This window comes from Schistocerca gregaria, chromosome 2, assembly GCF_023897955.1.
Source record: "Schistocerca gregaria isolate iqSchGreg1 chromosome 2, iqSchGreg1.2, whole genome shotgun sequence".
In the NCBI taxonomy this organism is placed as follows: Eukaryota; Metazoa; Arthropoda; class Insecta; order Orthoptera; family Acrididae; genus Schistocerca; species Schistocerca gregaria.
This window is the reverse complement of record NC_064921.1, coordinates 965,562,388-966,715,820: the sequence shown is the minus strand read 5'-3', so window position 1 is coordinate 966,715,820 and position 1,153,433 is coordinate 965,562,388. Positions and strand designations below refer to the sequence as shown.

At 42.6% G+C, this 1,153,433-nt stretch overlaps 1 protein-coding gene and 2 non-coding genes across 4 annotated transcripts; all 3 read right to left on the bottom strand.

Annotated features, from left to right (window-relative positions):
* Window positions 1-17,732: 17,732 nt before the first annotated feature.
* Trnaa-cgc (transfer RNA alanine (anticodon CGC)) lies at window positions 17,733-17,808 on the bottom strand. Its single transcript has one exon. It is a non-coding gene; the product is annotated as a tRNA-Ala (tRNA).
* Window positions 17,809-231,694: 213,886 nt separating this feature from the next.
* Window positions 231,695-853,412, bottom strand: LOC126335453 (chaoptin-like). 2 transcript variants are annotated; one of them, XM_049998743.1, is made up of 14 exons: window positions 853,319-853,412; window positions 807,631-807,680; window positions 553,087-553,145; window positions 430,177-430,304; window positions 395,053-395,320; window positions 346,590-346,737; window positions 335,850-335,960; window positions 320,430-320,876; window positions 311,705-311,984; window positions 299,221-299,742; window positions 286,014-286,433; window positions 270,533-271,408; window positions 250,225-250,762; window positions 231,695-237,052 (listed from the first exon to the last, which is right to left on the bottom strand). In XM_049998743.1, exons 4-14 carry the CDS (start codon window positions 430,195-430,197, stop codon window positions 236,724-236,726), a joined length of 3,960 nt encoding a protein of 1,319 aa, XP_049854700.1. In that variant the 5' UTR covers window positions 430,198-430,304; window positions 553,087-553,145; window positions 807,631-807,680; window positions 853,319-853,412; the 3' UTR covers window positions 231,695-236,723. The 2 variants fall into 2 exon arrangements, with proteins under 2 accessions (XP_049854700.1, XP_049854701.1); XM_049998744.1 differs by lacking the exon at window positions 807,631-807,680 and adding an exon at window positions 745,996-746,045 and having other exon boundaries at window positions 853,319-853,396.
* A 100,598-nt stretch (window positions 853,413-954,010) lies between these two features.
* Trnaa-agc (transfer RNA alanine (anticodon AGC)) lies at window positions 954,011-954,084 on the bottom strand. The gene has a single exon. It is a non-coding gene; the product is annotated as a tRNA-Ala (tRNA).
* Window positions 954,085-1,153,433: the final 199,349 nt, after the last annotated feature.

Here is a 1,153,433-nt window from a genome sequence, read left to right as displayed (position 1 = left end):
CTGCTAAACACCCAAAAGGTATTTACAGAACTTTCTTTTCCCAATGTGAGAAAAAGGTCTGTGTTATTATGAGGCTCTAGAGGCGGTCAGTGTGTAGGAACTTTACTCAGCATCGTTTCTGAGAACAAGTAATTTGTTAATCTGATGATAATGTTTAAAATACTTTCTTATTCCTTTCTTAAGTGGTGGCATACACTTTTTATATGAAGCACTCTTTTTCAAAATTTCTCTGGGAAATTAAGGTTTTTTCCAAATGTGAAAAAACGTTCCGAGGCCAACTTGCCTAACTGATTAGGAGCATGGCAGCTCAGAATGTCTGATCAGTACCGTACGTAATCGACTGTTTGTTGCATTATTACTGTACTATGCGCCAGTAACCAGTAAGCTAAAACAAATGAATCAAAAATATTATCCGAAACCAGTTACAAGTTAATTAGGATATGAAATACAAGCTATTGTAAAATAGCATAAATTTCCGTTTTTGAAACAGTTACATTATTAACACATCAAAGAAACTCAGTTCACATTCAAGTATAATATACTCCATGGTAGGCCTAAATCTCCTGAGTCAAGGTAGAAGATGCTGCATGACCAAAGAAGTATGGCTTAATTGTGCATATGTTATATGTCTAGTTCGAAAATTCTGTGTCTGAAAGCTTAACAATACGTACCAACTTTACTTAACAGGTTCTACAACACTAAATTAGGCAGAGCGCAAAATACTTACAAATACAGCACAAAACACAGCCTCGAGTAAAAAAAAAAAAAAAAAGGAGGCAGGAAATGGCAGAAACTGTTTATCTCTTTATGACAATCTCAAGCGCTTGTTCCTTCATATGATTCTAAAATGAGTCACTAACTGATGTACCAACCAAAGCATATAACGTGTTTCTATGTAGTCTATCCTCTGGTTACAACACTCTCCCCTAAATGCCACCTAATAAACGAGATATTTATTGATGACTGAGACTGAAGTCGTGTTGAAACTCTCTTGAAGTGGCGTGGTAATAACTTCAGTGAATAGCCGCTTATATACGCTATCTCAACTATCATTTTCTCTTCCACATTTTTCTTATTACAAAAATGTTTGAAATTGCCTCTCTACTACATTTAGAAAGGTGCACGGTGCTCACAGTCTTAAGGACTCCCAGTGTCACGACATGCGTCGCTCCCTAACGTATCTGCATATTTCAAAACTCAAGCACTAATGAAGTGAATTCATGCTGTTTTCTTTGTCCATTGAACCACTTCGCAGTAGATCAGGTTATTCACATTGTAATATCACTAAATATTTCCAAATTGCTTTCATTAGCTGTTTTTAATGTCGAGGAAATTGTTTATTGATTCATATATTATCCGATATTTATCAAGCGAAATACTGCAACGTTCTTTGTGAGTTGAACTTCATAGCCGTATGGCAGCTTATTTACGTTGTAATACCTGTAAAAGTTTGCATACTGATTTCATTAATGCATATAAAATCAAGTCTATGTTTTGTCCATTGATTTCATATAAATTCCGTTTTAATTAAGTGTAGTAATGCCACATTCTCAATTAACAAACCAAGTGGCCGCCGCTCTGCTTATTATGTTGTAATATGAACACTTGGTTCCGAACTGTTTACGTTAACTGTTTATAATATCGTGGAAGTGTTTAGCTTATAGACCTCATATAAATTCGGATCTAATTAAGTGAATTGGTTCCGCTTCCTTTGCGCAACGAACCATGAAGTGGTTGGTAAGATTATTCACGTTGTAGTACCAGTGAATTATTTATAGTATCCTAGAAAGTTTTTTTATGAATCTCATAGAAATTACTATTTAATGGGATTTTTGCCACCTTCTTTCTATATTGACAAGTAGGGGCGTAGTTCGGTTTGGGACTTGGTAGAATGTGAGTAAAGGATTTGTAACTCCTGTGGATGCAATGCATAGTGCTTCGCAAGCTTCTATACTATTTAGTATTAACAAACTATTACTGAAAGAATGCAATCTCCTGGTATAAAACAGCATCAATCGTCTCACTGAACTCTTAAATACCTGACGCTAAGGATATGAGGGACGGAAGCTTTAGGAAAGGTTTTGAAACTATCTTTATTGTTTGTTAGATGTCCCTACGTTCTCCCGTTATCCATTACTGTGTGACATTAGTTGGTGTAATTTGCGCGTAGTGAGCCACACTCCTACAAGATATACAGGGTGTTCATTTTATCTGATAAAATTGATATTTTTTTTCACTGAATAGATTGAAATATCTAGTACGGTACTCGTCAGATGAAAAAATAAGTTATAACTCCGGTTCGTCTCGGAGGGGGCATCCAACTATACCACACTCGATCCCCCATCTCAACTCGTGCGTAGGTGGCGGGGCACAACTTTGAAATCTGCAATGAGAACCCCAGTTTTTGTTGCACAGTACGAAAAAATCTAGATACGTTTTGTCTGAAGCATTTTCTTCGTTTCGCCACTTACGGTCCTATAATCGGAGGAATAGAAATGGGTACACAATCATAATTTAAGACACGCTGCTCAGTGGCCCTTGAATACCCAATGGTACCTGGGACTCCGCCTCCATGCTGTGAGGATAGGACAGGCCAGTATTACACAACTTCTAATTGGAAACCCAATTCGCAACGTTATATTCCTACGACATATCGAACAGGGGAGTACTCGACGCGCCATCTTGGCCGTGTAGCGAACTAGGACGTATCATAACGGGCAGTACATTACGACCGGAGGTTACGTATCGTGCAGACGTGGAACACATAGCGGCTCTAAACATTACAATACTTGCACACTCACCTATAATTTGGGGAACAGGCGTACAAATGGATTACGAATGCTGAAGCCACAAAAGAAAAAAACTGGAATTGTCCTCATTTAATGAGAATTTAGAAGAAATGTTGAGGTCGCTGTTGTATGCCGAGCGTTTTACAGACAAAACTCGTTATCGTTCGTTCTTTTACAAGGCTGTGAACGTCTTTATGTTTCATGGTTTGGTACTAGGCGGCAAAAGGAAACGAATCTAACGTGTTACAGGAGTGGATAATGAAATAAATATCATGCATACCATGTGTAACTGCACCAAGAACGTCAAGGCGCCAATTTCCGAAATCGGTAGCGTTTTGTAAAGGAGTACGTCAACAAATGCAAAAGACCCCCTGTTCTTTGCCGAGGTATTACTTTCTTATTAGCCTGCATTCACAAACCATGGTAGTGTGAACAGGCATAATATTCATTACTAGAGTGTAGACAATTCCCACTGGTTACGGCGTATTCTATGGACGACACGTTGAGTGGACGCAAGTGACAGACTTTTTGGGAATAGGAATTACAGGTGCTACTGCTGGATGTTTTCCTGGACTTTCGACAATGTATGCGGTTTCAGCATGACGGTTGCGGAGCGCTTTAAGCAAATGAAGCAAGGGAGTTATAGACCGTGTTGGCGCTGATGGGTGGATAGGCAGAAGTGGCCCTGTTAACTGGGCCGCTAGGTCGCCTTATTTGACGCCACTGGATTTCCATCTGTGGGGATATTTAAAAGATAAGGTGCAACAACAAGTGCCAACAGGCCGTAAAGATAAAGTCGACTGCAACACAAACGAGTGTTCTGACATTATGGCAGATAATTTTCTTTCCTGTGTATGGTTATTTGAAAAGAGGATCTTGGCACTAAAACGTTTGATCACTCACTCTATTGGAAAAACAGAGTACCGTTCGCCTCGAGCCACGGCCACAGTGGCTCTGCAGCAGTCCCCTATGTGTCGGAGGAATGCAACGCCGCGAATGGGGTTCGCAATTAGAAGTTCTCAAAGACAGACCCATCCTATCTTCGAAGCATGGAGGGGTGGTCACACATGCCACTGGATATTCAAGGACAATTCGATAGCATGTCGTAAATTACGATTGCTTAACCGGTTGTATTATAGGCCAACTGTGGCCAAACGAAGAAAATACCTCAGAAGGAACGTATGTAGATGCCGCCGTAGAATCGTAATCTGCAATAGAAAACGGGATTCCCATTGAAGCTCTCCAAGTAATCCCACGCCGCACACGCATAGGGCAGGGTGGCGATTCTAGTCTGATATCATTCGATGTTCCCCTCCGACACAAATAAATTGGAATTTTTTTAATTCGATGTGTAGCTTTCAAGGTATTTCAATGTCTTCAGTTAAAATGAACACCCCATATAATGACGGCTACGTGACTTTAGTCCTGATGCATCTGATCTTGTGGAGTCCCAAATGGCCTCCAAGGAAGGAATCATGAAAGTACCAAAAAAAAAAAATGGAGTGAACAAACTTCACATGCAAACCGTTGCTAACTTCGGCAGATCTTCCATCCTGCTACAAACTATCTCCTTCTAATCAGCAGACGTCTCAAACTGGTTCTGAAAGGAGGACCTGTCTGTGTTTAAGGTCGGGTATATCGGCCAGGACACCACAAACAGGATTCAGAGACGATGAGTGGCAACCTTCCCACCCGTAGCTCGTCGGCGGCATCGTGGAACACACGACTAAGTCCTTCGGCCACCTCTTAATGTGCTTAACTCTAAAGCGGAATATGCCCGTCTGGCCATCCTACTGGTCTTTCTAAGTCGTACTAACATCCAAGTTAATACTTGGCTGTCCTCAAGATAGAATTTGAATTTCTCAAGGGTCAAGACAACGCCGAAGGTCTTACATTTGTAATCGGAATACTTTAATTAACCAGCAATTAAACTCTTCGAGACGTAGCAATGGGACGCCTTTCTCACGTACATTCCTGTAAAAAGAGCAGAAACGTGACGCCAGCATTAGACGCGTCAGTCTGGACAATGAAGCCTTTCTTGAAGGCCACTATGGTCAAGGCTGGGGAATTACTTAGGGTATTTTAATAGCCTCAAAAGCAGCCTGCCAGCACTACTCTCAAACAAAGGTCTCTTACTTTTTCTTCATAAACTATCATGAGGGGTGTCGGGCTGAGCAAAATTAGGAACACATTTCCTAAAATAATTTGCCATGCCGATCAGTCCAGCTACCCCCTTTCTACTCCTTAGGGGAGGAAAACGTCGTATAGCCAAAGTAAGATCCTGATCAATTGTAATCCCATCGCCGGCCGGAGTGGCCGAGCGGTTCTTGGCGCTTCAGTCTGGAACCGCGCGGCAGCTACTGTCGCAGGTCCGAATCCTGCCTCGGTCATGGATATCTGTATCGTCCTTAGGTTAGTTAGGTTTAAGTAATTCTAAGTTCTAGGGGATTGATGACCTTAGAAGTTAAGTCCCATAGTGCTCAGGGCCATTTGAACCATTTGAACGTACTACTTAATCTAACATAAACAAACGGTAAGGACGGCAAACCCACCCATGCCCGAGGGAGGATTCACAGCTCCAATGGGGGAAGACGCGCGGAGCGTTACAAGACGCCTGAGACTGCTCGGCTACCCTCCGCGCCCCCCGCAAACAGCTTCTGGATTGAATTGAGTACATATGTACGCAATGGAAGAATTGTTAAGATCGAGAACGCGATAACAGCAACTAGAAGGCTTAGGAAAAAGAACTCTGCTCGCCACACTGGTGTCACCAGTTAGCTCTTGGACCTCGTTCGGCGGGGCACTCGCACATGAGATGATCCCCTCTTTCACATCAGAAACAGCCTCGGTGTCCCGAAGAACTTGGGCATGGATTCTAGCTCTTCGCGTCGGTCACGCTGCTCGTCAGCGAACCTGACAGCCTCCATGGAGGAAATCTGTTGGCTCAACTCAGGAAAGGTGGTAATCCGCGAACGATGCTCCGATCTCATTCCCTGCATAATATTTGAAACACTATCATGTTCCGTGACTTCAGTCTGTAAGGCGGTGACATCTGTGCGAACGCTCGCAGTATTCTCCGCCGAGGTTTCGTAAGATGCTTGTACCTGCCAATAATGTTCACAGTGCAGTTCATTACGAATGCAGGGCTATACGTTCAGTTGCATTATACGATCCCTCAAGTCTCTCAAGATGCCTGAAGTACTTCGCAAAGCACTCCACACAACAACCCTCGAATCAATGGATATAATAAACTAAGTGTAACAGAATGTGAAAATTGTAAGCCGTCGGCACGGTTAACACCACATCTTCTCAACCTGGGCCATCTGGTCGATGGATAGTTCCGAAATATTCTGAAACAAATGCATGATCGGATATGGTAACTTAGGAAACAATTAGTGGACTGACCTATTCCAAACTTAAACTTTCATGTCCTCGATAGCCTAATCCAATCAAGTCGCTGTCGGACTACTGTTCTCTATGGCGCTCGCCTCCCCATCCAAACCCCGTGTGCTTGCGCAAGCTTGCAACTCCTCCACCGTACCGAGCAAATTATTAACCGCATTTCCATGTCCACTATTAAGCTGAAGATGCTTGGAATGGCGAGACGTTTGTCCCTATGTACTAGTTGTGCCTCAATCCTACATCTCTGTTTACGGGTAGGTGGACTAGCCTCGAGACAGTGGATAGTGCGATACAATTTGCCCAAAGTTTAAGAGAAAGTAGAAACACCAGCCTTTACCACGCCAATGATGTCAGGAGAAATATGATCAGGACTGCTGAACGATGCAAGTAACCTTACTGCCAGTTGCAGAAAGCCGCCCTCAGTCGACTGTTGCTGTAATTTGAACTCATACTGAAATCGCTCCCGTTTCAAACAGGCCAGGCCAAGGCAATCTCTGTGCTCCATTTCTCTGTCTTCCTTTTATTTAAACAATCCGTTTAAGTTTAGGAACAATGATTAACAGAATTCAGATTTAAAATAATGAATGATGTCGACGAGGGAAGAAAGCTCTCTCTCTTTCTCTCTCTCTCTCTCTCTCTCTCTCTCTCTCTCTCTCTCCTCGGCCCCCACCCCCAATCCACGAACCTCCACACCCCCTTAACAAGTAAATAACTAACCTGGCTCTGCTTTATCAGTCGAACTCTTACGAAATTCGTGGAAGAGCTAGACCACATGTTATGACGTGCTAAGTGATTCACATTTATTAAACAATTTTTAAAAAAATAATAGTAGTAAAACACAATGATGGCAAAATTACACCAGAATAAACCAATGGTGGTGAACTACAGAACCAAGATTTAACCAGGATAGCCAAATGATACCAGGCCAATAATAGTTTTGAATTACACACGCAATGTTTAAAATAGTTTTAAGAGACCTCACAGATTTAAAGCAAATATTTATGAAGGCCAAATGTAACAATACTAACACAAATTAAGTACATGTAAAATGTTTAAACCACTTTACACGTTCCATGATAACAGAATGCTTTTAATGAGAGATCAATATTTTTACAGAGCAATTTTAGTAACTGGTAATGTGTTTAAGTAATTTAAGTATCCCAAATTAACAGAATGTTTTTAAACCATAGATGAAAATTTTTGAAAATCAAATATAATAACGACTAGCACAAATTTAGTAAGAAGTAAAACGTTTAAACGAATTTAAATGTCTAAGCTGACAGAATGGTTTTCAGTTATAGGCCAAAAGTTTACATGATACCCTAACAGAGCTGATTAATTTAATACAAGATCCTTAAAAGGTCAAATGTAACAAAGCCGATCACCAGTTTAGTAACGCGTAAAATGTTTAAACAATTTTAAATACCCAAGTTAACAGAATGGTCTCCTTTTTCCACTTTACCTTTTGTAAAGTATTATAGTAAAACTGGAAAACCATAGATGTTATAACACTGTACATATGATAATATATATATAACGTGCTCTACTATAGCATATGACGTATTTGTTAATACATCGGTATTGTTTTGTTTTATGGACTGATGTGCACAACTCATTTAATAACCTGACGTAATATTTTATAGCCTGAGCTGTGTACGATAATTTCTGGTATTACATGTAGTATGACATGTTATATGGGTTTCGACCCACTGATCTTAATAAGACAACGCGTATGAGAACAATGAACATAATATGCGAAGTGAATATGGCGGCAGTAGTTTACCTAATTTTACGACCGTCCACAGATGGCTTTTTAAACATCTTTGGTTATATCACAACAGCTCTAACTGTACTATGAGAGGATATCTTTTTGTTAGTGTCAGCTAGTAGACGTAACGATGTACAGTAGAGTATTGTTTTTGTGCCACCTATGCTCAGAAGTTAGATGTATTCTTGCCCACATGTACCAGTGACATACTGTAATGTAACATGAAGATGTATGTTTCAGATACACAAGTAACGTGGGTTATATAGTATATTTGTATGTGTGAGGTTGTAGACAATTGATTTATAAACCAATGTCACCATTTTTGAACGTATTATTTGTGCTTGAGAATGACCAAAGGCGAATACTGTCCAATCATATAATAAAAAGGAAACCGCCTACGTGCACCATGTTTCCATTCTCAAAACATGAGGTTTTAGTTGCTGAACCGTCTGGGTTTTGTACTGCAAGTGTAAAATAGTGCGGAAACTTTCCGTACTGTTCACCTTTGGATGAACAATTTTCGTGGCACTACATAAGTACTAGCAAGACCCGGGGTGCGTGCGTAATGGTCAGTTACAGAAACAGCAACCTCATCAACAGCTTCCACCGTTATAGGACGCCTTCGTCTGCGAGATGCCGCACCTAGCTCAGCCGTGGTTTAGAATTTCATTATTATCTTCTTTGCACCATTTAACGATATTGGGCTTCTCCTAAGGTCTTTCAGTAGGCGATACTCTCTCAGCGCAGCACTGAAACTGCTACTGTTGCCATAAACCCGTTTCACTAACAGCGCATGGTCTCTCTTATCTGTAGCCATACTGTTCACTCACGTTACGCCTTGGCAGATGGCAGTGCGTGTGTTACACCGTTACACAATCAGTGTACAAAAATAAAATGGTTCAAATGGCTCTGAGCACTATGGGACTTAACATCTGAGGTCATCAGTCCCCTAGAACTTAGAACTACTTAAACCTAACTAACCTACGGACATCACACACATCCATGCCCGAGGCAGGATTCGAACCTGCGACCGTAGCAGTTGCACGGCTCCAGAGTGAAGCGCCTAGAACAGCTCGGCCACTCTGGCCGCCAATCAGTGTACATAATACAGATTTGCACTGGTGGACACATCCAGCGTATGTAGGTTCCGCATTAACGTAACACCATATATACCAAGTTCCGCTAATATATTATAATTAGAGGTCACACTGGATCTCAGTAAGTTCCTAAACTATTATTAGAATCACGGGGTACAATTGTACTCAAGTTATATTTCAAAAATATAAGTAATAATTATCAGTGGGTATCATCAGCTGAAATACACATGTGACCACACCCAACCACCAGATGACTCGACCAGTAATTGAAATATACTCCTGGAAATTGAAATAAGAACACCGTGAATTCATTGTCCCAGGAAGGGGAAACTTTATTGACACATTCCTGGTGTCAGTTACATCACATGATCACACTGACACAACCACAGGCACATAGACACAGGCAACAGAGCATGCACAATGTCGGCACTAGTACAGTGTATATACACCTTTCGCAGCAATGCAGGCTCCTATTCTCCCATGGAGACGATCGTAGAGATGCTGGATGTAGTCCTGTGGAACGGCTTGCCATGCCATTTCCACCTGGCGCCTCAGTGGGACCAGCGTTCGTGCTGGACGTGCAGATCGCGTGAGACGACGCTTCATCCAGTCCCAAACATGCTCAATGGGGGACAGATCCGGAGATCTTGCTGGCCAGGGTAGTTGACTTACACCTTCTACAGCACGTTGGGTGGCACGGGATACATGCGGACGTGCATTGTCCTGTTGGAACAGCAATTTCCCTTGCCGGTCTAGGAATGGTAGAACGATCGGTTCGATGACGGTTTGGATGTACCGTGCACTATTCAGTGTCCCCTCGACGATCACCAGAGGTGTACGGCCAGTGTAGGAGATCGCTCCCCACACCATGATGCCGGGTGCTGGCCCTGTGTGCCTCGGTCGTATGCAGTCCTGATTGTGGCGCTCACCTGCACGGCGCCAAACACGCATGCGACCATCATTGGCACCAAGGCAGAAGCGACTCTCATCGCTGAAGACGACACGTCTCCATTCGTGCCTCCATTCACGCCTGTCGCGACACCACTGGAGGCGGGCTGCACGATGTTGGGGCGTGAGCGGAAGACGGCCTAACGGTGTTCGGGACCGTAGCCCAGATGGTTGCTAATGGTCCTCGCCGATACCCCAGGAGCAACAGTGTCCCTAATTTGCTGGGAAGTGGCGGTGCGGTCCCCTACGGCACTGCGTAGGATCCTACGGTCTTGGCGTGCATCCGTGCGTCGCTGCGGTCCGGTCCCAGGTCGACGGGCACGTGCACCTTCCGCCGACCACTGGCGACAACATCGATGTACTGTGGAGACCTCACGCCCCACGCGTTGAGCAATTCGGCGGTACGTCCACCCAGCCTGCGCTTGCCCACTATACGCCCTCGCTCAAAGTCCGTCAACTGCACATACGGTTCACGTCCACGCTGTCGCGGCATGCTACTAGTGTTAAAGACTGCGATGGAACTCTGTATGCCACGGCAAACTGGCTGACACTGACGGCGGCGATGCACAAATGCTGCGCAGCTAGCGCCATTCGACGGCCAACACCGCGGTTCCTGGTATGTCCGCTGTGCCGTGCGTGTGATCATTGCTTGTACAGCCCTCTCGCAGTGTCCGGAGCAAGTATGGTGGGTCTGACACACCGGTGTCAATGTGTTCATTTTTCCATTTCCAGGAGTGTATTTGTCATAACTGCTGGCCGCCTTGAGGTTGACATAAAGTCAACTGTCACACACAATTTTGATGTCTGATTTCATGTGGATATGTCCGCCGCCCGACTAAGTTCGTCCAGACCATGGGTGCGACCTTTTTGAACTTCGTCCAGGAAACTCATATATCTTGAGCGCGGGCATAATTTGACTCCACACTTACAGTGAGGTATCGAATTAACGAGACATCCGGTCTTTTCATCATTGTGAAATGCAAAGCCTTACTGTCTGTTAGGCACCACAAACGGAAAGGACTACCAACGTACTGTTAACCGCTACGTGTCACTGTTGTTCATTACAGCATACACAAAGAGCGATACTAATTGGATTGAATTAAATATCAACGAAATCACATCGTAAAACAATGAACAAAAATAATCATTTACGAGCGTCACAACCTGTAATAAATATTTTTCGGTTGTTCCACTTTTTTGTATAAAATGTGGGGAGCTCGCAAACGGATTTGGTGAGTGATTTGCAAGTCTGATTTCTGTCACAACGCTTAGGCGCTTCACAAATGATACATGCTTTCTTATATAACTGCATTATAGTTTCAGTTGTAAGACGTGTATACTTCTATTGTCTATTGTCTATTAATGAGAGATGTTTATATTTTATTAATAGGATCAGGTAGGATTAATTAATACTTGTCACGTTGAAAATAATTGTGGTAGCATGGCATGTGTGCACCAAAATATTGTTGGCAGGAGATTCTGCACATTGATCTAATTTTAAAAACGGCGGGAGAGAACGCGTATGGATTCATGTTAAGAAAGGAGCGGGAAAGACCGCGCATTGATACATTTTGTAATGGTAGCAGGTGTTGTCTGCACCAGAAAGCATTGTTGGCCGGAGAGACCGCATCTTAGCGTTCGTAAGATGTCAGTAGTAAGCGAGATGTGAAGCGAGTCGGTAGCACGTCTGAGGCGAGAGGAGCGGTGTGCCTGCCAGCCACCAGCTATGATTTACAAGAGATTATAAACGGATGTAAAGAGACATTGGCTGACTATTATCATAAGAGGAACTAATATTATTGAGAAACTCAAGACTACTGAAGGTATGTTTGCGCAATGCTAGTTGTAAGATTATTGTAAAAAGAAAGTCCCATTTGAACGTTTGTAAAATTATTTCATTCTGAATATAATAAATTTTTGCCAGCAATATTGCATTACTGATTATAATCCACCCCAAAAACGATCAGCGTAACGCTTTGCAAAATTTTACTGTTGTCAAGAAAAAGTTTAACTATGAAGTACGTAACTTCAGTGAAATCAATCACAGAATGACGTCAGTTGTGCTATTACAGAATAACGTCAGCTTTGGTAATAAATACAGCCACTTATTATGACAGCCCACCAGCAGCTAAAAATACAGCCACTTATTATGACAGCCCACCAGCAGCTAATAGAGTATAGTAAGGCAGAGTATCTATATTCATGTCGCAGTTCGATGTAGGAGTTCGATGGCGATCCAGTAACAGTAAAAAAAGCTAAGAAACAGTTTTGGGTTACTGCAGGTAACGACTGAGGGCCACGACGACGACACATTCTATGTTTCGCGAAATATCCAGAAAATCACTTTTAATAAGCAGCATTTAAATTTTTGTGCGAAGATTGAGAGAGAGAATTAATTTCAAAGGCAGGATTTCGTTTGTTATTATTAAGCAAGAGATAGACATTATAACGAAAGGTTTCATAGATTATTGTAGAAGGGAAGGTTGCGTAACAAAAGAGATATAGAGGAGACGGGAAGGCTACAAAGTGAACGGAGACACTAATAAGAATGGAGATGCCACGGTTGCGGTATTTTAGTCTGACATTTCTGATGGACGTTCCACAATCACTAAGGAGATGAAAATCAGATCTTCACCCAATGAGACAAAACCTAGAAATGTATGTTTTTATCGGTATTAACTTAATTTTATGTGTGCATGCGAACCATTTCGTTTCTTAGTGTGGCCTTCACAGCTGCAATATGATCCAGCTGAATTATCCTGCTCTTACTGTCAAACGTTTAAATAAACCGAAACCTGCTAGTCATTTGGAACATGTCGAAAAGCGCTTATTCGTTGAAGGGACGGTCAAATGGTATTCTACTGTGCACCCTCTGAAACGAATCGCTAGAGCTGAAAGAGCTCTTCGATTTTCAGACAGTTACTACTAAATGGCTCAGTCAGGCCGTCAGGTGCTAGGGAGGTGACAATTGTGTGTTGTGTTCAGTCGCTGGTGGTTATTTCAAAAATGAAGATGGTCCCCTGACGGTCGCCTCCATTAGTTTAAGCACTTAGCTATTAACTGAAATACACATGGAAAAAATCGCAACACCAAAAAGAAGTTGTGCGACATAAACGAAAGTTCGTAGGCGTGTTTCTACATCTGAAACATGATGTCTATTCAAATTTCACACCATTCGCAAAAGACTGATGCTGTTGGCGGCACTATGTGAATACAAATCACGTTTGTTTCAGGTGTGCGCTGTAACAGTTATGAGCGTTAGTCACCACTGCGATTGGGCGTTGAGAGTTGATGTTAGTCAAGAGTACCCTTAAGGCGGAAAAGACATCATTGTGAATAACTTACTGACTTCGAACGCTGTCGTGTAATAGGCCTACGAGAAACTGGATGTTCCTTCTGCGATATTACAGAAAGACACAGGAGGAATGTAGCAACTTAACATGATTGCCTTCGGGGTTGGTCATGAGAATGTACTGCCGCAAGAAGCCACGTGACAAGACCGTCGTGTTTCGCAAATGGCGCTGGCGCATCGTACTGCAACTGTAGCAGCAGTAAGAGCAGCAGTTCGAGATGTCATCATGACACTTTGTTCAATTACAGGCCACATGTCCTGTAGGTACACATTACACGCCTTTAATGCAGTGGTTTAGATTGCCTTCTGCATCCTCAAGCCGTTGATCATTGCTGGTTCTTCCACCTTTGGGGCAGTTTCTCATCCCTAGGACAGGAGTGTGCCCTGATCCTTTATCTGTTCATCTGCCCTCTTTGACAAGGTCGTTGGCGGAATGAGGGTGACTTCTTATGCCAAAGTCTTCGGCCGCCAATGCTGATTATTGATCAAATTTTAAGCAGCTGAGGGATTCGAACATGGGAACGAACACGTTTTACTTGTTTATCACAGACGCTACCTGTACACCACGGATTACTGGGCTGTAAATCATTTCTGCATGTTGCTTTCAGTGACGCAGCTCAGATGCTCGACCATTTTCGCCTTCCAACGGAGCTGATGAACACGTATTCATTAAACTGATCGACTACTGCCAATGAGCATTTCGATTACAATGGAGAGTGTCAAGTATTTCAGAAGTGACTGACTTCGTTGCACCACGGGGCAGTCCAGTTAGAATATATACGAGGGTGAGTCGAATAAAAACCTTAAATTTGTAACACAAAAATCGAAATTTCATCTCGTTATCCAGTAAGTTGGTAAGTGTGCAACAAGCAGCGTGCACAATGGCCTGTAGGTGGCAGCATAGTGCAGATGCACACATACGTCGCAGTATCAGTATAAAAATGGCCGCCCCACTTGCGACTTGCGTCAGGGAAGAACAGCGTTCAGTTATTCGGCTTTTGCGTAGTGAAAGTGTGAAACCTACTGAAATTCATAAACGAATGAAGGTTCAGTATGGTGATGCATGTTTTTCACAGCAGTAAGTCTATGATTGGAGTAGGAAGTTCGCAAATGGTGTGAATTCAGTGGAAGAAGCCTCTCGTTCAGATCAGGCACAATGAATTGTGCCTCCACAGATAATTGCAGCATTTGAAGCCATAGTGAAGGAAAACCAGCGAGTGACACTGAATGACATTGCAGCATGTCATGTGTCAGCAGACCACATTGTGGCCGGTCGCAGTGGCCGAGCGGTTCTAAGAGCTGCAGCCTGGAACCGCGCGACCGCTACGGTCGCAGGTTCGAACCCTGCCTCGGGCATGGATGTGTGTGATGTCCTTAGGTTAGTTAGGTTTAAGTAGTTCTAAGTTCTAGGGAACGGATGACCCAAAAGCTAAGTCTCATAGTGCTCAGAACCATTTGAACCACACTGTGTCTGCGAGATGGGTGCCATGACAGCTGACTCCTGAAATGAGAGAATTACGTGTCGATGCTTTGTTGGCGCTTTGAACGAGAAAGTGATGGCTTCCTTGCAAGAATCGTTACTGTGCACGAAACCTATGCTCACTTCCAACAACCGGGAACGAAAAGAGCGAGCAAGGAAACCAAAGAAGATTCGAACCGAACCACCAGCAGGGAAGATTATGCTGACTCTCTTCTGGGACGAAAAAGGGGTCCTTTTTGGAGCATTACATGCCTAGAGGGACCACTGTCACCAGTGCATCATACACAGATCGCCTAAAAAATCATCTGTAGCCTGAAGTCAAATCAAGGCAACGTGGATTGCTGTCAGCAGGTGTCCTTTAGCAACATGACAATGACAGGACCCACTCTGCCCGTACAACAGTTGCAACAATTACAGACCTGCAGTTTGAGTGTCTTCCTCATCCACCATATTCACCAGACCTTGCCCCAAGTGATTTCCATATGTTTGGACCACTCCAAGACGAAATGGGAGGAAAGAAGTACCATTCTAATAGAGAGGTACGGTGGTTGCGGACTACCATTAAAAAAAAAATGTGAAGGAATTTATGCACTTTGTAAGCGCTGGAGGACTTGCATTGAGCGTAGGGGAAACTGTGTAAAAGTGATACAGCTCTGTACCACTTCTGCACAGTTAACAATATCTAAAAAAATATTTAAGGTTCTTGTTTGACTCAACCTCTTAGCATTTGTGATGTGTGTTGCGCAAGGCATGGCCACACTCTGTTAACGTAGTTGACAGGTAGCAGGTAGCACAGCGGAAATAAGCACAGCGGAAATAAGCACAGCGGAAACAATACAGAACGGTAATCCGAGGGACGTGGAGTCGACTATCTACATGGAGTTCTTTTTTCTTTTTTCAGTGTTTACATTACTTACACTACAAATGAACATAAATAACGCTCAAAATACTGTTTTATTAATATTTGCATAAAAAAGCATGAAAATGAATGACAAAGAAAGTTTTTGGATTGCAAAAAAATATCCAGGAATGAGCTGTAAGGCGATCAAGAGAACATCATATATAAAAGTAGATTATTTATTTTAGAGTTGGTGATTTACACGTACTGTAGTGAAATTCATCGTATTAACAGTGCATGCATTAATTGTACCGGCATCTTGCACACTTTATAAACGCCGAAATTTTTACTTGTTTGTCTGTTGTAAAGTTTCTGCAGAGAAACACCCTTAGCTTAAGTCACAAAAACGTTCTCTTTCATAGCACAGTTTAGCAGCAAATCACGCGTAACGCATCATTCCGCCAAGTATTCGTGAGGATCGCTGGTGCTGTTCTATTGAAGTGTTTGGGTGCTCTCTTCCCGAGATGTGATTTCTTTATCTCTCTCGAAGAGCCGATTTTACCTGCACTTGGGATCCTATTGTTCGAGTGCAATTGCCGAGGCTGCACGAAGGTCAAAATTAACTAACTGAATAAGAAGTATGTATGGTTTAATTAAAATCCCTTCTTAAGAAGCCACTTGCAGTGTCCTCGTAGACGTTGTAAGTAAACCCCTTTTTTGAAAATTGATTTGCCGACCTAACGATTTCTTTTCTTTTCTTCTTCACAATACATTGAGAATTATTTCGGTTTATTTACAGTATAAATGAGGTAAAAAATGAAAAAAACTTTTTTATCAGGGCTAACACCCCACGACCCTCGCATTACCGTTACGTTTGGAGTACGCATTAGGAGTGATTTAAAATGGAATGATCATATAAAGTTAATCGTCGGTAAAGCAGATGCCAGACTGAGATTCATTGGAAGAATCCTAAGGAAATGCAATCCGACAACAAAGGAAGTAGGTTACAGTACGCTTGTTCGCCCAATGCTTGAATACTGCTCAGCAGTGTGGGATCCGCACCAGGTAGGGTTGATAGAAGAGATAGAGAAGATCCAACGGAGAGCAGCGCGCTTCGTTACAGGATCATTTAGTAATTGCGAAAGCGTTACGGAGATGATAGATAAACTCCAGAGGAAGACTCTGCAGGAGAGACGCTCAGTAGCCCGGTACGGGCTTTTGTTAAAGTTTCGAGAACATACCTTCACCGAAGAGTCAAGCAGTATATTGCTCCCTCCTACGTATATCTCGCGAAGAGAACATGAGGATAAAATCAGAGAGATTAGAGCCCTCACAGAAGCATACCGACAATCCTTCTTTCCACGTACAATACGAGACTGGAATAGAAGGGAGAACCGATAGAGGTACTCAGGGTACCCTCCGCCACACACCGTCAGGTGGCTTGCGGAGTATGGATGTAGATGTAGATGTAGATGTAGATGTACTGTCTCAGTTGCGCTAGCCGCTGCCTGGTAACTATGCTAACACCAATTAGTCGTCCATCGACAGACCAGCTTATAAAAATACTGATTTTTTTGTAAACTCTGGGTCATATGGAGGTCATACGGTCACTTTCATTTCTGGCTAAGGGGTCTTCATGAACGAAATCGGTGGTAGTACTAGGCGCGGTCCCCTTGTCGGTTCCGACCATCGAGAAAGCGGTTCTGTGTTATCCGCCTCCACGTGGAAGAGGAAGTAATTGCAAAACTGGAAGAGTATTTTAACCGTTGGTGCCAATTTGGGAAAGTAACTGTGCAGTCCTTAGGCATAGGCTGCTCTCAGACCAGCGCAGTGCCACGTAACAGCATCAAGAAGGCACTGAGCCGTGCGCCAAGGTAAAGTGGTGGTGGTGGGGGTGGTTAGTGTTTAACGTCCCGTCGACAACGAGATCATTAGAGACGGAGCGCAAGCTCGGGTTAGGGTAGGATTGGGAAGGAAACCGGCCGTGCCCTTTCAAAGGAACCATCCCGGAATTTGCCTGAAGCGATTTAGAGAAATCACGGAAAACCTAAATCAGGGTGGCCGGAGACGGGATTGAACCGTCGTCCTCCCGAATGCGAGTCCAGTGTGCTAACCACTGCGCCACCTCGCAGCCCAACACCTCCAGAAGGCTAGAGTTCAGCGCGTCCTGTCAACACTGACTTAAGTAGCTACCAGTTGTTTGTGGAACCCAGTTCTGTCGCAGACTTCGAGAGCATCAGTACTGAGTAACTGGAAGACGATAGTTGGCCTTCATTCTGCGAGTAGTAATAGTGGATAAAGTAATTGCCACGTAGGAGGCACAGGAAACACATCAAGCCACTTCATAACGAGGAATTGTCTTTCTTACCTTCTAGAAATTTAGAGAGCTCTATTAAACTGCATGTTTATGTACAGATAATTTTTTATTCCGGCCACCGGTCATCGCAACTTCTCTCCTCCTTTATTTTTATCAGTGCTGATTCCTGACTCCCACTGCAGCTGACACAATATTAACAACTTTTCCCACAGTGAATGAGCCAAAAGCCTCACCGCAGTAGTAACACCTATTCATTGGAGTTAAGCACCATCGGGCTTGACTAGCACTTGGATGGGTGACTGTACGGGTCTGCCGGGCGCTGTTGGCAAGCAGGCTGCGAGTTGAGCTAGCCTCTATGAAAAATATTTGCTCCGGTCAAGTAAACTTACAATGCCCAGAAGAGTGGTGTGCTGATCTGATCGCGCCTATAGGCGGAGGATGGCACGGCGGTCAGTCCGTACCGTTGGTGCTCCCGAGGCCTCTTCGGACGGAGAGTTTTCACAATGACAGCAGTTAAAATCAGCTTCCAGGTAACAATTTCTTAGTACTTTAGGAAATGTTATAATAATGTCCTTTTTCTCATGGAAATTTGTTACCAGACTAAGCCGCGTTTGCAAATTAAAGAAACTCGAAATAAAAAAATGATATCAAAGAAAGGAAGACACAAGTGGGTTCTCCATTACGAGTCCTGAATCTGCAACCGGATGTCTGTTTTCTCACTGAAGTTTTTTTTATCAGACCAACCAGGAATTACAAGTTAAAGGAACTCGAAATAAAAATTGTACAAGGATGTGAGAACCCCATTGGGTTGTTCATTACGAGTCCTGCATGTGCAGTCGGGTGCCTCTTTTGTCAGGAAGTTTTTGTATCAGACTAACCCGCAATTGCAAATTAAAGGAACTCGAAATTAAAATGATATCAGTGAAGACACCAATGAGTTTGCTCGTTACGAGTCCTGAATCTGCATTCGGATGTGTCTTTCGCAAGGAAGTTTTCTTACAAGACTAACACGCAATTGCACATTAAAGGAAATCGTAATAAAAATGATATCAAAGAAATGAGGACGCCAATGTGTAGTTCATTACACGTCCTGAATCTGCAATAAGATGGCAGGTTTTTGTGGCATTGCTGTCTGCTACGAACGGTATCTTTGTATCCGCGGTCAAAATAAACCGGGAGTACGGTGTGAGGTATAGCGGTCGTTGGCAGAGATCGATCAGTTCCCTTAGGTCGAGCTGATCACCCGCTGTGGAACTTAGCAATTAACTGCCACCCGCCAGCAGCCAGTACTGAGGAGAAGTTGAGCCGCAAAGTCTTGGGCAGCCTGTGTCTCAAGTTCCGCGTCCCCTTCCTCAGACCTCGCTACGATGCTGCCGACAGTCTATAGCTGGTGAAACTCCTTGCTCTCCACTCATCGAGAACAAACAACTTTCTCAACCCTTCACTCCCAGGAGAACACACTCTCAACTATACACAGTTATGGTTTTCTCACGTAGATAAAATTGTTGTTGGAGTCTGTATTCGAAGCAACGGTTTGTTCTGTCAGCTGCGCAGTTTTTAGCTACTAAAAATGAAGTTTAATACTAGTACTCTCTGTGTAAGAAAGGAAATAAAAAACTACTTTTACGCATGGGTATAAGGTATTATACAGCATATTCGCAAATACGTGCGCTGCATTTCTTTCGGTTTGGATATACACTACTGGCCATTAAAATTGCTACACCACGAAGATGACGTACTACAAACGCGAAATTTAACCGACAGGAAGAACATGTTGTGACATGCAAATGATTAGCTTTTCAGAGCATTCAGACAAGGTTGACACCTGTGGCGACACCTACAACGTGTTGACATGAGGAAAGTTTCGAACAGATTTCTCATACACAAACAGCAGTTGACCGGCGTTGCCTGGAGAAACGTTGTTGTGATGACTCGTGTAAGGAGGAGAAATGCATGTCATCACGCTTCCGACTTTGATAAAGGTCGGATTATAGCCTATCGCGATTGCGGTTTATCGTATCGCGACATTGCTGCTCACGTTGGACGAGATACAATGATTGTTAGCAGAATATGGAATCGGTGGGTTCAGCAGGGTAATACGTTCCGGCGTATCACCCGGCGTGATGGTGTGAGGCACCATTGGTAACACGTCGCGGTTTCAGCAGGATAATGGACGACCGCATGTTGCAGGTCCTGTACGGGCCTTTCTGGATGCAGAAAATGTTCGACGGCTGCACTGGGCAGCACAATCTCCAGATCTAAAACCAATTGAAAACGTCTGGTCTATGGTGGCCGAGCAGTTGGCTCGTCACAAAACGCCAGCCACCTCTTTGATGAACTGTGGTATCGTTTTGAAGCTGCGTGGGCAGCAGTGCCCGTACAATCTCTGTTTGACTCAATGCCCAGGTGTATCAAGGCCGTTATTAAGGCCAGAGGAGGTGGTTCTGTGTACTGATTTCTCAGCATATAAGCACCCAAATTGCGTGAAAATGTAATCACATGTCAGTTCTAGTACAATATATTTGTCCAATGAATTCCCGATTATCTTCTTCATTTCTTCTTGGTGTAGCAATTTTTATGTGCAGTAGTGTAGAAGCACATATCTGTGATAGCACGATGTATAGCGATGTACGATAGGACATGTATACTTCCCTCCTTGGTATGTGGATCACGAAATTTATACAACTGGAAGCATAAAATCTACGTTTTTCATTATGTTCCTTAAACCGTCAATTAACTTGTTTCTTTGAAATAAAAATGTCTCCCTCGCTGCAAAATTACGTTCTTCAACAGAACTATATAATTAATATTTTTCATCATTATGCCGAGTTTTCCCGATGGTTCTGTCTCGACTGCTGTATGACTTGTAATGTTTTGCTTTATGCGTTCTTTAAATAGGACGACGGAAAGTGAAAATTTTTCTGCTTGGAAGCGAATGTCTTTGTTGAAATTAATTCATTATTGTCACTGGTGGATTTGGCTGTAGTACGTTTACACATAAATTTCCTGAACATCGAAATGCCTCTACCGAACCACATAATACGCAAGCTACAGTGAGTATATCAGTTTTGGAAATCACGTCTGATTGTCAACAAGAGTACCAACAAAGGACAAACAGTTTGGACTCCTCTGAAATCCGACAGTGTTTGTTAAATTGCGAATAGTCTATATTGAATTTAATTTTTTGCGTATTTCTGTGTAAAACCATAACATGCCCCAGGTAATTTCTTATACAGTGCCACGTATCGCAAGTATATCTTTTCTTTTTGCCTGATCGGTTTTGGTCTACGGTTTGCTTTCATACGAGTGAACTCTCCATACATCTGTGACGCTGAAGCGTGAGTAATGCCTCATCACTTTTCAGGGGAATCTGGAGAAGAACGACATTATCAGTCCCGCGTATGAGATACAACTGTAAACTGCAACCGAAAGGAATAGGTCGAACTGGTTCCTCCGAAAATTCAGTGTACACCTTTCATTTACTCATTTAAATAGTTTTGAAAAAATTGAATTACCTAGTGGTTAGTCATATTCGAAGCATCTTCGCACGAAGAGAGCTTCTCCTGTTTGCTCTTATTTCTCAAACCACATGACAGAGACATACCGAGATTTATCTGGTACAGATAAGAAATCTTGGTCTTATGTCAAAGCGGTAGGTGGATGAAAACAAAATGTCCAGACACTCTGTGACCAAAACGGTACTGAAACAGAGGATGGCAGACTAAAGGCCGAAATACTAATGTCTTTTCCCGAAGCTGTTTCACAGAGGAAGACTGCACTGTAGTTCCTTCTCTAGATTATCGCATAGATTACAAAATAGTAGATATCGAAATAGATGACAGAGGCATAGAAAATCAATTAAAATCGCTCAAAAGAGGGACGGCCGCTGGACCTGATGGGATACGAGTTCGATTTTACACAGAATACGCGAAGGAACTTGCCCCCCTTCTTGCAGCGGTGTACCGTTAGTCTCTAGAAGAGCGTAGCGTTCCAAATGTTTGGAAAAGGGCACAGATCATCCCCGGTTTCAAGAAGGGACGTCGAACAGATGTGCAGAACTATATCTCTAACGTCAATCAGTTGTAGAATCTACATCTACATCTACATCCATACTCCGCAAGCCACCCGACGGTGTGTGGCGGAGGGTACCCTGAGTACCTCTATCGGTTCTCCCTTCTATTCCAGTCTCGTATTGTACGTGGAAAGAAGGATTGTCGGTATACTTCTGTGTGGGCTCTAATCTCTCTGATTTTATCCTCATGGTCTCTTCGCGAGATATACGTAGGAGGGAGCAATATCTAAATCTACATCACTACTCTGCAATTCACATTTAAGTGCTTGGCAGAGGCTTCATCGAACCACAATCATACTATATCTCTACCATTCCACTCCCTAAGAGTGTGCGGCAAAAAAGAACACCTAAACCGTTCTGTTCGAGCTCTGATTTCTCGTATTTTATTTTGATGATCATTCCTACCCATGTAGGTTGGGCTCACCAAAATATTTTCGCATTCGGAAAAGAAAGTTGGTGACTGAAATTTCGTAAAAAGATCTTGCCACGACAAAAAATGTCTTTGCTGTAATGACTTCCATCCCAATTCGCGTATCATATCTGCCACACTCTCTCCCCTATTACGTGATAATACAAAACAAGCTGCCATTTTTACACCCTTTTGATGTCCTCCGCCAATCCCACCTGGTAAGGAACCCACACCACGCAGCAATATACTAACAGAGGACGAACGAGTGTAGTGAAGCTACTGAGCGTCTCTCCTGCAGAGTCTTCCAATGGAGTTTATCTATCATATCCGTAACGCTTTCGCAATTACTAAATGATCCTGTAACGAAGCGCGCTGCTCTCCGTTGGATCTTCTCTATCTCTTCTGTCAATCCTACCTGGTGCGGATCCCACACTGCTGAGCAGTATTCAAGCATTGGGCGAATAAGCGTACTGCCACCTACTTCCTTTGTTGTCGGATGGCATTTCCTTAGGACTCTTCCAATTAATCTCAGTCTGGCATCTGCTTTACCGACGATCAACTTTATATGATCATTCCATTTTAAATCACTCCTAATGAGTACTCCCAGATAATTTATGGAATTAACTGCTTCCAGTTGCTGACCTGCTATTTTGTAGCTAAATGATAAGGGACCTACCTTTCTATGTATTCGCATCACATTACACTTGTCTACATTGAGATTCAATTGCCATTCCGTGCACCATGCGTCAATTCGCTGCAGATCCTCCTGCATTTCAGTACAATTTTCCATTGTTGCAACCTCTCGATACACCACAGCATCATCTGCAAAAGCCTCAGTGAACTTCCGATGTCATCCACCAGGTCATTTATGTATATTGTGAATAGCAACGGTCCTATGACACTCCCCTGTGGCACACCTGAAATCACTCTTACTTCGGAAGACTTCTCTCCATTGAGAATGACATTGGTCGGAATACAGAAACCAAAACGACTGGGGGCTCAGAAGAACTGATTTCAGTCGAATTCAGTTGCGGTATCTCTAGACATTTACACCTGACTGATACAGCCGATACAGTTACGATGACAGATCACTCCTCAGGAGGCAGTGCTGATGAATTATATTACGCAATCGAGTCTAATCAAGTGCGGTGTTTTATGGAGCCCTTTGCATTATTTCTTGAGTGGGGCTAACTGAATTATATATTACTTTTACCTCTACTTATGAACATGTGATTCATGGATTGTGAAAAAGATGATTCTGTAGGGGAGAGTCCTACAATACCGGCCACCACACGCTTTGCACACGTGAAAGGTGAAATATATAAAATTTTGGGAATTTACAACAGTAATCCGGTACTTAAACTTATGCCATATGGATGTACATGTATGGTTTTCCTGAAATTTAACAAAAGTGACAGGTCACGCAGAAGTAAAAACAGGTGTAAAACAATTAACTGGTAGCCAAGATCGCAGGAATTCTTTTTTTTTCTATGATTACCGGTTTCGCCAAAACTAAAGCCGCCATCATAAGATCTAGGCAACTATTAAAATCACCATTGTTTTCCTTGGTGTTGTAACCTGTAGGTGTCCTAAGGTATGTAGCTAAATTTATATGCATACATGCTAAATAAGTGGAATCCAAGCCCACTTTTATGGTGTTTTCTGTCCTCCCTAGATCCGATGATGGCGGCTTTTTGAAACCGGTAATCTGGAATAAAAAGAATTATTGCGATCTTGGCTACCAGTTTATTGTTTTAGAAGCATCTAGATCGCTCCAACATGGACACAACCTGCTCCCTGTAGAAACAGGTGGTTTTTCAGTAAGTATACAAATTGTCTTCTGGGTCCGACAAGTGCCAGTATAGGACGATTTTCAGGCTTTGTTGGTACATAACATTACACAAGTAAATAAGACCATTAAACACACTAATATATGAACCAAATTCACTAATTTAGAAACCCTTGTTCACTCACAGCAATCATCACATATAAAATATACTTTCTTGATGTACAGAAACAACATGCGCCCACTCTTTACATTTAGTGCATTGTGCCCACTTTGCTTCAAATGATGAATAGCATATTACGAGTACATATGTTGTACTCCCTTCAGATGGGAGAGTGTCCCCCACCAAGTTGTATCTTCTCTTGACTATTCCCATTTACTGCATCACAATGGGAACTGTTTACTTTTTTGCTTCTATTAAATGCGTCTGACGTTTTTGCATTGAGCACTTTACCGATTTCACGTCTCCTTCTGATTTCCTTTTCTGTGCATTTTACCTTTTATTCGATCGCCTAAATTGCTCCTCGGGACACGAGAAGACTGAGCTGCCTGTCTTTCATTTTCCCCGATATTACTTCATCTATTGCCATCCTAATATCCTCTTCAGCCTATTTCATTTTCATTTTGCCCTTATTCCCAGCCATTTCACTACAAAAAGTGAAAAGAAAGGGTTATTATTTTTCCCCTAACGTTCTGACTAGTCAGTACTCACCGGTATTTTACGACTATCACTCTATAAAAACAATAGCGAGTGCGTATTGTTTAATACTCGATATCTTGAAAGTCTTACGACTGCCGTATACTTAAACATTTCCGTTAAAGTAGATGTGAAAGAAAATTCGATTACTCACCTCGGTTTCTAGCCGCTACAGTTTGGAACCGGGCGAACACTACGGTCGCCGGTTCGAATCCTACCTTTGGCATGAATGTGTGTGATGTCCTTAGGTTTGTTAGGCTTAAGTAGTTCTAAGTCAAGGGGCTGATGACGTCAGATGTTAAGTCCCATACTGCTCAGAGCCATTTGAACCATTTTTACTCACCTCGAAAGCGTGTTTCACAGGCTTTAAACTAACGTCTTGCGTATACCTCACACAGAAACAACATTAAATGCTCACAACTCACAAACCAGTGAATGCAGACCAAAATGTCCGACTTGTCATGAGCGGTACTATGGTGCCTTTCAGTTCAGCCGTTGTATATCCTGCCGCGTAGTACTAGAAACGAGAACTAGCGATGGCCGGTACTTAAGACGGTCGTTACTGTAGGACTGCCCCTTGATCTATACTTACAATTTATTCCACAAATGGCATATTAAATCTTGACGGGATTAAATATTCGTTGCTAAGAGTTCCAAATCAAGTAGGACATAGATGCTCGCAATAAAGACTGCAAATAGTTTTCGGTAAGTTACTGAAATGGACGGGGTGGCAGTCTGGTTTTTACGATTCGCTAATTTTCACAAAACTGCTGAGTTATATGAAGGTAGGGAGAGATTGCAATTCCTGAGGATGACAGTAAATGACGAGAAGCATCTTGCTGGGTAAGAGGTACCGACAGAGGCTTCGTCGCCTCCATACAAATTGACAAGTTATTCTGTCTATCTGTCTCTATGAGGCTGGTTTGTAATATATTCTTACCGTTAGCATAGAAGGTGTGTATTGTGTGTTAGTGCCGTAACACGGCGGGTCTCAGCCGCTGTTCTGGACCGTACGTCTCCCAATCTCTGGGACTGAAAATATGATCCCGAGTGTATCATGTTCCCGACTTCACCACCGAACGTATGGAATTGTCCAAACCGACTGCTCATATCCAAACGACAGCAACTGCCCAGTTCGACACTAAATCCTCGAATATTCACGAATTCTAAAATGTACGGTTTTTAGCGTCCCTACAATGTCTAGCCAGTCACTCAATTTGCTGCCACCGCTGGCCAATGCCACTATAATTCTGTAGTCTTTCATCCTTCCTTCAGTGGCTCCGTATAACCTTTTCTTCCAGTCAAGCTCCTTACCGCCCTTCTAAGTCTAGAAAGTAGAACTCGCTACGTACGTCATAGGCCGTTGTTCAGTGACAGTTTGACGGTCTAACTCCGTCACGTACATGGCGACCGCAAGACCTCATCAGTTGGACTACCAAGTTCTCTAACTTCTCATAAGAAACAAAACACAGAAAATAGCGCTCTCACCTCCTGATTCAATACGCTATCCATACGTTAGAATGGTACAGACTCCACTCGTCCTCTTAGGAATGGGTTTGGAGTGCGTTATTGTCGTGGCATAATAGGGGATGGTATCACATTTATCAAGTTATTTTAAGAGCTACTGTTCTAATTTAATCGCTTCACTGCAATAAAAAAAGCGCTACCGCAGATCTCATATTGATGATGGAGATATTAACGCAATATTAGTTCCTTCGGACAAGTTCCGGAAGCTGAAGGTACCAAGTATACTAGAAAATGTCTGTCACTCAGATATTACAATACATTCTCACGATTAGTCTGGACTCATCGGTGCTGCTATCGTTACTGATGATCCTGATAACGCTTCTGCGCAGTGTTAATACGATACACGATACGAAACTCGCTGCTTCTTCGATTCAATTTATAATAACAGCGCAAATGCTGCCTGCACGGATCGGATGCGAACGCCGTGAGTGCCACTATTCCACATTCCGTGTTTGATGGCTGTTTGCGTGCACTAGATAGTGTTGTAAAACACTTTGCTTTCGTCTATAATCTAACACGGCACTCGAAAATACCGCAGCACATTTCGGAAACTGTTATTATAATACACAGTCGTCAGTGAGAGTGACTTCTAGTTCAGCAGTGCCTCATCCAACCATATTATGACTGGAACTGAGGAAGTGAATATAATGTAAGGTTTTCCGTAGTAAATTCGTTATGAGTAAAAACTGGAGTTTGTTGTGTAATTCATGCTTAAAATGATTCCTTCGAAAGCAGTTTTAGTTGAAATGTCCTGTGGCTAGGGCCTCCCGTCGATTTTGTACTTCGTTCCAATAGCTTTTCACAACGCATTCTCGTCGGAAGCGACAGTAAGAGATACAAAAACTGTCAAGGGTTCATTAAACTACTGTTAATAGCCCGTTTTACGCAGGATCATTTTCCGGCAGCTCGCATTTCTAATCAAGATGTAATTTTTAATTAATAGAAAACTCGTAAGACGTACAATTTTGTTTCCGAGGCCATTTCCTTTCACTGAGTACATTAACTCATAATTATTACGGCGGAAGGATACCGATCGCTACAGATGATAAAATATGCATCTAGTTTTCCGCAAAAGGAGAGCTCATTTACAAATGAAAAAATAGTACTAATTAAGTAATCACGTAGTGCTGGTTGCATGTTAAGGTGTATTAAGGGACTAGTCATTACGCCATTACCTGAAAACTAATGACGTCACCAGTGATATGTTTATGTTCGGCCAGCATGACTCGTTTCGGCTGCTATAACTCTAAACGATGCTACTCCCAACAAAAATATTTTCGTAAAGTTAATTGTCAATTTTTTTAAAACCGACGATGTTAGTTACTGAAAGGAAAATCACTGTCAGAATACTCCAGTTTATTCCACACATAATGAATGCACGCCAGCATTGTTGCAAGGAGAAGTCGCCAGCCATGTTCTGGCCTATGAACATATTACCAGCGGGGCGCGGAAGGCCTCTGATCAATGACACAACAAAACTAAACAAAAACAAAAAAATAATAACATAACAACAATAAAAATAAAAATAAAATTCGGAAAAAAAAGACATGGCAAGGAAACATAAATATTGTCAGGTAGATCCATTTCAGTTAAGCTGTTTACTTCCACCTTCTACATCTACATACATACTCCGCAATCCACCAGACGGTGCGTGGCGGAGGGTACCTCGTACCACTACTAGCATCTTCTCTTCTTGTTCCACTCCCAAACATAACGAGGGAAAAATGACTGCCTATATGCCTCTGTACGAGCCCCAATCTCTCTTATCTTATCTTTGCGGTCTTTCCGCAAAATGTTAAGTTGGCGGCAGTAAAACTGTACTGCAGTCAGCCTCAAATGCTGATTCTCTAAATCTCGTCAGTAGCGATTCACGAAAAGAACGCCTCCTTTCCTCCATCAGAGTTCCTGAAGCATTTCCGTAACGCTCACGTGATGATCAAACCTACCAGTAACAAATCTAGCAGCCCGTCTCTGAATTGCTTCTATGACCTCCTTCAATCCGACCTGATAGGGATCCCAAACGCTCGAGCAGTACTCAAGAATAGGTCGTATTAGTGTTTTATAAGCGGTCTCCTTTACAGATGAACCGCATCTTCCCAAAATTCTACCAATGAATCGAAGACGACTATCCGCCTTCCCCACAACTGCCATTAAATGCGTGTCCCACTTCATATCACTTTGCAATGTTAGGCCCAAATATTTAATCGACGTGACTGTGTCTAGCGCTACACCACTAATTGAGTATTCAAACATTACATGATTCTTTTTCCTATTTATCTGCATTAATTTACATTTATCTATATTCACAGTTAGCTGCCATTGTTTACACCAGTCACAAATCCTGTCCTAGTTATCGTGTATCCTCCTACAGTCACTCAACGACGACACCTTTCCGTACACCAAAGCATCATCAGTAAACTGCCTCATCGCTATCCACCCTATCCAAAAGATCAATTATGTACACAGAAGACAATAGCGGACCTACCACACTTCCCTGGGGCATTCCAGATGATACCCTCACGTCCGGTGAACACTCACCATCGAGGACAACGTACTGCCACTCACATACTTTGGAACCAATCCCATATGCTCGTACCTTAGTTAGGAGACTGCAGTGGGGCACCGAGTCAAACGCTTTCCGGAAGTCAAGGAATATGACATCCGTCCGATACCCTTCATCCATGGTTCGCAAGATATCATGTTAAAAAAGGGCGAGATGCGTTTCGCAGGAGCGATGCTTTCTAAAGCCGTGCTCATGCATGGACAGCAACTTCTCTGTCTCAAGGAAATTCATTATATTCCAACTGAGAATCCTGCAACAAACCGATCTTAAGGATATTGGCCTGTAGTTTTGAGGATCCGTCCTTCTACTCGTCTTATATACAGGCGTCACCTGCGCTTTTTTCCAGTCGCTCGGGACTTTACGTTAGGCAAGAGATTCGCGATAAATGCTAGCTAAGTAAGGAGCCAATGCAGTAGAGTACTCTCTGTAAAATCGAATTGTAATCACACCAGGACCTGGCGATTTATTTATTTTCAACCCATTCACCTGCTTCACGACCCCCGTATGTCCTCCATACGGGAATCTGTACGAGACTCAAACAGCGGTGTGTTCGTACGATCCTCCTGCGTGAAAGATTTCTCAAATGCTAAATTGAAAAGTTCAGCTTTCGTTATGGTGTCTTCCGTTGCCAGACCAGAATGATCAGTGAGTGACTGACGGGAAACCTTCGACCCGCTTACCGATTTTACGTAAGACCAGAATTTCCTTGGGTTTCCAGCAAGATCTTTTTCTAAAGTATGACGGTCGTAGTGGTTCAATGCTTCGCTCATCACTCTCTTTACAGCAGCACGAATCTCCACTAACTTTCCTGTCCTCATTCTTCCGATCTTTCTTGCACCGCAAGTGCAACTGCCCTTGCTTCCTCAGCACTCTCCGAACTGTGCTGTTAAACCACGGTGGGTCTTTTCCGTCCGTAACCCACTTTTTCGGCACGTACTTGTCCAATGCGTGATGTACAATGTGTTTAAAATTTGCGCTTAATTCTTCCACGTCCATCGTACCGGAAGTAAATAAAGTCGATTCATATACTAAGTGAGATGCTAACAACTGCTTATCTGCTCTTTCTAGTAACAATACTCTCCTAGTCTTCTTGACCGACATTTAACTTTCGTAATGACAACATCATGATCACTAATCCATATCGACCTCAGTAGACACAATATGTTTGTCAATTGCAATGAAGACACCACCTCCTACGGTGTCTAATCTGTCTTTCCGATACACTTTACAACCCTCACTAAATAATTCAGAACTTCCTATCTCAGGGTTCAGCCAGGTATCAGTACCGAGAGTAATTAGCGCCCCACACGCTTCATGGAGGGCAGTAAATTCAGGAACTTTATTCCGAACACTCTGAAAATTTACTGCTAATATCTTGATAGCTGACGTGTCTTTACACAATCACATCAGTATCAGTATCAGCATCACCGACAACAGAGGGAATATCATTATGTATCTTGAAACGCGGTTCAAAACCATTAACATCAGCAGCGACATGAAAGAGATCCATCTCCGCTTTCACATCACAACCAATAACACTTCAGTATCGAATGGAAAATCAGTAAGTGCTTCAGCACAAGCAATATTAGCACGCAAGTAGAGCAGTACCATTACCAGTTACTTGACTTTCACTGTTCTACTGCACACTAACATCAACAGAGAAATCTCTGCAATTAAACTAGTTTTGCAGCATCAGAACAAAAGATATGAAACACATTAGAATTCCCACCATTAATTCCACCACTGTAGTCAATTTATTATTTATTGTTTTCGATTCCCTGTCCCTCCTCAGATACTTCCTCAGTTGAGGGAGTCTAGAACAGAGTTTACTCAGCCTCGTGAGATCAAATGAGGAGCTTCCTGTTTAAACAAGCAGTGATCTTACCATAATTCGTCTACCGGCAATAACGACTGGAGGGATTGCAGATCTACAGTCACATGTCAGACGATCACAGAGGTCGCTCCTCATACTGCCTTGTAGACAGTAGGAGGTCCATTTAAACAGGCCTATGACCTAATCCGTTTGCGAGGCTAACGTTTAAAAAGTAAATCAATTACATTATCACTTACAACATTTTCTTTGAAATTCCCCTCTCCTCTCCTTATTCCTCTTCTGCCTTGCAGAAAAAAATTTCCTCCACAATTTACCTCACCAAATATTCTCTCCACGTCAAAGAAATTTAATTGCTTGCCTAGTGGATTCTCATCCAGCCTCTCCATATTTTGAGCCTTTTAGAAGCAATGTCTGTCTCTGTCCCAGCTTGGACGCACGATGATACATATTGTGGTGTCACCGCCAGACACCACGCTTGCTAGGTGGTAGACTTTAAATCGGCCGCGGTCCGGTAGTATACGTCGGACCCGCGTGTCGCCACTATCAGTGATTGCAGACCGAGCGCCGCTACACGGCAGGTGTAGAGAGACTTCCTAGCACTCGCCCCAGTTGTACAGCTGACTTTGCTAGAGATGGTTCACTGACTTCTACGCTCTCATTTGCCGAGACGATAGTTAGCATAGCCTTCAGCTACGTTATTTGCTACGACCTAGCAAGGGGCCAGTATCCGTACTATTGATATTGTGAATCATGTACCACAAAGAGAGGCGTTCTCCATTAATATTTAGAAACTGTAACTCGTTCAATCTGAGTATGCCTGGTTAGGTGTAAGAGAGGGCCTGAAGGCCCTAATCTTGCCAGGTAAAGTAAATGCATAAATAAATAAATAAAGTTACGTATTCCACCACCTACGTCCGTTTTTCTCAATTCTAATTCCCTTGTCATGTTCCAGACCTCATGCCAGCCTGCGTGAGCTAAAGCGCGTGCATATCGGCCTCCTTCAGTAACCCTGTGTTGGCTCTCCTGCCAGCCACAACATATCTACACATTTTCCCCCTTGTGAAGTATTTCTACCACCCCTCCCTCTCACTGCCTCCACAAGCTGGAATTTGAACGTTATTATACTGTGGCCTGCTGTATTTAATTCTATCATGTCGTCCATAATTTCTGCTATCATCAGTTTTCAGATCTCTGTGGAAGATTCTGATGTATTTCCTGTAATTCCTCTAGTCCATTCCAATCATAATTTCCACCACTGTAGTAATTTTTTCCGTTATTAATAGGTAAAGCACTATCCATACTATGTACATGATTGATTTTCCCCTGGAGAAATATGATATCCTGTTCTATATTTTCAGGCAATCTCATCTTTAATCTAGAAATGGTAATTAATGGCGCATGTAACATCCAGCAGATAAATTTTAGCTACAGTTCGACGAGAGGAAATTATGCCTGCAACAGTTATAAACATTATCTATTCGACATATGAAAAAAATTGTAAAAACGATGATAAATAATAATTATTTATATAATATTCTATGATGTAATTGGACATACCGTTGTGTATCATACAAAGACAACAATAATTGCAAATTCCTTTCATGATCTGCGTTTGTCTTCCTTTGTTTTTACCTTTTGTTGGGTGGCTTTTGTAGGTTTCGGACGCATATCAAACTGAGGTCTGTTAAGAAATAGTAATTATTCGTTAATTATTGCTTGAGAATAGAGTTCATTATTATTATAAATATGAGTAAATAATTATTTGTAACTTTAATTAATCTCTCAGAAAGCATTATATGTGTTAATTATTTCTTTCCGCTGCAACGAGCGCAGCCTTTAATGATAGCGATTTGTATCGCGTTTTTGTCTGTGTTTACCTTAGAAAAAATTCAAACGTTTGCTTGATGGAGTCTAAATAGTGCACAGTACGAAAGAAAAGTTTAATAAGCATTTCAAATACATATCTATTTGTTCTAACAATAGAAAGTGTCTATCAATTGTCTGTCGCCATCTTAACAATTATCTCAGCGGCAAATTCAAATTACGCAACTCTGCAGACATAAATGCCGAAGGTAATAAAAATGTGTAAAAATAAATGCGCGCCGGTGGTTCCGAACTCATTTTAATGAAAATGGTTCGAATCAGATTGTGCTCATAGCACTATCGTTATAACAAACTTTTCTAGCTGATGTATGGAACCGAAATTAATTACGCACGAGTTGCGAAAAATATTGTTTCAGGTAACACACGTCAGTGTTGTGCGCGGCTGATATTCGGTGGTTTTAATGATCATTTTGCTCAAGATAACTATTTCCATCATAATCAATAGTTGTATAGAATCTGTTGTATGAAATGTGATTTAGTGACACTTACACAACTTACAGACAACACTTTAACACAACGTAAACTTGGAGTTCTTTAGCAACTTGACCAAATCTTTAGGCGGGAGAAAAATTATTTGGTATTTACTCAGTGTAATAAAATAAGTAATGATTTTCATTTACAAGTTAGTTGAATACCAAACCACTGAATAACACAGCAAACGCCGCACTGGCGCCCAACGTGGGGCCACCAAAGCACATTTATTCATTTTAATAATTCAATTTGTGATCTATTACAGGTACGGGGTACAAACACATACTATTAATCATTGTATATTTACTTGTTTCATGAGCATTTACATCTTTCTACCAAATTGCTGTATGAATCGGTATCTGCGCTGGTGCGAGACACAGCAGTAACTTCATATAAGCAGTACAATCCACTGCCTTCACATGCATAGGGACAGATGTTCATGTTCAACAATTATACAGCAGCACACGATCAACAATTTTACATAAAATCAGTACCTCCATCCATAAGTAGTAATAATGCAATATTCCTGCTGCGAGAATAGTATTTTTTAAGCGTTAATTGTATATATGTGTTAGCTATAAGATCACTTTGTGTCAATTGCTGCTTGTCATGGATTTATATATTTGTTGTGCAATATTGGTGATAGAATGGTTAAACAAATGAAACCGATTAAAGCGAATGAGCATACTGATGCAGAGATGACGTCAGAGTCTCCGAACGATCTACCCATATTTCTGTCAAATTATTAGAAAATTTAATTATGAATGATAATTTAGTGACTGATGTTTCGAGTGATAGTAAAACCGAGGAGTTGCCAAAACAAACTGACACTCCTGCATTCAACCAGTTAGGAATTAATGACAGTATTTCTTCTGCACAATGGGCAGAAGTTAGCAATGCTCAAGCTATGTCCATACAGGATATGCTAACAGCATTATTTGAAAAGTTTGCTATTGAAGAACAGGAGTGTGAAAAACAACGCGAGCTTAAAGAGCAGGAGTGTGACTGACAACGTCAGCAGGAAAAGGAAAAACGTAGACAGAAAAAGCTTATAGGAAAACAGCAACAGGAGTTCAGGGGACCAAGAAAAGGAAATGACATTTATGGAAAATATAAACAATATTTTTCTGGAAAGAGGTAGAGAGATTGTTCGTAGAATAAATCGAGTGTTGGTCGATCGTGATAATGATATTACCATCCATTTTAAGCAGGAGATCGATGCAGTAAAAACCACTATTGAACCGTTAACAAACATTCGAGTTCAGGTCAATAGCCTTCAAACTGAAGTAGATAGACTAGAGAACCAATTCAAAGCCTTGGCTACAGTTGTGGAAACAATGCAGGAGGACCTTTCCTCTGAAATCCCAAAGCAAGTGCGAACAGAAGTAGCCAGTGCGCTGAGCTCTGAAAATCAAAACCTTGAAAATCTGACAATATGCAGTAATGATAACACTGGTACTGACAGGCAAAAGATCGCAGACAATCTGACTCCGACCTTAAATGCACCACAAGGAATACCAAATTTTTTCATCAACCGAAATTACCAGAGCAATATGTGACACCAAGGAACAATAACAGTGGAATAGAATGTACTTGTAATAAATTAACAACACCACCTGCGAATGATTGCAATTCCATGCACTTAACTACTTTGATGCATGAAGAAAGCCTGATTAAGCATAGACAGTTTCAAATATTTAACGAAGAAAGCAAGAAAAACATACATCCAGTAGTTTTCATTCGAAACTTCAAAAGTACTCTTCCAAAATCATGGTCGGAAGAACAGAAAATATAGTTTGTGGTTTCACATATTTCTGGTGATACGTCCCTCTGGGCATTAAATGCAGCAGAAACTTGCAAGACTTTCCAAGACTTTGAGAAGGCGTTCCTTGATCACTTCTGGTCAGCGTCTACTCAAGAGCGACTCCCTGAAGTTGTTTACAATGCACAAATGTACAATCCGAATTCAGGTTCCTTAAGAAAGTACTTTGAAAAATATATTAACATGACCCGCTACTGGGATGAGCCAGTAACCACCAGAGACTTACTGCGTGTGTTAAAAGCTGGATTACCCATACGTATTAGAGAAAAATTATTTAATGTTACAGACACTGATCTGAAAGTATTTCTGTCTGTAACTGACTCTCTGCATCTAGTGCAAGAAGACGCCATAAAAAATTCTGACGTGATCAGCAATAATAATAGTCCTAACAGAAAAGATTAATGGAAGGGAAATAATGGAAGTAAGGGCGAAGGTAGTCCAAAGAAAAATAAAAGTAAAGCTTATATCAACGGAAATTACAATAATAATAGCAGTAATAGGAATCAATGTAACCAAAATTTGGTTTATCCTAATAATAATAATAATAACAATAATTATCAAAAATCCGAAGAACACGAACAACCGAATAGTAATCAGAGGCAGTACCACAATGAAAACCCAAGCAATAACAACAGCAACCGAAAGAGACGAAACGACAATAGGTCAGACAGTCCATACAAAGACAAGCCTAAAAATATGCGGGGTGACCGAGAATATTGGCGACAGCCAGCGCCAAGTCTTTCGCAGCCGCAGCAAAATTCTATCAAACCAGGTAAGCCAATAAATTATGTACACGCTATACCTATACCAAGCAATCAATATCCACCGTGGTGGGATCCAAGCAGCCCTCCTCCGACTGAAGATTCACAAAATTTTAGAATAGTGGAGGTGCCTCCGGAAGCAAAACAAAACACTCAGAAGCCAACAAACTAATTTCGGTCACTTTAGGCTTTCGTCAGGCGACTGAGGACAACAATGAAGGCAATAGGTCTACGGAACAAAAAATAAACACGATATAGTATCAGGGTGGCAACAGGATCGAAGATGAGCTATATCAGGAACCTGCTGTCTCTGATAAGCCACGAAGGGTAAATATCGAAGAAAGTGTTACCGGAGCTGTAAATCGTGTAACAACTACTATTCTGCTTGACACAGGTACGAATGTATCAGTTATGAACACGCAGTTTTCCAAGAAGTTATCAGAGATAAGAAGATTGCCGATTTTACCGGTTGCAAATTGTAAGGTTATAGGGGCATTGGGAAAAAGGGCACAGAGTAAAAATTACCAGACACAGGTGGAAGTTTCCTTGGGAAATGATCGCTTATTATGCACGTTCCTACTAATGGATAACTTGTCCGTACCGCTGCTTCTGGGTCTTGACTTCCTTCGGGAAAGAGAAGCTGTATTTGATCACACCCGTGGGACATGTGCATTTAAGTACCAACAGCGACCCATAACATTAATGCTGAATCGGGAGTTCGGTGCGAACCTACCGCTGATGAGAAAAATGAATCTTTCTGTCAGCAAAAAAAAAGTTGTCAATGTTGGATCATAAGCGCCCACAGATGTGTCACAAAAATCGAAATAACGATGCACCCAGCAACGTGAGTGACATCGTACCAACAATAGAAGACAAAGTACAGGAGGCAACTTGCATTAATGCTTCAGAAGCTAGACAATTAACAGAATTATTATCCGTATTCCTAAACGTATTCACTGAACGCCCTGGAATCATAAAAGATTACCAACACAATACGAAAGTATATCCGCACAAGACCTATTGCAGAGCATCTAACTCGGTCCCCTGGACTAGGAAAAACGAAGTGATTCAAAGGGTCAATCAGAAGTGGAAGTCCACTATCCCATAACTCTAAATATAATGTTCATCGTAAAATTATTAGCAGTAATTATGTGATTATATTATGTATGTATTAGTTTATAAGCTTTTATGTCAAGCATTACACTATAATGTTTGTTGAATTATTTGAACAACGAGTGGACAATCCGCATAATGAATGTATTTTTACTCAAAGGGAGATAAATAGCTTGATACACACTTGAGTGTTATTGCATTAAATGTGATAAATTTTACATTTCTATACGTAGCATAGAAATGATTAAAATGCTTAAATAATATATTTGTTCGTGTGTACGAATGGATATAACAAAAATATTTTCATAAGATTAAGTCATGTAGTCCCACACACGTAGCGAGTGTTGGTGGTGTGTGAGCTCTGTGACTGGAAAAAAAAATAGTTTAGCGAAATCTGAATGTGAACTGATTTACATACATGGTTTCATTACGAAGTCATTTAAAATACTCATATGAGCACCATTCCGCTTAGATAAACCGAACATGGACATCTGTCCCAAAAACATGGTAAATAACAATTTTAAAAAAATAAAAAATAGAAATATATAAATATATGTGTCAGTAATAAAAATGGAAATGTAGCGTTATATGGACAGTTCAGTAATGACCTCATGGTCAAGATAATGTAGCAGATTCTGTAAGTTTTATATTGCCTCATGTTTAGGTGACAGTGTAAAATTTTAAATTTTGTTATTCAGACATGGTAATATGTGCAAGTGTACCAGACCTCATTACTTGAACAGTATCATTTGCATATAGATTGTCTGTTAAGTACTGTGGAAAACTACTGACAGCAATCAGAACAGTGAAACGTGCTTCGCAGGAGCTACTGGACGCATAAAGAACTGTGATTTATGTTGTGAATAATGATGAACAGCAATAAAAACTGTGATCACGTAACCATATGAACGCTCTTGGAGAGTCAAAATTAGTAGCAACGCTATGAACGTTGAGTACTGTTGACTGTATTAATAATGAATTTGAACTTATGACCTTTAGTAGTTTGATACGAAGCGTGAAATTTAATGTGACAGACTGTACAGCCAGCTCGCGGTAAAACAATAATGCAACGTTGGCTACGCAGCGTTCTCGAAAATATTTACATTCCGCTTAAGTAAACGAAGCACACTACGGACACTTGTATGATTAACGGTGCAGTGTTCAAAATGTGCATATTGTGATAAACTTACATGTGAATCACTGCATTGTGTTGAACAGTGTCAAAACACAGAACATACTCCAATAACAGTCTAATTCCATCCACGTGAAGGCGAGTCAAATGGGCAGTAATAATCTTTCCCACAGGATGCGAATAGCAATTATCTTGTTACTGATGCTTATATTATCATATTTCATGTACCCGCCTTACACTGAGAGACGTGAGAAACGAGAAGGAAGACCTGCTGCAGCGCCCACTTCTAGCCTGCAGCAGATCCAAACCACGATGCAGCCGACGACGGCCGACGCCCCACCGACTCGGCCGGGGGCGGTCCAGCAGCAGCCACTACCTGTCTGCGCTCCAACGGCTTTACACGGGGGCGGTCTTACGACGTCAGTGGCAAATTCTTATGCAATTAGATAAATGAGTGACTTTGGAAGTTGTTATCATATACCACCATGAAAAAAACATTCATTATGCCAGATGCTCACAACACAGTCATAAATTGGCATTTTCTAGCGTAATTTATTACATTCCTGTCAAGCCTGACTCTTAAAAGTAGGTGTCTGTATATTTTGAAGCTCCTTGGACGGTTTATTCTCGGTTTTCCAAGTCCAGTGAGGCCAAATGAGGGAGGGGGGGGGGGGATAAGTTAATCCGGGAGGTATCCGCAGCAACTTCCGAGATAATACAGTCACTTAAGTCATTTAAAGTACTCGATTCAACTATAATTTTATCATGTGTGAAACAACATTGAAACTGAACATTTGCAACTTGAGAGTAGCAAATCTACGTGGATTACATGGGCTGATAAAAAAATATACAACAGAGAAAATATTTTTTTTCTCAGCCCAAGGGGCATTATAACATCCACGAGATAAATTTTAGCTACAGTGCGACGAGAGGAGATTATGCCTGTAACAGTTATAAACATTATCTATTCGACATATGAAAAAAATAGTGAAAACGATGATAAATATTAATTATTTATATAATATTCTATGATGTAATTGGACATATCGTTGTGTATCATACAAAGACAATGATAATTGTAAATTTCTTTTATGATCTGCGTTTGTCTAACTTGGTTTTTACCTTTTTTTGGGTGGCTTTTGTCGGTTTCGGACGCATATCAAACTGAGGTCTCTTAAGAAATAGTAATTATTTGTTAATTATTACTTGAGAATAGAGTTCATTATTATTATAAATATGAGTAAATAATTATTTGTAACTTTAATTAGTCTCTCAGAAAGCATTATGTTTGTTAATTATTTCTTTCCGCTGCTAGGGGCGCAGCCATTGATGATAGCGATTTGTATCGCGTTTTTGTCTGTGTTTCCCTTAGAAAAAATTCAAACGTTTGCTTGATGGAGTCTAAATAGTGCACAGTACGAAAGAAATGTTTAATAAGCATTTGAAATACGTAGCGTATTTCTTCTAACAATAGAAAGTCTCTATCAATTGTCTGTCGCCATCTTAACAATTATCTCAGCGGCAAATTCTAATTACGCAACTCTGCATACATAAATGCCGAAGGTAATACAAATGTGTAAAAATAAATGTACACCGGTGGTTCCGAACTCATTTTAATGAAAATAGTTCGAATCTGATTGTGCTCATAGCACTATCGTTATAACAAACTTTTCTAGCTGATGTATGGAACCGAAATTAATTACGCACGAGTTGCGGAGAATATGGTTTCAGGTAACATACGTCAGTGTTGTGCGCAGCTGATATTCGGTGGTTTTAATGATCATTTTGCTGAAGATAACTATTTCCATCAGAATCAATATTCGTATAGAATCTGTTGTATGAACTGTGATTTACACAACTTACAGACAACACTTTAACAAGCTAACTTATAGTTCTTTAGCAACTTGACCAAATCTTTAGGCGGGAGAAAAATTATTTGGTAATTATTCAATGTAAAAAAATAAGATTATCTTTTTCATTTACAAATTAGTTGAATACCAAACCACTGAATAACACAGCGGACGCCACACGCACCAGCTTTTTAAATTTCTGTCACAGAAAATTCCTTGATATCTCCCTTTCCTGACATTTCTATATTCCTGTGTAAAATCATTGAAATTTTACCTCTCCGCAACATTTATTTAGAAATCATTTCTCAAAAGTCTTTATAGCTACAAAAAATTTTCTCAATTTGATTTTCTCACTACAAGGCTTCCATTTCCCACACGTCTTTCACATAGTTTATCTTTTCCTCATCAGCCCGGCCATCCACAAATCTGTCTCTACAACAATAGAATCAACGGTGTGACACTTTCCATCATTATTGATGAGCTTCAAATCCTGAAAATTTTTATGGGCTTCATAATTGCGATGTTGTCCACACTTCACTGTTCTATCATTACAGCTCTTCAATCTATGTATTAATTTTTTTTAATATCATAGGAGTGATATCAGTTTTAATTTACTCACTTTATATTTCTGCTCTACCAATAATCTCCATTATGCACACAAAGGCATTAATAGGCACTTTATTAAATCGGCCCTCGACAACTAACTAGATATTGATAGTTATGAATAATAATCAGTAGAAGCTCTATGCGTGCTAGCTGGATTTCAAGAACTGAATAGGAGATACTGCGTATGTTATGTTACTGTTTGCTGATATCAGACTTGCGGTTCCACTGCTTCACTGATCAGTAACTATTATGACGGTATGTTTGACATGAAGTTATACATGTATTAAATTATCTCTCAGCCAGTTAACTATTTTTGCGTTCTGAAATTATACATTCACAACCGAAGGACTGCCACACAGCACAGTTGGACGCTATAAGCAGAAAGCTAAGTGACAAATTCCAAGTAAACTATTGCTTTCAGTAAATAATCTGTTCGTGCAACGCTTACGATATTCCGATACGAAGGCCCAATCTTTCCTTTGCGCATATTTGCCACGGCCTTTAAGAGTAATCTATCCATCTCAAACACACAGCCAGCGTACACTGTGCCTTGTTAAGCAACTTCTGACAAGGGGGCTGAAATGCTGCCTTCATTCTACCTCCGGACCCCTTATTTTCATTTATTGCGTTAGCCTCACTTTCCTTAGAACAAATCATCGGGATAAAGTTCTGTCCGAGCTCCTCGAGTATTATACTGGCTTTCGTACTTTTAAAGCCTATTGGTAGCTGTCTTCTTTCATTAAACTGCAAGATGCCTCTGCTTTTTTCACTTCACTCTCTTGTGCGGTATATTCCTTCACGATCCTTGTGTAGCATTCATACGCCGTACAAACCCACCACTTTCAATACAAGTTTCAGATGGGTGAATTCTGGCGTCTCACAGTACCACCCATATTTTTCGTGAAGCATTATATCATCATCATCATTTAAGACTGATTATGTCTTTCAGCGTTCAGTCTGGAGCATAGCCCCCTTATAAAATTCCTCCTCGATCCCCTATTCAGTGCTAACATTGGTGCCTCTTCTGATGTTTAGCCCATTACTTCAAAATCATTCTTAACCGAATCCTGGTACCTTCTCCTTGGTCTGTCCCGACTCCTCCTACCCTCTACTGCTGAACCCATGAGTCACTTGGGTAACCTTGCTTCTACCATGCGTGTAACATGACTCCACCATCTAAGCCTGTTCGCCCTGACTGCTACATCTATAGAGTTCATTCTTACTTTTGCTTTGATTTCCTCATTGTGGACACCCTCCTGCCATTGTTCCCATCTACTAGTACCTGCAATCATCCTAGCTACTTTCATATCCGTAACCTCAACCTTGTTGATAAGGTAACCTGAGTCCCCCCAGCTTCCGCTCCCATACAACAAAGTTGGTCGAAAGATTGAACGGTGCACAGATAACTTAGTCTTGGTACTGACTTCCTACTTGCAATGAGAGTAGATCGTAGCTGAGCGCTCACTGCATTAGCTTTGCTACACCTCGCTTCCAGTTCTTTCACTATGTTGCCATCCTATCAGAATATGCATCCTAAGTACTTGAAACTGTCCACCTGTTCTAACTTTGTTCCTCCTATTTGGCACTCAATCCGTTTATATTTCTTTCCCACTGACAGTACTTTCGTTTCGGAGATGCTATTCTTCGTACCATAGTCCTTACATTTCTGATCTAGCTCTGAAATATTACTTTGCAAACTTTCAATCGAATCTGCCATCACAACTAAGCCATCTGCATATGATAGACTGCTTATTTTGTGTTCACGTATCTTAATCTCACCCAGCCAGTCTATTGTTTTCAACATATGATCCACAAATAATATGAACAACAGTGGAGATAGGTTGCATCCATGTCTTACCGCTGAAACTACTCTGAACCATGAACTCAATTTATTGTCAACTCTAACTGCTGCCTGACTATCCATGTAAAGACCTTTAATTGCTTGCAAAAGTTTGCCTCCTATTCCATAATCTCGTAGAACAGACAATAACTTCCACCTAGGAACCCGGTCATATGCCTTTTGTAGATGTATAAAGCATAGATACAATTCTCTGTTCCACTCATAACACTTCTCCATCATTTGCCGTAGGCTAAAGATCTGGTCCTGACAACCTCTAAGAGGCCTAAACCCACACTGATTTTAATCCAATTGGTCCTCAACTAATACTCGCACTTTCCTTTCAACAATACAATACAACGCATACAACAATACAATGCATTCTATACAAAAAAATATTCGTGGCACCCTCTTGTACCTGCTGACTGATATATCGTATGTATTAGTTCCATTCTGTACCGTTTTCACCAAGGACCTAGTGTTTCCTTGGATTTCTACAACTTTTTCATTCTACCTCCTACAAGTTTAATATCTCCATACATATTTACATTCATACCTAAAATCCTTTTTTGACAAAATTTTCTTTTCCTTACGTTACAGTCTGTCTCAAATTTTTCAAATCACTTTTCAGTCCAAATGTCACTTTTGCGATAGTTCATTCTAATTTTACCTGGGCTCTTTTCACTTCCACTTTTAGCTTGCTTTGATTTTCTTTCACTTCAACTTTTATATCTGTTTTCACTTCTTCCATCATACTGAGTGACTGTCTAAAACATAATATTAGTGTTTATTTCTCCCACAGAATGTGCTTCTAGTGTAGTATTTGTATCATCCACATGTTGTTGTTGTTGTGGTCTTCAGTCCTGAGACTGATTTGATGCAGCTCTCCATGTTACTCTGTCCTGTGCAAGTTTCTTCATCTCCCAGTACCTACTGCAACCCACATCCTTCTCATTCTGCTTAGTGTATTCATCTCTTGGTCTCCATCTACGATTGTTACCCTCCTCGCTGCCCTCCAATGCTAAATTTGTGATCCCTTGATTCCTCATACATGTCCTACCAACCGTTCCCTTCTTCTAGTCAAGTTGTGCAACAAATTTCTCTCCTCCCCAGTCCTATTCAACACCTCCTCATTAGGTACGTGATCTATCCACCTTATCTTCAGCATTCTTCAGTAGCACCACATTTCGAAAGCTTCTATTCTCTTCTTGTCCAAACAAGTTATCGTCCATGTTTCACTTCCATACATGGCTACACTCCATACAAATACTTTCAGAAACGACTTCCTGATACATAAATCTATACTCGATGTTAACAAATTTCTCTTCTTCAGAAACGCTTTCCTTGCCATTGCCAGTCTACATTTTATATCCTCTCTACTTCTACCATCATCTGTTATTTTACTTCCTAGATAGCAAAACTCCTTTACTACTTTAAGTGTCACATTTCCTAATCAAATTCCCTCAGCATCACTCGACTTATTTGCACCACATTGCATTATCCTCGTTTTGCTTTTGTTGATGTTCGTCTTATATCCACCCTTCAAGACACTGACCATTCCGTTCAACTGCTCTTCCAAGCCCTTTGCTGCCTCTGACAGAATTACAGTGTTATCGGCGAACCTTAAATATTTTATTTCTTCTCCATGGGCTTTAATACATACTACGAACTTTTCTTTTGTTTCCTTTACTGCTTGCTCAAATTACACATTGAATAACATCCGGGAGAGGCTTCAACCCTGTCTCATTCCCTTCCCAACCACTGCTTCCCTTTCATGCCCCTCGACTCTTATGACTGGCATCTGGTTTCTGTACAAATTGTAAATAACCTTTGGCCCCTGTATTTCACCCCTGCCACCTTCAGAACTAGAAAGAGAGTATTTCAGTCAACATTGTCAAACGCTTTCTCCAAGTCTACAAATGCTACAAACGTAGGTTTGCCTTTTCTTAATCTTTCTTCTAAGATAAGTCGTAAGGTCAGTATTGCCTCACGTGTTCCAACATTTTTACGGAATCCAAACTCATCCTCCCCGAGGCCCTCATCTACCAGTTATTCCATTCGTCTGTAAAGAATTCACGTTAGGATTTTGCAGCTGTGACTTATTAAACTGATAGTTGGGTAATTTTCACATCTGTCAGCACCTGATTTCTTTGGGATTGGAATTATTATATTCTTCTTGAAGTCTGAGGATATTTCGCCTGTCTCATATATCTTGCTCACCAGCTGGTAGAGTTTTGTCATGACTGGCTCTCCCCAAGGCTGTCAGTAGTTCTAATGGAATGTTGTCTACTCCCGGGGCCTTGTTTCGACTCAGGTCTTTCAGTGCTCTGTCAAACTTTTCACGCAGTACCTTATCTCTCATTTCATCTTCATCTACATCCTCTTCCATTTCCATAATATTGTCTTCAAGTATATCGCTTTTGTATAGACCCTCTATATACTCTTTCCACCTTTCTGCTTTGCTTTCTTTGCTTAGAACTGGGTTTCCATCAAAGCTCTATATATTCATGCAAGTGGTTCACCTTTCTTAAAAGGTCTCTTTAATTTTCCTGTAGGCAGTAACTATCTTACCCCGCGTGAGAAAAGCCTCTATTTGGCCATTTTGCACTTCCTGTCGATCTCATTTTTGAGACGTTTGTATTCCTTTTTGCCTCCGTCATTTACTGTATTTTCATATTTTCTCCTTTCATTAATTAAATTCAATATTTCTTCTGTTACCCAAGGATTTCTAGCAGCCCTCGTCTTTTTACCTAATTGATCCTCTGCTGCCTTCACTACATCATCCCTCAGAGCTACCCATTCTTCCTCTACTGTGTTTCTTTCCCCCATTCTTGTCAATTGTTCCCTTATGCTTTCCTTGGAACTCTGTACAACCTCTGGTTCTTTCAGCTTATCAGACCCCATGTCCTTAAATTCTACCTTTTTTGCAGTTTCCTCAGTTTTAATCTACAGGTCATAACCAATAGTTTGAGGTCAGAGTCCACATCTGCCTCTGGAAATGTCCTACAGTTTAAAACCTGATTCCTAAATCTCTGTCTTACCATTAAATAATCTATCTGATACCTTTTAGTATCTCCAGGATTCTTCCACGTATACAACTTTCTTTTATGATTCTTGAACCAAGTGTTAGCTATGATTAAGTTATGCTCTGTGCAAAATTCTACCAGACGGCTTTCTCTTTCATTTCTTAGCCCCAATCCATATTCACCCACTATGTTTCTTCTCTCCCTTTACCTACTGGAAAATTCCAGTCACCCATGACTATTAAATTTTCGTCTCCCTTCACTACCTGAATAATTTATTTTATCTCATCATACATTTCATCAATTTCTTCATCATCTGCTGAGCTAGTTGTCATATAAACTTGTACTACTGTAGTAGGCATGTGCTTTGTATCTATCTCTGCCACAATAATGGGTTCACTATGCTGGTTGTGGTAGCTTACCTGCACTCCTATTTTTTAATTCATTATTAAACCTACTCCTGCATTACCCCTATTTCATTTTGTATTTATAACCCTGTATTCACCTGACCAGAAGTCTTGTTCCTTCTGCCACCGAACGTCACTAATTCCCACTATATCTAACTTTAACCTATCCATTTCCCTTTTTAAATTTTTCAACCTACCTGCCCGATTAAGGGATCTGACATTCCACGCTCCGATCCGTAGAACGCCAGTGTTCTTTCTCCTGACAACGACGTCCTCCTGAGTAGTCCCTGCCCGGAGATCCGAATGGGGGACTATTTTACCTCTGGAATATTTCACCCAGGACGACGCCATCATCATTTAATCATACAGTAAAGCTGCATGTCCTCGGGAAAAATTACGGCTGTAGTTTCCCCTTGCTTTCAGCCGTTCGCAGTACCAGTACAGCAAGGCCGTTTTGGTTAATGTTACAAGGCCAGATCAGTCAATCATCCAGACTTTTGCCCCTGCAACCCCTACTGAAAAGGCTGCTGCCCCTCTTCAGGAACCATATGTTTGTCTGGCCTCTCAACAGATACCCCTCCGTTGTGGTTGCACCTAAGGTACGGCCATCTGTATCGCTGAGGCACGCAAGCCTCCGCACCAACGGCAAGGTCCATAGTTCATGGACATAAGTTTCTAATTCAATCGTTTCACCTGGCAACTTTGTTTTTGAACAGCGTTGTCTCTCACCATGTGTTCGATTGTTGCTTCCATTGACGCCATATTAACTGCACTTAATTTAGCCTGTGACCTTCCGTCTAGTCCCAACTACGTATCCAAAGAATGCTGAACTGGTTTAAACATTAACTGTGTTTGTTATTCTAATGAAAACATCGTGTCACGGCTGTCAGACAATATTTAAAACTTCTTAGTGTTTTATCAGATAAATATAAAGATAAAGTCTGTGTTCATTTTCAGTAATAATCTACTATTTTACAGAATTTGGACAGCTGGTCGTAGGTCGTGTTCCAAAAATTAACAGCACAGAGACAGAAATGTTGACACTTCCTGCAGCAACTGACCATCATTTGGCCGGACAATGCTCAAGCACGTACAGTACAAGCTGTTATTGATTTGTTTGAATGATGGAGCTGCTAAGTGCTGTACCGCCTACTGCACTCCCCTGACTTAAGCCCTCGTAAGTTCAACTCGATTTCCAAACTGATGGAAACACTTCACGGCAAGTGCTACAAATTCGTCGGGCAATAGACCGCGCCGCTCGAACTGTCAACACAACTGGCGCTGCTAGGAGTATCCTACGGCTTCCACATCGCCGGCAACGGGTAATACACAATGCCAACGACGAAGGTCAGTAAAACTTTGAAACACTTGTCTATTTTGAACATGCTGTAAGTAAGTAGTTACCATTATTAAATTTGCAACACTCATACTTTACATTATATTACCAACGGGTTATACACAATGCCAATGACTACATTGAAGGTCAGTAAAACTTTGAAACACTTGTCTATTTTGAACGTGCTGTAAGTAAGTAGTTACCATTATTAAATTTCCAACACTCATACTTTACATTATATTACCAAGTTACCGATCTACAAATTTAGCTAGCCACAATAATCTGATGAGTAGGTTGTGACTGAACGATTATATACTGAGTAATATAAATCCACCTGCGAGCTAAGCTGTTTATTATCCATACTGCAGTATGAAAACGTGGTAATCACTGTTAAAGTTTTCTATGAGTAATATAAATCCACCTGCGAGCTAAACTGTTTATTATCCATACTGCAGCATGAAAACGTGGTAATCACTGTTAAAGTTTTCTATAGTAGTTCACAACCTCATTAAATCCTTTTCTTTATTCAGATATTTCTACTGGTTCAAAATGCATTAATAATTTATTTCAGGTACTATATCGATGTCAACACCATAGAGGTTCGTAGTTAATCTCAGTTAGGTCCTATTGTTTTGCTGCTGCCGTCAAAGATGTATAAGCGAGATTCACCTACCTCTGGCTGGAGACATTGCCGGTACCAAGACTCTTATGCAAGATGTACAAAGACGAGTTTTATATATAATCATCTTGGGTTGAAACTCTCCTGTCCATGTTTGCTTTAGAAATAGATTTGGTTTTGTAAGAGATTCGCCTTGAGCCAAAGTATTCCCCAGACGTATTTCCATGAGTTTCAGCATCATCAGTGGAGTTTTATATTGTTTTTGGTATCATACGCTGTGGTCTTCTTTGCATTGTCCTTTTGTCATTTACCCTGGTTTCCCAAATTTCTTCAGTGTGAAGTCATTATAACATCCCAGCTCCTCCACCAAATTATAACATCCCAGCTCCTCCACCAAATTATAACATCCCAGCTCTTCAACACCAAATTAAAACGTTGCATTAGGAGCTGTCTGCTTTGTGCAAAAGGTCTTGAGTTCATATTGACGACAACAAGTAATTCTTCATTACAGACGTTTATTTACAAAACAGAACTGACAGACTTCACAGACTCAACAACTGACTCTCCGAGCTAACCGCACTGCATATCCGCACTGGCAACTGACAACTCCTAGGTGTATTAATATCTTTCCAAACAATGAGAGTCTTTAACAATGTTTTGTTTACAATACGATAACAATTCACGACCCAAAACTAAATTAGACATTACAGAATTTTAGTACAGATTAAAGTAAGTAAAAGGATCAGTACATATAAATTCTTACAAGCATAATTTCCAAATAGATTTTATAACATTTTTCTACCAGCTTCTGGATAACCTTCACCAGATTTGTACCGATGTTTCCAGAAATATCTTCACATTTGATTCTGGATATTTCTTGAGTTATTTTGAACAACTATTTATATGTAAAATGATTTAAATCGTGTTTCAAAACGCAAATAAATCTTTTTAGCAATACTTCTTGATACAAATCGTCTTTCGAAATTAGGTTATGAAACAATTTTCACAAGTTTTCGTATTTTTGCGATCATAATATAGAATTTCTCCATAGAAAGTACCAGAAGTGTGCATTAAACGCTCATCCACAGACCCTCCCCCTAGCTGGTGAGTTCCCAAAAGTATCTTGTCCATATTATACGAAACAATCCAGCTCAAAACTGACAATTTATACAATTAATCAGAGCTACAGCAAACAGTAAGTCTTTCTTTTACAAAATGAAATATAATTACAAAATTGAATGAAAATAGGTTACTAACACTAATATATATTTACATTAATTCTATTTTTGTTCTTTCTGTGCAAAATGTCCTAATATTGACACAGTACAATATTTAAACATCACCAAAGTTTCCCTTTACATTTTGCATATCTGTATCGACATCCCCTAAAGGTCTACAGTATCGAATACTTCAATATGTCCCAATATGTCCTGTAATGTTACAACATGTATTATGTAATTTTCACTGTCACTGTTTACAGAAAAACGTGTGTAACAGTTTCATGTTTGACAACGCAAGTTTGTCGTTTCATTTGTAGTTTCCTGTGCACCCAATCGTGTATTTACTTAAAGAACATGATAACAGTGAAATCACAAATAGGCGATTAGATGTTGGACGTCCACCCTTCGCCACAGAACGTAAAGGCCGGAGGATTATCTGGTCCGTAATACACGAAATACGGTAATCAGTGGTAGATTAGACGACAGCATACAATGCTGTGTCAAGTGCTAGTGTTTCGGAGCATGCCGTTCCGCGAACATTGTTGAACATATGGCTCCACAGCAAACGACGCCAAAGTCATCTCACGCCTACACAGCTACACCCTTAATTATGACTGCAGTGGTCAGAGGATCATTAAGATTCGAGGGTGAATGAATGAGTACGTGCTATGCTTGTTACACCATATCGATGATCTTGCCAAAATTCACCGTCATCGGGGCTAATGTTAGCTGGAAACGTGCACAGTACCACGTAACCATGCCAGTGGGGACAAAATTATGCTACAGGGAAAGTTTTCCTAGATTTCCTCGTAATTGCTGTGGCAGTTGAAGGAGAGCTGTAGGGTATGTAAAGAGGTATGTTGACCACATACATCCTTTCAGGCGACCCTATGTTACTGGACAACTATCGGTGTCAGGACCGCAACAGTAGTACAGTGTTTTGAGGAACGTGATTGCTACCTCTCGTTGATGTCTTGCCCACTAAATTCGCCTGACGTTAACTCCATGGGACATATATGGAACACAGTAAAGTGCCCAATAATATATGTGAATTACTTGATCTCCAGAAAGCTACCAACGGCTTATCAAACCCATACCAAACAGAATGTCTGGTGTACGTCGTTCCAAAGATGGACTACCATGCTATTAAAATTTCATAATATTTAGGCTCATCAGTAAATTCAATTTAATCTGCTTAGTCAATGAACTTAATCATAGTTAACACTTACTTTAAGAATCATGAAAGATGGTTGTATACATGGAAGAACTTTGGAGATACTAAAAGGTATCAGATAGATTATATAATGGTAAGACAGAGATTTAGGAACCAGGTTTTAAATTGTAAAACATTTCCAGGGGGGCAGATGTAGACTCTGACCACAATCTATTGGTTATGAGCTGTAGATTAAAACTGAAGAAACTGCAAAAAGGTGGGAATTTAAGGAGAGGGAACCTGGATAAACTGAGTAAACCAGAGATTGTACGGAGTCTCCGGGAGAGCATAAGATTCGCTCGCATAGATTGTAAGGCATGCAAATTCTGTTACTTTTATGTTGTTATTAAACTGCAACAACTTCTAAGCATTCACGCTGATTAAGGGCCTATAAGCATGGACTTTTCTTTAAGCACATTTGACCAAAAAGCGATTCAGGTTGCTGGATTACAAAACTTTGGTTAATCATGCCTTTTACGTTCTTGTGGAGACATATCCGCAGCAACTTTCTTCTTCTAACAAATATTTATGTCTAGTCAAGACGTGAAATACCAGCTTCCATAAATATAACGTTTACATTTTTTCTTAAAGTAACGATATATTTCCTTAAACATTTTCCTCCCTTATTGCACTCCCTTACAGGTCGAATTTCGAGAAATACTGAAACACGTATCTTGTTATTTCTAACTGAGAAGTCACATACGAACTGTCATAATTGTCGTCTCAAATATTATTTAAAAGTTCTTTCGCAATTATTTATTTTCAAAGAAGCTTTCACTCACTATTTTACCGACTTAGTGGCTTAATTTTCAAGAAAGCTGAAAGATGTATTTGTTATTTTCCGGCTGATAGACTCAATACCAGTTTCCACATTTCTAGCTCAAGAACTCCTTTAACAGCAACATAATTTCAAAAAGCCTTTCACTCCTTCTTTCACACTCAAGGAGCGGAATTTCATACAATACCTTCTTAAACGATACCTACAGTATAAGGGTTGCATCCTCTACAAAATTCAAGTTTCTGACGTTAGCTGTATAGGCTGGGCGATTATGAGTCACTGAATCAGTTTGACCTATTTCACTTCCTTAACGGTTAGATTTCCAGGAACAGTGTAATATGTATTTTTGCATCTCTAACCAAGTAGTTAAACACCAATTAAGATATAACTTCGAAAATCCTTTCGCAATGAAATACTTTCATACTGTTGTTGTTGTGGTCTTCAGTCCTGAGACTGGTTTGATGCAGCTCTCCATGCTACTCTATCCTGTGCAAGCTTCTTTATCTCCCAATACGTACTGCACCCTATATCCTTCTGAATCTGTTTACGTCCTACCAACCGATCCCTTCTTCTAGTCAAGTGAGGCCAAAAACTCCTCTTCTCCCCAGTCCTAATCAATACCTCCTCATCAGTTGTGTGATCTACCCATTTAATCTTCAGTATTCTTCTGTAGCACCCCACTTCAAAAGCTTTTATTCTCTTCTTGTCGAAACAATTAATCGTCCATGTTTCACTTCCATACATGACTACACTCCATACAAATACGTTCAGAAACAACTTCCTGACGCTTAAATCTATACTCCATGTTAACAAATTTCTCTTCTTCAGAAATGCTTTCTTTGCCATTTCCTGTCTGCATTTTATATACATTCTACTTCGACCATCATCAGTTATTTTGCTCCCCAAATAGCAAAACACCTTTACTACTTCAAGTGTCTCATTTCCTAATTTAATTCCCTCAGCATCACCCGACTTATTAGCACCACATTCCATTATCGCCGTTTTGCTTTTGTTGATGTTCGTCTTATATCCTCCCTTCAAGACACTGTCCATTCCGTTCAACTGCTCTTCCAAGTCCTTTGCTGTCTCTGACAGAATTACAATGTCATCGGCGAACCTCAAGGTTTTTATTTCATCTCCATGGATTTTAATACCTACTCCGAACATTTCTTTTGTTTCATTTACTGCTTGCTCAATATACAGATTGAATAACATCCGGGAGAGGCTTCAACCCTGTCTCCTTTCCCAACCATTGCTTCCCTTTCATGTCCCTCGACTCTAATAACTGTCATCCGGTTTCTGTACAAATTGTAAATAGCCATTTGGTCTCTATATTTTATCCCTGCCACCTTCAGAATTAGAAAGAGAGTATTCCAGTCAACAATGTCAAAGCTTTCTCCAAGTCTATAAATGCTAGAAACGTAGGTTTGCCTTTTCCTAATCTAGCTTTTAAGATCAAATTCTTCATGCAGTATCATATCTCCCATTTCATCTTCATCTACATCCTCTTCCATTTCCATAATATTGTCTTCAAGTATATCGCTTTTGTATAGACCCTCTATATACTCTTTCCACCTTTCTGCTTTGCTTTCTTTGCTTAGAACTGGGTTTCCATCAAAGCTCTATATATTCATGCAAGTGGTTCACCTTTCTTAAAAGGTCTCTTTAATTTTCCTGTAGGCAGTAACTATCTTACCCCGCGTGAGAAAAGCCTCTATTTGGCCATTTTGCACTTCCTGTCGATCTCATTTTTTAGACGTTTGCAGTCCCTTTTGCCTGCTTCATTTACTGCACTTTTGTATTTTCTCCTTTCTTCAGTTAAATTCAGTATTTCTTATGTTACCCAAGGATTTCTACTAGCCCTCGTCTTTTTACTTATTTGATCCTCTGCTGCCTTCACTACTTCATCCCTCAAAGCTATCCATTCTACTTCTACTGTATTTCTTTCCCCCATTCTTATCAATTGTTCCCTTATGCTCTTCCTGAAGCTCTGTACAACCTCTGGTTTAGTCAGTTTATCTAGGTTCCATCTCATTAAATTGCCACCTTTTTGCAGTTTCTTCAGTTTTAATCTACAGATCATAACCAATAGATTGTGGTCAGAGTCCACATCTGCCCCCCCCCCCCCCCCCACCTGGAAATGTCTTACAATTTAAAACCTGGTTCCTATACCTCTGCCTTACCATTATATAATCTATCTGAAAAATGTCAGTATCTCCAGGATGCTTCCGTGTATACAATATCCTTTTATGATTCTTGAATCAAGTGTTAGCTATGATTAAGTAGTGCTCTGTGCAAAATTCTACCAGACGGCTTCCTCTTTCATTTCTTCCCCCCAATCCATATTCACCTACTACATTTCCTTCTCTTCCTTTTCCTACTATTGAATTCCAGTCACCTATGACTATTAAATTTTAGTTTCCTTTCACTATCAGATTTTTTTTCTTTCATCATACATTTCATCAATTTCTTCATCATCTGCAGAGCTAGTTGGCATACAGACTTGTACTACTGTCGTAGGCGTGGGCTTCGTATCTATCTGGGCTAAAATAACGCGTTCACTATGTTGTTTGTGGTAGATTACCCGCACTCCTATTTTTTTATTCACTATTACAGCTACTCCTGCATTACCCCTATTTGATTTTGTATTTATAACCCTGTATTCACATGACCAAAACTCTTGTTCCTCCTGTCAACGAACGTCACTAATTCCTACTATATCTAACATTAACCTATCCATTTCCCTTTTGAAATTTTCTAACCTATCTACCCGATTAAGGGATCTGACATTCCACGCTCCGATCCGTAGAACGCCAGTGTTCTTTCTCCTGATAACAACATCCTCATGAGTAGTCCCCGCCCGGAGATCCAAACGGGGGACTATTTTACCTCTGGAATATTTTACTTAAGAGGACGCCATCATCATTTATCTATACAGTAAAGCTGCATTTCCTCGGGAAAAATTACGGCTGTAGTTTCTACTTGCTTTCAGCCTCTCGTAGTACCAGCACAGCAAGGCCGTTTTGGTTAGTGTTTCAATTCCAGATCAGTCAATCATCCAGACTGTTGCCCCTGCAACTACTGAAAAGGCTGCTGCCCCTCTTCAGGAAACATACGTTTGTCTGGCCTCTCAACAGATACCCCTCCGTTGTGGTAGCACCTACGGTACCGTTATCTGTATCGCTGAGACACGCAATCCTCCCCAGCAACGGCAAGGTGTGTGCTTCATGGGGGGAATACTTTCATAAAAAGTTTTATTCCCTGTCTCACCCCATTACTGTCGTAATTTCCAAAAACACTGATATGTTTGTGTTTTATTTCTCTCAGAGTAGCCTAATACAAGTTTTCATTGATTCAGCGTAAAAAATGCTTGCATAATGAAATATTCCCACAAAAACTTTCATTCCACGTTTCCTACATAGGGGATGAATTTCCAAAAACAGTGAATGACGTATTATTTTATTTCTACCTGAGAAGCCAAATTAAAAATTTCATAGATTTAGCCTGAAAGATTCTTTCATAACAAAATATTTTCTAAAAATTCTCATGTCCCTTTTCACCCCCTTAGGTGTTCAATTGCCAAAAACACTGAAACACTTTTTTTTTTATTTTTAACCGAGAGATCAAATACGAATGTTCAGAGATGCAGCTTTAAAAATACCTTAGTATTTCTTTAAAAATCACATTTTTCAAAACAAACTCTAAGCCAAAATTTCACCCCCATAGGGTTAACAAAAATGTCGAAAGATGTAATTCGTTTATTCTGATGGAGAAACTAAATACCAATTTTCACAGGTCTAGGTAAAAAATTGTTATAATAGCAACATTTTTCAAAAAATGTTTCACCCAATTAGGATTGGAATTTTGAAAAATCCGTTCTGACATGACGCCTACAGTATAAGATCCACGCCTTCGCCATATTTCAAGCTTGCATCCTTAGCGTTTTGGGCAGGGCGATGATGGGTTGGTCAGCCACTCAAGACATTGCCTTTTACACATACAGATAATCCGTATTGAAAAAAGGATTAACCTTAATATTCTTCCCCAAACCATCTTACTTTGACAGTATCATTCCAGTAGATTCCTTCCACTCACAGGCTCGTAAAGTAGCCTTTTTCCTTTGCATAATAAATCGCGCTTTGAGGAGGCCCCTTTCCCCCGATAGTTTACAGAAAGAACTTAATCGGATTAAATCTACTGAAAGCAATAATGGCTACTAGCAGGGTGACGAAGAAACTGCATTTAGCTTAAAGGGATGGTAACATCTTGAACGATCGGGTACATCTGGTAAGTATGAACTTCCGTGACGGTTTTATAGCGCTGCTTATATCCTCGTAAAGTATGTTTACTGGTCTCCGCTAGTTACGGGGAGCTTGCCGTTTTCCTCAAAACATTTTCTCTGTACAGTAATAAATACCGTTTTTTAATTTGTATGACTATTCTTACATGTACATAGCGTTATTTTCAACATTTTGTTGTAGTGTTTTGAGCTCAATATGAATTTTAGAATTTCTTATGTGTTGTGCTTTGTCTGCTGTTCGGCAACTTCTCTAATACGAAGCCGAAGTTTCTTAATTTTAGCAATTACACTGCTGGCCATTAACATTGCTTCGCTAAGAAGAAATGCAGATGATAATCGGGTATTCATTAGACAAATATACTATACTATAACTGAAATGTCATTACATTTTCACGCAATTTGGGTGCATAGATCCTGAGAAATCAGTACCCAGAACAGCCACCTCTGGCCGTAATAACGGCGTTCATATGCCTGGGCATTGAGTCAAACAGAGCTTGGATGAAGTGTACAGATACTGCTGCCCATGCAGCTTCAACACGATACCCCAGTTCATCAAGAGTAGTGACTGGCGTATTGTGAAGAGCCAGTTGGTCGGCCACCATTGACCAGACGTTTTCAGTTCTACATCTACATCCATACTCTGCAAGCCACCTGACGGTGTGTGGCGGAGGGTGAGAGATCTGTCGTATGTGCTGGCCAGGGCAGCAGTCGAACAATTTCTGTATCCAGAAAGGCCTATACAGGACCTGCAACATGCGGTAGTGCATTATCCTACTGAAATGTAGGGATTCGCAGGGATCGACTGAAGGGTAGAGCCACGGGACGTAACTGATCTGAAATGTAACGACCACTGTTTAAAATGCCGTCAATGCGACCAAGAGGTGATAGAGACGTGTAACCAATGGCACCCCATACCATCACGCCAGGTGATACGCCAGTATGGCTATGATCAATACACTCTTCCAATGTGCGTTCACCGCGATGTCGCCAGACACGGATGCGAACATAACGATGGTGTACACAGAACCTGGATTCTTCCGAAAAATTCGTGCACCCAGGTTCGTCGTTGAGTATACCATCGCTGGCGCTTCTGTCTGTGATGCAGCGTCAAAGATAACCGCATCCATGGTCTCCGAGCTGATAGTCCATGCTGCTGCAAACGTCGTCTACCTGCTCGTGCAGGAGGTTGTTGTCTTGCAAACGTCCCCATGTGTTGACTCAGGGATCGAGACGTGGGTGCACGATCCGTTACAGCCGTGCGGATAAGATGCCTGTCATCTCGACTGCTAAAAGTTAATGGATCTTGACCAACGCGAGCAGTAATGTCTCGATACGATAAACTGCAATCGCGATACTCTACAATCCGACCTTCATCAAAGTCGGAAACGTGATGGTACGCATTTCTCCTCCTTACAATGAGAAAGCGGTTGGAAACTTTCCTTATGCCAGCACGTTGTAGGTGTCGCCACCGGCGCTAACCTTGTGTGAATGCTCTGACAAACTATTAATTTGCATATCACAGCGTCTTCCTCTTGTCGGTTAAATTCTGCGTCTGTAGCACGTCATCTTCGTGGTGTAGCAATTTTAATGGCCAGTAGTGCAGTTTTGAAGAGTTTTAAGTTCAGTGTGTTCCTTTGTCCCGTCCCCTTCCTTGCAGTATATATTACTTTTAATACCAGGATTTACTACATGCAATTAAGTACATGCATGACGGAATGTCGTTGCCATGGTACTGTGTTATAAGCTACTGTTTGTAAGCTTCTTTCAAGCTATGTGAAAGTTTCTTCTTTTCAGCAATTGGGTTTCAATAAAAATTAATTCTTATCCGGCCCCCCTTCATCATAGTAGTTACTACTTTTGATAACGCTTTTTACTAAATGCACGAGGAGACGATGTTGCAGTCTTACTCCATTATAAGAATGTCAGCCGTGCTGCGGCTGTTGTTGGCGCTGCTTGTCGGTTTCGGTCCTCTGTTGGAGGCCAGACGGTTTTGTTTAGTTGAATGGTGGCTGTTGTTTGTCTTCTTCTCTTGTTGACTGGCGCCTGTCGGTTTGACAAGCGTTGCCTGTCCGCTAGTGGCAGCAGCGGCTGTTATCGATAAGCAGTAACTGTTGCTCTATCTTTGAGGCGACTTCGTTGTTTTTCCGGATAGTGTGAGTGGGCCAGTTCGGTTGGGGACTCAAGGAAAGCGAGGCCCGCGCTGTGCCAACATGCCGGGACCGCTGGCGGTACACGTGGAATAGAGGATGGAATTGCTGTGGTCACGAGAGTGCACGACCTCGTCGTAAACCGGAGCCAGCAAGCTTTAGATCAGTGCATTTCAATCCAAGTAGAGAAACCATCACCGCTGTGATATCTCGCGATTCTCCAGTGACTTGGGTTCGTGTTGCTGCTCCTAGTGCCGCCGAGTCGAAGAGCAGCGAGTGGCGTGCTTGGGGAAGGCGGATCTAATTAGCTTTCCTCGACTTCTTATTACTATATTCCGCGTTCAACTGGTTGCAGTTTGTTAAATTCAACCAGCAGTAATTTTTCTAGCCTGGTGGCCGCCACATCCCAGTTACGTGCCCTGGGGGTTAGTGTATGTAACGGCAGTGTACGTTTCCTTGCCTTGCAGCTGATTCCGGTAAGGCGTGTAGTTTTGACAGTGTTCTTGATTTTAGGCCGGTTGGTGATTCTTCTACTCTAGTGGTAGTGATTCCTTTCTCGTTCGAGGCGCTCCTACACAGTATTCTTGGGACGTAGTGCAGACCGCCGGTTTTGGTTTTGGCGTATTGTTCCAACGTTAAATTTGGTTTATCGGACGTCAGGTAGCTTCAGCAAGATTATCATTAGTCATTCCTTAGACCACTACTAGTCTGGGTTACCATCCTGTGAAGTGAATACAGCTCTTGGCTGCCTATCCCATCACTCGCGGAAGTTTTTGTTGCCGACCTCCTCAGAGGTCGATTCCTGGAGTACCATATGTGGCCCCTTGGTTCTTGTAAGACATGTATTTTCTAAAAAGGAGGTCGGATGTAGTTCAGTGTAACGCTCCTTCAGGCCACGCATTCTGCGGGTATAATCTGCTTCAGTACCCCTTAAGGGACTTATGTACTGATCCTTTTATTATTGTATTATTTATTATAGTACCTTGTAATGCCTACATTAAATGTTATATATGTCTAGTTAATAGTTCTGGTCACCTTTTGGAATAAATCTACCAGTCTAGTGTTCAGTGGATGTTAAGGGTTGCGTTACAAACTTTACCATCATCTTATTTCAGCCGTTTGGTGAACAGTTACTTGTTTTTCTATTAATTAACCTTTGCTACTGTATTTGCTGTTTTACAGCATGTTTCTAATTTTTTTTATATTTTTGCCGTTCCTGGCACGTACGGTCTTCAGCCTTGACTGTGGTCATTTTTCTTAAAATTCTAAATTGGTATTTGTATTGTTAGCAGTAAGCCTTAAAACCTTATTTACTGACATTCTTGGCGTCAGATGCCTTCTGCAGTGTTTATGGCGACTTACCTATAATATATCAATACCTGTAAGTTGTAAATATCAGCGAGTTCTTAAAAAATTCTTAATTTATTACCATTCTTGGTGTGTAAGGCCTTTAGCAGTAACTGCGGATACTTGCCTTAAAATTCTAATTTGGTATTTGTATTTACGCATGACCGTTGAAAACCCTATTTACTTCCGTTCCTGGCGTCTGTTGCCTTCTGCTGTGTTTGTCGCGACTCGACTTTAATATTTCAGTACTTGTAATTTATAAGTTGCAGAGATTTTTAACAGTTCTTAATTTATTGCCTTTCCTCGCGTGTAAGGCCATGTGCCCAGATCACAGTGGCTTACTTTTAAAACATTATCTGCTGTATCTGTATTTAATGTTGATTGGCTAAATTGTAAGTCACTGAAAACATTATTATTTACACAGTTGTTTATTCATTCATTAATAACGTGTGTCCGCCCGTGATAGCTGAGTGGTCAGCACGACGGAATGTCATACCTAACGTCCGGGGTTCGATTCCCGGCTGGGTAGGAGATTTTCTCCTCTCAGGGGCTGGGTGTTGTGTTGTCCTTATCATCATTTCATCCCCATCGACACGAATGTCGCCTGATTGTTTGGCACTGTGCGATATGTCTAGGAATTAAAGACACTATAACCTCGCAGAAAGATATGAAGAATACTATCATCTCTGATTTATATACAATTTTGGTTGTTTCTGGAATGTTAAGTATTCAGACCACTGTTCTCCGGACTATTGTTCTCGTTAAGATTATTTTGAAACTACTACAGCTCTATAGATATAGTATATTACATCGTATCGGAAGAAATAAAAGAGCTCATCTCAAGTGATTAATAGGTGAGATTCTAAATTAATCATTCTTCTGCAATTACACTCTCACGAATATCTAGAGAATTCCAGATATCAATGTTGAGGTTCATTTGGAGAGACGCTGGAGACGTGGCGAACGAACATGTAATCATATAGCGATTCTTTGCAGACTCAAGAACTCGCAATTAAACAGCATTAACACCGCTTTACGAATATCTCCTCACTCAATATATTACGCTGTCAACGTATTTAGTTAACATTGTATCACTTGAAAGCAAACAGTACAAACCAAATAATACTCGATACACAACATAAAACAAAATAAAACACCACAACAAATAAAATAATATAAAGTAATTGTCGCCCACAGTACGAAAACGACTTGAACCTGCAGAGAAACACGAACATTACAACGTTTTTTTTTACAAATATTGTACCTACAGCTGTTATAAGGAACTAACGTTACATTTCTTTTTCATGTATGATAGCTCGAGTACTACTTACGGAGAAGTGTACATAACAGAAAGCTGGAGACCACTGAATTGTAACGGCAGTCCACTACGCAGAAGTCCACGAAAAGTAGGTGTACATTTTTATCGCTGTCTCTGTTGACTTTTATACAGGTGTGGTAGGGAAGAATTAGTGGCAGATAGGCATTTTCCTTTTTGTAGGCAAGACGTAGTTAGTACCAAACTTTATTTGTGTCAACTACCTGTGCTACGTTATCGCTACGTAAGCTATACTACATTGTTTCTGGCGTACTGTTGCGTAACAGGCAAACACGTTTTTGCTGCATAGTATTGCTGAGGATCAATTGCAATTGATTTGAGCAATATAAACTGTGTCACACGATCTGCGTACAATGTTAGTAATTTTATGGTCAGTACAAGACAGAAAGCTAAAATTGCCGAACAGAACGAACAAAACGTTCCGCTGGCGAATGTGCAAGCGGTTACTGATCTGGTTGCGTACTGAACAAATGTCAACAGAATTGAAAACGGGAATTAAGAACTGAATTGCAGAACAGTCATACAAGGTTAAAAATAGAATTTAAAACACAATTTCAAACCTTTAATTCGGAATTAAAAACCGACTTACAGCCAACTAAAACTGACTTGTAGAATCAAGTAGAAGAGTCAAAAACTGTACTCAACAGTGCAGTTGAACATATTTCTAATGCACAAACGGGTTAGCCACTGAATATGATCAGTTTCGAGATCAACATACGCATTTGCAAGACGCATTTCGTACTTTAAATTCGTGATTTGAAAGTGTCAAATTAGGCCAAGGTAAGCTGTCGAATACTTGTGTTGAGCTGTCATAAGCAGTAGATATTGTGATTCGGGGTTAGTGTGAAATATAATAAACACAATAAATACAATATATAATATAATATAATAAAGTGCTATTCACACAACAAACACAGACTTTTTCTAGCAGTGGTTAGGTGAGCAAGGCACACAGCAGACTAAAAAGGTTCAGTCTGTGGTAAAGGATATCATGTCAATCAGAGATTTAACCAATCAGTATTTGCTACAAGTTTGCCAGAAGTTTGCAAAGACTCTGTGAGCGAAAGATCTAGTGCACACATAACGCAGCTAGCTTTTAGAAATAATGAGCAGGTCCGTACACAAACTTTACCACATGTAAATGTAATGACAAAGCCTGCTGGTGATTACACTGCGTTACGTATGGAGAAGAAATTAATTAAATAGTGACAGCTTCCATCTTAAAATCCAAAAAAGAAGACTGTACATTCAGTTTTTTTATTAGATCATCCAAAGGAGTTTCACCAAGAATATGGACGGAAAACCAGGAGATTAGTTCTGTTAGTGGACATATTTTAGCAGATCGAAACAAGAGGCAGTTGAAGCAACAGAAATATGCAAAACGTATGCCAAGTTCGGACATTCATTTATTGAGAAGTACCGTTCTTCTGCGACACAAGAGGGCATTCGTAAGCCGAGGTACAAACCTGAGCCTTGAAATTCACTTTTAGGCACACTATGCAAATACTTTGAAAAGTACCATGATACGACTAAGTATTTGACAGAACCGGTATCTTCCAAAGACATCATTAGAATACTGAAAGCAAAATTGCCACTGGATGTAAAAACTTAATTATTCCATTTCAATGAAACCAATTTTGATGATTTTTTGACTGCAGTAGATGCTGTATATATGTTAATGGAAGACACCAGTGCCAGAAGAAACAATGGCATGTACATAAAGGGTCAAATAGAAAGAAATGTGGAAACGGACATCGAACAACAATCAGCGGTATGAGAATGTTGATGCAATCCAACAAACAGGTTCGCTCAACACAGGAACCAACAATGCCAGTATTCAAAGAAACGGAAATGACAATAGCCATTGATACAAATACAAGAACAAGAAACATGATAGTCCATTTAATACCGGTTATGAACAGAATCCAGGAACGTCACGCTGCAATCAGAATGATAATATTCCACGAATCCAAAATGAAACCAGTAATGATTGGCTGAATCAATCACCAACTTTTCTGACATTACAGGTGAACAAACATCACTCAACCATAGACGGCAGATAAGCGCCACGTATCCAACTTTAGTCCTGAAAGCCTGGCAGTAGATAGTGAAGGGGTCTGTGACAGTAATATCAAGGTGATAAGGAACTGCTGACATTAGGAACGAATTATTGCTCGGTGACAAACCCTTTAAACCGAAGAGAATGTCACAAGCAGCTATTGATGTGAACTTTGTAGGATTCAGTGTTACAGCAGTCTTAGACACTGGCCGTTCTACATCGCGGATCGCGGCAGCAGAGGGCGCTAGTGCTAAGGACGCACTGGGGGCGCATACCATTCGGTCCGCCAGGTCCTGCGTGACGCCAGCAGCCTCAGACGCAAACTTGCAATTCCGTTGCCAACTTAAAAAAGCTCGTGGGATGCTATCGATAAGCGATATCACAAAGTCCATCATTTCGAAATGGAATAACAAAATGCACTAAGCTTCTATTACAGGGTGAGTAGAGGCGAACGTGTGAAAAGTGTTCGGAGATACAATACTCCATCCTACTGTGCATATTGTTGTCAAGTGAATAACAATAAACATATCAAAGAATATACGAAAACTGAGCTATGTATCTACAAAAGACTAAAATGCATTATGTCGAAATTGAATCTAGCATATGAACTGTGATAACTCTTTATTTACCTTATTCGTCAGTGTTGTTAACATTCTCATTCATTTCAGACTATAGTATAAGATGACAACTGAAACAAAGAATCCTCATTGTACCTTCTTGTAAACATGATGAGACAGTATTTGCAGATACATAACACGGTGTTTTGATACTGACGATTAAATAAATGTTACATATTTCACGTAGGAAAAGAAGAATCGAAGTTGCACAACAATTTACTCCGTTTCTTTAGTAGGTGAGGTCTTGATAGCATTCAGTTTTAGGAAAATAGAAAAATTGTGGGCAAAACAAACACATCGAACAATATGTTGATTTTTAACGATTGCTTGAGGAAAAGAAGGCGATTCTTTGATCGTGTTTTTAGCGTAACTATAAACGCATGATGTAAGTCTCCAAAACCTCTAAATATCTCCACCGAATTTCGCTGATGACTAGATGGTTTATAGAGATCTTCGAATTTATACCCGTAAGGAAAATGAAATTAATATTTGGTGAACCAATACAGCTATAGGAACAAATACGAATACTGTTTTTCCCAAGTAGTGAAGGATCGTGTATCAACAACATATTCGCTAATTATGAGGGTCACTCCAAAAGAAATGCAGACTACTTCTTTTTAAACCCATCTTTTATTCTTCGTGTTTGAAAGTTTTACAGTGTGTTGGTACATCCTTTAGGAAGAATATTTTCATTTCTCCACATAATTTTCATCCCTCTCAATTGCCTTACGCCATCTGGAGACCAGCGCCTGTTTACCCGACCAACCTGTTGGAGCCATTGTTTGGCAGCGTGCACAAGGGAGTCATCATCTTCAAACCTTGTTCCACGAAGAGAGTATTTCAGTTTCTCACAGAGATGATAGTCACATGGAGCCATGTCAAGACTGTAAGTCGGGTGTTTCAGTGTTGTCCATTCGAGTTTTGTGATCGCTTCCATGCTTTTTGACTGACATGTGGCCGTGCATTGTCGTGTAACAGCAAAACATCCTGCTTTTTCCGATGTGGTTGAACACGACTCAGCCGAGCTTGAAGTTTCTTCAGTGTCGTCACACATGCATCAGAATTTATGGTGGTTCCACTAGGCATGATGTCCACAAGCAAGAGTCCTTCGGAATCGAAAAACACCGTAGCCACAATTTTTCAAGCAGGTGTGGTTTTGAATTTTTTTTTTCTTTGGTGAATTTGCATGATGCCACTCCACTGATTGCCTCTTCATCTCTGGTGACAAATAATGGACCCATGTTTCCTCACCTGTCACATTTCTTCCCAGAAATTAATCTCTACCACTCTCTTATTGTTCGAAAAGTTCGCTGCAAACCGTTGTCCTTGTTCCTTTTGAGTCACTGTCAACATCCTGGGATCCCACCTGGTACAAATCTTTTTTTTTTAACGCCAACACTTTCAGTATTCTGACAACACTTCCTTCCCCTATCCGAACGTAGCGTGACAATTTGTGCACTGTGATGCGTCTGTCAGCAGTCACCAATTCGTTAACTCTCTGCAGATTTCTGGAGTATGTGCAGTACGAGGCCTGCCTCTGCGAAAACAATCCTCAATATTTCCGTGCCCGCTTTCATCACGTAACCTGCTTGCCCGCCGACTAACTTTACTGCGATCGACAGCAGCATCTCCATACACCTTTTTCAACCTCTTGTGGATGTTTCCCACAGCAATTCTATGACAGCACATTGCTTCTGACGAACGTCAAGTGTAGCAGCCATCTTGAAGACATGCTGTGACGACGCGACTCACGGGAACAGGTTGAACTGAGCTTGAAAACAAGCGGGAAGGCTGTATCTACACACTGTAAAACTTTCACACATGTAGAGTGAAAACTGTTTTTTTACAAAAATAGCGTGCATTTCTTTTGGAGTGACCCTCGTACATTGTAATCTTCGGTTACAGGATAACATATTAGTGCACAATCTTCCGTTAAGGCGAAATGGACTAGCAGGTGGCATAATTTAATAAATGCATTTAACATAAAGTCGGTTACCACCGTCCCATCTGAGGCTAAACAAGCGCTGTATCGTTGAGAGAGGTACATCTACATCTACATCTACATCTACATGACTACTCTGCAATTCACATTTAAGTGCTTGGCAGAGGGTTCATCGAACCACAATCATACTATCTCTCTACTATTCCACTCCCGAACAGCGAGCGGGAAAAACGAACACCTAAACCTTTCTGTTCGAGCTCTGATTTCTCTTATTTTATTTTGATGATCATTCCTACCTATGTAGGTTGGGCTCAAAAAAATATTTTCGCATTCGGAAGAGAAAGTTGGTGACTGAAATTTCGTAAAAAGCTCTCGCCGCGACGAAAAACGTCTATGCTGTAATGACTTCCATCCCAACTCGTGTATCATATCTGCCACACTCTCTCCCCTATAACGCGATAGTACAAAACGAGCTGCCCTTCTTTGCACCCTCTCGATGTCCTCCGTCAATCCCACCTGGTAAGGATCCCACACCGTGCAGCTATATTCTAACAGAGGACGAACGAGTCTAGTGTAAGCTGTCTCTTTAGTGGACTTGTTGCATCTTCTAAGTGTCCTGCCAATGAAACGCAACCTTTGGCTCGCCTTCCCGACAATATTATCTATGTGGTCCTTCCAACTGAAGTTGTTCGTAATTTTAACACCCAGGTACTTAGTTGAATTGACAGCCTTGAGAATTGTACTATTTATCGAGTAATCGAATTCCAACGGATTTCTTTTCGAACTCATGTGGATCATCTCACACTTTTCGTTATTTAGCGTCAACTGCCACCTGACACACCATACAGCAATCTTTTCTAAATCGCTTTGCAGCTGATACTGGTCTTCGGATGACCTTACTAGACGGTAAATTACAGCATCATCTGCGAACAACCTAAGAGAACTGCTCAGATTGTCACCCAGGTCATTTATATAGATCAGGAACAGTAGAGGTCCCAGGACGCTTCCCTGGGGAACACCTGATATCACTTCAGTTTTACTCGATGATTTGCCGTCTATTACTACGAACTGCGACCTTCCTGACAGGAAATCACGAATCCAGTCGCACAACTGAGACGATACCCCATAGCTCCGCAGCTTGATTAGAAGTCGCTTGTGAGGAACGGTGTCAAAAGCTTTCCGGAAATCTAGAAATACGGAATCAACTTGAGATCCCCTGTCGATAGCGGCCATTACTTCGTGCGAATAAAGAGCTAGCTGCGTTGCACAAGAGCGATGTTTTCTGAAGCCATGCTGATTACGTGTCAATAGATCGTTCCCTTCGAGGTGATTCATAATGTTTGAATACAGTATATGCTCCAAAACCCTACTGCAAACCGACGTCAATGATATAGGTCTGTAGTTAAATGGATTACTCCTACTACCCTTCTTGAACACTGGTGCGACCTGCGCAATTTTCCAATCTGTAGGTACAGATCTATCGGTGAGAGAGCGGTTGTATATGAGTGCTAAGTAGGGAGCTATAGTATCAGCGTAATCTGAAAGGAACCTAATCGGTATACAATCTGGACCTGAAGACTTGCCCGTATCAAGCGATTTGAGTTGCTTCGCAACCGCTAAAGTATCTACTTCTAAGAAACTCATGCTAGCAGATGTTCGTGTTTCAAATTCTGGAATAATCCATTCGTCTTCCCTGGTGAAGGAATTTCGGAAAACTGCGTTCAATAACTCCGCTTTAGCGGCACAGTCGTCGATAACAGTACTATCGGCACTGCGCAGCGAAGGTATTGACTGCGTCTTGCCGCTTGTGTACTTTACATACGACCAGAATTTCTTCGGATTTTCTACCAAATTTCGAGACAATGTTTCGTTGTGGAACCTATTAAAGGCATCTCGCATCGAAGTACGTGCCAAATTTCGCGCGTCTGTAAATTTTAGCCCATCTTCAGGATTTCGCGTTCTTCTGAACATCGCATGCTTTTTCCGTTGCCTCTGCAACAGCGTTCGGACCTTTTTTGTGTACCACGGGGGATCCGTTCCATCTCTTACCAATTTATGAGGTATGAATATCTCAATTGCTGTTGCTACTATATCTTTGAATTTGAGCTACATCTCGTCTACATTCGCATAGTCAGTTCGGAAGGAATGGAAATGGTCTTTTAGGAAGGCTTCTAGTGGCACTTTATCCGCTTTTTTAAATAAAATTATTTTGCGTTTGTTTCTGATGGATTTGGAAGAAATGGTATTGAGCCTAGCTACAATGACCTTGTGATCACTAATCCCTGTATCAGTCATGATGCTCTCTATCAGCTCTGGATTGTTTGTGGCCAAGAGGTCAAGTGTGTTTTCGCAACCATCCACAATTCGCGTGGGTTCGTGGACTAACTGCTCTAAATAATTTTCGGAGAATGCATTTAGGACAATCTCGGAAGACGTTTTCTGCCTACCACCGGTTTTGAACAAGTATTTTTGCCAACATACCGAGGGTAGGTTGAAGTCCCCACCAACTATAACTGTATGAGTGGGGTATTTATTTGTTACGAGACTCAAACTTTCTCTGAACTGTTCCGCAACTGTATCATCGGAGTCTGGGGGTCGGTAGAAGGAGCCAATTATTAACTTAATTCGGCTGTTAAGTATAACCTCCACCCACACCAATTCGCACGGAGTATCTACTTCGACTTCACTACAAGATAAACCACTACTGACAGACACCAACACTCCACCACCAATTCTGCCTAATCTATCTTTCCTGAACACCGTCTGAGACTTCGTAAAAATTTCTGCAGAACTTATTTCAGGCTTTAGCCAGCTTTCTGTACCTATAACGATATCAGCTTCTGTGCTTTCTATTAGCGCTTGAAGCTCAGGGACTTTTCCAGCGCAACTACAACAGTTTACAACTATAATTCCGACTGTTCTTGATCCAAGCACGTCCTGTAATTGCCAAGCACCCTTTGACATTGCAGCCCATCCCGCACTTTCCCGAGGCCTTCTAACCTAAAAAACCGCCCAGTCCATGCCACACAGCCTCCGCTACCCGTGTAGCCGCCAGCTGAGTGTAGTGAACTCCTGACCTATTCAGCGGAACCCGAAACCCCACCACCCTATGGCGCAAGTCAAGGAATCTGCAGCCAATACGGTCGCAAAACCGTCTGAGCCTCTGATTCAGACCCTCCACCCGGCTCTGCACCAAAGGTCCGCAGTCGGTCCTGTCAACGATGCTGCAGATGGTGAGCTCTGCCTTCATCTCGTAAGCAAGACCGGCAGCCTTCACCAAATCAGATAGCCGCTGGAATCCAGAGAGAATTTCCTCAGATCCAAAGCGACACACGTCATTAGTGCCGACATGTGCCACCACCTGCAGCTGGCTGCACCCTGTGCTCTTCATGGCATCCGGAAGGACCCTTTCCACATCAGGAATGACTCCTCCCGGAATGCACACGGAGTGCAAACTGGATTTCTTCCCCTCCTTAGCCGCCATATCCCTAAGGGGCCCCATTACGCGCCTAACATTGGAGCTCCCAACTACCAATAAGCCCACCCTCGGCGATTGCCCGGACCTTGAAGGCTGAGAATGATCCTCTGAAACAGGGCAGGCAGCTGCATCTGGCTCAGCCAGAGACAGTGCCTGAAACCTGTTTGTCAGACGCACCGGGGAGGCTTTCTGATCAGCCTCCGGGGACGCCTTTCGCTGCCTGCCAGTGTGAGTGTACTGGGGCTTAACCAAGTTCACTGCTAAAAGTACCGAGTCATCATAACACGCCTGTGGTTCACATACGAAGAACTGCACCATAATCTAAGCATGAAGTTAAAAATTATGGTACCTATTCCTAATTTTGTTAGTGTATGTTTCAGTATATTAACTTCGTTATGTCTCAAACTCATCAAATATATATGTTAGGCAAAATATACGATTATAAGGAACATTAAGAGGCGGTGAATAATAAAAATATAAAGCTAAAAACTGTTCAGAAAATGAAAATGAATGTCAAAGTCAAATGTGATGAGTTTCAACGTGATCAGAGCAATACTTTGGCGTAGTTAAGAAAAAGTGAAGGCTCTAATTGTTAGACAGGGAATATGAAAATTTATCTGTAGCCTCAGTTTCAAATAAAAACATAAACTATGTGACGCCAGTTGCCTACCTCTATTAGTTTTCCAGTTATTTTCTGAAAATCAAAATTTGGAAGGAATATGTACTTACTCTTAGTAGATTGTTATTTGTATTTGTAATAGAAAGTTCTAATTACAGCACTCAATTAAATTCCTGCTGTAACACAACTGTACCATAACTCAAGACTTGTATTGTGAATAAAAATAACTACAACGAATCTTAAAGAGTCATTTTAGAGGTCGTGTTCTATTCTCGGCTCCATTTTAGAAATTCTACCCGGCAAACTTTAATTGCAGCCCCGTTAATACTTTTTAGTAACTAAAGCAAACTTAACTCTGTTAACAAAAAAATTAAGACTATTGTAAATGGTTAAACGACAGAGTTATTAATTAATATGTGTTGGATAGATGGACCTTTTAGATGCTGCTGCTTGTGCCCATGGTGGATGAAGCAGATGTTCCGTTTGGCTGCCCGCTGCACCCATATGCAAACACAGCCAGAGAGGAGAGAGACTTTGCGTTAGACAGTCGCCAGCGTGTGGTGTGCCACAGACGATGTTAATGCTGGGCGGATTTCAATGCGTTTCCCGCAAAACTAGGAAGTGAATTCGCAAGGATTGTACACCGCCCTGGATTGCTTAGATTTCACGGAATTAACTGTTTGTGTGCCAGCTGCAGTGTTGACAAAACAACGTGACAAGTGGCGAGATTAATTTTTCACTTTTAAAACGAGCAATTAACCTTAGGTGATTGGCTGTCAGAGGAGATTAGTGTTTAACGTCCCGTCGACAACGAGGTCATTAGAGACGGAGCGCAAGCTCGGGTGAGAGAAGGATAGGGAAGGAAATCGGTCGTGCCCTTTCAAAGGAACCATCCCGGTGTTTGCCTGAAGCGATTTAGCGAAATCACGGAAAACCTAAATCAGGATGGCCGGAGACGGGATTGAACCGTCGTCCTCCCGAATGCGAGTCCAGCGTGCTAACCACTGCGCCACCTCGCTCAGTGATTAGCTGTCAGGGAGAAAGACCATTTTACTTGGAATTTCCTGCAGATGTCGCCTCTGAACTGTTAATAGTGTTGTTTCCAAGAGGGATATTCGTATTATTAGTAGGGATATTATTAGATTTTGTCCGTATATGAATTTACAGAATATATCAACCAGAAAAAATTCAAAACTTTTATTTATAGTCATAGTTCCCGAATCTGATGAGTAAATGGCGGGTAGGAAAATTTCTTCCACTGAGTACGAAGAGTAACGTAGTACTGCAGACTGGAAATTATTATCACTGGCCGGTGTGGCCGAGCGGTTATAGGCGCTTCAGTCTGGAACCGCGCGACCGCTACGGTCGCAGGTTCGAATCCTGCCTCGGGCGTGGATGTGTGTGATGTCCTTAGGTTAGTTACGTCTAAGTAGTTCTAATTTCTAGTGGACTGATAACCTCAGATGTTAAGTCCCATAATGCTCAGAGCCATTTGAACCAAATTACGATCGGTGTTTACTCCATTGCTTTCTAGCTGACTGCACAACTAGATTTCATACTCTTGTAAATGGCGAAGGTAGGTGTAAAGCATGCACAGACGATTGAAGTGTCTTTTCATTACACCATAACGAAATAAAGACCGTTTTCACTATATACCTGCCGTCCCACACCACAACATACCTCTCTAGTACCATGAAAAACTGATGATAGGATTCATAATGATCTCACTTAGGCAATGAAGAGAGTTCAAACGTTTATTCACTTATGTCATACGAAGCCGCTCTTAGCTTGAGGCAATATGGATCGTTACATTTCAAACAATGAGTTTCAGCCTGAGAGTGGGGTCGCCCTCATGTTACGAAAAACTTCAAAATGTTGGCTCGAACACACATGGTCCAATTACATTAATCTGACTACCGCCTACGCTCGATGTCAACAAACAATAACCAACCACAGACGGCAGCACTAGCAGAGGAGGGTACATAAAACATGTTTGGATTTGCGAACACAGTGATGTCGTTGTCGTAAAGCGGAAACGAAGCGATCTCTCTGACGTCCAAAAGGGCATGATCATTGGCATTCAGGTCAAGGCTCGGAGCATTTCCGAAACGGTGACATTTGTAAACTGTTGGGTTGCTGTCGTGGTTGAAGAATGCCACGCACGGTAAAATGGCGCTCTCCAAAAGCGGCACCGAGGCAAGTGTTTTACACCACGGACCACAGATGACAGAGGTGAACAATGGTTGCAGAGATATGTACGGACAAATAGACGTGGAACTGTTGAACATTCTACTGCCCAGATGAACCAAGGGGCTATCAACACTGTCTGATCAACGACCGCTTGGCAAACTGTTGTGTACATAGTTCTGCGTAGTCAGCGCATACACAACTTTTACACTAGAGCGCGCCCCTCTTAAGCACAACAGCGCAGGCGCAGCGCTCGTCCAACTCCGCACTACGAGATGGGGCTGCCTTAGAGACGGAGCAAACTGTGCTTCCGCCGATCCGCATATTGATATGTAATGCAGCCAATGAGATTGCTGCTAACGTAGAACCTTTTCTCCTCATGGATCACACTCGCGCAGTGATACCTGAACACGTGAGGTATCATAACGAGCGTACAGATCTCCGATTAGTCAGTCTGCATATGTCTGCACTAGTCTGCACCAGTCTGCATTAGTCTGTACCAGTCTATACTCAAGTTTCAGCCTGCACCTAAGAAGCTTATCATATTCCTGTACACAGCCACGAAGAGATAAGTAAGACACTTTGTCAGGTATCAGAGGTTTGTGAGAAAAAGATTAACGTACCAAGATCAAATGAATTTCAGATTGTCAATTGTAAATAGCATCCTGAATCAAGTTACATAATGTCTATGTTAGTTAATATTTTAATAAATGTGTGTGAAAATTAATCAAGCTCTGTTTATAGTTGGTCACTGCCAATCTGTTACCCTAAGCGCGCAAGTGGCATTTCTATCGTCTGACCTAACGGCAGAAGATAAACACGCCGCGATAACACCCCGAGACATTTTGCTGACACTCGCCTACTTCTTTAGAGCGACCAGTCAAATAATCTGATGGTGTGTGTACTGAAGGTCTTACGTACACATGGGCCTCCGCAGGAAGGACTTACATCACGCACCCAAGCTGACTGCTGCTCATCGGCGACGAAAGTGGCAATTTGCATGCCAATACCGCACCTAGACATCCACCGAGCCGTGAGAGGTGGTCTTTCGAGATGAATCACTTCTTATGCGCCATCAGATACGTGGCCTTAGGCGACTATGGCCTGCAACAATAGTCGGAATTGTCCAGCATGATTTTTCCAGCGTGATCTCGCCATTCTGGACGGCAACAAATGTGCATCTGTCCATGGGGACAATGTTCAGCACCAGTAGGTCAATGTAAGATGTCACTCAGCTCGCAGTGTACTTGGGTGATCCGAAGAGCGCCATAATGAGTTGATCGTTCTCCGCTGGTCGCCAAAGTCCGGCCGGCCGTGGTGGCCGAGCGGTTCTAGGCGCTTCACTCCGGAACCGCGCGACTACTACGGTCGCAGGTTCAAGTCCTGCCTCGGGCATGGAAGTGTGTGGTCTCCTTAGGTTAGTTAGGTTTAAGTAGTTCTAAGTTCTAAGGGACTGATGACCTGAGATGTTAAGTCCCATGGTACTCAGAGCCATTTGAGCCACCAAAGTCCACGTGCTAAAAAACCATGACACGTATTGTCATCAGGGAAACCCAGCTCAGCTGGTCACTACACTAGAGTCCACATAGCTCCAAATCCCTGTCGGTACCTTCTACAGCTCTAGTTGTAGAAGGTGGATGCTCAATCTTTTGACAGGTGGTCACGTGACTGGACCGTGCATGTTCTCTGACAGGAACAATTCCCATCGAGTTTCCCTCTTGATAAAGATCATTTAATTACCACTGTTCTTAAGTCGCGTTACATGACTGAAAGTTGCACACCATTCCACGTAGACTGTTGTGGTTGGCAGGAGAGCCAACCAGGGTTACTACAGGAGGCCGATATGCACGCGTCTTAGCTCACGCAGGCTGGCGTGAGGTCTGGAACATGACAAGGGAATTAGAAGTGAGAAAAACGGACGTAGCTGGTGGAATACTTAACTTCAATCCAGTAGTGGAGTACGTCGCTCTTTATGGTACGTGATTCTCAATATCGATAGTACAGATACTGGCGCCTTGCTAGGTCGTAGCAAATAACGTAGCTGAAGGCTATGCTCACTATCGTCTCGGAAAATGAGGGCGTAATTTGTCAGTGAACCATCGCTAGCAAAGTCGGCTGTACAACTGGGGGCGAGTGCTAGGAAGTCTCTCTAGACCTGCCATGTGGCGGCGCTAGGTCTGCAATCATTGATAGTGGCGACACGCGGGTCCGACGTATGCTACCGGACCGCGGCCGATTTAAAGGCTACCACCTAGCAAGTGTGGTGTCTGGCGGTGACACCACATTCCTCCCCCGCAAATCGGCGTACGGTTGTGGTATAAGGCTTCCGCCCGCCGTGGGGAGGACCGCATGTTGACGTATGCGACGAGGTGGGGAGCCTAACAACAGGCACCCTGCCATTCGGACCGCGGGGAGCTAGGAAACGCCTGAAAACCTGCTTCAGGGTGCTCGCCAACATGCGGTGTATGCGCCCGTAGAGAGACAGGAGAGTCCGAAGGGTCGACCTCCATCGGTCCGGGGCACCCAACGGGCGAAGACGACATGTGGTCCGGAGCAGGCAAGAGTTCCATGTCGGAGGACAACTGCTCACGGGAAGCGATCGGCGGCGCGTGACCCAGGGAGGCGCCCGGCGGTTGCAGTGATGGGGCCACTGCGGGTGTAGCCGGCGGGAGAACAGGCGGCGGCGGCGGCGGCGGCGGAGGCGGCGGCGCGTCGCCATGGGGCAAAATGGAAGGCAGCGTCGGTAACACCTGGGGCTGAGGCGCGCCAGTAGATGGGTCCCCGGGGCGCTGACCGGACGGCACCGTCGCTGAAAGCAGACGGCGAGCGGCAGATCCCGTGCGACGACAGAGGCGCAGCTGATTGAGATGCCGACACACCTCACCAGAGGCCCCCAAAACCAGAGACATAGCACGTCCGAGGCAGCGAAGAATTCGGCCTTCGAGCCAACGCCGTGAACTCGGTAGTGGCGATAGTAGACAACGTCGCCTGGAGCAAAAGCAGGTGTCTGCCGCGGCACAGGAACCTTATGCGGCGGATGTAGCAAAGACATCAAGGTTCGATGAGGGCGACCGTGGAGCAACTCAGCCGGCGAGCGACCATCTCGGGGCTGAGAGTGATACGAGGACAAAAAGAGCAATAAAGAGTCCTCCCGAGAATGCGACTCCTTCAACTTCAACATCTGTGACTTGAAAGTTCTAACCAATCGTTCAGCGGCACCGTTTGACTGTCGCGAAAACGGCGCGGATGTCATATGTTGAATACCATTTGCCTTGCAGAATGACTGAAATTCTGCGGACATGAATTGTGGGCCATTGTCGGAAACAATAGTCTGTGGAGGACCTTCAATGCAAAAGATAGCAGATAACGCTTGGATGGTAGCAGGTGACGTCGTGGAAGACAACCGGACAACAAAAGGAAAATTACTGAATGAATGTACCACAACCAACCACCGAGCATTCCAGAACGGACCAGCAAAATCAATGTGTAAGCGTTGCTAAGGGGAAGTGGCTTTTGGCCATGCAAAGAATTTCCGCGGTGGTGCTGATTGTTGTTCGGCACACACCATGCAAGAAGAGCATTTATTCGTAATCGCGGCATCGATTCCGAACCAAGTACAGTGCAGACGAGCAAGTTGTTTCGTTCTCACTATACCCCAATGTCCTTGGTGGAGAAGCTGTAAGACAGAGGACTGTAACGAACGTGGTACCACGACCCTGGACTGATCATTATCAGAACGCCACAGCAAAACACCACGTCGTACAAAAGTCTCTCCTTGTGAGCAAAAAATCGGCGAACCAACGGGTCCCCGATTCGTGATTTTGATAAGGGCCATAGATTAGCAACAAAACGCTGAACGGGAGGAAGGACAGGGTCGGCAGTTGTGGCTGTAGCTACACGACAAAAATCAATCGGAAACGAATCGACCACGTCATCGGTTTCCGCATCAATGAATCTGCAAGCAAGTTCGGAGGAATCGAATGCCCTTTCCTCAGCAACAGGTAACCGGGACAACGAATCGGCGTTTCCGTGCTTAGCAGTGGACCGATACAAGATATCGTAGCGGTACTGCGAGAGGAAAATAGACCAGCGAATGAATTCCTGCGCTGTAGGTGGAGGTACACGCTTGGTCGGATGAAAAAGCGATGTCAGAGGTTTGTGGTCTGTGATTATGGTAAAGTGACGACCATACAAGAAATCATGAAACTTAGTAACACCAAATACGAGAGCCAATGCTTATTTCTCGATCTGTGAATAATTTCCTTCCGCATACGAGAGCAATTTGGACGCAAAGGCAATAGGGCGATCGTGCGATCCATCTTTGTGCGCAAGCACAGCACCGATACCGAAATCCGATGCACCCACCATCAACAAAAGGGGCTTCTGGGGATCGAATGGCGTAAGGCAAGTATTGGAAAGCAACGCCGATTTACACTGGCGAAGGGCGCGTTAGCATTCCGTCATCCAGACGAACGGAACATCCTTACGGCGTAAGCGATGAAGCGGAGCTGAAATAGAAGAGGCGTGTGGAACATATTTATGATAATATTTGAATGTTACCAGCACACTCCGTAACTGCTTCAAATTCTGCGGCGACGGCAAGTCTTGTATGGCACGAAGGTGCGTGGAACTGGGATGTAGGCCTTGGGCATTGATTACATGTCCCAGGTATGGCAAGTTCCGAGCAAAAAACACACATTTGTCCTTCCGCAAGCGAAGACCATTTTGTCGCAAGACCTGAAATAATGTTCTCAGATTGGCCAAATGTTCTTCTTCCGTATTTCCGGAGATCACAATATCGTCCAGATAATTTGCTGCGGTAGGGACCGACGCACAAACAGTTTGCAGATATTGCTGAAACAATGCGCACCCGAATGGCAATCGTTTGAATTGATACAACCCAAGATGCGTGTTAACCACCAAAACGCGCTTGGATTCTTGGTCCACCGGTATTTGCAAGTACGCATCTGCGAGGTCCAACTTCGAAAAATATTTACCCGGGCACAGTTTATCAAAAAGATCTTCCGGTCGGGGTAAAGGAAAAGTTACAATCACTAGTTGTGGATTCACTGTTGCCTTGAAGTCCACACAAAGTCTCAGCTTTCCGGAAGGTTTTGGCAAAATTACTAAGGGTGATGCCCAGAGAGAAGCCTGCACACGTTCAATTACACCTTGTGATTCTAAATCGTGTAATGTTTTTGCGGCCTCATCACGCAATGCGTGGGGAACATTGCGCGCTCTGAAAACTTTCGGTTGCGCGTTTACTTTCAGTTCCAAATGTGTTTTACAGTTCTTAGCGCAACCGAGGCCCGGTGCAAAAATGTCTGCAAATTCTTCACATAGACGAGAAACACTGTCTGAAGGCACAGTCTGGTTCACTGGTAAGACCTGATTTACTATACACAAGTTAAACAACTGAAATAAATCGAAACCAAACAAGTTCACTGCTGAAGAAGAACGAAGGACGTAAAATGACACAAGTTTTGTTAGTCCTTTGTATATTGCAAGAAGGCTGCACTGCCCTAATACAGGGATAGCTTGACCGCAATAACTACTTAAATTAACCTTTACGGCACGCAACGGAGGTGTGCCCAGCAGTTTGGAAGTGTCTTGATTGATCAGTGAAACTGCAGCTCCGGTATCGAGCTGGAATGGTATCGCTTTGCCGTTAATGTCCAAGTCCACAAAAAGTTTATTGTCCTGCTGACGACAAGAGCGACTGTCTCGTGCAACGTGAACTGACACTGGTACATAATCACTTGCTACTCGACGGGAGTTCCGGCGATGTCGACGCACACAATTTTTGGGACGAACACAGTCACTGTTAGAGAGAGTGGCACTGGGTGAAGTGGAACGAACTATATGAATTTCCATGGGCGAAGTTTCGCGAGCCTGAGTATCCTTGGTTCGATTCCGATTCCGGCGCGAAGCCAAGGGCCTGGAACGGTTTTGAGCTTCCGATCTGAGCTTTTTCTGGCAAACACTCTGAACATGTCCTTTTTTATTACAATAAAAGCAAATAGCTTGGCGTGACGGGCAATTCTCACGCGATTGTTCAGTAGCACACCGCGGGCATGATTTGATCAGTGCGTTTGCTTGCCTGCGCGGCACACGTGGCTGAGAGCCAGGCGGCAGCGGCGCGGCCGGGAGCGAGGACTGTTTACTGTTCCGTGCAGCTCGCCCGGCGGGCAGGTGAACCTGCACACTGCTGGCGAAGTTTCAAATGATTCCTGAGCAAAGTCAAGTGTTTCCTGCCGATCCAATATGTCCATCACATGTTGAAGGGAGGGATTTACTAGTTTCAAAATCTGTTCCCTTATACGAACATCAGAAACGTGCAATTGCAACACGTACCATAGTATCTGAATAAGGGAGTCCACATTGACACTCAAAAGCGCAATCCCTAGTAAGGCCTTGCAAGGTTGCAACCCACTCGCGATTAGTCTGACCTGCCGTACGTTTGGTACGAAAGAAGGTGTACCGTTTGGCAACTACATTGACTGATTCTTTGAAATATGCATATAATGCAAACAAAATTTCTTCGTAGGACAGAGTTGCTACGTCGCGTCGGGGAAATAATTTGACTATCACACGGTACGTGGTCACCCCGACAGATGAAAGCAGAAAAGGCTGCCGCTCGTTACCTTAAATTCTGTAGGCGGCGAGATGGAATCCAAATTGGCGGGACCACTCCGTCCAGCTTTCCAGTGCCGCATCAAAAGGTCGAAAAGTGGGTGCAACAGCGTGTTGTGGCTGCGTTAGCGGTGAAGCGGCTGCTGCCGCATCGTTTTGCATCGCACGTTAACCCTGGACGAGCTGTCCAAGGGCATCCAGTAAGTCCTGCGTCTGCTGATTCTGTAAGCGATAAAATTCGAACAGTATGTCTGGAGATTGTGGCGAAGCAATTACACAAGTAAATAAGGGCAATTTAGAAAAGAACGCGGTATTGCCTCGTCGCCAATGTTGTAGTTGGCAGGAGAGCCAACCAGGGTTACTACGGGAGGCCGATATGCACGCGTTTTAGCTCACGCAGGCTGGCGTGAGGTCTGGAACATGACAAGGGAATTAGAAGTGAGAAAAACAGACGTAGCTGGTGGAATACTTAACTTTAATCCATTAATGGAGTACGTCGCTCTTTATGGTACATGATTCACAATATCAATAGTACGGATACTGGCGCCTTAGTAGGTCGTAGCAAGTGACGTAGCTGAGGGCTATGCTAACTATCGTCTCGGCAAATGAGAGCGTAGAAGTCAGTGAACCATCGCTAGCAAAGTCGGCGGTACAACTGGGGGCGAGTGCTAGGAAGTCTCTCTAGATCCGCCGTGTGGCGGCGCTAGGTCTGCAATCATTGATAGTGGCGACACGCGGGTCAGACGTATACTACCGGACCGCGGCCTGTTTAAAAGGCTACCACCTAGCAAGTGTGGTGTCTGGCGGTGACACCACATAGACACATTGGACAACCGGTTTTAATGCACCAACAAAGTTCACACTTTCAGTCACGAAGCGTTTAAGTCATGACGTGACACGATTGCTCGTGTATGCCACTCAGTTATGTCTCTCAACGACGATGCATCTGACAGCGCTGATTACATACACTATCTAATCAGAAAGAACCGAGCATCTATTATTGGACATTACCATGGAAGGAGTCCCACCCACGCTTTTATGACGGCTTGAACGGTGCTGGGCACACATTATGTAAGGTACTTGTATGTCTGTGAAGGAATGTCAGCCCATTCTTCCTCAAGAGCCTACGCTGGAGAAGTTACTGATATTGGACGTTGGTGTCTGGAACAAAGTCGAGATTCTAACTCATGCCACATGAGTGCCACTAAGTTGAAGGTGGAGCTCTCCACAGGAAAGTCCATTTTAGGTTTGTTACTGTCCACAAACCATTGTAACTTTGTGTCAGGGAGCACTGCCATGCTGACAATAACTACCATCGTCTCCCAACTGTTCCTCTAAAGTACGCAGTTCTCAATGCTACAAAATGTATATCTTTATATCCCTTCACGATTGGTCGTTTTTTAAGAGCAATAAGGGGAACACACACTACACTCCAAAATAGCCCTACACCCCAACACCGTGACCTCTGTACTTCACTAATTTTACTAAATATGAAGCTAGATTATGCCCTCCAGGACTGCCACAGGGTATAGTGTGATTCAACGCTCTGAATCGTTCGTTATCAGCCAAGATCTGTCCAGTGGTGCTACTCAATACACCACCTCACCCTCTTAGCACTGACCGCATACATGTGAGGCTTATTATTTTTCACTGCCTACGAGCAGTCATTTTGCTAGCTGGATTGCTGGTAGCACTTTGGAATTCACTGGTGATTCCTTCCGTTAACGTCATGGTTTTTTTTTTTTTGCCATCTCCCTCCGCAATTTTCGACGGTCCCTATCCGTCAGGACATGAGGTCTGCTTGGTCTTGCTGTAGATGTGGTTGGTTCTTCACATTTCCACTTCACAATTATATCACCAACAGTCTGGCGGTTTTAGAAGAGTTATTCATGTAACATATAACGACTACTCCACTTCCGGAGTCACCGTGCTTTCCTGACAACCTCGTCTCTTGTTACTGCTTCTCTACGGACCACAGATAACATAATACTTGGCGTGTCCTTTTATACTGGCAGGTCCACCGCTCATGATATCTACCAGGTGCACCGGTATGAAATGAGAGTTAAGATACAAATGTGTCGATAGGGAACATTTGTTGTGAACGAGCCTTAATTTTTTTTTTTGTTTGGTTGGTATGATATCTGTCAAAGATATTTAGTATACATCAAGTCATTGAACAAACAACATCATTTGTATTCATCGTGTTAACAATGCCGAATTTTGTACCAGAAAGTGATGATTTACTGAGAGCATTAATTTTTTGTTTTCATTTGAAAAAACGTGCTGCAGAGTCGCATCGACTGCTTCTCTAGGCATATGGTGATCATGTTCTATCAGAAGCAACATGCAAAAGATAATTTCAATGGTTCAGAAATAACGATTTTCATGTAAGAATTGAAAAATGGATTTACTTTAAAAATCCTAAACGGGAAAAATCATGGGTTAATCCGGGACAACCATCAACATCGACTGCAAAACCAGATCGATTCGGCATGAAGACAATGCTTTGTGTTGGGTGGGTTCACAAAGGTGTGGTGTATCATTAGCTTCTAGAACCCGGTGAAACTGTGAATACTGATCGCTACAGGCAACAAATAATCAATTTGAACTAAGCATTGATCGAAACAGGATCAGAATGGGCCGGAAGACATGGCAAAGTAATTTTTATTACACGACAATGCACGTGCACACAAAGAAAAACTGGTTCATGATACAATCAAAACACTTGGCTGGGAGCTGCTACCCCACCCGCCCTATTCACCAGACGTGGCCTCTTCGACTACCATTTGTTTGCACCAATGGGACCTGCATTGGCTGAGGAACACTTAGATTCCTACGAAGAAGTCGAAAATTTGGTGTCTGATTGTTTTTCTTTCTACAGACGAGCGTTTCTGTTGGCGTGATGTCCACAAATTGCCAGAAAGTTGGTCAAAATGTATAGAAAGAAATGGTTAGTACATTGAATAAAATGTTTCTATTTTTCATTTCAAAGTTAGTGTTTCATTTTCACAAAAAAATGCGTATTTCATACCGGTACACCTGGTAGTGATCAGTTATACATGACATCGGGTGTCTCGATACTTCTTATCAGATAGTGAACAATCATCTCGCACATCCGCTGTAATGACCTATGGCTGAGGGGTCGCATGGCCACAGCGATCCAAAGTGACAATTGTGCTCTTTTAAGTATTTCATCTGGAGAACTAACTCAGCTTTCTTTTTGATACGCTGCCGTCTGTTCCAATAACGAAATTAGTGTCTGAGGATCTGAATAGAATTCAGTATTCATTTCAGGCCGAAACACGCAGTAAGCGACCCGGCGCTGCGGTTACCACACTGTACATATGTTCCTGAGTAAATAGGCTGAATTCACCGTTCGGTTGATCAGATTTAGGTTTTCCGTGGTTACCATAAACATTATAAGGTAAATGACAGGATGGTTCTTTCAGAATGATGCTGTCAATTTTCCTCCCTTTTTAAGCCCAGTCCGAATCCATTGTGCTTTGTCTGCAAGGAATTCGTCGTCAGCAGTGTGTTTAACACTAATCTTCCTTCATTTCTTGCAACGTGGACGTCTGGCTGTCAAGAATGAAAAGTTGATTGACGACAACCTCTCTGAATAGTCGATATGTAGTCATCTTAGAACAATCGAGAGAGGCTCCTATGACTCACGTGACATCTGTGTGGTGTTACGGTATTGACTAATATATCTATCTATATTCTGCACACTATACTATATACAGATACCAACGTATAAAGCAAGGGAGTAGTAACTAAAGCCCTGAATAATTCCCCGTATAAAGGAGGTTATGTGTGGATTGCCCATGACTGATAGTAGTTAAAGGTCACGTGGTGCAAGGCAGCCACTTTCAACCCAAGTTTTACATGAACCTTTATGGGGGCATTACTCTAGTTAGCGATTATATTAGTATATAGGTGCGTGTGACACAGACTCGTGTCCGTCAAAGAAGGAGATATAAGTGCATTTTAAGTACTTTTCAGTCAGAAAAATATTTATTTATTTATTTCGCATAGTGTAACAGCTTATCTCACTAGGGGTAAGATAGATACTGCGTACAGGAAAATTAAAGAGACCTTTGGAGAAAAGAGAACCATGTGTATGAATATCAAGAACTCAACATTCCATTAGAACTACTGACGGTCTTGGGAGAGCCAGTCATGACAAAACTCTACCAGCTGGTGAGCAAGATGTATGAGACAGGTGAAATACCCTCAGACTTCAAGAAGAATATAATAATTCCAATCCCAAAGAGAGCAGGTGCTGACAGATGTGAAAATTACCGAACTATCAGTTTAATAAGTCACAGCTGCAAAATACTAACGCAAATTCTTTAGAGACGAATGGGAAAACTGGTAGATGCGGACCTCGGGGAGGATCAGTTTGGATTCCGCAGGAATGTTGGAACATGTGAGGCAATAATGACCTTACGACTTATCTTAGAAGGAAGATTAAGAAAAGGCAAACCTACGTTTCTAGCATTTGTAGACTTAGAGAAAGCTTTTGACAATGTTGACTAGAATGCTCTCTTTCAAAATCTGAAGGTGGCAGGGGTAAAATACAGGGAGCGAAAGGCTATTTACAATTTTTACAGAAACCAGATGGCAGTTATAAGAGTCGAGGGACACGAAAGGGAAGCAGTGGTTGGGAAGGAAGTGAGACAGGGTTTTAGCCTCTCTCCGATGTTATTCAATCTGTATATTGAGCAATCAGTAAAGGAAACAAAAGAAAAATTTGGAGTAGGTATTAAAATTCATGGAGAAGAAATAAAAACTTCGAGGTTCGCCGATGACATTGTAATTCTGTCAGAGACGGCAAAGAACTTGGAAGAGCAGTTGAACGGAATGGACAGTGTCTTGAAAAGAGGATATAAGATGAACATCAACAAAAGCAAAACGATGATAATGGAATGTAGTCAAATTAAATCGAGTGATGCTGAGGGAATTAGATTCGGAAATGAGACACTTAAAGTAGTAAAGGAGTTTTGCTATTTAGGAAGTAAAATAACTGATGATGGTCGAAGCAGAGAGGATATAAAATGTAGACTGGCAATGGCAAGGAAAGCGTTTCTGAAGAAGAGAAATTTGTTAACATCGAATATAGATTCATGTATCAGGAAGTCGTTTATGAAAGTATTTGTTTGGAGTGTAGCCATGTATGGAAGTGAAACATGGACGATAACTAGTTTGGACAAGAAGAGAATAGAAGCTTTCGAAATGTGGTGCTACAGAAGAATGCTGAAGATTAGATGGGTAGATCACGTAACTAATGAGGAGGTATTGAATAGGATTGGGGAGAAGAGAAGTTTGTGGCACAACTTGACTAGAAAAAGGGATCGGTTGGTAGGACATGTTCTGAGGCATCAAGGGATCACAAATTTAGCATTGGAGGGCAGCGTGGAGGGTAAAAATTGTAGAGGGAGACCAAGAGATGAATACACTAAGCAGGTTCAGAAGGATGTAGGTTGCACTAGGTACTGGGAGATGAAGCAGCTTGCACAGGATAGAGTAGCATGGAGAGCTGCATCAAACCAGTCTCAGGACTGAAGGCAACAACAACAACAGTGTAACAGACTCATATAGATACACTACTGGAAATGGAAAAAAGAACACATTGACACCGGTGTGTCAGACCCACCATACTTGCTCCGGACACTGCGAGAAGGCTGTACAAGCAATGATCACACGCACGGCACAGCGGACACACCAGGAACCGCGGTGTTGGCCGTCGAATGGCGCTAGCTGCGCAGCATTTGTGCACCGCCGCCGTCAGTGTCAGCCAGTTTGCCGTGGCATACGGAGCTCCATCGCAGTCTTTAACACTGGTAGCTTGCCGCGACAGCGTGGACGTGAACCGTATGTGCAGTTGACGGACTTTGAGCGAGGGCGTATAGTGGGCATGCGGGAGGCCGGGTGGACGTACCGCCGAATTGCTCAACACGTGGGGCGTGAGGTCTTCACAGTACATCGGTGTTGTCGCCAGTGGTCGGCGGAAGGTGCACGTGCCCGTCGACCTGGGACCGGACCGCAGCGACGCACGGATGCACGCCAAGACCGTAGGATCCTACGCAGTGCCCTAGGGGACCGCACCGCCACTTCCCAGCAAATTAGGGACACTGTTGCTCCTGGGGTATCGGCGAGGACCATTCACAACCGTCTCCATGAAGCTGGGCTACGGTCCCGCACACCGTTAGGCCGTCTTCCGCTCACGCCCCAACATCGTGCAGCCCGCGTCCAGTGGTGTCACGACAGGCGTGAATGGAGGGACGAATGGAGACGTGTGTCGTCTTCAGCGATGAGAGTCGCTTCTGCCTTGGTGCCAATGATGGTCGTATGCGTGTTTGGCGCCTTGCAGGTGAGCGCCACAATAAGGACTGGATACGACCGAGGCACACAGGGCCAACACCCGGCATCATGGTTTGGGGAGCGATCTCCTGCACTGGCCTTACACCTCTGGTGATCGTCGAGGGGACACTGAATAGTGCACGGTACATCCAAACCGTCATCGAACCCATCGTTCTACCAGTCCTAGACCGGCAAGGGAACTTGCTGTTCCAACAGGACAATGCACGTCCGCATGTATCCCGTGCCACCCAACGTGCTCTAGAAGGTGTAAGTCAACTACCCTGGCCAGCAAGATCTCCGGAGCTGTCCCCCATTGAGCATGTTTGGGACTGGATGAAGCGTCGTCTCACGCTGTCTGCACGTCCAAAAAGAACGCTGGTCCAACTGAGGCGCCAGGTGGAAATGTCATGGCAAGCCGTTCCACAGGACTACATCCAGCATATCTATGATCGTCTCCATGGGAGAATAGCAGCCTGCATTGCTGCGAAAGATGGATATACAATGTATTGGTGCCGACATTGTGCATGCTCTGTTGCCTGTGCCTATGTGCCTGTGGTTCTGTCAGTGTGGTCATGTGATGTATCTGACCCGAGGAATGTGTCAATAAAGTTTCCCCTTCCTGGGGCAATGAATTCACGGTGTTCTTATTTCAATTTCCAGGAGTGTATGTACCTCTCCTTCGATTCAGCCACATTTTACAGCTCTCCGCAATCCTTTCGCATTGGGGAATTCGAAACAAACTTCCTAGCACACTCTATATATATTTTATTTGACTGATGCTTTTTGCAGAAGATTTCTGATGTTTTACCATAACCTGATGATGGCCTACCCAGACGAAACGAATCATTTCTGAGATAATAAAGAACAGTGTGAAACCTATGTTTTCAAATAGCAGCAATAGATGTTTGCTGTACCACCACATCAAGATGGAACACAATAGTATTTAAAACGTGTCAACTTTGCTGTGGTGAAGATGCCTCACTGTTGTGCAGTAAACGTCCATTTGATTACAGAGTGTGCTAGCAGGTTTGCAGCGATTTCCCAGTGCGAAAGGATGGCGGAAAGATGTCAAATATGGCTGAATCGAATGGGAAGGAGAGGTACATATCTATATGAGTCTGTTACACTATGTGAAATAAATAAATAAATATTTCTCTGATTGAAGAGTACTTAAAATGCACTTATATATCTGATTCCATAGAATGAATACTATTTTAGCGTAATAGGCAGGTGCTACATCCCACTACAAGTCATCGCATGATTCTTTTTTCTTCCTGTTCTCTCTGATTAAAACTTCTGTCTTCTAAGTTTTATTCGTACTACAGTTACGTCTGTGCTTTACATTACAGATGTATTGCATTATAACATCTATTTTCTTTTACTAGCTTCATTTCACATATGATTAATTTGAGATTAATCACAAGAATGGTTTAAGAAACTATGTTTGACGCCTAAAGAATACGAATTTTTTTTAAAAAATTTCCGCTTACATTATGCTCCCCAACCAAGTGGCTGAAGACATTATTTTGCAACTTTGAATTCCGTTCACTGAAACTCTTGTAAAGCTGTAAGATTATGAGAAAGAAAAAATTGAAGATTACTTAGAACCTACGAGAAAATTAACGAGACCAGGCCATTTTGATAAAATCTAAGTTGGTCTTGCTCCCACCTTTAAACTACAGTTTTTCAGCAGCAGTTAAGCAGGCAGTGGGATCACAGGTACTTCAGGGTTCTAATGTTTCAACTGCATGTTGCACAAGACTTCATTTTCCTCTGTTTCAAATTAATGACGTGGAAATATTGATGTTTGTGAAGCCGTTAAGGGCAAACACGATTATACTCTACAGTTACCACAAGTGTTACTACGCTGTTTAAGAATTTAAAAATTGGGAAAAGAGGTACCTGGAAAACAGTAAGAGTCCTAGGAACAACTATATGAATTAAAAATTGGAATTAACTTATGAACGGAAAAGGTTTCCACCGTTTATTATTGAGCAGGCTTTCTCAAGCTACCCTGGAAAAACCATTCAGTATGGCTAGGGCATATAATCCAGCTGTAGATTCCTTCATTTATAAGACAGTTCTGCTGCTTATTGCTGTGTCACGTAATTGTTCACAGTATTGTCACTCCAGTCACCATCACAATTACCACAGAGAAAATGTATCGAGCTTCATCGACAATACTGCACACAAGCATACCTGTGATGAGTCAGAAATCAACAACAACGTAGCCACGCCTGTAAGTGCAAATTCTGACAAAAGCAACGTAGATTAGGCTTCACACAAGGAAGAACAGTCTCTGAATTACTGTAGATAAGAGGACGGCGAAAACAATAAGCATAAATACTTGTTTCGTGATGTTCACCACGTACCACGTTCGCCAAGTAAGCAGTCTCAATAAGAAACGACAGTTTGGTGTGTGTATCGAAAGCAGCGATAAACGTTGTTCAACAGGCGAGACGAAGTTTTCCGTGTCAATGACAAAGAAATTTTGAAATGGCAGTTACATCATATACTGCAGGGATGTGCATCTAAAGAAGGCCAGAAACTTCTTCATAGCAGGCCCATTCCGTCTTGTCACACTGTCACAGGGAGTTTTGACAGAAGAGATATTCTTAGAACGAAACCGCTAAGCAGAGAGAGAAGCCACTGCAAAACGTGGCACTGAAAGTAGCCTGGTGGCTTGAAAAATGCGGTATGGTTATTTTGAGAGACAGTCTCCTGGCAGATAATTTATTTCCTATATTTGTTGCTAATTATGTTGTCTAAACTTAAAAAGGGTTAAAATCAGGAAAAATAACAAACATTGAATATGTCAACAAGTAAACAGAAGTATGCATTTGTGTTTCAGTATTGTCTCGAATTCAAAACACCTTCCTGAAACACACATAATAGGCATCATGTATAATGTTATTACCTCTAGAGCATATACTGTATTACTTATCACAAAAGTAAGCGCGAGGAGATTATACTCGTATTATGAGGAAAATAAAATGCGATGATTTCAGTGACGGATGTGAGTCCTTATTTTTTTCTCTTAATATATCCAATAGAAACCAGGAAACAGTTATAATGAAAGCAATGTTTTACAACCTAACAATGATCTCATATCATGCGCCTAGAGATGAGAAAGGCAAAAATGAGTAAGTCAGTTTCTATAATGACGCACCATCCTACGATGTGAAAAAGTCCCCAATGCCAAAATGGGAAAAGAGGCCTTTCTGAGACCCTTCATTGGCTCTCATAATATTCACGAAACCTCCAACAACAACACAATGCAATTAGTCAATCTGGCGCCTAAGGATTATGCTTACTATCCTCGCAAAAACATTTCTAAGATAACGTGGAAATCAGCCAACGACAGCCTACAGAACTAACGTACATACTAGCGGAAGCTAGACACAGAAGTATTACTGAAAATGTAAAATCTCAAATTAGGGAAATATGAGTAGACCACTATCTAGTGCTGGTAACTAATTGTGAAGGGATACAATGTAGGAATTCCACGTGAAGAGACGCAGACTTCTTCATCTCAAAGTAGTATTTCAACCAGTGTCCTCAATTATTTGCTGCATATATTCAAATCTCTGTCTTCCTCTGCAGTTTTTGCCCTCTACAGCTCACTCTAGTACCATGTTAAGTCATTCCCCGATGTCTTAACAGATGTCCTATCCTCCTGTCCCTTCTTCTTCTCAGTGTTTTCCACATATTTCTTTCGTCTCTGATTCTGAACAGAAATTCCTCATTTCTTACCTCATCAGTCCAACAAATTTTCAACATTCGTCTGTCGCACCACATCTCAAAAGCTTCTATTGTCTTCTGTTCCGGTTTTCCCACAGTCCGTATTTCACTATCATACAATGATGTGCTTCAAACGTGCATTCTCTGAAATTCCTTCCTCAAATTAATGCCTACGTTTGATACTACGTAGTAACATATCTCTTGACTACGAAGACCCTTTTTGCCAGAGCTCGTCTGCTTTTGACGTCCTCCTTGCTACGTGCGTCATTGGTTATTTTCCTGTCTAAGTAGCAGAAATCCTTAACTTCATCTACTTCGTGATCGTCAATCATTATTTTGTTTCCCGATTTTCTCATTTTTGCTACTTCTCATTATTCTCGTCTTTCTTAGATTTATCCTCAATCCTTATTCTTTACTCATCTAACTGCTAATTCCATTCAGGAGATAAAGACATTCCTCTTCACTTCCACTCTGCATAGCAATGCTAATCTTTTCACCTTGAATTTTATTTCCACTGCTGAACCTTCCTTTCATTTCCATATTGGTTCTTCGACTTGCAGATTGAACGGTAGGGACGAAAGACAGCATCCCTGTCTCATAGCCTTTCTACTCCGAGGACTTCATTCTTGTTCGTCCACTCTTATTATTCCTTCTTGGTTTTTGTACCCATTGTATATGACCCGTCTATCCTTATAGCTTACCCCTATTTTTCTCAAAATTTCGTTCGTCTTGCACCACTTTACATTGTCGAATTCTTCTTCCAGGTTGACAGCTCATATGAACTTGCCTTGAGTTTCCTTTAGTCTTGCTTCCATTATCAACCGCAGCGTCAGAATTGCCTCTCTGGTGCCTTTGCCTTTCCTGAAGCCAAAGTGATCGCCGACATCTAATACATTTTCGGTTTCCTTTTCTACTGTACTGTGTATTATTATGGATGCATGAGCTGTTAAGTTGATAGTGCGATAATTATCGCACTTGTAAGGTCTTACCATGTTCGGAATCGTGTGGGTGATATTTTTCCGAAGTCAGATGGTATGTCGCCAGACTCATACATTCTACACATCAACGCGAACAGACGTTTCGTTGCCATTTCCCTCAACGATTTTAGAATTTCTGACAGAATGTTATCTATCCCTTCTGTCTTATCTGATCTTAAATCCTTCAAAGCCATCTTAAATTGTGATTCTAATACTAGATCCCCTGCATCTTCTAAATCGAAGCCCGTTTCTTCTTCTACCATATCAGAAAAGTCTTCCCCTTCATTGAGGCCAACAGTGTACTCTATAAGCTATCCGCTCTCTCCTCTGCATTTAACAGTGGAATTCTCGTTGCACTCTTAATTTTAACACACTTGCTTTTAATTTCCCCAAAGATTATTTTGAATATCCTATATGGCAAGACCTACTTTCAGACAATCATTTCTTTTTGTATTTCATCACACTTTTCATGTAGCCATTTCGTCTTAGCTTCCCTGCACACCCTATTTGTTTCATTCCTCAGCGACTTGTATTTCTGTATTCCTGCATTTCACCAAACATTTTTGTATTTTCTTCTTTCATCGATCAACTGAAGTATTTCTTGTGTTACCCATATTTTTTGCGCAGTTACCTTCTTTGTACTTATGGTTTTCTTTGAAACTACTATGTCTGCCCTTTTTAGAGATGTTCATTCCTTTTCAACTGTTCTACCTACTGAGCTATTTTTTATTGCTGTAACTATAGCTTTAGAGAAAGTCAACAGTATCTGATGATTCCTTAGCACTTCGTATCTCACTTCTTTGCGTATTGTTTCTTCCTGACTAACCTCTTAAACTTCAGCCTACTCTTCGACACTACTACTTTGTGATCTGAGTCTATATCTTCTTCTGGGCACGCCTTACAACACTGTGTCTGATTTCGGAATCACTGTCTGACGATGATCTGCCGGCATGGTAGCTCAGCGTGTTCGGTCAGAGAACTGACTGGTCTCTGTAATAAAAAAAAACTGATCTAAGGATCAACAACGAACTGCAACTGTTGACATGTGTCGTCCGCTGACATCAAATATAACGATGGACAATAAAATACAAGTGACTAGCGTTGGTGCCCTGGATCACGGGGTCTTGGGTTCGATTCCCGTCTGGGTTGGGGACTTTCTCCGCTCGGGGAATGGGTGTTTGTGTTGTCGTCATCATTTCATCATCATCCATGAAAGTGGCGAGATTAGAGTGAGCGAGGACTGGAAATTTATACGGGCGCTGATAAGAGCTCTGTTGAGTGCTCCACAATCATCATCACCATCAATTATTCTTCCCTCTCATTACTTGTTCCAAACCCATATTGTCCTTTAACCTTTACTTCTACTCCTTCTCTTATAACTGAGTCAAGTCCTCTGTGACTATTAGAGTTTTATCTCCTTTCAAATGCGGTGTTATCGTTTCAGTTCAAAAATGGTTCAAATGGCTCTGAGCAATATGGTACTCAACTGCTGTGGTCATTAGTCCCCTAGAACTTAGAACTACTTAAACCTAACTAACCTAAGGACATCAGACACATCCATGCCCGAGGCAGGATTCGAACCTGCGACCGTAGCAGACGCACGGTTCCGGACTGCGCGCCTAGAACCGCGAGACCAGCGCGGCCGGCTATCTTTTCAGTATCCTCATTTGCTTGCTCTCTGTTCATCTTCAGCTTGCAGCATGTATACCTGAAATATCATAGTCGGTGTTTGTCTGCTGTCGATTCTGACAAGAAAAACCCTGTTATTGAACTGTTCACAGTAACACACTCTCTGCCCTACTTTCCTGTCCAGCGGGCTGGATGACCGAGTGGTTCTAGGCTCTACAGCCTGGAGCCATTTCGAACAGCCTTCCTTTCCATAACGAATCCTACACCCGATATTCCATTTTCTGGTGCTGTTGATATTACCCTATACTCATTTCACCAGGAATCTTTGTCTTTTTTCCGTTTCTCTACACTGACCGCTACTATATATACATTGAGCCTTTGCATTTCCCTTCTCTGATTTTTTTGCTTCTCTATCCCGTTATCGCGTTCAAGCTTCTGACATTCCACGCCGCAACTCGTAGAAAGTTATCCTTTCGCTGATTATTCAATCTTTTTCTCGTTGTCACCTCCCCTTCGACAGTCCCGGAGATCCGAATGGGGTACTATTCCGAAATGTTTTGCCAGTGGAGAGATCATCATGACTCTTTTTTTATCAATTACAGGCCACATGTCTTGCGGATACACGTTGAATGTCCTTAATGCAGTGGTTTTCCTTGCCTTCTGCATCCTCATGCCGATGATCAATGCTGATTCTTCCGCCTTTAAGGGTAGGTTCCTATCCCAATGACAAGAGAGAACCCAGAACCTCTGACTGCTCCCCCCCCCCCTCCCCCTCCCCCCCCCCCCCCGCCCTCTCTGACAAGGCCATTGGCAGAATGAGGGTGACATCTTATGACGGAAGCATTTGGCCGCCATTGCTGATTATTAATCAAATTTTAGGTTGTGGCGGGTTCCGAACACGGAGCCAAGGACGTTTTAGATTACTATCTAACGTCGGTAGCCGTGTACCACGGGGGGAAATACGGCCACAGACGCATCGGAAATTGGAACAAGTCGCCTGCCTCGGAGGAAGAGAGAGGAGATGATACGTTGCTGTCCAAGCTAATGATCGATTCAGGCATGCTGCTGATGAAGTGCTGAAACCATTGGAAAGAAGGACGAGGAGCAGATGAAGGTTTAAGGATAAGTATAGAGTGCAGTAAACAAGAGAGAAGAGCTTAAAGTATTGTTGCTGTTAATCGAACAAGATGAAAAATTAATTTAGGGATATCTGGAGGCAACTAAAGAAGCAATAAAATTCTTACGAACAGAAAGCGAGAGTATGTGAACAGCAAGATAATGCTGACAAGAAGAGATCGAAGAGTAGGCAATACAAGAGACTTTTGCAGGACAGTCGTGTTCGTCAAGAAACGCTATAACGCAAGGATTGACGTGATCAGAGGCCAGTCAACACAGTTGATAACAGTTTAAACGAAAGGAATGGGAAAATTACTTTGAAAATCTCCTTAATAATGACGACACAATCCACAGCGTTGCGGCAGTTGCGTCAGAAGAAGAAAAATTGCATGGAGAAGATAGAGTTACTATACCAACAGCTGAGAGTGAAATGCCGAGCTTATAAGACGTTGGAGAAGCCATAAAAACGCTGAAGAGAGGAAATTCATTATGAATAGATTGCATACCAACAGAGATGCTGACAGAGGGAAGAGATATTTCACAAGGAAAGGTATACCATCTAATCAGTTTAATTTGGAGCAGAAAAACGATCCGAGCAGAATGGAAGCCAGTACAAAAGAACAGAGACCCAGAGAGATGCAGCAACTACGTTGGTATTACCTTACTGTGCACAAACTTATAAGATACTGAGCATGTTGTTGCTGAAGTGGCTAACACCATACGTTCAGGAGGCGGACATATGTAAGAGAAATTAGAGGTCAAGACTGAAATACTAGAGAGAGATTGCCTCCCCCCCCCCCTCCGGAAAAAAAATCTTTAATACAGGTACCAAGCCTGACCTTGGCTTATTCTGATGTTGTAGTATTAATAGCACAGAAAGAGTAAGGTCAGATCAAGTGGAAAGAGTGTTAATGGAAGAGGTAATGAGAGTGGGCCTGAAGATGAATGCAAATAGGACCTAATACGTTTTTGTGAGCAGAGAGGACGATGACAGACCTTTATACATAGACGATGAAATCTTTGAAAGAGTAAAAGAATCTGAGGGCAGTTCTCTGTGAAAGGAATAACATACACTAGAAAATAATAGCAAGAATACAGGCAGGAAACTGGTGACAGTTTTCACGCGGAAAGCAGCTGAAGTCCAGGCGTCTACCGAGATCCACAAAGTTTAAGATTTGCCGGACATTAATACAACTGGTCGTCCTATGAGCGGAGACCTGCACTATGATACAAAAGACAGAAAGAAAACTTCTGACACTTTTGAATGCTGTTCTGACCCATCTCTTTGGGTCCATGAAGGATGGAAATGCCGGCCGCGGTGGTCTCGCGGTTCTAGGCGCTCAGTCCGGAACCGCGTGACTGCTACGGTCGCAGGTTCGAATCCTGCCTCGGGCATGGATGTGTGTCATGTCCTTGGGTTAGTTAGGTTTAATTAGTTCTAAGTTCTAGGCGACTGATGACCACAGAAGTTAAGTCGCATAGTGCTCAGAGCCATTTTGAAGGATGGAAATGACTGGAAAAAATAAAAGCCGTGAACTGCAGGATTTGTACAAGTTAATGGATGCAGTGGTTGTGATTAGAGAAGACTGAGGTGGTACGGGCACGTAATGAGGTGAGAAAGCCAGATCACCGGCTGGTGATGGTAGAAGACAGCAAAGGCAACATGCCGAGGGGAAGCCCGCGGCTAATATGGTTTGACAGGTTGGAAAGGATATATTTATGATGAGACTAGCTGGAAGACTACATGGAGCGAGGAAGATGAAGGAGACAGACTGGTGAGGCCGAAAACCGACTACAGTGTATGGCCAACCTAATACGTAAGGAATAGGTAAATAAATTGTTTACTTTACGCACTAGCATATTATATGCATATATAATTCCACTCACTTCCGCCTAAATAAGAATTTAACAGTTCTATCCACGGCGCTGTTTTAGCCGCTTGGGTCCAAAATAATGGCTGCTGTCGAGTTGGCGGTACTTTCCTTATTCAGGGCTTTAGTAGTAACAGCACGCCAGTCCCGTCATTGTTTATGTAGAATACTTACTTAGCTAAGTGGAGCTATCGACGAATTTAAATTTCACGTGGTGGCTAACACACGATGGCGACTTATGTTCCAGAAATCGAAGGCCACATTAACTGTGATCAGAACAAGAACAGGAGCCAGTCTGCCGTTTGTCTATGTAGTAAGTGAACTTCTTTATTAGGTGAATTGTTAAATTTTAAGCAAAATATAATTTAAACATGCGTAAAGAATGTTTATCGTTCAATTGTACAGTAGCTAACATAGAAATGGGCAACAAATATGAAACAGGACCAACTATTTCGAACTACCATGAGCTACAATTGCACAAATCACATCTAAGACAGGTATATGAATGACATAAATAATCAGAGGCGTCTTATGTCCAAGATAGTCCTAACCGTCTGCAATTTTCCACAACATTTAAAAAAAGAAAACAAATAGAAGAAAAATGGAAAAAATACGAGAAGATGAAATCTCACAACCATGGCCCAAAAAGTGAACTTTCAGCAGTTTGGTTAATAATATTCTGAATGAGCCATCATTAGCATAGAGTAAGTTTGTAATTTAATAATTTTAATGCTTTTATATATTTTTACAGCCAAAAATGTTCCTAGTATCTAACCACAAAGCATTTTGACGTTTACTGCACAATCTTCTGCTATTAGATGCTTATATTTCATTGATTTCCGTTCAGTTTGCGACCAAAAACCAGTTATCGTGGGTTGGCGAAAATGTTTTGAGTCATTTTACAGTTTTATCTACATCGAAAGATTTATCCACATTTTTCGACTGAAACTTTCTTTGTTGCTGCCGGTGTTCAAAGTTATCACCGATGTTTAGAGTTTTCTTTTTGAATAAAACTCGTGAGAGCTGTCTGAAGCTAGTCAAAATCAGATTCAATGGGGGTGACACGGTAGACGACACTTTAGATTACGTATACAATGGCAGACGCATAGTCAATTTTCTTCGAAGATGATGGACGAATAGCCACTTAATGAAATTTAAAATCGTTGGACGCTTCCGTGCACTATGCCGTGGGAAATAAATTAATTTATCGGCTTCCAGAAATGACTTTTATATGTGTTCAAAACTTATTTATTTCATGTTTATGAGAGAAAGATATAAATATGTTTGTACAAACATTGTTTTAGGACTGAGACACCGAAAGTTGTTTAAAGAATTTTTGGTTTGTGCAAGTGGACAAGGAAACCGTCGTTTTCACTGTTATATTAGCGAACGTTTGTATCACGAACAACAGTGAAAGGACATAGAGATTCTATGGCGTGTGAGCGGTCTAATGGAGAAGGAACTAAAAGAAATTGCCTGTGGAACGGATGTGCCAGTTACCATGTAGGTTCAACAAATGACTACGTGAGAATATGAAGCTACTGTCATAATCCAAAAGAAATAGGAAAAATCTGTAAAAGAAGAATAAGAGCATACATAGCCGCCTATATATGTGCACTTTATGGAATAACTGACAAAAAATCACTTGGACATGCAGTAATATGACCTGTACAGTAATTCGTCAAAAGATGAATCGCCTATTGTGCACTGGGCGGCTAAAGAACTGTTTTCTCTTACGAGGTGTGTGATATCCCTCTCTCTCTCTGGCTCTCCTTCCTACTCTAGTATTCGCCAAAAGCAAAAGTATCAAATAGTAGTTTGGTGCATAATTTCGTAGCGTTTTCCATAAGTTTAATAAACAAAACAGTAAACCTTACACAGACTTAAGTCATAAATAATATATTCTCCTTCACTATATACAACACTCTGTCAACATTGGGGTGACTTTTCCATTCAATGGCCGTAGAAATAATGTGTTTTTGACGCGAAGAACTCATCGAGCTTTATTCGGAGCACATTTTCATCAGGGAAGGAGAATTCTAGAAGGCTCTTCGATAGTGGAAAGGTGAAAATCTATAGACGCCAGACCAGGTGAATAAGGAGCTTTCGAAATGATTCGTGTACAAGGTTTTCGTCAGTCTAGCAGAATATGAGTGGGGATTATCGTAGAGTAACATCACTTCACGCATTCCGCTTGGTCATTGCTCCTTGATTTAGTCTACTAGACGTGTGAACTGCTGACAGTAAATGTCGGCACTGACTGTTAAACCTTGGGAAAGCAGGTCCTAGAACACCATACTAATGCTGTTCCACCAGATATATAACGTTATCTCTTGAACGCGTGCAGTTCTTTGTACGGGGTGCTACAGCTTGGTGAGCTCAAACATACCTTTTTTTTCCTTACGTTAGTAGAAAGACACCACTTCCCGTCACCAGCATCGATACAGCAGAGCAATGGTCAGTGTTGTTCGCGGGCCAACTGTTGAAGAGCAGAGTTGCACATATGGCCACCCACTAATATTCATGATTTATCTTAGAGCATACGGTAGACATACAGCCGATTTTTGAACCTATCCCGCTGGATACAAATGTCGCACCATGGTGGCATCATCACATTTCATCACATTTACCAGTTCTCGAGTACTCTGACGTGGATCGTGATGGATTAACACCTTTGAAAGAACGTCATCAAACTCCGAACGTCTTTCTGAATTTTGGTCACTAATGTCAGAACTATCCTTTTTGAAACGAGAAAACCATTTTCTGGCCGAGCTTTTTGCACTGACATTCTCTCCATGCACAGTGCAAATGTTTATGGCTGCCTCTGCTGCTGTCACCCCTCTATTGAACTGAAATAGAAGAATATGCAGGCAACGTTACGATTTCTCTACTTTGCACCCCATTTTCTAGCATTCACAGCTCCACTAAGTCAAATGCCAACAATGCTCTACCAATAAAAAATTACAGTAAATAAATAAAATCACACCATCCGGAATACCAACATGAAAAGCATGCACCAGCCTAATACTTGGCCCAAGGATCACACCATGTATCATACTGGAATTATTTTCATCCTGCCTGTATGTATTAAACGGCAAATTTAGACTTAGTTAAAAGAACGAAAGCTGTACTGAGATAACGAAAGAGAGAAAATAAGGAGAGTCAAAGTGATTTGTGGCAATTACAGTTACTGTGACTCTCTTTTCCGATTACGTTGTGGAGAGGGTGAGAGTAAATGATAATGCAAAACGTGTCAGTGCTTAAAGGACATCAAGTTCAGGCATACTAATTTTGATTAACAGATACACTACAAACACTCAATTTACAGTTGTCTTTTTAAGCTAAATGAATGTGAAGAGCCAATTTAATATGCTTGAGTGTAGTGTTTCCTAAAGTTAGGGTCATATTTATGTCACAAGTTAACAAACTGATGAATGCAGATGATTAAGTGTAGATTATAAGGTATGTTACAAGGTTTAGTGACTTCACTACACATTTACTAATCATCAGAGGTGTGAATGACATATGATACAAGCCAGTACAATATAGAAGTAATTATACACTTGCTCATCATATTCCGACACTTAGAGTTATTGTACCAAGAGGGGCGTTCTGTATTTGTTTTATCCAATGTTCGCAACTCATATAAAATTTCTGTTTTAACCCTAATTAGTTACTGGGCACCTTAGTAATGTTACTAGACCCCACAATTTAAACATCCACTAATTAGGCTACATATGGTTCCTTACTACCACAGATCAAAAGTCCCAAAAGCAGTCATATTTAGGCGGTGACTTAGTAACAATTATTTGCTCATTTATTTATCTTTAAGTACTTCCACTGTTTGACAGTTTAGGAAAGTGGTAGGGGCTGGGGTGCCTTACAACACTTAATGCTCTACGGCTCGAACGAAAGTAACAAAATTTTTTATGACTAGAACCTCAGAATCGTCGGCGTAGGATGTATTTGAAATTTATTATGTCAAATCGGTATCCGGCCACATTTCCGTCTTAACTGGCACACAAGAAAATATAAGTCGGAATGGTAAGATATGCTTTGTTACATATCTAACAAGGAAACCTCCCCAACGCACCCCTCCTCAGATTTAGTTATAAGTTGGCACAGTGGATAAGCCTTGAAAAACTGAACACAGATCAATAGAGAAAACAGGAAGAAGTTGTGTCGAACTATGAAAAAAATATGTAAAATATACAAACTGAGTAGTCCACGCTAACATAGGCAACATAGAGGACAGTGGAGCGCAGTGGTCCCGTGGTTAGCGAAAGCACCTGCGGAACGAGAGGTCCTAGGTTCAAGTCTTCCCTCGATTGAAAAGATTAATTTTTTCAGTTTATGTTGCAAACTCTTATGTTTTCATAACTTTTTGGGAGCGATTATCACATCCACAAAAAAACCTAAATCGGGCAAGGTAGAAGAATCTTTTTACCCATTCGCTAAGCGTACAAGTTAGGTGGGTCGACAACATATTCCGGTCATGTGACGCACATGCCGTCACTAGTGTCGTAGAGAATATATCAGACGTGGCTTCCTGTGGAGGAATCGGCTGACCTACGGTTCCGATTGGAGAGGCACTTCCTTTCGTTTACTAATCGCACGGTTTTGCGGTGCGGTCGCAAAACACAGACACTAAACTTATTACAGTGAACAGAGACATCAATGAACGAACGGACGGATCACAACTTTGCGAAAATGAAGAATGTAAACTTTTCAGTCGAGAGAAGACTTACTCACGCTAACCACGGGACCACAACGCTCCCAAGCTCACATTCTCCATCATGTTGCATATCTGATGGGGGGAGGAGGGGTGGGTGAGATGGGGAGGTTGCCTTGTAAGTAACTTTGTCAACAGTTTTGTACAGAGTCTAACACATGGACTACTCAGTTTGTATGTTTTGCTTATTTCTTTCGTAGTCCCACACAACTTCTTCCTGTTTTTTCGATTGATCTGTGTTCAGTTTTTCAAGGCCTATCCACTGTGCCAACTTATAACTAAATCTGATGGGAGGAGGAGGGGTGGGTGAGATGGGGAGGTTGCCTTGTAAGTAACTTTGTCAACAGTTTTGTACAGAGTCTAACAGAAAATAAGGTACGTCACACATTTGGCTAGGTAGATAGTGCGCAACTGAAGCAGCCATGTAACATCTGGTATTTACGATTCTTTGTGCAATACTGGTACAATACTTTAACATGAATACGAACGCAGCACTACGATTACAAAATCTTCATAGAAACGGGAATGAGTTATGCCTTTGCTCCTCCCTTATGTGGGCATGACTCACGAGTGTCTCTGTATAAATTCGTAATCATATTGGTATGGCCATATTTACGCTGAAATATTGCAACTGTCATCAAAAATTACGTTGCTGAGTGGGTAAATATAGGCCGATAGACGTCTGTACAGTGGTAATGTGCTGCTGTTTCGGGCAGCTGGGTTGTTATTTTTTCAGTTTATCTCATGCTCAAGTTCTCATCTAAAATAACAAATAACCATTATGTCTGTAAACCCTCTGGAGAGACAGTGGGTGGAACTTCCGTGTCTTTGATAAGTACCCTAGAAAGTCTGGTATCACATATATAAATAAGTGAAACCATGAAAGCAGCTTGTACCTCTAGAGCAAGATTTTTATTCTCTTTGTGTCTCGCCTTAAACTGTTACCTCTGTTCTTTCGGAAGTTGAATTTAAATGAATTAATGCAAATATCTTCGTAAAGCCTTTCTGAAATTGGTACGGTACCGTGTCTTTCACTGTGACTCAGTTCTTTCATTATTCATGGTTCAGAATTAATAGGAAGTGCTTCCAGACTTTTAGCTTACATTAAGACAAATCAGGTATTCTCTGTGCAGCCAGTTGATGGAACAGCCTTAAGGTGTAATTTTTTGGCTCGCAATAAATTTTAATATTCATGGAGAGACTTTATTTTAGAAACAGATACACAAATTAATTTCGAACATTTATGAAGCTGCATCAAATGTTTCTTTACAGAGAGCGACAAACATTACAAACCTAGGAACCACAAATAATGATGGAAGAAAGAAGACTTCTCTCTGAAACCGTTAAGCTTTCGTCTGTGTTATTTCTTCTTTAGAAGCTTCATTTATTTGCAACGATTTATATTATAGACTGCTCGGATCTCATAGTTAAACCTGCAGAATTTGTTAAGCTCTTTAAGACGAGGGACAGATAACTGTGTTCGTTCCCCAGTCATTTATTTCTACTCGGGAATGATCTTTGTCCTTACAAAACCGTAACCAGGTGCCAAGAAACGACTGTTCATCATTAGTGCAAGTTTAACTGTAGTTAAATGTAGAATTTTATTAGAAAAATAATCACATATGTGAAATATGTGTTTTCTTTCAAAAAGAAATGCTTGAAGCTTGCTTCTTGCTACTGACTTTATGTCATGTTCATCTTCATATTTTTCAGCACTCGCAGTGTCTAACGTATATGATTATTGTAGTCTATTTTTTTCCTCCAGGTAACTGTACACATTTCGTGAAGCTATTATGACGATAACACGTTTATCAAACAGTGTAACCTTTCAAGGTCGGTATTTGCCGCAGTTGGTGACTGTCGTTTCGGGTATTAGGGAGTGGTCGAAAGCATATTTCTCAGTTTAACGTACCGTTTTCAGATGCTGGAGACATTATGCAGAGGGTATATATAAATAGGCACATAACAGGTTCGAACGTAAACAGTTGAGCTTTTTACATTTAAATATAATCTGTGTTCACTGTGAACAGCCCTGTAGGAAACCGCAGCACGTCTCTCTAAACATCGGCAATTTCGTTGTTTCAGTAGTTTACAATGACACGGTCCAATTCGTAAAATTACCTTATTTAAAATTCCATCGGCCGTGGAAGCCTAGTAACTTATTTGCTATCTAATCTTTCATAACTTTTGACGATGTCTCTATCACTGGAAGCTGAAACATTAGACAGAAAAATATGATTAGAACCATATCCTAACGCCCATGAAACGAAAATCACCGAATATTTAAGATGTATTGTACAATCCAGAATTTCTGGTTGGATAGTAATTGTCTGTGCTTCATGCAGACTGCCACGATTGATCAATGAAAGGCCACAAATCCAAAGAAACTGGAAACATCTCCGTCACCAGCCATTCTACATGTAGTGATGGATAAAGACCTCCTCTAGATTTTTCTAAGCATCTTAGTTCCTGCTCTATGTATCCATATCACTACCGCATGTTTCCTAATGTTATCTACCCAGTTATCGTTTCGTTACGGACTTTTACTTCTCTTGCGATTGCGAGCTAACATCCCAAAGATGTTCCAGTCTCACATGCGGTTCCTTTTCGTCGAAATAACTTGGCTCAAACTCGTCTAGGGGTTGAACCGCACGTGTCGCATTACAATCCCTAAATTAGACACTTGTGACCATTTCGTTAAATTGTCTGGCTGATGGCATGTCTTCGAAAAACAAAGTTAACGTAAAACATAGTAACAGAGTACTAATATCGGGAACTAAATTAACGATCCAAAAATGATGTAGGCCACGCAGTTGCGATTTGGCTACAATAATGTTTATTCAGCAAGCAAACTAATGGCGAAAGTGGAGGATGGCAGATTAAATTTACTGTGGCTTGATTCCCTGCATTACCACAGAATTAAATAGTTTTCATAAATGTTTCCATTTATGGTCGATCTTACGTCCACCACATTTAACACTGCTACGTCTTCTCGGCCACAAAGTCCTTGTACTGGGTTTCCGTACGAGTGGTTTCTCGTCTGTCCCACTCGCACACTACAGCGTTTAGGTATTAATAGACAATAGAGGCCTGTGAGTTTCCCTGTCTCGTGGTGAATCTGGTCCTTTGTGGAATGTGGCCCTGGACTACTGGGTTCTTTTCCCAATTCCTGTTGGCTGACTCTTTCAGTCATATGTTTAAATGAGAGCGAAATGCTCGTTAACTCACACAATCCACATAAGAAATAATTCGGTCCACCTGTCTCCTTCTTTTAATATTTATTATAGTTAACATAAAGAGTTCTGCTCAACTGCGTTTCCTGATCTAATTATTTCATTTCCTCCTCCTCCCGAAAATCCGCAACCCATGATGTGTCAAAGTAATTATTTCAGTCACAATATTTGTTAGCTATGATGATATAGTAATTGGCGTTATTGTCAGTTAATGTTCTAAGAAATTATTACTACAACACATTATGAGTTAGAATATTTATTACATAAAACATGTGGTGTAAAGTAAGATTGTTCTCCATGACTTATTTCAGGGTTCTTACCTAGATGGGTTTCATACTGTTCTTGAAACATTTGATGAAATTCCACTTGCACACGTCTCGGGAGATTATATGTGAGATCTCGTGTCCAACAGCAAATGAAAGTCACTGCGTTGTCTGGTGCAGCCCAATGGGCCAAATCCAATACCATTGAATCCTGTTTGTCGTTTAATCAATCTGACCTTTACAAACTGTGGGAGTGCGAACTTGTCCTTAGCGTCAATTGGGCTAACAACAATCATAGTAGGCTGTTCGATGACTAATGGCGTCACTCTCTCCTTCCTTGGCGACAGTACACTTAATTGTTCCTCCCTGGGCTGATGTTCTCAATAGACGTCTGCTTACAGTCATGATTTCGCTGATCTTCTGGTCAACTTACTGGTCGTCATTGTATTTACAAACCCCGATAGTTGCTGTAACCACTGACCGTCATCTGTTGCACAGATTGTTTTGTTCTTTCTTACATCCACAATCCTGACAAATTTTAGTATTGCGATCTCAGACCTTCAGCTTATTGTACACATGGAGTACTCGTGGACCAACGTGATTGGCTGGACGACAGGGTCTTCTTAAAAGGAATCATATGCATCGACGCACTTCATAGGGAGCTGTCAAGTAAGAATCGCATCACACGACTAAATCGAGATCGTGTTCATCGTGACTAAATACATTTTAATAATAGTCCAGGTGAAATTACTTTTTTTTTAATTTGTGTGTAATATTCCTGCTTCTGTGAAAGCAGACCTAACACATTATGATGGAGAAGGCAATCCCTAATGGTGTTATGAGAGTTGTACTCGAAACTGTGATGGACCAGTGTTAGTATCTTCACGCGTTTCTAAATAAGAAAAGAAAGCAATTAACAATACACAACACAAAGCAAAGCAGAGTGCAAAAAATATTTTATCAAAAACAACAGCAATGGCACAATTGCTTGCTGAGATTGGCAGTATCATAAATAAAGTATTTTAGTCTCAACTTCTACCAATACCTTACACAACCATAGTTTGAAACATCGCACCTAAAACTGTCACGTTAAAATGTCCGCATACTGACAACCTTTGGCTAACAGACAGGCACACTGATTTCTTTGTTCTAAGGTGCTAAGTCCCACGGCGGAGTCCTGCATCGCCATAGGTTGAGTGTACCATAGAGAGACCATTCAACCATCCACAGCTCACGTGGCATCAGAGCACAAATTACATGTGTACTGATGTGTCATTGCATTCATGCATAGGAGTGTTCTTTGTTTTCCAAACAGGCTCTTACACACATTGTCTTTCGAAGCTGGGCAACGTCATAATTGCAAGCAATAGCAGTATCTGAAAATTGGCTACTTTTTAGGTATCTGTAATATAATATAAGGCTAATTCAAAACGTCTACGATAAAATAGTTCATCTGAGTACAATTTGTATGAGGCATAATTTGCATCTATATGTGTATTTGTCCATTAACCGTGGACCTTCCCGCTGGTGGGGAGGCTTGTGTGCCTCAGCGAAACAGATAGTCATACCGTAAGTCCAACCACAAGGGAGGGTTATCTGTTGAGAGGCCAGACAAACGTGTGGTTCCTGCAGAGGGGCAGCAGCATTTCAGTTGTTGCAGGGGCAGCAGTCTGGATGATAGACTGATCCGGCCTCCTAACATTAACCAAAACGGCCTTTCTATTCTGGTACTGCGAACGGCTGAAAACAAGGGGAAACTACAGTCGTAATTTTTCCTGATGGCATGCAGCTTTACCGTATGGCTAAATGAAGATGGCGTCGTCTTGGGTAAAATATTTTTGAGGTAAAATAGTCCCGCACTTGGAGCTCCAGGCGGGGACTACTCAGGAGGAAGTCATTATCAGAAGAAAGAAAACTGACGTTCTACGGACGAGAGAGTGGAATGTTAGATGCATTCATCGGGCAGGTAGATTAGAAAAATTAAAAAGGGAAATGAATAGGTCAAAGCTAGGTATAGTGGGAATTAGTGAAGTTCGGTGGCAGGAAGAACATGACTTCTGGTCAAGTGAATGCAGGGTTATAAACACAAAACCAAATAGGGTTAAGGCAGGAGTAGCTTTAATAATGAATAAAAAATAGGAGCGCGGATAAGCTACTACAAACAGTATAGTGAACGCATTATTGAAGCAAAAGAGGCACGAAGCCCGCGCCCACTACAGTACTACAAGTTTGTATACCAACTAGCTCGGCAGATGACGAATTGATGAAATGTATGTCATGAGATAAAAGAAATTATTTAGGTTGTGAAGGGAGACGTCAATTTAATATTCATAGGTGACTGGAAGTCGATAGTACGAAAAGGAAAGGAAGGAAAAGTAGTAGTTGAATATGGAATTGAGGTAAGGAATGAAAGAGGAAGCTTAACTTAATCAGAGTTAACACTTGGTTCAAGAATCAGGAAAGAAGATTGTACACATGGGTGAGGCCTGGAGACACTGGAAGATTTCAGTTAGATTATATAATGGCAAGACAGTGATCTGAGAACCAGGTTTTAAATTGTAAGGCATTTACAGGTGCATATGTTGCCCTTGACCACAATTTATTGGTTATGAACTGTAGATTAAAACTGAAGAAACTGTAAAAAAGAGGTTATTTAAGGAGATGTGACGTGGATAAACTGATAGAACCACAGGCCATAGATAGTTTCAGAGAGAGCGTTAGGGAACTACTGTCAAGAACGGGGGAACCAAATACAGCAGAAACAGAATGGGTAGTTTTGAGAGGTGACATAGTGAAGGCAGCAGAGGATCAAGTAGGTAAAAAGACGAGGGCTAGCAGAAATCCTTGGTTAACAGAAAAAACACTGAATTTCACTGGCGAAAGGAGAAAATATTGAACTGAAGTAAATGATGCAGGCAAAAAGGAATACTAACGTCTCAAAAATGTGATCCACTGGAAGTGCAAAAGGGCTAATCAGGGATGGCTAGAGGACAAATGTAAGGATGTAGTGGGTTATCTTACTAGGGGTAAGATAGATACTGCGCACTGGAAAATTAAAGAGACCTTTGGCGAAAAGTGAACCACTTGCATGAATATCAAGAGTTCAGCTGGAAACCCATTTCTAAGCAAACAAGGGAAAGCAGAAAAGTGGAAGGGGTATGTAGAGGGTCTATAAAAGGGCGATGTACTTGAGAACAATATTATGGAATTGGAAGAGAATGTAGATGAAGATGAAATGGGAGATATGATACTGCGTAAAGAGTTTGACAGCGTACTGAAAGAACTAAGTCGAAACAAGGCCACGGAAGTAGACAAAATTCTATTAGAACTATTGATATCTTTAGGAGAGCCAGCCTTGACAAAAATCTACCATCTGGTGAGCAAGATGTATGAGACAGGCGAAATACACTCAGACTTCAAGAAGAGTATAATAACTCCAATCCCAAAGAAAGATGATGTTGACAGATGTGAAAATTACTGAACTATTAGTCCAATGAGGCCCGGCTGCAAAACACTACCACAAATTCTTTACAGACAAATGGAAAAACTGGTAGAAGCCGACCTCGGGGAAGATCAGTTTGGATTCCGTAGAAATGTTGGAAGTCATGAGGCAGTACTTACCCTACGACTTACCTTAGAAGATAAATTAAGGAAAGGCACACCTACGATTCTAGCACTTGTAGACTTAGAGAAAGCTTTTAACAATGCTGACTTTAATACTCTCTTTCAAATTCTGAAGGTGGCAGGTGTCAAATACAGGGAGTGTAAGGCTATTTACAATTTGTACAGAAAAGAGATGGCAGTTATAAGAGTCGAGGGGTATGAAAGAGAAGCAGTGGTTGGGAAGGGAGTGAGACTGAGTTGTAACATGTCCCCAATGTTATTCAATCTGTACATTGACCAAACAGTAAGGGGAAGAAATGAAAAATTCAAACTAGGAATTAAAATCCCTGGAGAAGAAACAAAAACTTTGAGGTTTGTCGATGTATTGTAAGTCAGAGACAGCAAAGGACCTGGAAGAGCAGTTGAACGGTGTGGACATTGTCTTGAAAGGGGTCTATAAGATGAACATCAGCAAAATTGGCTGATGCTGAGGGAATTAGATCAGGAAATGAGACACTTAAGGCATTAGATGAGTTTTGCTGTTTGGGGAGCAAAATAACTGATGATGGTCAAAGTAGAAAGGATATAAAATGTAAACTAGCAATTGCAAGGAAAGCGTTCTATAAAGAAGAGGTATAGATTTAAGTGTCAGGAAGTCGTTTCTGAAACAATTTGTATGGCGTGTAGTTATGTATGGAGGTGAAAGACGGACAATAAATAGTTTAGATAAAAAGACAACTGAAGCATTCGAAATGTGGTGCTACTGAAGAATGCTGAAGATTAGATGGGTAGATTACATAACTTATGAGGAGGTATTGAATAGAATTAGGGAGAAGAGAAATTTGTGGCACATCTTGACTAGAAGAAGAAATCGGTCGGTAGGGCATGTTTTGAGGCAGCAAGGGATCACAAATTTAGTATTGGAGGGCAGCGTGGAGGGTGAAAACCTTATAGGGAGACCAAGAGATGAATACACTAAGCAGATTCAGAAGCATGTATATTGCAGTAGGTACTGGGAGATGAAGAAACTTGCACAGGATAGAGTATCATGGAGAGCTTCATCAAACCAGTCTCTGGACTGAAGACCACATCAATAACATATCTATTTACGTAGTAAAAAGCTTAGAGTAAATCTCTGTGGCAATGGAAAGTGCCGGTACATGAAATTAACATCAAAAAACTTAGTAGCAGATGAAATAAAATGTACATGTGTTCTATGCTCACGAGAAGCTGCGAAGTGGGTATTAGCATACTCAACAATAAAATAAATGAATTAGCTTCATTTATTCCATGGAATCCCCCGATAATAGAAGGAGGGAACCACGCGGGAATCCTTCAGTTTCGATGTAAACGTGCTAGGGATACTACATTTTTTTTAAATCTTGTGGTACCTCATGGTAAATGAATTACTTTTGAATACATTGTGGGAGTGAACAGTGATCAGTGTGTTACAAATATTAACTATCACGAACAGTTTTGATCACAATTTATTTATTACACTGACCTGTTTCGACCACTACTATGTTCAACTTCAGACTAGTGAGTAAGAACCTCCATCAGGTGGTAAATCACTACTCATAGTGTAATGATTTACTACCAGAAGGAGGTTCTTACTCATTGTTCTGAGGATGACCACAGTAGTGGTCGAAACCGGTCACCGTAATATATTAAGTGTGATCGAGACTGTTTTTGACAGTAAATCATAGAAAATGAATTCAATAAACTACTGCACGCCTCTCTGCACTAGAATCAAGAAGGTGCGATCCAAATTCAGAATTCATTTCTAATATTAACGGAGTGATAGAGGCTAATTCTTGAGAACAAACTTATATTGACAACAACAAACTCTTTCTCAATACGATCTGTAATCGTACTGATGAACGGAAGTAAAACTGTCCCTTTAGGAGGCCGTCGTTCATCGTCGAACCCAATTCTCTGCCCTTAGTGCGAAGTACTCGATCTATCTCCTTGTTTGAATAAGAATTCTTCTGGTATGCCGAGCGTACAGCTACATACTCATGTTTTACATAAGCCGGTTCCCAAGTTTTCTGTGCCCTATCTACCAAGCTTTTAATCACACCTCCTTTACGTCTGAGGTGGTGGTTGCACCATTGACGCAGGTAAAGTTCAGTAGGCATGGTTTTTCTTTACCCAATGGCCCTAAGACCTGTCCCCTCGCTTCTTAACAGACACATCCAAGAAATTAAATTGACCATTATTCTCCGTGTGCATAGTAAATTTTATTGTCTGATTGATGCTGTTGAGGTGTATTAGGAAGGCCTTCAATTCCTCTCTAACATATCTTCATAGCACGAAACTATCATCGACATAGCGATACCACCTGACTGGTCTTCTACTTGCAGTTTGCTACGTCTTTTTATGAAACTTCTCCGTAAACAAATTGGCCACAGGCCCTGTATTGCAAACAGTCCGTCGTGATTCAGCGTCTGAGTAAATCCACAAATATCTGCTCGAAAAATAGCGGCTATACATGAGATAGCTTCGTTCACTAGAGTCAAGATAAATAACGACACATTAAAAAAAATTGTCCACTTCAATTTCTTTTAATCTGCCGCTGAAATGATATTAATTTTTAAAATGACTGTCAGTTCCACCAACATAAGTTTACAGCAATGTGGGAAGGTATCCAGCTACTTCGAGGGTGGGAGATCGTATAGCACTTACAAAAGGCCTGAAAGGACAGTATGGTTTGTGCACCTTGTGTAATCCATAAAGCATATCCGGTTACGCTTCCGTTTTTCAGAGCACCTTCTTATCGTCAGAGTTGAGTGAACACACTTTCACCAATACATTGGTGATTTTTAACACCTTCGTAGTCGGATCCTACTGAAGTTTTTCTACAATTTTTGTGATCTAAAGTGTTACTGACATATTCATGATAGTACTCACTCCACATCAGGGCCGTGGCATTACCCTTGTCTGCGGTAGGAACGATTATGTCTTTATCTGTATTGATACCCCTAAGTGCCTTTCTATGTGCCTGCTGGGTATTATTGTTAGGTGGCTTATATGTCAGGTTTCCGTCAGTTTCCACAGCAGTCAGATGATGTAATTATGATGGAATTTTATTTAGATGTAAGTGACCCTGAAATAAAATTCATTGCGACGAATATCATTTCGAAAACATCTTATTATCAATCGCTTGTGTGCAAAGACACTATTGAGATTTGTAAACACCGTAATAATTTTAACGGAAAAGAGGAACGGGTTGAATTAGATAATATTAGGATGCCAATACTGCAACATAAGAATGAAGATCAATTACATTAAATCGGGAATGTTGGCATTACCAGAGATAACGTCGTAGCCGACGTCACATGATGGACTGTGGCGCCGTCTACACTGCCAACATATTCTGCGGTCCCTTGATTTCAGATTGCAGTTATCAACTTAATCTCTGAAGATGGTTCCCGGAGTAGGAGAGGAAACGTTAGGGGAAAGTTCTACACATCGACCGCGGCCTGTTACATTGGAAGTCTTTAATGATGTACGGACTTAAATTTAAATTCTCCTTATAAAACAATTGAGGATATTATGATATTATCCTTCCACTCCTAGACCCTAACTACAAGGATGGAAACAAAACCGCGACACCAAAAAATGATGAGTATACAGAATTGAAAGTTCGGAATACATTTGTCTAAGTACCATATTTAAGGGATTAACATTGAAAGATCACAGGTTAATGCAAGCAAGAGATAAGATATCGCAAATGTGAAATGCTGGTATACTAAGAACCTATGCAACAGTCACATTGTTGAAACCAAGAAAGCAAACTTGTGTGAATGATGTGGTACAGGTGACGGATACAAGTTCGTGGCATGTATGTTCATGCCTGTGGCACTTGTTCGGTCAATAAAGGGGCGGTTAATGCTGATTGTGGGTGACGCTAAAGCTGTCGACCGATGAAATCTCATATGTGCAGGACTGCTCACTGATTTACTGATAAAGCAGGCCAAGGCAGCATGTTGACAGTATGTGCAACATGTTACGTTAGAACAGCGGTAGTGGGTGAGTGTTATGGAGGCTATAATGCTGTTCATGAACAGCAGCACATCAGTATTCGTGGGATAGCCAAAATAATGTTTTTGCTTTCATAGGAAATCATACTCCACACCAAAAACCGAGGTGTAGGTCAGTGTGTCTTGCTGTAAGCAACGTACAGCCATCACTGGCATAGAGGCAGACCAGCGTTTCATCACAGAACACAACAGATCTGCACCCTGCACTCCAATGAGCTCTGCTTCTCACCACTGAAGTCGCAACTAGCGGTGGTATCAGAACAGTCGAATGCACGCTACAGGGCGTCTGGTTCGCAGCTCTCCTTCAAATAAGCAATTTGTTACAGTTCACTGTATACAGTGATGCCAACTGCTGCTCAGATTGCTGCTTCATGTAGAATACGTTGCGCCAGAGCCATACGACAAACACAATGGTCTTCCATCTCTGCAGTGCCACGTGGCCATTGTTAGCCTGATCTTTTCGCGATTGTCGACTCTCGTGAGCACCGCTGCCAACAATCATGCAGAGCGTCTACCCTTATCCCTAGTTTTTCTCCAACATCGCAGGTCAAACATTCAGCTTCTAGCTGCCCTGTTACATGACCTCCTTCCAAATCAGCGTAGTGTTGAAAATAGAGTCTTTGTCTCATTAAAGGCATTCTTGACTAACACCAGCTCATCGTTTCTATCTCAAAGGTAACTGACACTCACGACCGATAGGGCGTGTGTTTGAAGCAAACTTGATTTGCATCCTTATAGTGGCGCTACTAGCGCACTCTTATATGAATGCCGTGAAATATGACTAGACGTAGTCTTGCAGATGAAGAAACAAGTCTGCGAACTTTCTTTTACGACGCACAACTCTTTCTTGGTGATGGGAAGTTTTCTCCGGCAGTGTATTTTATCTTTCGATGCACTTGACCTTCTACTTAGTCGACTGTGTATGATGTGGTATTTTGCCATATGTCCATTTCTGACCGGTATCCCTGCCTAAATTACCCTGACTTGTTTCACAGACTCTCTGTAGTCAGAGGTTGCTGTGCAATATCGCTTCCAGTGGCATCTGACAAATCCTGTTCAATTTTCTCATTTTCCAGAAGAGTGTTTGTCGTATGGCTCTGGCGCAACGTACTCTACATGAAGCAGCAATCTGAGCAGCAGTTGGCATCACTGTATACAGTGAACTGTAACAAATCGCTTATTTGAAGGAGAGCTGCAAACCAGACGCCCTGTAGCGTGCATTCGACTGTTCTGATACCACTGCTGGTTGGGACTTCAGTGGTGTGCAGCAGAGCTCATTGGAGGGCAGGGTGCACAATTGTTGTATTCTGTGATGAAAAGCTGGTCTCTCTCTGTGCCAGTGATGGCTGGACGTTGGTTACAGCAAGATCAATTATTCAACAAGCAGTCATTCGTGAAACAGCTCAGAAAATCACTCGGTCGGAGGATGGAATCACAAAAGTCATTCTCCTGGCTGAAGGGCTTAGTGAAATTTGGTCATAATAACAACTCGGACACCACACAGACACCAGGCCCCTTGGGATCTAGTTCTCTGTTCTCTGTATTTTTGTGTATTCTAATGGCATTAAAATATGAATACTGAACTCTGAGACCACCATGTGCTCATTTTACTTGCCTCAGAAACGTATCTCAAACCCGGGGACAATTTTCGTCTATGCAACATGATTTGCGATCGCACATACCTGTTCCATCGCTGAGGTGGGGACATGGGGTGCTATTCCATAAGACATTCATCCGAAATCACTAGGCTCTGCAGCCACTGGAACATATAGAGACCACAGAGGTAACTGTCTTTACTCATCTTGAAGCTGTCACGTTTGCTATGGTCCGTTTCAGTTCTAACTTCCCATTCCTTGAAGGAGACCTCCGTGCAGTGACATCATTTGGCAGGCTCACCACTGGGCAGTATTCAATGCGAAACATTTTTCTTCGAATTCTAGCATTGCTAATCCCAAGGGCAGACTCCTCCTTGAATGGGAGAATAGCTTGGCACAGTTTGTCTGTAGCCCCCCACACTCCCACTGTTGTAACCGTCAGTTCCGACTGCCAAGCTGGACATCGTAGGTGTGTCTATTTTCAAGAATATTGTGGCACAGTTTTCGTTGGAAACACGCTATGAACTGGTATCTGGCCATAATCCGTTGCTGCTGCTCCTTACTGATGCCACTCTGCCTTTAGATGTCTGTTCCAACTTGACCACCATTGACTGGTATAAGTTTGCCAGGGTCCTCAACAACAACACCTGGCAAACCCTCGACCTGACATAGCCTGCCAATATGGTTATTGCTGTTGATTATTTAACTGTGAAAATCCAGCAGACAACGAAGGCTTCTACTTACACTATACATAAGGTTTTAACTGCAGTGGATGCCTTGCCTCCCCTACTACACGAACTGAAAACCCAGAAGAACCCTAGCGTCCATAGAAGTAGCTCCGTGATCTTCGGGATAAGCATCGTATCCAACATGAATTCTGCCTCCACCTGTGCCGACTGGAACACTGAGAGGAAAAGATGTCCGCCTTTCTGCTTTAACAGAAGTCAGAATGCTGAGCTCTGTGTTGTTCTGCAATGTGGACCAACTTTCCGATCCACACAGTGGATGGATTAACTTATGATGCCCTCCAAGAGATGGAAATCCTGGGCAACCATTTGAAGCCCTGCATGAACTACTCGTCCAGGACCTTACCCCTGATAATCTCTAGAATAAACACGATATTCTGGGGGCCGTTACCGCTTTCAGATAACGACTACCGCTTACTGTCCTTCACATTCTGTCACTGGCACATATCCAAACGATCCTCAAGTGGAAGCGTGGGCGGTCAGCTCCAGGTTTCGAAGGCATGTTAAACGAACACCTCCATCGGCTCCCATACAAGCCACTGTTTGTATTCACTAACAAACTGAACTGTTGTCTCACAACTGGTCTCACCACCCCCCCCCCCCATCCCCTCCCACAATGGAAGCAGGTAAAACACATTGCCATTCCACAGCCCTCAGATGTACCTTCAATTCCAACTAAGAAGAGGCCCATTAGGCTTCTAAATGCCGTGGCGCAGTTCCTAGAATTTGACCCTGGACCTAATTTCCCAGCCTCTGGACTTAACTGGAACAGAACACTTCGGTTTCGCTCCAAACCTGTTAGCCGAACTACAAGTTCTTAGGGTAACAGAACACGTTATAAAGGGCTTTAACTCCATCATGTCAACGTCAGCGGTTTTCCTGGGTCTTAAAAACGCTTACAGGATTTGGCAGGACAATGTTGTCCACAAAATGCAGACTCAGACGATCCTCCCAGATATCTACATCAAGATTTTGGATGATTTCCTCCGATGGACCCATCTTATTTGCTCGGCGAGGAAACTCTTTAGCCTGCGTCACTTGTCGATGGGTACTCCTCAAGGCTCTGTGTTGTCTCCCATACTTCTTAGCATTTATGTTAATGATACGCCAGTACTATATGGTGCTGTATACGAACAGCCACAGCACTAACCAGCTCATAGGGATGTGATAGTCAGTTGATGTCGTTCAAACAAGATTGCTCTCACTGCCGCCAAAAGAACGAAGGTATACTGGACTAAATTGCACCCTGTCCTCCACCACAACATCACTATTGCAAGTATCTCGGTCCCATGGTTCCAAGATATCAAATATCTTGCTGTTAGGATGAATAAAAAGCTGCTCTTTTATCGACATGCAGAATACATCACCCAAAAGGGGCAGAGGCTGATATAATCATTGCATCCATTCTTCAACAGCAAGAAACTGACCTTAGACACAAAGCGCCAACAGCACTAGTAGGCGGCTGTCCACCCATCCCTCACCTAAGGCTCCCCTAATTGTGCCACAATTAGTGCCTCCCCAATGCAGGCCCTCCAGCGCCTGCAGAATGAGGTGCCTTGGTGGAGCCTGCACGCCCCTCCATTCACAAGTATCGTTACCCTAAACGAGGAGACCAACATAATCTCTACAAACAGAGAAATGCCAAGGCACCTCTGTGACAAAGTACACCCCCTGCATGACACCGTCAATCGATTGCAACACATTGGCACTACGACCTCCTGGCACTAACACTGCTACCATGTTCCTCCAATCATTCTCGTGATCTCGGATTGGGACAATGGCTAATGATGGCCGTGATATGACCACTAATGAAGTGTGCATCGCTTGTGCTACCACCATTGTAGCTACATCTGTGGTTGTGTTACATCTTACTGACACCCCTGAATTTACACCTTTGGATGGTGGTATGCAGCTTCAAGTCACATTGCCACACCATCAACATGCAGTACAATGATGTCATTGTGATGCCGTCATGGTAAGATAGAAAAACATTGTTCTGTCACCAAGATCCTTAGGAAGTTCTACACCGATGATAATGTACTGCAACCAGCCACAAAAAAAAATCGGAATCTAGGGGTGGACACATGAAGATGTCTGAACATTTGGCAGCCGAAATTCTGTGGCCAAAAGTCAACATGATCCGGATGCAATACCGAAACCTCGCTTAAGTCTTAGCTCCAAAAATGTGAAAAATTTACACGGTCTGTTTCGAGCTACACCACAGACGAAACACTCAAAGCGCTGGAAACATATCTGGCATCATAGAAGTTCATATTTAGCCCGAGTATTCTGATTTGTGTCCTGTATTGTATCTCGAAATAACTTCAGTATGGGAGAGGAAAGATGGTTAGTTCGACATCCATCAAAATTAAAGTAATAGCAGACGGAGAATGGAGCAAAAAGCGGTTAGCACACAGATGGGGCAGGAAACTTCCTATCGTTATCTTTTTGTTATTACTCTCGGCTATCTGTTACAGTCTTCAGTCGTCTGACTGGTTTGATGCAGCCCACCACGAATTCCCTTCCTGTGCCAACCTCTTCATCTCAGCGAAACAACTGCAACCTTCATCATCTACACCTCCCTTTAGTTCCATGGAAGTTATTCCTTAATATCTTAACAGATGTGCTACCATCCTGTCACTTCTTTTTGTCAATATTTTCCAAATATTCCTTTCCTCGCCGATTTGTTGAAGAACCTCGTCATTCCTTACCATATCAGTCCACTTTATTTTCAACATTCTCCTATGGCACCCCATCTCAAATCATTCGATTACCTTCTGGCTCATTACCATACAGTGCTGCGCTCCAAACGCATGTTGCCAGATATTTCTTCCTCAATTAAAGATCTATGTTTGATACTAGCAGACTTTTCATGGCCAAGAATTAAAAAAAAATTTTTAAATGTTTGTGAATACTTAATGTCATACACACACACTACTTAATCTAACTTCCGCTGAGGACAACACACACATCCATGCCCAAGGGCGGACTCGAACCTCCAGCGGGAGGGGCCGCGCGATTCGTGACATGGCACCAAGAATGCCCTTTTCGCCAGTGCTAGTCTGCTTTTTGTATGCTCCTGCCTCCTTTTGTCATGGGTTAGTTTGCTGCCTAGGTAGCAGAATTTCTGAACTTCACCTACTTCATGATCGCCAATTCTGATAAGTTCCTCGCTGTTTCCATTTCTGCTACTTCTCATTACTTTCGTCTTTCTTTGATTCACTCTCAATCCATATTTTGTAATCTTTTCATTCCGTTAAACAGATCCCGTGATTCGGCTTTACTTTCACTCGGGATATGTATGACATCTGTGAATATTGTCACTAATAACGTTTCACGTTGAATTGTAATCCCACTCTTGAACCCTTGTTTTACTTCAGTCATTGCTTCTTCTATGTACAGACTGAGCAGTAGTGGTGAAGGGCTGCATCTTTCTAATCCGAACACTTCATTCTCAATCTTCCAGTGTTTAGTGTTCCCTCTCGTTTCTTGTAAGTATCGTATATTACCCGCATTTCTCTGTAGCAAACCCTACTTTTCTCAGAATTTGGAACATCTTGCACCATTTTACATTATCGAACGTTCATTCGGGGTAGACAAATCCTACCAACGTATCTTAATTTTTCCTCATTCAACCGCAATGCGAGAACTGCCTCTCCGGTGCCTTTACCTTTTGTAAAAGCAAACAAACATTATTTATCAGATTTTCAATATCTTACCATTCTTCTGTATGATATTCGTATCTTGTCGGCTACCTAGTAAGTTATCAATAACGTATCTAGCTATAATATCTTTAATTCGGAGAGACGAGCTTCATTATACGTTTAATCTACATCTACGTGATTGTTCTGCTATTCACAATAAAGTGCCTGAGTGAAGGTTCTATGAAACACCTTCAAGCTGTTCCAATCTCGAACGGCGCACGGGAAAAACGAGTACTTAAATTTATCTTTGGGAGCCTTGATGTATGTTATTTTATCTTGATGATCATTTCTCCGAATGCACGTGGATGCCAACAAATGTTTTCGCCATCGGACGAGGAAAATGGTGTTCGAAATTTCATGAGAAGATCCCGTCGCAACGAAAAATGCCTTTGTTTTAGTGATTGCCACTCCAATTTACGTATCACGTCTGTGGCATTGTCTCTACTATTTCCCGATAATACGAAACGAACTGCCCTTCTTTGAACTTTTTCGATGTCATCCTTCACTCACACCTGACCCGGATTCCATACAGCACAGTACTACATCATATAGGGCGGACAAGCACGGTGTGAGAAGTCTCTTTAGTAGACCTGTGGCACCTTCTAAGTGTTCTGCCAATGAATCACAGTCATTGGTTTGCTCTACCTACAACATTATACATGTGACCACTCCAATTTAGGTTATTTGTAATTGTATTTCCTAAGTATTTAGTTGAATTTAGAGCCTTCAGATTTGTGTTACTCATCGCCAAATCTCAATTTAGCGGATTTTCTTTAGTACTTACATCAACAATTTCACACTTCTCTGTATTCAGTGTCAATTACCACTTTTCGCACCATCAGATATCTTATCTAAATTGTTTGAAATTTGTTTTGGTCATCTGATAACTTTACAAGTCGGTAAAAGGCAGCATTATCTGCAAACTATCTCCTATGTCCTTAATAGAAACGAGGAACATTACATGGCCTATAACACTTCCTTGGGGAACGCCAGATACTGCTTCTGTTTTACTCGACGACTTTCCCTTTATAACTACGAACTGTGAACTGTCTGACAGGAAACCACGAATCCAGTTGCACATCTGAGGCAATATTCTATAGGCACACAGTTTGTTTAGAAGACGCTTGTGAATAACGGTCTCGAAGGCCTTCTGGAAATCTAAATATATGGAATCAATTTAACATCCCCTGTCGACAGTACTGAGTATATAGAGTTGATATTATTTGAATCCCTGCTGACTATGTGTCAATAAATCGTTTTCTTAGAGATAATTCATAATGTTCGAACACAGTATAAGTTCCAAAACCCTACTGCAAACCAACATTAGTAATAAATGTAATTCTGGCATCGAACCCACAGACAGTGGAAATACTAAACTAAAATCCGCTATCAGGCTGTGTAGACTACACATTGTAGGCTGGCCGACGTGTCATCCTCTGCCATTTGGTGTCATGTGGATTTTGCATGGGGGCGGCGAATGTGGTCAGTACATCGCTCTCCTGAACTTTGTCTCCTATCTAGACCTTGGAGCCGCAACTTCTCACTCACTTAGATCCTCAGTTGGCATCACGAGGTTGAGTACACCCCGCTCCAGTCCTCTAACCAAAGAGAAATTTCTAACCGTACCAGGAATTTAACCCGACACCGATGCATGAAAGTTCGATGTGCTGTCACCAAGACAATGGAGGACATAAATGACAAACGTAGTATTTTCATTTCAAATAAGAAGTTTCTTTTATGTATGATAATCATTCCATCTTTCTCCCAGTAGTTTAGTTTTCCTTGGGCATTTCTTCGCTACACCGATTTCTTCGTGCTGTGCTGTTGATGCTGATTATGCTGTAATTTTTCAGGTGAGATTCACTTCGTATTTTGTTCGTTCTTTCGTTTATCGTCTCATGTTTCCGCAGCATAAATTCTAAGTATTTTCCTTGTAATTCAGATTTTTAACGCGCCAGTGAACAGTTAAGAAATGGTGCAAATGGCTCTGAGCTCTATGAGACTAACCCTCTGAGGTCATCAGTCCCCTAGAACGTAGAACTACTTAAACCTAACTAACCTAAGGACAGCACACACATCCATGCCCGAGGCAGGATTCGAACCTGCGACCGTAGCGGTCACGCGGTTCCAGACTGTAGCGCCTAGAACAAGTGAACAATGTTTGTTTTTTCGTGTTGCTACGTGATATCGGTGTTTAAATGTTTCTGGGCAGTCCACAGTTTGGTTTTCGTAGTGGTTTTTGAGTTACAGTTTCGATTTAATTTCCAGCACAATTAACATCAGCTAATTTTGTCTTTTAGTAAATGTGTGCACTGAGAAAAGCAATTGGCAGTACTAAATGCAATTTCACCTTTTTATAACAGAAGGCAGTACATTCAAATGGTTAAAATGGCTCTGAGCACTATGCGACTTAACTTCTAAGGTCATCAGTCGCCTAGAACGTAGAACTAATTAAACCTAACTAACCTAAGAACATCATACACATCCATGCCCGAGGCAGGATTCGAACCTGCGACCGTAGTGGTCGCTCGGCTCCAGACTGTAGCGTCCAGAACAGCACGGCCACTCCGGCCGGCTACAGTACATTCACATTTGACCAAAAAACAGGCAAACACTTTATTGCACAACACCGAGTGAACTATCGAGACAGTGTAAGTAAATTTCCACCACAGTCACCAGATCTCAATACTGTTGAGTCTCTGCGATATCTACTTTTAAGAGGAGGATGTGTGATCGCTACCCATTTCCATCGTAGTGACGTCTTCAACAACCCCCGATACTTCGGCAGGCGCACACCCTGTAATTTTCAAGGCACAGACGCAGCTACAGAGTGACGTGAATACAGATGGACTGTTGATGAGGAGTCCGTTGTCACCCAATATTGCCAATTTGCTTAGAGAGAAATTTGAAGAATGTGCTGTGGAGTTAGCTGCATCGAAACGCACATTTTTTTCTCTGTTATGTAGATCATTATTTTGTTGCTTGACTCAAGGAAGTAATAATTTAAACAGCCTATTATCACTAATGAATTTAATCCGCCCGTATATTAGCTTCACATTTTCTCTTGGCCTGGAGGAAGGTTGACGGCATGTTGGGACATAACATTTATAGGAAGACAACTCACACTGATTTGTATCTACCGAATCACAGTTGTTTCCATCAAATTAAATGTCAAGGGATACTTCGTACTTTGTTCATAAGGCCGATGTCATCTTGGTGCCCGAATATTTGTCAGTTAGGTTCACCCACGTTGAAGTCACTTTTCATCAGAATTCTTATAGTAAAAGACAGATCAGACACGCGTAGCGCTATCAACTGTCTATGAATCGGATGAGTGATGACACTAAAGAGGTGGCACGAAACTGTACGGCTTCCTAGCTTTACTCAGGAAACATTCCCGAAACGACCGGTCGCATTCTCCGTAGATATGTTGTGAAATAAATTTTTTGACCACGATTTAAAATTAGGGCCATTTCAGGGCTCGCAAACGATGATACTGGTTTGCCTAACGTACTCGTTGTAGTTGTGGCATAACATATCATGATGGGACGGGGCTGTTGACCAGAGGCGTCACATATTTAACAATAGCCAAGAAAATCTGCTGTCGCAGAACATTTCTTGGATCCGGTCTTCTTGTGGAGTACAACAACACGAAAATCATGGCCTATACCCCCAGCTTTTGGGATACCTGATATTAAGGAAGCAGTTGAGACTGAATTTGCAATTTGCCTTATAAACAGAGATGATCACTGTCTAAATTCTGTACTGAATCCTGTTGTCGCCTTCGTCAAATAACACACGGACAGACTTAATCATACCTCACCCGGTGGTTATTAATATCAACTATCGATAACTGCTGACGTTGGTCATATTTGGTTGAGTATTATCGGTAGTACTCTGCTACATATCGCTGCGCAAGTAACTGTTATGGGACAGGCATATTGCAGGGAGATTCTTCTTGATCGTGTCTGTATGTTTAGGGGTGCGATCGGTTTCGACTTTATGTTTATGAGTGACGGTGCCTGCCCAGACAGGATGGCTGAGGTGTCGGACACACTAGAAATGCCTGTACATTCTCCGGACCTAAGCCTTATAGAGCATGCTTGGGATGCTCTTGGCAAACATCCCTCCCCTAGCCATGAAAAAGCTGAAAACCTCCTTCAGAGAGGAGTGGAGCAATATCCGCAAGGACTCCTCGACAGTACGATAGCCTACGTCAACAACCGGTGCTAAATGTGATTTAGTGGCCGAGAAGAACATAGACCTTACTGAGAGTACGATACTGACTTTTATGTTGGAAGTCTGACCTGCGTCAAACGTGACTGTTATTTATATCTGTTATCCTGCTTTCCCATGTAGCGAAATCTGTACTATTTTTCGTTATAAATATGTCACAACATCTGTTTCGCATATGTACTCTGGTTCATGTTGTCAATCATTGCCTTTGTTTAATCCTGTCCGACAATGTCTCTGTTCTTCAGCAATTGTCAAGCACACACACCAAAAACGCACACACACATATATGTATATATGTTTTCGTTGCTCGGCGCTCTGTACCTGCATTAGTGGCTTGAAAATAAAGGGTGCAGAGTATGCACATGTCTAAATACCAGCGTTTCTATAGCATATCACCTGGCTGCATACCTGTAAGTTATTTGTACACTGAGTAAGGTTACATGCCTTTCATGGTAAGTGTTGGCTCTTCCCAAATCAATCTGTAAAGAACAGAGGGAAAACATATGTTTTTCGTCATACAATGTAGCCTTTCACCACCGGTGTTGTCTTCATTTGAAACTTCCGGGCTGAGAGGCCGTGGTCGATGTATAAAATTTATTACATCCGCCACGGCCTCTCAGCCCGGAAGTTTCAAATGAAGTATTGTCTTGCGAATGCAGCAACACAGGAGCAACTGAAGTTCTGTTTCTTAGATGGTAATTCGAGGTTGGACGTTTAGAGATAGGAACCAATTTGGGCCAAAACAGAACAATCGTTTATTTCGAGGTATGATGATCCTTAAATCACATCTCAGTCGATTTAAGTATATCCCGTTTTAGTAAATTTAGGACTATCACCAGCCACATTGATGGTACAGGACTGATTTACGTAAAAATCCTCTTTAGTTTCTGCTTTACAGCTGTTATGAAACATTTATGCATAGGAATAGAAAAAGCTAAAATGCTTATAGCGCCGCAACTAGTTCAGACCAAATTTCGTCATCTGGAAGAGAAGAAAAATTTTAAAAACAAAACTTGGTATAGACTATTTTAAAATTTTGATGTCTGCCGGATGACGAGATTTAGTGGAAACTGTTTCCAGCACAGTAAACATTCAGTTACTTGTGCGATACACATAAAAATAGACTTACATAAAAATGCCTAATTTAAGGAGACCTAGAATGTGTGAGGTGTATTGGCGAAGATCGAAGTTACGCCCTTAATGCGACAACTGAATGAGCCTAACGACAAGGACCCAGATCAATGAACTTGAGCACAGAGCGGAATGGTTCACGACTTGAAAGTGAAAATTCCAGAACAGTTGACGACTTGCAGTCCGGTGTAATCTTCAGCTCAGGTAGAAAAACTGATGGACTGTTGGGATTTCGGTTGTCGCTATATTTCGATTGTCTGTGTCCTCGAAGGAGGCGAAATGGGTTAGTTCATAGAAAAATTTGTCTCTTGATGGTTATCACTACCATTGTATTTTTTTAATATGGAAGGAATAAAAAAACACTGAGCGCTTCGTTAATTCATTCGCTATAGTCTGCACTCAGACTTCGACGTTCCACTAACACGAAGATCATCGATTGCCCCTGAAATCACGTAGGATAGTATAATAGATGGTTAAATTTACAGTGTACGTTTGAAAAGCTAAAGTGACTCCAATACAAAGTTATCGAGTAATGTCCTGTACAAAATTTATAACATTAGTATGAGTGAAGGTAACAGTATAAACCCCACAAGAGGCGCAGGATCCGACGTCAGCGTCGATGTGGCCACCAAAATTAACTGATGTGACATATGACATAATGTAAGCAGCTCCCCAGCAGTCTTCTATTAAAATAACTTAAGTGTACTGCGTTGGTATTTACTCCAAAACAGTAGAAAAACTGAATGCTTATAAAGATTCATACAGATTATCCTAAGGTTATTTGAAGTTCAGTTAAGACTGTGAAACGTACATACAGATAAGAAGGCAAATTGTAGTGAACCGGTTACCGTTGTTCACCAAAGCATGGCAGGGCACCGATGACCGTCCAACAATTTTGAATAAGTACGTAATGTTGATTTAAGGTTAAAGTGCGGTATGGAAACTAAGAGCAAATTATTTCTGTACTGATAAAAATCGAGTTTCCTTTCTTCATTCCTTAGTCCACCGGTTTAATTTTAACGTTTAATTCTTCTAGGTGATGGGTATTCCAGCAACAGAAATGGGAAACCATTCTTTTTTCTTTTGAGATACGTTATGAGGAAAAATGAATATATTCGTCAGGAATAGCTCCAGCCAATCAATTCATTAACAAATTTAGGTAGTTTCTTCAACAGTGACAGGTGGACAGCTGTGTTACTTCATTGATTCAAGCAACGTACAGCCACTTGGTGTATGCTGTGGAAAACATGCAATGTGACATTTGAACGACAAAGCGAAAATATATGGGAGCTATACGTGAAATGCAAGCACAGAAAAAAAACAAGATTATGTCATGTAAAATGAATGATGCAAGAGCAAATCCTACACAAAAAAATCCGGCCACGTCGGATAATTTGGAAACCAGCGCGTTAATAATTAAACCCAACCAAAGCGATTACAGTGTACATTTCGTAGCGTAATGTACGGTTTAAACTGCTGCTGGGAGAAAATGAGAATTAGCGAGGAAAAATAATCGCTGCAAATTTCACAGCCACCGTAATTCACACGTACGCTAAAAAAAAAAAAAATTAGAAATATGCGCTGTATCGGGTGTCAGAAGGCTACTGGTGCCGGTAGTAATTTTTTCTGCTTCCAGGACTGCATTATACATTTTCACTTAATTAGAATTCACCCCAAATTTCTTGCACATCTCTCTGAATTGCGAAGTATGCAAGAGAACACTTTGCAAAGAGAGTCCTGTCTCCTTGAACTTAAAATCCCTCATATCATGCTGCGCTATCACCCTTAATAAATCATATGAGTAATTACGATTTTTCTGGAAAATAATAAGTTCTATGTATGATCATTAGAACAAATTTCTACTGCTTACCGAATCCAAAATTATAAATCCATTTAAGTAGGAGTCACTAACTACTTCTCACTTTGTTCCGATTAAAATGCAATTATATTTAAGCAATTCTTTGTATTAAACGCTTTCGTCTTGGTTAAACTAGGTGGTCGCCACTGGCTGACGGCTGCAGAGACCGATAGGATGTGAATGTAACACAGAGACACAACATTCGCTTAACCCTAGCAGCCACCGAGGGTGGGAGGGTGGCAAAAACTGCCCACAGTTTTATTTGTGTAATACATTTATTTGTTGAAGTGAAGAAGCAGGAATTTAGGTAGTTGTCGAAAAATGTCTAGAGTATGTACTGTCATGGGTTTATAATTTTTGTGAATTATTGAAATCTACCAATTATATTTAATTGCAGGCAGTTTTTGCCCCTACCTTAGACATCGGTGAGATAACTTTTCTCATTAAAATATTTCTCAATATTGCAGAAAGAATTGCAGTTCCTGTCTGTTGGTACCGTGGTATGGTGTTGCCACTGTTGTTTTGAAATAAATCTCCGTTGTTGTTCGAGCAGTTGTACATTACGCGCAGTTCTAATAAAATGTCTCGCTAGTGTCAGAGGTTTCTCACAGATGAAGAGGTGTAAGTAAATGAAGCAAGTGAAGGTGATGAAAGTCATCCAGAAGAAGATGATACAGTTGTAACATGCGATAGTGACACAGCAATTGAAAACGAGTCAATTTCGCGGAGTTCATCCCTTGATGAACAGTATGCAGCTGCTTCCAGCATCATTGTTACAGAAAAGAGCGACAGGGAATATATTACTGTGCCTCCCAGGCGAGCCCGTAGGTCAGTACAAACTGTAGTGAGTTTTCATGAAGGTTTGGCTCATGAAGCCTTGACCTCTAGTGTATCAGAACCTTTAAAAAATTTTATAACTCCCTATATAATGAAGATTATCGTTGGCTATACAAACCAAGAAACTCGTAATAAGGACTTAAGACTTGCTACCATAGAAGAAATGTAAATGATACTAGGCTGCCTCTTGAGGTCTTATGGGGGAAAGTACTGAGAAAGAATATCTACATTGCTACAATGAGTCGCATTCGATGTGGGGAACTACTGTTCCTGATTAGGTTTGATGATAAAGAAACGAGAACCGAATTGACGAAAGCAGGATAAGTTTCGATCCCTTCGTGAAGTTTTCGACAAACCTGACGAAATGTTTGTGAAATATTACATAGCAACTGCAGATCTAACGATCGATGAAATGCTCTCCCTATTTCGAGGAAGATGTCCCTATAACGTCTTTATGAAACACAAACCTAGGATGTATGGCATATTGAATAGGATGTTATCAGATGAATACAGCCGGTAAGCTCTAAAAATGGATGTCTGTGCAGGAAAGGATGAACGACCTGCCGAGGAACGGAGTGAAAAGGCAGCTGTTAGACACCTACTGAATCCCATGGCAGGAAGTGGAAGAAATATAACTACAGATCGTTATTATTCATTACTAGACCTAACCGAGGAGCTTTACAATGATAACAAGCTAACTTTGGTGGGAACATTGAAGAGTAACAGAACAAACATACGAGAACAGCTAAAGAAGGCGCAGGATCGAGAACTATTTTCCTCTAACGTCTTATTCTCAGACCTGAAAACAGGCAACGCAACAGTTACCTTGGTGTCATACATCTCCAAACTGGAGCTTACTAAGAATGTCCTACTTCTGTCCATACAACACAATGGTAACAAGGTGGATGATTTGACAGAGAAAAAAAAAGACAAAGATCATTCTCTAGTACAGTGAAACCAAGGGGGGTTTATACAGCATTGATAAAATGACGCGACATCGTTCAGAGAAGAGAAGGTGGCTATTATCTCTGTTTTTCATCTTGATGCATATTGCCTGTCTCAATGCTGGAACCATTTTCATGATAAACAACCCAAACTGGAATAAGAAGATGCATAATGTAAGAAGGCTGCATCTGCTACAATTAGGTCAACAGCTCGTTAGGCCAGCTGTGAAAGAGAAAGCAAAGAATATCATGTGTTTACAAAAGCCTATCACCTCTGCAATGTAAAATGTGTTCAAGGGGAAACGCTGCCCAGCATTACTACAACTGTTCAATCTGTCGAATTATATTAAATAGGAAGATGTCACATCTGTCTGAAGAGTAAGAACTCTAAAAAGGAAAAGCACAAGATGACAAAAGTACCTGTAGTTTGTTGCAGGTGGTCCAAGTATGTGTGTTCCTCTCATTCTGCAAAAACAATCACATGCAAAGGTTGTGAAATTGAAAGTGAAACCGAGTAGGAAGGAAAAACTCAATTCTAATGCCTGACTTCGATTTTCTGTTTTCTTATTTGTGGTTTGCTGTTGTATGTACTTTTATGATTTCTTAATATAAGTGTGATGGATACGAAAGTGTTACTATCATGATAAAAATATAATAATATTACCCATACTCAGTACTTTGTTTATTGTATTTGTATATGTTATAATGTTCCTGATAACTATGGAAACTGTATTGCATCCTAGTAAAGAAATTCCTGGGTCATTAACTAATCAAAACAAACAAACAAACAAAGAAATTGTTAAAAAGAGAAAAGAATGTGAGGGCAAATTTTGCCCCCCTCCCCCCTTAAACATCCATACGACAGATCCGAGCTTAATGGTGCATTAAGAGAGAGGCTCAAATGGTTTTGCGACCGTTTAGGTTCCAGATTCCTCAACGTGCTCCTTAGGGTAGTGATTTTTCTTGTTCTGTTAAATGAGTGAGTGGTCCACTACACACAGAAAGTGGCTACATGGGTGGTGGGAGCAGTGCAGGCTGTGGGGACGGATGTAGCTGTGTGGAGGGGACTGGGAGGGTTTTAGGTTAGACGTTCTTCGGAAAGTGCCCAAAGGTCTTCATCTGGAAAGGGTGCAGGGCGAACACATAATGAGGGTAGACAGAGCAACAGTCAATATTATAGTTCTAAACTGTGTAACAGTGTTGGGAGCGAACCACATCTCCTAGCGCTATTAAAAGAGCATGGAATATCGAATGGTTATAGGTACAAGAAGCTGGACATTACTTCAGCGGAAATTTTTACAAAGGACTCAGCCATTTGCGGAAAACATAGATTAAATACAGTTGAATGTGGAGTATTTCTTGCTGTCAGAAGTAGTTCAGCTTGTAGTAAAATTGAAGTAAGCAGACCCCTGAGTTAGGTTGGTAGAAGTTATACTTTGAAAACCAAATAAATTAACAATTGGTTTCTTTTATCGACCCCCTATCCTCCCCCGATTCAGATGAAATAGCTGCTGAACAGTTGAAAGAAAACTTGAGTCCCATTTTAAATATAATGTTATGTTTGGTGGTGGGTGATTATGATGGCGAAAATACGTGTTTAAAGTCGGTGGAAGGTGTGAAACGCCGTCCGAAATAGTACTGAATGTCTTCTTCGAAAATTGTTTTCAGTGATTAGTTCAGGAGCCCTTTCCAAGTATAAATTATTGCGAAAACATATTGACTTCTTAGTTCAGATAATCCTGAGCAAACAGGGAGCATTGTGACAGATTCCAGGATTAGTAAGCAAAATGATGTTGTAACTAGATTCGACACTGTATCATCCAAGCCCACTAAAAGTAAACGCAAAATACATCTGGTAAAACAAGCAGAAGAAAAGTCATTTGACACCTTCCTAAGAGACAGTCTCCACTCCTTCCAATCTGACTGTAAAACCGTATATTATATGTGGTTTAAATTCAAACAAATCGTATAGATGGCAGTTAAGAGATATATACTAAATACGTTAATAAGAGTATTCTGAAGAAAACCAGCCCACGTTTACTAGTAACAAAAACTCCACAATAAATGCACCAAGGAAATGTAACAGTCTTTTTGCAGTGGTCGGCCTGAGGATGGCGGTAATGTGCCACTGAAACTAGTCGTGTGAGACAATGAAGACATTCTCAAGATTCAGTTGTGGTGATAATTTTCGTCATACCCTCATCTATCCCCTTATTGCACAAAACTAGTCACAAAAGATTTGCAGAAGCAACGAAAAAAGCGTGATTAATTTAAAACATCGCAAAACTCCAACGATTCACGAAGTTTTAGCGAGGCTCGAAATTTAGCATGCCCTTCAACGAGAAATGCATTTAATAGTTTCAACAGCCAAACACTGTCTCGAAATCTGGCATAAAACCCAAAGACGTTATTATCCTGTTTTAAGTACACCAGTAGCAAGCCGCAATAAATGCTTTCGCTGTGCAGCAACAACGGCTATATTATTGATGGCAGTAGCACTAATCCAGAGTTTAATAAAATCATTTCCTGAAATCCCTTCACAAAAGGAAACAAACTAAATTTCCCAGAATTAGAATCAGGAATAAATGCTAACATAAGGAAGTTAGACGGAGAGACCCTCGGTGTGGAAAAGTAGCTTAAAACACTTAACAATGGCAATGCTTCCGATCTAACTTATATACTAGTCTGGCTCCTTTCAGATTATGCTGCTGTAGTAACTACACACTCAGCAATCAGATACAACCTCTCGCTCGTAGAATGATCCGTACCAAAGACTGGAAAGTTGCACGACAGGAAAGAGGAGTAATCCTATGAATTACATACCCATATCATTAACGTCGATTTGCAATAGGATTATGGTATATATACTGTGTTCCGAAATTATGAATTACCTCGGAGAATACGATTTATTGACACCATGGATTCACGACACATCGTTCTTGTGAAACACAGCTGGCTCTTTATTCTCACGCAGTAACGGCTGCTGTCGATACAGATCCTCACAATCATTCCATATTTTTAGATTTCTCACAAGCGACATCGAATCAAATTACTATCTATGGAAAATCGTCTCAGTTGTGGGACTGGATTTGTGATTTTTTGTCAGAAAGATCACAGTTCTTAATAACTGACGAAAAGTCATCAAGCAAAGCAGAGGTAACATCTGGGATTCCCCAAGATAGTTGTTGTTGTTGTTGTTTTTTGGAGGAGACCAGACAGCGAGGTCATCGGTTTCATCGGATTAGGGAAGGACGAGGAAGGAAGTCGGCCGTGCCCTTTGAAAGGAACCATCCCGGCATTTGCCTGATGCGATTTAGGGAAATCACGGAAAACCAAAATCAGGATGACGGGACGCGGGATTGAACCGTCGTCCTTCCGAATGCGAGTCCAGTGTGCTCACAACTGCGCCACCTCGCTCGGTCCCAAGAAAGTATTATAGGCTACTGCTGTTGGTGATCTACATAAACAATACAGAAGATAATTTGAGCAGCCCTGTTCCACATACACGTCTACACACACATCTACATCTACATAGATACTACGCAAGCCACCGTGCGGTGTGTGGCGGAGGGTACCCTGTACTACTACTTGTCATTCCCGCTCCTGTTCCACTCGCAAAGAGAGTGAGGGAAAATTGACCGACTGTACGCCTCCGTACGAACCATAATTTCTCGTATCTTATCTTCGTGGTTCGTATCCGCGTTGTATGTTGGCGCCAGTAGAATCCGTCGGAAGTCACTGCCGGTCCTCTAAATTTTATCAGTAGTGTTTCTCGAAAGAATGTCGCCCTCCCCACAGGGATTCCTATTTGAGTTCTCGAAGCATATCCGTAACCCGTACGTGTTGTTTGAATATGTGGCTAACAAAACTATTAACCCGCATCTGAATTGCTTTCATGTCTTCCTTCAATCTGACGTGGTGCGGATCCCAAACATTCGAGCAGCAGTGAGGAATAGGTGTCACCAGCGAACTATTCGCGGTCTCCTTTACTGGTAAACCACTCTTTCATAAAATTCTCCCGATAAACCGAAGTCAACCATTTGCCTTCCCTACCTCAGTTTTCACGTGTACGTTCCACATCATATCGCTTTGCAACGTTACGCCCACATATTCAAATAACTTGACTGTGTCGAGTAGGACATTAGTAACACTGTAACCGAACAATACAGGTTTGTTCTTCCTACTCATCCGCATTAACTTACATTTTAGCAAATTTAGAACTAGCTGCCATTCTTTATATCAAATGGAAATTTTGTGTAAGTCATCTTTTATCTTCCTACAGACACTCAACTTCACACTTTACCGCAAACCACGTCATCATCGGCAAACAACCGCAGATTGCTGCTCACCCTGTCCGCCAAATCACTCATGTATGTAGAGAACAACAGTGGTCACTTCACACTTCCCTGCGGCACTCCTGACGATACCTTTGTCTCTGGTGTACACTCACCGTCGAGGACAACATACATCATTAACAGAATTTAGTGGGGCACCGTGTCAAATGTTTTCCGGGAATCCAGGTATAAGGAATCTGCCTGTTGCCCTTCATCCATAGTTCTCAGTATATCAAATGAGAAAAGGGCAAGCTGAGCTTGGCACGAGCGATACTTTCTAAAGCCATACTGAATTGTGGACGTAACTTTCCTCATATGAAGAAAGTTTATTCGAACTGAGACTAATTTCAAGGATTCTGCAGCTAACTGAAGTCAGAGATATTGGTCTCCAATTTTGCGAGTCCGTTCCTTTACCTTTCTTTTATATTGCAGTCACCTGCGTTTTTTCCCAGTAGATTGTAACTTTATGCTGGGCGAGAGACTCACGACAAATTCAAAACAGGTGAAGGATCAATACCGTAGAGTGCTCTTTGTAAAATCAAATTAGGGTTTCATCCGGACCTCGTGATTTATTTGTTTTCAGATCTTTCAGTTGTTCCTCTACGCCAGATACGCTGCTTTCTATGTCGTCCATAGGGGAGTCTGTCCGATGTACAAATAACGGTATGTTTGTACGGTTCTCCTGTGTGAGTCACTTCTAGAACTTCGACTTTTCCGGCCTGAGTGGACGAGCGGTTCTAGGGGCTACAGTCTGGAACCGCGCGACCGCACGGTCGCAGGTTCGAATCTTTTCCTGGGGCATGGGTGTGTGTGATGTTACTTAGGTTTAAGTAGTTCTAAGTTCTAGGGGACTGATGACCTCAGATGTTAAGTCCCATAGTGCTCAGAGCAATTTGAACCATTTTGAACTTCGGCTTTCGTTTCGCTGTCTTGAACTGCAAGACTAAACTGCTTAACAAGTGACTGAATGGAAGCCTTAGACACACCCATCGGTTTTATTTACGACCAGAATTTTCTCGAGTCCTCGGTTAGATCTTTTGCTAAGGTGTGACGGTGGTAATTGTAAGCTTCGTGAATAGATCTTTTCACAGACTCACAAATGTCTACTGACCTTCCCTTGTCGTCATTTGTGTGTCCTGTTTTGAACTTAGAGTGCAACAGCCTCTGCTTCCTCAGCAACTGCCGAATTTCGTTGTTAAACCATGGTGGGTCTTTTCTATATTTTATCCACTAATTAGGCACGTAACTCTTCAGACCACAGATTTACAATCTGCTTGTACTTTGCCCATAATTCCTCTACATCTACAGCACTGGAATTAAATGATGCCCGTTCACTGTCTGAGTAATTAATAACTGATTATCTGCTCTATCTGGGAGAAACTCTCTCCTAGCCTTGTTGACCGATTTATTAACTTTCACTATTGTAACGATATCATAATCGTTGATCCCCGTTTCTATTTGGATCTTGTCGATGATGTCCGGCCTACTTTTAGCTACAGGGTCTAAGATAGTTCCATTGCGTGTGGGCTGACAAGCTAGCTGCTCAAGACAGTTTTCCGGAAACGTGTACAACTCTGGAGGCTAAAGTCACCTCCAACTACTCGTATTATTGCATCATCTGGGTATTTAGTGCGCTACTGACTCGAGACTTCCTTCAAATGGTTGTAGAACTGTCACAGTGGAATCAGATGGCCGGTAAAAACACCTAGCCATTAACTTGGCTTCACCTACACCTGTTTTAAGCGACCAGATAACTTCACTGGCACTCAACTTCGACATCAATAGAGACAATATTTTTGTCAACTCAACTGCATTGAACACTCTCCATCGTATGGCCTCTAATCTGTCTTAGATTGTTTGCGGATGGTGCTGTCTTTTACCTTCTCAGTAAGTCATCAGGTAATCTAAAGGAATTGCAAAATGATTTAGACTAAATATCTGTATGGCGTCAAATGTGGCAGTTTAAATAACGAAGAGTGCCGAGTCATTCACACGAGTACTAAAAGCATTGCGCTAAATTTCGGTCATGTGATAAATCATACAAATATAAGGGCTGTTAACTCAGTTATGTCCTTGGGGATTACAGTTATTAATAACTCATACTGGAAAGATCACATAGATAATATTGTGGGAAATGCAAATCAGAGCCTGTGACTTATTGCAACTGTGACTCATTGCACTAACATTTAGGAAACGCAGCAGGTCTACTAAACATACTGCTTATGCTACACTTGTGTGACATATTTTGGAGTATTGCAGTTCGGTGTGGGACCCGCATCAGGTAGGACTGATGGAGGACAAAGAGGTCAAAGAAGGGTATCTCGTTTTGTATAATTACGTAATAAGGAAGAAAGTGCCACAGATGTGACTCACGAATCGGGGTGGCAGTCTTTGAAACAAAAGCGTTTTTCGCTGTGGTAGGACTTTATAATGAAACTTCAGTCACCCAGTTTCTTGTGAGAGTGTGAAAAAATTTGTTGGCGTCCTTCTGCATGGAAGGAAATAGTGATCATAGTAAAATAAGAGCAATCAGAGATCGCACGGAGAGAGGTAAGTTTTCGATTCTCCCGCGCGCCTTTCGAGAATGGAACGGTAGAGAAGTAGCTTGAAAGTGGTTCGATGAACCCTCTGCCAGACACTTCATTGCGAATTGCAGAGTAATCATGTAGATTAGGTTATGGAACTACCCCAAAATTTCGGTATCTGAGGTCTTTCTCTCTCACAGATGCTCTGGTCTAGCTAATGGCAGATCGAATATGAGCTGTCTTGCTACGCTTATACAGCATTCCCAGCTTTTGGAATATGCTATCTCTTCTAAAGCTTATCATTTCAATTGATTGTGTCTTCCATTGCATTAATTCGTGGCCTCGACAGCGTATTACGTGAGTCATTGCCGACAGAGTAACACAGTACAGGTATGTTCTTTTAGCTCTGGAAACCTCATGGTCAGAACTTAATAAGATTTTGATGATATTTCTCTCTACCCTTAGCAGCTATCACCTTACGGCAGATATAGAAAAAATAAGCTTTGGCGTGACAGATGCTAAACTTATGGCACATGTGATATCTAGGGATGGGTTGACTCCAGGATCAGAGAAATTAAAGACTGTACGTGAATCCTCAATTCAAAGAATGAAGAAGCAGTTACGTGGATTTTTGGGCTCGTGCACTTGCATAAGCGATTCTTTAGCATGGAATGTGTCATTGCCACGACTATGTAAATTTTCATGAAATAAGTCATTGAGGATATGACACGACTCCACAGAGTACGAATTTCAGGCCTTAAAGAGAGAGATAGTGGACGCACAGATCATTGTATATCCCGATCTACTAAAGCAGTTCTGTATGATCACCATCAATACGAAGACAGGATTAGGCACAGCTTTGTTCCAAGAGTTCGAGGAGGAAGGACAGCTTGTGAGGCATCAGTCACAATCGGTAGTAGGGTCTTGTCACTGTGCTAGGTGTATTACTTGATTACAGAGCTTGAGGCACTTGTTATCGGGTGGGGCTTCAAACGTTACGCTATTTTGTGTATGGAAGGAGAATCCAGTCTTTAAGAATCCCACATTTTTCCTCCTTGCTGCTCCACAACTGAGTTTATATTGTATTGCGTCAGAAACGTCATAAGGATATTGGATTAAACTGTCAACAATATAAGTTACATGATATAGCTGGCAGCGACTTGTGTTCACTGGTATATTAACATCAAGCTAAAGTAAACCTAGTACTGCATACAGTAATAGTCGATGGGACACCGTTTCATATCGAGAGAACTGCTTTCAATGCTACTTTGCCATAAGGTTCCTCTCTAGGGAAAAGGAACAGAATGAATCTGTGTGCAAGGCCACTACAGATAAATTCGTGTGATAAAGTTCTAGATGGTATCGCGATACCGCTATGGGCTTGCATAGGAAATGACCTGAAATTAAAGGTGTTGTAGGTGGTTGAGTCACTGAAAGAAACGCAAAGTGTCTTGTAGGCTACTGTGTTGAACATTTCCAGGAGTCAGATGCTGAGCAGGTAGTGCCCATCGCAACAGACAACTTTGGGACCAAACACATGGACTTGTGTAAGGGATTGCTGATAGCGAATTTGAACATTAGGCAGAAAACAATCTGGATAGAACAAATTCAGACCCGAAGCATATGTAATTATGAATAAGCCACTAATCCACTAATATAACTACATCACGGGAAAAAGTGAAGCACTTGGAAAGAACGAAAAAAATTAGCAATAATGAAGTTGTTATTAGAGTTCGATAACTTGTTTCAAACTAGCGGGTCTTTACGAGAGTCTCAATGACGCGACACAGAATTCTAACTGGGAATCAGTCACCTCTACACTATAAACTATAGTGTGCACCTCATCACGTGCTGTTGGTGATGAAGAACTTCACTCTAACAGTTATGGAAAGGTATCACTGAGAAAAATACCAATACGCGGGTAACATGTGTGATGATTTTAGCAAAGAAGAATATCGATAGAACCGAAGTGCGCCAGTTCGCCTATGACCATAGATATTGGAATATTTGAACAATTACGGAATCACACCTCAACCTAAATTTAATGCAAATTTCTAACCGCTATGAGCAGTACGGACCTACACAGTGGACTTAACAGTAAGCCTCTGTATTGGCTCGAACTTCTCGAGTTTTCTCGTCATAATCCACGCACAAGAAGTACGTCGTCCTCCTCATCCTAGAAATTGCTTCCTCGAAATTTCTGTAGTAAATCTCTCCGTGACGCACAACGCCTCTCTTTAAATTGTAGGTTTTTCCAAATCATGAGATAGAGTTCATATAGTCTTGTGAAGCACCTAATCAAGTGTTTGGTTGTGTAGGCGTAGCAACAGAACATCGACCAAAAATCGCATTTAAGCTATAATCATCTGTCATATGGGCTTAAGAATGCACCAGCCACTTTTCACGGTTTGTTAAACAGATTTTTGTGTGAGTTAAGGCCGTAGCAGTCTACGGTGTAGGTTTATGATGTAATTGTCTTTGCAAAGGATATAGTGGAGCATGTGCTACGATTAACGGTATATCGGTATTACAGATGCAGCACGACTGACTATGGATAGAGGCAAGTTTCAGTTTACATTAGGAAAATATGCTAAATATGGAATGTATTAATTATGATGGAATTACAACATATCTCAGATGGTGAACGCTGTTTAGAATTTTTCATCGCCGCATATGGCAGAGGAGTTCATCATTCTTAGTTCTAGCAAATTATTACAGAAATTTTATCCCAAAATCTACAAAAATAGCAGGACCTCCTACTCACTTACTGCAAAATTGTAACACTCCATTTGACACCTGTGTGAAGTTGCAGTTCCTAAACTAAAAGAGTTGTTGGTAACTGGAACAGTGTTTACAACTACGTCTACATCATACTCCACATGCTACCTTATGGTGTGTGGTGGAGGGTACCTTTAGTACCACTAACTGCTCACCTCCCCCCTCCCGTCCCCCCCCCCCCCCCCGCCCCGCCGGCCACCCATTTCTAATGGCGAATGTTGCGTGGAAAGGCTAATTGCCGTTAAGCGTCTGTATTGGATACGAGGATACGAGATGTATGTGAGAAGAAGTAATATTTTGTCCAGCTCTTCCCGGAAAGTCCTCTCTCGAAATTTCATTAGTTAACGTCTCCATGAAGCACAACGCCTTTCTTAAATTTGCAGGTTTTTCCAAATTATGGGAAAGAGGTCATATTGTATTGTGAAGCACATAATCATGTATTTGGCTTTGTGGCACGTCAAGACGTATATGATTGGCTATGTATTGTGTCAGTTAAATAAAGTGGACACGATTTATACAGTACTGCTGCAGCAGAGGAAATGCGAAGCCTCATATATGGTGTATAATACTTCTGTTGTTATGTACATGGTAGAGAGTTTTAGTAATAATGGTTCACAGAGTTTAAATTGGTGACTGGCACTTAAAAATCCATCAAGTACATTAATTCATTGGGCACTGAAGCCTAGTGAATAAGAGTTTCGGATAATCTTACGACCTGACAAGAATCATGGAGAGGCCCTCAGTAGGAAGATCTGTGTGTTAACAAAGAGTGAGTCATCCCATTGTGGAGCGGCAGGAAGTGCAAGTAGCTGGCGATGTCTGTAAGCTATTTGTAACACAGTCATAGCACAAACGCTAGCATGAAATCGCTATGTGGTAAACAATAAATCATTTTTTCCACTATGTGGGACTGGCAGCAATCCCAAATCAGTTCGCCGACTCACAGGCTCAGGCCATGGTTGCTAATTGGTTCTTGAAGTTTGGTGGACTGCAGATATTAATTATTGATGAATGCAGCTATATTGTGTTAGACTTAATGAAACAACTGTTTCATTTGTGGCCTATTTGTTAATAAAAGTGAAGGGTGCGGCGTTTTTTTGGTCATAAGTCTTCTGATTGATTTAATGCGGCCCGCCACGTATTCCTCTCCTGCGCTAACCTCTTCATCTCAGAATTAGCACTTGCAACCTACGTCCTCAATTATTTGCTTGACGTATTCCAATCTCTGTCTACCTCTACTGTTTTTGCCCTCTACAACACCCTCTAATAACATGGAAGTCATTGCGTCATGTCTTAACAATGTCCTATCATCCTGTGCCTTCACCTTAACAATGTTTTCCACATATTCCTTTACCCTCCGATTCTGCGTAAAATTTCCTCTTTCCTTACCTTATCAGTTCACCAAATTTTCAGCATTCGTCTGGAGCACCACATCGCAAAAGCCTCGATTCCCTTCTGTTCCGGTTTTCCCGCAGTCCGTGCTTCACTACCATACAATTCTGTACTCCAGACGTACATTCTCAGAAATTTTTTCTTCAAATTAAAGCCGATATTTTATATTAGTAGACTTCTGTTGGCCAGGAATGCCTTTTTGCCATATCTAGCCTGCTATTGATGTCCCCATTGCTCCGTCCGTCATTGGTTATTTTACTCCGTAGGTAGCAGAATTCCTTAACTTCATCTACTCCGTGACCGTCAGTCTTGATGTTAAGTTTCTCGCTGTTCTCATTTCTACTACTTCAAATTACCTTCGTCTTCCTTCGATTTACTCTCAGTCCATACTCTGTGCTGATGAGACTGTTCATTCCGTTCGGCAGATCATGTAATTCCTCTTCACTTCCACTCAGAATAGCAATGTCATCAGTGAATCGTATCATTGATATTCTTTCACCTTGCATTTTAATTCCACTCCTGAATTTTTCTTTTATTTGCATCACTGCTTTCTCGATGTACAGATTGAACAGTAGAGGAGGAAGGCTACATCCTTGTCTTACACCCTTTTTAATACTAGCACTTCGTTCTTGGTCGTCCACTCTTATTATTCCCTCTTGGGTGTTGTACATATTATTTATGACTCACCTCTCCCTATAGCTTACCCCAACTTTTTTTCAGAATTTCGAACATCTTGCACCATTTTACACCGTTGAACGCATTTTCCAGGTCGACAAATCCTATGAAAGTGTCTTGATTTTTCTTTAGTCTAGCTCCCATTATTAACCCGAACGTCAGATTTGCCCCTCTCGTGCAATTACTTTTCCTAAAGGCAAACTGCCTCATGTAGCGCATCGTTAATTATGTTTTCCATTCTTCTGTATATTATTCTTGTAAGCAATTTGAATGCATGAGCAGTTAAGCTGATTGTGCGATAATTCACGCACTTGTCAGCTCTTGGCGTCTTCGGAATTGGGTTGATGATATTTTTCCGGAAGTCAGATGGTGCGTCCGCCAGACGCATTCATTCTACACACCAACGTGAATAGTCGTTTTGTTCCGACCTGCCCTAATGATTTTAGAAATTCTGATGGAGTGTTATCTATCTCTACTGCTTTATTTGAACTTAAATCGTCCAAAGCTCTTTTAAATTCTCATTTTAATATGGGATGTCCTATCTCTTCTATATCGACTCCTGTTTCTTCTTCTATCACATCAGACAAATCTTCTCCCTTATAGAGTATTTCAGTGTATTATTTCTACCTATCTGCTCTCTCTCCTCTTTATTTGGCAGTGGAATTTCCGCTTCACTCTTAATGTTACCAAATTTGCTTTTAATGTCACCGAAGGTTGTTTCGACTGTCTTGTAAGCTGAGTCTGTCGTTCCGACAATCATTTCTTTTTCGATGTCTTCACATCTTTTCTGCAGCCATTTCGTCTCAGCTTCCATGCACTTCCTATTTATATCAGTCCTCCGCGATTTGCATTCCTGTATTCCTAAGTTTCCCTGAACATTTTTGTACTTCCTCCTTTCGTCAATCAGCTGAAATATTTCTTCTATTACCCATGGTTTCTTTGCAGTGACTTTCTTTGTACCTATGTTTTCCTCCCAACTCCTGTGATGGCCCTTTTAAGAGACGTCCATTCCTCTTCAACAGTACTGCCTACTAAGCTATTCCTTATTTCTTTTTCTGTAGCCTTAGAGAACTGCAACTGTATCTCGTCGTTTTTTAGTACTTCTGTATTCCACTTCTTTGCGTAGTGTTTGTTCCTGACTAATCTCTTTCAGATAGAGCTTGTTCTAGGAGAAACTGGTATGGAAGTATGCCCTTGGGATATCCTCCCAACCCAAACTTTCTTTCAGAAAGCAAGACCTCAATGGGAGTACTCTGTACATGACACAGTTGTAATTCCACTTCTATGAGAAAGAATGAACGAAGGTAACAGAAAGGTCAGAGGTGATGGACAACTAAATACCATTAATTGGTATCAAGTATAACACCTCAGAGCCTATTTTTCGGCTTCCAGCAACCATAAAACCTCCTGCTGCTCTGAATCTAACATATCCAATACTGAATCTACACTATTGATCTCTTGAACTACTGAAGGCTGGAAAACTACCCTACATAAATTACACCTAGAATAGCACCATACCGAATTCTCTGAATGAGCTTATACCGATACAGAACTGATGAATTTGCACAGAACACATGTTACAGCATATTTAGCAGTATCGCAGTAGATACCAGTATAGTCACAGTGATGGAATATCAACTTGAGGTAACATCTTTATCACGGTCTCCACCTCTGCAACAGATGTACATCTACAGCAGAAAATCGTTCACCCTTGCAATCTCCCTGCCAGTCATTTACGGCTGAGTGGGACACCCCTGTGATTTAAGTAGTCATTGAGTGTACCAGTCACTACACAATATGAATTATATTGGACTGATAGAATGACGGTGTGTAAATTGTAAATAAGAATATAATAAATAGAAAGTAGTATTATGTTATTTATTAGTGATTCAGAGATTTACCAGCAGTCTGGCATTTCTTGGAACTCAACTTTCAAATTGTTGAACAGATTTTCACGAACACCCTTCCATAGCGACTTCAGGGTTGTAATATGGTTGCCACAGCGCGGTGAAATTTCCAGTCCACCACAGTGGGGATCTGAATTACCTCACGCCATGGTTCTGGGCTGTGTCACTACGGTAGTCTAGGTGACCAAAACTAAGAAACTGTCGTAACAAACCAGGGCCAAGTAATCAGAGGCACCCGTCGCTCCAGCCTAGCAGTGTCTTGTCTTCGACTGCTGCAAATACCGAAACATACTCTACGCCACTCGACAGTCCCATGTGGGACAGTCAGCTTCATTTACTCCTAGCTGCTTCACCCAATGGCTGCTCGTCTACGAGTCGCTTCTAGATCTGATGTTACTGGGGCCCGAGTTGGAGCCATTGTGAATGACATTCTGTCTCTGGTCATCTGCAAAGAGTCTTGGGTGTCAGGTCTAGCACCTATGCACTGCATACCTCACCATCCGCTGGAGCCTCTAGCTGTTCTGCACCCACGATTACAAAAATGGTTCAAATGGCTCTGAGCACTATGGTACTCAACTTCTGAGGTCATTAGTCCCCTAGAACTTAGAACTAGTTAAACCTAACTAACCTAAGGATATCACTCACATCCACGCCCGAGACCAAGATTACAGCCTGTTAGGCATCAGACGTCAGTCCTGTATGAGCATGGCTATTGGTGCTAATATATCGTTGAGGCAGGACACTGTGGCGAGCTGAACACACTGCCCCGTGTTTTCTGAGTCTGCCGCAGATGCCAGAGGGTCAATGAACGTCGTGATTCACATCCAAAACCTATTGTACAGGTCAGTCATTGAATTAACGATATAATGACTAACTGAACATTTCTGATTTCACGGCTGCTAAGGAGCTGATAGTACCCACCACACACACTACCCAACATTCTGCGACGATAGTCCCGGCAAAAATACACTATTGGCCATGAAAATAGCTACACCGAGAAGAAATGCAGATGATAAATGGGTATTCATTGGACAAATATATTATACTAGAACTGACAAGTGATTACTTTTCACGCAACTATGGGTGCATAGATCCTGAGGAATCAGTACCCAGAACAACCACCTCTGGCCCTAATAACGGAATTGATACGCCTGGATATTGAGTCAAACAGAGTTTGGATCACATGTACAGGTACAGCTGCCCATGCAGCTTCAATTCGATACCACAGACATGTGGACTAGTGACTGACGTATTGTGAGGAGCCAGTACCTCGGCAACCATAGACCAGACGTTTTCAATGGGTGGGAGATCTGGAAAATGTGCTAGCCATGGCAGCAATAGAACATTTTTTGTATCCAGAAAGGCCAGTACAGGACCTGCAACATGGGGTAGTGTATTATCCTGCTGGAATGTAGGGTTTCGCGGGGATAGAATGAAGGGCAGAGCCACGGATCGTAACACATCTGAATTGTAACATCCGCTGTTCAAAATGCCGTCAGTGGGAACAAGAGGTGACCGAGACGTGTAACCAATGGCACGCCATACTGTCATGCCGGGTGATGCGCCAGTATGGCAATGACGAACACAAGCTTCTAATGTGCGTTCACAGAGATGTCGCCAAACACGGATGCGTCCATCTTGAGGCTGTAAACAGAACCTGGATTCATCTGAAAAAATGACGTTTTTTCCATTGGTGCACCCAGGTTCGTCGTTGAGTTCACCATCGCCGGCGTTCCTGCCTGTGATGCAGCGCCAAGGGCAACCGCAGCCACGGTCTCCGAGCTGATAGTCTGTGCTGCTGCAAACGTCATCGAACTGTTCATGAAGATAGCTGTTGTCTTGCAATCGTCCCCATGGGTAGACTCAGGGATCGAGACGTGACTGCACGATCCGTTACAGTTATACGGATAAGAAGCCTGTCATTTCGACTGCTAGTGATACGAGGCCGTTGGGATCCAGCACGGCGTTCCGTATTACACTCCTGAGCCCACGGATTTAATATTCTGCTAACAGTCATTGGATATCGGCCAACGCGAGCAGCAATGCCGCTGTACTATTAACCGCAATCACGGAGGCTACAATCCGACCTTTATCAAAGTCGGGAACGTGATGGTAAGCATTTCTCCTCCTTACACGAGGCATCACAACGACGTTTCACCAGGAAACACCGGTCAACTGCTGTTTGTGTATGAGAAATCGGTTGGAAACTTTCCTCATGTCAGCAGGTTGTAGATGTCGCCACCGGCGCCAACCTCGTGTGAATGCTATGAAAAGCTAATCACTTTCATATCACAGCATCTTCTTCCTATCGGTTAAATTTCGCGTCTGTAGCACGGCAAGTTCGTGGCAATTTTAATGGCCAGTAGTGTAGTGTCAACACACAAGACGCTATTACAATCTACGTACAGAATGTCCCAGAAAAGTCGCGACAAACTTCGAGAGATTACAGAGCGTGTCTTGACGAACATATGAAAGATAGAAGCCTCTGCTCTAAAACGTCATCCAACGACGCCACAGAGCGTCGAACGTTTACGCATTGGCGCCTGCCTTTAGCCCATGCCTTCGGCAGCAGATGTGACTGTATGCTTAAGGACTGTAGACGGAACATCTCGCAATGTTATTTGTCACTGAGTGATCCCGACTGATTAACACAATCGGCATTGGAATGACAGGGCGAGCTGCTTCATAGACAGACAAAGTCTACCAAGCCTCCTATGAATATTTATAACTTCGGCAGATAACGGTTTTGGACACGCAGTTCATTTTTCTCCTGCAACTTGCCACGATGTTTCTTGGTAAAATATACTGTAGATGGGAATCTTGTCTGAAACTGTTATACCTGCTGAGTATGCATCAATAGGGGATGAGGCCTCTCTACGCAGCAGCTAGTTCCGTCTCCTCCACTGGTGATTTTGGCCAACAGGCGCGATTACCGAATAACAAGCATCGTTGCGATATATTCCACCTACGGTCGGCCTGTGCACAGCCAGGTATACTGCCAAAGGGGTGGTCTGGCAGCAGGAATAGGTACTTATAGCTTCGACGCTCTGTAACTTTTTTTAATAGCGTTACGGGACATGGGTTCCTATCCTGGATGACCTACTCAAAACGCCCTCTACAGCCCATAAACGTTTATCACAAGTTTTTCGGGACACCGTGTATATCGAGTTGTGGTTCACGCCAACTTATAAGGGATGAAGTGTCAGATTTTCTGCATCAGTAAAATAAACGATAATAAATATTTAACGAAGGTGACAAGTAAGAACATTCAAATAATAAAAAAAAAATTCAAGTTTGACCATCAGGTGCTTTTTAGTTAAAACCCGAATATCGACCACTTTCAACCATAGGCAATGACATGAGGGTTAAAACGGTTTAAGCCACAGTAATGTAATAAAATAAAATATGAGCCGTGACTTATATAAAAAAGAAACACACATTAACGCAATGGTTGAGCATAAAAGAGAAATAACTAATGTAGGAATACTATTAACATTGTAATATGTTGTTTAATTTAGCCCGACGCGTATAAGCACTCAGTAAACTAGCACAGTTCCTAGGGTAGTAACATAATCGTCGATAATTAGTTGTCCTTTTCTCTTTTATCCAACACTAGGCTAGTGAAAAGTTGTGTGCTTATTGCACCAGAGAATATTTGCCAAGTCTGTTCGGTGTACACTACTGTAGTAGGTAACTTCATATCGTGGCTTCGTCTCGAGCCCCCAATGTAAGATAACAAGAGTAGCATCTACAACTGAAATCCTATAATATAACTGGAATCCTGTGATCAGACCTTTTCTGCCTGGGATGTTATCTCGTGATATAAGGAAAATAAGTAAGTAAAATTGTTAAATTATTTGTAGCTGCCTCCGGTCTCATGGGATCTGAAATAAAGTTAATTGTCCTAATCGATGGCACGTCTCGTAGATGAGCTAAATGAAAAATTTTAAAGATTTTTCAAAGATGGCGCCTACCAATGAAAATGTAGTGTTTTTCTCCTTAAATTGTTAACTGATAAACAAACTGCACATTGACACATTCTTGTGCGTTTGCTAGTATTTTTTTCTTGTCTTACATAGCACACGCTAATGCTTCTACAACTGATATTTTTTTCATATATACTGTCTATTGAAACATTATTTATCCTGTTAAGATTGATACTACATTTTCAGTTTGATAAGTGATGACATTAACATTTTGTCCACATTAGGAGTCGATGTTATTTATAAGATTTTGTCATCAACTGTTCTCAACCTTTCGTGCCGAAAGTAGACCTTGGTCCATCTGGACTATCGATCCTCAGGAAATTACATGTGGGTTATGAACCATGCATCACAGATCCACACCCTTAACTGTTGTCAATTTTAATTGAGGAACCATTTGCCCTAAGACCAGGTCCCTACTTCATGGATAAAATTCATGTTTTCGCACGTTTAATTTCCTCATAGACCTCAACCTTAAAATTTGTGTCATGAAATTACTTTCTCTACATGAGATGCTCTCTTAAGTTCTCAATAGTGCCCTTCGGACGCATGCAGTTATATGGCTGACGGCCACTACTTGAAGAAACAAACTATCATGTGATCTCAATAGTGTTCTTAAGTAATCATAATATCCTTCCTTATATTCACACACCGAGAAGTCAATTAACAGTCACTATTTTACATTATTGTTTCCCATGTACTCTGGTAAGTTCTTGATTAGGTATTATTAAATCACATTTTGTTTACTAAAATTGAGTACTCACAAAAAATGCACAAGAAATTCGTAAATTAATATATACACACAAAACTGACAACTGTCTTTTGATTCTACCATCAATGCAACTCATTCGTTGCTACTTCTTTTTGTTTCGAAATCAAGTTCATCCTTCAGACTGAAGGTCTTATTACCACCATATCTTATTTTAAAACTACAAAAATATCAATGATATTGACACATGAACATAAATTTTCTTACTTACTAAAGTATTTTCCTTCCACACAGCTTTACGTTTACTCCACGCCACGGAATAAGAAGCATGTCAAAATGTATGATGCGGATATACCTGCATATCATGTACGTAGCCTTGAATTATTCCAGGTTTTTCTGAAAATGTGCCAGCGTAATCACTCATTAAGTTAGAGAGCTCATGCTGCTGCTCATCGGTTAAATATCCTGACTCCTTAGCCATGGATTGAATCTCCTGTCGCATCTGAACGTCTTCTTCGTCATATTGCTCATTTGTTTCAGGATACGCCTTTAGTGGTACATTATCCTGAATACTGAGTATAAAGGGTTCTACTTCTATCTTTTAGAACAATACCGACAATACCTATTGTGCCTTGCCATTGTTTTTATCAATGGTAATTGAAAAACCTTGGTAGGCGTTCACAGGAAGCAAAAGCCCTGAGAGATGTCGATTATAGCAGTCCATACAAGTTGCTGGAAAATTTTTCACAACGAGAAACGTGCATAATGTCGCATCATTTCCTATTTCTATTCATGCCTGCACCTGGGCCTTGACACATTCTGCCTTTGCCTTTATTGCCCCCGTAATTTTACAATTTTGAACCGGCAACGTAGGCAGTCTTTTACTGTGGTTAATAACGTTAAAGAAATCCTCAGACATGACTGACAGAGCCGCTCCTGTGTCGATCAAAACCTTAGCAAGTACACCGTTTACTTTCACGTGTACTGCCGCCTGTGCAATCTCTGTTTGCTGGTCAGAACATTTACGCGGTTCGGTGATTAATTCCTCCGCAAATCTTGGCCGTCATTATAGCGCAGCATAGCAAATCGATTATTGTAATTTTAGGCTTTACTTTCGCTTCTATTCCTGGTGGTCGAGTGCCGAAGGCTTACATCGATTCCCTGCACTTTGTTGGCTGGTTCTCCTCGGTAACTTCTACTATTTGCACATTGTGCTGCCTATTCACACTGTTTTCTGAGGTACTTGGTTTATTAATCCATGTTGGAGTCGCAGTATTCCCCCGCATGGGAACAGCCTCGACACTATTAATCGCTACTCCCTGCTCCGGTATATTTGACTGTGCCGACCAGTTATCAGTCACATTCTGACGCCACTGGCCACCTAGCTTCATATTTTTAGGTTGAAATTACTTCCGTAATTCTCATCGTTTCTCCTTTTTCGATTCATCATATCATTTCTATCCTTCATGGGCGAGCAGTTACCGCTCGACATACCACTTCCTCTGTTCCCATTACCTCTTTCTTGCCCATTCGCTCTCTCATAACTATTGCCGCCACATTCATGTCCGCAATTATTATTTCGGATTTGATTTGCATAACCGTTATTTCTAGGTATATGGTTATTATTTATCCCCTCACCGTTATTGCTTTGTTGTGGTGCATCATCTTGTATCAAATCTGAAGAATCCACTACCGACATGAATGTCTCTAAATTGTTATCAGGTACGTGTACCAATTCTCTCCTTATTGAGATCGGCAACTTAGATTTCAATATCATAAGCACGTCGTGTGTACAATCGGCTCGGACCATTACCTTGTTTTGTTAATATACTTTTCAAAGTATTTTCTAAGTGTTCCTTGCTTGAAATTGTACATCTCTGGGTTGTATACCTGTTACCGCAATCTCTCCTGTATACTAACCGACCAAATGTGGGCCAAAAATTTTTGCTCGATCTCACAAAAAGAATGACAGTTCTCTGCAACTTCAGATCCCCATAATGCGGCATCTCCGGTAATATATGAGATAACAAACTGTATCTTTTTCCCCTCCTGCCACGATGCAGGTAACACATTCTTAAAACTTTTTATAAATATTACTAGATGACAGGGTTTCTTTCTCTTCGGAAAATACCAGAAATTGTCTATGTTTCAGTAATGACTCTTCGTGTTTCCGTGTGGTCAGAGTGTGTGTGTCATTGTGAACAATTATCAGGTTAATTTTACCTGTATTCGCTGCATATGGACTGACAGTTACACTGTCTGCTAGTGGGTTTCCGCACGCGCCCCGATTTTAAGCATAATTTTCACCGTGCTGTGCGTTATATGAACGACTGCAACAGAGACTAGATGCGGCACAGTTCATGACTCTATTACCAGAGTCACTCACTTGCTTTTCTGTAATCTCCGGTCTTACGGGTTCGTGGTTCATGGAGGTACCTTGCTGGCTCTTGTGTTCAACATGGTCAAGCATTATTAGCTTCACGTCAGCTTCTACTTCTTAAATAGATTTCCTCGATGCCCTTGGTTAATAGCTTAACTTTGGCATCGAGGGATTCCTGCACCTCTGATACCTCTCCAGCCAAAGTATTTACTTTATCGGGTAATTCCTATAAATTTTTCTTCACTTCCGATACCTCAGATTCAACCTTTTCCATCTCGCTGTTAACAAGTTCTAATATGAGTTGATCCCTGTCGTCAAGAGCACAATTCAGATTTGGTATCAACGCTTGTTCGCGTTTGACTAACCGCTCGTCCACTGTGGCGATTAAGCAAGTCTCAACTTTTCCGAAAAACTCATTCTGCCGTTGGAGATCCTCCTCGCGCTCTCTTTTCCCCTACTGTTCCATTAATTCCTGTTCTTTCCTTCTCTGCTGTTCCATTAATTCTAATTTCCGGAATAGTTATGCAAGCATACCGCTTGCATTTGCGAAGTCGACCAGCGCGCGAACACTTCCGTCTGCTTTCTCGGCGTTGATTTCTCTCGCGGTCTCGACATTCTCTTGTTCGCCCAGCGATTGTACACTCGGTTGAGAAATGTCAATCTGCGATACTACACTGTCATGTGGGATCGTAGCTTGTTCATTTTCATTAGCTAACGACCCTCCTGCCAATGATCCAGGAATATTCTATAATTGCTCATCACTTACATCATTCTCAACCTCCACACGGTTCCGCCTAGTATTTAGCCTAACCATGTCGCTAGCTGATACTAATCAGTTCACACACAAAATTCAGACTATAACTGCTCAGTACTGCCTACACTAATAGTGACAATTGAAAATCTAGAAGAAAGCTACGTCTACAGATTGCTTTAATTGCATGCGCCCAGGTGCTACTGACTAGTTTTAATTAGAAATCTGGTCGCGTGCATTCGGTTCCTTACCTTACAGTCTATGTCAGATGTAAGAAACAGCGTTGGTCTGCAATCACCCATTCAGATTTCTATCAGCTTGCCGTAGTTTCCATGCATATGGTACATGAAACGGAAACGTTTTATGCATTAATTACAACTCACTATTTCTGGTATACATACAGGTAATCAATTACAACAATGGAAACAGGTCGCAGGATTACAGTTCCGATTTCGGCCCCTCTAGTAAGTGTTCAGTGAAATCAGTTGTTGGTGGATATGCACCGATCTTTTTAAACACAAAAAAACTGATAAGCATTCTTTAAATATTCAATTATAGATGCTGCAGAACACTTATTACCGGTGTCAAGTGCAATCCAATAAAATATAATATGAGCCGTGACTTATATAAAAGAGAAACACACGTTAATGCAATGGTTCAGCACAAAAGAGAAATAACTGATGTAGGAATATTATAAACAGTGTAAAATGTTGTTTAATTTAGCCCGGTGTGTATAAGCACTGACTAAACTAGCTCAGTTCTCAGGGTAGTTACATAATCGTCGATAATTAATTGTCCTTTTTTCATTATCTAGCATTAGGCTCGTGAGAAGTCGTGTGCTTATTGCAACAGAGAATATTTCCCAAGTCTGTTCAGTGTACACTACTTAAGTACGTAACTTCATATCATGGTTTCGTCTCGATTGCCCAATATAAGATAACAAGAGTAGCACCTACAACTGAAATCCTATAATAACACTGGAATCCTGTGATCAGACCTTTTCTACCTGGGATGTTATCTCGTGATATAAGGAAAATCAGTAATTAAATTCTTAAATTATTAGTAGTTGCCTCCGGTCTCGTGGGATCTGAAATAAATTTAATTGTCCTGACCGACGGCACGTCTCGTAGATGAGCTAAAAGAAAAATGTTAAAGATTTTTCTAAGATGGCGCCTACCAATGAAAATTCTTTGTTAAGGCCCATATCTACTTAAGACAATAAAGGTATCAGATATACGATAGATTGACCACATACACAAATTCTTTTGACAAAATAACCAGTATGTTTTTCGCGTTTTAAATAAAACTTACACTATCAGCTGGTACAGAAAGATGAGCGTAACACAAGAAGGTCCCTTTAGGCCCGAATCCAAGCAGATAAGAGAAGCGAATGACGAAGGAAAGGTAGCTCATGCATAGAAGCGCAAGAGTCCATGGAATAATATGTCCATTGTAGTTCTATCTCTTTTTCTTCGGCGCACTTGTCGATTATTTATAAAATCTATCGTAATTTTAAGTTTACTTTTTTTTTAAACCCAAAGTCCACCCAGGAGAAACAGTGCACCACAACAACTCCACTGCTATTACTTATGAGACGTTTTCATTATTTAAATGAAGACAGTTGTGATGTTGTGGCTTATCCGTGTCAACACTAATACTTGAATGTGGTCTGTAACTGAAACAGGTCGATATTTGGGTTTTAAATTAAAAAAAAAAAGCAGCTGATGGTCAAATAAGCATGTTATACATTAATGTTAATAGTTGACAAATCACGATACTGGCATGATTTTAATTGAACTATATACTTTCTTCTGTGACATCACCACTTCTGAAAGATCTTAAACGACGTAATAGGCGCCAAACTTTAAAGTTCCTGTCAAATTAAAACTCCGGAAACAATCCCGCAGGCTGTGGCGAAGCCATGTCTCCGCAATATTCTTGCCTCGAGGAGTGCTAATCATGCAAATTTCGCAGGGAAACTTCCGTGAAGTTTTGCAGGTGGGAGATGAGATATCCGTGGAAGTAAAGCTGCCGGGATAGCTTGTGAGTCGTGCTTGCGTACCTCAGCAAGTAGAGCGCTTGTCAGCGAACGGCAAAGGCCCCTGTTTCGAGTTAAGGTCTAGCACACAGTTTCAATCTGCCAGAAAGTTTCGTACAAGCGTACACTTCGCTGCAGAGTGAAAAATTATTTCTGTGCCTTTACTTGACCCTATAGTAATAAGAAAAGTGCACTGCCAGCCATTGTCTAGCCGTCAGCGAAAATAGTTCGAGAGACTTCGCCCTCAATCTACAAAACGTAAGGAAACACGTAACTCAGTCACTGTTCGTGTGTTGACGAAAGCATTTAAAATCCGTCAGTCAGAGACTTACTCTTGTAGGGGTGCGGCGTATCTATGCAATACTTTGTTTCCGGAAAATCATAATTTACCAACCAGGGCCAAACAGTCTTTGGGATATGCAATTTCGGTCAGCTGAAAATCCATACAGTCTCAGTGAAATGAGTAAACAACAAAGTTCGTCCGTGAATTTGTGGTATCCAATTTTTTTGCTATCAAAAATCTTACCTTTAGTCTCTGTTTCTCTGGTGGGATTCTAAGTACCAAAACATTTTCTTTCCGTGTCATAGTAGTTTCACTTTCAAGATTTCAGGCACCCACGCCTTCTGTTTATAAGGGATACACTAACAACGCATAATTACGCATAGTTCCTTTCATTTTGACTTGAGCTGTTGTCCATGGAGTGTCTCAGTATAGCTCTCCATGGGCATAGTCACAAACGTATAAGGATTGGTCACAGATGGTGACATTTAAATAACTCAAAGTCATCCCGTTTGTGACTCTGTACGGTGAACCATTACAACACGACAATGTACTACAACTTTCGAACACTTTTATTTCTCCTTTCTCGAAGCAACTCTATCGCTAGATGCTGTGTTCTGACAGAAGATAATCACCTTTCCCTTATGGTTACAGCTTTTCAAACGGTTCAAATGGCTCTAAGCACTATGGGACTTAACATCTGAGGTCATCAGTCCCCTAGACTTAGAACTACTTAAACCTAAGTAACCTAAGCACATCACACACATCCACGCCCGAGGCAGGATTAGAACCTGCGACCGTAGCAGCAGCGCGATTCCGGATTGAAGCGCCTACAACCGCTAGGCCACAACGGCTGGCTACAGCTTTTCGTTTTCATCGTTTCACACAGTTGTTGAAGCTCGTTGATGTAGCTGCCTCAGTTATGGGAGTTTTCAAAAGTGTCATCTAGCCGTAGTCAGAGACGGACCACAACGCTGCAAGATGATCTGTACGTAGCCTTAGTAGTGGACAAAAACACACATACGTAGATTGCTGCAAATCTTGCGACCGCTACTGGTACACGAGTCTCTCCCAGACCCATCTCACGCCGATTACATCAGGGAGATTTGTGAGCTCGATATCTGTTAAACGCATTCCACTTCAGCCAAGACCATCGTCGAGAAAGTGTTCGTTGGTGTAGGGAGCGTATCGTTTGGGATGAGTGACAGTGGTTCAATGTGATGATCTCCGACGAATCCCGATTCATTGTAGCAAGTGATTCTGGCCAATAGTTAGTTTAGAGTGAGAGAGGAGAACACGTTACACACCACAGAAAGTTCACGAACGTCATCGGTATGGCCTATGCATTATGTCGTGGACATGCATTACGTACAATGGCCGAACATCGCTTCATATCTTGGAGTGACGTACCGTTCTAGAACTACGGTATTGAATGTAGATTATTCTGGATCATATCCGTCTATTTGTGGATGTGTTAGATCCCGACGTGCAGTTTATGGACGCCAATACCCGCCCAGAAAGGACTACTCACGTGTCGGACAAACTGGAATGTGAAGATACTGAATGTATCTATGATCTGTGAACTTCACACACCTACACCCAATAGAACAAACCTGGGATACCGTTGTTTCCAAGAATTTACTCAAAGAACATCCCCTCTGCAAACATGCAAGAACGTTGTGAGCTGAGTGGGACAGCATTCCCGAAGGATTTCTCTGTAGGTTGGTAGCCACTTTGATAACAGGTGTATAATATTTATTAGTGTCTGAATAGGACATATTCATTACTGAGAGTTGAACATCGATCTTAATGTTGGGATTTTGTATGTCTATACTCTTGACCGGAGTTCTTGCGGACCACGGCCGTTTACTATTGTAATAAAGTTAAATGCCTACAGCCGTCCTTATGGTCTTACATACAGTGTATCTACCAGTTTCGGTGCTTCAATGCGCCGTCTTCAGGCCTTAGTTGATCTTGAAGGGGTTATCATGATCCGTATATACGTGCATCAGTGACCAACATAACTGGTTTACGCAGACTGTAACTCAGTTGACTGTTGATGGTTGGTGTGCTGACATCACAGTTACAGATATTCTACGTAAACCAGTTATGTTGGCCACTGATGCAATGTATATGGGGATCATGATAACCCCTTGTAATATCATTGATACTGTGCCCTAGCCACAAGATGTTAAAATGAACAAACTTCAACAAATATTATCTATACTACGTACAAGAAAGACCGCATTGTGTAAAAATGATAATAATTATTTCTGTAATGATTTAATTTTTGTGTGAATTGAAACTATTATCAGAGAACTACACTCATGGACAACTACAAATATAATTTCCTTTTTGTTGTCTGTGATAATTGTGGTTCATTTGTTCTTCCTGTGTTAACCGATGAACTATTCGGACGTGGTACGTGTGAGGTCTGTAAAGAGAAAACCTGTAGCTATATATTGTTAATTATTATTTGAAAAATAGAGTCGCTATTGTCTAGAAGTGGATTTGTATTTATTTCAATTGGAATTCGATCTAATTAATGTTTTAAGTGTTAATTTTCAGCTCTGCAATTAGGAGTGCTGCCATTAGCGCTAGTAACCCACAGCGGAGTTTACTAATAGCTGGTACATAAAATATGACGCTATTTATCATTGAAAATGATTTTAAATGCGAAAGAATACAGATAAAAGGCTTAAAGAATTTTATCTAAATATATAACCTTCATAAAAAGGAATGGAAAATAACAATAGACAAGTTGACTATCGTCTGTCTGCCGCCATATTAGCAAAAATATCTCCACGGCAGTTTTGAATCGAGAATTTTAACAAACATAAATGTTGGTAGATATAAATGAATGGAAATAAATGTGGACCGGTGCTCCCGAACCTACTTTAAAAGGCAGAACTCAATTCAGATTGAATCTTTAATAATAGTTCTCACAGCACGTTACGTAATATCAATTTCTTATTTGCTAATGAATGAAGTCTAATTATTTCAGACGATTTACATTAAATATTTTAATAGGAGACATACGTCTGTATTGTGCGCGGGTAGCATTTTGTAACGAAATGTTCCCTTTGCTAGAGAAAAGTGCTTCCATCTGAAGTAACAGTTGTGTAAAATATGATAAATGATATGCAATTTAGTGCCAATCACACAACTTTACAGACAACATTCCTACACAACGTGAAGTGGAGATTTATTTAGCAGAGTGACAAATATTGGCCGGGATAATCATTTTTTGAGAGCAAACGAAATGTTACGCTGACAATAGGTAACTGGTTTTATATTTTTTTATCTACATGAAATATTATTTATAAATAATTAAAGTCATGAAATACTATAAACCGGTTCCGCCACACCCTTCAGCATTAACTACCGCCCGAAGATGGCGCACTGAATCGCCGAAACTGGTAGCTACACAGTAAATAATATTATAAGGACGGCTGTAGGCATTTCATCTTCTTCTTAATGTTGGGACTCTTATCTGTGTCAGGCTGAAAGTTATTTATTACGTATTTACTGTGTTTCATATCGTCCATCAATGCCTTTTGTTATTTCTGGCCAACAATGTCCCTATTCGTTAGCTCCCGGTTGTTGTTGTTGTGGTCTTCAGTCCTGGGACTGGTTTGATGCAACTCTCCATGCTACGCTATCCTGTGCAAGGTTCTTCGTCTCCCAGTACCTACTGCAACCTACATCCTACTGAATCTGCTTTGTGTTTTCATCTCTTGATTTCCCTCTGCGATTTTTACCCTCCACGCTGCCCTCCAATACTAAATTGGTGTTCCCTGATGCCTGAGAATATGCCCTACCTACCCATCCCTTCTAGTAGTCAAGTTGTGCCACAAATTTCTCTTCTCTCCAATTCTATACAGTACCTCCTCATTAGTTATGTGATCTACCCATCTAATCTTCAGCATACTTCTGTAGCACCACATTTCGAAAGCTTCTCTTCTCTTCTTGTCTAAACTATTGAAACGTCCCCTTAGAAAAATTAAAGAATGACTGTGATACTAAACCTTTTAAATTATTTGCTTTTCAATCAGCTGAGTAAACCTGAACGTACTCAGACACTACTCTCTTTACTTATTCTGATCAACACTAAACTGAAACACAATATTTTTAGCGCAACGCAATCTGACTTTTAATAATCCCTACAAAAGAATGGCCCTGACTAACAATAACCTATACCTTTCATGAATCACTTACCCCACAAAAATCTTCATTACTCGAACTGCTGCAATACAGCGAGTGCCAATACTGCCAGCTAAATAAAACAGCCTAACTTCTGAAGTCACTAATAACTGATAGGCATAGTTAGCAAATGAAAGATTCTAATAAAGAACAAACAATGTATTTACCTTGATAGTGTTCAATATATATATATATATATATATATATATATATATATATATATATATATATATATATATATATATATATATATATATATATATATATATATCAGTTCATGACATCCAGACTTACAAATTTACACACGTCCAGATCATTCGGTGTCAAAACTCCGTCATTTCTCTCCCCACATCAAGCACTGCTGGAGGCTCACCTCCAACTGCGCAACACTACGCGCTGTTAAATGCCAACTGCCCAACACTACAATAACAACTTTCAACAATGCGAACCACCCACAGATTGCACACAGCACAGTCAGTGATATTCATACAGAGCGCTCCGTGGCGTTACCAATGTAAAAACCTAAACAGCTTACTTACACTATTTATCGTCAACGTTTCACTTCCATACATGGCTACACTCCATACAAATACTTCAGAAACGACTTCCTGACACGTAAATCTATAATCAATGTTAACAAATTGGTCTTCGTCGCAAACGCTTTCCTTGCCATTGCCAGTCTACATTTTATATCCTGTCGACTACGACCGTCATTAGTTATTTTGCTCTCTAAATAGCAAAACTGGTTTACTACTTTAAGCGTCTCGTTTCCTAATCTAATTCCCTCAGCATTCCCCCATTTAATTCTACGACATTCCAGCAGCCAGCAGTGTGTTTTTCACTTGTTGCTAGGTAGTCAATAACAAGAATTTATTTCTTATGTAAGAGATCCTGGATGCTAAATTCTGACACGAATTGTTGTTAGTAGAATGGGAAAACGTGTGTGCAGATCTAGAAAACCGCCGAAGGACTTGTCTCCGGAAAGCATCTATTGAGAAACTTTCCTTTGATGCCGAATATTACGACTTTAATATTTCGTAAATTACGTTGCGTTTCATTTTTTCGAAATACGTATTGGGAAACGACGACTGAAGCTATTGTGAAGGAGCCATTCTTCCTCAAGTGAGCGCCATATCGAGTTCGCAAGCACTGCCCCGTTGCGAGCTGTACTGGAGGTATCGGGCGGCTGGCGAGGCTTGGCCTGTCCCAGTGGGGACCGGGCAGGGATTTCTGGGCACGTGCTGCCCTTTCTCCCCCACCATATCCCCTAAAAAATGGCAGCGTAACTGATTTTGTTTTTGCTCGCCGGCGGGCATCGGCTGGGGCGGGCGCGTAGCGTCGCGACGCTCCACGCCGCATGGCGTCGCCTTCGTCTTGGCGTCGCTCCAGCAGCAGAGAGGAGAGTGTGGAGTGCTGGGCGGCTGCCAGCCGGGGCACGCGTTGCTTCTGCGTCGCTGTCTGTCCGGCCCTTCCCTGCCCTGCCTTCTCTCCTCCAGCCTTATCGCTGTGGGTGCATTTCCCGCATAAAGACCAGGGTCGACCAAGGCCGGCTATTCAGTGCCGGATGTATCTACTTAACCTCCTCATTTATTGTGTAGCTTATATAATACATCAAAGTACTTAACAGATCAAAACGAAAATTCATGTTCCAACACTGACAATGTTGAGGGTTTATGGAAAAATTCAAGGTACTGTGTCCAGACTATACGCCTGCAAGTCTCGCTTCCCGCGAAGCAGACCGGTACAGCGGGCCCCGGACCGAGTAGGGGTCAGCCTGGCTGGTCGTCCCGGAAACCCACACGCTTCCCAGAGACCACCAGGAGGCGACAACGGCGCCGCAAGAGGTCGCTACAACCGCGGACCTCTTTCCTTCCGCTCGACACGTGACTGCAAATCGAGCCAGTAATATCCAAGCGCCAAGCAGTATTTAGGCTGGCGCAGAAGCCCCGTGAGGGCTCCCCTATCGCATCCGTCTCCCCTCCCCCACGCGGATCCCGTACGATCTCATTCCTTTCCCCACCTCCTCCTCCTTTTCCTTGAAAGGATAGGGATCCTGTACACCTCCCGCAAACTCGACCCTCCTTGCCCGCTTGTCTCGCCCATCCTCTCCCAAACCCGCCCGCTGCTGCGCCTGTATTCCCACGTCCCCCCCCGGTCTCCATCTCTCCACCCTCCTTACACCCTCACAAGGTAGCTTCCGGCAGCTCCCCCTCCCTGATGATGTCCTCCTCCCCTCCATCTACCCCTCCTATCAACTTTGATCCTCCCTCTCTCTTCTTCTGTCTGTTTCTTTGGGCACCTCCCACCCTCCTCCCTTTCTCCCACCCCTCTCCCGGGCTTCCCCTCCCCTGTCCCTCTTCCGCTCCTCCCATGTCCTCACCCATTGGCATCTTTGTTCTCCCCTCCCCACCCTCTCCCCCCCTCACCTTTCTTCCCCTCTTGGCAGGTCCCCGGACTCGCACACGCTACGTGGACTTTCGCGCGCCGGAGATCATCGCCATCTGTGTCTCGTGTGTGTGTGACGTCATTTTGTGTTTTTAGTGTCCGCCGTCGCGCTTCTACGTTCACTTGTGCCATCGGATTCGTCAGTGTTCTGTGTGCCGTGTCAACGTGTTTTCGGTGTCGTTATCGTCGAGTGTGAACGGCTCCGTGTTTTTTTTTGTGTATCTGTGACCACTATTTTTAGATCGTCACTATGTTCATTCTGTTTCTCCAAACTGTGTTCTGTCATTGTCAACACTATGGGTGAAGAGCGGCGTAGCATGCAGCTGACAGCCTACTTGTTTGTATAGGTATTAAAATAAAGGAAACCCCGTGAGGCAGTTCACGCCGAGCGAGTCCACTGGTGTCATCGTAGCCGCCACGTCATCGTCGCAGGGCCTGTACTTGTCCTCGGACTCAGGTGACGGCGACGTGAACTCCGCCCTGCTCTTCACGAGACGCCCGGGGCTTAGTCTGGTAAAGTTGTATGGTTACTACAGACAGCTTATGTTTGGAAGAAACTCTGATCTAGTCATTAGTAGGCTTGGAGGATGAGTCCTACCTCACGAATATTGTTTTGTAAATTTTGAAGAAAGACTTTAGTTTAAATAAAGACGCTATAACTCACAAACTGACATTTTCCTTTCCGCGGACGGTGGATATACACTCCTGGAAATTGAAATAAGAACACCGTGAATTCATTGTCCCAGGGAGGGGAAACTTTATTGACACATTCCTGGGGTCAGATACATCACATGATCACACTGACAGAACCACAGGCACATAGACACAGGCAACAGATCATGCACAATGTCGGTACTAGTACAGTGTATATCCAACTTTCGCAGCAATGCAGGCTGCTATTCTCCCATGCTGGCGATCGTAGAGATGCTGGATGTAGTCCTGTGGAACGGCTTGCCATGCCATTTCCACCTGGCGCCTCAGTTGGACCAGCGTTCGTGCTGGACGTGCAGACCGCGTGAGACGACGCTTCATCCAGTCCCAAACATGCTCAATGGGGAACAGATCCGGAGATCTTGCTGGCCAGGGTAGTTGACTTACACCTTCTAGAGCACGTTGGGTGTCACGGGATACATGCGGACGTGCATTGTCCTGTTGGAACAGCAAGTTCCCTTGCCGGTCTAGGAATGGTAGAACGATGGGTTCGATGATGGTTTGGATGTACCGTACACTATTCAGTGTCCCCTCGACGATCACCAGAGGTGTACGGCCAGTGTAGGAGATCGCTCCCCACACCATGATGCCAGGTGTTGGCCCTGTGTGCCTCGGTCGTATGCAGTCCTGATTGTGGCGCTCACCTGCACGGCGCCAAACACGCATACGACCATCATTGGCACCAAGGCAGAAGCGACTCTCATCGCTGAAGACGACACGTCTCCATTCGTCCCTCCATTCACGCCTGTCGCGACACCACTGGAGGCGGGCTGCACGATGGTGGGGCGTGAGCGGAAGACTGCCTAACGGTGTGCGGGACCGTAGCCCAGCTTCATGGAGACGGTTGCGAATGGTCCTCGCCGATACCCCAGGAGCAACAGTGTCCCTAATTTGCTTTGAAGTGGTGGTGCGGTCCCCTACGGCACTGCGTAGGATCCTACGGTCTTGGCGTGCATCCGTGCGTCGCTGCGGTACGGTCCCAGGTCGACGGGAACGTGCACCTTCCGCCGACCACTGGCGACAACATCGATGTACTGTGGAGACCTCACGCCCCACGTGTTGAGCAATTCGGCGGTACGTCCACCCGGCCTCCCGCATGCCCACTATACGCCCTCGCTCAAAGTCCGTCAACTGCACATACGGTTCACGTCCACGCTGTCGCGGCATGCTACCAGTGTTAAAGACTGCGATGGAGCTCCGTATGCCACGGCAAACTGGCTGACACTGACGGCGGCGGTGCACAAATGCTGCGCAGCTAGCGCCATTCGACGGCCAACACCGCGGTTCCTGGTGTGTCCGCTGTGCCGTGCGTGTGATCATTGCTTGTACAGCCCTCTCGCAGTGTCCGGAGCAAGTATGGTGGGTCTGACACACCGGTGTCAATGTGTTCTTTTTTCCATTTCCAGGAGTGTATTACAAGGCAATCGTAAAATGCGTTTTAGACAGATACGTGCCGAGTAAAATTGTGAGGGGCGGGAAAAACCCACCGTGGTTCAACAACAAAGTTAGGAAACTGCTGCAAAAGCAAAGAGAACTTCACTGCAAGTTTACACGGAGCCAAAACCTCTCAGACAAAACAGAAGCTAAACGATGTCAAAGTCAGCGTAAGGAGGGCTATGCGTGAAGCGTTCAGTGAATTCGGAAGTATAATTCTATGTAACGACTTGGCAGAAAATCCTGGGAAGTTCTGGTCTTACGTTAAATCAGTAAGTGGATCGAAACAGCATATCCAGACACTCCATGATGGTAGTGGCATTGAAACAGAGGATGACATGCGTAGAGCTGAAATACTAAACAACTTTTTCCAAAGCACTTTCACAGAGGAAGACCGCACAGCAGTTCCTTCTCTAACGAACGAAAAAATGGCTGACAACGTAATAAGTGTCCAAAGAATAGGAAAGCAACTCAAATCATTCAACAGAGGCAAGTCCACTGGACCTGAGGGGATACCAATTCGATTCTACACAGAGTACGCAAAAGAACTTGCCCCCTTCTAACAGCCGTGTACCGCAAGGGACGGAAGGTTCCAAATGATTGGAAAAGATCTCAGGTAGTTCCAGTTTTCTAGAAGGGTCGTCAAGCAGATGCGCAAAACATTAGACCTACATATCTGACATCGATCTGTTGTAGAATTTTAGAACATGATTTTTTGCTCGCGTATCATCACAGAATCTAATCTGCAGGAATCTTGTAGTGAAGTCGAAGTAGATACTCCGTGCGAATTGGTGTGGGTGGAGGTTATACTTAACAGCCGAATTAAGTTAATAAATGGCTCCTTCTACCGACCCCCAGACGATGATACAGTTGCGGAACAGTTCAGAGAAAGTTTGAGTCTCGTAACAAATAAATACCCCACTCATACGGTTATAGTTGGTGGGGACTTCAACCTACCCTCGGTATGTTGGCAAAAATACTTGTTCAAAACCGGTGGTAGGCAGAAAACGTCTTCCGAGATTGTCCTAAATGCATTCTCCGAAAATTATTTAGAGCAGTTAGTCCACGAACCCACGCGAATTGTAAATGGTTGCGAAAACACACTTGACCTCCTGGCCACAAACAATCCAGAGCTGATAGAGAGCATCATGACTGATACAGGGATTAGTGATCACAAGGTCATTGTAGCTAGGCTCAATACCATTTCTTCCAAACCCATCAGAAACAAACGCAAAATAATTTTATTTAAAAAAGCGGATAAAGTGCCACTAGAAGCCTTCCTAAAAGACAATTTCCATTCCTTCCGAACTGACTATGCGAATGTAGACGAGATGTGGCTCAAATTCAAAGATATAGTAGCAACAGCAATTGAGAGATTCATACCTCATAAATTGGTAAGAGATGGAACGGATCCCCCGTGGTACACAAAAAAGGTCCGAACGCTGTTGCAGAGGCAACGGAAAAAGCATGCGAAGTTCAGAAGAACGCGAAATCCCGAAGATGGGCTAAAATTTACAGACGCGCGAAATTTGGCACGTACTTCGATGCGAGATGCCTTTAATAGGTTCCACAACGAAACATTGTCTCGAAATTTGGTAGAAAATCCGAAGAAATTCTGGTCGTATGTAAAATACCCAAGCGGCAAGACGCAGTCAATACCTTCGCTGCGCAGTGCCGATGGTACTGTTATCGACGACTGTGCCGCTAAAGCGGAGTTATTGAACGCAGTTTTCCGAAATTCCTTCACCAGGGAAGACGAATGGAATATTCCAGAATTTGAAACACGAACATCTGCTAGCATGAGTTTCTTAGAAGTAGATACCTTAGGGGTTGCGAAGCAACTCAAATCGCTTAATACGGGCAAGTCTTCAGGTCCAGATTGTATACCGATTAGGTTCCTTTCAGATTACGCTGATACTATAGCTCCCTACTTAGCACTCATATACAACCGCTCGCTCACCGATAGATCTGTACCTACAGATTGGAAAATTGCACAGGTCGCACCAGTGTTTAAGAAGGGTAGTAGGAGTAATCCATTTAACTACAGACCTATATCATTGACGTCGGTTTGCAGTAGGGTTTTGGAGCATATACTGTATTCAAACATTATGAACCACCTCGAAGGGAACGATCTATTGACACGTAATCAGCATGGCTTCAGAAAACATCGCTCTTGTGCAACGCAGATAGCTCTTTATTCTCACGAAGTAATGGCCGCTATCGACAGGGGATCTCAAGTTGATTCCGTATTTCTAGATTTCCGGAAAGCTTTTGACACCGTTCCTCACAAGCGACTTCTAATCAAGCTGCGGAGCTATGGGGTATCGTCTCAGTTGTGCGACTGGATTCGTGATTTCCTGTCAGGAAGGTCGCAGTTCGTAGTAATAGACGGCAAATCATCGAGTAAAACTGAAGTGATATCAGGTGTTCCCCAGGGAAGTGTCCTGGGACCTCTACTGTTCCTGATCTATATAAATGACCTGGGTGACAATCTGAGCAGTTCTCTTAGATTGTTCGCAGATGATGCTGTAATTTACCGTCTAGTAAGGTCATCCGGACACCAGTATCAGCTGCAAAGCGATTTAGAAAAGATTGCTGTATGGTGTGTCAGGTGGCAGTTGACGCTAAATAACGAAAAGTGTGAGATGATCCACATGAGTTCCAAAAGAAATCCGTTGGAATTCGATTACTCGATAAATAGTACAATTCTCAAGGCTGTCAATTTAACTAAGTACCTGGGTGTTAAAATTACGAACAACTTCAGTTGGAAGGACCACATAGATAATATTGTCGGGAAGGCGAGCCAAAGGTTGCGTTTCATTGGCAGGACACTTAGCAGATGCAACAAGTCCACTAAAGAGACAGGTTACACTACACTCGTTCGTCCTCTGTTAGAATATTGCTGCGCGGTGTGGGATCCTTACCAGTTGGGATTGACGGAGGACATCGAAAGGGTGCAAAAAAGGGCAGCTCGTTTTGTATTATCGCGTTATAGGGGAGAGAGTGTGGCAGATATGGTAAGCGAGTTGGGATGGAAGTCATTACAGCATAGACGTTTTTCGTCGCGGCGAGACCTTCTTACGAAATTTCTATCACCAACTTTCTCTTCCGAATGCGAAAATATTTTGTTGAGCCCAACCTACATAGGTAGGAATGATCATCAAAATAAATAAGAGAAATCAGAGCTCGAACAGAAAGGTTTAGGTGTTCGTTTTTCACGCTCGCTGTTCGGGAGTGGAATAGTAGAGAGATAGTATGATTGTGGTTCGATGAACCCTCTGCCAAGCACTTAAATGTGAATTGCAGAGTAGTCATGTAGATGTATATGTAGATGAATCGACATGGATTCCGCAAACAGCGATCGTGCGAGACCCATCCCACTTTATTTGTTCATGAGACCTAGAAAATATTAGATACAGGCTCCCAGGTAGATGCCATTTTCCTTGACTTCCGGAAGGCGTTCGATACAGTTCCGCATTGTCGCCTGATAAACAAAGTAGGAGACTACGGAATATCAGACCAGCTGTGTGGCTGGATTGAAAAGATTTTAGCAAACAGAACACAGCATGTAGTTCTCAATGGAGAGACGATTACAGACGTTAAAGTAACCTGTGGCGCCGGCCGCGGTGGTTTCGCGGTTCTAGGCGCGCAGTCCGGAACCGTGCGACTACTACGGTCGCAAGTTCGAGTCCTGCCTCGGGCATGGATGTGTGTGATGTCCTTAGGTTAGTTATATTTAAGTAGTTCTAAGTTCTAGGGGACTGATGACCATAGCTGTTAAGTCCCATAGTGCTCAGACCCATTTGAACCATTTTTTTAACCTCTGGCGTCCCACAGGGGAGTGTTATGGGACCACTGCTTTTCACATTATATGTAAATGATCTAGTAGATAGAGTCGGAAGCTCCATGCGGCTTTTCGTGGATGATCCTGTAGTATACAGAGTAGTTGCAGCCTTATAAAATTGCATAGAAATGCAGGAAGATCTGCAGCGGATAAGCACTTGGTGCAGGGAGTGGCAAATAACCCTTAAAATAGACAAATGTAATGTATTGCGGCTACATAAAAAGAAGGATGCTTTCTTGTTAGATTATATGATAGCGGAACAAACACCGGTAGCAGTTACTTCTGCAAAATATCTGGGATTATGCCTAACGTAGGATTTGAAGTGGAATGATCATCTAAAATTAATTGTTGGTATGGGTGCTCCCAGTTTGAGATTTATTAGGAGAGTCCTTAGAAAATGTAGTCAATCAAGAAAGGAGGTGGCTTACAAAACGCTTGTTCGAGCTCTACTTGCGTATTGCTCGTCAGTGTGGGATCCGTATCAGGTCGGGTTGACCGAGGAGATATCCACAGAAGAGCGGCGCGTTTCCTCACAGGGTTATTTGGTTAGAGTGATAGCGTAAATGAGATTTTTAGCAAACTCAAGTGGCAGACTCTGCAAGAGAGGCGCTCTGCATCGTGGTGTAGCTTGCTGTCCAGGTTTCGAGAAGGTGCGTTTCTGGATGAGGTATCGAATATATTGCTTCCGCCTACTTATACCTCCCGAGGAGGTCACGAATGTAAAATTAGAGAGATTTGAGTGCGCACAGAGACTTTCCGGCAGTCGTTCTTCCCGCGAACCATACGTGACTAGAACAGGAAAGGGAAGGAATGACAGTGGCACGTAAATTGCCCTCCGCCAGACACCGTTGGGTGGTCTGCGGAGTATAAATGTAGATGTAGAAACAATGCAAAATTCAAGATGGAATAAGACGATATTATGAGAAGGATAGACTGCTACTCATCGTATAGTGCTGGTGCTGAGTCGCAGACAGGCACAACGAAATGACTGCTAAACAAATAAGTTTTCTGCACACTTCCTGGTCTATATGAATGATGCAGATGATAATCTTAGCAGCCCTCTTAGACCGTTTGCAGCGGACACTGCCATTTACCGTCTTTGCAAAGTCATCATGCCGTAAACTTGCTCGTTTAGTAGTCATTTTACTGTCTCCGTCTGCAGCTCCACATCTCCACTACACAGGATGCGCCGAAACGTTGTACACACTCTCTGAAACCGAATACCGTTTTGATTAAAGGAGATAGAAATACAATATTTGTCGGGTAATAATTCAGGAGGCAGTGAAAAACATAACAGTGCTTTCTTTTCTTTCAGGATTGTAAACAAACAGAATGCAGTCGTTTGATCTACGGGAACTGGTGCTAAAGTGGTATTGGAAAACAGAGAACGTGAGTGAGGTACGACGACGTTCCAGGGTTGCCACCAACAAGTGTAACAATTACAGGAATCTGGGTTAAGTTCGACGTCGAAGGGAAGGTGCAAGATATGAAGAAGGGACGTTGCGGAAGCAAGAGACGTTCAACAGATAATGAAAGTGTTGATGCAGTGATACAGGAGTACACACAATCCCAGAAGAAATCTGTGAGCTAATGTTCTCGTGAGAATGCGATCTCCAAAAACAGAGTTCATAGAAATTAGCAGGAGCAGAAATTTAAGCCTTACCTTCTAATATCTTTCCGTGCTCTTAACGAGGATGAACGCGATAGAGGAAGTGAATTTTGTGAATGGTTTATTAACGTATGTGGAGAAGAGCAGCGTTTCAAGATGTAATTCTTTGATCGGATGACCTTACCGTACACCACAGCATCAACAGCAAACAACCGTAGATAGCTGCCCAACCTATCCGCCAAATCATTTGTGTATATAGAGAACAACAGCGGCCCCATCACACTTCCCTGCGGCAATCCTGAGGATATCCTTGGCTCAGATGTACACTCGCCGTCGAGGACAATATACTTCACTAATAGACTTCAGCGGGGCAACGTGTCAAATGTTTTCCTGGAATCATGAAATATGGAATGTTGCTGTTGTCCTTCATCGATTGGTCTCAGTGTAACACATGAGAAAACGGCAAGCTGAGTTTCGCACTTCTAAAACCATTTAATTCGTGGACAGGAATTTCCTAGTCTCAAGAAACTTTAATATATTCGAACTGAGAATGTTCTCAAGGTTTCTGCAGTTTGGTCTGTGGTTTGAGAATCCGTTCTTTTACTTTTCTTATATACTGGAGTCATGTGTGCCCTTTTCCCGTCACTTGGGACTTTACGCTCGACGATAGATTCACGACAAATGCAAGCTAGGTAAGGGGCCAGTTCCGTAGAGTACTATTTGTAAAACCGAACTTGGATTTCATCTTCGTACGTAGCCGTTTTGCGATATCTACAAAAGTCTGTTCTCGGTGCACATTTTTGCGTCGATTTTGTGGGCGAGGAAAAATGTCGCTTGCTTCAGCACATCGTTATTTTGTTAGAATTTTTTTTTTTTTTTTTTTTTTTTTTTTTTTTTTTTTTGCTATCGCATACAGGGTGAGTCACCGCTCGATATACACTCCTGGAAATGGAAAAAAGAACAAATTGACACCGGTGTGTCAGACCCACCATACTTGCTCTGGACACTGCGAGAGGGCTGTACAAGCAATGATCACAAGCACGGCACAGCTGACACACCAGGAACCGCGGTGTTGGCCGTCGAATGGCGCTAGCTGCGCAGCATTTGTGCACCGCCGCCGTCAGTGTCAGCCAGTTTGCCGTGGCATACGGAGCTTCATCGCAATCTTTAACACTGGTAGCATGCCGCGACAACGTGGACGTGAACCGTATGTGCAGTTGACGGACTTTGGGCGAGGGCGTATAGTGGGCATGCGGGAGGCCGGGTGGACGTACCGCCGAATTGCTCAACACGTGGGGCGTGAGGTCTCCACAGTACATCGATGTCGTCGCCAGTGGTCGGCGGAAGGTGCACGTGCCCGTCGACCTGGGACCGGACCGCAGCGACGTACGGATGCACAACAAGACCGTAGGATCCTACGCAGTGCCGTAGGGGACCGCACCGCCACTTCCCAGCAAATTAGGGACACTGTTGCTCCTGGGGTATCGGCGAGGACCATTCGCAACCGTCTCCATGAAGCTGGGCTACGGTCCCGCACACCGTTAGGCCGTCTTCCGCTCACGCCCCAACATCGTGCAGCCCGCCTCCAGTGGTGTCGCGACAGGCGTGAATGGAGGGAAGAATGGAGACGTGTCGTCTTCAGCGATGAGAGCCGCTTCTGCCTTGGTGCCAATGATGGTCGTATGCGTGTTTGGCGCCATTCAGGTGAGCGCCACAATCAGGACTGCATACGACCGAGGCACACAGGGCCAACACCTGGCATCATGGTGTGGGGAGCGATCTCCTACACTGGCCGTACACCTATGGTGATCGTCGAGGGGACACTGAATAGTGCACGGTACATCCAAACCGTCATCGAACCCATCGTTCTACCATTCCTAGACCGGCAAGGGAACTTGCTGCTCCAACAGGACAATGTCCGTCCGCATGTATCCCGTGCCACCCAACGTGCTCTAGAAGGTGTAAGTCAACTACCCTGGCCAGCAAGATCTCCGAATCTGTCCCCCATTGAGCATGTTTGGGACTGGATGAAGCGTCGTCTCACGCGGTCTGCACGTCCAGCACGAACACTGGTTCAACTGAGGCGCCAGGTGGAAATGGCATGGCAAGCCGTTCCACAGCACTGCATCCAGCATCTCTACGATCGTCTGCATGGGAGAATAGCAGCCTGCTTTGCTGCGAAAGGTGGATATACGCTGTACTAGTGCCGACATTGTGCATGCTCTGTTGCTTGTGTCTATGTGCCTGTGGTTCTGTCACTGTGATCATGTGATGTATCTGACCCCAGGAATGTGTCAATAAAGTTTCCCCTTCCTGGGACAATGAATTCACGGTGTTCTTATTTCAATTTCCAGGAGTGTATTTCGTAAAACACATACAAATACTGACGAACCGATTCCACAGACCGTACGTGAGGAGAGGGGCTAGTGTAATTGTTTAATACAAACCATAAAAATGCACGGAAATATGTTTTTTAACACAAACCTACATTTTTTAAATGGAACCCCGTTAATTTTGTTAGCACATCTGAACATATAAACAAATACGTAATCAGTGCCGTTTGTTGCATTGTAAAATGTTAATTACATCCGGAGCTTTTGTAGCCTAAAATTTACGCTAGAAACCTCCGACGTTCAGTTGCGTCTTATAACAAACACGGGCAACGGTCGGCGAGCAGCAACTGCAAGGGTCATGTTTACGATGACGACCGTGTTTACGAGTGTGGCTGTAGTGCACTTTTGTCGTTTGGTCTAGCTGTCGCAGTGTCAGCATGTAGCGCTTGCTGCTATTGTTATTCTGCATTTGTCTCCTCACGCAGACCAACTGTAGTACACCGTGTTACCAGACGTCTGTGATAGTATAGTGTTGTAGGAACTGTGACCAAGGTGTAGTCGAACTCTGAAAAGGTGGAGATGATACTCATCTATAGCGAGTGCCGACGAAATGCAGCTGAAGCCTGCAGGGTGTATGCAGAACGGTACCCGGACAGAGCATCCAACGTGGCGCACATTACAAAACATCTACCGCCAACTGTATGCAGCAGGTATGGTCGTAGCAAGCAAACGGGTCCATAACAGGCCTGTCACAGGAGAAGCGGGTGCAGTTGGTGTGTTAGCTGCTGTTGGCATGAACCCACACATGAGTAAACGGGACGACATTGCGAGAGCCGGTGGACTGAGTGAAAGTAGTGTCATGCGCATACTGCATCGTCACCGCTTTCACCCGTTTCATGTGTCACTACATCAGAAATTACATGGTGATGACTTTAATCAAAGAGCGCAATTTTGTCAATGGGCATTAACAGAGAATGCGTTGCAGTTCTACCTGTTTACCGATGAAGCGGGTTTCACAAACCACGGGACAGTGAATCTACGGAACATGCATTACTGGTCCGTGGACAATCCTCGCTAGCTCAGACAGGTAGAGCGACAGCGACCGTGGACTGTAAATGCATGGTGCGGAATCATTGGCGACCACCTCATTGGTCCTCACTTCATTGCAGGGGCCCAGACAGCTGCAACATACATCGCGTTTCAACAGAATGATCTGCCAACGTTGCTCCAAACTGTCCCACTGGAAACGCATCGACATATGTGGTATCAGCATGTTGGTGCACCTGCACATTCCGCAATTAACACTAGGCTGATCCTTGACAGGATGTTCGACGGGCGTTTCATAGGACGTGGAGGACCCATAAATTGGCCAGCCCGTTCTCCTGATCTTACACCTCTGCACTTCTTTCTGTGGGGTACGTTAAAGGAAGATGTGTAGTGGGGTACGTTAAAGGAAGATGTGTACCGTGATGTGCATACAACCCCAGAGGATATGAAACAACGTATTGTGGCAGCCTGCGGCGACATTACACCAGATGTACTGCGGCGTGTACGACATTCATTACGCCACAGATTTCAGTTGTGTGCAGCAAATGATGGCCACCACATTAAACATTCGCCTGACATGTCGGGACACACTCTATTCCACTCAGTAATTGAAAACGGAAACCACGTGTGTACGTGTACCTCACCCCTCATGGTAATGTGCGTGTGGGTCAGTGAAATAGACCAATAAAAAGGTGTTAGCATGTGAACTTAATGTGCTGTTCCAGTCTCTTCTGTACATAAGGTCCATCGCCGTTCCCTTTGGATCCCTACGTAATTCGGTGCTCTCCGATACACACGATCGAAGAGCGGAGGAGTGGTACTCAAGCGTCGACTTTAGGTTACAATATCTCCGGATGTAATTAATATTTTACAATGTAACAAACGGCACTGATTACGTATTTGTTTATATGTTCAGATGTGCTAACGAAACTAACGGGGTTTTATTTAAAAAAACGTAGGTTTGTGTTAAAAAACATACTTCCGTGCATTTTTTTAATGGTTTGTATTAATCAATTACACTAGCCCCTCTCCTCACGTTCGGTCTGTAGAATCGATTCGTCAGTATTTGACGTGGTTTACGAAATATATCCAGCGGTAATGTTAGGTGATTAACCCTGTATATGCTGACAGAAAATATGTTAAAAGACTTTCGTTAAGGGTCTGACAGGAGGACGTCGGGTATTCCCATTGATGAGAAATGTGCAAGGTGTTCTTCCACCAGGTACCGTGGATACGTGGAGGGTTATCCACCTGGTGCATCGGTTACATGGAGCGTCCAATATGGACACAAAAATTATTTCTTGAAGACAAAAGTGTAATAAATAATATTATAACACGTGACTCAGCCTTACGTAACTTTTAGTTGAAAAAAAGTTACTTAAGTCACCTGTTATTCGTGCGTTGTGTGATTTAACGATCATCTCGCTCTCATTTATACAAACATCAAAAAAATATTCTATCACTTCGGTTCCGAGAGTTTCGGAACCTGTATAAAAAAAATGCTAATATAGACCTACATAAACATCGTTTCCGCTCTTTTTATTGCTCATGCAAACCACACGTAGCATATTGTGCCACCACACAGCGAGGCTTTCAGAGATGGTGGTCTTGTTAGCTATACACACAGGCGCCTCTAATACACAGTAGCACGTCCTCTTCCATTGATTCATGCTTTAAAGGAAATAATTCACAAGATGTGCATGATGGGAGCACGAATCGTGGTCCATGAAGACGAATGCCTTGCCAATATGCTGCCGATATGGTTGCACTAGCGGTCGGAGGATGGTATTCAGGCATCGTACAGCCGTTACGGCGCCTTCGATGACCACCAGCGGCTTACGTCGGCCCCACATAATGCCAACACATAACAGCACGGAACCTTCACCTTTCTGCACTCGCTGGATAGTGCCTTACCGGGTTGCCACCAAACACGTTTCCGACGATTGTCTGCTTGAAGGAATATGCGACACTCATCGGTGACGAGGACGTGATGCCAGTCCTGAGCGTACATTCGGCATGTTGTTGGGCCCCTCTGTACCGCACTGCATGGTGTCATGCTTGCAAAGATGGGCCTCGCTGTGGACGTGGGGAGTGAAGATGCGCATCTTGCAGCTTCTTGCACACAGTTTGAGTCGTAACACGACGTCCTGTGGCTGCACGAAGAGCATTAGTGAACATGGTGGCGTTGCTGTTAGGGTACCTCCGAGCCCTAATTCATAGGTAGCGGTCATCCACTGCAGTAGTAGCCCTTGGGCGGCCTGAGCGAGGCGTGTCATCGACAGTTCCTGTCTCTCTGTTTCTCCTCCATGTCCGAACAACATCGCTTTGGTTCACTCCGAGACGCCTGGTCACTACCCTTGTTGAGAGCCCTTCCTGGCGCAAAGTAACAATGCGCACGCGATCGAACTGGGGTATTGGCCGTCTAGGCACGGTTGAACTACAGACAACACGAGCCGTGTACCTCCTTCCTGGTGGAGTGACTCGAACTGATCAGCTGTCGGACCACTCCGTCTAATAGGCGCTGCTCATGCATGTTTGTTTACATCTTTGGGCGGGTTTAGTGACATCTCTGAACAGTCAAAGGGACTTTGTCTGTGATACAATATCCATAGTCAGCGTCTGTCTTCAGGAGTTCTGGGAACCAGGAAGATGCAAAACATTTTTTTGGTGTCTGTAGGTTTTTGGCGTATTGAGGAGAAAAAAGATTGTTTCATGGAGCACGCGCTAAGGAAAAGTTAAATTGGCAGAAGCAGGCAAATTCGTGAGGAAATACTCCACAAACAAATTATTGAGAATACTGTACGGAAAACTTAAGCAAATTTGTAAACCGCGACCTAGTAAGAGTGTCAGAATTATATTAAACTTATTACAAAATTGCTGACTTTTGAAACAAGTTTTGTGTTCGAACCATTTACCGTGACGTGGTAAAAGCAGCGATTTGTGGTGAACAGGGGAAACTCAAGGAGGGCTGATCACGAGAAATCCATGTGACATAACAGAGCCAACCTTCCATCTACCAGCCATGATTATGGGAATCTTGCTAGATCTACCTTTGGAGCTATTGTCAGCATGGAATATAACATTTCTGAATAAAACTCTAAAACCTGACGTAATCCATTCCCTGGGTCGGTTTATTGCAGTGCAGAAAGGACAAATATGAACCTAGCAGTTAATGCAGCGTGTATATCAGGTCTGTGAACGAGAAGGATGTGTGATTGTGAGTGTGTTAATATCAAATGCTACACTTATTCCCCACCTGTTGCGAATAGCTTTTACTTTTTGAGGCGGAAAGCCGATCGTCGGCGTAAACCACCAGTAGTGCACATTCCAGTTGACAGTATCCATATAGCATAAGAGACATAGGGAGGATGTAACCGTGTAGTGTGAATGCAGAAAACGTGTAATTTTAGGGTTAAGAGGAATGGAAGCAATAACGTAAGGTGTGATGGTTAAACTGCCAGAGACTCATACGTAAAGTAGCAATAAGCAGCATTTAAGTAAGATTGGATGCAGTTTCCACCTTGTATGGGCATCTAACATTTGCTTTGATTATAAAGTTAGTTTGTATTTTGTGCTAACGTGTAGTTACGAGTGTTTCGAGGCAGGATAGCCTGATGAAACAGAGAAGTCTGTGGTTCTGCGATGACAAGTGTAGCACACTAAGCAGGTTTCTTGATATTTTTCTAATGAAATTGAAAAATTATGATACCTTTGGACAGTTACATTTAGAATGACCAGTTTCAGTAAGCCATCTTAAGCCCTCTATCCAATGTGTTGGAGAGATCCAACCTTATGTGCAGTAGAAGTTGCTTCTAATTTTACATACACTACTGGCCATTTAAATTGCTTCACCACGAAGATGAAGTGCTACAGACGCGAAATATAAGCGACAAGAAGACGATGCTGTGATATGGTAATGATTTGCTTTTAAGAAGATTCACACAACGTTGCCGCCGGTGGCGACACCTACAACTTGCTGACATGAGGAAAGTTTCCAACCGATTTCTCATACACAAACAGCAGTTGACCGGCGTTGCCTGGTGAAACGTTGTTGTGATGCCTCGTGTAAGGAGGAGAAATGCGTACCATCACGTTTCCAATTTTGATAAAGGTAGCATTGTAGCCTATCGCGATTGTGGTTTATCGTATCGCAACAATGCTACTCGCGTTGGTGTAGATCCAGCGACTGTTTCCAGAATATCGAATCGGTGGGTTCAGGAGGGTAATATGGAACACCGTGTTGAATCCCAATGGCCTCGTATCACTAGTAGTCTAGGTGACAGGCATCTTATCCACGTGGCACTAACGGATCGTGCAGCCATGTCTCGATCCCTGAGTCAACAAATGGGGACGTTTGCAAGACAACAACCGTCTCCACGAACAGTTCCACGACGTTTGCAGCAGCAAGGACTATCAGCTCGGAGACCATGGCTGCGGTTACCCTTGACGCTGCATCACAGACAAGAACGCCTGCGATGGTGTACTCGACGACGAACCTGTGTGCACGAATGGCAAAACGTCACTTTTTCGGATGAATCCTGGTTCTGTTTAGAGCATCATGGTCACATACGTCTTTGGCAACATCGTGGTGAACGCACATTGGAAGCGTGTATTCATCATCGCCATACTGGCGTATCACCCAGCGTGATGGTATAGGATGCCATTGGTTACACGTCTCGGTCACCTCTTGTTCGCATTGACGTCACTTTGAACGGTGGACGTTACATTTCAGATGTATTTCGACCCATGGCTCTACCCTTCATTCGACCCCTCCGAAACGCTAGATTTCAGCAGGATAATGCACTACGAAATGTTGCAGGGCCTGCACAGGCCTTTCTGGATACAGAAAATGTTCAACTGCTGCCCTGTCCAGCACATTCTCCAGATCTCTTACCAACTGAAAACGTCTGCTCAATGGTGGCCGAGCAACTGGCTCGTCGCAATACGCCAGTCACTACTCTTGTTCAACTGTGATATCGTGTTGTAGCTGCATGGGCAGCTGTACCTGTACACGCCATCCAAGCTCTGTTTGACTCAATGACCCGGCGTATCAAGGCCGTCATTACGGCAAGAGGTGGTTGTTCTGGGTACTGATTTCTCAGAATATATGCACCCAAATTGCGCGAAAATGTAATCACATGTCAGTTCTAGTACAGTATATTCCTCCAATGAATACCAGTTTATCATCTGCATTTCCTCTTGGTGTAGCAATTTTAATGACCAGTAGTGTATATTGTTCAGCTGAATTTCCTCAACAGTCTTGTGAAAAATGGACTTACGTAAAATTTTGTAATGGAATTGTACATGGTCTCACACCCTTACAAGGACGATGGTGCTATTCTAGACAAGAAAGTCACATGGCACTGCCAGCAGAAGTCACCACTTCGTGGCCACAGACATGTCAATAGATCTATGCACTAACTCCATCCCCAGACTTGGTGCCTCGGTGCAGCTGCCCATCCCAGTTCATCTCCTGCAGTATGATCGACTCCTGCTCACAAGGCAGCAGGGTGCACACCTTGCCTACCAGCCATCTACCACCATGGCAGGATGGGCGTCTCATAATGGTGTGCGTCCACTGTCGTCACTATGCCACGTGTCACCCAGAGCTATAGTAAATATGCCATCATCCAGTACATGGCTGTTGCATGGAGATCGCGTGACTGGTTTATGTAACAAGGCTGCCAGCACCGGCTAGAGTAACTGTGTTGGCATCACGGCGGATGCAGGTTCCCAGCCCAGAAGAATTCAAGCAGCCCAGATGAACAATTTAAATTTGCTGCTGCCTTTCTCTTAAGCTTCCTGGTTTTATCTCGCATCCTACACCTGCTCGTGCCATCCTGCTTCTGAGATGCGCCATACTGCACTGGGGGCCCTACAATTACTAAAGGCACTTTCTCTGCTGAAGGAACACTTGAATGCATTGTTTGTGATGTTTCGTATCCACTCTCTGTACTTTTCAGCTACATACATAAGGTGATCTTCAGGACATATGTTCTAGACCTTTAGACATTGCCTTGAAATGATTCATTTTCAGTTGGTTAGGTTTTTATACAATACAGTATGCATCTGTACTAGACGTATAATTTCTACGAGGAGCTATACACCAACACTAATATGTTTTACTAGATCAGTTAAATATTTTGGTTGCAATTTATCTTGATTTTTATTATTCTTTTACGCTACGAGAGAAAGGGACCATAATCGCTTATTCCCTTGTAACACTCAGATCAGGTTATTGTCAATTTATGGGTAAAATTCCATACAAAGGTAAATGTTTTCTGGAGATTAGAGACAGCGGTCGGTCATAACATGCTATATACTCACAGTTTAAGGTCTCGATGTAGTGGCCGCTTTCATTGTGTATGGTACTACACTTCTTTATTGAATAATACATAATGTTGCATGACATGAAATAGTTCCCTGTTGTATGCGGTGATGAACGTCTGAAACTTCCTTTTTTGATTATTTTTCCACCTTCTGATAACGGAGGAAAAGGCAGTGGACAGGTTGCCACTCTTCAGTATTTGGTCTGTAAAAATGAAGGAAATATTAAAATAATGTTGGACACTATCAAACCGTAGCGAATGTGTGGCATTGGTTCTCTAGATGAGTCTACTCGTATTATGTAAGAACTAGTAACCTTCGCAGTGATCGAATCTTTAATGAAAAAAACTCACTTCTCAGAGACCCTAGTATTTCATGCATCTCAATTTTTGTAACGTCATATCTCTTGAACTACGTATCGTACATAAACATAAATTTGCAAGTACATTCAGTGACACGTATGGATACTGCCTACAAAACAACTTGTGAATAGAATTAGTGGTAAAGAACTAATATATTAGAACCTCGTGGGTAAGTCTGATAGTTTACTGCAACAATAGTGAAAGTGTAGCAAGAGATGTAGTGTCATTATTTGGTCCGAAGTTTCAGCTAGAAAATGTTTCGAAAAGTGTTGAAACTGTAAGAAGTTTGTTGTAAGTCGGTAAGTGCTCTCATTAGCAACTATTGGATGAACATAGTCTGGGTAATTTAGGCACTTCGATTTACGTTATCTCAAGATACTTTTACAGTTTCTAAGTTTAATACTTGGACTTTTGTGTTAAACCTTTAACTTAAGATTATACCTCTTAATGAGTAGATTATGGAAGCACTTTAATATTTAAATTCGGACAATAATTATATGTCATAATCAAAATACAACGTTAGACAGGCAAGCTGTGACTGGATGTCAGTACCCGCTTTGTAATGTAGATGGACCAGATATGATGTACATGGGTGAAGATGCTCGTTATAGTAATAAAGAAACAAGTAGGATTTTAGTATGTCAGGAAGGCAGTGGTTTGGGGGCTTGTTTTACGACGGAACAATTATTCTGATTCCAGAATGAGATTTTCACTCTGCTGCGGAGTGTGCGCTGATATGAAACCGAAGTACGACTCACGCCCGGTAGCTCAGATGGTAGAGCACTTGCCCACGAAAGGCAAAGGTCCCGAGTTCGAGTCTCGGTCGGGCACACAGTTTTAATCTGCCAGGAAGTTTCAATTATTCTGATGTGTAGATGTCCGGAATTCTTCTAATAGTCTGGAAGAGAAATACTGTTACATTGTTTTTCCAAAGCATATGTGGCCTTTGCAGATGAGAGAGAAGTGGAATTTGGCGATGTAGGTCTGTCAGATGGCCAGGGTCCACATGGATAGGATATTTAGCAGGTTGCTGCTACTGAAGCTTACTGAAGATGTTGAGTCATCGGTCTACTATCTGGCTTGGAACGGTCTGTCAAGATATTCCTCTCCTGCAACAACTTTCTTACCCCAGTGTAGCACATACACCCAACTTTCATAATGATTTGTTGAATGTATTCTAGTCTCTATTAATATAACATTTAAACACAGCATTTCCTCCCAATCTAGGGAGAAATTTTTTAAGGGGGATCGTAGCTTCTTCGAGTGTCCGAATAAACCCTGGTTCACTACTGACTGCAGCAAAATTCCGTTTGCACTTACTCCTGCACAGTGCCGTGACGTCATATGCTTTGAATACCCGAGGGCAATTTGCAGTTGTCGATTGACATCGACCGCTTTTGCTGCCATCTCTTTGTGGGAGACTGGTACGAAGTTTCAGCGAGAAAATGTTTCGAAAAGGTTTGGAACTGTAAGAAGTTCGTTGGAAGTCGTTAAGTTCATTAACGGGGTCTAAATTTCATTCAATGTCACGCCCTCCTCCCTCCTATTAAAATTCCTGGTGTGTTTTAGAATCTCTTTGCCCTCTCTGTATAGCCCGGAACGTTTTATTAATTGTGACATTTCCGGGTGTGAGATTATAGGTTTTATAATTCCTATCTCTGCTTACTATTACCATTTTGCCTTCTACGGTTCTGTCTAGTACTATGGTTTTTATTTCCCGACGTTCTGTGTTTTCCGTACATTTCTTTCTTCACTTATTCAGTGAGTTTTAAGGATAGACAGAGTTATTGTAGGTGTCTGAGGAGCACTGAAGAGTTAAGAGTTGGTGCAACGTAATGGAGGGAGATTTGAATGACAGAGCACTGTAAGACTGATCGCATGTCTTTTAAAGATGTTATTTGAGTGGTAAAATTTGGAAAGAGTGTATACCCAAGCCACATTTGCATAAGAAACAGTGGAGAGGTGTCACTGCCAAGTGAAATATAAACTGAGACTGGTGAAAATATGAAACTTCCTGGCAGATTAAAACTGTGTGCCGGACCAAGACTCGAAATCGGGACCTTTATAGCTCTACCAACTGAGCTACCCAAGCACGACTCACGCCCCTTCTTCACAGCTTTACTTCCGCCAGTACCTCGTCTCCTAGCTTCCAAACTTTACAGAAGCTCTCCTGCAGGAGACGAGGTACTGTCGGAAGTAAAGCTGTGAGGAAGGGGCGTAAGTCGTGCTCAATTGGTAGAGCACTTGCCCGCGAAAGGCAAAGGTCCCGAGTTCGAGTCTCGGTGTGGCACACAGTTATAAACTGCCAGGACATTTCGTGTCAGCGCACACTCCATTGCAGAGTGAAAATCTCGTTCTGTAGGTGGAAATATGTTAACCATGCAGCAGTTTATACAAAGGAACAGCTGCAGGAAATTAACAGAGGAACGCTAAGAAAGAGAGGGAAATTATTTAAAAAAATACCTACTCCTTTGTTGAAGTACATCACGCAGTAGTGACCGCTGTGCTGCGTGTGTTGAAGGTTTAGAGTGATAAGCCCTTTGTGACGTTCCGTGACGACCACCCTCGACGCGCTAGCAAAGGCTGGCGTGGCTGTTGGTGGTGGCTCGCAGGTGGGGCCGCGCCTGCCTGTCTGCGTGTAGCTCGCGTTTTGCGTGCTTTATGAGCCCCGCACGGCCAGCATCGGACAAAAGGAAAATGGGAAAACGAATGTCGACCAGCCACTGCTTCACATGTGTTAAAATGAAACAGAACAAAAACAAAAACAAAAAAAAGAGCAGGAAGTACTCTGGCTGCGTAGAAGAAATGATCGCCCTCTGTGGCCTGTTATCTGGGGGACCACCGCACATCACACAGCTGGCTGGCAATCGTGCGCACTCGTGGAACTGTCACGAAAAGCGGAGCTGCTATTTGCGTGACGTCGAGCGGCCGCCTGCGATCGTACGCAGATAGCACCGCTGCCGGCAAACACGGCGCCCGCCGCCAGGGGGCGCGGCGTTGTCTCCGCGCGGTGGCTCCTGCCGTGAACGAGGTTACGTTGCGTTGTCGCAGCGGAAACCAAACTCCTAGCTGCGCCTGGCTGCATCGACAGATTCTCGTTTGACTACCTCCATTTTTAGGCCACCACTTTTAGCACCAAGCTTTTACCTTTTAGGAACAACGGCATTTAACTCTGTAAGCTCTCGTTTGCAGGTATTCATTGATATGCGTCCCGTTTCGGTTGGTTGGTTGGTTTGTTAGTGGGATTGAAGGGACCAGACTACAAGGGCTATCGCTCCCTTTTTGCACGAACGTTAAACAAACAAATAACGAAGATGACAAGGGAGGACATAGGACCAGAAAGACCCAGACAGAGACCAGAAAAGAGGAATTAAAATCACACAGAGTGTGACAACGGTTGGCCGACCGTGAAAACAAAAAGGAAAGGCCAACCACCGGGTGACACACTAAAAACCACTATCTAAAACCGTAGGACAAAGGCAAGACACCAAAGAGAAAAAGGGCAAACACTTAGATCAAGCGATAAAAAACCCCTGCACGAATAAAACTCAAAACTAAATCTGCCATTGTAACGTCATCAGGAAGAGTATCTGGCAGCGCAAACGTCTTCCTGAGCGGAGCTAAAAGCGGACAGTCCAACAAGATGTGGACCACTGTCAAAGCTGACCCGCAGCAACATAAAGGTGGGTCGTCGCGGTGCGATAATTAACTGTGCGTCATCCAGGTGTGGCCAATGCGCAGCCGGCAGAGCGTAACAGCGTCCTTGAGAGAGACCCACTAGGAGGAGCGCCACGCACCGGTAGTCTCCTTGATGGCCCGAAGTTTGTTGGGTGAAGGCAGGGTGCGCCATTCATCACCCCAGGTACCAAGTACCTTCTGCCGCAAAACCTACCTGAGATCACTCTCCGAGAGGCCAATCTCCTAGGCCGGTGCACCGACAGCCTGTTTGGCCAGCGTGTCAACACGTTCGTTACCCAGGATGCCGACATGACCTGGGGTCCACAGAAAAACGACGTAGCGGACGCAACGTGCACGAGTATGGATGGGCTCCTGGATAGACATCACCAGACGACAGCGAGGAAAACACTGGCCTATAGCTCGTATACAGCTCAGGGAGTAACTAGAGATAACGGAGGACTCACCTGAGCAGAAGCGAATATACTCCAGGGTGCGAGAGATGGCTACCAGCTCAGCAGTGAAAACAGAGGAGCCAGCCGGCAATGTGTGTGACAAAATGGCGGCGGAGGGCCTCAGGAAGGACTGAGTCCACCGAGCCATGTGCCAAATCCAGCCGAAGCTATGGGCGAGGCAGGCACCAGGGAGATAGACGTCTATGGGCCCAGAAAACAGATGGGAGAGGGAAAAACTCAAGCCCAGAGAGAAGAGCCCGGACACGAACCGCGATCGTACACCCTGACCGGGGCCGCCATTCCGGAAGATGGACGACGGAGTCAGCCGTTTCGGTGTGTTAACAGCAAGACTGAAATTGGGAAACGACGGTGTCAAAAGAGGAACCTAACGTCAAAAAACTGTTGAAAACTATGTGGGGAATAAATCTGATTGTATGATATAGAGCACTTAATGATCTTCTCGTAAATTATAATTAAAGTAACATCAGCACGTTTACTCACTACACAGTTTCCAGACAACGTTTTGACATCCTGGTCCCCTGATATCTTTGTATTACAATGTGACTCTTGCTGTAACCCGAAACAATGCTGCAGAAATGGTCGCATGTACTTTTAAAAGCAATTCACCATATAACATAATGTCATCTCTAAACTTTCTGGATGTTAGGGAATGCAATCACTACAACACATTTTCAAGGATACTGAGACTACGGAACGTAAAATCGACGTATCTCCGATATACAGTATTAATTCTAAATTACGGATTGGCTCATTTTAAAGAGAATGTGGAAAGTATTAATCCAAAGACATTATGAAAAGGAAATTATCTCATGTTATTCAGTTGCAGAGACAGTAATAGAGCGGAATTTAAATCATAACGCCAGGAACGCAGTGTGACAATTCACAAGAAGAGTGTATTGTTTTTGGAATACACCGGTTCATCGCTTTGCAGGTTAATTAAAATTAATTCGGGAGTGGGACAAACTGCTGAATCCTGTTCCGGATTTTACGGTAACGTGATAATATAGAGAGAAACATTTTCATCCAGACACATTTATAGCCTGGCTCTTTCGAAATAAATATTCCGTCCTGATAATGCGATGGAATTCAGATCTGTCTTACGAAAGAATTCCTTTTTGGGATTACTTCCATAATCTGTATTCCAGGCTTCAAGTTCACCCCTGTAATTTCCGTAAGACGTTCTACCATTATCACTTCGAGTACATCACATTGAAGCCTTTTAATGAGACCAATTACACTGCTGGTGATTGAAACTGTTACGCCGTGAAGGTGACATGCTCCATTCTCAATTAGCTCTCCTGCAATTTGATCTTCGCCGAAATCCGTGTTATTTTTCAGGTGTTTGATTATCTACATCTACATCTACATCCATACTCCGCAAGCCACCTGACAGTGTGTGGCGGAGGGTACCCTGAGTACCCCTATCGGTTCTCCCTTCTATTCCAGTCTCGTATTGTTCGTGGAAATATTCATTTGAATCTCTATCTTGCTGTCTAAAGTGTCTGGTATCTCAAACGGAAAAGACTTTGTGGAGGCATCACAGTTTAGGTATTCTGCTGAGTATCCACCCATCGCCATTCTGCGTCATGGGCATTAGTGAAGATTTTCTTCCGTGTGTCTGTAGCAAATGTTTCTTTTGTCATATATTTGTGTGTTACTTTACTTACTTTTGGTATATTTGTCTTGTCCTGTGATCGATAAGTCCTCTTTAGCTTGTTCTATTAGTTCCTTGCAATATTTCCGTTTCTCCTTCCTAATATATTAGCAATTTCCTGCCTCATTCGGATAAACTTGTCTTTCAAATCCTGAGCCCTAACATTTTATAAGCACTACTTGCTGGCCAATCTTCTCTCTTCAGTTTCTTCTGCTAAACTTCACTGAACCGCACCTTACCTGATCTCTTCCATTTCCATAGGATTTCGAATGCTAACCTGTTTACTGTTTCCTTAATTTGAGACCAGTCTTGATAGGAATCAAGTGTTCTAGCTTTTCCTCAAATTTACTACTTAGATTTCTACTAGTACTGAACCGCATTTTCCTTTACTCTCTATCTCTTATAATCTGTTTATATCATAATAATTACCCCTCTCAGGTATTCCATACACCACTAATTTAGTGTTCTTCTTATTTATCTCCAGGAAGTGATCAATGTCATATCTGCTCCTCTGTATCTTTGATACTGTTTGCATATCGCTTCTGGATACGTACGTAGTGTATCTGATGTATTGCTTGCCGGCCTGGTGCCATTCACGTCCCTTTATGTAACTTTTGATGCTGAGACTATGTACTCACAAGGCAAACATTACAGTAAATTGCGAAGTTGATCAAATGCGTGCACTGTCATTGCTCTCTTGATGCAAGCTTCCACTAACCACCACCTGTCTGTAAATGTCTTCGTGACCAAATATGGCATTGATATCACCCAACATAACTTTAACACTACAGTTTCGCAACGAATTATACAATAGTCCAGTTCAGTGAAAAATTCCTCCTTTATGAATTCCTCCTTATCCTTGTAGGATGCAAATGGATTAATGAAGTATAAATCACTATTCTGAAAAGCGATTGTAATGTACAAGTTTCAGTTGTTGATGGACTTAAACTCTTTCAGTTCTTGTAATACATATAAACCAGTAAATAATTAATAGTGGTCGCCACAGTCTCCGTATAGTATATTTACATTGGATACCTCGATTAATCCTGTACCCTTCCATCTACGACAGCTAAAACTTTCAGCATGTAGTTTTCTAAATCCTTTTCATATTCTGCACACCTTCGTAGCCTCGCAGGCTCCTTACATTCCTGGATCCCTTCACAATGTGCAATTTCAGTTGAGAAAGTCCTGAATGTGATACGTTAGTAGAGAGTGCAGACAATGTATTTTTTGTGTGATATTGGGAAGGTAGCCCTCTGCACAACATAGTGGACCAGTGGATTTTTGGATGCCCATCCTAGAGACGTTGACTTGTCAACAGCTATCGGCCTCTCCTGGCCATGTTACTTTTGGTCCATCGGTAAATATAATCTCTCTGATTCATACATCACATTAAATGTCCTCTCTGTGTGTAATATTTAATTTACTAAGGCTGCAATCGTGTAATATCTAACAGAGTGACGATGAAATAAAGCTTTTGACAGTAGGGGACTTCTTCTGTCTGATTTATACTCCACAGCAAATTTCCAGGCAGCAGTATTATAATAATTTACAGGGGGAATGAAAGAAGAGCTTTTCGCAGTACCTGACACCAAATCTCTGACTAACATGCCGCAATTCATTCTGACGCTAAAATATTATTATATATTACGGAGTTACTGAAAGGAATACAGTTTGCTTCCAAGTTTTCACTATATAATGGCAGAATATAAAAACATTTTTAGATACAAGATCAATTTAATACCCTACGATGGCTGAGTTTCATAGCAGACGAGTTTTGACATTGGAATAAAATAGTTTAGTTTGATGATTCTCATCGATAAGTCCACTTTATGCTGTAAACAATATGAGTGGTAGTACTCATGTTGAGCATTTCAACGCTGTACCAAAAATTAATATATATCTTGATAACTTTATAGTGCGGTGCTAAGAACGAACTACGATCGTCGACTAACTTATAATTATTTCACTAGTGCCTATAACTGATTGGCATGTGTTTCAATAAATTGTAGAGACAATTTAGTTACGGAAATATCTAATTTTGAGGTGCATGGTCCCTGCAAAATGTTACAAATCAATCCAATTTCGATTGTTTGGAACTACTGCTTAATTTTAAATTTCTATCAATATTATCAATATGCAAAATGTGTATTTTTTAATATCTATATTAGTATTTAATTATGATTGTAGTGTCACACATGTTTTGTGCTCGAAACCTTGCATATTTTGAGAAAAAACGTAACATAATTTTGCTACAAAGATAAATTTTCAATTGCTATTAGAGACCTGCTACAATAATTATGTTTTAATGACAAGGAGCCGGCATAATTTTTGTGCTTGACAACTGATAAATAATTTGTTTGTGGCAAATATTTTACTTTAGAGATATCGAGTTTCCAAATCTGTCATGTATCTTGTTGCATCATCGCTGTTGGCATTACATCTCTATCTTCCTCTGCCACCATCTTCGGTTCTATTCTGATTTGTGAAAACACAGCACAGTTTCTCCTTGTCTATTAGAAAAATATGCAATTTAAATGACACACCCCAATAAAAACTTGTCAAAATACCTTTTTCCATCCTTCATGTAAACATGTTTTGGGAGGTATATATATATATATATATATATATATATATATATATATATATATATATATATATATATATATTGTGTGTATGTGCGTGTTTTCGTGGTTTTAAATCAAGTACATTGATTATTTTTGTGTTATACACTAGCTTATTATAGGAAATAGTCTATAGTGGTTTTAGAGAGCCTTAGCACCATAATTTCAATTGGGAAATTTAGGTGCTTCACCTGTTATTTCTGTTACACATAGCTCAGACTCGGACATGCATTTGTCGTAAATGACTGTTACAGCTAGTTAACACAGTCGATTATCTTCTCCTTCTAAACTGGTGATCGATAGGGTGAAAATTACATGAAAGTTAATGAAAACATAAGCAGTAATACTTAGTGCTGTGCACCAGCAATACCATTCCTGAGACTGAAATGGCAACACCGTATATGGAAGTTTGACTTGGAATACCCTTTGTAGTATTTGATAAACATCATAGAACAAATTAGCTATGAAATATTTAATATGAAGAGCTGTTGTGGCCGAAAATTAACTGCTCAGTAAGTTATTCCTTATCGACATATGCTTTACATTTATTTCAGCACCATGTAGATAGTAACGATACATCATTTGAGTGTTCACAATCATATTATAGGCGCTTATTTGGTGGATATATATTTGTGTGTGTGTGTGTGTGTGTGTGTGTGTGTCTGCGTTGATGTATTTTGGATGTGTAAATACTGCAAGGTCCAACCTTACCATAATTTTTTGATAACAAATTTTGAACATTGTGCAATAATTCAGATCAACAGATCAGTCGCAGCCTTTTGAGCAAGGTCGGTATGGCTGCTCTGGGGTTATATTGTGACTAGCTGTTTCATTTTACTGGCCATTAAAGCATAACACTGTGATTGGTTGTTTTGTTTTAATGGTTGCCATTATTCCAAGAAATTAGTGAGTTCTACCGGAATGTCAGCATAATAAGAAGGGTAGGGTTGTTAAGTGAGAGAGTTATCTTCAGTATGGGTGGCAGAGCTTATAGTGATGCGTTGGGGACTGGTCTGGGTACGTGACGATCCACAGGTGAGCAAAATAGTTTTGAGGCGTTGTATCAATACAGTGGTTTGGAATTGTCTTAAATATACTACTTTTCCACCATATGTCCGTCACGTCTCTCTAGAGTGATCAAGGTGACACAAATCTGAAACCATAGCAGTGGTCTTAGTCTACTTCCTAAACTATAAATCATGTAATTCTGTGTGATGTATACACCATTTCAGTCTGTTCTGTCAGAAATGTCTAAGTAATATATCCGAACTACAATATACGTAGATATATGGCTGTGTCTTTCGCAGAAATTAACGTAACAGGAGTGTAGAAAAGGATCGATCATTCGTGACAGTCTCAGCATATTTTGGAGAAAACGTAATTCCTAAGCAGTTCAAAAACCCGATAAAGAGGTCCGCATAGTGCAATTCACTAAAACGATTATCATGAAGATAGTTATTAGTACTTGCTGTGATGCTCGAAAATCAATATTTTCCATTGATACGTTATGGCAAAAGAAAAGTTATCTTTCTGTTTAACTGTTTATGAGAAAAATTCTATTTTTATTAATTTTCAGTGTAAGTCTCGTTGTATCTCACTTTCTTTGTTCTGCCAGGTACTCTGTGAAAACATGCGAGTTGCTTAAGGTGGTAGCACTGTATCTCATCACCTGCTGTGCTATGGAACAGACATGACTCTTTGCTATTATGGATTGGAGGAGAAGGTGAGACTGTCGTGAATTCTGAAAGTTTTGCAGCAACTGGTTTTGGTTAGAAGACAAAATTTAGTTTGGAGATGCCATAAAGTGTTGTTGATCAGGTACATGGAGTGCGAAACTCTAAGCAAATGTAAGTAGCCACTCGTCAGTATACAATCATCTGTTACATATATCACGGCAGATGACGTTTCACTGTGTCTGCATAACGCTGTTGATTACATGCCTAGATTGATTATTACTAGTCTTCATAGCCTAGGTCACTAACGCGCGCTCGACCCAGTGGTAAGCCGGTTCGAATTCTGGTGGTGGATGAAATTTTCACTAAAATTATTCGGATGGCAAGCGGTGTAAAGACGGTGTAAAGTTCCTCGTCGTCAGTCTTTGTGTCAAAGTGCTGAATTAAATTCCAAACCTTTAGCAGTGTCCCACAAAGTGAGGGCACGTGAGACTGTTGACGGTGATACGTTCACCGGATGTGAACAGTAAATTCGGTGTCGCCCTTTATGCTTTCCGAGAGGAGCAGCGTACGTCTTAGCACCGAGTTTCATCCTCTCCACTCTCTCATCACTGACATACAATACAGAAGTAACATTACACTATACACGCATCCACTATTGTTATTTACGCTCTACAAAGACATACAACAGAACTGCCAAATACCTGCAAGGAAAAAGACCAGTGTCCGCAAGCGAAAGACGCCGTTTCCTACTTTTGACTGATCCCACCCCTTGAGTTTTCACAGCCAACAATGCTATACATATTCCTCTACCGGTAGTAGATTATTGGGCGGAAGCTCTTGTCGGTAGTTTCATGTATTCTGAGGCCTTGGACAGTGTCGGTACGGTACTAGTGAGACGTACACATGATGGTTTGATAGACTGCTGAAATGAAAATCCTGATATCTGTAGTGGGATATAATGATGCAGATGAATAGTTTGATTGGAATGTAACAAAATCGGATGCGATTATTGTATATGATCAATGAATATCGTCTGTTGGTCATCGCTCTCCAGTTCTGAACTGGAAAATGCCCTTAGCAGGTGGCTGCTTATTGACTATAAATTCTTCTTCTCGTCGTACCGCGTTCTGTGTATATTAGATCTCTTAATTCAGTGGACGTAGTGTGATTGTATAAGTTTAATTAAGAACCTTTCTCGTATCAGACTCCATGAAAGGGTACAGTACCGCCCAACATTGAAAATAGATACAACATTCTTTGTTGTCAGAACAACATATTTATTTTGTAATAATAACTCAGTTTCACTTAATACCCTGAAGCCGGATACCAGTGTAGGAAAGAAGGACAATTTATTTATTTAATTGATCACATGTGCACTCCTACCAAAATAAATCCCTACATCCAATTTGGTGAGATCTGTGAAAAGAATGAATGTATGGTCGTCTGCTAACCGCAAATAGTGAATGTGCAATATATGACCATCTTTGAGATGAAATTTACCTGAGCTCTGAGAGTCGGAAATATGGCTGACAAATACGGTAGGATGGTGCTCCGCCACCTTTGCGGAGGTGTGAGACGACCCGAAGAACGGCCATGTTTCAGCACTCTGATGCTGTATCTTGTGTTGGTAAGACCTGTCTTAGGTGTGCTCCGTAAAGACAAAAGAGCGGAGAGAATAGTATGCATGTGGAATACTTAAGAGTAATTTGGAATAATTATTTCTCTATTTCAGGAACTTCTGGGGGGAGAATTAAATGACAGGCAGGTAATATTACGGGGATCGTAGTAATCTTTGGAAGTGACCAATGGTCACAATGAAACCACGTGTAGCAATAAGTTTAAATACTTGCGGGTGCTAGAACTAAGTTGAAATGCTTGCGAGTGCTATAGTTAAGCTGAATTATTGGCGTGTGTTCTATAAGTTGGAACTATTTAAGAAATGTCGTGTGCAGGACTTGAAATTGGAGACGAGCACTTCCACGTGGGAGTACTCTGTGAGTCTCAATCTGTGTATGAGACAAAGGATAAAGAGTACTCATCCAAGGTATGAGTTGAGGAATCGCGTGTGTGAGGAATATGATCTTTATATTAGTTTGCGTTTTATGTTTCCGTGTGACGCTAGATTCAAACTCTAATACTCTGAGAGAGAAGTGAGGTGAGTCAGCCGTCTATCCAGCAACGCCACTTGGCTTGCATTGCACAGGAAGACCTGCATATGTCCTCCAGAGTTCGTAGTAGGAAAGAAAAAGTACGAAATGTGGTAGTGTCGCGTGAAACTGGGATGAATACTAATTGAAGTGGGAAAGCTGAAAGTGAAGGAATTCTAACGTTCTGACTATTCTCTGTGATATATTCTATGTTGCCACTGTGATGTATTTCATGTAGTTTAAGTTGTGTGGTTTGCATGGGAGAGTAGCAAGATAGGTTCAGAGGCAGTGGGTTGTGCATGTTCCTTTTTGTACCGCTCGGTCTGTAGTAAATTTCCGTGATGATGGGTGTGAGAGTCGAAGTGTGAGATATAGCAAAAGATCCACTATCCTATCTGTAAAGTGCACTGTAGCGTTACGAGACCATAAGAAAGAGAATTACCAATATAAAGCCACTCCCACTGGGCAGAGATTCTAAATTCATATTCAGTGCGATGGCCACGTGTTGATCAAAGCCGTTGGGTAAGATAGAAAATGTGGTATTGCCAGAGCGTAGTGAACAATCAGAGTTGTGTAAATTCCTAATAGTCAGATGTGCATTATCCCTTTCCGTTGCGTAATATTCAAACAGAAGAATAATGTTTAGCTTAATTGTGGGTACTAGAGTTCATAATCAGTCATTGATGTTTCTCGAGAAATAAGAATAAATTCATTCGCTTGGCAGACCACTCGTCTTGCGGGCCTGACCTGCTTGATGTCACAGTATGAGCAAGGCATGTAGGTGCCTCTCAACCAAACACCAGCGCACGCACAAAAAAAATACGACAGTAAAGTCATCTGAAAGCAGCTATAAACAGATAACATAAAAATAACATACTTAGTAGCTTCCAGAAATATCGGGGAGCTTTGCGACAGCGTTACTAAGCGGCAATTGCTGTAGTGGAGATCAGTTACATTACAGCCAGGAATCAATTCTGTTCCTCCCTTAGCTCTTCGCGTTTCAAGCGAGAACGGCCCCTTCAAACTTTACTCCATCTGCAAAGGCGCATCGTCGGTGAAAAGCGGCACTTGGAAATCCTCGCATCAGTGCAGTTTCAGATTTCTCATTTCAAGTGCGGCAGACTTCTTCCCCATCCCAATTTTTGCCTGCTGTGGCTCTCAATCAATGCTCGTAGACTACCCGCATTCACGAGTTTCTACCCTTCATTAACCTCCTGCGACAATGTCTCTCTTTTCTGTTTTGTTTTTGTCATTTTCGATTATCAAAGACGTGGTTCCTGTCCACATGGTGCGTTTAGCTTAAAAACTAAAACATAAAATGAAAAAAAATAAATACTCAATATATAAGAACGTAAGCTTCCGCGGCCGGTGTCATAGTGATTGAAATTCTTCTCTGTATAATGCCGCGTCACTACTAAAAACTAACAACAATAATAAACTAAAACCGACGTTTCGACCGAATTGCAACGGCCTTCCTCAGGGCACGATTCAATATGACTGCACAAGACTACGCAAACATTAGTAGCAAAACTTAGAAATGTAATATTTTAGTTATCACATATCACAAAACTTTGATGGTTAGCTATTCTGGTTCATTGGGTGACTAATACTGAACGATGATCCAAACGAATATTTCAGGGGCTTGAAAATAGAAAAAATTGTTACTGCAAAGGCGTTCAATAAGTTTTGCAACACTTCATTTCTGAGAGAATTTGAGTTTCATTCAGGTTCCCAATAGGCCATATTATTCCCCACTCTACGGATTACACAACCCTATTTTTCAATATAATCTCCATTCAATGTGAAGACCTTGCGCCCCCATAATTGAACGGCCTGTATGGCCGCCCGGTACCACTCTACCGGTCGAGATCGGAGCCATCAGCTTACTGCAGCAATAACCTCCACATCATTCAAGTAATGCTCTCCGCGTAGTACATTACAGTACCATCCTTACGTGTGGCATTTGTAGCGAGAAGGAAGCGACTCTGCCTTCCTTCTCTGGTTTCCTTTTTACTAACCTGGTGCCTTACTGCTTGGGTTGTCCCTCGTCGCACTAGTAGCGCTCAGGTGCCAGGTTCAATGTAGGTTTGTGCTCCTGCTGAAATGAGGTGTGTCGGGATGCCAGTTGTTAAAGGTTAACAAAGTTTTGTAACATAGTCGTTTTAATGAAGAAGACCTTAAAACACACGTCAAAGACTTTCCAATATGTCAGCTCTTGGCTGCGTCGTTACACTCAACACTTCACAACACCGTTATCACTCTCAGTACTCTTTACCGATACTGCCCACGACGTGTGGCGTTCACTGTTCATTAATACCGTTCACTTTAATTTTATATCTTGTTTATCACCTCTATATTTTTGATCAGCGGTGCATTCTGCTACTACCACTGTCTACACGCGACCACCCTTTTGAAGCCGCCTCCGGATACTCGCCCGTGCGTTTTGAGTGGCGCCTTGCTACTAACTTCGCACCGTCTTCCCGACACACAATAGAGACCCTAACCTCTCCCTCAGCCAATAGGGATACTCCACTCGTCTCGTGTACATATAGATATCAAAACTCTCAGCCAATGGACGTTCAGATCGCTGTTGCCAGGCGGATGCGACGTCACGTTTGGGACAGTGTGATGGATGTTTGTCACGGAACACTTTCTCAGATTGTAATATCCTACTTCCGAACAGTCGGATCTTGTCCCTAGTGAGGTTGCACAACATTGCCTCTCATGACGTAATATTAATGCTCCTCGCTGACGCATAATTGTCAGATGGACATGTATCCAGGGTGCTACAGAGCATTCCCCAGCGTTTAGATCTCGCAAAGGTTCTTAAGTGTGCGTAATAATTAGCATAAACACGTAAAGGGAATGTACGTATGCATTACACATACCCCCTTCTTTTATTTCCAAAATTCAATATCCCCGAGAACCTTGTTTAATTTTGAAATATTCTCGGTTGCGTGTCTCTTATCCTCGGTTTACATCTTTGTTCATTTGTATTACTTAATCTGGCACATACTCTAGTGTCATTGCTTATCGATTACTGTTCTCATTATTACATTATCCTTAACATGATATAACTATACATATATACAGGGTGATCCATTAACAGTGACAGGGCCAAATATCTCACGAAATAAGCGTCAAACGAAAAAACTACAAAGAACTAAACTTGTCTAGCTTGAAGGGGGAAACCAGACGGCGCTATGGTTGGCCCGCTAAATTGCGCTGCCATAGGTCAAACGGATATCAACTGCGTTTTCTTAAATGGGAACCCTCATTTTCTATTACATATTCGTGTAGTACGTAAAGAAATATGAATGTTTTGGTTGGACCACTTTCTTCGCTTTGTGATAGATGGCGCTGTAATAAGTCACAAACGTATAATTAAGTGCGGACGCTATATGCTTCATAATACATTACCCGTGTGAAAATGGACCGTTTACCAATTGCGGAAAAGGTCTATATCGTGTTGATGTATGGCAATTGTGATCAAAATGCCCGACGGGCGTGTGCTATGTATGCTGCTCGGTATCCTGAACGACATCAACCAAGTGTCCGGACCCTTCGCCAGATGGTTACGTTATTTAAGGAAACAAGAAGTGTTAAGCCACATGTGAAACGTCAACCACGACCTGCAACAAATGATGATGCCGATGTAGGGGTTTTAGCTTCTGTCGCGGTTAATCCGCACATCACTAGCAGACAAATTGCGCAAGAATCGGCGATCGTAAAAACGTCGGTGTTGAGAATGCTACATCAAAATCGATTGCACCCGTAACATATTTCTATGCACCAGGAATTACTTGGCGACGACTCTGAAAGTCGTGTACAGTTACGCCACTGGGCACAAGAGAAATTACGGGACGGTGACAGATTTCCTGCACGCGTTGCATTTAGCAACGAAGCGTCATTTACAGCGGTAACGTAAACTGGCATAATATGTAGTATTAGACAACGGAAAATCCACGATGGCTGTGACAAGTGGAACATCAGCGACGTTGGCGGGTTAATGTAAGGTGCGGCATTATGGGAAGAAGGATAATTGGCCCCCATTTTATCGATGGCGATCTGAATGGTGCAATGTATGCTGATTTCCTACGTAATTTTCTACCGATGTTACTACAACATGTTTCACTGCATGACAGAATGGCGATGTACTTCCAAGATGGTGGGTGTCCAGCACATAGCTCGGGTGCGGTTTAAGCGGTATTGAATAGCATATCTGACGACAGGTGAATTGGTCGTCGAAGCGCCATACCATGGCGCGCACGTTCACCGGATCTGACGTCCCGGCATTTCTTGCTGTGGGGAAAGTTGAAGGATATTTGCTATCGTGATCCACCGACAACGCCTGACAACATGCGTCAGTGCATTCTCAATGCATGTGCGAACATTACGGAAGGCAACGCTACTCGAGAGGAATGTCGTTACTTGTATTCCCAAATGCATTGAGGTTGCCGGACATCATTTTCAGCATTTATTGCATTAATGTGGTATTTACAGGTAATCACGCTGTAACAGCATTTGTTCTCAGAAATGATAAGTTCACAAAGGTACATGTTCACATATGAACAACCGAAATAAAATATTCAAACGTACCTACGTCCTGTATTTTAATTTAAAAATCTTAACTGTTACCGACTGTTCGTCTAAAATTGTTAGCTATATGTTTGACTATTACAGCCCGATCTACCTCAAAGCGAGAAAGTGGTCCAACTAAAACATTCATATTTGTTTACGTACTACACGAATATGTAATAAGAAATGGAGGTTCCTATATATATAAAAATAAGAGCACTTGATATTCGTTTGACCTATGACAGCGCCATCTAGCGGGCCAACTATAGGGCGATCTGGTTTCCCCCTTCAACCTAGACAAGTTTAGTTCTTTGTAGTATTTTCGTTTGACGCTTATTTCGTGAGATATTTGGCCCGGTCATGATCAATTGACCACCCCGTATGTGTGTCCTATTAAATTGAGGACATATTTTATCTTCAAACATATTTTTTATCCCTATCTGATGCCTTCAGAGTGGCACCTTTCTACCTTTGACTCTATTCTGAATATACCATGAACACTATATAACATGTATTTTACGTTATTTAAAATTGACTGTTTAGGCAGATGTACTTTTGTCTTATCTGAAATGGAAAATCTACTCATATCCATCGTCTATGTAATTGCCCTGCTATTAGTCACTAGTTCACTACTCGTTTGTCAGCTAATGCCGTCCTTCTCACTCTTATAACTTTAAAGCATTGGCCATGTTATTGCCGATCTATAGGTAATAAATCACTTGAAGTTTACTATACTAGACATATTTTATGAAACATACAATCTGTGATGTGGTGAGCTGGGAGATGAGAAGAATGTGTGGTGCTGACGTCCATTACAGTGTGGCAGGAGCGAGGGATGTGGTGAGCAGCCGTTGCCCAGGCTTTGCGGACCGGCTGTCTCGCTCATTTGTGCTCTGCGTATCTCCAAGCCCAATCCATGGATTACGTGTAACAATTTACACATATATTTAGTCAACAGTTAATACCATTTTAACATAGATTCCAAATAACATTCTATATACAAATCACCCTTCATTGGGCCAAACAGGTGGGAGTCCAGGCTGTAGGGAAGATCTAGAAGAAGAGTGCAGTTAAGTTTTGTGAGCTCGTCTCGGGTGAGCAAACTCATGTGAGGCTTTGCGTTGTCGTGGAGAAGGGGAAGGTCGTTTGAATTTCTGTGACGACGAACACTCTGAAGTAGTTTCTTCAGTTTCCTGAGGGTAGCACAATTCATTTCCGAGTCGATTGCTGCAACATGAGGGAAGACAAAATAAACCTCTCATATCAGGATGTTCACCCGAGATTTATTTCGTCAGAAAATACGCCTGGAGAAATTGAAGAATCAAATGAGGGGAGACATGAGACAGACGAAGGTCTCCAGAGTCCGAGAAGAGCGTCACCAAGGCTCTTCTTTTGGGTGATTACAGGCATGGTTCCTGTCCACAGGGCTCGTTTAGTTTAAAAACTGAAAAATAAAGAGAAAGAAAGTGTCAATGACTCATTACAAGTTTTCTAGTAGAGATGCGGTTGATGAGAAAAATACTCAGAATGGTCGTAATATGCAAAGATCATTATGGCTATGCTCAGCATGGTCTTCAAAAGTCGTGAGAAACGCAACACACCTTTCGGTATCCCAACTAGTGGATGGTGTGTCAGCACTACCAACCGAAACGTCAAACTGTGTGACGAGGTGTTTGATTGTGATCAGTCTGTCACCTCGAATGAGAGCATCCACACGTTTCAATGTTGCAGGCGTCACAGCTGTGCGCGTCCGGCAGGTTTGTGGACAGGTTTGCGTGACGTTGTTGCGATGATGACAGACGTCTTGCCCAATGACTCACCGTGAATTGTTCACTGCCAGATATACGGAGCATGCGCCAGTGATTATCTGAGATGCTCTGGTTTTCCGTCAAAAGAAACTGAATGACTGCTCTCTCCTTCGTAAGCATTTCTCGTTCATACGCCATTTTGAAGGCCGCCATCTATTGGAATTTCTGGAAACTATTGAGACTGAAGCTTTAATATTCCACGATGTCCCAAAAAAAAAAATCCGCATTGTTTGAACCAGAACTAGTGTAGAGAAAAAAGGGGTTGCGTTACGTAATTATTGAACGTCCCTCGTACATAACTGAAAGATTTCTCCCTGTCCCGTGCTAGTATATTACCAAATATCATACTTAGTCTTAACAATAGATTAGATACGCCAGCAGGAGATATCTCCAATATTTCTAACGAGAATACATCACCAGATTAAACTCGCATTTTAAGGGAAAAAAAACACACACACACTTGCAGTGTATCAGTCACAGCAATGGATTCGCAAAAGTCTGGGCTATAATGGTGACAGGGCGAAGTTATGAGGTTTTGAAAGTACAGTTATTAAACTTTTGTGCGCACCACTTGTCTGTGACGCACTATGCCCCCTAAAGCAGCATTATGGCGAGATCAAAGTACTGTACAGTCAAGTGAGTTTTGTGAAATACTGGTTTGACTTTTGTAACATGCATTGTTCATTGTGCCCGAAGTACTCAGTTTCTAACTGTAAGATGGATACTCTGCAAAACACATTTAAGTGCCTGGCAGAGGGTTCATTGAACCACATTCAGAAAAGAAATGTTTAAATGTGTGTGAAATCTTATGGGACTTAACTGCTAAGGTCATCAGTCCCTGAGCTAACCCACTACTTAACCTAAATTATCCTAAGGGCAAACACACACATCCATGCCCGAGGGAGGACTCGAACCTCCGTCGCGACCAGTCCATGACTGCAGCGCTTAAGACCGCTCGGCTAATCCCGCGAGGCCGACATTCACAATTCTCTATTTTTCCCGTCTCGTATAGTACGCGGAAAGTACGAACACATATATCTTTCCGTACGAGCTCTGGTTTTCCTTATTTTTTACAGGTCGCTGTCAGAAAAATATTTTCCCATTCTGAGGAAGACGTTGTCGATTAGAATTTCGTGAAAAGATAACGGGGCAATGATGAATGCCTTGGTTTTAATGATTTCCACCCCAAATCATGTGTAATTTCACTGACAATCTCCCTCATATTTCGCGACATCCTGCCCTTTAACTTTTTCAATGTACTCCGTCAATACTATATGGTAAGGATCCCACACCGGGAAGCAGTATTCAAAAAGAGGACAGACAAGCGTAGTTTAGGCAGTCTCCATAGAAGATCTGTTGCATTTTCTATGTGTCCTGCCAATAAAACACAGTCTTTGGCTAGCCTCCCCCACAACATTTTCTATGTGTTCCTTCCAACTTAATCTGTTCGTAATTGTAATTCCTAGGTATTTTGTTGATTTTACGGCCTTCAGACTTGACTGATTCATAGTGTCACATAAGTGTCACGAATTTCTTTTAACACTCATGTGGATGACCTCACACTTTCCGTTATTGAGGGTCAACAGCCAATTTTCCCAACACACGGATATCTTTTCATAGTAGTTATGCAATTTGTTTTGATCTTCTGATGACTTTAGCAGTAGATAAAGAGAGCTTCATCTGCAAACAACCTAAGGCGGCTGCTCAGGTTGTCTCCTAAAGGAAGAGTATAGGACCTATAACATCACCTTGGGGAACGCCAGAAATCACTTCTGTTGTAATCGATGTCTTTCCGTCAAATGCTACGAACTGTGACCTCTCTGACAGGAAATCACGAATCTAATCACGTAACTGAGATGATATTCCATAAGTACGCAATTTCACAACGAGCCGCTTCTGTGGTACAGTGCCAAAAGCCTTCCGGAAATCCAATACTACGGAATCAATCTGAAATCTCTAGTCAATAGCACTCAACAGTTCTTGCGAGTAAAGAGCTAGGTGTGTTTCACAAGAACGATGTTTTATAAATCTATGGGTGACTGCGTGTCACTAGATCGTTTTCTTCAAGGTAATTCACAATTTTTGAACACAACATATGTTTCAAAATCCTGCTGCATAACGACCTTAATGATATAGGCTTGTAATTTAGTGGATTACTTCCACTACATCTCTTGGATATTGGTGTGACCTGTTTAGCATATCAGTCTTTGAGTACGAATTTTTCGTCGAATGTACGTTTGCATATAATTGTTAAGTATGGAGCTATTGTATCAGAATTCTCTGAAAGGAACGTAATTGGTATACAGTCTGGACCAGAAGACTTACTTTTATTAAGTGATTTAAGTTGCTTCACTACTTCCAGGATATTCGCTTCTACGTGTCTCATGTTGGCAGCTGTTATTGAATTCTGCAATATTTACTTCGTCTTCTCATGTGAAGGCATTTCGGAAGGCTGTGTTTAGTAACTTTGCTTTTACAGCATTGTCTTCGATACTATCTCCATTGTTATCGCGCAAGAAGGCATTGATTGAGTCTTGCCGCTAACATACTTCACATACGGCCAGAATCGCTTTGGATTTGCTGCCAGGTTTCATGACAAAGTTTCGTTGTGGAAACTATTATAAGCAATGTTTTTATGTTCAATGTGTAGCTGAATGAATCGAATTAGTGTGGTATCAAAGAAATAGCGCTGTTTACTGATTAACGTCACTGTTGTGCGTCATTATACTTGGATTTCAAAAGCTGGGACAACTAATGTCAAGTGTATTTGTAAGAGATGCACTGTTTTCCGACGTGATTGGCATAATTAAATATTATATCGAGAATCATTAACTTCATTTCACAATGATTCTTATGTAGCTTCGGTTTATTTATTTTAATTTTTTGGCGTGTGTATAGCTACCGAATATCAGTTTGAGAATCTTGTCAGAATAAAATTGAACTTACATATGTTTTTGATTCGATACACTACATACTCATATTACTTACTATCTTTCATGTACAATAACATGTATTCTCAAGGACGACTTCAAAACTCGTTTGGGGAAGGCAAACCGTTCCCCCTTCCCATCCTTCGCCTCCACCATCCCGCGAATAGGAAGGCTTTGTTTAATTCCGTTGTACTTTACTTTGCCCTCGGGCATTAGGCGGCAGCGAGGCGAGTGACAAACAACGAATGCGTGCTGAAGTTTAAATGTTGTACTCTTAGAACATCATAAGTGCGTTCTGACAGGCATTTGGCCCAAATCTTCATGCGGGGCTCTGGAGAATTCTTATAAATATGCTCTTTTCTCCTTAAAATAGGAAGTTAAGTTGGTAATGTTTCCTTGTAAGAGGCATCAGACGCAACAACATTTAAATATATACTGAAAGAGGTAAAAAAAAGGTAACAGCATACATTATTTGGGTTTGCAGGTCTTGTATTTTTCGTGTTTTCAGTTAAAATTATTGGATTTAAGGTCCACCAGTTAAGCAAAACACTGTTTCTCCAAGTTTCTGAACATAATTTCAGCACTTCTGTGCCGTCGCCAGTGGGTTTCTGTTTTATTTAATCTTTAATTTGAAAATTTTACTAAATGATCACAAAATTACGGAAATATTTAGTTCAAACAACTATTTGTTTCTGTTAGTTAATGCGTTTACATTTTGTTTGCATGGTTTTGTAGGACCGGTTGCGTGTTATTTCGTACTCGTAGCGTGCCATCTGCAAACAAACGATGTTGATCAGAACATTTGTTGGGAGTATACCTATCACTTTATGCTTCAAACGTGAAAAGTCTACACGGAGAGATAGAGAGAGAGAGAGAGAGAGACAAAGACAGAGAGAGAGAGAGAGAGATAAAATGTAAACAAAATTAAAATTTGGCGCCAAGGTCACTCGTGAACAAATGAACACTGACGAGCCTGGGACACATAACCATAATTACTCTGTGTTTTGGTGAAATGTAAAGTGTGAAGTGTAAAGTGCTGTTTTACGACCAATTATCTGAAAATAATTGTTATATATATATATATATATATATATATATATATATATATATATATATATATATATGTGTGTGTGTGTGTGTGTGTGTGCTTCACAGCACCTCATCAGGATACTGAGAAAAAAAGGCTTTCCAAACAAAAGCGTTGGTAAAAACCAATACATGCGCGACATATCGAGAAGAACTAAAATATGTTTAAAGCATAAAGTAATAGGTTTACTTCCAACAAAATTTTTCATCAACATAGTTTTCATCAACATAGTTTGGTTGCAGATGAGAAGCAACCAGTACGAAATAATACATAATGCTCCTGCAAAACCATGCAAACCGAATGTAAAGGTATTAACTAACAGAAGCAAATATTTGTTTGAACTACATATTTCCGTAATTTTGTATCATTTAGTGAAATATTCACATTACAGAGTAAGTAAAACAGAAACCCACTGATGATGGCAGAGAGGTGCTGAAACATGTCGGAGAACTTTGTAACATCGGAGTTTTGCATAACTGGCAGACCTTACATCCAACAATTTTAAGAACATTCATGTTCTTCACAAGCAATTTAAGAAGTCTGAACTAACGTGAACAGGTCAGTTTTAGGCCATCTCGCCCCGTATTGCGCTGTGTCTTATCTGAGCTTATTTATCATCTAGTCTCGCCGTTTATAAAGCTGGCTGCATTGTAGCTTGTACACTCGACCGTACAATTTCTGTATCGATGGTACGCATGTAGTCTCCAAGTACCAGTGCATAGCTTAGATCTGAAGTTACTCCGGCTCCGATGTGAACGAAGTAATAAGGAGTGAACGAATGGGAGACCTCGAAGCGCAGGTTCAATCGAATAATTGGAAAGCTTTTCCCATCTTTTGTGCACAATGGCACCTTTCATTCGCAAAATGTGAGTCATGTGTTAAGTGTGTCTGATAGGTGTACCTATCTGTAATAACTGTGTATGTGCTGTGGTGCCATACTAGGGCTATTCGGAAAGTAAGTTCCTATTGACCGCGAAATGGAAACCACAGTGAAATTCAGAAATATTTTATCTGTAACAGTCAGCTACAGCTTCAAGCAACTGCTCTACATGGTCACCACTCCACCTTAGACTTTTGCAGTAGCGTTGTGCCAATATTCCAATACCCTCATCACAGAAGGCAGCCTCCTGTACTTCCCTCCAAATCTCTACATTCATCTGTAGCTCGTTGTCTGAGTGGTAATGTTGTCTTCATAGCTAGTAGTTATGTGAGCAGAGATGAAACACAGAGGGAGCCAATTACGGGCTGTAGTGGGGGTGATCAAACACTTCCCATCGAAACCGCTACAGGAGCGTTTTCGTTGCCCCTGCAGACTGTGACCGAGAATAATGTCACGAAGTAGTAACCGTAGGACAGTTCTGTAATGTGGGCTGCATAACATCTGGCGAAATCTCTCACCAGGACCGCATACTTGGCGGAAGACACTGTTTTCTAAGCATCTTTATGTGCTCACCATTCGCTTAGAACTGAAAAGAGCGAAGTAATGCAACCGACGGGCATACTAGAGACACTGTGGAACACATATGTGCAAAGCTTTATTAGATTTTCACAGTGGTTTCCATTTCTGGACCGATCGTAACTTACTTTCCGAATACCACTCATTTTTGCTTTGTATCACGATAGGGGAAAGCACAGGATGAATCCCAGTGCGGGCACATAGCTTACTCCTCTCGAATATCACCAAAGGGGGCCTCTGCGCTTAACGTCCTCATCTGACTGATCGCAGTCAACAGGGTCACAAGCCCTCAGTCCATTAGCCACTACTGGGAAGCCAGGAATTTAATCCTAATGGTCATGAAAAACATGCCACTATGCTTCTACTCCTTTGCTGGAAAGACAAATGGAAAGAAGTGATGTACCTGGGCGGTTACCCATCCAAGTTCCGGCCACTCCCGTCGCTGCTTAACTTGATCTGACCTTAAACAGTGCATTCAATGAGGCAAGGCCATAGGTAAATCTAAGAAGAGAAAGACTTACAGCAGCTGTCAGTTTCCAGAATATTATTATCTTCATAGTGCCCAAGGCTCCTACAAAGATGAGAAGTATCGCCCGGTATTAAACATCTCAATTTTCCAAGTTGACGATAGGAGTTAGAGAGAAAATCGTCTGGGTACTGGATGTTGTTTGACATGGCTTTATGAGAAGTAATTATGGCTGGACTACAGTTCACTCTTTACCAATGAAGATATGAGAAGGAAAAGATATAATAAACGGCAGTCTGTTATGACATTGGTTGTAAACCGAAATAAAATCTTGGCAAATATCAATAAGAAACTAAGAGAAGACAAGTAAATTGTACTACTTATAAAATATTTGTGCGGAAAGGAAAAGAGAAACATCACGAGTCGAAGCGTCACACGCTGACTAAGGCATGTACTACGGAAAAATGGCACCAAAATTAAACTGGAAGGAGGTCCGACAATTTCAAACAAATATATAGGCGTCACCAGAATAGCTGTCTGATTGAAGAAGTTTTTTCTTTGAACACTATTGGTTAATTTCGAGCTTCTCACGTGATCTAGCGCACATGTAACACAACAGCGTCTACTGAAATGAAGTGTGATTGTTTTTATATGTTTTTTGTGAGGACGCGTCCCCATCGTACTCAAGTCGGTCTGCAGGATTTATTATCTTTTTCACCTATGTTCTTTTCAAGTCGTTGTTACTATACGTGCCCTTGACAGGGACCTAAATCAGACGTTAGCAGCAGTTTTGAATAAACTACTATCTTTCTTTGATTCTATAGGTTGTGGTGTTGTGGGGCGGCGTATGGAAATATTTGTATATTAAATGTGGAAATGTCTTTCCTGGCACATGCACCATATGTGGGGCGGCGGATGGAAATTTATATGATTGAATAATATATGTGGAATATCTTCCCCAACGATGCACCATATGTGGGGCGGCGGGTGGAATTTTGTTGTTATTAAAATATTTCTATGATTTATTTAATGCTGTTGTTTGCTGTTCTCAACACTGGCTCTCTAACTACAATACTGGCAACCAGAAAGTGATTAGCAAAACGTGAAGCCTGTAATTAGAATTCCTAGTGCTCACTTCAACTGAGAAATACACTTATAGCTACAGCTTATAGCCCTGAGGAATTAGGAGATTTTCTGGGATTCATAATCAAAAACGATTCACTCTAAAAGAATCCACACAATTCAACTACCAGAGCATTTCAGAGTCTGATGCGCTGATGCAACAATAACTGTTCAAATTAAATTTTTAAGTGAATGCTCGCTATAATTTGATGATAATGTTCATCAAACGCCACGCTAAATAATGGTAGAATGTCTGTCCCGCGGCAGTACGTGAAAATACGACATACGCGAACTGGAGATAGATCATTAAAGTCATCCCAGAATTAGCACCTCACTCGAAAACGATTTCATGGTTACGCGTATCCCGAGTAACTTATTACGGCATACGAGGCTGTTTATAGCAATGATACCGACGGGACGCAACTCCCGGCACAGGTGGTGCGCTGATCAGCGTCTGGAGAAAACTCGGGCCTTTTTTCCTCGCGCAACGTTCTTATATATAAAGCCGCGTTGCGGACGGCTAAGGGAACGCCTGATTAAATCCGCTGTCCCGACTAGCTGCTGGGCTAGTAATGCACCATTTCAAGTTATCAAATAAATCATTGCTTCCTTTGCTGATGGCCAATGAAGCTCTCAATTTAAATGCGCAATCAGCACGCAGGTAAGTCATCATAATAAAAGTCTGACATTGTTAAGTCAAATATTTTGGGTGAGAGAATTATTTTAATTACACTACACACAGTAGACGAGCTCTGAACTTGCCCTTTGGAGATACGCTATCGCTATAGTTTTATAATTATTCAGTTGAAACTGCTCACATCTTTATGATTATAGCGGATCTCCCTTCGTCTTAAATATAAACATCGTAGCTTTATTTATTCACCTACATAATCTACCTTGCTTCCTTAATTTTTAAGACAAAAACCAGAAAATCATGAATTTCAACTGAAATTGTAATTTATGAGATCCAGAATACTGTTTCTACTAAATTATTATGCAAAAGGAATCTAAATATGAATTTTTAACTTTCTAGCTCTTCTCTGTTGCGCCAATGATTTTTACAGAAAAATGTCCAAATTTAGAAAATGGTTAAAGTTATTGAACTGATATTCAACACATATTGATTTAGTATTACTCTTGACATGCTATAAAAGTTTCAGGTTATTTACTTGATTTTTAAAGTATTGAGCAACATTTATGACGTCAGAGCTAGTTACAGTGGACTGGCTGGCACACAATGGAAAGACTGATGTGAATTTTATACGGCGTGAGTAGGCTGCTTCCCTACAGTGTCCGACAAGAAGAAATCAATCTACGAGGGCGCGCTGAAAAATAATGGCTCCGAATCTTGTCTGTGAAATCCTTAAAGATTGAAAATAATGTTATTAAGTTAGAATGTACATATTTATTTCTCAACACTGCAGCCTGGCGACGAACACATTCCTCACAACGAGAGACCAGTTAGTTGATACCGTCACTAAAGAATGTCTCACTTTGTTGAAGGAGCCACAGCCTCAGCTCCCCTTGCGCCGCTTCATCACTATTACAGTGAAATCCTCTAAGGGGTTCTTTAAGTTATCTAAAGAAATGTAAATCGGATGGGGCCAAATAGGGCCTGTATGGAGGTTGATGAATGACAAGCGAACCCAAGGCTTCAGACTGTTGCAGATGTCTTAGCACTCATGTGTGGTCCGGAATTGTCATGCTGAAGTACTGGGTCCTCCTTGTACCGACTCACTCCTCGAATTCCAAACTCGATTACAGCACGCCGTGTTCAAGCCCGACATAGTTACTTTACAGACCGCCATGTTACATGCTACGGTTCGGAGCCCTGTAGTGGCAGACGGCTGCATATACACTCCTGGAAATGGAAAAAAGAACACATTGACACCGGTGTGTCAGACCCACCATACTTGCTCCGGACACTGCGAGAGGGCTGTACAAGCAATGATCACACGTACGGCACAGCGGACACACCAGGAACCGCGGTGTTGGCCGTCGAATGGCGCTAGCTGCGCAGCATTTGTGCACCGCCGCCATCAGTGTCAGCCAGTTTGCCGTGGCATACGGAGCTCCTTCGCAGTCTTTAACACTGGTAGCATGCCGCGACAGCGTGGACGTGAACCGTATGTGCAGTTGACGGACTTTGAGCGAGGGCGTATAGTGGGCATGCGGGAGGCCGGGAGGACGTACCGCCGAATTGCTCAACACGTGGGGCGTGAGGTCTCTACAGTACATCGATGTTGTCGCCAGTGGTCGGCGGAAGGTGCACGTGCCCGTCGACGTGGGACCGGACCGCAGCGACGCACGGATGAACGCCAAGACCGTAGGATCCTACGCAGTGCCGTAGGGGACCAAACCACCACTTCCCAGCAAATTACTGACACTGTTGCTCCTGGGGTATCGGCGAGGACCATTCGCAACCGTCTCCATGAAGCTGGGCTACGGTCCCGCACACCGTTAGGCCGTCTTCTGCTCACGCCCCAACATCGTGCAGCCCGCCTCCAGTGGTGTCGCGACAGGCGTGAATGGAGGGACGAATGGAGACGTGTCGTCTACAGCGATGACAGTCGCTTCTGCCTTGGTGCAAATGATGGTCGTATGCGTGTTTGGCGCCGTGCAGGTGAGCGCCACAATCAGGACTGCATACGACCGAGGCACACAGGGCCAACACCCGGCATCATGGTGTGGGGAGCGATATCCTACACTGGCGTACAGCTCTGGTGATCGTCGAGGGGACACTGAATAGTGCACGGTACATCCAAACCGTCATCGAACCCATCGTTCTACCATTCTTAGACCGGCAAGGGAACTTGCTGTTTCAACAGGACAATGCACGTCCGCATGTATCCCGTGCCACCCAACGTGCTCTAGAAGGTGTAAGTCAACTACCCTGGCCAGCAAGATCTCCGGATCTGTCCTCCATTGAGCATGTTTGGGACTGGATGAAGCGTCGTCTCACGTGGTCTGCACGTCCAGCACGAACGCTGGTCCAACTGAGGCGCCAGGTGGAAATGGCATGGCAAGCCGTTCCACAGGACTACATCCAGCATCTCTACGATCGTCTCCATGGGAGAACAGCAGCCTGCATTGCTGCGAAAGGTGGATATACACTGTACTAGTGCCGACATTGTGCATGCTCTGTAGCCTGTGTCTATGTGCCTGTGGTTCTGTCAGTGTGATCATGTGATGTATCTGACCCCAGGATTGTGTCAATAAAGTTTCCCCTTCCTGGGACAATGAATTCACGGTGTTCTTATTTCAATTTCCAGGAGTGTATGTAGAAATTAAGATTAATGATGCAGAATGTATATTACGTTAGTTTTAGTTAAATAAAACCTTAAGATAGTTCACGTAAAAATTTCGTACGCGCTACTTTCAAGCATGCTCTCGTAACAGTTGACCAGTATGTTACGAATTATCCGGCGGTGTGGATGTAATGGAGTTTATAAAAACGATTAAATTGATGGAACTGATTTTTTAGGAATTACGTCAATGGAGGAATGGAAGAAGAAGTGGTTTAAATGTCTCTGTGCACTATTCGACTTAACTTCTGAGGTCATCAATAGCCTAGAACTTAAAACTAATTAAACCTAACTAACCTAAGGATATCACACACATCCAAGCCCGAGGCAGGATTCGAACCTACGATCGTAGAGGTCGCTCGGTTCCAGACTGTAGTGCCTAGAACCGCATGGCCACTCCGGCCGGCATGGTAGAAGGGATCTGAAGTTATTTCTTATTATTCTGTACCTGAATGTCTCATCGATTTAGCTTGTTTTGCTGGCTTGGCCGTCATTATTGCTGTTGGTGGTCTTGTTTCTGTGGTTTTCAAGCAAGTTTGAAAGCTCAGCACGCTTTCTTGTTCTGCACAAGTTTCTCTGCACAATTACTAAAATCTAAACCCACTTGAATCTATTTACTAGTCTGATTCGTCCTCCAAAATTCTCCCCCGCCGTTTCACATTCCTCCTTTCATAGCTGAGAATGTGTAGAAATAAATTAGTCAAAATGTCCAATTAAATTTTTCTTTCCGGTTCGATACTACACATTCGCAATAGCCATCAACTATATTCTGTCACAACACATTTCGAAAATTTCTATTTTCTATTTGTCTGTGTTGTTTATCATCCACATTTCACTTCTGTATAAGCCTGCACTCCCGGTATATACTTTTAGAAAATGCGCCCTAATTGTAACACCACAACTCTGTGGATGATCGTACATTTTCTACGTGCTTTCCTTGATTAGTTGTGCTGAATATTATTCTGGTAAATATGTTGTCAAGTTACAAATGCTGTTTGTTAATTAAGAAAGAGAATACGCGTGGAATGTTAACGTTTTGTAAGTAGACACGCTGGCCTAGTCAAGGAAAAGATATTGTTAAACAGTGTAATAAATTCTAAAAGCATTATCGCTAGGCGTGCGAGTGAGCCAAAAAAAGTAGAAGTTGGGTGTCGCGAGACGACTGGTGTCGTTGTGAGTATTCGCCGGTATCGGTATGCAAAAGTGTTGAGACAAAAAGTCGGTTTCCGAAGTGCGGAGCAGTGAAAAGTGGAACGGCGGTTTTGACGGATGTTTAATATGGGAAATCCATGACATTTATTGGGCGCAGTACAAATGCAGCAAGAGTAATTCACATAACATCAAGAGTACTCTGTGCCCTTGATATTGGCTATGGTACAGCAAGAAGATCAGCCTCGGCCCAAAATACCGGCAAATGAAGCCACTCGACAAATCAACGGCATCATAAAGAGAAGTAAGATCTACACTTTTTTATAACTAGAAGTGTAATGAACTGACCGGCACAGATGGAATTTTATCGCTTGGATAACATTGTTTTTGTGTATATTGTCACGTAAATATTTTTCATAATTCATTAACCAAGTAGTATCCATCCTATCACTTGTATGAACCGAGATAATCAGAAAATGAACTGAAAATGAAGTAAACATTAGTAGATTATCAAAACATAATTTTTCCAGCTTTTGGACAATTACGTAATAATGAAATTTTTTGTTGTAGTTTGAATAATGTCAGTATTAGAATGGTGCAAAAGCCAATACTAATGCAAAAGCCAGTACTAATTCATTTGCTAAAAACAGAGTAACGTCCATAATTAAAAAATTGGCAGTAATACTTTACGTAACTTGTGCATTTAATTTCATTGTCAAAGTACAATTCTAACTTATAGCTTCTCGCATAATTTGCAAGTTTTATTACAAAGAAATAACAAAGTAATAGCGAGTTAAATGACAGTCCTTAACAGTGAGTAAATTCAAACAACCTTTCTGCTTGCTACAATTACGACAGCCAGTAATATGGTCGGTAGCAACAAAACGTTTATGTCCGCAACCATTAGACAATCTTACTTTTATTGATCTTTGGAAATCAATATATGTTGTATGTGCTTGGTATAGGATTATTATCTGACTGCTGTGACACGTGTGGTGTAAAGTATTAAAACGTGTGCCTTAGGTACTGTTCCTACATCATGACGTCAATAACTAATAGTTCAGTTCCAATTTAATTATTCTTGTGCCGGTGAGGAACTGGCGACCGTTGGTTATTTCATTAATGGCATACTTTAAAAACCTTTCTTCCAAACTTTCCACTAACTACTGCTAATTAAAAAACTAGTTTACGTAATTAAAAGTGTGTAAAGTTAACCAAACCTTGTTGGTAAGCGCCTTCGCTAAAATACTGATCAGTGGCGATTCGGTCATAGCTTCATCTACTTCTCTCGGTTTTGCATTAATCTTCAGAGGAGATGCCTTTTCCCCCACAGATTAGGGACTTTAGGTACACGGTCATATAGAAAAGGCTAACTATCCGGAGAGGTAGGAGGGTTATATGATGCCTAAATTTATATTTCGTGAACACATCTCTGTTTATCAGGATGTCTTTTATTACTATCGTCGTCAGTGTTGGTCTCAGTCCGCTGGACGCTGTTGTAAGATGCTAACCTGTCAAGCTAACGAGGACGGCCACACATCTGGAATGAAGGACAATATGTATGAGGTCTGAAGCTGTCTAACTACAAGCATAAAGTTTCTGTATGTTTCCGCGTTCTTCTAAAGATTGCCTGTTGGTTGTCTTTGGCCATGTGGTGGCCAAAATGAAGGTTGAGTTCTGGAGACAGTAGGCGGGTTTCCACTGTAAAAGTGCTGGTGCGACGCAAAAGGAAATATTCACATCACTGCAGAAATTCACCTGGCTCGGAAGTTACTTATCACACAACATGTTGTAGCCCACTAGCCAGATGTCGCAAATCTGGCGGCTAGTGGTTGCAATAATATTTCCTTGACGTATGCGAATAGCTAGTTTTCCGATTAATTAAATGGAGTCATTATATGGACACAAGTTCATCATTGTAGATTAATGATTCAATTCACACTAAATGAAATATCAGACAGAGAATTAATTTTTATTCACGAGAACTTCACTAATTAGATCAGGCCAAATATCTTGTTTCAGCGATGACGTTTCATTGAACCATAAAGTAACTGTAATATTGAAATATGTGCTGCAGTATCTCTAAGCTCAAAGTAAATATGTTACTGTACATAATACTTTAACTTTTCATTCACGTCTCTTAATGGTGTCATGGTGTACACTGGAAGGTGAGAAGTTGTTAGATGTGACCATGGCTATTGGACTGATTTTTTATTTTTTTTTTTTTACTACATTAATGGTACTGTGCTTTCCGCATCCATGACCTCTCATTCATGGAAGCACTTGAAATACCATTGTCCAGTCTTCTGTTTCGCAATTTTCGTAGTTCACAACATTCTGAAGTTGAATTTAATGTTTCTTTGTTGCTACAGTGAGGGATCCACAAAATAAATGTTAAATTAGGTAATTAGTGCTTAAATTTGTAAAAAGAATCATTCACTACGGTTTCAGTTTCTGTACTCTTGGGAAAATTCAGTCTACCGATTATGTACATGGGGTCATAAAACAGTACCTCCGTTCGATATTTAAATAAATGGAAAGTGAAGGCGAACAGTATATACAAATTTTTGTTTCCGTTAATAAAACCATGTACATCAGAGATGTATGGTAAATTTCCAGTTGTTAGACAATGAAGACTACGCGACATAGCCACAAGCGGTAGTAACTTTGTCTAACACACGAAGGCTCATGATACTCCTCACGTAAAGTATTCTTTTTTTTGTCTTCATGCGAGAAGGACTCTGCTATACACACATACTCTTTCCCGAGAAACTGAAACAGGTGTCGAAGAAAATTATCAAATTTGTTTTTTCTCTTGTTAACTATTTTAGAATATTCAATTAAATGGTATTGACTAGCAAAAATAATGTGTGTAAGTCCAGAAATTTATAACTCAAATGCAAATGAGACATTAACACATTCACCTTTCAAAATAAATGGCATACCTTCATATAGGACAGCACTATCAACTCCCAGTATTTTGCACTCTTCTCCCTCGACACCACGTATAACCTTACTTTGATAGGTGGCGATGCAAAGGGACTATGTACATCGTTCACAATTTATTTATGACGTATCAGGCATGTGACTGTCTTATTTGCTTATCACTTTATTGGTTCCACACAGACTGAATCTATATCCTCTTCCATCAAGAAAGCTGCAAATATGACATGAGTGTACGCTATTAGCGATGATCCATCATCATCAATGTGTTTTGAGGTACTAATCTCGTACATCCATCGTGCATTTGATTTATGGTGTCTTAACGTGCCCTCGCAAGATAGTTTTACGCAAACGATCTGTGTTTACTAGGTGACTGAATTAAATGTCCATCTTCCAATTAATAATTTTGTAACTGGAGGTCATTGATTTGCTAAATGATTAATTACCGTCTTTCAGAGATATCAAAATTTCTTTAGGTCGTAAAAATAGTGCGTTTTTACTGAAGTATTAACTGTGCTTAGATCAACTATTAAAAATTTACTGTCGAGTTATTTCTAATTCTAAAGTATGAATCTTAAAACCTTTTCATGATAAGGAGGCATTCAGAGGTTGCTATTTTGCAATGAAGAATTATTTCAACTTATCTGTAAAAGTAGGCGGTACAAAAATGTTCAGGAAGAGGAAGGAATACAGCAGCAAAAGCAAATTAGGAATGAAATAAATAATTGGTGCAGCGAAGTTAAGACGAATTGGTTGCCGGAGAAATGCGAAGACATCGAAAACAAACGGTTATCTCAACAAGTGATTCAGCACACAGGAGAGTCAAATCAACCTTCAGTGAAATAATAGAGAGCGTCTACCCCAAAAGTGCAAAAGAGTTAAATGCAGTGTAGAGAGCACATAGGTGGAAATAGATTTTTGAAGCCATGTACATGGGAGAGGAATTAAATGATAACGTAATATAAGATACTGCAGTCGACACAGAAGACTAATGGGATGTAATTTTGTAGTGAAGAGGGCTTTTGAACACTCTGGATCAAATGAGGCAGAAGCCGTAAATAACACTTTATCGAAATTTCTGAAATGATTCTGGAAAGTGGCAACCAAAAGATGTTCATGCTTGTTTGTACAACCTACCAGTCTTTAAGACCTAATATTAGACTATCGGACAAATATCACCTAAACTACGAGAGATCACAAGGGCAGATAAGTGCGAGAACTATCCCACACTCAAGTTAACAGCTCAAGCCTCCAAGTTCCTGTACTTTTATTCATCTTTTCCTTTTGCCTTTATCCCGTATCCACAAAGGATCTGCGTGGTGGTTATTGGATGTCCTTCCTGTCGCACGAACGAAGAGCTTTAATTAAAAAAGGTGTACAACAGGAAAGCAGGCTCTCTCTCTACCGTTCAATCTCTGCATTGAAGAAACAATGACTGTTTTAAAAGATTTAGGATGAGTATCAAAATTCAGGATGGAAGGTCACCAATGTTAAAATTTTTAAGGATATTGCTGTCCTCAACGAAAGCTAAGAAAAATTACACAACATACGGAATGGAAGAAACAACATGCTTAGTACAAAATATAGGCTGAGAGTAAACTAAAGACTGAGGAAAGTAATGAGCAGTAGCAGAAATGAGATTAGTGACAAAAGTTGAGAACTATGAAATAGATGAAGGAAAGGAATTTTATTATGTCTGTAGAAAGGTTACACATGACGGACGATGGAAGGTGGACCTAAGAAACATTCTAGAATAGGCAAAGATGGCATTCCTGGCCGAAGAAGCATACTAGCCTCAAACATCGGTGTTAACTTGAGGAATAAATTTCTGAGACAGTATGTCGAAAGCATGTCTTACTATGGAAGTGAATCATGTACTACAGTAAAACCAGAAACGAAGGCCATCTAGTTGTTTGACTTGTGGTGGATTTTAACAATGTTGAGAAATAGAATTCCTAATACGATAACGAAAGACTAGGTTTTCCACAGGGTGGGGAAGGAGAGAAACATGTGGAAATCATTCTCTTGTAGACGGAAAATTGCACGTGTGTTAAGACTTAATGGAGTATCTTCTGTGGTAATAGTGGAATCTGTAAAGATTAAAGTGTAGAGGAAGACAAAACTAAAACATATCGAACAAGCAATTGAGGTCGTTGGGTATAAGTGATACTCTGAGAGTATTAAGAGGTTAGCACAGAATAGACATTCTTAGCGAGCCACATGAAAACATTCAGACCATTGAAAATAAAATAAAAAAATATCCCACTGCAAACTCGAAAGACAAGGGCTGTATGTTCATACTCAAAGCATCCCAAGCAAATGTGTGTCAGAAATTCATATACCATTTTAATTGTAGTTTGTCAACTGCAAGATTGTAAACATAAAACATCATTATATCATCTGTAAAAACTATGTCCAGCGATGTAGTGTCGAATGTACAATAGATATATGAGAAACATCTGTATGAGATATGACGCTGCATTTGACTTCGCGTTGTAAAATGTGTTGATAGTAGTTGTGAAAAGAGCTAGTTTTAAGGTTGATACTAGATAGATAATTAGTTATAAAATTGACATTATAAAATCAGGATTTTGATTGTTGTTGTGTCTAATACACTCCTGGAAATTGAAATAAGAACACCGTGAATTCATTGTCCCAGGAAGGGGAAACTTTATTGACACATTCCTGGGGTCAGATACATCACATGATCACACTGGCAGTACCACAGGCACATAGACACAGACAACAGAGCATGCACAATGTCGGCACTAGTACAGTGTATATCCACCTTTCGCAGCAATGCAGGCTGCTATTCTCCCATGGAGACGATCGTAGAGATGCTGGATGTAGTCCTGTGGAACGGCTTGCCATGCCATTTCCACCTGGCGCCTCAGTTGGACCAGCGTTCGTGCTGGACGTGTAGACCATGTGAGACGACGCTTCATCCAGTCCCAAACATGCTAAATGGGGTACAGATCCGGAGATCTTGCCTGCCAGGGTAGTTGACTTACACTTTCTAGAGAATGTTTGGTGCCACGGGATACATGCGGACGCGCATTGTCCTGTTGGAACAGCAAGTTCCCTTGCCGGTCTAGGAATGGTAGAACTATGGGTTCGATCACGGTTTGGATGTACCGTGCACTATTCAGTGTCCCCTCGACGATCACCAGAGGTGTTCGGCCAGTGTAGGAGATCGCTCCCCACATCATGATGCCGGGTGTTGACCCTGTGTGCCTCGGTCGTATGCAGTCCTGATTGTGGCGATCACCTGCACGGTGCCAAACACGCATACGACCATCATTGGCACCAAGGCAGAAGCGACTGTCATCTCTGAAGACGACACGTCTCCATTCGTTCCTCCATTCACGCCTGTCGCGACACCACTGGAGGCGGGCTGCACGATGTTGGGGCGTGAGCGGAAGACGGCCTAACGGTGTGCGGCACCGTAGCCCAGCTTCATGGAGACGGTTGCGAATGGTCCTCGCCGATGCCCCAGGAGCAACAGTGCTGGGAAGTGGCGGTGCGGTCCCCTACGGCACTGCGTAGGATCCTACGGTCTTGGCGTGCATCCGTGCGTCGCTGCGGTCCGGTCCCAGGTCGACGGGCACGTGCACCTTCCGCCGACCACTGGTGACAACATCGATGTACTGTGGAGACCTCACGCCCCACGTGTTGAGCAATTCGGCGGTACGTCCACCCGGCCTCCCGCATGCCCACTATACGCCCTCGCTCAAAGTCCATCAACTGCACATACGGTTCACGTCCACGTGTTAAAGACTGCGATGGAGCTCCGTATGCCACGGCAAACTGGCTGACACTGACGGCGGCGGTGCACAAATGCTATGCAGCTAGCGCCATTCGACGGCCAACACCGCGGTTCCTGGTGTGTCCGCTGTGCCGTGCGTGTGATCATTGCTTGTGCAGCCCTCTCGCAGTGTCCGGAGCAAGTATGGTGGGTCTGACACACCGGTGTCAATGTGTTCTTTTTTCCATTTCCATGAGTGTAAGTGGAAACGACATAAAATCATTTCATTTTACATGAGAAGTGTTGAATAAGAAGCACGCTAAAGAGGATTGCAATATGTGGAAAAAGTGAGTATTGTTGTAATGACATCGATTCTAAAACTGATGTGCCTTTCATTGGCGAAATAATATTAAAGCTCGCAGCAGTCATTTAGAGAGCTGCTGTGCTCTGGTTCTGGAACTTAATCTTTGTCTTATATTTCTACTTTAATTCCTACAACTAATCGAAAATTTTCTGATACAATTATTTTGGAAATTTCAGAAACATATTACTTACAGAACATGTCCACGAAGAAAGTAAATATTTTGTTTAAGTAACAAGGAGACGGAAATACCAGACCTAACTCCGCCATTTTAGCATGTGAGGAAGAGAAGTTTCACCAGAAGGAGTACCATCTCTCTCTATGCACCGCAATAGGTAGTAGAAAAATATCTTTGCTAGTAACCATGGAGAAAAAATGATTATGGAGCCAGCATGGGGTACGGATCAAGTCTTTATCATAAAATCGGGATTGCTAACTGATTTTTTGTAGAACGCAGATTATCTTAATTTTTCTGAGACTTTAATATAATTGTTTATGCCCCGGGAACGGGTACAAATCGAAATACGTCAAAGGAGAACAATATACTTTTATCAGATTAGTACCACAAAAGTTTATGTGCGCAGCTCGTGGTTTAGACGCCGGCACCGGCACGGTAACTCAGCGTGTGATGGGACATCCGCCACGGACAAATGCAACAAACAATACCGAACAAAATGAGATCACAAAAAAGAGGGTAGCATCGCTACCTCTGGATGACGGGGTGGAGGGTTCGATTCCCGGCCAAGTTCAGGATTTTTTTCTACCCTGGAACTGGCTTATTATTCCACCATCATTTCGTTAAAGTGCACAAGAGGACTAAATACTGATTGGGAATTTGTACGAGCACTGATGATCACGCAGATGAGTGCCCCACAAACCAAACAGCATCAAACAAAGGTATATTGTTATCTTGTTAGTTAGAGATCTTTTATATTTTGAAAAATATCGATACATAGTCAGTACTGCAGGCTATTTCGTGTTACTATGTGGCCGTATACGTATGAGACAATTGCAATGTTAATGCGTTAGAGTTGAGTGTACTGCCAGTCAGTTCGTTGAATGTACGCGTATTTCGAGCAATTTTCAACGGCAGACAAGATTCACACACACATCAAAAAAGCTTAACATCACCTCAGTTCTGAGAGTTCCAGACCCTGTGCATAAAATTGGAATAGATATCAACATAAACATCATTTTCGCCCTTTTTGTAGCTCATGAAAACCACACATTGCATGCTGTACCGCCATACAGGCGTTCTCTTGCATTGATGCATGCCTGTATTTGTCATGGAATACTCCACAAGTTCACCTACGCACTCACTGTTGGTCCAGATTGTCCCACTCCTCAACGACGATTCGGCGTAGACCTCTCAATGTGGTTGGTGGATGACGTCGATAAACAACCCTTTTCTGTCCATTGCAGACACGTTCGATAGCGTTGATATCTGGAGAACATGCTGGCCACTCTAGTCGATCGATGACTACGTCTTCATTTATACTCCGCAAGCCACCCAACGGTGTGTGGCGGAGAGCGCTTTACGTGCCACTGTCATTACCTCCCTTTTCTCTTCCTTTTGCGTATGGTTTGCGGGAAGTACGACTGTCTGAAAGCCTCCTTGCGCCCTCGAATCTCTCTAATTTTACATTCGTGATCTCCTCGGGAGGTATAAGTAGGGAGATGCAATATATTCGATACCTCATCCAGAAACGCACCCTCTCAAAACCTGGCGAGCAAGCTACACCGCGATGCAGAGCGCTTCTCTTGCAGAGTCTGCCACTTGAGTTTGCTAAACAAATCCGTAACGCCATCACGGTTACCAAATAACCCTGTGACGAAACGCGCCGCTCTTCTTTGGATCTTCTCTATCTCCTCCTTCAATCCAATCTGGTACCGATCCCACACTGATGAGCAATACTCAAGTATAGGTCGAACGAGTGTTTTGTAAGCCACCTCCTTTGTTGATGGACTACATTTTCTAAGGACTCTCCCAATGAAACTCAACCTGGTACCCGCCTTACCAACAATTAATTTTATATGATCAATTCCACTTCAAATCGTTCAGCACGCATAATCCCAGATATTTTACAGAAGTAACGTCTGCCAGTGTTTGTTCCTCTATCATATAATCATACAATAAAGGATCCTTCTTTCTAAGTATTCTCTATACATTACTTTTGTGTATGTTAAGAGTCAGTTTCCACTCCCTGCACCAAGTGACTATCCGCTGCAGATCTTCCTGTATTTCGCTACAGTTTTCTAATGCTGCAACTTCTCTGTATACTACAGCATCGTCGCGACAAGCCGCATGAAACTTCCCACACTATCTACTAGGTCATTTATATATATTGTGAAAAGCAATGGTCCCATAACACTCCCCTGTGGCACACCAGTCGTTACTTAGAATTTTACTTTCGAATTCGCTGAACGCTTCACGCATAGCCCTCCTTACGCCAACTTTGACATCGTTTAGCTTCTGTTTGTCTGAGAGGTTTTGGCTGCGTTTACACTTGGAGTGAAGCTCTCTTTGCTTTCGCAGTAGTTTTCTAACTTTGTGGTTGAACCACGGTGGGTTTTTCCCGTCCCTCACAGTTTTACTCGGCACGTACATGTCTAAAACGCATTTTACGATTGCCTTGAATTTTTTCCTTAAACACTCAACACCGTAGGTATCGGTCATCCACTGCAGTAATAGCCCTTGAACGACCTGAGCGAGGCATGTCAGCGACAGTTTGTGTCTCTCCATATCTCTTCACTCCGAAACGCCTGGACAGTTCCGTTGTTGACAGCCCTTGTAGGTAGCCATTACAAGATGTGCACGATGGAGGCGCGAATTGTCGTCCACGAAGACGAATGCCTCGCCAATATGCTGCCAATATGTTGCCGATATGGTTGCCATATCGATCGGAGGAGGGAATTCACGTATCGTGCAGCCGTTACTGTTCCTTGTATGACTACCAGCGGCGTACGTCGGCTCCACATAATGCCATCCCAAAACAGCAGGATCTCAGCCTTGCTGCACTCGCTGTACAGTGTGTCTAAGGCGTTAAGTCTGACCGGGTTGCCTCTAAACACGTTTCCGACCATTGTCTCATTGAAGGCATACGCTACACTCGTCGGTGAAGAGTACGTCACGCCAATTCTGAGCGTCCATTCGGCATGTTGTTTGGCCCACCTGTACCGCGCTGCACGGTTTCGTGGTTGCAAAGGTGGACCTCGCCATGGACGACGGTAGTGACGTTGCGCAACATGAAGCCTATTACGCACAGTCTGAGTTGTAACACAATGTTCTTTAGCTGCACGAAAAGCATTATTCAATATGGTGGCATTGCTGTCAGGGTCCCTCAGAGCCATAATCTGCATTTAGCGGTCATCCACTGCAGTAGCAGCACTTGGGCAGCTTGAGCGAGGCATGTCACCGATAGTTCCTGTCTCTCCATATCTCTTCCATGTCCGAACATCGTGGCTTTGGTTCACTCAGACACGCCTTGACACTTCCCTTGTTGAGAGCTCTCAGTGGCACAACGTAACAATGCGGACGCGATCGAACCGCGGTATTGACCGTCTAGGCAGGTTGTACTACAGACAACAAGAGCCGTGTACCTCCTTCCTGGTGAAATGAATAGAACTGATCGGCTGTCGGCCCCTTCCTTCGAATAGGCGCTGCTCATGCATGGTTGTTTACAGCTTTGGGAGAGTTTAGTGACTTCTCTGAACTGTCTCTGTGATACAGTACCCACAGCCAACGACTCTCTTCAGGAGTTTTGGGAACCGATACAAAACTTTTTTGATGTGTGTATAAAACTCTACAAAACATTGTGCTTATTTTAAAGTAGTCTCAATAGGAAACTAGTATAGTACTTATGACGCAGAAATTGGGTAGTTGTGCCTGATATTCAGTTTTCTTCTGGGTGAACTGAGATGAAACCTGTGTCACTATAAGTGAAAATATAATAGTTTAGTCTCTAAAAGTATTTCACAGTATGATAAATCGCTAATCTGCTTCACGGCTTGGCTACAGATTCGAATACTTTTGTGGACCCTTTCTTATCGGCGTACTAGGAATCCATTTTACAATGCCGCTCTTGCATAATTTTTAACGACGAAGAGTAGATATTTTGAGTTACATGCCTCTGGGTATCCTTGCTTCAAGTGCATATCGATTACAACAGTACCTGTTCTGATACTCTTTTTTTTTCTTTTTTATTCTTTCTTTTAATTTTTTTTGACTCATCAGTCTTCTGACTGGTTTGATGGGACCCGCCACAAATTTATCTCTTGTGGTAACCTCTTCATCTCAGAGTAGCACTTGCAACATGTGTCCTCAGTTACTTGCTGGATGTGTTCAAATTTCTCCCTACCTCTACGGTTTTTGCCCTCTGCAGCAACTACTAGTGCCACTGAGGTCTTTCCCTGACATCTTAAAAGATATCCTATCATCATACCCCTTCTCCTTGTCAGCGTTTTCTACATATTCCTTTCCTCTCCGATTCTACTCAGAAACTCTTCATTCCTTACTTTATCAATAAACCTAATTTTCAACATTCGTCTGTAGCACCACGTCTCAAATCCTTCGATTCTCTTCTGATACGATTTTCCCGCAGTCCACGAGTCACTACCATATAATTCTGTGCTCCAAACGTACATTCTCATAAGTCTGTTCCTCAAACTAAGACCTATGTTTGATACTAGTAGATTTCTGTTGGCTAGCATCGCCCATTTTGCTAGTGATAGTCTGATACTGATGTACTCCCTGCTCCTTGCGTAACTGATTATTTTGCGGCCTGGGTAGCAGAATTCCGTAACTTCATCCGTTGTACGAAAATCAATCCTGATGTTAAATTTCTCGCGGTCTTCTTTTCAACTACTTCTCAATACTTCCGTCTTTCGTCGATTTACTCGCAATCCTTATTCTGCACTCATTAAATTTTTCATTTCATTGAGCACATCATGTAATTCATCTTCACTTTCACTCAGAATAGCAATGTCATCTACGGATCGCATCATTCATATACTTTCAGTTTGAATTTTAATCCACTCTAGAACCTTTCTTTCATTTCCATCATTGCTTCTTCGATGTAACGGCATATAGATTGATCACTAGGGGCGAAATACTACATCCCTGTCTTACGCCCATTTTAATCCGTACACTTCGTTCTTGGTCATCAACTCTTGTTATTTCATGTTGGCTCTTGTACATATTCTTACCCGTCTCTCCATATATCTTAGCCCTATCCTTCCCATAATTTCGAACATGTTGCACCGTTTTACATTGTCTAACGCTTTCTCCAGGTGAACAAATCCTATGAAAGTATCTTGATTTTTTCATTTTTTCTTTAGTCTTGCTACTGTCATCTAACAGATCATCAGTTTTCTTTTCCACTTGTTAGTATGTCATTCTTCTCAGCAACTTTTGTGCTCGAGGTGTTAAGCTAATAATTCTCGCACTATTCAGCTTTTGATGTTTTGTGAATTGTGTGTATGATATTTCTCCGAAATTCAGATGGTATGTCGACGGACTCATAGATTTTACGTACCAACGGGAATAGTCGTTCTCCTGACCCTTCACCAAATAATTATACACTCCTGGAAATTGAAATAAGAACACCGTGAATTCATTGTCCCAGGAAGGGGAAACTTTATTGACACATTCCTGGGGTCAGATACATCACATGATCACACTGACAGAACCACAGGCACATAGACACAGGCAAAAGAGCATGCACAACGTCGGCAATAGTACAGTGTATATCCACCTTTCGCAGCAATGCAGGCTGCTATTCTCCCATGGAGACGATCGTAGAAATGCTGGATGTAGTCCTGTGGAACGGCTTGCCATGACATTTCCACCTGGGGCCTCAGTTGGACCAGCGTTCGTGCTGGACGTTCAGATCGCGTGAGACGACGCTTCATCCAGTCCCAAACATGCTCAATGGGGGACAGATCCGGAGATCTTGCTGGCCAGGGTAGTTGACTAACACCTTCTAGAGCACGTTGTGCGGCACGGGATACATGCGGACGTGCATTGTCCTGTTGAAACAGCAAGTTCCCTTGCCGGTCTAGGAATGGTAGAACGATGGGTTCGATCACGGTTTGGATGTACCGTGCACTATTCAGTGTCCCCTCGACGATCACCAGAGGTGTATGGCCAGTGTAGGAGATCGCTCCCCACACCATGATGCCGGGTGTTGGCCCTGTGTGCCTCGGTCGTATGCATTCCTGATTGTGGCGCTCACCTGCACGGCGCCAAACACGCATACGACCAGCATTGGCACCAAAGCAGAAGCGACTCTCATCGCTGAAGACGACACGTCTCCATTCGTCCCTCCATTCACGCCTGTCGCGACACCACTGGAGGCGGGCTGCACGATGTTGGGGCGTGAGCGGAAGACGGCCTAACGGTGTGCGGGACCGTAGCCCAGCTTCATGGAGTCGGTTGCGAATGGTCCTCGCCGATACCCCAGGAGCAACAGTGTTCCTAATTTGCTGGGAAGTGGCGGTGCGGTCCCCTACGGCACTGCGTAGGATCCTATGCTCTTGGCGTGCATCCGTGCGTCGCTGCGGTCCGGTCCCAGGTCGACGGACACGTGCACCTTCCGCCGACCACTGGCGACAACATCGATGTGCTGTGGAGACCTCACGCCCCACGTGTTGAGCAATTCGGCGGTACGTCCACCCGGCCTCCCGCATGCCCACTATACGCCCTCGCTCAAAGTCCGTCAACTGCACATACGGTTCACGTCCACGCTGTCGCGGCATGCTACCAGTGTTAAGGACTGAGATGGAGCTCCGTATGCCACGGCAAACTGGCTGACACTGACTGCGGCGGTGCACAAATGCTGCGCAGCTAGCGCCATTCGACGGCCAACACCGCGGTTCCTGGTGTGTCCGCTGTGCCGTGCGTGTGATCATTGCTTGTACAGCCCTCTCGCAGTGTCCGGAGCAAGTATGGTGGGTCTGACACACCGGTGTCAATGTGTTCTTTTTTCCATTTCCAGGAGTGTAGAAATTCTTTTGAATTGTTATGTATCTCTTCTGCCTTACTTGGTCTTAAGTAATCCAAAGCTCTCTTAAATTCTGATCTAATACCGGATCCTCTATGGAAATCGACTCCTGCCTCTTCTTCCCCCTCAAAGAGCTGTTGGATGTACGATTTACTCCTAACGGTTCACTCATCTTTATTTAACAGTGGAATTCTCGTTGCACTCTTAATGTTACCGCTCTTGCTTTTAGTTTCACCGAACGTTACCTTGACTTTCCTGTATGCTGAGTCAGTGATTCCGTCAACCATTCCTTTTTCGATTTCTTCACATTTTTCCTCCAGACATTTCGTCTTAGCTTTCATCCACTTTTTTTCTAATTTCTTTCCTCATCGGGCCACGCGGGAATAGCCGAGCGGTCTTAGGCGCTGCAATCATGGACTGTGAGGCTGATCCCAGCGGAGGCTCAAGTACTCCCTCGGGCATGGGTGTGTGTGTTTGTCCTTAGGATAATTTAGGTTGAGTAGTGTGTAAGCTTAGGGACTGATGATCTTAGCAGTTAAGTCTCATAAGATTTCACACACATCTGAACATTTTTTTTTCCTCAGCGACCTGTATTCCTGTAGTCCTCAATTTCTCTGAACATTTTTGTTCTTCCTTATGTCGTCGACCAAATGAAGTATTTCTTCTGTTACACATGATTTTTTAGCAGCTATCTTCTTTGTGCCTAAGTTTTCCTTTCCAACCACAGTGACTGCCCTTCTTAGAGATGTCCATTCCTCTTCAACTTTACTGACTACCGAGCAATTCCTTATTGCTATATATGTAACCCTAGAGCACTACGAGCATGTCTCGTAATTACTTACTTCTTTGCGTGCTGAATCTTTATGAACAATTCCTTAAACTTCAGCCCACTCTTCATCACTTCTACATTGTGATATGAGTCTGTTTCCACCCCTAGGTACGCCTAACAATCCAGAACCTGATTTCGGGATCTCTGTCTGACAATGATGTAATCTACTTGAAACCTTCCCGTATCACATGGCGTTTTTCAAGTATACCTCCTCCTCTAACAACTTTTGAACCTAATATTCACTATTACTAGCTGCAACTTATTACAGATATCAATTAGTCTTTCTCCTCTCACATTCCCAGTACCAAGCCTAAATTTTCCTGTAACCCTTTCTCTTTCTCCTTCCCCTACAACCGCATTCCGGTCCCCCATGACTATTAGATTTTCATTTCGCTTTACGTACTGAATTACCCGTTCAATACCACCATATCCTTTCTGTATCTCTTGATCAGCAGCTTGTGATGGAGACATGTATACCTGAATTATCGTTGCCGGTGTTCGTTCGTTGTCGATTCTGATTAGAACAATACTGTCACTGAAATGTTCACAGTAGCACTCTCTCTGCGCTACACTCCCATTCATAACAAATCCTACTTTCGGTATACCATTTTCAGCTGCTTTTGATATTACCGTATATTCATCTGACCAGAAATGCCTGTCTTCTTTCAATTTTACTTCAATGTCCCTTACTGTATTTGGACTGAACCTCTGCATTTCAATTTTCAAATTTTGTAGTCTCCCTACCACATTCAAGCTTCTGGTATTCCATGATGCGACTCGCATGACGTTATTATTTCTTTGGTTAATTAGTCTTTTCCTCATGGTCACCTCCCGGAAATCCGAATGGGGGACTATTCCAGAACCTTTTGCTAAAGGAGAGATCATCATGACACTTTTTCAATTCTAGGCCACATGTCCTGTGGATATTTGTCTTTAATGAAGTGGTTGCCATTGCTATCAGTGTCGTCATGGTGCTGATCACTCCTGTTTTTCGACCTTTAGATCTACATCTACATCTACATCCATACTCCGCAAGCCACCTGACGGTGTGTGGCGGAGGGTACCCTGAGTACCTTTATCAGTTCTCCCTTCTATTCCAGTCTCGTATTGTACGTGGAAAGAAGGATTGTCGGTATGCTTCTGTGTGGGCTCTAATCTCTCTGATTTTATCCTCATGGTCTCTTCTCGAGTTATACGTAGGAGGGAGCAATATACTGCTTGACTCTTCGGTGAAGGTATGTTCTCGAAACTTTAATAAAAGCCCGTACCGAGCTACTGAGCGTCTCTCCTGCAGAGTCTTCCACTGGAGTTTATCTATCATCTCCGTAACGCTTTCGTGATTACTAAATGATCCTGTAACGAAGCGTGCTGCTCTCCGTTGGATCTTCTCTATCTCTTCCATCAACCCCATGTGGTGCGGATCCCACACCGCTGAGCAGTATTCAAGCAGTGGGCGAACAAGCGTACTGTAACCTACTTCCTTTGTTGTTGGAATGCATTTCCTTAGGATTCTTCCAATGAATCTCAGTCTGGCATCTGCTTTACCGACGATCAACTTTTTATGATCATTCCATTTTAAATCACTCCTAATGCGATCTCCCAGATAATTTATGGAATTAACTGCTTCCAGTTGCTGACCTGTTATTTTGTAGCTAAATGATAAGGGACCTATCTTCCTATGTATTCGCATCACATTACACTTGTCTACATTGAGATTCAATTGCCATTCCGTGCACCATGCATCAAAGGGCTGCAGATCCTCCTGCATTTCGGTACAATTTTCCATTGTTACAACCTCTCGATACAGCACAGCATCATCTGCAAAAAGCCTCAGTGAACTTCCGATGTCATCCACCATGTCATTTATGTATATTGTGAATGGCAACGGTCCTATGACACTCCCCTGCGTCACACCTGAAATCACTCTAACTTCGGAGGACTTCTCTCCATTGAGAATGACATGCTGCGTCCTGTTATCTAGGAACTCCTCAATCCAATCACACAATTGATCTGATAGTCCGTATGCTCTTACTTTGTTCATTAAACGACTGTGGGGAACTGTGTCAAACGCCTTGCGGAAGTCAAGAAACACGGCATCTACCTGTGAACGCGTGTCTAAGGCTCTCTGAGTCTCGTGGACGAATAGCGCGAGCTGGGTTTCACACGACCGTCTTTTTCGAAACCCATGCTGATTCCTACAGAGTAGATTACTAGTCTCCAGAAAAGACATTATACTCGAACATAATACGTGTTCCAAAATTCTGCAACTGATCGACGTTAGAGATATAGGTCTATAGTTCTGCACATCTGTTCGACGTCCCTTCTTGAAAACGGGGATGACCTGTGCCTTTTTCCAATCCTTTGGAACGCTTCGCTCTTCTAGAGGCCTACGGTACACCGCTGCAAGAAGGGGGGCAAGTTCCTTCGCGTACTCTGTGTAAAATCGAACTGGTATCCCATCAGGACTAGCGGCCTTTCCTCTTTTGAGCGATTTTAATCGTTTCTCTATCGCTCTGTCGTCTATTTCGATATCTACCATTTTGTCAACTGTGCAACAATCTAGAGAAGGAAGCACAGTGCAGACTTCCTCTGTGAAACAGCTTTAGAAGAAGACATTTAGTATTTCGGCCTTTAGTCTGTCATCCTCTGTTTCAGTACCATTTTGGTCACAGAGAGTCTGGACATTTTGTTTTGATCCACCTACCGCTTTGACATAGGACCAAAATTTCTGAGGATTTTCTGCCAAGTCAGTACATAGAACTTTACTTTCGAATTCATTGAAAGCCTCTCGCGTAGCCCTCCTCACACTACATTTCGCTTTTTCGTAATTTTTGTTTGTCTGCAAGGCTTTGGCTATGTTTATGTTCGCTGTGTAGTTCCCTTGGCTGCCGCAGCAGTTTTATAACTAGGTTGTTGTACCACGTTGGCTCTTTTCCATCTCTTACGATCTTGCTTGGCACGTACTCATCTAACGCATATTGTACGATGGTTTTGACCTTTGTCCACTGATCCTCAACACTATCTGTACTTGAGACAAAACTTTTGTGTTGAGCCGTCAGGTACTCTGTAATCTGCTTTTTGTCACTTTTGCTAAACAGACAAATCTTCCTACCTTTTTTAATATTTCAATTTACGGCTGAAATCATCGATGCAGTAACCGCTTTATGATCGCTGATTTCCTGTTCTGCATTTACTGATTCAAATAGTTCGGGTCTGTTTGTCACCAGAAGGTCTAATGTTATCGCCACGAGTCGGTTCTCTGTTTAACTGCTCAAGGTAGTTTTCAGATAAAGCACTAAAAATATTTCACTGGATTCTTTGTCCCTGCCACCCGTTATGAACGTTTGAGTTTCCCAGTCTATATCCGGCAAATTAAAATCTCCATCCAGAACTATAACGTGGTGGGAAATCTACTCGAAATATTTTCCAAATTATTTTTCAGGTGCTGAGCCACAACAGCTGCTGAGCCCGGGGGCCTATAGAGACATCCAATTACCATGTCTGAGCCTGCTTTAACCGTGACCTTCACCCAAATTATTTCACAATTCAAATCTCCGTCAATTTCCTTCGATACTGTTGCACTTCTTATCGCTATAAACACGCCTCCCCCTTCACTGTCCAGCCTGTCTCTGCGGTATACATTCCAATCTGAGTTTAGGATTTCATTACTGTCTACATGTGGTTTCAGCCAACTTTCTGTCCCTAGTACTATATGGGCGTTGTGACCGTTTATTAATGAGAGCAGTTCTGGGACATTTCTCTAGACGCTCCTGCAGTTTACTATTAGCACATTAATATTGTTATTCCCTGTTGCATTTTGTCTACTCCTGCCTTGCCGCGTCTCAGGAGGCGTCTTGTCGGGCCTAGGGAGGGAATTCTCTAACCTAAAAAAAAAAAAACCATGTGCACTCCACACGTACTCCGCTACCCTCGTAGCCGCTTCCGCCGTGTAGTGCACGCCTGACATATTCAGGGGGACCCTACATTTCTCCACCCGATAGCGGAGGTCGAGAAATTTGCACCCCAGCTCTCCGCAGAATCGTCTGAGCCTCTGGTTTAAGCCTTCCACTCGGCTCCAAACCAGAGGACCGCGATCGGTTCTGGGAACGATACTACAAATAGTTAGCTCTGATTCCACCCCGCGAGCGAGGCTTTCCGCCTTCATCAACTCCGCCAACCGCCTGTACGAACTTAGGATGACCTCTGAAACCAGACGGCAGGAGTCATTGGTGCCGACATGAGAAACAATTTGCAGTCGGGTGCACCCAGTGCTCTCTATCGCCGCCGGTAGGGCCTCCTCCACATCTCGGATGAGACCCCCCGGCAAGCAGACAGAGTGAACACTGGCCTTCTTCCCCGACCTTTCCGCTATTTCCCTAAGGGGCTCCATCACCCGCCTAACGTTGGAGCTCCCAATAACTAATAAACCCCTCCCCCCGTGTGCCTGCTCGGACCTTGCTGTAGGAGCGGCCACATGTCCACTCATAGGCAGAGCGGGAGATGCCACACGGCCAGCCTCCACATAGACCCTCCGCCTCGTGCGCCGCGAACGCCGCTGAACCCGCCACTCCCTAGGGGAGAGGGTGGCCCAATCGCGCCCGGTACCTGCGAAGATGTCTCGACAGCAGGGACAGTGGGTGAAGCCTGTAACACCTGGGGTGTACCTTGCGAAGCACCAGACTCCCCACTGCCGCTACACTCCGAGGCATCAGCATGAAGACGGCTGACCGTGGCCATCAACACGCTCAGCTGTTCGCGAAGAGTGGCCAGCTCCTCCTGCGTCCGTACACAGCAGTCACACATCCTATCCGTTCTAAGGAATCAATTTACTGAAGAGACTTAATCTACTTTTAACTAGACTGCTAATTCACTAAAGGTGGCTGATTATTAACTAAACTGTGATTGCTAACCACTTCTTGTAGAAAACAATGAAAATAGCACTACCTGTCTCTGGACTGTATTCAAAACAAACACTAGCACTACTAACACTATGGCTGACTAAAGGGACTCTCTCTGACTGTATTCAAAACAAACACGAAATCTATGGAACACTATTACTAGCACTCGACAATTAAAGCTTCCTAAAAGGAAAAACACACCGAAGAACAAGTTACAAGTAAGAAAAATACAGTTTTTTTTTTTAGATGCAGTTTCCCATCCCAAGAACAAGAGAATGCCCTGAACGTATGTCCGCTCCACCGCCCTCTTTGACAAGGCCGTTTGCAGAATTAGGGTGACTTTCTATGCCGGAAATCTTCGGCCGCAAGAGCTGATTATGGAACGGTTTTAACCGATCGTTAATTTCGAACACTCCACCGAGGACTTTTCGATCACTAATCAAATACCATACTCCTACACTATGGGTAGCGCTCTTAAAACAGCCCATGAGTACGGAACGTTTCTCTATTTGATTGGCCATTATGCGAGTATGGCTACGAAGGTTTTTAATAGTGAATGTGTGGGCAGCTATCCTCTTTTACCCCGGGCTGATTACGTCCTATCCGTTACAATTCCAACTTGTACTAAGTATTTACGTTATAGCAAACACTCTATTTCACACTGTTGAATTTTTGGCATGAACCAATGTTGCAAATTCGGTGAATCAGCTTTTCGGAAGTTCTCTATTACAAGCACAAGGTAGCGCAATCTCCTCCAATTTTTAGTTCAGATAGCCCCGCTATTGGAATGCTCGGAATCTGGCTGGAAAGATCCAAGTCTGGATTAATCAATATAGAGTCAAATGCCTGTTTTATAATATATCTGCAAGCTAAATGATACAGATGATAGCTGCATAACTAAAAATATTTTTCGCAGGACAGTAATGCAATCACCATTAGCTCGAGATGCGTTTCATCGCCCACAAACAACTGCCTCACTGATGCAATTGTATGACACCATGCATTGTCATGCTGATACAAACTGTCATGTTCTCAAAACAGTTCCTCTTCTGTACGCAGTACACAGTATTGCACAATACGTCATACCCTTTCGCCTTAAGGGTTTCTTAAGCGCAGTAAGTGGATCACATCCTAACCACAAGAAAATACCGTCATACCACAATACTATCACTCTTTGTTCTTCAGTGTTTTCACTACACATATGGCAGGTTATATCCTACAGGCATTCGCCTTAAAACTCCTCCGTCGAATTGCCACAGCGTGTTTCATCACTCCAAAACGCTCGTTTCCAGTGATTTACTGTCCAGTGGCGACGCTTTCCACGCCACATCAAGCGTCGCTGACCACTGACTAAAGAAATGTGTGGCTTGCGGGGAGCTCCTCGATCAGTTTACGCCACTCTTTTTAACTCCCTGCGAACAGTCGCTGGTTGCTCTTTTTGCTCTTTGTAACTCACAAATGATTTCTTCTGTTGATTTCATTCCATTTCATATAACGTCCCTCCATATTTCCCTACGATCCATGTCCGTCATGATATACGGCAGCCTGGTCTCGGTTTAGCTATGGTTGTTCCTCATCGTTTTCACAGTCACTGTCACGTCATCAACAGTTGAAAGTGCCAGTTTCAGAAAAGCTGAAATGTCCCTGATGGGCCTGTTACGTCCATGTCTCGTCCGTGTGATCCCACACTGATGCACACAATCACGATATGTAATTACTAAAAATACCCTACATTGAGAAAATGCCGTTGTCCTTAAAGAAATGGCCTAACACGGAAGTTACAAATAAACAGCGACACGGAAGTTGCCTTTAGTTAGTTGTTTGATATTAGTTGCTTAATATGAACTTTTTTGAATGTTTAGGAGAGAGAAAGAGTGACTGGCAAATAGTCAGTCCTCAGGAAATTAGTCTGTTTCATTACATTATCGTTTGGAATTAATTGTAATATACATACCCACACACATTTCACAACAATAGAGGTAAAATATTTACAATGCAAATATCATATATATAATGTGTGTGTGTGTGTGTGTGTGTGTGTGTGAATGAGAGAGAGAGAGAGAGTGTGTGTGTGTGTGTGTTTAGCACTCTACCACTCACAGCTGTATAAACCTGTCATGAACAACGCGGCTTATGTCAGTATTACTTTGCTGTTAATTGAAACCCACATCACCGTATACTACTCAAAAATCGGTCGAAGGAGAGTTTTTCTGCTGGGTGAGAGAGTTCCATTAGATTCTTCTGATAAATCTCTACTTGCCTATGTTCATTCCATATTAAACCGTTCCTGATAATTCTTGAAGTTCATTAGTATCAGGTCCATATTACTTACATTTTATGGAATCATTAGGATTCACTTTCAGTTGTCCTTTAATTCCTTAAATAATTGAATATATCGAGCACTACGTCTCATAACTGCTTATCACAAAGATTTACTTGCTGCATTGTCTCGAAAGTTGACTGTTGATATTTCTGTGGCCAGAGGTTCCAATTCTGGTGCAATGAAGGTTGGTGTAGTGTTCTAGCTTAGGGAATTGAATTTAACTGAGACTGGCAACGTGCGAATTTTAGGGATGCCACAATAACGTTAAGCTTCCCTTTTATTTGATGTCTGCTCTTTACTTTAACTTGTGTATGTATTAGTTCAGGTGCATGTCTGAATACCTAATATACTTGTACTATGTGTAAAGGAATTACTTGTGCCATATCGTTTAAAGTCGACCCAGTTGCGATCTGTGTGATCTGTAGAAGTAACACCTCTTGTATTTAGCGTTTCCTTGAGTGTCAGTCATGTTGGTAGTTGCAACCTTCGCCTATCTTCTATTATGAATTAAAAAGGGGCATCAGCCATGTTTATATATGAAGGACATGTTTCTTTGAGGATTGTGTTGTGCTAACTTTCATCCTGATTCCTGATGACAGATAGCCCTTTAAATAACCTTCGACTGCAAAGATTAGTTCGCTCAGTTAGTAGGTAAGTTTCTTGTAGCTTACGGTGCCAGGGTGCCTCTGTTCGCCATTAACAGAAATGTGTCCTTTAGCTAACAATGATAGGTGAGAGACACGGTTCACTCAGATATATACGAAAGGCGTCTGACAGATTCTTCAGCGCGTTTATGTGAGCCCGTCTTTATCGTAGCTTTTCGGCCCCTGACAACAACAGTCCACTTATTTTTCAAAAGAAAACAAAAACAAAAAATACGTGTTTCAGGCAGAGCAAACCATTTATTTATTACCTTAGTGCAAGGCTGAATAGTGAATGCAAATGTTGAGACACAATTCATTTGACATGATACCCTGTATTGCGTTATTTTGTTTGGTGTCCTAATGAAATGATTATAAAAATAAAAAAAAAGTTTTAGCAACAAGTGGACTGTTCCTACTAGCGGCCGAAAATCGTTAACAAAGGCGTACTTAGTATTCATACAATGGTCGCAGGTCACCTGTGTGACTTTATGTCGCAGGTTAAACGAAGTTATAACAGTAGCGTGACGTCAATGATTGTCACCAAACGCGTTACAATGGGCGGTATTTTCTATTATCCGGTGAAACGAATACTACCAAAATCCAACCCTAATAACAGTGTCTTTTTGCTAGTGTGATGTAATCGGTTCACTGAACTGTAGCTTTGTGAATGGACGGATGAATACTGATAAGTAGTGCTGGTCACAAAGCGGATTTTCTTAGGTTGATTTACCGCACCATACCACCTGCAACATCTGCGTCGCTAATGTTGAATAGGGGGCGAGGAAATTTCACACATCTGGACTCCGTGATTTCGACGTAGTGCCGTTTCCTTGAATCCCACATTTAGGATGGCTGTTTCTGGTGTGGATGTTGACTGATGACGGTGGAGGACCCGATGATGCAGCGTAGTCGTGTTATAACAACTACATGAACACCTATGTTATAAATAAGATTTTTTTTTAAATTCTTATAATCCTTACTTATATGCACTCTAAGGGGAAAAAAGGACAGAGCACGAAGGAATTATCAGCATGCGAGGGAATCGCTAGACATGACGTACGTGCACTGACGAGCAAACGATTACAGTTTCAGAAAAATTGGGTAATTTAATCAAGAGAAAACCAATTGAGCAAGTCAATAACGCGTCGGTGTGCATCTGGTCCTTATGGAATAGTTATTCGGCTTGCCATTAAATGATAAATTTGGAAGTCCTCCTGAGGCATATAGTGCCAAATTCTGCCCAATTGGCACATTAGGTCGCCAAAATCCCGAATTGGTTGTAGGGCCCTGCCAGTAATGGACCAGATTCTCTCAGCGGGGGAGAGGTCTGGTGACCTTTCTGGCCAAGGCAGAGTTTGGTAAGCTCGAAGACAAGAAGTAGGAACCCTCGCCGCTTGCGAACGGGTATTACCATGAAGGGTAACAAGACGGGGTTTTGAATATCGTCGATGTACCACTGTGTTGTAAGCGTGCCGCGGCTGAAGACCACAGAAGTCCCGACTATGAAGTGGAATGGTGACCCAGACCATCACCCGTGGTTGTCGGGCCTTGTGGAGGGTTGCAGTCAGGCCAGTACCCCACCGCCTTCTGAAGCGTCTACAGACACTTCTTTACTCGACGTTGGTGCTTCGAGTCTCGTTACCTGGAGTAGAATTGCCTTCAGAGCGTCCTGCTTCGAACTGGGCACTATATCCGTCAGGAAGACAGCCATCAGCTCTACCAGTCAATGGTTGCTTAATGGCTAGAGATAGACCAATGCGTTACTGACTTGCTCAATTTGTGAAACTGAATGAAACATCCATTTTCTTCTGAATCTATAATCATTCATGTATCTGTACATTTAGATTACATCTGCCGACATCCGTCCCATTCGCTTAATTCCGCCTTAGTGTGACTTTTTCTTTGTCTTGGAGTATATTCTTAAGGACTGATATGAATTCTATTTACTTCTGTGTATAATATGGATGGAATTTTATTTTCATGTTTAGATAATCAGAATTATATATCATAGGAAATGGTGGGCGATGACCTCTCAAAGTTTGGGATGTGAAAGAGTCAGTTGCAAAAGTGGCATTGCGCGAGGTTAGCGTCAACCTGTCTGTGACCGGCGTAAGTGGAGGGAAGAACAAGCGTAATAGTAGCCAAAGTATATTAAATGAGTCTTGGATGAAATCTGCATCGGTTCGTTACCACGTGGCGTGTATCGATGTACTCTGATTTATAAGTCCGTCGCCTAGAACAGATTTCTGAGAGCCTATGTGTAATATCTACGACGCATCATGGTTCCATTATTTGTGGTCGGCGCCGTCTCGAGTACCTACAGGAAACGTAATGAAATAGGTCTGTATCATGTATTATAAGCCAGAATCTCGTGGCGTTCAATCAAGGCAGGTGTTTATTGAAACTACGTGCCTCAGTTAGATATCTTTGATTGGCATTACATCACCTATGTTACCATCCTTTTGCTAATGGTAAAAATGAGTGTTGTTATGATAATGTGATCCAAATTTGAACTGTAACTAGTTTTTAATCTACATGATAATACTATTTTCATGTGCATCACGTGTTTAGCAACGTAAATACGTTTATTCAGTACCAACTTACATTAACTTACCTTTGTTTAAAAAGTATTACAGAGTGTATTTTGTTTGCCATTAAAATTTTGGCACGAAAAGTGTTTTGCAAAGGGAGTTACTGCCATATCGACTTAGCAGCCTCCCTCATAATCAGTCAACGTTAGTTACAGAGTGGCGTGTATATTTATTGTACAAGTTGATTCATAGTAAAAGTCTCTTTTGGAGAGTGTGTAGTAGGCTGTGACTTTTTGAAAGTCCCCATGCTTTAGAGTTTAGACAGTGTGTACATTAGTAGCCAGTCAAATTGTATGAAAGAATATCTTCATTAAGCCTTAAGCGTTTTATCATAGTGACGCCTTGATAAGAGGTGCAGTTGAGTATTATAACATATTCAGGAACCCCATGTGTCAGTTATTGTTTGGATCAATAATCCATTAACTTCCCCACAATAACAATTTTGCTAAGCTCTCTGTGTTTGTATACAAGAAAAGTTTGGTCAAAAGTGCAGTGAAACATCATAATAGAGTCTGATTCCCTGTATAGTAGGAAATGTGTTGGTCAGTAGTCTACTGGTGCTCCTTAAAGACCGTAAATGCCATCTAATTTGTCAGCTAGGACACGTTAATAAGACACAGTTGATGCTTATCAACACACAAATGTTTGAAGCTGTTACTGAATTCTCGTATAGATCCAATTTTGTTTGGCATTCTGAGAGCAAAATGGTTTAAAAGCTTAGTTTTTATACTGACAATTGGAAATTATTAATTATTAATTATTGCTCTGAAATTATTTGTTCGTTTGAGCTCCTACCTTTTGCATTTATGTCTCATTAGTATTTTGTTCACCCGTTTCACATCTCATGCATATACATACTCCTCAAGTCACCGTATAACGCGTGGTGGGGCTTACGTTGAGCCACTATTAGTCATTTCCTTCCTTGTTCCTCTCGCAAATTGAGCGACGGAAAAAGGGCTGCCTCTATGCGTCCGTAGGAATGATAATCTCTCGTATATTATCTTCATGGTCCTCGTGCGAAATGTACGTTGGGGGTTGTACAAATGTTCTGCAGTGAGCCTCAAATGCCGCTCCTACAAATTTTGTCAACAGTGCTTCTCGAAAAGGACTTTACCTTTTCTTTAGCAGTTCTCATTTGAGTTCCCGAAGTGTCACTGTAATACTTGCGTGTTGTTCGAACCTACTGCTAACAAATAAAGCAGCCTGTCTGTTAATTGCTTCGATTTCTCCCTTTAATCCGACCTGATGCGGATTCCAAACACTGGAACAGTATCCAACGATGTGTCACACTCGTGTCCGATATGCGACTACCCTCACAGATGAAACACGCTCCTAAAATTCTCCCAATAAACTGAAGTTGACCATTCCCCTTGCCGACTACAATTCTTACATTCGCATTCTATTTCATACTGGTTTCCAGCGTTACACCTAAACATTTTATCGACGCGACTGTGTCAAGCAGCATTTTACTAACGCTGTACTCCTACATTATGGGTCGTTTTTTCTGCTCATATGCGTTAATTTACATTACTCTACATTTAGAGCTAGCTGGCATTCAGAACACCTTGTCTCTGCCAACAGTAACTCAACTACGACACCTTCCTATGTTCCATAGCATCATTAGCAAACAGCCGCATACTGCTGCTTTCCCAGTCCGCCGTATAATTTATGTGTGTATAAAACAACAGGCTACGTTAGAAAAAGAAATCTATTGTCCGACTGCTCAGTCCATTGAGTGCCCGTTTAACGTTCACGCTCAGCTAAACTCCTAAAAACGGGCTAAGATTAACTGAATTTATGGAAGTACTCTTGCTATAAAAAGACCAGATTAGTTTTACAGTCTGAGCGACCGTTATCAGCACCCAACAGAGACTGCAAGGTGCGTCATTGTGGGTTTCCATTTTGCCAGCTGCTAGAATCGCGCAATACCGAAATTTGAGGCTCATTTGGATGTGCCAGTGGCATGATATTTAGTTGTATGGGAACGTGAGGGCATGTATACTTATAAAGTTTGGGCCAAACATGTTTGACCACCAGCATGGAGGACCTCCGTATCGTGCACCAGTCACATCATAACCCAGTCCCATCTACCTCTGTCATGTCATTTCGGTTCGCCTGATTATTTCTATCACTTATCTTCTTTCTATGCCTCGTCATGACTTGGTGTTGTGTGATGTCCTTAGGTTAGTTAGGTTTAAGTAGTTCTAAGTTCTAGGGGGCTGATGACCATAGATGTTAAGTCCCATAGCGCTCAGAGACATTTGAACCACTTTGAAGTTATCTTCTGTACAATACCGTAGAGTTAGTCTCTCTGTATGGTCCTAGATTCCCTCGTGCTGGGTTATTTACCAGCGACACATCACGTTGCAGTTACTTTCTCTCTTACGTTTTGTCTATACTCGTAAAATATATCCAAACTTTGTGGCATGTAGCAGATATACGCTACTGGCCATTAAAATTGCTAAACCAAGAAGAAATGCAGATAATAAACGGATATTCATTGCACAAATATATTACACTATAACTGACAGGTGGTTACATTTTCACGCAATTTGGATTCGTAGATCCTTAGAAATAAGCACCCAGAACAACCACCTCAGGCCGTAATAACGGTCTTGATACGTCTGGGCATTGAGTCAAGCAGAGCTTGGATGGCGTGTAGAGGAACACCTGCCCATGCAGCTTCAACACGATACCACAGTTCATCAAGAGTAGTGACTGGCGCATTGTGACGAGCCAGTTGCTCGGCCATCATTGACCAGTCGTTTTCACTAGGTGAGAGATCTGGAGAATGTTTGGGCCAGGGCAGCAGCCGAGCATTTTCTGTATCCAGAAAGGCCCGTAAAGGAGCTGCAACAGGCGGTAGTGTATTATCCAGCTTGAATGTAGGGTTTCGCAGGGATCGAATGAAGGGTACAGCCACGGGTCGTAACACATCCAAAATGTAACGTCCACTGTCCAAAAACGAACAAGAGGTGACCGAGACGTGTAACCGATGGCAGCCCATACCATCACGCTGTGTGATATTCCAATATGGCGAGGACTAATACACGCTTTCAATGTGCGTACACCGCGATGTCGCCAAACACATGCGTCCATCATGATGCTGTAAACAGAACCTGGATTTATCCGAATAAATGACGTTTTGCCATTCGTGCACCCAGGTTCGTCGTTGAGTACACCATCGCTGGCGCTCCTGTCTGTGATACAGCGTCAAGGGTAACCGCAGCCATGGTCTCCGAGATGATAGCCCATGCTGCTGCAAACGTCGTCGAACTGTTCGTGCAGATGGTTGTTGTCCCCATCTGTTGACTCAGGGATCGAGACGTGGCTGCACGATCCGTTGCAGCCATGCGGATAAGATGGCTGTCATCTCGACTGCTAATGATACGAGGCCGTTGGGATCCAGCACGGCGTTCCGTATTACCCTCCTGAACCCACCGATTTCATATTCTTCTAACAGTCATTGGATCTCGACCAACGCGAGCAGCAATGTCGCGATTTGATAAGCCGCAATTGCGATAGGCTACAATCCGACCTTTATCAATGTCGGAAACGTGATGGTACGGATTTCTCCTCCTTACACGAGGCATTACAACAACGTTTCGCCAGGCAACACCGGTCAACTGCTGTTTGTGTATGAGAAATCGGTTGGAAACTTTCCTCATGTCAGCACGTTGTAGGTGTCGCCACCGGCGCCAACCTTGTGTTAAGTGATTAATATGACTGTATGATGATTCAGAGTAGTAGGAATTGGTACACAACACAGTCACCCTACTCATAGGGTGAAGTCGACTTCCATCAGTTTTATGTTCCGGAAGTAGCTGAAATACAATGGAACACAGGCAGCAATACCGACAGTAAACGAAGGAAACAAAAGGAAGGATGAAATACATTTATGTTATATCTCCGTGCTTTCGACTCTTTATTTGAATACTGAAGACTACGTGTCTCAATTTTTACATTTAGTGCGGTACGAAGTCTTCAGAAGTGAGCTTTACATGTATATTAAATATACAAAGATAGAGAATAACAATGCAATATACATCTGAAGTGATACATAAGGCACTTTGGTAAAGATCGCAACTGATATTTCGCTCTCGGCTCTGACTGCGGGAAACGGATCGTTAAGTTCATAATCAACTATATTCGTTTGCATAAAATGTGAGATCTCTCGACAGTGGTGAGGACGGAAACTAACATGTTCGTATTCACGGTTGAAAATCGTGTATAGCAGCATCCTTCTTTCATATACGTAACAAATTCTTAAAATTGCGATCTTTATTTTACAGTCGTAAGTACAAGAGAGATGAAAATGCAGTAGAAGTAAACACATAGTGCAACGACAGAAATTATAACACACTCACACTACAACATCTCTGTAAGCTTATTCTCAAATTCACCAACACGACAGTTAGATATGGAAAATGAAATCGGTCCCACTAAACAAAGGTATTGAAAAAATATAAAAAATACTCAAGTTTGGCTCTCTGCGAAAGAGAAAACATACCTCTCATTGGCACATTGTGATACATTTGAGCACGTTTTCCAGTTTTAACAACAGTAACGTTCAGCCACATACTAAATTTGGCTGGGAGACTCATCACTCTATTGATCTCTAGATAGGAACTGCTGCAACAGTGCCCAGTGCTGCGTCGTAAGTGAACGGCTCACATTGACGTTTATGACGGATAATTTCATGTTAGAAACACCCAATACGCAGTAAGTACAAATTATAATTGTTTTCAATTGAGTTCATTTCGAGTTGACCCTGATTCATTGGATTATCACTGCGTCGCTTGCAGATTAGGCAGAATATGCTTCGAAGCTTCGATTAACATTCACTGTTGACTTCAATGGTAGCAATCCTCCTGGTAGCCATCAGCGTCTTTAATTTCACAGGTGTGCACTCTATAGTATTCTACTACGTCACACAACACTAAATACATGTAGTACGAAGGAGGTATACCGTTTCGGATTATCTAATGGAATGGTTATACAGACTGATTTAAAATAAAGAAAAATGAGTTACAAACTATTAAGCAGCTTTAGAAAGAAGAAGGCAGTTCTGTACACTATGCTGTACACAGCTGAGTAACAATCTGTTTCATTTCCACTAAACATAGTCTGACTTCAGAGATAAATATAAGCTTTGCCAAGAATGTGCAGTTGCCGCAGTGTTGGTTCCGAAGAAATTTTATAGTTGTTTTCTGAGTTGAATGCACAGTTTACACGGATCCTCAAACGGTAGAGCTTGTAACACCTAGCCTTTACGTTAGTCACAATTAATCACCATATAAATCGAATGCACACCATTTCCAGTGCTTGGTTGCACAGCCAGCTGCTTCGTAGATGTTAATGTTAATTTTGGATGAAGTTACACACATGTAAAATAATGGCATTAGGAATTGGATCATAACTTTTGCTACCATTCGACATCGAAATAACATCCTCCACACAAATAACTATGGATGATGTCGAAGATCCTCTAATTCTTACTTAACACTTCCAGAATTTTTACGCGCATCACAATAAGTGGTATAATCTGCTACAGGTTTGTCGACATATGTGCCGCTATGGGTAACTCACTGACCGAAACTCACTTCCTTCAATTTTGTGTTCTTGACAATCGGTGTTGAAATCCAACGTCCGATCATCCTGATTTAGGTTTTTCGTGGCTCTCCAAATACACCCAGTCACAGGAGCAAACTAATGGAAAATAAATGGACATACGAATCAGGTCTCCTGACGCGTGAGGGAAAAAATGGCACTCAGCCATTGGTGCCAATATCCTCCAAATTCACAGTGTCACAAAGATTGCTATTAACATCTTCAAACTAGTTTTACTGTTCCGAACTGCAAAGTGCAACTACTATAACTAAATATTCCGATACGTTGTTTTGATGTATCAAATAACACAAACACTACCGATCATAGTTAAGTTTTGTTACTGGATGATTCGCACAGGTAGCAATACATGGACTGGACCCAATAACCTGTAAAAACGTTCCCACTCAAACAACAGTAGCCGTAAAACGCAGTGATTACAGATCTAAAAATAAACATTTGTAGCACCAGTTTCTACCTCCTAACATAATTTACATTAAAAATGGTGTGTTCCAGTATGAGATCAACACACCCAACAACATATTTTGTTGACCTGACTACTGTAACGGAAATACTGTTACAATGAACTGTGACCCTAAAAGGAATGATGGATCGAAAAGCTGATCCGAAAATGACAGCGCTCTGAATCTTGTATTCACAACAAAACATTGCCTTCAAATACACTGTTTCTTATAGCTATGTTAGACAAAAATCGCAGATATGTTCCGTGATGCAAGTCTTTAAGAAGACATCTAATTTTAATGATATGTCGGATGTATGTGCGTCCCCTAAACGTTACTTAACAGCCATATGGTCTTTACATCAAGAAAGAGTGCACAATAAGATCAAAAAACGAATGCACTGCTAAATACTGAATAGAAAAACATAATAATAATTTGGCAGACAATTTACTCCCTGTAACTGTACTGATATTGAAAACAATTGTCATGTGTTCTTCATTCGCAGCTACACATTTTTACTTGCAATATAAGTCTCGACCAGTCTGGATTATCTCGTTTTTAGTGTGCTAGTATATGTTCACCATAAACTGGGGAATTTAATACTACGATGAAAGTGAAAGAAATGTTTGTTTCTGTGACTGTAAAGTATGAAAGTAGGTATTAGGTTTTGTTGTGTTTGTGTAAGAAGTCCCGCGTAACGTGTACATCTCTAATGCTTATAAGCCTTCAAACACATCGAACAAGGTTTGCGACAGGTACCGTCAGGTAAAGGGATTAGTAATTTATTGTATGGGTAGAGCTTCCAATATACTTATCAGCAAGTCACTCTGTGCAACAGACTTAACATGTCCCAAAATGCCTCGTAGGATTAGCCGAGCGGTCTAAGGCGCGGCAGTCATGGACTGTGCGGCTGGTCCCGGCGGATGTTCGAGTTCTCCCTCGGGCGTGGGTGTGTGTGTGTTTGTCCTTAGGATAATTTAGGTTCAGTAGCGTGTAAGCTTAGGGACTGAATACCTTAGCAGTTAAGTCCCATAAGATTTCAAACACATTTGAACATTTTTGTCCAAAAAATTTACCACTAGTTTCATTACAATCCTCGTATCAGAATAATCAACTTATAGAGTCGTCAGGGACTTTCCATTGATTGATCTTTTTAACTGCTTAATATGCCGAATTGTTGAAGCAACGTTAATTTTTCACGGGGAGAGTACACTTTCTTAACACCAGTCAATTAAACAAAACAGCTTACTAAAATGACGCTATTAAATTATCGATCAGAAAGCTTTCGCAACGGGAGGTCCGTAACGTGCAAAATATTGAGGCCGGCAAGAACAGCTGATGCGTAGCAGAGTCCGCCCCATAACACGTACAGGTTAGAAAATCGGTCGGAACTTGCACCGCATACTTCGTCTTCATACTTTAGCCTGCTCCTACCCTTTCATTTCAAGGGACTGCTTTATTTTATTTTATTTTATTCATTTATTTATTTATTTTACAGCTCTCGACTGCTGTTTAATATACACGTAGTAGTACTGCAGGGAAAACGACAGTTGTGTATCGACTGAGGACTAATAGTGGGAGACAACGAATTCAGAAAAGGAAAGTGTCGTGGCTGACACACGCATCCGTCGGTCGATATGTAGACTTAGAGTGATTTTATCAAATCAGTTAAGGCGAATGGTAGTGTGCTGCCTTCGAAATGGCCCATCTCGATTTCCTACCTAATTGCTGTCCAAATGAAATTTGTGTTCCTCGTTCAAGGCCTCAATCGTTATTCCTTTCTATATCTGAGACAGTTTTCCAGCAGGTAAAACAATTAATAGCAGGTAGTATACGGTAGAACACCCGCCATGAGATGGGTTATAGTTCTAGCATCCTATGATTTGAAACATGGGCGCGCTTCGGCAACTGTAAATGCAAGAGCTTCAACGAAATGGAAATAACAGCCAACCAGTTGCAAAATTCAGATTTATTAAAACTTGCCTTCGGTTTTATCAGTTTGAGAACTGTCTTCTTCATAAGGTATTGCACGTAGAATCAAATATTCTCTGTATCCAACGTCTTAGTCACTGACACTGTCTTGTACGGGAATTGTAATTTTACGTGTCTACAGTAGAGATTAAGTGGATGAAACACACATGTATAAGACAGAGACGACGACTCCCATATTTGATGGAGATAAAATATGAGTCTGTGTACGATACCTTTTGAAGAAGACTTTTAAAACTGTCGAAACCATGGTCAAGGTATAATAAACCTCTACTTTGCAACTGGTTGGCTATTATTTCAAGTCCATTGAAGCTGTACTAGGATTCTAACAGAGAAAATGCAGTACTCACTATTTTCCTCAGTTTTCGGTTTTCCTTCTTTCGTAGTTCACAACCCGAAATCACCGTGTGTGTCACACGTGTCTGTTGACAGAACACGACAACACCTAATCTGCTCCCTTTACAAACAGTTGATAACTATACCTTGGTATCGATATATTACAAACAGAATTCAGTATTTGTATCACGGAGTCTTTTAAGCATCAACCATAGCAGGCTGAAGCGGTTTCATGTCTCGGAAACAGAAATCGAGCAACGAAACTATATCGACGAGAAATAGTTGTTACGCGAAGTATTTCATTAAGTAGTTCGAGTACTCACTGACACAATTAGTACTCATAAGTTTCGAATGAGAGGTTATAGCCGTTTAACACTCTACAGTCACACTTTGATTGCAGAATACAGCTATCGACGGATCTCACTGGACTTTACAACTGCTAATGTCGGAGATTCGCAGCTGGTACGCTAACGCGGTCCGCCGTGGTATCTGCAGAATGGTGGCGCACCCGCCTGCCCAGGGCGCTGCGGGTGCAGACTACGCCGCCAGAGCGCCCCTGGCGGTGAGGACGAGTGGCGCCAGGGCGAGCAGCAGCGACGCCCGCGACCGGGGCGCGGCGCCGCCGTGGCTGAGCGCGCTGGGGTGGCACGCCAGGTCGGGCGCGCGCAGCTGCAGCAGCGCCACCTGTCGGCTGGCCGCTGCGTCCCAGCAAGTGGCCTCGCGCGCCGCCGCGCTCAGCTGCTGCGCGCCCTCCACCACCACCGTGTGGATCTGCAGCGTCTCGCGCAGCCAGCGCCGCAGCCAGTGGCCCAGCCACACCAGGCCGCAGTCACACGTCCACGGGTTCCCTGACAGCAACAGGCCACCTGCGACAGAAGGGGTTTGTATTTTTCAGAGATTAGTGAAGGCACCATAAGCTGCTCATAGCAAAGAGATCTACTATAGCCATGGAGTATACCGACGGGAAAAATCTGTACACCAAAAATTAATTAACTCAGAGTAATAAAATTTCGGGAATACAATTGTCTAGGTAGCATATTCAACTGCTTAAGATGGTCGTGTGGTAGTGTTCTCGCTTCCCACGCCCGGGTTCCCGGGTTCGATTCCCGGCAGGGTCGGGGATTTTCTCTGCCTCGTGATGGCTGGGTGTTGTGTGATGTCCTTAGGTTAGTTAGGTTTAAGTAGTTCTAAGTTCTAGGGGACTGATGACCATAGATGTTAAGTCCCATAGTGCTCAGAGCCATTTGAACCATTTTGAACTGCTTAAGATCGTTAGACCATAGCCTGACCTATTGGCAAGGTAAGCCAATGCAAAATGATACACAAAGTACAGTAATAACTGCAAACGCTAGAACAGTAATAACTGTAAACGTGCATGCTTTGTGTTGTACAGGTGCCATATGTCGGTTTATGAGGTGGAGGCAGCTCAGGGTAGCCTCCCTGTCTGAGGCACTTTGCCACGGATCGCGCCATTGTCCCCGTCGGAGATTTGAGTCCTCCCTCGGGCATGGGTGTGTCTGTTGTCTACATCTGCATCTACCTCTACATCTACATCCATACTCCGCAAGCCAACTGACGGTGTGTGGCGGAGGGCACCTTAACTACCTCTTATCAGTTCTCCCTTCTATTCCAGTCTTATATTGTTCGTGGAAAGAAGGATTTTCCGTATGCCTCTGTATGGGCTCTAATCTCTCTGATTTTATTCTCGTGGTCTCTTCGCGAGATATACGTAGGACGAAGCAATATACTGCTTGAGTCCTCGGTGAAGGTATGTTCTCGAAACTTCAGCAAATGCCCTTGCTGAGCTACTGAGTGTCTCTCCTGCAGAGTCTTCCACTGGAGTTTATCAATCATCTCCGTAACGCTTTCGCGATCACTAAATGATCCTGTAACGAAGCACGTTGCTGTCTGTGGGTTCTTCTCTATCTCCTCCATCAACCATATCTGGTACGGATCTAACACTGCTGAGCAGTTTTCAAGCAGTGAGCGAACAAGCGTACTGTAGCCTACTTCCTTTGGTTTCGGAGTGCATTTCCTTAGGATTCTTCCAATGAATCTCAGTCTGACATCTGCTTTACCGACGATCAACTTTATATGATCATTCCATTTTAAATCACTCCTAATGCGTACTCGAAGATAATTTATGGAATAAGCTGCTTCCAGTTGCTGACCTGCTATATTGTAGCTAAATGATATGGGACTTTTCTTTCTATGTATTCGCAGCACGTTACACTTGTCTACATTGCGATTCAATTGCCATTCTCTGCACCATGCGTCAATTCTCTGCAGATCCTCTTGCATTTCAGTACAAGTTTCCATTGTTGCAATCTCTTGATATACCACAGCATCATCTGAAAAAAGCCTCAGTGAACTTCTGATGTCATCCACAAGGTCATTTATGTATAATGTGAATAGCAACAGTCCTACGACACTTCCCTGCGGCACACCTGAAATCACTCTCACTTAGCGTAAGTGGGTTTCAGTTAGATTAATTAGTGTGTAAGCCTAGGGTCCGATGAACTCAGTAGTTTGGTCCCATACTAACTTACCACAAATTTCCAAATTTTTGTGGGGTGGAGTTCCATGCCTTTTGCATGTGTCTGGTCAATACAGGGACGGTTAATTCTGTTCATGAATGACGCTGGTGCTGTCGTCCAATAACAACCCATATATACTCGACTGGAGACAGATCTGGTTATCGAGCAGGCCAAGGAAACATGTTGACACTCTGTAGAGCATGTTGAGTTACGACCACGGTATATTGGTGAGTTGGGAAACACCACACGGTAACATGGAATGCTGTTCATGAATAGCAGCATAGCTGCTCGAATCACCAAATACATGTACCGATTTACAGTCAGATTTTGTGAGATAACCACGGATACTCCTGCAGTCATACGAAACGCACTCACATACCATGGATCCCGGTGTAGGTCCAGTGTGTCTAGCGTGGAGACTGGTGTTTTGTAAGCCCTAAACTGGCCTCCTCCTAACCAACACACGGCCATCACTGGCACTAACGCCTAACGAGGTTTCATTAGCAAACACAACAGACCTTCACTCTGCCCTCCAATGACCTCTCGTTTGACACCACTGGTTTATGGTCAGCGTAATGTGCGCTATCGGTGTCAGTTGCAACCGCAGGTGAAATTGCGGTTGCAGTTGCAGTACGACGCGCCACAACCCTACGTCGAACTCGATGGTCTTCCATCTCGGTATCCCAAATGACCATATGGAGCCTGGGCTTATAACCTAACATTCTCGTGACCACTGCTTCCATCAGTTATGTACAGTGGTTATATACCCGCCAACTCTTTCTGTAGTATCACGAAAGGAACATCCAGCTTCTCGTAGCCCCATTACGCGACCTCATTCAAACCTCATGAGGTATTGATAATGGCGTGTTTTTTGTCTTTCTTTACTAACGTCAGCTCACCATGACCCATCTCAAACGTAACAAACACGCACGACAGTTACAAAGTGCATTTAAAGTAAACGTTATTTGTATCCTCACATAGGCGCTACTAGCGCCAAATCTGAAGAGACTTCATGTTTCAGATATAGAGACACCCCTACCGACTCTCACTTATGTCGCAAAATTCCTTCTTGACGCTGCTATTTTTTTCCGTCATTGTAGCTTGGCCCATATCTTTACAGACTGTGCATAAGGGGAAAAGACAGCGGTAGTTTTGCGTTCCAGTTCATGGACAGTATTGTTCGCAAACCATCGACGTCATTGCTTGTGATGATGTGTGACTAACTTCACAGCCCTACTTATAAGTGTCAACAGTTTGGGTGACAATTATGGTCTCAGCGATCACATAACTGTTAATAGAGTTCATTACTGACTTGGATGTCGGTGCATATTTGCAGTTGGGACGTGCCCAATCATCGATGTATGATTTAGCGTATGGTTTCAGCCGTATCACGAAACATTTTTATTGGGAGCGATACCCAGAACGAATGTGCCACAATAATTGGTGTTTGAAGCAACTGATCTCGCTGTTTAAGGAACATACGACGTTTAAGTATCTCATTTAGACTAGGGAAGACTTGGAAGGACGAAAAAAATGCGACTGGATCAGGTATTTCTTGGTGCAGTTGGCGTTGTCCACAGTGTCAGTGTAAGAAAGGTAACAGAAAAAAAATTATGTTTGCTACTTGATCATCTAAGGAATGTCGCACGATAATCTATTGCATCAAGAACATTTACAGCATGTTTAGGCATTATCAGCGAATGAATCTTTATTTTATTGCAGATGTGCTGTCCTAGGATGAGGCGTCATTTCAGTGTGACCACATTCCGAATTATCCAAGTCAGCAGATATGGCCTAACGTCCATAGTCATGCTGTACTAAAGCACATCATCAACATCAATCTCATGCCACTTTCGGGCAGACAATTTAAGTGACTGTCAAGGTAATGAGATTTACTATGCAGCTTGAATGAACGGATTTACTACGCTTTCTAAGAGTTCTGGATCTGATGTGCCTCATGATATATGCTTTCATTAATACGACAAAACACTTACTTTATCAACCATTAAGCTTCTCCTCCGTTCAAGTTGGCTAGCTTTTAAATAGCAGATATAGCCACAGAGGGATAGGACGACTTAGGAAAAATACCTGCATTCGGTTCTAAACCTGCTAAGCATTTATTTATGGGAGCGTTTTAAAGCCATGATGTATGAAGCCACGCTACAGGGTGCAGAGAATCCTCATTCCCGTTTTACAGGAGGTTGTGAAACCATATACAATACTCAAGCGTAAAAGACCCCTTTCTGCTCAAATGGGATGCCACGTGACGACGCTTTGATGCATGTGTCAGGGCTAACGGAAGGCATTTTGAACAGTTTATATTGAGGAGTTTCATATGGCAGTGCAGAGTTGGGCTGGGTACTTGTCAGGACAGGAATGTACGTATCTGTCCAAACAAGGATGCCCCAGACAAGCTCCTCCAGCTGTCACTATAGCTGAAGAAGCAAAGTTTTACGTGTTTGATGTGCAAGGTCAGCAACAGTGGACTAGGAACGAGTCTCTGGAGCACTAGATAGAAATTTTAATAAACGTTGGATTCGCACATACATGAATTGGTAACACTTTTACTCTGGAATGCTCTCAAACGAAACATTTCTTCGCATGAAACAAGGCAGCTACTCAATCTCAATGTAAGTTGGTAACATCGTAAATAATTTAGAAGGGATACAGATCGAAGCCTGCCAATCAAATGTAAGAACATAAAAGTGGACAATTTTGTAAAATGCCAGAGTGACTGAGAGGTATAGTCCACCTGGTGCACTTCACTGAAAATATAAAGGAGAGCCTCTTTACCTGGAAAGTGGCTAAACATTTTTGTCAGGATAGCAATCTGTCTCCATTATCTAGACCTACTGAATACAAGGATCAGTCCTGCTGGGCCATAGACATGCGTATAAGAACCCTTTCTGGCAGTCACATAAAGGGACCATTAAAGCCGTAAGTTGCTCGAGGCTAAGACAGCGAGTACGTATCACCCGACAATGAAATTAATTAATTTACTTATGTAGGCCATGTTTTATTTGTCTATAGCCGGCCGGTGTGGCAGTGCGGTTCTAAGCGCTTCAGTTTGGAACCGCGTGACCGCTACGGTCCCAGGTTCGAATCCTCCCTGTGTGTGATGTCCTTAGGTTAGTTAGGTTTAAGTAGTTCTAAGTTCTAGGGGACTGATGACCATAGCAGTTGAGTCCCATAGTGCTCAGAGCCATTTGAACCATTTGTCTAGAAATACCAACTTGCATCCAAGATACATTATGTATGATCAAAAGCATCCGGACACCTCTCTGAAAGTGACTTACAAGTTCGTGGCGCCCTCCATCGGTAATGCTGGAACTCAATATGGTATTGACCCACCCTTAGCCTTGATGACAGCCTCCACTCTCGCAAGCATACGTTCAATCAGGTGCTGGAATGTTTGTTGGGGAAAGGCAACCCATTCTTCCCGGAGTGCTGCACTGAGGAGAGATACTGATGTAGGTCTGTGGGACCTGGCGTTCCAAAACATCCCAAATGCGTTCTCTAGGACTCAGGTCAGGACTCTGTGCAGGCCAGTCCATTACAGGAATGCTATTGCCATGTAACCACTCCACCACAGGCCGTGCATTATGAACAGGTGCTCGATCGTGTTGACAGATGCAGTCACCATCCCCGAATTGCCCTTCAGCTGTGGGAAGCAAGAAGATGCTTAAAAAATCAATGTAGGGCTGTGCTATGATAGTGCCACGCCAAACGACAAGGGGTGCAAGCCCCCTCAGTGAAAAACACGAACACACCGTAACAACACCTCCTACGAATTTTACTGTTGGCACTACACACGCTGGCAGGTGACGTTCACCTGGCATTCGCCATACGCACACCCTGCTATCGGATCGCCACATTGTGTCACTTCACACAACGTTTTTCCACTGTTCAATCGTATAATGTTTACGTGCCTTACACCAAGCGACTGTATCCTTTCGTACTGTACGAGTCCCTTCCGGTTTCCACTTCACTATCACATCGGAAACGGTGGACATAAGAATGTTCAGAAGTGTGGAAGTTTCGCGTACCGAGGTATGATACAAATGACACGCAATCACCTGACAACGTCCGAAGTACGTGAGTTCCGCGGAACGCCCCGTTCTGCTCTCTCATGATGTCTAATAACAACAGAGGTCGCTGATGTTGAGTACCTGGCAGTATATGGCAGCACAATGCACCTAATATGATAAACGTATGTTTGTCGGGGTATCTGGATGCTTTTGTTCACATAGTGTAGTACCAATGATTTTATCAACAGTATATGGGCGGTACCATTGCATCATTGTGTGTGATGGAAATATGGAAGCTGGTTTGGTTGTTAGAATTTACAGTAAATTACAGTAGAAATTTTTGATGGATAACTAAAATTAATTAATCCGTGGAAATGGAACTAATTATACTGCACTGTCCTCCAACCACAGCATCCATTGCTATTGTTGATATCGAAATGGCACTGTTCCAAGTATGTTGACTTAAGTAATGTAATTTAGCTTTCAGTGTGTACAATAAACCCTTCGCCATATAAAATGTGTCCCGATGTGGAGACACCATAAATATAAATGCTGCTCTCTGTTTGCCCAGTGCTAGTAAGAGTGTCTGTCCACAGTTCTGTGTGACACTAGGAGGGTCTTAATCGCGGCAGAGAGGGCGTCGCCGCTGTGACCCGCGGCACCAGTCTGTCGGCTCACACACGTCCAGCGGGGTGAGACTTCCCGCGTCTAATGCCGTCGATCTCTTCTCTCTCTCAGTTCGGAAGGAGCCACTTATCTCCTGTTCCGGGTCCAGTATAGGCCCTATAGTAGGTATTTTTCCGTTTTTCCGAATCAAAAAAGATTACAATTTCATGTTCGTGATCATTATAAATACCAACATTTTGAAAGTTTGCTGTCCATTCGGTACTTTCATTTCTAACCATTATGTTTTGCTTTTGCTGTGTCACTAATTAATCTTTGCAATACTTCGCGGTTATCTTCTACGATCAATGTCTATTAATCGATATAAGCACTGTGACAAATCTCTTCTCACGTTTACTGTAGTGATTTCGTACCTTTAAGAGTCAATTAGTGCTCCGACCGTTGGGGAGCTTTCACTGGTTGCAAGGCACAAGACTGGTTCCATTTCCGTGTTCAGGAGTGGAGGAGATGTGTTCGGTTGGAGAGCGGACCGTCATTGTCTGGTGGTGATTTGCGTCGATATGTAATTCATCTTGGAGAAGCTTAGTCAAAGTGGTTAAGTTATACTGATAGTAGTTGGTGACGATTACTCCGCTATTATGAATGGGGCAGTGTGATTGCTTGTTGTTAAATGGAAACTCGTCGGTTGCTCATACTTGTTTGCAGTCATTGACTGTGCGGCTGGTCCCGGCGGAGGTTCGAGTCCTCCCTCGGGCATGGATGTGTGTGTTTGTCCTCAGGATAATTTAGGTTAAGTAGTGTGTAAGCTTAGGGACTGATAACCTTAGCAGTTAAGTCTCATAAGATTTCACACACATTTGAACATTTTTTGGGAAGCTGGTTACAACGCATTATATTACTTTTCCACTTCGTTCTACTGTTAACTCAAAGTTGTCATTCTCTCCTCAATTCTCTTTTCTTTGTTTAAAATCGTGACCTTGGAACGTAATATTCTGACTGCGTGTGGTGAATTTGACTCTTTTACCTGTTTTTACTTAGATCGACTGACAACGTTTTACTTTCCAAATCATTGGACGCATCTCTCATTGCTCTTCTTACGCTCATTTTCGCTTCATTCAGTTTTTATTTGTCAGCTAGGATTTTACTTTTCTTGAATCTGAGATGAAATGTTCTTTGATTACGTAGCGCTTTTCTAACACGGCTATTAAACCATTCCTTAAAACCTTACTCAGAACATACCTGTCTAGAGAATTTTGAATAATGTCATCATCGTATTCATCACCGAATATTTGATACTGACTGCTGAGATATTTTGAAATTTGTATCTTGTCACCCTTGCGGAGCAAATATATCTTCCTACCTTTCTTAACATTCCTTGTAGGACCCGTCGTCATAGATGCTGTCACAGCCTTATGATCAATTATACCTTCCTCTACGTTATCTGATTCGTTAAGTTCAGGTCTGTTTGTAGCCAGAAGGTCTAAGACGTTACCCTCACGAGTTGGTTCTCTAACTATCTGCTCAACGTAATTTTCAGAAAAGACATTCCAGGACAGTGCCACACAATTCCTTGTTTCTGGCACCAGTCTTGATGACATAACACTCCCAATCTATACCTGGCAAGTTGAAGTCACACCCTATTGCAACGGAATGATAACGAAATTTATTTATGATATTCTGCAAGTTCTTTCTGAAGCGCCCTAGAACTACAGATCCTGACCCAGGTGGTCTATATAAGCATCCCATCACCAGTTTTGACCGTTCTTTGAGACTCAGTTTAACCCAGATTAATTCACATTCGGAATCCGTGATAGACTCGCTAGATTTTATCGGAGTTTTTACTGTAATAAACTCGCTGCCACCATTGGTGACAAACCTATCTTTACGGTAGCCATTCCAGTTAGGATTTCGTTGTCATTGACGTCAGGTTTCAACCAGCTTTCTGTTCCCAGTACTATATGTGCATTATAACCTCCAGTAAGCGATGTAATAGATACTAATTCTGGAACATTTCCTTAGATGCTCCTGCAGTTTACTAAAAACATATTAATCTTCTCTATCTCTGATCTGCGATGACCAAGATTCTCTGAGGTCGCTATGGCTGATTTTACAGGAAAATCGTCTTTACCCCCAAGGGAGAGGTTCTATAACCTAAAAAAGAAGCCCCATGTACACGCCACAAGTACTCTGCTACCGTACTTCCCGCGTGTAGTGCACGCCTGACCTATTAAGGGGATCCTTACAATTCTGCACCCGATAGCGGAGGTCGAGAAATTCGCATTCGAACCCGTCGTAGAGCCGTCTGAGCCTCTTGTTTTGACCTTTCACTCTGCTCCAAACCAGACGACCGCGATCAAGCCTGGATACGATTCTACAAATAGCTTAGGCTGCACCCTGCGTGCATTGGATAGTTGCCTTCACCAAAGCAGCCAGCCGCCGAAATGAGCCGAGGATGGCCTCAGAACCCATGCGGTGGGCACCATTCGTGCCGACATGTGCCACAAGATGCAGCCGGTTGCACCAAGCGCGCTCGTTAGCCGCCGGCAGGGCCTCCTCCACATCACGGATGACACCTCCCGGCAAACATACAGAATGCACACTGGAATTCTTTCCCGGGTTGCCTGCTACCCCTCTGAGGGGTCCATCACCCGCGTATCATTGGAGCTCCCAGTGACTAGCCCACCCACCCTCTGTAGTTGTCCGCATTGGGCAGGAAAATCGACTGCTCGCTCAAAAGGAGAGGCATCCCATGCTTACTCGGAGTTATCATCAACACTGGATGGGACCTCGTACCTGTTGTTAAGACGTAGGGAGCCAGCCTTACGGCCTGCTCCCGCTTTGGCCTTCCGCCCACTGACACGCGAATCCACCACTGTCTGCCACCCACTCTGGAATGAGGACGGACCGGTCAGATGCTGCGTATCAGAAGCCGCAGCGACGTGCGGGCTACCAGAGGATTCCAGTAGCACCAAATGCGTCACAGGCCTCGTCACTGGCACCCCGACGTCAACGCAACATCGATCATCATCTACTAGCTGAACGACGGTAGCCAACGCTGATTCCAGCTGTTTACAGACAGCAGCCAACTCTTCTTCTGACCGCTCACTCTAAGCAGAGTCCCTAGCCATATCTTACTGTGTATATAATAGATATAAGGTCTCTAATGGTGCAACTGAGTTTGAAAATATACTAAAGGGCAATAAAGTAACACTAAATTTGGTGTGCAGCTTTCTAATTGTACTCTTGAGACTACAAGCTATTAAATATAAATAAATGTCTATACTGAAGTTGATTTATTTGCAGGCCGAGGTGGCCGAGTGGTTCTAGGCACCTCAGTCCAGAACCACGCGACTGCTACGGTCGCAGGTTCGAATCGTGCCTCCGGAATGGATGTGTGTGATGTCGTTAGGTTAGTTAGGTTTAAGTAGCTCTATGTTCTACGGGACTGATGACTTCAGATGTTAAGACCCATAGTGCTCAGAGCCATTTGAACAACTTTGTTTATTCATTTACAGATACCAGTTATTAGAAATCCCTTTTGCCGAAAAGTTACTGCACGAGGAAAATACTCAAACTAGAATGCATTGTTCTAAACTGTGTGAAGACTACTAGCACAAAATTAAAACTTAGCGGCGTGACGGAGCTCTACACAAGGATACTCACAAGAGTTATGCAACTACAGAAACTACGACTAATTTTCTAACCACTGGTCTACACAGTAAAATACACATGTAAATTTCACTTATTTGCAGAAGCACGTGAACAAAAATCGAGGAATAAATTAATTTACAGTTTATCAGATAAGTGCTGCTGCTGCTGCTCTGTTGAGCGTTCTTTCGGCTCGGCGGCTGCCGCTGTTTGTTAAGACTTGAAGGAAAACCTTGCGTGCTATTAGAGGGAACACTAAAGAATAAAAACTGTAGACAAAACCAGAAATTGGAATACATCCAGCAAGTAATTGAGGACGAAGGTTTTAAGTGCTACTCTATGGTGAAGAGGTTATCACAGAAGAGGAATTCGTGGCGGGCAGCATCAAACCACTCGGAAGTCAGATCACTCAATAGTCATTAGCCTTCTTCGTCGAATGGAACTACCTGAGAACGAAAGTTGCTAGTGCTACTCTGGGATGGTAAGGTTTTCACAGAAGAAGAATTTATGCCTGGTCGCATCAAACCAGTCAGAAGACGTGAGTCAAAGAAACGAAAAATAATAACCAATACTCCACCGACAAACTTCCATGGGTGGTAGTAGGGAGCAAAACAAGAAAGGAATACCTAGTTGTCATGGGCTCTAAAATGCATTCCTTAAGAGATATGAGCACTTGTTCAGTAAAAGATACTTGGTTCACACTTGCGAAGATGGAACCCGTGATTACCAAACACTTTTCTCGTTTGATTCCATACTACCATCTCCGAAAGTTTGTCGATATAGTTGTCGTTGATCCTGCATATCCACATAGTCTCAAAAGTAGGCGTGCGTGCACACACACACACACACACACACACACACACACACACACACACACACACATACACATACAAACACACATCAAAAGTTTTTCTGCACTTTTCCCGATAATCTTTTTCTTAGTCTCTGATTCAGCCATTGCTCATTACTCAAAAATTATATGAGTGGGTGTTGCCTGTTTTTCATATTATCCACAACATTTAGTGCACTTTTATATTTACGTTCGATCTGAAATTTGCTAACTTGGAGAACATGGCCAGAGACTGGAAACAATTGGCACTAGGTGGTGTTACGTGTTGGCTGGGGAGCTCGCATTTGCGATAAACAAGCACAGGTGTCTGGGTGACGCAGTGGTGAACACAACTGCGTAGGAAGTAGGGGGACACATTTTCACTCATCGTCGCTGATTCAGCATAAAGTCCCGATGCAGATGATATCATTAGCTCCTTCTCTTTCCTTTCCTGGCTCTCCCCTCCTCCTTAAATTTTCTTTATAACGCAAAGAGCCTGTCATACACTACTGGCCAATAAAATTGCTACACCATTAAGAAATACAGATGATAAACGGGTATTCATTAGACAAATATATTATACTAGAACTGACATAAGATTACAATTTCACGCAATTTGGGTGCATAGATCCTGAGAAATCAGTATTCAGAACTGTGGTGTCACCGCCAGACACCACGCTCCTAGGTGGTAGCATTTAAATCGGGCGCGGTCCATTTGCCGAGATGATAGTTAGCATAGCCTTCAGCTACGTTATTTGCTACGACCTAGCAAGGCGCAAGTATCTGTACTATTGATATCGTGAGTCATGTACCATAAAGAGCGACGTTCTCCATTAATGGAGAACCAGCTACGTCCGTTTTTCTCAATTCTAATTCCCTTGTCATGTTCCAGACCTCACACCAGCCTGCGTGAGCTAAAACGCGTGCATTTCGGCCTCCTTTAGTAACCCGGTGTTGGCTCTCCTTCCAACCACAACAAGAACAACCACCTCTGTCCGTAATAACGGCCTTCATACGCCTGGGAATTGAGACACACAGAGATTGGATGGAGTGTACAGGTAGAGCTGCCCATGCAGCCTCAACACGATATCACAGTTCGTCAAGAGTACTGACTGGCGTATTGTGACTAGCCAGTTGTTCGGCCACCATTGACCAGAAGTTTTCAGTTGGTGAGAGATATGGACAATGTGCTGGCCAGGGCAGCAGTGGGACATTTTCTGTATCCAGAAAGGGCCGTATAGGACCTGCAACATGCGGTCGTGCATTATCCTGCTGAAATGTAGGGTTTCGCAGGGATCGAATGAAGGGTAGAGCGACAGGTTGTAACACATCTGGAATGTAACGCCCAGTACTGTCAATGCGAACAGGAGGTGACCGAGACGTGAAACCAATGGCATCCTATACCATCACGCTGGGTGATACGCCAGTATGGCGATTACGAATACACGCTTCCAATGTGCTTTCACCGCAATGTCGCCAAACACGGATGCGACCATGCCGATGCTGTAAACAGAACCTGGATTTATCCGAGAAAATGACGTTTTGCCATTCGTGCTCCCACATTCGTCGGTGAGTACACCAGCGCAGGAACTCGAGTCTATGATGGAGCGTCAAGGGTAACTGCAGCCAAGGTCTCCGAGCTGATAGCCCATGCTGCTGTAAACGTCGTCGAACTGTTCGTGCAGATGGTTGTTGCCTCGCAAAAGTCCCCATCTGTTGACTCAGTGATCGAGACGTGGCTGCACGATCCGTCACAGCCATACGGATGTCTGCCATCTCAACCGCTAGTGATACAAGACTGTTGGGATCCAGCACGGCGTTCCGTATTACCCTCCTGAAACAACCGATTCCATATTCTGGTAACAGCCATTGGATCTCGACCGACACGAGCAGCAATGTTGCGATACGATAAACCGCAATCGCGATAGGCTACAATCCGAAATTTGTCAAAGTCGTAAACGTGGTGGTACGCATTTCTTTTCGTTACACGAGGTATCACAACAACGTTTCACCAGGTAACGCCGGTCAGTTGCTGTTTGTGTATGAGAAATCGGTTGGAAACTTTTCTCACGTCATACCGTTGTAGGTGTCACCACCGGCGCCAACCTTGTGCGAATTATCTGAAAAGCTAATCGCGTGCATATCACAGCATCCTCTTCCTGTCGGTTACATTACATGTCTGTAGCACGCCATCTTCGTGGTGTAGCAGTTTTAATGGCCGACAGTGTATTAAACAAGATATGTCGTTGCGTTAGCATTTGACAGTGGCTGATGAGCACTGGGAACACTTACCACAGGTGGAAGAGAGAGAAACAATTATGTTCTGTGTTGTCTGACTATAATGTGTATTGATACACAGGAAAAGATTGTACCTGGAAAGGGCTTGGTCCCGACGCTCTCCCAGAGTGACCCGTTAGGGTAGAGGTCGGAGGGCGAGATGGAGGCGAAGCGGTTGTCGCGCAGGTCGAGCGCGAGGTGGGACACGTGCGCGGCCAGCCCCGCCACGAGCCCGGCCGGCAGCTCGTCCAGCGACGTGTGGCGCAGGTGCAGCTGCAGCTCGTGCGAGCTGTCGGCCAGCCCGTCCAGAGCGTCTGGCGCGACGGCGCGCAGCGCGCAGCCGCTGAGCTCCAGGCGGCGCAGCTTGGCGTGGCTGAAGGCGCCCTGCAGCTGGTCGGCCAGCGCCGCCTCCTGCACGCGCACCGACAGCTCGCGCAGCGGCCACACCGCCGACAGCGCGCCGCCCAGCCGCAGCCGGTACTTGTCGGCGCGCGGCCACGTCTGGATGCGCAGCGTCGCCAGCTGCGGCAGTCCCGCGAAGCAGTCCAGCTCGAAGCGCTCCACGTCCGGCAGGTCCTCCAGGTTGAGGAAGGTGAGGCGCGAAAGGCCCGAGAAACTGTCCCGCGTCAACACCTGCAAGTCAGCGTTCGCATACGTCAGAATAAGATTTATCACATTTGAATTCTACGACATAAATAACCATTTTGGGCACTATACTCAATCTCAGACTCAGCAGCAAAGTGTCGGTTATTTACTATCAAAAACAGTCTTCATCACAATTTACTTATTATGATGACCGGTTTCGACTACTACTGTGGTCATCTTCAGACCAATGAGTAAGGACCTCCTTCCGCTGGAGGATCACTACTGATGAGCACAATTTCCTGTTCGTAATCATTCTAAATACCAACATTCTGAGCACTTGCCCGCGAAAGGCAAAGGTCCCGAGTTCGAAACTCGGTCGGGCACACAGTTTTAATCTGCCAGAAAGTTTCATATCAGCGCACACTCCGCTGCAGAGTGAAAATCTCATTCTGGAAACATCCCCCAGGCTGTGGCTAAGCCATGTCTCCGCAATATCCTTTCTTTCAGGAGTGCTAGTTCTGCAAGTTTCGCAGGAGAGCTTCTGTAAAGTTTGGAAGGTAGGAGACGGATACTGGCAGAAGAGAAGCTGTGAGTACCGGGCGTGAGTCGTGCTTCGGTAGCTCAGACGGTAGAGCACTTGCCCGCGAAAGGCAAAGGTCCCGAGTTCGAGTCTCGGTCGGTCACACAGTTTAAATCTGCCAGGAAGTTTCATATCAGCGCACACTCCGCTGCAGAGTGAAAATCTCATTCTGGAAACATTCTGAAAGTTTGCTGTCCATTCGCCACTTTCATTTCTAACCATTATGTTTTGCTTTGACTGTTCGCAGATTTATCTTTGCAGTACTTCGGGATTATCTTCTACAATCAATGCCTATTAATCGATATAAGCACTGTGGTGTGCGTACTGTAAGACCTTCGGTACACACACCATCAGATTATGTGACTTGTAACTCTAACGAAGTAGGAGAGTGTCAGCAGTATGTCTCGTGGTCCTATCGTGGCGTGTTTATCTTCTGCCGTTAGGTCAGGCGATAGAAACGCCTCTTGCACGCTTAGAGTAGTAGATTGACAGTGCCCAACTTAAACAGAACTTGATTAATGTTCACACACATTTATTAAAATAATAAAAAAAACATAGACATTACGTAACTTGATTATTGATGCTCTTTACAATTGACAATCTGAAGTTCCCTTGTTCTTGGTACGTTAATCTTGTTCTCACATATCTCTGATACTTGACAAGGTGTCTATTCTTTTATCTTCATGGATATGTACAGGAATATGATAATCTTATTAGGCGCAGGCGGAAACTTGACTACAGACTAATGCAGACTAACTAATCAGAGGTCTGTACACTTGTTATAATACTTCGCACGTTGAGATATCACTGCGCGAGTGTGATCCGCGAGGAGAAAAGGTTCTACGTTAGCAGCAATCTCATTGACTGCGTTACACATTAATACACGGATCAGCGGAAGCAGAATTTGGTCCGTCTCTAAGACAGCGCCATCTCGTAGTGCGGAGATGGACGAGCGCTGCGCCTGCTCTGTTCTGCTGAGCGGGGTGTTCTGTAGTGGGAAAGTTGTGTACCCGCTGACTACGCGGAACTATGTACACAACAAGCACTGTGACAAATCTCATCGCACGTTTGCTCTAGTGATTTCGTACCTTTGAGAGTCAACTCGTCCTATGATCATTGGAGAGCTTTCACTGGTTGCAAGTCACGAGACTTGTCACTGGTCTTGCTGCAAAAAGTGTCTGATATTGAGTTCCGTTTCCGTGTTTAGGAGTGGAGGAGGTGATAACCCCGCTAGATCATATCCAATGTTTTACTGTAATAAACACGCCGCCACCATTGGCGACTAAACTATCATTACGATTACGATCTCGGCGCGCTGTCCGGAACCGTGCAACTGCTACGGTCGCAGGTTCAAATCCTGCCTCGGACATGGATGTGTGTGATGTCCTTCGGTTAGTTAGGTTTAAGTAGTTCTAAGTTCTAGGGGACTGATGACCACATCAGTTGAGTCCCACAGTGCTCAGACCCTTTTGAACCATTTTATGATTACGATTCTAGTCTGAACTTAGGATTTCGTTGTCACTGACGTCTGATTCCAATCAGCTTTCTGTTCCCAGTACTATCTGTGCATTATAACCTTCAGTGACACTAATTTTGGGGCCTTTCCTTGGATGCTAATTTTGGGGCCTTTCCTTGGATGCTCCTGCATTTTACTAATATCATACTATTCTTTTCTGATATGCGAGGACCAATAATCTCTGAGGTCGCTGTGGCTGATTTAACAGGCAAATCGTCTTTGCTCCCAAGGGAGAGGTTCGTTAACCTCAAAAAGCCCCATGTGTACGCCACAAGTACTCCGTTGCCGTAGTAATCGTTTCTTGCGTGTAGTGCACGCCAGACTATATTAAGGAAAATCCTACAATTCTGCATCCGATAGCGGAGGTCGAGAAATACGCATCCGATACCGTTGCAGAGCCGTCTGAGCTTCTGATTTAGACCTTCCACTCTGCTCCAAACCAGAGGAGCGCAATCAACCCAGGATACGATGCTAGAAATATAGAGCTTAGCCTGCACCCCGCGTGCCTTGCTAGTGTCCCTTACCAAATCAGCCAGTTTACTTATTATGGTTACCGATTTCGACCACTGCTGTGGTCATCTTCAGACCAATGAGTAAGGACCTCCTTCTGCTGGAGAATTACTACTCATAAGTACTGATTCTCTAGCGGAAGGGGGTCCTTACTTGTTGGTCTGAAGATGACCACAGTAGTGGTCGAAACCAGTCACCGTAATTAGTAAATTCAGATCAAGACTCCTTTTGATAGTAAATACATGTAACACTATGATCGCTGTTCACTCCCATAATGTATACAAAAGTAACGTGTCGGTGGTTTTCGAAACGTCCTAACAAATTCAAACTGTATATGAATGAGGGACGCCGCCGCAGAACCCTACGTAGTCTCGAAGGAAGGAGAGAGGCGCTTCAGTCTGGAACCGCGCGACCGCTACGGTCGCAGGTTCGAATCCTGCCTCGGGCATGGATGTGTGTGTTGTCTTTATGTTAGTTAGGTTGAAGCAGTTCTACGTTCTATGAGACTGATGACCTCAGATGTCAAGCCCCTTGTGCTCAGAGCCATTTGAACCATGCAGTATGGAGGGGCATGTGGTCAGCACAACACTGTCCTCCATTGGAACCACGAGGCTGAGTGTACCTAGAATCAGTCCTCCCGCCAAGAAAAAAATGTCCTTGGTAGTACCGGTAACTGAACTCTGGTCCTAAACCGGGCAGTCATCAGTGCTGACTCATCAGATATGGAATAGGACTGCCTACAGCTACATGATAGTTATATTTAAACTTTCGCAACCTGAGAAGGCCCCCGTGAAAAACGATTGATCTTAGAGCAATGAAACATTATAGAAACGTTTATAAAACATATGGAAGAGAAATAACGTATACACCATTTAAAGGAACGCATTTTAATTTGCAGATGAGATGGTAATATTTTATGACGGCATACCACATTGACGTTCGTGGTTACAAGAGTTCCTGAATGTGATAACCATTTGCAGCCATGACATCCTCGAACTACATTACAGACACCATTTCGCAGTTATTCTCTGCACCTTTCTAACGGTAGGCTGGGGACTGTTCAGTTGACGTGACACTGCTCGTGCACTGCTCGATGATCGCACATTGCATCCCCCACTCTCGGCCATTAATTCTAACTTCCTTATCATGTTTCTCAAATCAGATATGGAAAGATTACTTCTCTGTATTCCTTTAATACGTCGACACTCACGAAGAGCAGTAGGACTATCGCTATCTTTTTGATAAAACACCTGCTGACCTCGATCAGAACTTTGTTCTTGCACACTGATGTTTGTGTCTCAACCCTACGTCGCCAATCCAGCACCGGCATCTGACGGTGAATCATGCCACTAACACTAATAACCACGCAAATCCTGCAGAGCACTATCTGAACATTATTTCTATACTGTCTGATACAGTAAACAATTTTCAGTATGCACTAGTTCGAGTAGCGAAAGCTTAATTACAATCTACATAAATACTCTGCAAGTCACCACACCGTACGTACCACGTACCTTCCTACCCATTTCCTTTGCTAACAAGCGATGGAAGAAAAGCTGTCAGTCTTGTACGAACTCTTATTTCTCTCTTCTAAGCTTCGTTATCCTTACGGGAAATTTACGTTAGTGGCGGTGGACTCGTTCTGCTGTCAGTCGCAAATGCACTTCTCTAAGTTTCCTCAACAGTAACTGGCAAAAGTATCGTCGTCTTCCCTCCATTCATTCCAGCGTTGTGTTTTGAGGAAAAGTTCTGATACATAATGTTGTTGTTGTTGTCGTCTTCAGTCCTGAGACTGGTTTGATGCAGCTCTCCATGCTACTCTATCCTGTGGAAGCTTCTTCATCTCCCAGTACCTACTGCAACCTACATCCTTCTGAATCTGCCTAGTGTAGTCATCTCTTGGTCTCCCTCTACGATTTTTACCCTCCACGCTGCCCTCCAATACTACATTTGTGATCCCATGATGCCTCAGAACATGTCCTACCAACTGATACCTTCTTCTGGGCAAGTTGTGCCACAAACTTCTCTTCTCCCCAATCCTATTCAATACTTCCTCATTAGTTATGTGATCTACCCATCTAATCTTCAGCATTTTTCTGTAGCACCACATTTCGAAAGCTTCTATTCTCTTCTTGTCCTAACTATTTATCGTCCATGTTTCACTTCCATACATGGCTACATTCCATACAAATACTTTCAGAAATGACTTCCTGACACTTAAATCTACACTAGATGTTAACAAATTTCTCTTCTTCAGAAACCCTTTCCTTGCCATTGCCAGTCTACATTTTATATCCTCTCTACTGCGACCATCATCAGTTATTTTGCTCCCCAAATAGCAAAACTCCTTTACTACTTTAAGTGTCTCATTTCCTAATATAATTCCTTCAGCATCACCCGACTTAATTCGACTACATTCCATTATCCTCGGTTTGCTTTTGTTTATGTTCATCTTATATCCTCCTTTCAAGACACTATCCATTCCGTTCAACTGCTCTTCCAAGTCCTTTGCTGTCTCTGACAGAATTACGATGTCATCGGTGAACCACAACGTATTTATTTCTTCTCCATGGATTTTAATACCTACTCCAAATTTCTCTTTTGTTTCCTTTGCTGCTTGCTCAATATATAGATTGAATAACATCAGGGAGAGACTACAACCCTGTCTCACTCCCTTCCCAACCACTGCTTCCCTTTCATGTCCCTCGACTCTTATAACTGCCATTTGCTTTCTGTACAAATTGTCAATAGCCTTTCGCTCCCTGTATTTTACCCCTGCCACCTTCAGAATTTGAAAGAGAGTATTCCAGTCAACACTATCAAGAGCTTTGTCTAAGTCTACAAATGCTAGAAACGTAGGTTTGCCCTCCCTTAATCTAGCTTCTAAGATAAGTCATAGGGTCGGTATTGCCTCACGTGTTCCAACATTTCTACGGAATCCAAACTGATCTTCCCCCGAGGTCGGCTTCTACCCGTTTTTCCATTCGTCTGTAAAGAATTCGCATTATTATTTTGCAGCTGTGAATTATTACACTGATAGTTCGCTAATTTTCACATTGGAATTATTATATTCTTCTTGAAGTCTGAGGGTATTTCGCCTGTCTCATACATCTTGCTCACCAGATGGTAGAGTTTTGTCAGGAATGGCTCTCCCAAGGCCGTCAGAAGTTCCAATCGAATGTTGTCTACTCCGGGGGCCTTGTTTCGACTCAGGTCTTTCAGTGCTCTGTCAAACTCTTCATGCAGTATCGCATCTCCCATTTCATCTTCATCTACATCCTCTTCCATTTCCATATTATTGTCCTCAAGTACATAGCCCTTATATAGACCCTCTATATACTTCCTCCGCCCTTCTGCTTTCCCTACATTGCCTAGAACTGGGTTTCCATCTGAGCTCTTGATATTTATACACGTGGTTGCCTTATCTCCAAACGTCTCTTTAATTTTCCTGTAGGCAGTATCTATCTTACCCCTAGTGAGATAAGCCTCTACATCCTTACATATGTCCTCTAACCATCCCTGCTTAGCCATTTTGCACTTCCTGTCGATCTCATTTTTGAGACGTCTGTATTCCTTTTTGCCTGCTTCATTTACTGCATTTTTATATTTTCTCCTTTCATCAATTAAATTCGATATTTCTTATGTTACCCAAGGATATCTACTATCCCTCGTCTTTGTACCTACTTGATCCTCTGCTGCCTTCACTGCTTCATCCCTCAAAGCTACCCATTCTTCTTCTACTGTATTTCTTTCCCCCATTCCTGTCAATTCCTCCCTTATGCTCTCCTTGAAACTCCGTACAACCTCTGGTTATTTTAGTTTATCAATGTCCCATCTCCTTAAATTCCCACCTTTTTCCAGTTTCTTCAGTTTTAATCTATAGGTCACAACCAATAGATTGTGATCAGAGCCCTATCTGCCCCTGGAAATGTCTTACTATTGAAAACCTGGCTCCTAAATCTCTGTCTTACATATATATATCATCTATCTGAAACCTGTCAGTATTTCCAGTCTTAGACATAATATAATATCTAAATTTATTGACAAAATTACTGTTTCTAAACTAAGTTTACAGCAAGCACTCTGTTCTGCTTCCTTACAGGTCACAGGTATTTTCCTTACCGAATGATCTATCAGTGCAGACTCAAAAACGACCCAGACACCTTCAATTCAGCCAGTACCTTATCTCTTACTTTCCAGTATCTGTGATTCTCTTCCGCCGACAACGGAATGTTCACTTTTTGAAAAGTTTCTAACAGATTAAGATAACTGCTGAACTGGGTCTCCAACTTGGAAACTTTTTATATTGAGAAGATAGGACAGAGGTACTGGAGGATTGAATCTGTATTGGAAGATCATCAATAAACCTGGATGCCCTCTCGCACCCACATATTTCAGTCATTATACCCTCTTTTATTTTATTAACTAACTACATAAATAACTTGGCTCTCTTATCCCTATTCTAAATTGCATGGTTCAAATCCCAATTTCGACACAGTCTTATACTACTAATTGGGCTTCAGAGTGAAAATACTGTATTACACTGAGGTACTTTAAGAAAACAGAGTTGCTGCTAGATGTTTCTCTTCTTTCTCTTCTTCTCCTTCTTCTCCTTCTTCATTTCAAGGAGTAGGCTACTAACTTGTTTATATCTTAGTCTACTCATATTTGCCCTTGGCTTTCGAGATTGCATACATTTATAGTTTATAGTTCAATATTTGTTTGCTATCTTCCTTGTGGCATCCCAGCGATATATTTCAGCCATTATAATCTCTTTTATTTTTCATTTTATTGATTAATTGAATAAACTTTTAACTTGGCTCTCGTGTCTTCTTTCTGTATCCGATCCGTGAATGGGTGCTTTTCGTATATCTCTTAAATCTCGTTTCAGTGGTCTGTATATACGTTCTTCATATCCTCGACTCTGAGCTGTAAATCATTATTGATTTACTCGTTACTTTATGAAATTTTATTCATTGTTTCTGAACCACACTATCAGGTGTTGCGTTTATCCTAACACAAATCATCAGATACTTAGGAAATTAATTTTATATGTAGTTACAAGGCGGCAGCTTACACAAGAAAGTAAGAATTTAGAATGTGAAACTGAAATCTGGTAATCTCTACTGGGAAAATTTCATTAGAATGTTAAGGCATTAGGAGAGCTTGACGTAGCAAGCATTGCTCAGACTCACGGGTGCACTCGATGTCGGTGGTTATGAAGCGAGCACGTCCTTCAGATTGTGTTATGTTGTCATGGCATGAATCTTGCTCTCAGTGATGAAAATAAGTAGTTGAACGTGCATGAAGGTGTGTTTGTGAGCCTTTACACACATTAATGTCTACGTCATCAGTCAAAAAAGTTTCGAGACAGAGTTAATAAAAAATTAACAGAAGTTAAGTTATTGGTTTTAATGCTCCATATGTTGTAGGCAGACTCTCTCCTCTTGCGTGCAACCCACCAAAAGTTCATACATCAGTGGGAATTTATCACAAAACACTTTCTTTGGGATGTTGTTCAACTCGAACGTAACATTGGCTTGAATTTGCTTACGATGTCACAGAGCGTTGACCCTTCAGATGGATTTTTGCACATTGTCATTCTGCGGTCGGTCTGTCTTGATAAACTCAGTTCTCTTGACCTTTGATGATCTTTTCCAGAAAAGAATTGTCCGTGTTTTGCGTTACTGTCATGTTGCAGGAGAAGACCTAATTCACCGGTTTTGCTCTGAAGTCAACGTGTGAAGAAAAATCTTTGCACACACTTTTCTCTTCTTCAACCATTCTTGGGAATGTCTTGAACAATAAATTTCGAGGTGTTCAGTTCGTTGCTGCTGTACGTTTAGCGACAAATAACATTGACACAATATGGCTGTATGTCCTCTGCTCAACACTGCCTGCTGACAGCCTATTGGTGGAATGTAAATCTGTTGTTTACTCTCGTTAGTCGAAGCTGCCCTCGTAATTAGTGCTCCGATGTGACGTATAAGCCAGTTAAAAACTAATTTCGGAACTTTTTGGATAAATAGTGTATATGATGCTTGTTGGGTATCAGCATTATCCGTACATGTATTTATTCCTGTTATTTCATCTCCTCCCTCCACCTCTCTCTGACCATCTCGTCCTTTCTCTCTCTCTCTCTCTCTCTCTCTCTCTCTTTCTCTCTCTCTCCCTCTCTCTCTCTCTCTCTCTCTCTCTCTCTTCCTACCTGCTTAACGCCACACACTGTCCATCTCCGCCTGTCTCACTCTCTGTCCATACGCTCCTCTCCTCTCTTTCTGTCAGTTTGCTCCTCCTCTCTCTTCATCTCCTCCACCTCTCATATCCCACTCCACCTCACTCCTGTGTCTGTCCATCTCCTCCTCTCCTTTCTCAATCCATCTCCTTTCCCCTGTCTCTGTGAGTCCTCTCCTCTTCCCTTTGTCTGGCATTCTCCTCCTGCCTCCTATCTCTGTAAGTCTTCTCCTTCTCTTTCCCTCTTAGTCAATCTCCTCTCTCCCTCTTCTCACCCACGTTACCACACCCACGCCGATAGGACGTTACTGGCTCTTATCTCCATAGTATTTTTTTCCATAAGTATTGTGTGTAAAATGTTTGATTCAAATCGATCCAGAGTTTCAGGAGGGGCTTCGTTCCTATAGTTATGCCACACATGATTCACTTATATTTAACATACTTCACATATATTTCATCTGTGTCTCTAGGAATTTAGACATGTAGATTGGTTTTCACGCAACTCAGTGCTTATGAATTACCTTCTGGACTAGGTGTTGCACAACGATACAATTTTGCAAATGCATCCAAAGGCACACGTGGATACTGTCTGCATGAATTGTTGCGATTACAGTTAGTAGCAAAGAAGTACTTCGGATTAATGTCATATGTAATGTGGCAGTTTTTCATGCATATCATTGATTAGGACATATTTTCTTAACTATGTCTGTACAGTGATACATTTTTCGAAGAACATTCAGGGGTGTATGTGGACAACGTCTGTAAAATATGTTGCTGACACTAAAGAACTATTAAATTATAAGTTCATGCCCGATGCTACAGTTCTATTGCAAGAACAGCGAAAACGTTGCAAGCATTAAACTCTTTTTCTTTGTCTACTTTGTGGAGGCTTTGAGCAATAAAATGTCTCGTTAAGCCTTCTAATTGTGTGCAAGGTAGGTTGCAAGTCACTAAGTGCTCGCATCCTCAAACACTGGATGAATATATCCTGGTTATATATGCACGTCGTGAGCTACGCTCCTTTTTCACTCCCGCCTCCATCCCTTTCTTACTGTCACTGTGTTTCATTCCAGACCGTAAGAGATATGTATATCTGAACTGGTTGAAGTTGATCTGGTGTGTTAGGAGGCTCCGCGGAAAGTAATGAAGGCTCAATCGTGAAATGGAATCCACAGTGAAAATCAAATGACGTTTTACACCGATGTGTTGAGCAGTGTCTCTGTGACGCCTGTACATAGCGTCACGTCGCCCTTCTGAGTTCACAGTGAACGCGTAAAGGCGCCTAGGAAGTACTGTTTCCCGCCAAATATGGGTGCCTGCCGTGAAGTTTCGCCTGATTTCCTGCAACCTCACACATATAAATGTCATGCATTTTCTTCCTCGTGTCTGTTCTCGGTCACACACTGCACTGGTAACGAGTACACTCCTGCAAATGGTGTCCAAGAAGCTGAACATAAACATGTCCAGTCGATTTACTTTGACCCGAGGACCGAGCCCATTTCTTGGAAACACAGCCCACACCATTATGTAGCCACCACCAGCTCACACTGTGCTTCCTCGACTACTTCTGCTAAAGGCTTCGCAGGGTCTGCGCCACAGTCGAGCGCTACCATCAGATCTTAACAACTCAAGATTTTCTGGCCAGCCCATATTTTTCCGTAGTGTAGGGTACAGCCGATATGGCCACGAGTCCAGAGAGGTGCTTTAGTCTACTTGCTTCAGTGGTATACAGCCATAGCGCATTAACACCAATTTACGCCGCATTATCCTAACGGTTACTGTAGTGAGACGTGAAATTAGAGAGTCACCCATCCACCAGTGTCAGCTGTGGCGATACCTGTAAGACACCGCTAGCCCACGCCTCTCGCGGTAAGCGTTTAACCCCATTTAAATGACGCGCCAAGCGCGCGCCCAGCGGCTGTACGATTAATTAAATAATCGGCGTGCTAATCACAGTTGAAATCTCTGGTCCAGAGGGACGTGAAGAGGCTGTGGTCCAGAGAGACAGTAGAGTTAGTCGAGTCTTGTTCAGTCTTAAGAGTCAGTCGAGTCTTGTTCAGTCTTAAGAGTCAGTCGAGCTAGAAAGTGTCTTGTGAAACGATCATTCTGTGGATAATATTAGTGTGATGATTTCTTTTATATGTGTTGTGTTGTCTTCTTCGATGAGTAAAAAAAAAAAAATAGGTAAAATAAATTTTTGTGATGTCCATCAATAAGTTCATGCCAGTAAAAATAGATCCACTTCCCTTCACCTTTATTTACCCTTTTTTCTTTCTTTCCTTTGCAAAAAACAAAAAAAATTACCACCCCCTTTTTTTTTTAATTCCGGACATCACACAGCCCAGTTTGCAGGTGAATGTAAGTTTAATTTAGTGTTTTGTTTAGGTATTTTGTAATACTTATAATTGTTGTGAATTATCTAAAGTTTTGTATTTATTTTTATGTTTCATGTACGGAGAGGGCGGGACCGAACGGAGACAGCATCTTCGCTGCCGGACCAGAGAGAAAATTGCTGGCCACTATACGTCGCGGGTCGACAGCCAAACAACAACAGAACATCCTGAAACCGAGTTGTTGCGACATGCTTCTAAAAACTGAAAAAATAAGATTTTGTAATGTTTCTACAACAATGACGTCATAGAAAGTTTAATCATGTTGTAAATGTTCAGTCCTATCATGTCAAGGCTCAGGTTCACGTCTATATGTAGTATATAGGAAGATAATAAACTAGTGTATACTACAAAAGTTTAAATACGTGTTCCGAGAATTTATTTATGTTGAAATATTGATTTATTTGACAAGATTATTAATTTTGACAACGTTCATCACGAGCTTGTGTCTTAAAAGTTTATTCAATGTGGTTTTAATATTTATTAAAGCAGATTCTTCCGTTAATATATGACTGAGAAAAAACAAATGACATCTAAATTGAAAAAAGTTTGCGCAAACCAATTGGACTGAGTGACATACTTCTGCGCATACGACTCAAATGATGATGTGTTAATTACAGTTCCGTTCAAGAACCATTCAACGACCACTTATAAAAAGAGTATAAATAATTCTGAAGTGTGTTGTAACTGACGTTGGTGACAAAGTCTGTACATGGTCATATGTCAAGAGAAAATCATTTATACAAAACTTACGTCGTTACACTACATTACGTTCGTCGTGCGTTCCACATTGATTTCTGCTGTTATTTGATGTAGTGTTGCTTGTCTTTTAGAACTGACAACTCTAAGCAAACGCCGCTGCTCTCTGTCGTTAAGTGAAGGCCGTCGGCAACTGCGTTGTCTGTGTTAAGATGTAATGCCTGAAATTTTGTATTCTCGGCACACTCTTAATTCTGTGGATCTCGTAGTATTGAATTCCTTCATTACATCAATAATGGAAATGTCCCATGTGTCTAGCTCCAACTACCATTCTACGTACCCCCCCCCCCCCCCCTGTGGATTCGGGGGTAAGAATAGGCCTGCGGTATCCTGCCTATCGTAAGAGGCGACTAAAAGGCCTTAATGTGATGGTCCCCTAAGGGGTTTGACCACTACCTTTCTAAATTTTCTGTTAGTGCGTAGCATTTGGGGAAGGACGCCTTACTTGGCGTATTATATATCCATCTTGCCCTAAGAGCTGGCACAGAGGGTATTTTCATGGAGTTGGTTTTACACCGAGCTTCCGGCCACATAAGCTGCCTTGTGTTCCGGGCAGCATACATGCCCTCCATTATGACCTTCCATCTTTTCCCTCCTGACACATATGGATATTCGACACACGACATCCAGCACGGTAGCCAGTCCGTTGTGGTGGGGTCGTCATGTACCCTCTTGGTGGTAGCCCCCTGACTACAAAGGGATCGCACTGCTGATGTCTGAGCTGCTACCTCCCCACGTATGCCAAGGAGTAGATGCCTATCCATCTGGGGCATCAGGACTCCTGGCAAAGGCCATCCTGCCAGGTGGTCTTTGCTGCAGCTGGGTGGCGCCCGTGGGAAGAGCCCCTTGTCGGAGTGGGTGGCATCAGGGCGGATGACCTGCAATGAAGCGTGGTACATCATATCTCGCTGGTTCGCTGGTGGGCCTCCACCAGCAGTCTCTAAGCAATCGAGGTCTAACCTCAACGGCAAGAAATACAAACCAAGATCATTTCCCTCCCTGGCCACTCCATGGGAGGAACGTATGGCTAAAGAACGCAGTGGAGAATATTCACCCCAGTACCTCGTGTGTACGCGAGTTGATGGGGAATCGTTTATGTTGACCAAGCCCCAGTTTTTTGTGGAGCATTTAGAGTACAAGTTCAAGGAGGTGGAGGGCTTGTCCAAAATGCGCTCTGGTTCAGTGGTCATCATAAAGGCATCCTCTGCCCAGTCACGAGGGTTGCTCAATTGTGACAAGAGTCTCAGCATGGTGCAGGGTATTATATTCCACCGGGATCTCCTTCTACAGTCCGACGATGAACTACGTGCCCACCTAGAACGACTAGGTGTTCACTTCGTCCGGCGCGTCCATCTGGGTCCGAGGGATAATCAGGTAGCCATCGGTGCTTTCACCTTGGCCTTCGAAGGTGATGTTTTACCCGGAAAGATCAAGGTGATGGTTTACCATTGTGATGTGAAGCCATATATCCCTCCTCCGATGCAGTGTTTTAAATGCTGGAAGTTCGGGCTCATGTCATCCCGCTGTATTTCCAGCATCACATTTCGAGATTGTGGACATCCTTCCCATTCCAATACTCCTTGTGCTCCACCTCCTATCTGTGTTAACTGCAGAGAACACCATTCCCCCTGCTCACCGGACTGTCGAATCATCCAGAAGGAAAGGGAGATAATGGAATATAGGACCCTTGACCTCCTGACCTACACCGAGGCAAGGAGGAAATAGGAGCAGATACATCCTGTGCAACTGACATCCACCTTGCCGCTGCTGCAACACTGGTTCGAACCTCTACCGTTCGATCTCAGCTCTGTCAGAATTCATAGGCCCCCTTGGTTGTGGCGGGCGCTTCACTCCCTGTTGCTCCTGCTCCATCTACTTCAAGAGCAAGACCACCCCAACCATCGGGGACATCTGTTCCCCCTTCCCAGCTGGAGAAGCGTGAGTCTTCTTCGGCTCCTCTCGCCATGAAGGGGTCCCTTGGGGCCCTCCCATCCCAGGCTTTGCCCAGAGGCAAAGCGGAAACCCGCAAGTATCTCAGACAACCGCCAGTCGCTGGTCGTAGGGCGTCACGGTCGTTTTCAGTCCCTGAGACTGACCTAGTGAGGCCCTCCCAGCCAGAACCACAGTAGGCACAGTGCGCAAATCAGTCCAAGAAAAAGGCTCTCAAGCACCGTGACATTGCGGTGGCACCTTTCCCACTGCAACCTTCCAACTCTGCATCCGAAGATGAGGTGGAGATTCTGGCGTCCGCTGAGGACCTGGATCTCGCCAGTCCCTCGGACGCAATGGTTGACTGTTGCACAGGTGGTGACTCAGTTGCAGCAGGGAACCAGGAGTCATAATCTGCCTCCTCAGTCCCTTCACACCTTTTTCCATCCATGGACAATATCATCCTCTAGTGGAACAGCAGCAGTATCTTCCACCATCTAGCTGAGCTCCGACAACTTATCAGCCTTCACCCTTTCTTCTGGATTGCTCTTCAGGAAACTTGGTATCCAGCAACGCGAACCCCCGCTCTCCGTGGCTATCAGGGTTATTATAAGTACTGGGTGGCTTATGAAAGGGTGTGTGGTGGCGTCTACATATATGTCCTTAACTCTCTTCACAGCGAGTCTGTCCCTCGACATACAGCTTTAGAGGCTGTCGCTGTTCGGGTGTGGACGCCACAGGCTATTACCGTCTGCAGTCTTCACCTTCCACCGGATAGTGATGTCGCGCACCATGTCCTGGCTGCACTGATAGCCAATTGGCGCCACCTTTCTTGTTACTGGCGACTTCAACGCCCATAGCCCTCTGTGGGGTGGGTCTGTGGCAACAGGTCGAGGCGCCGCCGTTGAAGCTTTATTGGCGCAGCTCGATCTCTCGATATTAAATGATGGTGCTTTCACACACTTCTGTGTGATGCATGGCACATACTCCGCCACTGACCTTTCGATCTGTAGCCCTAGCCTCTTACTGTCTATCCAATGGAGAGTTCATGACGACCTGTGTGGTAGTGACCTCTTTCCGTCACTGCCACAGAATCAGTCTTCTGGGCGCCCTTGCAGATGGGCTTTGAATAAGGCTGACTGGGACTTGTTCTCCTCCATTGCCGCTATTGAGCCTCTCTCTAACGATGACATTGATGCAGTGGTTCACTCGGTCACCACCGGCATCGTTACTGCCGCCGAATCTGCCATTCCCCGTTCTTCTGGGTCCCCTCTGTGGCGGACTGTGCCTTGGTGGTCGCGTGAGATCGCTGAAGCGATTAAAGATCGCCAGAGGGTGCTCCAGCGTCACAAGCGCCATCCCTCCATAGACCACCTTATCGCCTTCAAACGGCTGCGTGCGCGAGCCCGCCTCCTTATCTGCCAAAACAAGCGGGAGTGCTTGGAGCGGTATGTGCCTCCATGTCACTCCACCTCAGGTCTGGGCAACGATTCGGCGCGTCTACGGCTATCGGACCCCTGTCAGCGTCCCTGCGCTCTCACTGAATGGAGCAGTTTGTACTGACTCCGACGGCATTGCAAACCGCTTGGCAGAGCATTTTGCAATGAGTTCCTCTTCTGCGACTTACCCCATGACCTTTCGCTCCATTAAAGAGCGGACGGAACGTCGGAGCCTTTCGTTTCACACCCACCATCCAGAATCGTACAATGTTCCATTCAGTGAGTGGGACTTTCGTAGCGTCCTAGCCGCTTGCCCTGATACCGCTCCTGGGCCAGATAGCATTCACTGTCAGATGCTGAAACACCCTTCAGTGGACTGTCAACGACGGCTCCTCGACCTATACAACCGTATTTGGATCGAGGGTGAGTTTCCGTCGCAATGGCGGGCAAATATTTTTGTCCCCATTCTGAAAATAGGAAAGAACCCTTTGGAGGTGGACAGCTACCGTCCCATTAGCCCCACCAACGTTCTTTGCAAGTTGATTGAACGGATGGTGAACCGGCGATTGAATTGGGTACTGGAGTCTCGGGGCCTTCTGGCTCCGTCTCAGGGTGGGTTCCGTAAAGGCCGCTCGACCGCCGACAATCTGGTGAGCCTGGAGTCGGCCATCCGTACTGCATTTGCCCGCCGTCAGCATCTGGTTGCTGTCTTTTTCGACATGGCGTCATCACATCTTTTCTACGCTTCATGGATGGGGTCTTCGGGGCCCTCTGCCGATCTTTATCCGATATTTTCTGTCGTATCGTACCTTCCGCGTGCTCGTCGCGGCCTCATATAGTTCCTCCCAAGTCCAGGAGAACGGTGTGCCACAGGGTTCTGTTTTAAATGTCTACCTGCTTTTAATAGCCATTAACGGGCTCGCTGCGGCCGTGGGAAATTCTGTCTACGCTTCCCTGTATGCTGAAGACTTTTGCCTTTAGTACAGCTCTATTGGCATTGCAGCTGCTGAACGTCAGCTACAGTGCGCAATGCGCAAGACACAGTCTTGAGCTGTAGCGCATGGTTTTCAGTTTTCGGCTGCCAAGACCCGCGTTAAGCATTTCTGCCGCCGCCGAACAGTCCATCCTGAGCCGCGGCTTTATCTTGATAACGAACTTCATTTTGTAGTGGAGACCCACAGGTTTTTGGGTGTAGTTTTTGATGCCCGGTTGACTAGGCTGCCTCATATACGGCAACTTAAACAGGCGTGCTGTCGGCATCTAAATGCTATGTGATGCTTGAGCCACACCAGCTGGGGCGCCGACCGATCTACCCTGTTACGGCTCTACCAGGCGTTAATCCAGTCCCGTCTGGACTATTGGAGTCTGACAGCCGCTTATGGCTCAGCATCTCCTTCTACGTTGCGGGTGCTGGACCCACTACTACACAGTGGAATACGACTTGCCAGTGGTGCCTTCTGCACCAGCCCTGTGGACAGCATACTTGCGGAGGCAGGTGTCCTTGTATTGCGGTTAAGGCGCCAACATTTACTGGCTGCCTATGCTGCCGAAGTTTTTAGCTTGCCCGGGCATCCCAACTATCATCTCCTGTTCCGCAATCAGTCGTCCATCTGTCTGCACGTTGGCCTCAGTCAGGTCGTACGATCGCGGTCGGCGTCAAAGAGCTTCTCTCAGGGCTTGGTGCTTTACCTCTTCTACCTCCTTTCCGGGCACCTCTGCGTGCACCCCCGTGGTGTGTCCCTCGCCCTCGCCTTGAGCTTGAACTGGCACAGGGCCCGAAGGACTCAGTCCCTCCTGAGGCCTTCCGCCGCCGCTTTTATTCTATCTTAGCCACATATCAGGGCTCTGGCATTGTCTACCCTGACGGCTCGTTGGTTGCTGGTCGTGTTGTTTACGCGCTAACTCTAGGGGACCATTCCGAACAACGTTCATTGCCGGCTAGTTGCAGTGTTTACACTGCTGAGCTGGTCGCCATCTTACGTACCCTAGTGTATATCCGCTCCTGCTCAGGTGAGTCCTTCGTTATCTGTAGCGATTTCCTGAGCGGTTTACGAGCTCTCGACCAGTGTTTCGCTCGTTCCCGTCTGGTGATGGCTATCCAGGAGTCCCTGCATACTCTTGACCCTTGCGGCCGCTCTGTTGTGTTTGTGTGGACCCCCGGTCATGTCGGTATCCCGGGCAATGAACGTGTTGACCACCTGGCGAAAGAGGCAACCAGTAAACCATCTCTGGATGTTGGCCTCCCAGAGACTGATTTGAGGGTAGTCTTACGTCGCAAAGTTTTTGCGCTATGGGACGATGAATGGCGCGAACTGACCACGCGTAATAGACGCCGTGCTGTGAAGGAGACGACAGCTGTGTGGCGGTCATCCCTGCGAGCCACTCGTAGGGACTCAGTAGTCCTTTGCCGTCTCCGCATTGGCCACTCCCGGCTGACACACAGTTATTTACTGCTCCGGGAGGACCCTCCTGTATGTCGCTGCGGGGCAGCTTTGACAGTGGCCCACATTTTGTTGGCCTGCCCCCTTTTAGCTGTGGTCAGGCAGACGTTTGCGCTGCCTGATACGTTCCTTGCCATTTTATCTGATGACCCTGCTATGGCTGGCTTAGTTTTACGTTTTATTCTGGCAGGGGTTTTTTATTGTTTAATCTGAGTGTTTGTTATGTTCTTTTGTGTTGATTCTGGCCTTTGGTCTATGATTTTAATCTGAGTGTTTTAATGTGTTACTCGGTGGTTGGCTTTTCCTTGTTTGTATCTATGGTCTGCCAACCACCGGTCCACTCTGTGTGATTTCAGTTCGTCTTGTGTGGTCTTTATCTAGGTTTCTCGTGTTCTGTGTCGTCTGTGATCTTTTCTGTTAATCGTTTTATTCTCTGCGGGTGTTTTTAGTATTTGGAAAAAGGGACTGATGCCCATAGCAGTCTGGTCCCTTTAATCCCACAAACCAACCAACCATTCCGCGTACAAAGTCTGTCAATTCTCGTCGGTGGCCATAATCAGGTATGAAACTTTTCACATGGATCACCTGAGTACAAATGAGAGTATTGCACTGACTTTTTTACTTTGCGTACGCTAAACTACCGCCATCTGCACATGTGCATATCGCTATGATATGAGTTTTTTCACCTCAGAGAACAGTACTGATCCTGTGGAAGAGTCATTTGTTCAGTAAGTCTATAACAATCCCTTTTGCGGCTGATGTTTTATGTAAGTAACTATGTCAAGTGAATCACCAGGTGAATATGTTCTTCAGTGATTCGGAAAGAGAAATGTGGAGATAAAGTAAAGAACTTCACTTAGTAAAGATGGCATTTTGAATCGTCTAAGAGACAATTCCATATGGGATGCTGGTATCTTCTGTTGCTCTGTGTCCCCATTATCGTTGACCTATGGGCACTAAATATGGTGATAACCTTTAGTCACACCGCAAATGACTCCACAAAACGTGATGCTAAAGTAAGTGGCTTTCTTTCCCCTTCGATCTGCTAATGGTACGAGGAAATAATGACTGTCCATATGTATCTCTATGTACCATAAATTCTATTGTATTGTTCGCATGTTGCGTATATCATATATGGGGTGCAGGTACCAGCATTGTTGCACTGACTTTCTCGAACACCAAACAGCTTTACTCATCCACCTATTTTATTGAATGACACCATTGTTGTGCGTGTGCTGCTGCGTATTTATTTCACGTCAAAGTGCAGGATGTGTTTAAGCTTTGTGTCGATTTCTGCATGTCTCAACGTGAATTCTGTCAGTGTCAAAACTCCATACAGCACTTCAAAGCGAAAATAATTGGCCTCAGTGGAGATGCAATGATAGTGTTCTCCAATAATGTTTACTCTGGGTCATACATAGGAGATACAAGACATAACATAATATCATACAAATACTTCCATTTACATTTCTTGACCATCCATGTTCAAACTTGATTTTAATGGCTTTCTATGAACGCAAATAGACGTATTTTAATACTTTGTATGTACTCTAGAATGGTTCAGATTTCACTTTCTTTACAGACAGTATAATATCGCAGATGATGCGTAACAATGAAATATGAAGTGTAAATTTTAAACTATGCCCAAAGATATTAACGGTGGATGACAATATCAGGCCCAACCTTAGCAGAGAATGGGAGAACGGGTAGCACAAAGACATCAGTTACTAACAACAGAAGATGAACATTTTTTGTGTGTGTTCCTGCTGTTATGAATTAAATGGTTCAAGTGGCTCTAAGAACTATGGGAATTAACATTTGAGGTCCCTAGACTTAGAACTGAGCAATCCTAACTGCTCTAAGGACATCACACACATTCATCCGGAGGCAGGATTCGAGCCTCCGACCGTAGCAGCCGTGTGTTTCCTGACTGAAGCGCCTAGAACCCCTCAGCCACTCTCACAAGTGACACACAGAAAGTGAAAATATAAAATATACATAATAACAGCACAGTACTGACCTTTATTGGATTCCTTGTAAGGTCTAATTCACGCAGAAGAGGTGTCATGGGCCAAATATGAGCAGGTACGTTTCCTAACCGGTTGCCAGAGAGAGTCAGGTACCGCAACCGAGAGAGGTCTCTCGACGATGTGGAATCTAAATGCGCATTCCCGTCACCATCGCCGATAAGATTGTCACTGAGGTTCAGACGCACTAGATGAGGTAGGGGAAGAGGAGGAAATAGTCTGAGTCCCGTGTTGGCGAGGCTGAGAGTATGCAGTCGTTGCACATAATGAAAGAGTTCCTTGAAGTTCGCACGTAACGGGTTGCCCGAAAGGTCCAAGTCCGACAGGCCATCCACACTGGAGAAAACGTTGTCCGGGAGGATGGTGAGCTTGTTGTGGGCGATGTGCAGTTGAAGCAAGTGTGGCGTCTCAAGGAACATGCTGCTGTCCAGGTGCTCTAGTTGGTTGTGCGACAGTTGCAGGCGGCGCAGGGTGGCGCCGACCTCGGCCAGGGAACTGCCGGGCATCACGACCAGCTGGTTGTGCGACAGATCAAGCCGCTCCAGCTGAGTGTCTCGGAAGGCGTCGCGTGGCACCGACCGGATGTGGTTGTGCGACAGGTCGAGCACGCGCAGGTGCGGCAGCCCGTGGAACTGGCGCAGCTGCAGCGTCTCCACGTGGTTGTGCGACAGGTCCAGCAGCTGCAGCGAGCCGCCGGCCCCAGCGAACGCCTGCGTGCGCAGCGAGACGATGCCGTTGTGCGGCAGCGACAGCTCCTCCAGGTGTGGCAGGGGCCCCAGCGCGCGTGCCTCCAGCCGAGACAGCCGGTTGTAGCCCAGGTGCAGGCGCCGCAGCGAGCCCGACAGCCGGCGCAGGAAGTTCACCGGGATCTGCGGCAGAAGCAATGTAAGGTAAGGATCCGAAGACAAGATCAAGAGGGATACCTGAACAACAAACGGCATATTCCTTCTCCGAAAAAGAAGTAGCCGTTCAGATAAATGCCCCTATAAGGGCCAAGGCTCCTGGCCCAGACGGCATCACTGCAGAGGTGGTGCAATTCCTGGCCCCCCAGCTGGTAGCACCTCTTACAAAGCTATATAACAAGTGCTTGCGGCTCGGGAAATTCCCCCAAATGTAGAAAAGGCCACAGTAGTAATAATGAAGAAGGGCCCAGATAAAGACCCCAAAGAAGCCAAGGCTTACAGGTCCAGCTGTTTACTGGACATACTGGGAAACTTTTTGAGAGGTTGCTGGCAGACAGACTGGCAGCACACCGGGTACTGTGCGGAATGAGCGACAGACAGTTCGGCTTCAGGTCCGGGAGTTCGGCATCTGACGCCATCGCCCTGGCTGTGCCTCAACCCCGCCCAAATACGTGGTCGGCGTCATAGTGGATATCAGTGCCGCCTTTAACAACCTTTGGTGGCCCTCGCTCTTCTCTCGCTTGCGAGAGAAGGAGTGCCCGGGGTCGGTATGTGGTGGTGTCAGGAGCTATTGCGAGAATAGGGAGGTTTGGCTATCGCTTCCTGGCGGGAGAATAAGTAAAAAGATCACCAAGGAGTGTCCACAGGGACCTGTCCTGGGGCCACTCTTCTGGGATATTAACATGGAATCCCTCTTGGACAACCTACAAAACAGCGATGATGTGCTTGAGGGCACAACCTCCTCCTGCTGGCCATTTCCATCCTGAGTACAGGGTGCCACACGGCCAAAATGAAGATGTCACCAACCAAGACTACGTACTTATTCCTTAAAGGACAATTAGTCAGAAATCCTACTGTAAGAACAGATGGCTCGCCACTTCTTCGACGCCATGAGGCGCGATACCTGGGAGTAGTCGTCGATGAGAGGTGGACTTATACATCAGACATTGACACTGTTACACAGAGATCATTAGAAACAATCAACAATCTAATAACAATTGGACACAAACAATTCCACCTGCCACCAGAGCTAATCAAATTATATCATAAGAGCATTCTGACATCAATCGTAGGATATGGGTCAGGAGTCTGGGCCCACAGACTCACTAGGGTCATGCCTGCACTGGCTGTGAGAAGAGTGCAGCGAAACATGCTTCTCAGATCAGTAGGGGCATATAGAACAACCCCAGGGGGAGCGCTAACAGTACTAATGGGGCTCTGTCCGCTCGATATAAAGATCAGAGAAAGAGCGACGTGGTACTGGGTTAAAAAGGGAAACAGGGATAATTGATCTAATGGGGATTCACGTGGGAAAAAAATGGAAGTCAAACGCAGGGAGGAAGAACTTTGGCAGGAACAGTGGGACAACGAAGAAACTGGTCGCAGAACATACGAACTACAGCCCAATATCAGGGAGAGACTGCAACTAAAATACTTCACACCTCCACGAGGACTGCTGCACTTTCTCACAGGTCATGGACCCTACCCGTCATACCAATGCCGGTTCGGGAAACGGCCTACACCAGCGTGTGAGTGTGGGGCCACACCAGGCACCCCAGAATACGTGGTGTTTGAGTGCCACCTATTCGACGACTTAGCGGCGCAATTACGCCACCAGTTACCCAACCACGACACGTACCACCAGCTCATGTATGAGGACCATTTTTCAATCCTAAACAAACTAGCAAACGAGATCTCACTTAATGTCATAAAGGAATTTCTAAGAAACAATGATTAAGACTTCATTCCAACCGATCTGATTCCGTGCACTTGTCCCGTTCCGCCAAGGCGTGCACTTGGCCGGCCGCCTCACAGCTGGAATCCGCCACGTCTGGGATTAGGGGGAGGGTGCGCGTTATTACCGATCCAGACACTCACCGATTTTGACATTCGGTTAAGTTAGGTTGGATGTAGGATAAGCTAGGATAGCAACACTAGCATAGTACTGCAGCGATCAGCAACTCTGGCCAGCCCGGTGCGAGAGGCACGTTCACCGGGATTAGCTCGGCCAACAACACAGGTTTATACAACGTTGATACATTTGTAACGATGCAGGTAGAAATAGATTAGCATAGATAGAAATAGAATAACATAATCAAGACATAACATTAGTGCCCATAGTGTGAGCAAAATAACTAACATAGAGTAAGCTGTAGTATTAACACTTGAATTGTATCAATTACGACCCACTCACTGTTTAAGCTGGTGAGTTGTTATGTATCATTTATACTGAAGGTAAGGTAAGGTGGCCCGTGTACTGGGACCAAAGAAAGAACGACGTCTCGGTTGGATGGAGAAACACTGTGATTGTTTCCTACCAAAATAATTTATTTTCTGATGCAATCACACAAGTTTCCTACGAAGTGGCCGATTTCGGCCGTTACGGGCCGTCCTCAGATCTACAGGATAAATAAGTCTAGAAGTCACAATAAAACACAGTCAAATGCTATTCGTAAAAAAAGGATGCCAGGGTTAGGACCCACCACTGTGAAAACCATACTGTCAATGGATATGCGGAAGGAGCGTCGGTAAGAAGTCTCTCCCTGGTTTTAAATTTCCTTAAGTTTTGTCACTGTTGTTCTTTATCAATGAAAGTTTTTCTTACAGGATCCATGCGAACACCATGAGCGTCCGTAGCATCTTCTTATGGTGAACGACGAGATGTCAGCAAGGTTGATTTTTACAACTGCACACACTGGTAGCGACGCAGTTTCAAGTGTGGCCTTGTTAAGTGTTGATGGCGGGGTGTTCACGGTCCTCATGCCATTTCTGACTCTAAAACCATTATGGATTGTCATACCAAGCGGACGACAATTGGGCCAGTAGTGGATAAACCACGTGCAGGACGACATCTCGTGGCGCGATCTCCAGAAGAAGTAGCAGCAGTGAAGAACATATTCATGATCAGTGCTGGTAAATCAACACGCCAGGCAGCTCTTGAGAGTGGAATCACCAGACTTAAATTGCGTATTGTGTTTACGAAGGACCTCATCTGGAGACCCTCGAAACCCCATTATGTTCACGAGTTATTGTTTTTGGATTGTGACATACGAATTGAATATGGGGAAATTATGCTGTCATAGCATACTGATTGGCCATATTTGTTCAACAACGTGGTTTGGAGCGATGAGCTAGTGTTTCACATAGGGGAAAGCGTCAATCGACACAGCTGTCATTATTGGGCAGAAGCAAATCCATGAACGTCAATTGGTAAACCACAAAGTGGACAATAATTGACAGTCTGGTGTGGAATGACCGCAGAACCTCTCATTGTCCCTTCATATTGCGAGACACCAAGAGTACCGACCGGTACCGCCAAATGCTGAACGAATGCGTGTGACGACTGATACCACAATGGGACAATGTTATGGATACCCTTTTTTAGGAAGACTGAGCACCGTCTCATTTTGTGTGCATCGTTCGTGACTGGCTGGACCAACACTTTCCAGGACGTTTTCTGGGACAGCGAGCACCCAATGAATGGCCTCCAGGAACTCTTGAGTTCACCCCTTGTGACTACTTCTTCTGGGATGAGCGAAACAGGAGGAGTACCAAACATACCCAAGCACTTTCGAAGAATTAGTGGAGAAGATCACAGTTGTCCTCGCAAATGTATGTGTGAATTTCCAGCAGAAATCAGTTGGTGACATTCCTATACGTTTATGCCGTTTCTCCCACAACGTGGAATTTTAGTTTAGATCACATATTCTCATAGTCCTTTGAACTGACTACAGTTTTTCCGTATTTAAATAATCATTAATAAAAAATGTGGACATTTAAAACTAGAGAGTGACTTCTCAGAAACCTTGCATAATAAAACTAATCCCATGCTGGGCTAACGACTGACTATTCATTTGCTATTGACCCTTTTCAATAAAACAATTTTCAATAAAAATTTAAGAGGGCATACATAAATAGTTTTGCCAATAAATTGTTTATGATAAGCAATACGGCACCTTACGCAATGAAAACAGCACTGTTACATGGTACAGTATACAGAAAACCAACATGGAATTGGAATCATTTCCCGAAACGCACATTGCAAGAGATAAATGGAATGAAAATCGTGACTGACAACAAATGTGTGTTATTATATAAGAGTAAACTTACACTCCTGGAAATTGAAATAAGAACACCGTGAATTCATTGTCCCAGGAAGGGGAAACTTTATTGACACATTCCTGGGGTCAGATACATCACATGATCACACTGACAGAACCACAGGCACATAGACACAGGCAACAGAGCATGCACAATGTCGGCACTAGTACAGTGTATATCCACCTTTCGCAGCAATGCAGGCTGCTATTCTCCCGTGGAGACGATCGTAGAGATGCTGGATGTAGTCCTGTGGAACGGCTTGCCATGCCATTTCCACCTGGCGCCTCAGTTGGACCAGCGTTCGTGCTGGACGTGCAGACCGCGTGAAACGACGCTTCATCCAGTCCGAAACATGCTCAATGGGCGACAGATCCGGAGATGTTGCTGGCCAGGGTAGTTGACTTACACCCTCTAGAGCACGTTGGGTGGCACGGGATACATGCGGACGTGCATTGTCCTGTTGGAACAGCATGTTCCCTTGCCGGTCTAGGAATGGTAGAACGATGGGTTCGATGACGGTTTGGATGTACCGTGCACTATTCAGTGTCCCCTCGACGATCACCAGAGGTGTACGGCCAGTCTAGGAGATCGCTCCCCACACCATGATGCCGGGTGTTGGCCCTGTGTGTCTCGGTCGTATGCAGTCCTGATTGTGGCGCTCACCTGCACGTTGGGTGGCACGGGATACATGCGGACGTGCATTGTCCTGTTGGAACAGCAGGTTCCCTTACCGGTCTAGGAATGGTAGAACGATGGGTTCGATGACGGTTTGGATGTACCGTGCACTATTCAGTGTCCCCTCGACGATAACGAGAGGTGTACGGCCAGTGTAGGAGATCGCTCCCCACACCATGATGCCGGGTGTTGGCCCTGTGTGCCGCGGTCGTATGCAGTCCTCATTGTGGTGCTCACCTGCACGGCGCCAAACAAGCATACGACCATCATTGTCACCAAGGCAGATGCGACTCTCATCGCTGAAGACGACACGTCTCCATTCGTCCCTCCATTCACGCCTGTCGCGACACCACTGGAGGCGGGCTGTACGATGTTGGGGCGTGAGCGGAAGACGGCCTAACGGTGTGCGGCACCGTAGCCCAGCTTCATGGAGACGGTTGCGAATGGTCCTCGCCGATACCCCAGGAGCAACAGTGTCCCTAATTTGCTGGGAAGTGGCGGTGCGGTCGCCTACGGCATTGCGTAGGATCCTACAGTCTTGGCGTGCATCCGTGCCTCGCTGCGGTCCGGTCCCAGGTCGACGGGCACGTGCACCTTCCGCCGACCATTGGCGACAATACCGATATACTGTGGAGACCTCACGCCTCACGTGTTGAGCAATTCGGCGGTACGTCCACCCGGCCTCCTGCATGCCCACTATACGCCTTCGCTCAAAGTCCGTCAACTGCACATACGGTTCACGTCCACGCTGTCGCGGCATGCTACCAGTGTTAAAGGCTGCGATGGAGGTCCGTATGCCACGGCAAACTGGCTGACACTGACGGCGGCGGTGCACAAATGCTGCGCAGCCAGCGCCTTCGACGGCCAACACTGCGGTTCCTGGTGTGTCCGCTGTACCGTGCGTGTGATCATTGCTTGTACAGCCCTCTCGCAGTGTCCGGAGCAAGTTGGTGGGTCTGACACCGCGGTGTCAATGTGTTCTTTTTTCCATTTCCAGGAGTGTATTTATGTATGTATATATTTAATCCAGCTTGAGAACTGAGAATCTCAACGACTTTTACTTGTTATCGAAATCGATACTGGAAAGATATTCGTGCCGAGACTTCCAAGAGCGCAACGCACTTGTAAGTCCTTTTCAGTCAGGTGTCTGGATACTTTTGGTCACATAGTGTACAAATACGTTATCCGATCCTTCCTATGCTCTGAAAATGTGACACAAGTTTCCTCTTCTCCCTCTTTTTATGAAGCCATAGATATCTTCTACGCGATCCACTTACCTTCTCCTATCCAGATCCCCCACCACAATATTAAATTCCTGGCCCTACATTTTCATCTCGAAGACCTCCAAGCATCCTATATTACTCGAAAACTTGACACTAACCAGCCACTATTCTCTCCCCGGCTCTCTGATCGCGTTCCTCTGCCATGTCCCTGCCACATCACCCAACTATACAACACCATCCTCTCAGCATCCTGCCTCAACGAAACTTATATTGCCACCATTACACAACTATGAAATCCGCTCTGATATATACCTGCCCTACCAGATATAGGAGAATCCGCTCCTCTCAACAGGGCTCCTTTCCTCACCACTCACCTCCACCAACATCCCTCCCTAAACCCTACTCAAAGCATGAGCCCAAACAAACCCTATCGTAAGCAGTAGCCAAAATGGCACAAGCCCATGATACAACTACATCTTGCAGTCTACATACACGCTTGATTTTAAACATCTGTGTATATAATGTAATCAATCAACAAATTAGCTTTATCCTTTAACTTTGCAACTGCTAACATGTCTTTTTGTGTTAAACATTCATTTGACATTTATCTGTCTATACACATTTCAGTTAATCTATAAACTTGTGTAACTGACCATCTGTCTTTTCATTGTCTAAAAAGTACGTTTTTTTGTAAAAGTTTTACTTTCGTTTGAGTGACGAGCGGTGAATAGTGTCCACAGGCAGGCCACTCCCTTCTTAAATGGGGCGAGGAGCATAAAATTACAATAACATTTAAAAAATGCTCCAATGTATTTAATTTTGGAATGACTTCTGTAATTATTTTTTATTTCCTAGATATTTTGTTAAATTGTGAACTGCTTCAGACTGTCGGAATACTCGCCTTTGTAACTGATTGGTCATAACAGCTGACTGTCATGTGGGTAACCCTATTTCGCTTTACTGTACTGCTGCGGATTTTTCGTTCGTGGGAGGACTTAAAGATGATGCATTCAGCTTCGTGAAGGGAACTGAGCAGATACGTGAACGGCTAGTAGAGGTTCTGAGGTTATGAAATCCTACAAGAACCAAGCGAGCTCTATCCTTACCCCATGCCCCTCCATACCACCTCTGAGACGCTGTTGTCAGAAGATCGCACGGCAGTCTATCGGATCCGATTTGCGCGTCTATGGTCAGAACTCGGAATTTTACAATACCTGTACCTTTTAAACTATCAGGAGACAGATGGGTCTTTTATTCAGTTATATATCCTATTAAAAATCCGTTTGATTAATTACAGACAAATGAAAATATTGTGCTGAATTTTACTTTTAAATGCCTCTCTTTCAATTACTTTGTATAATTACCTACATGTTACGCATGCGCCAGTGATCTCTAGGATAGCATTCCATCCTAAACATAACTGGTTGAAGCATGCATGGAACTTCTGACTTACCTTATTTTTATATGGTTATGACTTCTTGCAGCGCAACAAAATGAGAGGCATACCATGTTCATATTTTAATTTCTGTTGTTTATTTTCAATCTTTTAATGTAGTAGCTAGTAATATACTACCTTTTACCTTCATAGCAGATTATGAAGATGGCTATTGCATAGGCGAAACCGACAATTCTGTTCAAAGGTCACTGTGACGAAATAAATTAAATAAAAAATCACGCAAATTATATAAGAACTCTCCTAATTGTTATGTTATGTCAGATTCCTTAAGACGTTGTCTTTTAGTGCGACTTTTAAAAATTATTGACAGCCTCTATAAAACTAAAATTTTCCTTACCTATGTTTAATTGATACAACTAGCATGAATGTTTGAATGAAAAGTGGTAATTGCCGTGAATGGCGAAAAGTATTCTGTAAAACAGATCTTCATCTCTGGAATTAAAGTTTATTCATTGTCTCAAGTAAATAAGAGGCACCACACTTTGTATTAGTTTCGTGATATAACTCGTATTAAAAGATTTATAACTGCCAGAGTATCACATGAAGCTACCGAAATGGTTGTTTGGTATGACACGTTCCCCAAAAATATCTTCCACAAGACGTGTATTGTTGTTAGCAGTGTACCCTGGAACGCCATCTAGCTGAAACAATGAACAGGTGATCCCATCTTCCTTTAGTTTGCCAATGATATCTTGAATCGTTAAAAAGAAAATTCATTGTTGAAGCTTTATTCAAATCATTAAAGTCTAGAATTGCTAACGACATACCAATACGCTGATCATACAATACAGCTTCAAGCACAGTACGATGATCCCCTTGACGTTAATCGTGTGTTTTAATGTGATCGGAGAGGTAGAACCGGGCCTCATCTGTATAACTGTTGACATCAAGAATAAAGCAGGTATTCCTCTCAATAAAAAATTTACATCATTTTCAGTAAGGAATTCGCTTTTGATTCACCTCCTTCAATTCATGCACCAGTAACCCACGATTGCAAGCCGGATATGTTTTTCTTGTGCCAATTTAGGAAGTGATTTTGCAGGTATTTGCTCCTTAGAGCCAGTAACATCCACCAACTTGTGTTAGTTTATTAGGTTTAGTGTTCCAGTTGGTTTGGTGTCTAAGGCTGGGCGTGTCATTCCAGATTAATCAATAAATCGACGACCCGCATTTAGAAGAGTACAACTGTTTCCGGCGTTATTCAGCTAATATCTCCTGCACTCAAACTATATATTTTCTACCTTATCGAAACACATATTCAAAAAGAAAAAAAAAGAAAAATACTTCCCCCAGTTAAAAATACCATAATTTAAAAATAAATTGAATATCTAAATACTACATACCGCTATCGATAGCTTTAATCAACTGAACCAAAGAGTTAAATGTTGCAGAACGGTAGAATGAATGTTAAGAATCATTTATCCTTGAAATAACAGTTCTCCCATCTTGTGTTTGGCCACTACGAGGGTAAACCCAAAAGTAAGGTCTCCTATTTTTTATAAGTACATAGACCTGTTGATTTCTAAAATGGTTTACATCACTTTACAGCTTGAACATTTAACTATTTTTCGACATAATCACCATTTCTGTAGATGCATGTTTGTAGACGTTGTGGCAGTTTTTATATGCCTATGCTGTTCAGAAAGTCATGAACCTCACCGTCGGAGCTGAATCGGTTTCCGGCCTAATGTCCTTTTAACCTAGGGAACAGGTGATAGTCACTGGGCGCCAAGTGAGGATGGGTGGGTGAATATCTTCCAAGAAGCTGTTGCATGAGAGCAACGATTTGCCGAGCAGTGTGTGGGCGCGCGTTGTCATGGAGAATGTGTACGCCCTTGCCCAACATTCCTCTTCTGCGATTCTGAATTGCCCGTTTGAGTTTTTTCAGGGTCTCCCAGTACCTGTCAGCCTTAATTGTGGGCATAACGTCGACCAACAATACCCGTTTCCAATCCGAAAAATCGGTTGTCATGACTTTACCGGTAGACTGTTTTTGTTTGAATTTCCGCGGCTTTGGGGAAGAATGATGCCGCCACTGATCGTGATCGTGGTTTGGTCTACGGTGTAAAATTTTATGCCCAGGTTTCGTCACCCATGACAGCTGAGTCCAGAAAGTTGACCCGTTAGGCTGCAAGGAGGTGAAGAAATGCGCGGGAAGTATCAACTCGTTTCCGCATGTGGTCTTCAGTCAGCATGCGTGGCACCCATGTTGCGCACACCTTCCATTAACTCAATATTTCCGTTAAAATTCTGTGAGCGGTGCTTCGGGAATCCTCAGTAACCAACGGGCAGATATCATCCAGGGCGATCTGTCGATCTTCACGCATGCTTTGCTCAACCTTCAACACTGTCTCCCGCTCCTTTGTTCGTTGTGAATTTCGTTCGACCAGCTGCAAACTCTCTGCACCACTTACGAACATTTTTAACATCCATGCACGACTCACGATACACTTCCGTCCATTGTTGATGCATTTCAATGGGCGCAATGCTCTTTGCGTACATAATCGAATAACTGCGCGCAGTTCGCACTTGGCGGTAACGTTGAACGAGAGCTGCATTCTCAACAGCTGCTAATCCAAGACTGAGCACCTCAGCGCGGCGTGCGCCTGTTTACACACAGCGCTTGAATCACTCTTCATAACAGTGTCACCAACTGCCACACAACCAGAGTTCTGTACTTATAAAAAGATAGGAAACCTTACTTCTGGAATTACGGTCGTATATTACTTTATAGGAACCAGTTGCAGAAAGAATCGTAAAAGAACAAACAATGGTAACACTTGAGAACAAGAATAGAGCAAGTACCTTAACCTGATTTCCCTGAAACTTTGCTCAGAAGAAAAGCAACCAAGATAAACGACCACGTGTCTCGGCTTATCCGTAAGTACTTGTTAGTTTCTGACAAAACGACTGTCAAAGTTTTCGACGCAAATTAAATACCTTTTAGCGGGCGTTAAATTCAGCCCACCTTGTCACATGAGAGCTCGAACATCTAAATACAATAAGTAGCGTCCTGTATTCGAATACCAATTATTGATTGTATTTCTTTTATTTTATCCATTTATCTGCCCATGTAGGTAGAAGATTACTACATGAATGTTTCCTATCAAGAAATAGGGTATAAGAGCATTATATTAATCGCAAAATTACGATTGCGTTCCAGAATGTCACATGATTGTTATACAACATGTCTGTAAATGGTATCTTTAGGTCCCACAATCTTTTTAAGTTCTCATAGTCTTATATTTCAGTACTACATAAATCAATCATTCTCATGTTTATTTCTTATTTTAGTTCTTGAGGAAGATTTGGTGCATTCCCTTGGATGGTACTGATTGTAGAGACACTCTAGAGATGTTGTTGTTGTCTTCAGTCCTGAGACTGGTTTGATGCAGCTCTCCATGCTACTCTATCCTGTGCTAGCTTCTTCATCTCCCAGTACCTACTGAAATCTACATCCTTTTGAATCTGCTTAGTGTATCCATCTCTTGGTCTCCCTCTACAATTTTTACCCTCCACGCTGCCCTCCAATACTAAATTGGTGATCCCTTGATGCCTCAGAACATGTCCTACCAACCGATCCCTTCTTCTGGTCAAGTTGTGCCACAAACTTCTCTTCTCCCCAGTCCTATTCAATACTTCCTCATTAATTACATGATCTACCCATCTAATCTTCAGCATTCTTCTGTAGCACCACATTTCGAAAGCTTCTATTCTCTTCTTGTCCAAACTATTTATCGTCGATGTTTCACTTCCATACATGGCTACACTCCATACAAATAATTTCAGAAATGACTTCCTGACAATTAAACCTATACTCGATGTTAACAAATTTCTCTTCTTCAGAAACGCTTTCCTTGCCATTGCCAGTCTACATTTTATATCCTCTCTACTTCGACCATCATCAGTTATTTTACTTCCTAAATAGCAAATCTCCTTTACTACTTTAAGTGTCTCATTTCCTAATCTAATTCCCTCAGCATCACCCGACTTAATTCGACTACATTCCATTATTCTCGTTTTGCTTTTGTTGATGTTCATCTTATATCCTCCTTTCAAGACACTGCCCATTCCGTTCAACTGTTCTTCCAAGTCCTTTGCTGTCTCTGAGAGAATTACAATGTCATCGGCGAACCTCAAAGTTTTTGTTTCTTCTCCATGGATTTTAATACCTACTCCGAATTTTTCTTTTGTTTCCTTTACTGCTTGCTCAATATACAGATTGAATAACATCGGGGATAGGCTGCAACCCTGTCTCACTCCCTTCCCAACCACTGCTTCCCTTTCATGTCCCTCGACTCTTATAACTGCCATCTGGTTTCTGTACAAATTGTAAATAGCCTTTCGCTCCCTGTATTTTACCCCTGCCACCTTCAGAATTTGAAAGAGAGTATTCCAGTCAACATTGTCCAAAGCTTTCTCTAAGTCTACAAATGCTAGAAACGTAGGTTTGTCTTTCCTTAATCTTTCTTCTAAGATAAGTCGTAAGGTCAGTATTGCTCACGTGTTCCAGTATTTCTACGGAATCCAAACTGATCTTCCCCGAGGTCGGCTTCCACTACTTTTTCCATTCGTCTGTAAAGAATTCGAGTTAGTATTTTGCAGCTGTGGCTTATTAAACTGATTGTTCGGTAATTTTCACATGTGTCAACACCTGCTTTCTTTGGGATTGGAATTATTATATTCTTCTTGATAAGGTAACCTGAATCCACCCAGATTTCTCTCCCATACAACAAAGTTGGTCGAAAGATTGAACGGTGCACAGTTAACTTAGTCTTGGTACTGACTTCCTTCTTGCAGAAGAGAGTAGATCGTAGCTGAGCGCTCAATGCATTAGCTTTGCCACACCTCGCTTCTAGTTCTTTCACTAGGTTGCCATCCTTGAGAATATGCATCCTAAGTACTTGAAACCGTCCGCCTGTCCTAACTTTATTCCTCCAATTTCGCACTCAATCCGTTTATATCTCTTTCCCACGGACATTACTTTCGTTTTGGAGATGCTAATCTTCATACCGTAGTCCTTACATTTCTGATGTAGCTCTGAAATATTACTTTGCAAACCTTCAATCGGATCTGCCATCACAACTAAGTCATTCGCATATGCGAGACTGCTTATTTTGTGTTCACATATCTTAATCTCACCCAGCCAGATAAGTGAAGAACCAAAATAATTATAATAATCGGGTTCCGAATGTAGTACACAAAAGTATGATACTGAGTCGCTAGCCACCGTGTCATTGCTTCAGCTTGATAAATTGCTCATACACTACCTCTAACATTCTGCGTGGTGTCTGTTTGTTCTAAGTAGTGTCTCCCTACCACTTTCGCGCAACGCCGCTCTGAGCGTGTTTTTTATGGAATTGACTAGTTTGAACGTGGGACCTGTTGCTGGTAAGGAGATGCCAGACCACACATAACATGTAGAGTTCAGAAGAGTTCAGTGAGACTAGCGATGATATAATCAAATACTAAATGATCTCAGCATCAGCTCCACTGCATTCCCTGTAAAAGAATCTTAATACTAACTAAATTTAGTGGAAAGGGTTCAAGGCTTTCCTATTTTTAGTTAGCTGATAAAATAACGTCGAAAAAGCAGTTAAGTTTACCATTGGATATTTTACTCTACTCACAAAACATTCTTTGTAAATTGCACTGTTGATAAAGGGAAATATTTTAATACAGGATGATAAAAACCAACTGCGTTCAACAAAAATGTGAAAGAATATTCCCTGAATGGGTTTCCAAGTTCTACAATGGATCGAAGGATGACCTATGCCATATCAGATCTATAATCTAGGTTTAAATTAAGTTTCACAAAAGAGAAAACTATCAAAATGGTCTAAAGTGACCCTCAATTTTCTTTAATTACTTATCTAACTTGTCATAAATTACAGTGGCTGATGTGGCTTCTCAATAACTATATAAACAGGAAAATCATCGCGTTTCAGATTTTTACTTCACGTAGCAAATGTGAATACCATGATCTTTAATTGACGATGAACACTAGTATTGCGCAAAAAGGGGATGTAACAGATGAGACTTCTGCAGTTCTGAGTAAAGCCTTATGCACTCAAAAAAGCGGCATCACGTGCGTTCATTACCTTGTCGGTGTTTAGGCAGCGTCAGGGAGCAGCGGGAAGCGCAGCTCCACGCCTCGCCGACTCTGAAGCAACTCTCTCCTAACTTCTCCTTGCTACAATTTACCGAACTAGGTTTAAAGAAAAGTATCTGGCTGTGCTTTCAACTGACCAATCAGGGTCTTAATGTTAACCTTAAGCTCCGCCTACAAAAATTATGTCTATCCAATGAGAAACGTTTCCTTTTCGTGGCGGGACAATGTTTTTAACGCTTGCAACGTAACAGAGACGCGAAAAAGTGTCACGCTAAAACTTGCAGCTGGTGTGGCCCTTTTAGTGTTATCGTAAAATCTATACTGTTATTCTGGAGGGCTCAATCTTTTAACATGGGCTGGGGGTGGTTTTGGTCGTCAGCTGGTGATGTGGGTGTCTGTTCCTTATCGTAAAGCCTCCTAGCCCACACGATTCTGCTCTCAGCTTCTGTTCTCCTTTCTCCCCTCGGAACTGCGTCTGTTTCACGGTGGGAAGGTATGACAGACATTTAGCCGTTCTTGTGTTAGTCTGTGGTATTCCATTTGCTCACTCGTTGATCGTATTACTTTGGTTAATTTAATGTCAGGTTTTATATGGAGCTATGCGACATACTGCCTTATTTGTTATCATGTCAGGGTTTACATGGAAAGTGTTGAATTTGCCTGACACCATACATACCTCGAAAACTTTACCCTGTCTTCCCAGAAATGGTCGAATACGTGCGGATAAGCCGAGACACGTGTTCGCTTATTTTGACCCCTCTTCCACTGTGCGAAGTTTCTGGGAAATTCGGTTATGGCACTTGCCGTGTCCTCATCGTCAGTTATAAGTATGCATTTTGTCATTGTCTGTAACCTTTCTTGTCCCTGTAAGACCTTCACCTCTAGGATACACGTGACATAATGGATTTTTCGTACATAAGGCGACGTACATGCCTTTGAAATGGCGGGAGGCCCGCGAATGTGCAGTCCGGAGCAGAGTGCGCCCCCCTGCGGGCAGTGGCTCACCTCAGAGAGCAGGTTATGGGAGAGGTCGAGTACCCGCACGTACATCTCCAGATCGCCGTCGGCGGCGTGCAGCGCGGCCAGCGCGTTGTACGACAGGTTGAGCGCCATGTGCGTGGCGGGCGCGGTGACGTTGTGGAAGGCGGACAGCGACAGCTCCTTGAGCCGGTTGTGCTGCAGGTCTAGCCTGGAGAGCGCCGGCAGGTGGGACAGCGCGGCGGGCGCCAGCGCCGCCAGCCGGTTGTCGGCCAGCATGAGCGTGAGCAGCGCGGGCAGGTCGCGCACCGCGCCGCCCGCCAGCGCGCGCAGCCGGTTGCCGGTCAGCACCGCCGTGCGCAGCTCCGGCAGCCCCCACAGCGTGTCCTCCTCCAGCGCCTCCAGCAGGTTGTACGACAGCCGCACGTCGCGCAGGTGCGGGTGCATCTGCACGTGTCAAGCGACCGCCACACGTCGCACTTCATTATCACAGCATAAAAAAATCTAAAAAAGCTATTCGTGTATTTCGATGTCTTTACCCTCTATGGCTCTCACAGCCTTTCCCAAAATGATCCAAAGCGCTCTTGTCGTCTAACATAGCTGCTTCTTTGTCTGCCACATCTATTTCACCTACTACTGTAACACCCAATTACCTATATCCCTGTCTCAGCAGCAGTATGATCTCTCCTAAATTCGGTTCAAAAAGTGGCATAGTGCTCTTGGGCAGGCCAGGGTTCAATCCCCCATGTGACTATCCAGACTAGAGTTTTCTATACTTTCGATTGATTGCTTTAGGCAAATGTGTATGTCCCCTTGCACCTTTGCAAGGAAGGGGGGATGCAGGTGGAATTCATAGTACTGCATCCATTTCACTTGTCAGTGAATTTGAAGAACTTGAAAGTTTACCCTTTGTTTGTTAGGCTGATTAATTCTCATGTAAGAAGTATCTCCCTTTAATATAAGCGGACGCAGTGATCCATGGTTCCCATTTCTACCACTATGTATCTAATGCTTTCAATTAGGCCACATAAATTGAGATATGGGTAATCAAACACGCTAGAAAAGATAGTATTCTAGTTTAAAAATTAAGTAACGGATAACGCAACATCAGTGAATGGCCATGGAAAAACACGTGCACGTTAGGAACGGTAAGACTTTCTTTTTCTGATACTATGAATTCAGTTAGTCGCATGTAGTGCATAATGCGTACAATGAATATGGCTGGATTGAGACTTCATAGAATATAGTCATTTTCTCAGTGGTATGCATGAAGGATACTAAATAACGCTAAGAGAGAATTTCATTTATCATTCTGATTTATTTCAATAATATTTAAGAAAACTATTATTCTCTGTGACAAAACATTTAAGAAAACTATTACTCTTTGTGAAAAAACATTTAAGAAAACTATTACTCCTTGTGACAAAACATACGAAATCTATTCACTATCTCTTGCATCTTGTCATACGGGAAACATAAGCACTTCGTCGCCAGTTAAATCTACTAATGATTAAAATGGGTGAAAATGAACGTTACTGAATGGTGGCCTCTTAACATCATTTAGTTATTGCCACACCTTTACAACGCGCAGAGTAGGGAAGGATATAACCTTTCACTCTGTCGAACATTACTTGTGTACTATGCATGCAGTACCATGCGGATAAGTTCTTCCTGAAACCGTGTATTATGCAACCGCAATGTAACGTGTGCAAACCAGCCCAGGCTTCATGACTACACATTATTCATACTATGATTAACGAATGGCAAATCCAGTGACTACCGTTATGAATGCTGGCAACACGTGGCCAAGTTTGACAACATAGAAACGAGTAAAATAGGCCGCTGAATCATGAAAAATTTATATCGCTTATATCCAGAACGAAACTATGCAACAAATGAAACATTAATGAACCTATCCGCTATCTACCTCAGAACAGAACCGTTGGTTCATGCCCTCAATCACCTCGTGCCTAAGTCCGCTAGTTGAAACACATTAATCTGAAAATTTTCTTCAAATAAAATATGACTGAACGTTTCCCGGTATTACTTCACACCCAAACATGCTTTATAATCAATGTTACCCCAAAAAAAATCTACATTATAAATAACTTTTCTCGCCATCAATGACGAGCGCCGCACCCCTGCGTCCGTCTCCTTCAATCAGCGGCCCCAGAGTGTCCTAACATGGCGCGTTCCAGGACCAACCGCCAACCGTTCAAAAAATTGGTGGAGGGGTAGGACCTCAATGAGAACCAACCTCACAAACTCTGCCCTGCTCATCCCCACTATCCTTGGAATCACAAACTCCCAGACGAATCTGCTCACGTTGTTATGTTGGTGCTAAATTATCCTACTACTACCATCTTTGACTAACCCAGATTATTATATATTCCATACATGATTACGTTTATCCATCCACAGACATCATGGGATCAAAGGATGAGAGAGGAGGTGTGACACCAACTGAAGAAAAAAAAATACGCCGAATCATTCCTGAATCCAGAGGTTAATTAGCTACATGAAACATTGAAAGGACGCTCTCGGCGTAAAAGGAATTATTAAACATATAGAAATTAATCAGTCTGTTAAATGAAGCGTAAACCTGTGACATTTCAAGCTGCTGAAATTGATTCTAAACCAATATAGCACACTTCGTCTGAGAGGCAGCCAGCTGTGTCTCAGATGTGTATTAGGCAGAAGCAAATGTGTGTGAGTCGTCTACAGTTTAAACTTACAACAAATAATGATTCACTTTCAGCTACATCTACATGATTACTCTGCAATTCAAAATGAAGTGCTTAGCACAGTATTCATCAGACTTCTATTTCTCTAGCTATCCACTCCCGAACAGTGCGCAGGAAAAACGAGCACTTAAATGTTTCTGTGCGAGAACTCATTCCTCTTAATTTGTTGTGATGATCATTTTTCCCTATGTGCGGTATAGGTCTACAAAGTAATTTCACGCTCTGAAGAGAAAGTAAGTGATTGAAAGCTCATGACAAGATCCAGCTGCAGCGAGAAACGCCTCTGTTTTAATGATTGTCAACCGAATAACGTATCATGTCCCGGGCACTCTCTCCCACATTTCACGATAATACAAAAGGAACTGCCCTTCTTCGAAATTTTTCGATTTCCTCCGTCTTTCCCATCGGATGTATATTCCACAGTGAACAGCAATTGCCCACAAACGAGAGGAAAAGAGTGAAGTAACAATTTATAGTAGACCTGTAGCTCATTGCAATTGTTCTGCCAGTAGGTGGCAGTCTTTCGTCCCCTTTCCCCACGGAATTATCTATGTGATCCCTTCTGTTTAAGTTATTCGTGATAGTAATCTATAAGAATTTACTTCAGTTAACTGTCTTTTGGTTTCTGTGACTTAACGCGTAAAAGTAATTTTGTGGATTTCCTTTAATACTCATGTGGATAACTTCACACTTTTAATTATTGTGAGGCAATTGCCACTCTTCACCACAATACAGATATCATCTCCAAATCGCTTTACAATTGGTGTTGATCACATAATGACTTTACATGACGGTAAATGACAGTATCATCTGCAAACAATCTAAGAAGGCTGCACTGATTGTCACCTAAATCGTTTATGAAGATCAGGATTCTTGTGGAACGATAAATATTTATTCTGTTTTACTCGATGAATTTCGTTCAAATACTACGAAATGTGACTTTTCTGATAGCAACTCAAGTCGCACAACTGCGGAAACACTCCATAGGCACGCAACTTGGTTCGAAGTCTCATGTGAGGAACGGGTCAAAACTCTTCTGGAAAGCTAAATATTTCATATTAATTTACGTAGCTATTGTATTAGCATACGCTGAAAGGAATGTGACTTTTATACAATCTGGACCGAAAGCTTTGCTTTAAATAAGTAATTTTAGCTGCTTCGCTATAGCGATGTCATCAATTTACTATAGACATATCAAAGTATAGACATTACTCATGTTGGCAGTTTTATTTAGATTTGAAATCTGGATTATTTACTTTGTCTTCTTTTGTAAAGAATTTACCGAAAACCGTCTTTTGTATCTCAGCTTTAGTTGCAACTTCATACGTAATATCACCACTGTTATCGCACAGTGAAGCTAGTGATCGCGTCCGGCTGCTTATGTACTTTCCATATGACCAGAATCTCTATGGGTTTTCTGCCAGACCTCGAGACAAAATTTCTTCATGGAAACTATTAAAAGCATCTCTTATTGAAGTAAAATGTCAGGGAGCGTTGGGAAGTCCCCACAGAGTTTATTTCTCGATGCCAAATTGCACATACTGAAGAGGCTGTCCCGCAAACAGTGTGGGAAAAGGACGCTACAAATAGTGGACTGTGCTAACTTTGGGAAAAAAAAATATGTCTGTCATCTCGGCTTCGGTGTCATACAAGGAACATTCTAACGACTGGCAGAGAATGTCGACAAGACAAATGCTGCTCAAGGAATTTCAACGAAATTCACAGTCTGAAACCTTCTCCACATCGGCTGTTGCTCCCAGGTCCTTAATCGAGTAGAAACCTTGAACCAGACACTTCATGACAAGATCGGTAGCGATTATCTAGACTTCGACGATAGGCATGAAAATTGTGTGACTCTTCTAGATAAATACCCACGTTGCGTTTGATAATGAAACCAAGATTTAAACAAATCAGACATGGTCATGGGATATGTTGGCCCAGAAAAAGCGTTCGACAATGTAAAATACTGCAAGATGTTCGAAATTTCGAGAAAAAGTTTGATGAGATCAGGGGAATACACAGTATGTACAGGAACCAAGAAGGAACAATAAGACAAGAAGGAACAATAAGACTCGAAGATCAAGAAGAGGAGTGCTCCGATTAAAAATAGTGTAAGACGGAGATGTAATCTACACATCCAAGAAGTAGTGACGAAAATAAAAGAAAGGTTCAAGTGTGTGAGTAAAATTCGGGGTAAAGGTACATCAATAATAAAATTCCCTGATGACATATTTATCCTGAGTGACAGTGAACAAGAATCAAGGATTTGTTGAAGGGAATGAACAATCTAATGAGTACAGAATTTGGATTGCGGTTACCCCGGAAAAAGAAAAAAGCAATGAGAAGTAACAGAAATGATAACGATGAAACTTACAATCAAATTGTTGATCATGAATTAGACAAAGTTAAGGACAAGAAAGTAACACAAGATGGAAGAAGCAAGGAGGACTTTTTTAAGTAGACCAACACAGGCAAAACTGACATTTCAGGCCAGGAGAAGTCTATTAGTATCAATCATAGGCCTTAGTATGTTTCAAATGGCTGCGAGCACTATGAGACTTAACTTCGAAGGTCATCAGTTCCCTAGAACTCCAAACTACTTAAACCTAATTAACCTAAGGACATCACACACATCCATGCCCGCAGCAGGACTCGAACCTACGGCCGTAGCGGTCGCGCGGTTCCAGACTGTAGCGCCTACAGCCGCACGGCTACCCCGACCGGCGCCTTAGTATGATGAACAGATTTCTAAGAATGTACATTTGGAGCACAGTAGTATACATTACAATGCGCAGTAACAGTTCTTTAATGACAGTTGCGCATTCTTCTGGGGTCTAAGCATTATTTCGTTTAGGGTTGGGCAAGTAATATTCTTGAGACTGTGCGCCATACTGCGATCTCTTCACAGGCTATAGCGCGGACACTAACTCTAACATATAGTTATGTCGCTTACACTGAACAATCTTGTTGCCACTTGTATTTTTGGAGAGTTTTTAGTAGTTTGTAGTAGACTGATTTTGACAGTTTTATTGAGTTTTGTGCAGCAAATAATTTATCAGCTGTTGAAGAGTCACTGCAGTTTATATACACCCTGTACTCATACGTGTATAACATGTGACAAGTTGCAAAATTTGATGGTTCATGGAGACACTAAAAGTGTTCAGACACTGACTCTTGAAAAGGAATTATATTTGCATAAGGCACAGTGAATCTGAAAAAAAGCAGTATTTGATCAATGCATTCTTCCTGTGATGACGTATGGCTGCGAGACATGGACACTGAACTCATTTACGAAAGGGGAACTTAGTACAGCACAGACAGCCATGGAGAGATCAATGCAGGGCTATACAAGAAAGGATAGGAAAAGGGCAGATGACATCCGGTCTGTGACGAAGGTTAACGACATCTTAGAGACAGTAGGTTCCTTGAAATGGCAGTGGGATGGCTACGTCGCAAGAAGGAAAGACAAGAGAGGGACGAAGCTAGTACTGGAGTGAAGTTCGAGTGAGCACCGGAGGCCTAGAGGAAGACCACCAGACAGATGGGACAAAGACAACAAGCAGATCGTTGGTTACACCTGGTAGAGAACTGCTCAATACCGTCCCACTTGGGGAAGACTGCTTAAAGCCTACCCGAATCCACGACTCGGAGAGGCCACATAATTTAATGATTGAATTGGCTGATGATGATGATGAAGGCTCAGGCAGCTAGAAAACGAAACACAGCAGTATGTTTTGACCTACAAAAGACACTTCTTCTACATCTATATCTACATGGATACTCTGCAAATCACATTTAAGTGCACGGCAGAGGGTTCATCGAACCCCTATATCCTTCCGGACGAGCTCTGATTTCCCATAGGCCGGCTGCGGCGGCCATGCGGTTCTGGTGTTGCAGTCCGGAACCGCGGGGCTGCTACGGTCGCAGGTTCGAATCCTGCCGCGGGCATGGGTGTGTGTGATGTCCTTAGGTTAGTTAGGTTTAAGTAGTTCTAAGTTCTAGGGGACTTATGACCTAAGATGTTGAGTCCCATAGTGCTCAGAGCCATTTTAACCAACCATTTCCCTTATTGTATCGTGGTGATCGTTCCCCTCTATGTAGGTTGGTGTTAACAAAATATTTTCGCATTCGGAGGAGAAAATTGGTGATTTCAATTTCGTGAGAAGATTCCGTCGCAACGAAAAACGATTTTCTTTTAACGATGTCTAGCCCAAATCCTGTATCATTTCAGTGACACTCCCATATTTCGCGGTAATACAAAACGTGGTGCCTTTCTTTGAACTTTTTCGATGTACTCCGTCAGACGTATCTAGTAAGGATCCCACACCTCGCAGCAGTGTTTTAAAAGAGGACGGGCAAGCGTAGTGTGGGCAGTCTCCTTAGTAGCTCTGTTACATTTTCTAAGTGTCCTGCCAATAAAACACAGTCTTCGGTTAGCCATCCCCACAACATTTTCTATGTGTTCCTTCCAATTTATGTTGTTCGTAATTGTAATACCTAAGAATTATTTGAATTTACGGCTTTTGATTAGACCGATTTACCGTGTAACCGAAGTTTAACGCGTTCCTTTTAACACTCATGTGGATGACCTGCAACTTTTCGTTATTTAGGTTTTACTATCACTTTTCGCAACATTCAGATATCTTTTCTAAATCGTTTTGCAGTTTGGTTTGACCTTCTGATGACTTCATTAGTCGATAAACGACAGAGTCAGATGCAAACAACCGAAGACGGCTGGTCAGATTGTCTCCAAATTCGGTTATATAGATAAGGAACAGCAAAGGGCCTATGATTCTACCTCGAGGAACGCTAGAAATCACTACTGTTTTACTCGATGAGTTCCCGGCAATTTTTTTTACTGGGAACTGTGACCTCTCTGACAGGAAATCAGAAATCCAATCACATAACTGAGATGATATTCCATAAGCATACAATTTCACTACGAGCCCCTTGTGTGGTAACGTGTCAAAACCTTCCGGAAATACAGAAATACGGAATCGATCTGAAATCCCTTGTCAATAGCACTCAACACTTAATGTGAATAATGAGCTAGTTGTGTTTCACAGGAACGGTGTTTTCTAAATCCATGTTGACTGTGTCTCAATAGTCCGTTTCCTTCGAGGTAAATCATAATTTTGGAACACAATATATGTTCGAAAGTCCTGCTGCATATCGACGTTAACGATATGTGCCTGTAATTTTGTGTATAACTCCTACTATATTTCTTGAATATTGGTGTGATCTGTGCAACTTTACAGTTTTTGGGTACCAACTTTCGTCGAGCGAACGATTGTATATGATTGTTAAGTGTGGAGCGAATGTATCAGCATATTCCGAAAGGTACGTAATTGGTATACAGTATAGACCAGAAGACTTGCTTTTATTAAGTGATTGAAGTAGCTTCACTGTTCCGAGGCTACTTTCTTCTACGTTACTCATGTTGGCAGCTGCTCTCGATCCGAATTTTGGAATATTTACTTCAACTTCTTTTGTGAAGGCATTTAGATAGGCTATGTTTAATAACTCTCTTATGGCAGCACTGTCTTCGATAGTACCTCCATTGCTATCGCGCAGAGAAAGCATTAATGGTTTCTTGCCGCTAACATACTTCACATACGACCAGAATCTCTTTGGATTTTCTGCCAGGTTTCGAGACAAAGTTTCGTTGTGGAAACTGCTATAAGCATCTCGCATTGAAGTAAGCGCTAAATTTCGAGCTTCTGTTCAAAAATGTTCAAAAGTGTGTGAAATCGTATGGGACTTAACTGCTATGGTCATCAGTCCCTAAGCTCATTCACCACTTAACCTAAATTATCGTAAGAACAAATACACACGCCCATGCGCAGTCGAGCTTCTGTAAAATATCGCCAATGTTGAGGATTTTCCATCTGTTTAAATTTGAAATGTTTGTTTCGTTGTTTCTGCAACAGTGCCATAATCCGTTTTGTGTACTAAGGAGGATTAGCTCCGTCATTTGTTAATTTATTTGGTATAAATCTGTCAATTGCTACCGATACTATTTCTTTGAATTTAATTCACATCTGGTCTACACTTATTAATTTGGAATGAGTGGAGATTGTCTCTCAGGAAGGCGTCAAGTGAATTTTAATCTGCTATTTTGAATAGGTATATTTATCACTTATTTTTCGAGGATTTGGGGATTACAATATTCAATCTCCTTACGACAACCCTGTGGTCACTAATCCCTGAAACGATTTTGTGCTCGTTATTAACTCAGGATTATTTGTTGCTAAGAGGTGTGCCTTCTGGCAGCAGAGCGTATTATGCCAGACAGTTGTAGACCTATAATGTTTATATACAAGATTTATACTGTGTAGTTGCAGGAATCTGCAATAGGCATGGGAGTCAGATGCTGATCCATTCCAAGAAATTACTTCCTGTTTTTACAATACGTAAGTTAACTGCATTTGTGAGTAAACTACTGCAAAGCATTCAATGACAGAGCTAGGTTCTGCAGTTACAGTACCCAGTATACACAAGTGGACGATGTAGATCACAGGTTCATGATTTATGGTCATTCCTGTAAGATGTGCTACCACGATTTTGGAAATACAACAAAGATTTTAGAATTCAAGGGAATTTGTACCTGTTGAGTGGGTTTGCTCAATTACAAAGCCAACAGGAAATCAAAATAGTCCATATGATTGACAATGCATTCATCACACTCAGTGATCCTTACCTCAAGATCTCAGTGAATGGCTTGAAAGGAATTCAGTGATTTAATTCTCAAAAGAAGACACCATTTTGTTTTACTAAGTATCTCTCAATGAAAACTTGAAAAATCCTCAAAATGTTAATAACGACAAACCACATCGTTATGGCAAAAATATCAGTGTCTTCCCTTTTCTAGAAATAAATAATGAAAAACCTAAGCTAAAATAGCTGACGTACAAAGACCTAGTGACTCTACCTCTTTTTATGCCACCAGTAATTCATGAATTTTACCAGAAACTTCCATACCATGGAGCTGCAAGTACACTGAATCCCCTTAATCAAATCATAAAGAAGTTGGTTGTTATTCAGAAAATAAACATGATTGGATGTTAGAAACAGACTTGCAGTAATCTCATAAACATGTTCAACTCAACTGTTAAGCTATTGCCTGCCATTAAAGTTTTCCTATTTATTTTATTGTGACCCCTAACATTTAATTAGTGATGAACAATTAGCAACTGACAAAATTCAGCACTGACTGTACTGGACGATGAATGCGTTACCGTTTCAAAATTTTTCAAATATTTTTTTTTTCTCAAGTTGTTTATGGATTTTTCTGCAGTGTCTTAACTTTGAACATCATTTACTCAAACTAGTATATTCTTACTCATACGCCTTGGTTTCTAAGAATCTCTTTAAGAGAGGTTATTAACAGACTGTGACACTGATAAAGTCTATTTGCAGTCCCACAGCCCTCGGCTACTCCCACTCCACAGACTATATTGCGACTAGACGATCATAACACGATTAAGATTTTAAATAAGTTTCCAAATTCATTTCATGCAAACAGGGGCACAAACTATTCCCTTCTCAGTATTTCCGTAGGTGAATTAGACCTACCCATCTGACAGCCTCAGTATCAGCCGCATATACCAAAATTTTTGTGTAAAATAGGTGAGGCGACAGCCAGGTTGTTTGTCATTGAGAGGTGTGGAGCACCCATATCCACAGCGAAGTTTAAAAAGTATGGCAGCCATTTGAAAGCAGTGATTCCTATAATAACATAGATGTTTAGATGGCATATCTATCTAAATGTATAGGGGCCTGAAGATGCTGTCAATGAGACACTGAAATTGGTAGTCAATTAAAATGATTTCAGAGCAGACGAGGTACTGGCGGAAGTAAAGCTGTGATGATGGGACGTGAGTCGTGCTTGGATAGCTCGGATGGTAGAGCACTAGCCCGCAAAAGGCAAAGGTGCCGAGCTCGAGTCTCGGTCCGGCACACAGTTGTAATCTGCCAGGAAGTTTAAAATAAAAACTAAATAAAACTAAGGCTGTCAGTAGTTAGTTCCTAAATCATTGACCAGCTGCACTCCCAGTCCATCTACACAAGAGGGGACTACGGAATTTAATTTAAAATGTCTTCTGACTAATAAGTGACATAGTTAATGTATGTTTTTATGTAGAGTCATTTGGGACCACAATTCAGTTTGCATCGAATCCTTTGATGCAACAGACTTGTGTGCGTTATGCTAATCTCCTGTAACTTCTCTTTAAATTTTAAATTAATAGTATGATTTTGGAAAATAACCGTGTAATTACTTAGCTGTGCTTCATTAAATTGATGAGATGCCATCAAAACAAACTAATACCAATTCTGTAGTGAATCGATGATTTTTAAGTCTGGGCAAGGATTTCAAAAATAAAGACACGTCCAGAATGTGATTTTCACTCTGCAGCGGAGTGTGCGCTGATATGAAACTCCCGGGCATGAAACTTCCTGGCAGATTAAAACTGTCTGCCGGACCGAGACTCGGCCTCGCGATCTTTGGAAAGTAGGAGACGAGGTACTGACGGAATTAAAGCTGTGAGGACGGAAAGTGAGTCGTACTTGAGTAGCTCAGTTGGCAGAAAACTTGAGCACTTGCTCGCGAAGGCAAAGGTCCCGACTTCGAGCCTCGGTCTGGCACACATTTTTAATCTGCCAGGAAGTTTCATATCAGCGCACACTCCGCTGTAGAGTGCAAATTTCAGTCTAGAAACTTCCTGGCAGATTAAAATTGTGTGCCTGACCGAGACTCGAACTGGGGACCTTTGCCTTTCGCGGGCAAGTGTTCTACCATCTGAGCTGCCCAAGCACGACTCACACCCCGTCCTCACAGTCTTACTTCTACCGGTACCTCGCCTCCTACTTTCCAGAATTTACAGAAGCTCCCCTGCGAACCTTGCAGAACAGGAGGCGAGGTACTGGCAGAAGTAAAGCTGCGAGGACGGGGGGTGAGTCGTGTTTGGGTAGCTCAAATGGTAGAGCACTTGCCCGCGAAAGGCAAAGGTCCCGACTTTGAGTCTCGGTCCGGCACACAGTTTTAATCAGCCACAAAGTTTTATAAAGATACGTATTTATAACTACAGGGCAGACAGACTTCCTGAACCTATGGCGATTGAAAACTAAAAATTTCATACTTGATGATGCGTAGCTATAAATGTGTTGGGAGTAAACAAGAGCATCTATTGACACGTAATCAGCATGGCTTCAGAAAACATCGCTCTTGTGCAACGCAGCTAGCTCTATATTCGCACGAAGTAATGGCCGCTATCGACAGGGGATCTCAAGTTGATTCCGTATTTCTAGATTTCCGGAAAGCTTTTGACACCGTTCCTCACAAGCGACTTCTAGTCAAACTGCGGAGCTATGGGGTATCGTCTCAGTTGTGCGACTGGATTCGTGATTTCCTGTCAGGAAGGTCGCAGTTCGTAGTAGTAGACGGCAAATCATCGAGTAAAACTGGAGTGATATCAGGTGTTCCCCAGGGAAGCGTCCTGGGACCTCTACTGTTCCTGATCTATATAAATGACCTGGGTGACAATCTGAGCAGTTCTCTTAGACTGTTCGCAGATGATGCTGTAATTTACCGTCTAGTAAGGTCATCCGAAGACCAGTATCAGCTGCAAAGCGATTTAGAAAATATTGCTGTATGGTGTGTCAGGTGGCAGTTGACGCTAAATAACGAAAAGTGTGAGATGATCCACATGAGTTCCAAAAGAAATCCGTTGGAATTCGATTACTCGATAAATAGTACAATTCTCAAGGCTGTCAATTCAACTAAGTACCTGGGTGTTACAATTACGAACAACTTCAGTTGGAAGGACCACATAGATAATATTGTCGGGAAGGCGAGCCAAAGGTTGCGTTTCATTGGCAGGACACTTAGAAGATGCAACAAGTCCACTAAAGAAACAGCTTACACTACACTCGTTCGTCCTCTGTTAGAATATTGCTGCGCGGTGTGGGATCCTTACCAGGTGGGATTGACGGAGGACATCGAGAGGGTGCAAAGAAGGGCAGCTCGTTTTGTATTATCGCGTTATAGGGGAGAGAGTGTGGCAGATATGATACACGAGTTGGGATGGAAGTCATTACAGCATAGACGTTTTTCGTCGCGGCGAGACCTTTTTACGAAATTTCAGTCACCAACTTTCTCTTCCGAATGCGAAAATATTTTGTTGAGCCCAACCTACATAGGTAGGAATGATCATCAAAATAAAATAAGAGAAATCAGAGCTCGAACAGAAAGGTTTAGGTGTTCGTTTTTCCCGCTCGCTGTTCGGGAGTGGAATAGTAGAGAGATATTATGATTGTGGTTCGATGAACCCTCTGCCAAGCACTTAAATGTGAATTGCAGAGTAGTCATGTAGATGTAGATGAGCATCATTATCTGCAGTTTTAAATGGGTCGTCCCGTATACAGATGAAGCGCAAATGGAAATGTGTGTACCTTGTAGTCCGCTAGTAGTAAACAGTGACTGTGCATACCTCAGGGTGGAAGAACCCTGGCGGAAGGCGCGTCAGCTTGTTGGACTCGAGGTTGAGGTACTGCAGCTGGGAGAGTGGGTGCAGGTCGGTCTGCCCCACCGTGCGCAGCTCGTTGTTGTCGAGCGCCAACCAGGCGAGCGCCCTCAGTGGCCTCAAGAACTCGGCGGGGAAGTCCTCGCGGTCCAACCCGAAGCTGACCTCTAGGCTCTCGAGGCTGTCGGCGAGGTTGGCGAGGGCCTCCGGGTGCAGGTGGCCCAGCTTGTTGAAGGAGAGGCTCAGCTCGCGCAGGCGCGGAGCGTGCGCGAATGCGTGCTCTGAGAGCGCGGCGATGCGGTTGTTGCGCAGCAGCAGCGTCTCGAGCGAGGTCGCCCAGTCCTCGAAGTCCTCGGCGCGCACCTCGTCGATGCGGTTGTAGCCGACGTTGAGGTGCAGCAGCCGCGTGCAGTTGCGCAGCGCCACGCTCGGGATGCGTGACAGGCGGTTGCCTTCTAGCGACAGCACCCGTAGCGATGCAGGCAGTGTCTGAAAAAAGTAAGTAAAATTGGTGAACAGTGTCTGCCTTAGCTATAAACCTTACGTCTTTCAGCAAATAATTTACCGAGTTATGCATGCAATGCTGAGGTAAAGAGTTATAAACGCATTCTTAATTGCATGTTGGTTCACTTTTGGAGTACAAAACAGCTGTGTGGCATGGATTCGACAAAACCCTGGTAGATTTTTGAGGGTATGTGTCACCAGATCAGTATGCCCAGTTTACACAGTTACAGTAAATTAAGAACCAGTGGTATATGGGTGTGAGTTGGAACTCGATTGCATCCCGTTCATATCAAGTTAATGTGGCGGCAAAGAAATCTGAGTGAGTTCACTGTCATGCTCTTCAAACAGCCGTAGTGCGATTCTGGCCTTGTGATGGGGACAGTTGTCTTATTCAGACATGCTTTGCTCTTCAGTAAGACATCAAGCCTTAACTGATGTATTTCGTTCACGACACCTTTCTTTTACCCATCCACAGCTGTCAAGGTACCTTCGGTCACTGCCATGGTACCTATGAGTCCACAGGTGCATTCTCGCATGGCATTAAACATCTACTAGCCTGTGCCTGCGTTTTTGGTGTGATGTATACTTTGAGCCGTTTTTCGTCTGGAACGACCTTTGACATGATGTAACCAGAAACACGATTTATTTGACCAGGCGGTCATGTTTCAAGACATTCACGGTTCAGTGTTAATGATCCTGTGCCCCTCAGGTCATAACGGAAGATGTTGTTGAGTAGCCGGCCGCAGTGGTCTCACGCTTAAGGTGGTCAGTACGGAACCGCGCGACTGCTACGGTCGCAGGTTCGAATCCTGCCTCGGGCATGGCTGTGTGTGATGTCCTTAGATTGTTTAGGTTTAAGTAGTTCTAAGTTCTAGGAGACTGTTCACCACAGATGTTAAGTCCCATATTACTCAGAGCCATTTGAACCATTTGATGTTGAGTAAATTGGGATGATGTAGGGGTAGCCTGTTATGAAGCTTGTAATGGTACTACAATTACGTAACCATTACGGCACCTCACCTCAACCTTTCGATACCAGCAATATTCTACTGTGTTTCTGTAAAATAGTTAACATATTTCTGTGACAACATTCAGATTTGATTTCATTAATGTAGAGGTACTTCCATATGTATATATTGCAATGATATTATTCTTATGTATATTCTTTCTTTTGCCACTATGATCTTTGACATACTTGTAACTCAGATTTTTTTTTTTTTTTTTGCGCTTAAGTGGTTATTAGAGAGTCAAGCTTTGGTCATCATGTTAAAAAGACGCAAATTGTTGTCATCTTATGAAATGTGAATTTTAACAGTGAGGAACATATTTTCAAGTATGTTTTATATTGTGATATTGCAACAAAAGTAATAAAAAAGAAGTGTAACGTCAATTCGGAGCGCTGATTGCCCTTTTACATCACCATTGTCCTAACTTGCAAACGTTTAATCTTGAAGTATGGTTTATGAAACACATCTATAAAACTTTTGAATTTCGCAGAATAACACCTAGGCCTCTTTGCATCCGAGCTTGGAATCATCACTTCCTAGATTTTCGACGATTGAGCCGTGAGTTCACAACAAGACCAGCGTGGGAAACACCAAAAGATGAGTGCCTAGTTTATCCATTATTTCAAGAAATGACTTTATTAACTGTGCTCTAATCACATCTGCCACATAGTATACCTTTGTTGTTGCTCGAATAAGCGTGAGCAACACTACAACCATAATTAATTTTTCACCTTTGTTGTGGTAGAGTTATTAGAAGCTCTATGTTCAACAATATGTTCTGAACAGTGAGCTCCTTAACAACTGTACCCGCACCAGCGTTGTACTCTGCCACCATATCTGTCCTAATTTATAGAGTCGGCAAGCCACTGACATGTATCTTCTGTGATAAGAATGCAGTACCAAGTGGTTCAAATGGCTCTGTGCACTATAGGACTTAATTTCTGAGGTCATCAGTCCCCTAGAACTTAGAGGTACTTAAACCTAACTAACCTGAGGACTTCACTCACATCCATGCCGGAGGCAGGCTTCGAACCTGCGACCGTATCGGTCTCGGGGTTCCAGACTGTAGCGCCTAGAACCGCTCGTCCACTCAGGCCGGCAATTCAGTATCCATCATCTTGTTCCCTACTAATGGATTCACCGCCCTTCAATCATTTTTCATAGATACTCACAACAGTATCTCGAGTGCAGCCAGCCAGCTTAATTTTTTCCGAAATAGTTCCCATGTGCTGGGCCATAATAATCTGCACTCTGCCCAGGGTACTTATATTATTAGATATCCGCATTCGACGTCTGTGTCGCCACTAAAATCATTCCTTATTTGTTTCTGTTCCAGAGATATCTTCCTCATCACGTCTTGTGTCCGCTACCCAACAAGTGTTATGTAATCCCTCGATGCACAGTGGTAACAGTGTTAAAGCTCATATGCGTATATAATGATGACTATATACATTACAAAATTCAATAAAAAACTGGAAGGTTGTTTCGAATTCTACTAATTTTAAACATTTGGCTGTTGTGTCCTTCACTGTGATTACGTCATATTTCAAGAATGTATATAGTTTCGTATTTGAAAATGTTACTGAGGAGTATGGCTTGTAATTTGATGAATAACAGCTCCTATCCAAGACCATCTCCTATCCCCAAACTGGCTGATGGAAGTCAGGATAAATTGTTCGAGAATTTCGTGGCTGATTTAAGAGGAAGTTAAAAGGGTCCTGTAGTCCCTTTTCATTATCATTTTATTTTCTTTCCTGTGATACAGGTCTCTCTGGCATGCGTGAGGGAATGAATGTGGGTGTGTTTCATTTTGCTGTCGGGTGGTTTAGTCTGCTGCAGAGAATCGGCGGTAGTCGTAAAGAATGGACAACCCTAGTAGTTTTCAGGTAGGCAAAGAGGTTTACTCCCCTTGTGCCAAAGTTACCGGCGTTAGTTTGGTGGCGGAAGCCTCATCTTGGCCACGGGGTAGCGTGGGAGACGTTGCAGTGTCTGAGACGGTCAGTCTGTTTCCAGCTCGTCGAGGGTCTGCAGCCGAAGTCTCTTCCAAGAAGGATGAGATGTACTTAGTTACCAGGCAACAGCAGTCTATAGATGCATTACACCAATATTTTGAGGAATAAATAATTTTGCCTCCAATCTAATCCAGTGTACTGATGTTACATCTCCGTTACCTAAGCCATTTACCTTGTAGTTTTCCTTGTTAGCCCATCCATAGCGTTTCCATGCTCACAGGTCCCATAATTAGTGTCCCTTTTTTACTTGTACCAAATGCTTTGGAATAGATCTTGTTTTCAGGAATGTTTCTGTAAGCTGCACTTATCCTCAGTGTCCACGCACTCTTTCCTTTATTCAATATCTGATCCACGTGAACAATGTCTGAATCATATTAATAATTACATCACATTTTTTATGAGTGACTTTACAATGAATGTTCTTTTGTGAGTTTTTCTTATGAATAAATTAAGTAATTTTCCAGCTCAGGGCAACCTTTTATTTATCGTGTGGCTACAGATAGTGGCGATCCAGCCATTTACGTTTATTTGTAGTATGGCTACAATTGGTGGCGAACCAGTCTTTTACGTTGCTTTCAATGTCAGATAGCATTTTCTTATCCAAAGTGAGTGTGGCTGTTTTAGCCAACAGGCCACATTCAAAGTGCGCTTCACGATACTTACAAAGTCACCCTACAATCACTTTTCTCTTTGAATGTTACTCCTATTAAGGTATGTCTCAGAGTGAACGCCAGTTAATACCGTGGTACCACACATACATCAACTTATCCATTTAAACTGAAGGCAAGTAAGCTGCAGGCATATTCCCCAAGAGCGTTATTGGATTAATTTTATGGCCACAGAAAACGACATTACTGATCATAATTGTTATGAAACAGTGGAGTTGAAATGGAAGCAGGTACTTGAAAATAGATGAGTTCTGTTTTCTTCATGTTATGTGCGTGTGTATGATGTGCTACATATTGGTCATGACTGTTTGTGCTTGTATGTGATATGCCATGAATTAGGCAGATAAAGTGGATACGAAATTCTGAAATTATTTAATACTTAGTGCCGACAAGAGTAAGATTGGAAACTAAAATGTTGTTCAGTAAAGCGGTCATAATTTGTGAAACACCAATTACAATGACAAATTTCCAGAACAGCAGTATGCCACGGAAAGACCATAACCGTGAATAAGATACTTATTTCACTAGCAGCTATCGTTGATAAACGAAACTATTACATAAATAAAAAGAAAATTATTTACTTTGTTAATAAAAAAGGTACAATGTGAGAAAGCATATAGTTTGAATCTGTAAATTTTTAACATTAATTTATCTATGTACAGTCGAATTTGATGTTTAAGAAGAGAGTGGAAGTAAGGAACGACGTTTAAAAATCAAGTATATGTAATAAAAGGAAGCCAATAACCGGCAATATAATGCAAAAAAGTAATAGCACACTCTGACGACTTATTGTCTTTGTTTCGTGAGATCTTTGTCAAAGCCGCAACTGAAAGTAGAATTTTGGACAAAATTGTCGAACGGTAATGAGACGATATTCTTACATTTGCAGAAGACCAACAAAAAGATGATTTAGGAACGCTTCTCACACGAGTGGTGTATATGTTAGGTGCAAAACATGCAGGTAGAAGGCAAGAAATCATCAGTAAAAATATCTGCTCAATAACCATCTAAAGATATACACTCCTGGAAATTGAAATAAGAACACCGTGAATTCATTGTCCCAGGAGGGGGAAACTTTATTGACACATTCCTGGGGTCAGATACATCACATGATCACACTGACAGAACCACAGGCACATAGACACAGGCAACAGAGCATGCACAATGTCGGCACTAGTACAGTGTATATCCACCTTTCGCAGCAATGCAGGCTGCTATTCTCCCATGGAGACGATCGTAGAGATGCTGGATGTAGTCCTGTGGAACAGCTTGCCATGCCATTTCCACCAGGCGCCTCAGTTGGACCAGCGTTCCTGCTGGACGTGCAGACCGCGTGAGACGACGCTTCATCCAGTCCCAAACATGCTCAATGGGGGACAAATCCGGAGATCTTGCTTGCCAGGGTAGTTGACTTACACCTTCTAGAGCACGTTGGGTGGCACGGGATACATGCGGACGTGCATTGTCCTGTTGGAACAGCAAGTTCCCTTGCCGGTCTAGGAATGGTAGAACGATGGGTTCGATGACGGTTTGGATGTACCGTGCACTATTCAGTGTCCCCTCGACGATCACCAGAAGTGTACGCCCAGTGTAGGAGATCGCTCCCCACACCACGATGCCGGGTGTTGGCCCTGTGTGCCTCGGTCGTATGCAGTCCTGATTGTGGCGCTCACCTGCACGGCGCCAAACACGCATACGACCATCATTGGCACCAAGGCAGAAGCGAATCTCATCGCTGAAGACGACACGTCTCCATTCGTCCCTCCATTCACGCCTGTCGCGACACCACTGGAGGCGGACTGCACGATGTTGGGGCGTTAGCGGAAGACGGCCTAACGGTGTGCGGGACCGTAGCCTAGCTTCACGGAGACGGTTGCGAATGGTCCTCGCCGATACCCCAAGAGCAACAGTGTCCCTAATTTGCTGGGAAGTGGCGGTGCAGTCCCCTACGGCACTGCGTAGGATCCTACGGTCTTGGCGTGCATCCGTGCGTCGCTGCGGTCCGGTCCCAGGTCGACGGGCACGTGCACCTTCCGCCGACCACGGGCGACAACATCGATGTACTGTGGAGACCTCACGCCCCACGTGTTGAGCAATTCGGCGGTACGTCCACCCGGCCTCCCTCATGCCCACTATACGCCCTCGTCAAAGTCCGTCAACTGCACATACGGTTCACGTCCACGCTGTCGCGGCATGCTACCAGTGTTAAAGACTGCGATGGAGCTCCGTATGCCACGGCAAACTGGCTGACACTGAAGGCGGCGGTGCACAAATGCTGCGCAGCTAGCGCCATTCGACGGCCAACACCGCGGTTCCTGGTGTGTCCGCTGTGCCGTGCGTGTGATCATTGCTTGTACAGCCGTCTCGCAGTGTCCGGAGCAAGTATGGTGGGTCTGACACACCGGTGTCAATGTGTTCTTTTTTCCATTTCCAGGAGTGTAAATTAGCTACAGTTAATTGCAAAGTGTGGGAGAATATTACATTCTGGTAACAGAAATACAAACAAGAAGTTTACGCCAAGAAGACTGAAAAACACAGATTAGCAAAGGTAGATAAATGCTTTTTAGAGAATTTTGTCAGACGATGAAATAGTTTCGCCAGAGAAGTTTCCGAAATTTCTGAAGTACAACACTTAATAGACAGTAAAGTAAAATATAGGGATAGTTGGAAAACGACGTGCAGGAATGGAAGATTGAAGACATGTTATATAAACGAAGTGTACAAACATGTTTGCACAAAACAAATAAAAAAGGAAGATATATGCAAGGTTAGATAACCAGCATAGTAGTGAACGAAGTTAAATAGTTAAATAGATATGTGAGTACTGAAACTGTTTTGGGTTGTTTTTTTTCGGTAGCCTCTTAATAACTGATGTCGCCTGCCGTGAATTTCTATCTCGTTTCCATGTCTTCACCACAGTGTAGCACTTACAACCAACGTCCTCAATTATACTTCGATGACGAATAGCTATTCTTGGTGCGTCAGGATGGACCTTTACGTTCCTACGCTTCTCCGAAAAAGTGTGTGCTAGTCTTATTTGGGCAAACTGCAGTAATCGTGGTGGTCTGGTACTGAGGATATCCAACGCCATGTAGATCTGTATCTATCATCGCAGCTTATGACTAATTGCCCTTTACAGTACTTTCATGCTTCCCTGTCCTCAATTTTGGAGGTAAATGGATACTTAGTTATCACACAAGCAAGTGTGAACTATTTATGTTTCTCATGTTTATATTGGGGTTAAGACCATACAGATTTTTGAGGTTATCGTAATCTTTTGTGATGCTGTCATTCCCTGAGACGAATTCGGATAAGTTGCTCTGTCCCTCTGATTTAAATTATCCCCACTCTCATCTGACCTCATAAAATCCCAGTGTTTGGGGTATCGATAGCAATTTTCATTGATCCCAGTAAGTCTATAATTTTGCTGTTGAACCAAGAGGTTGAATGCCCAGCCCATCATGGATTATTGTCAAATGGTTGGTGGCTCTCAGCACATAAGATACAAGATTAGTCCATAGGTGTTACACCTTCTCGCCATGCATGATATTGCTTTTTATAGTAAGTAATTTGTTGCTGGTTTCATTGCAGTCTCTGTTAGCCGTGAGGAGTGTACAGAACGTATTCTGTTTTGACTTTACATTGTCTACAGTGTTGATCTATTGTACACCCTTAGCCAGTGTATACAACACCGTATTCACTGCTGTTCATGACGGTGATGCATGGAATGCACATATCTATTGATTTTAGTCAGCTCCTTTGAGTTGTGTGACCAAATGTACCTCCTGGCTGCACCTACACTTCAGTGTCGAGAAATGTCATTGTGCCGTTGTTCCCTTCTTCCACCATAAACTGTATACTTCGTTATTCTGCACTGAGATACTGGTGAAATTTGTAGAGTACTATTTCCCCATGTGGCCTGATGATATGAGTATCGTCAACATAGGATATAGCGTCAAATTTTATTTCACCAATGTGGAATCAATTGCTGATTCCTAAGACGCTTCCCTAATAATATCCATTGATAATGGTCAGAATAGATACAGTTTGAACTTGTGGAGCTTCGCTACTGGTAGTGTGAAAATCTACTCTCATCTGCTTAACCATTAGTTGCATTTTCGTTATGATCTTGACGGAAGGTACATCCTTTGAGATATATGTTTATATATGTTATCCTTTACCTCATCCTATGTTTTAATGACGTAGCCAAATGTGTATATTACTACACAGGCATTAACTTGTCTGCTTGAAACATATTGATAGCACTGTTATTTCTAGTTTGCCTTTCTCGTTTCAGCAGCTTATCTCGTATCTGCACGCTTACAGTTTCTTACCTCAGTTTCCCAACTCCTTCTGTGGGGCAAATGTCATAGAGAAACTTCCACATATCCCATTAAATCCTATTTCGAAATGAATTAATGTGCCACACAGACATTGAGTCCCTTGGCAAAACGACTATAGTGGCACCACTGAGATGTTCATTGGAAAGACTGACCACTGTTTGCAAGTTCCGCTAAGCACTGCTGCACACACATACTATGCTGTTCTACCCGCACTGGACATTGTGGGCGTAACTCTGCATCGCAAAATTAGGTCTCCCGTGATCCGTCAGAGATGGTCAGCATAATTCAATGTTGAATTATAGACAATACAGAACATGAGCACCCTTCTCCTTAAGTTATAGCATCAAATCATATTACAAGTTTAACCTGCCCTTCTTCTAAGCAACTATTGGGCAAACAATGAAAATACTATACAAAAGTAGTAAGATAATTTGTTCCTTTATTGTTTTACAGTTTGATAAAAGTCATTTGCTATAGAGGTTGAAACTATGGTCCCTATCTGAGTTGTGAGAAAACTGACTCCGCCAGATAAATTACACCAAATAACAAAGGCTATTTAGCACTATAACTCCATTAAACAACAACAAACGAGTCCCATAGCGACACTTTTGGATTGTGTTAACTTTATTTTTATCGAGAAGTAATCTATTACACTCACTATCATGAACGAAAGATCCTGAGAACCTACTAAATTACGAGCGTTCATTAGACGAGTACAGCAAAAAAAGGAGAGGTGAGAATTGCCACGATGGAGATCCAGGTTCAGAAATTGAAATAAAATCGGAAATTTAGTAAAAGAAGAGAGCAAATAATTAAGTATACAAGATACACAAGACCCATAGGCAAAGGAGGCCCAGGCAGCTATTACCTGGTACCGACATTTGCGCTAGGACATCAAGGAGTAAGGAGAGGAAACATGGTGTCAGCTCGGCGACTGGTGGCAGAGAGAGAGAGAGAGAGAGAGAAAGAGAGAGAGAGATAGAGAGAGAGAGAGAGCTGTTCTTAGTTCCATTTCCTATCTGCAACCTGCAGTGTCTCGCGGGATGCCCTCCGGCTATTGGCGTCTTCTGCAGGCAAGTTTAGCAGACTTACTTCGCCAGTAGTTTCTAACTGTGGAAATCACACTTGCCCCGGCAATATCAGGGCGAGATGCGAAGCAGCCATCCATTTGTAGATCACGACAGGGAGCAAAATAAAATTATAACAAATTGTCACATTTGGTACAAAGGGGTGGGTGCTTGTACAGGCACACGTGGAATATTATTCTTTTTCAATTCAAGATTTTTCCTATTAATGCGTAATTCAGGTTCTTATCGGGCGTCTAGCTGGTTTAAATTGTTGATCCCTCAGGAATATTTGGCAAGAAAGCTTACTGCCAACCTTAGGCGACTAACTGCTGATCCAGAGGAGCGTACTTTACAACTTTTACCTCTAGGTGTCCTGCGTAGAAGGGTCAGTCACCGGAAAAGAGCACTGCTATTACAAAACAGTTATTGGGAAGCAACAGTACACCTTGATATAACATTCGAGATGAGTTAAAGACGTGATTTTCTAATTTGTTTAGACCCATATCGCTGACATCGATTTGCAGTAGGATTTTGGAACATGTACTGTTTTCGAACGTAATAAGTTGTCTCGACGAAAACGACTTGTTGACAAATACCAAACACTGATTCAGAAATTATCATTCTTGTAAAACCCAAGTAGTTCTTAGAAAGTAATGAGTGCTATTGATCGGGGTTGTCAAATTAATTCCATGTTTTTAGATTTCCTGAAGACTTTTGAGACTGTACCTCACAATCGACTTCTAAACAAATTGCCTGCATATGGACTATGGTCGCAGTTGTGTGACTAGATTCGTGATGTCCTGTCAAGAAGATTACAGTTCGTAGCAACTGACAGAAAGTCATCGAGTAAAGCAGACGTAATATCTGGCATTTCCCAAGAAGGAATCTGCAAAGATGATGCTGTCATTTATCAAGTCATCAGATGTTCAATGCAAATTTTGCAAAACGGTTTAGATGAGATGTCTGAATTGTGCTAAAAGTGGCAATTAACTTTAAGTTATGAAAATAGTGACGTCATCCATATTAGTACCAAAAGGAATCGGCAATATTACCGTTACACGATAAATCATACGAATCTAAAGGCTATAGATCCGACGAAATACGGATGACAACTGCAAATATCAAGGTGGAACGATCACACAGATAATAATGTGAGTGAAGTAAACCCAACATTACGATTTATTGACAGAACACGGAGAAAATGCAACAGGTTTACTAAAGAGAGAGCTTACACTGCACTTGTATGTCCTCTTCTGGAGTGTGTGGCGTGGGACCCACATGAAATATTGATGGAAGATGTCAAAAAAGGGCCACTCGTTTTGTACTATGGCGAAATATGAGGAGAGAGTGCCACAGATATGGTACATGAACTGCGATGACAATCATTAAAACAAAGACGTTTTTCGCTGCAACAGAACCTTCTCATAATATTTCAGTCATCTGCTTTCTCCTAAAGGTGTGATTAGATTAGATTAGATTAGTTTTTCGTGCCTTAGATCCACACTGAGGAGAACCTCGTGGATGTGGAACATGTCACTTTTTTTAAGCTGAAATAACAATACCAATAGTATGAGTATATAAAATACATCATTTGTTTCTATTAAAAAAATTCGTCAATGAAGTAGAATGAGTTGGTCACTAGTAAGTCTTTCAGTCTTCTTTTAAACTGATCTTTATTTGTAACTACATTTTTTATATTTTCTGGCAAATTATTGAAGATGAGTGTTCCTGAGTAGTGGACCCCTTTTTGAACTAAAGTAATTGCTTTTAAGTCCTTGTGCACATCATTTTTGTTCCTGGCATTGTATGTATGAACTGAGCTGTTTGTTGGAAAAAGAGATATATTATTTAGGACAAATTTCATTAAGGAGTAAATATACTGAGAGGCAGTAGTTAGTATACCCAGTTCTTTGAAGAGGTTTCTACAGGACGTTCGTGAATTTACTCCACAAATACAAGGTATTACACGCTTTTGGACTGTGAAAACTTTTGTTTGACTTGAAGAGTAAGCCCAAAATATTATACCATATGACACTATGGGGTGAAAGTAGGCAAACTATGCAAACATTTTCATTTTTATGTCGCCTATGTCTGTTAACACTCGAATTGCAAATACAGATTTATTAAGGTGTTCCTGCAGTTCTGTGGTGTGCTCTCCCCAACTGAATTAATTATCAGGTTGTAATCCCAGGAATTTAAAACTGTCAACTTCTTCTATCTGCTCTTCTTCATATTTTATGCATATGCAGGGTGGAAACCTCTTACAGGTTCTGAATTGCATATAGTGAGTCTTTTCGCGGTTTAATGTCAGTAAGTTGGCTTTAAACCACTTATTAATATGCATGAAAATATCATTAGCAGATATTTCCAGAAGTACACTTGACATATTATTCATTGCAATACTTGTGTCATCTGCAAACAAAACGAACTCTGCTTCTGGCAATGTAATCGATGAGAGATCATTAATGTACACAAGAAAAGCAATGACCCTAAAATGGATCCTTGTGGGACACCACATGTAATTTCTTCCCATTCTGATGATGACTGATGACTTAATTCACTAGTCCCTTGCACTGACACCCTTTGTTTCCTGTTAGCGAGGTATGACTTGAAAATGTTCCATTGGCGCTCACCTAAATGGGATTACATAGTCATCATAGACATCAGAGATCGGGCAGAAAGATTTAAGTGTTCGGTGTTTCTGCAAGCTGTCCGAGAGTGTTATGGCAGGAAAATAGCTTGAAGGTTGTTCTTTGAACCTTCTGCCAGGCACTTATTGGTCAGTTGCTGATACAGATGCAGATGCAGAAAATCCAAAGAAATTACACATAGGAAACGGCACGAACTCACCCGTGGGTGCACGTCACTGATGTTGTTGGACGGCAGGTAGAGGAACTTGAGCTTCTTGAGGTGCGCTATGGCGCGGGGCACCTCCCGCAGCAGGTTGTGCTCGAGGTCGAGAGCCTCGAGCGAGTGCGCCAGCCCGCTGAAGGCGCGCTGGTCGATGTGTCGGCTGTGCAGCCGGTTCCTCGAGAGGAACAGCCGGCCCGCGCTCGTGCCGCGGAACGCCTGCGCCGGCAGCCCGCGCAGCAGGTTGCGGTCCAGGTTGAGATCGCGCACCTGCAGCGAGCTGCGCAATGTCCAACACAGCCCTCAGCTGCCTTCAGCCACAAAGTGAGCTCTAAGCTCAGCTAAGCACATTCATTGACACACTTGAGATGGGGGTTCCCTCATACCCAAGTGCATGCAGATTTCTAAATTCAGTGCAGTATGAGCAGCAATATCAGTTAATGTGGACAATTTAATCACTGAGAATTATGTACATAATTTTTATCAGCTGCAGAGCGCATTGTTAGTACGTCTCATAGCCTCTTGTTCTGCCAAATTTCCACCATAGGGCTAATCTAGCGAGGTGCTGCAGTATTTTATTACAGAGCAAACATTTGTTTCTTGATGAAGTATGCACTGCCTAGCCAAGAAAGTGAAGTGGGTTAGTCTTGCTCGTAAACGAAGTAGAACTGACGTTTCTGTAAACACTACCACACAGTTCCGTCACTTTTTACACGCTAAAATTATAGCATTAAACTGCTTCGTTTTCCTGCCTTCGCTTTACGAAACTACTGTGCTTGTATTCCATGACATCAGACTGTAAACGTAATTAGCCTTTGCATAACGTTTAATAAAGCATTTTTTCTGTCAATAAACTCAAGGAATGTTTAAATTAATAAGGGTTAATAGAATACACAACTAAGCTATGATGTTATAGTCCAGTCAATAAAATCTTAGAAGGTCAAATTTGGAAAAATTTTCCTGTAGCTGGCAATTTTTTTATAGTTGTAGGAGGCAGAGCCATCAACAACATACTAAAAATCCTGACTGCTGTCAGGTGCGTGAGGAAGAGGGGTGATTTATTGTGAAGTGTGCCTTTGAATTCTACTTTTGTACTTTCTTTTTAATAGCTCAGAAACTGCAACCCCCAATGGAAATGTACCCGAATAAAAAATTAGACTAAATTAAATCTCCTACAAAAAAAGTCCCGTTCATTTTTAGGACTAATAGTTTTGGCAAGGAGAATGACAATGTGCATGTGCTGTAGCTTAGATGGCTATTTTAGGCCAGTTTGAGATAGTTTCCCAACTCCATGGGCTACAAATGCCCGATATAGAGACCACTACCAAACGTTTTAAACAGTTATCGATTATCTCCTCTACATGTAAAACGAAACGGTCCGACTTTACCTCGCACAGCAAAAAAGTTATGACTAACAGTCACACTTTGAGGTATACCTCTTTCGAGGTATGTTTCGTCAAGCTTTTGAAGTTATTGTGAAATATTAGGCATGTTCAAATTACGTAAGTTACATTTGGCACACAGTGTAATACGCTATAGCAAACAAAATTTAAATAGAGCTAATATGGTGAATCTTCTTCTACACTGCTAAATATGGTCAAGCCATACCTCAACGATTCCTTTTGTATCTAGGAAGCATATATTTCTAGGGTGCTAGTCTGGAAAACAATTTTCTTCCAGAAATAGATTTCATATAGCATGTAAAGCTAAACTAAATACTTCCCAAAGTATTTACTAACGTAACTTCGATATTTTACACACGGTGTTAACATTTCTACTCTGTCATCGCTGAGGTCTACCACCTGTGATTGGAATGCAAGATTTAACATTGCTCACTCTTTGTTATTAATGTGAAAGGACACTTGTGTCCAAAATTAAAGCAATAAACGATAATTTGGCACGGTTACGTTTATTTTGCCACAAGACAGTATAAATAGGTGATAGCAGACTAGGTACAACGTAAAAAAACGGAACGTAAACAACTGCAACATGCAGAACTCTAGACGAAAAAGTCCTTCGTTTTCTCCAACTTAACAGAATTGGACACACATTCCTATTACAGGTTAAGGTACTCACCATGAGGTGTGACCACCTCCGGCGGCAATAGAGGCCTAACAACGACGGAACATGGTGTGAATAACATCAGGTTGAGGCAATACCGCCAATTCTCCCTGCTCGGAAGTCTTGAAGAGCAGTTGGTGGATGTCGCCGTGGTGCAGCCTGTCTCCCTGGTGCATCCCAGACATGCTCTATGTGAATCAAATCGAGAAAGCGACCAAGCCACGCCATGTGTGCAGTATCTTCAATTTCCAAGAAGAAATCAACCACGCGTGCTCTATGAGATCGAGCATTATTGTCCATCAGCACTAAGTTTGCGTCCACAGCACCACGTAACAGCCGTACATGTGGTCCCAAGACCTCGTCCCGGTGCCTGACAACAGTTAATCTTTTTCGACTCTCCCATACAGTTTCATGGAGAGGTGTTCGTAAGGTCAACATAATCCCTGCCCACGCCATTAGCAATCCGCCTCTATATTCGTCTGTTTCCACAATGTTCGGGCCTCGAAATCGTGTTCCACGTTCGCTTCAGATGCGAATTCGTCGAGAATCACTCTCAAGAATAAATCGGGATTGATCTGTGAAAATAACATTGGCCCACTGTTCGATTGTTCAGGTTGCATGTTGACGAACTGCACTCTAGACGGTCCCTTATGAGAAGTCGCGTCAGAGGCGCACATACAGCAGTTCCCCGACAGTAACGGCCACTCTGTCGAAGCCTTCTCTTAAGCGTTTGTTTCGATACAGCAATTCCAGTGGATAGATACTGCGAGTTAAATTGCCAGTTGTTGCGCAGAGCTAAAGCGATACCGTGGTGCCCTTACAGCCAAATAAAGGACATACCTTTCTGATGTCACAAGCGGTCGGCCCCACCCTGTTCGTCGTGATACAGATTCGGTCTCTATAACTTGTCACCACATCCGAGAAACAAGAGAAAGATTCACGTTAAGCCATCGGGCCACATGAGTCTGCGACTGTCCTGCTTCCATTCTTCCTGTGCCCGTCCACCGCCGAGAGACTGGTAGGTGTGTTCAAAATGGCTCTGAGCGCTACAGGACTTAACTTCTATGGTCATCAGTCCCTTAGAACTTAGAATTACTTAAACGTAACTAACCCAAGGGCATCACACCACACCCAGTCATCACGAGGCAGAGAAAATCCCTGACCCCGAGAACCGAACCCGGGAACCCAGGCTCGGGTATGCATGTTCCCTGCACCATGGTGTACTGTCTGTGTGCACAGCAACTGTGGGTGTGGGACTAACCGGCAAACACTACTTTGTGGGATACGTGTCCTGAAGTAACCGTTGGCGTGGTTTTCGGCTGGCCTAAATGCCGTCTTCTGTACAGAATACAGTCGTACGGACATCTGTTGACAGTTTGTACAATTATATCATGAACTAAACACAGGACGAGAAAACAAACGTTTGTTGCTTTAATTTTGGACACCAGTGTATATACTAGGATGGAATTTTCTTTTCAGGAGTAGGACAAAAGGGAAAGTGTAGGATTATGGTCAGTGGCATAAAATGGATAGTAAATCATTTACTAACATAACGTCTGCGTAAAATATATTCTTCAATGTTTCATATATGTTGTGGATCAGGATACTTTCAATTAAACTCTCCATTTCGTTTTATGATCAGCTTTACAGAATCTCCAGAAACTAAACATCGGCTGGAAATGGCTGCTGGCTGCCATAATATTATTGTATAGAGTACTTTCTTTAGCCGTTCCCTGAAGTGCTCCACGTTATTATAACCATAAATGGCTGCGTGGGCCGGTGCAGCCGAGCGATTCTAGGTGCTTCAGTCTGGAACCGCGTGACCGCTACGGTCGCAGATTCGAATCCTGCCTCGGGCATGGATGTGTGTGATGTCCTCAGGTTAGTTAGGTTTAAGTAATTCTAAGTTCTAGCGGACTAATGACCTTAGATGTTAAGTCCCATAGTGCTCAGAGTCAGCTGCGTATCTGAAATATTTTGCTATTAACAGGGCCACAGACGGGGAATATACTTGATCCTGCCATTTAACCTATCCACTCGAAGGTGGAAACTGTAATTTTCCAATGTTCAATAGTGTGTGATTTCCTAAGGGACCTAACCGTTGAGGTCATCGGTACCTAGGCGTACACACTACTTAAACTAAGTAACTTGTGGAAAGAACAACACACAGACTCAAGCCCGAGGGAGAACTCGAACCTCCAGTGGGAGGGGTCGCGCAATCCGTGACACTAAAGAACATTGAAATGGACATAGCCTATGGATATTTTTAAATATATATATACCATTTATATGTAACGTAGAAGGGGGAAACGTTGTTTCAAAAAACCCGAAAAGTGCTTGTCCAATTTCCTTCACATTTCTACACTATAGTGAACATACAGAATGATGCAGACCATATCCACTCCTGGAAATGGAAAAAGAACACATTGACATCGGTGTGTCAGACCCACCATACTTGCTCCGGACACTGCGAGAGGACTGTACAAGCAATGATCACACGCACGGCACAGCGGACACACCAGGAACCGCGGTGTTGGCCGTCGAATGGCGCTAGCTGCGCAGCATTTGTGCACCGCCGCCGTCAGTGTCAGCCAGTTTGCCGTGGCATACGGAGCTCCATCGCAGTCTTTAACACTGGTAGCATGCCGCGACAGCGTGGACATGAACCGTATGTGCAGTTGACGGACTTTGAGCGAGGGCGTATAGTGGGCATGCGGGAGGCCGGGTGGACGTACCGCCGAATTGCTCAACACGTGGAGCGTGAGGTCTCCACAGGACATCGATGTTGTCGCCAGTGGTCGGCGGAAGGTACACGTGCCCGTCGACCTGGGATCGGACCGGAGCGACGCACGGATGCACGCCAAGACCGTAGGATCCAACGCAGTGCCGTAGGGGAACGCACCGCCACTTCCCAGCAAATTAGGGACACTGTTGCTCCTGGGGTATCGGCGAGGACCATTCGCAACCGTCTCCATGAAGCTGGGCTACGGTCCCGCACACCGTTAGGCCGTCTTCCGCTCACGCCCCAACATCGTGCAGCCCGCCTCCAGTGGCGCCGCGACAGGCGTGAATGGAGGGACGAATGGAGACGTGTCGTCTTCAGCGATGAGAGTCGGTTCTCCCTTGGTGCCAATGATGGTCGTATGCGTGTTTGGCGCCATGCAGGTAAGCGCCACAATCAGGACTACATACGACTGAGGCACACAGGGCCAACACCCGGCATCATGGTGTGGGGAGCGATGTCCTACACTGGCCGTACACGTTTGGTGATCGTCGAATGGACACTGAATAGCGCACGGTACATCCAAACCGTCATCGAACCCATCGTTCTACCATTCCTAGACCGGCAAGGGAACTTGCTGTTCCAACAGGACAATGCACGTCCGCATGTATCCCGTGCCACCCAACGTGCTCTAGAAGGTGTAAGTCAACTACCCTGGCCAGCAAGATCTCCGGATCTGTCCCCCATTGAGCATGTTTGGGACTGGATGAAGCGTCGTCTCACGCGGTGTGCACGTCCAGCACGATCGCTGGTCCAACTGAGGCGCCAGGTGAAAATGGCATGGCAAGCCGTTCCACAGGACTACATCCAGCATCTCTACGATCGTCTCCATGGGAGAGTAGCAGCCTGCATTGCTGCGAAAGGTGGATATACACTGTACTAGTGCCGACATTGTGCATGCTCTGTTGCCTGTGTCTATGTGCCTGTGGTTCTGTCAGTGTAATTATGTAATGTATCTGACCCCAGGAATGTGTCAATAAAGTTTCCCCTTCCTGGGACAATGAATTCACGGTGTTCTTATTTCAATTTCCGGGAGTGTATTACGGAATCAAAAGTTTCAGTACCCATAAGTGCGGCTCAAGATCACAGAGAGAGGGGAGACGAGTAAATAGGGAAGAGGATACGAAATGGGCATAAAGAGTGGAAGGAGGAGACTGACAGAGAGAGGGGGAGAAGGAGATGGACAGAGAGACAGTGAAGAAGGAGATGGATAGAGGGAAAGTGGAGAAGAAGATGGATAGGGAGAGATGGAGAAGGAGAAGGGAGAGATGGAGCAGGAGTTGGGCAGAGAGAGGAGTGTATGACGAGATGGTCGAGTGGGGTGATGGAGAGATAGATTGGGGAGGAGACAGACTAAGGGATGGGAGAGCAGGGAATGGGCAAAGAGAGGCAGGAGAAGGAAGACATACGTCCAATGCACGTACATGGTTAGCAATTGTGAATTTTGGTTGGTTCACTAGTAGTTTATCTGTGCTCGGAAAACGTGTCAGTTATGAAGGGATTAATTCAATAGTGGTACAAGTCCATTACCTCCATTTTTATGTCTATAATGCTTCTGAAATTAATGAGCAAAACAAACAGAAAGGAAGGTTCATCTCTAGCAAGAAGCCATATGCTTCAATATTTCTGGTATCTCTACTGCATATTTTTCACGGCTCATTTAACTTTACGACTCTATACCTCAATATAAACCGAAATGGACTTTTACCATTATTGAAATAAGCCCTTCATATGTAGTTTTATAGTGGATGGGAACAAGATGGCGCAGAAATCAGAGGTATTACGTTTCACCAATGCAGTGGCTGAAGTGTTTGTGATATTTTGATAGTGACGATATCACATCTAGTGATATCTTCATAATATGGTCACTTCATTATTAATTATAAGATTACACTTAAACATCCATTACACATGAATCTTCAGGGTTTGTTTGAATTTTTTCCTGGGATAGTTGCTTTTCTTTTGTCTAATCATGTAGTTGCTGATATTCTGCTGTCACCCGTGTTCAGCTGAGTGGACTAATGCTTGCAAGTCGTTACGACAGGAGGCTATCATGTTTGGTGATGAGAGCGGCGTGTCCGTTGAATAGCAGAATTGAGAATCTCTGACAGTTCTCTAGGTGTGCACTAACCCACTATTCCAGTTGTTCAGAGGGGCTGATGATGGAACTGTCACCCTAATCCTGATGTTCAGGCCAGTATCAGATTGGTCTTAGGACGGGTACCTACCATATTTTGGTGGTGTGGGTAACTTATGTTTTGAATGACGCTAGTAAGGTATTCTGACAGCTCAACAGGTGTAGACTGTAATGGTACTTGAATTACGTAACCATTACGGCACCTCACCTCAACTTCTCGATACCAGCAATATTCTACTGTGTTTCTGTGAAATTGTTAACATATTTCTGTGACAACATTCATATTTTTCATTCATGTAGAGGTACTTCCATACATCGATATGTATATATTGCAATGATATTATTCTTATGTGTATTCTTTCTTTTGTCACTATGAGCATTGACGTACTTGTAACTCTGAGGTTTGGGCGCGTAAGCTGTTACTAGAGAGTCAAGCTTTGGTCGACAAATTAAAAAGACGCAAATTGTAGTCAGTTTATGAAATGTGAACATTAACAGTGAGGAAGGTATTTTCAAGTATGTTTCATATTGTGAAGTAATGTTTTGGAACGAGTTACGTGAAATTGCAACAAAAGTAACAAAAAAGAAGTGTAACTTAAATTCGGAGCGCTGATTACTTTTTTACATAACCATTGTCCTAACTTGCAAAAGTTTAATCTTCAAGAATGGTTTATGAAACACATCTATAAAACTTTTGAGTACCGCAGAATGACACCTAGGCTTCATTGCATCCGAGCTTGGAATCATCACTTCCTAGATTTTCGACGATTGAGCCATGAGTTCACAACGAGGCAAGCGTGGGAAAGTGGATAAGATGGGAGCCTAGTTTATCCATTATTTCAGAAAATGAGTTTGTTAACTAAGCTCTAATCACATCTGCCACATAATAGGGGGGCTATCCACAAAGTGCATTACGTTTTGGAATTAAAAATAAAGAAAGTATTGGAAATTCTTTTTATTATATACAGATGAAAGCCACACTTAAGTACTACTTTTCTGCATACTTGCCATTTAAATTAAGGCACTTATCGTAGCGATGGACGAGCTTGGAAATTCCTTCGTCGTATAATTCGGCCGCCTGCGCCTTCAACCACGTGGTTACCTCTTCTTGAAGCTGTGCGTCGTCATCAAAACGCTGCATAGCCAACCACTTCTAAAATTGCTGGGAATAAGTGGAAGTCACTCGGTGCCAGGTCGGGACTGTACGGCGGATGAGGAAACAACTCCCACTTAAAAGTTTCGAGAACTTCACGAGTGGCATTTGCCGTGTGGGCCCGGGCGTTGTAGTGAATCAGCAAGATCTGTGAGCCCAACTTTCCCCTGCGCTTGTTTTGTATTGCTCTTCTGAGGTTGTGCCGAGTTTGGCAATGCCTTTGAGAATTTATTGTAGTGCCTCTTTCCTGGAAATCCACAAAAATCACACTTTTTCTGTTCCAAATGAAGAGGTAACCACGTGGTTGGAGGCTCAGGCGGCCGAATTATACGACGAAGGAATTTCCAAGCTCGTCCATCGCTACGATAAGCGCCTTAATTTAAATGGCAACTATGTAGAAAAGTAGTATTTATGTGTGGCTTTCATCTGTATATAATAAAATAATTCCAAATACTTTATTCATTTTTAATTCCAAAATGTAATGTACTTTGTGGATAGCCACCGTATAACTTTGTTGTTGCCCCAAAATGCAACATTTAGCAGCGTAATTAATGTTTGACCTTTGTTGTGGTAGGTTTGTTAGAAGACTCACCCGTTGAACAGGTTACTGGGCAGGCTGGCGATGCGGTTGTCGCCCAGGTCCAGCTGCTCGAGCCGGTGTCTGCGCGGCCGCAGCCCGGACGCCGGCAGCTGGGTGATGTAGTTGTCGCGCAGGTAGAGCCACGAGAGGCCGGGCAGGGCGTCGAGCGCGGCGCCGGGGAAGGCGGTGAGCAGGTTGTGCGAGGCGCTGAGCGTGTGCAGCGACGGCGGCAGCGCGCCGCCCTCCAGCGCGCGCAGCCGGTTCGAGTCCACGTTGAGCCACGTCAGCTTGCTGCAGTCGCGCAGGGAGGAGCGGCGCGGCCCGCCGGGCGGCGAGGTGCCGTCCTGCGACTGCTGCGGCGGCGCCGGCAGCTCCGTCAGCTGGTTCTCGCCCACGAACATGTTGGTCAGCGAGCCGCACGTCTTGCGCCAGTCGCCCTCCAGCGACGCTATCTGGTTGCTGGCGGAACAGCGAGCGCACCGTCATTAAAGCCAAAGTGGCGCTTTGTTTCTCCGTTATACACTAGCACTGAGGGACTGATACGGTGAGGGATGAGCTGGTTCTCCAGACGAACTGCGAGGAAAGGAATAAATGGAAAACGCTGACAAGAAGGAGGAACGTCTGTTAAGTCGTGACGGAATAACTACCTTGGTTCTAAGGCTGGTACACAGGGTATAAACTGCAGGAGAAAACAGGTTAGAGGACGAAGGTTGCGAGTGCTATGAAGAGGTTGTCACGAGAGGAATTTGTTGAGAGCCACTTTAAATCGCCGCGCGGGATTAGCCGAGCGGCCTAGGGTTCTGCAGTCATGGACTGGCTGCTGGCCCCGGCGGAGGTTCGAGTCTTCCCTCGGGCATGCGTGTGTGTGTTTGTTCTTAGAGACTGATGACCTTAGCAGTTAAGTCCCATAAGATTTCACACACAAGTTTAGGGACTGATTACCTTACCAGTTAAGTCCCATAAGATTTCACACACATTTGAAAATTTTGAACACTTTAAATCAGTCAAAATAATTTAAAGACACTGTATTTTTAACTCGCCTTTGCAAATACAAGACAATTCATAGTTTTGTCACCAAATGCGTATCGTTTTACTGAAATAAAACATCATCAGTGGTCCATAACGAAATATACTCTACTGCCCATTAAAACTGCTACACCACGAAGATTACGTGCTACAGACGCGAAATTTAACCGACAGGAAGAAGATGCTGCGATATGCAAATGATTTGCTTTTCAGAGCATTCACACAAGGTTGGCGCCGGTGGCGACACCTGCAACCTGATGACATGAGGAAAGTTTGCAACCGATTTCTCATACACAAACAGCAGTTGACCGGTGTTGCCTGGTGAAACGTTGTTGTAATACCTCGTGTAAGGAGGAGAAAGGTGTACCATCATATTTCCGACTTTGATAAAGGTCGGATTGTAGCCTATGGTGATTGCGGTTTATCGTATCGCGACATTACTGCTCGCGTTGGTCGAGGTCCAATGACTGTTAGCAGAACATGCAATCGGTGCGTTCAGGAGGGTAATACGAAACGCCGTGCTGCATCCCAACGGCCTCGTATCACTAGCAGTCGAGATGACAGGCATCTTATCCGCATGGCTCTAACGGATCGTGCAGCCAATCTCGATCCCTGAGTCAACAGATGGGGACATTTGCAAGACGACAACCATGTGCACGAACAGTTCGACGACATTTGCACCAATAAGACTATCAGCTCCGAGACCGTGGCTGCGGTTGCTCTTGGCGCTGTATCACAGACAGGAGCGCCTGTGATGGTGTACTCAAGGACCAACCTGTGTGCACGAATGGCAAAACGTCATTTTATCGGACGAATCCAGCTTCTGTTTACAGCATCATGATGGTCGCATCCGTGTTTGGCGACATCGCGGTTAACGCACATTGGAAGCGTGTATTCGTCATCGCCATACTGGCGTATCACCCGGCGTGATGGTATGGGGTGCCATTGGTTACACGTCTCGGTCACCTCTTGTTCGCATTGACGGTACTTTGTACAGTGGACGTTACATTTCACACATGTCACGCCCCGCGTCTCTTCCCGATCCCTCCGAAACCCTACATTTCAGCAGGATAATGCACGATCACATGTTACAGGTCCTGTACAGGCCTTTCTGGATACAAAAAATGTTCGACTGCTACCCTGGCCATCACATTCTCCAGATCTCTCACCAATTGAAAACGTCTGGTCAATGGTGGCCGAGCAACTGGCTCGTCACAATATGCCAGTCACTACTCTTGATGAACTCTGGTATCGTGGTGAAGCTGCATGGGCAGGTCTATCTGTACACGCGATACAAGCTCTGTTTGACTCAATGCCTAGGCGTATGAAGGCCGTTATTGCGGCCACGGGTGGTTGTTCTGGGTACCGATGTCTCAGGATCTATGGACCCAAATTGCGTGAAAATGTAATCACATCTCAGTTCTAGTATAATATATTTGTCCAATGAATACCTGTTTATCACCTGCATTTCTTAGTGGTGTACTAATTTTAATGGTCAGTAGTGCCATTCTAAAAGCTAAACTCTCGTCGAAGAAGCCTCAAATGCTCCAACGGTACGACCTAATCCCATTTTATCCTCAGTTGGTAAACGTCACTGGATATGGATGTGAAAATTCATGTGGTCAGCACACCGGCCTCCCGGCCATTGTTAGATTCGTTATAGGAGCTGATACTTTAGTTTCAAGTAACTCCTCAAGTGACCTCAGAATGGCTGAGTGCACTTCGCTTACAAACGATCTTCGGCAGACGCGCAACGTTATTCAACCAAATGCTAGCGAAGCCCGACAGCGCTTAGCTTTGTAACGTGACAGGAAACGTTATTACCACTACTCCAAAGCCGTTGGCTTAAACACACCTTAGTTTGATGCATGATCCTCTCCTCTTGTTATGTACGTGAGAAAGACTTCTACTCCCTCTCACTACGTACAATGGTATGGTGGGGCCAACCACGAGTAATTACTACCGACATCCTGTAAGGAGCTAAAGGGGACAGTAAAAAATGTCAACAAGTTTCGTCGTCACAGCTAGATATTTTTAAACTTTATGACTAGCTGACCACCCATAGTATGTAGGAACATGGACCGTTTCATCGTTTGTCGCTCATCAAAGTGAGAATTCAGACATTTTTCTGAACCATCTGGCTTCTGGCTGGCTTGATTCTAACCGCCACGAAATTCTGTTCTGTGCCGACCTCCTCTTCTCGGAGTAGCACTTTCAACCTACACTATGTGATCAAGACTATATGGACACTTGGCTGAAAATTCCTTACATGTTCGTGGCGTCCTCCATTCGTAATGCTGCAAATCATAATGGTATTGTCCCACGCATAGCTCTGACGACAGCTTCGACTCTCGCAGGCATACGTTCGATCAGTTTTTGGAAGGTTTCTTGGAGAATTGCAGCCCATTCTTCACGGAGTGGTGCACTGAAGAGAGGTATCGATGTCGGTCTGTGAGGCCTGCATGTAGTCGGCGTTCCAAAACATCCACTAGGCGTTCTGTAGGATTCACGTCAGGACTCTGTACAGGCCAGCCCATTACAGGGATGTTATTGTCGTGTAACCACTATGAACATGTGCTCGATCGTGTTGAAAGATGGAATTGCCACCGCCGAATTGCTCTTCAACAGTGGGAAGCAAGAAGGTGCTTAAAACATCAATGTAGGCCTATGCTGTGATAGTGCTACGCAAACCAACAAGGGTTTCAAGCCCCCTCCTTGAAAAACACAACCACACCAGGACACCACAGCCACCGAATTTTACTGCTGGCACTACATACGCTGGCACATGACGTGTACCGGGCATACGCCATACCCACATCCTACCATCTGATCGCTACATTGTATACCGTCATTCGTCACACCACTCAACGTACCTCCAGTCTTCAGTCGTCCAATGGTAAAGCTCCTTAAATCAAGCGAGGCGCCGCAGAAAATTTACCGGTGTGATTTGTGGCTTATGAAATCCAAATTTTCTCACCTCTCGCTTGTCATTGTACTTGCAGTACATCCTCATGCAGTTTGGAATTCCTGTGTGATGGTCTGGATACATGCCTGCCTATCACACATTACGGCCCTCTACTACTTTCAAAGGTGTCTGTCAGTCAACAGACGAGGTCGGCCTGTACGCTTTTGAGCTGCGCGTGTCACATAACGTTCCCGTTTCACTGTCACATCGCAAACAGTGGATCTAGGGATGTTTAGGAGTGTGGAAATCGCGCGTACACACGTATGACACAAGTGACACCCAGTCACCTGACCACGTTCGAAGCCCGTGAGTTCCGCAGAGCGCTCCATTCTGCTCTCTCACGATGTCTGACAACTGAGTTCGCTGATATGAAGTACCTGGCAGTTAGAGGCAGCACAATGCACCTAATATGAAAAAGGTATGTTATTGTGTGTGCCCGGACACTTTGGATCACTTAGTTTATGACCACAGTTTCTGGATGTATACCAGTCTCTGCCTTCCTCTGCCGTCTTTACACTCTGTAGTTCCCTCTAGTACCGCGGTAGTTATTTCCTGATGTCTTGTCACATGCCGTACCATCCTATACCTTGTCCTTGACAGTGTTTTATTTATATTCCTGTCCTCGCCCGTTCGTGGGAGAACTTCCTCATTCCTTACCTTATCAGTACACCTAATTTTCAATATTATTCTGTTGGGCCACATCTGAAAAGTTTCTATGATGTTTTTTTCCAATTTTCCCAGAATCCGTGTTTGACTACCATACGAGGCTGTGCTACAAACGTTCATTTTTAGCAATTTCTTATTCAGAGTAAAGCCCATGTTTGCTAATAGCAGACTTCTCTTGCCCAGGGATGCCCTTTTCTCCCGGTGCTAGTTTGTTTCCTATGTCCTGCTTGCTCCGTCCGTGATGGGCTATTTTGGTGTCTAGGTAGCAGAGTTTCTTAACTTCATCTACTTCTTGATCATCACTCCCGATGTTAAGCTTCTCGCTGTGCTCATCTCTGCTACCTCACATTACCTTGGTCTATCTTCGATTTACACTCAGTCCTTATTTCGTACTAATGATACTGTTCCTTCCTTTCAGCAGATCACACAGTTCTTCTTCAGTTTCACTGAGAATGTCACTTTTAATTCTTTCTTTTATTTCCGACGTTGTTGCTTGCATAGAAAGTTGGGGCGAAAGACTTCATCTCTGCCTCATACCCTTCTTAATCCGTACACTTTGTTCTCGCTCTTCCTGTCTCACTGCTCCCTCTTGGTTCTTCTACATATTGTATATTACCCTTCTTTCGCTACAGCTTACCCCTATTTCTCTCAGAATTTCGAGCATTTTGCACCATTTGACATTATCGAACGCTTTTTCCACGTCGACAAATCCTCTGAACGTGACTTCATTTTTCTTTAGACCCGTTTCCATTACCAGTCTGAACATGAGAACTGCTTCTCTGGTGCCTATACCTTTGCTAAACCAAAACTGATAGTCATGTAACAGGTCTTGAAATTTTCTCTTTCTTTCTTCTGTACATTATTGTCGCCAGCAACTTGGATTCAGAAGAGGTGAAGCTGATTGTGCGATAATTCAAGCACTCGACGGCTCTTGCAATCTTTGGAATTTCGTTGGTGATGTTTTCTAGGAAGTCAGATGGTACACCGCCAGACGTATGGATTCTAAATATAACGTGAAGAGTCATTTTATTGCCATTTTCCCCCATGACTTCTGAGATTCCGGAGGAATGTTATCTATCTCTACTGCCTTATTCGATCTTAATTCTTCAAAAGCTGTTTTAAATTCTGCTTTTAATACTGGATCACCTATCACTTCTATGTCGACTCCTGTTTCTTCTTCTGTCACATCTTCAGACAATTCTTCCGTCTCATAGAGGCATGCGGTGTATTCTTTCCACTTATACGCTCTCTCCTATGCATTTAAGAGTGGAATTCCCATTGCTCTCTTAATGTCACCTCCCGTACTTTAACTTTCGCCGAAGGCTGTTATGACTCTCCTAAATGCAGAGTCAGTCCATCCGACAGTAATCTCTTTATATGAGAACAAATAAGACCTCGTTCACAAATATGAAGTCAAAATTGACCAGGTTTCGACGCTACTATGAGCGTCGTCTTCAGAATTAAACTAACTGTTCTAAAACATATTAGGTATATAATACATCAATAAAATTAAAGTTTGTTCTAACTGGAAAGAGATGCAGTACTTACAAGTCACATTTTCGATTTCTTCATATCTTCGGGTAGCCATTTCGCCTTAGCTTCCTTGCAGTTCCTATGAATTTCATTCCTAAGTGAATGTACGTCTGTATTTCTGAATTTCGCTGCACGTTGTTGTAATTTGTTCTTTCATCGATCAGCTGACCCATGGTTTTTCCCTATTATCTTCTTTGTACCGGTGCTTTGCTTTCCTAATTCTGTGATTGTGAGCTTCTGTTATTGCCTGTAGATCTCCGAGTTTGCGAAAGAAGAACATAAATTTGGCTCGGTCTCTGTTGTTGCACCGACGCACAGCACGGAAGAATGACAGACGGGTGTTGTCCAGCGGGAAGCGGTGTGTTTCTCGGGCCGCTCGGCTGTCAGCTCGCCGCCTGTCGGCGCGTCGTCGCGCTGTGGCAATTACGCGGACGCCGATGGCCGCGGCGGCGGCACGGCTGCAGCGCCGCGCCGAGCCGCCGGCCATTATTCATGCGCCGACTGCTCTTCATTATGCATGGCCCGAGTTGGCCCCACCTGCCCCGCCGAAGCCGCTCAGGGTGCAGTGATACACAGGGTCTCCTGGTCCGGAATTATCGCCGCGCTCGCCACTCTCTGGCACGCCACATAGGACGCGTTCGGATGCGCGCGCGCTCGCGCTCCCACACACATACACACACACACACACACACATACACACACAACATACGCAAACACTTGTGCTCCTCCACCCACTCACCTGCAGAGTACACACGTCCCATCCAACAAAAGAGCTTCGCACACGTGCGCTTCAACGAATGGACCAGTACAAAGGCTGACAGCTGGCTGAAATATTTACGCTTTTATTTCAGTGCCGTCAAATAACATTACCGCACAGCTTTTTGCAACAGGGGCTTTTCCACTGAAGATATCTGGTGAAATATTTTTTTTTTTTTGAAAAGCGAAATCACCCTCTAATTTTTGTTTCTGGTTGAAAATAATTTTCAGACAAAATTGAGAATTGAAACGCCGCTTCAGGAAAATTTCACATGACTGTTTGGAAAGCGTCTGCTAATTTGAAACCAGAAACGGTCGTTATATACGCGACAAATATGGTATTTACAACTGATATGGGCTTGATACGCAATAACATATTAAACTATTTATTGAAATTTATAATACTTAGATACTATGAAAAAAATAAAGTTGATTGAAATCAAAAGTGAACAGCAACGAACTCCTAAGTTCAGATTGCAACATATGTCGCAAGGATGGGTTACTCGATAATGGTGACAGCACATTTGTTGCAATAAATAATTCGATAATCAAGAATTCCGAATGTGAATTAATCTTCGTGAAGTTAAGCATGAAATATCGGTCAAAATTGTAATCGTATCCTTTTATAGTTCGCCTGTATAAGGAGATCTAATGGTTGAGTGCTTCAGAGAGAACTTGCAGAATGTCGTTAGTAATTTGCCTGATCATACTGTTGTAATACAGGGAGACTTAAACTTGCTTGGTGTAGATTCGGAGAGTCGTGGTATCAAAGGTGGTCGCAGAACCGAGATTCTGAATATCTTGTCCGAAAACTATTTCGTTCAGATAATCAGAGAATCAAGGAAAACGCATTCATGGGTTAAAGAAGTTCGCTCTACACAACTTCACTACATTAAACAAGTAGTAGGAAAAGCAGATGCCCGGCTGAGAGTCATAGGAAGAAGCGGGCCCAGGTTCGATTCCCGCCCGAGGCGCAGATTTTCTCCGACCGTGGACTGCGCGTTGTGGTGTTCTCATAGTCGGAATCATCACTGACACGCAAGTGACACAATGTGGCGGCAAGTTAAATAAGATTTGCACCCGGCGGCCGAACATTCCGGGATGGAATCTCTAGGCCATAAATGCCGCACGATCATTACACATTTTTCTTAAGGAAATGCTACTCATCCAAGAAGGAAGTGACTTACTTAGAAGGCTCTTCTTCGGCAGATTTTTTAGTACTGTTCTTCAGTCTGGGATCCTTACCACGCAGGACTGAGAGAAGAGACAGAGAAAATCAAACGAAGAGCCCCGCGTTCCCTCACGAAAACGTTTAGTCAATGCGAGGACGTTAGAAAAAAAGGCTCAAATGGCTCTAAGCACTATAGGACTTAACATCTGAGGCCATCAGTCCCCTAGACTTAGAACTACTTAAAGTTAACTAACATATCACACACAGCCATGCCCGAGGCAGGATTCGAACCTGCGACCGCAGCAGCGGCGCGTTTCCGGACTGACTCGCCTAGAACCGCTAGGTCACAGCGGCCGGCGGAAACGTTACAGATACGCTCAACAAACCCTAGTGGCAGGCGCTACAAGTGAGGCGTTGTGCATCAAGGAGAGGTATAGTACCGCCATCTCCTGAGAGCTTTCTATGGGAAGGGTCGACAACACACACACTGACGGAAACAAAAATTGCAACATCAAGAAGGAATTGTGCGACATAAATAAAAATTGGTGGGCTTGTTTATACATCTGGAAGATGATTTATATTCGAATTTCGCGCCAGCCGCATATTAGTGGCAACATTAAGAGGATGAAAATCTGGTTTGATTTAAATAAAAATTGTAAAGTTGGTGAGCGTTAGTTGCCTTTGAGATTGGACGTGGTGAGTTGATTATAGTTCAGGTTGCCTTTGAGGCAACAAAGACGCCTTTATCATCATCTCACAGACTTTGGACGGTGTCGTGTAACAGGGCTTTGAGAAGCTGAATGTTTCTTCTACGATGTTGCTAAAATACTTGGCAGGAATGTAGCGAAAGTACATGATTGCCAGCAACGCTGGTTACGGGAAAGATTGGTCGTCAAAAGATTGGGTTCCGGATAGCCACGTGACACTATATAGAGAGAGAAGACCATTGTGTTCGGCTTCAGGCTCTTGCGCATCCTACTACATCTTCAGCAGCCATCTGAGCAGCACTTGGCACCACAGTGACACAATGAACTGTTACAAATCGGTTACTTCAAAGACAGCTTCGAGGCAGATGTCCTCTAGCGTGCATTCCACTGACCCCAGACCACAGCAATTGGCGTCTTCGTTGGTGTCAAGCAAGAGCTCATTGGAAAGAAGGGTGGAAGTTTGTTGTGTTTTCTGAAGGAATCTGGTTCTGCCTCGGTGACAGTGACGGTCCTGTGTTGGTTTGGAGAAGGCCAGTCAAGGGCCTACAACCAACCTGTCTGCATGCTAGACGCACTGGACTTACACCTGGAGGAGGGGAGGAGGAGATTAGTGTTTAACGTCCCGTCGACAAAGAGGTCATTAGAAACGGAGCTCGGGTGAGGGAAGGATGGGGAAGGAAATCGGCCGTGCCCGTTCAAAGGAACCATCCCGGCATTTGCCTGAAGCGATTTAGTGAAATCACGAAAAACCGAAATCAGAATGGCCGGAGACGGGATTGAACCGTCGTCCTCCCGAATGCGAGTCCAGTGTGCTAACCACTGCGCCACCTCGCTCGGTACTTACACCTGGATGCGATTCTGTATGACAGCAAGAGCACTCTCAGGGTTATCCCATGCACCCTGACGGTAAAATTATTTGTCGGTCATGTGACTCGACTTGTTGTGCTGTCCTTCATGAACAGCAATCCTGGGGGTGTTTTCCAAGAGGATAACGTTCGCCCACTTACCGCTGTTGTAGCCCCGTATCCTCTACAGACTGTCGACGTGCGGCCTTGGGCTGCTCTGTCATCAGATCCCTCTCCAACTAAGCACATATGGGACACCATCGGACGACAGTTCTGGTGCCAACCTCAAACAGCATTAACTGTCCATGTACTGACCGACCAAGTGTAACAGTCGTGGAAGTTTAACCCACAAACTGACCCCCAGAATCTGTAAAACACACTTGCATTCGACATACTGGCGGTTTTGCCAGGTATTAATGTACCAGCATATTCCACATTTGCAACCGCGTATCTTGCACTTATGTTAACCTGTGATCTTACAGTGTTAATAACTCTAATGTGTTACCTAGATAAAACTGTTCCCGAAATTTTCTACACTACATGAATTTTTTTCGGAGTTTAGATTTTGTTCCCGTCAGTGTATTCAAATGCTTCAAATGGCTCTGAGCACTATGGGACTTAACATCTGTAATCATCAGTCCTCTAGAACTTAGAACTACTTAAACCTAACTAACCTAAGGACATCACACAACACCCAGTCATCACGAGGCAGAGAAAATCCCTGAAGCCACCGGGAATCGAACCCGGGTTACCCGGGCGCGGGAAGTGAGAACGCTACCGTACGACCACGAGCTGTGGACGTCAGTGTATTAAGTCTTCGCACAAAGAACTCACGACATGACAGCGACGAAAAAACTGGACCCACAAACTAAACCAAACAAGAAAACGGGAGACGTTAGAGCAAATACAGAGGCTTACCAGTAGTAAATATCAACACGTGCCATTTGCGAATGCAACAGGTAAGAGAAGATCAGTTAGTGGTATCAGAAGTACCTTCCTCCATATACCGTTAGGTCGCTTGCAAGATATGATGTAGATGAAATACACAAGAAGCGTCACACAGTAACTGAAACCTTGTTTAATACATGGAAACAAGCATTCTGGAAACTGGATCTCCGCTTGTGACAATAATTGGCTGCTGCAACTATTACCAGGCCTTCTGCTGGTCAGCATGGAATTCCAGGAAGATAATCAGACTAAGTTTGTTACGCCATTGACTACACACACGATCGGAATAACAAACTTTAGAACGGACGCTCAGCTGCCCTTGGTTACGCTTTAATGAATTCGTACGCGGCGTCAAGTAACCGGTATTGTGAGATTTGTAGAGAGCGAGGAACTGGCTCGTAGAGTATTCTTAATGTCATGACTGGCATCACTGGGAAGGAATAATGGTTTTGAGGTACACAAGATACGAGGCGTTGGCAAGAAAAGTTGTTGACGAAATGCAAGCCAAAAATTAATAACAGGAAGGAGAAAGAATAGGGAGAGATGTAAAATGACGGGGATTTGCAGTCAGAGATTGAACTCAGCCATTCGTGAAGGTTCTAGCCAAAGCGCAGGTCTTACGTGAGGAATATAAGCAGAAAAGAAGTGGTATCTACATGGGAAATGACACTGAAGGACTAGTCTGCTATAGGTCGTGACCTGAGTGCGTCTTTCATCTGAGGCTGATGAAGACGTCTCAAAGCCTAGAGACGTCTCTAAGCCTAGAGACGTACAATCGGAGATCAGCTGACAACCGACCCCCGACCATATTGCCGACACAGCTGGGGCCAGCGACCAAGTTTCGCAGAGAGCAGATATAAAATTTGCATGCTGAGCCGGTGCTGGACAAGGACCACAATCGGTACCCACAGCATTCCTCACTAATTTCACGCAATGTACAGTCTAAGACAAAAAGAAAACGACACACCACGAAGGAATTAAACGAACGTGGTGGAAATCGGTAAATATGATGTACATTACAGAAAAACTCAGGATTACAATTACAGAAAAACTGGATGATTTATTCAGCAGAAAGAGAGTGCACAAACTGAGCAAGTCAATAAAGCGTTGGTTCATATCTAGCCCTTACACAAACAGTTATTCGACTTAGCATTGTTTGATAAAGTTCTTGGATGTACTTCTCAGGAATATCGTGCCAAATCCTGTCTAACTGGCATGTTTGATCGCCCGATCCCGAGGTGGTTAGAAGGCTATACCCATAGTACTCCTAACGTTCTCAATTAGGGAGAGATGTGGCGACCTAGATGGCCAAAGTAGGGTATGGCAAACACGAAGACAAGAAGTAGAAACTCTCGCCGAATGGGGGTGGCCTTATCAGCATGATCTTGCTGAAATGTAAGCCCAGAATGCAGAACCGATTGCCACGAATGTGACTGTACTGTGAGAGTGCCGCAGGTGACAGACAAATGGATGTGCCTCCCCCCCCCCCCCCCCCCCCCCACGCCCTCCCACTGAGACACCGGCCTAAATCTGCCAGTCACCACTGCTAACGGGCTTGTCAGTGCATACAGGTCAATGGTAGTAGGCCTACGGGGCGCCGTGAGCTCAGCCCCCTTTCTGTGAGCCGCTTATTGATTGTGATTTTGGTCACTGGCGTGTCTGTTGCACAGCAGATCCGTGATAATGATAAATCCTTACGTCTGAATACCTCACTGACGATTGCTCGGTTCTCTTAGGCGACCTCTCTGTTCTAGACGCTGTGTTCCCCCGTGCTTCACCTATTCGTGCCAATATGGTCGAATAGTAGCGATGGTCGGATTCAGATGTTGAACGATTCGCTTATTACTCCAACCGCCTTCTTTAAGCTCAACTACACGTGTTCTCTGACATCTGTATATATTGTTCACGCGCCTGTCTGCGAGGCACAGTTCCTTTTCAATTGAGTACACAGAATGAAACTGGCAAAGACTTTATGCTCTGGTATCGACATATCCCCTGTTTCCCGTCTTCGCCAGCTGCGTGCTGAAACTGCGCTACATCGTCGCTTGTGTGAATATCAATTTGTGATCAATTTGATTAGCTTCTTTGTAATGCATCTTTTCTTTCTTAAAGTATAATACACTCCCCTATTTCCGATGTAGTTCAAACATACCATCTTCAACAACAATAGTCACGTGTACATGCCGACGTCAAAAGCAGAAGATAAAAAATAAGCAGAAAAAAATGTGAGAGGATGTTGAACGGGTAATTCAGTACGAAAAGATAGAGGATAATACAATAATAATTGGAGACTGGAATGCGGTTATAGATGTAGGAAAACAGAGTTACAGAAGGATATGAGTTTCACTGTAGGATTCAGGCAGGTTAAGGACTCATTGAGTTCTTCAATAAATTTTAGCTAGTAAGAGCTAACATTCCATTCAAGAAGCCCTAGAGCTGTTGATACATGTCGAAAAGTACCCGATATAGAGGACGATTCCAGTGAGACATTCCGAAATCAGATATTGGACTATAAAGCGTACTCAGGAGCAAATACAGACTCAGATCACAATTTAGAAACGATGAAAAATCTAAAGAAGTTTAAGAAAATCGTGCGGAACAATGAGCGAGGTAGGAACTGGAATACTGAAGTACTGATGAAGGATTAGGTGCTTTTGACTTTCGCTAAAGGTGGACATTGCGATAAGGGATAAGACATAGGCATTTCAGTTGAAGAGGAGTGGACACCTCCGAAAAGAGTAACCACTGATGATGCAAAAACATCGGTACTAGGAAGATAACTGCAAAGAAACCTTGGTTGACAGAAGAAATCATTCTATCGTTGAAATCAGAAAGTACAAAGGCCGGAATACAACAACATAAATTACTTATCAATAAAACAAATAGGAAATTCAGGGATATCGAGGCTAAATAGCTGCAATAAAAATGTGAAGACACAGAAAAGAAGCTGATCATCGGAAGGACTGACTCAGCACACAGGAAAGTCAAAACATCTTTGGTGAATTTAAAAGTAAGGGAAGCAACGTTAAGAACAGAATGGGAATTCCGATGAGAAAAGAGTCAATAGGTGGAAAGAGTACACTGAAGACCTCTATGGGAGGGGAGAAATTGTCTGATGTGACAGAAGAAAAGATGTAGTCCATATGGAAGAGATAGGGGACCAAGTATTATAGTAAGTATTTAAAAGAGCACTGGATGACTTGAGATTAACTAAGGCAGAAGGCATGGACACCATTCCATGGAAATTCTAAAGTCGTTGGGCGAGAGGCAACCAAACGACTATTTTAGCTTGCGAGTAGAGTCTAGTAGGCTGGGCGACGTACCAGCAGACTTTCGAAAAAAATATCATACGTAAAATTCCGAAGGCAGAAAGTGTAAATAACAGCAAGAACTACGCCACAATCAACGTAACAGCTCATTGCATCCAAGACGCTGATAAGAATAATATACAGAAGAATGGAAAACAAAATTAAGGGTTTGTCTGTTGACGTTACGTTTGACCTTAGGAAAGGTAAAGCCACCAGAGAGGCAGTGATAAAGTAGCACTTGATAATGGAAGCAAGACGGAAGAAAGGACACCTTCATAGAATTGGTTGACCTGATAAAAGCGTATGACATGGTATGATAAAGCAAGATGTTAGAAACTGTATAAAACTGAATAAGCTTTAGGGAAACGCGGGTAAAATACAATAATTACAAGAATCAACAAGGAATAATATGATTTGAAGATCAAGAACGAAATGATAGGATTAAAAAGGATCTACACTCGAAATAAGCAATAACGGAAGTAAGAGAACATTTGAAGAGTGGGATTAAAATTCAGGTTAAAGGACAACTTTCGCAGTCGTATTGCTATTCTCCATTAATTTAAAAATAATTACGAGACCTGTTGTTTGGAATTAAAAGATTATAGAGTACAGAACAAGAAATAAGGGTAAATCAAAGAAATACGAAAGTAATGAGATGTAGGAAAAATGAGATTAGTCGTAGACTCAGTATCAAAATTGGTAACTATAGAGGATGGGAAGTAAAGAATTAGGCTACCTTGGAATCAAAATAACACAATATGAACGAGGCAGGGAGGAAATTAAAATAAGTCTAATATAAGAAATGCGACATTCATGATCCAAACAGGTTCACTAATATCAAATATCAGCCTTAATTTGAGGAAGAAATTTATGAGAATGTACATATAGGACACAGCAATGGTGTTCGTGAGCCACGGACTGTGAGAAAACAGGAAAAGCGTCTGAGATAGGGTATAATACAAGGACGTTAAATCTTAGATGGACTGATAAATAACGAGGTGGTTTGTTCTCTGCAGAACCGGCGAAGAAAGAAACATATGGAAAACACTCGAGATGAAGAGACGGTTTGATATGACATCTGTTAAGACATCAGGGAATAACTACCATCGTAGTAAACCTGTAAAAGGTAATAACTATAGAGAAATATGAGAATGGATCCCTAGATTAATTGAGGGCGTTGGGTGCAAGTTCTCCTCTGAGGTGAAAACGTTGGAACAAGAGCGGAGTGTGTCACGGGCTGCATGATAAAGGGCAGGCCCAAAGTGAGCGTTATTCCCCCTGAGGCAGCCAGGAAGTATAACATTATGTTTTTGTGAACAATTAGTGTCAAAGTGAATTATTCTTTGACTGCTAAGCGACATGTTCATGCTTCAGAAAATTAGGCTTAAGTTTTTCGTTGATTTAGTCAAGAATTTTTCGGTCGTCGAAAAATACCACCAGGAATGATGGGCAGTGACAAAAGAGAAAGTAGACAAAGTTGAAGGGAATTCTTTGTACTAGCACTTACCTGTGTAGATTTAGCCAGTCGAGATTTTCCAGCGACTGCAGAGCCTCGAACGGCACCTCATCAAGCTCGTTGTAGCTCAGGTCCACAGATTTCAGGGCCTCCTCTGACGACCTGCAAGACGTGAGGAAAGATGTATCAGTTTCCATAAGCAACATGAAATCAGAAACATAACGAACTGCTTATACACTCAAGTGCCAAATAAACTGGTATAGGCACGCCTATTCAAATACAGAAATATGAGTATGTAAATAGCCAGAATACAGCGCTGCGGTCGGCAAAATTATATAAGACAAAAAGTGTCTTGTGCATTTGTTATACCGGTTGTTGCTGCTACAATGGCATATTATAACGATTCAAGTGAGTTTGAAAGTGGTATTACAGTCGGCGCACGAGCGATGGAACACAGCACTTCCGAGGTAGCGATGAAGTGGGGATTTTCCCGTACATCCATTTCACATTTTACGGTGAATATAAGAAATCCGGTAAAACATCAAATCTCCGATATCGCTGCGGCCGATAAAAGGTCATGCAAGGACGGGACCAACGACGACTGAAGAGAATCGTTAAACTTGACAGAAGTGCAATCCTACCGCAAATTGCTGCAGTCTTGAATGCTGGGTCATCAACGAGTGTCAGCGTGCCAGAGATGCAAAGAAACATCATCGATATGGGCATTCGGAACAGAAAACCCGCTCGTCTACCCTTGATGACTGCACTAGACAAAGCTTTACGCCTCGACTGGGCCCGTCAGTTCCGACATAAGACTGTTGATGACTGGAAAAATGTTGCCTTATAGGACGAGTATCGTTTCAAATTGCATTGATCGGATGGACGCGTACGGATGTGGAAACAGCTTCACGAATCCATGGACCCTGAGTTTCAGCAAGGGACTGTTGAAGCTGGTGGAGGCTCTGTAACGGTGTAGGGTGTGTGCAGTTGGAGTGAAATGGGACCCCTGATAAGTCTAGATACGACTCTGACAGGTGACACGTACTTAAGCATCCTGTATGGTCACCTGCATCCATTCGTGTCCATTGTGCATTCCGACGGACTTGAGCCATTACAGTAGGACAGTGCGACATCCCATACGTCCACAATTGCTCGTGGTCGCAGGAACACTCTTCTGAGCTTGAACACTGTCGATGCCTACCAAACTCCTAAGCCATGAACATTGTAGAGCATGTCTGAAATGCCTTGCAACTTGCTGTTGAGAAGATATTTCCATCCCCTCGTGCTCTTACGGATTTATGGACTACCCTGCAGGATTTCAGCACTACTTCAGACATTAGTCGAGTCCATGCCACGTCGTGTTGCGGCACATCTGTGTGCTCCCGGGGGCACTACATGATATTAGGCACGAGCGCCATTTCTTTTCGGCTCTTCGGTGTATATTATTACCCAGTACTTCACTACACACAACCTATTACTGGAATACCAAACAGCATTCTGACAATGTCATCTGATTTTTTAAAAGTAACAGATGACCTGAAACTAGTCATGTGCACATAAGAGGCTCAATCGTGTTATTTAGACGTAATCAATTCATTTGATACTGTCGATATGTATATTTTACTTGCCAAATTATTAGCTTAAATTTAGCATCAAGTAAGAGTGAATGTTCTCGCTTTCGCCTGTCCTCTCGTCATCTAATTGTTTGCCTGGAACCATGAATTCGCAATAGAGACAGGAACCCATCCCTGGTTTCAGTATTAGGCACGAGACTCTTCATAATCTACGCCAGTTATATGTCATCTGTTTTACTATTATTACTATTTGAATGTTCATGCAAAACCAATCAACTTGAGCGCAGCTACGAGAATGCCTGTTGTCACCGGTGTGCATTATCAAATTGCTCACTAAATATAGGGTTACTTATCAATCCTCCGAAATTCCTAAGCGGTGCCGGCTGCTAATTGTAGGTTCACTAGACAGAAATTTTGGGAATCCTTATCGTCTCATTACAACTGGGAACCATATCTCGCGGAGTAGTAGTGTATGAAAAACTAAATTGGGCTCAGCACGTAGATACAGTTTACAAGAAGACTTCAGCCTCTTTTCATGTCCTAGAAAAATACAAAAAGCGCTTTTCTTTTAGCCTAGAAAATATTATTGTACGGCGTTGTTACTCTGTAAGGTATTTCTTAAGAACCCTCACGGTTCTTGGAGCTGCTGATGAAAGACTGCTTACGACATATTTGTGAAAATCGATTTTTTGAATATATTTCACAATTGCTCCCAGCCATTCCGCCTAAGAATGCACAAACGTAAATGTTTTCATAGACCATATCTCATTTACCGTCTTATGAGCGTTTACAGTTCGTCTCTCTCCTTGGTCTTAAAGCTCATGTATTAATAACACAACAGGCACACTCTCTCGCATCAGAGTAGAATCATTTCTGTCCCACTACCATTGAGTCGACTCTGCAAAAGCCCTTTGGGTGGTAAGACCCCAAATATCAGAGGGATAAATAAAATTTCCGCTCTCTGATTACAGCTACTGACATAAATACTAAAAAAAAGTGTACCCGTTGTCGTATTAGTGTGAGTAATCTTAACATCGCTAGTATCACTACGATTACTTTTAGTCAACACTACTATTCCAAATGTCGTCCGAAATATGTAAATAATGTTTAAAATATTTTTAATTCTTTCATTATCATTTGCTTATTTGCTTACTATGAAACACATTAACAGTTTGATCATTTCTTAATGGTGTAAAATGTATTGTGTATGTAGAAACTCTGGCCGATGTAAGAGAGGGTCTGATGACCATTATCTGATCACATTAACTTAGTAAAATGAATTAATTTGTTTATATACGTAAATACTCACTTAAAGACCTGATTATGAAATTTAACTTTAAAAACATATGAAACACTTGAGAGATAGCAAAAAAAAAAAATTTCGGTCATGAATTTGTGTTATAAAGACCATTTTCACGGTATTTTGCATATTGCATTCCACTGAGGCAGATGCAGCAACCATAAATAAATCATTCAAGTGGGTGCACAGCCTCTGTTGCAATTATGTCGGGCCCCAACCTCAACTCTTCCAGCGTCTAAAACCATTCAGAATACATGCTAATGGAGAGAAACTCATGCCTGGAGTCAATAAAAAAATTTCATAATTTCAGCAGAGACTCTTCATCTATTTGAATCATTGAAGCAGGTATCTTCTTATATAATGCAAGGGAAAAGACAGTCACAATAACAATTTTTGTTTTGGTGTGAAGTTCCTGCATCTTTAGTGATAGAAGTTTCATATTTACCAGGGGACGGTTTGAGAATCCGCCTTCTTCTTCTGCTTCGTTAAGACCCTTCAGGATCATGTGCGGCTTGTTTTACACGTATCCTTTTTTCCCAATACCTCTTGATTCCCTCGTTTCTTCTGTTTCTTTCTTCTTCTGTTCAGACGACTTTGATTTTGGTGTCCGGCCAGCTGTGACCATCCACCATCACTTTACACTTCTCCCTGTCCTGTACTACCACCTGCAGATTCCTTTATTTTATTCCTACAGCCTTCCTGTCACATCTGACTTCCTTCACCCAGTTGTTTCAAGTACGACATGTTGCATTCAGTATCTCCTTAGTCAACCTCTCCTCGTCCATCCTCATGATATGCCCAACAAATTGTAACCTCCTCTTCCGTATCTTGAGCGATATGTGTTCAATATTTTTATACAGTTACTGTCTTGTTCAGTGTATCCAGATATCCTCATGTTTTTTGGTGACCCATACGTCTCTCAAAATTTTCCGCTCCTCCTCCTCCCTCAGTCTAAGTTTTAATTTGAGGGAACTTTTTTAAGTGTTTGTCGTAATAAAATAATTTCGTGCCATTTTTACTTATTCCTTATTTGCGTATCAGTCTCCTTGTTGTAATCAGTTTCTTACAAAACTTTTGGATTCTCTGTTCCAGTACAGAAGTGTTTCACGAGTGCCAGGACGACAAATCTACTTAATCATAGGTGGGTAATGCGATTTCACAGAATAGCTAGTTTAATGTACCGCTTAGTACCCGTTTTATTTATCATTTCTTTATCTAACTCTTTAACAGGTTATTGAGTGACATAAACTACCTCATCAAAAGTATGTGGACACGACTATGCAATACCAAAATGAACACGTGATGTCACGTGAAGCGAAATAACCGATATATTGTGTTGTAAATATAGAAGTAACGGAAACCGTAACAGCAGAGTTGGTTAGTCAGGAGGGCTCCGTGAGTTTTACGTGGTCTAATCATTGGACGTCACGTGGGTAACATCAGGCAAACCTCACGTAAGGACTTACAGGGACCTTCAGGATTTCCGAGGACCTGTTGTACAAAATCGCTCGCAATCAGCGGACGGAATCACTCCTGATTTCCAAAGTGCCGTCAGCAGTCCAGCTAACATAATGAGAGTGCGTAATGAGTTAAAAATAAAGGAGTACAACGGTCGAGCAGTTCCTGGTCAGCCGCACAGCTCTGTGGTGAGCGCTAGGGGACACTTCAGGCGATCTAAAATATGGGTCGAATGGCTCTGAGCACTATGAGACTTAACATCTGAGGTCATCAGTCTCCTATACTGAGAACTACTTAAACCTAACTAACCTAAGGACATCACTCACATCCATGCCCGAGGCAGGATTCGGACCTGTGACCATAGCGGTCACGCGGTTCCAGACTGTAGGGCCTAGAACCGTTCGGCCACTCCGGCTGGCTCTAATGATTCAGTTATGTACGCAAAATTATTGGTACTGGTTCCCTTACCATTCCATTGGCGTTATGTTTGAAGTGTTCGGTATACCTGATGATTACGTGTTTGTGGTCCTTTGGTATCCCGCAGTACTTTACAAACTGTTCAGTAAGCAGGGCAAAAGTGCGCTATGGGTCAGATCTCTTTTATGCGGAATAAATAAAAGTAGCTTTCTGTGGATTAATTTCTTTTTCTTTCTTCTGCGCTGCGTTTGTATTCGGCATGGATGAAATTATTTAGATATTTGATGTTTACCTTTTGTTACCGCACGCTAGTTCTAAACATAGCTTCGTAAGGTTAACACACTGAAATCGCTGCTCTTCGCAACAATTTAAATTTTTAGCAGTAATAACGACATTACAGGTTCTTCCAACATACATTTGTCCACCATTTGTCGGTAGTGTTCAGAGCCATTTGAACCATTTTGGAATGAAAATCCGCCGGCCTGAGTGGCCGAGAGGTCCTAGGCGCTACAGTCTGAAACCGCGCGACTGCTACGGTCTCAGGTTCGAATCTTGCCTCGGGCATGAATGTGTGTGATGTCCTTAGGTTAGCGAGGTTTAAGTAGTTCTAAGTTCTAGGGGACTGATGACCTCAAAAGTTAAGTCCCATAGTGCTCAGAGCCATTTCAACAATTTGAGCCAATGAAAATCCTGTTACTCCACGTGGCTGATTCCGCCATTCCAATGTATACTACATTTATATTTTAAACTGGGTCGGTGACACACTGCCGTAAGTCCTTTAGATGTTAGGAATGTCTCACTCAACTTACTCCCTACTTTAACTGCTGCATACGATTGGTGATGCCTTCTTTGAATTAAGAATATCTGTTGTGCTTCGCCAGCTATATACTCCGTCGCTTCCCATAGCCCGTTGATGGGTACAGAATCACACAATTTTTCTAAGTCCACAAATATCACGGGTACTTCCTGACCCTTAGAATACTCCCTCTTACTTATTTGCCTAAGGTAAAAAGTACGATCCATGCAATATCGTCCAATTGCAAAACCTGCCTGTTCCACTTGCATCTTTCCATCAGTCTCATTCTCTAACCCGTTGTTTAATACAGCGCAAAAAATTTGCTGACAACACTAATTCCTCTTATTATTATGTGGGTGCTTCGTATTTCCTTTTCGTAGATTAAGTGCTTTCTCTCCCTCCAAAATCTGACTGAACAATTTACTTAGAGTGTAAGTATCACAATTTTCTTCGAAAATTGATGTTTCAGTTTCCTCAGCATCTATGTTACACGTTTGTATCGTCTACAAAATTCTGTAAACTTCTATCAGCGCCTCCCTTACGCCTGCTGTAGCGCCTCTGTGACGAAGCCTGCCAATGCTCGTTCAAGTACAGTAGAACTGTCTGCATGTCTTGCATCCAACTTCCTTAGCAGATGCGCTGGACTATCCGAGAACATTGACGAATGTCCAAAGGAACTTTGTATCGTAAACAGAATAACACAGGTACTGCAATGTAGTATGTATCTGCAGATACCGGGCAAGCGAATTTCAAGTGCAATGTCTGACCTTTTCATTGATATACATAATTGATGTACGAGTGCAGGTCTTAGATTCATGGAAGACGACATATGGAAGTTTGGGTAGGGCCGTGAGTCGCGCATGGATAATGAAATGGAACCAAAAATTCCATATATCGTCAACCAGACGTATATGACCTGTACTCGTACGTCCATTATGTGTATCACCGAACAGGTCACACTTTGTACTTGAAAGTCGCTTGCCCGGTCTCGGAGGATAAATACGATATTGCAGTTCCTGTATAAGTGATTGAATGGGTCAACGATGAACTTGAACAAGCTTCATGGGGCGTCCGCCCCGAGAAAAATGAGATCAACAAAAAAATAATAAAAAATTAAGAAAAATAGTAAGGCGACCGTTCGCGATAAGCGAGAAATCCGGGCTCGAGTCCGGTGCGGCACAAAATTTCACTGCCTGTTCCTTTAGACATGCATGCGTTATAACAAGGGACATAGGGTACAGCACTGTAGTACTTTTAAACGATGTTTTGTGTGCACTAAGCAGTTTTCATTAATAACTACATGACCATTAGTTTTCTTTTATTGTGCTCGAAGGTAGTTGTACCGCCACTCAGATAGAGAAACACCACAGAGTGTGGTATCTTGACAAGAAGCTACATTCCCGAAGGATGCTTCCTCGTCTTGTTCGTTTCTTCAGGGGACGACAAGTTTCAAATCAGGCCAACTTAATCGTCGCAGATCTTGCGCGGGTGAAACCGCTGAAATTGCAGTGAAAACGTGAGCACACAACAGCTTTCAGTAGATACCCTCATTCCAACAGCCAGTGTACATCGCATTCTGTCAGCGATTCACGCCTTAACCTGTACAAATATACGAAGAATGGTTGCCAGAATCGTGTACAGTTGTGTTCGTGAGCACAGCAGAAAAACTTCGCTATCCAGAACTTTTTCTCCGATGTTGTTTTTTCAGATCTTTCTCAAGAAAAGGACAGGTTAATCGAAAGGATATGCGTTATTTACTTCATCAAAAGCCCACGATAGCTGGTATAGGTGGAACATAAGCGTCAATTGAAATTTAATGTCTCGGGTGGGACACATAACAATGAATTTATTTTCTCTCATTTCATAAGTGGTAACATAAGTGGCAGGACATATAACACCTTTCCTCCCACAAATTCTTCCTCTTACTTCTCACTCGCATAATCCTTTAACTGAAAATGGGTGAAATATTTTCACTGTGTACACATCTGTTTACTGCCAACCTCAGCAAGTGGACGAATTACGTTACCCAAGGTATGTGCTTACCACATGTGAGACTAAGTTTTGTGTTGCGTTTGTAATGTCGTCATGTACACGGGATTAGTACACAGCGGTAAGTTTCCCAATAGGTTTTAAGTATAGGGAGTGGATTACTTAATTAAAATACCAATAAACAATTCTGTTCAGAAAAAAATCTCCCTACACTCATGTACAAGGAAAACCATTATGCTGGTTAATGCCCCCAGGTAGCTGAACAGCATTTGCTTGATACAGTTTTTATTTGTCTTCTGCGAAAAATGTTATTTGGTCAACAGAAATGGGACATTCTGTACACGAAAATTGGTTTTATAATTGCAGTGGATCATAACTTAAGGAAGGGAATTTCTTGTGATTAACGATGTTTAGATATAAGGGTGTACATAAAGGGTGGTTTTGATAAATGGAGGCCACTGCGGGAAACAATCCCTGAGAGGCTTATGAAAAAGCGTTCCTAGGGAGGACACAAATTTGAAGATGGAATTAAATGATATTTGACACCGTAGGTTTCAATTATTCAAAGTACACATGATAACACACCAGGCAGTTGGGAATAGTCTGTCGGTACTAATGTTTTAATTCTCCGCTCTAGGCGGCAGTGAGCTTTAGTACCATCATGTAATTAAAAGCCACATTAGCCTTCGTACTTCCCTTCGCACCACCTTCCTACAGAGGATACAGGGTTACAAGAAGGGGCTGTAGACATGCCTAAGCTGTGAGGCGTTGTGGAAGGATGACTGGTCCCATAAGGCGTGTGTCCACAATCCCCACCCACCCACACACTGAACTGAACTAGTGCTGATGTTTCACTGTCTCCTTACCACCGATATTCTCCGTAGCTCACAGACGAGTGTCGCAGGGCTGACGATACCTACCCTGCTAACGGTACCCTCACATGTTAATTGAATGGTTGACAGGAATACCAGCGACATGGTGGCCTGTGCGACGAACCGGTGACAAAACCATCGCTACGGAGGCAAATCTGTAGGTACGAGGAACGTACCGAAAGTGTTTTATCATTGTTTTTGGAAAAGAAGATGGTACACCAGGTGACACAGACAAACGCCATTTAAGTCCAAACACGTTGCTAGTATAACGAGGGATGGCGCGTCAGCGGAGAAGGAAGGCAGTATTCGCAGAAGAAGAGAAAGTAGCAGCACACTGGTGTATCAGAGACTACTCGAGTACGCTGACACGTGCTGAGAACGTGGTTGCCAATGGGAATGAAAACAGTTATTCGATATAAATGGGGACGTCGCACAGACATGTCTATCATCCATGAAAGCCCACAGACTGTGTGTGGTTAAGGTCATTGAGTGGTTGGTCATAGGTGCTGTAGGTTCAGAGCCAGAAGGCATAGCGTGGTTGCCAATGGGAATGAATACAGTTATTCGATATAAATGGGGACGTCGCACAGACATGTCTATCATCCATGAAAGCCCACAGACTGTGTGTGGTTAAGGTCATTGAGTGGTTGGTCATAGGTGCTGTAGGTTCAGAGCCAGAAGGCATAGCGTGTAGTATTAAGGTCAAATCCATCAATAAAAACAATATTGCTAGACTACAGAACAGGTGGACAGGTGGATAAAGGTGTCTGAGGTGGCGTCCACGCTGCGTATCGTATGCTCCACGATGCGCTGAGTTATCGATAAGATTCTGCAAGATGGGTCCCGAGAAACTACAACCCATCAAAAGAGCACAAAAATGGGAATGAACTTCGATTATTTAATGGTGCATGAGCGGCAGGGAAATGAGATCCAATTCAGAGTCATCACAGCTAATAAGACACGGGTGTACCACTTTACCCCAGAATCTAATCAACGACTTCGAAGGTTCCCAATTCACCAGAGGGGAAAAATTCGAAGTGTCATCCTCCGCTGCAAACATTGTGACTACAGGGTTCTGGGATGTGAAAGGTGTTATTCTCCTTGATTTCCCCCAGCTAGCAACCATCGATGCGACCCACTCCTGTGACACCCTCATAGAACCTATATTCACCATTGGGCGAAAAGACCAAGGGTCTTCGTTTGCTCTCGAAGGGCAATGCCAACCAATACACAGCAAGTCTCATCACAGCCCAGAGAACCTATCTTGCCCCGTCGCACTTTCATCTGGTCTCTACATTGAAAACAGCACTCTTGGGCTACCACTTCCAAACTAGTGTTGTGGTGGTGCAAGCTGTGTGACAGTTTCTTGCATCATAGGGCTCTAAGTTTTACCAGAGTGGTTCACTCACTACGACAAATGACTTAATGTCATGTCGGTAGCATAATATGTCGCGAAATGTTTGAATATATGTAGTCCATTGTTCTGTTGGCAGAAGAGCCAACACCGAGTTACCAGTGGAGGCCGAAATGGACGCGTTTTAGCTCACGCAGGCTGGCGTCAGGAGGGAAGGACTATACTGACGTGTGGTCTGGAACATGAGAAGGAATTTGAATTCAGATAGCGGACGTCATTAGTTTGATACTTAACTTTAATCCATTAATGGTGAACGTCGCTCTTGACGGTACATGAGTCACAATATTATCTGTTCAGAAGACATAGTAACAGAATATGGCGCCTTCCTAGTTCGTAGCAAATGACGTAGCTGAAGGCTATGCTAAACTGTCGTCTCTGCAAATGAGAGCGTCTGTAGTCAGTGAACCATCGCTAGAAAAGTCGGCTGTACAACTGGGGCGAGTGCTAGGGAGTCTCCCTAGACCCGCCGTGTGGCGGCACTCGGTCTGCAATCACTGATAGTGAAGACACGTGGGTCCGACGCATAGTAAAGGAACGCGGCAAAATTTGAAGGCTACCACCTAGCAAGTGTGGTGTCTGGCAGTGACACCACATCCATGATGATGTATTGTTTTTGGTATTAAAGTTTCTGTGTGTAGAAAAGGGACGAAAATTACTTTCGGAACGTCCCTCGTGATACGACCTGCACAATTTGGAAATGATAGTCATGGAGGGTGTTGCATACAGTCGTCTACCTTTGTGCATGCTGGTTGTGCACAAGCCTGTTGGTCATACTGTACTCATGTCAAAGATGAGTTATTGCCACCTTCTAGGTCTTGCACCTCCCTAGCATATCAGGCCACATGTGCACATGACATTTCTTGCTCCTTATGCTGTCAGGGTTCTTTCCCTGCAGTTGGCCCCCGTTTAGCAATACCACCCCGTGTAAGGCGAGCAGGCTACTGTGCAGAAGAGGCGCGCTGGGTACTGACGAGAAGGCCCTGGGCGCGACGGCGAGCAGGCTGTTGCTCATGAGGCGCAGCGACTCGACGCGGGCGCCGCCGAGGGCGTCCGCCTCCAGCACGCCCAGCCCGGAGCCCACCACATCCACATGCGAGATGGTGCTGCCCGCGGGCAGCTCTGCAACATAGCCACACACGATCCATCAGGCGCGCAGCAAAGTACAGGCTGTTTACACAAATTTGTCACCGTAAACATACTACTCTCGAAAACTTACATATACCACCAAACCGAGTAACACTAAAGGTCATTAAAATTGCTACACCACGAAGATGACGTGCTACAGAAGCCAAACTTAGCCGACAGGAAGGAGATGCTGTGATATGCAAATGATTAGCTTTTCAGAGCATTCACACAAGGTTGGCGCCGGTAGCGACACCTACAACATGCTGACATGAGGAAAGTTACCAACCGATTTCTCATACACAAACAGCAATTGACCGGCGTTGCCTAGTGAAACGTTGTTGTGATGCCTCGTGTAAGGAAGAGAAATGCGTCGGATTGTAGAATATCGCGATTGCTGTTTATCGTATCGCAACATTACTGCTCGCGTTGGTCGAGATTCAATGATAGTTAGCAGAATATGCAATCGGTGGGTTTAGGAGGGTAATACGGAACGCCGTGCTGGATCTCAAATGCCTCGTATCACTAGCAGTCGACATGACAGGCATCTTATCCGCATGGCTGTAACGGATCGTGCAGCCATATCTCGATCCCTGAGCCAACAGATGGGGACGTTTGCAAGATAACAACCATATGCACGAACAGTTCGACGATGTTTGTAGCAGCGTGGACTATCAGCTCGGAGACCATGGCTGTGGTTACCCTTGACGCTGCATCACAGACAGGAGCGCCTGCCATGGTGTACGCAACGACGAACCTGGGTGCACGAATCTCAAAACGTCATTTTTTCGGATGAATCTAGGTTCCGTTTACAGCATTATGATGGTCGCATTCGTGTTTGGCGACATAGCGGTGAACGCACATTGGAAGCGTGTATTCGTCGACACCACACTGGCGTATCACAAGGCGTGATGGTATGGGGTGCCGTTGGTTACACGTCTCAGTCACCTCTTGTCCGCATTCACGGCACTTTGAACAGTGGACGTTACATTTCAGATGTGTTACGACCAGTGGCTCTACGCCTTCATTCGATCCCTGCGACAGCCTACATTTCAGCAGAATAATGCACTACCGCAAGTTGCAGGTCCTGTACGGGGCTTTCTGAATACATAGACTCTTCGACTGCTGCCCTGGCCAGCACATTCTCCACATCTCTCACCAACTGAAAACGTCTGGTCAATGGTGGCCGAGCAACTAGCTCGTCACTATACAGTAGTCACTACTCTTGATGAACTGTGGTATCGTGTTGAAGCTGCATGGACAGTTGTACCTGTACTCGCCATCCAAGCTCTCTTTGACGCAGTGCCCAGTCGTATCAAGGCCGTTATTACGGCCAGAGTTGCTTATTCTGTGTACTGATTTCTCAGGATCTACGCACCCAAATTTCGTGAAAATGTAATCTCATGTCAGTTTTAGTATAATATATTTCTCCAATGAATAATCGTTTATCATCTGCATATCTTCTTTTAATGGACAGTAGTGTATTTTACAGACTTTATTGTGTTTTCGTTACTTAAATAACTGATAAGAAAGAGTTTTAATATCCCATGAAGGTTCTGTAGGTAAATAACAGCCTCAAGATGTTTATGCCATGTTATGAACAAAAAATATTGCTTGTAAAGCTACCCCGTCCAAAGAGGAAAGGAAAGGAACCAGCAATCTGAAGTCGTGTGACACTTTTTAGATCTTTATGGACTTCTCAGAAGATATTACAAGAATAAATGCAATATACCGAGTAACTCCAGTTTTACGTTTTTATAAAGTAAACTGAAAACAATGATCCTGCTATGCCTTGTACATGACTTCCTTATTTTTCACTTTTATAGAACTTCTATAGCAGTGTGATGCACCCGGAATACTAACTTCACTTCAGTAAAGACTGAATATTAACATACGTGATTGCAAGTATTCTCCAAACTTCAGAAACCCGGTTCATAGTACTCTAAGTTCATCATGTACGACCATAATGTGGTGATAATTGACTTCGGAGAAATCTTCAACATGATGACATAAAAGTGTGTATGTTGTATCACCTGTCATCCTTACGAATTTCTCTCTCATCAAAAGATATCATTTTGTCTATTTTTCCAACACAGTTCTAGATTTTCTTCTTTCCTGCTTACGTTTGCATCTAACAGAATGTGTAATGATTTTGCTTTGGTGTGGAACCACAGTCATCTAAAACGTTTTGAAAGATATACCTGCCATTTGACTGTACAGAACGTTTTATTCCACAATCTAGATTTCGGTCTACGGTCATTATACTTGTAACAATAATGGCCTAAGGCCGGAATCTAGATTGTCGAATAAAACCTGTTGCACGGTCAAATGGCGTATATAGCTTGAGTAATATTGCCCCAACGAAGCGTGAGTCATACACCTTTTGTTGTTTCCTGCTTGCTACTAACATGCTTCCACAGAAAGAAGTTCCCACCTCCTGAGGCCTTGTTGAAATACATTCCACATAAACAAGGATAATAACTACAACGTAACTATGACACAGGCAACGTAAAATACGTGATAAGGGTACTCCAGACCAGTTAACGGCATTTATCATTCAGCAGGATGATGTACAAACAACAAATATGATTTTCCTACCCGTAAAGTTCGCTATGTCTTACCCCAGTAGTCACTTTACTCAGAATTTCCAAGACCGACCGGTTGCAGGTCTCATTAGAAATTAGTGGGAAGTGTGTAAAGTAGCGCAGGTTGTGTAAAGTAGCCCCAGTTGACAATACTTAAGAAATGGGATCACTGAAACTTACGGTTAGATTACAGTGTATGTCAGCATTCACTACAATTATTTTCAAGAACTTTTACATATTTGTATCAACTTTTTAAAGTAAAGCAATGCTAAGGCGCTTAGACATAGTAAGAAGATAAAAATGAGTAGACACAAGACGAAGAAGAACCAAACGAACAGTAATTCACAAAAAAGATAGTTTCTTTTCAGGTTTGAGAGGCGTGCGTATAGTGCTGCATGTCCATGACGTCCATACTTGACAGTAGCAGGTGGTGGTGCATTATGACCGAGTGTTGCTAGTTTATTTTGTTCGTTCCCTTGGATCAGCTTTCTTCACAGGATTTTATGCACTATACCGCTGCGTCTTCTTGAGGACAGAGGCCTCTCCGAGGTGGTTTACGCAGTCTGTGGTTACCTATCTTTTCTTATAATGTAAGTTCATGGGTCGCAACATTTTAAGACTATGGTTAATGGTCGCTTGTCCTTTCAAAACCTGAAGCCTCCAAAGTGTTGGGTGAAGTTCACGCACTCTTAGCGCCGTGTGACCATTATCTCTAAACTGGTGAGCAATCTCTGTCCCCCCGGATGCCCGAAAACCGGCATTGGAGTGGACAATAGCATCCATTACAACGCGAGTGTTGTGGCCGGCGACAAATCACATAAAACTCTCCCACCGTGTGGCGGGCCCCACTTACGTAACACTTATTGTTTCTGACATAGAGAGCTTTCTAGCGGCTGATTGGGTCAATTTAAGCTTTTGGGAAAATTCCGGGAAGTTTCTGATCCTGGCTGGAAGAGGGAGAACAGTTTACACGTGGCATCCGCCTCAGCTACAAGTGCCTACACGTATACAAAACGTACTGTGAGTGGTTCGTGAGCTAACGTGATTGATGCAGTCTTTTCTTCACTGTATGCTGTGTTCTGAGTAACCTGGTAAGTTCGTATGTTCGTCTCAAAAACATCAGCTACAAAATGCAATCTTTGGCAACCTGGTCTGCTTGCTCACTCAGGATTTATGGTCCTTTACAGGAAAATTAAGAGTTAGGTACCTAACAATCTGAAACAAATGCTTTTCAAATTCTACGACACTTAGGTAACTTATTTTTGCGTTCATTGTAACATAGAGAAAGCTTTTAACAATGTTGACTGTAATACTTCTTTCAAATTCTGATAAACCACAGGGAGCGAAAGGCTAATTACAATTTGTACACAAACCAGATGGCAGTTATAAGAGTAGAGGGGCACGAATGGGAAGCAGTGATTGAAAAGGGATTGAGACAGGTTTGTAGCCCATCCCCGATTTTATTAAATCTGTATATTGAGCAAGAAGTAAAGGAGACAAAAGAAAAATTCGGAGTCGGAATTAAAAACTATAGAGAAGAAATAAAACTTTCACGTTTGTTGATGACACTGTAATTCTGTCAGAGACAGAAAAGAACTTGGAAGAACAGTTGAGTGGAATGGACAGTGTCTTGAAAGGAGGTTATAAGATGAACAGCAACAAAAGCAAAACGAGGGTAACGAAATGTGTTCAAATTAAATCAGGTGAAGCTGAGTGATTATACTAGGAAATGAGACATTGACAGTAGTAGATGAGTTTCACTACTTGGGGAGTAACATAACTGATGGTGGTATAAGTAGAGAGGGTATAATATGTAGACTGGCAATGGAAAAGAAAGAGTTTATGAAAAAGAGAAATTTGTTAACATCGAGTACAGATTTAAGTGTCAGGAAGTCTTTTCCGAAAGTATTTGTATGGAGTGTAGCCATGTATGGAAGTGAAACGTGGACGATAAACAGTTTAGGTAAGAAGAGCATAGAAGCGTATGAAATGTGGTACTACAGAATAATGCTGAAGATTAGATGAGTCGATTACGTAACTAACGATAAGATAAGAGAATAAAATTTGGGAGTGGAGAAATTTGTGGCACAACTTGTCTAGAAGAAGGGATCGGTTAGTACGACATATTCTGAGGCAACAAGGAATCACCCATTTAGTACTGGAGGGAAGCGTGAAGGGTAAAAATCGTGGAGTGTGACCAAGAGATGAATCGACTGAGCAGATTCAGAAGGATATAGGTTGGAGTATACGGGGGTGGTTGTTACGATGCCTCAACGTACGTACACGGTCTCGTAAAGTTGGCACTACGAGAGAAGACTAACTACGCCGACCACAACGCTCTCTGGCCGATGCTGTGGAGCTCAGCGAGTGCCGTCTTGATTTCTGCCCATTTCATCAAGAGTAGACGGCCTGGAAACATTGCTTCTACTACCGAATGGGCTAGCTTGCTATTGATACTTTGTATTAGTTACTTTCTGTAATAGTTTGGACAGCAACGAGTATCTGTTAGCTTTGAGATCATACAGAACAGTCATCCTAACTTCGCAGGATTAGACATTGACTACTGCTTCACACCTACATGCTCATCCCAGTCAACGTTAGGGTATGCGTTTGATATATACTTGTGTTTTTGATTCTATTGAAAGTGTTAAAGTTACATGCAATACCGAAGTGCTTCGCCTCTCCTGCTCCTACTCGCTTCCTTCACTCTCATTCTATATTACAGAAGTAGTTCACAGGAGCAGACACACGCCCGCCTATCCAGGAAAAGTGGATGGGATGAATTTTTTTTCTCCTCTTACCTATGACTTTTTGTTTGGTACTGCTTTATGTTTTTTATGCTACGTCCGTGTGACTGAATGAATATGCGCCGCCAGCCTTCTCTCTAAGAAATCAATTTGTGTCAACGATGGCTTCGCGACAGGCACAGGTATCGCTGTTGGATATTGTACGGTTTCAGGCTCAGCAAATGACGCAGCTGCTTGCTGCTGTGAATGGAATTGTCACCCTACAAACTGCAGTTGCCTTGGCGCCTCCGACGCCCCTGCCTGTGCCGCATGTGACGCGTACAGCGCCGTCATTCCGTGCCTTCAATCCGGACTCTTGAAACGTCCCCTCAGAAAAATTATAAATGACTGTGCTTAAACTGACACACAATATTTTTTAGCGCAACGCAATCTGACTTTCAATAATCCCTACAAAAGAATGGCCCTGACTAAAATTAACCTATACCTTTCACAAATCACTTACTTCACAAAAATCTTCGTTACTCGAACTACTGCAAACAGCTAAATAAAAGATTCAAACTACTGAAAGCGTACTAAGCAAATGAAAGATTTTGATAGAGAACAAACAATGTATTTACCTTAATAGTGTTCAAAAGTCATTATATTAGTTCATGACATCCAGTCTTACAAATTTACTGTCTCTGATGGACACACGTCCAGATCATCCGCTCTCAAAACTCCGCCATCTCTCTCCCCACATCCACCAGTGCTGGTGGTTCACTTCTAACTGCGCAACGCTACGCGCTGTTAGTTAACATCCAGCTGCCTAACACTACAATAGCCAACAACAATGCAAACCAGCCACAGACTGCGCACAGGACAGCCAGTTATTTTCATACAGAGCGCTACGTGTCGTTACCAAATAAAAAAAAATTAAAAAAATAAGCAGCCTACTTACACTCTGAACACTGGCCAGAGTATATAGCTCAGCTTGATATCCACCTGTCCGATACAACATTCCAGGTACAGAGCGGCTTGCATTTTTCATTGTCAACGCCGGTGTTGTGTTATACCATGTGCTCATAAAATTGTTTCCCACCACCCGCCCAGAAACTAAAACTTACGCCGAACTGATAGAAGCTTTAAACGCCCACTTCCATAATAGTGTCAATGTGGTAGCTGAATGCTACAAATTTTTCCATCTCCGGCATGGTCCTCCTCAGCCAAATAAATCATGGTTAGCTGACCTTCAGGGACTAACATCTCATTGTGACTTTAATTTCTCCAGTGGACTCTATAATGCAGATTCATGATCAGGGACGCTATAGCGCAGAATGTGGCAGATAACCGCATCCGCGAGCATCTCCTAAGATTAAAAAACCCGTCTTTGCAGGACGTAGTAGACTTGCTAGAGAGACTGGATACATTAGATGTGGCTACTTTCGCGTTCAATGTGACCCCAGGTTGGTGTACTGTTAGGGAGGCATAACACATGCCCTCCTGCCGTGCCCCAGCACAGGTAGCCACGCTTCGCCGCTCGCACGCAAGTAAACAACTTTCCAACCAGGCACCCACTAAGAAACTCAAATCTTGTCCGAACTTCTTTCGTGCCGACCCAGGCTACATTTGTCCATCTTGTCATGCACAGTGTTATTCTTGCAATACGAAAGGACATTGTTTGTGTAGTAAGAGACACTCTAATTCTCAGACTGTTCCACGTTTGCGCGACTTGCGAGGGCGTCACCGCAACGGAAACCGCCGTCATCATAGCTCCCATCGTCAGCCTATGGACAGTAATGCCATGTTTTCAAAGCCTTCTGCTTCACGTGCTTCCACAGCTCTCAGTGTGCATGAACACGTTTTGCCACACGCTTCCTTCCACATTCTGCGCAATCCGAATAAACTTTTTGCGACTATGAACATTTGTGGACGTTACGTTCGCATGTAGCTGGACACTGGTGCGTTTGTCTCTTTACTCAACTGATCAACGTATGACTTGCTTGGTGCCGGCCGGAGTGGCCGTACGGTTCTAGGCGCTACAGTCTGGAGCCGCGTGACCGCTACGGTCGCAGGTTCGAATCCTGCCTCAGGCATGTCCTTAGGTTAGTTAGGTTTAAGTATTTCTAAGTTGTAGGGGAGTGATGACTTGAGATGTTGTCCCATACTGCTCAGAGCCATTTGAATCAACTTGCATGGTTCGCACCCGCTTTGTCGTTCGCATTCCACACCGACTGCGTTTACAGGACAGGAAATCTCAATGCTAGATGTGTGTAGTTTGCAAGAAACTAATAGTACAACGACGAAAACTGTTTCTTTTCATGTGCTCCACTCTAGTAATGCTCCGAACATTTGTGGCATGCATGCATTTGAACTATTTTGCCTTCCCATTCAGAAAAATGTACTTTGCGTCAACACTTGTGACCATGCACACAGCGTGGCTGCACTATGCGATGACTTTGCTGAACTCTTTCCTGATGGCCTTGGTTGTGACTCAGACTTTGCAGCGCATGTTGTAGTTAGAGGCAATACCATGCCTATTTTCCGACGCGCACGCCTGGTACAGAATGCACAGTACGATGCCGTAGCTGCTGAACTTCAGCATTTGCAAGACAGTGGCGTCATTGAACCTGTTTCTCCTTCGCCATGGGCTTCGCCTATAGTGCGTTTGAAGAAAGCAAACAGTAGTCTCTGTATTTGTGGTGACAATCCCCAGGCAATGGTAGCTACATCTCCCTTACCGCGTCCTGAAGACATTTTTGATAAGTTTGTTGCAGGAAAATTCTTTTCCATGATTGACTCGTGGGACGCGTACTTTCAAATTCCACTCGACGAACAGTCGCGGCGATGTTTTGTGATCAACACCCACCTCGGATTGTTCAAGTTTCGCCGCATTTCGTTCGGTAGTGCTTCGGTCCCTGCTATTTTTCAGTCTTGCTTGCAGCAGTTTTGTGCCACTGTACCTGGTTGCTCCAATTATCTGAACGATATTGTGGTGTCAGGTCGCTCCCATGACGAACGTCTCTGAATTAGTGTGCCTTATTTACTGTACTTTTGCAGACAGGACTCAAGTGTAACAGAGACAAGTGCAATTTTTTGCAATCTGCGAATCAGTATTCAAGACATATGATTAACAGACAGGGACTCCACCCCTCACCGTCACATCTCAGAGGGGTTAAGAACTTGCCAGGAACTTGACAGAACTTCAGTCTATGTTAGGCAAAATTACACATTACGTTCGGTTTATACCAAATGCAGCCCACATTGCCGCGCCTTTGCATCGCGTTCGGCGCAAGAAGTGTCCTTTTGTTTGGTCTTCGGAATGAGACGCTGCTTTCCACAAGCTCAAATGTGCTTTGTTGAGTGATCGCTGTTTGATTGCTTTCGATCCCTCCACACCGGTTGTTTTGGCTGTCAATGCGTCTTCTCAGGGCATCGGAGCGGTTCTCTCGCGTCGCATTATTTCTGTCGATCGCCCGAACGCTTTTGCGTCTAAATTGGTCCATACTGCCCAGAAAAACTATTCTCTAATCGAGAAAGAAACTTTAGCAATTGTATATGGAGTGACGAAGTTTCATGATTTTTTGTACGATCGCAAGATCTATTTGGTCACTGACCACAAGCCTTTGACGTCGTTGTTTCACTCGTCAAAGCCAGTTCCAGCCCGTATTTCAGAAAAGTTGCAAAGTTGGTTTTGGTTTTTAATTATGAAATTCTGTTTCGGCGTACAGCCCAGCAATGCCGATGCTTAGTCTCGTATTCCTATCGGTCCAGACGAAGTGTTTGATTCTTCCGAATTTTCATGCATGTTAATTGATTCACAATATTAGGATTTAGCCGATGGTTTTCTGGTGGATTTTCGTCGCATTGCTTCCGCAACAGCCGCCAGTGCTTCTTTGCAGATTGTTTTGCAGTATGTTCGTACTCAATGGCTTCCGTCTGTTACACAGATTAGTGATCCCCTTGTTTGCCGTTACTTTGCGCAACGTCACAAATTGCTTGTACACTATGGTGTTATTTTGTTACGAACTGACACTGATCAGTCTCGTGTGGCTGTACCTCGTTCATTGCAGTCGAAAATCCTCCGGTTTCTGCACGCTGTTCATTGGGGTATAGTGCGGATGAAGCAATTAGCGCGTCGTCACTGCACTTGGGTCGGTATTGATAACCAAATTGAGAATTTGCTTGTTAGTTGTCACTCTTGCACCGAACACCAGTCTGCTCCCCGCCAGCGCTTCTTTGCGTGGCCGAGTCCTACTCTGCCTTGGCAGCACGTTCGTATTGATTTTGTGGGTCCTTTCAGAGACACCCGCTGGTTGATAGACATGTCTTTTCGTTGTACATATGTCTTCTACCACATCTGCCAGTACTATTTGGACCTTGATGTCTATTGTTTGCATTGAGGGCTTTCCTGAAGTCATTGTCTCCGACAATAGCCCCCGATTGGCGTCCTCCGAATTAGAAGCGTTCTGTGCTGCTAATAGCATTCGCCATCTAACCTCAGCCACGTTCCATCCTCCAGTCGAACGGCGAAGCTGAATGCTTTGTGCCAGCCGCTAGTGGCCGAGAGGTTCTAGGCGCTTCAGTCTGGAACCGTGCGACCGCTACGGTCGCAGGTTCGAATCCTGACTCGGGCATGGATGTGTGTGATGTCCTTATCTAAGTTAGGTTTAAGTAGTTCTAAGTTCTAGGGGACTGATGACCTGAGGTGTTAAGTCCCATAGTGCTCAGAGCCATTTGAATGTCAACGCCTTGTGCGTACGTTTAGGTCGCAGATGAACAAGTTACGTGCCACGCACAATCGCGAGCGCGTGCTGTGGTCATTCCTTGCTTGATATCGCTCCAAGCCATGTGGCGCTTATTCCCCAGCGGAACTGCTACACGGCCGCCCACATCGTACGCTATTGCAACTGTTGTACCCGCGGCTGGACGCTCCTGCTTCTTCACCTCGTTCTGGCTTGGCGCCGCACGTTTTGGTTTTGTATCGTGTTTTCTCTGGCAGGCAGCGCTGGGAACAGGGGTGCATTCATCGCTAGCTTGGCCGCGCCTTGTTTGTAGTTTCTGGTCCCTCCGGCACTGTCAAGCGACATCGGAACCAGATCCGTTTGTGTCATCCTCGGTATTTTGCCGCTAGTTCTTTTGCAGCAGAATTGGATGCGTAGCGGCTTCCGCCCCCACAGCCCACGACCACACCGACGGTGCCTCCGCCACCCTCGCCTACGACGCGGGCGCCCCTGGCTGCCCCCCGGTCCGGCGTGCTGAGCCGGGCGGCCGCCTCTCGTCGCCGCCACGGCCCCACCTCCTGCCGACGTCACTAACGTGTTCCTCCGCGATGTCGGAGCCGATGGACGCTGATGCTGACGTCACGCCGCCGCCGCCGTCGCCCATGGAGGTTGTTGTTACGCCTCTTCGTCTAAGCAAACCCAGTGCCGGTGCTCATCCTGTGAAGGTTTTGGAAGGGGCGTTTTCCTCGCCCCCTCGCGAGCAATTCGGGGAATCAGCTGTCTGCCCCCTCAACTGCGCCGGCCCTGGGGCCCTCACCCCACCGTCGGAAGCTCTATTCCACGACGGTGCACCGTTTTAGTGGGAAGGAGTGTGGCGTCCATAGTTACGATACCACAACGTACGTACACGCTCTCGTATGTTGGCACTAGGGGAGATGACTAACTACGTCGACCACGGCGCTCTCTGGCCGATGCTGTGGAGCTCAGCGAGTGCCGTCTTGATTTCTGCCCATTTCATCAAGAGCAGACGTCCTGGAAACATCGCTTCTACTACCGAGTGGGCAAGCTTTCTATTGAGACTATGTATTAGTTACTTTCGGTTAAAGTTGGGACAGCAACGAGTATTTGTTAGCTTTGAGATTATACAGAACTGTCATCCTAACTTCACAGCATTAGACATTGACTACGGCTTCACACCTACGTGCTCATCCAAGCCAGTTATGTATGCGTTTAATATTTACTTGCGTTTTTGACTCTATTAAAAGTGTTAAAGTTACATGCAGTACCAAACTGCTTCACCTCTCCTGCTCCTACTCTCTTCCTTCACTCTCGGCCTATATTACAGAAGCAATTCAAAGGAGCAGATCAACGGGGTACAAAAGAGTAGTTACTCGGAGACAAAGAAACTTGCACAGGATAAAGTAGCATGGAGAGCTGCATCAAACCAATCTCTGGACTGAAGACTGCAAGAATAACACACAAGTGCTACCAAAGGCGCGCGGGAGTAGCCGAGCGGTTTCAGGCGCTGCAGTCATAGACTATGCGGCTGGTCCCGGCGGAGGTTCGAGTCCTCCCTCGGGCATGGGTGTGTGTGTTTGTCCTTAGGATAATTTAGGTTAAGTAGTGTGTAAGCTTAGGGACTGACGACGTTAGCATTTGAGTCCCATAAGATTTCACAAACATTTGAAAATTTCTTTTGCTACGCAAAATGAAAGATATCAGTTCATTTTGGAACACAAATCAGCTGCCTAGTAACCGTTAATGAGCATCTTTAGTGGCAACCGCTAAACAACACAGCTATCCGATGGTAGTAATTTGAAATTAAAATTACTGATCAACAAATATTGACAGTAGTGACAGATAGTGTTGTGTCTGCACGCTTTAATGTAATTCGACGACGTGAAGAATTCAGGCTCAGCACAGGAAAAGGACGTAACACTTTGGCTGATCCTGCAAGTATCAGTAGGCAGCCACAGGAGGCGTCACCAATGGCGCCCGACATGAGTTTCGAAGGCATGAAACAAATCAACAATATACAGTTTATACATCTGACTTTGTGAGTTACTTAGTGACTGTATACGAACGAAATAACGAGTCGTGTTAAGTTGTTCGTGTTACATCTTCACTGTCGTCGAGAAACTACACTTTGAGTTACAGTAAAGTGAAGGCGATAGACGTCGTGCCTGAGCGAGTCAGACTTGCAGGTGTTACAAAAGAAAAAAAACCAAGTACGTATCGAAATTGACACGGCGACGTGCCCGTAATAATCGGTAGTTAAACTTTGAATCGTAGCTCATTCTGCTTTAATTGAATATAATGTGGATGACTACTGCAAGTTTTATCGCGTTGTCGAAATGAGATTGTAGCCTAGACAGTATTTGTGTGTTGCGTATCTGTAGTTGTGTTAGTGCTGATTGGTAATAATTTGCATTAATTGACGATGTCCTATAGGTTGAAAACTAATGTAGAGGATATGAACGTAGATATGACTAAGGAGGAGACAACAGAGATGGATGATAATAGGCTACAAAACGTTTTACCTGAACAGATGAATCGGGCAGGAGAGTGGTTCCACTGTACGACCTAGCAGAATGGGTAAACCTACAAATGAAGTGGGGGTGGATGCTTTGTTTTACTTTCTAATTAAGTTTAAGGAGGGGAGGTACAAAAATGGAAATACAGGGAAAAAGGGACAAAAAGGATCGAGAATTTAAGGAGAAGATATTAAAAGCTAATCGTCGATGGGAGGTACAAGAACGAAAACGCAGGGAAGAAAGTGATCAGAAAGATCAAGAATTTATGGAGGAAATTAAACAGGCGATTAAATCACTAGAGGCTCAAAATAAGGAAAGAGACGATAGGTTGGCTAAGGAACTCGAGACACTGAAACTGGACTTAAAGTCTGCAAGTAGTAAACATGGTATCTTACAGCGATCAGTAAATAGTTTAGAGAAGCATGTGAAGGAGAGATGTAAAGAGCAGGCTACCATGTCAGACAGAATAGATGATCTATCGATCAAAGTAAAAGACTCTCAGCTAATAAGAGAAGAGTCTATTTACAACTGCTTAATGAGTCAGATGAAAAAGACTGAGGAAGAAGTATGTGAGTGGATAGAGACCAAATCAAGAGGAGGTAAGATCTCAAGTACAGCGCGATGTAGAGTTAATTAGTAAATCGATAAGACAGAAATCATCGATACCCGGAAACACTGACATCATAGAACAATTTAAAGCCGAGGTTCAGAATATTAAAGAAAAGGTAATCTAAGAAATTTTCGATTGGCTTAATCAAGTCAACAATTGATTACTGCGTACGGAATACGAGTCAACAGACCTAAAATAGCTGGCTAGACAGTCCGATCAACGCTCACCGATCAATCCAAAAATAAAGAAAACGAGGTGCAACGGCTGCCGGGAAAAATCGCTTTGCAGTAGCGAAGACTCAGATTACGGCAGTCGACATTTTGACCATCGTAGTGGAACAGTATACTTAGAATCAGGCGGTTCCATACGTTTTCAACATAGAAAAATTCTGTTCATCAGTTGGTGCTGATAAAAAAAGTTTTAAAATCTGTTTCCTAAAACCTGGAATGAGCGGACAAAATTCAATTTATAGTATCGAAAACAAGTGGTAAAGTCTAGCTGTGGGCATCTGAGGCAGCTAAGACTTGTATGTCGTGCTGCAAATTTGAAAACTTATGTATCGCGAAATATTGATCGAAGAGTAAACTAATAAGAAACGAGATTGATGCTAAAGAATTGTACAACCAGAAACAGTATTTCCAAAGTACATAAATAACACCCTATATTGGGATGAATCCATCAACCATATGAAGGTTTAAGAGTTCTGACAGGGGGTTTATCAATTCACCTACGAGAAAAACTATTTACTGTACCTGACAATAACTTACATCGGATCCTGTCAGTAGTATACTCGCTAAATGTAATCCAAGAGGAAGCTAGTAGTTCGAAAAGTCAGATATATGATGCTAATGCGTACAATATATACCGCGGTAATTGTTGCAATGATAAACATCGCAAAGTAAACTCGCGATATAATAACGATAATACGAATATTGTAAATTACCACAACAATAATCAGTGTACTGGCTATCATTCGAGGAACAGGAGGTCCAATTCACTTGATAATCAGCCGGGTAAGGCAATAAAAATAACGGTGCTATGCACAATAATAATAATAAGCATTGTGTCCAGGGACCGAATGACAGTAACAGCGGCTCAATCAACTACACACGGAATGGAAAAAGTAACGATCGTAATATGCCACCGGAGAACGGAGGATAATAACGTGAGACACGTCCAATGGGGTATCCCATCGACCGTTCCTGGACATCGTCTGCAAACGTAATAAAGGCGACAAGGCAATACAAGCCACCTCAAATGATAAATAAACTGAAAACAGATCGTGTAATAAGACTTGCGGTTCAGAACTGTGTAGTACGAGAGGCAGTTATAATGGAATGGAATAATGGCTCAAATGGCTCTGAGTACTATGTGACTTAACTTCTAAGGTCATCAGTCCCCTAGAACGTAGAACTACTCAAACCTAACTAACCTAAGGACATCACACACATCCATACCCGAGGCAGGATTCGAACCTGCAACCCTAGCGGTCGCGCGGTTTCAGACTGTAGCGCCTAGAACCGCTCGGAGGGAATAATGAAAGGACAACTGAATCGACAAACTAGAGCCAGCCTCTTTAGTCTTCCGGAATACCCCACTCATACGGTTATAGTTGGTGGGGACTTCAACCTACCCTCGGTATGCTGGCAAAAATACTTGATCAAAACCTGTGGTAGGCAGAAAACGTCTTCCGAGATTGTCCTAAATACTTTCTCCGAAAATTATTTCGAGCAGTTAGTCCACGAACCCACGCGAATTGTAAATGGTTGCGAAAACACACTTGACCTCTTAGCCACAAACAATCCAGAGCTGATAGAGAGCACCATGACTGATACAGGGATTAGTGATCACAAGGTCGTTGTAGCTAGGTTCAATACAGTTTCTTCCAAATCCATCAGAAACAAACGCAAAATAATATTATTTAAAAAAGCGGATAAAGTGTCTCTAGAAGCCTTCCTAAAAGATAATTTCCATTCCTTCCGAACTGACTATGCGAAGGTAAACGAGATGTTGCTCAAATTCAAAGATATAGTAGCAACAGCAATTGAGAGATTCATACCTCATAAATTGGTAAGAGATGGAACGGATCCCCCGTGGTACACAAAAAAGGTCCGAACGCTGTTGCAGAGGCAACGGAAAAAAGCATGAAAATTTCAGAAGAACGCGAAATCCCGAAGATGGTCAAAAATTTACAGAAGCGCGAAATTTGGCACGTACTTCGATGCGAGATGCCTTTAATAGGTTCCACAACGAAACATTGTCTCGGAATTTGGTAGAAAATCCAAAGAAATTCTGGTCGTATGTAAAGTACACAAGCGGCAAGACGCAGTCAATACCATCGCTGCGCAGTGCCGATGGTACTGTTACCGACGACTGTGCCGCTAAAGCGGAGTTATTGAAGGCAGTTTTCCGAAATTCCTTCACCAGGGAAGACGAATGGAATATTCCAGAATTTGAAACACGAACAGCTGCTAGCATGAGTTTCTTAGAAGTAGATACATTAGGGGTTGCGAAGCAACTCAAATCGCTTGATACGGGCAAGTCTTCAGGTCCAGATTGTATACCGATTAGGTTCCTTTCAGATTACGCTGATACTATAGCTCCCTACTTAGCACTCATATACAACCGCTCGCTCACCGATAGATCTGTACCTACAGATTTGAAAATTGCGCAGGTCGCACCAGTGTTCAGGAAGGGTAGTAGGAGTAATCCATTTAACTACAGACCTATATCATTGCACATACGGTTCACGTCCACGCTGTCGTGGCATGCTACCAGTGTTAAAGACTGCGATGGAGCTCCGTATGCCACCGCAAACTGGCTGACACTGACGGCGGCGGTGCACAAATGCTACGCAGCTAGCGCCATTCGACGGCCAACACCGCGGTTGCTGGTGTGTCCGCTGTGCCGTGCGTGTGATCATTGCTTGTACAGCCCTCTCGCAGTGTACGGAGCAAGTATGGTGGGGCTGACACACCGGTGTCAATGTGTTCTTTTTTCCATTCTTCCGAATGCGATAATATTTTGTTGAGCCCAACCTACATAGGTAGGACTGATCATCGAAATAAAATAAGAGAAATCAGAGCTCGAACAGAAAGGTTTAGGTGTTCGTTTTTCCCGCTCGCTGTTCGGGAGTGGAATAGTAGAGATATAGTATGATTGTGGTTCGATGAACCCTCTGCCGAGCACTTAAATGTGAATTGCAGAGTAGTCATGTAGATGTAGATGTAGAAGTGGCTGATCGTAAAGAAGAAAGCGGAAACGTCATTGGAAGTACGAGTGCTCAGATAAAACGATGGGATGGACTTTCGAGAGGAATTACTAGAAAATCCGAGTGGACGTAGAATAAAACCTATTGAAGTGGTACAAGCAATGGTCGAAGTTCTAATAAATAACGAACTTATAAATATTCTGCTCGATAATGGAGTGATTTATAGTGTGTTGAGCGTTTGCCTGTTCAAACAATGGAATAGTAAGCAAAAACTGCCTGTGTTTCCAGTTTCAAATAGTAAGCTGTCAGGTGCCTTGAGTGCTCATTCCGTTTCTGTGAAGGCTCAGGCTACACACTACACTACCTTATCCGTGCATCCGGAGCTGGGGTTGAAAAAATGCACTAATTGATCTTTTAAAACGGACTTGTACTTTAGCCAGTGACGGGCGAATTATTGTTGTGAACCTGTTGGGGAAACTGGAACTCCATGGCAGAGTCTTCCAGAGAATAAATATTAATGGTTTGGGTAATAATACATTGTATGTAAATGACAATTGTGGACTAAGTGGTTTACCAACGGACAACTCATAGGACGTTGAAAACGTTATCTAGAAAAAATAGTCGACTCTCAGTACTTAGTTGAAGTACAGCCGAATTAATTAGCTAGCTTGGAAGTCTTCGATTAGAAAGCTGATATGATCAAGGATTGTGATAGATGTCTACTTAATCAAACTTATTGGAAAGCCTCATTCCTTGGACTTCGGAGGGGTGTATGTTAAAATTAGACGTAATATATGTTAAACATATCAGGATATCATGCAGAATCGTCGACATTTGAACGTATATTTAGAGACTTTAACAGATTCATTCGCATTTATGCTGCAACGCCACAATATATGTGGATAGAGTACGTGTCACTCTTTGAAGAGACTGACGATAACATGTAGCACTCATTCACTAGGCACCAGGCATAACATACAATACGCCCGAAACTAATGGGTGGATTAAAACGTTACCGATCTTGGTTGAGTCACACAAATATACGAAGTCGTTCTTCGACGTCTGTGAATCACTAAAGCATGCTGAGGAAGGCCAAATTCGATTGTAAATTGGGCAGAACTGTGACGTGCACCTTAGGCGATAAGGTCCTATTAACTAGACACTGAAAGTCATGGGCTCTTAAGAGGTTAAACAAAAAAATAATAACATGTTTACGACGGACCTTATCCGATCATTCGCATTGCGCATAATGGAAGATATTTGTTAGCTGGTGTAGATTATGGGGGGGGGGGGGGGTGGTAAACCAAGGGATTGGAAGAAAATTAACGTATGGAACCTTTAGTCACTGTTAATGGAATTCAGAGTGAGAAGATTTGCATACGTAGTTTTGTATAAATTATAAAACATTAAAATTTATTGTTTTAATAATGTTCTGATCTTATTGGATATAAATATATTCTTCGTTTACCAGTACAGTGGTTAATGACATTGTAATTTGTTAACACTTGGTTCCGTAACTTTTGGAGTACTTCACACGTAACTGTTAGGGAACACAAGCTTTAAATTAAGAACAAGTGCGATGGGTTATTGACTTTATTTGCATATCAAATTGTCGCGGTGTTTGTTGAACAGTGAAGTGTCAATTATATCAATAGAGGTGTGCCCGGGACTGAATAGGACAGCATCTCGGCATAACCTGCTGAAATAAAAGGGATTTGAGCATTAAGAATATCTTTTTTTTAATTTGTGGTAGGGACTAAGGGACCAAACTGTGGAGTTCGTTGGTCCTTAGAGCATTAAGAATAACTGTGAAACAATGAAACATCGCATGTGCGAAGACTTAGTGTATAACACCAGTGGGAAATTGCATGCTGCGAACTATCAGAGAGGCTAAAGAGACTGCATAGATTAGTGAACAAGAATATTGATTGCTGGTAATAAAGTTTAATGAGTGACATTAATGGAAATCATGTTCATACGTCGTGATTATATATCATGTCTATATGTGTTCTTTATGTTCTACATTCATCAATCCGGAGCTTGCGTGGAGCCATCTTTCCAGTCGCTGAGGTCGTAGCCCAAACAATCTGAGGGATTGCTGCTGTTAACTAATGGGGTGAGTCATCTTTTGGATGTGCGGCTCTAGAAATTGTAATAGGAGCTACGAAGCACCGGATGACGTCGGCGGAGGGCGACGACGTCGGGAGTTCGTTCGCCTTGCAAATTTACAGGCGACGACAGAACGAGAAAACAAGAAACGTTGGTCTGGAGTTCACCACTCGAAGACGTTATATAAGAATCTAACTGTCCGTTGACGTCAACCGAAAATTTGATCGTCGATTTAGTCAAGAACATCACAAAGGTCTGCAAGCAGCATCGGTATAAATCAGATGAAGGCGTTGAAGAGAAAGGAGTCCCTACCGCAGGAGGTCTGCAGCTGTAGTCAATCCGAAGAACGCATTACGAAGCTTAACATTAGAGACGCGGAATCAGTGAATGGAAACTGAAGAGCACGAAAAATCTAAAATCAAACACCGTATGGAGTAATCATCAAAGAAGCTATGCGATGTGTCGGCCAAGAAGATCCACTGTTACGATGGGCATGTAGCAGACTATAAGAAAAGACAAAATTGATCAAATAACGGAAATGTTGTGCTGCTTAGCCACTGAAGAGGTGGCACAACATACACAGTCATACAGAATGAGATTTTCACTCTGCAGCGGAGTGTGCGTTGATATGAAACTTCCCGGCAGATTAAAACTGTGTGCCGCACCGACAGTCGAACTCTCGACCTTTACCTTTCACGGGCAAGTCCTCTACTCCCTATGTAGGTCGGTGTCAACAAAATATTTTCTCATCCGAAGGAGAAAGTTGGTGATTGGAATTTCGTGAGAAGATTCCGTCGCAATGAAAAACGCCTTTCTTTGAACGATGTCCAGCCCAAATCCTGTATCATTTCTGTGACACTCTCTCTCATATTTCGCGATAATACAAAACGTGCTGCCGTTCTTTGAACGTTTTCGATGTACTCCGTCACTCCCATCCGGTAAGGATACCACACCGATATTCTAAAAGAGGACGGACAAGTGTGGTGTAGGCAGTCTCTCTGGTAGATCTGTTACATTTTGGAAGTGTCCTGCCAATAAAACGCAGTCTTTTGTTAGCCTTCCCCACAACATTTTCTATGTGTTCCTTCCATCTTATGTTGTTAATAATTGTAATTCCTAGATATTTAGTTTAATTTACTTCCTTTAGATTCCAATGATTTATTTTCTAACCCAAGTTTAACGAATTCCTTTCAGCACTCATGTAGATGTCCTCACACTTTTGTTACTTAGGGTCAACTGCCAATTTTCGCACCATTCACATATTCTTTCTAAATCGTTTTTCAATTTGGTTTGATATTTTTATGACGTTATTAGGCGATAAACGATAGCGTCATCTGCAAACAACCTACGACGGCTGCTCATATTGTCTCCCAAATTGTTTATATAGAGAAGGAACAGCAAAAGGCCTATGATACTACCTTCAGGAACGCCAGAAATCACTTCGGTTTTACTCCTTGGCTTTCAGTCATTTACTACGAATTGTGACCGCTTTGACAGGAAATCACAAATCCAGTCACATAAGTGAGACTATATTCCATAAGCACGCAATTTCACTACAGGCCGCTTGTGTGGCACAGAATCCAAAGATTTCCGGAAATCCAGAAATACGGAATCGATCTCAAATGCCTTGTCAATAGCGCTCAACACTTAATGCGAATGAAGAGCTAGTTGTGTTTCAGAAGAACGATGTTTTCTAATCCCATGTTGACTGTTTGTCAATAGACCATTTTCTTAGAGGTAATTCATAATGTTCGAACACAATATATTTTCCAAAATCCTGACGCATATGGACATTAATGATATGGGCCTGTAGTTAAGAGGATTACACCTACTAACGTCCTTGAATATTGGTGTGACCTGTGCAACTTTCCAGTCTTTGGGTAAGGATGTTTCGTCGAGCGAAAGGTTGTATATCAGTGTTAAGTATGGAGTTAATCCATCAGCATACTCTGAAAGAAACATAATTGGTATACAGTCTGTACCAGAAGCCTTGTTTTTATTGAGTGATATAAGTTGCTTCACTATTCCGAGCTTATTTACTTCTACGTTACTCATGTTGCCAGATGTTCTTGATTTGACTTCTGGAATATTTAATTCTTCTTTTATGAAGGCATTTCGGAAGCTTGTTTTTAGTAACTCTGCTTTGGTAGCACTGTCTTCGATAGTATCTCCATTGCTCTGCGCAGAGGAGCCATTAATTGTTTCTTGCTACTAACATACTTCACATACGACCAGAATCTCTTTGGATTTTCTGTCAGATTTCGAGACAAAGTTTCGTTGTGGAAACTGTTATAAGTACCTCGCACTGAAGTCTGCGCTAATTTTCGAGTTTCTGTAAGAGATCGCCACTGTTAGGGATTTGGCGTCTGTTTAAATTTGACATGTTTATTTCGTTGTTTCTGCAACAGTGTCCTCACCCGTTTTGTGTAACAAGGACGATCAGCTTCGTCGTTTGTTAGTTTATTTGGTATAAATGTCTCAACTGTTGACGATACTATTTCTTTGAATTCAACCCACATCTGGTCTACACTTATGTTACTACTTTGGAGGGAGTAGAGATTGTCTCTCAGGAAGGCGTCAAGTGAATTTTTATCTGCTTTTTTGAGTAGGTATGCTCTTCGTTTATTTTTGGAGGATCTGCGGGTAACAATATTCAGTCTTGCTACGACAACCCTGTGTTCACTAAACCCTGCATCCGTTTCAGTGCTCGTTATTAACTCTGGATTATTTGTTGCTAAGATGTCAAGTGTGTTTTCACAACCGTTTACTATTCGCGTGGGCTCATGAACTAACTGCTCTTGACAATTTTCGGAGAATGCGTTTGGTACAATTTCAGACGAAGATTCATGCGTACCTCAGGAATTAAACATGTATTTCCGCCAATATACCGAGGGTAAATTAAACTCACCAACAACTATAACTGTATAAGTCGGGTACATGTTTGAAATCAAAGTTTTCTTTAAACTTTTCAGCAACTGTATCATCATAGTTGGGAAGTCTGTAAAAGGATCCAATTATTATTTTATTCCGGTTGCCAACAATGACCTCTGCCCATACTAACTCAAAGGAACTATCTACTTCAATTTCTCGACAACTAACTCAAACAGCAACAAACACCCCACCGCCCACCGTATTTAGCCTATCCTTTCGGAAGACTGTCAGGGTCTTCGCAAAAATTTCAGCTGAGCTTGCATCTTGCTTTACCCAAAAATCAATGCCTATAACGATTTGGTCATCAGTGCTTTCTATTAGCTCTTGGAGCTCTCGTACTTTCCCAACACAGCTACGTTATTTGACAACTGTTATACCGATGGTTCCTGTATCTACGTTTCTCCTGTGTTGGGACTGCACCCATAGTGACTGAAGCCTTTCTTGTGTTTTCCCGAGCCCCTCTAACCTAAAAACCGCGAAGTCCACGCCACAAAGCTGCCTCCCGCGTATAGTGAATATCTGACCTATTCACCGTAACCTGAAACCCAACCACCCTATGGCGCAAGTCGAGGAATCTGCAGCCTACACGGTCGCAAAACCTTCTGAGCCTCTGATTCAGACCCGCCACTCGGCTCTGTACCAGAGGTCCGCGATCGGTCCTGTCGACAAAGCTGCAAATTGTCAGCTTTGCTTTCATCTTGCAAGCGAGATTAGCAGCCTTTACCACTTCTGTTAGCCGCTCGAAACCAGAGAGAATCTCTTCCGATCCAAAGTGACACACAACATTGGTACCGACGTGAGCCACCACCAGCTATTGGCTGCACACTGTCCTCTTCATGGCATCCAGGAGGACCCGATCCACATCTGGAATGACTCCACTCGGTATACACTCGGAGTGCACATTGGTTTTGTTTCCCTTCTTGGGACATGTCCCTAAGGGGCCTCATAACGCCCCTAACGTTGGACGTCCCAACTATCTATAATTCCACCCTCTCTGATTGTCCGGATTTTGCAGGCTGAGAAGTTTACTATGAAACAGGACAGGCGTCAACACCAATTGTTATGGTTGGCAGGAGAGCCAACACCGTGTTACTAGAGGAGGCCGAAAGGCACGCCTTTTAGCTCACGCAGGCTGGCGTGAGGTATGGAACAGGACAAGGAAATTAGACTTTAGTAAAATGTACGTAGCTGGTGGAATACTTAACTTTAATCCATTAATGATTAACGTCGGTCTTGACGGTACATGATTTACAATATCAATAATAACTGATAGTGGCGCCTTGCTAGGTCGTAGCAAATGACGTAGCTGAAGGCTATGCTAAACTATCTTCTCGGCAAATGAGAACGCAAGTAGGCAGTGAACCATCGCTAGCAAAGTCGGCTGTACAACTGGGGCGAGTGCTAGGAAGTCTCGCTAGACCTGCTGTGTGGCGGCGCTCGGTCTGCAATCACTGATAGTGGCGGCACTCGGGTCCGGCGTATTCTACCGGACCGCGGCCGATATAAAGGCTACGACCTAGCAAGTGTGGTGTCTGGCGGTGACACCACACCAACAGTGGTGCTCATCCACTGCAGTATCCAGCCGTCTAACCGAAGCCATCACAGCCTGAAGCTGAGAGCATAGTGTCACCAACTCGGCTCGCATCCGCACTCAACCATAGCAGTCCCTGTCCGTACTAAAGACCCTGGAAAACTGAACTTTACAGATAAATGGACTATCGACACGTGCTGGCCAACTCTAATGTAGACCCTGACGAAAACGTACGCAATGTGTTTAATAAATTAAGTAAATGCGCAGAAATCCGAAAACCTAACTACCGAAGCACTCAGGTGAAACTAGGTAATTCGCCCCTGATTAGGAACTTGTAATATGTCAAAAAATCGGTTTACTTTCCAACCCAATCGGGAATAGTAAATTAAGATGCAGAAATTCAAGAAACTAAACTATTAAAGCACACAGATGACACAGTAAAATTCATTCCTGGTTAGGAACTGGTAAATGACACAAAAGCGGTTACTTCCCTGTTGCTGCGTCTGTCTCGGTCGGCTACTGCAGCCTGACTGACTGGCTTACTAACGCCGGCAAGCGGTCACTAGCTTTCAAAACGAACAAACAAACAAACGACTATCGACGTGAGCTGAGGAAATCTACTGTATACCCTGACGAAAACACAGAAACTCTGTATAATGAATTAGACTAATACGCAGAGATACATAAATCGAACTTCTGAGGTAAACTAATTTTTTATCCCCAGTTTGGGAACATGTAATATGTGACAGGTTTTACAGGGATATCAGTAGTTCCGATGGAATGTTGTCTATTCCTCGGGCCTTGTTTCGACTAACAGTAGGTCTGCCAAATTCTTCACGTAGTATCATAACTCCCATTTCATCTTCATCTACGTCCTTTTTCATTTCCATAATATTGCTCTCAAGTACATTGCCCTTGTATAGACCGTCTACATATTCCTTCCACCTTTCGGCTTTCTCTTCTTTGCTTAGAACTAGGTTACCATCTGAGATCTTGATATTTCACCATAGGTCTCCCTAATTTTCCTGTAGGCAGTATATACCTTTACCCTAGTGATATATGCGTCTGTATTATTACATTCCTTCTCTAGTCTTCCCTGATAAGCCATTTTCCACTTATTGTCGATGTCATTTTTGAGACGTTTCTGTTCCTTTTTATCTACTTCATTTACTGCATTTTTGTATTTTCTCCTTTCATCAATTAAGTTCAATATATCTTCTGTTACCCAAGGATTTCTACTACCTTCGTCTTTACACCCACTTGATCCTCTGCTGTTTTCTCTATTTCACCTCTCAAAGCTACCCATTCTTCATGTACCGTATTTCTTTCCCTCGTTCTTGTCAATCGTTCCCTAATGCTCTCTCTGAAACTCTCTATAACCTCTGGTTCTTTCACCTTATTCAGACCCCATTTACTTAAATTCCCACCCTTTTGCTGTTTCTTCAGTTTTAATCTACAGTTCATAACCAATAGATTGTGGTCAGTGTCAACATCTGCCCCCGGAAATTTCTTACAATTTAAAACATGGCTCCTACATCTCCGTCTTACCACTTATATAATCTATCTGAAACCTTCCATTGTCTGCAGGACTCTTCCACGTAAACAACCTACCTTCATGATTCTTAAGCCAACTGGTAGCTATGATTAAGTTATGCTCTGTCCAACTTCTACCAAGTAGTTTCATCTTTCATTCCTTCCTCCCAGTCCAAATTCACTCACAACTTTTCCTTCTCTTCCTTTTCCTACTATCGAATTCGAGTCCACCATGACAAATTAAATTTTCGTCTCTCTTAACTACCTGGATAATTTCTTTTATCTCATCATACATTTCTTCAATCTCTTCGTAATCAGCGGAGCTAGTTGACATACACTCCTGGAAATTGAAATACGAACACCGTGAATTCATTGTCCCAGGAAGGGGAAACTTTATTGACACATTCCTGGGGTCAGATACATCACATGATCACACTGACAGAACCACAGGCACATAGACACAGGCAACAGAACATGCACAATGTCGGCACTAGTACAGTGTATATCTACCTTTCGCAGCAATGCAGGCTGCTATTCTCCCATGGAGACGATAATAGAGAAGCTGGATGTAGTCCTGTGTAACGGCTTGCCATGCCATTTCCACCTGGCGCCTCAGTTGGACCAGCGTTCGTGCTGGACGTGCAGACCGCGTGAGACGACGCTTGATCCAGTCCCAAACTTGCTCAAAGGGGGACAGATCCGGAGATCTTGCTGGCCTTCCTGCACCTTCTAGAGCACGTTGGGTGGCACGGGATACATGCGGACGTGCATTGTCCTGTTGGAACAGCAAGTTCCCTTGCCGGTCTAGGAATGGTAGAACGATGGGTTCGATGACGGTTTGGATGTATCGTGCACTATTCAGTGTCCCCTCGACGATCACCAGAGGTGTACGGCTAGTGTAGGAGAACGCTCCCCACACCATGATGCCGGGTGTTGGCCCGGTGTGCCTCGGTCGTATGCAGTCCTGATTGTGGCGCTCACCTGCACGGCGCCAAACACGCATACGACCATCATTGGCACCAAGGCAGAAGCGACTCTCATCGCTGAAGACGACACGTCTCCATTCGTCCCTCCATTCACGCCTTTCGCGACACCACTCGAGGCGGGCTGCACGATGTTGGGGCGTGAGCGGAAGACGGCCTAACGGTGTGCGGGACCGTAGCCCAGCTTCATGGAGACGGTTGCGAATGGTCCTCGCCGATACCCCAGGAGCAACAGTGTCCCTAATTTGCTGGGAAGTGGCGGTGCGGTCCCCTACGGCACTGCGTAGGATCCTACGGTCTTGGCGTGCATCCGTGCGTCGCTGCGGTCCGGTCCCAGGTCGACGGGCACGTGCACCTTCCGCTGACCACTGGCGACAACATCGATGTACTGTGGAGACCTCACGCCCCACGTGTTGAGCAATTCGGCGGTACGTCCACCCGGCCTCCCGCATGCCCACTATACGCCCTCGCTCAAAGTCCGTCAACTGCACATACGGTTCACGTCCACGCTGTCGCGGCATGCTACCAGTGTTAAAGACTGCGATGGAGCTCCGTATGCCACGGCAAACTGGATGACACTGACGGCGGCGGTGCACAAATGATGCGCAGCTAGCCCCATTCGACGGCCAACACCGCGGTTGCTGGTGTGTCCGCTGTGCCGTGCGTGTGATCATTGCTTGTACAGCCCTCTCGCAGTGTCCGGAGCAAGTATGGTGGGTCTGACACACCGGTGACAATGTGTTCTTTTTTCCATTTCCAGGAGTGTATAAACTTGTAGTACTGTTTTAGGCGTGAGCTTCGAGTCTATCTTGGAAACAATAATGTGTTCACTATGTTGTTAGTAGTAGCTTACTCGTGCTCCTACTTTTTATTCATTATTAAACCTACTCCTGCATGACTCCTATTTGATTTTGTATTTATAACCCTGTATTCACCTGACCAGAAATCTTGTTCCTCCTGTCACCGAACTTCACTGATTCCCACTATATCTAACTTACCCTATCCATTTCCCTTTTTAAATTTTCTAACCTACCTACCCGATTAAGGGATATGCCCGGAGATCCGAATGGGGGACTATTTTACTTCCGTAATATTTTATCCAAGAGGACACCATCATCATTTAAACAGACAGTAAAGCTGCATGCCCTCGGGAAAAATTACGGCTGTAGTTTCCTCTTGCTTTCAGCCGTTCTTAGTATCAGCACTCAAGGCATTTTGGTTAATGTTACAAGGCCAGATCAGTCTATCATCCGGACTACTGCCCCTTCAACAACTGAAAAGTCTGCTGACTCTCTTCAGGAGCTACACATTTGTCTGGCCTCTCAACAGATACCCCTCCGTTGTGGTGGCACCTACGGTACGGCTATCTGTGTCACTGAGGCACGCAAGCCTCTTCACCATCGTCAAGGTCCATCATGGTTCATTGGGGGGGGGGGGGGGGATCAGCATGCCTACGGACTTGAAAATCACTGTGGTCCGTTTTACGTATTACACACAAAGTCAAATATAATATAAAATTTTAAATATACTGCTTCAAGGTTGTCTTCGTTACAGAAAGTCTCTGGTATGGCAAATACCGTTTATATTGTACGTACATGAACCTACAGCGTGTATCCAGAAATTGTTTCCCTGAATTTTATTTCATGTCTCTCTTGCATTCGCAATTTATTTCAAAATGAAGTCTTGTATAGACATATGTGCAGTCCAGAACCTTACTGAATATTGAAAATAGTAATTCCGAGAAAGGGAACAATTAAATATCGACTGATTCACGATTGAATATGATACACAATTTATGAACCAATTTATTATACATAAAATAATATTCATGTGCAATCTCGGATTAAAAATGTCATTAGAGGAATCTCATAAATTACTACTGCTGAAGTTTTTGGCAGGCAATTAAATTAGAATTTTTATGTTTTCAAACAAATGCGAATGCATAGTCGTATGCGATTTTGATGATGCCTTGTTTCACTCTTAATACATAGGGGATAGTGCGTCCATAGTGCCCTGTTGTGACATTTCCTTGTAACTGTTATATAGAGAACTGAGTTTCATTAATGTAGAGTCATTCTCTATACTGAAATGCCTGCATACCTACGTCGTCAGTGCAACCGCTCTTGCAAATTTACATTGTTTTTTTTTTTTTATAGGAACCAGAGTATACAATTTTCATTTATGTATTGATAGTCTCCTGATAAGTGGACAGACACGTAGGAATCTGTTTCATTTAATTAACATATTGTAAATGTTCACAGACGGTAATAATATTATGTTCAGGTACGGCCGGAGTCTGGAACAGTCTGGAACCACGCGGCCGCTACGGTCGCAGGTTCGAATCCTGCCTCGGGCAGGGATGTGTGTTTTGTCCTTAGGTTAGTTAGGTTTAAGTAGTTCTAAGTTCTAGGGGACTGATGACCACAGATGTTAAGTCCCATAGTGCTCAGAGCCTCTGAACCATTTTGTTCAGGTATAAACAATCTTTGCGAGTGCAGGAGACACTTTTAACGTATCTCATTATTTCATTTCTTTGCTCTCACGTCTCTTATACATTTACCATTTACACTCTCGAAATTAAATCAAATTGTGTTCTGTACATGTAGCCACAGATTATGAAACATTTTGCGTTAATTAAGCAGATAATAGGAAATCGTTATTTAAAATGTAACATTCACAATTTGGAGCATTTTTATAACGCTTAACCAAATGCAGAATGGTAGTCGAACAGATCGAATATCCGGCTTCAAATTATTTCCATTAGCTCTTTTTTTAACACCTTGTGCCAAAAGAGTTTACTGAATCCGAACATAGGAACGTCTTTCCTAGTTTCCGAAGTAAAATTTTTGTCACAAAGAAAAGTACGTTTTATTAGGTGTTTTTAAACGTATGATATATTTATTCGTACGTTATATTTTTTAAAAGACTCCCTCTTTAGTAACATTATTTGTTTGTTATCGAGCATATCGTTAACTTCATCAATACTGAGCCACAATCGCTTGATAGCGTTACGTAACTTCACTGAGGATAATGAGAACAAAGGCTCATTGCTTTTCTGGAAAGCATACTACATGCATAAGAAATGAAAACAATAGATCTTACACTCACTGAGTGTTCATCGACCAATATAACATACGGTAGTATGAAAACATGAGATCGTGTACCGTCTTCCTGACTGTTAATCTACATTTATATGTGCTGCGATACGATAACTTGATCACCTACATCACATGTAGTAGAGTGGCCTCTGGTATCTACAGCATATGAATCCTTCCCAAGGTAGAAGCATATACTCCTGGAAAGATGTTACTCAATTGTTATTCAGGCTTCAGCAAAATGACCTCCCGTACTTCAAAGCGTTGTTGGAAATAAACAGAGAAAGATATAGAAAAAATACTTTGATTTGCGAAAAACAAATACTTTGCCCTTTTACATTAGTTGGTTTTAAAAATTATGTCTGGTAAATGGCGCCCTTGATTGTTGACACACTGACGAAACATTGCCGGCCGCCGTGGTCTCGCGGTTCTAGGCGCGCAGTCCGGAACCGTGCGACTGCTACCGTCGCAGGTTCGAATCCTGCCTCGGACATGGATGTGTTTAAGTATTTCTACGTTCTAGGGGACTGATGACCACAGCAGTTGAGTCCCATAGTGCTCAGAGCCATTTCAACTATTTGACGAAACATTTCCCGGGAGTTATTCACAGATCGTGTCATTTCCGGTGGACTGGCAGCCTCGTCCTGGGAAATTGTCTCCAGGGCTGTGGGTCATTTTTGTGCGCTTGAGCTTTAAGTGGTCCCAAAGGAAAAAAAATCTCAGGGTGATAAATCGGGTGACCTTATAGGACAAGCAATATCTCTTCGCGAACAGAGAAGTAGCTAAACAACTCTCTCATAATTTCTACAGAACGCTGAGAAGTGTGAATATGGTTCCGTATTGGCAGAACCAGACTTCTCTCTCTTCATGGTCCCTAAACAAAATGATTTAACTTAGCACTCTACTATGTGACAGTAGCAATTTCAATTAAACGTTAAGTTAAGCAATCTTCTTCGAAAAACGTTTATAACCTAGCTCGGATAGGTTTTCCCTCATTACCAGAATCACGCAGCCCAAGTTCTAATAGAAAGAGAAATTCTCGCTGAATAGTAACCACAGAACCGCCATTACGAATATACTCCTCCGCAGCAAACGCTCGATGTTCACCTAATAAAGCCATTGCATCTGCTGGAAAGGCTGCGCACAGCGCTATACATCGAAACTTCCTCCACATTAGTAACCCTACCACTATTCACACACAGGCCTTTTTGCTGGGCCCTGTATATTTATTACATTATTACATATCTAAATGGAAGGAAACTTTCAATATCCTTGAGAGTTGTAGCAAAATGATAAAATGGTCTAAATAGTTTTTCCAGTCACAGCCCACGATGTCATAAGCTATTCAAACTCGGAGTTGTTAAGGACTGGAAATTTGAATATTTTATCATTCTTATCAAACCAAAGTTCGATGTTTCCTACTTCGTGAATAAAAGTGTTACTGTGTCAACGTTGTTAGCGCTCTCGGTCAATAAACCGTCATCCGGCAACACGCAGGGCAGCGGCTACCTGGGATTCCATGTAATACCGTATGTTATCACCACAGGCCGAGCAGAGGTCTAAGGAAACGAATGTCCCTGTTGCCTTGTTATCACCACAGGCCGAGCAGAGGTCTAAGGAAACGAATGTCACTGTTGCCTTTTGTTTCAGAGCAACCCAAGGCCTCACTCAACACCGTAATAGAAACCTCAGAGCCATTACAGCTGTAACTAGAGAAACTGGATTGCTTGATTTCCATGGTGTTGTTCATACATGTAAATTTCCGAGTCAGCGATGAGTTTACATTTCTTCACCGTTTACTGATACAGCCTCTCTGGTGCCTTGGCCTTTTATAAAGCCAAACTGATCATAATCTAACAGATCTTCAATTTTCTCCTCCATTCCCCTGTATATTATCCTTGTTGGTTAGTTGGTTGGTTGATGTGAGGTAGGAGACCAGACAGTGAGGTCATCGGTCGCATCGGATTAGGGAAGGATGGAAGGCAGTCGGCTGTGCCCTTTCAAAGGAACTGACCCCACATTTGCCTGGAACGATTTAGGGAAATTACGGGAAACCTAAATCACGATGGCTTCACGCGGGTTTCTACCGTCGTCCTCCCAAATGCGAGTTAAGGTGCTAACCAGGAGAGCGCCATCTCACTCGGTGTTATTCTTGTCAGCAAGTAGAATGCATGAGCTGTAAATCTGAATATGTGATTGTTCTCGCAGTTATCTACCCTTTCTACCTTCAGAGTTGTGTGCATGATATTCCGTAAGACTGACGGTATGTCGCTAATATCCTAGATTCTACACACCGACTTGAATATTCGTCGTTTTGTCACTTCCCCCAACGATTTTAGAATTTCTAGTGCATGTTGACTGTTCCATATGCTTTATTTTATTTCAAGTCTTACAGAGCTTTTTAAATTATGACTGTTATATTGGATCCCCTATCTCTTCCATACCGTCTCCAATTTCTTCTTCTATCACGTCATCAGACAAGTCCCATCTCCCCTCACAGAGGCCTTCAATGTACTATTTCTACTTATCTGTTCTCTCCTCAGCGTTCAGGAAAAGCATTCCCATTGCACTCTTTATATTGTCATCCTTGCTTTAAATATATCCGAAGGTTATTTTGACTTTTCTAAATTCTGCATCAGTCGTTTCAGAAATCATTTCTTTTTCTATTTATTCACACTTTTCCTGTGGTCATTTCACCTTAGATTCCCTGCGTTTTGTATTCCTGAATTTTAGTAATGGTTTTTCGTCCTGCAATTGAAGTATTTTACCTTTCTTGTAGCTATATTTGTCTATCCAACACCCGTGATCGATCTTTTTGGAGACTGCTTCTCTCCAGATGAACTGCCTACTATGGTATTCCTTATCGCAGTGTCCTCGGAGTCATCCGAGGTGAAATGCTTCCACAATGTTTTCTCTGTTTACACGCCGCGTCATTTCGAATAAAACGCTCGAGCTTTCAACATCGATCACCAGCGATTTCAATTCCTGATGACGACGGTGGAGGCAGCTGTCGAAAACTCGAGTGTTTGATTCGAAATAACGCGACTTGTAAACCGAGAATATTTTATTGGTCCTTATCGTAGTATCCACATCTTCAGCAAACCTCAAATGCGTCTCATCATTACTCAGATATTTAGTATTCCCTCGCCTCTTCGGTACGATTTCTTTGAACTTCAGTTCATTCGTTGCCATTAGTAAATCGTGATCTGAAATCTTATTTTCTCTTGTATAAGTCGTATATTCAAGTATATGATTTCACAATATCTGTCTGGCCGTAATGTAATCCATCTGTAATCTTCCCGTGTCTCTCGGCCTATTCCAGATATACCTTACCCTCTCGTGATTTTTGAACAGGATCTTTCTCAACTACTACCCGACATTTACTGCAGAACTTTGTTAGTCTTGCTCCTTTCTTCATCCTCATGTAGCCCATATCCTCCCATAACTCTTCCTTCTACTTCTTTCCATACAATTGTATCCCAGTCCCCAGTGATTATTAGGTTTTCATCTCCATTTAGGTATTGAATTACCCTTTCAATATCTTCGCTCTATGTAACTTTATTTACAACTACAACTACGTGATTGCTCTGCAATTCACAATCAAGTGTCTGGCAGAGGGTTCATCGAACCACCTACAAGGTATTTCCGCACCGTCTCACTCTCGAACAGCGCGCGGGAAAAGCGAACACTTAAATCTTTATGGGTGAGGCTGATTTATTTTATTATGAAGGTCATTTCTCCCTAAGTAGGTGGTTGCCGACCAAATATTTCTGGAATCAGAGGAGAAAGTTGGTGTTAGAAACTTCACGAGAAGATTTTCCCGCAACGAAAACGTCTTCTTTTAGCAATTGCCTCTCCAAATCCGTGGCACTCTCTCTCTCTTAGTTCGCTGTAGTACAAAACGAGCTGCCCTTCTTTAAACTTTTTCGATCTCTTCCGTCAGTCCCATCTGAAGCGGATCCCACACCGCACACTAGTATTCCCCACACTAGTATTCCAGAAGAGGGCGGACAAACGTGCTCTAAGCAGTCTCTTTAGGAGACCTTTCGCACATTTTAAGTGTTCTGCCAGTTAATCTCTGTCTTTGTTTGGAATTTTGCACAGCATTGTTGATGTGATCGTTCCAATTTAAGATACTCGTAGTTGTAATCTCTAAGTATTTAGCTGAATTTACAGCCTTTAGAGTTGTGTGCTTTATCGCGTAACCGAAATTTGGCCGATTTCGTTTATTATTCATATGGATGACTACGCACTTTCATTATCTAGAGGCAATTGCCACTTTTAGGACCATATAAATATCTTGTCTAAACCTTTAAGCAAATGAATTTAATAATGATGGTATGTCCTGAAAACAATCTAACAGGTCTACTCAGGTCGTGGCCTATGTTGTTTATGTAGATCAGGAACGGCAGAGGGCGTCTAACGCCAGACATGACATTCGTTTCACTCGGTAACTCCATAAGAACTTAATTTTATTAGAAGTCACCTCTGAGGAAGGGTGTCAGGAGCCTACTGCAAATTTAAAATTATGGAATCAATTTGAAATCCCCTGTCGATTGCACTCATTACTTCATAAGAATAAAGGTATTTTCAGAATCCGTGCTGACTATTTGTCCATGATTCTTTCTCTCGGGATGATTCATTATGCTTGAACACAATCCTACTGCGCTTAGACGTTAGTGGTTTGACTCTCCAATTCGGTGGATTACTATCTCCTTCCTTTCGCATTGGTGTTACTTGTGCAACTTTCCAGTCCTTAGGGACGACGGACTGTGTATGATTGCTAAGTATGGAGCTATTGTAACAGCATACTCTGAAAGCAACGGGGCTGCTATTCAATCTTGAATGCACGCCAAGCATTTATTAAGTGATTTAAGCTGCATCGCTACACCGATGATATCTACGCCTCAGTAACGCATGTTGACAGTTGATACAGATTGGTATTCTGGAATATTTACTAAGTCTTCTTCGATGAAGCAGCTTCGGAAAGGTCCCGCATGAGGTTCAAGCCCTTTCTTCGGGCATGGGTCTGTGTGTTTGTCCTTAGGATAATTTAGGTTACGTAGTGTGTAAGCTTAGGGACTGATGATCTTAGCAGTTAAGTCCCATACGATTTTACACACATTTGAGCATTTGAGTTTCGGGTAACCGTGTTTAGTAAATCTGCTGTAGTGGCATTTTCATCAACGATATCACCATTTTTATCGCGTCTTCCCGCCGGCGTATTTTTCATATGATCATAGTCTCTTTGGGCTTTTTGGCAGATTTAGTGTTAGAGTTTCGTTGTGGAAACTGTTAAGTGCAGCTAACATTGACGTTCGAGCTAAATTTCGAGCTTCTGTAAGACTTTGCGAATTTTGGGGATTAAGTCGTCACACTTGGTATTTACGTTTATTTCCTTCCAAATACCTTGCACTCCTTATTTTCCCCCACCTCGTCCCCCCATCCGTTTAATCCGCTCTGAGTGACGCAGTTTTAATGTTATGAGTCACCAGCCTGTCTAGGTATAATGGTGAGTCTAGATGAACGAAGGAACCTGAGGTTAATGTGTAAAATAACTTCCAAACAAGCTCTTGTCTGTGATATACATGGATTTCTAAACTGGTAAACCAGCGAAGAGAGAATGTACACCATGTATTTTTCATGCGTTTGTTCACAGTCTTATGAAACTTCTGAGATATCTTCGTCGTATATGAATTTTAAAATGGTTTATCCACAAAATGCATTATTGCAGGTTCAGTCGTTTACAGCTGAACACAAAAGCAATATAACATATATGCTTTGCACATTTGATGAAGCACAAAATTTTGGGTACACCTCCTGGATATGTAAAACACACTATTGCAGTTTCGGTTGTTAGGTCATTTTCAGCACTATTCAAAAATTTTGTATGGTATACCCTGACGGAAAAGTTACAATAACAAAAGTGATTCAGACTAATGAAATTTTGGAGATACATTTGTCTAGGAAACATATTTAAGAGATTATGATTGCAAGATCACGAGTTAACGTAAGCATGAAATAAATCTGAAATGCCGGTACATTAAACATAGGTGAAACCGGTGGAATGCTGACTGCAGGCATACAAAGGTGCATGAATTCTGTCGTACAGTTACCGCATATCAGTTTGTTGGTTCGAGCGCCAGGCCTGTAGTACTTGGTCGGTCAGTGCAGGGACTGTTAATGCTGTTCGGGGATGACCTTAGAGTTGTCGAACGATGATACAGGTATGTGATATGTGCTCGATTGGAGACCGATCTGATGTTCGAGAAGGCAAAAGGAACTTGTCGACATATGAAGGGCATGTTGGGTTACAGCCGGCCTGTGTAGCCGAGCGGTTCTAGGCCCTTCAGTCTGGAACAGCGCGACCGCTACGGTCGCAGGTTCTAATCCTGCCCGGGCATGGATGTGTATGATGTCCTTAGGTTGGTTAGGTTTAATAGTTCTAAGTTTTAGAGGACTGATCAGATGTAAATATCCATAGCGCTCAGAGCCATTTGAACCATTTTTTGAAGGGTTACAACATCGGTATGTGAGTGAGCACTATCCTGTTTCGTAACACCCCTTGCTATGCTGTTAAGGAATGATAGAACAACAGGTTAAATCAGGAGACTGACGTACAATTTTGCAGTCAGGTTGCTTGGGATAACCACGTTTGTGCTCCTGCTCTCATACGAAATCGCACCCCAGACCGTAGCTCGAGGTGTAGATCCAGTGTTTGTAGAACGTAGTGAGGTTGGTTGCAGGCCCTCAACTGGCCTCCTCCTAACCAACACATTGCCAACACTTGTACCAACTCGTAAACAGCTTTCCACGACAGACCTCCACCTCGCACTCCAATGACCTCTCGCTTCACACCATTGAAGTCCCAAATGCCTGTCGTTTGGAGTCAATGAAATCCACGCTACAGGGATTGTTTGAGAGTTGTCCTTGAAATAATCGATTTGTAATAGTTTGTTGTGTTGCTATGGTGGCAACTGCTACTCAAACTCCTGCTGCAGATGCAGTACGATTTGCCGGAGACATACGCTCAACGAGATGGGCTTCCCTCTCGGTAGTGCCCGGTTTCCTTGCGACTGTACATTCTCGTGACCAATGCTGACAGCAATCATGTACAGTGGCTATACCCCTGTCAAGTCATTCTGCAATATCACAGAACGAGCATCCAGTTTCCAGCGGCCTTGTTACACGCCCCTTAGAATGTGATCTTTAGTTACCAATATTAACTTTTCCACATAATCACCAACTAGTTGGATATATTTCTGCCAAAGATGAACAAGTTTCCTGAAGCCGTCACGGAAGAAGTCGGCCTTCTGTTTCCGCAACCACAGTCTCACAGTTCTCTCAACATCTTTTCTCATAAAAGCAGTATATTATTAATAATAATTGCGTCGAGACCCTGTAACATCAAGCAAAGCATTCTGCCTCGTTCAAGCATCCTCTGTGATCTTCCAAGATTCTCTCATTTTTCCTCCATTGAGTCTCTTTCTATCATCGGTCCACTTTGTTCCTGATTTCTTTGGGACTTCAACCTCTGACCTCACATTCCACTTGTATACCTTGTCCCAATATACATTTCTGTATTCTGTTTCTATTGGATCCATTTTTGCTCCTTCTAGGTATAGTCTGACTTGTGTTATCCATGGTACTGTTGATTTGGCCCTTGTACATGCATTAGAATTCCCGTGGTGAGTCGTTTCGGTGATAGCCTGATGAACTTCACCCTTCTTTTTCTGACATCTGCTGCTATATTTGACATCTTCTCTGTAGTTTTCCTACAGTGTAATCTGTATACCTCTTCTGTCAGCTTTGGGCTGAGAGTTTTCCTGCTGATTTTCCATTCTTCCTTCAGTAAGGTTTACAAGTCACTTTTCCTATGGAGTGTTAGTGTCTCACTTTCAGGCTTGACTACTGTATTGTAGTGTCTGACGTTTGTGTGTCTGACTTATTATATACCTGCTGTGTCTTACAGAACACACTCTTCATTTATTGTAGTCGAGTCTTGTCTGTGGTCTTTCCTCCTCCTGTAGGTTCATGGATTTCACCTAATACTTGAAGTATGCAACTCTGTTTATTTTGCTGTATTATGTGTACTATTTCTTATGTTTCATTTTGAGCAAAAAGATTTTGACTTCTCGAAAGAGATTTGCAGCCCAACTTTTTCTGTGCATTCTTTTAGTGCCTCTACTTGTTTAGTTGATGCTGCTTCATTGTCTGATAGTATGACTGGGTCGTCAGCGGAAGTTAGGTGTGATATTTCTATTTTGTCCCACAATCTACCCAGTCTTGTTAGTTTCCAGTGTCCTTGAGTTTTCAGTTCTTTTCCCCATTCTCTCATCACTTTGTCCAGGACTAGATTCAGTAACAGTGGGGTTAATCAGTCGCCTCCCTCTTTGTCAATACTCTTCTCCTACTCTTGTGCATCTTCTCCTCACCAACTTCTCCGACTGATTTTCTCCTAACCTCTCTCTTTCCATCTCCTTCAGCCTCCTCTCTCTACCCAATTCCTTCTGCCCCTCTCTCTATACATCCATTCCCTCCAGCCCCCATTCTCAGTCCATTCCCTCCTCTATCCATCACGAACTTCTCCCATTCCATACACATATGCGCATATAACAGCTGAAAAACAAGTGGCTGGAGCAGGCAGATACCACTCCCACAACACATATGTTGTGCAATGCTGCATATACATCGGGGGCTTGGTAACCGTTTCTTGCTGATGTCCTGAAAAGCAGGTCGATGAAGCAGTTTGCAACTACTGCAATATAACATTGCTGTGGTGCAGGGCAGCCTATATGTTGGGAGCTGGGAAAACGTTTTTGGCTCCTCACATGTTGGCTGCCAAACAATGCAGATTGATAATGTAGGTCAATACTCTTTTCACATAATATGCCTCTTGCTCTTGCCAGTCTATATGGTATGAGCCAAAAAAATATGTTTTGCCATATCTCCACTACTCTTTGTGGTAGGAGATCATAAACCTAACAGAGATGATAATCACTATGCAATTTGGAAGTAAGTGTACAATGTGCATGCGACTAAAACTAAGAAACGAGTCCAGGTATGATCAAGTAAGTTATATAGTGTGGTAGCTCTCTATCCCCCTTCCATGAAGAGGAGTAATGTTCTTACCTTAAAGTCCTGATTTTGAACACATAAGGGGTTGGAAAGTTTTGCTCTCTAGAAATTTCTGTAACAATACAGAACATTCGAGAGTATTCGAAAACATTACGCATAATTTCAGAGTGTTCCACAATGATCTGGGATGGTCTGGAACGTTCGGGAATAGATTAAAACATTCAGGAAAGTTCCTGAATGATTGAGAACATCCCGGAACATCCCAAATCATTCTGGAACATTCCAGAACACACTCGAATGTTGTGGAATGTTCTGGAAAATTATGGGCCATTTGCTCTGGAATGATATCAGTTACATTTGGTGCACGTATCAGTGAAATTCTGCCAACAAATATAGCAAGACAAGAAATAACAGCCTCTTATTCAAGTGAGTGTGATAAAATGGAGAGAGAAGACAGGACAACGAGGTGGTCGAAGGCAAGAGGGAAGGAGGACATAGGCTGGGTTAGGAGGAGTAGACGGAGGAGGAGGAGGATGAGGTAGACACAAATACGGGAAGGAGAAATGGACAGAGAAAGGAGAGACAATTCGACAAGCTGAGAGAAAGGAGAGGAAGAAATGGATACAGAACAGAAAGGAAGGAGATGAACAGACAGAGGTGAGGAGAAGATGGGCAGGGAGAGGGCAAAGGAGGAGATGACCAGAGGAGTAAGAGCAGATGGACAAATGGGGAAGGAGCAGATTGAAGAAAGAGGGAGGCTGAGGAGATGGAAACAGAGGTCGGAGATAGGCAGAGAGAGGGGACAGGAGGAGATCGACAGAGAGGAGGGAGGACAAGATTGACTAATTGAATACAGGAATAAAGAAACACTTGGGACATGCCAGGATTCTCAGCTTCATATATATATATATATATATATATATATATATATATATATATATATATATATATATATTATTTTCTGCTTTTGTATTATGAAACTGTTCACGGAAATTGTTATATCCACATTAAAAAGTGGGGTTAACGAGTTGGAAAATAATTTACCAGTGGCAAAAGAGTTCTAAAATGATCCGATTCAAAGATTACAACTGTGACTTCTCCTGGACGAAGAAACGTTCGAGCTACACGGCCAGGCTGTTTTCATGTGACAGTTATGATCAATACGTACGATTGGAAGTTTCTTAGTGATGCGAGCAACGCGGCCGTACTACGCAGAGCACGTTGCACCAGCGCTAAACGTGTGGGTGGCTCCGCGCAAGCCGGCAGAGGGCTGTCGGCCTGCGCTAATGAGGCAGCACGCACGAGCACACGAGCACACGAGTCGCCGCCACGCACCAGCGCTGCTGCTGATTCGTTACGCCTGGCTGTAACGTGCGCCGGTCACGCAACGCGACTCACAACTACACGAGGCCGATCTTCGTAGTTCCCAACTTCCTTATCGCTAGGCTTGCGTCCCAACACCGCTGCAGTTGCATATGAAGTGCTCCCGGCGGTATTACACAAGTGAAATCACATAATAATAGTGAAATACAAACAGTGATCCGTACTTAGGCACAGACTGAAAGTTGCATTTAACATTACGTATAATGGTCGTAACAGTACATTAGAAAAATCGATATTTTGCAGAAATGATATTCATTCAAAAACTAATGTCAAATACATGGACAAAATTCACAGGAATGGTTATTCCGCTAAAAGACCGTTGTGAATGACGCCTGAATTTTATGAGTAGATGCGTCGTAGGCACGATATCTGCACATCGGTAGTGGCAGTGGTGACATTGGACATTGTTATGGTACCAACAATGCAGCTGCCAAACAACCGTCAGCATGCACCTGGAAACAATATCCGACAAAATGTCAACACAAAATTGGCCCGACACATAATTAGATAAAATATCAAATTGTACTGCGACATGCAGTTCATATTGTAATAAATGTAGGAACAGACAAAAATACTGTAAAAAGTAAACTAATTTCTTGGAACAGATACAGCGCATTTTTCCATAGCAGATGCGACTTGCAAAATGATTTAGATAAGATATGTGTATGGTGTGAAAAGTGGCAATTGACCCTGAATAAAGAAAATTGCGAGTCTATTCACATGAGTACCAAAAAAAAAAAAAATCAGCTAAATTTCGATTACGCGATAAATCACAAAAATCTGAGGGCTGTAAATTCAACTAAATACTTAATGATTACAATTACAAATAACCTAAATTGGAACAATCACATAGATAATCTTGTGGGTAGAGCAAACCAAGACTGCGATTCATTGGCAGAACACTTAGAAGGTGCAACAGGTCTACCAAAGAGACTGCTTACACTACGCTTGTCCGCCCTATTCTGGAGTACTCCTGTGCGGTGTGGAATCCGCATCAGGTGGGACTGACGGACGACAACGAAAAAGTACAAAGAAGGGCAACTCGTTTTGTATTATCGCGAAATAGGGGAGATAGTGTCACAGACATGATACATGAATTGGAGTGGCAATCATTAAAACAAAGGCGTTTTTCGTTGCGATGGGATCTTCTCATGAAATTTCAATCACCAGTTTTCTCCTCCGATTGCGAAAAAATTCTTTTGGCACCCACCTACATAGGGAGAAATGATCATCACGATAAAATAAGAGAAATCATGCCTCGCACGGAATAATTTAAGTGCTCGTATTTCCCGCGTGCCGTTCCAGAGTGGAACGGTAGAGAGACAGCTTGAAGGTGGTTCATTGAACCATCTGCCACGCACTTTATTGTGTATAGCAAAGTAATCAGGTAGATGTAGATCATGTCCAATGGGCGCCATGCTAGTTTATCATAAGGGGAGAAATTTGTCAAGTCCGACACGACATTTAAACACTACCGTCACTGGTTTAAGCCTAATAGAAGTAAGACTAAATTGCAAATCCCTCTTAATCTATCACATGCACATAACAATGAAAAATGTCAACCACAGTACAATGGTGTCCAGAGATAAAGGGTGAAGGTAATTTTCGCATGATGTATCACTGTCATGTAAAATAGCTCGATGAACCGTGGACCACACATAAAAAGAAGTGTATTCTGCAGTAAATAATTCAAAGAAGTACGCAGTGAGGCGAACAGATATTACACTTTTAATCAAAGATGATCATTATACTGAGGTCACAGCGTTTTATGATGGTCCCTAGGATAAAACATGTGATGTCGTTCTTAACAGGGCGTCTGATCACCACAGAAGGCAGTGCATATTCTGCGACATGTTCCCTTGCAGACCACGAGGTTGATCAGGAGATCTCGTGGTAGGGCGTTCCATTCCTTCACCAGCACTGTTGACTACAGGTGGATGGTGTTGGTGCATTCGGATGTTCTGCAGTAACTCTCCCCAACGCTTTCCACACGTTGTGGATGGGATTTAAGTCGGGCGGTGGGCAGGACAACCTGTTCACCAAATACCCTCTCGTAGGGCTCATCCACCTGCACTGTGCATCAGTAAACTGGATTTCAGGGCCGAATGTACCCTGACAAGACGCACGGTGTGAAACAGTACAGTGTCACAATAATGTTAACTACGAGTGTACTTTGCTCAGAGATCTGGAGATCCATTACTTGTTCCAAATCTCACCGCATAAAGGTTCGTCCATAATCACTACTCAAGCAGGATCTGCTCTCATCCGAGTACTGTATACGATCTCTCTCGTTCTTGATCCTGTCCCTGCGCTCTTGGCACCAGTCCACATCTTCCTATGTATGGCCCTAGTTTCACTAAGCTGTGTTACTTAGCAGTGATACATCTTTCGAAAGTTACCTTCGTTCTTAAGTTTTGCACACCAGTGTACTATAAAAACTTAATCAACGGATGGGAGCCAGTAAGCGCGAACCACCAGTCGACGTAAGAACGATGTCAGGAACTTTAAGACACCTTAATAGATAATTTTCGAGTTCAGTTACATATACAATAACCACAGTCGGCAGCACAGACTATCGTAAAAGAATAAGATCTATGACTCTCCAGTTATTTTCAGAATTTTGCGGTACAATTGTTGAAAGATAATAGACTACGTAGCAATGTCTCAGCTTTCGAAGTTAGCACACTATTAAAATCGGTTGGGGTAAGATGAGAATGGGCAATAATACGTACTGCTATGCTGTACAAATGGGAGGAAGGAGAGGGGAAGAGATTAGGTATCGTTTATCTGGAAAGTGAAAAGTGATGTAGAAATGGAGATTGGAAAAGGAAGGAACCAGGACTGGTTACGATGATGGGAGATATATTCCAGCGTTGGTGTAAGGAGAGGATATGGCAGATAAGTCTGTAAGACAAATCAGGAAGAGGAGGTGGTCGTTGCATTGCCTGGATCTGAAAATGTGGAAATGGAGGGAGCATTGGATATGTTGGTATTGGGGCGACAATAAAGAACAGTAATGGACCGTAAAATGCCGAGTAAACAGTGGGTCTTTAATGAAGAAATTGACGGGATATATGTTATTCAGTCTTTTTGGAATCACATTGGAATACTGTCTTGCATAGCAAGGAACATGAAGGAATGGTTGCAAGCAAAGGTTAGTGTCTTGAAAAGGGGGTACATAGTAAAGAGGATATAATATGCGGAGTGGATATAGCAAGATAAACATTTTTGAAAAGACACGTAACATAAGTTTAATAGTTAGTAAGTCTTTTCGAAAGCTATATGTCTGGAGTGTAGCATTACACAGATCTGTAACGTGGACGATAAGCAGTTAAGGCAAGAAGAGAATATGAACATTCGAAATGTGGTTCTATACCATGTTGCTGAAGATTAGATGCGTGGATCACGTATGTAATGAAAAAGTTATAAATCTAACTAGGGAAGAAAGTAATTTATGTCACGACGAAAAGAATTGATCGCTTAACGGGATGCATTAGATAGTATAAAGAAATCTAAAGTTTGATAGTGGAGGGTAGTCGGTAGAGGTGAAAGTTGTAGAAGGACACCAAGAGACGAACCCACTAACCCCGTACAAATGCAAATGGATGCAGCTTTCAACCTCTATTCAGAGGTAAAGTGGCTTGCACAAGGTAGACTATCGTGGAGTGTAGCATCAAAACATTGTGGGAAATGGAAATGGAAATGCCGTGTGACTAGGGCCCCACGTCGGGTAGACCTTTGGAATGGTGCAAGTCTTTCGAGTTGACGCCACTTCGGCGTCTTGCGTGTCAATAGGGATGAAATGATGATGATAAGGATAACACAACACCCAGTCCCTGAGCAAAGAAAATCCCCGACCCAGCCGGGAATCGAACCCAAGCCGCTAGACCTGACATTCCGTCGCGCTGATCACTCAGCAACCTGGTTGGGACATTGTTGGAAATGAGTCCATAGCATTCGGAGCAACAACATAGGATTTGAGAGAACTTTCTCTGCCTCGTGACAACTGGGTGTTGTGTGATGTCCTTAGGTTAGTTAGGTTTAAGTAGTTCTACGTTCTAGGTGACTGATGACCATAGATGTTAAGTCCCATAGTGCTCAGAGCCATTTGAACCATTTTTTGAAAGAACTTTGAGGAACTTGAGGAGAGGAGGGTATTTTATCAAATTTTAGAGGATACATGTTGGACATTGAATACAGATATGGAAGGAGAGGCGGACTTCACGTCATTAGAATTTTGTGGTAGCTGAATCCAGAAGGATTACAATGGGTCATGTAAGGTGCGTTTTGGCGTAGTGATTGATAGAATTTCGGGCACTGCGTAATGGGGAGTGACGGAAATGCGCGCGAACACGTCTAATCGCGGCAACTATGAAATATTTGAGAGTCGGTTTTGACAGCGGCGCCTTGTAATAACAGAAATGGCGCACGTGACTTTCCAGTGCGAGAAGTTTTACCTTTTTACGCAAAATAATATGTAAGCAGAATGTTTATTCTATCGTAAGAAACCGAATATTTTCAGAAAGTTCAGTTCACAAATACACTTCAACAGAAACGGGAAAAATTAAGAATATGAGATTTTACAAGAGATTTTAAAACTTAAATGAGGACAAAGATGAGGAAGAAAGAATCAACTGAATGAGATATACTTGCGCTACATTTATGGAAGTAATAGCGCCCTTTAACGTGTGGTGATTTAATAAAAGAATATTTCGTAGCTGCAACTGAGCCTTCATGTCCACTTCAGATAGAAGAGTTTCACGAACTGCCGTTATCGAACATGACAATTATTTGTAGCACACACTATATGGGGGGCGACGTTCAGAGCCAGCTTGGAAAATATTTGCAAAGGGCCTGTTGAAAATTCTGTAGCGCTCTATTGAAGTGAAAATATAGCAGGCACAAAGCTTGTTGTGACACTCTCATCAGCGCTGAGGAAAGGGTAAAAATGTGAGTCTGTAATGGAATTTATTGGTTTAAATGTCTTCAGATACAGTGCCAGTCGTGGTGGGAAATACGCTGGTGAGCAAACCTAAAGGAGGAAAGTAACTTTCGCATGATGTGTCACTGTCAAATTTAGCTCCATGAAACCTGAGCCCTAAATAAAAGTGCTCTAGAAACGACAGGATATTCAGCAAGAAAGTAGACTGCCCTGCCAGTTCCACTGACATAAATCCCATCAAATACGCGGTGAGGGGGGGGGGGGGGGGGGGGTCCGTTGGGGTGACGTACAGAAACACATCAACATGCATCAATTACCAGCTCCAGCTCTTGTTCACCGAGCTAGTGGTGGTATGGAAAGCCCTACCACAGCCCCGTGGCCAGCGTGGGAGGATGCTGTAGAGCATGCACTGCCGACCGCGAAGATCTCACAGTCTATTAAGAACAATGCTCCCCCCTTTTGTAACCTCCATGAACTACGATGACTTCATTGTAATTATTGCATTTGCACAGAAGTGTCGTTTCTGTTCGCCTAGTTGGCTACATCTTTCAGTTATATTCTGAACTACGATGGGCGTTCAATAAGTCGTGCAACACTTTTTTTCTCGGCCAATTTCAGTTGAAAAATTGCGATATTTGTTGTGGGACACAGTGGACTATTTCCCCTCCAGCCCCCATAGTTTCAACACGCTCCGATGTCTAGCGGCGCTATACGTAGCTTTCAAAATGGCGTCTGTAGCGGAGGTGCATTGCAAACAGTAATCTGTCATTGACTCCCCTTTGCTGGAAAACCAGATTGTCAGAGAAGTTCACTGGCACTTGCAGAGTGCTTACGGAGATCCAGCAGTGAAAAAATATCAGATTGAGTCGTAGGCCGAAGGGTTCGTCATCATTGCAACAAGGTCGCACAAACACCTCCAGATATGGTTCAAATGGCTCTGAGCACTACGGGACTTAACATCTGAGGTCATGAGTCCCCTAGACGTAGAACTACTTAAACCTAACTAACCCAAGGAAATCACACACATCCATGCCCGAGGCAGAATTCGAACCTGCGACCGTAGCAGCAGTGCGGTTGCCGACTGAAGCGCCTAGAAACGCTCGACCACAGCAGCTGGCCAAACATGTCCGATTTCCCTCATGCCGACTGGCCGCAACCTGTAACTCCTGCAATGTGGGGAAGTCCGAATACTCTCATTCTAGGTGATCGACGGATCGTAATCAGACATTTGGCTGCTCAACTTGACGTTTTTGAAGCTAGATCGGACACACTCGTCCAACATTTGGGGGTATTCAAAGTTGTGTGTCCGTGGGGATCCTCGCTGCATAATACAAGAAGATATAGCGCAGCGAAGTACCACCTACGCGTAACCGCTTACGCGTTATGACGCTGACCGCCACAACTTTTTTCGAACATCGTCACAGGTGCTGAATCATGGCTTCACCACTTTGAACAGAAAATAAAACGGCAATCCATGTAGTGGTGCTACAACACCTCTCCTTTCAAGTAAAAGTTTGAAGTCACACCCTCAGCCAGTAGTCTTGACGACAGTCTTTTGTGACCCTGAAGGAATTATTTTCTTTGATGTCCTCCCTCACAGTGCCACGATCAACTTTGAAGTGTACTGCGCTACTATCAGGAAACTTTTCGTGGCCACCACAATGCAAATGAACATCCCCCTATTCGTCATAATGCAAGGCCACACTTAAGTCTCCGCACCTGAGAGTAGCTCACAAATCTTCAATGGACTGTTCTTCCTCATCCACCCTACAGCCCTGATCTTGCACCTTTTCGATTTCCATCTCTTTGCCCGAATGAAGGATGCACTCCATGGGAAGCCGTAAGTGGATGATGGGGAGATTATTGATGCAGCAAGACATTGACTCCGACGGCGACCAGCAGAGTGGTACGCGCTCATGCAGGCTCTTCCGGTAAAGTGGCGTAAGACCGTTGCACTGAACGAAGATTACGTTGAAAAACTGGGTTTTGCTGCCAAAAGAGTGGCGAATAATGTGGTGTGCTGGAATCTGGACTAAAACCAACCTGCTTTCAGAAAAAACTGTATCGTATTTCTTACTGAACGCCACTCGTATAGTGCACCAGTTCGTTCTCTGTATGGTCCAAGTTTAATCGAGATATGCTACTTGGCAGAAACAGATTCTGCGAAAGTTATTTTTGTCCTTATGGTTTGCAGCCCTATGAAATCAGGATTCTTAGCGCAACAGAATGGGAATATGAAAACGCTTCCATTACGGAATTCGCACTGATCTTGAGCGTGAACTAGCAGATCTGGAATACGACAATGAATATATAGACAATCTGTTTTCATGAATTTCCCTGAGGATCGATTTCCACTTTTATGCAAGTCTCAAAACCACTCTAAACTCTATTCCTGTGACGATGGATGGAGTACAGTACTCGCTGCTCAATGGCCTTCACTCGCCGTCTGCTTATGCAGCGCGTGTAATTAGCCTGTTTATATGTTTGTATGTTGGCAGCGCTGTAGACTGCATTAATATCACTGACAGCCCTCTCTGCTCTCGCTAAGCGACTCTGTGGCTGGAAGCACTCGCATTAAGTAGTTAATACTTAGAAGTGATGGGGATTAGGAGTGCCAGCGCGAGCGGGCGATTTGGACGCGCGCCCTTTATGGAGATTCAAAGTTGGTTGGAAATGGATTGTAAAATGATCATTGATGTATTTGATAATGATTGGGTAATGAAACTATTGACGATTATATAATTTTTGGAACTGGATGACAGTGAATGAGGTAAAATCTGCTAAATGCATTGTTTGCTCTGCAATAAAATCTTTCCTTTGCTAACTACATGGCTAAGAGTAGTTAGAGCCTACAGTAGTCACAATCATTTTATTTAGCTGGTCGTAGTTGCTGCTTGCTGTTACTGCTGTAGTTCGTGTTATGAAGATTCTCTGTGAGGTAAGTGAGTTATGAAAATATGTAGCTTATTGTTAGGATTTCTTCTAATTCAGGGCCATTCTTTTGTGCTAATTATTTGAAAAGTCGGCTTCCATTTGTATACAGGGTGAAAAGTATTTAAACCGTCCAACTCTGGAAGGTTGTAGGGGACATCAAAACAAATATTTTTCCCGAATGTAATTTTTTCCTACGAGGATTATTTAAACCGTTGGAAAGCGTATTACGCTCTTCAGTTGATAGAAGCCGTATTACGATCTTCAGTAGTTAGAGGGCGTACTACGCTATTCAGTTGTAGGTAACTGCTGTCCACCATTGTAGTAGTGCATTGGCTCTGTTTACTAATGGAGCGATACAGCTGGAGTGAGTACACTGATATTGTTGGTGCGTACTACATAGCGCACCACAACGGCCGAGCTGTACAGTGGCGTTATCAACAACAATATCCTAATCGCCGTATCCCGCATCATACGATCTTTGATGCCGTGTACCAACGTCTGCGTAAGACCAGGTCATTTAGCAGATTACCTTTACAGGGATGCCATCGTACGGTAAGGAATCGGAAGCTGTCTTGCAGCATGTGGAGCGGGATCCTTCAGTCGGCACTCATGCAATTGCACGTCACATGGGGACGAATCAGACGAATGTAAGAACAGTCCTTCGAGAGCAATTGTTACGTCCATTTCACTTACAGCGTGTCTACAATCTGGAACCAGTTGATTATCCACCCAGAGCACAGTTTTCGCAGTGGTACCTGGAACAGTGTGAAGTGCATCCTAAATTTCCATCCTCTGTGTTGTTTACCGATGAAGCAACGTTAGGGCGTCACAATTCGCATCTTTGGAGTGAGGATAGCAGACATGCCACAGTTACTAGCGCTCATCAGGTGCGGTTCTTCGTTAATGTGTAGGTCGGTGTTGTTGGAGACTGTTTAAATGGGCCGCATCTGCAAGCTAGGTATTGTCTCGTGGTCATAAAAATGGAAAAGTGTTTGTTGGTTTAATTAATTTACCACCAGAGAAATCTTCTTCCACCGGTTTAGATAATCATCGTAGGAATAAATGACGTTAGGTAAAAATATTTGTTTTGATGTCCCCTACAACCTGTCAGAGTTTGTACGTTTATATACTTTACACCCTGTATTATGGGCCATAAATGAATACGATAAGTTTGAGTTGTATTTTTCAGGGAAAATTCTATGAAATGATAGAAACAAGCAGTAGTTTCAGAACAATCAGTAGTCACTGAGCAGTTTAAGTAGAAAAACGAAGAAGTTTCACCTACTCAGTTATTTCAACAGATTCAGTTTCAGGAATAAACGCCGACGTTTCACAGGTTTGCAGTGAAACCCTGACGTAGGATGTAATGAGACACGAGGGAAAACAGATGCTGGGTGGCGCGTTACCTGGCATGGTGGAGAAGGGAACGCCGACGCAGGTGATGTCGCGCAGACCGTGCAGCGAGGGCGGCGCGCTGAAGCGGACGGTGGGCACGTCGGTGTGGCTGCCGAACTTGCAGGAGCACATCGTGTTGAAGGAGCAGGGCGCCACCTCGTGGGCCAGCGACGGCGCGGGCCCCACCCACAGTGGCAGCAGCAGCAGCAGCAGCAGCGGCAGCGGCAGCAGCGCCGGCCGGCGGGGCGGCGGCCACCGGCTGGGGGCCCCTGGCCGCATCTGCCCAGGACACGACCGCTCACCACCACTGTGCCCCACGCAGCACCAGCCAAATGAGACAGGCTGACACAGTATCGTGTATATACAGATGTACACTACACCAAGAAGAAAGGCAGATAATAAACGGGTATTCATTGGACAAATACATTGTACTAACACTTAAATATGATCATATTTTCACCCAATATGGGTGCAGAGATCCTGAGAAATCAGGAACCACCTCTGGCCAAAATAACGGCCTTGACACGCCTGGGCATTGAGTCAAACAGAGCTTGTGATGACGTGTACAGGTACAGTTGCCCAAGCAACTTCGACACGATACCACAGTTCGTCAAGAGTAGTGACTGGCGTATTGTGACGAGCCATTTGCTCGACCACCATTGACCAGACGTTTTTCATTGGTGAGAGATCTGCAGTATATGCTGGCCAGGGCAGCAGTCGAACATTTTCTGTATCCAGAAAGGCCCGTACAAGACCTGCAATATGCGGTAGTGCGTTATCCTGCTGAAATGTAGGGTTTCGCAGGGATAGAGTGAAGGGTAGAGCCACGGGTCGTAACACATCTGAAATTTAAGGTCCACTGTTCAGATTGCCGTCAATACAAACAACAGGTGTCCGAGACGAGTAACCAATGGCACCCCATACCATCAAGCCGGGTGATACGTCAGTCTGGCGATGACGAATACACGCCTCCAATGTGCGTTCACCGCGATGTCGCCAAACACAGATGCGCCCATCATGATGCCGTAAACAGAACATGGTTTCATCCAAAAAATGACGTTTTGCCATTCGTGCACCCAGGTTTGTCGTTGAATACAGCATCGCAGAAGCTCCTGTCTGTGAACCAGCGTCAAGGGTAAACGCAGTCATGGTGTCCGAGCCAATAGTCCATGCTGCTGCAAACGTCGTCGAACTGTTGGTGCAGATGGTTGTTGTCTTTCAAACATCTCCATCTGTTGACTCAGGAATCGAGACGTGGCTGCACGATCCGTTACACCCAACCGGGTAAGATGCCTGTCATCTCGACTGCTAGTGATACGAGGCCGTTGGGATCCAGCATGGCGTTCCATATTACCGTCATGAACCCACCGATTCCATATTCTGCTAACAGTCATTCGATCTAGACCAACGCGAGCAGCAATCTCGCGACACGATGAACCGCAATCGCGATAAGCTACAATCCGACCTTTATCAAAGTTGGAAACGTGATGGTACGTATTTATCCTCCTTACACGAGTCATCACAACAACGTTACACCAGACAACGCCAGTCAACTGCTGTTTGTGTATGAGAAATCGGTTGGAAACTTTCCTCATGTCAGCACGTTGTAGGTGTCGCCAGCTGCGCCAACCTAGTGTGAATGCTCTAAAAAGCTTATCATCTGCATATCACAGCATCTTCTTCCTGTCGGTTAAATTTCGCGTCTGTAGCACGTCATCTCCGTAGTGTAGCAAATTTAATGTCTGGTAGTGTAGTTTTGAAAGAGGCTGCGAAGTGAGTGAAGAAGGTAAGAGCAAAAGCTTGGCGCACTTTTGGCGACTCTTGGCCCTTCCTTGTTGTCGGGAATTCTGTACAGTGAAGCTTCTTGAAACTTAAGATGAGAATGCGTTCAGTGCCATAATCCGGCTTCTCAGGAACTTTGCTCTCTGGAAGTGCGGTCACAATAAGCGAAATCCTGCTTCTGCGAACACGACGGACAAAGTTTTTGAGTTATTGTCTGTACCTATCAGCAAGTCAATTTCTAAACAGAAGCAGGGGTACATTGGCTAGCACAGATTCACACTTTTCCGGCTTGTGTTCGAAACCCGATTGTTATTTTTATTTTAGTTTGTCATTTATATGCCCATGTCCACAGAAGAATATTTTCCAAGGTATACTGGAATAACCTTGTCCCCATTCGTCTATTAATTATGTCTCTTTCGAATAAATTCCAAAGAACCAACAAAAGAATGGGAGAGTTATCTGGAACAGTTTTCAGTGAGAATCTTGTAATGTATCTTGATTCACAATCAGTTGTAAGCGCCTGTTTCCGGCAAAATTAAACGTTCTACATGGTTTGCGAGAAATTACTGTCGAAGTGTGAGATCTTCAGCAGTCTCTAACAACGTTTCTTTCCCGAGTGAGATTCATATGAAAAAATTTCAGTGTGGTACATTGGTAATTCTCCATTTTCGCCATACTCGTGGTATTCTTAATTTTTCTACGATTGGTATAATCCAAGAGAATGCACCATATCTTCCTGAGGCATAAATATAAGAATAACATATGGTTTCTTTTTAGTCTTTGATCACAATATAAAGTCCTTCGATGATGACCTGGTTTCAGTGCGTAACGACCATCTACAATATAAGAAATATACAACTATTGGGCTGTGTATCTTCCAAACAATACAGCATTTCGTATCACGATATACTCTCTTACAAACTGGGAAATGTAGGGATGAAATGAGGTAAAGCGTACCTATTCTACCCCACGTCATAATGTGATAAAGCCACAATTGCATCATCAAAATCTATAATTACAGTCAGCAAAGCATCGTCACGTAGAACTAAAATATGGTGTAAACTAGGCGTATTTTAGACCATATTTTAGCTCCATGTGATGATGCTTTTCTTTTTTCAAATCACAAAGAAATTACCTTGCAGTGTCTTACTGTGGGCAGTGATCAGTCAAGTCCACTTAAAACACGAAGTCGGCATTTCATTTCGGTTGTTCTAATTTTAATTTCTTCAGTCCTTTTCCCTTCATAAATTCAACAAAAGCGAGATTTAAATGGAAAAATCGTTCAGGGCTTGCAGTAATATATGAAGTCCAGATACCCTTCATTTATTTCCTTTGAAAACTGTTGCAACTTAAAATGGAATAATGAGTGCGACTTCAGAAATTTTACTATTCATACCGCCAATGTCTTCAAGTGCTCTATGCCTGAAAATCTGCCACAACGTGCTTATTGATGTACAGAACAATGAATCCCACCTGCCGATCGCTGGAATTCTTTGCTCTTGCATTGCCATCTAAGAGTATAAATTCTTTCTGCGTGGTATTATTATGTCATTTCGTGGCAAATAAGCAGTATCCGCAGCTTAGGCCAATTGAGAATTCTAATCCGTCTCTTCTGTCCTTCCCATTTATTTTATAGGATTGACTCGTTTTGTGCAAACAGGCAGTGGACCTGTGAACGTCCTTCATATCACGAACACACAGGCTTAACAGCGCTGATACCACGATTCTGACGAACTGAGAGAGTTGCGACAACCGCAAAATGCCACAACGCAGAGCTAAATCAAATGTCGAGTTGTTCCGGATACTTCCGAGAACGCCCGAGCAAAGCTGTGGCCCGCAGGTGACCCGCACACATTGCACATGTGTAGCTTAGCAAGCCGTCGCCTGCCCTCGCCTTAGAGATGTGCTGCGTAAACACTTCTAAGCCTTTCTCAAACACAAATTAGATTGACGGAGGAACGGAGAATCGTATCTACAGAACATCTGAACAGCCTCGTGGAGCGTCTAAAAGTAGATGCACGTCGCATGTTGCTGTTTGCAGTTAACATATTACTTATTGGTAAGTTAGCATGAATGTGATAATTGAAATCATAAAATTAACGTTCATTCATTACCTGTTTTGGTCAAGTGACCACACTCAGGTAAAATAAAATTAATTACATCAACATTTGTAGTATCATTCTGCCTGTGGCGACCAAAAAATTAAGAATAAAAAACCGACGTGCATTAATGAAACACTAGACAAAATTAAAATGCACTAAAACTAAGACTTCGGCAGAAGATTATGGGTACGAAACTCATCGAAACGTTGCGACAAAACGACGCCACCAATCGGCTGATAACCCGAGAACAATTCGTCATTGGAATACGCCGAGAACGACTGCAGTCGCATGTGTAGACAATGCTATTCATGAGTACCTCCTGAATTTCAAAAGTCAACTGTTCTAAAACAACAAGTCACACAGAAAGACGACACATGTCTCCAAGTCTCGACGCACTTTACATGTTCCCAATATGCAGGAAACTTCAGTACGGGTGGAGGAGCATGTAAACGCGATTCACTGAAATCTGTACCACAGTAGCCCGCTTCGAAATTCTGTTCACTGGGTTGCCTATCGGCAGGCGTGAGCTAATTGGATGTGACAGTGCAGAGCGGGTGATTTATCAACATTTTGTGATTCGCCTGCCCTCTAGCGGAGCGCTCAGCAAATACGCTATGGCCGACATACGAGTCGGAACTTGGAGGAATTCTCTATCCACTGACGTGTGTCAATTTTCGGTATGAGTTGCATTTTCATATAGTCGCCTTTTGAAACTTTTGTAGTACTTGTGGATAATCCTTTATTTAGGTTTCACGTTACTGATATACAGATACCAGACAGAAAAATGCTCTTATCACAACACAAAAAAGTCGGAAGGTCATGGCCAGAATTAGATATGTAAGGAAACAGCTCTTCGACTTATCTGGCAGCTTCAAAGATATTTAAATAAAAACATATTGATATGATCGCTCTTTTTTACTTATTAGTAGACAATTCATGTAATGTAACGCATCGTGTCAAGTAAAGTAATATGATACGTCATCTCAAGTCACCCCACATCGCATTCGTCAAATCGTGCAATATGGCACAAGGTGTCATTAAAGTTCATTGTGATATTATATATTGTGTACTATGGCTGGCGGACCTTTTGAATTTTGGGAACAGGATCAGGAATAGTAACCTATAAACTGCGATATGCAGGTGGCTAATACCTCGCAGATAAAAGAGTTCACTCCGCTGAGAAAGTGAGGGTTAACTCGTGAAAAAGCGCGAGAATATTAAGTTCGTTTGATTCAAATGTCTTTAAAGCTGACAGATCAGTCGAAAAGCTGTGTCCAGAACACACTCGCGTTTAATTGAGCTATGATAGAACCATGTTCCATTCTGGTTCCCAACATTTACTGTGCCGTAATTTTGCCAATAGGCCGCCATAGCTTGGCAACTGATCTATATTTTTGTTTGCTCGTGGCACGGCTGATCCGCTACAGGTATAATTTAGACAGAATTAACGTATGTTGCAGAATGAATTAATCAATTGGCATAATTTGTCTGGCCACCAGCTCCAGTTCGTCGTTCAAGCGTTGCCTAATATAATGCAACATAGCTACAATAAAACAGATGTTTGAATGGCTATGCAAATTGCTGCTGTTCTGGACTAGACCAATAGCTTTTAACCCCGTGTTCCGAGCTCAAACAGGAACAGAGCATTAAGACCTCACCCCCAAACCTCGATTCTGCGCGCAGCCGTTTCATGTGTAAGCTTTCCAACGATACTCAGGCTGTGTCAGTGGCATAGGCTACGTTTTGTTTTACTTTAATTTTATTTTATGGACGCCACAGGCGTAAGGTCACCACACAGACTGATGAAAATAATTTTTTGTTACCTAATAATGACCGTGTGCCCAGAACTTGTAAAGAACAGTGATTTATTTCAGCAGCAGCCTTTAGTGTTTCGTAAACATAACCTTTCAAATCAAACATTACAGTACTCGCTGTGCAACCCTCAATTTTTACATTGTTTTCGCACTGAATCTAAGAGGTTTGAGAAAGTGATACGCTGTAGACCATGCGTGTCGTGCCTATGTTTGGAGGTTGCCTTATAGTTAATACTAAAAGCCGCCCTACTTTCACAGTGCTCTTTACTGGTTCACACGTGAGTGCAGCACTCTGTACTGTGGCTGCCAACCGGTGTGGCCGAGCGGTTCTAGGCGCTTCAGTCTGGAACCGCGCGTCCGCTACAGTCGCAGGTTCGAATCCAGCTTCGGGCATGGATGTGTGTGATGTACTTAGGTTAGTTAGGCTGAAGTAGTTCTCAGTTCTATGGGACTGACGATCTCAGCAGTTAGGTCCCATAGTGCTCAGAGCCAATTGAACCATTTGTACTGGCGCCATGTTTACAGTTTATGGGCGTGGTCTTACTCTACGCTGCTACGATCAACATCGCACGAGATAGCGTCATGATGTCCTGTCTGGTGCAACGCGTCGTTTTTCAACCAATAAAGACGATTGTGTGACATAGAGTCTTTTATTTAATATTAATTGCAATACAAAGCTGCTTTATTGTCGCTCCACAATGGAGTGGAATAAAGGTTATCTTACAGACCGGCTAAAGTCAATGCTGTTGTCTGTGAATGGGGTACTCTACTGGACACTAGAGGTACCATTGATAAATTATCGTTGCATTAATGCTTCCTGAGAATAGTCGGTGACTGTCATGGCAGGCAGTTCGAAGACCACATTCAAGTTCCGTCAGAAATATTGTAAATCTTAACAGCTTAATTAGGTGACAAGCAATGTACGAAAATGTCACGGCCACAACATGCACCTAAGCACCTGACAGGAATGTAGTCGGAACTACCTATCCGAAAGACCTCTAACTTCAAGACTATCGGTTTCATAATGCTAGGTCGGCGATGGACAAAATATGGCGAAGTATTTGTTATTTAAGTGCTTTACATAGTGTATGTAGCATTTCATCAGAATTAGTAGGCTTCGGACATTACTCGACTCTTAGTTTAGGAGTCTGGTCTTCTAAAAATAGTTTTCCATTATCTGTACGAGACGAAGATTGTTTCACTATCCAGTACAGAGAATTTATAATTTTAACCAGGTCATTACGCAGACCAGTCATGGGGAAATAAAATTGATAGTATCTTTGCCATTTGTATGTTGGTATCTATGTCAGGGATGCAGAGACTGCGCAACCCACCACAGAACTGGTGGTGCCCCCTCCCCCTCACGTTTATTTCTTGGAAATTTGTATTTACTGATGATGCATCCATTCTCAAAAAGGTGAAGGCGGCTCCTTCTAGAAGTCATTCTTATTGAGAAGACGTTGTTCTGTTTAAAGGAAAGTGAATAATGGTGAAACAAATAATAAACAGTAACTGTGTATAACTCTCTTCTTTTCCTTTTTGCAGCCCTTTCATATTCACAGTAAGGGGTCTGCGGCCAGCAGTGCTATCAAGTTAGACCTCTGCTGCTCTATACGATCCGCTTTCCGAAATAGAGACCGTGTCAACGGTCTTTTTGTTTTGTTTGTGGTATTTGTTTGAAGAGGAAATAGGATTCTGCACTGTATATTCGTACACGGGAATGGAAATGGGCTTATATCTGCACCCAGCATATATCAGATCACGATGGTTAATCCACGGCGCGAGTTTAGTTTGTTTCTCGTTAACAACTGATTTGTCTTTTAGATAAAAATATATTAACAGGAAACACTACGGTAACACCACAGTGGCCTCGATACATAAAAATACCAACCAGAATAGCAAATATTTGTGGTCGACATTACACTATTTTGAGCTCTAGTGACCTATTTGGAGACTTCTTATTAATTTAACACATCCATATATCGTTGCTGCCACAGCTGCAAGAGGAAATAAATACTTGAAAGACAAATGAAACCTCCTATGAACCGATAAACCAGAACTAAAAACTGTGTACCATAAACCCGGTTAAGCAGCGACTTCAACAAACCTTGCTGAGCATTACATTCTGTGACGTGTTCAACTTTCGAAACGTTTACTACAAACTGGCATCAGCGGTACGACGCGACAGAGGTCGTCAACCACCACGAGAAATGATATTTATAATTGATACGACCTTAGACTCACTATGTATGGCAACGGCAGATGAAAATATATCTCGCAAACAAGTAGTAGTCTCTAGTAACATTATAGGAAAACCCGCCATTCGCGTCCAAACGATAATCTTTACCAAAGACGACTGGATGACATAACCTCCTTAAGCGACTCAATGCACTATATAGGAACTAGCTCCACCAGCTAAGGTAATTGGTCGAAATTATAGGGTTAAAATTCTAGTAAACATCATGGTTATTCCAACAACCTACTCTTAGAATCCCGTATTTCTTTTTCAAAAGAAAAAAAATCACTTTTCGGGGGATGGTGAATTTTCTTCAACTTTTTCTTTACGAGTCCCTACCTCTTATAAGTTATTTTTTGCAAAGTCGGTACAGGAGACCCGTTTACTATTCTGAAGTTATTATTTTTTTACTTGTCACGATAACCAAAAACATGAAACGCCTTGCACCCTACATAGTCCAACTCACAGAAATTTGAGCAGGTGAAATCGACTTCGCCTTCTGTGATCTGTGCGAAGAGTCAACCGATCTCTCGCAACCCCATCTCATGGCCACCTTACTTGGACTGCACTTTCTTTGTTGGCGAGTGTAAGAGAACTTTTACGGTAGTATTTTTTTTTTTTCTTAATCGACCAAACGCTGATACGAAATTCCTATCCGTATTTTGCACAAAATTGTACATTGTACTTTCGCTTCTGATATGCCAGTGAAGCCCGTTAAATAACCCTTTAATCTCCCATATAGTGATGTTTTTGGCCGTCCTTTACGCTGACCACCCTCAGGAACAATGTCGCTAGGTTTTCATTCTACTGTCCGTTTCGCAACATGCTGAGCTGAAAGAAACTTTGATGGTTATACGGTCGTAACAAACCATTCCAAATGCTAGAATTTCGTGACATAATGGTATTCAAGTTCAGTGTCTTGTACACACAGAACAGGCATAATATAAACCGTCGTATTAGATAAAGTATTCCGTACACAGGGTTGGAACTCGAATCATATTACTGTCCTATACACGCTAATACAACCATACACTGTCCCAGTTAGATCAGGGTATTCTCTGTGACATGGTAAAACGGCCCTCCTATCCTGACACGTAATTTTGGAAGTCATGTCAGAGTCCAATTAAATTGTGGATGAAAGTCATGGAAATGGACGTCTTTTTCGGTGATGTGGTATGCACAATACCCGAATTTCGCACCCACTTGTGATGCTTGGCGTGATTGTAGACATGTTATTTGAGCAGTCTGTTGCAGTAATGCGTGTCGTGAACAAGGCAGCGCGTCGCTGGTTAACCGACTATAAACATGGGATGACAGTCATTGCTAGGAGCTTTGGTACTAACATATCGGAGATTAGCCAAGAATTCGTGTTTCCGAGGTCATTCGCCTTGGATGAATCTTCTGTACCGCATACAGAGGGTGACTATAATTAAAGTCAAACTTTCAAAACGCTGTAGAAATGACACTACTGGTCAGAATGACGTCAAATTGAAAAGGAATGTTATCAGAGAAGAGGAAAACAAATAGCAGAAGTAAAAAACAGTGTGAAATTTGATCAATAGATGGCGCTGTTATGTGTCAGAACACGTAAATGAAAACACCCGTCATGCTCATGACCCATTGAAGTTGGTATAATCATGCCGGGTACATGACTGTACATCCTTTCGAGTCCACGATGTACGCCATGACTGTCTCAATGCAGGATCGCGCTCTCCTAGTAATGCTGTATTACAAGAATGATGACTGTGCACACGTCGCTTTGCAGAAGTTCCGGAAACTGAAGGGTTAGAAAAAGGCGTTGGTTCGATTACTGCCGTGATTCGGAAATTCGAAAAGACGGGTTATTCTTGTTGTGCAACCTTATAGAGGGAGGAAACGAATTGATTCGACGTCAGTGGAAGCAGTGGCCACAGCAGTGCAGGAGGAGACGAGTGGTGGGGTGCTAAGATGTAGTGCACGGAGAATTGCCCGAACATCGGACATACCCGTGAACACGGTGCGTAAAATCCTACGAAATATCCTTCTTTGCCATCCATTAAAATTTATCCAAGTGCACGAGTTACTTCCTGTTGACCTGCCACCAAGAGAGACCTTTGCTTTAGAATTTCTTGTTCGCGTGGAAGTGGACAATGAATGGCCGTGGAAGATTTTGTGAAGACCACTCACATCTGACAGGATATATCAATACAGAGAACTGTCGATCAGGGGCAACAGAAAAATCCACACGCAAATCAATCAATACCACTTCATCCTAAAAAGGTCACTGTGTGGTGCGGATTTACGGCATCATTTACCATAGGGTCATATTTTTTCGAAGAGACAGATGCTTCCAGTCCTGTTACTTGTACCGTTACTGGTAAGCGCTATGACTGTCTTTCGCACAACCATGTCATTCCAGCTCTCCAACAGCGTGGATGTGCGGATGCGATCATTTTTATGCAAGATGGCGCACCTCCGCTCATTGCAAATGCACTTAAGCAGCCGATGAAGCGCCTTTTCGGAAATGGTAGAATGATCGGCCTCCATTTCCCTACAGCCTGGGCGTCCCGATCACCTGATCATAATCCGTGTAACTTCGTGCTGTGGGGCTATCTGAGAGATGTTGCGTTCAGTGTTCCGACTGCGCACTTAGCTGCACGGAAGACACGCATTGCGCAACATATTCTGAACGTGACCCCGGAAACGCTTTGATCAGTTGTGAAACATGCTGTTTCTCCATTTCAACTCGTAGCAGAAAATAGTGGACAGCAAAGAAATGGCTCTGAGCACTATGGGACTTAACATCTATGGTCATCAGTCCCCTAGAACTTAGAACTACTTAAACCTAACTAAGCTAAGGACGTCACACAACACCGAGTCATCACGAGGCAGAGAAAATCCCTGACCCCGCCGGGAATCGAACCCGGGAACCCGGGCGTGGGAAGTGGACCGCATATTGAACAATTTTTGCGCCGTCACAAGGAAATTAATAATCCGATTTGATTTAGATTAATGGTTTTTATATGGGTTTTAGCCTCAAGACACTTAAAAAGCGATGTGATTGATGCTTTTTATACGGTTTTTGGTCTCAGGACAATTAAAAACCGAGATTTTCCATCCAATGTGATATGACCTTGCCGTGGTGGATGGGCTTGTGTAACTAACAGTACCACACCTGTACAACCACGCACACTGAGTAGGACAGTTTTTTTAACGTCAGACGTACACCTTAGGCACTGTTGTATGACTCACTTGTCATTTGTAGTCGGCCACTGAATTATGATGCTTATAGCTCCATCTATTGCTACATTTCGTAACTAATTATTTTTTTTCTGCCATACGTTTTCCTCTTCTCCGGTAATATTCCGTTGCAATTTCACATCTTTCTGACCAGTGCTGATATTTCTACAAGGGTTTGAAAGTTTAACTTTAATTATAATCTGTACATTGTTGCCACATATGCAGACCGCCGCATAGGTCAACACCGAGCGAGAAGCAACAATGGTTAGCAGTCTGCAATCGCATTACGGAGGACGACCGTTAAAACCCGCATCCCTCCCTCTAGAATTAAGTTTTCCCTATTTTTTCCAAAATCGCTCCAGGCAAGCCCGGGAGATTTCATATGAAAGGGCGTGGCCGATTTCTTTCCCCATGCTTGAAACAATTCCAGCTTGTACTATGTCTCTAATGACCTAGAAGTGGACGGGACGTAAAACGCAAACGCTCTTTCGTTCTTACTTTCAAACGACAAGAGTAGGATGAGTCAGGATGATATGGTGAATCTGGTGAAATGGTGAATTAGTTTAATTCTTTAGTGCTTAAACAGATCTCTCGGTATGTCTGCATGCCAACAGTCTCTGATCATCTGTGTAGTGTGCACGTGTTGAAAACTAGCTCCGTTTTAAAAACCGTAAGTACTTTGTACAAAAACTTTTTCAATGCTAAATAATTTTTATATGCTGCATGAATTTGTAGATGCTACTTCAGGTACCGTAGTCTGCGGTGTATTTTTTGATTATTCTGCCTTCTTATTCTGCTTATATACTATATAACCAAGAAATCGTTGCGTCTAGTGTTTTGGACTTCTTGGCGTGCTATTCACCGTTTCATCCATAGCAAATGGAAGCAATAGTGAACTCGGGCAGGGGTGATACGGTGAAGGACTTTTCTTCAGTGTAAAGTGTTAAGCTTTTATTTAGGTACATTCCAACCAGGGTTTTTGACCTTGAAATGTTTGCATTTTCTATTCCATGCAAGAGTAATATTCTGTTTTATCCGACGTCTCAACACAATTGTTAATTTAAAAATTAGTTTATATATATATATATATATATATATATATATATATATATATATATATATGTGTGTGTGTGTGTGTGTGTGTGTGTGTGTGTGTGTGTGTGTGTGTGAAAATTAATGAACTATCAGTTTAATAAGTCACAGCTGCAAAATACTAACGCGAATTCTTTACAGACGAATGGAAAAACTAGTAGGAGCCGAACTCGGGGAAGATCAGTTTGGATTCCGTAGAAATGTTGGAACACGTGAGGCAATACTGACCCTACGACGTATAAGAAAGATTAAGGAAAGGCAAACCTACGTTTCTAGCATTTGTAGGCTCAGAGAAGGCTTTTGACAATGTTGACTGGAATACTCTCTTTTAAGTTATGGAGTAAAATACAGGGACCGAAAGGCTATTTACAATTTGTACAGAAAGAAGATGGCAGTTATAGGAGTTGAGGGACATTAAGGGAAGCAGTGGTTGGGAAGGGAGTGAGACAGGGTCGTAGCCTCTCCCCGCTGCTATTCAGTCTGTGTATTGAACGAAAGAAAAATTCTGAGTAGGTATTAAAATCCATGGAGAAGGAATAGAAACTTTGAGGTTTGCCGATGACATTGTAATTCTGTCAGAGACAGCTAAGGACTTGGAAGAGCAGTTGAACAGAATGGACAGTGTCTTGAAAGGAGAATATAAGATGAACATCAACAAAATCAAAACGAGGATAATGGAATGTAGTCACATTAAGTAGGGTGATTCTGCGGGAATTAGATTAGTAAAAGAGGCACTTAAAGTAGTAAAGGGGTTTGGCTGTTTTGGAGCAAAATAACTGATGATGGTCGAAGTAGAGAGGATATAAAATGTAGACTGGAAATGGCAATGAAAGCGTTTCTGAAGAAGAGAAATTTGTTAACATCGAGTCAGGAAGTCTTTTCTGAAAGTATTTGTATTGAGTGTAGCCATGTAAGGAAGTGAAACGTGGACGATAAATAGTTTAGACAAGAAGAGGATAGAAACTTTCGAAAGGTGGAGCTACAGAAGAATGCTGAAGATTAGATGGGTAGATCACATAACTAATGAGGAGGTATTGAGTAGAATTGGGGAGAAGAGGAGACTGTGGCACAACTTGACTAGAAGAAGGGATCGGTTGGTAGGACATGTTCTGAGGCATCAAGGGATCACCAATTTAGTACTGGAGGGCAGCGTGGAGAGTAAAAATCGTAGAGTGAGACCAAGAGATGAATACTCTAAGCAGATTCAGAAGGATGTAGGCTCCAGTAGATACTGGAGATGAAGAGGCTAGCACAGGATAGAGTGGCATGAGAGCTGCAGCAAACCAGTCTCAGGACTGAAGACCACAACAACCAGTTTCGTTCAGTGATGAAAAAAGTAAAGTTTCTAACTACCGCCATTGTTCCACGCAAAGATGCCTACATTTTACAAAGGACAAAAACGATCCAGCTGTGCTGATTGGACAGAGAAGCAACTTAACGATGCCGTAAAAGTGGTGAAAAAATGGAATGAGCCTGAATAAAGCCTCAAAGGAGTTTCACGTTCCATGGTCAACGCTGAAGAGACGATTAGCAAACGGGTGCTTTACGAAAAACCTTTGGGTGGGCCACCTGTACTAACACATGAATGTGAGAAAAAGCTGGTTTAACGTATCATAAAACTACTAATATCAAATACCGGCCTAAATTTGAGGAAGAAATTTCTGAGGAAGTACGTCTGGAGTACAGCATTCAGTGGTAGTGAAACATGGACTGTGGGAAAACCGGAACAGAAGAGAATGGAAGCATTTGAGATGTGGTGCTATAGACGAATGTTGAAAATTAGGTGGACTGATAAGGTAAGGAATGAGGAGGTTCTACGCAGAATCGGAGAGGAAAGGAATATGTGGAAAACACTGATAAGGAGAAGGGACAGGATGATAGGACATCTGCTAAGACATGAGGGAATGACTTCCATGGTACTAAAGGGAGCTGTAGAGGGCAAAAACTGTAGAGGAAGACAGAGACTGGAATACGTCAAGCAAATGATTGAGGACGTAGGTTGCAAGTCCTACTCTGAGATGAAGAGGTTAGCACAGGAACGGAATTCGTGGCGGGCCGCATCAAACCAGTCAGTAGATTGATGACAAAAAAAATCATTAAATTAAAAATCTTCGGATTTGCACCGACAAGGACTGAAGTACGTACCATGGCATACGAACTAGCTGATCAATATAACCTACATCACAAATTTAACCAAGAAATCGAAATTGCTGGAAGGGATTGGCTGCATTTATTCGTAAAAAGAAATCGGAACTCTCAATCCAAAAATCGGAAGGAGTTTCACAATCATGGTCAAAGGGTTTAAGTACGAAAAACGTGTCAGGCTATTTTTCATTGCTGCAGAACATCTTGGTAGAGCATAACCTCGTTGATAAGCCGGGAAATATATTCAACGTAGAAGAGTCCGGACATCAGGTGAATGATAGACCGGGTTACGTGTAGGCAGCAAAGGGGTCTAAGAGCGTTCCAGCGAAAACATTCGGTGAAACGGGTGAAAACATATCTGCAATTGCTTACTGCAATGGAGAGGGCATGTTTTTACCCCAGCTTGTGTTTTGAAGAGAAAAATATGAAAAGGCCGAGTACAAAGACGGTATGCCGCCGGGTTCCACGATTTTCACGTCACAAAAGTCGGCGTAAGTAACAACTGACATTTTTCTTTTGTGGCTAAGGAACCATTTTGCACCGAGAAAGCCTGAGGGAACAGTCGTCATTATTTTGGATGGACGTAGCTCTCATTGCAGTAGCGTGGTTACATAAGAGTTTGCAAAGGAAGAAAACATAATTTTGCTCTGTCTATCCAGCCACACCACACGCTATCTGCAGCCGCTACACACAGCATTTTTTTAAACCTCTGAAATCCTATTGTTACAATGCTTTCAATTCGTACATTAAAATGAATCCAAATAGAAAAATTTCCAAATTGTGTTCGGAGGACTGCTTACAAAGGCATGGGTACAAGCAGCTTCGACAGAAAATGAAATATCGCGGTTCAGAAGCACAGGAATCATCCCATTTAATCCTGGTGTCATCCCCTAATACGCGTATTTCACATCAGCTTCAGATCAACATCAGGAAAAGAAAGAACGACGTGAAGACAGACCTACTTCACCCCGACCAAGTCGATCGCATTGGCAGGAGATACTTAATCCATCGGAAGAAGCAACTGCAGACGTAGATAACCAATAGGGACTTGAACGCATATAAGCTCCACCACAACTGGGCTGTTCGCAACGGGCGGAAAATCCACAGGAATACATGCAGTCTTCAGCAGGAGCAACAGATATGAGGACCTCGACAGTAGCAACAGAATAATCTCAAATAACCCCTGGCAAACTCTTGGATCATATTTCGCCGATACCTATCCTACATATAGAGCTTTAGCTGAGATTTTGACAACCTGCGAAACAGAAAACGACAAAATGAGTCAATGAAGAGTGGAGAAAATGCTAAAGAGAGAACTAAAGGAAAAACCGTAACCAAAGGAAAAACTGTAACCAAAGAGACTACCAAAGGAATAGTCAAAAAGAAGCAGCCTTAAAGACGAAAAGCGTCTACCACTAACACCGAATCCGACTCGTCGCTGGATATCCAACTGCAAGACCATGATAACGATGCGGATGATGAAGAGTGTTGTTGCGTAGGGTGCGGTGAACTGTAGAGTCCGGGTTCCCGGGTTCGATTCCCGGCGGGGTCAGGGATTTTCTCTTCCTCATGATGACTGGGTGTTGTGTGATGTCCTTAGGTTAGTTAGGTTTAAGTAGTTCTACGTTCTAGGGGACTGATGACCATAGATGCTAAGTCCCATAGTGCTCAGAGCCATTTGAACCATTTTGAACTGTAGAGTTGCACTAAAAAGGATGTGGATTGGAACAAATGTTTTTGCTACCAATGTTGGCTGCATGAAGACTGTTCAAAATATGAATCTATGTGTGACGTTTGTGGCAAAAAGCATGAGAAATAAGTTCATCACTTCACTCAAAGGGCATTGGCCATTCCACCCATATAAATGGATAAAAATAAGTATTGGTTTCTTTTTAACTTTTGCAGTGCCTTAGAGATGATGTGTTACTTATGTATTTTGTGAAAGGACAGTGTTTTTATTTTGTTTAAATAAACAATTTCTTGTCTTCTACGAGGCCGAAATTTTTTGTTCAGCATATCACCCTGATTTACCCTATCAGTCCTCGTTGCCCCTGCAGACCCACGACGGACGATTTATACTCTCTGTGAGACAGACGTCGATGTGAATGTGAGGCGTTAGTGGACCACTTCTGCCAGGACAGTACGAAGACAAACATAGCGCATAGACTACAGCAGCCGACGCCCGAGGCCACATCCGGTGCTTTCTCTTGCCTTTTATGCAGTCGTTATACTAAGCGATATTGACTGAGGAAGCTGGAACAGGTCACTTTATACAGAGGGTTAACGTTAACAAAACTGACAAATTGCAGGAATGGATTATTGACCGGAGATGGAGGAAAAAAGTACTATGAACAGGTGTCCGAAGTGCATCGTTACCACGGTAGATGGCGCTGAAGAATGACAGTTCCTCTGGCCACGTGCCGTGTGTTCCATGTGTGTTACAGGTTGTGTGATTGAAGCAGCGTGTTGTAAGAAGCTGAATGTTCCCGTACTCGCGTCGGCAATCAGCCGAGATGCTGTTTTTTACGACCAGGCTGATGGAAACCGTCGAGAGGCAATAAAGGCATAAGGCTAAACCAAAACACGTATCTACACAGACACCAACCACAGCACAAACTTTTCAAGCCATTTTTGAGCGTTTGTGTGATCATGGGTCCTTTCAGACAATTGAACGTGCAGGTAGGAGCCGGACTATGCGTACACCAGATCTGGTGAATAGGTGCTACAGGATATTAAGACGAACCCCAGTACTAGCTCGAGACAAGTGGTCCGCCAAGACGGTGTCAGCCAAAGTGTACCCTGCATGACAACTACTACTACCCTCTCACCTGCAGCACACATGGAACTGTCATTCGTCAGGGCCACTTAACATGGCAAAGATGCATTTCCAGACACATGTTCCAGACCCATGTTTCAACATTTCCAGTGTTGAACCAGTCCCTGCCGTTTGTCTGATTTTTAACGTCCATGCAGGCACATCTCACTAGGGGTAAGAACACTCCTGGAAATGGAAAAAAGAACACATTGACCCCGGTCTGTCAGACCCACCATACTTGCTCCGGACACTGCGAGAGGGCTGTACAAGCAATGATCACACGCACGGCACAGCGGACACACCAGGAACCGCGGTGTTGGCCCCGTCGAATGGCGCTAGCTGCGCAGCATTTGTGCACCGCCGCCGTCAGTGTCAGCCAGTTTGCCGTGGCATACGGAGCTCCATCGCAGTCTGTAACACTGGTAGCATGCCGCGACAGCGTGGACGTGAACCCCATGTGCAGTTGACGGACTTTGAGCGAGGGCGTATAGTGGGCATGCGGGAGGCCGGGTGGACGTACCGCCGAATTGCTCAACACGTGGGGCGTTAGGTCTCCACAGTACATCGATGTTGTCGCCAGTGGTCGGCGGAAGGTGCACGTGCCCGTCGACCTGGGACCGGACCGCAGCGACGCACGGATGCACGCCAGGACCGTAGGATCCTACGCAGTGCCGTAGGGGACCGGTCCGCCACTTCCCAGCAAATTAGGGATACTGTTGCTCCTGGGGTATCGGCGAGGACCATTCGCAACCGTCTCCATGAAGCAACCGTCTCCATGAAGCTGGGCTACGGTCCCGCACACCGTTAGGCCGTCTTCCGCTCACGCCCCAACATCGTGCAGCCCGCCTCCAGTGGTGTCGCGACAGGCGTGAATGGAGGGACGAATGGAGACGTGTCGTCTTCAGCGATGAGAGTCGCTTCTGCCTTGGTGCCAATGATGGTCGTATGCGTGTTTGGCGCCGTGCAGGCGAGCGCCACAATCAGGACTGCATACGACCGAGGCACACAGGGCCAACACCCAGCATCATGGTGTGGGGAGCGATCTCCTACACTGGCCGTACACCTCTGGTGATCGTCGAGGGGACACTGAATAGTGCACGGTACATCCAAACCGTCATCGAACCCATCGTTCTACCATTCCTAGACCGGCAAGGGAACTTGCTGTTCCAACAGAACAATGCACGTCCGCATGTATCCCGTGCCACCCAACGTGCTCTAGAAGGTGTAAGTCACCTACCCTGGCCAGCAAGATATCCGGATCTGTCCCCCATTGAGCATGTTTGGGACTGGATGAAGCGTCGTCTCACGCGGTCTGCACGTCCTGCACGAACGCTGGTCCAACTGAGGCGCCAGGTGGAAATGGCATGGCAAGCCGTTCCACAGGACTATATCCAGCATCTCTACGATCGTCTCCATGGGAGAATAGCAGCCTGCATTGCTGCGAAAGGTGGATATACACTGTACTAGTGCCGACATTGTGCATGCTCTGTTGCCTGTGTCTATGTGCCTGTGGTTCTGTCAGTGTGATCATGTGATGTATCTGACCCCAGGAATGTGTCAATAAAGTTTCCCTTTCCTGGGACAATGAATTCACGGTGTTCTTATTTCAATTTCCAGTAGTGTAGATACTGCCTACGGGAAAATTAAAGAGACCTTTGGAGAAAAGAGAACCACTTGTATGAACATCAACAGCTCAGATGGAAAGCAGAAAGGTGGAAGGAGTATATAGGGGGTCTATACAAGGGCGATGTACTTGAGGACAATATTATGGAAATGGAAGAGGATGTAGATGAAGACGAAATGGGAGATAAGATACTGCGTGAAGAGTTTGACAGAGCAAACCTGAGTCGAAACAAGGCCCCCGGAGTGGACAACATTCCATTGGAACTACTGACGGCGTTGGGGGAGCCAGTCCTGACAAAACTCTACCATCTGGTGAGCAAGATGTATGAAACAGGCGAAATACCCTCAGACTTCAAGAAGAATATAATAACTCCAATCCCAAAGAAAGCAGGTGTTGACAGATGTGAAAATCACCGAAATATCAGTTTAATAAGCCATAGCTGCAAAATACTAACACGAATTCTCTACAGACGAATGGAAAAACTAGTAGAAGCCGACCTCGGGGAAGATCAGTTTGGATTCCGTAGAAATACTGGAACACGTGAGGCAGTACTGACCTTACGACTTATCTTAGAAGAAAGATTAAGGAAAGGCAAACCTACGATTCTAGCATTTGTAGACTTAGAGAAAGCTTTTGACAATGTTGACTGGAGTACTCTCTTTCAAATTCCAAAGGTGGCAGGGGTAAAATACAGGGAGCGAATGGCTATTTACAATTTGTACAGAAACCAGATGGCAGTTATAAGAGTCGAGGGACATGTAAGTGAAGCAGTGGTTGGGAAGGGAGTAAGACAGGGTTGTAGCCTCTCCCCGATGTTATTCAATCAGTATATTGAGCAAGCAGTAAAGGAAACAAAAGAAAAATTCGGAGTAGGTATTAAAATCCATGGAGAAGAAATAAAAACTTAGAGGTTCGCCGATGACATTGTAATTCTGTCAGAGACAGCAAGAAACTTGGAAGAGCAGTTGAATGGAATGGACAGTGTCTTGAGAGGAGTATATAAGAAGAACATCAACAAAAGCAAAACGAGGATAATGGAATGTAGTCAGAATAAATCGGGTGATGCTGAGGGAATTAGATTAGGAAATGAGACACTTAAAGTAGTAAAGGAGTTTTGCTATTTGGGGAGTAAAATAACTTATGATGGTCGAAGTAGAGAGGATATAAAATGTAGACTGGCAATGGCAATGAAAGCGTTTCTGAAGAAGAGAAATTTGTTAACATCGAGTATAGATTTAAGTGTCAGGAAGTCTTTTCTGAAAGTATTTGTATGGAGTGTAGCCATGTATGGAAGTGAAACATGGACGATAAATAGTTTAGACAAGAACAGAATAGAAGCTTTCGAAATGTGGTGCTACAGAAGAATGCTGAAGATTCGATGGGTAGATCACATAACTAATGAGGAAGTATTGAATAGGATTGGGGAGAAGAGAAGTTTTTTGGCACAACTTGACCAGAAGAAGGTATCGGTTGGTAAGACATGTTCTGAGGCATCAAGGGATCACCAATTTAGTATTGGAGGTCAGCGTGGAGGGTAAAAATCGTAGAGGGAGACCAAGAGATGAATACACTAAGCAGATTCAGAAGGATGTAGGTTGCAGTAGGTACTGGGAGATGAAGAAGCTTGCACAGGATAGAGTAGCATGGAGAGCGGCATCAAACCAGTCTCGGGACTGCAGACCACAACAACAACAATGCAGACCCAACAGGGTGGTCATAAACAATCTGAAATTCATGTAAGGGTCATTCAGGGGCAGCTGTGCTGCGAAATAATCGTTGAAAAAATTCGATACTTTTTACCGATCCCGAGTTATCCAGCACAGAAGTTAGCTAATTACTTCGTTGCGAGTGTAAATTCAAACAATTACACAGGCTAAATTCCGGTAACGCACTGACATCTGCGGGCCCGTCAATTACCAATTGTTGAAATGCAGATTATCAGTTAAAATGTGAATTTTTCGGAAATGATAAATTAAAGCCATGTGAGGAAAAGCTATGTTTGTTCAAAGTGCCAAAGAACCTGATTTAGGCATGCGTATTCAATACAGTGATACGCAAACAGGCAGAATACGGTGCTACGGTCGTTAACGCCTACATAAGACAACAAGTGTCTGGCGTTGTTGGGAGACAAGTTACTGCTGCTACATTGGTAGCTTATCAATGCTTAAGTGAGTTTGAACGTGGTGTTACAGTCCGCGCACGAGCGATGGGACACAGCATTTCCGATGTAGCGATGAAGTGAGGATTCTCCAGGACGACCATTTCACGAGTGTACCGTGAATATTAGGAATACGGTAATACATCAATTCTCCGACATCACTGCGACTGGAAAAAAAATACTTTAAGACCGGCCAACGACGACTGAAGAAAATCGTTCAACGTGACTGAAGTGCACCCCTTCTGCAATTTGCTGCATATTTCAATGCTGGGCCATCAACAAGCGTCAGGGTGCGAACCATTGAACGAGACATCATGGACATGGGCTTTCGGAGCTGGAGGTTCACTTGTGTTCCGTCGATGACTGCACAACGCAAAGCTTTACTCTTCACGTGGGCCCGTCAACACTGACAATTGACCGCTGAAGAGTGGAAACATGTTGCCTTTTCAGACGAGTCTCGTTTCAAATTGTATCGAGCTGATTGACATGTACGGTTATGGAGATAGCCTCACAAATCCATGGCCCTTGCATTTCTGCAGGGGACTGTTCTGGCTAGTGGAGGCTCTGTAATGGTGGTGGGCGTGTGCTGTTGGAGTGACATGGTAGCGCCGATAAGTCTAGATACGGCTCTGACATGTGACACGTACGTAAGCGCACGTAAGCATCCATTACGTCCATTGAGCATTCCGCCGGACTTGGGATGTTCCAGCAGGATAATGCAACACCCTCCACGTCAAGAATTGCTGCAGAGTAGCTCCAGGTACAGTCTTCTGAGCTCATACTTCCGTTGGCCACCAAACCCCCCAGGCATGATCATTATTGAGCATATTTGGGATGCCTTGCAACACGCTGTTCAGACGAAATCTCCACCCCCCTGTACTCTTACGTATTTATGGACAGCCCTGCAGGATTCAAGGTGTCAGTAGCCTCCAGCACTATTTCACACATTAGTCGAGCAAATGCCATGCGGTGTTGCGGCACTTCTGCTTGCTCGCAGGAGCCCTACACGATATTAGGCAGGGGTACCAGGCTTACACATTGCCTGATGTTTCAGCAGATATTCAGATACTTGCAGTTTCGCTATTGCGTTGCCTAACTGGAATTGCCTTAAACAAATACTGCTCATCAAGTCCTTCGAGGGACGATCAATGCCGACAGAAAGCGTCGGTTTGTTTCCCATAAGGAGCAAAATGATTATTAATGCGGAATTTTACGTCACCCTGCTATTAAGCATGGGCTGACTCGAGTTACACATTACAAGAACGCTTTTGCAAATATCTGCCGCCAACTCAAGATAAAATCCCTCCATGACTCTTAAGAGACACGCCTTGTACACATCGAAATACCATTTTCGTTAAGCTTTAGTAGGAAATGTAGTAACTTATCTAACGTACCGAAACAATTTTTAAGTTCATAGGCGCCAAATTAGACACTTAAATTTCTGTGTCAGTGGAAAAGCCTTCCGAAGACGGCTTCAGCGACATGAATATTGAGGGACTTGTTTAAATAAGAGTAACATAACAGCAATGTTCACAGCTCTGCGCAACTCACTGTACCACACGTAGCTCAGACACTTTTCGTATATTTATTATTGTAATAACTGTCACGTCAAATTCTCAAGTTGCTGACCGTGAGCACTGACCCATGCTGAAAAGGAATTTCGGACAGACGACATGGCACACTGACTTTCATCTGGACTTAACGCAGCACAGGCTCGTGTTATATTTGTATCTTCATGATTACTCTGTGTTTCTTTGTAGACCTCTTCTCTTCATGTTTTCCTCACCGATAAATGTCCGGAACTGCTAGGTCTGGGGAGTGTGTAGGCTAATTTGTGTATCCTAAACGACCTATCAAATGAACACCAAGTGTTGTGTTCAAAAGGTCTGTAATTATTTGTGTAGAATCGACGAAACACTTGTGATGCTGATACCATTAGATACCATTTCGATAGCTGTGGCAGCATCTATGGTAGGAACTGCAGATTTCTGTAGCTGCTGTCCCATCGTAAGCCAGGGACCAATAGAAAGTTGCCACTTAATTCACCTTTCAAAAACCTCGCGGTTTGAAACGAGATCTGCTGTGACTTTTTGCTGTCTGTGTTTTCTCAGGGAGAAATATCGTGCTGGGAATGCAAAATGAGTGTGCTGCATTCTTTATTATTTATTAGATTTGATATTCAAGACAGCATGTCTTGAACCACGCTTTTAGACATCGATGATCACTGGATTGAACAAAAGTTGTTGGAATTGCAAGCAAATGCAACGTGATGAACTCTGGTGGACTTTCTTGGTTCAGCTTTGCAGCAGAGGCCTGAGAACGACAGCTGAGTTAATTTTCGAAGCTGCCTTCAGGCGCCACTCAGGCGGGACGTTATCTGAAAGGGTTTTCTTAACGAGCGGCTTTGCGATTGCCTCCTTCAGATCCACGCCCAAGGGATGCCTCGTTTTCAGATTACAGACGTTCAGCTGATCTGAAATTTTGAGCAAGTCGAAAAAGTTGTCTCTCCCGTCTTCTCACCGGAGTTGTCGCCTGGTACCACTAAAAGAACTCGCTTTACTGACTGGTTAGTCTACCCCGTCCACGTTTTCGGTGTCTGGGGATTGCGGTGAGGCGGATAAGATTTTGTACAGTGTTAGTGGCAGAGTAGCGTCTGAGCCATTTGTTGTGAGCATGATGTGCTGCTTCCGTGTGGACATAGAGAGTGTTTTTGAATGGGAGCTACTTCAGTCTTCTCGGGTTAGAAATCTGTTATTTTAAAATGATTTCTTACAAGCATTATGGTGCATAATTTTATTAAAATTTAGCTACATTCGGATAGGGCCCAACTTTATTCTCATCCGGTCACGATTCACTCCATGCACTGTGATCCCAACTGAGTTTCCTATTTCTTTCCAATGAGAGTCACAAGGCAAATTTGATGATTCAGCTTTTACTACAAAATGATATATATTATTCTTGGTTATTCTGTGGATGTTTGAGTCTTCGTGTGTGAACACTTAAGCATTCATGTTGCGCCCCTGAGCCAATCTACAGTTACATGAATAATGACGATTAATACAGTGGGAGTATTTTAAAAATGTCAGTACAGTTCAGGAACAGTCACCAATTTAGTTTGTTAAACCTTTCGTCAGTGTACATACCAGCACGCCTTTCCTTATCTGTTAACTTCGTGTATCCTGTAAGAGAAAATTAAGTTACTTTGTGAAGTTCGATCCCTAATCGGTCCATCTGAAGTCCGGTAGCTAAGTTTCCGTTGCACCTTTTCCTTGTGATTGACCCTAGAGTTAATCTAGTATTTCTCGGACTTCTGACAGCTTGGCATCCAGGGGAATCTGTAGGACGTTAAGCGCTGTATTCTTCTATAGGAAGTTCGTGGCTACAAAAACTCCGTCTTATATGGTGAAGACCATCCCATCGAAAAACCAGTTATCAACATTCAAACGTTGTGGATAGTCGATAAACAGTGGACGTATTTTCACTGATGCGATACTTGAAAAGCCCGCACCATAAGTTACCAGTCCAAGGTCGATGTTATCCAGTTCTCCACTAATAACAATAACAATCATGATAATAGTAGTAGTAGTAGTAGTAGTAGTAGTAGTAGTAGTAGCAATAATAATAATAAGAAGAAGAAGAAATCCTACAAGTTCCTGCGTATCGTCACTTCTAGGTGGCTCCAGCGAAAGATCAGTAATATTGTACTAAAAAATTACCAAATATTTCTTCTGTCGATGCATATCATCTTGCACTGATCCAATTTAGGTAGGCAGTCGTCTATAACATAAAGCATGGACTTTTGGGCGTCATTCTAAATGTTTCTATATATATTCGAAGCGGATATTTATTGCACACACTCGTCGTGGCCTAGACTGTATGAATGTATACATGAGAAAATTTCATATCAGATTCTGTTTACAGTATTTTACTTTACTCTAAGAAATACTTGTAAATGATAGATTAATAACGGAGGGTTTTAAATAAGATAGTTTGTAATTTGTTGGATCAGAAGGAATTTTAAAGATAATAGGTAAGATTAAAGACGAGAAATGGAATCACCCAGGGCGATCGTTGGAGACATGTCGTAAATACCTTGTGACTAGAGATAAGGAACCAAAAAAACCACTAATAAACTAAGAAGGTGGGAGATTCATGTTGAGTATGACTTTATACCAGTGTCGAGAGAGAACTTTGTGGCCGGAGAAACGCGAAAACGGTTCGTTTCTAATACTGGTCGACAAATAGCCCGCTCGCGTGTGCTAAAGCCTCCCTAATTCCCCAACATTAGGGAGCACATTTGTAAATTGGCTCTTCGTATGAGAAGACAAGGAAAAACAGAATAATTGGAAGGGAAGAGGAAATACATGTAGGTGAAAGGAGAAATATTATACTGCTAGAAAAATTCGGCAGAGCACTGACAGTCCTAGGTCATAACAAGCAGACGAGATTCTCTCTTAAATATTGACATCCCTGCGTGAACATAAAGGGACAAAGCCACCCCACAAGCTATATAAGATATATGAGACGGGCGAATTACCCTCAGACCTCAAGAAAAATTAAATAGCTCCAATCCCAACGAACGTAGGTGCCGTCAGCTGTGTAAGTTGTAGAAATATCTGTTTAATAAGTCATGGTTGCAAAATACGGACACCAGTTACATCCAGAAGAGTGGAAAGACTGGTAGAAACAAACCTCGGGAACGAATACTCTGCATTACCTAGTTATATAGCACCACAGAAGGCAATACTCACTTTGAGACTTATCTTGGAAGATAAATTGATGAAAAGAAAATCGAAGTTTACAAGATTAGTAGAGTTATAGAATGCCTTTCCCAATGTTGAGTTTAATAAACTCTATGAAATTCTTTGGGTCGCAAGGAAAAAAAGAGACAGAAAGATACCTACAACCTTCACAGAAATCATAGTGCTGTAATGAGAGCCAAGGATATGAAAGGGAAGCAGTAGCTGAGAATCTTGTGGGAGAGGGCTGTAGCGTATTCCGCACGTTATTGGATTAGTAGACGGAGCAAGCAGTAAAGGTATTTCGGAGAGAAATTTTAAATTAACATTCATTATGAAGATTTAAAATATTCAAAGTTTGCTGATGACATTCTAACTCTTCGAAAATCTATAAAATAGAATAAATAAATCATTAAAAATATCAACAAATGGAAGACAATGGTAATGGAATGCAGTCGATTAAATTAGGCAATGGTAAGAGGAATAGATTAGGAATTGAGATTCTAAGTGTGTAAAGTGAACTTTGCTATTCGGTTAGCAATGTAATTGATAATAGCGTAAGTAGAGAAGATCTAGAATGTATACTCGCAACACCAAGATAAACGTTTCTGAATAAGAGAACCTTGTTAACACTGACTTCAGATTTCTGTTAGGAAAACTTTTCTGATGGTATAAACGTATGTTCATGTAACATACCCCTGTACAAATTCCTCTTGACGATAACGGTTCAGACAAGAAGAGAAAGGAAGATTTTGATATTCAGTATTACAGGAAACAGCTAAAGATTAATTGGGTAAGTGGGATGAAGTAGGAATGAATGGGATAGGGCAGAAATCTATAGTACAACCTCACTACAAGAAGGGATCAACTGATAGTTTACATGCTGAAAATACACGGACTGTAGGGAAGTACATAGTCAAAATTCTAGAAGGAGATTGAAACTTAACTGCACTAGATGAGTAGCTCTTTACAGAACACATGAACGGAGAGAGCAACGTCAAAACATTGCTCGGACTGAAGACCACAACAATAAGAAAAGGAAGTAAACTGTTGCCCGTGATCCATGAAAACTATTTCGAGCCGTGCGCTTACAAATGTAGATACTAAAATTTTAATTTACTTTTCGTGTGAAAATCAGATCATCTTTAAAGGTGGCAGCCTTGATATAACTATTGTGTAGTTATTCTCTTCTCCTCAGACAGGTCTAACACGTGACAGTAAGATTGCGTGAAGGTCCAAAACCGCTACATAATTTCGAAGAGCGCAATCTCAGTTCGTGAAATAATGGCGCCAATAATGACGAAGGTACTTTTAATCCATGAATCTGAATCGACAAATATACCAAAAATATTTGTGACCGCAACTAAACATTCACAGTCAGCAGGGAAGGGTTGGTGCAGATGTAATTAGTCAACTCGGAATTCAAAGCATATTGTACAGTATGCTATAAAAAAGTTCGTAGTCTAGTCTGAACTCCACTAAAAAAGGATCAAACAATAAAGCTGCCGCTTCGAACACAGCTCGCCAAGGTAACAGATAACAAGTTACAAATGGGGTTTTTGTAAGTTATCTAATGGCGTTGTATTCATAGCTGAAGGTTATTAACTAACGACCGATTTAAAAACTACGATGGTGCCGCGAGTAATAAATTAAGATTTTTGTGTCGGTTACGAGGTTTTTCTCGTATTTTACCAGATTTGTATACGGTCAAGAACGTAGACACCACGAATGTGTTTACGTGCCTATACAAATGACCAGTTCTCCTTAACGTTCACGCCATTATAGTCAGAGAAGTATTTTTGAAAGGGCACCGGAGGAAATCACATTCTAAGCATTCGCCTGAAATGATTTAGCCGTAAACCAAGGCCACCTGGATGAATGTTCGGAATTCCGTTTCTCGTTTATAAAGACCAACTGCTTTAAAATGAGACCCCCCTTGGCTGGAAAATATCTGTTTTTTTCCTTATTTTACGAATATTGTACACCTGTCCGATTTATCTTAGTGCCTGCAGATATTATTTTCATCAAACCAATTTTTATGATGTCCATAAATTGCAACAGCTTCAGCTTCTAAACTTTTCAGACTGATTGAAGCCACAGAAGTATGGTCTTTTCTGAATGTGCTTCTGACGAAAAAGCGAATCTGGTATTTCAGTTGTCCGTCAGATATAATGTGTTCTTAAATACGGCTTTAAATTTTTTTCTAACCCAACGAAAAATTTTCATCTCCTCTTTCACCCCATTAACATTGAATTTCTAAAAACACTGAAACACGTAAACTTTTTTATTTCCAATAGAGTAGGCAAATACCAGTTTTCATAGCTGTCGCATTAAAAATGCTTCATTTGTTCTTTAATAAAGATTTATTTTCAAAACAACTTTCACCCACTAGTATAGGCCGTTAGTGTTTCAATTTGAAATAATGTCCACGAAGTGTTTTCTTACATCTGACTGAGAAACGAAAGATCAGTTTCTTTAGTTCGAGGTTGAATATTTTCTTGATAACGACATACTTTAAAAAAGCTTTTCTGCCTATTTAATCCCATTAATAGTGGAATTTCGAACAATTCCTACATAAACGATGCCTACAATATAAGATCCACATTCTCTACAAATCTGAAATTATTATTCTCATCGATTTGGGCTGCGCTATAATGAATCAGTAAATCACACTTGTCCAGTTTCATCCAGTTATGTGTTGAATTTCCAAAAACAGTGAAACACGTATTTTCCATTTAAAACCGAGGAGCCGTGCACCAGTTTTCAAGCATATGACTTCAAAAATGCTTCTGCAGTGGAATATTTACATGAAACAGTGCACGCCTTATTTCACCCCCTCAGGAGCTAAATTTCGAAAACAGTGACATACGTATTTTTATTTCTTACAGATAAGCCAAAAACAAATTTTCATAGATTTAGTTTTAACAATGATTTCATAACAAATATTTTCATAAAAAATTTCATCGCCTATTTCACCCCGTTAGGGACTACATTTCCCAATTTGCTATTTAAACGTAATTCTTTACTTCTAATCTGGAAACCAATTACAATAATAAATACGGTAGTACCTAAACTGCCTTAATAGTAACGTGTTTTCAAAAAATATGTCATTCCCTAGTTACCCCCTTATGAATGGAATATCCAAAATTCTCCCCTAAAGAAAGTCAACACTATAAAACCGACACACACTGCAAATTTAAAGTTTCGGTCATTAGTGGTTTTGGATGGGCGATGATGAATCGGTGAGTGAGTCAGTCGGGACATAGACTTTTATATACAAGATGATTAATGAAAATATGCAAATTTTAATATGTTATTCTACAAGTAAAACTAAAGGAAAAGTTCATAAAAAACATAGGTCCGCAAATGTTTGGTTACGGAGTTGCGGCTAGTACAACATTACGCCAGAAACTCAGCAACATCGCTAATAAGCCGCAGTCGCAAAACTGAACGATGTTAAAGTAAAGCACGATTTCCATTTATTTTGCTGTTATTGGTGTGGTGAATTTAATAAAACATGTCCCAGACGTACATCAGCAGCAGTTTTCCAGAACAGAGAAGCAAAGATTGTTATACAAGTAAATATCTTTACTTTCCATGAAGAATGTAGACACGTTTATGTGTTTGTTGGCAACCGTTACTGAGGTATTTCAATCGTTTCCTAATTTTTAATCGATTTAGTTTTCTGTATTGTTCAGTGAAAGAACATAATAAAATCAGTGCATTTAAGTGAAACGATAAAGTAACTGTTGTAGTTTGTAGATTATTTATGAAAAAGGGATGCCTTTCAAATTTACGACAGAGGAATACGCCGATTCGATCCAACTTCCTCTGAAATCTTTGTACAGTTGCCTGGAATTTAAAAAACAAGTTGGGCCAAGTGGTCAATAAATTAAGAAATTTAAGAAATAATAATCTTTGTTTCTCTGGACGGTCTGGAGAACTACTGCAGATACACGTTGGCACATGTTTTATTAAATTCAACAGACCAATAACAATATAATAAAAGGTAATCGTGCCTTACTTTAACCGCGTACAGTTTTGCGATGGCTTCATATTAGCGAAGTTGGTAAAATTCACGCTTAATCTTTTATTTGCCGTAACTCCGTAACCCTTGTTTATCAACTGTGGTCTTTAGTTTTACTTGTGGTAAAACATAATAAAATATTTGCATATCTTCGTGAATCACACTGTATAGAGATTATGCACGGAGGAAGGAACTTTCAGTACAGCTTTGCTGATCGTCACTCTATGAATAAACCGCAAAAGGCGAATTTGCACGACGACCACCTCTGGGAACAAGGGAAGGGAATAAAGAACAATTTGGATGATCCAAATCGGCAAATGTGATAGCAGTGGTATCCGGGTACTAAAATACTTAACAACGCGGCGAGTAGAAGTGCTTCATATATTTGAGGAAATGTTTGCTTTTAATTGGAAAGCGTCCTCGTGGCACGAATTGGCGTTGACCCTGGTCTGTTATTTGCCAGCACCCCGTGCCCGTTTATTGCTCATACTTCTATCATTCTTTCTGTCCCAGATAGGTCGTGGAAGCGCCGGACAAGTACTGAACTCGCTTTGTTTATAGCCCCCGCGGTTACACGCGACAGCGGGCGGCGTCGGGTGTCACTTAAACAAGAGTCTTAAAAGCTGTGCGGCGGCTAGGGGGCCATTAGCTAGCAGGGCAGGGCACCTATCAAAATAAATAGCGGGCCGCCGCTAACGGCGTGCCGGGAGCAAAGCCATTAGAGAAATTTTACTGCAGTTGCAGCAGCGACGGACCCACTGCCGAGCCGGGCTCAGCCAATTTCTATCTACCAGAGGTCTTTGTATCTCCATTACATCAGTCTGCTAAACCCAACACGCATGACTACAGACGCGACAAAGCCTGCAGGCGGCAGTCTGCGGGCTTCAATGAGGACTGCTGACATCGTCAGCATGTGTCTACGTCTACATCTACATACATACTCTTCACTCCACCATACGGTGCGTGGCGGAGGGTACCTCGCACCACAACTAGCATCTTCTCTCCCTGTTCCAAACAGAACGAGGGAAAAATGACTGACTCTATGCCTCTGTACAAGCCCTAATCTCTTTTATCTTATCTTTGTGATCTTTCCGCGAAATATAAGTTGGCGGAAGTGAAACTGTACTGCAGTCAGCCTCAAATGCTGGTTCTCTAAATTTCCTCAGAAGCGATTCACGAAAAGAACGCCTCCAGTCTTCTAGAGACTCCCACCCGAGTTCCTGAAGCATTTTCGCAACACTCGGGTGATGATCAAACCCACCAGTAACAAACCTAGCAGCCCGTCTCTGAATTGCTTCTACGTCCTCCCTCAATCCGACTTCATAGGGATCCCAAACGCTCGAGCAGTACTCAAGAATAGGTCGTATTACACATGAACCACATCTTCCCAAAATTCTACCAATGAACCGAAGACGACTATCCGCCTTCCCCACAACTGCCATTACATGCTTGTCCCACTTCATATCGCTCTGCAATGTTACGCCCAAATATTTAAACGACGTGACTGTGTCAAGCGCTACACCAGTAATGGGCCATTCAAACATTACGGCAGTATTTTTCCTATTTATCTGCATTAATTTACACTTATCTATATTTAGAGTTAGCTGCCATTCTTTACACCAGTCACAAATCCTTTCCAAGTCATCTTGTATCCTCCTACAGTCACTCAACGACGACACCTTCCCGTACATCACAGCATCACCAGCAAACAGCCACACACTGCTATCCACCCTATCCAAAAGATCATTTATGTAGATAGAAAACAACAGCGGACCTACCACACTTCCCTGGGGCACTCCAGATGATACTCTCACCATCGAGGATAAACAGTAACGCAAAAGAAATAAAATTGTATGGAAAATTCCGTGTGTCTGATTTTGTAACAACACTGGAAACATACCAATAATGATAATAACAATAACAATAATAATAACCGTCTCCACAAAAAACCAGAACACCCTTTGTTGGAATCAAGAATACGGGAACGGACTAGAAGAAAGAAAAAAGGCATTTCAAAATTAAAATTGCAACAGATCAGAAGATACACAGAAGAAGTATTTCGAAATGCGCAAACAGGCTTCCGAGATTTTAGGACAAATTAAACGAAAATATGTCAGTGAGCAACTGCAGGCATTCTAAGAAAACTTCAAAAGCTACAATACACACGATTTCTATAAGAATTTCGCAAATCAGATTAATGTGTACTCATCATAAAACCTTTGCTTTCGGAAACAAGATGGTAAATTTGTCCTGAAAATAAAGGAAACTACCAAGTAGTAGCCACACATTTTTCACGGCTGTTAAAATGTGCAGAACCCAAAGAGAGATTCCCGAAAGCGCAGCTAGAAATCTCAGCACAGAACTCGTCACCACCATCACAAGAAGAAATTTATGCGCACACCAATAAACTTAAAAGCAGTACAGCATCAGGGGAGGACGGAATTGTAGCAAGACTCTTGAAAAATGTAGGCCCAAATGCACTCAAGGAAATTACTCAAATAATCCAAAACATAAGGCAAACCGAAAAATCCCGGATGACTGGATGATTGTTCTGATTCATCAACTACATAAAAAAGGTAATAAATCAGATGTGAACAATATAGGGGGATCTCTGTATTACGAGGTACCTAAAAAATTCTGTCAGATTGCCTACTGAACAGAACACACTAACAATTAGAACCCAAAGTACCAGAATATCAAGCAGGATTCAGACAGAACAGATCATGTCCGGACGAAACTTTCAACCTCAAAACCACACTCAAAATGCGAGCTCTGGGACACAAACCTGTAGTATGCGCATTTGTAGATTTCAAAAAGGTATACGATTCAATAGACAGGTCCTCACCATTCCAAATCTTAGAAGAGAGGGGATTAGATCCCAAAACACAAGAAATAAAAAAAAAACAATAATTGGCACGAAATCTAAAGTGAAATTTATGGGGGAGGTCTCAGAACCCTTTAAGATTCAAATAGGTTTGAGACAATGTGATTGACTCTTTCCTATTCTGTTCAACGTAGTTCTAGACAAGGTTATGGAAGAATGGGAAGAAGAACTCAATAAATGTGACGTTTGGAAGCCAATGCGACTAGGCGTTGCCAGAAACAACCTCTACATACCACATTTTGCATCTGCGGACGACCTAGCGATACCAACAGAGGGTGACCAGACTGCAGTCAAACAGCTGGAAATACTCAAAGAACGTGCGGAAAAGAAGGTTTACAAATTTCATTAGAGAAAACTGAATTCCTTTGTTCAAAACTAGAAATAGCACGCTTCAAATCAAAGTATGGTAAAATTAATAGGGTCCAATACTTTAAATATCTTGAAGAATTCATAGAACCGACAGGTACTGAAAAAATCTCACAGCAACATCGCCTTCAGAAAATTAAAAAGGTTAGGTTTAACGCAAAACCTCTACAACAAAAAATCACTGTCAAGAGGGGCAAAAATTCGACACTAGAATACTGTAATACCACCAGCAATCCTGTATGAAAGTGAAACACCAACCCATAACAGAAAGCCGCGCAGAGTAGCCGCGCGGCCAAGTCGCCTTGTCACGTCCCGCACAGCTGCCCCCAACGGAGGTTCGAGCCTCCGTCGGGCATGGGTGTACGTGTTGTCCTTAGCGTACATTACTTTAAGTTAGATTAAATAGTGCGTAAGCTTAGGTGCCGATGACCTCAGCAGTCTGGTCCCATAAGACCTTACCACTATTTTTTTTTCCTTAACAGAAAACAACAACTTGACGAAATCAAAAAAGAAGAGAGAAAGATAACCAGAAAATTCAAGGAGGAAGAGATACTCAAGACGGTTATAGCCTACAATCAATTAAAACAATAGAAAAGTTTTCTAACATCGAACTTCTTTGGTCGTCTCAGAGACTACCAAAAAATCGATTGACGAATAGAATAATATATTATGTAACCGTACTTAAGAATTCCACACCTTGGCTGGATGAGATTCAGAAGGACCTAAATAATGCAAAATTAACATCAGCGGACATTCTAGAAAGAGAGACCTTCAGACACAAAGTAGACAAATGAGAAGTTACATCAGAACAACGAAAGGATGAACAGACCCGTATAATGTTTAGTTTCGTACATATACGTTGTACTATAAAATCTAAAGTAGGGTCTAAGTGCTTACTTGATTTCCTAAAGTTTATCGTGACTTTTGAAGGAAATACAGTCTTTAAACGTCCTACTGAAGTATTGATAAAATTACGGAAAAAAGCCCACTTTGGAACGCTATACATATCAAATATTTTGCAACACGCCACTTCGGATGAATGTAGAATCGACATCGTTATTTTAGTAATCAACAATAAAAAGGATTACATTGTTCAACAGTTTTCAATATATGACTTGATAAGTTTAAAGCTGTAATTTAGAATGGAAAATTTCACCCATTTCAGACGCGTTGACATGAGTCCTTTTCTATTTAAAATTAAGAACAGGTTTTCGAAACGCTTAGAGACATTGTAGAGACCTATAGCTAACGTGAATTTCAGCTTGTTTTACTTGATGTATGTCGGAGATACTAACTTGAAAGCGAATTTTTATCGCTGTAGAGAGCCGAGGGCAATTGCAGCTGCATGCAGACAGTACCTGTGGTGACAAAGTGCCAACTTTTCGTTAGTGTCTTTAGAGAACACGCGACTATCTAGGCTGAATAATATGAATTGAAGCCGTGTCGTCTTGATGCACTAGGAACAAACGTGATACAGCGCTAAAAGAAATAAAGTGTGTAACAGGTGTAAGTGCCGATACTGTTATTGGTGGCTGAGAACGGTGTACCGAAGAGTGTTACATCAGTTTTACGTTACTTACAGACTAACAATCATAGCTACTAGGAGGAGTGCGTGGTGTACTTCTGAGTACATGCGGCAAGAGCAAGGCATCAACGTTTATTTTTCCGCTGGATAGCTGGTCAGGTATTGAAGCGTGAACGCATGGACGCAAACTGGTTAGCCTACGCTGAAGGGGTAGTCCATTTAGTGTCACAGCTATGACCGAGAATAAATCTTCAGTTAGTAAATTAAGTGATGTGCTTCTCGAAAGACTGTTTGAAATGCAGGAAAAAAGAGCCAACACAATTATGTTGGACATATTAAGCTCCACACATATAATATCTGCACTTATACCTGTGGTATCAGCCTCAGAAAATAATGCAGGGGCCCAATTAAAAGTAGGAATTGCTGATTTCCTTTCAGCACTCAACACCACGATACCGTGCTCTCTGTGTGTGCAGTAATGTTGGCCACCTTTTCCAGTTCACTGCGGACGCTTTGTTGCACCTTTTAACCTGTAAATGACTACTGGGGCAGCTGCTAATATAAGAGTGGTTACGGAGTCGGGACGGCAGGCAGCGCGTATGCTTACCTCGCTCAGCCACTGCGCCATGGAGCGCCCCCCGGCGTCATCTGGCGGCGGGCGTCGCGGCGCCGCTCATGTCGCTGTCTCTGGCGCGAAGACGGCCTGCAGCCCGCCCCCTGCCGCCCTCGGTAGCGCTGCAACACGGAGCAAAGGAGGCATGCTGCATTAATCACACCACGGAGGGGACATTCAGGGATGTGGATAATGCACAGAAAATATTGGTACTAAGAAACAGTTCGTACACACGGACTTCCATCTGCATGTGTTGGCGAAAAGCAACACAGTTTTCTTATTCGTTAGTCACTACTTTTTCACGACAGTTTACTCCAGAATCTGATACTCTTCTTGTTAATTACTAGCGACTAAAATTACAACACCGTTGTGAGGCGTCGACCACGCCTTGGCCTTTTGCTCACATTTTTAATCAACGTAGAACTGTAACATGTGTAAACAACCAAATCCTGTTGTTGTTGTTGTGGTATTCAGTCCAGAGACTGGTTTGATGCATCTCTCCATGCTACTCTATCCTGTGCAAGCTTCTTCATCTCCCAGTACCTACTGCAACCTACATCCTTCTGCATCTGTTTAGTTTATTCATCTCTTGCTCTCCCTCTACGATTTGTACTCTCCACACTGCCCTCCAATACTAAATTGGTGATCCCATGATGCCTCAGAGTCTGTCCTACCAACTGATCCCTTCTTCTAGTCAAGTTATGCCACAAATTTCTCTTCTCCCCAATTCCATTCAATACCTCCTCACAAGTTATGTGATGTACCCATCTAATCTTCAGCATTCTTCTGTAGCACCACATTTCGAAAGCTTCTCTTCTCTTTTTGTCTAAACTACTTATCGTCCACGTTTCCCTTCCGCACATAGCTACACTCAATACCAATACTTTCAGAAACGACTTCCTGACACTTAAATGTATACTCGTTGTTAAGAAATTTCTCTTCTTCAGAAACGCTTTCCTTGCCATTGCCAGTCTACATTTTATATCCTCTCTACTTCGACCATCATCAGTTATTTTGCTCTCCAAATAACAGAACTCCTTATCTACTTTAAGCGTCTCATTTCTTAATCTAATACCCCCACCATCACCCGATTTAATCCTGTATGCTTAATTAATGAGAACACGAAAAACAAGTCGTTACAAGGTTCGGTAAATGCTCTAGCTAATTTCATCCTATTTACAACCATCTTTAACCTACGAGAAGTTGAAAATACCGCTTCAACTGTAAATTAATTAACAGGACTCCCTGTTCTGCGCTCATAGGCAGCACCCCGCGTTTGGTACACGCGGCGCTCGGGGACCACACAACTGCAGCGACACCTGAAGATGGACTTATAACAGTCCGAAACCGGTCGTGCGAAAATAAAGCAATTTAAAACTGAAGCGGTATATTCAACCTCTGGTATAATGCTCAGCTGCGGATGTTCTACCAACAGGATTGTTTGCATCTTTAACCTGTTTTCAGTACTAGTTTTTCTGTCTAATACATCTGCATGTGAGAGCTGTTCCTGGAACTACCTATAGAATACTCTGAACTTGCGGTTCTCACGGATCTGACAGCGGTGGGCCATCATAATATCCTTTCAGCAGGTGACCATGCGGCGTGACCAGAAGAATCTGGCACTCACCGGACCTTGGCTAAGCCGCTTACAACGGAAACAAAAGTGGACCTGTGGCCGCATTTTCGACGAAACGTGGTCCGCCCAATAGTGTACGCAAGCACGACTGCAGGGCGAGGCGAGTTGTCTCCATTAGCCAGAGCCAAAGCAGGGTCGATGGCTACTATCATGAAGAGCAGACATTCCGCTAGAAGGCAGCGGGACACACTAGTCAAATAATGTTTCGAGAATACTAAATGTTCAAAAGTGTGTGAATATATAAGGGAGCTCAGATGGAAATCCAGTTCTAAGCAAAGAATGAAAGCAGAAAGGTGGAAGGAGTATATAGAGGGTCCATACAAGGGCCATGTTCTTGAGGACTGTATTATGGAAATGAAAGAGAATAAAGATGAAGATGAAATAGGAGATACAATACTGGGTGAAGAGTTTTATAGAGCAATGACAGACCTAAGTTGAAACAAGGCCCCGGGAGTAGACAACATCCCATTACGACTACTGTCAGCCTTGGAAGAGCCAGGCCTAACAAAACTCAACCATCTAGTGAGCAAGGTGTATGAAACAGGCAAACTACAAGGCCCCGGGAGTAGACAACATCCCATTACGTCTACTGACAGCTTTGGGAAAGCCAGGCCTAACAAAACTCAACCATCTAGTGAACAAGATGTATGAGACAGGCGAAATACCCTCAGACTTCAAGAAGAATATAATAATTCCACTCCCAAAGAAAGCAGGTGTTGACAGATGTGAAAATTAACGAACTATCAGTTTAATAAGCCATGGCTGCAAAACACTAACACGAATTCTTTACAGACGAATGGAAAAACTGGTAGAAGCTGACCTCGGGGAAGATCAGTTTGGATTCCATAGAAATGTTGGAATACGTGCGGCAATACTGACCATACGACGTAGATTAAGGAGAGCCAAACCTACGTTTCTAGCATTTGTAGACTTAGAGAAAGCTTTTGGCAATATTGGCTGGAATACTCTGTTTCAATTTCTGAAGGTGGCAGGGATAAAATACAGGGAGCGAAAGGCTGTTTACAATTTATACAGAAACCAGATGGCAGTTGTAAAAGTCGAGGGGCATGAATGGGAAGCAGTGATTTGCAAGGGAGTGAGACAGTGTTATAGCCTATTCCCGATTTTCTTCAGACTGTATATTGAACAAGCAGTAACGTAAGCAGAAGAAAATTTTGGAGTGGGAATTAAAATCCATGGAGAAGAATAAAATTTTGAGGTTCGCAGATGACATTGTAATTCGGTCAGATACAGCAAAGTACCTGAAAGAGCAGGTGAACGGAATCAACAGTGTGTTGAAAGGAGCTTATAAGATGAACATCAACAAAAACAAAACGAGGATAATGGAATGTAGTCTAATTAAATCGGGTGATGCTGCGGGTAGTAGATTAGGAAATGAGGCGCTTAAAGTAGTACATGAGTTTTGCTCTTTTTGCTATTTGGGGAAAAAAATAACTGATGATGGTCGAACTAGAGAGGATATAAAATATAGACTGGCAATAGAAAGGAAACCGTTTGTGAAGAAGAGAAATTAGTTAACATCGAGTACAGATTTAAGTGTCAGGAAGTCGAAATGTTTCAAATGGCTCTGAGCACTATGGGACTTAATATCTACGGTCATCAGTCCCCCAGAACTACTTAAACCTAACTAACATAAGGACATCACAAACATCCATGCCAAGGCAGGATTAGAGCCTGCGATCTTAGCGGTCACCTGGTTCCAGACTGAAGCACCTAGAACCGCTTGGCCACAGAGGTCGGCTGTCAAGAGGTCATTTCTGTAGCCACGTATGGAAGTGAAACGTGGACGATAAATAGTTTAGACAACAAGAGAATTGAAGCTTTCGAAATGTGGAGCTGTAGAAGAATGCTGAAGACTACATTGGTAGATCACATAACTAATGACGAGGTACTGAAAAGAATCGAGATCAAACTGCTGAGGTCGTTGGTCCCTAAACTGACACACTACTTAAACTAACTTATGCTAAGTACAGCACACACACACACACACGCCCGAGGGACGACTCGAACCCCTGGCAGGAGGGGCCGTCGAGAATACTCTGCGGAGTACTACCTCGGAGTTCTTCTGTTTCCAGAGATCCTACGAGCAGGACTCGAGCCCCTGGCGGGAGGGACCGTCGAGAATACTGCGCGGAGTACTACCTCGGAGTTCTTCTGTTTCCAGAGATCCTACGAGCAGGACTCGAACCCCTGGCGGGAGGGACCGTCGAGAATACTGCGCTGAGTACGACCTCGGAGTTCATCTGTTTCCAGAGATCTTACGAGCAGGACTCGAACCCCTGGCGGGAGGGACCGTCGAGAATACTCCGCGGAGTACGACCTCGGAGTTCTTCTGTTTCCAGAGATCCTACGAGTAGGACTCGAACCCCTGGCGGGAGGGACCGTCGAGAATACTGCGCGGAGTACGACCTCGGAGTTCATCTGTTTCCAGAGATCTTACGAGCAGGACTCGAACCCCTGGCGGGTGGGACCGTCGAGAATACTCCACGGAGTACGACCTCGGAGTTCTTCTGTTTCCAGAGATCCTACGAGCAGGACTCGAACCCCTGGCGGGAGGGACCGTCGAGAATACTGCGCGGAGTACGACCTCGGAGTTCATCTGTTTCCAGAGATCTTACGAGCAGGACTCGAACCCCTGGCGGGAGGGACCGTCGAGAATACTGCGCGGAGTACGACCTCGGAGTTCATCTGTTTCCAGAGATCTTCCGAGCAGGACTCGAACCCCTGGCGGGAGGGACCGTCGAGAATACTCCGCGGAGTACGACCTCGGAGTTCTTCTGTTTCCAGAGATCCTACGAGCAGGACTCGAACCCCTGGCGGGAGGGACCGTCGAGAATACTGCGCTGAGTACGACCTCGGAGTTCATCTGTTTCCAGAGATCTTACGAGCAGGACTCGAACCCCTGGCGGGAGGGACCGTCGAGAATACTCCGCGGAGTACGACCTCGGAGTTCTTCTGTTTCCAGAGATCTTACGAGCAGGACTCGAACCCCTGGCGGGAGGGACCGTCGAGAATACTGCGCGGAGTACGACCTCGGAGTTCATCTGTTTCCAGAGATCTTACGAGCAGGACTCGAACCCCTGGCGGGAGGGACCGTCGAGAATACTGCGCGGAGTACGACCTCGGAGTTCATCTGTTTCCAGAGATCTTACGAGCAGGACTCGAACCCCTGGCGGGAGGGACCGTCGAGAATACTCCGCGGAGTACGACCTCGGAGTTCTTCTGTTTCCAGAGATCTTACGAGCAGGACTCGAACCCCTGGCGGGAGGGACCGTCGAGAATACTGCCCGGAGTACGACCTCGGAGTTCATCTGTTTCCAAAGATCTTACGAGCAGGACCAATTACCGCCACACCGAGGGAATCGGACCAGCCGGCCGCCGCTTCGTGCAGAAGCTGCTGATGGGTCCACAGTTAACCCTCCAGCCGTTGAAATGACGCTTTGGCGGTGCCCTGCGACTGGCTGGAGAGACGTGAACGCTGCTCCAAGTCTAGATAGGAAGCCAGAGAGGCAATGGCTGCCCGGTCTTACTCAGGGACGGCACGTGACTTGGCCATTCGTCTTTTCAGTCTTAAAGTTTTGCTTTCAGAACGGGATCTGCTACGATGGAGCGCAGATCTGAAAGCACAGCCGCTGTGTGAGCGATCCTTCCCACGCGTAATGCGATCCCACGCACGCTAAACCGACGGTGATAAGACGGCATTGTAATGCGAGAGACTGTCGCAGAAGTGTGAAATAGTTTGAAGAGGGCTAAATTCACGCGGATTCCCAGTATCTGTGCAGTGTGCAAGCATGCTTGTGTCATGTCTATTCTTGTGACGGTCGTGGGTCGAACAATCACTCATTTTATTAATGGTGGAGATAGCCACAATGTTACTGACGCTAAACGTACGTGACCTCCTTTTCCATAACATACCGATTATGGGTATTGTCCTCCACTGATTTTCTTTTCTTTCCCAACTGTCAGTTTTGTGAACTTAAAGTTAGTACCATTTTGTTAGTGACTGACATTTGGATATTAATAACACAGCGACTTCCGCTGGTGGATGAATCTGTATTATTCTCCATTAATTCACTTTTGCTTCACTGTCAAATCATCAATTTAACTTTTTATCTTACTGAACAAATAGCAATGCTTGAAGAGTTTCAGAACAGAATAAATCTCAAGCTTTCTGATAGGAGCTAAGCAGGTTTAGTAACCGTCAATTCTAAAGATACCACTTACATGTCAGCCAGAATAAGTCTATGAAAAGCAACGGTCTAAAATTATTCACCGACACATGAAAAGAAATCGTTGATTATTGATTTTATTAAAACTAATTCTTTGTGTAATATTTGTAAGCGTGAACAAGTATTGGAAATCAGCTACCTATAATACATTTGAAGTATTCGATTTTCATGTGCTGCGTGTTTGAAGAAAGTTCTCTGCCATTGTGAAAAACAGATGGTAGCAGAAGGTTCGACCTTGAATCCTGTGTAAAACAGTCTACCCTCAAAAAGTGGTTGATATTGCAGAGAGACGGTGAACATTTAAGCCAGGCAACACCCTCTCTTGCGGACAACTAAAGTTAGTGTCACGCCACGCTCACCCTGTGTGGAGCGAACGAAATGCAAACATGAAAGCAAATGCAAGTGTCTATTATGGACGTCTGATGCAGGAGGGTCAGCGTATAAGTGAGTTTCAACTTGTGAGAATAATCTATTTCCTGGAAATTGGCTTGTGTAGTAGGCCATTTAGGCTTGCACATGCTAGGCTTGCTACACTCAAAGAGTGTGTGTGTGTGTGTGTGTGTGTGTGTGTGTGTGTGTGTGTGTGTGTGTGTGTCTGTGTGTGTAACAAATCAATGGCAGAGATTCCTACATACGGTAACACACAATGTGGTTACACCGCGAGATATGACAACAGGTGTGGCTCTACGATTAAAAATGATTTTATTCAAACTGACATTAGCCATTAAACCCTATGAATTTGCACAGGGTGACTGATTACAGGTGTCGTTCCATACAACGCGTAATGGTTTATGAGAACTTGAACAAACTATGCACCAACTATTAGTCCTACAGAAAAAATGAATGGGGTCTTTTTGTAGGAAATTTAATTAGCTAAATTTTGTACTATGATGAGTTTTCGCTAAAACCAGGAGTATTCGGGTTATTGTATATAAGATCAAGATTTCAGGATAATGGCACTCCCTCTTCCCACAAAAATTTTAGACTCAACGAGTTATTTCCTACATTCGACCTTTTCTGGTCTTCATTGAATTGCATTATTGCACCACAATTAGATCGTTGTATTCGTCAGGCGTTCTGCCTACGAAATGACTGACCTTGTAAGGGTTAAGTTAGGATCGAAGTATCAGCACAGTCAGTTTTAGCCTAACATGTACAAAAATTCACTTTTCTTCCAGTTCTGTCACGGTCCCGTTTAAATTAGTAATGTTAATGAAATAGCCGATTACGTTGGTGGCGTAATAGCCCAATTAATAGAGAGTGAAAATGGGTGAAAATTGGGAATAGTAGGCGTAGTCGCAAATTTTGTACAGTGGTAAGAGGAGTGCCCAATCAACTTGATAGAAAACGTGAGTGTTGAAGTATGACTGGTGGGAGGTGGGGTGGGGTGAAGGCTAGTTTGAACGGCACTTTTGTACTATTTTCTTGAATAACTCGAACACCGCGGCCTCCTGTGAAAACGTTTTATACAAAATTTAGCTGCATTAAATTTTCTACAAAAGCTTACTGTTCATTTTTGTCTGTAGGATTGCTGCTGTGGTTTTTGAAGGCCAGATACAGAATTGCATAAAATTACATCGGTAGGGGCAGCTGAATCGCCCTGTAGAGGGGTGGACCTGTTTAAGTCGAATGATCAACGACGACTCCTGTGGGCTTCTTTGACGACCTTCGCTCTGTTGTTCAGAAACACAAAACGTCTGAGACTGCAGTCATCACGTAAAATTTGTCGTTTCATGTTAAGTGAGAGAATGTAATGTTTCAGACGTGTCCAACTTAACAATTTGACTGCGGACGTCTGCTGAGTGTTCGTCCGTGGACACCGACAATGATTTTAGCTGTATTTAGCTGTTACTCCACTGGTCACGATGTTAGAACATTTGCTTGTTCGTAGTTGGATAACTTGATGAAAACTGTTCAGGACACTTTAGTTTATAATTCCCGCCAAAGTGCCTTCTTCCAACCTAGACTCTCTCTCTCTTTCCTAGAGTTTTACTCGTAAGGCGTGCGCTGTATTCATGATTTCGCAAATTTATTTTTATTTTAACTTTGTTTCCGGATGCCGTTCCCGTCGCCATAGTCGTCAGTTAGCCTGAGAAGCGAATTCTTGTCCGCTACTTGTCTGTGAATAGTGTAAACTTTGTTCTGCACGTTATCTTATTTCAACCGTATTTATATCGTGCTTTCTCTGACTCAAATTGGAGACAAAGCATCATTTGCTTAAAAGAGCGCGGAAAACCACCAGACAATCACACTGGAATCTGGTCGGTGAATCAGACGAACTTTCGTCAATCCGCCGCATGAGTTGGATGCGCGCTCTAGTTCGACTCTCTGTTTCGCAAGCTGGTGGCAGAATAGACAGACAGCTGGAGATTAATCACCATTTATGGGGTCCGCATACGCATATGTTCCTAGAAACTGAGAAAAGAAATTGTTATTACAGCGTCTTATATATCCATAACCTAAGCGCCGTAGTACATAAGCTGCGTTGGCATAGCGACCAAGGCATCTGACTGGGTAGCATTGAAACAGTATTATATTCCCCGTTGCACCCTACAGTTTTTTTTTTCCATTTTTATTCTTTCTGTTCATACTTTTGTAGTAATAGGAGGCCTAGTAAGGTAAGTAAATCAATAACAGCAAGATAGGCAAATAAATTTCCCAAACGACTTGGATTTGTAAAGAATTATAATTTAATCCTGGGCACTTCATAACCGCTGTTTCACTTATTATGTTACATATCCTCAGTTTCCTTCGAACACTTATTTCAATGATACACGGCACACAAACATTCGAAGCAAATACATTCGCAGCACGAAGAACATCTAACGAATTATGTCTTCCCGCACCTACATCGCTCCTTCCAAATATTCGGCGGAAAACAGGCTTTATATACAATTAAATATATTTCTTTTCCGAGAATTAATTTTGCTGCATACCACGCTTACGATTAGATTGTCTGAAAAATCGGTATTGAAAGCTGATCATAAATTATGTTGTGAATCGTTATTGCATCGGTGCGGCTGTTCATTTTGCATTGGGGTTCCAGCAGATTGCAATTTTGAAGCACGAAAATAAATTTTTAAGTTCATAATAAAAATAAACTTCACATGGCTGGCACACAGGTGCGCAGTTTTGCGATATTACTTCTACGGAGCCAGTCGTTTAGCTCTCATCATCTATAAAAGTAGTATTATAAATGATAATTTTCGTTTGTCCACTTCAGGAAGTCAATATCAGGCAAAACTTGTTATCAGCAACGCACGGGTTTGCGACATAATGAATATATATTTTGTAAATTGAATTTGTCAATTTTCCAGATGTAGGCCAAATGATGTGTAAATTTTTAAGTAGTAGGCTATACAACTGACTTCTATACGCCCTGTACCTAAATAATTAGTTTCTTATATCCACAGGAAGAGTTTAGGAAGTTATTTTACTATCCGCTGTGATGAAATATTGCGCCTTTTAGGAATGCATTATTTTATTTACACTACTAAATGCTACAAGGGTTCGTTTCTCTTCCATATGCAATAACTCTCATTCTGTAGCAGCTCGTCTTCGCAGCTGTTCTTCATCGGAACTGTTGTCATACAACGAGTCTTAAAATTTTAGATCTTTACTAATTCAAATCATCTGAGGAATTTGTGTGTCTACTTTGTTATCATTGCATATTGATATACGTATTTTATTGAACCTCCAACTACTATCAGTTTCGATGTGGAAAAAAATGGAAAAAAATGCTGAATACACCTGGGAATCGAAAACAGATTTACTGATCTCTATCCAGCAACCTTGGTGACTAGGCTAGCGCCGCTGTCGCTAAATAGTGTTTGCCTTTTGGGTACATAAGTGACAGTCGTGATATTCTGGATTTCAATAAAAGTATCAGTTTTTCAATCACTTACGTGATGCAAAATGCTCAGTTTTCAGTTATATGTTTACTCCGTCAGTTTTGAGTCCATTGAACGTCATGAACCTTATGTTGCTTTTCTCCAAACGGGGGTGGGTGGAAGAGATGTTGATCGAAAACATCTTAGCGACTATCACTACACGATTGTACACAAGCGACCTGCCTACAGAATACTTGCCGTATTGGTTGAACGTGGCGGAGGCCCTCCCGTTATCAGCACATTTTCAATCCTTCAGATCAAAGTGGTTGCTTCAGAAATCCGCCATGTCTGTATCAGAACTTCCACACTGGTAACTAGTATTTTTACTGACAGCTGTTGCCATGTCTTTGAAGGCAGTATTCGAACACCTATTCACGGTATGAAGATATTGATGGCTCCAGTATGCAAGTTATCGATGTATCTGTTTGTCTTTACTTGAAGTGGATGTGGGATCTGATGATGGCGGAGATGCCGAAACTGGCTGTCTATATAAAGTAACTTTCAAAAATGCACGGTAGTTTGGAGATTTTCTTTGGCAAATATTTGACGAGGGGCTGTCTCGCATCCACAGTTCATCAACAGAGTACCCTATGTAGTTCTGAAACAGATGAGATGTTGCTGACGCAACTACCTTGTTCAGAAGGTGTCCCAGAATATCTAAACTTATCATGTAGTTAAAAATGTGCAACTGAGACTGAAGAATAAATTAGAATTGTTCTAAGTATATCTTTTATTTTCTCCTGAACGCCCACCTCCACTGTCTACATTTACTGCCGACCGCTGTGACCGAGCGGTTATAGGCGCTTCAGTCCGGAACCACGCTGCTGCTACGGTTGCAAGTTCGAATCCTGCCTCGGGCATGGATGTGTGTGATGTCTTTACGTTAGTTAGGTTTAAGTAGTTCTAAGTCTAGGGAACTGTCGACCTTAGATGTTAAGTCCCATAGTGCTTAGACCATTTGAACCATTTTGGCTACATTTACTCTCAAAATCGGAAACTGCGCTTAAAAAACTGTACAAGTTACGAATTAAATGTCTGTCAACAGTGCTGACGAGCAACAACCATCAATCAAAGCCGACCTAGTCTCCCAATTCAAAGAGTGCCTCAAAACGGTACCGTGGTTGAGGACGCACTCCGGTCTGAATGGTTGACAGTCATCTTGTTAAACTAGTCCTTGAGTAGTGACGACATGTCAGTTAACCGCTGCAATAGTGATCGCAATCTGGCATCCTACATCGGTGAGCGGCGTTCAAAAGAAACGTTATATCCGATGGATTGGGGGCCACTGGACACAAAATACCAAGTTATAACTATCGTGCCGTTATAGCTAGCTAATCATTCTTTGTGAACATACAAACAACGTAGAGAAGGATTCCAACCGACATATCACATCTTTCTTTGATTTCACAAAACGTTTCAATAATTCACAGCAGCTCGTGGGTGCTGCACTATACACTAAATTCTCTCAGTAAAGTACCATTAATATGTTTGTGATCATTGTCATTTCTGAACTAACATCATTTCTCATGTGTCATTTTTCACAGACGTTATTTACAGTTCAGCACCTGCTCCTGTCGCCAATACGACCAATTCCTATTACTATGGTGGCACTAAACTGGAGTTACCATTTCGTATCTTGTCGGTGAGTATGTTTACAAAACTGACTTCTTCATGTTACAAAACTGTCTTCTTCATGCGCTCCGTCACTAATTCTTCTCCTGCGCCAACTTTTTATCTGAAAGTAGCACTTGCAATTGCAATATATCTCTTCCACTACACTTTTTACCCTCTGCATCTCCGTCTGGTACCACGGATTTAGTTCCTGATGTCTTAACGTATGTCCTGTCATCCTGACGCTTCTTCGTGTCAGTTTTTTCTTAGACCCTTAACATGAGATCTCGGTTAAAGGTCTAGAACTTTTAGCATTGTACGTGACAAGGACGTAGAAGCCGAAATCTAGAAAGTATAGAAGATCAATACATTAATACACTGTCAAATGGTGGTTTATTCTTTCAAAAAATATTGCACGGCTGTCGCTCTACACCATCGTAAACTTTGTGTAAAAAGTATTTCAGATAACGTATATTGTCTGTAAATTCGTTAATAATAAGTGAGAGGAATATATGTTTAGATACGAAGCGCGAGAAATGTTATTCTTCCTGCGGGGTTATGAATGTACTTACTTCATTTATCTTTCAGAGAGCTAGAGCAAAGAGTTATATTTCTTTAGAATAGACCGATGGTTTCTTGTACCAAATAGCTGTTGTGAATGAAGTAAATGGTTGAAATGGCTCTTAGCACTAACATCTGAGGTCATCTGCCCCTAGAACTACTTAAACCTAACTAACCTAAGGACATCACACACATCGATGTCCGAGGCAGGATTCGAACCTGCGACCGTAGCTGAATGCAGTAAAGAATCGAATAAATAAAAACACAAAGCCTATTACAAATCCTCGTGTATCACGGGAGATATAGAACTTAATTTATGCAAGTAAAAACTATAAAAATGCAGAAAATGAAGCACGCCAGAGAGAATACAAATGTCTAAAAGATGAGACTGACAGGAAGCTGAAAATGGCTAAGCAACAATGGACAGACGGAAAATGTAATGATTTACAAGCATAGTTCACTAGGGGAAAGAAGGATACCACCTGCGGGAAAATTAAAGTGGTCGTCGGAGAAAAAGAAAGCACCTGTGTGAATATCAAGAGCTCAGTTAAGAAACAAGCCCTGGGCAAAGAACGGAAAGCTGAACGATGCAAGAGGTTTGTAGAGGGTGTATACCAGGGAGGTAAATTTTACGGCAATATTGTAGAAATGGGAGAGGATGTAGATGGAGATGCGATGGGTGATATAATACCGCGAGAAGAATTTAACAGAGCAGTGAAAGACCTAATGTGAAACAAGACCCCGCGGTAGACAACATTCCGTCAGAGCTAATGATAGCCTTGGGAGGGCAGATCATGACAAGACACTTCGACCTGGTGTGCAAGATGTATGAGACGGGCGAAATGCCTCAGACTTCAAGAAGAATGTAATAACTACAATTTCTTCGAAAGAAAACGGTAACAGGTATGAACATACCGAAATATTAGCTTAACAAATTATAGTTGTAAAATACAAACATGAACTCCTTATGTAAGAATGGAAAGCCAACCTCGTGGAAAATCGGTTTGGATTCCAAAGTCATGTAGGAACACGCAAGGCAATAATGACCCTAAGATTTGACTTAGAAGACAAGTTAAGGGAAGGCAAACCTACTTTTATAACATTTATAGACCTAGAGGAAGCGTGTGACTATCTTGACTGTAAAACTCTCTTTGAAATTATGTAAGTAGCAGTGGCAAAAATACAGGGTGAGAAAGGCTATTTACAACTTGTATACAAACCAGCCGGACGTTAAGTGAGTCGAGTGGTGTGAAAGGGAAGCAGTGGCTGACAAGGAAGTGAGGTAAGGTTGTAGCCTACTTCCGACGTCATTCAATCTGTACTGTAGCCTACTCGCGATGTTATTCAATCTGTACATCGAGCAAGCAGTAAAAAGAAAACATAGAGAGAACTGCAGTAAAAATTAAAGTTCAGTAAGAAGAAATGAAAGCTTTGACACGTCCCTATGACATTGTAGTTCTGTCAGAGGTAGCAAATTACTTGGAAGATCAGTTGAACGGAATTCACCGCGTCCTGAAAGGATGATATAAGGTAAACATTAGCAAAAGAAAAACTAAGATAATGGAAGGTAGTCGAATGAAATCAGGCGATGCTGAGAGAAGTAGATTAGGGAACGGAGCACTTAAAGTGGTAGATGAGTTTTATTATTTGGACAGCAAAATAAATGATGATGACAGAAGTAGAGAACATATATAATGTAGACTAGCAATGGCAAGAAAAGCGTTTCTGAAGAAGATAAATTTGTTAACATAAAAAATAGATTAAGTGTTAAGAAATGTTTCCTAAAAGTATTTGTATGAAGAGTAGCCATGCATAGAATTGCCGGCCGCGGTGGTCTAGTGGTTCTAGGTGCTCAGTCCGGAACCGCGCGGCTGCTACTGTCGCAGGTTCGAATCCTGCCTCGGGCATGGATGTGTGTGATGTCCTTAGGTTAGTTAGGTTTAAGTAGTTCTAAGTTCTAGGGGACTGATGACCACAGATGTTAAGTCCCATAGTGCTCAGAGCCATTTTCATAGAATTGAACTGTGGATGATAAATAATGTATACACGATGAGAAAGAAGCTTTTGATATGGGGTGCCACAGAAAAATGATGAGGATTTAACTGGTAGGAGGTGGTGAACAGAAATGGGGGGACAAAAAATTTGTGCCACATCCTGACTAGAAGGGACTGGTTCGTAGAACACATTCGGAGATATGAAGCGATCACCAATTTGGTGTTGGAGGGAAGCGTTGGGCACTACAAATTGTAGAGGGAGATCAAGAGATAAATACAGTGAGGAGATTCAGAAGAATGTAAGTTACAGTACTTATTCGGATATGAAGAGGGTCGCGGAGGATAGAACAGCATGGAGAGCTCCATGAAACCAGTCTTCGGATTGAAGACAACAACAAAACAATAATAAAAGTTAAAGCAACTCTGGGAAAAATCAGTAAGACGCAGCACATAGTTATCTGTGCAAAGATGGATGTTAAGGTGGTGAAGTGTTTAAACGAATTCCCATTTTCCTGAATGGACAACTCAAAGCGCCTTCTAAACGACCGTGGACGAGATTTTAAGTTTATGACAAAAATAAGAGGAAGAAGTATTGCGTTTAATGTCCGGGTGAGATCGAGGTCATTAGAGACGGAGCACAAGCTCCAACTGTGTCAAGGGTGGAAATCGGCTGTGCTCTTTAAGGAAGTATCTCGCCAATGGCCTGGATCAATATAGGCAAATTACGGAAAACCTAAATCTGGATGGCCGTATAATACTAACGTGCCGTGAAACACGCTAATGTTACCCTCTGAAAGGACTTCAGAGCTCGAACGTGCGTGTGTCTAATGGAAAGGGGTCTCGGACTATAATTTCGAATTTTGTGAAGTTAGCACTAAAACCAAACGGGCGTTAATTATGAAAGTTAACAGAAGTGGTAGAATATTAAGTTGAAACGTCCCCTTAGAAAAAATTATACAAGACTGTGCTTAAACTGAAACACAATACTTTTGGCGCAACGCAATCTGGCTTCCAAAAATCCCTACGAAAGAATGGCCCTGACTAACATTAACCTATACGTTTCACAAATCACTTACCTCACAAAAATCTTCGTTACTCGAACTACTGCAATACAGCGAGCACCACTACTGCCAGCTAAATAAAAGATTCAAACTACGGAAGGCACTAACTACTGAGGCACAGTTAGCAAATGAAAGATTTTAATAGAGAACAAACAATGTATTTACCTTAATAGTCATAATATATATCAGTTCATGACACCAATTCTTACAAATTTCAAAACTCCGCCATCTCTCTCCCCACGTCCACCACTGCTGGCGGCTCACCTACAACTGCCCAGCGCTACGCGCTGTTAGCATCCAGCTGCCGCTGCCCAACACTACAATGGCAGACAACAATGCAATCCAGCCACAGACTGCACACGGCACAGCCAGTGATTTTCATACAGAGCGCTACGTGGCGGCGGCGTTACCAATAAAAAATCCTAAACAGCCTACTTACATAGCCCCCATGCTCCCCACAAAAAATTTTACAAATTATTTTGGGCACAGGCCACATTGACTTCAGCAGAACTTTGCTTACAGACGACGATAACTACGACAGTTCCACAGAATTATCTTACAACAAGACGCACAGTTTATCGCTACAGTACATGTATTTGAGTGATTAATTTTGTACTTAAAACATTTATTTTTAAAGATGTTTGAAGTACAATGATACAAAGGTTTTCCGTGATACATTTCATTCCATTGCTGTAATCTGTAACACCTGAGGGTATAATTACATTAATCCTCATGGGGGTACACGCTTACTTTGTGTACCATGTGTGTGGCAAGCACAAGGAGCCCTAGCTAATATGGTATTTACTTATACAACTTTACACATCGGTACCATATTTCTCTAATACAGAATTACACAGCTATCTGATTATTTGACAGAGAAACAAACATCTTTTTACTACGTCAGTGACACATGTTTAAGCAATTACGCAGTTGGATAACTTCACACTTATGAAATTCTATTTTGTCTGTACTTTGTGAAATGTTCATATTTTTTCAGAACCATTGTGATACTATGAGAGGTTTGAATGATGTATTTGGTATGGGATCATGATTTTTAAAGTACATTTGAGGCAGATGACACTTGACATGAGCAGAGAATTTTTTTAAGGTTTTTAAATTATTGGGGGAAGCTAGGACGATTTTGAGAGTTGACTGAGGTGGTTTGATGTTATTATTACGATGACTATGTGTATTATACTGCTGAGGTGAGTTTATGATCAATAAGCTGATGCTATATGAGTTATTTGTTTATGCTATGTATATGTTATGATGAAATATTGAAGAAGTGTCGATGAATAAGGTAAGGAATAATGAGTAGTGCTTAGGGACTCTGGTTTGTGAAAAAGGTTGTTGGAAACCAAGAATCGTACTTTAAGAGTTATGAAATGTGTGTAAATGCGTGAATGTATTACAATGCCGACGAAAATTTTTTGGACACTGTTATATAAATAGGATTTTGTTTCTACAGATGAATAACGCAAATTCTTGACCTGTGAAATGTTTATATGAGACTGTCACTGTAGCGGAAAATGCTGTCATAAATATTTCAGTAAGAAAGGTAAGTGACCTTGACGTAATTCGTTTTGGGGGCCCAGCTGAGAGGTAGTCGTCTGACAACAGAAAGCTATCAGGGGCATTATCCTCGCTATTGACATTCCTTTGTAGAAAGCATCGCAAATACGACACAGTCATTACTTGGATAGATACTTACATCTAACACCTAATTATAACAAAGTCTTTCTACGAGAGCTGAGAGAATTCTACTAACTTATGAAATGTCGCATGACTATTGTATGATATTTTTATGCTTTGTACATAGTTGCTTCTTTCATTTGATACCTGCCTTCCAGCTGTGTTGCAGCATTGGTGTTATTAAATTAAATTAAATGCATTTCCTAAGGTAACACTTTCTGTCAACAGATCTATTAAATAATTATTTTATGATCCACATTCTTCGAAAAAGGAGCTCTTTGAATGGAAAGAGCAATAAGAAGCGACTAATAACAGTAACTGTATATATAATTTTCTTTTCAAGTACTTGGTAATTTGTTGTAACATTAGTTTTAGTGGTGCACCATTTTAATTACATAGACATTAAGATGTATATTCACATTTCCCTTATCTGCGATGTTGTCTTCAGTGTACTATTTTTTCTGCTTGTGGGTTTGTCATGTTTAGATATAAGTTACTACATTTATTGCTGCTTGCTTTACTTACCTGCACCTTTTTTTTTCATTGCTGTTTGTATTAATTGTTTTGCGCTGCTGCATTGCCTCGTCCCTTAGTTAAGCATCTGAGCTCAGTAGATTTAAGTTAGCTTGAGAGGGGGTAGCCTATATAAGAGAATGAGTGGCGATGGATTTGAAGAAATGCACTGAGAGGTTATATGAGAAAAGTACAGAAAGCAAGTATAGATAGGACTTTTTGGAAATAATGAAGAACGAAGGGAGATCTCCGAGAAGTGAAGAAAGTTTTGTTTGCAAAATACTGCAGTAAAACAAACCCTGTCCTTTCTTTGTGTTATCCCACTATGTGTTTGTGTACCCTTGTGTATTTATTTTCTTCCCATCTCTGTGTACTGTTTTATAGAATTTTTCTCTTCTAATACTAAGCTACATTCACTATGATGTTCACTATGATGTTATCCTCAAATATAATTTGCATTAGTAACATGCTATTTATTTCGTAAAGATGTTTACATATTATTTATTCTGTTTTGTTCTAATACTCATGTGTGAAGTTGATGTTTCAATAGCTATTCTGATCTTTTATGTATGTACTTATGTCATAATTCCTGTAACATTGATGTATATGCTATTTCGATTCTTTTGTAAAGCCCCTATTACTACAAATGTTATCTGTATTGTTATGTTCTTTAATGATGTATTTTGTACCTTTGTTATTGTATTCTTATGTTATAAAATTGTAATTGACACCAGTTCATCAAATTAAGTAACTTGTAAGTTACGTTTCACTGCACACGTTTCTGTTGGTCTTAGTATATGGACCATATGTGAGAAGTAGGGACTGATAGTGTTTGCACGTGTGTTAATAATTCAGCAAGGGACTAGATAACAGCATTGCTGGTTCTAAGGACATTTCAAACAAATTCTTTGTCATTGGACAAGTGGTGGTTTATGGACTTGCTATATTCTTCACAAGACTCTTCGAGGGTGATTGTGCGCCTGCACAGTCAAACAGATGGCTGCTGGCCATCTCTACAAGGACTACAGTGGATCTACACCTTTGATCACCCACCAATACTATTATTTCTACAAGGACTGCACTGGGTCTGCACCTCTGATGGCCCACCAATACCGTAATCTCTACCAGGACAACAATGGGTCTACTCTGTGACGACCTACCTACCAATATTCTTTAAAACTTCGACTGACTCTGCTGTGGGTTTGCTCTGTTGTGGCTCATTACCTGTCTGCATGTCAAGAGTCAGCACTGTCTTTCCAATGGAAGGACAACACTACTTCTTCAAGACTGCATGGAAATCAACTACTTCCGTGTGCATTTTCTCTTACTACACAGACTTTGAGTAAAAACACTGCAATTTTACTTTGATGAATGATCAGGACTGTCTTTATGGACTGTGAGAAAATTTTAGCTTTTGACCAACATTGTATCGATAAGTGTGTGCATTTCATTTCTTTGTCATTGTAATTATGAAAAAATTTTTCAAATCTGTATTGGCCACTGCCCAAAGCAATTTGTAAATTTGTTTGTGGGGAGCATGAGGGCTAGGGGCTATGTAAGTAGGCTGTTTAGGTTTTCTTATTGGTAACGCCACATAGCGCTCTGTATGAAAAATCACTGGCTGTGCTGTGCGCAGTCTGTGGCTAGTTTGCATTGTTGTCTGCCATTGTACTGTCGGGCAGCGGCAGCTGGATGCTAACAGCGCGTAGCGTTGCGCAGTTGGAGGTGAGCCGCCAGCATTGGTGGATGTGGGGAGAGAAATGGCGGAGTTTTGAAATTTGTAAGACTGGATGTTATGAACTGCTATATATATTATGACTTTTGTTCATATTAAGGTAAATACATTGTTTGTTCTCTATTAAAATCTTTCATTTGCTAACTATCTCTATCAGTAGTTAGTGCCTTCCGTAGTTTGAATCTTTTATTTAGCTGGCAGTAGTGGTGCTCGCTGTATTGCAGTAGTTCGAGTAACGAAGATTTTAGGTGAGGTAAGTGATTTGTGAAAGGTATAGGTTTATGTAAGTCAGGGCTATTCTTTTGCAGGGATTTTTGAAAGACAGATTGCGTTGCGCTAAAAATATTGTGTGGCAGCTTAAGCACAGTCGTGTAGAAATTTTACAAAGGGGACGTTTCATATAGACCAGTCTTGTATAATTTTTCTAAGGGGAAGTTTCAAAGTGAATGAAAAACATGAATGGTCGCCAGCCTAATTATGCACATTAATTTGGAAATATCTATCTGAGAACATTGGATATTACACTCCTGGAAATGGAAAAAATGGCGGCTCAAGTTCAACGCCGGGAAAAGCCAGGCGGTGATATTCACGCGCCGCCGCATTCCCGACGCTCTGCTGCAAGTGCGGATCATGGGAGGCCCCATCCCGTGGTCGCGCACAGGAAAATACCTCGGCGTCACCCTCGATCGACGCCTGACGTGGGGTCCACACATCCGGGAGCTGAGGGGCCGAGCGCTCGGCAGGTTGCGCCTGCTGTACCCGCTCCTCAACCCAACGACGACACTGCCCCCCCACTGCGGCCTCTCGCTGTACCTAGCACTCATCAGGCCAGTGCTAGAGTACGCGGCCGTGGTGTGGGGAAACCCGGCAGAAATGCACATCCAGACGCTGCAGCGTGTGCAGAATAAAGCCCTTCGGCTGGCTCTTCACCTGCCGAGGGACTACGGCACACGCAGGCTGCACGACGCCGCTGGAGTCCAGATGTTGGAGCGCCGCTTCCGCGCGCTCGCTACACCATTTTATGAGTTGACGAGGACCTCCGAAAACCCGCTGGTCAGGGGGCTGGGAAACCAACCCCACTGGCGCCCAGCGACCAGATGGCCAGACCTGCTGCTGGAGTAATCCAAGCAGCAAGAGAAGAAAAATTACGAAGCGTGAAGACGTGAAGACGAACAAAACGTGAGGACCACAACGACAAATTGCGATCTCTGACGCAGGAACAGCAGGCCCTGCTTAACCTGCCCAAAACGTGCAGTGAATGCACGAGATGTCACGCACGACGACGACGACACAGGTGTGTCAGACCCACCATACTTGCTCCGGACACTGCGAGAGGGCTGTACAAGCAATGATCACACGCACGGCACAGCGGACACACCAGGAACCGCGGTGTTGGCCGTCGAATGGCGCTAGCTGCGCAGCATTTGTGCACCGCCGCCGTCAGTGTCAGCCAGTTTGCCGTGGCATACGGAGCTCCATCGCAGTTTTTAACACTGGTAGCATGCCGCGACAGCGTGGACGTGAACCGCATGTGCAGTTGATGGACTTTGAGCGAGGGCGTATAGTGGGCATGCGGGAGGCCGGGTGGACGTACCGCCGAATTGCTCAACACGTGGGGCGTGAAGTCTCCACCGTACATCGATGTTGTCGCCAATGGTCGGCGGAAGGTGCACGTGCCCGTCGACCTGGGACCGGATCGCAGCGACGCACGGATGCACGCCAAGACCGTAGGATCCTACGCAGTGCCGTAGGGGACCGCACCGCCACTTCCCAGCAATTTAGGGACACTGTTGCTCCTGGGGTATCGGCGAGGACCATTCGCAATGCACGTCCGCATGTATCCCGTGCCACCCAACGTGCTCTAGAAGGTGTAAGTCAACTACCCTGGCCAGCAAGATCTCCGGATCTGTCCCCCATTGAGCATGTTTGGGACTGGATGAAGCGTCGTCTCACGCGGTCTGCACGTCCAGCACGAACGCTGGTCCAACTGAGGCGCCAGGTGGAAGTGGCATGGCAAGCCGTTCCACAGGACTTCATCCTGCATCTCTACGATCGTCTCTATGGGAGAATAGCAGTCTGCATTGCTGCGAAAGGTGGATATACACTGTACTAGCGCCGACATTGTGCATGCTCTGTTGCCTGTGTCTATGTGCCTGTGGTTCTGTCAGTGTGATCATGTGATGTATCTGACCCCAGGAATGTGTCAATAAAGTTTCCCCTTCCTGGGACAATGAATTCACGGTGTTCTTATTTCAATTTCCAGGAGTGTAGTTATAGAAGTTACTTTTGTTGAGATTTCCATTTGAATAGCAAACAGGATACAAACTGACCCAGTGCATTCTGTACTGTGTGTAGCAGCAGTTGCCAATAACACACACACACACCAATAAATTATGGGGATCAAAATTGCACCGAGCTCATACTAATGACGGCCACAACCATTAACACTACTTAATTAAAATACTGAAACATCACTCCATGAAGTACAGAACTAATTTTGGACATGAGGGGTTTCTATCTTGACTGACATGAATAACACAAATAAACATGAATAACAAATGGTTCAATTGGCTCTGAGCACTATCAGACTTACCTTCTAAGATCATCAGTCCCCTAGAACTTAGAACTACTTAAACCTAACTAACCTAAGGACATCACACACATCCATGCCCGAGGCAGGATTCGAACCTGCGACCGCAGCGGTCGCGCGGTTCCAGACTGTAGCGGCTAGAACCGCTCGGCCACCGTGGCCGGCCATGAATAACATCTTAAACATAAGCTCCTCAGTCTATAGCAGTTTTCCTTAGTAACAGCTATAGTTCATGTTTTCTTAATAGGAGGACAACATGATGGGTATCCATAATGTGGTATAGTTTTACTAGTCAACGCTTTCTCATTATAGCGAAAGTGAAGAATTATCTCTAAAAGGTAATCATTCACATAAATCACTTTCCAAGGTAATAAAATGCAACACTGGGCTTAATTAACTTCAAAAGGAACCATTCATGATGGGTACCAAAGCTGCAGTATATTTGAAAATGTGCATAACCATTTCTAATAGTACAACGCAACTCGGTTCATAACGGATTTATTTGTACTTGTACTTTAATTACCTGTGAACAGGTATCCTTCGTAATAATATTTACACAGTCTTGCGCTGTAATCTTGAGCTATAGCCGGCCGCGGTGGTCGAGCGGTTCTAGACGCTTCAGTCGGGAACCGCGCGACTGCTACAGTCGCATGGTCGAATCCGGCCTCGGGCATGGATGTGTGTGATGTTCTTAGGTCAGTTAGGTTTAAGTAGTTCTACGTTCTAGGGGAAAGATGACCTCCAGTGCTAAGTTCCTTAGTGCCCAGCACCATTTGAACCATTTTATGCTCTATATTTTTTAATAAACTAAGGATACTTTAGCAAAAGCCTATCCTACTTCACTTTTATGGTTTCAGCTTTTAAATAATTAAGGTTTTCACTTTCCTATCGATTGATCTTTAAATTTTTGTACTTAAACTTTCTTCCTTATCAATTCCACTTGGAGTAATCTGTAAACAAAGCATCCAATTTTTACTCTTACTTTAACTTTTGGTACTCCTTTTTCTTTAGACAAAAAATCAGTTTTAAACACATGAATTCCGGCACTGTTCATTTCAATCAGAACACCCAGTTTCTGTAGCACTTAGGTGAGGACCCTATGTAAGTTCGTGATCAGGATTGAAGTTATAGTTTCGAACACGAATTCACGTTTTATGTAATTATTATTGAAACAGCACAAAAATTAACTGGTACATGCCAAAATACATTACGTAACTGAATATATGAACGGTACGCACGGCTCTTGACGTGCAAATGCTCTATAAAATCTCTTCTTGGCGTCGGATTTTCAACATATTAGAGTCATTCCATTATTCCGTGAATACTAAATCACAGCCAGATCCACATCCGAGTCAAATCCCTTCTGAAGCAGCATCCAATTGCCTGTCTTAGTACCGTCGAGGTGTACCATGCTAAGGCTAAACCATACACTGCGTGATGTTCACACAAAAGAGCCGCTCAGTTCGACAGCCAAAACCACCTTTTTCATCACGCCACGCCACTTTCGTTGCTGAGCGACATCCTTACAGCGTTTACATGTTACAAATACAAGTGCCCTAAGCATGAGCCAGCTTTTAACAAACATACTTCTTTCATAAACATATTCATATTGTAATAATTTAAAATTTCAACATATCATTTTGCTTCTTTAATACATACATAACAAACTCTAATTTTCTTGCCATACATCAAGGAGTTCAAACAACACAGAATGCACACTTCCTAGGTTTCAGGTTAACAGTTACTTCCAGTAAACCTACTCCTGATAGATATAAGTGTTTCACCGGGACGCGAGTTTGAACCGTCGTCCTGCCGAATGAGAGTACCACTGGGCCAACTCTCTCGGTAAAACTTGCTGGTGTCACAGAGCGAAAATCTTCCTCAACGTATCTTTTGAAGTCACCTGGGATTGTGGGTTCGATGAAATAAACATGAGTCATTGGATATACTCATAAAAATAAATGGCTTCAAATGACTCTGAGCACTATGGCACTTAACGTCTGAGGTCATTAGTTCGCTGCAACTTAGAACTACTTTAACCTAACTAACCTAAGGACATTACACACATCCATGTCCGAGGCAGGATTCGAACCTGCGACCGTAGCGGTTGCGCAGTTCCAGACTGTAGAGCCTAGAACCGCTCGGCCACCCTGGCCGGCTTTAAAAATAAATCAGCAGGTTTTAAGTCGGGCCGTTTTTTTTTTTTTTTTTTTTTTTTTTTTTTTTTTTTTTTTTTTTTTTGACTACGCTGTCCTGACCATCTTGTAGGAAATATGTTGTTCAGTTCTTGCGCAACATGACGCGCAGACTGGGTAGCGTGACCATTTCGCTGCATTCACACACTCCCTCTAGTTTCTAGCCTGGCATTTTCAAGGAGATTACCTGAACTATCGACGATAATAACCCCTTTACTATTACATCTCAGAGTATCTGCAAAGTAGTGTGAACCAATGATCTTATCTAGAAGGATTCCACTTATTAACCGGCCACCTTTTTTTTTTGCCGATCGAATTGATATACCCACCTAGGATTTACTGTACCCAAGCAATGCATATTATGACTGTTAATTGCACCACAATTTCTGAAAGTGGGTTCATCACAGAACATCAGTATAAGGCGTCCCAAGTGAAAACTTTCACGCCCCATTGACAGAAAGTAGTTCTCAGATTGACGTTGCTCCCATGAAGATTCTGTGTTGGTGAGAAATGGATAGGACGGAACTTGTGAGCGTGTACTGTTCGCCACATAGATGTATGGTTGATGCCTAAGAGTGACTTTCGGTTGCCCATGCGCGACAGTCTTAACAAGGACGCTCAAAACCAATACTTTGATTATAGAATCATATCAGCATTTTCATCTTATAATCTCTCATAATTTTGTTCAGTCTGTTGTACTAATTGAAATGTGTTACTTTGACTTCTTTTAACGTTGTAGTGCGTAATCTAGATAGTATCTAGACAATAGGACCCAAGTTTGAACCATAGAAATAAGCTAGAAGGCTTGGTGAAAGTATGAAGCAGCATCGTTGACGTGACGAACGATACGGCTTTAAAACTGGCAGAAGCTGGTACAGGGCTGGATTTGAGTGCAGAAGAGACGAGCCGTAACCGACAGAGCGATAGTTCGTTAAGGTCGCAACTTTATGTACGTTTTGTTATTAAATTGTAATTTTTAAATCAGAGTGTTTAATTAACCGAGACGTCATAACCCAACCTGATTTCCACCCTACAACCAAAGTGCGCTTTATTAGTAAGAGACGTTTTTGAAACACGGCGTTTAATTAACGGAGACGTCATAATCCGTGCGTGATTTCCGACCTCCTACAAACGTGAGTGATTACGAGGGAGAGGGAGCCCCCACCCTCTCTCTCTCTCTCTCTCTCTCTCTCTCTCTCTCTCTCTCTCTCTCTCATGCATCCACACACAAACTTACCTGCATGTCAGTTCACACGGAAAATGTAGTAAGTCTGTATTTTTAACTTCTCGCCGTGTAATGAATAACCCATTAAATTTCCGACATGTAGCAGCACAAATATTACTTCTTCAGCTGACACTTTGGCCACCTACCGCACAACCACCCTTAGAGAGAGTCATAAGAAGAAGTAATACTTGCGCGGCTGACTGCCCGAAATACACTAGGAAATTCAAATCGTCAGGATGTATTTAGAATGTTTTACACTCAGATTTAAATAATTCCACTCAACTTTTTTATATCTATTGACAGCCAGTGATGCTTTTCAAATACGTAGCGGCTACGTTTCGGGCTGTTCTTTGAAATATGGATTACCTACATGTATCAAAGGTTTGTATACGTCGCTTCCATGGAGTCACAACAACAACGGATCTCTGTCGGGATTTCTTCGTCCTTACTGTTTTATGGAGTTAAGGCCTCGTGGTCACTCCTCCGGTTATTCTTAAATTTTTTCTTTTTATTATTCAATCTCGGTTTGTCTTCTCCCTGACCCGATAGACAGAGTGCAAGTCTTATGGGTTGCAAAGCTAAGGCAGTCTATCAATATGCATATAGTTTTGAAGTTCCACTACTTTCAACGAAGGAGACTCGTTAGAGCATCCAAACCTTAACTCTCAATATCTCTGTATCTCTTTATGATGGTCTCGACGCTTCATTAATCGACATTTGCCAATATTGTTCCACTGCGATGGTTTGATGCGTCATTAATCGACATTTATCATTACTTGTTTATTTTTATTTGTCTTTATTTATCCAGCGATCAGGTCACAGTGATATACAATTTGTCAAGTTAACACAATGTCAATCAATAGGCCCAGATACGACGCACACCATACGTAAAATGCTTTAAGAGGATAAGACTGGTCGCCTATGGGCATAACACAGGTGTTCGGCCGTGGCCAAGATTAAGGAACGGTCCCAGCACTTTCCCTTGCGATCCAGAAAAACTAAGGAAAGCTTAAATAAAGATGGCCGGACAGAGCAGCACCAACCTCCCAAATATTAGGTCAGCGTCCTAACACATGTACTGTCTCATCCGGTAATTCTCTACTGTATAACGTTCCTCCATTTACGCACAATTTGCTTCACGTAGCCTGCTAAATAAAACATAGTTTCCTTCTTCACTGCCCGTACACTGAGGGCACTCGCTGATGACTCCTTGACTCCATCCGATCACTCCTTCCACTCTTCACTGCCGCCCACCGATGACTCCTGGACTGGGAAGATTCTGCTGTGCCTCTTGTCTCATTTCAACGTTTTGCTTGTCTCAAATATACTTTATTCTGTCATTGGCAATTATTCCACTGTGGTCAATGTTTACTACGTAAATGGAATTCGGTAACGTAAATGCCGCCATCTAGCGAGTTTCTCACGTACAACTAGCGGCAAAAGAGGGCTCGTGGCTATCGTCGTTGCTTTCAGCAGTTATCAGTTTTCTTGCTTCCTTAAAGTGCGTTTATTACTTAAGAAAAATTCTGCTCTTTCTACCTGAGCTGCATATTGACGGTTTTTGCAACGTGCCCATTAGACAGAAATGCCAAAAACACATATTTTGAGACATGAGTGAACGGGAAAAAAACTGATAGAAATCTATAACTTTATTTTGGCAATCTTTCATTTCGTCCGTGTTTGCAAAAAGAAACAACAATATGGGAATTGTCCGTCCGCCTTGATGCAAAACACTCTGTTGTTTGTTCACTTATTTATTCATCAAACTAGTTTCGGCGACGAATATTCCCAACATCAGTGGTTATGTAAACCTTATTTATTGTGCGTTATGGCATATTTTTAAGAATTGTTGTCGCTGTTCGCGGAATATTTTCTGTGCTTTTTCTGTTAACGATTTTCTCAGCGTACATCATGTCATCTCCAAGTTCGTTGGACGGTATGTAGCCACTTCTATACAAAGAAAAGAGAATTAGGTTCATCCCGTCCAACGAACTTGCAGATGACATGATGTAGGCCGAGAAAAACGGCGACAGAAAAAGCACAGAAAATATGCCGCAAACAGCGACAACAATTTTTTAAAACGTGTCGTAAAGTACAATAAATAAGAATTGAAGAAACCACTGATGATGGCAATGCCGGCCGGGGTGGCCGAGCGGTTTTAGGCGCTACAGTCTGGATCCGCGCGACAGCTACGGTCACAGGTTCAAATCCTGGCTCGGGCATGGATGTGTGTGATGCCCTTAGCTTAGTTAGGTTTAAGTAGTTGTAAGTTCTAGGGTACTTATGGCATCAGAAGTTAACTCCCATAGTGCTCAGAGCCATTTTTCATGATGGTGATATTTGTCACCGAAACTAGTTTGGGGAATAAATAAGTACACAAATAACAAAGTATCTGCATCAGGGCTGACTCACAATTCCCTTATCTTTGACAGAAAACCGCCACATTCGAGAAACTGACCGCGCTGGTAACACATTCACTGCTTCCCCGTAAAGAGTCTTATTTACGATAAAGAGTTTTTGGCAAGTAATGTCTTACTTGTAGAGAATTTTTTGAATTAAAATCCTATAACGGAACAATTAAGGAGTATTATCGTAGTTCAATGGTTCAAATGGCTCTGAGCACTATGGGACTTAACTTCTTAGGTCATCAGTGCCCTAGAACTTAGAACTGCTTAAACCTAACTAACCTAAGGACCTCACACACATCCATGCCCGAGGCAGGATTCGAACCTGCGACCGTAGCGCCTAGAACCGCACGGCCATTCTGGCCGGCGTAGTTCAATAGTCAGCCTGTTTGGCGGCAAGTATGTCGATCCGGGTTTGATTCCAAGCATAACTACGGTTTTTTCGCTTGTGGGAGAAATGGAAAGTCGTGCACTTAACCACATTATGACAGCTGAGGAGCGACCTGAACGAGACGACTCGGCTCCAAGGTCAAGAAAGCCAACAATGGCCGGTAGTGTGGTGTGCTGACTCCGGGACCACCCATACTGCATCCAGAGTCACCAGCATTGTGTACAACCCGTAGCCAACAATGTGGAGGTCGTAGGATACTCTTAGCAGTGCCAGTAGTGTTGACAGTTCGAGCGGCGCGGTCTATTGCCCGACGGATCTGTAGCAGTTCTGAAGCGAATGCCGTGAAGTGTTTCCTTCAGTTTCGAAATCGAGTTGCAAACGCTTCAGTCAGGGGAGTGCAGTAGGTGGTATAGCACTTAGCAGCCCTATCAGTCCAACAAATCAGTAACAGCTTCCACTGTACGTGCTTGAGCATTGTCCTGCAAAATTATTATCAGGTCCTTTTCATTGACGGCATCTGAGGTAAACCCGAAAAACCATAAGTTTTCAATAGGAAAAGTGCCAAATGTAAGCACAAAGACGAAACTTAAAGTGATATTCTGGGAGAATTTCTAAAGATTTTTCGGTATCATTATGCGTTACCGAGATACTGAGGTTCAGAGTTACCGTACTTACGCAAGTAAAACATGCACTTAATACCCGGTCGGAGGCGTAAATGCCTAAATCTACATCTACTTATATAAACCGCAAGCCACGTTTTCGTATGTGGTGGAGGTATCACTTCACCCTTTTCCAGTTCTGTTCGTGAATTGTTCCCAGGACGAATCAAGGTTGCTCTCTGAGCTCGAATCAGGTTTTACCTTCTTGATCTTTTCTCGAGGTATATGAAGGAACAAATCATATATTGGTTGACATTTCTACAAACGTACGTTCTCCTACCTTTAAACCAAACCGCAGTGCAGAACGACTCTTTTACAGCGTCCGCCACTGGAGTCAACTGAGCATCTGTGTGACGTTTTCGGCGCCTACTATATGAACTTGTAACGAAACGTGCTGCTCTTCTTTGTGTCTTATTTATTTGCTCTATCAGTCCCATCGTCTACTTATCCTATACTCGCGAGGAATACTCACGTACTGGTCGAGCGAAAGTTTTGTAGGTTCCCTTCTTTCTCGGTAGACAACATTTCTGATAATTCAAGCACCTTAGTGTGTTATCCGTCTTAACAACTGTGATTTGCTTTACATGCTCATTCCACTTTCACTGGCGCTAATGTTTACCTCTACTGCTTCGGAACACCAGAAATAAAGCAGCACTTCATGGATAAGTGTGAAATAAGTATCTCGCAACAATAGGGAAGTCATGTTTATGATCTACAGAAAGTATGTTCGCAGGACGTTTCTGCTTCATATCTCGTAGACAACCATACGGAGCGAGTGCATAAAGCAAAGCCACTGCGCGAAAAATATGAGAGAGATATGCTAGTCCAGTAAAATTTGATAGATAAAGGAGTGTATTACGAATTCTGTTACGTCAGCCGGTGTGGCCGAGCGGTTCTAGGCGCTTCAGTCTAGAACCGCACGACCGCAACGGTCGCAGGTTCGAATCCTGACTTGGGCATGGATGTGTGTGATGTCCTTAGGTTAGTTAGGTTTAAGTAGTTCGAAGTTCTAGAGGCCTGATGACCTTAGATGTTAAGTCTCATAGTGCTCAGAGACATTTGAACTCTGTTACAGACTACTGGACATGAAATAACGCCATTATGTTTACGCTAAACACCTGAACAGTTCAAGGGGTCATATAGCAAGATGGGTAGGCAGAATTTCGCCGCTGCGGCAGTTTTACTTCTCGCGATGACCCCAGGCGCCGGGTGCGGCCGTTCTGAGCTGGCAGCTCTCCCCAGTGCTTCCTTCTGCAGCCGCCTAATAACATGCGTGAAACCACGACCCCGGGTCGTGGCTCCGCCTCCACCCAAATTGCGGCCTAACAGCGGCCCAGACGAGACGAGACGAGACGAGAAGAAGAAGTCGGCAGGGCGGACGTGGTTTTATTACTGCAGAGCCGCGCCTTCTCCCTTCACGGCCCTTCTTAAGTCGGTGGATGGCCGCGAGACTGAAAGAACCCGCTGCTCGGGCTGGCTCCTTCAGCGCAACACCTCTCAGCACACGGCACATGGCACAGAACACATTTATTTAAGCGTCTATTTCACCTGGCAAGATTGGGGTCTTCACGCCCTCTTCTACGTCTAACCCAGTAGTTGTCACCCTGGGAGTAACTACCCCCATTAGGAGTAAAATGAAATTTTCTGAGGCGTAAAATAATCGAACGGCGTTCAAACATGTATCGGTCACTTAACTAAGTTATTTTTAACGGCAATTACTGTTATCACAGTAACGCGCGACACAATTTAGTGAAGGCTAATTCCGCTCAATATGATGGAGGCTATACTTACTTTGTACCACGTTTCATGCATCTATGACAGTAAATTGAGACAGAGACAGGCTGATTCACCTAAAGCTTGCGCAGCACATATTTTGGAAATAAAAATTGCTGTTGATGTACGGTTTTCACAGAATAGATTGGTAGTCAGGAGGTCAAATTATTAGCCAATAAACAGATTCTAATAATACTTACAAAGTGTACTTACTGTGCAAACATACGCTTTTTTAAATGGAAGAAACTAAAAGTAGGGTAAATTAGACTGTCAGTGGTGTTTTCTTGCACGACTGTAGGGCGAGACGTTTGGAAGGCATAGTGTTTTGACGAGTTCCCACACGAAATCTTTTTTGTGTCTTTCAACGCGCGTAGTTGCTAGGTACAATGTTGTTTGATTGGCGACTCAATGGCGTGTTGTTAGTACCACCACCAAATAGTGGATAGAATTTGAAGGAAAATAAGCATTGGCCGTATTTTATTGTTTTATTGTCAGCAAAATCGATTTTCGGTCACTTAGTGACCATCCTCAGTGCTATAATATACAAAAAAATTGGTGGGCACTGGTATCAAGCTATAACCACAAGCGTAGAGCTTCATACCAGTGCCTACCAATTTTAATTATACACTCCTGGAAATGAAAAAAAAAAACACATTGACACCGGTGTCTCACACCCACCATACTTGCTCGGGACACTGCGAGAGGGCTGTACAAGCAATGATCACACGCACGGCACAGCGGACACACCAGGAACCGCGGTGTTGGCAGTCGAATGGCGCTATCTGCGCAGCATTTGCGCACCGCCACCGTCAGTGTCAGCCAGTGTGCCGTGGCATACGGAGCTCCATCGCAGTCTTTAACACTGGTAGCATGCCGCGACAGCGTGGACGTGAACCGTATGTGCAGTTGACGGACTTTGAGCGAGGGCGTATAGTGGGCATGCGGGAGGCCGGGTGGACGTACCGCCGAATTGCTCAACACGTGGGGAGTGAGGTCTCCACAGTAATCGATGTTGTCGCCAGTGGTCGGCGGAAGGTGCACGTGCCCGTCGACCTGGGACCGGACCGCAGCGACCCACGGATGCACGCAAAGACCGTAGGATCCTACGCAGTGCCGTAGGGGACCGCACCGCCACTTCCCAGCAAATTAGGGACACTGTTGCTCCTGGGGTATCGGCGAGGACCATTCGCAACCGTCTCCATGAAGCTGGGCTACGGTCCCGCACACCGTTAGGCCGTCTTCCGCTCACGCCCCAACATCGTGCAGCCCGCCTCCAGTGGTGTCGCGACAGGCGTGAATGGAGGGACGAATGGAGACGTGTCGTCTTCAGCGATGAGAGTCGCTTCTGCCTTGGTGCCAATGATGGTCGTATGCGTGTTTGGCGCCGTGCAGGTGAGCGCCACAATCAGGACTGCATACCACCGAGGCACACAGGGCCAACACCCGGCATCTTGGTGTGGGGAGCGATCTCCTACACTGGCCGTACACCTCTGGTGATCGTCGAGGGGACACTGAATAGTGCACGGTACATCCAAACCGTCATCGAACCCATCGTTCTACCATTCCTAGACCGGCAAGGGAACTTGCTGTTCCAACAGGACAATGCACGTACGCATGTATCCCGTGCCACCCAACGTGCTCTAGAAGGTGTAAGTCAACTACCCTGGCCAGCAAGATCTCCGGATCTGTCCCCCATTGAGCATGTTTGGGACTGGATGAAGCGTCGTCTCACGCGGTCTGCACGTCCAGCACGAACGCTGGTCCAACTGAGGCGCCAGGTGGAAATGGCATGGCAAGCCGTTCCACAGGACCACATCCAGCATCTCTACGATCGTCTCCATGGGAGAATAGCAGCCTGAATTGCTGCGAAAGGTGGATATACACTGTACTAGTGCCGACATTGTGCATGCTCTGTTGCCTATGTCTATGTGCCTGTGGTTCTGTCAGTGTGATCATGTGATGTATCTGACCCCAGGAATGTGTCAATAAAGTTTCCCCTTCCTGGGACAATGAATTCACGGTGTTCTTATTTCAATTTCCAGGGGTGTATATTATAGCACCGAGGACGGTCACTAAGTGACCAAAAATCGTTTTTGCTGACAATATATCAACAAATTACGGCCAATGCTGATTTTCCTTCAAATTCTATACAATGTTGTTATCTCTACTTATAGTGTGCTTCTTTGTCCTTTGAATGAACTGGGACATAGTAGTCAATTGGTGCGTGACAGTCTAAGCAGTAGATCGTGAGTAGATGATGGGAGTTACCAACGCAAGAAAAAGCCGACGTGCTCGTGGTGTAGAGAGAATGTAAGAGGAGTGCAGTTCGTTCTACTACAGTTTATATGGCAAGATATCCCAATAGATGTCAACCACTTCGGCAATTATTTATCAATTTCTTCACACAATTACGTGATAGTGTTAGAGTATTATCTAGGAAACGTAAGGAGAAGGAGACAAGTGACGACAGAAAGGAGGGAAATTAATTCTCTTGCTGTTGCCGCAGTTGATTCGCACAAGTTCTCGTGCATTTGCCCGACGAAGTGGCATGAGTCAGGCAAGTTCAAATGGTTCAAATGGCTCTGAGCACTATGGGACTCAACTGCTGTGGTCATCAGTCCCCTAGAACTTAGAACTACTTAAACCTAACTAACCTAAGGACATCACACACATCCATGCCCGAGGCAGGATTCGAACTTGCGACCGTAGCAGTCGTACGGTTCCGGACTGCGCGCCTAGAACCGCGAGACCACCGCGGCCGGCAGTCAGGCAAGTGTCCTATGAATCATCCACCGACAAAGGTTTATACCTATCGCATCTCTATCCATCAACGGCGGCATGGAAACAATTACGAGAATCATGTCTACTTCTATGCATGAGTTCAAGACATGATACTCTAGACGTATTATGTATCTTGTTTAATGATGAAGCAACATTTTCCAATAATGGCCATGAAAACCGCCAAAAAGTGCAATATTGGTTTTCTGACAATCCCCACTGGCTTCGTCAGTGGAACGTTAGCGTCTATGGAGTGTAAACGTGTGATATGCGATGGTTGACCATCAACCCGTAAGTCTGTTTTTCCTAGATGGAACACTGAGGGCGCACAGATGTCGCAGACTCGTAATAGACCATCTTCCACGGATGCTAGAAGACGGTCCTCAGTAGACTACGAGCAGCGTATAGTACCAGCATGGTGGTTGTCCAGCTCATAGTGCATGTCTTTACGAATTTTTTCCAAAACATTCGTTATACGCGGAGGACGTGTACCTTGGCCATCCTGTTCGCCGGATTTCTCACCTGTATACGTTTCTCTGCGGGGAAAGCTGAAATGCGCTGTCTACAAGGACATACCAACTATACGCCATGATATTCAACGACGTATTACTGTAGCCTGCTCGGTTATCTCCGCTGAAATGCCAGCACGTGTGCAGCATACGTTCCATACCAGATTCGAAGTGTGTGTTGCTGCTGCCAGTGGACATTTTGAACACAACCTGTGATCGTCAATTGTCTCGTTAATAGTCAGAATCGACGTAAATAATGTATGCACGTATGTTGTTCTTTAGTGTGTGCTATCACAGGTATTGTACACGTGTTGGTGTGGGAACTTTCCGAAATACGACACGCGTAAACGACTCGTGCTATAATCCTGCGTTAAACACAACTGATATTCTAATTTTCCCAACTCTGAGTTTGTTAATGTCAATAGGAACTGTTCCATTCTTAATGTCAATAGGAATCGTTCCATTAAAAAAGTGAATGTTTGCTTAAAAAACAGTATTTTTGAGTTTTATTACAATCTGCTGATTGGCTAACAATACGAGCCCCTGACTACCAGTCCATTCTGTGAAAACTACATATCAACAGCACATTCCTTTTCCGCAACATATACGGTGCTGGTTTTAGGTGATTCGCCTTGTATTTTTCAGAAGAAAACAGACAACATGGCTTAGTCACCGAAAAAATTCTTTACAGGAATCTCGATGTGAATAAATAGGTGACCGTATCAGCTTGTCTTATGACGTTGAAGTGTTGTGCATAAATAAGGTACGAGATGTTTTTTTTAATAATCAGCTCACCGCATGGAAATAACTGGTGGTGTAGATAAGTACATGTATACGAAATAGGAACTTAAAAGACCGTTCTCCGCAAAAGGCATGTATGAGCGTGACAAACTTTCCAGAACGGGACATCCAGAAAATAAAGGGACTGTTACTGACTGTAAACGAACATCGTTGCTGATTAAAAGTGCTTATAGAAACGCAATACGAATCCAGACCGTTGTCTACAGCACGTACGCTCTCACATAATGAGTTATTCACTCTAACTCTATATGTTTCTTGTTCACAAAATGCACCGACTCTCTCGGACACCTCGTGGTAGAGCCACGAGAGAATGATACAGCGCACTCCATCATAGCTTTAATGTATCAGAAACTGTCACCAAGACGTGCACTGAGATGAGAAGTAGGAAAAATTAGGGAATTTGGAGGAATAGCTTCTATATATATGGCCATGTTACATATCCCACCCCTAACGTCACATATAGTTAGTGTATAGGTTCCGAACGGGATAGTGCAAGTTATGCAATAAGCTTAAGTGAACACTTGTCATCGATGTAAAAAAAGCTTTTGTGACAGACTGTAAACCGTGTACACGCATTCAGCTCAACAGCCTCCGATTTCGCAAAGAAAAGGAAACTTGCCCGAACTGCCACAGTAAAAATACAGAAAATATTGGCTGTTAATGAAAAATCTGTAGACAGAGGCCATGGGATGAATACAGCGAGCGGGTTCTAACGGATGTAGGACGCAGTGGGTATTAAGAGGCGAATAGATATGCACACCGTAGACTAGGGTGGAGAGCTTGAGAGGTACCACACCCTTTTTTGCATGTCTCCTCTCATTTTCATCAATTTTATTAATGTTCTATATCATTGCACGGTGGTAACAGACCGAATAAGGTTACTGTAATGAGAATATTTGTGCTGAGAGCTTAAAAATACTTTTCGCTTGATTGCTATGGATGTTGGGTTACTTCCCTGGGTGGCCTGTGCGAGGCAAGCATTGAAGACCGCGGTACACTGCGTTTCCGGTTAGGGGTGCACTTCACTGAATTCTGAGGGGTTCTTACAATGGGCTTAAGCTCCTGGCAGAACGACTGACGTCAGTCGAATTTCGCCTATTGTGTGGAGGGGGGCAATGACCTGCGAGACGTCAGAATGTCGTCGCAGTTTATGTGTTTAATGTTCTGGAACGAAGACTCCTGGCACCGACTGACTGCATTGTCCTCTTGATTCTGAGAATGTTAGTGGACTGTGCCCTGCTGGGTGCGACTGTCTGGCGCCCGATGGCCGGTGGTCTAGGCAGGTTACTTTCGTAGCCGGACAAACCGAAACTTCAGTGCATCAGCTGAACAGCAGAGGCCAAAAACAGAAGTCAACAAGTCGTTTGTGGGTCGGAAAAGTCATCATGGAAAAGCGTGCACTCTGGAGTTCCCCAAGGCTCCGTCCTTGGTCCACTACTCTTCTCACTGTACATTAATGATATTTCTTCAGTGATTCACTCCTGCAGCTACCATCTATATGCTGACGACATCCAAATGTACATATGCAAGCCCCAAAAACATTGCTGGCGCAGTAGCGAGTATGAACGCAGATCTTTGCTCTGTTTCTCGATGGGCACAGAACCTAGGTCTGAAACTAAACCCCAAGAAATCCCAGGTCACACTTATATCTCATCCAAAGTTAATCAGCCGGTACTTTCGCGAAACGGTCCCTAAAATACTCCTCAATGGTACCCAACTACCATACCAAAAAACAGTAAAAGACCTTGGAATAATCTTGGATGAACACCTAAACTGGGAAGAACAAACAGCCACAGCTTGCCGGAAATCGCTCTCCCCCCTACATGCAATTCAAAAATTTAGAAAAATATTTCCAACCCATGTTAAACAAAAATTAGTCCAAACACTAGTCTTGCCTAATCTTTACTACTGCGATGTAGTTCAACACGGCACAAATAGTGAAAATTCTAGATGCCTCGAGCTAGTGATGAATGCTTGCTTTAGATACGTGTGCAATATACGGTTGTATGATCATATCAGTCCTTCATACTCCCAGCTAGGTTGGATACGCCCACATAAGGCACGCGATCTCCACACGATGTGCTTACTTCATCGATTTCTTAGCCACTGGTGCCCCCAATACTTATCTTCTCACATTAAACACCTATCATCATTCCACAATCGCAACACCAGATAGGATACGTCTATCATCTTGGATGTACCTTTACATAATACAAAACCTTTCTCCGTGGCATTCTCCATCTCAGCCATACGACTATGGAACGCACTCCCCTGTGATCTGCGTCTTATCCAGAACTACTCAACATTCAAGAGGGAACTCAAAACTTACATATTATGGACGGTATAGCCACCATTCTTGTGCCCCTCCCATCTCTTTCTTTCTCCTCTCCATCACAGCTTCGAATTTTACCATTCTTTTTCTCTTCCTCTAACCTATCTACCTCTTATATATCTCTTTCACACCATTCTATCGTCTTATGTCTCTGCTCGATGAGAATAACTCACAAGCTGCAAGAATATAACGAGAAAATTCCCAACTAACAATGGGACTGACATTCACAAAAGAAAAGTATGTTTACTTTCATATACATAGTCACTATCATTATTATTATTATTATCATTATTATTCTTGATTGTTATAATTATTTTTATTGTTATAATTATCATTGTACTACTGTTATAATCTCAATTTTTTTGTTTAACATCAATACTGCATAATACGTTAAATGTCCTTAATGTTATTTAGAAACTGTAACTCGTTCAATCTGAGTATGCTTGGTTAGGTGTAAGAGAGGGCCTGAAGGCCCTAATCTTGCCAGGTAAAATAAATGCATAAATAAATAAATAAAAGATTGGTCAACTTAAACAGAGGCTAGATGATGTCACAAAGCCCTGATCGAAATTTGACGGAACGGCCGCTATTGGCGCGAATGATGTTCTGAGACAGTGTGGGGGAATTTTTGAACGAGAACTGAATGATGATTCGCAGTTTTCGAGGAGAGTAGGGAATAGAGCAATATAGGCTTCGCTCTTGCGTTGCGCGGGCAGTGAATTCGGGATCTGATGTTCGTCGGACTCGGACAGTCTTGCGACTTGGTCGCTCGTTTCCGGAAGAACTTAGAATTCTCGGACAGCCTTCGAGGCCAAAGGTTGACACAAAGTTGCTGCTCGGCAGAAGTCGGCGCCTACATCATCACGACGCTGCCTACCGACGACGTGCTGCAGATTTCAATACTGGTACAGTATTTTGCGGCTCCAGAATTGTAGCACCTTATCAATTTAATACTGAATCCCTCAGCAGCACGCGCGCTCGCGTTGCTACGAGTCTACCTTGCTTCATTCTGCATGTGATCCCATCTGAGCTCTCACAACTAATTTTGATACTGCTATATAGTCGGGAGATTAACATTTCATTCATTAGGACCTCCAGTAATTATCTTTAATCTATTGCATCACAGAGAGTAGGCGCCCCTTGTTTTTGAGCCCACTCTTATTCTCATAATATTTCAGTATACCATATCCATTGTTTACCCTATCAATTTGTAACACCATAGCTCTATTACTCCGCTGATTTATTTTGCTTGCTTTACTTAATGTGACATTGTTGAGCTTCTGTAAATGTGTTTGTTTGAATCGATAACATAAAATTGTATACTCCGTTCTTTGTACAAACTTTGATGTCGTAATTTGATTCTATGCAAAGTAGTGTATCTGTCATTTAAATTCTTTGTTCCATTTGGAGGTAACAAAACTTACTGTATATAATTGTAATCTGTGTGAATAATTTTTTGAAGAAATGTCAGTGTGTGCAAATGTTCTATTTTATGTAATGCATTTAGTTGCTGTTATGTAAACTGCTGATCCTCACTTAGGGTTCTTAGTTAGTTTGTATGGATAAGGCGTTATGGTTCCCCTCGGGAACGGAACTGTGTAGCACGCGCAAATTGTGGTTGGCCTAGGTAGAAAAGGTGGAACAAGAGTCAGTCGGGGACGAGCTACCAAACTGTGCACTGCCGTGTAAACGTTGCATATTGTGCTGGTCCCAGAGAGGAATTTTCTGCTCCTTTCCAATGCCTCGGATGGATGGATAAATAGGTGGAACCATTCTGGAATTTGTATCTATCATCGCCACCAAGAAATGACAGAGTCCAGCAATTCTACCTGCAATTCCACCTACCGACATGCAATCGCCACCACATTGCGCAATCACTATAAAGGACTACTATAATAATGTACAGTAAAGGATCAGCTAAATGGATGTGTTAGTGTGTTCAAATATAAGCTAATTTATAACTGCATTTATGTACCTACCCTGATTTTTCTCCTTATCATAACACCTCTCAGGTTCCTCTCCGTTTGAACTAAAGCGATTTCCGAGTGTCCTTACTGAAAGACCATTAAGGCCCTGTGTTTTGCTAATAGATGCTTCTTGAACATAGTAAAAAGAAAGTTAAAGCGGCAAGAGAATGAATTAAAGTTAACGATGCTTGCTGAAAATAATTTTCCTAGTAAAACTGCTTATTAATGTGTGTTGCCAACTTCAAATTAAAATTTCTTAAGACTGAGGCTTATAAAGTTTTCGTTAGTAAATGTTCACATTACTGCCTGTTGTAAATCGCAGAAGGTGAGTCAGTATCTTACATGTATGTTTATTTTGTGTCTCAATGTAGTGAAAGTGGAAAACTGTAATGTGGAACGTTATATACTCATGTTTGCTAAGTGTTTCTCTCTTGTGTATTGGATGTGGATATTAATAATATAACAGAATCCACAGTTCTTCTATTGTGTTAATGCTAGATAACAAGCAATGGGAAGACCACTAATTATGAAAAACATTATTTCTTTATTCAAATAATAGTGGGAAGCAACCTGTTAGTGGATTCCAATTAACTTTCATTTTAAATAGTAAAGTATTTAACTGAGAGAGACTTAACCTGTATCCAGTTAATGATTCTGTAGTGATTAGTAATAATAACGTTGTAAAGACAATTCAGTTCGTGTAAGCCCTGAAAGTAATAGTGTATTTCGGTATCCGTTATAATTTTGCAAATAGTTTGTGCTGCTCTTGTTGTTAGCTTCAATTTTAAAACATACGTATGTGTCAAGAGTTCACGGCACTCGCGTGTGACAAAGTATAGGTTGTGATTATCCATTAAAGTTACTAATAACTATTTCTTGAACAAGGATGTTAATCATTCTCTTGCCTAGTTAGGCTGCCGACCGTGTTCTTTACCCGTTAAAAAGTGCAGATAGGCAAAATTTTATTTGTTACTGTTCAAATATTTCCGTAATTCTAACTTTCACTTCCGATAAGCCACCTCCGTTAGGTACAACACGGTCAACACAACAAAATTCCTCTCAGAGGGTAACACTGCTCTGTTACGTTATACCATAATTGCTTTAATAAGTTTGTTTTACTTCACAACCTGCTTTAAGGTTATGGTACAACAGCAGTAGCAAATTGCAGCAGACGGCAGTGTTATACATTAACCTACTGTGTGTGTTGAGAATCATGTGCATTTATGTTCTGATGTATAATAAATCTCATTGTAAAATTTAATCCGCATATCATTTCGTAGATATAGGCAGAATCCTATTTCTTGTTGTATGTTATGATAAAGTTCTCTTTTTTTTGAGTAGATTGCGATTTTTATTAAATTATTGTGAGTGTGCACTCCTTATTTTACCAACTAGCAGCGCCCACCATCATTTCCTTCCGTTACCATTGTGCTCATAATTAATTAGCTGATAGATATGGAGGGGGGGGGGGAGTGCATGTTTCGTTCTTATGCAAAATGCGCCTGAATTAAAGAGGTACAAACTCTTCTTCACTCCGACACGTCGCAATCTATATCAAAGCAGTCACCATACCTTAATTTTCCATACAGTTTCAAACAATATCATTGCCTACATTTGTAATTGTAATTTACAGCAACATATATAAACCACTAGCTACCCTAAAATATAAGGTAGATTGTACGCAATATATATTATTGTCAGAATGCCCAGTTTTTCTATTCGTAGAATGGTATGGTAGGAACAAATATCGGCAAACTCTGCGGAAGTCTAAATTTTTTAAGCTTTGCCACACGGTCATTACACGATTCTTCGAACATATCTTCGAAATTTTGTTAGTGAACCTTTCAGTTTGAGTCAATTCCTGTATCAAATCGGTGCACTTTAGACTGTGTTGAATATTCTGTTAAATTTTCAAGCTATCCATATCGGTGATAGTCTAATGTCTGATTCCATCAATCCTAGGATATTCGAGAGATATACTACCGCTAAGATTTGCAGCACTACATTATGACGGTAAACTGGAAAACAAATAGTCGGTATTTCATTAAGACCTAACGGCTTTCTCAAGTTAATTGATTATTAAGTATAGTATAAACGCAGACTGCGCTAATTAGTCACTCTTAAAAGCAATTCGAAATTCCAAGAAGGAACTCGAACTTCCAATTTCAGATGAAAGAAAAGTACATAGAACTACGCAAAGTGGAAAAATATACAAAATTCGATAGTCACTAAACAAGCGTAGTGAAAGAGGCCAGTGTTAAAAATAGAGGACTTGCATTTGGGAGGAGAGGCATTCCCATCTACTCCTATTCATAACTTAGCTTCCAGGTGGTATAGTAACAGCAGTTTATGCTGGGTATGTCTGATGCAATAGAAATTCGAACAGTCCACTATGTATGCACGGCGGACATACTCCCACAGCGTCGTATGCAGTTCGCTGCAGAGAAACACTGGGAGGTGATGACACAGCGCATTCGCAGTGCAGTCCTCGCGAGAGAGAACAATCCAGTTCGAAGCTGAACCGCACACACCACTTGAGCGTACCACATATTTTCGTTTTGAAGGAAGATCGACCTTCTCGGAACTACATCTGGTAACACCAGATACCATGAGGTGTCTTACCAACTGATTAGACAAAACATAATGAAACATAGCCATTTTAGTTCGAAGCTCCAGTAAAATGAGGAGTCATAGGACTTACCGTTAATGTGAACATACCTTGAGGAAACAGCAGTGTACTAAATAAAATGTGTGTAATAATGAACACATAGCATGTGAAATGTTGTCCAGAAAAAAGTGTAAAAAACTAAGTGGACCGCTAAAATACAAAAGAAAGTGATACTACAAAGAAAAGAAAATGACAAATGTATGTGAAAAATGCGAAAAAATTATGAAGTGCCAATGTACGAAACTAAAAGATAATACAAAGAGTAGGCGTGAACAGATGTTCAGGCAATACGCTCACTACAGGAAGGTGCAGGTGACCTCACCGAAGGTAGAGACGATGCCCAACAAGTTAGTCCTGGATCATCATTGAGAGCAGGAAGACTTTGGTGAGCATTTCCGCCATTATCTGATGTTCGCCATTACGTACAGCATAATTTATAGGGAAGATGCGCAAAGAATTGTAACGAACTGCATACTCCCAACTTTATCATGCTTAAATGATAATAAATGAGAAATAAACTCACATTAAAAGTAGTTCTGTGTCTTTGTACGTTATTAATGAGGATAGGGTCTTTGATTTTCACAGTCCCATCCAAAAAGGTTTTAAGTATAAAAATTATATTTATAGTATTCGTTGTGGCAAATAGCATGCTGCACGATGCGTGCAGAAATGCGTGATTACCTAACTTTATATGGCGCAAAGGCAAGTATAAAAAAATTAAAGAAATCAGTATAACAGAAGACATAGTTTAAATTATTTTAATGATAATGCTATAAACCACTAAGGTTTCAGATAATATACACTCCTGGAAATTGAAATAAGAACACCGTGAATTCATTGTCCCAGGAAGGGGAAACATTAATGACACATTCCTGGGGTCAGATACATCACATGATCACACTCACAGAACCACAGGCACATAGACACAGGCAACAGAGCATGCACAATGTCGGCACTAGTACAGTGTATATCCACCTTTTAGTAGCCATGCAGGCTGCTATTCTCCCATGGAGACGATCGTAGAGATGCAGGATGAAGTCCTGTGGAACGGCTTGCCATGCCATTTCCACCGGGCGCCTCAGTTGGAACAGCGTTCGTGCTGGACGTGCAGACCACGTGAGACGACGCTTCATCCAGTCCCAAACATGCTCAATGGGGGACAGATCCGGGGATCTTGCTGGCCAGGGCAGTTGACTTACACCTTCTAGAGCACGTTGGGTGGCACGGGATATATGCGGACGTGCATTGTCCTGTTGGAACAGCAAGTTCCCTTGCCGGTCTAGGAATGGTAGAACGATGGGTTCGATGACGGTTTGGATGTACCGTGCACTATTCAGTGTCCCCTCGACGATCACCAGAGGTGTACGGCCAGTGTAGGAGATCGCTCCCCACACCATGATACCGGGTATTGGCCCTGTGTGCCTCGGTCGTATGCAGTCCTGATTGTGGCGCTCACCTGCACGGTGCCAAACACGCATACGACCATTATTGGCACCAAGGTAGAAGCGACTCTCATCGCTGAAGACGACACGTCTCCATTCGTCCCTCCATTCACGCCTGTCGCGACACCACTGGAGGCGGGCTGCACGATGTTGGGGCGTGAGCGGAAGACGGCCTAACGGTGTGCGGGACCGTAGCCCAGCTTCATGGAGACGGTTGCGAATGGTCCTCGCCGATACCGCAGGAGCAACAGTGTCCCTAATTTGCTGGGAAGTGGCGGTGCGGTCCCCTACGGCACTGCGTAGGATCCTACGGTCTTGGCGTGTATCCGTGCGTCGCTGCGGTCCGGTCCCAGGTCGACGGGCACGTGCACCTTCCGCCGACCACTGGCAACAACATCGATGTACTGTGGAGACCTCACGCCCCACGTGTTGAGCAATTCGGCGGTACGTCCACCCGGCCTCCCGCATGCCCACTATACGCCCTCGCTCAAAGTCCGTCAACTGCACATACGGTTCACGTCCACACTGTCGCGGCATGCTACCAGTGTTAAAGACTGCGATGGAGCTCCGTATGCCACGGCAAACTGGCTGACACTGACGGCGGCGGTGCACAAATGCTGCGCAGCTAGCGCCATTCGACGGCCAACACCGCCGTTCCTGGTGTGTCCGCTGTGCCGTGCGTGTGATCATTGCTTGTACAGCCCTCTCGCAGTGTCCGGAGCAAGTATGGTGGGTCTGACACACCGGTGTCAAGGTGTTCTTTTTTCCATTTCCAGGAGTGTATATATATACTACTGGCCATTAAAACTGCTACACCAAGAAAGAAATCAGTACCCACAACAACCTCCTCTGACCGTAATAACGGCCTTGATACGCCTGGGCATTGAGTCAAACTGAGCTTGGATGGCGTGTACAGGTACAACTGCCCATGCAGCTTCACCACGACACCACAGTTCATCAAGGGGAGTAATTGGCGTATAGTGACGAGCCAGTTGCTCGGCCACCATTCACCAGACGTTTTCAGTTGGTGAGAGATCTCAAGAATGTGCTGGCCAGAGCAGCAGTCGAAAATTTTCTGTCCCCAGAAAGGCCTGTAGAGGACCTGCAACATGCAATCGTGTATTATCCTGCTGAAATGTAGGGATTCGCACGGATCGAATGGAGGGTAGAGCAATAGGTCGTAACACATCTGAAATGGAACGTCCACTATTCAGAGTGCCGTCACTTCGAACAAGAGGTGACCGAGACGTGTAACCAATGGCACCGCATACCGTCACGTCGGACGATACGCCAGTATGGCGACGATGAATACATGCTTCCAATGTGCTTTCACCGCGATGTCGCCAAACACGGATGCGACCGTCATGATGCTGTAAACAGAACCTGGATTCATCCGAAAAAATGATGTTTTGCCATTCGTGCACCCAGGTTCGTCGTTAAGTACACCATCGCAGGCGCTCCTGTCTGTGATGCAGCGTCAGGGGTAAACGCAGCAATAGTCTTCGAGCTGATAGTTCATGCTGCTGCAAATATCGTGGTACTGTTGGTGCAGTTGGTTGTTGTCTTGCAAACGTCTGCATCTGTTGACTCAGGGATCAGCTACTGCCATGCGGATAAGATGCTGGTCATCTCGACTGCTAGTGATACGAGGCAGTTGTGATCCAGCATGGCGGTCCGTATTAACCCTCCTGATCCCACCGATTCCATATTCTGCTAACAGCCATTGGATCTCGACCAACGCGATCAGCAATGTCGCGATACGATAAACCGCAATCGCGACAGGCTACAATCTGACATTTATCAAAGTCGGAAACGTGATGGTACGCATTTCTCCTCCATACACAAGGCATCACAACAACGTTTCACCAGGCAACGCCGGTCAACTGCTGTTTGTTTATGAGAAATCGGTTGGAAACTTTCCTCATGTCAGCACTTTGTAGGAGTCGCCACTGGCGCCAACCGTGTGTGAATGCTCTGAAAAACTGACCATTTGCATCTCACAGCATCTTCTTCTGGTCGGTTAAATTTCGCGTCTGTATCACGTCATCTTCGTGGTGTAGCAATTTTAAGGGTCAGTAGTGTATACATACAAAAGAGACACATATCAGTAAAATGACGATCTCTCTATGTTTGTTAGTCACAGTACATATGTACTCGAGCACTTGACATAACGAAAGCCAGTACTTGCGTACAATTCACTGAGATCGTTCATATGAATTTCCCGGGGAGACGTGACTGCAGCCCACTTACGAAATTTCTTCATACGGTTGAGAAAGTATGTAGCGGATGGTTTTTCTATATGTTCTAATACGAATTGAAATGTGGAGAAACGCTCTGTCCACTGTTATGTGCCATTTGTACGGCTTGCAGTTTTCTTGCAATTGCCTTCCGAATTCCTTGAGACAGTTACGAAATCAACCGCCCCTACCTATAGGTTTTACGCAACCTGCTACGCCTTTCAAATACCACAACTAAGATGTTTGTATTCTCTCACTCCCTGTGAGGAGACTGTTAGTAATACGGAAAAAACGAACGTAACCTCTTGGAGATAATGAATATTGTTAAATTTTGTGCCGGTGTGCGCCTTGCGCTAGAGGCCGTACTTTCGGAATTATTCAAGAAGAACGTAAGAAAGTAACCTCCAAAAGTGTTTTTCGCAAATATCTCGAAAACTGTGGCCTCTAGCGAAAACGTATCCCCATAAAAAATTTTGCTACATCAAAATTTCTTACAAAAAGCCATGTTCATTTTCTCTGTAGGACCAATAGTTTGCGTGTAGTGAGCGAGAAAAAGTGGAAATCTCGCTTGTGGTTTTCGGTGGGTTGCGGGTTGCATAAAATCAATAGTTAGAGGCAGCTGAATCACCCTTCATGTTGTAAATGTGTTATTGGCTACGGTGTAGCTTTGCCTTTAAGCTTCTGTAACTACACAGTTAATCGTGACGAGATATTGCAGTAAGAGGTTAGTATCGGTAACAGCCAATATAGCGCCAGTGGAGAGCGGTGTGTGTATGCAAAATCACGGGCGGGGAGTTGCGGTTGCAATATACTTGCCGCGCGGCGCTCGCAAGTTGGCGCTGTCTCCGTGCACCGCGGTTAGCGAGTTACGCGCCAGAATTCACGCCGGCCTTTTGTGCGCCTGCGGCTGGAGTTGGTGAAACTGAACTGCGAGCGAGGTAGCTCGGGCCGTACACCACCCTGGCTGCTGAGTAGTCCTCAGGATTAAGCCACACATTGTTCCCAGCGGCCGGGACCGCGGGTGGCTGAGTGCACTGTCGTCACACGTGGGCAGGCGCAACCGAGGTCGCCTGTAATATCCGTCCCGTGACCGCACTGTCTGTGCTTTCATTGCACTTCGGCGCACCAAGTAAATGAACTAAATCACCGCCATTTCACGAACCAGGTGTCTCAGGGTCCTAGCCTAACGGAGAGCTCCAGAAGCTCCCGATTTTCCCATTTTCTGTAAACTATAAATAGTGTAATACCAAACATGATAGCTGCATATTATGGTATCACAAAAACACTAAGCTGAAATAAATAAATAAATAAATAAATAAATCACGATAGAGGATGACAGCCAAAACAGTTGCAGGATAAACATTTTTTTATTAAAATTCTTAATAGCGAAAACGTACATAATTCGACGTTTGCCGAACGTCTATGGCTCTTACAGCTTACGCCACGTACACAAGATGACTTAGAATTGCTTCATGAAGCCAATAAGGGTTACAAACTGGACTTTCTCAATGAATTAGAGATTGTCAAGCATCTGTCTCTAAAAGATGGTTTTGTTCTTAATGAACAGGTGCACCTAAGACACAAAATTTTTTTAGACAGTTTCAAACCCCTCCTTGCCTTAATGTAATATAGTCTGGTTGACTAGAAGGTAGTTTTCTTGTTTGTTGATAACGGTGAAATATGCTTTTCCTGTCTTGTTGGGATTTTACGTATTTTTGATGTTTGCTGTTTGTGATTTTTAGATGTGCATGTGTGGTTCATTGACTAGTTTGTTTTTATTCACAACGACAGATGGTTTCGTTTTACTGTAACATTTTGGTTGTTTTCGCTAGTATGTATTTCATTGCCTATGTTACGCGAGATTCTCGTTCATTACACTATTGCCCTCTCTCGTTAGATGTCTTCCATAGTGCAAGCTTCATCTGTTTGAGACTAGGACATAGATAAATTAGTTCCATATTTTCTATTTTACATAAATGTTTTTAAATGGTCTGATATGTTTTATTTATTAAGAAGACTTTAATTAGCACCACTTAATAATTTTGATGCGCTTATGAATGTATCCATGGATTTTAATGTGAGCGAGTGTCTGGCACATACCATAAGTGCCCTCTCTCGGCGAAACCATCTGGCCTAGTGCTTTCACACTCATGTCTTGACAGTTCATAGGCGAAGTACCGGTGCTAAACTGTTCGCATTGACCCTGTGCCCACAGTCATGTTGTACAAATGATGATGTCTTCATTATTGATGACGCCTTTGGAACAATTGTTTTATTAATCTCCATTGCATGATGTAATTTTAGTAAGTAACTAAAAGATTTCGTGCCTGTATTACTTTGGTAATTTCACTGTTGCTTAAGCTCTAGTGTCTCTTTCTGATGCTAAAGTTTTGCTAATGAAAGTGTCTTCGTGTTGAGAATTTTTTACTTCTGATGAAGGTATATTTATATATACCGAAACCTCGGTCATGAATTTTAATAAAAATAATTTATCCTGGAACTGTTTTAGCTGTCATCCTCTATCGTGAAGAATTTCACCAGTTACTGTTCCAGCCATGTTTAAAATCTTGAAATAAATAAATAAATAAATGCAGTACGAGGTATGCTAATTGGTCCAAAGTGATATTTAGGAAGGTACTGACGGAAAATTAAAAATGGTAATACGATAATTGTAATCTTTGGCGGCTGGTGGATCAATGTGTGACGTTGCAGCCCAATTTCACAGCCGAGCTCGCAATAGCAAACAGGGCACAAAACCTTAGCCAATTTCATTCCGTCTACTCAGTTGGTCAGTAACTATGCTTCACACACAGGCTCGTGAACAATTTAAGCAGATGTCTCGTAAAAGCCGGTTGGACTAATCGGCGAATTGCTCGAAATTCGAATAGGAGCGATAACACTATTCGATGTGGTTGGCAGGAGTTGTTGAACCATGGTGGAACACGGCGTTGAGAAGGATATGGTCGACCTGGAGACATTACTTAACGTGAGGACGGAGCTTTCGTCAGAGGGGCACCCAGAGCCTCGGAGTCATCGTTACCGTCGGTTCGACGTGCAGCTATTGCTTCAGTGACCACGTGAACCATTAATATGCCGCAGATGGAAAGGGGGTTGAGATCACGGTGCCCCTTACGCTGACTTCCACTGACCTCTGTACACTAACTAGCTCGTTTGCAATGTTGTCGTGCATACTTGTCCTGGAATCTCATTGACTGGAGTAGGACTGTCTTCACTGATGAGTCCCGGTTTGCACTGATTCCCAATGATCAGCGAAGATGTGTCGGGAGATGCTACGGACTGTGGTGGGTTACCAAAATGACTGTCGCCTGCCATAAAGGCCTACAACCAAGATAGCTCTGAGGACTATGGGTCATCAGTCCCCTAGAACTTACAACTACCTAAACCTAACTAACGTAAGGACATCACACACATCAGTGCCTGAAGTAGAAATCGAACCTGGGATCGTAGCAGTCGTGCGGTTCCGGGCTGAAGCGATTAGAACTGCTCGCCCACCGCGGCGGGCCTCCAACCAGGAATGACGGTCTGCGGCGTCATTTCACGTCAGCACTCCCAGTGGTGCTACCCGCGGTACCCTTACAATTCAGTGGTACGTCGACCACATTCTACTCCCCGTCTTGTGTCCTTTCGTGCAAGCCATCCTGGAATCCATTCCAACAAGATAATGCCCGCCCGCACACGAGCGAGAGTTCTTACTGCTTCATCTTTGTGCTTACCAACCCTAACTTTGGCCAACAAGGTCGTTGGGTGTCTCCAAAACTGAAAACTTTAGAGCATTATGGGCAGCGTATTCCAACCTACTAGGGATTTTGACCATCGAATACGTCGGTTGCACATAATTTGGAAGGATATCCCTCAGGAAGATATCCGACAACTTTATCAGTGAATCTCAAGCCTAAAAACTGCTCGCCTAAAGGCCAGAGGTGGACCAACACGTTATTGACTTACTCTACTTGTGACGGTCTTTGTCTTCAATAAATCATGCAGTTTCCTATGAAATTGTACTCTCTCTCCCTCTCTCTTTTGCCTTAGTGTGCATGTTACTAGCAATAGGTTTTCATCGTATATAACGAAAAGAATGCAGAGTGTCACACGAAGAAGACTAAAAAGTGAATAAAGGGAAACAGTATCTTCTCAATAGATAATAATAAATTCAGGTGTATATCAGTGGTCGATATTGTGACCGCTCTAATTCTTCTTGTATATAAATTATCTGCCATCACAAAAGGTGGAGAAAGAGATATTGATAATAAAGTCGTCAGTAGTTTACTGTGGTATGTCTGTCGCCTCGCAACGATCATTTCCTACAAATGGTTATTTGGAAAATTTACCTCGACTCGACGTTCACTACCTGCTGTAGCCCTGTTAACAGCTTTCTTCCCGTCGCAGATATCCAAAAACTGCAAACTATTCCCTTTGCCTAATAGACAGACTTAAATACCTGAAAATTTATATTTTCTTTAATGACTGTTTCTATATCAACGATTTTACTTGAAACACAAAGATACAATTCTCCACTGCAAAAAAGGCCTGCGTAACATCATTTGAAATAAAATACGAAAATAAATAAATAAATAAATAAAACAGAATATTCTAAATTCTTAGTGGTTTATATTGATAACAACCTGAACTGTAAGTAATTATTACATATCGCCTTAAGCGTCTAAGCTCTGCACCATTTAAGATGTGGATAAGATAAATTTCTTAGATGAAAATCAACAATATTTCTTACTTTTCCTGTTCTGAGTTGCTAATGTCATAGGGCATCGTTATCTGGGTAACTTGAAGAGAAAAGTGTTTACGTTCCGACGTAATAAACACAGAATGTTATGCCAGCTCTAGGATCTCTTTTAAACATTTCTTTACGCAGTTGGGAAGGCTGACAACAACCTCATCGTAGATTTACTCGCTCATGAAGTTTGTTGTCCATAGTCAGTCACAATTTCAATTCGTTATCATTAACATAACGGAGGAAAAATAACTTGAAATATGCTTCATTCAGGTGTAGCATGGAATGAGAATGAGTTACGTGCTCAGCTACAAAAAATTTTCACTTCTCAGTAAGTGAGGTTAAGAATTTAATAGAAGAAAAAATTGATTTAAACAAAAACAGAAATCACATCTGCTTGACAATGCCTTCTACTCAGTAAAAGCGTGTCTGAATGTGTAATAAAAAGGTGTATGTGTGTGTGTGTGTGTGTGTGTGTGTTTGTGTGTTTCATAGATAGTGACTGAGCTTAGTACACAGTATAGACCACTGTGTGAAAAAAATAGTGGTTTAGGACAATTATGTAAATGGTCAGGATGGTGCCATATTTTTAAGCGACAGAGAGTATTGTAACTTAAAATCTGACTAGCTCCAAATCATAGCGGAAGGTCGCAATAACGTTCCGTTATTTTTGCAAATAAGCAAACTAAATGTTTGTGTGTTGTAAGTGGACGTTACTATCTATCCAGCTGAAACACCCACGGTAGTAGAAAGTGTATTTCCACTATAGTTTTAATTGAGATGGCACTATGAACGCTAGTATTATCTGCAGCATCTTCCAAAAAAGCATTGACAACGCTTAGTAAGTTGTCTGGGAAGACAAACTGATCAGCTTTCAAGAAGGAACCCATTTCCAGGAACGTACGGCTTGGGCGCTGTAGAGCGTCGAAGCTGAGAAAGACCGGTTTTGACGCCTTGGTCCGATTCGTTTTGGTGTATGAATACGGGAGGTATGCAACCCCTTAGCCATTGTGTACTGCGTGTGGACGAACCAAGCCCACTGAGTTTCCACCACGCGCGCTACGTTGCTCCACACAGCATTTGTGGGCATCCTAGAGCGGTCCGTGCGTGGTCTGCTAGTGCAGTAACGTTGTTGCCAGCAGTGCGACACGGAGCAGTACACAGCTACGGAAATGATCGATATGGTGGGAGAGCTGCGGCAAAATTGTATGCTGCATATCATTCCACGTTCGTGACCCTCGAGAAGGCGTCTGAGAGAAGCCGAGAAGTTGCATCTAGGTATTTCCTGTCTGAGGTGCGTTCGCTGGACAGTAAATCATTAACGCTTTGTGCTTCATACTTGCAAATACTACCCCAGTCTACTCTTCGTCCTCTGGTAGGTGTCGTATAATGCTATGCGGGTCGTCCACTATCGACTCGAATACGACAGTTGTACGAGAACATGATGACAATGCTCTAAAAGGACCCAGCCACCACCACTGGCATGTGCAACAGGCACTGGACACGGGTAAAAGATCCATTAGGCGTTTTGTCGATAGTCATGAGCTCCATCCGTACCATCTACAGAAAACCCAGGCCTTACGGGAGTGGGACTACCACGACGGATCCACTTGTGCAACGGTATTTACAACAATGCGTCTTCCTGTCACAATTCACGAACGTAGTTCTATTCACCAAAGAATGCACGTTTGCTACAGACGGCGCGCAGGTGAGTCAAAATTACTAACAAAGGTCTGATATTAATATCTGGACCAGGGTAAGTGGTGACCAAATCATTGGTTGTATTTATTAGAGGTCTTTTGCGTATCATATTGTATGTAGTGCCACTAAGTGTTCGGATGAACAAATGGCCGTAATACGGCGGAGTTTCAGGAACACTTTGATGTCAATGTGCAGAATCAGCTTAATGGTAGGTGTTGACCAGTTCCACGGACAGCACAGTCACTAAATCTGAAATCTATCGCCTATTTTCTGTGGGATGCCATGACGGGTACGGTGTATGGTACATCTTTAAAGTCAGCGGAAGATATTATTGCTCGAGTCCACGGAGCGACTGAAATACGTAGAGATAACGCATGTATTGGCTCATGTGCGTCAGGCTCATCACCGCCGACGTAGGCTCTGCATTGACGTTGGAGGTACAATTTGAGGCCCGTCTGTAATGCAGACAGCGCGATGTGCTACTCATGTTGGGCTGATTGACGTAATGTGAAACGCACATCCATTTCAGACTTCGACGTTCCCCAGCGTTCAGTGCGTGCCTTAACGGATATTGTTTCCTGTTCGAAAAGCGATCGGTGTGCCTTTTCCCACAGCATACTAAGCATTGCCTATGTTTTTCGGACACCCTACTTGCTTAATAGGGCGGCACTAGACAACAAATACGGTAACAGAATAAGAAATAACCAATAATATTTGTTAATATTGATGACACAATATTTCATTTTTCTTTGGCAACAGTTTGATGTGTGACATTTGAGGTCCTGTATCTAATGCAACGAAATCTGAAATTACTATTCTGCCTCTTGGCAGTCTATGATTTAGCCATGATTGAAAGTATTACGCAGACACTTGTAGTAACTGATAAGAATGCCCAGTACATAGCGGCAGCTATAATGGAGATGTACTCTGCTAAACGAGCTGCTGGAACTCGTGGAACTTGGTAACTGCAGGAACTGTAGAAATTGATCGTGAATGGGCGGTGCGTAGTCTTTTGTGCCAGGAGGTGGAAGGATCACCATCCGTGATTACTAGGTGGAAGCAAAATAAAAAATTGTTCAAATGGATCTGAGCACTATGGGACTTAACATCTATGGTCATCAGTCCCTAGAACATAGAACTATTTAAACCTAACTAACCTAAGGACATCACACAGCACCCAGTCATCACGAGGCAGAGAAAATCCCTGACCCCGCCGGGAATCGAACCCGGGCGCGGGAAGCGATAACGCTACCTCACGACCACGAGCTGCGGACGGAAGCAAAATACACTCCTGGAAATTGAAATAAGAACACCGTGAATTCATTCTCCCAGGAAGGGGAAACTTTATTGACACATTCCTGGGGTCAGATACATCACATCATCACACTGACAGAACCACAGGCACATAGACACAGGCATAAGAGCATGCACAATGTCGGCACTAGTACAGTGTATATCCACCTTTCGCAGCAATGCAGGCTGCTATTCTCCCATGGAGACGATCGTAGAGATGCTGGATGTAGTCCTGTGGAACGGCTTGCCATGCCATTTCCACCTGGCGCCTCAGTTGGACCAGCGTTCGTGCTGGACGTGCAGACCGCGTGAGACGACGCTTCATCCAGTCCCAAACATGCTCAATAGGGGACAGATCCGAAGATCTTGCTGGCCAGGGTAGTTGACTTACACCTTCTAGAGCACGTTGGGTGGCACGGGATACATGCGGACGTGCATTGTCCTGTTGGAACAGCAAGTTCCCTTGCCGGTCTAGGAATGGTAGAACGATGGGTTCGATGACGGTTTGGATGTACCGTGCATATTCAGTGACCCCTCGACGATCACCAGAGGTGTACGGCCAGTGAAGTAGATCGCTCCCCACACCATGATGCCGGGTGTTGGCCCTGTGTGCCTCGGTCGTATGCAGTCCTGATTGTGGCGCTCACCTGCACGGCGCCAAACACGCATACGACCATCATTGGCACCAAGGCAGAAGCGACTCTCATCGCTGAACACGACACGTCTCCATTCGTCCCTCCATTCACGCCTGTCGCGACACCACTGGAGGCGGGCTGCACGATGTTTGGGCGTGAGCGGAAGACGGCCTAACGGTGTGCGGGACCGTAGCCCAGCTTCATGGAGACGGTTGCGAATGGTCCTCGCCGATACCCCAGGAGCAACAGTGTCCGTAATTTGCTGGGAAGTGGCGGTGCGGTCCCCTACGGCACTGCGTAGGATCCTACGGTCTTGGCGTGCATCCGTGGGTCGCTGCGGTCCGGTCCCAGGTCGACGGGCACGTTCACCTTCCGCCGACCACTGGCGACAACATCGATTACTGTGGAGACCTCACTCCCCACGTGTTGAGCAATTCGGCGGTACGTCCACCCGGCCTCCCGCATGCCCACTATACGCCCTCGCTCAAAGTCCGTCAGCTGCACATACGGTTCACGTCCACGCTGTCGCGGCATGCCATCAGTGTTAAAGACTGCGATGGAGCTCCGTATGCCACGGCAAACTGGCTGACACTGACGGCGGCGGTGCACAAATGCTGCGCAGCTAGCGCCATTCGACGGCCAACACCGCGGTTCCTGGTGTTTCCGCTGTGCCGTGCGTGTGATCATTGCTTGTACAGCCCTCTCGCAGTGTCCGGAGCAAGTATGGTGGGTCTGACACACCGGTGTCAATGTGTTCTTTTTTCCATTTCCAGGAGTGTAGTTCACAGTTGACAGCGCTCTCTATGGCGACTGGCATCACTATCGGCACATGAATTTGACGCACCAGTAGATGTGGAATGTGTAACGCCGGAAATGCATATCCTCCTATTTCCATCTATTGTACTATAAATTTAAGAATAACTAATTAGTAACCAATTGAAAAATCCAAGCTGGTAGTTTAAGTTATCAGCTGAGTCACAGTAGATTAAGGAATGTAAATATGATTTTGTAACTAGCTGTAAGATTTCATAAACATGTGATTTACTAGTCATTGCCGATGTACGTAGTCGCTGTTTTAGGTTTCAGGCTAGTACATGCGTGTGATGATGGACAGTGTCGAGTTATCCACTGTGATAGTGTTAATGGACTCCTTGAGAATACTCGGGAGTGAGTTTTTCCGAAAGAATTCAGAGAAACGGACGTTCTGGAAATGTCGTTACAATGGCGAGTGAGATCAAGCGTGCCGATAAAGGCGGGCGCAACAATACTGGCGAGGCGGAGCCGCTGTCGGCTCTTGCGCCGCTGTCGGCATTCTTTGTACTTGCGGGTATGGAAGGCGGAGTTGTTTTTCTTCCCGGACAGCCTATGTGAAAGAATTCTGTTGTTAATATGTATGTTTTTGCCGATCTGCTGTATTTTTTTTCTTGTTTAGTGTTAAGTGGACTCTCATGACGAGAATATTAATTATGAAAAGGTTATATAAAATGTGTATTCTATGTAATTATTAATTTGCGTATTTTGATATACCTGTTTTTATGACCAGGTACTCTGGTTAATCTTGTAAATAGAATTCCATTTCTTGATACTGTTAGGAATTCTGATGATTTTAGAATAGCTAAACCATTTTCTATGTTTTCTATGAATTTTAATATGTTGTAAACCTGTTTTCTTTTGTATAAGATGACAGAGTGGAATAAGATTAGGAGTGTCTCCCCTCAATAATTATGGTCTAAAAATTTATTTATTATTAATTAGACGAATGCAAATTTTGTTGATGTTTGGAGCATATGCATTTCCGCTCATTCTTTTTTGGCACATTTTCTGAGTCTCGTAAGGTTACACGAACATCCTCAGACAATGTGGGGCACGTGTAACGCCGGAAACGCATATCCTCAAAAATGGCTCTGAGCACTATGGGACTTAACATCAGTCCCATAGAACTTAGAACAACTTAAACCTAACTAACCTAAAGACATCACACAACACCCAGCCATCACGAAGCAGAGAAAATCCCTGACCCCGCAGGGAATCGAACCCTGGAAGCCGGGCGTGCGAAGCGAGAACGCTACCGCACGACCACGAGATGCGGGCTGCATATCCTCCTATTTCCATCAATTGTAGTGTAAATTTTTTCCTTTATTTTGTTACCTAAAGATGTGACATTTATGTGTATTTGTATATTGTAATTGTTTTACTATTTGTATGTATATGCATTTATGTCGATGTATAATTGGCTTGTTTTGTAAATATTATTTGTATTTGTACACTGAATCTGGCCTAGGGAAAACTATGCTATCGAACGAATACATCGATAGGTCGTGTGGAGAACCACAGTGTTTAGGATCTTTGGTAGTGTTAACTCTGTCGCGTGGAGCGCGGGCAGAGGGGAGTCTGGCTGGAGTAGTGCAATGGAGCAGGTGTGTTGTGTGACGCTCCCGCGAGTTGCCGGGCTTTCGGGGTTTGGCAGCATGTAATTGCGCTCGACTTGCTATGATAGTTTCTGACACGGTGTCGCGGACGGGAAGCATTAGCTGGCACACATCAAGAGTCCGTTTCGCCTGGCGACCGTGTCGAGAAGAAGGCGCGCCAACATCCAGCTTCTGCAACAGCGATGGCCGACGATGAGTGACTGTCGCCACCTCCTCGGTCGACGACTTCAAACCTTCAACCAACAAGGAAGACTAGAAGCATGCAAAGTTTTATAGCTGTATGGCAGACCTCAGGTTATCACATTGTCCAAATCACAAAATTACAGCAACGTGGCATGAACCTTTTTTTGCTCATTGTTCCGTTTCCGGAATGAACCCGAGTGTCGTTGAAATTCATACGCCAGCATTAAAGTAATATCATTCCATTTCACTGCTTTAATTTCTAAGTTCAGTTAAGGTATTCATAGCTGGCTACAATATTTAGATTACACAAGCACAAATTAAGAGTGGGAGTTTTGTTACCATGTTTAGCATATCTGTGACTGCAGCTCAGCTTGGTACGTACTAATTGTTACTATTGTTAATTGTCCAGAATCATTTACTTCAAGTTCAAAGTTAAATCTCTTATTTCTAAATTGCGTAGATTCAAGTAGTTTTCCAATGATTGTTGAGGGAGCCCAAGACTAACCTTATTTTACTGATTTTCGTGGTGCTTCAGAAACAAATCTCACCATTAATTTCAGTCACTAAATTAACTTTCAATTTTCCGGTTTTATTAATTCTTTGCCTAAATTAAATCAGATTGTAGCGAAAGTTATTACTTCTGACAAACATTCAGTCTTCACACTACACGTGTGAACCTTCAGTTGCTACGCTTCTAGTGCTAATTATATGTGCAATAACCTTTCTTTTTCAGCTACTATAGTAATTGTCCATAGGACTGGCACCCATAATTTTCCCCAAATCTCAAATACACTCCTGGAAATTGAAATAAGAACACCGTGAATTCTTTGTCCCAGGAAGGGAAATCTTTATTGACACATTCCTGGGGTCAGATACATCACATGATCACACTGACAGAACCACAGGCACATAGACACAGGCAACAGAGCATGCACAATGTCGGCACTAGTACAGTGTATATCCACCTTTCGCAGCAATGCAGGCTGCTATTCTCCCATGGAGACGATCGTAGAGATGCTGGATGTAGTCCTGTGGAACGGCTTGCCATGCCATTTCCACCTGGCGCCGCAGTTGGACCAGCGTTCGTGCTGGACGTGCAGACCGCGTGAGACGACGCTTCATCCAGTCCCAAACATGCTCAATGGGGGACAGATCCGGAGATCTTGCTGGCCAGGGTAGTTGACTTACACCTTCTAGAGCACGTTGGGTGGCACGGGATACATGCGGAAGTGCAGTGTCCTGTTGGAACAGCAAGTTCCCTTGCCGGTCTAGGAATGGTAGAACGATGGGTTCGATGACGGTTTGGATGTACCGTGCACTATTCAGTGTCCCCTCGACGATCACCAGAGGTGTACGGCCAGTGTAGGAGATCACTCCCCACACCATGATGCCGGGTGTTGGCCCTGTGTGCCTCGGTCGTATGCAGTCCTGATTGTGGCACTCACCTGCACGGCGCCAAACACGCATACGACCATCATTGGCACCAAGGCAGAAGGGACTCTCATCGCTGAAGACGACACGTCTCCATTCGTCCCTCCACCACTGGAGGCGGGCTGCACCATGTTGGGGCGTGAGCGGAAGACGGCCTAACGGTGTGAGGGACCGTAGCCCAGCTTCATGGAGACGGTTGCGAATGGTCGTCGCCGAAACCCCAGGAGCAACAGTGTCCCTAATTTGCTGGGAAGTGGTGGTTTGGTCCCCTATGGCATTGCATAGGATCCTACGTTGTTGGCGTGAATCCGTGCGTCGCTGCGGTCCGGTCCCAGGTCGACGGGCACGTGCACCTTCCGCCGACCACTGGCGACAACATCGATGTACTGTGGAGACCTCACGCCCCACGTGTTGAGCAATTCGGCGGTACGTCCACCTGGCCTCCCGCATGCCCACTATACGCCCTCGCTCAAAGTCTGTCAACTGCACATACGGTTCACGTCCACGCTGTCGCGGCATGGTACCAGTGTTAAAGACTGCGATGGAGCTCCGTATGCCACGGCAAACTGGCTGGCACTGACGGTGGTGGTGCACAAATGCTGCGCAGCTAGCGCCATTCGACGGCCAACACCGCGGTTCCTGGTGTGTCCGCTGTGCCATGCGTGTGATCATTTGTAAGTAGGCTGTTTAGATCTTTTTTATTGGTAACGCCGCCGCCACATAGCGCTCTGTATTAAAATCACTGGCTGTGCCGTGTGCAGTCTGTGGCTGGTTTGCATTGTTGTCTGCCATTGTAGTGTTGGGCAGCGGCAGCTGGATGCTAACAGTGCGTAGCGTTGCGCAGTTGGAGGTGAGCCGCCAGCAGTGGTGGACGTGGGGAGAGAGATGGCGGAGTTTTGAAATTTGTAAGAATTGGTGTCATGAACTGATATATATATATATATATATATATATATATATATATATATATAATGACTATTAAGGTAAATACATTGTTTGTTCTCTACTAAAATCTTTCATTTGCTAACTGTGTCTCAGTAGTTTGTGACTTCCGTAGTTTGAATCTTTTATTTAGCTGGCAGTAGTGGCGCTCGCTGTATTGCAGTAGCTTGAGTAACGAAGATTTTTGTGGGGTAAGTGATTTGTGAAACGTATAGGTTAATGTTAGTCAGGGCCATTCTTTCGTAGGGATTTTTGGAAGTCAGATTGCGTTGCGCTAAAAATATTGTGTGTCAGTTTAAGCACAGTCTTGTATAAATTTTTAAGGGGACGTTTCATACATTGCTTGTACAGCCCTCTCGCAGCGTCCGGAGCAAGTATGGTGGGTGTGACACACCGGTGTCAATGTGTTCTTTTTTCCATTTCCAGGAGTATATCTAATTACCGCTAGTTAACTGTTAACGTAACGGCCGCACATTTACTTTCTTTACTAACTTTACCCCTTTTCAAAATTAATTTCCACCAGTTTCATTTACATTTTTCCGTTCATGTAGATGTAACCCTTTCCACCCTCTTTACCGACAGATAAACTTCGGTGACGATTGCTTTTCCCAATTTTCATTAGGTACACACAGTTTAATTTTTCACTGTCATTAAGGTCGATAAGTGAGGGGGAGGTCACAAATGTAAGAAGAGGAAAGTCTCGATTAGCGAACAACATCTGGATGTGGCTGCTCGAAACTGAGAAGGCACAGGAAAGTGGCTGAACCTGCGTCGTGGCGGGCGCTCCTGGTATTGCACTGTACCTCTGAGCTCCGTAACAGCATTAAAAAATTTAATGTTGACTGAGTCTTCCGTCGTTCCGTTAACAAGAGAAACATAACAGCCCGATATCTAATATTTTAGAGCGGTGAAACAAAAAGAAAAGTTAGCGCAACACTTTTGACATAACAAACAGTGTCGACAACGAAAAATTGTGTCACACTACATCACCCTTAAGTAAAAGAGGAACATCACCTGCTGCAAATAAACCAGTCGAGGTCGCAACATGATCTTCGATAATGGAAGACATGAAGAGGTGAAATCATGACAAAGTCAGTATTCATCTAAATGTGTTACACCTGAACATCACACCAAAGTCTCCTATGTGAGTTTGTGGCTCATGATGGTGAAGTTTGTCACTGTATAAGTGTTCTTATTCGCCATGTTTTCCTTCGACAATGATGCCGTACTTTTAGTACGCTACATTTAAACAATTTGCATGCCATTGACATTAGAGTATCGTGGTACTCTATGACATAAGAAAACTTTGATATTTTTCTACTCATGAAATATGGTCTGTGGATATGAGAATGAAATCATACATGTTTCATTGTAATGTGTAACACTTACCAATTCCACTCTCTGCCATTCTATGAGTGTGTGACTGCATTAAGTTTGAATGTGATGGGATACAGAAATGGGACGAACTAGCCAAATTTAGAGTACAGTGGGTCTTTTCAAAGTATAGCCTGTGGGGAGGCTAAGCAGAGGGATTTCCTTTAGGCTTCGGAAAAGATGGACAAACTCGAAAGCAGAGGGTTACAGGTAGCTACAGCCAATAGTAGAGGTTCAACTCCGCGCAGTTCTAAGAAGGAGAAATCGACCCTGGAAATCCACCATCCGGGGGCACTGTCAGAGAGCTGGCCTAAGGTACGGACGCTGCTATGAAGCTCTTGCTGATATGGTGCATAACAGGTATAAAATGAGTTATATGATCATGGATACCACTGGGAATGTCTCGTTTAGGGTCAGTTTAGTCGTGGAGGTGATAGTCTAATTATCTTAATTTTGATTGTGTAAAGAAATTCGTTAACAGTGTTCGTAACTAATGACTATGAATGTTGACTATCATTTGAGCACTTTGTATGGGGAATAGCTGTGAGTAAAATCTGTTGTTGAATAATTACAAAAATTCTGTGAATTAAAGTTGAATGTTATAAAAGTTTGTTTGCAATATGGTCCTGATCACATGTTCACGCAAATTCTACCAGCGTGGATTACCAACTATAACTCTGACGTTTTTGGGTGGTTAATTACCTTAAATGTTCTCTAAAGGAAATGGAAGCCAGGCAAGGGTATTTTCATTCAATTATTTTATAAATTTTTGGGGTTGTTTCTTTGTGACTTGTACTGGAGCTACAGTTCTTGCTATGGGGATGCATGGAATCTGTTCTGAGTCCACGTAAGGTATCAGAGTGTGCTTAAGTGTCTTTATGTTTTCTGAAAGTGATTCTGTGTAATTTGATACCCCTTTTGTGAGAATTCCTGTCCAGCTTTAACTCGTAGCTTTGAAAATGAGGTCTAGCCACGTGTGCCGCAGTAGTTCAGGTCGTACCTAAAACGGGAAAGATTCAGGCGATGTTTAATTCCTTGCAGTGCGGTATAATGGTCTTGATGGATCTCACCCAACTCTTACGCAATACCTTAACGGTTTTCGGTGAGACGCTTTTGTGAATAATAACGAATTCCAAGTGTTACAGCTATTCCGTGTGAGTTACCGATGTCCATCTGAGCTGTTTATTTCAACCCCCTTAATGTGAAACAATTGCCCATCAAAACTCAGTTCAACAATTTTCATCACGCCACAACGCCTAGGCTTTCACAAATGGTTGAAATGGCTCTAAGCACTATGGGACTTAACATCTGAGGTCATCAGTCCCCTAGACTTGGAACTACTGAAACCTAACTAACCTAAGGACGATACGCACATCCATGTCCGCGGCAGGATTTGAACCTGCGACCGCAGCAGCAGCGCGGTTCCGGTCTGAAGCGCCTAGAACCGGTTGTCCAGAGCGACCGTTTTAGGGTTTCTCAGACGGCGTCTTCATCAGTTAAAACTTCCGGACTTAGAGGCCGTGGTCGATTCGTAAAACTTATTCTTCCTGACGTTTCGTTGCCTACTACGAGCAACATCTTCCGAGGTGAGTCAACGACTGGCTCCTAGGCCATGGAGGTCCCATTTATATAGAGCGCATAGATGGCACCACCATACGTCACGTGGCGCCGACTCTATCTCTGACTAATGTAATTACTCTCGATTGGAGGTAATCGATTGTGACATCGTTGGTACAAAGTCGACCCCCATATGGGGTCTAATTTTGAGGCTCTCTCTTTCTTTTAAAATTATTGTGCTGTTCCTGAATCTCTATAGCTTCCCTATTCATACGTGCATAGTAATGCAATGTCCTGGCTAGCACGCTCGTCTCATTAAATTTTATTTCATGATCACCGTCTTTAAAAACATGATTCGCTACAGCTGATTTGTCGGTATGTCCTAGTCGACAGTTCCTTTTGTGTTCGGTTAAGCGGATATTGACACTTCTTTTCGTTGTTCCAATATAAACCTTCCCACGGCTACACAGAATTTTATTCACCACAAGAGTTGTTAAGGCGTGTCGTATGTCTTCCACCTATCTTAAACACTAACTAAACTTCTTGGTGGGTCTAAAGATCGTTTCAACTTGAAAATTGGCCAGAACTGTACTAACACTGTCCGCAAGATTTCAAATAAATCGAAGAAAAACTTTTCCAGCTGACAGTTGTTGTCGCTGTATGTCGTCAGACACTTTTCTTCTGGGATGAAGTGCTCGATCTATTTCATTGTCAGCGTATCCATTTTTCTTAAAAGCCATTCGCAGATGATTTAGTTCATCTTGCAAATAAACTGGCTCACACATCTTATTAGCTCTGCCTATTAATGTTTTAATAGCACCTCTCTCCTGTCTGGGATGATGGTTCGAATCCTTATGGAGGCAACGTTCGGTGTATGTATTTTTTTCTATACACTTTATGCCCTACACTCCTATCTGCCCGTTTAATTACTGATCCACCCAAAAAATTTAGTTATCCATTGTTCTCTATCTCCATACTAAATAGTATCTTTGGATTAATACTATTTAGGTAAACCAAGAAACCATACAGTTCCTCTTCACAGTGATTTTATTCCACAGAAGATTCACCCAGTTTCATCATGCCGATACCACTTCAACGGGCTTTTACTGCCAGACTGCAGCGCCTGCTGTTCAAAAACTTCCATGAATAGATAAGCCACAGCTGGACACAGAGGGCTGACAGTCGGCGCTACGTGACGTACGGTGGCGCCCTCTATGCGCTCTATAAAAAGGGACCTCCATGGCCTGGGAGCCAGCCGTAGACTCACCTTGGAAGATGTTGCCCGCAGTTGGCAACGAAAAGTCAGGAAGAAGAAGTTTTACAGATAGACCACAGCCTCTCGGCACGGTAGTTTTAACTAATGAATTCATATCAGACTTTTTAACTTCGCGATTTTATTTTTTGAATTAATTCATAATCGCTCGCATAGCTGAACGATATCAAATACGGTAGCCATCCTGATAGCGTACAAAATAATTTCTGTACTCGTCAGTGTTCAGTTATGCAAAACCGCTTACAAATCTCGGTTCTGCTTCGCTTTGCTACAGTGCATGCTGGCGTATTTAGCTGAAATACTTACTGTGCAACACCTCCCCTCCCCCCCCCCCCAACCCCCTGTCCTGGACTTTTTACGTGCACATGTACGACGGTACAGACTGAATTTACTTCACTGCCCTACTCAAGTGTAAGAGATCTACTGTCAACATCGTGGAATTGCATGACCTGAAACAGGTCACCAAGCCATGCTGAGAACAAAGCTAGTCCAGTTGAAAGGGACTCTGTATAACCAGATGGCCTAACTATGAGGTCATATCTTAGGCCATTTCTGATTTAAATAATCGCGGGCAATTTTCAACTATAATTCTTGAATAAAGAACCATTGCATGCGTATATTAATTACTGACACAGATGTGTGGATGATATACTGTGTACGTGGACAGGCATTACAAGAGATCTCAGTACATTTTTTCGCAGCTTAAACTGTCTACATAAGAACATTCAGTTCACAAGGGAAAGTGTTAAGAATTTCATAATCTTCCAAGATCCAGCTATTGACATCACTACAAAAATATATTTTTTATTTGTAGTATTACTAAAAGAGTTATAGTAATGTGTTATAGCTCACATCACGCAGTATCAGATAAAAATGAAACTTTACACTCAGTCGTGCACCCTCTCTATTCGTTCCCGTGTACAAAGAAGATTTCAAAGCAGAGTTGAAAAAATTGAAATTTTTGCCCCAACAAGTGGCTATAAACCTTTCCTGACTGACCATAATCTGAATGCGAATGAAACACTGAAAATTGCACCTATCTACTGCGCTCCCAGGGATGTAGCTTGCAATGTTTAATGAAGTTGTGTACAATCCAAAATCGAAGGACAGATATCACAGAGTGCAGCAAAAACACTGAAATCCGACAACTAACGAATTCCCTTCATCACAGCCCAGCGTATTTTCAACATTGTAGAAAAGGCTCGGAGCACTATGGGACTTAACATCTTGTAACACCATAACTCTAGTGCTTTACTGATTTAGTTTGCTTTTGTTTTATTTAATGTTACATCGTTGAGCTTCTGTAAATGTGTTTGTTTGAATCGATAACATAAAATTATGTACTCCTTCCTTTGTAAGAACTTCGATGTCATGATATGATTCTATATAATGTATCTGTCATTTAATTTCTTTGTCCCATTCGGAGGGAACAAAACTTACTGTATGTAACTGTAATTTCTGGGTGAATAATTTTTTGTAGAAATGTCAATACGTGCAAATATTCTGTTTTATTGTATGAATTTGGTTGCTGTTATGTAAACTGCTGATCCTCACTTAGGGTTCTTAGTTAGTTTGTATGTAAAAGGTGTTGTGGTTCCCCTCGCGAATGGAACTGTGTAGCGCGCGCTAATTGTGGTTGGCCTAGGTAAAAAAGGTGGGACAAGAGTCAGTCGGGGACGAACTACGAGTTGGGGACGAGCTATCAAACTGTGCACTGCCATGTAAATTTTGCATATTGAGCTGGTTCCGAGAGAGGCTTTTCCTGCCGCTTTCCAATGCCTCGGATGGTTGGATAAATAGCTGGAACTATTCTGGAATTTGTATCTATCATCGCCACCAAGAAAGGACAGAGTCCAGCAATTCTACCTGCAAATCCACCTACCAACATGCGGTTGCCACCATATTGCGCAATCAATGTATCGGAATGCTATAATAATGTACAGTGAAGGATCAGCTCATCGGATGTTTTAGTGTGCACAAATTGATGATAACTTATAACTGAATTTGTGTACCTACCTTGAATTTTTCCTTATCATAACCCCTCTCAGGTTCCTCTCCGTTTGAACTAAAGTGATTACCGAGTGTCCCTACTGAAATAACATTAAAGAGCAGTGTTGTTTGCTAATTAATGCCTCTTGAACATAGTAAAAAGAAAGTCAAAGTTAATGTGGCCAGAGAGTGAGTTAAAGTTAATGATGCTTGCTGAAAATAATTTTCGTAGTAAAACTGCTTATTAATGTGTTGTTGGCAACTTCAAATTAAGAGTTCGTAAGACTGAGGCTTATAAAGTTTTTCTTAGTAAATGATCACATTACTGCCTGTTGTAAATCGCAGAAAGTGAGTCAGTATCTTACATACATGTTAATTTTGTCTCTCAATGTAGTAAAGGTGGAAAACTGCAGTGTGAAAAGTTATATATCCATGTTTGCTAAGTGTTTGTCTCTCTTCTGTATTAGAAGTGCATATTAATAATATAACAATAGCCACAGTTTGTCTATTGTGTTAATGCTAGGTAACAAGTAATGGGAAAACCACTAATTATGAAAAACATTATTTCTTTATTCAAATAATAGTGAGGAGCAACCTGTTAGTGGATTACAATTAACTTTCATTTTAAATAGTAAAATATTTAACTGAGAGAGACTCAACCTATATCCAGTTAATGATTCTGTAGTGAATAGTAATAATAACGTTATAAAGACCATTCAGTTTGTGTAAGCCCAGAAAGTACTTGTGTGTTTCGATATCTGTTATAATTTTGCAAATAGTTTGTGCTGCTCTGACTGTTAGTTTCAATCTTACCGTAAGCATATATATGTGTCAGAGTTCACGGCACTCGCGGGTGACAAAGTATACGTTGTGTTTATCCATTAAAGTTATTAATGAGTATTTTCTTGAACGAGAATGTTAATCATTCTCTTGCCTAGTTAGGCTGGCGACCGTTTTATTTACCAGTTAAACAGTGCAGATAGGCAAAATTTTGTTTGTTACTGTTCAAATATTTACGTAATTCTGACTTTCATTTCCGATAAGCCACCTCCGTTAGGTACAACACGGTTTACATAACAAAATTCCTCTCAGAGGGTAACACTGTTCTGTTGCTTTATACCATAACTGCTTTAACAAGATAGTTTTATTTCAGACCAGCTTCCAACTTTAAGGTTATGGTATAGCAGAAGTGGACGGTAGTGTTATAATCGGAGGTCATCAGTCCCCTAGAACTTAGAACTACTTAAACCTAACTAACCTTAGGACATCACACACATCCATGCCGGAGGCAGGATTCGAACCTGAGACCGTAGCAGTCGCGCGGTTCCGGACTGAAGCGCCCAGAGCCTCTCGGCCCCTTGTAGATAAGAATCAATAATTATCCAATTGTGTGGCACACAGAATTAGTTGTTCTGATTGTGATAATTTTTATAGTGGTCTGTCAGGGATATAAAAAGCAACTGGTCTGGATGATCATGAAATCAGCTTGAGAGTGCAAAATACTATGACTCAACATTTGCTGAGCATGGTCTTAGTGAGGACACCAGCTAGCAGCCATAGTCCTGTGACCTCCACATAGTAAACAAAGCCCGAAACCTTGGAATCCCTGGCAGTCAACAAACCTGTGGCTCACAATCGCAATTTAATGTCAAATGACCAATAGGAGCTCCATATTTCCCCGCTGCTAAACTTCACTAACCCTCAGCGTTTCCCAATCCTTCCCAAACTGCTTTTTCCACGGTTTTCTTCCCTTTTTCCGGTATTTGACTATATTTGCCTTATATTCTGTTATTTTGAATGTTTGCATCTTGTCTACTGTACTCTGATATATAAATTAGCTTATTTACTTTCTGTTGCCGTTGCCAGTTCCGTCGTTTGTACTGTTTCTCTATCATCTTCCACACATAAAACTTCTTCAGCTTATTCTTCAGTCCTCTAGTTCTGTTTGAATCCTGCTCCGGGCATGGATGTGTGTGATGTCCTTAGGTTAGTTAGGTTTAAGTAGTTCTAATTTCTAGGGGACTGATGACCTCAGAAGTTAAGTCCCGTAGTGCTCAGAGCCATTTGAACCATTTTTTTGTATTTACTTTCTTGTGAATATACTCTAAATATTTATCGAGATATAGAGTCAATGTTTTTATTGTTTCGTCTCTTTATATTCATTTACTGTTTAACTTTAACATTTTAGTAGCTTTACCAGTGCAGTTTCCGAACTGAAATTTATTCTTTGTTCGTACCGCAGTCTCGAATTATAACGTCTCTCAAATTTTGCACATGAATACTGTACCTATTTGACGCCGATAGTCAATTGAAATCTGAATGGTCTTGTAAGCCGAAAACCGATCAACAAAATAAATTAATATTGTAGAACATACACGATATTGTAGTCCATGAAATTAATCAGACCACTGTCATAACCGAGAATTATAGCACTCAAACATGGAACAAGGTGCATCGAATACTAGTGATCGCACAAATACAACGGGTCCCAAAACAATATATACACTTTTTCAAATTGAATAACTCTTTAATTAAAGGAGATAGAAATGCAGTTTTTGTGGGTAGTGATTCAGAAGGCAATGAAAAACGTAACGACACTTTCTTTTGTTCCAGGATTGTAAACATAGTGCTTTTATTGGGTCAACAAAAATGCGTGCTGAAGTGTTACTGTAAAACTAAGAATGTGAGTGACGTACGGTGATGTTGGAGGGATGAACAATTGCAAGAATCTGAGATAAGTTTGACATCAGAGGACCAGTACAAGATTTGAAGAAGGGACATTGTGGAAGAAAGAGATGTTCAGCAAACAATGAAAGGGTTGATGCTGTGACCGAGGCATACACACAATCAGGAATAAATTTGCAAGGCAGTGCTCTCGTGAGAATGGGACCTGCAAATGCAGTTTTCATAGAATTCAGTGAGTTCAGAAATTGAAGACTTACATACCAAGACTTTTCCATGCTCTTAATGAGGATGATCCCAATAGGTGAAGCGAATTTTGTGAGTGGCTCGTTAACAGGTGCGAAGAAGAGCCATATTTTCACGATCTATTCCTTCGGTCAGATGACGTGACCTATAAACATAATGGAACAGTTAACTACCATAATTGCGTGTATTGGGCCATGAGAACCCATACATAACAGGGGAAAGACATGTTAATCTTTCAGGAGTATGAGTCTAGTGTCATCTGTCTTCTGGAAGGTTAACTGGGATGTACTACTTTGAAAACACTGTCACAGGTGAGTCTTACCTGGAAATGCGGCATATGATAACTCCTGGACTTAATGAATTTTTTTGAAAATGAAGATTATTGCATTCAGCAGGGGGTGCCCCACATACTTTCACATTGAAGTGGGGGTATTTGTCAGTTTTACATTCCTTACAAGGTGGATAGGACAAAGAGGGAATGTGGAATTTCCAGCGTGTTCCCTTGATTTAACTCATCTAGACTACTGCCTGTGGGGTGCTCTCAAGAACACAGTTTACACAGCAAGACCACAAGCACTGGATGATCTTAGAAAGCAAATTAAGGAGGCCCGTGATGCTACTCCATTACGAGCACCAGAGTTGGCATGTCTCTGTTTTTGGTCATTTTCGATGTTGTGTTGCGGCTGAAGGAGGCCATTTTGAATATTTACCTCCTTTAGTTGGACCTTCAAGTACATCACAAGCGTTGTACTGAATTTCTATCTCCTTTAATTAAAGACATTCAGTTTCAAAAAGTATATACATTATTTTGGGACACCCTGTATTATTCGCCAGTGTTTATTGGCCTCGGATAGCCTAGGAAGGAAATTCGGTGTTATTTATTGCCTAAAGAGTCATTTTTATCTTATCGCGTGCCAATATCTGGGGCTAAAACCCTGTCCGTCCGAGGTGTTTCATTGGGTGACAGCATGTGACACTTTGAATGATGATTTTTGCACCACGTGGTACGTAAAGGTCGGCAGCACCTCCTGTTATTCGAGAGAACCAGACTGTCAGCGTGTACTGGGTTTCACCTTCATCTTTTCCTCTCTAACCATCATAAAAGCCACTAACATATCTACTATTTACACACTCAATACAACCACCTCCACTAAACAGTCTTCTGTCATATCACTCTCTACTGATGAAGGGCATGTTACACTATAAGTGAAAAATAATAAAGTTTTCGTTTAGGCGGCTTATCATACTCAACCCGCTGTCACATCTAATAAAATACTGTCTCCTTCGTAGGCTCAAATCTCTTGATGGTTATTTTAAGAAACTAATGCTTTCGACAGCCATAAAGTTTCAACCACCAAATCATGAACAGTTTTTTCACAGGTCCCTTGCTTGTTGCAACTGCTCTTATTTCAGTTTGCCTGTGTCATTAACTAAAAGTCCATCCGACGTCAGTATAAAGTATACTAACACTAATTAACCTTAAAATTCTTTAGGTGACGTTTGTCCAGTTTTCATGTACACAAATTCATTCTACATTTTTGATAAATTTTCTCTTGACATTTTCACGTATAGCTCTCACCACCAAGCGTCTTTCTAATTTATTTTTCATCAGATATTTGTTAATACTTCAGCATCATCTTGTAGACTTTGAAGTTTGAAATAAAATACGTGCCCATTATTACAAGACCTATTTGGATGCAGTATGGTGTCGTCACATGTAGCAGCCCAACATGTTTCCATATGCATATATATTATAAAAATGGCTGTATGCATGTATATATCTATATGTACATGCGTGTATGTACCATGTCTCCTCCTAAACCACAGAACCGATTTCAACCAAACCAGGTGCACATAGCTCTTACTGTCTGCAAACAATTGCTGTGGGGATTAGAAGTGCGGTAAGTAGTGTAGGGAGGGGATGAATAAGGATTACACAAACGTTATGCATCCAGTATTTGAGAAGGAGAGTACTTAGTGACTTGCAACTAACTTTACACATAAATTAGAACTCTTTACGTGACTTTTTGTTTCTGATATTCCGCTCAAAATGCTGAATGAAAATACTTCGTCATTATTATATTTTGGCTGCTGATGCTGAGATGCATGTCTGACGTTTAACCTTATTACATCCTTGCTACCAACTCTATTCGCAAGGGATATATATAGAAAGTATGTGTGAAACAGAGAATGTTAAATCTATATGAAATACAATGTGACATTCACATGAAAACCTGGCGTGAGATCCAACGTAAAATGAACAAGTTTCATAACAAAAAGATTTTTAAGACCTGAAGATGACAACAAGGACTCTCGAAACCGGTTGTCTCAAGTAAGGAAATATTCCCTGATATGTAGGCTGCTGAATGTTTTTGGAAGTAAGTAAAATTGCTCCCTTAGTATTCTAAAACCGAGAAAATTTAATCATATGTGTAACATATGTGACACGCGTATGTATGAGCAAAGCCACAGGTAAAAGACCTCTTATTAAACCCCAGAAGTAAGAAGAACTAGCAACATCTTGTTGTAGGGCAGGAGCGATAACTTCCAGTGATAGAGTAAGTAATGGACAGAGGAGGAAGGAAGACCACACAACAGCAGACTACATGGGGGAGAGGAGGAGTTGTACAGAGGAAGAAAAGAGAAGGAGACAGTGAGGGGAGCGTAGACAAAAATGAGGAGAAGATGTACTGAGGGGAAGAAGGGCATGACCAGAGGAGGAGGGAGGAGGAGATGAAAGAAGTGTGGAGGAGATTGACTCAGAGGGAGAGGAGAGGGAGAAGAGAAGAGGGGCAATGAGAATGGGGAGTGGCAGATGGAAAGAGGAGGGCAGCAGGAGATAGCCAGACACTGGGGAGTGGAAGACGTGAACAGAGAGCGGGGAGTGGGGGGTGGGGAGAAGGAGATAGACAGAAATAACGGCGGAGATAGACAGAGAGGATGAAGGAGGATATTGATGAACAGAATTGGAATAAATTCTTACCTAGACAATGCCAGGTGCTCATCTACTTTAACATAACTTGCTCAAGTGTAAATACATGAAAATGTCTGTTGTCGATACTGTGGAGCACAACTTACAATATAATATACCTGATAATTATTTTCTCTAGCCTGTTCTGCTCTGGAGCTCTCTGTTAGCTGAATGTAACTTTGATGTTACACTGCTTTGAGATGCCAATGCAAAAAAAGAGAAGGAAAAATATTAAATGCTTCATGTCTGGTCTGCTTGCGCAGTAGAATATTCACTGCTAGTCATGTCTATGTGGTGTTGAGCAGTTTGCAATCTGTGTACTCTTTTTTCATTCTGGAGGTGCCGACGAATGTCGACATTTGGTTGCAACTCGCCAGAAGAAGTTGATGAATGCTAGACTGAAGGCATTTCACCGTTTGTCGCAGACCAGAACTTCAGACCGGGTCAACGTCTACAACTACCATCGAACTGCTCTTTGACTATGATAACATTGAGCATGGAAGTCTACCATCTCCGTAGCTGAACAAGTTATTATACACTCCTGGAAATGGAAAGAAGAACACATCGTTCTACCATTCCTAGACCGGCAAGGGAACTTGCTGTTCCAACAGGACAATGCACGTCCGCATGTATCCCGTGCCACCCAACGTGCTCTAGAAGGTGTAAAGCAACTACCCTGGCCAGCAAGATCTCCGGATCTGACCCCCATAGAGCATGTTTGGGACTGGATGAAGCGTCGTCTCACGCGGTCTGCACTTCCAGCAAGAACGCTGGTCCAACTGAGGCGCCAGGTGGAAATGGCATGGCAAGCCGTTCCACAGGACTACATCCAGCATCTCTACGATCGTCTCCATGGGAGAATAGCAGCCTGCAGTACTGCGAAAGGTGGATATACACTGTACTAGTGCCGACATTGTGCATGCTCTGTTGCCTATGTCTATGTGCCTGTGGTTCTGTCAGTGTGATCATGTGATGTATCTGACCCCAGGAATGTGTCAATAAAGTTTCCCCTTCCTGGGACAATGAATTCACGGTGTTCTTATTTCAATTTTCAGGAGTGTAGTTCTACATCTCATGAAAACAGAAATTCCTGAATTATTTCTTCCGTATCAAAAAGTAAAATGCATAGGAAATCGAAGCGTAGTTGAATCTTCTCTGTTTTCTCTTGATCTAAATACTTCTAAAAATAATCGAATACCGTTCTACATTTAAAGAAATTATATTTCATACTTTCTGAAAATACCTAGAAACAAATAATTCTGAAAAAACGGCCAAATTTCTTGTGAATCTATTTGTCTGAAAACGAGGATCAAACATGTTATAACAACACGACAAGCGCCTTTGAATGATGCTCGAACCATGAGGTGCTGACTGAGAATTTAAAGTTCGATGTGTACCTTAGAAATTTAAAGACAAGTAGATAAACTTATGACAAGGCCACACAGCGGCAGACTGCGTGGTCTACGCAATCAACCACACAAATATCCTCTAGTACTCTTTAACATTCTTAATCCTAAGCTAAAAACTGAACCTTAAAATCTCAGTCGGCATCTATTTCTTCTTTTTAGATGACATCTCACAAAACATTTGACAATATTGTTATTCAAAACTTGTTTATGTTCAAAAATTTTTTAGGTCGGCCGTAGGTGTTAGTCCAACTTCTACAGAATGGAACCCCTAATTCTACCAAAACACTGGATAACGACCTAAGTGCCGGAATTATTCAGAGTTACCATTCAATAAAACCTTAATAACAATTCCCTTAAATTATGATTATGAGAATACGCATAGCCTCAACAAGTGCACTGGTTACTAAATCAAGGAAAACATCAATTTTCTGAAGTATGGCATATTTATGAGATGGATAGGACAACTAGTAAGGTACCGTTGGATTTTGCGTTGTACTACCCTTTTACGTGTCCGTCCGCGAAACTGTGACATTTTATAGATATTTTCTGGGAGAGGAAGGGCCAATTGAAGAGCTCTATCAGCAGTGAAGCACACGGAAGTTTGCCAGCATGCTAAGTGTATAGGAAACGGGGACTGAACGTCACGAAGTCACGCGATACTCGTGCCAGGACGAGAACAGCAAAGAGTAACGCTGAAGGAGAATCAACGCTCAGTTATCTGATTCGCTGAAATTTAAGCGCAATGTTATGAAGAACGTTGAAACTGCTACGATAAAAACACAATCATACTTCACGTAACGTGTTGCTACTTTCATATTCTATTCTTAGTTATGAAGTAAAAAAAAAAAGAAAGAAGAAATCAGGGGAAGTGGAATTCAAGCTATGTATTCCGGAAACGTAAGGTGAGAAAATATTCATCGGCAGCGTATTTTGGAGAGACCTTTACTAAGAGAGTTGATAGCACTCGCTGACCGCATCTCAAACACTGCAGGAGAAGAAATCAGTACAAACTAAGTGCAGAAACTGTAAATAACTTCTACAGCGCATTATGATTGGGAAAAATGACGTTAGACGAAGACCTGTGCAGAAAAATTTGTCTTGAATATAAGACATCAGTTAATGGTTTCGCAACGCTAAAGTTATTTTCACAGCCTAGCGTAACAGGCCGCATGTTCTTTGGAGGAACGCCTGCTGGAAAACACGCTTCTAGAAATGTATTTTCGACAATTCTTCGCTGCAGCTCGTGGTGTGTTCTCGTGGTTAGCGTCCCCGCCTGTACATCTCAGCGTCCTTGATTCGATTCCCGGCCAGGTCGTGCGAGGCTTCGGTGTTTGTGATATCCTCATCATTTCGTCTTATCTACGAAGTGGCGTCAAATAGAAAGACATCCATCAGGCGGCTGAACAACTCCCATTGAGTCTCCCAGCCATAAATGCTATGATACCATTTGATTTAGCTGTCGTTCCATATCAGACTGGAAGCGTGTATTGTTGCTGCCAGTAGTTATTCCGAACACATGATGTGATGGTCAGGTGTCTCGTTACTGGTCAGAATCGAAGTAACTAATGTATGCACTGTTGTTATTCTCTAGTGTGTGCAGCCACAGGTATTGAACAAGTGTCGCAGTGCGAAATTTCCAAAATACGTTATCGCTTACACGACTCGCGCTAGAATCCTGCAACAAGCACTAGTAACATTCTAATTTACCCTATTTATAGTTTGTTAATGTCAATAGGCATTGATACATTTGAAAAAGTGTGTGCTTGCACAAAAAAACACTTTCTTAGTATTATTGCAATTTGTCGGTTGGCTAACAATAAGAGCCGCTGACTGCACACCAGTTATGTGAAAACCGCACGTCAATAGCACTTTCTATTTCCGCAATATTTACGGTGCAAGTTTCGGCTGATTCGCGCTGTATGTATTGTTGTCCGTTCCATATTTAACTAACGTATGGAGTGACATCTAATGGCAATGATGGGAGCTACGACTTGGTCAGTTACGTAGTTGGTGGTATCTGGTGGGAAAATCGGTAAACGTCTACCGTAATTCCAGGGAGCAGCGAAGCCTGGCCAGAATTCATGCTTATTGTGTACTAAAGTCCCTCGCTGTATGTGAAGGCGACTCTCAGGAATTCCTGTAGGTAATTTCAGCAACTCTTCAGTGGATTTTGATGTGTATTTTCACTAACAGAGGGACGGACGGTCGAGCAAAGTTTGTGTATATAATTTATTACCACTACGCTTGGCAAGCCGTCCTGCCGAAGCGACACAGGGCTCCCCTTGCGAAGCTAGGACAGGTCAGGTAGGAAACATTTTTCTCGTGTCTTGGCTCAGAGAATTTAGGGCTCACAAGCGGGGCATGGAACCCGATGACAGCCACAAGACGGCACAGCTACATCTGCAAGCGCTGGGGTCGCCACTGCTGCTCACATCTCGTCGGCGTACCAGTGACTGCAGTCGCCCAGAGCAGCTAGCAGTGCAGCGGCGCTGTCTTTCATCGTGATGTCCATGCGCTCTTATATTGTTATCACACAGCATCATTTTTTCTGTCACATGATTCACTATGCCTGAGGGTTTCGTTCCTGGATTACTTGTTAGACATGTTATTCTGTCCTGCCGCCTCTGTTGTCGGTCTTTCTCTTGTGGTTGTCCGCTTGTTTACTATCGCAGACTCGCTTTGGACGATATTGTCCTGTTTCCCAGCATCTACTAGTTCTCGAGCTGTTCCCGGCCTTGTCAGAGTCTGGTCACAGTAATTTAAGGAAACGATAAATTTTGGAATGGTATTCCAACCCGCAACTTTACCGTATGCGGGCAATGTCCATGCAGACTGAGCTATCCAGGTATGAATCATGAGCCTCTTCTCTCCTATATTCGAACCGTCACGGAAGCTCTCCTACAATCCATACTAGGTGTGCACACCCGAAAGAAAGGACAGCGATGAGAAAATTCTTCGCTCCAGCCTAGTTTCCAGAATGGATCTAACACTGTTTTGAAATTTCCTGGTTGATTAAAACTTAAGTACGTGATCTGGAATCAAATATGGGACGTTAGCTTCTATAAGAAATGATGTCAACCGCTACTTGCACAGCTTTACTTCGCAAGTATCTCAGCCCTACCGTCAAAATTAAAAGGCTCTGAGGGCGAGTCGTGAGTAGGCTGGAGATTGGTCAGTCAATGAGAGCACTGCCTGTAAAAGCCAAGGTTCAATGGTCGAGTCCGCATCCAGTACCCAAGATTTAATCTAGCAGTAAGTTTAGGAACGCTGCTGACTCAAACATTCTTTCAACAGTTTACCTTATTCTTAATGTTACTACACCTTAATGATTATTTATCGTCTTAACAGTTTTCAGCACACTGTAAACCTAAAATTCGAAAAACACTTAATCTAAATTTTAGTACTCACCTATATAAAAGTTTTTAGCACTTTGTACATTCAGAATCGGAAGATGATAAATTTGTCTCAACTATTTGATCAAACATTTTTGTAAATCCACTACTGTTTGTTTCAGAGACGTCAGACATATAAATAAAAGCCGGAGGAATCTCATTTTTCAGCTTTTACACTGTGTGTTATCTTTGAAAATCAAAGCTAATAATAAACACGAAAGAGGCAGCTAGAATGGTTACAAAAAGCAATAATTTTAGATGCTGCAACAGTGCATATGCAGCCGAAGGGGACCTACGCATTGTCACTACTTAAATTTTTCACCTCAGACCACTTTTCCAAATTTAACTGAACAGCATTTCAGACGGAACGCAACATTCCGCAATTTTTATTTCCCCTAGAAAACACATTAAGCAAGATCACACACGCGACGACAGAAACCAGTAACACTTAAAAGGGAGGAATCTAATAACGAGCTAATGCTCGTAAGAACCATCACTGCTGCGATTAAAGTGCGTTTGTTATGTCACAACATTTTTGTTCCAGTGCACAATTTTCACAGAATTCTGTCGATATCATAACTCAAGAAGGCTGCTGTCATAGTTCTTTGGAAAAGACTCATGAAGACTGTTCATGAATTCTCAATTACACCTACCGCTCATTACTAGCAGGAAACCAGTTCTGACGTAACAAATGTATCTCAAATACAGTTGCGGTGGTTCTTATTAACACTAAATGAATGATTTGTAGAGCATAATTTCATGAAGATTATTTCCAATTAGGAATAAAATGGTATCACTGATAATCTTGAAAAGTCCTGTTTCATTGAAAATTAGAAAGATTGTGTTTCGGGTGGTGGGGATTACTGAAATGAGGAAGGTTGTGTGAAATATTCTGATGTTTGAGTATCAAGACGAAACAGAAAATTAAGCAGTAACCTCTAAAACCTCATTACTTAGAATTCTCGGAAAAGCGAACGTCAGCGAACACGACAAGAAAAATTGCCAGTGTCAATTAATTCACTAACTGCCGTGTAACTAAGAAGTTATTTTATTTTATTTTGGTGTCTACCAATTTCAGCATTTCATTATTCCATCTTCAGGCCCCATAAGCACGTCTGATAGCCTTCAAAATAAAATAAAATGACATCTTCGTTACGCGGCTATTGGTGAACGTTATCAGTCACCTAGAACTTAGAACTACTTAAACCTAACTAACCTAAGGACATCCACACATCCATGCCAGAGGCTGGATTCGAACCTGCGACCGTAACAGCAGAGGATAGAGTATTTCTTATTGTTCAGTTAATAAACTGTATATAGCCATAGAAGCAATGAGTAGGCAACATACAACACTTTGTGTTTTCAATATAACGTTTAAAACGTCGTCGGAGATCACATGCTTCAAAATTAGTTGCCTTAAAGTAACGGAACTTGCAAAATTCTTCTGGACATAAAGATTTGAGAAACATTCGAGTTTATAGACGATAAGAGAAAAAGGCGTGCAACCGGATTACTGAACCAATTTACTTAAATTTGAAAGTGGTTCATGGTCTGTGTTCCTGTAGTCATGTCCTAGTTCATGGACCACGGCAACGTATGAGTGGCCAAGTAAGTGGTCCCGACAGTCGGGATACCAGTTACTTCGGAATAAGGCTGGGCATCTCGGTCATATTCTGAGCCGTGGTCACCTTTGTGCTCATACGGCAAAGACTACCAAATCCACCGGTTAGTCCCCCAACCGTTAGGGGTAAAACTCAGTGGGACTCGGGGCATGTAAGGCTAGCAACCTGATTCCCCGATACCTTAAATATGATGCTGGCAACAATCAGAGCAAAATGCCTCGGACCTTAGGAGGTGACGGAGTCCCACCTCTAACTGACAAACGAGGGACTCCTAAGATACGACTTGGCAAACAAATGGTAATGAGATGGGGAGCTATTATTATCAATGGGGGGTACTCTGGGATAAGGTAGAGCTGGCAGAAGCTGCAAGTAAGATGGGGCTGGACGTTTTAGCTGTTAGTGACATTCGGGTAAGGGGTGAGAAAGAAGAGGAAGTGGGAGAATACAAGGTCAGCCTGTCAGGAATCAAAGCAGGAATAGCAAAACGGGGTGTAGGGCCTTACATCAGGAAAGAAATGGAACCCAGCGTAGTTGCAGTAAGGTATGTAAATGAACGACTGATGTGGATAGATTTGACAGTGTCTAGCAAGAAAATTAGGATTGTGTCAGTATATTCGCATTGTGAAGGGACAGATCAAGATAAGATGGATAGTTTTTATGAGACACTCAGTGATGTAGTTGTTAGAGTAAAGGACAAGGACAGTGTTCTGCTCATGGGTGATTTTAATGCCAGGATTGGAAATCGAACAGAAGGGTGTGAAAAGGTTATGGGTAAATTTGGAGAGGATATGGAGGCAAACAGGAACGGGAAACAGCTCTTAGATTTCTGTGCCAGTATGGGTTTAGTAATCACAAACTCCTTTTTTAAACATAAGAACATTCACCGGTATACTTGGGAAGGCAGGGGAACCAGATCTGTCATTGACTATATAATAACAGATCAGGAATTCAGAAAAGATGTGAGGGACACACGTGTATTCAGGGGATTCTTTGATGACACTGATCATTATTTAATCTGCAGTGAAATTGGGATTGTGAGGCCTAAAGTGCAGGAGGTATGGTCTAAATGTAGGAGGATAAGAGTGGAGAAACTTCAGGATAAGGAAGTCAGGCACAAGTACATAACAGCGATCTCAGAAAGGTACCAGTTAGTTGAATGTAGTAAACTACAGCCATTGGAAAAGGAATGGACAAGGTACAGGGACACAGTACTAGAAGTGGCTGAAGAATGTCTTGGGACAGTAGTGTGTAAAAGTAGGATGAAGCAGCTTGGTGGAATGACACAGTCAAGGAAGCTTGTAAAAGGAAAAAGAAGGCGTATCAAAAATGGCTACATACTAGAACTCAGGTAGACAGAGAAAGTTATGTTGAAGAAAGAAACAAAGCCAAACAGATAATTGCAGCATCCAAGAAGAAATCTTGGGAAGACTTTGGAAACAGGTTGGAGAATATGGGTCAAGCTGCTGGAAAACCATTTTGGAGTGTAATTAGCAGTCTTCGAAAGGGAGGTAAGAAGGAAATTACAAGTATTTTGGACAGGTCAGGAAAACTGCTGGTGAATCCTGTGGATGCCTTGGGCAGATGGAGGGAATATTTTGAAGAGTTGCTCAATGTAGGTCAAAATACGATCAGCAATGTTTCAGATTTCGAGGTAGAATGGGATAGGAATAATGATGGAAATAGGATCACATTTGAGGAAGTGGAGAAAATGGTCAATAGATTGCAGTGTAATAAAGCAGCTGGGGTGGATGAAATTAAGTTGGAACTCATCAAATACAGTGGAACGTCAGGTCTTAAATGGCTACACAGGATAATTGAAATGGCCTGGGAGTCGTCACAGGTTCCATCAGACTGGACAAAAGCAGTAATCACACCAATCTTTAAACATGGAAACAGAAAAGATTGTAACAACTACAGAGGTATCTCTTTAATCAGCGTTGTGGGTATTGTTGAAAGGAAAGTGCGAGTATTAGTTGAGGACCAATTGGATGAAAATCAATGTGGGTTTAGGCCCCTTAGAGGTTGTCAGGACCAGATCTTTAGCTTACTGCAAATAATGGACAAGTGTTATGAGTGGAACAGGGAATAGTATCTATGCTTTATAGATCTAGAAAAGGCATATGACCGGGTTCCTAGGAGGAAGTTATTGTCTGTTCTAATAGATTATGGAATAGGAGGCAAACTTTTGCAAGAAATTAAAGGTCTCTACATGAATACTCAGGCAGCAGTTAGAGTTGACGGTAAATTGAGTTCATGGTTCAGAGTAGTTTCAGGGGTAAGACAAGGCTGCAACCTGTCTCCACTGTGGTTCATATTATTTATGGATCATATCTTGAAAACAATAGACTGGCTGGGTGAGATCAAGATATGTGAACACAAAATAAGCAGCCTTGCATATGTGGATGACTCAGTTGTGATGGCAGATTCGATTGAAAGTTTGCAAAGTAATATTTCAGTGCTAGATGAGAAATGTAAGAACTATGGTAAGAAAATTAGCATCTCCAAAACGAAAGTAATGTCAGTGGGAAAGAAATATAAACGAATTGATTGCCAAATAGGAGGAACAAAGTTAGAACAGGTGGACAGTTTCAAGTACTTAGGATGCATATTCTCACAGGATGGCAACATAGTGAAAGAACTGGAAGCGAGGTGTAGCAAAGCTAATGCAGTGAGCGCGGAGCTACGATCTACTCTCTTCTGCAAGAAGGAAGTCAGTACCAAGACTAAGTTATCTGTGCACCGTTCAATCTTTCGACCAACTTTGTTGTATGGGAGCGAAAGCTGGGTGGATTCAGGTTACCTTATCAACAAGGTTGAGGGTACGGATATGAAAGTAGCTAGGATGATTGCAGGTACTAATAGATGGGAACAATGGCAGGAGTGTGTCCACAATGAGGAAATCGAAGAAAAACTGGGAATGAACTCTATAGATGTAGCAGTCAGGATGAACAGGTTTAGATGGTGGGGTCATGTTACACGCATGGGAGAAGCAAGGTTACGCAAGAGACTCATGGGTTCAGCAGTAGAAGGTAGGAGGAGTCGGGGCAGACCAAGGAGAAGGTACCTGGACTCGGTTGAGAATGATTTTGAAGTAATAGGTTTAACATCAGAAGAGGCACCAATGTTAGCACTGAATAGGGGATCATGGAGGAATTTTATAAGGGGTCTATGCTCCAGACTGAACGCTGAAAGGCATAATCAGTCTTAAATGATGATGATGATGATGATGATGATGATGATGAAAGTGACTGGGCAAAACGTCTGTCCCAAAATGGTTCAAATGACTCTGAGACTATGGTACTCAACTGCCGTGGTCATCAGTCCCCTAGAAATTAGAACTACTTAAACCTAACTAACTTAAGGACATCACACACATCCATGTCCGAGGCAGGATTCGACTCTCGACCGTAGCAGTCGCACGGTTCCGGAATGCACGCCTAGAGCCGCTAGACCACCTCGGCCGGCACGTCTGTCACAAAATAAGAAGATTAACTAATGTAGAACCCCAACTAAGACTGATGACAGTTAGGACACTATTAATATATACCCGTATTTACAAACAAGGAATAAAATAAATTAAAAAATGAGTGAATGCAACTGCGTACTAATTATCTAATTCATACATTGGTATGAAAATGAGATCTGTATAATTTTTCATTTCACTGAAGCTCTAATTATCTCATTATTAATACAGCGTCCGTTAGCAATAGGAGAGAAAATGGTCCAAGGCCGTAACATATTTAAAAATTTTCCAACTTTATAAATCTTTACATTTGTCTTCACGAACTGTTCATGTGCTTAGTAAACTTAAGTATTACGACTTAGAGAAACTATCTCATCTAAAAATTTATTTTTCATTTGTGCATAGTGGATTACGATGGATAAAAAGCGAATGTAATCAGTGTAGTCGTTGATAGAAACTGTATAAAAAAAGTTTACTTTATTTGTTATTTGATTATCGCTAATTTACATAGCCGTAATTATACTTATTGACAGGGATACATTATATGCAATCCTATGTCACTTTTCTGAATTAACTGCGAAGTCTTCACTTTGTTTTCAGTCGAGAACAGTACCCATCATGCAGAGAATATTGATAATTACACAATCGCCTGTATGGACGCAAAACAATATAATCATTTTTAAAGTGTTAAAAGTGAGAAAGCTTATGTCTCAGAAAGGTAGGTTAAATTCAAATGCAAATGTAATGGTAACGTAAATGTTGGAAAAGTTCTCTTACTTATGCGAAATGCTATTACCGACGTGTAACGGGATTTTAGGAGATAGAAAAGACAAGAGTGACACTTTATTACGGGATTCCAGAAAACAAAAGCGAAAGAGGCAAGAGTCCTTTATTTACTGACAGCTTATTCTAATGCTCATCGCTTGAGCATTGTCCGCCAAAAGAAGTTTCATGGCCGACTCTGGTGAACTCTGAGAGGAGCTTATTCCCACAGAAGAAAGAGTTCTCTGTGGATGTGTCGGTGCTGGGTAACGCTGAGGTCGTCGTTATTTCTTACGATCCACCGAAAGCCCGTTAAACTAGCGCGGCCACGGCGAGGTGCTGACGGCTGGAACTTCTTTGCCTCCATTAAGCGGACGGCTCTTCAGTTTCTGTAATCTGCATAACTACGTTTCGCAAACTCCGGGAAGAGGTGTTTTAAAGTACAAACTTCTCTGAGGCTTCTGAAAGCCTTGAGGGCACTAATAGCACTCATGCACCTTCCCGGAATGTCTTAATGAAGACGTAGTACGTGGCAAATGACAATTCTTCAAGTGCTTGCGCTTCACAGGTGCTACATTAAAAGTAACAACTCCACTGAAAGCACTCGAAGGAACACTAAAAGTGGCAGCTGTTGTCAGATTTTTGTGGAAACAACATTTCGTGTCTATATGTCTTCAGCTCTCAAATATCCAGTAAACGTGACTAACAAAGGAATAGTAACTTTGTTCAAACTATTAGAATTTGTCACTCTAGTTTATGCGGGGGGGTTTGAAGCTCTGAAGTAAATTTAAAGTTACGTAGTTTCAGATTACAATTTCAGGGAGGTAATTTCTCTAAAATTTTTCATATGTGGTAGAATGCAGACGTCTTTATGCAACCCGTCAATTATTTAGTTTGCGTTGCAACAGGTATTGTAAAGCACAATGTCACTGAACAGTGGACGACTGGAACCGGGTAATTTGGAGTGACGTTACCTTCAGTTATATCTAGTGTTAACAATGATTGACAGTGGAGCTGGTATTACGTTTTTCTTCGTCATTCTATGGTCCTCTTACTGCGCTTCAGAAAACACAAAATGGGGAAGAATGTGGACACATTTTATGGCATTATGCTCCGCATGAGCAGAGGAATATATCGGAGACAATGACTGCACCAACAAGACAATACACTCTGTCATGAAACAACAAACAGCGTCCGTGAGGTAATGGTTTGTGGATAACAATATTTCTCATATGGATTGTCCTGCCCAGAGTCTCAACCTGAACCCAATGGACCATCCTTGGCGATAGGTAAAACGTCGACTTCGGTCAGGGCCCAAGCATCCAACATCATTACCTACTCTGATTTCGAGTTTAGAGGAAGAATGTCTGCCAGTCTTCGACAGACATTCGGACACTTCTTGGAAGCGTCACACGCCGAGTTCAAGATGCAATAAAGACGAAGTCTTGACAAAATCACATATTAATGTCTGCTATTAGGTGTCCAGATGCTATTGATCAGTGTTTATTTTCACCCAGAGGACATCACAGGGCACCTGTAACGTGAGTGTGACAACGTATCACTCCATCACTGTCGAACAGAGTCAACAGTTTTTCGGCGGACAACGGGGGTGCGTCGATGGATTCACGTCCTTCACACTTTACCTGACTTCTCATCTCGTATGAACATGTGTGGGGCGCAGTCAGGCAAGATGCGAGAGTCTTTGATCCACCTCGAATCACTCACCGTGGTTAGTGAACCCTGTTTCTCGGTCTCTCAATGTATTCTGTATCTCGAGGAGACCCAACTCGCCATAGCGCTACGCGCTACATGCTAAGCGTGTATTATGCGTACACTAATTTGATAGTTTTTGGTCGGAAGGCAGGTGTAGGGCTTGAAAACAGGAACGGCCCAACTATAATAACTCTTTTCCTGACTGAAAAATCACAAAAAACTGGCCAAAATATAGTTTCTTTTACAAGAAAATAGTTTCCTATTACTTTTGACGTCACCAATACATCTCCAACAAATCGAGATAATAAAATTAATAACGGTATAAAAATTGCATTCGTTGATTTAGAACTCAATTAATGTAGGTCTGTTATAAAATATCATGAAGTTAAACTTTTCTGAGGTACGAGAATCATTATGACTTTCTCATTCTATAAAAATAACCATTAATCATTTAAATTTATTCCCTTTATAAATGTAATAACTACAGTAAAAATTCATCCTCTGAGAGAGCTTTCCATTTTACTTGGTGTTTTGCCTCTAGTAGGAAACTTAAGAACCAGCTGATGCCATAAACCTTAAGTAAAATGCCCGCCTTTTTTCTTCTGCGTGAAATGCTTAGTGTGTTATCTCTATTACTCGTCCTTTGTAGCTTTTCTTAAGACTCTTCTAATAGGTTCATTAAATTCAAGTTGACATCAGTTCCCAGAGATGATGCAAAAGAAATTTCAAAGTGATGTCTAAACGTTGTCATAGAAACACGAAATTAGAGGAAGTACAGCTAAGCTGTAACTTAAAACGATAGCTAAGACTGTGTCACAAATCAGAATCTGTTCTATTCATATAGGAAATGAGTTCGTTTTGCTTGGAAAAAGGTATATTATTCAAAGAATCACCACGGTATAGTTTCATAAGAGATTCTCCTAACATCTTAAAGGCGCCATTTATACTCGGTTTTGGAGGATAGAAGACTTCGTCATCTATAAACATGCTAGGTACCACATGCAAGATATAGTTCCCATGACACAATGAGTTCTTCATTCAAAATCTGACCCTTCAGAACAGTGCTGATATATTACCACACATAAATCAAAAGAGTCCACAATACAATGGAATTCCGAACCAAAAACTGGCTCAGGGATTGTACTTTCCTGGCAGGCACTGTGTCTATGAATGTCTGTTTGAGCACATTTTATGCTGTGAACAATATACACTCATCAACAAAAATAAAGGATCTGCTTTTAGAAAACTTTAGACTCATTCCAACGCATGTTTGATATTTGGCTCGAATATACCAACAAACTTTCTGTGTAATGGTGCAAAAGCGTGGCGCTGCGCTACTTCACCCTCGGACTCAACGGCGCTTCAAAAAGCAAAGTGTTTACACTTGCGAAAGAGGCCAGAGTTCAGCAGTTCATGTAACTCGTAAAGTGGGTTAATGATGTCTCATTAGCACCAGATTTCATGACAGTTCTACCCAGTGCAACCGTGGGTGTGTCACACGATGGGAGAGTCGTCTTAGCCTCTCTTGCCCACATTTTACACCCTTCTTTTGTCGCCTCTGTGATGGACGTCAGAATCGCAACGTGTAGAGTAGAATTTACACGGTTTTCTTGTGGATAGCCGAGAAAAACATTTAAGACACACCGCCCCTCAGAATCGAAACAAAAAGACCTCAGGGGGCGTCGTGAAGGACGTCAGTGAAACATCCCTTGTCTTAGGACAATGATTCTCACACACTTCCCGATCAAAAACGACAGTTCACTGCGCAGTGACCAAAAGGGCGATATTGTTGACGACCTTAGACATTGTTGACACCTCCTGGGCTATTCACTCCTTCTCGCCGACCATCTCAGGGCTGCAGCCATAGTGAACGTAATCTGACCTCTTATGCGAGAGTAAAATGTTAAAGTGATCCTCTAACATCTCATTCTGCGGCAAAATCGTCGCTGGCGCCTGCCCTTAATCACGGAGAATTTTAAAAATGTTCCTTTGCAGACAAATTCTATGAAGTAGCCTGAAGCACCTGCTGGTAGCAACCACTTGACCTATCTCGAAGTCCACCAGCATACCTGCGTGTGCCTAGGAGTAATTCCCAGTTTTCTCTGTAAAGGGAGATTTTTGAAACACCAACAGGTGTAGGCAGGTGTCACTGATAAACTCGCCGAACTGGAGGATCGTAGAGGAACACTCTGCGTTTTATTGATGCTCGTAACAATGTCACACCTCTTCGTGACTACGCTACAGGGACACTGAAAATAACGTATTTTGCTGCTTCAGATGACGTTCAACTTTCGCCGATTGATTTCAAACGGCCACCAGTGATTTCATCCTGTACACCAGAACAAATAATTGGGGTGGCGCTGCACAGAGGTGAGATCATCTTCAATGTGGCTACAGCTCTGGGTTGAATCGCCAAATGTTCCGGCGTAAAGTCAAGCGCCAGCACCCTGGCCGGGAACGTTACAGCAAAGAGGGGCTGTGAATGAAAATTGGGATGACAACGCGACGGCCGCGCCCTCTACGCGAAGAGAAGCATTATCGCTGCACCCGACTGACCGCGATGCAGTTGACGACTTGCCCAGTTCTAAGAGTTTTACAGAAGCTCCAAGGCCAGCGACCTGGATAGAAGCATCCCCTGTTTTGCTTCACTTGTATATACTGAAGAGATTTTTTATTTTGTCTGTCGCCCTTCGCCTGCGACAAATCTGTATTTCAAAAATTTAAGTAATGTAGTCACTTCCTTTTGCAATAAACATTAATACTGTTTGCATGAATTGTTGTCTAGCGATCTGAGAAAGCTGGTTTTCTGACACCCCATATTTTACGTATAGGTAGGATACAACACCAAAGAGGCGTCAACAGTGCCAAAAACCAATCACGAACGTTACCCTTATGCTCATCACACTGCGAACTGTCGTTTTAGACCGTGAAAAGTGTGAGAATCAAAGGCTCAAGGAAAGGTTGTTGTTGTCTTCAGTCCTGAGACTGGTTTGATGCAGCTCTCCATGCTACTCTACCCTGTGCAAGCTGCTTCATCTCCCAGTACCTACTGCAACCTACATCCTTTTGAACCTGCTTAGTGTATTCATCTCTTGGCCTCCCTCTACGATTTTTACCCTCCACTCTGGCCTCCAATGCTAAATTTGTGATCCCTTGATGCCTCAAAACATGTCCTATCAACCGATCCCTTCTTCTAGTCAAGTTGTGCCACAAACTTCTCTTCTCCCCAATCCTATTCAATACCTCCTCATTAGTTACATGATCTACCCATCTAATCTTCAGCATTCTTCTGTAGCACCACATTTCGAAAGCTTCTATTCTCTTCTTGTCCAAACTAGTTATCGTCCATGTTTCACTTCCATACATGGCTACATTCCAAACAAATACTTTCAGAAACGACTTCCTGATACATAAATCTATATTCGATGTTAACAAATTTCTATTCTTCAGAAACGCTTTCCTTGCCATTGCCAGTCTACATTTTATATCCTCTCTACTTCGACCATCATCAGTTATTTTACTTCCTAAGTAGCAAAACTCCTTTACTACTTTAAGTGACTCATTTCCTAATCTAATTCCCTCAGCATCACCCGATTTAATTTGACTACATTCCATTATCGTCGTTTTGCTTTTGTTGATGTTCATCTTATATCCTCTTTTCAAGACACTGTCCATTCCGTTCAACTGCTCTTCCAAGTCCTTTGCCGTCTCTGACAGAATTACAATGTCATCGGCGAATCTCAAAGTTTTTACTTCTTCTCCATGAATTTTAGTACCTACTCCAAATTTGTCTTTTGTTTCCTTTACTGCTTGCTCAATATACAGATTGAATAACATCGGGGAGAGGCTACAACCCTGTCTCACTCCTTTCCCAACCACTGCTTCCCTTTCATGCCCCTCGACTCTAATAACTGCCATCTGGCTTATGTACAAATCGTCAATAGCCTTTCGCTCCCTGTATTTTACCCCTGCCACCTTCAGAATTTGAAAGGAAAAGTATGGTTTCGTTAATACCCATTTGGTCACCACTGAGGCCTGTTCCTTTCGATCCTGAGCGGCGGTGTGTATGAAATATTTTACTCGACCATTCATAAGGAAACAGCGAGATTTCTACACGGGACGTCGTTGAAGCACCTAAAGGAGGGGTTAAATGCCGGTAAAAACGACTGTGACGACATTTCCATCGTGTAACACGCCAAGTGTGGCACTGAGCAGGGCTTTGGTTAAATTTCGTGCCAATGAGCTCCTGAGCTCTGCACTTTTTTCTGCTTGTGTCCACACCTTACAGTCCGAAGCGTCGTAGAGCCTGAGAGTGACGTCGCATGGCATCACGCTTTTGTACCATTACAGAGGAAGACTGTTCCCACGTTTAAGCCAAATTTCAAACTTATGTATTGGTATGAGAGACAATTCAGGAATTTCGAAAAAAATGATCCGTTAATTCTGTGAGGAAATGTAGATATAGACCCCATTATAGTGAAGTACACAACATCGGTAAAGAACCATTAATGAACAGACGAGAAGTGGCATTCACGAATGCATTCCATGTTTATTTAGCAGCGAGTGAGGTGGCGCTGTGGTTAGGACACTGGATCCGCATTCGGAAGGACGACTTTGCAAATGCCAGCCCGGCAATCCAGATATAGGTTTTCTGTGTTTTCCCTAAATAATTTAAGGTAAACGCCAGGATGATTCCTTCGAAAGGGTTCGACCGGTTTCATTTTGCGCAATCGTTTTCCCTAATCCGACCTTTGCTTTATCTCTAATGATCTGATTCCTTCTTTTTTTTCGTGGAATGATCGTAATGGGGATGTAGTAGTCAGTATAGCCGCGCGAAGATAGAAATACATCGGTTTACAGGTGGTATGGTAATGTTCCAGTGTGCACAGTCATGTCGGATGAAAGCATGATGCCTTTGATCACCAACGGTGATTGATGGAAAGCTATTAATGCTTATAAGTACAGAGAAGTAATATTCTGACGCCGCATTTACGCGTAAGATTGACTGCGACTGTCACCGTACTGGTGGGAGCAGCAAAACGTCGTAATAAATATACACTTCTACTTAACTATCTAAACGGTATTATTCGCAACAACATAGCAGCCAAATCTGTGGACTAGGCTTTAATTTTCCACCAGTCGGTTTAGTTTCCCGATATCTCGGCCGTCTGAAAAGTAACTGTTGTAGGCAATGAATGTAGTCAATGTTGCGACTCTTCTTCAGTCAAACAGGTCATGTGAAAGTGGCAGGTGTCGATGAAACATTGAGCACACTGTAAGACGAGTTTATGGCTGCCTCAAAAAATAGAGGCAGGATATTACAAACAGTTTTCCAAAGGCGAAAGATAGCTTTGGAGGTGTGATAATTCACAAGAGGGTACTTTTCTGTGCAGTTAATGTTCTTGAATTAGATACCTATATCAGAACTAACACTACATTAAAAAATTATTTAGAAACGTTCTACGACTTTTCAAAGCAGCAGTAAAGATAAATAACTACGTGATGTGCTAAATCAGATTTCAGGGCGGCGAAACAATGAAACTTCACCTGCGTCGTCATGTCAGTATGGAATAACAGGGTTTGAACTGTGGTGAGCCGCTGGCCTTCAGCTTCTCATTTGGCATGGCACGCAGAAACTTTTGTGAAATCGTTTTCTATTATCATTCACCGATATATCAAATTAGACATCAATTGCATATAAAATTATTCAAATGGTTCTGACCACTATGGGACTTAACGTCTAAGGTCATCAGATCCCTAGACTTAGAACTACTTAAACCTAACTAACCTACCCGAGGCAGGATTCGAACCTGTAACCGTAGCAGCCGCGCAGTTCCGGACTGAAGCGCCTAGAACCGATCGACTACAGCGGCCGGCTGCATGTAAAAAAAGTAGAATATTCTATTAAATGCGACCTGCTGGCATAATTAAACGTGCAGCAGCCTAACTTCCTAGAGACAACAGACAGGCAGACCAGAATCGAATCAATCTCGTGGATTAACGACCGTCGGTCTGGAACCAATCAACTGGAGTGTGTGTTTTATGCAGTTTTCCACACTCGTTTAATCAAATGCTGATCTCGTCACCAACTGCCACCTCAGAAAATACGATCACACACAGCACAAAGTTTCACCCCTCACGAGCATATGGCAGGCACCCACCCCTCCCTTACGCTGTAAAGTGTGGCGATAGTTAGGACGTCTCGTAGCAAAGTTATATAAAAGGAATTTGTCTAATCGTGAAAGCAGCGGACCCCGTGAGGGGATAAACTCTAGGGAAGAAATTAGAATCTACAATATGTAAAGGCTACAAGAGCAGAAATTTTTTGTATGGTACCTTAATAAATACACACATCAATGTGTTGGTTTCTTTTCTCTGCATGGAACACTCTTCAAACAAACACGTCACAAACTTTCTGAGTTGATGCTTACTGCATGGCCGTAACTGCACCAATTAGTACAGTACCCCTGGCAGTACAGGCTAGCCATTTTGCGTCCACATGTCCATACTTCAACACTTAACTTGCCACACAGTGGAAGGTAAGCATTAATGGCTTGTTCTTGACGCACATTCTTATTCTGCGTCATCAACCATCTGCCCTTTGTGGAACACAGAAAGAGACGTTATTCGCAAGAGAGGTGACATGAAAAAGTTTTTGTGACCCCTTCCGCAAATTTTCGTCGGCGTCCGCTATCCCCCGTTGCAGGGCGCGCTGAACTAATGGAACGGGCCGGTGAGGGCTTTCGGAAGGGCCGGGGCAGCCACCCCGGGCCGCCGCTGTTTAGCGTGGCCTCATTATGTACAGGAAGCTAGTGCGATGCCGCCTTTCACCGATTCAAACGGTCGTTCCGCGTGGAAATTTACAATTACCGGGGGGAAATTGTCGCTTCGAGGAAGGGCGGTCCCCTTCTACAGCTGAAACGCCGCCGCTACAATAACTCAGGAAGCGTCAGATGATTAATTTTGCTTTCGGAAAAGTTGTGCCTATAGGTCAGAGCTTTACGACATCTACCTCTTACCTTAAGGCTTTCAGTTGTCACAAAAAAGTGAGACTCGGAAGTGTTTTCTGCACTGCTTGGTTAATGGGAAACTGCAAATAATAACCCATCAAGTTGCCTTGTTCACGACGTTGTTACTTGTATTACACTACTGACCATTAAAGTTGGTACACCAAGAAAAAATGCAAATGATAAACGGGTATTCATTGGACAAATATATTATACAAGAACTTACATGTGATTACATTTTCACGCCTTGAGTGCATAGATCCTGAGAAATCAGTGCAAAGAACTACCATTTCTGGCCGTAAAAACGGCTTTGATACGCCTGGGCATTGCGGCAAACAGAGCTTGGATGGCGTGATCAGGTACAGCTGCCCATGCAGCTTCTACACAATACCACAGTTCATCAAGAGTAATGACTGGCGTACTGTGACGAGCCAGTTGCTCGGCCACCACTGACCAGACGTTTTCAGTTGGTGAGAGGTCTGGTGAATCTGCTGACCAGAGCAGCAGTCGAACATTTTCTGTATTCAGAAAGGCACGTTCAGGACCTGCAGCATGTGGTCGTGCATTATCCTGCTGAAATGTAGGATTTCGCAGCGATCGAAAGAAGGGTAGAGCCACGGATCGTAACACATCTGAAATGTAACGTCCACAGTTCAAAGTGCCGTCAATGTTAACAAGAGGTGGCCGAGACGTGATACCGATGGCACCCCACACCATCAGGCCGGATGATACGCCAGTATGGCGACGACGAATACATGCTTCCAATGTGCGTTCATCGCGATGTCGCCAAACACGGTTGCGACCATCATGATGCTGAATTTATCCGAAAAAAATGACGTTTTGCCATCCATGCACACAGGTTCGTCGTTGAGTTCCTCAACGCAGCCTCTCCTGTCTGTGATGCAGCATCAAGGGTAACCGCAGCCATGGTCTCCGAGTCTGATAGTCCATGTTGCTGCAAACATTGTCGAACTGTTCGTGCAGATGGTTGTTGTCTTGCAAACGTCCTCATCTGCTGACTCCGGGATCGAGATGTGGCTGCACGATCCGTTACAGCCACGTGATTAAGATGCCTGTCATCTCGACTGCTAGTGATACGAGGTCGTTGCTATCCAGCACGGCGTTCCGTATTACCCTCCCGAAACCACCAATTCCATATTCTGCTAAGAGCCACTGGATCTCGACCAACGTGAGCAGCAATGTCGCGATACGATAAACCGCAATCGTGATAGGCTACAAACCGACCTTTATCAAAGTCGGAAACGTGGTGGTACGCATTTCTCCTCCTTACACGAGGCATCACAACAACGTTTCACCAGGCAACCCAGGTCAATTGCTGTTTGTGTATGAGGAATCGGTTGGACACATTTCTCATGTCAGCTAATTGTAGGTGTCGCCACCGGCGCCAACCTTGTGTGAATGCTCTGAAAAGCTAATCGTTTGCATATCACAGCATCTTCTTCCTGTCGGTTAAATTTCGAGATTGTATCAGGTCAACTTCATGGTGTAGCAATTTTCCTGGCCAGTAGTATAGAAGAAATTCCAGAATGTGTTATGGGTGAGCGCAAGAGACTTGAAAACTTTCAAGAATGGCGCAATTGGTACCAGGATGTTAGTTTAAATGATTATCTTATTACGTTCTGCCAGCAAGTTTCTAGAGCGTGTGCAAATGTACAATGAGTATTGACACATCATCCTTCCAAGTAGATAACAAAAACCATGCGCCACGCACATTTGCAAATGTTTTGGTCATCAACAGATAAGAACTGATATCCACAAATCACACATAAAGAAGTGTTTCCTTTCCATTTATACCTGATGAAGCTGAGAATTAAGTGTATAGCTTATGGATACTTATTCCGTGGTCGTGTCCAGGAGCACCGTTAATGGAATGTGTGACAAAACTGGTGGATTCATTCCATGTGTTATGTTCCTCGGCTCCAAAAAGCGTGGAGAGTATGCGACTTTGGTTATATACTTACAAGGATATTTCCACTTCCCTCTCCGTAAGATGGCTTATGGGTATTGATGAAAATGCAAACGCAGCCTTGAGATGTCCTGTGGCACAACAGCCACGCCCCCTCATTAATTTTCTTACATCTGTGACACCTTGTTCTTCCCACTCAGCATTACATTCGTTAATACTCATCATCATTACAGCCTTCCGCGCCCCAACACCCTTTGTGCAGCTTAAGTGTGGTGAATTCCTAAACATTCTACGTATTAGCTTGTAATTTTGTCCATCGCCGTGACACAGATATTTCTCAAATTATCATTTTGTTTCAAGCTGCTTTGCCGGGTTTTCCTGCTACACACAGCAAAGCTTTTTAAATATTTCCCTCTCAAAGGTGCCGTTTTTGAAGAGTGACAAAGCTGATCGATTCCTTCCATCTTTTATGTTTTTCTGCGCCCAAAAATAACCAAATTGTTTCGCCAATTTTCCACCTTATTTTCAATATATCTACCTAAAGACCTTCAAAACGTATTTACACTTTATTTTCTTCAAATCTATTATTCATATTCTCATTTATTGTGCTCCGATTTTATTTGCTGATTAGTTTTTAAGGGTAGAGTAATATTTAACTGAAGTTAGCATTACTGTTCGTTTCACGAAAAAAACCGTTGAATTAATCAGTATAATTCGACACAGTTACATACATCATTCGAGAATTAACCCTTCCGGCTTCACTGAGAAGAATTTTATACAACCGAAGACTGATCATCTTCCGCAGTAATTAAAATCAAAGTTTCTAGGTATTGCCAAGTTCCATCGCAAATTTCATCACAATCACTGTCATTTTCCAGACTTCGAATACTTACTTTTGGAACCTTAATTTTTCGGTGCAATGTGCCGTACAGGTATGGCATATACTAATTATTTCACTAATTAACAATTTCATGCAATTCACTATGCCGTGCAATACGGCGCACATTCATATAAACAATGTGGTGGATGTACATATCTTGAGTGGTGCTGATCGTGTGGAGTTCCTACCGGGATACTTCGCTTGAAACGTTTTTTTACGGGATGGATCAAATGAACAGTGTAAAATGACACTGTGTATCTATCGATAACAGAAGAAAAACCGTTCCAGTAAATATGGGTCTGCAAACGTTTCCTAGATAATTGCGAATGTGTGGTCACAGGTCGCCACTGACTTCATTACGAAGTACGGTCCTATCTATTATAAATGCATTTGATATGTAAGGTTTTCGCCGGCCGGAGTGACCGAGCGGTTCTAGGCTCTAAGTCTGGAACCGCGCGACCACTACGGTCGCAGGTTCGAATCCTGCCTCGGGCATGGATGTGTGTGATATCCTTAGGTTAATTAGGTTTAAGTAGTTCTAAGTTCTAGAGGACTGATGGCCTCAGAAGTTAAGTCCCACAGTCCTCAGAGCCATTTGAACCATTTTGTGAGGTTTTCGGTTAAAGCCCCATCTACTTGGCTTCAAATTTGGCCCAAGGGCCTCCTTAATTTGTGTAACGCTTTGGAATGTGGTAATTCGGTGGTGGGGCACGGGCTTATTTTGCTGCTGATGAAGAAAGAACGCGCCAATGTGGTCCAAGCTGGATCGGTCCACCAGGGCCTGTATCCTGCCCACCACTAGCAATCCTCTGGCTGTACGAAGTAAAGGGCTGATGCGGTAGAAGAACTGGAGCAGCACGTTGTACAGTCTTTTCAGATTTAGGACTTTATATGGAGTCGTTCATAGAATTTGTATTTTAGTACGGACACGAGTGGACTATTGCGTAGAAATCCTCAGACAACGCATGGGAAGTCATATGTACAGTAAATTGTAACATGTAGCATGTTGAAGCAGTGTTGTAAGATACTGGCGAAATTAGAACCCAATTAGGTAGAGACAGAATCCGAATGTTTACATATCAAACATACTTGTACTACTCAGGACAGTATCCCACAATGACAGGAGCTGTACCGTCACATTAGAATTGTCTCTGAAACAGCTAGTTTGCAGCCCCATCTTTTCCGAAACTTTGTTCTTCTACAAGCATTATCATATACTTTCACCCATGACCCATGCCAGTTTCCGCTACTCTGTCGGAGAGGTCACTGAGGGTGGAAGGCAGGAGTGCAGGTTGGAGTCGAGGTCGGGCAACAACATTTACTTAGCAAGGATCTTTCAAAACTGCATCCACTCTGTTGCATAGTGAAAAATTCGTTCACGAAACGGTTTCCTACCCTCTAGATAACCCATTTCTCTGGTATACGCTTCCTTCCAAAGGAACAAAAAAGTACGCAAGAGAATATCAGTTAAGTTTTGAAGGTTAGGGAAAGGTACCAGTGAAAGTAAAGCAATGATTGTTGCCTGAATAGCAAAGTTGGTAAGAGAACTGTCCGTGAAAGAGAAGCTTCCGTGCTAGAGATCCTGTCCAGTACACAATATACACTCCTGGAAATGTAAAAAAGAACACATTGACACCGGTGTGTCAGACCCACCATACTTTCTCCGGACACTGCGAGAGGGCTGTACTAGCAATGATCACACGCACGGCACAGCGGACACACCAGGAACTGCGGTGTTGGCCGTCGAATGGCGCTAGCTGCGCAGCATTTGTGCACCGCCGCCGTCAGTGTCAGCCAGTTGGCCGTGGCATACGGAGCAGCATCGCAGTCTTTAACACTGGTAGCATGCCGCGACAGCGTGGACGTGAACAGTATGTGCAGTTGACGGACTTTGAGCGAGGGCGTATAGTGGGCATGCGGGAGGCCGGGTGGACGTACCGCCGAATTGCTCACCACGTGGGGCGTGAGGTCTCCACAGTACATCAATGTTGTCGCCAGTGGTCGGCGGAAGATGCACGTGCCCGTCGACCTGGGACCGGACCGCAGCGACGCACGGATGCACGCCAAGACCGTAGGATCCTACGCAGTGCCGTAGGGGACCGCACCGCCACATCCCAGCAAATTAGGGACACTGTTGCTCCTGGGGTATCGGCGAGGACCATTCGCAACCGTCTCCATGAAGCTGGGCTACGGTCCCGCACACCGTTAGGCCGTCTTCCGCTCACGCCCCAACATCGTGCAGCCCGCCTCCAGTGGTGTCGCGACAGGCGTGAATGGAGGGACGAATGGAGACGTGTCGTCTTCAGCGATGAGAGTCGCTTCTGCCTTGGTGCCAATGATGGTCGTATGCGTGTTTGGCGCCGTGCAAGTGAGCGCCACAATCAGGACTGTATACGACCGAGGCACACAGGGCCAACACCCGGCATCATGGTGTGGGGACACTGAATAGTGCACGGAACATCCAAACCGTCATCGAACCCATCGTTCTACCATTCCTAGACCGGCAAGGGAACTTGCTGTTCCAACAGGACAATGCACGTTCGCATGTATTCCGTGCCACCCAACGTGCTCTAGAAGGTGTAAGTCAACTATCCTGGCCAGCAAGATCTCTGGATCTGTCCCCCATTGAGCATGTTTGGGACTGGATGAAGCGTCGTCTCACGCGGTCTGCACGTCCAGCACGAACGCTGGTCCAACTGAGGCGCCAGGTGGAAATGGCATGGCAAGCCGTTCCACAGGACTACATCCAGCATCTCTACGATCGTCTCCATGGGAGAATAGCAGCCTGCATTGCTGCGATAGGTGGATATACACTGTACTAGTGCCGACATTGTGCATGCTCTGTTGCCTGTGTCTATGTGCCTGTGGTTCAGTCAGTGTGATCATGTGATGTATCTGACCCCAGGAATGTGTCAATAAAGTTTCCCCTTCCTGGGACAATGAATTCACGGTGTTCTTATTTCAATTTCCTGGAGTGTAGCATGCCAAGAGGTTTGATAACTCTTCTTAATCCACTGTTCATGCGTTAAGTGAAACCTGCCGTTACCCGAGAATGAATAACGGTAGAACAGTGCAATAAAGAGATGTTCAACTAAATTTGCAACAAATGTTGAAAAAAAGCACCTTGTGTTTGAGTACACGATTGTTAGCTTCTCAGCTGTTCAAGTGCGCCGAGTACGACTGGATTCTGTTTCATGTCGTGCAGCAACGTACACCTCACTCGTGAAGTACTCTCAAAGAGAAAAGTCAATGAACGTTAAATAAGATAAGCGGGGTGGCCACGTAACTCGTCGAGGTCTACCTATCAAATAATCATTAGTCGTCAGCTGGCTACGCTCGCTCAACAACTCCGAAATGTGTTGAGCATCTATCACAATGGAACGCGACCTTGCTTCGTATAAGTAGCGACACTTTTTCCAGCAGTTCCGTACGTATTGGTGGCAAGTTTATGGCGAACTGCTCCATAAAAATATAGGTCTTAGAAAAAACAACCAGCATATCCTGCCTAAATTTTCATGGGAATTCTTTAATCTTAAATTCAAACACAGATTCACGTGTGGGTTCTGACAATCACAAACGCCACCAAACGGTGAAGTAGGGAGGACAGGTCACCATAAATATGAGGGCAGCAAATAATGTAGTGGCAAAATTGATAGAATTCAGTATTTAATGAACTAACGAGTAGAGCTGTATTACATTCCTTCAGTGTAGTCTATTACATTTTGTCAATCATAGGGAAGCCGTTCTCTGTTGACGGAAGCGACGGAGCGACCTACTGTGCGGAGAACAGATCTCACGTTAGGCAATCGGCAACCTCGAAAATAGATCGCAGTCCCGAGGTCTCATGTCTGGTGAATGCGGAGGGTGTTCAAGAACTTCCCAATGGTACTTCCAGTAACAGATTTACATTGTGGCCGACAAGACAACGTGCGCTGTCATGCAATAACATAGGGCGTTCCTGCCGCAATAAACGTGGACGTTTGCGCCGCATAGCAGGACTCAGATGTCGCTGCAGGGGCCGACAATAGTAGTCATTGTTAACGGTTTGTCCCTCAGGTACAGTACGCATAAGATTAAAACCCTCGTAGTCCTATTCCACAATAAGCACAAACTTCACCCGACTGGATTCTTGTCAACATTTCTGTGGTCTTGGCGAAAGTGGGTGGCACCATTCATTCGATTGACGCTTTAATTCAGGCTCGTTGGTTCGTGTAAACATCTCATCACTGACGGCAATACGCTCTAGAAATGCGTTTCCCTCTTTGCGGTATCTGCTCAGGTGGTTGCCAGCCAGTGCATAGCTGTGCCACTTCTGTACATCAGTGAGTCGATGTGGAGTGCAACTGGGCGCAGTTTTCCTCGTCTTAAGACATTTCGTCAGTATGTGCCACACCGTTTGATGATGGAGACCAAAGTTTACCGATAATTTTCAGACATGTCATCGATGGTCGAAGAATGCGAGACCATTCACGATGCCAATCAGATCTTGAGCGATGAACGGCCTACTGTGCGGTCTCTATCGCAGTCTCATTCCCGATCGTACAAAATGCCTTGATCCATAGTGCAAACGACCTACAGAGTAATGCAATCTCGCCACAAGCTTCACGTAAGCCCAGATAATATTCTGATTAATTTTTGCGACGGGCTACCTCGATTTTAGTCCATGAAGGCTGATCACATTTTGAAAACATGCTTTAGAACAGTGAAAACGACACCCTTCAATTTAACTCCACACTACAACAACACTTTAAACTTGATGCTCCTCAAATACAAACTACACGTTAACAACATATCTGCCACTACGGTTTTACGGCCCTAGAATATACAGAACGATTAAATAATTTAATGTGTGGTTTTCGCTGACTTGTAGCGCACAGTGTTCTGACTGTTCTGACGTATACAAATAATCTATAGCGTTTATGGGTGCAGAATTACGACTCCGATATTTTTAAGGCAGTAGTTGCCTTTTATCGGTTGCATTGGAAAGCTACTTCGGTGGAGGCTTCCAACATTTGTGGAACCTAACCAAGTAACAACAAGGTATTATTGTTGCAAACCACAGTCCCCCGACAGAGGAAGGGGAACTGCAGAATTCTGCTCTAGTGTATCGAATGTGAGGCAACAACTCACCCTTCTTTTGGTTACCTTACTATGCTGTTGCACCGATCCGACAATTTTTTCATGAAGAAATTCAGAGTCGTAATGTGTACAACAGTCGAAAAGTTGTTACGATTTTCGTTTATGACGAATCACGCCAACCTGTTGCTGCAGCGGTGCGGTTGAATGCTGGAAGGTATCCAGAACGTGTCAAGTTCTCACGATCTGCCTATGCAAACATCTCCAAAAGTTTCTCGGGAACGAAAGTTTGCAGAACAAAGTGCGCTAACAAAATAGAACAGTAACTGTTGAATGAAGAGCAACAAATATTTAAGCAGCCGCAAGACACAACCCACATCTGATGCTCCTATAGCGGCAGTATTTACGCTGCGCGGAGTGGCCGCACGGTTTGAGTCGCCATGTCACGGATTGCGCGGCCCCTATCGCCGGAAATTCGAGTCCTCCCTCGGGCATCGGCGTGTGTGTTTTTCTTAGCATAAGTTAGTTTAAGTATTGCGTAAGTCTAGGAACCGATGATCTCAGCAGTTTGGTCCCTTAGGAATTCAAAGACACACAATTAAATGTTTACTCTAATAACGAGTGGTAAGGCTATTGGAGGTAAGTCGACAATAGCATACTTCTCTAACGATTTTCGACCCATTGTACTTGCATTGCATTACATTTAGTCTTTAGTTGTCAATGTTCTTTATGTCAGTTTCAAGATATACTGGACGACCTGGAAAAGATGCTATAAATAGTCGCAATAATTTTTTAAGTAATCCAGCAACATACAACATTCAAGGTACTATGAACATCGCAGGACGGAGTGGCCGAGCGGTTCTAGGTGCAACACTCTGGAACCACAAGACCGCTACGGTCGCAGATTCGAATCCTGTCTCTGTCATGGGTGTGTTGTCCTTAGGTTTGTTAGATTTAAGTAGTTTTATGTTCTAGGGGACTGATGACCTCATCAGTTAAGTCCCATAATTCTCAGAGCAATTTGAATAATTTTTTCTATGAATATCCTCGAAGTTCCAAACTGCGTTGAAAGAGCTCCTCATTAACGGTAGGAAATAATGTCCACTGTAAAAAAAAAAAAAAAAAAAAAAAAAAAAAAAAAAAAAAAAAAAAAACAGCCATAGACAATTTTGATCTTTTATCACTCATTATTCTGCTTACATAAGCATAAAATAGGTTCCATTTTATGAGAGGGACAAGAGTAGTATAATTGGTATAACAGGCTGTTCGTTTACAGTAGTGGTTTTTCTTCTCATTGTGGAGGAGTATAAGTTGCAGCCTTAAAATATGAATGCAGTATAGGAAGTTTCTTTAGAGACGTAAAGTACACTAGTACACTCCACATCATTAACCATAGTTAATTCATAATCAAGTCTAGTGCGCGATAACGTTAACATCCAGTAACATGCAGTGTAAATATTTCTCCCTCCTGAGAACTCTCAATTACAATGCAATTTTAAGAACAAATAATTTTCATGGCTTGATTCTGTTTTAAGGTTAGGCAATAAATTTGTAATGATAATACTTGCGGTGGTTCACAGGTTCTGCAGTAATTAAAATGGAATATCTCTTTCTTTCAATATTCGACTCCAAGGAACCCGTAGTTTATTCCGCTGTTCGGAACGGAAAACGTTCATTTTTGATCTAGAGCGTGCATTTTTTCAATTTTTTATATTTGAAACGCTTTGATATCTTGCAAAAGGAGAAGTAAAGTACCTCGGACAAACCCTGTGTTACGATGAGAAACGTAGTATAGTTCGGAAAAATTATGGTTAGAAGAATCTTAAAATTACCAGTTTAGAAAGTTTCGAGGAAAGTACTACCTCAATATGATTACCGAAGATTTACGCAGTAAACTATTAACGGATTACATTTGACATTTTAATGGCAACCATAAACTGGCAACATGAGTCTCAGCGTCGATATTGTTTCAACACGAAGCAAACGAGAGCTGACTGATTTCGTTATGGCTTAGCGGCCGGGGCTTCGACAGATATCAGTTACCGCGCACGCTATTAGCTGACATGCAACCATAAAACTCATACAGTTCGTGTGACTCGTAACTAGGTAGATCCTACGGCAACAAGGACTGCCCTGAATTATTAGTGACGAAAATAGATAACCAAGTGGCGGTTGTCGACGAGCAAAGTCGGCACTTGCCGTCTGTGCACGACATACCCGCTCAGCCATAAACGCAAACGTTGTTTTATTGCGCGTTGCTTTTCCTCTACCAGTTTTTATTTTTTATCTTATTGGATTGAGAGAAGGTGGCGTCGCACATTTAATCAGTATACTAAGTGCTGAAATTTAATGCATGTGTTCAACCATGTTGATGTTTTTATTATACAAAGTATTTCAGAATCAACACTTCGTTCGTCTTAGGACTAATAACCCCAGTAGAAACTGATAACGTATTTTATAACTTCTGTCACAGTTTTAATTGTATCCTTCTGATAACATCAGCCGATAATAATAAATTGAATTGTTGCCATCAGCCTATGAAAAAGAAATCCCACTGTAAAGGGAAAGGCTGGCCAGCGTGGCCGAGCGGTTCTAGGCGCTACAGTCTCGAACAGCGCGACCGTCACTGTCGCAGGTTCGAATCCTGCCTCGGGCATGGATGTGTGTGACGTCCTTAGGTTAGATAGCTTTAAGTAGTTTTAAGTTCTAGGGGACTGGTGACCTCAGCAGTCAAGTCCCATAGTACTCTGAGCCATTTGTAAAGGGAAAAATAGTTATCTATGCTAAGGTAATTCTAATTAATTCTCCATTAGGAGCGAATAATTTTATATATGTTGAGTCTACTCTTTGGAACACTTCAGACAGCACAAACACCGCATATATAATTAAGGCGAGGACGGCCAATGATGGCTTCAGTGCGTAATCACATCAGGCTCGCGTATTTCAGAATCAACACTTCGTTCGTCTTAGGACTAATAACCCCAGTAGAAACTGATAACGTATTTTATAACTTCTGTCACAGTTTTAGTTGTATCCTTCTGATAACATCAGCCGATAATAATAAATTGAATTGTTGCCATCAGCCTATGAAAAAGAAATCCCACTGTAAAGGGAAAGGCCGGCCAGCGTGGCCGAGCGGTTCTAGGCGCTACAGTCTCGAACAGCGCGACCGTCACTGTCGCAGGTTCGAATCCTGCCTCGGGCATGGATGTGTGTGACGTCGTTAGGTTAGATAGCCTTAAGTAGTTTTAAGTTCTAGGGGACTGGTGACCTCAGCAGTTAAGTCCCATAGTACTCTGAGCCATTTGTAAAGGGAAAAATAGTTATCTATGCTAAGGTAATTCCAATTAATTCTCCATTAGGAGCGAATAATTTTATATATGTTGAGTCTACTCTCTGGAACACTTCAGACAGCACAAACACCGCATATATAATTAAGGCGAGGACGGCCAATGATGGCTTCAGTGCGTAATCACATCAGGCTCAAACTCTTACGGGAATCGGAGAAATGCCGTGAGTAATGAGGATAATGGGCAGAGAGCACTACAACAGTAGTGTATGGATAAGGTGAGACTTTGGGTCTGACATGAGGAGTGCTGCGGTAGACCATGCGGTTGCGATGACGACTGTATCCGGATAGCGCAGTGGTCAGCGCATCTGCCCACTAGGCAGAAAACCCGGATCAGAATCCCGGTCAGTTACAAATTTTCAGTTTTCCCCAGTGATTGAACTCAATGCTCTCTGGCAGCTAATGTCATTAATTCCTTCGTATCTTGAATAATTTTATGTAAATCGATTATTCTGCTTACTAGAACAATTTCATATTTACCAATGTAACCAAGAAATAGTGACTTTTTTTTTACACATGTTGAAAAGCGATTTCCTCAGGAAGTACTTAAATTACTTCCATTTCGTCCCTCTTTCTTCTCGCCCACTTCGTCGCGCCATTTCGAAACTTCAAGCGAGCTGCCACTTCCACTGTTGCCATGTGTCACCTGGATGAATACTGACGCTGTATTACGAGCACATACAGGGTGCTCCAGCAGAGTCATTAAATATTTTCGAAGGAGATTGAGCACATCTACATTGACGGGAAAAAAATCGAAACACCAGAAAATAATTAATGTAAAATAATTAAATTTCGGGATCACATTTGTCTAGATAATATATTTAAGTGATTAACAAATGAGCATGCACTTTCGGTTGGAAAAAAATGCCTGAAATGGCTCTAAGCGCTGTGAGACTTAACATGTCCCCTAGACTTAGAGCTACTTAAACCTAACCAAGCCAAGGACTCACACACATACATGCCCGAGGCCGGACTCGAACCTGCAACCGTAGTAGCAGCGCGGTTCCGGAGTGAAGCGCCTAGAACCGCTCGGCCACCGAGGCCGGCCTGTCGGTTTGGGTTCCATAGCTGTTGCACTTGGTCGCTCAATATGGGGACGGTTAATGCTGTTTGGGGAAGACGCTGGAATTGTCGTCCGACGATGTCCTATATGTGCTTAATTACAGACAGATCTGGTGATCGAGTAAGCTAAGGCAACATGTCGACACACTACAGAGCATGCTAGGTTACAACTGCTGTATGTGACCAAGCGTTATCCTGCTGGAAAACACCCCCTGGAATGGAGCTTTTCAATGGCAGTTCGATAGGTGGAATCACCAGACTGAAGCACAATCTCGCATTTAGGCAGTTTGGGATACGCACAAGAGTGCTCCTTCTGTCGTACGAAATGACACACCTCACTGTAACTCCAGGTGGTGGTCCAGTGTGTGTAGCACGCAGACTGGTTGGTTGCAGGCTCTCAGCTGCCCCCTTTCTAACCAACTCACAGCCATCACTGACACCGAGGCAGAAACAGCTTTCATCAGTAAACACAACAGACCTCTACTCTGCCCTCTAGTGCGGTCTACATCTACATCTACATGCATACTCCGCAAGCCACCTGACGGTGTGTGGCAGAGGGTACTTTGAGTACCTCTATCGGTTCTCCGTTCTATTCCAGTCTCGTATTGTTCGTGGAAAAAAAGGTTGTCGGTATGCCCCTGCATGGGGTGTAATCTCTGATTTTATCCTCATGGTCTCTTCGCGAGATATACGTAGGAAGCAGCAATGTATTGCTTGACTCTTCGGTGAAGGTATGTTCTCGAAACTTGAACAAAAGCCCGTACCGAGCTTCTGAGCGTCTCTCTTGCACAGTCTTCCACAGGAGTCTGTCTATCATCTCCGTAACGCTTTCGCGATTACTAAATGATCCTGCAGCGAAGCGCGCTGCTCTCCGCTGGATCTTCTCTCTCTCTTCTATCAACCCTATCTGGTACGGACCCTACACTGGTGAGCACTATTCGAGCAGCGGGAGAACAACTTTACTGTAACCTACTTCCTTTGTTTTCGGACTGCATTTCCTAAGGATTCTTCCAATGAAGCTGTCTGGCACCTGTTTTACTGACGATCAATTTTATATGATCATTCCATTTTAAATCACTCCTAATGCCTACTCCCAGATAATTTATGGAATTAACTGCTTCCAGTTGCTGACCTTCTATATTGTAGCTAAATGATAAAGGACGTTTCTTTCTATGTATTCGCAGCACATTACACTTGTCTACATTGAGATTCAATTGCCATTCTCTGCACCATGCGTCAATTCGTTGCAGATCATCCTGATTTTCAGTACAATTTTCTATTGTTACAACGTCTCTATATACTACAGCAGCATCCTCAAAAAGCCTCAGTGATGGTTCAAATGGCTCTGAGCACTATGGGACTCAACTGCTGTGGTTATCAGTCCCCTAGAACATAGAACTACTTAAACCTACCTAACCTAAGGACATCACATACATCCATGCCCGAGGCAGGATTCGAACCTGCGACCGTAGCAGTCTCACGGTTCCGGACTGCTCGCCTAGAACTGCGAGACCACCGCGGCCGGCAAGCCTCAGTGAACTTCCGATGTTATCCACAAGGTCATTTATGTATATTGTGAATAGCAACGGTCCTACGACACTCCCCTGCTTCACACCTGAAATTACACTTACTTCGGAAGATTTCTCTTCATTGAGAATGACATGCTGCGTTCTGTTATCTAGGAACTCTTCGATCCAATCATACAATTGGTCTGATAGTCCATATGCTCTTACTTTGTTCATTAAACGACTATGGGGAACTGTATCAAACGCCTTGCGGAAGTCAAGAAACACGGCATCTACCTGGGAACCCGTGTCTATGGCCCTCTGAGTCTCGTGGACGAATAGCGCGAGCTGAGTTCCACACGATAGTCTTTTTCGAAACCCATACTCACTCCTACAGATCACATTTTTAGTCTCCAGATAACTCATTATACTCGAACATAATACGTGTTCCTAAATTTTACAACTGATCGATGTTAGAGATATAGGTTCTGCACACCTGTTCGACGTCCCTTCTTGAAAACTGGGAGGAGCTGTGCCCTTTTCCAATCTTTTGGAAAGCTAAGCTCTTCTAGAGACCTGTGGTACACCGCTGTAAGAAGGAGGGCTAGTTCCTTCCCATACTCTGTGTAAAATCGAACTGGTATCCCATCAGGTCCAGCGGCCTTTCCTCTTTTGAGCGATTTTAATTGTTTTTCTATCCCTCTGTGATCTATTTCGATAGCTACCATTTTGTCATCTGTGCGACAACCTAGAGAAGGAACTACAGTGCAGTCTTCCTCTGTGAAACAGCTTTGGAAAAAGACATTTCTCGCTTGACACTACTGAAGTCGCAAATGGCGGCGGTTTGCGGTCGAATGAATGCACACAACATGGCGTATGGCTCGGAGTTGCCCCTAAGTAATCGATTTGTAACAGTTTGATGTGTCACTTTTGTGCCAACTGCTGCTGAAATCGCTGCTGCAGATGCAGCATGCTCCAGAACCGTACGTCGAACACCATGGTCTTCCATCTCAGTAGTGCCATCTGGCCGTTTGAAGTTCGGCCTTCTTGCGACGGTACATTCTCGTGACCATCACTACCAGAATAATACACAGTGGCTCCATTCCTGCCAAGTCTTGCTGCAATATTGCGAAGGGGAACATCCAGCTCCTCGTAGCTCTATTACACGACCTCGTTCAATCTCAGTGAGGTATTGATAATATCATCTTTGTCATCTTAAAGGCATTCTAGACTTACAACTCACCGTGTCCAGTCTCAAAGGTAACCAACACTCACGACCGTTGCAGCGTGTATTTAAATGAAACCTAATTTGCGGCTTCGTAGTGGCGCTATTAGTGCCGCCCTTATGAGACTGCCGTGAAATTTGTATAGACAGCTGCTGCACTAGAAATACGCCTACCAATTTTCGTTTATGTCGCACAACTCTTTCTTGTTGTTGAGATTTTTTTCTCTAGTATAGATGGTGGGATATCACATAACAATGCATTGTCGAAAACGCTTTCCGGGCTCGTTAGTGGCGGTACAAAACGCAAGAAAGGTAGAACGAAACAGGCTGGGGAAACATGTTTATTATTCTTAGTACAGAAGAAACGAAGATATAAGACCAAACATGGACAACGGTCACCGTTAAAAAAAGTGTTCGAATTTACGGCCCCGTGCGGTGATGCAGGCCTCACATTCCGGCGCACTGGTCACTGAGGTCGCCAGATACCACTTGCTTTACTATTTCTTCAGGGGTTACATCATGACGCTGGTGTACGAAACACCTGTTAGAAGTGCTGAAGAACTTGTTACGCGCATCGTGACAGCTGCTGGGGAACTCCGGGACACACCTGGTGTTCTCCACAACATCAGATCTTTCACGCGCGGGAGATGTGAGGCCTCCCTCATGATCCGGAGTGGTAATTTCGAACACCTTCTTTGATGACGAACGGTAGCTGTTCTCGTTCTTATTTTTCAGTTTTCGCTGTACTAAGCATAAAATCTGCTCGCATCCTTTCTTTCTTGTGTCTTGTTTCGTCATTGCCGTGCCAGGAAAGCATTTCCGACCATTGCATTGATGAGATTTTCCTTCATCTAGATATACAGTGTCTCTCCTGAAAATTTTTAATCACTGTGTTGAAACATCCCAAATATTACTGATATTTCATTTTATATAGTCTCGCTTTTAAATCAGTCTGCATTAGTAGATAAGTGGTGCAATTTGTTTTTACATTACGAGCCGTTTCCACAGCCAAAAATCTTACTCATAGGATCCATGTCCAAAAATATCCTATACCTACCGCCCTGGCATATATATTTCTCTTATTACTACTTGCGTATATTACATGAGATGGAAGCCTATTGTAATATACACGTTTTCCAACCGAGAATGTTCGACTACTTGCATATGTAAGATGGGATGGAAACCTATTGTAATATACACACTTTCCCGCCGAGAATGTTCGACATCCATTTCATGGTTTCCGCATGGTGGAGATGCTCGCGTAATGTAATTTTGAATTCGTTTTAAGAAATCTCTTTGGGAATTCATGATCACCAGCATTTCGAAGTGCCTGTAAAACAGCTTACAACAGAAGCACAAACCCACCGCACCTCACACGCTAGAATGAGGTCAAGGAAGATCTACAAGAGGACGTGTAATACGTAAGTTTCCCAAACATTTCATCATCTGCAATATATATGACATAAACGAACTTAAGACCACAGATTAACAATATTTCTTATACACTCTGAACGGATTTTCGAAGAGCTATAGGGGACGTGTAGATATGTCATGGTGCTTGGGGCCCCTAGTAGACGCAGTGAGAGCTTGTATTGCCATTAAGACGTCATGGGATGCGTACGTGGAGAATTCCCACGACTCCTTTTTATTATTCATCAGCCTTCAGGCTGGTTTTATGTCGCAGTCCACGTGTCTTTCTGCGTGTCAAACTCACGTGTATCCTATGTCCTAAATTACTAGTTTGGTGCATTCCAGTCTGTGTCTTCCCTTACAGTTTTTATCTTCCCTCAAGTACCACGGACGTCATTCCCTAGTGTCCAAACAAAAGTCTTACCACCCTGTCCCTTCTTATGGTAGGTGTTTTCCACATATTCCTTTTATTTGCGATTCCACGGAGGACTTCCTCATTCCTTCTCATGCCCAGATAATTTTCAACATTCTTATATAGTACCACATCTGAAACACTTCGATTCTCTTCCGTTCTGGTTTTCCCAAAGTTCACGATTTACTACCATACATTGCTTCTGCGCATTCTCAGAAATTAACGCTTATCTTTGATACTAGTAGACATGTTTGGCTTTGAATGCCCTCTTTGCCTGTGCTCGTTCGCTTTTTACGTCCTCCTTCCTTCATTCGTCTTGGGTTACTTTTCTACCAAAGTAGCATAATTCAACTTCGTGATCACCATCATCGACATTAAACTTCTCGCTTTTCTCTTTGCTACTACTTCTTAATATTTTCGTGTTTCTTTAGTTTAATTTAAATCGATATTCTGTATTCATCAGACTGTTCTTTCCATTCAGGAGGTCCTTCAGTTCTTTACTTTTACTGTGAATAGCAATGTCATCAACGAATCTTACCACTGACGTCCTTTCACCCTGAATTCTAAGATCACTCTTGAACCCCTCTTAAACTGGGATGACCAAGAAGTACTAGCAATGCTTACTGAAGGCACGTGACGGACAATTAGTTAATTACCTTAATGTTCGATTGTAGTTTAAGATCAGGACAAGAACGCAATTATGTAAAAAATAAGCTGACACATGGGGCGCAGCAGATCACAAATTTTAAAATGCAGAACATGAAGTAAAGTCTCATGAAGGGCACACTCACTTTACAGGAGTGAACTGTTTGGAGCAGGATTTGACGGAACTATCATCAGAAATTACTGCGCGCAGATGACAAATCCTCTCGTCTAGATTCCATCGATAGAAGGTTGCAACAACATAGAAGCTGAATAATATCGGACGAAGACTGGATACCTGCAATTGATCTTAGTTGCCAGATCGAGGCCCACCACCATTGGTCATTCCTGCAGCCAGCATGGTACATCTCCCCTGGTCTCAAACTATGGTCGAATGTTTTTTTTGCGCCCCGTTTCGCTCACTGCTTGATAGACATAGCTAGTGAGGGCAGTTTCGACTTTCATACTTAACGTCACCAGTAACTTAGAAATAAAATACGGCAGAAAGTAAACGAAATTATCCCAAAAACTATTAATTATGCCTCTTGATTTGATTTAATGGGAAATGCCACGTGATTACAATTCGGATCGACCACTTTCCTGGAGTGCCTCTTTCCTTTGTTAAACAAAATAAAATATTTTATTCTTGAATAGGTTGTTTAGTTTTTCAATATGAGAACTTTTGTTTTCAAAAATTATAGTAATTTTAGTTCATTCACGGCATGGTGTACTAACAGTGGCTCACGCTACATCCTCCCAACGCATGGCGTGTGCTACCGGTGTACAAGTTATTATACTAACGTATAATGTGTTACCTATCAGCCAGGCGCAACGAACAGCTCTGAACAAAATCAGTGATCGGCGAGTGAGCATTCTGAACAAATAGGATGCCACATATTCTGCGAGTATTGTGGTGTAAAATTATTTAATGTGTTCGCTCGTTTTTTGTAACCCATTCCAGTGTGATTCTTGACACCACATTTGTCACAGGAATAATATTATTTTTCTGCATAAGTTTGTTCTTAACATGTTCATGGCTATTAATGAAACATTAAAGAAATTTACTTTCTGTAAGGATTTGTAATTCAATAGCCATTCAAGAATAGTCCCATTGTTCCACTGGGAATCGTTCTTCGTTTTTTATAATTATTCACACAGTTTTCTTGTGTGTGGTATATTATTAAATATTTGTGCATATGGAGAGCAACTACAAGAAATGTTACATTCAAAACAGATTTGTCCACAATAAACTGGATCATAACAAACTTTACACCTAGCATTATTTTCGCTGGATAATGTCTCTAGCTTCTGGACTGAAGCATTAATGGCTTTTCTGCCTTGTTTCGCCTCCCCTTAGAACTATACGTTGGGAAAGCCACATTGTTCAACAGCTGTGCTGTGACGTTTAGCTGTAACATTGTTGACATCACCCTCTTGAATGCTGGGATAAGTATGTGGTAAATTATGCTTGCATTTAGAACTGATTTTATTTACAGTTTCCTTGTTCCCCTTGACACACGTCAGCAACGAGCTTTGTTGCATAGGCACACATTTCTTTCCTCACCACGCTCTGTTGCAAGCTTTCCCTACGTGAAAAACCCTGCCGTTTTCATCACTTGATAATCTATCGCTTCCAGTGTCATAACTTTAATCATTACTCAAATTTCTACAATCACTTTCTTACAAAAAGCGCCGATTTCCTCGTTGCTCCTTGTTCGTAGGAGTGAGGCGTATCACTTACTCGGCTCGCAGAACAAATACTAAATACATGTAGGCTTGTATGAATTCCTCAACTACATCTAACGGCGTCGCTGCTAAGCTATAACAGACAGCAACGAGCTATAGGAAAGTTGTGCTTCTAACGGTCTGTGACGAGTGTAACCGTCATTGTGGTCGAATGTGTTAAAGATTGGACTAACGCCGTTTTCAGAACAAACGGTCAATAGTTTAAAGTAATAGCGCTGGGATTCTGAGAGCTACCGGCGCCCCAGAGCGAGAATCAGTAAAATCAACGCCGTCAGGTGAAGGGAAGCATGAACGCCCCACAACGCGATGCGCAATTCTCAGTGCTGGCGTGAATCTGTTCAAGAATTACCGTACATTATGTTCAGGAGAAAGCAAAGAGTTATTTTCTTTTTAGAGACCCACAAATTCGCTTTGAAAATAGTATCAAGACAGTACCACTTGCAGTTTTCCAGGACTAATCACTATAGGCTAGAGAAAACAATGCTATCTTCTTGATTATTAATCAAGACGCTGAGTCTCATAATTTGAATAAAGGCGGCAGACAACAGCGAACGAAGGGTTGCAGTGTAAGTATTGACGGTCATTATAACTTGTACAAGAGCACAGACGAGCGGATAATATTTGAGCTAATAGCACTAAAATAACAAAGCATATTTCAGCCTACAACCGACAATACGTTCTTCATTGAAGACATAGACGCTGCGGATCCCCACAGAAGCAGAATCTACAGAAATATCTGTCCGCAATGGAATAGAAACTGTGTAAGCTGGGTGACACGATTTAGGTTTAGTAACACATTTGGCACCACTCCATCTCATTGATTCGCTGGGCAGAGACGGTGTTATCTTCGTCTGGAGAAAACGGTGATATGTCAATGCTCCAGGCGGTGTAGTGGGACATCGGTATGAGCCGTGCCCGTTTTGTCGACTGCGGACTGGGGGATCCAATGGCCGTCTCCTGTTGGTCGGAGAATGGACACGGCGTTTCCGAATGTGTTACTCGCTCTTGTTGTACGGACAGCCCTGGCTGTGTATTCTGACTTGTTTGGCAAGCATACTCATTGCCATATCCGTAAGAATATGTGTTTAGCAGCGCCTCAACAGGTCCTTCGATCAGGTAGTTTAAGCTAATAGGTTGCAAATTCTGTCCTCGCTTAGGCACACTCAAATTTGTTGACTAAAATCCTAGCTCAAGCTCACTAAAATTCCTTTATTGATTATTAGTTTCAGTTCATTGAAGAGCCATCTTCAGATCAATAACAATTATTACTTAATTCATTGTGTATGAGCCATCAGGCATTACACCAGGTCATTATCTGTTGTTCTGTATCGCTCTTGTTGTCATGTACACACTGAAATAGGTAGTCATGGTTACATAATATACAGCGTTAAGCCAAATACGTCTCCAGTGCTCAAGTTACCACTTTTGTGCTTAAATATAAGGCGGCTGACTGTCTCAGGGGCTAAAAGGGAGTGGTTCTAGGCGCTTCAGTCCGGAACCGCGCGACTGCTATGGTCGCAGGTTTGAATCCTGCCTCGGGCATGGAGGTGTGTGATATCTTTAGATCAGTTAGCTTTAAGTAGTTGTAAATTCTAGGGGACTGATGACATCATATGTTAAGTCCCATAGTGCTCAGAGCCATTTGAACCATGTGAGTTAAAAGGAAAGTTGATTGGAATCGTGAGAAATCACTTCTAGAAGAGTATTAGTAAAACATTTTTATTCCATATTCCAGGCACAGGGGACAAGTTATGGTTCTAGCTATAAAGTTTCCATGTAGAAGGCGTTGGTAACTAACCTATATCGTAGGAAATGGGCGTATTCGCGTACATTATACACTACCGCTCATTAATTTCAAGACACCCTGCTATTTCAGATTTACAACACAAAACAAACGTTATTACTCGCAAAATATAATTATATTGATTTACACATATATAACACAATCACAATCTTTACATTTTACTGTATAAAAGTATCCTCCTTTGGATTTGATCAGTGCCTCACAAATCGAGGCATGCGGCCAATCAGGTTTTGTAGGTATCTTGAATCTATATGATTCCACACATCCTTAACAATATTCCAGAGCTGTTCCTTGCTGGATATATTAACTTGCCTGATACGTCTGTCCACTTCTTCCCAGACCATTTCAATGGGATTACAATCGGGGCTCCTGGACGGCCATAGCATATCTTTCAGTACTTTCCGATTTGCCTTTGATACAATGTAGTTCGTACAATATGCCGATCGATGTTTTGTGATCCCTTTCCCTATTAAGCACAAACCACTTCCTATTGCATGATACTGATGTATGCGGTAGTACTGCTTCTGATACATACATCCTTCTATTTTCACAATGTCGCGAATTCTATCTCCGGCAAAACATCCCCAAATTATAACATAACCTCCACCTTTTCTAACTGTACGTACAACACACTGCTGGGCTACCCTTTCCCATATAAATCGGCAAACATATAGTCTCCTTCTGTTTTCAAAAATCTCGAACTTCGTCCACTCTTCCGATGTCCATTACGATGTTTTCTAGCTCATTCGCGTCTCTTCCGCTTATTTATGGGACTTAGAAGTCGTTTTCTTGATGTGACACATCCTTTCAACCCGGCTTCAGTCAGTCTTTTTTACTGTTGCAACAGATATTGTTGTCGTGTTCATTTCTACCAACTCTGCGCGAATTTGGGGCGCTATTTTCAATCTATTTATTTACTAATTTATTTATGCATTTATTTTATCTGGCAAGATTAGGGCCTTCAGGCCCTCTCTTTCACCTAAGTCAGATCGAACTAATTACAATTTCTACAGAACATTAAGGACATAAAACGTGTTATACAGTATTACCGTTAAAGAAACAAAATAGAAATTATAACAATAGTACAATGATAATTATAACAATCAAAAAATAATTACAACAATCAAAAAATAATTATAACAATCAATAATAATAATAATAGTAATGACTACGTATATGAAAGTAAACAAATTTTTCTTTTATGGATGTCAGTCCTTTTGCTAGTTGGGAACTTTCTCGTTATGTTCTTGCAGCTTGTGAGTTATTCTCATCGAGCAGAGACAGAAGACGATAGAGTGGGGTGAAAGAGATGTAGAAGAGGTAGATTAGGTTAGAGGAAGAGAAATACAATGGTAAAATTCGAATCTATGATGGAGAGGAGAAAGAAAGAGATGATAGGGGCACAACAATGGTGGGTATACCGTCCCTAATATGTAAGTTTTAAGTTCCCTCTTGAATGTTGAGCGGTTCTGGATAAGACGCAGATCACAGGGGAGCGCGTTCCGTAGTCGTATGGCTGAGATGGAGAATGACACGGAGAAAGATTTTGTGTTATATAAAGGTACAGCCAAGACGCTAGACGTATCCGATCTGGTATTGCGTTTGTGGAATGATGACAGGTGTTTAATGTGAGAAGATTAGTATTGGGGGCTACAGTGGCTAAGAAATCGATGAGGTGATCACATCGTGTGGAGATCGTGTGCCTTATGTGGGCGCATCCAACCTAGCTGGGAGTATGAAGGACTGATATGATCATACAACCGTATATTGCACACGTATCTAACGCAAGCATTTATCACTAGCTCGAGGCCGTGTTCAACTACATCACAGTAGTAAAGATTAGGCGAGACTAGTGTTAGGACTCATTTTTGTTTAACACGAGTTGGAAATATTTTTCTAAATTTTTCAATTGCATGTAGGCTGGAGAGCGATTTCCGGCAAGCTGTGACTGTTCCCTTACTGGTAATTCTGATATATTTATTATCAATTTTAGTTGTTTTACGAGGTCGTCTGCTCGAGGTATGTCCTTATTGCCACCCCTTGTCTTTTGGCGGTGAAGAACGTATTGCACTCCCCCTACAGACACACTTCACTGTTTCACAATTTGGTGAATAGATAAGTCTGCTTGGCTAAGTGCTACAATTTCAACACGTCTCTCTATAGATATCTCTACTCGTGGACCCATACTAGCGATGTGCACACCTCAATGTTACGAAGGAACTGACTTGCAGGAACCACATGTTACGTGTCGTAGTAAATACATGCCGTTTGCTGCGGACATCACATCACTACAGGGAACACCACAGGTGCACCAAATGCGGCGTCCATCGGCAAATAGGTAAACAAACATATCAGGCAGGTACATAACGTTCATGTACATAAAGTTTTTTGTTGAATACTATTGTATCTCTATGACCACAAACAAAAATCATAAAATGTGTTCAACTCTTTTACTATCCCTTTTCTTCGTCAACCGCACCCACACTATTAGACCTTATCTACAGAGAACTAGATAAGACTTACTGGGTGTATTGAAATTAATGAGCGGTATCGTAGATTTAATGGAAACCGCCGCGTTAGCCGAGAGCGCTAATGCGCTGCTTCCTGGACTCGGGTAGGCGTGCCGGCCCCGGATCGAATCCGCCTGGCGGACTACCGACGGCGGCCGGTGTGTTGGCCAGCCTGGATGTGGTTTTTAGGCGGTTTTCCACATCCCGCTAGGTGAATACAGGGCTGGTACCCACGATTCGCCTCAGTTAAATGACTCGCAGACATCGGAGTGCGTTCGCACTATTCCATGGATTACACTAGACGCAGACAGCTGCGTTACACTAATTCCGTCCTGGGGGGGGGGGTTACAGGGTGGCGGCAGGAACGCCATCCGGCCACCTCTTCCAACTAACCTTGCCACATCCGTTCCTAACCTCGCCGACCCTGCGAATCCGTGGGACAAGGCACCGGCAAAAGAAAGAAAGTGTAGATTTAATAGAGGGTGCAATTGTGTACTAAAACGGGAAGAGTAAACGAAATGAAACTGCACAGGTGGGAAGGGTATGAGGCGTTGTTTCTGGGCTTACAAATTCAGGAAGAGCTCGTCAGCATAAGCCCACTCACCAGTACGACGTTGGACGCTGTCTAATATGGATGCATGCATTCAATCGATTGGAAGGGGTGTAATGAAGCCGTTGTACCTTCTCCTTAGGCACGCCGGCCCACAACTGTTTTAACTGCTCTTGATATGCTGGACATTGGACCTATAACACTGTCGACGTCCGATCTAATCCCAAACATGTCCTCTCCTAGACAGATCCGAGGATCTTGCCGCCCTCAGAAGTACCTCGGCATCAAACAGACAATTCATAGCGACACTAATGTTGAACTAAATAAGTTCTCGGTCACAATTTTTTGTCTTTTTGACCAGGTTTCAACACTTCAAAGAGTGTCTACACCTGAATTTAAATATTTAAAGTGGCCTTTAACGTAATTACAAATTTACGGGATATGAAAATTTTTGTATAAAAGTATGAGCACTGACTAACAGTACAAGAGACAGTACTTACATGTCACGTATAAAATAAATAACAAGCCAGAAGGACTTTAGTCACAAAAATATTCAAAAGAGTACATGAAAGTCGTGCCACTGTGGGCTGCTCATACCTATAAAGCCATAGGTAGCAACAGACTGCGGCGCCGGCGTTAGCAAGAGCAGGCTGATGAACATTGCACCCAGAGTGATATCTAGAAGCCGTAAATGTAGGGAGGCTACTTAAAATTTAAACTATAGACAGCAGAATGTTAGGATGAACAGTATTTAGTACATGGACTCACAGGAAAAGTTCTATATGACAACAGCAGATATGGTAACTTTTTGCTTGTCTAAAAGCATAGAAATATAGTTTGAAAACTGATTAACAGTACTAAAACAAGCTGTACTTACACGTCACGCATAAAATAAATATCAAGCGAATAAGCTTTAGTCACAATTCTAAAATAAAATCAGTGGAAAGCGAGCCACTACGGCCTGCTCACAAATGTCGAGCTACAGGTAGTAGCAGACTGAGGCGCCCACGATAACAACTGCGGGCAGGTGAACATTGCACCTACAGTACAATCTATTAGCCGCAAGTACAACTCGGCTACTTAACATTCAAGTATAGACAGACGAATATTATGCAGATCATTATTCAGTACATGATGCAAAAAGACAATATTTTGTTTAACAGGAGCAGATAAAGTAACATTTTGTCTACATCAGAGCTTTGAAGTACAGTTTGTAAGTATGAAAACATCATTATAGAAAATACAAAAAGAGCTGAATGACACAACCTGTGGAAAAGGATATAACTTGAATTACAGCCAATAAACCATTTAATAAAAGAAAAACTATGAGTTGACTTAGAGGGAAAAACATTTCGGTAACTGCATGAGGAGACCAGAAATTAAATGTTGAATAATGGGTTTATACAGTTGAAGAAATTTTTATTACGCAACTGCAGCTGCTCATTAAAAATGAGGTTATCATTTCGAGAAAGATGTTTAAACATTTCTACTTCTTCAAGAATATCTAGTCTACACCCTTTTTTCTCGGTGTGCAAAATGTGGATATCGTGAATAACTTTAGGCGCGTGACCTGTAATCAGAAGGTGGTCGGCAAAAGACGAATTTTGGGTACTAGTGCCATTTTTTTCTTAACCGATGTTCTTCATATGTGGTTGTAAAGGCACGCCCTGTTTGTCGTATGTAGTAAGGAGAGCAGGTGTGGCAAAAAATCTTATAGACGCTAGAACTTTCTAAAGGGGAACGAGTAGATTTTAAATTGTGAATTTTTTAAAATTATTGTTGGTAGAATGAAACTCTGAAAATTTCATTCTTTTTCGAGAACAATTACTGTGTCACACTAGTTACTGCCTGCCATCCATGTGGATCACATGTTTGTCTCACCGAGTAATTCTAGGCTGAGCCACACAGACTGATTTCATCAAAGTGTACAGGCCTGAAGATGGCGTTGTCGAAACTAGTAGAGAAGTAAATAAAAAAAACCTTAAGTACAACTGAAGGAATTTAATTTTTAATAAAAATTATACCAACTGTAACCCAACTTCACCCAGTTTAAATATGGATGTACGAAGACTTATGTAAGGGTTTTAGCGGTGTTTTGATGCAGGGGGAGACCGTTTTGAATAAAGACAGTGGTTTTATGAACGTAATGCGTGACTTTCATTTTTCATAGCCATAGTCCTAAGGAAACCTCGACACACTGTGTACTGGCCTATCGTACTACGAGTTCACAGCTACATTCATGTACAACAACATATTCGGCTTGCTTCCCATTTCTGTCAGACAGTTAGTAATGGAGTTTTTGTTGCGTCACTTGTTGCTGATTACTTTTCTATCAGTCATTATTAAGCCCTATGACACAGTGAATGGTTGTCGATTCAGATATCTATCTATGAGATTTAAATCTTTCCTACCCATACCAGTATGTGAAAACTACCCTTCTTTATAACCGTGACCTGCCTTACACATCCCACATGAAGTCTCGAGTCCACACATGCCTTAGCCAGTTGCTATTTCCTGTCGATTACATCCGACCTACAGGAGTTTTTGTTGCGTCACTTGTTGCTGATTACTTTTCTATCAGTCATTATTAAGCCCTATGACACAGTGAATGGTTGTCGATTCAGATATCTATCTATGAGATTTAAATTTTTCCTACCCATACCAGTATGTGAAAACTACCCTTCTTTATAACCGTGACCTGCCTTACACATCCCACATGAAGTCTCGAGTCCACACATGCCTTAGCCAGTTACTATTTCCTGCCGATTACATCCGACCTACAGGTTCCTTCCCATACAGGTATTGCACATATTTCCTTTGCAACACTTCTTACAGCTCCCAGGGACCTCCATTCATCATCGTAATAGTAAAGATAATGTACATTATCTTCATGACGTTGTCACTATCAGTTATTGTACCTCCTTCAATATCTGTTTTTTTATATTCGAAATGTAATTTACACAATGCAATGGCCAAAGAGCGTCAGTTTCGTCACTGTCAGCCTAATCCAAGTAAGGTAATTGTAAATATCAGGTAAATAAAAAAAGTTTCAATGCTAACTATATTTATCCAGTATTCAAGAGTGGAGTTCAGTTCTCCATCCAGCGACGTTGCTTTTAACGTTGTAGGCTGCCCTAAATAGTCTCGCAAAGGTGGACGACTAACTTCTTCAAAAGTATCACGTTCCGAATCTTCAGCCTCCCTTGTTGATCTTAGCTAATGCTGTGTCGCTAAAGAGTTTTTTTAGGGGGTATTGAAGCGAAAACAACGAAAGGTGTGAAATTTTATTCTGACTCAGTAACTTGTAAATAAATGGTCCTCAAAACCCAAACAGTTCTCTCTATTTTTGGAGTGAGTTAAGGGTATAAATATCGAGGACGAAGACCAAGATGAACTGCCTTAGACGGCAATGCAACATTACACTGTACCCTACAGAACATTAATTTAACTGAAGCAAGTTTTTGTCGCTCTGTTTCTCACGATGTGTGCGTGTTATATAAATCTCTTACCTACACAATGGAATCACCGTCCATTCATTGGATTTTAGCGTTATCAGTCTATAGAGTATTTCAGTTTTATCGAATATCACAATCTGAAACTAGCAATTATTCTCTGGGTGTATTGAGTACATCAGTATCGATTACCGACACAGACATTCCTCGAACACTGTACAGCAGTTTGTAATGGTATCGTGCGTTATCTTCTGCTTCGATTTAGTGGATGATTTATCGACGTGCTTATTCTCAGGTTTCGCGTATATCGTTATTTATCTGATAACCGTCGTACGGGAGGCGTTCATTTAAATTGTTTTCATGATCTCAGGCTGATATTCTGTAACCTCATATAACGAAATACATTACGTTGTTATCGCTGCTGCATTGGACACATCTCTGGTTTTGTGGCGTAGTATGTACGGAGGTGCACCGTATCTCAACTTCTGCACCCAGTAAATCGAAATTTTCTTTTTAAGAGCATGCGTCATGTCTGACTCTCCACTTTTAATAATTACCATTTGTCGTACGGGAACGCACTATAAAATAATGTCTCCAGAATTTTTATGTGACAATGCTTAAATATTTTTAACACAGTACACGTTGTTAACATTATAGATCTTTATTCTTCATGTCTACATACACTACCTGACATTAAAATTGCTACACCAAGTAGAAATGCAGATCATAAACGGGTATTCATTGGACAAATATATTATACTAGAAGTGACATGTGATCACATTTTCACGCAAACTGGGTGCATAGATGCTGAGAAATCAGTACCCAGAACAACCACCTCCGGCAGTAATAACGGACTTGATACGCCTGGGCATTGATTGAAAAAGAGCTTGGATTGCGTGTACAAGTACAGCAGCCCAGGCAGCTTCAACACGATCCCAAAGTTCATCACGAATAGTGACTGGCGTATTGTGATGAGCCAGTTTCCCTGCCACCTTTGACCAGACGTCTTTCAATTGGTGAGAGATCTGGAGAATGTGCTAGCAAGGGCAGCAGTCGAACATTTTCTGTACCCAGAAAGGCCAGCGAAGGACCAGCAACATGCAATCGTTCCGTATCCTGCTGAAATGTAGGGTTTCGATGGGATCGAATGAAGGGTAGAGCCACGGGTCGTAACAAATATGAAATGCAACGTCCACTGTTCAAAGTGCCGTCAATGAGAACAAGAGGTGAACGAGACGTGTAACCAATGGCACCCTATACCATGACGCCGGGTGATACGCCAGTATGGCGATGACGAATACACGCTTCCAGTGTGCGCTCACCGCGATGTCGCCAAACACGGATGCGACCATCATGATTCTGTAAACAGAACCTTGATTCATCCAAAAAAATTACATTTTGACATTCGTGCATCCAGGTTCCTCGATGAGTACATCATCGCAGACGCTCCTGTCTGTGATGCAGCGCCAAGAGTAACTGCAGCCATAGTATCCGAACTGATAGTTCATGCTGCTGCAAATGTCGTGCAACTGTTCGTGCAGATAGTTGTTGTCTTGCAAACGTCCCCATCTGCTGACTTGGGGATCGTGATGTGGCTGCACGATCCGTTACAGCCATGCCGATAAGATGCCTGTCATCTCGACTGCTAGTGATACGAGGCCGTTGGGATCCAGCACTGCGTTTCGTATTACCCTCCTGAACCCACTGATTCCATATTCTGCTAACAGTCACTGGATCTCGACCAACGCGAGCAGCACTGTCGCGATACGATGAATCGCAATCGCGATAGGCTACAATCTGACTTTTATCAAAGTCGGAAACATGATGGTACGCATTTCTTTTTACACGACGCATCACAACAACGTTTCACCAAGCAACGCCGGTCAATTGCTGTTTGTGTAAGAGAAATTGGATGGAAACTTTCCTTATGTCAGCACGTTGTAGGTGTCGCCACCGGCGCCAACCTTGTGCGAAAGCTCTGAAAAGCTGATCAGTTGCACATTACAGCATCTTCTTCTTGTCGCTTATATTTCGTGTCTGTAGCACGTCATCTTCGTGGTGTAGCAATTTCAATGGCCAATAGTGTATTTATTTCTCAATATATTCACCCTGGTGACGAAAAGACTTCTCCCGATGAGAGACCAGTTTGTTGATACTGTCACTGTAGTATGCTGGATCTCCTTGATGGAACCATTACCTCACTTCTGTTTGCACCTTTTCGTCACGAGAAAAATGAAGTGCTCGAAGGGTTCTTTAAGTTTTGGATGCAGATGAGGATCGGATGGGGCCAAATCGGGACGGTATGGAGGATGCTGCAGATGTCGCAGCGCTCACACGTGGTCAGGCGTTGTCGTGCTGAAGGAGAGCGTGCTCCATGTGTGAAGGAATCCTTCGAATTCGAGAGCCGATGAAAGTACACTGTTACATTCCACACCACCATGAAAAACGCTACAATTCCAAGCTATCTAGCGACTGAGGGCTGCAAAGACGTAGACATGAAGAATAAATACGTAGAATATTACGACGTATTTTTTATTTAGAAAACTTTAAGAGTTTTCACATAAATCATTCCGGGGCGTCACTTTTCAGCACGCCACCGTACTTCTGCATGGACGTCAAAATATTTCACTGTCCGTCAGTCACTGTGAAGTGATTGGACGAAGGTACTTCGTATTAATATTAACTCATCCAGCACAGGCCATGAAGGCCCGAAGGCACTGACTGACCGCCGTGTCATCCTCAAACCACAGGCGTCACTGGTTGCGGAAATGGAGGGGAAAGCGGTCACGTCACCGCTCTCAGTCAGTTTCCGAGACCGAAGCCGCTACTTCTCAGCGAAGTAGTTCCTCAGATTGCATTACAAGGGCTGAGTGCACTCCGCTTGCCAACAGAGCTCGGCAGACCGGATGGTCACCCATCCAAGTGCTAGCCCATCCCGACAGCGCTTAACTTCGGTGATCTGAAGGGAACCGATTTTACCACTGCAGCAAGGCCGTTGGCTTCATATTAATATTAGATCCCTAAAGCAAAGGAAAAACCCAAGATATGATTTGGATGTAGTAGACTTGATACACACCCTCTCTCAATTACTGGCTGTCTAATTATATCCAGGAGCGATGAAAACAATTACCTCAATTTTCTTTCAAATTTTACTGTACATTACATCTTCAGCGCCACTGAAACACATTCGCATGAATTCTACTGAATTGTTAAGATCCTAGTGGCGCGTTTCATTCATTACATCAAATGATACGGCCCGTAAACACTAGATCATTAATAAGTTGTAAGCGGCTTCTGTTGGACCATCTCTGAACTTTCTATGAATTCTTCCAAGCAGTCTAAATCTTCAGTTCACCTGCCTTGATAATGATTTCACGTGTCCACTACGACTCATATTAGATCGCAGTATTATTACTAGATACTTAAATGTCGTGACCGAATCAAGAAAGGAATGAACAGTATTTTAATTTGCAGCTTTAGGGCTCTTTATGTCTGATGTGGGTATCATCTTGCACTTGCCCATGTACAAAATGTCTTACTACATTCTATTGCATTCACCATGTAACTTTCCTGTAGACTGAAACATCCACTGCGAATACAGCTGACGTTATCCGATAAATTGTTTATTTGTATTTAGAATGTTACCGGTGTTGGATACGCCTCATTGGAGTATGTTAGTTTCTTATAGTTTAAAGATACGCCTTTCAGTAGAACCTAGAAAGTTTTATTATTCAAAAAAAGATCAACTCAAATCCTGTTTGCTAAGAATCGTGAAATCGATTCCAAATACAGTATTTCTTTAAACGTAATTTCTTTGTACCAGTGGTTTCCGTGCATTTCCATTCTGAAACAGACCTGGACTAATGCCTGCTTAAACACTGGAGGCAGTTGGAAGGTGCACAGCTCTATATGGTATATTGGCAGGATGTCGTCGTACGGTCGAGCAGTGCATATTATGCTTTCATGCATAGCGACTTAACTCGCTTCAAAAATATTACTGTACTGTAATCCATTAATTTATCCAACCATTAGCAAGTAAAGCGAGTTTAAATTAATACAAGTCTCAAAACAAGAAAATATCAATAAAATAATCAAACTGGTTATATTCTCCTGAATAAATTATGTATCCAACAACAAAACGTTTATAATGCAAAGGACGTATGATCTATTCCGTCTGGTAATCCAAATAGAAATTAAAATTGTAGTTCTACAAATGTTGCTTAACCACGAAATAAAATTACAAAAATCATCAAATACAGTAAAGATTGCATATTTAAAGTGGTTTCAATTCCCAAAACACGACTTAAACAGCACTAGGTCTGAGAAAAGCAGAGCCCTGTTTCTTTAAACTAAACACTAAACATTTGCCAGCACATACATATTTAAACTTCATACGACAATCAACATATCAAAAATTGCCTGATCGCGAGAAAATTCCTAAAATATCGCCCTTACATTATTCTGTGTCTCTGCAATGTTAATCATTTAAATATGTTACCTAGACAAATGTATTCTTGAAATTTCATTACTGTAGATTAATTATTTTTTGGTGTGGCGATTTCTTTTTTCTGTCGATGCTTCTCTCCTCGGTTATTCTGCAAAGAACTTCCTAATTTCTTACTTTTTCAGTGCATTTAATTTTCAGCATCCTTCGAAGACACCAGATCTCAGATGCTCTAATAATCTTCTCCTTCATCTTTGCCATGCTCCATGGTCCACTTCGATGCAATACTTGCATGCAGAAAAACATTTTCAGAAAATTCTCTAAGCAAGGTAAGTCTTATGTATAATAATTTTGAACTTTCTGTATTGAGGGATGCACACAGACAATGACAAAGTTTTCAGGCGACCTGTAACACAGCGATCAGTGCAGGTCATCAACAAGCAGCTTGTAGACAGATTTCTGTCGTATCTCCATAGGGTATAGGAACGAATACCCGTACCTTGTTCGCTTCAACCTGCACAGTCGTGAAAATAAAGGTTCCACCACATTGGTGAAGTGTTGAACGTAGAAATAGCTCTACCAGCTTTTTCCAAAATTTAATATGTCTCTTAAGCAGAGTAGTCTACCCGGTCATAGTTCAATCAGACAGTAAAGTATTGCTCTTCATATATTGATCTTTTTCTGTAGGGTAGGAACTTCCTCAATAACGAAGAACAGTCATCATCACCTGTACCAAAGATCATAAATGTAATTTTAAGCGTGAACATCCGACTAAGAATGAACATCGCGGCTTTAAACCGATAATGGCACTATGTGCTTTGCAATGAATAGCATTGTTAACAAGGGATACCTGCTGTTCTTTCTTATTGTAAGAATTACCTATGTTTCTTGAGGAGTTTAATGTGCTTTAAGGGAGCACAAATGTGTCCTAATTCATGTCATTCTTACGCCTTGGAAAATCTTTAAAAACAGTTTACCGTCAGAAATGACTCAGGGTAATCTGTCTAAATTTGGTTGCGCTACATCGGCAACATTTAAAATTCTTTGAAAACAACTCTGTGAAGTTGTACGTGACGGTATCTCACGTTATTATTGTTGACACTTGTAAAATGTACTCCAACACACTATTTTGCGGAATAAACTACTTATAGATAGTGTGAAGACGAAACTTACTTGTTTAAATAGAAATCCTGGATCGCTCAGTCGTGGACTTGAGATAGGCGATGGTCGACCTACGGACAAAAATGAAGTAATTGCAACACTTTACAGTAATACAGTAATCTAACTTAGTAACTGAGTGTTCTATTTTACATATCTTAAACAGTTATAGATACTTATGAAGTAATCTTTCTGTTTTTTCTTCCCTTGGAAGGAATAAAATGTTTTGTGTCTGATTTAAATTGGGTTGCTTAATCACTTTAATAACATTATTAACCGAAATGATGAATAGTGCTACCTTTATACACCAAATGCGTTGCCATTTTAACAACTTGAACATAAATAATCGACGCATTTTCTTTAATAGATATTTCTGATCACGCCACACCGGTGGAATATGATAACTCAGTCACCCTTACAGACCGCGACCAGAGCTATATTACTCCTGAACGACTCTGGCAATGGCATCTTTCACAGGTGCCCCACCTTCATGTAACACATTCATGTTATGCGACGGGTTAGGCAGCGTCTGGCGAGGAATATACTCCTACTGAGGTTCCAAGAATCAGTAACAGTTCATATTCTTTCGAACGATGGCACCTTTCATCACACACAACGCATCCTGCCAGAACAATTAACACTCAGCATTTCTACAAACGTGGATCCATTGTTTGCTTCTACAACTCTCCACAATCGACAGGTCTTTAGGGAAACAAGTTTAGTTTGTGCATTTTCCAAATGAAAAATACAAAACAGACATTCCAGGTGACTTTCAATCTGTGTTTCTTTTCAAAGATGTATAACATAAATGAAGACAATGTTTGTGATATCTGTGAGAGTGGAAGATCTATCGGCAGTACACAACATTGCATGCTTAACAAATGTGTATCACCGCATTGGAGCCAATTTTGCCCGATGCATAGTACTCTTATCGACTAGAAGTGATTTTAGTTTCTGCATCCCAAATAAATTTTTCTTGAACGTAACTTCTAAGACGTCTTGATATAAAATGTTTGCTGTCACTTATCGCTCAGCCTCTAATTTTTCATGACGATGGAATACGGAAAATAAGGGCAATGACAAGCAAATCAGCAGAAAAATAGTAAAAGTTGCTCATTACAACCTTAAATAACGATCATTTTCATACAGAGGTGGGTCGGACATGTATAGGGTAGCGAGTACAGAACATTTTGAATTTTTTTTTTGTCATCAGTCTAATGACTGGTTTGATGCGGCCCGCCACTAATTCCTTTCCTGTGCTAACCTCTTCATCTCAGAGTAGCACTTGAAACCTACGTCCTCAATTATTTGCTTGACGTATTCCAATCTCTGTCTTCCTCTACAGTTTTAGCCCTCTACAGCTCCCTGTAGTACCATGGAAGTCATTCCCTCATGTCTTAGCAGATGTCCTATCATCCTGTCCCTTCTCCTTATCAGTGTTTTCCACATATTCCTTTCCTTTCCGATTCTGCGTAGAACCTCCTCATACCTTACCTTATCAGTCCACCTAATTTTCAACATTCGTCTATAGCACCACATCTCCAATGCTTCGATTCTCTTCTGTTCCGGTTTTCCCACAGTCCATGTTTCACTACCATACACTGCTGTACTCCAGACGTACATCCTCAGAAATTTCTTCCTCAAATTAAGGCCGGAATTTGATATTAGTAGACTTCTCTTGGCCAGAAATGCCTTTTTTGCCATAGCGAGTCTGCTTTTGATGTCCTCCTTGCTCCGTCCGTCATTGGTTATTTTACTGCCTAGGTAGCAGAATTCCTTAACTTCATTGACTTCGTGACCATCAATTCTGATGTTAAGTTTCTCGCTGTTCTCATTTCTACTACTTCTCTTTACCTTCGTCTTTCTCCGATTTACTCTCAAACCATACTGTGTACTCATTAGACTGTTCATTCCGTTCAGCAGATCATTTAATTCTTCTTCACTTTCACTCAGGATAGCAATGTCATCAGCGAATGGTATCACTGATATCCTTTCACCTTGTATTTTAATTCCACTCCTACACCTTTCCTTTATTTCCATCATTGCTTCCTCAATGTACAGATTGAAGAGTAGGGGCGAAAGGCAACAGCCTTGTCTTACTCCCTTCTTAATACGAGCACTTCGTTCTTGAGGGTCCAATCTTATTATTCCCTCTTGGTTGTTGTACATATTGTATATGACCCGTCTCTCCCTACAGCTTACCCCTACTTTTTTCAGAATCTTGAACAGCTTGCACCATTTTATATTGTCGAACGCTTTTTCAGGTCGACAAATCCTATGAACGTGTCTTGATTTTTCTGTAGCCTTGCTTCCATTATTAGCCGTAACGTCAGAATTGCCTCTCTCTTGCCTTTACTTTTCCTAAAGCCTAACTGACCGTCACCTAGCGCATTCTCAATTTTCTTTTCCATTCTTCTGTATATTATTCTTGTAAGCAGATTTGATGCATGAGCTGTTAAGCTGATTGTGCGATAATTCTCGCACTTGTCAGCTCTTGCCGTCTTCGGAATTGTGTGGATGATGCTTTTCCGAAAGTCACATGGTATGTCGCCAGACTCATATATTCTACACACCAACGTGAATAATCGTTTTCTTGCCACTTCCCCTAATGATTTTAGAAATTCTGATGGAATGTTATCTATCCCTTCTGCCTTATTTGACCGTAAGTCCTCCAGAGCTCTTTTAAATTCCGATTCTAATACCGGATCCCCTATCTCTTCTAAATCGAGTCCTGTTTCTTCTTTTATCACATCAGACAAATCTTCACTCTGAGGCTTTCAATGTATTCTTTCCACCTATCTGCTCTCTCCTCTGCATTTAACAGTGGAATTCCCGTTGCACTCTTAATGTAACCACCGTTGCTTTTAATGTCACCAAAGGTTGTTTTGACTTTGCTGTATGCCGAGTCTGTTCTTCCGCCAATCATATCTATTTCGATGTCTTCACATTTTTCCTGCAGCCATTTCGTCTTAGCTTCCCTGCACTTCCTATGTATTTCATTCCTCAGCGACTTGTATTTCTGTATTCCTGATTTTCCCAGAACATGTTTGTACTTCCTCCTTCCATCAATCAACTGAAGTATTTCTTCTGTTACCCATGGTTTTTTCGCAGCTACCTTCTTTATACCTAAGTTTTCCTTCCCAACTTCTGTGAAGGCCCTTTTTAGAGACGCCCATTCCTCTTCAATTGTGTTGCCTACTGCGCTATTCCTTATTGCTGTATCTATAGCGTTAGAGAACTTCAAATGTATCTCGTCATTCCTTAGAACTTCCGTATCCCACTTCTTAGTGTATTGATTCTTCCTGACTAATGTCTTGAACTTCAGGCAACTCTTCATCACTACTATATTGTGAACTGAGTCTATATCAGCTCCTGGGTACGCCTTACAATCCAGTATCTGATTTCGGAATCTCTGTCTGACCATGATGTAATCTAATTGAAATCTTCCCGTATCTCCCGGCCTTTTCCAAGTATACCTCCTCCTCTTGTGATTCTTGAACAGGGTATTCGCTATTACTAGCTGAAACTAGTTACAGAACTCAATTAGTCTTTCTCCTCTTTCATTCCTTGTCCCAAGCCCATACTCTCCTGTAACCTTTTCTTCTACTCCTTCCCCTACAACTGCATACCAGTTCCCCATGACTATTAGATTTTCTTTCCCCTTTACATACTGCATTAGCCTTTCAATATCCTCATACACTTTCTCTATCTGTTCATCTTCAGCTCGCGACCTCGGCATGTATACCTGAACTATCGTTGTCGGTGTTAGTCTGCTGTCGATTCTGATTAGAACAACTCGGTCACTGAACTGTTTACAGTAACACACCCTCTGCCTTACCTTCCTATTCATATCGAATACTACACCTGTTATACTATTTTCTGCTGCTGTTGATATTACCGATACTCATCTGACCAGACATCCTTGTCTTCCTTGCACTTCACTTCACTGACCCCTAGATTGAGCCTTTGCATTTCCCTTTTCAGATTTTCTAGTTTTCCTACCACGTTCAAGCTTCTGACCTTCCAAGCCCTGACTCGTAGAACATTATCCGTTCGTTGATTATTCAATCTTTTTCTCATGGTAACCTCCCCCTTGGCAGTCCCCTCCCGGAGATCCAAATGGGGGACTATTCCGGAATTTTTTGCCAATGGAGAGATCATCAAGAAACTTCTTCAACTACAGGCCACATGTCCTGTTGATACACGTTACGTGTCTTTAATGCAGTGGTTTCCATTGCCTTCTGCATCCTCATGTCGTTGATCATTGCTGATTCTTCCGCCTTTAGGGGCAATTTCCCACCCCTAGGACAAGAGAGTGCCCTGAACCTCTATCCGCTCCTCAGCCTTCTTTGACAAGGCCGTTGGGAGAATGAGGCTGACTTCTTATGCCGGAAGTCTTCGGCCGCCAATGCTGATTATTTATCAAAATTTTGATTAAGAATCAAAGACTCTACCCCTAGACCACGGGTCCCATTTTCAATAGCGACCCATATCCGGAACAGTATCGTTTCTGTTCTACGACAGTTTCATTTCAGGTGAGCACCTTGTCCACGTCTACTTAGGGCAAGAGAAACGTCTCAGAGTTCCCTGTCCTGGTATGCAACAGGGTAGACACGATGACGTCAAACGATCCCCAGATGTCACTTATTGTCCTACAGAGGAAACATAGCGCAGTAAACGTTTGCGGAATATACAGACATGGTCCTTTTTGTATGGCGAAGCTGGAGGTAACGGAAGAGCTGCTAGTCAGCTATATCACAAACGTTTTCCACACCGTCACACTCTATCGCACAAACTGTTTGCCCAAGTTACACAACGGCTACGAGAAATGGGTACCTTCACCGTAAGGAGGCAGGACTGTGGTGCTCCACGGCGACGCCGCACTCTACATCTACATTTATACTCTCCAAGCCACCCAACGGTGTGTGGCGGAGGGCACTTTACGTGCCACTGTCATTACCACCCTTTCCTGTCCCAGTCGCGTATGGTTCGCGGGAAGAACGACTGTCTGAAAGCCTCCGTGCGCGCTCTAATCTCTCTAATTTTACATTCGTGATCTCCTCGGTACAAGTAGGGAGAAGCAATATATTCGATACCTCATCTAGAAGCGCACCCTCTCGAAACCTGGCGAGCAAGCTACACGGCGATGCAGAGCGCCTCTCATGCAGAGTGTGCCACTTGAGTTTGCTTAACATCTCAGTAACGCTATCACGGTTACCAAATCACCCTGTGAGGAAACGCGCCGCTCTTCTTTGAATCTTCTCTATCTGTCTTTTGGACTGCACAAGTGTGTGGAAATAAGCGAGGGCCTTGAGAGTTATGCTTCCTGGGAAGTGAGGACGATATGCTTCTGTACCGTGACGGCAGATAGTAAAGCGGTAGTTAATTATTCCTGTGGGAATTTTTATGGACAAAGAAATTGTGCACGTCGCTCCAACCCATAGCGAGTGTGCAACAACCATTATTTCTGCTAGAGAAAGATTAACGTTCTCCAGACCACAAGAAAGGTGTGACTGAGTGAATTCAGTCTAGGCCAGATAGGGAATTAGCGTTTCAGATCGAGCACGGAAACAACGCCGTTGCAGAGGCTCCTTGGTAAAGTACCATCACGCATTAGGCCACAGTAAATGTTGAGTCTGGATTTAGCTCACTCCAACTTGCTTACACTTTGACCATTGAATATCAAAAGCTAGGAGACTAAACCACCCACACATTAAGTACATGAGAGTGTTTTCATTGGTTCAAAAAGCAAATTTATTCTCCAACAACTCAGTGCATTGACCAGCTATGACAACATAGATTTAAATGAGCTGATGAGGATTTTTTATAATCATTATTTCCTGTGATAAAAAATTTCCGTTGTTAGAGATAACGATTTTAATAATGGTCGTTTCAACATGTCCGATAACTAAATATTTTGTTACTGAGTGTCAAAAGTAATTGAACATGATTGTTGTTTATCAGTTGACCCCTGAAAGCAACAGTTGATAAATTACATGTAGATAAAAAGGGAATAGCTGTGTTGTCTTTGTAGAATAGATCCCAAACTTTCACTATTATTAATTCATGCATTGTAGGTATGTGACAGCAGCATTTCCAATGATTTTTGTTACGACCCGCACCTGATATTAGCTGCCTTGTGGGGTCAGGGTCATATTTAGTTAGAATGTGTGTTTGACACCCTGGGCTTGAGAAGATAGTTCAGATGTTTTGTCCATTTGCTCGCTAAGTGGTAAGCTAAGTTTGCACACATTAGTACACTCACTGTGTAGATACAAAGGTAAGACATATGACCTAACTTCAACCATAGCAGAGTGGTTGTTGACACGGCAGTTAATAACTACCTAGTAAAATTAGAGATTCTTAAATGCAGTCATTGCCAAAACTTATCTGAACTTAACCACTGTCTCCGGCGAAAGAATTCATCGATTACTTTAACTTTCTAATGCTGACTTCATATGGCTAAAAGTGATCTCTGGCTACGACATGGGGTGAATAGGCAGTCGCGTTGATTTAAAGTGTTAGTAATAGCGGCAGACGACAGCGATTTCAGAGTCTATCCTTACTACTGTGAGATAACACAAAACAAGAGAAAAATCTCGTTGCAGATTACGTTGTGCTTGTAGACGATACATCAAGAAAACTGATCTAACAAGTCGTCACAAGAACCTGAAAGTAAAATAATGGTCTTACTGAATCTTAGCATTCCGCTACAGCTATTGAAACAATTCGGGATATTAAACCATGTTTTCCCTGCTGTAATACTCATTTAATGGACCAATCGATTTAGGTAACATTAAATATATCTTCCATCGTAACAACTCTTTCTGATTTTCTCTATTTTAAATGGTTTTGTGAGCCTTTTCATCTTGCGCTGCAGTATAGAATGTAAGCCTGAATCAGATATTTTATGTAATAAACGAAAAATTTTCCTTTTCAAAACAAACTCTTTCACTATCCTTATGTGTGAAAATTTTAAGCAATAAATGTAATAAATTTTTTAATCTGGTATGACACACTTTACCACATGGATTGATCACGTATGTTCCTGCTTATCATAAAGAAATTGCCGTTAACCATTGTACATTGGGGGAGCCTAGTACCGAAGACACCCAAGTCCATATTTTCCATTTTCTGATATCGATGCTTTGCGATTGTAACTTCAGCGCTGAATCGCATGGTACTCACTGAATGTCAGAATCGGATGAATGCTTTGAAACGCCGTTTAAAAGTGTGGGTTTCCTTCAAAATTGATCGGGTTCTAGCAGGTCTTGTTTCAAAAGTGTCCAACTCCATCAGTAGCCCAACCTAACACGCGTGACCCATCTCCTTCTGTTTACCGGCATCCTAGGTGTGTTTGTTATCTGTGTTTATTACTGTGTATTTGTTCAGTTTAGAATACTTTTTTTGTGAAAAAGGAAACGAATGTGGCAGACCACAAACATGGCACGCAAATGAAAATGTAAATGTTTGGAAGGTGTTAAGCATTTCTCTCTTTATTCAAGAGCAACCAGTGCTAAAACTCGTTTCAGTCCTTTTTTTTTTTTGGCGGCTTACTTAATAATGGTTTCGATTTGATAGTTCTGTAATTTTTTTATATTTTCAAACCTTCCACCCATTCTGCGTTGTACGTTTATTCTATTTAGTTCTATAATAACTGTCAGTAAGGTCATTGGTAAAATAAAAGTGCCTGAGGCACGGACTGTTATTTATCGTTTTTTAAGATATTGCGAATACTAATATAAGAAGTACGTGGATACACTACTTCCACATATTTGCCTTATTAGCGACCAGCAGACCCAAAGACTACAGCAACGAACCCAGCTATCGTAAGAGACAAAAAGTTATTCTTTTGTTACGTATTCAAGGTGCCTTGCAGCCTTCGCTTAGTTCATGATAGACATTTATATTCCTATGATAAGCCAGCTTGGTTTTTATATTTCTTTAATTTACAGAAAAATTTAAAAACCAAGCAAATTTGTCATTGTGAATACAAATAAAAATATTTTTAACTTTTTTACGGTCGTAATTTTGTATAGGACTAATTAATGTAACACATTACCATGCGTCTTTTTTAAAGGGTGGATCACGTACAACCCAAGTTGTCAGTTTCAACATAGAAACCTAAAGGTTCATAACTTTATCAGATTTCAACTCTCCTTAAGAACTTATGTTCGGTATTCAGTAGTTTTCAGGAGAAACGTGTGCCGCTACATGAGTGCTGAATTAATGGACTCATATCGTGGGGCAGTTCATACTTCATCTGTAGACACAGTTTAGCACAGAATTCCTTCAGTAACCAATCAGGAAGATTGGGAAGACGCGATGTGAGTGCCTCTCACTTCTACCTGCATGTGAACCTCGCTCTCTTATAATTCCCTCTGATAAAGGGCAGGTGGCTTAGGGAACTTGTCTCTGCCTCTAGCAATCTACATTTGTCCCTGACATAGCACTGTCTCCTTTGTACACTTTTTCTTTCATCATTGCCACCCATCCTTGTTGCCTACGATGCTCGTACTCAATTCAAATCCATCTTTCCTGGAGAGACCCCCCAGTATACTGTATTGTTGCAATAAACACAGACTTGATTGTACAAAATAAACTTATTTACTGCCTGTCGATCGCTGTTATTATTACAAAATTACCGCTTTCTGGCAACGTCGTCCACCTTCAGATTATATCTCGTAGCTTCAACCTGTCCTAATGGGACAATTAGTTCACTGTCACAAGATGAGTATGTGACAAAGAATCGATTGTCTTAGTGTAGAGTATTTTGTAAATAGGAGAGACAATCTGAAGATGGGCGACATTGCCCGAAACCGGTCATTTTGAACGAAAATATTGATCGAGAAGCAGAAAATAATCCTATTTTGAACAAATGGGGATCGCGGATGTCTCCAGGTGACGAACATGTCCAGTTGTGATAAAGCATTTGATTGCATTGATTCCTCTCAAAGTCCTTTAACGACTCAAATGCCATATCCTATCCACACCCCACTCGGCATTCTGGCACAGTGTGTGAATAAAGTCGACATGTCCATATCTTCCCACCAGAAGACAATGCAGTGATTTGTATAGACAGCAGTCTTGCACATTAAACAGTTACCTACGATCTCCCCGAGACTCGAACAATGGATCGCAGTGCTATCGAGAGATCGCTTTACGAAGCGTGACTGACTAGTCTCGTCGAGCGGAAAAATAATTGCTCGTGTTTCATGACCTGGACTCATATCAAGATATTGATTCTACGAGTCACGGTACGCCGCGTTAGTAATCCTTTCCGTTTCTCCAACTTCTGGAAAGAGAGAAAGCAGAAGATGTTCAAATAAGTTATGGCTTGCTGCCGGGTGACGTAGTCGACCACCACCGATATTTCGACAGAAGCACACCCTGCCATTCTCAAGGCACAAATGCAAGGAGGAAGCAGTGTGCAAGGGAATTTAATTCCTCGATTCACAGAGGAGAAACAAGGAAGATACCATACACAGCAATGTGCAAGGGAATTTATTTCCTCGGTTCACAGAGGAGAAAGAAGGAAGATACCATACACAGCAATGTGCAAGGGAATTTAATTCCTCGATTCACAGAGGAGAAACAAGGAAGATATCATACACAGAACAAGTAACCGCAGAGTCAACAGACAACCAAAGATAACCAACATCAGAAATATCGATAGTGAATATTAATCAACAGGTGAGGTAGCACAAATTCTGTCCCTCTATTTCCTTCCGAGGCTGCGGAAGACGTTAGGAGGGAAGCTTGTCATGTGTTGACTGGGGCCCGTTCACCCAAGTGTAACATTACAGCAGCTGAGACTGCTGCTTTACGTTCGCTCAGAATGGATCCTGTTATTGTTATTTTACCTGCGGACAAGGGAAATGCCACGGTTTTGTTGAACAAGCACAATTTCATTCGAAAGACGCAGTGTCTACTTTCTGATTCGGCGTATCGAAAAATCGGTGCTGACCCTAGTAAGAGTGTTGAGAGAAATCTAATAACCTCCTGTGCTGTACTGCTTATACAGGGTGTTTCAAAAATGACCGGTATATTTGAAACGGCAATAAAAACTAAACGAGCAGCGATAGAAATACACCGTTTGTTGCAATATGCTTGGGACAACAGTACATTTTCAGGAGGACAAACTTTCGAAATTACAGTAGTTACAATTTTCAACAACAGATGGAGCTGCGAGTGATGTGAAAGATATAGAAGCAACGCAGTCTGTGGGTGCGCCATTCTGTACGTCGTCTTTCTGCTGTAAGCGTGTGCTGTTCGCCACATGCAGGTGTGCTGTGGACAACATGGTTTATTCCTTAGAACAGAGGATTTTTCTGGTGTTGGAATTCCACCGCCAAGAACACAGTGTTGTTGCAACAAGACGAAATTTTCAACGGAGGTTTAATGTAACCAAAGGACCGAAAAGCGATACAATAAAGGATCTGTTTGAAAAATTTCAACGGACTGGGAACGTGACGGATGAACGTGCTGGAAAGATAAGGCGACCGCGTACGGCAACCACAGAGGGCAACGTGCAGGTAGTGCAGCAGGTGATCCAACAGCGACCTCAGGTTTCCGTTCGCCGTGTTGCAGCTGCGGTCCAAATGACGCCAACGTCCATGTATCGTCTCATGCGCCTGAGTTTACACTTCTATCCATACAAAATTCAAACACGGCAACCCCTCAGCGCCGCTACCATTGCTGCACAAGAGACATTCGCTAAAGATATAGTGCACAGGATTGATGACGGCGATATGCATGTGGGCAGCATTTGGTTTACTGACGAAGCTTATTTTTACCTGGACGGCTTCGTCAATAAACAGAACTGGCGCATATGGGGAACCGAAAAGCCCCACGTTGCAGTCCCATCGTCCCTGCATCCTCAAAAAGTACTGGTCTGGGCCGCCATTTCTTCCAAAGGAATCATTGGCCCATTTTTCAGATCCGAAACGATTACTGCATCACGCTATCTGGACATTCTACGTGAATTTGTGGCGGTACAAACTGCCTTAGACGACACTGCGAACACCTCGTGGTTTATGCAAGATGGTGCCCGGCCACATCGCACGGCCGACATCTTTAATTTCCTGAATGAATATTTCGATGATCGTGTGATTGCTTTGGGCTATCCGAAACATACAGGAGGCGGCGTGGATTGGCCTCCCTATTCGCCAGACATGAACCCCTGTGACTTCTTTCCGTGGGGACACTTGAAAGACCAAGTGTACCGCCAGAATTCAGAAACAATTGAACAGCTGAAGCAGTACATCTCATCTGCATGTGAAGCCATTCCGCCAGACACGTTGTCAAAGATTTCGGGTAATTTCATTCACAGACTACGCCATATTATTGCTACGCATGGTGGATATGTGGAAAATATCGTACTATAGAGTTTCCCTGACCGTAGCGCCATCTGTTGTTGACAATTGTTACTACTGTAATTTCGAAAGTTTGTCTGCCTGAAAATGTACTGTTGTCCCAAGCATATTGCAACAAACGGTGTATTTCTATCGCTGCTCGTTTAGTTTGTATTGCCGTTTCAAATATACCGGTCTCTTTTGAAACACCCTGTATTATATGCCCACGCTAAGGTCCATAAAGAGGGTGTCCCGTTGAGGCCTATTGTTTCTAATTTTGGTGGTCCGACATATCATGTACCTAAACATTTTGCTAGTTTCTTGAGCCCACTAGCAGGTAGGTGCGAACACCACATTAAGAACATTCAATTCACTGGGAAAAGTTAAGGTCTCACAAAGCAGAAAATTGTTGCTAAAACATGTGGGTACACATTCGTATCTCCATTAATTTGTGCTTTCGTGGAAAACCTGCCAGTTAACCGGAGCCGTGCCTCTTTTTTTCCATAAATATGTTACCGAAATGTCATTACTATTATCTTGTGTAAAGATTTTCTGCTGTGCGGAGTTGGACCAGCACAAGACCGTGAAGTAGCTCTCCAGGCCTTGCACCACGCCACATTCACTTAGTACATCTGCTTCATGCGAGTGGAAGCCCCACTTCTGCATGTTGGTTTCGCTACAGGGCAATCCCACTCTCCTCTTGTCCAGGGGAAGGCGTTCACTACCATACACAGGCTCCTCTCTTGAACAAACAGTTTTTACAGCTGTGTTCTCCGTCTTCTCAGCTGGTGCTTCAGATGGGTACCCAGGAGGACCTGGCTGCTTCCCATGCAGCTTTTGCTGGTTCGCAGACATCTTCCGGAGAGCTGCAAATCGTGGATGTGTTTCTGGAGACTGTGTCCATCTTCGCCAGCCCCACACCTGACACGACAACCCTGCCTGAGAGGCTGAAGTGCCAATGAACTATTCCAGTTTCTGCTCTAGTGAAGGAGTTCGCGCTCTTTCGCTGAGGCACACACCTTCTTCACATATGCAAGGTGCGCTCCAGACTGGAGCAGCGTACTTGGCAGCAGGCCACACTGTGCCACGACCGATATCCTCAATTCTTGGATCACACCCCATGCCCTACTCGTCGTCGTTGCTAGAAAAGGCCTTGGCTATGGTGTAGATGTGATACTGCTTAAACGTAAAGGTTCGCTCCAAGGTTCGATCAACACTCTTGTGTGGAAAAGTGTATCGGGTTGAAACTTTAGTCACACCCTAGAGACATCATGCTAATGCCGTCACCTACAGCCTCGATAATGAACGCAAATCGTGAAGAAAGAGAGCCTCGTTCTTTAGCTGTTTATCAAATGTCCGACTGAAGCCATTAATTGTGGATTAGGTACAACAGAAACTTCCTGGCAGATTAAAGCTGTGTGTCGGACCGAGACTCGAACTCGGCACCTTTGCCTTTGGCGGGCAAGTGCTCTACCAATTGAGCTACCAAGCACGACTCACGAAACGTCCTCACAGTCGTACTTCTGGTCCCTTCTACTTTCAAAGGTCCCGAGTTCGAGTCTCGGTCCGGCACAAAATTTTAATCTTCCAGAAACTTTCATATCAGCGCTGCAGACAGAAAAACTCATTCAGTTACCACAGAGCTCACAGATTGCGAGGATGTTGCCAGTTATGGTTCAGACCGTGCTGCGGACGGTTCATGAAAATTTCTGTGGGAGATGGAGTAGGCGATTTTGCGAGCTTGTGGAGGTGATACAGGTGCCGAAGTTTTAAAAGACAAATCTATGTGCGTAGCCATCATGTAGAAGAAAGATGCAGAAAAACGGCAACACATTGACGTCGATGATGCTGTAAGAAACATTCTGATTCGTGTTTCTGCTAACATGATTGTTGTTATAGTCATAATTTGAAAAAGACCCTGAAAAAACATCACAGATGTTCTTGGCAGATTAAAACTTTGTGCTGAGCAGATACTCTAACTCGTGACCTTCACCTTTAGCGGTTGAGTGTTCTTTTATCTCAGCTACGAACACAAGATGCAGGCCCTGTGGCCGTGCCCAAGCCGTATCTCCGCAGTATACTGTACCACAGGGGTACTAACCCCGCTTGTTTAGCAGGAGAACGTCTGTGAAGTTTGGAAGTTATGAGGTGAGGTACCTGCGGAAGTCAGGATATGATAATGTAGTGTGAATAGTGCTTGGATAAGTCAGGTGGCAGAGCGCATACCCGTGAAAGACGACGGTACTGAGTTCGAGTCTCGGTCCAACACACTGTTTTAATCTGTCGAGGAGTTTCCTATCAGCGCACACCTCGCTGGCGAGTGAAAATTATATTTTGAATTCACAGTTTGAACTACATTGTCCTCAAACTGTTAATTAAACGCAGCAGCAGCATTCGCCGTCTTACATCATGTGAAAAGATACAAAACTGCGATCTCCTATTTCTCTGCGATCTCGCCCACTAAACATGACGAACGTTTTACGAAAGTTATGCCCATATATCGTAAATTTTTTACCGCCGTAAGCTAGTGATAAAATTTGTTTATTGATCGACCAATTTAGGTCCAAAGACCGTCATCAGGTTCACAAAAAACATTTAACATCATAACGGGCGATAACATCATTAGAATGAAATACGTAATAAAATCAGTGGCTTCCTCACTGTTGATAGTAATAAATTACATCACCAGTAATAAAAAAATGTTTTAAACAATGTATACATTCATTTATAATGTGGCAATAGCGTTGATATCATGGATTTTCTTATTTGCATCACTGATTTTACCGCCTAGTATAATGTAGAAGTTTTTATGAACCTAAGAATTGTCTGAGGACCGAAACTGCTTATACAATTCATAAATTTGTTTAGAAGCTCTCGGTGGTAGATCCTGATATACTTGACATGGAACAATGTGTCACTATCAGCAATGGACTTTTGCGAGATACTTGACTCCATATAGCCATTGTATTTAACTCATTTCTCACTGTTGACTGGTTGAGATGGATTTGCATTCACTGACAAGTTTCATGTCGCCTTTGACACCAATTTTCATTGTCACGGCGTGGCACTCGCTCAGATCTTTGACGATTGGAGTCTTACATTCACACTTCTTCCATCGTCAACCATACGTACACTACTGGCCTTTAAAATTGCTACAGCACGAAGATGACGTGGTACAGAGACGAAATTTAACAGACATAAAGTAGATGCTGTCGTATGCAAATGATTAGCTTTTCAGAGCATTCGCACAACGTTGGCGCTGGTGGCGACGCTTACAACGTGCTGACATGAGGAACATTTCATACAGATTTCTCATACAGAAACAGCAGCTGACCGGCGTTGCCTTGTGAAACGTTGTTGTGAAGCCTCGTGTAAGGAGGAAAAATGGGTACCATCACGTTTCCGACTTTGATAAAGGTCGGATTGTAGCCTATGGCGATTGCGGTTTATCATATCGCGACACTGCTGCTCGCGTTGGTCGTGATTCAATGACTGTTAGCAGAATTTGGAATCAGTGGGTTCAGTCGAGATGGCAGGCACCTTATCCACATGGCTGTAACGGATCGTCCCTGAGTCAACAGATGGGGACGTTTCCAAGACAACCATCTGCACGAACAGTTCGACGACGTTTGCAGCAGCATGGACTATCAGCTGCGGTTACCCTTGACGCTGCATCACAGACAGGAGCGCCTGCGATGGTATTCTCAACGACGAACCTGGGTGCTCGAATGGCAAAGCGTCATTTTTTTCGGATGAATCCCGGTTCTGTTTACAGCATCATGATTGTCACATCCGTGTTTGGCGACATCGCGGTGAACGCACATTGTAAGCATGTATTCGTCATCGCCATACTGGCGTATCACCCGGCGTGATGGTATGGGGTGCCATTGGTTACACGTCTCGGCCACCTCTTGTTCGCATTGACAGCACTTTGAACAGTGGACGCTACATTTCAGATGTGTTACGACCCGTGGCTCTACCCTTCATTCGATCCCTGCGAAACCCTACATTTCAGCAGGATAATGCACGACCGCATGTTGCGGTCCTGTACGGGCTTTTCTCGATACAGAAAATGTTCGACTGCTGCCCTGGCCAGCACATTCTCCAGATCTATCACCAATTGAAAACGGCTGGTCAATGGTGGCCGAGCAACTGACTCGTCACAATACGCCAGTCACTGCTCTTGATAAACTGTGGTACCAAGTTGAAGCTACATGGGCAGGTGTACCTGTACACGCCATCCAAGCTCTGTTTGACTCAATGCCCAGACGCATCAAGGCCGTTGTTACGGCCAGAGGTCGTTGTCCTGGGTACAGGTTTCTCATGATCTATGCACCCAAACTGCGAGAAAATGTAATCACAAGTCGGTTCTAGTATAATATATTTGTCTAATGAATATCCGGTTATCTTCTGCATTTCTTCTTCTTGTAGCAATTGCAATGGCCAGTAGTGTATAGTTGATATTTCGGTCTTTTTACTCGGTTATTATCAAAAATAGTAAGCACCTGTTATAACAACGAGGAAATAAATACTGAAAAATTGCGGTTACTCAATAGTGAAACAGTGGTACCTGTTTTAACAGGTCGGTATTTCCTATTCCTGATGTTAGATCGTGTTCCTAGCAAAGGGAGCAGCGGAAACTGAATAACATGAGAGGCCTGGGAAACAGAGATAAATTCGCTAAGAGTGTAAAAGAGGATTATAGTAAAAAAGGGTACAAGTGTGGAAACGTAGAGTGTCAGCGGCAGCGTTGTGGACGCCGTTAAGCCGGGCAGCGACAACTGCAAACACGGCAGCTGTCAGAGTGCCGGCCTGGGGCTCGCGGCGCCACCAGCGGGCAGACAGCTAACTATAAATCTCTGGCGGGCCGCGGCGGGGAAACGGATCTCCTGTGTGAAGGCCGCAGCTGGCCAAGTCGCCGGCTTAAGGGTTTTGTAGAACGGCGTAATCAATACAGGTGGCCGCCCGCGATGACAAAAGCTTTCACCTCCGCGCGCCTACAGAAATGGCGCCAGGCCGATCCTGCGCTGTCCTTAGTGCCGTTAAAAAGTTACCCTGTTTATTTTGGCCGGGAATGACGAATGATGAAACTGTGCGCTAAATCGCGAGGCCTGAAAGGTGCTCAAAAACGAAGAAAACTAAAGAAATGAAAAATACCAGAGCGTAACAGCACGTCGGCTACAAAGGCGAAGTATTCGGCGCACTTTCGGCCATTGTGTTGGGAAAAGTGCATAGTTCGATCTTTTCACGCTTCAAAGACCGCGATTGATGAGTCGCAATGGCTGTGCGACGCAATATTTCAAATTTTTTGTTACCTGTCAACGTGAATAAATCATCAATCAAACGCGTTACGTTTTAATAGCCTTTTCACCTTTTGCTTCAGAACTGTTGGTATAGGTGGGCATTCGCCTCGCTTCCCACAAGATAAAACCTGCAATGAGCTATTATACCTGTCTTCAGTTTATCAATTTAGTCTCTGACGTGATCAACCAGCATTGCATCCAAATGAAGTTTTCTTAATTTTCCCCGTTTTTATTTTCTGCGCACAAAATATGGCCCTTCAGCATATCTCACGCTACAAATTGCTACTTTCCCCTCTGGTCTGGTGCAGATGAAAGACAGCCTCTGTTACTGATTAATCCGTAAATACTGCAAAGGAGACTTTTATTAGGGATATTTCAGACTAGTTTTTGCCCCCCCCCCCCTGAGTTAACAAAAATATAAACACCGTTTCCCTTTCACAGTTCAAGTCAATTGGTAGGACCGCGACAAGTGGGGAAGCGAGGTAAGATGCCTGATCGTCATCCGGGTACTACTAACGCTTCGCAAGGCGAGACATTAAAAGCGAGCACAGTCAAACCTCTGCCGGCAGTTCAGTGTGTGTCATACGGTCCAGTCACGTAAATGTGGCCACCTCATTGTTCCGACGTCAACGTCAAATAATGACCCACAGACGGCATGTGAAGGGTGTATAAAGCGTCGGAGGAGAAGTGCGGTCTACAGCTACAGCTACAGCTACAGCTACATCTACATCCATACTCCGCAAGCCACCTGACGGTGTGTGGCGGAGGGTGCCTTGTGTACCTCTATCGGTTCTCCGCAGTCTTGTATTGTGCGTGGAAAGAAAGATTGTCTGTATGCCTCTGTGTGGGCTCTAATTTTCTGATTTCATCTACATGGTCTCTTCGCGAGAGGAGGGAGTAGTATATTGCTTGACTCCTCGGTGAAGGTGTGTTCTCGAAACTTCAACGAAAGCCCGTACCGAGCTACTGAGCGTCTCTCTTGCAGAGTCTTCCACTGGAGTTAATCTATCATCTCCGTAACGCTTACGCGATTCCTAAATGATCCTGTAACGAAGCGCGCTGCTCTCCGTTGGATCTTCTCTATCTCTTCTATCTACCCTATCTGGTACGGATCCCTCATCGGTGAGCAGCATTCAAGCAGTGGGCGAACAAGTCTACTGTTAACCTACTTCCTTTGCTTTCGGATTGCATTTCCTTAGGATTCTTCCAGTGAATCTAAATCTGGCATCTGCTTTACCGACGATTAATTTCATATGTTCATTCCATTTTAAATCACTCCTAATGCCTACTCCCAGATAATTTATGGAATTAACTGCTTCCAGTTGCTGACCTGCTATATTGAAGCTAAATGATAAAGGATCTTTCTTTTTATGTATTTGCAGCACATTACACTTGTCTACATTGAGATTCAATTGCCATTCCCAGCACCATGCGTCAATTCGTTACAGATCCTCCTGCATTTCAGCACAATTTTCCATTGTTACAATCCCTCGATATACCACAGCATCATCCGCAAAAAGCGTCAGTGAACTTCCGATGTTATCCACAAGGTCATTTATATACATGGTGTTACAAAAACATACGGCCAAACGTTCAGCAAACATTCCTCACACACGAATAAAGAAAAGATGTTATGTGGACATGAGTGCGGAAACGTTTACTTTGCATGTTAGAGCTCAATTTAGTTTCTTCCACCTTCGCTCAATGGAACACGTTATCATGATTTCATACGGGATAATCTACCTGTGCTGCTAGAACATGTGCCTTTACAAGTACGACACAACATGTGGTTCATGCACGATGGAGCTCCTGCACATTTTAGTCGAAGTGTTCGTACGTTTCTCAACAACAGATTCGGTGACCGATGAAATGTTAGAGGCGGACAAATTCCATGGCCTCCACGCTCTCCTGACCTCAACCCTATTTACTTTCATTTATGGGAGCATTTAAAAGATCTTGTCTACGCAACCCCGGTACCAAATATAGAGACTCTTCGTGCTCGTATTGTGGACGGCTGTGATACAATACGCCCTTCTCCAGGGCTGCATCATCGCATCAGGGATTCCATGCGACGGAGGGTGGATGCATGTATCCTCGCTAACGGAGGGCATTTTGAAGATTTCCTGTAACAACGTGTTTGAAGTCACGCTGGTATGCTCTGTTGCTGTGTGTTTCCGTTCCATGATTAATGTGATTTGAAGAGAAGTAATAAAATGAGCTTTAACATGGAATGTAAGCGTTTCCGGACCCACGTCCACATAACATATTTTCTTTCTTTGTGTGTGAGTAATGTTTCCTGAAAGTTTGGCCGTACCTTTTTATAACACCCTGTACACTGTGAATAGCAACGGTCCTATGACACTCCCCTGCGGCACACCTGAAATCACTATTACTTCGGAAGACCTCTCTCCATTGAGAATGACATGCTGCGTTCTGTTATCTAGGATCTCTTTAATCTAATCACACAATTGGTCTGACAGCCGCAGACAAAACATTACGCTCTTTGTCGTAATGCAGAAACGGAGTGATTAATCTGAGATCAAAAGGTCATGATGACTGGCTTTCGGCCACTAAGTCTCTAAATTGTTCACTGCCACCGTGGCTAAAGTACAGCGTGGGTGGCAAAACGGTGCTATCTAAAACGAGTACCGAGGCAACTCTGTTGGTTCCCGGGCCGTACGTGACAGGGGTGCATTACGCCGGCAGGTATGTGTATTACCGGAATAAACGTGCAACCGTTGAGTAACTGACCACCCAGATGAAGCGAGGGGTTAATAACAGTGTCTCCTTAATGACTGTTAAGCGTAGTTTGCTTCGCATGGGCTTCCGCAGCTGGCTCCTTGATCATGTACCCAAGCTGACTTCTGATCATCGACGACGAAGGATGGAATTGTCACGCCAGTGCAGCAATTGTATCTCCACTGAGTGACAACACATTGCCGTTTCAGAAGAATCCCTTCTTATGCTTCATCGGCGTGAGACGTTCAAGCGAACATCCAGCAACAATAGTCGGAAGGATGTGGGCTGGAGGAGGGAGCATTATGGTCTGGGCATCCTCTGGGTGATCTCGTCATTCTAGAAGACGCAGTGGATCAACTCAAGTATAGTCTGTCGGTAAACTGAAGAGCGAGCGAGTGAGTCCCCACTCTGCCAACCCAGCTACGTCACGCGGCGCTTCTACAGGCTGTTTCACAACTTAGTGCCGGTCCTGCCGCGGCGCGGGCTTTAAATCTGTGGCGACGCCGTGCACAGATTTCAGCAAATGCGTTAAGACTATAAGAGATACAAAAGGTGATAGCTTCTTCCGAAACACAACATTATGGAGTAAATAATATAAACATCAGCACGGAAGTCAGGATTCTACTACAATCATAGAACCGAATGCCTGTTCGTGTGAATGTATTTTCTTATTTCGTCATTCGTAAAACGAACGCATATAACGCAATCAATCTGTAGAATTTAAGGCTTGTTCTTACTTTGTGTTTCTACTGAAAGATAGCAATTTTCTTTGAAAGGCTGCATTAAAACTTAACAATTCTGGCAACACAAAGAGTGTTTAAAAAGTAAGCAGAAATTTGTAGTTGTGTGTGTTGTATTAGTCCGATTTGCACTACTTTTTTTTCTCGCTGTCTTCGTTAACATGTCTGAAAAGTATGTGAACAATGCTATGCATGTTGGGTATTTACTCTGTCAGCTGCCAAAAAGGTTACATATGTTTTGGTAGCATCAACGATTATTTATTTCGTATAAAAACAAATGAGAGAATCTGTATTAAATTTTGTTATAAATTGAATAAAGTGTACGAAATTTTTAGAAATGTTAAATATTGCTGTTGGTGAGTGTTATCAGTAAACCGAGAACATACAAGTCGTATAAACATTTCAAAGTAGGTCTTAAAGGACAGTGGTTTCACAAGCATGGATGAGATTAAAAATGCACAGTTAAAGAGACCTATAAATTATCCCGAGGAAACAGTTCCTAAAGCGTGTCTGGAATTGGAAAATTTGGAAATTTGTAACTTACGCTAAGGAGAATACACACACACACACACACACACACACACACACACTCACACACACACATGCCCGAGAGAGGACTCGAACCTCCGACGGGGCGAGTCGCGCGAACCGTGACAAGACGCCTACACCGCACCGCTACCCCACGTCGCCTTCGGGAATTACACTCCTGGAAATTGAAATAAGAACACCGTGAATTCATTGTCCCAGGAAGGGGAAACTTTATTGACACATTCCTGGGGTCAGATACATCACATGATCACACTGACAGAACCACAGGCACATAGACACAGGCAACAGAGCATGCACAATGTCGGCATTAGTACAGTGTATATCCAAAATTCGCAGCACTGCAGGGTGCTATTCTCCCATGGAGACGATCGTAGAGATGCTGGATGTAGTCCTGTGGAACGGCTTGCCATGCTATTTCCACCTGGCGCCTCAGTTGGACCAGCGTTCGTGCTGGACGTGTAGACCGCGTGAGACGACGCATCATCCAGTCCCAAACATGCTCAATGGAGGACAGATCCGGAGATCTTGCTGGCCAGGGTAGTTGACTTACACCTTCTAGAGCACGTTGGGTGGCACGGGAAACATGCGGACGTGCATTGTCCTGTTGGAACAGCAAGTTCCCTTGCCGGTCTAGGAATGGTAGAACGATGGGTTCGATGACGGTTTGGATGTACCGTGCACTACTCAGTGTCCCCTCGACGATCACTAGAGGTGTACGGCCAGTGTAGGAGATCGCTCCCCACACCATGATGCCGGGTGTTGGCCCTGTGTGCCTCGGTCGTATGCAGTCCTGATTGTGGCGCTCACCTGCACGGCGCCAAACGCGCATACGACCATCATTGGCACCAAGGCAGAAGCGACTCTCATCGCTGAAGACGACACGTCTCCATTCGTCCCTCCATTCACGCCTGTCGCGACACCACTGGAGGCGGGCTGCACGATGTTGGGGCGTGAGCGGAAGACGGCCTAACGGTGTGCGGGACCGTAGCCCAGCTTCATGGAGACGGTTGCGAATGGTCCTTGCCGATATCCCAGTAGCAACAGTGTCCCTAATTTGCTGGGAAGTAGCGGTGCGGTCCTCTACGGCACTGCGTAGGATTCTACGGTCTTGGCGTGCATCCGTGCGTCGCTACGGTCCGGTCCCAGGTAGACGGGCACGTGCACCTCCCGCCGACCACTGACGACAACATCGATGTACTGTGGAGACCTCACGCCCCACGTGTTGAGCAATTCGGCGGTACGTCCACCCGGCCTCCCGCATGCCCACTATACGCCCTCGCTCAAAGTCCGTCAACTGCACATACGGTTCACGTCCATGCTGTCGCAGGCATGCTACCAGTGTTAAAGACTGCGATGGAGCTCCGTATGCCACGGCAAACTGCCTGACACTGACGGCGGCGGTGCACAAATGCTGCGCAGCTAGCGCCATTCGACGGCCAACACCGCGGTTCCTGGTGTGTCCGCTGTGCCGTGCGTGTGATCATTGCTTGTACAACCCTCTCGCAGTGTCCGGAGCAAGTATGGTGGGTCTGGCACACCGGTGCCAATGTGTTCCTTTTTCCATTTCCAGGAGTGTAGTTAAAGCTCTGGCGTAAGTGTAATTTGTGTAATGCCAAATATATTGAAGAGGTTAACGTTGCTGCAGATTAACAAATAAAATTCTTACCAATAAATAAAAATTAATATGTGAACGCATCTCGTATGTCAAGCTTTTTATTAAGAAGTCCAGAATCGGTGTACATGTTTTGAAGGAAATTTCAGCAGTGTTTAGAATAGCTATTGCGCACATGTTTTAAGCAATATGTCTTAGAATCAGGAGAATAGTAAACGAGATAGACATTTAGTGACAGAACTCATTCAAATGCTACTGTTTTATAAGCATTAAAGGTTTTACGCGATTCTGCAACTGCCTACAACGATGAGTTTCCACCCAAAATTATCTGTTTTCTTTCCTGGCGATTGCAGTAGAGCGTGTGGTTTACTTTCGCGTTTCTTCCTTATGCGTTCTATTTTGGTGACGCTGACGTTTAACTAAACTGCAGTCCTTTGATTGGGACAGGAAATATTAGCCAACAATCCTTTTTGTGTCGCCTCTAACACACGCTGCAATAACATTAGAGACGAACGAACGCTAGTTACTCCGCAAATACCTCCTCTTCTACATATTCTGCAAATTTTCTTGCAGTGCATGGCGGCGGGGCATTACTTCCGGATACCGACGTATATCAGAGAGTATAGAAAGTTAACTGAGTGACGCTGGCAACTAACATAAGAGACGTATATCACTGCACGCCGATCTACACCACTAGACAGGTAGTGCGAAACTGATTTTGGGTGCCCCTGTAAATCAGTGGCAGGGCTCTTCAGGGAAGGCCACTTGCCCCACCAAAAGCGCTGCTCGCTCTTGAATTTACAGACACACTATATGCGTCTCTCCTTGGAGCCATGTCAGTCCCTAGATGGAGTTTGCTTTCCGCCGCGACGATGACATCTACCAACAGGACAATGCAATACGTTACACAGCTCGCTTTGTAAGTGCGTGCACCAGGATCATCTTACCGTACTTTGGTGGTCACCAAGCTCCCCGGACTTACAACCAGTCAAAAATCTCCGAAAATCTCTGGCACCACTTCGATTGGGCTGTTCACGCAATGGATCCTCAGCTGAGAAACCTAGGGCAGGTGACAACGGCCACAGGAATCGGCATGGCACATCAATGACGTCCTTTCCAGAACTTCAGTGACTTCTTCCTGCACGTCTCGCAACGGTCGCGCTGCAACACGTGACTGCACATTGTGGAGAACTATCGTGTAAGTTATTTGTCGTGTTACCGTCTTATGATTGTCAATACATTCAGCACAAACTCTTGTGGAATAACTGGTAAAACTTCAGGATATTCTTTGCTACACATGACCAGTTAGGTAGAATACGTTTCACAGTCACTATTTACCTGTGTTTTATTATTGTTAATCCTTTTAACTTACTGATAAAATACAACATTTTCAACTACAACTAAGATTTTCTACATATAAATCCTGACCAATCCTAAATACTTGTGGAAGCGTTGCAGAGAGCAAAAAAACGTTATTATCACAATGTAGTAGCATTTCTAAACATACGTCATTATCAAACTTCCTGGCAGAGAAGTTTGGAAGGTAGGAGACGAGTTACTGGCAGAAGTAAATGTGTGAGAACGGGGCTTGTGTCGCGCCGGCACGGTAGCTCAGCGTGTTCGGTCAGAGGGTTAGCTGCCCTCTGCAATAAAAAAACTGAGTTCACCGATCAACAACGAACTAAAACGGGTGTCTTGTGACGCCCGACCCCAGCAGATGCAACGAACGAAAGCGAACAAAATTAGATTTATATATTTAAAAAATTAAGTTTGTAAGTGATCTATAAGTAGAGAACTTGTTGCTAGCGCACTCGAGCTGATGTAATTTCGATGTATTGCTCACGCGCTGCCTGCGATATGTAAGCTAGAAGAGAATCTGAGACCAAAGAGCAGAATTGACTGCAGTAGGAACTTGTATAGCAGTAGCAGTAAGTTGTTACTAGCGAGCAGTCGTGTCTGGTGTATCGTGTTGGCTGGGCCGGTCGTGTGCAGCGATGGCAGAGCCTGAGCGTTATAGGATAAGGTAAAAGCAGCCTCGCGCATATGTAGTATTGTTACATCAAGTCCCATGTAAATGTTTTTTAAAAAAATCTGTTAATAATAATCATTCTCATAAAAAGTAACTTTTGACATTTATCTCCATTTAAAGAATTCACTAATTTCTCCAATCCTTGGCAATCCCGATTATTGAAAAGAAAAGTCAGTTCTTTCCTTTTTTATAAGACAAATCTATCGGCCAGCATTGCACTTAGCTGCGCCAGGAAAATTTCTTATAGGAGCAGATATATACGCGTTATCCGGCGACCTAATTAAGGTAAGATTTTTCAGCTTATTCAGAATGATGTATCAGGGCCATGACGCAGCATTGCTGACGTCCAAAATTTACCAGGTTAAAGTGACTGTCAATTATTGAAGGGTTATAGGTTTGTCACATTGTATTATATTTTCACTGTTGGGTAGTTACGCTAAATGAGAGTACTAGTCATAATATTTTATTTACTGTGGGGAGGTTACAAGTTGGTAGAGCACTCACCCGCGAAAGGCAATGGTCCCGAGCTCGAGTCTCGGTCCGGCACACAGTTTTAATCTGCCAGGAAGTTTCACATCAGCGCACACTCCACTGCAGAGTGGAAATCTCATTCATGTTCCAACTACATCGTGTTCTTGCTCGCGCACAACATGTAGGATAATATTCAGCGTAAAACCGTATTTTTGTAAGATTTTCCTTCCTTCTTATACGTCTGTGTACAACGTCCATTTTTGACACAGCAGTTAATTCGTTTACTGTTGGCAAGAACGAACAATGCATATGTCTCGAAAAAAGAAAAAAACGCAAAATCGTCATCAATAACGTACTGGTACATGTTGGAAATAAAGATATGATCCTTCGTTTATAGCCATGTCCACGTCAGTTACGACAGTTAAATTATAGCAAGTAATGGGTACTGAAACAAATATATCGACTTTTTGTGCCTATATTGTACAAAACGTAATGTCCACTTGTGAAATATCGGTATTCCTGCATTGATATTTGAGATTAGTTTTTTAAACTAAAGGAAAACAACGAAGTGAGCACTCCAGTCCTTTAAGCTAATATAAAACGATTTTCTAACTAGAAACACATGTCTCAGTTGATCCATCACGTACCGGGGACATCAGCTGGTTAAGTAATGGTCAATGTCAATTAAATTCGCCAACAGGCATGTAACTGAGATGTTATTTTATTTCATTTTATTTTATTTTGACTACCAGTTTCCTCATTATACTATGCTATCTTCAGACCCCAAATGCATCTCTCAAAATAAACGCTATTGTCATACAGTGCCATACATTCCTGTACGTCGCGAATTCAAACCGCTTCACAAGTGCTTCACTCGACGCAACTGCTATCAAATCTTCGAATGAAGCACTTGTGAAGTCGGTTTGAATTAACGACATTCAGGAATATATGCAACTGTGTGGCAATATCTATAATTTTGAGAGATGCATATGGGACCTTAAGATGGCATCAAGAAATACTGAAATTGGTAGTCAAAACAGAGTAAAATAACATCTCAGTTACATGGCTCTTGGTGAATTTCATTGATAATGACAGAAGCACATTTTGTCATATACTGCAACACCTCTAAGACGGTTCAACTTTCATAAGTCCTCAAAGAATGAGATATCTTAGAGAATAACATTGAAATTTTAAATTAGGTAGTCTCTATGCAGTTTAATTTCCAAAAACCCCTTCCATTTAGTTCAGTTTTGGTTATTTACTTTACATAGGGTAAGGTGGAGTAAATCCGACAGGGTGGGTAAACCCGGCCGCCAAACCGGAGCGACCTCGCATTAGTGTTGCCATATAGATCATTCGAAATAACGAGGATGCCACCTTGACAGCCTTTCCGCATTTGTCATTTAGACACTTAAAAGACAACAAGTGTGTTTTCGATTGTTTCAATATAATTTTTTGCATATTCCATCACTAGATTCTCCTTACAAATAAAACCATCGCAAAACAAACGGTAAGTGATTTTATAGCGCATTTAGTTACTTATTCCGTGTATGTATCGTTTTTGTTGGAAATTTCGTGTAAATTGTTTCTATGTGTGTTAAATGAAAAATGGCATGGTGGGGTAAATCCGAGAGCTAAATGGTGGGGTAAATCTGACCGTATATTTTTTATCGTTTATGTGTATGGAATTATTTATTTATGGAAACAAAGTGAATTTGTTTATGTTTAGGAAAATGGTATGAAATTACAAACGAAAAATGACAAAACGCAATCAAAACGATATTCGTCGAGCAGTTGCTGCAATGCAAATGGGAATGTCATTAAGATCTGGCGCTCGCGATTTTAACATTCCGAGACCGACGTTACTGTGGCACCGCCGTGCAATGAAATCCACTTTTTTCAGTTAAAATTTACATTTATTTAACTTTCAGTACATATACATTTTGTTCATTTATGTAAAAAACAAAATTGCTTATAATTATTTCCCAAAAAAAAAAAACCTTCATTTAGAAATATTTCAGTTCAAAATCAGCCAAACAAATAGGGGGTCGGATTTAGCCCACCATTTTTGCAAATGGCAAAAATGGACGTTTTTTAAAATACGGATATCTCAAACTACTGATGGTATAACAAAAATATTTGGCCAACAGTTGCTCCTTTATGTTACCTATAATTTAACGTATGTAACCTTAAGATCCAACCTCGGATGATCTTTTTTTAGCCACAAGAAACTACTAGGTCGGAGGTATCCTACTTACCCTATATATGTCACTCATACGCCGATTTTACCGATGTTTCGCGACAATTTTAGTGAAAATTTTCGAAATATTTTAGACCATAAGAAACCTAATGTATACAGTCACAGGCCGTATCTCATGATCAATGGCCGCAGCTTGCGTAAGTGTTCTTGTTGTTGTTGTTGTTGCTGTTGTCTTCAGTCCTGAGACTGGTTTGATGCAGCTCTCCACGTTACTCTATCTTGTGCAAGCTTCTTCATCTCCCAGTACCTACTGCAACCTACATCCTTCTGAATCTGCTTAATGTATTCATCTCTAGGTCTCCATATACGATTTTCACCCTCCACGCTGCCCTCAAATACTAAATTAGTGATCCCTCGATGTCTCAGAACATGTCCTACCAACCGATCCCTTTTTCTAGTCAAGTTGTGCCACAAGCTCCTCTTCTTCCCAATTTTATTCAGTACCTCGTCATTAGTTATGTGATGTACCAATCTAATCGTCGGCATTCCTCCGTAGCACCACATTTCGAAAGCTTCAATTCCCTTCTTGTCCAAACTATTTATCGTCCATGTTTCACTTCCATACATGGCTACACTCTACACCAATACTTTCAGAAACGGCTTCCTGACACTTAAATCTATACTCGATGTTAATAAATTTTTCTTCAGAAACGCTTTCCTTGCCAGTTCCAGTCTACATTTTATATCGTCCCTACTTCGACCATCATCAGTTAATTTGCACCTCAAATAGCAAAACTGCTTTACTACTTTAAGTGTCTCACTTCCTAATCTGATTTCCTCAGCATCACCCGACTTATTTCTACTACATTCCATTATCCTCGTTTTCAAAAGTGGTTCAAATGGCTCTGAGCACTATGGGACTTAACTTCTGAGGTCATCTGTCCCCTAGTACTTAGAACTACTTAAACCTAACTCACCAAAGGACATCACACACATCCACGTCCGAGGCAGGATTCGAACCAGCGACCGTAGCGGTCGCGCGTTTCCAGACTGTAGCGCCTAGAACCGCTTGGCCAACCCGGCCGGCTATCCTCGTTTTGCTTCTGTTGATTGTCATCTTATATCCTCCTTTGAAGACACTGTTTATTCCGTTCAACTGCTCTTCCAAGTCCTTTGCTGTCTCTGGCAGGATTACAATTCCGCAAGTATGCAAGCCAAATACAATGCGATATATAGTAGTACTAAGAGCATTTAGGATCTCTGTTAGTTTGCTTTGCAGAAGATGGTGACGCATTATATTTTGAAGACACGTTTTCGGCCACGCCCCGACGTCATCATGCATCGGAGCCTGGTGCATCTCGCGCCGATGCGCTTGTGGCGTCGCAGGCGCCGTGCTCCGATTCTGGCTTCGCGCGACGCTGGTGACAGCACGGTGAGTTGGGAGCTCATGAATAATGCATCGGATCCGTCGCCAATAGCGCCATTGTCCTGTGGGGTTGTGCGCGTAATAAGGTCATTAGGCGCGCAGACGGCGCCCGGCTCCGCGGAGCTACGGAGCGGCGGCGCATGCGCGCGCGGCGGCGGCCGTTTCTGATTTATCGCTCGTCACCGGACGCTGTAATTGCCGCGCCGGCTGAATAGGCTGCCCGCGCGACACGCCGGGAAACGCGCGGAATTTGTGCCATGCCGTAATCGCGGCTGGCCCCGCCCACCTCCCCCCTCCCTCCCCCGCCGGTCGCCAGCACCAGCTGCAAACCTCCACTGCTTCTGACCGGCCACACAGCTGTCGTTGCCACCACAAACTGTGGAATACACTGACGAGACAAAAGTCACGGGATAGCGATGTGCACATGTACACACAGCGGTAGTATCGTTTACGCAAAATACCGGGGTGAGTCAAATGAAAACCTTAAATATTTTTTAAAACATTTATTGTGCAGAAATGGTACAAAGCTGTATCAGATTTCAACATACTCTCCACCACGCGCAATGCAAGTCCTCCAGCGCATACAAAGTGCATAAATTCCTTCAGAAAAACTTCTTTTGGTAGTCCATGCAACCACTCATGCACTGCTTGGCGCACCTCTTCATCGGAACGGAACCACTATCCTCTCTTTGCGTCTTTGAGTGGTCCAAACATATGGAAATCACATGGGTCAAGATCTGGTGAGTATGCTGGATGAGGAAGACACTCAAAATCGAGGTCTGTGATTGTTGCACCTGTTGTACAGCCAGTATGGTGCCTTGCATTGTCATGTTGCAAAAGGACACCTGCTGACAGCAATCCACGTTCTTTTTTATTTGACTTCAGGCCGCAGATAATTTTTTAGGATATCTGTGTATGATGCACTGGTGACAGTGGTCCCTCTAGGCATGTAATGCTCCAAAATGGCACCTCTTTCGTCCCAAAAGAGAGTCAGCAAAACCTTCCCTACTGATGGTTCTGTTAGAAACTTCTTTGGTTTTGATTCTGAGGAATGGCGCCATTCCTTGCTCGATCTCTTTGTTTCCGGTCGGTGGAAGTGAACCCAGATTTCGTCCACAGTAACGATTCATGCAAGGAAGCCATTACCTTCTCGTTCAAAGCGCCGAAGAAGTTCTTCACAAGCATCAACACGTCGTTCTCTCATTTCAGGAGGCAGCAGCCGTGGTACCCATCTTGAAGACACTTTGTAAAACTGGAGCACATCATGCACAATGTGGCGTGTTGACCCATGACTAAACTGTAAACTTGCAGCAATGTCATTCAGTGTCATTCGGCGGTTTTCCTTCACTATGGCTTCAAGTGCTGCAACCTTCTGTGGAGTCACAACTCTTTGTGCCTGACCTGGACGAGGAGCATCTTCCCCCTGAAGTCACACCACTTGCGAACATCCTACTCGATTTATAGACTTGCTGCTGTGACAAACATGCATCACCGTACTGACCCTCCATTCGTCGATGAATTTCAATAGGTTTCACACCTTCTCTACGCCAAAACCGAATAACAGAAATCTGTTCTTCCCTGGTGAAAGTCGCAATTGGGGGTACCTTCTTTATACTGATACTACGACGGTATGTGTGCATCTGCACTATGCTGCCACCTATAGGCCATTCTGCACGCGTGTTTGTAGCAACCTTACAGGATAACGGCGCGAAATTTTGATTTGCAATTACAAATTTAAGGTTTTCATTTTACTCACCCTCGTATAAAAGGACAGTTTGTTGGAGGAAACTTCATTTGTATTATTGTAAATAATGTGAATTGCTATTGACGTGATTATGGCCCCACGACGGGAATTAACTGACTATGGACGCGAAATGGTAGTTGCAACTAAACGCATGGCACATTCCATTTCGGTGATCTTTAAGGAATAAAATATTGCGAGATCCAGAGTTATCCGAAGAGTTCCAAATTTCAGATGACAAACTACACTCAACGACAGAGAGCAGCGGCGTTTCCGTATAGTAGTGAGTACCAACACACAAAGAACACTGTGTTAAATACGATGGTTGGAGCTTAAATAGTGGCAACTATTTATTCACAACAAACACTAAAGATTTACATGTGTGCTGCTGTTTCTGTCCTTCAAACTAGTCACCAGCGTTTTGTAGAACCTGTTCCGAGCGATGTGGAAGGCGTAGTATAACGTTAGCAGAGCCTGTTTTGTTGGTGGTGTGAATGGAGCGGTCTAATGGTGATTCTCGTGTACGATTTTGGTGGTGTTATCCTAACGCATTACGTTCCTCCACGGCACACCGTCAACACACAGTATACGGTTCGTTTTTGGAGCATCACCTGCGACCAGCATTGCTAAAGAAGCGGCGACACTTTCTGCACAACCCACCCATAATTCCGAATTACAATGGGCGGCGCATACAGCGCAAGTTGTGGCTGCTCTGTTCGGTCGATGGGACTGGGAAGTACTGTACCATCCTCCATACTCCCCGGACTTAAGTCCTTGTGGCTTTGATTCCGAAGGTGAATGAACCGCTTCTTGGTATTCGCTTCAGAACTGTTCCAGAGATTCGACAGGCAGTAGACCGCTCCATTCGGACCATCAACAAAACAGACTCTACTAACGCTGGTGACTAGTTTCCAGGACAGTGACAGGTGAACACATGTAACTCTTCTGTATCGGTTGTGAATAAATAGTTTCCACTATTGAAGTTCGTTTCCAACCGTCGTAAACGGAGAATTCAATGTGGGGCATACGACGAACGAAATTTGGAAATTTGTGGTATGGTCTTATGGGACCAAACTGCTCACGTCAGCGGTTCCTAAGCTTACACAATACACAATCTGACTTCAACTAACTTACGCTAAGGACAACTCATACACGCATGCCCGAGGGAGGACCCGACCTCCAACGGGGGGGATCCCCGCAAACCGTGAAACGACGCGCCTACCCCACACGGATTACAACGAACGCATCCGTCAGGACGATACGGCGAAATATGACGTCAATGGGCAGCAGGCGACTCACGGCAATGCCTTTACTAAGAGCACGAAATTGCCTGCAGTGCCTCCCCTGCATTAGTGAAAGTATTGGTTGAACCCTGGATGAGTGTAAAACCATGGCCTGGTCAGCTGAGTCCTGATTTCAGTTGCTAATAGCTGATCGTACACTTCGAGTGTGGTAGAGTCCTCACGAAGCCTTGGACACACGTTGTCTATAAGGCACTGTGAAAGCTGGTACTGGCTCCATAGTGACCTGAGTTGTATTTACATCCTCTGGTCCAGGTGAACCGATCACATTGGAAATTGTTACATTCGGCTACAGGGAGACCATCTGCAGCTGTTCGTGGATTTCATGTTGCCAAGCAACGATGTCACGTCGCCGGGCCACAGTTGCTCACGATTGGTTTGTAGATCATTCTGGACAACTTGAGCGAATGATTGGGCCACCCAGATTACCCGAAATCACACCCATCTACCATTTACGGGACATAATTGAGATGTCATCTCGTGCACAACATCCTGCACTGGCAACACCTTCGCAATTATGTGCGGCTGTAGAGGCATGTTGCCTCAGTATTTCTGCACAGGACTTCCAGCGACATGTTGAGTCCATTCCACGTCCAGTTGCTGCACCATGCCGACCGCAAGGAGGTCCGACAAGATATTAGGAGGTATCCCATGACTTTTGTCGCCTCAGTATAAGCACGTCTGTGCTCTCTCTGAGGAACATATTCTCGATATAATTTAGGACTGGAACAGCTGTGACAATAATAAGCAAAAATGCACTTGTTTCATTCTATAATCTTACTTCTATTTTGTCAAATGGCTACAAGTACCGGTTTTGGCACCAAGTACTGCCATCAAACCATCCCATTCCACACAGTGATCAACCTCGCTTATCCTAGCTGGTGCGTCACTTTGAGTATATGAACATCTATTTCGGTAATTAAGTTCGACGGCTTTGGCCTGATCGTGGTGCTTGGTATCAATGACGAAATAAAGATGCGGCTACAGACTAAAATGTATAATCTAGAATTAGATTTTCACTCTGCAGCGGAGTGTGCGCTGAAATGAAACTTCCTGGTAGATTAAAACTGTGTACCGGTCCTGAGTCGTGCTTCGGTAGCTCAATTGCTAGAGCACTTACCCGCGAAAGACAAAGGTCCCGAGTTCGATGTTGGTCCTGCACACAGTTTTAATCTGCCAGGAAGTTTCATATCAGCGCACACTCCGCTGCAGAGTGAAAATCTCATTCTATATTATACATTTTAGTCTGTAGCCGCATCTTTATTTCGTCATTGATACCAAGCACCACGATCAGGCCAAAGCCGTCGAACTTAATTACCGAAATAGATGTTCTTATACTCAAAGTGACGCACCAGCTAGGATAAGCGAGGTTGATCACTGTGTGGAATGGGATGGTTTGATGGCAGTAGTTGGTGCCAAAACCGGTATTTGTAGCCATTTGACAAAATAGAAGTAAGATTATAGAATGAAACAAGTACATTTTTGCTGAAATTCAGTTTTACTAGTAATTTTGGTAAAATAATCTGTTACGCATTTACGTGTGAACGTTAATCACTTACACACAACTGACCGGATGGCAATATCTTTAAGATTTTGAAATATCTTATGCTACTGTACAAATAACACCATTTAAAGCAAGTAGTACTACTGAATTTTGAGTAAACTGTTATAAATAAACAAAATTACGAAGAGTATTCGGCTTCAGAAAACGAAGGTTCTAGGTTCGAGTCCCCGTTCAGCATGCAGTTTTTATCTGCCAGGAAGATTCAAATCAGGGCACACTCCGCTGCAGAGTGAAGATTTCCTTCGGCTTTTTTGGTTGGTTGACTAACATTCTGTCTCGTTTGCTTAGGTACATGCGACATTACACATTAACTGTAATTACAATAAGCTGTAATTGAAACATTACGATGAGTTAGTGTTATTTGGCTGTGTATATACACTTGGTGTGGTGACACCTCTTAGAAATAACAGTCGTGCTAACCGTTGCGAAAAGCAGATGATTAATGAACCACGAGCGTCGATTCGATGAGTCTCCTTCTCGTTAATCAGAACACGCACTCACGTTTCTTGTGATAATGATTACTCGAACAGGTCGATATTGTCTGCGGGAACCACGCCTCACTGAGAAAAATGTTACTAATGGAGCTGAGAACGACATTCACTTACCCGGTTATGTCAGGTAGTGATGAAGTTACTGTTTGTAATTCAGATGTGGCGCTAAGCAAGTGGTACGGCAATAGCTTAGGATACAAGAGCACACTGTCACTTTAAATCTGTCCGTAGCTCCCAGTAGTTTCGCGGAATCGAAATCAACAATACCAACCAACATTATAAAATCACAGAAGTGTAGTCTGTGAAGTCAGATAAGGTGTACAATACGTGTCGTCGGTTCCCAAGGACAATCGCGTCCACTCGGCACTTGTTGTTTAAAGTTATTAACTGGACTCTGGGAGTGCTCTTCAGGAGACGTAAGCAGACCTCTTGATGAATGAAGGCTCTCTGCAGCCGGCGGTCATTTGGCAGTCCCCTCAGAAGAAGAGGGAGTAAGTGCCCGGCACGGGACATCTGGGACTCCGACAGAAAGGGGTCTCCCACGGCCTTTAGTCCCACCAGATTGTCGAGTTCTCAGCAGGCTCAATGAGATCTCATTACAGAGAGGGAACTAAGGAGAAGAGTATTCGTCATGGCAGATGAGAGAACGAAGTAGTTAATGTAGTGTTACTTAACTACATGAACATTCTATAACTTCGCTTATAAACAGTAACAATGCCCGCATGCTAACACGAACAGAAAAATCGCTACAACTAAATGTTAATAGTCATTAAACACTTAATTCCGATGGAAATGTATATCATAAAGATTGGTTCAACGCCGGTGGTAGGGGTGTCTTTATAGGGACAAAATATAGGGTAATATTTTGAGGCATAAATACAGCTTCCGAAAGCAAAATAATTTTTTAATGTGCTAAATATGGAGCAAACATGGAAAACGGATGCTTTTATGGACACCCCCCCCCCTGCCCCTGAAGCAGCATTAGTGGAACATTTGACGAGAAACTTGGAGAAAAGTTTGTGTAAATATCCTTGTCATGTTACAGTATTAGGTGTAGATTTAATCTGACCAGTAACAGTCTGGGAGCATAGAGCGATGCGGTTAACAGAGACAGGAAATCATGTGAAAGTGTTCTAAATGCCTCATCCGAAAATTATCTTGTGATGCCAGTCAGAAAACTGTCTTGAGAAGATAAAACAGCGGATCTGGTCTTCAACAGGCAAGAAATTTTCGGCTTAGCATACAACACGGAATACGCAGTATTGTACAAAACGCATTAGATAGATATAGGCCACCGAAGTTGCGCGATATGGGAAAGAACCGTCGCGCTTCGACAGTCTTGATCTAAAGCTGCTATGAAAGCAAACCGTAGCTACAGCCTCACAGACAAACTAAAACTGAATGACATTGAAATTAACGTAAGCAGAGTTTTGCGGGAAGCATTCAACCAATTCGATTCTTGTGGTGGCTAGCTGCGCTGTAGATGTTATCTTTGCCGCAAGCAGCAACTCTGCAGTCGTCCGTGCGTAGTAAACTCGGCTGCCTTTTACCGGATTCTGCAGTTCAGATATTTTCAGTGGACAGTTCTACAACATTTTACAAAAATACATATAACAACACTTTTCCAACAAGTAATTACACCATCGTTTCTTTTAATAATAGCAACTTTCGATAATAAGACGAGGTGACACCTACAAGCAATGCAGATTTAACACAATATAAATTTTGTCGCATTACATCGTCTGAAGTATTCTTATTGATATGATGCGACACGACATGACTTCCTATCTTTGTATATCTCCTTATGTCTTAATACGTTCAATAAAGTTTCTCGATTATGTGATGGATTTATTATATCTATAATTCGTACTAGCTCATGCTCCCTCTAATAACAAGATACAGCGGAAATTACCCCCTCACGAGACTTGCCACTTTATCTTGTATTTTCTTCTCATTAGTGGTATCCACTTCACATTTCATCATTTCATTGGAGGACCTCATGTCAACGTACCTGGTTCTCCCACATGCGACAATTCATTTATCTACAATACAATACTTAACATGTTCGTTCTGAGGAAGTCGTTCCTCAAATTTGAGGCCAATTTTTTTACTAGTACACGTAATTCAGCGTGAAATTCCGTCGTCGCCTATCCTAGTCTGCTCCTTCATTCGTCACTTTCCTTCCAGAATAGCAAGATACCCTCACTTCGTCTACTTCATTGTCCCAAATTTTTATTTTACCTTTATCACTAAACTCATTTCTGATTCACCTCATTACTTTCTTATTCTTTGGTTTATCCTTCATGCGCCATCTGCACACTTTACCTGTTTATCCCGCTTGACAGGTCAGACAATTCTCCCTCATTTTCGCAGAGTGTCTTCAGCGAATTTTTGTGCATAGTTTCTTCGATGTCCTTCATTAGTTTTTCGATGAAAGTTTGAACGATAATGGAGAAATGTTGTACCATTATCCTGTGACTTATTTAGTTAGCGCTTTTCTCTTCTACTGTCATTGTTCCATTTTGTTTCTTGCACCTAAATATATTACTCGTCTTTCACTGTAACTTAGACCTCTTTTTTTTTTCAAACATCATCCACTATTCTACTTTGCCGATTGCTTTTGATAGATAAACGAATCGTATGATGGTGTCTTGATTTTTTTAAAGTCTTGCCTCAGTTTTCAAGTCTAATTCCAGAACACCCTCCCCTATGCCTCCACCTCCCCTATACTCACACTGATCGCCTTCTACGATTTAATCAGTTTTTTTCCGTTCTTCTGTAGATTATTATTGCCAGCAACATGGAAGCATGAGCTGATGAGATGACAGTGCGATAGTTCTCTCATTTATTTTCGGGACTTCGTAATCGTATACCTAATGTGTCATAGCTCTACACATTAACCTGAATGATAATTTGTCACTTCCCCATATTTTAGGACTACCGAAGGGCTGAATGTTATCAATAATTCCTACGGTGTTACTGTGCTAGTTCGTTCGTTCGATGTCGCTGACAAATAGCTTAGGAGGTTGTTTCAAGATAACTCAGCATCTAGTTTATTTGCAACATTCTACATATTAAATCATCGATGGTGTCGCCGATACCGTTTGCTCCCAACTTTTTTTTCTGTAGCGCCTACCTGACGTGGGTAGCCAATTAGTGCACGAGACTAAATTACACTGCTTGGTTTAGCTAGCATGAAAGCAAGCAATGAATCTCTTAGAGCTACACCAGCTGTGGGAACCAGATGGGCAGAAGTGCTAGAAATAGCGGCACTTGGCTCCCGTCGACAGGAAGTGCTGAGCGGAGCAGCAACGTAAGACTCGTATGAGAAGCAGCTGGGAGCATCTGCTGCCTGTTGGCTTGGGATAGCCGCCAATGGCCCCTCTGCCTGCCAAAGCAACGTCAGAAGAGGCACGGTCCATGTCGTGACGCGACCGCAGCCCACTTACGAACAGCTGAATGGCTCACTCGGGCAGTCGCAGAGTTCTTTACCGTGTGGCGGTGTCATCTACACCACTTACCGTCTGTATCTCACTGACCATAATTTACTACCATTAGGGAGCATTACTGTTCAGCTTAGAAAACTTTTGCGTGATGGAGAAAGGCATACAGCCTACGTACCATGCTATAAAACAGTTAATTCATGAAGACTTGCATTCTTATGGCTTTTATTACAAACTTGTGTGTATACATTTGAGGTGACGGATGTCCTAAGATCTCTTAGTATCTCGTAAACAAGGTGTAAAATGGCATCGCGCTGGCGAAACTGTCATTTGCACTCCGATGATTCATGTAAAAATGTTTCCGACGTGATTGGAGCTGAAGGACGAAAAGTAATAGACTTTTAATGTGGAATGGTGGTGGGAGGAAGATGCACGGGGCATTTCATTTCGTAAATCCTCAGGAAATTCAGTATTCCGAGATCCATAGTGTCAAGAGTGTGCCAAGAGATCAAATTTCAGGCATCACCTCTCACCACGGACAACGCAGTGGCCAACGGTCTTCACTTAACGAACGAGAGCAGGGAAGTTTGCCTAGAGTTAACAGTGCTAACAAACATTTTGGGACGTGAGACAAACGTATCCGTCAGGATTTTCTTAATGGGCTACGGCAGTAGGCGACCAATGCGAGTGCCTTTGCTAACAGCACTACATCGCCTGCAGCGCCTCTCAGGAGTTCGTGACCATATCGGCTGGATCCTAGACGGCTGGAAAACCATGCTCTGGGCAGACGAGTCCTGATTTCGGTTGGTAAGAGCTGACGGTAGGGTTCGAGAGAGGCATAGACCCCACGAAGCCATGGATCCACGTTGTCAACAACGCAGTCTGAAAGCTGGTGGTGGCTGGATAATGGTGTGGGCCTTGTATATATGGAAAACACTGGATCCTCTGGTCCTACTGAACCGATCATTGATTGAAAATGACCGTTTACAGCCATTCATGGACGTCATGTTCCCAAACAGATAGAATTTTTGTGGTTGGAATTCCGCCACGTCACGAGACCACAACTGTTCGCGATTGCTTTGAAGAACATTCTGGACAATTCTAGCGAATGATTTGGCCGTCCAGATCACCCGAAATGTATCCCACGGAACATTTACTAAACATAATCGAGAAGTCAGTTCGTGCACAAAATTCTGCACTGGCAATACTGTTGCAATTATGGACGACTATAGAGGCAGCATGGCTCAGTATTTCTACAGTGGATTTCCAACGACCTGTTGAGTCCCTCCCACTTCCAGCTGTTTCACTACAACGGGAAAAAAGAGGTCCGACATGGTATCAGCAGCTATACCATGATTTGTCACTGCAGTGTATGCGGTCCTACGATTTGCTCTGTATCACACAGCCCCGTGATTAGTCACCCCCAACAGTTGTAAACCATCTATTAAGGTGACAGAAATGTGGATGTGACACCAACCTCATACGGTATGCATACATTACAAATACTTACATTCAGCTTCTGCATTCGGGAGGACACGGTTCAATCCCGTCTCCAGCCATCCTGATTTAGGTTTTCCGTTATTTCCCTAAATCGCTTCAGGCAAATGCCGGGATGGTTCCTTTGAAAGGGCACGGCCGATTTCCTTCCCAATCCTTCCCTAAACCGAGCATGAGCACCGTCTCTAATGACCTCGTTGTCGACGGGACGTTAAACACTAACCACCACCACCACCACCACCACCACCAGCAACTTCTGCAGTGAGGTTGTTACGCCGTTACCACCCAAAAATAAAAGAGAGAATGGTAAAGGCGGATTTTTATCTGTACTTAATTTTTGTGCTCACTTGCATGTACACAAAGACAGAAATTGAAGTTTAATAGTCCATAGGATAACTGAGCACAAAACCAAGTGCCTAATCATGTACTTTAACCAAAGAAAATTGAATGAAACTGTGTGTAATATGTTTCCCAAAATACCACCATACTGTTGGCTGCTAATGTGTTATTGCTGAACGAAATTGAAACACGCGTGCTACAAAACACATTTACATCAAGCTCACAACCACGAAAACTTCTTTAATAACGATAAAATAAGCCCTCTACCGTGTGCAACTTTTATTTATACCTAATGCAAAGTAATTTCTTAACATACTGTATTTTCAGCAGTCAGTATTTTCATTGCTTTTCCAATTTAACAGTGAAACCACACTTCATGGTTATTTACATTCATTGGCGCTTACCTAACTATTGCTGCTTGTAAAGTAGGTCTTTTTAAATTCTGTCAGTAAACGCTCTAAATCCAGAAAATAAAGTCGGCAAGCTCAATATGAAAAGCAAACACAATGAAGTATATTTATCAAATCAGAAGGAAAAATAAACAAAAAATATCAGTTGTATTTGCTACCACGATGTATCTTTAAATTGGATATTGGAAAATGGTACACTGCAAAACTTATATCCTCAATTACTTTCAGGCATTAAGTCAGTTAATTGTTTATTTTTTTGACAAAACATTGTTCATTAGGACAATATATAACATTCAGGAAAAACGAGTGAAATTATCAACATTGCGTACAAATACACGGCACTACAAGTACACAATACTCGGAAGTCAGTAGAAACAGATTTATGACTCCGACGAGGTATTAACAACTTGTGGTAATGACAAGTTTGAATTACAGGTGAAGTTACACAAAATTAACCTTCTAAAATCTCAATTGTTGGTATGAACTTTCTGTACGTGAATCTACCTATGATATTTTGTCTTACAATATATGACGCCACTGGTATAATGGTGGAGGTATCTAATCCTAGAATAGTTCAGTGTTAAGAACATTATAAAATGTTAGTATAAACGACAGAATGCAGAACTGACGCTGTGCAGAAAATGATTATACGATATTTCTAATGCATGTAGCTACAAGTATGCAAAAATATAAACGTATTTGTTTGCAGTGGAACATTGTGTTATACCAAATACTGGCAAATACTTCTGCCCGTGAACATTGCTGCTCTGATGTACCCGAAAAATGTTTTCCCCACAGGATATCATCCGTGATGCAGGTTACATGTAATCGTCTGACATATTATTCATTCATTATTTAGGCATTCCTGATAGTAGAAATTACGTGTTAGTGAATAAGACTGATCACTGGGCCTGGGATACGTTTATTTTGAGTAGGTTTTTGACTGTTTGAACAACATCGTTACTGACACCTCGAGAAACAAAGCAATGTTTGAACGTACACGGTAGCACAGTTATACTTCAAAGCTATGTCTTTCATTAGACTTCACTGGGATGTGTAAATTTCATAATTTGAAAAGAAGTCAGGTTCAGAGATTCATTATCACGTAAGTTACTCTTAACGGTCCCAGGCCAATTTTTCTGGTCCTTAAACTGAGAAAATAATAGGGAATATGTCTTCGTTCCCGTTAGGGCAGCGTTGAACACGAACTGAATATTCTTATAGAATAAGATTGCATGCAGCCTTGAAATTCAATTACACGGAAGCAAGATAATATGTAAATTATCAATTTCAGAAACAACAAACTACTACGATGGATGTAGCTCACACTGTTACAGATTTTGCTTTACAACTTACAATATATTTTAAAAAATACGGAATGAAAAATTCTTATAATAATTAAATATTTTTAGGGAATTACATAAAAAATAATAAACCTAACAGTCCTGAATTGTTATGTCAAGTAATACCTATACAGAATCAATGATTCTGAAACATATAAATAGTACTAAGATAAACTTGTTTAGCTATGTACTCTTCCCAGTTTACTTACTTTAACGTTACAACAGTAATGTGTATATCAGTGATCTCCCTATACTAACGTGATGTAGATCTCCGATCTTAGAACATGGTATTTCGGTGTGCTGCAGATTCTTATCTGTTGGACAAAAATACTTCCACAGGTATGTACGTTATAAATAACTCTTTACTCATTTTTGACTTTGAGCTTTACATCAACACGGGATGTAACAGGCTGATGTGGGAGGAGAATCCAAAAGTATTTTCATTTTGTGTACTCGTGAGGTTTCGTGGCAGTCAAGCCGTAATTAGATAAAAAACAAAATACGAGCGTCTTTCGCCGACACGTTCAGACATCTGGAGTTCGACAATTAGACAGTATAGGGAATCTCTGTCGTGATGTTGAATAGTTACATTCGCCGAAGATGTAATTAGTGACCTTGTCAGCAATATCATCGACTCAATTTTAGGTGAGTATTGATCTCTTCGGCTTTTGCGGCCAATAACGTTCTCACTTTGTTTTCTTACTTATTTAAGCATACGTAATCGACATCTACATTTACGTGATTACTCTGCTGTGCCTGACAGAGGGTTCAATGAACCACCTTCAAGCTGTCTCTCTACCATTCCTCTCTCGAACGGCACGCGGGAGAAACGAGCACAAGCAGCGAAAAACGCCTTTGTTTTAATGATAGCCACTCCAAATCACGTATGTCTTTGGCACTATTTACCGTATTTCGCGATGATACAAAACGAACCGTCCTTCGTTGAACTTGTTCGATGTCATTCGTCAGTCCCACCTGATGCGGATCCCACACTGCACAGCAATACTCAAGTATAGGGCGGCCAAGCATGGTGTAAACAATCTCTTTAGTTGGTCTGTTGCACCTTCTAAGTGTTCTGCCAATGAATCGCAGTCTTTCGTTTGCCCTACCCACAACATTATCCATGAGAGCGTTCCAATGTAGGTTATTTGTAATTGTAATCCCTATGTATTTAGTTGAATTTACTGCCTTAATACTTGTGTGACGTATTGCGTAATCGAAATTGAGCGAATTTCTTTTAGTAACCATGTGAATAACTTCACACTTTTCTTTAGTCAAGGTTAATTGTCGCGATTCGCACCATACTGATACCTTATCTAAATCATTTTGTAATTCATTTTGGTCATCTGATGATTTTACAAGACAGTAAATGACAGCATCACCTGCTAACAATGTAATACCGCTACTCAGATTGTCTCCTTTGTCGGCAATATAGATCAGGACCAATAGAGCGCCTGTAACACTTCCTTGGGGAACGCCGGACATCTGTTTTACCCGATGACTTTCTGTCTATGTTCTGAGGCATCAAGGGATCACCAGTTTAGTATTGGATGGCAGCGTGGAGGGTAAAAACCGTAGAGGGAGACCAAGAGATGACTACACTAAGCAGATTCAGAAGGATGTAGGTTGCAGTAGGTACTGGGAGATGAAGAAGCTTGCACAGTATAGAGTAGCATGGAGAGCTGCATCAAACCAGTCTCAGGACTGAAGACAATAACAACAACAACTACTACTACTTCTACAACTACTACTACTACTACTACTACTACTACTACTACTACTACAAACTGCGACCTTTCTGACAGGAAATCGAGAATCCAGTCGCACAGTTGAGGCGACATTCCATAGCCACGCAGTTTGGTTAGAAAACGCTTGTGAGGAACGGTGTCTAAAGCATTCTGGAAATCTTAAAATACGGAATCAATTAGACATCCCCTGTCGACAGCACTCATTACTCACGAGTATAAAGAGGTAGTTGTATATCATAAGAACGATGTTTTCAATAAAAATGGTTCAAATGGCTCTGATCACTATGGGACAAAACTTCTAAGATTATCAGTCCTGTAGAACCTAGAACTACTTAAACCTAACTTAACCTAAGGACATCACACACATCCTTGACCCAGGCAGGACTCGAACCTGCGACAGTAGCGGTCGCGCGGTTCCTAACTGTAGCGCCTAGAACAGCTCGCCATCCCGGCCGGCCAATGTTTTCAGAATCAGTGCTGACTATGTGACAATAAATCGTTTTCTTCGAGGTAATTCATAATATTCGAATACAATAATTGTTGCAAGACCCTACTGCAAATCCACGTTACTGATACGGACCTGTAATTCAGCGGATTACTCCTATTTGCCTTTTTGGGTATTGGTGTGACTTGAGCAATTTTCCAGTCTTTAGGTACGGAACTTTTAGTGAGTGAGCGGTTGTATATAACTTTTAAATGTGGAGGTAATGTATCAGCATACTCTGAAAGGCACCTGACTGGTATACAATCTGGACCGGAGGACTTGCCTTTATTAAGGGATTTAAGCTGCTTTGCTTCACTGAGATTATCTACTACTACTTCCAGAATGAGATTTACACTCTGCAGCGGAGTGTGCGCTGATATGAAACTTCCTGGCAGATTAGAACTGTGTGCCAGACCGAGACTCGAATTCGAGACCTTTGCCTTTCGCGGGCAAGTGCTCTACCAATTGAGCTACCAATTGAGCCAAACTTTGCGAATCTTGTGGATTTTGCGTTCTTTTAAAGTAGGCATGCTTTTTTCGTTGCTTCTGCAACCAAGATCTGACGCGTTTTGTGTTCCATGAGGGATCAGTACCATCACTTATTAATTTATGTGGTATATATCTCTCAATTGCTGAAGATACTACCTCTTTTTGGAATCATTCCACCTCTTTTCTACGCTTATGTGCTCAGATCGGAAGGAGTGGAGACTTCCTCTTAAAAAGGCGTTAAGAGCCCTTTATCCAGCCTTTTTAGATAGATATACTTTTCTTTTCTTTTCTTTTTGATGGCTGTAGGTGTGACGGTATTCAGCCCAGCAGCAACTGCATTGTTTTCGATAATCCCTGTATTCACAATGATACTTCCTACTTGCTAAGAGGTCAAGTATGCCTTCGCAATCATTTACGCTTCGAGTGGCCTCATGAACTAATAGCTGAAAATAATTATCTGAGTAAACATTTAGTACGATTTCGGACGACGTTTTATTCCTGGTGCCGGCTTTAAACGCATAATTTTTCCAGAATGTCGAGGGTAGATTGAAGTCACCACCGACTACAAATGTATGAGTGGTGTACCTATTTGAAATGAGACTCAAGTTTTCCTTGAACTGTTCAGCAAGTATAGCTTCTGAGTCGGGGGTCGGCAATTCGATCAAATTAATCGTTTAGTCCGATTGTCAAGTATAACCTCTACCAATACTATTTCACAGAAACTATCAATTTCACTACAAGGTATACTACTTCTGGCAGCAATAAATACTCCACCACCAACTGTGTTTAATCTACCCTTTCTGAACACTGTTAGGTCGTTTCAAAAAAAATTCGATAGAACTCATTTGCGACTTTCCAGATTTCTGTACCTATAACTATTTGAGCTTTGGTGTTTTCTATCAGGGCTTGGAGCTCTCTTTCTTTCCCAACACAGCTACAACAACTTACAACTACAATACCGATCGCCTCTTCAGCTATCTTACTCTGTTTTACCTGCCCCCTTTTAGACGGCCGCCGTTTCTGTGTTTTCCTGAGACCCTCTAACCCAAAAAACCGCCCTGCCCCTTCCACACAGCCCCCGCTACCCGTGTAGCCGCTTCCTGTGTGTGGTGGACTCATGACCTGTCAAGTGGAACCCGGAACCCCACCACACGATGACGCAAGTCAAGGAATCTACAGCATACACGGTCACAGAACCACCTAAGCCTCTGATTCAGACGCTTCCAGTCAGTTCTGCACCATAGGACCACAGTAGGTTCTGTCGACGATGCTGCAGATGGCGAGCTCCGCCTTAATTTTCCAAGCAAGACTGGCAGTATTTACAATTTCCGCTAACCGCTCGAACTAGAGAGACTCTTCTCTGATCGAAAGCGACACATGCCATTGGTACCAACATGGGCCACCACCAGCAGTTGGCTGCATCCTGTACTCTTCATGGCATCCAGAAGCACCCTTTCCACATCTGGAATAACTGCCCCCGGTATGCACACAGAGTGCATGCTGGCTTCCTTCCCCTTCTAGGCAGCCATGTTCCTAAGGGACCCCATTACGCGCCTAACATTGGGGCTCCCAACTACCAGCAACCCAATTTCTGTTAATGCCCAGACCTTGTGGTGGGCCGAGAAACTTCCTCTGGAACATGGTGGACGACTACATACGGCTCAGAGTCTGCGCCAGCCACAGTTAACGCCGTAACATGTTCGTTCAAATGGTTCAAATGGCTCTGAGCACTATGGGACTCAACTGCTGTGGTCATCAGTCCCCTAAAACTTAGAACTACTTAAACCTAACTTACCTAAGGACATCACACACATCCATGCCCGAGGCAGGATTCGAACCTGCGACCGTAGCAGTCGCACGGTTCCGGACTGCGCGCCTAGAACCGCGAGACCCCCGCGGCCGGCTAACATGTTCGTCCAACGAACTGGACTGCCTGACTTCGGAAGCCAGAACGGCAGTCATTACCATTTCCGCTAACCGTTCGAACCAGAAAGAATCTCCTCCGATCTCTCGACCACGAGAGAGCGACCAGCCTCAGTGCAGGCAGTATTCGGGGCGGTTACAGCAGTGGACAGATTGGGGGACACGTGGGATGTGCTCGACGTCCCTCGCATCCTGGCGTCCGACACCCCACTGTGATGGCCCTGGGCAGCACCCTCCAGCTGTGTGAAGAAGCCAACACAGCCTTGAGCTGTGAGCGTAGGGTGAACAACTCAGCTCGCACCTGTACACAGCAGTCACATTTCCTATCCATTACTGAAGTCGCTACTATTTGAAGCTCGTAAGAACGTTTAATAAACGGTGTACTAGTCTTGTTAGCAGCAAGAACTCGCGGTGCGCTCTCACTGACTAACTGACTCTGCAGGTTATGTTTACTATGTTTTTGTAATGATAATTTATGTGGGGTTTCGTGTATTTCAGTGTGTCTAGCAGAACCCTGTCAAACTTCCCAATGCATCGATTGTTTCATAGTTTTTTTTAGGTTGTTGTCTCGTTGTTTAGCCAGTTGTGTGTATATATTTCCCATACCTAAAAAGTTCTAATATTCTCCTTTTTCCGCCATGTGAATAGCGACAAAAAGTTCTAGTTTCGATAAATTTATTGTCTCTTTCATACAACTTCTTTTGATGTTCCAAGGGAAAAAAAAACCTGCCCCTTCGTATAAAAAATGTGAAACACGTCGCACTGGACCATTAGCTTGTTTAATATTCCAAGTAATATCGCTTCCCAACACAGTGTTGTCATCCGTACTACGTAATTCACCTGTTCCGCACCTCTACCATATGCTGAATTTACCATGTTCTCACAGGTATGCATTTCTGGAATCACGTTCTCCGAGATGCCGCTAAATTAATGCTCTCCAATTGTCGGATGGAATTTTGCTACGCAGTTTATCAGTATCCAGCGGCTCCTCTTGCCTGGTAAAATATAAAAATTTCTCGTACCTCAAACAGATTTACCTTTTACGTAAAGGATGCAAAAGCAAGCACATGCTTCAATGAACGCTTCACAGAAAATTGCACACATCAAAACTTCATTCAGCTCGGTTTTGTGTGATGTGCCCCGTAGTTTAAATATTACAACAGCCGATCTCCAAATTCTGCATAGCTGACCCCATGAAGCTAGCGTAGACCTGGTAATATATTATTCTCGTAAGTAGTATATGTTTAGTTGCATCGCATACAAAGCAAATGTCTGCAGCATCTAGACACTGTGCAATCACTTTTATGAAAAAATTTATGTCACATGAAACAAACTGTGTACTCTTCTCCAAACAAAAAAAATTCAATTAAACATGTTAATAACTCAAATGCACCCGTGGTCTATGGCTAGCGTCTTCGATTAGTAACCAAAACGTCGTCGGTTCCGGTTTCGTCACCCACCAGCCATTAAATTTTCATAAGTAATAGGCATCGGTGGCAGAAGACTTCCAGCATAAAAAGTCACACGCATTCTGCGAACGGCCTTGTCAAACAGGGTGGAGGAGCGGATAGAGGTTCAGGACACTCTTGTTCTTGGGGTGCGAAACGGGCCCTAGAAATGGAAAAAAATCAGCAATGATCGACCACATGAGAATGCAGAAGACAATGGAATCCACTGCATTAAAGACACATCACTTCTATTCACAGGACATGTGGCCTGTAATTTAAAAAGTTTCATGATGATCTCTTCATTGGGAATAGTGCCCCATTCAGATTTCCGGGAGCAGACTGCCATGGAGGAGGAGCCATGAGAAAAAATATTGAATGACGAACGAAAGGATAACGTTCTACGAACCAATGCGTGGAACGTCAAACTTGAAAGTAGCAGGGAACCTAGAAAATAAGAAAAGCGAAATGCAAGGGCTAAGTCTAGATATAGAATGGATCAGTGAAGTTAAATCGAAAGAAGACAAGGATTACTGATCAGATGATTTTTGTTTAATATCAACAGCATCAAAAAATAGTAAAGAACTATTACGATTATTTGTGAATAGGAAGATAGGGCAAAGAGTGTATTACTGTGAACAGCTCAGGGATGTTCTTATCAGAATTGACAGCAAACCATCACCGAAAACGATAAGGTATACATGACGACGTCGCCGCAAGTTGAAGATAAGGTAGAGAAAGTGTATAAGGATACTGAAAGGGTAATACAGTACGTACAGGGAGATGAATATCTAGTAGTCATTTGGGACCGGAATGAAATTGTAGGGGAAGGAGTAGAAGAAGTGTTACGGGAGAATACGGGCTTGAGACAAGGAATGAGAGAGTAGAAACACTAATTGAGTTCTGAAATAAATTTCAGGTAGTAATAAAGAATACTCCGTTCAAGAATCACAGGAGGTGGAGGTATACGAGCATGGAAAATGGAACGAACAGTCTACTGAGTAGAGATTATGGATAGACAGTAAATCTAAAAAAGACGAAAGTAATGAGAAGTAGTAGAAATGAGGACAGCGAGAAACTTAACATCAGAACTGATGGTCACGAAGTAGATGAAGTTTAGGAATTCTGCTATCTAGGTGGCAAAATAACTAATGACGGACAGAGCAAGGAGCACATCAAAAGCACAGGCGAAAAGGACATTCCTGGATGGGAGAAGTCTACGAGCGTCAAACATCGGTCATAATTTAAGGAAGAAATTTCTGAGATCGTACGATTGTAGCACAGCATTGTGTGGTACTGAAACTTCGACTGTGGAAAAACGGGAACAGAAGAGAATCGAAGGATCTGAGAAGTGGTATTACTGACGAATGTAGAAAATTAGGTGGACTGATAAGATAAGAAATGAGGAGGTTCTGCGTGGAGTTGGAGAAGAAAGGAAGATGTGGAAAACACTGGCAAGGAGAAGGGACATGATGATAGGACATCTGTTAAGACATCCTGGAATGACTTCCATGGCACTAGAGGTAGTTGTAGAGGGCAAAACCTGCAGAAGAAGACAGAGATTAGAGTACATCCAGAAAATAACTGAGGACGTACGTTGCAAGTGCTAGTCTGCTTTGAGGAGGTTTGCACAGGTGAGAATTTCGTGGTGGGTTGCACCAAACGAGTAACAAGACTTATGACTCAAAAAGAGAAAAAGTAAACTATGTTACAAACGTAAGAGCGCACAATTCACTAGCGACCAACATGTTTCTGGGAACAAACGAGTATCCTACAGCGACAGGAGTTTAATATTAGTAAGACCGCTTGCTAGTACTAATATTCGGTGTGAGACTTTTAAAGAACAAATCATCTTTTTCGTCCCAAATTAGTTTACAAACTTTCCGTGTAACCTTCAGATGGTTTCCATCTGATAAGAGCGCCATATACTCGTAGATAGTGTCTCATTATGGAAGTTTAATATTTAGAGTTAGTACCATCGTTCCTGGCGATTGTGTCTACTGAAAATAGGCTCTAAAACATATACCTTACCAGCTGTGAGCACTTCTTCATCTTCGATACTGCAAACAAATGTCTGTTTCTGCAGCCTCTTTGCTATGGGCCAAATTAAGAAAAAGTTGTCCATGAGCTCTAAAATGCATACCTTAAGAGCAATGAGCACTTGTGTAGTAGAAGAGATGTTTCTCAGCTGCAAAGATGAACAAATACTCACAGCTCGTAAGGTATGCACTCAAGAGCCCACGTTTACTGGACATATTTCTCTTGTTTAGGTCCATACCACCTCGTTCCGAAATATGGAAAGCCAGGAGTATACAGTAGAAGATATGAGATTCACAATAACGGAAATATAGAAGTTCTCCTAGCTCTCAAGTTATGGATTTTAGAGATCATGTTTACTACAATTTTTGCTTCCCATGATCGTTGCTGTCGGTCCCCGAATAGTGACCATTCGTCCTGACACCATTTATTTATGTTTCTGACGGACAACAGAATTAATTAACGGAATTTATACTAAAACCCTTCAGACTAAGGCTGAAGTATTCGATTTCACAGCGTTTCTTACTTTCTCTTGCTTCACTATCAAAAAATTTATTTTAATTTATTTACTTTGGAGCTTAGAGTCTTTATTCGTTTTAGAAGTAAGAAATACTTTCATTTATATTAATGGATTTAGGTACTCTTTTGCTCCACGTTCCTTTCTCTTGTTCTCCAGGACCTGTAGTCCACCACTGTTAGGTTTTGAAATTTCACATCTGAAAACTGAAACGCTGTCCGCCATGCAGTAATGCCGCAACGGTCGTTTTCTAGCATCTTTCATTGTTTTTTCTGGGCTTTACTTTTCCTCAGTACTTTATGTAAGGTGATGCATAAAGGTAGTTATTTCTTACGATGTCATCAACATGATTACCGTAACTAATTAATCATCCTAAGTAGGTGAATGAGGTAGTTGTTCCTAGACTGTCTTTTTAACTATTGTCATCATGCTCTTCTTCCCCTAATCTACGTTGATTCTGTGTTCGTTTGACTTAAGTTCCGTATAACTTCACGCATTTCACTTACACATCTACTCCTAAACCTAACCTAATTTCCTTTTATCTTTTTCAAAACTGTAGCCATGCAATGAGAAATTGGTTTAGATACGAATTTTATTCATCTCCATCTATTTCAGTGGGAAGTCGTTAAGATCATATTCCAAAGTTAGGGAATACAGAGCGTCACTGTCTCAGTACTTTATTACTTGAGATGTGTTTTGGTCGTGTCAATTATAGTTGTGGAAGAAATGGTGTTCAGTTCATTTGCCAATATCACGACTTTCTTCCGTTTCAGGGTAGCAGATTTTGCACGACTGACAAAGTATGGCATAACTGTCCGCAAGCTATATATCTCGTTTTAAAAATATACATAATTTTAGTCACCATGAAACTTTGTAACTAAAGAATTAACTGCACCCCCAAAATAGCTTCCATATATTATACAGCAGTTAAATATGTAGAACTCTTAATATTTCTAAACGCTGCACAAAACACCACCTCATATCTCACAACAACAGAACAGTACAAAATACCGGAAACTGCTTATGGCGGTCTCAAGTGCTCATTTCTTGATGTGTTTCTAAACCGGTCACTCGACTGAAACACTGACCAGAGACATCACGTGTACATGTGTCCCTAGGTACACTATCTTTCAAGTACCACTCTCTCACCAAACCGAGCGGTCCAAGGCGCTGCAGTCATGGACTGTGCGGCTGCTCCCGGCGGAGGTTCGAGATGTTCTTAGGTTAGTTAGGTTTAAGCAGTTTTAAGTTCTAGGGGACTGATGACCATAGAAGTTAAGTCCCATAGTGCTCCGAGCAATTTGAACTATTTTTTAACCTTACCCCAACTAATGTGGCCCCACGCCGAACTATCTGGTTTGAATCCTTATTGTGAGAGAGTTATTCCGTAGTGTACCAGGAAGGGAGATCATGTGTGACTGGCTATTGCAATAATACTTCCTTCGTGTGGGAATGTTCAGCTCGGCAGCCTGTTTCATGAGAGAGAACGTTTTATGTCGGCAATACATTTTAGCAGCTGTCATGTTGTGATTTCACTCTCACAACAGCAGTAAGTTTATCCACTCATGACGGTGATCTACGCGGCACATATAAACACTTGAAATTTTATGACATGGCGGGATAAGGGAACAGTAAACCACATCCACTACAACATGGTCCAGGAAGATAATGCGCTATTCTTACACTGGAACAAACACATTAGCTTTTCAACCTTAAAGCGGAAATAAGGTATCCCATATTTAATGTATAGGAATATTTAACCCCGTTTCATGCAACAAACAATCGTAGCTTTGTTATCCTTGAGACAATAACCCCGGTAAAAGAAGTTTCGGCACTGAATAGTGTAAGCAGAATGACAGCGTGTACATGATGGGATATGCTATTATCTGATGGCACTGAGAAGCACACTTTGCAATTATCTCTTGTCCACTCCTGTGATCAGAACGTCCGACAAGGCATGTTATTTTCCGAAGGCCTGCTGTTACGCTGTGAACCGTATCGAGTGGCATCAATGCGGCCTGTTTGTTGAAACAGCTGTCCTATTTTGGCGGGTCGATCGCCTTCCGAGAACCGCGCGTGGCATTCCAGTTTATCCTACCAGTGACTGGGTCGATCGCGTGGACGCTATTTAAACCGCGACACAACACTGCCTCAGTACGTAACGGTGGCTTCTGGGTTAACAGAGTCGGAGCGTGACACTGACAAAGTCGGGATGTATGTCACCGTTCGCTGAACGCCTTATAAATGGTTAGTTGCGTAACAGTCGCTGTAATGGAAGGCATTGTATAATATGATGAATATTATACTAATGTACGAGGAAAAGTGAAAATCAATAGACAACAGCGTATTGGGTTACAAACACATGAAGGTAATTGATACCAATTCGCGGTTTCCGCTAATCTGGTATTGTCAGTATAGGTTGTAAAACGGGACATTTTGTACTTACTTTTTATGTCATACACAGCTAGAAATCGTTTAACCGTAATTATGTAATGCACAAACTTCAATCTGTGACTTCCTTTGAATGCAATATGGAGTAGTAAAAATTAGCAACAATGCAGCCCCCCCCACCTTTAGTGTTAATAAAAGGAAGCTTTATTTCAGAAAAAACGCTAACCTTATAGAGGACTGTGCACTTTTTGGAACTTCCTGACAGATCAAGACTATCTACAAGGCGATGACACGAACCTGGAACCGTGCCGTTCGTGGTACTCGCGTTTACCGACTGAAGTACTCGTCTGCGCTATTCACGAACGGTGCAGGCACTGGTAATTAAGCGGGATGGTGAATAAATGTAACTTACACCGAACTAGACGAAGAGATCAATTTCTGTTCTGTTATACTAGAGGCGATAACCACTGGAAATAGTAATACGCTAAGGTATCAGTGTGATGCCCCACAAAACACTTTGTTACGTCATATCGTTGAGATACACGCTATCTTTCGTACAGAAGGCACATTCAACAAAAATAACGAAGTTCTGTCCTATTTTGTGTAAAATGCCAATACGTAGATTAATGTTTTGGTGAAATATATCTCATGGGGTGGCCGGGGTGGCCGAGCGGTTCTAAGCGCTACAGTCCGGAACCGCGCGACCGCTACGGTCGCAGGTTCGAATCCTGCCTCGGGCATGGATGTGTGTGATGTCCTTAGATTAATTAGTTTTAAGTAGTTCTAAGTTCTAGGGGACTGATGACCTCAGAAGTTCAGTTCCATAGTGCTCAGAGCCATTTTTTTTTATGTCATGGGATGAGGAATGAAATCTGTATACCACGCTTACCCCTGACTTTATATTGGTAACACATAATATCGCCTGGTATCGGCTTGCAGAAACAACATAACAGTGCGAAGAAATCAAATAACTCCCACTTACACTGAGGTGGCAAGGGTCATGGAAAAGCGATATGCACACGTACAGATGAGGGCAGTACCACGTACGTAAGGCATAAAAGGGCACTGCATTGGCGGAGCTGTCGTTTGTACTCAGGTGATGCATGTGAAAGGGTTCCCGATGGGAATTAACATACTTTGAGCGGTAATTGGCGCTAGATGCAAGGGGCATTCCATTTCGGAAATAGTTAGGAAATTTAATATTCCGACGCCTCACGGGCCAACGGCCTTCACTTAACTACTAAGAGCAGCGGCGTACGGTACAGTTGCCAGTTCTAACAAAAAAGCATCACTGCGCGAAATAACGGCAGAAATTACCATGTAGGACGAACGTATCCATTAGGACAGTGCGGCATACTACCGACTCGAGTGTCTTTAGTAACAGCACGAAATCGCCTGCTCTCCTGGGCTACTGACCATATCGGTAGGACCCTACGCGCTATGTAATCGTGGCCTGGCTGGTCAGATGGGCCCCGATTTCAGTTGGTAAGAGGTTATGGCAGAGTTCGAGATTGGCGCACACCGTACGAAGCCATGGACTCAAGCTGCCGCACTGCGCAATCTTCTGGTAGTTTCATAATGGTGTGGGCTGTGTTTACACGGAATTGACTGGATCCTCTGGTCCAGTTGAACAGATCAGTGACTGAAAATGATTATGTTTGGCTACTTGGAGACCATTTGCAGACATTCATGCAAGTCACGTTCGCAAACTGCAATGGAAATATTGTGGATGACAGTGTGCACAAGTCACCGGGACACAATCGTGCGCAGTCGATTTGTAGATCATACTGCACAATTCGAGATCGCGGGACACCAGTACCACGGAACATTTATGACAAATAATCGACAGGGCAGTTCGTGCACTAAATCCTGTACCGGAAACTCTTGCGCTATTATAGACGGCTGTAGAGGCAGCAAGGTTCAATTTTTCTGCAGGAGAGTTCCAACGACTTGTTGAGTCCACTCCATGTTGAGTTGCTGGACTACGTTGGACAAATGGAAGTCGGACAAGAGTTGTCTCACGATTTTTGTCCCACAGTGTAGGATGCTAGCCAGCAACAAGTCTCAATTTACAGTAATAAATCGGGCTTCACAATGAAGAAAACTCGTTCTCCATAAGATATTAGTAAATGCCAACTGAGTTCTGTTGTATTCAGACTGAAGGGATGAAATAAGATGAATATAGTATAGCGACACATTGATTTTAAGAAGGTTTGAATTCATTATGATGCACCAAGCACAAAGAATTTCTCCCTAACTTCTCACTTAAGAACAAACGCCGTACTTGTCAACTGGCAAGTGGAAAGTTTACGCCTGAAGAAAAGGCCAGGAGAAATATTTGTTGGGGAAGTTTTTTCGAACTTTTACCAGTTGCTGAATGTTTACTGGAAAAAGAAACTGAGTGCTGTGGGTTGGTAGTTCCATTTTTAAACATTTTTCTAAGAAATAAATTACTTAAAATATCACAGGTTTCACAACTAAGAGGATGGAATAAATAGTTTCTGAAATTATGAGACAGTTTACGCTGTCACATAAGCTAAAATTGTAGAATACGATATTGCAGCGCCTGTGTTGTTTATAAATAAGATGCAGTATTTCTTAGGACTTTCACTCATTTACGAAAGAGCACTGCATCGTACTTCTGAACCACGCAGGCACTGGGCAAAGGACGTTTCAATTAAAATGTCTCTCACCTGTACGGGAACATACGTAAAGGAATACGAGTGCAGACTGTAGACACATTGTTGACGACATAAGAAAGTTTGGGTCGGGACCGGGTGCTGCTTTGATATCCTAGTGGTAGACTGCTAGGAATTAGCGAGGAATTCAGGTTCGTGTCCCAGACCGGCAAACGTTTTCATTGTCGTCATTCCATAACGCAGCTGATGGTTGTCCATATTCGAAACTGCATTCCATATAAACTGCAGCTCTTTGTAATGAGTGCTATCGACAGGAGATGTCAAACTGAGTCTATATTTTTGGATTTCCAGCAGGCTTTTGACACTGTTCCTCACAAGCGTCATCTAACCAAATTGCGTGACTATGTAATATCGCCTCAGCTGTGCGACTGGATTTGCGATTTCCTGACAGAAAGGTCACAGTTCATAGTAATAGACGGAAAGTTAGAGTAAAACAGATGTAATATCCGGCGTTCCCGAAGGAAGTGTTGTAGACCCTCTACTGTTACGGATCTATATTAACGACAAACGAGACAATCTGAATTGCATAATGATTTAGATATCTGTATGGTGCGAAAAGTAGCAGTTAACCCTGAATAAAGAAAAGTGTGAAGTTATTCACATGAGTACTAAAAGAAATTCGCTAAATTTCTATTATGGGGTAAGTCACGCAAATCTGAAGTTTGTAAATTCAACTACATACTGTATGATTATATGATAGAGGAACAAACACTGGTATCAGTTACTTCTGTAAAACATCTGGTAGTATTCGTACGGAACGATTTGAAGTGGAATGATCATATGAAACTAATTGTTGGTGAGGCGGGTGTCAGGTTGAGATACATTGGAAGAGTCCTAAGAAACTGTAGTCCATAAACAAAGGAGGTGGCTCACAAAACACTCGTTCGCCCTGTACTTGAGTATTGCTGATCAGTGTGGGATTCGTGCCACGTCGGATTGACAGAGGAGATAGAGAAAATCCAAAGAAGAGCAGCGCGTTTCGTGTCAGGATTATATGGTAAGCGTGATAGCGTTACGGAGATGTTTAGCAAACTCAAGTGGCAGACTCTTCAAGAGAGGCGCTCTGCATCGCGGTGTAGCTTACTGTCCAGGTTTCGAGAGGGTGCGTTTCTGGATGAGGTATAGAATATATTGGTTCCCCCTACTTAGAATGCAAAATTAGAGAGCTTCGATTGCGCACGGAGGCTTTCCGGCGGTCGTTTTTTCCCGCAAACCACACGCGACTGGAACAGGAAAGGCAAGTAATGACAATGGCACGTAAAGTGCCCTCCGCCACACACCGTTGGATGGCTTGCGGAGTATAAATGTAGATGTAGATGTAAATACTTAGGGATTCACTTAGAAGGTGCAACAGGTCTAATAAAGAAACTGCTTACACCACGCTTGACCGCCCGATCCTCGAATATTGCTGTACGGTGTGGGATCTGCACCGAGTGGGACTGACGAATGACATCGAAAAAGTTCAAAGAAAGGCAGCTCTTTTGCATTATCGCGAAATAGAGCAAATAGGGCCACAGACATGATACGTGAACTGGAATGGCAATCATTAAGAGAAAGGTGTTTTTTTTTATTGCGACGGGATCTTCTCATGTAATTTCAATCACCAGTTTTCTCCTCGGATTGCAGAAACATTCTGTTGGCCTCCACCTATGTAGAGAGAAATGATCATCACTAATATGTCGGCGTAAGCAGAAGAAACTAACGATCAAAGTCCGAAATTCTCCAAGTATAACACCAACACAAAACAGTGATCCTTCTTCGAATCACAACTACAAACAAGAATAAGATAGAAAAGAACTGAAATAATTTCTTACTAGTCTCCGCTAGAGACTTCTCGGATGTACCAAGCCTAGTCCAGAGATCAGCGAGAAAATCCAAGGCGGCCAACTATCCGCGTCTGCTGGCGGTCGATGAACTTCCGCTGTGTGGCCGAGCGCCGGCCTCTATAGCGCTTCGGCGGATGAGTACCTCGGAACTATTTTCCATCGCATGGTTTGACGTGTGAAAATAGTTCCGGGATCTGCAGCGGCCTCTTCCTTATGTTCATGTCAGCCGGTAGTGGCCCCTGGTGGCCGCTGGTGTCTTTGCTGTGTTGTTGTTATTGTTGTTGCTGTGGTCGCTCATAAATATTGCCTGTCGGTTGTGTAGTGCTTCGGTGTGCCTGCGAGGCGGGCAACCCGCTGCTGCAGGCTGTCAGTTTGGTTGCTGATACTCGAGGCGCCGCGATGTCTGGTAGAGAAGACCACAGCAATCACGATAAAGTAAGAAGAATCAGGGCTTGCACAGAAAAATTGAAGTGCTCGTTTTTCCGCCGCACTGTTAGAGATTGGAACGGTAGAGAGACAGGTTGAAGGTGGTTCATTGAACCCTCTGGCAGGCACTTTATTTTTAACAGCGGAGTAATCACTTGGACATAGACGCAGAAGACAATGAAAAACAAGCCTAACTTCGGCAACTAACGTCAAATAAAGTGAAAATAGTATCTCCTGTGAAACAAATGGAGGTCAGAGATGAGTACGTCTAGCAGTGGGATTGTTGGGGAAATAACAGTGGTTATATATATATATATATAAATCACTGACGAACATTTTACGAAGGGAGGAAAGTCAAGACAGCAATTGATAATACATGTTATCCCATATAGTCCAAACATTCTAAAAAGCACAGTGAAAATAATTAGAATCTAAAGAGAAGATTACATTACACTTAGGTGATTAATTAATTTTAACAGTCATTACTACATCGAAGAGTGTGATAAAGATATTAATATATCAAATTCTATGGCCACTTAGCTAACCGGATATTGATTTTATTAATCTCGCAGTTGCTTTAGAAGTACGTTTGGAAACACCTGAGGGATACAATATTTCACCTATGTCGGCCTAGAGAGAAGACAAGCCCAGGTCTGCGCACTAAGCTTTGAGCATTTGCAAAAGCTTCTCTGCTCCTGAGCGCATTACGTCACTGAGGAACTCTTCCCACTCCTGCCTTATGTTGGAAGCTGTATTGTTTCGTGAGTATTGTCCATTTCGCTTAGATGCTTTTGTTCAGTGATTGATTTATAAGGATACGCATTTCAATTGTGTTCAAACAATGCCAGGTTGTACCGTTGTTGGTTGCAATGAAAACGCAACGCGAAGGGGACTGAATTAGTGCTTCATACTTTCCCTTAACCATGTGAGTTTTCAATAGATTTGCCTCTCCAAATGGAGTAGAAAAGACACTGTGAATGTTGAAAATCGTAGAATATGATCTGGCCATTTCATAGAAACCGATTATGTCACAGACTTGATTTTTGAAAGAGATGAATTTACCAAGGTAACAAATCCTTAGTAGTAATGCACTTACATCGTGTAATTTGTCTTGTAGCAGCGCGATTGATGGCACACCTCGTGCTACAGAAGAGGCGACGGAGCGTTTTAACAAACTTAAGGTCTGTAGACAAGGCCTAGAAACTGTAGGAAACTTTCATTACGGAAAAGGAGTGCTGATAGTAACTTACTAATGATGTTATTTGTTATGATTCTGACAAAATTAGTTTACAGAATTCAGTAGCGGCGTTACAGAGTAGTGATTTTCTGAAAGTTATTAGAATTTGGTTTTATTCTGGAAGTTTACGTTCTCAGTACCTCTTAAAAACAAAATTGTGGTCCAAGGAGGCCGTAATCTGTTTACTGCCTGTGCTATTAGCTAATTTCAGAAACATCATATTTGACGAAATAGGGTTTGCGATAAAAAAAAGTCCTTGAAAATGACCGACGGTCGAAATTAGCGAACAGCACAAACAATAAACAGAATACAGCCTACTTGGATGATGATTTCACTCTTGGAAACATATACATGAAATTGCGAGCACATAATAAAGATCTTCGAAGTCAGTTGTCCTCAACGGAATGACGCCTGTGTCATGAAGAAAGAAAGAAAAATATTCCTGCATCCAGTAAAATTAATCGAATACTCGGCAAAATATTTTAACCCAACAAATCAGAAGTTTGTGTCATGGATCAACAGGGTTCGACTGAGTAAAGAGGACATTTGAAAGTGGATTACCATTTGTATCGTTTCGCAGAAAAGCTACAGCTTCTTCAGGCAAAAACTCGAACCTGCATTGTCCACTTCATATTTTTGGAAAAAAACGCAATTCCAGATGCCACCAAGGCATCTAGGTACCCTGAACATATAGTGTATTTCCAATCGATGAAATGAACGCTGATAGTAGAATTTATTGTGCTCATCAAGATGAGAGTACACTTGGTTTTGCAACTTGTAAACTGCGTATTTACTTTTGTTTTGATATTCAAAAGGCAGTTGCGCTCTTGACCGAAGTAATTGTCTCCATGGCCAGTATTTGCTATAATGTCGAAATAGAAGACATGATGCCAGAGAATACTTTGGTCTGGAAGATGCTTGTCATTAGACAGAAAAACAGATCTTCCTTACATTAAGTTCTCTGATGCCCCACATTTGCTCAAACTCTTAAGAACTCACTAACCGGATCAAAGAATTACGTTGGAATCATGACGGAGCAGCGACAGGTGGTCATGTGAAACAATCGATGGCAGTGAAGGCGCACTGTCGCTTTCTCCCGACCACACAGGCAGAAATTATGTTTATAAACAAACTTAAGTGAATACGGTAAGTCTGGAAACGTTTGTATTTAATATTCGAAATCAGGGGAACTCTGACTTCAGCTGAAGAGAAGACTGTTCTGGATCAAAGATGTTAACATATTGTCTCGAAAGTAAGAAAAGTTATTACAGTCTGGAAGTCGGAGTTGTTGGGGTTGATACACTCTGAAATTGGTTACTGAAGTTTTCGTTTATGAAGCACACCACATTAAGTATCCGTCCCAGTAGCTGAGTGGTCAGCGCGACAGACTGTCAATCCAAAGGGCCCGGGTTCGATTCCCGGCTGGGTCGGAGATTTTCTCCACTCAGGGACTGGGTGTTGTGTTGTCCTAATCATCATCATTTCATCCCCATCGACGCGCAAGTCGCCGAAGTGGCGTGAAATCAAAAGACTAGCACCAGGCGGTCTACCCGACGGGAGGCCCTCGTCACACGACATTACATTATTACCACATTAAGTGCTACAAAATGGAAATGTACTTCATTATCGGACGATTGAGCAGTGCCTAGGACAAAAAATGACTATTGTAATCCGCACGGACTTACTACTGAAAGGTTTCTTCTCCAAAGAGCCGTATTAGTTAACTACCCTGTCATAGCCAAAGCACAGCGTTGGAAAGAAAGAGGATATTACTTGAATAAAGTAATTTAATACTATTATAAGTGAATCGCTTTCGCAGTCTCAGATACAAGTTTCATTTCACATCTTTGATCTAAATTTACCAGTATTTAGCGACTTTTATGAAACTGCAGTATGTCAATCCGATGCCTTTCAGTATGTATAAACAGATAAACGTTAATAGTGATCAGATTTTTTTCATATAAATCCTGACCAATCCTAAATACTTCAGGAAGCGTTGCAGAGAGCAAAAAACATTATTATCACAATGTAGTAACATTTCTAAACATACGTCGTTATGAAACTTCCTGGCATATTAAAACTGTGTGCCGGACCGTGACTCGAACTCAGGACCTTTGCCTTTCGCGGGCAAGTGCTCTACCAGCTGAGCTACCCAAGCACGACTCATGTCCCGTCCTCACAGCTTTACTTCTGCCAGTACCTCGTCTCCTACCTTGCAAACTTTACAGAAGCTCTCCTGCGAACCTTGCAGAACTAGCACTCCTGAAAGAAGGATATTGCGGAGACATGGCTTAGCCACAGCTTGGGGGATGTTTCCTGAATGAGATTTTAACTCTGCAGCGGAGTGTGCGCTGATATGAAACTTCCTGACAGATTAAAAGTGTATGCCGGACCGAGGCTCGAACTCGGGATCTTTGCCTTTCGTGGGCAAGTGCTCTACCAGCTGAGCTACCCAAGAACGACTCACGCCCCGTCCTGACGGCTTTACTTCTACCAGGACCTTGTCTATTCTCATATCACCCTTATTTCCGTGATGAATTATTTTACATCCAATGTGGGATAACTTTTTATCTATGTCTACTTCGTGGTTTAAAAGTTTTATCCTACGTTTATCACTAATCTCACTTATGATCTTCTTCATTACTTTTGCATCTCTTTGGCTTACACTAAGCCCAAATCCTGTGTTCAGCAGACTATTCCATTCTATAGACATTAAGGATATCAATGTTATCAGCGAATTCTTCGCCCTGAATCTTTACTTCATCTCCTGATTTTTTGTTTTGTTCCAATCATTGTTCCTTCGATGTACAAGCTGAGTAGTAGCGGAGAAACACTTCATCTTTCCATTATTATTATTTCTTCGCAGCACTTTGCCTTAGATCTTCCATCTTTCTTCTTCGTTATTGACATATTGTATACTATCAATACCTTCCTACGTTTTTGAGATTGCGAAACATTTGTGCAGTTCGCACTTGTTTTAGGCAAGTTGCTAGCCAGAAATGTCAGTGCATCTTTACTCTCAACACACTGTCTAACTCAAATTATATCGATACTTGTGAGTCGATATTAGTGTGGGATGCGTTCACGCTTCGCTTTTATGACAGCCTGGCACTCTCAAAGCGGTGTTTGATTGTCTGTGGAAGAATGATAGCACATTCCTGATCAAGAGGTGAAAGCAGAGAATGTGGTGATGTGGCACGCTGGGGTTGATGTTTTAACTCAAACCAACGTTGCTCCAGTAGGTATTCGCCGGTCGTAGTGGCTGAGCGGTTCTAGGCGCTCAAGTCTGGAACCACTCGACCGCTGCAGTCGCAGGTTGGAATCCTGCCTCGGGTATGGATGTGTGTGATGTCCTTAGGTTAGTTAGGTTTAAGTAGTTCTAAGTTCTAGGGGACTGATGACCTCAGAAGTTAAGTCCATAGCCATATGAACCATTTGAACAACTAGGTATTCAGGAACGTTATTATCACATACGGCGCTTTATGACAAGATGCATCGCCATGCTGATGAAGTCAGCGCTCCTTTATTCTACACAGTACACAGCGCTGTACAATTTGTACATGTACTTCAGCATTTAGCACTTTCTTAAGGACCAAAGCTAGACAACACCTTAACCACGAAAACCTCCCCAGTTTGTAACATTACACGTGACGGCAGGGAAAATTCTCCAGGAAATCTCCAAACCCAAACCCTTCCATAGCATTGCCGTGGGATATAGCGTGATCCATCATTCCACATAACTCGTTTCCAGCCAGTCATCCGTTGTCCATTGGCGTCGCTCTTTAGATTACCTCAAGCGTCGATTAGCACTAGCTACAGAAATGTGTAGCCTATGAAAAGCTCTCATACCTACTACATACGTACTACACGAATATGTAATAAAATTGGAATCCCTATTTAAAAAAAAAGAAAAAAACGCAGTTGATATCCGTTTGACCTATGGCAGCGCCAGCTATCGGGCCAACCATAGCGCCATCTAGTTCCCCCCCCCCCCCCCCCCTCTTCAAACTAGACGAGTTTCGTTCTTTGTCGTTTTTTCGTTTGACGCTTATTTCGTGAGATATTTGGCCCGGTCACGATCAATGGACCACTTTGAATACCTGTTCCTTTGGTGTAAAATGACGTGTTCTTTTGTTATAAGAATTTGTTTGCGTGTACCTCTACCTGAGACACCTTGTACTTGATTCACTACTGGATGTATTCCCGTGAACGCTTCTCCGGTGTACGGTTTGGAAAATAGAATAGAAAGGCCTACGCCCATTTTTACGCCGAGCACACGTGGTACAAGTGCAGCGCCGAGTGTCGGCGGAGTGGGAGCATAAAACGAGCCGCCGAGTCGCCTTGAGTGTGGGAGGCGCGCCGCGGCTGAGGTCAGCGGTGGGCGACCGTGAGGCGGGCGGCACCCGGACGGAGCGGGCAGCGGGCCGCGACCCGGACTCCAGGCGGAGCTGGGCCAGGCCCACCATTGCCAGCGCCGGGCTACGTCCAGGCATCCGGCATCTGAGGGCGGCCGCGGCTGGTCCTCCGAGGGCCACACCGCCCCTGTGGCAGTCACCGAGTCGCACTAATGTCACTGGACAAAGTAGTGGCGACCTACTTGAAAGGGCCAGGTTTTGGCCTTGCATCGCTGTAGATGACGTACGAACAGTACCTGAACGTCATGCGACCGTCATGCGTACACTTGCCAGTGAAGTGGTGTGCGTGCCTCGGTTTGATTGTATGGATTCTCTGTAATGATATCGGTTGATTTGCCGACGTACCCAAATTTCATAATGGAGCTACCGTGTTTTGGTGTACCCTTGACCACAGTGTGAATGAGATGACCGGTTTGTCGGTATATCGACGCTGAATGACCAACCTGATTTCAGTATCAAAAGGAGTTGAGACCTGTATATGAAATACACTCCTGGAAATGGAAAAAAGAACACATTCACACCGGTGTGCCAGACCCACCATACTTGCTCCGAACACTGCGAGAGGGCTGTACAAGCAATGATCACACGCACGGCACAGTGGACACACCAGGAACTGCGGTGTTGGCCGTCGAATGGGGCTAGCTGCGCAGCATTTGTGCACCGCCGCCGTCAGTGTCAGCCAATTTGCCGTGGCATACGGAGCTCCATCGCAGTCTTTAACACTGGTAGCATGCCGCGACAGCGTGGACGTGAACCGTATGTGCAGTTGACGGACTTTGAGCGAGGGCGTATAGTGGGCATGCGGGAGGCCGGGTGGACGTACCGCCGAATTGCTCAACATATGGGGCGTGAGGTCTCCACAGTACATCGATGTTGTCGCCAGTGGTTGGCGGAAGGTGCACGTGCCCGTCGACCTGGGACCGGACCGCAGCGACGCACGGATGCACGCCAAGACCGTAGGATCCTACGCAGTGCCGTAGGGGACCGCACCGCCACTTCCCAGCAAATTAGGGACACAGTTGCTCCTGGGGTATCGGCGAGGACCATTCGCAACCGTCTCCATGAAGCTGGGCTACGGTCCAGCACACCGTTAGGCCGTCTTCCGCTCACGCCCCAACATCGTGCAGCCCGCCTCCAGTGGTGTCGCGACAGGCGTGAATGGAGGGACGAATGGAGACGTGTCGTCTTCAGCGATGAGAGTCGCTTCTGCCTTGGTTCCAATGATGGTTGTATGCGTATTTGGCACCGTGCAGGTGAGCGCCACAATCAGGACTGCATAAGACCGAGGCACACAGGGCCAACACCCGGCATCATGGTGTGGGGAGCGATCTCCTACACTGTCCGTACACCTCTGGTGATCGTCGAGGGGACACTGAATAGTGCACGGTACATCCAAACCGTCATCGAACCCATCGTTCTACCATTCCTAGACCGGCAAGGGAACTTGCTGTTCCAACAGGACAATGCACCTCCGCATGTATCCCGTGCCACCCAACGTGCTCTAGAAGGTGTAAGACAACTACCCTGGCCAGCAAGATCTCCGGATCTGTCCCCCATTGAGCATGTTTGGTACTGGATGAAGCGTCGTCTCACGCGGTCTGCACGTCCAGCACGAACGCTGGTCCAACTGAGGCGCCAGGTGGAAAAGTCATGGCAAGCCGTTCCACAGGTCTACATCCAGCATCACTACGATCGTCTCCATGGGAGAATAGCAGCCTGCATTGCTGCGAAAGGTGGATATACACTGTACTAGTGCCGACATTGTGCATGCTCTGTTGCCTGTGTGTATGTGCCTGTGGTTCTGTCAGTGTGATCATGTGATGTATCTGACCCCAGGAATGTGTCAATAAAGTTTCCCCTTCCTGGGACAATGAATTCACGGTGTTCTTATTTCAATTTCCAGGAGTGTACATTGAAGCGCCAAAGAAATTGATATAGGCATGCGTATTCAAATATTCAGACACGTAAACAAGCAGAATACGACGCTGCAATCGGCAAAGCATGGTTACCCTGCAATTCGAACTTACGTACCTGGCACAGGGTTCATCGAACCATTTTCATACTATTTCTCTACCATTCCATTGTCGAATGGCACGTGGGAAAAAGGAACACCTAAATCTTTCCATTCGAGCTCTGATTTCTCTTATTTTATTATGATGATAATTTCTCCCTACGTAGGTGGGTGTCAACAAAATATTTTCGCATTCGGAAGAGAAAGTTGGTGATTGAAGTTTCGTAGATGTCACGGCAAAGAAAACCGCGTCAGCCCGCGCTTTTTATCAATAACCTATCGCAAAATAGTAAACCTAACGACTGCACTTTTCACCGACGTAATTATCTGATATGCTGAAGTTTTGTTTATGCATTAAGTTGGTTACTATAGTTATTTATACCTGAATTAACTTTCCCTTTACCACAAACTTACTTTGCAAATCTATTCTACAAAAATCCCCTTTGTCCACATCCATACTTCTTCGAAATGTTCCCACACCAAATCCATTAACATAACTCGTTAAACGATTATCTTCATATTAACCTTAAACCACACTCATTAATACTGCTAAAACACAATTATAACATTTTACCTACACAAAAAGACATAATAACACTTTATCAAAATACTATAACAGTTTATGAAAAGTCCGTAGCTCGTGGTCGTGCGGTAGCGTTCTCGCTTCCCGCGCCCGGGTTCCCGGGTTCGATTCTCGGCGGGGTCAGGGATTTTCTCTGCCTCGTGATGACTGGGTGTTGTGTGATGTCCTTAGGTTAGTTAGGTTGAAGCAGTTCTAAGTTCTAGGGGACTGATGGCCATAGATCTTAAGTCCCATAGTGCTCAGAGCCATTTGAACCAGTTTATGAAAAACATTCTGTTACTTTAGTTCACTCTAGTGGGCACAATCGAAACTAAATCAGTCCCTTATCCTATATTGTCCTCTATCGGCTGATACATAAACTACGTACGCGTCCAGTCTCGCGTCACCATCTGTCACTATTCAGCTCTGAGACACATCTCTCACTTGGCCGCCTCCAACGCAGGATCGGTATACGGCGCTACGCCTCAGATGTTCTCCTTCAATCTCACCTGGTAAGGATCCTACAACGCCCAGCAATATTACAGCAGAGGACGGACAAGTGTAATGTAGGCTGTCTCTTTAGTGGCTTTGTCGCATCTTATAAGTGTTCTGCCAACAAAGCGCAATCTTTGTTTCGCCTTCCCCACAATATTATCTACGTGGCCTTTCTAATTGAAGTTGCTACTAATTGTCATTCCTAGGTATTTAGTCGAATTGACAGCCCTGAGATTCGTGCGATCTATCGTATACCAAAAATTTATCGAATTTCTTTTAGTACCCATGTGGATGACCTTTCACTTTGTTTAGTGCCAATTGCCACTTTTCACACCATACATAAATTCTCTCTAGATTATTTTGTAATTGGAATTTTTCGTCACACAACGGAGACGATAGTCCATATGCAAGCAATTTGATTAATAGTCGCTTGTGAGAAACGGTATCTGGAAATCTAGGAATATGCAATCGATCTGAGATCCCTTGTCGACAGCATTCATTACTTCATGGGAATAAAGTGTTGCACAAGAACGATATTTTCTGAATTTATCAATAAGTAATTTTCTTCAACATGATTCATAATGTTCGAGTACAGTATATGCTCCAAAATCCTACTGCAAACTAAGGTCAGTGATATGGGTCTGTAATTCAATGGGTTACTCCTATTTCCCTTCTTGAACACTGATGTGACCTGTGCTACTTTCCAGTCTTTAGGAATAGACCTTTCGTCAGGTGAGTGGTTGTATATGATTTCTAAGAAAGGCGCTATTGTATCTGCATACTCTGAAAGGAACCTGATTGGTATACGATCTGGACAGGAAAACTTGCCTGTCTTAGCTGATTTGAGTTGTTTCGCTACAACTAAGATATCTACTTTTGTGTCACTCATGCTAACAGCTGTTCTGATTACGAATTTTGGAATATTTACTTCATCCTCTTTCGTGAAGGAATTACGGAAAACCGTATTTAGTAACTCCGCTTTAGTGACACCATCATTGGTAGCATTTCCATCGCTGTCGCGCAGTGACGGTATTGACTGTTCTTTTGCCAGTGATGTACTTTACATACGACCAGAATCTCTCTGTGTTTTCTACCATATTTTGCGACAATGTTTCATTATGAAACTATTAAAAGCATCTCGTATTGACGTCCGAACTAAATTTCAAGTTTCGGTGAAACTTAGCCAGTCTTGGGGATTTTGCGTTCTTCTTAATTTGGCATGCATGTGTTCTGTGTACCATGCTGGATCAGTCCCGTCTCTTATTAACTTATACGGTATGTATCTATCTGTTGCTGTCGAATACTGTATCTTAGCATTTGAGCCATATCTGGTCTACACTTACATAATTAGCTTGGAAGTAAAGGAGACCCTCTTAGGAAGGCATCAAGCGAATTTTTATCTGCTGTTTTAAATAGACATATTTTGCGTTTATTGTTAGTGGTTTTGTTTGATATGGCTTTGAACCTTGCTACAATGACCTTGTGTTCACTAATCCCTGTATCCGTCATCACGCTTTCTGTTAGATCAGGATTAATTGTGGCTAAGAGGTCAAGGGTGTTTTCGCAACCATTTACAATTCGTGTCTGCTCATGAAATAATTGTTCAAAGTCGTTCTCAAAGAAAGTATTCAGTACAATGTTAGAACATTTATTCTGTCTACCACCGGCTTTGAACATGTATTTTCGCCAACAAATCGAGGGTAGATTGAAGTTTCCACCAATTATAACTGCATGAGTACTTATTTGTAATGAGATTCAAGTTTCCTTTGAACCGTTCAGCTATTATATCATCTGCGTTGGGGGGAGGGGGGGGAGAGGGTTGGTGGGAGGAGGTAGACAACGGTCTGGTGCAGTTGTTAGATCGGTTACTGCTGCTACAATGGCAGATTATCAAGATTTAAATGAGTTCGAACGTGTTGCTATAGTAGGCACACGAGCGACGAAGAGGGGATTTTCCCGTACGACAATTTCACGAGTGTACCATGAATATAAGGAATCTTGTAAAACATCAAATCTCCGACAATTCTGCGGCAGGAAAAAATTTCTGTAAGAACGGGACCAACCACGACTCAACAGATTCGTTGAACATGACAGAAGGGCAACCCTTCCGCAAATTGCTGCAGTTTTCAGTGCTAGGCTATCAATAATTGCCAGCGTCCGAACCACTGAACCAAACATCATCGACATGGGTTATCGGAAGGCCCACGGATGTACCCTTGATAATCGCACGATACAAAACTTTACGTGTCGCCTGGGCCCGTCAACAGCGACATTGGACTGTTGATGACTGGAAACAAGTTGCCTGATCGGACGAGTCTCGTTTCAAATTGTACCGAGCGGGCGGAGCTGTGCGGGTATGGAGACAACCTCATGAATTCATCGATCCTGCATGTCAGCATGGGACTGTTCAAGCTGGTGGAGGCTCTGTAATTTGTCTGGGGCAAGTACAGTTGGAGTGATATGGATCCCCTGGTACGTCTGTGATACAACATCCACAGTCAACGTCTATCTTCAGGATTTCTGGGAACCAGGGTGGTGCAAAACTGTTTTTGATGTTTGTATAACTGCACTTGTTGGAAGTCCAAAACGCACTCCGTCTTCAGGCCACAAGTGTCCCATCGGGACCATACGACCGCCGTGTCATCCTCAGCTGAGGATGCGGATTGGAGGGGCGTGGGGTCAGCACACCGCTCTCCCGGTCGCTATGATGGTTTTCTGTGTTCGGAGCCGCTACTATTCGGTCGAGTAGCTCCTCAATGGGCATCACGAGACTGAGTGCACCCCGATAAATGGCAACAGCGCATGGCGGCTGTATGGTCACACATCCAAGTGCCGGCCACGCCCACCGAGAGAACTTAACTTCAGTGATCTGCGGCAAGGCCGTTGGCTGGAAGCCTAAGGCATTAACATAAACTACATTGTGGAAACTGCCCCATGTCATTCACACTGATAAGTGAGAAACATTAAATGTGTGATCACGAATACTCGTGTCAATATATTAGGCTAGTGAAGTAAATTCATAAAGCTTATGACATACTAATCTCATTGTTCTTTGTCAGGGACTCTACCTCTTGGATTTCCCTTTCTTAACTTTTTCCAGTGCCACGTTTTTTTGTTTGTTCACTTCTCCAACTCTTTAATTTATTTTTGGAACCCACATTTTCTCCTTCCATCACAAAAGCACTTTACTGATATAAAAAGCAAATTGCTTGCCATAAGCCCACCATACAAACTGTGCGTCATATAAGTGCATCGGACTTGGAACTCCAGACTGAAGCACTGATTAGCATAAAAACCATGAGCCATTTAGTAAGGAATGTTTCAAAGTTTTCTCCATGATTTGGCACTTAGAAAAAGTCTATGGGTATGCAACAGAGAGGACAGTAGCACTGAAAACACGTTTTGTGTAAAAATTGCACTTAAAAGGCTTGATCTTTCCACTCTTGATTTGTCCAAACATACTAGTAGAACGGTCCCTGCAGCCGATGTATATTATATTTCTCACACTAACTATAAATGGATACTTGATTTAAGAGGAAATCTGTGTAGCCTGTGAAGTATCTCTCAAAGAACTGAAAATCAGCTGCGCTGAATATACAGTGCAGCTCACAATTCAGTTCTAAACGAAGCAATAGTCTTTCTCGTTAATGATAAATTAATACACCCGAAGAATGGAAATTTGTGGTAACAGAGCACTATTTTGGTTATGAGATTTGGTATGGATTCATTTCGGATTGCACAGCTTGTGCAGGAATTTGCGGCTTTCAAATCTAACATTCTCGGCCATAAACTAAAATATGAAGCCACCATGTGAGACCGAACGTGAGGGAAAAAAGGAAAACAATTTTTTTCCAAAAATATGAGAGGTATTATCGGGTGTAGGTCCAAGGTTCTGTTCATTTCCTTAATGGAAAGCATTCGATTTCGTGTGCCGTTGCAACGTGATGTGACAGACTTGTTGTATGGGTGCCTCTACGGAACAGATCAGATGCTGTGTAAGGTTGTTTTTACATTGTTGATCTCGCAAGCAGATGGCATAATACGGTACCATAACATCTCGGATATCACCAAGAATGTTGTTGACCCTGACGTCCCCACCTGATGGACGGATAACCATAAACGACGTATATATGCACCCACTACGTTATACGTTTTATGCTCGGCCTGTCGTAACAATCCGATTCAGTTGTTCGTAAATCACCTAGTTCGTGTTCCTTATCATCATTTCTCCTCGTCGATTAAATATTGTTTTTTTCTGTAAACACATCCTCCACGCCGTTCGATAAACTAAGTTATATATCGTCATTTTTTTTTTTTTTTTTGTTCTCCGTCGTTCCTTAGTTGGTTCAGAATTCGTGGAGGTACATTCCGTCAATACAACTAATTGAAGCCAATTTGTTTACTGCCATACGCGTTTCGCTTCTTTTATTTTTGAAGCATCTAGAGTGCCATTTAATACATATCCCTTTTATTATCGTCATAAATGTGTTATGTCGTGGTTACAATGTTTTGCTATGTTACATTTTTTCATGATTTTCTCTCGTCTCTTAGGTTTGAATCAACTTTTGTAGCACAAAGTTCCTGACGTGAAACATTCTTTCAGTTTTTCTTACAATTTCCAATATTTGAACCCTTTTGCGTGGTTCTGGAGATGTATTCATTAGTCTCCACGCTCCAGTTGGTGCACTTTACATTTTGCGTACACACCGAAAACACACATGTTCATGTTGAACAAAAAATGCAACAATAACATTTAACTAACGGCTGATCACAAAAACGACAACATATCTTAAGAGCTTCTTAAGGGCCTAGTTTTCCAGCTCAGTAACAAGGAAAATTACTTATAGAGACAGTAATATTTTTACAAGTGCTTAATTTTGATTCACGTTGTGGAATTTGGCCGGGAACTAAGTTGACCGCTTACATCAGGGGCAGAGGGGTAAGTAGAGCAGCCATTGAAACGTTAGAGGGTCCTATAGGGGGAATATTGTATTGTTTGTATTTCACTGCTGAGAAATCATGAGGATGTGTGCCTCGAACGGATCAGCAGATATTGTATAAATTTTGACGCGAAAGTGACATGGACTCGTGAATGGGCATTATACTGTTGGTCTTCTTCCTATGTGGTGCATACTTGCAGAAATTAACATAAAATTATATGAGGGTTATTGCAATATATGTAGAAGAATAACGACAGTTACAACAGTTAGTAAACATTTACGATCGCTTCTCACATTGCATAATTGACTGAAATGTAAGTAGACAGTCGACACAAAGTTTTCCGAATTGTGCCAATTTCTAACGATAGGTACCGTACGCGGGGTCTGGTTGGCGTCTTATTGCACCCCTACTGTAGTTAATCCATACGGCGCTCATGAAGTTCGAATTTGACGTAGGTTATAAGTTAATAACAATATATGTACATATGCTGCACGAGATGTCGCCGAATAATGTCAACATGGTCTCTTGAACAAAAAGGGAAAAAAAAAAGAAACAGAAATTGTTCTCTCGGCTGGAGAAATGTGTTCGTTGACAGGGGAACTATGCTAAGAAATAAATATGTAGACATACTGAATAAAGATGTAGAGTGTAACAATGTCCGTTTTCTTTAAAAAGCCTTAAGAGTTATCACATAAAAAAAATCAGAGGCATTACTTTTTAGCGCGCCTTCGTATTCCATACTACACGGTTCTGAACTTCGAAAACATGGTTATTTCTTCTATTTTTACTTATTGAAAATTTTAGAACATTCACGTAGCAGCTGAGCATTTCAGAGCTTGTGTTGAAATCTCCTCGGAACTGCACTTATCATCAAGTCGTAATCCCTTGAATTTAGGCACTGTCATGGTTTATCTGATAGTGGATTGGTACCACCTGAACCTTCTGGCTGCATATAATGATTTTCTTCAAATTTTAATGGCTATAAATTGCCTAGAAACCATTAAAATTTACGCAACAGGTATTTCTAAAACTATATTTTATGTACAATGTTCGTATTGCTCATATAACTTGCCTACAAGATAATCTCAGGAAATTTCAGTGCTACTGGTGAAATGTTATTGTCAACTTAATCATCATCCTTTGTGGTCTTAACGTCCATAACGATAATATATATGTTTGTGGATAGTCGTTCTGTTTTGGTAAACGGTTCACGTCCGTATCAGGATCTTCATAGATTGACAGATAAATTAACATCTGTGAAAAAGAGACCACCATGAGCCTGTCTTAGGTCAACGCTAAATTCGTCGTTGAGTACTATCTGCCAAAACTACAGTCTTCCATAATGACCTGTTTTTGGAAGCCTCTATTTCATAGTGTGGCATTCCATGTATGAGTAGATATTTCGTACTCATAAGTCCCAAACAATTTCCAGTACACATTCTAATAGCCATCCTTCCATTTCTCCACCTTGCAGACACAAAGAGCATTTAGTCAAATACAGTTTTTCTTCTCAAAATACGTCTTTTTTTTTTACTCAGAGCGGTTTCTCCGGCACATTATTTTCGTAGTTGCCTGTCGAAATAGTTGACTTGACTTTTGCTCCTACCTACGCAATGGCAAACAGTGTGCTCCTAACTGGGTACAGCCGTTGCACTATTACTGAGGAAACCATTGTTAGTCGTGTTTATTTCGTACATAAGATGTATTTTTGCATTGGTTTAAACCCGGTAATGCTTCTGAATTACTAAATATGTAGGGGAATTGGATATACGTCCTAATATACCTCTCCTCCCCACTCTATCCCTCTGCTACTCCGCCTATCGCTGTGTCCGGCTCCTAATGTCTGCCCAGCATCTTCCACTTGCTCCCTCCACATCTCTTATCCCACAATCTTTCTATCCACCTCCTCCCACAGCTCTCTGTCCTCATGCTACTCCTTCGCATTCTTTGTATCCATTTCATCTCCCCTCTCTCTGGCCTTATTTATTGTTATTACATACCGTACCCTGATTCCGAATAAAAGTGAAAATGGTTGGGCAAATCGCTTGGCATCGGTTGTGGGCTGTGAGAAAGACCTTTCCAATTGCTGGACCTGTGAGGGTACTAGCTTTAATGACAGTATTTCGCATAGTTTTAATCTACGGACAGACAGGATTATTAAGTTAGCAGTAAACGCAGCTTTTCCGATTCCTGTTAAGAACGACTGCGAAAAGGAAAGAAAAACCACGCATTTTCACAGCACAGCGTAGCATGTTGTTTCCCGTAGCCAGTTTAACAGAAAGTGACTATTGTATAGCATTTGTGCCAGTCAGTCGTTTATGTGAACTGCTAAAAAAACAATTTCAGTAAGATCATGAATTCAGTAGAATAAAATAAAGGAATTCATTGTTTTAGAGTCATAATGTATAGCGCTTAAGAAATCCTTATTCGATGCGCCTCCAAACGCCGTCAGTGCTCTTCATTAATTTCATTGACTTGACGATGAATAAGTTGCCCTGCGTTGCGCATAAGCAGGCCGATATTTCGACGCCTAACTAATGGCATTTTTTCAAAAGAAATAACCAAAAACTGAAGTCAATTCAGAGAGAGAGAGTAGAGTAAAGGGGTTTTGGGCGCACGACAGCAAGGTCTTCAGCGCCCGTTCAGTAACTTAGTGAGACGGGTGTCAAGAAAAATCCCAGAACAGGAATATAAAACGAAACAGAAAACATGGGTAACAATCGTTGAAAAACATATGGTCACCCACACCAAAGCGTGGGATGAAGCAGAGCGTTAGCAGTAAAACATGGACAACACAGGAAGAAAATGATAGAGGGAGCTAAAACAATGTAGCAGATGGAAGTGGCTGGCTGATCGCAAGGAAAAAAGGGGAGGAGTCTGCCACTCAGCAATACACTAAAACCTCCAGCCTAAAAGTTTAGGCCAGAGTCCAGACACATCACAAAACTTACAAACCATAGACACATACGTCTCATCATTAGCTAAACCGGAAGGCAGATCCCCATCAACTTGTGCTTCTGCCCATGCATCACGGTATAAAATGTAGTCTGTTAAAATGTGCCGGACAGAGATGTGCACACCACAAGCATAACAAAACGGAGGTGTTTATAACACATCAGATTATCACGAACTGACATAAATTCAGTCTTTGCAGTACATCTTAGATATGATCACCACAGATAACACACTGAAATGCCGCTTTCATTTGTATTCGTATCAGTACTCAGTGCGGAATTAGTTGTTGTTGCGAAAACCTGAGACAGCAGAACTGTGAAAATGAACGTCACAATTTTGTTTTTGTTGTAAAATCATAAGACAGCAGAGCTGTTAAATGGACACATACACGTCTTTCATACAAAAATGCCGCCAAGAATCTGATTTTTCCGGTAGATTTTCCAAAAATTTCTTCCATAAAAACCTTGTCATAACAATTCCGGACAAAAAAAAAAAAAGAATCGAACAATTCGGTAGAGCCGTTCTCACATGGTGATGTTTCATACATCCCGTAACTTATTTTTGATTATATAGATAAACTGGCTTATAATGTCTGAACAATGAGGGGTACATTAACCCACCAAATTTCGCAAACCTTTTACTCGTTGCGTAGAGAACGAAAATACTCTTGGCGGTCTACCAGGTTATTCAGCTAGTTGAAACACGCCCACAAGAAGTCACCATCTTAAATGCTAGAACAAACGTGCAGCAACATGTGCAGTGTGACGCTATCCAGAATAACAGACCTGGCAAAAGCAGGTCAGCTATAAACAGGGAGCTGAAAGAGCCTTGGCAAGCGTCTCTTCCCAGTCTGTTCTCTTGTTTCCGAATAACCGGGTGGCTGGGATGGACGCCATTACTGATACCCTTGTAGGCAGTTCTTCAAGCCGCCTTGATGTTCGGCTCGCCGTGTCAGACTGTGTACCGAGTCTATCTGTCACTATGCATAGTATGAACAGCATCATCTCCGAATACTATGTTACATAATAGTCAAGTACGTTTGAATTCCTAACTTTCGACAAGTGGCTGTGTGTTACCCGTCGGCTGACTGCCAACAGATATCGGAGATCCAGGTTACTGCTTTCCTTTTCCGCTACTTTTGCATATGAACACGCTAGAGTATAAAAAATAAATTAGTTTGCTTACATTATGAATCAACTCCAAAAAGCTGCTTCTATTTTAAGATGTTTATTTAATCATGACAGGCCTGATTCAGGACTATTTCTATCATCAGTCGATCTGAAAGTAATGGTTTTATTATACAGGGTGATCCATTGATCGTGACCGGGCCAAATATCTCACGAAATAAGCACCAAACAAAAAAACAACAAAGAACGAAACTTGCCTAGCTTGAAGGGGGAAACCAGATGGCGCTATGGTTGGCCCGCTAGATGGCACTGCCATAGCTCAAACGAATACCAACTGCGCTTTTTTAAATAAGAACCCCCACTTTTTATTACATATTCCTGTAGTACGTAAAGAAATATGAATGTTTTAGTTGGACCACTTTTCTCGCTCTGTGATAGATGCCGTTCTAATAATCACAAACGCATAAGTAAGTGGTATCACGTAACACTTCGCCAGTGCGGACGGTATTTGCTTCGTGATACATTACCCGTGTTAAAATGGACCGTTTACCAATTGCAGATAAGATCGATATCGTGTTGATGTATGGCTATTGTGATCAAAATGCCCAACGGGCCTGTGCTATGTATGCTGCTCGGTATCCTGGACGACATCATCCAAGTGTCCGGACTGTTCGAAGGATAGTTACGTTATTTAAGGAAACAGGAACTGTTCAGCCACATGTGAAACGTCAACCACGACATGCAACAAATGATGTTGCCCAAGTAGTTATTTTAGCTGCTCTTGAGGCTAATCCGCACATCAGTAGCAGACAAACTGCGCGAGAATCGGGAATCTCAGAAACGTCGGTGTTGAGAATGCTGCATCAACATCGATAGCACCCGTACCGTATTTCTATGCACCAGGAACTGCATGGCGACGACTGTGAACGTTGTGTACAGTTCTGCCACTGGGCACAAGAGAAATTACGGGACGATGCCAGATTTTTTGGACGCGTTCTGTATTTAGCGAAATGCGTCATTCACCAACAGCGGTAACGTAAACCGACGTAATTTCCCCTACTGGGCAACGAAAACCCACGATGGCTGCCACAAGTGGAACATCAGCTACCTTGGCGGGTTAATGTATGGTGAGGCATTATTGGAGGAAGGATAATTGGCCCCCATTTTATGGAAGGCAATCTAAATGGTGCAATGTATGATCATTTCCTGCGTAATGTTCTACCGATGTTACTACATAATGTTTCACTGCATGACAGAATGGCGACGTACTTACAACAGGATGGACGTCCGGCACATAACTCGCGTGCGGTTGAAGCGGTATTGAATAGCATATTTCATGACAGTTGGATTGGTCGTCGAAACACCATACCATGGCCCGCACATTCAGCGCATCTGTCGTCCCCGGATTTATATCTGTGGAGAAAGTTGAAGGATATTTGCTATCGTGATCCACTCACAACGCCTGACAACATGGGTCAGGGCATTGTCAATGCATGTGCGAAAATTACGGAAGGCGAACTACTCGCTATTGAGAGGAATGTCGTTACACGTATTGCCAAATGCATTGAGGTTGACGGACATCATTTTGAGCAATTGTTGCATTAATGTGGTATTTACAGGTAATCATGCTGTAACAGCATGCGTTCTGAGAAATGTTAAGTTCACAAAGCTACAAGAATCACATTGGAACAACCGAAATAAAATGTTCAAACGCACCTACGTTCTGTATTTTAATTTAAAAATCCTATCTGTTTCCCACTGTTCGTCTAAACTTGTGAGCCATGTGTTTGTGACTATTACAACGCCATCAATCACAAAGCGAAAAAAGTGGTCCAACTAAAACATTCAGATTTTTTTACGTAATACACGAATATTTAATAAAAATGGGGGTTCCTATTTTTTAAAAACGCAGTTGATATCCATTTGACCTATGGCAGCGCCATCTAGCGTGCCAACAATAGCGCCATCTGGTCCCCCCTTCAAGCTAGGCAAGTTTCGTTCTTTGTAGTTTTTTCGTTTGACCCTTATTTCGTGAGATATTTGGCCCGGTCACGATCAATGGACCACCATGTATACAATTTTCTAGGACAGACAGTAACCTACTTGTCATATATGAGATTGATTACGATACATTTATGGTATAGGTTGCATTTGTTGGATGTTACAGCCTGAATTTTGTTTATTGTGTGTGACAAATTTTTGTTTTACGTTTATCAACCGATGTTTTAAGTGTACATCAGAGCAATTACTTATCGATTTCCCTAAGCCAAACCAATCACATATTCACAGATAAAAATAAACAAAAACTAAGAGAAATCGATAAGTAACTGCTCTGATGTAAACTTATAACATCACTGGTTGAACGTCAGACAAAAAATTGTCACACACAACAAATAAAATTCAGGCTATATGTTTCAACAAATATAGTCTATGAAAGGTACGTCATGAAATAACTTTAAAAGACGTAAGAAAAACGCTTAGATGACTAACCAACGATGCTATAGGTAATTACCAATTCCATAAATGCATGTTTGTCAATCTCATATATGACAAGTAGGCTACGGTCTGCCCTAGAAAATACTATATAATAAAACCACTATTTTCAGATCGCCAGATGATGGCAATAATGCTGAAACAGGCCTGTCATGATTAAATAAACATCTCAAAAAAAGAAGCAGCTTTTTGGGCTTAATTCATAATGTCTTTACACTGCTTATATCGAGCTGCGGCCCCATTGGAAAAAAATATTAGTTTGCTTACGTTGTGAAGCAAGTATCGACACAAAACAGTTCTTTACTCAGGAGACCCCATTGTTAAGTTAATTCGTAGCATCAAGTTCCACTACATTCATTGAAATAAATATGACAAACGACAAAAAAACCTTCCTTTGTCCGAGGTGTTTGTCTGTTATGATTCATAGCGCAGGTATCAAAAAAAATGTTCAAATGCGTGTGAAATCTTATGGGACTTAACTGCCACGGTCATCAGTCTCTAAGCTTGCACACTACTTAACCTAAATTGTCCTAAGGACAAACGCACACTTCCATGCCCGAGGGAGGACTCGAACCTACGATGGCACAGATATCTCAACACAACTTTTACATTAAACGTAGAAAGCTTACAGTCCCTATGAAATCTTATGTTGGTTTATCGTTATGAATGAAATAGATCCACAGTCATGATCCTGAGCACAAACAATAATCAAGACCCTCTGGAAGTTCATCAAAAAAACCGTGGACAATTTTATATGGTGGAAATAGGATACTTTTAGAGATTGTGTTAATGTCAACCTATTAATTCATAGAGAGAAAGAAATATCACTGCTCTCTGTTTTGTTTTATTACTGGATAGAATGAATCAGTAGCTGGAGAACTACATACATTAGACCATAAGATAGTGCTATATCACTGCTGCCGACAATGCATGTTAAGTTTACGATTAGTTCCACTCTATTCTCCAGATTCTGTGGGACTTCTTGACGTGAATCGTAGTTGATAGGGCAGGATTTTCATGAAATCAGGGAATATCCGACCCTATAACTCAACATTTTGCGGAGTTTACGCTGCTTAATTTTACAATGGGATGAAGAAACTGAAATTTTGCAGTCAGGTATTTTGGCGTGAAATGAAACTATACTAAAAAGAGGTGTTTTCCAATTCTTCTTGCTTTTTAACATATCTCATTAAGCCACCTACAAATCAAGTGAGAACGGTGGTCAACTCATCGTCCGTCCATCCACGGTTAACATTTGTCGACTTCCACCAGTCTCTTTTAGCGGACGACAAATTGCTTCATCAGAAGCCACAGCTGATTTCTTCCCAACATCTTTCTCATGCTGACACATTGTCACTTGCAGTCCACATAGTCGTTAGGAGGTTAAACTGAATCTACATATCCTTTCACAGAAGGAGAAGTTTAAAATCGATAGGTTGCACATCCTCGAAAAAAGAATACAGGTTAGGGATTAATTTCCCGTTAAAGACACTGTCCTTAGAGAATGAGCGTAAACTTGAATAGAAATAGGAGGGGAAGGAGATCCTTTTTAAAGGAACAAGCTCAGCATTCAGAATCATCTTAATCGGCCTAGGGAAACTAACTGAACCCTAAATCAGGAAGACCAGGCGGGAATTTCCGCCGTTTCACTACCAATTACAAGTATAGTGTGTTAATCTCTCTGCACATCGATTGCTTAAACTGGGTAGTAGGAGTAATCCATCCAACTACAGACCTATATCATTGACGTCGCTTTGCAGTAGGATTTTTTAGCATATACTGTATTCAGACATTGTGAATCACCTCGAATGGAACGATCTATTGATACGTAATCAGCATGGTTTCAGAAAACATCGTTCTTGTGCAACGCAGCTAGCTCTTTATTCTCACGAAGTAATGGACGCTGTAGACAGGGGATCTCAGGTTGATTCCGTATTTCTAGATTTCCGGAAAGCTTCTCACAAGCGATTTCTAATCAAGCTGAGAGCCCACGGGGTATCGTCTCAGTTGTGCGACTGGATTCGTGATTTCCTGTCAGGAAGGTCGCAGTTCGTAGTAATAGACGGCAAATCATCGAGTAAAACTCAAGTGATATCAGGTGTTCCCCAAGAAAGCGTCCTGGGACCTCTGCTGTTCCTGATCTATATAAATGACCTAGGTGACAATCTGAGCAGTTCTCTTAGGTTGTTCGCAGATGATGCTGTAATTTACCGTCTAGTAAGGTCATCCGAAGAGCACTGTCAGTTGCAAAGCGATTTAGAAAAGATTGCTGTATGGTGTGTCAGGTGGCAGTTGACGCTAAATAACGAAGCGTGTGAGGTGATCCACATGGGTTCCAAAAGAAATCCGTTGGAATTCGATTACTCGATAAATAGTACAATTCTCAAGGGTGTCAATTCAAATAAGTACCTAGGTATTAAAATTACTAACAACTTCAGTTGGAAAGACCACATAGACAACATTGTGGGGAAGGCGAGTCAAAGGTTGCGTTTCATTGGCAGGACACTTAGAAGGTGCAACAAGACCACTAAAGAGACAGCTTACACTACACTCGTCCGTCCTCTGTTAGAATATTGCTGCGCGGTGTGGCATCCTTACCAGGTAGGATAGACGGAGGACATCGAAAGGGCGCAAAAAAGCGCAGCTCGTTTTGTATTATCACATAATAGGGGAGAGAGTGTGTCAGATATGATACGCGAGATGGGATGGAAGTCATTAAAGCAAATACGTCTTTCGTCGCGGCGAGATCTATTTACGAAATTTTAGTCACCAACTTTCTCTTCCGAATGCGAAAATATTTTTTGTGCCCAACCCGCATAGGTAAGAATGATCATCAAAATAAAATAAGATAAATCAGATCTCGAACAGAAAGGTTAAGGTGTTCGTTTTTCCCGCGCGCTGTTCGGGAGTGGGAATGGTAGAGAGATAGTATGATTGTGGTTCGATGAACCATCTGCCAAGCACTTAAATGTGAATTGTAGAGTATCATGTAGATGTAGATGTAGATGCTTCATTTCCATCAGTATCTTCAATTGACAAGTCTCTGTGTGCCACGAAACGGATATTGTTGTATTCCAAGGACAAGATAGGAGTCAGATACATGAGTGCGCCATATTTTATGGATTACGACCTACAGAGTTGCAGACTTGAATATTTATGCCTCCGCCGAGTTGACTGATTGCCTAGGAGAGCTTTTTGAAAAGGTGTTTCATAATCATTATTTATACGTCGTAGCTCTTGCTGATGTCCGTGGTTGTAAGAAAAACCGGAGAGTTATTCTGTCTCATGAAAAACAACGTTTGTTTATCTTTGTTTCGCCCAAACACTTACCAGCACCCTCCGAGCTACCTTCAGCGGATTTTTAAAATTATTCTGTCTGAAAATTATTATGATATGATAACATATTGAGCATCCTATATCGTCCTAAAGTACATATACAAAAGAAGTGATAATCAAGGGTTAAATTTTACTCGTTGTTGGATTACAAATAGATACACGTTACGAAGTTGAGCCACTGGAAGTTGTACCTTTATGTTGTGCTGAAAATTAGGCCCAGAATATTGATTCAGTTTTTAAAAATACGTATCTTAGAATTTAGCAGACATAAAGAATCGTTTATGGACCTCCAGTATGATGCAGGAAAAACGGGTAGGCAACATAAAATTAATAAAAGCTACTAGCTGAAAATCCAACATTACCAGAGTATTGGTTTTTCCAGCTTTCTAGTAGAAACAAAGAAAGTGAATGTGTTTGTAGTGTAACATAGAGAAATTGCATTTCCACGTATTCGTAAAAACACGTTCTAAATTATGAAACGGTCTCACAAAGAATAACGCTTAACGCACAAATGTTCAAATACAGTATACAATTTTTTTGAAAACGTTTTAATGGAAAAGCCTCGTAGCAGCTCTATAGACGGCAATTGTTTTCGTCTACAACCATTTGCACTTCCCAGTTGGAAGCTATCGAACGCGCTTCCAGGTATTAGGGGTTCTCTAGTTTCACTCGACTATAGTGGTGTCTTAGTAGTAAAGGACAAATGAACTAAAATCTCTTGTATGATGCGGAATATTTTTACTCATCAAAGTGTTCATAACGTTATATCTCTTAACGTACACGTCTCACAATGATATATTTGGTTAGGTACAATGTGCGACATATGTAGATTCAATCTGCGAAGCATGTTGTGAATAGAGTTAGTAGCAAAAAATAAACAAATTTAAACGTCTTGCGTGATGCAGCATTTATAATGTCACATCCCCTGATATATGAATTACAGTGACGTAATTTAGTACATACATTCAGCGGCATACGTGGATACTATCTGAAAAATGTGTTGCGAATAGAGGTAGTAGTCAATAAGTAATGATTTTAAACGTCATGCACAATGGCGTAGTTTTTCACCCATGTCAGTGTTTATGACGTCATATTTCCTGAACTATGTGTGGTATCGTGATATAATTTCGTAGGAGCATTTACGGGCATCCTTGTATACTGTCTGCGATGCTTATTGTCAATAAAATTAGCAGTAAAAAAGTAATAAATTTAAACATCATGGAGTATGCTGTAGTTTTCCGCGCATTTCGTTATTTATGGCGACTTATCTTCTTAACTATGATAGGTAGGTGGTTCATTTCCTTATAGCAATTGTTGTCTGACAGTAGGGGATGTGTGTGCCAAGTTTGGTTGAAATCGGTTCTGTGGATTGCGAGAAGATATGGAACATACATACATACACCAGTTTTGTATGTGTGGATTATTTGTAGCTCTGTCGAAATTGTGGTGATAAACACCCTTTACCTCCGGTGACTACCTTTGGACATGACGTCGATTATAAAAACCATTATCATCATCGTAAGTATAGTCTCTCAGTACAACCAGTACCTTTGCTGATACACACAACCGGCAATCATGAGTAACATGTGCCAACTCATGTACAGTGTATTATCAGTGCTTCTTGCCAAACAACACCAGAACAACTCAGTTTTATTGATTTTCTGGTTGCATCACGTATCAATACTTACGATGGAGGCAATGGTTTCATAACGGACATAATGCACTAACTAGTCACCGCAAGTGAAGGATTTTTCTTACCGTTATTTCAGCAGAATTACAAATAATAGTTTTCATAAAGAATTTTGTCTGTAACAAATTTCATTTGGCGAGTACCAAAATGGCGACAGACCAGGAGAAGGAGTAATGTGTCATCTGGCATGTAGAATACTATCTGTGACAACGGTACTATTGAACTATTGACACTAATACCCGAGGGCACCACCAGGAAATACGTGCATATTGAGGTGACTCAAAAACTTCAAAGAGACAAGCAGTTCTCAAAGTCCTTTATCGAAGTGGACGCCCCCTCTTTTTGAAGCACGTGTTGTCAGAGTGCTAGCAGCATTTCAGCGCAATTCCCAGAGTTCACTACGTCTCGCAACACGTGAACTGCAGGGAGCAAGAGAAACTGTTCATAAAGTATTACATGAGCGGTTAAGCCTTTTTCCGTACAAAATTGCAAATGGTCCCAGCACTGCAGCCTAACGAGCGTCATCTGCTGTATGCATGTATGTTTTCCATGCTTGCCATCACAGATGCTGACAAAGTCTACTTGAAAATATACCTGTTTTCAGATGAAGGATCGTTCCCAAACTTTTGTACATGTGAATCAAAACAACCTTAGGATTTGGGACATCAAAAAAATCCACACGATACGTTTAAACACATCCGTTATAGCCCAAGGCTTTATGTTTGGTGTGACCTAATGCACGAGAGGGTGATAGGACATTTTTTCTCTGCAAAGAAAGCCATATCGCGAAAACTTTGCCTGGACTCGCTAATATTTCCTGCTGCCACAGATCGATGAGTTGCAGCTGTTCATCAGCTTCGAACTTGATTGTTCACTCCCAGATTGGGGTCTGAATACTGTGTACGTTATTAGTGACCATTAGTGAACACTCATAAAATTACTTTAGTTTTCCTCTTCTCATGCTCTTTTCCCACAATATCAGACTTTCATGTACTGGTATTCTCTTTTATTTCTCTTTTATTTGCGCCGGACTGGACACGTGAGAAAAGATGACGTTCTAAAGACACCTCGTGCTGGCAGAGATAGCAACTCTTAAGAGCAGGCTTGGAAGACGGAATGTTGCTGTTAGCCGACAGAAGGCAGAATGTGACTTGTAATGTTAATTAGCGATATAAGTAATAAAACAGTGATCTCTATGCTCCAAACAAATACCGGGATGGCTCCTTTGAAAAAGGAGCTTGTGTTCCGCCTCTAATTACCTCGATGTCGAAGTGACGTTGAATCCAGTCTTCCTTCCTTCTTCCAATTCCTGTGCTATATGGATGTCAAACTCCAGCTGTCTGAACGTGCCGGGCAAAGATGCTCGTATTTCGTTTCTTGCCTAATTACAACATGGCTATCTCGAAGTGTCGCTACAAAGAAAAATGAAAATAGTTTTCGAATCTGCTCCAATATCAGCCTATTCACAGCATATTGATACAAAGTTCAAAACCAGACGTAAAAAAAGATTTATTTGTCACTTACAGATCGGTGGATTTTTTTTGCGTAATCACAACATGGCGGACTGCGCAGATGACAACAATATGTACGCACGTCGAAATTCCATACTCTCTGATGAGAGATGTATATCCAGGCAGTTTAGAGATTACAGCGATAAAAGGAATAAATTGTACTGTTATAAAATGGGTGAAAAAAAAGGAGATTAAATAAAATAAGGGACCTTCCGGTGTTTTGTATTTGAGTCCCTCATTTAATCCTATGTAGGGAGACACCAGTATGTAATTATGTTAATTACGTTTTCATGGAGCCACGCATAAAAGATATACCTCAAGAGTATAATTTCTTTTTAAATCAAATATTCTTCTGACACACGATTATTGTTATATTATTTGAGTGTAAAATGTAGTACATCGCATAGAAATTAGGGTTCTGTGTTGCGTTTGCAGCAATGTTATCGCAAATTTTAGTTCGAGATAAAGATTACGTCAGACAAGTGTATGATATATCGTGGCGGTACACAGCTTTTTATCTTCATACATCAAGCCTTTCCCACGTTGCACATTCGTTCCAAAACGACTCTTTTAATTGCAGAGAAGAATTATTACACTGGAAAAGTGTAGCTATATAAAGCCTCTCATGAAAAAAGTAAATAGAACTGAAGTTCATTATATACTTTTACTGCGCTTATACACAAATGAGACTCTCACCTAGAGCTCAAGATGAAATCTAAAACTTCAGACTATCTTCTAGCATAATTGTTAAACATTTTGCTTCCAGTGAACACAACAGACGACAAGTCAGAACTAAATTGGCGCTGTCGTTTGTGAGTGTTCAAAGAGAGATCGGTACTATGGTAAGTCACTTATTTTGTGAGATGTGGATGAGCTGTGAAAGTCCCATTCGATATCCCCACGCTTTCTCAATGCCACGACATTAGACTTCTTTTTACAGGGCTACATCAAGGATCAGGTGCACACATCAGTCATTGAAACTGTTACTCTTCGTATTCGAATCAATGAAGAAGTCAAGGCCGGCCGATGTGGCCGTGCGATTCTAGGCGCTTCAGTCTGCAACCGCGTGGCAGCTACGGTCGCTGGTTCGAATTCTGCCTCGGGCATGGATGTGTGTGATGTCCTTAAGTTAGTTAGGTTTAAGTAGTTCTAAGTTCTAGGGGACTGATGACCACAGATGTTAAGTCCCATAGTGCTCAGAGCCATCTGAACCATTTTGAAGCAGTCAAAACTATTGATACTACTATGTTGACTAGTTCATGAGTAGATATCGAATATCGCGTTGGTGTGCTTTGAGTGACCAGTGGCCACACATTCAAATTCCGCCGTAACCGCAATAAAACTTCAAGAGCTGCTAAACGTTCTACAACAAACCACGATTTCTTAAAAGAATTCCCATTGTTTGAAATGATTGTGGGACGTTGTGGACACCATATACAGTTGTTCGTATAGTGCTATCAATTACTTTAAATCTACCATACATTCTATAATTTGTCTTCTACAAATATTAAAACAGAAAAGTGGAAAACGTTGTGTTGTTTGCAGATGACAAACTGTAGAATGTATGGTACATATGAAATACGTGCTCTAAATGACAAGAATCCCTTGAGATATGTGAACAACTTATTTTCCAAATTATTATTCCAGATCTAATTTTCAGTGTTAGGTTGGTGCATAAGTTGGTAGCATATTACCACATTTTTTTAAAAATACAGTAGACAACCATAACAGAGACTTCATTCACTAATAATACATTCTTCTTCACTATTATATTCTCCTTCGCTATTGTCAACAGTCTGACAATGCCGGGATAACTTCTCGATTCCGTGACTGTAGAATTCGTGTGGTTTTGAGGCGAAGAACTCGTCGAGGTACTTTCGGAGCGCATTTTCGTCCGAAAAGCAAGTTCCTTGAAAGTTGTTCGATAGAGAGCGGAAAAAGGTGAAAATATGAGAGTGCAAGATGAGTTAAATAAGGCGGATGCGGAATTGCTTATCAACCGAACTCCTGTATACTGTTTTTTGTCAATCTAGCAGAATGCGGTTGAGCGTTATAGTGGATTAACATCACTTCTCGCAGTCTTCCATTTCGTTGTTTTTGAAATGCATCTACAAGACATCTAATTTGTTGACAATGAATATCAGCAGCGACTGTTACTCCTCGCGAGAGTAGTTGTTAGTACACCACACCGTCACTGTTCCATCAGACCCAAAACATTATCTTTGGTGGATGCAACCAGGTCTTTGTATGGGGAGTTTCTGCTTCGCTTGGGCTCACCCATTTCTTTCCTTTCTTGTGTTAGCGTAAAGACATCATTTCTCGTCGCCAGTAACGAGACAGGATAGGAAAAGTCGAAGTTGTTGGGCGAGCCAACTCATGACGTGCAAGTAGAGGGTTGGGTTGTTTGTGGAAGGAGACCAGACAGCGAGGTCATCGGTCTCATCGGACTAGGAAAGGATGGGGAAGGAAGTCAGCCATGCCCTTTCAAAGCAACCATCCCGGCATTTGCTTGGAGCGATTTAGGGAAATCATGGCGAATCTAAATCAGGATGGCCAGACGCGGGATTGAACCGTCGTCCTCCCGGATGCGAGTCCAGTGTCTAACCACTGCACCACCTCGCTCGGTTGCAATTAGAGATACACAAATCGCCACCCGCAGATTTTTATGATTTTGGTTTTGAGCATTCGGTACCCACACACCCGATTTTTGAACCTTCGTCAATGCATACAAATGTCGCACTATGGTGGAATGACCACAGTTCATCACATTTAACAGTTTTCGAATACACTGACGTGGATCATTGTGGATTAACGTGCATTCAGCAAACCCCCAAGGGTTGTCCGGAACGTTGGGAGTCACAAACGTCAAAACGATTCTCCTCAAGACGACAAAGCCATTTTCCTGCCAGCTATCTTCAATGGCACTATCCCCATATATGGCGCCAATGTTTGTGGCTTCCCCGACTGCTGACACCCCTCTGCTGAACTCAAACAGGTGAATGTGCAGGAAACATTACTATTTCTTCCCTTCACACTCCGTTTTCTAGCGCCCACACATCTCCACTCACACTCTCCAAATGAAAAACTGACAATGTGTAAACTCAGATTGTAACGATGAACTACAAATAAAAAATTACAATCGATAAATAAAACCATAGCAACCCGAAAACCAACGTGCAAAATAAAAACGCTACTAACGTATGCACCCACCTAAAAAATGGGTCAACTGTGCAACATGTGTCTTTGTCCATATTTGTTAATCAGTGTAAAGTTGAACACAAGGTTGTCATTCCTTGTCCATGTAAACAGCTTTGAGCTTTATTATGTCGTAGTAGTAGACAGATTGCAACGGTCTTGCCGCAGTGAATACACCGGTTCCCGTGAGATCACCGAAGTTAAGCGCTGTCAGGCGTGGCCGGCACTTGGATGGGTGACCATCCAGCCGCCATGCGGTGTTGCCATTTTTCGGAGTGCACTCAGCCTCGTGACCGAATAGTAGCGGCTCCGGTCATAGAAAACCATCATACCGACCGGGAGAGCGGTGTGCTGACCACACGCCCCTCCTATCCGCATCCTCAACTGAGGAGGACACGGCGGTCGGAAGGTCCGGATGGGCCACTTGTGTCCTGAAGGCGGAGAGCTTTTTTTTTATTAGACAGAGTAATAAAAGTCCGCTGGAAAGAAAAGCACTGACATTCCGGTAAAGGGAAAATAAACTGGCCATCCCTTGCATAAGGCGTAATCTCTCTCCAATGGGCTCCATTCACTGAGGATGTTAAACAGGCTCAGCACATTGCCGAGTTGAGGTAGGCTTGAGCCATTAATACACAACACATCTCGACAGCACAGAGGCCGCTGTCCATCGCAGACGTGATGACGTACGGTATCACTCGGGTGTCCATCAGCACCGTAAGTCAGTGAGTAATGCCCCTCCGGATGGGTGTGGCAGCTGTGACGGGCGCATAGCTTCCTGGGGGGGCCACCGTAATAGAGCACTTGGCGGCAGGCGTCCGTCAGCTCCGGAAGAATAACGCCGGCGGCCGAGGCGAGTGAGTCCTTCCGGCGGTGCTGGCTGGTTTATTTTGGCGCCGGAATCTGGAGAGCGCGGTCCCCTGAGGCGGCGGCCGCTGACAGCCGCCCACACACACACACACACACACACACACACACACACACACACCGAGGGGCGGGGACACAAAGTATGCAGTGCGCTCCGTGGCCCTGGCAGGTAATAGCTCGCGACCCAGCACTCGTTGAGTCTCCTTGGAACGTGAATTCCCGCCAACAGCAATGTGTATAAACCCTCTTTATGGCCGCTCTGAGATAAAATTATGTTCTCGTAATCCACCCATACAGCGACCCTACTCTAAAATTGGTCCGCTGTTTATCGCTGCAGTTGTGAAGTAAGATCTCACGAGCGAGAAAAAGTAGGAAACTTTTTCGAGCTGTTTACCTTGAGCCAAGGTGCGACTGCGGCAAGATAGATGGCGGACACGACCGAAAGTCAACGATTGTAGTCAAGAAAACAAATCATGGAGGTCTGTTACGACAAAATGAATGCTACATCTTCAACATACCTCTACATTTGAATAGGCGTCAGCGTTATTAAAATAGCCAACTTTTTCTGTTTAATGATAAATGGAAGTAAATTAATACACAATTAATAACGACTGCCATTTTTGAACATGGGTCATCTATGTTACACAAATAGGTGAGAGGGACAATGAGGATGTATGGAGATGAAGTGGAGCGATCACGTAGTTCAGTTGTACGTAAAGGAAGTGGACGGTATCCACTTATTGGACACACTGCGGTGAATAAAAGAGGAAAGGCCGCTTGACCTGATAGGATATCAGTTCGATTTTACACAGATTACGCGAAGGAACTTGCCCCCCTTCTTGCAGCGGTGTACCGTAGATCTCTAGAGGAGGGTAGCGTTTCCAAAGGATTGGAAAAGGGCACAGGTCATCTCCGTTTTCAAGAAGGGACGTCGAAGAGATGTGCAGAACTATAGACCTATATATCTAACGTCGATCAATTGTAGAAGTTTGGAACACGTGTTATGTTCGAGTATAATGACTTTTCTGGAGACTATAAATCTACTTTGTAGGAATTATCTTAGGTTTCGAAAAAGACGGTCGTGTGAAACCGAGCTCGCGCTATTCGTCCACTAGACTCAGAGGGCCATAGACACGGGTTCCCAGGTAGATGCCGTGTTTCTTGACTTCCGCAAGGCGTTCGATACAGTTCCCCACAGTCGTTTAATGAACAAAGTAAGAGCATATGGACTATCAGACCAATTGTGTGATTGGATTGATGAGTTCCTAGATAACAGAACGCAGCGTGTCATTCTCAATGGAGAGAAGTTTTCCGAAGTAGGACTTATTTCAGGTGTGCCGCAGGGGAGTGTCGTAGGACCATTGCTATTCACAATATACACAAATGACCTTGTGGATGACATCGGAAGTTCACTGAGGCTTTCTGCGGATGAGGCTGTGGTACATCGAGAAGTTGTAACAATGGAAAATTGTACTGAAATTCAGGAGCATCTGCAGCGAATTGACGCATGCTGCAGGGAATGGTAATTGAATCTCAATGTAGACAAGTGTAATGTGCTGCGAATACATAGAAAGATAGATCCTTTATCATTTAGCTACAAAATAGCAGGTCAGCAACTGGAAGCAGTTAATTCCATAAAATATATGGGAGTGCGAATTAGAAGTGATTTAAAATGGAATGATCATATAAAGTTGATCGTTGGTAAAGCAGATGCCAGACTGAGATTCATTGGAAGAATCCTAAGGAAATGTAATCCGAAAACAAAGGAAATAGGTTACAGTAAGCTTGTTCGCCCACTGCTTAAATACTGCTGAGCAGTGTGGGATCCGTATCAGATGGAGTTGATAGAAGAGATAGAGAAGATCCAACGGAGAGCAGCGCGCTTCGTTACAGGATCATTTACTAATCGCGAAAGCGTTACGAAGATGATAGATAAACTGCAGTGGAGACGCTCAGTAGCTCGGTACGGGCTTTTGTTGAAGTTTCGAGAACATACCTTCACCGAAGAGTCAAACAGTATATTGCTCCCTCCTACGTGCATCTCGCGAAGAGACCATGAGGATAAAATCAGAGAGATTAGAGCCCACACAGAAGCATACCGATAATCCTTCTTTCCACGAACAATACGAGACTGGAATAGAAGGGAGAACCGATAGAGGTACTCAAGGTACCCTCCGCCACACACCGTCAGGTGGCTTGCGGAATATGTATGTAGATGTAGATGTAGAACCATGGCGCCATCTGTTCCCCCCTTCAAGCTAGGCAAGTTTCTCTCTTTGAATTTTTTTCGTTTGACGCTTATTTCGTAGAATCTACGAAGTGGATTGGCGGTAAAGTAAATGCTTCGACGTCTTGTATGATACTACTGCTCATGTGATAGGTATCTACAGGGTGACTCCGAAATAACTTTGCATACTTCGAGTGAATGACTTCTTCTACTCAAATTCCGCTGTAACTCCACTCAGATCTCAAACAAAGAGCTCCAATTAGCGAACCCTCATCAAGACGTACATAATTCCCGCTGAAAGCTTTCCAGTACCCTCAGATAATTACCCCTGTCAATGGACTAGTGATTGTACACGCAGCTTATGTCCGACAGACCGAAAACCTAAAGTCTACGGAATATTATTAATGAATTCCATTTACCAACGCAAGTTCCACAAACTGTTAAATTTACAACAGATGTTCAAAATGGCGCCCGTGAGAGTCAGTACATGGATAGCGTCGTCGCACAAAGTTCTGTGGTACCAATTCAATAGCTGGTGTCGCTGAAACCGTGTCGCAGGCAGCGAGAACTCCTGCCAGGAAATCCTCTTCGGTCTCGACAGGCGTCTCGTACACAAGACTTTACATATGGACTCTCAGGAAGGGGTCAATTCAAGTACGGTGAGACTCGGTGAATTTTATGGCTACGAAACAGGACATCCTCTGCCTGTCCACTTTCCAGGAAGTTCCTGATTTTCATGGACTCCCAGTCCAAATTGAGGTGGGATGTTCGAACCATATCCATTGACGAATAACATGTGCGATTTATGGGTGGTATGTATCAAATAAACACGATGTATACAGAGGATTTAAGCGGGAATAAATAGCGACTGAAAGTGCATGCCCACTCGCTGACTGATAATCCTTGTTTATAGCTCATCGTAACTGTAACACATGGGTCCAGTTGGGGATTCTTAATCGGCCGGGGTGGCCGGGGCGCTACAGTCTGGAACTGCGCGACCGCTACGGCCACAGGTTCGAATCCAGCCTCGGGCATGGATGTGTGTGATGTCCTTAGGTTGGTTAGGTTTAAGTAGTTCTAAGTTCTAGCGGACTGATGACATCAGAAGTTAAGTCCCATAGTGCTCAGAGCCAGTTTTTTGGGGGATTCTTATCGACCCATCGACCCATCGACCATTTAGGATTCTATCCCTGCTGAAACAGGCTTCGTACGTGAAACATAGATACGAGTGAAAAAGTGAGGATCGACTGAAGGCGCAGCAAGAACCATTGGCTGAACACGTCACGAAGTCTGAAGTCAGCAGGAGTCAAAGCATGTGCTTTCTGCGGATGGTAGGGATTTAGCTGCATTTCCCGTAGTACTGCAAAACATTTATTTCACATGCAACTGATCGAGTACCTATTACAGGCGTCTTGTCCACTCGCTGAAGTACTGAATCTTATAAGTCGGGGAGTTCGTGTTGTCCGTCATCCTGCTCTGTCGTTGTATACCCCCACTCACATAATCGTTAGAACAGTCTTGGATACTTGGATATTTGGTTCCGTATAACCATTCCGCGTCTCTGCTGCATCCGTTTGCTTGCCCAGATACGAAAATCATGCCGATCAGTGGCACTTCAGCGATGTGGTGCATGTTTGACGCTCTCCCGTGGCGTCATCGTCGGCTGAAATCGGGAAGTTGGCGGCCCTTGATGTGGCTAGACCGTTTGTGTCCGTTGGGTACATGCGGTGCTGCCGGTTCCGATGTTTTGTCTGGCGAACGGCAGCGAGTCTGTTTGGATACGTCACGGCTTACCCGGATTTGGTCACCTAATCTGCTTGTGGAGCTGTTTCGTAAATGAAGTGTGAGGTGGAGATTATTGGACTTCCATATTGGAGTAATATGGTGACGCACCTACGCCCAGCAAAGGACTTATGCCGTACGTCAACTTCTGTTTTTCTATACCATATGGCTGTGCTATCATTAACGCTTTTCTGCATTTGCTGTCGCTCAAGTCACAGTGTGTACTAGTGTGGACAAATTATACCATTTTCAAAATTCTTGCCAGTGAAAGGTTGTGATTTTACCTCGGAATTAACTGTATTACTAGCAGGTGTTATTCGTGTGCTAGCCCAGATCGGTTCTCATTCCGCCACAGTATTTCTGGGCGTTATAAATGCCGCAGACCACGTATTGGGGCTTGGTTTTTGTGTGTGGCACAGGCACCGTGAGCCTGAAAGTTTGGATCGCATTGGAAAGCATACTAAGCGGACGTACATACAAACTGGTTTTTGAGTATACTATAGGCGTGTCTTCAGTACTAAGAGTAACTATACTGAAGGTATTGCTATTACCATCCGATGTCTGTTGATTAAATTCTATATGCTGATGCACTTAGGACCTTATAAATTCTTCATGTATTATGGTTGCTTAATGTGACGTAAGAGGGCTTATGGGAAATTAAAATAAGAAAGAGGTTATTCTCATTAACGCTGTCTTGCGTCGTTGGTAATTCCTGCGTCTATCAGCTGTTAGTGGTGTCGGTTATAGTAACTAATTATGGTCTTTCTCTGATTACCCGAATGAATGTGTCTGATATATGATATTCTTGAATGGGCGTTAGATGTCCAGTAAACGGAGCCAATAGAACAAAACCGACGCCACTTGCCACTCTGTGGTGAGTGACAGCTCTTAACGTTGCCGGCTCTGCAACTGACGGAGGCATCTCGTTTGCATTGGCCGAGCTTGTGGTATAGGAAACTTCATTACTGTTTGTTAAGCCGTTGGCATTTTGTCGAAAGCTTTTAATTATTGTCTCTGTTACATGAGAGCAAGATAACTTTAAATACTTGCAAACGCTTGTTTGTTGAAAATAATGTGAAATTCTTTATTTTTATTAGTATCTCTTTGGTTACAGAACTTGATGTCTGTTATACTATCTGAATTTGTGAAAAACCATTATAGTTGTTTTTAAATTCTCCTCACCAAGGAATTTTGAGACGCTCAAAACTTAAAGGTATAATCTTCAGTGTTAATTCCAAGATCTCTGTGGATTGTTTTAATTTGATGTTTCCTTCATTCATCCGCTTGGACATAAAACTGAGGAGGGTTTGCTTACAATTGACAGTTAGTAATTTAATAATTTAATAGTCTCTTATTAACTTGCGAATGTTCAGTTTTAATAAGTATTTCAAAGTGTAAGTCTGCCTTTTTAACACCTAGTCCTCGCTCCAGCTAGCCATTTGGTACAGCATACAACTCTATTTGGTTAGGACTCATAGACGTTCGTACTTCAGTTTATAAACAGACTGTAGACTCTTAGTATACTACAGTATAGGATTGCTCATATCAGTGCGCTGTTCACCATATGCACTGCATTAGTTGGGTTACTATCCCAACCTCTGCACGTAAGTGTTCGCTGGGATTTCCTACAGTGCAGTCCTAGCGTCAACGTTAACGGTACGTGTATTTCGCTCACAAAGGTATCACAAATGTTCGGTTATAGCTTTCGACTCGATCGTTTCCTGACCAGAGACCCATTCTCCAAATTGATGCAGTTAATCTTCAGCGTCATACCTGAAAGTTTTTAACGCCATCAGGGAATCACCGTGTATAGTCGGTTGGACTGACAGGGAGCGTTACATCACTCTATCGTATAGTAAGCATGAGAGCATTACACAGAAACTCAGACATACATCAGTGGCTACGAGGTACCACTATATATGATGGAGAGATTTACTGTCACAAAATCCGATTTCATATATTCGAAGACGAGTTGAACAACATATGACGGCCTCCCAAATACGTCTCGCGAAATGACAGCGACGAGAAAATTAGAAAAATAGGATCTTTACGAATATTCACCGATAGTCGTCCTTCCTATGCTTAATGTGCGAGTGCAATAGGTGCTAGTAAGATATTTAAGAAAATCTGAGGTTTATTCTGATAAACAGAAATTATAAGCGAGCCTCATAACGATCCAGTCAATTAATTTTATCTGTAGGTACTGGCAGGTGAGTAAACCAACTATGAACAGTTTAATGGTGTTTATTATATGGACCACTTATGTACCACACTTTGAACTTGTGGTGCCGTAAACCAGAAACATAAGTTCAATGACATGACCTTCATTAAGAAAATTAAAAAATTCTATTGTGACCATATTGGTAGCTGGGAGCACATTGTACTATCCACAATAACCAATTTTACATTTCAGGTGTGGATAGGAAAGTAAGATGCGGTTGTCAGCTACAACTCTTAATCAACTGGAATAGTTTGGAGAAACGACAATTTGTTTACTGCGAAATAATAGCGAATCGTGAAAAACTGAATGTGTTGTACCCACAAGAAATACGTACCATTTATTCGAATCAAAGCATAGGCCAAATTAAACTATGTCCACAAGGTTCAATACGCAAAGAAATGTAGCACAATAAAATCTTAATTTCTACTTAATCTGTCAGCAAAACACTTCCGTGGTGTTATAAACAGTTAATGAAAGCAGTTTTGAATAATTTGCTGGTATTACAAAGTGGGTAAACTGGCTTACGTCACTTGGTACGCTGCACACAGACAGTGACATCACTTCACTTAAATAGGAATTTTTGTGGCTCGGTAAGGCAAACACTTGCGCGATAATGTAAAAGCTGAATGAAAGCAGGTAATAAATATTTACTGGTGTTAAAACGTGAATAAGCTAACGTAAAGCCACGTGGTTCACTGCACAAAGGAGTGACATCACTTCGCTTAAATCGAAATATTTATGGAATCAATAAGTGAAACACTTCCGTTGTGTTATGAACAGTTAATGAAAATGGTTTGGATACATTTACTGTTATTACAATGTGAATAATCTCACCCGTGGAAACGTCGTTCAAGGCGAAAACAAAGTGATATCAATTCACTTAACTGGCTCAGCATTTAAATGAACTCAAGAACCAAGAATAGTTCCTCGATGTTCTGAACAACTAAATAGCGCTCATAATCCTATGTAGAGGAGACATACGAACTCCTCACGCTGGACCACAGTGTACCTGAGAAGACCAGCTGCACATTCGCCAACCCCTAGTGCCGCCTTAGAAATAATGTCTTTTGACCATTGGCGACACCGCTATTTCTGCTCTGACGGTCCCCGCCTTCCGTTATTTTACCATTATCTTATTAACGGCTATTTCCGCAGAAAAAGGACTTCTATAGTTTCCTAACCTTCTCTGGTTAAAGACTTTGGTATGCAACTGCGGAATAAAAGATACCCAGAGCACTTCTGTTTGCAGTTTCGGAAGATTACTGGACGAAAGAGAGGAAACTCAAGCAATATTACGAGACTGAATGAGGAAAGACAGAGGAAACATGCCTTCAAATCTACTAAATGATATTCAGTTCCCTATCTACAATCATCTTCTTCACCCGAGGGAGCTTAATGTGCCTCGAGCTATGATACCTGTCGGAAGCTAGTGGCCGACAAGCCTCAAAGGGGAAGTAAAGGTGTGTGTTTGGAGGCGGGGGGGGGGGGGGGGAGGGGTAATAGTTGTACCGGAAGTACACTGATTTGCTGTTTATAGATGTATATTAACATTGAGTGCTTTGCGGGGCAGCGTAACAAAACTGTTCAAAACACGGAATCAGTACGATCTGTGAGGTAAAGGCCTAATCTCTCGTGAAAACCTGGATAGAAAATAACGAATACACATTTTGAGGGCAGAACCTATGGACATCCATCGGGCTCCATACATTCACTTTCTGTAGAGACTGTAAGATAAAAGAAAGATGTGAAAATGTAAACGTTCAGTTCTGTGAAGTTCCATCTGTAAATAAACAGGGAGGACTCCTAAGTATAATAATACAATAAGATGTTCCTTCTGCTACTCAATGAACAGCGACTTGCCGGGTTTCTTACTTGTGGACGATGTTGACTCAACAATCATTTCCATTTACTAAATCGTAGCCCCTGAATTACGATTAGGTTCATATTTCTGAACATGCCTGCACGATAGGTATGAGATTTCATGTTAAATTGAGTGGAACATTTTTAAAATCTTAAGAAAGGCGATATCTGAAAACAAATCGCATTGCAAAACAGTGACATTAATTCATAGTTGGCTATGTCCTAACGGTATTCTTAAGTGAGTAAAATAATTTTCATTCACCTAAACTCATTTATTCGCTCACTAACACCGGTGTATAATCCTCAGCATTAACAAATGAAAACTATGTGTTTAGAACATCATATTCGGCGTTGACTGAGGAAATCATTTATTTTACAATAGCCTTCCCGGCCTCTGCGTCATTTACAAGTGGTACTGCAAAAGAATTTGCTTCAGCACATGTCAGACTTTAAAATCCTCCGATAAGTATACATTTCACCCTCAAAAATGTGCAAAGCTTCGCAAGCATCTGATGTTAATGTATTTCTACAGTGAAGAGGCTTATTTTTGACTATGATACGAATACATGTCGTAGGATTTTTAAGTCTGACCTGCGCTGAAGCATAATATTTTGCAGTGCCACTTGAAAATGGCCCAAAGGCCAAAAATGCAATTGTGAAATAAATAATTTCTGCAGTAGACGGCGAATATAATGTCCATCAAAAGTTCTACATAGCTGTGAACCCCGACCACGAGAGTTTTCTCATCACGTGTACCAGCTGAGAAGCAGATTGGTTGCCGTTAGAGAGTTCTATTCGAGTTTGGAGGGGAAGTAAATGTATACATTTCATACCATGAGTGTTTCAAATGCAGCTGCTGTCCGGATGAAAAGATGGTGGGAGATCGAAACGTAAGGGCCGGCTGGGGTGGCCGAGTGGTCCTAGGCGCTACAGTCTGGAACCGCGCGACCGCTACGGTCGCAGGTTCGAATCCTGCCTCGGACATAGATGTGTGTGATGTTCTTAAGTTAGTTAGGTTTAAGTAGGGGACTGATGACCTCAGAAGTTAAGTCGCATAGTGCTTAGAGCCATTTGAACTATTTTGAAACGTACAGTCTCGTCAAAAATGATATCCTCGTAAACATACGTCAATTGGAAAGAAGGTAATAAGGTAAGTTAAAGTTTAAACCATCAACGACGAGGTCATTTTAGACAGAAAACTGCCTCAGATTAGACTGGAGTGAGCCAAGAAATCTGCTGCATCATTACGTAAAGAGTCATAGCGATATTTACTTTAAGCGAATCACGGTGATTAAGGAAAGTTTCACTCGGTTGTAGAAAAGATAAAGTGAGAGAAAATGCCGTGACCTGTCCAACGATGGTCCCTTTTATTCAGGTGAAGTGAAACTGCGGAACACTCAGCGGAGTTGGAACCTACATTCTCTGGGATGAGGGTTCAGTGCCTTAACCAGTGCACTGCCTCCATCGGTGTCTCAGTTTTGATTGTTCAGTCTGGTAACACTTGGTGTAAAGAAAAACAAAATGCCGCTTACAGGAAAAGATCTTCGTTGCACGTATTACTCATGGGATAGGAGTCACAGCAACTGCATAAATACGCTGGCGTCATAGTATCGATTCAGGTGAAATGTCACCTCGTCTGATGAGCGATGTTTCATCTCAGTAAAAGAACAACTCTGTTCATCGTCTAGAAAAAGGTTTCTGTGGTATCATAACCATCGATAGCACACAGGAGGCAATGGTTCGAGGCTCCAAGGTTGACGCTAGAGCTAACTCCGTCGTCCGATAGCGGCAGTGACAGCACTGCAACTGCCCTACCGCTACCGGCAAGTCTGCCACGCCCCTAGAGCTGATCACCATGGATTACAAGGATGAAGGGACCGCCCAAAGGCAGCTCAGCCAGTTCATTCCCAGCCGATTTCGTACGAGTTCTTACAGAGCTGTAGCCTAGTTGTTGTGTGCCTTCAGTGCACAGTAGTTCAAATGGTTCAAATGGCTCTGAGGACTATGGGACTTAACATCTATGGTAATCAGTCCCCTAGAACTTAGAACTACTTAAACCTAACTAATCTAAGGAAATCACACAACACCCAGCCATCACGAGGCAGAGAAAATCCCTGACACCACCGGGAATCGAACCTGGGAACCAGGGCGCGGGAAGCGAGAACACTAACGCATGACCATGAGATGCGGGCAAATCCTTAACAACTGTCCCGATTTAGTTTTAACGTGATTCTCCTATGTCACGTAAGCTGGACTTCGAAATGATTCCTTAGGGTGACCTAGTACACTCACGCTCAGAAGAAACATTACACCCTGAATGAAAAGAGATAGGACGTTCATATTTACCGGACATGTACATTACTATGATCTGCAGGAATGATTAACATTGCAGTCACTTCGGTTCAGTGTGTGTCCTGTTGCCTATAAGGCATAGAGTTTGCCTTGCGCCCTGATAAATTATTCCATGTGTGATAGCATCGACGCACATTAGGCGCGAATGGCGTCCTGGTAGGAAACGCAATCCGTGCTGCATTCATCTGGTACCGAAGCTCATCTATGTTGTTTGGCAGAGCGTCACAGCACTGCACCCGTCGTTTTACCAAATCCCACACATTTCTGAATGAGAAGTCTGGTGACCTGACGGGCCAGAGAGAAAGGCTGATATCCTGTGACACCAAGAAGGTCGTGCATAGTCTTGCTGCGAAACGGCGTCTGGAGTGCGGTGCGGGAAGAGTATGGCTACGGTCCCAGGCCGTCATTCACGTAAGTCACACTGGTCACAGTTTCCAGGACGCGAAACACCTTTGATTTGAGGTTGTATACAATAGCACCCCACACCAAAAGGCCTTGAGCTGGTGCTGCATGTCTTGTGTGAATCCAGTCACTGTGATGGCACTACTCCTGTCCGTGGCGAACCAAACTGCGGACATTGTTTCCAAACAAACAAAACTAGTATGCCTCCGAAAACACTATCTGGTGCCATTCCAGTCCCCAGTGGCGTCGTTCCGTACATTACTGCCGTCTATCATGTTTCTGCACATTCGCCAAAGGTAGGCGGAGAAGTGGAGGACGCGCACGTAACCCATTGCCGTATTTAACGGCGACGAACTATCACCACTGATAGCGTACGATGTGTCACAATATTCCACTGTTGCACCAGCGCTAAGGAGAAAGCAGATCTGCACCATTCGGATTGGGTGACGACCTTCTCGGGGATGGTCAGGGTGGTGCAACTTCGTCATCTCGTGTTGTTCTACGGTCTTCCGTGAGCTATCTGCACACAACCGTTGCAATGCCGAAACACTTCGTCCCACACGAGCACCAGTTTCCCGGATTGGTGCATCACATTCTCTTATGCCAATAATGCGCCCCCTTTCAAACTTATTAATTTGAGGGAAAGATTCGCGCTTACGTCTGCGAGAAATCCTGCTCGTTTGCTCAAGTCATACTGATCCACTACCTTCGGTTTATAGCTACGAGAGCCGAAGGCACGTCTTATTGGTAAGTGGTATTGTGCCATGATATCGACGTTGAACTTGAACACGCGAGCGGACGTGGTTCAAATGCTAATCTATTCTGTAGAACATACTAATTACATGTCCTGTGAATATGGACGTCCTACCTCTAGTCGTTCAACGTGTTTTGTTTTTTCTTAGCATGAATGTAGAATCCTTTCCCCATGCTTTTGCAGCTCAGCTTATAATGTGCCTACAATGATACTGATTGTCTGATGCCGTTTTTAAGTACACGCAAAAATTACACGATAGTCTCTCCAGTTGTGGAGGAGAGGAAAACGTCCTACCATTTTTGTGCCCATAAAACCAATCTATAACATTTCGAGCCCTGTAAGTGACAACAGTATCATTTGGGAAGGCACATTCCCTAGATGGGAACAATGCGGGCCTCAAATTATAAATACATTTAGCTTCCGTGTGATCACAGGACGCAATGAATACCGGCATGTGACTGCGTACACACGCAACTTGTGTGAACTGAAAAAAAACCTCAGTGTTGCCAATCTTGAATTGTGTTTGCACAACAGAGGTAGAAAATGTAAGGGCAGTTTAAAACAGTATCATCGAAAATCTGCAACCAATTTTTATGACTGGTCAAAGAAATGAGGTTCTGTCTGAAACCTACTAAATCGCAGTCGGTGCTCATAATACTAAACTACTAACTACTCACATCTGCGTTAACCCCACCTGCATGTTGTTCTAAATAATACAGATTCTCCTTTAATTTCTTATGAGATTTTGGTTTAATACTGGACGACTTCTTAAACTGGATCGGAAATACTGACAGTTTAATGTAAAATAGCAACTCAGCTGCTGCTGGTACATTTAAAATCAGCACCAAAGCACCTGCCACCTGAAGATGTTCAGTGAACGCAACTGGTAGTTGAAAGGACCGCATATCTTGACATTCCCTAATGGGATTTTTTAGATATCTATTGAAGTGTTAACAGATCTTTTAAGCAGAACACGCATATATCATAGTGCGTACTGAAAGATAAATCCGTTACTTCACACAGAATTATTGAACGGAAAATGCCTGGGTGGCTAGTTTGTCGAGCTTCGATTATTATGTTTTCTATACAGTAACATATTCTGGCGTCACGTGCAAGCTGTTAATCCCCGAATAAGATACTGTTGTGAATGTAGTAACTGAATGCTACTATTAAAACAGCCTAAACATCCAAGGTACTGAAATGAGTTTCCCTACTAGAGTTCCTCGAAACCTAATACAATGAAATCTAAATAATGTTTTTGTCTCTCAGCAGTTATGATATTGGTTACAGGTCGGTAAGCTGTCATAGGGGAAAAATTATTAGCCATCACATCAAAGCAAATAAAACGCAAACTGACATTAAGACCACAACCAGGGTTGTGGAAAGGACAAAATGTAATTGAAGCAGTCAGTTGTTGAAGATAGCCACTTGGGCAGTAAGGGGCTTATAATGCAAAGAAAAAGAAATTATTCAAGAATTACTAAAAGTAAAAATAGATATAGCGGTAATAACAAAAAGGGGAAAATTGAAACACAAAAGAAACATAGAGAATGAAAAATTGTGTTTTAATATACAGTGAAATGGATATGATTGAAAGAGCAAGTGCATGTGGCAGTATAATGGTAAAGGTGGGACTGAAAAAGGGCATGCATTCAAGCACTCTGAAGAATAAGTGTTATACATCTAAAAATTAAATTAAAAAAGTATATTAATACCATAGCCATATATGTGCCCGAGGAAGGCAGAAAGGAGAGTACACGTGAATTCCCTACATTCTGTGATGGGTAACCTCTCAAATCATGAGCATAGCATAATCTCTGGGCATTATATCGCAACAGTAGGAAAGACGTTCTCAAAATGGATAGCTGCAACTAATGGAAGTCTTATAGCACCTGTAAAGGTGAACGGCTAAGAGACTTTTGCACATTTAGTAACATGAGGATAATAAGTGGATTTTATCCGTATGAAGATATCCACAAGTTTATCTGATTTACAAGATGGTTCATATCACTCATTCTCCTGACAATTTATGAAACCACAGCTTTGTACAAGATAAAGACCACAATGAGGGATCATTTTCTCATGGTAAGTAAAATAGAAACTCCACTCTAGTGTCGACCTTACGTGTCACACACCAGCAGAGTAAGGCTTCAAGATACATCTACAAGATTCCAGCGTGAGACATTTATATCAATAGAGAATAGGTGAAATGTTAAAAAATTCAAAAATGGAACTTTACGAAAACAAAAGATTTCAGAAAAATTTGTGCTATAATGACAAAATTACCTGAACATGCTGTAGGAAAAAGGAGCAAATATGTGAACAAAAGAACGTTCCCTGTGTGGACTAAAGACCTACCAAAGATGATCAGGACAAACAAAAATGATTATCTAAAACGTCGCAACAGCGAAGGGTACAAGATCACACTCAATGTAAAAGCAAATCGCATTAGTTAAAAGAGGAATGAGAGTGTGACAATGCAGAGATGGGAGGCGTTACCTGAACTTATAAAATAATAAAACCTGTCAATAAGGAGGAGAAAGATACCCTACAGCGGCATAATACCTACGACGAAACATGGCTATATTATTTACAAAACCTGTGTACAGTGAAAGAACAAAAAATATTGTGACAGCCCAGTGATATATGAATGTAGCTCAAATCTCCTTGGAAGAACTGAAAGATGTAACAGATCGTGGAGAAGCAAAATAAATCAGGAGTTCATTACGTACGTAAATCAATGTATTTGATCAGGATTCTAAATTTAGTACATCTATTCTTAAAGAATAGCATTGTTCTGGAAGTTTGTTAGAACTCAGTAGCTTTACCTATATTTAAAAACGGCGATGATAAAGACTGCAACAGCTATAACTATATGAGCCTTTTAAACTGAAGGTATGAAAGTACGACAAAATATTGTCTGACAGGTTAAATTATAAATCATAAGATACACGAACAAAATGGTTTTAGACTGGGAGAAGCATGTATCGACTGTGTTTTCTCTATGAACCAGATAATAGAAAAACACAGAGAATTTAATGTTCCGGCGTATATAGCTTTTGTACTACAGGAGTGAGATGACTGATAAAGGAAGTCGGGCAAGGGTATCTTGTATCGCCCACACTGATTAACAGTTATGCAAACAGCATTGTCAAAAAATTGCAAAAGAAAAAGGAAAATTCTTACCAAACAAAACGTACAGTATTTAACTAACCGTATATTTTGGAGATTACGAGGTTATACGGGGCATACGAAAGGCTATCTACAACGAGTAACTGTATTCTCGAAGAAATTGTAGCCTTTTTCTTTTTGGAAAGAACATCGGAGACCTAAAATCAAACATACTGGATCAAGTCTATGTATTCACAATCTGGGCTGTCGTATCATCTATGCTTATAATATTGACCCTGAAAAGAAACTAGAACATGTAAGATTGGTAGGCATAGTTACGAAAACGCTACTGAACAAAACTATAAAGAGACAGTTCTTAAATTCTATAACACTATATGACTGCACCTTTACTATTCGTTTGATCATAATTACGGACTAATGATCAAATAATTATGGAGGAATAAAGCAGCAGAAGTGAGACTCACAAGAATTCTGCAAGCATACAAATTAGATCATTAGAGGTACAGTTAGGTAAGAGGGGAGCGCCATGTTCTAGGAATGATATAAAAGATCGAACACTATAGAATGGAAAGGCTGGCCATTCGTTCTGAATGGATCAATATCGGATGCCAAGGAAAACATATAATGACAGATCCAAGGTTTCAAGAAGGATAGAATGATGACTAACACGATGGCACGATCAGCTTTAAAGTGCTTGCACAAGCTGCGACACGGTCGCGAATAAAACAGTGACACGAATATAGAGTAAATTTCCTTTACTTTAGGTCTATGGTCACAAATTTTTTGTCTTCAGACTAGCGGCATCAGTCTATAACGACCATCTTCAGGTCTGTTTTATAAAAACATGTCGTAATATACTGGAGCCATAGTAGCATCATCAAATGTTAAACACAAAATCATTTGGCGATGCCACTATGGCTCCAATACATTAGGACATGTTCTTGTAAAACAGATCTGAAGGTGGTCGTTATAGACTCAAACCGGTAGTATGATGACAAAAAATTTGTGACCACAGACGTAAAGCAAAGGGAGTTTCTTTCAAAGTGATTGGTTTCGGAATAGACAGAGATGTCTAACCCTTAAATACACATGATGTCGGTGTTTATTTTCCTGTGTTCTAACTGTCTTTGGAACTTTTGCTTGTACTCGCATAACAGAAACTATAATATAATACTCGTATTTATTATACACACATTTCAGACATCCTCAAGTCTGGCTTCATCTGTCACTTCAAACTACACGTGTCTACACTCTAAACTGTAAGATGTATGGTCCGTTATAAGAGAGAGACACTGAAACCACTAATTTGACCAAAGTACACAACCAAATAAATCAGTGCAGGACTCTCTATCAGATAGAGGAACTCTTCGCTGTACGCTTCGCTACGTATGGTACCGAAATGAACGCGACCTAGCAAAGAGAAAGTGCTAAATTCTGAGCTGATTACTGTTTGTGGGCAGGCCATCATGTGTGCTCGGAGCACTAAAAAGATACTTCCATGCGCACAACTGATCTACTAGAAGTTTGGCATTATGAGCCACAATATGCAGTTCGTTTTGCACAATTTCCGCTGACATTGAACGTTTCAGTTGTTTTCTATTATATGCATGACTACACAGTGCTGTGTTATAAAATTACTAACTCACAACCTTACCTGTATGCCAGATTGTCAATATTTCGCTTGTAGTCATTTGAGTAATTGCCTTGCTGCTCAATACCTATGTTAAATGTTATCTTAAATTTTGAATTGATCTACATCTACATCTACATGACTACTCTGCAATTCACATTTAAGTGCTTGGCAGAGGGTTAATCGAACCACAATCATACTATCTCTCTACTATTCCACTCCCGAACAGCGAGCGGGAAAAACGAACACCTAAACCTTTCTGTTCGAGCTCTGATTTCTCTTATTTTATTTTGATGATCATTCCTACCTATGTAGGTTGGGCTCAACAAAATATTTTCGCATTCGGAAGAGAAAGTTGGTGACTGAAATTTCGTAAAAAAGTCTCGCCGCGACGAAAAACGTCTATGCTGTAATGACTTCCATCCCAACTCGTGTATCATATCTGCCACACTCTCTCCCCTATAACGCGATAATACAAAACGAGCTGCCCTTTTTTGCACCCTTTCGATGTCCTCCGTCAATCCCACCTGGTAAGGATCCCACACCGCGCAGCAATATTCTAACAGAGGACGAACGAGTGTAGTGTAAGCTGTCTCTTTAGTGGACTTGTTGCATCTTCTAAGTGTCCTGCCAATGAAACGCAACCTTTGGCTCGCCTTCCCGACAATATTATCTATGTGGTCCTTCCAACTGAAGTTGTTCGTAATTTTAACACCCAAGTACCTAGTTGAATTGACAGCCTTGAGAATTGTACTATTTATCGAGTAATCGAATTCCAACGGATTTCTTTTGGAACTCATGTGGATCATCTCACACTTTTCGTTATTTAGCGTCAACTGCCACCTGACACACCATGCAGCAATCTTTTCTAAATCGCTTTGCAGCTGATACTGGTCTTCGGATGACCTTACTAGACGGTAAATTACAGCATCGTCTGCGAACAGTCTAAGAGAACTGCTCAGATTGTCACCCAGGTCATTTATATAGATCAGGAACAGTAGAGGTCCCAGGACGCTTCCCTGGGGAACACCTGATATCACTTCAGTTTTACTCGATGATTTGCCGTCTATTACTACGAACTGCGACCTTCCTGACAGGAAATCACGAATCCAGTCGCACAACTGAGACGATACCCCATAGCTCCGCAGCTTGATTAGAAGTCGCTTTTGAGGAACGGTGTCAAAAGCTTTCCGGAAATCTAGAAATACGGAATGAACTTGAGATCCCCTGTCGATAGCGGCCATTACTTCGTGCGAATAAAGAGCTAGCTGCGTTGCACAAGAGCGATGTTTTCTGAAGCCATGCTGATTACGTGTCAATAGATCATTCCCTTCGAGGTGATTCATAATGTTTGAATACAGTATATGCTCCAAAACCCTACTGCAAACCGACGTCAATGATATAGGTCTGTAGTTAAATGGATTACTCCTACTACCCTTCTTGAACACTGGTGCGACCTGCGCAATTTTCCGATCTGTAGGTACAGATCTATTGGTGAGCGAGCGGTTGTATATGAGTGATAAGTAGGGAGCTATAGTATCAGCGTAATCTGAAAGGAACCTAATCGGTATACAATCTGGACCTGAAGACTTGCCCGTATCAAGCGATTTGAGTTGCTTCGCAACCCCTAAGGTATCTACTTCTAAGAAACTCATGGTGGCAGATGTTCGTGTTTCAAATTCTGGAATATTCCATTCGTCTTCCCTGGTGAAGGAATTTCGGAAAACTGCGTTCAATAACTCCGCTTTAGCGGCACAGTCGTCGATAACAGTACCATCGGCACTGCGCAGCGAAGGTATTGACTGCGTCTTGCCGCTTGTGTACTTTACATACGACCAGAATTTCTTCGGATTCTCTACCAAATTTCGAGACAATGTTTCGTTGTGGAACCTATTAAAGGCATCTCGCATCGAAGTACGTGCCAAATTTCGCGCGTCTGTAAATTTTAGCCCATCTTCGGGATTTCGCGTTCTTCTGAGCTTCGCATGCTTTTTCCGTTGCCTCTGCAACAGCGTTCGGACCTTTTTTGTGTACCACGGGGGATCCGTTCCATCTCTTACCAATTTATGAGGTATGAATATCTCAATTGCTGTTGCTACTATATCTTTGAATTTGAGCCACATCTCGTCTACATTCGCATAGTCAGTTCGGAAGGAATGGAAATTGTCTTTTAGGAAGGCTGCTAGTGGCACTTTATCCGCTTTTTTAAATAAAATTATTTTGCGTTTGTTTCTGATGGATTTGGAAGAAATGGTATTGAGCCTAGCTACAATGACCTTGTGATCACTAATCCCTGTATCAGTCATGATGCTCTCTATCAGCTCTGGATTGTTTGTGGCCAAGAGGTCAAGTGTGTTTTCGCAACCATTTACAATTCGTGTGGGTTCGTGGACTAACTGCTCGAAATAATTTTCGGAGAATGCATTTAGGACAATCTCTGAAGACGTTTTCTGCCTACCACCGGTTTTGAACAAGTATTTTTGCCAACATACCGAGGGTAGGTTGAAGTCCCCACCAACTATAACCGTATGAGTGGGGTATTTATTTGTTACGAGACTCAAACTTTCTCTGAACTGTTCCGCAACTGTATCATCGGAGTCTGGGGGTCGGTAGAAGGAGCCAATTATTAACTTAATTCGGCTGTTAAGTATAACCTCCACCCACACCAATTCGCACGGAGTATCTACTTCGACTTCACTACAAGATAAACCACTACTGACAGACACAAACACTCCACCACCAATTCTGCCTAATCTGTCTTTCCTGAACACCGTCTGAGACTTCGTAAAAACTTCTGCAGAACTTATCTCGCTCTCCTTCGTATCTAGAGACATGTATATCATGTGATGTTACCATTCTGAAACATTTGCTGTGGTCGAGCGGTTCTGGGCACTCGGGTCCGGAACTATGCGGCTGCTACGATCGCAGGTTCGAATCCTCGCCGAGCGTTTCTAGGCGCCACAGTCTGGAACCGCGTGACCGCTATGGTCGCAGGTTCGAATCCTGCCTTGGGGAATGGATGTGTGTGATGTCCGTAGGTTGGTTATGTTTAAGTAGTTCTAAGTCTAGGGGACCGATGGCCTCGGGTGTTAAGTCCCATAGTGCTCAGAGCCATATGAACCATTTGAACCAATCTAAAACGTTTATCCTCTGTGAAGAAGATCTATGACCGAAACCGGTTCTGAATAAATAATTTTTGTGTGACAGCTCTTTGTCAACGTGCACGCTTCCAAGTATATCGATGCTGTCAATAATCATCCGACGAAAATGTTCTCTTTCTATTAGCGGCAAAATTGTTTCTTGACATTCTATCAATGAGTTTAGTTTTCCTTGTACAACAGTGCTTAGCAGGGAAAATACAAAACCAGGAACGTATCATGCTGGTTCACGATTGTAAAGGTTTTTGTAAATGCACAGACTAAGCAGTGGCTAACGACCGTTGCCTCGGCTCAAGACATGCATGCATGTCCGTAGGAAAATTATATCTCACTTCTGAACAACACAGGTACTGAATTGTCGCGTTTATCCAACGATACCGGGCAAACAACTTTCACTTGAAATGTCTCTATTGTACACCAATAGACCGTGCGGTTAGAGGCGTCATGTCACTAATCGTGATGCCCCTCCCGTCCGAGGTTCGAATCCTCCCTCGGGCGTGGGTGTGAGTGTTGTCTTTAGCGTTAAGTTAGTGTAACTATTGTGTAAGGCTAGAGAACGATGACCTCAGCAGTTTGGTCCCTTAGGAATTCACACACCTTTCAACATTTGTACAGCAATATACAGAAAGAGCGTACGAGTGCAGGCTGCTGACACAGGGTTGGCGATATATGGAAGTTTGGGTCTGGCTGTGATCGTGCCCGGATAGCCTAACGGTCAGGTGAATGCCCGTGATAAGCGGGAAATCCGGGTTCGAGTAACGGTCAGGCACAAATTTTCATTGTCGTCATTCCATCATACTGTTGATGATGCTCCGTATTCGCAACTGCGAGTACATTCCCTGTTGTCACATCCATCTACCACCAAAAAATAACCTCGCAGAAGTTTTATAGCACAGAGTGTGACGGTGTATTATAAATGACATAGAACAAGCTCCGAACAAACGGTGATAAAGCTAGTGTTGTTGCTTCATGCAACGTACGTTATATGAAAATCACCTCATCGGAATTCGTATTCCGCTGCTCAAAGGTCCTTTTTTACGGAATATTTCCCTCTGGCCTCCGCTGCTTGTGCTGGTGCTGCTCCAGCGCAGCTGCCGAGTAGGCAATACAGAACATGCGGGGCACCCTTGGGCTATTTATGCCGCGAAACCCGACACGTGGCCCGCAAGGACGGTATTTCTACCCTCACATGTCAGGCACATACGACACGGTGCTGGTGGTGTTTCCTCACGGCATCCTGAAATAGATGGTGAATTGGAGAAAAGTTATTCATGTTGAGTTACACCGAAGACTTCGAGTTCTCCACCGTTACCACCTGTCTGCTGGATGCTCTTATGACTAGGTTCGATGGGGAACACTATCTGCGAGAAGGTAAGCTAAAAAGGATGATTCTCAAAGAAATTTAGAAAACTAGACGATAGCAGCCACTAGAATCAGACACAAAGTTCAAGTCTCTAGGACTATCATACACGAGACGTTTGGGTTAGAATGACTACTAAAGTCTAGCAATGGGAAAGGCAGTTACTGATCTGATATTTACTGAGAAGATCTTAAGAATGTGTAATTCATCCGCTAATGAGCTCACCTACCGAATCGCCATTCGGCCCAACCGTTAATAATTTTTCCCAGTACGGGGTTGTTACCGATGAAACAGATACAGAAGATCCGTAGAAGAGTTGACCGCTCCATACACGTTTGTTCAGTCAGCTCTAGAACGTCAGTTAAATGCTCATCAAAAATCTTTGCAGCACGCTGTAAGAATGGTGCTGCGCCTCATGGAATACCTTGCTCGAAATATTCCCAGAGCTAATCTTCTAAACATGGGCTAAAATGTATTATTACCTCCTTGATAAAGCTCACGAAATGACAGTTTTAGGAATTAGGGCTTTTACAGGCGTGTACCCACAATCGTACATCTAATGCACGATCCTTAAATGGAATAGTCAAATGAATACTGCTCCTGGTATACTATGGATCCTTCATCTCCATGCTTGTAAAACTAGTCATCTCATAGGAGAGTAATGAAGCTAAAGAGCATCTCAAATTATTGCTGCCTACAGAGGGTGTTCGGAAACCCCATTACAAACCTCTAAGACCTGTTCAGAGGAGCGACTGCATAATGTTTCGAACAGAACCAATGTCTGAGACGTACCTGTTCCGTTCTACGACAGTTTCAAATCGCATGATTAACTTTGCCATTTCTACCAGAGTACTGAATTAGGTGTGACGCAGTATTGTTATTAGATAACATAACGAAAAGTCCATTTATCACTTAAGCACATTTGCTTGTACGAGTATTAACGCTTAAACATTGCGTGTTTAGCCGGCGGAAGGGACCGAGCGGTTCTAGGCGCTACAGTCTGGAACCGCGTGACCGCTACGGTCGCAGGTTCGAATCCTGCCTCGGGATGCATGTGTGTGATGTCGTTAGGTTAGTTAGGTTTAAGTAGTTCTAAGTTCCAGGGGACTGATGACCACAGCAGATACGTCCCATAGTGCTCAGAGCCATTTGAACCATTACGTCTTCACATTGTTCCTAAACAAGAAAGAATCTAGCATACTGTACTTATAGAACAGTACTGGTGCATTACAACAGCAACTCGATGTGGCGACCACGAACATCTCACCAACATGCCACGAAGAATGTTCTGGTACATACTCTCCATCTCAAATGGTGTCTCTGCAATCTATAGTGCATCGGCCACAACTCGTGCCAGCAAATCATCCTCTGTCTCCACAGGAGTCTCGTAAATTAAACTTCGCACACGAGCACCGAAAGGACTAGCCCGTAGGAGTTAAATCCGGCGTTCGCGGTGGCCACGCGGTTGCACCGCCTCCACCCTTCCATCTTCCACCATATCGTCTGTTGAGATGTCTCCGACACGCACGTGAGAAATGACGTGCCGCACCATCCTGCTCATAACCATATTTCCTGGCGGAAATTCTGTGCACAGCTTCCAAGAAAGGGCCCAATACGTTCTGTACGAAGATAAAATTGAAATAAGAACACCGTGAATTCATTGTCCCAGGAAGGGGAAACATTATTGACACATTCCTGGGGTCAGATACATCACATGATCACACTGACAGAACCACAGGCACACAGACACTGGCAACAGAGCATGCACAATGTCGGCACTAGTACAGTGTATATCCACCTTTCGCAGCAATGCAGGCTGCTGTTCTCCCATGGAGACGATCGTAGAGATGCTGCATGTAGTCCTGTGGAACGACTTGCCATGCCATTTCCACCTGGATCCTCAGTTGGACCAGCGTTCGCGCTGGACGTGCAGACCGCGTGAGACGACGCTTCATCCAGTCCCAAACATGCTCAATGGGGGATAGATCTGGAGATCTTGCTGGCCAGGGTAGTTGACTTACACCTTCTAGAGCACGTTGGCTGGCACGGGATACATGCGGACGTGTATTGTCCTGTTGGAACAGCAAGTTCCCTTGCCAGTCTAGGAATGGTAGAACGATGGGTTCGATGACGGTTTGGATGTACCGTGCACTATTCAGTGGACCCTCGACGATCACCAGAGGTGTACGGCCAGTGTAGGAGATCGCTCCCCACACCATGATGCCGGGTGTTGGCCCTGTGTGCCTCGGTCGTATGCAGTCCTGATTGTGGCGCTCACCTGCACGGCGCCAAACACGCATACGACCATCATTGGCACCAAGGCAGAAGCGACTCTCATCGCTGAAGACGACACGTCTCCATTCGTCCCTCCATTCACGCCTGTCGCGACACCACTGGAGGCGGGCTGCACGATGTTGGGGCGTGAGCGGAAGACGGCCTAGCGGTGTGCGGGACCGTAGTCCAGCCTCATGGAGACGGTTGCGAATGGTCCTCGCCGATACTCCAGGAGCAACTGTGTCCCTAATTTGCTGGGAAGTGGCGGTGCGGTCCCCTACGACACTGCGTAGGATCCTACGGTCTTGGCGTGCATCCGTGCGTCCCTGCGGTCCGGTCCCAGGTCGACGGGCACGTGCACCTTCCGCCGACCACTGGCGACAACATCGATGTACTGTGAAAACCTCACGCCCCACGTGTTGAGCAATTCGGCGGTACGTCCACCCGGCGTCCCACATGCCCACTATACGCCCTCGCTCAAAGTCCGTCAACTGCACATACGGTTCACGTCCACGCTGTCGCGGCATGCTACCAGTGTTAAAGACTGCGATGGAGCTCCGTCTGCCACGGCAAACTGGCTGACACTGACGGCGGCGGTGCACAAATGCTGCGCAGCTAGCGCCATTCGACGGCCAACACCGCGGTTCCTGGTGTGTCCGCTGTGCCGTGCGTGTGATCATTGCTTGTACAGCCCTCTCGCAGTGTCCGGAGCAAGTATGGTGGGTCTGACACACCGGTGTCAATGTGTTCTTTTTTCAATTTCCTGGAGTGTATTATCGCGAAATATGGGAGAGACTCTCACTGAAACGATACGGGATTTGGGCTGGACACCATTAAAAGAAAGTCGTTTTTCGTTGCGACGGAATCTTCTCACGGAATTCCAATCATCATCTTTCTCCGATGAACCCTCTGCCACGCATTTAAATTTGGTTTGCAGAGTATCCAAGTACATGTAGATGTAGGTGTAAAACGAGAAAAGTAGCAAATACTAATTTGAGTTAACGACTAACCTCTACTGGTTCGCATTTTGGATCACTGTGCAGCATATACACTGTTCCTCTACCAGGAGCTCGGTGTAGAAACCGAAGACGAGTCCAGAACCGTCTTCGCGATTTTCTCCGCCTTTATTCGATGATCACCAAAAGGATTAACGCATCAATTTTATGCGTGTCTATTTTCGTAAACAAACATGATTAGCGCTCGAGAAGCAGACGACAAGTGCCGATGGAGAGCGCTGCGTTCGCAAATCGCCATGAGGAACCCGTTCCGGAAGACGTAACATTGTTTATTATAAAAGGTCCATTACAAATAGTGCGACACCAATTTACAGTAGTCCGCGACATAATATACGAAGTACTTTATTATTCTCACATTTTAGTAAAACACGGGGTCATTGTTACTTTACCAATGTTTCTATTCAGTAGTAGAAACTTTAGAATGTGAAATACAAGACTTAAAACAATACAGTACAGAATATCTTACTACATGTAGTGCAACTCTTGTAGATAAAGTGAACTGACATCCTCAATATTGAGAGGCAGTGCCGTTATATTTACATGATATCGAATTTTATGCTAGAGGCGTTCAATATATAACGCAATACAATTTTTCCTGGAAGCACGTTGGTTACAAATCCCCTTTATTTTTCAACATAATCTACGTTCAGTACGGTAGCTTTACGCAGCCTTTCTGGGAGGGTCTTTGTGCCTGCATGGTACCACTAACACTCTACTGGTGTACGTCGGAGCCAAAGTCTTTGCTGCATCAAAAACCTCATCTAACGTGCAAGAAGTTCCACACAGACCGTCGTTTTGGTTCTTTATGGTCTTTCGCTAGGCGTCGGGCACACACCTTTGAGTACCCCAACAGATGGACGAGTATGTTTAGCCGTACCAGCCAAAACGTACAGTTGTGCAGCGAGGTGTCTGATCACCTCGAACGAAAGTGTCCGCACGTTCCAACAATACAGTGTCAAACTGTGTGCGGCTGATGCTGGACAGGTTTGTGCGACGCTATTGCAATGATGTCAGAAGCCTCCCACAACGACCCTTCGCGCTTTTGTTCACTGCTAGACCTTCGTAGCCCTTCCGCAAACATCTGTGAATATCTGCGATGCTCTCTTTTTCCGCCAAAAGAAACTCAGTGAAAGCTGTGAGCTTGCAACGCACCTTTATTATAAAGGCCATTTTCATGGCTACATACAACACCTTTATCTATCGGAACTTCATGGAATTATAGGGGCTTATGAGGGAATATTCAACTGCATTCCACAACAAATTCTCCATGTTTTAACCGAAACTGGATGAAAAATGTGTTGCATTACTTAAAAATGGACCCTCTTAGAGAATACGTCTATTACACATAGAAGTTATTTGAAAACGTGAAGCTGAGTGCATAAATATTAGGATACAGTGTCATAGAAGTAGCTACACGTAAGACACCACTCCGATCTCCATTCATTACACTACAGCGAACTTCTCTAACACACCACCATCTTTCCTATGTTACCATCTCTTGAACGCTTTAATCGCCGATATGCTATTAAATTACATTCAATTGTAACAAACTGTACGAATGGCCATGCGTTTTTGATTATCTTCAATATGTCGTTGCCTTGGAACGGCATGCTTTCACGACGCGCAAGCTTGAATTCAAAACTTCTATATCACTATTATGAGCTCCCACGTCATTTTCTTACAACTTATCGTACCAAAAAAAACCGGCTGTTAGGTGTATCGACGATATGCTGATACTTTGAAACCACATATATTCATAGGATGAAAGTTATAACACAAAACCTAAAAAATATAGGCACCAACTGAAAATCCGTATGGAATCTTCCGACTCTGTATTGGAAAGAGGATGACCTTCATGTGAATGTTCTAGGTGGCGCACTTCGATCTCATTGGCCTACATTTAAAGGCGCTTGCAGAACATATTTATTAAGTACAAAAAAACTTATTGTAAAAAGATTTTTATGCCGAGACCGCAATTTTCAGTATACACATACAGTACGTTGGCTACAATCACCTTCAGACGTGTAAATAAATGGAAGAAAAGTGGCCTAAGAAAATATTGTACAATAAAGTAGGATATCATTTTACGTATAGTAGTTGAAGAAATTATACAATGAGGTGACAAAAGTCATGGAGGAGCGATATGCACATATACAGATGGAGGTAATATCACGTACAGACGGTATAATAGTCAGTGCTTTGGCAGAGCTGTCATTTCCACTCAGGTGATTCATGTGAAAAGGTTTCTGACGTAAGTATGTCCGCATGACGGTGATTAATAGACTCTGAACTTGGAATGGTAGTTAGAGCTGTAGGCATGCTACGTTTCACTAGGGAAATCGTTACGGAATCCAATATTCCAAGATCCACAGTGTCAAGAGTGTGCCGAGAATATCAAATTTCAGGCATTACCTTTCACCACGGACTACGCAGTGCCAACTATCTACACTCAACGACAGAGAGCTGTAGCGTCTACGTAGAGTTGTCAGTTCTGACAAGGAAGAAACGTTACGTGAAATGACTGCAGAATTCAATGTGGGACGTACGACGAGGATATGCGTTAGGACAGTGCGGCAAAATCTGGCGTTATTAGGCTATGACAGCAGATGACCGACGAGAGGGCTTTGCTAAGAGCACAAGGTCGACTGCAGCGCCCCTCCTGCGATCTTGAGAATACCGGTTGGAATCTAGAGGACTAGAAAACCGTGACCTGGTCAGATTAGCCCCAATTGCAGTTAGTAAGAGTTGATGATGGGGCGCGAAGCCCACGAATCCATGGACACACGTTGTCAGCAGGGTACTGTGCAAATTGGTGGTAGCTCCGTTATGGTATGGGCTGTGTTTACATGGAATGGACTGGGTCCTCTCGTCCAACTGAACCGATAATTGACCGGAAATTGTTACTTTCGGCTACTTGGAGACTATTTTCAGCCGTTCATGGACCTCCTGTACCCATGACAATGCGTCACGTCATCGGGTCGCAATTGTTAGTGACCGATTTGAAGAACTTGCTGGACAATTCGAATGAATCATTTGCCACCCCAACCGGCCGACATGAAACCCATCGAACATGTAACAGACATAATTCAGGGGTTAGTTGGAGCACAAAATTCTGCATCGGCAACACTTTCGCAATCATGGACGGGTATGAGGAGGAAGATTTAATGTGACAGAAGAAGGAAGATGAGTCATTTTAGAAGAGATGGGGGATCTAATATCAGAATCAGAAATTCGGAGAGCTTTGGATGACTTAAGATCAAATAAGCAGAAGGGATAGTTAACATTCCATCAGAATTTCTAAAATCATTCGATGAAGTGGCAAAAAAAAAAAAAAAGACTATTCACGTTGGTGTGTAGAATTTATGAGTCTGGCGACATACCGTCTGACTTTCGTAAGAGTATCATCCATACAATTCCAAACACTGGACGAGCTGGTAACTGCGAGAATTATCCAACAATCAGCTTAACAGCTCAGCTCCAAGTTGCTGACATGAATAATATACAGAAGAATGGAAAAGAAAATTGAGGATGCGTCAGATGATGATCAGTTTGGTTTTACGTAAGGTACAGGCACCAGAGAGGCAAATATGACGTTTAGGTTGATAATGGAAGCAAGATTAAACAAAAATCAAGACATGTTCATAGGATTTGCCGCCCTGGAAACAGCGGTAGACAATGTAAAATGGTGCAAGATGTTCAAAATTCTGAGGGAGGTAAGAGCAAGCTGTAGGGAGAGACGGGTAAAGTACAATATGTACAAGAGCCAACAGGGAACAATAAGAGTGGACGACAAAGAATGAAGTGCTCGGATTAAGAAATGTTGTAAGCGAGGATGAAGTCTTTCGCCCCTACTGTTCAATCTTTGCAACGAAGAAGCAATGACGGAAATAAAAGAAAGGTTCCTGAATGGAATCAAAATTGAAGATGAAAGGTTATCAATGATACACTTCGCTGATGATATTTCTATCCTGACTGAACGGAATGAACAGTTTAATGAATGTAGAATATGGATTGAGGGTAATTCGAACAAAGACGAAGGCAATGAGAAGTAGCAGAAATGAGAACAGTGAGGAACTTGGCAGGATTGGTCATGAAGTAAATGAAGTTAAGGAATTCCGTTAATTAGGTAGCAAAATAACCAATCATGGATGGAGCAAGGAGGACTTCAAAAGCTGACTAGCACTGACAAAAAGAGCATTTCTGGCCAAGAGAAGTCCACTTATATCAGACATAGACCTTAATTTGAAGAACAATGGGAGTGCAACATGGACTGTGAAAACCGGAACAGAAGAGAATCGATGCATTAGAGATGTGGCGTTGCAGACGAATGTTGAAAATTAGGTCGACTGATAAGGGAAGGAATGAGGAGGTTCTGCGCAGAATCGGAGGGGTAAGAAATATGTGGAAAACACTGAAAAGGAGAAGGGACAGGATAATACGACATCTGTTATGTCATCAGAGAATGACTTCCATGGTCGTAGAGGGCGAGAGCAAAAAGAGCAGAGTAAGACAGAGGCTGGAACACATCCAGTAAATACACTCCTGGAAATGGAAAAAAGAACATATTGACACCGGTATGTCAGGCCCACCATACTTGCTCCGGACACTGCGAGAGGGCTGTACAAGCAATGATCACACGCACGGCACAGCGGACACACCAGGAACCGCGGTGTTGGCCGTCGAATGGCGCTAGCTGCGCACCATTTGTGCACCGCCGCCGTCAGTGTCAGCCAGTTTGCCGTGGCATACGGAGCTCCATCGCAGTCTTTAACACTGGTAGCATGCCGCGACAGCGTCGACGTGAACCGTATGTGCAGTTGACGGACTTTGAGCGAGGGCGTATAGTGGGCATGCGGGAGGCCGCGTGGACGTACCGCCGAATTGCTCAACACGTGGGGCGTGAGGTTTTCACAGTACATCGATGTTGTCGCCAGTGGTCGGCGGAAGGTGCACGTGCCCGTCGACCTGGGACCGGACCGCAGGGACGCACGGATGCACGCCAAGACCGTAGGATCCTACGCAGTGCCGTAGGGGACCGCACTGCCACTTCCCAGCAAATTAGGGACACTGTTGCTCCTGGGGTATCGGCGAGGACCATTCGCAACCGTCTCCATGAAGCTGGGCTACGGTCCCGCACACCGTTAGGCCGCCCTCCGCTCACGCCCCAACATCGTGCAGCCCGCCTCCAGTGGTGTCGCGACAGGCGTGAATGGAGGGACGAATGGAGACGTGTCGTCTTCAGCGATGAGAGTCGCTTCTGCCTTGGTGCCAATGATGGTCGTATGCGTGTTTGGCGCCGTGCAGGTGAGCGCCACAATCAGGACTGCATACGACCGAGGCACACAGGGCCAACACCCGGCATCATGGTGTGGGGAGCGATCTCCTACACTGGCCGTACACCTCTGGTGATCGTCGAGGGTCCACTGAATAGTGCACGGTACATCCAAACCGTCATCGAACCCATCGTTCTACCATTCCCAGACCGGCAAGGGAACTTGCTGTTCCAACAGGACAATGCACGTCCGCATGTATCCCGTGCCAGCCAACGTGCTCTAGAAGGTGTAAGTCAACTACCCTGGCCAGCAAGATCTCCAGATCTGTCCCCCATTGAGCATGTTTGGGACTGGATGAAGCGTCGTCTCACGCGGTCTGCACGTCCAGCACGAACGCTGGTCCAACTGAGGATCCAGGTGGAAATGGCATGGCAAGCCGTTCCACAGGACTACATGCAGCATCTCTACGATCGTCTCCATGGGAGAATAGGAGCCTGCATTGCTGCGAAAAGTGGATATACACTGTACTAGTGCCGACATTGTGCATGCTCTGTTGCCTGTGTCTATGTGCCTGTGGTTCTGTCAGTGTGATCATGTGATATATCTGACCCCAGGAATGTGTCAATAAAGTTTCCCCTTCCTGGGATAATGAATTCACGGTGTTCTTATTTCAATTTCCAGGAGTGTAATTGAGGTAGGCTGCAAGTATTACTCTGATAAGAAAACGTTGGCACAGGAGAGGAATTCGTGGCGGGCCGCATCAAAACAGTCAGAAGACTGATGATCCAAAACAAAAACAAGAGGCAGCATGGCTTAATGATTCTGCAGGAGAATTCGAACGACTTGTTGAGAAAAGGGAAAATGATATTGGAAACTATCCCAAGACTTTACTCGTCTGAGTGTATGTTGCTGCCTTCAAAATGACATGTCCAGCTGTAATTGTAAACTGAGCATTGCCGTACAGGCAATAAAAGTTTAGTGCAGTTATTCTTTTTTATTTAATAAATTAGATGAACACCGCCGTCTCCTCCCTGGCAATGACACGCTTCACTAATATCTTAGATACACTAGTGGCCATTAAAATTGCTACACAAAGAAAAAATGCAGATGATAAACGGGTATTCATTGGACAAATATATTATACGAGAACTGACATGCCATTACATTATCACGCAATTTGGGTTCATAGATTCTGAGAAATCAGTACCCAGAACAACCACCTCTGGCAGTAATAACGGCCTTGATACGCCTGGGCATTGCGTCAAACGGAGCTTGGATGGCGTGTACAGGTACAGCTGCCCATGTAGCTTCAACACGATACCACAGTTCATCAACAGTAGTGACTGGCGTATTGTGACGAGCCAGTTGCTCGGCCACCATTGACAAGACGTTTTCAGTTGGTGAGAGATCTGGAAAATGTGCTGGTAAGGACAGCAGTCCAACATTTTCTGTATCAAGAAAGGCCCGTACAGAATCTACAACATGCGGTTGTGCATTATCCTGCTGAAATTTAGGGTTTAGCAGGGATCGAATGAAGGGTAGAGCCACAGCTCGTAACACATCTGAAATGGAACGTCCACTGTTTCAAGTGCCATCAATTTGAACAAGAGGTGACCGAGACATGTAACCAATGGCACTCCATACCAACACGCCGGGTGATACGCCAGTATGGCGATGACGAATAGACGCTTCCAATGTGCGTTCATCGCGATGTCGCCATTCGCGAATGCCATCATCATGATGCTGTAAACAGATCATGGATTCATTCAAAAAATGACGTTTCGCACCCAGGTTCGTCGTTGAGTACACCATCGCAGGCGCTCCTGTCTGTGATGCAGCGTCAAGGGTAACCGCAGACACGATCTCCGAGCTGATAGTCTATGCTGCTGCAAACGCCGTCGAACTGTTCGTGCAGTTGGTTATTGTCTTGCAAACGTCCCAATCTGTTGACCCAGGGATCGATACGTGCCTGCACGATCCGTTACAGCCACGCGGATAAGATGCCTGTCATCTCGACTGCTAGTGATACGAGACCGTTGGGATCCAGCACGGCGTTCCGTATTACCCTCCTGAACCCACCGATTCCATATTCTGCTAACAGTCATTGGATCTCGAGCAACGCGAGCAGCAATGTCGCGATACAATAAATCGCAATCGCGATAGGCTACAATCCGACCTTTATCAAAGTCGGAAACGTGATGGTACGCATATCTCCTCCTTACACGACGTATCACAACGACAACGCCGGTTAACTGCTGTTTGTGTATGAGAAATCGGTTGGAAACTTTCCTCATGTCAGCACGTTGTAAGTGTCGCCACCGCCGCTAACCTTGTGTGAATGCTCTGAAAAGCTAATCATTTCGATATCACAGCATCTTCTTCCTGTCGGTTAAATTTCGCGTCTGTAGCTCGTCATCTTCGTGGTGTAGCAATTATAATGGCCAGTAGTGTACTTGGTACTGCTCCGCAACTTCCCAGAGACTTCCCAGCGTGCCTTGCCCGCGCTACGTCGTCGGAAACTCGGCACGCCCACCGTCGAAGTTTGGATGCGCGGCCCGTGTGAGGTCGGCTCTAGGAGCGCTGCCCGAACGCGCTAGAGCAGACAATAGGAGGAAGCGTGCCGCGGCCGGGCGGTGCCGGCTCCAGCAGCAGCACGTGCGCGGGCCGGAGAGGAGAGGGGGAGAGGGAGAGAGAGAGAGAGAGAGAGAGAGAGAGAGAGAGAGAGAGGCCAGAAAGAGATTGTCTGGCGCCGCGGCCGGGCCGGTGGGCGCGCCGTCCTCTGGCGCGGCGGTCAAGGCGCTGAAGCAGGAATGCGTCTGCATCCTTGGGTCTCGGCGGCGGCATTCCAGCCCGCGGCCGCGCTGGCAGCCAGCCGCCGCCGAGTGCTGCGCTCTCCTCCAGCCGCCGTACACCTGCCGAGGGTGCTGCTCCGGTGCCTCAGACGGCCGCGTCCGTCCAATACCCGTCACCTTGTTAACACTCGGAACCCTATGGCTTCTTCATCCCCCTCTATAGCTGACAAGGGTCACCCCCCAATCGCACTCCCCCAGAGTCAGTGGGAAAATAGTCCAGCGGTTAGGTTGAGTTGGGTTCCAGAATGAGATTTTCACTCTGCAGCGGAGTGTGCGCTGATATGAGGTACTGGCAGAAGTAAAGCTGTGAGTACCGGACGTGAGTCGTGCTTTGGTAGGTCAGTTGTTAGAGCACTTGCCCGCGAAAGGCAAAGGTCCCGAGTTCGAGTCTCGGTCGGGCACACAGTTTTAATCTGCCAGGACGTTTCATTTGAGTTTGGTTGTTTGGCAAAGGACACCAGACAGCGAGGTCATCAAACTCATCGGATTAGCGAAGGATGGGGAAGAATGTCGGCCGTGCCCTTTTCAATGGAACGATCCCGGCATTTTCCTGGACCGATTTAGGGCACTCACGGAAAACCTAAATCAGGATGGCAGGATGCGGGATTGAGCCGTCGTCCAGTCCAGCGGTAAGCCCATCAAAAACTGAACACAGATCAAGCATGAAAGCATGAAGAGGGTCCACTAGAAGGTGGAAAAAGAGGAACAGTGAATGGTCCAAGCTCAGATGATGCTGTCATTTACCGTCTTGTAAAGTCATCAGATGACGAATTGCAAAATGAATTAGATAAGACACCTGTATGGAGAGAAAAGTGACAATTGACCCTGAATAAGTAAAAGTGAGAAGTTATTCTCATGAGAACTAAAAGAAATCCGCTAAATTACGATTACCCGATGTTGTTGTTGTGGTCTTCAGTCCTGTGACTGGTTTAATGCAGATATCCATGCTACTCTATCCTGTGCAAGCTTCGTCATCTCCCAGTACCCACTGCAGCCTACATCCTTCTGAATCTGCTCAGTATATTCATCTTCTGGTCTTCCTCTACGATTTTTACCCACCACGCTGCCCTCCAATACTAAATTGGTGATCCCTTGATGCCTCAGAACAGGTCCTACCAACCGGTCCCTTCTTCTAGTCAAGTTGTGCCACAAACTCCTCTTCTTCCCAATCCTATTCAATACCTCCTCATTAGTTGTGTGATCTACCCATCTAATCTTCATCAATCTTCTGTAGCACCACATTTCGAAAGCTTCTATACTCTTCTTGTGCAAACTAATTATCGTGCACGTTTCACTTCCATACATGACTACACTCCATACAAAGACTTTCAGAAACGACTTCCTGACACTTAAATCAATACTTGATGTTAACAAATTTCTCTTCTTCACAAACGCTTTCCTTGCCCTGCCACTCTACATCTTATATCGTCTCTACTTCGACGATCATCAGTTATTTGGCTCCCCAAATAGCAAAACTCCTTTACTACTTTAAGCATCTCATTTCCTAATCTAATTCCCTCAGCATCACACAACTTAATTTGACTACATTCCATTATCCTCGTTTTGCTTTTGTTGACGTTCATCTTATACCCTCCTTTCAAGACACTGTCCATTCCGTTCAGCTGCTCTTCCAAATCCTTACAATGTCATCGGCGAACCTCAAAGTTTTTATTTCTTCTCCATGGATTTTAATACCAACTCCGAATTTTTCTTTTGTTTCCTTTACAGCTTGCTCAATATACAGATTGAATAACATCGGAGAGAGGCTAAAACCCTGTCTCACTTCCTTCCCAACCACTGCTTCCCTTTCGTGTCCCTCGACTCTTATAACTGCCATCTGCTTTCTGAACAAATTGCAAATAGCCTTTTGCTCCCTGTATTTTACCCCTGCCACCGTCAGAATTTGAAAGAGAGTATTCCAGTCAACATTGTCAAAAGCTTTCTCTAAGTCTACAAATGCTAGAAACGTAGGTTTGCATTTCCTTAATCTTTCGTCTAAGATAAGTCGTAGGGTCAGTATTACCTCACGTGTTCCAACATTTCTACGGAATCCAAACTGATCTTCCACGAGGTCGGCTTCTGCCAGTTTTTCCATTCGTCTGTAAAGAATTCGCGTTAGTATTTTGCAGCTGTGACTTATTAAACTGATAGTTCGGTAATTTTCACATCTGTCAGCACCTGCTTTTTTTCGATTGGAATTATTATATTCTTCTTGAAGTCTGAGGGAATTTCGCCTTTCAAGATGTATATCTTGCTCACCAGATGGAAGAGTTTTGTCAGGACTTTCTCTCCGAATAATTCATTCATAATATACAATAAAATTAGATAGTGGTAATCTGCTGTCTGTGTCTACATAATACGCTTGTAGCCATTGGAAACGGGCAACCTTAGTTTTCACCCCTTGGGCTAACTATTCGTAAGCCAAAATAGTAGTATGATCCTCGATTACCACATGCTTTCTTAACAGAAATTAAAAAGTTTGAATCAATACAAGAATACTGTCTATTATTTGCAGTATTCAACCATTTATTACTTTTCGAGAAAAGCAGCGAACGGTGGAGAGACCATGCTTTCTTTTATATCGATATTTAATTCAGTATTTTGATTCTGTACATCTCTAAATTTGAAGAGTCAAAATTTTTCAGTCTTTTTTCGGTTTCTGTGTTTATTACAGGAATTAACTGGAATAAAAGATCTAAAATTGCTATTTAAGGACACAATTACCTTGTGCGGTGTTAACTGTCATATTAAACTGGCGTTACTAAAACCCGATATAACCGATAACAGGTTGTTAAGCGATAACTGCCATACCTATTAAGCTGCATGGTCTGTGCGGCTGACTGCCATGCAGAGGGCCCATGTTCGATTCCCGGTACTGCTAGGTATTTTTCCCAGGTTGGAGCACTGGAAGCGAGAGCACTTACTCGTGAGACCCAGTGAGGACCTACTTAACTGAGAAGTGCCGCCTCCGGCTCACGAAAGTTGGCAACGGCCGAGAGAGCGATGCGCAGTCGACCAACAAGTTTCGAAACCTGGACGTGATAAAATCCAGCAAAACTGCGTTCGTTTTAGATTACTGGGGGCACTGATTGCGAACCTGATGCCACAATCACAAAATTCAAAATGGCAAGTTATAAAGTTAGCAGAATCCTGTAAAACTCAGGACGTTAATTGTTTTAAGGTATAATGAATTATGAATGGGTCAGACATTTTGCAAGTACACAAAATTATTGTTGTTTCATTTTAGCATCCGAACATATTTCACCGCAGCTGTGGCATCTAAAATAGATCGTTTTTGTTTAATTTTTCTTAATGTTAGAGTAGGAAATATCTACACAGGATTTTGTTGCTGTTTAAATTACATATGCACTTTACCCTTTGCTTAACATTGCTTGTGTGTGTGTGTGTGTGTGTGTGTGTGTGTGTGTGTGTGTGTGTCCTGCCACCCGGAATCAGCGATAAGTCTAAATTAATACACAAAGTCCTCTGCGAACATGAGGGATGTTAGGATATCGTCTGCATATAATTTTTATTTATAATCCAGTATTTAGAATGTATTTTCAGATGAAAATCGCGGCCTCCGCATGTTTTCGAACTTACTATTGTAGTGTTTGGCTAGTCTGGAGCTGTGATAAGATTTTATTCTTTTATTGTGCGTGCCAATCGCGTTTTTGCAAAGATGGGCTGACTTCAGGGCATCGGTAAAAATTTTGTGGAGCTTAGGAATGGGGAACTATTTCGCGTAGTTCGTTATTCATGGGGTATGTTTCGTATTTTGATAGAGTTTACTCACGTTTTCTCCTGCTCGTTAGTCAGCACTGCGCCTTGTTATGTGGCGTTCGCTTAAGCACACGTTTCACTGCACAAATTTACGTTTCTGATGCGATTCCGACTGTCGTTTGTTTACTGATTTGTTTTGGTATGACGTACGCGAGAACTGAATCTGTTCCGTTTGTTTTCATTGTGTGTGTGTGTGTGTGTGTGTGTGTGTGCGCGCTCGTGTTTTATTTTGATCTGTCCGATAGTTAATTTAGTGCTGAATAATGTTTTGTTACATAGTACTGTTCGCTCATTGATAAATTTTTTGCCCTGTATCAGACCTTTTTGGATGTGATAATTTTCTCCTATTGTTAAAAGTTCGTACAGATGATTACCGTGTTGCAGGATTTGGAGGTCCGTTTCTATGTCACTGGGATGGTAGAGGTTTTTCACAAGGTGGTCTGCAAAGATGGAATGTTGTTTACGTTTTTCAGTGCTCTTAAATGTTCTGAGAATCTTACCCTGAAATTTTTACATGGCTGTGCGACATATACTGAATCTGAATCATTGGAGGTTACCTGGTATACACCTGCTTTGTTGAATTTATCTCAGCTGGTCATGGACAGTTTTAATCTTTTCTGAAAAATGTTTGTTTTACATACCATATGCATACCTGGTTTCAGCCAGCCAGAATGGCCAAGCGCTTCTAGGCACTTCATTCTGGCACCGAGCGACCGCTACGGTCGCAGGTTCGAATCCTGCTTCGGGCATGGATGTGTTTGATGTCCTTAGGTTAGTCAGGTTTAAGTAGTTCTAAGTTCTAGGGGACTGATGGCCTCCGAAGTTAAGTCCCAAAGTGCTCAGGGTAATTTGAACCATACCTGGTTTCCTCACGATGCGTCCTAATCTGTGCGTGATTTTGCTGTCAAATGTCAGGGTATCCCACATTGTCTTGTTATTTGTGTTGCTTCATTTTGTTTTCAGTGTGTGTTCTCTATTACATGGTGGTTGCTGATGGGTTGTGTTGTGATACTCATGGGTGTGTTATGGTACATTTGTGTTTTTATTTTATAATTTAGCTTGCCAACAATGTTTATTTTGTAACCATCTTCTGTAGCAAATTTAAGGTTGGTGATAACAAAACTTGCCGTATTTAATTCTTTTATTGCATATTTTACATTTTTAAATTTAAAATGTAGTCACTTTCATCACTTGCGTCATGATGGCCTTCAGAAGGATCGCTGTCTGGCTGTCCACTGGGAGAAGGTGCGAAGAGCACATGTATTATCTCTGGTGGCATCTCTTTATCTTTCTTGATTGTCATTTTCTGGAATCTACAGATGTGGTGATTCGAAGATGCCAGAAGCGGATGGAAAAATTCATGAATCGTTTTCTTATGGAAATATATGCTCATAAGATATCTGATTTTTATTCACACCGCAAACAAGTCAAATTTTGCCTCCTTTGTGCTCCTAGTTATTTCCCTCAAAGACCTCCACAAAGGGTTAAAAGGAATACATTTCTAAGTAAACGCTCAAACTAAAAACCAACACTTTAAACTTCCACGAAAATGAAAGTAATCTGTTTGTTTCAGTAATTGTTCCTCATGTCTGTCTATTTCATAAAATGTGGCCAACAATTAGCTAACAATTTGACGGCCTGGTGCTGGCCTCTTCCAACCAAACACGTACACAGTACATCTGAGACGCTGAATGGCCACATAAATTCTGGTAGGCTAAACAATACTGCGGGCTTCTAATACGTGAAAGCGTACTTCCGTTTATGTTGCGAAGTATGAGTCATTGCTCATGTTTGGCTGATTTAGAACCAAATTTACTTATTTCTGTTGAAACATGTACGTTTTTAATACGAATGTATCTGACGTAGCTTGTAAAACATCTGTTAGAATGGGAATGGTATGCGAACGTGTATTTTATCTCCTTCCTAATACGCTTTGCCCTGTACTGAACGTTTCTGACTGCGAAAATGTAAACTGTCAACAAAATTAAAACAAACCAAAACTGCATGAATTTAAGTTACACAAAAACTGAATCAGAGGCAACATTATTGATGTGAAATTGACCCTGACAATAATACAAAACTTGATCAATTTGAAAATAATGGTCTCTGTGCTTAATGATTGCTATCCCTGAAATAATAAAATTTCTTACTTTTAGCTGGCAATGGTAACGCTATTCGTAGTGCTCTCTGTTAGTACTTTAAATCGTTTAGTTAGCATACAGCTATTGTGCAAGGCTGTTAAAAATGACGTGGATCCGGAACAGGTATTTACCTGTGGGTAGCAATATGACACTAACTTTAAAACTTTTATTTTGACTCATTGAAAAATTAATAATGCTCACATTTAACACAAAATAAACTGATTGTATATGAACAATTACCTTTACAAGACCATTGGATGTGAGTGCTACATATTGTCTCAATCATCACTTATGAATACGTTCATTTCTACATCTACATGACTACTCTGCAATTCACATTTAAGTGCTTGGCAGAGGGTTCATCGAACCACAATCATACTATCTCTCTACTATTCCACTCCCGAACAGCGAGCGGGAAAAACGAACACCTAAACCTTTCTGTTCGAGCTCTGATTTCTCTTATTTTATTTTGATGATCATTCCTACCTATGTAGGTTGGGCTCAACAAAATATTTTCGCATTCGGAAGAGAAAGTTGGTGACTGAAATTTCGTAAAAAGGTCTCGCCGCGACGAAAAACTTCTATGCTGTAATGACTTCCATCCCAACTCGTGTATCATATCTGCCACACTCTCTCCCCTATAACGCGATAATACAAAACGAGCTGCCCTTCTTTGCACCCTCTCGATGTCCTCCGTCAATCCCACCTGGTAAGGATCCCACACCGCGCAGCAATATTCTAACAGAGGACGAACGAGTGTAGTGTAAGCTGTCTCTTTAGTGGACTTGTTGCATCTTCTAAGTGTCCTGCCAATGAAACGCAACCTTTGGCTCGCCTTCCCGACAATATTATCTATGTGGTCCTTCCAACTGAAGTTGTTTGTAATTTTAACACCCAGGTACTTAGTTGAATTGACAGCCTTGAGAATTGTACTATTTATCGAGTAATCGAATTCCAACGGATTTCTTTTGGAACTCATGTGGATCATCTCACACTTTTCGTTATTTAGCGTCAACTGCCACCTGACACACCATACAGCAATCTTTTCTAAATCGCTTTGCAGCTGATACTGGTCTTCGGATGACCTTACTAGACGGTAAATTACAGCATCATCTGCGAACAACCTAAGAGAACTGCTCAGATTGTCACCCAGGTCATTTATATAGATCAGGAACAGTAGAGGTCCCAGGACGCTTCCCTGGGGAACTAGTAACTTCTGTTCCTAGAAGGTAATCGTTTTCACACGACAGTAGAATGAACGAGTGAAGTGTAAGTGAATACAAAATATAATCTAGTTTCTGACTAGCCTCTTTACCTTAATTATTTCCAATATGGTATCTTGCAAATATAAACCATTACTGCCCGTGCCGAATGCGTATATATCCAGCACACATCACATATAACACGTCTTTACACTTGAGAGTTTTCCATAGATCTCTTTATCTAAAGTTACTATCTAGGCTTTTCTAACTCAAGTTACTCAACACGTTACCCATAACACCTTGAACCAGCGATCGCTGTTGAGCAGCGACGCTACCACACAATCGATACTACATTTGACCATCTCTGGTTCAGTATAAAATTTTCTTACAAAATTTTACCCTCTGTATACTGTTCTGTTCCTAGACGGTAATCGTTTTCGCACGACAGTAGAATGAACGAGTGAAGTGTAAGTGAGTACAAAATATAATCTAGTTTCTGACTAGCCTCTCAGTGTCCGTATCACATTCATGTTTTAAAATGATATAGGTGATTTAGCACCTATCCTTTTATGAAAGTGCTTCAGTCTATCCAATACAGAAAGAAATATGAATCACACGAATAGGTGAAAATATTTCAATAGTTCTTGGAAAGAGTACCTTAATAGACTCGTAGTGCATGGCAGTATTCATACTGAAATCTATCGCAACAGATACCCGCGAAACGTTATTTCTGACGTAGAAGGTTCGTGACACAATGCAATTTCACTGCCAAAATGTCATATACATTATCTAACAGCTTCAACGTTTTATTTATTTCACTATCACAGATTCTCTCTCCCAGGTCGCACACTTTATCAGTTACTACATGTTGACATCATGCTTAGAGCTGGTGACGGAGTTACAATACTCATATGCATGACGCTCGTCAGTCATATCTTTCGACTATGTGGTTTTCGCAGTGTCTTCCAGATTGAGTCAAAGTTTCCTTTTATGATCTGAAGATAAGGGATGAAGGCTTCTATACCATCGGTTAGATTTGAAGGGGGTGGGAAACTATAAAACACAAAAAATAATTTATGTATAAAATTGTACAAAATATACTGTCAAAATAGTTTTTTATTCAATTAAAAATTTCGATTAACAAGAATATCTCCTGTCCTTAACTGTCTCTCTTTCTGAGTTTGGCCTGGGGTTACCTCATATTTAACTTGTGGTCCTCTTAGATAAATACTATACTGACAAAAAGTAAGTCGTCGAGTTATAGCAAGGGAAAGTAAACAACTCGCTAATGAATCTGACAGCTTTCAAATACAGCACAGTGCCATGGTACTCAAACTTTTACTGAATTAAGGACCTGTATTTTGCCGAGCTGCGGTATGAGCACATCCAAAATGATAGTGAAAGTAACTGCTGCTGACTGATTTAGGCTCCCGCACCGTCGGTAGACGCTCACTGCAGCTCTGAAACTTGTCTGCCCACTTAGATTAACATTGAAGCTTCCTAGAAGATTAAAACTTTGTGACAGGCCGAGACTCAAACTTGGCACCTTAGCTTCTCGCGGACAAGTGCTCAAGTGACTGAGCTACCGAAATACGACTCACGACTCTTTCTCACATCCTGAACTCCGCCAGTACCTCGTCTTCTACTTTTAAAGCTTCACAGTTTTAATCTGCCACAAGGTTTCATACCACCGCACACTCCGCTGCAGAGCGAAAATTTCATTCTGGTGGACTAACAATTCCGTAATACTCCTCTTTGTGAACTGTTCTGGTCTCGTGCCGCGTGCGGATGACAGCTGCTTGTCCAGTGCCAGATAAGGGCAGAGTCTCACTACAAGCAAGCGAGAATAAAAATAGAGCACTTCTGATGTCCAACTGCTCATAGAACTTCTTCGTTTCCTCACACTGCTCACAGAGTGACAAATATATAGCTCACAGAGACGAGCTGGTATACCTACTCGATAATCATTCGCAGTCTAAGTACCTCTATTATGCTCAATATGGAGCACACAGATACACGTCCTCTCCGCTCATGGGGAACGCACAGACCCGACTGCCTTTTACACAAAATTCGCAACTCCGCCATTGTGAAAGAACGGCAGAAGGACAGCACTTCCCTGTCCAGTGAAAGGGCTCGTCTATATACGAGTGCCCCCTTCCTACTTCGAGGCATACAGCCTTCCGCCACTCCGCGCTGCCGGCCGCGGTGGTCTAGCGGTTCTAGTCGCGCAGTTCGGAACCGCGCGACTGCTACGGTCGCAGGTTCGAATCCTGCCTCGGGCATGGATGTGTGTGATGTCCTTAGGTTAGTTAGGTTTAATTAGTTCTAAGTTCTAGGCGACTGATGACCTAAGAAGTTTAGTCGCATAGTGCTCAGAGCCATTTGAACCACTCCGCGCTAGTCCGCCAGTTGAGTGGAAATTTTCAGCAAAACTCCCACTCCCGCCTAGTTTTTCGGAAGAGCCAATACCTGTTGGTTCTTTTTCTGTTTTTAATTTGTGCTGTAGCCGTTGGACTGCCGATGGACTGAAGCCGTTTCGCTGCAAACAGGCTTCGCGTTCCACTCAATCTTCCGTAAACTCTCAAGGCCAGAGCCTATATAAACGTGTACTGCTAAGAGATGGCTTTCAGCCCGAAGACCTGCAACCCCTGATGTGTCATTTGACACCGGAACACTGCCGCCCCCCAAAGACACCACATTGAGCAAGACCGTGCAGTAGCCCTGTTCTTTCCCTGCCACTCACCACAGAACGACCCTCCAGATCACAGTGCCTGTCCTCGTTTCCCGTGGTTTCTCGACAAAAACACTGTGTCATTTCTGGCAGCCTATTATCCCTTGGCCATGCAATACAACCGATTATTAATCTCATCCTCGTTGTCCACAGATGTCACCGTTCTAAATAACTTGTAATCGATATCTTACCACAGTTAAAATACAAGTGCAGTTCTAATAACATAAGACGTCTATAAAGTCAGACGCCTTATAAGATGAATCTTTGGCACCTGCAATCGTTAAAGAACCTTAGTATTGGTATTTATCCCCTACCGGAATTTTCTTTCACCTTTTTATTGCTTCATCAACGAGAAAATGAGCAGTAGTGATGGAAAGCAGCATCGCTACCTTACACCCTTCTCAACACAAAATTATCTTCCTTAATCAAATCAAATGGTGCAAATGGCTCTGACCACTATGGGACTTAACATCTATGGTCATCAGTCCCCTAGAACTTAGAACTACTTAAACCTAACTAACCTAAGGACATCACACTACACCCAGCCGTCACGAGGCAGAGAAAATTCCTGACCCCGACGGGAATCCAACCCGGGAACCCGGGCGTGGGAAGCGAGAACGCTACCGCACGACCACGAGATGCGGGCTTCCTTAATCATCCAAGTTTATAACTCCCACTTGGTTCTCGTATACGTTCTTTACGATTCTGCCACTGTGCTTCAACATCGGTCATCATAACCGTGAACATTATGTTCCATCCGACACAGTCGTAGACTGTCGTACGTTCACAGAAACTGATTTTCATTTACTTTTCATTCCGTTCATAAACGAAAATTTAAAATTACTGCTATGATACATTTTCCTCTCCTAATAACGAAATGGTCCTTGTCCAGAACCTCTCAAATTTTCATTTCCATTCTGTTGCATATTATTCGATCATTAGCTTAGAACAGTGACATGACGGACTGATAAACAGTTTTAATTTACCCATTTGTACCTTCTCCAGTAAGGCAAAGACACGACTTTTGGAACAACTCGGTTGTAAATTGCCTGTTACCTACATTTCTCTTAGCAGCGCAAACGACCATCTCGTTCCTACATCTCATACAGAAGCACTCAGGTACCTTAAATCATCGACTCCAGTTGTTTAGTTTGAACTTATGCCATTTAGTTTTCTGTTAAACTCTAACATCACATTGTTGTCCGCAGCTCGTCGTCTTGCGGTAGCGTTCTCGCTTCCCGCGCCGGGATCCTGATTCGATTCCCGGCGGGGTCAGAGATTTTCTCTGCCTCGAGATGACTGGGTGTTGTGTGTCTTTCATCATCATTTCACCCCCATTCACTCGCAAGTCGCCATAGTGGCGCTAAAGAACTTGTGGAGCGGCGGCCGAACCGCCCGCGAGGGGTCTCCCGGCCAACAATGCCATGCGCTTATTATCATTATTATTATCACATTGTCGCCTCTTTCTTCCTCATGAACAGCCCATATACCTATTACATTTTGCAGGCGGCTCTTTTGCGCAGTTCAGTCCCTTAGAACAGCTGTTGCGAGCTGTCTACTTTTTCTTCTACAAGTAGAGGACATTTTCCATCTGCACTAATCAGAGAATTTTCGTGTTGTTCCCCGAACTTTTCTTTATTCGTCTATACCTCTGCATCCACTATTCCTACTTGTGTTTGCAAGTGAATAGCTTACACTTTACACACATACAAACTGTCTCGACAAAAGATAATAGCTGTGTACAAAATAAACGAGTACATGGACCAAGTCTATAGAGTATTACCTGTTTCAGCACACAGATATTAATATCAGTTAAATAGCTAGCAAATATAAAATTGTCGAATGCAAAAATATTAAGAGACATTTTGAAGAGATTATAACCAGCATAGAAATTGTGAAATTCTTTAGAAAATTGTAAAGGGGAATAAATATAACTTCTTATTTAATTTGCGCTAAAGCTAGCTATGTTGACTATAGACTTTAAAATGTACAGACATTATACACTCAGTTGTTTGTATTGGGTAGCAGGTGTCCTGAAACTTTGTACGTGGGACCTTAGCAGAACCTGACACGCTGTCGTTCGCCAAATTTACGTTTATTTTTCTGGTACCACGGTCAACTTTTTTTTTGTTGTTTTTAGTATTCTAACGGTAGATGAAGTAAGTGATCGATCGACACGAAATTTAGCCTAGTTCGCTTATCTTCATTCACTTATGTCGTATGGTATTATTTTGGGGTGATCTTCCCATTCTATAAGGATATTTTTGGCTCAGAAACGGGCAGTTCGGACAATAAGTAGTGTAAGTTCACGAATCTCATGTCGACCCCTCTTCACTAGCTTGGGTATTTTGACATTGGCCTCTCAGTTTATATATTCCATACTGTCATTTCTTGTTAACAGTATCAGCTTATTCGCAAAAAGCAGCAGCTTTCACTCAGTTAATACTCCACAGATATCCAATCTGCATTTGGATAGCACTTCCTTGTGCACAAAGGTGTGCAGTATACTGCTGCGTCCATTCTCACTAAGCTATCACAAGAATTCAAATGTCTTAGCAGCAATCCATGCGCTTTCAGAACGAAACTGAAGACCTTCCTCATGGGTCACTTCTTCTGTTGAGTTCCTTGAAAAATCAAGCTCATTCTTATGTTATATTGATGACTGCGTTTACTTAAACTCATGGCCTGTTTTTTTGGGTTCATAAACATTTTATGTTGTATCGGTTATTACTTTTATCTAGCTCTGCAGATGATGAAGAAGTTGAAGAAATGTATGATGATAGATTTAAGTGTCAGGAAGTCGTTTCTGAAAATATTTGTATGGAGTGTAGCCTTGTATGGAAGTGAAACGTGGACGATAAATAGTTTGGACAATAAGAGAATAGCAGCATAGAAGCTTTCGAAATGTGGTGCTACAGAAGAATGCTGAAGGTTAGATGGGTAGATCACATTACTAATGATGAAGTATTGAACAGAATTGGGGAGAAGAGGAGTAGCACTTGCAACCTACGTCCTCAATTATTTGCTTGACGTATTCCAATCTCTGTCTTCCTCTACAGTTTTTGCCCTCTACAGCTCCCTCTAGTACATGGAAGTCATTCCCTCATGTCCTAGCAGATGTCCTATCATCCTGTCCCTTCTCCTTATCAGTGTTTTCCACATATTCCTTTCCTCTCCGATTCTGCGTAGAACCTCCTCATTCCTTACCTTATCAGTCCACCTAATTTTCAACATTCGTCTATAGCACCACATCTCAAATGCTTCGATTCTCTTCTGTTCCGGTTTTCCCACAGTCCATGTTTCACTACCATACAATGCTGTACTCCAGACGTACAGCCTCAGAAATTTCTTCCTCAAATTAATGTCGGTATTTGATATTAGTAGACTTCTCTTGGCCAGAAATGCATTTTTTGCCATAGCGAGTCTGCTTTTGATTTCCTCCTTGCTCCGTCCGTCATTGGTTATTTTACTGCCTAGGTAGCAGAATTCCTTAACTTCATTGACTTTGTGACCATCAATCCTGATGTTAAGTTTCTCACTGTTCTCATTTCTACTACTTCTCATTACCTTCGTCTTTCTCCGATTTACTCTCAAACCATACTGTGTACTCATTGGACTGTTCATTCCGTTCAGCAGATCATTAATTCTTCTTCACTTTCACTCAGGATAGCAATGTCATCAACGAATCGTATCATTGATATCCTTTCACCTTGTATTTTAATTCCACTCCTGAACCTTTCTTTTATTTTCATCATTGCTTCCTCGATGTACAAATTGAAGAGTAGGGGCAAAAGGCTACAGCCTTATCTTACACTCTTCTTAATACGATCACTTCGTTCTTGAGGGTCCACTCTTATTATTCCCTCTTGGTTGTTGTACATATTGTATATGACCCGTCTCTCCCTATAGCTTACCCCCTACTTTTTTCAGAATCTCGAACAGCTTCCACCATTTTATATTGTCGAACGTTTTTCCAGGTCGACAAGTCCGATGAACGTGTCTTGATTTTTCTTTAGCCTTGCTCCTATTATTAGCCGTAACGTCAGAATTGCCTCTCTATTCCCTTTACTTTTCCTAAAGCCAAACTGATCGTCACCTAGCGCATTCTCAATTTTCTTTTCCATTTTTCTGTATATTATTCTTGTAAGCAACTTCGATGCATGAGCTGTTAAGCTGATTGTGCGATAATTCCCGCACTTGTCAGCTCTTGTCGTCTTCGGAATTGTGTGGATGATGCTTTTCCGAAAGTCACATGGTATGTCGCCAGACTCAAATATTCTACACACCAACGTGAATAGTCGTTTTGTTGCCACTTCCCCTAATGATTTCAGAAATTCTGATGGAATGTTATCTATCCCTTCTGCCTTATTTGACTGTAAGTCTTCCAAAGCTCTTTTAAAATCCGATTCTAATACTGGATCCCTTGTTTCTTCTAAATCGACTCCTGTTTCTTCTTCTATCACAACAGACAAATCTTCACCCTCATACAGGCTTACAATGTATTCTTTCTACCTATCTGCTCTCTCATCTGCATTTAACAGTGGAATTCCCGTTGCACTCTTAATGTTACCAACGTTGCTTTTAATGTCACCAAAGGTTGTTTTGACTTTCCTGTATGCTGAGTCTGTCCTTCCGACAATCATATCTTTCTCGATGTCTTCACATTTTCCCTGTAGCCATTTCGTCTTAGCTTCCCTGCACTTCCTATTTATTTCATTCCTCAGCGACTTGTATTTCTGTATTCCTGATTTTCCCGGGACATGTTTGTACTTCCTCCTTTCATCAATCAACTGAAATACAGGTATTTCTTCTGTTACCCATGGTTTCTTCGCAGCTACCTTCTTTGTACCTATGTTTTTCTTCCCAACTTCTGTGATGGTCCTTTTTAGAGATGTCCATTCCTCTTCAACTGTGCTGCCTACTGCGCTATTCCTTATTACTGTATCTATAACGTTAGAGAACTTCAAACGCATCTTGTCATTCCTTAGAACTTCCGTATCCCACTTCTTAGCGTATTGATTCATCCTGACTAATGTCCTGAACTTCAGCCTACTCTTCATCACTACTATATTGTGATCTGAGTCTATATCTGCTCCTGGGTACGCCTTACAATCCACTATCTGATTTCGGAATCTCTGTCTGACCATGATATAATCTAATTGAAATCTTCCCGTATCTCCCGGCATTTTCCACGTATACCTCCTCCTCTTGTGATTCTTGAACAGGGTATTCGCTATTACTAGCTGAAACTTGTTACAGAACTCAATTAGTCTTCCTCCTCTTTCATTCCTTGTCCCAAGCCCCTATTCTCCTGTAACCTTTTCTTCTACTCCTTCCCCTACAACTGCATTCCAGTCGCCCATGACTATTAGATTTTCGTCCCCCTTTATATACTGCATTACCCTTTCAATATCCTCATACACTTTCTCTATCTGTCCATCTTCAGCTTGCGACGTCGGCATGTATACCTGAACTATCGTTGTCGGTGTTGGTCTGCTGTCGATTCTGATTAGAACAGCCCGGTCACTGAACTGTTCACAGTAACACACCTTTTGTCCTACCTTCCTATTCACAACGAATCCTACACCTGTTACACCATTTTCTGCTGCTGTTGATATTACCCGATACTCATCTGACCAGAAATACTTGTCTTTCTTCCACTTCACTTCACTGACCCCTACTATATCTAGATTGAGCCTTTGCATTTCCCTTTTCAGATTTTCTATTTTCCCTACTACATTCAAGCTTCTGACATTCCACGCTCCGACTCGTAGAACATTATCCTTTCGTTGATTATTCAATCTATTTCTCATAGTAACCTCCCCCTTGGCAGTCACCTCCTGGAGATCCCAATGGGGGACTATTCCGGAATCTTTTGCCAATGGAGAGATCATCATTACACTTCTTCAACTACAGGCCACATGTCCTGTGGATACACGTTACGTGTCTTTAATGCAGTGGTTTCCATTGCCTTCTGCATCCTCATGTCGTTGATCATTGCTGATTCTTCCGCCTTTATGGATAATTTCACACCCCTAGGACAAGAGAGTGCCGTAGTAATAGACGGCAAATCATCGAGTAAAACTGAAGTGATATCAGGTGTTCCCCAGGGAAGCGTCCTGGGACCTCTACTGTTCCTGATCTATATAAATGACCTGGGTGACAATCTGAGCAGTTCTCTTAGACTGTTCGCAGATGATGCTGTAATTTACCGTCTAGTAAGGTCATCCGAAGACCAGTATCAGCTGCAAAGCGATTTAGAAAAGATTGCTGTATGGTGTGTCAGGTGGCAGTTGACGCTAAATAACGAAAAGTGTGAGATGATCCACATGAGTTCCAAAAGAACTCCGTTGGAATTCGATTACTCGATAAATAGTACAATTCTCAAGGCTGTCAATTCAACTAAGTACCTGGGTGTTAAAATTACGAACAACTTCAGTTGGAAGGACCACATAGATAATATTGTCGGGAAGGCGAGCCAAAGGTTGCGTTTCATTGGCAGGACACTTAGAAGATGCAACAAGTCCACTAAAGAGACAGCTTACACTACACTCGTTCGTCCTCTGTTAGAATATTGCTGCGCGGTGTGGGATCCTTACCAGGTGGGATTGACGGAGGACATCGAGAGGGTGCAAAGAAGGGCAGCTCGTTTTGTATTATCGCGTTATAGAGGAGAGAGTGTGGCAGATATGATACACGAGTTGGGATGGAAGTCATTACAGCATAGACGTTTTTCGTCGCGGCGAGAGCTTTTTACGAAATTTCAGTCACCAACTTTCTCTTCCGAATGCGAAAATATTTTGTTGAGCCCAACCTACATAGGTAGGAATGATCATCAAAATAAAATAAGAGAAATCAGAGCTCGAACAGAAAGGTTTAGGTGTTCGTTTTTCCCGCTCGCTGTTCGGGAGTGGAATAGTAGAGAGATAGTATGATTGTGGTTCGATGAACCCTCTGCCAAGCACTTAAATGTGAATTGCAGAGTAGTCATGTAGATGTAGATGTAGAACCTCTATCCGCTCCTCCGCCATTTTTGACATGGCCGTTGGCAGAATTAGGCTGACTTCTTATGCCGGAAGTCTTCGGCCGCCAATGCTGATTATTTATCAAAGTTTAAGCAGTGGCGGGGATCGAACCCGGGACCGAAGACATTTTGGTTATGAACCAAAGACGCTAGCCCTACACCACGGATGCAACTTAACAGAAAGGAGGGATCGGTTGGTAGGACATGTTCTGAGGCATCACGTGATCACAAATTTAGCATTGGAGGGCAGCGTGGAGGGTAAAAATCGTAGAGGGAGACCAAGAGATGAGTACACTAAGCAGATTCAGAAGTACGTAGGTTGCAGTAAGTACTGGGAGATGAAGAAGCTTGCACAGGAGTGAAGGCCACAACAAACAACAAAATCACTTTTATGTTGTAATGTCATGTACTGACACGTTTCATGACCATGAATATTTGTTCCTCAATTTGGTCCAACTGAACTAGACGTGTAAATAGATAAATAAATAATACTATCTACAACTGGAGACGGCATTTTCGTGAGATACTGGAGCATATATTACAACAACACGTACAAAGCTAGGGTGCTACACCGATGTCGGAACGCCTCGGCAATACTGACGATTTAAGAAGAGAAAAATGGGATGAAGGTGAATTGAAGTTTCGGTGAGGGAGAGTAGTCTGTGCAGCTGTCATAGCCACAGTGCTATGGTTAGCACAAATGCCCGGTAAGCAGGAGACCCGGGTTCAAGTCCCCAATGTGGTACAAAATTTTATTGAAGACGATAAAGTTGAGACCTTTCGAAGAGCGAGCGGTTGTATGTGATTACTAAGCATGGAGCCGTTATATCAGTACACTTTGAAAGGAACTTGACTGGTATACAATCTGGTCTGGAGGCTTTACCTTTATTAAGTGACTTGAAGCTGTTTCGCTTCGCCAAGGATATCTACTTCTAAGTTAATGTTATCAGTTGTTCTAGATTACAGTTGTGGAATATTTACGATGGAAATCTCAAAAGTAAGGTATCTTTTTTTTTGTAAGTGCATAGGCCTGTTTATTTCTACAATGGTTTACATCAGTTTACAGCTAGAACGTTAAGCTATTTTTCGACATAATCACTATTTCAGTCGATGCATTTTTGTAGACGCTGTGGCAGTTTCTGTATGTTCAGCTCGCCGCCATGCTACGAAGAAGGACGCCGTCACTGGCGTGGTCTCAGGTGTAAAGTGGTATGCCCGGGTTTCGTCCCCCGTGACAGTTGAGTCCATAAAGTGGTCCTGTTCTGCTGCAAGCTAGAGAAGAAATGCGCGGGAAGCATCAACTCATTGCCGCATGTGGTCCTCAAGCAGCATGCGTGGCACCCATCTTGCGCACACCTTCCTGTAGCTCAATATTTCCCTTAAAATTCTGTGAGCAGTGCTTCTGGAAACCTCAGGAACCAACGTGCAGAGATCATCCAGGGTGATCTGCCGTTCTTCACGCATGGTTTGCTCAACCTTAAACACAATCCCCTCACACATAGACGGTCTCTCGCTCCTTTGTTCGTCGTGAATTCCGGTCCGACCAGCTGTATACTCTCTACGCCACTTATGAACATTTTTGACATCCATGAACGACATTTCCATTAATTGGCGATGAATTTCAATTGGCGCAGTGCCCTTTGCGTTCAAAAGCCGAATAACGGCGCGCAATTCGCACTTGGCGGTAACATCGAACGGGAGCTCCATTCTCAACGGCTGCCAAGCCAAGAGTGAGCGCCTCAGCGCGGCGTGCGCATGTTTACACACAGCGAGTGAAGCACTCTTCATAACAGTGTGACCAACTGCCACACAGAGTTCTGTACTTGTTGTTGTTGTTGTCTTCGGTCCTGAGACTGGTTTGATGCAGCTCTCCATTCTACTCTATCCTGTCCAAGCTGCTTCATCTCCCAGTACCTACTGCAACCTACATCCTTCTGAATCTGCTTAGTGTATTCATCTCTTGGTCTCCCTCTACGATTTTTACCCTCCACGCTGCCCTCCAATGCTAAATTTGTGATCCCTTGATGCCTCAAAACATGTTCTACCAACCGATCCCTTCTTCTAGTCAAGTTGTGCCACAAACTTCTCTTCTTCCCAATCCTATTCAATACCTTCTCATTAGTTACGTGATCTACCCATCTAATCTTCAGCATTCTTCTGTAGCACAACATTTTGAAAGCTTCTATTCTCTTCTTGTCCAAACTAGTTATCGTCCATGTTTCACTTCCATACATGGCTACACTCCAAACAAATACTTTCATAAACGACTTCCTGATACATAAATCTATATTCGATGTTAACAAATTTCTCTTCTTGAGAAACGCTTTCCTTGCCATTGCCAGTCTACATTTTATATCCTCTCTACTTCGACCATCATCAGTTATTTTACTTCCTAAATAGCAAAACTCCTTTACTACTTTAAGTGTCTCATTTCCTAATCTAATTCCCTCAGCATCACCCGATTTAATTTGACCACATTCCATTATCCTCGTTTTGCTTTTGTTGATGTTCATCTTATATCCTCCTTTCAAGACACTGTCCATTCCGTTCAACTGCTCTTCCAAGTCCTTTGCTGTCTCTGACAGAATTACAATGTCATCGGCGAACCTCAAACTTTTTATTTCTTCTCCATGAATTTTAATACCTACTCCAAATTTTTCTTTTGTTTCCTTTACTGCTTGCTCAATATACAGATTGAATAACATCGGGGAGAGGCTACAACCCTGTCTCACTCCTTTCCCAACCACTGCTTCCCTTTCATGCCCCTCGACTCTTATGACTGCCATCTGGTTTCTGTACAAATTGTAAATAGCCTTTCGCTCCCTGTATTTTACCCCTGCCACCTTCAGAATTTGAAAGAGAATATTGCAGTCAACATTGTCAAAAGCTTTCTCCAAGTCTACAAATGCTAGAAACGTAGGTTTGCCTTTTCTTAATCTTTCTTCTAAGATAAGTCGTAAGGTCAGTATTGCCTCACGTGTTCCAACATTTCGACGGAATCCAAACTGATCCTCCCCAAGGTCCGCATCTACCAGTTTTTCCATTCGTCTGTAAAGAATTCGCGTTAGTATTTTGCAGCTGTGACTTATTAAACTGATAGTTCGGTAATTTTCATATCTGTCAGCACCTGCTTTCTTTGGGATTGGAATTATTATATTCTTCTTGAAGTCTGAGGGTATTTCACCTGTCTCATACATCTTGCTCACCAGCTGGTAGAGTTTTGTCATGACTGGCTCTCCCAAGGCCGTCAGTAGTTCTAATGGAATGTTGTCTACTCCGGGGGCCTTGTTTCGACTCAGGTCTTTCAGTGCTCTGTCAAACTCTTCACGCAGTATCTTACCTCCCATTTCGTCTTCATCTACATCCTTTTCCATTTCCATAATATTGTCCTCAAGTACATCGCCCTTGTATAAACCTTCTATATACTCCTTCCACCTTTCTGCCTTCCCTTCTTTGCTTAGAACTGGATTGCCATCTGAGCTCTTGATATTCATACACGTGGTTCTCTTCTCTCCAAAGGTCTCTTTAATTTTCCTGTAGGCAGTATCTATCTTACCCCTAGTGAGATAAGCTTCTACATCCTTACATTTGTCCTCTAGCCATCCCTGCTTAGCCATTTTGCACTTCCTGTCGATCTCATTTTTTAGATGTTTGTATTCCTTTTTGCCAGCTTCATTTACTGCATTTTTATATTTTCTCCTTATAAAAAAATAAGAGACCTTACTTTTGTGATTACCCTCGTACTTCGTATTCTTTGGTTCATACATTCGTCTCACACGCTGTAATTTCCACCACATAATGTCAATCGCTATGCTAGTAATACGTCTAATTATTTGTAACCTCGAACTCAGTGTGACTGTACTATGAAACTGTCGTAAAGTTACAATATTTTAAAAAAGACTTTGTTTCGTAACGGAAACAATCGAACCTTTATATTTTTACCCCTCGGAAAATTTGATTGTTCCCCTCAGGGGTTAATCATCCCAAGGTTATAAATCGCTGGACTAGATGAATATTGTTGTCTTTGTTATCATGTTCAATCCAAAGACTGGTTTGATAGAGCTCTCCACACTACTCCATCCTGTGCAAGCTATATCCATTTCATTCACACTGCCTTACTCATCTCTTGGCCTATTCCCGCAGTTTATAGCGCCCAGATTTCCCTCCAGTAATAGACTAACGATTTCCTGACGTTTTAGAATGTGTCCTATCAACCGATTCCTTCTTTTAGTCTAGCTATGCCTCAACTACCTTTTCACCCCAGCTCTATACTGTAGCTCATTAATTACTAGTTAAATACCAAGATCATATCCCCATCCCGTGTCAGTTACATAGTCGTAAAAATTTCGATAAACGTTCTTACACTTTCACATGGATAGCAGTAGACGCAGGCTGAGGAGGTACACAATTTCCGTTCCAGGGGAAGGGGTTGCGACAGGAAGGACATCCGCCAAATCCAGATTAACATGCCTACCCCGTGAAGATACGGGATAAAGACCAGGAAAAAGAATAAGATGCAACTCGGTACTGTTCATATTAACACACATTACTGGAGCTTAACGAAGTGGAAAATGATACCAACAGCCTACGATTGGCTGGGGATCGAATCCCAGACTTTTAGCTTTGTACCATAGAGCTATGTCTATTATTTTACGAAAGTTTGTTTATTATTTCTGACTTATTACGTCAGCAGCTGCTACGGAGTTTGGGCGCTGAAATATCCTAGTTCGGTAAATTGTTTACATTCGTATGGGATAATATTTCCCAGATCTCTGATGATTTTCGCAAGAAGCAAGTGGTGGATAACATAACTTTAAGAAAAATCAGTATTGCTTGCTCGTCTGAATGAGGTTTTCCTTCCTTCGTATCGTTGAGTTCCATCAAAAGCCTTACAATGGAATAAAATTCCTAGCCGCCATTCTGTATTAATTAAAGCCACAAACTGCTGTCCATTTCTGTACCTCATATAAACAGTTGCTTCAGCAGCAGGTGTCGGCCATAGAACATGGACTAAATAGTTTTATAACTGTCCGTGGGAACGTACAACTTCTGCCCCTCGCCGGACGCGTCAGAAGTGTGTACACGTCTTCGAGTAACAGGCTACAGTCCTTTATGCGACGTGCGCGGAATGCAAGCTAAATGTTAAAACAGCCCTTTTACGGAGGGAGGAAGAGAAAACGTCGGCGGGGGACCGCGGCGACCCGCTTTTGAGCACTTTTTGTTCTCAGCGACTAATTTGCGCCGCAGTAAGCGGTCCCAACTACGAGGTGGCTAATTGCTAACATCCGGGACAGACGCTAATGAGATATTCGTAAGTAAGAACAGAGGGCGGACAGAGTTGCGGGGACAGTGAAGGAGGGAGAAGGCATGAGTTAAAGGGATGACGAGGGTTGAGAGAGACGGAGACTTGGGTGCGTAGAAGGGGCAGGAGGGAGGGGAGTTGTAGTAGTGGGGGGGGAGTAGGGGGGAGAAAGTCGCGAGAGCGCGGCAGCGCGCGCGGGATGAACACAAAAGCAAACAAAAGAGAGTCGGCACGAGGCAGCGGCGCCCCTGGTGGCGCAGGCCGGAACTACGCGGCGCGGACAAACACAGCCGACTTTGTTCGGCGACACAAGGTAAATATTAAGCGCCCGCCCCCGGCGCCCGGCATGTCGTAATTGAACGCAAACTTCAGGACCCCGCCCGCCACCTCGCGACCGCCTCCATATTCCCTCAGAGCGCGGCGCGGCGCGAAATGCAGCGTGTTATCACAGCTGGCGGGAAGCGGCTCAGCCCTCCCACGGTCCGCGCTTTTGATTCTGTCCGCAGTCGCGCTCCCACCAACAGGAAAAAAATACTGGCAGCGGTAGACGGGCGCTGTTTGCTACGTACTCCTGTACCGCAAATACCTACCGCCTGCTCGCGGAGGCTCCCTCTTACGCTCGAGTCCAGAGTTACTTCGATTCTGTGTTAAGTTGCACTCAACACCGCACTACAGAAGTTCGTCAGCGCTCTCCATGTTCTTACACTACACATCCCACCACATGACTGCACTTTAACATTCCAGGACTGTGTATTCATTCGCAAAAGGAAATTCTCATGCAGCATGTGTGAATTGTTCCCTCAGGACTCTTTGAAGGACTAGGTTGCAGCATTATGACATGGACAGATAATTATTCCCCTCTTTCTTACATGATGGAATGAACGCAGGCAGGTCACTGGTGCAGTCTCACGTTTTAATGAAGAACGCGCCACAATGCATTAGTATACAACACTATCCAATGAAACGTTTCCTGCAACAATGTTCTTTATATTTAGTTTATATATTACATGGTATTTACGTTATATTCCCACATGTATTAGTATAAAATGGACGTAAAAATTATGCTTAGCCTCAATCTACAGCAATTAAAAAGTATTGTGAACATATTTTTTCATAACTAATTTCTTATATTTTCCTTCTTAAAACTGCATTTCAAACAATTACTAATATAGTTCAGTGAAATATTAGGGAACGATATTAGCTCAGAATTACTGTGTACATATCTTCTTCATAATCATCATTTTTACTAAATTTTCACTGTTAAAAATGCAGTTTAACTAATTGTTAGTACATTGTCGAAACATTTCAGAATGGTAAATAAGCTAGGTCTTATAAACAGAAATCTTTTCTTTTAAATTGTCGACGTTGAGACAAATTAATATAATATTGATCTTGTTAGTCTGATGTCGAACCTCGCGCAGTTTGGATGTGTTGAGCAGAGAAAATGGATGCTAAAGTGTGTAAACATGAAGCAAAATCCTGTACCATTTTATTTATGGGCTTGAAAATAAACTGGAATCAGTTTCTCAAGCAGAAACGTCATCCTTTCGACTTTTTATCTTCTCGAGTTACGGAGAAAACTGAACGCTGCAAGGGCACAGCTCTAGTGAGTGATGTTTGCTAATCATTACTATAAACACAATTACTTCAGTATTGCGAAAATGAGAGGTTAGAAGATGCGCAAAAATAAAGAGCAAGCTCCCGATTATCAAGACATGCATTATTCGTGAATTGTTTGGTGATTTTTGAAACAATGAAAAACTAAATGTAAGCTATTGTAATTAGAATATCTTCCTTTACAATGTTCTCTTATGCCTGTGATACACGTTTCACTGCCAGAGCACGAAGCGGGCCCCAGTCAGACTTTCGAACGTTCACCGTTTCTGAAAGCTTGAACGGGGTTTGATGCTCGTGGAGACAACGCGAACAACAATTACTCCATCGTGGCTTGAAACACCATAAGCTGAAACTGGCGTTGAAGGGTAAATGGTGGGAATTTTTGGTACCTCTACATGTCTCACCGGTCTTCCGAAACAAATTTCTACATTTGAAGACGCAGACGACGTAAACATCCGCGGTTCATTAGCGATGCCTGTGATCCGTGACGGGAACAGCTAAGTGACACAGATATGCTCATCATTGTGCGATTGGTAAAGGAAGAATTGGTCGAGAAACTTATTACCACGCACAGCTAGTCAGTGTAACGCGTTGTTCTGTAATCAGGAGAAAATGCTCTTGACTATAACCGAGGTCCGCAGCTCGTGGTCAAGTAGCTAGCGTTGCTGCCTCTAGATTATGCGGTGCCGGGTTCGATTCCCGGCCGGGTTGGGGATTTTCTCTGTCCGGGGACTGGGTGTTTGTGTTGACTTCGTCATTATCATTCGTGACAGTGGCTAGATTGGATTGTGTGCAAATTAGACTGTGTAGAAATTAGGACCTTCGACAGGTGATGATGACCGCGCAGTTCAGTTGAACGCTTCATAAACCAATTATCGTGATCACTAAACAGATATTTCAATCTCCCGACAATGAGACATATCCTCATGAGAGAAAGTAAATGACGAAGAGAAACGAAAAAATGTCGACGATTACTTGTCGCCAGCGAACTGAAAGCAATTGATACGAAATATGTTTTACGTGTAATTTTGCAAATAACTTGTCAGTTTCAGAGAGTGACGCGGAGGTAACGCAGTGGTCTTTCATTTATGGCACGTCTCATGTTTCGTTATTACAGTAAAGACAGCTTCCGGTAAGAACTGTGTAATCTGAATTATACTTGTTTTTCGGTTATCCGTGCAGTCTATGTGGTGCCAGCTATACATCAAAATTTTCTGTGACGGCGTAGCAGGGTGGGACAGGGGTTAACACAATGTAGGCGCTTCTAGGTACAGCTGGACTCTTTTCACCGATTTCGTTTTCATGGATTCCATAAATCGCATATGACAATCGTTGGGATGACTCCTTAGAAGACGAATGATTTTATTTCCCTGCCCTCCTAAATCGGTCAGTTCTTGCGTCACGCACCTATTGCCATGTCATCCGTCTGAAGTTAGATATTAATCGCCAATGCTTTTGATTGGTCAACTTCATATATTTGTCTCTCACAGGCGGTGGATACGTAAACATAAAACTAAGAGTAGTTGGAGTCTCAAGGTTTGAATCACACTTGCTCGCAAACTAGATTCACTGCAGCACATAGCGAACGTTCATCCACTCCACAGTCTTATAAGTGTGCCATTATAGTCCGCATTCCGAAGACCGTTATGTTGCAGTTCTGCACTGTGTGCGAGTCTCCTTATCCCTGTGGCTGCGCCAACCTGCATTTGTTTGAACCAACCAACTAAAGTCAAGCCCTGGCCTCCATCAGCAATTTCAACCCACGACACTGCTCTCTGTTACCTTGAACCTACTAAACTGAGCTCAGTTACCAAAGTGACGATTCTTCGATGCCACATGAGTGTCATATCAACAGACCTCTTCTTTCAGTTTGGTTATGTCGTACATCTCCTTCTCCCCTGTTCGATTCAATAAGCTTTCATTGCTCATCCGATCTACCTATCTAATCTGCAGTATTTTTCAGAAGCTCCTATTCACATCCTTTACGAACAACTTACTACCCACGTTTCACTTTCCTTGCTAAACTGTTCAAATAATACTTGAGGCTTATTTCAGATAAGTATCCCACTCATACAGTTACAACTGTTGACTTCAGTCTAACCTCGACATGTTTTGGCAAATTACAGGTTTAAATCCGGCGGTACCGTAAAACGTGATCCAAAACTGCACTGAATACTTTGTCAGAAAATTATTTCCAACAGTTAGTTCAGGAACCCACTCGAAGTGTAACTGGTTGCTAAAACACACTTGAGCTCTTAGCAACAAATAATCCTGAGCAAATAGGGAGCATCATGATGGATACAGGGATTAGTGACCACAAGGCAGTTGTAGCGAGACTTAATACCTTAACATCCCAAGCAACCAAAAATAAATGCTAAGTACACCTATTTAAAAAAAGCAGATACTTTCCACAACAAAACTCTGTCTCAAAATCTGGCAGAAAGCCCAAAGAGATTCGGTCATATGTAAAGCACACCAGCGGCAAGACGAAAACAATACTTCCACTGCGCTGTAACATTGGTGGTATCACTGATGACAGTGCCATTAAAGCAGAGTTATTAAACACGGTTTTCCGAACCTCCTTCAACAAAGAAGACGAAGTAAATATTCCAGAACTGTAATCTAGAATAACTGCCAGTATGGGTAACTTAGAAGTAGATATCCTTGGTGAAGCGAAGCAGCTTAAAGTCAATTAAAAATAAAGCCTCCGGTTGAGATTGTGTACCACTCAGGTTTCTTTCAGAGTATGCTGATACAATACCTCCATACTTAGTAATCGTACAAAACCGCTTGCTCTTCGAAAGATGCGTATCTAAAGATTGGAAAGTTCCACAAGTCACACTAATACCCCAGAAAGGAAATAGGAGTAATCCACTGAATTTCAGACGCCACCTGTATCGTCATTAGCAGTAGGATTTTGGAACATATACTGTGTTCGAACGTTATGAATTACTTCGAAGAAAATGATTAATTGACAAATTGTACGCCTTCAAAATATATCGTTCTTGTGAAACACAACTAAATCTTTATTTTCATGCAGTAAAGTGTGTTATCGACAGAGGATGTCAAATTGAATCCATATTTTAGGATAGCCTCAGAGTCTTCTAATCAAATTGTGCGTCTCAGTTGTATGGTTGGATTCGTGATTTCCTCTCTGAAAGGTCACATTTCGTAAATAACATTCGGAAGGTTATCGAGTACAGCTGAAGTAATATCTGACGTTCCCCAATGAAGTGTTACTGTCCCTCTGCTGTTCATGATGTTCGTAAACAACATGGGAGACATGCAGCCCTCTCAGGTTGTTTACAGGTGATACAAACATTTACCGTATTTTAAAAGTCTACAAAATTTTGACTAGATATCTGTATGCTGCGAAAAATAGCAACTGATGGTTCAAATGGCTCTATGGGACTTAACATCGGGGCCATCAGTCCTCTAGACTTAGAAACACTTAAACCTAGCTACCCTAAGGACATCTCACACGCCCATGCCCGAGGCACGAATGGAACCTGGGACCATTAGCAACAGCGCGGTTCCGAACTGAAGCGCCTAGAACCGCTCGGCCACAACTGCCGGCAAATGGCCATTGACTCTAAATAATAAAAAATATGAAGTCATCCACACGAGTACTAAAAGAAATACACTAAATTTAGATTAGGCCTAGATGATAAATCACACAAATCGTAGGGCTGTAAATTCAACTAAATACTTAGGGACTGCAATTACGAATAATTTAAACTGGAAAGGTCTCATAGATATGTTTGAGGGGAAAACTAACTAAAGACTGCTATTTGTTAGCATAACGGTTAAAATGTAGAACAGGACTATTGCTGTGCGTTGTGAGAATGATATCAGATTGGACTGACGGAGGACATGGAAAAGTTCGAAGGAGATCCGCTCGGCCTGTATCATCGCGAAACAGGGGAGAGAGTGCCACGGATATGGTACGTGAACTGATATGGCAAACATTAAACCAAAGGTATGGTGCACGCCATTCCACCAACTCAGGAGGATCAACACATAGCGTAGATTCCATTCTTCAGTGCGGAAAATAGTAATATAGGTACATTCCTTATCAGGTAAGAAATCAGACTAGTCTTAGGGCCAACCAGGGAGTATCATGGATGTGAGTGATGATTCCCGTCCTATGTGATGATCGACTGCAAGCGAAGCTGGATACAGAATGCAAACATATTCTGTGGGGAGCTAGAGGGGGCCACCTCAGCACACCCCATGATATCATCATGGCGTGCTCTTGCCAGTCAGGTGCTCTGGCCATAAAAGTGGGAACGTTGCCATTTCGAGACAGTCAGTCTTACCACTGACGATGGTGACAAAGGCAGTCATTAAAAGCTTGTGAGTTTATCCGAATTTTATGAGGCATAAACCAAGAACATTTTATCCAAGGACTTCTTCAAATGGTTCAAATGGCTCTGAGCACTATGGGACTTAACTTCTGAGGTCATCAGTCCCCTAGAAGGTAGAACTACTTAAACCTAACTAACCTAAGAACATGACACACATCCATGCCCGAGGCCGGATTTGAACCTGCGACCGTAGCGGTCGCAGGATTCCAGACTGTAGCGCCTAGAACCGTTCGGCCACTCCGGCCGGCAAGGACGTCTTCGTGAAAGACATTGTAGCCACGTAGATTGTTTCTTTCTTGTAAGAGGCTTCTGGTGAGGCTCGTACAATAGTGAGTCCGATGTTCCACTTCAGTAACGGTTGCATTAATTATGCCTTTATTCTGAAGTTAGATTTTTCAATTTTGTCCCGGAGTCTTTCATGCCAGTATGCCGACTGAGCAACATTCCACTTTCTTCTCGTCAGATGTGAAGTATTATCTGCATGATGGACAACGTAAGTATTTCAGGTTTGTTTTTTTTTTTTAATTTGATGTTGAAAGCGGATGAATCTTAATTTCTAAGTATAGCTACCCCTCCGAAACTACTAGTACTTAATGGATTTTGGAGAAAGACACGTCCTTGAATTCGTTTGTTTCATATCAGGTGTATTAACAGCAGACAATCTGAACTTTCATTGCCCGCATCTAGTTGTCGTGCGGTACCGTTATCGCTTCCCACGCCCGGGTTCCCGGGTTCGATTTCCGGCGGGGTCAGGGATTTTCTCTGCCTCGTGATGGCTGGGTGTTGTGTGATGTCCTTAGGTTAATTAGGTTTAAGTAGTTCTAAGCTCTAGGGGACTGATGACAATCGATGTTAACTCCCAGAGTGCTCAGAGCCATTATTGAAGTTTCATTTGCCTGGATAAAATCTTGTACCTGTATCTCCGTAACAACTACTGAAAAGAGACCATGTCGTTCAGAGAGGAATTTCTGGCGATTCATCTGTCGTGAACTAGATTACGCTACCTTAAACTAATCTGAGAAAGCTGTATTAGATGTTCACAGCACCTGTGTGTCACCCTGCTGTGAAGCCAAGGAGACAGTGGCTTTTTTTGGTGGACAGTCGGTAAGGCTGTTGCTGTGGAGGCCTGCTGTTAAAACTTTCCACCCCAGCGCACTGCCACAAAACAGATTGTTTCTTAGTTTTTATCGATTTTTTCGGCAGCATGCCAAGCAGTCGACTTGAAATAATTTTACGGAAACTTCACATAGGGCAGTCAAAGGAATTTCGTAGGTCGGGCATCGTAACTGTAAAAAAATGTAGAAAAATATTAACTGGTGATGAGTAAATAAGACTGTTGTGCTTCTCTATCAAATATTCTTTAGTTATACTGGGCAGTGTAATATACAGATCATAAATCTCAGTTTCAGTATACTACTGATTTAAAGTAAGTTCAATGCACAAAATATTCGTCAGACTGTTACAAGGTGTACAGGTTGCTTTGGTGCGACGTAGAACTGCATCCCGGCTGTTAAGTGGCACTGCAGCGCTGGCGTATGACATGCTAGTGAAAAGTGCTGAAAAGACCTCGCCGAGATTCATGGCTTTTGGTGGGGGGGGGGGGGGGGGGCGGGGGCCGTGCTTGGTGCTCTGTTCGTATCTTAGCTAGGAATATTTTTTATTTAGCCCCGACCAGCGGCCATATGTATAGCAATTCGAACATCTGTCGTATTGCGGCTATGTGTAGCTGTGTTATATTATATTGAACAAGATCTGAATGACGAACAGGAGTGGAGCCAAGGCAAAATGTGCGCATCGATTACTTTCTTTTGAAAAAGATTTTAATAAATGTTCAGCTGCTGACACCATTTGCACGTATATCGTAAGGATTCTAGGTGTAAAAACCGCCACGCTAGTTCTGATTTAAGGACACAAAGTCACCCTTAAATAGCTCCGGAATAGAGCGAGATGTACGGTTCACATTTGGTACACTGGGGTACCGGAACTTGGTCTAAGGTAAATTTTCAGTGCTTCAAAAACGTCCTAATTTAGTGTGATGTTACATGCAAAAGATATGTTTTTCTAGTAGCTTTCTGAAGATCGGCACGTCCATACTTCAGACTTGTACGTATCAGTTCAAACTGTTTTTGAATCTAGTAGATGCAGTGGTGCGAAACAGTTCGCGTTCTTAGAATGCATAAGGTTTCATTAAAAGCTGACCAATGAAAACGATTGTATTTCCATTTCTGTCTTCCTGAAAAGTAACTGCAATTTGTTTATAGAAGACCCAGTGTAATCGCTATATGACGATTAAGACGCCAGAGTACTTTTAGAAAATAAAAACAAATAATCCCCGAGAAGGAATCCCACAAAAGAACCCAAATTGCTATCCATTGCACCAGCTGCACAGCACTGCTGCTACATCCTGACAAAGGCAGTCACCGTGCACGTGATTACAGTGTTGCCAGACAGCCAATCTTTAACGTCCGTTTATTGTCAAAAACGCGCGGAGCACGAAATTTTGTGGCAGACATTTTTGTATGGCCAGTACGTGAGGAATGGCGCTGCAAAGTCCGAGTGCGCGAATTTTTCTTTAGCCTGCATATTCTTACGGCAATTATAAGAAGCGTTTGCGAAATTCTTCCCACCAGATTTACGTGCGAAATATCACGCATTTCCACATGAAACTGTGTTTCGTAGAAATGCGTTGCATTTTAAGAGATGCATTCGAATATACACTCCTGGAAATTGAAATAAGAACACCGTGAATTCATTGTCCCAGGAAGGGGAAACTTTATTGACACATTCCTGGGATCAGATATATCACATGATCACACTGACAGAACCACAGGCACATAGATACAGGCAACAGAGCATGCACAATGTAGGCACTAGTACAGTGTATATCCACCTTTCGCAGCAATGCAGGCTGCTATTCTCCCATGGAGACGATCGTAGAGGTGCTGGATGTAGTCCTGTGGAACGGCTTGCCATGCCATTCCCACCTGGCGCCTCAGTTGGACCAGCGTTCGTGCTGGACGTGCAGACCGCGTGAGACGACGCTTCATCCAGTCCGAAACATGCTCAATGGGGGACAGATCCGGAGATCTTGCTGGCCAGGGTAGTTGACTTACACCTTCTAGAGCACGTTGGGTGGCACGGAATACATGCGAACGTGCATTGTCCTGTTGGAACAGCAAGTTCCCTTTCCGGTCCAGGAATGGTAGAACGATGGGTTCGATGCCGGTTTGGATGTACCGTGCACTATTCAGTGTCCCCTCGATGATCACCAGAGGTGTACGGCCAGTGTAGGAGATCGCTCCCCACACCACGATGCCGGGTGTTGGCCCTGTGTGCCTCGGTCGTATGCAGTCCTGATTGTGGCGCTCACCTGCACGGCGCCAAACACGCATACGACCATCATTGGCACCAAGGCAGAAGCGACTCTCATCGCTGAAGACGACACGTATCCATTCGTCCCTCCATTCACGCCTGTCGCGACACCACTGGAGGCGGGCTGCACGATGTTGGGGCGTGAGCGAAAGACGGCCTAACGGTGTGCGGGACCGTAGCCCAGCTTCATGGAGACGGTTGCGAATGGTCCTCGCCGATACCACAGGAGCAACAGTGTCCCTAAATTGCTGGGAAGTGGCGGTGCGGTCCCCTACGGCACTGCGTAGGATCCTACGGTCTTGGCGTGCATCAGTGCGTCGCTGCGGTCCGGTCCCAGGTCGACGGTCACGTGCACCTTCCGCCGACCACTGGCGACAACATGGATGTACTGTGGAGACCTCACGCCCCACGCATTGAGCAATTCGGCGGTACGTCCACCCGGCCTCCCGCATGCCCACTATACGCCCTCGCTCCAAGTCCGTCAACTGCACATACGGTTCACGTCCACGCTGTCGCGGCATGCTACCAGTGTTAAAGACTGCGATGGAGCTCCGTCTGCCACGCAAACTGGCTGACACTGACGGTGGCGGTGCACAAATGCTGCGCAGCTAGCCCCATTCGACGGCCAACACCGCGGTTCCTGGTGTGTCCGCTGTGCCGTGCGTGTGATCATTGCTTGTACAGCCCTCTCGCAGTGTCCGGAGCAAGTATGGTGGGTCTGACACACCGGCGTCAATGTGTTCTTTTTTCCATTTCCAGGAGTGTAATTAAAAACCTCATTATTACAATCGATTACCGTTTCGTTGTTTATAAGTCACATATTATATTCACCAATGGTTTCAGATCATCGAAAAATTTCTGAACGTGGAAAACAATGCATGTACCAAACCAGAATTAAGTTCAGCCTTATACAAAATGATATGCTCTTGGATCGAAGATTTAAAATTTTATCGGTGAGGACGTAGAAAATTAAAGCAACCAGGGAATTGCTACAAAAGTTATTGTCAAAAGAAAGGTCAACTTATTTCTAACCAATAGGAAATTTTTTACTAAGTTTTCTTCAAAAACCACAAAGCTGTCATGCAGAAAATTTACGTTCGTACAGAAAAAGCTTAGGTTCGTCAATTTCCGTACAGGCTGTAGAAGTTGACAGTATTTTTATCGATCCGTCATTTGATTTCTCAACGGGTTAAATCGTCAGACAGTTAAATGGTCGAATGACTTATCACTTAGTAAAATTAATTGTATTGTCAGTCTGTTCTTTTTGTGTTTTCGGATGCTTCTTCCTGCTGGTCGTAAAATCACTGGATGAAGAGTCAGCCTATCCTAGCGCTTTTGTGCCCGCACTTTGTGATCCGCTACAAAGATGCTTTCAAATTTTATAATGGCCGATAGTAACTTCGTCTGTCATTATATCCTACTATTTCAGTGCGTGAATACATGGTACTTGCGTGTTACTTTTCAATTACTTTTAAAAAGCACAATAATGTAAAGTAATCTGATGCTGTTCAATTAGGTGAAAGCCTTTTTTCGTACAGTCGCCATCTGACAAGTAACATTTCTTAACAGCAGTATGGAGATACACATGAAACCCTTGTCCACGCCTATCGTTTGTTCAACTAGTTTACAGTTTTGTTTGCGTCGAAGTTATCTATGCAATACGATCGAATCGTGAGTTTATCTGCGTACTATAAACTATTTACATACATTATCATCGTAAATGTTGGCCAGTATTTCACATTTAGTTCGGTATCGTACTCATGTTTGCTGATATTTTGTGCATTGTATTATCTACTATGGTTATTTTTAATACGTTGGTGTATACAGTGTTCGCGTATATGAATAAAAGTGTAACTATAAAACAAAAATATGAAAATATGAAAATTAAACCAAATAAAAAAATTAAAAATATGAAACAAAATCACATAGTATAACTGTTAAAACATTGAAAAAATTAAACAAAACCCTCCATCGGGGTTGTGACCTTGTGGTGTTGAGGTTTGTGTGCTCCGAAGACACAATAGGTTATATGGACAGGTTCAAACACACCAAGCAGATAATCGTAGGGGAGCCAAACTGACGATGCTCATAATACATGGCGAAAATACATGTTTAATTCGGGAGGTAGGCGTAAAATATCATCCCGAATTGTGCTAAACGCATTCTCTGAAAATTATTTCGAGCAGTTAGTTCATGAGCCCACGCGAACAGTAAACGGTTGTGAAAACACACTTGACCTCTTAGCAGCAAATAATCCTGAGTTAATAACGAGCATCAAAACCGATACAGGGATTAGTGAACACAGGTTTGTCGTAGCGAGATTGAATATTGTAATCCCAAAATCCTCCAAAAATAACCGAAAAATATACCTATCCAAAATAGCAGATAAAAATTCACTTGACGCTTTCTGCATCTACATCTACATTTATACTCTGCAAGCCACCCAACGGTGTGTGGCGGAGGGCACTTTACCTCCCTTTTCTGTTCCAGTCGCGTATGGTTCGCGGGAAGAACGACTGTCTGAAAGCCTCCGTCCGCGCTCGAATCTCTCTGATTTTACATTCATGATCTCCTCGGGAGGTATAAGTAGGGGGAAGCAATATATTCGATACCTTCTCCAGAAACGCACCCTCTCGAAACCTGGCGAGCAAGCTACACCGCAATGCAGAGCGCCTCTCTTGCAGAGTCTGCCACTTGAGTTTGCTAAACATCTCCGCAACGCTATCACGGTTAGCAAATAACCCTGTGACGAAACGCGCTGCACTTCTTTGGATCTTCTCCATCTCTTCCGTCAACCCGATCTGGTACGGATCCCACACTGATGAGCAATACTCAAGTATAGACCGAACGAGTGTTTTGTAAGCCACCTCCTTTGTTGATGGACTACATTTTCTGAGGTCTCTCCCAGTGAATCCCAACATGGTACCCACCTTACCAACAATTAATTTTATATGATCATTCCACTTCAAATCGTTCCGCACGCATACTCCCAGATATTTTACAGATGTAACTGCTACCAGTGTTTGTGCGTCTATCATATAATCATACAATAAAGGATCCTTCTTTCTATGTATTCGCAATACCTTACATTTGTCTATGTTAAGGGTCAGTTGCCACTCCCTGCACCAAGTGCCTATCCGCTGCAGATCTTCCTGCATTTCGCTACAATTTTCTAATGCTGCAACTTCTCTGTATACTACAGCATCATCCGCGAAATGCCGCATGGAACTTCCGACACTGTCTACTAGGTCATTTATGTCTATTGTGAAAAGCAATGGTCCCGTAACGCTGAACACAGAGTGTTCCTGAGAGACAATGTCCACTTATTCCAAATTAAGTGGCTTGAATTCAAAGAAATAGTATCGGCAGGCAATTGAGAGTTTTATACCAAATAAAATAACAAACGACGGAGATGAGACTCCTTGGTACACAAAACGGGTTAGAATACTGTTGCAGAAACAACGAGAGAAATATGCCAAATTTAAACAGACGCAAAATCTCCAATATTGGTGGTTTTTTACAGAAGCTCGAAATTAAGCGAGGACTTCAATGTGAGGTGCTTGTAACAGTTTCAACAACGAAACTTTGTCTCGAAACCTGGCAGAAAATCCAAAGAGATTCTGATCGTGAGTGAAGTATGTTAGCGGTAAGATACAATGAATGCCTTCTCTGAGAGATAGCAATGGAGATACTATCGTAAACAGTGCTACCAAAGCAGAGTTACTTAACACAGCATTCCGAAATGCCTTCACAAAATAAGACGAAGTAAATATTCTGGAATTCGAATCGAGAACAGCTGCCAACATGAGTAACGTAAAAGTAAATATCCTCTGAGTAGTGCAGCAACTTAAACCACGTAATAAAATCAAGTCTTCCGGTTCAGACTGTATATCAATTAAGTTCCTTTCGGAGTATGCTAATGCATTAGCTCCACACTTAACTATCATATACAATCGTTCGCTCAGCGAAAGGTCCGTACCCAAAGACTGGAAAGTTGCACAGGTCATACCAATATTCAAGAAAGGTAGTAGGAGTAATCCACTACATTACAGGCAAATATCGTTAACGTCGATATGCAGTAGGATTTTAGAACATATGTTGTGTTCAAACATTATGAATTACCTCGAAGAGAACGGTCTATTGACACACAGTCAACATGGGTTTAGAAAACATCGCTCCTGTGAAACACAACTAGCTCTTTATTCACATGAAGTGTTGAATGCTATTGACAAGGGATTTCTGATCGATTCCGTATTTCTGGATTTCCGGAAGGCTTTTGACTTGGTACTACATTAGCGGCTTGCAGTTAAATTGCCTGCTTATGGAATATCGTCTCAGTTATGTGACTGAATTTGTGATTTCCTTCAGAGAGGTCACAGTTTGCAGTAACTGGCGGAAAGTCATCGAGTAAAACAGAAGTTATTTCTGGGGTTCTCCTAGGTAGTGTTATAGGCCCTTCGCTGTTCCTTATCTATATAAACGATTTGGAAGACAATCTGAGCCGTCTTCGGTTGTTTGCAGATGACACTGTCGTTTGTCGACTAATAAAGTCATCAGGAACATCAAAACAAATTGCAAAACGATTTAGAAAGGATATCTGAATGATGCGATAATTGGCAGTTGATCCTAAATAACGAAAAGTGTGAGGTCATCCACATGTGTGCTAAAAATAATACGTTAAACTTCGGTTACACAATAAATCAGTCTAATAAAAAGCAGTAAATTCAACTAAATACCTAGGTATTACAATTATGAACAAGTTAAATTGGAAGGAACACATATCAAATGTTATGGGGAAGGCTAACAAACGGCTGCGTTTTATCGGCAGCACACTTAGAAAATGTAACAGATATACTAAGGAGACTGCCTACACTACGCTTGTCCGTCCTCTTTTAGAATACTGCTGCGCGGTGTGGGATCCTTACCAGATAGGACTGACGGAGTACATCGAAAAAGTTCAAAGAAGGGCAGCACGTTTTGTATTATCACTAAATATGAGAGAGAGTGTCACAGAAATAATGCAGGATTTGGGCTGGACATTACTAAAAGAAAGGCGTTTTTCGTTGCGACAGAATCTTCTCGCGAAACTCCAATCACCAACTTTCTCCTTAGAATGCGAAAATATTTTGTTGACCCCGACCTACATAGGGAGGAACGATCACCACGATAAAATAAGGGAAAGACATATGTGTTCGTTTTATCAGCGTGCTATACGAGATTGGAATAATAGAGAATCGCGAAGATGGTTCGATGAACCCTCTGCCAGGTACTTAAATGTGATCTGCAGAGCATCCATGCATATGTAGATGAACAAAACACATAGTTCAAAAGATAATAACAAATCCTAAACTGGCTCAGTCGTCCCCCGCATCAAACTATAGTAAACCCCTGAATGTTTAAAGCAGTCAGCGTATCGGCTAATAATCGTAATATACAAGAAAAGGTATTAACGTAAAACTAACGAAGGCGCACTACGTGCCCTTTGAAATATAAATGCAAATAAAACATATACCGCTTATTTATTATATTAACCAATTACAAAGTATTGATAGCAACGTTCTACAAAAAAAGTGAGTTAGTTGCTGACGACAGCTAACAGTAGTAGTAGTGGTAATAGTAGTGGAGGGGTTTTGGGCGCACGACAGCAAGGTCTTCAGCGCCCGTTCAGTAACAAGACAGGCAAGCGGAGATATGGCTACTGTATCCTAACTACATATGAAATCATTAATTCAGTACAACCCAAAGATTAAGTTGGAAACTCCAGCTGTCGATTGAATACCGGGTCAAACGGTACTAAGGCCTGAATGGGGTTTAGCAGAGCTGGGGCAACGGCACACTTCCTACCTATACGTTAACCCCCATCTAGTCAGCCAGTGCTGCTGTATAGTCTCACCAATCTGTTGCGGAGGTTAAGTCGGAAGATTTCGTTCCTAGTGGATAATCAGGGGAGTGTTGTACTGTGCCGTTGCTATTCACAATATACCTAAACGACCTTGTGGATAACATCGGAAGTTCACTGACGCTTTTTGCGGATGATGCTGCAGTATATCGAGAGGTTATAACAATGGGAAATTGTACTTTAATGCGGGAGGATCTGCAACGAATTGACGAATGATGCAGGGAATGGCAATTGAATCTCAAAGTAGACAAGTGTAATGTGCTGCGAATACACAGAAAGAAAGATCCTTATAATTAGCTACAATATAGCAGGTCAGCAACTGGAAGCAGTAATTCCATAAATTATCTGGGAGTAGGCATTAGGAGTTAGTTAAAATGGAATGAACGTATAAAGTTGATCGTCGGTAAAGCAGATGCGAGACTGAGATTCATTGGAAGAATCCTAAGAAAATGCAATCCGATAGACGAGACAGAGAAGATCCAATGGAGAGCAACGCTCTCGTTACAGGATCATTTAGTTATCGTGAAAGCGTTACGGTGCTGATAAATAAACTCCAATGGAAGACTCCGCAGGAGAGATGCTCAGTAGCTCGGTAGGGCTTTTGTTGAAGTTTCGAGAACATACCTTCACCGAAGAGTCAAGCAGTATATTGCTCCCTCCTACGTACATCTCGCGAAGAGACCATGAGAATAAAACCCACACAGAGGCATACCGACAATCTTTCTCTGCACGAACAATACGAGACTGGAACAGAAGGGAGAACCGATAGAGGTAATCAAAGTTCCGTCCGCCACACGCCATCAGGTGGCTTGCGGAATATTGATGTAGATGTAGAACCTCGCTCGTCAGGACTCGGACACCTTCAAGCGCCAAGACGCCACCGTTCCTGTTCTCTTACACCAGCTCCAGACTTTGCGGCTTGCGCCAATCTGGTCGCAAACGCCAATCAGGAAAAATGTTCCTCTTGTCAGACAGTAGCGGGTGAATGCCACGTTTAATACGACTATATCACCACTCCGGAATGTTATCAGTCACGCGTCAATCAGCAATCAGAGCGTTTGTCCTAGAAAGGCCCCTCTGACATCAGCCGGCGATGGGCGAGTCAGAGCACAGTTTAACTCTTCTGAATTTCTCGGGGCCAAACCACATTCCCAAACGTGTACTTTTCCGCGATAAATTGTAGCGTGCCAGCAAGCACTCGAACCTGTTGCCCTCGGCCATTTCAAGAAGCGAGTCGTGCCACAGGCTGCTAAACCCGACTCAGTGACAAGGAGCGTACGTCAGTGGCCACTTGACACGCGTAAGTCATCACAAACCTGTGAGTGGCCATGACACACCTGCCCTATTCAGAGCAGTGGGCGGGCCTTGGGAACCGTTAGCGCCTTTACTGACGACCAGTGGAATTTTGTAAAATACTCTTCCCCGTAACAAAACATGGTAATGAAAATTTGTGTAGATGCAACTAAAGTGTCCTGTCTATCACCAGTCGAGACAAGCTGCAGATGAATGGAAAAGGCAAACAAGATGACCTCTAACCTTCCACAATTACAACAGCCGACTCAGTTCGATGCAGTGTGCAGCCTTCTTCCATATGGGACTGCATATCCCAATACAAGTCCGTGGAAGACGGGTTAATAACACTTCACGCTGAGAAAAGTACACTTCCGCTGAGATAAATTCCAGATATTACGTTTCCAACACATCTGTTGCTACATATGCAGCCATGCACGTTGGTCGGCCTTGGCTGCAGTCAGCGACAATCATTAGAGCACTCTTCCGCGCCGGTCCATAAACCAAATATCGAGCGGAGCACAGCCAGATGCTTGGTGTCTCAACCGTAACGTTCACTGACCTGTCCAAAACTGCCCATCCTCCTAATGGTCAGTGGTTTGTCCCGTAATACGAGATTCATTCAAGTTCTAAGGCCTCCGATTTTTTTTCTCCGGACTGGAAAGAGATAGAAACATTTGCATTGTTTTAAAATGAGGCCGCGTTCATTGTCAATACGTCCCAGAGATGGCAGCAGCGTACGGCAGATGGAATTTCACCGCCAGCGGCGAGAATTAGAACTGTTTTAAATACTTAAAATGGCGATGTTTTCCTTACTTGAACAGAGTGCAAACATTCGTTTTTTGAATTTGCATGGTGTGAAACCAATTGAAATTCATCAACAGTTGAAGGAGACATGTGGTGATGGAGTTATGGATGTGTCGACAGTGCGTTCGTGGGTGCGACAGTTTAATGAAGGCAGAACATCGTGTGACAACAAACCGAAACAACCTCGGGCTCGCACAAGCCGGTCTCACGACATGATCGAGAAAGTGGAGAGAATTGTTTTGGCGGATCGCCGAATGACTGTTGAACAGAACGCCCCCAGAGTTGGCATTTCTGTGGGTTCTGTGCACACAATCCTGCATGGCGACCTGAAAATGCCAAAAGTGTCATCCAGGTGGGTGCCACGAACTCTGACAGACGACCACATGGCTTGCCCGTGTGGCATGTTGCCAAGCAATCTCGACGCGCAACGACAGCATGAATGGGACTTTCTTTTCGTCGGTTGTGACAATGGATGAGACGGGGATGCCATTTTTCAATCCAGAAACAAAGCGCCAGTCAGCTCAATGGCAGCACACGGATTCACCACCACCAAAAAAATTTCGGGTAACCGCCAGTGCTGAAAAATGATGGTGTCCATGTTCTGGTAGAGCGAGGGCGTAATCCTTACCCATTGCGTTCCAAATGGCACTACGACAATGTTTTGAAGAACAAATTCTTTCCTGCACTGCAACAAAAACGTCCGGGAAGGGCTGCGCGTGTGCTGTTTCACCAAGACAACGCACCCGCACATCGAGCTAACGTTACGCAACAGTTTCTTCGTGATAACAACGTTGAAGTGATTCCTCATGCTCGCTACTCACCTAACGTGGCACCTTTCCAACAATGAAAGACACACTCCGTGGCCGCACATTCACCAGCCGTGCTGCTATTGCCTCAGCGATTTTCCAGTGGTCAAAACAGACTCCTAAAGAACCTTCGCCGCTGTCATGGAATCATGGCGTCAGCGTTGTGAAAAATTTGTACGTCTGCAGGGCGATTATGTCGAGAAGTAACGCCAGTTTGATCGATTTCGGGTAAGTAGTTAATTAGAAAAAAATCGGAGGCCTTAGAACTTGAATGCACCTCGTACTTCGGGTGCTTCATGGCCGCCGTCTAGCGCCGTATGATACATCAAGCGAGCGGAATATAAACAATCTCCGAATAGATTACAGATTATCTCACTCACAGGGACACATAAGCTGCTTGACTTTAGTGAGATAAACAACACAGAAAATGGACAGTAGCTAACTGTAGGCATTTAGTGTTCTTGGCCAGTGCGGATTTTTTCCCTTTTTAAATGGTATTAGGTGTCAAGAGCACCGTTTGTCCAATGAAGCGTTTAATTCAGTGGTTGCGAAAGGTGTATATTACACCTAAGTGATGTTCTGGGGCGCTTTTGTACCACAATTTTCCTTTAAACATTCACGGAACCGTCAAAATGAACCTGGATGTTTATTTGAACTTTTTGGCGACCAAGTGTTCTTGGTCCTAATCAATATGCTGTAGAACATTCCCGCTGCGTTCACATGGATGAGCCAATACCTTCCTACTTTGACGAATAAGCAGGCACTCCATCACGTGTCGACTGCCCCACTAAATCACCTCATGTTAGTCTCACAGTACATGCCTGGAACTATTTGAAGCAAGGGTGGAACTTAGCCATCAACGTCTCCATACTCAAAAATCTCTACAGGACCCTAAGGTCAAGAGTGTCTTCAGCTGGATACAGCATACTGGACGTAACATGGGAATACCTTTGCTCTCCAAATCAATGCCATTATCTCAGTTCCAGAGCCGGGCTCCGCGGCATCAGCATGATGTATCTTGGACGTGACAAATTTTTTCTCTGGCTTGCTTAGATAATTAATCATCCATTAAGCCTCATTTTCGAATAATTTTTTTATCCATACTAATATTATAAGAGCGAAAGTAGCTCTGTTACACTTTCACGACTGAACCACTTTACCGATTTTGATGAAATTTGGTATGGAGATAGCTCGGACGCTGAGGAAGAACACAAGCTACCTTAGAAAATATACAGTAAAATACATTTATTTATTTGATGAACATAACATGAAATATCAAAGAATAATTACTCTTTGGAAAAGCTATTTATTCTTTCAACTTTTAGCTTTATCATATTTGTAAAATACACTTATTGTTTGATATGCTGTAAAAAATACTTTTAAGCGTAATGAATTCAATGCTTTTGGAATCCTCAACGTGCTTAATCCGTACTAACATATTAATTATCAGTCACAAGCCCGTTGCATTTTAGCCGCTGAGCGTCACGTGTCTCTTATCGTTTGTGAGACAGTGGAGGATTTTCAACGACGGAGTCATTTGAACGCTATACGATGAACACTGACACGTCGTGCCTTTATATTTAGAATGTGGAACGGTTTTAGTGACGCTGCATTTGATTATGATATGAAAGTGCAGCCACTGGTAGCTGACAGACAAACCAGGGCAGCTTGTAATATTGTACGCATGAATATTATAAAATATGCGCTGCACCGAACTACAGATTACTTAATTTCTTTCTTCATCAGTTTAACGCTGTTTAGTAACAATCAAAAGACCACGTTTTATTTGACTACCTTTATCACTACTCATCACAACAAAAGTACTACTAAGCGGCAGTAACTCTTGATCACACGGCCGTACACTATGTGATTAAAAGTATCCGGACACCCCAAAAATACACGTTTTTCATATTAGGTGCATTGTGCTGACACCTACAGCCAGGTACTCCAATCTCAGTGAATAGATATGATAGTGAAGTGGAAACGTGCAGCACAAAACGTACAGGCCGACCTTGTCTGTTGACTGACAGAGACCGCCGACAGTTGAAGAGGGTCGTAATGTGTAACAGGCAGACATCTATGCAGACTATCACACAGGAATTCCAATTGGCATCACGATCCACTGCAAGTACTATGATATTTAGGCGGGAGGTGAGAAAATGTGGATTTTGTGGTCGAGCAGCTGCTCATAAACCACACATCACGCCGGTAAATGCCAAACGACGCCTCGCTTGGTGTAAGGAGCGTAAACATTGGACGATAGAACTGTGTAAAAACGTTGAGTGGAGTGACGAATCACGGTACAAAATGAGGTGATTCGATGTCAGGGTGTGGGTATGGCGAATGCCCGATGAACGTCATCAGTTAGCGTGTGTAGTGCCAACAGCAAAATTCGGAGGCGGTGGTGTACTGTGTGTTCATGTTTTTTATGGAGGAGCCTTGCACTCCTTGTTGTTTTGCGTGGTACTATCACAGTACAGGCTCCCATTGATGCTTTAAGCACCTTCTAGCTTCCCACTGTTGAAGAGCAGTTCGGGGATGGCGACTGCATCTTTCACCAATATCGAGCACCAGTTCATAATGCACAGTCTGTGGCGGAGTGGTTACATGACAATGACACCCCTGTAATGGACTGGCCTGCGCAGAGTCCTGACCTGAATCCTATAGATCACCTTTGGGATGTTTTGGAACGCCGACTTCGTGTCAGGCCTCATCGACCGACATCGATACCTCTCCTCTACAGCATTCCGTGAAGAATGGGCTGTCATTCCCCAAAAAACCTTCCAGCACCTGATTGAACGTGTGCCCGCAAGAGTTGAAGCTGTCATAAATGCCAAGGGTGGGCCAACATAATACTGAATTGCAGCATTAGCGATGGAGGGCGCCACCAACTTGTAAGTCATTTTCAGCCAGATGTCCGGATACATTGGATCACGTAGTGCTGGTTAAGATTCCTAGATGGGTCGCATTTTCTCCGCCCTAGAATGTAATTGCGTTTGCTTGTGCGTTTGTTTCTTCGTCGTCGTCGTAATTGACTCGCAAGTGGCCGAAGTGACGTCAAATAAGCAGAAATCCACCAAGCAGTCGCAAATATGAAACGGAGTCTGTCAGTGAAAGAAGCCACATGCACAATTTGATTTTACTGATGCGCGTGCGCTGCCGCGGCTAACAGCTACTATAACACAAAACTACCAATGATTTGCCTTTGAGTCGTCTCTTTCACTCTATTGGATATTTCAGCATATTACACCAATATTGGCAATGGGAAGAGAACCACTGGAGCACTGCATGCTAAACGTCAACTATGATGATCTTATTAGGTGATTTCCCACGCTCGTTTAAGGAAATGTGCTGGTCTCAATCTCTATCTCAGTAAATACGGTGCTCAGACAGTTAAAATATAACACACGGAACAAAGATCTCTATCTCAGTAAATACTGTGCTCAGACAGTTAAAATACAACACACGGAACAAAGATCTCTATCTTAGTAAATACGGTGCTCAGACAGTTAAATAACACACGAAACAAAGCTTACATGATTCTTGGAGAGACGGCAGACACGTCTTTGCTCCTTTTGTTTAACTGACAACTGAGGTGGCCGGAAGGGCACCTGACCACAAAGGTAACACCAGATAAATTGGCGAAAACACTCTACACCACACTACGGAATAAATAACAGAAAAAAAGAGAGATATGTTTGCGAAAGTCATAGCTTTAAAAGTTGGACCGTAGATTTCTTCAAGGTTTGGAAGTTAGTTTGTTATTTCGAACCGAAAGAAGAGCAACATGTCCCACGAAGTTTCATGGTAAACTATTCTGTCTATCAGATCAAGTTCTCTGTCAAAGTACTTTGCTCTGACAAGTACGTCAGGAACAAATAACACGCTCTTCGACGTACATCGAACTTTGAAACACATTTACTCTAATTGTTTTAATGGTAAAGGTCAACAAATATTCACAACATCTAAGTAAATTTCCTTGTTATGTGTTATGTTTGACTTGTGCGTCTTTCCACCTGAGAGTATTATTTATCTTATTCGCACACGTGGAGAAATGGGATGACTGTCACCAATCTTCCCTTTTTCATTATTAAAGAAAAATTTTGCTACATATGAAATCCCCGAGAGAAACATTAGCACTTTTCTGAGCATAGTCTACAAGCTGCTAAATACAGTGCTAATGAAAATCAGCAATGCTAAATCCACACACGATAATAATAAATAAAGTTTATAAATAATGACAAGCAGTATGATATCCTAATATGGATAGTAAAGAATATTGGCATTTTGTACTCATAAATAGTAATACAGGAGTTTTAAAATATATTTAAGTCCTATTGGCGCATGGTAAGTGATGTACGCCGTGGTTATAATTCCTGACTGGCTTGCGATATGGGTGTCACCGATTCATTTCCTCCAGACATACACAATTTAAGTTTTGCAAATTTTGAAACGTTGTAGGACTTATTTATTGGATATTGTATATCACAAGGACGTTCCATGTGTGGTAGGAAGGAATAAATTGCCGAGGCAGGTAGTTGAGCTCAGTCAGTACTTTCGTGTGTGCTTAGTTCATGTGTGTGAAGTGTTGGTTCTCATTAATAACACAGCTAACGCTATAAGTAGGCTGTTTAGGTTTTTTTTATTGGTAACGCCACGTACCGCTCTGTATGAAGATCACTGACTGCTGTGTGCAGTCAGTGGCATTGTTGTAATACTCGCCATTGTAGTGTTGGGCAGCTTGATGTTCACAGCGCGTAGCACTGCGCAGTTGGAGGTGAGCCACCAGCAGTGGTGGATGTGGGGAGAGAAATGCCAGAGTTTTAAAATTTGTAAGACTGGCTGTCATGAACTGCTATATATGTTATGACTTTTGATGATATTAAGGTAAATACATTGTTTGTTCCCTATTAAAATCTTTCATTTGCTAACTATCCCTATCAGTACTTAGTGCCTTCCGTAGTTTGAATCATTTATTTAGCTGGCAGTAGTGGCGCTCGCTGTATTGCAGTAGTTCCAGTAACCAAGACTTTTGTGAGGTAAGCGATTTGTGAAACGTATAGGTTAATGTTAGTCAGGGCCATTTTTTGTAGGGATTTTTGAAGGTCAGATTCGTTGCGCTAAAAATATTGTGTGTCAGTTTAAGCACAGTCTTGTATAATTTTTCTAAGGGGACGTTTCAACGCAAATGTTACTTGAGTCGGTTAATACGAAACAGTATATACTAATTACAGTTCATATTTATGGAGCCTCACAGTGGTCAAAGTAGGAAAGACTTAGGCAATACAAACTCATGGTGAACGGAAATATTCTGAGAAAGAGTATCCCAGCAGTTTTCGTCTCAAGCCATTGACAGTTCGAACGTTAATCACACTTGCCTTCAAAACCAATTTTCGTCGAATAACAAGAATCAAAAGCGGATGTAAGGTACTACTTGACAACACAGATCGAAAGTGTCGGAGATATATGAGCAAATTATATATGTAGCCCGATTCAGTCATATCGTAAGTATTTCTAATTCATAGCACACAACACACTCGATGTAGGATTCTCTACTGTAGAAATATCCAAGGAAATCTAAAAATTTTTGACGAGAAGAGTTTCTTAATTAACGTATTTGAATATGGAAAAACAGATGGTAAACTGAAAGAATAATTCAATATTAAGTGTGCAAATAGCGACAGATTATTCGTTTTCTCATTATAGTCTTGCGTTAAGTAACATTATAGAAGCACTCATCAATAGTACCTATACTGAAGAGTAACACATTCCAGCGAGAAGTACACACTGAACGTAAAACAGTTGCTGAAAATGACTTTTATAGTGCTGTAATTAACTTTGTCATCATACTGCTCGTTCAGTCACTTTCAGAAATTAGATACCGTGCTGCAGGTTCGGTGTGACTACTGCTTCCCAGACGTGCTAAATGTCCCAGGGACCGCGGTTGCGAGCAGGTGCGTAAACTGTGCCCCAGGCACATTCAGGGCGTCTGTCAACAAATCGATGTTTACACTCTCTTGAAGCGAGAGCTTCGCGTCGCCAGTTTACGCTGAATCAAATATTACTGGAAAAGTATTTCCTTCCATTATTTGAGTCCTCATTTAATAATGGCGTATGTCAACCTGATGTACACTGTTCTGGCATCAGTAAACAAAAACAAATGGTTCGTGATAGGAATAACGAAACAGACCGGCTCTGATTTTTTCTGTCGCTGTGCAAACATGATGGGTACTGCACAAATATAAGAAAAACATGTAGAAGGGGCACAGTCATATTGACAATGTGGCACTGTCCGAACAACTATCTCCATCCGCCAAAGTAGAAAAAAAGTTCTTTTCCTAAGATATAATCTATAGGATCCGAAGGAGAAGCTGTCATATTTTTATGTATAGATTAATTTTTCACTGACCTTGGGCAATGGCCCTTACAACAGTATTAAAATGAGGTAGCTTTGTATACAGCACACATAAAACGTAGAAATTTTTTCAAACTAGTAGTTGTTCATTTCCTTATCGCAAATATGCAACGTAAGTCGAATGTTTACGCTAAACAATCAAATGTGAAAATGCATTTAACTCTACACAGTATTCATTATGTAAATTCAAATTACATCAAACGAAGTAAATGAAGTGACTAATAAAGTCATTATAATTGAAAATAACAACACATATCTGGGAGTAATCTTCACTTTCATAGACTCGGAGTTTATTGTGTTCAAAAGCACGATAGAGTGCAGTGATCACTGGGATGCTAGTTGTTAAAGAGGACAGTTGATTTGTTAGTGAGGGGCTCTCTGTCAGTGCAAAGCATTGTTGCAAGCTACCATTGCAGGAACTTTGATGTTACGAAAGTTTAATTTATTAATATTCAGGAAGTAATATTGACTTTAATCAGAATATTTTTTTGGAAAGTTTTGTCTGGAAATTATGAGCTGATTCATATGCTAAAGGCACGTGTTCATGATTCATTTTGGTGAATCCTGGACTCAGTAATAGGAAGTAGTACGGTGACCTGTGGCTCGCTGGATTTAGGGCAAAGTGGACTGATAGCACGAACCTGCATATAGGGTCTCGCTTATTGGGAAGAGGATTACTAGTATTGTTCTTAACTAAAGTATTTAAATAATCCTAGTTACGGACCTACCACCCATTTGTCAAAAAATATACTATCACGGTTCATCAACTGATTGCAGCCCCTCCATGCTGACAGAGTAACGCCCACATCTCGTGGTCGTGCGGTAGCGTTCTCGCTTCCCACGCACGGATTCACGGGTTCGATTCCCCGCGGGGTCAGGGATTTTCTCTGACTCGTGATGGCTGGGTGTTGTATGCTGTCCTTAGGTTTGTTAGGTTTAAGTAGTTCTAAGTTCTACGGGACTGATGACCATAGATGTTAAGTACCACAGTGCTCAGAGCCATTTTGACAGAGTAACCAATTGCAGTGATTTCAGAATTTGCTGAGAATTTGTAGCTTCATTGAGGAGCAGCCAACGATATTATCCAACAAGCCGTACCGCAACTGCGTTATTCAGAGGGTGGAAGATAAATTTTCTGCGTCTAATATACTAATCTCAAAACAAAAATTAATTAGTAGGCTAGCTACTAATGTCTGAGCTCTTTTCAAGATTCTTACGTCCATCAATCTGATTGAATTTTTGTAAGGAACTCTCAGTAAGATCCGGCAGGCTGAAGTCAATCAGTACCAATTCAATTGCAGTTAGCGATACTCCAGATAGTACAGTATGGGGCAGAGGAAAAGCTCGATTTTTAAACCGCTAGTAATCGACGACGAGTTGGGGTATTGAACTCGAGAGACCGTTGGCAGACAGCTCAGACAATGCAGTTTCATTTGCGTTGGCTAGTAGAGCATTGTCTGTTCGCGGTCGAGCAGTTCTTCAGAGACAATGATTCCGTTGTCACGGTTCAACATCCTTTCCGTCGAAAGCGCAAGGTCGAACATCGCAATGCAGTTCCAGGAAGAATACCGTAATGCGAAGCTTTAAAGCGTTTAGATACGCGGGATCTATGATGAAAATGACCCTACCATGTCTTCCCCTATCAGTCTGAACTTCGGTAAACGCAGACAGAGTGAGAACGGCGGTTCTTGCTAGTCCGAAACGATTCGATAGGCTGCATCGTATGTCACGTCGTTTGTTTCATCGCTACATAATGTCCTCAGATTTTATCCGTACAAAATAAATGTTGTCCAGCGGGTAACAAACGGATTTTGTGCAGCGCTGGGAATTGTATGACAGTTACACTATGTTGAAACGTTAAATAAGTTTCTCCGTACAGAACTTGTATGGCGTCGAGTGAAGATGAGAGAAATTTGGTTCCACCAGCATGGTGACATAGCTCACAGGGAGAGAGCTTCCATGGAAGTGGTTCGACAGATGTTCCCAGGTTGTGATTTTACGGTTTGATGGTGTTCCTTGGCCTGTGGTGTCTTCGTTTTGTGGGGTGACTTGAAATCAAGACTTTTCAAGGTAATGCAATAAAAATTAAGGTAATGCTGTTCATATGGTTCCGATTGTGTGTCCTTGAAATTAATTTACTATCATTTGTTGTAAGAAACCGTTACTTATCTTCAGTCATCTGCTGTTTCACGCGAACAAGCCCCACACTGCCGTGACCTCAAAATTCCAATTCGTGAGGAAACGGATGCTCTGCCGAATGATATGTCGGAGACAGCGAATTGCAGCTTTAAGGAGATAATCAAAATTTGTGTCCAACAAGAAGGAAATCACTCAACGACGTCATTAACTGAATTATCAAGGTATGTAGATCTCAAAAATGCGGTAGAAATGCCAGATGCTTAGTAAACCCAGCTTTCTGTTATTAAGTAGCAGAAATCATGCTTTTCCTCTGATTCGACACGTACGGATTTATATCATAAGTGCTATGCCAGCGTATTTAATGAAAAATAAAAATCTTGCATTAGAAGAGATCTGTTTCACAGTATCGAAGGTGAAGAACTGCTCATAGCTCTTGAAGTATCCGTTTAGAACCCACGTTTACGAGACTCTTTTGTTTCGAATGATCATTACTGTCACATCCCTGAATACTGGCTATCACGTTTGAAACACAATGCGTATACGGAAAGAAGGTTTCGTGATCAATTTTTGTGAAGCTGGACTTAGTAACATTACGTACTATAGCGTCTTTAAGATCGCTCGAATTAGTAAAAAAATGGAATGGTAGCACATACCTGCACAAACAGTTAAGCTTATTTGGAAGAAGATTCTTGTTCTTTCGAAAAGTATTAATGAATCCTAGTTACGGACCTACCAGCCATTTTTCATTAAATACGCTGTCATAGCACATCGACGGATTCTAGTCGCTCTGCAAGGAGAGAATGATCGAAGGAAGTGAGATTTCTTATTTTTCTGAATATTTGCAGCTTCGTCGACGGGCAACCAACGAAATTCTCCAGCAAGCTGTACCATAGCCGTATTAACTGTAAAGAAGTCTAGAGTCAATCAATACTAATTTAATTGCAGTTGACGTAACTTGAGATCGTATAAGTACGAAAAATGAAAAATGTTCCGAGATAAAACCCTGTCCCCTGCGCTACAGCTGGAATACTATTGGAAAACGCCTGGCTGGCCACTGGGGCAGCATACCACGGCCGGACCACGAGCGATTTGCGGCGCACAAAAGCGGCGTTAGCCATTGATAGCGCCGGCGGCCATTAATTTCGGCATTTCCCGAGTGAGGCCGGAGCGAATAAAGTTGGCGGGCCGATACCTCTGGCAGTCAGGCAGGGCGGCGTTGGCGGGAAGCCCTTGAGTGTCGACCTCACCCCGCCGCTACGCCGGGAGCCCGTCGTCCTCGCGGCGCGACATGGCGGCGCCTTTGAGCGGCGGAGGGGGCGTGGCCGCTTCCGCTACATACGTCACAATGCACGGCGGCGGCGCGCCGTTACTCAGCGCCGCTTGATGAACGGCCAGCGCTCTCGTCGTGCCTGCCGGAGTCTCAGGGGCCGCGCGCCTTGTACACGCCTGTGGCAGCGCACTGTAAGCAGCGCAGAACAACACCTGCCAGCGGCCTGACAAGGGGACCATTCTGATCTCTCCTCACCGATTTGATTCACATCGACGGGACGTGTAGTGCATGACTATTGCTTCAACATAAAAATAGAAAGACGCAACTCTGAACCGTCTCCGAGAAAATCGAGTTTGAAATTTTGTTCGTGTTTATATACAGGGCGAGCCAAAAGCCCTTGGACACCTTCGTAAGTTGGAAGATTGAAGGGAAAATTGAAATGTAATGATGAAAAAACAGGTTTGACTTGGGGCTGCAACTTTTGGAGTGAATGTCATTCATGGCCGCCATCTTGGATTCAAGTCTCTTTTTTTGTCAATAGGAAGGAGGTGTATGGCACATCCAATAACACTCGTTTGAGCTCAGGAATTGAGTGGTGGAATTTGTTTCTGTATATCTTGTACAGTTTAGAAGTTATTGATGTTCAAAGTTACCTTGATACCAACTCTTGTCTCTCTTTGTTCCACGTGACCTAAAAGGAGTCTGACACGTGAACAGAAGATGGAAATCATCCTTATATCAGGGGAACGCAGCTACCGAACGATAGCAGCTGACTACAACAGACGGTACCCAGACAGAGAACCGGTATTGCACAGCACGGTGGCTCACGTGATCACCAAATTCCGGGAGACGGGCTCTGTTCACTATAGGACACTATAGGACTGCCACCAATGACGAAACTGCAACTGCGGTTGTTGCGTCGTTTGTGAAAAGTCCTAAACGAAGTACCCGTCGTGTGGCCCTGGCATGTGGAATAAGCCAAACCTCCGTTGTCCGGATATTGCACACCGATAAGTGGCATCCTCACAAGCTGCAGATGCAACATCGACTTAACGAGGATGACCCTCATCGCCGGTTGGAGTTCTGCCTGTGGGCTACTGAACAACACGAACTGGATCCTTCGTTTGCTAAGGGCGTACTGTTCAGCGACGAGGCGTATCTCACTTTGAATGGGAGGTTAATCGACATAATTGTCGATACTGGAGTGACGCAAATCCGAACTGGGTTGCCCCAATTCGAGAACATAGTTCAGCGATGGTGATGGTGTGTTGTGGCACATGGGATACCCGCATCATTGGGCCATTTTTCATTTACAACACCTTTACTGCACCACAGTAATTGATGCTGCTGCTGGACCTTGTGTTCCACTCCACACTGAACGCTGACGGCATTTTCCCATCTTATTTTCAGCACGATGGAGCCCCTCCACAGTAAGGCACTGGTGTCCGTGAATGGTTGGAGGAACAACTGCCAGGGAAGTGGATTGGTCGCCGTGGTCCCGTGGAGTGGCCGCCTAGATCCCCGGACTTAACGCCCCTTGATTTTTATCTATGGGGACATCTCAAGCAGATATTGTATGATTTGAGTAACCTGGAGGAACGCATACAACACGCCTGTGACCAAATTGCAGGAGACACTCTCCTCCTTGTGCAGTCAGAAGTGTTGTGGCGACTACAATTGTGCATTGCACGGGATGGACAACACGTAGAACATGTGTTGCAGCAGTCGGTATAAAGGTAAATTCCCAACTTTGAGCATTAATAACAAACAAGCTGCACAAGATAGACAAAAACAAATTACACCACTAAATTCCAGAGCTCAAGCGACTGTTATTTGATGTCATACACCCACCTTCCCATCTAAAAAAATTACTTTTATCCAAAATGGTGGATTTCAAGATGGCGGCCATGAATGATATTCACTCCAAGAGTTGCGGCCCCAGATCAAACCTATGTTCCCATCACCACATTTCAATTTTCCCTTTAATCTTCCAACTTCTGAAGGTGTCCAAGGATTTTGGACTCGCCCTGTATTTACTATGGTCATTACTGCTCTAGAGATGCGAGCGAAGAGGGTTTAGCGGTTAGATTTATGAGTGCGAGATCCATTGGTCGAGTATCGCTGCCTGCACTTCCTTTTCTTGTGCAATTATTATTACTGTGCAAACTGTCTTTATTGAATGATTCATTAATTATTTTCATACTATTTACCGTGAAAAGAAGGAGAAAAAATTCCTAATGAGACTGGAAAAAAATGAAAACACAGGAACTTTGAATCAAAGCGGTATACTCAGTTTTATTTCCATGTGTGGGAAGTATGCCGTGTAAGCTACAGAACAATGTACGACTCGCGATGATACTGATCACAGAAACAAGGGAAACAATCCAGAATGAGATTATCACTCTTCAGCGGAGTGCGGGTTGATATGAAACTTTCTGACAACTGTGCCGGACTGAGTCTCCAACTCGGGACCTTTGCCTTTCGCGGGCAAGTGATCTACCATCTGAGCCACCCAAGTACGAGTCACGACCCGTCCTCACAGCTTTAGTTCTGCCAGTACCTCATCTCCTACCTTCCAAACTTCGCAGACGCTCTTCTGCAAACCTTTCCCGTGAAAGGCAAAGCTCCCGAGTTCGAATCTCGATCTGGCATACAGTTTTAATCTCTTAGGAAGTTTCAAGGAAAACAATTTTTATTTTTATTTATTAACACGTCAAGTTCTGTAGGATCAAACTGAGGAGCAAATCTCCAAGGTCATGGAACGTGTCAGTACATGAAATTACAACAACAAGTAATAAAATGTAAATAAATGTTCATGAACCTGAAAAAAGTCAGTCCATAAGTTTAAGTGAACGATATCAGCAATACAATATAATCAGCCTAATTTTTCAAGGAACTCCTAATCAGAATAGAAGGAGTGACACATGAGGAAACTCTTCAGCTTCGATTTGAAAGCGCGTGGATTTCTGCTAAGATTTTTGAATTCGAGTGGCAGTTTATTGAAAATGGATGCAGCAGTATACTGCACACCTTTTTGCGCAAGAGTTAAGAAAGGACGATCCAAATGCAGGTTCCATTTCTGCCGAGTATTAACCTATTGAAAGCTGCTTATTCTTGGGAATAAACTAATATTCGTAACAAGTAACGACAATAAGAAATATACATAAAGAGAGGCCAATGTCAAAATACCCAGACTCGTGAATAGGGGTCGACAAGTGGTTCGCGAACTCACACTACTTATTGCCCGAACCGCCCGTTTCTGAACCACAAATATCCTTGTAGAATGGAAAGAGTTACCCGAAAATATAATACCATACGACATAAGTGAATGAAAATAAGAAAAGTAGACTAATTTAAGTGTCGAAGTATCACTCACTTTCGATACCGTTCGAATAGTAAAAATGGCAGTATCAAGTCTTTGAACAACATCCTGAACATAGGCTTTCCACAATAGCTTACTATGTATTTGAACACCTAAAAATAGGAACTGTTCAGTTTCACTAATCATTTACCCGTTCTGTGAAGTTAAAACGTCAGGTTCTGTTGAATTGTGTGTTAGAAACTATAATAACTGAGTCTTACTGTGATTTAGCGTTAGTTTATTTTCTACAAGCCATCAACTGAGGTCATGTACTGCACTATTTGAAACTGAGCCAATGTTGCTCACAACATCCTTTACTATCAAGCTAGTGTCATCAACAAATAGAAATATTTTAGAGTTACCCGTAATACTAGGGGACACGTCATTTATATAAATAAGGAACATGAGCGGCCCCAACACTGATACCCCCCCCCCCCCCCCCCCCACTTGTCAGTACCCCACTCAGATCCCACATCACAGCCGTTATCAACATTGGGAATAATGACCTTTTGCTGCCTGTTGCTAAAGTAATAGGTGAACCAATTGTGAGCTACTTCTCGTATTCCGTAATGGTCCAAACCCTGGAGCAATATTTTGTGGTCAACACAAATAAATGCCTTAATTAAATCAAAAAATACTCCAAGCGTTCGATACTGTTTGTTCAGCCCATACAGTACCTCACAGAGAAAAGAGAATATAGCATTTTCAGTTCTTAAACGACTTCTAAAGCCGAATTGTACATTTGATAGCAAATCGTATGATATAAAATGATCAATTATCCTTACATACACAGACTTTTCAATAACTTTTGCTAACACTGATGGCATAGAAATAGGTCTAAAAGTATCTGCATTATCCCTTCCTCCCTTTTTTATAAAGCGGCTTTACTACTGCGTACTTTAATCGCTCAGGAAACTGATCATTCCTAAAGGAAAAATTACAAATAAGGCTAAATACAGTTCTATATATTAATTCAAGCAGCACTTGTAATGAAAGCCGAATTTTTGATGGGCATAGTTTTTTCAGTGTCTCTACTTCAAACCAAACTTGCGCTATATTTGTAAGCGGAGCTTGGTCATCACACAATTTCGCAGCGCACCATGCATAGCTATTGTTGTCATTATATGGGAATGTACATTAAAAAAAAGGTATCGCTAATGAAACTAGTCGCTTGTCTGTGAAACCCTTGATTACTATGCAATCCTTGATTACTAACGACCATACAACGTACGTAAGCTCCCACACAATGTTCAACCTCTATTTTCTCGAATGCGATTGAGAGCTGTGTTTTGCTGTTTACATATGCGGAAATCCTAGACGTGCTCTACAAAGCCCGTCAATATGAATCAAATCGAAGAGGGGAAGTTCGTACTGTCCCCTTCTGAGGTGCAGAACGGCGAACAAAAAAGTTAGATAATCGTGTGGAATTACTGGTCGGTTCGTCAGTTGGAAGCCTTTATATTTGACGCCACTTCGTCCGTGAATGTATAAATTCTCAGGCCAGGAATAGAACACAGTACCCTTCTTTAGATGATCCACTCAGTTACAACTTTTTTCTACGTTTATTGACACTGTGGACAATTTTTGCTACTTTCCTCAATGAAAGGAAGATGTTCTGATATTTTTCCATGATCCCCTTATACAAAAATAATAAAAGAATTTTCTTTAATCCAAGAAACTACCTACTGTCCTCCACCTCTGTAAAGAGCATTGATCACAGGAGCACATAAAATACCATGCCTTTATTGGGCCCCACAAACAAACCGGTTTGACTAGAAGTGTACAGTGTTTACTTTGCTGCCTCACTGCTGTGACAGAAAACTGTTCACCGTGACATGTCACTGTTTGCTGGGATCGCGTACCCCATAGCAGTTCCCACTGTTAGCGAGAGTGACAGGGAATTGGTAAGGAACAGACTGTGCTTGTTTGGCAAGCAAAAATAACAGTTGGCTGTAGCCAACTCCTGATTAAGGGTTCTTCATGAGTTGCGATAACAGCTCGAAAATTGTCCGGAGCATCTCTTCAGACAGTTACGAATGCCACAATAAACTCTCCAGTCTGTCTGAAATATTATTGAACAGATAAAGATTTGGGTCAATAATTGTAATGTAAGTTCTGTGGAAGAGTGATTGGTACTCATTCTGAAGTAATACTTCACATGTTTTTGTTTTGATGTTCCTCTTGTGCTACATCTGGCATTGTGTATTATTTCTTCTAATATATCTGTTATATACATAAAGTATGCATGTATGTTTTGTATCTCCTCCAAACTTGGTACAAAAAAAGCAGGCCTCACAAATATCAGCACTGTGTGGCTAATAACCTCCTAGCTGAATACCAAGTGGGATTTTCCAGGGAAAGCATTTCTTTCGAGTCCCAGGCATGTGGGCATCCGGCACAGTATACAAGAAGTGCAGGAGCAGTTTTGGCCTACCAGATCAACCTACTTTGTTGGGCAGCCTACATGTCAGGGTCAAGAAAAGTTTTTCTGGACCCCAACCTGTAGGCTGCCCTGCATGAACGGTGTGTTGTGTTCAAGTAGCATTGTCCAGCTTTATACACCTGCTTTGCATGGCGGCCTATGTCAGAGGCAAATAAATAATTTTAAAGCCCCTGCATGACAGAGGGGGGAGGAGCAGATCAGCAGATAAAGAGGGAGAGGAGAAAATGGACAATGAGAGAGAGTGGCAGGAAGTGTTGGACAGTGGAGGATGAAAGAGGTGGTCAGAGTGAGGGGAAAGGTTGGATGGACAGAGACAGGGGGATGAAGAAATATGCAGAGAGATAAGGGAGGAGGGGATGGAGCAGAAGGCAGATAGGAAGTGTAGAGGGATTGTGGGTAGGAGGAGAAGGAAGAGATGGGAGAAGGAGATGGACTGGGAGAGAGGTAGGAGGATATGGAAAGAAGGAGGAATTTATAGTCAGAGAGAGCGGGCAGAGGAGATGGACAGACAAGGAGGATGAGGAGGTAGATTGAGGAACAGAAAGCGTGTGTGTGTATGTGTGTGTGTGTGTGAGAGAGAGAGAGAGAGAGAGAGAGAGAGAGAGACACTCTGGAGGAAGAGATGGACAGATTTGAGATGGCTAGAGAGATGGGGAGAGAAAGTAATGGACATAAAGAGGGGGCGGGGGGAGGAGAAGGTGTGTACAGTATACACGAGCTAAGATGCAGGGAAAAGGGTAGCTACTGAATAAAAATGAAACATAAATGGCGGTACCAGTTCCCAAAATTAGACTCACCTTAATATTATTCAACACGAATATGTGATCACTTTCAGGCGTCCAGTCTCAAATAGTCACAGCTTTTCATCCGTTTCCAAGAAGTGACAGCAACTTGGACTACTGAAGAAATTCGTTCTTTTAAATCACATAACCCAGCGGGTTGGGAGTGCGGCAGAGGGAGTTGCGACATTACATATGTGGGACAAGATTTCATGTCGACATTAGCCTGATGAGTACAGTAATCGTCTCAAAACCTGTTACATTGGGGAGACCGAAAATATTTGTTTTTGGTATAATGTTGTACATTGTCCCGGACAAAAATTATAATTCTTTGTATGTGTATATCGGTCTGAATAGAATTTGAAGGCTTAGCGTCCAAAGTATATCTAATTGCTTACTCCAGCTGTAACAGAATACCGCATTCCTAGTGGTACAACAAGAGTATTTTTTTTTTTTTCTTAGGGAGTTTTCAATGGGAACGACATTCAATGTTGTACTTCCGTAAGATGCTATATATATACCTACTGTTTGCAAATAAGCGGATGTCTCTGCAAAACTGTGAATTGCGGATGTATTCACTGATAAACCACAATCTGACGGCTAGAAAATGTAAATGTCATTTTAATGTAGTATGTGCAGTTTGAGTTTGGTCACAGCAGCATGTTCACGTCTAAGGTTCCTGTGACTATTCTCTTGGTGAATAAGTACAGGGTTTTCTCAAGGGTTATTGATAAACTCATGTAAATGAAATGCACCTTCCGTTTACTTCATAAAATACCTTAGCTTCTTCAGTAAGGGCTAGAAAACTTTCTCAGTACTTTTACCCATTTATGGCATCGTTAAGAGTTATTCGCGTGCATGTCTGTTTTGAAGGTGGACAATAGGAAATATGGAAGTACAAACTGATGAAATCTGTAATTCTGGCAACGCAGGTATATTCCTTCGGAAAAAAATCCACTCCGTCTTATCAGGGAATACGAGTATACCCTCATTAGTTACATTACCCTGCAAGTCAAGTCGTTACGAACGCTTCGATCGGATGGAGAAACGAAATGCAAACAGTGTAAGTAGGTAGCTATTGGGTTTTATGTAACTACATCGCATCATTATGTCGTGTAAATAATATACTTTCAGCACATTATACACTCCTGGAAATGGAAAAAAGACCACATTGACACAGGTGTGTCAGACCCACCATACTTGCTCTGGACACTGCGAGAAGGCTGTACAAGCAATGATCACACGCACGGCACAGCGGACACACCAGGAACCGCGGTGTTGGCCGTCGAATGGCGGTAGCTGCGCAGCATTTGTGCACCGCCGCCGTCAGTGTCAGCCAGTTTGCCGTGGCATACGGAGCTCCATCGCAGTCTTTAACACTGGTAGCATGCCGCGACAGCGTGGACGTGAACCGTATGTGCAGTTGACGGACTTTGAGCGAGGGCGTATAGTGGGCATGCGGGAGGCCGGGTGCACGTACCGCCGAATTGCTCAACACGTGGGGCGTGAGGCCTCCACAGTACATCGAAGTTGTCGCCAGTGGTCGGCGGAAGGTGCACGTGGCCGTCGACCTGGGACCGGACCGCAGCGACGCACGGATGCACGCCAAGACCGTAGGATCGTACGCAGTGCCGTAGGGGACCGCACCGCCACTTCCCAGCAAATTAGGGACACTGTTGCTCCTGGGGGTATCGGCGAGGAGCATTCGCAACCGTCTCCATGTAGCTGGGCTACGGTCCCGCACACCGTTAGGCCGTCTTCCGCTCACGCCCCAACATCGGGCAGCCCGCCTCCAGTAGTGTCCCGACAGGCGTGAATGGAGGGACGAATGGAGACGTGTCGTCTTCAGCGATGAGAGTCGCTTCTGCCTTGGTGCCAATGATGGTCGTATGCGTGTTTGGCGCCGTGCAGGTGAGCGCCACAATCAGGACTGCATACGACCGAGGCACACAGAGCCTACACCCGGCATCATGGTGTGGGAAGCGATCTCCTACACTGGCCGTACACCTCTGGTGATCGTCGAGGGGACACTGAATAGTGTACGGTACATCAAAACCGTCATCGAACCCATCGTTCTACCATTCCTAGACCGGCAAGGGAACTTGCTGTTTCAACAAGACAATGCACGTCCGCATGTATCCCGTGCCACCCAACGTGCTCTAGAAGGTGTAAGTCAACTACCCTGGCCAGCAAGATCTCCGGATCTGTCCCTCATTGAGCATGTTTGGGACTGGATGAAGCGTCGTCTCACGCGGTCTGCACGTCCAGCACGAACGCTGGTACAACTGAGGCGCCAGGTGGAAATGGCATGGCAAGCCGTTCCACAGGACTACATCCAGCATCTCTACGATCGTCTCCATGGGAGAATTGCAGCCTGCATTGCTGCGAAAGGTGGATATACACTGTACTAGTGCCGACATTGTGCATGCTCTGTTGCCTGTGTCTATGTGCCTGTGGTTCTGTCAGTGTGATCATGTGATGTATCTGACCCCAGGAATGTGTCAATAAAGTTTCCCCTTCCTGGGACAATGAATTCACGGTGTTCTTATTTCAATTTCCAGGAGTGTATTTTACATTAACAGAGCATTGAATTTTCTATTTATTATTACGAGAAAATTATAGCTATACGTTATGGCAACTGCTGTTAAAACTGCTGTTAACATCATCGGATGGGAGGAAAATTGATAATGCCGAAAAGAAATGAAGTGATGTATAGGGTTACGTTGTGTTTACATAATGACGTACACGAAACCCAAATCCTTCTTCTATGTCTGGCGTAATAAAACACTCAACAAAAACTGTGTGTGATATTTGTAATTTTATCAGTATTTCATTATATACATTTAAGTTTCATAGAACATAAATAAAAATTTTGTAAGATACATAATAAGTGTGGCAATAGCGTGATAGTGAAAAGTTCACTTAAGCAATAGGAACGCCGGTAGTTACAATCCAAGTGACTTTACATATTAATATTGTATTTAGATTAGCTGTCACAGGACTACAATAATAATTCTTTACAGTTCTGAGAACATCGAAGAAATATTTAAAAAATCATACATGAAAATCATAAATACTTAACAACAACTACTTACAAAATTAGTTTTAAGGATGTGTGTAAATCAATGTGTGCTTGTATGTGTGTGTGTGTGTGTGTGTGTGTGTGTGTGTGTGTGTGTAAAAATACGGTCTCCAGTTATTCTTCTAAATTGTGCTACTCACAGATATGACGTTTCAACTTTTTTTCGGATGTTTGTTTCAACTGCTTCTGTTATTTATACGTCGGTATCATTAAGTTTCTTTTTCCTAGTCTGATCTAATACTATCGGCTGGAGGGTCCTATGATCTGTCCTGCAGGATAGGTATGATGTTTCTCCACAAATCGCATCATCCAACAATGGAAAAAGGAATTCAAAGTTTTTGTTTAACGCCCCGTTGACCAACAGGATAAGTATGGTTTGGGACAGGGAAGAAGTCACTTACCTGCATTTCAAATCCGAGCATACGGTTTAAGCGATTTAAGAAAACATGGAAAACCTAAATCTTTCAAGGTGAAATCTTTCGTGGTTTTGGGGCGCTTCATGATCGACATCAGTGTCTTTTCCACAAACGACGTTTCGACTTCTTCGTTGCGATCTCTTTCAGGATGTTCTGGTACTCACGGTTAGCTAACGTTCCATGACAACGGCCACGATTGCCTCCTGACATATATTAAACCTAAATATATGTGATCAAACGGATATTTGGTTCCTGCTCCTCCAGATTTCAGACGATGTCAAGCTGTCTTATCAGTATGTGTTACATTTACCGTCATTCAGGTCAGGCAAAATTGTACTATTAATCGGAAGAACAGTGGTCGGGTCCGCATGCTGAAGGTCCATTTTAGTACGAAGAAAAGGCTGACTGGAGCAAAAACCTAGTGTACAGTTATTTAACTGTAAAGGTGCATGCTCAGTAATCCCAGAGTAGGAGTAAAGTGAAGAACCGCAACCCATCTGTCTCTTTGTACCAGACGTAAGAGATAGGTGAGATGTTCATTACTAATCATGCCCTCAGACAAAGGACGGCAGACCTAGACGATGAACGTCATCACCAACATCAAGGGTTACTCTTGTTAAGACTGGCCTAGACTGAGGTGGTGCTGCAGTTATCACAGTGGACACGCGTTCCTATGGATGACGGACGCTTGAAACCCCCTTCGGGCACCTAGATTTTGGTTTTCCGTGATTTCTTTTATTCGCTGCAGGCAAATTAGAAGACAGTTCCTTTGAAAAGGTCACGGTCAGTTTCCTTCCGCGTCCTTTCCTGATCTGTTCTTGCGCACCACCTCTGATGGCCGCACTATCGACTCTAAGTCTTCATACCTCTCTCGTTCCGTCTCCATAGATCTCAGTTAAGTCGGTCTTTCCACAATTCTTATCTACGTCCTCCACATTTGTCTTGCTTTTAGACGTTTATTATTAGCCTTTCTCTGAAGATGATCTAGTCAGTTTACAGTTTGTGATCGAAAGTATCAGGACACCTGGTTGAAAATGAACTACAAGTTCGTGGCGTCGTCCATCGGTAATGTCTGAATTCAGTATTGAGTTGGCTCACGCTTAGCCTTGATGCCAGCTTCCACTGTCGCAGGCATACGTTCAATCAGGTGCTGGAAGACTTTTTGGGGAATGGCAGCCCATTCTTCACGGAGTGAAGTGAGGCCTGGCACGAAAGCGGCATTCCAAAACATCCCAAAGGTATTCTATAGGATTCAGGTCAGGACTCTGGGCAGGCCAGTCCATTACAGGGATTTTATTGCCGTTTAACCACTCCGCCACAGGCAGTGCATTATGAATAGGTGCTCGATTGTGCTGGAAGATGCAGTCGCCATCCCCGAAGGTGCTTAAAACCTCAATGTGAGCCTGTGCCACGCCAAACAAAAAGGAGTGCAAGCCCCCTCCATGAAGAACATGAACACACCTTAACACCACCACCTCCGAATTTTACTGTTGGCACTACACACGCTGGCAGCTGACGTTCACCGGGCATTCGCCATACCCACACCGTGCCATCTGAACGCCACATTGTGTCACTCCACACAGTGTTTTTCCACTGTTCAATGGTCCAATGATTACGTTCCTCACACCAAGCGTGGCGTCGTTTGGCATTTATCGGCGTGAGGTGCTGCTTATGAGCAGCCGCTCGACCATGAAATCCAAGGTTTCTCACGTCCCACCTAACTGTCAAAGTACTTGATGTGGATTCTAATGCAGTTTGGATTTCCTGTGTGGTGGTCTGGATAGATGTCTGCCTGTTACACACTACGACCCTCTTCCACTGTCTGCGGTCTCTGTCAGTCAACAGACGAGGTCGGCCTGTACGATTTTGTGCTATATGTTTCCACTTCACTATCACATCGGAAACAGTGGACCTAGGGATGTTCAGGAGTGTGGAAATATCGCGAACAGACATGTGACACAAGTGACACCCAATCACCTGACTACGTTCGAAGCCCGTGGCTTGCACGGAGTACCCCACTCAGCTCTCTCACGATGGCCAATGACTACTGAGGTCGCTGATGTGGAGTACCTCGCAACACAGTGCACTTAATAGGAAAATCGTGTGTTTTTGGGGATGTCCGGATACTTTTTGGTTACATAGTGTATCTTACGTGCTTCGGTTTCTTCCACTTCTTTGACACCTGATCTGAAAAACACGTCTTTATTTGGGATGTGATCATCGCTTGTGTAAGGTTATACCAAGTCTTATCACTCAATGGTGCACCATCTTAGTCATTCTACAAGCTGTTTGAGTAAAGTAGTTGAAAGATATGAGGAACACCGAGTAACACATATGCCTACTGTCCAAATTACCGTCTTAACATCGCGTGAGGAATACAGTGTAAAGTCACTGATGATTATGAGCAACATACAGCAACGCAGGTCTCATTTTAAATTAACTGTCGAAACATTATGTGAAATGATTCAGCCGAATTCCATTTCAACATTAGTTTCACATTATCATCAGTGCTGCGTGACATTTTATTGGTTCCAATGTAATAAAGTGCCTGCCAGTGGCAAGCACTGTCCGTTAACAGAGGAATTTTGAAATCAAATTGCTGAGACCGGCCGGCCGCTGTGGCCGAGCGGTTCTAGGAGCTTCAGTCTGGAAAAGCGCTGCTGCTACGGTCGCAGGTTCGAATCTTGCCACGGTTTGGATGTGTGTGATGTCCTCAAGTTAGTTAGGTGTAAGTAGTTCTAAGTCTAGGGGAGTGATGACCTGAGATGTTAAGTCCCATAGTGCTCAGAGCCATTTGAATCATTTTTTAGCTGATACCGGTAAGAATCACTTGCGCCTCTTAATGGAGACGCAATCAATTAAAGTGTCTTTTTGTTTATTTTGTCTGCTTTAACCAGTTCGGTTTTTCTCAAATTAGCGTTGACGTTCAGTAGCGCGCGTAGCGCTTAGAATAACAACGATAATTCAATACTCCCTCTTCCCGGAGAAGCAATGTTTTGTACCACAAATGGTCTCGTTACTCTTCACTTACTGGGAGTTTGTGAGTTCACGTGTGAAATATATTCAGTAACTCCGACGACAGAAACGGTTTATAACTTTTCAAGTAAATGAACAAATGGAAACAGTCGTGTGATTTTACGATATTGCGGTACTTACTCTATACATATCATACAGGAATAATAATTGTAAAATAAGCAAACATGCAAACAATTACTTGGTGTCGTGTGACATATTGTTTTGTGGTATCTAAATACAGATGGTAAAAAATTATTTTAAGCTAAATGCGGCCGACGATTCGATCCATACTCGGTGTTAATTAACGAAACTCTCGAGGGCTTCTGTATAACGAGCTGGTATTTGGTACACTGATATCATAGTTTATTTGTGAATAATAATATGAATTTCTCTATGAGGAACACAAAATGGATTAGTTACCTTCTTCTGGAAATATACTTAATTTTCAACGCTCCGCAACATACATTTTGTACAAACGAGCGAGGTTGCGCAGTGTTTATGTGGCCATTACTTACAAACTGGTCACTTCCAAGTTTGTTGAGAACAAACGGTGTGTTTGCCAATAGCACTGTCATTTTAGTTACACAATCTCTTTTGACTGAAATACGAGTATCTTACAAATGTGTTAAGCCTTTATACCTAGTACAGCACTGTCACAAAACAAAAAGTAGAAGTTCGGAGGATGTGTTTTCTTGGAAATTGAACATTGAAATAATTGTAAGTAGAAAAAAAATTGGAGTGTATTTTGAGAAACTAAATAAACTTAGAAATTGAGACAGATGGAGAAAATAAAGTTTACAGTCAATGTCTGTAACTCTTTATGTCTTACCGTGGTAAGAAATAGGATTTCAGTTTGGAAACCAGTAAATGTGGATGATTACATAGCGAGTAAGGAACAGTTGTATGATAAAAATTACTAGGAGGTATAGGAAAGCCAACAAATGAATCAAGAATTAGGACGAAAACGTGATTAACGACGCTATGCATATGAAATGTAGGTGGGTGGGACACGTGGGCATGCAAATCGATAGTAGAAAGTTCTTTGCTGGATATCGCGAAGAGAGACAGAGATGGTGATATAGATGTAGGTCAGTAGACGGCACTATTAAATGAACAAGAGCGACGGGGATGAGTAATGATGAACGTAATATACGCATGAATCTGTCGCAGTAATCATAGTCTGTTTTGACGCTTAAATAATTCATAAAAGATAATATTGCAGTTTTAGCCGTTTAGCCATTTTCAAGCGGAATATAAGGAAATTTTTGTGCCTGAGCACATGTCAAAGCTTAAAAAATATCACATGCATTAGCATGATGACAAATACGCATGTAATATAGTTTAAAATTTTTGACGTGTGTTGAAGCATTTTATTATCTCTCTCTGAACTCAACCTGGAAACGTCTGAACAGCTGAAACTGCAATAGCGGATTTTATGAATAAACTGATTTAACAGGCATTAGGATATGAATGTATTTTATTCAAGCCTGGCAGAAAGTTTTATGCACTTTTCTTTTCGGTCATCAGTCTGCTGACTCGTTTGGAGTGGCCTGCCACGAATTCCTCTCCTGTGCAAATTCTTCACCTCACAGTAACACTTGCTCCCAACACTCTCAATTATCTTTGTTTTTATGACAATTTTCGTCTTCCCCTGCAGTTCATAGTCTCTGCACCCACCTCTAGTATCATCGGAGGTTTTGAGTGATTGCTTAACACATTTACTATCATCCTGTCCCTCTTCTTGGCAGTGTTTACCACATGTTCCTTTCCTCGTCGATTCTGCGGGGAATCGCCTAATTCTCCAAATCTTTCTATAATACCACATCTCAAACGCTTCGACTTTTTTCCGTTTTTCCCACAGTCCATCATTCATATCCATAGAATGCTGTGCTCCAAATGTGCTCAGAAAGATATTACTCACATTAAGTCCGATGATGGATGCCAAGAGGTATCTTTTGGGCTCGAATGTCTACTTTGCTTGTGCTAGTCGCTGTTTATGTCCTCCTCGCTTCATTCGTCATGAGGTATTTTGGTTGCACAGTAGCAGAATTCTCGTCGTGTAGCTCGTGGTCCCCAGTTTCGATTGTAAGTTTCTCGTCACCTCATTTCTGCTACTTTTCATTACTTTCATCTTTCTTCAGTTTACCTTTACTTCATATTCAGTGCTCATCAAACTGTCCATTCCTTACAGTATGTCCTGTAAACTTTTTCACACTTTGACTGAGGGTAACAATGTCATCAGCGAGTCTTATTATTGTAACATGTGATCCTCAAATTTAATCCCATTTCTGACCCTTTCATTTTCCTGGTTTTTTCGATGTAGAAGGTGAGCGTTAGGGGAAAAATAATGCACGCCTCTCTTACATCCTTTTAATCCAAGCACTTCGTTCTTGTTCTTCCATTCCCATTATCCTCTCCTCGTTCTTATGCACATTGTTTTTTATCTTACAGCTTACACCCATTTTTCTCAGAATTTCATACAACTTGCGGGATATTACATTGTCGAACACTTTTACTATATTGACAGACCCCACGAAAAGTCTTTATTTTCCTAAGGGCTTGATTCCATTATAAAGCGGAACGTCAGAACTGTCTCTCTGTGCCTTTAACTTTCCTAAACCCAAACTGATTGTCATGTAATGGATCCTAAGTTTTCTTTTCCATTCCTCCCTCTGTGCTACTACTGTCAGGAGCATGGGTGGATCACCAGTTAAGCTTATCTGGCCTTGATCTCCGGCCGCTGTGGCCTAGCGGTTCTAGGCCCTTCAGTCCGGAACCGCGCTGTTGCTACGGTCGCAGTTTCGTATCCTGCCTCGGTCGTGGATGCATGTGATGTCCTTGGTTCGTTAGTTTTAAGTAGTTCTAGGGAACTGATGACCTCAGATGTAAAGTCCCATGGTGCTTAGAGCCATTTGAACCATCTGCCCTTGATATCTTGAGATTGGTGTCGATAATATTTTTCCAAAAGATTCTACGATCCACAATGTGTAGTCGCTGGTTTTCCACTTTCACCAATGATTTTAGTAATTCCGAACGAGCGTTATTACTCTTTCTGCCGAAGTGGATGGTAAGGCTTCGAAAGTTCTGTTAAACTCAAATATTGGAAACCATATCGACTTCCACTTCTTCTTCTGTCAAGTCATCGGCTATTGATCCCCTTCACAGAGTCCTTCAATTTCCTCTTTCCATCACAACAGCGATGGAAAAGAGAGGACAGGAGACGGTACGTGAGAAAAGTGTAGGTGAAAAGTGTAGGTAAAGGAGAGGATAGTGTAGGTAGGGGAAAGAATACTGTTCTGTGCCATTAAAGAACAATTGTAAAGCCTCGTGAATAAAATATTTGTACTGAACCTTCCGGAACATAGTATTCAATCACCACACTGGTTAAACCGATCACATAAGTGGAGGGATTGAATGCCACTCGAATAAAAGGACTAAACAAGGTTTGTCTTTTAAGTCCTGTTGACGATGGGATCATTAGAGATGGGCCACAAGCTAGGACTGGGGAATGACAGGAAAAGAAATAGATACTGTATTTTTAAAAGAATCATCAAAGTATTTGCTTTCCGCAAATTAGATAAGCCACGAAATACTCATTGGTCTTATAGGGATGTGAACGACATCATCCCCAAATGATAATCTAGTGTGCGAAATACTGCTTGCTCCGGTCATACACATACAGTTGCAATGTCGCACTAAAACTAGTTACCTTACCTAAGCCTGGTAACACGAGTAAAGGTTAGTTCTAATTATCTTGGTTCAAATGGTTCAAATCGCTCTGAGCACTATGCGACTTAACTTCTGAGGTCATCAGTCCCCTAGAACTTAGAACTAATTGAAGCTAACTAACCTAAGGACATCACACACATCCATGCCCGAGGCAGGATTCGAACCTGCGACCGTAGCGGTCGCTCGGTTCCAGACTGTAGCTCCTAGAACCGTACGGCCACTCCGGCCGGCTCTAATTCTCTATCGTGAAGCATTCCCGCCTACAAAACAACCGCATGGATAACTAGTGATTCCATGCGGTACATGAAAGACTAAATATACAGTCAGTAAACTCCTTAAACAGTTGCTACAAACGCCCAAAACATTCGACTCTGATAGGACTATTCGGAAAGGAAGGACTGACGGGTCACCGAAAGGGAACAACAGCGAAAATGAAAGATGTTTTGTTTGCAACTGTGTACTACACCTTCGTGCTAATTCTTTACATAGTCGCTATTTCGACTTCGTCATCTGTCGTAGAGTTGTACCAACTTTCAGTACGTCGTAATAGAAGCCAGCCCCACGTGCTTCTCTACTCAGGTAAGCAGCTGAGGATGACACGCGCAAAGCTGAAATACTATCACCTTTTTCCAAAGCTGTTTCACAGAGGAAGACCGCACTACAGTTCCTTTTCGAAATCCTCGCACGAACGAAAAAATGCCTGACATCGAAATAAGTGTCCAAGGAATAGAAAAGCAACTGAAATCACTCAACAGAAAAATCCACTGGACCTGACGGGATACGTTTCGATTCTGCACAGAGTACGCGAAAGAACTTGCCCCCTTCTAACAGCCGTGTACCGCAAGTCTCTAGAGGAACGGAAGGTTCTAATTGATTGGAAAAGAGCACAGGTAGTAGTAGTAGTAGTAGTAGTAGTAGTAGTAGATTTATTCATCCGTAGATCTCTTTTTACAAGGATATAGGACATGTCAAAGTATTTACAAGCTTAGATCAATTTACAATAAGCTAATTCGTATACACATATATTTACAGACTTCTAGTTAGAGATAATCATTAGATTTTACTCCTGGTATACAATAATTTATTTACAAATAACTCATTAAATAATGTAATGCCACACTATTCACTCATATTTCACTATCAGTCACTGCACACACTATACACACACTGTTTCATAACACTTCACTCACTACATACACACACACACACACACACACACACACACACACACACACACACACACACACACACACACAGGTGATCCTTGGGCCATTTTCTGTACTGCAGGTTCCCATTTGCTATCCTGAAAAACTGAGTCAGCATCCCTTCATAATGAGTGAGATGTTGAGCTCAGAAAGAGGAAGAGGTGTTAGTATTGTGCTATGCATAGCTTGAGGGGAGAGTGTCTCTAGAAAGGAAAAAAGAAGAAAAATAATAAAGTGAAGGTGTTATGTGGAATATTGGATGTTTTATAATCATCATTATTATTATTATTTGTTTGTATAACATTTTTTTTATCAAACCCCTACTCTGCTTTATCTAAGTAGTTCCAGTTTTCAAGAAGGGTCGTCGAGAAGATGCGGAAAACTATAGGCCTATATCTCTGACATCGACTTGTTGTTCAATTTTAGAACATGTCTTTTGCTCGCGTATCATGTCATTTCTGGAAACGAAGAATCTACTCTATAGGAATCAACATTAATTCCGGAAACAGCGACCGTGTGAGACCCAGAAAATATTAGATACAGGCTCCCAGGTAAATTCTATTGTCCTTAACTTCCGGAAGGCGTTCGGTACAGTTCCGCACTGTCGCCTGATAAACAAAGTAAGAGCCTACGGAATATAAGACCAGCTGTGTGGATGGATTGAATAGTTTTTAGCAAACAGAACACAGCATGTTGTTCTCAATGGAGAGACGTCTACAGACGTTAAAGTAACTTCCGGCGTGCCACAGGAGAGTGTTATGGAGCTATTGCTTTTCACAATATATATATAAATGACATAGTAGATAGTGTCGGAAGTTCCGTGCGGCTTTTCGCGGATGATGCTGTAGTATACAGAGAAGTTGCGGCATTAGAAAATTGTAGCGAAATGGAGGAAGATCTGGAGCGGTTAGGCACTTGGTGCAGGGAGTGGCAACTGACCCATAACATAGACAAATGTAATGTATTGCGAATACATAGAAAGAAGGATAGTTTTCTTGTATGATTACATTACAGCGGAACAAACACTGGTAGCAGTTACTTTTGTAATATATCTGGGAGTATGCGTACGGAACGATTTGAAGTGAAATAATCATATAAAATTAATTGTTGGTAAGGCGGGTGCCAGGTCGAGATTCATTGGGAGAGTCCATAGAAAATGTAGTCCATCAACAAAGGAGGTGGCTTACAAAACACTCGTTCGACCTATACTTGAGTATTGCTCATCAGTGTGGGATCCGTACCAGGTCGGGCTGACGGAGTAGATAGAGAATATCCAAAGAAGAGCGGCGCGTTTCGTCACAGGTTTATTTGGTAAGCTTGATAGCGTTACGGAGATGTTTAGCTAACTCAAGTGGCAGACTCTGCAAGAGAGGCGCTCTGTATCGCGGTGTAGCTTGCTCGCCAGGTTTCGAGGGGGTGTGTTTCTGGATGCGGTATCGAATATATTGCCTCCCGAGAAGATCACGAATGTAAAATTAGAGAGATTCGAGCACGCACGGAGACTTACCGACAGTCGTTCTTCCCGCGAACCATACGCGAGTGGAACAGGAAAGGGAGGTAACGACAGTGGCACGCAAAGTGCCCTCCGCCACACACCGTTGGGCGGCCTGCGGAGTATAAATGTAGATAAAGAAGTCCTCACTCTAAGCTCTAAGCTGAAAAGTGCGACATGACGTGGTCTATAGGCACACTAGACACACTACCTTACACATCTGTGGGAAGCTTCACCGGATGTTCTCTGTCGTTATCATTTCGCGACCTGTCGAACATTACTTTCCAAATAGGCATCTAATCTACATACATACGCCGCAATCCACCATACGGTGCGTGGTGGAGGGTACCTCGTGCCACAACTAGCATTTTCTCTCGCTGTTCCACTCCCAAACAGAACGAGGGAAAAATTACTATCTATATGCCTCTGTACGAGACCTAATCTCTCTTATCTTATCTTTGTGGTCTTTCCGCGAAATGTAAGTTGGCGGCAGTAAAATTGTACTGCAGTCAACCTCAAATGCTGATTCTCTAAATTTCCTCACTAGCAATTCACGAAAAGAACCCCTTCTTTCCTCTAGAGACTCCCACCCGAGTTCCTGAAGCATGTCCGTAACACTCGCGTGATGATGAAACAAATCTAGCAGCCCAGCTCTGAATTACTCCTATGTCCTCCGTCAGTCCGACCTGATAGGGTTCCCAAACACTCGAGCAGTAGTCAAGAATAGGTCGTATTAGTGTTTTATGAGCGGTCTCCTTTACAGATGAACCACAGCTTCCCAAAATTCTACCAATGAACCGATGACGACTATCCGCCTTCCCCAGAACTGCCATTACATGCTTGTCCCACTTCCTATCACTCTGCAATGTTACGCCCAAATATTTAATCGACGTGACTATGTCAAGCGCTACACCACTAATGGAGTATTCAAACATTTCAGGATTCTTTTTCCTATTTATCTGCATTAATTCACATTTATCTATATTTACAGTTAGCTGTCATTGTTTACACCAGTCACAAATCCTGTCCAAGTCATCGTGTATCCTCCTACAGTCACTCAACGACGACACCTTTCCGTACACCACAGCATCATCAGTAAACAGCCTCACATTGCTATCCACCCTATCGCAAAGATCATTTATGTACACAGAAAACAATAGCGGACCTACCACACTTCCCTGGGGCACTCCAGATGATACCCTCACGTCCGGTGAACACTCACCATCGAGGACAACGTACTGGGTTCCATTACTTAAGAGGTCTTCGAGCCACTCACATACTTGAGAACCAATCCCATATGCTCGTAACTTAGTTAGGAGTCTGCAGTGGGGCACCGAGTCAAACGCATTCCGGATGTCAAGCAATATGGCATCCGTCTGGTACCCTTCATCCATGGATCGCAAGATACCATGTGAAGAAAGGGCGAGTTGCGTTTCGCAGGAGCGATGCTTTCTAAAGCCGTGCTGATTCATGGAGAACAACTATGTCTCAAGAAAATTCATTGTATTCGAACTGAGAATATGTTCGAGAACCCTGCAACAAACCGATGTTAAGAATAGTGGTCTGTAATTTTGAGGACCTGTCCTCCTGCGCTTCTTGTGTATTGTAGTGATTCGCGTCCCAGCGTAAGCTTTGTCGGGCTCGGGACGGCTTCCTTTGGCAGTGTTCTCTGTCCTGCTACCTTGGTGGCAGGCCATCGCCTAATCGAGCAGCCCGCCCTGGACGTTAGAGGGTCAGGGCGGCGACCGCGGCAAGGCGACTGTGGCGGCCGCAGATAGCGCCGCCCCCTCTGGGGGGACACACGGTGGGTGGGCCGCTATCAGATCTGCCCGCACCTGCTCTGTCGCCAGCAAATTGCTCCGGACGTGTGCCGCATTGACTGACTGTCCGGGTTCTCCGCAGCGGCACAGCCGGCGCCGCCGTCACACAGTGGCGACCCGACCCTGCCTGATCACAGCAGATTGGACTGCCGCCGACCGACTCGACGTGCACACCACTCCGAGCAGATTGCATCCAAACACCGACGGAAACGTGCAGACTGCACGTGGCTTCCTCGAAGCTTGATTTATGGTTTCCCAAGTGGTGCTCCTGTCCTATCTGTGGTCAAAAGCAATATATTATACACAACATTACATTAACCAGTTTCTTTGGTTTAGTGTTTTTGTTTTCAAGTTCCGTGGTTCATATTCGTGACAGCTCGTCTTGAGACGTCTCGTTCCGATAGGTTTACAATCTCTGTACGCATAGCAGAAAAACCACTGAGGATAGAAACTTCAGATTCCAAAAAAATGTTTCCAATGGCTCTAAGCACTATAGGACTTAACATCTGAAGTAATCTGCCCCCTACACTTTGAACTACTTAAACCTAACTAACCTAACGACATCACCCACATCCATGATCGAGGCAGGATTTGAACCTGCGACCGTAGCAGCAGCGCGGTTTCCGACTGAAGGGCCTAGAGCACCTCGGCCAAACTTCAGATTCAGAGTGGGTATAATGTAGGCATCGTTTCAGAAAAGATTTTTCGAAATTCCACCTTTAAGAGAGTGAAATAGGGGATGAACCGCTTTTGAAGACATATTGCTATTAATACAATTCTGAATTAGTACGAAGAAAACTGATTTCACTGTCACAAAAGAAAGAAACATGTTTTTCAGAAATTTTGGAAATTTAATTCCTGTGGGGGTGAAACAGTTGGTCCCGGCGGAGGTTCAAATCCTCCTTCGGGCATGAGTGTGTGTGTCTGTCCTCAGGATAATTTAGGTTAAGTAGTGTGTAAGCTTAGGAACTGATGACCTTAGCAGTTAAGTCCCATAAGATTTCACACACATTTGAACATTTTTTTTTTTTTTGAAATAGATGGTGATAATTTGTTTTTAAAACATATCAATGTTAAAGTGCTGTTAAGATTTTTTTAAATCTACTTCTATGAAAACTGACATTCCAGTTCTCTGTCAGAAGCGACAAAATATGTGTTTCAGTGGTTTGGAAATTCATGCCCCTGAAGGGGTGAAATAGTGAATTGATGTTTTTATGGAAATATTTTATTACGAAAGAATTATCAAATTAGATCTCTGAAAATTTGTATTTGGCTTCTCGGTTAGAAAGAAACAGAATATGTTTCAATTTTTTTTTATTTTTTTTTGGAATGCAGCACTTTAGGGGGTGAAGTACACAATGGAAATTTTTGTGAAAATATTTTGTTATATTAAAACATTTTTACAGCTAATATATGAAAATTTGTATTTCACTTCTACAGAAAAATGTATTACGACTTGAAAGTTCCATGGAAATATAAAAAAATGGCTCTGAGCACTATGGGACTTAATATCTGAGGTCATCAGTCCCCTACAACTTAGAACTACTTAAACCTAACTATCCTAAGGACATTACACGCATCCATGCCCAAGGTTGGTTTCGAACCTACGACCGTAGCAGTCACGCATTTCTAGACCTAAGCGCCTAGATCTGCTCGGCCACTCAGGCCGGCAATTAAAGTACAGAAATTTCAATATGTCACTCCGTGTATGAAGGAGATGATAAAATTTCAAAATAGTTTCAGAAAGCGGTACGTTACTCTAAGCAAAGCAGCAGACACCACCGCAGCGGCACAGCGTAGGACCTCACCTGCAAAAATATAAACGCTGTATCAGCTGTGTACTGCACAATACGTGCGTTTAGTACTCACACAGGTACGATTAAGACAGACTGGAATGCACACAGTGCCCTATTGTGGGCTAGCCACAAGGAGCGTAAATTAATATGAAGTTATGTAAAACAAATAGATTAAAATGGATGTGCGCAAAACATAGTAAGTAATACAAATTACGTAAAACAAAGTATATACTAAGTGTCCATATAACCTTACAAAATGTTTTTTAACTAAATCTTTGTAGTCGTAAGCGCAAGTTAAAATTAAGCGAAGCACGAGCTTACACACACACACACACACACACACACACACACACACACACACAAACACACATTCTGATAAACAAAGAGACTTTGCACAAGTGTGCATTGTTTCGTGAGCCAAAGCCAGATTTCTCTCCATTTTAGGATCTTGTCACCTCCCGCTGCTGACTGTCGAGCTACGAGACGTAAATCGACCACCGTGGCCGGCCATGGAAATATCACCACCATAGCTCAAAATGCCTACTTTAGCTGTGAAAATCTCTTTTTGGGCAGAAGTACATTTGGAGGCCATGCTTCTATGGCTTCTAGCGTGCAAAGTTCAGCAGCTGTTGCAATTTGTGAACAACATAAAAATTCGTTTAAAGGAAAACAAAAGAAATTCTGTCCAGACTGTAGAAGCAACGCAGGCGAAGAAGGGAGCGCAAGATATATGTTCCACGTGCAGGTCATTTACAAAACTGTTTAGTATTCCTTTACACTACAGCGTAATTTGATAAATGCAACCCCAGCACATACATACTGTCTACGGCTACGACTACACTTCACAGACCACTTTACGGTTTGTGGCGGAGGGAACGTCTGGTAGCATTATCATTTCCCCTCTTACCTCTTCGTCTCGAGTAGGGTGAGTGAGCATAACGACTGCCTATAAACCCCTTACGATCTCACATTTCTCTGCTTTTACCGTCATTCTGACTTGGCGAGGCATTTTTTGGAGACTGTAATGTTTTGTCCAACTATCCTTTCGAAAAGTGCTCTCCCTCATATTCTGTGCCTCTTTAGTAGCATTTGTCACACGTGTTCAATAAATAGTCACACGTGTTTACTAAATATCCCATCACGAAACGTGTCGCTCTTCGTTGCATCTTCTCTCTCTCTCTGTCTCTCTCTCTCTCTCTCTCTATCTCCCCCCTCTCACTCTTTTAAAACATTCCTCATATGCCAGCACATTTCATTTACGAAGGAGGTGATCAAATATCGTTTCTGTGAATGATTATTTTGTGGATGCTCGAGGCACAGCTGATAATTATCCACACGGCGGGTGACTGTGGAATCATTACTTTCTGTCTAATGCGTGGAAATGATAAAGGAAATTATACGATGTGAGTGACCGGAAGCATGTAAAGTAAGATAATTTTTCTGCTTTCATCACCACAATCAATAAATAAACGAGAAACTCAAGCGGTTCAGATGATCTATAATATGTGATTTCCAATTCAAGCTTTGATCGACATATGCACCCATGAGTATTGAACAAACAGTTTTACGCATTCCTTCCCCTCACCCTGAGTGTTGCACTGTTTTTGATGGCTATATTTTTGCCTCTTACCGGAATGAATGAACGTAGGCAATAATTTTGAATGCTTCATTTATTGCTTCTTGTGCTGCTCCATTATGAGTTCTTCGTCATCAGCAAAGAGCAGTAATTGTAACAGATTCATTATCCACCTTGACTTCATTTATTTTTTAAATGACCAGTTTCGAGTCAACATCCACCATCCTCAGATCTGCAGAGAATTGTAAAATTAATAATTAGCAAATACTCAACGAAATACAAAACGTTACCATACCACTCCAGCATCAAACATCGAATGCACCAGAACGTACCTGTATGTATCGGGTACAAGAGTAACCCGCTCAACTGTCAACAATAGTTGGACGTGTTCTCTTGTAATCACTACATTCCGGTACGTTCCGGTGCATTTGATGTTTGATGTGGCATGATAAGGTATATTTTTTAATTCGTAGAGTATTGTCTACAGATCTTAGGATGGATCATGCTAACCTGAAGCTGGTAATTTAAAAAGTTAATGTAATGAAAACTGATAATAAATATATATTTGAGAACCAGTGATTACTGATTTGTTCTCCAAGGATATTGTCATTTGTTTTCGAAGCAGTGTTCCTGCTAGTTATTGCAGAGAAGAATTCGTGGCGGGATCCACCAAATCAGTCAGAAGACTGATTACCCCCATCCCTCCGCCCCCCCCCCCTCAGAATAAAATCTTATCTAACAGTATAACATCGGAAGTCATTCGTATATAATGCGGCGGGACGTTAAACCCAGACTTCCTTTCTTCCTTCCTTCCAACCTTCCTTCCTTCGATATATTGTAACCTGAGCAGCAATACTCCAAGAACTGAGCCTTGAGGAATTCCAGTAAGAATATTTCCCCGCTCAAAAGATGAATCATCACGACCTATCTAACTCGACGTTTTATTCCTTACTTAGACATGTCACATGGAAATGTGGATGAGGTGTTGAGATGCATTTTTTATACGATACGCAGTGCCTGTGTTATTCCGAATTACGATGCAATATTCTTTCGCACATGCATACATGGCAAGGCGACCGCTCCAGCAAAGAGGGGAATGCTGGTTCGAGTCCCGCTCCGGTACAAATTTTCATTGTCGTTCTTCCATTATACAGATAATAATAGTTGGTTTGTTAATTTTTTGGGACGGAACCAAATAGCGAGGTCATCGGTCCCATCGAATTAGAGAAGGGAGTCGGCCGTGCCTTTGTAAAGGAACCATCCCGGCATTTGCCAGCAGAGATTTAGGGAAATCACGGAAACGTAACTCAGGATCGCCGGACGTGGGTTTGAGCCGTCGTCCTCCCGAATTCGAGTCAAGTGTGCTACCCGGAGCGCCACCTTGCTCGATGTGGGAAAACTCGATCGTCCACGTGTATGACGACAGAATTTGAACGTAGATTTTAACTTAACTCATCGAAACTAAAAATTTGCCTCGGCGCCTGTTATAAGTTCTCGGGGATGAGGTTGACGGTAGGCATCTCCCTAGTGCAGATAGTAGCTTAATCTCTCTTTCATTACCCAATATGCGTCGAGACTCGATTGCATAATTACACCTCTGTGGTGTGATTTTAGTTGAGATTACTGTCTATACGTGCTAAGTTGAAACATTCGACAGAGTCAGCAGCAGCTTCGAGACACTACTTATTTATGAAAGGAGCAAACCACTGCTCTCCTCCAGTGCCCGTTAAAGTCGGTGAGCGCAGTCGACATAATTACGCACCCAATCCAGTCAGCCCTTCGTGCCAACCGGAATGCACAATTTTCTCATGTGTCGTCCGTCATTTTTTGGGCGATGTTAAGGTATAAAATCATACAAGGTTCATTTATTGCAAGTCCTTCATGATGTTGATAAACAATGACATTTAGAATTTTATGAATTTGTTCTGGGCATAGAGACGGAATGTGACAATGTGTTTATGTGCTTGCACATTGTGAGTTAACTAGCATTTCGCTCTCATTTAAGTATATGGCCGAAATAGTCAGCGTTCAGGAATTGTGCAACGAACCCTGTAGTCCAGGACCAGGTGCCACAAAGGGCGCAGATTCACCACAAATTGGAAAACTCACAGTCTGTAGCGTGCGAGAGAGACGGACGAGAACCTACGTCATAGTGAAACCCAATAGAATCCGTATGTGGCCGAGGAGACATAGCAGTGTTAAATATCGCGAACCTAAGATCGGCTATAAAGGGAAACATTTATGAAAACTATTTAATTCTGTAGCAATGCAGGAAATCAAGCCACACTAATGTTAATGTGTCATCCTCCATAAACTTTCATGGTGATCCCAATAAAACTTGAATATTGATCATATCTGTAATAGTTTAGGATTTACTGTTCAAGTGAAATTAACAAGTTTGGGAACAAAGACCTGAAAGCCAAAATGTGAACACTTTATTCGATCTTAATGAGCGACATTACACATAAAAGCGCATCATTAAAATGACAAATGTTGTAAATATCAATGCTGTAACCTCGTTTGTTTAAAAGATACCGTAAAATTAAATTATCAGTATCTTCAGTTAAGCATCAGATCATCATTTTCTCCACACGAAACACATTGAACGATGACAACACGACACCTTACTGAATCATTAGGTAATTGAATATTTATTGTAAAATTAGCGCTTAAGACAATTTAACCTAAGGGTCACATGTGTAATTTTGGGGCGTGTAATGCGATACGTGCAGTTCAACCTCTAGACGAGTCTGAGCCAAGACATTTCGACGAAGAGGAACCGCATGTGAACCCGAACATCTGTGGGATGTTAGTTCGCAACATATAGCATTCAGTGATAACACTGCGTTCAGTTCCAATGGAAAAATGAACCGTCACATAGTAAGAATAAGAGAAAAACAGCGCAAGTTCACGGTTATTTGTTCGCTCTACTGAAAAGTCCACTCACTACGTGGTCAAATTCTTCTTCTGAAGTCCAGTCCATACGAGCCCAGTCCATACGCCTACCCTGTTAGAAGACGAATAATCTTTCTCTATTGGATAAGCTGTAGTAGAACCGGTAGCATTGATGTAATGTTGTTGCCTTAATTTGCTATGAAAGCGGTGCTGATATCCATGACCATAAAAGTGGGATAAAAGCTGTGAGCTGTCTGGGGAAGTTAACCTTGCATTACTGAGGAACTGTTTCACCAGGTATCCAGTCTAGCTTACCAAATTCCAAACCAGACTAGCATTAATTATAATCTTTTAATCGTCATACGACAACCGGTGATATATATATATATATATATATATATATATATATATATATATATATATATATATATATTTATATATAAAGAGAATTTAAATAAAAAGAAATAAATCGGTTTATATTTGGAAATTTATTTTAACATTGATCATTGAAATTTGAGCATATTAAACTTGATTCATAACTAAACTGGCGCCATATGTAGGATTGTGAAAATGTGAGTTTGTAATCTTCCGGAACACATCAAATAGGGAGACAAGATTGGGAGACTAATTACAAAACTGCATTCATAAAATAACACACGAAGAACGTTGAAACATATGCAAATGGAAATTAACCACAACCAACCGATTCAATTTTCACCCAAAGAAGTAACGTTCGTAACGCAATCCTGTCCGTCATGTAATTACCACACACAGGTATACTAAATTCATACTAACATACTGTGAAATCTTCCCGAAAAGAATAGCTGAGAGCTACTTTGATGCTTATACCACATGCTTCACGTGATCAACTTGTTTTATACAAAGTGTGTAACTCCACGATAATTTTGGTAATTAAAATAAATTAGGTCGAAAAGCAATTTACAAAAGAAAAACCTCGAAGTGGTTACTATCGTCTTACTATTAAACTGACGGGTGAAAAAATTGTATAAGCACGTGGTACTGGTCTCACAAAGTACACCCCACGTGGGTTGAACATAAAGAAACGTTGCTATATAGAAAAATATTGTCAAGACGAGACGTTACAATCTCACGCATATTCGCATTTAAGATTGATGATCTTAGTTAGCGTTACTCATCAACACGTGGTTCCACTTTACTCACAAAGTAGTGACAAAGCAACTACCGGGAGATATTCTGAACTGTACACTCGAATCACACTACGTTGCAATTTAAGATAACATTATATATTTTAGAGCTAAACCTGAAACAAAGGTGATAAAATTTTCAATTAGTCTGAACTTAAGAAATCCATTGTCCTACGGACTTAGCAGACACGCGCTTAGCCGGAAATCTTACCACTTCAGACGCTCGCCACGGACAGACTGACCTGGGTTTCTACCAAGGGTGATTCCGTATACAAAACGGAAGTGACCAGAGGGGCAGCTTCCTATACCAACATGACAAGGGACGGACAGGACAAAACTAAGGATAGAAACCTCTTTGCTTTTAGAAAGCGTAGCCACCTGTTTCGACGTTGGTCCTACTGTTCTCTAGCGGACAGGCTTGTCTACTACCATCCAGCATGCAACTAGAAATATATTTGCTCATTCATTCTTTCACACAGAAGGGAAGGGGGATGACATTATCTTATCACATACTGTATATAAAAGAAAACGGATGTAGGTTCCGTATGAGACTGTGTGACATGAATTACATTTAGGAACTAGATATAAACTGTGCTTTAAAGTGTGGTAGTGTGACAGATCGTTCTTGTTTACGTGTAAAAGTCTCCTCGCAGATAGTCAGAAACGCCACAGTAAATTTAGAAGAGGAATTTATGCCGTAAATGACAACAGATTTAAGAAATTGACATGAAAGGAATCCAACAGAGACCTTTCATTGCACGTGTCTAAACCGTGCAACATGTTTTTCTTAGTATCAGGTAAACTGTGCTTTTAAATTATAGATAATCTGTGACTGAAGACTTCAGTGTATTGTCGCTTACTGCATACAAGACGCCGCGAAGTCAGTGCTAGGCTTAAGTTGTAATTTCGATTTCCACATGCAATCGCCATCGTTCCCAATAGTCAGCTTATGGTATTTAAAAGAACCTAATACCAAAAAGGATAACAAAACGTACTGTATGTGACGTACTGCTCACTCTAATGTTATCCAAACTAAGTCGAGACTTCCGCGTTTGACGGACACCCTTCTTTACAGATGTCTGACGTCGTAGGATGGACAGACTGGTGAAACAGGACAGGCGGCGAACTATGGTGGAACTAACATCAGACTTTAATACTGGTCAGACTACAATTGAGTCTGAGTACACAGTGCGCCGAACACTTCTAACCACAGACCTCCGCATGCATGTGCCAATGTTAACATCACGACATCGGCAACTATGACTAAAATGGGCACGTAACCATAGGCACTGTACGTTAAGCAGTGGCAGAGCGTTGCAAGGTTTGATGAATCCTGATACCGTGTTCATCATACCTAAGGGAGGGCGCGAATCCTTCCTTTTGCAGGGGACACCTCCTTGACACCTGTACTACGGTACGGAGACAAGCAGGCGAGAAACACAATGGCAGTTCCAGTTGATGTGCTGGCTCCCCGTATCGCTAGCTCTGAACCAGAGAGAACCTGCGATGTGACTGAACATGGGCGTCAGGTAGCACCGCACCCTTCCAGCATTTTACGGAAATAACGTGACTTCTGTGTGCAGATATGGTGCCAGTTACCTCCAGCGACCTACCAAGGCATCACTGCATTCGTGCCACCCGTGTGGCCGCTGGTGGATTATACCGCCTATTAGCTGGGCAGTCATAGTGTTTCGGCTGGTCAGTGTACGCGCCGCAGCGGTCGCTAGCTGACCGCTGATCGGACGGAAATCCAAGGTAGTCTCTCGGATTGCACATGCGATTCGTGCATGCAGTATGTCTGCCTGACTGCATAGTAGAAATATATGGCAATATGCCTGCCTAGAAGCCATACTGACTCGCATCACTTTGCCCTCGTTGGGTACCAACATTAAGTTAGAATTTCCTGTTAATCAGGGATCACGTATATCTCTGAGCAGTGAGCAGAGGCCAGTTTTGCAACAACTGTCGGAACATTACCCTACTGCCAGTACAGAGTAAGGTACTTTCGAGTATAATTTCAATCCGCATTAAGGATTCTGTGGAAGTACAACTGAAGAGAGAGCAGGAGGGTTTTAGAAAACGTCGAAGCTGTGTGGACCTTATCAACACTCTCAGAATTATTTTGGAACAAAGTGCGGAGTGGCAACACACCGTCGAACTTACCTTCATTGACTCTGAAAAGGCTTTCGACTCTGTCAGTCGAAGAGTCATATGGGATACTCTGGCAAAATATGGCATTTCAACGAAGATCTTTAACATCATGAAGGAAATATATGAAGACTTTGAATGCCAAGTACTGCATAATGGAGAACCAACAGAAACTTTCGAAGATAATTCGGGAGTACGACAAGGGTGTATTCTTTCGCCAAAACTATTTCTTTTGGTGTTGGACCATGTGATGAAGAGAGTGATGGGGGGCCGGAGGAGAGGCGTACAATGGGAGATGAGGGACAGGATCGAAGATCTAGATTTAGCAGACGACATCTGCTTAATGGCACAACGATATCGAGACATCAAAGAGAAACTGGCCAAGTTACAAAGAGAGGCGGAAGTTGCATGCCTCAAGATAAATGTTCTCAAAACCAAAGAAATGCGGATAAATTCGACCATCACGAATAGGTTGGCCATTAATGCAGAGGACGTAGAACAGGTCCAATCCTTCCTCTATCTCGGAAGTATGGTTCAGACTACAGGAGGCGCTGAGGAGGACGTCCATAATCGCATCCGCAAAGCCAATGGTGCATTTGTACAACTGTACCCTGTCTGGAGAAATGGGAACATGTCGAAGAAGGCCAAACTCCGGCGTTTCAGTAGCAATGTGAAGGCTGTTATGTTGTACGGTTGCGAAACTTGGAAGCTGAGTAAGCATATCAAAAACCAGCTCCAAGTTTTTATCAACCACTGTCTCCGGCATATTTTAAATGTGAGATGGCCAGATATAATGACAAATGAAGATCTTCGGAGGGAGACAAATCAGCAACCAATCAATATACAAACCAAGGAAAGAAAATGGAACTGGATTGGGTATACATAGAGAAAACCACATGGAGTTGTTGAAAGGGCGTCATTGCATTGGAACCCTCAAAGAGTTAGAAAACGTGGTCGTCTCAAACAGACGTGGTAAAGGACGATCGAGAGAGAAGCTGCAAAGGATGGGAAAACCTGGAGTGTAGTGAAGAGACATGCTACATATCGTACCAGGTGGAGCAATTTCGTCACGGCCCTATGTTCCAGAGGGAACGTCAGGAACTCAGTCAGTCAGTCAGGGACCACGTATCACTCTGGGAAGTGAGCAGAAGACAGTGTTGTCGTTTGTGTTAAGAATTACTACAAAATACGTGCTCCTATGTTGCCGAGATTGCATTTACAAGCTTGTGCAGTAGAAGTAGAACTCATATGAAGTTCATGGTAACGTTCTCGATGCATTGTGTTTCTTCTAATGCTTTAGCGTTATTTATGAAACAATTACAGGCATGTTGAGGTATGTAATAAAACCGAATGAAAAATTTTATCTAAATTTTCAGGAAAATGTGTTATACAGCTGTTCGGCCGTAACAGTAAGCGCCGGTACGACGACGAAGAACGGAACACCAGAGAGGGCTGTGAGACTACGTCAGCAAATAGTACGCACAGTAGGGCACCACGACTGGAGCGGCATCTACACGAAGAGAATTTACACTCCTGGAAATGGAAAAAAGAACACATTGACACCTGTGTGTCAGACCCACCATACTTGCTCCGGACACTGCGAGAGGGCTGTACAAGCAATGATCACACGCACGGCACAGCGGACACACCAGGAACCGCGGTGTTGGCCGTCGAATGGCGCTAGCTGCGCAGCATTTGTGCACCGCCGCCGTCAGTGTCAGCCAGTTTGCCGTGGCAGACGGAGCTCCATCGCAGTCTTTAACACTGGTAGCATGCCGCGACAGCGTGGACGTGAACCGTATGTGCAGTTGACGGACTTGGAGCGAGGGCGTATAGTGGGCATGCGGGAGGCCGGGTGGACGTACCGCCGAATTGCTCAATGCGTGGGGCGTGAGGTCTCCACAGTACATCGATGTTGTCGCCAGTGGTCGGCGGAAGGTGCACGTGCCCGTCGACCTGGGACCGGACCGCAGCGACGCACGGATGCACGCCAAGACCGTAGGATCCTACGCAGTGCCGTAAGGGGCCGCACCGTCACTTCCCAGCAAATTAGGGACACTGTTGCTCCTGGGGTATCGCCGAGGACCATTCGCAACCGTCTCCATGAAGCTGGGCTACGGTCTCGCACACCGTTAGGCCGTCTTCCGCTCACGCCCCAACATCGTGCAGCCCGCCTCCAGTGGTGTCGTGACAGGCGTGAATGGAGGCACGAATGGAGACGTGTCGTCTTCAGCGATGAGAGTCGCTTCTGCCTTGGTGCCAATGATGGTCGTATGCGTGTTTGGCGCCGTGCAGGTGAGCGCCACAATCAGGACTGCATACGACCGAGGCACACAGGGCCAACACCCGGCATCATGGTGTGGGGAGCGATCTCCTACACTGGCCGTACACCTCAGGTGATCGTCGAGGGGACACTGAATAGTGCACGGTACATCCAAACCGTCATCGAACCCATCGTTCTACCATTCCTAGTCCGGCAAGGGAACTTGCTGTTCCAACAGGACAATGCACGTCCGCATGTATCCCGTGCCACCCAACGTGCTCTAGAAGGTGTAAGTCAACTACCCTGGCCAGCAAGATCTCCGGATCTGTCCCCCATTGAGCATGTTTGGGGCTGGATAAAGCGTCGTCTCACGCGAACTGCACGTCCAGCACGAACGCTGGTCCAACTGAGGCGCCAGGTGGAAATGGCATGGCAAGCCGTTCCACAGGACTACATCCAGCATCTCTACGATCGTCTCCATGGGAGAATAGCAGCCTGCATTGCTGCGAAAGGTGGATATACACTGTACTAGTGCCGACATTGTGCATGCTCTGTTGCCTGTGTCTATGTGCCTGTGGTTCTGTCAGTGTGATCATGTGTTGTATCTGACCCCAGGAATGTGTCAATAAAGTTTCCCCTTCCTGGGACAATGAATTCACGGTGTTCTTATTTCAATTTCCAGGAGTGTATGAGCCGTGCCGCCTAGCCGCGCTCGCAGTGGAGGGCGAGCCGTCACAATAACGCAACAGCAGTGACTTACGAACTATCTTGTTTTGCTTGGATTTAAATTACATACACCGAAGGACATTGATTATTTCTTGTGGCCGAGCGGTTCTAGGCTCTTCAGTGAGGAACTGCGCGACTGCTACGGTCACAGGTTCGAATCCTGCTTCGGGCATGGGTGTGTGTCATGTCCTTAGGTTAGTTAGGTTTAAGTAGTTCTAAGTTCTAGTGCACGGATGACCTCAGAATTTAAGTCCTATAGTGCTCAGAGCGCGTTTTTTATTTGCGTGTCGCCATTTGCTTGCGACTCACCTTTGGGAATAAGCAAAGTTACTTACTGTAATACTCCTGTAATAGAGTTATTTAATATAATTTGCTTCAATTGTTGTCTAGCGATCCGAGAAAACAGCTTCCTACTGGAGTGGGCAGGATACTACAACAGTTATACTCGAGTCCCTTGTCAATTCATGTCATCTAACCCACCGTCACACATTTTGTGAACAGAATTACGGCAATCGTCAGCGGTGCTACTGAAAACATTTCTGTAGATTCAGCGACATTGCAAAACATATTGTGTAAACGCTTGCAGTTAAGGTATAAGCAAGGAAAATAAAAAAAATGTTTTTAGAATGGATAAACGGACTTGTTTTGGCGCACTGGGAAGATGTACAGAAACCACTTGGCGTCAGTGACAAATGTAATACATAGTCTAAACTAGCCCGCAGTTCTGAAAAAAGCGTTTTAAAACAAGTTTAATAAATTGAAATACCTGTTTTTCTACATCTTTTTTTCAAATATTCGTATAGCTACGAAGATCAGCTGCAGCTCTTACTAAGCACAGCAATTCATTTTCTATAGCAGTACTTCGCGATACAGCTCCCTTCCTGCTACTAGATGTAACTGCTCGATAACTCGCTGGTGTGTGACGGGGTCGAAACGAAAGATCAATCGTAGCGATATCGTTTACGACCAATCGCTGCTATTCGTCGCTCGTGCGTGGGGCGCTTTATTGGAATTGCGTTCCTGGATACCTTGGATATATGCCACAATTGTGAGAACATGCCGAAGGTTTCAACTTCCAGCTGCACGGAACACGAACACACTGTCACCTGAATATAAGAACATTTCACAGCAGTGAGCTGCCTTAGCGATGGATCGGTGGTAGGGGATGTGCGTATCAACCACAGCGTCACTGGCCGGTAAGGTGGCCTGATCTCGCAATAATTACATGACTCTTTGTGGGGTGCTGTGCAAGACTTCATACGCCTCCCTATCCAATATTTTGGGTAACATGTGATGGTGAACAGCAACAGTTAAATAAAAGCCACGCTTATGGTGAACGGTACTTTTAACTTTTGTGGGGTGTAAATGGAAACTATGATTTTAAATGTAATTGGAAGGAGTACCACTAGATTGAACATGTATCCACGAAAAGTATATAGTTCTGTGAAATCGGATAATTCCTTTATAAATTAGAAGTTTCTAGTTCTATGTAAAAGCATACACCAACACGAAATTCCTCTCTTCAGTTATGTGGAAGACGTAATCTTATGAAATCGGATGAATCTTTTTGAAACACCCTGCATTTCAGCAGGAAATTCTGTTTAGGGAGAGGCATAATGGGTGTAATGAGACACAGCAACATTTGGACATCTAGTGAAACATTTATTACAGCCACAGTTCCGATCCGAAGTCTGTGATTACACATTCAGACGGCAAAAGCAATTTGTGTCCAGACAAAAATAAACGTCTCTAAATCATCGACGAAGAATCAAGGCAACAATTTCTTGAGCCTAAAGGGAACACTTATCATCGACTATCGTTATTAGAGCCCATTATTCGCGATTTAACTATTGCAACGTGTTATACATGGTGTGAGGACGTAGAAGTTCCATTGTAAATAGGCTCAATCCTTTGCATGCGTTTTATAACAGCCGACAGCCTTAGCCATTAGAAGCATTAGCATTAATTGATGCAGATGCAAATAACTTTGGGTCTTCCTCGGAAGGAATGTTCAGTTATGCTATGGATTTGATAATCTTTGGTGGCCAGCACTGTTTCAGAGGCTAAGACATCTGGAGGTACCGCAATCACTGTACAACAGTTTTCTAGACTACTGTAAAGACCGAGTAGTAGAAATGGCAGATGGATAGCCGGAAAGTAATTAAAAGAATTACCAAAGGCTATTCTCAAGGGTCGATCTGCGGCCCCATCTTCTTGGACATAACAATCGAACCGCTCTTACAGCTTCTGGATGGGGATGACAGGTCAGACGGAATTGTCGCCTACGCAGGTGATCTATTAGTTGTAGTCACTGCAAACAACAGAGCCCAGTTAGAAGAGAAAGCCAGTGGATTACTACAAACAATTACTCAGTGGTGTCACAACAACAAACTCAGGATGGCCGAAAGCAAAACAACATACACTTTACTGAAAGGATCACTCCAAAGGAATCCTTCGGTTAAAATTGGGGGCTCAAACATCAAACGAGCAAGCATTACGCGCTATCTTGGGGTACACACAGATGAAAAATTGAATTTCCACGAACACATAAGAAAGCAGAAAAAATACTCCACAACTGCTGAGGCTAAATTCAAAACAGTACAGACTACGGCCGGCCGCGGTGGTCTAGCGGTTCTAGACGCTCAGTCAGGAACCGCGCGACTGCTACGGTCGCAGGTTCGAATCCTGCCTCGGGCATGGATGTGTGTGATGTCCTTAGGTTACTTAGGTTTAAGTAGTTCAAAGTTCTAGGGGACTGATGACCACAGATGTTAAGTCCCATAGTGCTCAGAGCCATTTTTTTGAAGTACAGACTACCTCTACCAGTCATACGTACATACCACTGTGCGCTCTTCGAATCAGTGCTCAGCTTTGCAGCTAGCACGTGGGCACATAGACGGAACGTGGTTACCAACAAAGCATCCGTCAGACGAGGCCAGAGAAGTGTCCTACTTAGGCTATCTGGAGCCTTCCGTACCACCTCTGCGGATGCACTGTGTGTGGTGCTTGGAATATGCCCCATAGATATCACGATCAAATACAGAGCTGCAAGGTACTGGTTAAAGGTGGAGAGACTAGATAAGGTACACACACTAACCGGTGTGCCCATAGGGACGATACGTCACCTTAAAAGTTGGCGCTTGGATACATGGCAAGCTGAGTGGGATGTAAGTGATAAGGGACGTAGACTGCACGACTTCCTCCGGGACATAAGGGAGCGGTTGAGAATGAGACATATCGATCCCAGCCGCGGTATGGTACATTTCGTAACAGGGCACGGACCTTATCCCACGCACTTAAACCTCGTGAGTCTGAGGCAGACACCTACATGCACATGCGGGGAAGAAGTTCCCCAGAAAACACTGTCTTTTTCTGCGGGCAATACGCGAACAATAGACATACACTACACTTAGATTACACAGATACAGACATAGATCTATACACAGCAATAAGAGACGAAGAACAATGGGCACAATTAAACGCACTGACAAACAGTATTTCAAAAACAACACATGAAGAGTACATGCGGACACGACATCACAGACATGCCTACGTGCAGCGTAACCGAAATCTGCAGAGGATGGACAACGATAACCACAGTGACAGCGGAAATAGTGACAATGAGGAGGAACAGGAGGAGGAAGCTGAGATGCGACAGTAAATAAGCATAGGGTGCTTGCGATCTAGCCAAGAAAACACCAAATGCTGTACATGGATGGGCAACTAAAGTAGTTAATACATGGGATTAGTAACAAATAAGATAAGCAACAATATTTCTCTACTAATAACCATTTGTGTGTGTGTGTGTGTCTGTGTGTGTGAGTGTGTGTGTGTGACTGGCGGTCAACGGCTCGAAGAAACCATTCCGAGGTATTCACCGTCAGTCACACTCGGTAATGGTACTAACAAATCTCTCATCTATCTTATCTTCTTTTTATATTCTTCTTAAAAAACAACAAAATTTTATTTATATTTCAAACTAAATTATTGTTATTTTGAAAAGTATCATTCTTTGTAAATGTTGTAGATAAAACAAAAGGAAAGAAAACTGAAAAAACACTAAAAACGAAAATTGTAAGATGTACGACCTGTTTTAAACATCAGGTAGCAGGTCTATAATTTGGCAATAAATAAATATGCTGTTTCAGAGTGAAGCATAACTCGATGACACATATGAAGGCGTTGCTGAGTGATTCAGAGACCGCTGTACATCACGGCGCTTAGTTGTCGGTTCGGAGCGCAAAGCCACACATGTTTCGTATCGGTCACAGTTTTCACCATGAGTCAGAAGTTGGTTAAACAAGCGGACTCCATCGTGTACAGACAGGTAGCATCATCCGTCATCTATTCTGCGAGACTCCTCCAATTAGTGGCGTTCGACGGTGAGGGTATTAGGGACTCGCTTCAACTGCAACAGGTTGGAGTATAGTGCTTCAGTACCAGTCTGAACAAGTTTCGTTTCTATAAACGCTGTATTCAGTGAATCAAGAGACAGTACGCATCATGTAGGGCATTTGATAGTTCTAACACCACGTAAAAAGATAGCACATCATGTAGGAAACAAAAATTAATTCATAGTGTGAAATATAGTTTCTGTGATTAAATTTTTTTTTAAATGTCGCTGTAATTACATATAAGGGATTGAACAACATAACATTTATTTAATTAACAAAAAATTAATTATTATCTAAGGATGCATGAAGAGAAGAACAGATTTACTGAAACGGTATAACCAGCATTTAACCATTGTCAGAGAAAGAACAACAGGTTTCATCTGTATTTTTACTGAATTTGTTTATCTCACAATTTTGAAGTGTATCAAGAGATACATTTCATTGTTAAGACACCTTGTTCAGAGTACAGCTTAGCATAATGTGCATAAAGGGTAGGCTCTGTATAACGTTGGGTCTCTAGACACTACCCACCAACGGTCGTAAGGATAAAATCCTCCCACGATGCCATCGTTTCGCTGGCACATGGTACAAGATTGGACGCTCCTGAGTAGCGTGTGCGCGGCGTCACCATAGCTCCTTCAAGGAGACAGCGAGAGAGGAATGTGAAGTGGGCCTTGCCACGATTCGCCTTCGCCTGTTGAATACGGGATCATATATTCACGGAGAATGATAAAAGAGAATACCTGAGTCCGTCGTCGCTACACCGCGATCTCCCTCCCGTAATCACTCAACACCATGAGGAGGGTAGGTTTTGCTCTGAGCACCCACCATGACAGGGCAGACTGATATTCATCACGGCGTCGACGAGAAGCTGTCCATTATGGTCTCAATGAAGTGCCGCCAGTAGGGTGAAATAAGGTGGATAGGTCTTCAGTAGCCAGGGCCCACGACTGCGCCACACTCTGTAGCGGCCGAGACTGATGGCACAGATATATGCGTCATGTTCAGAGAAAGCAATGGGCCACACTACAGCAGCCTGAACCCCACGGACGATATCGGGGGAGATGTTAACATTATAGAGGAGGCTGTAGGAATAGCTTGTGAAATGTGGAAATCCCGGACGATCACCACGAACATGCTCTGAAGAACCCACAAAGCTGAGGTGCTGAAGAACCCTCGCTAGCGCCGCACGCGGAGAGTGACGTGGTAGTTAGTCATTGGGTGCCTGGGTGCAGTTTAAATCGCCTCCCACAATCAGTGAATCCTGCGACCCAGGAAAAAAAGGCATGGCTGTCTCTTAGAAGAAGGTGGAGGGTTCATGGCGGCGTCTCGAACCAGGTGGCGCCGGCCGTTGTGGCCGAGAGGTTTCAGTCTGGAACCGCGTGACCGCTACGGCCGCAAGTTCGAATCCTGGCTTGGGTATGGATGTGTGTGATGTCCTTAGGTTCGTTAGGTTTAGGTAGTTCTAAGTTCTAGGAGACTGATGACCTCACATGTTAAGACCCATAGTGCTCAGAGCCATTTGAGCCATTTGATTTGAACCAGGTGGCTCTTAGTCGATAAAGATCCTGATGCCTCTAATCGTGAGAGATACCTCTGGCATCAGGAAGACAGGCAACTGTATCAACGAGGATACCGCTCCCCCAGTACCAGAAGGGGAAGCATGGGATACTGTCCTCGTGGTAGGGCACATCTCTGTGACAGGAAGGGAGCCGAACCAACCAAGGGTGAGGGCTCGTCCATCGCTCTGTACAACTTCGGCACGTCCATCCTCAGCATCGACGTCGTCCGCCCAGGAGACAGACGTCTCACCAGGATGGTTCACTGGAACACTATCACAGGTGCGCCCACAGGTAGCGTCAGATACAAAAAGGGAGGCAAACGTGTCAGCTGCAGACAGGGATGGTCGGCGCCTAGAGGTTGATGTTGACTGGAGCTGGAGGCAGGGAAAGACGCCTCGTCGTCAGGTTGCCAGGGCAGAACACAGCGCATCATGAGTTGCAGGTTAGTCATCCTGTGCACATCCGATGGAGGCAATCATGAGAAGGGATACTGCGTTGTCTCTTCCGTTCCCTCGATGACCATTGCCTCTTAATATGATGTTTCGTGTCGGGTGACAGGCGACTTTCGTCCGACACGTTGCTTGACGGCAGAAGAGTGGAGATCGTTACAGCTCCATGATCAACAATCATGGAGCTGGAATGGCCACCGTCCGTTGTTACTGCCTCTGGTGGCAGTGTAGGAGAGACAGGCAAATCGTCAAATGGTTCAATTGGCTCTGAGCACTATGGGACTTAACATCTGTGGTCATCAGTGCCATATAACTTAGAACTACTTAAACCTAACTAACCTAAGGACATCACACACATCCATGCCCGAGGCAGGATTCGAACCTGCGACCGTAGTAGTCTCGCGGTTCCGGACTGTGCGCCTAGAACCGCGAGACCACAGCGGCCGGTGGCAAATCGTCCGCCGAGTTTTCGAGAGGAGTCGACGCCCGTGCCAGCCCCGCCACGAACTAGAAGATAGAGGTGACACTGTGTGCTTCTCAGAGAGAACAAAGTCTCCGATCGGCTTCTGAACCAGTCTGCGTCGGAGATCAGAACGGACATGGCCTTCCTGGCCACGACCTGAAGAAGTGCATGGCTGGCCGTCGTGCATGACAATTCAGCAGCTGGCAGTTACCAAGTAGGAAGGCAAGTTCAGTTTTTCTCTGCCGGACCCCATTGAGGGCACGAATTGTTTCGAACGTCTTCCTCGTTTCAGCAACGTGACTAACGACGTTACCGTGAGGTTTACAGGCGGTCACCACGACGTCCGATGGCACCTCACACGAGAGTACGAAACGTTCGAAGTCCAAAACGAGCGTGATCAAGCACGACAGCTCCTATATGGCCGTCAGAGTATTGGAACTTGATATCGTTAGGAGCATGGCGCAACACGACGTGTTTTGGAGTCGCTAACTGCTGTCGCTATAAAGCTCAGAATGAGTAAAGTCTAGGTAATTAGAACTCCGTTCTAAGATTATTTTTCACGCATCACTACATTTATGACGCGCTGAAATACAGGGTGTCCCAGCTATCTTGTCCACCCAAAATATCTCTGGAACAATAACAGCTATTGGAAAACGAATTTCACCGGGATCAATGTAGGGCTGGGGCCCATGAATGTACATATTTGTCAACATTCTAAAACGAAAGCATATGTGTTTTTTAACAAAAACTTATGTTTTTTTTTAAATGGGCCTCCTATATTTTTTCCAGCAATCCATAGCATGACAAAGCAAATACACAATGGCGTTGATTGCATCGCAATATTCCCATTACATCCCGAGATATTGAGACGCGAAGTTGACGCTTGAAACACCCGACATGCGCTGCTAGCGCACGTCCTGAGGCTCAGGCGTGAAACCCATGCTGCCCGTAACCGCGATGTGATTGACACGTGTAATCACACCTCCATACTTATCAAGAGGGACACTTACTTGTCAATCACATCGCGATTACGGGCAGCATGTGATACACGCCTGAGCCTCAGGGCGTACGCTAGTAGAACATGCCGGGTGTTTCAAGCGTCAACTTCGCGTCTCAATATATCGGGGTGTAATGGGAATACTGCGATGCAATGAACGCATGGGTGCAAGGTCATACTGATATGTGGGTTCTTTTTAAATTTTAATCGATTCTGTAGCTAATAAATGACGTCACATACATTCTCAACCTGTTAAATTTCATTCTGTTAACTCCCCCTCCATCTTGTGGATGCTCCACATTTTATTTTCATCCAGTGTATTTGCATATACAAGCAAATGGTACATTTCTTACGAGTTGTAATGTGGAGATGGAAAGATGTAGCAAAAGATGGATGACACTATGAAACCAGTTGAAAAACTATCAACTTTTAAGAAACTTCTGCTTTGGGCATGACGATAGGGCGTTACATGGATCCGCTGAGGTGAAATACCCACATAGCAGGTGATGGCGGCTGTCGGGACGGGTGTAGCGTCCGAGGGCGCGGCTGCCTCGTTGCAGGTAATGGCCGCAGTGGGGCAGTCACGGCGCGGCCTTAGCGAGGCCTGCGAGGGCTGTCGGTGGCCTCTTCAGCGCGCAACTTGCCGACCTGCGCGTGTAGCTCGCTCCCCTGGGACCCTGCCCAGGGGCTTCCGGCACGTCTCCATTATTAGAGGCTACGACCTTCTCACCAACAGGGGGGCTCCCGAAACGACGAAGTGTTTTGTGCTCTTCAGCCCCATTACATCCGCTCCCAAAGGCTGTTCATATATCTCCCAGGACTGGACTGCAGTTCACACGAAATGCCACTCACAAATTTTCATCTTTTCTTGTTCTTACAAGTTTTAGGCTGAAGCCATGCTCCTAGTCTCCATCCAAGGGTTCTCAAGGGTTTAATTTTCTTCAGAATTCCGATAGCTTCAATGAATGAAGCAAGTAGCCTATTTTTTTTAGTGGAACTCTCTTGCATCCCTTCGTACACGTCAATGAGAGAAATGTACCTTCTAGAGATAAACTAGCCACTTTGTGCAAAAATAGCAGTGAAATGCTATAAAATTGCAAATGACTGGTGCACTTTTATCTTTCCTCTTTTTTTGATTGTTTTAAAAACCATACGCATTTACTCGGCGCACCACAGCTACTCCTACATCTACATTTGAATATTAGAAACATATGTAGCTGTCTCGCCTCAACGGCTTCTATACTGTGGCTTTATTTCATAATCTATAGCTCCGAAACCACAATATATACATGGTGTTTCAAAAAGTGTCACAATTTCTAAAAGAGAAGCAAGAAGTTGCTGCAAAATTTCTGGGAATATATTCCTGTACGTACACAGAAGTGGTCCATTTTACTGTGACGAGTACTGTATGATATTCGGTGATGTAGTCCGCCTTGTACTAAATTCCCTCACTATGCACTTGTGGACAGACGCAAAATTTTGGAGAAATCGTGGAGGTGAGGCATCAGGATGTTTTCAGTATCAGGATATGGACAGGAACTGTCGATGACAAGTTCATAGAGCTGCACATTTTACCAAAGAGACATTCTGGGTGTAAACACCTCTGATGTCTATAACACGTAGTTGTATACGTGTCGTTGCTTAATGTTGTCATCGCAGTGTAATTCTCACTATTACAAATGATACGAACGATCCTGCCATTCACAACCTACATCCACGGATTACTAGAAAACGAGGTAATGTGTTGTGGTTTAGGAAATAAAATCTGTTATTCCTGTCGGGATGCTGCTAGAAGGAATAACGAATGCCGTAAATTATTTATTCTCAAAAACAACATGTAGACCCTTAAAAATTGTGTAAACATAAAGCACGCAATGTCAGATTCTGTCCTAAATGTAATTTCGAGATTAGCAGAACATGCGCTTGACTTTCTTTAGATCACTCCCACAACCCCTTCATTTTATTATCTGGACACAAAGTCTACTGATATTGATTAGTAGTGAGAAACAAAAGATCTACCCGCGACTGGCAGTTTCTGAAAATCCCAGTGGGCAAGCAAATGGAACTAAACACATTTGCAGAGAGTGTTTTCCTACCTGCCGAGCCATGTGTGCATATCACCTACTTAAGCACGGACGGCGGATACAGTGCACCGATTATCTGTTCGTTGGGGCGCTGGTCGCTGAGCAGGTGATGTACCTGAGGTAGCTGTAAATCTCTGTGTACATAGTGGACGTAATATGCCGTCTGCAACCTCCTGGGGCTGAAATACGTAACACAGAAACCCTAGTCAAGATTTCTGTTTACTCACTAGACAGGAACAGAAATTCGACTTTAGTATTCTTCCGTAAAGAAGCACTTCTCCTTACATCAGACTCTACAGAGGTAGGGAATCGTCACTCGAATAAACAGAATACCATTTCTATTCACAGAGAAACGACTTCACACGCTCCTTGTGGCAAAATCAACACTTCGCCTCTAAATCTAACCACTAGATTCTCCGCTATGGCTCTCGCCAGCAAAGTTTCTAAGTCAATCCGTTAAGGAAGTGTCTTCGATCGATCCTCACAAAAGAGTGTATCTCCATGCCATACACCAGCTCCTTCGTAGACAAACGGCATCTATGTTCGCACTCAGGTGATGAATTCCAACAGCTGTTTGTTACAGAAACATTGATTCCCACCGTAAGGGGTAATGGTGTGTCACATAATCGACTGAACTCATATTCTTTCCTGAAGATTAGCACTCCACCAATCAAATATGCTTTCCAGCTTGTTAGTAGAAAGCGTCCTCTGGCGCTTCCCACGAGAAGATCCCTCGGAGGTCAACTGGCTACTATTTTTTGTTCCCTCACACATTCCTGTACGATAAAGAAGAATGCCTTTCGCCTTGTTCCGTCACCGCCACTGACACTATTCTGCCAGGCATACTATCCAGAAATATTGTTTCAGTCCACCAGAGAGGAACCTTCCGCTCACCCTGACCGCACTGTCCCCTTCAGTATTGTAAACCACCGCCTCCTCGCAGTACTCTGTCTCAGGGCAGTAAATATCCACTCCTGCAGAACACAACAACTTTCGTCCCAGCCCCTCTTTAGCTTCTCAGGGACACCTGTGTGTCAGGGCTCAGCTGTAACTGACTCCCAGACATGCAGTACTACAGAACTGTTAGTAACGTGGTGCTAGCCATTACCAGCCAACGAAACGTTTCGTTATCAAATTGTGCATTGTAAAAGGTAATCTAATAGTAACACAAATTGAAAAGAATTTACAGAATATTACACGTACGGTAGCAACATCTTGGCGCCTTGTGTATCACCAGTATCTGCGCAATGAATTCTTGGCGCTATTGGAGAACATTGTCCTTGCAGGAAGGCAACGACTGTGACCAACCGCATTTTATACAAATTGTGTGAATGTACTCATCAGAACGTCTCGCGGCGATGGAATAGTTGAAGAGGTCCGCTAGCATGGCTCCTCATTCACTGGACCAGAATCCGTTGGATTTCTGGCTATAATGTCACTGTATTGCCCTAACCCATCGACCATCTGCAGACGTCACAGGAGCATGTTATGAATCTGCATGGAATCCGCTGTATTTGAGCAGAGTGCATGATTTGTCACGAAAATTGGACTGAAGGCTGTGTCACGATGCATGGTGATCACATGCAGAAATCCCTGTAGTGCTCACTTCCATGTAACAGAGAGACAGAACAGATTGTCCCTATATTCAGCAGGTATTGATCTTTAGATGCACCATTAGAGGATCTTTTCTTGTAGTTTTGACCTACTACCATTTACAGAAATAGGTGATAATTCCTGTAACCACCATATATAGATGATAATTTATGCATATGTGTATGCGTGTATGAAAAAGAATGGTTTCCCAGCCCATAACCGAAATCTTGTATTTCAGTTTCTTATAAAGAATTCTGAAGGGTTGTTGCATTTCTAAAGGTATCCTAAATTTTCTTCAGCGGACCATAGAGTGATCTTTGAGCCTATTATCAGTTGGTCTGGCGAGTGCGAATGCAGTGTATCCGATTACATTGATATCGGTCGCTTTAGATATATGTACGTGCCACCACACCCGTAAGTGTCTCATGCAGACAGTATTTTTGTCCAGATACGAAGCAGTATGCGTATCAGGTATGGCTGAAATTGGTCTACGTCTTTAGAAGTTTTGTAAAAATATGCACATACATGTTAGCTTGAATCTACCCCTCAATGCAGAACTACGCATCACATATTATGCTTTACTTCCATCAGAATTTGTCTTCACGTATGAACAACAAATCAAACTAGAATCCTTTTAGATGAAATGTGAGATTATTTTACAAAAATAAGTAGAGGAAAAGGGTTTCCTACAATGTCAGCTGCCTATATGTGCTCGCTCAAAGTTTTACATTACCCATAATTACCAAATTATTGGATGGTGAAGATTTCGTGTCTTTAAAATTTGAATCATCATCTTTTAAGACTCCATTCTAACAGACAAGGGTACCATGGATTCGTATATTCATCTAATTGATAAGCAACCGTTGTACAAAACATTGTAAGCCCATGGAAGCATGCCTACAAAAGGTATTACAAATATATTGAATACTTTCAACACAGTAACCTCAAGTTGTTTCCCTCTCTAGACAGCCGAAATGTTAACCGGTGAGATAAGCAATACCCCTTCCTGGAGAACCTACACCTCTAACAGCACTCAAGATATTCCGCGAAATATTGCTCTGGGTACGAACCAATTTACCGCAAATTAAGCGATAACGTCTTTTCCGCCGTCATAAATTATGCTTCGTCTGCTGTGAAATTAGTAGGGCGAACATCGATTTTATCAATATTTGCTTCTGCTGGAGGGCTACTCGAGAGGAAGTTATGAATTTTGAAGTACTCATACTATGCCTTAGCGAAAAACTTCCCTGAAATCATGCGCACTGCGATGGTTAAACTAAGGATAATGATGGTGAAGAAAAGTAGTATCTTGGTCGAATCGTTAGTACTTCACTGAGTATTGTCTCGGTTTCCATTTCGTTCAGCATGGCAGCCGCATTATATTTGTGGCAAGATTACGTTGTGTCAGCCAGCTGTCTGCCTCAGACAGCCGCCTGGAAAAATATTCTCCCTTCTTAAGCAAATCTTCTTCGTCCCTATCTTCTTTGTGGGAGCAATGTTCGAAGGGCGGTGAAAAATTAACCTAAATATTGTAACTTCGTGTGATGTTCGGTCTGATTCACGCAGTTTCTTCGTAACTGTGTTGGTAAACATATATGAAAAGCATCAGCCGTATCGGATGTTTAGTCTGATGCTAGCTGTCAAAAGCACTGAAAGTGTTTTGGTAGTAGCAACGATTAATTGGTTTCTATAAAAACAGACTAGGGAATTTGTATTAAATTTTGCTGTGAGAACAGCGCGAAGTGCATTGAAGTTTTGTTGTTGTTGTTGTTGCTGTTGTAGTCTTCAGTCCTGAGACTCGTTTGATGCAGCTCTCCATGCTACTCTATCCCGTGCCAGCTTCTTTATCTCCCAGTACCTACTGCAACCTACATCCTTCTGAATCTGTTTAGTGTTTTTATCTCAGTGATTTTTACCCTCCACGCTGCCTTCCAATACTAAATTGGTAATCTCTTGATGCCTCAGGACATGGCCTACCAACGGATCCCTTCCTCTGGTCAAATTGTGCCACAAACTCCTCTTCTCCTCAATTCTGTTCAGTACCTCCTCATTAGTTATGTGATCGACCCATCTAATCTTCAGCAATATTCTGTAGCACCACATTTCGAAAGCTTCTATTCTCTTCTTGTCCGTATTATTTATCAATGTTAAATATTGCTGTAAGCGTTTCGAAGAAGTCTGTGAAGACGTTGAAAATAACGATCGCCTTGGAGCATCGTTAGTAGATGAATCTTGGAAGAAGCGAAAGATATGATTATGAACAATGGCCTAATCACTATCGGCGAAGATCAATATCAGAGGAGACGCCGATATTATTAGCATACCAAATGCGACATAGAATGAATTTTCTGTGATGTTTTGGGTATGAGACGTGTCCGTAAACATTGTGCCAAAATTATTCGAATAGAAACAGCAGCGAACGCAAAAGCAAGTTGCTGAGAACATGACGTCAAACCCAAGGTTCGATGGTTCCAAAGGATGCATTCTGGATCTCCAAGACCAAAAAGATCGGATAAGTGCAATCAGATTAGAAGATAATGCTCAAAATATTCTTAGAATTTAAAGGCATAGTGCGCCAAAAGCTCTTGCCACAAGGCTGAACGATCTGTAAGTAGTACTTTAAGTTAAACGCCGTTTGCACAGGCAATCCGAAAAAGTAACGCCAAGACTAGTGACGAAACAATGAATGATTTTTGCACCACAATAATAAACCCGCTCACGCCGTGTTGCTTGTTAGTGATATCTTCACTAAGAACAATACTTTGATGATGGCGAAACTTACATATTCGCCAGACGTGGCCACATTTTTCTGCCTACCCAAAAAATAAGGAAAAATTATAAGGATCGTCGTTTTACAAGCATAGTTTAAAAATGCATCGGTGAGAGATCTAAAGGCTACCTGAAAGATGGAGTTCCGAAGTGTTGTCGGGATTGGAAAAGGCTGTGACTTGATTGTGTATTGCCTAACAGGGACTATTTTGAAGGGGATGACATTTATGTAGACGAATAAATGAAACTGTTTCCAAAAAAAATTATATTCCCGCTGTTTCTTAAACACACCTCGGGTGGATGTAATACTTACTAAGCCACACTTCAGACAGTGCGCTGCGGCAGTGCCCCTCTGATACAGGTGTATTTTCAATGACAGATATTCCCTGAGGTGACAAAAATCATGGGATACCTCGTCATATCGTGTCTCACCTCCTTTCCAGGAGTAGCGCAACAGCTCGACATGGTATGGGGCCGCGTGGGATTAGCCGAGCGGTCTCAGCGCTACAGGTGTGGACTGTGCGGCTGGTCCCAGCGGAGGTTCGAGTCCTCCCTCGGGCATGGGTGTGTGTGTTTGTCCTTAATATAGGTTAAGTAGTGTGTAAGCTTAGGGACTGATGGCCATAGTTAAGATTGCACACACAGTTGAACTTTGACCTGGCATGGACTCACCAAGTGGCGGGAGGTGCGGAGCCTTGCTGCCTCTATAGCCGACCATAATGGCGAAAATGCTCCAGTTACCAGATTTTGTACAGGAACTAACGTCTCGATTATGTCCCATTAATGTTCAATAGAATTCATGTCTGATAATGTCGGTGAGCCATGATTCGCTCCTTCATTAGAATTCACGTCGGGTAATGTCGGTGAGCCATGATTCGTTCCCATTGTCCAGAATGTTCTTCAAACCAGTCGCGAACAATTGTGGCCCGGTGACAAGGCGCATTGTCATCCATAAAACTTTCACAGTTTTTGAGGAATTTAAAGTCCATGAATGTCTGCAAATGGTTATTTCCTCAACGGTCGGGTGGGATGGACCAGAAGACCCAGTCAATTTCACGTAAACATAGCCCACACCACTATGGAGCCACTGCCAGTCTGCACACTCCCTTGCTGACTATTTTGTGTCCATGGCTTCGTGGAGTCTGTGATACACTCGAACCCTACATCAGCTGTCACTAACAGAATAGAGACTCATCTGAAGAAGTCACGGTTTTCAAGTAGCCTAGGATCCAACCGATATGGGCGATACGGGCTGTAGGCGATGTCGTGCTGTTAGCAAAGGCACTTTGTTCGGTCGTCTGGTGCCATAGCTCATTAACGCCAAATTTCGCCGCACTGTCCACACGAAAACGTTCGTCACACGTCCCACACTGATTTATGCGCTCATTTCATGCAGTGTTGCCTTGATTTTGCCATGGTTTAGTGCATATCTATCTAAACCGATAAATCTAAACCAATGCAGCTGCTCTCGGTCGCAAATTGAAGGCCGTAGGCGACTGCGTTGTCTGTGGTGAGAGGTAATGCCTGAAATGTATTCTCGGCACTCTCTTGACACTGCGGATCTAAGATTATTGAAATCTCTAGCGATTTCCGAAATGGAATGGCCAATGTATCAAGCTCCAGCTACCATTCCAAGTTCAAAGTCAGTTAATTCCGGTCGTGCGGCCGTAATCACGTCGGCAATCTTTTCGCATAAATCACCTGAGCAAATGACAGCCCCATCATTGCACTGCCATTGTACATATTGTGTATGCAATACCACCGCCATCTGTTTATACACACATCGCAACCCCATGGTTTTCGCTACCTCGGTGTAAAGCAATGTTAAATTATATACAGTAGTTTGATAAGCGATGGTTTCACAGCGACATGTAATTAACATGTTGTACATGTTAATTACATAATATATATTGATTGTATTTATTTAGATTGCAATTTCGAGCTCTGCTCCTAATTTTTCACCGAATTGCAGAAATGAAATGGGGACACAGGCGTAAATATAGGCACTACTACAAATTTCAACAAGCCAGGCGATCATTTAGACAAAACCACCCCTTCATTCCGCCTCCTCGACCTCTATGTCACCAACTATGGCCGTCGTATCGCCCTCACCCCCACCTTGGCGTCACCCTTGACCGTCGCCTCTCTTGGACCCCCATCTCCAGACAATCCAAGCCAAGGCACGCTCCCGACTCTGTCTCCTCAAGCTCCTTTCTGGCAGTACATGGGGTCTAGAGCTCTCCACCATCCTCCACAACAATAAGTCCCTCATCCGTCCTATCCTCTGCTACACCCACCCTGCCTGGATCTCCGCCCCTCCTACCTTTTATAAATCCCTTCAAATGCTCAAACGCCATGATCTTCGCCTCACCTATCGCATCTGTCTACCTCCCCCATGTGTATCCTGTACGACCTTATTTAGCACCCCAACCTCCTCCTTTTACTCCAATGGATACGGATCCTCTACACCTCCTGTAAACTAGATCCCCCTCACTCGCATGTCTCTCACATCATCTCCTACCCCCATCCGATGCCGCGCCTGTATTTCCACATCCCACGTGCTCTCCATCTCACCATTCTCCTTACCCTCTCCCAAGGTGGCTTCCGCCAGCTCCCAATACCTCATGATGCCCTCCTCCCCTCCATCTATCCCTGCTATCAACTTTGATCCTGCCCTCCCACTTCCTGTGTTTTTTCCTCAGGGCACCCTCTCTTCCTTCTCTTTCCCCTCCCTCCCTCCTCCCTTCCTCCCTCCTCCACCCCTGGGCGTCCCCTATCCCCCATACCTTCATTCCTCCCCCCATATCCCCTGCCATTGGCATCCCTGCCCTCCCCTCTCCCTCCCCCACCACCTTCGACCCCTTTTGGCAGGTCTTCAGACTCGCACACGTTAAGTGGACATTCGCGCGCCAGAGATCATCGCCATCGGTTTAGTGCATGTGCCGTCGTGTTTGTGATTGCCGGTCCTTCGTTCGCGTGTGTCGTCTAAATCATCTGTGTTTGTGCACAGTGCCGACAGTTTTCTTGTTTTTCGTCGAGTGTGAAAGGCTTCATGTTTTTTTAATTATTGTATCTACTGTTTTTTAATCACCAGTATGTTACTTTTTTGTCTTCATTGGTTTTCTCCTTTATTGTACTGCTTGTGGCTGAAGAGCGGAGTAAAATTTTTCCGCTGCTAGCCCACCTTGTATGAAGTGCAAAATGACAATAAATAAAAACAAATTTCAACAAGCGTAAGCGATGTCAAACGAGCACACTAAACAGATGTACACGAAACTGCGTTAAACTCACTACGATTTTGTCATGGTTTTGTCTATGTCTCTTTAAATCGAGACTGAAGTCTCACATTATGAAGTCTACTTAACTAAGCGTGCTCCTATAAATGTCCTAAAACTATAAACGATCTGCAGCAACTACAAGAGTGTTTTAATGTTGAATAGATATCTGAAAATGGATTTACGAATGTGGAATAAGGCGAGGTTGGTGAGTTTAATCGCTGCCTCAGAGGTAAAGGAGCCACGGAAATAGGATTTTGAGATTGTTGGGATACTTTTAGCGAGCCGCCCTCCCGGTTTGCAGTAGCAAAAGCCAAGCAGCAGCCGGCGGGAGGGAGGGGGCGAGGGAGGTATAATTCAGTGGAATTGCCAGGCGCTCTCCACGGGGGCACATCTGCTAAGTCGGAACAAACTTGTCGGCGAGGCGGCCAAGGCGGCCTCGCCTCGTCTTAGCGCCGAGTTGCTCCAAGTAAGCGCTCTCGTAACTCGCGCTATAAATTCCGAGGGGCGGACGCACAAAAGGAGGTTCCTTCTTCTGGCGTGCCGCCTTGACACGCAAACTGTCTCCAGGCTCGCTGGAGACGCCGCGCCGAGCCGCGCCGGCAACAGACGGCCAGGTTTCCGGCAGGACGCCCCCGCGACGGCAACGCCGGCGGTGCCGTGCTCTCGTACCGAGATTGCGACCAGCTGCCAATCCGACGGCACACAGCGACTGCACCCAGTGCCCAGACAGACAATCCTAAAATTGAGTCAACCAGAGGTAAAATAGTTATGCGGAACTGACTGACAATTCTTGCAGTACAACAGGTGTCTAGTGTTGTTAAAACTATTAACATATGAAAATGAATGCAAAGTGCTGTGTCGTCCGAACAAGGCACAGGCGGCGATGAGGGTGAAGACACTGACTTCGTGTCGGCCAATTTCCGGCCGAGTACAATCCGCCGATGACCGGACGACAACGGATGGAAGACTACTCGGAAAATAGAAGAGCAGCTCTCGCCGACTTGGTTACAATCATAGTCCAGGCTGAACTAGAAACCGAACGTCGTATAGTAAAACATAAATGTCGTGTGGCTAGGGCCTCCCATCGGGTAGACCGTTCACCGGGTGCAAGTCTTTGGATTTGACACCACTTCGGCTATGTTCGAGTCGCTGTGGATGAAATAATGATGACAACACCCATTCCCTGAGCGGAGAAAATCTCCAACCCAGCCAGGAATGGAACCGGGGCCCTTAGTATTGACATTCTGTCGCAGTGACCACTCAGCTACCGGAGGCGGACACGTCGTATAATGAACTCATAGAAGTGCACAGACAGTTGTTATAAATTGCATTTGCTATATACGGGGAAGTTTACCTACGACTATTTGCACTTAGCCATTGAGGGCCTTTTTTGTGTTATACTGCATGCGGTGATGCAGACTTCTTTATTCTACAAGTCAGAACGACAAGTAAACCTTTCAACTCATTTGGGTGACGTTGTTACTAACCTGTTAGAGTGTTGTAGAACCTTCATTTTCCTATTTTGTTACCTGACCGTATGACATAGCTGAGTAATAGTGACAGGGAGAAATCGTCTTAGCGTTGTACTGCACCGCTGGCGGTAGTGGCCGAGCGGTTCTAGGCGCTACAGTCTGGAACCGCGGGACGTCTAAGGTCGCAGGTTCGAATCCTGCCTCTGGCTTAGATGTTTGTGATGTTCTTAGGTTAGTTAGGTTTAAGTAGTTCTACAGTCTAGCAGACTGGTGACCTCAGAAGTTAAGTCCCTTAGTGATCAGATCCATTTGAATATTTTTGTACTGAACCAGAAGCAGTTTCACTGTCCCTCGAACTCGTCCTACCATAATAACAGTGGCAGGTCGGGCTCCACACCAGTAGCGCTAGGCCTTTACAAAACTGGCGACGAGGGCTTACAAAAAAATCCAATACTCCGCCCTTCCTTTATTTGCTGAAGTTGGTTAAAGAACGCAAAAATGGTTTCTCAACATTTAAGTTCTATCTTGAGGCGTACGAGGCATGTTTTATTAAGTAAGGTCCTTTTGAACGTAAGTACACAACGAAAGGTTATTTCAAAAAAGTAAAATTATTTTCAGAAAGTACATATGTAATTCTATTTTTCTACATAGTTGCCAAGTTTGTTGAAACACGTATCGTACCTGTCAACCAACTTTAAAATACCCTCTTCATAAAAACTTGCCACATGCTCCGATAACCAAGAGTTCACTGTCGTTTTCACGTCGTCGTCATCATTGTAACACTGAGGTGTTGTCTGAGTTAGAGGAACAGATGGTGATCGCTCGGCGCGGAATGAGGACTGTAGGGCGGGTGGTCTAAAACTTCCCAGCCAAACCTATCCAATAAATCGCGGGTCTGACCTGCAGTATGAGATCTTGCATTGTCATGGAGAGCATGCCCATCCCAAAACACCGACGCCATGATTTTGCGCTGGAGCAGTGTCTGTTTGGCCTTCGCCTTTACAGGAGAGTGTTTTGGTGTGTGTCTCCATTCCATGCTTTGTTGTTTCGATTTGGGCGTGATATGCGAAACCCATGTTTCGTCTCCAGTTACTATCTGACTCAAGAAGCCGTCATCTTCTTCGTGATAATGAGACAAGAACTTCATCGCACACTCAAATCTTAAGCTTTTCTGGTCCTGTGTTAGGCGTTTCGGGAGCCAACGGGACCACATTTTCCTAAACTGTAGGTGTTCAGAAACAGTGTTGTAAAGCACTGATCTCGATGCGTCAGGAAATTGGTTTGAGAGACCTGTTATTTGAAGCGCCTGTTCTCACGAATCCTCGCTTCAACCGAAGCCACTAAATCGTCTATAATCAAAGAAGGGCGACCGGAGCGGTCCTCATCATGGACGTTGTCACGGCCATCTTTGAATTCTCGTACCCACTTACGCACTTTGCTTCCACTCATAACAGTATCACCATACACTTTGTAAATCTGTAGATGAATTTCTGGCAACAGACAGGTTCCTTGCTGACAAAAACCGTATCACTTTGAACATAGCTTCTACGGTTCAGTGACCGTGTCAGAATTATATTGGAACAAATAAGCCCTCAGTCACAAATATTAAGTCAAAATTGACCTGGTTTCGACGCTACTAAGAGCGTCGTCTTCGGAATTAGACTAATTGTTCTAAAGCATATTAGATATATAGTACATTAATAAAATTAAAGTTTGGACTTACTCGAAAAGATGCAGTTCTTACAAGTCACATATTAAAAAGTCACATTTTAAAAAAGTGACTGCATCTTTTCGGGTCAGTACAACTTTTAATTTTATTAATGTACTATATACCTAATATGTTTTAGAACAGTTAGTCTAATTTTGAAGACGAAGCTCATAGTAGTTCTGAAACCAGGCCAACTGTGACTCAACATTTGTGACCGAGGGCTTATTTGTTCCAATATAAAAACCGTATCACTGAGCGAAGTTCACACTCGGCGGGCGAGTTGATAGACTTAAACATCTTGAACGCACGGAACACAACCATACAGGTTAGCTACGGATTTGAAATTGAGCACAGTTGTTCCCGAGGCATGCCGGTACCCGACGCACGCGCTCGTAGCGGTACGCGCGCGAACTACTATTGTGTACAACAAAACGGACCTTACTTGTAGGCCGGCCGCGGTGGTCTCGCGGTTCTAGGCGCGCAGTCCGGAACCGTGAGAGTCCTACTGTCGCAGGTTCGAATCCTGCCTCGGGCATGGATGTGTGTGATGTCCTTAGGTTAGTTAGGTTTAAGTAGTTCTAAGTTCTAGGGGACTGATGACCACAGCAGTTGAGTCCCATAGTGCTCAGAGCCATTTGACCCATTGAACCTTACTTGTAAAACACGCCTCGTATGTAAAAGTTATTTCATATCGTATAAGGCGTTGTCACAGAATGTCGCAGAGTAACAGTTGGTGTGGCTAGGCAAAATTATGTCCGTACGTGATTAAAAACAGTCATCAGTGATGATTGTCCAGTCTGTGTTAAAATCGCGAACTGACATCGCTTTGTCGTTTAAAATATGTTCATGTCGGCCTGTGTCAAGCAACAGGGGTCCTCTACCACTTGTGTAATTTGGACATCAAAGTGTTTCAGTATCTTCTAGCAATAACTTCTAGATCGTTGGATATAATAAAGCGATTGGCCAAAACATTATGACCACCTGATAATCAGCGTGTTTCTTCCTCTGTAAGACAATATAGCAGCGATTCTCAATGGTTCTGATTGGACAAGCCCTTGCTACAGTTTCGGACGTAAGCGTACCAAATGTCTTTACACGTATTACGAAATTTATTAAAAAACTAAAAACCCGCCTCGATTGCGAAGAAAGCACCTAGTGTTAACCCAGGTTTCGGCGTAGAAACCATACTTTCTTCAGAACAACAATAAAACCCACAAGTGCCTAAGAAGACCTTTGTCAATGATTAAAAGAACACCATAGCTATACATTTATAAACGAAAAAGGAAAGGAAACACAAACAGTACATATGTACAAAGTCTAAACCATTACTTAACTTAATAGTGTACGCTCCACCTCACACCGGCCTATGTTGTTCTGAAGACGGTGTAGTTCTACGCCGAAACCTGGGTTAACACTAGGTGCTTTTTTCGCAATCGAGGCGGGTTTTAGTATTTTAATATATTTACCAACGATTGCTGACGCGCTGCGATGTTGAAGGTTGTTATATTACGAAATTCCCCTAAATTACCGACTGGTGGTTTGTTGCTGCAGAGAGAGTGCCCGACAGCGTGTAAACTTGCGATATCGCGTTCAGATGAGCCGAACTGGGTGGCCAAGGCATCAATGTGAGTTCATGTGCATGCTGCTCAGAGCATTGAGACGTGGAGAGTTGTGCTGAAGACGCTATTTCTACATCTACATCTACATGACTACTCTGCAATTCACATTTAAGTGCTTGGCAGAGGGTTCATCGAACCACAATCATACTATCTCTCTACTATTCCACTCCCGAACAGCGAGCGGAAAAAACGAACACCTAAACCTTTCTGTTCGAGCTCTGATTTCTCTTATTTCATTTTGATGATCATTCCTACCTATGTAGTTTGGGCTCAACAAAATATTTTCGCATTCGGAAGAGAAACTTGGTGACTGAAATTTCGTAAAAAGGTCTCGCCGCGACGAAAAACGTCTATGCTGTAATGACTTCCATCCCAACTCGTGTATCATATCTGCCACACTCTCTCTCCTATAACGCGATAATACAAAACGAGCTGCCCTTTTTTGCACCCTTTCGACGTCCTCCGTCAATCCCACCTGGTAAGGATCCCACACCGCGCAGCAATATTCTAACAGAGGACGAACGAGTGTAGTGTAAGCTGTCTCTTTAGTGGACTTGTTGCATCTTCTAAGTGTCCTGCCAATGAAACGCAACCTTTGGCTCACCTTCCCGACAATATTATCTATGTGGTCCTTCCAAATGAAGTTGTTCGTAATTTTAACACCCAGGTACTTAGTTGAATTGACAGCCTTGAGAATTGTACTATTTACCGAGTAAATGAATTCCAACGGATTTCTTTTGGAACTCATGTGGATCATCTAACACTTTTCGTTATTTAGCGTCAACTGCCACCTGACACACCATGCAGCAATCTTTTCTAAATCGCTTTGCAGCTGATACTGGTCTTCGGATGACCTTACTAGACGGTAAATTACAGCATCATCTGCGAACCGTCTAAGAGAACTGCTCAGATTGTCACCCAGGTCATTTATATAGATCAGGAACAGTAGAGGTCCCAGGACGCTTCCCTGGGGAACACCTGATATCATTTCAGTTTTACTCGATGATTTGCCGTCTATTACTACGAACTGCGACCTTCCTGACAGGAAATCACGAATCCAGTCGCACAACTGTGACGATACCCCATAGCTCCGCAACTTGATTAGAAGTCGCTTGTGAGGAACGGTGTCAAAAGCTTTCTGGAAATCTAGAAATACGGAATCAACTTGAGATCCCCTGTCGATAGCGGCCATTGGGGAAGAAATCAAGCATAAAGGGATGCAGCTATCATAAATACCCATGGAAGCCGAAGCCAATGGACCCATCGGCATAATACTGTCTGTATCAAATGGCGCAGTACAAGTTCTGAGCATCCATTTTCCAGGATGATGCAAAATTCGAAAATGAGCATCTGCCTGAAGATCCAGCAAACATGGTTCATCAAAGGAGGTGATCGTTTCCTCTGATGCACAGTCCAGTCTGAAACATCCGGCGCCGACTGAAATCGTAACCGATGTCGTTTGTCAACATAATAAGCCCAGTGGAATGTATCAGGACACTTAGTCCACCAACATAATAGCCACTTTCAGTGGGTTGCAGAAGATCCAGCGTGCAGGCAACGCATCTTCGCCGTGCTAAGAGGCCGCGTGGCTAGAGGCGCCATGTCACGGACTGCACGGCCCCTCCCGCCGGAGGTTTGAGTCCTCTGTCGGGCATGGGTGTGTATGTTGTTCTTAACACAAGTTAGTTGAAGTAGTGTGTAAGTCTAGGGTCTGATGAGCTCAGCAATTTGGTCCATTAGGAACTGACACACATTTCAACATTTGCAACGCTTCTTCAGCAGCCACACACAAACGTTCAAACATGACAGCAGAACACCTGGTTGTTTTCATGAACAGCTCCGGCGGACGCCCGCTACGACGAACGGCGCCCGATCCGTCCACAGGTGGCGCCTGCACCACCACAACGAGGCGTGAAGAACACAGCACAACTTCATTCCACCGTGTCACATGCCAGCAAGTAGGCCGTACGATAACTGTCCCGCAAATGAGAATTCATTGCCCGCGACGGTCCTACCGCCATACCAAATGGGACGTCTTTGCTCTGCAAACAACAAGCCATCAGCCACTAGCTATTAGCCTCAGCCTCTCCGACATTGGCCTCTGTGGCCAATTGGCTTCAAAATTTTGGTACCCGCCAGTGTTTATTGACCTTAGTGACAGTTTACAAGGACAGCCGTCCACTTAGGTTTCAAAACGTGATTCAAATGGCTCTGAACACTATGGGACTTAACATCTGAGGTCATCAGTCCCCTAGAACTTAGAACTACTTCAACCTAACTAACCTAAGGACATCACACACATCGATACCCGATGCAGGATTCGAACCTGTGACCGTAGCAGTTTCGAGGTTCCGGAAACGACGCGCCTAGAACCGCACGGCAACCGCGGCCGGCCTCTTACGTTTCCGTCTACGCTTATACTACTGAAACTCTGCAGCGATTGTGCTCCATACCGGACATGTTTGCTTCAAGATTTTGTATCTTTTTCACAAACTCTGCTGTTCAGTGTAAAATATCGATCCAAAGATCAGTTCGTCAAGTTCAAGCTGTTTTGCGTATGATTTTGTCCACAGATACTAAAACACACCCCAGGCCGCACTGCACTGACGCACAGTGGCACACAGCACAAACATAGTTAACTCATACGCAGGTGTGTGTGTAATCGAGATTTTCAATGTTTTATGCACTATAATTATTATTTTTAAGCTTTATATTAGTGAGACTACTGTTTTCTGTAGTCTGTAAAATGCTGGTGTAAAGCCTCCAAAGGACATCAAACTCTTTTCATCATCTCGGAGGGCAATGCATGTTTTTTCGAAGAGAGCAGGATAACCAGCACTTAGTACACAGACTGATATAGCGTAGAGAAACACCCTATATCGTCATTTTAAACTCTTTGAACTCTTCTCTTTTCCTACTCCGGAAAACTATGTTATAATATTTTTCTTTTTTTCTTTTTAGTTTTTCCATAGTTTACTCTCAGTTAACTTTTCACATATGCATTTTTTTATAGCTGTCACTATGATGAAAGTGCGCGTACTACCGAAACACGTTACAGCAACATCGTACGTCCTTGGATACTCCTCATGTTCTTTAACCTAATAAAATCTTTTGGGCTACGATCAATTAAACTGATGGTGAAATTCTGGAATTCTCTTTCCATTTTCAAACTGAATTTCACAAAACTTTCAGTTAGCTTCACTAAAGATGATCTTGCCAACCACGGTGGCCGAGCGGTTCTAGGCACTTCAGTCCGGAATAGCGCGACTGCTATGGTCGCAGGTTCGAATCCTGCCTCGGGCGTGGATGTGTGTGATGCCCTTAGATTAGTTAGGTTTAAGTTGTTCTAAGTTCTAGGGGACTGATGACCTCCGATGTCAAGTCCCATAGTGGTCAGAGCCATTTGAACCATTTTGAAAGGTGATCATGAAACCGTTTTGAGCCACTTAATTCCTGAAACACTTAGGTCATTAGTTAGTCTACGTTATGGATGGATTAATTCGGGGTGTTTGTGCTTAATTTATAAATAAAATATCCTCCCGACATTTCTAACAGCTCAATATGTTCCTTCAGGCATGGAACATTTGCCCATTCCTATTAGGTAGTAATAATCAAAAATTTCTCCCACCACTGAAACGAGCTCCACAACTTCCTTGTCGTCGCATCCGCTTTCTTGCAAACAAAATTTCTTGTTTCTCCGAAACTGATGGTATTACAGTCGTATTTCGTAGTTCTGCCAATATAATAGTACTTCAATTTTAAAATTCTTTATCATTCCTGCACGTAGTATCTGACAAGATTTCGCTTCCATTAACAGCTTAAAATCAAAGATTTAATTCTTTGGGAGATGGCGGAAAGCAAAGTGTGGTCAAAGAATCTCACCAGTCCTCTTACTTTGGAAAAGTAGCTCTGAGGAATATCTTGACTGCTTCTTGGAGACATGAGTACTAGTCAACTATGCTTAGTAGAACAGACTATCGCGTAACATACCGCTGTTTTTCAATTAAAAACTCACTCTAGAAAATCCCTCAACACATTCTTAACTACGGCGTAACTCTGTACTCAATTGTCAGTCACTAATAAAAATTCCCACTGCCGTTAGCAGCCTTATTTTCGCTCGTAAATGCAATTGCAGAACAATACTCTGTGGCAATTGCTAGCTTCTGAGCGCTGGTTGGGTTCACTTTGACGTCAGCAGCATGTCTTGCAACTGCGCATACAGCCCGCGTCTCGTGGTCGTGCGGTAGCGTTCTCGCTTCCCACGCCCGGATTCCCGGGTTCGATTCCCGGCGGGGTCATGGATTTTCTCTGCCTCGTGATAGCTGGGTGTTGTGTGATGTCCTTAGGTTAGTTAGGTTTAAGTCGTTCTAAGTTCTAGGGGGCTGATGACCTCAGAAGTTAAGTCCCATAGTGCTCAGAAGAGCCATTTGAACCATTTGAACTGCGCATACGCCTCGTGAGCCAATGATTCCTGTATTCGTGAGAACATCTTCGGGCTTAAGTTGTTAATCATTTCCTTTATGCTTCTTGAAATGAAGTGTCCGGTTTTGTATATACATTTGAATCTCTTCTCGCGTTGTGAGCCTGCGTAAGGTCAGAACACACTCTTCAGCAATGTGAGCTGAACTTTGTGCCCAAATCATACCACGTGCACCATCAGTGCACTCTGTCGCCAGACCTGCCACTGATCGCAACTGCCCTCCTTGACCCTAGATTAATAAACCCTCCTACAGTACGGTGTAAAACAGGACATGTTTTACTTAATTTGATACATAAGATACCATTGCAGATCTAATAATTGTAATCAAGTAATGCATAATCTATAAATTATGACTTCCTTTGAATAAAATGGGGAGCAGTAAACTTGACGATTGGTTAGTGAGAATGTAACATTTTCGCACCTTTAGCGTTCTAGTGTTAAGGGGGGTAAGACGTCAAACGGGCGGACTTCGAGCAGGAGAGGCATCACAGGACATTTTAATTTCCAGTGTCTATACTTTTACAAATAAATTCATCAAACTTTGTCAGTATCACCAGGAAGGTTTCAGGATTCACAACCATTGCAGTGGAAGTACGAAAACTTAACAAAATAATTTTTTTATGTGCGAAACTTCTTCATTTTTTCACATATTAATAGCTGCATTTGTTGCTGCAGGTACATTTTCTTCATAAGTTAGAGATATTCTTCGATGAATTTAGCACAGCATACATACTCTACTCACAGGTGTATGTAACTCGAGAATTTATTTAATTTACGAAAAAATGAATTAACTGTTATATTTTAAACTTCATTTTTAGAAAAAACACAAATTTTATATTAATTACCTCACTTTTTACCAGAGTTTTTAATAGATTTAGAAAATTCTAGAGTTTCATACACCTTTAAGTATCATTTGTATGCTGTGCAAAGTTCATCGAAGAATCACGTACTTATGAAGAAAAGTGTACCTACGGCAACAAATGCTGCCATTAGTAAGTGAAAAAATTGAAGAAATTTTACTTGTAAAAAAAAAATTATTTCGTATGTTTTTGAACTTCCACTGCTAAGAGTGTGAATTCTGAATCCTTCCTGGTCATGCTAACAAAGTTTCATGAATTTATTTGTAAAAGTATAGGTAGTGGAAATTAAAATGTTCAGTGGTACCTCTCCAGCTCCAAGTCGTCCCGTTTGACGTCCTACCCTCCTTAAGAGAGTGGGCAATCCTCCGACCTCCAGTGATGAGTCGTGGACGCCCAACACATCGTCGCCTACGCTTGGTTTTACCGTCATTCAATTTCTTTCCGCCCACAATCAGGACGAATCTTGCCGTTTCCGAGACGCTTGTTCTCAGGTGGCGATCCGTAACAGTCTGCCCACTGTCAGAGTCCCACATGTCAACGGCTTTCGTCATTTGCGGCCGGTTTCGGCTCTGTGTACTTACCACACAGCGTGACGTGTCAGCGGCAGCGTGCCGCACTCAGTCTCGCAATAGTCTGTGGTCACAGAGCCACCGCCCATCAGTCTATAACAGCCGGGAGTGTCGTAATGAAACGCTCTTCTGCTGGTATCATCGCCGGCAGTGCAATGCACTCCGTTCGCCGGTTGTGTCATTGTGTTTACAGGCGCCAACGCGGCTGGGCAGATGCTGGCGTGCCGTGATTGTTCTCGGCAGAGTAGAATAGTGGCGGCGTCTCTATAATTAGCGGACAGCGGACCTCCCCGCTTTTGGAGCGCTTCCAAATGACTCACTGATGAAGTTCAAACCGAGCTCCCACGGGGCCGCGCCCGCATAGCACTCGACAAATTGGTAACCGTATTTCGTTCGGCGTGCCGCTGCGCATTCTCTTTCATTTGGAATGCCTACTCACAGGTGACTGCGTCGCTCGAGTGATGGTATGGCAGCTTCTCCGTCCGCCGTCGGTAACGAATTTCAGCGCACCTAAATGAGGTCAGCACACAGATTCTTGTGCGTTGTTACTTCCCAGTGAAAGTCGACAAGGCCGTGTGTCCCAATATAACGGCATGTAACTTGGCTGTAAGTGATTTAATGAGGATTTTAATATTACTACACAAAATTTTCTAGTAATAATCTGATGCATCACGATACACAGAAAATGCAAAAATGTTATTGCGAAATGAGAAGAATGACTCCTCCACCTGTTCGTAGCGTATCCACAGCGTACCGCAATATGTACGACGAATAATTATGGTTCATAGTAAACTGAGGCGTCTTTTGTAGGGATCCGTGAATCGATTCAATTTGGCACTTGTTAATATGATCGGAAATGCTGGTCAGCCAAAATGTATACCACTGATCCAAAAAGGTGGTAGTCAGAGAGAGCAACATATGGAGAATACGGCGGAGGACTTCTCATTTCACCGTTTCCATTGTATATTTTGACGGGTTTTGCTACATGACCTGCTGCAAAATTACATTTACGTGTCTGTCGCTGTACTGTGGCCGTTTGTGTTTTGGTCCTGGACTCGAACGCATCGATTGCTTTCGATAATGATGTCCTGTGACTGTCTTCGTCTGTTTCAGTAGCTACGAAAACGTTCTATCTTCCACTGCCATGCCGGTCTTCGACATCAAAATCACCGTTCTTAAGGCGTTGAAAACATTCTCTGCACGTTTCCTCACCATTGGTCTTACCCAGCATTTTAAGAGCCACAGCCGCAAATTTCTTCATGTTGAAGCATAAAATTAAAATTTCCAGAAAATGGCAAAATTTGAGTACTTAAGTTGACGTACTTAATTGAGAATAACCTTATGATGCAATCACATATCTACAAAAAAATTTATGGCATTATGTTCACAGATGCCTAGGCTTACTGTTTTACTCCTATGACCAACAACCCGAACCCCACTTGCTGCTACTACCGGCTATTGCAAAACGGCAAAAGCAAAGTTGTAGACCTAATATTAATCACCGCCTTAGAACAGTGGTCGTTTAGATCGCCACGGTCATATGGCCTTTCACCGCTGACTCAGGTGCTGAGTCAGTTATCTGTAATGAACCCTATAAGACAGGTCCACGTGAAGTAATAGGGGCAGACCTGGGCTAATGTGTGTGAACGCGTCCATGATAACAACGTAAGTGAAATAGCCAGTCTGTTGGTGTATCAAAGCGGTTACTCCAAATTGTCTAGAGGGAATAGTATACCACTGGCATCTACGTAACACGGCTTGAGAACTGTAATTGTTAGAAGATTTTATCCAACAGGAACCGGACACGACTGTGGCGCTTTGTCAGTGACAAGCGCTTTCAAACCCGACCTCAACTGCTGTTCTCAGCTCTAAACTAGCCTCGGAATGAACATTTGAACGAGTACTGAATGCAGTGAACATTTTCACATAAAGCTGCACATTGTCCGTGGATGAGTCACCACACAGGCTAGACAGTATTTGGATGGAAATGATGCAAGACGTCTCGTGCAGCGCCGACCCAATGAGACGTTTAATCGTACTTTATGCAATGCGTAGGTCGAGATGGACGTACTTCTGTGGTGTTTTCGGCGTATTGTTGCACAACGACTCGTGTCCACTGATTCTGGTGGAGTAGGACGTGAATCAGTATCAGATACTGCAGGATACTCATGCTCCCATGAAGAAGATACATCTAACGAAAACTTGTGCTAGCACTGAAGTCAACCTAAAGTGCTTGGTGATCGCAATAATAAATAGTCTGGAAATGAACCAAAACATTCATGAATAGTCACCATCAAATCAAAGCGAACACAATTGACAGAAAAATAAAGAAATAATAAGACTGAATACCGTTGTTGGTCTTCCCTGCCAGTGGAATCTTGGAATTCCACAATGGGTCAGGAGGTTTAGTTCCACATTATCTGTGCCAAATTTAGTAGTTTCTTCTTCCGTCTGCCAAGATGGATGCAAACGTTCCCTGGGCGACATTCATGCTCCCTAGCACAACTCAATCGGTGGACCTGATCTTATTCGCATATATAATGCCTGGGCCTCTTTGGAACAGCAGGTGAAACATACATAGCAATCAACACTCAGGAGTTTGGGTATATAATCACTATTAAGTGGGAACAAACCTCCAGCGTGCTGGAGTAATTTGGGTCAGCAACTTCTGTTAATCAATACAACGAAAAACGAAACCAAGTTGCACATATTTCATTTTTCATTCAATGAGTAGCTTCGGGCCGAGACCCATTGTCAAATTAACATGACCAAAGTGAAAATAGCATTTCCAAATATGCCAAAAAATGTGTAATGTACATTTACAGTGCATACAATTATCTGTATTTATCTTCAGAAAAACCATTTTAACTTTGTTATGTTGATATGAAAATGGCTCTCGGCTCGAAACTGGTCATCGAACGAAAAATTAAATATTTCGAACTTCGACTGGTTTTTCGTTCTATTGATTAACAAGTGGCTTTAGGTCTGTGGCATACCTGAGAAGCCTGCGAAAATTTTCCTCCCTGAAGGAACACCACTGTCGAGGCTAGAGATGGTGTTACATGTGAAACGTCCCCTTAGAAAAATTATTACAAGACTGTGCTTAAACTGAAACACAATATTTTTTAGCGCAACGCAATCTGACTTTCAAAAATCCCTACGAAAGAATGGCCCTGAGTAACATTAACCTATACGTTTCACAAATCACTTACCTCACAAAAATCTTCGTTACTCTAGCTACTGCAATACAGCGAGCATCACTACTGCCAGCTAAATAAAATATTCAAACTACTGAAGGCACTAACTACTGACAGGCATAGTTAGCAAATGAAAGATTTTAATACAGAACAGACAATGTATTTACCTTAATATTCATAATATATAAATCAGTTCGTGACACCAATTCTTACAAATTTCAAAACTCCGCCATCTCTCTCCCCACGTCCACCACTACTGGCGGCTCACCTCCAACTGCGCAACGCTACGCGCCGCTAACATCCAGCTGCCGCTGCCCAACACTACAATGGCAGACAACAATGCAAACTAAAGACAGACTGCGCACGGCACAGCCAGTGATTTTTATACAGAGCGCTACGTGGCGGCGGCGTTACCAATAAAAAAACCTAAACAGCTTACTTACACATGTTTTTTGTGATACTATGAAGATGAGGACGAGCATGATCAAATTCTTGTCCGGTGCGGTTAGGGTGTGCCAGGTACTGGCAGACACTCTTTAATATCGTGACTGGGCAGTGCATAACGATGTGGCATTCTATGCACAAGGAAGTTCTTGAAACAGATATGAGCAAGGCCGAATGATGTAATGGTGTAGGAAACGCCCCTAGATCGAAGCAGTACCGTACGGCCACAAGCATTCTGATTGACATAGTAGAGAGAGCCGTAGACGGTGAATTCTCGCCAGTACGTAACCGGCAGCCTCTCTCGGTCCCTGGGTACAGAGCGCTGTGTTGCCCTGACGGCGTCGCGGGTACACCGAGGAATGCCTCTCAGCACAAAGCAGAGGCCGGTGTCTCTGGGACGCGTTCCACGGACACACCTCGCTCTTCGGAAGCCGCAAACTCTAGCCACGGCCGACGTACGTTCCTCTCTCTTAGGGCCCTAAATCCTGCCGGTCTCCAGAAAGGAAAAAGAAAGTTTGCAAGTAGCCGCGATTGTCATTGGTTGCACTACGTGATACTCGTTTCGTTAGTGGGATTTAGTTACTGAAGGCAACGCGTTATCAGTGGTGAATCTCGAGAACTGTTTTTCGGAGAGAATATGCAAGGTGTACGAGCGTAAGCTTTCGTGGCTGGTGTTCATTGTCTCTGTTAGTGTGACCACGTAATATGTGATATGTGTGTTGACGTTTCGGCTACTATTGCAGGGACCTTGCATCAGAACGACAAAGAGAAACGTCACACCCGGAGAAATCTTATCGAAGAATAAAGCTTTTTGTCTGCACGAGACTTCACCAGTTTCCTTCATTCCACATCGGTCTTAAGCACCAAAAAGGGACAGACAATACTGTCACCAAACGTTTTGATCATCTACCCAATGATATAAAACGTCGTATACACAGCAAAGTTTAATTTGAAAATGCTGAAGAAGTTTCTCCTTGATAATTTTTTCTCTGCTGTAGAAGAGTTTCTGTTTTTGTAAGGTAGAAAACGTGTTGGACATTCAAAGCAATGGAAAATAAAATAAAAACTAAAAGAAAGACTTGTAATGGTCAGCCTATAGCCATATTTACACATGAATATGCGATGTTAGTGTAAAATATCTCCTTCCACATCACTACGATTAATTGTACAAGTGCTCCGCGGAAAACGAAACTGACTGACTGACCCAAACACAACGCAAACCCAGTTCTATACAACGTAAGCATTTTCCGACATCATGAGTGATACCCATGACTGAGGCATCAATTTCATTGGTTTAATACTCTCCGCTACAACTTCCTCGTCTGTGTCAACCTTATTACCTCATTTACTTTTCAGTATCACAGCCAATGGCCTTAGTTAGTAGTAGGATATATTGCAGTGTCTGCCGAGAAGAACAGTTTCTGTCCTCTACGGCTTTCCTCAATGCCACAGAAGTTATTCCCTGATTTATTAACACATCTTCTATCATCATGTCCTTACATCTACATTAATATTCCAAACGGCCACTCGACGGTGCACAGCGGAGGATACTTCTGGTACCACTAACCAATTTCCCCTCCCCCCCCCCCCTCGCTCTATTCGCTATCGCTGCGTTGAAGAATAATTGTAGGTACGCCTCTCTGTTAGGTCTAATTTCTCAAATTTTCTCGTCGCGGTCATCTCGTGATATATATGTGGGATGACGTAGTATACTGTCCGCCTCTCCATCTCTTCTCTACAAATTTCTATACTAACCCTCTCCATAATGCATAACTCCTCTTTTGTACCGTCTGCTAATGGAGTTTGCTGCGCATCTCTGTAACGCTGTCGCGCATCTCGGTAACGCTGTCGCGCGACTTGATGATCCCGTGACGAAACGCTCCACTCTTCGTTGAATCTTCTGTATCTCTTCTATCTCTCCTATCTACAAAGGCCCCAGACTGATGAACAATATTCAAGAATCGGCGCCTTTTGAGCTACTTCTTTGGTGGATGAACTACATTTCCTTAATACTTTTCCTACGAATCTCAATCAAACGCTTGCTTTTCGTTGTATTTGTTTCATGTGGTCATCCCACTTAACTTCCCTCCGGACGGATATGCCTACATATTTTACAGGACATTCGGTTTCCAACAATTTTCATCAATAGTGTACTTGCATAACAATGGATTTCATTTCCTATATGTGGGCAATATGTAACATTTATAAATGTTCGTGGTCAACTGCCAGATAGTGCACCATTCGGCAATCCTCCGTAGGTCTTCCTATGCTCTGGTATTGGTATCTAGTCAACCGAAGGATCTGTGAAAAGCCTTAAAAGAGCTTACGACGCTCTGTACTAGATCATTTATGTACATTGTAGACGCCAGCTGTGTTATCACACATCCTTGGAGGAGTTCCATCTGCTAGGAAGTCTTGAATCCCAACTTATCGTCAATGTTTTCTCCGTGTTCTTCTCATCGCCATTTCTTCTCGTTTCTTATGTTACTAGTCCACTTCATTCTCAGCTAAACCTGGCTACTGTAACACCATATCTTAAATTTTCATCTACTGATAGGAAAGAGGCCAGTCAACTCCATGAATATCATGTCAAATAGGCAGTGGTAGTTTCCTACGTTGTCTTAGGCGGTCAGTAGTGGATAATTAATATTTGGGAGAGTATAAAAGATTGTTTCACAATGCTTGTTAGGCACCTGGGCTAAAATTGAGGAAACTGTCCTAGTTTCAACAACATACACTTCTTGAGACTCAAAGAGGAGTTCCTACAAGTAATTAGCTCTGAGCACTATGGAACTTAACATCTGAGCTCATCAGTCCCCTTGAACTTAGAACTACTTAAATCTAACTAACCTACGGACATCACACACATCTATGCCCTAGGCAGGATTCAAACCTGCGACCGTAGCGGTCGTGCGGTTCCAGAGTGAAGCGCCTAGAACCACCCGGCCACACCGGCCGGCTACAAGTAATTCATATTGTTATTATTATTATACAGATTAAGTCTTCTGACTGGTTTGATGTGGCCCGTCACAAATTCCTCCTCTTCATCTCAGCACTTATTCCTCGGATCTAGTCCAAACACTGTCTTCCTCTACACTCTCTCCCCTCTACAGCTCCCACTAGCACTATAAAAGATTTTCCCTGATGTGTTAACACATATACTATCATCCTGTCCGTTCCTCCTTTCAGTGTACTCCAGATGTTCCGTTCTTCGCCGATTCTCCAGAGGACCACTTCATTTTTGATCTCATCAGTCCACCAGATTTTCAGCATCTGAGACGTTTCGATTCACTTCTTTGCCGTTTTTAACGTATTCCATGATTCATTGTCACACAGCGCTTTGCTACAAATGAACATTCTCAGAAATATCCTATTCAAATTGAGACCTATATTTGATACAAGTACACTTATTTTGGCCTAATGTTCTCTGCGCCTTTGCCGGTTACCCGCTTCGTGCGTCAAGTGTTATTTATCTTCCAAGGTAGCAGAAATCTTTAACCACAACTTTTGATGTTAATTTTATCGTTACTCTCATTTCTGCTACTCCTCATTCATCTTTCGTCTGTTTATTCTCAATCCGGTTACAAATGTGAGACAGAAGGAGAACACGTACACTGTATGGTATTATTCGTTTTTGTTTTCCCAGCTCAATGATCAAAGTGATGATTATGATGATGATTAGTGTTTTAGGTCACTAAACTGCGAGATCAGTACCACCCTAGGATCATAATTGTAACAAGCAGTAACTACACTACTTCACTGACGTTGAGAGGAACGAAAAATTTGTTGAAACTGTCAAAACATTTACGGGCCTAGTCAAGATATTTTTGTGCACAAACGCAAAGCCAAGGTACGAGCCAACCGGTTCCAACCGACCGCCTTGTCACCCTTCGGCAATGGCAATTTTCGGATGCGGTTTTGAGGCATGTGGGATCAGCACACCACTCTCGTTGCCACTGCTGGCTTTCGTTGCCTTGTAGTCACTACTTCTCACACAAGTAGCTTCTCAGTTGGTATCAAGTTCTTGAGTGCACCTTATTCCAGTTCCCCCATCGAGAAATAATCCTAAAAGCACTGGAAACCGATCTCCAGACCTCCACTTAGCAGCCAAAAGCAATGATCACTGAGTTGGAAGGACGGTCATTGCACATCAGATATAGGTTGTAATTCGTTTCTATATTAGTGTATGGTATTATTCGTTTTTGTTTTCCCAGCTCAATGATCAAAGTGATGATTATGATGATGATTAGTGTTTTAGGTCACTAAACTGCGAGATCAGTACCACCCTAGGATCATAATTGTAACAAGCAGTAACTACACTACTTCACTGACTATCTGCTTGTTTTCTGGCGGGGCAGGGACCTAGAAACAGATCAAGGGAGGTCTTCTACTAGCAGATACATCAGCAAACTTGGAATCGGTAACATGGAGCCCCAATACCTCTCGATCTTTAAGATCGATTGGGCTATCTAGACGTTTTCCGGCTGTATAAGGACCTAGAAAAATATGAAGGAAAGTCATCCACGAACAGCTCTCAGCAAACATGCAAACAGTAACCTAGCGCACGATTTCACTCGGCCTGCCTATTATCTTCTTTGAGATGGACTGTATTTACGTAGGTCCTCACTGTACGTTCCGGTAAAAACTACACACTTTAAAGAGGGACGAAAGTTTCCGGCGAAAATCCCCTCTGAAGACAACCGAAACGATTTTTTGAGAGGTGGCGGTTTCTTTTATCGTTGCCTATAGGAAGGTACCTTGGAGGACGAAAAGGTCCGAACAAACAGTTTAATCTCATTCGGTTCACATTACGGAAATTCGGTGCCGTTTCAGCCGTTCGTAGTAACTTCTCGTAATATTAGGGAATGTTATTGTGGTTATGTTACCCGTCTGTAAGCTTCTAGTATGGCGACTTTGTACCTCATTCCAGTGTAGATAACAATCACAGTGGACTTAACTACAGTGTAGTCTACTATACTACATAATATGTGAATTTTTATCCTCTTATGCATAAGTATGGATTAAAGTACATATTTACGTCAAACGAGAGACGTATGTAGATATTACCTGAATCGTGGATAAAGGCCAAATTTTAAAATCCCGCTAGTTCCAAAAGTTTTCTAGCAACACCCCTTCTCCCTTTCCTAAAACAAATCCTCATCGCACACTGCTGACCTACATAACACTGAAATAAGTGCTCCACCTTTTTTCCCTAGTCGCAGAAACAGCAAAACCAGTTTTATTTTGATTTTCTATTACGACACTCTGGACGTTTTTGCCTTGTTTGAACATCCATAGGTTCTCTTAAAGCTAATCCCACAGTGTGGACTAGAGATTCAGAAGAGGGCTCTGCAGAAGTGTAGAAGTACTGCACAGTAACCGGAGAAAGGTTTGCATGGAAATGAGAGAACGGTGTGGATGCGGCGCTGGCTGACACCGAAACCAATATTCGCGGGCGGCATTAGATCAGCTGGAGAAACGATGGGAGGTATCGCAGCGCCCGAGATCCAAGCATTTGCGGGCCTCTTTTCTCCTGCAGTCTGTTCCCTATCTCACATGCCGTATCTCACATTCCATCGTATTCGACCTCTGTATCGTCTTTTCTTATATTCCGTATCACAAATTCGTCTTTATGTTATGTTTTCCATTGTTTGCACAAACTTTTCTTTATCCGCGTCGTTTCAGGTTTTCTTCCCCACTCTCATTGCTTCTCATTGCAGACTAAAATACATCTCCTGTGCCATTGCGGACGCCCTTAGGATAGTTTTTCTAACATCTCTTTTAGCTTTGCAAAACCAAATTCCTCTTCCTCAGACAATCCAAAATTATTTTTCAATTCAATAAACGTTACCAACAGCCGTACGCTTCAAGATATTATATTTTATTCTGAAAGCAACCAGTTTCGGCAATTTATTTTGACATCCTCAGGCCCAATAGGCTTTTTTCAAATCAACGAACTTATCTTATCGCATCATAAAACTGGATATCGTGAATTCCAATCATTGTGCCGCTTTCGTTAGAACCAGCCGCACAACGATTGGAATACCCGATATCCAGTTTTATGGCGCGACACGATAAGTTTGTTGATTTGAGAAAAAGCGTATGAGGCCTGAAAATGGCAAAAAGAATTTTCGAAACTTGTAGCTTTCAGAATAAAATAAAATATCTTGAAGCCTGCGGCTGTTCGTAAAGTTCATTGAATTGAAAAATACGTACCAGACATGTCCCCTGGCCGTAATGGACCAACAGAGAATCCTGGATTTGGCTTTTTGTCCTGCGACCGACCTCACCATCTCGTTCTTGGCCTTTCCAAAGTCCTTCTTCGAATAGCATTGTATTCCATAGCTTGTCGATGTGTTTTCCGAGGTGACAAGCCCTTTCCAAAGACGCTTTCGTAGGACTGCTTTTTCAGTTAAAATGTGTACCGCCTATTCTTTCCTGTTTCTTCATTAGTTCCTTTTTTTAATCTTGTGCAGCCTTTCAGTGACCTAAGCAACTTCATTTCTGATGTTTTAGGCTGTCTTATGTCTTTGGATCTTAATCTCCAACTTTCTTCGCTATGTAGTACGGCATGTACTGCCACGACTTTACAAAATAGTTTGTGGTGGTGGTGGTGGTTAGTGTTTAACGTCCCTTCGACAACGAGGTCATTAGAGACGGAGCGCAAGCTCGGGTTAGAGAAGGATTGGGAAGGAAATCGGCCGTGCCCTTTGAAAGGAACCATCCCGGCATTTGCCTGAAACGATTTAGGGAAATCACGGAAAACTTAAATCAGGATGGCCGGAGACGGGATTCAACTGTCGTTCTCTCGAATCCGAGTCCAGTGTGCTAACCACTGCGCCACCTCGCTCGGTAAAATATTTTGTATGTCCATCCTTTTAGCAGGAGGTCTCTGGGACGATGGCCGTTTACTATCGGAACAAAAAATAAAAACACCTACAGTCGCCTTTATGATATTATTTTATTTTGTCGCTACCTGTTTCAACGCTTCATTGCGTCATCTTCAGGCTGTTTTTGATGCGGTACAGTTTGATGGTTGGAGTGCTGACACATTATCTGCGTATCTAGTAATGCCGGCAACTGGTGGGTTATGCATGGAGATCATATCAACCTGTACAGCATCAAAAAGCAGCCTGGAAATCATGCAATGAAGCGTTGAAACTGGTAGCGACAAAATAAAATAAAATCATAAGGACGGCTGTAGGTGTTTCTATTTTTTGTCACGTTTGCAAAATATGGCTTCGGTTTCTCTTCTAGTTTTACCCTTTAATGTTATGGCACCACATATACGTTGATATACATTAATTTTCTTTTTTATGTCTTTCTCTACTACAAAAATTGTGTCAATTCCTGGGTACAGGAAATAGGACAGCTGTTCTATAGTTATGTTACTGATGCTTGTCTTATGCTTTATGAGGTATTTTCCTTAAACGGTCATCTGTTGTCGTCTTTGTTGTTGTTGTTGAATCATCAAGTATTACTTTAGGATTACATTGCTTATGGACCGCTATTTGTAACTCTCTTCGTTTCCCTGTATGTTTACCAGATCGTAAAAAGTATATTTACGAATTTATCTGCCCCAGTTTTATAGTAACTCCATCCTTCATCCACTGCCTGACGAGGTCGTCGATGTAAATGTTGAGCAGCGTTGGTGACGTAATACCGCCTTGCCTTACTCCCTGGTTTATATCTATTCCCGGTCGCAGCTCTTTGCCAGTATCTATTCTTATTTTGGTGTTTTTATATAAACCTTGGCTCTTTTTTATCAGGCGCCGTGGGAAACCTCTCTTCTCCATTACTGATGAGAGCTCTTTTCTGTGGATGCATCTAAATGATTTTTCATTGTCAGTAAACGCTTGACGTGTTTTGAAACTGAATTCTGTTTTTTTTTTTGTATTATTCGTTTCAGAGTGAAAACATCGTTGGCACAGGGTTTTCCTTTACGAAAGCTTGTTCTGGTAAAATTGAACCAGGAATATTTCGAAGCCTCTTATTATTTTGCCATCGATTTTTCTAAGAAGCATTCAGAATACTGACTCCTCTGTAGTTCTGAACTTCTAACTCTCTTTTTAAACACAAATAAGTTTAGTTCGTCTCCATTCTTCTGATATATAGCATGTACGCCAACTCAGTTACAGAGATAAAGCACTCTGAATTCTAGGAATGTTCCACCATATAATATCAGTTCGGAATTGATTCCATCTTATCCAGGTACTATTCCGTTTTTCATATTCATCAATGGTTAATGGTTGTTTTAACTATATCAGATTTATTAGATCTGTCCGTTCCTCTGCTTTTTCTTTTGTTGACCCCTCCGCATCTGGATTATATCATAATTTCTCGTAATGATTTATTTAATCTTCTGAAGGAATTTTATATTTGCTGTGTCTCTGTCTGTTCTTTTTAGGTATCTGAGCAGCTTAGATGGTACATCCTGTCTGTTGTGAATGTCCAGCTCTACTCTGTTTATAAATGTGACTCGTGAAGATCTGTGTGTCTGCCTTACTATTTTCTTGCTTTCATTTCTAACTTTGTTATATTTTTCTTAGCTCCCTCAGAACGTTCTTTCAAGAACTCCTTTTATGCTTTATTTTTTTTTCTAATACTCCTTCTGTCTCTTCGTTCCAAATTGGTCTGTGTTGTTTATTTTATTCAGTTGTTCCTGTACTTCTTCGTAGTAGAGATCTGTTTCTTTAGTTTTTCCCTCCCCTGGTGCATAGGTTCCTATAACTGTTATAGGTCCCCAATCAAATTTAAGACTCACGTGATGGTTCTTTCGTTTACAAGTGACGAAACGTCCCCTTTGAAAAATTTATACACGACTGTGCTTGTGAAACGTCCTCTTTGAACAATTATACACGAATGTGCTTAAACTGACACACAATAGTTTTTAGCGCAACGCAATCTGACTTTCAAAAATCCCTACGACGAATGGCCCTGACTAACATTAACCTATACCTTTCACAAATCACTTACCTCATCAAAAATCTTCGTTACTCAAGCTACTGCAATACAGCGAGCGCCACTACTGCCAGCTAACTAAAAGTTTCAAACTACGGGAGTCACTAACTAATGATAGGCACAGTTAGCAAATGAAAGATTTTAATAGAGAACAAACAATGTATTTACCTCACTAGTCATAATATATATAGCAGTTCATGACACCAATTCTTACAAATTTCAAAACTTCGCCATCTCTCTCCCCACGTCCACCACTGCTGGCGGCTCACCTCCAACTGCGCAACGCTACACGCTGTTAGCATCCAGCTGCCGCTGCCCGACACTACAATGGCAGACAACAATGCAAACTAAACACAGACTGCGCACAGCACAGCCAGTGATTTTTCATACCGAGCGCTAAGCGGCGTTACCAATAAGAAAACCTAAACAGCCTACTTACAGTGGATACTACCGAATGTTATCTCCACACATTCCGTCTACCAACACGGCCACTCCACTATATATTCTTTGCTCAGGTGATACTCCACTGTATCAACAAGATTAATCTTCTAGAAAATTAGTACCATTCAACTCCTGTTTGGTTTCCGTTCAAATGGTTCAAATGGCTCTGAGCACTATGGGACTTAACATCTATGATCATCAGTCCCCTAGAACTTAGAACTACTTAAACCTAACCAACCTAAGGACAGCACACAACACCCAGACATCACGAGGCTGAGAAAATCCCTGACCCCGCCGGGAATCGAACCCGGGAACCCGGGTGCGGGAAGCGAGAACGCTACTGCACGACCACGAGCTGCGCACTTGGTTTCCGTAATCACTCCTACATTGATCTTACAATCTTTGAGTATGTTGCTCATCTGTATGTCAGACTAAGCTGATGGCCAATGTGGTTGTTACCCATATACTGTCTTAGGTGCATTACTCATTGTCTAGTCCCTCACCTACTCACCATTCTGCGTTGGGTGACCCTACCAGGAACGCAGTTCCCACCAGCATAATTCTGGGGATATCACTACATTAAGGTGTTAGTCTAGCATTAAATATACCAACTGCACCTCCGACAGGACTCAAATACTTTTTTCTGTGTGTGAAAAATTACGGACATTTATCGTTGCACATCGAATGTATTTTTTCCTTCCTTGAAAACAATATCCATTCAGCTGCTCCCATTCTTGTGGAAGCGAGATGAAGTTGCAAAGTAAGAGACTGTGTGTTGAACGGTTATACGGACTTTGCTTACCCAGTTACCAATTACCTGTCAATGGGGAGTATTTCCTCATGTTCCCTCTTTAAAACAGTAATAATAAGAATAGTTGTTTGGAAGTAAGACGACCAACTACACTAATGTTTTAATGGTAGAATTTGGTGAGCGGCTTCACGGTTTCGGTACGATACAAAAACAAAAAAGCATCGTCTTTTCCATTAAGCTATATTTTTCTTCATAGGAACTCAGAGCTGTAGTCGCTATCTCAGGAACGTCAGCGCAAAAATTTATTTCTAACGACGACCGTTGTGTTTTAAACCACAAGTTTGGGATATATTGGTTCAGTACTTTCTTTAGCATATTTGATCAATCGACAACGAGGCACTGCGAAGTGAATATTTTATCGCGTTAAAGGGTGTCTTAAGGGGTAGAACGTACTCAGCACTGTCTCCAAAATACTCTCGAAAGTAGTCGTGCGGAAACGGACTAAAATTTTGAGGGAAAGGAAATGGTAACAGCCGTGCGTAATCCTTCTAAACACCCGACGCTCGTGTGCATCACGTTCAATAACCTCCCCCTGACGCCAGAATGTTGGTGGTAGTGGCGGACAGACTTGTAATGTCGTCAGGGGGTCTTCGATGGATTGGTAGTTTGGCTGAGAGTTCCCAAAGCCAACGAATATGAAAGCGGCAACTTTGTTCGAGATATTCCCGGAGGTCTACCGAAGGCAATTTTTTTGACTCCATCTATGAAGAAAACTAACTACCCCAAAAATAATATGTGCTGAAATTCGGAGTCAGTGAATGCTTATGCAGAATGTTATCTACACGTCAATGCAGGAGAAAATCGTGGATAACGGGGCACAGCGAAGTGAATGTCTTATTGCATTGAAGGTTATTTAAGTAATAGCACGTATTCAGAGCCCTCTCCAGAATATTTCCCAAACTTCTGCTACAGATAGGCGTGACACACATTCACGCAGATGCCTTCCCCTATTCCTAGACATACCAGCTGTCGTCTGTGTGTAGTCCGCCAATGACGCAGTCGTCGTTCTCAAGGTCAGTCATAGAACATAACCAGATTCAATCAGTGGTAGCTAGAATACATTGCGATGATATGAAAAAAAACTTGTGTATTGACCTGAGTCAAAGACTGATATTCGTAGAGCTACGTAAATGCTTACAGGCAAGTATTGTTATTGACCAATAGACCCTTCTATTGGGTTTCAGACTGCGGCCTACAAATATTCTGTACAGATCATGAACAGTGACTGATTTCTGTCCAAATGAACTAAGACTAGAGACTGAACAAGTTATCTGTTCCTTGTTTCAAATGGAACAACCTATTACAAGACATATTTCACAATATCAATAGTACGAATAATGGCGCCTTGCTAGGTCGTAGCAAATAACGTAGCTGAAGGCTATGCTAACTATCGTCTCGGTAAATGAGAGCGTAGAAGTCAGTGAACCATCGCTAGCAAAGTCGGCTGTAAAACTGGGGCGAGTGCTAGGAAGTCTCTCTAGACCAGCCGTGTGGCGGCACTCGGTCTGCAATCACTGATAGTGGCGACACCCGGGTCCGACGTATACTACCGGACAGCGGCCGACTTAAAGGCTACCAACTAGCAAGTGTGGTGTCCGGCGGTGACACCAGAAGTTCATAGAAGCTATCGGAAACAAAACATATTACGTCACTCCGAAAAAAGCGTGATTCTCACTTCCAGTAAATGTTAGTAATTATGGAGATAATTTCTAAAAGAGAAAACAATTGAAAAAAGGACTTGAATTACTTGAAGAAAGCTTATAAAGTCAATTCAAGTAGAAAGACTGATATGAAACGAAACGGACAAGTTCAAGTAAAGTTACGTTGTCGGCAAAAATTTCTGAGTGTCACGAACTTTCGTAACGCGAAAATTTATGCAATGCCTATGAAAGAGCCTGTCGTCTGACGCTGTGGATTAATTACAGTTAGAGCGCTTCGAATCTGTCTTAGATTTACAAGCAAGAAGTCGACATAATTATACCATGTTGTTGTCTTCAGTCCAGAGACTGGTTTGATGCAGCTCTCCAAGCTACTCTATCCTATGCAAGATTCTCCACCTCCCAGTACCTACTACAACCTACATCCTTCTGAATCTGCTTAGTGTATTCATCTCTTGGTCTCCCTCTACGATTTTTACCCTACACGCTGCCCTCCAATACTAAACTGGTGATCCCTTGATGCCTCAGAACATGTCCTGCCAACCAATCCCTTCTTCTAGTCAAGTTGTGCCAAAAACTCCTCTTCTCTCCAATCCTTTTCAATACTTCCTCATTAGTTATGTGATCTACCCATCTAATCTTCAGCATCCTTCTGTAGCACCACATTTCGAAAGCTTCTATTCTCTTCCATTCCAAAATATTTATCGTCCATGTTTCACTTCCATACATAGTTTTATTTATTTTATTTATTTATTTATTTAACCTGGCAAGATTAGGGCCATCAGGCCCTCTCTTACATCTAACCAGGCATTCTACATATTTTACAGTCATATGTTTTAGTAGGCATGTTAAACTACATCTAATACAAAAAGTGAGATAAACAATTAGAAAGGCACACCTCGAAAAATACATTATTGAAGAGAAAGATTTTAGGTAGGAGTGCTGGCAGCAGGGAGTATGAGGGAGACTCATGGTGAAGGGAGGAGAAGAATAGAGAGACATGATGAAACATGATCAAGGAAAATATAAAGGAAAAGAAGACTGTGTGGCTAATAGAGATAGATGAAGTGGAAGGCACCTCAGGAGCAAGATAGGAGTCGCTAGCTTTGCTATTTGACAGATGAGAGGATTGGCCTTGCACATTAATTTTGTGGAGAATTTTATGCGGATGATAGTAGGAAATGCTTCAACTTCTTCTTAAAAGCAACAGTAGATTGAATTTTCCTCAAGGTAAGGGGCAGTTTGTTCCAGAGGCGGACAGCGGCAACTGAGAAGGAGTTTGCAAAAGTTTTTGTTTTGTGAGTGGGCACAGTTAGGATACCAGATAAGAGTGACCTCGTGTTTCGATTATGATGGCATGACAGGTTTTTAATCTCTGAAGCTAGGTACTGCGGTGCTTGCGCGACGAGGAGTCGGTGAAGTAGACATAGTGTGTGGTAGTCACGCAGTTTGTCCGGCCGCAGCTACACTACATACAAATACTTTCAGAAACGACTTCCTGACACTTAAATCTATATTCGACGTTAACAAATTTCTCTTCTTCAGAAACACTTTCTATTATACCATACTTCACTCGATAACCGAATCACTGTGAGCGCACAATGTGATTTCGGATTTTGCACGAGAGCAGTGCGTGGCTATACCACCTAGAGAGGCATTCAGAGGAGACTATTCCGACACGCACGAGGTGGCATCCAGACACCGCTGCCACATTCCCAGGATTGCAGAAGGAGAGCTTCTCCGAGTCGACACAGTGGTTGGCGGACGTCGGCAGCGGCCGTTAAGCGAGGCGCAGCACTTGGTGTTCTTTTCTGGTGAGGGGGGCGGGCATTCCTCGCGGCAAACGGCCTGTCCAGCAGGCGGGCGGCTCCCCGCCTCTCTCTCTCTCACTCTCTCTCTCTCTCCACCAGGACTCCTCAGGCCTGGCCGGAGCGCAATGTCCCACGTCTCGTCGCCCGTGTTTACGGCTGCCGGCTCTTGCCGCCAAGATTTTGCGGCACCCTCGCTCTAAAATGTTCCTCTGCAAAGTCAAACCCGGGGGTATTAATACTCGTACCACTGAAAAGATGATTGAGATAGATATTATTGTCAGTAGCATTAAGAAATAGTTGAAATCAGTGAAACCGCTCATAGCCTCCGGGCCAGATAGTATCCCTATCAGATTGTATACCCTATTCGCGGTTGAGTTAGACCCTCTATTGACTATAATATGTCCCAGATCCATCGAATAAAACGCAGTGCCCAGTAGCTGGAAGGAAGCACATGTCGCACCTGTCTACAAAAAGGTGGCATATGTCATCCACAAAATTACCGTCCGGTTCCCTTGACATCCATTTGCTGTAGATTTTTAACATTTTGTACAGACACTATGAACCACCTGACTATGGCACTGAGCCGTGGTAAAATTTGCTGTTTTGAAGAGCGCGCCGCAGCGCGTAGTGTGAAGTAGTCAGCCTCCGTTTCTGGCGGTGGCGCCGCTATGGCAATCGCAGCTTTGGTGTCTCCCTCTGGTGGGAAACGAGAAACGTTGCCTGTTCACGTGCATTTAAGGGCGCTATGAGCTCGCCAGTCAGCCAGTCTGGTTCAGTCTCTCGTCCTCAGCTTGCTAGTCTGTCTCTCGTCCGCACTTGCTAGGCAGTTAGTGTCTGTCTGTCGTTCGGAGTGCTAGCATGTCTGTCGTTCGGATCAAAAAATTGTTCAAATGGCTCTGAGCACTATGGGACTCAACTTCTGTGGTCATCAGTCCCCTAGAACTTAGAACTACTTAAACCCAACTAACCTAAGGACATCACACACATCCATGCCCGAGGCAGGATTCGAACCTGCGACCGTAGCAGTCGCGCGGTTCCGGGCGGCGCGCCTAGAACCGCGAGACCACCGCGGCCGGCCGTTCGGATCAACCTTTAAAGCAGTCAAAATGAGAGTCTTTCCACTCCGCCAATGAGAGAACTCAGTGAGTGGTTGCCCGGCTGGGGCCTAGTTCCTGCATCTGAGTCTGCGCGTTAGGCCGCCAGTCTGCTCGAGTTTGCCCAGGCAATGGTCTTTGGTAGCTGAATCTATCGGCTGGTCCGTCGCACACTGAGACACAAGATGACTTGTCCGTCTTGAGCGTCGGCGCATGTGAGGTCTCCACGTGCGTCCAGTGGGCCGCGCCATATAGCGAGGGGTAGTGCCGTCCGGTCGCCACGAGAGCAACAGGAGTCAACCCACGACATCAGTCTGGGCGGTGCGAGCTGCGACGCCATGCGACGGGAGATCAGCGCGCCTTTCTGTGTCCGTTGAAGCGGCTGGCAACGGACGGTTCGGGAGAGCGATTCGGGGGTGGTGCGCCAGGCCTTCTCGAGAAATCGAGATATGTTGTTGATTTACTTTTGTTAAATTCTACTTGTTTTCTTGGTGAGGTCACCAGCCGTTTGGTTTTGCGTCGTCCCCCATTCTTCTCCGTTTGCCCACCCGCAGGAATGTGGTTGTTTATAGATTGGGTGGTCAGTTTCTCCCTTGTGGAGTAGGGGCGGGTTAGAGCAATCTGCGGTTCCGATTGCTCGGTAATCTGCCTATCAATGTACCGTACGATAGTAGCTGCCTCTGTCATGTTTGTCGGATTTGGTGGGTTTACGAATTTATTGCATGGAGTGTAACGGCCTAATACCTGAAATATTTTTTTAGCTTTGGAAACTTTGATACTATTGCCTATGATCTTGAGAGGCGGTATCTGTATACTGTAGAGCATCTTAACTATTGTTTAGCCAACCTTGTAGAATTTTATATAAGATTGCATTTCATCGGCCTTTATTTAAATGATTAATTTAGTATATGAAGTTGTCACACTTTCACCGTAAGAATTTTCTTAGAAGTTAAAATCAAGTTTCACCTTCGGTGGAAAGATTAATAATATTTTAATTGTTACTGCTTTGTACCATTTCCATCCCTCCTACGGGGGGTCCATAGTCTGTGTGCTTGTGTAAATTGTTAAAACTATTAGTTTAAAGTTATCTGGTGTGATGCAGATTTGCACCAGTGTGGTCTTTCAGAGGTTGTTGTGAGCGGCCGTAACTACGGCCGTGTCAAACGGGAGCGGCAAGGTTCTCTGCCCGAAAGCTCATACAGTCAAAACTTGTTTCTTTCTGCCTCTGAATAAATTGCAACTTTGATATTTAGAGGGTGCTTTCTGATTATAATTTTAAATCTGTTTCTTAAAAAAATGCTTTTAGGCACTATTAAAGCGAATAAAATTTCCATTGGTTAAAAGGAAATTGGTTATGACTTCACCAGTTACTCCCTGGGAGCTACTTCCATGCTTACATAGTGTGATTAAATGTGTTAATGTCCTTGATGAATCGCTAGTAAATAACATAAATTCTTAAGAATATTATTTGAGAATAAATCGCAGTTCAAGCATTTCGCTGTAGACATATTCTACTGACTCTTGCAGAGAATGCGACAGGTATTGTCTCCTGAAGGAGGGCCATAGGTATTCGAAACCGGTAAAGAAATTAAATTTTCTTGTTGCTGGTTGCCTGTAATTTCGTTATATACGACTGCAGTTGCTGAGGGTGGAAAAAAATACTAAATTTTAAAACATATTCTGAGCTCAAACATAATGGGGTACGTAGAACAGTCCTCAACACTGCTGTCTTCTGGCCCCAATACCACAGCCACACGAAACCACTTTGGCTCCAGACTTCTGCACGTAACGTGGTAATACAGACCCGATAACCGGTCACGCGGCATTATGTTTCATGGCATGATGGATATTTACTCTGCCGTTCCGCACATGTCTCTAATACACCTCTATTGGTGCTTTACTTTCAACTGAAATGCTGCAATTCATTCTAGAGCGACGTTCTGCCGGTGCGTGGCGCCTGTGGTGCCTGTTTGTATCTTTGCAAATAACGCCAGGGATGACCTTCCGATCGACACACAAAAAGTCACAATAGCTACGCACCTGCACGACATTTCGGGTTGATGCAGCACAGTTGTTGAAGTGTGTAACATTGATAAAAATGACATGAGCCTCCTGTGACTTGGGTTACCCTTTGTCGCATACACCATCGGTGTGTGACGGGTGGGATAAAATTTCGTGAACCTAATGAGACTCATACCGATGGTGTGCGTGAGAAAGAGCCCTACAGGCTCACGCTATTTTTTATTGCTTTTATTAATTTCGGCCAACGCCATTTCCGATGTGGTAACACCGGTTCCCATCAGATAACCGTAGTTAAGCGCTGTCGGGCTGCGCTAGCACTTGGATGGGTGACCATCCTGTCCGCCAAGTGCTGTTGGCAAGGGGCGTGCACTCAGCCCTCGGTCTGGTAAACTGACATACGGCCCGGAGACCGGTGTGCTCACCACACGCCCCTCCATATCCGCATCCAGTGACGACTGTAGGCTGAGGATGACACGGCGGCCGGTTGGTACCGCTGGCCCTTCATAGCCTGTTCGGGAGAAATTAAGGGCCTTGTTTTTTTATTAATATCGCCTACTGCCGTGTTTTCAGCACGTATAATAACTTGACAAATGTCCTACGGTCGATTATTCAAAATGACAGTCATAATCCCATTATTTATTTTGCCGCCAACCGGTTTCAACCCGCGGTGGGATCATCTTCAGGGCAATTTACAACATTTGGTCGCTCGCTGGAGTCGTCACCCTGCCTGTGCACCGTTCGTAACTAGCACTGTGTGTGTGACAGTCATTTTGAATAATTGATTATAAGTAAATTAATCGCTGTTTATCTCCATACAGCTATGTACTCTAAAAACCTACGGTCGAAACTGCTATAGAGGATACTGCGATTAATAGTACAGTCGACGCCAAATGTGAAGTCTTTCCAAAAGTTTTCGACAGGATGGAGGATCGCCTCTCTGGCACTTGCATGTAACATCATTTCTTGGCAATGATCTGTCTCGACAATGAATTGGTTGTAAGCTGCGTACGCATCTCGCATCTGCACCGTTTCGCTCTGAAGTCACCTGATCTCACGATATGTGACTACATTTCCTTGTTGGTTTTGGTGGAAACCTCACCTAACTCAAAGCAAAACAGCGGCTGCAAGAACTCCAGACTGCTTCCACAATGATATTTTCACTATGCAGCGGAGTGTGCGCTGATATGAAACTTCTTGGCAGAATAAAAATGTGTGTCGGATCGAGTCTCGAACTCGGGACCTTTGCCTTTCGCAGGCAAGTGCTCTACCATCTAAGCTACCCAAGCACGACTCACGCCCAGTCCTCACAGCTTTACTTCTGCCAGTACCTCGTCTCCTACCTTCTAAACGTTACAGAAGTTCTGCGAACCTTGCAGAAATAGCACTCACGAAAGAAAGGATATTGCGGAGACATGGCTTAGCCACAGCCTGAGGGATGTTTACAGAATCAGATTTTCACTCTGCAGCGGAGTTGCGCTGATATGAAACTTCCTGAGAGATTAAAACTTGCCGGCGAAAGGCAAAGGTCACAAGTTCGAGTATCGGTCCGGGACACAGTTTTAATCTGCCAGAAAGTTTCAAGTCCAGGCTAGTTGTAAAAGGAATAGTTGAAACTTCACTTTAGTCTGGATGTTGGTCGTGGTTCTGGTGATAAAAACATTGGACATTCATGAATGAAAATTGAACCCTTTGATAGTAAACGTAATTTTAAATTATGCATGAAATTGATCTATGGATGCAAATGAAATAATGTTTGAAATTGAAAAACAGTCGGTGTTGCACAGTTACTTAATTTCAATAATGTTTTTCACCCTGTTGGGGCGCCATCAGATTGTCTACAACACAAGAAAGCAATCCATTGAAAATAAAGAGAAGAAGGGTAATAGTTCTGTCTTGTACTACTGTGTGAATAAATAACTGAAACGTGTTCGAAAACTTACGTAAAAGTAAATATATATAAAACAATTCCGTCATATATTCACACTGATTGAGAAGTGGACCCAATTAAAGGACAAATTACAATATGTCACTCCGTGTGTGAAGGAGACGATAAAATTTAAAAAAAGGTTCAGAAAGCCGTATGTTACCCAAAGCAAACCAGCAGACACCACCGCAGCGGCACAGCGTAGGACCCCACCTGCAAAAATGTAAACGCGGTATCAGCTGTGTACTGCATAATACGTGCGTCTAGTGCTCACACAGGTACGGCTATGACAGACTGGAAAGCACAAAGTGCGCTATTGTGGCAGTAGGGGCCAGATGGGACGCCAACCATAAGGCGAGTAAATTAATATAACGTTATGTAAAACAAATGGATTAAAACGGATGTGCGCAAAACATAACAAGTAACACAAATTACGTAAAACCAAATATAGACTAAGTGGCTATATAACCTTGTAAAATGTTTTTAAACTAAACATTTGTAATCGTAAGCGCAAGTTAAAATCAAGCCAAGTTTTTGTCATCGTTCATACAAGAGTCGATTGAATCCGTATTCGTAAGCTGGTGCGAGTGAGGTCATGTTTATCAAATGCGGCTATAATGAAGCAAGCAAGAAGGCGAAAGCTTGCACACACACACACACACACACACACACACACACACACACACACACACACCGATAAAGAAAGAACTGGAGACTTCGCACAAGTGTGCATTGTTGCGTGAGCCAAAGCCAGATTTCTCTCCATTTTAGGACCCTGTCGACCTCCCGCTGCTGACTGCCGAGTTACCAGACGTAAATCGTCCGAACGTGGGTAATTTCGCTGTGTCAGAAACGAAGTGGCTGCCAGAATGTATATTTTTCACAGCTGCACGCAAGGCCGGTGGTGGGAGGGCAGTACAAAGAAGCGGAAAAAGAACACACCGGCTCGACATGGCGGGTCACACAGCGGGTGCCGGAGGCGGCCTTGACCCACAGCCCAGCTGCGCGGCGTGCAGGTCCTTCGACCGGCCACTGTGCGGTCCCCGGCAGAGCAGCGACCAGCTCAAGCGACCACTTGCCGGTTCCGAAGTGCCTGTTCCGGTCTCGCCACCGCGCACTTCTGCTCTCGACTAATTCACAAGCCAGCGTTGTAAACTACGGCTGCCAGCAATATTTTGCAGAGTGCACACTTTAATGTTGGCATCACTGATGGAAGTAAAGTTACCTTCATCTGCGTCTATACAGGGTGCAAATAAATTACCATTACACAGTTTTAGGACAGTTTCCTTACACCAAAGCAAGAAAAACAGTCCTGTAAGCAAGGGAACTAAAATTCACACCTTAAGAGCTATGAGCTCTTGTTCATTAAAATGTAATTCACAGCGGCGGAGATGTGCAAGTGCTCGTATCTCTTAAAGGAAACATCCTAGAGCTCTTATTCACTGAATTTTTCTTCTTGTTTTGGTTCACACTACCTGCTCCCAAAATAAGAGCTTGCAGTAGAAGAGATGTTGTTGTTGTTGTTGTTGCTGTTGTAGTCTTCAGTCCTAAGACTGGTTTGATGCAGCTTTCCATGACACTCTATCATCTGCAAGCTTCTTCATTTCCCAGTACTTACTGCAATCTACATCCTTCTGAATCTGCTTAGTGTATTCATCTCTTGGCCTCCCCCTACGATTTTTACCCTCCACGCTGCCCTCCAATGCTAAATTTGTGATCCCTTGATGCCTCAGAATATGTCCTACCAACCGGTCCCTTCATCTTGTCAAGTTGTGCCACAAACTCCTCTTCTCCCCAATTCTATTCAATACCTCCACATTAGTTATGTGATCTAGCCATCTAATCTTCAGCATTCTTCTGTTGCACCACATTTCGAAAGTTTCTATTCTCTTCTTGTCCAAACTATGTATCGTCCATGTTTCACTTCCATACATGGATACAATCCATACAAATACTTTCAGAAATGACTTCCTGATACTTAAATCTATACTCGATGTTAACAATTTCCTCTTCTTAAGAAACGCTTTCCTTGCCATTGCCAGTCTACATTTTATATCCTCTCTACTTCGACCATCATCAATTATTTTGCTCCCCAAATAGCTAAACTAATTTACTACTTTAAGTGTCTCATTTCTTCATCTAAATCCCTCAGCATCACCTGACATAAAACGACTACATTACATTACCCTCGTTATGCTTCTGTTGATGTTCATCTTATATCCTACTTTCAAGACACTGTCCATTCCGTTCACCTGCTCTTTCAAGGCCTTTGCTGTCTCTGACAGAATTACAATGTCATTGGCGAACCTTAAACTTTTTATTTCTTCTCCATGGATTTTAATACCTACTCTGAATTTTTCTCTTGTTTCCTGCACTGCTTGCTCAGTATACAGATTGAATAACATTGGGGAGAGGCTACAACCCTGTCTCACTCCCTTCCCAACCACTGCCACGCTTTCATGCCCCTTGACTCTTATAACTGCCATCTGGTTTCTATACAAATTGTAAATAGCCTTTCGCTCCCTGTATTTTACCCCTGCCTCCTTTAGAATTTGAAAGAGAGTATTCCACTCAACATTATCAAAAGCTTTGTTTAAGTCTATAAATGCTAGAAACGTAGGTTGGCCTTTCCCTAATGTTTCTTCTAAGATAAGCCGTAAGATCATTATTGCCTCACGTATTCCAACATTTCGACGGAATCCAAACTGATCTGCCCCGAGGTAGGCTTCTACCAGTTTTTCCATTCGTCTGTAAAGAGTTGGCGTTAGTATTTTGCAGCTGTGACTTATTAAACTGATAGTTCGGTGATTTTAACATCTGTATATATGTGCTTTCTTTGGGATAGGAATTTTTATATTCTTCTTGAAGTCTGAGGGTATTTCACCTGTCTCATACATCTTGCTCACCAGATGGTAGAGTTTTGCTGGATTGGCTCTCCCAAGGCCGTCATTACTTCTAATGGAATGTTGTCTGCTCCTGGGGCCTTGTTTCGACCCAGGTCTTTCAGTGCTCTGTCAAACTCTTCACGCAGTATCTTATCTCGCATTTCATCTTCATCTATATCCTCTTCCATTCCCATAATATTGTCCTTCAGTACATCGCTCTTGTATAGACCCTCTATATATTCCTTCCACCTTTCTGCTTTCCCTTCTTTGCTTAGAACTGGGTTTCCATCTGAGCTCTTGATATTCATACACGTGCCTCTCTTTTCTCCAAAAGTCTCTTTAATTTTCCTGTAGGCGGTATCTATCTTACCCCTAGTGAGATAAGCCTCTTCATTTTTACATTTGTTCTCTAGCCATCCATGCTTAGCCAGTTTGCACTTCCTGTCGATCTCACTTTTGAGACGTTTGCATTCCTTTTTGCCTCCTTCATTTACTGCGTTTTTATATTTTTTCCTTTCATCAATTAAATTCAATATTTCTTCTGTTACCCAAGGATTTCTACTAGCCCTCATCTTTTTACCTATTTGATCCTCTGCTGCCTACACTATTTCATCCCTCAGAGCTACCCATTCTTCTTCTACTGTATTTCTTTCCCCCATTCCTGTCAATTGTTCCTTTATGCTCTCCCTGAAACTCTATACAACCTCTGGTTTAGTCAGTTTATCCAGGTCCCATCTGCTTAGTGTTCACACAAATGAAGATGAAAAGTTCTTGTAAATTATAGATTGCAGCGATCAGTCATCCTTTTTAAATTTTATTTTGCAGATCTAGATTTCGGCTAGAAGCTAGCCATTCTCAATACTAAGAACAGAAGAAGTACATAGACAGATGATGTCACAAAAAGTTACAAGTAATGGCTTAACACATATGGTTTGTATATTACATACCACTATTATTTTCACTCAATGCATGTAATTCCCTTTCGTCGGGCTTCATTCAGTTGCTGGCAAATATGAAACAAGTCGGACGACAATGTAAGAATTTTACTTATGTTTCGTTTTGTTTAATTCTCATGCAAATTTGAAGTGGTTTACTTCCCTTGAAGTTAATATACGTAGTCTACGTAGATGGCGCCATGTAACCAACCGACGTGTTCTCCATACAGACTGCCTTCCGCAAACAGTAGTATTCAGTGAACTGTGGATGTAGCCCGACCAACAGGGAATTACACTCATTGAGCGAAAATAATAGTGGTATGTACGTAATACACAAACCAGATGAGTTAAGTCATTACTTGTAACTTTTTATGACATCATCGAACTATGTACTTCTTGTATTTTTAGCATTCAGAATGGCTAGCTTCTAGCCGAAATCTGGATATGCACATTAAAATTTAAAAAGGATAAATGGTCGCTGCAATCTATAATTTACAAGTCAATGTAACAGTATCTGAGTGCATCAGCTCTCTGAATGGGGTAATCTGAAGATGAAAAGTTTTCCCTCTTAGCTGTTAAGGTATATATTTTGGAGCCTACGATTACTACGAGGGTTGCCCAGTAAGTAATGCACTGCATTTTTTTCTCAGCTGAAAACAACGCTACAAATGCGAAACACTACTTACGTAGTATTTGAAGTCTCCTGAGTGAGCACGCCAAGTTTACGTCACTTCCGACAGGTAGCAATGTGCCTTCATTGATTCTCACTGCAGAGAAGGAAATCGTGGGGAATATTTACTAATGCTTGCGCATAGCCTGTAGAGCACCTGATGTCGACAGAAGTATAGCTAGTCGCTGGCCACGGAGCGTGAGGTCACCAGAAGCCGGTTTGGTGGAACCCCACGATTTGCAATAGTCGGCTGTCACATCTGATGTGTTTCAGCAAGCTGATGTTGTCATTCGCGAGGACAGTCGGCGCTGCATTTGTTAATCAGCAAAGGAAGTGTGGACGCAATTATTCGCACTCTTGGATATTCAAAACTGTGTGCAAGATGAATCCCATGCGTCTTACGGTTGATCACAAATCGCACAGAAAAATCATTTGTATATATTAAGATGGTATCTGCTTTTTGGGACAAGTCCCAAAGAACAGATACCGTCGGTGACCATGCAGCTCGTTACAATGAATTTACAGTGAAATGAACACCCTTAGCTGCTTACAGGCGTTGACATACATCAACGGGGACAGATGAAAATGTGTGCCCCGACCGGAACTCGAATCCGCGATCTCCTGCTTACATGGCAGAGATGGTATCTGTTCTTTCGGACATGTCCGAAGGCTCACCGGCCACTTGACCATCTTCTTCTTCTGTGCGAATGCACAAACAGTGCCCGAACTCTTACGGGAATCGACAACGCGCCGCGAGTAATGAGTATAATGGGCTGGGGCACTACGAATGTAGTGCGGGACAATACGTTGAGAATGTGAGTTTCGCGGGAGGCGTGCCACAGACAAATCCCTGCAGCCGCGCTATCCTCTGTGTCCTCGGTGGCTCAGATAGATAGAGCGTCTGCCATATAAGCAGGAGATCCCGGTCGGGGCACACATTTTCATCTGTCCCCGTTGACGTATGTCAACGCCTGTAAGCAGCTAAGGGTGTTCATTTCATTGTAAAAGCATTTCTCTTGATTTGTTGCAACGTTTTTAAACTGAGTAGCAGGCCTTCTTGTCCCGGATTGTGGCTTGTGATGAAACCTGGGTTCACCACATTGTGTCCGAAACAAAACGACAGTCGCTGAAATGGCACCATTTCCACTACCCACTGAAGAAAAAATTCGAAACAACTGCTTGCGCCGGTAAGATCATGATCACCGTGTTCTAGGACTGAGAAGGTTCGATTCTCGTTGATGTGATGCCAAGAGGAGATTAATTCAGAAGCGTGAGTCCAGACATTAACTCAAGACGCGCTTCCGGCGGCTTCGGCGTCACAGAAACCCATGAGATGTTTTGCTGCAACATAATAACGCTCAGCCCCACACAGGTCTAAGGGCTGCTGAACATATCGCAAAACAGGGTTGGGCAGTGTTATCCCGTCCACCCTAAAGTCCTGAACCTAGCCCCCTTGGACTTCCATTTGTTTAGGCCATTAAAATATGCCATTTGTGGAAGACATTTTGAGGACGATGAGGAGGTGATTCACATAGTGAAGCACTGGCTCCGCCAAGGGAGCAAGAACTGGTACCGACAGGGCATACACGCTCAGGTTTAGTGCTGGAGGAAGGCCATAAAACTGGATGGAGATTACATGGAAAAATAGGGTGTGTCTGTAAAACACCATTCCTTAGTGTCTGTAATTCTCATAATGTTCAATAAAGAATTGTTGAAGAAAAACAACGGTGCATTACTTTCTGGACAACCCTCTTAGACTTTTCTTTCTGTTTTACTGTAAGGAACCTGTCCTCAAAGTCTGTAAAGCGAATTTAGACTCTTCGAACCACCTTATGGTTTGTGGCCGACAGTACTTTGTGTGCGACTCTCACTTTGTAGACCTTCCTTCCCAAAACAGATGCGAGAAGCTGCTGCTTTAAAAACATAAGGCCAGAATATTTTTATAATAGAAGTCTGTCATTAGGAGACAGAAATGAATGAATGCGTAGGGCGAGTCTCCTCAAGAATTCATTAAAAATAACGTACCTTTCGAGTACCAAGTTTTAACTGGTAAATTGCCAGAACAGTTAATCATCTAACTAAACGTCCACTTTTACTTTCGTCCCCCAAGTATGACATCGATGGCTTATTCATATAGGTGCTATTGGCAAGGGATTTCAGATCGATTCCGCATTCCTGGATTTCCGGTAGGTTTTGACACTGTACGACAGAAGCGGCGCGTAGTGAAATTGCGTGCTTATGGAATAATGTCTCAGTTATGTGACTGGATTTGCGATTTCCTGTCAAAGAGGTCACAGTTCGTAGTAATGGTAGTGTTATAGGCCCATTGCTGTTCCTTATCTATATAAACGATTTGGGAGACAATATGAGCAGCTGTCTTCGGTTGTTTGCAGATGACTCTGTCGTTTATTGACTAATAAAGTCATCAGAAGATCAAAATAACCTGCAACGTGATTTAGAAAACAATTTCTCAGTGTTGCGAAAAGTGGCAGTTGACCCTAAATAACGAAAAGTGTAAGGTCATCTACATGAGTGCTGAAAGGAACTCGTTAAACTTCGGTTAAATCAGTCAAATCGAAAAGCCGTAAATTCAACTAACTACCTAGGTATTACAATTACGAACAACTTAAATTGGGAAGAACACATAGAAAATGTTGTGGGGAAGGCTAACCAAAGACTGTGTCTTATTGGCAGGAAACTTAGAAAATGTAACAGACCTACTAAGGAGAGCGCCTACACTACGCTTGTCCGTGCTCTTTTAGAATATTGCTGCGCGGTGTGGGTTCCTTACCAGATAGGACTGACAGAGTACATCGAAAAAGTTCAAAGAAAGTCAGCTCGTTTTGTATTATCGCGAAATATAGGAGAAAGTGTTACAGAAATGATACAGGATTTGGGCTGACAATCATTAAAGAAAGGCGTTTTTCTTTGCGGCGGAATCTTCTCACGAAATTCCAATCACCAACTTTCTCCACCGAATGCGAAAATACTTTGTTGACACCTACCTACATAGTTAGGATCGATCACTACGATAAAATAAGGGAACTCAGAGGTCGTACGGAAAGATATAGGTGTTCATTCCTTTCGCACGCTATACGAGATTGGAATAATAGAGAGTTGTGAAGGTGGTTCAATGAACCCTCTGGCAGGCACAGGCACTTAAATGTGATTTGCAGAGTATCCATGTAGATGTAGATGTAGATGTAGATATAGGTCGTCAGGTAATGTAACAAATAAGTGTGGGAAAGCTGCTTCTCCTGTACTGGATCGGTAGACAGGCCGCCAGTTTTGCTGGGAGATGGAGGAATGTATGGATTCCCGACAGGCCAGCGCCAAGGGTAGAACAAAGAAGGCGTGATGACTGCCTGTCGCCACTGTGTGGCTGCGCCTTGCCATCAGTGGGACGCGCTTGGTGTTGGCTTATGCAAGTGACAGTCGCGGGTGGCTCCTATACGTCACCTTCACTTGAGTTAACAGTCGGAGACCGGAGATGGGAGGATGGGAGAGTCGCTCAATGGACAATTTTGAGTGGGGAAACTATAAAGACATCAGAGGCTCGGTGCCAAAAAAGCAGTTGCTCCGTTCCTCTGAGGCCGTCGTCATCGTGTCTGCCAGTGGAAGTCCATGAGCAGCCGCGTCAAAGAGTGAGCTGGTTTTCCAAATGGTTCAAATGGCTCTGATAACTATGGGACTCAACTGCTGTGGTCATCAGTCCCATAGAACTTAGAACTACTTAAACCTAACTAACCTAAGGACATCACACACATCCATGCCCGAGGCAGGATTCGAACCTGGAACCGTAGCAGTCGCACGGTTCCGGACTGGGCGCCTAGAACCGCGAGACCACCGCGGCCGGCGCTGGTTTTCCACATGAAGTGCAGTGTATTCCACTCTCAGTTACAATTAGGACCTTGTTAAATAACTCTTTCTGTTTACTAGCTGTTGTAGAGCAATGTCGTTCTTCCTATGTTTCTTCTAAAATGTGTGTGTGCGTGTGTGTGTGTGTGTGTGTGTGTGTGTGTGTGTGTGTGTGCGTGCGTGCGTGCGCGCGCGCTCCCGAGTATTCGTGTCTAAATTTGTAGGGACTGTATCGCGAGAGCTAGGAGCTGTCTTTAAGATAATGCACACAGGTCTCGTAGGTCAGTTTCCTCGTGCCTTCACTGCTAGAGGCGTTAATAAACTTTTATTTTCTCTTATGACTATTTTGTATTTATTAACTGCAAAGGAAGGAGTAAACGGCATGTTACGCTCAGTAGAAATGCTTCGGTAATTTAAATTACAGGACACGAACCTCTCCTGTAGGTTGGTAAGAAGAAGCCTGTAACTTTTGCAGATTCCTCCACCATTTCTCCTCTCTCCCGGCTTAACGCAAAAAAGGTAAAAAAATAAAAAGTCCTTCCATTTCCGTTCCAGTCGCGAATCAAACGTGAAAGTTGGTAAACCTCCATCTAAGCTGTAACCGCTCTGATATTACCGTATAGGCTTTTCTCGAGATTTATGTATAAGGCCTCCTAGTTGACTCTCAAAGGTACCTACGTTCTGGCGTTTTTAACAGTAAACCACTCCTCGATCAATTCTGCCGCTAGAGTCGCATGAGCACCTCCATACTTTTTCACGATTACTATACGAAACTGTGACGAAACAGGCTGCCCGTCTTTAGGTCTTGTCTGTTTTCTCTGTCAACACTACGACTATTTCGTAACAGTGCCAGACTCTTGAGCAATACTCAAGTGTTGGTTGAATGTGTGTCTTGTAAGCTACTTCTCTCGTCTACTACACTTCCAATGCATTCTTCCACTGCATCTCAGCTTGGTGTCTCCCTTTCATACGATTAGTCTTATGTAAGCCTTACACTTCAATTGGCTCCATGTTCATACCCCCAGATTCTTTACCAGGTCGTTAGTGCTTCTAGTGAGTCATTGATTTCCAAAGAAGATGGAAACTGAAACAATCATGTACTCCTCACGCTAGTGGTATTGGAACTTCCGGAGCTGGTAATAACATATACAGGTACATAGCAAGGACTCCAGGAGAGTACATTAATACTTTAATATTTGGGTAGTTGTTTAAAAGAAGGATACGCCATGCAGGATCTTATGAACATTTGAAATCAACAATTTATTTTTGACTCCACTGACGAAAGGAAGAAAAGTGACGGCGTTCCTCTGGGAGATAGTTATGTTAGAAAGCTTCAGAAAGAGGAGTTAGTTGATTTTACCATGCTAACAGAACTTGAAGCTGTTTGCAAGCCGAAAGTTGGTTTGAACATTGCAGTGCTTTACTACGTGTGGTCCAGTTTCCAGTAACCTGAGACCGTTCCTCACAAATGTCTTCAAACCGCTTGTCAATGGAGCGCCGTTTCACTTGAACAATGGTAACGTGATTTTCTATTAGAAAGGACACAGTTCGTAGTAACTGATGGGAAGTCATCGAGGAGAAGTGATATTTTGCGTACCCCAAGGACGTTTTATGGACCTTCTGCTATTTCTAGCCTACATAAAAGATTTAGGAGACAATCTGAGCCTCCCTCTTATATGATTTCGAGATAACGCTGCCATTTAGCGTGTAGTAAAGTCGTCAGAAGATCAATACGGACTGAAAATAATTTACACGGGTTATCTCCATGATGCGAAAAGTGGCATTCGACCCAGAGCAATAAAATGTGTTACGTTCTCCACTTGAGTACTAAATATATTCCCTTAAATTTCGATTAGACAGTAAATCATACAAATTTAAATGTTATCGATTCAACTAAATACCTAGGTAATAAAATTACAAACAATTTAAATCGGAACCATTATCTAGAAAATGAGCGGAAGGGAAACGAGAGTCTGTGTTTTATTTTCAGGAGACTTAGAAGATGCAACAAATGTACTAAATGTGACTGCCGGCACTGCTCTTGTGAAGTACTGATGATCTGTTTGGGATCATAACCCGACTGGATTGAGAGAGGACATCGAACAAGTTCAAAGAATAGCGTTTCGTGTTGTGTTTTCACTTATTAGGGCAGAGAGTGTAACAGGTACAATACACGTTTCGGCTGACAATCATTAAAGCAAAGATTTTTTCGTTGCAGAGATAACTTGTCAGTAAGTTTCAAACTTTCCCCTGTCGATCTGAAAATATTTCCTTATATCACACCTACATAAGCCGAAACGAGGACTGAAATGAAAGAGGAGACAACAGAGATTGCCCAAAAAGATTTAGGTGTTCATATTTCCGATGTGCTGTTGGAGAGTGGAATGGTCGAGAAATAACCGGAAAGTTGTTCTGTGAATTCTCTGACAAGCACGTAAGTTTGAGTTCCAGGGTAGTCATACGTAGATTTTGATTAATCGGTGCCTTTGCAAAAGAATGACAGGTTTCCTTCTTCGATCGGCGAACTTTGTGAACGTGTGCTCCTGTTCTGGCCACATCGTCGTCGTCAGGACATTAACCTCGGATCATCCATTCTTCATTCTTTTCAATATCGCTTTGACACTCAGTTGTTACTTGTCATAAATAACTGACACAGCAGGATTAATACTCCCCAGGGATGAATGAAATTTAGTTTTCACTTAGTTAGAGACAATTGGGTACACATGATATTAACAGAAATTTGAAAGTAAAAATCATTACTTTGTTTTTAGTCATCAGTTCTTTTTAGTTTGATGTAGCTACTCACTCTCCTTTTCCAACTTCTTCATCTCACAGGAGCACTTTCACCTCACGTGCTCAACTATTTGCCAATACATTTCTATGTCCAACCTTAGAATTTTTACTGTTGCCATTTCATTATATTCTCATGGAAGTCATTCCCTGACTTTTTTGCAGTAATAATTACTCTCATTTGAATAGTAGTCGCGGATGCAAGATATTTCCAGGAAAAATTATAGTTCTTACAGGTTTCCTCCCCAACTCATTAGAAGACCGCCTCATTTGTTATCTCGTCAGTCCACAAAATTTGCACCAACCTTTTGTAAGACAACAGCTCAAATAATTTGCATCTCTTCTTGTCGAGATTTCCCACAGTAAAAAAATTGATCTCCATGCAACGCTGTGCTGCACATGTCCACTACCAGAGATACCTTTCACATATTAAGACCTTTTCTTGATTCTCACAGACTACTTCTAGCAACGCATACGCTCTCTGTATGCTGTTGTTAAGCACTCAGTGTAAAAGACGAATTTTTTTTTGCAAAGGAACTCGACTAATGTACTTCGTCGGTGTTATCATTATCATAAATAAATTATTAATTGTTATTTCATAGTAGCTGATATCGAGAGAGAAAGAGAGAGAGAGATGTCGTAAGATAATAGCTTAAATAGTTTGTAATTATCAGTTGTTCGCTTTATTACGCTCTTATATATTTGTGAACGTCTGTTCTCTCCATGAGTAATGAAAAACGTATTAAAAGAAGTAGCGGTATCCATCTACGGAAATAGGGGAGCCACTACGCCTGTTAACTGCCATGCTTTTTTCCGTTCCGTTGTCGCTTCCGTTTCTGGAACACCTTTTGTACTGGAAAAATACGCAGTAAGCCGGCCCTGCGACAGAGCCACTTTGGGGTTAACAGGCGACCTTGACTTTTCCGTTTTCTAGCGCACCTTTTCTTTCGAAAGACCAGTATGGCAGACAGAAGTAGAGGGAGTAGCCATCAAGCAGTGGCTGAGTACGGTTCGTGTAATAGTGCACTCATCAAGATTGTGCTAAAAATAGTGTGATAATGGAGGAGTGTGATAATTGGCATTTTTGCAGTAATAAGTAACCCCTCTAAAAAGTAGCCAGGGATGCAAGATATTTCCAGGCGAAATTATAGTTCTGCAACAACTGCGCCATAATTTGTTTAAGAATGGTTCGAAAAGGTAGACCATACGTATATCTTTTTTGTTCTGTCTAAATAATATGAGACGTGAAGATACTGATAATGCGTTATGGCACAATATTCTCAACTCCACTGCGTCAGCAAAAGTAAGCCACTGATAATTTGTTTCGTAATTACACTGTCAACAGGAGAGACAGATTTTTTAACAGAAACTGTGGTGACTTTGTGTTTGGGAGTAATACAGTAATATTTAGCAATCAAATGTCTTACGTTGTTTTTTTGTGTGCCTTATATTTACACTGCTCAAAACCTATCTAAAACTATTGTTTGTTAATTGAAAATGAAATGGCAGTTAACGTCAAACGATTCAGTGACATAATGAAGTGAAGATAAACAATAATATAGTGAAAATATACAATAATAAAGGGAAGATATACAAAAGTCGAGCCACGCATGCCAACACCACTTTTCGCGTGTATACGTTCTTCGCGGAGCACCTTATTCAATTGGCCCATGTTCCCAATCCACCAGATAACACAGAGCAATTAAACAGCGAGGCTAAAGGCACTAGGCTTGACATCCTTGAGGAATTGCAAATCTTTAAACACCTGTTGCTTCATAAAGAAAATCTAATTAATGACCAGCTACACCTGAGAAATAAGAACTTTTTCGAAGGTTTGCAACCTTTGCTTAACCAGCCCTGATGTTAGATTACTTTTGCTGTCGCTGACGCCTGACTCCACTTTCTTCAGCCGAATACTAATGTACTCAAAATTGAGGAATGATTTTGCCGAGTAAAAAGGTTGCACTTCCCATGACGTTTGTTCATTTCTCGTCCTAATACTTGCTTTCAGTGTAAGGGGCGACTACTTTCGTTTATGAAGTGAATGGAGCAAGTTTAATTTCGAAATAGTTGCAACATTTTACTGAGGTGCACAACAGACTTGCAAGCGGCAGACATAGGGGGTCGAGTGGAGCAATGTTACCAAAAATGGATGGGACAATGTTGTCAAAAATCAGTGAATACCACTAAGAAATGTGTGATTAACCTATTCTCCACCACTTACGAGGGAAAGTCGTACTGTTGGAATTCTGATTTCTAAAAAGTAAAGTAACGTAATTTTTTGTTCCTTTTCAGCTGTGTGTCTACAGCTGTTGTACACGGTACTGTAGCACCTAAGTACACCGCTAGCGGAACCAAAACAGAAAGGCCTATTCCATAGCTGAGGTGAAATACGGTGAAACAACTCGTTTTCTCCAATTGAAGAGGAACACCACTGCAACTGACAGTGGTGCATTCGTGAAATTTTGCGGCAACGATTTCCAACACTATGAAACAGCGATATGTAGGGCACACATTTAAAATACCGACGAACATTGAATGTCAAAGAACGAAATGGCGCACCATCTCTCTATGAACAACCAAGAATCACATTAGAACTAGACGATATGGTGCTCCAATTCTGGTGTATCACAATCGAGACGCCAGTGGAAAAAGTGTCACGGGTCAGTTTTTAACAATCTGTACGATATTTTGAACATGCATAGTTTGTCGTGCACGGGGTTCCGCGATGGCTCAAACCAGTTCAAGAAGACCGGCCACTCGAGTTAGCTGCGATAACCTTTCAGTTGTGACAGAAAAGTCCAGATGACTTTCTTAGATGCCCAGTAACCACGGTTGCGTCCTTAGTCTATCACCGTGGCCACTAGATAATGGAGAAAAGCAGCCAGTGGAAAGAAGAGAATTCTTAACAACCGAAATGACGAAGACCCAACCATCGATGCGAAATGCGATGCTCTGTATTTGTTACGACTGTTGTGGTTCTGGTGTCAGTTATGCCCATTAAGTGGAAACCAGTAGAAGCTCAAACCTTTCGACATCTCCTGACAAGGTTGTCAAGACGATTCAATGCTAGATGCTATCCAAGACAATGCCCAGCTCACTCTGCTTGTAACACTCACACAAGCTGCTTATTTGAGTTACGAAATTTTGTCTCATCGACCGAATTATCCTGACATGGCACCCACAGACCCTGAGAAAACTGTGTGCCTGACATTTCCAGAACATCGATGAGGTGCTTTTCGAGATGGAACGTTTCGTTTACAGCTGGGTGAAGAGTCAGCATGTCATCTAGCACCGAGAAAAATGAACGAAGTGTGGTTATCTAGAGAAGGACTGACGCGATCCCCAGTTTTTATGATTGCAGTTTGATTTTTCTGAGGAGCAGAATTTTATGACCACTCCTACATACGAATGAGCATCGATTGTGTGATACTCTCACCCTCCACACTGAGCTGTGAATTGAATCTGCAGGCTGCAGATTCTACACTTGAAAGCTACGCAAATATCCTGTCGTGATGGATCGATGTCAACGATCATGATAAAATATTCCTAGCTCCGTAATGCAACCACTTAAGTGGGTGCTCATGCTAGAGTGGACTGCTAGTTAGTACTGTTGTTCACGAGGGTAAGATGTCGGACTAATGGCGACCACTTCAGTTTGGCATTACAGTTCATTAAACTTCCTGGCAGATCAAAACTGTGTGCCCGACCGAGACTCGAACTCGGGACCTTTGTCTTTCGCGGGCAAGTGCTCTACCAACTGAGCTACCGAAGCACGACTCACGAACGGTACTTACAGCTTTACTTCTGCCAGTATCCGTCTCCTACCTCCCAAACTTTACAGAAGCTCTTTTGCGAAACATGCAGAACTAGCACTCCTGAAAGAAAGGATACTGTGGAGACATGGCTTTGCCACAGCCTGGGGGATGTTTCCAGAATACAGTTCATATCCACGTTCTGCAGTCAGGGAAAGTATTTCTGTGTTATCCAAAAGTAGTCCAACGCTTTCAACATAACACATCGTCAGATGTACACGACAGAGAAAGTCTTTAAAATTCTGTGGAAAAGATATTCTATGATCCAGTTTTCATAATCATTCGTAACATGTACATGATTTTTTGTCGATGTTTTTGAAGCGCCTTTGGCGAAGTTCAGATTAAATAATGATGTGATCAAGTATTCGGTAACGAGAAACAAATCATTCATATTTCTTTTTCTTTATTTTACCTGATCATATTATGAGTGTGAGGCCTACTGTTACATCGGCCGCTGTTTTACAAGTAGATACAGAGATACTTATTACTGTATATGGTGGCCTTTTTATCATATAGTAAAGTCTATGTTTTCAGCGAATACTGCTAACTTGCTGCAGAGGACAGACATAATATATTATTTTGCTTGTAGACAGGAAATGCTATCTAGCTGATAAGCAGTATTTCAAATATTATACTTATTTGATTATTTAAGCTGACGTGACCTACCTCCACATAAAACACATTTGCGATACATTTTATTCAAAATAATATCTAGGAATCAGAAACACAATAATAATGAAATGAGCTTTGGTGAATGATGATATGAACTAGTTGATAGACACTATAAGACAAGAAAAAGTAACGACCCACCACTGAGGAATCATCCGAATGGAACAGAAATTGGTAGATGTGATGTACATTTACAAATAAAAAGGAAGTGGGACTGCTTGGCAACATAAGGGCAGTCTTACTCTTGATTTACGTTCCCGTTCAACAAAACGCCACCACAAGAGGAGGTCGCCGTTTTGTGCACCAAGCAAATCTTATCCCCTTCTCATTTGCTCTTTCCACCCGAGAACAAGTAATTTACTCGCTGCAACATTCTGTGTTATCCCGCGTCATTGGTCGGAGACTCGCAGTCGAACTAGGTAATTAACCTAACCTAACCTAACCTAACCTAGCCTAACCTAGCCTAACGTTCCCTATGAATCCTGCATAGGCTGCCATGACAGTACAACACAAACGGCTGCTTTTGGAGTGGTGCGGTGCCCGGGAAGCATGGACTGCTGCTAAATTGTTTGCAGTTCAGTGATGAATCATGGGTTTGCTTTATCCCTGAAGACTGACCTCGGCCAGTATGTCCCCAACTTGGGAAGAGCTCCCATTCTTCCAGTGTTTTGGAGAGGGGCAGCGGTGTTACTCCTAGCGTCATTGTGTGCATAGTGCGACAGTGCAGTACTGCTCGTCCAATCAAGGCACTTGTCTTATCTCACTAAAATATCTGCCAGATGGCGAGATACTTCCGCGGCCAGCAAGATTCCGACTTCAGCTCAGATGTGAACTCCGTGCCAGGCTAACAAGGAACGGGTTCAACAGATGTTGGCCAGCTGGCTTAAGTCGAGAAGAAAAGGGCTTTATCAAGGCCATGTCAACAGAATCAGTGCAGAAGGGGTGAAACGTCAAACTGATAAGTAGGATCGTGCTGCCAAGTTCTTTGCATATTTGACTGGATTTCGTAATCATTGACGTAACATCACATACTCTCTCAGTATGCGAAGTTTCATTCAGTTACCTCTTCCTCTTTTTCAGTGCTTCACTGTTTTTTTGTCAGGCAGTATATAAACGAGTTCACACTTTGTCAGACATAATCAAACTAAAATTGGTAGTTGAGATAGACTAAACTATTGAGCTTGTTATTTACTTTGAGAACAAACTACTGTCCCACAATTGACACCCAAAATATATAGGTGTTGCCACAAAATTGGTTCAAATGGCTCTGAGCACTATGGGACTTAGCATCTGAGGTCATCAGTCCCCCAGAATTTAGAACTACGTAAACCTAACTAACCTAAGGACATCACATACATCCATGCCCGACGCAGGAGTCGAACCTGCGACCGTAGCGGTGACGCGGTTCTAGACTGAAGCGCCTAGAACCGCTTGGCCACTCTGGCCGGTGTTACCACGGATAGGTCAGAAAGTTTCAAGAACCGTATGTCTAACGCAGCTCCCAAACTTAGATCTCGCTACAATGTCTTACAGAAACTAACCGTCACTTCATGGAGGTTTTCAGGTGCCACGGTATGGACTTCAGATTCATGTCTCTGTGATAGCGGAATATTGTGCACCGATTTAGTTCAACAGTACTCACATTACTCGCTTCGATGTCCAACTAAATCAAACTATTCGCTTTATAATAAGCACAGTAATTGTGATCCAAACCCATTGCCGACCCGTACTAAGCAACATACTCCTCCTGCGACAAGAGAAAACACTCTTTAGAAACTCAGTAGTCTCGGGAGAGACACTCTTATTAATACAGCAAGACATTCCCGACAGTGACAACCAAACTGCGCTCCATATATCAGCCATGTAAAGAGTGCAACAACTCTGGATGAAAATGGTTTCAGCTTAGTTCAGCGGTAGAATAATCGATGGACCAAACGGGCACCCACTGTCTTTCATAATATGCCTTGCCACACCACAACTACACGCGCCCCATAAAACCAGTTCCACCCTAAATAAAATATTAGAAAACTGTGGTAGACGAGGTGACTCGTTGTATAGATGAGAAAAATAGCTTCGCCAAAGTGCGAATGTGGAGCTGCTAGGAAAATCGTAAAACATATAGTTGAGTATTGCCGGTTGTGTGCTTTCACTGATGACTGCTCTCAATTGCTGCTCGCTACCAGAAAGACGGTAGTCAGTAATTTGGACACACTGCTGTAGCTATGTTCCCATATATTGTATTTTCGTATATTTTATGTATTTTTAAATCTATTCGTTTTCCCTTTTATGTGATCTGTACGTTTTGCTTGAAAACGTATTGTCTGTATTGTAGATAACTCATAGGTTATTTATTCATGTGTTGAGCTACGACATCTGCTAAATAAATAAAATCTACCGAATTAAGCGTGCAGGTGCTTCCCAAAAGTGCTAAACTAAAGTGCTAATTTAAACTAAATGACTGGCGGAAATAGTGTCGCTCACTGAATTTTTCCAGGCTGTTCTGCCCAAACAGAATAAAGTAATTAAACTAAATATCGTGTTTATTTTATCCATATTTTGCAGCTTAATCCTTGACTTTACTCAATACACTCGAGGTATGAATTAAAAAACGCCTTCAGTCACAATTTGTCGTGTTTTATTCAGTACACGATCCATTTCGGATCCTGTGGGTCCATATTCAGGTGTAATTCGTTATAATACATGCTTTATTTGTTCTCTTGAATGAGATGAAATGCATATTCGTAAGTCGGACGCGGAAAATATTTCTCACATATTTTGTACGTCCGATTTACGAAATTCGTAACGCAACATCAAACCTTTTCGTGACAGGAATATGTATATCATCTCATTCAAGAGAACAAATAAAGCGTGTATTAAAACGAATTACACCCGAACATGGACCCACAGGTTCCGAAATGCATCGTGTATTGAATAAAACACGAAAAATTGTGACTGAAGGCGTTTTTTAATTCATACCTCGAGTGTAAATATCATAACTGGGAAGCCTATTTAAGGTATTTTCTTTTAGATACTTGACGCCAAACGATAATGAACTGTTGATGCGGAACACACTGCAAGAAAAGTACAGTTATTGGTATTACAAGAGGAAAGGTACATCCAACAGCATGTAAACTGCATTGCAGAGGAACTCATCATAGAACCGACTGCTCATAAGCCCTGCAGAGCGGACGAAATAAGAGACGCAGCGCCACACCTTGGCAGCCCGCGTCGCTGTTCCCGCACCTTGAGGTTTTACGACCGCCGGCGCGCTGACGGCATTTGTGCGGCGGGTTGCAGCACCACCAGGCACCTCCCACGAAAAAAATTCCATTACCTCGACCCATACTTACGCAGGTTGGTCCACTAGCAGAGTTGCTGATGACTTAACTAATGCTATACTGGAAACTGCTTGATCATTTTTATACATCACAGTTTGCTACAATGAACATACTAGGGAGACTGGCTACGATTAATGATTATGCCACAGAAGCCGTCAGTAATGATCAACTGACATTGTACGACATGGAACGGACCTGAACGACGCTCTAAAATGGTATCATTTGCACGGAACTTCGACGCAACGGAACAGACATAGTCTCAAGGACTCTTAGGAAGAAGTTTACACATTGCTATCTCTAAGCTCACTCATCTTCCAGTCGCAGGTTATCCTTAATCCGTAATTTACTCTTCACTTTCTTTTCGTGGCACTTTCCGAGGGTTACACGAAGACTTGGATGTTTTTGCAGTGAATGTTCTCACACAAAGGAGCCAAACATGTCAAAGCGTAAAATGGTTTAGATAAACAAAATTTCAACACTTGGGTGAAACATTTTTGATTAACGAACTTTCTCAAACTATATGAATGTTAGATCTGTCGGAGGAAAAAGATAGTGTTTTTACGTTATTTTGTACTTAGAAGGAAAACAATGGACAATGGATAAGGCAAAAAGATCTTCTAAAGGTTGTTTGGTGTGCTTTATGGGTACGTTTTCTTGGGTGAATCAATGTCCACATTTAGGAATATTTGGCGGTGACTTTTAATATTTTTACTTTGCTCAGCAGTGTGGAAAGTTACCAACACAACCTTTGTCCAGGATATGTGTTATGAGTTCTCCTAGGACCAGTAACACACTCAATTTCCCTTGTTTTGATACCATATTGAAACCTTTTGTATCACAGTTCGTATCTAGATTTCTTACTGGGTGTAATATCCATGCCTATATTTTCGTCGAACTAGCATTCACGATAGTACTGTAGGTGGAATGTGACTGAAATTTGATACTATTCTCGTAATAATAATAAAAAGGACTTCATCGTTAATAAAATAATAATTATTGTCAACGACATAATTTAATATTTTGTAAAAATTATATCTTAGACAATACCCATGTAAAAATATAATGAAAATCTCAATCTTTCGTTATCTATGTGTTTTGTAGGAAAATCGTCCTTGTTCGGACTGTTGTGCTCATAAGATGTGATTGATGTCTCGTAACACAGAGGTTCTGAAAAATCTGTATTATGTTCCCAACCGATATTTGCAAATAGAGTTTGTGTCTTATTAAAATGAATCTTCTGTGTTTAGAGTTTTATTTCATTGTAATTCTCCTCCTATATAAATGTTAAGTTTTCTGTTCAGGTACCAAAGAGAGCAGCCATTAGCGCTATTGATTTGGTCTACAGCGCAAGTGTATTGGTAAATGGTGTATATTAACATGTCTTATAAAGTTTAGAAATATTTTCAAATGTTAATGCATGTAGTACAGCTGAAAAAAGATTTAATATATACAATTTATTATGAGTACAAAATGCCTGAAGCAGAATCGATAAGTGATTGTCTTATGTTAGCCGCCTTCTTAGTGAAATATTGCAGCGGAAGTTTTATATTGATTTTCTATGCAGACAGAAATGTTGTTGGTTAGAAATGTGATAATAATTGTGTGTCGGTGGCCAGGGCACACTCTGACGTACTAAAATTCCAGTTAGGCTATGAATACATTGAGCTTCTATGAATGCAGACAGCATCTCAGATATAAATTCCTATCTGCTAATATAAGAAACCTGATAATTTCGTAACAACTTTTATGAAACATTTTGACAGGAAAATACAGTAGTGCTGTGGACGTGTGGTACTGTGTGACAGAACTGTTCATTTTGCTTAAGGAAAAGTGTTGCCACCTCGAATAACAGTAGCGTTAAATTTGAGAAACGGTCTGCAGGTAACTAAGAGTCTTTTAAACAACAGCACTGAAACTACTAAAAATCATTAATCTTGGTTAGTTCAGATTACTTATATTCATTTAGCTTGTTTGCTGGATATAAATGATTAGTTCTGTGAATGAACTTAGTGACATTTACACTGTTTGACAGACATCATTGCTACAAGTTGCCAGGTGAAGATTTCTTTAAAAAAATAACGTTCATTAGCTGGGAAAGCCTGCCGGTGTGGCCGAGCAGTTCTAGGCGCTTCAGTCTGGAACCGCGCGACCGCTACGGTCGCGGGTTCGAATCCTGCCTTGTGCATGCATGTGTGTGATGTCCTCAGGTTAGTTAGGTTTAAGTAGTTCTAAGTTCTAGGGGATTGATGACCTCAGATGTCAAGTCCCCTAGTCCTCAGGGCCATTTGAACCACTTAGTTGGGAAACGCAGTGATTAAATAAAACGCCATGTTACATTAAATAAAACCTTATGAACTTGTACAACACAAGACACGCACAATTACACCACACGTCACATGGGCTAAGGAAATTGGCTTTGTGCTGACATTCCCTCTAAGGGCAACACACCTTCATTTGACGGCGACCTTGTCTTCGTTCCGTTGACGTCCAGAGTGAATCTAAGTATGCACCCGGGAAGACTTGTATTCGGCGGTGAGGCCCCAAGTTGCATTGGTATCATAGTTAAAGACGTTTATGTGCGTATATACTCCGATGGGGCTAACATTACAACCATGTGCTTAATAGTGTTTCGTTCCACCTTCAGAATGCAATACAGCATTGTAGGTAGGGTTCCGTAGATCGGTGGCACCAAATGCTACCCACATGCCGCACGATCTCCATAGATTACGGGTCGGTCGCTTGTGGTCATTTATCTGTTTCCCTATACTGTCCGCCGGCCGGTGTGTCCGAGCGGTTCTAGGCGCTACAGTCTGGAACCGCGCGACAGCTACGGTCGCAGGTTCGAATCCTGCCTCGGGCATGGATGTGTGTGATGTCCTTAGGTTAGTTAGGTTTAAGTAGTTCTAAGTTCTAGGGGACTGATGACCTCAGATGTTAAGTCCCATAGTGCTCAGAGCCGATAATGTCCCAGCTTTATTCCCGTGTTCGTATCAGGTCAGAATGGTAGTCTATGCTGACCTTGGGACACGAGCAGAAATCATGCGAGAACATGCCATCACCGTCGAGGAAGACATCAAGCATGAAGCGAAGCAAGTTGTCCGGAATCGAGTTCACGTGAAGCACAGTTGCAACTACGCCTTCGCTTCCTACCATAGGCCCCATAACAGCCCAGGTGAACGTCAAAAATGAAAAATATACTGTCTGCACCGGCCTAGGTCCAAGCTGCGGTTCTCGTTTCCAGCAGCTGTTCGCTTGGATGATGGCATATCCGAAAAAGATTATCAATGTAGTGTAACAACAAAATGATTCATACGATACGGCAACACGCGCCTATTGATCTATCCCGATAACGCCGTGCCGAATGCAGTCGTCACTGATATTGTCTTTGGGTCAACATGAAAATACGGAGCGATCGTCCGCTATGGAGACCCACATTCTATAACGTGCTCTGAACGGCGTGCTCCAGATCTACTGTCCTTGTACCGTTACTTTACTGTGTCGTCTGATCTGCCACAGATCACCACCGTCAGAGCGCACGAGTCTCGGACCTCAACGTTCTGTGGTGAGTCGTCGACGTCAAATACCTTGTCGCCATCCGTGAATGATTTTATTGTCCTTCTACCACTTTCCATAGATTCTCACAACAGTAGCACACGAACAGGCGGCCGTCTTCGCCGTATCCGAAGTGATCTTTCCCAGGCGCCCAGTCATAACAATCTGGCAGTTATGAAAGTCGCCCTCATTTGTGGCCGTATCGTCGCTACAATGATTGTCAATTCGTCTCTTGTCCGCTTATGAAGTTTCCCTTCAAAGAAAACTTGATTCCCATTACAAATAAGTACCCCACTCATACAGTTATAATTGATGGAGACTTCAATATACCCTCGATTTGTTGGCGAAAATACATGTTCAAAGCCAGTGGTAGATAGAAAACAGCTTCCGGAATTTTACTAAATTATTTCTCTAACAATTACTTCGAATAATTAGTTTATGAGCCCACATGAATTGTATATGGTTGCGAATAGAGAGCGTCATGACGGATACGGGGATTAGTTAACACAAGGTATTTGTAGCGAGGTTCAAAACTATATCAACCAGAACCACTAAAAATAAACGCAAAATATATCTATTTAAAACAGCAGATAAAAATTCGCTTCATGCCGTCCTAAGAGAGAGTCTCCATTCCTTCCAAGCTAATTATGTAAGTGTAGAGTTAATAAGAGACGGGACTGATCCACCATGGTACACAAACCACGTCAGAACATTGTTGCAGAAGCAACGAAAAAAGCATGCCAAATTCAAAACAACGCAAAATCCCCAAGACTGGATAAGTTTCACGGAAGTTCGAAATTTACTGCCGACGTCAATGCGAGATGCTTTTAATAGTTTCCACAATGAAACATTGTCTCAAAATATGGTAGAAAACCCAAAGAAATTCTGGTGGTATGTAAAGTACCCCAGTGGTTAGAAACAATCAATACCGTAACTGCGTGATAGCGATGGAAATGTGTAATTCTTTCACGAAAGAAGAGGAAGTAAATATTCCAGAATTCGAAACCAGAACAGCTGTTAGCATGAGTGACATAAAAGTTGATATCTTAGATGTTGCGAAACAACTCAAATCAGCTGAGAAATGCAAGTCTTCCGGTCCAGATGGTATACTAATCAGGTTCCTTTCAGATTATGCAGACACCATAGCGCCTTTTTTTAGCAATCATATACAACCCCTCACTTGACGAAAGGTCTGTACCTAAAGACTGGAAAGTACCACAGGTCACAACAATATTCAAGGAAGGAAATAGGAGTAACCCATTGATTTACATACCCACATCCCTGACCTCAATTTGCAGTAGGATTTTAGAGCATATAGTGTAGTCGAACAGTATGAATCACCTTGAAAAAAATTACTTATTGATACATAACCAACACGAATTCAGAAAATATCGTTCTTGTGCAACGCACCTAGGTCCTTATTCCCATGAAGTAATGAGTGCTGTCGACAAGGGATCTCAGGTTGATTTTATATTCCTAGATTTCCAGAAGGCTTTTGATACAGTTCCTCACAAGCAACTATTAATCAAATTGCGTCCATGTGGAGTATCGTCACAGTTGTGTGACTGGACTCGTGATTTCCTCTCAGAGAGGTCACAGTTCGTAGTGATAGACGGTAAATCATCGAGTAGAACAGAAGTGATATCTGGCGTTCCGCAAGGCCTCCTGCTGTTCCTCATTTACATAAATGATCCAAATGATAATCTGACCAACCCCGTTAGACTGTTTGCAGATGACCGCCCAGTAAGATAATCAGACAATCAGTTCCAAATTGAAAATGATCTAGAGAGAATTTCTGTATGGTGCGAAAAGTGGCAATTGGCACTAAACAAAGAAAAGTGCGAGGTCATCCACATGGATACTAAAGTAAATCCAATAAATTTTGGGTATACGATAAATCGCACAAATCTAAGGGCTTTCAATTCGGCTAAATACCTAGGAATTACAATTACGAGCACCTTAAATACTATAGCCCACATAAATAATATTGTGGGGAAGACGAAACAAAGACAGCTCTTTGTTGGCAGAACACTTTGAAGATGCGACAAAGCTTCCAGAGAGACAGCCTACATTACAGTTGTCCGTCCTCTACTGGAATATTGCTGCGCGGTATGGGATCCTTACCAGGTAGGATTGACGGAGCACATTGAAAAAGTGCAAAGAAGGGGACGTCGTTTCGTCATATTGCGCAAAAGGGGTGAGTGTACCACTGATATGATATGCGAGTTGGGGTGGCGGTCGCTGAAACAAAGGCGGTTTTCTTTGCGGCGAGAACTATTTACTTAATTTCTCTTCCGATTGTGAAAATACACTCCTGGAAATGGAAAAAAGAACACATTGACACCGGTGTGTCAGACCCACCATACTTGCTCCGGACACTGCGAGAGGGCTGTACAAGCAATGATCACACGCACGGCACAGCGGACACACCAGGAACCGCGGTGTTGGCCGTCGAATGGTGCTAGCTGCGCAGCATTTGTGCACCGCCGCCGTCAGTGTCAGCCAGTTTGCCGTGGCATACGGAGCTCCATGGCAGTCTTTAACACTGGTAGCATGCCGCGACAGCGTGGACGTGAACCGTATGTGCAGTTGACGGACTTTGAGCGAGGGCGTATAGTGAGCATGCGGGAGGCCGGGTGGACTTACCGCCGAATTGCTCAACACGTGGGGCGTGAGATCTCCACAGTACATCGATGTTGTCGCCAGTGGTCGGCGGAAGGTGCACGTGCCCGTCGACCTGGGACCGGACCGCAGCGATGCACGGATGCACGCCAAGACCGTAGGATCCTACGCAGTGCCGCAGGGGACCGCAGCGCAACTTCCCAGCAAATTAGGGACACTGTTGCTCATGGGGAATCGGCGAGGACCATTCGCAACCGTCTCCATGAAGCTGGGCTACGGTCCCGCACACCGTTAGGCCGTCTTCCGCTACGCCGCAACATCGTGCAGCCCGCCTCCAGTGGCGTCGCGACAGGCGTGAATGGAGGGACGAATGGAGACGTGTCGTCTTCAGCGATGAGAGTCGCTTCTGCCTTGCTGCCAATGATGGTCGTATGCTTGTTTGGCGCCGTGCAGGTGAGCGCCACAATCAGGACTGCATACGACCGAGGCACACAGGGCGAACACCCGGCGTCATGGTGTGGGGAGCGATCTCCTACACTGGCCGTACACCTCTGGTGATCGTCGAGGGGACACTGAATAGTGCACGGTACATCCAAACCGTCATCGAACCCATCGTTCTACCATTCCTAGACCGGCAAGGGAACTTGCTGTTCCAACAGGACAATGCACGTCCGCATGTATCCCGTGCCACCCAACGTGCTCTAGAAGGTGTAAGTCAACTACCCTGGCCAGCAAGATCTCCGGATCTGTCCCCCATTGAAACATGTTTGGGACTGGATGAAGCGTCGTCTCACGCGGTCTGCACGTCCAGCACGAACGTTGGTCCAACTGAGGCGCCAGGTGGAAATGTCCTGGCAAGCCGTTCCACAGGACTACATGCAGCATCTCTACGATCGTCTCCATGGGAGAACAGCAGCCTGCATTGCTGCGAAAGGTGGATATACACTGTACTAGTGCCGACATTGTGCATGCTCTGTTGCCTGTGTCTATGTGCCTGTGGTTCTGTCAGTGTGATCATGTGATGTATCTGACCCCAGGAATGTGTCAATAAAGTTTCCCCTTCCTGGGACAACGAATTCACGGTGTTCTTATTTCAATTTCACGGAGTGTATTTTGTTGACACTCACCTACGTAGGGAGAAATGGTCATTGTAATAAAATAAGATAAATCAGAACATGAGCGGAAAGATTTATGTGTTCCTTTATCCCGCGCGCCATTCGAGAGTGGAATGTTAGAGAAGTAGAATGGAAATGGCTCGATGAACCCTCTGCCAGGCACTTAATAGTGAGTTGTAGAGAAACAATGTAGATGTAGATGTAATGTGCCCGGAACGACACGAAGTGGCGTAGAATTCTCGGTGTACAACGGTCAGCATGTTTTCGCTCAGTACTGGATGTAATTTGAATGCGTTAACAGTGTATACATCAGATGGTTCTGCTAAGGAATTTTTCAGTGGAGTACAAGCAGCTGACACCTGGGAATTACTTAGATGCTCTGCTCTAATAGCTCCCGGCGACATAGCTATGGCTTGCGCAGTTGGTGTAGCAGCCAGGCGCTCGAGTTGGTACTGGGCGTGGCGTCTGCAATACACGATCGCTGTGGCCAGCCGGCAAGAGAGCGTAATAACGGCCCAGTGCTTCTCTTATTTTTGGTTTTACAAAAGTTTCTACAGATAAAGTAAAATAAAATAAAAATTACGCTTCGGCACAACAACACAGAGGAAAATTCCGCCAGCAGTGTAGCGTTCGTGTTTAGCTTTTTGCTGCGGTAGGTCGATAGCGGGAAGCGCCATACATTTACACGACATGTTTCCACGACAGCGCATTGTAAGCCGTTCATAACAGCAACAGAGTGTACAACATCTAGGCGTATTTAGGTTATTAATAGCAGTACAATCTCATACGTGTTGCAGCTATGGAAGACTGAAAAATATTATCTGATATACACTGTAGCAATAAGAATTACAGACTTATCTTTCGGCATCGGTTACAACAAATCACACTTCATCTTCAACCACGTATCCACCCTCGATTTACTAATCCACATCAACATCTTAGTCTGTCAGTGTGGGAGGACGAAACTTTATCTGCTCCTATTTCTAGAAATTCCTATAATCTACTCAAGTTACCGCCCTGATCGTCACTTGCTTATGTCATCTAAAGAAGATTCCAGCTCGTGCTGTTGTTCAATAAAATTCCCACCTTGCCTCTAACACCAAGTCTCTACCAATTCGATCCTTTCCTCGCATGGAAAATAAATGAAGTTGATCCTAATATTCGTTTCAACACAGCAATGCTTTATTACGACTGGACCTATTGGAGGTAGTAAGAACTTATCTTCTGTCAACCGACGAAGCGCCTTATCTAGCCAGGTAACTGATGACCCACAATTTAACACGTTAACCGACGTGTGGCAGAAAATACCTTAGAACCTACAAAGAATTCAATACCGAATCCTCGTATTTGTGGTCTTTGAATAACTGGATTAACCACAGCCAATTACATTACACAAACCCATTCATTTTTTACACAAAACATCTACTTCAGCCCTAGCGCCATAAAAATGTCAATTTCAGACTTATCAGGAGCCCTCGTGACATCATATCTGGTCACCACAATACAACGCAATCATAATCCTCCGATGAAGGTGAGATGTCGAGGAATTTAGGAAGCATCTTCATTGAAAGGCGTGGTTTATGTGTTCACTCATTCTACCAACTGAAGCTTCTTGAGTCAAGGCTGATTTCTTCTTTCATCATTTACTGTCTAGCGTTGCACTCGGGCTGTAAACAGGCACTCGTAAAGTTTAGGACATAACATTCTTTCTGCAGTGAACACGTTCTTCAAAATCTGTGAAGAGGCAATCGCGCCGAAATGAGGAACTTCATTAGGTCGGCTAAAAGGCTTCCGAAGAGGAAAGATACTGCTGGTGTGAGGCGACATCTAATGCGCCAATGTGGCGAATGAGGTGTAGGCCGATCAGGGCCTCCACCATGCCATCCAAGACCACCTGACGTGAATCCTGTACATCCTTCTGACAGGGGTCTTTTGAGCAGTGACGTGTACTGCACTCTCGATGTTTACAGAACGAGAGCATCGTATTGCCAGCTTTCCGAGACGATTGTTAGTTTACAAATTAATTGAATAATGACTTGAGAGAAGCCCAACAACCAGAAAATTTTAACCTACTTAGACGCAGACTTAATCGAACCGTTTACATTTGAGATATATATATATATATACAAGGGAACATCCCCAAGTGACAAAGTTGATGAAACTTGGCGGGTGTCCAGGGGGGAGGGGGGGGGGGGCAAAATAATGGCGTACGCATTTCTTTGTTGTGTCCGATATTATTTTTGAAGGGCAAAACACACTTCGCAAGATAATTTGGCACTTTATATTTAGTGGGAATATCTTCGAAACGATGGCATATAAGAAATGTTGTTCCCATAAAAGTTTAAATATAATTAATGTTCTTGAAAACTGTTTATTAACTTTTGTAATAATTGGAAACTTATTTTTGAAAATGTAAACTTTTCGCAGAACATAAATTAAAGTTGGCAGTTGATGGTTGCAGTGCTGACACATTATCTGCATATCCACTCTCGAACACCACGCGGGACACATGAGCCCTGATTTCTCTTATTTCATCGTGATGATCATTTCTCCCTATGTAGGTGGGGGCCAACAGAATGTTTTCGCAATCGGTGATTAAAACTTCGTCAGAAGATCCCGTCGCAACGAAAAACGCCTTTGTTTTAATGATTGCCACTCCAATTCACGTATCATGTCTGGGACGCTATCTCCCCTATTTCGCGAAGAAAAAAATGAGCTTCCCTTCTTTGTACATTTTCGATGTTATCCGTCAGTCCCACCTGATGCGGATCCCACACAGCACAGCAGTACTCTAGAATATGGAGGACAAGCGTAATGTAAGCAGTCTCTTTAGTAGACGTGTTGCACCATCTAAGTGTTCTGCCAATGATTCGCAGTCTTTGGTTAGCTCTACCCACAATATTATCTATGTGATCGTTGTGTATTAGTAACTACAGCCTGATTATACTGTTTCTCAAGTGAAGACTGACATCATAATCACTGAAAGTATTCTCACAAAGTTCTTCCTACATCGAAAGTCGTATACATCTCATGGCTGCACCTGTGCTATCGAGTTCTTTATATAACCAGTGAGGACATCAAACAGAATAACCACTTCAGAGTCCCAGTTGCTATCACTTTTCCGGCATAGGCCGCGGCTTTGAAACTTTCCTTCGGAGGAGCGGTGATGCGGCGCTGCTCCACTGATCGCAGTTTTATTTCCGGTTCGAAGAGATGAACCCAGTTCTCATCACCTGTGACGATGCTCGAAAAGAAGTTTTCACGATCAGCCTCATAAAACGCAAACAATACCCCACAGATGGCCCTTCGTTGCTCATTACGGTCATCTGTTAGGCAGCGAGGAACCCAAGGGGGCACACTGCTTTGAGTACTCCAACTGGTAGACGAATGTGTCGGCACAACGAACAAAGACGACAAGCTGAATGGTGAGGTGTTTGTTTGTGATGCTTCGCTCACGACGAATGAGAGTGTTGGCACGTTCCAACATTGCAGCCGTGAGAGGTGTGACAAGACGGCGCGACCTTGTTGCGATGGTGACAGAATCCCCGCACTACGACTCACCGTGCTTTTGTTCAGTGCCCGATATCCGTAGACTTTCTGCAAGCACCTATGGATATCTTCGATCCTCTGGTTTACCGAAAAAGCAACTCAATGAGCTCTCCGTTTGATACTCACCTCCGTTACAGACGGCGGTTTGAATGGTACGTATCTTCATGAAACTTTATGAGCTGAAGGGGGAATATACCACGACGTCCCAAACAAATTATTCGTTTTCTCAACCGAAAATACCTGAGAAAGGAAATATACACTACTGGCTGTTATAATTGCTACACTACGAAGATGACGTGCTACAGACGCGAAATTTTACCGACAGCAAGCAGATGCTGTCATACTCAAATGATTAGCTTTCCAGAGTATTCACACAAGGTTGACGTCGGTGGCGACACCTACAACGTGCTGACATGAGAAACGTTTCCAACCGATTTCTCATACACAAACAGCACTTGACCGGCGTTGCCTGGTGAAACGTTGTTATGATGCCTCGTGCAAGGAGGAGAAATGGGTACCACCACGTTTCCGACTTTGATAAGGGTCGGATTGTAGCCTATCGCGATTGCGGTCTATCGTATCGCGACATTGCTGCTCGCGTTGGTCTGGATCCAACGACTGTTAGCAGCATATGGAATAGGTGAGTTCAGGAGGGTAATACGGAATGCCGAGCTGGATCCCAACGGCCTCGTACCACTAGCAGTCGAGATGACAGGCACCTTATCCGCATGACCGTAACAATGGATCGTGCAGCCACGTCTCGATACCTGAGTCGCCGGCCGCGGTGGTCCCGCTACCGTCGAAGGTTCGAATCCTGCCTCGGGCATGGATGTGTGTGATGTCCTTAGGTTAGTTAGGTTTAAGTAGTTCTAAGTTCTAGGGGACTAATGACCACTGCAGTTGAGTCCCAAACCAGTCGAAGCAAGGTTACTAAAGACAGTCCCTGAGTCAACAGATTGGGACGTTTGCAAGAGAACAACCATCTGCACGAACAGTTCGACGACGTTTACAGCAGCATGGACTATCAGCTCGGAGACCATGGCTGCGGTTACCATTGACGCTGCATCACAGACAGGAGAGCCTGCGATGGCGTACTCAACGACGAACCTGGGTGCACGAATGGCAAAACTTAATTTTTTTGGAAGAATCAAGAAGAATAAAATCTGTGAAAATAGTGTTGTGTCTGCTTATGAAATTGAAATTTACTTTTAAGTTGAATTAATGAAAATAAATGAATTTTTTACCTCAGATTCTGTGTTTCTCTTTCAAGGTTCTGTTTACAGCATAATGATGATCGCATCTGTGTTTGGCGACATAGAGGTGAACGCACGTTTGAAGCGTGTATTCGTCATCGCCATACTGGAGTATCACCCGGCCTGATGGTATGGGGTGCCATTGGTTACACGTCTCGGTCACCTCTTGTTCGCATTGACAGCACTTTGAACAGTGGGCGTTACATTTCAGATGCGTCGCGACCCGTGTCTCTACCCTTCATTCGATCCCTGCGAAACCCTACATTGCAACAGGATAATTCACGACCGCATGTTGCTGGTCCTGTACGGGCCTTTCTCGACACAGAAAACGTCCGACTGCTGCCCTGACCAGCACATTCTCTAGATCTCTCACCAACTGAGAACGTCTGGTCAATGGTGGCCGAGCAACTGACTCGCCACAATACGCCAGTCACTACTCTTGATGAACTATGGTATTGTGTGGAAGCTGCATGGGCAGCTGTACCTGCATGCCCAGGCTTATCAATGCCGTTATTACGGCCAGAGGTGGTTGTTCTGGGTACTGATTTCTCAGGATCTATGCACTCAAATTGCGTGAAAATGTAATCACATGTCCGTTCTAGTATAATATATTGGTCCAACGAATACCTGTTTATCATCTGCATTTCTTCTTGGTGTAGCAATTTCAATGACCAGTAGTGTATTTCAAAGCTTATTGCAGGCCCTTCGTAGATGCCCGTGATTACTAGTATCACGTGACTGATGTCGGGTTGATACCTTCATATAGCCGTTACGACTGGAGTGTGGAATTCCACGTAGTTCCCGCAGGCGCCACTGTGGAGTTGGGCGCCAGCAGGCTGTGCGAGGACAACAGCCTGTGACGTCACAGGCCTCGCACCGCCCGCCGCCCGCGCGCCGCTGCACGGCCTTGCGTCGTCTCAATCGCAGCGCTCTGTGAGTGAAAGGGGAGTGGCGCCAGCCGCTAGTTGCCAGCAGCTGGCCGCGCCGCGCTGTGCGCGCCGAGCAATCGCTCTTTAGCGTGAATAGGCGGCCGCCGTTGGCGCTGACAGGCCGCTCAATAGCGCCGCCCAACACGGCCCAACAACGAGGCAGCGCCGGCGCCCGCTCGCGGCCGCTTTCATTGCGCGACGCGGGGGCGACGCCGCGGTCGCACTGGCGTCCAAGATCCTAGCCTCAACGGCGAACACTGACAGCAAACACTGTAGACACAACTGTTCATCACGTGCCCCTGGGGTGTTAACGTCAAGTATTCCCAGAACCATCTAAGGTATCCATGTAGTTTTAGGCAAGTGACGGTACGCCAGAAGTCGAATCCGTTGCTGGATGATACTTCCTTGCACTTTAAAACTGTGTGACTGACCGATATTCGAACTCGGGACCTTTGCCTTTCGCGGACAAGTGCTCTAGCATCTGAGCTACCCAAGCACGACACACACCCGGCCTCACAGCTTTACCTCTGCCAGTATCTCGTCTCGTACTTTCCAAACTTTACAGAAGGCAAAGTTCGCGAGTTCAAGTCTCGGTCCGGCACAGAGTTTCAATCTGCAAGGAAGTTTCATATCAGCGAAGACTCCGCTGCAGAGTGGAAATCTCATTCTGGAAACATCCCCCAGGTTGTAGGTAAGCCATGTCTCCGCAATATCCTTTCTTTCAGGAGTGCTAGTTCTGCAAGGTTCGCAGGAGAGCTTCTGTAAAGTTTGGAAGGCAGGAGACAAGGTAGTGACAGAAGTAAAGCTGTGAGGACGGGGCGTGAGTCGTGGTTGGTTCGCTCAGATGGTAGAACTTTTGCCCGCGAAAGGGAAAGGTCCCGAGTTCCAGGAAGTTTCATATCAGCGCACACTCCGCTGCAGAGTGAAAATCTCATTCTTGCTGAATGGTCTGTTCTTGCAGTCATAAAAATTCTGAAGTGACAATGAGTCCTTCAAACGTGTCTCTGCACTTGACATCAGCATTCCGATGTCTTTGTAACGGTTAACGCAGTTACGTGATAACTGATATGAATTGACTTGAAACTATTTGCAGGAATTGTCAGAATAATGTACTAAGTGTGAGTACTCTTCCCACAGTTCAGGTCCGGCCACCCTAAGCTCCGTTTACTTGCAAAGGAGGTAAAGTTACCATTTGTGGTTTGTTCCTCCGAAGATTAGCGTAACACCTTCCTTCTACATAACGTTACCTGACTACATATCACATTGAGAGTCATGTGGTTATTCCTTTTTTTTTTTTTCAAGAATAAGGAGATGACATTAAAAATATGTTTTTACTGACTCGAAGAATACATACTTATTGACGAACTAAAAACGTAAAAAGGAGTAAAACACTCACTCACAAGAAACCATGCTCTCAAACACATACTGATTCCTATTTTGTTGCGATTATCAGGTCAGGTTACTCATTCTAGATGCAGACATAGTAAGGAAACGACACATGAAAGTGCTAACTTCGATTGCTCACTTGTCGAGTAACTACGTTGCAGTATTCCAAAATAACAGAATAACGTCACAGATATTTGGTCGGAATACGAAAATATCAGTAAGCTTCAAAAATTTCAGTAATAAGAAGCACGTCCCATAACTATTGTGAATTGTGTTCCACGCTAGAAATTCGTAGTGACCGTGGACAGCAACTGATATGTGACCCACGCAAATGATAACATACAGTCGCATTAGATATTGTTCATGTTTTAAAATACATTTTAGTAAGTCTTCTGTAAAGTAAGAGCCAATAAAACCAAAATCTTTCCATTTTCTATGCTTCATCCTGAAGGTCAATAGGCATATTACATGTTGACAGATGCAATGTGCATCGTGGCTCCAATTGGTATGTGCGTTATGCGACACCAGCTTCCTTGTGCTCTCTCCAATTAGACGAGGTGTGCTAGTCTTCTTCGAATATACCCCGACTCCGTTAATCAGGCTGTATGTTTTCATTCGCATGGGTCACATATCAGTTGTTGTCCACGGTCTCTACGAATTTCTAGGATGGAACACAATTCAAAATAGTTATGGGACGTGCTTCTTATAAATGAAATATTTTAAGGTTATTAACATTTTCGTATTCCGACAGTTTTATCAGGCTTCCACCGACGAGTTATTCAGAAATCTGTCCAATCAACTTTTTTTTTTTCAATCAATCTCTCCTTTGGATAAATGCGCGTCCTTGGGATTCAAATGGTAATCCTGAGCCTGTAATCTGACTATCCCACGAGTAGACAGTCTTGTTGTCATTTCATAGAGCATCTTCCTCTACATCTGCCTCTATACAAGTACTCCGGAAACCACTGCACAGCGCATGGCGGAGGGGACCTCGTATCGTTATTACGTTTTCCTAAGTTAATCAGCTCAGAAAGACGTTCATGGTGTGGTTTGTACAAATAACTTGTATCACTGCGCTGTGCTGCTGCCACTTTTAGGACCTAACAGTTACACGAATTTTATGTTTCGTACTAAATATTATCAATCGCAAAAAAGGTAAGCACGCAGATTTCACAAAAAGTAAAAATGGCATGAAACTGCCGGAATTTTTTCAAGAAGTTCAAATGTCTGGCAAAAGAATTATTTTTATGCCAGACATTAATGTTGTTTTCTTGATAACCGCTTTGATGAACATTGAGTTAAACAATCAGCAGCTGCGTTAATACACTACGTTCCACAGGTACCTGAGGGCCCAACCGTACCGAAAAGCCGCTGTGTCCTACTCTGCCAACGGCGACATCAGATGCGGTATGAAGGGTACGTGGAGTCAGTAAACCGCACTTCCGGCCATTATCGGTTTTAGTGACCTGGAGCCATTGCTTCCCGGTCAAGTAGCCCCTCATCTCGGCAGTACCGGGAATAGGGTCCATTGCATGAATACTCAGCTGCGGAGGTGGATCGTGTTAATACGTAGGCTATGTTCATTTATCCGCGTCAGTGGAAGAATTATTGAGGAAATAGAGCAACAAGTCACATTTTATTTGGTTTCTTTATGCAAAGACGAGTTTCGGGGTTTCCTGTACGCCAATTAGCGTAAAATATGTATATACCGGTCAATACAACTCCTTACTACATTATGATCGCTGCAGCTACCTGCAACCTACAGAACATAGGACAGCTGCAGCGATCAAAATGCAGTCGACAAAAACGTTGTACCGACACCACCTGGAAATGGTTGAAAGCCTGAAACACATCTTGGAATTAATAGAGCATATATAAGTGTCACTTTTTCTTCACTTAACACAACGTGTATTATCAACATAAATGAAAAGTGACACAGGTGAACGTATGTGATAATGGCATCAAGAAAATCTCAGTAAACCTAGATCAATGAACAATAAGTTAGGGAGACAGTTGCAGCCAGGTGAACGTATGTGATAATGGCATCAAGAGAATCTCAGTAAACTTTGATCAGTAAACAATAAGTTAAAGAGATAGTTGCAGCTGTGTGATTAGGACCCAAATATGATTTCAGTATGAAGTATCGCCCTAAGAGAAAATTATATGACGTTCGCGATTAAGTCTATGTCTAACTGCACTCAAATTTCTGCCACTGCTATTTATTCCAGAGAGTGGTATATGACAGGGGAGACTTGGGAATATTTTGCTGCTGACTCAAGACGTCAGTCTCGTCCGAGATGCATTTGACAAGCAGAGCATGTTATCTCCGACTATAAAATCGCCTGACTGCAATCGACTGGATTTTTCCGTCTGAGATCATCTCATAAGTGACGTGTACTGCATTCTCGATGGAATGGGTGAAGAATAAAGCCGGCCGCTGTGGCCAAGCGGACATTTTTTACTTAATTGTAATCGAGTAATGCGTAATCTATAACTCGTGACTACCTTTGAATAAAATGTGGAGCAATAAAGTTGACGATGGGTTAGTGTGAGCCGGACTTTGTGGCCAAGCGGTTCTAGGCGCTTCACTCTGGAACCAGGCGACTGCTACGGACGCAGGTTCGAATCCTGCCTCGGGCATGGATGTGTGTGGTGTCCTTAGGTTAGTTAGGTTTAAGTAGTTCTGAGTTCTAGGTGACTGATGACCTCAGATGTTAAGTCCCATAGTGCTCAGAGCCATTTGAACCATTTTGAAGAATTGAAGCAGAGAATTGTACAGCCTCCTCAAGCTTTCCAGGGTGGTGAAAGGGTGTTGAAAGAATTCGTAGCTCATTTCAGAGCTTTCAGTGTACATAAGGGGTGGTTCATACAAAATTTTGCCAGAGTGCTACAGTATTGGAAAGACAAACAGACCGTGTTTTACTACACCGTCACGATAGACGTGACTTTATACAATTGCGATATTAGTTTTATGTAATACACTAAAATCAGGCACGATGTTCGATTGTTTCTGACTTCCACTATATTTTTGTGTCAATGCAGTTATATTTCGTAGATCTATCACTACCCTGTACCCCACGCATCACTGTTTCCGAATGACAAGCCTGGAAAGCAAAATAGATCCACCTCTTTCCATATATACACTTTTTATACTAAATTTTCTGGTATACTCGTATTTTTACTACCATCTAGAAACTTCTGGCTTACGGGAGTAGTAATACATTAATTGTGTGAATACAAAATGAACTGTTTAAATATGTTTAAACTCTATAATTAATAGTTTAACATTGTAAAGAATAAAAAAGTGATGGTAGCAGCAGGATTCGAACCAGGCTATTCGGCGTGCCTGACCATTGTGCCATGGCACTCCTCAAGAATTCCTCATTTTCTACTCGTAAATCTTAATAGAGCGTTTTACCTTTTAACGAGGCCGACACAGGGGAAACATTCTAGGAATTTCAAAGGGGCATCCACCTGCTTCCACTCACATAATGTGACCCAAATCGGTGACTCCCTTCCCACGCCCTCCTCCCTATTAGATTTAAATTTGAAGCAGTTCTACCTAGATCTTTAACTGCCACTTCCTCCTCCAAAGATCTCCTGGAAAAGGACCCCTTTAGCAGTCAGCTATAGATTTCTCCATGTACCTTACACTGTACTTTACACGCATCTTCAAAGAAAATTACTTGCCTGAACTGTGAGCAGCATTCTACCCATGATGCCAGCAGGGATAAAGTCACATTAGAACACGTGAATCGAAAACAAACAAATGCTTTCCTGTACCGCGGCTGGCCATCATTGCACCACCCGATAATGATTTGTAGCTACTGCTAATTGAGCGATATACAATACGTTTCTGCACGTTTTATTTGCGTACCAGCACGTCTAAAAGAGGAATGGTGCAGTTTCAATGTGACTTTTCAGCTCGCATTCGAAAAGAAGTGGTAAAATTTACGTGCGGTATTTACAATGTGCTGTACCACATTAGCACATGACCAACGGCTGACACTGGTGTACGGTGAACTGTAATAACGAAAGTTATTTAGCAGTAATGCACTTATTGTTACGTTAGGCCTTGAGTGAAACGTGAACCACGAAGTTTGCATTTGAAATAGATTTGCACCATTTAGCACTATATATCGTACTGAAGTCAATAGTGACACAACCATGCAGTGACAATTATCTAGCAAATGGCTAGTTTCCAGACTCATGATCGCTGGAAACTGTTTGTTTCTATCATCAACGAAACGAAAAAAGAAATATATTAGCCTGCTAATACAATATTAACAACTCGCTATTGGAATCACTGCCTCTTAGAAATAATTGGATAGCTCTATTTTTACGGATTTTAAGTGCATAATCATCTAGATTCAATCACAGGAAAAGTCGGTGGATGACGTGGGTTAAATAGTAACATACTGAGTGAATGTAATCAGCCTACAGAGGCGATTGTGTGCAAAATGCTCGTGATAATCTTTCCTGAATATTGCTCAAGTGTATGAGACCCTCACCAAATAAGGTAATCCTGATACTGAACGCATATAAATAAGAACAGCATGTGTGGTCATATGTTTGCTCAGCGCACCGGAGATAGTCACGAAGATGTTGGCAGACGCTTAAAGATAAATGCCATTGATTCCTCGAGACCTTGCTCCAAAACTTACAAGAACCAGCATTGTAACGGTTCCATTGTACAGACCGTGTTAATTTTCTGGTCGCTTGGAGATGATTTTTAACAAAGAGAAAGTTGATAGTGCAGCCATCGTCTATAATGGGGGAAATTCTATAGTTACAAAAATAATGTTTCAGAAAGCTCGATGGCTATCAGTGGACGCTGCTTCCAGCAGTACCAAAATCTAACGGATACAGTCGCGATGTACCTGTTCATTTTTGTTATACTCTGCAGCGCTGCAAGTGGCCAGCAAACAACACTTCTGAATACAATATAGGACAAGTGCAAACAGTATCGTTTATATTGATTTGTAACATACTTTTACAACGGAGAGCCCAAGTATTCCCATAAATGTTGACAATAACCAAAAAATTATACATTTGTCCTTCATTGGTTTCCTAAGGACCCTGGGAGGTATGAAAGGGCACATTACGAAACAGTTTAAATCTTTTGTGAGATATTTGTTGAAGAATATCGTTTATTTAAGAGCGGAAAAATAGTTATTTAATATCGGAAGGTCTGACCTTTTGCAGAAAGACGTTTTGTAATTACTCACCAACGTAAAGTTTTGTTCACCACACTTCACTACGACTGTAGCTGAAGGGAAAACCACAAAGACGTGATAATAAAACGTCAGAAGTAATTAAAATGTTACCCAACAAAGAAGAAACCAATTCCACTATTGCTGGTGTATCTGAACCGGAAACGGTAAGAATCTTCAGCGCTTCCTCTTTTGAAGCCAAAATAGTCACTTTCACAAAAATATTCGTGCGTTGGAAAGTCGAATAAAGTTTAGTAAAGTGCGAATCATTACACTTCTCAGAAAACTGTTAGGTGACAGGGTAAGTGCCTATCATAATAAGAACGGACAACTACAAAATTTTATATTTCACATGGATGTAATATGTCTTTATACTCGTCTGATTTCAGCAATATATGCTGCAGTTATTGACATATTCGAAAGTATTTCTTCATGTATAAATTGTAGCTTATGGCAGAGAATCAGTAAGATTCGGCTGTGTTTACATTTGTTTCACAATAATTCACGTCTCTCAATAATTTACTAATGCTTCGAACGCTAAAATGTAGTATTTATTTCGTTAACTAAGGGGAAAAGTAATTAAAACCACATTAATCTTATGGCTGACGTCTCGCCGCTAGGGCCTGCTATTGTTGTTCCAGCTGTCAGAGGGTAATAATTTTCCCAGGACTGGGTGTCGTGACTGTGTATGTTACACTGTGGTTTGATCTTATATAAATTAATAAAAATAAAAAACAGTGCTGTGTTGGATTTGGTCATTGACTAAGCTATACAGCGCCAAGCCAGAACTGCGAATTTCTTTTTGAGTCTTGTATTGAAATTGAGATCTAACTAGGGATTTTAAACGGCGAGTATATGTATTCGTTACCCGGAAATATAGGGATGTTGATCTTGAATTCTGCTAGTAATTTGGTCTTGGGTGACTTCTGTTCGAGGGTTACGAAATACGCTGTCAGTATTTGAACTGAAGGTTAATTAGAGGCAGTATTGAAAGCAGTTGACGCTAGTGAAAGTTTTCTCATCGGTGGCAGCGAGATTACGCTTTGACATTGGTCGGTTCTTGGCGTACTGTCATAGTTACGAATTAGTTCCCCTCGACTTCTCCTAATTAGTGAGATTTCAGTGTTTTTCAGTGATTAGTAAAATCGTAGCCGTTAGGGGATTTCTACTAAAACCTTGTTTTATGTGGCTTCTTCGTCTAAGAACTCAGGTTTGATCAGGCCAGTCGGTAGGTCGAACACCTGAACGCGAGGCACGTAAGAGCCTGTAGAATAGAACAGCCGCAGCATTAAGTAAGAAATCTAAGAATATTCCCCCCCCCCATTGTCGAATACGTTCCCGTAGGAAGGATTAAGAGTAATTATAAAGCGCACAGAAGAATTTGGGCAATCATCCTTCGAATGATCCATATTCGAATACACTGGTAAGAAGTCCTAATAACTAGTACAACGGGAAGTAATCTCTGCCATACATTTAACACTGTTTTTCGAAGTATGGAGTTTTTGCTATTAATTGTGATACACTCTGTGTCGCTCTGACGATTCGTAGAATTCGCTCCTGGATCACGACAACATTAAAGAGTGCCTGATGCACGTAATGACGATCCTCAGATCTTTTTTAGGACGTGGTGTAAAAAAAGAATTGAGGATGGCCATTACGGACTGAAACCGGTCATTGTCTACAGAATTGATATTGTGATCAAAGACTGGAATAAAAAAAAAATTCTTTTCGCTGTTTAATTTAATATTACAATTCCATGTATCTTGAAGTGGCAACGGCCTTGCCGCAGTGGATACACCGGTTCCCGTCAGATCACTTGGATGGGTCACCATCCGGGCCGCCATGAGCTATTGCCATTTTTCGGGGTGCACTCAGCCTCGTGATGCAAACTGAGCAGCTACTCGATCGAATAGTAGCGGCTCCGGTCAAAGAAAACCATCATAACGACCGGGAGAGCGGTGTGCTGACCACATGCCCCTCCTATCCGCATCCTCGTCTGAGGATGACACGGCGGTCGGATGGACCCGGTCGGCCACTAGTGGCCTGACGACGGAGTGCTTTCTTATGTTTCTTGAAGACGAGGGAGTCAATATCGTTCGATTTCTACGTTTATTAGAGGAAATAATTGGGCTAGAAAAGCGAATTCCGGTTTTTCAGAAATCGGTGAAATGGTTCAAATGGCTCTGAGCACTTTGGGACCTAACTTATGAGGTCATCAGTCCCCTAGAACTTAGAACTACTTTAACCTAACTAACCTGAGGACATCACACACATCCATGTCCGAGCCAGGATTCGTGCCTGCGACCGTAGCGGTCGCGCGGTTCCAGACTGTAGCGCCTAGAACCGCTCTGTCACTACGGCTGGCCGGAAATCGTTTATTTGGAACGTTTTAACACTTGGGATAAACTAGTGTTGAGACGAAAAACGACATTATTGAAAACCGATTGTTTCAGCAATAAGCGTACCCCTAGTAAAAGGCGCCAAAAACTGATACAATGAGAAGTACCCCCTGCTTTTGCTATTAGTTGTGGTATACCCTGTATAGTGAAAGGTGTCTGTCGCCGTGACAGTTCGCAAAGACGGCTCCTGGCACGCTACGGCGTTCAGAGTGATTGATGCAGGGCTAGAGAGAGCGGTCAGGTGCCCACAGGCCATTGTCGCCTTCACCTGCAGTCGGCTGCGGGTGCGAAGTGGCGAAAGCGCAAACAACAAACAGTGGGGAAGGCCGCCGTGGATTTACGGCGCAGGTGGCGGCGGCGTGGGTGGCGGGGGCGGCGGGGGCGGCGGGGTCGGCGTTTATCGGCGCACAGTGCCGGCCCGCTGCGCTCGCATGTCCGCCCCCGGCGCTGGCGTGCCCACAAAACTCAGCGCCGGCGCTAATCTGATCGCCAATACGACGCCGACGCCGGCGGCGCGGCTCGAGTGCTCTCAGACTTGGCCCGCTGCAGCCTGAAGCGCCTCACCTGCTGACTTGGTGGCCACACACCGCCGCGCCGGAAGCACTCAGGGTGCGCCTTCACGAGGCAGCATAAAGCTCTGCTGCGCACGCATCTCCACAACGCGGTAGTCCCAAGCACATTGTAGCCTTATTTATCGTTTCTAGTAGAACATCGGGTCGTTACTGTTACAGATTATAACGAAGCGTCAACATAAACATTTGAAAAAAAAACAGGGTATTTTTTAACTAAAATTCAGTACTCCATCGGATGTTTTTGGGATTGAAATCGTCGGCCATACGCGATGTTTTCGCTAGAATGTTCGTAAATGGAACGTTAAATTGCTCGTCAAACTGGCACTAGAAGTCGGAGACACGCCTTTCTAGAGCAGTGCGTTGAATCGTATCGAGAGGCGTGCACGGAGGATACCGAATTCGGGTGCCACAGCCATACATTTATAAAATGAATGAGGCATTTTTCCATTTACGCTTTTATTTATTTACACATATTCTCCGTCTCATTAATAGTTCTTGCTATTTGAACCATCATCCAGCGTTTAGTTATATAAGGAAGCACAACGCATTACCGCTACGAAACAAGATCACAATTGTGTCAACGTAAAGTAACCTAAAAATAGCTACTTTATGTGGATACCTGTGTTTTCAAATGGCTCTGAACACTATGCGACTAACATCTGAGGTCATCAGTTCCCTAGACTTAGAACTACTTAAACCTAGCTAACCTAAGGACAGCACACACATCCATGCCCGAGGCAGGATTCGAACCTGCGACGGTAACCAAAGCGCGGTTCTAGGCACTTCAGTCCGTAACCACGCGGATGCCACGGTCGCAGGTTCGAATCCTGCCTCGGGCATGGATGTGTGTGATGTCCTTAGGTCAATTAGGTTTAAGTAGTTCGAAATTTAGGGGACTGATGACCTCAGATGTTAGGTCCCATAGTGCTTAGAGCAATTTGAACCATTTTTTTCTCTTTTTTTTGGATAGATACTTCCTACGTTTTGTAAGTGGAAGGAAGATAAGCGGCAAAATTGCTCATTGATGCATGAATGTGTAAACCGTTTTTTTATTATTATAGGAAAAAATCGAGGATTCTTTTCCGTTCTCACGCTGATAACGGTACTTCTTACGTGATTTCCTTGCTTCACTGCCTGATTACATTGGATTTTTTACGAGGCACAGACATCTGACTCACCAAGTCAGTAAAAGCTTGATGTTCTGTTGCTAACGGTGTAGTGATAGGAGTTCACACGCCAAATAATGTTTGATACACAATAATTCGAACAGAATTAGGTGTAAAATAATGTGGAGAGCGACGATGATGTACATAATTTTTATGCAGTTGTCTTCATCGCATAGCCTTTGAAGATAATTTTCCTGTTTCTGTCATGCAATGGCATCTTCTTAAACTCTTATTCTGCTGCACTGCAACATGTCCAAACACGTACCACCAATGGCTATGTGCAGTGCAGATGAATGAGGGAATGATTCTGACGATACTTATTGAGCACCCGAAAACTGTAATTCTATTAAAAAAGAAACTTAGCGATCACGGCAATTAAATAAAAATTATCTAACGATTCAGTCATTAGTCGCGAGTACTGGTTGGGATGTTGATATTAAGTATAGTTGAAAATGGAATAATCACTGTGTTATTTTGGGCGTTTCTGATTGCAATAATCTAAATTTTTCCAGCTGTACTTGAATGGAAGTGAAATTTACTGAAACATTAAAATTGTGTGCCGGACTGCGACTCGAACCTGGGACAATTACGTAGCTGTGAGGGTGGTCGGGAGTCATTATCAGATAGTTCAGTCTGAATTACTTGCCCGCGAAAGACAAAGGTCCTACATTCGAGTTCCGGTACGGCATAGAATTTTAGACTGTCGGGACGTTTCAGACCACCGCACACTCAGCAGCAGAGTTAAAGTTCGTCATTGATGAACAGAAGTGGATTACTGCTGCAGTTGCGGTAGTGTGCTTGACTAAACGTCGTCAGAGTACATCGAATAAGTGCTGTTGAAAACGTTCGTGTCGACACTGCGGGAAGCCACTACATTTCTAGTCGAACAGCACCTCGGTGCAATACCTTCGAGCACCTCATTCTTCGTAGCCTAGATACCGGCAATTGACGCCTTCAGACATTTTATCCTGAGGCTGGATGAGCTGTCGCGTTTTCGAGATCCCTGTACAGCCCGAGGAACTGCTGGTTGCACGGATGTATGCCACTATAGTGACTCGACGTAGACTTATTTTCGACCCATTGTGGCCGAAAATACGAACAATGCGCAGATGCAGATAGAGCAACGAATGTCTTCCGGCATTTTTTGTACCAATGTTAATGAATTACAAAATTTGGACAGTTTCTTTTCCCTTGTAACACAGAAACAGACCGTTAGAGAACAGGTGATTTCGTGTACAACGTTATGCACCAAGCGCCCCCAACAAGTATGAAAAATGTGCAACGTGATTTATGGGAGAATCATTGCAGTCAGTCAAATATGATAACTCCTGATTTGTAATTTACATCGTTTAGTGCCTAATTTTCTTTAAGTATGTGGATTAAAAACTGTTTCCCGGTTTTAGGATGAGCACGTGCACATACCTTTAGTTCAACCAACTACATTCACTGAGCCTTAGAGAGCGACGTTGAGAACTCCATTAACTCGAATACACCTGGATTCCTGCGAATCACGATACAGTGGCAGGTGTTTTGTGGGGAGGAGAAGTGCAATGCTGTATCAGGAGAGGTTCGAATGGAAAGTGTTGCAGGGGTGGTACAAAAACTTATGTACACGATTATGCTATTCTCGTAACTTGAGACATGTTCTCAGTTCACTGTTAGAACCGTCGGAAGATGAAAGTTGCATTGAACAAGTAAGGGTCTTAGCGGTGAAAAATTATGTAAAGTTCAAACATAGGCTGCCCCACAAATAATAAAAAAAGTCTATATTGGCTAACACTGCACGTATTTTTGTAAACGGTTATTTAAAAATACTTATATATGTGATCACAGTCCGAAATTTATTGATACATCCATTTTTATGAGGGTACAAAATGGGTCCAATTCTAGACTGTTGTGTTGGTCTATTAAGTACTCCATTGTTTAGAAGCTTATGATAATTTACTTATCCATCGTACATAGTTCACGAATGGATGCCAATAGAGAAAAAAATCGCACGGGCAATATGTTATGTAAAGTTAGAAAAAGTTTTGTAGTCTCTAGCATTAGATTTTCCAAGCTAGAAATTACTGGTGCTGCATTTGGCGATACTTACTGAAATATTTTATTTCTTCAGAAAGTTTATTCATATCAGTACAATTTCCGCTTGGAATGAAACGCATGTGTCAGGTAATTTTATATAAATGAAAGTTTCCTGTTTTATATACGCCTTGCTACCATAGCAAAGAAGGAAAACCATTTCGGCGTACCATTGTAGGTAGTTTAAATCGATCCCGGCACAAACAGTCGTTGGTTCCATTGAACCTAATAGTTATGGCCTCTAAGAGCAATCAAAATTGTGTGGAAAGAAATTGAATTCATCGTGTTGCCAACTATTCAGACGTATATCGCTAGCAAGACGACTTTGTGATTGTGACTTGTCCATCTATAGAAAGTCTGTAATTTTGTCTTCGATGAAACCTTCCTGATGGAAGCGGTAGCTAGAGTGCACCAACACTAATGTGTGAAATTGTGTAGTTTGGAGAGTGATTTTATACACTGCATCTACCATGAATACTTAAATGAGTCAGCCTATTATCTCGCTTTGTTCAATAACCTTTTACCTACCATTAATAGGTATTATCTTTGGTGCTGTGTTTGTGCCCGCTGCACTTTATGACCACTCAACGCAGAGAGCATTCAGTTCGCAGACACTTTATCGGTATTAATATAGGCCAAATTTCGTGTTCGAGAATTCTGCTAGGAGCGAGAGTGCGTCAAGAATAGACTGTCAACACATAAACTGCGTAGTGGGCATGGTCAGTAGCCTAATAACTTTTACGTATTCTAATGCATGTAGAAACGACATTCATTTGCCTTCCAGCAAAATGTTCCAGCAGTAAGTTCCGAAAGCAATTCGTCACTCGGTCGGCAAAGGTTCGAGGGAAGACACCAACGGAAAGAATACTTCCAGTTCGATCTTCCCCACTCTTTCACCTCACATTGCCCGCGTGACACCGTACTGTAATGTATTAATGGTCTACGTCGAGCATACTGGCGATGGGCTGCCGCCTCCCAATGGAATTTCGTGCGGAGAGAGTAGGAATCGTGGTGATTGCGGGGTGAGAGCCAGCCAGACAGACCGCCCCTACTCACTCTGTTGGCCGCAGCTGCGAGGCGTCGCGTCGGCGCGCCGCCAGGAGACGCACGTGTCGCGGGGCCCTGCTGCGGGCGCTGCGCGGCAGGAACTGAAGTACCGCAGCGGCGCTCCGGCTGTTTGGCTCGCGCGCGCAGACTGCCTCGCCCGCGACGCCGACGACTGCGCACGCGCGGCACTCTTCCGCTGGCGCCGCCAGAGGCGCCACCTTCCGGAGTAAGCTCACGCGCGTGTTGCCGTTCACCGGCGTTGTCCCAAGGAAACCTCCCCATCGCACCCCTCTCAGATTTAGTTACAAGTTGGCACAATGGATAGGAATTGAAAAACTGAACACAGATCAATCGAGAAAACAGGAAGAAGTTGTGTGGGACTATGAAAAACATAAGCAAAATATACAAACTGAGTAGTCTGCCAAAGATGTGATTGTTGTTGTTGTCTTCAGTCCTGAGACTAGTGTGATGCAGCTCTCTACGCTACTCTATCGTGTGCAAAGCTTCTTCATCTCCCCGTACTTACTGCAACATACATTCTTATGAATCTGCTAGGTGTATTCATCTCTTGGTCTCCCTCTACGATTTTTACCCTCCACGCTGCCCTCCAATGCTAAATTTGTGATCCCTTGATGCCTCAGAACATGTCCTACCAACCGGTCCCTTCTTCGTCTCATGTTGTGTCACAATCTCCTCTTCTCCCCAATTCCATTCAATACCTCCTCATTAGTTATGTGATCTACTCATCTAATCTTCAGCATTCTTCTGTAGCACCACATTTCGAAAGCTTCTATTCTCTTCTTGTTCAAACTATTTATCGTCCATGTTTCACTTCCATACGTGGATAAACTCCATACAAATACTTTCAGAAACGACTTCCTGACACTTAAATCTATACTCGATGTTAACAAATTTCTCTTTTCAGAAATGCATTCCTGGCCATTGCCAGTCTACATTTTATATCCTCTATATTTCGACCATCATCAGCTACTTTGCTCCCCAAATAGCAAAACTTGTTTACTACTATAAGGGACTCATTCCTTCAGAATCACCCGACATTCCATTATCCTCGGTTTGCTTTTGTTGATGTTCATCTTATATCCTCCTTTCAAGACACTGTTCATTCCATTCAACTGCTCTTCCAAGTCCTTTGCTGTCTCTGAGAGAATTACAATGTCATCGGCGAACCTCAAGGTTTTTATTTCTTCTCCATGTATCTTAATACCTAGACCGATTTTTTCTTTTGTTTCATTTACTGCTTGCTCCATATACAGATTGAATAACACTGGGGACAGGCTACAACCCTGTCCTACTCCCCTCCCAACCGCTGCTCCATTCATGCCCCTCATCTCTTATAACTGCCATCTGGTTTCTGTACAAATTGTAAATAGTCTTTCACGCCCTTATTTTACCCCGGCCACCTTTAAACTTTGAAAGAGAGTATTCCAGTCAACATTGTCAAAAGCTTTCTCTAAGTCTACGAATGCTAGAAATGTAGATTTACCTTTCCATCATATAGCTTCTAAGATACGTCGTAGAGTCAGTATTTCCTCACGTGTTCCAACATTTCTGCGGAATCGAAATTGATCTTCCCCGAGGTCGGCTTCTACTAGTTTTTTCCATTCGTCTGTAAGGAATTCGCGTCAGTATTTTGCAGCTGTGACTTTTTAAACTGGTGGTTCGGTAATTTTCACATCTGTTAACACCTGCTTTTTTGGGATTGGAATTATTATATTCTTCTTGAAGTCTGAGGGTATTTCGCCTCTCTCATACATCTTGCTCACCAGATGGTAGAGTTTTGTCATGACTGGCTCTCCCAAGGCCGTCAGTAGTTCTAATGGAATTTTGTCTACCCCCGGGCCCTTGTTTCGACTCAGGTCTTTCAGTGCTCTGTCACACTCATCACGCACCATCGTATCTCCCACTTCATCTTCATCTACATCCTCTTTCATTTCCATAATATTGTCCTCAAGTACATAGCCCTTGTATAGACCCTCTATATACTCCTTCCACCTTTCTGCTTTCCCTTCTTTGCTTAGATCTGGGTTTCCATCTGAGCTCTTGATATTCATACAAGTGGTTCTCTTTTCTCCAAAGGTCTCTTTAATTTTCCTCTAGGCAGTATCTATCTTACCCCTAGTGATATAAGCCTCTACATCCTTACATTTGTCTTCTAGCCATCCCTGCTTAGCCATTTTGCACTTCCTGTCGATCCGATTTTTGAGCGGTTGTATTGCTTTTTGCCTGCTTCATTTACTGCGTTTTTATAATTCTTCCTTTCATCAATTAAATTCAATATTTCTTCTATTATCCTAGGATTTCTCCTAGCCCTCGTCTTTTTACCTACTTGATCCTCTGCTGCCTTTGCTATTTCATTCCTCAGAGTTACCCATTCTTCTTCCACTGTATTTCTTTCCCCCATTCCTGTCAATTGTTCCCTTATGCTCTCCCTGAAACTCTGTACAACCTCTGGTTCTTTCAGTTTATCCAGATCCCATGTCCTTAAATTCCCACCTTTCCACAGTTTCTTCAGTTTTAATCTACAGTTCACAACCAATAGATTGTGGCCAGAGTCCACATCTGCCCTTGGAAATGTCTTACAATTTAAAACGTGGTTCCCAAATCTCTGCCTTGCCATTGTATAATCTATCTGATACCTTTTAGTATCTCCAGGATTCCTCCATGTATACAACCTTCTTTTATGATTCTTGAACCAAGTGTTAGCTACGATTAAGCTATGCTCTGTGCAAAAATTCTACCAGACGGCTTCCTCTTTCATTTCTTAGCCCCAATCCATAATCACCTACTATGTTTCCTTCTCTCCCTTTTCCTACTCTCGAATTCCAGTCACCCATGACTATTAAATTTTCGTCTCCCTTCACTACCGGAATAATTTCTTTTATCTCATCATATATTTCATCTATTTCTTCATCATCTGCAGAGCTAGTTGGCATATAAACTTGTACTACTGTAGTAGGTGTGGGTTTCGTGTCTATCTTGGCCTCAGTAATGCGTTCACTATGCTGTTGGTAGTATCTTACCCGCACTCCTATTGTTTTATTCATTATTAAACCTAGTCCTGCATTACCCCTATTTGATTTTGTGTTTATAACCCTGTAGTCACCTGACCAGACGTCTTGTTCCTCCTGCCACCGAACTTCACTAATTCCCACTATATCTAACTTCAACCTATCCATTTCCCTTTTTAAATTTTCTAACCTACCTGCCCGAGTAAGGGATCTGACATTCCACGCTCCGATCCGTAGAACGCCAGTTTTCTTTCTCCTGATAACGACGTCCTCTTGAGTAGTCCCCGCCCGGAGATTCGAATGGAGGACTATTGTACCTCCGGAATATTTTACCCAAGAGGACGCCATCATCATTTAACCATACAGTAAAGCTGCATGCCCTCGGGAAAATTTACGGCTGTAGTTTCCCTTTGCTTTCAGCCGTTCGCAGTACCAGCACAGTAAGGCCGTTTTGGTTAATGTTGCAAGGCCAGATCAGTCAATCATCCAGAATGTTGCCCCTGCAACTACTGAAAAAGCTGCTGCCCCTCTTCAGGAACCACATGTTTGTCTGGCCTCACAACAGATACCCCTCTGTTGTGGTTGCACCTATGGTACGGGCATCTGTGTCGCTGAGGCACGCAAGCCTACCCACCAACGGCAAGGTCCATGGTTCATGAGAGTGGATGCCCAAGATAGGCAACATCAAAGCTAGTGTGAGCTCAGGAGCGCCGTGGTCACATGGTTAACGTGAGCAGCTGCGGAACGAGAAGTCCTTGGTTCTTTATTTTCGCAAAGTTATGATCTGTCCGTCCGTTCATTGATGCCTCTGTTCGCTGTAATAAGTTTAGTGTCTCTGTTTTGCGACAGCACCGCAAAACCGTGCGGTTAGTAGACGAAAGGACGTGCCTCTCCAATGGGAACAAAAAAACATTTGATCGCAAGGTCATAGGTCAACTGATTCCTTCAGCAGGAAAACGCGGCTGATATATTCTATACGACACTGGTGACGGCATGTGCGTCACATGACAGGAATATGTTGTCGACCCACCTAACTTGTACATTTGGCGAATGGGTAAAAAGATTCTTCTACCTTTCCCGATTTAGGTTTTCTTGTGGCTGTGATAATCACTCCCAAATGATGGACAGATAATAATTGTCTGAAAATAAAAAATTGAACCTTTCAATCCAGGGAAGACTTGAACCAAGGACCTATCGTTCCACAGGTGCTCACGCTAACCACAGCACTACGGCGCTCCTGACGTCATATTCTCCTTGATGTTGATTTGATGTTGATGGGCTACTCAGTTTGTATATTTTGCTTATTTTTTTCTTAGTTCCACACAAGTTTTTCCAGTTTTCTCGATTGATCTGTGTTCAGTTTTTCAAGGCCTATCCACTGTGCCAACTTATAACTAAATCTGAGGGGAGTGCGATGGGGAGGTTCCCTTGTCAGTACGTAAACTGGATGTTGCGAAAAATCCTGCTGCCTGACAGGGCAGCTCTTGAGTCAGAGATCGCAAGTCCAATCTTTATTAAGGCTCATTTGAAAGGATTGTCCTAACAATTAGAAAAGCTGCCCATGGCTCACCATGTGCATCTATGGGATGCATTCACAAAAATGGATATCACCGACATTCGAGAAATGAACACTGAATGTAAAGTGGCGCTCCACTGTCAAAAGAAAAGGTTTGTACCATCAAAATCGAAAGCAAACTTCTTCGGTGTTACGAACCGTGCCGTACATTCAGCTAGGTTCCACTCTCAAGGAATAAATATAGAAGCACACTGTTTTAACGGGGCGATGAGATGTTATAACGGCTCTTCTTTTTGATGATTTCGTTTGATTTGTACTTTGCCTGGACTAAAACTCGGCGACAATCGGTAGAGTGTTGAGATCAAGTTACAAAGACGACCTTACACAAAATAACAGTGCTGAACCCAAAAGTCAGCATGCGTGAGATATTTACTTCACCAAGAATCGTAATTAATCGTTCGTAATCGATGTTTAACTGATTAATGATGAAATATTAATGATAAAACCAATATAGTCACATCCACAACAAATTCCCTTCGAGCTCGTCGTAATTTCAAGTATCTAAGAAATCGTAACAGTGGGCTTGTTATTTGAGTCAAAGATTCTACACAAGCGCCGACCGCTACAGTCAAATATTATCGCTGCGAGTAATTATTACTCGGGAGTTTCATGTCACTAACTCGATAGAATTTAAAAACACAAATGCACGACTTGGCACGAGAGGGTGTTTTATTGCACAATATCAGTCACATCCTAAACGAGCCTTGAGAAGAAAACTTTCCCAGGTGTTGGGGGGATTTAAATTATATGCTTCGGACCTATCACTGAAGTTCCATAAACCCCTGGCTACTATGAATGAAAATTGTCTGTTAGTGTTCGTTGCCTAAATCACTGTCTAAGTAATGTTTAGTTCAATTATCTAGTTAAAAGTTCACTTTATTGTAGTAGGTAAATGTCCTCCGTTCGAATTCTAATGTCGTGATATTTGAAGTCAGAAGATCGTATTACTGCGTCATAATAGATCACAATTATTCAATCTCAAAAACAATCTAAGCGCGCCTACATGTACGAGCATTCAAATTTATGAGCTGCCTCGGCTAACTCTCGTAACGTAGTGACAATCCATTGAATTATACTTAGTCATTACTCACGATTCCCAAACAGTACTCACACGGAGTATTCTTTGGGATAGTTGGTTCTACTATGCGAATGTTAATTTACGCTAATTTTGCAATTTATTGTGATTTTGATTTTAATTCTACTGAAATTTAATCTTTCTTTGGTAGATTGCTAAATTGTCAATTCTTACATTCCTGATTTAATTACTTGTTATTGTCCTAATAATAGTGATAAATGTAACTTCGCTCGCTTATTCACTTTTCTGGGGATTTGGGACTTGGGGCGGGGGGAATTCTTGGGGTATTGGGAGCTAATTTTTGATTTTTATTTCTCATCCGAGGAAGTGACATTACAAGTTGGCGGAAAGTGATGGCGTGCAACCGAAGGCGAAATCGTCGGCTGTCGAGCTGTTCCTGAGACTGCCTATCCCTTAAAGCGTAGCTGTGGATTCTGTGATAATACACTACTGGCCATTAAAATTGCGACACCACGAAGATGACGTGCTACAGACGCGAAATTGAACTGATAGGAAGAAGATGCTATGATATGCAAATCATTAGCTTTTCAGAGCATTCACACAAGTTGGCGCCGGTGGCGACACCTTCAACGTGCTGACATGAGGAAAGTTTCCAACCAGTTTCTCATACGCAGACAGCAGTTGACCGGAGTTGCCTGGTGAAACGTTGTTGTGATGCCTCGTGTAAGGAGGAGAAATGCGTACCATCACGTTTCCGACTTTGATAAAGGTCGGATTGTAGTCTGTCGCGATTGCGGTTTATCGTATCGCGACTTTGCTGCTGGCTTCGGTCGAGATCCAATGAATATTAGCAGAATATGGAATTGGAGGGTTCAGTAGGGTATTACCTAACGCCGTGTTGGATACCAACGGCCTCGTATCACTAGCAGTCGATATGACAGGCATCTTATCCGCATGGCTGTAACGGATCGTGCAGCCATGTCTCGATCCCTGAGACAACAGATGGGGACGTTTGCAAGACAACAACCATCTGCACGAACAGTTCCACGACGTTAGAAGCAGCATGGAATATCAGCTCGGAGACTATGGATACTGTTACCTACGACGCTGCATCACAGACAGGAGCGCCTGCGATGGTGTACTCAACGACGAACCTGGGGGCACGAATGGCAAAACGTCATTTTTTCGGATGAATCCAGGTTTTGTTTACAGCATCATTATGGTCGCATCCGTTGCATGGGGGCTTAATGAAATTAAATGCAAATAATTTTTATTTTAGTAGCTGTTTGTCCGGTTACGCAGTCTCTTAACCAGTTGGCCCTGAATAATATTAGTACGCAATCTGACTGCATGGAATTACAACAACGAATGAAAGGAAATTTGCGTTAACACAATTAATTAATTACGTTCCCAGCAACTATAAAAGCTACGAAACAACAAAGCAGAAGTGTAACTGTTCTGTGTGTGGAAGTGTGATTCAACTTACACATCTGGCACGGTTCTTCTTCAATACGACAAGATGCTTTAAACGCCATTTACAATGAAGTAATTAAAAAAACCAGAAATACAATGAAACTTCCTGGCAGATTAAAACTGTGTGCCCGACCGAGACTCGAACTCGGGACCTTTGTCTATCGCGAGCTAGGGCTCTTCCAACTGAGCTACCGAAGCACGACTCCGAACAGGTACCCACAGCTTTACTTCTGCCAGTACCTCGTCTCCTACCTTCCAAACTTTACAGAAGCTCTCCTGCGAACCATGCAGAACTAGCACTCCTGAAAGAAAGGATATTGCGGAGACATGGCTTAGCCACAGCCTGGAGAGCTTCTGTAAAGTTTGGAAGGTAGGAGACGAGGTACTGCAGAAGTAAAGCTGTGGGTACCGGGCATAAGTCTTGCTTCGGTAGCTCAGTTGGTAGAGCACTTGCACGCGAAAGGCAAAGGTCCCGAGTTCGAGTCTCGGTCGTGCACACAGTTTTAATCTACCAGGAAGTTTCATATCAGTGCACACTCCGCTGCAGAGTGAAAATCTCCTTCCAGAAATACACTCTAATACAGGAACACAAGTCAGATGTTTCGTTGACTAAACCTGTGACAAAAGAGGCATAAGACATCTGAAATAAAAAATTTTCTTTGCCTTCATATATATTGACGAAAAATACACTCTGATCGTTACAACATATCGAATCCAACAACATCTAGTGTCTTGCCCAACAGAGCACACGACATGGTCACAATTAGTACTCTAACTACGGCTACCTCAGAACTACTACTGCCCTCAGCAATTTCTAGGCTGCCACTGCCTGTGGAGGTGGCTGAATAATACTCTTTGGCGCAATCTCTGGCACTGTGACTCAGTGTAGCCACCTTTCATATGCCCCTCCTCCACGGGCTAGAATTTGATGGTATTTTTGCCAGCATTGGTGGTGAAAATACCACCAAATTCGTCTAAAAATACAGACAAAAATAAAAAATAATATTAATAAGTAATTATCACATAACTAAATAAATTTTGGCTTTGCACCGACCCTTCAATAACCTAATATATAAAATACAGTAAGGAATACAAATGCTTGCATACATATGTTTTTACATAATAGTTTACACAAATATCATGTGGTTAAACAATTTAATCAATAGTGTCAGCAATGACGAATAGGTGCAGGTATGAGTCTCATAACATTTCATAAACTGTAAACACACAAAAAATCAGTTTATACAAATATTCACATAAAATCCTTTCAATAGTTCAATAAACAAGTAGGACTCCTCAGTTCCAACACTATCACGCAGCAATGGTCAACAGCTGCAAATAGCAGTCTCATAACATTTCATCAGCAGTATTTAAACAGCTCCAACAGTGCCACCCAAAAATGGCGGGCAGGCGCAGACACCAAAAAGTGACATTATCTCAGTGGAAGCAGTTCCATTAGTGACACCCACCAATGTTGAACAGGTGCAGAAACCAACAAGTGACATCATTCCTGTAGAAGCAGTTCCATCAGTGGCACCCAGTAACGTCGAGCAGGTGCAGACAACAACAAGTGACCTCATCTCAGTAGAAGCAGTTCCATCAGTGGCACCCAGCAATGTTGAGCAGGTGCAGACACCAACAAGTGACATCATTCCAGTGGAAGCAGTCCATCAGTGGCACCCAGTAATGTTGAACAGGTGCAGACACCAACACGTGACATCATCTCTGTAGAAGCAGTTCCATCAGTGGCACCCAGCAATGTTGAGCAGGTGCAGACACCAACAAGTGACATCATTCCAGTAGAAGCAGTCCATCAGTGGCACCCAGTAATGTTGAACAGGTGCAGACACCAACACGTGACATCATCTCAGTAGAAGCAGTTCTACCAGTGGCACCTAGTAATGTTGAGCAGGTGCAGACAACAACAAGTAACATTATTTCAGTAGAGCAGTCCCATCAATGGCACCCAGCAATGTTGAGCAGGTGCAGACAGCAACAAGTGACGTCATTTCAGTAGAAGCAGTCCATCAGTGGCACCCAGTAATGTCGAACAGGAGCAGGTAACAGTCCTTAATATTCACTATCACTAATTAGATAGTTCATCAGAGTTTATCTGCAGAAATTAAAGACTTCCAAGTGGCACCCATCATGTTGAACAAGTGCAGGTAACAGTCCACAATACTCACTATCACTAATTAAACAGTTCATCAGAATTTATCAGCAGAAATTAAGCATTTCCAAGTGGCACTTATCATGTTGAACAAGTGCAAGCACGAACAACAGAATGCATACACAGTTGCTTTTACAAAATTATTATGAATGCTCTTACACTAAACATACAAATTATAATAAACACACAAATTATATCAGATAATTGTCATAGCAACTATTACATTAGACTAATAACCATGAACCTATAATATTTATGGGTGTCAGTGCAGGCCACAACAAACAAGTAAAATAATATTTAGGAGATAGGTCGGTACCAATTATTTGGGATTAGGAAAGGAAAACACACTCACTCATCTCTCATCCACATATTAAGTACTACTGTGTAATTGAATAGTGTTAACTGTGTAAATGCAATTCTGTCAAAATTTGATACTCAATATGTGTATCAAGTAGTAGTGGTACAGTGTATAACAGTCAATAATAGTTACTCAACGTCATAGTCATCATGTCAAAACCAATGTTTGCCAAGCCAACTTTTTCTGAACAGCTGTCAGTGTGTCATGATAAGCAAATACTTTCTTTCTCCAAAAAAAAGTATATACTGCTTATTGATTTAACAAAGTGTGTGTGTAGACAATCTTCCTTCTACTTGAGTGTTCAAATCTGCCATCTTCATCCTTCTTGTTCCATACAAACCAACAACAGCAAAAAAAAAAAAAAATGCTCCTTACTTACTCCAATAATCATCAGCATCACATAATCTCAACACCTCAATAATAGTTCTTCCGTCGATACATATAAACCTTATCATCAATACCATTTACCTTACCTCTTGTCCACCACAACTCCAATAATTATCAACATTACACAATCTCATTACTTCAATAATACCTCTTCAATACGTTGATACATATACCAATATTATTTCACTTCCATAACAACTCTTTCCTCTAGTGAGTCTCCTCGAACAAGTACAGATAAAATCCTAGTGCAAACTTCAGTTCATCATCCCATACAATCCGAAGACACAATGTCCACACACAACATCTGTGTAATCCATCTGACCCAAATCTTCTACTCATTATGAATTATAAAATACATTTTGGTTACCTTGTCCATCATTAAATAAAAGAAATGCATACATGACATCTTACAGCCTTTAGCGTGAATAACGCTCAGTAAGTAAGTACGAGTACAGATTGTGAATGATCGTAATATTTCATAGTGTGTACACCACTTGAAGGATCAGGGCAAAACAGAAGCAAACATGTGGAGTATTTTTTGTGTCAAGTGTCACTTGCTATTTCAATTACTCACGAAAAATGCAGTGTAGTAACTGGCAATGGTCTAAACCTAGTGTTGGTATGTCATGTCGTTAGCTTCCTTCCTATTAGCATAAATTTATACAGCTTCCATAAAAGCTCCAGCTTAAGTGACTTCAATGAAGTTTCTTGTACCAATGTCGTTCGTAGAATTATAGCCGTTCATTTTCTTATCTTAAAATATAAAGCACTGTGCGTAAGCAAAACATGCAATAGCGAGTAAATATACCAGTAGAGAACAGAACGTCAACAATTGGATGTATCACAATCCCTATAACGAGGCTCTGCAAAGCGAACAATCTATAATTAATACAATGGTGCGACCCAAACTCCATGTTCGTACTCCGTATATCAGCATTTCTATATACCAAATTAAAGAGTAGTTACGACAACAAACAGAAATGTGTAAATATGCAATCCGTACGCAAAGCAGCAAATATATATCTTAAATATAAACAGGTCATTAGCATCATATCAGCATAAGCAAATAAATGTTCATATGTAATCTTCATATGTATACATGAAGGCGCAAGCAGATAAATCACAAAGTATAACTTACATACATAACCATATCAGCAAGACTGATCAGGTGACAATTATAATTTAAATAAATAAGCACAGCAGGCACATAATAAAAAAAAAAGTGACATCAGTGAAAAAGAATAGCAGCCAAGCGATGCATAATATACATAAGTAACAACTCTGTTCATAAATCAATCATTGCCAATATCAGTCAACAAGAAGTATGAATCACATAATCGCGAGCAGCAAATTACGTCTTAAGTACGTACCTAAGTGGAAATATGTTTCCTGAAAAGTAAACTCAATTAATAGTTACCTTTTTAGTTTATTACTTTCTTCTTCGAAATTACATTCTTCCTAAAATTTTCTCGATAGCAAGTCCTCTTAACGTCGGACACACACAGAATTTACCTCAAGTTCTTAAATATTTTATACAACTGTATCCTGAAAATTACTGAACGTTAATAACATAATTCATCAAGCCACTATAGCTTTATACTGAATTTATTTGGAGAAATTAGACTGTATTTGTTTACGGCTGTCAGTGCATTCGCACTGAGCGCTCGGTCAGCTGTAGGTACGCTTGACGTAAGAAGTAATTGTTTGCGGTGAACGACTGCCTTGTGAGGCGCGCAGACTTGACTGTTGCTTTGAGTATGTGCCGTCGCCGTAACACGGCGCGGTATCCTTGTATTCGCTGTGTATTTACGTATAACTGTTAGTTTCTCAAAAGTATGTCATTCCACAAAAATTTTTACTTTCGATATATGATGTATTCCCTTAGAGCGCCGAGATTTAAGAGTTTCTACTTCGACAGTGTTATCATGAATAATTTTAACTCTATATGGACCGTTATAAATCAGAAAAAAATTGCGACACAAGCCTTTTCCTTTGTGAGACAAACACTGAGACTTAATTAACACCTTTTGACCAACTGATAAGGTTTTTAAACGACCAGAACGTTTAGCTGATTTCTCTTTTCTAGCAGCCGCAGATGCAGTATTTTGTAGAGCCAGATTGACAACTTCAGAATGCCGCAGTTTCCGTGAAGGCGGAAAAGGAACGATTTCAGAAATGCGATTTGTCGGTGCTTTATTTTTTAATATCAATATAGGGGGTAATGAAGTTGAATCATTAGGGAGTTCATTCAGAATGTTTTGAAAAATATGAAGATACTGATCCCACGTTCTATGATTCTGATGACAATAAAGTCGACACAATTTATTGATTTCCTTCGTCCATCTCTCTGAAGCGTTAGAGTGAGGGTGAAAAAGTGAAATGAAACTTGGTTTAATCTTACGACGCCGTAGAGTACGAAGCCACATTTTGGAACGAAACTGTGATCCATTACCTGATATAACCTTATCAACATGTCCCACTTCTTTAAGAAAATGTTTGATGAAAGCATTAGATACTGAGCGAGTTGTTGCTTTGCGTAAAAGTGTAAAAGACACATATTTTGATGTCAGTTCTACTGCTACCAAAATGTACGCAAAACCATTAGTAGAACGAACTACTGGACCGAACAAATCAACTGCAGCCATATCCTTTAATTTCGCTGGAATGATAGGAAACTACGGTGCTCTGTGAGAAACAGTTGGTGGCTTAGCCTTTTGACATAATTTCCATTTGGCAAGAACAGATCGAATACGTTTTTCCATATTACTGAAGTAGCTATTTTCTCGTAATTTATGAAAGCATTTTCTGGGATCAAAGTGTGCATAACTGAAATGTGTATACCAAATCAATTTATTAACCCACTCATCAGGAATGCAAACTAACCAAACAGAATTGTCGACCGATTTTCGTTTAAAAAGAATATCATTGCGAACTAAATAATACTGTCTAATCGCTACGCTTTCCTTCCTCCTCCACTTCTCCTTAATGTCCTTCCTGATTGGATCCTTATTTTGATCCTTAGCGATGTCCTGGAGCGAAGACGAAATAAAATTTTCAAACGCAACGCCTTGAATATACATCAAACAATAATTTTCTTCTTTGCAGTCCTCCTCAGCACTTTGTTTCAAACCGATAGGTGCACGTGATAAAGCATCAGCAATAATGTTTGAAGAACCCTTTATGTAAACAATGCTAAATACAAATTCCTGTAGATACAGCGCCCCTTGTGACAATCTTCCATGTGTTAATTTTGCTGACATAAGAAATTCCAGAGCTCGATGATCGGTGCAAACCTTAGTATGTCTGCCGTACAAAAAGATGCGAAATTTTGAGGAAACTCAAACAACAGCCAGGGCTTCAAGTTCCGTAATCGAATAATTCTTTTCTGATTTAGAGAGAACACGACTTACAAATGTAATAGTTTTCTGTACTACAACGCTGTTTCCTTCTATCTCTTGAAATAAGTGTGCACCTAGGCCTTTGTATGATGAGTCCTTCGCCAAACAAAAATCTTTAGATAAATCCGGGTGTGAAAGAAGTGGAGCAGCAACTAAAGCATCACGAAGTTGTTCAAATTCTGCTTGAGCTTCTTCATCCCAACACCAATTAGAATTCTTTCCAGATAGTTCACAGAAACGAGGTGTGGCCAAATTGTCCAATATAACAAAGCGTCTAAGAAAAGTACAGACACCAAGGAAACTACGAACATCACGTTTTGTAGTAGGAGCAGCATAATTACGAATAGCGTCTAATTTCTCTGGATCAGGAAGAATACCTTCTGTAGAAATAATATGAACAAAAAATTTCACCCGAGAACGACCAAATTCAGATTTTTTCATGTTCACTGTAATGCCAACTCTTGCAAAAATATGTAATAATGAATCCAAAATTTTGTTGTGCTCACTCCAAGAACGTTTAGCAATAAGAATATCGTCAACATATGAAGTAATATTGTCACGAACATAAACAGGTAACATTTCGTTTAAACCACGAATGAATGCTGCTGAAAATACAGTAAGTCCAAACGGTAATTTCCGTAATCACTTGGGGATAGAATAGTCATATCCGGTTATTCTTTACCGACTCTCTAGATAGTTTGAGAGTTGTTTTGATAGATACAAACTATAGTAAAAGAGTAGGCAGCGGTGCAGAAAACTAAAATGGAAATAGCACCACTACAGCTCGGGGCCCTGTGCACGCTACGGCACATATTCACTTAGTGTAGCGAATCCACTGAGGACTTAGCCACACATGAATTCCAGTTTGTGACTTAGTGGCCAATTTGGTGGAAGTGCGTACATAACTTGATCTAACCATGAACATGGATGTATGTCATTCTTAGAATTTCCCAACAGTTAAAAAGTGTTTACAGTCAAAGTTTTCGCCTCGTGGCGACAAAGACCTACCCCGTCTGTCCCAGTCCCACTGTCGATTATTGTCAAGTTCGCGCGCCTGGCGCTCTCTTGTTGCTTCTCGTAAATGAAATAAATTATATTCTTCAAAGCCCTCTGCTATTTGTGATTCTAAATTTCTTCTGCGGTCTTTTCCTACGATTTCGCTTTCAATTTGTTTGACTTGCTTTCTTAACGCCTCAAATTCCCTTTTAACGCGTTCATTAAATTTTCCCTGATTTTCAACATGCTTATTTATGTTCTGATACTCTTCGGTTTCTGCAAATGGCAATGGAGATGTATCGTCTGAACCACTATCCCCATTTAAACTAAGACTCGTCAGTTTATCTGAAATCTCCTCAACTCTTTCCGATAAGTCACCTATTTGTTCTTTCTGTTTATTTACGTATTCCGTAAGTGTCGCGACTCGTGTTTCAATATTGACACATTTAGTAGTAAACTGTTCACATTGTTGTGATAGGTTATTTATTTTTTCATTTGGTACAGATTCTTTCAAATATTTCTTCCTTATCGCGTGCACGTTGTAAATTTAACTCTGAAAATTTTTGTACTATCACGCGATCTCTTTCTTCCTGTTCTCTATCCTTTCCTTTTGTCTGATTTCTATTGAAATTAATCTATTATTGTGAGCATTCAAAATCGGTTGTACTTCTTCTCTAATTTCTTTCTTTAATTCATCTTTCATGTTTTTCAAACATATCCCAATTCGTGAGTCTAACCGTGTTTCCATTGTTTCCATGTCGGTTTTAATTGTTCCTATTTGTGCGTCTAACCGTGTTTCCATTGTTCCCATATCAGTTTCTAACCGTGTTGCCAAAGTTCCTATCTCTGTTTTAAATTCAGATCGTAACTGTGATCCCACTGTTAATTCAGATCCCAAATTAAATATTGCACTCATCAATTGCTCCATATTAACTGGTTCGAAATTCTTTACGCCCCTAACATTTCCCGTAAAACTAACTTCCTTCGTAATAGCAGTAAAGCTATCTGTGTTCGATACTATTCCAGAATCTTCTGTCATTAATCTCGTATTCTGAAAATTTTTTGATTGTGAAAAATTTTGAACTGGTTCCGGACTATTTTCCCGACTTATTAAACTGTTTTCTACTTCATTATTCATTATACTGTTCTCTTGTGTTGGCGCGTTCGCCATATTAACAATTTCGTCATTCTCACTATCCATCATTTTTGCCTTTTTCATCGATCGCGTAATCATTTGCAAAACATACAAAACTCGTCACAATACGAAAATTACACAGAATATAACACTATAACCAACAAACCATTCACACGAAATGCATCCCGACAAACACGCCTAACGAACAATTAAAATCTTCATAGTTGCACAAAATTGTAAACCCGTATACAAGACATAAAAAATTAAATTCTGCCAAAATACCATTAGAAGAATGAGAAGACAATTACAAATGTTCAGTTACCAAATCTACACATACAATATAGATTACAATTACTAAACTACAAATTACTACAACAATCCTAATGTCTGCTATTTTTACTATCAAAAGAATTACAAGAGACGATCCGAAGCAGCGGTCGCCACGTGCATGGGGGCTTAATGAAATTAAATGCAAATAATTTTAATTTTATTAGCTGTTTGTCCGGTTACGCAGTCTCGTAAGCGGTTGGCCCTGAATAATATTAGTACGCAATCTGACTGCATAATCAACGTACACATCTGGCACGGTTCTTCCTAAATACGACAAGATGCTTATAACGCCATTTACAATGAAGTAATTTAAAAAAAAAACAGAAATACAATGATTGCACATAGAAACCAGAATTACAGTCCAATACATGAACACATGTCAGATGCTTTGTTGACTGAACCTGTGACCAAGAGGCATAAGACATTTGAAATAAAAAATTTTCTTTACCTTCATATATATTGACGAAAAATACACTCTGATCGTTGCAATATCCCCAATCCAACAACATCTGGTGTCTTGCCCAACAGAACAACTGCACACGACATGGTCACAGTTAGTACTCTAACTACGGCTACCTCAGAACTACTACTGCCCTCAGCAACTTCAAGGCTGCAACTGCCTGTGGAGGCGGCTGAATAATACTCTTTGGCGCAATCTGTGGCGCTGTGACTCAGTGTAGCCACCTTTCACCGTGTTTGGCTGCATCGCTGTGAACGCACTTTGGAAACGGAAACGTGTATTCGTTATCGCCATGCCCGGCGTGATGGTATGGGGTGCCATTGGATACACGTCTCGGTCACCTCTTGTTCACATTGACAGCACTTTGAACAGTAGACGTAACATTTCAGATGTGTTATGACTCGTGGCTCTACCCTTCATTCTATCCCTGCGAAACCCTACATTTCAGCAGGATAATGCACGACCGCATGTTACAGGTTCTGTTCGAGCCTTTCTGGATACAGAAAATGCTCGACTGCTGCCCTGGCCATCACATTCTCCAGATCTCTCACCAACTGAAAACATCTGGTCAATGGTGGCCGAGCAACTGGCTCGCCACAATACGCCAGTCACTACTATTGATGAACTGTGGTATCGTGTGGAAGCTGCATTCGCAGCTGTACCTGTACACGCCATCCAAGCTCTGTTTGACTCAATGCCCAGGCGTATGAAGGCCGTTATTACGGTCAGAGGTGATTGTTCTGGTTACTGATTTCTCAGTATCTATGCATCCAAATTCCGTGAAAATGTAATCACATGAGAGTTCTGGTATAATATATTTGTCCAATGAATAGTCGTTTATCATCTGCATTTCTTCTTAGTTTAGGAATTTTAATGGCCAGTAGTGTATTTCCTTGCCTATGTTTCCCGGTGGTATGAACTACAATGTCACACTCTTTTCGGGCTGTATAGTTTGCTGTAAAGGAACATAAGTTTTATACGAAGACGAAAAATCATTCAAAAGTACATTATTTCGACCACCTACTAGCCGAAAGCAGCGCTACTATCATAGCTGCATTTCTCTTACACCCATTTTCCTACTCTTGGTCGCAGTGACGGGAATATTCGGTACTTGCGAGATCACACACACGAGAAAGTATCGTTGGGGGCAGACCACCCAATTTACCATCCAGGTTAACAGTCGACAAAACTGTACACGACTGAATTAAGGCTTTGATGTTAGTTGATTTTCATACAACTCTCTTGCTATCTCTACTTTCCGGAGTCCCTTTTATTTGTGTTTCCTCTTGAAATACCGATTGGGCAGAGTTGAAAATAAATTCCTTACTGAAGGATGGGTTGAGGTTGTTTATCTCATCTACAAGTTTTCGGGCTGATTCTGCACTTTGCTGTGCATCATCAAGTTGATGCTTTGTTTCAAATTTTGTTATCTTCTTCCTTCAGTTCTGTTTGAAGTTCCAAACTCATCCGTTGTTTCCCTCGAAATCACTGTAATCTACGTCATGCACAATTACGTGTGAGTAACATAATTGTGCACCATCATGCTCGTCCTGTAAATTGTATCGAGCAACCTTGAAACGTGCTATCACCAGGTTTTTTTTCTTTTTTTTAAGAAGTGCGCCTTGCCCTTGTGACGGTACGTCACATAAATATTGACATTTTAATCGGCTGTAAGCAGTGAACAATATTGTGAAGTGTTAAGGGTGAACTGAAAATATATTGTAAACACTTAACATAATTTATAAACATAACTAGTATGAAAGGTACAGTAAACCCTGATATGCAGCGATAATTTAAAAGTAGCATCTTCATGTAAAACATGTCTATGAAAATAAAAAGGAATCGCTAAGAGACGCGAATGTACGGCCGAGGAGGAAGGACATACTTTTATGGTACTCACACCATTTTGTTTCGCGATACGGAAGGCAGCCATTGAGCGGCTACACATGTACGGCCGAGGAGGAAGGACATACTTTTATGGTACTCACACCATTTTGTTTCGCGATACGGAAGGCAGCCATTGAGCGGCTACACATGTTTTATGTAAGTTATTCTGTATTCTCCTAAAATTTACTAATTATTGTTATCACAAAATGAATTTCTTTGTAATAATTGTCACCTCAAATGCTAATAGCGACTAATTATTTTTAATAAGCATTTTTTTCAGTAATTTGCGTTAAGGGAATCTCATCTTCCGATGCAGCCTCTGGTCGGCCATTACGCGCCGAAGCATTAATTTATTTTTCAAAGTGTTGACAATAACTGTAAATGAGAGAGATTTCGTTGCAAGAACCTTTCTAAATTCCAACAGATAATTAATTTAACGTTAAAGTTCATTTGTAAAATATACAGATTCCATGAATTCAGTAAGTTTTATCTTGGCCGCTCTCGAATCTTGCTTTGCAATCAATAAATTGAAATTAACAAAATCACATTCAATCCAGTTAACGGTAACTATATTTTAGTCATCACGTTCGAGATCTAAAGTTGGTACACCGGCCCTTCAAGAACCCATTTCATATTTAATTATGCGCCTAAGTAAATAATTTTTCTTATATAAATAACGTAGCACCCTCCCTTGAATATCCGTAGTTTTTGTTAAGCACTACATGGTCATGTTGATATGGAGGTATTCTAAATTTGTTCATAACTGCCTTTTTACTATGCTGTGGATGATTCCCCACGTAGGTGGTTTTGTTTAGTAAGCACTCGATTGTCCTTTACTGCGTTTCACTGGAAACGGGATCTGTTGCTCCCTGGCCGGCCGAATCGACCGAGCGGTTCTAGGCGCTACAGTCTGGAACCGATCGACCGCTACGGTCGAAGGTTCAAATCCTGCCTCGGGCATGGATGTGTGTGATGTCCTTAGGTAAGTTAGGTTTAATTAGTTCTAAGTTCTAGGCGACGTATGACCTCAGAAGTTAAGTCGCATAGTGCTCAGAGCCATTTGAACCATTTTGTTGCTCCCTGTCTGACAAGGAGAATGATCTACATGGCTCGACACCTGTTGCAATAACACTTTCACTTTTTAAGCACGTACTGTCATAATTGCACTCCTCATGTACTTTGTCTGTACAATCGAGTATATAAGAAATCACACATTCCACTGACTCATCTTGCAGAAACGCTAATATTCCTTATGCCACTTCTTTCTCGCTTTACAAAATTACTTGGTTTCCTTCCTGAGCAAATGTCACCTTCGGCAACTGCTCTTGTAGATAGAGTGCAATGTATATTTTGTTTATCGTTGCCATTGCTCTGCTTTGTATCAACACCACTAACATTGTAGCACTGTTGTTACTCGTCTACTAAGCAGTTCAACTACGCTCTGAAGCCTCATACTGTGGCCACCATTGGATACTTCAGCCCCGCCCCTGTTGCCATTAGGAGCCAATATTGTGGTGGCTTGGTATAGAATATGTGTGGCGTCGAATGCCGTACATATTGTTGGCCTGTTGTGACCTCGCACTTAACGGGATCCTTGTGGGTCAGGAGCGGGTAAAAGTCTGGCGGGAAGGTGCAGTTCAGAGTCGTTACGTCTTCCCCGTTGAAGAACTTTTTTCATTTTCACGCACATCGATTTCAAAGTTTCATCATTAACTTTCGGAAAATTATATAGCATTAAAACTGTCAAAGAGTGGCAAGGAATTTTAGAAAACTACAAGCTTTGTCTAATACAAGACACTTCTCAGTTCCTTAATAGTTAGCTCACATGGATCCGCTTGTGGACAGACTGGCTGCAGAGTACAGTCCAACAACAAGTTCACAAGCTGCCCATAACGTCTGTCAGCCAGTGGCGACTCTTGTAAAATTTTACCATTGTGCAACAAGAATCCAAAATAAATAGCAAACATATTTCAAAAGATATTTGTATTAAAATAAAACTATTACTCTTCCACTGACGAAAAAGGAAGTCCATTCGTCTATGTTATCTGCTGCATAATGTATCTGTGACTGTGGAGTTACAGGGTTCTATATTGCTTACCCTATTCTACTCAGTTCTTTCCTCTAACGACGCCCTTGGAATTCACAACATATTCGGATAAATCAGTCAAGTATTTATGACAAGGAGGAATACAAATACCATTGCTGATCTCAAAATCTGTTATAAAAGTGAAGAAGAAAATATCAATATTACGATACAACCGGATGCTAATCTCTTTACTTCAGTTCCATAACTCGACACCTCTAACTGCACAGCGACACTGAAGGGACACAACATGTAACGAAGTTGCTTTGTATGTTACCATATCCTGAAAACTTCTTCCTTAATTGACGTTTAATTATAACAAATCGTACGAAGTGTGATGCGTTTGTGATAAACTTTAAGGGCGCCAGAAATAGGATTTGTAATATATACTAACACGCAGGGCAAACAAAGCACTTTTTGACTGGTGGAGACCAGCCCAAAACTGCTATGTTTCCCTTGCGTGGGAGTACCACCATACGGAGGATCTTCGTAAATATGTTATTTCCTCGATAAATATTTGATAAACAGAATCCAGTTCTTTAGGACAGCGAATGTTCAACACAAGCGAAAGCGTAATAGGACCTCTAATTTTTTCGCTATACATAAGACGTTGATCACACAGGATCAGTAGCACTGCTAGATTGTTCACAGAAGATGCGGTTGTGTACACATACGAATCATCGTTGCACGACTTGATATACGTTTTACACTTATGAATGTCATTTCAATAAAAAAAAAGGGCATCACAGTCAATTGTGTAACCTCTGCACCTAATGTGACCCTACCAACCGATACGTGTAAGAAGACAACAAAAAAGAAATCGAACGAGAGAGACAAAAATAGATCTTAAAACATTCTTTGATGAGACCAAAATAATGACAAATATAAAAAACGCACCAAAATACTTTAAAGAGGGAGAACAAAAAGTAGAAATCATGAAAGAATTCAGATATCTTGTAAAATAGATCAATTGGAATGCCCTCGAGAAAAAGGCAATGGAAACTAGAAGAGAAGAAGTTGAACCGTGTTCCAGTCAGCAAAAACACACATAACAACATGTTTCTCTCATTGAATGTAAAAATAAGACATTACAGCCCATTAATCAAATCGAAAGACCTCAATGGAACTAAAACAGTGTTCGTCATCAACCATGCCCCAGTTGTAAGACTGGATGTCAAAGAATGGAAGAGAAAAATCCTTGGCCCCATATTCCACAACAAAATAATCAATCTCATAAATGAAAGCTTATACCAAATTACCAAAAATCTCTCATACAGTCAGTAAAAGCAGAACCAATTTTTAACAATACATCTTCTCCATGAACCCTAATAGATTAACCAAAATAACCTTTGACCACTTGCGCAAAATAAAATAAATAAAATAAAATGTTCTACGGAAGCTGGAAAAATAACAATATTAATCAAAGACATAGAAGAGAGATTTGAAGTCAAAATCATAACCAAGTGAACGACCCAAATCTTCTGAAGGTGAAAGGAAAGCAAGAAAGAGTGAAAACATTCTGGGCTAATATAAAGGTACAGAACAATAAAAAGTGATTGATTAGTACCTGAATGAAAATCGAGGGGAAGAAAGAAGATGAATAACCGCAACTCTCTTTAAACTACCTATACTTAACAATAATTCCTATAACAAACAGAACGATCCGTTTAGCACCTAACCGGTGAAGTATATGCTGAGTATGTCAAAAACACAAATATTTGGGACTACATACCACGAAGGGAAGGATTCTAGGAATGAACGTTCCACTTAGAAAGGAAATCGCATACAACAGGCTAGTGCGAATAACTCTAGGGTACTGTTACCAGCGCCTCGAGTCCTTACCAAGTACCCACGACGACCTACATCGAACATTTTCAGAGGTCCGCCACCAGGACACGTCGAAGTAACCAGTATGAAAGTGCAGCTGAACTGCTAGGGGAGCAAAAACCACGACTCTTTGGAAGAAAAACGACTTGTTTGGCGTGAGCGATTTTCGGCAAATTTAGAGAACCTGTATTCCAAGAACACGGTGTGACCATTATGCTTCCCATCTGGAGTAGTGATCATGAGAAGAAAACAGAGATTCGGGCGCGTACAAATGCATGTAGATAGTCATTTTTGCCTTGCTCAGAACGCAGATAGACTAGCAGAGAAAATCCATAATAATGGAACGGTGTACCTGCACAGTGCATTTGTGTGTAAAAATGTTTAAATGTTTAGTCTGCCTAAATATATCGAATTCTTTTTCAAATCAATGAAAGCTACCCCGATTTCAGGCCTACTATCATTTGTGTACCAGTATTTCTCGAATGAGATATCAAACTATTCTGTACACCTCAGGTAGCAGGAAGCGAATTCTGCCCCCCACCCCCACCAACAGAATACGTAGCGGAATCAAAGTGACATGCTGCCTTATTATTTACATATCCTTCGCAGGACAATAAATATGAAAGATAATAACTAGTGGTAACACATGAGTACAATAACAAACATTAATTAAAAATTTGCATCATAAATGTACATAACCAACTTTTCTGTGGTAGTCAACTTGGTATTGATGATCCTAATATAACCTAGTCCTACAAAGGGATCACATGGCAATAGTAGTTTTGTTGTTTTTCACATTTATAGTAGGTGAAGTTCAGCACTCAGATATACTTTTGCCAAAGAAGTTCGATGCAACTCTCAGAAATACTGAAGACAATTGTCTTTTAAGTTTTCCAAGCTAAGGTATATGTAATGTCTGTTCTTTCGGAGCTGTCCAAAAGAACAGTCACCACAGATATATTTAAGGCGATGAGGGCCAATGATTGCTTCAGCGCAAATGCACACCGAGCACGAACTCTTACGGGAGTCGACGAGATGCTGCAAGTAATGAGGTTAATGACGTGGGAAACTTGGTCATAGTGTGTGGTATGGAGTCTGTCAGAGGTATGCTAGGGTACTCCGTGGGGTTGAGCCAACCACTATGTTTGGATGGCACAGTGATCAGCGCATCTGCCTAGCAAGCAGGGGACCTGTGTTCGAATCCTGATCTGGCACACCGATTATGCTTCGAGTGTCAGTAAAGACAACAAAGGTGGATTTAATAAGTGGGGAAATGAGACCACATAATGTGCTGCATGCCTGACAGACGTCGTTGGCGCCGACGTGGGCGATGATTCGCTACTTACTACAACCTGTGTAATCAGTTGGTCCCGGGAAGGCCCGTTCCACGCGGGGATCAGTTCCTCCTGGGATACACAATGAGTTACATTTAGTTAGTTCCCTTGATGCTGCTTCCTTGACAGGTGCTAGAACGCGCCTAACATTGGAACTGCCTACGACGAGCTTCTTCTTTCTGCTCTGTGTGGTGCTCTGCCGCGATAGAGAAGAGACCTCACGAGCGGAACAGAAAAGGCTCTGTGTCATTATTAGCGGGAGAAAATGCTCAGAACGCTCGTTGCAGGTTCATGAATCACGTACAACCTTCCTAGCCGAACAGCTCCATACTAGAGCTAGTCTTGCTAGCCAGATGGCACCACGATGCCAGAGCAGAATTCCTCGTGGACCAAGTCGGCGAAGTCAGTAGCTACGCGTGTCGTGGTCCATTTAAAATGCTGCTCTACAAATTCACAATTCGCAGCAAGCGTGTGTGATGGGTCAACAATGGCCAACGCTACTGCTGTTTGCAGCCGATACCCAACTCCTTTATCACGATCTCGTAAGGGCCCCAATCCATAGCCATGTCTATGAACGTTGACACACGATTGTGAACACATTTTACGCCCTGAAATACATCGCCAAATAACGAATACAAGCCATCGATAAGGCGACATGATTTTTCAGTAGCAATTGCATGGATGGAAGGAAGGGAGATTAGTATTTACTGACTAGTAAACGGAGGTGGCCTGTAGGAGAAAGCGCAACGAAAATAACCTGGAAGTAATGCGGAAGTAATGTAATTACTCAGTATTGAAGAAGTATACGAAATGTAAAACATATTGTATTTTCGATTTATGTTAGGAAAGATGTTTTCGTCGTCTGTTCCCTACGCTACCTAATAAACTGGAAACACTGCGCTTGTGTGGTGAATGCGATGAATCACAATAGGTTGTCTCATATGAAGGATACTGAATTGCCCTCTCTGTTTATTGATTGGATAGCCACTGAATTGTTATTTATTTATTTAATGGGATAATAATAATCATTAAAAGTGGCAATTTTATTTAAGCACTCTTTTTAATCTTTCGATTGTTGCGAGTCAGCGATAGTGCATTGCTGCTCGCTTTGGAGAATACACATTTTATAAGAATTATTTGGTCCTGGAAACACTTTTGCGATCATGGTTGCGATTTAGACGGTATTCGCATAGTTGTACTGATTAAAAGTTATCATTTCCGAAAGATGCAGGTTCGATTAAAGCTGTGTGCACTTTTGCGCGTATAATGAAAATATTCATAACACGTCGGGTAACAAAAAGAAACATGCGAACCACAACCGTGATCAAACGAAGAAAATATATGATAACATAAATGTTCTTCGCTGTTATTCAGGACAGGCTCAGATTAGACCTTGCAATTTTTAGTTATAGGAAATCACATGACGTTAAACTTTAGAGGTATTTGTTTTGAATAACTTGTATTTACCTTCTCTCTCTCTCCTTTTTACAGCCTTTATAGCTTCACATCGATTAAGGAACTTTTCCTTCTCTACCAACCAATACTAGAACAAAATTCAGACTCAACAAAATGTCTCACATCGAATTATTACATGCTCAACCCTTAACAATCATATATAGTTTCGTAGTACAAACAATGCTAATTTATTCTGTGCACTAGAAAGTCTTTGATACACTGAGCACAAAAATTAAAATAATAAAATCATAATTACATTTTTAATATCATGAATACTCCTTTAAATCATGAAAATAAGGTTTGACATCGTCGTAATATTAATTTTCATCGTTGTAGCACTGCAATACCTCGGACAACTGCATCTGCATCACGTTAAATGGATTGCTGAAAATCTCTTACACAACCATAAATACTGGTGGATCAGACTTGTGATTTGTAAAACGCTGCCGCATGAGAATACGTCTAAGGTCTCCAATGTGGAGGCAAATGCACATGGCGGGCTAGTTACTGAATTCACGAAGTCGGAACATATCATAGAATCAATAGAGTTTACGACCAGGTTATGTATACTGTTTCGCCATTGTGGCTACGAATAAAACTCTAAACGGTGAGTCTAACATCCCTTCCGAAAAACATCTCAGAATGATAAAAGACATAGCACTACAACTCGCTTAGAGACATAGATGCGAGTGCGGAAAGCTGCTTATAAGTCACTTGAATTAACAAATGTCTGAACAAAGAGACGTAATCAGATCACTACATGGCCTGAAGCAATTGAAAATGTAAAAAAATGACCCAATCTACTGCACACGAAATCCCCAAGTTAGAGATAATAGGGGACAGAGACCATTTCACTGTATTGGAATCATATGTTGGAACCAGTCGAGTGAATACAACTAAATGCTCGCTGCTTGATGTGTCTCATTAATAGACCGAAGGTTTCTAGTCGAAAGCCTGTGTATTAAACGTGAGACGTATGTCTGAAGTACTTTTTGCTCGTTCCGAAATGGCGCTAATATTGTGGACACCAAGTTCTGAATATAGTACATGATGGATGTACGGAGACAGTGGCAGGCGCTGAGAAGAAATTTGAACAGTAATGAAAAACGTGAAGACCTGCATCCAACCAGTCTTGTAACTGAAGGCCCCCACAACAACAAATTTTCGTTCATGTGAAACATTTCTGAAGATGCCTCATTTAATATTCGTACGTATTTCTTGTCTCCTACCGTGTCGTTTCCTTCGGTTTCATCAGCAATCCTGAATGTGATGCATAATGTATAAGTTTAGGCCCCACTCAGTTTCACAGAGTAAACATGCAACACTCTTGCTCTGAGTAAACGAACGCACGACGTACCTAAGTAGTCGTACTTAGGACCTTCTCTTACCTTCACTGTTAATGCTGTTTACTTAGTCTCCAAAAACTTCTCAGCATTCTTCCTCTGAATCTTAACGTGACATTTGCTTTGCCGAAAGCCGTATTTTAAAGGTCGGGCCAATTTAAGGCGACACAAACGAAGGAACGTAAATATTCGCTGTCGGTGATGACTTTGACACTGGAACTCATGAGGAAATGGATTCTAATTTCCGTCCAGCCATCTAATTTAGGGTTTTCGTAGTTTCTCTAAATCAGTAGTCTCTGTCACATGGCTACGGACATTTCGGACAGTACCTTCAGCCTATCCCAATTTCGTAGTTTCTCTAAATCAGTAGTCTCTGTCACATGGCTACGGACATTTCGGACAGTACCTTCAGCCTATCCCAATTTGAGGTCCGTTCCTATGGATCTTCTCATTAAGGCAAAGTAAATGCGTAACCTTCGTGGTTTGGGATCTTTTGTAATTAATACAGGTGGTATGATAATTAGTACCGAACGCTGTGAAAGTTTGTCATATCAGAGGCAAAAAGTCCCAAAACGTAGGTCTGGAGATGAGTTGTTTGCGGGAGAACTGCAAATGCGTGGTTTCCAGCCGCCGTTGACTTCAACTTGAAAAGCTGTACCAGTTTGAACCAATTTGTTTGAAATAAAACGTTTTGTGTGTAGTCCCCATGTAATTGGTTGAAATTGCATCCATTTTCCACGTTTAGGTAATGTAGACACATGTTGGGACACCTGCACATTTTGCTGCTGATGTAAGAAGTCATGTAGCACGCCAATATGGTTCACGGCTCCTCATTCTTCCTAACAGATCACTGATGTCCCGTCTGAAAGTGACTGCCACACATTGGATGACGTCACTAATATAAAACGGTTAGCTGAACGCTTATTCCACCCTTGACGGCGATCGCTAAATTGGGCTCTCTAACGCCGACAGCATATCCGCAGAGAGAGTTAGATGCAGAGGTTACAAATATCTAATACCTGATGTGCTAGTAATTCGTATTGGTTTATTGCAGTTGTGCAGTTTTTTGTTTTTGTGATGGCTGATGATTTTTAATATAAATGCGGAGAGATGAAATGTGAGCGACGTGTGAGTGCAAATTGTAATTGTGCTGATGTGCTATCAAAGGGGCGATGAGAGCAGTCGAGCCCTTTATCGAAAGGGAAAGCTTCTCGTTGTGTGGAACTACAGTGCAGCTCACACTAGTTCTTTATTTCTACTTCTCTTATTATCAGAGGAACAAAGCTCCTTGCGGAGCACAAAAAAGGCGAACACACTCCGGTTTAAAAAACCTCGCCACATTTGCAAAGGTGGGTGGGACGCCTCCGTCGCTATGTGGCCTGCAGCTTGGGGCATTGTTTGGTTTTTCGCGCATTACGCGAAAACCATGAGACTTACGGTGAAGAGCGATGCGGCAGTGGATTGCGGTCAGCAATATGCACCTTCTGAAAGATCCATCTTTATTTCAAGTCACGAGACGCAAAAGTTATAGTAACCTCAGAATCGGTTAATATCACGAATATTGAAAGATTAATAAAAATAGTAAATAATAACTTACAGGGATGAGCGACCACTCATTAAAAGCGTTTCGTCATAGCGGATCGAATGCCGTAGTCATATGTTAAGATTAATAAATAATAAAGCCCGTAAAGAGCAATAAACAAAGTTTGAGGGAAAATTATTTATAAAAATTCGATAGAAAATTCATGATGTAAAGAACGGCACTACATAATATTTTGGGTGGCACCACACGTATTTTAAGCTAGTTAAGTTACAATATACACTTAACTTGCAATAGTTTTCATTGTTTGCAAATTATTATTAACATTTGTCACAAATAAATAATTATTTATTATAAATATGATGATTTTGAGCAGCGCAATGTGTAGATCGCTATAGATTACGTCTAAAAACGGTGCTATATGCAGTTCTATGTTAAAACTTTGCAGAACAGATATAAACAAGCAAATTTGCGCTAAGTGGCGAAATTTTGCAAAAACTAAAACTTGATTTAGGGGCTATAGAATAATCCTAGAACTTAATGTAATATAGTAAATAAGATGTACTTTTTAGCGCGGTTCTGATGGTGTACTTGTTTCTGTCGAGGGATGTAAGTATCAAAACTTGTAACCTTATCTGGTGAGATTGGTACTTAAATAACCGGAGGGGTGGAGGGGGGGAGGGGTTGACGTCCGAGCCTATATAAGCGAGCGGCCATCTTGGCCAGGGGTTAGTCGTATGTCAGTCGTTTCGGAGGGTGGGTGGCGAGCGAGCCCCACTTGAGAACGGCCCATGTGGTTGTCTGAGACTTCTTTTTGCTGTCGATTTATTTCGACAAAGAGTACTGTTTAATAGAGCAAGTATGCAAACATAAATTTGATGAACAGGAAGTGCTACGATTATTATTACGAGGTTTACATCGTCGTAAGTGAACATGTGGCGAACTGTGATTTCGCACCAAAACTGTTAGAACAAAAAAGACAGTGGGACTTGTGGTTCTGTTCGAATTGGTTGAGTAATTTTAGTTTATAGCAGCCTACATTACTGCTATTGGGGGCTCGGAGTCAAATTATTATTAAAGTAAAACTGTAAACCGTGTCACCAATGCTAATTTCATTGTGTGAAAGAAAAGAACAACCTCAATAAATAGTGATTGAACTGTGTTGTGAAAAACTGATTTTAGTATAATAATCGCCTAATTCTTGTTCCGTAGCATAAACCTTACTTATGTCTGAGTGAATAATTAATTCAAAAACTATAACAAATGTGCGGATGTTGACGTGTACTAATGCATCAAGTGTGGGAATCACCCCCTGAGACTTACGTGGGAGCCAAAATTTGCAATAACATTTTAACCAACATTTGTATATGCACATTCGTGTGAACATTTCAACCGCACTTCTTTAATTATTTACCGCCCCGTCGCACCATCCACTCCCACTTGTGTATTCTCACTCCTTCATGCACTCCAACTTATTGTATTTATCTGCTTGTCTTTCTGACAGTCAATACTTCCTGTCTCAAAGCCACAGAATTCTTCGTTGTCTTACTGCTGTTGTGGTCTTCAGTCTTGAGACTGGTTTGATGCAGCTCTCCATGCTACTCTAACCTGTGCAAGCTTCTTCATCTCCCAGTACCTACTGCTACCTACATTCTTCTGAATCTGCTTATGTATTCATCTCTTGGTCTCCCTCTACGATTTTTACCCTCCACGCTGCCCTCCAGTACTAAACTGGTGATCCCTTGATGCCTCAGAACATGTCCTACCTACCGATCCCTTCTTCTAGTCAAGTTGTGCCACAAAGGTCTCTTCTCCCCAATCCTATTCAATACTTCCTCATTAGTTATGTGATCTACCCATGTAATCTTCAGCATTCCTCTGTAGCACCACATTTCGAAAGCTTCTATTCTCTTCTTGTCCAAACTATTTATCGACCATGTTTCACATCCATATATGGCTACTCTCCATACAAATACTTTCAGAAACGATTTCCTGACACTTAAATATATACTTGATGTTAAAAAATTTCTCATTTTCAGAAATGCTTTCCTTGGCATTGCCAGTCTACATTTTATATCCTCTCTATTTCGACCATCATCAGTTATTTTGCTCCCCAAATATCAAAACTCCTTAACTACTTTAGCTGTGTCATTTACTAATCTAATTCCCTCAGCATCACCCGACTTAATTCGACTACATTCCATTATCATTGTTTTGCTTTTGTTGATGTTCAACTTATATCCAACTTTTAAGACACTGTCCATTCCGTTCAACTGCTCTTCCAAGTCCTTTGCTGTCTCTGACAGAATTACAATGTCATCGGCAAACCTCAAAATTTTTATTTCTTCGCCAAGGATTTTAACACCTACTCCAATTTTTCTTTTGTTTCCTTCACTGCTTGCTCAATATACAGATTGAATAACATTGAGGAGAGGCTACAACCCTGTCTCACTCCCTTACTAACTGATGCTTCCCTTTGATGTCGCTCGACTCTTGTAACTGCCATCTGGTTCTGTACAAATTGTAAGGAGTTTTTCGCTCACTGTATTTTACTCCTGCCACCTTAAGAATTTGAAAGAGAGTATTCCAGTCAACATTGCAAAAGCTTTCTCTAAGTCTACAAATGCTAGAAAAGTAGGTTTGCGTTTCCTCAATCTAGCTTCTAAGATAAGTCGTAGGGTCAGTATTGCCTCACGTGTTCCGATATTTCTACGGAATCCAAACTGATCTTCCCGAGGTCGGCTTCTACCAGTTTTTCCATTCGTCTGTAGAGAATTCGCGTTAGTATTTTGCAGCCGTGACTTATTAAACTGATAGTTCGATAATTTTCGAATCTGTCAACACCTGTTTTCTTTGGGATTGGAATTATTATATTCTTCTTGAAGTCTGATGGTATTTCGCCTGTCTCGTACATCTTGCTCACCAGATGGTAGAATTTTGTCAGGACTGGCTCTCCCACGGCTGCAGTTGTTCTAATGGAATGTTGTCTACTCCGGGTGCTTTGTTTCGACTCAGTTCTTTCAGTGCTCTGTCAAACTCTTCACCCAGTATCATATCTCCCATTTCATCTTCATCTACGTCCTCTTCCATTTCCATAATATTGTCCTCAAGTACATCGCCGTCGTATAGACCCTCTATATACTCCTTCCACCTTTCTGCTTTCCCTTCTTTGCTTAAAACTGGGTTTCCATATGAACTCTTGATATTCATACAAGTGGTTCTCTTGTCTCCAAAGATCTCTTTAATTTTCCTGTAGGCAGTATCCATCTTACCCCTAGTGAGATAAGCCTCTACATCCTTACACTTGTCCTCTAGCCATCCCTTCTTACCCATTTTGCACTTCCTGTCGATCTCAATTTAGAGACTTTGTATTCCCTATTGCCTGATTCATTTACTGCATTTTTATATTTTCTCCTTTCATCAATTAAATTCAATATTTCTTCTGTTACCCAAGGATTTCTACTAGCCCTCGTCTTTTTACCGACTTGATCCTCAGTTGCCTTCACTACTTCATCCCTCAAAGCTACCCATTCTTCTTCTATTGTATTTCTTTCCCCCACTCCTGCCATTTGTTCCCTTACACTCTCCCTGAAACTCTGTACAACCTCTGGTTCTTTCAGTTTATGCAGGTCCCATTTCCTTAAATTCCCACCTTTCCTCAGTTTCTTCAGTTTTAATCTACGTTGTCTTATTACTACTGTCTAATTTCACTATCACTGCCTCCACCTTGCTACTATCTCATTCATTCATTCCTTCCCACTGTTGCTGTCTCATCTCACTGTGACTATCTCTCTCTTCCTCTTTGCCATTTTCATAGACTCTGTATCTCATTATCACTGGCTCTCACGCCTCTCTCCATCCCCCGCTCCCTTTAACTTTTTCCATCTCGTTACTTCTGTCCCGCTGGCATCATCTCCTTCACTTTTTCCTAGTACTGTTCTGTCAATGTCAACTATGTTCCACTGCCACTGTGTCCCTCTCTTTCCCTCACACTGCCATTGTCTCTTTCGCTCTCTCTGTGACGTGTATACCACAACCACTGCCTGCCGTCTCCTTGCTGCTGCCTCTGTCCTCTCTCCGCTCAAAAGTAGAATGCATATGTTTGCATGCCTAGATTTTTGCGGAAATTATTTTAAGATGCTGAGGAAGGAATAATGAAGCAGTTGGCGTCCCACTTTTCAGAGTCTTCTAGTGGGCCCGATAGGAGCATTCTTCCGCTGCTACAGCAATAGGGCATGTCAATCACGTGAAAAGAACTTTATGTGTCAGCAACATTTTGATAGTTTACATATTTGATATGGAAATGATGCAAAACTGTATCACTTCATACCTCAAAAATGTTTCATGTGCTTCAGTACAACAACATCATGGGGTCTCTAGAACTGGTCTGATGGTAACGGAGGCAATATGCAGCATATATTCTGCATATGTTCTCCAATTTATGTCATTTTATAAACCACGTACTTGCCTGTTTTTCCTGCCTTTTTTACTTGTACAAATAAGATAACTGTGAATCACTGTGTATTGAATAACAATAAAGATATCAAGAAAATTTTTCGAGCTTCTTTGAGATATGGATCTTGGGAATATATTGTAAAAACTTCAGCCGTTTGCTATGCATAGTCGTCTTGGTATATGCGCTCTATTCGATATGAAAAATTGGTAAAATAATATTTTTGTGGTTTTCTACGAAGCCGAAATAATGGTACCTCATAAGTCCCTAGTGCCCCACTGTAGACCACATCAAATGCAAAATAAACTATTGCATACATTTGCATGTTGTTGTTGGGGTCTTCAGTCCGGAGACTGGTTTGATGCGGCTCTCCATGATACTCTATGCCGTGCAAGCCTTTTCATCTCCGAATAACTGTTGCAGTTTACATCCTTCTGAATCTACTTAGCGTATTCCTCTATTGGTCTCCCTCTATGATTTATACCCTCCAGGCTTCCTTCCAGTACTAAGCTGGTGATCCCTTGATGCCTCAGATTGGGTCCTACCAACCAATCCCTTTTCCTTGTAAAGTTCTGCCACAAATTCGTCCGCAGCTCGCGGTCGTGCGGTAGCGTTCTCGCTTTCCGCGCCCTGGTTTCCGGGTTCGATTCCCGGCGGGGTCAGGGATTTTCTCTGCCTCGTGATGACTGGGTGTTGTGTGATGTCCTTAGGTTAGTTAGGTTTACGTAGTTCTAAGTTCTAGGGGACTGATGACCATAGATGTTAAGTCCCATAGTGCTCAGAGCCATTTTTGCCACAAATTCCTCCTCTCCCCAGTTCTGTTCAGTACTCCTCTATCCCATCTAATCTTGAGCATTCTTCTGTAGCATCACATTTCGAAAGCTTTTCTTGTCTAAAATATTTATCGTCCATGTTTCACTTCCATACATGGCTTCACTCCATACAAATACTTTCAGAAAATACTTTAAATCTATTCTCGATGTTAACAAATTTATCTTTTTCAGAAACGGTTTTCTTGCCATAGTTACTGTACTCATCCCTTAGCCTCCTCTTACAATTTCTACCCCATCCACTTCCCAGAAACACAAAACTTAATTCCTTGATGCTTCTATCCAGTTCTATATCACACCTTCTCATTAGTTACACAATCTTCCCATCGAACCTTCAGCGTTGTTCTGTAGCACCACGTCTCGAAACTCTTATTCTCTTTTTTTCTGAACTTCTTATTGTCCTCGTTTCACTTTGAATCAAAGCTACGTTCCAGACACCTCACTTCACAAAAGGCCACCTAACAAGTCTATATTATACGTCAAAAATTTATGTGTCATATCCTTATTATTATCAGTGTGCACGTCATGTCCTCTCTGCTTAGGCCATCGTCAGTTATTTTGTTGCTCGAATAGCAAACCTCATCTACTTACTTCTGGTGTCTAACATGAATTCTCAGCAACACCTGATCCAATTAGACTATAATCCATCACCCTTCTTTCACTTTTGTTTTGGCACTTCTTATAACGTGTTTTGAACACAATATCAATTTGGTTTTGCTGCTCTTCCAAGTCCTTTCCTGTCGCTGACAAAACTGCAACGTCATTGGGAAAACTCAAATGTTTTTATTCCTTGTCCCTGAACTTTGATGCCAACTGCATAGTTTTCTTTGTTTCCTTTACTACTTGCTCGATGTGCAGACTGAATAACGTCGTGGATAAAGTATAACTCTTTCACACTCCCTTCTCAACCACTGCTTCCTTTTTATGTCCTTCGACTCTTATAACTAGTTTCTGTACGATATGTATAGAACATTTCACTCCCTTTATTTTATCCTTACTACCTTCGGAATTTCGAAGAGTGTATCCCAGTCAATGTTGTCAAAGGGTAAGGATACTATATACTAAAAAAGTACATAAGTACAAAGGTAATTTTTTTTACATTCGTTCGGAAGGACTGTAAATCTAAAACATTGTGAAAGTACACTGTGTCTGATGATCGCACATAGTGCAAGGTGGTAGAGAACTTATTTTGGGTATCAAACGCTCTGAGTTCAGTGGTATATAAAATCGTTTGTTATACCGTGTGTTAGTATCCATCCCATCCTATACGGTCCGACCTTGCCAATATTATAGCGGTGATGTGTGTCAAGAATACTCGCTCATCTGTGTAATTAATTTTTTGGGTTACTTGGGTTAGCATCAACATTTCGTTCTAATCTTGTCCTATTTTGTGTCATAAATATTGCCGCAACACAATTATTTTAATAAGAAGTTTCACATAACTTACACCCAAAATTCAGTGAGTCTCGTGCGTATGTGTGTGCCTTTTCTTTTTCTTTTTCCCCTCATGATGACACGGTCGATGGTAATTTATGTCCCTGGTCTGTTATTTACAAGATAATCATCGTTTTATATTTTCTTTGTGACTGATGTATCTTGTTTATTAATGACTGATTAAGGGCATTTCTTCTGTTAATTATTTAACGAGCTTGACACGCGTTAAACAGATTTGAAAACAGTATCTCCTCAAAACAGAACCTACTAAGCTTGCGGGTGATGTGTAATTGTGTGATAAGGAAGATATTTATTATGATTATGAAATGTGTGCAGTAGCCTTAGTGAGCAATATTTGGGCTACATTACTAATACTCTCATCGTTCTGTACCAGAGGGTTAAGGGACATGCCAAGGAGAAAAGTCACGTTTTGCAGCTTAGTGATCTGCATGCCAGGATTCCTTGCTGTCGTGCCACTTCTTCCAAAGCAACAGAAGGCGGACAGATGCGGTTCACAAGTGAAGCGGTTCACAACCGATGTGTTTCCCTCCGAAACTGAATGGTACAGGATCCGGGTAGCGGTAAGCGAGTGAGCCAACTCATAAAATAATTTTATAATTTCATTTAGCTCCAACAAATTACATAAGGCACACGTCGGCAGACTGAGCACATTTAATTATTCGGTTAAGTACTCGCAAATTATAGACCATTTGTCGTAGGTCAAGTGCTATAAACATGAAAAAGTGTTAGAGTAGCACCCTAATCAGTATTTTAAGTACTACTGATTGTAGGACAAACTTGACATCAAAATTAATTTTAAAGCCGAAGCATTTAATAATTTTTAATAGAAGCAAGTTTCTTGTGGTCGCCATTATCACAGCAGCTGTATATAAATTGCAATAGTTCAAAAGAAAAGCGCCCTTTGCTGTTTTCACAGTAAGTTTATTGAACTTGAGCACCCAGCCGCGAATCGCCTTAGTTAAAAGGCATCATCAGTGGGTGTCCTGAAACACAGCATGATTTTTTCATTTGGACATATAGCTTATTTTTTGCACATAGAGGTTACAAATTTAAAATACTTCACTGAAGTTTTTACGGTAAACTGTAACTATTGAAGTTTGGTACAAACAGACATCCAATGACGCAGCTTAAATTGTAACCCGAGTTTCGTATGATTAGGAACGCCAAGGTCTTGTTAAGAAATTTTGCTCAGGAGGTGGCTGTTACCCCGTTCTACACGGCTTGCAACCGCTCGTCCCAATATTTTTACGCAGATAAAATAAGAACATTTGTTTTAGAGTTCCAAAACAGAAAAAATAACGTTACCACACACAGTAATACCTTGAAGCAATTACCTATCATTAAGATAAAGAAAGAGTATGGCATCCTTAGCATCACTTAACCGCATAAATAAACTGAGGAATGAACAATTAGTTACTTTATGGCCCCTTCGGCCAAATAACGTCCATTTACATCAGTGCCAAAAGCCGTTTATGGTGAATTATCGACCGGTGGTGCAACGGGTACGCGCACATTCAAATCCTCCTAATCATGCCCCTGTTACGTCACTCCGTTAGAAGTTCGAATAAAAGGCATACATAAATCATGGAGCATCCGACTGGCACAACTCAGTTATTATGTGATTCAGGAGCTCACCCGTAACTTCAGTTACATGAAGGTGATAAGCACCACATAGCGTCGCTGTACCTAAACTCGATGAAGTACCTTCAGGGCGGAATGAAAACCAGGCTCCGTCACACTGAATGTTCCAGTACAACAACAGAGATGCACGAAGGAAGCGACGACTTTGTTTGTGTCTACCCAAATAGGATAGAAAACATCCCATCACAATTTCTGAACTCACTGTGGGATAGTGGCAACAAAACGACTGTTAATGTTGGTGTGTACAATGTAAGAGTCTGGCGATATAGCGTTTGACTTTTGGAAAAATATCATCGGCGCGCGGGATTATTCGAGCTGTCCAGGGCGCTGCAGTCATGGACCATGCGGCTGGTCCCGGCGGAGGTTCGAGTCCTCCCTCGTGCATGGGTGTGTGTGTCTTAGGATAATTTAGATGAAGTAGTGTGTAAGCTTAGGGACTGATGACCTTACCAGTTAAATCCCATAAGATATTTCACAAATTTGAACATTTTCAAAAATATCATCCACACAATTCCGAAGTCTGAGAGAGCTGACAGGTGCAAGAATTATCACACGATCAGCTTAAAAGTTCATGCATCCAAGTTGCTTACAGAAAAATGGAAAAGAAAGTTGACTGTGTGTTACATGATAATCAATTTGGCTTCCGGGAAGATAAAGGCACAGGCAGGCAATTCTGACGATGCGATTGATAACGAGAACAAGACTAAAGAAAAATCAAGACACGTTCGTTTGTCGACCAGGAAAAAGAGTTCGACAGTGTAAAATGGCGCAAGATGTTCGAAATTCTGAGAACGGTAGGGGTAAGCTATAGGGAGGGACGGGCAATATGCTGTATGTATAGCAACAAAGTGATAACTATAGGAGTGGGAGACGAAGAACGAAGTTTTCAGATTAAAAAGTGTGTAAGACAGGGATGCAGTCTTTGGCTCCTACTGTTCAAGCTAGAGGTCGGAGAAATAATGACGGAAGTAAAGGATAGGTTCATGAACGGAATTAAAATACACGGTGACAGGATGTCAATGATAAGATTCGCTGATGGTATTGCTATTTTCCGTGAAAGTGAAGATGTGCCGATGGTATCATCGCCATATGTGCGACGCCTTTGAATGCCGCCGACGAGCGCCACTCTGGTGTCGCCCTCTGCCGACCGCCATGAGGGGCATGCTACGTGGAGAGCGGTTGCAACCAGGGAGCGAGACGGGAGAGTGAAGCCTCGGACCGTGTCAACCTTCTACACGACGTATTCCGGACAGAAGATGCCTTTGGTAGGTATTGTTGACACTGTGGACAGTACAGATCATAACCATTTTGAGTTATAGTGAGCTGAGCTGATTGCAACGGTCGTCGCCTAGGGGTCTGAATACCGGCCATGTTCTCTGTAGCTCAGCTGTGGCGTATATGTAAGTAAGAGAACTCTGCGGGAAGAGGAGTCCGAAAACTTGTCATACTACTCATATGTACTGTGTTCAGAATGATATTTTCGTGTCATTTCCTGAAACAAGATCTGATAGTCATGTTTTCTTCTCTAATTGTTCGCACTGAGCAGAGTCAGACGAATGAGGAACTGCAGCAATTTTTATAGGATAAGCGCATGTGTTATATTCACGTCCGGTTGCCAATTTTTTCTTGCCCAAGGTACCACACCAAAGTATATTAAAAGTTTGATTGTAAAGGTTTTTTGACACATTGTTCTAAATAAGTTATTTCGTATTGTCTTTAAATGTCTGGTTTTAAGAGTATAAGTTGACTTAACGGTATGGTTAGTTACAGTAAAATTATGCATAGAACTGTTGTATTTCGCCTAACTCCTCACCCCCAGCCCTTCCGCTTAATGGTCTGCTACAGAAGAAGAATTACAGCATCTGCTGAATGGATGAACAGTTTAATGAATACAGAATATGGATTGAGAGTAAATCGAAGATATACGAAAGTAATGACAAATAGCAGAAACTAGAACAGCGAGAAACTTAACATCAGTATTCATGGTCACGTATTAAATGATAAAGAATTCTATGACCTAGGCAGCAAAATGACCAATGGCAAACGGAGCTAGAAGGACATCAAAGGCAGACTATCCCTGGCGAAAAGGTCATTCCCGGTCCAGAGTAGTCAGCTATTATCAAACGTAGGCCTTAATTTGAGGAAGAAATTTTTGTAAATGTACGTTTGGAGCGCAGCGCTGTAGTGAAACATGGACTGTGGGAAAACCAGAAGAGAAGAGAGTCGAAGCATTTGAGATGTGGTGCTACAGAAGAATGTTGAAAATTAGGCTGACTGATAGGGTAAGGAATGAGGAGGCTCTGTGCATAATCGGAGAGGAAAGGAATATATGGAAAACACTGACAAGGAAAAAGACTAATGTGACATCTGTTAAGACACCAGGGAATGACGTCCAAGGTAGTAGAGGGAGCTGTAGAGGGCAAAATCCTTAGAGAAAGAAAGAAATTGGAATACGTCCAACAAATAGAGGACGTAGATTGCTAGTGCTACTGAGTTGAAGAGGTTGGCACAGGAGAGGAATTCGTTGCGGGCTGCATCAAACCCGTCGAAAGACTGACGACTCAAAGAAAAAACCGAAACGTAGCCGCCTCCAAACAGGAAAACCTGCCGTCTTACAAAATCAACACTCTACACTGTCCTGGGACACCTTCCTGTCCGCTAGCAGATTTGTCTGTCTGTGTAGCCTAAGGCCATCTGTCCCTCTCGCGCTTGCCCGGTCGCCGATACAGGCGATACAGGCTTAAAGACTGAGGGGTGCCATCAAATTCGCAGGGACCTGAGACGTTGGAGTAGGAAGCTCAAAGGCTTCCTTCGTTGTACGCCATTGGACGTGCTGCCGAGCTACAGCCATAGGCTCGAGACTATAGAGAAACAGCTGATCGATTCACTTCAGTTTTCTCAAGAACGTCCACTGTGTAATCCCGTAGGGAACAGACAACAGGAAGTGGCGGGTGCTGCGACATTGGAAGGCAAGCCTGCATTCAAGTGCTCTGTCACATCCGCCATCCACTGACTCTGTAAAGCAGTATCCAAAGGTTTCGTGGCTGAGACCGTCAAGGTGGAGTTACCCTCATCGATCGTTCATTGGGTGACACTGTAAACTGAGCCCGCCTGAAATGACAGGGAATTTAGCACCCTAAATATCAGAGGTGGGGAAAGAGCAACAAAATTCCTTAACACAAACATTCAAGAGTCTTTCGAGCTTTTTTCATGTAGGAGATTCTGCTTTCTTGCAGATGGACCCTTCAGGGAGTCATTCGGAAGATTATTTCGAGAGATTTTAAAGCAAGATCTAGCTAAGTGATTTGCATTTTGTGTCGTACAGAATGTGTTGACGTCGCATTACATAGTCACTTTCCTACTTTGACTCCCACTCTGACTGCCAAATTCATTTTGATGTCTGTTATCAGTTTTCGACGATCGGAGTTCCCATGTTGTTACATGCACACGGCCGTCCTGCCAGATAGGCCACGCATTCATTGTACCAGTGTTATGCATAGCCTAATTCGTGGCGAGGCCCGGGGCAGTGTGAGGTTCAGTGATTGCTCACAGAGGCCTTATGTAGTGGCGGGCTACTTTGCCACTCCGATCATGGGTGCGAACCAGACACAATATCATTCCGTTTGGAGACCCAACTAGTGGGGATCACGTGATCTTCAACAGTGGGAACTGATAACGTGGGTACGGTGTAGCAATATGTACAGTGATATAACCCACTGCCTGGAGATTGTCAACATATTATTTTGTGAACAGTCGTCAGCGAGCAGCATTCATTATTCAGATTTTAGTTTACAGAGTTCGTATGGATTCAGCAACAGCCTTGTGGGATAATCGTTACCGTAAACAGCCCTCCTCAAGGACTGGAACCACCATAGCCCATAGCACGGCACTGCGACTGCAGTCTTAGTTTCTGGAAATGACTGTCAGGTATGGAACTCAATTCTCGCCATATACAGACGAAATGGGTAACCACAGTTGGATGTTAAGGTATTTGTGAGCTACAGCAAATAACTGTACTTAACCTGGACTAATTTGTTTGTTTAGCTCTTACAGAACTCTTATAATGCCGATTCCCGGCAGGGTAAATTTTCTAGGATATGGGATTGGGTGTTGTGTTGTACACACGCTCGTATCGCCGTAACTGAAATTATACTGTTCAGTATTGAGATGTCTTAATGGGTTAGGAATTGTGAACGTTGAAACACATTCTATGTACGGTAGTACTTCTGCCGACCCCGGAATGAATGTACAGGATGTTAGAGCTATAATTGCAGATATTGTGATCATTGGTATATATATATATATATATATATATATATATATATATATATATATATATATATATATATATATAATTATATATATATGTATATATATATATATATGCACTTAAGTGTCTTAGTGGTTTTTTCTCAACATCTAACGGTTTCCCGCAAACACTTCACATAATTTACTACCTGGTATTTTCTGCACGGCTATAACTGCACTACTAAGTGAAATACGCCTGTCGGTACAGTATAATAATTTTACCTCCACATGTCCACGCTTCAACGCCAAATCTGCTGCCCTGGGGAAAATAGCCGTTAGTGGTTGCTCCTGTCATACGTACTTGAAGTTACTAAGCAACTTAAAAACATACTGATCGAAATATCTGTAATTGATAGTATTCAAATAAAGTAAATATTTAATGTAATGTTGTTCAGTACACTGTCCTCAGCCACCAAAAAAAATCTGCCCTTATGCCTTACCACACTATAAGTATAAGCATTCGACTGTGTTACCATTATCTGACATCCACCTCGAACTTGGGCGCCGACTTTACACGCTATGCGCTTAAGGCAATAGTCGCGGCACTTGGATAAGGAGACAGTGAGTGGACAACAGACCTGTGCCGACCGCAGGGTGTTGGTTTTGCCTATAAAGCCATTACGGGCGAGCGAGGATAGTGGTGGAGGTTTAGGTGCTAGGAACATCGCTTCAATAGTCGTAGATGCATGGGGATGCAGAATTAAAAATAGCTGGCGTTCATCTGTGTATATACCCAACATCACACTGACTCATCTAAAATCGACACACTGAGCCGATATCGTGGCAGATGTCCTCTCTTTGTGGATTGCAAATATCATGTGGTGAGATAAAATTATTTAACCCTCTACATGCCCAACTACGAAGTCTTGCCCGTGCCTAGTCAAATAGGTCCTGAGAATTATCCGTAATAATGGACGTAAATTTTATAACACCCTTTCTCTGCGTTATTAATTTGATTCCACGGCGTTTTGTTGCCCAATGTAGAACCATTGTATTTCTATTCTTTTTACTATATTTTGGCGTCAAGCGAATGGACACTCCAGTTTTATTTACTTTCCATGTGCAAAGCATGCATACCATTTCGAGTCACATACACGTCTGACCAAATGACGTTTTCGCAACTCCTTAGCATCGCCTCGTATGACAGGTACTGGGGATACAGAGAAATCATTCGGTCGACTGCAGACGCACAGAATTAACGCTGCTTCAAAGGACTGGACCAAGTAGCTGAAATAGGAACGTAATGGGGCATTTGTTTACGTGCGGCCGTAGTAGTAGTTATTAAAAGTTATCTTTGTAAACTTTCTGTAGGCGATGGAGTCACCAGAGACGGAATACTGTCTTGTAATTATTGGCTGCACTGTGAAGAAAACAGGCATGTAGTTTCCAAATGCCCTTCAATCCATTTACATGACAGGATTTGGAGAAATCGCAGAAAACCTGGATCGTATCTCTCGGACGTTGATTTGAACCACTGAATGCGGGTGTAGTGTCGGATCAATTAACCTCGGCCCTTGGTACAATAACGGACGGCCACCTCGAAACCTATCGTCCAGTTAACAAACAAAAATTGGGGTAGAAGATATGCGGGAAAAGATACGTGTAGTCGCAAATTTTTTTCCGTCGTGGTGAAGTAGAAGTGGGGGAGGGTGGAGAGTGGAAAAGGGGAGGGGGAGACAGCGAGTGTCATTGTCAAGAACTTAAAAATCCTAACCGATGGAATGTGAGCGCGGGAGTTGTGGGGGTGGCGTTTAACGATCACTTTTTTGTTTAAATCTCTAAAGCCACGGCTCCTAGAGAGAATGTTTCCCGATACTAAATGAAACAGCTTGAAATTTTCTGTAAAAAGTTCTATTCTTCATTCAGGACTAATACTTTGCACGTTTACAGATGGAAAAATCTCAAATTATTAAAAATAAGGTTTTAATGATATGAATTGATGTTTATTGCTAAATGAAGTAGGTTAAGAACTAGTATTAATTATCTGTAACACATCCAAGTGCCGGAGAACCGTATTAATGAATAAATTGCGTTTTGGGGATGTAGTAGTGTTGAAAGTGGAAGGTGGAGATTAGATGTGTGATGGATAGCAGATGTTGTCGAACTGTGGTCGCGAACTTTCGTCCTCCACAGACCTGCAGCCCGAAGAGCGACCAAGCGATTTCCCACTGTCCCTACCCCACTACTATTACGCAGCGAGCCTTATGAATATGACTGGCGACATGGTGCTCAGACACGACAGGAGGGTGCGGTGAGGGGGGGGGGGGGGGGGAGGCAGTGGGGCTGTATATTTGCATCGTAGTGCGTTAACACTACATGGGGTACAAATATGATACGCCCATCCAACATTACACACGATAGCACCTGGCCTACCTAAACGACCATATTCGACAATATTCCTTCATGCGTGGTCTCACCTCACGCCATACGAGGTTACGTCCATTACTGGCGGTCGTTCTGGTGGTCTGTATTATGGCGTAGCGACGCATAACGTTGCACGAGCGGACTGACCTTCACATCTCCGAATACGCTGCACTCATCGGTCAACATAACTGCGAGTGCACTCTCTTTCGCTATATGCGTCTTTTCAGGGGTGCATTCGGAGTTGGCTTCATTTTTTTTTTTGCCTGACCATAGGCGATGGTGCTCCCTGCCGCCGTTGGATAAGCAGCTGCCTGCAGAAAGTCATATACTCCTAGCTCACTCATTTGTTACATAGTTTAATTCTTAATTTCTTTTCGTGTTTTTGTACTTGCATTGTTTAATTCATAAATTTCGGTCGTATTATAGTATTTGAGAGTTGTAGCATCGCGTTTTAGTACCTGAATAGTGTAAATTCGTGTAGTCGTCTGTCTTCTGTTTTTGTTTTGAACGGCCAGTGTCGGTTGGTCATGGCCAGTGTGCTCCCTGCCGCCGTTGGATAAGCAGCTGCCAGCAGAAAGTCGTACACTCCTAGCTCACTCATGTATTACATAATTTAATTCTTAATTTCTTTGCGTGTTTTTGGTACTTGCATTGTTTAATTCATAAATTTCGGGCGTATTATAGTGTTTGAGAGTTGTAGCATCGCGTTTTAGTTCCTGAATAGTGTAAAATCGCGTAGTCTCCTTCCTCCGCCGAGCAGTGTGTCAGCAGTGCGCAAGTAGCAGCATTACTGCATTTAATAGGCAATCTTGTATTTAATAACCGTTTAAATTTTGTGTCGATTTGTTTGTGATCTCTGTAGATTAATTCAGACGTTCTTTGCACAACAGTTTTTAGCATGGGTAGGGACTGCAACTGCTGTGTTCCGATGCAGGATGAGTTGGCGTCCCTTCGCTCCCAGCTTCAGGCAGTTTTGGCTTCGGTCACACAGCTTGAGGCTGTTGCCAATGGGCATCACTGTGGGGGTCCGGATGGGGGTTTGTCGGGGACGGCCAGCTCGTCCCACGCATCCGCCGATCGGACTACGACTGTGGCTGCCCGGGATACTACCCACATTGAGGCTGATCCCTCACCTGTGGTGGAGTGGAACGTCGTCTCGAGGTGTGCCAGAGGGCGAAAGACAGTCCGGAGGGCTAAGCCGAAGGCCTATCCAGTTTGTCTGACGAACGGGTTTCAGGCTCTGTCTCCGTCTGATACTGATCTTCGGCCAGAGATGGCTGCTTGTCCTGTTCCAGAGGTTGCCCCTCAGTCTGCAAGATCTGGGCGGTCGCAGAGAGTGGGCTTACTGGTAGTTGGGAGCTCCAACGTCAGGTGCGTAATGGGGGCCCTTAGGGATATGGCAGCATGAGAGGGGAAGAAAACCAATGTGCACTCCGTGTGCATACCGGGGGGAGTCATTCCAGATGTGGAAAGGGTCCTTCCCGATGCCATGAAGGGTACAGGGTGCACCCATCTGCCGGTGGTCGCTCATGTTGGCACCAATGATGTGTGTCGCTAAGGATCGGAGTAAATACTCTCTTGCTTCCTGCGGCTATCTGATTTGGTGAAGACTGCCAGTCTCGCTAGCGGGATGAAAACAGAGCTCACCATCTGCAGCATCGTCGACAGGACTGACAGCGGACTTTTGGTACAGAGCCGAGTTGAGGGTCTGAATCAGAGACTGAGACGGTTATGCGACCTTGTGGGCTGTAGAGCCATAGATAGGGTGGTGGGCTTTCGGGTTCCGCTGGATAGGTCAGGAGTCCACTACACGCAGCAAGCGGCTACACGGGTAGCAGGGGTTGTGTGGCGTGGACTGGGCGGTTTTTTAGGGTAGATGGCCTCGGGCAAGTACAGAAAGGGCAACAGCCCCATAGGGTGCGGGGCAAAGTCAGGAGATGCGGGGACCAAGAAGCAATCGATAGTGTAATTGTAAACTGTCGAAGCTGCATTGGTAAAGACCGGAACTTCAAGCGCTGATAGAAAGCACGGAAGCTGAAATCGTTATAGGTACAGAAAGCTGGCTGAAGCCAGAGATAAATTCAGCCAAAATTTTTACGAAGGCACAGACGGTGTTTAGAAAGGATAGATTGCATGCAACTGGTGGTGGCGTGTTTGTCGCTGTTAGTAGTAGTTTATCCTGAAGTGAAATAGAAGTGGATAGTTCCTGTGAAATATTATGGGTGGAGGTTACACTCAATAACCGAGCTAGGTTGATAATAGGCTCCTTTTACCGACCTCCCGACTCAGCAGCATTAGTGGCAGAACAACTGAGAGAAAATTTGGAATACATTTCACATAAATTTTCTCAGCATATTATAGTCTTAGGTGGAGATTTCAATTTACCAGATATAGACTGGGACACAGATGTTTAGGACGGGTGGTAGGGACAGAGCATCGAGTGACATTATACTGAGTGCACTATCCGAAAATTACCTGGAGCAGTTAAACAGAGAACCGACTCGTGGAGATAATATCTCGGACCTACTGATAACAAACAGACCCGAACTTTTCGACTCTGTAAGTGCAGAACAGGGAATCAGTGATCATAAGGCCGTTGCAACATACGCGAATATGGAAGTTAATAGGAATAAAAAAAGGGAGGAAGGTTTATCCGTTTAGCAAGAGTAATAGAAGGAAGATTTCAGACTACCTAACAGATTAAAAACGAAGTTTTCTGTTCCGACACTGACAATGTTGAGTGTTTATGGAAAAAGTTTAAGGCAATTGTAAAATGCGTTTTAGTCAGGTACGTGCCATGTAAAACTGTGAGGGACGGAAAAAACCCACCGTGGTTAACAACAAAGTTATAAAACTACTGTGAAAGCAAAGAGAGCTTCACTCCAAGTTTAAACGCTGACAAAACCTCTCAGACAAACAGAACCTAAACGATGTCAAAGTTAGCGTAAGGAGGGCTGTGCGTGAAGCGTTCAGTGAATTCGAAAGTAAAATTCTATGTACCGACTTGACAGAAAATCCTAGGAAGTTCTGGTCTTACGTTAAATCAGTAAGTTGCTCGAAACAGCATATCCAGACTCTCCGGGATGATGATGGCATTGAAACAGAGGATGACACGCGTAAAGCTGAAATACTAAATACCTTTTTCCAAAGTTGGTTCACAGAGGAAGGCCGCACCACAATTCCTTCTCTAAATCCTCGCACAAACGAAAAAATGGCCGACATCGAAATAAGTGTCCAAGGAATAGAAAAGCAACTGGAATCAGTCAACAGAGGAAAGTCCACTGGACCTGACTGGATACAAATTCGATTCAACACAGAGTACGCGAAATAACTTGCCCCCCTTCTAACAGCCGTGTACCGCAAGTCTCTAGAGGAATGGAAGGTTCCAAATGATTGGAAAAGAGCACAGGTAGTCCCAGTCTTCAAGAAGGGTTGTCGAGCACATGCGCAAAACTATAGACCTATATCTCTGACGTCGATTTGTTGTAGAGTTTTGAACATGTTTTCTGCTCGAGTATCATGTCGTTTTTGGAAACCCAGAATCTACTCTGTAGGAATCAACATGGATTTCGGAAACAGCGATCGTGTGAGACCAACTCGCTTTATTTGTTCATGAGACCCAGAGAATATTAGATACAGGCTCCCAGGTAGATGCTATTTTCCTTGACTTATGGAATGCGTTGGATACAGTTCCGTACTGTCGCTGGATAAACGAAGTAAGAACCTACGGAATATCAGACCAGCTCTGTGGCTGGATTGAAGAGTTCTTAGCAAACAGAACACAGCATGTTGTTATCAATGGAGAGACGTCTACAGACGTTAAAGTAACCTCCGGCGTGCCACAGGGGAGTGTTATGGGACCATTGCTTTTCACAATATATATAAATGACCTAGTAGATAGTGTCGGAAGTTCAATGCGGCTTTTCGCGGATGATGCTGGAGTATACAGAGAAGTTGCACCATTAGAAAATTGTAGCGAAATGCAGGAAGATCGGCAGCGGATAGGCACTTGGTGCAGGGAGTGGCAACTGACCCTTAACACAGACAAATGTAATGTACTGCGAATACATAGAAAGAAGGATCCTTTATTGTATGATTATATGATAACGGAACAAACACTGGTAGCAGTTACTCCTTTAAAATATCTGGGAGTATGGGTGCGGAACGATTTGAAATGGAATGATTATATAAAATTAATTGTTGGTAAGGCGGGTACCAGGTTGAGATTAATTGGGAGAGTCCTTAGAAAATGTAGTCCATGAACAAAGGAGGTGTCTTACAAAACACTCGTTCGACCTATACTTGAGTATTGCTCATCAGTGTGGGATCCGTACCAGATCGGGTTGACGGAGGAGATAGAGGAGATCCAAAGAAGAGCGGCGCGTTTCGTCACAGGGTTATTTGGTAAGCGTGATAGCGTTATGGAGATGTTTAGCAAACTCAAGTGGCAGAATCTCCAAGAGAGGCGCTCAGCATCGCGGTGTAGCTTCCTCGCCAGGTTTCGAGAGGGTGCGTTTCTGGATGAGGTATCGAACATATTGCTTCCCCCTACTTATACCTTCCGAGGAGATCACGAATGCAAAATTAGAGAGATTCGAGCCCGCACGGATGCTTTCAGACAGTCGTTCTTCCCGCGAACCATACGTGAGCACCTGGAAAAGAGAATATTCGCACAATGGACTGGTCTGCCCGTTTCGCTGAATTAGCTCATATCGAACACTAGTTGCATGCGTTGGGCAGACATATTGGAGCACGTATACTTGTCAATCGCGCTGGTGGTTGAATGGAACGCCCTACCACAAGAAGCCCTCATCATCCTCGTGGCCAGCATTGAGCATGCATTGCCGCCCATGCTAATCACACGGACTGTTATGAACCATGTGCTGCGGTTTGTAATCTCCAGGTGACCATGAGAAATTGAATTACCTTAAGCGCAGTTATTGTCTTGGAACAAAAATGTAACATCTGTTCATCTATTGGGTATTTCTTTCAAACACCTTCTACACTATACTGTAGCAGTTCTTTCCAAGTGTAGCCCAGGTTTCATCGAGCTATGTTATTTGTAAGCTTGAAACGTCCCCTTAGAACAATTAGTGAATTACTGTGCTGATAAACCTCTTACATTATTTGATTTTCAAACAGCTGAGCAAAACTGAACGTACTCAGACATTTCGCTCTTTACCTATTCTGATCAACACTAAACTGACACACAATATCATTAGCGCAACACAATCAGACTTTCAATAATCCAACAAAAGTATGGCCATGACTAACATTAACCTATACCTTTCACAAATCACTTACCTTACAAAAATCTTCGTTACTCGAACTACTGCAATACAGCGAGAGCCACTACTGCCAGCTAAATAAAAGATTCAAACTACTGAAGGCACTAACTACTGATAGGCATAGTCAGCAAATGAAAGATTTTGATAGAGAATAAACAATGTATTTACCTTAATAATATACACATGACATACAGTATTACAAATTGACTCTTTCTGATTGTCACACGTCCAGATCGTCCGCTATCAAAATTCTGCATCCCTCTCCCCACATCCACCACTGCTGGCGGCTCACCTCCAACTACGCAGCGCTACGCGCTGTTCACATCCAACTGCCCAACGCTACAATGGCAAATATTCCGACAATGCAAACCAGCCACAGGCTGCACACAGCACAGTCAGTGATTTTCATACAGAGCGCTACGTGGCGTTACCAGCATAAAAACCTAAACAGCCTCCTTACAAGCGACATATCATGCGAAAGTTTTTTGATCGTAAGTATTGCGCATCAGTGTATTATAATAAAATACGTACAATGATCTCTGCATTTTTAGGTCCTTTTTGTGTCCCGATTTCATGACCTTGTCGACCTATTTTTTGAGCCATCAGTAAGTCCCGATTTTTTCTGTAAATAGTCTGTGTCAGCACTAGTTCGGACACACGCTGCTGGTATCGTGATAAGTATACTTAATACAGAACTATAATAGGAACGCTCTCGAACTTAAATAAGAAACATTGAAGCATAGGCGACGTTGTTCCCCGAGAAACCTACTGCTCAAATTTAGAGAACTGATTTCTGTGGTAGATTGTCAAACAATTCCGTTGTCTATTCTAAATATTCTCTGTGGTGCTAATATAAAGGCTAACAGGCAGATATTTTCCCCCAGTTGAAAAGTAGCTCTGTCGCAAGTATTGTACATAAGGAGGAATTAGTTGTGTGAGGATGAAAAACTGCTGGGGATGGTGTGTGCAAAGGTTTAAAGCTTGCTGGCCTGGCCATTAGGTGTGGCAGGAAGACGGTGGTGGTCTCCCTTTGTGTAAGCAGAATAGCCGAAGAAGGCAGAGGCGTTTAGCAGCGACATCCAACTTCTGTAGTTTGAAAGACTCTCAATGAACGTCTTAGGGTGCGATGGCTGTCAGGCCAAGGGAAGTTACACGATTTGAAACACAATTTGAACATAGCAGAATTTATAGAGCGCAATCAAATACCTGTTTTCAAACACATGTATCGAAAGTTGTTGTAAGCATGGTCATGCAGCTCCCCATGCTACTGTATCCTATGCAAGCTAGAAGGGGAACTAATGGCGAATTCGGACATGTACATTGTCTGTATGAAACTGAATTTTGCTGGAATAAAAAGACAATACAAAATTACTAACCCGTAACTTGGCTGCTGACACTAAAAGAATATGGACATATTGTCGATAGAATCTGAGACAGTTACATTCATAATTGATTCCCAGATTTAGCCATTATTACCGATGGATGTTACAGGTTTGACGTCGGTAATATGTGTATTTTCTACTTGCATTCATATTAACAATGGTTTCTACTATTTTGGAGGTAGGCTAATATAGTGTCTTAAACATTAAGGCCTATGACTTAAGATGAAATACGTGTCGATTTGGATGACTTACGGGAGCCAGTGTTTGAATCTTAAAGAATCTGGAAGAGCTGCACTCAAGAATGGCAGACGTTGGATAACATTGCTGTGGAATTTCTAAAATCATTTACTAAGTTTGACACTGGAGATAAGCCATCGGACTTTCGAAAGAAAGCAAATACCAAACGTACCAAAAGGGGGGGACAAACGAGGAAAGAGTATAAAAATTATGAGAATGAATTTGACTTTAGGAAAATGTATAAGAGAGCCAATTCTGACATTACAGCATCTGTATGTACATGGATGTAGATGTAAATCGGCTGCCCATTCTTCAGACTCGTCGCAGGAACTAGTCTCTCTCTGATGTAATCAAGTATGATACATTTGGACCCTTCGATACCGGTAGGTATCGGCAATACCACTCACAATTTTAAAAGTCCGTAAAATTGATAATTATTTCATCCATAAAAAATTATCTATGTGATACGATGATTCTGAAGTTTTAAAATGCAAACATCTAATTTCGTTTTTGATAGCTTATGCCAAACTTTAAACTGAAACAACGTTTTTGAGAACTGTGTTAATCATTTAAAGCTCTTAGCCTCAAATGTCATTTCTCTCCTTGTTGTTTGCACTTGGCGTAAATTTTTGTGTAATACAGTCAATTCTATTTTGTTACATGGTATTAAGTATATTGTTTGGTTTGAATTCGTAGCACAAAGGAGCGAATTGATGATGAATTATGTGAACCTGATAAGTATAAAATAAGAGTTAAAATATGAGGCTTTTATTCCATTTTGTTGTTAGCGATTCGCAGAACATACACAATCCCGATAACAGTTTACTTTCTTCGTAGAAACAAGATTTGATAAGAAGCAACAAGGCCAACGTCAAGACAATCAGCTAAGTAAAAAGTTTCAATATAGTGATCATGCTGTTTAGTGACACTTCCTGCAGGATAATGACGAAAATCCGTTCACTGTACACGCCATTATACAGACGCTACTGAAGTGGTGTGTGACTTCGATCACAGGATGACCCTATGACTGTCGTTCAAAAGTGGCCAGACGCGAGCAGCAACGTCTTTGACATCTTCGGACAGAAGGGGCAGGCATGTTAAGTTGCGTGGGGAAGAGAAACGCGGTGATGGCTTTACTAAAACGTAACATTTTAATTTCACTGATGTTCTCTTTCAAATATTGTCTTTGTTTTGATTTTATTTCAGAGGATAGTCCTTTCTTACTTTCAAATGACTTATGATTGCGAAACTCCGGTGGTTGTCGCAGTGTGGGATCTACCAGATATTTATTGGTCTACTGAAGTTTCCACCTGGTGCAGACCCGACTGAGTTTGCATTTCGACATAAATCAATATGTATCATGTGAAATATCCCACAAATGAAATTAGAAGTGCCAAATTTAGTGATTGAAGGAGTTATTAATGTAAACACGAGAGATGTTTCGCTACAACAAAGAGATTTGTCTAGAAACGTTTGAAAAAGGGTGTTTTGTCATGAAAAAAATAAAATTACTTCAGATCCGTAAATCATATTTACGAGAACTGAAGTGTTCAATCAGTTACGCTGATATGAAAAGGACGTCTGTTCGAATACTCTACACTACGCCATTTACATCTTGGTAACGTTGTTGTTGTTTTGGCTCTCTAGACTGGCTTCATGCAGCTCACCATGCTACTCTATGCTGTGCAAGCCTCTTCATCTCAGAGTAGGTGCTGCAACTTACACCCCTCTGAATTTGCTTACTGTATTCATCTCTTGGTCTCCCTCTACGATTTTTATCCCCCACGCTTCCCTCTAATACTAAACTGGTGATCCCTTGATGCCCCAGAATGTGTCCTACCAACCGACACCTTTTTTTAGTCAGGTTGGACCCCAAATTCCTCTTCCCCCCAGTTCTGTTCAGTACCTCCTCATTAGTTACGCTATCTACCTATCTAATCTTCAGCATTCTTTTGTAGCACCACATTTCAAAATCTTCTATTCTCATCTTGTCTAAACTGATTATCGTCCATGTTTGACTTCCATATATAGCTACAACCCATACATATAATTTCAGGAAGGACTTCCTGACACTGAAGTCTATACTTGATGTTAACAAATTCCCCTTCATCAGAAACGCTTTTCTTGCCGTTGCCAGTCTACATTTTATATCCTTCCTACTTCGACTATCATCCGTTATTTTACTTCCCAAATAGCAAAACTCATTTAGCACTTTAAATGTCTCATTTTCTAATTTAATCCCCTCAGCATCACCCGATTCAATTCGACAACATTCCATTATCCTCGTTTTGCTGTTTTGTTCATCTTGCTCGTCCATGTCCTTTGCTGTCTCTGATAGAATTACCATGTCATCGGCAAACCACAAAGTTTTTATTTCTTCTCCCTGGGGTCTAATTCCTACTCAAAATTTTAGTTTTGTTTCCTATACTGATTCCTCAATATACAGATTGAATAACGTTAGAGATAGGCTACATCCCTGTCTCACCCCTTTCTCAACCACTGCCAGTCGTCTCTTATAACTGTCATCTGGTTTTTGTACAAATTGCAAACAACCCTTTGCTCCCTGTATTTTACCCCAGCAACCTTTAGAATTTGAACGACAGTGTTGCCGTCAACATTGTCAAAAGCATTTCTCTATGCGAATGTTATAAACTTTGGTTTGCCTTTCCTTAACCGGTCTTCTATAAGCCTACGTAGGATCAATATGGCCTCGCGTGTTCCTACACTTTTTCCATTCTTCTGTAAAGAATTCATGTTAGTATTTTGATTGGTAACGTTAGGTGGATGATTTTACTCCTAGAGATAGTGATCGCGAAGTGTGAAAGTTATCTGCGGCGGTACATGCAACAGCTGATCGGCTGCTGCGTTAAATTGGAAACACGATTTCTTAAATGGTGGAGCTCCGAGAATATTTGCCGCGAGCTGTTGCTGTCAAATGGTTCAAATGGCTCTGAGCAATATGGGACTTAACATCTGTGGTCATCAGTCCCCTAGAACTTAGAACAACTTAAACCTAACTAACCTAAGGATATCACACACATCCATGCCCGAGGCAGGATTCGAACCTGCGACGGTAGCGGTCGCGTGGTTCCAGACTGAAGCGACTGGAACCGCAATGTTGCTGTTGTGTGGACTTGATGCTCAGGGACTGTGATGAGCGACAAATTTGCCGCCTACACTCGGGTCACGAACACGACTCTGCCGTCGCCACTGTTCTACATCTCGGCTTCTCACCACTGACACCTCGCCTCTGCTCCTACCGACGCTTGCGTCTTGCGTTCCCGAATCACCTCACATGGATTCCATCAAAAAATTATGCCAGCCAATAAACAAACATCCTAGATTCCTCTCCCTCCAGCAGACGGACAGAAGCCACCCTCCCACTAGAATTATTGCTGCCAAAATGTTATACGTACCTCGTTACGTCTTCTGACAGCACCGTCTGATTTTCAACCAAAATGCTCACTTGTTGTCCCAAGAGAAATGATCATGTTTGAGAACCAAAACTAAAACAGAAAAATGTTGCATGCGTGGTTGACACACTGTAGGCCAGTCTGCTGTTTGGATCCATGTTTTACTTGAAAACTGAACTTTCACAGTGCGGGCAAATCCGTATCTCTGAAGCCAGTCATTCGCCAATTTAGTCGGCAACGCCGAGAGAGTCTGGAAACAGCCCTTCTCGCGGTACAAAGCGGTTTGGCAGGCACCTCCCTGTCGCTGGCAACACCCCTGTTTATTGCTGCGGACGCCGGCAGACAATGGAGCCAGACTGCGTCAACAGCCGCACCAGGCTGTTTGGAGAATCTATCGACTCTCTCTCTCCTTGCATGAGGTCATCTTTAAGTGAAAAAGCCGCCCAGCCCTCACCTGCTGTGCGATCGACTGGTCCTTCTGTGAATATTTGCCCATTCGTTACCCTCCGAAGACCCCTCAAGGTAATGGCCTTTTCTTTGCATACAGCAGCAGCGAAACAGAATAAGGAAAAAATAGTGAAATGAAGGAAGGATAAGTAACTCCCCGATTAACCAAAACAATTAAATACCGCCTCTTTAAGTGTGCAATCACTGGTAGACCAAACTTATTACATTACAATTCTGATTAGCAGCTCCGTAATTATCATCATTGTGAAAGGACAGCAGTCCAAATGGCCAGACCGTCGTTCATGCTTTCATTCACCGCTCCAATTGAATGTAAGCGCAGACACATTTGCAGATATTTGGATGATTTAGTTTTTAAAAAGGCCAATCTTTAACTACTAGATAAGCTCAGTAGCTGACTGACTGCACCAATGTATGGTAACGTTCTCTGGCAACACGAATCCAAAGTGAAAGTTAAAAGAACATTTCGCTGTATAATGCTCACTGTAACAAATAATTCATATGTATTTCTGTTAATTGTATTCCCAAAAGACACTTAATTTTGTAAGGAAAAACATAATTATGAATTTTGCTATTATAAATGATTATTCAAAGAGTATGAAATACTATCTGTGGCGGAGGATGTGAAAACCGCCACAGAAGAAACGATATGTGATCAAGAAAGACAAAGAGTGTACAAGAATTAGTTAAGAAATAAATAGGTAATATATTATAATAGAATCGCTTGTCTTCTGCACGTACTGAATGGGAGAGGAACCCGTGACGTTGCATTAGGCTCTTACGTAGTTTTCATTTGTTATGACTCGATGATCGACTCCATTTGTAGCTGGGATTCTAAAAGGTGTGTTAAGATTTTAATTGTTTCTGTTAAAATATATTTATCTAGCAAAATCTGTTTGTCACAATTACTGCAGAGTTCGCACCGGACATCACCCATTTTATTTGAGAAATTTCAGCATTTTATTGAATATCGCTGGCGGTGCAGAGCTGCGCTACGAGCGAGCAGTCTGCAGCAGAAGCTGATTTAAATATACGATCGCAATGACGACCACATCCTAAAAAGGGTACAGATAGAGGTGAAGGAAAATAATGAAGTGTTTCTTTTCACAGCATTCCAGACGCAGAATAAAAAGAGATAGTAGATATAATCTTGTGCATTCACAGGTGGATACAAGCTCCAGCTCTTGAAAATTTTCATTCAAAAAGTGATAAATTCTGAACATATCGTAAAGTGTATTCAAACCTGGACAATTTTCATGAGAGCTTAGCAATAAAAAAAAGAAAACATTTTCATATGGTAAAGATAGTCTTATGCTTCAAAGCTAGTCGGTGTATATCCAGTTAAACAAAAACCCACTGCAACGTGAAAATGTTTGCTAAGTTCGATGAACAATAATATTTTCATTCTTGCACAAACCCCTTTAGTAATTGAATAAAAGTAAAACATGAATAATTATTTTAGAATATTCAAAGAAATTCGTTTTTATTAATCTGCAACAGAATATTTCATATGTAAAGTAATAATCACAGATGAAAAATTTATTGAAACCTTTCATTTCTCATGTCCATCCATGTATATGTTAAGTTCAATTTCAACGGTTTCCCAATAAAATTAAACGCAAAAAGCAAAGAGAGTTTAAAACCAAACGGTCAACTCCCGAATAATTAAAAGAGACAGAACCGCGCTAAATTAGGCATATAAGTCCCCGGCTAACCCACGATCAGTGTGCTACTAAGCCCATTTACCTTTCAGTTACTTTGCAGTTCCGTGAAAAGCAAAATATAAGCCCTATATTTCGCATAAGACCCACAAAGATAAGAGACATTAGGGCTCGTACAGAGGCATGTTGAAAGTCGCTTTTCCCTTGCTCTTCTTGCAAGTGGAACATGAGACAAAACGACTACTAGCAGAACAAGGTACCCTCCGCCATGCGTCGTACGGTAGCTTACGGAGTAGGTATGCAGATGCAGATGTAGAATGTGTACGAACATAATGTTCCGAAATCAAATTCTGCTTCTACAAAAGCACTCAAAAACGCTCACCAAATCGATGACTTCGGGGAATATTTCATCCAATTAGCTATTAACACCCTATCCCGCGCCAGAACTGCAACTAATTATTAACACTCGGCTAGACTAAATCGCAAAACTCAATTTAGAAATCTGAGTCTGCACGTAAAAAATCGATCGAAATTCTCTGAACTAGAAAGAGAAGTTTGTGATTTTCTAACGGGTCCCAAACATTGAACATCTACCATAACTGGTCATTTTCGTTCCATATTCTTCAGAACAACAAGAATCTGACTCATGCCTTCGAAGACGCTGTACTATCGAGCTGTTCGCTTTCGTGAGTGCAGCGAATCAGTGCTGTAGCTAGCGAATGAGTGGCTGTTGGATATTATGGAACTCCTAGAGCTACTACCTTTACTACACGTGACTATTACTGAAAGTACCTTCCTGCCTGAAGCTGTGCGCCGTCATACTATTACTGAAGGTTTGGAAAGTTCGCATGATGTTCTGGGAAACCTGTAACAAAGGGGCTAGTGCAGAAACTCGTGTACGAGCACGCTCTAGGCAATAGCACTCTGCCTCAAGGCAATTATGCTCAGTTTTGGGAAACCCAGTTTATTAGTTACGTATTTCCGACGCAGTGAGCATACCAGAGAGAAAAGACCAGTTCGCATTTCCCGGAAATAAGCATGGTTCAACTCCTTGTTTCATTACCACTGGAACATCTCAGCCGTGTCCGTTACCTGAATAAAGATCTAGATCGAGTATTTCATGCTATGAAAATTCATCTGAACAGGCCTTAGCTCTTCTTCACTTAAACGAAACTGCAACATTCTATACACGATCACTGAATTCAAAAAGGATAAGACAGATTAGATTAAGATTCCCGTAGGCAACCAAGTAGCATCACAATGTAAATTCACTCAAAAAATGGTTAAAATCAGTTAGTGTTAGGAAATAAGGTGCATAAAATTTTACTCAGTCTGAAGTTTTTTCGCTTCACGTATTTCTTATAGACACATCAAAAAAAGTTTTGCATCACCTCGGTTCAGAGACTTCCGGAACATGTACAGAAAATTGGAATAGAGATCAACATAAACATCATGTCCGCCCTTTTTATTGCTCACGAAAACCACACATTGTATGTTGTATCACCACACAGTGTGACCTTCAGCGATGTTGGTCCAGATTGCTGTACACACCGGTACCTCTAATACCCAGTAGCACGTCGTCTTGCATTGATGCATGCCTGTATTTGTCGTGGCATACTATCCACAAGTTAATCAAGGCACTGTTGGTCCAGATTGTCTCACTCCTCAACGGCGATTCGGCGCAGATCGCCCTTTTGGCGTGGTTAGTGACATCTCTGAACAGTCAGTGGGACTGTGTGTCTGATACAATACCCTCAGAGCGGTTGACGGGTCACGTCGTCCATAAACAGTCCTTTTGAATCTATCCCAGGCGTGTTCGGTATGGTTCATGTGTGGAGAACATTCTGGCGACTACAATCCAGCGAGGTCGTTATCCTGAAGGAAGTCATTCACAAGATGTGCACGATAGCGTCGCGAATTGTCGTCCGTGAATACCAGTTCTTTGCCAGTATGCTGCCGATATGCTTGCACTATCGGTCGGAGGATGGGATTTAAGTATCACACATCCGTTACGTCGCCTTCCACTGCCACCAGCGGCGTACATCGGCCCCACATAATACTACTCCAAAACAGCTGTGAACCTCCACCTTGCTGCATTCGCTGAATAGTTGGTGTAAGGCGTTCAGCCTGACCGGATTGCCTCCAGACACGTCTCCGAAGATTGTCTCGTTGAAGGAATGCGCGAACCTCATCGGTGAAGAGAACGTAATGCCAAGCCTGAGCGGTCCATGTTGCGTGTTGTTGGGCCCATGTATGGGCATGGTGTTGTGGTTGCAAAGATGGACCTTGCCATGGACGTCGGGAGTGAATGTGCGCATCATGCAGCCTACTGCGCACAGTTTGAGTCGTAACACGACGTGCTCTGGCTGCACGAAAAGCTTTTGTGAGAGGGTTCCTCCGAGCCATAATCCGTAGGTAGCGGTCATCCACTGCAGTAGTATCCCTTGGGCGACGTAAGCGAGACAAGTCATCGACAGTTCCTGTTCCTCTGTATCTCCTCCATGTCCGAACAACATCGCTTTGGTTCACTCCGAGACGCCTGGACACCTTCCTTGCTGCGAACCCTTCCTGCACAGAGAAACGATGCGGACTTGATCGAAGCGCGGTATTGACCGTCTACACATGGTTGAACTATAGACACACGATCAGTGTACGTTCTTCCTGGTAGAGTGGCTGGAACTGATCTGTTGTCGGACCCCCTCCGTCAAATAGGGGCTGCTCGTGGATGGTTGTTTACATCTTTTAGCGGGGTTAGTTGGATCTCTGAACAGTCAATGGGACTGTGTGTCTGATACAATACCTTCAGTCAATGTCTCTCTTGCGGAGTTCTGGGAACTGGGGTGATGCAAAACTTCTTTTTGATGTATGTATGCTAATAAGACAAGAAACATTAGGACGTAAAACATTAGGAGTTTTACATACTGAATAAGTTTACTGTATTTTTTGTTCCATTTTTACCCAAACGAACAGCGTACCAAGTGTCGCAGACTACACGTCGCAGGATGGATCCTGTTATCAGATACTTATTCTCGTCGATGCACGTCAGGATATGCAGTTTGCACACAAGACTCCTGCGGATCACGGGTAGAGTTAGTATCCTTGGATCGGTCGTGAAACGGTTATTCGAAAGAGGACATGTGTTGCTGACGTAAGGGCACTGTTAAAACTGGAGATCAGTAAAGTTTCATGCTACCACTTACGCCTTCTCCACCAGGCGTAGCGTATTACGGAAGTGGTCGGCATCTACAGGGTGGAGGTTAAAGAGCATAAGAAACCTAACGATGACAACCACATGACATCTTGGCCACATATTTGTGGAATGTAAATGCAATCAAACATTTGTGAATGCGTTCTTAGGAAATTATTTTAATTAATTAGTTTAGGAGTCAACTCAAAGTGTAAAGTTGCGAAAACATACTTGTCCTCTTAACAAAAAACAATCATGAGCTAACAGGGAGCATCATGACAGATACAGATTGTTGTAGCGGGACTGAATACCGTAACATCCATAGCCACCAATAATACACGCAGGAAAACAACTAGTGGAAAAAGCAGACAAAAATTCGCTTGAGACGTTCCTAAGAGAGTCTACAATCCTTCCAACCTGAATATCGAAACATAGACCATATGTAGTTTAAATTCAAAGATACAGTACAGACGACAGTTGTAAGACACATAAAAATTAAATTAATAATAAATGTTACTAATCCCCGTGGTACAGTAAGCAGTTCAGAACACCATTGCATAAACAACGAAAAGGTACACCAACGGAGAGATACAATCAGTAGCTTCTCTGCGCGATAACAATGGTGATGTTACTCACGAGAGTGCCACTGGAGCAAAGTTAGTAAATAAAGTTTTCCGAAATACCTTCACCAAACGAGATGAAGTAAATACTCCGGAATTCGAAACAACTGCCACCATGAGTAACTTAGAAGTAGATATCCTCGCTGTAGCAAAGCAGCTTAAATCTCTTAATTAAGACAAGGCATCCATTCCTGACTATATACCAGTTGTGGGGCGGCGAGTGGAATAATTGTTAATGTTCCTTTTATTTCATTTTTTATGCTGTTTGCCTTTCTCAACACTGGCTCTCTAACTACAATATTTTATTTATTTATTTATTTATTTATTTAACCTGGCAAGATTATGGCCATCAGGCCCTCTCTTACATCTAACCAGGCATTCTACTTATTTTACAGTCATATGTTTTAGTAGGCATGTTAAACTACATCTAATACAAAAAAGTGAGATAAACAATTAGAAAGGTACACCTCGAAAAATACATTATTGAAGAGAAAGATTTTAGATAGGAGTGCTGGCAGCAGGGAGTATGAGGGAGACTCATGGTGAAGGGAGGAGAAGAATAGAGAGACATGATGAAACATGATTAAGGAAAATATAAAGGAAAAGAAGACTGCGTGGCTAATAGAGATAGATGAAGTGGAAGGCATCTCAGGAGCAAGATAGGAGACGCTAGCTTTGCTATTTGACAGATGAGAGGATTGGACTTGCACATTAATTTTGTGGAGAATTTTATGCGGATGATAGTAGGAAATGCTTCAACTTCTTCTTAAAAGCAACAGTAGATTGAATTTTCCTCAAGGTAAGGGGCAGTTTGTTCCAGAGGCGGACAGCGGCAACTGAGAAGGAGTTTGCAAAAGTTTTTGTTTTGTGAGTGGGCACAGACAGTTAGGATACCAGATGAGAGTGACGTCGTGTTTCGATTATGATGGCATGACAGGTTTTTAATCTCTGAAGCTAGGTACTGGGGTGCTTGCGCGACGAGGAGTCGGTGAAGTAGACACAGAGTGTGGTAGTCGCGCAGTTTGTCCGGCCGCAGCCACCCTAGCTCGGAGTATGAAGCACTAACATGATCATATCGGCGAATGTTGCAGGTGTAACGCACTCAGGCATTCATGGTTAGCTGTAGCCGTCTTCTGTTTTCACTACTCATGCCTTGTTGAATCACATCACAATAGTGGAGGTTCCGTAGAACGAGTGCTTGCATGAGCTGGCGTTTCAAGTCCTGTGGAAATATGTTCCGCAACTTTTTGAGAGCATAGAGACAAGCAGACGTCTTTCGGCACACTGCGACTGTATTCTCCGCCCAGTTGAGATGCTCGTCCAAAGTTACACCCAAGTTCTTCACTGTTTTCTGATATGGTATTGGAGTACCATCGAGCAGAATAGGAGGTAGCCGTTCGCGGAAATCTGAACTTATTAATTTCTGATGGGCTATTAAAATTACTTGCGTCTTTTTTGCATTTAATTTAAGCCCCAGGTTTTTCGCCCATGTCACTACTGAAGACAGATCATCATTCATCAGAGCGATTGCAGTGTTTACGTCTTCAGGTCTGACGCTTAGGTAGAGCTGGAGGTCGTCGGCATAGAAATGATGTTTACAGGAGAACAAAACCGACGAAATATCGTTGACATATAAAGAAAACAAAAGTGGTCCTAAGACTGATCCTTGTGGCACTCCCGAAGAAACATGTTTCCAGGAAGATTTTTCATTTGTGCAGACAACACATTGCTGTCTGTCTTTTAAGTAGCTTTCAAACCATCTCATTGCACTATCAGAGAAGTTAAGCTGTTGCATTTTTCTGAGTAATATGTCAAAGTTAACAGTGTCAAAAGCTTCGCTGAAGTCCAGTAGCGTCAATATTGTTGCCTTTCGATTGTCGATGGCACATTTCAGGTCATCAGTTACTTTAATTAGAGCAGTGTTTGTGCTGTGATGTTTACGGAAACCGGATTGAAATTTGTCATATAGACTGAATTCATGCAAGTGTTTAGTGATTTGGTCATGAACAATATATTCAAGTGCTTTGAAAACAGCAGGCAGTATGCTGATTGGTCGGTAATCACTAGGCAGTTGTGGGTTTTCGATCTTAGGGATGGGTCGAATTATGCTTCTTTTCCATGCAGTGGGGTATATCCCGTTCACGAGGGATGCCTATTGCATCAGAAGAGATTCTCATTATTGCTTTTCTTGCCGTATTTGTTGTTACATGTTTTAGATGGAAGGTATCGTTGTTAGTTATCCTGTTTGGGGATTCTTGTGGACGGTAATTATCAGCCGTGCTGGTATTCAGAGGTGCAGAGAAGAGTTCATTTAATTCGTTAGCTGACACATGAAAAGTAGTTTCCGATTTTGCCTTTCCGACCCCCAAGCTACGGAGATTCTTCCATAGAGTCTTGGGTGTCAGATCGCTGCATACAAGGGAGCGAGCGTGCCTGATTTTGGCATTGCGAATGCATTGTTTCACTCTGTTCCATAGCTTTCTATATTCTTCGAAACGCTCGGGTTTCGGATCTGCCTTGAAACGCCTGTGGGCAGCATCCCTATTAGTCATCATTTGACGCAATTCAGCTGTCAGCCATGGAGCAGGAGATTTTCTTACACGGACTGTGCGCACAGGTGCATGTTTGTCATAGAGGGCAGTGAGTTTATCACCAAGTTCATTAATTTTGCCGTCGATTGTAGGTTCTCTGATTATTTGATGCCATGAGATTTCTGAGCAATCGGCTGTTAGAGCGTCAAGGTCAATACGTTTCATGTTCCTACAAGTTATGTAAGGCTATTTGATCCTTGGGGGCTGCACAGAGTAGGCCAGGAATATTACATCATGTTCTGAGAGGCCAGGGGCCGATGATTGACCAACATCTCTTACTTTGTCAGTCTGTTTCGTTGCGATCACGTCTATAAGAGTATGACTGTGCGCCGTATGGTGTGTAGGTTGTAATGGAAGAATGTTCATGCTATTGCAACTAAACAATCTTCTTAGGTTTGTTGCGGAGGGAGTGTCTCTTAGCAGGTCTATGTTCAAGTCACCCATTACGATGACATGTTCGTATTGACACTGAAGTGAATGTAATTCCGACTGGAAGGAACTCATTGAGCTTATTTTTGGCGGCTTGTACACAACGCCAGTCACGAATGTCCGACTTTGTATATTTATTTCAATGAACATGAATTCAGCCTCTTTTTGTTCAGCAGGATTTGACGTACATAAGACTTTCGCTTTGAGATCTGTTCGTATATATGCGCCGACCCCGCCACCTCGCTTTTTTTATCTGTCTGCCCTAAGAAATGTGTACCCTGGGAGATGAATAGATGCAGAGGATATGTGTGGTTCCAACCACGTTTCGGATAAGAGGATTACGTAGTAGTTTAGTTGGTTGAAGAGGAGGCTAAGTTCTTCGTAATGCGCAGGTAAAGACTGAATGTTGCAGTGAACTGCTAAAAGCTCTGACGCGTTCCGCTGAGCAGCCTGGAGTGGGGTGGCAGACTGGTTTGTCCCTTTGTTAGGCACTACCTGCCGGGAGGGGCACTGGCCGGTGTTTCCGCCAAGTGACATAATACAGGGGTGTCCGAGATTTTGCGCGCCCTGTTTGTGACTCCGCGAGTGCTGAAAGAAAGGCGACTGCAAGAGATTTCATGGGGTTGCGGGAGTATAGAAAATGGATTAGTGGTATTCGGTGCAGGGAGAATATGACCAAAATGGTGACGGCTGTGTGTCACTGAGTATCCTGTGTCGTAAGAGGAGAGATGTAATTAGAGTATTTGAAACAGCTTAGGGTGGAAATAAAGGAAAGGGGAGTGATTTAAGAGGCCAATGCTGCCAGCAGAGAGAAGTAAGCTTAATATTTAATAGTTTATCGTAGGAAGCTAGAATTAAATTGAAATTTACTAGCGTGATACTGGTAGTGATTATCGTAGAAAGCTACAATTAGATTTAAATTTGCTAAAGTGATACTGATAGTGATTTTTGTTATGAGCAATTTAAACCGAAGAGATGGTTGACTAATGAACTAAAGGAGAGACTAATAATTGCAATAGAACTTTTACAGAATGGAAGAGAATAAACTGAGAAAATGAAAAAAAGTATTAGCAGTAACTAAAACTAAGCAATGGCTACAGCTAAAGACACAAAAAAATAGTAAAAAGTTAATACAGTTACAAAAACAATTAGTTGAAGGTACAAATAATTAACAAGTTAATACAATTACAAGATTATATCTGAGTATAGGACTGTTAAAATTTGCAAATGGTGTTAAGTTTGACTTTTGGCTCGAGTAGGTTCAATTAATACTATTTAGTTCTGTCATGTTTGTGACTGTCTTCTTTCCAGCTGCTGTCTTAATGATTACTCTGCCATCCTGAGTCCACACATTCAGAAGACCAAAATGGGATATGGCACTGTTTAAAATCTTTAGCCGCTCATGTGTCAGAACTTCCCTTATTGTAAGCCCTGTCCTTGCTAACTTCTTCTTCTGGGTAAAGATCTCAGCCCTTTTTCGGTACGACACAAATTTAATTATTATTGGACGAGGTTTGGTAGCACCTGGTAGTTTTCGTCCCACCCGATGGCTCCTGTCAATGTCTGCCTTGGTCACTTCAACGCCTAATTTTTCACGCGCAACCTGTATAAGCAGGTTGTCCGTGTCTTCTTCTTTATTTTCTGCTACTCCAAACAGTCGTAGACTATTTCGCCTTTGGTACTGTTCTAGCTCGTCTGGGGCGGCAGATAGTTTCACTTCCAACTCTCGTGCCTTTTTCTCGTATTCAGACACAGACTTTTTTAGTGCTGTAATTTCGGCAGTATTGGCCTTAACAGTTTCACGCATTTTGGCCAATACTGCTGCCGTAACAGTATCTGACATGGTGCATGCTATCAGATCGAGATTGTTTTTATCGCGAAGCGCAGCGTTTACCTCAGAGCGGACCAGCCCCGCTATACCGGGAGCCGCGGCCGCACATCCCGCCAGGAGCAGGCCCGCCGCACCTGCTGCTTCCCCGCTGCTGGACGCGCTGCTGTTGACTCTTCTGTTTACCATTTTCTCGCAGATATTGGCGGAGCACAGAAAAAAAATAGCACTACTGCACAGAACACTGTTGTTTACACGATTTCCGCTTGTACTAGACAACACCCCCTGCGAGAACACCTTCGAATTCGACTAAATTTCGCGAGCCGAACTTAACACGTGTCACACTGCAGCCCCCATGTCATAACCCAATATTGGCAACCAGAAGGTGATTAGCAAAACGTGAAGCCTGTAATTAGAATTCCTAGTGCACACTTCATCTGAGAAATACATTTATAGCTACAGCTTATAGCTCTGAGAGATTGTCTGGGATTCATAATCAAAAACCATTCTCTCTAAAATGTTCACTATATTGTGAAAGTTAAAGACCAAAAAGAATCCACACAACTACCAGAGCAGTTCAGAGTGTAATGCGCTGAAGCAACTATAACTGTTCAAATTAAATGTTTAAGTGAATGTTCGCCATAATTTGATGATAATGTTCATCAAACGCCACGCTAAATAATGGTAGAATGTCTGTCCTGCGACGACACGTGAAAATACGACATACGCAAACGGAAGATAGATCTTTAAAGTTATCCCAGAATTAACACTTCACTCGTAAAAGATTTCATGGTTACGCGTATCCCGAGTAACTTATTACGGCATCCGAGGCTGTTTATAGCAATGATACCGACGCGACGCGACGCGACTCCCGGCACAGTTGTTGTTGTTGTGGTCTTCAGTCCTGAGACTGGTTTGAAGCAGCTCTCCATGCTACTCTATCCTGTGCAAGCCTCTTCATCTCCCAGTACCTACTGCAACCTACATCCTTCTGAATCTGCTTAGTGTATTCATCTCTTGGTCTCCCTCTACGATTTTTACCCTCTACGCTGCCCTCCAATACTAAATTGGTGATCCCTTGATGCCTCAGAACATGTCCCACCAACCGATTCCTTCTTCTCGTCAAGTTGTGCCACAAACTTCTCTTCTCCCCAATCCTATTCAATACCTCCTCGTTAGTTATGTGATCTACCCATCTAATCTTCAGCATTCTTCTGTAGCACCACATTTCGAAAGCTTCTATTCTCTTCTTGTCCAAACTATTTATTGGCCATGTTTCACTTCCATACATGGCTACACTCCATGCAAATACTTTCAGAAACGACTTCCTGACACTTAAATCTATACTCGATATTAACAAATTTCTCTTCCTCAGAAACGCTTTCCTTGCCATTGCCAGTCTACATTTTATATCCTTTCTACTTCGACCATCATCAGTTATTTTCCTCCCCAAATAGCAAAACTAATTTACTACTTTAAGTGTCTCATTTCCTCATCTACTTCCCTCAGCATCACCTGACTTAAATCGACTACATTCCAATATCCTCGTTTTGCTTTTGTTGATGTTCATCTTAATATCCTACTTTCAAGACACTGTTCATTCCGTTCACCTGCTCTTCCAAGGCCTTTGCTGTCTCCGATAGAATTACAATGTCATTGGCGAACCTTAAACTTTTTGTTTCTTCTCCATGGATTTTAATACCTACTTGGAATTTTTCTTTTGTTTCCTTTACTGCTTGCTCAATATACAGATTGAATAACATCGGGGAGAGGCTACAACCCTGTCTTACTCCCTTCCCAACAACTGCTACCAGTTTATGTCCCTCGACTCTTATAACAGCCATCTGGTTTCTGTACAAATTGTAAATAGCCTTTCGCTCCCTGCATTTTACCCCTGCCACCTTTAGAATTTGAAAGAGAATATTGCTGCGCGGTGTGGGATCCTTACCAGGTGGGATTGACGGAGGACATCGAGAGGGTGCAAAGAAGGGCAGCTCGTTTTGTATTATCGCGTTATAGGGGAGAGAGTGTGGCAGATATGAGTTGGGATGGAAGTCATTACAGCATAGACGTTTTTCGTCGCGGCGAGAGCTTTTTACGAAATTTCAGTCACCAACTTTCTCTTCCGAATGCGAAAATATTTTGTTGAGCCCAACCTACATAGGTAGGAATGATCATCAAAATAAAATAAGAGAAATCAGAGCTCGAACAGAAAGGTTTAGGTGTTCGTTTTTCCCGCTCGCTGTTCGGGAGTGGAATAGTAGAGAGATAGTATGATTGTGGTTCGATGAACCCTCTGCCAAGCACTTAAATGTGAATTGCAGAGTAGTCATGTAGATGTAGATGTAGAGTATTCCAGTCAACATTGTCAAAAGCTTTCTCTAAGTCTACAAATGCTAGAAACGCAGGTTTGCCTTTGCTTAATCTTTCTTCTAATATAAGTCATAAGGTCAGTATTGCCTCACGTGTTCCAGTATTTCTACGGTATCCAAATTGATCTTCCCCGAGGTCGGCTTCTACTAGTTTTTCCATCCGTCTGTAAATCGTGTTAGTATTTTGCAGCTGTGGCTTATTAGACTGATTGTTCGATAATTTTCACATCTGTCAGCACCTGCTTTCTTTGGGATTGGAATTATTATGTTCTTCTTGAAGTCTGAGGGTATACCGCCTGTTTCATACACCTTGCTCACCAGACGTTAGGGTTTTGTCATGACTGGCTCTCCCAAGGCCGTCAGTAGTTCTAATGGAATGTTGTCTACTCCGGGGGCCTTGTTTCGACACAGGTCTTTCAATGCTCTGTCAAACTCTTCACGCAGTATCGCATCTCCCATCTCATCCTATCCACATTCTCCTCCATTTCCATAATATTGTCCTCAAGTACATTGCCCTTGTATAGACCCTATATATACTTCTTCCACCTTTCTGCTTTCCCTTCTTTGCTTAGAAGTGGGTTTCCATCTGAGCTTTTGATGTTCATACAAGTGGTTCTCTTATCTCCAAAGGTCTCTATAATTTTCCTGTAGGCAGTATCTATCTTACCCCTAGTGAGTTAAGTCTCTACATCCTTACAATTGTCCTCTAGCCATCCCTGCTTAGCCGTTTTGCACTTCCTGTCGATCTCGTTTTTGAGACGTTTGTATTCCTATTTGCCTGCTTCATTTACTGCCTTTTCTTATTTTCTGCTTTTTTCAATAAAATTCAATATTTCTTCTGTTCCCAAGGATTTCTTCTAGCCCTCGTCTTTCTACCTACTTGATCCTCTGCTCCCTTCACCTATTCTTCTTCTACTGTATTTCTTTCTCCCATTCCTGCTATTTGTTCCCTTATGCTCTCCCTGAAACTCTGTACAACCTCTTGATCTTTCAGCTTATCCAGGTACCATCTCGTTAAAGTCCCACCTTTTAGCAGTTTCTTCAGTTTTAATCTACAGGTCACAACCAATAGATTGTGGTCAGAGTCCTCATCTGCCCCTGGAAATGTCTTACAATTTAAAACTTGGTTCCTAAATCTCTGTCTTACCATTATATAATCTATCTGATACCTTTCAGTACCTCCAGGGTTCTTCCATGTATACAACGTTCTTTCGTGATTCTTAAACCAAGTGTTAGCTTTGATTAAGTTGTGCTCTGTGCAAAATTCTACCAGGCGGCTTCCTCTTTCATTTCTCTCCCCCAATCCATATTCACCTACTGCGTTTTCTTCTCCCCCTTTTCCTACAACCGATTTCCAGTCACCCATGACTATTAAATTTTCGTCTCCCTTCACTATCTGAATAATTTCTTTTATTTCATCATTCATTTCTTCAATTTCTTCCTCATTTCCAGAGCTAGTTGGCATATAAACTTGTACTACTGTAGTAGGTGTAGTCTTCGTATCTATCTTGGCCACAAGAATGCGTTCACTATGCTGTTTGTAGTAGCTTACCAGCATTCCTGTTTTCCTATTCATTATTAAACCTACTCGTGCATTACCCCTATTTGGTTTTGTGTTTATAACCCTGTAGTCACCTGACCAGAAGTCTTGTTCCTCCTGCCACCGAACTTCACTAATTCCCACTATGTCTAACTTTAACCTATCCATTTCCCTTTTTAAATTTTCTAACGTACCTGTCCGTTTGAGTGATCTGACATTCCACGCTCCGATCCGTAGAACGCCAGTTTTCTTTCTCCTGATAACGACATCCTCTTGAGTAGTCCCCGCCCGGAGATCCGAAGGGGGGACTATTTTACCTCCGGAATATTTTTCCCAAGAGGACGCCATCATCATTTAATCATACAGTAAAGCTGCATGCCCTCGGGAAAAATTACGGCCGTAGTTTCGCCTTGCTTTCGCCTTTCAGCCGTTCGCAGTACCAGCACAGCAAGGCAGTTTTGGTTATTGCTACAAGGCCAGGTCAGTCAATCATCCAGACTGTTGCCCTAGCAACTACTGAAAAGGCTGCTGCCCCTCTTCAGGAACCACACGTTTGTCTGGCCTCTCAACAGATACCCCTCCGTTGTGGTTGCACCTACGGTACGGCTATCTCTATGGCTGAGGCACGCAAGCCTCCCCACCAACGGCAAGGTCCATGGTTCATGGGGGCAGGCCCGGCACATGTGGTGCGCTAATCAGCGTCTCGAGAGAACTGGGGCCTTCATTTTCTCGCGGAGCGTTCTTACATATAAAGCCGCGGTGCGGTCGGCTAAAGGAACGCCTTATCAGATCTGCTCTCCCGACTAGCCGCTGGGCTAGTAAAGCACCACCTTAAGTTATCGAATAAATCATATTTCCTTTGTTGATGGCCAATGAAGCTTCCAATTTAATTGTGCAATTAGCACACAAGTAAGTAATCATAATAAAAGTCTGACGTGGCAAAGTCAAATATTTTGGGTGAGAGAATTAATTTAATTACACTACACGCAGTAGACGCGCTCTGAACTTGCCCTTTGCAGATACGCTATCGCTATAGTTTTATAGTTATTCAGTTGAAACTTCTCACATCTTTATGATTACAGCGGATCTCCCTTCTACTTAAATTTAAACATCCTAGCCTTATTTATTCGCCTACTTAATCTATCTTGCTTCCTTAATTTCTAAGACGAAAACCAGAAAATCATGAATTTCAACTAAAATTTTAATTTGTGAAATCCAGAATACTGTTTCTACTAAATTATTATGCAAAAGGAATCTAAATATAAATTTTTAGGTTTCTAGCTCTTTTCTGTAGCGCCAATGATTTTTACAGAAAAACTCAAAATTTCCTAAATGGTTAAAGTTATTGAACTGATATGTAACACATATTGCTTTTGTATTACTCCTGAGATGCTAGAAACGTTTCAGGTTATTTACTTCATTTTAAAGTATTGCGCAATATTTATGACGTCAGAGCTAGGTACAGAGGACTAGGCTGGCACACAATGGAAAGACTGATGTGAATTTTATAAGGCGTGAGTATGTTGCTTCCCTACACAGTCAGGTTCCTTTCAGAGTACACTGATACAGGATCTGCACGTTTAACAATAGTATACAACAGTTTTCTCGTTGAAATATCCGTACCTAAAGACGAGAAGTTGAAGTTACACCAATACCGAAAAAAGGGAATTACTGACCCATTCGCCAACATTGATTTGCAGTAGCATTTTGGAACGTGTACAGTGATCGAACGTTTATTGACAAACAGCGACCACGGATTTAGAAAATACCGTCCTTGTGAAACGCAACTAGCTGTTTGTTTTCAGAAAGTAATAAGTACTGTTGGCAGGAGAAGTCAAATTGATATCATATTTGTAGATTTACAAAGGACTTTTTATACAGTACCACAGTACCTAACAAGCGACTTCTAATCAGTTTGAGTGCCTATGACCTATTGCCTCAGTGGTGCTACTGGATTCATGATTTCCTCCCAGAAAGGTCACAGTTCGTAGTAATTGAGGAAAACTCATGTAGTAGAACTGAAGTAATATCTGGCGTTCCACAAGGAAGTGTTGTAGGCCCTCTGTTGTTCGGAATCTACATAAATGATTTAGGAGACTATCTGAGTAGCACTCTTTGCAAATTATGCTGTTATTTACCATAAAGTCCTCAAATGATCAAAACAAATTACAGAACGACTTAGACAAGAAATGTATATGGTGGGGAAAAGAGGCAGTTGCTCTAAATATTGAAAATTGTGAAGTCACCCACATGAGTACTAGGAATTTCGGTTACACATTAAGTCGCACAAGTCTAAAGGCTGTAAGATCAACTGAATACTTTGGGCTTTTGAATCATCAGTTCTTGTGACTTGTTTGATGAGCCCGCCACGAATTCCTCTTCTATGCTAACCTCTTCATTTCAAGTAGCACGTGCAACCTACATCCTCAGTTATTTGCTGGATGTATTCCGATCTCTGTCTTCCTCCAGAGTTTTTTTTCCTCTACAGCTGCCTCTACTACCCTAGAAGCCATTCGCTCATTTCCTAAGAGACGTCCTGTCACATTCTCCCTTCTCCTTGTCAGTGTTTTCCACTTATTCCTTTCATGTCCAATTCTGAGTAGTACCTACTAATTTTTAAACCCGTCTGTAGCACCACATCTCAAATGCTTCGATTCTGTTCTGCTCCGATTTTCGCACTGTATGTGTTTCACTGCCATACAATACCGTGCTCCAAATGTAGATTCTCAGAAATTTTTTCTGGAAATGAAGGCCTATGTTTGATAGTAGCAGACTTCTCTTGGCAAGGAATCCCCTTTTTGCCAGTGTCAGTCTGCTTTTGTTCTCCTTGCTCCGTCCAACATTAGTTATTTTGCTACATACAAAGCAGAAATGAATTCCTTGATTTCATCTACTTCGTGTTCATCAACCCTGATATTAAGTTTCTCGTGTTCTCATTTCTACTACTTCTCCTTACTTTCGTCTTTCTTCTATTTAGTCTCAGTCCATATTCTTTACTCATGAGACTGTTCATTCCATTCACCAGACCATGTCATTCTTCTTTACTTTTACACAGAATAGAAATGTCATCAGCGAATCGTGTCATTGATATTTTTTCACCTTGAATTTTAATCCCACTCCTGAACCTTTCTTTTATTTTCATCATTGCTTCTGCGATGTACAGATTGAACAGTAGAGGCCAAAGACTAAAACCCTGTGTTGCGCCCTTTTTAAGCTTAGCAGTTCGTTCTTGGTCGCCCACTGTTATTATTCCCTCTTGGCTCTTGTACATATTGTGTATTACCCGTCCCTCCCTGAAACTTAGCCCTGTTTTCCTCAGAACTTCGAACATCTTCCACCATTTTACACAGTGATTTTTCTTTAATCTTCCTTCCATTACCAACAACAGCATCAGAATTACCTGTGTGTTGCCTTTACCTTTCCTGAAGCCAAATTGATCGTCATCTGACACATCCTCAGTTTTCTTTCCAATTCTTCTGTATATTATTCTTGTCAGTAACACGAATGCGCGAGCTGTTAAGCTTACTGTGCGATAATTCTCTCACTTGTCAGCTATTCCAGCTTCAAAATTGTGTGGATTAGTTAGCTGGTATGTCGCCAGACTCACAAATTCTACACACAAACGCGAATAGTCGTTTTGTTGCCACTTCACTCAAGGACCTTAGAAATCTTGATAGAATGTTACCTATCCATTCTGCCTTATTAAGTCCTTCAACGCTCTTGTAAATTCTTATTCTAATACTGGATCCCTCTATGTTTCTTCTCCTATCAAATCAGACCAATCCCCTCCCTCATAGAGGCCTTTAGTGTACACTTTCCAACTATCCGTTCTCTCCTCTGCATTTAAAAATAGAATTCCCGTTGCACCCTTAATGTTACCAACCTTGCTTTTAGTTTCACCGAAGGTTGTTTTGACTTTTCTGTCTCGTAAGCTATGTTTTGAAGCTTTGTGCTGTTTGAGGAATCGTAGTAACCTATGTTTTTAACCATACAGTGGCATCTTGAAAATATGTAGAATTTCATTCTCAAACTTTTTACTCAAGCAGAGGTTTAATATTTAATCAGGTTAACTTACAATTTCATTTTACATAACACCTAGTCCTGTGGCCCACAGGTACACACATGAAAGAAGCACTACGAGAGAATTATATGAATGGGACTGAAATCGGTGGGTGTGATGCACAAGTACAGACAAGCAAATAATTACAATTTCAGAAAAGTTGGATGATTTATTCGAAAGAAAGAGATTCACAAATTGAGCAAATCAGTAAAGCGATGATCCACCTCTGGCCCTTGTGCCAACTGTGGGGTCCTGCCCACTCTCTCTTACAAGATGCCTAAAGGATGCTGTTGTCTTGGCTAGCTATACAACAATTTAAGCAAATCACATTAAGTTTTTTTTTTACAATAAAGAAGACTGACAATGTTTAACTTTGGATTCACAACGAGTTGCCGCAAGCAAGGGACGACATGCAAATATTTAGTGTCCTTCACTATGTACAGTGTTCATGTCAGCATTCACAGTTGCTCATAAGTCACTGCTATCGTAAATATCACTGCTCACCTAGGCCTCTCTGCTAGTGTCCGTCTTCTACTCTGCAACTAATGTCCGGTAAAGGCTCGGAGGAGCGGCGCTTATGTTCTCTTCTTGTAGAGGCCGCTCCTGTCGTGGTGCGGTCCTAGTCAGCGAACTATTGGCTGACGTCATCTCACAGCCTTCTCTGCTCTTGTGTTCTTCATCTTCCTGCCGGCGCTTGTGGATACGCCGGAACACAAACAAATATTCGGCTGGGCATTGATTGATAGTGTTGTAAGGTTCCTTCCTGACGGATATTGTGCCAAACTATGTCCAACTGGTGCGTTAGATTAAATTCCAAGGTTATTTGAGGGCCCTGCGCATAATGCTTCCAATGTTCTCGATAGGGTAAAGATCTGGAACGCAGGTTATCGGCCTCAGTGCGAAGCGGCGCTTATCACTGAAGACATTTCAGCTACAGACAATGACATTCCAGGCCGAAATCGTGGTTGGAGACAACCCAGACAGGAGTGAGATGACAACCTGATTGTCCCCCTCCATATGCCCCGACAATCAGGACTAATGCTTTGGGGTACCGTTTCGTTTCATAGTCGTCGACTGCGGTACCCTTATAGCACAGCGCAATATTGACGATATTCTATGCCAGGTTTTATTACACTTAATCACCAGCAATGCTGGGCTTACTTTTCAGCAAGGTAATGCTCAACCAGGCATGGGCAGAGTTTTACTGATTGTCGTCGTGCTGGGCAAACGCTATCTTGGCCAGCAAGGGCGGGAAATCCCCTCAAGTGAGAACATTTGGAGCTACGCAGCTCCAACCAGCACGGGATTTTAGCGATATAACGCGCTAGTTGGACAGAATTTGGCACGACATCCCTCTGGAGAACATAAAAAAATTCCATGAGTCATAACTGCTTGTTTAATGTACGGAGGTGAAACAAAGCGTTATTCAGTTGCTGAATTTGTGAAGCGGTTCCTCTTGAATAAAGTATCCAAATTTTCTGAAGTTTAATTCATTTGCTCGTCTGTACATGCACATGATATCCATCGATTTCCGTCCCCTTCGGATAATTCATTCGAGATGCATCGTTTTTCTTTCTTTTTATTTTATTTATTTATTTATTTATTTGTTGTGGCTGTGTATTTTGAACTGCTGTTTGTTCTCCGTTTCTCCAGTTAACCTCCTACGATGTGACATTTTTAAGGCCCAAATAGCGACTGTATTCAGGTGCCTCAATGCTGAACTACATTTTGCGTAGTGATTCCACCTATTCTCACGTCAAGAGTTTTGTTTCTAGATCATAGCGATGGGTTCGTGATTTACCTCTTGGGATTATTCTGCTTGACGATGTACTGAGAAGCATACAAGGTTTACCTCTTGTACAATAAAATATCTACTGTCCGTCAGAATGAAAAGTTCAGATAATTTGGGGATTACTGATTCAGACTTATTTAACAAGCAAACTTCAGATCCTCTAATGTAGTTTTAGTATGTCCAATCAGGAAACTAATACGACAAGCTACTGTTTGAAAACAATAAAGTAAAAAACTGAACTGCACTTGTGATTCTGGTAAACTATACATAATCAATTACAAATGTTTCACCCTTGTTCCTCTAGTGGAAGAGTAATCGTTTCCAGCTCACTATATGTGCGCGTGTGTTACTCCTAGTCTGTCTTCAGAAACATAAGACAGAGCGTGCCAATTAGTTTACTGAGGCCATAGCTCTTGAACTTTTTGAGTCTTCTTGTTAGTTTTAAGAGACTGACGCCATCCTGCTCCCTCTATGTACTGCACACTTAGTCAGAAATTTGTACACAACTCGCCCCACAAAATTTCGTTTGTCTTTGTAGTTGCAAAGGACTCAACAGCGTCGATTCGCACATCTACACAACTGCACGGCAGAATACATTACGTTGATATCTTGATGTAAGCTAGATGAATACCGTGCATCGTTAGAAAGCTTAAAGAAACACGTGGTCACATTCTCAGTGTCATGAGACGTTTTAGTAATCTTCACCAACAGCTTCATCGTGATGCCAATATCTTGCATGTGGATTCATTCTCCAATCTATTTTTATGGGGAACTTTCTCAGGTAATATTGTCGCATGTATAATTACCCAAAAATGTGAAAAGATTAGGCATGTTTGTAAAGTAATACAATAAGCGCAAGTCCAAATATTAAAGAAGTGGTTTTGGTACTCTATAATTTCCCGTTAGAAGAATTCTAGATTTCGAGCCACAGTAGGAACAAATGATGAACGATGGCAATACGTTTCTGAACAAATTTATCGAATTGTTTCCAAACAATCCATAAGATTTGAAAAGATTATATCGGCTACATGAGTAAAGATACGACCTTGAGATGGATTTTAAGATGTGCGTCGAAACTAAAAGTTTATCACGGTGCCAGGTGTACGAGGGCGTGCTGAAAAGCAATGCCTCAGGATTATTTATGTCATAACTCTCCACGCCTAAGTATAACATTCTATGTATTTAGTTTTCACGTCTACATATTTTCAGAACTCTTCTACTATAGATATCCGGATTTTAAAGGGTAACATGATGTGTTTCCAAACTTAAAAAATACATTCGATGACTTCCTTCCATGGTGGTGAAGCGGTGCAAGCAGGGGTCTGGTTGTTGATCCGTCAACAAAGTCAGTCTACAGTGACGTTGTCAACTAACTTGTCACGCGTTAGGAGAAATCTTTTCATCGCCAGGGTGACTATGTTGAGAGATAGATATGTAATAATGGAGAACAAAGATGTTGTACGTTAATAACGTTCGTTTTATTTAAAAAGGTTTAAGTTACGACCTAAAAAATTTTAAGACATTACATTTCAACACGCCTTCGAAGCTTACCGATTCATCTCGTTCATTACTCTTTACGGTCGATGCATATGATGATAATACTGCACCATATATAGCTGGTGCATTCAGGCAGATGATGATTGTTGCTGCTGCTTGTGGCAGCTGCTCACGTAGTGCAAGCGGTGGGAGTTCAGTTACGGCGGCAGATGGGGTTTATGAGACTAAAGGGGAGAGAGAAGTGGTGTCATGATACAGCAGAGGGTAGAGTGAAAGAGTTGCCCTAAATGCAGACTGTGTGGAAAAGATGGGGAAAACAGGAGGGGAGAGTGAATATACACACATCAAAAGAAGTTTTGCATCACCTCTGTTCCGAGAGTTCCGGAACCTGTATAGAAAATTAAAACAGAGATCAACATAAACATCATTTCTACGGTTTTTAATGCTGATAAAAACCACACATTGCATGTTGTACCACAATAGAGCGAGACCTTCAGAGGTGGTGGTCGAAACTGCTGTACACACCGGTACCTCTATTACCCAGTAGCACTTCCTCTTGCATAGATGCATCCCTGTATTCGTCGTGGCATACTATCTACACGTTTATCGAGGCACTGTTTGTCCAGATTGCCGAACACGTCAACGGCGATTAGGCGTAGATCCCTCAGAGTGGTTGATGGGTCACGTCGTCCTTAAACACATCTTTTCAATATATACCTGGCATGTTCGACAGGGTTCATGTCTGGAGAACATGCTGGCCACCGTAGTCGAGAGAAGTCGTTATACTGAAGGAAGTCATTCTCAAGATGTGCGCAATGGGGGTGCGAATCGTCATCCATGAAGACGAATGCCTCGCCAATACGCTACCGATATGGCACGGATCGTACAGCCGTTATGGCGCCTTCCATGACCACCAGCGGCGTACATCGGCGTCACATAATGCCACCCAAAAAGAGTAGGGAGCCTCCACCATGCTGCAGTTGCCTGACAGTGTGTCTAAGAAGTTCGGCCTGACCGAGTTGCCTCCAGACACGTCTCCGACTATTGTCTGGTTGAAGGCTTATGCAATACTCACCAATACTCACCGCTGAAGAGAGCGTTATGCCAATCCTGAGCGCTCAATGCGGCATATTGTTTGACCCCTCTGTACCGCCCTGCATGGTGTCGTCGTTGCAATGATGGACCTCGCCATGGACGCCGGGAGTGAAGTTGCGTATCATGCAGCCTATTGCGCACAGTTTGAGTCGTACCACGACCTCCAATGGCTGCACGAATACATTATTTAACATAATGGCGTTGCTGTCAGGGTTCCTCGGAGCCATAATCCGTAGAGAGCTGTCATCTACAACAGTAGTAGCCCTTGGGCGGCCTCGGCGATGCATGTCATCGGCAGTTCCTGTCTTTTTGTATCTCTTGCATGTCGGGGCAACGTCGCTTTGGTTCACTCTGAGACGCCTAGACACTTTGCCTGTTGAGTGCCCTTCCTGGCACAAAGTAACAATTCGGACGCAATAGAACCGTGGTATTGATCGTGTAGGCATGGTTGAACTACAGGCAACACGAGCCCTGTATCTGCTTCCTGGTGGAATGACTGCAACTGATCGGCAGTCGGACCCCTTCCGTCTAATAGGAGCTGCTAATGAATGGTTGTTTACATCTTCTCCATGGGTTTAGTGATATCTCTGAACAGTTAAAGTAACTGTGTGATACAATATCCACAGTCGACGTCTACCTTTAGCAGTTCTGTGAACCGGGGTGATGCAAAACTTTTTTTGATGTGTTTATTATTGTTCATGCAGTAGTGGTAGGATTATTCATCGATTTTTATAGAAATAAATCAACGGTAAGACGCATATTCAATACTGGCTATGGCTATAGAGAGACGAAGAGCAATGCAGGATATAATACAGAAATGGTGGCGTGCAGCAACGGCGGTGAGATCGAAAGGCAGTTGTGTAATGGCGAAGATGGTGACGTAGGTACAGGGCGATGACGAGGAAACAGATATTGACACAGAGAGTAGGCGTAGACGACGAATAAAGCGACTGAGCCGGGCGACAGCGACGAAGATGAACACAGCGGCGGCGTGTCCTAACATGAGGCTAACCGAGGCAGTGCCATCCGATGAGAAGAAGAATTAAAATTCTCGGATGATTGATGACAGCATTACCTGTGGATTCTAAGGGATCAGATTTGCAGCACATGAATAGGATATCCTTCCCGTCGACTTTTTATGTCATCGCAGCTGGTAAGATTTCTGCGGCCTTTGCGTTTGACCTTGCCACGTGCAGCAGTGCTTCGGGAGAGGCCGTCTCCTGGAAACAAAGAAAGCTGTATCGTGGCCTGGCGAGGCGCCGACGGGCCATTTGCAGCGCGGGCACGTCGGCGCAGAGCCACTCAGGTGCTGCCAGCTACTCTGCGCTGCAAAGCGGCGACGGATGAGCTGGCGCAGGGCACGCCCCATCCTTACCCCACCCTTAGCTGAGTCCGAAGTCGCTTCTCCTGTCCAAGGCGAGGCGCAGAGTTGTAACGTGCTGGTTGTCTGCCGTGATCTGCGCCTGGGATAAGCCGAGCGGTCTGGGGCGCTGCAGTCATGGACTGTGCGGCTGGTCCCGGCGGAGATTCGAGTTCTCCCTCGGGCATGGATCTGTGTGTTTTTCCTTAGGATAATTTAGGTTAAGTAGTGTGTAAGGGACTGATGACCTTAGCAGTTAAGTCCCGTAAGATTTCACACACATTTGAATATTTTTTTCTGCTGTGATCTTGGTAGCCGTCAAAGACAGCTAAGGGTAGAGTTGTCGGTTACTATCATTTCCATGCTAATAACAGTTGTTTACGGCCACATTGCTCGCATAACATTTCTAGACTACGCTCGGCCGACCGTATCGGAAGATGGATCGGGTCAGTTTTACAACTAATGGTGGAGGGTGGAGAAAGGAATGGAAAGGAAATGAAGTGACTATAACAGCTACATCGGGACTTTATAAGGAGTCAGTGGTGATGACTGAAAACATCTATCAGATCGGGACTCGAATCCGGGGTCTCCCAGTCACTGCGTGGTTGCATTAACCACTGCGCCACTCCAACACAGTGGACTATCTCGGCATTTTCCCCGGCTGACTCAACTTCCACCTAGTGTCATCATTTATCCGCCGTCTCCGTCCATGTCCTCCATGCTCAGTAATTTTAAGTTTTCTCTGGACGTTGAGCCTAAATGTGGATCCGCATTGAAGTTTGTGGATTTACACGCCAATGTGACGTACTAGTTACATGACAGTGTAGTGTATGTTGTTTAAGACATGTGCTACATGTTGTGTAAATTGAACGGGGCGACCAGGGGGGGGGGGGGGGGGGGATGGAAAGTAAAAGAACATGATATCATTCTTGTAACTGATGCACCCCGGTGGGCTATAAATCTAAGTTATTCAGTGCGGATGCATATTTAAGTCAGATCTCCAGCGGGGTCTAAAATTAGTAAAACTTCTTCCACTTCATTAAGGGGTTGTTACAGTAACCAGTATGTGTGACGTGAAGAGACAAATAGTATTGATTGCACTGTTAAAATTGTTTATTATTTCCAAATGACGCATTCCACCTTTATTTAGGCATCTTCGGATTGGCTGATGTTTGGTAGCAATGGGAACATGGTCTATCACGCAGAAAATATCCCGTCACGTAAATGCCCCTTGCCAAAGCTTTTATAAGACGACGGAGTGTCCTTATTACGGCATGTGGCGCAGTCCAATGCAAACCAAACCGGATCGGGCTACAATAAATCTTTACGTTACAAACGTCACAGAGGTGTAGTGCTGCACACACCACACCGGATCCTGCCTAGTAAGCAGGAGATCCCAGATTCGAGATCCAGTTCTGCACACATTTTGATTTGTCACCGCTGATTCCGGATGAAGTCCAGATGCAGCTTTTATCAGCAGTTATTTCCCTTTCCGTTACCTTCTCCAATCTTCACCTTCAGTTTATCTAGTACGTAGCACAGCTGCGAATTATACGTGGTGCATGCCCTTTGTGGCGTGTACGAAATTATGGATACCACTCATTCATATAATCAATTCTACAAATTTCCTCCTGATTGTCACATATGAAGTGATACGGCAAGTGCTGCTGTATAGCAGTAACTGTTAGAACTCGGTGAATAAGTTGGAAAGTGGAAAACATTGTTCTGTTTGAGGTTTGTATAAAATCGTGATGTTTGTGACAAGTTCTGAAAATATTGTACTTTGTACATTAACTTTTGATTCAGATTAATGGATCTATGAATAATAGCATACCAATTTAGTAAGTATTCATTACACAGCAAGTGTATATACTGCAGAAGAGCTTATTGGCACCTAAATGTGCATGCGTTGGAGTACCAATCTAGGGACACATATTTTGCATTTCTGGCGAATCGAGTCAGTACAACACACGTGAAAACGGTGAGTAATTTTATTTCAGTTTATTGCAATTATTATGTTATTCTCCTTTTGCGTTATTTTGTTTTCGTTTTCCTTCGCAGATCAGAAAATATAAAATAAACACTGTTTCTTTGTGGACCGAGGATGACGTGCAAAATGCAATTAAAGCTAATCCGGACGGTAGAAGTCAGTGTCACGCACCGGAATTATGTGGGGTGCCGTATTCATATCTACAAAGGCGACTGCAAGGTGCAAAAGATACTCACTGTAAGGAAGTCAGTCTGTTTCATATTAGATATTGAAGATTTCACTCGTTTCAAAGGATTTCTCGAAAAAGAAAATCCTAAGGGCCGGTTTCCGCGTACTTTGGACGTAGGTTTACATACGAATTTAAGATATTTTCTTAAGTATTAAGTGAATAATAATAGGTTGTTTTCAATACACATATATTTAGTAGTGCGGTATCTACTCGGGGAATTCTATCTTTTATTTCCTTCCAAAATACGTACAGGCGTTCATATGCGATCTTAGGCCTAATTTTGCGGGTATACAATTTTTATTTTTAACGTTAGTTTTAATGCATTACGTTACTATATTAATAGTAAACACCGATGTCTGTGTTCCGCATAAATGTAGTGACTCTTGTGATCTGTAGTTAATAGTATATTACTGTTATTGCCTAGATAAATTTTGTAAAAGTATTGTAAACGATCATGGGCGAGAAGTTGTTGTTTTTGGGGGAGGAGACCAAACAGCGAGGTCATCGGTCTCATCGGATTTGGGAAGGACGGGAAAGGAAGTCTGCCGTGCCCTTTCAAAGGAACCATCCCGGTATTAGCCTGAAACGATGTACGTAAAACCTAAATCAGGATGACCGGACGTGGGATTGAACGAACCGTCGTTCTCCCGAATGAGAGTCCAGTGTGCTAACCACATCGCCACCTCGCTCGGTCTTTGGTGAGAAGTGTTTGAGCTCCCGTAGTAAAGTTAGTTCTGGGGTCCTGTGCAACTGTTGTGACGGATGGTTACATTGGGAGGAAATGTAGTGGCATGGGAATTGCGGAAGTAAATGGATCTCTTCCGTGGTATTGCAGAGTGTGTTGAATGGACTGAAAAGTAGCTGAACAGGAAGGGATGGTTAGAGCTCTTCACGCTGCACCAGATAGTGGTAAGGAGGAACAGACCAGGTTAAGGAGGCGAAGTGTGGGAAGGGATAGCAAGGACCACAGAAAAAGGACAGTATCTGACTATTTCATCATTGGCACAAATAATAGATTTGCCTTGCTACCTCAGACAGCTAAGGAAGAGGCTCAAGTAGATATAAGTGTAGTAAGCACTCAACAGACTTTCACTAGGAAACCAACAGTTTCAAAACAAGCACAAAGTAGGAGGAAAGTTCTCTTGGTAAGTAGTAGACTTGGAAGAGGTGTGGGCCAGATCTTGCAGTAAAAAGTAGGTGACAGCTACCGGGTCAGAAGTACTTTCAAGCCCAGTGGATGTCTTACCTAAGTGACAGAGGATGTAGGATCGTTGTGTAAGGGTTTACAGAGCAGGATCATGTTGTGGTAGTACGTGGAGCGGGAAGCAGTATTGATAGGGATCAGGGCTACAATAGTCAATGTGACACAGTAAAAGTAGCATCTGCAGTGAACCACATAAATGTTGGCTTGGTTGCTGCTTTCATGCAGTACGATCAGCCCCAAATGAACAGCACTGTCAGAAGGGTCAATATGGAGCTAGATCAACTGTTTTGGGTGGCTACTTGCCAGGTATAGGTTTGGTTCTTATTGATAGTATTGGTAGGTGGGACTTCACAAGACATGGCCTGCATCTCAATAGGGAAGGTAAGGGTTAATCGGCTGGAGTGACAACAAAATAATGAAGGAGGGGTCTGGGACACTGAAACTCATGGGAGTACCTGTTTTTTAGATGAGATCAATGACCAAACATCCGACATTTACTGAAATTAAGCTTAATGAGAAGCTCAGACAAGCAGGTACTAGAGATATTAAAATATCACACGATTCTTATAACAGTGCAGCGAAAAATAATTTTAGTATCTCACAAGATTGTCATAAAAGTACAGTGAAAAATAATATTAGTATACTGCATCAGAATATCAGGGGATTCAAAATCAAAAAAGATGAGCTTCTTGTTTGTTTAGAAGATTTAGAAACTGAAGATAGATGTACTATGCACGTCTGAACATATGTAGACACAGATATAGATTTGGTAAATGTAGGTAGATATAAGCTTTCAGCGCATTTAAGTAGAGACGCTATGGAGATAGGAGGAGTTGCCATACAGGTTAAAATCTGACATAGTATGAAAAATTTGGAAACTAAAAAGCCTTGTCTAGAGCAACACATAGATGCATGTGCATGTCACTTAAAATAATGACACTGTTATAATTGTTGCTGTTTAAAGGTCCTCATTGGGAAATTTTCAGCTATTTTTGAGAAACATGGTTTCTTTTTTGTGCTATCAATCTGACAGACGGAAGCAAATTATTGTATGTGGGGATTTCAGTATAGATTTTCTGAAAGAGTCCGATAGAAAGCTTGAACTTAACGTATTACTCAGTTCTTTTAATTTGACGTCACTTACAGATTTTTCTACGCGAGTGGTAGAGAAAAGTAGCACATTAAGAGATAATGTTTTTATAGACCAAGATAAATTTAATCAAATAAAAACATTTTCCGGTTAAGAATGGCATCCCTGGTTACGATGCACAACTAGTTACAGTATGTGATATAGCTCCACACAGTAATGCAAAACAGTCCTCCAAAAGAGTGCAATCAATTAACGATTTAACAGTTGAAAATTTTAGGGAAAGCTTGCATCTGCTAGACTGGGATGAGGTGACACTAATTTAAAATTTAATCTGTTTCATGGCACCTTTAACGGCAAGGAAAAAGGAATAAAAGTGAGATAGTGTTAATACTTTCATCCTTCTATACCTCCTCTGCATTACTGCAGATGACTTGTCACTGAGCACATTTGTACTGTGCATGCAGTACACGTGAGGTGCCTGGATGTTTCCATTGCCCTTTGTGGAATACATAAGTTCTTGTACACTTAACTAATCTGCTGTCTTCGTGATGATGATGTCCCCAGCGCAGTAAACACGTCGTGGATTCTTTTTCTTGAGATTGAAATTAACTTCGCAAGGAACTGCTGCTACGAATAAACTATAACTCATTTGGGATGCCACTCGCGATTTTATTGATATAGACACGAGAAACTATTCTTGATCACCACATATTGAACATATCTTTCCACAGTCACTACATCTGGCTAAAACAACATGAAATGCATCCTGCCACAGACAACATGTCTGTCTAATGGAACCGTCAGAACTGGAGAATAAAATTACATGAATCTATTACTACTATTACAGACAACATGTCTGTACCCAGCGACGGTCGGAACTGTAGTAAATAAAATTGCATGAAACAAACACTGCTACAATAGACAACATGTCTGTCTCCTGGAACGGCCAGAACTGGAGAGCCGGACCACCCGAGACCCGCCAAGCCAGCAAGGAGTGACGCGAACCTCACCGAAGTGCATCGGCAGTAGTATCGTCCGTCTTTTGTTTTAGTAATACTTTGATTTTAATAATTTTGCAAAGACTGATTGATAGCTGGCTGCTGAGAGATGTTTTTTTTTTTAAATGAAGTAATTTGGATGATAGGTTTAATTAATAATACTAACTAAATTTTAACGTTTTGGTGCCCTACCGCCAAACACAGCAACCAATCACATAGCAGCAGCATCATGCAGGCGGTCTTTCTCGCGGGAATGGTACCGAATCAAACATCTGTCACCGGTACCTCATCCCACATTGCGTCATCTCTATGCTTCTTGAATTTCCACTGCCCTGGGAATAGCTTCCTGGAGCCTAATATGATGGCTGAATAAGCCAGAAATATTACACATCCCCTTCCTTATGAGATGTCCAAACATTGGGGTGTTCTCGAAGACAAAACTCAATTTTTGAAATATGTGAAAAAATAGAACCAAGATTATGAAGTTATCTAAAGAACATTAACAGCACACAAATGTTCACATTATTATCGGCTCATTGCCATCCATTGAAACTCAAAAGAAATTACAGCAGTTCATAAATTGTATTAAAATAGAGACACCTTCTCGGCTCATTGCCGTCTTTTTCAAAATCACTATTCACACTTTCGAAAATAAATGACTGAAAATCACTCTTTTACGTACCCTTTCACTATTACAGGAACAAACGCATGTGACTCACAACAGCCAACAGGGGCTTCCGTTGTCCATTAAGTGGTCCACATCTCCACTGGGTTTGACAAGTGACTGTCCTTTCTCAGTCTCCAACTCCAGCGTACAGGACCAGTACATTTCATGTAACAATACAAAATTATGAAAAAGAGTTACAAACAATACAACTTGTAGCTACTAATAATGGTTACAGCACCCATATAGTACGAAAACTCAATGAAAAAATTAAAACAAGTAAAGAAAAATCAAATCAAGCAGAGATTACAGAACCCCACAAACACTACAGCACACACAGAAACACAAAACAATAATACTCATGACATGAATAACAGAAAGAAATGGTATACTCTCACATACAAACACAAAACAACACACAAGATAGCAAATATATTAAAGAAACAGGGATTACAAATAGCTTACAGAACAACAAACACACTCCAATCACTTTTACAAACAACAGAAAAACCAGACAAATACCAAGGAGCAGGTATATACCAGCTAGAGTGCCAAGAATGTGAAGCAGTATATCTGGGGATGACAAGCAGGAACTTTAAAACTAGGTATTAAGAACATATAAGAAGTTGGAAATATGAGAACAGTCATTCTACCTTTGCCGAACACCTGATAAAACATGGACATGAACCATCCAACATGGAATGTGACATGACAGTTATCAGAGTGAATAATCACAACAAAACCCTCCTGACGTTGCAAGAAAACTTCCACATACAAAGAGCCATTACAATGGAAAAGAAGGTACTCAATGACCAAATCCATATAAACAATAACTCGCTGATCATGCTAGCCACCAAAACAATAACAAACTGAAGTGCAACCAGGATAAATAATTAATCAATACCCTTCCCCTCTTCTCTCTCTCTCTCTCTCTCCCTCCTACCCCCCCCCCCCCCCCATACACACACACATACTCACAGACAAACACATGAACCCACAGATTAAAAAAAAAAGTGAGGATTGCACAGACACACAACAAATGAAAACCATAAAACACAACAGAAACAAAAGACAAACACATAACAACAGTTGGCAACACTACACACTGCAAACACACATATGTTGATCGCCAAATGACAGTGAAAGTGAAATGTGATGTGACAAATGGCTAAACAACACCTGATTCGGCTAACTGGAGCATGAAGACCAGCAAATACATCTCCAGAAACACATATATGTGTTAGCAGCGCTGGAAATCGTAAGTAAAACGAAAGATACATCATTTTATGGAACTTGTGCTACAAAAGTTGCTTCTAACCTAAAAAACCCGACAAAATGTAATATATCAACAGATCATATCTAGTATATAATACGCTTATTGTATATATAAAAAGAAACATGTATTTCAGGCCACTGATGATGCTTCCCAAATAAATGAAGTGAAACGCGTATGGCAACAAACAAACTGCCTTCATTTAGTTGCATAGACGGCACATATCTCCACGAACAAAATTAGATTTCTAATAAAACTTAACTAATCCCTGAAATAAACTTTTGATTATACAATACAGTGAAAATGTACATGAAAAGACCTAAAAAGTAAACTTCATTCTGTTTGAATGGAGTGCCACTGTTTATAAATAGTGACTGCTATCATATGGTTAGGGCGTTGCCCGCAGCATATGATGGTCGATGTCCATTCATTCATACAGTCACCAGCTGTTGCCGTACGCTCAACTCTGACAGGCAGCTCTGCACAGTATAACTGTTTCATTAAGCAGGCTTATATGACTGCAACTCCAACTCATTCTCATACGCTATTTGTACATTTTTCAGTACAGTATCATTTTAGATATTACGTAAACAGTTTTCTTAATCATTAAAAGGCACACAGTTGCGATTCACAGATATTGAGAGAACATTTCAGAATAAATCTCTTAATGAAAATTTTGGCTGTCAGAAACGTTGCGTCACTCAACGGTAAAAGTTACATACCTTTCTCTTCTCGTGTAAGCGTTGTTACTATTTCTACAACCAGTGGGACTGTATTAATGAGTTCATATGTGTACAGTTCAGTGATCATTCCTGTGTCAAACGTCGTATGTAAGTATTATGTGACTTCATTAAGGGGCTGTCTGAACTATTCATTGCTGGCATTGTAGTTTGCATACTTCCTATTATAAACCAGTGAGCTATTCTCCATATCTTATGTAATGTGGCCTTATCTTTAAATCGTAATTGTATTGCGTCTGTGTCGCTTGAGATGTTCGTACTGATGTTGGGTCTTGCTCATGTCAATAACAATACGTCTGTTCTCTGGTAGTTCATAACCAGTTGGCGGAACCACTTCGACAATAAATACTTTCTTAATAATGGGCCGACTCACACGTCGCCTTGCACCTCCACTTCCTCATACTTCATAAATAATGGGCACGTCGCCGAATAATTCTTAGCTCCTCACTTCTTCATATACAATTGGCTGACTTATCTGTCGCCTAATAATATTTCTCCACAACATAAATCTCTTTGGCAGGACCATCCCTTGCCTATAAATATTTACTCTCTTGCCTCAGCGGAAACTGCGTCGCTGTCAAATCATATTTAAGAATGTAATATATTTATTTCCACAAAACTTAACACAACTTTTGCACTAATAATCTCCTGACATCGTTTTTGCCACCAAATCTCATTCATTCGTCATGTTCACTTACCTGGTTTAGTGTCGTCCTCTTCTTCAGTAACTGCTAGCTTAGGTCCTTAATAAGAGCCCATATTTCACTTATATGCTACTTTCTCCTAATTTCTCAAACATAATGCGTGATTTGTAGTACTTACTAGTTCTTAAAATTCAAAAATAAATCGTTCCACTGTATACTTTGTGATAGATGTAATGCCATTAAAAGCTGATACTCATGTCTCTTAAGCGAACGTAATACTGTGTTCCCTAGCTTGTGTATCTGTGATGCTATACTTTGGTGTTACAAAACGCGCTGTTCACATATTTTCCGCCAGTTCCTGTTTTTCACCCATGCAATGCAGATGTTTATACTGCTGGGTTATTATGCTGTCAGTAATTATGTTTGTTGTCACAATTCAGGTAAAAAATTGTCATAGCCGTGGATAGAGAAGAACGTAAAGAAGGCAGAATATAGCTCAGAATGAAAGAAGAGGAAGAACGAACAGCATGAAAGAAAATGAAGTAATGCTGTCAGTTAACTCAGGTACCTGGTAGTCGTCATCTACCTAGCAATGCAAAAACGCTATTGCCCCCTGAGGGTTACTAATGTTCATACTATTTTTTGATGTCTACGGTGCTAGTACACCAGTATTGATTTAAAAATGCTTGTACAAATTGCTTGTATGTGGTACATGTGTTACTGACCCCGGTTCCCCATGATATTACGTATCCCTGAAATCTACTTGCCACAACTATTATTTTTTGTTGTTCTGTTAGATTTTCAGGAAGTGTACCCTCGAACTGTTTCATAAAATCAACTGAAGAAAAGGATGGTAAACAATAGCGGGATTTGTTACATCATCCTTACTTTTGTCAGGAAATTGCTTAATTGCTTGCTCAGATTCCTTCAATTTATCTTGAACCGCATCTGTGGTACCTTTACAATAAGCACTTATTTGTGAAACCTTACGACTACGTACCTGCTGCTCATCTTTGATGTTTTCTAACTCACTTAACTGCTGTTCATGATTATCATTACATTCTTTAGCAGCCTTGCTTTGCTCGTTTACTACTTGGCTAGCATTACTACTTGTTGTTGATATTTCACAACCCTGAGCCCCCATATCATCGTTCAGCATTTTTGTTTTACAATCAAACTTCTAATTTATCTCAAGCTTACATAATTCTAATTTCTTACCCCATTCTTTTGTTTCTCTATCTATTATACTGGAACAAGCCTCAATTTTGGCTTCAAGTTTTGATACCTTTTGTTCTAAAGCCTTAAAATTGCTATTGATTCGAGTCATTACGGCATATGCTTTCCTGACATCACCTGTTGTTTCTCTTAACTCGGTTTTTATCTCTTCTTTAGTGCCATTTTGCTCTTTATCTATTTTATCTATTTTTTCGCTAGTTTCTTTTAAAAGTAATAATAACATAGGTAACGTATTTTGATCCTTGCTGATTTCTATCTCCCCATTATCTACTGTTGACAGTATTTCAGCTGAAGCAGTGCCATGACTTAATCTATGCGAACCCACTGTTGGCTCATTTGCAATTTTGGCGTCAGATTCAGTGTGTCTCACGTCATCATCCAAACCTACTACTTCGTTGTGGTCAGGAACGACAGTGTCTACAGTTTCAGTACGATCATTTAACACAGAATCAGCCTTTTTCCGAAACATTTTTAGTATCATTATCTAAACTTTGCAAATTATCTGATAGATCATCAACAATGCTATCTATTTGCAGGTTTTGTGGCTGATCTGAAGGATCATTGCCATCAATATCTACTTGATCCCTTTCCCTACTTCTAAGAGGATATCTTTTTTCAATTTTGTCACACATTTTACACTTAATATAATCTACAAATTTTAGTCAAATATGTTTAAAGGGATCAATTTTAGAATTTTGAAGTTACAATATTATTCTCTTGTCCGTTACAGAGATTAGCTATTTGCGCCAGAATAACACTTACCCTTTGATGCTATTCTGCGTGCTGCCGTCAAGAAGCTCCTCCTCTGCTCTGGTTGCTGAAGCTGAAGTGTCTTACTGCTGTCCGGACTGCTGGAACACCCCGTTCAGCGGCTGCTAGTGATCTCGCCCGCTGCTCGCTGCCGATCCTCGCACCTCAGGCGGAAAACTGCTGCCGCTGGCTCTGCTTCCCCGCAGTGCGTTGTGTCGCCTTGTAGCACGTCGAAATCTCGATGAAAATGAAGCGTAATCCCATGGACCAAGCACACGTATTTGATTTTCTGTCACTTGCACTTTAGCACTTTCAGCATCTACTATACACGGACGTCATGTTCTCGTGAATAAAAAAAACTTGTCCGTGGCATAAAAAATCGAAGTTCAACTTAAGTTCTAAAGAGTTCAGATACAATTCAAAAATCATTTGAAACAGTTCCTACATATTTCTATTGTCACGTAGTAGCAGAACAGCCACTTTAGGTGTTCTGAATTTTTCCAATAATTTTTCACAGTTCAGAGCCCTCGCTAATAAACAAACCTCATATCTCCAAAGCACTCAAACTTCGAAGATTTCCCCGCAAGGGATGCCATGTACAGCAAGAAAAAAGGAATAAAAGTGAGATAGTGTTAATACTGTCATCCTTCTTTACCTCCTCTGCTTTACTGCAGATGACGTGTCACTGAGCACACTTGTATTGTGCATGCAGTACACGTGAGGTGCCCAGTTGTTTCCATTGCCCTTTGTGGAATACATAAGTTCTTGTACACTTAACTAACCTGCTGTCTTCATGATGATGATGTCCCCAGCGCAGTAAACACGTCGTGGATTCTTTTTCTTGAGACTGAAATTAACTTCGCAAGGAACTGCTGCTACGAACAAACTACAACTCATTTGGGATGCCACTCGCGTTTTTATTGATATAGACACGACAAACTATTCTTGATCACAACGTATTGAACATATCTTTCCACAGTCATTATATCTGGCCAAAATAACATGAAATATATCCTGCCACAGACAACATATCTGTCTACTGGAACCGTCAGAACTGGAGAATAAAATTACATGAATCAAATACTACTATTATAGATAACATGTCTGTATCAAGCGAAGGTCGGAACTGTAGTAAATAAAATTGCATGAAACAAATACTGCTATAATAGACATGTCTGTCTACTGGAATGGTCAGAACTGGAGAGCCGGATTGCCCGAGACACTTCGTGCGCCAAGCCAGCAAGGAGTGACCCGAACCTCACCGAAGTGCATTGGCAGTAGTATCGTCAGTCTTTTGTTTTAGAAATACTTTGATTTTAATAATTTTGAAATGACTGATTGATAGCTGACTGTTGAGAGATGTTTATTTTTAAAAAATGAAGTAATTTGGATGACAGGTATAATTAATAATAAGAACTAATGTTTAACGTTTTGGCGCCCTATCGCAGAACACAACAGTCAATTACAGAGCAGCAGCATCATGCAGGTGGTCTTTCTCACGGGAATGGTACCGAATCTAACATCTGTCACCGGTACCTCATCCCACATTGCATCATCCCTATGCTTCTTGCATCTCCACTGCCCTGGGAATAGCTTCCTGGAGACTAATATGGTGGCTGAATAAGCCAGAAATATTACTAAACTCAACTCTATCTAATATCTAGGCGCAACGGTGAAAAGTGAGATGAAATTGAGCAAACACGTAAGGTGGATTTTAGTGAAGGTGAATAGTCAACCTTGGTTCATTGAAGGAATTCTACTGAGCTGTAGCTCACCTAAAAAGAGAACACATACAGAATACTACCGGTTGTTGAGCGTTGCTCGAAAGTCTCGAGCCCTGAACACGTCTGATTGAGATAAGAACACGACGAAAGTCAGAGGCGGCCCTGCTAGATTTGTTACCGGCAGCTTCGATCATCACGCGAATATTAGAGAGCTGCTCCGCAGACTAATATGGGAGGGTTGCCGTTCTTTTCACCTAAGATTACGCAGTAACTTTAGAGAACCAATATTTACGACTGACTACGGAACGATTCTACTGCCAACAACATACATCTAGAGTCCGTACGGCGGTAACAAGAAATCAGGGTTCGTACAAAAGCACATAAAATGCCATTTTTCCATCGTTGCATTTGCTAGTGGAAAAGGAAGGTAATGACAAGCAGCATACAAGGTACCCTCCGCCACGTGCCTGTGATGTCTTACGGAGAATTGTGAGCATGTGGGTGCTATTCTGTCATTCTGCACAATGGATTAATCTCAGCTGTACCCCACACCCTGTGGCTCCTGCAGGATGCAATTTCCACCCCCACACTACTACAGAAGTCAGACAGACTCTCCTAACGTTCAAAAGAGAAAAGCCTGAAAAACGTTCAGCAATAAATATTTTCTGGAGTCGTCTGTTGTAAGGAAATGACACAAAAATTTACAAAATTTCTTATGTAACTAGTGGGATACTTGGGTACTAGAGTAGTGCTAGTTAGTGTAAGAAAACTAAACTAACGAATTTATTTTTTTTTGCAAAAACTCTGAGAAATCACAATGGCACTTTTAGTTATGAACTGAACAAGTTATCTTTGGGTTATTTTCGGAATGTGAAGTTATCTCTTATGGATAGATTTTGCTAATGAAATTTCTGTACAAAGTTTAAGATTGTTATTGACGTGGCAGAATGGAGAGCCATGCCTAATCAACATGAATAATTATCCGTTAGAATGTTGCTAGGTACAGTCGAGACTGTTGGCGTGGTACACTGGTCAGATAACCAGTCCACCGCGATGCCACTCAAAAATTCGCTCGCAGGCGTTTAACTATAACTCTGTCCATACACACTGCACGATAAGTGTGGCGGCCAATACAGTGCACAATGCTTAATCGCATGACTCAATACAGAGTCGCACGCCGATTCGCTCTCGACAGAGGTGCTGTCCCAGTGAAGTACTGAGGAGAGACTTGTTCCCCGCTCTTTGAGTACATGTACGAGCGCACACGCTCTCGTTACGTGTTCTCGCTCCAAGATCAACAACAGAACGGCCCCTCTCCACGCCAGACTTGAAGGGGGATGTATCTTTCTGTCTCTTCCACTACTCCTTCAGCTCAAGGCATCAGGAATATCGTCTGCCAATCAGCATTGCTCTTCTAAAACGGGGTAATGACGTTTCGTTTAAGGCGACCACTCCGTAAATATGTAGCTTCGGCGTTTGGCGTTTGCTGTCTCCCTGTGAAAACCTCTGAAACTGTGTGCTATGTTTGTAAAGAATGCATAGGCTGGGCACTCCCACACAGAGTAGCGGAATTAGCTTTTAAGCCGAACACGGGGTCATTCTCCCTTTCACTCGGGCAAATGCTGTCTGCTCTATGGGCAGTCGCCGGCCAACGTAGATAGGTTGACTCGTCCTCTGAAGGGACTGGCCTCCTGGCTTGCGGTTTGCCTCTCCCGAACTAAGAGCTTTTGTGACCATCATGCCTTGAAAGTGTGTGTGTACGCCAGCCTCAAGTACTTCAACCTCGGTGCACATATGGGATTTACTTGTTATTTGCATATTGTTTACATGAATTCATACGACACTGACTTTATCTTATCGAGTTTGGGTTCGAATGATGCGTCTTGATGTGCGGAATATGATTGTGAGGGCGTTCGACGTCCCTTCTTGAAAACGGGGATGACCTGTGCCCTTTTCGAATCCTTTGGAGCGCTACGCTCTTCTAGAGACCTACGGTACACCGCTGCAAGAAGGGGGTATGTTCCTTGGCGTACTCTGTGTAAAATCTAACTGGTATTCCATCAGGTCCAGCGGCCTTTCCTCTTTTGTGTGATTTTAATTGTTTCTCTGTCCCTCTGTCGTCTATTTCGATATCTACCATTTTGTCATCTGTGTGACAATCTAGAGAAGGAAGTACAGTGCAGTCATCCTCTGTTAAACAGCTTTGGAAAAAGACATTTAGTATTTCGGCCTTTAGTCTGTCATCCTCTGTTTCAGTACCACTTTCGTCACAGAGTGTCTGGACGTTTTGTTTTGATCCACCTACCGCTTTGACATAAGACCCAAATTTCTTAGAATTTTCTACAAAGTCAGTTCATAGAACTCTACTTTCGAATTCATCGAACGCCCCTCGCATAGCCCTCTTCACACCAGTTTTCGCTTTGCGTAATTTTTGTGTGTCTGCAATGCTTTGGCTATGTTTATGTTTGCTGTTGAAGTTCCCTTTGCTTCCGCAGCAGTTTTCTAACTCGGTTGTTGTACCACGGTGGCTCTTTTCCATCTCTTACCATCTTGCTTGGCACATACTCATCTAATCATATTGTACGATGGTTTTGAACTTTGTCCACTGATCCTCAACACTATCTGTACTTGAGACCAAATTTTGTGTTAAGCCGTCAAGTGCTCTGAAATCTGCTTTTTGTCACTTTTGCTAACAGAAAAATCTCCCTACCTTTTTTAATATGTCTATTTATGGCTGAAATCGTCGATGCAGTAACCGCTTTATGATAGCTGATTCCCTGTTCTTTGTTAACTGTTTCAAATAGTTCGGGTCTTTTGATCACCAGAAGGTCTAATACGTTATCGCTACGAGTTGGTTCTCTGTTTAATTGCTCATGGTAGTTTTCAGATAAGGCACTTAAAAAAATTTCACTACATTATTTATCCCTGCCATCAGTTATAAACTTTTGAGTCTCCCAGTGTATATCCGGCAAATTCAAATCTCCACCAAGAACTTTAACATTGTCGGGAAATCTGCTCGAAATATTTTCCAAATTTTCCTTCAGGCGCTCTGACACAGCTGCTACTGAGCCAGGGGGCCTATAGAGACATCCAATTACCATGTTTGAGCCTGTTTTAACCGTGACCTTCACCCAAATTATTTCACATTTCGGAGCTCGGTCAATTTCCTTCGATGCTATTGCACTTTTTGTCTCTATAAACACGCCTTCCCATTCACCGTTCAGCCTGTCTCTGAGATATGCATTCCAATCTGAGTTTAGTACTTTATTACTGTTTACATCTGGTCCCTAGTACTATGCGGGCATTGTGACCGTTTATTAATGAGAGCAGTTCTGGGACCTTTCTATAGACGCTCCTGCAGTTTACTATTACAATATTGTTATTCCCTGTTGCGTCTTGCCTACTACCACCTTGTCGCCTCTCAGGAGGTGTCTTGTTGGGCCTAGGGAGGGAATTCTCTAACCTAAAAAATCCACATGTGCACTCCACACGTACTCCGCTACGCTTGTAGCCGCTTCCTGAGTGTAGCGCACGCCTGACCTGCGCAGGTCGAGGAATTTGGACCCCAGATCGCAGAATCGTCTGAGCCTCTGGTTTAAGCCTTCCATTCGGCTCCAAACCAGAGGACCGCGATCGGTTCTGGGAACTATACTACAAATAGCTCAGATTCCACCCCGCGAGCGAGGCTTTCCGACCGCCTGTATGAACTGAGGAAGACCTCTGAACCCAGACGGCAGGAGTCATTGGTGCACACATGAGCAACAATTTGCAGTCGGGTGCACCCATGGCCTTCTCCACATCTCGGATGAGACCCCCATGAAAGCAGACAGAGTGAACACTGGCCTTCTTCCATCGCTCGCCTAACGTTGGAGCTCCCAATCACTAATAAACCCCTCCCCCCGTGTGCCTGCTCGGACCTTGCTGAAGGAGCAGCCACATGTCCACTCACAGGCAGAGCGGCCGATGCCACACGGCCAGCCTCCACATTGACCCTCCGCCTCGTGCGCCGCGAACGCTGCTGAACCCGCCACTCCCCTTGGGGAGAGGGTGGCCCAACTGCGCTCGAAGCGACAGCAGGGACTTTGGGTGAAGCATGTAATACCTGGGGTGTACCATGCGACGCACCAGACTCCCCACTGCCGCTACACTCCGAGGCAGCAGCCTGAAGACGGCTGACCGCGGCCATCAACACGCTCAGCTGTTCGCGAACAGTGGCCAGCTCCTCCTGCGTCATTACACAGCAGTCACCACATTCTATCCATCCTACGAAATTAGTTTACTGTAGAGAATTAATCAACTTTTAACTAGACTGCTAATTCACTAACGGCGGCTGATAACTGACTAAACTGTGGTTACTAGACACTTCTAGTTGAAAACAATGAAAATAAGCACTACCTGTCTCTGGACTGTATTCAGAACAAACGCTAGCACTAATGGCACCACAGCTGACTAAAGGGACTCTCTCTGACTGTATTGAAAACAGACACGAAATCTATGGAACACTGTTACTAGTACTCGAGAATTAAACCTTCCTAAAAGGAAAAACACACGGAAGAAGAAGTGACAAGTAAGAAAAATACAGTTAATAAATTAACGTAGCTGCGCTGCAGAGTGAGAGGTTTCGCCTGAAGGTACACAGCCCACACAACCTAAGTGTCAGGCGTTTCTTTCTTGAAGGCAATTTTCAGCCGCATTCTAGAAGGCCAATGAAGACGCTCCTACATCGTTTTCAATAGAAAGTGTTTGGTCACCCACAGTACAGCCCTTAATAGGCTCCCTCCGTTTCTCATCTCTGCTCACATGAAACGCTGGCTCCGAAGACAACATCTTGGCACAAACAACGAAAGGCATACCAGCACAGTGAATTGGCGGAAAGCAAAGGCGGCTGCTTTCCGTGACGAGGATACGGGAAAGTCTGTACACCGAGAAGACAATGTCAAAGTCGGAGAGGCGACTATTTAGAGAGGGAGCTGGAAGGTGTGGTTAACTATTGCGAATAAAAAAAAATTTTTTGATTTCACTGTGGTTTTCATTTCGCGAGCGATCGGAGCTTCCTTTTCGAACAGCCCTCGTATTATTTTGGATGGCAACATTTTAGAACAGGTTCCGTATTTTCTTTATTTCAGCTATGAGTTCAGTGTGGAACTAGTCGAAGAACACTGAAAACGGCACTCACCGAAACACAGTTGAAACTGTACAAGAGTGTGTGTGTGCCGGTTATTTTATATGGCAGTGAAACATGGGAATTAAGACAGAAGGACACAACTGTACACAAGCCACAGACACGAAATTCCTTAGACCACTGCTGGAACACACACTCCTTGATATAATAAGAAACCAGCCTACACGGAATCAGCTACTGCTATTGGCGATACGGGATAAAATGATTGACTGCAGAAGCAAGTAGGTGGAACACTACAATGAATAGACAATACAAGGATTCCGAAAGTGGCACTTTCATACAGACGTATTGCAGACGTATAGGCCGAAGAGTCCCAGGAAGATCGAGGCAAAGGTGGACTGAGGACGGAATAGGCTGTAGGGCTTAATCCCTGAAAGGATTATGTTGATTGTGATGAACTTCATATGGCATCGATCTTTTACCTGCTGCCGTGTAGGATATGGCCTAAATTGAGAGGCGAATGATGACTGGATGAGACGTATGATATTATACCAAGTTTAATTTATGAGATTCCTGTCGAGACAGAGGAAGTTCTGCTGGCACGAGCTCTGGCCGCTGTACTAGAAACTGAAGAGACACCAGGTGATGGAGAGTGTGTATCAGAACATGCTTCTTAGATGCAATGTCAGTGACAACGCTGGTGGTCGCCACATCGAGCCTCTGTTGTAATGCATCACTACAGTTCTGTACTCACAGTATACTGCGTTCTTTTTTGGTTTGGGATAAAAACATAACTTGTAAGTGTTAATACAAACAAACGTGCTTGAGTGATAAATGGATATTTCATCGTGTTTCCTTTAGAATCGTTACCTAAAATGGTGCTGCCTCATAGCTAATTCTATTCCTCAAGCAAAAGTGGATGAGTTAAACATCAGAATTAAAAGCAGGTAGAACGGAAGCGAAGCGTTTCCGGACATGAGTATCTGTTCAAAATACTATGTACTCATTCCCTCCTACAAGTGCTTGAAGTTTGTAACGGGAATTTCTGAACATACTGTATATTACCATTACATGAATGTCTCTTCCTGAAACCTAATTCATCTTAAGAAATTATATGTGTCAGTGATAATTTGCAATCATTTATTGAGAATTGTATAAACTACTTTTATGTAACTTATTCCTCTATAATTTTCTGTGTCAGTTTTATTACCATTTTAAATATAGAAATATCTTTAGCTGTGCTCCAGTCTTCCGGTAAGGAACAGTTATTCCGACATATATTTTTAAAAATACAGAAAGAGGAATTCTAAAATATTTGAGTAATTAAGGATAATTCCAGCCAGGCCAGTAGCTTCACTATTTCTCGTTACCTTTAGGTTTGTTTTTGATTATTGTATGTTTATTTCACATATACACCTGTGATCAGTTTTTATAGAAAAACTTTCTTCATCATAACATAACTTTCTGTAATATTATATCCCTTGATGTTCTGTTATTGTATTATTGTCTTTAGTTTTAACCATTTTCAGTTAATGTGTGAGTCTACCTTGATATTAACTGCTAATGCCTTCTTCCGGTAGAAGATGAACTTTCACTTTCCAGTTCTGACCTGGAGTTTTCTTTACATTGGTTTATTTCCACCAACTTTCCCATTTTACTCGTTGAAGTAGCTAGGAAGTGATCAGGAGTTACATCATTACCTTAAAGCACTTGAGTATCTTGAATTTGAAGGCTTATTTTTTAATTAACTATTACATAATCACCTATTTAGTGTGAACCTCATGTATCCCAGATGTATTTACTTGTATTTCTTCCTAAGGAAGTTATCAGTAATTTTTAACATCAAAACGTCCCCTGTCCCGTGTTCGAAACCCACCACCGCTTAAATTTTGAATAAAAATCGTAATTGGTGGCCGAAGACTTCTGGCATAAGAATTCACCCTCGTTCTGCCAACGGCCTTGTCAAAGAGCGCGCAGAAGCAGAGTTTCAAGGCAGTCTACTGCATACGGGGTGGGAAAAAGCCCCTAAACGCGGAAGAACCAACAATGATCAACGGCATGAGGATGCAGAAGGTAAAGGAAACCATTGCATTAAGGACACATAATGTATATCCGTAGGACATATGGCTAGTTATTGAAAAAGTGTCATGAAGATCTCTCCGTTGGCTAAAGATTCAGGAATTGTCTCCTATTCGACAGGCTGGGACTGCCAAGGGGTAGGTAACCATCAGAAGAAGATTGAATAACCAGCTGTAGAATACGTTCTGCGAATTGGGGCGTGAATTTTCAGAAGCTTGAACGTAGTAGGGAAGCTAGAAAATCTGAAAATGGAGATGCGAAGGATTAATCTAAATACAGTGGGAGCTACTGAAGTGAAATGGAGAGAAGACAAGGATTTCTGATCATATGAGTAAAGAGTAATGTCAACAGATGAATAAAATAATATAACAGGAGTAGGATTAGTAGTGAAGTTACGGCAGATAGTATGTTAATGTGAACAGTTAAGTGATAGGTTTGTTCTTATCAGAATACGGGAAATTCACTACGTGAGAGGGGATGAGAATCCAGCAGATGAGAGGGACTGGAATGCGGTTGTAGGGGAAGGACTAAAGGAAAGAGTTGCTGGAGATTATGTACCTGGTACTAGGAATCAGAAAGGAAAAAGGATAACTGAGTTCTGTAAATAATTTCAGCAAACAGTAGCGAATACTCAACTAATGCTCTGTTCAAGAATCACAAGACGAGGAGGTATACATAGAAAAGTCTGGTAGATACGGGAAGATAGCAGTTATATTACATCATGGTCAGACAGGGATTCCGAAATTAGATACTGAATTGTAATGCGTACCTAGGAGCAGATAAAGACTCAGACCACAATGTACTAGTTATGAACAATTAGCTGATTATGAAGACTAGTTGGGAAGAACCAATACGCAAAGAAGTAGGATAAGGAAGTATTAAAGAATGAAGAGATAACCTTAAAGTACTCTAAGGCTATAGATTGTTCAATAAGGAATAATTCAGTAGTCGGTACAGTTGAAGAGGAATGGACATCTCCAAAAAGAGCAATGAATGAACATGGAAAGAAACATATAGGTACAAAGAAGGTAACTGCGAAGGAACCTGCGTTACAGAAGAAACACTTTACTTCATCGAAGAAAGAAGGAAGTAGAACAACGTTCTGCGAAATTCAGGAATATGGAAGTACAAGTCGCTGAGAAATGAGATAAATAGGAATAGCTGGGAAACTAAGACGAAGTGGCAGTATCAAAAGTATGGAAAAAATTAAAAAAAGAAGTGTTTGTTGGAAGGATTGACTCAGCATATAGAAAAGTGAAAACATCCTTCGGTAAAATTAAAAGCTAGGGTGGTAACGTTATGAGTGCTAGAGGAATTTCACTGTTAAATGCAGATGAGAGGGAAAATATGTGAAAAGCGTACATTGAAGATCTCTATGGGGGGGGGGGGGGGGGAGAGATTTGACTGATATGATAGAAGAAGAAATATTAGTATATTAAAAGACATAGGGGATCCAGTATTACAATCGGAATTTAAAATAGCTTTGTAAGACTTTAGATTAAATAAAGCACAAAGGACAGACAACATACCATAATAATTTCTAAAATCATTGTGGGAATTTGCAGCAACACCGTTATTCATGTTTGTGTGTAGAATGTAAGTGTTTGGAGGTACACCATCTGCCAGTCGGAAAAATATCATTTACAAAATCCAGCAGACTGCAAAAGCTAGCAGTTGCGAGAATTATAGCACAATCAGCTTAACATCTCATACGTCCCAGTTTTGCACAAGAATAATATACAAAGGAATGGAAGAGAAAACTGACAGTGTGTTAGAGACGATGAGTTTGGATTTATGTAAGGTAGAGGCACATGAGAGGCAATTCAGACGTAGCGGTTGATAAAGGGAGCAGGACTAAAGAAAAATAGTCACGGTCTTAGGATTTGTCAACCTGGTAAAAGCATTCCACAGAGTCAAATGATCATTGATGAAAAAAAGAAAGGTTTAGGGATGCAATTAAAATTCAGGGTGCGAGGATGTCAATGATATGATTTGATGATGACATTGCAATCCCCAGTGAAAGAGAAACAAGATTCCTGGATCTGCTGAATGTAATGAACAGTCTAATGAGTACAGAATATGGACCAAAAGTAAATCAAATAAAGACGAAAGAGTATGAGAAGTAACAGAAACGAGAACAGCGAGAAACTATGCTCGGGACTGATGGTCACGAAGTACATAACGTTAAATAATTCTATTACCTAAGCTGCAAAATAACCAATGACGGAGGGAGGAAAAAGGTCATCAACCATAGTGTAGCACTGGAAAAAAAGGGCATTCCGGTCCAAGAGAAGTCTAGAACGATCAAGCATAGGCCTGACTTCAAGGAGGGAATTTCTGAAAATGTACGTTTGAAGCATAGCATTGAATGGTAGTGGAACATGGATTGTGTGAAAACCTCAAGAGAAGAGAATCGAAGCATTTGAGATATTTTTCTACAGACGAATACTGAAAATTAATGGGACGTACAAGGTAAGGAATGGGGAGGTTCTGCGCAGAATCGAATAGGAAAGGTATGTGTGGAAAACACTGATAAGGAGAAGGGACAGGATGATAGGGCAATAAGGACATCGATTGCAAGGGCTACTCTGAGATAAAGTGGAAGGCACAGGAGAGTAGTCCGTAGCGGGCCGCTTCAGAAGGCTACAAAAAATACTAAAATATCATTTAAATCTATTTCACCAAATATGCCTAGTGTATCTACTGTTGGTATTCGCTAGATTCTGGAATTTAGGGGTCCTAATATTAACTTATAATCAGTTATATTCACTTACTTGTTATTGTTGTTGTTCATAAAATATTTCAGTCTTTGCCTTTTCTTTCTTCTGTTGAACGTGCTCCAATGACACTTACATGTCTTTTGTCAATTCTAAATTCAGCAGCTACAATACTTCCAATAATGAAATCATAAAAGTCTATATATCTTTCTTCATTTTTCATCTAGAAGAATAGTAACTCCACTCACTGTTGTTCTCATTTTTTAATGTCCACTGTAAACTAATGGATAATTGAAACTTCCTGGCAGATTAAAACTGTGTGCCCGACCGAGTCTCGAACTCGGGACCTTTGCCATTCCCGAGCCTGTGCTCTACCAACTTCTTTTTTTTTAATTTATGTCTCGTTTTGATCGTTTTCGTTCGTTGTATTTGTTCGGTGCGGACGTCGCGAGACATCCGTTTATGTTCGTTGTTGCTGGATGAACTCAGTTTTTTTATTACAGAGGGCAGCTAACCCTCTGACCGAACACGCTGAGCTACCGTGCCGGCAAAATTCTGGAGGCGCTGGGTATCGATCCCAGTACCTCTCGCATGCTAAGCGAGCGCTCTACCATCTGAGCTACGCCCACCCCCTAAAATGAACCTAAGCACAAACACACACACCCATGCCCGAAGGAGGACTCGAACCTCTGCCTGCCGGGGCCAGCCGCACTGTCCATGACTGCAGCTCTTTAGACCGCTCGGCTAATCCCACGCGGCGTCAACTGAGCTACCGAAGCACGACTCAGGCTCGGTACTCACAGCTTTACAGCGCACACTCCGCTGCAGAGTGAAAATCTCATTCTGGAAACATCCCCCAGGCTGTGGCTAAGCCATGTCTCCGCAATATCCTTTCTTTCAGAAGCGCTAGTTCTGCAAGGTTCGCAGGAGAGCTTCTGTAAAGTTTGGAAGGTAGGAGACGAGATACTGGCAGAAGGAAAGCTATGAGTACCGGACGTGAGCAGTGCTTCTGTAGCTCAGTTAGTTGAGCACTTGCCCGCGAAAGGCGAAGGTCCCGAGTTTGAGTGTCGGTCGGACACACAGTTTTAATCTGGCAGGAAGTTTCATATCAGCGCACACTCCGGTGCAGAGAGAAAATCTCATTCTGATAATGTATAAATATTTCCACCTTTTGTTCCCATTGGTTTCTTCTTTGTTTGTATTATTACAACAGTATTTATATTTCTTTATTTCAAATTTTCTGGGAGCTGTGATTCACCTGACTTAAAAGGTACATACACATAAAGTGTGTTTAACACCAACTCATTTTGCTCCTTTACAGCCTTATCATCTTTGAGAACTGTTCAGCTTATGCCTAAGAGACTTATGAGCTGTGGATATTCTCTTAAAATTTACAACTTTGTAATATTTAACCATCAAAATAACTTCCTTCGAAGTAAATACTGAATTCATAACATTTCGAGAACAGGAGACGCTAGGATAGTAAATGAGGTAACACAAAATCCATCTGTTCTAGGTGTAAATATTTTGCTAACAGAAAGCAGCGCTGTTGTGATATTCGATTTAGAAAATAAGGCATTTTCCATAACATGCAAAAATAAAAATAAAAAAGTTATTTCGTTAAATGTTGTTGAATTGTATTAACAATACACTTATTATAGAGTTACCGATGTGTAAATAGTTCTCAACAAGAAACTCTTATTAATATTAACGCACTTTCAGTAATGTGTACTACCGATATTATGACTATCACAGATAATTAAAAAATTCTAATTTTATTCATTGTTGGGTTTTACTCTCAAGATAATTTTTAAAGAGATATTGATGCGTAAGAAGGGGCATAAACCTGAAAACAATGAATACGACATTCATTAGTAAAATCGACATCTAATTCTTTCACTTGTGCCTTTGTCCCGCAAAGGCCGCAGGGTTACAAAGGAATTGGCAAGGTTAATTGAAAGGTGTGGCCGGATGCCCTTCCTTCCGCCATTCCATACCCCCTACGATGGAATTAGTGTACCCCAGCTGTCTGTGTCTAGTGTAAACCACGAAATAGTGCGGAAGTGTTACAAATGTTTGCGTGTCGTGTAACTGAGACGGGATGTGGGACCAGCCTGGTAGTCACCTTGCGGGATATGGAAAATCGCCTATAAACCACATCCAGGCTGGCCGACACACCGGCCAACGTCGGTAATCCACGGGGCGGATTCGATCCGCGGCCGGCGCGCCTACCCGAGTCCAGGAAGCAGCGCAGTAGCGCTCTCGGCTAACCTGACGGGTGAAAATCTAATACTGATATATAAATTTTGACTTAAGTCGTTCAAATGGCTCTGACCACTATCGGACTTAACATCTGAGGTCACCAGTCCCCGGTTCCAGACTGAATCGCCTAGAACTGTCAGTCAAAATTTTGACTTAAGTGTAACTGAAAAACTTAGTGTATGGTGCCTACTGGAAGAACCCACTAAAAATAATAAATATTTTATTAAGGTTATGAGATATAAAATTAGTGACTAGATTACCGTATTTCTGAAATATGAGCATTAAAAATCCCTCCCAACCTCTTTGGTATTGCGAGGGTTAAGCAGTAAAGATAAGTATTACAGTTAGAAACTGTGTATACGTCTTGAGGTATCATAGCACACATTATCTCACTTCTATTCATTAATTCCTTGACGATGAGAGCACTGGGCGACTTCTGACATACTTTAAACGTAATATCAAATCCATATGAAACTTTTTCTCGCTGACATCTCGCAGAAAATGATATAAGGAAAATATTCGTCACCTCGTATAATTGTGCCAGTTTCTGAATAAAACTTCAGTATCGTTCGTGAAGTGGAAAATATTCTGCAGGAAAATTTCACATATCCCACTGAACGCTCCTGCAGAAGTTTATCATTTTACAACACATAGTCCAGGAACTATGACATCATAAACATTGAGATGCGTGAAAAACTTTTTTCTTGCTAACAATGAACAGCAAATTACCCAGACTACATTCATTTAGTGCTTCATAATGAAAGCCAATAATAACCTCTCAAAAAATTTTATACATGATTTCTAACTATTTATTAAACTTTTCCGCAGATCCATGCTTGACGTCAAATATTTAACAGATTAACTTGTTTGTAAAGTAAACTAGCTTTGAAGCTGTATTGCACTTGGGAGCTCGATTCTTTACTGGTTCAGGGATTTACTGATGTTCCTCAAATCTATTTCTTTTCTTATTTAAGAACATATTGGACATTTTTTTAAAAAAATTTTACTGTCACTGATAACTTTTGGTTTTCATTTAGTATGTACCGTTCAATACTGCGAAAGCTTTTTATAAATTTGCAAATGGTGTAAGTGTTTCTCTACAACCCACCTTCTAGGTCATAGGGTAGCTATTGCTTCGCATGATCATTAGCGTGTCAATAAATCTGTATTTCCTCTACGAATTGTGTCAGACACAGGGGATATAAAAATGAAAAAGCTGGCATACTATGCTTACTTTCATTCCATAATGTCAGATGGGATTATTTTTTGGGGTAATTCATCAAGCCAATTTGACGTTTTCCAGGTACAAAAACGTGCAGTAAGAGTTATATGTGGTGTGAACTCAAGAACATCCTGCAGAAGCCTGATTAGGGAACTAGGGCTACTAACTGCTCCTTCCTAATATACTTATTCCTTAATGAAAATTGTCATTAAAAATATGTCACTTTTTCAAACCAACAGCTCAATTCATGGAATCAATACTAGTAATAAGAATAATCTTCACAAGGGTTTAATGTCACTTAGTCTTGTACAAAATGGTGTGCATTATTCAGGAACACACATTTTCAGTAACTTTTCAGCAGCCATAAAAAGCTTAACAGCCAATTAAATTCAGTTTAAGAGGAGCCTAAAGGATTTATTGGTGGCCAACTCCTTCTACTCCATTGATGAATTTGTCAGTAAAACCAACTGACTATCTATATATATATATGGTGTTGTGGTCTTCAGTCCTGAGACTGGTTTGATCCAGCTCTCCATGCTACTCTATCCTGTGCAAGCTTCTTCATCTCCCTGTACCTACCACAGGCTACATCCTTCTGAATCTGCTTAGTGTATTCATCTCTTGGTGTCCCTCTACGATTTTTACCATCTACGCTGCCCTCCAATACTAAATTGGTGATCCCTCGATGTCTCAGAACATGTCCTACCAACAGATCCCTCCCTCTAATCAAGTAGTGCCACAAGCTCCTCATCACTTCTATTCAATGCCTCCTCATTAGTTATGTGATCTACCCATCTAATCTTCAGCATTCTTCTGTAGCACCACATTTCTAAAGCTTCTATTCTCTTCTTGTCCAAGCTATTTATTGCCCACGTTTCACTTCGATACATGGCTACACTCCATACAATAAGTTTCAGAATGGCTTCCAGCCATTTAAATGTATACTCGATGTTAACAAATTTTTCTTCTTCAGAAACGCTTTCCTTCCAATTGCCAGTCTACATTTTATATCCTCTCTACTTCGACCATCATCAGTTATTTTGGTCCCAAAATAGCAAAATTTCTTTACTACTTTAAGTGTCTCATTTCCTAATCTAATCCCCTGAGCATCACCCGACTTAATTCGACTACATTCCATTAACCTCGTTTTGCTTTTGTTGATGTTCATCTTATACCCTCCATTCAAGAAACTGTCCGTTCCGTTCAACTGCTCCTCCAAGTCCTTTGCTCTTTCTGACAGAATTACAATGTCATCTGCGAACCTTAAAGTTTTTATTTCTTCTCCATGGATTTTAATACCTGCTCCGAACGTTTCTTTTGTTTCCTTTATTGCTTGCTCAATATACAGATTGAATAACATCGGAGAGAGGCTACAACCCTGTGTCACTCCCATCCCAACCACTGCTTCCCTTTCATGCCCCTCGACTCTTATAACTGCCATCTGCTTTCTGTACAAATTGTAAATAGCCTTTCGTTCTCTGTATTTTACCCCGGCCACCTTCAGAATTGGAAAGAGAGTATTCCAACCGACATGGCCAAAATCTTTCTCTAAGTCTACAGTTGCTAGAGACGTAACTTTGCCTTTCCTTAATCTTTCTTCTAAGATAAGTCGTAAGGTCAGTATTGCCTCACGTGTTCCAACATTTGTACGGAATCCAAATTGATCTTCCCCGAGTTCGGCTTCTATCAGTTTTTCCATTCGTCTGTACAGAATTTGCGTTAGTATTTTGCAGCTGTGACTTATTAAACTCATAGTTCGGTAATTTTCACATCTGTCAACACCTGCTTTCTTTGGGATTGTGATTATTATATCCTTCTTGAAGTCTGAGGGTATTTCGCCTGTCTCATACATCTTGCTCATCAGATAGTAGAGTTTTGTCAGGACTGGCTCTCCCAAGGCTGTCAGTACTTCTAATGGAATGTTGTCAACTCCGGGGGCCTTGTTTCGAAAAAAATGGCTCTGAGCACTATGGGACTCAACTGCTGTGGTCATTATTCCCCTAGAACTTAGAACTACTTAAACCTAACTAACCTAAGGACATCACACACATCCATGCCCGAGGCAGGATTCGAACCTGCGACCGTAGCAGTCGCACGGTTCCCGACTGCGCGCCTAGAACCGCGAGACCACCGCGGCCGGCCCTTGTTTCGACTCAGGTCTTTAAGTGCTCTGTCAAACGCTTCACGCAGGATTGTATCTCCCATTTCGTCTTCATCTACATTCTTTTCCATTTCCAGAATATTGTCCTGAAGTACCTCGCCCTTGAATAGACCATCTACATACTCTTTCCACCTTTCTGCTTTCCCTTCTTGGGTTAGAACTGGGTTTCCATCTGAGCTCTTGATGTTCATACAAGTGGTTCTCCTATCTCCAAAGGTCTGTTTAATTTTCCTCTAGGCAGTATCTATCTTACCCCTAGTGAGATAAGCCTCTACATCCTTACATTTGCCTTCTGGCCATCCCTTCTTAGGCATTTTGCACTTCCTGTCGATTCCCGTCTAGCCATCCCTGCTTAGGCATTTTGCACTTCCTGTCGATCTCATTTTTGAGACGTTTGTATTCCTTTTTGCCTGCTTCATTTACTGCATTTTTATATTTTCTCCTTCCTCGTTTTTTCATCTACTTGATCCTCTGTTGTATTTGCTATTCATCCCTCAAAAGCTACCCATTCTTCTTCTACTGTATTTCTTTCCCCCATTCCTGTCAACTGTTCTCTTTATGCTCTCCCTGACACTCTCTACAACCTCTGGTTCTTTCAGTTTATCCATGTCCCCTCTCCTTATACTCCCACTTTCTTGCAGTTTCTTCAGTTTTAATCTACAGTTTATAACCAATAGATTGTGGTTAGAGTCCACATCTGCCCCTGGAAATGTCTTACAATTTAAAACCTTGTACCTAAATCTGTGCCTTACCATTATATAATCTATCCGATATCTTTTACTATCTCCAGGGTTCTTCCATGTATACAACCTTCTTTCATGATTCTTAAACATAGTGATAGCTATGATTAAGTTATGCTGTGTGCAAACTTCTACCAGGCGGCTTCCTCTTTCGTTTCTTAGCCTCAATCGATATTCACCTGCTATGTTTCTTTCTCTCCCTTTTCTTACGGTTTAATTCCAGCCACCCATGAGTATTAAATTTTCCTCTCCTTTCACTACATGTATAATTTCATTTGTCTCATCATACATTTCAACAATTTCTTCGTCATCTGCAGAGCTAGTTGGCATATAAACTTGTACTACTGTAGTAGGCATGTTCTTCGTGTCTATCTTGGCCACAATAATGCGTTCACTATGCTGTTTGTAGTAGCATACCCACACTCCTATTTTTTTATTCATTATTAAACCTACTCCGGCATTACTTCTATTTGAATTAGTATTTATAACCCTGTATTCACCTGCCCAAAAGTCTTGTTCCTCCTGCCACCGAACGTCACTAATTCTCACTATATCTATCTTTAATCTATCCATTTCCTTTTTTAAATTTTCTAACCTACCTGCTCAGTTAAGGGATCTGACATTCCACGCTCCAATCTGTAGAACGCCAGTTTTCTTTCTCCTGATAACGACATCCTCTTGAGTAGTTCCCGCCCTGAGATCCGAATGGGGGACCATTTTACCTCCGGAATATTTTATCCAAGAGGTCGCCATCATCATTTAATCATACAGTAAAGCTGCATGCCATCGGGAAAAATTATAGCTGTAGTTTCCCCTTGCTTTCGCCTTTCAGCCGTTCGCAGTACCAGAAGAGCAAGGCCATTTCGGTTAGTGTTACAAGGCCCGATCAGTCAATCATCCAGACTGTTGCACTGAAACTACTGAGAAGGCTGCTGCCCCTCTTCCGGAACCACATGTTTGTGTGGCCTCTCCACAGATACCCCTCCACCGTTGTGGATGCGCCTACGGCACGGCTATCTACATCGTTGAGGCATGGGGATATATATATATATATATATATATATATATATATATATATATATATATATATATAACTTCTGCACAATTTCAGTGCAGTAATGTGTTCATTGTAAATGTGTGTGTGTGTGTTTTTAGAATTTGTGGAATGACTCTTTCATATAGTGTTCATTAAAAAAATGACGATCATTCCACTTGGGACCTGTGGAATCGTACATTAGCTTATTTGTTTTAGTTGTAAATATTTGTCATGTATTGTTGTTTTTATGACATGTTCTACATTCTGGAGGACCTCCTCACCACGGATCATATGGAATGAAATTAAATCTAATCTAATCTATCCAAGTCGGCGGTTACACGTAATAAATTGTTTACAGTATAATAGGACTAGATTGGCGTCATCGGGAGGCCAAAATGGAAGTGGAGAACTAAAGCTGTACACCTGCTGATACCCGGGGACTCGGTAGTGACTGAGGTACACTGCAGCAACCAGAAATAGAGCGTGTGTATAGGAGCGGAGGCGTCGTGGCGGTGCCGGCGTGTCGCCGGGCGGGCCGTCAATTATTCAGCGGCCGCGTTGCGGCATATCGAATCCCTTGTCCCACGGCGATTAGCCGGCGTCTGTCTGTCGAGCGGAGGGCTCCCCCGAGGGTTCGCTTCAGCCCCGCCCGCGCACCCTTTGTGGCCCGCCGGCGGCCGCTCCACTCTCACGTCGCGTAGAACAGCTACGCCGTGATTGGTCAAATCCAGCCGGTATCGGCTTTACTCAGTTAAGCGTCTAACTAGTTTTATGCGAGAATACACTTACATTTACATGCTTGCACTGCAATACGCAGTAAAGTACAGGATGTTTCAAGAAGTATATCAGGATTTCAAAGTATTATTTCGTACAGACTATCGATCGCTGGGCCTCGGCTCAGCTATTGGAGAAACGAATACACTGTCTAGTTCAGCGGCCTCCAAACATTTATTCCGCGGGCCACATTGACTCCTCCACAAAGTCATAAGGGCCAAGATCTACCTAGTGGGATTAAAGCTCCCTAACACTCCATGATCACCGTGATGTAAGGCTAAAGGAAAGATGAAATCTCAATAATCTAAGGTTTGGGAATAGCTAGCACTGAAATGATCTAAGATTTTTATTTAATAACATAATTTTGATTGGAGGACGTATCTGACCTAAATTCTGGCGTATTTTATTCTGGCGAATTTCACCGACAAAAAAGCATGTCACTGCACATTCTTCACGAAAGCGTCCTGCAAAGTTCACGAAATCTCAAAATCGATGTTAGCAACACTATTACTGCCAGACGTAACAGAGGTAGAGTATGTTAACGCATTGTTATTTCAAGCGGTGCAACAATAACTTTGGTTATGTAGTCTTGTAGCGAGCAGCAGAGCCAGAGCATATATTTGATAGTTCTGGTGCGTGATTGTGACTACGTTGCGAGTGTCCCACGAGTTTTTTAGTGTTTTATGCGCTGTACTAGTAGGTTAGACGACTAAGTGTGGGATAATTCAAAGCTTGAATTCGAAGAGACAAGGAAAATCGAAATACGTATAGCACGACTTGAGTGATTTCCACTGTATTTGTTAGTGAAACTACAATATAATTGTGAGTATTTAATTTAGTGATTAAAGTACCTTAAAATAAATTCATTGCATTGCGTTTAGGCAGACTACTCCCTAGTTTTATTAGTATTAAATAGCACAATTTTATTTTCAGGTTACAATCTTTTGTGAAATTCTGTACAAATATGGAAAAGAAACGAAAGGTTGACAGTGACTGTAGAATTTTTAAATAGCACTGGGAATGACAATTTTTCATGGTGGAGTCAAGCAACGAACGAATGTGTATTATTTCCAATGAAGCAATATCAGTCTTCAAAGAATACAATATAAAACGTCATAATGAGACTAAACACTCTCAGAATTACTCGAAGTGTACAGGATGCGAACGATTAGAAATGTATGAGTCTCTGAAACGCCAGCTAAAAACGCAGCTATAGCTCTTTAAGAAAGTAAATGCTGAACAGCATGCAACAACTCGTGCTAGTTTTCGTGTGGCTCATTTAGCAGCGAAACACTATAAGCCATTTACCTACGGTAAATTAATTAAGAACTGTATTATTGCAACAGCAGAAGAAATATGTCCAGAAAAAGTTAATTTATTTAAAAACATAAGTTTGTTGGCAAACACTGTGTGCCTCGAAGAATAGATGAGATTGCACATCGGGGATGTCCGGCCAGCTAACGCGAGCCGCTTTACCGGCCCTCGCGGGCCGTAGTTTGGAACCCCTGCTCTAGTTCATATTAATGGCCGCTAGATGTCAGCTCTCTTCTGTTTCGCGTGGTAACCGTCATATGTTTAAAATGGCTACTCTGCAGCCGTTACGGCCTATTCTTCTTTGATGTAAACACTGTTAACGCCCAGCAGTATCTCGGTATGTTACAAATATGGCTGTTTCCGAGGCTGCACGAAGACAACTTCATGTTTTAACAAGACAGGGCACCCCCTCACTGGAGTCACCAAGTGCGTGAATATCTGAATGAAACTCTACCGAACCGGTGGATTGGTCGTCAAGGAGCTGGCGAATTAGCATGTCTCGGCTGGGCTCCACGGTCACCGGATTTGGCACCCTCTGACTTCTTCCTGTGGGGTTTCGTTAAAGACAAAGTTTACTTGCCACCACTTCCGCAGAACCTGGAAGAGTTGAAGAACCGGATCCATACTGCCATAACACTAGTGACGAATGACATGCTTTCCAGAGTATGGGAGGAATTTGAGTATCGATTTGATATTGTTCAGGTTGCTGATGGAGGACACATTGAACATCTGTAATCTGAACTTGGGAGGTTCCTAAATATGTGTGTAAAGTTTCATATTCGTATGTCTTAAATTTTAATAAATATATGCATTCTAAATAGGTATATTCTTTTTGAAACCCCCTGTATTTGTCACTGGAGTTGTCAGAACCACTTTCAGACCTTCCAGGTCTCCAGTAGCACACAGGAAAAATGAACACCTGAGTCTTCCAATTCGAACTGTGATAGATCTTATTTTATTTTGATGGTCTTTCCTCCTCATATACACTCCTGGAAATTGAAATAAGAACACCGTGAATTCGTTGTCCCAGGAAGGGGAAACTTTATTGACACATTCCTGGGGTCAGATACATCACATGATCACACTGACAGAACCACAGGCACTTAGACACAGGCAACAGAGCATGCACAATGTCAGCACTAGTACAGTGTATATCCACCTTTCGCAGCAATGCAGGCTGCTATTCTCCCATGGAGACGATCGTAGAGATGCTGGATGTAGTCCTGTGGAACGGCTTGCCATGCCATTTCCACCTGGCGCCTCAGTTGGACCAGCGTTCGTGCTGGACGTGCAGACCGCGTGAGACGACGCTTCATCCAGTCCCAAACATGCTCAATGGGGGACAGATCCGGAGATCTTGCTGGCCAGGGTAGTTGACTTACACCTTCTAGAGCACGTTGCGTGGCACGGGATACATGCGGACGTGCATTGTCCTGTTGGAACAGCAAGTTCCCTTGCCGGTCTAGGAATGGTAGAACGATGGATTCGATGACGGTTTGGATGTACCGTGCACTATTCAGTGTCCCCTCGACGATCACCAGAGGTGTACGGCCAGTGTAGGAGATCGCTCCCCACACCATGATGCCGGGTGTTGGCCCTGTGTGCCTCGGTCGTATGCAGTGATGATTGCGGCGCTCACCTGCACGGCGAAAAACACGCATAAGACCATCATTGGCACCAAAGCAGAAGCGACTCTCATCGCTGAAGACGACACGTCTCCATTCGTCCCTCCATTCACGCCTGTCGCGACACCACTGGAGGCGGGCTGCACGATGTTGGGGCGTAAGCGGAAGACGGCCTAACGGTGTGCGGGACCGTAGCCCTGCTTCATGAAGACGGTTGCGAATGGTCCTCGCCGATACCCCAGGAGCAACAGTGTCCCTAATTTGCTGGGAAGTGGCGGTGCGGTCCCCTACGGCACTGCGTAGGATCCTATGGTCTTGGCGTGCATCCGTGCGTCGCTGCGGTCCGGTCCCAGGTCGACGGGCACGTGCACCTTCCGCCGACCACTGGCGACAACATCGATGTACTGTGGAGACCTCACGCCCCACGTGTTGAGCAATTCGGCGGTACGTCCACCCGGCCTCCCGCATGCCCACTATACGCCGTCAACTGCACATACGGTTCACGTCCACGCTGTCGCGGCATGCTACCAGTGTTAAAGACTGCCATGGAGCTCCGTATGCCACGGCAAACTGGCTGACACTGACGGCGGCGGTGCACAAATGCTGCGCAGCTAGCGCCATTCGACGGCCAACACCGCGGTTCCTGGTGTGTCCGCTGTGCCGTGCGTGTGATCATTGCTTGTACAGCCCTCTCGCAGTGTCCGGAGCAAGTATGGTGGGTCTGACACACCGGTGTCAATGTGTTCTTTTTTCCATTTCCAGGAGTGTAGATAGGAACGAAGAAAATATTTTTTAGGATTCCGTACCTCAGTCTGTAATAACCGAACCCTTGCAGGATCACTTGATTGTCCGTCTGTCTGTCTGTCCGACTGTTAAAAACCGTTTTTTGTGAATCAAGTTGAAATTTGTGTCACATTCTAAGATCATAGGTTTTACGTCACGTATCATCCTACTCGCAACTCACTCATCAGGGAGCTTTCCGTTGGTTTAATATCATGAAATTTGACAGGAAACAAGATTTTACTGTACAAGTAAAGAAAAAATGCCGGAATTATATATTTGCAATTACAATACATGAAAAAATTGTCATTTCTTATCTGACGGGCAACGTTGTTGAGCAATCATCTTGATTATTAGTAAACCGTTTCAGCTCTCTTTATTCCTTTATTTTTTAGATAACTACCGGTTTCGTGCCACTAATGAACGTCAGGTGAACGTATAACTACAACATTACAGCTAAGAAGCTCGGAACATGGTACCAAACATTCGTTGTCCCTCAGAGCAAAGCACCGCCATAAGGCGGTTTGTCTTTGGATAAAATAGCGGTTTCCAATACGGTGAATGAGTCCGCTTTTCCGGTCTATATGCAGTCCCAATAGAGAACATAAAGTCGTGCTGCGACATATCGCCTTTTTAGCTTTTTTCTGACGAACAAAGAATGTTGGGTACAAAGTACCGAGACTTTTAGCTCTAATGTTTCAGTCATACGTTCACCTGATGAGGAGGTTTTAGTACCACGAAACCGGTAGTGATCTACAAAAAAAGGGGCTAAAAAAGCTGAAGAGATTTATTAACACCCAACATGATATCTGACAATCTGTCTGTCCGTCCGCTTGTTGACCCCTCTTTTTTCTCAGGAACGGTCAGGCGAATGAGGATTAAATTTATCTCACATTCTAAAGTCTCCAGTCACTTTGCGCAACAATAAGTGTAAGATCTTAAGCCAACACAACCAAAATATACGGTGATTTATATCACATATTTTGATACTCGCCAACTAAGTCATCAAAATCTACAGGGTATTTTCCTTTGACAGAGAATCACCAAATTTGCCAAGTAGCAAGATTTTACTCTACAAGCAAAGACAAAAAAATCCGGAAATTATGATCTGTAGCTACATTAGCGAAAAATGAGCTCTAGTCATATGTTATGAGACCCTGTCTCTCTCCGTCTGTGTTTTAAGCCCATTTTCTCAGCAGCGAGTAGAAGTACCAAGTTCACATTTGGCACATGCTTAGGTCTATAATCCTGAGGTGGAGTAAAAATTTTTAACTTCTAAGTCAATGCAATCAAAAGATACGGACAATTATGTCACGTAGTTTGATACTCGCACACTCACTAATTAAAACCAATAGGGTACTTCTCCTTGACGTAGAAAAATGAACTTTGGTGAGAAGAAAGAGTTCACACTAAAAATAAAATAAAAAATCAGAAAATCGTTGATTTATTGTTACTACAGATGAAATTTTTTTTCGTTTATTATCCGACTTCACACTTGAAATGAATACCTTCTCGAATGTCTTCGCATTCGTGGGGCTGATACCTTTCTAGTATCAATATCGATAACAGACAAAAATCGTCGAGATCCTCGAACTCTCTGTAGACATAATTAAGTTTGTACAGAACTCGAAATACGCGGTCTACTCCCACCTGGCCTATTTTTATTTGTTTTGCATTCAGAGGAGAAATCTGGTGACTGAAAAAGATCTCGCCACAACGCCTTTGTTTTATGATGGCCATCCCAACTCGTTTATAATACCCGTGACGCTGTCTTACCTATTTCGCGATAAAACGAAACGATCTGCCCTTCTTTGAATTTTTTCGATGTTCTCCTTCAGTCCTCTTTGGTAAGGACCCATACAACGCAACGATACACCGCAACAGAACGGACAACCGAAAAACAGGCAGTCTCTTTAGTAGTTTTGTTGCATCTTCTAAGTAATCTGCCAGCAGAACTAAGTCATTTGTTCGCCTTCGCCATAATATGTTAAGTGTAATAATTCCAATTTAAGATGTTCGTAACTGTATTCCCTTTCTATATAGATGAACCGACAACTGTTAAATTCGTCTGATTTATCGTGTAATCGAAATTTAACGATACTCTTCCGGTACTCATGTGTAGAACCTCTGACTTTTTATTGTTTAAAGTCAATTGCTAGGTTTCTCAGAGAGTAGGTATCCTGCCGATATCATTTAGTACTTCTTATGCACTTTTGATGACGTTGATAGATAGTATCGTCTGCAACCATCTAAGGTCACAGGTTAGATTATTTGATTTTTGTAGTGCGGAACCGGATTCGTATAACGGTTTTATGAAAATTATGGGGTACTTTATCACATATTGGACCATAATAAGGTAAAGCAGTGTATATAGTTTCTTCTGGTTCTGTTTCTCGTCTTAATGTTAATTCTCTGTTTACATTGTTGCTTTTATACTGCAGTTTTCTAATACATATTTTGTCTGACATACCAGCAGCCACAAAACAAAACCATTTTCCTAGTCAGGAATTTGTGAATTCAAATGTGAATGTGAAAGTTTGTAGTGGAACGAAGAGATGTTTCTGCATGAGATTCAGAGGAGACAAAAACATCATCAGCTACTGTAAATACTTATTCGGTACATATCTGCGACACTATAGACATAACATCAGCGGTATCCAGGTAACTTTGAAGGTAGTACATGTGTTAGAGAAATGCATATTAGCGGACGTTCTAGAAGAAACTGAGATTTATAGGGTCTTCGAAAAACAAGGACAATATATATATCCAATTAACCCAAGTACTTCAGAAATAACATTTTCTTGATTGTTTCAGGCATTTATTGTAATGTATTATAAGTACATACTTTTGCATGCGTCTGTCATTTCATAGGTAACTGACATAAACCTATGGTATATGAAATAGAATGTCATGATCGATAATACAGGCCACCGATGGAAAACGTTTTTGCTGAAAATGCCTCATTCTTATGTTTTTTAGGGTGGGAAATCCAAATATGATACTTAAAAACTGTATCAAACACCATTTCTTCATATTTATCAAATTAAGCGATTTTTTAAATAATTAAATTAATTTAAATAGGAGGTGTGATGCATGTAGATGACGTTGGCAGCTAACCTCACTTTCCTGTTTCCTGTATATGTGCTGGCTTCAATGTCTAATCGTGGTTGTAAAAACTCTGCTGACTGTTTCTGTTATATTTGTGGCGAATTCGTGATTAAAAAACACAATAGAAACATTACAGACATTTGTGAAAAATGTTTATCTATCATACTATGGATCTAAACTTGGTGATTAAGATAAATCGTGGGCACCGGATAAGGTGTGTTATGTATGTGTTAAATATATGACAAAATGGTGCGAAAAGAAGAAAAAAGTCTTTAGATTTGCTGTTTCTGTGTTGAGAATTCTTCCGGATTGTATGGCCGTGGTCCAAGAACTCTTCTATTCTTGACGTTTCGTCCAAGTCTACGTTGGACATCTTCGGAGATGCTCCTGGTTGTGATGAGTCCTCAGAAGATGTCCAACGTAGCTTTGGACGTAACGGCAAGAGTACAAGAATTCCGTGGCCCACGGCCATACTAACCGGAAGAACTCTCAGTAGCTGGAACATCCGGTCGTGAAAGCCTTCATTGCTGGTCCTATGATATGAAGGGAGGCAAGAAATGATTCCGATGATTGCTACTTTTGCAGTGTTGGTATTACTGGTCATAATTCGAAAAACAAGATGGTAATCAGTTACTCTAACCTTTCCGTCCGCCATCCAATCAGTAGGGCATGGTGTAGATTTTCCGGTTCTTGAACCACCAGATGATTTGAATTATATTCCAACCGAAGCATTTTCTGATTGCAGTGTGATTTAGATGAACTAGATGATGATGAATTCCATTGTAATACAGAATGCCTAAAGCCCAAATCCTTTACTCAGACCGAGCTTAACGATTTGGTTAGGGATCTGGGCTTAACGAAAGAAAAAAGTGAATTTCTTGGCTCTAGATTAAAAGAAAATAACTTACTGGACGTTGGAACCAGCATATACATGTATAGAATGAGAGAGCAGGAACTTTCCTTGTTTTTTCTACAAGAAATTGCTAGGCTATTCTCCTCGTGGTTGGATGATATGTGGCGATCTAAAAGTAACATGCATGCTCCTTGGTCAGCAAGGTGACTTTACTAAATATCAATGTTTTTTGATTGAATGGGGCAGTAGGGCTAGGGATCAACACTTGTACAGGAAGAACTGACCTGTGAGGGAGTTTTGAAAACCTGGTGAGAAGAATATTCTATGCAAAAAACCTTGTGGATTCAAAAAAACGTACTTCTTCCACCTCTACATATTAAGTTAGGCCTAAAGATGGACCATGTTTTAAGTACCTCTGCCAAAAGTTTACTCACCTTTCAGAAGCTAAACTAAAAGAAGGCGTCTTTGTAGGAAGTGACATTATAAAATTGATGTTTGATGTTAACTTTGAATCCACAATGACCTTAAATGAGAAAGAAGCATGGGTATCATTCAAGCAAGTCATTACAAAGTTCTTAGAATATGAAAAAGACGCAGAATATGTTTCTATTATAGCTACAATGTTAAAGAAGTTTAAAACTTTAGGATGTTTAATGAGCCTGAAATTACACTTTTTGAACAGTCACCTTGATTACTTCCCGGACGATATGGGAGATGTTAGTGAGGACCAAGGAGAGAGTTTTCGCCAGAACATTAAAGTAATGGAAAAACGATACTAAAGCCACTGGAACACCAACATGACGGGGGACTACTGCTGGTCAGTTCACCGAGAAGTTCAGCAAGCGACACATCGTAGAAAAAGCTACACAAGAAGCTTCAACGAAAAAACAGGAAGAAAATACAAACGAATTCCAGCTGAGAACGGAAACCTCTATTAACACACATCATCGTTTTAAGTAGCTTACTGTAAATACATACCATATTTATGTTGTAAGAAAGCGTTTCATCAATTTCGTCGTTTACCTTGTAGCTTAGGATTTTTATGTTATATAATAAAATGTATATTGCTCCAAAACTATGGGTAATACAAAAAAAACTAATGATAGATTTGGATTCAGCTCATAAAAATAAAAAAAAGTTTTTAAAAAAATTCTTTGGCCTATGTAATTGACTAGTGACCCTGACTAAAACTTTTCTCGACTGTTCCATGCATTTACTGTAATGTATTAGAAGTTTACACTTTGGCTGTATCTGCCTGTTGTGAGGAACATAAGCGACTCAAACTTATAAAATATAAAATGGATTGGAATGGGAAATAAAATATAAAATGGAATGGAATGGGAAATAATTGACTGGTGTCGCTGACTGTTCTTTGGTGTGCACACGTATTACTTTCTAATATCAAGCTAACGTCAAAATCTTATAAGTATATGAACGTGAACAAAATGGAAAATCAATTGTACATACTGTCAGTTCCTTGCTAAACCATTCGCAGAAGGTTGTGTTCTGTTTTGTAGGAGCCTCAAAATGGCACCAATGTCAAGATCACAAATGTTCGTTTGCTAAAAATCATGCGTCCTCCAAAGCTATTGACGTTAAGTCTTTAATATATGACCTATACTATATGTGTATACATATCTTTGAGATTTTTGTAAATACGTTTCCCTGTCATTAATTATAAGCGACAGAGTATTTAAAAATGGTTAAATAGAAATACTCTCTTTTACCAATGGCACGCTGTGTCAAATTTTCCAAGCAATCGATCTAAAACATACCGAGGTTTGCGATTAGGAAGTCTACATTTTCTTCACAAGTACAAACATATATGTTCGTTTCTTCAAAATCTCAACTCTCCGGACGTTCTTCATGAATTACTTGGTAATTTTGATACAACACTGAATTATAATACAGGAGTGTCTTCAGGTATCTGATTCTTTAATATATAAAGGTAAGATATTGTAACAAAAAACCCTCAAAATGTACCTTTTCGATTTGCTTCTAATTATTACAGTTTATTGCAATAAATTTAAGACACATATAAACATTATGCTTTTTAATGTATAAAGGTATATATAAAATACACAACAGGGAAGTCGGATTTATGACTTTATTGTTATGATTAGAATACTACTATATAATCTGAATTTGCGTTAATGCTCAAGGTCAGATACAGTCAGAGATACAGTCACAAATTTAGTCAGATATAGATGGAGAGAGGAGATGGACAGACAGGTGGGAGGGATTGAACACAGGAAACGGGAAGGAGGAGGTGGACAGAGAGAGAGGCAGGAGAAGATGATGGGATGGTGGGAGAGGGTGGAGGAGAAGATGTGCAGAGTAAAGGGGAGGAGGTGATGGACAGAGAGAGGGGAAAGATGTAGGTGATGGACAAAAGAAAGGGAGGGCGGAGACGGACAGAGACGGGAGACAATAAGAAACTAGGAGGTATATCCGTTTCCCATGCTTATTACAAACGTGTCCCCTGTCTTTTGTTTCTTTTCCATTAAAACAGACTGAATCGCTGCAAAGCATGGCCAGGTACAGCTAGTTGTAAAATATAAGCATTGACAGCTAAAAGAAACTTGAAACTATTTAAAAAATTTGTAGACACTGTGGACCCAAATTACTAGACAGTAATTCATTATTACTGTGTCATTACGTTCCTGTTTCACACGCAGTTCAACACATTCTCTCATGTCCATAGCTGCTATTACCTCTCCGTTAAAATCGATCTTCCTGTGATTTGTCTTTATCGTTGCGTTTCTCAGGAACGAATATTAACTGTGTTTTCTTCTGCTCTATAGTAACTTGTAAACACTGTACCCTCTATAGTAGGAAAAAGGGAAAAAAATGAAAAGAAACGACGCACCACCAAGGAATTACCCGAATTTGACGGAAATCTATATACGTGATAGGCATGTGGAGGCAAACACACATCACAATATCAGAGAAAGCTGAATGATTTATTCAAGAGAAATAGCTTCACAATTTGAGCAAGCCAGTAACAAGTTGGTCCGTCTCAGGTCAATATGGAAGCAATTATTCGGCTTGGCATTGATCGACAGAGTTGTTTGATGTCATCCTGAGCGACATCGTACCAAATTATGCCTAATTGGCGCGTTAGGTCATCAAAATACCTAGCTTTCAGGAGGGCCCTGCCCATAATGCTCCAATCGGTCTTATTACGGAAGCAATCCGGTGACGTTTCTGGACAAGATAGGGTTTGGCAGGCTCGAAGACAAGCGACAGAACTCTCGCCGTGTGCAGGCGGGCTTATCTTTCTAAAATGTAAGCCCAGGATGGATTACCATGAAAGGCAACAAAATTGGACACAGAATAACATCGACGTTCAACTGTGCTGTAAGAGTAGCGCGGATGACAAAAAAGGGATTCTGCTATGGGATGAAATGGCAACCCAAAGCGTCATTCCCGGTTGTCGGGCAATTTCGTGGGTGACAGTGAGGTTGACGTCCCAACACTATCTGTGGCATCTCCAGACACGTCATCGCAGATCATCAGTTGGAAGCAGGACTCATCACTGAAGACGATTCTACCCTAGTCAATGAGATTTCGCGGCAGTATCTGGAGACGCCCCAGGCGGCGGTGGGATACCAACTTGACTGTCGCCATATAGCGTGACATCCGGCAGTGATGCTCTGTGGTACCATTTCGTTTAACAGGAGGACCTCTTTGATTGTCACCCGCGGCGCCCTTACAACACAGGGGTAAGCTGACGACATTGTTCGTCACGTTTTGTTGCCCTAGCGTAGTTCTGGTTTCCCAAGCGGCATATGCCGAACGTGTCATCCACGTACCTCAGCCAACATGTTGGGCACGGATGTACGGTACTGAACTCTCTCTTTTCGAAAGCCTTCATGAATTAGTCAGCTGATTCAGATGAAATGAACCGTTGCCCTTCCGTCTCATCTTAAAATTTGCTCTGCCAACTAAAATATGTTGATGACAGGCACCGTTGCACCAAGTAGCAGATATCTGGCGCTATTCGCTCCTGCAACCTATTAATGCTTGTATCTATTAGCACGATGCTAAACATATATTAGATAATTAAAATACTAATCAATCTTGATCGTAAGGATTTATTAATAATGAATACTCAGATGTCCACCTGGTAACTGGTCTCAATTTTATCAGAAACCATCTTCAGTTACCAGTCTTGTTCTCCGACACTTACCGATGGTCTAGACGTCTGTGATCACCATCTGATGAGATTTCATAAAATCGAAACCTTTTACCATTTGGAAATGTGATTATTAATTTTTAATGAAACCTTGCGGTCAAGACTGATTACAATTTTCGAGTAATGTTTTCAAAAGTTGTGTATCAGACAGTTCGAAGTTACCTTGTTCCTAACAAAGACAATATAAAAAGTCTCTATTTTGCTCCGGTACAATGTACCTTCAGCCACGAAGCATACAGTAGCTTGCAGATTTTCAGTATAGATGTAGATACATAAATGTCTATGGTTTCTTAAGGCATACAGACTTTCTGGTGCAGGGTATATCAAACAAATTCGTCCTACTTCACAAGACTATATCTTAGATACGAAAATATGAAATTGTGGCGGATTTCAGATAGGGCAAAAAAATTTTACTTTCAAAAGAACTGCCCTGTTTTACAAGATTACATCATTTTCATGCATGCACAACTGCATGCATAACATTATGATTTTCATAGATAAGTTTGAAATCAAAGATGTTATTTACTTTCGTCAAACGTTAAATATATTCTCCACCGGACGCGCGACAAATATCCAGGCGGTAGTCAGACTCGTTTCACAGATCCGCGAACATGTCTGGAGTTGTAATTTCTTAGACTTTCCCGGCGATTTGATGACATCTCGTGGAAATCGGGTTTTCTGCCGGCTATCAGCGTCTTCCAAACACGATATTTCGACGTCAAGTAATGACGTCGAAATATCGTGTTTGGAAGACGCTGATATCCGGCAGAAAACCCAATTTCCACGAGATGTAATGTCTGGAGTCACTGAATTCATTGCTGTTGGTATTCGGTGTCGCATTTCTCCCAATGTTTCAAGAGGAGGCACGTGGATTCTTTCACAAACGTCTTCAAAACAGTCACAGACCATAAGATCAAAAGACCGCGTCGTCCAATGCTGCAGTGCTACATCGTCATGCCTATTACGTACATCGGTGAGGTAGCTCAGTGGTGAAATAAAGATTCTCTTACATGCAGGCCCTGCAGTAGATGCGGTAGTGCAGCATCCCGCTGAAAAATAAAATTGTCTCACATGACGCTAAGCACTATGGGACTTATCATCTCTGGTCATCAGTCCCTTAGACTTAGAACTACTTAAACATAACTAAACTAAGGACACTACACACAACCATGGAGACAGGAATCGAACCTGCGACATTAGCAGCAGTGCTGTTCCGGACTGAAGTGCCTAGAACCGCTCGGCCACAGCGGCTATCAAAATATAAAATTAGTGGGTTACTCTTGTATAAATGACTTTCTGTGTCATTCAGAGAAAAAGAATCTCTAAATATTTTTCCGAGTAGCAGCACAAACTATTCACCTGCTTTGTTCCTCACATTCTTTTGCGTTGTGACGGTTCAGTTTATTACTTACATTGAACGTAGACGTATTGTTGAACCGTAAATCTGAAATTGTTATCTTCCATCTCGATTCTCAGAAATGAATTCGCATAATTCTGTTCCTCCTCGCTTACACCATCATGAAGGACTTTTACCTATTGAATCCCTCATTGTTTGAAGCGCCAATTTCGCCCGTAAGAGACACGATGAATGGCTAAACCTAGACTGGCACGATGAGAAAACTTCTGTGGATTGTGCAGGAAAAATTTGCCGAAAGTGTTCTAGGCCATGAACGAGGGCGTGACCTATGGATGTCCTAATATGTAACAACCAGTGTCTTGCAACCGTTAATTCCCCAGTCAAATAATTCGAGCAGTACGAGGTTCAGAGACAGACAATTGACGAAAATCATGCGCACAACTGTAAATTAATTGCACATGGTGAAGTGGAGAACGGAAAATGCCTTTTATAGCTATATTATCACCACTCGACAGCTTACTTAAAAAATACAGTTCGCGGTAGAAACAGAACGTAGCGGAGAGATCCCTCTTTCATATGCAGAAAAGTACAGATGATTTAACTGAAAACTAGGTCCTTAAGCGAACAGGAAACCGACGTACACCAACAGATACCCGCACGCAGAATCGTACCATCACCCAGCACAAAAGATCGTTGTGCTGCCTACGCTGACAGCCAGAGTAAACCGGATTACTTACGCTGACTGAATGAGCTCCAGGAAATGGATGTAGTAACAACAAAATACAACGAGCTATGACGAATACTGAAGATAAGACAAAGGAACTGAAGAAAGTCTCCCTCTTACAGGCTTACTTTTTGAGTCAGCGACCGTATAGACGAGATGCTGCGCCAAAGAGGAATTACACTGATATGGCAAAAATCATGGAAACCTCCAGGTATCGTGGCGCACCTACTTTTTCTCGGAGTAGTTCAGGAGCACGATTTGGCATGGAGTCAACAAGTCGTTGGAAGTCTGATGCAGAAATACTGAGCCTGCATCTATAGCCTTTCGTAATTTCTAAAGTGTTGCCGGTGCAGGATTAGGCGCACGAACTGACCTCTCGGTTGTGTCCCATAAATGTCCGATGGGATACATTGGGGCGATCTGGGTGAACCTGCAACCGTCGCAGCAGCGCGGTTCCACACTGAAGCGCCTAGAGCCGCTCCGTCACAACGGCCCTCTCAGATCTTCTCTTCGTGGTCATTTCGTGATACGTATGCGGGAGAAAATAATATGCCGTCCGGTTCTTCGCGGAAAGTACTCTCTTGAAATTTCTGTAGTATATCTTTTCGTGCGGCATGACGCCTCTCTTGTCGCGTCTGACACTTGAGTTTGCTGAGCATCTTCGTAAAACTCTCGTTCCGACCAAACGATCTCGTGAAGAAACGCGCCGCTCTTCGTTGGATATTCTCTCTATCAGTCCCTTCCGGTAAGAGTCCCAGATTGATGAATAACATTTAGGGACCAGTCAATCAAACTTCTTGTAAGCCACTTCCTTGGTGGAGTTACGTTTCCCTTAGATTCTTCCTATGAATCATAGTCTGACGTATGCTATCCACACTATTTATTTTGTGTGATCATTACATTTAAGTTTGCTCTAAATAGTTATTGCTATAGATTTTACGGCAGATATCATCAATAGTGTAGTTGTACAGTAGTCGATTTCTTTTCCTCTGTATTAGCGGCGTGTTACATTTATTTACATCCCCTGTAGGTCATTCTGCAAATAGTTACTCTCTTCTGGTGTTTCTAGTTTCTTATACACAAAGACAACTGCATCATCTGCGAGGTGGGTTAAATAGCTCCCACCGCTTGCTAGCAGATCATTTATAAACAATGTGACCTGTGACGGTCTAAACACTCTTGCTTGGGATGTTCCCGAAATTACCTTTACATTTGTAGATTTTATTACATTAAGAGCAACTTGTTGAGTTCCATCTGCAAGGAATCCTTGAATCCAGTCGGAAATCTTGTCCGATAGTTGGTAAGCTTGTATTTTTTCACTAAATGGCAGCCTAAATACTGAGGCAAGGTAGCCACTGCGTGCACATTCTTCCATGCCGAATACTGAAAGTGACTATCAGCAGCTGATATGAAATACGAAGATTTAAAAATGCGTTTTACAAGATTATAAGTACAAGAAAACCCAGGCATAGCACTATCTTCGTAACTACGTTCTTCGTGCTTGATGATATACTGTGTATACGAAATAAATTCACGAAGGATATGTTGATATTGATTTGTTTCTTCGTATGATTATTATTAGGGCCGATGAAAAGACAAAAACATTGTAATCAATCAACGTATTTGTACCGTACCTGGATGAAGAATATTTAATTACATTGAAAGTAAGAAAAGACCTAGAGACAATCATTGGTCCTGCGGTATCGCTGTTGTAATAGAAATCTTCACGGGGCTACTCTACCTCTGCGCTGTCTTCTGAAGCCTTAGTTCCAGTGTATCCTTATAATGACTATCGAGTTAAGTAGAGTTGAAACTTCCGGTGGCTGGAATGAGGAATAAGGCAATTAGTATATATGGTTAAATATACAGAAACTCTTTGAATATTGTAACACTTCAATGTATATGATTCGATCTATTAATAACGATCTGAGAGGCAACCGAGGTCCAAGAGTAGTCTCATTTCATTTTATTTCTTACTTCATTTATCTCTGCAACAAGACTGCACTGCAATATCTGCACAATAGTGTAAACGTAGACGCTGTGCGCACCGTTACTAGCCTGAAACTAAAACTTATTCCATTCACACACATTACCTGCTTTTGTCAATAGTGTTGGCCACTTCTCTCTCACAAGTTTGCGTCCCTTAAGCCTACTGCTCGGTTCTGTCTCATATTTGTTTGCCAGTGACTTTAATTCTACGTTACCGGATACACACAGTAGCATGGATAGATACACCGATGAAGAGTTGACTTGTATGCTTCAAAGTGTTAATGCGTTTGACGGCCGTTAGTATAACACTTTGATTTGAACTACACGTTTTGATGATAGTGTAGCAAAGAATTTTTCACTGTTGTGACAATATTCTCGCAGAAGCAAAGGTAATTAGAGTAACAAAACTAATAAAACTTAATTAGTGCGTTACTCTATACAAAGCCTCAGGAGACCACCACTCCCTTGTATCAAAATACGCAGAAAATATTCTGGCTTAAGCGCAAGCTCTGGAACGAAGATGCAAAACGCAAGACTAGGGAAGGCGGTGAGGAAAGGTCAGCCAGTAGCCCGCTGATAAGGACAGCCCCGCGTCAGTAGCGCACCATGCAAGAAGTGACTTTAAGCGCCGCTCCTGCCGGGCTCGGCAGCGCAGATCGGCTCCGTATATGGACATCAGTGGACGGTGGTAGGCCAGCACACGCAGAACAGATGGTAGTAATCCGAATCAAGTGCCTACTTGGACTTTGACTATACCAAAGACTATTACTGTTTACATGTTACTTTCGACACTGATGTAATTCCAAAGTAGAGTTTTACCAAGCTGCTTTATAGATATAAAACTATTAATGTTATTTGTTTGAATTGTTGTGTAGCATCCCGAGAATGCAGCATCCTTTAGGTACCTTATAAGCAACAAGTGGGCAAGTTCCAACATAAAATGTCCCAGAACAAGTGTTGTCGGGGTCTCTCGCATACATACAGTGTGTCTGTCGGTATACAAGATCAAAATATGTCACAAACTATTTAAGGTTCTGACTGTTTGAAGTGTCATTGTAACTGGTTCTTGATGTCGGCTACGGCTGGGGACACCACAGATTGTATAATATGAAGGTGCTGTTACTGTGTTCCTACCTCACGGAAAGAAAGTTAATTTAAGATTGATCGAAATTTAAATAGCGCGTTCGTCACCACCCCAGACTCTGTGTATAAATATAAAGAAATGAGGACTGGAAAAATTCACACAGATGCATTAATAGATTTCAGGGTTTCTTATGCGAACGATCAACAAAGCTTAAATCATGAAGCCACAAGGAGTGCATAAAAGGGAATATTTTCAAAGAAAATGATTCAGTAAAGAAGCTTTGGCTGGATACGCAGAAAACAGGGAGATTAAACTTTAATGAAAATAATTCTTAATGAAGCCAAGAAAAAACAATGTACAAAACATTTTGCTGATGCTTGAACACAGAATTACACGATAACTTATTTGTGGCCAATTTCATAATCTATTCATAAAACTAGTGAGTAAATGGAGGAGACGGATCGCACATTCATTCACTAAGATACAGAATAAGACATGCTTGGATCAGGGCTTCAACAAAGCTACATTAATGAAACTACAGCAAGGAAATTTGTACCGACTCAGGAGTTAGCTGTAAATTTGAATCGAAAACAAGATAATTTGAACACAATGCTGTACATAGGGATAAAACCTACGAGTTTCTGCTGAAAGTACAACACATCGAAGAAAACGCGATTGAAACGAAAAGACGGTAAAATGTATGCGCGAACGCCAACTACATCGCCGACTGAATGTCAAGCGGTTCTCAATAACAAAGGAAATCGCTAATCGTGGACAAATCAGGCAGATTATCATCCAGACAGCTGGGGGCTCGTTACAAAACACGCGTGGAAACAGATCAGCTGGTAAACAATTATCCACATCCCAAACACGAAAGAAATCAGAAAAAGAACAGATATACCACACGCATACAAAGACACAACAGGTCTCACATTCATAGAACCTAAAAGGGCCTTCGATCGTCCCCTCCTACACACTACGTACCTAGCCGTGCTTCAAGACACGTTGTTCTTAATGAATTGTGCGGCTTCGAAGTAATTATTAAATCTGGCACTCCTGAAATTGCCCACAGATGGATAAGCACAACGCTTCACTCTTAATAGCTTTTAGAGAACCTTCAGCACAACCGCTGGGAGGGAGCCCACAGGCAAACTGAACTGACCGGAGTGTCCCTTCCACCACCAACTTAACATAAAGATTACCATAGGATAGTGAAGATAAACCTCTTTCCTTACTGACAGGACCCCAAAGTTGGTTACACTGCACCAAGGCAGAAGACCGGCACCGATAGCAGACGGAAAGCAGTAAGACCACGTTATCCTTATATCCGAGGCATATGTGCATTTCCATACACACAATCGCGCCATAAAGGTTGGGGAAGGAAACATGATAACGTAGAGCACGCAGGGTAAAATAGGATGCACGTGGTATACATATCAACAGAAAGTGACCTAATATAAATCCTAATAAAGACTCGGAGCACAAGTCCGTTCCAGTAATCTCTCAAACGTGAAATAATTCCTAATAAAGGTGCAGAGCACACGTTGCTTGCATTATGTTTGTTTGTCAAATGTAAAAGAGTTCCACTGCACAATATTGTTGCAGGAAAAGGAGAACAGCATCAACTTTTCGGAACGGATATTTATTCAGAACGTAATTTAAATAGAAAGGATGACACAAGTACGGCTCTTAAGGTTGAAGTTGTGCTGTGACACTGGCTCTTGCAGAGACTACTGTCAGTAGTGTTACCATCGACACGAAAATAAGAGAACATCTTAGTCGTCCGTTCAACGCTTTTGTACAAAGTTAACAGTCCTAGTGGACGCTACTCCACGTACCTCGCAGATGACGGCTGCGAAACGTAACTCAGCGAGACGGCGCTCGTGTTTCGCCTCTTCAAAGCCTACACGTTGTTTCAGGACCATCAAGCAATTAGTGCCATCTACTCCAATTGAGGTCAAGCAATTGAGGGGAATGCGACGTGAGATTGACAGCCAGCTGCCCATTAGCGTTGTGTCTTAATGCCAATAAACCACTTCTGCTTCTAGTGTACACAAAGGTTATTTCGGTCTTAGTCTGTTTACCTTAACGATATAAGCATCTGTACAGCTATGAATATGATTTTTTTAAAATATTGTTTAGATGGTAGTTTCCAGTTCTACAATAGCCGGCCGGAGTGGCCGAATGGTTCTAGACGCTTCAGTCTAGAACCGCGCGTCCGCTACGGTCGAAGGTTCGAATCCTGCCTCGGGCATGGATATGTGTGATGCCCTTAGGTTAGTTAGGTCTAAGTAGTTCTAAGTTCTAGGGGACTGATGACCACAGCAGTTAAGTCCCATAGTGCTCAGAGCCATTTGAATCATCTACAATATGCTCAAAACTAGTTCAAAGGTTTATTGGCAAGGGAGTTCCATGTCGAAGGGATATGTTGCTATAAAAAAAGTTTCAATTTTCAAAGTTCGATATATTTAAACATTTACTGGATAATCTAATTCACAGTATTGGTGAGTTACTGGGTGTCCTTTGGTTTACGTTGATCATTAGTCAGTAATAACTTTCTTGGTTACACAAATAAACGAGTATAAGAACCCATGAATCTGTCTGCAAAACCTGCAGTAGTTAACGATTTTTCTAAATTCTACGTGACACGCATTGGATGTAAAATGTTTGCAATCATCATGAAACTCGTAAATACATACAAAATGTTTATTTAAAACCATGCAGTATTTTAAAGCTTCTGAAGTCAAAAAATAAATTTTTATATGCTACGCTGTGTATAAAGCATGTATTCGTGAGCAGATGGTATTTTTATCGGAAGGCAGCGATTACAGAAGTCTGGTTGTGTTGTATATTTTACTTGTTGTGTGTCGAAATAATTTGTCAATTTGTGCCCATTGTAACTGCTCCTCTTAAGATATATTGGATATGTTCGTTGATATAATTCGTGCGCTACCAACTATATATTGTCTTCCGACGAACATCACATAAAATAATCTGTCATGCCGCACTGTATTCACGCCGAGTGTGTATCAACGATACCGACCAGTTCAAATATTTATATGCTCCCCGACGTGTACGAGCACAGCTACACGTAGTTAGACACCAATGACTATCCTTGTACTAATTATGGCTACAGCCCATTTACGGTAATAGTTTCTCCACTAAAGTTTTCAGTTTGGGTAAGCTCAATAGTTCGAATCGGTACAATAATTGTCTAACGCGGCAAAGAATATTTATGCATGCTGCGCTCTGTTTTTAATCTATGTCATCGCACAAATAAATATTTCATAAACATTCAATATTAAATGGGTTGTAAGAAATGTTACACAGTAAATTCACTTTATGCTACTTTATTCTATACCATTCACATCCTATCACTGTATTCAGGAAGTAACTATTCCTTAAGCTGGGTGGAATTAGTTACGCAAGCTTCAGTCAGAGATTCTATAACAAGATCCAAATTTCATTTGCTATTTTAACGAAACTTCAGTCCTTTCTCACAATTCAATACCTATGTTCACTTCCCATATCGGTGAATTACTAACAGTCTATTAATGTGGGGCAATGTTCAGTCTTGTCTGTATCATAATCAATTTTATACAAGTTCGGATCTTTTCCTTTCTCGGCTTTACGTAATGATTTACCCTCAATGCTGCTGATCTATCTATTTCAAGTGTAATGATTCCTAGCAGAGCGCAAATTTCCAAAAATGCACAAAAAACAAATTTCCTCGCGCCTAGGTACAAGAACACACGTTGAGATGCGACCTGATCCAGCAAGCGCTAGCAGCACATTAACAATGTGTAACTCTTTTTCTTCTGTATTACGCAGTGTCCACAAAGAGTACTCACCAAGAGTATTCTTTGAGTTCACTCGTTCTGTTCCGGGATCTATAAGTCCACTACTTTAGGATCTACTATTATTTTAATTTGAAAGTAATGGAGTATATTTCTTTTCTTTCCCTTTTAAAAACATTAAGTCACTTTATACTGAATTTCTTTCCTTTATACTTGCTACTATTTAATTGATGCTACTCCAGCGGGACCTGAAATTTGGATCTTAGATTTTGGGGCTTTTATTGGGTTTTGGGTACTATTTAATATTTTCAGTTTTGCGTCCAAAGAAAGCGGCGTTACACCATGTTCCCAGATTTGAGAGGAAAAACATAAGATCAAATTTCTGATTCTAACTAGCAATACTAATAGGGACTATTACACCCTAACTAACCGTTTTACACGGAATTTACAATTCGAATGCTAAACAGGTTTCTCAGGGACAACGATAATATTTTTTCCCATTTAATGATTTCCTCAATGTAATAAACGTTTGGCGTAGAACGGTGCCACAAATGTTTTACAATACTTCGACGGAGCACCTCTTAGCCATCTGCAGGCGATATGCCTGCCGTCTTTCGATGGAAGATCGCAACATGGCTTCAGTGACGCATCCGTCACGTAATTCGGTGTTGTGGAATAACTAGGAACGAACAGAGGTACCGTAGATAGAGGTAGAGAGAGAGAGAGAGAGAGAGAGAGAGAGAGAGAGAGAGAGAGAGAGAGAGAGACCGAAATGATATATATGTATCGCTGACGGTACTAGCCACTAAGGCATGTAACATTGCTTGATACTGTTGTTCGCTGTCTTCCTGATGCATGTTGTGGTTGTTGTTGTGGTGGTGTTCTGTCCAGAGACTGGCTTGTTGCAGCTCTGCATGCTACTGTATACTGTGCAAGCTTCTTCATCTTCCAGTACCTACTTCAACCTACATCCTTCTGAATCTGTTTAGTGTATTCATCTCTTGGTCTCACTCTACGATTTTTACCCTCCGCGCTGCCCTCCAATACTAAATTGGTGGTCCCTTGATACTTCAGAATATGTCCTACCAACTGATCCCATCTTCTTGTTAAGTTGTGCCACAAATTTCTCTTCTCTGCAATTCTATTCAATACCTCCTCATTAGTTATGTGATCTACCTATCTAATCTTCAGCATTCTTCTGCAGCACCACATTTCAAAAGCTTCTATTCTCTTTATGTCTAAACTGTTTATCGTACACGTTTCACTTCCATACATGGCTACACTCCACACAAATACTTTCAGAAACGACTTCCTGACACTTAAATCTATACTAGATGTTAACAAATTTCTCTTCTTCTTTCCTTGCTATCGCCAGTCTACATTTTACATCCTCTCTACTTTAAGCATCATCATTTATTTTGCTCCTCAAATAGCTAAACTCATTTACTACTTTCTTCGTCTCATTTCCTAATCTAATACTCTCAGCATCTCCTGATTTAATTCGACTACATTCCATTTCCTCGTTTTGCTCTTGTTGGTGTTCATCTTATATCCTTCCTGGAAGATAGTGTCCATTCCGTTCAGTTCCTGTTCCGGTCCATTGCTGTCTCTTTTACAATGTCGTCGTCGAACCTCAAAGTCTCCATTTCTTCTCCATTGATTATTATTCCTAATCCGAATTTTTTCTTTTGTTTCCTTTACTTCCTGCTCAATATACAGATTGAATAAGATCGGGGATAGGCTACAACCCTGTGTCACTCCCTTCCCAACCACTGCTTTCGTTTCATGCCCCTCGACTCTTATAATTGCCATCTGGTTTCTGTGCAAATTATAAATAGCCCTTCGCTCCCTGTATTTTACCCCTGCCACCTTCAGAATTTGAAAGAGAGTATTCCAATCAACAGTGTCAAAAGCTTTTTGTCCAAGTCTACAAATGCTAGAAAGGATATCGTGCCAAATTCTGTCCAACTGGCGTGTTAAGTCGTCTAAATCCCCAGACGACTGGAGGGCCCCGATCTCAATACTCCGAACGTTCTCAAGTGGGGAGGGATTTGGCGACATTGCAGCAGAAACATTGGTGGTCATTGCTCAGTTCCAAGCGGGGCTCATCACTGAAGATAATTCTACTGCAGCCAATGTGATTCTAGAGCGTAGGTACGGCGGCAGACGCCGCGGACTGCGATGGGATAGAAAGTTGAATGTCGCCCTCCATAAGGCCCGACAGCCAAGAGTGCTGGTCTGAGATGCCATCTTTTTGCGCAGCAGAACGCTTTTGTTGTCATCCGCGGCGTCTTTACAACACAGCAGTACGCAGGCGATATTCTACGCCCCATTTTGTTACCCTTCATTGTAAGCCATCCTGGACTTATATTTTAGCAAGAGAATGCCCACTTGCACACAGCGACAGTTCCTACTGCTTGCCTTTGCGCCGTTTGGCAAGGATGAAGGCAAGCAGTAGAAACCCTACGTTGGCCGGCAAGGTCACCGGATCTCTTCCTAATTGAGAATGTTCCGAGTATTGCGGCTAGTGCACTCCAACGATCTCGACACAATTTGGCACTGTATCCCTCAGGAGTAATCCAACAACACTATTATTAAAAGTCGAGGCCAGCAGTTACTTGTATCATGGCCGAGGGGGGGGGGGGGGGGGGGGGGGGGAGGTGACTAACGTATTATTGACTTCCTTATTTTGTGAATCTCTTTCTCCTGAATGAACCAATAAATTTATCTATAATTGTAATCTTTTGTTTGCATGCAGAACTCGACTACCAATTTCAGTCCCATTCTGATAGTTCTTTCGTTGTGGGCCGTATTTTGTCTTTGTGCGTATCATACAGTACTTGTGTATTAAAATTATACATACCTTTCGGTTCGGTTCCTGCTTTTCCCAGAACGTGTGGAACATTCTAGACATTTCCCGAACATGCATACTGCTTCGCGGCAGCCTGTTTCATTTCCTCTCATTTCTAACACGTTTCCATGCAGGAATGACAAAATTTCCTTTACTTGCTCTTTATGACGTCACTGACCAAATACCTGTCTCAGTATAGTGCACAGGCAACTTCGTATGAAGGTGGTTCAAAAAGTGGTTACCTCTATTTGAAGAGAAAAAGAGGAGGTAAGGTGTGCGTTTGCGGGGAGGAAGGAGGGGGGGGGAGGGGGCTGAGAAAGGTTGAGAAAATCGCTGCTGAAGAAGACAAAATTTTTCCACGATGAGTTTTTCACTTGGCAGCCATGTATGCCTGCTGTTTTAATCTTTGTGGCTGATTAGTACTGTGTACCAAACTGAGACTTGAACGCAAAAAATGGGATTCCGTGGGCACTGCTCTTATCGACTGAGCTATCAACGCAAAATTCTGAAAAGGTCTAACCGCGTTTTCAACTGTCTGGCTTGGAAACGAGCACCCGGTATCCTACTACCTGCCCTGACTATGCATAAAGTATCGATATCATCTCCTGCTAAAGGCGACCTTGTCTACTCAACCTCGCAAAAATAAATCAAGGGGGATGTAAATGAGGAGATAAGGGAGTACTGTAACTCCACATTGTGACTACAGACTCTTAGTAAATATATGTTGGTAAATACTCCAATATATATTAATAATGAATACCACACTACTGAGCAATGTAAAAACGTAACCGAAACAGATAGCAGAAATTCCTGAGTACTATATAGTTATTAGTAGACTGGAAGACAAGCTTTGTCAGTCAAGAAGTCATAGGACACGTGAAAAATTCAGAAGCGATACAGGTAACAGAGAAAGAGAGAGGTAGACGCTGAGTAATGGTAGTGTATGGCTGTAGAACGTAGCATATACTGTAGTTGCGGTAAGGAGCTGTTGTTAGTCCGGATAATATTGTAGTTACCAGTTACCAACATAATTCCCGATGATAAGACTGACGCATGTAGCAACCAACATCATCAGTAACTCAACAGAAATATTTGCAGTTTGGACTGGTTTTTAGTTCTATTGATGAACAGAAGTAGCTGACCCAAGTTAGTCCATCGTGCTGGAAGTTCGTGAACATCAGTAACTCTTTCTCTCATTGGCAAGTTGTTATTTATCTTCTGGCCCCTGTGCAAGTCAGTTACATTATCTCAAGGTGAAGCCTAAACAGCACGATCACGTAGTCTGGTGACTGACAGGACACGTCATGGAAACACTTGTTGGAGGCGGAAGAACACGGGTCTCAGTGAGGCCGAGCTTTCTTTGTAGGGAGGTCATCGTAAATCAAGGAATTCGAAGGAAACTGACGACAACGCTAGGGCTCTGCATTTCGCAGCGAACCTAACTGTGCTCTTTTGCGCACTTTTGGGCCGGCCGTTTTGTTAAAACAGGTTGCCACACACGTCCGTTTCCTAATTGCCTCTATGGTATATTCATGCGTAAAACTCTGTACAAGCTTTGCACAAATGTGTTCTTCGGAACGGGAACAGTCCTGGTGAAATTTATTTATTTCTCCATTAACTGCAATTTCTATCATGACAGAGTATGTAAGAGACCTCAATACTGGGAACTTGATACTGTGTACAGTACTGGCCATTAAAATTGCCACAACACGAAGATGACGTGCTAGAGCCGCGAAATTTAACCGATACGAAGAACATGCTGTGTTATGCAAATGATTAGCTTTTCAGAGCATTCACACTAGGTTGGCGCCGGTGGCGACACTTAAAACGTGCTGACATGAGGAAAGTTTACAATCTATTTCTCATACACAAACAGCAGTTGACCGTCGTTGCTTGGTGAAACGTTGTTGTGATGCCTCGTGTCAGGAGGAGAAATGCGTACCATCACGTTTCCGACTTTGTTGCAGGTCGGGGTCGCCAAGCGGTTCTAGGCACTAAGTAGGGAACCGCGCGACCGCTACGGTCGCAGGATCGAGTCCTGCCTGGGGCATGGATGTGTGTCATGTCCTTAGGTTAGTTGGGTTTAAGTAGTTCTAGGGGACTGACGACCTTAGAAGTTAAGTCCCATAGTGCTCAGAGCCATTTGAACCATTCATCTACATCTACATCTACATCCATACTCCGCAAGCCACCTGACGGTGTGTGGCGGAGGGTACCCTGAGTACCTCTATCGGTTCTCCCCTCTATTCCAGTCTCGTATTGTACGTGGAAAGAAGGATTGTCGGTATGCTTCTGTGTGGACTCTAATCTCTCTGATTTTATCCTCATGTTCTCTTCGCGAGATATACGTCGGAGGGAGCAATATACTGCTTGACTCTTCGGTGAAGGTATGTTCTCGAAACTTTAACAAAAGCCCGTACCGAGCTACTGAGCGACTATCCTGCAGAGTCTTCCACCGGAGTTTATCTATCATCTCCGTAACGCTTTCGCAATTACGAAATGATCCTGTAACGAAGCGCGCTGCTCTCAGTTGGATCTTGTCTATCTCTTCTATCAACCCTACCTGCTGCGGATCTCACACTGCTGAGCAGTATTCAAGCATTGGGCGAACAAGCGTACTGTAACCTACTACCTTTGTTGTCGGATTGCATTTCCTTAGGATTCTTCCAATGAATCTCAGTCTGGCATCTGCTTTACCGACGATCAACTTTATATGATCATTCCATTTTAAATCACTCCTAATGCGTACTCCCAGATAATTTATGGAATCAACTGCTTCCAGTTGCTGACCTGCTATTTTGTAGCTAAATGATAAGAGATCAATCTTTCTATGTATTCGCAGCACATTACACTTGTCTACATTGAGATTCAATTGCCATTCCGTGCACCATGCGTCAATTCGCTGCAGATCCTCCTGCATTTCAGTACAATTTGCCGTTATTGCAACCTCTCGATACACCACAGCATCATCTGCAAAAAGCCTCAGTGAACTTTCGATGTCATCCACCAGGTCATTTATGTATATTGTGAATAGCAACGGTCCTATGACACTCCCCTGCGGCACACCTGAAATCACTCTTACTTCGGAAGACTTCTCCCCATTGAGAATGACATGCTGCGTTCTGTTATCTAGGAACTCCTCAATCCAATCACACAATTGATGTGATAGTCCGTGTGCTCTTACTTTGTTCATTAAACGACTGTGGGGAACTGTGTCAAACGCCTTGCGGATCCAATTGGATCCAATTGAACCGACTTCGATAAAGGTTGGATTGTAGCCTATCGCGATTGCGGTTTATCGTATCGCGACATTGCTGCTCACGTTGGTCGAGATCCAATGACTGTTAGCAGAATATGGAATCGGTGGGTTCAGGAGGGTAATACGAAACGCCGTGCTGGATCCCAACGGTCTCGTATCACTAGCGGTCGAGATGACAGGCATCTTATCCGCATGGCTGTAACGGATCGTGCAGTCACGTCTTGATCCCTGAGTCAACAGATGGGGACGTTTGCAAGACAACAACCATCTGCACGAACAGTTCGACGACGTTTGCAGCAGCATGGACTATCATCTTGGAGACCATGGCTGCGGCTACCCTTGACGCTGCATCAAAGACACGAACGCCTGGGATGGAGTACTCAACGACGAACCTGGGTGCACGAATGACAAAACGTCATTTTTTCGGATGAATAGAGGTTCCGTTTACAGCATCATGATGGTCGCATCCGTGTTTGGTGACATCGCGGTGAACACATATTGGAAGCGTGTAGTCGTCATCACCATACTGGCGTATCACCCAGCGTGATGGTGTGGGGTTACCTCTTCTTCACATTGACGGCACCTTGAACAGTGGACGTCATATTTCAGATGTATTACGACCCGTGTCTCTACCCTTCATTCGATCTCTGCGAACCACTTCATTTCAACAGGATAATACACGAAAGCATGTTACACGTCCTGTACGGGCCTTTCTGGATGCAGAAAATGTTCGTCGGCTGCCCCGGCCAGCACATTCTCCAGATCACTCACCAATTGAAAACGTCTGGTCAATGGTGGCCGAGCAACTGGCTCGTCATAATACGCCAGTCACTACTCTTGATAAACTGTGGTATCGTGTGGAAGCTGCATGGACAGCTGTACCTGTACACGCCATCCAAGCTCTGTTTGACTCAATGCCCAGGCGTATAAAGGCAGTTATTACGGCCAGAGGTGGTTGTTCTGGGTACTGATTTCTCAGGATCTATGAACCCAAATTGCGTGAAAATGTAATCGCATGTCAGTTCTAGTATAATATATTTGTCCAATGAATACCCGTTTAGCCTGTCATCTGTATGTCTTCTTGGTGTACCAATTTTAATGGCCAGTAGTATATTTGGTGTCTCTCTTACGCTCTCACAAGATACATATCTCCCGTCCGCTCTTACAAGGCACATTAAAATCACGAATCGAATTACAGAGTGCATTAATTAATATAATATCATCAGTGTTGACTTCAGAGTCATGTTAGTCTGTAATTAACCTAATTCGGTTGTGAAGATAGCAGTTTGCTACACCTGGAATGTGTAGCATCATAGCCACTACATGTGCCATTACCACTCTCGGATGAACCAATCTTAACAGAAGATCTCCTGCACCATTTCCAGTGCTACGAAGAAATGGCTTAGTCACTGTCTAGGGTACTGCTTCCAGCTTGAATCTCTCTCTCCGCAGCGGAGATCGAGAGAATATTTTCTCGACCAAACGGGTCCCATTGATTTCTCCCGGTTGACGAGGACGCGTTAGTCTGCAGCGAGGAATAATAGAGAACGCATTTTTCGCTTCGTATTTTTTCGCGCGACGCATTATTTGCGCGGGAGTAGAGAGCCATGCGCTGCCGCCCAGGGGGCAAATCTACGCTCGAACGACAGCCGTGTGGCGGCGGCGCGGTGGCAGCAGCGGCAGCTTCAGCCCCGTCCAAAACGTTATTTTCCTGCCCGCACCTCGAGAATGCACGCCCCCGTTTTTACAGAAGCAGAGGGGGAAAAAAAGGAAAAGAAAGGAAGTGGAAAAAAAAAGAGCTGGGGAAGAGGGAACGAGAGCCCGTTTTTCGTCTGCTGCCTCTAGCACCGTCATAAAATATTGCGCGAAACGCTTGTTTTTAATCCTGGGTAAACACACGCGTGCTGCAGGGTAATTAGAGAACGGCTGAGCAAACAGAGGGTTCCGCGATGTCGAGTAACAAAAAAAGGAAGATGGTGGTACGAGTACACAGGGTGGCGGCGGAAGCAGGCATAGCCGGAGGCGGACGTGGGTGACGACACACGGGCCCTCCGCACCTGCTGGCATTTAGAACTAATTAATAAGGCGTCAGGCACCCGGCAGGTTGGCGGCCCTGTTTATTGCACGCTGGGACAGCGCCGAGCTCGGCACCAGGGATGAGGGCGAGCGGGTGGGATGGAGGGTGAGTGGGAAGGCGTTTTCGTAATTAGCACAGTAATTACGGTGGCCTCCCCTACACCATGTTCTCCAAGGGCTTCAGAGCCCTTAGGATGCAAATACATAGGACCTTGGCTGCTAGTCTTCAGAAAGCGGAACGGCTTTCGCCGCACGTTACTCTGGAATATGAGAGAAATCGCTTGGCTGTGTGTGCGGGGCTAGTATCTGTCTGTATGCGTAAGAACGCGGCTGTGTCGTAGACTTTAAGACACTGGCTCTTAGTCTTTTCCTTCCGCCTTTGTAAAGTTTCTCTATCTCTCTTCGCTACTTTCTCTTATAAGTGTAAGGAAACTACGTATATACACACGCTACTTTTGCTCACAGAAGGAATGAGGAAGAGTGAAACCGAATTAATATAGAAACGCAGACTGCGATAAAATATGTTAGACGAAAGTAAGGAAGAAGGAAAGATTTTACCTGTGAGATGAAAGCAAAGAGAGGAAAAATGTCATCGGCCGTCAACGAAAGGGAAAGGACGTAAAGGGGGAACGTAGGTCAATGGCATATTCAGATATAAAATTTTAGGTATCGAAAGAGACAAATTTGAATCTTCTAGGTGAAGTAAAGCATCTTCCATTCAAATTCTGTAGTTAGGCTTGCGAATAATCTACATCTACATCCATACTCCGCAAGCCACCTGACGACGAAAATGCCTATCATACTTTTACAGATGGCCTCCTTTTCAGAAATTTTATATGAAACGGAATTCGAGATTGGAAGGACAATACTGGCTAATATCTTTCAGTGTTACGCTATTACCGACAATATATGCTAAGAGGAGGCTCAAAAAATTACTCGTTCTTTTATAAGTTTCTCATGCTTTGATATATAAAAAGGACGACACGCATCTTATGCTTATTATTTACTTAATATTCGTTAAGTAACGCAACAAAATATAAATGTTTAAGTATTTAGTTTTCAGGCTGTGTTCCCTTCTAAAAATGATATATAAAATGAGACAACATCAACAAAGGAAAAAAAAAATCCATAAAATGGACAGTAGAAACAGAATACATATAAATGAAATACAAATGCACTAAACTGAATAATAGACAAATAAAATTTAAGTATTACTTCTGTATGCTGTTCTGCAGCTATAAACTGTAATAATAATGATAATCAACCAGAACTATTTCTTAAATTATTTTATTTATTGGTACATTTTCGAAGATGTCTCTTTTTCAAGCGATATCTGAATATATCAAACTTATCAGCAGTGCTTTTAGCAACAATACATGTACATATAAATGTTTATGTTCCGCAATAATATTTATTTTTACTTACGCAGTAATATAATGAACGCTCTTTTTAATCTAGGATGTATATTTGTATGTGTTCGTTATATTATTAATCCGTGGGTCAGAGATATAATTTGTTGTAAATTTTCATGTTTGTTGAAAATAGATTATGCCATACTTGAAATTTAAGACTGTCATTCATTCTGAATTGTCTGTCATCGAAAATAATTTTGTCTCAGTTCTCAATCTTTTTCCTTAAATTTGCTTATTCATTTAGGATATCGTTTCTATATTTTGGCAATTGTTTTTATCTTTGTTAAAAATCAATTAAATCATGCTTAAAATTTAATATTATTATTAGTTATGAACTGTCTGTTAGCGACAATATTTGTGTCAAATTTCTCAATTTATCGGTTTTTTGAGTTCTGTTTCTTTACTTAGGTTACTACTTCGATTTTTTGCAAATATGTGTAAATTTCTAATTCCTTGAAGAGTTTCATGTAGCTTCCTTTTTCGGCTCTATGATTGATAGGAATACTAGTGCTTATATATACTGTAGGGTGTTCGTTTCCTCAAAGATGTACAGTCAATGTTGATGGGGTGTTTCTACTAAGTGTGTATCTTACTGTTAATTTTCGTCCTGTTTGTCTGACGTACGAATTATCAGTCACAGGTTTCTCTGTGTTGTACATTATATTCATTCCTAGTTTGTGCTTTGTGCAGATGCTAATTTTAATATTAATATTACGAAATTTGTTTTTCGAATTATTTCCCATGTATCGTAGTGTAACAAACTTTTCTTTCTTCTGTCTTTTGCTTTCACTAACGCTATTTTCTCTTTTTCGTTTGGAGATTTGGCCTTAATCTTCTTTCTTTGAATTTAATCGACAATATTAGGTCTGTAACAGTTACCTGTGGCTACAGTTTTAATTGATCTGATTCTGTCTTCATGTTTTCTGTAGTAAGGGAATTCTAATCACACAATCTATCATAGTGTGAAAATACCACATTTTATGTGCTAGGCGGTGACGTGAGGAGTTACCGTCTTCTTCTTCTTGTTTTAAATGGGCCTACTCTGGATCACACTTGGTCAACTGTTAGGATTTGATCTTTGCCCAGTATTGTCGCATCCTCTGCCAATGTAACTCCTTCCTTTCTTCGATCCATGGGGTGCCTATCCTTAGGGGCTTTTCCTGAAATCCTTAGATTTCATCCACGGTACGTCTCACTCACTGTCTGTTCTGGAAATTTCTTTTTCAGTTTCTGTCCGCCAAATGGTGTGAATCTTCTTATTTTGCCAGAAGATGAATAGATGGTTGGTCCATTTGTCTGGAGACAATCCTGCAACATGGCTATATAAAGTACCCCTCTTTTTCTTCCAGAGTCAGAGATCCCCACGATATCTTCATACATCACGAAGTTATGCTGCCTGGCCTAGGATCTTCCTGAGGATTCCTCTCTCTCTGACTTTCAATAGGTCCATCAGAGACCCCCTCCCCTGCCCCCCTCCCCAGTTGACGGAAAGACACTCAATGGCATCCAGGGCATCTGGTCGTATGACTGATGGGTAGTGCTTGAGTTTCAGGTTGCGTGACAGGCATTTTTCGTTGTAGGTGTTCATAGTCAGTCGATAGGCTAGTTCCAACTCGTTGACTCTCATGGATAATGACATTTTTTTCTGATAAGCTGGGTTCAATCCATTTGCAGAGATACTTAGACTTCAGAGTTCTTCTGACGTTTCGATTGTCTAGTAACATCTATCTGCTAGCTCCTTTCGTGTTGGTGAAGAACTCAGATTTTTTTCAGCGACACTTGAAGACCCACTTTCGCTACCTGTTTTCTGTGGCAGTTTAACTGCATTGTTGGAGTTTCAAGGGAATCAGTAATCAGTGGCATGGCATCTGCATGAGCCAGGCAATCTACAATCACTTCTTCGTTCTTACAGCCCAGGTAGACACCACTCTAAATACCCAAATTGGTCAGTTCCTTGCCAGTTCTCTCACAACACTTCCAAGGACTTAGTTGAAGGGAAGTGGGAGAGTGCATCCCATTGTCTAACTCCAATTTTTATCTCGAAGCTTTCTGAGATAGCACTCTAAATTTGACATGGGAGTGGGTGTTGGGCAAGGGTTCTAGAATGAGTCTGCAGGTTTTGTTGTCTAGTCCTACTTCCTGTGGTATTTTGTTAAGCATTTCACTATCAACAGATTCGTAGGCCTTCCTGAAATCAATAAAGGTGACGCTGTCCTTGCAGTTTCTCATCTTGGAGTATGGCAGTACAGTTCTAAGGTTTTTTGTTGACGACGACGATGATGATGATGATGTATGGTTTTGTCAGACGCTCAACTGCGCGGTCATCAGCCTCCAAAGAAGTCTCAATTTTTCACACTGTCCAATTTCTTTACTCAGACCAATTTAGCCACTGTCATGAATGAGGATGATGATGAAATGATCAGGACAAGACAAAAACTCAGTCCCCAGACAGAGAATATCGACAAACTCGCCGGGAATTGAACCCGGGATCTGTTTTAAGCTTGAGGATCAGTTCAGCCCGGGATCAGGTCTTCCAGAATCCTCCCTGATATTCTCCCAGTTAACTATCAAGTTGATTTTCTGTCCTTGTTTGTAACGTCTTGTAGAGAATCTTGTATGTTACTGGGGCAAGAGAAATTCCACGGTAGTTGTTCTGATCCGTAAAATCTCCCTTTTTTGTGAAGTGGATGGATAAGAACTGTGTTCAAATCAGTTGGTAATTTCTCTGTTTCCCAGATGTCCTGGATGATCGTCGTGAGCTTGCCTAAGGCATTGCTTCCCGCACATTTCCACAGTTTAGCAATGTCAGAGTCCTCTCCAGCTGCCTTATTGTTCCTTTGAAGATGAATGACTTGTCCAATTTCTTCCAGTTATGGAGTCAGAGAGCCCAAGTTTGATGTGGTTTGTTTGTAGTGAAGTTTTCGCTGGGTGGATTACAGTTGAGTGGGTTTTAATTACTGAGCTAAGGGGCGGCACTTGTCGTTAAAAACCAGCTTGCCCTGCGAGTCTCTGGAGACGTGGAGGATCATATTTTCTGCGTGTGTGCTTGAAGATTCTATAGAAATCGCTGGAGTTCTAAAGGAAGCTCTCTTCGATCTAGGTTAGTTGGTTTTGTGTGAAGGTCCGTTTCGTTCCTTAAATTATCTTAGCTGTAAGCCTTCTCTGCTCCAAAAAGTTGTCTCAATATTTTTTTGTTTTCTTACAATGTCTTTGGGATATTGCCTGGTCACAGTCTTCCTTCTCCTCGTGAGGCGAGGGAGATCATTGGCCATCTTCATAAAAGCCTCCTTCAGTTGCTCCCAGCTGTTTAAATCTGTAATCTTCAGTCTCTAGCTTATTTCTTGTCTGTTCTTAATTTTCTCTATGTCAAATCTTGGAGGTTTTCTATGCTCTAGTGTTTATAGTCTGGAGCCTTATTTTGATCTTTGAGAGGTAGTGGTCAGAGTCTGACTGGCACGTCTTAATACCTTCACGTTTTGTATTTCTTTTTGAGATTTTCTTGAAATGGCCACATGATTTGTCTGGAATAAACCCAAGTTGGTGTTAGGTGAAATCCAGGTCTTCTGCTTCCTTGGCAGATGTTTGAAAGCTGTGGACTTCATGACCAACCCAAAAGTCCTACACAGATCCACCAGTCGTTCCCCATGGCGGTTGGTTCCCATATGTGTCAAATATTTGCCCATTATATTTCTGAACTTTTTTCTTTCTTACCAGTTGGGCATTGAAGTCACCAAGCAGTATGACGGTGTGTGTCTCTGGAACTTTACAGAGAATATCTTCTAAGTCTTCCAAAAATTTCTCAGTCTGTCTGGATTGCATCTGTTGTCCTAGTTGGTTGGGGGCATGTACGTTGGCTACATTGTAGGCCTAGTTGGCATATTTGAGGGAGAGGATGGATTCACAACTGATTGGGGAGGTGAAGTCAACAACTGAATCCAGTATTTTGTGACGGATTATACATACTGTACCTAAGTAGGGTACTTTCTTCAATACCCACAAACCCACTTTTCCCTTGAGGATGCTGTATCCTTGGGACTGATCATCTGATCATCTGTGAATCTGGTTTCATGTACTGCTGTCAGTACAATGTTGTGTTGTGTTAGTAAATCGTTCAGGTGTTTAAACTTACCCACCTCGAGCAGTGTATTAGCATTAAATGTTGTGAAGAAACTTTGCCATCTTGGTCTGTGTTTACATCTGGTGATTTCAGGATGCTCCAACTCATCTCGAAGCATGTTGGTGACAGTGGATTGGTTACCACCTGGGGTAGTGGATTCAGCAAATTTCCCTCCTTGCTCAATTGAAAATTACTTTTCGAGAGGACAGTGGCGAGCCACTATCCAAGATACTACCCAAGTTGTTAGCTTGAGAGGTTTATTATTTGGGGTTGTCACCCCTCCACAGGTTTCATTCACTATAGCTAAGGAGTCCTGTCCACCCCACTCTTTACATATGATCATGGATGGTACGCAAATGGACAAGGCAGTGAAAGGATGAGGATAGGAAAATGGGGACAGATAGACCGTTGTGGGACACACTCTGTCTGGCTTGAGGGATTAATTCGATATTTAAACGAGGTAAATTTTTTTCCCATTTCTGTCTTGTTTAGGCGATGCCTTGAATACTTTCTTTTGAATGTAGTTCTGTAGTTATGAACTCCACAAAATACATTATAATGATAATAAACCAGAGGTGATTTTTTATATCTTATTTTATTAATAGCTACTTGTTTAAAGCATGGATCGATAGCTGGTGGTATCTAAATACACTCCTGGAAATTGAAATAAGAACACCGTGAATTCATTGTCCCAGGAAGGGGAAACTTTATTGACACATTCCTGGGGTCAGATACATCACATGATCACACTGACAGAACCACAGGCACATAGACACAGGCAACAGAGCATGCACAATGTCGGCACTAGTACAGTGTATATCCACGTTTCGCAGCAATGCAGACTGCTATTCTCCCATGGAGACGATCGTAGAGGTGCTGGATGTAGTCCTGTGGAACGGCTTGCCATGCCATTTCCACCTGGCGCCTCAGTTGGACCAGCGTTCGTGCTGGACGTGCAGACCGCGTGAGACGACGCTTCATCCAGTCCCAAACATGCTCAATGGGGGACAGATCCGGAGATCTTGCTGGCCAGGGTAGTTGACTTACACCTTCTGGAGCACGTTTGGTGGCACGAGATACATGCGGACGTGCATTGTCCTGTTGGAACAGCAAGTTCCCTTGCCGGTCTAGGAATGGTAGAACCATGGGTTCAATGACGGTTTGGATGTACCGTGCACTATTCAGTGTCCCCTCGACGATCACCAGAGGTGTACGACCGGTGTAGGAGATCGCTCCCCACACCATGATGCCGGGTGTTGGCCCTCTGTGCCTCGGTCGTATGCAGTCCTGATTATGGCGCTCACCTGCACGGCGCATACGACCATCATTGGCACCAAGGCAGAAGCGACTCTCATCGCTGAAGACGACACGTCTCCATTCGTCCCTCCATTCACGCCTGTCGCGACACCACTGGAGGCGGGCTGCACGATGTTGGGGCGTGAGCAGAAGACGGCCTAACGGTGTGCAGGATCGTAGCCCAGCTTCATGGAGACGGTTGCGAATGGTCCTCGCCGATACCCCAGGAGCAACAGTGCCCCTAATTTGCTGGGAAGTGGCGGTGCGGTCCCCTACGGAACTGCGTAGGATCCTACGGTCTTGGCGTGCATCCATGCGTTTCTGCGGTCCGGTCCCAGGTCGACGGGCACGTGCACCTTCCGCCAACCACTGGCGACAACATCGATGTCCTGTGGAGACCTCACGCCCCACGTGTTGAGCAATTCGGCAGTACGTCCACCCGGCCTCCCGCATGCCCACTATACGCCCTCGCTCAAAGTCCGTCAACTGCACATACGGTTCACGTCCACGCTGTCGCGGCATGCTACCAGTGTTAAAGACTGCGATGGAGCTCCGTATGCCACGGAAAACTGGCTGACACTGACGGCGGGGGTGCACAAATGCTGCGCAGCTAGTGCCATTCGACGGCCAACACCACGGTTCCTGGTGTGTCCGCTGTGCCGTGCGTGTGATCATTGCTTGTACAGCCCTCTCGCAGTGTCCGGAGCAAGTTTGGTGGGTGTGACACACCGGTGTCAATGTGTTCTTTTTTCCATTTCCAGGAGTGTATAATAAACCTATTATCGGTACATGTAGCTATAGATATTCTAATAAATGTGTAATATGCCGTTGTATTATAATTCTTTACGTGCACAATAATATTGTAAACGCAGTTCTTCGAATAAGACGCACTTCTATTTTGTTATATTTGTACATAGTCATATTGTCACTCAAATTGTCGCCCCTAAATTTTTAGTCCGATAAAATTCGACTTTCAACAAAGCAAAAATTGAAAAAAGCCATATCTTTGACAAATAAATCGCTATTTATGGGTCATGTGCAGCTATCACAAGAAAGAAGATATCTACTTAAAAAGTTGCTTATATAATATGATATTACCAAGTAAAGAGAAAGTACACGTTTATCTGCATATGTTGCTTTATGTGCAGTTACTAGCTTTATTACGTTCAGTTACAGCCATGGTTGTAACTGGTAGTAATAAATAAATAAGACATAAAAACGTAGCTGTGGTGGACAATCATTACAGTACATGATAAAATTAAGCTCCTGTAGTGTTTGATTAATTCATATAATGTTTGATGATTAATGTAGAGAGAAGACAGAAGAGATAAACAGAAAGCACTCAACTTTCTAAGCTTATATCCTCTGGAATAACATTGGAGAATGATATAGATGAACCTTATTCTCGCAATCACCTCTTATAAGAGTGGTAAACAGTCCCAGAATATATATGGATGATTTGCACTTGTTCAGCAGTCAGTGTGAATTGTTATAGACCAAGTAATACACTTAATGAATTTAGTGTTGAGATAATGATAACATTAGTATTCACAATATCTCGACTATTCAGCCTACGATATTATATCTCGCCATCGCACAACTTCCGCTCACACGTGGAACTCAACGAAACTAATGGCATAAAGTGTGGCGTTGCAGGCTTCTGTCGCGACGCAGGATTGAATGAACTAGTGACTCTGATAATTGATCATAGATGATAATGAGGATTCTGGTGAACAGAACGGGAAGTTCCACAGTCACAACAATGTAAAGAGCCCAAATTAAACATCTTTATTGTGGTGTATTTTGCATCAAAGACTTACAAAGCAACAGAAAACGAGTCAGGAGGGAAGATTTCAATAATTACTTGTTACCAGACACCAATTAAAATAAAAGTTACAAAACTGTAATGAACAAAGCCACTGTGCTATTCTGCTTTTGAAGTCCTCCTTGCACTGTCCGTCATTGGTTATTTTGCTGGGTATGATGCAGCATTCCTTAACTTAATCTATTTCGTGACCATCAACGTTTCTGTTGAGTTTCTCGCTATTCTAATTTCTGCTACATCTCATTACTTTCGTCTTTTTTCTGTTTACTCTCAATCCATATTCTGTACTCATTGAACTGTTCATTGCATTTAGCAGGTCATGTAATTCTTCGTCACGTGTACTCACAATAGCAATGTCATCAGCGAATCGAATCATTATTATCCTTTCATCTGAAACTTTAATTCCACTCTTGAATCTTTCTTTTTCTTCCATTATCGCTTCTTCGATATACGGATTGAACAGTAGGGGTGAAAGACTACAACCCTGACTTACATATTTTTTAATCCGAACACCTCACTCTTAGTCGTTCACTTTTACTTCTTCTCTTAGCTCTAGTACATATTGTATGTTACTCATCTCTCCCTATAGCCTACCCCTATGAGTCTCAGAATTTCGAATGTCTTCCACCATCTTATGTTATCAAATCTTATGAACGTATGTTGATATTTCTTTAGTCTTGCTTCCACTATCAACCGCAAAGTCAGACTTGCCTCTCCGGTGCCTTTACCTTTCCTAAAGCCAAACTGATCGTCTTTTAACCCATCCTCTGTTTTCTTCTTCGTTCCTCTGGATATTATTCTGGTCGGCAACTTGGATGCATGAGTTGTTAAGGTGATAGTCCTCTAATTTCCGCGCTAGTCAGCTCCTGCAGTCTTCGGAATTATGTGAATGGTTGTGGTTGTTGTGGTCTTCAGTCCTAAGCCTGGTTTATTGCAGCTCTCCATGCTTATCTATCCTGTGCAAGCTCCTTCATCTCCCAGTACCTAGTGCAACCTACATCCTTCTGAATCTGCTTAGTGTATTCATCTCTTGGTCTCCTTCTACGATTTTTGCCCTCCACGCTGCCCTCCAATGCTAAATTTGTGATCCCTTGATGCCTCAGGACATGTCCTACCAACCGATCCCTTCTTCTAGTCAAGTTGTGCCACAAACTTCTCTTCTACCCAGTCCTATTCAATACCTCCTCATTAGTTATGTGATCTACCCACCTAATCTTCAACATTCTTCTGTAGCACCACATTTCGAAAGCTTCTACTCTCTTCTTGTCCAAACTATTTATTGTCCATGTTTCACTTCCATAGATAGCTACACTTCATACAAATACTTTCAGAAACGACTTCCAGACACTTAAATCTATACTCGATGTTAACAAATTTCTTCAGAAACGCTTTCCTTCCCATTGCCAGTCTACAATCTATATCCTCTCTACTTCGACCATCATCAGTTATTTTGCTCCCCAAATAGCAAAACTCTTTTACTACTTTAAGTGTCTCATTTCCTAATCTAATTCCCTCAGCATCACCCTACTTAATTCGACTACATTCCCTTATCCTCGTTTTGCTTTTGTTGATGTTCATCTTATATACTCCTCTCAAGACACTGTCCATTCTGTTAAACTGCTCTCTCAAGTCCTTTGCTGTCTCTGACAGAATTACAATGTCATCGGCGAACCTCAAAGTTTTTATTTCTTATCCATGGATTTTAATACCTTCTCCGAATTTTTCTTTTGTTTCCTTTACTTCTTGCTCAATATACAGACTGAATAACATCGGGGAGAGGCTACAACCCTGTCTTACTCCCTTCGCAACAACTGCTTCCCTTTCATGCCCCTCGACTCTTATAACTGCCATCTGCTTTCTGTACAAATTGTAAATAGCCTTTCGCTCCCTGTATTTTACCCCTGCCACCTTTAGAATTTGAAAGAGAGTATTCCAGTCAACATTGTCGAAAGCTTTCTCTAAGTTTACAAATGCTAGAAACGTAGGTTTGCCTTTCCTTAATCTTTCTTCTAAGATAAGTCGTAAGGTCAGTATTGCCTCACGTGTTCCAGTATTTCTACGGAATATAAACTGATCTTTCTCTAGGTGGGCTTCTACTAGTTTTTCCATTCGTCTGTAAAGAGTTCGAGTTAGTATTTTGCAGCTGTGTCTTATTAAACTGATTGTTCGGTAATTTTCACATCTGTCAACACCTGATATCTTTGGGATTGGAATAATTATATTCTTCTTGAAGTCTGAGGGTATTTCGCCTGTTTCATACATCTTGCTCACCAGATGGTAGAGTTTTGTCAGGACTGGCTCTCCCAAGGCCGTCAGTAGTTCCAATGGAATTTTGCCTACTCCGGGGGCCTTGTTTCGACTTAGGTCTTTCAGTGCTCAGTCAAATTCTTCACGCAGTATCGTATCTCCCATTTCATCGTCATCTACATCCTCTTCCATTTCCATAATATTTTCCTCAAGTACATCGCCCTTGTATCGACCATCTAAGTATTCCTTCCACCTTTCTGCTTTCCCTTCTTTGCTTAGAACTGGGTTGCCATCTGAGCTTTTGATGTTCATACAAGTGGTTCTCTTATCTCCAAAGGTCTCTTTAATTTTCCTGTTGGTATTATCTATCTTACCCCTAGTGAGATAAGCCTCTATATCCTTACATTTGTCCTCTAGCCATCCCTGCTTAGCCATTTTGCACTTCCTGTCGATCTCATTTTTGAGACGTTTATATTCCCTTTTGCCTGCTCATTTACTGCGTTTTTATAGTTTCTCCTTTCATCAATTAAATTCAATATTTCTTCTGTAACCCAAGGATTTCTAGCAACCCTCGTCTTTTTACCTACTTGATCCTCTGCTGCCTTCACTACTTCATCCCTCAGAGCTACTCATTCTTCTTCAACTGTGTTTCTTTCCCCTATTCCTGTCAATTTTTCCCTTATGCTCTTCCTGAAACTCTGTACAACCTCTGGTTCTTTCAGTTTATCCAGGTACCATCTCCTTAAATTTCCAAATTTTTGTAGTTTCTTCAGTTTTAATCTGCAGTTCATAACAAATAGATTGTGGTCAGAGTCCACATCTGCCCCTGGAAATGTCCTACAATTTAAAACCTAGTTCCTAAATCTCTGTTTTACCATTATGTAATCTATCTGATACCTTTTAGTATCTCCAGTGTTCTTCGATGTATACAACCTACTTTTATGATTCATAAACCAAGTGTTAGCTACGATTAAGTTGTGCTCTGTGCAAGATTCTACCAGGCGGCTTCCTCTTTGATTTCTTAGCCCCAATCCATATTCACCTACTATGTTTCCTTCTCTCCCATTTCCTACACCCGAATTCCAGTCACCCATGACTATAAAATTTTCGTCTCCCTTCGCTATCTGAAAAATTTCTTTTATTTCATCGTACATTTTTCCAATTTCTTCGTCATCTGCAGAGAGTTGGCATACAAACTTGTACTACTGTAGTAGGTGTGGGCTTCGTATCTATCTTGGCCACAATAATGCGTTCACTATGCTGTTTGTAGTAGCTTACCCCCATTCCTATTTTCCTATTCATTACTAAACCTACTCCCGCATTACCCCTATTTGATTTTGTATTTATAACCCTGTATTCGCCTGCCCAAATGTCTTGTTCATCCTGCCACCGAACTTCACTTATTCCCACTATATCTAACTTTAACCTATCCATTTCCCTTTTTAAATTTTCTAACCTACTTGCCGGATTAAGGGATCTGACATTCCACGCTCCGATCCGTAGAACGTCAGTTTTCTTTCTCCTGATAACGACATCCTCTTGAGTAGTCCCCGCCCGGAGATCCGAATGGGGGACTATTTTACCTCCGGAATATTTTACCCAAGAGGACGCCATCATCATTTAATCATACAGTAAAGCTGCATGACCTCGGGAAAAATGACGGCCGTAGTTTCCCCTTGTTTTCAGCCGTTCGCAGTACTAGCACAGCAAGGCTGTTTTGGTTATTGTTACAAGGCCAGATCAGTCAATCATCCAGACTGTTGCCCTTGCAACTACTGAAAAAGCTGCTGCCCATCTTCAGGAACCACACGTTTGTCTGGCCTCTCAACAGATACCCCTCCGTTGTGGTTGTACCTACGGTACGGCTATCTGTATCGCTGAGGCACCCAAGCCTCCCCACCAACGGCAAGGTCCATGGTTCATTAGGAGGTGGGGGGGGGGGTGGCTGTTCATAATATCTTTATATAATTTCTCTCTCTCTTCATCATCCACTTGCGACGTCGGCATGTTTGCATGAATTGTTGCCGGTGTTAGTCTACTGTCGATTCTGATGAGAGAAACCCTATCATTGAACTTTTCACAGTTATCCGGAATCTGCCCTACCTTCCCATTCATAATGATTACTACTCCTGTTACACAGTTTTCTGCAATTGTTGATTTTATGTTATATTCGTTTGCCCAGATATCCTTGACGTCTCCCTTTTCAATTTTTCTAGGTTTCCTGTCACATTTAAACTTCTGACATTCCACTTCCCGACTAGTAGAACGTTATCCTTCCTTTGCTTATTCAATCTTTTTCTGCCAAAGATCCGTATGGATTCCTAGTCCAGTATCTTTTGCTAGTGGAGTGACCGTAATGACACTTCCTCCATTACAGGAACATATCCTGTGGATACAAATTATGTGTCATTAATAAAGTAGTTTCCGTTGCCTTCTCCAGTTGACCACTGCTGATTTTACTGTCTTTATGAGCAGTTTCACACCCCAAGGGCAAGAAAGTGCCGATAACCTTTTCTGGTTCCTACGCGATCTTTGACAAGATCGTTGGCTGAATGAAGGTTTCTCATTCCGTAAATCTTTAGCCACCATTGCTGATGACTTTCGTTCAAAAGTTAAACGGTGACAGGGTTCAAAGCCAGCATCGAGCACGTATTGATTACTAATCAAAGACGCTACCCCTACGTCTCTGGTGTTTCCCATTATGTCGTAGCTAAGTTTATTGGAACTTGGGCAAATTGTTGGTGCTCGTGTGGTGGTTTCTTGCGTAACGAAGGTAACTAAAGTGTCTGATGTTTCAGGATGGACCATATCGAAAGAAAAACATCAACCGCTATGTCACAATGCGGACGATACTGTGCATTGAGTGGTAATGACAGACGGTCATCGTAGAAAATTCACTACAGAACTGAATATGGTGTTCGAGAACACTCCCAGCATGAAATCAGTATGCATGAAGTTCCATAAGCAGTGAATGGGAGGTCGAGGTGGAACTCCAAAGTCACTCATCAGTGTTGGAAATGCCCTTAACAGAAAAGATTGGCGGAGGCGTCATTCAGCCTGGAGTACACAAAAACGAATGAAAGTCATTTGGTCGGATGGGTCTTGTTGCAGAATTCTTCCAACTTCTTGCCGAGTTTACGTCACAAGAGTGTAATCATGTGGTGGGTTCGGTGATCATCTGCGCAGCCATATCGTAGTATTCCATGGTTACTATGCAAGGCTTTGTTTTGCTGCTCAGGTCCATTCATTGGTACAATATTTGTTTCCCAGTGGTGATGCTGCATTCCAACAAGACAGGGCCCCTCTTCTCACAGTATGCATAATTCAGGACTGGTTTTTTGCATGAGGATAAACTGTCACATTTCCCCTGGCCACCACAGGTACCTGATCTCAATGTTATTGAACCTTTGTGGTTTGCTTTGGAAAGAAGGTTTGATAATCGCTATTCACCTCCATCGTCGTGACCTGGACTTGCCACTATTTTACTGGAAGAATGGTCTAAGTTTCTCATGAGAACTATAGAAGGCCCGAATTTATCCATACCGAGACGACTGGTAGCTGTTTTGAATGCCAAAGATTTTTGTACATCGTGTTAGGGCTAGTAACGTGTTGTGCCTCTGGTGTTTCCATGTTTTTGTCCGCCCTGTGTTTATGCGTGTACAGACGGACTGTGGGTGAGGAGAAATCTGTTTTGGCGAAATACGGGTGCCAGCGGCAACACGCAAGCTGCATGCTACATTCTACTTCAGCAGCACAAGTGGCCTGCAGTGACCGAGCATCAGAGAGGCTGTTGCAAGGTGAAACCTTCCCGTCTCCTCTAGATCTCTTGTTACGCAACCTTACCATCTACAATAACCTATGAAACCTTCCCTTAGGATTTCTGTCTCTTGCTTGATAATTTAAATGCTGCTTATTAAAAGTGATTTTTTGATGATTTCGACGAAACATAGAATGTGTCTTCATCGTGGCCCTCAGTAGTTACCTTCAATAACCCAAAACTGTTAGTTACCTTTTTTACTGTTACTGGATCGGCATCTGATTGGTACTTCGAACTGCGATATGAATTTACTTACTCTGGTTTACTATACTCTATTAGCTGCTGGTGGGCTTTCATAATAAGTGGCTGTATTTATTACCAAAGCTGACTTTATTCTTTAATAGCAAAGCTGACGTTATTCTTTAATTATTTTGACTGAAGTTACGTAATTCATAGTTACACTTTTTCTTGACAACAATAAAATTCTTGCAAAGTTTTACGTTGACGGTTTTTGGTATGGATTATAATCAGTAATGCCACATTGCTGGCAAAAATTAATTTTATTCTGAAAAGGTTGCTTCAAATATTTACTGCTGGTAATGAAATGATTTTACAAACTTTCACATCGGACTTACTTTTTACAATAATCTTACAAATAGCAATGCGCAAACATACCTTCAGTAGTCTTGAGTTTCTCCAAAAAATTAATTCAATAATATAAGTTCCTCTTATGATAGTAGTTAGCTGATGTCTCTGTACATCCGTTTATAATCCCTTGTAAATCATAGCTGGTGGCTGGCAACCTCTCGCTTCAGACCTGTTACCGACTTGATTCACCTCTCGCTTACTACTGAGTTCCTACGAACGCTAAAGTGCGGTCTCTCCTGCCAACAATGCGTTCTGGTGCAGACAATAAATGCTACCATTACAAAATGTATCAGTGCACCGTCTTTCCTGTTCTTTTCTTAAAATGTATCCATACGAGGTCTCTCCCTCCCTTTTTAAAATTATATCAATTTGCGGTCTCTCTTGCCAACAATACTTTGGTGCAGACATTCCCAGCTACCCCAATTATTTCCAACATGACAAATATTAATTATTCCTACTTATTACTATTAATAAAATATAAACATCTTTCATAAATTGTGGTTTGACAATGGAAAATAGAAATATACACGTCTTACACCTGTACGAGCAGTTTCACACTACAAGTGCAAGAGAGTGCCGTGAACGTTTTCCCGCTCCTACGCTCTCTTTGACAAGGTCGTTGGCTGAATGAAGGTTTCTCATTCCGTAAATCTTTAGCCGCCATTGCTGATGATTTTTATTGAAAAGTCAAACGGTGACAGGGTTCAAAGCCAGCATCGAGCACGTTTTGATTACTTATCAAAGACGCTACCCCTACGTCTCTGGTGTTTCCCATTATGTCGTAGCTAAGTTTATTCGAACTTAGGCAAATTTTAGGTGCTCGTGTGGTGGTTTCTTGCGTAACGAAGGTAACTAAAGTGTCTGATGTTTCAGGATGGACCATATCGAAAGAAAAACATCAACCGCTATGTCACAATGCGGACGATACTGTGCATTGAGTGGTAATGACAGACGGTCATCGTAGAAAATTCACTACAGAACTGAATATGGTGTTCGAGAACACTCCCAGCATGAAATCAGTATGCATGAAGTTCCATAAGCAGTGAATGGGAGGTCGAGGTGGAACTCCAAAGTCACTCATCAGTGTTGGAAATGCCCTTAACAGAAAAGATTGGCGGAGGCGTCATTCAGCCTGGAGTACACAAAAACGAATGAAAGTCATTTGGTCGGATGGGTCTTGTTGCAGAATTCTTCCAACTTCTTGCCGAGTTTACGTCACAAGAGTGTAATCATGTGGTGAGTTCGGTGATCATCTGCGCAGCCATATCGTAGTATTCCATGGTTACTATGCAAGGCTTTGTTTTGCTGCTCAGGTCCATTCATTGGTACAATATTTGTTTCCCAGTGGTGATGCTGCATTCCAACAAGACAGGGCCCCTCTTCTCACAGTATGCATAATTCAGGACTGGTTTTTTGCATGAGGATAAACTGTCACATTTCCCCTGGCCACCACAGGTACCTGATCTCAATGTTATTGAACCTTTGTGGTTTGCTTTGGAAAGAAGGTTTGATAATCGCTATTCACCTCCATCGTCGTGACCTGGACTTGCCACTATTTTACTGGAAGAATGGTCTAAGTTTCTCATGAGAACTATAGAAGGCCCGAATTTATCCATACCGAGACGACTGGTAGCTGTTTTGAATGCCAAAGATTTTTGTACATCGTGTTAGGGCTAGTAACGTGTTGTGCCTCTGGTGTTCCCATGTTTTTGTCCGTCCTATGTACATGCGTGTACGAGGAGGATAGGAGGACTGTGGGGGTGGAGAAGTCTACTTTGGCGAAACACACGTGCCAGCAGCAACACGCATGCTGCAGTGTGAGCGCAACATTCTACTTCAGTACCACAACTGACCTTCAGTCGCCGAGCATCAGAGAGGCTGCTGCAAGGAAATACACTTGAACGAATTGGCGTACTTGCCTAGCCGCCAAGGACATTGATGCACTAGAACAGAGAGATCTATGAGATATTAAATAATCCAATCGATATGACTAGAGACTGGCTTTTGTCTTGCTCCGTTCTGGTCGGTCTTCAAAACTATAATATGATACATATGCTGCGGGAGGCCGAGCAAGCTAAGATCCTGACATCCTGAGAGCACGAAAGTGTTGTTCGGCCGTGGAGGCGAGGGTCAGGCCACCAGCTTGAGTGGCACCGAGATATTCCTAATCCAGCGGTGTTTAGCGAGTTGATACAAAGCACGGGTCAGCGGAGGTACAAGGTGAGCAATTCGGTGATCGTTAAGGGAACAGTGGCGAAAAGTGAAGGAGTAGCCAAATAGGCCCTATTACACTCCGGAATTACCAGTCAGTCATAATTCTTCTGTTTAAATACTGATGTCTGTGATATGTCTAATAATATGGAAATTAGCGTCTGAATGCAAGCAAATCAGTTGAAAATTATATAAAGCTTAATCACATGTAAGCACTAAATGTGATCTCGACAGACATTGTATCAGACGGTAGCATTGCAGTCTAGCTATCAGTCGTGAACGCTACACATCCAGAATCAATCTACTATCAAGTAATAACATAAATTTAGTTCATACCACGATAAAATAGTCATCCTCCACATGAACAAAATCAGAGACTCCAACATGATACTGCGTTCCAGTTGTTAATTCTTTATTTAATATTGCACTGAGTCGAAGTACAGTATTCGTTGTTTATAAGAAAGTATTGAATGTAATATACACTGCGCAACAGAAGTTTGGAATACTATCGTTAAATGGTGCTTACGATACTAGAGGTCTCATTGACCCAGGCACTTCATGCATCATTCAGTTTGAGCGCCGGCCGGAGTGACCGAGCGGTTCTGGGCGCTTCAGCCTGGAACCGCGCTGCTGCTACGGTCGCAGGTTCGAATCCTGTCTCGGGAATGGATGTGTGTGATGTCCTTAGGTTATCTAGGTTTAAGTAGGTCTGAGCTATAGGGGACCGATGACCTCAGATGTTAAGTCCCATAGTGATCAGAGCCATTTGAACCAGTTAGAGCCCATATGCAGGACGGTATTCACTCCTGGCATTCTCTGTGGCCGTTTTCCAGTGATGTAAACATACCGCCGCCGCAGTGGCACACTACCAGCAGTATAGTATCAACAACACCCTCTTACTGTTTACGTTCAGCACTTAAAATAACATCACTCGGCTTGCATGCGCCCAACATAAACTGCCAGAAATTTTAGAAATGACTTCTCCAAGGCAACATGGATTCGTATCACAGACAAAATAGTGCTTAGAAAATTGCATCAGGGTGGTCTTCATTCCAGAAGACAGATGAAAAGTTTTGTACTGAACCAACAGAACCGATGCAGACGAAGAACCTTGACTCTTGGGCATCAACATTACACCATTGCAGAATGGAGTAATATCACGTTTTATGATGAGATCGGGATTGTTTGTGATCTCACACTAGACGTGTTAGCATTTGGAGAAGCTCTAGACGACACCTGGAATGCCGATAATTTCAGAAAGTCCATCTCTTTGCGGATAGAAGTGTAATGTTCTGGACGGCAACGTTAATGGGTGAGCGGACCCATCTAATTCCCACATAGGGCAATTTTACCGGTCCGCGATACCTCTTAGAGGTCTTACAAACGATTAAAAGGCCCTACGGACGTGTAGTAGGTGACGACGTCGTACTTGTCGATGACAGTGCAAGATCACGCTGCATTTTAGCAGTGTCTCGGTATCTTCAAGATGCAACGTCAACTGAACGCATTGGCCAGCACAGTACCCAGCTATGAACGCAACTGAACACACATGGGACATGTTGAAGGCGGCCATTGCAGACCGTCCGTACCCACCTCACAATCTTCAGGCCCTCACTCAAGCTTCCATTGAGGAATGAGACCTCATTCCCCAAAATAAACTTGATGGTCTCATCCAGAGAGTGCCTCAGACAGTAAAAGAACACATTTTTGTGAGGGGAAGACGTACTCACTACTACAGAGTGATAATCAACTGCACGAGTCGAAGGTTTTCACAGTTTCTGTTCTCAAAATGTTCACTTAGGAGGGAACTTACTTAGTTTTGTGATGATTTTTTGCAAGTAACCAAAATGATTCTCGTTTTCAGAAGGAATTACGTTTATTTTATTAATAAAATACTGTAAAAACCTCAATAGGGCTACTATAAGATTTCATTAAGCATTCCATTTGTCATAAGCATTCGGTTTTGTCATGCATTAGATTTAATAAAGGCTGTAGACCATTGTCGCTGAGCAGCGCTGGTCGGTATGTCCAGAGGCCATCTTGTAGCCGGTGGCCGGTGTGAAAAGGGAATTCGTGTTACGAGAGCGAAGAGTTAGTTACGTTCGGGAAGTCGTAACAACATTTTTGAAGTAGTGGTTGAACTTGAGCGGTATGCAGTCACACTAGATACCATAACAATTTCCGGGACTTCGAAAATATTATTGCGACGTGGGAGTTAGTAAAAATTCAGCAGTTGAGAGGTGTTGTCGAGATGAACTGTATGAAGTGCTTGCACTGGGGACTGTGATGCATTTTCATATTAATGCACTTCGAAAGCTTCACTGTGTGATTTAACATATTATTAATTATTTAAATAAATTATGTAGGATCAGTACCTTTAATTAACTCAAAGAGCCACAGAATGAATAAACCAATCATTTCAGTTAAAAATCTTCTTGACTAACTACATTTAATTGCAACATCGCCTAATATCATTTATTTTATTTATTGGAACCAGTTGCACTTTATTTCATCTATTATTCGTAAAGACTAACCTGTGTATGTTAAGTTAGGCTGTAAGATCACGTGCAACTGATGTGTAAAATTCAGTCAAGCTACTGCGTGGGGTTAAAGCTGGAGTGTGCCGCTCAGCTTCTACAACTATAGTGAGCAAAATATCTAATCTGAGCCACACACTGTTCAATACCGGTGTCCATCATATTCTTTCCTGGTACGTCGCAAAATCCAGCAGGGCACAGAAACAACCTGAGAAGCAATAGTTACCTGCTATTCACTATGTCCAGAAAGTGGGAACCTACACCCTGTGGTACTACAGCTCGCGTGAGCATCAGTTGCCCTAACAAGAAAAACCCAAAGAATGTTGTGGTGGACCTTGTGATCATAGAAGCATATGACTAGAGTCTACTTCAAAGGGTTAAATCAGGCAGTCACTTCGAACATAAATGAAACAAAGATACTCACGGAAATGCGGTTGAACAGGAAGGGCCATACCACATTCATAACAACGGGCGTAGCCTTGATTTCATTAAGTAAATACATTGTGCATTAAAAGTTTACAAACATCAACACCTACATCTACATGGTTACTCTGCAATTCACACTTAAGTGCTGGCAGAGGGTTCATAAAACCATTTTCCACTCTTGAATGGTGCTTGGGAAAAAGGAACACCTAAATCTTTCCGTTCGAGCTCTGATTTCTATTATTTTATTATGATGATCATTTCTCCCCGTGTAGGTGTGTGTCAACAAAGTATTTTCGCATTCGGAAGAGAAACCTGGTGATGAATTCTCGTAGATCTCGCCGCAAAGAAAACCACCTTTGTTTCAGTGACTGCCACCCCAACTCGCGTGACACTCTCACCCCTATTGCGCAATAACATGAAACGAGCTGCCCTTCTTTGCATCCCCTCGATGTCCTCCGCCAATTCTACCTGGTAAGGATCCCACACCGCGGAGCAATATTCCAGCAGAGGGCGCACGAGTGTATTGTAGGCGGTCTCTTTAGTGGGTTTGTTGATCTTCCAAGTGTTCTGCCAACAATGCGGAGTCTTTGTCTCGCCTTCTCCACAATATTATGTATGTTGTCATTCCAATGTAAGTTGCTCGTAATTATAATTCCTAGGTATTTAGTCGAATTGACAGCCCACAGATTTGTGCGATTTATCGAATACCCAAAATTTATCGGATTTCTTTTAGTACCCATGTGGATGACCTCGCACTTTTCTTTCTTTAGTGTCAATCGCCACTTTTCGCACAATACAGATATTCTCTGTAGATCATTTTGTAATTAGAATCGATCGTCTGATTGATTTACTAATCGGCAAATGACAGCGTCATCTGGAAACAATCTAAGGGGGCTGATCAGCTTGTCACCTAGATCATTATGTAAATCAGGAACAGCAGAGAGCCTATGACACTACTTTAAGGAAGGCCAGATATCACTTCAGTTCTACTCGATGATTTACCATCTATCACTACGAACAGTGACCTGTATTAGAGGAAATCACGAATCCAGTCATACAACTGAGACGGTATTCCATATGCACGCAGATTGATTAATAGTTGCTTGTGAGGAACAGTATCAAAAACATTCTGGATATATAGGGATATGGAATCGATCTGAGATCCCTTGTCGACAGCACTCATTACTTCATGGGAATAAAAAGCTAGTTGTGTTGCACAAGAATGATATTTTCTGAATCCTTGTTGGTTATGTATGAATAAGTCATTTTCCTGAAGGTCATTCATAATGTTGGAGTACAGTATATGCTCCAAAATCCTACCTCAAATTGAGGTCAGTGATATGGGTCTGTAATTCAATGGGTTGAATGTTGGTGTGACCTGTGCTACTTTCCAGTCCTTAGGAACAGACCTTTCGTCAAGTGAGCGGTTGTATATGATCGCTAAGAAAGGCGTTATTATGTCTGCATACTATGAAAGGAACCTGACTGGTATACCATCTGGACCGGAAGACTTGCCTTTCTTAAGTGATTTGAATTGTTTCGCAACAACTAAGATATCTACTTTTATGTCACTCATGCTAACAGCTGTTCTGGTTTCGAATTCTGTAATACACTCCTGGATATTGAAATAAGAACACCGTGAATTCATTGTCCCAGGAAGGGGAAACTTTATTGACACATTCCTGGGGTCAGATACATCACATGATCACACTGACAGAACCACAGGCACATAGACACAGGCAACAGAGCATGCACAATGTCGCCACTAGTACAGTGTATATCCACCTTTCGCAGCAATGCAGGCTGCTATTCTCCCATGGAGACGATCGTAGAGATGCTGGATGCAGTCCTCTGGAACGGATTGCCATGCCATTTCCACCTGGCGCCTCAGTTGGACCAGCGTTATTGCTGGACGTGCAGACCGCGTGAGACGACGCTTCGTCCAGTCCTAAATATGCTCAATGGGGGACAGATCCGGAGATCTTGCTGGCCAGGGTAGTTGACTTACACCTTCTAGAGCACGTTGGGTGGCACGGGATACATGCAGACGTGCATTGTCCTGTTGGAACAGCAAGTTCCCTTGCCGATCTAGGAATGGTAGAACGATGGGTTCGATGACGGTTTGGATGTGCCGTGCACTATTCAGTGTCCCCTCGACGATCACCAGAGGTGTACGGCCAGTGTAGGAGATCGCTCCCCACACCATGATGCCGGGTGTTGGCCCTGTGTGCCTCGGTCGTATGAAGTCCTGATTGTGGCGCTCACCTGCACGGCGCCAAACACGCATACGACCATCATTGGCACCAAGGCAGAAACGACTCTCATCGCTGAAGACGACACGTCTCCATTCGTCCCTACATTCACGCCTGTCGCGACACCCCTGGAGGCGGGCTGCACGATGTTGGGGCGTGAGCGGAAGACGGCCTAACGGTGTGCGGGACCGTAGCCCAGCTTCATGGAGACGGTTGCGAATGGTCCTCGCCGATACCCCAGGAGCAACAGTGTCCCTAATTTGCCGGAAAGTGGCGGTGCGGTCCCCTACGGCACTGCGAAGGATCCTACGGTCTTGGCGTGCATCCGTGCGTCGCTGCGGTCCGGTCCCAGGTCGACGGGCACGTGCACCTTCCGCCGACCACTGGCGACAACATCGATGTACTGTGGAGACCTCACGCCCCACGTGTTGGGCAATTCGGCGGTACGTCCACCCGGCCTCCCGCATGTCCACTATACGCCCTCACTCAAAGTCCGTCAACTGCACATACGGTTCACGTCCACGCTGTCGCGGCATGCTACCAGTGTTAAAGACTCCGATGGAGCTCCGTATGCCACGGCAAACTGGCTGACACTGACGGCGGCGGTGCACAAATGCTGCGCAGCTAGCGCCATTCGACGGCCAACACCGCGGTTCCTGGTGTGTCCGCTGTGCCGTGCGTGTGATCATTGCTTGTACAGCCCTCTCGCAGTGTCCGGAGCAAGTATGGTGGGTCTGACACACCGGTGTCAATGTGTTCTTTTTTCCATTTCCAGGAGTGTATTTACTTCGTCTTTCGTTCTTGAAGAAATTACGAAAAACTGTATTTAGTTACTCCCCTTTAGTGAAACGAGAAAGCTAATGTTAAGTACTGAGATCGGGAGGAAAAGGTTCAATAGCATTCAATATCAAGTAACACATGTGAGCAAGCATCAGTTACAAATGAAAGAGACATAATAATATCAAGGAAGACAATGCAAGGTTGAGACGAGAAAGAAAGAGAAATATTAGCACCGCGGGACAAGACTGGAGCATGCTGTTGGTTTAACTGTCCTGTAGCCCGTAGCAGCTCTCAGCGTTATGAAGAGGGCGGCTGGCTGCTCTCTCCCTTTCATGTGAATCACGGTGACAATTTACGCCTTGCTCGTAGTAAGCGTTGTCCTCGACTTTCAAAGGCTCTCACTACTGTTATACCTGCGTGAAGCCTTAGACTATCATCGACATTCCTTTCACCACGTGTTCCTCTGTGAGGGACACTGACTATGCAGGCGCTGCGGGCTAGGTGCTCTAGGATACTGACATAACCGAGGCTGCGTAACGTTACTGAGTCTTATGTGAAAACTCGATCTCAGCTAGGAAGTAGTACACTGTCTTTGTTGACACTGTTTTCTATTGACACTATTGACACTGACCTTTCCTACAAATACTATATCCGTGTTACAAGTGAGTTGCGAGGAAACTCTGCGGATCTACGTACATAAATATACACAAGGTTCAGGTTTCTTTCTGCCACTACCAGTCATTTCCTTTATTGCTCCACTCGCAGATGGAGCAGGGGGAAAACAACTGTCTGTAAGCTTCCGTACATGCTCTAATTTCTGTCTTCGTAGTCCTTACACGAACTGTACTTTGCGGCAGAAGATGCCCGTCTACACTGATCCGCAAATACCGGCTCAAGAAATTTTCTGAAAAGTGTTTCGAGTAAAGAACATCGTTTTTCCTCCATGGATTCCTGTTCATGTGCACTGTTTCCATTACGTTGGCGTGTTGATCAACCATGTTAGGTTGCCATTACCTGGCTGGTTCAGGCTAAGAAGGTACCCTTGCACTCACTGAGTTTTTCTTGAAATCGAGGAACCCCTCTAATATTTCTCGCGAGCGTCAGTAATTGAACTTAGCAAGATGGTACAAAAATTAACGATGTCCAAAATTACTTCTGTTATACCGGAGCTGGCAACTTATGTACACCACAGAGGACGAGGTTCTCTATGTCCAAGGAGTACCAAAAGCACCATGATAAACACCTGCTATTTAAGTACAAGATAATGGAAACAGGCATGCCGAGCACGACTTCCTGCAGGGGAAACTCGACGCATGGCCTGCAGGAAGTATCACTACCCCAAAACCTGACTGGATGGTGACAGCTATTTAGGGGCTAGAACAAGCCCCGAAGTTCAATCACTCCTGATACCCACCTCGTGCACTTCGACCGTTAAAGATTAAGGCTTCGTCTCTGATTTGGACTGTTATTATTGTGTGTGTGTGTGTGTGTGTGTGTGTGTGTGTGTGTGTGTGTGTGTGTGTGTGCGTGTGCGTGTGTATGTTACCATGCACCTTTGTGGAAAATTACAAAGTGCTTTTTTTTGCCTCAATTAGGAGACTTTTACTGACACCGTTATTGTTGCCTTTCGTTTGTTGTTCAGTCATCAACCTTGTGAACTTACATCAATAAAAGTTGTGTTTGTGAAAAATTGCGAATTGTCAGTCACAACAACTTCCGTACAGAAAGAATGAAATAAATCAGTTCTGCTTTACTATAATCTCGGGAACACGTGGAAAATCGGGGACAGAGGCTTTATCATTTTAATTTATGGCTTAATTCCCTAATATATCAAATATAGTATCACAGTCCCATTCTTTGACGACAGCCAGTCACAGCTCATGCTGTAAATGATAATGGACAATAGCAGATCCCCACTTGTTCCACGAGAGAAACCAATCTAATTCAGACGCCCACTCCTTTCACCAGAGGAGACCAACAGCGGGAACAGCTATTAAATCTGTGACGGAACGCAGTGTCAGGTGGGGGAATTATGACGAAATATTGTGGGCACTGGGCGACAGTGTACACCACTAGACCCAGAGGGAAGACACTACCACCGTTTAACCCCGGCTCTAAGATGCAGCATCACATCCCAAAATATTTTCGCCATAGTCGACAATTCATGTCTGACCGACTTACAAGAGGCTGTAGCAGTAACTGTGTCGGTATCTTTATTTTATTTAGCAGTCCCATATACATTAGTTGCCATATAACATCTTAAAACATTTATCCATGTATGGGTTCGAGATACAAAAATCGTTTTTCGGTGTTACTTGGCACGGAGACAGAAGTGTAGGAGCACAGGCACGAACTGGAGGTTGATGCTAAAACCCGAATACAGGGCGACACCCACAATCTCAGCACTTGCACCCTACCAGCAACTCTGCATCTACGTTGCAGGAGCCGGCCGCTGTGACCGAGCGGTTCTAGGTGCTTTAGTCCGGAACCGCGCTGTGGCCACGGTCGCAGGTTAGAATCCTGCATCGGGCATGGCTGTGTGTGATGTCCTTAGGTTAGTTAGGTTTAAGTAGTTCTAAGTTCTAGGGGACTGATGATCTCAGTTGTTAAGTCCCATAGTGAACAGAGCCATTTGAACCATTTTTCTATTCAGGCCTGGGGCAATAACACCACTTGGAAAGCACGTACCTGACTACAGTTGCAACTAGAGGTGTCTTGTTGTGTACAAAAGCTGCCCATCCAGCTAAGAGGACGATATTGCCACACCTGGCCTCTGTATTACATTTACCATTAGCAAAGTTAGAAGAAGAAACAGGAGTCGATTTAGAAGAGATTGGGGATCTAGTATTAGAATCGGAATTGAAAAAGGCTTTGGAGGACTTACGGTCAAATAAGGCAGAAGGGATAGATAACGCTCCATCAGAATTTCTAAAATCGTTAGGGGAAGTGGCAACAGAACGACTCTTCACGTTGGTGTGTAGAATAGATGAGTCTGGCGACATATCATCTGATTTTCGGAAAGGCATCATCCACACAATTCCGAAGACGGCAAGAGCTGACAAGTGCGAGAATTATCGCACAATCAGCTTAACAGCTCATGCATCGCAGCTGCTTACAAGAATAATATACAGAAGAATGGAAAAGAAAATTGATAATGCACTAGGTGACGATCAGTTTGGCTTTAGCAAAAGTAAAGGCACGAGAGAGGCAATTCTGACGTTACGGCTAGTAATGGAAGCAAGGCTAAAGAAAAATGAAGACACGTTCATAGGATTTGTCGAGCTGGAAAAAGCGTTCGACAATATACAATGCTGCAAGCTGTTCGAGATTCTGAAAAAAGTAGGGGTAAGCTATAGGGAGAGACGGGTCATATACAATATGTACAACAACCAAAAGGGAATAAGAAGAGTGGACGATCAAGAACGAAGTGCTCGTGTTAAGAAGGGTGTCAGACAAGGCTGTAGCCTTTCGCCCCTACCCCTGCTCTTCAATCTGTACATCGAGGAAACAAAGATGGAAATAAAAGAAAGGTTCAGGATTGGAATTAAAATACAAGGTGAAAAGATATCAATGATACGATTCGCTGATGACATTGCTATCCTGAGTGAAAGTGAAGAAGAATTAAATGATCTGCTGAAGGGAATGAACAGTCTAATGAGTACACAGCATGGTTTGAGAGTAAATCGGAGAAAGACGAAGGTAATGAGAAGTAGTAGAAATGAGAACATCGAGAAACTTAACATCAGGATTGATGGTCACGAAGTCAATGAAGTTAAGGAATTCTGCTACCTAGGCAGTAAAATAACCAATGACGGACGGAGCAAGAAGGACATCAAAAGCAGACTCGCTATGGCAAAAAAGGCATTTCTGGCCAAGAGAAGTCTACTAATATCAAATACCGGCCTTAATTTGAGGAAGAAGTTTTTGAGTTTGTACGTCTGGAGTACAGCATTGTATGGTAGTTAAACATGGACTGTGGGAAAACCGGAACAGAAGAGAATCGAAGCATTTGAGATGTGGTGCTATAGACGAATGTTGAAAATTAGGTGGACTGATAAGATAAGGAATGAGGAGGTTCTACGCAGAATCGGAGAGGAAAGGAATATGTGGAAAACACTGATAAGGAGAAGGGACAGGATGATAGGACATCTGCTAAGACATGAGGGAATGACTTCCATGGTACTATAGGGAGCTGTAGAAGGCAAAAACTGTAGAGGAAGACAGAGATTGGAATACGTCAAGCAAATAATTGAGGACGTAGGTTGCAAGTGCCACTCTGAGATGAAGAGGTTAGCACAGGAAAGGAATTCATGGCGGGCCGCATCAAACCAGTCAGTAGACTGATGACCTCTCATTCCGACACATCGACAAGACCAGCAGGTGGTCTTCCAGCCGCAACATCGGTGGGCTGGGCCTCGGGGTAAAATTTTCTCAACTGAGAGACTTCAATATACACCAGCACCAGCCGCTGTCCTCCAGTAACTGGTCTGGGATTCTACCATGGAACTGCAACCATCTACCACTGGGCAGAGTGCTGCCTTAGTCTCAATACAACAAGTGCAGGAGCGGCGTCTCCTCATGCAGCTCAGCGCCGAATGCACTAATATCTATGTCACTAATTTGGCATCAATCAAACTGATTATTTTAGTCTATGCCAATAAATCTGTTCTGATATGTGCACATGAATTATGTACTGAAACGTAATATCTCTTCATACCTGTCCCCTTTTTGTCTGTTCATTTCCGTTCTCTTTCTGTGCGTGTCTCTCTCTTTCTCTCTCTCTCTCTCTCTCTCTCTCTCTCTCTCTCTCTCTCTCTCTCTGTGTGTGTGTGTGTGTGTGTGTGTGTGTGTGCGTGTGTGTATTGTGGGTGGGCAGGTGGGTGGTTGTGTTAGGCAGGACGATTTGTAGATGGCTGAATGTGAATGTAATAGGTGGTCCTCGAGGGTGGTTGGTTGTTTTGGAGTTCAGCTGATGTGAGTTTTGGTATAAAAATTTTGTGGAGTGATTCATGTGAGCGAAAAGGGGTTTGGTGATATTATTATGATAACGGTCCTGTGCTCAGGTGTTACTTTATTATTTTATTTACTAATATTAATGGTGAGTTATTTGTCACGTGCACATTTATATTCAGTAACAACAGCACAGCTTGCACTGCTAAATATAGGACATTCACTTCACAGGACGAGTGGATTTGTATTTTCTGCAGAAACGATTAACATTTCAGTCATCTTGGTTCAGTATGTGTCCTGTTGCCTAGTAGGCACAGGGTCCGCCAAGGGCCTTCATAACTGGTTCTATGCGTGATGGCTTCGACGCAAATACGGCGCGATTGGCGTCCTGCAGCATAGCCACCCATGCTATGGTCCCCAAGTTCATCTTTGGTGGTTGGCATTGGGTCACAGTTCTGCACCTATCATTTCACCATATCCCCATATTTTCGATTGGCGATAAGTCTGGTGATCTGACAGGCCAGGGCAAAAGGCATATCCTGTGACAAAAAAGGCATGTGTTTGTGCAGCAACATGTTGTCGTGCGCTGTCTTCCTGAGAAATGGCGTCTGGGTTTTGTGCAGAAACGGTATGTCTACGGGTCACAGGATGTCATTGACATAGGTCGACCTGGTCACAGCGCCGTAGCCATGCTCTAGCTGTGATCTGGGACTGTATCCAGTAGCACCCCACACCATAAAGCCTTGAGTTGCTGCTGTATGTCTACTGTGAATGCAATTACTGTGATTCGACTTCCACTGTCCGCGGTGAACTAAAATAGGGCCATAATTTTCAAAAAACAGAACCCAGGTTTGTCCAGAAACACTATCTGATACCATTCATGTCCTCTCTAGAGGTTGGCTTGTGATTGTGTTCTATTAGTTGTTCTGCAAATGTTGAGTGGTTTGTCCCGTACTTCCAGAATCCCATGTGTTCTTTGTATCTGATATCAAACGTTCTGTCTGTTTGTCCGACGTATATGCCATCACAAGTGTTACACTGTAACTGATGTATACTAGGTTTCTGGAATGTGTCTATGTCTTTTGCCGGCTTTTGGGTGAGTTTTTTGAGAGACTTGTCTGTTCTTTATGCTGTGTTTGTGCAACGTCTTTTTAAAATGATGGTGATTTTATGTGTGGGATTGTATTTGTATGTCATTATGTACTACCTTGCATGTTCTCCCATATTTTTCGGATCATTCTGTGTAGTTGTTATAATACTCAGTGTTTGTGTTTAGTTCTGTTGTGTTTCCTGTTTTTATGTTTCCTTTTTAACTTTCATGTTCTGCTTTGTGACTGGATTTCTATTGTAACCATTGGTTTTCCTATCTGCATTATTATGTCAAGTTCCTTTTTGGCAGTTTTCATTGTTGGGTGGCACAGTGTTGAGTCTATGGAGCATAAATTAGATGAACAAATGATTGATTACATTTATTATCAGGCTCACTCTCCTGACAATATTAGGTTTGGCAAAATGAAAATGACTGCTAATCAGTTTTATGTGAAACGAACATTAATTCTCGCAAAATTTTAGAGTGAAGAGTGGCTCACTAGAATCTCGAATACATGTTGAATGTATCGCTAACACTTTGGAGGATACCTGAAAGCTATCTGGAAGACTGCTTGGAAAACATGATAACCCCTCCTAACCTGTGATGCTTTCGTTGCCACGGCACGGTACAGAGGCAAACCGACTTATCTCACTGGAAGACAACGTCTGGAATGAAAGACATCTAATTCATTTAAGAGGCGAGGCATAACTGTTATGGCGCGTTTGTACATCTGCCTACAGGAAGGTTTCTTTAGTTACGTTCAATGATTCATTACGGACTCGCGGTGGCGTAGCAGTGGCTACAAAGGTGCATGCCGCCTGTGCAGACAAAGGCAGATGGCTGGCCTGGCCTCGATAACCTCCGCAAAACGCAGTCCCTTGGGAAGCTGTCTCCCGTAGACAAAGCGTCACAGTTAATCTACTTATGTATTTACCATTTCAATACTGGTGAGCATGGATGGACTACAATTCTCGGCAGAAAGATATCCGAGGACAAAGTCAGCAGAAATGCTTTAAGTCACCATTAAAAAAGTTACATAGCTCAGAGCCTTTTTACAATTCTTTATGCAAAAGGATGGTATTATTGCTTTTGAGTTCTCTATGTTTCTATGTTGTCGTTTACATCTTATATCTTTCATTTGTGTTAACCAAATTTTGATATACGCTTAGATGGCGTCATTTGCATTTATACTTTTGGGATGTCTTTAAAGTGTACCGCCTTCAGGAAAACTTCAGGTTCCTCGAATTTCGTTACTTACTGCTAAACCACTGAAACAATGGTAGCATGAGCTTTGGATGAATTGTTATGAAAGTTGGTGAAATTACGTATGTATGGACCGCCTACAACGATAATTTTATGCCAGCACCTTATTAAAATTTATACATTTGACCAATGCTCTCATGAAGAAAAAATGTAGCTACATCACAACAGCATGTGCTGGGTCAAATGTTTTTCTTCTTGACGATCTATAATCTTATTGTTTTTTCACAAATGAAGCGGTCATTAAAGAGTATTACTTTCTGTGAATGAACGAGGGATAGCGCCTTTGAATAGTAATTAAAACGTCATCGGTTCCGGATTCGAACCTAGCCACTACCTAAATTTTGAATAAATATCATCATCAATTTCATCCGAAGACATCCGGCATTAGAAGTACCCCTCGTTTAACCAACGACCTTGCCAAAGAATGCGGCGGAACGGACAAGAGTGCAGGACACTCTCATTCCCTCAAGGTGGGAAAGTGGCCCTACGAGGTGAAAGAATGATAAATGACATGAAGATGCAGAAGGTAAAGGAAACCAATGAATTAATGACACATAATGTGTATCCACAAGTCTTGTGGCATGTAATTGAAAAAAGTGTCATAATGATCTCGCCATTGGCAAAATATTGCGGACTAGTCCCCCATCTGGATCGACGGAATGGGGCTGTTAAAAGGGAGTTGACCATGAATATAACCAACGATAGTGCAATTTCCTACGAGTCGGAGTTTGGAATGTTAGAATTTTTAACATACTAGGGAAGTTTTAAATATGAAAAGAGAAATGTAAACATTTAGTATTGATATGGTCGGGGTGGATGATGGGGAATAGAAAGGAGTTAAGAGATAACGATGTCTGGTCAGACGAATGTAGGTTAACATCAACAGCAGCAGAAAATGGTACGATTACTTATGAATAGGAAGACAGGGAAGAGAGTTACTGTAAATAGATCAGTGATAGGGTTTTCTAATCAGATCTGACAGCAAACCAAACCCAACAACAGTAGTTCAGATACACATTCTTAAGGCGCAGTTAGGAGACGAAGAGCTGAAGCAAGTATATGATTATACCGTACGGGTAATTGAGTATGTAACGTAGGATGAAAATCCAATAATAATGGGAGCATGGAATGCCGTTTTAGGGGAAGGTGTAGAAGGAAGGATACATGAAAATATGGGCTTGGTAGTTGGTATGAGAGGGGAGACAGACTAATTGAGTTTTACAATAAATTTTAGCTACAGGTAGCGAATACTCAGTTCAGAAATCACGAGAGAAGAAAGTATACTTGCAATAGGCCTAGAGACACGGGAAAATTCCAGCTGGATTTTATCATGGTCAGGTAGAGATTTGGGAATCAAATGTTGGGGTGTAAGGTGTAGCCAGGAGTAGATACATAAATTCAGATAACAGTGTGATAGTGATAGAGAATTAAGAGATGTGTTTGAATACCGCGAAAGATGTGGTTACAATAATATGGAACATCACAGAAAATAGATCAGTTGACGAAGATCGGACATCTCTAAAACGAGCTATCGCGGATGTTGGAAAGATACTAGGAACGTAGCTGCAATGAAACTCTGGTTAATCAGAAGACATATTTCAATTGATCGACGAAAGGAGGAAGCACAAAATGTTCAGGGAGAGATAGGAAAACAGTGTCACTTAGGAATCAAATGAACAGTAAGTGCAAGGAAAATAAGACATAATAGCTGCTGCAAAAATGTAAAGCAGTCGAAAAAGAAAGGATCCTCAGAATGAGTGACCCAATGTATAGAAAAGTCAAAATAACTGCCAGAAGAATTAAAAGCATGGAGATAACGTTAAGAGTGCAATGGGAACTCCATTGTGAACCCAGAGAAGAGAGTGGATGGGTGGAAACAGAACTATGAAGGCCTCTTTAAGCGGGAGGAGTTGTCTGTTGACGTAATAGAATAATAAATCACAGTCGATATGGAATAGGTAACGAATCCAGGATCATAGTCAGAACTGAAAAGAGCTTTGGAAGACTAGAGATTACATAATGCTAAAGGAATAGGCAACGTTCCGTTGCAATTTCTAAAATTGTTATGGGGAGTAGCAACCAAACGATTGCTGTAGTTGTTCTGTAGAAGAACTACAATCAAACTTTAGGAAAAATATCATGCACTCAATTCCGAAGATAGCAAGAGAGGATAATTGCGTGAACCATCACATAGTTTAAAACCTCATACAGAAGAATGGGGAACAAAACAGGCTCTGTTGGACGACCATCAGTTTGGTTTCAGGAATGGTTAAGGTACCAGGGAAGCAGTTATCATTTTGAGCTTGATAATGGAAACAAGACTGAAGAAAAATCAAGACTCATTTATAGTCATTGTCAACGTGAAAGAAGTTTCGATGAAGTAAATTGGAAGAAAGTACTCGAAATTCAGACAAACGTAGTAAGATATACGGAAAGATGATTAACATATATACGAAAATCTAGAGGAAATAAGAAGATCGGAAGACCAGAAAAGAAAGTAACGTTACTTATCTCATTGAAAGTTTGAAGTCGGGCACACTTGCAGATAGACAACGCGCTAACCAGAAGGGGTTAATCAGTAAATTCCGAAATCCGATCTTCGCCTAGGATGTGGAGCATACATTATTACCACCAACTTTTAAATCGTGCAGTGATCACCATTCAAAGATAAGGGAAAGTAGAGTTCGTACCGAGGCGCTCAGACAATCGTCCTTCTCTCGCGCGATCCGCGAGAATGACTTTGTGACTTTGGCGCGAATTGAGTTATCCGCCACACACCGCTTGGGGAGTATATATATAGATGTAAATGTAGAAGTATTCCGATTAAAAGGGGGTACGACAAGGATGCAGCATTTCGTCCCTACTATTTAATCTATATGCCAAATAAGCAATGACGAAAATAGAAGACAGTTTGAAGAGTGGGGGTGGGGGGGGGGGGGGGGTAAATTTCGGTAGGTAAGGACATCAGTGATAAGATTAGCTGATGTCCTCAGTGAAGCTGAAGAAGAATTAAAAGATCTAATGACTCGAATGAAGAGTCTCGTGAGTAGAAAATATCGGTTCACGGTCAATCTACGAAGGACGAAAGTAGTAATAAGTAACAAGTAGAAATGCGGACAATGAGAAGCTTAACATCAAAACTATTTATCACAAACTAGACTAAGTTAAGGAATGTTTCTGTCATCTAAGCTAAATAATCACTGACGGACGAAGTGAGGGGGATATAAAAAGGAGACGTGCACAGGAAAAGACGGCGATTCTGCCGAATAGAAAACTGCTAGTATCAAACACCGGCCTTAACGTGAGTCATAAATTCTGAGAATGTTCGTTTAGAGCACAGCACTAGTGAATCATGGACTGTGGGAAAACCTAACAGAAGAGAATCGAAGCGTTTGAGAATTGATGCTACAGAAAAATGTTGAAAATCTGGCTGACTGATAAGATGAGAAATGTGGAAGATCTGCGCAGAATCGCCGAAGGAAGGAAAATTCGGAAAATAATGGCATTAAGTAGGGACGAGATGATAAGACACGTATTAAGACATCCCGGAATACGCTCCATGGTACTAGATGGAGCTGTAGAGGGTAAGAGCTGTAGAGGAAGGCAGGGATGGGAATACATCCAGCAAATAGTTAAGGAATCAGGGTACAAGTGCTATTTTGAGATGAAGCGTTTGGCGTAAGAGAACCCATGGCAGTCTGCATCAGGCCAGACAGAAGACGGACGGCTCAAAGAGAAAGAAGTGATATGGGTCTAAAATCAATCATCAGAGAGGAAATTTTGACAGTGCAAAAAGAGTGGAAACTCAGAAGTTGTATCACAATGATTTTAATTATAATGGACAACTTCATTCTACCAGCCTGTTTTATGTTGAATTGCATCATAAATTGTTTGTTATGGATGTATCAACAACTCTTTATCAACTTATGGAACTGTATCGTTCTTCTGTTATTCAACGCTGCGTCTTATTTCACGTTTAATTGGTATAGTCTGACTATTCATATTGGAACGCCCACGACAATAACTTTAGTGTTTTCCACAGTATTAAGACAAACAGGTACACTGCAAATGGAGAGATCTCTTTAAATTGCGATATAAAGTGCATCATCGCTAGCTCTTTATTCGATAAAGCACGAAATTGCCAAATTTTTGTCAGTACAAAATAATTAGTCGTAAAAAATTAATTTATTTGCGCCACGTTACAACAATTTGAAGAATTAGTTATTCGAGTACTGACTCTCCTAGCGACACAATCGTGTTACATGATGCATAGCCTGGTGGCTGTGGGAAGAGGAGAGAGCTTAAAAATTCACCTCAAAATCAATTGTATCACCTAAGTGCCAATAACGACGGATAGCAGCAATCTCTCTCCAGAGAAGTCGTAGATTGCGGCGATCAGTCGCTTATTGTTCGCAATTTAATATCAATGTAATAAGTGTCGTGCGACAGACTGCTGATATGTGGCATTAAATCTGCCTGTCAGCGACTCGTCTGGCTTGTTATTAAGCGTAATTATATAGTTTTATTTATGAGAGTCTAAGGTGCAGAGGAGAGAAAGTTCAGGAAAGGAACTCATCGTATTAGCTGCTGAAATCCGGTTTTGTAGGACAGAGCGGATCAGGTTGTGGAAAGGGGCCTAGTTCGATTACTCTTAGTTATACGAGAACACAGAGCTTTATTCCCCAAACCAATGCACAGTTTTCTCTTTAAAACAACAAAGATCAATTCACGGCTGAGGGTCCAAGTAACTTCTCCAGAATAAGTTTAAATAATTCCTTTTAAAACACCTGGATTCAGAATAACGGCTGAAGGCCTTACTTAAGTAAAATTACAATATCTTCCGGCTAAAGGCCATATTAAGGAAAATTCGAGATAATTCTTCGGCTGAAGGCCCAATATTTCTTTTTATATAATAAAAGAGAGGCTTTAAGGATAATCTTTTACACACAACACCAGAAAACATCTTAAGAAAACCTAAAGTATCTTGTCGGCTGAAAGCCGAAATAATTACTCAAGAATAATTGAAGACAATCTTAATGAAACCGATAATAGTGGCTAACGGGCAAAAATTCTAACAATCAAAGAAGTAAGGAGCCACAAGGAGAGGGCGAGGAAGCAGGGCCAAGTGCTGGTAGAAGTAACACAAAACCTTACTTCTAATGCATTTATTAAAACTAGCTAAAATACAATATACAAGCTGCCAATATAGTGAATATAGGGGGAATCAAACCTTAAGAAACTAGTTCATCAACAATGTAACACTGTACCACGCAACATAGTACTGCGTATGCCTTAAGGGCTGCAATCGCAAAGAAAGCCTGAAGGGCCTATTCATCAAGGTACTTAATAAACAGCTCAGCCTGAAGGGTTGGCCGATGGGTAAGGTTAGGCAAGTTTTCAAAAATAGATGACAAATCAACAAATTTATCAGTAATCGAGCCTTAAGCGCCACAGTACATTTAGAATCCACATTAAGCATTAAGAACTATCATACAGCGAAGCAATTCCCTAAAACTTAGCAACCTTAAATAAATCAATTGATACTATCCAGATTAAAACCTAGGGAGAACAATACATGCATATACTTCTAAAAGGTAAACTTGCATAAAATCTAAATTTAAAATGCAAACAATCGCACGCCAGCATGGCCACCAGATTTACAAAAACTTAACCACAGTTGCTGAGTATGAAATAAAAGCAGCTGCAAGGCTACCAATCAGTCATCGTTCCCCAATATCATTATTTACAATCTTCAGGTAGTACAAAACAAGAAAAATACAAGGCGAGCCCCAAAGAGTAAGTAAATGATCCCCTTCAATTACAACTCACTAAACAGCAGCGTAAAGCTACCACATTTCACAAACTGGCGTAAAAGCCACCAGCTCAATCGACACTGTTCATATAGGCAAACATACAAAAAAAAAAAAAAATTCTCTAACCCTGTTAAATTTTCAGTCTAAAAGGGGGCTGATAATAACACACGCTATTAAAATAATCTTTAAGGTAAACACATGCACCAACAATTTTTAAGGTGTGCACAGCCACGTACTTCACAAATTTCTTTCCTTGTCTTACATACGTAGAACACGTAGGCTGGGAACTAACTACCAAATTGGTCACAAAAATCAATAGCTAGCCACCAATACATCAGTACCTAATTAGACAGTCTCCTAGTGTGAAATGACAGAGCAACAGTTCACATTCACAGACTTTGATTCAACATGTTCTACTACCCTGGTTGTACAGCATCGACCATCCCCGGAGTGCCTACTGAAAATTTTAACCAAGCAATTCACCCTCACGTCGACGGCTAACCGAGGAACCAGCTCAGCAGTACAAGAACAACCTACACACTCGAAGTCAAACTCCGCAAACGCAGTGCAGAATTAACATTCAACCTTTTCCTTCACAGGTTCAGAACCGACGAGCTAAACCGGTGGACGGAAAAAACATAATGTCGGCGGCAGCAACATAAAGGAAGTCGCAAACACCACCCTAATACAAGGCAATAGCAAGTCAAAAGCAATGCAGCAATAGCGAAATATATTCAACTTCAGTCCCGCTGGAAAACCTGTTGGCCTCAGTGCTCAAAACATTCCCGGAACAACCGTCCTCGGCGATTCCCACTATTCCCCGGAACAACGACATCACAGCTCCTTATTCCAATTCTCTTCCGACAAGAAGCATAATCGGAGCTAGTGGCTCTCCAAGTCAGACACGCTTCACGACTCAGTCACTCCACTCCACCGACCTAGAGGGCGGGGCATGAGACGAGGAGAACAGACGGCGCCGCCACGCGGAAACGCGCCGGCGCGAAGCCAAAGCGTAACTAGGGCGCGTGTTTAAACGAGACGGACAGAAGCACGTCTCACTTAAGATAAACATTTACAGAACACTGCTGAAGGCCGTTAGAAGAATTCCAGATAATTCAAGACAAACCTTACAGACAAGGATTTACATATAAAAGCCACAGATTCTGAAACAGACAATGTTAATACACGACAGAAGGTCTGGCATAGTAACTGCGACCAAATAAAATGACAATCACAAACAACAAGCAGTGGTACTCAGAAGTGTTCCAAGGGCGGCCTAGTGAGGAAACTCTAATCACAGTTTATGTGAGATAGGCAGCCAAGAGTAACGCTAGACAATAGGGTGGCAACACGACCTAGGGACGGCTGAGGAACCAACCAACATCCTAATCAATTCCCTTCCACCCGACACACTCGCTGCTCTATTTCAAACGACCGACTGACTACTCCAGTTCCCAGACAGCATTCATCTGCTCAATGGAAATCACAGATGCTACACACCGTTCCACATGAACACAGTTGCACAAGAACGCAAACAATCACAAAAGCAATCCCTGTGGAGCAACAAGGACGAATCAGTTAGACACAGAGAGTTTCCACGAGCGGTCGGCTACCTAGCACACGTCACCCAATGAGACTACCGACCGAACGACTAACCCAGTTCGTCCCCACTGAAGTTACGTGTGTCTTCAACGGTCGGACTAGTCTTGGCTGTCTGAAGCTGACTGCAGCTCCAACCCAACTCAACTCAATGTCCAAATGGTTCAAATGGCTCTGAGCACTATGGGACTTCACATGTGAGGTTATCAGTCTCCTTGACTTAGAATTACATAAACCTAACTAACCTAAGGACATCACACACATCCATGCCCGAGGGAGGATTCGAACCTACGACTGTAGCAGTCGCGCGGTTCCAGAGTGAAGCACCTGGACCCGCTCAGCCAACGGGGCTGGCTAACTCGATGTCAGTTCCAAATTCGAAGACAGGGCGACCCGGGCACAGTGGCTCGGACCCAACCATGCAGAGGGTACACTTGCTCATTGGGTACCCGACACCTCCGCACAAGGAAGGAACCGACCCACGTCCGACAAGACGACCAAGTGACGAGGCCCAGAAACGGTCAAAACACCAAATACACGTCGCCCGATGAGACGAACACCCGAACGATCAACCAACGGTCATCCAGTTCCAATCTCCTTCCGTCGCACTGTTTATGTAAGTGTCGCCGCGGACGGCAAGCACTGGATGTCCTCACCTCACTGGCGCTCCGTCCCGACTGCTTCTCCGTCCCCGACTTCAATGCTGCTGCGTGCCGTCTGAGCTCCCAACTGAACTCCAGGCACACGACGACCCGGTAATTCTAGCGGTCTCTCCAGAGATAGTACGACAGAGTAATTATCGATAAGCGCTGCTGATGCCAGTAAATGCAAAAAGAAAACGAGGCGGTAGTACGCTGAGAGAAGATGACAAACAATAAACGGAATGAACACGAGCCGCGCAATCATCAGCTCCATCGAGACTTTGTGCGGGATCAGCGGCGACGCCGGTAAAGCAGATGCCAGACTGAGATGAATTGGAAGAATCCTAATGAAATGCAGTCCGAAAACAAGGGAAGTAGGTTACAGTACACTTGTTCGCCCACTGCTTGAATACTGCCTACTGGTGTGGGATCTGTACCAGATAGAGTTAATAGAAGATATAGAGAAGATCCAATGGAGAACAGCGCGCTTCGTTACAGAGTCATTTAGTGACCGTGAAAGCGTTACGGAGATGATAAACTCCTGTGGAAGACTCTGCAAGTGAGACGCTCAGTAGCTCGGTTCGGGATTTGGTTGAAGTTTCGAGAACATACCCTCTCCGAGGAGTCAAGCACTATATTGCTCCATCCTACGTATATCTCGCGAAGAGACCATGAGGATAAAATCAGAGAGATTAGAGCCCACACAGAGGCGTACCGACAATCCTTCTTTCCACGAACAATACGAGACTGGAATAGAAGAGAGAACCAATAGAGGTACTCAAGGTACCCTCCGCCACACACCGTCAGGTGGCTTGCGGAGTATGGATGTAGATGTAGATTTATAGTAGACTACAGGAAGTGTGTACCGAAGTGGGATCCGAACTCGGGTTCTCCTGCTTACTGGGCAGTTACTTTAATTACTGCGCCACCCACAGTACTTACCACGAATGCTAAAACTTTCTTTGTACCTTCCCCGGCCGCCTCATACTCCCACCTAGCGGCACCTATGAGCAAGTCCCCATTCAAGTCCTCCATACTCGATAATTCTAGGCTGCAGCAGGAGGTCTGACGAAATGTGCATCCCCACTGAAGGTTGAGGATTCATTGCCCATCGAGGCGATTCAGTTATTGGAAAGTGTGGTGTCTGTTCTTTCGGGCATATCCGACAAAAGAGACACCACACATTCATATAACTGATTCGAGATTGATATCCGAAAGAACTGACAGCACACATTTATATAATCGATTACTCTTGATGGGCAACGAACACTCAGCCTTCTCTGCGAATAAACATATCGTCTGAACTCCAGCGGATATCTAAAGTTAGCGAGCATGAAGAATATGGACGTCGACTGCTGATAGGTGGAGCTAGGTGGATGTCGGCAGGGAAAGGTGCCGAAACAGTCCACGCTTTATGGTGAATACTGCGTCCAAGTGGTGTAGTGGTTAACACAAGTGCTTAGTAAGCAGGATAGACATGGCTGGAATCCGGATCCAGCTTACGATTCCCCTATCTGCCGCCGATTCCATAGTCCCGATGAGTTCCTTTCTTTAAGTATAAATATAGCATTTCAGTCAATTTTTTTGTTTTCAATAACCGGTTTCAGGCTAGCTGTCCATCTTCAGACCATATATTGCAGTTAAAGAGTAACCTGTCAGTATAGAACTGTTGGTTCGCTGTCAGTTCTATACTGACAGATTACTCTGTAACTACAGTACATGATCTGAAGATGGGAAGCTAGCTTGAAACCAGTTACTGAAAATAAAAATAAAAAATGGCATATTTTTATTCAAACAACTAGTATGACAATCACGCCTTGTTTTGATTCCTTTCTTTTCTCCCCTCTGCACCTTCAATCTACTTAATATGCATCACACCAGCGGATTCTTTTCCACGTATTCGAAAGAACGGACATCACGTATTAACATAATACTTCTGTTTGCCTAAGTCGAGTAAGGAATTTTTGAAATAATTTATAGTTACTCAGGAAGAACAATGAATCTCAAAATTACAATTGGAGGCGAAATTGCCACACATAAGAAGAATAAATTAAAATCTGAGACTCCTAATGCTCTTATATTTTGCAATGAACCTCGTTTTGAAGTATTTGCTGCAAAGAAAGAAAACCTGGGAGTTCATATCAATAGACACAATATACTGCTTAAAAAAGAACTTCACACATTATTAATTTGTTTAACTTTTAAAGCAATTAGGTATATTAAGCGGAGATTTTAATAGAAGTTTAGGGTATACTTCTTCTACGCTATACTTGTCAGCCTTCTCATTTCATACACTGCAATTTCTTCTCAAAAAGTTAACAGAATGACTTATGGAAAACTGCGTTGCTGCTATTGCTAACGTATTTAGAGAAACACAAGAGTCCGCAATGCTACTGTATAACTACTTGTAGTTCAACACTAAGTCTAATGAGTGCAGGCATATTGAAGACATTAAGTAGCATTCGGGAACTATGGACTGAAGAAATGAATAAAACACACTTGGCTTAAATAAAAAATGTAGTGTATACCGTAACACAGCCCACAGTTTCCAATAAAAGCGGTGCAAATCAAACGCAATAAATTTCGACCCCCACATGCATAAATATACAGGTTGTTACAAGTATAAGTGTAGATGTTTTATTGGTAAATGAGGACAGTGAACTGAAAAAAAGTACGGAAGTATTTACTTCATTTGCATACTTATAATTGTAGCTATTAGGAGTAGTTTGTTGTTAGGTTGGTTGGTATCTCCAAGTACATGTTACAAAAAATGGTTCAAATGCCTCTGAGTACTATGGGACTCAACTGCTGAGGTCATTAGTCCCCTAGAACTTAGAACTACTTAAACCTAACTAACCTAAGGACATCACACACATCCATGCCCGAGGCAGGATTCGAACCTGTGCCCGTTGCGGTCGCTCGGATCCAAACTGTAGTGCCTAGTACATGTTACAGAGCAAGACATCTATACTTATTTTTCCCTGGTAACGAAAGTGTTAGTATATACTGACAAGTGTAATCCATATAGTGGTGTAGTTACAACTATGCAGAAACCATCAGATAGTAAATTATGCAACATTTTAGTGGGGAGGTTGTTAGATATAGAGGAAAAAAACTAACACACTGAAGTGGGTACACATTAAGGTACCAGGGGCCACGATATCTGAACTTATATTGCTAACACCTAAAAGATGGTGCCTCAGAATTTCTGTTTCATGTTCTCAATATCGGCTGACGTATTAAATGCCAAGAATATTACTCGTCCAACTTCCATGCTTCGTTGATGCAAGTTGTAACCCTCTGGCGCTAGACTGCTCCGAGTTGTAGGAGTAACGTGGCTGTGTGTAACGTTACTATGTGAGTGCGTGAGAAACCGCGCGCTGTAATCAAATTTGTGAAAGCACGAATTCTGAGAGTTTGTCGACACATCGATCACTGTCTCTTTCAGCATGACAATGATAGACCACTCAGAGCTCTGCGACATTTGCAGCAGTCCGACGCCTTGGGTTCGCTTTTATCTTTCGTCATAAAGTCCCGGCTTGGCTCCATCCCATTTTTATCTGTATCCGAAACTTAAAGAATATCTTCAAGGACGTCACTTTGATAGTGATGAAGCTGTGCAAGCATATGTGAGGTTATGGTTCCGACAACAAAATCAAACATTCTACAGTGATGGTTTCAAAAAACTGATCTTTCGTAGGGCGATATTTCTTCGTCTCTAGATAAGAGAAATAAATATGTATACACGAAGAATGAAGATGTAGAATGTTAATAAAGTTTGTTTTACTTAAACAGCTCTAAGAGTTTTCAGAGGAATAATTCGGAGAAATTGCTTTCCAGCATAACCACGTTTGTAAAAAAAGAGGTTCCGATACTGCGACCTCCCAGCGGTTGTTTTTAAAATTTTGATTTCTTAAGCGTTCTTTTAACGCTTGGAAGCGTAAATTCAACATGTGTTTTACACCTCTTGAACTGCAGCTAAAGTTCTGTTGTACCACATCTCAGTATCTGCGGTTCTGATTTTTTTTTGTCAGACGTACCGGTCCGATGTACCAGTGCATACCGTCACAAACCAAGCACTATATGAAAATGTCAATACTCCGCGGCTACGCAGCGCTTCTGCCTGGCCGTGGCACTTAACTCGCAAGCCTCCAGATGTTAGACACTCAGATCGGTACCAAATGTTATATGTCGATAGAGTATCAACCAAAACAGTGATTTAGGTCGTGTTATGTGCTGTCGTCCAGTACCACATGCATAAACGGTAATTAAAAGTAACACCAAAACTACGAAGCACAGGAAAAGCGTATCTGTGAGTAATTGTTTGCAGGTCTCTCGTGGATGAGTTGGCAGAGCGTCAGATCGTCGCATCAAAGGTTTCATGTTCAACTACCACTCACAGCAATTTTCCTTTCTTTTTTAACATTTTACGTGTGAAACCATTACATGTAATTTACGAGCACTTGACACTCCTTCACATGCAACCATTATTGTGAAGCCTTTGTTGCTCGACGAATGGCATTGTGTGTGTGTTTGTGTGTGTATGGCAGACTTTGCATTGTTTTGGAATGTTATATGTACCTATTATTGACATCATTATTTTGTTTGTTATTCCTACTATGAGTTTTATTATGTGTATTATTATTGTTATTATTATTTTTATTATTATTATTATTACTCCCATTTATTACGTGTGAAGCAATAGTTTTGTTATTCTTTTTTTTCTGATTGTTTATTCTGTGAATATATGTGTGTACTACATTCAAAGAAACTAAGCGAAAACAGACTGCCAAGAGAGCGTTGCTGTAAATTCCAAACAGCCCTTTTACATGTCAAAAACATATTGTTCCATGTAACACTTTCAACTATGATACAGATAAAAAACAAGAGTTGTCATCATTGGGATTTGAGTCCAAGACTCTTGGCACGACCATCCAACGCTCTACCAGCTTCCCCACGGAAGCGATTCTAATTTGTGACTCACATGTATATCATTCTTGTGCTTCGTAGTTCTACCGCTCGTTTTAATTAACGTTTGCGCCCGTTCTGCTAAACGACAGTAAATAGTACTAAATAAATCGGAATTTTGGTTGATACTCTGTTGACATACAACGTTTGCTAGCGATCTGAGTGTCTGACGTCTGGAGGTTTTGATGGTAGTCCAGGCCAGGGCTCTGCTGTCGCTGTTGAAGCTCTGATTATTTTTTTGTTACCAAAGTCTCACCATAAACATTGAACTCATTAATTTTATTGAAAGCTTTAGAGTTCCCATCGCCTAGGTACTTTGTATATCCAACAATATAAATGGGCAGCGACTTCTGAAATATTTTTAGAGCTCCATCGCATTTCATACCTCCACTGTAGCCATCATAATTCTTATATCACTGATGTTCAATATGTACTTCAGTGTTACCATGGCAGGTGTGACACTACTTAGGTAACCACTCAACATCAACAACTTTTCCATTCTCCAGAGAAGTAGCAATTACAACACCATTCAAGGAACGATGCCTCGACGTTGCCATGTCCCATCAAGTGCAACAGCAATGTCCCTGGCTCCACTAATATTTACAGTTTCTTCTATTGCATGTTTCATAGATGCTTTAGACACAACCGTAAAGACACCTAAAACTGATTTTATGTACTTGCTGGACCTACTGGGAGGAGGAGGAAGATCCATCAAACCACAAAATGTTTTAGCAGCCTTTTTTTGCCTTTTCCTATTGCACGCATTGCATACACTAACTTCAAATTCACATCATGTGAAATATGCACGACGTTAGAAGTCTTTTTCGAGGTAGATTTATTGCAGGATCTACACAGAACAACTAATTTTGACGCTGAACCTTCCCTGCTACTTTGTTGTTAAGTTATTTCCAGACAGCCTATACCATCAGATTGTTTACATTTTGCCACTTCCTTTATCAAAGAAGATAAGATGTCCACATTATTTTCAACAACAACAGTCCCATGTGGGAGTTTCTTCTCTGAAGAACTGGTACGTATGTTACTTTTATCAGTGTAGCTTGCTTTGTTTGTACTGGTTACCACGGAATTTCCTTTCATTGAATTTCTTGATGTGTGGCATTGTTCGTATTTATTGCACACTACAGGTTATGTATTTCCACAAATATGTAGCACTTGGGCAACAAACATTCAGTAACATGTGAACAAACTGCTTCAGCGAAACAAAAGTAAATACTAGCAAAGATAATCATTTACATACACTAGAAACCTGCACTGTTACCAACATATACATTGTATCATACGTATAATGGCTGGAAACGAAAGTTCACAGTTATTTTCGAAATAATAGTGGTTTCTGTAACATAAGTAAGGGGATCTGGCGGCATAAATGACCGTAACTTTAAAATTTCATTTTTTTCATTTGAAACCCTATAATTTATATATTAATGTAAACAGGAAAGACTATAGAATTCAATAAAGTTATAAAAAATTTCGATTTTTCCACCATTTATAAGTACCCAGTATCCTTAAGCGCCATTTCAAAAAGAATAAGTACTTAGAAGGTACGTGTACATCAGCGTGGTTTGCTCGTTTAGGGTTGTTGAAGGGTTCTTGTTTGGCGGTGCGTCATTTCTGTTTCCTCTAATAAATTATGGACGTGACGTTTGTGGTGACGATTAAGGATTCACAAATTGATGTGTATGTTACTAACAGAGTGCCCATCGACTTTGAGATAACTATACAATTTGGGTTCAGGATTATTAAGGACCCAATGTTCCCTAAATCGGATAATAAAAATGCGTCCCGGCTGCCCGATGTAGAGGTACAGGCACTCACTGCACCTAAATTGATATTTACTTGAGAGGAAAGTGGTCGGAATTGAACAAGTAAATCTAAAACAACTGAAGTAGTTTATTATCTGATTCCAAGATGCTGAGTTGTGGATATTCTTTCAATCAAATGTTATGCAAGTATACTGCCGAATGGAAAAGAAGATCCAGGACCTGTTAGATGACAATCAGTTTGGCTTTAGGAAAGGTAACGGCGCCAGAGAGGCAGTCCTCATGTTGCGGTGAATAATCGAAGCAAGACTGGAAAAAGAGTCAGACATTGTAAAGTGGTGTAAGATGTTCGAAATTCTCAGAAAAACATGAGTATGCTATGGTAAAGAAGCATAACACACAATATGTATAAGTACCAAGAGGGAAACATAGAAATGAAAGAACAAGAACGAAGAACTCAGATAAAAAAAAGTGTAAGACGCGGATGTAGTTTTTCGACCCTGCTGTTGAATCTATACATCGAAGTAGCAATAAGAAAAATAAAAGAAAGATGGGAAAGTGGGAGTCAAATTCATGGTGGGAGGATTTCAATGAGAAGATCCGCTAATGACATTGCTGTCCTGAGTGAAAATGAAAAAGAATTGCAGGATATGTTGAATGGAATGAACAATATAATGACTGCTGAATATGGACTGAGAGCAAATCGAAGAATGGCGAAAGTAATGAGAAGTAACAGAAATGATATTTGCGAGAAACGTAACACCGGGGTTGACGGTCACGAAACAGATAAAGTTAAGGAATTCTGCAACGTAGCCGCTAAATAATCGATGATGGACGGAGCAAGGAGGACAAAAAAAAAGCACACTACCACTGGCAAAGAGGCCAGTTCTGGCCAAGAGAAGTGCACTAATATCAAACAAAGGTCATAATTTGAGGAAGAAGTTTCTGAGAAAGTATGTTTGGAGCAGCGTATTGTATGGTTGTGAAACATGGACTGTAGGAAAATCGCGACAGAAGAGAATGGAAGAATTTTAGGTGTCAAATGTTTTTTATATCATACAACAAGGGAAACGTACAGAAATATACGGTAAAACGTACCTTTTTTACACCATGTCCTAAAGTGATAAGGCCATAATGGTATAGTCAAAACATATAAATACAGCCGGCACAGCATCGTCACATAGATCTAAAATAAGGTGAAGAATAAGCCACATCGTACACACAGACATTATTGCTACTGGCTAGTGAAGTACAGTAGCTGCCAGAAATCTGTTTGCCTGCATCCTACTTAGATGTCGCTACTGTGGTCTTAGATGTAGTCACCATTTACGCGAAAAACATAATCTGATTAAAAAAAAGTTAGGTAAAATACATGTAGTGGACTTTTATATTTTGATAACTATCACAGAAAACAATTGTGACACAGTAAAAGACGAACACAGTTACACATGTAAAGTTATTAAAAGGAAATATATGAAGATAATAGGTCCGACCCTTTTAAGGTGAATTTACTGTTAAAAATTAATGTACGTAATGCGTTGCCTGTAGCAATCTATAAATTATCTATGAGAGATAAATGTCTATATGACAGTTGAAAAAAGACAGATCAGTGATCAGATTTGTCCTACTGACAAATGTTGAAAATTAGGTGGACTAACAAAGTAAGAAACTATTTGATTCTTCGCAGAACTGGCGTGGAAATTAATATATGGGAAACACTGACAAGAAGAAGGGACAAGGTGACAGGATATCTGCTAAGACATCAGAGCATTACTTCCATGGTACTAACTGGAGGGAGCTGTAGAGGGTAAAATGCAGAGATTGATCTACATCCAGCAAATAATTGATGAAGTAGGTTGCAAGTGCTTGTCTGAGATGCAAAGCCTGGTACATGAGGGGAATTTTTGGGTGGTCAAATCAAACCGATCAGAAGACTGATGGACGGAAAAGAAGTAAACAAAAGGAAAGCTAAGGAATATAGCGCTAGAATAACTAGATACATGCTGAAGTACTGCTTATTCTTCGTGTTTTACGTTGCTGTTGATTTCGATAAAGCGAATAATGCTCTAGACCAATTTGGGTCTCCTCTGTCGAATGGACAACTAAATTTACAATTTAAATATCATTTTGTTTCTAATGCGCTTTCCGTCAGCACTGGGTGTCCGGTAAGAGAAGGAATGACTAGCATTAGATCAGACTGACTCCAGCTACACGCTGCATAACGGAAATTGAAAGTATCTGCACCTGAATAAGCGTCGGTGGGACACCCGTTATACAAGGTGTAATGGATATACGCGCAGTTACTTCTGTTTGTGATAGGGGGGGATTGTAATGAACACGTGTGACGTCATAAGCGAGTGTCTGCGTCTGAGACCGCTGTCTAAGTTTTCATATATTTTTAAGTTACAGATACATATTTTAACGGTTTTTGTGATAATATTTACTACATAAGTGAGTTATTAGTGGTTTCTTCATTCACCTCTGCCTTTCTTGTGCTGTGACCTGATATTTGAGAGTGTTTCGTATCGAGCAACATAACCTCTTACCTGTGTTTACATTTCGCGCTGACCAGTTGCATCTGTAGCGGCGCATCGAAAGGTAAGTACTAATTGATTGTTTGAGTACAGTGGTTTATTTAGGAACTTTAGTAGTCTTCAACCGGCGTTCTTGGTATTTTCTGGTGAAATAATTTCAGAAGAACCTTTTGGGGACTGTTTTCAGTTTCGTTACTGTGTCATTAGACGTTTGATTCTCTTTCTGTAAAAGTCTTTTGTTATATTCTCATTTGTTATTGATTAATACTGTTAATAATAGTAGTTACTTCCCTTGTAGAGTAAGTTTGTGATTATAGTAGTCAGGTTTTAAACATTTTCTTATTGTAGTAGCGGAACTTAGATAAATTAGCTTTCTTGTTTCAATAAGTGTAAAATTTTACCATGACTGAAAAGTGTGGGCTATGCCGTAGGGTCGTGAGTAGTGGATTGCGGTGTGAGACTTGTTCGAAGTATTTTCACTGGGGGGGGGGGGAGGGGGGGGGGGAATGCAGTTCGGAAGCCAGTGGGCAGTCAGGTGAGATCCTCTCCTGGAACTGCACGTTATGTAGCAAGAGTAAGCTGATAGAGGAGCAAGAGCGTAAGATCTGTGCCCTTCAGGTGCAGTTGAAAACCGCACAGGAGGAGCTAGATAGGATGAGGAGGGCGAAGGGGGTTGGGGAATGGGAGCTGGCTGTTGGCAAGAGATCTGCTAGGACAAGAAGATTTTCCGATAGTTTTACTATTAGTGTTTGCAATACATATGACCAACTGTCAGAATGTAGTGGAGAGGAATCTCTACTAGCTGTAGATGTAGGAAGTCTGCAGCAGACCCCAGCAGTTGCAAAGTCGAAGAGGAAGAAGAAGGTTCTGCTGTTAGGTAGTTCTCATGGCAGAGGTGTAGGTCAGCAATTACAGGAAGTGTTGCTGAGTGGGTACCAGGACAACAGCAGTGTGAAGCCTAATGCAGGATTGGCTCAGGTGACTGTTAACATAGGGGGGGGGGGGGGGGGGTTATGTAGGGATTTTGCTTAAGGGGGTCAGGTAGTGATTGTGGTGGGGCTGGTAATAGTATTGATAGGGATGGGGAGTATGACATAGATGGTGACCTGGAAAAGGTAGCCACTCAGACTGGCAATACGAATGTGCATTTCGTGGAACTGTTTCAGTGTCACGATCGGCCTCATCTTAATACAGCCGTCAGGCGTAATAACACTAGACTTGGGGGTGCGCTGATGACAGAAAGCATGGGTCACATTTCAGTAGTGTCGGTGGAGTCTATCAGTAGGTGGGTTTCACTAGACATGGCCGGCTGCTCAACAGGTATGGGAAGGGGAGGTTGGCAAAGCTTATAGGTGACAGCATAGGAGGGGTGGTGGTATCACTCATGGGAAAATTCCTGCAGTAGTGGGTGTTAGAGCTGCACCTCTTTCAGATTGAAGTCAGATGATAGGTATTCCTGCTTAAGGGTAGTCTCTCTAACAAAGGAACCACTTTTGACAAAGCTTAGGTATCCGAGTAATGAGGGAATTAGTATATTTCATCAAAATATACAAGGTATTAGAGATAAAGTTAGTGGACTGCTTATAGATGCTGAATCTGAAATTATTGCTTTATCTAAACACTTCTTAAATAGGGAGACAACGCAGAGGCTTCCTTTACGAGGATACAGGTTGGCTGGCAGCTTTTCTAAAAGCTCTTTGCGGTGTGGGGGAGCAGCCATGTATGTGAAAAACGGCATCCCATTTGAGTCAATTGAAATTTCAAAGTACTGCACTGAAAAGGTGTTTGAATGTTGTGCAGGTGTGGTTAAATTTAATGGAGCTAAATTTCTAACTGTTGTTATTTATAGATCCCCAGAAGCCGATTTCAAAAACGTTTTTGCTAAAGCTAGAGGAGGCTTTTGGTTGACTTTATAGGAAATACAAAAAGTTAGTTAAATGTGGTGACTTCAATATTAATTGTATAAGTGATTGTGCAAGGAAAACGATGCTAATAGACCTCCTAAAGTCATATAATCTTATGCAAACCGTAGTCTTTCCAACGAGAGGGCAAGGGAACAGTAGAACAACCATAGACAAACTTTTTGTTCATTCCTCATTACTAGAACGGAATTCTGTTAGCAAAAATGTGAATGGCCTTTGAGATCATGATGCACAAATTTTAACTCTAAAAGATTTTTGTGCTGCAACATATGTTAAATATCATTATCAACTGTGTAGGAAAGCTAATCCAGTTGCTGTAGAGACCTTTGTAAACCCTATGAAGGAACAAGAGTGGCAAGATGTTTATAGCACTGATACAGTAGACGTTAAATATATTGCTTTTCTCAAGACTTTTCTCGCGCTCTTTGAAAGCTTCTTACCGTTAGAACGTTCAAAACAGGGCACTAGCACAAACAGGCAGCCTGGGTAGCTGACTAGAAGGATAAGAATATGTTGTAGAACAAAGCGGCAATTATATCAAAACGTTAGAAACAGTCAAAATCTAAACGCAGCAGCCAATTACAAACAGTATTGCAAGGTGCTTAAAAATGTTATTAGGAAGACAAAAAGTAAGTGGTATGCAGATAGAATAGCTAAGTCTCAGCATAAATTTAAAACCATATGGTCAGTCGTAAAGGAAGTGGCTGGTCTGAAGAGACAGGTCGAGGATATAGAATCAGTGCGCAGTGGGAATGTCCGTGTTACTGATTAGTCGCATTTATGTACAGTATTTAATAATCACATTTTGAATATAGCAGGTGAACTAAATAGAAACCTAGTCCCAACAGGGAATCATATAGCGCTGCGCTCTTATAAAAAAGGGTTTCGAGACTGTTACCTGAAATGCTCCTCCATGATACTGACAAGAGGGAGATTGACTTAATAATTAAATCACTAAAGACCAAGACCTCTCATGGATATGACGGGGTATCTAGCACAGTACTGAAATATTGATCTGTGCATGTTAGCCCAGTACTTAGCCATATCTGTAACCTTTCCTTTAGGAGTGGTCGGTTTCCTGACCGATTAAAGTACTTGGTAGGGAAGCCACTTTATAAAAAGGGAGACGGGGATAATGTTGACAACTTTGGACCTATTTCCATGCCATAGGAGTTGGCTAAAGTTATCGAGAAGGTTGTATATACAAGAATACTGCAGCATTTAAATTCACATAATTTGCTGTCAAATGTACAGTTTGGTTTTGGAAATGGATTAACAACTGAAAATGCTATACTCTCTTTTCTCTGTTAGGTTTTGGACGGATTAAATAAAAGGTTGCGAACGCTAGGTGTTTTCTTTGATTTAACGGAGGCTTTTGACTGTGTTGACCACAAAATATTACAGCAGAAGTATGGAGTAGGGGGAGTAGCTTACAATTGGTTCGCCTCTTACCTTAAGAACAAAAAGCACAATCTAATTCTCCGCAATATTGAGAGTGGTAGTGATGTTCAGTCGCAATGGGGCACTGTTAAGTGGGGCATTCCCCAAGGCTCGGTGCTGGGGCCACTGCTGTTTCTTATTTATATGAATGATATGCCTTCCAGTACTAGTAGGTGATTCTTCTAGTAGGGGATTCAAAAATATTTCTGTTTGCTGATGACACCAGGTTGGTAGTGAAGGATCTTGTGTGTCATATTGAAACAATATCAAATAATTTAGTTCATGGAATAAGTTCATGGCTTGTGGAAAACTATTTGATGCTAAATCACAGTAAGACTCAGTATTTACAGTTTCTAACTCACAATTCAACAAGAACCGATATTTTGATCAGACAGAATGGGCATATTATAAGCGAGACGGAACAGTTCAAGTTCCTAGGCGTCTGGATAGATAGTAAGCTGTTGTGGAAAGCCCATGCCCAGGATCTTGTTTAGAAACTAAATGTTGCTTTATTTACCATTAGAACAGTATCTGAAATAAGTGACAGTTCAACACGAAAAGTAGTCTACTTCGCATATTTTCATACGCTTATTTTGTATGGTATTATTTCTGGTGTAATTCATCTGATTCAAAAAGGGTATTTTTGGCTCAAAAACGGGCTGTTCGAGCTATATGTGGTGGAAGTTCGAGAACGTCTTGTCGACCCATATTCAATAGTCTGGGAATTCTGACATTGCCTTCACAACATATATTTTCTTTAATGCCGTTCGTTGTTAGCAATATTACCCTATTCCCAAGAGTTAGCAGCTTTCACTCTGTTAATACTAGGCAGAAATCAGATCTGTATGTGGAATGCACTTCCTTGACTCTTGTGCAGAAAGGAGTGCAGTATTCTGCTGCCTCCATTTTCAATAAGCCACCGCAAGAAGTCAAAAATCTTAGCAGTAGCCCAAAGTCTTTTAAGTCTAAACCGAAGAGTTTCCTCATGGCTCACTCCTTCTATTCTGTCTAGGAGCTCCTGTAAGAGCTAAAAAATTAAGTAAATTTCAGTGTCACATTGTTGATTTTCTTTATTTAAACTTACGACTTGTCGCCTGAATATGTTTTTTTTATATTTCATTTTTATCTGTTTCTACTATCGTGTTATAATTACATGTATTGACTCATTCCATGACCATGGGGATTTCCCCTTAATTTGGGCCCACGGAACAATAAATAAATAAATAAAAATAAATAAAAACGTCAATCAGAATATACATCTTTTTCAGACTAATAATTATAGCTGGTACAGGTCGTGTGTTTTTTTATTTTGTAGTATCTCCAAGCAAGACCAAACAAGCCATGAATACTTATTTTCCGCAGAGCATCAGGTCAGGTGTTGAGGTGTGGACATGGGGACCCTAAACGATTATTCTATACTGCCAGGCGTCATTCACTTCGGAACCAAGGTACGGCTATACAGAAAAGATGGGTAGTAAACTTTTTTCTCTGTTTGTGGGAAGACTGCTCGATGCAAAGAAAGAATATCCAACAAGTTGACGTGATAATACATTAAGGTACCATTTACAAAAAAAGTGTACTAATACACCTTACAACATGGACTTCGATGAAGGTTCAGAGTAGAACGAACGATAGCTACCTCCAGCTGAAATATGACTCTTTTAAGCGTAGCATATTTTAACATATATCTTTAGAAGCAAATGTTTAAAGACTTGCGAAGCAACGCCTAGTTTGTGATTCGTAGATCTTGTGGCACACTAAATTCTTTTCGGCACTGTCTCTTTGCGTTTTGTACGACAAGATTTAAAATTCGGTGATTTAATATGTGTCTAGGGCATGACCACGCACCTGTCGCACTACCCTGCCAGCGTTCTGTAGACTTCTATAACTTGATAAATTGCAGATGGCATTATGGTTGACGAAATGAATTAGTGTCCTTAACACGAGCTGAGTACTATTCAGTAATAAAAATGTCTCTTGAACCTAAGCTTAATACTAAAACAGCTACAACGGACTGATTCGCGAGCCCCATTAAAAATGCACTAAGTCTTGCCCTGAAAATTTCTGTTCAAAATTAAAGTGTAACGTTTCGGTTGTGGGTAAATTTTCAAAGTCCACACACCAATATTGAAATTTTCCACAAACCGATGTTGAAATTTCACAAGTCTGATTGCACTTTGTTAAGACTTAGAGTCCACGACCAAGATATAAACTTTTCGAAGTTCCTAAAAATCTACAGAAACTTTGCAAGTCCCTAGAAGTGTCGCCGGAGAAACTTGAAAACTTCAGTTGATTCTGACACGTCGCTCGTTAACGCTGACTACTCAAAGCGAATTGCTTAAGGCCATCCTTCTATAGACTCGCTCCATGTTTGACAAATCCTCAACATTACTCATTATATACATTTTACTGTAAAAACTACACATGTAAAGCTTATCATAAATAGCGCTTACCCTATGTTCCCTTTTAGTTGTTAAAAATACCAGTTACCGTGACTGTACCAAATCGTCTCGCTTAATGTCTATCGATAGTTGCACATGAACTTCATAACAAGCAAAAATAAGGTTACACTTATTACTGAAATAAGTATTATACATGAATTACGGCCAGAAGTTTTCCACCGTTTCAGTGGTGGTATTAGTTTTTCTCTGGAGTCCTTCATCTGTGTGTTATTTGTATCTTCTTCTGCGAAATGGTCCAAATTAGCATTGTTTACAGGTATCTGATTTAAACCTAATTAGAATCCAACCTCTGTAGGTAGCTTTTGTGGTCTGTTATTCAGTACTGCGGCCCTTTATTGCTTCAAAATTTTTTTGCACTAAAAATGCTTTTTTCATACCGTCGTGATCAACATTCGGGCTCGTAACTCATTTTTTACTTCCTTAACAGAAAGTTCAAAGTTGTTTTCCAATATTGTTGTTCAATGCAGCATCTTTTAAGTAAGTTTCTGCCATAAAAACTCCCAGACACAATGTGCGAGCCAGCAGTAACCACCCACTCGGGGGGATATCCACTCACATAATGCGCCAGACTACCTCCTGCCGAAATGACAGCCGGCTCAATTCGCTTGTTAAAACATTCCGCCAGTAAAAGACAGTGAGTTGTCCTCTGCTGGTCAAACAGTCCCATATGCCAACTGCTCGTGATTTACGTTTGCCTACCACTTCTTTGCACATGAGAGATCTTATGCGAGTACGGTGCGCTGTGGGACCTCACAAATGTTACAGCAATCCAGTAATTTGGTTACTCTGTCCTAAACAGCAAAGCGGCATTACATGGCCGGCCGGGGTGGCCGAGCGGTTCTACGCGCTACAGTCTGGAACCGCGAGACCGGTTCGAATCCTGCCTTAGGTTAGTTAGGTTTAAGTAGTTCTACGTTCTAGGGCACTGATGACCTCAGAAGTTAAGTCCCATAGTGCTCAGAGCCATTTTTTTTTGACATTACATGGATTGTCAGCGAGGTACTGATTAGACATAGTGGCTGCTATGAAGTACTTATCACACGACTTTAAGAAAAATGTATGGAGAAAAACTGAATCTTTCACATCTTACATCCTGACATCTTCGCTTAATAAGAGAGAATTAAATTTAGTTATTCGTCAAGTTCTGTGTTGAATTGATATTAAGTAAGCCATTGCATGATATTTTAAGAGTATACAATGGTAAATATGTTTTGGGTACTCTCTGCGTGTGGTCATAACTTGCTGAGTAGCTAACAGACTTTTTTTTTCTTGTCCTCAGTCTTCTGACTAGTTTGATGCGGCCCGCCACGAATTCCTCTCCTGTACTAAGAGACTAACAGGTCGTAATTCTATTAAAGTTGAGATACTGCTTTGTATGTCTACGGGAGAGCTACGAACAGTGCGCCCACATTTGTCTGAGCGCAACTTGGATCATGTGGTCGTAATGCCCAATGTATTTCATAAACGGTTCAAATGATAGCACACAAAGAGTTGCTTATTTTGTCTTATAATCAATACTCGAAACATTGACACCTGTCGAATTTTGGAAGTAAGTGGAGAATTTTTCGATAGAGTGATAATCACGTTTTAACAGCTATTAATGTATTGTTAAAGAAGAATAGTGTGGCATTGCACACATTAATATTTATTATATACCGTCTGCACTGCTTAGCTTTAATCTAAACATAATTGTTGTACCTTACGAAATGCAGTCACTAATCAATTACATCTTGTAATTATTTCATTTTATTTCAAGACCGTTTGCCTATTTACAAACTTTAGAATGCTTTACAGCTATATGTAACGCCCATCAGCTTGCAATCTAGTCTCTCCAGAAACGCAAATGCATTGATATTTACATGAAGGCATCTGATTATTTCAGTTTATTTTCTCCTATGATGCCAAGTACCAAATATAACTGTCAATCACTGTTTTCAAAATTCAAACTTCATGTAGAACAATACAGCATACTGTATGAGCGTTCCCGCTCAATAAAGATTGATCGGCAGTTATTTAGGCCCATAATTAGCTGTAACGTGTCCTAATTCAGCTGTAATGATACGACGTAAAGTTGATTAATAAAATACAGAACGTGGTTTTGATTAACCTGCATGAATCAGACAGACGTAAATAAAAATAGTTGCGTAGGAAATTAGGGCCCCGTTCGATAGAGCTGTATATACTTGCATGACGTTTAGAATCAGCAGAGAAGACCCTTTGTACAAAATGCGCGAGTGTGTAACGCCAAAATGCATATCCTCCTATTTTCATCTATTGTACTATAAATTTTTTCCTTATTTTGTTACTTGAAGATATGACATTCCTGTGTCTTTATATATTGTAATTGTTTTACAATTTGTGTATGATTTTATATCGATGTACAATTGGTTTGTTTTGAAATATTATTTGTATTTTTACTCTTGGTCTTGAATAGGGGAAACTGTGCTATCGAAAGGCTACATCGATAGGTCGTGCGGAGAACCAAAGTGTTTATGATCTTGGGTAGTGTTAACTCTGCCGCTGGCAGAGCAGAGTCTGGCTGGAGTAGGGCGGTCGAGCAGGTGTATTGAGCGACGATCCCGCGAGTTGCCGCGCTTTCTGGGTTTGGCAGCATGTAATTGCGCTCGGCTTGCTATAATATCTTCCGACACGGTGTCGCGGCCGGGAAACATTAGCTGGCACACATCAAGAGCCCGTTTCGCCTGGTGACCGTGTCGAGAAGAAGGCGCGCCGACATACACCTTCTGTAACAGCGACGGCCTACAATAAGTGACTATCGGCACCTTCTCGATCAAGGACTTCAAGCCTTCAATCAACCAACAAGGCTGACTGAAAGCACGTAAAGTTTTAGAACTCTATGGCAGACCTCAGCTTTTCAAACTGTTCCATTTCCATAACTAAACTACAGCAACTTAGCATGACCCTTTTTTGCTCATTGTCTCAATTGCATTACCGACCAGGGTCCCTTCCTTTTCCGAAATGAACCCGAGTGTCGTTTAAATTCAAGCTCCAGCATTAAAGGAATATCTTTCCATTTCACTTCTTTAATTTCAAAGTTCAGTTAAATTATTCATAGCTGGCTACAATAACCAAACACAACTATATTTAGATGACACAAGCACAAATTAAGAATGCGAGTTTTATTACCATGTTTTAGAGTACCTGTGACTGCAACTCAGCTTGGTACTTACTAAATTTTACTATTGTTAATTGTTCAAAATCATTTAATTCAAGTTCAAAGTTAAATATCTTATTTCTAAATTACGTAGATTCAAGTTGCTTTTGAGATGATTGTTGAGCTAACCTTATTTTACTTAATTTCGTAGTGCTTCAGACACAGAGTTCACTGTTAACTACAGACACTAGAGTAACTTTCAATTTTCCGGTTTTATTAATTCTTTTGCTAAATCAAGTCAGAGTGTAGCGAAATTTATTACTTCTGACAAACATTCAGTTTCCTCACAACACGTGTCATCTTTCAGTTGCCATGCTTTTAGTGCTAATTATATGTGCAATAAGATTTCCTTTTCAGTTATTATAGTACACTCCTGGAATTGGAAAAAGAACACATTGACACCGGTGTGTCAGACCCACCATACTTGCTCCGGACACTGCGAGAGGGCTGTACAAGCAATGATCACACGCACGGCACAGCGGACACACCAGGAACCGCGGTGTTGGCCGTCGAATGGCGCTAGCTCCGCAGCATTTGTGCACCGCCGCAGTCAGTGTCAGCCAGTTTGCCGTGGCATACGGAGCTCCATCGCAGTCTTTAACACTGGTAGCATGCCGCGACAGCGTGGACGTGAACCGTATGTGCAGTTGACGGACTTTGAGTGAGGGCGTATAGTGGGCATCCGGGAGGCCGGGTGGACGTACCGCCGAATTGCTCAACACGTGGGGCGTGAGGTCTCCACAGTACATCGATGTTGTCGCCAGTGGTCGGCGGAAGGTGCACGTGCCCGTCGACCTGGGACCGGACCGCAGCGACGTACGGATGCACGCCAAGACCGTAGGATCCTACGCAGTGCCGTAGGGGACCGCACCGCCACTTCCCAGCAAATTAGGGACACTGTTGCTCCTGGGGTATCGGCGAGGACCATTCGCAACCGTCTCCATGAAGCTGGGATATGGTCCCGCACACTGTTAGGCCGTCTTCCGCTCACGCCCCAACATCGTGCAGCCCGCCTCCAGTGGTGTCGCGACAGGCGTGAATAGAGGGACGAATGGAGACGTGTCGTCTTCAGCGATGAGAGTCACTTCTGCCTTGGTGCCAATGATGGTGCTATGAGTGTTTGGCGCCGTGCACGTGAGCGCCACAATCAGGTCTGCATACGACCGAGGCACACAGGGCCAACACCCGGCATCATGGTGTGGGGAGCGATCTCCTACACTGGCCGTACACCTCTGGTGATCGTCGAGGGGACACTGAATAGTGCACGGTACATCCAAACCGTCATCGAACCCATCGTTCTACCATTCCTAGACCGGCAAGGGAACTTGCTGTTCCAACAGGACAATGCACGTCCGCATGTATCCCGTGCCACCCAACGTGCTCTAGAAGGTATAAGTCAACTACCCTGGCCAGCGAGATCTCCGGATCTGTCCCCCATTGAGCATGTTTGGGACTGGATGAAGCGTCGTCTCACGCGGTCTGCACGTCCAGCACGAACGCTGGTCCAACTGAGGCGCCAGGTGGAAATGGCATGGCAAGCCGTTCCACAGGACTACATTCAGCATCTCTACGATCGTCTCCATGGGAGAACAGCAGCCTACATTGCTGCGAAAGGTGGATATACACTGTACTAGTGCCGACATTGTGCATGCTCTGTTGCCTGTGTCTATGTGCCTGTGGTTCTGTCAGTGTGATCATGTGATGTATCTGACCCCAGGAATGTGTCAATAAAGTTTCCCCTTCCTGGGACAATGAATTCACGGTGTTCTTATTTCAATTTCCAGGAGTGTAGTTGTGCATAGGACTGGCGACCATAATTTTCCCCAAATCTCAAATATCTAAGTAACGCCTGTTAATTGTTAATGTAACGACCGCACATTTACTTTCTTTATTAATTTTACCCTTTTTCAAAATCAATTTCCACCACTTTCATTTGCATTTTTCCTTTCATTTAGATGTAACCCTTCCTCCCTCTTTACCGACAGCTTAACTTCGGTGACGATTCTTTTTCCCAAATTTCCAGTAGCTACACGCGGTTTAATTTTTCACTGTTATTAAGGTCAATAAGTGAGTGGGAGGTTACAAGTGAAACTGGAAACTGTCGTAATAATTGGTATAGTAAGAATTAACATGCCACGCACTTCAGAGCGGTTGGACGATATAGAAGTAGATGTACATAATGTTCTTGAACAGCACTTATCTAAATTTCAGATATTGTAACTTGAAACACGAACCACAAAATGCGTCCTCTTCGCTAGAAAATACCTAATCGAGTGATCACGTCCGCTTCGTCGCATAGCACGATGCCGCACGAGAGTTTCTAGATACACGCAAGCTAAGTAAGGTGCCAACACAGTAGAGTACTTTTTGCAAAACCGAATTAGGATTCCACAAGGACCTGTCGGCTTACTTGTTTTCAACTCTTTTTTTTTTATTTCCCTACTATGTCCTCCAAATGGGAGTCTGAACAACTGTTAAATGACGGTACGTTTTTACAGTCCTCCTGCGTCAAAGATTTCTTAAATGCGAAATTTAAAATTCTGGGTTTCCTTTGCTATCTTCCGTAGCCACACCACTATAGAAGCCTTAGACTTGCTTACGTAGGACCAGAATTTTCTCGTGTTCTCAGTAAGGTCTTCTGCTAAGGTACGACTGTGGTAGTTGTATGCTTAACGCATCCATCTTTTTACAGACGCACGAATTTCTATTAAATCCTGCCTGTCGTCATTTGCGCGTCACCTTTTGAACCGAGAAAACGGAGGCGATCTGTCTCAGGGATCGAATGACTGTTTGAAATAAAAGAGAGGTTCATTTAACCTGGGACAAACGTGCACATCAAAGGGCTCGCTATGGGGAGTGGAAGTTGCAGGATGACTGCCAGCCTCGGTTTTCGGCCCAACAACAGGAACAGGGAGTGGGACAGGTGGGGATGCACGTCTGTGCGGCTGGGTCCCACCTTGGCGAGCAGTAAGAACTGGGCCGTCCGCTTTGGGGCTTCGAAAACCGAGACAAACGTCTTTGTTGAATGTCGTCTGAATAAACAGAGAGCGACGCAACTATGTTGTGCACTCTAGAACCTTCCAACACCCACATACGTGACTCGGACCCCTCATTTGCCATTGGCTAAACCGAAAGTGCGGATTCACCTGTAAATTTAGCAGAGGTCTGAAGGCGTCTCTCATGAAACTGGTCAAAATTGCCTCGTTTCTGTGAGTTAGGCAAGTGTGGTCGCGTGGTTATGGAAAAAAAACGATTTATTGAGAAATAGCCAACACGGATTGAGAAACATAGTTCTCGTGAGTCACGGCCAGCTCTATAGTCTCGCAAAACAATGAATGCATTCGACAGGGTTTATCGAATTGACTCAAAATCTTTAAAGTTCCTGAAATCTTTTGATAGCGTTCCTCGTAAGGGACTTCTAATCACGTTACGTGCCAATAGGGTATCATCTCAGTTTTGCGACTGGATTCGTGATTTAATGTTGTAGTAACTCACCGGAAGTCAAAGAATACAACGGAAGTAATATCTAGTGTGCCCCAGCAAGTGTTATAGGACCTTTTAGGTTCCTGATCTTTGTAAACGACGCCCTGAGCAGCCCACTAGGATTGTTTCCAGATGATGCTGTTATTCATCCTACTGTAAAGTCATCAGATAATCAAAAATAATTGCATAATGATACAGACCATGTATCTGTATGGTATGAAAAGCGGCATTTGGCTCTATACAACGAAAAGTGTGAAGTCATCAACATCAGTGCTAAAAGGAATCCGCTAAATTTCCGTTTCACGATAAATCACGGTAATCTAAAGGATGTGAATTTAAGTAATTAATTACGAATTACCTTTACAAAGAACTTAAATTGGAACGATCACATAGATAATGTTGTGGGAAAAGCAAACTAAAGACTGCGATTTATGGGCAGAACACTTAGAAAATGCAGCAGGTCTAGTAAATAGACTGCCTTTACTATGCTTGCGCGTCCTCATCAGGTACGATTGACGGATGACATCGAAAAAGTTCAAAGAAGGTCAGCTCGCTATGCATTAGTGCGAAAGAGCGGAGAGAGTGCCACGGATGTGATACACGAATTGTGGTGGCATTCGTTAAAACAAAGACGTGTTACGTTGCGGCAGGAACTCCTCACGAAATTTCTAAATTAACTTTCTCCTCCGAAAATAATTTGTTGGCGTTCACCTACGTGGGAAGAAATTATCATCCTAATAAAATAAGAGAAATCAGAGCCACAAGGAAATATATAAATGTTCGTTTTTACCGCACGCTGTTCGAGAGTGGAACTATAGAGAGCTTGAAGGTGGCTCGAGAGGAACCCTCTGCCAGCACTTCATTGTGAATTGCAGAGTAACCATGTAGATATAAAGGCATACAAAGAAAAGGAGGAAAAGTGTTGAAAGATGCGGCTAGTATCTTTAAAAACACTTTTTAACACTAAATTTTTAAATATTCGTGGAGAGGCTGGCACTCTTTACAGTAAAACACATTTGCATTCGGTTGTAATTGTTCGAGCTGAGCTCCTATCTTTTTAGTGTGTTATAAGTAAACATATTCAAGAATTATTCTTGTAACTGTGTTCGTTATTTTACTCAACCAACATAGAGTGATAATAAGTAACAGCTGTGACGATCTCACGTAGGGAAGGAAAAGAAAGAGATTAGTGGAAGCATAACATATCTGTGTAGGAAAACATTGCGCTGCATAACTGCACGTTCTGCTGATCAGGGAAATTAACGAGACATTTACGGTAAGTAAACACCACGAACTGTACTCACCAGTTCCGAATGTGAGTTTTATCTTTAGGTAGATCAAAGGTAGACTAGGCTGCTTACAGCGAAGGGACACTAAACTGATAGACTTCGAACGGGGTGTAACCATAGATAGGTACAGGGTGGATCAAGCCCTCTATTACTATTCTGCTACACGCTGTGCCAACTGTGTGCTCTGAATAATACATTGGCAAGATTGCTGTCTGTCGTGGACAACAATGTAACCGATTAATCGGTAACTGTGCCCAGCATCGACTAAGAAGAACGATAACGCATGTGAACACACTGGATAAAGTGGTAGTGTGAATACTTTCTCGTTATGGTGACTTTGCTTCTTAGGAGCTCGACATAAATTTTAAGTAAAGTGTCTTTAAACCTATGTAAAACGTTCCTCCAATAAAAGTAAAAGTGTCTCTATAATACACTCAAATACGAGAGTCAGTACGTTATATCTCAAAACTGTGATAGAGAAAGTGAGTAGGACTTAGCGAAGTCGTGTTTTGAAAAACTGTTAGGAAGAATTTTTGCTTCACTTTCAGAGCAAAGAAATTCATGTTTAAATGTACTACCATAAGCAAAAGTTTCCAACCGATTTGAATTAATCACCATCTAACTGTAATTTTTAGGCGGGACAATCACGCATTTAGTAGATAAATTTATTACCACAAGATGCTTTCCAATGCCAGCCGAGCCAGATCTAAAGTTCCATCAGAGTATAACGTGTTACTAGAGACTTTTTGCTTGAAAAATCAAATTTCTGGCTTTAAATAACAACTGAAACATGTTATGCTCTGTTTAGGACAATAAGAAGTGTCTGTGACCAGTAGTACCCGTAACATCAGAACTAAATTCTTATGTGAATAACATGTTTTATAACAATATCTGGACTGATGAGGTTCTATGATGCAGCCGTGAATTCTAGCCAAATAAAAGGGTATTTCAGTCACCTAATGATCATCATCCGCTTTACGGGCTGTTTTCCGTGAATGATGAATTAACTTGATAGAAAAACCTCAATTAACAGTGTTAATCGCTTTATGAAAACCTCAACGTCAGCTGATCATAGACGGATTTTTTTGAAGAGCTTTCGCGAGTGATTATTGAAACGGTATTTCGTCCGGCACGAAATTGATAGCGTTTTCACCGATAATGTGGGACAAGGTGATACGTCGTGCTGTCATCTATCGCTCTTATTATCTAGCCAAAAGTGACGTAAAAAATTGAATCTGCTCAACGTGAATTAGTTTTGCATGCGTTTTAACTTAAAATGACGCGATGAAATGGCTTATTATGGATACAAATATGTACTCGACACCAACAGCCTTTGTTAAATCATTAAGTAGATTAACGCTTGTTTGAGCCTGAAAGTGTTACCTGATGGAACTGTTCGCGACCGACAAATATCCTGATACAGCACCTGTCCTCTCTTATCGTTAATCATAATGAGACGTAAAATATTTATTTTTCACCGGTATGAAAGTGTTAAAGAGTCTGAACTTAAATTGTAATGACGGAAATTTTTTTGGTGAATGGGGAATCGAACCCAGATGTGCCCATTCGACGGATACCTTCAGTTGGTAAACTTATGGGAAACAAGACGAGTGATGGAACTGTATGGTCTCCAATCTGTTCTTCTTTTTTATTACTATAAAATCAATGATTAAAACTGTTCAGGAAATCTCATGATAAAAAGTAGTGTGGTCTGCATGAATAGTCTGCATGAAGAGTTTTCAATAGCCTGAGAATGTACAAAAGGGCGTGTGAAAGTATTTATTGTTCCTCGCAGCTTTCTAGTTGTTTGTTAATGGCACAGTTTGTCTATAAAGATGATTACTGCCTTAACAGGAAAGATCCAGCTTTTCCATGACATTCATTAGTTATTATTTTGGTGAAAGGAACTAAACATATTACACAAACGTAGTACTAAAAAACTTGTCTTCACAACATGTCTGCACAACGGCGACCAACAACAACATACCTCAATGCAAGATCTAGCACACCAACAGAAAAAGCGGTCACTGATGTACATCTGTATAGCCAAAGATATAGTTTAACACTAATTTACACAATCAACGACGAATCTGATTATAATTAACTGTTCTGATAACTCAGTAATAAAATAATCATAAAAGTTGTAGACACGATAATAATAATAATAATAATAATAATAATTCAAGTTTCCAACGGCGGAGAGAACGGAAGAACCACTTAGAGTAACCATTTCAGTGTCCGCTCGGAGCGAGGAATTAAAGGTCATCGTTCGTTCATGTAGAGCCTGCTTAACGTTCTGGAACTAACCATTTTAGCTCTATTTAATCAGCGAAGTCTGGGCTCACAAACCAAGCTTATCCATTAATCGTGAGAGGAATACTATCAATATTACAGCCAGTAACGAATCCAATGGTGTCCACTGTAGCATCGCAACTAGATTATAGGTTTCTGGCGTGTCAGACCCACGTCGATAACACAAGGGGGTAAAAACTTATGGCAGACTTTCCACAAAAATTAATACGCACACAAGACCACTGAACATTAATACAGCAGAGCAAGAAAACTGCATCAATTAGAAAAGATGCAGTACGGATAAAAAATACTGACAGTGGCAATTCAAGAGACCCGCGTAATAAATTTTAAAAATAGATTTTATTGACTACGGAATGATCAAGAGCAAAACAGGAAGGAAAATGAGCAAAGGAGATCTGCTCCTAAGAAAGGCCTTAGTAATCTGCAAGAGAATCCTCGAATCAATAACAGTGATGAAAACAATAAACTACAGACTGGTGGCGATGAGACGCAAATGTGCTAATATATCTCACATGATAATCGACACACATGCTCCACTAAACCAAGGTATACACCAGTAAACTAACGCAACACGACAAGTCATTAAGTTCTGGGATGAACAAGGGAAAACCATTAGAAACTTTCCTAAAGGTGATGTTAACATTTCATTAGGTCCCTTAAAATCATAATTAGGCAGCGTAAAAGAGATTCAGGGGGCCGTCAAGACAATACCCAGCACACAGATTCACTGACTAGAATGGCCAGGGACTGTTGCATCTATATTAACAACACGACATGAAGATAATGTGAACTCACTTGAAGAAAGGGATCAAGAAAACTAAGACTTGAAGGCCACCGCTTTTATCCCTAGAAACCTAAATCAGCCATGTAGCAATTACACACAAGAACCACAGCGAAATTATGAATACACAAGTAAGAAAAGGGTCAAACTTGGACTCCCATTATTATCTCACCAGAATGAAACTCAGGCTGAAACCACATAGAATAAACATGGAGACCACTCTTAAACCAAAGTTCGGTACGACAAATTAAAATCATCAAGGGAGAGAGACGAAGGGGAAGAAGAGACAGCCACGATGGTGGAAGAATTCCAAAATAATCGATAATGCGAAAGAAAAAATTCCTGTTCACATCCACGGTACAATAACATATGCGAAAAAGAAATTCAGGACATGAAAGCAGCTCATGATGACTGCGTGTTGTGTGATGTCCTTATGTTAGTTAAGTTTAAGTAATTCTAAGTTGAAGGGGACTGATGACCATAGATGTTACGTCCCATAGTGCTCAGAGCCATTTGAACCATTTTTGAACCATGAAAACAGCATACAACAAATGGAGAATCGCAAAATAGAAGTTAATCACGAAATTTAAGTAGAGGCAAGGCGGAAAACGACAAGAGATATCAGGAATGAGTAAAGGATCTTTAAAAAGGAATACCGATACTCCTTATCCACCAGGTTTCGCTTCTCTCCGAATCTGCAGGTAAGACACTGATCTATTAGTTTTCTTGAACCTGCTCTCGTCGATGGTGTAAAATGCTTTTGTTGTAAACACAATACGATCTGTACCAACTCTCTTCAGCACTTCGATTCTGCCATTCTTTCCGTTATTGTAACATTAAACTGCATCATAGACAAATATTTTGAGCACTTCAAGTCCACAAAATGTCATTAATGGGCGTCTAATCTAAATTAATTTACTGAGGCTTTCATTTGCATTTTGTTTCTTTCCATGAAGACACTTCCTCAATTAATGAACCTGAATGTGGTCTTAATTGCATTGATAACAGTTTCTGGTAATGAATATTTATATGAATACGTCTCATTTCTGTTGTTGAACTTACACCAATCGTCTTTCGGACACAGATTGTGCATTGGTGTTTGGTCAGTAGATAGTTTGAGGAAACAAAAGCCCACACATCACGTCTCATTGCCTCTAAATTGTGTGTGTCTTTTCTGACAGCTCTCCTTTAAAATAACTGAAGAGAATCATTTTCTTTCAGAGTAAGCCTGCCTTTCCCTCCTAGCAGTTATTCATTCTCAAGTACTTCACCTTTCTTCTCTTTCAGTAAGCGACAATTCCTACCAGCAAGCCTCATTTGTATGTGTCCAACACATTCCAACTTCTCTATTGTTGTATTGTATGAGTTTTTATCTGTTACAGCTTTGAACGAAGAGGAGTCCCCTTTCACCGACGTATTTAGGATATCTAACACCATACAGGTCCTCAGAGCTGGAAAACATCCTCGCAACTGCAGCAGCCTCCATGCCCCCATTTAAGCTGCTATAATTTTAGAGCATGCTCCTCCACCCTTTTATTGCCACAGTTTTTCACTGTCTTCATTTTGGGACATTTTCGTTGTTGGACACTGGAGGCAGTATTTAGACATAATTTCTACATCTGAAACATAACGTGACTCAATACCAATAACATGTGCAACTCCATACAGAGATGTGTGACCCCTTTTCATCCAGATTCCATATACAGACACACAATGGTCAGTGACACTTGTAGCAGATTCACTGTCATGAATATCTACCCCCCAGGATATATTTCTTATTGGCTGATTTCCACCAAATCCTCAACTGCTTTCTTCATAGAAAGTTTGGCAGTATCGCATACAGTATCAGATATTTCTTTATTTACTTTTTCAAACTTTGCACAAGGTGGAGGCATGTTCAGAAAACCACACAATAAATTACTTCTATCTCTGCGCTGTCCAAGGCATCTCAGAGCACATACTGACCTAAAATTGCTTTCATAGGTACCAGTGTCATTTCTTGGAGGAGGAAAATGAAAATTTATAGACAATTGAATTACAAATTAATTTAAAATCACAAGCCATCCCCACTCTCCTTTCTCCAACAAGAATCATGCATTCCGTATTTTTACAGCTAACACATGAACATGATAACTTTATAGCTCGATACACCGTTAGGTGGCTTGCGGAGTATGAGTGTAGATGTAGATGTAGAAGCTCTAAATCATTAAGTCTCAATCCAGTGGAATCCGTATGAAAGTCATTCAAGCACCTGTACAATTCTCCTGTCCCAAATTTCGATGCTGAAGCTCAGTACTTATATTCTTCCTTTTATTTTCATGAAACCTCCATTTCCTCAACAACAAAGACAACACGAGACTACGTGGCACCTGCCAAGATTAAAGATTTGACTAACACACATTTACACATCACAAATGCATTAATATGACACTGAAATAACAAATTTCATATTCAATCCACAGTGGTAATGTTTCAGATTCATGATTAGAAACCCAGATTCAAATTAACTTTCTCCTGCCATTAAAGGTCAAAGTGGGGGCCCTTAAACTGTTCCTTCTTTTATCATCAACTATGCACACCTTACAGAAACACTTTTCGTTATAATAATACTGATTTCCAATCCCACTTGATGTTAATTATATTGCAATACTTTATAACCATTCTCATTGACCATATACTTAATTTACTTCAGATAAATTTCAAATAGGATCTAAATTAAGTGCCTTATAACACCACATGTGAAGCAAGTGATTTTAACTAACCAAAAGTATATTCATTAGTACTAAAACTTTGGCGTTTTCCAAGTAAAAACAGTTTATACAAAATTAAAAATTTTCAACAGTTCAATTTTATATGCCTCTTTTACTACTTGTGAAGCAAGTAGTCTTAACTAACAACATTTATGCTCTTTATCACTGAAATTTAGGCACATTTAAATTTAAAAAAGGAAAACTTATTAATTCTTCACAAACAGGATACTCGGTCTTTAACACTTTTAGAATAGGACTCTACCTGGTATCATGAAGTGGTTAATTTCAATGGTGAAACACAAATTTTGCCAGACTTATGATTCGAAAAACACACACAAATACACTGGTTCAAAATGGTAAACATATCTGTTTTCCAAAGTAGTTGAAGCAGTGCCGCAATAGTGGTGCCAAGCACGTGGCGGCTATCTGTCTCTTCTCTGGCGGTTTAATGCTCCATTTCATTCTTCTTGGCGGAAAGTTAATCATTTTTAGAGCAATTCCAGATACGAGAGCTATACCAAATACGGAACCACATCCGAGGCCATTTCATCATAGATTTGGTATCTGAGAGCCTCACTTGCCACCTGCGGTGTTGACTATGCGACTGCTGGCCTGCCTAAGATGCTCTCTCTCTTGCCGTCCATAGTAACCGCCACTTTCACATTTTCTTGCATGTCGGGTCCCTTCTGCAGTGGACGGCGTTCCCTACGCCTTTTAAGTCACATCATATAATTTCCCTAAGTATGAACCACTTATTTACATACAATTTTATTTGAACAATCAGACATATTTGATAAAAATTTCATTATTCAAACATAGTGTTAAGTTAAAGAAATTATACATCATAAAGTTCCATTTCCCTCCAACAATTCAAAGATTTCACCTCGTAAAGAATAAATACTGCATAGTTACATGCAATTAATTACCTTGTACCACTTACTCACAATCGATAATGGTGTTGCATGATACTTGCTTTCCGCACCCTCGGCAGGCATCCTCAATTTTAGAAATGGCACCTGTACTATAGAAGACGCCGGCGGCCATTTGCAGCAACAAACATCAATACTCACTATAGTTTTATTCGGTGGTTTTGATCAAATTAGAATTAGAATATTATTATAACGAAGTTTTAATACCACCTTACAGAGTTTATTAAATGAAATATGCCCATGAGTGGGACATAGACAGGTGATCAACTGAAATACGCATACCAAATATTCTGTGAAATGATAAGGGAACATGATGTGGCTGGGAGAAGTCACTGTAACATATTTATGTAATAACACAATCACATTTATTCAATAAACATTACAGTCTCAAATATTCCCTCTCACTTATCACGGAATGCTGGCGTGATACTAATAGTATAATATCTAAGTAAACTTAGTTAAACCTCCGGCTAACATGTGCCGTGAATCGACAATGACTACCACCTGCACATTTCTATCATCATTTAGCCACACACACACACACACACACACACACACACACACACACACACACACACACACTAACATTCACTATCTTCATTTTATCTAACGGTTAGAAGAGGAAGGTTCCCATACACCAAGTGGGACAACATTGGGAGAGAGCACATGGTTTCAACTGTAACTTTAATTCGGGCAAGTCCCGTGTTCACGTTTAACTAACTTCGCGAGTTTTACTGGACATTATGAAGAATCATTTAAATCACACGCGTGAATTTACGTAGAAGATCCAGCTCGATCACGAAATGTGATTACGTCGAGTTGAAGCTTCTCACCAAGAAATGCACTGGGTCTGCGGACGACGTGTTACCAATCTGAGCAATTCTGAGTATTACTCGACAATGACCGCCTGTTAACTCCCAAGTGCAGTGAACAAAAATTCCCATGAAATTACTTGGCAAATGAAATCATCTCCCTATCTCTCCTAACCGAGATGATTCTAGGAAATACCGCAGTGGCTTTCCTCAGCAGGAAAGCTGCTTCCAAGTTCAAAGTGAACATGGAATGCTAATTTGCTAAATATCGGAGCGATAGAGCAGAGCGTGCTTACTCACCCAGGTCTTCCCAGCAACAACCCCGATACGGTCTCCCTCGTCCGGGTCCACACATCGTGGCCGCAAGGACTCAGAGATACCGCACACGGTTATTTGCCAACCTAACGAGCGCTAATGACGCGCGTGGAGCTTATGCCTCTCTGGGCCAGTGCAGTCGCGCTCTACTGGATTCAAGGTTTGCTACACTTCCATTATGCCTATAGCACACCCACCGCCGACATCTCACGCATACCTCATCGTACGTTAGCATTCACACTTTGCAGACAATTACCATATCTAATATTAAAATGATCGTCTATATTTAACTAAACCTATTTTACTCATTATCATCAGACTCTTCCCTGAGTGTCGGAAGGGCACTCAGATGTCTTTAGTTGTGGGGTCGAGCCATGTAGCGGCTCACATGGAGCCGTTACATAACCCTCCCCTTCTGACGAAAAAATTGTCAGCAAGTGTCCTTGCTTTTGGAAGGACACTTTCAAGCATTTTTTGAACCTAGTGGTCGGAGGTGTGTCATTTATCTATCTGATTCTTCACTGAGTTTATTACACATCCTCCTCATCTGTTCCACAGAACATAGTATTCAAATTAAAAACTCAGACTACAAAATTTAACATTCAAAACCCTCACATGGTTATCTTCTTCTGAGAGCATTATGCAGCTATTAACACATAAACATATGGGCCTATGCCCCTCTTAAACATCATCATTGAACCATATACAATTTTCCATTAATATTTCAATTTTACACAAATTTTACCTTTCATCATAGCCAAGCATCCGTTTTTCAAATGTAACATGAGTGAAAACTTTAAAATTTTCGACAAACATAATCAATTCTTATATACTAGACATTTAAATCTTTGTGGGCACTTAAATCATTAAAGTCCTGTTGCCAGTGTGTCCCACTTTAAAATATTGCACAAGATCTATCAAAACACATAAAATCTTGAAATTGGACAATTTAATTATTTAATAATAAAATTATATAATGAATTGAATTTCATACAACATATACACTACTGGAAATGGAAAAAAGAACACATTGACACAGGTGTGTCAGGCCCACCATACTTGCTCCGGACACTGCGAGAGGGCTGTACAAGCAATGATCACACGCACGGCACAGCGGACACACCAGGAACCGCGGTGTTGGCCGTCGAATGGCGCTAGCTGCGCAGCATTTGTGCACCGGCCCCGTCAGTGTCTGCCAGTTTGCCGTGGCATACGGAGCTCCATCGCAGTCTTTAACACTGGTAGCATGCCGCGACAGCGTGGACGTGAACCGTATGTGCAGTTGACGGACTTTGAGCGAGGGCGTATAGTGGGCATGCGGGAGGCCGGGTGGACGTACCGCCGAATTGCTCAACATGTGGGGCGTGAGATCTCCACAGTACATCGATGTTGTCGCCAGTGGTCGGCGGAAGGTGCACGTGCCCGTCGACCTGGGACCGGACCGCAGCGACGCACGGATGCACGCCAAGACCGCAGGATCCTACGCAGTGCCGTAGGGGACCGCACCGCCACTTCCCAGCAAATCAGGGGCACTGTTGCTCCTGGGGTATCGGCGAGGACCATTCACAACCGTCTCCATGAAGCTACGGTACCGCACACCGTTAGGCCGTCTTCCGCTCACGCCCCAACATCGTGCAGCCCGCCTCCAGTGGTGTCGCGACAGGCGTGAATGGAGGGACGAATGGAGACGTGTCGTCTTCAGCGATGAGAGTCGCTTCTGCCTTGGTGCCAATGATGGTCGTATGCGTGTTTGGCGCCGTGCAGGTGAGCGCCACAATCAGGACTGCATACGACCGAGGCACACATGGCCAACACCCGGCATCATGGTGTGGGGTGCGATCTCCTACAATGGCCGCACACCTCTGGTGATCGTCGAGGGGACACTGAATAGTGCACGGTACATCCAAACCGTCATCGAACCCATCGTTGTACCATTCCTAGACCGGTAAGGGAACTTGCTGCTCCAACAGGACAATGCACGTCCGCATGTATCCCGTGCCACCCAACGTGCTCTAGAAGGTGTAAGTCAACTACCCTGGCCAGCAAGATCTCCAGATCTGTCCCCCATTGAGCATGTTTGGGACTGGATGAAGCGTCGTCTCACGCGGTCTGCACGTCCAGCACGAACGCTGGTCCAACTGAGGCGCCAGGTGGAAATGGCATGGCAAGCCGTTCCACAGGACTACATTCAGCATCTCTACGATCGTCTCCATGGGAGAATAGGAGCCTGCATTGCTGCGAAAGGTGGATATACACTGTACTAGTGCCGACATTGTGCATGCTCTGTTGCCTGTGTCTATGTGGCTGTGGTTCTGTCAGTGTGATCATGTGATGTATCTGACCCCAGGAATGTGTGAATAAAGTTTCCCCTTCCTGGGACAATGAATTCACGGTGTTCTTATTTCAATTTCCAGGAGTGTAGATAAGTTGGTATTAAGCTTTCGGGCATTTAAATTCTTAGCATCTTTTCGCATCTGTATCCCACTTTGAAACATTTGCTAAGCATAAAAAACATACAAAATCTATTAGTTAGAGAAATTTTAAGTAATTCCCATTACATCTTTAAGCAATTTATTTCGTTCACTTCTAGACTGACGTGTTAAAGTTTTTTCTTTATCTCTTTCCCTACTTACTTTAGTAACTAGCAATAATATATGCAAAATCAGTTCTGCTGAAAAGTAAGCACACGCACTACATATTGAATGTACGTGGCACTTTCAAACACCTTGCACTTCACTATGGGATCGGGGTACTTGGAGGACCACAGTTTTGGGCTACCTGGAGCACAGGGGAGGAAGTTATTCTGTAGGTGTCAGCGACTGCAGGCTCTCCGTCGATCATGCCGGCCGCCTCCTTGCATCAGGCCACTGCCTCACCTTCGTCAGCTCCGCAGGACCCATGTTGCCTCCCGTTGATACGCGTTTCCGCGTCAGGTGGGCGTCGACCTCCAGAGCAGAACAGCATCCCCCTAGCAGTCGTCGCCGCGAGCCGCATCGTGAGCGCCCGGACCCGTCTGGCAACCTCTCGTCGATATGTGAGCATATACGCAATTATTGCCGACAGCCACACTCCTGACGTCAGCCCCTCGGTAACGTCACTCGCCTCTCTCTTCCGTCTGCAGTCCCGGCATGTCCGACTCAAGTGGTGAGTTTGACATGCCTCTTGAATCGGTACTGCGGACGTTGTAGGTGTGGTGGTGTCGTTGTTGACACGCCGCCACTGGTGCCACGCCCCTGTCGCGCACCGGTTCTCCTTCCTTGATCTGCTGCACCGCGACGCCTGACCTGGATACGCCAAGCTCGCCTCTTGCGGGTGCTGCAGTTTCCACCCCAGGTTTGTTTGCGACGATGTCTACCAGGCGTGGCAGCGCGTCACCTCACGGGTCGTCCAAACGGACTGCCCGTTACCATCTGCTGCTGTGCGGCGCCCTCAGAGTTGGGGGCGTGTCATCTGCTGGCGCGGTCGCTCGACATATGTAGGTCTCTGTTCGTCTGTTTCGTGATTGCGGCCGACTACATGGGTAGCCACCGCGTTGTTCTTGCATGTGGGAGGCCCGGTAATCGCCTCCGGCGCGTGTTGACACAGTCGCGGACAATGGCCGTCACTTAGGGAATCCCAAGTGCCGTGCGCTCGCTCGACGTCTAGCCGCTAATTGCTTGCATCGGCGACCCGGTCTCCTCGGCTACATTTTCCCCTGGTTGCTAATCTAAACTCAGGGAAGCTTGGCTATACCGATACATTTCAGACAAATTTTCTCAGCAATCCATAAGGACTTCCTACATTACTCAGATTCTATTTCTCTCTCTCCTTCTCCTGCTGTGCCTTATGGACGTTATCCTTCCAATGATATTTTAACATGGCTTTTAGTTTAGCCGCCTTTTCATACATGAATAATTATTCTATCAATTTACAACAAGTTTTTATTCTTATTTGATCCATCAGTGGCTTTATAATAGGGATATTTTAATCAACGTTAATCTACGATATTTTCTTTACAGATGGACAAGAAATGGATGGAACTAGAATTCCATTTGTTTTAGATTATGATCTATAGTATTCTTAAGACTAACTTGTCACACTTCCACGTCCTTCAGTCATTCATTTCTCACTCTTCTCACATAAGTGCAACATACACACATAGGCACTCTTTACTAGCTATATAGCAAGCATTTCTTGTTACGTCACACATTTCGCATCCACAATTTCTCATTTAGGCCAACGTTCCCCTCTAGTTTACAGTACATGCGCTACTGTAACAGTTATAACAGAGAATTAACTACAAAACATGCACTATTGTAGCAACTACGAAACATATAATTAACAACCAAAACATGCCTTGTAGTAACAAAATCCTACACACACAATTACCGCTACTCCCAATACAAGCGGTTTCTCTTACACCCTTTTTCCTTTGTACACTTCATTTGAGGTTTATGCATCGTTCCTCTCCCTTGTGGTTACAGCTACTTCCTGTAACACAACTTCTGGATAGGGATTAATCTTTCTCCTTATATACTTATCTCCTTATGGAGTAATTTCGTCCTTACTCTCCTTACCTTCATGAGCGACATGTCTACTCATTGATCACATGTTACATCTTATTGCCCGGAATACAATTTATCCTAATACATTTTACACACAACATATACAATATACTCTACATCTATTTTACCTATATTCTATTGTTCAACAGTTTTTATTCAAGAGGGGTTTCACATGTGATACGTGATGAAGCCCTCTCGATTTTCTCGTCTTCAGTGTCTGTACTTCTATTGCGTTCGGATGAAGGATACGGAACACACGGTACGGACCATTGTACAGACTTAGGAACTTCTTGCAGATTCCCTTACCTCTGTTTGACAGTTTGTGTGACCGAACCCACACCTTCTATCCAATGAAGAATTTGTAAGTAGGCTGTTTAGGTTTCCTTATTGGTAACGCCATGTAGTATGAAAATCGCTGGCTGTGCTGTGTGCAGTCTGTGGCTGGTTTTCATTGTTGTCTGCCATTGTAGTGTTGGGCAGAGGCAGCTGGATGCTAACAGCGCGTAGCATTGCGCAGTTGGAGGTGAGCCGCCAGCAGTGGTGGACGTAGGGAGAGAGATGGCGGAGTTTTGAAATTTGTAAGAATTGGTGTCATGAACTGATATATACATTATGACTATTAAGGTAAATACATTGTTTGTTCTATATTAAAATCTTTCATTTGCTAACTATGCCTATCAGTAGTTTGAATCTTTTATTTAGTTGGCAGTAGTGGCGCTCGCTGTATTGCAGTAGCTTGAGTAACGAAGATTTTTGTGAGGTAAGTGGTTTGTGAAACGTATAGGTTAATGTTAGTCAGGGCCATTCTTTCGTAGGGATTTTTGGAAGTCAGATTGCTTTGCGCTGAAAATATTGTGTGTCAGTTTAAGCACAGTCTTGTACAATTTTTCTGAGGGACGTTTCATATGTCGACCCTTAGCCGAGGATTCCTCACTGGAATCTTCTGGTTTTTTTCTTGTAGTTTGTGTAATAAGTGTACACTTTGTTTATTGCTAGCGCGTAATTGTAGAGAGTATCTCCTTTGTAGTTGTAGTCTTTCATTGTTGTACATTAAAACAGTTGTGGCATGCATGTAGATTTGCACCAAGTATTTTGCAGCTGCGCTTGCAATTAACTAGATATTATTTTCAGTGCTATGTTAATGTGTTATCTTATTTTTGCTCTTCAAATTGCTCTTTTCTGTGTTATCGTGTGAAATATTGTGACAATAATGGCGTGTAAAACGTAATACTAGGCTCCAAAGTAAACTGAGAAATGACAGTAAAGACGAAAGCAGTATGTTAGCGCCACCATGTAATGAATTAACTAATGTTCAAAGTAGTAATTTGGTAATAGTGCATAGGGAAATGGAGGGGGCTGCAAATAATGGTGTAGGCAGTGAAACTATTAGTGACAGGGAAGCATTATCCATCGACCGGTCGGCAACAGCTCGCCTAACGTTACGGAAATGACAGGACACAATCTTGCAAATACTGAAGATTCAGATTTTACGTCCTCACCGTTTTCTTAAATAAGTCAAGACACATTTTCTGTTTTTCAAACTGCGAATATTGTCGGTTCAAATGCACTGCCAAAAAGCACTGAGGAACATGTTTCAGACACCAGTGCACTGTTATTACAGTTAATGCAACAAATGGGACAAAGGCTACAAAAGTTAGACACAACGCTTGAACAAAATCAGAAACAAATGGAACAAAATCTTCAAAAGTTAGACACAATGGAACAAAATCAGAGACAAACACAGCAACAGTTGGACACAATGGAACATAATCTTCAAAAGTTAGACACAATGGAAATAAATCTTCGGAATTTAGACAGCACGCTTGAACAAAGCACGTGAAGATTTAACTACTGAGTTGCATAAAATCGAATCGAAATGTCAAAAAGTCTATAATGACGTAAAAACACAAATTTGTGAGCGTTTTCAACCTATTTTTTCTCGGCATGAAAATGCATTACAGAATCACGAACAGCCATAAAAGAACTGCAAACTGTTGTTCATGAAAATCATGAGACCTTGCAAGCTAAAATTGACTCAGTTGCATCTACCGATTCGGTTACGCAACTTGCAAAAACTCAGGAAAACTTAAAGGACACAGTAGATACGATTTCAACACAAATGGACACTCTGAAACTTGGTTCAGAAAAACACACAGAGGAAATAATTTCACTATCTGATAAAGTAGCCGAACTTTCAGATCAGTTCACTAACTTATCTACAAAGGTAGATGATGATCTGAATGACACAAAACCTGTAGCCTTCACTGATACTGAAGAGTATGAACAAATTAGAAAATTCAAACAGAATCAAAATCAAATCAACACACAGTACAAAATAGAAATCCGGGAAGTACAAGATCAGCTGACACAGATAATACAAGAATTACATATTTCAGAGGACACTCGCGCTCCAGTACGGGAAGAGGGACATAGAAATACAGAACAACCACAAAATAATAACACAGGAAATTATGGAAATCATGAAAGAAATTGGCAAGGTACACTGAATTTTGAGATGGAACCGCCGAAACGATGTAACAATGACTGACATACAACTCGCCGACATGATGATTTTGACTATAAGCTGTTCATTACTAGACGTAAATTCAAAACATTTAAGAATTCTGGCAACGACATTCATCCACAAGCGTGGCTTCATCAATTCTCTCATTGTTTTCCTCCCAAATGGTCATTAGAGCACAGATTAGAATTTATTTGTGGCTACTTAGAGAATGAACCAGCTGTAAGAATGCGATGGGTCATTCACGATTGCCACAGTGAAGGAGAATTTTACCATGTCTTCCTCTCAGCATATTGATCTCAAGCCACACAAGACCGAGTAAAACATGGCATCATAACGATAAAACATTTCGAACAATCTGAATTTTCAAGTCTTGTGAAATATTTTGAAGATATGTTACACAAGAATCAGCATCTTTCAAACCCATACAGCCCTTCAGAACTCATCCGCATTGGCTTTTCAAATTGCCGGAACATTTACGGCATATTATTTTGGCAGGCCGTTGCAAAGACGACATTGAAGCTTTTCAGGGACTCTTACAAGAATTAGAAATTGACACTGACAATCGTGTAACGCGAAAAAAGGAACACAACAATTACAGGTCACATCCGTCGCAATTCCGCGATGAAAGAAATAATAACTAGACACGACAAGGCTATTCTCACAATACAAATCGTGACCAAAACAGACACCACCCGTATGACAACCGTTGGTAGAGTAGTAATAATTACAGGGAAACATCACCTCTCCGCGTTAGTGACTATCACACAGACAATCATAGAAACAGACAATATGGCAACCGGAACTATTATTATCACGGGAGACAGAATAACTTTAGACGCAACGGTCCAGCGTGCAGTTACGATTCAGGGAGAAATTCTCCACCATGTGACCGACAAGAAAGAAACTATGGAATCTACCAACATGATGACAGACGATATGATCGTAACGACAGACCTGAATTGCATCAGAACTGTCGGGATTCAAACAGGGCGGGGCCCTCTCGGCAAGGTGAATTGGTATAAGTTAGGTCTCCTAATCCCAATAACGGCGCTCGCCACAAAGAGACAGACAATGACTCGCACCGCAGGCAGATACGTGCTCCGGCTTGCTTAGCGAAAAATAACATAGACGCTAACCTTGAGAAAAGTTCCAGCATTCTTTACCGACGTATACCGCATGATAATTGCGTTCAAGTTGAAACTTTGAGTACTACAAAGAGTAATGGTTTACACCACATTTCACATGTAAAACCGTTTATTGAAAGATAATCTGCTTTTTAACTTTGTCTTTGCCATAAAACATTTCACTTCACATTTCTAGTATGCTTTGTCACACTGAGAAACTGTTAACATGCAACAATGTTTTGAAGTTAACTATCCAGTCTAGAACCTAGGGAACATTTTTAAACAGAAATTACGAATGCATTGTTATAGTGAACATACGACACAGTGTTGTTATTTGTACATTCTTGCTTGTTAGTTGCACGATTACATAACGACTATAAGGCTTACATACTTAGAACATATACTCTTAATGAGGTTTTAATGCAACATTTTGGTTTACTTGCAAAGACATTCCTTATTTCAAACAGTTTTTGTGACATTAAAGATGACATAGTATTTGGTTTATTTGACAGCTACACGATTTTATCACGACGCTACTAATGAGTGATAATTTACAATGTTGCTTTTGCGGTGTTTCTGTTTTATATCTGCACAGTTTTTCTGAATTCTTCTGGAAAGGAAAACATGTTTTAGTAATAACTTTGTGGTATAGCTACAATGAGACAGCCTTTTCTTTAGCACAACAATAGGTTACAGTACAGTACTTACTTCATCACAGCAATAAGCGTAGAACCTACTATATCTATACGCAAAGCATTTCACTTTTGTTTATCATGAGGTAAGTACATTTACTTGTGCAGAACTTAGCTTTCAGAGGACGATAACTACGACACTTCCACAGAGATTATCTTACAACAAGACGCACAGTTTAGCGCTACAGTACACGTATTTGAGTGATTAATTTTGTACTTAAAACATTTATTTTTAAAGATATTTGAAGTACAATGATACAAAGGTTTTCCGTGATACATTTCATTCCATTGCTGTAATCTGTAACACCTGAGGATAAAATTACATTAATCCTCAGGGGGGTACACGCTTACTTTGTGTACCATGTGTTTGGCAAGCACAAGGAGCCCTAGCTAATATGGTATGTGCTTATACAACTTTACACATCTGTACCATATTTCTCTAACACATAAATTACACAGCTATCTGGTTATTTAACTGAGAGAGACAAACATTTATTTTACTACATCAGTGACAAATGTTTACCTAATTGCACCGTTGGATAACTTTACACTTATGAAATTGTATTTTGTCTGTACTTTGTGAACAGTTCATATTTTTTTGGAACCATCGTGATAGTATGAGAGCTTTGAATGACATATTTGGTATGAGATCATGATTTTTAAAGTACGTTTGAGGTAGATGACACTTTTGACATGAGCAGAGAATTTTTTTTAGGTTTTGAAATTATTGGAGGAAGCTACGACGATTTTGAGAATTTGACTGAGGTGTTATGTTGTTATTATTACGATGAATATGTGTATTATGGTGTTGCGGTATGTTTATGATCAATAAGCTGATGCTATATGAGTTATTTGATTATGCTATGTATCTGTTATGATGAAATATTGAAGAAGTGTCGACGAATAAGCTAAGGAATAATGAGTTGTGGTTAGGGACTCTGGTTTGTGAAAAACGTTGTTGGAAACCAAGAATCGTACTTTAAGAGTTATGAAATGTATGTAAATGCTTGAATGTATTACAATGCCGACGAAAACTTTTTGGACACTGTTATATTAATAGAATTTTGTTTCTACTGATGCGTAACGCAAGTTCTTGACCTGTGAAATTTGTTATATGAGACTGCCACTGTAGCGGAAACTGGTGTCGTAAATATTTCCGTAAGAAAGTTAAGTGACCACCTGCACATAATGCGTCGTGGGCACCCAGCTGGGCGACAGCCACCTGGAAACAAGGCATTAGTGTGTGTCTTTCAGAGGCACAGGTGGAGAAAAAAATAAAGGGGCCATTATCCTCGCTATTGACATTCCTTTGTAGAAAGCATCGCAAAAAACGACACGCTCAATACTTGGAAAGATATTTTCTTACATCTGCATACCTGACAATGACAAGCGTCTTTCTACGAGAGTTGAGAGAATTTGTACTAACTTATGAAATGTCACATGACTATTGAATGACATTTTTATGCTTTGCCTTTCATAGTTGCTCGTTTCATTTGATATCTGTTTTCCATCTGTGTTACAGCATTGGTTTTATAAAATAAAATTAAATGCATTTGCTAATGTGAAAACTTTCTGTCAACAGATACGTTAAATAATAATTTTATGATCCACATTCTTCAAAAAAAAAAAAAAAAAAGGAGCATTTGGAAAGGAAAGAACAATAAGAAGGAACTAGTAACAGTTACTGCATATATAATTTTCTTTTCCAGTACTTGGTAATTTTTTTAGAATTAGTTTTTGTAGTTCGCCACTTTCATTTCATAGACATTAAGATGTGAATATACATTTCCCTTATCTGCATTGTTGTCTTTAGTGTACTATTTTTTTCTGCTTGTGGGTTTGTCATGTTTAGATATAAGTTATTACATTTACTGCTGCTTGCTTTGGCAATTTCCATTGTTTTTTTTGTTATTGCCGTTTGTAATAATTGTTTTGTGCTGCTGCATTGCCTCGTCCCTTAGTTTAGCATCTGAGCTCAGTAGGTTTAAGTTAGCTTAAGAGGGGGTAGACTATATAAGAAACTAACTATGATGAATTGGAAGAAAAGCATTGAGAAGCTATAAGAAAATGATTTGTCCAAAAAAAAGTAGTGTACAGTGGATAAAAACTATTTTTGAAAGAGGATGTGAAAAAAATTCAGAAAGCATGCTTGGATAGGATATTTTTGGTGGAAACAAATGTTGAGACATGACGAAAGATCTACAGAATGAAGTTTTGAGTTGGACTGCAGTACCAAAGGTTACACTGAAAACAAACCCTGTCCTTTCCTTCTGTTATCCCACTATGTCTTTGTGTACCCTTGTGTGTTTATGTTCTAGCGGTCTTTATATGTTTATCTGATAAGACTTATGTTGCAGAATTTTTGTAATACTAAGCTACATTCACTATGATGAGGAATACTGTTATCCTCAAATATAATTTGCATTAATAACATGTTATTTACCTTGAAGGGATGTTTACACATTATTTATTCTGTTTTGTTCTAATGCTCATGTGTGAAGTTGATATTTCAAAAGTTATTCTGATCTTTTATGTATGTACTTATGTAGTAATTTTTGTAACACTGATGTATTTGCTATTTCGATTCTTTTGTAAAGCCTGTACCACAACAAATGTTATCTATATTGTTATGTTCTTTAGTGATATATTTTGTACCTATTGTTATTGTATTCTTATGTTATAAAATTGTAATTGGCACCAGTTCATCAATTTAAGTAACTTGTAAATTACATTTCACTGCACACGTTTCTGTTGGTCATAGTATATGCACAAAATGTGAGAAGTAGTGACTGATAATGTTTGCAAGTGTGTTGATAATTCAGCAAGGGACTGGATAACAGCATTGCTGGTTCTGAGGACATTTCAAACAAATTCTTTGTGAGTGGACAAGTGGTGGTTTATGGACTTCTTTTATTCTCTGCAAGACTCTTCAATGGTGATTGTGCACCTGTGCAGTTGCAACAGATGGCTGCTGGCAGTCTCTACAAGGACTACAGTGGGTCTGCACCTTTGATGACCCACCAATACCATTATTTCTACAAGGACTGCAGTGGGTCAGCACCTTTGATGACCCACCAATACCATTATTTCTCCAAGGACTGCAGTGGGTCTGCAGCTCTGGTGGCCCACCAATAGTAATCTCTACCAGGACTACAGTGGGTCTGCTCTCTGATGACCTACCTACCGATAGTCTTCAACTTCGACTGACTCTGCAGTGGCCCATTACCTGTCTGCATGTCAAGAGTCAGCACTGTCTTACCGTTGGAAGGACAACACTACTTCTTCAAGACTGCTTAGAAATCCCCTACTTCCAAATGCTATTTCTTTTATTGCTCAGACTTTGAGAAAAACACTGTAATTTTACTTTGATGAATGATCAGGACTGTCTTTATGGACTGTGACAAAATTTTAGCTTTTCACCAACATTGTATCGATAAGTGTGTGCATTTGATTTCTTTGCTATTGTAATCATAATTATGAAAAAATTTTTCAAATCTGTATTAGCCCTGCTGCCCAAAACAATTTGTAAATTGGGGAGCATGAGGGCAATGTAAGTAGGCTGTTTAGGTTTTATTATTGGTAACGCCACGTAGCGCTCTGTATGAAAATCGCTGCCTGTGCTGTGTGCAGTCTGTGGCTGGTTTGCATTGTTGTCTGCCATTGTAGTGCTGGGCAGCGGCAGCTGGATGCTAACAGCGCGTAGCATTGCGCAGTTGGAGGTGAGCCGCCAGCAGTGGTGGACGTGTGGAGAGAGATAGCGGAGTTTTGAAATTTGTAAGAATTGGTGTCACGAACTGATATATATATATATTATAACTATTAAGGTAAATACATTGTTTGTTCTGTATTAAAATCTTTCATTTGCTAACTATGCCTATCAGTAGTTAGTGCCTTCAGTAGTTTGAATCTTTTATTTAGCTGGCAGTAGTGGCGCTCGCTGTATTGCAATAGCTTGAGTAATGAAGATTTTTGTGAGGTGAGTGATTGTGAAACGTATAGGTTAATGTTTGTCAGGGCCATTCTTTCGTAGGGATTTTTGGAAGTGAGATTGCGTTGCGCTAAAAATATTGTGTGTCAGTTTAAGCACATTCGTGCATAATTTTTCTAAGGGGACGTTTCAAATTTTATTGTTCTCGTTTTCTTTTGGTACGCCTTTTGCCTCCGGTCTGCCGCACTCTTGATATTCTCCAGCGCGAGATCAACGACCTCCTTCTGTCTTGGTTGTCTTTCCTTTGGCCAAGGTATGACTTCCCTGATTCGATTAGGGGGCTCCTTATTCTGTAGCACTAACACTGGTGGCAACATCGTGGAGGCATTTGGCAATTCATTTAAGATCTCCTGAAACGCCTTTAAGTGTATGTCCCACGTGTTATGCTTCCTATAACAGTACAGCCTGCACAGCCGCCCTAATTCCTTCATTATTCTCTCAAAGACCTCATCCTTTTCCATGCTTGGAGGACGGTAAACTCACGCCATTTACACAGTTTATGAGGATCTCCGGCTCAGGGAGCAATTCCGGGTAAGTGAGAATTCGTAGGCAGCTAGTTTCCGCTCCGTCCCGTAGGACCCAATTATTGAATTTTAATTCTACGGGGTTTCCATCTCAGTTCAGAGACATGATGCCTCCACCCAGGTCTACAATTGCCTGGTGAGCGCTCATAAAATCAATCCCGAGAATCATTTCTGTGTTCATTAGGGGCACAATGAAGAAGTTCGCCTCGAACTCTTCGCCCTGGCATTGGAACGTAATCCTAGTCTGCCACCTGACTTCTACACTTTTCCCGTATATCGCTCCCTTCACCTTTGTACCTCGCAACGGCAAAGTCGCCAAAGTTCCCGTCTCCTCGCATTTCTGGAATGCGGCCTCACTAACGATCGAAACCGGTCTTCCCGTGTCGACTATGCAGTCCAGTGAAATTCCTTTCACCGAGATCGCAATTACTGGGCTGACGGCCGAAATCCGGTTATCCGTCTGCTGCTCCAGTAATGTCTCCCTAATGTCGTCCTGACGAATGTACCTTATCTCACGGTTATTCGTTATCGGGGGTCGACTAAGGTTGTCTCCCTCGATTGACACAGGTCATAATGTTTGATTTACTCCTGGTTCTGGAGCATTCCTCCGTGGATAGGCCGATCTGATTTCTACGTCGTCGGTGATATTTTCCCTTCTCTTTCTCCCTGTGGCCTGTTCGCTTCCCTCACCCCTATTTTGTGGTGAATTCGCACGATTCCCGTGGTTGTTCCTACCTTTATCCCGGTTACCGTGCCCTTTGTGGCGGCCATTGTGTCCCTGGGCTTTGTAGTAGCCATGCTTGTTACCATTTTTCCAATTCGCCTTGTGTGGCTGGAAACTGGTATTCGCATGCTCCGCCACATGTGAGCTTGTACGCTTCCGCAACTCACTCTCCTATTTCTTCCTAAGTGCTCTCCTCCTGTGGTCTGTACCCTTTCCGGTATACATTGTCCGATATCATACTCCAATTCTTGTAGGAGTAATTTAAACGACTCTAAATCGTCCTTACAACGCCTTGCTAATATGATATGGCGAAGCTGCGCTGGAAGCTTCATTATACACAGCCTTATCAATTCGCCTGGACTGTAAGGTTTGTACATGAATTGGTTATTCTGCAACATGTTTTCAAACAGTCTTGCAGGACTTGCGATACCGGATTGACTAAGACTCGGCAGCTTCATTATATAATGTTTCACCCGATCTTGCGCGGCTTCGGACCAATATGCCGAGAGAAATTCACGCTGATATTCCTTCACCGTACTACTGTTTCTCGCTAATGCTCTCATCCGTACTGCGGGTTCAGCCTCAAGACGCCCGCACATGAACTCGATTTTATACTCATCCGGCCAACTGGGCGGAAGACAGAATTGGTACTGTTCCAAGAAAGCCCGTGGGTGGATTCCGTTCACAGAATTTCTAAAGACTTCGAACTTCCGTACGGAGAGAAAGTGATTATAGTCGAAGCCTTCCACTTGCCTCCGGTATGGATCTGGCAAAGGTTTTAGGTGTCGTTCCCGACACCTCCCTACATTTCTGCGTTCGCTAGCCTCCTCGTACTCATCCTAGTGTCCGGAATCGCGTCCCTCGCTTTCGCACGCGCCCTTGCGCACATGGTCCTCCCTTTCCTCACCGCGAGTGAGGAGATTTTCCACGTGGGCCATGCGTTCACATATGTCATTGGTAACTATCCGTTGCCGCCTATTGACTTCGCATTGGCCTTCTTGAAATTTCCTCAATGCCTGTATCTCCTCGTTATCCCTCTAGTTCAGAATTGCAGCACTCTCGCTTCCCTCTGATATTGTTAAGTCCGCAACCTTCTCCGCGAGTTTTCCAACTCCTCCTTTACTTTCTTTGTCTCCTCGCTATTTAATGTCTTAACCGTATCTATCTTTCCTCAAGATCCACAATTGCCCTACTGTTTTCGTGAACCTTTTCTTGCGTTGCTTCTACTGCTTTTACTCGCGCTATTACCTTTTTCTTTTCTGTAATGCATCGTTCCCTTAAAGTTTTTCTCCGCGGGTTCTCATTTCGATCCTAACTTCTTTTTTTTCCTTTTCGAGGGCGTTTAGTTTACTGCCAACCACTTCAAATTTCTCACTGACGTCCTGTCGAACCCCTTCGATTTCGGACATCATGCCCTCGAATTTCGCTTCCTGCCTTTTATTATATTCTTCCTGCCTTTTATTATTTTCTTCTAATCTGGAATTTACTCCGCTTAAGATCGTTCTCGCGTTCTTTTCCATCATTTTGACCAATTCGGTCATCCACGTGTTACTATTTGTGTCTGCATTAGTTGGCGCATTTTGGCTACTCGTTGCATTCTCTAATTCATCTGCGCTCGCACTCGGGTCAAAGTCCCGCTATTTGGTGCGGAATTGGCCTGCACATTTTCCAAGTCCAACATTGCCGTAGCGCCGCTGAAATTTTGTTAATTCCCGTTGCCTGCCTCGTCTGTCTCCGCGGCTACATGATTGAGGATAACTTCCTCCTCACCCGGCCTGTTTTCCCTAGCACCGCTCCTCGAGCGAGCACGTATCTCCATTGTGGATGCTAGGCTTACGTTTCGGGCTATGTGCCTAAATAACGGCTTCGCTTGCGGGAAACAGACTTCCTACTTTCGCTGCACGAATCGCGACAAATTCTCGTAGCTTAACGTTAGTCAATTTCACCCACAACCTAGTACATTTATTTGGTCACATGCAACCTAACACGTTTATTTAGTCACACGCAGCCTAACACGTTTGAAATTCCCCCAAAATACATGAATAAATACACACAAGAAAATTACCCCCAAAATCACACAAATAAAATCACAAGCAACCCAGTCTATTCAACGCCGTATTCTCAACGCTGGTTCTATTCACAAATAGGAATTGTGAATCCTGTGGAAATTTAATTTTGTTAGCACATCCTAGCAATCTCCCAGCATCACAAAGGGTTCCTAAACTGAACGAGATCCTAGGCTAAAGGGTCGCCATTATGCATGATACTTGCTTTCCGCACCCTCGGCAGGCATCTTCAATTTTATAAATGGCACCTGTACTATAGAAGACGCCGGCGGCCATTTGCAGCAACAAGCATCAATACTCACTATAGTTTTATTCGGTGGTTTTGATCAAGTTAGAATTAGAATATTATTATAACGAAGTTTTAATACCACCTTACAGAGTTTATTAAATGAAATATGCCCATGAGTGGGACATAGACAGGTGATCAACTGAAATACGCATACCAAATATTCTGTGAAGTGTTAAGGGAACATGATGTGGCTGGGAGAAGTCACAGCAACATGTTTATGTAATAACACAATCACATTTATTCAATAAACATTACAGTCTCAAATATTCCCTCTCACTTATCACGGAATGCTGGCGTGATACAAATAGTATAATATCGAAGTAAACTTAGTTAAACCTCCGGCTAACATGTGCCGTGAATCGACAATGACTACCACCTGCACATTTCTATCATCATTTGGCCACACACACACACACACACACACACACACACACACACACACACACACTAACATTCACTCTCTTCATTTTATCTAACGGTTAGAAGAGGAAGGTTCCCATACACCAAGTGGGACAACATTGGGAGAGAGCACATGGTTCCAACTGTAACTTTAATTCGGGCAAGTCCCGTATTCACGTTTAACTAACTTCGCCAGTTTTACTGGATATTATGAAGGAACATTTAAATCACACGCGTGAATTTACGTAGAAGATCCAGCTCGGTCACAAATGTGATTACGTCGAGTTGAAGCTTCTCACCAAGAAATGCACGGGGTCTGCGGACCACGTGTTACCAATCTCTCCACAATCAGTAGTCAATAAACACATTTAAATAAAATACACTTTGCATATATCCTTTTCACTCACAATGAAATGCAAATTGAGCAATTCTGAGTATTACTCGGCAATGAGCGCCTGTTCACTCCCAAGTGCAGTGAACACAAATTCCCATGAAATGAAATTACTTGGCAAAGGAAATCATCTCCCTATCTCTCGTAACCGAGATGATTCTAGGAAATACCACAGTGGCTGTCCTCAGCAGGGAAGCTGCTTCTAAGTTCAAAGTGAACATGGAATGCTAAATCTTCGCTAACTATCGGAGCGATAGAGCAGAGCGGGCTTACTCACCCAGGTCTTCCCAGCAACAACCCCGATACGGTCTCCCTCGTCCGGGTCCACACAGCGTGGCCGCAAGGACTCAGAGATACCGCACATGGTTATTTGCCAACCTAACGAGCGCTAATGACGCGCGTGGAGCTTATGCCTCTCTGGTCCAGTGCAGTCGCGCTCTACTAGATTCGAGGTTGGCTACACTTCCATTATGCATATACCACACCCACCGCCGACATCTCACGCATACCTCATCATACGTTCGCATTCACACTTTGCAGACAATTACCATATCTAATATTGAAATGGTCGTCTATATTTAATCTTACTCATTATCATCAGGCTCTTCCCTGAGTGTCGGAAGGGCACTCAGGTGTCTTTAGTTGTGGGGTGGAGCCATGTAGCGGCTTACATGGAGCCGTTACAGTGTTACACGCGAATGTGTGAGCTGGCACACATGGACAGAAAAATATGTAAAGCTCAATTATTATTGTCTTAAACTATAAATTTATCAAAGTTCAAAAGCTAATATATCGGCAATGCTTTGGCCCATTAATCTGAACAAGAGCGGCTAGCAGATCTGCATCGAGCAATCATAGCCGATTTAGCAGAATATGTACCATTGTTGAATCAGAGGTCGGAACATGGGATTCGACTGAGAGAACTGTTTTTGGTAATAAATAAATTTAAAGAGACGAAACTAGGAGCCGAATTCTTAAGGTTAAAGAGGCAGGTGAGTAATTAAGTATGTATTTTTATTTTTCTATTTATGTTCAGTGTCGAAAATCCACAAAAAGCAAAATCACTCCACAAGAACATGATTTGTCGAAATCCAGTGTCAGATGCAAAAAATTCGACTTTAAATTGTTATTGCCCAGAAAATTTCCATATTTTTCGTTGTATCGTATGTGTTTTTGTGTTTAGTTTTAGAATAATCTCAATTTTTTTGGTCGAACATTGTTTTGAGTTAGACAGTTGTTTCGGGGGTGTACAGGACGGCCATCTTTTTGAAGTTGAGTTGGAGTGACGCTAAGAGTTGGACGTGCCGCCGTCTGGGGGTACTATTAGATTAGAAGCCACCATTGGGGACAAGTATGTATGTAGCGACGTTCGGAAACGATGAAATTGAGCACAATATAATGGTTTTGGACAGTAGACAAGAGTGTATTTTGTAAACTGTAAACAGAATGTCGAATGCCATGATCGCGACATTTGAATTTTAAGTGGTTAGTCAATATATTGAAGACTTTTCGTCGAAAAATAGAAATAAACTACTTATTCAAATTATAATTCCACAAGAGTGACTCAATATTTTTAAATTTCACAGCAGTACATGCTTGCCTTATTTTTTATATTTTATTTGAACTTGAAAATTGAGTTTACGACAGGTGTGAGCTGGCATCCTGTGACGGAAAACGTAACCAAACATTGAGACCAGCCACATCTCTGGGCGGCTCATTTAATCTGAGTGTTGTCTCTCTCCTGGAAACTGAAATAAGAACACCGTGAATTCATTGTCCCAGGAAGGGGAAACTTTATTGACACATTCCTGGGGTCAGATACATCACATGATCACACTGACAGAACCACAGGCACATAGACACAGGCAACAGAGAATGCACAATGTCGGCACTAGTACAGTGTATATCAACCTTTCGCAGCAATGCAGGCTGCTATTCTCCCATGGACACGATCGAAGAGATGCTGGATGTAGTCCTGTGGAACGGCTTGCCATGCCATTTCCACCTGGCGCCTCAGTTGGACCAGCGTTCGTGCTGGACGTGCAGACCGCGTGAGACGACGCTTCATCCAGTCCCAAACATGCTCAATGGGGGACAGATCCGGAGATCTTGCTGGCCAGGGTAGTTGACTTACACCTTCTAGAGCACGTTGGGTGGCACGGGATACATGCGGACGTGCATTGTCCTGTTGGAACAGCAAGTTCCCTTGCCGGTCTAGGAATGGTAGAACGATGGGCTCGATGACGGTTTGGATGTACCGTGCACTATTCAGTGTCCCCTCGACGATCACCAGAGGTGTAAGGCCAGTGTAGGAGATCGCTCCCCACACCATGATGCTGGGTGTTGGCCCTGTGTGCCTCGGTCGTATGCCGTCCTGATTGTGGCGCTCACCTGCACGGCGCCAAACACGCATACGACCATCATTGGCACCAAGGCAGAAGCGACTCTCATCGCTGAAGACGACATGTCTCCATTCGTCCCTCCAGTCACGCCTGTCGCGACACCACTGGAGGCGGGCTTCAAGATGCTGGGGCGTGAGCGGAAGACGGCCTAACGGTGTGCCGGACCGTAGCCCAGCTTCATGGAGACGGTTGCGAATGGTCCTCACCGATACCCCAGGAGGAACAGTGTCCCTAATTTGCTGGGAAGTGGCGGTGCGGTCCCCTACGGCACTGCGTAGGATCCTACGGTCTTGGCGTGCATCCGTGCGTCGCTGCGGTCCGGTCCCAGGTCGACGGGCACGTGCACCTTCCGCTGACCACTGGCGACAACATCGATGTACTGTGGAGACCTCACGCCCCACGTGTTGAGCAATTCGGCGGTACGTCCACCCGGCCTCCCGCATGCCCACTATACGCCCTCGCTCTAAGTCCGTCAACTGCACATATGGTTCACGTCCACGCTGTCGCGGCATGCTACCAGTGTTAAAGACTGCGATGGAGCTCCGTATGCCACGGCACACTGGCTGACACTGACGGCGGCGGTGCACAAATGCTGCGCAGCTAGCGCCATTCTACGGCCAACACCGCGGTTCCTGGTGTGTCCCCCGTGCCGTGCGTGTGATCATTGCTTGTACAGCCCTCTCGCAGTGTCCGGAGCAAGTATGGTGGGTCTGACACACCGGTGTCAATGTGTTCTTTTTTCCATTTCCAGGAGTGTATATATAATCGTGCCGTGGCACGTGATGTCTCAAACTAACTATTCAGTCCAAAGTGCGTAGTGCCCTGTATTGTCGTATATGAGAGACCTGTTTCCTGCATGCGGCGTGCTGCAGGATTGGATGATGGGTTACAGAAATTAAAATATGTTTGAGTCTTGATCTTTTACAACGATTTCGAATTGTTAGATGAAAATTGTGACTCATTGGCTTGACTCATGGGCTCTAGGGTGACTCTTGGCGTTTGCCATGTCCTTTATACGGTATTTACAAGTTTGGAAACAATGGTTTTACTTGTAGCTTTTCTGACTGGGTACAACTACATAAACTTAGAGAATACATCTCGTGACACTTGTGCACTTTTAATTACTCTTCTCTTACATTTTAGCTGTACTGTAAAAATAGATGTTCACCTGGAAGTATTATTTTCATTTCTGAATACCACAGTGAACTTACCTGTCATGGACTTATTTGAATAATTTTTCTCCATCTTCCTCTAGTCAATACAATTTCCCGTTATCTAAATTTGCCGCTGTTCTCCTAGGAAGAGTGCCCTTGTATACAATGTAATATTTCTCCAGTATTTCATGCACTTATTTACTTCACAATGTTCTCACCTGTTCTCATTTGGGTCATGATTCTAATTTCTCTTAGCATTCTTGCACAAAACTCTAATCATATATTTCATAATGAAATTTTTCGTATACTTCATTCAAAACTCATTTCCTTTATCTTTGTCAAAACTATAGTTAATTCTTCCTCATGACAACCAAGACAAAGCTTCTGCAGACAGTTGTTAGACGCTTCAATGTGATTGGTTTCACAATGAAGTTGTATTAAGTACATCTCCCAACTAATTGACTTACTATAGTAATGTCTGCACTCTGTAGTGAATATTGAATTTATTGCCAAAATCTCTTTTCAAATGCACACGATTTTTTGTTTTACAATCATCCTTCTTGTGCTTGTTATTTTAGAACTCATAACTTCTCCACCTACTTTCTGTTTCTGAAGTATTTCATAGCACAGTTCCAAAATACTGCTTTCCATGTGTAAGCAAAATGGGAAAGTGAAATCACATTTTTGTAACAAATTCCGTATATATGAATCTCTTTTAATTTTCTCAAAAGATTCTTTATACTATTTACTCCATACCAAGTGTTCCTCTTTTATAATTTCGTGAAACAAGATTCATTTAAACTCTGCTGGCTTTATCTGTCTTCTCTACCTTGTAGTGGTAACTGTGCAACTGCTTTGATTTTGTGCAGGTCTGCCAAAATACGCTTTTCCTAAAAAAAATTGTTTAAGCTTCTTGCATACTTGTGTCGGAAGTTCAGTTTTTGTCTACCAAACTCTGCTCTGAAGCTGAAATATGAACTACATATACAGTCACATTTGAGCTTTGTTACTGTCCAACTAACTGAACTGATGTCTAAATGAATTCTGATGTAGTTGGGTTCGAACTAAAAAGCACCACACAAGATTGGTAACACATTCCTCCGTAGTGGAAAACTGTATATTTCTTCGACTCTGGAGAAAGTGGAACCTGGTGAAAAACTGATAGTAGATCTTTTCCATACCCTCCTTATTGTTTGTATATTTATTCTCATTAATTGGGTCTCTTAATTTGAATGGTGCAAAAGTTTGTTTCTCATTGTACATTATATCATTAAGACAGTGCAATATTAAAAATAATTAGTAATTTTTCATCAGAATCTTAATTTTATAAAAAATTCTGTTCGTCCATTTACTACTCTCCTAATGCACTTCTACAATGCTGATCTTTTATATAATGACCCTTAAATTACGACTAGACGGTTTTCTGAGTGATCTTGCCTTACCTATTTAATATTTACATGCTGCAACATATATTTATAAATGTTGGTAATTCGAATTGCCTCTAGTTTTAGCCAGACATAATGTTTTAACCACGCACAAGAGTTTGAGGGACAAAATATGACACTGTCATGTTCGGACATAGCAACCTGAACAGTGAAAAGAATTGGCGAAGTTATTATGGCCACTTTACATCCTCGTTCGTTTTCTGTTCTTGGGAGCTCCTTGTTCTCGTCGCTGAAAAGAGTACAGTCACATTTAAAGTAATAAATCACATTTGTGTTAAAAGTAATAAGGACATACTGCATTCTCGTTACATAAGTTGGTTCCGTTTGATAATATATGATTTGCTGTTGTTTGTGGATCAAATTAGCACCTCGACACTAACAGGCGCAGGTTCAATTAGATTGTTTCTTTGCGCGAACTTATTATAAGGAATTTATTATTAAGCAACTTATTATGATGTACACTATTACACTGTTACTGTATAGAGAATATAGTAATAAGTCACATTACTTGTTTCCATATTAAACCCAGTATCATTCTCGAATTTTTGACAAGATCCTGCTTATGGTGTAGGTTGCCATGTAGATAACCACGGATCCTGAACAGGCTACTGACGTCGCCTCGAATTCTGTAGGGGGGCGAAACCGGCACTCAGAAAGCACGGCTATCTCGTCCATGACACAACTTTTAATAAATTTGTATTAATTATGTCGACGGTGATCAAAATAGTAGAAAAGCAGTAGCAATGTCGACAGATATTTCAACATTATCTACTGGAACTGTGGAGAACTTAAAAAAAGTAGGTAGGTATGTCTACTGAAATTAGATTTAGAAATCTTCAGAAAATGCAGGAAAAAAATAACTCTCGTCTGAACTTACTGTTCTTTCTGAAAGGCAATAGGACTTAGGGAAGGAAATGTACGCTGAAATATCAGAATTAAAAAGAGAGCACGCCGGTATACCGACGGTGGTCCAGAAATCAACCTGTGAGGTTGCTGAAGTAAAATGAGAGCTTAAAGATCTCTTTTAAAATGTCAGACAGCATTCTAGTAAGCTTTATAAAATTGCTGAAGAGTAGAAAAAGGCCTTCCGTGACACATCTGAGGCACAAGGTAACAATTTTGTGGATTATATCACACCATTGGCATCCAAAAAAGGCACCCATATTTACACTTATTATTATACACAACGCCTTTGAAAACATTTCGAACGAAGTGACACAGGAACATACATATTCCAACAGCTAAGCATGAACTGCATAACATAGATGAAGTATTCGAACAAGATTTATTGGTAAAGTTTTGCAGAAGTTCCAAATAAGGCTCGTATTTCAAAGAGACATGCTATTAATAATTTCCACAACGAAACTCTGTCTCGAATCTGGCAGAAAACCCAAAGAGATTGTGGTCATACATAAAGCACACCAGTGGCAAGAAGCAATTAATAGCTTCAGTGCGCGAAAACAACAGTGAAGTCACTGACTACAGTGCCACTAAGGCAGAGTTATTAAACACAGTTTCCCTTAAACTCCATCACCAAAGAAGATGTAGTAAATATTTCTGAATTCCAGTCAAGAACAACTGCGAAATGAGAAACTTAGAAGTAGATATCCTCGGTATAGCACCGCAACTTAAATCACTTAATAAAGGCAACACCTTCGGTCCAGATTATATACCAGTCAGGTTCCTTCCTGAGTATCTTGATGCGATAGTTCCATATTTAGCAATTACATTCTACTGCTAGCTCACAGAAAGTTCACTACCTAAAGACTAGAAAATTGCTCAAGTCACACCAATACCCAAAGAGAGAAATACGAGTAATCCTCTTAATTACAGGCCCATATTACTAACGTCGATTTCCAGCAGAGTTTTGGAAAATACACTGCATTCGAACATTATGAAGTACCTCGAAGGAAACAATTTATTGACACATAGTCAGCACGGATTCAGGAAACATATTTCTTGTGAAACACGTCTAGCTCTTTATACTCATGAAATAATGAGTGTTATCGACAGGGGATGTCAAATTGATTCCATATTTTTAAATTTCCAGAAGGCTTTCGACACCGATTCTCACAAGTGTCTTCTAACCAAACTGCATGCCTATGGACTATCACCTCAGTTGTGCGACTGGATTCGTGATTTCCTGTCAGAAAGGTTACAGTTCGTTGTAACAGATGGAAAGTCATCGAGTAAAACAGAAGTAATATATGACGTTCTCCAAGGAAGTGTTATAGGCCCTCTGTTGTCCCTGACCTATATTAACGGCATAGAAGATAATCTGAGTAGCCCCCTTAAATTATTTGCACATTATGCTGTCATTTACCATATTGTAATCAGATGACCGAAACTAATTGCAAAATGGTTTAGATAAGATATTTATATGGTGCGAAAAGTGGCAGTTGACCCTGAATAAAGGAAAGTGTAAAGTTATTCACATGAGTACTAAAAGAAATCCATTACATTTCGATTACGCGATAAGTCACACAAATCTGAAGGCTGTAAATTCAACTAAATACTTACGAATTACAATTACAAATAATTTAAACTGGAACGTTCACATAGATATTGTTGTGGGTAGAGCAAACCAAAGACCGCGATTCATTGGCAGAACACTTAGAAGTGGGCCTGAGGGATGACATCAAAAAGTACAAAGAAAGGCGGCTTGTTTTGTGTTATGGCGAAATAGGGGAGATAGTGCGACGAACTTGATACGTGACTTGGAGTGGCAATCATTAAAATGCCTCGTTTTTCGTTGCGACGTGATCTCCTCAAGAAATTTCAGTCTCAAATTTTCTCCTGCGATTGCGTTGGCGTCTACCTACATACAAAGAAATGATCATCACTATAAAATAAGTGAAATCAGGGCACGCACTGAAAAATTTACGTGCTCGTTTTTCCCACCCGCCCTTCGAGAGTGGAACGGCAGAGACAGCTCGAAGGTGGTTCATAGAACCCTCTGACATACACTTAAATGTGAATAACAAAGTAATGATGTAGATGTAGTTCGGTATGTAAAGGTACTGTGAAGGAACAGACACAAAATTTAGAATGAGTAATGACAGAAGTAAAATATATGATGGAGGACAGTCAACCTGTAACGGTTCTGAAAACAGCTTCATTTCCTATTTAAGTTTCAACAGACCACAGGAAATGCATGGTGGGCCAGCGAGTATATTATTGCCCGATAACCAGTGCAATGTAGAGTCTGTGCCTCTTTACGATGTGATTTTACTAGAAGAAATTTAATATACCATTGGCAATTCCAGATTATTTTGCGAAACAAGAAGTCTATTAATTTCTTTGTATATATTCATTCATTTCGTGGGGCTATGCCGAAATGCTGGTCAGATGGGGAGAAGACAGATTTTGTGAGAGGCTTTCTTCCCGGTAAAGCTGTGACGGGGGCCATGTATGCTGCAGAATACTGTAGGACAATGAGTTTGAGAAAGCTACTCTGGTGAAGTATTGGTCTGATGGAGTACTATAGTGACATTATACAGAAATATTGAATTCAGAACCATTTAAGGTCCAGCAAGGCAGCTTGTTAAAATATTCTGGATAGTATATGAATAAAAGAAGATATTGTGATAATCCTGTGTCCTATAAAGATGTGCTCCAGATATTAAAAAGGCAAACTGCCAGTGGACATACAGGAAAAACTAATTACTATGTCACAGATGAATCTGTAAATATTTCTATCGTTGCTGTATTTGTCAGATTTAACACAAGAAGAGATAAAGATCACGCAGCTGTAATCGACAGTAACGTCAGCAACATGCTTCAGAACAGAATAATTGTGTATGTCATCATAACGGGCAAAATAACGTAGCAGGAGAACAACACCGTGCAACTGTAAACCAGGTACATAATTAGAATATTGGTTTTAATATTCGAAAGTAAAAACAGACATAATATCTAGCCCACTGTTGGACATGCAAACAGTAACAACCACAGTCAGTGGTAACAGTTGCCTCAAGGAGGGCACAATTAGCGGAACTGGCCTAGAACAATTCAGATACAAAAATATGGATGGTGGCAGGGGGCATCATCCGTCCACATAGAACTTAGTAAACTGATCTCGACCTTTTGAACGTCGAGACGATGGTTGATGAATCAGGGAGGAGCGGATAACAGTCATTCCAGCAGACACGATTCGAGAACCGGCCCGACGTCAAGGAAGAATTAGGTACTAAAGGTACTAAGTGGCGACAGTCATACTATAGACCGCTTTTATTATGTGTGTGATTAACATCTTAACTTCAACTGCTGTTGAAGTTATCTACACAGGCTTGTACAAAGAGATTCGCGAAGATGTGCATGTGTCCTTATTTTCCTTTAACAATTGTAAGCTTTTTTTGCGACAGGTATGAGATCTGAGAATGTCAAGCGACAGGCAAGGATACCATTTCTCCTCAGAAATATAGCAATGTTATGCATGTTCCTGGTGCTAGTGTTGTGGGTAACGGACAGGGATGAAGTTTCTCTGCGAAAGGAAAGCTATGATCGACCTTCTGACGGGGAGATGTCACTTGGACTTTGTTAGTCTAAAGGTAGAGGTTGAGATACAAAAAACAGCCTAAGATCGTAGAAAATGCTGCCAAGAATCAGAGATTCACAGGAGAAGCAGTGGGTCTAACCATGTAGGAGGAAGCTATTTCCAAAGGTTGCTGTGACGTAAACTAAGGAACAGCTAACCTGTGAAAGAAAAGAGCCCGAATACGTAACCAGCGAACAGTGTAATAGTCTGACTAGTGTGTCGTTGAAAAAATGCAGAGAATCCTGGTATGATCCGAGGTAACGAGTGATACTCACTAGTTGTCATTAGGAAAATCGTAAAATAGAATATTACATTTCCTAAATCTTCTCTTTTACATACAAAAATAAAATTGCCAGATGCTTTACATACTCCCATGTTAAACCGCAAATACACGCCATGCTGGAGCGTAATTGCTAGAGCATAAAAATAAAAATTAAAATCATCTGATCACACCAAGATTTCAGAAACTGAAGCCACCAGGGAGAGTAAAGTAGAAATGCATAGTCAGACACAGGGAATGTTGCCAGTTCATCCGAGAGATAGAGATGTGTAATAGAACGTTTTATATGTAGTGTATGAAAATGGTAGACTTATATTTAAGGAACTGTGAACAGTTCATTAGCACATGTGTGCCTGTACAAGTGTACATAGTTGTATGTAAAATGTGTTTCATTAATATAGTATTAAGCAATTGTTCCATGATAACCAAAGTTCGGAAACCGTGTTCGTAGCTGTGGATATTACGCGTAGTATTCGGCAGTACTTCAACATATTCGCTGAAGAGGAGATTTCAAAAGAGAAGTGAAGCATACTTTGCTAGAGAAATGATACGAATGAGATGATAATGTATGCATATGAATGTAAGTGAGAAAACCATTTCTTGTTTTTCTTCAAGATTTTCATATTTCACATTTTGCAATGTACTTAGAATCACTCAAAGTTTGCTGCTGTTGAATCTTAGTACCTAGCTTATTGCACGGGAAAGGGTGAATAACTGTTGCCTCAGTTTCATTTAACGACTCTTCCGTCTTATAGCTACTTCCATAAACCGTAAACCTCTTTTCGAAAATATTTGTGTGTGCGTGTGTGCTATTTTATTTATGAAAAGAGGTTTATGGGAGTAGATATAAGATAGAAAACATATATCTGTGCGTGTGTGTGTGTGTGTGTGTGTGTGTGTGTGTGTGTGTGTGTGTGTGTGTGTGTAATTGTATTTATAAAAAGAAATTTATGAGAGTCGTTAAATGAAATTGTGGCAACAAGTTTTGACCTTTTCCCATGTAATAATCTAGATACTAAGATTCAACAGCTTCTGAGTTTGAGTGGTTCTAAGCACACTACACAATGTGAAGTGAGTATTAGAATTTTGTTGTGAATTGAGATGGAGTTCTGATTTCACTTTTTTGCTTGTACTGCTGCGGAACATTCTTATTGATGAAATTAAGGAACAAACTATATCCTATGTGCACTGTATTTAGACACTGGCTGTTTGCGTGCTAGACATGGGTTAAGGACTTATTCAAACCAGCCCTATAAAACAGATGCATAAACGGAATCTACATTCTTAGATTAAGAGAAATACATACATTGGTAAAAATATTTCTACTTACATTGGTAAAAAAAAATTCATCAGTGATAGGATAGTTTCCAACCATGTAAGATTTGGGTTGACAGCCAGACAGACAGTTGTTTTGTGAGGATGCGCTATAAATCTCACAGATATGAATACGCAGATTAGCTAGTGTAACGACCTTAAGTGAGCTAATACCGGGCCATGAACAAGACATCAGTGACCCATAAACGAGGTGAGTACTGCAGCCGATCAGAACTTATCCTATGTGTCGAGAAGAGGCGCTCATTCACTCCACACGAGAACTGGAGTGATGTTTCACTAATACCAAGTAACTGTCACGCGGTGACTATCAGGCTACATGGTGACATTTCTAAGCAGAAAACTGTGTGCGTCTGTCACTTCAAATTTTCACATTATGTTGTACTACGACTACAAGTGGCAGGCTGCATTGGTATCATATGTGTGAGTGTGTGTAACAGTCATAAACAGCGACACACAACTATAGCTGGAGAGTGTTTAACAAGTCATCGGGTGACGAACAGTAACTATTTCACTAGAAGACAATTTCTGCTATAAAAAGGAAATTAATTACCTGTCATGTAAACTGTCCCTCCCTAATCCACAAAATTATAACTTGCTACGAATTTAGAAATTTTAACAAGAGAGTAAACCTGTGACTCGTGATGCAAATTTAATACTACCGTGTTTTTCTCCCCAGGAAGCTATTATTATTAATTGGTTCTTGGCAGTTGTGTACAGTTGTTTCATATATGTTGCCACCAGCTGATGGTTGGTCTTCCCATAGGCCGTACCCTCTGGTGTCGTCACGAGAGTCTGTTTGATGAATCAGATTATACGCTCTTGACTGGAACGACCAAGTGGTACCGCACGGACGATTCAAGAGGCCAACAACAAGAATAACTTCAACTTAAGATTCGTAATTCGAGCAAAACATAATACTTTAATGATAATTATGAACATCCTTCTGTGAACACAAACGTCTATATTTGAAAACTTTCAAGGTAACGTGTCTGAACGAAAAGCAATGATTTTTTCTACGTAATTACAAAACAATAATCATCTGATGAATTTGAAATCAAAGCAAAATACTTAATGTAATAACGTCAATTGTGACGTAAGGGCGAAGGGCTCGTTCGTTGCTTTGCATGGTTTTCTATCTAACATAAATTAATTGGTGAGGTACAGGTAACACTGAGCCGAGTCGAAGAAGGAATCTCGTCACATAAGCTGTAAAACACCTCGACAAAATGGACAGTGCGAAGGGGGAACTATCAACAAGAAAGTAAAATCAGTTCAATATCTCAAAGGAAAAAAGTGCACTGGTCTTTGCAGTTGTCATGTGCTGATCGGTGTAGAACAGACTCCTCTGAAATGTGGTGTTGGACGAAACTAACTATAGTTCTCCGGGTCGCAAAGAAAACGAATAGCTCAGTATTAGAGCAATTGCAACAGGATTGCTCGTTGGAAGGTCTGATACTGAAACAAAAACCGACCTTCTTTGGGAGCATCACTGGAAGACGCAATTCGCTCTAAAAGATGTTACTGCTGGGGAAGGTGGGGGGCACAAGGGGAAGACAGGGGCAAAGGCTAAGGTAGATCGATGGAATCGCAGAAGTAAGTGATTCCAAACTGGAAAATCTGCGGGAGAAGGACAGTTAAAGTTGGCGTGCTTTAGTTCATTTTGTCGCAGAAAGTCGGAATCGAATAAACGACAGCAAAGAGAGACAGAAAGAGTTTCAAGAGACTGATGTTTGGGTACTGAGTGTCAAACACACTCAAAGACAAAAGTATATACATCACCAAGGAATTATCCAAGTAGGACGGATATCTGTAAATTTTATCTTCATGTATTAGCAAACAGATTCCTATAATTTCAGAAAAATTTCGTGATTTAATTGAGAAAAACAGCCTCACGAATAGGACATGTCAATGACGTATCGCTGCATCTCTGACCCTTATGGAAGCACTTATTCGGCTTCGATACAGTTACCCACAGTCGTTTAGTGAACAAAGTAAGAGCATATGGACTATCAGTCCAATTGTGTGATTGGATTGAAGAGTTCCTAGATAACAGAACGCAGCATGTCATTCTAAATGGAGAGAAGTCTTCCGAAGTAAGAGTGATTTCAGGTGTACCGCAGGGGAGTGTCGTAGTACCGTTGCTATTCACAATATATATAAATTACCTTGAGGATATCATCAGAAATTCACTGAGGCTTTTTGCGGATTATGCTGTAGTATATCGAGATTTTAAAATGGAAAATTGTATTGAAATGCAGGAGGATGTGCAACGAATTGACGCATGGTGCAAGGAATGGCAACTGAATCTCAATGTAGAAACAAAGATCATTTATCATTTACTTACAATATATCACGTCAGCAACTGGAAGCAGTTAATTTCATAACTTATCTGGGAGAAGGCATTAGGAGTGATTTAAAATGGAATGATCATATGAAGTTGATCGTCGGTAAAGCAGATGCCAGACTGAGATTCATTGGAAGAATCCTAAGGAAATGCAACCCAAAAACAAAAGAAGTAGGTTACAGTACACTTGTTTGCCCACTGCTTGAATATTGCTCACCGGTGTGGGATCCAGATAGGGTTGGTAGAAGATATAGAGAAGATCCAACGGAGAGCAGCGCGATTCGTTATAGGATCATTTAGTAATCGCGAAACCGTTACGGAGATGATACATAAACTCCAGTGGAAGACTCTGCAGGAGAGACGGTCAGTATTTCGGTACGGGTTTTTGTTGGAGTTTCGAGAACATACTTTCACTGGGGGAGTCAAGCAGTATATTGCTCCCTCCTACGTATATCTCGCGAAGAGACCATGATGATAAAATGAGAGAGATTAGAGCCCACACAGAGGCATACCGACAATCTTTCTTTCCACGAACAATACGAGACTGGAACAGAAGAGAGAACCGATAGAGGTACTCAAAGTTCACTCCGCCTCACACCGTCAGGTGGCTTGCGGAGTATGGATGTAGATGTTGATGTATAATTGACTGATTTGCTGGATTTTCTCCTGAGTGACATCGCGCCATATCCTGTCCAATAGGCGGGTTAGGTCGTCAAAAATCCGAGCTGGTTGGAGGGCCCTGCCCAAATGCTCCAAATGTTCTCAGTTTGGGAGAGATCCGGCGACCTTGCTGGCCAAGTTAGGGCTTGTCGTGCAGGAAAAGAAGCAGTAGAAACTCGCGCTGTGTGTGGACGGGCATTATTTTGCTGAAATGTAAGCCTAGGATGGCTTTCCATGAAGGTAAGTGCTGCAAGGATGCCTCGGATGACAACCAAAGGGCTCCTGATATGAAAAGAAATGGCATGGCAGATCATCATTCCTGGCAGTCATGCCTTGTGGCAGCCGACACTCAGTTTGGTATCCTACTGATATCCCGGGCCTCTCGAGTCACGTCGTCACTGATCATCGGGGATCAGTTCGAAGCGGGACTCATCACTGAAAACCATTCTACTACAGTCAGTGAGATTCCAGACCGAAGCCACCAATTTTACAGAATTTATCACGATATACCCCAGGTGAACGTCCAACAACTCAAGTGGTCACTGCCAAGCCGAATAACTGCTTGCGTAAGGGCCAGAAATGTACCAACACGTTATTGACTTCCTCAGTTTGTGAATCTCTTTGTCCTGACTGAAACACCCAATTTTGCTGAAACTTTAATGCTTTTTTTTGTCTGTGCGACACCTGTACCGATTCTCGTCCCATTCGGATGATTCTTCGTGGTGCCGTGATGGGTGTTTTTTCCCTTTTTTTCCTTTGAGTGTTTATAAATATGAAGAAAGCCCAAGAGGAACTCTTCGTAATAATGTGAATTAAAATTACGTTATCCATATGAGTAAGTAAGATACCGGTATGCCTTTTTCTTATGCAGTTAGAAACTACCCTGTTGAGAAAGCAGTGACCGCAAAGGACGTCTCTCTAGGGAAACTGCGCTCGAGGATCTGATAAAAAGTTGGGAAACACAAAGACAGAAACGTTTCGGCGGAAAGAGGAGGGCGTGGGTCCCGAGACACATTTTGCAGCGCCGGATGTGAAAGTGGCGAGGCGGAGAAAGCTTCTAATTTGCGACTCGTTATTTATGGAGGCTGCCGGACGGGAGCATCCGAACGGCGGAAAGGGAATCTCAGCGAGGCAACGATTGGAGAATTTAAATTTCCCCGCGCGCCTGGCGAGCGTACGCCATGCAAATGCTACGGCAGGTGAAGGGGGCGTGGGCGCGCGGGTGGTAATTACCGCGTTGACACGCGAGGTGAGTTCTGGGGGCGGCGGCCGGAGGCTGGGGGCGGCGGTAGGAGGAGGTGGGAGGCAGGAGGCTGGAGGCGGGGGGCGGGAGGCGCGCGGCCACCGCACCGCCGGCTGCCCGCGGACAACGCCGCGATGTTCCGGCAGAGCACGCATGCATTCTAAACTCGCCCACAATTTACTGTCAGCGCAGAAAAGGCGACGCTAATAAATTTTAAAGCGCCACAGTCTGCCCGCGTCCCTCTGTGTGCGGATAAAGTTGCTGTTCCCGCAGAAATCCTCCTGACACGTTTTCGTGCCGCTCTCGTACGCTGCGTGCAGACACGCGTTGGCTCGGCCGACTAATCTCCTAGTCGACATCTCTATCTGAAAGGATGTGCTAGAATCATCCACAAGTTAACTGCCCCTATTTTTTATTTTTTTTTTTTTTAAAAGTGCTCTTATTTAGCTGGAAACTCGGCGCATGCGCACCGGAGCTATAGCGTGAAGGTAAGTACTTACGATGCCCTTTTGTGCAGTCGCTTACCCACGGGAACAAAAGCGTATGTACAGCTAGCAGTAGAAACAACGTACGTACGCACCCGTGTTTGTCTGCAGCTCGTGGTCTAGTGGCTACCATTGCTACCTCTGCATCACGGGGTCCCGGTTTCGATTGCCGGCCGGGTTGGGGAATTTCTCTGCCCGGGGACCGCCTGATCATTCAAGACACTGGCTACGTTGGACTGCGTAAAAAATGGACTTTGGAAAAAAAATAGGGACTTTGTACGGGCGCTGATGACCGCGAAGTTGAGCACCCCACAAACCAAACATGATCATCAGCATCCGTGTTTTCATGTACATACGTTTTGTCATTGTTCAAGCAATCTGCTTTGCATCCATTTCTTCACGCAGCAATTTATTCTGTGTTTGATATACTGAAAGATTTCATAAAAAGAAAACACAAGTGACAATATGTGCGGGTGTGTGTGAGATATCTTATGGGACTTAACTGCTAAGGTCATCAGCCCCTAAGCTTACACACTACTTAACCTAAATTATCCTAAGGCGAAACACACACACCCATGCCCGAGGGAGGACTCGAACCTCCGCCGGGACCAGAACTATAGGTACGAAGGGTGTTCAGTAAGTAAAGCAACCCATGTTTTTTCTGGAAGCGGGTTAATTTTGTTCAGCATTCCAGTACATCACTTTGTTTTCCTCTCTTCTGGCTACAGAACATCATTTTTCAGCATAATCTGCGGTCAGTGCGACGGCCCATCATCTACGTGCTGCTTCCCATGGAGTGAATCCTCCACTGGGTCACACAGATGGATGCCGGAAGGTGTGAGATCAGGGACGTATGTGGATGAGGAAGAACGATTCTAAATTGTGTGGGAGCTTGTTTTACAATTTCATTTTACGTATTTTGTAACTGGCGTCCTTGGCATGCAGCGAAACCGACCAGTAATGTCGATTACCATGGCGACTGTGTAGCTTTACCCTAAAATTAATTGTAGTACATATTTTGTGTCGCCTGAACATGTTAACGTATGTAATACATTATGTTATCGTTACGTCTTAAATCGTCCAATATTTATGTGATTGTGTAGGCAGTCATACATGACAATCTCCCTCATACTCTTTCTTCTATTTCCGTAAACTTTGTCGTTATGATTAAGTGGTGTATTCCACATTGATGCTAAGATTCTTTTGTTAATTCAAATGTTAAACAAAAGTTTGACCCTTTCACACTAGTTGTAATTGACGTCAGGCCAGAGGAATCATGGTACTTAAAAGGAAACATGTACATTACCATTATTTGCACGACGATTCTGATGGTGTTATCAGATTTTCAATATCTTTATTAGTTTATAGATTAGTATCTGACTGTAAACTATACAAGTAACATCCCGCAACGGATTTCCAAAATCTAAACCATCCAATTTTGTCAATCGACGTGTCTTTAGAAAGCTATTAGTGTAAACGTAAATTGGTATGAATTACAGGCATGTAACATGAACAGCACAGGAGTTATTGGATGTCAAAGTGGCCGATTATTATTAATAGCGTCAGGCCATAAGAACTCCACAGTTACTTGAAAAAACCGTAGCAGCATGCTTATAAATATATATATTCATCTATATCTTTGTTTATATCAGATATATACTACTCACGAAGAAATTTGTCGAATTTTTGCTTACTTAGAAAGCACAAAGACATTAAGCTACTGGCCTACCTTTTGTTTCTATTCCTTTGATATATGTTTATTTAATTTGTTTATGTATTTAATAGTGTGTGTTAGAGCGTGTTTATGGTCCAGGTGCAGGAATATTTATTTAATTTCAAATTATTTAAATGTAAATCCAGTATTTCGAATGTGTTTCATTATGTTTGTGAGTGTGCGTTGGGTTGGAGACAGGGCGTGAGCACTCTAGCCAGTCACAGCGATCGTTCCAAAAAGGAGACATGGAGAGACGGTATGGGAGTGCAGCGTGAGGTACTGTAAGGGAGAGGACATGAGGGAGTCCTGGAAAGGACACACGGTCGCCGAGAAGGCTGGATGTGGAGCAACGACGTACAGTTGCGGGAAAGACTTGGAGAGTGGAGCAGTTTGCGCCTGGTAGTGGGAGATAGAAATATTTCGTATTGCCGACTTGTGTCCTTGTGAGACTTCTGTGGCTTCTGCAGTGAAGACGTAGTATGCACTTAAAAGCGGATATCTCGCGAGCTATATTGTTGACATAACTAATTACGTGAAGTAGGAATCTATTGTTTCCCTGCTTTTCAACTTATATTTTATTTAATTGCAAGACCATCGATACCAATAAGTGCTTTACAGTAATAAAGGGCATTCGTAAAGGTACTTCTGCTATCGTACTCAACAGTTAAAGTCGTTAAAATAGTACCTGATAAATTTATATAATTGCAATCTTTCATGTACAAATATCTATGTTACGTTCAAAAATAGCAACTGCCGTGTGATATAAACCTTCGACCATTCGTTTCATATCTATATTCATATTGTATACTGTAGACTCAGCATTATTTGGCTTGTAACGCGGCAACTACGTATCCCAGCCCCTAGATAACGAAACCAGCAAAACCTCTTCATATTTCAATTCTGAGTCAGTGGGTACGTAGTTGAGGGCCATAATTTCATTTTATTTGAAAGCCCGCAAAGCGAAAATCAATTCCGTACAGATGGTCTTTCATTCGTCCTACACACGCCTTTGAGTACCCCAACTAATGGTCGTGTAAGTCAGCACTACAAACAGAAGCATCCAGCTGGGTAGCGGGGTGTTTGATTCTGATGTATCGATCACCTCGAGAAAGAGTGTCCCGACGTTCCAGCTTTGCTGGAGTCGCAAGTGTGTCCGGCCGGCTGGCACACAGGATATCGGTCAGATTTCCGCAACCTTGTTGCGATGATGATAGACGCCTCGCCCAGTGACTCACCGTGCTTTTGTTTACTGCCAGGTCTCCGCAGACATTCTGCAAGAGCCTATGGGTATCTGCAATGATCTCGTTTTCCGTCATAATAAACTCTGTGATAGCTCACTGCTTGGAACGCCCTCGGTTATAGAGGCCATTTTCGAAGTTACATACAGTGGCATTATCTGTCAGAGTTTCATCGAACGATAGGGGCTGAAGTGAGAATACTCCACAATTTCCCACCAACAAATTCCGCATTTTTTCAACCGAAATTGCCCAAGAAAAAATTTTGTTGCCTTATTTTACTAACGTTCCTCATAAAACAGGGGAGAAACAACTGAGGTATGAGAAATACAAAGCGTTGGTGACATCTTGTTTTCAAATTCTGGGAGGAGGTCCCAGCGAGACTTGTGACTTTCTGCTTGGGAAACTCCAGCAACAGGGCTGACAATAAACTTAGTTAGCTGCCACCGGTGACTTAGTAATCAGTTTAAGCTATTTATTTCGCTTTTCACAACAAAGAATTTCATCAAATTTTCGTAAAACTCACATATACTTTATGGATGTTTTCAGTTGTTCTATGATGGGTAACTGATTTTAAATAAGTCATTACTGTATTATTTTATAAAACATTGTTTACGCAACTTCAGTCAGAAGAGTTCATATATCGACTAACTCCTTCCTATTCGAAAAATTCGGTGACGCCATAGACGCCAAAGTTGGAGATGGTATTTTCCAATTTAGTGCGTTTTTCCTCGTTAGTGTCCTTCATATCATTTTGTAATAGTATTGTGGGGGGCTGCACCTAAACCATCTTTTCTGTTGTTCGCATATCAGGCTCCTCAGTTAATGTGCTATTAAGTCGCCATAATATGAATATTCCAGCACAGATTCCATTAACATTTTTCATAAATTTTTGGCTTCTTCTTTGTTTTCCTACTTCGAGAATTAGTCTTTACAGTGATATTATCGGGGACATTTCATCCAGAATATTTAGAAGCGGTATTCCGTTTGACTTCTGTTTTTCTGCATTAATCAACAAATTTTAGCGTGCTTCCAATGGAGTCAACATATATCATTGCTGAGAATCGCCTTAAAACATAAGCTCAGCGCCATACAGAACAAAACACAGGAACTGCGTTTCGTATGATATACGACGCAAGAGATTCCCACACAATGTGCTTTTACACACGGCCAACATTTCGACGAAATTACGCATGAACAATGGCGCGCGTCTAGTTGCGCTGATGGAGGTGTAAGAGCATACGCAAAGTTGAGCAGGATAAAAATTCGTGTCGACGGACATGGAGAAGCATATTATGAGGGCCGTACAAGTCTCGACCGTTTCGACAGAACTGCAGCAGCCGCAGCTCTTATTCTTTCCCTCGCCGATTGCGAGGAACGGTCTGATTTTTTTTTTAATTTACAAAATACAACCCCTCTCGAAATTCATGGTTAGATGTAGAGCCCGAAGGTCATGGGAAAACAGATGGTGTGTCGCTGTTGTAGGCCTTTTTTCAAAGGTCATCTAAGGGTCCATACTGAAAAGGGCCCGTGATAACTATCTACCTCGAGGAAAAGCACCGTGAAGTTGGTGCAGAAGGGCATTCTAAGAACTGTCGCGACAAGATTATGGATCTCAGCAACCATTTTCCACAGATGGTGCATGGACTCGAGTAGTGTCTGAAGTAGTGCTGGAGGGAACTGACACCATGAATCCTTCAGGGCTGTCCACAAATTTGTAGGGATGCGAGGCGTGAATCGCTCAGTGCAGGTACTGTCAGAATCGTATCTAGACGTGTCAGGGGTCCCATATCTCTCATCTACATCTACAGGGACATTCTGAAAATCACATTTTAAGTGCCTGGCAGAGCGTTCATCGACGTAGTGAAGGCGTTCGTTGTGACCGGTTTGACCGTCCAGCGTATAGCACTGATTGTGCTACCAGCAATTTCCATCTGTTCTTGCACCTGAAAAAAATTCCAGCCACTTAGCATTTCCACATGACGGTAAAGGAAAGACGATTGTCAGATGCATTTCTTTCTTATTCCAGGCGGCATACTTTTACAACACAGGAAGACGGAAGTTTGTAACACCATGTGACAAATATCTCAACCGTGATGGTGACTACGTCAAAAAATTGCTCAAACATTGCTGTATCATTTGGCGATGAAGTTTCTGATATAATTATTTTTCCTTTAGAAAATAGAGAAATATAATTGCATGGTGACCCTCATAACAGTGTGTAAGCTTGTAACCTCCCCACAAAAATAAAATAATATGAATAATTATCTCATTTAGTGTAACTACCCAACAGTGAAAATATAATACAATGTGACAAACCTATAACCTTCCAATAATTGACAGTCAAGTTAACCTGTTAAATTTTGGACGTCACCAATGCTGCGTAATGGCCCTGATACATCATTCTGAATAATCTGAAAAATCTTAACTTAATTAGGTCGCCGGATAACGCGTATATATCTGCTCCTATAAGAAATTTCTTCTGGCGCAGCAACGTGCAATGCTGGCCGATAGATTTGTCTTATATAAAAGGGAAGAACTGATTGTTCTTTTCAATAATCGGGATGGCCAAGGATTGGAGAAATTATTGAATTGTTTAAATTGAGATTAATGTCAAAAGTTACTTTTTATGAGAAAGATTATTATTAACAGCTTTTTTTAAACATTTACATGGGACTTGATTAACAATACTACATATGCGCGAGGCTGCTTTTACCTTATCCTACAACGCTCAGGCTCTGCCATCGCTGCACACGACCGGCCCAGCCAACACGATACACCAGACACGACTGCTCGCTACCAACAACTAACTGCTACTGCTACACAGTTCCTGCTGTCGTCAATACTACTCTTTGGTCTCAGATTCTCTTCTAGCTTACATATCGCAGGCAGCGCGTGAGCAATACATCGAAATTACATCAGCTCAAGTGCGCTAGCAACAAGTTCTCTAATTATGGACCTCTTACAAGCTACAGTATAACGGCACAACAAACCAGCGTACCTGATGCGCTGCGAGGAGGCCACTTGATGAAAGGAAGCAGAGTGGAGTACAACCACTCCTGGGGGCGGGGGTGGGGGGAAGGGGAGGGCCTCGTGCAATATAGGCTCGTTTTGGTGCATCTCTTTTGTTTCGATGGATTAGGCAGCTCCAGTGAGTTTTATCTGTAACCATTTCTCGCCATACACCACAAAATATGTGGCTTTGTCCATCCAACAGAGTGATTACTAACTAATCTACGACGGTTGGTACTTCAATAGTGGTAACTATTTCATTACGGCTCGTGCAAAATACACTCCTGGAAATGGAAAAAAGAACACATTGACACCGGTGTGTCAGACCCACCATACTTGCTCCGCACACTGAGAGAGGGCTGTACAAGCAATGATCACACGCACGGCACAGTGGACACACCAGGAACCGCGGTGTTGGCCGTCGAATGGCGCTAGCTGCGCAGCATTTGTGCACCGCCGCCGTCAGTGTCAGCCAGTTTGCCGTAGCATACGGAGCTCCATCGCAGTCTTTAACACTGGTAGCATGCCACGACAGCGTGGACGTGAACCGTATGTGCAGTTGACGGACTTTGAGCGAGGGCGCATAGTAGGCATGCGGGAGGCCGGGTGTACGTACCCCCGAATTGCTCAACACGTGGGGCGTGAGGTCTCCACAGTACATCGATGTTGTCGCCAGTGGTCGGCGGAAGGTGCACGTGCCCGTCGACCTGGGACCGGACCGCAGCGACGCACGGATACACGCCAAGACCGTAGGATCCTACGCAGTGCCGTAGGGGACCGCACCGCCACTTCCCAGCAAATTAGGGACACTGTTGCTCCTGGGGTATCGGCGAGGACCATTCGCAACCGTCTCCATGAAGCTGGGCTACGGTCCCGCACACCGTTAGGCCGTCTTCCGCTCACGCATCCAAACATCGTGCAGCCCGCCTCCAGTGGTGTCGCGACAGGCGTGAATGGAGGGACGAATGGAGACGTGTCGTCTTCAGCGATGAGAGTCGCTTCTGCCTTGGTGCCAATGATGGTCGTATGCATGTTTGGCGCCGTGCAGGTGAGCTCCACAATCAGGACTGCATACGACCGAGGCACACAGGGCCAACACCCGGCATCATGGTGTGGGGAGCGATCTCCTACACTGGCCGTACACCTCTGGTGATCGTCGAGGGGACACTGAATAGTGCACTGTACATCCAAACCGTCATCGAACCCATCGTTCTACCATTCCTAGACCGGCAAGGGAACTTGCTGTTCCAACAGGACAATGCACGTCCGCATGTATCCCGTGCCACCCAACGTGCTCTAGAAGGTGTAAGTCAACTACCCTGGCCAGCAAGATCTCCGGATCTGTCCCCCATTGAGCATGTTTGGGACTGGATGAAGCGTCGTCTCACGCGGTCTGCACGTCCAGCACGAACGCTGGTCCAACTGAGGCGCCAGGTGGAAATGGCATGGCAAGCCGTTCCACAGGACTACATCCAGCATCTCTACGATCGTCTCCATGGGAGAATAGCAGCCTGCATTGCTGCGAAAGGTGGATATACACTGTACTAGTGCCGACATTGTGCATGCTCTGTTGCCTGTGTCTATGTGCCTGTGGTTCTGTCAGTGTGATCATGTGATGTATCTGACCCCAGGAATGTGTCAATAAAGTTTCCCCTTCCTGGGACAATGAATTCACGGTGTTCTTATTTCAATTTCCAAGAGTGTAGATACGAGTTTCAACGTTTTACTCACCTTCAGAGTAGTCACCATCATTGTGTATAACCCGTTGCAACGGGTTATACACAATACTGGTGACTACTTTGAATGTCAATAAAACTTGGAAACACTTATCTATTTGGTACTATCTGTAAATATATAGCTGCCACTATTAAAGTTGCAACCTTCGCATTTCTGTTACGTAAAACATAACAACTATAGGAGTTAACTGAAAAATCTGTGAGCTCACAGGCAGTAAGAGAACATGGTGTCGTGAGGAGTGGAATCAGCCATTTTAATTTTCATACGGTCCAGCTTCTTTTTAACACTCGGTATTCCCACTATTGTCGTTTAGGTACTACTCTTATGGTTGGCCTCAAATGGATTGGAAGTAGAGACAGGGGTGAAACGCTGGGTCTTGCTTATTCATTCCAAAATCTATTGATCCCAAGACTGATTTCATTTATTACGTCGTGAATGAAAGTTTCTGTACCATACAATTGAATGAAAAAATCTGTAGAAGATTATAAAAGCAATTTCATTTGTTACATCATTAAAACCATCCCTTAAAGAGCAAACCAGTCCAACAAAGAACCATAGAACAAGAGGGTGGATCTTAACTAAGTACAGGCCACGTTAGGAGGATCGGAAGATCAAAATGGGTACCTCACTCAGTACTAGTAATATTTATCACAAGTATCTTACTTATATAACAACTGTTTTGGTAACATTCCACTAACCTGTGTACCCAGAACACGCCCATGTGAACGAAGGACATGTTATCAGCTGACTGCCAAAAATCAATCAGTTTTCATAAATTCAGAAGTCTTTAAATAATTCGGAATAATACATAGATGTAGGTATTCGCTGCACTCAGAGAGAAAGATCTGTTGATGATCGTGAGAAAATTGGTTTGAAGGCACGTGATTGGCTGAAAAACAAACATCAGTCAGTTTTCCCATAGGAAACGTCACTGAAAACTGGAGAAAAAAGAAAGAACAAAGAAACCCACTGCAAATAGTATCCCCTACCTTTACACTAGAAAAAGTACCAAAAGACAACATAATTAAGACCCATGGAATTAAATAAAACACAGGAATTTACCCTAAGAAAAGCTATGCAGTATCTCTCCACAAAATAGCTCTAACTGAATCGGAAACACAAATCGAAATAATTTAACTGAATACTTTGTCCACGATGCCAGAACAATTGTCCCAGAGCGCGTCTTTGACTTAGCAGGTCGCAACGAAGAGTTCCTTGTTCAGAGCGCTTATTTACCCCTGCAAAGTGGACGGGATAAGTCAACGTAGCTCAATAACGTAACTGTAACTAGCGAAATGCTTTATCATTCTCTGTCAGTATCGCGTGTCTCTGGTTCGAACTCAAACAGGCTAAAGGTTCCGACTTCAAGGAGACTTCTGAGTACGTTGTAGTGATCTGCAAATTTCTCGTATCCTCCTAGCCAACACACACACACACACACACACACACACACGGAGAAAATTGGTAAGGAAAGAGACTGCGTTGCACCTAACCCCATCAGAAGTTATGTGACTAATGTGACACCATAACTTCAGAAAAGAGAGAAAAAAATGGAAAGCAGTCGCTGTAATGAGCTAAGGAAAAGCAGCTCTCAGTTTTTTTAAAACCAGGCCACATTTACCCCTTTCACTATTGTCGGAAAATAAATTTGGAGAAACATGACAGATATCTTTTTTTATGACTGCACTAAAAAACAACAATACGTTTAATTTACAGATAATGCTCTATCTCCGTAGTCAGTACATGTAAGAGATTCGGATAATGTCGGTTCCAAGAGAGAAAGGTAAATCATAGATCATAATGGTGAGATATATGACTGTCATTGTTATTTTTAATCGTATTCCATGAAAGTATTGTCTGAATTTTCGAGTATTATCAGTTGACACATATTTCTGGAGAACGATTAACATCCACATAATCGTAGGAAAACGTCTAGCCTTGTTCTTCCTTTAATTTTATGTCTCATTTGCACCGAGAGAACGGTAAATATGGGTTTAGATTGACTGCATTTGCTGATCGCACTAATTTTGCAGTAAGACACAGTTTTTGAATGATTGTTTTATACTCGCATCTTTGATGAACGTGTTTCAGCCATCACTGTAGGACTATAATGTAGTATTACAACCAGATGATGCCCAGCCGACCAGTGTGTTACAAATTTGTTTCCTGTTCTGTTCAGTACCTCCTCATCAGTTACGTTGTCTACCCATCTGATCTTCAGCATTCTTCTGTAGCACCACATTTAAGGGGCCCACACCATTGTTCAGGTTGAAAAAAATCGATTTTAGGTTGTCATAATATTTCGATAGATTAAGGTTTTATTTAAGTACTCTGAAAAGGATTTTGCAAAAAAAAAAAATCGAGAATTTAAAGAGTATTTTCCTTTCACGTGTGTTTACGTGCCAGGCCCACTTTTCTGTCAGCCACATTTCTGCATATATTTTAGATTTTCATATCCCCTACATCGCAAGTTAGGGATTTTTTTTACTCCCGACTCCCAAGTGTGTAGGCTATCTTGGAATGCAACGGTCGGTATTCTTTTGTTTCTGCTGTTTGTAAACAACACGCTTGCAATTAGAAAATGGAATATAGTTGACCGGAAAGGGTGAGGTAACTAAAATTGAAATAGGAATTTTGCAGGTACACTATGGGTAGGCAATTAGGTGAAATAAAGAAAATCTGGAGGCAATTAAGAGAGATGTTTGGGCCTTTTACTTCTGTAAGTACTCTACTGATGATAAGCCATGTCATGGATTCTGTCTAACAGGTGAAAATTCGTGGTGCAGATACAATAGAGCTCAGGCAACTGGAGAATCTTATTCTTACAAGCATTCTCTTCGTTCTGCTGTTATCACAGCAATTAAACCTATTTACAGAGACTTGGCTCATCCTGACCGTCTAAGGAAATGTCTGCATGGGCAGACACAGAACGTAAGTGAATGTTTCAACAGCATAATTTGGAACCGCCTTCCTAAAACTGCATTTGTAGGCATGCAATCAATGAAACTGTTATTACATACATTTATGGTAATATTGGAAAGTTAGGGTACTGAAAAAGCTGGGAATTAGTGCTGGTGAAAAGATGATCACTGGGCTGCAACTCAGCGATAAAATGAGGATGTCGATGCAGACAGGTCGGCATCTAATACGGCCAAGAAAGCAAGACAAACATCCAGGAAGGTGAAAAATAAGCTGGAAGACCTGTTAGAGGCCAAAGAAGGCCATCATATGCAGCAGGACATTTTTAATTAACTGTAAGTAACAAACATGAAAAGTTTTTTTCTTTAAAGTCAATTTCCCGCAATCTAAGATTTTCAGTACATATCTTCCATTATGTCAGAAACTATCATAGATAAGTGAATGAAATTTTCAGAGACTGTGCATAACATAAAAGGCTACCTCTGGTACTACATTCATGAATATTCCCCCCTTAGGAAGTTCACAAAAAATATTTTCTGCAGAAAAAACTGAATATTTTTTTTAATAAATTAAAAAAAAATTTCTTAAACACCTTAAAATGGATAAAGTAGATTTTAGTACAGTTGACTCTATCAGCATCATGTAACATACAGTAAAAATATTGAGGTCCTGCATCAAATAGGTTTTTTTAGAAATGGGTCAAATACTTGCCTAAATTAACCTGGGTTAGATGGGAGGGTGTGGTCCCCTTTAAGCTTCTATTCTCTTCTTGTCTGAACTGTGAAATATCTACGTTTCTCTTCCATGCACGGCTACGCACAACACATAAAAGCAAATTTCTCTTACTCAGAAACGCTTTTCTTGCCATTGAAAGCAACATTTTACATCCCATACGAATAGGTCTTTGAAAAGGAGAAAATACGTCTAATTTTCTTTTTTACTTAGTTCCAGATACAAGAGAATGGAGCACATTTCACGAAAGTCATAAATATCTTACTTTACTGATGAAAGTATCATAACTAAATTCCTATCTTTCGCTGCTGATTCAGCAGGCATTAATAAGATTAAAGAAGAAACTAAATGTGTCCTAAGAAATTGTGCGCCTTAGTTGCGTAGGTAAGATACCACATGAGTGCCCAAATTACGTAAGAGATCGACGTCCATTAATCGTATGATCTGGAATTATCTAGAGTATCCTCCTTCATACACGTACTGGAATCACGACTCGGCAGGGGCAATGCCTAAGAAGCAATAACGAAATTTCAAAAGATCGGCAAAATCATAGTGAATTACCACACAAAAGTAAACCCGTTAACTCCATCACCAACCTCTGACTGATCTAGCAGTATCGACCGACAACTGTGTCACTCTCTGCCAATGGCTTCACTGAATGCGGATGTGGGGCGTGAGGTCCACACGCAGGTCTCCCAACAGTTGCCACCTTTCTTGATCTCGAGCTGATACTTCGCGATCAAATAGCTTCTCAGTTGCCCTCACGAGGGACAGTGCATTCCGTTGCAGTCCTGCCAGCAAGGAAGCATCTCTGGAGATATCGGGAATCGAATTCACGAAGTGCGAAACTGTTATATAAGAAGGCGGTTGTTTTGAAATATGTCAACAGAAAATCAAACAGGCCATGAAAAATATTTATAACCTAAGAAATATGTAAATGACAATTATAGTGTGTAAGAAAAAAGTTTTGTGAAATTTATTTAAGTTCTTTGCATATCGATGATGACAGTAAAGTATCCGCATCAAGCTCTTTGTTGGCGGGATAGCCCGCGCTTTAATACGTAGGGAGCGTGGTAAGAAGCGCGCAGCAGTGTCGGTAGAACACTCTTGAGTCAATCTTGGTGCAGTGAAGTTGTGTGTAGAGACGTTCGCCACCAGCTACATATTACTGGAAGAATAGTATAATTATATTATGTGTAACAATTTATAAATTATTAAAAATCGACGTCATAAAGACGTAAGTTCGGTGTTACATTTTTCATCTGTTTTATGTAAACGATCCCCAAAACTAAAGTTTTATAAATTCAGTCATTGTTGTTGTTGTTGTTGTGGTCTTCAGTCCTGAAACTGGTTTGATGCAGCTCTCCATGCTACTCTATCCTGAGCAAGCTCCTTCATCTCCCAGTACCTACTGCAACATACGTCCTTCTGAATCTGCTTAGTGTAGTCATCTCTTGGTCTCCCTCTACGATTTTTACCCTCCACACTGCCCTCCAATACTAAACTGGTGATCCCTTGATGCCTCTCAACATGTCCTACCAACGGATCCCTTCTTCTGGTCAAGTTGTGCCACAAACTTCTCTTCTCCCCAATCCGAGTCAATACTTCCTCAATAGTTACGTGATCTACCCATCTAATCTCCAGCATTCTTCTGTAGCACCACATTTCGAAAGCGTCTATTCTCTTCTTGTCAAAACTATTTATCGTCCATGATTCACTTCCATACATGGCTACACTCCGTACAAATACTTTCAGAAATGACTTCCTGACACTTAAATCTATACTCGATGTTAACAAACTTCTCTTCTTCAGAAACGCTTTTCTTGCCATTGCCAGTCTACATTTAATATCCTCTCTACATCGACCATCATCAGTTATTTTGCTCCCCAAATAGCAAAATTCCTTTACTACTTTAAGTGTCTCACTTCCTAATCTAATTCCCTCAGCATCATCCGACTTAATTCGACTACATTCCATTATCCTCGTTTTGCTTTTGTTGATGGTCATCTTACATCCTCCTTTCAAGACACTATCCATTCCGTTCAACTGCTCTTCCAAGTCCTTTGCTGTCTCTGACAGAATTACGATGTCATCGGCGAACCTCAAAGTTTTTATTTCTACTCCATGGATTTTAATACCTACTCCGAATTTTTCTTTTGTTTCCTTTACTGCTTGCTCAATATACAGATTGAATAACATCGGGGATAGGCTACAACCTTGTCTTACTCCCTTCCCCACCACTGCTTCCCTTTCATGTCCCTCGACTCTTATAACTGCCATCTGGTTTCTGTACAAATTGTAAATAGCTTTTCGCTCCCTGCATTTTACCCCTGACACCTTTAGAATTTGAAATAGAGTATTCCAGTCAACATTGTCAAAAGCTTTCTCTAAGTCTACGAATGCTAGAAACGTAGGTTTGCTTTCCTTAGTCTTTCTTCTAAGATAAGTCATAAGGTCAGTATTGTCTCACGTGTTCCAGTATTTCTACGGAATCCAAACTGGTCTTCCCCGAGGTCGGCTTCTACTGGTTTTTCTATTCGTCTGTAAAGAATTCGTGTTAGTATTTTGCAGCTGTGGCTTATTAAACTGATAGTTCGGTAATTTTCACATCTGTCACCACCTGCTTTCTTTGGAATTGGAATTCTTATATTCTTCTTGAAGTCTGAGGGTATTTCGCCTGTTTCATTCATCATGCTCACCAGATGGTAGAGTTTTGTCAGGACTGGCTCTTCCAAGGCCGTCAGTAGTTCCAATGGAATGTTGTTTACTCCCAGGGCCTTGTTTCGACTCAGGTCTTTCAATGCTCTGTTAAACTCTTCACGCAGTATCATATCTCCCATTTCATCTTCATCTACATCCTCTTCCATTTCCATAATATTGTCCTCAAGTACATCGGCCTTGTATAGACCCTCATTATACTCCTTCCACCTTTCTGCTTTCCCTTCTTTGCTTAGAACTGGGTTTCCATCTGAGCTCTTGACGTTCATGCAAGTGGTTCTCTTCTCTCCAAAGGTCTCTTTAATTTTCCTGTAGGCAGTATCTATCTTACCCCTAGTGAGATAAGCCTCTACATCCTTAAATTTGTCCTCTAGCCATGCATGCTTAGTCATTTTGCACTTCCTGTCGATCTCATTTTTGAGACGTTTGTATTCCTTTTTGCCTGCTTCATTTACTGCATTTTTATATTTTTCCCTTTCATCAATTAAATCCAATATTTCTTCTGTTACCCAAGGATTTCTAGCAGCCCTAGTCTTTTTACCTACTTGATCCTCTGCTGCCTTCACTACTTCATCCCTCAAAGCTACCCATTCTTCTTCTATTGTATTTCTTTCCCCCATTCCTGTCAATTGCTCCCTTATGCTCTCCTTGAAACTCCGTACAACCTCTGGTTCTTTTAGTTTATCCAGGTCCCATCTCCTTAAATTCCCACCTTTTTGCAGTTTCTCCAGTTTTAATCTACTGGTCATAACCAATAGATTGTGGTCAGAGTCCACATCTGCCCCTGGAAATGTCTTACAATTTAAAACCTGGTTCCTAAATCTCTGTTTTACCATTATATAATCTATCTGAAACATGTCAGTATCTCCAGGCTTCTTCCATGTATACAGCCTTCTTTTATGATTCTTGAACCAAGTGTTACCTATGATTAAGTTGTGCTCTGTGCAAAATTCTACCAGGCGGCTTCCTCTTTCATTTCTTTGCCCCAGTCCATATTGACCTACTACGTTTCCTTCTCTCCCTTTTCCTACTACCGAATTCCAGTCACCCATGACTATAAATTTTCGTCACCCTTCACTATCTGAATAATTTCTTTTATTTGATCATACATTTCTTCAATTTCTTCGTCATCTGCAGAGCTAGTTGGCATATAAACTTGTACTACTGTAGTAGGTGTGGGCTTCGTAACTATCTTGGCCACAATATATAAAGAGTTAAACATTTATATTCACTCATTTTCAGAATACATCTACACCTACATCTGCATTTATATTCTGCAAGCCACCCAACGGTGTGTGGCGGAGGGCACTTTACGTGCCAGTGTCATTACCTCCCTTTTCTGTTCCAGTCGCGTATGGTTCGCGGGAAGAACGACTGTCTGAAAGCCTCCGTGCGCGCTCGAATCTCTTTAATTTTACATTCGTGATCTCCTCTGGAGGTATAAGTAGGGGGAATCAATATATTCCTCATCCAGAAACGCACCCTCTCGAAACCTGGTGAACAAGCTACAGCGCGATGCAGAGCGCCTCTCTTGCAGAGTCTGCCACTTGAGTTTGCTAAACATCTCCGTAACGCTATCACGGTTACCAAATAACCCTGTGACGAAACGCGTCGCTCTTCTTTGGATCTTCTCTATCTCCTCCGTCAACCCGATCTCAATACTCAAGTATAGGTCGAACGGGTGTTTTGTAAGCCACTTCCTTTGTTGATGGACTACATTTTCTAAGGACTCTCCCAATGGATCTGAACCTGGTACCCGCCTTATTAACAATTAATTTTGTATGATGACTCCACTTCAAATCGTTCCGCACGCATACTCCCAGATATTTTACAGAAGTAACCGATACCAGTGTTCGTTCCGCTTTCATATAATCATACAATAAATAGATCAGTTTTTCTCAGTCAGCATCATATTATTGTTCATTGAACCCAGTAACCACGAAATTTAACTTTTTCTGAGTTTTCTCAATTTTTTTATTTAATAATGACGTTGAATTTTGCACCAGTAACTTCAAACAAAAAAAGAAAATGAACATAAGTACAGTTTTGCTCACATATATGCAATGTTAGTAATGCAAACCCAAATAATTATCAACAATAGATCAGAGTGAGTATATTCAGACATGCAGCCAGATGACCTTATCCAGAGGCGACCCAGCAAAATAAAAGGTAAGGAAAATATATATGTAAGTTATCAGGTTCACTGCATAGACAGCCAGTACTAAAGGATACGGCGTAAGCTGATGTGTTCACGTCGAAATAATCTTTCGATCAGTCACATTAAATTGTTACTAATAAAGGCACAAGGCGTTCAAAATTGTGTACGCGGAAGACTATCAGATCAGATACGTTGTCAAATCTGTGATCCCACACAAAAGTATGGAATCAGGATGGAGAAGAAAACATCCAAAACTAACAGACTAATCGAAAGATTCGCTGACAGCCTGCATCAGAGACACTGATTAATTCGAAGAATGGAATATCAAATTGTTACAAAGAAATAGGTGTGATTTACAAGATACACTGACGAAAAAATTCTTAACACCATGAAGTTGTGCAACATAATCGAAAGTTAGCAGGCGTTTTTCTACTTCTGAAAGATGGTACCAGTTCAGATTTCACGCCAGTCACAAAAGAGTGGCGCAGGCTGCACTACTGTTGTTGTTGTTGTGGTCTTCAGTCCTGAGACTGGTTTGATGCAGCTCTCCATGCCATTCTATCCTGTGCAAGCCTCTTCATCTCCCAGTACCTACTGCAACCTACATCCTTCTGAATCTGCTTAGTGTATTCATCTCTTGGTCTCCCTTTACGATTTTTACCCTCCACGCTGCCCTCCAATACTAAATTGGTGATCCCTTGATGCCTCAGAACATGTCCTACCAACCGATTCCTTCTTCTCGTCAAGTTGTGCCACAAACTTCTCTTCTCCCCAATAATATTCAATACCTCCTCATTCGTTATGTGATCTACCCATTTAATCTTCAGCATTCTTCTGTAGCACCACATTTCGAAACCTTCTATTCTCTTCTTGTCCAAACTATTTATGGTCCATGTTTCACTTCCATACATGGCTACACTCCATACAAATACTTTCAGAAATGACTTCCTGACACTTAAATCTATATTCGATGTTAACAAATTTCTCTTCTTCAGAAACACTTTCCTTGCCATTGCCAGTCTACATTTTATATCCTCTCTACTTCGACCATCATCAGTTATTTTGCTCCCCAAATAGCAACACTCCTTCACTACTTTAAGTGTCTCATTTCCTAATCTAGTTCCCTCAGCATCACCCGACTTAATTCGACTACATTCCATTATCCTCGTTTTGCTTTTGTTGATGTTCATCTTATAGCCTCCTTTCAAGACGCTATCCATTCCGTTCAGCTGCTCTTCCAAGTCCTTTGCTGTCTCTTACAGAATTACAATGTCATCGCCGAACCTCAAACTTTTTATTTCTTCTCCATGGATTTTATACCTACTCCGAATATTTCTTTCGTTTCCTTTACTGCTTGCTCAATATACAGATTGAATAACTTTGGGGTGAGGCTACAACACTGTCTTACTCCCTTCGCAACAACTGCTTCCCTTTCATGTCCCTCGACTCTTATAACTGCCATCTGGTTTCTGTACAAATTGTAAATAGCTTTTCGCTCCCTGCATTTTACCCCTGACACCTTTAGAATTTGAAATAGAGTATTCCAGTCAACATTGTCAAAAGCTTTCTCTAAGTCTACGAATGCTAGGAACGTAGGTTTGCCTTTCCTTAGTCTTTCTTCTAAGATAAGTATAAGGTCAGTATTGCCTCACGTGTTCCAGTATTTCTACGGAATCCAAACTGGTCTTCCCCGAGGTCGGCTTCTACTGGTTTTTCTATTCGTCTGTAAAGAATTCGTGTTAGTATTTTGCAGCTGTGGCTTATTAAACTGATAGTTCGGTAATTTTCACATTTGTCACCACCTGCTTTCTTTGGAATTGGAATTCTTATATTCTTCTTGAAGTCTGAGGGTATTTCGCCTGTTTCATTCATCATGCTCACCAGATGGTAGAATTTTGTCAGGACTGGCTCTTCCAAGGCCGTCAGTAGTTCCAATGGAATGTTGTTTACTCCCAGGGCCTTATTTCGACTCAGGTCTTTCAATGCTCTGTTAAACTCTTCACGCAGTATCATATCTCCCATTTCATCTACATATACATCCTCTTCCATCTCCATAATATTGTCCTCAAGTACATCGGCCTTGTATAGACCCTCATTATACTCCTTCCACCTTTCTGCTTTCCCTTCTTTGCTTAGAACTGGGTTTCCATCTGAGCTCTTGACGTTCATACAAGTGGTTCTCTTCTCTCCAAAGGTCTCTTTAATTTTCCTGTAGGCAGTATCTATCTTACCCCTAGTGAGATAAGCCTCTACATCCTTAAATTTGTCCTCTAGCCATGCATGCTTAGTCATTTTGCACTTCCTGTCGATCTCATTTTTGAGACGTTTGTATTCCTTTTTGCCTGCTTCATTTACTGCATTTTTCTATTTTTTCCTTTCATCAATTAAATTTAATATTTCTTCTGTTACCCAAGGATTTCTACTAGCATTCGTCTTTTTACCTACTTGATCCTCTGCTGCCTTCAGTACTTCATCCCTCAAAGCTACCCATTCTTCTTCTACTGTATTTCTTTCCCCCATTACTGTCAATTGTTCCCTTATGCTCTCCCTGAAACTCATTACAGCCTCTTGTTCTTTCGTTTTATCCAGGTCCCATCTCCTTAAATTCCCACCTTTTTGCAGTTTCTTCAGGTTTAATCTACAGGTCATAACCAATAGATTGTGGTCAGAGTCCACATATGCCCCTGGAAATGTCCTACAATCTAAAACCTGGTTCCTAAATCTCTGTTGTACCATTATATAATCTATCTGACACCTTTTAGTATCTCCAGGGTTCTTCCATGTATACAACCTTCTTTCATGATTCTTAAACCAAGTGTTATCTATGATTAAGTTATGCTCTGTGGAAAATACTACCAGGCGGCTTCCTCTTTCATTTCTCTCCCCCAATCCATATTCACCTACTACGTTTCCTTCTCTCCCTTTTCTTACACTCGAATTACAGTCACCCATGACTATTAAATTTTCGTCACCCTTCACTATCTGAATAATTTCTTGTATTTCATCATACATTTCTTCAATTTCTTCGTCATCTGCAGAGTTGGTTGGCATATAAACTTGTACTACTGTAGTAGGTGTGGGCTTCGTATCTATCTTGGCCACAATAATGCGTTCACTCTGCTGTTTGTAGTAGCTTACCCGCATTCCTATAGCACTCCTATGAGGATGCAAATTAGGTTTGCTTTAAATACACACTGTAACCTCGTGAGCGTAAGTTAACTCTGAGATTGTATGTTGTGAGTTGATGTTTGTCAAGAATACCTTTAGGGCCACATTGATGCCATTGTCAACACCTCACTGAGTTTGAAGGAAGTCGTCTAATAGAGCTACAACAAGCTGTATTTTCCTTCTGCGATACTGCAGTAAGACTTGGTAGGAACGTAGCTCGTGTACATGATCACTGGCAGTGGTGCGCATGTGAATACACAGTCACAAGAAGCCCTGACGGCCACACGACACTACCGACAACGAAGACCATCGTTATCGGCGTACGGCTCTGGCGCGTCGTACAGCCTTCCAGCAGCAATCTGAATAGCAGGTGGCACCACAGTGGCACAACGAACTGTTAAAAATCGGTTACTTCAAGGATAGCTCCGAGCCACATGCTGTGTAGCGTGCATTCCACCGACCCGAAACCACTACGTGTGCGACTCCAGTGGATTCAAGCGACAGCTCATTGGAGGGCAGGGTAGAGGTCTGTTGTGTTTTCTGATAGAGGCTGGTTCAGTCTCGGTGCCAATCATGGCGGTGGGTTGGTAAAAAGGAGACCAGCTGAGAGCCTACAACCAATCAGTTTACGTGCTATCACACCGGAGCTACACCTATAATTATGGTCTGGGGTGCGATTCCATCTGAAAGCAGGAGCGCTCTCCTGGTTATCTCATGCACCCTGACTGCATATTTGACGCCAGTGTCGTGATTCGACCAGCTATGCTCAGTCTACGACACTAGGTCAGTCACAGTTTTCAGGTGTTCGCGTTGATCGAAGGCATGGATCAGTTCCAGTAGATGAGATAGTAATGAAATGGACTCCAGCTTCAACGGGCTGGGATATGAAATGGAGAAATACACAAGTTCATCCACGAGATACTGCATTTTTTTTATCTTCTAGTCTCCTGTACTGTGTTCGGTCGTCATCAAGCAGCTAATTTAACACAGAAAGCTTCAGTAGAGAACAGAAATAGCAAATTATTCGAAATGTATTTTAACTGCACATAGAATAGATTATTTTGAACAGGTTAGAGAGCGTGCTCACAGAAATAAAGTGCAGATATGACGAAGCTATTGCAGGAGTGATAAAAATTGAGGTATCAATTGTAATGTATTAGCGAGACAAGAAGGCCAGCAGCCATGAGAAGTTTAGGACGGGGGTCGCAGGCCAGGATGTAGGGGAGGTCCAAGCCAATGGCAATGCTCTGGAATCTCTAACCAGACGCACAGAAAGCTTCTGCAGAAGGCCCTCTCCCCATCGCCTCCACTCTCCACAACAGTTCTACTGTAAATGGGATACATGACGGAGATGGTAACTATAGATTTCTCCCTTCTACTAACCTCTTCATTTCTGAGTAACACTTGCACCCTGCCTCCCTCTGGAAACTATGGACACACAGTAACACGCACATTACTGTCATTCTTGCATTAAACTGGGGCTAAAACTAACTAACAAACTTGGATAGCGACAGTGGGATATTTTAATTAAAATAACGAACACATTTCTTTCTGATATTAATCATAGCAATGGAGAGACGATAAAGTGATTCTATATTTTTTCCCTCTGTGTAACAGCAGCTATAAGCTGTCGTCCATACAGATGCAAGTAAAGTGTTGTAACGTTATCTATTTACTGAGAGGTACGGAGTGAGGAGTTGGGAAAGGGGGTTACCGGGGTAAGAAAACAATTATTTTCCTTTGAGAAAATGATTTCGTTTGTTCAGGCCAATACTGCACTAGCAGAATAAAGTATATTAATGTGTTTTCAATAGGTTTAGAGTAAGAAAGAAAGAAGGCAAACATCGTGTCAAACAGACATCAAATATCATTTACAATGGCCTGAACTCAAGCCAAACAGCCAGGAGCCATGCCCAGATACCTGCACCGGACGAGTATTCCGGTTATGCACTCTACCTAACTCCCTGTTTAAGTTCTTGCAGTTACTGTAGATGCTATAACATTAAAAAAACGACTTGTGGATGCTTATAAATAACAGCCTTGCACTATGCGACATACTGAGTAAAGACCTTCCTGGATATTAAAACACAAGTATCAAAGCTCTGAATATTTTAAAACATTGAGTAGACTACATGCTTCACAAAATAGAAGAGAAATTAGTAATATTAAGAAGACTATCAGTCATAACTATCAAAATTATTTAGCTGGAGAAATCACAGAACAGAAATTAATGATATGACCGCTATGAACTTCAGAAAAATACAAGGTGAAATTAGATTGTTAAGCTCCACGACTAGAGAGCAGACCTCAATGAAGCTGAGCCTCCAGATTTTTAATAAATGTAACCGTGGTGCTTAGTACCCTGTAACACGATTTTTATTTAAAACCAATTTGGAAAAGCACTACGTTGTCTGCATACGACTGTATCATCATACACATCATATCCATGGTGATACATACACAACATATAGTGCTTTTCCAAGTTGGATTTACATGTGCTTGGTAATGACAAGCAAAAGAAAACAGCTAATCCCAGGATTAAATAAAAATCGCATTACAGCCCACTACGGACCATGTTTAAGTTCATTAAACTCAGGTCCAATTGGCCTCTATTATGACCAGAAAACACCGTGTGTAATGTCAGAAACAGTACTAAGAGTAGGAGCCACTGCCCTATCGTTATAGAAACTGATGAAAATGGGCAACCAAACAACACCAGCTCCGTTCAAAGCGCAGGAACTATTCGTAGAACTTGTAGACGTTGACATCGAATTTCCTCAAACGTTCTCACCTATTCCAGTTCCTTAGTGATAGCAGCTGGCACATGAGAAGCAGTCGGCAGCAGCAAGCTCTTTAGTCCTCCAGACTCTGTCTGGCGCTAGCCCATGTCCTCGAAGAATGCAGTGTGTCCAGTACAAGACCTTCCACTTCCTATTGCGCATAGACCTAACACTAGTCCACCGCAGTCTCAACTCCGAAACAGACAATGTCAGCCTGCGCAGTAAGCCCTGCAAAAACCAGCAAGCGGACTGATCGCACACTCTGATGAGATGTAACCACACGAGTTGCTAAGCAACTGCCATAGGTAATAGAGGAAAACATTTATCGATATGAGTCACCACGGCTCAATTCCCAGTCCTCAATCCAATATATAGGAGTGTAAAACTTATTATAAATATGCACGGTTGTTAGTTTTAACATGACTTACGGGAATTTCCTTGCCTCGGTGGCCTTAGGCCCCAAACATTTGATAGAGACGGTATCTACCACATTGTACTTAGCAGATTATCTACCCCTGTTATACTGTTCAGTCTCCCTCTGGTGTCTGAAGTCAGTATTACGTTTAGCACAGCTCCAATTCCTCCAGGTAATACCAGGGCTAAACTGCACTGGAGGAAGACCATTAACAGACCAGAAGTTGGACAGAAGATAAGGGATTAAGCAAATATCAGGCTTGTGGCACTCGTAAATAGTAGTTCTAAAAGTCAATTTGGAGCAGGGTATGCACTGGTCCGACTAAGTCTGAATGTGATCTTGATAAATATAGAGAGCGGATTTAAGATTACAATTAGTTCAGCAAATTAATGCTGCAGATAACAGGGTATGGTGGTAACATGAGATAGCACATTGCCAAAGCAGACTTTGTCAAGCTCTGGATATAAAATGAATGAATGGTTAATCTATCTGTCATCAGTCCGCTAGGTATTAACGGGAGAAAGCATCTGTAGTCACAAGTGTATGTATCCGTTGCTCTTTTTTGTAAGAGGATGACACCAAAAGAATCTAAAAAACCATCTCCATGGGTTCTCTTCACAAATAGATTGAAGAAAACCACGACGAGTATCGGAACTGATCTTAGCAGCCCACAGGCCTCGCACTCACGCCCCAACCTTCTGACATCAAGTCCATTCCTGTAATACAGCAACTATTAAGAAAAGGGAAAAAAAGCATTCGCGACGATAATAATGTCCTCTTTCCATGAAAATAGAAGAAGTCCATTTTCATTTAGCTCTACGAGCAAAAACGAAATAGCTTTTTACGTTCGACTGCACTCGCATCTCATTATTTTGTGAGGTCCAGCGAAATGTACCACCACCGATCACGAATGAGCAGCGGAGACCTATGCACTCTGCTAAAATCAGGAAAAAAACTTCGAGTATTTTGATGCGAAAACTAACAGTCACCGCAGAATGTCCTCGTTATTTCGAAAGTAAATTGATCATGAGAGACACTTTGCATGGCAAGTAAGATTTTTTTCTGCTTTCGGATTACTCTCACCAAGTAGGTCAAATAGGAATCCATGGAGGGAACACGATGGTCTTTTGGAGGAACAATATTGAGAAATGACATCTGAAGCTAACCTCAGAGGGATTCTACAGCCCACAACATACATTTCACGTAAGAACCGTGCTATTATAAACACGATGGTCGCGACCAGGGTACAGTCACCAAGCATGACAAGTGGTCTTGAGTCTGTAGAGACATCCTTTAATGATTACAGCCGCTGGTGAATCATTTTTGTGGCACTCTCATATCTGGAAATCAGTCACCTTTTTCGAACCTATCTGCTGAGGATCCCATACGACAGAAAATCCAGCGCTGTTTTTAGACATTCCCTCTGCGTCTTATAACTTAGCTTAAGTCTACGCCCCCGCCATTCACGCAGCTTAGTCTATGTGATCGCCGCAATTTACGTCTGACCTGTACGGGAAAACGGAGAGCGCTATAACTAAGACCTGCATCCTGCAGGGAAACAGGACGAGCTGAGTCGATGTGACAGGAGCACGTGTTGACCATTCGGTAGAAATGGGACCATAATGTCATATCTCCGCCTGCCGTGTACAGTGTGTAAGACCAACGCCAATCGTATCATTTCCCTGCTGCACGTGGTATTAGGAGAGATAGAACGAGCAGTTACGGTGGTGTTTCTTGGTGGACAAATTAGGAATCCTACACATCCGACATGGCATGGAAGAAGCACGAAGATTTTGTGACACATCTCCAAACTACATACAGCTAGTTCGACGGAGATCTGTGTCTCTCAGGGTGCATTCATGTCTATCACCCAAATATATGAGATTCGATCCTATTAAATATACAGGTATTGGTTCATTGGAGCAGGGGCTTTGTGGTCGAAGTCGCTTCCACAGACTGGTGTAAGGTTTCACCACCTGTGCTGTAGGATGACCATGTACGACAGACTATCAATCACACGAGAGGGTTACTGTATTGGTCCTTCATGATCAGTTTAATACATTGTTTTTTTCGGTTGTAGCACATCCAGTCAGTGTACATCGCCATAAACTTTGTTTCTTCTACCATGACCTTGAGCCCCGTGTCTGCTGCTGCTAAACCGATATTAACACATTTCGATCCTCTGGTTCCCACAGAAAACTGAACATCATATGTCATAAAATGTACAGCTACCACACCAGAGGCTGGTAAAAATGAAACACAGACGTGATGTTTCTCATTGACAAAAATGTGGAAGACATCGCAACATATGGAAACTGGAAGAATCTGCGGTATTGTAGAGCACTTCCAACAACTGTTCCAAGGTAATTACCTGTACAGTTAATCTCATATTCCCATCAAAAGGGTAGTGGATGTCTCGGCGCTCCATTTAGAAAAGAACTGTTCAATCATTTTTCAGTCACGTACATGATGACTGTTCCGGTGCTGACCATTGCCAAATAAAAAGAGGTACTGTTATCTTATTGGTGAAAATAAAATAAAAATAAAAATATGTGTAAGGTATCGCAGCATATGTAAAGAGGACGAGCCTGTAAAAATGAGGAAAGTTTTCAAGCAACTGTATGAAGGTGATGTCAAAAAATGGCTCTGAGCAGTATGGGACTTGACATCTGAGGTCATCAGTCCCCTACAACTTAGAACTACTTAAACCTAACTAACCTAAGGACAGCACACGCATCCATGCCCGAGGCAGGATTCGAACCTCCTACCGTAGCGCTCTCTCAGTTCCAGACCTAAGCGCCGAGAACCGCACGACCACAACGACCGGCGAAGGTAGTGTCATCTACATTTAATCCCATTTTCCACAGCGACAAGTAGCAGATATCCATTGTTTCGGCAAGGTTCCTCCATCTCAACGGAGTGGTGTCAGTCAATCATTATGCGGTTATCAACAGCGTTCCCAGGGAGATAGGAAAGACACCATTGATTTGGAGCGATGTACTGTAACACACACCGCGGTTGATAGTGAGGTCAATTTTACCAACTTTACCCAGAAGTCGGAGGGAGCAATGTCCACCACATTCTACAACCTGTAAGGTCAACGTCAAATGAAACCTGTTCCTGCAACACGACGACAGTACGAACAGTTACGGTGGTGATTCTTGCTGGGGAAATCAGAAAATCAGGAAGACTCACCATCGAATCAGATTCGCATCCCTCAGGATCCATCAACGTCTATCACCCAAACATCAGCGTTATTCTGTACCATCCAGCATAGGAAAATTACGATCTATCAAAGCTCCTTTAATTTCATCCAATAGATTTTTACCGCACCTCTCTCTTCCGATACACTGAAAACGAATACTGTCTACGTGCCGACATCGAGCATATGTGGCGAGTATGCAAGTGGTTTATCCATTGCACAGACCAGTGTAAAGTTGCATCGCCTGTATTGTACGATGATAACCGTATCCCACAAACTGTACAATAAGTCGCAAGAGACGCATCCTGTGACTCTGCGTCGTTGTTTGAAAAATTGTCTTTTCTGCTGTAACACGCTTTTTCCGCCTTTGTGAGATTCTAAACTGACATTAACACGCTTGGTCCTTTGACTCCCCCAGGAAACTACACATCATACGGTGTAAATCACATTATCTAGTAATCAACAGCGTACCTGGACTGTTGGGATGTAAAAGACACTGTCGATGTACTGTAATAATATGCATCATAGTTGGTAGTGTGGACAATTTTAGCAGTTTTATCATAATCTGAACACCGACCAATCACGAAGCAGCATGCTGACCAATTTCTGTATCATCGCTAAACATTCCCTCCACTACTTTGCGACTACTATTGCGAATTTAAGTAGATGCCTGTGCAGTATGTTCATTCAGTATGTTAATTCGCTAACATATTCACCAAACTATGCCAGACGGCGACTTACATATCTCCAGCACTTCAATCATAGTGCGAAACTTATATTTTTCTCTACGTGGGTGGGAGTCACAGGGCCTACTCGCGTTAGTAGGATAAAGTTAGAGATCGAAAGATCTCCTCCCATTGTCTTTGACCAACCCTCCCTGCAGCTGACCAGCAGTAGACAGCTACATTCCACGTTTCGTGTAGGAACAGTACAGACCGAGGCTATAACAACTGTCCCACACCCATCCAAAAGCACAAGATTTCTCCAGACACGCGAATGTCGAATATGTTAGCGCCCCTTATCGGTGCACAGTAGATATGAACCTGTTGTGATGATATAACAGCCGGTTACGAACAAGAAACGGGAGGTTTTTATGCATGATGGAGCTCCAGGCGGATGTAGTTTGTTGCGTTTTACGTAAATCAACTGAGTTAGGTATTCTAAAGTGTTGTTCGTGATTACCCAGAAGGTATCGGTAATACAGAACAAAAACACATACACTCCTAAGGCTACAATGTTCTGGACTCCCTGTCATCCGTTAACGCATGTGCAAGTACGTTTAGAGGCATATGGCTCTCCTCTCTTTTTACCAGGACAGCATCGAAGACAGCAGTCAACTCGTGTGTGTCACCATTACCTCAATAGACATACAGTACAATGTTCGCTCGAAGAAAAATTAAAGATTGTATCGCCAGTTCCCGGTGCTTCCATCTTTCCTTTTCCCGCATTCCTCTGGCTGTCGTATACTCGTTCCCATGTATAATAATTGTACATGGGACCTACACACTGTACACGACAGGCGGAGATATGACATCATGGTCCCATTTCTACCGAGTGGTCAACACGCGCTCCTATTGCATTAACTCAGTTCGCCCTGTTTCCCTACATGATGCAGAAGGTCTTAGATATAGCACTCTCCGAATTCCGTACAGGTCAGTAATAAATTGGAGCGATCACATACACTAAACTGCATGGATTGCGGGGGCGTGGACTTAGGTGAAGTTACAAGATACAGACGGACTGTCTAAAAACAGTGCTGGAGTTTCTGGGATACTTAGCAGATAGATTCGAAAAAGATGACTCATTTCGAGATATGGGAGTGCCATGAATATGATTCACCAGCGGCTGTAATCGTTAAGAGATGTCTCTACAGGATCCAACACAAGTAAGTGGTTCAATGGATAGACCTGATTCAAAATCGCTGATAGCATTTCTACCAGAAAGCGTAACACTATCAGCTGCTTGTGTATGTACCTGTATATTGTTTTTATGCATGCTGACGGTAACGTGGTCGCGACGATCGTGTTTATTATAGCACGCTCCTTACGTGAAATGTATGTTAGCTGTGGAATCCCTCTGAGGCCAGTTTCAGATGTGATTTCTCAATAGTGTTCCTGAAAAAGAACATCGTGTTCCCTCCACGGATTCCGATTATACCTGCCCGATGAGTGTATTCCCACTACAGAAAAAATGACAAAAAAAACTTACACGCCATGCAAAGTGACTCTCATGATCAATTAAATTTCTAAATAACGAGGATATTCAGCGGTGATCGTTAGTTTTCGCATCAAAATACTCGAAGTTTTTTTCTCCTGATTTTACGATTGGTGGGTACGTCTCTGCTGCCCATTTGTGATCGGTGGCGGTACACTTCGCTGGACGTCACAAAATAATAAGATGCGAGTGCAGTCGAGTGTAAAACACTATACCGATTTTGCTCATAAAGCTGATTGAAAATGGATTTCTTGTAATTTCATGGAAAAAAAACATTTATTATCATAGCGAATGGTTTTTTTCTCCTTTTCTTAATAGTTGCTTTGTTACAGGAATCGAGTTGATGTTAAATATATATTAAAAATGAAAAAATTCCTCTAGCTGGATTTATGTTGTCAATTTTATTTTTCCAACTAGTTTCAACGTTGTAACAACATCATCTTCAGGCCCATACACTCGTTGACGTCAACTGCGTGCGCCTGATACTAGCAGCTTTATAAAGACTCCGCATCAGTTACCGGTGTCAGTAATCTGCTCCTATTTGCTTGAGTTTCTCAGACATATTTCTCAACTCTACATTCTCAAACGCTCTCCGTTCGTGAGATTTCATAGATTTTGATAGCTTCGAAGAAATAAAAAGAATTTAATTTTTTGTTCCTTGGTAGGTACACGTAAGGCTGCCGATTTCAACTTTGTGAGTGGGCTTTGCTGATATTTTTTTCTTCTTCTAGTGGCGTTCTACGGTACTGTGGCGCGGTGATGCTTATGCTTACTTTACGTGTATCGGGAAGTGCAAGTCAACAAATACTAATCAGAGATTTCTATTTTATCAGAAATAGACATACTTGTCGGCAGGCACTTATCTACAACACGTATTTCTAGGAAGCACACTTATTTTTCGTTTGGTGATAGCTGTTATTACTACCGTAAAATGAGCGGTTTTGGGCAAAGTATCCAGGCAGGCAAGATCAGTTAAGAAGTATAAAAATAGATGAGAACTGATTTCTAGCTTTGTGTTTACAATGTTAAAGGGCTATACCTTTTTTCTGTTCAATTGCAATACAAACACTGTACACTGATGGTAAAATCATCTGAGCCGCTAAACTGCGTGATTTCCTGTTAGAACTTCTTCACTATTCAAAATTTCGACCCACTGATTGGATCTTCTTCAGGATTCCACTGGTGCACCTGAATGGCTTGTGAAACAGCTCACCAATTTTGGTCTCGAAGCAAACGCGCCGGGAAGTAAACATGCAGCGAAAAATAACTTCATCTATGCAGCCTAATGGGTGTGAAGAAGACGTTTAATTTCTGTCAGAAAATATTTATTAAAATTTGAGTGGTCTTGTCTTGTGTAATGATCGGGAAGAGGTAAGTAGATACGAAACTGCACGAGCTTCGAAATGAAAGCACAAGCATAGAATATGGTTTTCCATCTGAGAAATTTGGTTCGTTTCTCTGCAATTTTGAAGTATGCGCGGATATGAAATTCCAGATTCCAGATAACGGGATGAGTTACTATTTGTCTTACTGCAGTTACAATTTAATTCTAGAAAATGAGTATTTTTGTTATTATTTGACATTGTCTTTAATTTACCCAAAAGGTATTATCATTATTGAAAACGATTTTGAATATAGAGGAAAGATGCCTGTTACAGGAGAATTCACTAATGTGAGAATGCTAGATTCTGGCTAGAACAAGTCTTCAGCTACGTTGGGAGGTATCACAACTTAGTTCTCACGGCGCATTAAATGTAGAGCAGTGACAGTAAGACCATTACGGAGCTGGATATTGTCCAGTGTATGTGCGTGTAGGGTTCAAAATCTGAAGTTAAGCAGCAGATACAACAATATTTGAGTTGGCGCGTTGCTGGCGCCCGTATCCATCGATTGTCATCCCGATCGTTGTGAGTCGATTTTCGATGCCTGCTTGTCTTCGCATCTTTGGCGAATGGCTATTTAACCGCGGCGCTCGCGCTCTGCAGGGGCTTGCGTTCGGGTATCAGCTGTGTGAGCGACAGTGACGTGTGGCGCTGTGGATGTGTGCAGCGTGGCGAGAGACCGAGTCGGTACGACGGACGAGCGTGGGCAGCTGCTGCAGCGTGTTTAGGCGTTGGAATGCAGATCCGCTGCCGACGGTGATTGGGATTTCCTTGAGATTTGAAGAACACATTTCCTTTGCGTGTGTTACACGTTACTCATAGTGAATGAGTTGGAGTGGGTTCTGTTCATGTCAATTGAATACCCGACTGCACTGAAAACTATCTTGCCTGTTTCAGTTACTTGTCACATTGTTTGGTCTGGCCACCTGATATGTGGCGGTATTTATGGGCGTGCTAGCTACGCACAACAAATAGACATGAAGCCATGCTTAATGTGGAACTAGGGGTCATACCAAGTAGTGCATAAGTCTGTGCCTGGCGGGCCGAAATAATTTTCCCTATTTCCTTTTCCTATGGTATTATTTTATTTGTTTGTTCTAGAGAATTGGCTAATCAAATTTTAAGAGCCGTTACTGGGCAAGTGGTCACGTACGTGACTTCGGCTTGGGTTCATTTTTTTTTTTTTTGCCGTGCATAATTTAAGGTTTATTTATAGCCTGTCTGGCAGATATGTTTTGTGTATCTGATGCGCTAGAATGTTGTCTGCCGTCGATGTGTTTATGTTTCAGATAATAGGCAGTGGTCGACGCGAGAAAACTCCGACCGGGGTGTCACGGTAGAAGGGGGAAATTTAAGGACCTGGATCGGTGTGTACGGTTACGTTGTTAGTGTCCTGCAATTCCATCTTTCCGGTTGAGCGTTGTGGTTTTCCGGAAAGCTTAACTGTAACTCAGAGTTGAGTATAGTTCTACTTCACCTTCTGGTCCGTAAATCTCCTGTGTCGGTTAGAACCTTTCTGTCCGCTCGCGTCCTTCACTAATTTTCAACGTAAAATTGAAACGACCCCATTTTAAGACTATTTAATATGGTATTATTATATTCTGTGGATGAAATGTAAGTAATACTAAAGAGAACCCTAGTTGAGTGTATTAATCTGATAATACTTCTAATTGATTAGAATTGATTAAGATCAGATCATGGAAGATGTCTTAGTTGTTTGGAAGCATTTTTAGAATTCGATTTGAGTCATGTGGAAGCCAGTTTCTATGTAAGTGATAAAGCATGTTAAAAAGTTTGTGTGATTCTGTTATGTCAGTTAAATTTGATTAATGGTGGTTTTATGAACATTGTTTTAACTAGTGAAAATTGGTTGATTAAATTTTGAACGATCTGTGTCTATTGGACTTTGAATTGATTAATATTTTAATCTGAGTCCTGCTGGTGGTTCTGTAGGGCAGGTGCATTTTATTGTAATAGTTGTTACTGTTAATTTTATTAAGAGTATGTGTTTTTTAAATTCTTTATTAACAAAACCATTATAATTATTCAAAATTAACCCACTTCCTTATTTCATTAATGGGTCATAATACTTATACATTTTACACTTAATTTGCAGCTAGTTACAGTTTTGAGTGAGCTACAGTTAATTTTTCTTACAATGGGCATTTAATTTCTAATATCTACAGCTTATTTCTAATTCTTATAACTAATTACTATCGCCTACTGCGTCACATGTGTGCCAGTGAAAAATATAAACCTACTTTAAATAGCCTTGCTCTTCGAGCTAATCCCGAAGAGCATGCCTCTGGTCGGGCGTACCCTCCGAATCACCACAGTCACACGCTGGTGTAGCCCTCTTCCCAAATCAACATAACTATGTCGGGTAGGATCCATGGCCAGTGACAAAATGGGTCAGTCCTCGTGTGGGCTCAAAGTATATCATTTCTAAGCGTTCCCTTACATCAAGTATGAACTGGAAAGTTCTACGTCCAGCTTCTTCTACCTCCCAAGACACCTGCCAAAGTTCCTCCCCTCTTTTCCTTATTTCGCTTTTATCCCCCACCCTTACACCCATGATGTCTGCAATCTTCTCATGTTTCCCTTTTTGGCCTAGTGCCAAGCCGCTTGTTCCCTTATTTTGATGTCCAGAGGGCAGAGCCCCATTTGACTAATAGCCCCCCCTCCCCCCTGGAGATGTTATGTAGGCCCCCACAGATCTCAGTATTAAACTTCTCTGGACCCTTCTCACTGTCATGGTGGGCACAACCCTCGTGAGCCTGTGCGCCCAGATTCTCGAGCCGTAACCCACAACTGAGGTTAGGATGCTGTTGTGGTAAAGTTTAATCAGGTGCGGTGGGAGAGGGAATCTTTTATGACCTATTGGGATGAGGTTGTTCAGTATCTGGAGAGCTCTCTGGGTTACAGTGTCAATGTGTTTCCCGAAGCTCCACCTCTCATCTATGATAACTCCTAGATAGCGTGTCTCACGTCGCCGGAGAACTTGTGAGCCGTCAATCCTGACAGTGGGATTTCTGACTAGATGTCCTTTTAAGAACAGGTATGTGGATTTGCTGGGTGAGATTGTCATTTTAGTCGTGTGGCACCAGTGTTGGAGTTTATCTATGGCTCTCTCAATTTTCGGTTCAATGTCTCCCCGGCTGCGGCCGCCGACCAACAGGAGGAGGTCATCCGCTTAGGCTATCACCTCTAGCACCTCATCACTTTGTTGTAACCTGTGTAGTAACGGCTCCATGTAGATTTCCCAGAAGAGGGGTCCTAAAACGGATCCTTGGGGACATCCTTTAGTGATAGCTTTTCCAACTGTTTCGCTAGGGTATGATAGCCAGACCTCCCGATCTTTACAATAGCTCCTCAGGCAACCGTAAAGCGGCCCTGGACACTCTTTCTCCCGCAAGCAGGAGAAGAGCGAAGGCCACCACAGGCTGCCGAAGGCGCCACTGATATCCACCATGAGGCCAACCACGTATTTGTGGGGGGGTCGAGCCGCAGACCTCAGCCGCCAGTGCGATTGCATCAGATGCCGACCGCCCTGGCCTGAAGAGCATGTGTTTGTAATAAAGAAGTGTATGGCAACTGCAAACTGGTTATGTGTTTAATTTCGGTGTGTCGAAAGGAATAATACATCAATATTCTTCGCGAAGTATTCTTTCATCCCCTATAATGAATTGTCCTTGAAGCTGAGAAATGCTGCTATCAGGCTACATTTCTAGCGCATGATAGCTTGTTTCTAATATTCGATACCACGGGTATCCTACTAGTTAGTAGTATCACATATAAGGGCATGGTAACCCATATTAGTGTGACTTCATCTTGCCACCATATTAAAATGATTAAGAATCATTTGACGGTCTTGTGAACTATGTGAAGCCATTTGGTGATGATCCACTTGCGCTAATACATAAAGGACCACATATCACATTGGTGTGATAGACGGAGCAGTATAAAATCGTGATTACATCATCTTTTTATCGAGCCATTCCATGCATGAAATATAGTCTCTTGTGTGGAGTTTATTGAGGAGTTCAAAACACATTATCCCCGAGAAACAAAAATCCGTTGGGCAAATAACTCAGGTAAGGTATCAACCTAACTTTCGATTAAAAGGTTTTCTGGAGCGACCCACTTGAGAACAGTGAAAACGGGATATTCTATAAACGACCTCTGGAAAACGGGACTCTTCCCCTGTAACAGTCATATACTTAGGGACAACGACTTGGCAGTATACCATGACTTCAAGATGGAAACTACGCATTGAACGTGAGTTCAAATGATATCCGTTGAGATCCAAACATCAACAAGCCACGTCAAGAGCCCTTCGATATAGTTAAATTGGCACGATCTGAATCTGTTAAGTAGCTAACATCGTCTACATACAAGGAACGTTTGAAAAAATTGATAGAGATGATAGCTGCAATGGAATCAAAGGAGAAAGAACCAAAACTTATGCTCTTGAGAAATAAAAAGAAGAACAAACAAGAAACTGTCTTCGAATCGTTCGTTGTCCGACACAAACTTAACTGAGGACATAGTTTCAGCTACGTAGTCTGAAGAAAAAGACATTGGATGCGTATTCTGCAGTGGTAGTTCCACTGAAGACAAACGTAGAGAAATGGGCACAGAGCATGGGATGATATCCTTGGTGACTAGAAGAATGGTAAGCTGCAAAATATCGTTTGTATGTTATTGCTGCTCATCTTTTGCACAGTGACAGAATACCTTGGAGAAGTAATAAGGAAAGCAATATTATTATTTTTATGGTTTACCGCTTCTTATATTGGTCAGTGGAAGTATTTTATCTACCTGATATTAGAAGACCATTTATGTTTCTTTTCCAATTGACTTGTTTGGGCATTATTTCCAATTTATATGTATTAAGTATCAACTAACAATTAAATAAATTAGATGTAAAGAACAGTAATTTCACGTAGATTTCTAATTAACAAACATATAGTTGTATCAAATGCTGTAATACAAACTGGAATAATGTGAGAAGAGAGGAGTTCCATATCAGGGATGATAGTGTGAGCTCCACCCGTCAATGGCATGAGTTTCCTGCCTCATCCAACAAGGCATGGAGGCGGTCATTGTCTGAAAATATGTCTAATCGCCCGCGAGACTTCCCCATGTATCCAGCATTACGTCCGGGTGCCGATGTCGGCCAATGTAAGTTTATGTGACACTTCATTTCGAGAATGAGATTTTCACTCTGCACCGGGTTGTGCGCTGATGTGAAACTTCCTGGCAGGTTAAAACTGTGTGTCGGACCGAGACACGAACTCGGGGCCTTTGCCTTTCGCGGGCAAGTGCTCTACCATCTCAGCTACACAAGCGCGATTCACGGCCCATGTCGTGATTGGGTAGCTCAGATGGAAGAGCACTTGCCCGCGAAAGGCAAAGGTTCCGAGTTCGAGTCTCGGTCCGACACACAGTTTTAATCTGCCAGGAAATTTCACGTCATTTCGGTCTGCAAATTTTCAGTGGGTTTCGAGTTCGGTCCTCCAACAGACCAGTGGATCAGTTCGACATCACCCCTTTGCGGAAACCATTGCTGAACGATTCGGCTCGTGTGAACCGGTGAGTGGTCCGGCCTGAGCTGGAATTGTGACGACGCACTGAAAGCATCACACTGGACGGATGCCAGGACGCTGTCTCTTCTGGCCTCCATACACTGAGAAATCGTGGTAGATAATGACTTTCGTTATACACCCTAATCCTGTCTCTGATGCTGTGTGTTATCGTGTTAGGCATACCTCGGCTGTATTCGTATATCGCTTGCAGCACATCAGCAAACAACACAATGAAAAAAAAAAATCGGGTTGAAGGGACGCGAAATATGATGTGAGTAGTCACTTATTAAAAGGCCAGATTTCCATCAGAATGAATTTTCAGGTTCCCAGAAAAAAATTATTTAACACTATATTTCATGACTATTCTTCGAATTTTCCATTCCAAAACACAGTTTTACCACTCTTAATGAGGACTGTTGATCTAAAATATATTAAGCAGAATGATAGTGTTATTACATATCAAAAGCTCCGAACTTGTGTCTGTTTCACAAATACACTCCTGGAAATGGAAAAAAAAAACACATTGACACCGGTGTGTCAGACACACCATACTTGCTCCGGACACTGCGAGAGGGCTGTACAAGCAATGATCACACGCACGGCACAGCGGACACACCAGGAACCGCGGTGTTGGCCGTCCAATGGCGCTAGCTGCGCAGCATTTTTGAACCGCCGCCGTCAGTGTCAGCCAGTTTGCCGTGGCATACGGAGCTCCATCGCAGTCTTTTAACACTGGTAGCATGCCGCGACAGCGTGGACGTGAACCGTATGTGCAGTTGACGGACTTTGAGCGAGGGCGTATAGTGGGCATGCGGGAGGCCGGGTGGACGTACCGCCGAATTGCTCAACACGTGGGGCGTGAGGTCTCCACAGTACATCGATGTTGTCGCCAGTGGTCGGCGGAAGGTGCACGTGCCCGTCGACCAGGGACCGGACCGCAGCGACGTACGGACGCACGCCAAGACCGTTGGATCCTACGCAGTGCCGTAGGGGACCGCACCGCCACTTCCCACCAAGTTAGGGACACTGTTGCTCCTGGGGTATCGGCGAGGACCATTCGCAAGCGTCTCCATGAAGCTGGGCTACGGTCCCGCACACCGTTATGCCGTCTTCCGCTCACGCCCAAACACCGTGCGGCCCGCCTCCAGTGGTGTCGCGACAGGCGTGAATGGAGGGACGAATGGAGACGTGATGGAGACGTGTCGTCTTCAGCGATGAGAGTCGCTTCTACCTTGGTGCCAATGATGGTCGTATGCGTGTTTGGCGCCGTGCAGGTGAGCGCCACAATCAGGACTGCATACGACCGAGGCACACAGGGCCAACACCCGGCATCATGGTGTGGGGAGCGATCTCCTACACTGGCCGTACACTTCTGGTGATCGTCGAGGGGACATTGAATAGTGCACGGTACATCCAAACCGTCATCGAACCCATCCTTCAACCATTCCTAGACCGACAAGAGAACTTGCTGTTCCAACAGGACAATGCACGTCCGCATGTATCCCATGCCACCCAACGTGCTCTAGAAGGTGTAAGTCAACTACCTTGGCCAGCAAGATCTCCGGATCTGTCCTCCTTTGAGCATGTTTGGGACTGGATGAAGCGTCGTCTCACGCGGTCTGCACGTCCAGCACGAACGCTGGTCCAACTGAGGCGCCAGGTGAAAATGGCATGGCAAGCCGTTCCACAGGACTACATCCAGCATCTCTACGATCGTCTCCATTGGAGAATAGCAGCCTGCATTGCTGCGAAAGGTGGATATACACTGTACTAGTGCCGACATTGTGCATGCTCTGTTGCCTGTGTCTATGTGCCTGTAGTTCTGTCAGTGTGATCATGTGATGTATCTGACCCCAGGAATGTGTCAATAAAGTTTCCCCTTCGTGGGACAATGAATTCACGGTGTTCTTATTTCAATTTCCAGGAGTGTGTTTGGAGAAATAACGAACATATTTATTTTAAAAGAAAAATTATTTTGTCGGCTTTTTAATGCTTGTATATGACTCGACCTTTTATTATTCTCGGAAAGGAAATTAAGGAGAAACGCATATGTAACACATTAGTCCCATAATTCAGTTTTTTCTACCACCGAAAATTACTTCAGAATGTCCTCATAAAATTCACGCAGATAGCTCCTTTTATGTGAGCACTTCACCAGAAGAATAGCACACATTTCTAAATAGTTCAACATGTTCGCAGAAGCCAACGGTGAAGCTATCTTTCACCAGGCCATTAAAGAACGGCAATCTCGCAATATAACCAGGGTTATTTCTCTCACTCCTTTGTTTGAGAGGCGTTTCCAGTAAGACAGCTTTACTCTTGTAGAAATGAATTAACTTAAAGGAGGGACACATTAAATAAAATGAAAGTACCTGCATTCTCCACCAATTATTTAGGCTTCTCCATTCTTTCCAGAGTAGTTATTACCAGATGCTTCTCTCGGTCTTGCTAGCTTCATTATAGAGGATGCTCCATTGATAGTAACCGGGCCAAATATCTCACGAAATAAGCGTCAAACGAAAAAACTACAAAGAACGAAACTCGACTAGCTTGAAGGGGAAAACCAGATGGCGCTATGGTTGACCCGCTAGATGGAGCTGCCATAGGACAAACAGATAGCAACTGCGTTTTTTAAAATAGGAACCCTCATTTCTTATTACATATTCGTGTAGTACGTAGAGAAATATGAATGTTTTAGTTCGACCACTTTTTTCGCTTTGTGATAGACGGCGCTGTAATAGTCACCAACGTATAAGTTCGTGGTATCACGTAACTTTCCGCCAGTACGGTCGGTATTTGCTTCGTGATACGTTACCCGTGTTAAAATGGACCGTTTACTAATTGCGGAAAAGGTCGATATCGTGTTGATGTATGGCTATTATGATCAAAATGCCCAAAGGGCGTGTACTATGTATGCTGCTCGGTATCCTGGATGACATCATCCAAGTGTCCGGATCGTTCGCCGGACAGTTACGTTATTTAAGGAAACGGGACGTGTTCAGCCAATTGTGAAATGTCAACCATGACCTGCAACAAATGATGATGCCCAAGTAGGTATTTTAGCTGCTGTCGCGGCTAATCCGCACATTAGTAGCAGACAAATTGCACGGAAATCGGGTATCTCAAAAACGTCGGTGTTGATAATGCTACATGAACATCGATTGCACCCGTACCATATTTCTATGCGCCAGGAATTGCATGGCGACGACTTTGAACGTCGTGTGCAGTCCTGCCACTGGCCACAAGAGATATTACGGGACAATGACAGATTTTTTCCACGTGTTGTATTTAACGAAGAAGCGTCATTCACCAACAGCGGTAACGTAAACCGTCGTATCACGCACTATTGGGCAACGGAAAATCCACTATGGCTGCCACATGTGGAACATCAACGACCTTTGAGGGTTAACGTATGGTGAGGCATTATGGGAGAAAGGATATTCGGCCCCCATTTTATCGATGGCAATCTAACTGGTGCAATGTATCCTGATTTCCTACGTACTGTTCTACCGATGTTACTACAAGATGTTTCACTGCATGACAGAATTGCGATGTACTTTCAACATGATGGATGTCCGGCACATAGCTAGCGTGCGGTTGAAGCGGTATTGAATAGCATATTTAATGACAGGTGGGTTGGTCGTCGATGCACCATACCATGGCCCGCATGTTCACCGGATCTGAAGTCCCCGGATTTCTTTCTGTGGGGAAAATTTAACGATATTTTCTGTCGTGATCCACTGACAACGCATGGCAACGTGCGTCGGCGCATTTTTAATGCATGTGCGAACATTACGGAAGATGAACTATTCGTTATTGAAAGGAATGTCGCTACACGTATTGCCAAATGCATTGAGGTTGACGAACATCATTTTGAGCATTTACTGCATGAATGTGGTATTTACAGGTAATAACGATGTAACAGCATTCGTTTTCAGAAATGATAAGTTCACAAAGGTACACGTATCACGTTGGAACAATCTAAATAAAATGTTCAAACGTACCTATGTTGTGTATTTTAATGTTAAAAACCTACCTTTACCAACTGTTCGTCTAAAATTGTGAGCCATATGTTTGTGAGTATTACAGCGCCATCTATCAGAAAGCGAAAAAAGTGCTCCACCTAAAATATTCGTATTTCTTTACGTACTACACGAATATGTAATACAAATGGTGGTTCCTATTTTTTAAAAACGCAGTTAATATCCGTTTGACCTATGGTAGCACCATCTAGCGGGCCAACCATACCGCCATCTCGTTTACCGCTTCAAACTAGACAAGTTTCGTTCTTTGTAGTTTTTTCGTTTGACGCTTATTTCGTGAGATATTTGGCCCAGTCACGATCAATGTACCACCCTGTATTCTGTTACAGTTTTGGAAGTTTGATTTTCTTTCCGCTCCAGGAACCCGTTCGTCGGCGCCTGAGGAAACCATGGTGCTTAATGTACTCTAAAGAAGTAAAAATTATACTTAGTAATGCAAATTTTACAATGCATTGCAGTGCTGTGAATTAACAGGGACCAAGTATTGACAACTTTAATGCATTGTTGTGGTCTCCATCAATAGTCGCCGAAACATATTGCCAGCTCAGTAACAAAATAAGATGAAGTACTTTGTTAAAAAGGCAGATGTCCAAGACATTTGACATTTTAAAAAATACGTAGGAAATGACAGCATTTCAGAGTTTTTGTAATCATGATATTGTTTCTCTTTCAGCGTAGAATGATAGGAAATTCATAAAAATTGTGGCATCTGCACTTTTAACAAATGGCTTTTCTATCTCCTGCTCGTGTAGCCACGTCCTCGAACTTTATTACGCCTCTTCAACGTAACTGATCAGGACTTATCTTATTTATGTATTCAAAGCCGAAACCTCTTAGCGTTTCAAGCAAATAAAATGACGTTTTATGGTGTGCATACTAAACAATATTGGAACGTCGTATGCAACTGCAGAGAATCAAAACGTTTTATAAGTAAAATATTTACTACGAGAAGGAAACAAATACACTGCTAGACGTGTGTCATATGTGGACCTGCCGCCGTTGTCAGTATGTATTGCGTTCCCACTGGTGTGAGCTGAAGGTGACCGAATATACATGACATTTTTTTGATGAATGTACGTGCAAACAAAGAAAATGAAAGAATTAAGTCATTCATTTTTGATGTTTGACAATAAAAACTTTCTGACATCTCCTTGTACGTAATCGAAGAACGAACAAAAATGAACATAAAAATGAGCAATAATCAGATACTATTGGGTTGAAGTAATCTCCACGAAGCAGTACACGGCAACTTTCGCAGTATATTCTGCGAACTATGGATGAAGGGCAACAGGAAAATTTCATATTTGTAGATTTCCGGAAAGCATTGGACACAATGCCCCACTGCTGGCAGTTAACGAAGGTACGAGCGTATGGAATAGGTTCACAGGTTTGTGAATGGCTGGAATACTTTTAAATAATAGAACCCAGATGTTGTTCTCGAAGGCGAGTGTTCATCAGAGACAAGGGTATCGTCAGAAGCACCCCAGGGAAGTGTGATAGGAATGGCGTTGTTCTCTATACAGGGTGTTACAAAAAGGTACGGCCAAACTTTAAGGAAACATTCCTCACACACAAATAAAGAAAAGAAGTTATCTGGACTTGTGTCCGGAAACGCTTAGTTTCCATATTAGAGCTCATTTTAGTTTCGTCAGTATGTTCTGTACTTCCTCGATTCAACGCCATGATTTCGGGCGGGATACTCTACCTGTGCTGCTAGAACATGTGCCTCTACAAGTACGACACAATATGTGGTTCATGCACGATGGAGCTCCTGCACATTTCATTCGAAGTGTTCGTACTCTTCACAACAACAGATTCTGTGACCGATGGATTGGTAGAGGCGGACCAATTCCATGGCCTCCACGCTCTCCTGACCTCAACCCTCTTGACTTTCATTTATGGGGCCATTTGAAAGCTGTTGTCTACGCAACCCCGGTACCAAATGTAGAGACTCTTCGTGCTCGTATTGTGGACGGCTGTAGTACAATACGGCATTCTCCAGGGCTGCATCAGCGCATCAGGGATTCCATGCGACGGAGGATGGATGAATGTATCCTCGCTAACGAGGGACATTTTGAACATTTCCTACAACAAATTGTTTGAAGTCACTCTGGTACGTTCAGTTGCTGTGTGTTTCCATTCCATGATTAACGTGATTTGCAAGAGAAGTAATAAAATGAGCTCTAACATGGAAAGTAAGCGTTTTCGGACACATGTCACATAACATATTTTCTTTCTTTGTGTGTGAGGAATGTTTTCTGAAAGTTTGGCCGTACCTTTTTGTAACAGCCTGTACACATAAATGTTTTGGCAGACAGGGTGATCAGCAGTCCACGGTTGTTTGCTGAATGATTCAAATGGCTCTGAGCACTATGGGACTTAACATCAGAGGTCATCAGTCCCCTAGAGCTTAGAACTACTTAAACCTGACTAAACTAAGGGCACCACACACATCCGTACACGAAGCAGGATTCGAACCTCCGACCGTATCGGTCACGCTGTTCCAGACTGAAGCGCCTAGAATCGCTCAGCCACACAGCTCGACGGCTGTATGCTGATGATGCCGTGGTGTACAGTAAGGTGTCGAAGTTGTGTGAGTCTAGGAAGGTACAACATGACATACACAAAATTTCCTGTTCTTACGATGGATGGCAGCTCGACCTGAATGTGGAAAACTGTATGCTAATGCGCAAGAGAAGAGACATAGAAGCTGTAATGTTCGAATACAGTATTACTAGTGTCCCCTCCGGCCGCGGTGGTCTCGCGGTTCTAGCGCTGCAGTCCGGAACCGCGGGACCGCTACGGTCGCAGGTTCGAATCCTGCCTCGGGCATGGATGTGTGTGATGTCCTTAGGTTAGTTAGGTTTAAGTAGTTCTAAGTTCTAGGGGACTGATGACCTAAGATGTTAAGTCCCATAGTGCTCAGAGCCATTTGAACCATTTCTAGTGTCCCGCTTGACACACACAAGTCGTTCAAATATCCGGGCGCAAGCTTTCATCTACATCTACATCTACATGACTACTCTGCAATTCACATTTAAGTGCTTGGCAGAGGGTTCATCGAACCACAATCATACTATCTCTCTACTATTCCACTCCCGAACAGCGAGCGGGAAAATCGAACACCTAAACCTTTCTGTTCGAGCTCTGATTTCTCTTATTTTATTTTGATGATCATTCCTACCTATGTAGGTTCGGCTCAACAAAATATTTTCGCATTCGAAAGAGAAAGTTGCTGACTGAAATTTCGTAGAAAGGTCTCGCCGCGACGAAAAAGTCTATGCTGTAATGACTTCCATCCCAATTCGTGTATCATATCTGCCACACTCTCTCCCCTATAACGTGATAATACAAAACGAGCTGCCCTTTTTTGCACCCTTTCGATGTCCTCCGTCTATCCCACATGGTAAGGATCCCACACCGCGCAGCAATATTCTAACAGAGGACGAATGAGTGTAGTGTAAGTTGTCTCTTTAGTGGACTTGTTGCATCTTCTAAGTGCCCTGCCAATGAATCGCAACCTTTGGCTCGCCTTCCCGACAATATTATCTATATGGTCCTTCCAACTGAAGTTGTTCGTAATTTTAACACCCAGGTACTTAGTTGAATTGACAGCTTTGAGAATTGTACTATTTATCGAGTAATCGAATTCCTACGGATTTCTTCTGGAACTCAGGTGGATCATCTCACACTTTTCGTTACTTAGCGTCAACTGCCACCTGACACACCATACAGCAATCTTTTCTAAATCGCTTTGCAACTGATACTGGTCTTCGGATGACCTTACTAGACGGTAAATTACAGTATCACCTGCGAACAATCTAAGAGAACTGCTCAGATTGTCACTCAGGTCATTTATATAGATCGGGAACATCAGAGGTCCCAGGGCGTTTCCCTGGGGAACACCTGATATCACTTCAGTTTTACTCGATGATTTGCCGTCTATTACTACGAACTGCGACCTTCCTGACAGGAAATCACGAATCCAGTCGCACAAATGAGACGATACCGCATAGCTCCGCAGCTTGATTAGAAGTCGCTTGTGAGGAACGATGGCAAAAGCTTTCCGGAAATCTAGAAATACGGAATCAACTTGAGATCCCCTGTCGATAGCGGCCATTCCTTCGTGCGAATAAAGAGCTAGCTGCGTTGCACAAGAGCGATGTTTTCTGAAGCCATGCTCTGATTACGTGTCAATAGATCGTTCCCTTCGAGGTGATTCATAATGTTTGAATACAGTATATGCTCCAAAACCCTACTGCAAACCGACGTCAATGATATAGGTCTGTAGTTAAATGTATTACTCCTACTACCCTTCTTGAACACTGGTGCGACCTGCGCAATTTTCCAATCTGTAGGTACAGATCTATCGGTGAGCGAGCTGTTGTATATGAGTGCTAAGTGGGGAGCTATGGTATCAGCGTAATCTGGACCTGAAGACTTGCTCGTATCAAGCGATTTGAGTTGCTTCGCAACCCCTAAGGTATCTACTTCTAAGAAACTCGTGCTAGCAGATGTTCGTGTTTCAAATTCTGGAATATTCCATTCGTCTTACCTGGTGAAGGAATTTCGGAAAACTGCGTTCAATAACTCCGCTTTAGCGGCACAGTCGTCGATAACAGTACCATCGGCACTGCGCAGCGAAGGTATTGACTGCGTCTTGCCGCTTGTGTACTTTACATACGACCAGAATTTCTTCGGATTTTCTACCAAATTTCGAGACAATGTTTCGTTGTGGAACCTATTAAAGGCATCTTGCATCGAAGTCCGTGCCAAATTTCGCGCGTCTGTAAATTTTAGCCCATCTTCGGGATTTCGCGTTCTTCTGAACTTCGCATGCTTTTTCCGTTGCCTCTGCAACAGCGTTCGGACCTTTTTTGTGTACCACGGGGGATCCGTTCCATCTCTTACCAATTTATGAGGTATGAAAATCTCAATTACTGTTGCTACTATATCTTTGAATTTGAGCCACATCTCGTCTACATTCAAAGCGATATGGGATGGGATGAGCATGTGAGAACGGTGGTAGGGACGGTGAATCGTCGACTTCGGTTTATTGTGCGAATTTTAGGAAAGACTAGTTGACATGTAGAGGAGACTACTTGTAGGGCGATGGTGCTATCTATTCTTGAGTACTGCTCGAGTGTTTGGAATACGTACCACATCGGATTGAGGGGAGGCTCCGAAGCAAATCTGAGACGGCATGGTAAATGTTTTACCGGTAGGCTCGAACAACGCCTAAGTGTTACGGATGTGTTTCGGGGACACAAATGCGAATCCCTGGAGGGAAGAAGACTTTGTGGTCGAGAAACGTTGTTGAGAAAAATTAGGGAACCGGCGTTTGAAGATGACTGCCGAACGATTCTACCACCGGCAACACATATTGCGCGTAAGGATCACGAAGATAAGGTACGAGAAATTAGGGCTCGTACGGAGCCATATACTCTACTGGCCATTAAAATTGCTACACCACGAAGATGACGTGCTACAAACGCGAAATTTAACCGACAGGAAGAAGATGATGTGATATGCAAAGGATTAGCTTTTCAGAGAATTCACACAAGGTTGGCGCCGGTGGCGACACCTACAATGTGCTGACATGAGGAAAGTGTCCAACTGATTTCTCATACACAAACAGCAGTAGACCGGCGTTGACTGGTGAAGCGTTATTGTGATGGAGGAGGAGAAAGGCGTACCATTACGTTTCCGACATTGATAAAGATCGGTTTGTAGCCTATAGAGATTGCGGTTTATCGCATCGGGACATTGCTGCTCGCGTTGGTCGAGAGCCAATGACTGTTAGCAGAATCTGGAATCGGGGTGTTCAGGAGGGTAATACGGGACGCCGTACTGGATCCCAACGTCCTCGAATCACTAGCAGTTGAGATGCAAGGCATCTTATCCGCATGGCTGTAACGGATGCTGCAGCTACGTCTGGATCCCTGAGTCAACACATGGGGACGTTTGCAAGACAACAACCATCTGCGCGAACAGTTCGACGACGTTTGCAGCAGCATAGGCAATCAGCTCAGAGACCATGGCTGCGGTTACTCTTGACGCTGCATCACAGGTAGGAACGCCTGCGATGCTGTACTCAACGACGAACCTGGGTACACGAATGGCAAAAAGTCACTTTTTCGGATGAGTCCAGGTTCTGTTTACAGCATCTAGATGGTCGCATCTGTGTTTGGCGACATTGCGATGAACGCACATTGGAAGCGTGCATTTGTCATCGCCATACTGGCATATCACCTGGTGTGATAGTATGGGGTGCTATCTACATCTGCGTCTACACCTACATGATTACTCCGCAATTCACATTTAAGTGCTTGGCAGAGGGTTCATCGAACCACAATCATAGTATCTCTCTACCATTCCACTCCCGAACAGCGCGCGGGAAAAAGGAACACCAAAACCTTTCTGTTCGAGCTCTGATTTCTCTTATTTTATTTTGATGATCATTCCTACCTATGTAGGTTGGGCTCAACAAAATATTTTCGCATTCGGAAGAGAAAGTTGGTGACTGAAATTTCGTAAATAGATCTCGTCGTGACGAAAAAGTCTTAGATTTAATGACTTCCATCCCAACTCGCGTATCATATCTGCCACACTCTCTCCCCTATTACGTGAAAATACAAAACGAGGTGCCCTGTTTTGCACCATTTCGATGTCCTCCGACGATCCCACCTGGTAAGGATCCCACACTGCGCAGCAATATTCTAACAGAGGACGATCGAATGTAGTGTAAGCTGTCTCTTTAGTGAACTTGTTGCATCTTCTAAGTGTCCTGCCAATGAAACGCAACCTTTGACTCGGCTTCCCCACAATATTAACTATGTGATCTTTCCAACTGAAGTTGTTCGTAATTTTAACACCCAGGTACTTAGTTGAATTAACAGCCTTGATAATTGTACTATTTATCGAGTAATCAAATTCCAACGGATTTCTTTTGGAACTCATGTGGATCACTCGAGACTTTTCGTTATTTAGCGTCAACTGTCACCTGCCATACCATACAGTAATCTTTTCTAAATCGCTTTACAACTGGTACTGGTCTTCGGATGACCTTACTAGACGGTAAATTACAGCATGATCTGCGAACAATCTAAGAGGACTGCTCAGATTTTCACCCAGGTCATTTATATAGATCAGGAACACCAGTGATCCCAGAACGCTTCCCTGGGGAATACCTGATATCACATCAGTTTTACTCGATGTTTTACTGTCAATTACTACAACTGCGACCTTCCTGACAGTCGCACAATTGAGACGTTACCCCATAGGCCCGCATCTTGATTAGAAGTTGCTTGTGAGGAACGATGGCAAAAGCTTTCCGGAAATCTAGAAATACGGGATCAACTTGAGATCCCCTGTCGCTAGCGGCCATTACTTCGTGCGAATAAAGAGCTAGCTGCGTTGCACAAGAACGATATTTTCTGAAACCATGCTGATTACGTATAATAGATCGTTCCCTTCGAGGTGATTCATAATGTTTGATTACAGTATATGCTCCAAAATCCTACTGAAAACCGACGTCAATGATATAGGTCTGTAGTTCGATGGATTACTCCTACTACCCTTTTTAAACACTGGTGCGACCTGCGCAATTTTCGAATCTGTAGGTACAGATCTATCGGTGAGCGAGCGGTTGTATGTGATTGCTAAGTACGGAGCTATTGTATCAGCGTAATCTGAAAGGATTACACGTCTCGGTCCCCTCTTGCTCGCACTGAGAGCACTTTGAACAGTGGACGTTACATTTCAGATGTGTTAAGACCCGTGGCTCTACCCTTCATTCGATCCCTGCGAAACCCTACATTTCACCAGGATAATGCACGACTGCTTGTTGCGGTACGGGCTTTATGGATACAGAAAATGTTGACTGCTGCCCTGGCCAGCACATTTTCCAGATCTCTCACCAATTGAACACGTCTGATCAATGGTGGCCAAGCAACTGGCTCGTCACAATACGCCAGCCACTACTCTTGATGAACTGTGGTATCGTGTTAAGGCTGCATGGGCAGCTGTACTTGTACACGCCATCCAAGCTCTGATTGACTCAATGCCCAGGCGTATCAAGGCCGTTATTACGGCCAGAGGTGGTTGTTCTGGGCACTGATTTCTCAGGATCTGTGCACCCAAACTGCGTGAAAATGTAATCACATCTCGATTCTAGTATATTTGTCCAATTAATACTCGTCTATCTATATTGTTCTTGGTGTAGCAATTGTAATGAACAGTGGTGTAGACAGTTGTTTTTCCCTCGCTCAATTTGAGAGCGGTTCAAATTGGCCCTGAGCACTAAGGGACTTAACTTCTGAGGTCATCAGTCCCTTAGAACTACTTAAACCTAACTAACCTAAGGACATCACACATATCCATACCCGAGACAGGATTCGAACCTGCGACCGTAGCGGTCGCGCTCTTCCTGATCGTAGCGCCTAGAACCGCTCGGCCACCCCACCCGGCAATTTGAGAGTGGAGCTGGAAAGAAGAGGACTAGTAGCGGGAGAGTGTACCGTCCGACACGCACCGCACTGTGGCTTGTTGAGTGTGTACGCAGATGTAGATGTAGACATATGCAGACGCAGTTGTACTTCTGGAGCCGCAACCAGTACCGGCGGTCAGCGAGGACGGCTCGCGGACGTATAGGACCAGGAGGCGCGGCGCCGGCCCGCCTTGAATTATTCGTCGCGGCGATGACCGCCTGCTTGTGACGCGGCAGCAGGTCGATACCGTGGCGCCGACAGGCGAACAGCCGCCGCTCCTCATGCAAAACTTAGGAAGGTGATTCCGGCGGCGTCTGCCCGGGCCGCTGCTATTTCTGGGCCGGCCGCCGGAGGACACGGTTTCAAAGGCGCCGAGCAGGTACTACACCGCGCCGCCGACGCGCACCGTCCCCATTGTCCAGTAATCGGGTCCGACCGCGAGCGTCCGCACAGAGGCCACAGGAAACGGGCCGAGGCTCGTGTCAGCGAGAACCGCAGCGCCACAGTAGTCACGTCTGTGTATTCACTCTGTCAAATATACATATCTCGTATAACATCTCTCCAATCTCTTCTTTTCGACGCTTTACCCCTTTACACATGGTTCAAATGGCTCTGAGCACCATCGGACGTAACATCTATGGTCATCAGTTGCCTAGAACGTAGAACTACTTAAACCTAACTAACCTAAGGACATCACACAACACCCAGTCATCACGAGGCAGAGAAAATCCCTGACTCCGCCGGGAATCGAACCCGGGAACCCTGGCGCGGGAAGCGAGAACGCTATCGCACGACCACGAGCTGCGCACTTACCGCTTTACATTCTGAGAATCTGTTATTTAGCTTTACTGTTACGAGGGTCACTCCACAAGAAATGCACACTTTTTTTAAAAAAAAGTCCATCTTTTATTCTACATGTTTGAAAGTTTTACAGTGTGTAGATACATGCTTCAGGAGCAATATTTTCATTTCTCCGCATAATTTCCATCCCAATCAACTGCCTTACGCCATCTGGGAACCAGCGCCTATATAACCGCACGGTAAAATTCAGAACCAACCTGTTGGAGCCACTGTTTGGCAGCGTGCACAAGGGAGTAATCATCTTCAAACCTTGTTCCACGAAGAGAGTCTACAGTGATACAACGATGAAAAATAATATTACGACGATATCAAACCTTATTTTCATGATGTAAAGAAGAATTGACGATATTATAAATGTAATTATAATTTTGTTATTTTAATTTTTGTGCTCAGTGAAACAAAGAATTTCTAGTGCACGGAATAAACTTGTTTGTGCTACAAAACTATATATGAATGTTAAATGAGAACTGATTCTACGCAAGACATTTTGTCGGGGCGGATTTTGTTCTCGTACTGGTCGGTAGAGAAAGAAAAGTTTGTTAATCGATGTATGTAATTTGATTGTATAAAGGATATAAAAAGGAGACAGAGAGATAATCCTTGCGGACAATCACCATATTGTATAAGACAAGGTAAATAGAAGTTATTCAATAGAAATATCTCTAAGGTGTATCGTCTTGTGATTTATAAAGACTGGAAATTGCGGTGTTTAATCTGAACCTGTCCTGAATAATAGCGGAGAACATTTATGTCATGATATATTTTCTTCGTTTGACCACGTTTGTGATTCGCATGTTACTTTTTGTTACGCGACATGTTAGGAATATTTTCATTATGCGCGCAAAAGTGCACACAGCTTTAATCAAACCTGCATCTTTCGGAAACGATAACTCTTAATCAGTACAATTACGCGAATACCGTCTAAATCGCAACCGTGATCACAAAAGTGTTTCCGGGAGCTGATTTTTATAAATGAGTAGACTTGAAAGCGAACAGCATTGCACCATTTCTGACTCGCAACAACTGAAAGACAACAAAACAGGGAATGAACAACTTTAAATTTTAACGCCGTCAGCGTTACGAAATCTGAACGACGTAAGTTAATTAATTACATATTCACAGGAAGAGAATTATTAAATTTTAAAGATTAAATCATAGGAAAAATTTAAAGCATTTTAGCATTATAACGTTTCTTTGCATTAGTACTTGAGTATCAGATACCATCATATCTATTTAAAAGACAGTGCGTAAATAAAATTGCCACCTTTTATAATTATTATTATAAGCAGTTCAAGTCTTTTAGTTTCCCAAAGAGACGATAGTCACATGGAGCCAGGTCAGGACTGTAAGGTGGGTGTTTCAGTGTTGACCATCTAAGTTTTGTGATCGCTTCTATGGTTTTTTTACTGACATGTGGCCGTGCATTGTCGTGCAAAAGCAAAACCTTTTACCGCTGTGGTTGAACACGACTCAGTCGAGTTTGAAGTTTCTTCAGTGTCGTCACATATGCATCAGAATTTATGGTGGTTCCACTTGGCATGATGTCCACAAGCAAGAGTTCTTCGTAACTGAAAACCACTGTAGCAATAACTTTTCTAGCTGAAGGTGTGGTTTTGAATTTTTTTTCTTGGATGAATTTGCATGATGCCACTCCATTGATTGCCTCTTCGTCTCTGGTGAAAAACGATGGAGCCATGTTTCGTCAGCTGTCATAATTCGTCCAAGAAATTCATCTCCACCATTCTCGTACTGTTCTAAAAGTATGCTCCATACCGTTTTTATTGCTTCTATGTGAGCCAATGCCAACATCCTGGGAACCCACCTGGCACAAACCTTTTTAAACGTCAACAATTTCAGTATTCTGCAAACACTTCCTTTCCCTATCCCAACGTAGCATGACAATCCATTCACTGTGATGTGTCTGTTAGCAGTCACCAGTTCGTTAACTCTCTGCTCATTGTCTGGAGTGGTTACAGTACGAGGCCTGCCACTGCGAGGACAATCCTGAGTATTGCCGTGCCCGCTTTCATCACGTAACCTGCTTGCCCACCGACTAACTGCAGTGCGATCGACAGCAGCATCTCCATACACCTTTTTCAACCTCTTGTGGATGTTTCCCACTGTGTCGTTTTCACAACACAGGAATTCTGTGACAGCACATTGCTTCTGACGAGAGTTAAGTGTAGCAGCCATCTTGAAGACATGCCGTGACGGCGCCACTCACGGGAACAGGTTGAATTAAGTTTGAAAACAAGTGGGAAGGTTGTATCTATCTTCGATATAATAGACTGGCCCTGACGTCATTTTCGTCGCTTCAACATCTCTGGGCTGAAGTCTCGTGAATTTGCAATACATGGTTGTTTCGTGCTGCGCTTATGGCTGTACTCAGCGTTTTGTCGGGGGAAATGGCATTACATTTCACGTGTGTTTCTATGATAGTACAGGTGCGTTTATTGAAAACTGCTGAAGTGTCTTCTACATGTTTTTTTACACTTGAAATAGATTATCACGTAAATTAAAGTGTTGAAAGTGATGCCTGTAAAGGCAGAGTCATATTACATTTTGGAAAGTATCTGTGATAATTCGGCTACAGAAGTACGTATAATTGTTTCTCGTTACTACTTCATAGGTTGCCTAGGGATGAAAAACGAAGGCAGCTTTGGATACAGGCCTTGAAACGGAAAAACTTTAAGCCATCTGCACATAAGCGCCTTTTTGTATAAACAAGTGAGATTATAATAAGGTAAGAGCGCCTATTGTCGACACATGAAGATAACTTTTTTCTACCTTCTAATACTATTAAGTAAATGTAGGCTCCAAAATTATTTCCTGAAACTTCAAAGTCTCACTTTTCATCTAAAACATCATTTTTTACTGATAGTTTAAACTTTTGTAAAAATAGTAGGAACTGAACCTATGAAGTGCACCTACAATTGATACTATAAAATGGACCTGCTCCTAAATTCGACAATTTTGTCACCTATACTTGACATAATTCCCATATCCCATTTTATTTTATAAGTGACTGGAGCTCAAAACGCGGCGAATCCAATGTATAAAGTTTCGACAATAGCCCACTCTTACTGTTTAAAAGAATTTAACGACATTTTACTTTAATTGATATTTTATAGTAATTTCGTCCCGCTCCCCATCAGAGGGGCGTTCGATGTATTTGTCAGATTTTATAGATTGTACTGTGAACAAATCCAGGTCAAATGTAGTTCTGACATAATTTTTCGCAAATAAAAAAGTAATTTTAGTTCGAAGCGTTTGGCAGTCAATTGAGAAATGCGGGTAAAATACGAGACAAACAAAGGATGGCAGACCGTTGATTTGAAATCCCGCCACATTTTGCACAACAGTCACGTGGTTTATGTTGGAGCCACACCAGCCCTATAGCTTCTGCAACGGCAAGGCCAGTCTACTAGTATCTATGGTCGAAGGTATCTACACACTGTAAAACTTTCGCACATGAAGAATTAAAACTGTATTTTTACAAAAATAGTGTACATTTGTTTTGGAGTGACCCTCGTATTTACCTGCTTTTATAAACCTGTAATTCATGTAGTAGCAAGAGAACTACTCCGCGTAAACTTAAGACCTGAACATTTCTTCAGATGATTGGCTTAACGTGACATCCATGTACAACAGCTGTATAACGAAGGTGCTCAACGTGATGTCCATCCATAACAATGCATCATCTTGCCATTCGGCGTAAGCAGTCACACACTCTTTTAGAGACAGCACTTATTCATTATGTACTACCAGCGCTTACAAAATGATGACACACGCCATTCCTCAGATAATCATCGCACACTGCTTCCACGATTTTCACCCACTATATTAGCACTCTCTCTACCTTTACAGATATATAGTCTGAGCGAGATCTTCCACTGTTTATCATTGGGGCTACTTATGCAGTAGTAGCTTGAGTCCCTGTAACACTGGAAATGTCAGGTGATCGGCAAATCGGATTTTTCTGCTTAGCCGGAACAGGGTCCAACATTATTACATTTTTTTTAAACGGTAGTAAAATCAAATGCATCGTATCACTTAAGGACTGGTAGCAGAAACGACAAAATAAAATGTAATGGTCCACTCGTTGATGCAAAAAGTATAATAATAGGAAATAAGAAAGTGAAGTCACTTTCGTAAGTAGGTAATGCACCACAATACCCAGAGATGCAAGATATTTGCTTTAAAAAACACCTAACCATACCCAATGATCCCATATTACCTACTGCTCGTATCAACGTGTGCCCAGAGCACTACGATTACTAGCTCCTACTCTCCTTGCTTCACAATGACCCTTCCTTGGCACTTTATACCCCTGCTCTAAGTATCTTAAGGTATTTGGCTACTTGGTCTCTCCATTTTAGTTTCGGCCTACCTAAATGTCTTCGCCCCTTAGGTTACTTAAGTGACACTTTCCTCAATCTTCAGCCTTCTTCTCTTCTACAGAAGTGCCGAGCCCGTTTCCGCTTGTCTTGGCTTTCACAACAACATTTGGTTCCTTACACAGAGCGTTAGGAGTATAAATCCAAATTTTTGTTAGTAACTAGAGACACTCTACTAAGTAGTATTACGTCAGTATTTATTTCATTTGAAGTTAAATAGTTTTTGTTATTAGGAGACGTATGTTTTTAGGTTGCTTAATACATCCAAGTACATGTGGCAAGAGCAAGCCATTAATGCTTATTTATCCCGGTCAGCAGATTAGGTGTTGAAGTGAGGACGTGTGTACGCAAAATGGTTTGTCTCTACCGACAGGGCCATGCGGAGTGGCCGCACGGTTCGAGGCGTCCTGTCACGGACTGCGCGGTCCCTCCCGCTGGAGGTTCGCGTCTTCTCTCGAGTATCGGTGTGTGTGTTAATCTTAGCATAAGTTAGTTTGAGTAATGTGTAAGTCTAGAGACCGATGACCTAAGCAGTTTGGTCCCTTAGGAATTCACACACATTTGAACATTCTACTCGCAGGAGTATTTCACTTAGTGGTACAACTACGTTTGTGCAGTGAACATCGGGTAGTAAATTATGTAACGTGCTTGGGGGAAGACTGTTAGACACCCAGAAAAACCAACTAACACATTAAAATGGGTACATACTAAGGTACCAATTATCGCAATATCCGCTCTTACACACTTAACATCGTATATATGGCTCCGACGTCGCTTTTATTTCTTCTTGGCTATTGTCCTGCCTCATAAATGGGTCCAATAATCTTTCAGCAGATTTTACTTCCAAAAAGCTTAATTTTCTTATATATTCCCCATATTCCTGGCCATACCGTAATTCTGGTCAGATTATAAATTTTAATATCCTTCGGTTTCGTACATCCAGAAAAAAATTCGATGACAGTAATTTGTTGATACCGCTTTGATCGTCGCTTCTTTTTCTCGTTTCCCGCAATTTCTGTTGTTTTGTTGTTTACTGTATTTACGAGCATCTTTGGTTTACTATATTTAAACACATCATCCTGAAATAGGCGGTTACCAATCGGCATGGTTTCCTGCCCTTTTGTCTAGTAGTTTCTTTCTACACTCGAGAACCCCGTTTTCTCGTCATTTACCTCCAATTCAACTTCCTGTGCTCGCTTACACGTCATCCTAGCTGGTATTTTTTGGTCATCTAAATTTTCAACGATTAACGCTTTATCATCGCCAAAGGCCATTCGCTTTTATTCCTAGATTCCTCTGTTGCCACTGTTCACGGATCGATTGTTAAGACCTAGTTAATGTTGTTGTTGTGTTCTTCAGTCCAGAGACTGGTGTGATGCAATTCTCCATGTTACTCTATCACGTGCAAGCTTCTTCATCTGCCAGTACCTACTGCAAACTAATTTCTTCTCAATCTGTTTAATGTATTCATCCCTTGTCTCCCTCTACGATTATTACCCACCACGCTCCCTCCAATAATAAATTGGTGATCCCTTGATGCCTCAAAATACGTCCTGCCAAGCGATCCCATCTTCTAGTCAAGTTGTGCCACAAATATCTGTTCTCTCCAATTCTATTCAATACCTCCTCATTAGTTATGTGATCTATCCATCTAAGTTTCAGCAGTCTTACGTAGCACCACATTTCGAAATCTTCTATTCTCCTCTTGTATAAACTAGTTATCGTCCACGTTTCACTTCCATACGTGGCTACACTCCAAATAAATACTTTCTGGAACGACTTCGTGACACTTAAATCTATACTCGATGTTAACAAATTTCTCTTCTTCAGAAACGCTTTCCTTGCATATCCAGTCTACATTTTATATCCTCTCATCAGTTATTTTGCTCCCCAAATAGCAAAACTCATTTAGTACTTGAAACGTCTTATTTCCTAATCTAATTCCCTCAGCATCACCCGATTTAATTCGACTACATTCCATTATCCTCGTTTTTTTTGTTGATATTTATCTTATATCCTCCTTTGAAGACACCATCGATTCTACTCAGCTGCTCTTCCAGGTCCTTTGCTGTCTCTCTGACATAATTACAATGTCATCGGCGAAGCTCAAAGTTTTTATTTCTTCTTCATGGATTTTAATACCTACTCCGAATATTTCTTTTGTTTCCTTTACTGCTTGCTCAATATACAGATTGAATAACATCGGGAATAGGCTACAACCCTGTGTCACTCCCTTCCCAACTATTGATTCCCTTTCATGCCCCTCGACTCTTATAACTCCATCTGGTTTCTGTACAAATTGTAAATAGCTTTTCGCTCCTTTTATTTTACCCCTGGCACTTTCAGAATTTGAAAGAAAGTATTCCAGTCATCATGGTCAAAAGCTTTCTCTAAGTCTACAAATGCTAGAACCATTGGTTTGCCTTTCCTTTATCTATTTCCTAAGATAAGTCATAGGGTCAGTATTGCCTCACGTGATCCAACATTACTACAGAATCCAAACTGTTCTTCCCTGAGGTCGGCGTCTACCAGTTTTTCCATTCGTCTGTAAAGAATTCGCGTTAGTATTTTGCAACCATGACTTATTAAACTGATAATTCGGTAATTTTCACATCTGTCAACAGCTGCTTTCCTTGGGATTGGAATTATTCTATTCTTCTTGACGTCTGAGAGTATTTCGCCTGTCTGATGCATCTTGCTCACCAGATGGCAGAGTTTTTGTCAGGGCTGGCTCTTCCTAGTCTATCAGGAGTTCTAATGGAATGTTGTCTACTCCCGAGGCCTTGTTTCGGCTTCAGTCTTTCAGTGCTCTGTCAAACTCTTCACTCAGTATCATATCTCCCATTTCATCCTCATCTACATCCTCTTCCATTTCCATAATATTGTCCTCAAGAACATCTGTCCACCTTTCTGCTTTCTCATCTTTGCTTAGAACAGGGTTTCCATCTGAACTCTTGATATTCATGCAAGTGGTTCTCTTTTCTCCAAAGGTCTCTTTAATTTTCCTGTAGGCAGTATCTGTCTTACCCCTAGTGATATGCGCCTCTAATCCTTACATTTCTCCTCTAGCCATCCCTGATTAGCCATTGTGCACTTCCTGTCGATCTAATTTTTGAGTCGTTTGTATTCCTTTTTGAGTCCTTCATTTACTGTATTTTTATATTTTCTCCTTTCATCAATTTAATTCAATATCTCTTTTGTTACCCAAGGATTTCTCTTAGCCTTTGTCTTTTTACCTACTTGACCTCTGCTGCCTTCACTATTTCATCTCTCAAAGCTACCCATTCTTCTTCTACTGTATGTCTTTCCCACATACTTGTCTATCGTTCCCCAATGGTCTCCTTGAAATGCTCTACAACCTCTGGTTCTGTCAGTTTAGCCAGGTCCCATCTCCATAAATTTCCACCTTTTTGCAGTTTCTTCTGTTTTAATCTACAGTTCATAACCAAAAGATTGTGGTCACAGTCCACATCTGCCCCAGGAAATGTCTTACAATTTAAAACCTGGTTCCTAAATCTCTGTCTTACCATTATATAATATACACTCTTGGAAATGGAAAAAAGAACACATTGACACCTGTGTATCAGACCCACCATACTTGCTCCGGACACTGCGAGAGGGCTGTACAAGCAATGATCACACGCACGGCACAGCGGACACACCAGGAACCGCGGTGTTGGCCGTCGAATGGCGCTAGCTGCGCAGCATTTGTGCACCACCGCCGTCAGTGTCAGCCAGTTTGCCGTGGCATACGGAGCTCCATCGCAGTCTTTAACACTGGTAGCATGCCGCGACAGCGTGGACGTGAACCGTATGTGCATTTGACGGACTTTGAGCGAGGACGTATAGTGGGCATGCGGGAGGCCGGGTGGACGTACCGCCGAATTGCTCAACACGTGGGGCGTGAGGTCTCCACAGTACATCGATGTTGTCGCCAGTGGTCGGCGGAAGGTGAACGTGCCCGTCGACCTGGGACCGGACTGCAGCGACGCACGGATGCACGCCAAGACCGTAGGATCCTACGCAGTGCCGTAGGGGACTGCACCACCACTTCCCAGCAAATTAAGGACACTGTTGCTCCTGGGGTATCGGCGAGGACCATTCGCAACCGTCTCCATGAAGATGGGCTACGGTCCCGCACACCGTTAGGCCGTCTTCCAGTCACGCCCAAACATCGTGCAGCCCGCCTCCAGTGGTGTCGCGACAGGCGTGAATGGAGGGACGAATGGAGATGTGTCGTCTTCAGCGATGAGAGTTGAATCTACCTTGGTGCCAATGATGGTCGTATGCGTGTTTGGTGCCGTGTAGGTGAGCGCCACAATCAGGACTGCATACGACCGAGGCACACAGGGCCAACACCCGGCATCATGGTGTGGGGAGCGATCTCCTACACTGGCCGTACACTTCCGGTGATCGTCGAGGGGACACTGAATAGTGCACGGTACATCCAAACCGTCATAGAACCCATCGTTCTACCATTCCTAGACCGGCAAGGGAACTTGCTGTTCCAACAGGACAATGCACATCCGCATGTATCCCGTACCACCCAACGTGCTCTAGAAGGTGTAAGTCAACCACTCTGGCCAGCAAGATCTCCGGATCTGTCCCCCATTGAGCATGTTTGGGACTGGATGAAGCGTCGTCTCACGCGGTCTGCACGTCCAGCACGAACGCTGGTCCAACTGAGACGCCAGGTGGAAATGGCATGGCAAGCCGTTCCACAGGACTACATCCAGCATCTCTACGATCGTCTCCATGGGAGAATAGCGCCTGGATTGCTGCGAAAGGTGGATATACGCTGTACTAATGCCGACATTGTGCATGCTCTGTTGCCTGTGTCTATGTGCCTGTGGTTCTGTCAGTGTGATCATGTGATGTATCTGACCCCAGGAAAGTGTCAATAAAGTTTCCCCTTCCTGGGACAATGAATTCACGGTGTTCTTATTTCAATTTCCAGGAGTGTATATGAGACTGTGGTGCGCGTACTGTAAGACCTTCGGTACACACCATCATATTATTTGACTTGTCGCTCTAACGAAGTAGGCGAGTGTCAGCAATATGTCTCGTGGTCTTATTGTGGCGTGTTTATCTTCTGCCTTTAGGTCAGACGATAGAAATGCCACTTGCACGCTTAGAGTAGCAGATTGACGGTGACCAACTGTAAACAGAACTTGATTAATTTTCACACACATTGTTAAAATAATAAAAACTATAAACATTACGCAACTGGAATCTGGATGCTGTTTACAATTAACAATCTTAAGTTCCTTTGGTCCTATTCTCACATATCTCTGATACTTGACAAAGTGTCTATTCATTTATCTTCATGGCTATGAACAAGAATATGATAATCTTATGAGGCGCAGACTACAACTTGACTATAGACTGGTACATACTAATTCAGACTCGTTCATGTTGGTGCAGACAAATGCAGACTGACTCATCAGAGGTCTGTACACTCGTTATAACACCTCGCATATTCATGTATCACTGTGCGAGTGTGATCCTTGAGGAGAAAAGGTTCTACGTTAGCAGCAGTCTCATTGGCTGCATTACATGTTAATACGCAGATCGGCGGAAGCAGAATTTGGTCCATCTCTAAGGTAGCGCCATCGCGTAGTGCGGAGACGGACGAGCGCTGTGCCTGCGCTGTTGTGCTTAGCGGGGCGCCATCTAGTGGGAAAGTTGTGTACGCACTGACTACTCGGAACGATGTACACAACAGAGACCTTCCAGTATCTGCAGAATTGTTCCAGGTATACAACCTCCTTTCACGATTCGTGAACGAAGTGTTAGCTATGATTAAGTTATGCTCTGTGCAAAATTCTACCAGGTGGCTTCCTCTTTCATTCCTTACCCTCATTGCCTATTTACCTACTACATTTCTTCCACTTCCTACTATCGAATACCAGTCACCCATGACTATTAAATTTTCGTCTCCCTTAACTATCTGATTAATTTCTTTTATCTGATCATACATTTCATCAATCTCTTCGTCATCTGTGGAGCTAGTTGGCATACAAACTTGCACTACTGCAGTTGGCATGGGCTTCGTATCTATCTCCTCATGAATTTCTAGACCCGGGTTTTCCAGATTTATTTTTCTCATTATTTCAAAATATTCAACACTACTTAAGTGCTTGCCGTGAATTCGCTGCTGTAGCAGTAGAAATGTGGTTATAAGCTGTGATGGACAGCGTTTATGACGCTACTGGCACAGCTCCAAGCCTAGGTGGAGCAGTGCGAAACGACAGTGTGCCAGACACCTGCTCCGCTTCCAACGTGGTACATCTCCTGAAAGCGAGTGCCGTGAATGCTGTTGGATAGCCTGTGGCGCATCGTCAACAGTGGCGCGGATAACTTCAGGCGGCAGGGCAAGGGCTGGCGGATTGGGCTGTGCTTGAATGAGGACAACAGAAGTGGAGTCGTCGGCTGGAAAACATAAGAGCTGGATGGAAAAGCTGTAGACGGCAATATGGTCACTTACTGGACAGAGAGGGATGAGTCTGTTTTGGCAAAGCCAGAGCCATGGCCTTGAATAGCTGCTATGCTGCGTCAATTCATATAACAGCCCAGTGGAACGGTTGGTGTATTTTGTAGCAGAGATATCAGCGATTCCAATGGGAGTGGAGAAAGTGGTTTCTGCAGGTCAAGAGGAGTTCTGCCTTAGGGCTTTAGCAACCGACGGAAGGACCCTGATGATATAGTGCCTCATAAGTGTACTGTATCGTGTTAGTGTTCGAGTGGTCCATTGGGTTTATTGGCTAGGAAACCATGCTACAGATGGAACTCCATGGTTAATCTGTGACAGTTCTGGTTGTTGATTTATGCTACACCGGGTGTCTGGGGTATTTGGGTTCCCTGTGAGCGAAAGCTATTTTACACTCGGAGAAAACTACTACATGATCAGCATCCTATCGATCAACATTAAGGATCTGCACACATAATGTTGTTTGATGTCGCATAAACCGAAAGGATCACTCTAAGAACACGCTGCACAGTATCTAAACACCAGTGTACTACTGTCAGCTGCTAAA

Excerpts from the sequence above, each read along its gene's own strand:
- LOC126335453 (XM_049998743.1), bottom strand. The coding sequence starts at position 430,197 with ATGGCGCAGTGGCTGAGCGAG. Across the intron at positions 395,321-430,176 it reads TGGCGCAGTGGCTGAGCGAG|ATGCGGCCAGGGGCCCCCAG; the intron begins GTAAGCATACGC and ends TGTCCTGGGCAG. Across the intron at positions 250,763-270,532 it reads TTACAAGGAATCCAATAAAG|GTGTTGACGCGGGACAGTTT; the intron begins GTCAGTACTGTG and ends GCTGACTTGCAG.